The sequence below is a fragment of the Orcinus orca genome, chromosome 1 (genome assembly GCF_937001465.1).
Source record: "Orcinus orca chromosome 1, mOrcOrc1.1, whole genome shotgun sequence".
Taxonomy (NCBI): Eukaryota; Metazoa; Chordata; class Mammalia; order Artiodactyla; family Delphinidae; genus Orcinus; species Orcinus orca.
The window spans coordinates 185,585,213-186,738,645 of NC_064559.1; the positions used below are offsets into that span (position 1 = coordinate 185,585,213).

Sequence of the window (1,153,433 nt, forward strand, 5' to 3'; positions counted from 1 at the left end):
TCCAAATAATGTTATGAGTCTGGAATTATCATGAACCAAAGCTAGACAAAGATATTACAAGAAAAGCAAACTATAAGCTAATAACCTTTGTGAACATAGACACAAAATCCTTAACAAAACATTAGCAAATTTAATCCTGCAATATACAAAAAGAGAATACATCTTGACTAATTGGGGTTCATTCCAGGAAGGCAGTATTGGTTAACATTAAAAAAATCAATCAGTGTAATTCAGCATATTAACAGAATAAAAGAAAAACTGTACTGTCGCCTCAATAGATAGAAAAAAGCATTTGAAATCTTCAAGACCTACACATGATACAATCGCTCAGCAAACCAGGATAAAAAGGAATTTTCTCAACCTGAAAAAGGACATCTGCAAAAAATATCCTACAGAAAAAACAAAAACAAAACCAAAAATACCCTAAAGCAAACTTAGTAGTGAAAGACTAAATGCTTTACCTCCAAAATTGGGAAAAAGATGAAGAAGTCTATTATCACCATTTCTGTTCAACATTGTACCGGCAGTCCTAGGCAGTAGAAAATGACAAGAAGAGGATTTTAAGAGGCTCTAAGTAGAAAATTCTAAGCAACGTACCCAAAAATGTCACCAGTACTAATAAGCAAGTTTAGCAAGGTTAATATACAAAATATATTGTACTTATATATACTACCAGCTTTCAGCTGGAAATTGGAATGAGCAAACCATGGCATTTACAGTCATATCACAAAACATGAAATACTTAGGGATACATTTAATAAAATATATTCAGACCTATGCACTAAAAACTACAAAACAAAGACAGAAAGTGTAAAAGACTAAACAATGTAAAGATATATCATGTTCATGGATCAGGTCTTAATATTGTTATGATGTTTGTCAGTTTGCCCCAAACTGATCTATAGATTCAATGCAATCCTAATCAAAATGCTTGTAGGCTTTTATACAGAAATTGAAAAGGGGATTCTAAAATTTATATGAAAATGCAAAGGAAATGGAATAACAAAGACTATTTTAAAAAAGAAGAACAAATGGAGGACTTTTATACTGTCTGATTTCAAGATTTGATATAAAGCTGAATATAAAGGTACAGTAAGCAAGACAGGGAAATGTATTGATCAGTGGAATAGTATGGCAATAGATCCACATATATATGGTCAATTGATAGCACTGGATTAATTTTTCATTGCTGCTGTAACAAATTACCACCAACTTGGTGGCTTAAAACAATATGAATTTATTATTTTAGAATTCTGTAAATTAGCAATCCGGCACAGGTCCCACTGGGTAAAAGTCACCGTGTCAGCAAGGCTCTGTTCCTTCTAGAAGATCTAGAGGAGAATGTTTCCTTACCTTTTCCAGCTACTAGAGGCTGCCCTCAATCCTTGGGTTGTGGCCCCTTTCTCCATCTTCAAATTTAGCAGTGGTGGGTCAAGTACTTTTCACATTTCATGCTTCTAACTTCTATTCTGCTTCCTTCTTCCATTTTTAAGGACCCCTGTATTTACATTGAGTCAACCCAAGCAATCTGGGGTAATCTCCCTATTTTAAGGTCATCCTATTAGCAACATATTCACCTAACATATTCTTATGTTAGGTTAGGACATGAACTTCTTTTGGGGGGAGGGGCATTATTCTTTCATAGACGCCAAGGTAATTCTATGGTGAAAGGGTAGTTTTTTCAACATACGTTGCTGGTACAATTGGATAGACATACAGAAAAAAAATGAACCTAGACCATTACCTTACCCCACCCACAAATATTTTCTTGAAAAAGATCATATATCTAAACATAAAAACTAAAACTATAAAAATTTTAGAGGAAAATCTTTATGATCTAAAGGATGGCAAAGATTTTTTAGGACACAAAAGATTCAAACTATAAAAACAAAATTAGCAAGTGGGTCTGCATAAATATTAAAAATCTCTGATCTTCCAAAGATGTTATTAAAAAGTTAAAAGCAAGTATCAGACTAAAAGAAGATATTCACATGTATGTATCTGACAAAGGGTTTGTATACAGAGCATATAAAGAATTCTTACAACTCAATAATAGAAAGATAAACAATAAAAAATGGGCAAATGATTTGAACAGACACTTCTCCAAAGAAGATATATGAATAAAAAATAAGTACATAAAAAAATGCTGAATGTCATTAATCATCAGGAAAATAAAAATGAAAATCACAATGAGATACCTCTAGACATCCATTAGAATGGCTAAAACTAACAAGACTGATAATGCTAAGTGCTGACAAGGAAATGCAACAACAGAACTCTCATAGATTCCTGGTGGGACTGTAAAATGGTACAACCATTTTGGAAAACAGTTCGGAAGATTCTTATGATGTTAAACCTATATTTTCCATAAACGTAGCAATTCCAATTCTACATATTTATCTAAGAGACCTGAACACATTTGCCTGTACAAAGACTGATACTTAAATGTTCATAGTAGCTTTATTCATAATAGCTATTAATTAGGAACATCCCAAAGACCCAACTTCAGGAAAATTGTAGTATATTCATACATCAGTACGAATGAATAACTATTAAAAGCATCAATGTGAATGAATAACATTGATTGAAAAAAAAAGAACAGATTGGAGTCCATATTTAAAGTGCATAAACATATATATCATCTACCTGCTTATGTATGTGGGAGAACTATAAAGAAAAGCAAGATAATGACAAACATAAAATGCAATAAACTGGTTACCTCTGGGAGGGTTAGGAAGGAATATGGGTTTGCAGTGAGGCATGAAGAAAAAGCTAGAGGTGTTGGCAATATTCTACTTATGCTGAATGATGGTAACATAGATTTTTATTCTTTTTCTTTGGAAACATACATTATAATTATTCTTTTGTATGAGTATAATATTTGTGAATATAAAATTTTAAAAGCACGTAGCATTTCAATGGCAGAACTGGAACTTAAACCCAAACCTTTTGACCCTTGAGACCCCTGAATCTATGGACCCTGAGCAGAATAGATCTTACCATCCTGCTTCCAGGTTGGAGCTGAATTTTGGGGTGGCAGGCAGTGCTGTAGCTGGCTGGGGAGACAGCCTTCACCCTGCCATTTCCACCATCCATGGATATTGCTAATATCAGCTGCCTCTTCTCTCCATCAAATATCTCCTCTGAATGCAAGGATGTTAGACAATAGATTAGATCCTACACAGGTTAGATCCCTGTCACATGTGGACTTTTCTAGTGGAAGTAATGGACGGTGAAGGTGCTGGCTACCAGCACGTGTTCATTTTATCCTGAGGCAGCTGGGATCTCAGGGGCAAATTCTCCATAAGATGATGAGCAGTCCACTAGGTTCCCTTCTAAAGCCACAATCAGAAAATCACCTCTGATACAAAGGTGCCATGTGCCACCCAACCTCCTGGCTGGCATGACAGACCCAACATCTATTACTCCTCCAGGGCTCTATCAAAATGCACATCCTTTACCTTGGACAGCCTGTTGGCTCTCTCCCATTAGCACATCTGCACCAATGAGATAAAATCTCTTTAGAGACTGTTCCTTCCTCCACTCATTAGTCCAACATTTATCAAGCAACTACCAATTGTAGGAGCTGTGTCATTGGAGGAGGTGCAAAGATGATGAAGCAGGCAAGGTATCTTCCCATGAAAAGTTTATAAAGGGAGAAAAAGATATATCAACATATAATTCCAACACACTAAGCTTGGTGCTAATTGAGTTTTGTATAGAGGGAAAAGTAGCAAAATGTCAGAGGAGATGACATTTGAGATGGGGTTAAAAGGGGTAGGGATTTGCCAGAGAGAAGGTTGGAGGCAGAGACCCTCTGAGAAGGTGTGGAAGGTTCTGGGGTGTCCTGAAGAAACAAAGAGAGTCCCACAACTGGAGCTTGGCTGTACATGGGAAGACAGTGTGCCCAAAAGCCTTTTAGGAGAGCTAGAGGGAAAAAGAGCTTAGAGTTTAAGTTCTAGGCCAACTATTTTTATCCTTTGAGCCCCCAGAGAACTTTGGGGAGAATCATAAAGTTATGTGGAAGGAGTTCTCAAATTCTTATGTGCACCAAATATTGCCTGTTGAATGAATAAAGACTGTAAATACACATGCTACTATTTTTAGATGTCAATAAATATTGCCATGATTTTTATAATTCAGATGCACTTAATGGTCCTAGTATGTTTGGGCATTATGCATTTTCCCTTTTGACAGTGACGAAAAGTACGATCTCTGTCATGGGCTGAGGTGCAGGGAGGTGTTTAGAAACATTTTCGATGTGAAAGGTGGGGAGTGGTAATCCTCCTCATTGAAGTCTGGGCATCCTCTGAGGCAGTGAGGAGAAATGAGACAGTTTTAAGTAGGGGAAGGACAGAGTCAGGTTTCTGTTTTGGAAAGGTCACATTGGCCACCACAGAGGCAGGATGGATTACAGAAGGGAAGCCCCATTGGAGACAGAGCCATCAGTCTCTGGGGACTTTTGCAGTGATGGGATGAGAGATACAGGTGGTCTGAACTAGACAGATGGTGGTGAAGATGGCAGAGAGAGGCATATTCAGGAGGCGTTCAAAAGTCAGACTTGGGTTTGGGGGAGGGATGGATACGTGGAGCACCAAGGATTTTTAGGGCAGTAAAAATTCTCTGAATGATACCATAGTGATGGGTACATGTCGTTCTACATCTGTCCAAGTGCATAGAATGTACAACAGCAAGAGTGAACTTTAGGTGATTACAATGTGTCAATGTAGGTTCATCAATTGTAACAAATGTACCACTCTGATGGGAGACATTAATAATGAAGAGTGGGTAGAGGGGAAATGAGAACTCTTTGTACTTTCCTCGCAATTTTGCTGCTCTTAAAAATTTTCTTAAAAAATTATAAATGTTTAAAAGTCCAAATTGATGGAACTTAGTGACCAGCTGGATGTCGGAGGTGAAGGAAAGGAAGGAGTCCAGGATGGCTCCCTGTTTGCAGCTCTGATAGTTGCCGAGGCCATTCATCCAGGCTGCCTGCAATATCTCCCGTAATCCTATGATTAACCCCATTCTTGAGATGGCCTGGGTTTGCATTTGGAAATCACAAAACTCTGCATTCAAAAAAAAAACCAAAAAACAGGCATGAAATCTTGACCAAAAGTTTGAGACAGAAGGAGGCAAAAGGAATGAAGTATAAAAGTGTAGCTCCTGACAAATCCTTCAGGGAGAAAAGAGACTGAATGACACAAGTTACTAAATACAGGTGAGTAGTCATTATCTGGGTCATGGCCCAACCAATAGAAAACATTCTGAGCCTAGAGGACAAGGCTTGTCTGTTAACCACTCCTGTTTGCTCATGGGAATGAATGCGCGGCTGCAGGGGAACAAGGAAGTAAGTGTTGAAGCTGGAACTTAGACTAAATCACGTGCACGAGGTTTCACAGCTGGCACGTGGTAGGGAGGGGATTCAAATAATAGTATCTAACATACACGGAACACTTACTAGGTGTCCAAAACTGTTCTCAGTTCTTAACACGTATGAATTCATTTCATAAACCCCTCAGCTCCCAGAGGTAGGTAACATTTTTATCCCCATTTTACAGATGAGAAAACTGAGGCTCACAGATGTGAGATAACCTATCCAAGATAGCACACTGATTTTATTTTTATGGTGGTAAGTGGGGGAAGCTAGGAATTAGACCCCGGCAACCTGGCACCAAAGCTTGCTCTCTTGACCACTTCTCAAAACGCTAGGTCTGTCTGACCAATGCCAGATACTGGTTGAGACGCTATGCTTAACTACTGAGCCGCACTGCCCTGACACGGGAGAGAGTCCAGGTGTCAGAGGAGACGGTGATGCCAGTCCAGGTTCCAGGCAGTCAGAGGCCAGGAGGGGTGGGGTGGCACACGGGAGGTGCCTTTACTCAGTGAGGTGGGTCTGGTGGACCTCTGGACCCAGAGGGCCTAGGATGGGGAGGAGGCAGCAGCAGGACTGATGGCCCCAGGCCACCCTGGACAAAGGCAGATGAGGGATGGAGAGACTGCAAATTTCCACGGAGGCTGGAGCAAAGGCATGGTGGTGGGAGGGGTTAGGAGACTGGAGATGCCTAAGCCTGTTGAGATTCTGTGAGGGTACTTCACAAGAATCAGGTTTTCTGGGTCTTGTGAAATTGATTTTATTTTTGTGTCTTAAGTTTGTGCCAGGATGTTATTTCTCAGTTGAATTCCTTTGACTACTTCTATCTCCAAATTACACTCTCATCTTCCTCCTGTAGCTGTGCATTCATTTCCACGTGCAGACAGGGATGGCAAGCCGACAAGCCTTGCTTCCTGTGGGCGAAGCATGTTGTCTGCCTTTTGGCCATGACCCAGAAAAGGAGCGCTCCTGAGTCTAGTAACCTGTGTTAAGTCAGACTTCCTGCCTTAACCATCAGTCACCGGTTTTGCTTTTTCTTTCTTTCCTTTTTTTTTAAAAATTCTTATTTGCCTCATTAACTCTTCACTCCACGGTCCCTCTTTTTTTTAACTGTCAAAGTTCAGTGACTATGAAAGTTTCAAAGTACACAGAGCACTGGCCTTTGCTTCCTGCCTTTGGCCTCAGCTAACAGGCTCCATCTAAACTTCAGTGCCCTTGGGCAAGGCTACGTCCTACGTAAGACTCCACTTTCCCTGGAGGCTCCTTCTGATAGAAGCAGCCTCAGGAACAAGCAGAGGGCAAAGGGGGTGGAGATGCACATTTACTGAGCCCCAGTTTTGTACCTGCTGCTCATACTGGGCATTCTCCAATTTAATACTCACATTTATTAGGTGCTGGACTCCATGCTAAGTGCTATGCAAAAACCACAGTGGTCTTTAAAAACACAAACCTAGGCCTGCCACCCTCCTCCTTAAAATCAGTCAAGGATTTCCCTTTGCCCTTTGGATGGAGTTCAAAATGGGGTTCTTTTTTTTTTCTTTTTTTTTTTAAACATCTATTGGGGTATAATTGCTTTACAATGGTGTGTTAGTTTCAGCTTTATAACAAAGTGAATCAGTTATACATATACATATGTTCCCATATCTCTTCCCTCTTGCGTCTCCCTCCCTCCCATCCTCCCTATCCCACCCCTCTAGGTGGTCACAAAGCACCAAGCTGATCTCCCGTGCTATGCGGCTGCTTCCCACTAGCTATCTACCTTACGTTTGGTAGTGTGTATATGTCCATGCCTCTCTCTCGCTTTGTCACAGCTCACCCTTCCCCCTCCCCATATCCTCAAGTCCATTCTCTAGTAAGTCTGTGTCTTTATTCCTGTCTTACCCCTAGGTTCTTCATGACATTTTTTTTTTCTTAAATTCCATATATATGTGTTAGCATACGGTATTTGTCTTTCTCTTTCTGACTTACTTCACTCTGTATGACAGACTCTAGGTCTATCCACCTCATTACAAATAGCTCAATTTCGTTTCTTTTTATGGCTGAGTAATATTCCATTGTATATATGTGCCACATCTTCTTTATCCATTCATCCGATGATGGGCACTTAGGTTGTTTCTATCTCCAGGCTATTGTAAATAGAGCTGCAATGAACATTTTGGTACATGACTCTTTTTGAATTATGGTTTTCTCGGGGTATATGCCCAGTAGTGGGATTGCTGGGTCATATGATAGTTCTAGTTGTAGTTTTTTAAGGAACCTCCATACTGTTCTCCTTAGTGGCTGTACCAATTCACATTCCCACCAGCAGTGCAAGAGTGTTCCCTTTTCTCCACACCCTCTCCAGCATTTATTGCTTCTAGATTTTTTGACGATGGCCATTCTGACTGGTGTGAGATGATATCTCATTGTAGTTTTGATTTGCATTTCTCTAATGATTAGTGATGTTGAGCATTCTTTCATGCGTTTGTTGGCAGTCTGTATATCTTCTTTGGAGAAATGTCTATTTAGGTCTTCTGCCCAGTTTTGGATTGGGTTGTTTTTTTGTTATTGAGCTGAATGAGCTGCTTGTAAATTTTGGAAATTAATCCTTTGTCAGTTGCTTCATTTGCAAATATTTTCTCCCATTCTGTGGGTTGTCTTTTGGTCTTGTTTATGGTTTCCTTTGTTGTGCAAAAGCTTTGAAGTTTCATTAGGTCCCATTTGTTTATTTTTGTTTTTATTTGCATTTCTCTAGTAGGTGGGTCGAAAAGGATCTTGCTGTGATATATGTCATAGAGTGTTCTGCCTATGTTTTCCTCTAAGAGTTTGAAAGTTTCTGGCCTTAATTTAGGTCTTTAATCCATTTTGAGCTTACAAAATGGGGCTCTTACCAAAGTCTACAAGGCATCTGCAGTCTGGTCCCTGAGGACATCTGTAGCCTCATCACATTGTCCCCTCCTCCCTCATCTGCTATCTTTAACTCTGCTATTCATCGTTCAGCTCTCAGCTCAAAAGCCACAGTATATGGGAGAGAGGGGAGTACAGTGGTTTGGGGCATGACCTCTGCAGCCAAACTGCCTGGTTTCAAATCCCAGCCCTGGGCCTGATTGGCCTGGTTTGCGTCAGGTGTCCGTCTCTAAGCCAATCACTGGTCAAGGTGATGGAACACCCAGCCCTGTTCCCTGGGACCCAGGAATGAAATCAGTTTTACTGACAGCTTGGTGGTCTGAGAGTAGGGGCGAGATGATTCACCAAAGCAAATCAAGAACTGCTGCCCTAAGAAGGGAAAGCAGAGGCAGGAATAAAAATTGTCACTCCATTGTCATGCCATGTTTTCCAGAATTTGATCACCGTGCTCCTCCCTGATACCTGCCATATTCCTGTACCACTTGCGCTATTATTTAACTTGCATTATCACCACTCCCTTTTTGTACTCTCAGCCTTATTTTAAAGTAAATTTATTTATATCACTGCTGTAAATGAAAAACGAGTATTACTTACCATAAATAGGAGGTAATCTTAAACGTTTTATTACAGTGAAAATAAAACAATGTTATTAAATTCCAACGAGAGACTGTGGCCTGCTAAAATGCTTTGATATTGTGGCCTTGTTCTCTCTTTGTTAAAAAGAGAGATTATCAAGTCTTAGAGAGGTGTAAAGACATACTAACACCAAACTGAGCCTTTCTCCCTGATGTAATCAAAAAGCCTAAGAAAGCATTGAAAAGGAAATTACTTTCTCACTCTGTGATTCAATGTGATGTGATGCCATGTAGCATTGAAAAGTCATTTTCCGTGCTACCTGCAACCATCCGGTAAATGCCTAATGCTCCCTGCCTGACGCTTTAAGCAGCACTGTCTTGGAGTGTTTGAACTTGGTCAGAATTGTTGAATGAATGGCCAAAGAGAGTGAGATTGAGGACTAGTTGGCTAGTGGAGGGATTGAGAGGCAAAACAGCACATTTTATTACCAGAAAATTACCTCTTGGTCTGCTTGGTCCTTTCCAATGAGATATGAAAGGAATTAGTTCAAGTCATCTTGTTTCTCTCCTTGCTTCCTGCAGAGCTGCCTCTCCTCTGTGTCAGACACTGTCCTTCTCGGCTGGTGCCTACACTGTCTTTTCAATGAACAACCCCTCTTCCTGCCAGCCTCCATCCTGTACACCTCCTGTTCACTCATCCCCTCCCCCTGACAGCTTCCCCCACATATTCAGTCATTTCCACCTCCTAAATATATCCTCAAATCTGCCCATTTCCGTTCTTCCCCACTGCCATCACCACAGTTCACACCACCATTACCCCCATTCTGGATGAATACAGTCGCCTCCTAACTCTCATTCTGCTTCTCCTTTTGCCCTAATTCCCCAATCCACTTTTCTATCATCCTTTTTAGAAAGTGGATTGGAACGCTCACTCCCCTGCCTTAAGACTTCAACGGCTTATCGAGGTTCGAATAAAAGCTGCAGCAAGGCTTACCTGAGCCCACCTCACAGCTAACGTCATTCTCCTCACCTCCTCCATCCCTGCTTTGGAGAGTTCTCATTTTTCCTAAGGTCCTGAATAAGAGGTTCCCTCTCCCTGGAGGCCTCTTCCCCGCACTCTGCCCCTGCTTCTCTCGCTGTTTCCTTTTCATTCTTCGGGAATGCCTTCTCTAACCCCCAGTACAAACTATATCCCCTCATCACAGGGCTCCACTCTTTGCCCTTAAAGTACTATTCACCGTTTTAACTCTATATATTTGTGTGTGTGTTTGCTTAATGTCATTCTCCTCCATCAGACTAAAAGCTCCATAAGAGGAGGGAACAGGTCTGTATTTCTTATTCACTGATACATCCCCAAACATTAGCCCAGAGCCTGGCACTCACTCAAGTTTGTTAAAAAGCATAAATAAATACTTTCCATAAAGCAAATAATGTCCTTAATGTCTAAAATTGGCTAAGAGGGAAATGCATTGCATTAGAAGAAGAGAATTTGTAGGTTAAGCATTAAGCGTATTGAGTACATTTAGTAAGAGGTTTGGTAGTGGTTAAGGTATAATTATGTGACTAAATATGTTTAGGGATGATGTTTTGTGTTTAGCTGGTGGAAAATTTTAAAATCTGTTAAGACAGGGAATTCAAGAAAACATGAAGGGTTCACTAAGGCATTGGACAAAACAGGCAGGATAATTCAGAGGATGCTGTGTTTACCTCCTTGATACCAAAGGAGTGAAGTGAGCCACAGACATGGCTGGATTCCAAATAAGTAGAAAAGAGGACCTCAAAGCAAAGGCTCAACAATGTGGCCACCACTCCACTTGCTCTGCCCCTCCTGCTAACTACAACAGAAATGGAAAATCCTCCTTCAGATGGGACCGCTACCTCAAAAAGTCAAGCTAGCTCCACCCTGAAGAGGAATTGGGTGGAAATAGGAGGGGTTTAGGGAGAGGATGAAACATGACAGCATATGGGGATGACACTGAGGGGTGATCAATAAAAGAATATACTGAGCCTTGAAATTGTCTTGAGGAGGTAATTTCTTGCATGCTTCTCCTGCAAGAATGTGACAGCCAGTGTTAATATATTAAGGATTTGGGAAGCCACACTTCCTCCTCTGTCCTGCTCACCACTACTGCTGCCTGGAAGGGAACCCCACAGGAAGCCGGGCAAGGAAAAGCCAAGAGCCTCCACCAGTTTAAAACAAAAGTCAGATATCTTCTTCTTATGCTGATAAGGCCAACAGGACCGGCAGACATGACATGGTGACAGGACGGGCTCCTATGTGGTCACTACATTCACACTGTGTGTTTATAGTCAGTGTATGATCCCCAGAACTCAGACATAAGATAACTCTTCATGAGTGCATCTGTTTAAAGTGTCCATTAGAGAGGAAGCTTTACTATCAGCACAGGGCCCTAACTAGGTAAAGCAGAGATGTTGCTAGAACCAGCCCGTACCAGCTTCCAAAAGTCAACTGTTAAATTTTCTGGAATTTTGTGAACCGGTTGTTAAGCACAGACATTGTTAAAAATTCAATTCTCTAAACCTACAGTTAAATACATTTTATTAAAAGCAAAGATAACAAATACTCAGGACTCATATACTTCCCAATTATTTTGCATTTTACTACCATCTATTCTTTTAAAGTTACTTACTTCTATTATACATGTATGATGGAAATACCATATAAAGGTGTGTGATTACGATCTCCTCCCAATTCAGTGACATCACATCGATGGCCTGACATCGGCCAAGGTGGGAGTATTTATACCCATGTAAATCAGAAAATGCTACAAATCAGGACTTGATTTATTGTTCTGTTGATTGGACTTAAGAAAGTGATGAAGAAAATGTCAATAATGCAGATTAAACTTAAAAGCCTGTCATGTCTGTAAATGTTGCATTGTGAATGGCATAAAAATTGAGGACATATTCTTCCAGTATTTGAAAATGATTATCTGGTTCAGCAAAGCAGTCGCTCACATCGTTGATGAACGAATAGTGTTCCGGCATGCCTTTGTAGTTTCACTTTCATCTCACTCGTTACTGTAAAAGAAAATATCAGCCAGTATTCATGTCAGAACTACACCCATTCACCAAAGCTTCCTTAGGTTGGCTATAGACACAAGTGTTCAGCCAAAACAATGAAAGCATTCTATGAGAATCAACTGGCCCTATGGAATTTATGATAACTAGTGTTGTATATTATTTGCAAATTGTGTGAAACACATCCTTTATATCAGTAGAATTTTAATAAATGTATGTACATATGTACAGTATATGTGTATCTTTTTGAGAGCTGGTTGTCAAATATTGACCAGTATACCACTTGGTACCTCCCAAATCAAAGCTGGGGATTGAGCATAACAGCACAAGAGGTCCACTGGATCCTAATCAATGACATTGATAGTATTGCAAGAAACGCCAGTGGAAGAAAGCTGAACTTCAGAAGGGAGCTGAACTTCACAAAGCCCTGAGACGATCCAGCAAAGGGGAATTTCACTGTTGATCCTATCTTGTCCAAGCGAGAGGATACAGGCATTAGAATAACAAGCATTAGAGAATTGTTTTCTGCTGGGAAGAGCAAAGGTTTCATCAGCTCTCACCCTTGTTTAGATCATGGTTTCTCAGCCTTGGCACTGTTTTGGACCAGGTAATTCTTAGTTGGGGAGGGCTGTCCTGTGCATTGCAGGGTGTTTAGCGGCACCCCTGACCTCTTCCCACTAGGTGCCAGTAGCACCTCCCTAGTTGTGGCAACGAAAAATGTCTACAGACATTGGCCCCTGGTTGAAAACCACCTGCTGAGGTGAAATATCATTTTAATTCCATTCAACTCAACAAAGAGTTATTATCACCGGCTAAGCGCAAGGCACTGTTCTAGGCACTGAGTTACCTGAGTGAACAAAATCTCCGTAAGAGAGGCCAATCACCACACCTCTGATGACCCACTGGGTTGATTTCTCCACCAGACTGCGAGCTCCTTGAGAGCAACATTGGGTGTTATTTACCTCTGGGTCTCCAGTCTGTCTCGGCACAAGACCTGGCACCAAGGTCCTCAGTAAATGCGGAACCAGAGTGATATGAACACCTGGGCTGCTTGAACAGACTGCCTACCTCTACAGCCCCACTCCTTTTTCCAGCTCTGTGTTTTGGCTGAGCTGAGCTATTTTCTTTCCTCGGGGTTCTCATGCCCTCTTTCTCTTCAAGATCTTCCTTAACCTTGTTCCCTAGGTGTGTTGGTGTCCTATTGATGCATCACAAATTAATACACACGTAGCAACTTAAGATGGCGCCTATATCATCTCATGATTTCCGTAGGTCAGAAGTCCAGGCTCTCTGCTCAGGTCCTCGTGAGTCTGAAATCCAAGTGTCAGATGGCTGTATTCTCATCAGACCTCACGGGTCTTCTTCCAAACTCATTCAGGTGGTTATCGGAGCTCAGTTCCTTGTTGGCTATGCACTCAGAGTGTCACACTCAGCTCCAAGAGGCCACTCTCCTGTCCCTGTCACATGGGCAACTCTGTCTTCAAAGCCAGCCATGGAGAACTTCTCACACGTCAAACACCTCATGTGCTTCGAATCTCTCTGACTTTGATCTGTTTCTTCAAGAAGAGCATTGTCCCTTTGAAGGGCTCATGTGATGAGGTCAGGCTCACTGAAGATAAGCTTCCTTTCTCAGTCAACTGTGCCATGTAACATAACCTAATCATGGAAGCAATATCCCATCCTATAAACAGGCTCCTCCCACCTCGAGATAGAGGGGATTATACAAGGATGGGGTTCTTTGGGAATCATCTTAGAATTCTGCCCACTGCAGTTGGACTCCCCCAGCTCCCCTTCAACTTTACTACCCCAGCCCTCTTCCCTTTTGGATCTCTTAGCTTAGATGTCACTATTTGATAACAATAGTCATTTCTTTTTATGGAATTATTTCTAAAATCTGTACACCACCCTTTACATATGGTTTTGTATTGACTTTTCACAACAGCCACATGAAGTACATATTATTTTTATTCTCTGCATTTAGAGTTTCCTCTGCCTCACACTCTTCCAGATAATCTTCATGTTCATTCCTTTACTCCTTTCTGGTTTCCATTCAAATGTCACCTCCTCAGAGATGCCTTCCCTGATGGCTCTACCTAAAAATAGTTCATCGTAGAGTACCAACTAATAAATGCAGAACGAATGACGGAATGAGAACATCACCATTTGGCAACCATCGTGTTCGTTATTGATTCAGGCAAGAATCATCAGTGGAGCTAAAATTAGTGGATAAAATTTTGCTGAGGAACAGGATAGCTATATAGGCTCAAAGTATCTCCCCACAAAATACTTATTAATTATAAAGGAAAAATTAGAGCCATTATGATGGAGAAAGCTGGGAAACACCACCTTATCTAAATGATCAGAGTTAATATCACCAGCAGTGGAATAATGCTACCACATATGCCTCCTAACATGATGCACTGAGAAGGATATGTTACTTCCATGGTTTTCCTGTCTTACCAGATAGGCCCCAATGGAGGGATCACTAGCCTGGACTCTTCAAAAATGTCAAGACAAAGAAAAGCTGAGCAACTCTTCCCAATTAAAGGAGGTTAAAGAGACAAGACAACTAAACGGAACATGTGATCCTGGATTTGGATCCTGGACCAGAGAAAGCAGCTTTTTTTTTTTTTTTTTTTTTTAAGTATAAAGGACATGATTGCTACAACTGGTAAAAATGTAATAAGGTCTGCAAAAAAGATAATGTATTAATTTCCTGATTTCGATAATTGTCTTGTGTGGCTGTGTGAAGAAAATGTGCTTTTGCTCTTAGAATAGATACATTGAAGTACTTAGGGGTAAAAGGGACTCCATATCTGCAACTTCTTGTCAAATGGTTCTGAAAATAAATAATAAAATAAAATAAAACGGTAAAAGGTTAACAGTGAGGAGTCCTGAGGGAAAGGTGTACTGGAGCTTCTTGTCAATTATTCTTGCAACTTCTATATATTTGAAATAATTTTAAAATAAAGCTTACCAAAAGAAAAGAAAATAGGATAAGAATAACTCACTTCCCCACTCCTCAACGCTTACTCTGTTTTACTTTTCTGCATGGCCCTTATCACCCCTGGTTATAACATGTGTTTTATTTAATTTGACAACAACCATATGAAATATGTACTATTGCTGTTCCTTGCCTTTATAATTCCTTCTGCCTGGAAAGCTCTGTTCTCCAGGTCTCTGCATCTTACTCCCTTGCTGCCCTCCACTCAGATGCCTCTGATAAGAGTAGTAAGGTTCATTCCTTCCCTCACTATGCTGCAAACCCCAGCAGAGCAGGGACCTGGTTTTGTTCAATGCTGATCCTCATATCTCTCAACAGGTCTTGGCACATGGTAGGTATTCAATAAACGTATGTTGAATAAAACACGTCCGTTTTAGAGAAGAGACTTAGGAAGAGACTGTGAGTTTTGAATCCAGGCTTTGAATTCAACTCAGATGATTCTAGAACTGCTACTAATGACTCTGTTTTCTGGCTTCATTGTTCCAGGAAGCTCCCTAGCCTTCATGTACTCCCTTCCTCTTGAGTGTGGGCTGGACCTTGTAACTCACTTCTAATGAATAGAATATGGCAAAATTACAGGCTGCCACTTCCATGATTAGGTAAGTGGACACCTGCTGGCACTCTTTCTTGCCTTCTTGCTTGCTTTCTGTCTTTGTGGTATGCGCTATGGAAAGGTCCCTGTGGCAAGAAAGGAAGGAAACCTCTGCAAGGAATTGAATCTTGCCAACAAATTCATGAATGCTCACTTTGAGGGTGGATCCTCCCCAGCTGAGCCTTCTGGTGAGATTGCAGCCCCAGCAGACACTTGGATTTTAGCCTATAAGAGACGCTAAAGCAGAGGACTCAACTAAGCCATGCCCACGTTCCTGACCCACAGAAACTGAGATAATAAGTGTTTTTGTTTTAAGCCACTACATTTTGGAGTAATTTGTTGCATAGCAATAGGAAATGAATACTTTGATCCTCTGTATCTCCACAACTATGTTCTACTCTTATAAAAAACATTTTGTGTTATATTTATTTATATCTTCCACTCTCCCCGTCACCCACACCATAAGCTCTTTCTGCTTGGGCAGGGACTGTAATTAGTTTACCATTTTATCTAGGATTCATAGCATGGTTCCTGTCTCATATCTGGAGCTCAGTAAGTGATTGTCAAAAATTACTGAGGGGTGTCTCATTAGAAATAAATTTTAGTTGGGTTTATACATCAACCTAGGAATTTGGTCAGATATAAGGGCCCTGATAACGTTCTTGAATTTGCAAAGCTCAGAATCAGAGTCTGAACTGTGGGCTCTTCACCATAGCTGTGCCCCTCATGAGACCCCATCTGGGTGACCAGCTGGTCCCCTAGATGACAATTCCATCTCAGCTTCTTTAACATCATAATTCTTGAAACCAGTGTTTGTAACACTAAACCACACTAGAGGACAAAGTGAACTGCCCATCCACCTGTTCTAATGAATATACTTTTAAACCTCTCAAGGAAAACCATTTCTCCTCCTTCCTTTACACCAAACAAAGATTTAGCTATAAAATTTCGGCTAAGAGTAATCACATCCTGAATCAATGGCTTATTTTTTGAGTTAAGAAATAATCCCTCTAACATGCTCATTTTAATTTTAAAAATGCTCTTTTAAATGGTAGGGAGCCTTTTTATGCTCCACTCTGGCTTATAAAAAAATAATACATAGACAGAAATGTGTTATTAAAGCTATTTTTCTTGGCATTCTGGTAATTTAATAAACTGCTAAAGCTAAGCCTTGAGACTTTATGAAGCAGAAAGAAGACGACTTGACTGTTGATTAATAGTTCCTGATCAACCCCCAACAAACCCCCCTGCCTCCTGGGGTGATTCCTGAAGGACAACGGGTGATTTCTGAAGAATGAAGATTTGGAGAAACATTGTGCAAAAATGTCTTGTCCAAGGAAGCTTAATCTCTGGGATGACCTTCACATTCTTCTCTAAGACTTGGGGTGCTGGAGAACTGGTTGAGGTGAGTCTCAGAAGATAACTCTTGATGGGCTCACTTCCATATTTGACAACTTCAGAGCATTTCACCAACCTTGAAAAGTTTCCATGTCAAGGTCACTGCAGAATGTCTTAGTCTGCTGGGGCTGCCATAACAAATAATCATAAACTAGGTGGCTTGAACAACAGAAATTTATTTCTCATGGTTCTAGAGTCAGGGACCTCCAAGGTCAAGGTGCCAGCCAAGTAGGTTTCATTCTGAGGCCTCTTCTCCTGTCTTGTAGGGGGCCACCATCTGGCCATATGACCACGTGACCTCTTCTTTGTGTGCATGTGGAGAGGAAGAGCCAGCTCTCTGATTCTCTTCTTTTAAGGGCACTAATCCCATCATGAGAGCCCCACCCTCTTGATCGCATCTAACCCTAATTACCTCCCAAAGGCCTCATCTCCAAATACCTTCACATTGAAGACTAGGGATTCAACATATGGATTGGGTGGTTACACAAACATTCAGTCCATAACAGGAGGTGTGTACCAGTTATTAGGCCTTCATTACTTGGCTTCAAATCCACTCCTAATAATCCTTAAACTCTGCAAACCACATTTCTGCTTTGCCTGCTGGATCTCTGTTTGGCTCTGTCAAGAAGGGGCACTGGAGGGAGACCCAAGGCTGGAGGAGGAAGAAGGGACTTGTTCATGCCTGTTTGGCTCCTATTCTGATCAGCGTCTCTGTAGCAATGACAATTTTGTTCAATAGCAGTGATTGCAGTCAGTTTACTATTTTTCCAATACTTGCAGAACCAGTCTCACTGTGCCTTCTTAGAATATCAACACCAGTAGTCTGATGCTTCCTTCTTAAAGGTCTGGGCTCCTACCCCCATGGAGCACCTTTTCTGGGCCCAGAGACACCAACACCAATAAAACAGTTCCTGTTCCCCAGATCCTCATGTCTGAGCTTCAGCTCCTCGAGGCGCCTCCTCCAGGCCTCTACATTTTAATAATTCCACCCTCTTCTCTTTGGATGGTAGCTGCTTTTCGCAGTTGCTACTTCTGTGTTACCTTTGGAATTCTTTTTTTTTTTTCCCCTTTCAGTTTTTCAATATAGATTTAACAATGATTTATTTATATTAAATTATTTCTGTTAAAGTAAGTAATGTGGTTCTGTCTCCTCCTGACTGAGAATGGGAACTTGGCCCCTTTCATTTGACAGAAAGATGCAATCCCCCAAAAGTAGATAGGCCACTCTTGCATTCTCTGGGCCTATTTCTCTCCCTGTAAAGTGAAGCGAGTGGTAAATATGTTTCATGGGTGAGACTGACTCCACTAAGCCAATTTTTTCCTTTTCTTTCAGTAGCAGCTGGGCACTATAGTTATGGAAGGAAAACCTTCCTTGTTGAAAGCTTTTCTTTATAGGCAGCTCTGTGAGGGCAGAGAATAAGATTGTCCAACTATGTAACTCAGGACTTAATCCAATGCCTGGTGCAAGAGAGGCATTCAATAAGTGTCTACTAAGTGATGAATAAATGGAAAGATGGATGGGTGGATGGATGAGGAATGATGAATGGATGGATGGATAAATGGATTGGTAGATGGAAGGATGATGTTAGCGAATCTCAAGAACGTCTAGTAGTAGAAAGAAGAAGGTCTTCTTGAAGGAATGGTGTTATTTCATTTTTGAGCATGTCACATAGGATTAGGTTTGGTTATGTGTGAAAGAAACCCAAAATAACAGTAGCTTTTCAAAGGCGTTTACTTTCCTCTCATGTCAACAAAGTCCAGGGACAGGAACTCCAGGGCTGGCCTGGCACCACCATGGTCACCAGAGGCTCAGCTTTCTCTCTTGTTTGCTCCACCAACTTCATAATGTAGCTCCGATCTCCAGAAATCACACATAACACTTCTGCCTACATCCCATCTGGCCAGAACTAGGTAGCCTATTCTGGGTGGTCACGTGCCAATCTGAAAAGGGGAGTTCTATTACAAGGGGGGAAAGGGAGAAATGTATATTTGATGCCAACTGGAAATCCCTGTCATAGTGAGGAATGAACAACACAGAACTGAAGGAGGGAGCCTTGGAGGAGAGCTTGAAGTCCGGGAGGAGTTGCTCCAGATGACACCCCTTTTCTGTAGGGCTACTTCCCCTCCCACTTCTTCCACCGTGGCTTAATGCTGGAAAAATGACCTAGAGGTCTTAGTCGCCTGAAAACTTAATAGTCATTAACCATGTGACGTGTGTTTCAACAAAGTTCATTCACTCTGGGCCGTGTTACTAGAAACAGGGAAGTGGGAGGAAAAAGGGGTAAGAATATTGATTTTGAGTCACTTACCACCTGACCTTAAATAAGTTACTTAATCACTCTGAACCTTAGTTTCTGAATGTGTAATATATATATATATATATATATATATATATATCACAGGGTTATTATGAATGTTATTATTTTTTAACATCTTTATTGGAGTATAACTGCTTTACAATGGTGTGTTAGTTTCTGCTTTATAACAAAATGAATCAGCTATACATATACATATATCCCCACAACTCCTTCCTCTTGCGTCTCCCTATCCCACCTCTCTAGGTGGTCACAAAGCCCTGAGCTGATCTCCCTGTGCTATGCAGCTGCTTCCCACTAGCTATCTATTTTATATTTGGTAGTATATATATATATATATATATATATATATATATAAAGTCCATGCCACTCCCTCACTTCGTCCCAGCTTACCCTTCCCCCTCCCTGTGTCCTCAAATCCATGCTCTACCTTTGTATCTTTATTCCTGTCCTGCCCCTACATTAGATAATAAAGGTGATGTTTACAGCACGGTGCCTGTTCCAGCATAAGTGCTCGATGACTAATAGCTGCTTTTATTTTATTAAGTATTTCTGGGACCCAAAATTTTGCTACTCCTCAGTTTTGTCACTTAAACCACGCATAGACTATCAATAGTTTTAAGATTTGCAAATAAAGTATGTTCTGAGGAAAGAGACTGGGGGTGGGGGGTGGGACTTGATAACATATCAGATGAGAATTAGCTTCAGAGTCCAGGGAAGTTAAAAGAGCAGATGTCATTCATCTGACAGTCTGAACTGGGGTGGGTGTCCTGCTCTCACACATCCCCTTAATAAATTCACCCTTCATAGTAACTATGAGTTAACGTCTCAGCATAAAATGCAGGCACTATGTCTGTCTTGCTCATTACTGTATCTGTAAGAATGAGTTCCAATGCGAGTGTGCTGAATGGAGGGGAGAGCTGGTTGGAAGGAACACAGAGAAGAGATGGGGATTTTCAATCCCTTCCCAGGCTTCAAGATCCCAGTTCTGAGTCCCAGTGCCCACCACCCTCTATCTGTTTCTGGAATTCTCTGAGAGGTGAACAGAGTCAGGAAGTGCAACGTGTTGAAAAGATTTTGGGCTTTAGCTCCAGCCCTCCCTTAAGTTTCCTCCTAAGGAATTTCTTAGGGAAAAAAATCCATAGAGGCTTCTGAGAGTCTGATTCTTAGACATCCCGGGACAGGGGCTTGGGCAGTGAGCTCCAGCTGTGTCTGAATACAGCTCAGTACAGTTCAACAAACATTTTTGACACCCGCTATGTGCCAGGCACCATACTAGATGGTGTTCTGCATGCCCTTTCTCATTTTTAAAATGAATGTTTATTTTTATTAAAGTAATACACACACATTTTCAAAGCCAAATAGTGCTATTCACAATAGCCAAAACATGGAAACAACCTAAATGTCCATCCACAGGTGAATGGATAAAGAAGATGTGGTACATATATACAATGGAATACTACTCAGCCATGAAAAAGAATGAAATTAAGCCATTTGCAGCAAAATGGATGTAACTAGAGATTATCATACTAAGTGCAGTAAGTCAGAAAGAGAAAGACAAATACCGTATCACTTGTGTGGAATCTAAAGTATAGCACAAATGAACCTGTCTGCAAAACAGAAACAGACTCACAGACATAGAGATCAGGCTTGTGGTTGCCAAGGGGGAGGCAGGTAGGGGAGGGAAGGACTGGGAGTTTGGGATTAGCAGATGCAAACTTATATAGGATGGATAAATGACAAGGTCCTACTGTAGAGCACAGGGAACTATATTCAATATCCTGTGATAAACCATAATGAAAAAGAATGTTAAAAAAAAGAATGTCTATATGTGTATAACTGAGTCACTTTGCTGTACAGCAGAGATTGGCACAATATTGTAAATCAACTATACTTCAAAAAAAAAAAAGCCAAATAGTGCTAAAAGAGTCATAAACAAGGCAGCGAACCCCACACCTCCATCCCTCACAAACCAACCTTGCTTCTCATAGATAACTCTTTCAACTTTCTTGGCCCTTTTACTCTGGGATTAACCTCCAGAATTCCAGATAATTATGGGAATTCTGCTATGTCTCAAATCATCCATTTGGGGTTTCACCTACAGATTTTCTATTATGATAAAAGGAGTTTAGCTCTATTCATATCCCTTTCTTCACCTCCATCCTCCCACTATAGTTATCACACTAATTTTGGTTAAATCCATATCTCGGCTTTTTACTATTATGATCACATAAATATTGTTCACTGCCAAGTTAATAACAATTGTTTCATTTCTTATTTGAATTTATAGCTAAATCTTCCCTCCCCCACCAACCACTATAAAACACTTCTCAACACAGTTTTCCACACAGTCAACTCTGTCAGAATAATCTATCATTTTCTTTTTCTTTAGCCGCTCCCCACCCCCCGCCCCCAGACACCTCCTATCTGAGGTCTCCAACTTCCTGCTTTATTCTGGGCTGGTGGTGGTAGTGGCTTTTCAGGCTTTGCTTCATGGTTCTTGAGCTAAGATCTTTTTTCATCACCCCAAGAGTTTCCTCGGCCTCCCCCCAACTGATGATATCTATTTTCTATATTCCACGTCTTCTGTCTTGGTTTACCCTCTTGTCTTCGTGGGGCACAGAGCTTCCTGACAAAGGAGGCAAATTTTTTGAGACTCTGCACATCTGAAAACATCTTCATTCTACCTTCACAGATAAGAGTTTAGTTTTTGAATTTTCCATTAAAAGCCATTTCCACTCAAAGCTGTGACAGCTTTGTCCCAGGATCTTCTAGGTTTCAATGTTACTGTTGAGAAATCTAATGCCATTCTCATTCATGAACACTTGTATCTGAGTGGGATTTTCTGAAAACCTTAGAATCTTGCCTTTATCCCTGATGCGCTGTAATTTCATAATGATATGCCTTGATGGAGATCTTTTTCATTCATTTCTCTGAGCACTGGTCTGGACCACTCAATCTGGGGAATTTTCTTACGTTTTTCTATTGATACTTCCCTCCCCTCTCTTTTCACTTTCTGCATAGAACTCCTATTAGCCAGATATTTGGTCTCCTGGACTGAGCTTCTCATTTTCTTACCTTTTATCTCCTATAATCCATCCCTGTGTCTTTTTAAAATTCTCCTTTCTAGATCTCTTTGATGTTAGCTTCCAACCCTTTCCACTGAAAAAAACTAAATCAGCTATCACTGTTTAATTTCAAAAGCACTTTTCTGTTCTGATTTTTAAAAATAATCATAAGGCATATTGTCTTATTTTTAAAATAAAGTGGCTTCTCTTAGCTCCCTGAGAATGTTACGCTCTTTTTTAGTTCTTTTTAACGTTTGTTTTCTGTTTTTGTTTTTTGGCCACGCTGCGGGGCTTTGCAGGATCTCAGTTCCCTGGCCAGGGACTGAACCCAGGCCACAGCAGTGAAAGTCCAGAATCCTAACCGTTAGGCAACCAGCAAACTCCCTTACCTCTGTTTTGATCTGTGTCTTTCTTGTTGGAGATTGTCCATTTCCATTAAACATTAAGTCTTTAAAAGTTGATTGGAAGCTCTTTGTGAAAGGGCATAATCGTAGGGTAATTTTCATTGGTACCTCCAAGTGCCTTTGGGGCGATTCATTTTCTTCAGCGAACCCTCCAAATTCCTGCCTCTTGTGTAAAGTCTAGCTGCTGGCCTTGGGTGTGGATGTGTATTTCACTTAATGCCCATTTTCCATCAGTACCCTCATCTCCACAATCCTTATGCATGGTCTGTATGTTTCTCCAGAGAAAGTACCTCCTATCTCCTATAGAACTGTCTGTGGCCCCTGGCTTTGTGGGGCCAGGATAGGGGCTACTTCTCATAACAGCCCCTTGCTTTCATCTCTCTTCAGTCCCACCTTCCATCCTCAGCATCCAGCACCCCCTGAGAACTTCAGGCTCTGCAGGGGAAAATGGTTTGCTTCTTGTTGATTGGCAGACATTTCAACGTGATCTTCCCCTCCTCTGCTAAGGCATTACCATTCCTCCACCACACTTCTGCCCTTTTATGTAGCAGATGAAATTGCTGGCTTCTCCTAATTTCATTGAGAATGGAGTTCGTATAGTTTTTTTTTTTTTTTTTTTTTTTTGCTGTACGCGGGCCTCTCACTGTTGTGGCCTCTCCCATTGTGGAGCACAGCCTCCGGACGCGCAGGCTCAGCGGCCATGGCTCACGGGCCCAGCCGCTCCGCGGCATGTTGGATCTTCCCGGACCGGGACACGAACCCGTGTCCCCTGCATCGGCAGGCGGACTCTCAACCACTGTGCCACCAGGGAAGCCTCGTATAGATGTTTTTACTCTCCTTCTTACTTGGGGGTAAATTTCAAGAGAAAAGGGACAGAAACATCTTCACCATCTTGAAACCACAAGTATACATGAAGTACACATTAAGCCTCTATTAAGACTACATTATCCTTTAATCCTCAGAACTATTAACATTACCATTAGTAGAACTGAGGTTCAGAGAAGTTAAATTCTCTGCCCAACATCAGAGTTGGAAAGTGGCTAAGATCCCTTGTCTGGCCAAGGGCAACTCCCTTATTCTCTCCTGCCCCCAAGCACTCTGAGATCCAGAGAGGGTGGTTCACTATGGCCCAGCCTGGGTTAATACCTAGAGGTACAATGTGAGGAAACCCTTTGGGGAACAAAAGAGCTCCTGCATTGGTGAGAACTTCTAACCAGTGTCTCTCAGTCAGTGGAGAGTCTAGACCGTTAACCAAGGATATCAACAAGAAACACGATGTGCTATAAGTGGGGTGAGCCTTGGGGGAAGGGGCTGAAGAATGCAGGGGGAAATCTTAGACGATGGAGAAAGGAGAAGGCATAAGTCTTAAGAGAACTTGGGAGAGAAATTGGTTTCCAGGGACCCAGGAAGAAAGGCCAATTGTGTCACACTGTGAAGGCAAGAGAAATGCTCTTGTGAGCCCTGGACTTGAGCTCATCCCAAGACACTGGTGACGTACAGAACCCTAGCCTCTCACTGCAATCAGGACGGGGCTGCTAACGTTCCCCAGGCCTAGCCCTCACTGGCCTCAGCCAGGGTGGGCCCGAGCTTCCACGTGAGTAACAGGACTGGTAATACAGCAACTTAGAACTGACAATGTCGGTCCATCTGTATGTGCATGGCTCATTTTTTAGACCCAAGAGGAGGTCCTTACATTAAACCTCTGTTTAATTTCATCTTACGATTGTTTGCCAGGGGATTGCACGTGAGTTTCATTTCATAGACTGTCCCTGATCAGTGATGGCTGCCGGGACCACCATAGGGAGAACGATTCTGTGACTTTGTCCAGGCTCAGGGGATCGGCTGCTTAATGATGCCTGCCATGGGTGTAGGAGAATTACGGTATATGTGTGTCACTGACTCAGGCCATCTCCTCTTCCCAGATTTGTGTCCTCCATTAATGTGATCAAGATGCTCTCAATGTCCTCATTAAAGTCACTGATAAAAGCTGATTGAGAATGATCCAGGGACAGTGCCATTGGGGGCAGTTCTGAGACTGACCTCTAGCTTGGCATTGATCTACAATGACTGGCTATAGTCTATCACATTCAGGATTATTTTTAGAATTGATTTTCAGGCCACTTTTTCCCGTCTCATGTCCAAGAGAGACTGTTTCTGTAACCGCCACCTGGATAGGGTAGAGCAGGATGCACTTCCTTTACATCAATTCCAGAGATGCATAAACTGGGCTATTGAGAAGTGAGTGGATCACAGAGTAGAAGAGATCAGCCCTCAAGTGTATAACCCCTGGGATCCCTTATTTACAGAGCAGCACTTGGAGGACTGTAGCCCGTGGTGTCTCTTCATGTCCTCAGTAAACTTTGAGCCTCGTGGGGGAAAAAGGAGCAGTGAAGATCACGCAGAACGTTACAGAAAGTAACAGGCACACTTCATTTCAAGCAGCTCATACTTTTATCAGAAAATACAAACTTTCTAAATTAAGTGTCTTACGTCTATTTTACCAACAACAACAAAAACAAAAATCACTCATGTTAGCTGAATACATATGCATATGTGGATGAGCAAGTGAGTATGAATCCGAGGGGTGTGTGTGCAGTCTGTGCTGTGTGTGAAGGCTAGCTGTGTGTGTGTGTGTGTGTGTGTGTGTGTGTGTGTGAGTGTGTGTGTGTGTGTGTGTGAGTGTTGGTCCATGGATGCGCCTGGCCTTGCTGTTTTCTGTCTGTGACCTGGTCGGAACCTTGGCTTTCCAAACTTCATACCAAGCTGCTGCAGAATCCAGAATTCCAGAGCCCTTAGCCCTGCTCCAAGGGCTAAGGTAGGAGGAGGGAGATGAGAAGGAGATCTAAAAATGTATGCCATTCCCACTAGAGGGAAAATAGGGGCTGTTCATCAGGGGCCCACCGGATGTCGAGCCGAACCTGGAGGAGAAAGAAAATGACGTTGTGATAGAACTCCTGATGTCGGCAGAGATATTAGGGAAAGTAGTATATTAATTTTGGGGCTGTCAAAGACTGGGAAGATCATGACAGGCTTGGAAGCTGAAAGCTTTAGCAATAATGTAAAAAGTTTTGGCTCCGGGAAAATAAAATATTGAAATGATACAATTGGAGGACAATAAAGAGTTTCTTCTGCCACTTCCTTAGGTCAGGAAGGCCCTGGCAGCCTGTAGGGGCTATTTCCACCCAGCCTATGCTCTCTCCATATCCAAGACCAAAGACTAAGGAGCCTGTCTGGACCTAAGCACCTTACCTGTGGGCCTGTAGCCCCTCTACCTGCCTTAGAGGACCCTGTGTGTCCCTCAGGAAATTCCACAACATCAGAGAACTCACGGCCACGTCCTAGGGTGAGATCTCAGAGTCCGGACAATCCCAGGGCTCCTGATCCCCTTCTCAGCACCAAGCTAGATCAGTCCCTGCATTTCACACCAATCTGGCAAGTAAGCACTGAGGCATCCCTGACTGCCTGGAACTCTGCTAGACCCTCAGGGAAGGAAGTGCCGAGAAGACTTGGGCCTCAACCTCCGAGAGCAGGAAAACACACCCATCTGCTTTTCCTCCCTGGCACACTGCTAATTCATACTTCAAAAGAGAGTTCAAAAGCCATCTCCTCTGTGAAGCCTTCCCCAACCTCTCCAGATGGAATCATTTACTCACACTTGGGATCCTACTGCAATTTCTTTCCCCATCTGCTAGGATACTCTGAATGAATGGAACAGAGCTCAAGACAAATTGCGGCAGAGCAGATAGCTAGATACAGTCTAATCTAGGGATTCTCAGTCACTTTTCACCTGGGCGGAAGCATATTACAGAAGATGCTCACATTCGTGGCGCCCTCCCATGAATTGATGAAACAAAAAAGGGGGGGAGGGGAAGAAGCGATGGGAACAAACCAGTGCATTAATTTGTAATGCCTCAGCTGGTATGTGTATCTGTTGCTCGCTGTGAGCAGCCAGGGACAAGCGAGGCTTTGGGTTGTTTGAGTCCCTTCTCACAAAAATAAATTTCATGACAGCAGGGACACTGTCTGGACTGTTCACCATTTGACACTCAGCACTCAGGCCAGGACCTGGCACCAGGTAGGTGCCCGATAAGCAATTAATGTCTGTGGTAACCCCACCTCTTTTTCTCTTTTTCAAAAATCATATTGGAAAAGAAACGATTAAAAGTGATGTTATCATAAGGACACTCTGAATTCTACTCTAATTTATAAAATAAAGGCTGTAACCCATACTCGGGTATTTAATAATTACCGGTAACAAATTACTCATGACACACCTTGTATCTGATTGCCACACCCCACACATCTGAGCCCTTCATGAGGAGAAATTCTGATCAGATCAACTGCCAAGGGCATGGTCTAGACAGGATGTAAACTAGAGGGCCAGGAAGAGAGGTAATCCATGTGGACTATAGTTATCCAGGAAGGCTTCCTGGAGGAAGAAGAGGGGCTTAATCTGCCTCACGAGCATGGTGAACGGTCCTGGTTTGCCTGGGACAGTTACTACACTGTCCAGTAATAATTCCAGTGTAATTATCATTTGTGTTCTTTTTAACTCTCAGACTTATTGTTCTTTGGAAGGTACATGGTATTGTTATCCTGCCCTGATGGATGTATGCAAATGGACTTGGCAGAGGGCAGGAAGGGGCCCCCTCCTCCTTTCCTGAGAACACGGAGGCCACCAACTCCTTCCTCTCCCACCTCATACAGTTTAGTCTCTTGGTTCCTGACCCAGAGGAAGAACTGAGGCCCCTGGTCTCCCAGACTAAACTCTCCACCTACGCCCTTGTACCCCTCCCTGACCCAGGCAGCCTCTCCTGGACCTTGTTCCATCCAGCACAGCTGGTAAACCTCAACTCCACCCCTGTGCCCAGTGCTGCCTACCTTCCATCCTACAGTGCCCAGGTTTTCTTGCCATACTGTCATCCTCCCTCTCTTCTCCTGGCTCCCTGACTCCACACTCTCCTGCGTTTCCTCCCACCCTTTAGATCCTTTGCTGGTGCCTCCCCATCTCCCCAACCCCTCTACATGTTGGAGACCCATGTTGGAGATCTATGTACATGTGCTCCCGGGCGATCTCATCCCATCCCACGCCTTTAAATAGCATTTATATGCTAATGACTCCCAAATTTATATTATCAGCCACCACTTCTCCCCTGAGCCCAGACTCAGACATCCACCTGCCTATCAACTGCTCCACGCAAGTGTCTGATGGGCGTCTCAAATTTCACATATGCAAAACCAAACTCCTGATCAACAAAGCCTTGCTATCGTCATCTGGACCCTAGACTTTTGGCACTGCCAATCATCTGGACACTCAAGTCCAAAACCTAGGAATCACGCTTGACTCCCCTCTTTTCCTCATTCCACGTCCAGCCATCGTCAATTCCCATCAATTCTACCAAGCAAATAAATGCCCCACATCTTTTCTCTTACCTCCTTCCCATGGTCACTGCCCTAGTCTACGCCACCAGCACCTCTTGCTTGGCTGGCTAAAAAGGCTCCCAGCCTGGTCCCCTCCATCAGCTCTCACCAGCCAGCCCACTCTTCGTATGTCGATCAACACCATCTTCCTTACACAGAGAATTAGGACATTCATGGCCTCCCGCCGCTCTTCCTTCCCTCGCCTCCCAGGCCCTGCCACCTCTCCGATTTCAATCCTGCCCGCTCTCTCTCCTCCACTCATCGTGCCCCAGCTACATTTCCCACCTCGGGGCCACTGCACTTCCTATTCTTTCTGCCCAGAGTGCTCATCACCCATATATACACACGGCTCATCCTCTCGTTTTATTCAGATCTCGGCTGCAGAGAGGTCCCTTACTCCCTCCCCGCTTATCCCTTGCACCTGACACGTATGATGCTTCTTTACTTCCGTATTGTCTAGTTCCCCTCCTGGAATGACGGAAGTAAACACTTTGTCTTGTTCACTCCAGTAACCAGTGCCGAGAGCAGTGCCGGGCACACAGAAGATGCAACAAACGTTTTTTGAATGAACGAATCATCCCTTTGGGGGACACGGACCTGCACTCCTCGCCTCGTTTTTCCGACCTCACTTACCCGGTCTTTCCACCCTCTCAGGCCACCATTCCACTGCGCTGACTGCCGCTACTCCCCGTCACTCTCCTCCTTCGCCCACGGTGTCCCCAGCTGGCTGCAGGCTCTCTCCCACTTCTAAGGCTGCTCCTTCCTCAGTCTCCTGCTCACTCCTTTTCCTCTCCTGCCCCTCTGAAGACAGCCAGAGACCAGGTCCCAACCCTCGGCTCTCACTGTTCCCAATCAGTGCTTCCCTGACCGCTGAGTGGTGAGAACTTGGGACCACACTGCCTCCCAAGGACAGCAGGCTCTGGCTTCTGCAGTAACTCTCTCTTCCCTGGAGCCCAGAGTCACAGCGTGCAAGGGGCACGTCTGCTGGCCTGCAGGTAGGCTGTCTTCCCTCTGCAGTCTCATCTACTCTCACCTCCGGGGAGGTGAGAACCTCTCTTACAGACCCTGCAGTCACCTCCAGACTACGCCCTCTCTTCCCTCCTGTTTCTCTCCCCTCTGGCCCATCAATTCACTGCAACGTTCACAAATCCGCATTGAGTCCCCAGGCCTACCAATCAGAGCCTTTAATAATCCAAGTCCAGCCTCCCTTTTCCTATTTTCCACCTTGTTCAGGGATAAATCTAATACCTCAACCAGATGCCCTTATTCTGCAGGCCTCAAGCCCACCACGCACCTTCCCACCTGAGGGCCTAATTCCCCCAGTCGCTGCTCACTGGACCCTCCCCATCCTGCAGCTCTCATTGTGCACCCAGCAGGGATCCTCCCTCTGTCCTCGGGACACTTGGATGGCCTTCACTTTGTCACGGCATTAACATCATTGTGTCCCCTCTCATCCACTCTCATCTCCGAAGGGATGAACCATGTCCTATTCATGGACAGTGCCCCACAGGCTAAATTCACCGTAACTATGTGAACTGACGCAGCGCTTTCCAGGCTGCATTGGCGGAACACACCATGATATGCTCTACAAGAAAAGGGGAAAAAGGAGAGGAAGGAGGGAGGGAGGGAGGAAGGGAGGGAGGGAGGGAAGGAAGGAAGGAAAGAAGGGAGGGAGGGAGGGAGGAAGGGAAAGAAAAAGAGAAAAAAAGAAATAAGGGGTCATGGGTTTTATATTCAAATGACACTATCGACCAGCTTCTTGAATGTTCTCCATGAACCCTAGTAAATGAAATAATCTGCAAATTCCAACAGTTAAGAAATCTGTTTATCTTTGTTTCTACCTTTCTTTTCCCAAACAGATCTGACTATGGAAACCTCTTTCCAGCATTTATCCCTCTATCAGGACATTCATGGGAAACACTGATTGAAAGGGTCCGAGTCCAGGACACCCGGCTGACACTACAGTGAGGGGGCTGTGATGGGGAGGAAGGGAATCTATGTCAGGTTGGGGAGTTTGGTCCTAATCCTGTAAAGGGAGGTTCTCAAGCTGGAGCACACGTTCCCCGGGATGTGCCTGGGACACCTGGATTCTCAGGGCTGACCCGGCACCACCCGCCTTGCAGAGCATCAGCAGTGAAGGTTTGGTGGGTGGGAATGAGCAGCTGCGCGTTGTTACATTAAAACAACAAACACCAATTCCTTACTGACAGGCATGAAAAGTTTGTATGGAACTGTCAGCTAAAACGTTGAGTCTGTGTTGGCTGTTGGCTGCTAAGCTCCTCTCCTCTGCTGTTTGGGGTATTTTGGGGGAAAAGTGTAAGCAGCCTGATACGCAGTGAGAGGCCCTTCAGCAGGGCCGGTTGCGAACTCACTGGGCTGTTGGAGGGATTAGCCTGGCAAGGAGCTCAGGAGGCAGTAAGTGGGGGAAAGAGCTGTAAGATTACCTGGCCGTGGCCTGCTGGAAACCAGGCAGGTGGGGAAAGGCGTATGCGTCCTGCTCCACTACCTGTCACCTGCTATGGGTGGTGCGCTCATCCCCTACTGGCCATGCAGCTGTATTTCCACACCAAGCTGAGGACCCCAGCCCCGACTGGGCCTGCCAAAGGGCCCTCCCCCAGGCCCAGATCAGGCTCACCTCCACATCAGCTCCACCCAGGACCCGCAAGGCACAGGGTCTGCCCTCCCCACAGCCAAGGAATATATGTACCAAGAGAGCAGCAGTGAGGCCCAGCGCGCCCACCTCTCCTCTCCAGCAGCTTTCGGGATACGAGGTGAATTTCCAGTGTGGGCTGAGGACTCACCCATACGCGGGGAAGGGGTACTGCAGTCCATCTCCTGCCATGGGGGAAGGGTCTCGGGGATTTCTGGCCAGCTTCTGAGGTGTCCTCTGAGGGTACGGATAGCTGGACTGGACGAAGGGGATGTAGCTCAGCAGGGGGTTGTAGGAAGAGTGGAAACTCTGCTGTCCCGTCTGCTGTGGGTTGTTGTATGGCATCACCTGCATGGCAGAGAGGAGACAGGGGCTGGAGGAGAGGACAGAGGTCCAGCAGAGCCCGCTGCCACTAAACATCACAGTCCCCCAGCCCTGACCCTAACCCGAGGCCCCACCCCTCAGCCCCTGTGCCCCTCAGTCACTGTGGGGTGCATAGAAGGCAATGTGTTGGACGGGGAAGAAGCACAGGGCTCAGCTTCTATATGTGAGACTGGTAAGTTATTTAATTTATCTGTGTCTCAGTTTCCTTATCCATAAAATGGGCAAATGCTACCTCCATTGTATGGGGACTGAGTCAGCTGAAATAAGTAGAGAGACTGGCACATAATAAATAGCAAAGGAATATTATTTCCATTATTTCCATTCTATTCTCTGTCCCCTGCCTTACCCTCAGCCAATAACCATCTCAAAAGCCCCTGGTTCATTTTTAAGTCTTGTACCATCTCAGTAAAGGCTGTTGGGATGTATACATCCCTGGCTTCTAGCTCAGGACCTCAACAGACCCCAAGTCCAAGACAGCTCTGCCCAGTGGAAATTCCTGTGACGGGTGATGGAGATCTTCTGGGTCTGTACCACCCAATATGGTAGCCACCAGACACAGTGTGCTATTGAGCGCTTGAAACGCGGCTAGTGGGACTGAATTTCAAATTTTACTTCGTTTTGATTTCAATGTAAATAGCCAAACGTGGCTGGTGGTCATGGTACTGGGCGGTGTGAGTGAGGAGAAAGGCCAAATGGGGGCACTGCAATTGAGCTCAAACCCTAAGAAAAGTAGGAACTCGTTGGGTTTGAGACCACCTGGATCAGACCCCCACCAAGAAGCAGGGCTCATCCTATGTTGCCCCTGATGAGGCAGGAAGCCCACCTGTCTTATTTACTGATTTATCCTTGGCCCTGAGACGGTGCCTGTCACACAGTAGCTGCTCGATAAATATATGTTAAATGGATAAGTGCAAGAAAGAGGGAGAGAGAGGAGGAGGGAGGAAAGAAGAGACTCTTAAGTGTCAGCTTGAATATCTAAAATGACAGGGATCTCATTACATCACGAGCACTGTATTCCACTAGTGACAGCTCCAAATGTCTTGTGTGGAGCTGACATCCATCCTCCTGTGTGTTTTGGTCAAAACTCGGGAAATTTCTGGATTTCCACTTTAATAGCAAGTCTGTAGTCCAAGCTGCTCAGGGGTTGGGCATACTGACTGCCCTTTCTCACCCTGCACACCCTTATCTAATTTAAAAAGATGACAAAGGTTAGCGCTTATTAAGTGATAACAAGGGTATGCCAGGCCCTTCATGTGGATTCTCTCATTTAAAGTCCAAACAGCCCTGTGAGGTAGGGCCATTAGGATCCCCATTCTAGAGATGAGGAAACAGGTTCAGAGAAGTTAAGCAACTTGCTCAGTAAGTGTTCCAAGCGTCTGAGTTTTGTTGGAATCCCCAGTGTGGCAAGCCCAGAGCCCACGGCCCTGGACTGCACCGCTATGCCTGCTCCCTCTGGAAGCCTGAGCCCCTCCCTCCTGGCCCTCCCCATCTTTCCCCCAGTGGACAGGTAGGATCTGGTGACACTGGACATGGGCACCAAATCCCCAAGAGGGTGAGCTGAAGGTCAGAAAGTGCCAAGGGCTCACAGAGAGACCCCAGGAAGGCACCTCCCAAGACAGACACCAGAGGGTCAGCGTGGCAGGAAAAAAAAAAACCCCTGGTTTTCACAGTGAGGGGACAGTCCTGGACCTGGGAGGAAACTGACATGAAAGAGAAGATACGGGTCCTAGAGCTTATGCAAGCTTTATGCAAAACTGTATCCTAACTACATGTCACTGATAAAACACATAAAACAGAGCTGGGTATAGGGCTCTGGAACCATCTCCAAGAAATCCTCTTTGCTGACAAAAGCAATGATAGAGCAGTGTGCCCAGAATGCCACATCTGTATAAAAATGCTTGTATAAATGGATATCACTGGAAGGATACCTAAGAAACCGATCACAGTGATTGCCTCTAAGATTTTAAAAATTGTGTACCAGGTTTTTATATTACTGTTTCAAATATATGCATTTACATAACTTTGTCTAAAAGCATTCACTTTGGAGCTAGGTGGATGGAATCACTGCTCGTGGGGTGGAGGGGATGAGACTGAGATTCTGTGAGCCTGACTGCCTCATCTCAACTTCATCACAGGACGCAAAAACTCCTACTGCTGAAAGAGCAGTCCTGGCCCATGTAAGAAAGTAACCTACACTTATGGGCCCTTCTCTACCTTCTGGAACATTCTAACATCCTTCAGAGGTCAGAGATGCAGTTTGCAGAGAAAGGGTAGGGCTCCCCGGGGAGGGAGGAGAGGTGGAGGAGTCCGTGGGTTTGAGTGTGGGTTTGATCTGTCCACCTGATTGTGGGGTTGCAAGGCCAGCCTGAGAATGTAGCCGGTCCTCAGCTCCTTTCCTCACGCCCCCATCCCTGCCCCTAGATCCTCAAAGCCTCTGGAAGTGTTGTTTTGTGTTGTGGGGGGGGGGGGCCCACACGCATGCAGCTTGGCATGCATGTCTATAACTGCATCTTTATTTGTGTCTGTATTTTTGTCTCTGCTGCTTTATTTTGATACCATATTTTTGTGTGTCTGTATACAAGAGGCAGTAAGGCACAGTTATTGGGAACATGGACCCTGAAGCCAGGCGGCTCAAGGTCAACCCCCAATCTGCCATTGTGTTACTGTCAAGTAGATATTGACCCCCGACCTATCCATGGGAGTAGAGGGTGCAGATTCAGCTAACAAAAATATATAACACCCAGTTAAATTTGAATTTCAGAAAAACAGCAAGTTTTTCTTTTTTTTAGTATAAGTATGGTCCATGTAGTATTTGGGACATAGCTCTGCTAAAACATTATTCACCATTTATCTGAAATTTAAATTTAGCTAGGTGTCTGGTATTTTAACTGACAAACTGACATGGAAGGGATATGACTCCCAGCCCCACTGATGCTGGGCAGGCCATGTGATTTGCTTTGGCCCGTGGAAGGCAGGTGTACATTACCATGTCCCAGCTCTGAGCTGAGCCCCTCAGAGACATTGGGCATTTCTTCTCAGCCCTTCCGCCAACCAGCATGGCAGGAGCAAAAGTGACTGTATCTTCAGCACAGGCCCAAAAGGGGGACATGTGAAACAGGCCTGAACCCAATCCCAGTACTGCTCAGCCAGCCTGTGGACCCGTGGGTAAAAAAATAAATATTTTATTGCTGAAGCCTCTGAGACATTGAGGCCATTTGTTGCCACAGTAAAAGCTAACTTATGTGTTAACTTTATAACTTTGGACAAATTATTTAATCTCTCTCAGTTTCCTCATCTCTAATCTATAAAGTAGATTATAGGGTAGTTCTGAAGGTTAAATTAATGCGGGTAAGGCCCTTAGAGAAGGGCCTGGCACACAGTAAGGGCTCTGTAAGTGCCAGCTGGTATTATCACCTGGGGACACTGGTTTGTGTCCACATGCATGCTGGTGTTTCTGTCTGTACTCTGGGGTCAAGAATGGGCCGGAAAGTGTGGCTGGTGACCAGCTAGACAAAGACAAGGGAACAGACATCCTTCTGACCTGAAGGCCTTTGCGGAGCTGAGACAGAGGCGAGGAGGTCAGCTACTCACCTGTCGGGAGTAACACCCCAGCTGGGGTTGCAGGGTCTGCTGGTAGGGCATCCTGGCTGCCTGCTGTGGGTACAGGCCCTGGGGAGAGAAGAGGGAGGCTTAGTGCTGTGGGGCGGTGGGCTCCCAGCCAGAGAACAGCAGCCACTCAACTCAGCTTCCAGCCCCCTTGCCTGGACCTCCAGACACGTTCAAGTCCGTCCCACCACATTACTGGCCAGACCTACCAGCTGCCTAGTCCAGCTGGAGTCAGGTCGAGCCAGCAGCACGCCTCACAGCACACAGGAAGCCCCTGGTTAGCAGGATTCACAGCCTTTTTGGTGAATATTTAAGGCAAGAGCTTTAGGAACCCGCCTGCCTCTTGAATTCCAGATCTGCCCCTTAGTGTCTGTGTGACCTTGGGCAAGTCACTTCACCTCTCGGAGCCCCTTTTCCCTTGTCTCTAAAATTATGGGTGTTCAAGCCTGCAGAGCCTGTGAAGGTGGCCAGATTATCTTCGTTGCTGTCTATACCCCTTTCCTAAGTGCCTTTCCCCAAACCCCACTCCTGCCCCAAGACGTGAACTACCCGTGTACGTCTGTGTGCATGTGTGTGCCAGCTTGCCTCCATGCTTATTTAAGCACATCTGCATGTGTGCTTCCATTTGTGTCTGCAGCTGTGTGTTTCTGTGTACAAATGTGCAACTATGAACCTAGGTGTATTAGTTTTGGTCTGCTGCTGTGCCTCTATCTGCCCACACGTACACCTGTGTCTGTACCTGATGATGAAGACTGACGTGAAGATAAATGAGTTAATCCATCTAAAGGGCTTAGAACAGTGCAGCACGTGGTAAGGATCCTGTCACCATCTCTCACTGTCACCCGCTGCCCCTGCTACTCCCACCACTTGAAGAGGCTGCCTGGCAGCTCAGCCCGACGGGAAGTAGAAACTTTATTCACAACTCTGTCTGGGGTGGCCTTAAGTGCCATGTGTACACACACACACACACACACACACACACACACACACACACACACACACACACACACACACACAGCAGAACTGCCACTGTGGATGGGGTCAGCCCATGACCCCTCCAGTCCCAGGCTGCTTCTATCTGCCAATCCAGAGTTACCCCCTAAGAACCCCCTAAGATGCAGTTCAAAACCCCAACCCCCCCCTCAGACCACATGTCTTTCCAGAAGATTCCATGCCCCGAGATGCTGCCTCCATCCTGGGCTCGGCTTGTGCCAATCTGATGCTGCCCTTGACGACTTCCTCGGAGCCCATGGGCTCCTCCTAAAAGGCTCCGAATCCCTGATGTGGGGTCCTGGGGAAGCCCCCCAGCTCTCTCAGCGCCCATCCCCCACGTCCCCAAGAGAGCACATCCTTTCAGGGCCCTCCTTGCTCTCTCCTCCTGTGTACCTGCACTTGACCGTGGCCAGGCCTTTCCCACATCCACCAACCCCTTCACCTGAAACCAGTGCACCTGCTCGCCTTTTCTCCAAGCCCTGAGGCCAAGGCAGCCCCACTCACCACCACGACCAGCCTGTGACCCCAGGCGTGGCCTGAACTGGGACAGAGGTGTCAGCCGGATGGAGCCGCCCTGCCTGTTCCCAGACCCCAGTGGGCTCCAAGGCCGCGTTCTAAGTGTCCCTCCTCTGCTTCACTCCCTCCCCATCAGCGCTCAGCTCTGCTTTCCACAGCCGACTCCCCCAGGGCGCCGTCCTCCTCACGCCCGCCTAGGAGAGGCTACCCCTAGCATCCATGCCCCGCCTGTCCCTGCTCTGTCCTGGGGCGGATTTTCAGGAGATGATGCGATATTCGTCAGTATGAGGCACACTGTATGACCTGAAGGAGATTTCTAGTTGTTCAAATTGCAATTCTGTGAAATCACAAGCAAGGGTAAACACACATTCATTCCTCTTTGCTTGAGGCCATGGCCTCTTCCTACGTGCCCTCCCTCCCTAATTGGGAGCAGAGTTCCTTTGTGTCAAGCAGCCCAGGAGCCCCCGGAGCTCCCGTGTGCTGGGGACTGAGTCTTCCACGGCTCTGCGTCCGTCCACAGTGGAGCTCTGAGTAAATTGGATTTGGGACCTCATTTTTATTCTTCACACCGAGCAGGAAAAGAGGCTAGGATAGACTGTTCCCCGTTTCTCCTCTGTGCCTTCTCAAGGTCTGCTGAGCTCCCTGACACTGTTTCCTAGGAAGATCAGGGCTGAAAAGTGATCATAACCAATATCTATATCATACTTGAGATTTTACAAAGCCCTTTCCCATGCATGGACTGCATTAACCTGACAACTGACTCAAGCGTTTGCTGCTGCTGCTGTAATTATTACGAGGCCACTTCACAGGTGAGGAGACCAGGGCTCAGAGCATTTGACTAACTTGCCCAAGACCACACAGCTTGGAAGCAACGCAATTCCCTTAAACCCAAGTCTGACGATTCTAAAACCTGCTTTCTTTTTATCATATCAGGCCTCTTGATCAGCCGACTTGAAGCCTGATGGCATTATGAGACCATGAGGACCTGGGAGAAGGTAAATTACCCTGTCCCTTGTGACCACCTGGGAGTGTCCATGTGTACAGCCAACTCCACCTGGGCCTATTCAGTGTCTAAACTGCTGCATAGGACCCAGGGGCCCTACCAGCCAGGGCCCTTCTGCCCAGAGGCCCAGGAAGCTCAGAGTCAGCCCTGTGACGCACACATCAGCATCTCTAAAGACAAAGGACTTCATGCTGGAAAAATACGTCCAAATCTCACCCACTCCAAAAGTCAAGTCAGAAGAAGTTCACGTAGCAGAGAGAAACTAGCCCCTCTGTACAAAACAGACCATTGCAAATTAGCTTTGCATGGTGAGCCCTGTGGGTGCATTTGAGAGTGAATCGGTTTACACCAAATACAATTATGCAATTGTTTCTCTCTCAGGGGTGGGGGGCACACCATGCTGGCTTTGGATTTGTCCCTGACTTGTACTGGACGCCGAGCTTCCTAGCCATCTTGGAATCACCTCACCTGAGTCAAGGCCTATACTCAGTGTGAAGCAAGGTTTTTTGTTTTTAATTACTTAAATGAATGAGGAAATAAATAAATACAAATGAGTGCATCAGGGACTAGGTGATAAACGACTGCACAGTGAGTGAGCAAGGGTGGAGGAACATCAGTGAAAGAGTTGGTGAATCAATGAGGACGTGGACAGGGCATTTCTCTCGAGACCTCTGCCAGGACAACGTATCATAGACACGGGAGGGACGCACTTGGATTTTCCCATGGATCACGCTTCCTTATGACGTCTCACCTCAGTGGTGGGGTGTGAGGAGAGTGTGGCCACTTGCTCTGTTTAGCAAACAAGAAAAGGCTTGAAAACAAAACTTTGCAGAAGAAAAGAGAGACCACGCTAAACTCCTTTACTTTAGTTCCTGTTTAAGAATCAGGGGCTGAGCCTGGTGGGCCAGCTTAGAGGGGCTTTACGTGGGACAGAGAAGATCCACCTTCTGCGCAGGATGTCTAAGCTGTCAGGCTTGCCACTCTGTCGCAAAGGAGGAGGTGACACGTGGGACCGGAGGATCGGGGGAGGGGGAGGGGCACAGAGACAGGATGAGTCGATTTTCAGGTGGATTGCCTTCTCTCTGCCCTCTCCGGGCTTGGCCAGGCCAGGCTAGGGTAGCAGGTTCCCAGGAACCTGGCCCTTTCATACACCTGCCCACCATTCTGGAAAGGAGCCACGGAGGAGACAGAACACTGAGAAATCTTAGACGCTGAGCACCTTTCCTGGAGGAAACGAGCCAACCCGAAGGGACTATTTAAGCTCTTGGTTTAGACTATCGTTTAACCAGAGTGAACATTTATTTGATTTTTTCTTCTATCTACCCAGTGGGTGGCAGCTCTTGAGGGAGATTAAGTTAAACAGACAAACTAAAGAAACTACACTTGCCCTGAATAAATAAGTCTGTGAGTAAAATTTCCCACCCTGCAAGTGTTTCTCCATCCCATTGTGTCTGGCCCCTCTTAGCTATGAAACCAAGACCAAGAATGTGTGTCAAGCCATCTTAGCCGGTAGAAGCTAAGATTGCTGGGTTGTAGTTGAAATAAAACGGCCACATAATTTGTCATCTGCACCAGAACACTTGAGAGTGAAAGGGGGTGCAATTAATAATTATGCTGGGACAAAAGACCTAAACTGGGACTGTCCCAAGTAACCTAGGACACATGTCATCCAACTGTAAAGGAGGTGGTGGGAAACAAGGACTATGCTATCATCCTCTCCTGGGAGCCCAAGTACTTCACAGGCCCAAACTTAGCCAAGCTCTGGAAGACACGGCACAGAGTGAACTGAAATTCAGACAAAGGAAAATGAGAAATATACACGCACATGCACGTGCATGTGCGCACACGTGTACCGGGTGGTCGGTCTGATGTGGCCCCGATGAAAAAATTAACTAATGAGTCTATGGCTCTTTGTGAATTAGGCTTCCTGAACCAAGGCTCCTCCGTGGACGGCCACCAGAGAGCCAGGCCCAGGATCCGCTCACTCACCTGGTACTGGGGGAAGGCGGAGGGATTCGTGAACACGGGCAGAAGTGGATAGTTCAGGTTGAGCCAGAGCGGCTGGTTCAGGGTCGCTGAGGTCAAGGTGGTGGCAAAGCATGGGGTGAACACACTCCCTGTGTACTCGAGGTTGTTCTTGTCGGCCCCCGTCACAGGCGGGTTAACTGTAAGTCACAGGAGAGGCAGAGCGTTTCTGTGATTGAGGAAGGGAGAGGCCAGGACGCCCTCCGCCCCATGACTGCCTGAGGGGTTAATGTTCTCAGAGGTTAGGTCTTTTAAAAGCTCCCAGAGGGTTCTTCAACTTTTGGATGAATTTCCAACTCTAGGAAAACATCGTTAGTTCACACCTTGCCAATTCGGAAGGGGTGAAAATCTCCGTCATTCACTAGCAAGGAGGCAGTTTAGCAAGAGTACGCAACAAACCAGATTGCTGGGGCTGTATCTCACCGACTTACAAAACTACATTCTTTCAAATGCTTTAGAAAAATCCAGTTTGGTATAAACAATTGCTATGCCATTGGAAGTCTTTCTTATCAAATTATTAAAGCAACCCCTTGAGGACATGCACTTGGCAACAGTGAAGACCTGGTGCAGGTTGTTGTATGTATGTTGGAATCATTTTTTAAAAAATACTTTAAAATATTACATAATTCAGTATGATGGGACCCAAAATTAGTCTGAACGAATGAGATGTGATTGAGTTGTTTTAGGACATGGATCCTGGATTTTCTCCTTGTACAATATGCTCTGTGGGCTTATACAGTCTGAGCTGGGGTGTCAGTTTCCCCTTATTGGCACATTTTTGGGGGGAAAGGCAGTTACACTAAAACAGTTGTAGAAGCACAAGGGAGAGAAAGCCGGCACATGAATAATCTCAATGTAGAAATAATCTCAAAGAACGGATTGTTCTTTGGTTTGGGCCACTTGAGGGGATATAAGACAGGCTGAGTCAAGGCTATATTCAAACTGACCACCGATGATGCCCATGTGACCCCTGAAAGTCAACTGCATTTCTCTAGCAATAGTATTCCCTGTAGGGGACACAGGAAGTCATTTCCCCCATTTTATGGGACTAGGGAAAGACAGTAACTTGCCCACGGATGGGACAGCCCTTTGATGACAGAGCCACTCCAGGGACATCTGAGGGTTTCTGAAATCCCTTCCTCTACAGATTTCCTCTGGGCAGGGTCAGCTTACGTTTCAGCTCCAGCCCGTCCACCTCCACCTTGCTGCGAAGCTTCAGATGCCTGCTTGGGTTCTTGGTGGCCCCAAGGAACTCACAGAGCAGGTTCTTCTTGGCCGGCCAGGCAGGCTTCTTGGCTGGCAGGGCCATGGACGTAGAGCCCATGGGGTCACTGCCACCCTCCTTACCACAGGTGTCCTTCCGTCTCTGGGACCACTGACTGAGAAAGAGGCTCTCTTGACCCTTGGTCAGCTCCTTGGCGCCAGGGTTCCGTTCTACAGCAGAAGGGAAACTGAGTCAATGACTCTGGAAGGCCAAGTGCTGGATGCGGGGAGCACTGTCTTGTGGACTAAGTGATGGGTCCTCCAGAGCACATCTGAGGCTCCAACCACTCTGGGCTCTATCTCCCAGCCATTCAACCCAAGTTCAATCCCTGAAGGCTTCACTGACCAATGCCCATTATGGTCTCCCCATCCCATGCACACATGCACATGCATTCATCCATTCTTATCTTCTTGCCTTCCATCTACCCACTCATCCTCCCTTCCCTCTACCCACTCTTCCTTCCTTCCATAATTCCTTTCTTCCTTCCTTCCTTTCAAACCTCCTTCCTTCCAGTTACATCTCTTTTCTTATCTTTTCTTTCTTTCCTTCCTTCCTCCCTCCTTCCCTGACTCCCTCCCTTCTTCCTTCCTTTCCTTCATTTCTACTGTTTTTCTTTCCTTTCCCCCTCTTTTTTCCCTCCCTTCCTTCCAACCCTCCATAGGTTGGAATACAAAGGTCCCAGATACAAAGCTGACTTGGACACAGTTCCTGCCTTCAGGGAGCACCTGGCTTAGTGGGGGGACACATACTCCTACAGAACACACGTCTGGTCCCTCCTCACAGACTCTCCTCTTGCTAAATCGTCATGGCAATTTAGCACTCTCGTCAGCGCCAGCCTCTGACCTGAGTCCTGGGGACACTGCGGTGAGTCAGAGCCAGACTTGGCCCTGCAGGAGCTCAAAACAAGGATGAAGAGAAAGACAGACCCAGAAATAGCTCTGGGACAAGGCAGATGGGAACCATGAGGTGACAGAGGGACACCGTGGGAGAAGAAGGTGGCTAAGACAGCTTCTGTCTGAGAGGACCAGAGGGCTTCCAGAAGGAAGAGGGTCTTCAGCAAGGCCTTACACCAGGGGCTGTGGGTGACTGTGGGCAAAGGCACAGAAGCATCGGAGAGACACAGTGAGGCAATGGATGTGGTCAGTGCCAGGCTCAGATCTTTCTCCAAACAGACCGAGTGTCCCCCTAGTGCTAGGACACTGTCTGGACCATCATGGGATCCTCTACAGCAGTGGTTTTCACCCATATTTCCTTGTGAGCAATGGAACTCTTTCTTCCAACAAAATTAAGTATGATGGGGGGAAAATACATATATATATGTGTGTGTGTGTGTGTGTTTGTGTATATATATAACTGCACATATATAATCTATATACATATATAAATTTTTTAAGGCATTGCTTGGTTGAAGCAGGGAAGAGGGCCTTGTCCTCAACATCGTCACACCTTCCCCAGCCAGGAGGTCCTGGTCTCCGTGGAGCTTGGCTGGGAAATGGCGCTGGACACACAGCAGGCACCTCGGATCTTTCTGATAGCGGCAGGACCAGAGGACCTGTGCCCAGTACTACCTGTTGGGAGTGGATGTCATCCCACCCACTCTTGGCCCCATTAGCCCACTGGCCTTGGGGCTGAGTCTGGACAGGACAGGGCCTGACCTCCTAGTGCCATCCCAGCAAAGGAAAGAGCTGCTCTAGCCTGAGCCAATTTAGGAGAAAATGCCATTTTTATCAAAACATGTCCCTAGAGTCTCTTCCAAGAGTTTGTCTGGTTGTGAGTGTAGTCCCCAGTCCCCTCCCCAGAGGCCCCACACCCGCCATCACACACATACATACCCAGCTGCCTGAAACATGCTCCTCTCTCATCTCCAAAGCTCCCTCTTCCAATGTCTGTATACACAGACCCACACACATTCCTGTCTGTCGTTCCTTTGGCTCACTCACACGTGCACACAACTACACACAGAGAATGGACACACACAAACACATACACACGGTCACCATCAGATGCACCCACCCTGCATTTTCTCTAACAAATACGCTCACACCTGCAAAGCTCCCCTTGGCACACCTTTGCCCGCACACTTGTACACACATATACACACAAATGGTGGGAGGGTGGAGGGGACAGGATGGCCTCCAGCCCAGCAGCCTCGTCCGACAGAGAGACATCCACGCCTCTCTCCTGCAGAAGAAGGTGGAAGGAACGTCCCCTCCCCCAGGTAGGCCTCTATCCTCTCGCACGCACAGCCCATCGTCCCCAGAGTCCTCGGGCTTCTAGAGGCCTGCCCAAGACCCAGAGTCCAGCGTGCTGTCCACAGCTCAGAGTCCTTGGCCTTCCTCCAATGCTCCAGAGCACAGAATGTTCTTTAGGGTGACCGTGTTCCCGTTTTCTTAGGAAGATGGATCTGGGCCCTCCCAACACAGGCATCTCTCCATTACCCGTCCATGCTCACAGCTTGGGGGGAATTTTTCCTTTGGTTTTCTCCTAGTGACTGCTGACAGCAGGCAAATGCCCCTGCCATCAGTCTGCCTTCTTGGAATCATCCAGTCTGAGTGGCTGGATCGGAACAGGCACAAAAGGCAGAATCCTGGGAGTGGGGTGGGGGAAACTTGGGAGGCGGCTGGATTTCCTGCGGAGGCTGTGAACTCCTCAATTCAGGAGTGGGACTTTTCTAAAGCCCTGCAGTACCTGGGAACAAATCCCAGGGCCAGCAGTCTGCACTGCACCTGGAGAGTTTACACATTCACCCTCCTGCCCCACAGAGAGGGGACCAAGCCTCATGGTTGCAACAGGAGCCACGAGAAGCCAATCAAGTTTCCCTCCTATCCAGCTTAAAGTCCTCACACTGCACTTTCACCCTGGACCCAGCGAGGGTAAGTGTTTCCTTCAGTGTACTCTGGGTGCCTGTGGATTTAAAAACCCAGTCAGTTACCAGATGGGCTTCTCCCTCTTCCCAAGCCACATTGGATTCAGAGCCACTGTATCTGCTTACAAGAGTTGTGCCCTGTATACGGACATCCACAGAGGAGGCCTGTGGGGACTGAAAACAGCCTGTACCGGGGCACTGTGCTCGCCAGCGAGGCCACGTCATCCTACTTTGCGCAAAGACGTTGCATGTGCCTGACGCAGCCCGGTAAGTTGTTTCTTCCCCTGCGGGCCCATTCCCTAGCCCTGCCCCCAGCCCCACTCACCCATCAGTTTGTGCCCCTCCATGGCAGGGTCAGCCTCGGGCTTGGAGCAGATCTTGGCAAACACTGGCAGCTGCTTCCTCTGAGCAGGGAGTCTGGGGGGCTTATCGAGCTTGTCGGGAGGCGCTGGAGGAGGCGGGGGAGTTGGCAGCAGGAATGGGCCCAGCTCCGCGGGTTCCCCGGGTCCAGGGCCACTGAACATGCTGCTCTGCAGGAAGTCCTTGATGGCCGTGCTCTCCTCCAACACCGTCTTGTTGTCGGGGGCCTTGGACGTTTCCGCGGACTTCAGTGGGAACTGAGCCAGGAGCTTGCTGATCTCCGAGTTGGAGGCCCCCAGGCTGTTGCCCCTGTCCTCTGTCCCCTTGGCACTCTTGACCTTGGCAGTACGCAGGGTGCCTGTGACCATAGACATGGTAGAACTGCAGTCCTGCCGGCTGCCGATAACGGGCACTGCCACCTTTGGCTCCAGGAGCTTGTAACCGGCAGTGATGGAGGCTGCTGGGCGTTCACTGCTGCCCGCCACCAGCGAAGGCACAAGAAGGCAGGGAGCCGGCTGCCTGGGCCCCTCGAGGGAGCTGCCAGGTGCCTTCAGCTCCCCGGAGCTCTCTGTGACCGGCATGAGGTGCTCTTTGGTGAGGCTCAAGAACTCCTGTTCCACCAGCAAGGAGATCTCATCTCTGCCGCTGGTGAGTTCCGGAGGCCTGCAAACAGGTCAGAAAGACAGAGGGCTTTAGTGCCAGCTCCCTGAGGGTGGCTGTGCAGCAGGGCACAGGCCCCAAGGAAAGGGGATGGAGGAAACACGCCTCCAGGTGTGAGAAGCCTATTGCTTTTTTAAGAGAGAAAATGGACCATCAGTGGACTCCAAGGGGTTTCTATACCACACCCGTGGGCACAGTACCGAGAGCTTGGTTCTGGGAATCGGGATGCCTGGGTCCTCTCCCAATACTATATCTTGCTGAGTGAGCTGAGCCTTAATTCTGTCCATCTCTCCCTGTTCAGTCATGCTCAGGACCGGAAGCAATAAAAGACCAGCAGCAAAGGGGACAGGACGGAGCCGACAGCTCTGAGCGTGGCATCCAGAGTGCTGGGGCTGAGTCTTGGGAAGCCCCCAGATGCCCTGTAGGATGGTTGAGTGAGAGCAGGGGACCTCAGGGCTCACAGCCCGGCTCTGTCACTTCCCAGCTATGTGATCCTGGGCCCCTTGCTCAGCACCTTGGTCTCCTCTCTTGGTGAACAGGAATATCATAGAGACACTCAGACCATGTCTGGCACGGTAAGGGCAATACACGTGTCAGCTAGTATGTCCACACTTCCGTCAGCCTGGCTGGGCCCCTGGTCCTGAAATCTGCACAGTGGCTCCGGGGATGCCCATGTCCACCTTGGCTGGCATGGCCCTCTGACCAGACCACAGACTGGGGCCCACTTCCTGGGAGCACTGACAATTTCTTGATCCCTGAACAGGTTCACAAGCATCTCCCTGTATCTAAACACTGGCCTCTACCTGCACCTCAGACCCCGGGAGCTCCAGCCTGGACCCTTGGCGGCCAGCACCAGCCTGATGGGGCCTGATGGTCCCGTGGACGCTAGGCTCCTGGTTGCTGGCTCTCTCCAGGTGTGGGACAGGGTAGCAATCCTGCTGGCCTAGCCTGTGGCCCAGCCTGCCACGCCAGCCTCCTTGGCAAGGGGGAAACTTCCTCCCTGGCACTCCCAGGAGGACCATGGTCACCCAGCTTAGAACCATCTGCTATCCCTCCTGGATGGGTTCCCATGAAGGGTGGATGAGGTGGCCTACACAGAGCATTCTGGAAACTGCTCAATGCTCTACCGCTGGTAGAAGGTGGTGAAAATGGCAAAAAAGAGGCAGAGGGAAAAACTAAAGCTCCTTGTGAGAGGCGCTTTGGGGAGGCCCTGTGCACATTCCTGCGCTGACAACGCATTCTGTGGGTGGAGTCAGCCCCGAAAATAATGACTGGGGAATGCGCCCAGCAGGGACGGTCCTTCCTGGTAATGTTCTGTGTATGGGCACACGCACGTGGACACACACACACACACACACGCGCGCACACACACACGTGCAGTGCAGGCACAAAATGACTCAGTTATCACACATAGAACCGGGGACAGTCTCCACATCTGACGACCAGCCACTGCCTACTGTGCTGGGTATTAACCCCTTAGTTGCTGGGTCCTGATGAAGCCCAGAGGGTCCTGGAAAAGGTTTTGGGTAGCCAGGGCACTTGGAAAGCACAGGGAAGAGTTTAAAACTTGGGAGTTTGTCACTGTTCTAACAACCGAGGCAACCAATGCCTCCTGACCACCAGCCCCCCATGTGGTCTCCCCAGGCCTGGCAGCTGAGAGAGGTGCCAGGAAAAGCAGACTCCAGCCAAACAGACCGAGGTCAGAATCGGGCACCTCTGCGTATTTCACGTCAAATCCTGGAAACTCAGGGACTCCCCTGTGATGAGGGTATGACACCTGTGACATGGATATGACACTACAAGTGCCCAGACGCTGGGTGGGATGAGAGCTTGGTGCAGTAACCCCTGTGCAGGCTCAGCATGGACACGCACCAAGGAAGCCCTGGGTACACGGTGGCTGTGAGCGGCAGAGTGGGAGCAGGCTGGCCCTGGAAGATCCCGGAGGCCATCAAAGCCGTGTATGAGGCAAGGCGGTCCACTCTGTTCTCCCCTTCTTTCCCTGGCCTCTCTCCTATTCCCATCCTTTCCTCCTTCTCACTCTAGACTCGGTCTATAAATTGGCCCCCCTCTCCTGCCGTGTCCCTGGGAACACCTGGAATAAAGAGACTGTCAATCATCACCCTCAAAGGCAACAGGGGAGTCTCGAGTCACAGAAACCAGATACTTGAGGGACCAGTTTTTGTCTCTCCCGTGCCTGCCCCCAAACTTGCCAAGCAAGTTATGTACCAGCAGATCTTCTGGATTGGAAAGACTCACCACAATTATGTTATTTTTTTGTTTTTTGTTTTTGGCCATGCCACGCCAGGCTTGCGGGATCTTAGTTCCCTGACCAGGGATCGAACCCGGGTGCTCAGCAATGAAAGCGCACAGTCCTAACTGCTGGACCGCCAGGGAATTCCTCAACTATGTTAATTTTTAAAAATTGGGATAATGGTATTGTGGTTATATTTAAACAACAACAAAAAGGGTCTTTATCTCTTATAGATACATACTAAAGTATTTACAGGTAACATTATGTCTGGAATTGGCTTTAAACTTAACCTAGCAAGGGGAAGGAAAAGATGGGGGCGGGGGGAATAGATAAAATAAGATTGGCCCTATGTTGATCATGGCTAAGGCTGGGTGAGGGGTACATGGGTTCATCACATACTAGTTGTTCTATTTTTGTCTGTGTTTGGTTTCTCGTTGTTGTTTTTTTTTCTAAAATAAAAATGTTCTATAATAGACGTACACACAAAAGTCTCACCACTGAATCCTTTAAAGTATCAGCTCCCAGGAGAAGTCAAAGCAGCTTCTAAAAGACCCACAGGGCCCGAGGTCCCTGTACCAAAAGCCATCCCACAGGCAGTCCCTTCTCTGCACCTGAGAGAATACTCCTACCCCTCCCCCACCCGGGAGCCAGGCTGGCAGAGAGGACCCAGCAGGGGCTGAGTGTGAACCCCTGTTCATATTCCCCGGTCATTCTCCTCTGGACACATCATGGGGGTCAATGGGCCTCTTAGGAAGCTGGCATTCCCAGAAGGGGCAGGGCAGTGCTAAGAACAGAGGGGCCCACCCTGGCTGTGGGTCCCCCATGTGTCCCTGAAAGGCTGGCCCGGAGCACCTGGCCCTCCCCAAGACAGCCTCTACAAACTCCTATTTCCTTTGCATCTGCCATGAATCCACTACAGGCCAGACTGGAAGCTAGGCATCCACATATATGCTTGCGTTTAATCCTCTCCACGTCCCTGGGCAATAGACAATATCATTCTCCCTTTAGAGATGGGAAAAGTGAGCCTGAAAGGGGCGAAGGACCTTGTCGCTGAGAAAGTGAAGCGACTGGTGTGAGGATGCTGCCGGGTCCGGCTGATTTCCTGACCTCCTCCTACCCCAACCCGGCTTCTTTTCCAGGGATGGTTCTGCAGTGAGGTCCACCGGCCCCTGCTCTGTGGCTGGGCTTTGTTCCCCAATCTGAATGCAATCAGGGATATGGCTAGGATCATCCCCTCACTCCAGCTTGTGGAGGATCATCACGGCGAATCCTGAGCCTGTCATCCGTGGCATTAGCTGTCCCTGACAGCTCTGTGTCAGCTGCATGTCTCATGAGCACGCCTTCTGGGTCCCCCACCAATTTATGAATAGAAATGTTGAAGGAGAGGGAGGCCAGGGCTGAGCCTTAGGGACATTGCTGGAAACCCTCCCCCGCCCCCAGTCTGCCAGTAATCCTGGATCAACACTTTGGGGGAATAAATCAATCCAGTCACTAGCATCCCATCTCCACTTCTCCAAGACAGCCTTTATCAAATACCTTGCTGCAGTCAAGATTCAGCACACAATTACACTGTGTGTGTGTAATTGTGTGTAATGCACACAATTACAGGTCTCTGAGCAAGGGTCTCCCCTAACTGCCCTCTCCAGCCCCAAGAAAACAAGATTCGTTTGCTCTTTTCTGTTCTAGAAAACTGCATGCCTGCAGAGCTAAGACATTCTTAGAACTTAGATCAAACCATTCCCCCACTTAAACCCTTATGTGAATTCTCACTACACATAGACTAAAAATCCAAACTCCTTTCTGACCCCCCGGGGCACCCCACAAAGTGGCCCTGTTACCCCCTCCTGCTTTGACTCCTCTTCTTCTGGCCACTCTGGTCTTATAAATACGCCTTGGCATGTCAAGTTCTTTCCAACCCCAGGGCCTTTGCACCTCCTTTGGATGCTAGATCATCCCTTGACTGACTCTTACTAGGCACTCTATGCTCCATCAATCTGTTTATTTTCTTCCTAGTGTTTATCACCATCATATAGTACTTTTTTATGTCTTTACTCCCTACAACAACTCATCCTCCCTGAGGGCAGGGACTGTATCTTGTTCACCACGGAGGCCTCAGGACCTCGAGCAGTGTTGGGCACATACCTCCAGCTCAGTAAGGATTTGTTGAATAAATGAATAAACTGGCCCACGAACTTGTCTTTACCCTTGTCCATTTCTTGAAACTCCTGAAATCAAGAGTTGTGTGGCCAAAGACTGCCCAACTCCTTCAATGGTTGCAAGCTGCCTGGATTTGATTCTATTTCTGGCCTTCCATCTCATGTCCCACCTTGGGCCTGGCACCCCTGTGAGCTGACCGGATGACACTGACCAGCCTTCTTGGCAAGGTCCTAAGAACTCTCAACCCCTGTAAGTCAGTCCCACAGCAGAACCCACACAGACCCCGCCCAACTCTTAGCGACCACTCTGGGGCTCACGGATTTTTCCCTCTCCCAACAACTTTGCTGGGCTCCACGTCGAGCCTGCCCGCCCGCGTTTCCTGGTATCTATCTTCCTTCCTCTCTTCTTAAGAAGTTTTGCCGACGCTGGCACCTCTCCCGTGCTATTTGCTTTCTGCTTTGAGTTGGTAAAAAGCATAAAATCTGCCACAGACTCTATCACAGTGAATCATTCGGGGCCGTTAACCCAACTCCCGGGCGCTGACAAAGGAAGCTAGTCAGAATTGGTGCTGGGGCTCCAGCTGCTGCCACTACCTCTGCTTTGCCCACCTCCGGAGATGATAGGTGTCTGATGACGACTCTGTACACGGGCACCACGCATCATTTCTGCATTTGCAGTGTATAGAGTCGTATAAAAATAAAGGCTATTGACTAGCTGGCACCCCTTCCCAGAATAATGACTAAGCAAGCATGCTGTTAGCTCCCCGACAGCAGTTCTGTGTTCATGATAACACAGAGCAAAGATGAAAACTGCTATTCATCTGAGCCAAACAACAGAAAAATGCAAGCAGAAAATTGTTAGTGCTGGAAGAGGACACCAAAACAACTATTTTCTTCCCACTATGGCATTTCAGATTGATGACAAACACGGTACCCAGGCCCGGTGCCCAGGCAACATGGGTGGTTGAAGACCGAAGCAAGGGAAGGGCTCTGGCTCCATCGGGAGACTGACCTCCTGGCTGGGGGTGAGGCCGACTTCACGTGTCTGCGTGGGTGGGGCAGCAGAGCAGAGCGGCTAAAAAGCTCAGTGCCTGGGGCTTCCCTGGTGGTGCAGTGGTTGAGAGTCCGCCTGCCGATGCAGGGGACGCGGGTTCGTGCCCCGGTCTGGGAAGATCCCACATGCCGCGGAGCGGCTGGGCCCGTGAGCCATGGCCGCTGAGCCTGCGCGTCCGGAGCCTGTGCTCCGCAGCCGGAGAGGCCACAACAGTGAGAGGCCCGAGTACCGCAAAAAAAAAAAAAAAAAAAAAAAGCTCAGTGCCTGCAAGGAGGCAGAAACTGGATTCCCACTGCTTAATGGAGGCCAGCCCTCAAGCAAGCTGTCTAATATGTCTAAACCTCAGGTTCTAGTTCACAAAATCAGAAGGATGAGCATCTACGGAGAATGAACTAACCAGCTAGGCACTGTGCAAAACGCTCCCCATGCAAAACTCTCATTTTAGTTCCCACAGCAGCCCCAGTGGGGTGGTGTGAGGACCAATTACAGTTTTGACCCTATGGTAGTTCCCATGCACCTTGGTTCAGTAACAAAGCAGAGATTTGGAAAGTGCTTGGGCATTAGGGCTTAACCTCTTGTTTCTCCTGGGACTCAGCAACCTCCACATAGACGAACCCAGGAAAGTCTGCTGGAGGATAACACATCCCGTGGAGAAAAACCTCAAGGTCCTCAGCTGACTAGCCAGACCTGGGTGACGACAGACACTGCAGATGTGTGGGTGGGCACGAGGCACGTCCCGCCAAGCCCACCCAAGCCTCTCCCAGAAGAACCACCCAGTGGAACCCAGCCCAGACTGCTCAACTACGGAAATGGGAGCTAAGTAGGAAGCTGTGGTGCTGAGCTGCTAAACTTTGATGTGGTTTGTTACACAGTCGGCCTTTCGTATTCAAAGGTTCGACACTGGTGGCTTCAACCGACCGTGGATGGAAAATACTGGGAAAAAAATTCCAGAAAGTTCCAGAAAGCAAAACTTGAATTTGCTGCACACTGGCAACTACTTACATAGCATTTACATTGTACAGTACAACTCTTTACATAGCATTTACATTGTATGAGGTATTATAAGTAATCAGGAGATGGTTTAAAGTATACGGGAGAATGTGTGTAGGTTATATGCCAATACGACGCCATTTTATGTAAGGGACTTGAGCAGCCGCAGATTTTGATATCCATGGACATTCTGAAACCAATCCCCTGTAGATACCAAGGGACTATTGTTTATCAAAAGCTAACGGGCACAGAGACATACAGTTATCACAGTTTTTAAATGAAGAAGCTAAAGTCATCATCCCCCGATCGGCCCCCATCCTCACTTGACCAAGGCTGGTGGACATTTCTGGGTCTTCCTGTCTGCTTGGGGAACAGGGACCCATCTTCAATGCCCCTGGAGCTTATGTCACAGCACCCAGGATGGTCCCTGCCCAATGTGGAGGGAAGGGACACAGCCACCTCTGTCAAAGCTACCTGGTGTCTTCATCTTTCCTCTCCTCCAGAGCTAGGATTCACTGAACTGCCCTGGGTATACACACCATACCCTGCACACACGTACACACCAACATATGTGTGTACACACAGCAGTCACGTACGTGCACATGCACATATCCCAACCCATATGTGCACACACACACCCATACCACAGCTGTGCACACACACACACGCATATGCATACACACATAAAGCACTGCCATGTACACACACACACCAACGCACATACACACACCCAGGCACACAGCTGTGCTACGACCACACACACCTGTGTGCACACACACACACAACCACGCACACACCACAGCCATGCACACACACACATGCTACAACCATGCCCATACACATACCACAGACGTGCACACACCCACACACGCAAACACACCACAGCCATGCCCACACACCTCACCACACCACCCAGGCACACACCACCGCCATAGCTTTGTAGAAGCCCAGTGGGAAGAAAGAAAGGGGGAAGGAGGGCGGCTTCCCCTATCTCACAGCCTGAGGGGACTGGGCCAACTGTTTTCAGTCTGGGGGGGGGGAGGGGGGAGGGGCAGTTGAGAGAAACTGCAGATTCAGTTGCCATCCCAGGCGACTGTGCACCTGTGTCCCAAAGGTACCTGGAAAGCCACTGAGTTCCACCTGCTGGCCCTTCTCTGGTGGGGGTGTGGTGGGCAGCGGGCCTTCAGAAAACTCTGATTCCCACCCCCTCCCTCCTCCGCTTTCCAGGCTGCGTGAGGATTAAGTGAGATGATGAATGTGAAAGCGCTTGGTAAACTGTAACAGGCGCTATGCAAATGTTAGCGGCTCTGACGGAGAGATGTGCGGTGCCCAGAGGCCCGCTGACCCTTCGCAGCCCAGGGCCTGGCCGGCTGGGGGTGGGAAGCCGGGAAGTGGCTGAAACTGCAGTCACCTGCACCGTGGGGATGCTGACATCGCCCGGGGTTAAGGGAGAAGACACTGTGAAATCCCTCAGCTGCCCGAATGCCACGCCTGGGCTAGAAGTTCATCTCATTTCTTAGCAAAGGCCTTCACACAGAGTAGGGTCCATTTTTACAATGTCCCTGGCATCCTCTTAGAGCACAAAAACGGTCGATCTCCTTCCTTCATGCTTTTTTTGGAACACCTCTTTCTCAAAGCGGTGTACCTTTGAAGCCTAAGGTTCCATCATCTTTGACCCCCAAAGTATCAGAGAACTTCCTACAAATATGCACAGGAATCCCCTGTGGTGCTTGTTTCAAATGCGGATTCCCTGGGCACTCCTGGGGAAATGGCAGTTCAGTTGGTCAAAAATGGGGCCCAGGCATCTGCATTCTGAGCCAGGATCCCTCCTCCACCCTCTGCCCCAAGGCCTGCAGTTCTGGTACAAATGATGCACTTGAGGACACACATGCAGGTGTGAATTTCCCTTCAGACACTTCAGCTCCCCTCCCCACCCCCGCCTGTCCCTCAGGGCAGGTGGGACAGTCTTCTAAGACAGATTGGCAGGTGGAAGTGAGAGCTCCCACTCTGCCCCCTCCCTGACCCTCCATCTGTCTGGAGGGGAGAGAAAGGAGTACACAGAGGCAGGCAGGGGTTGAGACTCGGACTGGAAGGTCTGGGGGATGAAGGATTCAGTGAGCTGGGGAATGAGACAAGAAATACTGAGGAATAAATACAGCAATAAAGGAGCTTCGGTTAGGAGCTACAGAGTGATTTTTATTGTTCAAATTATCTTGAAAACTTTTCATTTGAATCTGTTTAATAAGAGAAGGCTTACCCTAAGGAAGAGGTATTTTTTAAATGTGACTTGGGAGCTGAATTGGAAAGAACGTTGCAACAAAGATATTAAAAAGGGGATTAAACCAAACCACCGGTGGCCCATCTCTGCAGGCTCCTACAACCAGTGACACGGCTCCCAAAACCATAAAATTAAATTAAAAAGGGGGACACGGGACGTGGGATGTTAATCATGATTCATCTTCCCTTCACTGCTCATGGTTCCCAGTATTAAGCAAAAGGAGGAAGGGCTATTCTGAATGGCTCCTGGGGTAGGGAAAGAGCTCTGGTCTTAAAGCTTCACCAGGACCCTATCCTTGTTCTGCCCCCTCCAAGCTGGATGACTCTGGGCAAGTTGCCTAACTTCTCTGAGCCCCAGCTTCCTCATCTGTAAAATGGGAATAATATTGACCATCAACTGGGAAGGGTTGCTAAGACAATGTGATAAACAGAAAATTGAAATACAGAGCCTGGCACGTATTAGGTGCTCAAGAAAATGTTAGTTGCCTTCTTAAGCTTAAGGCAGAAGGAGGAAAAGACCTTGCAATGTCTTGGCTTCCTGATATCCCGTCCCTACGTCACTCAATGCTTCCTCTGATGATTGTGACGTCTGGTTTGGATCCTGGCAACCTCTGGGCCTCACTCTCCTTGCAGTGGCATTTTTATGGTTCATCTATCATTCACTTACTCATTCATTCATACACACTGCATTGCCACTGAGTGCCAGGAACTCGGCTGGGCGCTGGGGAGACAATGATGAGTAAGACATAGCCCTTGCCCTTAAGAAGCCGTGGTCAGGTGGGGGAAGAAAGACTGTCGCCACCGGCAGCACACAATACACGCCAGATGACCACCTCATCAGAAACCCTATGCCAGAGTGGCGTTGACACATCCCACTGGGACTTCGTGTCCTCCCCTCTGGCCAACGGTCAACACAAGAGCTGGTTATAAACTGACTCTTCCCTTCTATTACCCACCTATAAAGACCCCTACCATTGGGTCCTCAGAGCTAAGGAAGGATTTATCTCTCCTGATGACCTCTTCTGCTTTCTCTTCTTAGATGATATGAGTTACAGAAACTAACTGGTATATTCCCATTTTTTGCCCCAGCTGCCTAGAGTCTCAAAGCAACACGCTGGCCTCCACTGAATACTTTTCCTTAGCTTAGCTTTTCTGGTACATAAGTCTCCTCTCCCCATACCATTCTTGATTACTGAACCCTTGCCATTTTGTCCTTGATAGTAATGATAATAGGGTGAGGACGAAGATGATGAACTTGAAGTCCTTATTTTCTGCCAGGTGCTGTATGAACTTTGCACACATTCTTTCATTAACCTCCACAGTAGTCCTTCAGGCTGGTCACTATGACTTTTTCCATCTTTCAGGTGAGAAGAATGGGGCACAGAAAGTTTGAGCAATTTGGTGACAGCTAGGAAGTATACTGGGATACTCCTTATTTTATTGTTATCTAAGCCACCTTTAAACTCTTAGGAAAGAGAGGGGATATAATTGTTTATTTAAATTTTAAAAAAGGAACGTGGAAGAGGGAGGAAGGAGAAATGTTAAATGGGGTGAGCAGTGAAAAATTGACAGAATGATACACTAATTCCAGGTCTTTAAGGATGGGGAAGGTTTCAGTAGACAGAGAGAGGTGGAAGAAAGGCATTCCTGGGAGTGAAATAACCTGAGCCAAGGTAAGGGAATGTGCACCTGCTTGTGGCGCATCTTGGTTTGCAGAGAGTCTGGAGAAAAGCAGCCAGGTGTGCACCGAGAGATGTAGGGAGGGCCAACTGCAGAGACTCTTTCAAGACCAGGTCAGGGGGTTCAGAAGACAATGAGGAAGCCGTGGAAGATGCCTGAGCAGTGCTGTTGATGTGTTTCAGGGAGATGAAGCTGGTAAAGGGCGAAGGACATCCAAGAGGGAAAGGAACCAGGCACAGTAAGAGGAGACGATCTGAAAATGGCAGAAGAGAGACCTGCAAGGGAGCAGGGAATCAAAAACCATCATGAAGGCAACTGACAGACGTGTAAGGAGACTGGAGGAGAGAAGGGTCAAGGGCCTTGAACCTCTATCTGCAGCACTATTTGTGCACTAATTCACTTGACAACCAGGATGGAGGATGCATTGATGTCAATGTGATTGGGGTCATAGTAGTTGCTGAGACCCAGCCCTGGGAAGCTTAAGGGAAGGGGACACCTAAGTGTCCATGAGAAAAGCATTCCAACCCGGGGCCTGGGGTTTTCTGACATTCTAAAATGTCAAGGGATGTGAGGATGTGTTTCAGGCAAAAGGGTGTACGGTAGCTTCCCTCAGATTCTCAAAGAGGGGTTTGACCCCTCCAAGGGGAGCAAATGCTAGCCTGGAGTGAGCATTAGACTCCAAGGGTCTCCAGAACTGGCTTCTGCTCTAGGGCCTCAGTCCGAGTTTCCACGTGTGAGTCTTGTCTTCATCACTCCCATCACTAGGTTTCAAGTTTTTTAAAAAATAAATTTTTTAATAAATAAAAGTGGGGATGTAGTCCAAGCAACTTTTCCAAAAAAGCAGGATTCGTCCCATTTTTCCTGAGCTGAGTCTTGAGAAGAAAGCCTCCAGAATGAGTCCTGTAAGCGCAGGGAAGGACGGGAAGCTCCCTGGGATGATAGGAAACCGCATGGGGGTGGATGAGAGCGGAAAGGTGGCTCTCTTACTGTTTTAATAACTGTAGCAACAAAGGACTGGTTTGTTGGGAGAACAGTTCAAACAAGGCAGCACGTTGGGTTCCAAGTCCCAGTGGCTCTCCTGCCTGGAGGGCTGGCCGATGGGTGCAAACAGTGAAAATTTACTGGAGCAAGTGCAAAACAGCCTTCTTCCTTCATGCGACCGATAATACCTCAGAAGGCTGCCAGTCAGGAAATCATTTCTGTTTTTTAAATGCTTAAATAGATTTCCTTTCTTTCTGTAGACTCATCCTCCTACTTGGGTCTGGCTCAGGATGACCTTCCAGCTCGCCTCCCCCAGCCTCCTCCAAAAAGCCTTCCCTGAGCTCCAAGCCCAGGTCACGCGTCCCCTCGTTGTGCTCCCACAGCACTAGCACTTCTTCCCGACTTTTAACCTAATATGCGTGATCTGCCCTCCTCAAGACACCGAAGGTCCAGGTAGGAGCTCAGAGATTGTCCCCATCTTTTTCACCACTGTATTGCTTTCACACTTTGTCAGGCATGCACAATAAATATTTGTTGAACATCATTGCTGTCACATGGACCTGTGTCTGTCCCACCCACTAGACTGGGAGCTCTCAGAGAGATGGGCTTCTGTCCTACTTATCTCTGCATCCCTGGGACCCAGCACAGGACCTGCCACCCAGAAGGCAACTGTGAATGCTTGTCGAATGAATCCATAAATGAGGGAATGAACAAATGCCATTTCACAGTCAGGGCAATGGAGTCAACGGCAAATCCAAAACCCCCATTCTAAGGCTGTGAAGTTTTAGCAACAGGGGGATTGAATGAATAGGTAATCCTAGAATGTGAGTCAGTAAGTGGCTTTCCACAATTCTCTCAGCCCAAATTTAAGACTAAGTAAAAGATAACTGAACAAGAGTCTGGAGTTTAATTGACACTAGACAGAACTACTGATTTCTCTCCCATAGCCCATTTCTCCCCATTTCTTCCCCACCTCGACAAATGCACCACTGTCCAACCAGTGCTCAAGCCAAAAACCTCAATTCAGCTGTGATGTCACTATCTGTGTGCCCAAAACCATCTGCAGGCTCTTTTGACTCCTCTCAAAATACACGCCAAGGAACTTCCCTGGTGGTCCAGTGGCAAAGAATCCGCCTTCCAATGCACGGGACGTGGGTTCGATCACTGGTGAGGGAACTAGGATTCCATATGCTGCAGGGCAACTAAGCCCATGCACCACAACTACTGAGCTTGCGTGCCTCAACTAGAGAGTCCGCGTGCTGCAGCTAAGACCTGACGCAACCAAAAATAAATTAAATAAATAATAATTTTTTTTAAAAAAAAGGAGACTTTAATGTGACATCTCCTGACTTAAAAAAAAAATACATGCTGAATCCCCCACTTTTTCCATTTTCACTGCAATCACTCTGGTCTAGCCATCATCACCATTGTGCTCATCTGGACTATTGTAGCATCTTCCCAGAGGTCTCCCAACTTGCTCTCTCACCTGTCTAACAAACCATCTCCACACAGCAGCTGGAGACATCTTTAAAACCTAGTGAATGTGATCGTGTTACACCCCCTTCCTAAAAACCTCCAAAGGTCTCCCATAGCATGGAGAATCAAATGTGAACTGCCTACTGTGGTCCTCCAGGCCTTCTGAGACCTTGCCTGACTGTCTCTGGTGTCACCCTGTGCCACGTTGCATCACTCACCACACCCCAGCCGCGTTGTCCCTCTCTGAGCCCACTCACATCTCAGAGTCTCTGTGGTTTCTCTCCTTTCCGCCTGGACATCCTTCCTTAGATCTTCACCTGACTGGCTCTTTCTTGGCGTCCAGGTCTCAGCTCAAATGACCGCCTCTACTCAGAGAGTCCTTCCCTGACCACCCCGTCTAAAGGAGGTCCCCCTAGTACTTTAGTCAGTTTTATTTCCATCAGAGCACTCTCTGCTAGGTGAAATTATTTGGTTTATTTTTATGTGTTTATTATTGGTTTCTTCCAACTAGAATACCAGTTCTTTTCCCATTCTACAGTGATCATACTCTTTTATTTACTTATTTTCTGTTTCTCTCCCCTACTTGAATGTAAGCTCTAGGAAGGCAGGATCTCATCTGGTTTACAGCTCTATCCCACTAGCTCTTAGCACAGAGCCAGGCACATAGTAGATGCTTAATAAATACTTGTTGAATGAATAAGTGAATGAATGAATGAATGAACTCAAAATGTGTCCATAGGCTGAAGTTGGCTTGTGGAGAAAAGTGAATGTGGTGTTAACTGCCATTAACAGGAATACAGAGTATAGATGGGGAGTATCCAACCTGCTTGGATTGGATCACACCTGGATTACTGTACTTGGTTCTAGTTGCTGCACTGCCCCAGGGACCAGCAGTGTGGGCAAGAAACTGACCAAGTTGGTACATGAAGGGAAACTTAGAAAAACAGAGATACTCAGCTTGTGAAAACAAGAAATCCTAGGAGGAGTGTTGTTGCCATCTTTTAATATCTAAAGGGTTATTGAGAGGAAGGCGGGGATAGATTTGGTTTGGAGCCCTAAGGGCAGACTCCAGATCACTGGGTCTTAGTTTGATAGAGACAGATTTCAGCACAGGAAGAAAATGGTTTTTTGACAGTCAGGGTTCATAGCCAAGGAAGGAGCTACCTTAGGAAGTGGTGAGCTCTGCATCTACGAAAGCGTACAAGTGGATAACCACTTGGCAAGGATGTCGAGGAAGGGATTCAAGCAGCAGAAGATAGCCTTCAAGATCCCTTTCAAACTTGAAATGTCTGGGTTTCTATGACATATGGGGACAAAGTAAAAAAAAAAAAAAAATCTGGCTAACAAGAGTTCTAGAGCTTACTTATCTACCTGCCCTGATAGCAGTTAGCATCTCCAAAACCCAAACTGGGTTTACAAAATTAAACAGTAGGCAGATTAGCTGAGAGGTTATCTTGTGGGCCTGAAGCCATCCACAAATATGCTGGACAGCTCCCCGGATTTGAAATCTGTTATCTACGTGTGATCACTCAGACCATGGGACTGCCGAATATTTTGAGTCTCCAAAAAGATGCCTTAATTTCTAGGAGAAGGCAGCTAACTCTATCACGTAGTGGCTAAGATGGTCCTGGGTTTGTTTCCTGAAACTCCACCACTTCCTAACTGTAGGACCTCAGACAGAGAAATGAACCCCACCAAACCTGTTACCTCACCTGTAAAAAGGATCTGATTGAAAAATAGGGGAGGGAGGAATTGAAACAAGAATGGCCCAAAGTCAATAATTAATGAAGCTGATTGACAGACATTCATTATACTATTTTATGTGTTTGAACATTTGCATAACAAACAGTAAAAAGAGGGGGAGTTTAAGATAGTACCCACTTCATGTAATAATTGTAGGGCTTAAGGAAATCATCATCATCATTATTACAAGGAATTTTTACAAATCCTAGTTATTACCAGGAATGTTTAAATATCCCATTTAATCGTCCCAACAACCCGATGAAATGCATAGTAATCATCTCCACTTGGCGGATGAGGAAACTGAAGCTCACATTAATTAAACAAGTCCCACAGCTGGCACAGGGCTGAAATGCGATCTGCAACCAGAGTTATCTGATTCCACCATTGCAGCTGCCTTTATTTCAAGAACAGCTCACTGTGCTCTACTTGGTTGATATCTGCACGATTATGATATCGTTTATTCATCTAAGGCAATGGTTTCCTAGCTCTTTTCTCATAGCAGAACCCTTTTTTCAAATGCAGCCTTTACTCAGAACTTCAGTAAGTAAAAACCCATAAAAGCCGAACAGCTCTGGCTGATGTGGGGATCGGGACCCAGCAACCAGGACACTTGACTCCAGGTTGTCCCTGAAGCACCCTAAGGTCTGTGAGCATCATGTGAAAACCCCAGATTGAAGGCAACAAAAACAGCAACCAAAACCCCTGAACCCTGAGAATTGCATTTAGGGACAGTCTCACTGGAATAACGTAGCTTTCAGTTTCCTGTCCCCATTGTATTCGATCCTCATTATCAACTCTGAGATGGACAAGGCAGGGCATATCATCCTCCATTTGCAGATGAGAAAATTAAGGCCAAATGGAGTTAAGCGACTGGCCAAAGGTGTGCCAGTTCAGTTTTCGGCCAAGTGCAGACTGGAAGTAGAGTCTGTTTCCATTAACTCCGTGTGACCTGGCAGAGAGGGTGCAATCTACTGGAAATTGCCACTGACCCTTGGTCCACAAAGTGGCCAATCAGCTCCTTGGCCATTGAGAGCTGAGCAGAGCCCCACAGGCCCCCTCCAAGGCCCTGTTCCAGAACAGATGGCAGTGGGCAGCGGAGAGGGTCTCAGTGCCAGCGGAGGGCAGGACAGCAGGATTTTGGCTGTAGACAGGCCATTCCCATCCCAGCCGTGCACTGCTGAGCAGGGGGCAGGGGAGGCAATAACAGCCAAAGTGCCTTTCGCCTTCATGTGTAGCAAGTAAATAAGCCCAAAAAGGGTCAGCATGGAGTGCAGAACTGGGGAGCAGTTACGCTTTGCCTTTCTTAGCTCTTGCATAGAAATCCCTGAAACCAGACTCAGCTCATAATTGCCTGCAGGGTTGCCCCACTCCAGAGCATCTCTGAGCTGAGCTGGAGCATGTGTTGGAAGAGGCAACACTTAATTATCACTTAGTCTTTAATTAGCACTTAATTATTAACACTTAATCCATCTGTAAAATGGGGACGCGAATACCTGCCTCATAGGGACTCTGGGAGGATTAATTAATGTTTGCAGCCCACTTTGAAGATGCAAAGCAGTAAGCAAGCGCTCAAGGGTGGCATTAGTAACTCGCTGGATTTACTCGCTTTTCCTAACGAGGTCCTTTCTTCTTCTCTGTTCCTCAGTCTCCTTTCTAATATCCGTCCCCAACAACATCTACCCAACTTTGCCCTGGGGGAGAAACTTTTAGCTCTGTGTTTCCCAGACACAGGATTTCCCATCCAGGAAATGGGCTATTTACAGCCATCTTCCTGCACTTTAATTTTCTGTTATGTCCTCTGAATATGTCAGTGCCTTCCCAGTAAATATTTTGATGTGCGCTCTCGCAGCGGCTTCTATGCAGGCTGAATGGGACAGCTGCTGCCTGTATTAGGGAATCCCAGATGTGGTTTAAAACCATCAGACTCATCTGTGCCAATGCCTAGCCTTTGAGGGCGGCGGGGGAGAAGGATCTTCTAGTTGCCTCTGGGGAAAGCCACGGACTTCTAGCCTTCAGCCCTGGCTAGGGCGGTTTTTCAAGGTCCTCAGATCTACCTTGGAGTTGCCAATGCCTTTAGACGAGAAATGTCCCGAGTGGGCTGGTACAGAGGCAGCAGAAATACAGCCCTGGTCTGGCCCTTCACTCAGGTAACTTCAGCATCCCAGTCAACGCTCTATTGGACAGAGGACCATGGTGGGTGGAGGAAAAGTACACAGCCTTTAGGGTTTAACCAGACTGAACAACAGGTCAAAACACTCCCCCAGAGGGTTAGACCTCATCTCCTCCCCCCTCCCTTGGGTCACGTAAGGGGACACTCACTCTTCTTGGAAGCTGAGGCCATTGTCTCTTGGGGTGCCAGCCATGGGGGCAGAGAGCTGCTCCTTGGAGGTCCTGGGCTGCAAGGCCTCGGGCAGGCCCTGAACTCTCTTCCAGATTTCATGGCAAGTCTTGTCTAAGCTGTCTTGGGGTGTGTCCTGGTGGATCCAGATGTACCTGGGGAACGGGCCCAGGGCGGAGGGGCGCTTGGCCACCAGGGCTGAGGACGAAGCCAGACCATTCCCGCTGGCCATCCTCTTCCTCTCTTTTCGGAAGCCCCTTTGTCCACCCAGGGCTCGAAGACGGGGGACTGTCTACCACCACCCCTCATTCACCAGAAAGGGAGATGAGGATGGGGCAGCAGGAGGTCAGTTCTGTGTAGCTGCTGGTCCAGCAAGGTGACTATGTTCAGAGGCCTTCGATTTGTGTGTAAGTGATGGATGGAGGACAGCTTTCTTTTGGGGAGGGGGTACTTATTTTGATTTGTTTTTATTTGCTCTTTCTTGACTTTTGCCCCCCATCCCCTTCTCCCTTAGAAGAAAAGATTTAAAAGTCAATAAAATACAGTAGCTTAGTAACCGTGGAATCCCCCTGAGCTCAGGAGCCAGGTCTCTGGGCAGGCAGAATGACATCTGGGAACAGCTGGAAGGGGAGGGCTGGCTCTCCCCACAGTCCCTGGCACTCTCCCGTTGCCACCGGCCCCTGACTCCTGGCAGCGCCCGGGGCTCAGCTCATCATCGCTGGCTAAGCGTGGGGGATGACCTGGTGAGGGCCTGGCACACTGCTAGGCACCGGGATCCGGGATCCCGCCATCGGTTTCTCACTGGGCCTTCCCAGGGACCCTGCGCCCACCGAGGGCCAACGGCCCCCGCCCGGCCGAGCCCCGCCTTGCTCGCCCCAACGCCCCCTCCAGTCCCCCTCTCCTGGCCGCTCCACTGCCCACAGGAACAGTCCCGAGTGCCCAGCGCCCGTCCCGGCGCCCCCAGCAGACACCTGCCACGGTCCCTTCCCTGGGCTGCGGGGTGGACCGGGGAAGGGTCCCAAAGCCTTAAAAGGGCGCTGTCTCCGCGGGGGGCTGGGGCCGATTTGCAGTGCCGGTGGCTCCCACCCCCTTCCCATCCAGCGCTGGAATTCCTCGCTGGGTTTGAAACTCAACGGCTCGGTGCGCGGGGCGCCCTGCGTTCGTTCTGTGCCCCAGGCCCTCCGGTGGGGTGGGGGCGGGGGCCAGAGGACCCCAGAGCGTTTTCCCCCATTAGAGGTCAAGGGCACCTTGCCCCGGCTCGCCCCGCCGCGGGCTCCTCAGTACCCACCTGGACGCCTGCCGGTCCCTGCCCGGGGATCACTGATTTCACCCCTAACTGCCCTTTGACCAGGCGCTTACCATGTGCCAAGCGCTCGGCCTTGAATTTAGTACCGTTATGTATTACTGTTCTACATTTGAGGAAACCGAGTCTCAAAGTCCTAGAGGGGTGTGTCCAAGGCCCACTAGGAAGCGGGGAGCTGGGGTTCAAACCCAGGCACCCCAGGCTACTGATACAGACTGGTTTCTCCAGCGCTGGGCTCAGCGGTCCCCAGGGTGGGCGGAGGTGCAGAGAGAAGGTCTAAGCTAACTGTTTGCTGCTCAGTGGGCTCCGCCCCACACTAGAGGGGCTTCCTTAAACTCGGAACCAACATGGGACCTCCGTCTGCCCGGGGCTCTCTAGCCCCAGGAGTCAATGGTTGTTCCTCCAATGTTTCCCCAGTAAAGGATGAGCAAGAGGACGGACAGGAAAGAAGAAAGAAGCCTGGACGCGAATAGACGAGATGGCAGCCTGTACATGTAGGGTTGAATCCTGACACTGCCCCTTACTAGCTGTGTGACCCTAACAACTGTCTTCGCTTCTCCCATCCTTCATTCATTCCCCAGATACTGATGAGTATCTGTGCTGGTGAGTTGCGGGACAGTGAGAAAGCATGAAGGTGAACGAAACTGGCATGGTTCCTGTTCTCATGGACCCTATATTCTCTCGTGGAGGGAGATAGATCGCCAACTAGCAGAGCAAGTAAGTAAGTAATAATTACAGATGAAATAAGGGCTCTGATGGAAACTAACCAACAAAGTGAGGCAATGGGGAGAGAAGAGGAGGCAGCATCAGATGACCATGCAGGCAGGCCACTTAGCGTAGGTAAGGTAACATTGGAGATGAAGCAGAAGGATGAGAGGGGTCCTTTTTAGTAAAATGGTGTTAAAAATTATTAGGAAGATCACATTTCTGGTACATAGTAGGCACTTCATAAATCTGTGCTGGATGAATTCATGGCATACTGTACGGAGTGCCTGGCATACCATAGGTGCCCCATACACAACCTTGCTCTTTACAGAGGGCCTGAGTTCCTGGAAATGTTGACTCTAAATTTTGAAATCCGAGCTTGATTCCCCTTTGATTTTCATTATAAAATTGAAGATGTGTTCCTTTGGGGAAAATTCTGAGGACCTAGACTGAATAAAATTATAGTTAAGAATGTAGAAAACCTTTTAAGACAGTGCATTTAAAGGCAAAGTGATCACTTCTGATGAAATATTAATAGTTCTGAAAATGTCACTCAGTGTTTGTGCTGCTTGGCATTTGGTTGGCTAACACCTATGCTTAGAGCAGAACACCAACGACCCTGTGCTGCCCAGGCCACAGGATTCTGGAAAGTTAGCCAGCTCACTCATTCCTTCTGTTCTTTCTCCCCTTCGGCAGGAGACTAGGCAACAGGGGCCAAGGATTGCAAAACAAAACAGAACAAAACACGCAATACACCAGGGATAGAGAACAAAGACAGGGGTGTGTTTCTTGGAACACAGAGCTGAGGTATCTAGAAGAGTCTGCAAAAAACTTAAGTGGCAAACAGTATAGAGGTGTTTCAGAAAACTAAAAGTAGAACTACCATATGACCCAGCAATTCCACTCCTGGATATATATCCAAAAACACAAAAACACTAATTCAAAAAGATACATGCACCCTAATGTTCATAGCAGTATTATTTACAATTGCCAAGATATGGAAGCATCCTAGGTGTCCATCAACAGATGAATGGATAAAGAAGATATATATATATATATATAAAAAAGATTATATAAGATATATATAAGATTATATATAAAATTATATATATATAAGATATATATATATATAAGATTATATATAATCTTATATATAAGATTATATATATAAAGAAGATATATATATATATAGTGGAATACTACTCAGCCATAAAAAAAGAATGAAATTTTGCCATTTGCAGTAACATGGATGGACTTGGAAGGCATTTTGCTCAGTGAAATAAGTCAGACAGAGAAAGACAACTGCTGTATGACGTCACTTACATGTGGAATCTAAAAAGCACAAATACAATGAACGAGTGAATATAACAAAAAAAGAAGCAAACTCAAAGATATAGAGAACAAACTAGTGGTTACCAGTGGGGAGATGGAAGGGGGGAGGGGCATTATAGAGGTAGAGGATTAAGAGATACCAACTATTAGGTATAAAATAAGCTATAATGGTCTATTATACAACACAGTGAATATAGCAAATACTTTATAATAACTATAAATGGAGTATAACTTTTAAAAATTGGGAATCACTATATTGTACACCTGTAACTTATATAATATTATACATCAACTATGCTTTAATGAAAAAATACTTAAGTGGAGTACTTAGAGCCAGTATAAGCAAACCACATCTAATCTGGTAGCCACTAGCCACATGTGGCTGTTTTAATTTTAATGTAAGTAATATTAAAATTTCAGTTCCTTAGTTACATTAGCCACATTTCAAGAACCACGCGTGGCTTGCGGCTACCATTATGGACAGCACAGAGAACACTTTCATTATTGAAAAACACATAGACTCTAGAACCAGACTACCTGGGTTCAAATTCTGAGTTCATGTTTCCTGGCAATGTATCCTTAGGCAAGTTACTCTATGCCTTGGTGTATTCACTTTCTAGAGCTGCTACAACCAAGTACCACAGACTGGGTGGCTTACTCAACAGAAATTTATTTCCTCACAGTTCTGGAGGCTACAAGTCCAAGATCAAGGTGTTGGCAGGGTTGGTTCCTCCTAAGGTTCTCTTGTCGTCTTGTGTACGGCTATCTTCACCCTGTGTCTTCATACGGTCTTTGCTCTGTGCATGTCTATGTCCTGATCTCCTCTTCTTTTTTTTTTTTTTTTTGGAGTATGCGGGCCTCTCACTGTTGTGGCCTTTCCCGTTGCGGAGCACAGGCTCCGGACGCGCAGGCTCAGCGGCCATGGCTCATGGGCCCAGCCGCTAGGCGGCATGTGGGATCCTCCCGGACCGGGGCACGAACCCGCATCCCCTGCATCGGCAGGCGGACTCTCAACCACTGCGCCACCAGGGAAGCCCTCTCCTCTTCTTATAAGAACACCAGTCATGTTGGGTTAGGACTCACCCTAAAGACCCGATTTTTACCTTAACCACTCTTTAAATGTCCTATCTCCAAATAGTACCTTACATTCTGAGGCACTAGGGGTTAAGACTTCAACATCTGAATTTGGAGGGACACCATGCAGCTCATAACACTTGGTCTCCTCATCTGTAAAATGGGATGACAATAAAGAATATCTATTTTGTAGAATTATTGTAAATGCCCTATTACTACTTAATTATTTAACAAACGGAAAACCCCTAAAACAACACCCGGCACACAAGAGACACCTAAAAGTGCTGTATATTAGTTTCCTTGTTGATTACATTGAAGTGCATGCCACTGGAGTTTCTCAATAACATCTTCTGTGCTATGCGTAGGGAGGGAGAACTTTAGCTGTACTGGGGAAATTTGCTTTGTGATGGAGGAATGGACTAAAATCATCAACTAAGCCTTTCTAGGCTTTGTCCGTTTTTTAGCACCAACCATGGCCAAAATTGTGCAAGGCACAGGGCTAGGAGATGAATAACACCTCTAGCCTACACATTGTCACAGGAAGGGAGCAAAGCATTCCAGAAGTGCCTGCTACACAGCAGGTGTGGGGAAAACTGATATACCCTGTGCCCAGCATGTGAAATGGTGTCCAGGACCATTGACTCCTTCGCTTCAAGCTCTAAACTAGACAGGCACCAGGTTTCACTATTCTACCTTCAGCACCTTGAACAGTGGGTTCAATTTGTGAACCCCTATTACCCTGAGCAGGTTGTTTCACCTCTTTATGCCTTAGTTTGCTCATCTGTGAAATAGGGATAATAAAACACTGACCTCATAGAGTTGTTTTGTGGCAACTGAGATAATACACGAGCTGTGCTTAGAATAGTGAGTCTGGCATATGCATCGTACCCAATGAATGTTAGCTCTCATTATTTACGATTCTGGGATTCTTGCTTTTCTATTTGAAACCAGGAAAGACTCAGGAGGAGACAGCTCTCCCTACCTATTCTCCAGCCGAAGCCTCTCCTCACGTGGCTTCCATCACAGACACAGACACAGCTAGGACAGAGAACTCAGAAAGGTGGGCACGGCCTACGTTCTTTGGTGATTCACAGCTTACTTGTGGAGGCCCTGTCCGTCCTCTAACATAGTTTCAACACCCAGCTCTCACCATAAATATCTCTTTTTAAATGTAAAGGAAAATTGAACGTTTTTTTTGCCATTTTGCTTTTGCAAATTTTTGGCCACGAATAATTTATTTAATTTATGGTCAGCTATGATTTCTCACCAATCTTGGTGCCTACCTGGGAGATCTTGTGCAGTAAGAAAACTCCAACCTACCAGTTGTTATCAGATGTAATGAAATTCTTATGACTACTAAATTCAACAGTTAATGAAGTTGACATAATGGTACATTTAACATTTAATTAAATATTTACTGATTTCAATGTTGCAGTTTTCTTCTTTGTATCGTGGAACTAATAATAATAACATTTTCAGGCCTCAGACTTTTTGTAGGACCCTGAAAAGGACAGTGACATGATGCCTAAAGCGACATGTTGCCTAGAGTGGATTGTGCCTACAGGGTCAAACCGCCCAGAGGGGGCCCCATGCATAGGGAGACTGCAGGCAGGCTTCTTAAAGGACAAACCCCAGAACAGGAGGAAGAGAGGAGGGTGCAGCCATCTGTCATGTGAATGGGCCTCCCCTGGACGTTGTCCCAGGAACTGAACCTGACTTCAGATCAGCCAGCCCTGGAAATTCCCTGGTGGTCCAGTGGTTAGGATTCTGGGCTTTCAGTGCCGGGGGCCTGGGTTCAATACCTGGTTGGGGAACTAAGATCCTGGAAGCCAAGCATCGAGGCCAAAAAAGAAAAAACAAAACAAAAACTAGAGTAGCCAGCCCTTTCCAGGACTTTGGAAAGGACACCAGAGGATTCTAGAAGCAAAGCTGTGGCTCTGGGATTCCTCTTTCCTGGCAGCACCATCGTCAATCCCTACCATTTCCACAGGGCATTTCATCCCTTATTATTGCCTCCAATCCTTGCCCATTTGTGAGGAGATTGTTAAGAGCTTGGGCGGTGGCAGCAGACACACTTGAATTTGAATTCCTGCTCTGCTACTTACTGAAGGGTGGCTTTGCACATGCTCAGCTCTGGCATTTCATCATCTGCAAAGGGATGGAAACACTAGACAGGTATGGAGGGGGACAGTTTCAAAGAGGGACATCTATGAACGTTCTCAGCACAGTACCTGGTGCCCTCCATAAAAGATACCGATTACTGTTGTTGCTATTAGCTATTAATGTAAAAATGGGGGCCGATGAGATCTCCATTTAAAGTTAGGGTAAAGGAAAGCCATAGTTGGTGGAGGAAAAGAATATGACTTGTCAGCGGTGGCCCAGTAAGGTGGCACCAGATTTGGAAAGCAGTTGGTCTTCTGCTTCTGCTTTGGCCTTCCTGCCAGACCCCTGTTGTGATAGGAGCCCCAGGAATCCCTGGAGAGGCTCTGTACGGGGTCCCTCTCAACTAGAAGCTTGGTGTTCTGCCCTTCCTTCCCTAACTTCCAGGCCTGGACGTTGGTCACCAGTATGCCTTTATTTAAGATTTATACTAGAGATGATGAGGCAGCTTTCAGATTAAAAAGTAAACATTACAGCATTGAAGGATAAAGCAAGAACTGACTCCTGGGGCTTCCCTGGCGGCGCAGTGGTTGAGAATCTGCCTGCTAATGCAGGGGACACGGGTTCGAGCCCTGGTCTGGGAGGATCCCACATGCTGCGGAGCAACTAGGCCCGTGAGCCACAACTACTGAGCCTGCGCGTCTGGAGCCTGTGCTCCGCAACAAGAGAGGCCGTGATAGTGAGAGGCCCACGCACCGCGATGAAGAGTGGCTCCCACTTGCCACAACTAGAGAAAGCCCTCGCACAGAAACGAAGACCCAACACAGCAAAAATAAATAAATTAATTAATAAACTCCTACCCCCAACATCTAAAAAAAAAGAACTGACTCCGTCTAAAGAAAGCAGAAAGAGTTGCTGCTTTCAGGTCCCTGAATTGGTCAGGATGCAATAAGGTAATAAGGTAACAAAACTGGGTATCCCTATTTGTCAGCTAAAGCAAAAACGGAAACACGTCGGAAGGCAGAGTTTTTATTTTCTGACAGCAGAAAATACACATCTTCATCTGCAGAAACAAAATGTTTCCTGGAAATAACCCCAAGTGTGAATTTATCATGAGTCCTTGTATAAAGGACACTGAGTGACATAGTGGGCAATATATTCAATTCTGTTTTCATAAAGACAGAAATGCCATTAAGTTGGTCAGTTTCTCACATCAGGGTTCTCTGAAGACAGAGAGCATAACATTAAATCATAACCCAGAGAAGGCATTTCTTTAAGGAATTCAGATAATGGAGTCTAGGAGAGACACCTTTGGGTCCATTCCACAAACATTACCGAGCACCTACTCAACCATCCATCCATCCATCCATCCAGCAAACATCTACTGAAGGCCCACCATGACCAGGCACTCTGAATGGCACTGGTGAAGATTGCTTGTAAGAGCTGATGGCTGGACTGAGTTTTGAAGGACAAATAGGAGAACGCCAGACACAGAAGGAGGGGAGAGCGTTCCAGGCTGAGGGAGCAGCGTGCACAAAGGCCCAGAGGGAAGGAAGAGAGAGAGCACGGCTCATTTCAGGAGCGCAGGGGCCTCAGAATGGCTGGAGCGAGCGTTGTGGGTGGACAGTAGGGAGACAGGAGGCACAGGAGAGAGGGGCAGCCAGGGGCAGGAAGGGAAGGTCTAGCAGAGAACTTGGATTTCACCCTGTAGGCCATGAAGAAACATCCGGGGAAGGCAGGGAAGCTGTGAAATCAGGTTAGTGTTTTAAAAGAAAAGCGGCACAAAGGAAGACATGTTGGATGGGACAAGAGCGGGGTTGGGGGACCCTGTTATGCGGCTGCTGTCAGAAACCCAGAAGAGAGATGTGGAGACCTGGCTAGGACCTGGGAGACGCTAAGGAGGCAGAATTTAGAGGACTTGGGAGCTGCCTGGACGTGGGGGCTGAGTGAGAGGGGAGGCCAGAATGATCCCCCAGGTTTCTGGCTCAGGAACTGGGTGGACGTGGAAGCTGGTTCCTGAGATGGGGGACCGAGCAGAGGGGCAGGTTGTGGTGCAAGATCAGAAGTAGGTGAGTTCAGTTGTGAGCAGGCTGGGGCAGAGCATCGTGCAGGACATCTAAGAGCAGAGGATGCCAGATACCACACAGGCACCAGGGGCTCAGGCGACCTCCAGAAGATTCTGCCGTAGGGAACTCCCAGTCCACTGCGGGGGCAGCAAAAGAGAAAGCTGTCAGTTACAGAGAGACTGGGGAGTCGCAGAGCAGAGGGACGGTGCCCCTCCTGCCTGCCCTCCAGCACCCTGGACCGCTGTGAGCACTGCAGGTTCTTCTTGCTGGGTCTACCTCCCTGCATTTGTCCACTCTGCTTTCTTCCTGGAAGGTACCACTTCTTACCTGCCCCTCTCCCCAGGCTGAGCTAGAAGCCCTTCTCATTTCCATAACATCCTGTAATTCTCCCAGGGTCATTATGCTTTGCTGTTTAACTCTTTTCCCAATAAACTATCCATAGCCTGAAGGCGAGGACCAATGGTCATGTCTTATTCTTCTTTATATCTGTTTCCTCAGCACCTAGCACAGAGCCTGGTGTGCAGATTAATGTTTGTGGCTGCACAAATAAAAGAATGAGTGAGGAGTAAGAAAATGATACTGAAGAAAAAACATGGAGGGGTGTACGAGGGTGTTGCTAGCTGCTGTAACACACCTCAATATATTGGTGTCTTTTTGCTGTTAAAGATCATTTCTCACCTAACAGTCCAGTTCAGGTGTCCCAAACGGGTGGGTGACTTTTCTCTACAGGGTGATTTGGGATCCAGGCTTCTTCCATCTCATGGCTCTGCCATCCCCTAGGGACCCCAAATGCTCTGTATCCAGCCAGCAAATGGAGGAATAAGGGTGGGAGGATTTTATGGGGTAAGCCTTGAAGTGACACACACACCGCTTCTGCTTACATTCCTTGGGCTAGAACCCTTGTCTTATGACTGCACCCAACTGCAAAGGGGGCTGGAAAGTGTAGTCCTGGCTAGGCAGCCACTTCTCAGTGATAAATCGGCACTATTGACATTTTTGGCTAAATAAACTGTTGGGGTGGAGGGGGGCTTCCCTGGGCATGTAAGGTGTTTAGCACCATCTCTACCCCCTAGATGCCAGTAGCACCCTCCAGTGGTGACAACCAAAAATGTCTGTGGACACTGCCCAATGGCCCCTGGGGGCCAAATCACGCCTGGTGGAGAACCATTGCTCGATACAATGGAAGGGGAGGCATACTGCTCTGATGTCCAGCTAGCTGGCCATGCTGCAAAGGGCATCTAACTAAGCAGAGGGTGTGTGTTGCGGGTGCTGGTTAGGAGAAGCTACCTGAAGGAGGTGACACTTGAGCTGAGTGATTAGGAATCATCTCCTCTGCACAGTGAGAGAAGGAATGGTATTGCACTCAGAGGAAGCAGCGAGAGTGAAGGCGTAGGGGCTACAATAGCATAGCTGATTGGAGGAACTTCAAGTAGAGATGAGAGCCTAGCATAGCCCCTCTCCTGTGGATTATGTCCTCTGACAAGCAGAGGAAACATTTGACCTCTTTTGCCACTGACTCGTGTTCTGTCCCTTTCTTTGTTTCACAAACGCAGGATTTTCTGCAGGAAATGCTAGAATTCGATGGTCACAGCATTTGGTAGCACTGGAGGAATGGTCCAGACTGTGGGCCCTTCTCACATCCCCCTCCTGGTTGTGGGGCTCCCACAGCCTCTCCCAAGTTTGTCCTGGGCTTTTTCTTCCTGAACCGTCTCTGTTACCTTTCCTTGAGAAGCAGATCACTGTCATCTATACGGTGACAGCCTTGCTCTTAGGAAATACTAGCTTCTGTCCCATCGCGTTCATCATTTTAAAATCTCCACCCTCCACTCAGACCCCAGGCTTTTCCTCTGAGCCCTCGCCTTTGCTCTGTAGCCCTTCGCTGCCGTCCTACTCAGCCCTCAGCCTCCGTTTCTGCCCTCGTTACTAGAGCATCCATTTGCTGGCTCATTTTCTCTCTCTCGGCTTCGGCAGGTTCTTTTATTTTCTTCTTAGGTCAGAATGAAACTTTCAGGGCATCAAGAGTGCAGCCCCTACTTGAATCAGGCCAAGTTCTCCAGAGCACCAGGCCCTGTTTTCCTTCTAAAACCAACTCTGATCTTATCTGGATAGTAGGCTTATCTCGGTGAGTCACCACACCACATTGGGCCTTTTTCAATGTGATATCGTGGAGAGACCTTGACCTATGGCTGCCTCTTGCTCCTGGGGAGACAGGAGTGGGTAGGCAGGGAGCCAGCCCTGGGGGCTGGGCTGAGTCACACTCTCCTAGGCTAGAGAGGGGAGGGCTATTATTATCTCTTGGACCCCTGCCTCTCTCTTGGCCTGCAAATGTTCAGGGGCCCCATATTTAGTCTTCAGAGCCGTGCACCTTTTCAGACTACTTTTTTTTTTTTTTTTGCGGTACGCAGGCCTCTCACTGTTGTGGCCTCTCCTGTTGCGGAGCACAGGCTCCGGACGCGCAGGCTCAGCAGCCATGGCTCACGGGCCCAGCCGCTCCGCAGCATGTGGGATCTTCCCGGACTGGGGCACGAACTCGTGTCCCCTGCATCAGCAGGCGGACTCTCAACCACTGCGCCACCAGGGAAGCCCTCAGACTACTTCTTGATAAAGCAGTCACACTCCACGCAGCCTGATGGGCATCTCTTTAAATCTATTTTCTGACTGTCACGCATTTCTTCTCTCTCTTCCCTCCATCTGGAAAGACCTCTCCTCCTGTTATGTGCTGAATTCTGTCCCTCCCTCTGTCGAAGTCCTAACCTCTAGGACCTCAGAATATGACTATCTTTGGAGACAGGGCTTTAAAGAGGTAATTAAGTTAAAACTAAATCTGTGAGGTGAGGCCTAACCCAGTATGACTGGTGTCCTTATAAGAAGAGGAAATTTGGGCACAGACACGTACAGGGGGAAGACAATGTAAAGATGTAGGGAAAAGACATGCCGTCTACAAGTCAAGGAGAGCAAACTCAGAAGGAGCCAACCTTGTAGACACCTTGATCTCGGACTTCTAGCTTCCAGAACCTTGAGACAATACATTTCTGTTGTTTCAGCCACACAGTATGTGGTACTTTGTTATTTGTTATGGCGGCAGCCCTAGCACATGAATACACCTTGTACTTCCCCCTTTTTAAGACTAAAATCCAATCTCCTCATCATTCCCTAAGAGACCCTGCATGATCTGGTTCTGGTCCCATCCCCTCCCTCATCTCTTAGGTGTCCCCTCTTATTCACCTTGACCCAGACCCAGCTGCCTTTGCCAGTCCCCCTCCCTTTTCAGGGCCTTGCCCTTCCCTTTTCCAACTTTTTGCATGGCTGTTTATCTTAATTTTCAATCCCACCTTCAAGGTCACCACCTCAGAGAGGCCTTCCCAGACCACCATTTAAGGTATGCCCCGTGTAGTCCTTCTCACAGCCACTATGAACTTTTTCTTTATAGCATCTTTAATTAGTAACTTTATATATAATTGTTTATTTATCACCTGCCTTCATCAAGCCAGGGACAGTTCAGTCAGGTGTATATATCTAGCGCCGTGTCTGGCATGTAATGATGCTCAATTACTATTTGTTGAGTGAATCAATCTTCACCTCGTCAACGTATCCAGGCTTCAGGGTCCAGCCCCAATTCTACTTCCCTCCTTAAATTGGCCTTATGATCCCCCAAGTCCAAGAAAAGCTTACGGTCTTGATATGCCTTTGTTACTGTCTGTAACATGCCTTTTTCTGTCCTGGCGATTAGCACTGCCTGGGTTGTGGGGGGGTTTCCATCTGTGCCCCGCATCCTCCCATGCAGGACCGCACACTGTGCATCTCTGCATTGCCCACAGCACAGCCTGGCACAGGGCCCAGAACTCAGGAGGCCTCAGTAAGTATATGTGGGCACAGATAGATCAGAGAGAGGGAGGAATGGTGGAGGAAGTGAGTAGCTGGGCCAGTGTCAGGAATTAAAAGGGTGTCCCTGCCCTCCACGGCCCCCAGGGAGGATGACAAATGTCCCATTGCCAGGGAGGGTTCTGGGGTAAACATCAGCTGTGGGTTGCGGCCACAGAGCAAAGTTCTGGGGCTGAGGAAGGAGTGGGGGAAGCCCACTGGCCTGGAGCCCCAGAATTATAGAGCAGCCCAGACTCTCTCCTGCCCAGCTGTGGGCTGCAAGGGAGGGTTCTGCCCGCTGGAGCTCGAGGACCCCTCTGGCAGGAGAGGGGAGAGGCCCAAGCTTAGGAGCCAGGGCTTTCCCCCCCAGGGAAGATCCCACCAAGAGCACCCCCAAGGCTGCCACCCACCTACGGCCCAGCCAGTTCCTCCCTTCTCTCCAGCGCTGGCGGGAAGGCCAAGGCTTGGCTGGCTGGGCCCTCTCTTTTGGGGGCTGGGCTTGGACAATGGGAAGCAACAAGCCCCCTCCTCGCTGCTCCAGGGACATAAAGCAGGCCTTTCACTGTGGAGTTCTGGCCGTTTCGGTCGGCTCTTGGCACCCAGCGAGGCGGCGTCGGGAGGGGCGAGAAAGCCAGCCTGTTGGCGGTGGGGAAGGGGCCCGGCGATTCTGAGGCCGCTCACCGGCCCGGGGCTACCGGGCTGGCTCCCCAGCTGCGGGATGAGCTCATACTGGGAAACCGGAACAACTTGAGGTGGAGGAGGGAGCCGGGCATCAAGGGAGCTGCGAGATCGGGAGATCGCGGCTCCGCACAGCAAGTTTTTCTTGGGGGGCAAGGACGAGCATCCACTCCTCCGGCCCTGTCCGCCGCCTTCCCCACTCCGGTCGTCAGCCCCATAGCCCCTTCCACTCTCTTTCCCGGAAACTCCCACCGACCGCGGGCCATTGCCCCCTGGGCTCGCAGATACTAGAGCTCCGGCTTGCCAACCCCCCAAAGCCCCTGGCGCAGCCTCTCCCGGGTACCTCGGGCAAAGGCGGAGGGTGTTCCCCCGCTGGTGCCTTTCCACCCCGCGCGCCGGGGGGACCTCCTCCCCAGGCCCTGCCCCTCCTGCTTCCCCCCGTAGCGTCTGTTCCCTCTCGCGGAGAGTTTGGCGTAGACAGCTAAGGAGCCATCGTGACTGACGGAGGAGCCTACGAGAGACGAGACAGAGACGGCGACCGAGTGGGGGTGGGGGATCGGGTGGGGACCGGCGCTGAGCCCTTGGGGCCTGGCGACAGCGGCGGCGGGAAAGAAGTGGGGAGGGGCTCACGCCATTGGGGGAAACTCGTCTGGTTTGGGGCCAGGGCTGGGAGGAGGAGGGTAAGGATGAGAAGAAGCCGGGTCCGGTTATTTAATTTTGAGGATAAATTGCACAAGTAACTCTTGCACCGTTCCTCTCCCAACCTCACTTCCCCTCCCCCACCGCAACGGACACAAGCACGCCTCCCTCCATCCCGAGATTTTGCCTTAGGGTAGGGAAGGACGGAACGGAGCCAAACCCGCGGGTTCCCCCACCCCCGCCCCTCCTTCCCTCCAGTTCTTAATCCTGGGTCTACGCACACACACCCTTCTCCTGGGATGGGGTAGGAGGCTGCTACCACTGGGGCTGGTAAGCATCGCCCCACGCCGCAGATTGCAAGTTCAAAGCCACCACCCAAGATCAGCTCGTAAGAGCCGTGACTTGGGGAACCGCGTCCTTCTTTGGTTACCTTTTCCCAGACAGTATTCTAATTTCCAAACGTGGAAGAGGCGTGTGTGTACGTGTGTGTGTGTGTGTGTGTGTGTGCGCGCACGCCTGTGTGTCAGTATCACTGTGTGTGTGCGCGTGTGTGTGTGTATGGGGGGGTGTATTATGGGTGATCTTATAAATGGAAACGAGAGAACTGAACTTAAAAGAAACTGGTCAATTGTAAAACAAACAGGAATAAACAACCCTTTAGATGTAATCTGTGGTTTCTCTGGAGGTGGAGGTGGCGCTGAAGAGGAACACCCGCCCCCTCCCAATATTTTCTCCTTTGCTGCGCCTCCACCCCCAGCATTTGGAGCGGCGGAGAAGCGGCTCCGGAGTGATTAATCCGGGGATAATTCACCCCCCCCCGCCCCCCGGCGCGAACCCCCCGAAGCGGGATTGGAGCGAGTCATTTCCGAGAGCGCAGCGCGCCTCTCCCCGGCCGGGCGGACACTTGGTTCATTCCAGCCGCAGAAGCTCAGAGCTCCCGCGTACCGGGATTTTTTCCGAGCAGAAAAAAGCTCCAGAGCTCTCCTGACCTCCTTTCTCCTCCACTGCGAGGGGAGCCTCTCCCTCGGCGCTGCCGGTCGCGCCATGCCGCGCTCGCGGGGACGGAAGCAGGGGCGCTGCGGCTGCCCCGCGGGGAGGGCTCGCACCGAAGCCGGGATTTCGGCGCTTGTGCCGGGCGCCGGGAGCCGCTGGGGCCGTCCGCCGACACCGCCGCCGTCGCCGCCGCCGCTGCTGCTGCTGCTGCTGCTGCTGGGCTGGGGGCTGCTCAGCGCCTCGGCCGCCGCGGGTAAGTCCGGCCGCGCCGGGGAGCCGGCGGCCGCCGCGCGCCCCACCCGAGCCCCGAGCCCACTCATCCACGACCCGGTCCCTGTCCCTTCCCCCCGCCCTCCGCCTTAACCTCCCGCCCTCTCAAACGCCGACCCTCCTGCTCAGCCTCGCCTCTGCCCCCCTCTTTTCCCCCACCCTCACCCGTCCTCCCCGCCACCCTCACCCTCACTGCTACCCACACCCCCAGCCGCAACTTGGCCGGATCCGGCCAGGGGGCCTGGGAGACAGACCATCCCCGCCCGGGGTTGCGGGGCTCCCGGACCGTGGCTTCAGTTTCTTCAGCCTCCCAGCCCCCAAGGTGCTAGGCTTTTCCCAGATAAACTTTCCTGGAGCCCTCCCCGCCTCCAGATCCTCGTTGGCACGCCCGTCCTGGGGGCTGGAGCGGAACGGCGCGCCCCCTCCCCATTTGCGCGTCTGCAGGGTCTGCCCTTCCCTGCCCCCGCCCATTTCTCTCGCAACTGAAGCCCGCGCCCCCGCCGGAGCCGCCCGGAGACTGCGGCCGCCACCCCCCTCCCCAAGTGTCCCCCTCCCTGGGCGCTCTGGGCTGGGAGGGGGGTCAGCTGGGCGGGGGTCCAGAGCACGCCGAGCTGGAGGACTCAGGTGGGGGCTGGAGGGTGCTGAGCGACGGGCAGGCGGGGGCGGGGGTTGCGCCCGGGGGCAGGGGAGGGAGTGTCGCCGCCAGGCTCCGCGTCGCCACATTGCCTTCGGTTTCCACTCCGCGCCAAAGTGCCCTTTCCCGCGCCCTGCTGCAGCCGAGCGCCGGGTCTGCGGCAGCGGCGGCGCGGGCGGCGGGACCTGCTCCCGGCGACCGAGTCGGGGAGGCGGACAGACCTGGCGGGTGTGGCGAGTCCCGGAACTTCGCCGATGTGTGGCCGCAGCTTGCGGACCGGGAAGGCACGCGGACCTTGGAGAGAACCCAGTCCCCACTGGGAACCACTGGCCTCGACTGCTGCCCTTCCGCTTTACCCCCTGCACCCCTCCGAGGCTCAGCTCTAGCCACAGCCTAGAAAGTTCTGTGTCCCCGGGTGGGGACGGGTCCGACGGGCGATGGCTGGGGCCGCATTTTTATTTAGCCTGGAAGCTGACACCCACGGGGGGAGAAAACCCGTAACACCTGCTGCCCAGGCTTTGACTGAGCACCTCCGGCCTGGAGCTGTGTTGGGTTTTTTATTTACTTATTTATTTTGTTTTTTTTAAACCACCGATTGAACCTTTGAAGCCTTGGCCTCAGCCATCCGAGCCTCTAGGTGGTCCCGTTTTGGAAACTGCGACACTTCCCTGGCGAGCTCTTCTGTCCACTCTGGGCTCCAGCATCTTGTGAGCCAGTGCCCGCAGACCGTGTCGCCAGCTCCTTAGCCGGGAATGTTAGGGCTGCTGGTCGGGAAGGGCGCCCCGAGCCAGCCCTAGCTCTCCCATCCCTACTTGACCGGACTTTCTCAGGTTCCCCTAAGAGTCATAGCGGCCGACACCCAGAGAGGGGCGCCCGCGGTGCGCGCGCCTAGGAGCTCAGGCCTCGCGCACACCCACACCCACTGGGTGGCTGCACAGTTCACAACGACGCCGCTGGTCACCAGACTTGCCACATGAGAGGTGGGGGTACCGCTGGTACCGGCTGTCAGGCCTCTCAGACATGTGTCCAGGAGCGGCCCCTGCTCTGGCTTAGCAGACCTGAGATTACCCCTAATATGATCCATCTGGGTTTCTGGCTCGATTTGTCCCTGCCCCTTGGGCATGTCATCCCCCCAGGGAAAGAAGGCCGACTACTGGAGCTTGCACACTGCTGGGCTGTGTTGGAATCCTGCCTTGGAGAGATCGGTTGGCTTGCAGCTCTTTGGTTGGCAGAGAAGTTGGGGGTGGGAGTGCTGAACGGCTTGGGGGAGGGGGTGCTTGCTCTCTGGTGGGCGCGCTCTGCCTTCCCATCCCGCATTTACATGTGGTGTTTGACCTTGCCAGCAGCAGAGATTTGGAAGTGGACTTGGTGACAGATGATGGCAGGATTTGGCACATTAGAGGGGGAAGCACATTTATTTTGTGTTCTCTTCATGCCGTTGACTTTAAAACATGCTCAGGACTGCGCCGTCTCCCTTCCTTGGCCCGGTGATGACTGGATAAAATGAATATAGGATTTGAGCCTGCCTTCAACTTGGACACTCACCCCTTCCATCTGTGCCCTCACACTTCCCCTACCCCCAGCCTCCCTAGAGACCTTCCAGCAGTTACCTCCTCCCCCTGGACGATAGATCAACCACTCTCCTGTCTTTTGTTTTCCCTAAACAACTTAATCTCTAACATAAAACAAGCCAACCAGACTTCTTGGCCCCATTGACCTTGTAGCTCCCATCCCATCTTTCCTTCTCGTTTACAAGTTAACTCTCTTCAGACGAGTCCTGAACTCACTTTCTCTGCAACCATTCACTCCCTGCTGACTGGCTTCTGTCCCCAGGACTGGAACTCTCTAGGAAAGATCACTGGGGACCCCCTTAATCGCCAAACCCATCTGCTTTCTCTTTCTTTACCTCTCTGAACTGTGAACACCTTGGATTACTTCTTTTAAAATTTCTCTTCCCTGGGCTTCCGGCACACTGTGCTTGGCTGATTTTTTCTCCTACCTCTTGGCCGTTCCTTCCCAGTTTCTAATAGTAGCACTTATTCCCCTCTTGAAAGTCTGGCTTCCTGCAGTGTTCCATTCCTTATGCTTTTCCTCATTTCCTTTCACTCCTCCCTGGGTGAGCTCATCCAGGCCCATTTCTTCCACTACCACACTCTGAAGCTTCCAGACAGATCTCTCCTGCCAAGATGCTTCTCCCGATATATGTCTATTGGCTTCCTAGCCCACGGAAGCTCTGGATCTAGACAGCCCGTAGAACCGGCTGACTGTTGGACATCTTCACATAGATGTTTCCCTTCCAAAGCAAACTCATTAGCTCTGCACCTAACCTCCAGTGTCCTCCATGCAGGCTGGTGGGACTGGCAGCTTCCCAGTTACCTAGCCGGGAACCTCAGGATCATCCTCAACTCCTTCCTTATCAGGTGGCCATCAAGTTCTGTCAGTTTCATGCTCTCAAATGTTCTCAAACCTGGCTACTTTTCTCCGAATTAAGCAGCTCTGAGCATTGAAAAGACTGTTATGCTTCCCATTTCCTTAATAAGTAATTTAAAATAAAGGCAATATTAAAGCGTAAGGGTTTTTATACTTACGGTTTAAAGTTCTGATTTTTCCCATGCTAACCACTTCATTGCTTTAAAAGAAATCAAATATCAAATTAGTTTTTAAAAAATTCTCCCTGCTTTGCTTGTTTTCAGAGGCCTCTTAAAAACTGGAGCACTGACCATACCCAGTGTTTGATGACACTACTAACTGAATTGTATTCAAAGTAGTTATTTATCTGCCTCACGTATTGAACTGTGAGCTTCCTGAGGGCAGGGACAGTGCTTTATTTCTCTTGGCCTCCCCAGCACCCAGCTCAGGACCTGGCATAGAATTGGTGGCTGATAGATGGTTGTTAAATCAGCAGATGATTTTTTTAAATATTTTTTTCTTGGACAGTTTACTAGGGGCTGGTAAGCCTAAAATAAGAGTTTTAGGGATCAAAGAAGCCAGTTGGTTTGCAGAGGTAATGCGACAACAAAGCCACCTGATCCCCAGTTGCTTTCCCTCCAGAACCAAATGTCACAGATTGGTAAGATAGCTCCTTAAGTTCTAGAACCAATGCAAGAACAAGCCCTAAGCATTACCCACCCCCCCACCCCCCCAGGAAAGGCATCAATGTATGGATTTGAACTTCCATTTGCAATTGAGCTGTGCGTTTATGGTTTTAAAAAAGAAACTGACCACAGCAGAGAGTGTTGACCATATCTTGGACTGGTGACAGTGTAGCTCTGTTGAAGGTGAGGCTAGAATGATGTGGAAAGGCACTGGAGAACCCGCTTGCCAGGGCTCGGACACTGCAAGGTTTGGGTGTGTCCAGAAGAGTCCAGCAGGTGGCTTCAGCGACACCAACTTGCCTCATGTGTAACATCTGCCTCTGTTTCATCATCATTGTCATGCCAGCAGGATTTAGGGACTCTGATGGCTCAGCAGAGCCAGATGTTCGTTGTTGGAGAACTAGCTGATCTTCAGACCTCCACAAGGCTCAGGCTGCCTGCCTGTAAAAGGGACAAGGCATCCCTGTGTTTTGGAAGGGATTAGAAATCAGAGATGCAACAGGCCCAGCACATACGTATTGATTGTGCCCATTGAATGCAAGATGGGGTTGGAACAGGAACACTGAGGACAGAGGACTCGGCCAGGAAGTCTGTGCACCCTCCCAATATCCTCCTCCACTGCTCAGAAAGCTGTACCCAGGGGAGTGACACTAACAGCTGTTGTCTGTTGAGTCCTCACCATGTGCTGATGCGTGTATTAATTCGACCCTCACAGCAACCCAGTGAGGCCAGTAATATTATTCTCCCCATTTTATCCACAAGGAAATAGGTTCAGAGAGGACACATAACTTAACCACACCACTAGTCAGCCAGAGATTGAACCCAGGCCTGCCTTACTCCAAATCCTTTACTGGTACCCAGTAAAGGATTGTTATCTGATTTCTAAGGAGACCCAGCTGGTGCTACCCCTGGACTCCTTCCACACAGGCTGCCTATCTCTGTCCTGCTTTTCCCACTGGGCTGTGCCCGTCAGTTATGCTGTGATGCTTTTAGCACTTGAGCCTGGATCTCAACCTTCCAACTCCTCAAGCAGCCATGGTCCATCCATCTCCACCACAGCTCCTGGAGGGTGACTACAAAGCCGTCCTTGATTTGCTTCTAGTCCCAGGCACCAGTCTCGACTGAACTCTGCTGTGAACTCTCACAACCCAGGTTGTAAAACTCCTCGTATTGTAAAACTCATCAGGACATATCGGGATTTCTTGTTTAATGAGACAATGTCTGCCTTTCCCTAAGGCTCTATGAACTCAGGCGAGCAGTGTAGCCCAGATCACAGCACATAGCAGACATTCAATAAACACCTGGTGAAAGGATCAGAGGCAGGTTCTCTGGAGCCCAGGGTTCCCTTTCTCTATGACTGTCCTTTTGGACATTCCCAAGGCAAGGGGCTTGGAGGAGTGGGATGTGATGAAGGGGCATCCCCAGGTGGGAGGCGGCCCTATGTCCTTCTACATATTACCAACAATAGCTCTCCTTTACTGAGTACTGGCTTAGTGCTTTATAGACATTCCTATTCAATTCTCACAACAATTCAGGTACTATAATATCACATTTGAAGAGACTGAGACTCAGAAATTAAACAATTTGGCCAAGATTATAGAGCAGATAGGAGAGGAGACAGGATTGAACCTCAGGGCTTCCTGACTCTAGGGCCCATCCTTTTAATTCATGGAAAGCATCTGTCACAGTGCCGGACCTGTTGTTAGCATTCAGTGTATGTTAAATGCTGCCACTACCTCTACTGCTACTACTATTGTCCACATGCTTTCTGCACCAGCCTCTTGGAATTGTAAAAGAAACAGTTCTCATCCTTTGCCACTCTAAGATGCCACCAGATGCATCAGCAAGAGTCTTTCCTCTGCTCCTCCCACTGAAAGCACACTCCTAGGAACCTGGCCGACTCACCCACCTATCAGGCCTTGTTAGTACACCTCTTCCTGGAGGGGTGAAGAGGGCGGACCCTTTAGCTCCCCCTAGAGGTTGGAGAATGTCACTGACACTGCCTTCCTTGGGTTTCACTCTGAGTGGGATATGGCCTCCCAATCCCTCCTCTCCGTCTGCTACAGAGATTTTCCACGACAACAGGGGAACATCTGGGTGAACCTGAAAATGGAGGGTTACCTCAGAGTTTTCCACCTCACAGAGACACTGTCTCAGGATTCAACGGCTTTGAATAGAATTCGGCTTCCCGTTGGGCCCACAGAAAGCAAAGGGTAGGCTGTGCAATGTGGATTTCTCAACTTGAAAATAGTGGTGTGGTTCTTAGAGCTCTTCCCTGGTTCTTGTAAGTTAAGAGAAACATGAAACTCATCTTTATTTTCATTCTGGATGGGGGAGCTCAACCCCCTGGGCTATCTTTTCATACCCCAGCTTTAAAGATGAGATTCTTTTTGGGGGGGCCTGTACCAATTCAAGACATAATAAGAATTACATACTCTTTAGAGCACGCTTTTGATTCCCTATCAGTAGATGAAGCATTTTGGAAGTTGTTTGAAAAAAAATAAAGATGAGATTCTGTATCTTTTTTTCCCTCCTCTTCCACCCAATACACACTTAACTCTTAGATCTCTGGGGTCCTTTGGCTTTCTCATGTAGTTTCGCATGACATGAAGAATGGTCATGCCCTGTATACATTAAAAAATGAGAACTTTGGCCAAGCAGGAGATGGGAGGGGAGCGGGCAGGAGATGGGATGGGAGTGGATGGAATGGAATATGATGAGGTGGGATTGGAGAGACAGGATAATTTGAGATGGATTGAGATGAAGTAGGAAGGAGTGAGTTGGGGGAGGATGAAGCATGGGTTGGGATGTATGTTGGGATGGAACAGATAGAATGAATTGGGATGGACTGAGATGGGTGGTGGAATGAAATGGAATAGGATTGAGTAAAATATGATGGTTTGAGGTGGAATTGGGAGATATAGAGTGTTCGGGGGATTGACTGGGATAGGACGGAGTGAAGTGGGATAGGATTGGGTCAGAATGGATTGGGATGGGATGGGATGGGGTGGGATAAGATGGGATGGGTGGAGTTGAGTTGGGGTAGAGTGGGACGATCGGGATATGGTAGAGTGGAGTGAATGAGTTGTGGTGGGATGGGGTGAGATGGGGGTGAGTTAGGATGTATTGGGGTGGCTTAGGTTGGGTGAATTGGGAGGGGATACGGGAGATGTAGCGGGATTATATGACCAATTGAGTGGGCACTGTGAGGAAATGGGAAATTAAGGAGGGTACCAGAAACAACCTAACCTGCTTCACCTTATTGTAGCATCTTCATCTTCCTCCCCAGAACTCCTCAGTTCCTCATTTGCCTGAACTGAAATTTCTAGCAGATAGAAAGTCCCCATCAGCCCTTGGTTCCACACTGGTGTCGATTCTAAAATGCTGATGGCTCCGCTCTCTGCTACTGGGGGTCATTCTTCAGGGAGAAATTGGAAGTCCTGTGTGGCCACCACCATGAACCCTAGCAGAGAAATATGCCAGGCACAAGGCAGGAGCCCCAGTGCAGCCCTTGTCAAGCCCAACATCAGAGAAGGGCACTGTGCCCACCCTGGAGCTAGTGGGGTGGCTGTACCCACAGAAAGCAGAGTTCTGGGTAGTGTAGGGGTTCACCTCTGTGGTCCCCTCTTTTGAGGAGTTTCCCCACTGGAAACTGCCTTTCACTTTCTACCTATTTGTTTCTTATTGTTGGAAAATTTTAAACTGAATTGAGCTCTAAGGAGATGTCAATTCTGCCCTTGAAAATCATCGTTATAAGGCACTCTTGTGGTGCTAAAAATAATGTCTGTGTAGTTAAATCACTGACAGCACCAAGATAACTCTTAGAAACTTATTTGAGAATCTCCCACGTGGTCTGGAGCAGAAAATAAGGGCTCATATTGCGGCGCAAATAGCCTTCCTCCCTGTCCATGTCTCATTTATACTCAAGTGCAATTATAATCCAGAAACCTCAAAAAATTATGTGTCCATCTTCTTGGTTTTCAAATAGGCAATAGAATAAGGTCCATTATTAAGTAGCTACATCTATTCATTGATTGAAAGTGAGCAGGTGTGACAGTTGCAACTTGAAAGGGAGAAAGCAGAAACTTTGAAATAGACCATTTGAGATACAAGCGAATTATCAGAGATTGCCTAGGCATTTTGTGCAGAGTGATTGATAACCCTTTCTGAGATGAGCAAGGGTGGTAGAGTCGACTCAGGCCCCGGGAGGTTTGTCTGCGGGTTGCTGCCTAACTCCCCACCCCAGCCTGAGTCTTACCACCTCCTGCCCTCATCACTCCTCCATCACCATGTCAGGGGTAGGAGTCAAAGGTGGAGAGAGGCTCAGAGACTGGTTGAGGCTTGGTGATGGTGCCTGGGATTTCTGGCACATTACTTGGCAACAGAAAGGAGGTGAAAGTTTAATGATTTATTTTCAATCCATGACCAACAAGGACCTACTGTATAGCACAAGGAACTGTGCTCAATATTCTATAATAACCTAAATGGGAAAAGAACTTGAAAAAGAATAGATACACATATGTGAATAACTGAATCACTTTGCTGTACACCTGAAACTAACACAACATTGTTAATCAACTATACTCCAATATAAAATAAAAATGAAAAAATAAAATAAAATGTTCCTAGCATGAAAACTGCCCCTTCAAGGATGACATCCCTCCCCCCCAGGGACCCGTGTTGCCCTGCTCTCCTGGCCTTTGTCTTTTGTGCAGTCCTAGAAGGGTTGAGCCATGGCAGATTCATAGCTGAAAGGAACACGTTCTGATATATTTGATATGTTTCTTGAACTTTGGCCTGAGCGTCAGGAAACTAGTCTTCCAGCCTTGGTCATGCCTCTACGTCTCATTCCCTCTTCCTGGGCCTGACTTCCCTGCCTGTAAAGTGGAGATAATAATACCCACCTTGTCTATGTAATGCTGATAATGGGCATTATTTAATCAACAAAACAAAAAGGACCCAGAGATTTTAGAGTAGGTCACCGGTGTAAGCCCCGTCCGATGGGAGATCTTGCCCCGTGTCCAGGCCGGCTTGGCATGCCAGGGATGGGAATCTCACTACCTTTGCAGGCTGTGCCTCAGGGCGCAGGGGCAGTGGATGGAGGAGGGTGAACTCACTCAGCTTCCTGGCCCTTATCCATTCTGACCCTCCAAGTGGCTGATCCTGGAAATTGAAAGGGAGAACACGAACAGTTCCCATCCACCGCCCATCAGGTATCTGCTGCAGCCTCCTCCCTTCCCACCCACCCACCTACCCCGGGGCAGCATCACTGAACTCAGGCCGGGAGAGGTGATTGCTAGGGCTTCATATTCACTAAGACATCCATCCAGGGGACAAGATTTGCCCCGAGGCCTTTTAACTCTAGCAAGATGGAAATTCCCTGTGTTTGAGGACCACTGGGACTCACATCTCCTGTGACATTTTGTTCCAAGAAACACGGAAAGAGGAAAATGTAACAAGGATAGTTTTCCTGGTCATGTGGAAGGCACTGCTGGGTGTTTTTTGGTTTCTGCTTTTTTCTTTGAGCGTGACATGGAATTAACCTACCCTCAGATCATGACACTTCATGATCATCTATCTATGAAAGGCTCCTTTCTTGTTTTATTTTAAAAAATTTCCTTCCTTTATCCCCAATCCCAAGGCAGTTGTTGCCTTCTCCCATCTGTACCCACTCTATTTGATATATGTCTTGAAATATGCATGGATCCTTATAAAATATGTAAGGTTGTTTTGTGTGCATATGTAAATTTACATAAATGATAGTGAACTGTAAATTTCATCAAGTGTCTTGCTTTATTGACTTAGCACTATATTGTATAGATCTAGCCCTGCTCCTTGTATGTGTCTAGTCCTTCACTGCATTTTGAGTTGTGCAGCCATCACATTGTATATATCCACTCCCCCTGGGAATAAACCCCTGGCTTGTCTGTAACTCCTCCTGACTACACATGAAGCTCTGGAGAACATCCTTGTACATTCTCTCTTGGGACCCCGTGTAAGAATAACTCTGGGCTATACAGAGTGGACGGTTGGGATTCCTGAGTTAACATGTTGATTTTCTCTGATATGCCATAATATTTTCCAGAGCAGCTGAGCTAGGGCTCATTTCCACCAAGAGTGCACTAGAGTTTCTGTCTCCCCATGTCGTTACCAATACTAATATTGTCCACCTTTCTAATTTTTTTCCATTCTGATAAGTTTAAAGCGCCATCTCGTTGTTTTGTTTTATTTTGCATTTCTCTGATGACTAGTAAGTTTGAATATCTCTTATATGCTTGTTAGCTATTTGAGCTTCTCTTTTTGTGAATTGCCTAGTCATATTCTTTTCCTTTTTTTTTTTTGTGGTACGTGGGCCTCTCACTGTTGTGGCCTCTCCCGCTGTGGAGCACAGGCTCCGGACGCGCAGGCCCAGCGGCCATGGCTCACGGGCCCAGACGCTCCGTGACATGTGGGATCCTCCCGGACCGGGGCACGAACCTGCGTCCCCTGCATCGGCAGGCGGACTCTGAACCACTGTGCCACCAGGGAAGCCCTCTTTTCCTATTTTTAAATTGGATTTCCTGTCTTAATTTAGAAAAACCTGGGTTTGATTTTCAGGAGTTCCTTTTATATTCCAGATATTGCCCTCTGTCAGTTTTAGAGATTACAGATAACGTCTCCCAATCTTTCATCTATTTTGTTTATGATGTCTTTCTTTGGACAGAGATGCTTCATTTTGAGGTAGTCAGATTCATCAATGTTTTGTGGAAGGCAGAAGTTGGGATACACAGCTGCACTGATGAGCTAAGGGGCAGGGTGGGCTCTCAGGCCCACCTGAGTCCATCCTTCTATAGGGATGGCTCTGTGTGGAGGGCTTTGAGCAGTCCCAGAGCCTTCCTGTCCATACTGGGGCCCCAGTTCCTATAGGAGGTCTTTCTTCTGGCTCAAGGCACTGTGTTTTAGAAGGTGCCAGTTAAACTACAAATAAATTACTGGATGGGTGCCACACTTAGAGAATGTGAGGGATTACTTAGCCCTTCAGCAGGCATTTATAGAGGGCCTGTGCTGGGCCTGAGCTCTCAGATGCATTGGGGACCATAGACAAGTTTCAAAGATAAGGGTACATAAGAGAGACAACTGCCCGCATATTCATAGCAGCATTAGTCATGATATCCAAAAGGTGGAAATAACCCAAGTGTCTATTGATGGATAAATGGATAAACAAAATGTGGCATCTACATACAGTGTAATATCATTCACCCTTAAAAAGGAAGGAGAGGGCTTCCCTGGTGGTGCAGTGGTTGAGAGTCCGCCTGCCAATGCAGGGGACACGGGTTCGTGCCCTGGTCTGGGAAGATCCCACATGCCATGGAGCGGCTGGGCCCGTGAGCCATGGCCGCTCAGCCTGCGCGTCCGGAGCCTGTGCTCCGCAACGGGAGAGGCCACAACAGTGAGAGGCCCGCATACCACAAAAAAAAAAAAAAAAAAAAAGGAAGGAGATTCTACATTCTACAACTTGGATAAGTCTTGAAGACATTATGTTAAGTGAACTAAGCCAGTCACAAAAGAACAAACACCGTATGGTTCCGGTTACATGAAGTACTCAGAGTAGTCAGGTCCACGGAGACAGAAAACAGAATGCTGGTCGCTGGGGCTGGGGGCTGGGGGCTTGAAGGGAATGGGGGGTTGTTTTCTTAATGAATAGAGTTTCAGTTTTGCAAGATGGAAAGAGTTCTGGAGATGCATGGTGCTGACGGTTGCACAACAGTGTGAAGCACCTCAACGCCACTGAACTGTACGCTTAAAAATGGTTAACGGGGTCACTTTTAGGTTATATATATTTTGCCACAGTTAGAAAAAAAGAGGGGTAACTCTCCAGACTCCAGGGGTCAGGAAGGTCTCCTAGAGCAGGTGATGTTTAGGCTGAGACTCGCAGGATAGATAGCAGAGAGCAGATGAAGAGAGGCTGCAGGGGGAAGGATTCCAACAATGGAAACATACCTGTACAGGCTCATGGTTGGGTGGAAGCGAGGCATGTTCAAGGTCTGGAAGTAGCTCAGTGTGACAAATAAGGGCCATGAAGAGTCTAGAGGGTTTGGAGCAGGGGTGTGGCCCCATCAGCTTGGTTTGCTGGTGCAGGTCTTGAAGGAATGCGGTGATGATGAGGGCAGGGTGCGGACCAGGGCACTGCTGGGGAAGGCAGGTCTTGGTGCCCCTTGGGGAGAGGTCAGCAAGGAGGATATGAGGGCATCCTCTTCCTTCCTCATTTTTTTTACCCTGTTCCCCACCTTCCCAGAGAGGGTAAAACAACTGTCAAAAGTCCATGAAACCCACGTAATAACTTGTGGATTGTAAATCACAGTTCTGTTAATCCTGCCTCAGTGAGAACATCCCACAACTTTCTGCAAGAAAGAAAGTTAAAACAGTTAATCTACCTGCTCGGGGATGACTCCACAGGCCGTTTCAACATCCCATCTCCTGCGGAGACCTGCTGTACTCTATCTTGTCCAGGTCGCGTGTGCCCCTCCACATTTTGGTCAGTCTGCGCCCCCTGGTCCACCTCCTCTCCTCTTCTGACCTCTCCAGTTATCTCCTGCCCCTCTCCTTTCCTGTTCCCTCCTTTTCCCAGTCCTGTTATTTTCCTGACACCAAAAGTCTTCATTCTCATTGTAGAGTCATCCTCCCACCCCCAGCCTCACCATCAATTTGAGCCTCCTCCTGACCTTTGACCTTGTTGCCTCCACCCCCTCCTCACCTAGGACCTGCCCTCTCCATGCCCTTTCCTTTAGCCAGGCTTCAGCCGACCAGCTCTGTCAGCAAGGAGGATTTTCAAGGCTCTTAGCTGCTCCCATCTGCTTAGGACCAGTGGGGCTGGGTCCTTTGGACATTCACTGAGCTCCCAGTGCAGTGGCCCTGGCCTGGGGGTCAGGGATACAAATACCATTTAAAACCAAGTGCCTTCCCCAAGGACAGTTACAGGCTCCTAAAGGCCCAGGGAACTGTGAGAATAGAGGAGGGGGAGGGGCAGCAGGGCAAGCTTCACCTAGGGGTGTAAGCAGGCTGTCCAAGAGTGAGCAGGCATCTGGAGGAGGATAATATGAGGGTAGGAGGTCCTAGGTAGAGGGAGTGGCCTGGACGAAGGCTTGAGGCAGGAAGCTGTGTTGGGAGATGTCAAGTTTGCATGCCCCTCCATCAGCATCATTATCATGGAAGCTGGCATCGGTCCTTTAGGGAACTCTCGGGAGATGCTGAGAGCTGTACTTTCCCCTCCCTAAACCTTGTGGCATTCCTAAGAAGGTGATGATTTTGCAGTTGAGGAAACTGTGATTAAGGAGATTAAGTTACTCGCCCAAGACTAGACAACAGGGAGGGAGAGAGCCTGGATTTAAACCTCGTCTGATTCTGGCACCCACAGGCTTAACAACCACTGTTGTACCCAGGTTTCTCAGTTACAAATGTAGATTCCCAGGCCCTCCCTGGATCTTGTGAATCGGAGTATCTCGGAGCAGGGTGTGGAAACTACATCCCTAATAAATTCCTGTTATTACTGTTATGCACATTAAGTCTGTCTAGGAACCTCTTAGGCAAACAGCTCCCGACGCCTGAAGGTGGAGCCCAGAGGAGATGGGCCTTCAGCCATCCACTCCTCTGCAATGACCGTGGCCTTGACCTCACCCAGGAGTCAACAGAGGAAGGGCTTCCTGCTTCCCCTCCCCACTCCTTTCCTCTCAGCTCTGCCCTGGTGGAGCTGGGACCCCGGAGGTGACCAGATTAGTGCTGCTGAGATTCGGTGGCCCCCAAGAAGAGGCTGGGGAAGCATACTGGCCCCACAGGCCTGCATCCCATACCTGAACTGCTTAGCACACCTAACAGAGGCCTGTTGGTCCGGGTGGGCCTGACAGCTCTGAGCTCCTGATTTACCACGTCCTTCCACCGGCCCCTGGTTTGTTAGGTGAGAAAGCAGGACACTCAGGGGAGTCTTATCCTCAACTTCCTTGTGTACTAACTCCTATTATTCCAGATTTAATACTTGAAGAGCGGACACAAAGCGCTGAAGGGCCGTTTTCCTGGGGCCTGTTGCTGGGAGCCAGCTGTATTTTCGGACAGAGGCGACACAGGCAGGCTGAGGCGGGGCGGCCAGTCGTGGTCAGGGCAGACGGGGAGGGCTCCCAAGGGTGAGGCCAAGGCGTCCAGGTTTGTTCCTGGCTGGAGCAGGACTCAGCTGCCAGGGGAGGGGCTCTAGCCCAGTGGATGGACATTTAGGGAGTCTGTTGTCCCTGTGAGGAGCCAGGGACTCTGCAGAGAAACCTAGGCAAAGGGCCAGTTATGCAAATAAGGATGCTAAGACAGGAAGTACAGAAGTACAGAGACTCTGGGAGGTTGGGGGGAAGCGGGTAGAGGGGGTCATTCATTCATTCATTCATTTGGCCAAGTGTTTCTTGGGTTTCAGGAAGTCGGGTAGGGACTATTAAATGAGTGCCCTGAGAGAGAAAGATTTCATGATCAGATGAATTTGGGAATCACTGGACCTCTGGTTTCCAATGTGTGGTCCAAGGCTTTGCCAGGAAGCTTCATAGAATTGCAGCTTCACTGTCCTGCCTGTAAAGGTGTATGTTTGCCTGGCTCTCAGCATGCAGCTTTCCTACCTCTTGTCCGTATAAATCTGTGCCCCACTGACAAGCGTTTGGGTTCTTTTATTCACCGCTGTGTCCCTAGCACCTAGGACTGTGCCTGGAGCAGGGGAGACGCTCAGTCAATGTTGATTGAGTGAATGAATGCTCACCAGGTGATTGTCAGGTCCAACTGAACACCCTGGAAGCTGCTTTCTGAGCAGCAGAGACACAGTGCAGATTTCCTTTCTGTTTTTTGTTGCTGTATCAGATACAGCTGATGTCCTAAGGTGAAGAATTGCTGAGACGCTTGGGCGAGGGGGTGGTGGAAACTTTTGATGCAGAGCAGTGGGATAGCTGCTTTGTGCCAGCCTGTGTTTCAGGACCATCCTGATGTGGCTGGAATCTTTTGAGTTGGAAGCCATTGTTAAAAGTCAATGTTTTGAGAAGTGTTAGCTATTAACACCTTAGTAAAAAAATGAACTGATCAGTCTGGAGCGATTAGGGTCAGATAAGGTGGTAAAGGGTAAATTTGTGTGTATCGGGACCCACCCAATGTCCCCAGGCCTCAGATTTTGAACCTAGGAGTCAATCTGACCCAACCTTGTTCCTCTCTTTTTTTTATTTTGCGGTACGTGGGCTTCTCACTGTTGTGGCCTCTCCCGCCGCGGAGCACAGGCTCCGGACGCGCAGGCTCAGCGGCCATGGCTCACGGGCCCAGCCACTCCACGGCATGTGGGATCCTCCCGGACCGGGGCACGAACCCGCGTCCCCTGCACCGGCAGGCGGACTCTCAACCACTGTGCCACCAGGGAAGCCCCCTCTCTTTTCTCTTGATCCGGCTGTTGTTGGCCTCTCCCACTCAGCTCAGTCCTGGTGTGTCCTTCCTCTGGCTCTGTGCCACCCTGAACCACAGGCTCCGTCTGGGACTGTTCTCATCTCTGGGGCAGCCTCACCCACTCATCCCCCCGAACAACCTTGTTTCCTACATCACAGAAAAATTGACACTAAAGGAAACAACTGCATGAACCTTGCTGCCGAACTTGGGTAGGAAAGCCCCCAGGATGCTGTGCCCTGCGCTACCCAGGAGCGTTGCTGCTGTAACTGGCTAATTGGCGTCCCTGCTTCCCATTTCTCGAACCCCTCCCTCCTCTGTTTCCTTTCCATTAGCCCAGAAACACACTTTGTTTTCATCTTAAAAACACACTAAACACCACCCCTTCCTTGACTCTGCACCTGCTTTTGCCTGTCACCCCGTCTCTCTCCTTCCTTTCCTGGTCTGGCTTCCTGAGAGAGTGTCTGCCAAGGTACTTCTCAACCCCTGTCATCTGGTTTCCACACGCCCCACTCCGGCGGAACTGCTCCAGTCCAGGGCACCACATGACTTCGTATTTTCCAAATCCAAGCCTCTCTCTCCACTTCTAGACCTTTCTCAGTCCTTCCACAGCCTGCCTCTTGCCCTTCCATCTGCCTTCTCCCCTCTTCAGCATCTGACACTGTTCCTCATTTCCTCCCATTTACAATTTGCTGTCGTATTATTGTTCCCAGGCCTTAGCTGACCTCTCTTTTTAGTCTACATTCATTCCTTCCTGTGGCTTTGTGCCACTGTCCAAATGCTGATAATCTCCACATCCCACATCTAGGTGCAGACCTTGCCTCTGAACTCCAGAGCCGCATACCATGCGGCCGATCCGTGGCCCCGCACTCAGCATGCCATCTACTGAATTCTTCCTTTCTCTTGTCACCTGCGTCACGCCCCTTACCCCCAGCAGTCTCACCATCCCATATTCTTTTGTGTCTCACCTCCCTGCATCTTCCTCAGCCAGAAGCCTGGGCATCGTCCTTGAATTCCACCCCTACCCATTCCCTTTCACTAATCCAGTCTTGTGGATTCTACCTCCCCAATAGCTCTCCAGCTTCCCCACAGTCTCACTAGTGCTGCTAAGGCCTCAATCTTGCTCCTGGACACTTGGGACCCGGCATTCTGGCCTTGACAGTGGCAACCCTTTGGTCTCCCACAGCCATTCTTGTCTTCCTCCGGTTGATGGTGCACGGTTTGGTAAGAGAGACACAGGAGAGTGGCTTTACTCTCTGGATGGAAGGGGAAGGACAAGACAAAGGTCAGTGAGAAGTTGGCGCCCCTTGAAGAAGTAGCAAAGACTCTGAAGCTCTTGGGATAAGAGTGGGTCTTGGGAAGAGTTTAAGCTGATGTACCATGGACAGCTGTTCCTATCACCCCCTCCCTTCCAGGGTTCTGACTGATGGGGTGTAAGGACGAAGAGTGTCAGTTGAGAGGAAGGGAAAGTACTGATTCATTTATTAATAGCTGGGCATGTGCCTGACACCCCTCGAGGCACTGGCTTTTGGTCCATCATGTTGGAGAGCATGGCTCAGGCCCGAGCCCCGTGGTGCTTTTTTTTTTTTTTTTTTTAAGATGTTGGGGGTAGGAGTTTATTAATTTTTATTTTATTTATTTTTGCTGTGTTGGGTCTTCGTTTCTGTGCGAGGGCTTTCCCTAGTTGTGGCAAGTGGGGGCCACTCTTCATCGCGGTGCGCGGGCCTCTCACTATTGCGGCCTCTCTTGTTGCAGAGCACAGGCTCCAGACGCGCAGGCTCAGTAGTTGTGGCTCACGGGCCTAGTTGCTCCACGGCATGTGGGATCCTCCCAGACCAGGGCTTGAACCCGTGTCCCCTGCATTAGCAGGCAGATTCTCAACCGCTGCGCCACCACAGAAGCCCCCCCGTGGTGCTTTTCACGTCCCACTGTGAGGGTAAATCTTGGGAACTGAGCACTCGGGATCCTTGACAGAATCAGGACTGGGAAAGGGTCTACAGCGTACACTCAGCGCCCCCTTTCCCAGCTGGCTCTCAGCACGAGAATGACGGGCTTGCTCTACGCAGGGGTTTTAGGTAGGACGGGGGCCAACTGGTGGACATGCTTTGCCTTATAGTCCAGTGCCCCTGCCCCCTGGGGGAAAGGGAGATCCCCCCTCCTCTGCGGGCTGAGGCTGCGTGCTGAGAGGCAGGGGACCAGGCTCCTAAACGCCTCCCTCTCCCAACACAGCCCAACTTTGTTATGACTGAGGACACAGTCCTGTTCTCCGAGTTCCTACCAAGAAACTTGTGTATCAAGGCACTGTTTCCAGCAGTTTGCATTTATCGAAAGGGGCATGGATTCGTTTCCCCATTTTTACTCCTAAAAGAAATATGTAACTGCCAGTTGTTTCGGGTCCGTTGGCCCTGATCGGCTTTCTCCCCACATCCCACCCACCCCGAAACAGTTACAGGGAAACTGTGCCACGGGGTCAGAACAAGTGCAGGAGGCCCAGGCTTCCTTTCCGTTCTGCCCTCACACGGAGGTGGGCAAAGCCACATCCAACCTGTGGAAAGCCCCTGCTTCCTACCATTCAGCTCTCTGTCCCAGAGCCCCAGGCTCCTTCCCACCTTCTCGTGGCCTCAGTCTTCCTTCATTTCTCACACTGTCTGAGTTGACGCCCTGATTTCTAACATGGGTGGTTCTGATCTTCCGCCCTGGGAAAAGGCATCTTCTTGGGAACTCACTCTTACTCCCTTTATCTGTGGTTGAGACACTCCCATTCATTCCCAAATGCACCTCATTGCATTTCTCCTTTCAAAGCAGCAGACAGTCCTGCCAAGGGGCTAAGGTTTCTCAGGAGGCCCTAGGCAGAGAGGCTGGGGAAAACAACATCCCTTAATTGTCAAGCCTGTGGGCTCCATCCCACCAATCAGAATGGACAAAGGGCAGCGTGACCTCACTCACTGGGACGAGTTCCAGCCCGAAGCAGACACTTGGCATTTATTTGCCTGTGCATTTTGATGGTGGATAAATGCAGTTTCTGTTAGTCTCTTTGAAGTATTGAAAGTAGCTCACACACTCTCATTACTGCCTTTGAAGACACGTAGGGGTCTGGGAACCCCAGGCAGGGCCGTGATCTTGTCCAGTACCTCCTCTGCACCCTCGCTGCCACGCCTTTCTTCCCCTCTCAAATTTGGAACCAGACAGAGTGAAAAACAACAAGAGGAGTCAGATGGAGAGATCAAAATGTCAGCTCATTACTGATGGAGCTGGTTGGAGAATGTGGCATTGGATATGCGGCCAAAGTGGCTTGTTAATACATCACTCTTGAATGGGAGAAACTTACCCACCCATTCAGGGGCAAAAGGGGACAACCTGGGGCCTCCCTCACAGGGGCCAAGCCTGCTGGACTAAGTTTAGGGTGGTGCGAGGTGGGTGGGGCTGAGCTGAGCTCGCCAAGCTCTCCCCCCCGAAACTCACTATTTAGACAAGTCACTCCCCTCCTGCAGGGGGCGAGAGTGAGGGGTCAGGGAGACCAGAGAAATATGCGTGTGCGGTACTTTGTCCTCTGGGGCATGGAGTGGGAACCTTCTCCCCTCAATGGAGTTGGGGCTTGGGTGAGCACGTACTCTCCTACCTGGCCGTGTTGGATCTGGGCCAGAGCAGGTCAGCATTGCCTGCAGCTTCGGGGAGCAAACATGCCTGTCCCTCCCACCCTGGAGGGATGGTTGGAGCCCCATCCACTTTGGGCGCAGCTACAGATGCCAGCCAGCCTTGGAGATTTCTCAGAGCCCTTACCCAGACCTAGAGGAGATGCTGACTAAGACATTGATCGTCTGGCCCGCTTATCTCTGTGACATATTTAAATAAGAAAATAAATTGTTCATTTTTCTTTTCCTTCCGTCGTCTCCTGGAAGAGTAGATGGAGAGTGTGCTTCATCCAGGTGAATTGTAGGAAATGGGACTGCTGTTTAAAAGGCCTCTGCTCTGCAGCCAGACCTGATTCTCCTTGGTTAACTTCTTGATAGAAACTGATGTCAGTTTAGGGCCAGGCACCATACATTTGCTTTGCAGATGAAGGACCAAAATTGAGTGGAATAATAGGTCCAAGGCAAGAGGAGCAGTTGGGGTATGACGGGGAAAGTTACTAGCCTAACAGTAGAAATACCAAGACTTTGTCCTTTTCTCATCCTCCCTTCCCCTCCCCTCTCCTTCCCTCCCCTCTCCTTCCCTTCCGTCTTTTTCCCTTCCTTCCATGCATCTGTGCCTCCATTCAGCCATGTTGTGTTGAGCTCCCACACTGTTCTGGACTCTGTGTGGGGTTCTGGTACCTAGAGGTGATGACATGTATAGTTTCTGTCCCCCCAGCCACCCCCCCAAGCTTTCATTCTTTCTAATGTGTCACCACTGGGGTGGACAGATAACTGAGCATAACTTAAATGCGATGTGATGAGTACCACAATAGAGTTCAGCATGGGACTGGGATGGGGGTAATGGGAGGACAGAGGAAGGGCAGGAACCCAACCAGGGACCACTAGGGATAACTTCCTGGATAGATGTTGAAGGTAGAGCCGACAGGGTCCAGTGGGAGTTGGTCTAGGGAAGACAGAGAAGAGTAACCTGTGGCTTCTTGACCTGGTAGCGATGGTGGTCATGGGCCGGAGGCCGCTTGTTGCGGGTGATAGTGTGTCGCCTGGGTGGGATGTCTGTGTGATTCTGATTCTGTGTTGGGCACATCGCTGTACACAGTCAGTGGGCAGCAAGACCCCACTGAGCTAGGTCGTATAGTTATTCCCATTTTATAGAAATAGAAACTGAGGTTTGGAGGAATGAAATTACTTGTCCAAAGATCATATAGCGGGTAGAGGATGGAGCTGCGACCATTGCTACCAGATAGCGCCACCCATGCAGAGTCTCTTGACAGTGGTTCTACAGCTGTTTTCACACAGCACACAACCCAGGATCCCTGGAGAGAGTCCTACACTGGCACGAATCACAAACTGTTTTTGTAATAATCGTGGTGATAACATTATCTTCATGTCTGCAGTTTCTCCTATGAGCCACTGTGCCAATCATTTTATTTACACCATCTAATATACATCTAACAACAGGCTTGTAAGAAATGACATTATTACCCCCATTTTGCAGATGGGCAAACTGAGGCTCGGTGACGTTACTAATGGCTCAAGGTGATACACGGTGTCGAGCAGCACATTATTCACTTCCCCCTCTGCAATTTCACACAAGAATGGAGGCAAGGGGCCGTTCTTGTCTTATTTTCACTCCCTGCACATGTTTCTCCCTCTTTGAAGCCTCAGTTTCCTCATCCGTATTAAGGGGACAGTCATTCCTGCCTGCCTTGAACAGAGACGGTGGCAGGCTCACCAGGGCCTTGTAAAGGCCTATTTCATTGGACCTGTAAGACGCTTGTAGCTGAAGTTCAGGACTCTCATCTCCCGAGGGCTGGGTGTCTGTCTGGGGAGAGACTGGGGGCGTCGAGAGGAGCCACTTGTGGGCCTCGGCCCCCGGGATGAGTTCTCTGATCTGATCTGACTGATCTGATTGTTCAGATCCATTGTTTCTTGGACATGGACACCAGATGTGGAAGGATAAGAACATCTTTGGAGGCAGATGGGGCAGGTGGGACAGAATGACCCCTGTCTCTTCCCCAAAGGCCACGGCAGCACAAGGAAGGTGCAGAGAAGCTGCTTGGGGACACTTCAGGGCTCACAGTAATGGGCCTGGCTCTGTGCAGCGTTACCAAGGTGGTCGGATGCCGTTCCAGCCTTGAGGAGCTCACATCGCTGTGGGGAGGCACGCGTGGAGCACACAGTGCAGCGTGATGCCCGGAAACCCGGCAGGCATCCTCCACGCCTCCCTTTCTTGTTTCCTTCACCCCACAGTCAAGCCATGAGCCAACCCTGCTGGCTGCACCTTCAAAATACATCCAGGATCCACCCCCTCCTACCATTTCCATCACAGCCCGGAGTCCGAGCTGGCCTCTCCTTTGCCTGAACTCCTGCAGGCGCCCCCTCTGCGGGTTCCCTCCTTCGACTCTTGCCAGCCCAACAGCTGGGACGCTTTGAACAGTGTCATCGGATCATTCATTCCTCTGTGCTGAACCCTCCAGTGGCTCCCATCAGGGTCAGAAATAAGTCAAAGTCCTTCCCACATTCTTGCCCCGGCTTCCTCCCTGACCTCATCTCCCCTGACACTTGCCCGGCTTACTCTGCTCTGGCCAGTGGCTCCCCTGCCGTTTGTTAGACAAACTGGCCGTGGTTCAGTGGTCTTGGGCTCAACATCTCCAGATAGCCACAGGGCTCAGCCCATCGCTTTCATCAACTCCTGCTCAGATGTCACCTCCTTGGAGAGCCTCCCTGATTCCCTTATCCTTTACTTACGCTGCCTTAGGATTCTTCATAGTCTTTTTTTTTTTTTTTGCGGTACGCGGGCCTCTCACTGTTGTGGCCTCTCCCGTTGCGGAGCACAGGCTCTGGACGCGCAGGCTCAGCGGCCATGGCTCACGGGCCCAGCCGCTCCGCGGCATGTGGGATCTTCCCAGACCGGGGCGTGAACCCGTGTCCCCTGCATCGGCAGGCGGACTCTCAACCACTGCGCCATCAGGGAAGCCCCATAGTCCTTTTAATTGCCTGACATATTGTACATGCATTTCCCCCCCATTTAGTGTCTGTCTCCACAAGTAAGTTCCATGAGATCAAGGAGCTTGTCGGCTTCGTCCAACTCTAGAATAGTGTCTTAAACGTAGTCAGGGCTCAGTGACTATTGGGCATTGAATGAATGAATATATATAGAGAGAATCAAGGCTGAAAGAAGCCCAGAAGATGGAACAAACAACTCCATGTGTGGGTGGGTTGGTAGGGGCATCAATGGGTGAGTGGATGGGGGTCATTGGGTGAGGTGACATGGGAGGTGGGACATATAGGAGGAGCAGCCAATCTTCAGGGGAAGAAAGAGGGGATGCGACCCCAGGAAAAGCCCCCGGACCTCAAGGGGCTGGCTGTTGACAGGAGCGGAGGAGAAGCTCCTGTGGAGGGAGGACGCTTTGTGCTGTGGCTGAGGCCACGCATCCAGCTGGGAGCCGGGAGCGGGGCAGGTGGCAGAGGAGGAGAGAGTGGGGCCGCTGCCTGTGAAGTGATTATGAGCCCGGACTCTGGAGCCAGTCTGGCTGGGTTCACATCCCAGCCCTGCAGGGAAATCTCTTAAATCACCATTTGAGGTGCTATTAAATCATCTCGCAGGATCTCAGAGCACAGTGCTGGGGTGTTCTCAGAAGCACAAGTTGGAGCTTCAGAGAGACCTAGGCTTCAATCCCGGCCCTGCCTGGTCCTAGCCTGCATAAGAGACTGAATAGTCTCTTTTGGCCTCAGTTCCCATCTCTGAAATGAGAATAATAGTCCCTAATTCACAAAACCTTTGTAACGATGCGGTGAGATGATGTATGTGAAGCACTTACCTAGGCCTGGCCTGGTACTTGGTCATGGTTGCCAAGGCAACGAGCCTGCTGAATCCAGTGGGATCAGGAGCGTTGGGAGAAAACTTGCTCTTTAAGCTCTTGGTGGGCCTCAGGTGTTCTCCAGATACTTGCTCACCTGTGAGGGCCCACGCCTTCGCTCAGAGACCCTGTCCTCCAGCCCGCTCCTCCCTTTAAGTCCTTAGAGGACCATGCCCCCTCCTGCCTTTGGGCCTTTGCACAGGGCCTTTGCACATACTGACTCCTCTGTCTGGACTCTTCCTGCCGCCTTTCACCTCATTAACCGAGGCTCATCTTTTTTTTTTAAAAGAAGATGTTGGGGGTAGGAGTTTATTAATTAATTAATTTATTTTTGCTGTGTTGGGTCTTCGTTTCTGTGCGAGGGCTTTCTCTAGTTGCGGGAAGCGGGGGCCACTCTTCATTGTGGTGGACGGGCCTCTCACTATCACGGCCTCTCTCGTCGTGGAGCACAGGCTCCAGACGCGCAGGCTCAGTAGTTGTGGCACATGGGCTTAGTTGCTCCGCGGCATGTGGGATCCTCCCAGACCGGGGCTCGAACCCGTGTCCCCTGCATTAGCAGGCAGATTCTCAACCACTGTGCCACCAGGGAAGCCCTAACCGAGGCTCATCTTGGCTCAAGGTTCACTTCCTCCTCCTGGACCCTCCATGTAGCTCATTTTCATAGAAGTGTGTTCCTTGCCCCTGGACAGCTTATCTTAGGTAATGATTATACATTGATCATAGTCATTAATTTACTATTATCGCTCTCCTCATAGACCGTAGGCTTCAGGAGGGCAGGGACTGTGTCTGGCTTATCTCTGGACTATAGACAGTCCCTAGCAAATAGTAGGTTCTCGGTTCAGATGAGGAATGACTCAGGGAAGGTGAAAGGGGCACGCACAACTGTAGCGACCTTGTCTTATTCTTATCCTGTTCTTCCCCAAACAAGACTGGGAAGACTGAGGGTGGCACCTTAGCTGTGAACCTCGCAGCATTAGGAGGGATCCCAGTTCTTTTAAAATTTACAACAACAACAATAATAAACAACACATACTCAGCGCTCTAGTCACTATGCTAAGTACTCTGTAGACATGACTTCATTTAATTGAAACGTCATTATTATTGAGTGAGAAAAGCAAGATGCCAAGAAGTGTGTATAATGTGATCCGATTTAAAAAAGATAAACAATGTCCATCCCCCACTCTATATGTAAATGTGTGTACAGGAGTATGTAATTTTATGTTTGCACATGGTTTTATGAACAAGGGTAAAAATATGGAGAGATGCGAACTGGATTGCTAATATGGGTTACCTAGGGGTGTGTTTTGGCTAGTGGGTAGTTTGAGTGGGTGAGGTGGGCGAGTGAGGGAGAAAAAGGCAAGTGAAAAAAGGGAAAGTAAAAAGTACAATTGCACTTAAAAACTCAGTATGCATAATAAGATCGTACTTGGGTATCCATGCAAGATTGTATATGAATGCATATGTAAAAAGAAATAGAAAAACTGTTCCAGAAAGAAAAAAGTACTAGATGTTGGCAAGGGTGCAGTATGGTGGGCACTTTCATAAACTGCTGGTGGGAGTGTAAATTGTTACAAACTGTCTGGAAAGCAACTGGGCAATATATTACCAACAGCCTTAAAAATATTTATATGTTTGGACTCAGTATTTGACTTCCAAGAATTTACCCTGAAGAAATAATCGGAGTTGCAGTCAACCATTTATGTGTAAAATGCATAGCATTCTTGGTAAGAGAGGGAAAAATGGGAATGAACTAAGTAGCCAACCATAAGAGAAAGGTGAAACAGAATGTTATGTCAAAAACTAAATTACAGTCTTATGACAGTCCTGTAGACAGGACGACTCTTAGCATCTCCATTTTACAGATGGAAGAAACAGAGGCTCAGGAAGGGGAAGCAAGTTGGCCTTAGTCACCGGCCAGTACGTGGTGCAGCAGGATTCGAACCCCTATGCATTTGCAAAAACGTGAGAATTCCTTCCTTATGAGTAGGCTTGCCAACAAGGTGCATATCTGCTGTTCAAGTCCTTCCCCTGGAGGAAATTGTACAGTTTATTGCTCCAAACGCTTGACATCTTGAGCTGGGACCTGTTCAACCATAACGTGTAGAGGGACCCCCAGAAGGATCATCAAAGTGACTTCACTTTCTTTTTTTAAATTTATTATTTATTTTTGGCCGCGTTGTGTCTTCGTTGCTATGAGCAGGTTTCTCTATTTGCGGTGAGCAGGGACTACTCTTCGATGTGGTGCGCGGGCTTCTCACTGTGGTGGCTTCTCTTTGAGGCAGAGCACGGGCTCTAGGCGCACAGGCTTTTTGGTAGTTGTGGCATGCGGGCTCAGTAGTTGTGGCGCACCGACTTAGTTGCTCCATGGTATGTGGGATCTTCCCAGACCAGGGCTCGAACCCGTGTCCCCTGTATTGGCAGGTGGATTCTTAACCACTGCACCACCAGGGAAGTCCTTCACTTTCTTTTTAATGAGATAATATACAGAAAGTCTTTAGTCAGCACCTGACGCAGAGTTAGCACTCATTATAAACTCTAACTTGTAATTCATGTCATCATTTTTCCTTGGTTAGAGAGGCAGTTGGGAAACTAGGTCTTCTTCTTCCTTGTCATTCTAATTTCTTCTCTCTGGGTTAGCTTGGAAATTGTCCTCTTAGTGGCAGCCCATGGGAGTGTAAATAGTCAAAGCTTTGGAGTCAGATCTGGGTCTGAATTCTGGTGTTGCCGCTCAGCAGCTATGTGATTCCAGACAAATTATTTAACCTCTCTGAGCCTCAGTTTCTCCTTTGATCCTCTTTGCCTGACTCAGAGAATTTCAGTGAAGATGAAATTAGATGTCAACTAGCAAGGGCCTAACACAGTTCCTGCCTTGTAGAGGATGTTTATTCAATGTTAGGATGCTTGCCTTTCCAGTTGGAAGGTATGTCCTTCAGCTGAAAGCTTGCTGAGCGGCACTGCTTTGTGAATGGTTTTAGGCCAGGTTGGACCAGGCCATAGCAAGATGTAAGCTGGGCCAGGGGTACAAACATTATGGCTGGAGATTTAGAATCCCAGGCTAGAGTTCAAAGTGATGTGCAGGGTAGCAGGGAAAGGAACATGTGTTTACCTGGGCACTAGAGGTTGCAGGCAGGTTTTGAGTCTGACATTTTTGCTTTTGTTGGTACCTAGAGGTCACAGCTGATAAAAGACCAGTGAGAGAGTCTGGCATGAAAGAAAGAGGAGGGATGTGACATTTGGATAAAGACTTGCTGTTGAGAGTGCTCGGATATGTCCTGGGTGAAAAGAACTTATCAGGCCTTGAGAAAAGTAGCATGGTTTCAATCACTTTTTTTTCTTGTAAAGTCATTTGACTTTGGTCGACCCATTCTCTACACCTCCAGAGGCATAACCGGGTCCAGGCTATGGAGTGGAATGAAGGGATGCAGTTGTTGAATGGATGAGTGGATGGATGAATGGATGGATGAACAGGATGGTAGGTGATGGTAGGTGGATGGATGGATGAGGTGGATAGCTAGATGGGATGGATGGGCATTTGGGATGGATGAATAGAGAGATGGGCTATTATATGGGGGTGGTGGATGAATGCATAGATGGCTAGGATGGAAAGATGAGGATTGACTGATAGGCTGGTAAAGTGGAAGGTGGAAGGATAGATGGGATAGATGGGCTGGGTGAACGGATTGGATGAATAAATGGAAAGATGAATGACTAAATGGAAGGACTGACTTGACAGATAATACAGATGAAATGTGATGGTTGAATGAAAAGACTGAGGGAATGGGTGATGAGTAGATTCATGGGATGGGAAGATTTATGAGTGTTTGGATAGATGAATGGATAAAAGAAAGGACCCCAGGATGTGTGGATGGAAGGATGATTGGATAATGGTTGGATCAGGGTTTTTGTAATTTATTGTTCAAGCAAACCTGTTCGGGGACTGTCTGGTTGAAGGTGGAGATAAAGGCTGACGGGAGAATAAAATATCTTGGCTTCTTAGAGGGACCGCCTGGGGATAGGAATCTGGACTCCTCTGCATCACTCTCTTATCAATTCCCGTGACGTCCTTAGTGAAAACTCTGTATCGGGCCTAGAACACCAACGCAGACTGTGTTCACATACCTCTGTGTCTCTTCTAATGCACACACACAGTTTTATTGACTCTGACATGCAAATACGAGGTATGTCCACACTGGCGTTTACTCTCATATGTAATTTGTAATGGAGATGGTCTGTTTGTTCTCTGCTGGAAACCAAATGAGATTCAATGGCGAACAGTCCACAGCACACCCAGTTGGGTGGGATGGGCCAAGAAGAAGGAAAATCAAGTGGCCCAGGGGCCCTTGCCTTGTTCAATGGATGTGGGGTTTTTATTCTTTGTTAAACAAGTAATTTATTTCGAAGGCCACCAGTTCAGCGCAACAGAGTTTTTAGTTGTTCTTTACCAAAGCAAGCTGGGTGGCTAAAGATAAAACACAGAAGAGATCTCCCAAGTTCTCAGTTGGGGGTCTGAATAGTCTCTAGGATACAGTTACCCAAATAATCTACTTTTCCTCTTCTCCCAGCCATGCTGCTTACTTGCTCTTTCTCTTTGTTGTAATTTAATTAGTTATAACTGCTTTTCAATCACTATAAAAGTAGTGTATCCTCAGGGCCAAAATTCAAACAGCATAGAAGGGCATTTGGTGAAAAAGGTCTTCTCCCCACCACAGGTCCCCTAGTCCCACTTATTCTAGAGATTTTCAAATTCATAAGTAGAAATATGACACAAACTCTTTTGTGAGAACCCGTTTATGACACAAACAAATGGGTTCATTCTAGGTATAGCAAATATACTATCCTGTAGCATGCTTTTTCTCTTGACAATATCTCTCATACATCTTTCTGGGTAGGCATATATTAATTCATCTCATTCTTATTAATGATTGCACAGTATTTCACAAATTACCATAAATGAGTAAATCAGTCCCTTATTATTTAGGCTTTTTCTAGTTTTTGGCTCCCCCAAATAACACCACAATAAAATAGTTGTGTGTGTGTGTGTGTGTGAGAGAGAGAGAGAGAGATTTCAACATGAATGAACTAGTCTGTAGAATGGATTTAGTGCCTCAATAGATATATGAATTTATGCTGATAAAACTGCTAAATGACATTAATTTAAATACTACAAATAGTATTGGAGAGTTCTTGGTTTCTCTACATCTTAGAGTGCATCAGAATCAGCTAGAGGGCTTGTAAAAGTACAGATTTCTGGGCCCAAGAGTTTTCTGATTCAGTAGATCTGAGATGGAGTATGTCTGGTACTGTACTGAGAATTTGCATTTCCAACAAGTTCCCAGGTGATGCTAATATGCTGGTCCAGGAACTACTGCTCTGTACCTTTCCAACAACTTTTAAAAACTTGCCAATCTGATATATATCCGGTATCTGATTATTATATTTCTTTAATTATAAATGAAATTGCTCATCTTTTCGTGTTTCTAAGTTACTTTATCTCTCTTTGTGCAAACTGTCTGTTCATGGACTTTGCTCATCTTGCTAGTTTTCTATGGCATTGTTCATATTTTTTCTTATTGATTTATAAGAACTTTTTGCATATGAAGGACATTGGCTCTTTATCTGTAATAGTGTGGCAAGTCTTTTCCCCAGTTTGGAGTTTGTTTTTAGGTTCTGTGATTCTTTCCTTCCTTCCTTCCCTCCCTCCTTCCTTTCTTCCTTCCTCTCTTTTCTTTCTTTCCTTGTACATATAGAGGTTCTACATTTTTATGCAATCAGATTGTCAATGTTCTGGCTTTCTACTTTTGTGTTATACTTAGAGAAAGGTCTTTCTCACTTAAAGATTATATAAAAGTTAACAATGAATACGTGTTAATGCTTGTTTTCTTCTAATCTAAAATAGGGCAGCAAGTGTTACTATGGCAGTGTAGTAATTACTTAATTAAAAATGAAAATGTGAAGTCTTCACATTTCTGAATTAACCTGAAGGGATCTTTTCAGCCTCTTCATTCCTTGGGTTTGTAAGAGAGAAAAGAAACTCCCATTTGATGATTTCCTCCTCTTTTGGCTATTGCTGTGATGAGATGAGATTAAAAAAAAAAGTTTGAAGTTTGAGGGCAAAGTGTGTAGGCTGTTTTCAGACAAACAAATGTTTCTAAAGTGATGGAGGCACAGAGAAAACCATGGAGGCCGCAAGCATGAGGTAGCAGAGCAAACAAAATCTCCCTCCCCTTCTGACAGTCTGGCTGCTTTCCTGTGAAACACTCCTGTCCCCGGGCATGCCTTCTTCCACTGAGCTGCAAGGCTTTCCATTGGAAAAGAGGAACGGGAATGAGGGATTGTGAAACAGCCTTTTATACAACCTGTAATAATGTATGCATCGATAATCATGGGCTGACTGAATTAAGGGAACCATCGTGATTTGGAAAGGATTGCCTTTTCTATTATTCACACAACTTCACATGCAGGGTTTTGGAACAAGGTCCTGGATGCTGAGACAACATCCTTAGCCAGCCACTGTACCAGCTTCAGAGGAACTGGCAGCCTAGTGGACAGCTAGACATGGTCACAAGTGATACTTGTAAAAAGGGAGAGAGGTGCTAATGGAAGGTGCTAGCTTGTACAAAGGCAGGAGCCACATCTTATCTATCATTCTGTCCCAGGACCTAGCACAGCACCTGACACGTAGGGGCTCAACCAGTGTTTGATGACTGAATGAATAAGTTTGGGGGCAGAGAGGAGTGAGCAAAGAACTGCCCGGGGAGGTAACAAAGGAGGAGATATTTGAGTCTTAACAGGAGGAAGTGTTACAGAAAGAAGTGGGTAAGAAGCAAGGTGGGTCTCTGTGGGTGCCACCCCCTGCTCAGCAGGGCTCAGGGTGAATTCTGTAATGTCACGTGGCAGGGGCGAAGGTATAGGCTTTTTTGGGGAAAGGGAATGATGACAGAGTGAGGGTCAGCAAGAGGGCCCACAGTGCTGTGCCTGACATCAGTGGGGGTCTGTGTTCCAGGGGAGGGGGCCACCCTTGTCTGTTGCTCTTCCTCCTTGCAGGTCAAGCACGTGAGCCACCTTATCGGTGAAGGGACAAGCTGCTTGGGAGTGGGCTGTTTATAAGATTTGTCTAGGAAGGCCGGCTGTCCTGCACCTGGGAAATGTGCAACCTGTGGGAAGTTGGAGTCCCCCTTGTCCCTTGGGAAGCTGAGCTTGGGTGCTCCTGGTCCCACCTAGCTCATGGTTCAGGGGACCCCAAGTGAGCACCCAGAGATGTTGTCAGAAAATCCTGATGCTTGTGTCACATCGGGGAAGGGCATTCTGGGCTGACAGAGAGCTTGTGCAAAGACTGAGAGGTGCGCCCTGGCCCATCTGAAAATCAGAAGGACAGTTTAGGCCTGAAAGGGAACGAGCAGCTTGGTGATGGTGGGCTTCCTGGACCCACTTTTCCCTGCGCTGTGCTCGCACACAGGGAGGCCTGGGCCGGGCAGCTAGGGGTGGGGGCCGAGTGAGTCTGTGATTTCACCTGCTCTTCACTCTCTGCCGTTCCTGGTGGTGGGCAGGCCCCTCCAAGCCGGGTGCTGGAGGTGGAGTGGAGGGAGAAGGTTCAGGATGCTGAGGCCGAGCCTAGTCTAGGCGCAGTCCTGGAGAGGGCAGGATGGAGACATCCCCAGGCCAGGCTGACCTGAGTAAATAACTCGCAAGATATAGTCACTCATTTGTTTACTTAAAAAAATTTAAGACATGACCTCCCCCATCCCCCATCCCCCTCCACTGCCCCAATGGAGCAGGCAGGACTTTGATTCTGGGTCAAGTACTGCCACTACCACACAGCTGGCTGTGTCACCCAGGGCAAGTTATTTACTCTTTCTGCACCTCAGTTTCCTCATCTGTAAAGTGGGTTATCATAGCCCCTGTCTCATAGGACGGTTGGGAAGGTGAAATGAGAACGTGAGCTTGGAAAGACTCAGCACATGCAAGTGCTTACAGAGTTTGTTAACAAAAGCGGAGCATCCACTGGTGAGGTCAGAGGTAGGGGGACACTGGGGGAGGGGTGCAAAACTCTGGGCAGAAAAGGACAGGCGCCATATTTCAGATATGCATCTATTGAGCACCTACTGTGTGCTGTATCTAGTGGGTGGGTACATAAAGGAGAATCAAACCATGCCTGTTCTTGAGTCTGAGGTAGGATGACATTTGTCTGTCTTTTACACCAGGAACCAAGCGCTGTGGATATGCAGAGGTGGGGCCCAGGGTGGGTCTCCTGCGGATGTGGCCTTTGCAAACATTGCTCACTAAGAGTTGGAATGTGGCCTGTGTAGTCTGGAATCATCAGAGAAGGCCTCTTGAGAGAGGATCCTGTGAATGGGTGGGAAGGTAGAAGATAGTCCAGAGGCAGGGAGGGCTTTGGGGGTAGAAGTGGGGCAGCGTGAGTCCTTAAAACCCTTTTTGTCTCTCCCCAGGGAAAAGAGCTCCCTGGCTGCTCTGCCTGCTTCCCCACTGTGCGCACCTGTGTTCATTCTTCACACAGCATCCGCAAACATGCAGATCAGACTAGGTCACCCCTCCCGCCACGTGCACACGGTTAAACCCATCCTGATTTGGTCTGGCCTTGATCTACCCCATCTCATCTCCCGCCACTCCTGCTGCCTTCTCTCCACCCAGGAGTGCTGTTACGTTGAAAACAACAAGCTTGTTCCTGTCTTCAGGCACTTCTGCCTGCTCTTCCCTCTGCCTGGAATGCTCTCACCCCAGATCTGCCATGGCTCACTCTTACTCCGCCTTCGGGTCTCTGCTCCCCGAGTGATGCCCTCAGAGGTGGACCACTGCAGATGAAGCTCCGCCCCACCACCTTCTTCATAGCTCTGATCACGCTCGCTCTGTCATTTGCTTACTGCTTACTTGCTTCCATGCTGTGTGAGGACGCGCATGGGGAATTTGCACCGCCAGTGCCTACAGCGGGCTTGACACACAGCGCTCAATAAATACTTATCAATTGCGTGAATGAAAGGCACAAGGGTGGGTGGAAGGGAAAAAGTGAGTGGTAATTAATGTTAATTGAGCTCCCTGTGCCTGGTGTTTCACATCCATAATCTCATTTAATCTTCCCAGCAGGCCCGTGAGGGAGCTATTATTATCCTTCCCTTACAGGTGAGGGAGCTGAGGCTCAGAGAGGTTGAGCAGGGTGCCCAGTGTCACACAGCCAGCAAGTGATAGAGTGGGGCTGTGAATTCAGGTCTGTCTGACCCCATAGGCTGAGCTCATCCTCACCGCTGTGCTGCGGGATGCTTGGTGTGTGCGTGCTGGGAGCAGGGAGTGGGCTCGACTGGCCTTGGAAAGCGTGTGTGTCTGTGATAGTGGGGGGGCAGTGCAGGTAAAATTGTAACTGTCATGGGCTCTTGTAAATTCCCCCATCCATGTACTCTCATCTTTGTGTGTAAACACAATTTCACCAGACACACACAGCCCTCTGCTACTCACAAACACGGCGCCAGGTGGAATAGACACACAGATTCTTCCAGAAGGCTGCGGGTGTTCTGGTGGAGGGAGGGGGCCCCCTGAGCCCTCCATCTGAGATGGTGGATAGACAGCCTGAGGGTGTGGGGTGTGCACGTGGTAGAAACATGTGAGCTCCGAGTCCAAAGACAGTGTGGGAGAAAGGATGTCCACACCCTGGCGTGGAGCAGAAGTGAAGCCAGGGAGCGGCTGAGGTCGGCTGCTGAGAAGGTGGTAAAAAACATGCCGCTTCCCCAGAGGGACGAACCAAGAACCGCAACCAAGGGCAAACTGAGGTAACGGCCGGCCATGCAGGGCTGGGCACAGGAGAGCCTGGTAACCAGAGGCACAGCGGGTGGGTGGAACGATGGCAACGCTCAGCCCTGCGAGGCCTCTTTAGAAGCTGGAGACCTCCCGCCCTGCAGCAGCCCCTTTCATTCCATGTCCAGCCCTTGAATGACGGTCCCCCGAGACCCTCAACCTTTAGTCCTCTGCTGCCCCTGCTGCACACACTCGGCCCGGGCTGAGTTGCACACTTCATTTCTCGGACTGTAAGTCCTGCTGCTACTGCGTCCAAGCCCTGAGCCCAGCCCGGCTTAGCCCTCCTTCTTCTGGCTGCCCTATGAGCTCCTGACTGAGTCCCGAGAGTGGAGGTTCCAAGACACAAATTCCCAGGCCCAACACAAGATGACCCGGCCAGTACCCTGCTAAGAACATACAGACCATCAAGGATGGGCTTCTCCCAAGTCCTGCCACCCTTCCTGCCTGTCCCCTGCACCTGCGGCCACTCCCCCACTCCCCCCACTCCCTGGGGAAGAGGGGCGTCGCTCCTGCCGTCTCCAGTTCCCAGACCTGTGATCCCACCCTTCTCTCTCTCTCACCGCTGGGAGTCGGCTCTTCTCTCCCCTTCACTGCTCCCATTTTATTTTTCTTCTCCGCTGACTTTACTCTTTAAAATATGTTCAAAATGAAAAGGGGGCTGTCTCTGGGCCCTGAATTCGTCTGGCTACTGCCCTCTCCTTCTCCCATGGAAGGCCAAGCTGCTCCCAGTGGCCACAGTCAGTCTCCAGCTCTTCCCAATTACCTCGCGCGGGGCCTGCGTGTTTGGTGACGCTGACAGCCTTTGTCACGAGGCTGGGGACCCGTGGGTCCTCTTGGTTCCCAGTCCACATCCCTCTCTTTTTTTTTTTTTTTTCCTGCGGTACGCGGGCCTCTCACTGTTGCGGCCTCTCCCGTTGCGGAGCACAGGCTCCGGACGCGCAGGCTCAGCGACCATGGCTCACGGGTCCAGCCCTTCCGCGGCATGTGGGATCTTCCCGGACCGGGGCACGAACCCGTGTCCCCTGCATCGGCGGACTCTCAACCACTGTACCACCAGGGAAGCCTGGTATGTTATTATTATTATTACTTTTGGCGGTACACGGGCCTCTCACTGTTGTGGCCTCTCCCGTTGCGGAGCGCAGGCTCAGCGGCCATGGCTCACGGGTCCAGCCCCTCCGCGGCATGTGGGATCTTCCCGGACCGGGGCACGAACCCGTGTCCCCTGCATCGGCAGGCGGACTCTCAACCACTGCGCCACCAGGGAAGCCCAACATCCCTCTCTTTATTGTTGCCTTTTCTGCCCCTGACTTGGTCTCCCTGTGCGTTGTCTGTCTCTGTCACTTCCATCCTTTCTTGTTTTTCTCTCTCCTCTTCTATCTCCCTCTTTCTCGCGCTCCCTCGCTGGGTCTGCCTTTGCGTCTTTTCTTCCATCTGCCCGTCTCTCTTCTGCCCGTTTTCCCTTTGAGTCTCTGGTTTTCTTTGTCATTGTCTTTCTGTCTTTCTACCTTTCACTAGGGTGTCGGGCCATAGATGAAGGGGATCCCAGTGGGTCCTGAGATGCCCCCTCAAGAGCCTCTCCTGGGGCCTGGAAGGAGCAACATAGGTCTGGCTGTTCTGGGGCCTGACACGGTGGCCCTCCTGGAGGCAGTGCCCTCCAGGCAGCAATGGGGCCAGGAGAGAGTCCATCTCTGTGTGGCTCTGTGGAGGTGTGCAAACGGCGGGGGCCTGGGGCACTTCCATTTAGCGTAATTACATTCTTCCTGCCGACAGTTCCCACCATGGTCTCAATTGGACGTGACATTCTTATTAAATAGCTTTACCAGTAACTAGTAATGATAGCACCGTCCTTACTTGCTGACCTAAATTGCTCGGTGCTGTTTTGGTAAGCAGCAATGGTGCCGCAGGGCTTCTTGCAGGATGGCCTGCCAGATCGCCGCCAGCACCTACACACACATGCACACACGTGTGTGCATGGCTGGGGCTGATGGGAAGTGTGCGTGCCCCGCCTGGGCACAGCCTACATGCATGTGCCCGGGGGTGCCTGGGAGGGCTGCACCCCCTCTCCAAACCAGGGAGTCCTGGATGCCTGATGGTCCAACAATCCCAGGCAAGGATGACTCTTCCTAGCCTGGTTGCCACAGAGTAGAGATTCAGCTTCCAAAGGATCTCCTGATTCTCTGTCCCTTTCCCTACCCTGCTCCAGCCTCTGTGCGCTCATATCTTCCTTCCCCTGCCTCTGGAGTCTTCTTCCCTCCCTTTTCCTCCAGGTGAAATTGTATTCATCCCTTAAGGCCCAGCTGATGTTACCTCCTCCAAGAAGCCGTCTCTGATTCCACCGTAGTGGCGTTAATCACCCCCTGGCCTCTCCTGCTTTACTGTGTCTGGTCTGGCACTATATTCAGGTTTGTTAGCTGAAGATAGAATTGCCCTTTGAGCAACAGACCATAATTTAGTTAAAGGCAGGGATTGGGTCATAACCATTTCTGATGATGTACCCACCCACTCCCGTAGCAAGGCTCCCTGAGTGTTCACTGAATGGAAGTGAATTCAGGTTTATGGGGAGAGGGGTACGGCTGGAAACTGAGAGGTAGTAGTGGTGGGTTTTTCCACAAAGATGAAACACTTGCAAGGCTCCTAGTCTTTGTTTTTATTTTCCATCCTGACAAAAAAATAAAAATGTGAGGTGTTCACTCTCGCAGAACAAATAGAACTGTGACTTCGGTTTCACAATTTACGGGGCTGATTTTGTCTGCTTTTGACAGTTCTGTCATGTTCCTGACAGTTACAATTTGGTTTCTCTCTGGGACCTTAGGATGATAAGTTGGGATGCCAAGCCTGCATTGATCCATTGAGGGAGCATATAGCCCCTTTGGGTTTCTCCTCATTCAGTGCTTATGAATTTGGAGTTCTGAGCAAGCCAGGGGAGGATGGATGGGGAGGATATAAGGCCATGTGAATGTGTGTGGGTGACTGTGTGCTGGGGGAGGGGTGTCACACAGAGCGTCTGACGCAGGTTGCATCGGAGGACATGAGCAGTGCCCACCTGGACTTCCCCAGACCTCCTCCCCACAGCTGCTTAGTCTCCCAGAGGACTCCCCTGCCCTCCTGTACCCGCTCCTTCCTCCCCAATCCACCCACGAGTCTGCAGTGTGTCTTCCAAACTTGACATGAGCTTTCAAACAGAGCGCTCATGGCTGATTTTTCTCCGGATCCTTGACATGCAACATGTGACCACAAAAAGCATCAGTACATGTGTACTGAGTGCATGATGAATGGATGGATGGGTGAATGGGTGAATGAATGAATGAGTGGTTCTGTCTTCTATAGCATGTTGTTTCCTTCCCTGACCTGAGCACGGAATGTTGAGTCTGTCTTAGATTTGAATCCTAGGTCCCCTGCACACTGGCTGAGTGATTTTGGAAGGTTCTTTTGCCTTTGAGAAGCTGGTTTCCATCGATAATATGAAGAACAGAATCCAAGCTTGCCTGGATTGTTGTTGAGGTGAAATGCACGAGGGGCCATATAGTGTGTAGTGGTTAAACTCATAGGCTCTGGACTCAAACTGCCTGCATTCACATCCTCACTCAGCTACTTCCTGGCTGTGTGACCTTGGGCAGCTTAGTTTGTGTGCCTCAGCCTGCTCGTCTGTGTACATGGGGTAACAGGGGTACCTACTTCTCAGGGGAAGATTATATGAGGCAAAGCATTTAAAGCAGGGCCCGGCATATAGCAAGTGCCCAGGACATGTGTGACAGAGCATCTCGGCTGAATCATAGCTGAGATTCAGATATAAAAGCATTTAGGAATCAGGCTATACCCTTCCTAGTGGGGCTCTCTGTCCCCTGCTCAGATGTCTCCTTACATCTCATGGAGCTTTTAGGGCGACTGGCCCCACTCTGGTTTGTGTGGGGTTTAGGAATTTCATGAGGAAGAACTTGAATCCTGAGCACAGATGGGGTTTAGAGATATGTAGACCCCAGTCCAGTGGGAAGTGGGGAGCTCCATGAATATTAAAGTGCTGGGTTAGATAAAGTGGTACCAGAGAGAAAGCTCACTGTGAATGAGTAAGGGACCAGACAGGGACCCATAGCTTGAGGGTCAAGAGAAAGCAGGGGTTCTGGATCAAGGACAATCAAATACGTCTCCAGACATTGCGAAATGTCCCCTGGGAGGCAAAATCACAAGCATCTGAGAACCACTGTTTTACTAGACCTTTAGAGGATGACAGCTCCCTCCCAGCTGGAAAGAGAAGTGAGAAGGGGAAGTCAGGAGGTGGGAAAAGTAGAAAGGTTCCTTCCAGCTGCCTACGAGTGTTCATATGCTCTTGCACATCCCGGAGCAGGGTGGGCCAGTGTCAACACATGGCTCTCAGCAGACCCTCAGCAGCAGTAGTGAAGTTTCAGTGGCCCCCAAGGCGGTCAAGGGAGGGCACAGCAGCTGGGTGAGGACTGCAGGGTCCAGGGCAGTGGCTCTGCTTCCATGTGACTTGGTGCCCTTGGAGGGTCCTTGAGCTCTGGTTCTCAGCCTTGGCCGCACATTGCTGGGGTCCCACTTGCAGATGTTCTAATTTACATGGTCTGGGTGTGGGGCCTGGGCATTCATTAGGAGTCTACAAAGCTTCTCAAGTGCCACAAGGTTGAGAACCAGCCACTGTAAGCTAGGCTTTGCATCAGAATCACCTGGAAGCTTGTTAGAAATGCAGATCCTCAGGCCCCACCCAGCCCTATTGATTGCCTGAGTGGTTCGTACACACATGAAAATTTGAGAAGCACCGACCTGGGGTATGAAAAGTGGGAAAACTGAAGACATTTCAGCCTGGCAGGTGGAGTCTATTGATGCAGCACCTTTAAGGAAAAACAGTTACATCAAACTGGCAAGAGCTAGTGGGCGTAGTCTTTTTTCTCTTGCTGAACCAGAAGGGACCAGGGGCAGCAGACCCTTTAGTGGATGGGTCTTCCCCATCTCTCATACACTGGAAGCTGGTCTGGCTGCCTCCACAAGCCCAAGCAAAAGAATTCTGCTCATCCCAGTCTGTTCTTGTCTTCCTTCTCCTTTTCTCTCTTTACCAAGAAGATGGATGGATGCAGAACAGATGCCTCAGGCTTCAGATGCCCCATCTCGCTGACCCCATCTCCACATTCTTTCATTCATTCATCCATCAAATAGCCATCGTGCATCTACCATAAGCCACATACTCTTCTAGACTCTGAGGATTCAGTGATAAACAAGAAAGAAAGAAAAAAAATTCCTGCCCACAGGGAGCTTGCCTGTCTGGTTATTTGCAGGCAATAAACAGATAAGAAGTAAATATATAACATTAGGTTGAGTGGGGATAAGCTCTCTGAAGAAAAATAAAGCAGGGGAAGGGAGGTTGGAAAGGCCTCTCTGAGCATATGGAAGGAGGAGGACATTGCCTTTTTTTCTCTAGTTGGAAGGGGTGAAATTAGTCACTGATTGATGGCTGTCCTGCCTTCCTCACTGTCCGTATAAATCTTACCCAAACTCCCAAGCCCCCCACCTTTTCTATATTATGGTAAAAAACATATAGCATAAAATTTACCATCGTAACCATTTGGAGAATGTTCAGTACAGTAGTGTTAACCACCTTGTTATGCAGCAGAGCTCTGAACTTGTTCATCTTCCAGAGCTGAAGCTCTGTACGCATTGAACAGCAATTCCCTTTTCCCCCCTTCCCCCAGCCCCCGGCAACCACCATTTTTAAGAGTTTGACTAATTTAGATACCTCACATGAGTGAAGTCTTGCAATATTTGTCTTTTTGCGACTGGCTTATTTCACTTAGTATAATTTTCTCAAGGTTCATTCATATTGTAGCATATTACAGGAATTCCTTTTTAAGGCTGCATAAGATTTCATTATATGTATATACCACATTTTATTTATCCATTCGTCTCTTGCTGGACATTTAGGTTGATTACATCTCTTGGCTATTGTGAATAATGCTCCAATGAACATAGGTGTGCAAATATCTCTTTGAGATTCTGATTTCAGTTCTTACCCAAAAGTAGGATTGCCGGATCATATGGTAATTCTATTTTTAATTTTTTGAGGAACCTCCGTACTGTTTTCCATAGCAGCTGCACCACTTTGTGTTCTCACCAACACTGCACAAGAGTTCCAATTTCTCCATACCATCACCAACACTTATTATCTTTTGTTTTCCTAGTGGCCATGCTGATGGTGTGAGGTGCTATCTTACTGTGGTTCTGATTTGTACTTCCCTGATGATAAGTGATGTTGAGCATCTTTTCATATGTTTATTGGTAATTTGTATATCTTTGGAGAAATGGCTATTCCAGTCTTTTGCTCATTTTTTTAATGAGATTATTTGGTTTTAGGTTGCTGAGTTGTAGGAGTTCTTTATATATTGTGGATATTCATCCCTTGTCAAATACGTGGTTTGCAGGTATTTTCTCCCATTCTGTAGGTTGCTATTTCACTCTGTTGATTGTTTTCCTTGGTGTTCAGAAGTTTTAACATTTGATGTTGTCCCATTTGTCTATTTTTGCTTTTGTTATGTCCAGTAAATCACAGCCAAATCCAGTGTCATAAAGCTTTTCCCCTGCATTTTCCTCTGGGAGTTTTATAGTTTCAGGCCTTACATTATATCTTTAATTCATATTGAGTTAATTTTTGTATATGGTGTAAGGTTAGGGTCCAAAATCATCTTTTACATGAGGATATCCAGTTTTCCCAGCACCCTTTTGTCGAAGAGACTATCCTTTCCCCATTGTGTATCCTTGGCACCCCTGTTGAAAATCATTTGACTGTATATGTGAGGGTTGATTTTTGGGCTCCCTATTCTATTGCATTGGTCTGTATGTCTGCCTTTATGCTAGTACCATACTGATTTGAGTACTGTAACTTTGAAATAGGTTTGAAATCAGGAGAAGTGAAACTTCCAGTTTTATTTTTACTTCTCACAATTTTGGGGGCGGGTATTTGGAGTCCTTTGAGATACTATATGTTTAAGGATTTTTTCTCCTATTTTTGGCAAAAAACAAAAACACTGGGATTTTGAATTGAATTGAATTGAATCTGTGGATTGCTTTGAGTAGTGTGGCCATTTTAACAATATTAAGTCTTCTAATTCATGAACATAGGATGTCTTTCTGTTTATTGTGTTTTCTTTAATTTCTTTCAGCAATGTTTTATAGTTTTCAATGTGTAAGTCTTTTGCCTCTTTGGTTAAGTGTATTCCTAAGTATTTTATTTTATGGAGTTATTGTAAATGAAATTATTTTCTTAATTTCCTTTTTGAATTGTTATTTTTAATGTATAGAAACACAATTAATTTTCGTATGTTGATTTTGTATCCTGCAACTTTGCTGAATTTGTTTATTAGTTCTAACTTGTGTGTGTGTGTGTGTGTTTGTGTGTGTGTGTGTTTGAAGGCTTTAGGCTTTAGGCTTTGGTACATATAAGATTATGTCATCTGTGAACAGAGATAATTTTACTTCTTCCTTTCCAATTTGGATGCCTTTTATTTCATTTTCTTGCCTAATTGTTCTGGCTAGGATTTCCAGTACTACGTTGAATGGAAATGGTAAGAGAGGGTACCTTGCCTTGTTCCTGATCTTGGAGGGAAAGCTTTCAGTTTTTCTCCATTGAGTACGATGTTAGCTGTGGGTTTTTCATATATGCCTTTTATTGTGTTGATGTAGTCCTAGTTATGTGTGTGTTTTTATTATGAAATATTGAATTTTGTCAGTGCTTTTTCTGCATTAATTGAGATGATCAGGTTTTTTTTTAACCTTTGTTCTCTTAATGTGGTGTATTACCTTGATCAATTTTTGCATGTTCAACCATCCTTGTTTTCCAGAAATAACTCCCACTTGGTCATAATATATAAACCTTTTAATGTGTTGTTGAATTCAGCTTGCTAGTATTTTGTTGAGCATTTTTGCATCAATATTTAGCAAGAATATAGGTCTATAGTTTTCCTGTAGTATATTTGTCTGATTTTTATATTGGATCAAAATCATAATAGGGCCTCATAAAATGAGTTTGGAAGTATTCCCTCTTCTTTTTGGAAGAATTTGAGGAGGACTGGTGTTAATTCTTATTTGATAGATAAGAGTGTTTGGTAGAATTCTCCAGTGAAGCCACTGGGTCTGGGCTTTTCTTTGTTGAGAGGTTTGTTGATTACTGATTCAACCTCCTTACTAGTTATGGTCTGTTTAGACTTTTTACTTCTTTATGATTCAGTCTTGGTAGCTTTATGTTTCTAGAAATTTATTCCTTTTTTTCCTAGGTTACCCAATTTGCTGACATATAATTGTTAATAGAAGTTTCTTATGATCCTTTTTATTTCTGTGGCATCAGTTGTAATGTCTACTCTTTCGTTTCTGATTTTTATTATTTGAGTCTTCTCCCTTTTTTCTTAGTCTAGCTAAAGGTTTGACAATTTTGCTGACCTTTTCAAAAAAAACCTCTTAGTTTTGTCAATTTTTTCTGTTGTTTTTCTATTCCCTATTTTGTTTAATTTTGTTTTAATCTTTATTATTTCCTCCTCCTGCTAACCTTGAGTTTAACTGTTATTCTTTTTCTATTGCCTTGGGATATAAGTTATTTTGTTGATTTGACATCTTCTTTTTTAACATAGTCATTTACTCCTAAAAACTTCCCTCTCGTCTTAATACTGCTTTTGCTGCATCCCATAGTTTTGGTGTGTTGTGTTTTCATTCTCATTTGTTTCAAGATGCTTTCTAACTTCCCTTGTGATTCTTCTTTGACCCATTGGTTGTTCAGTGGTGTGTTGTTTAATTTCCATACATTTGTGAATTTTCCAGTTTTCCTCTTGCTGTTGATTTCTAGTTTCATTTCACTGTGGCCAGAAAAGGTACTCAGTATGATTTCAGTTTTCTTAAATTTGTTAAGACTTGTTTTGTGCCTAACATGTTATCTATTCTGGAGAATGTTCTGTGTGTGCTTGCAAAGAATATTTATTCTGCTGTTGTTGGGTGTGGTGTTCAGTATATGTTTGTTAGGCTTAATTGGTCTATAGTGTTGTAATTGAACACTTTCCTTATTGAACTTCTTTCTGGTTAATCTATCCTTTATTGAAAGTGAGGTATTGAAATCTCCTACTATTATTGTATTATTGTCTATTTCTCCCTTCAGTTCTTTCAATGTTTGTTTCATGTATTTGGGTGCTCTGCTGATAGGTGCATATATATTCATAATTATTATATCTTCCTGGTGAATTGACCCTTTTATCATTATATAATATCCTTTTTTGTGTGTCTTGTGACAGTCTTTCACTTAAAGGTTATTTTGTCTGATATAAGTATGGTCACTTCTGCTCTTTTTGGTTACCATTTGCATAGAATATCTTTCTCCATAGTTTCACTTTCAGCATGTGTGTCTTTATATCTAAAGTGAGTCTCCTAGACAGCATATAGTTGGATCTTGTTTTCTTCTCAGCCACTCTGTATCTTTTGACTGGAGAGTCTAATCCATTTACATTTAAAGTAATTGCTGATAGAGAAGGACTTACTATTACCATTTTGTTAATTGTTTTCTGTATGTCCTGCAGTTATTTTGTCCCTCTTTTCCTCTCTCACTGCCTTCTTTGTGTTTCATTAATTCATTTGCAGTGATATGCTTTCATTCCTTTCTCATTTTCTTTTGTGAATCTTTTATAGGTAGTTACCATGGGGATAACATAAAATATCTTATAGTTAATACAATTTATTTTAAACTGATAACAACTTAACTTCAGTCACATACAAAAACTCTACTGCTTTACATCTCTCTCTTCAACTTTATGTTATCAATGTCACAAGTTATATTTATTTACATTTTGTATCCATTAAGTTAGTTTTTTTATGTTTATCTTTTAAATTCTATACCAGAATTTAAAGTGAATTTTTGTACCACCACTACAGTATTACAGGATTCTTTACTTTCTATATATTTACCTTTGTCTGGAGCTTTATAATTTTGCACTGCTGTGTAGTGTTGCTTTGTAGTGTTGCTTTGTATTGTCCTTTTTGTGTGTGTATTTACTGTGTAGTGTCCTTTCATTTCAACCTGAAGTACTCCCTTTAGCAATTTTTGTAAGGCAGTGGTGATGATCTCCTTCAGCTTTTTTTTTTTTTAATCTGGGAAGGTTCTTATTTCTTCTTCATTTTTGAAAGACAGTTCTGTCAGATATAGTATTCTTAGTTGGCAGGTTTTTTTTTTTTTTTTCTTTCAGCACTTCGATTATACCTTCCTACTCCTTTCTGGCCTGCAAAGTTTCTGCTGAGAAATCCACTGATAATCTTATGAGCTCCATTGTATGTGACAAGTTGATTTTTGTCTTGTTGCTTTCAAGATTTTCTCTTTCTTTGTCTTTGACTTTTGACAATTTGATTATAATCTATCTCAGTGTGGGCCTTTTTGGGTTCATTCTAGTTGGAGTCTTTTGAGCTTCTTGAATTTGGATGTCCATCTCCTTCCTCAGAGTTGGGAATTTGTAGCCATTATTTCTTCAAATAAGCTGCCTGCCCCCTTTCTCTCTTCTCCTTCTAGGACTTCTATAATGCATATATTGGTCCAGTTGATGATGTCCCCGAAGTCCCTTCAGCCTTCTTCACTTTATTTTTTTCTTTTTTGTTCCTCTGACTTGATAATTGCAAATGACCTGTCTTTGAGTTCACTGATTATTTCTTCTGCTTGACCAAGTCTGTTGTTGAAACCCTCTAGTATATTTTTCAATTCAGTTATTGTATTCTTTAGCTTCTTACTACAGAAATTTTGGTTCTTTTTTAAAAAAATACTTTCTGTGTCTTTGCTGATATTATTTTATTCATGCAACATTTTCCTGAGTTCATTTAGTTGCCTATCTGTGTTCTCTTGTAGTGCATTGGACTTCTTTAAGAAGATTATTTTGAATTCTTTGTCAGTAGTACATGGATCTCCATTTCTTCAAGTTCAGTTTCTGGAGATTTATTTTGTTCCTTTGACTGAGCCATGTTTCCCTGTTTCTCCATGTGCCTGTTTATTTTTTGCTGTGATTTGTGCATTTGATAAAATAGTCACCTATCCTCATCTTTATGGACTGGCTTCATGCAGGGGAAGACCTCCAACTAGCCTGGCTAGAGCCTCTGGAGGCAACTCAAACCTCCAGGGATGTGTCTTCTCTGGGCTTTTTCCTGTAGCTTCTCAGAGAGGCTTGCCATTTTCTTTTGCAAGAGCTTGTAATTTCTTGCTCCCTCTGGTATCTGTCTGTGTCTCTGCAGTTTCCCTGGTGCTGCAACAAGTACCAAGCTCTCTTGTTCCCTGTGGCTCCCAGGCACCTAAAGTATGCTGATTCCCTGTTTGCACTCCAGGTCAGACAAGACAGAAACCAGCTCCTCGGGCAGTTCTCTGAAAGTCTGGAGCATTGGACTTATGTTCGCTTCTTCTCTTTCCTCCCAAGGGAAAAGCTGCTGGTCGGGCTATTCATCTTAGTCTTGCTGAGCTATGCTGGCTTGGGGCTGTTGTGGTTGGTGTGAAATGGCTTTTCTCACCTGTTTCAATGTGACTGTTCTTGAATTTGAACTTGCCTGGGGTACTGTGACTTCTTAACAGGTTCCTGGAATTCTCATAAAGAGTTTTTGGGTCACATGCTGTTAAGTTGGCATCTCTGTGGGGAAGTGAAGTCCAGAGCTTCTTAGTTTGCCGTCTGGCTGATGTCATTCCTTAAGCCTCTTTTTAATGGAACCTCTTCCAGGCACCCTTCCCCGCTGCCCCCAGCAAAGGCCACTGGACTGTAAGGGGTGTGGGGGCACCAGGACCTTTCTCCTGTAAAGGCCACCCTGTGCCACAGTAAATGCTCTCCCACCCAGCAGTTGATCACGGGGCATATGATGGTTGAATACACGTGTGTCTCTGCTTTTCCTGACCAAGTGCAGTGTGCATGGTCTTCATACTGCAGGTGAACATGTGCTCTTAGCTTTTTCAGGGACAGATGTGTCTTGAGAGGATGTTGTATCGGTGGGATCTGTCAGGGGTCAGAGGTCCTGGGTCTCAGCTCCGCCACCCCCAATCGATGTGACACTTCTGGTTTCTTTCTAGTCACGCGTGATCAGAGTCACACGTTCCTCTTGGGAGGCACAAGGAGGTGGGTACCTCTAGATCCTAAGAATCCACAGGGAAAGTGTCTGTCACCAGGAGGGTACAGGAAACGGGGGCAGAACAGGTTCTCCAGCCTCTGCTGAGAGACTGGAGCTAAGGGGTGGGCCCGCCAGAGCAGAGCTTAGCTCACAGCAGTAAGGACAAAGCTGGCTTCCGCCTCCACCTCCAGGTCCCTCTCTTTCTCCTTTCTATAAATTCTCTGTCCTTCCCTGTTACACATCTGCTTGCCAGCTGCCACTCAACCGAGAGCATTGTCAGGGAAGGGTCAGGCTGTCTTGGATAAGGCGCTAGTAAATATCCATTGAATTGGCTTGACTCCTGTTCTTTGCATAGGCCCGTGTGTTTCCTGCCACAACTCCCCAGCACTGGGACCAAGTAGATTCTAGAGAATCTCCTAGGGGCCTTACAGATTCTATTAGAAGGCGATCCATTCATTCAACATACAATTTTGATCTTTATCAAGGCCACCCAGCTGATGGCCCTGGAAATTCCTGATACCATTTTAGTGTGTCCACAGGAGAAGGGATACAGCACTGGCAGGATTTCTGGAGGCCCTAAACTGTCTCCAGGACTCTCATCCACAGAACTCTGCAGAGCAGTCCTCCAGGACACTCTTTGAGTGACCTCAGGTGCTGAGTGTCTGTGGATGGGAATTTCACTGGAGCATGGATGCGACTGGGACAGCAGGCAGGTATATAGGCCGGGGCTGTGGCTGACCAGGTTGGAGGAGGCCCCGGGTGAATGAAGACCTCTAAGGCCAGCACTGGGCATCTGGGGAAACAGCCATAGCCATGTCTTCTAAGCAGAAGTCCGAGGTCACTGGGGTGGGTTCTGAATCAGATGCTTCCACGTGACCAGCCTCATCATAGTTTGCATGTGTATGGGTGAGGACCAACAGTGGAGCTGTGATTTCCTTTTATAGAGATTTTTTTTTTTTTTTTTTTTGCGGTACATGGGCCTCTCACTGTTGTGGCCTCTCCCGTTGCGGAGCACAGGCTCCAGACGCGCAGGCTTAGTGGCCATGGCTCACGGGCCTAGCTTCTCCACAGCATGTGGGATCTTCCCGGACCGGGGCACGAACCTGCGTCCCCTGCATCGGCAGGCGGACTCACACCCACTGCGTGACCAGGGAAGCCCCCTTTTATAGAGATTTTAAGAGGAAGTACATTTCTCTATTACTCCCTGACACAATTTTTACATTATCTGTCTCCCACTCAGATATATTTTTCCCTCAGTTTATTCAAGCTCAGAGAAACAGAGAGAAGATATAAAAGAATTAATTAAAATAAAGTCTCTTCTAGGACAAGGTGTGTCATCTCTGTACTTCCTCTGGGGTGGGGGCAGGGTACAGAGCTGTAATGGAGTCGTGTCCAGCCACTCCTTAGCTCTGGTCAGCGCTTTTAGACTTCCATGCTGCATATGGCATATGGCCTGCCCCACCATCTTTCCCTCTTCTTTCCTTCCTCCTTCCATCCCTCTCTCCCTTCCTCATTCTCTCTCTCTCTCCCTCTCTTTCATCCCAGTGCAGTGGTAGAGCATATACTTTCAGATCTCAGCCTCAGGAATCAGACAAACCTGTGTTTGAAAACCCACTTAATCATCTATTACTGTATATGTGAACTTGGGTGAGTTACTTAACTAAACCTCATTTGCTAAACAAGGTAAAAAATAATACCCACCTCTTTGGTATGTGGTGAGGTTTGAAAGAAATAATGTGAGTAAGGAGCTCAGCATTGTGTGGGGCACGTGGTCAGTGCTTGATAAACGATGGCTGAAATTTCTTCAACCTTGTGCTTACTGACATTTGCTTCCTTTGGCAGCCCTGGGCTGGGCCCTCAAGAATGTGTTGGTGAGAAAGGCAGACTATGCTCTCTGCCCTCAAGGAGCTCAGTCTGGTGGGGAGGTGACCATGGCAGCAGTGGGCAGTGGCCCCTGGGAGGCCAATGGCATCCCATCCCCAGCTCTGATTCCACTGTGGGCTGGATCTGTGGGCTCTTCCACCCCAAACTGCTTTCAGACAGAGCCACACCAGCTGGTTTGGCTTCCTGAGCCTTTAGGGAGTTGGGTTTATATGAGCTGTACATTTGTGAGTGCACGGATCGTAGTTCATTCATTCATTGAACATTCATTGCCTTACTCTGTGCCAGGCACTGTTCTAGGCACTTAGGATGCCTCAGTGAATAAAACAGGGACTTTGCTCTTGTGAAGTGTATGTTCTAGCAAGAGGAAATAGACAATAAGCAATAAACACAGCATGTAAGTAAGCTAGTAGGATGGTACAGAGTGATACATGCTATGGGAGAAAGATGATATGAACAGGTGAGGGAGCTTGGAGGTGCTAGGGATGGAGGTGGGGAAGTGGGATATGAATTTCTAAAGAGTAGTCAGGGTAGACTCATTGAGAAGAGAATGTTGAGCAAAGACTTAAAGGAAGAGAAGGGGTTTGCCCTATCTGGGGTAAAGAACTTTGCAAGAAGAAATAAAAGCAAATGCATGGCAGCTTGTGGGAGGAACAGGAAGGAAGCAAGCATGGTTGGGGAGGGGTGAGTAAGACAGGGAATCTCTATGAGAACAGAGATTGTGTCCACCCTGTGCCTGGCAGATGGTAGAAGCACAGTGAGTATTGGTTGAATGAATGAATTTTTACTGGCATCTAGGCTGGTCCAAGCTGCGCCAGGCCAGAACTAACCCATCGCTAATTTTCTTGAATAGAGAGGGCTGACTTAAGCTCTCGGATAGGAACAATTTTCAAATCACCAAACAGAGCTCATATAAAATTCAAATGTGCAGTTGGGGGCATCAAAACACAAAGGCCTTTCCTTAGCATGTACAAAGAACAGGACATCTGCTGAAGAGTGGGAAAAAACAAAATGAAATTACAGATGACCTTTGAAAGCCTAATTTAACGGAAAGTCTGCTGCGAAATTCTCCATGAGCGAGCCTTTTGGATCCCCAGCAGATGTCCATTCTGAAGCTGCCAGAGGAATGAGGGGGGTAGGCCATCTACAGAGGAAGAAGAGGCTGTACCCAACTGCTGGTGACCACATGTCACATCTTCCCCTACTCTGGCTTTTAGGATGTCTGATTTTGTTTCTTACTCTGTAGGTCAAGTCTCCCCACCCCTCATCTCCAGAGGGGTAGTCTCCCACCTGTCCTACTTATTGGTTGCTGAAGATTAAGTGTTAGGAACATCTCAGGAACACACTCCTAAGGGACCACCCCCCTTTCCCTCACCCGAGGCCTCCTGTGGCAGACCATCTCTAGTGTGCCCTCTGGCTCTGTCTGACCTAAGGCTGGAAGGACGTTGTGTCAGGCATTCAGGACCTGAGTGGAGCCCCACTGCTCTCTGCCCTCACCTCTGCCCCGTCAGCCCCTTACCCCAGCTGTCCCTCTCTCCCTCTGCTTCTTCATCTCACCAACCCCTTTCTTCCTTTCTCATCTTGGGCAGAAATCCTGGGAGAGGTTGGACAGGCATCTCAGTGGCCCAAGGTCAGGAGGAACAACAGTCCCTGAGGACATTAATGGTTCAGGACCATGGATAGGTCTCTCCTGCTCCAGGCAGCACCAACCTTTCACTTGGGTCACCTGACTCAGGGCATCTATGTGAAGGTGACCTTGAGACCCCCTTTATAAGATGGAGGGGTTGGAGCCTTAGTGACTAAGGGGCTTGAGCATATTCCTTGCTATGAAGTGGCAAAGCAGAATTAAGAACGCAGGTTTTCAGATTCTTCCCATTTCACCATGTTAGGTCCCCCCCCCATTTTTAAATTAATTTTCACATCTGGGTCACATGAGACCAAAGGGCTTGAAGTTACCTCTGTCCCTTAGAGATGAGGCCAGTTCCACCGTGGGTGTGTGTATTAGAAGAAATAGCAGCCATGAGCTTTTGATGGATAAAGAAACAAATGAAAAGCAAAACAAAACAAAAGAAGCTCAGATGACAACTGGACAAGCTAATCTGTTTACTCAACAAATATTAACTGAGTGTCTATGAAATGCAAAATTCTGTGCTGGAGATTTAATAGTGAATCAGATGTGGTCCTTGCCATCATGAGGTGCCCTGGTGGTAGAGACAGAGACATAAGCTTGGTTTCTCAATTTCACAGCGCAGGCTTGGTTTTGACAATTCACTCCCATTTCCTAAGTTATGTTTTTTTCCTTCTGGGAAGTCCAGTGTGTACAGAATTTCCCATGTGTCCTCTCTTCTGATGGCACAGTGAGCCTCACCATAGTGGGCTTAACCCCCAAAAGGCAGGCAATAGGGCAGAAGCCTGGGAGTTTGAGCTGAGATGCTTGATACTTAAGAAAAGGGCTCCCCAAGGCAACATTCTTTGTCTATCAGAGTGGTCTAGAAAGAGAAATGGCTTATCACATTGGCCAAGTTGGCATCTAGCCACTCCCCTCACCCCCTCAAATCAATCCACCCATCCATGGAGTAGTGGTTAAGAAGACAGGATATGACACAAGATTGCCTGGGGTTGAATCCTGTTTCCACCATTTAGCAGCTGTCTGACCTTGGGCAGGTTACTTAACCTTCCTGGGCCTCAGTTTTCTTGCCTGTGATATGGGAATCATAATAGTACCTGTCTAATACAGTTGTGGGGATGGAATGAATTATTAGATGTAAAGTACATAAGACAGCCCTTGGCAGAGGAAACAGTGTTTAATGATTATTATCATTAGACTAAGTCCATAAGGACAGGGATAGTGCCTGGGACATAGTGAGTGCTCAGTACTGGTTTTTAAATGAATAAATGAATGAATTTGCTAAGACCTGAACTTCTGTGTGTCATTCCCTGTACTCAGCCCCGTCCCTTGAACCAAAGCCGCAGCTCAAGTGTCTTCTCAGCTGAGGAGAACTCAGTGATATCTCCCTGTACTTGCTCTGAAAGACCCAGCCAGGAGCACGACCAGCCCGGCAGAGGCACCTGTTCCCAGACACACCTGGCCTCTTCTCTTGGTGCTGATCCAGGGATGTAGCACAACCCAAAGAGTGAGAAGCTCTGCCATCAGCAATGTGAAGATACCTCTGCTGGTCCAGGATTCCCTGTCAACATGATAAACAACCCCTGGCTGGTACTGGCTCAAAATGATGACAAAAGAGCTGCATCTGTATCGCCAGGCAGGGAAAATCATATTTGGTCCACTGTGGTGGCTTCTGTGTTCAGCATGTCCTGGAGAATCAGAGAGCCTGGAGTTAGAATTAGGAAGCTGAACAGCACGGGATTGTTCCCACAGAGCAATTGGACGTGGCACAGGGACAGGTTTGCTGCCTTACCCCGTCTGTTACGCATTGTCTTGTGCCTTTGCTGCATGCATCCCCAGCTTGAGAGGAAGAAGGAGACCCTGCTTTGTTTCCTTGTCCCTGCGGCACAGCAACCGTGCTAAGCTCTTTTCAATAAATCCCAGGCTTTGCCGCTAGAGCTGGGTGCAGAGTGGAAACAGCACCATAGCTTTGGAAGTGTGTCCCCAGGCGGTGTGTGAATCTTGTAGCCTGGCAGAGGGAGGAGCCTGAGCTTTGCTTTCACACAGATCTGTGTTTGAATCCCAGCTCTTCCGCTGCTACCTGTTTGACCTTGAGCACATTCTTAAGCCTTGAGGAGCTTTGCTGCTTCACCTATAAAGTGGTGGAGGTGGGGGCATGACAGCCATTTCAAAGGGTCATTGCTAAATTCAGGGGGATGATGTTAGGGAAGCACGTGGATACATGTTGGTCCCCTTCTTAGACCTGCCCAAAAGCACCCGTCTTTCTGGGTGTGTATGTACGTGCTCTGTGCTGTGCCCCTGGGATCCAACAGTGAGGTGTCCTCAAACCACTCAGCAAGTGGAGACACGGTTAGTAAGATGGGCCGTGTCTTTCTGTCTTCTATACTCCACTGTGAACTCCTTGAGGGCATGGACCGTATTATACACAATCCACCCCTCCCATTTCCCAACCCCCAATCCCGCCCCCTGAGACCCGCACACACCCACGCCCACATCCGTAGAGCCTGGAACTGAGCAGCCCTCCCCAGACTTGCTGAATGAAAGCTTGAACTTGGCTTGGACCTCTGAGGTTCTGGGTGGAATCCAGGGCATCTCTAACTTGGATGGAGAAAGTGGCATCTTTATTTTCACTAATCTTCTACTGAAACCTAGCATTTCTATTAATCATGAATATAAGCAACAAAGTACAGCAGTACTAGCAGTACCTGTGAATTTGTCGCTGATAAGATCACAGGTATTTTCATAGAACATTACAGTAGTTGCAGCTATCTAGAAAGAACATTTGTGCTTTGAACTACAGTATTTTTCAGGCCCACTGCTAGATCTTGTTCCTAATGCATTAATAAAGGAACATCTATAATACTGTATGACAAACTTTGGAAATATTCTGAAAACTATATTTCAGTATAATTGGCTTCCTTTGTAATTCTATGTATTTTGTTGTATGCATTTAAAAAGATCATTTGAGACGGCTTCACCGGGCTGCCAAAGGGGGCCGCGGCACAACAAAGGCGAAGAACCCCTGGTCCTGGAGGTCCATGGGTGGGCTTCTTTGGCCTGCAAGTCCCCTAAAATGAATGGAAAAAGGTGGGAGGCTAGGTTCTTATGTATATGTGACTTTCCTTCTTAGTGAACATTTGGCAATGTCTGAAGACATTTTTGGTTGTCACAACTGAGAGGTGCTACTCGGCGCCCAGGGGTAGAGGCCTGGGATGCTGCTAAACGTCCTAATGCACAGGACAGCCCTCCCAACAAAGAACTGTCCTGCCCCAAATGTCAATGGTGCCGAGCTGAGAAACCCTGGACACATTCATGGAAATTTCTCGGATTGTTAAGACTTCTAGGGGAAAAAAATCAATGCATGTCTTCATTAGAAATACCTGTGATAATTCTCTCATCCAACACTGTGTGCACATCTACAACGTATACCAGGCACTGGGCACTAAGGTTACAGGGAGGAGTACGACCCTGGAGGAGCTCTGGGTCTGCAGTTCAGTAGGATGTGTGACCCAGTAGAGTTGCGTGCAAGGTGCAGCCATTATGCAGATCTCTACGGGGCACCTGTTGTCCAAGCAACGTGCTGGGTGCCGCAGATCAGTGTGAATGTGACAGAATCCACGTCTCCCAGGGAACACAGACAATAAGTGATGCCATGATGTGTGCTGTGAGTGACGACAGAGGTGCAGGGCTCTGTGGGGACACACAGCGAGGTGTGTGCTTGGGTGTACGCTGGGGTGAGGGGAGTACACCTTAGTGCAGTGGTCAGTAAGGTCTCCTGGGGGTGCTGAAGTTTCAGTTGAGACCTAAGAGATGAATAGGAGTTGGCAAGATCAGAGGATGAAGAAAGGATGCTTCAGTCAGAGGGAACAGCAAGTTTGAAGACAGAGGGAGCAAAAGAGCACAGAGCATCAAAGGAACCAAACAGAGAGAGCCTGGCTTGGGCTGGAGTGTCACTTAAGGCAAAGAGTGGCAAGAAGCAAAGCCTGGGAGAGAAGCAGTGGGTGGCTCAAGGGAGTGTCTTGTGTGCCACGTTTAGGACTGTGCGCTTTTCCCAGAGAAGCCATTGAATGCTTTTTAAGCAAGAATGGCAGGCCAATTTTTGTTTGTATGTTTGTTTTTTTGAAAGGGATAGATTGGGAGGGAAGAGGCATGGAATTTGGTGGATGGCTGTTGCAGTGACAGAGAGAGAGAGGGAGAAAGAGAGAGAGAAAACTTAGTCACTGCCCAGGAAACGAGGGGCGGCTCCTTAGAGGAGGTGCTGTGTGAACTGAATCTGGAACAGTGAGTAAGGTTTCCTAGGTCGAGAAGGTAAGGGAAAGGCATTCCAGGCAATGGGCCAAGCATTGTACGGCCTGAAAGATCGTGGGGTGTTTGTAGATGATGAGCTATTTGGTGTGACCAGCATAATGTGCAGGGGAGAGGGGCTAAGATGAGGCCCAGTGCCAGCGTCTCTATGACCCTGGCTTCTGGTTCACAACTAAAGTGACTGCAGAGGCCAAAGATACTGTTTGGCCCCTGCTTCTCCCACCTGTCCAGACAAGGTGCCCCTGCAGAAGGCAGACACAGAGATAAGCCAGAGTCCCATTGTAGAAGTGAGATATACAGTGGGCTGCCTGTGTGCAGGTGAGATGTCTAGTGGGCATGGCTTACCTGGCATCTACCACACTCCTCTGTGTTTCCTCTTAGGGCAGTCTCATTAATTGCATGGTTTCCACAAATCCATCTCTCCAACCCAGATTGCACTCCCGCATTCCAGTCTACGGCCCTAATTGCTTTCTGGCCGTCTCTGTCTGGATGTCCCACAGGCTTCTCCAACAAAATTTGTCCAAAACTGACCATATCAGTCAATAGGTATTTGCAGAATTGGATTGAATTTTCCTGCCAAACTTCTCAAAAGAGTTATCTCCTCAAAATTACCATTATTTGTAGACATGATTGTGTACCTAAAACACCCAAGGGAATCAACTGAGAAATCTTTAGAATTAATAAGAGTTCAGAGACCCAGTTGGATGCCAGATGACTACATAAAAATCAATAGGTTTTCTGTATATCAGTAATAACCAGCTAGAAAAAAAATAACGGGAAAAAATGTCATTCACTAGAGCAAGAAAAAGGGCATAAAACGTCTAGGAATAACCTTAACAAGATGTGACCGAGACCTATATAAAGAAAAGTACAAACCTTTACTGAAAGATTAGCTGGTATTTATTGATTACTTATAGTGTGTCAGGTACTATACTGAGTATTTAGCAATTTAGAAGATATTATCACATTAATCTGTACAACCATCCTAGAAGTGGTTGTTAATTTTAAAGATGTTGAAATGAGAGTTTAAAGAGTTTACATAAATTGCCCACAAAGTATTAAGTGGCAAAACTGAAATTTGAACCGAAGGCTTTTTGTTTCCAAAACCCAAGCTTTTAACCTTATCACGAAGCCACCTTCAGAATACGCCATACATACACAAATGGTAGGTTGGTAGGTGTCTTCTGGGTATTATAAAAAGATTAATTCATTTCACTCATCCATTCATTCCAAAAATATCTATGGAGTGACTACTATGGGCAAGTATTGAGCTAGGTGCTAGAGATAAAACTATGAATGAAATCTCAATGAGTCTATGGCTAGAGAAGCCACATAAACATATCCATTATGTCACCATTGGTGAAAGCAGTGATATTCACTGGTTCACTAATTCATTCGCTAAGGGTGAGCAAACAAAGGAAGAATACTTGCCATTTATCTCGAGGGTTCCAAGAGGGCTCCCTGGAGGAGGTAACCAGTCTTAGTGTTCCTGGAGTTAGCTGGGTGAGGGAACTAGAGAGAGAGCATTCCAAGCACAGAGAGCTGGGTAGGCAGTGAATATGCATGAATCATTCATTCAACCAACAACTCTTGTGGGAGCGTCTGCTGTGTGCCAGGTACAGGTCTGGGAGCTGGAGAGAGAGTAGAAACAAAATAGCTCCCCTGCTTTTATGGAGATGGCATTCTATCGGGGTAGGGGGCCACTGAAAATAGACAAGAAAATAGATGTCAGAGGATGCTCAGTGTTGTGGAAAAAATAAAGCAGGAACCTGGAGGGCTGGCGTGAGAGGAGGGAGGCTTGGATTTCATGGGCTGTGAGGTGAGGTTACTTGACTCAGGCTGAAGGAAGTGAGGGATCGGGTCACACAGCTCTTGGGGAAGAGCTTTCTGGGCTGGAGGTCGAGCAAGTGCAGGGTCCCAAGGTGGGCATGGGATGGGCTTAGGTATCATGGCCCATCACAGGTATGAAGGGATGAATGACAGTAGAGAAGGTCAGGGGCAGCGAAGTGTCCGTTCAAGTAGGGCTTCTGAGATGTGGCAAGGACTTTGGCTGCTGTGTTGAGTAGGATGAGAAGCCAGAGAGAAATCTTTCTAAACGTCAGTAAAGGAAAAAAAAATATTACCAAGAAAGAGACAGGTAAAGATGGCTGCCTGTAAAAACCGACCATTTCATTCTACATGAAAAAACTAAATGGAACAAAAAGCACACAACAGGTGAAAAACCACCTTTTCAGCAAATATGACAAAAGAGTGAAATCCTGATTCTCTAAAGAGTTAGCACAAATTAATAAGAAAAACAGTAAGAACTCATGGAATATTGAAGAACATAAAATTTAGATACCTTTGTATGTCATCATAAAATTAAAAGGCCAAAACGACTACAAATGTATATGTAACACATGTGATGCATAGAAGATATAAATATGTAACTCAGTGAGAAAAAATAAACACCACAGTGGAAAATGAGCCCAGAATTTTATCAGAGAGTTCCTCAAGGGAGGAATTAAAATTATTGAGGGCATCTTCTTTATCCCTTCATCTGTCGATGGGCATTTAGGTTGCTTCCATGACCTGGCTATTGTCAATAGTGCTGCAGTGAACATTGGAATGCCTGTGTCTTTTTGAATTATGGTTTTCTCCGGGTATATGCCCAGTAGTGGGATTGCTGGGTCGTATGGTAGTTCTATTTGTAGTTTTTTAAGGAACCTCCATACTGGGTTATAACTTTCTCAACTCACTAACCAACGTTTGATTCCCGGGAGACTTCCAAATGAGTCGGGGTTCCAGCCCTGTCTAACCCTCTCCTACAGCGCCTGCCACAGAGATCAGCCAGCCTCCTATGGACAGCACACCCCCCCAGAAACCAAAGCTGGATGCAGTTACCACTTAAGTGAACACTCGGTCTGGGACTCCGGCCATGGAAAAGCATTTTCCACCGCACTGACCAGCATGCTGTCACCAGACTTTACTAAGAGGCCAGGTCTTACTTATAACAGAAAAAAATATCCAGAAACAATTTAAATGCTTGACAGAAGGAGAATGGTTGAGTCAATTCTAGTATAACCATATACTAGAACGTGGCACGTCCATTTAAAATGCTGTTTATGAGTTCAGTATCTTGGGGCGGGAGAGTTCATGTTGTCACATTTACTGAATCGTTGCAAAAGAAAACCGAGAAATGACTTGAACGGCCATCAGCAGGGGAGTGGTTGAATACATTGAGATACATCCAGGCTGTGGAATATTACACATTTATATAAAAAATCAGTTAGATATGGCTCTACTGACCTGGAAGGTGTCCCCAATGTAGTGTTAAATGAGAAAGCAGGTTGCAGAGAAGTGAGTGCAACTACGATTTCATTTAAAAAAAAAATAATAAAAATTCTCCCGGAATGTGTCTTTGTTTGCATGAGAGATGAGAAGGTTGGAGGGGAGAGAGTTACCTGCCGGTTAACTTTGGTAGCTTTGGAGTGGGTAGAAGGGAGAGAGATTGGCGACCCGTTTGTCCTTATACATCTTTGTGTTGCATGTATGCATAGCCATGTATATTACAAGTAACATGGCCTTTTACAACTTAAAACTGAAGAATAATTGACTGAAAAAAGAGCCCACAAAATTATATATATAATATTATCTCAACGATGTGAAATATGCATGGAAAAATCTAGAAAAAAAAGAAAATATTAACATCGGTTGCCTCTGAGAGGAAGGGGAGATTGTAGTGTTTCCTCTTTTGTTAATTCTTGCCTATATTTTCCAAATTTTCTGCAAGGAGGAAGATATATACATTATTGTTTAAAATATAATGGCCTCTCCCTTCTCACCAGCCAATCTTGCCTTTACTTATTTACAATCTGGCCTCTGTCCACCGTGTCACCTGCCACCTGTCTTTGCTGAAGTTCATGCATCCATTCTGCAAGTACTTATTGAATTCTCGGCACTGGGGATGCAACAGGAACCAGGACAGAGCTCCCACTCTCAGCATCCTTACCTCCAGAGGGACCATTTAGACATCAAACCGAGTGACCTCATCCCAGACCCTCACCTTAGCCTCCCTGTGGTGCTCAATGCCCTGAGTCACCTTCTTCTGTATGGAACTGCACTCTGGTTCTCCTCCCACCATTATGCCTGCCTTCCTGCCTCCTACTCTATCACCTTTCTTGTCTCTGTACACGGAAAGTGTTCCCAGGGTCTCTGTTTAGAGTCCCCCTGATTTCTTTCTCCGCAGCACAAGATGCTGTTCATACCCAGGTTCTGAATCAGAAACTGCAGACCCACACAACAGATGGGGTGCTGGGGATGGTGGTGAATGTTGGTATCAGTGGTTGACCAGGACACGAATGAGGGTGGTCCTCAAGTGTGACCCCTGTTGGGTGTATACTCCGGGATCATTCTGTGCAGCCCTGTAGCACAGTATGGCCATGTGGAAGTATTTGCTTATGTCTGGGTCTATGATCCAGGCCCCAAGGCCCATCACAGGGTCTAACCTAGAGGAATGAATGAATGAGTGAGTGAATGACATAGTGCAATGACATCACCAGACAGATTTCAGAGACATGAGCTGAGTAGATCTGGTGCCAGTGCCAGTGGGGTGAAGTTCAGGAACATGAACCAGGGGGCTCCTTTAAAAGTTGTGGAGATAGGAGCTTTATTTCATTATTACTGTAGTTGAATATTTTTTCTGGGTTCTGAGCCATTTATGTCTTCCTTTAGGAACTAACTTATTCAAGACCCTGTCCAGCTTTTTAATTATAGTGCTTGTTGTTTTCCTACTGGTTACTAATAGCTCTTTCTGTATTAACTGTTTTATTGATACTTTTCTACCTAACCTTTTTGTGTGCCTTTTGATTTTGTTTCTATTTTTGACCTACACATACTTTCTGTATAAACTATCAGTCTTGTAGTATCTTCCACAGCTTTTTTTTTTTTTTTTTGCGGTACGCGGGGCTCTCACTGTTGTGGCCTCTCCTGTTGCGGACCACAGGCTCCGGAAGCGCAGGCTCAGCGGCCATGGCTCACGGGCCCAGCCGCTCCGCGGCATGTGGGATCTTCCCGGACCAGGGCACGAACCCGTGTCCCCTGCATCGGCAGGCGGACTCTCAACCACTGCACCACCAGGGAAGCCCTTTTCCACAGCTTTTACATTCAGAAAATCACAGTCAGATAATTATTTGTGTATATGTTCTTCTATTTTTTGACTTTTTAAAAAACTTAGTTTAGTATATGGTGTGAATTGACAAGATAACTTAATTCTTTTCTCAAACAGTTAATTAGTTGACCTTGCAAAATGTTTTTCTTTTCTCACTGATTTTTAATGCTTATATATATATTTTAATTTTTACGTCTATTTAAAACTATTGCTGTGATACTGTGTCATGTTCTGCCTGTCCACCCTTGGGCCACCTCCACACTATTTTCAAAGCATCATTCGGTGATTCCGTTTAGTATCTTGTAGAATGAGAATACTACAGTTTCTACCTTTTCAAAAAATATCCATTGTCTGCGACTGTCTATTTCTTCCAGTTAAACTTAGGCACACTTTTACTAAATTTAAAACAGGTTATTGGGCTTTTGATCAGAATTGCACTAAGCTTATAAATTAACTTTTCAAAAGGTTAATATTCCAAATTAACCTTTCAGAAGTTAGTCTTCCACTCAAGATTACATATGTCTCTCCAATTATTCAAATTTTTTATCCTTCTCTAAATGTTATTTTTATACAGTGACTGCCTGTTTAAGTTTATTTCCATTTATTATATGCATTTTGTAGTTATCATAAATAAGACCTTTTTTCTTTATATTTTTATCTGTCACTTGCATATGGAAAATGTCATTGATTTTGTATACTTATTTTGTGTTTGGCTACTTTACTGAAATTTCTTATTTGTTCTAATAGCTTCCTAATTGATTCTCCTGGGTTTTCTGGGTATATTAATATATCATCTGCAAATCATAATTCTGCTTGCTCCTTTCTCCTTTCTTTTTCTTGCATCGCATGGATTAGCTCTTCCAATAAAGCATGAAACCTCAGAGGTGATAGTAGCATTTCTATCTCATTCCTGATCTTAATCAGGCATTTCACCGTAAGTAGGATGTAAGTTATTGTTTTAAAATGGTTGCTCTATCATGCTAAGGAAATATTCTTTCTCCTACTTCCAAATGCTTATTTCAATCAGGGTTACATGTCTAATTTTATTAAATGCCCATTTAGCATTTATTCATAAGACCTTAGCTTTTTTTTTCCTCTTTAAATGGGATACTTTGTGTTATCCCTCTTTTCTGTTAAAAGAGATTTTTCAATATTAAAGTCATTTTAGAGATTAACTGTCCTTGTCAGTTAATCCCTAAAGTGGGCTTTAAAAAAATTAGTGTTGAGTCCGTTTATCAGCATCATAGTTAAGGTGGATCTGAAGTGGACTGCTTACTTTTGAATCCCATCTCTGAGTAACGGGGTGGCTTGGACCCCTTCCTCAATTTCTCTTTGCCTTAGTTCTTCATCTGTAAAATGGAGGTGATATGAATAGTATCCACCTTCTAGGGCTGTTGTGAGGATTAAACAAATTAATATATGTGAAGTTCTCAGAGGAGTGTCTAGCCAAACACTCACTAAATACAAGCACTGTATTAAATGAATGAGAACTTACCATGCGTCTGGTACTGAGCTTGGGCTATGGATTCAAAGACGGGAAAACTCAAGTATGGTCTGTCTTCTCATGCAGCTTACAGCCTGGCAAGAAAACAGATACTTATGAATGAATCACATGGAAGCATGGACATTTGCTTCTGTGATAAGTGCTACCAAGGAGAGGTGATGGTATCATGAGAGCATATGATAGGGGGTTTGAACTAGTCAAGGAGAGACAGTTGACTAGACATCTGGAAGAGAGAACAGCATACCCAAAGGCCCTGTGGCTGTGCAGTGAGAGTGTGGCCAGTACAAAGGACTGAGAAGGGCGGGGTGTTTTTTTCTGACAGATATACATCTGTGACACATATCACCGTGTAAATTTAAGACATACAGCATGTTGGTTTGATTTTTGTATATTGTGAAATGATTACCACAATAGGCTCAGCTAACAACCATTATTTCACCATTATCTCATATAAAAACAATAAAAGGAAAAGAAGAAAGGAACAAATGTTCTCTTTGTGATGAGAACTCTTAGGATCTACTCTCCAAACAACTTACCTGGATATCACACAACAGTGTCCGCGATAGTCGTCATGTGCGTTACATCACTAGTACTTATTTATTTTACAAGTGGGATTTTGTACCTTTTGACCACCTTCCTCCAATTCCCCTCCCCCCCCGCCTCTGATAACTGCAAGTCTGATCTGTTCTTCTGTGAGTCTGGTTTTTGGGTTTGTTTGTTTGTTTGTTCAGGTTCCACATATAAGTGAGCTCATACAGTATTTATCTCTTCTTCTCTGACTTACTTCACTTAGCGTAATGCCTTCGAGGTCCATTCATGGTGTTGCAAATGGTAAGATTTCCTTTTTTTTTTATGGCTGAATAATATTTGTGTGTGTGTTTGTGTGTGTGTGTGTATCTCACAACTAATTTATCCATTCGTCTATCGATGGACACTTAGGTTGTTTCCATGTCTTGTTTATTGTAAGTAATGCTTCTATGAACGTGGAGGCGCAGATATCTTTTCAAGTTAGTGTTTTTGTTACATTTGAATATATTCCCAGAAGTGGAATTGCTGGATCATGTGATAGTTCTATTCTTAATTTTTTGAGGATCCTCCATACTGTTTTCAGCAGTGGCTGCCCCAATTTACAATCCCACCGACAGTGCACAAGAGTTCCATTTTCTCTACATCCCTGCCAGCACTTGTTATCTCTTGTCGTTTTGATGATGGCCATTCTAACAGGCATGAGGTTATATCTCATTGTGTTTTTAATTGGCATTTCCGTAATGACTAGTGATGTTGAGCATCTTTTCATGTACCTGTTGGCCTTTTATATATGTTCTTTGGAAAAATGTCTGTTCAAGTCCTTTAGAAGGGTGGGGTTTGGCTGGAAAGCTAGTGGACACAAGGGTAAGAGGTCACTAAGGGCCAAACCGTACAGAGACCCTCATAGGTCTACAAGTGATTTTGCCTTACTGAAGAGCAATGATGAGCTATGGGAGGTTTGATGTCGGTGGAGGAAAGGGGAGGTCACCTGATCAGATTTCTGTTTTGAAAAGACACCTCCAGCTGTAGTGTTGGCAAGGACCAGGGTAAACACAGTTGACCAGTTAGGAGGTAGTTTTTATGGCAGTCTGGGGGAGAGGTGCTGTGGGGTCGAGGGAAGTAGAGACAGAGACAGGGTGATCGGTTGTCCATGGGGTTGTGAAGGAGAGGAAAGTGTCAGGAAAGGGTAGGTGGAGGACATCACGAGCCTGAACATCCCAAAGGAGGTGTCAGGTCTGGAGCTCAGAGAGAGGTCTGGCCTGGACTGTGAAGTTGTGAGTCATCAGTGCACAAGTGGAGGTCCTCTAGACCAGACAGAGAGGAGGAGAGGCCCCAACACTGAGCCTGGAGAGGAGCCAGAGAAAGAGCCATGGGAGGAAGGATGGAGAGTGAGCGGTATGGGAGGAAGCCGGGGACCAGGCTGCTCAAAGCATCATTGCATCTGCAGGGCACCAGGTAAACAAGCAGGCTCTCTGGCCCCTCCCAGGTGCTGTACATCGGAATCTAAATGCCAGCCAGGTCCCCAGGTGCTGCTCATGTGCAGTGTATAGTCTGAGATGCTCTGGCCTGGGAGGCGTGATTCCAGAAAGGAGGCAACAGTGTTAGAGGCAGCTGAGAGGTCTGTTAAAATGAGGGCTGAACGAGATCCACTGGACCCATCGGTGACCTGTTTGGGTGGATTGACAGGACCAGAAGCCAGAACTGACGGGCTGGGAGTAAGGAAATAGAGACAGAAAGGACAGACAGGTTGTGTTTTCTAACACTTTGGCTGAGAAGGGGAAGAGAGAGACAAGGCTGGAGGGAGAAGAGAAGTGGAATGGGGAGTTGGGTTTTTAAGGAGAGTCTTGAACACATTTAAAATGGGAAAGTTCCAGTGGAGAGGAAATGATTGAACACTTGGAACGTACGTAAGAGAGAAACGTATATAAGGTTCTTGAAGATTAGGCAAGGATGGGATCCAAAGGGCACATAGAAGGGATATGTTTAGATTGCAGGAGGGCTAGTTGATCTGCAAGAGGAAGGAAGACCGTGTGGGGCGGGCTAGACGGATTTGGAATTGGGACGACAACGGAATCCCCACTGATGACTTTTATTCTCTGTGGAGATGGGAGGAGGGGGCTGGGGCTGAGAAGAGGAGGGTGGAGGGTCAGGAGGCCGTGGACAATGGAGAAAATTTGACATCATCAGTCTGGCATTTAACGTTGTAAAGAGGAAGTTCCACCTGGTCTGCTGGCCTTTTAGTTCAAACTCAGCATTGTTTCCTACCTCAAGGGTTGTTCTAAGGCTTGAGTACAACGATGCCCATTTTATCACCTGGACAGCTCACGGCACAAGCAAGCTGGCACTCAGTGTGTCAGTCACCCACCTTCCTTCCCTCTGCACTGAGCGTGGGCTGGTCCAGAGGAAACACTTGGAAGAGGGGGTTCATGCGCCTCTAACACACTGCTCCCATCTCTCTGGGAGATTCTCAGAGTTCTTCTGGCCGTACTGAACAGCCCCCTTTCTCTCTCCCAGGCCAGAACTGCACGTTCCAACTGCAGGGTCCCAATGGCACCGTTGAGAGCCCAGGGTTCCCGTATGGCTACCCCAATTACGCCAACTGCACGTGGACCATCACAGCGGAGGACCAGCATCGGATCCAGCTTGTGTTCCAGTCCTTCGCCCTGGAGGAGGACTTTGACGTCCTGTCGGTGTTTGATGGGCCACCCCAGCCAGAGAACCTGCGAATCAGGTATCACCCCCTCCTCCCCGTGGCCAACAGCTGGGCCTGAGCCAAGCTTGCTGAGAGGAAGAACTAGGCAGGGTGAATTGTCATCAAGAAAGACCTGTTTTTATGAGGCCTGCCCTGAACTCCTCTGCTTTCTTTACGTTTCCCAATTCCTTTCTCCTGCTTAGAAGTTCCCAGCAGGCAGGAGGTTTTGTAGGACCATTGGGAAGACTAGATAGAAAACACACAGAGCAATTCAAGTCTTTCTGTTACAGCTGATTTCGCATGCATATGTGTGTGTGTGTGTGCACACCTTTTGCACACACAGAAATATATCCCTTGGACCCAGCAGATATGAACTGAAGGCTAGTAGCAACTATGTCTTACATCCCCGACTTGAAAACCATCAATACTTTGTTGGATTTTGCCTTGCATTTGCATGGCTTTGGCTGTGGGTACAGAATGGAGAATTTAGGGAAGTTTCTACCTTTTAAACCGCAGCGCACTCGATAGAAGAGGGAACAATGGAGAGGACGAGACTGCTTTCCTGTGCTTCTGAGCTACCTCCCAAGGAGAGAGTTCACATCAAGGAGGGAGACAGGGAGGAAGGCTCCTCCCACCTCTGCAGGAAGAACAGACTTTGTGGGGGCAAAGATCAAGGCCCCAGGGTCATAGCTCTCCAGGTTTTGTTGACCTGGTGGCTTTCCGTGCCTCCATGGCAAGACTTGTCCTGGTCCTGCAAGATACACTTTGAGCTCCCAGGGAGACAAAGGGTTCATGGCTTACCAGCCAAGCCCTGGGGACCCCGGGGTCCTCAAGGCTTTGTTTAAGATGCTCTTGGATCAGAGTCACAGACAACATTCCCAGGACTGAGCCAGCCCTCTTCTTGCTTGCTCCCTGCCCTCTCAGGGCAGTGCAGAGGTGAGCTGCCATGTCTGCAGCTGGGATGGGCATCTGGGGCTCCCCTGACTAGTGGTTCCTCTTAGACAAGACCAGGCTTGTCCATCTGCCCTTGACATTGCACAGGGATTGGCACACAGTAGGTGTTCAGTGAAACTTGGGTGGAGGGACTGGAGTGCTCTTCACTTACTCATTCTGCAAATATTTCATGAGCACCTAGTATGTTCCAGACACTGGCCTGGGTGCTGGGGACGCAGCAGTGAGCAAAACAAAGCTACTGTCTTCAAGGACGTGACATGCTCATTGGGAAGGGGGCAGGCCTGGACTTCAATATGTGAGTTTAGAGTTCAAGGACATCGGGGCTAGAGATATAAAGCTGGGAGACTAGGACTGGTTAGTGCTTAAAACCAGGAGACTGGACAAGGTCACCATCAGATGTCGAGCTCCAGTGACCCCATCGGTGGGGCACCGGCGCAGACCCTTGAGGGATGTTGAAAGACAGAAAGTCAGATCAGGCCAGTGGGGCGGCTGGTTGGGGTGCAGATGACTGGAGGCCTATTCTGCGTCCTGAAGTTCTTCCAGCTCTTTTTTCTCTTTAGGCAGGGTCCACGCACGTGTGGTCAAAGCTCTATCTTCTGCCATTTGAGTTCTCTGGTTCTGAGAGTGAAGCGTGGAAGACCCCCAGAGGTGGGATGGCTCCGGCCGGGAAGGGTGCGGGTTCTGGGACCTAAGGAGGTGGTCCTGGCAGGGGGTCCCTGGATGTATTCCCAGCCAGGGCACAGCCCACTCTGGCCAACCAGCTGTGTTTGAGGAGAAGGCTCCTGGGTTTTGCACCTCCACAAGGTCATCCCTGCTCGGGCTCCTCATGCCTGTCATCTGCCTGATGTGCTCATTTTGGTTCATTTCAGAATTATATGGTTTTCCCATACAGCATTTCTACCTCCACACTATCTGGGATCACGTCCGCTTTCTTGTATCTGCTCCCGCGTATTTGCATTTTCTTTCTTTTTACTTACTTAGTCTTGCCAGAAGTTTGCCTCTTTTATTGGTCTTTTAAGAGTCCCAACTCTAGGGCTATCAGTTTTATCCCTTTCCTATTACCTGACTTGTTGACTTCTGCTTTTATCTTTATTCATTCTTCCCTCCCACTTACCTTGGGCTGGTGGTGTTCTTTTGCTGTTTTCATGAACTGAATTAGTTTCATTACCTCTTGTTGGATATTAAAATCATTGAGGCATTTTCCCCTAAGTGCAACCTTGACCATATTGCATACGTTTTGATGATAGTCGTTATTTTTAAAATAAATAATTCTAACTGCAGTTTCGTTCCTTCCTTGACTCTAGGGTTTTTTCCCTCAAAATTTCCAAGTAGTATTTTTTTATACTTAAGAAGTTATTATCTAGTTGTATTGCATTATGTTCAGATTATGATTTCTATTTTGGAGAAGTTGTTGCCTTTTTTTCTCAGTATGAGATCATTTTTGGTAAACGTTCTGAGTATTTGAAAAGAACACGTATTCTGTGGTGGAAGGGTGAACAAATTCATGTTATTAGTATTGTTTAATTTTTCTCATTTCTTATTTATTGTCTAAGTGATTTTTGTCAAGGATAAGCAACTTATTGTTTTCACATTTTCACTATTATTTTTATCATTTTCTCCCTTTATTTCTAAGTTTTTACTTTACATATGTTGATGTTATTTCTTCAGTATGTCAGTATTTGTAAACATCAGATCTTCAGAGTGAATTATAATTCTTCCAATGTAAAAGTTATATTTATCCCCCTTTTTTGCCTTAAATTCTACTTTGATACTAGTTTTATTATCTTTTGGGTTTGCATTTATCACCCATCTTTGCTAATTTCTCTATTTTTAATATTTCTATGTCATTGTTTTCTATGTATCTTTTAGAGTTTTGTTTTTAAATCTTTCATGAGAATTTTTACTCTTTAACAGAAAGGTTTAATTCACTCACAATTTTTGGTGATAACTGATGTATTTGTTCTTGTATAATATTTAATACTTTCTGTTTTTAAGCTTCCTTACTATGATTTCCGTTTCTCCATCTTTAAGCACAAGTGTTCTTTGCCTCGTCTCTGATTTTTATTCCGCTAGTGGTTAAAGTTACTTCTTGAGAACACATTTTAAGCTATATTTCTCTGTCAGCATCCTGTCTAGTGAACCTTTTTCTTAGTCAGGTCTCACCAGCACTGCATCTTTGTAGAAATTCCTTAGTGTTTGTAGCATGTAGGTGTCTGTCTCTTTTTCCTAGTTTCCCACATGGATATATATAGTCTCTCTTTTTATATACCTCAGACTATTTCCATGACAACTTGGGAGGTCAGGTTGAAGGAGAGTATAACATGTTGCCTTGGCTCTCCGTCTTGAACTGGAAATCTCTCTTAAGATTTTTGTTCTTTTTTGATTTGCTGTCATGAATAGAATTATTTTTCATTATATTTTACTTTTGGATGATTCACTGCTAATATGTAGAAATACAATTGATATTTGTATATTGATCTTGTATCCCTTACAAGAACTTCTTATTAATAGTTCTGATAGTTTTAAAAAAATATCTGGGAATAAAAACAGTTTTTGTTCTTTTTCAATCTTTTTTTTTTTTGCGGTACGCGGGCCTCTCACTGTTGTGGCCTCTCCCATCGCGGAGCACAGGCTCTGGACGCGCAGGCTCAGCGGCCATGGCTCACGGGCCCAGCCGCTCCGCGGCATGTGGGATCCTCCCGGACCGGGGCGCGAACCCACGTCCTCTGCATCGGCAGGCGGACTCTCAACCACTGCGCCACCAGGGAAGCCCCTTTTTCAATCTTGATGCCATTTATTTATTTATGCTTAATTGCAGCAGATAGAATATTGACTATACTCAATATTCAATATAATATTGAATAGAAGTGGTGAGGGTGGACATCCTTACCTTGTTCTTGATCTTAAAATACTCAGTCTTTCACCATTAAGTGTGATGTTGGCTGTAGGTGTTTGGTAGATGTCCTTCTAATGAAGGTGTTTAAGCAGAGAATTTTGGCGTGGTCTGGCTGCAGCGTGGAAAATGCGTTAGGGTAGGGGCCAGACTGGTGTCTGCCAGGCCAGGCTAGAGACGGAGGTAACCTGAGCTAGAATAATGAATAGAGAAGATGGTGTGGGTTTGTGTGATGTTACGGGACAGTGTGGTACTTGGAATTAAGGGTGGGTTTATAGGAATTGTAGAGTGCGAGTATGAAAAAAGGAAGGGGGTGGAGGATGACCCCACACTGTCTGGCTTGGAAGCAGAAAACAAGCTAGGTCAGCCTGACGTGAATTCCAGTCTCCAGGAAAATGCGTTCTCGAGGCATCCCAGGGTATTTTGTGCACTGATGTTTCTCGTCATTCGTCTAGCAGAACAGGTAGGTCACCTCGTCTCACAGTGTTTTCCCGTGAGACAGGAGGGTACGGTGGTGACAGGCCAAGATTTATACCCAGCTGGCTTCTACATTTATCTGCGCCGTGACCTCCGCAAAGTTGGGCTTCTCTGAGACTCATCTATTAAATGGCGGTGACACTGACCCACCTCACAGGGTTGTGTGTATGAGCCACCTCCTAGGATCCCCTGCTGCTCCATAAACATTATTTGCATCTTTCCTGGCCTTCTGCTCTTCTGCTCTGGAGCGCTTTTATGCCTGTCTTGTTGCTTCCTCTGTGGCCTGCCCATTAGACTTTTTAGATCTGGGAGATGCAGATGTGGAGGACGGACATCCGAGAAGAGACTGGGCTCAGGGGAAGTCATTCGTTGTGGGTGGCATTGCTCATCCCACGGTAGCCCAGCAGTGGGGCCGGACTGACAAGAAGCCTGCAGTGGGGTTCTCTCTGCATCACTTGGGGCTTTCGTCTCAGACTTGACAGGCGTAAGTTTTGTAATTCTGCTCTTTGAGCATTTTAATGCATTTCTCTTTTCTCCCTTTACCTTCAGTCCTTTTCAATTTATTTATGGATGCATTCCAGCAAAAGGCTGGAGTCACCTCCCCACTCCAGTGCTCAGCCGTCTTTCCACTCATCTTTCTCCAGCTGCTAGGTCATGGGTGGTGCTGTGAGCAACAGGCTTCCCTCCTAGTTACCTTCTAAGCTCCTTGAGGCTGGGAGTCAAGCCTCCTACCACGTTTGGCTGTGGCTGAGCCATGCAGTGAAATATACATCTTGCACCTGCAAGACATGAGTTCCAGCACCTCGCTAGCTGCTTGGCGTAGACAGGTCACTTTGACTCTCAGTATCTTCATCCATGAAGTGGATGTATCAGTATCTACCCCATAGGTTGGTTGGTAAGGATTAGATTAAATAGTGTGTGTAAACTGATTTGAACTGTAATGAGATATAAACAAAAGAAATACTTGTATGTTAGTAGAAAAAAAATTAGAAAACACAGTTAAGCAAAAAGACACACACACACCCAATACATTTATATGACATGAGGTAGAACAGTAGTTTTCAACTGAAGGTGATTTTGACCCCAAGGGGACGTTTGGCAATGTCTGGAGACATTTTTGGTTGTCACAACTGGAGAGGGGCCCTGGCATCTAGTGGATCAAGGCCGGGATGCTGCGAAGTGTCCTGCCATGCACAAGACAGCTGCAACAAATGCCAGTGGTGCTGAGGCTGAGAAATCCCGAGGCAGGTGATTAAGGAGGAGTGAAGGCCTTTAGCGTCAGACATACCTGTGTGCTAATCCTATTTCTGTCAGTGACCTTGGACAAGTGAGTCAACCCATCTGAGCTTCAGTTTCCTCCTCTGCAAAATGGGGAGCTCTCAGTGATGCTAGGTACTGACAGCTGCATCTGGCATCGTTAAAGAAGAGGTACCAGTAGGCACACTGCACACAGCTTGTTCTATATGCAGATGCCATTCATCTCCCAACAACTCCCTTTCTCCACCAGGAGTTCACAGCCACCTTCTCGAGAGCATCTCACATTTCATCTAGAGCTATTCGTAAGCAGCAACATCCCAGGGTGCCAGAAGGCAGTGTCTGGCTGCTTGAAATTAAATTTACAAATAGAAGCTGATCAGGTTCTTCCCATAGTGGATCCGGGTGGGAAATGGGAGTAGGAGCTGGTCCTGAAGGCTGGGGAGCCTGTAGGAGTTTGGAAATTAGCAAGAAAAGAACAAAGAGCCTCTCAGATAATGCAGTGTCAGCCCTGCCTGGATGAATTACTGAAACAATCCCCACATCTCTGCTTTTGCACAATTAGGTGGCCTTTCCGTGCTGGCAAACATCCTATTGCATTGCACTTTAAAGTGGGATGAAGTTTTCCAATGGAACACGAGCAAACATAAGCTATGGCGATGCTGCTAATAAACGACATCACTGTGTACTGGAGGGTTTATAGGGCACTGGTGATAACTGCACCAGTTAAGCACAGCTAAGCATCCCTTATTTGAGACATTTGGGCTCAAGTTATGGGAAACACTGCAAGTGGTTCCCTCCATTGCTGGCAACCACATTCTGTCATCAGTCTAAGGTGGAATGCAGTTTTAGTCATTTGGGGCTGGTTGCAGATTTCACTCAACTGGCATTAGACACCTGTTTGGAAGTTGTAAAAAATCTACAAATTTGTCAGATTTTCTGTCTTCTTTTTTTTTTTTTTACATCTTTATTGGAGTATAATTACTTTACAATGGTGTCTTAGTTTCTGCTTTATAACAAAGTGAATCAGTAATACATATACATATGTTCCCATATCTCTTCCCTCTTGCGTCTCCCTCCCTATAACCCTCCCTATCCCACCCCTCTAAGTGGTCACAAAGCACCGAGCTGATCTCCCTGTGCTATGCGGCTGCTTCCCACTAGCTATCTACCTTATGTTTGGTAGTGTATATATGTCCATGCCTCTCTCTCGCTTTGTCCCAGCTTACCCTTCCCCCTCCCCATATCCTCAAGTCCATTCTCTAGTAGGTCTGTGTCTTTATTCCTGTCTTACCCCTAGGTTCTTCATGACATTTTTTTCCTTAAATTCCATATATATGTGTTAGCATATGGTATTTGTCTTTCTCTTTCTGACTTACTTCCCTGTGTATGACAGACTCTAGGTCTATCCACCTCATTACAAATACCTCAATTTTGTTTCTTTTTATGGCTGAGTAATATTCCATTGTATATATGTGCCACATCTTCTTTATCCATTCATCCGATGATGGACACTTAGGTTGTTTCCATCTCCGGTCTATTGTAAATAGAGCTGCAATGAACATTTTGGTACATGACTCTTTTTGAACTATGATTTTCTCAGGGTATATGCCCAGTAGTGGGATTGCTGGGTCATATGGTAGTTCTATTTGTAGTGTTTGAAGGAACATCCATACTGTTCTCCACAGTGGCTGTATCAATTTACATTCCCACCAACAGTGCAAGAGGGTTCCCTTTTCTCCACACCCTCTCCAGCATTTATTGTTTCTAGATTTTTTTTTTTTTCTGTACACGGGCCTCTCACTGTTGTGGCCTCTCCCGTTGTGGAGCACAGGCTCCAGACGTGCAGGCTCAGCGACCATGGCTCACGGGCCCAGCCACTCTGCGGCATGTGGGATCCCCCCAGACTGGGGCACGAACCTGTGTCCCCTGCATCGGCAGGCAGACCCTCAACCACTGCACCACCAGGGAAGCCCTAGATTTCTTGATGATGGCCATTCTGACTGGTGTGAGATGATATTGTAGTTTTGATTTGCATTTCTCTAATGATTAATGAAGTTGAGCATTCTTTCATGTGTTTGTTGGCAGTCTGCATATCTTCTTTGGAGAAATGTCTATTTAGGTCTTCTGCCCAGTTTTGGATTGGGTTGTTTGTTCTTTTGTTATTGAGCTGCATGAGCTGCTTATAAATTCTGGAGATTAATCCTTTCTCAGTTCCTTCATTTGCAAATATTTTCTCCCATTCTGAGGGTTGTCTTTTGGTCTTCTTTATGGTTTCCTTTGCTGTGCAAAAGCTTTGAAGTTTCATTAGGTCCCATTTGTTTATTTTTGTTTTCATTTCTCTAGGAGGTGGGTCAAAAAGGATCTTGCTGTGATTTATGTCATAGAGTGTTCTGCCTATGTTTTCCTCTAAGAGTTTGATAGTTTCTGGCCTTACATTTAGGTCTTTAATCCATTTTGAGCTTATTTTTTTGTATGGTGTTAGGGAGTGATCTAATCTCATACTTTTACATGTACCTGTCCAGTTTTCCCAGCACCACTTATTGAAGAGGCTGTCCTTTCTCCACTGTACATTCCTGCCTCCTGTATCAAAGATAAGGTGACCATATGTGCATGGGTTTATCTCTGGGCTTTCTATCCTGTTCCATTGATCTATCTTTCTGTTTTTGTGCCAGTACCATACTGTGTTGATTACTGTAGATTTGTAGTATAGTCTGAAGTCTGAGAGCCTGATTCCTCCAGCTCCGTTTTTCGTTCTCAAGATTGCTTTGGCTATTCGGGGTCTTTTGTGTTTCCATACAAATTGTGAAATTCTTTGTTCTAGTTCTGTGAAAAATGCCAGTGGTAGTTTGATAGGGATTGCATTAAATCTGTAGATTGCTTTGGGTAGTAGAGTCATTTTCACAATGTTGATTCTTCCAATCCAAGAACACGGTATATCTCTCCATCTATTTGTATCACCTTTAATTTCTTTCATCAGTGTCTTATAATTTTCTGCATACAGGTCTTTTGTCTCCTTAGGTAGGTTTATTCCTAGATATTTTATTCTTTTGTTGCAATGGTAAATAGGAGTGTTTTCTTGATTTCTCTTTCAGATTTTTCATCATTAGTGTATAGGAATGCCAGAGATTTCTGTGCATTAATTTTGTATCCTGCTACTTTACCAAATTCATTGATTAGCTCTAGTAGTTTTCTGGTAGCATCTTTAGGATTCTCTATGTATAGTATCATGTCATCTGCAAACAGTGACGGCTTTACTTCTTTTCTGACTTGGATTCTTTTTATTTCCTTTTCTTCTCTGATTGCTGTGGCTAAAACTTCCAAAACTATGTTGAATAAGAGTGGTGAGAGTGGGCCACCTTGTCTTGTTCCTGATCTTAGTGGAAATGCTTTCAGTTTTTCACCATTGAGGACGATGTTGGCTGTGGGTTTGTCATATATGGCCTTTATTATGTTCAGGAAAGTTCCCTCTATGCCTACTTTCTGCAGGGTTTTTATCATAAACAGGTGTTGAATTTTGTCAAAAGCTTTCTCTACATCTATTGAGATGATCATATGGTTTTTCTCCTTCAATTTGTTAAGATGGTTTATCACATTAATTGATTTGTGTATATTGAAGAATCCTTGAATTCCTGGGATGAACCCCACTTGATCATGGTGTATGATCCTTTTAATGTGCTGTTGGATTCTGTTTGCTAGTATTTTGTTGAGGATTTTTGCATTTTTTTATCTTGCTCCTTCATCTGCTGTGTGTTTTTCTGTCTTCTCATTTTGCTTATCTTACTGTATTTGGGGTCTCCTTTTTGCAGGCTGCAGGTTCGTAGTTCCCGCTGTTTTTGATGTCTGTGTATATATGTCCATGTTCACTGATGTTCGTCAGTGATATTGGCCTGTAGTTTTCTTTCTTTGTGACATCCTTGTCTGGTTTTGGTATCAAGGTGATGGTGGCCTCGTAGAATGAGTTTGGAAGTGTTCCTCCCTCTGCTATATTTTGGAAGAGTTTGAGAAGGATAGGTGTTAGCTCTTCTCTAAATGTTTGATAGAATTCGCTGGTGAAGCCATCTGGTCCTGGGCTTTTGTTTGTTGGAAAATTTTTAATCACAGTTTCAATTTCAGTGCTTGTGATTGGTCTGTTCATATTTTCTATTTCTTCCTGATTCAGTCTTGGCAGGTTGTGCATTTCTAAGAATTTGTTCATTTCTTCCAGATTGTCCATTTTATTGGCATAGAGTTGCTTGTAGTAATCTGTCATGATCTTTTGTATTTCTGCAGTGTCAGTTGTTACTTCTCCTTTTTCATTTCTAATTCTATTGATTTGAGTCTTCTCCCTTTTTTTCTTGATGAGTCTGGCTAATGGTTATGTCCATTTTGTTTTTCTTCTCAAAGAACCAGCTTTTAGTTTTATTGATCTTTGGTATCGTTTCCTTCATTTCTTTTTCGTTTATTTCTGTTCTGATTTTTATGATTTCTTTCCTTCTGCCAGCTTTGGGGTTTTTTTGTTCTTCTTTCTCTAATTGCTTGAGGTGCAAGGTTAGGTTGTTTATTTGAGATGTTTCCTGTTTCTTAAGGTAGGATTGTATTGCTATAAACTTCCCTCTTAGAACTGCTTTTGCTGCATCCCATAGATTTTTGGTCATCGTGTCTCCATTGTCATTTGTTTCTAGGTATTTTTTGATTTCCTGTTTGATTTCTTCAGTGATCACTTCGTTATTAAGTACTGTATTGTTTAGTCTCCATGTGTTTGTATTTTTTACAGATCTTTTCCTGTAATTGATATCTAGTCTCATAGCATTGTGGTCGGAAAAGATACTTGAAACAATTTCAATTTTCTTAAATTTACCAAGGCTTGACTTGTGACCTACAATATATCTATCCTGGATAATGTTCCATGACCACTTGTGAAAAATGTGTATTCTGTTGTTTTTGGATGGAATGTCCTATAAATATCAATTAAGTCCATCTTGTTTAACGTATCATTTAAAGCTTGTGTTTCCTTATTTATTATCATTTTGGATGATCTGTCTATTGGTGAAAGTGGGGTGTTAAAGTCCCCTACTATGAATGTGTTACTGTCGATTTCCCCTTTTATGGCTGTTAGTATTTGCCTTATGTATTGAGGTGCTCCTATGTTGGGTGCATAAATATTTACCATTGTTATATCTTCTTCTTGGATCGATCCCTTGATCATTATGTAGTGTCCTTCTTTGTCTCTTCTAATAGTCTTTATTTTAAATTCTATTTTGTTTGATATGGGAATTGCTACTCCAGCTTTCTTTTGGTTTCCATTTGCATGAAATATCTTTTTCCATCCCCTTACTTTCAGTCTGTATGTGTCTCTAGGTCTGAAGTGGGTCTCTTGTAGACAGCAAATATATGGGTCTTGTTTTTGTATCCATTCAGCCAATCTGTGTCTTTTGGTGGGAGCATTTAGTCCATTTACATTTAAGGGAATTATCGATATGTATGTTTCTATTCCCATTTTCTTAATTGTTTTGGGTTCGTTATTGTAGGTCTTTTCCTTCTCTTGTGCTTTTTGCCTAGAGAAGTTCCTTTAGCAGTTGTTGTAAAGCTGGTTTGGTGGTGCTGAACTCTCTCAGCTTTTTCTTGTCTGTAAAGGTTTTAATTTCTCCATCAAATCTGAATGAGATCTTTGCTGGGTAGAGTAATCTTGGTTGCAGGTTTTTCTCCTTCATCACTTTAAATATGTCCTGCCAGTCCCTTCTGGCTTGCAGAGTTTCTGCTGAAAGATCAGCTGTTAACCTTATGGGGATTCCCTTGTGTGTTATTTGTTGTTTTTCCCTTGCTGCTTTTAATATGTTTTCTTTGTATTTAATTTTTGACAGTTTTATTAATATGTGTCTTGGTGTATTTCTCCTTGGATTTATCCTGTATGGGACTCTCTGTGCTTCCTGGACTTGATTAACTATTTCCTTTCCCATATTAGGGAAGTTTTCAACTATAATCTCTTCAAATATCTTTTCAGTCCCTTTCTTTTTCTCTTCTCTTTCTGGAACCCCTATAATTCGAATGTTGGTGCGTTTAATGTTGTCCCAGAGGTCTCTGAGACTGTCCTCAGTTCTTTTCATTCTTTTTTCTTTATTCTGCTCTGCAGTAGTTATTTCCACTATTTTATCTTCCAGGTCACTTATCCGTTCTTCTGCCTCAGTTATTCTGCTATTGATCCCATCTAGAGTATTTTTAATTTCATTTATTGTGTTGTTCATCATTGTTTGTTTCATCTTTAGTTCTTCTAGGTCCTTGTTAAATGTTTCTTGCATTTTGTCCATTCTATTTCCAAGATTTTGGATCATCGTTACTATCATTATTCTGAATTCTTTTTCAGGTAGACTGCCTATTTCCTCTTCATTTGTTAGGTCTGGTGGGTTTTTATCTTGCTCCTTCATCTGCTGTGTGTTTTTCTGTCTTCTCATTTTGCTTATCTTACTGTATTTGGGGTCTCCTTTTTGCAGGCTGCAGGTTCGTAGTTCCCGCTGTTTTTGATGTCTGTCTCCAGTGGCTAAGGTTGGTTCAGTGGGTTGTGTAGGCTTCCTGGTGGAGGGGACTAGTGCCTGTGTTGTGGTGGATGAGGCTGGATCTTGTCTTTCTGGTGGGCAGGTCCACGTCTGGTGGTGTTTTGGGGTGTTGTGGACTTATTATGATTTTAGGCAGCCTCTCTGCTAATGGGTGGGGTTGTGTTCCTGTCTTGCTAGCTGTTTGGCATAGGGTGTCCAGCACTGTAGCTTGCTGGTCGTTGAGTGAAGCTGGGTGCTGGTGTTGAGATGGAGATCTCTGGGAGATTTTCGCCATTTGATATTTTGTGGATTTGGGAGGTCTCTTGTTGACCAGTGTCCTGAAGTTGGCTCTCCCACCTCAGAGGCACAGCACTGACTCCTGGCTGCAGCACCAAGAGCCTTTCATCCACACGGCTGCTGGTCTCGGACGGTCTCCTGGGGAGGCAGCGGCTGCAGCTGTGCCTCACCTCAGGGTGGGGCGAGGGAGAACACAGATGCCGGCGGCGGCCATATTGGGGAATATTCAGCCGCGCCAACACTCCTGGTGACTGATATCTTGGCCCTTTAGCACCCAAACCTGACCCCACCCAACAGCCTCCAGGCGCAGGTGCTGGCCCTAGAGGCCTCAGGACGAACAACCACCTGGGTGGGGACACAGCATCGCCCATCAGCAGATAGGCTGCCTAAAGACTCTACTGTTTTCTTATGAGTGTGTATTGCAGCAGAGGCCCCTAAAGGACCTGCTTGTTGGATTCCTTAAAAAGTGTGCCTTACACATCAATAGGATTGTCCTTGGAGGATCCTCTCCCCAGAGCACCTTGAGAATGTGCTGTTGTGGTCAGGAGGTGGCTGGAGGGACCGATGGCGATGAGGGAGCATTCCTGTTTAGGATTGAAACAGAGGGAGGATAGTGGAAAGGAAAAAGAAGTGATGACACCAAGCACCTCTTGTGGGCCAGCCACTATACTAGACATATTCATTCATTCATTCATTCATTCATTCACTCATTGTCATGTATTCAACGTTTATTGAATGCCTAGTGTTGGGGATACAGCAGTTAACAAGACAGCCTCTGCTTTCAAGGAACTTACAATCTTTTTAGGGAAACATAAATAAGCAGGTGAAGGTAGTCCAGGAGGCATGACTGAGGAACCTGACCTATTCTTGGGGAGATATTTGTAGATGTGGATCTATGGGCCTGGGATGCTGTCCCTCCATCTGCCCCTTTGCTTAGTTACCGCTCCCTCATTTTTTATATGTCAACTCACTTGCACTTTCTCACCCGGGGAAACCTCTGAGACACCCCTACTTCTCAACCTGGTCACACCCTCCTGTGATGCCCGTGAGATTACTGTGCATCTGTCCTTCGTGGCTGTACGTGTGCGTGTGTGTGATTCTTGGATTTCTACCCATCTCCCTCACGAGACTGTAGGCTCCTTGACTGTTTTATTCTCCACTGCATCTCCAGGGCCTGGCCCATAGGAGGCGCTCAACAAAATATTTATGGAATGAATGAATGAATGCTCTCTGGAGGAAGGGATCCCTGATAGGGCGTGGAAGGAGGGGCTGGGAGAGCGTTTCAAGGCAGGAGAACAGTGTGTGCGCAGGTCAGGGCAAAAGAGAGAGAAAGGCGAGGTGCAGAGGGCTCACTGGGGGTGGAGTGCTGTGGGGAGGTGGGGCCGTCTGGGCCGGATCACCAGGGGCCCTGTATGCCATGCTGGGGAGCTCGCACATATCTTAAGGGAAGTGGGGACACACCAAAAGGTCCTAAACAGGCATTAACACGTGTTATGTAATAATTCAACAACAGCCCCATGAGATGGGTAGGATTAATTTTCTTTGCAGAGGTTGAGGAAGCGGCTGGGGTCTCTTAGATACTAAGTGACTCGTGGAGGAGAAGACCGTGGGTCTCCTAGAGCCAGAAACCAGGCTTCCTTCTCCACTCCAAAATGCCTTCGGAATGCTTGGGACTCATTTGCATCCACTCCATTTCCCTTTAAAAAAATTCATGCCATTTTCCTTTTCAAGCTGTTTCTTTAAAATGGTAAAAGTAATGGGAACTCTGCATTTTTTTAAGAAGTCAAGCAGTGCAGCAATGTATAGAGTGAAAAAACACAAGTGCCTCCTTCCCAGGCCCTTGTTCCAATCCCGCTCCCTGGAGGTAACCACTGTTAACAGTTTGGTGCGCGTCCAGTTTCTTCCTAAATAAAGATTCATTAAACTGCCCATGAGGCTTATTGGGACATCCATCAGCCCTTTAAAAATTGTTCTGATGAATTAAGTGTAAACTAATTAGAAACATGGATTCAATTACCCTCGAAACACACAAGGGTTTAATAATTAATAGGAAGAGGGCTTGAGGCCAAAGGCATTATGGATTTTATTAAACCCCTAACATCTGAAAAGTAAATACGTTTGATTCATCCTAAATGCAGGCACATTTGCCATCTGGAGGCAAACCTGTTGGTAGGAGCTTCATATGTAATCGGGAAATTTATCTCTGATTAATAAGGAGTCAGCTGAAGTGTGCAGAGGCCAAGGCCTGCGGATGTAGCTGGACGGGGCTGCAGGGACAGGGCAGCAGCCTGTCTTTCTGGGTTGCCGTAGTCGTCTTTGTTCATGACCTTTCCCCAGGCAAGCTTTGGGAGACCTGCATAGGTCCCCAGTGAGATCACTGACCCTTACTGTGGGCCCAGAGCATCTGGGGACAATACTGGGCCCAGAAACACTGTAGGACATTTGGGGGAACCATTCTGTTTATCCCCTGAACGATGAGTTCTGATGACTTATATGGACATAGAGGAGGGTCAGGGGGTTGGAATAAATATTTACCTGTTGTGTGCCAAGAGTTTGACGTCCCACATCTTGTTCAGTCTTCACAGTTTTCCCAGACATAAGAATTATCACCTCCATCTTTATCGTGAGAAAATACTGAGACTCCAGGAGGCTGCGCGCTTTGGGCGAGCTGTATTCAAACGCCCATTTTCACACAGGTCGGCCCAACCACACTAGGTCTGAAGGGGGCTGCAGAAGGGAGGGAGCAGGGTCTGCCCAGCTTGGGGCTCGGGAAGCCAACTGCGGTGACCCACGGGTGGCCGTGTGCCCCATCATCTAATGCCAAAGGGTGGTTTTGGGCAGACGTGGTGGGGCAGGGGTTGGCAGCCGGTGATGTACAAAGCCAGGTGGGCAGCAGTGTCGGGGTTCTGAGTAATCTCTCCCTTCACAGTAGGACCCTGTGGTTCAAGGTCAAAGTGAATTTTTGTGGCAAAGCCTCACATTGCTCGTTTGCCAAGTCTGCCATTTAATAGCGGCCAACGTAAGGCCCCACGGAGCCTGAGTCTTGCGCCAAAAGGCTGTGTTGCCTACATCCCTCCCCATGATCGGTCCTGCCCACCGTGTCACCCGGTGTTGTCAAAGATGCGACATTACCCCAGAATGGAGTTGGCTTCCCCTTGACTCTCATGTGCCCCTTTCTTGCAAGTGGTGGCCGACAGGTGTGTTGCTGAGATAGGAGTGTATCCCCTTCTTTCTCCTCAACTCATTCCCTGAACCTTTGGGGCAGCAGAAATCAAGGTTCAAGGGACCCTGGTAACCCAGGGATGTTTCCTCAGGGTAGAGGCATGTATGGAACCTGTAATTTTAGCATTTACTCCATTTGTCAGCAGAAATAGTACCCGAATAAACACCTCCCAAGTACTGAGCTCCTCGTTCCCTTAGAGTTGAAGTAAATATAAAAGAAAACCAATCCTCAGCTTTTAAGTGAACAGAGAGCCAAGTTACTGCTTCCTTGGGTGGGTCTGAGCTGCCACCAGATGTGGTGCCAGGAAACAGGGCTGGGGCGGGGAGACCTGGGTTCTGGCCCAGTGTGGCCACTGGTGTACTTGTGACTGTCACCAAGTCCCATCCCTTCTCAGGGCCAGCTGAATTTTCCTGATTTATAAATTGAGGACTTACATCTAGGAGAACTCCAAAGCTTCTTCCGGCTCTGAAATTGTGTGATTAAGTGTTGCTGGAGGTGTATGTAGAAGGGCTATCACATACTCCTCATCTTCTTGGACTATTTCTGCCATATTCAGGAACCGCTCTTGGCTTTTTCAGCAATTTCCCCATTTGTCTTCGGCGTAAGGGTTTATCTCCCAGTGGCCTGTCCAGCAGTGTGTCAGGGAAGGCTAACTGTCCACCATCATTCTTGCTTCTCTTCCGCAGGGCAGCGTCGTCTGTGGGAGGCAGCTGCCCAGCCTGGGTCAATATTTCTCAGCCTCCTTTGCATCGAGGTGGAGCTGTGTGACTTAGTGGTCAGTATAAAGTGAATGAAGTAATGTGCACCCCTCCCAGGCATGGCCCAGAAAAGCTCCCTTGCAACTGCTCCATCTCTTTCCCTGGAAACAGGAGATATAAGAAGCCTGGTTGGCCATATGAAGTAGAAGCCACCCCCTCCCCCAACTGCTGCAAATGGCCTGGATCTTACATAAGTGAGACCTGAACTTGTATACACACTTGGACCTCTGAGAGTCCAGGGTTTGTCTATCATTGTAGCCAGTGCTTCCTTGGTTATTGCAAACTCCGAGTCTTGGCATTTAGGACCTAGATGTAGGTGAGGATTCTAGATAGCAGAGTCCATTAGCTTTCCAGACTTGGCGCTTGTTTTTATTTGCTTTTGGGGAGGTGAAGCTCCTGGACAGTCTGGCCCTGGTGCCTAAAAATTAGGCGGTTGACCCATAAAGTACAATATTTTTTAAAGCAACGTTTTTTTTGTGTGTGTGCTCCTGACTTCTGGTGGATTCTCCTTGGCAACAAAATGTGGTTCTGGTTGTGATCCTTCTCTGTCTCACGTCTCCTGCTGCCCCGGCTGAGCACACGTGTGAGGTGGTGGTTAAGAGAGGGCCTTTGGAGCCAGCCTGCCTCTGCTTCCTACTTGCTGTGTGATGCTGAGGAAGTCACTTGTCTCTGAGTCTCAGTTTCTCTGTCAACAAACTTGGGATTAGAGTAGTACCTACCCTGTAGGGAAGTTGTGAAGATTCAACTACCCTACAAGGCATAAAGTGTGTAGAAGATGTTGGACACACAGTAAGCACCGGGTAAATGTTAGTCATCTTGTCATTGCTTCCTCTCCAAAGCTCATCCCTTCCAACTCCCTCCACTGCCACCACTGTGGTCCAGGCTACCATCATCTTTTGCCTTGATTATCACAGCAGCCTCCTTCTTGGCTTCCCTGCTCTTGCCTTTGTCACCTTCAGTCTGTCCTTCATAACAGAGCAAGAGGGATCTTCTCTTTTTTCACTTTTTTAAAGAATAATCTTTTAAAATAAATAGAACTAGAGGGCTTCCCTGGTGGCGCAGTGGTTGAGAGTCCACCTGCCGATGCAGGGGACGCGGGTTCGTGCCCCGGTCCGGGAAGATCCCACATGCCGCGGAGCGGCTGAGCCCGTGAGCCATGGCCGCTGAGCCTGTGCGTCCGGAGCCTGTGCTCCGCAACGGGAGAGGCCACAACAGTGAGAGGCCTGTGTACCAAAAATAAATAAATAAATAAATAAATAAATAAATAAATAGAACTAGTTTGATATTTATAGAAAAGTTATGAAGATGTGAGAGAATTCCTATATAATACCCCTCACCGAGATTCCCCTATTCTTAACATCTTACATTTGTATGGTACTTTTGTCACAATTAATGAACGAATATTGATTTATTATTACTAACTAAAGTCCATATTTTATCCAGATTTCCTCATTAGTTAGTTATTAGTTTTTACCTAACATTCTTGTTCTGTTCTAGCATCGCATCCAGGAAACCGCATAACGTTTAGTCCTTCTGCCTCCTTAGGCTCTTTTGGCTGTGACAGTTTTGCAGGCTTCCCTTGTTTTTGATGATTGACAGTTTTGAGGAGTACTGGTCAGGTGTTGTGTTGAATGTCCTTCAGTTGGGATTTGTCTGATGTTCTTCTCATGATTAGACTGGAGTCATGTTTTTGAAGGAAGGTCACATGTTCGTCACATCATCTCAAGGTTACATACCATCAACGTGACTTGTCTCTGCTGATGTTGGCTTTGAGCACCTGATTGAGTTCAGGTATGTCAGCCTTCTCCACTGTAAAGTTACTGCCCACTCCATACTGTCCTCTTTGGAAGGAAGTCCCTATGTGTAGCTCACACCTACAGAGTAGGGAGTCGTGCTTCATCTTGAGGGCAGAGTAGCTACGTAAATTATTTGGAATTCTTCTGTAGGAGAGATCTATTTTCCTCTGCTTATTAATTTATTTATATCAATGGATTCATGGATATTTATTTTATACTTTGGGTTAAAATTCAATACTAGTTTGTTTATTTTGTTGCTCAGTTGGCCACTGGGGACTCTTTTGGTTGGCTTCTCCTGTTTCCTTTGATAGTTCCCCGTCACTGTGAGCTTCTGTCATTGATGTTATTGTTGTGACTGTTATTGTTTCACCAGAGCTCTTTGGAGAAGTGAGCTTTGCATCCTTTAATTGGGAAATGGTGTTAGAAACCAAGATCTGGCCCTGGGTGTGCTCATTACTATTGAGGTATCATTGCTTCTAGGCCCTCTCAGCTGACAGAGCAAGGAAATATGTGTATGTATACTAACTCATGTGTATACACATATCTATAAATATTTGTATGTGTATCTGTGTTCAGCTAAACACGAGTTCATAGTGAAGTCTCCGGCTCTAATCCAGTACCACATGGATCATTCTAGCCTCCTCCCCGTACTTAGCTGGAAACGCCCACTCCAACAGTGAGACACCTGGCTCCCACCATCTGCCATCCATTGACTGAACTGTTCAATTCCAGGATGTAGAGTGGTATCAGAATTGTTAACCCGTACCCCTTGGAAAATAACTTTTCAACTAGGGTACAGTGATCATGTACAGTTGTTTTTGCCTTTAGCCTTACAGTTGCCACTCATCTGGAAAGTTACTTAGATAAGCACTATGAAGAAAATACACATCAGGGAAAGAATGAAGTGCAAGGGGTGAGATTTCAATAGGGTGGCCAAGGAAACTGTCACTAAGAAGGTGACTTTGGAGTAAAGAACCTGAAACAAGGTGAGTTTGGTGTCTCCACCTATCTTCAGCTGGCTTTATGACACCTGTTGTGTTGGGTTGTGTGCCTTACCTGTGTTTCCTTTCTCAGGGCCCAGCAGGCTTTATTATGGAGATTTAAGGGAGTGGAAACATAGATTCATTGGTAGCTTCAGATGACATGATAGACACCCAGGCACACATTATGGTATTTGTCTCCCAGAGCTGCACTGACTCAGGCTCCCAGGGTAATGTGATGAAGGCAGTGAAGACGGTGTAGACTGGTCTGGCTGGTGATGTCATAGCACCTCACATTGCCCTTGAGCATCATGGAGGCTGGCAGGGCAGTGTCTTCGATCGCACCCAAAGGTTTACATCAGCAGGCTCCAATGCGACTTGGAAGGTCTTCCCTGTCCCCTCCTGATTTGGTCTTCCCCATGACCGTGGCCACTCATCCCTTAAGCAGTGGTGGTCTTATCAAGCAGCCTTATCAAGGAAGGAAGTGTATACCTTTGGCTCCACCTTTCCAATTTGATTATTTCATCCCAAAGGGCTCTCAGTGAGTGATCTGGGGCTCTGTGATCCCCTGGCCAATCGGCAGAGGCACATTCAACTCCTCTCTTCTTCAAAGTCCTGCAGCCACACATCACAGACAAGGTGGATCTTAGGCTTATGTAACCCCTACACAGCAAAGGGGAAAGGTGACAGATTCTGGCTCCGAGAGTCCAACTGTATTTCAATCATAACAGGAATACATCCCTGTCCACAGATAAATGCAGAAAGCCGGAAGGCTGTCAAGGCCCTTAGTAGGTAGAGGAATGAAGACCAGAGGCGTTCTTGCAAACCAAGGCAGGTTTGGAATCATCCACCTTTGGGTGCCTAGTATTGCTTCTCCCAACACTGGTTGTTTAAGCTTCCCAGACACATTGTGTTATTTACTTCTCTCAACAATCACCAAAGTGTCTTTTTTGGCCCCATTTTGCGGAGGAGAAAGCTGAGGTTCCGAATGGCAAATAAGTGCCATGTTAACAAGAAGTGGCCGAGTTCTCAGCTTTTATCCCTGCTTTTTGTGGGTGTCCTCCAGCCATCTAGACCGCGACGCAATGGGGAATGGGAGAAAGGCAGCCTGAGCACAGAGCCATCCATCCTCAAGGGCCTCGATGGAAGAGAGGGAAACCACCAGAGATGTGATTCCTCTTCCACAGCTCCCTGCCCCGCACCGATATTAGAATTTACCTGCACTGGGGTAAAAAGGACAGAAGAATGGAATGACTGTCTTCTCTCTGCTGTGCTTCTCTCTCCAGCATAAGCTGGGTGAAGACCTCGACATGACGAATTATTTGTAGAACCCCAAAGGAGCGGGTTCCTTCTACTTTGGAGTATGTAGAAGTGTAAAGATTTTCTTTAATTAGATAGTGCCAGATAGATTTAATTAAAGCTTCAAACCTGCAATTTTCTTTGTTTGATTGATCAGTTGGTGCTGATTGCCTGGAGTAATTATGAAGGGGGAAGTAGAGTTTTCAGTCTGGTGGCAATAAGAAGCAGACTGAGTCGACCCCTGGATACTTGGTTGTCAGAGTGGATTCTGAAAAGGTTTAAATTGCACAAATGTTTGCTAGCCAGTTGGATAAAAAATAAGGTCTCTAAATTGCATTTTTGTCTAAATCGTGCTCCTGGCTGATGTGCTTCTGTAGAAAAGTTCCCTTTCCCCTCCTTTCTCCAAATGTAATCACGCCCCCGAGATCAGGCAATATTCTGTTATTTTTGTCTTTCTTTTGTGAAATAATTGAAGCACATATTTGGGAGTGGCTCATAATGGCCTTTTGAGATTGCGGGAGCCCATGGAGGGTCGGGAGAGAAAGACAGTCTCTCATCATCTCAGTGTGAATTTAGGGAACTCAGAAGGGGTTTTGAAGTCAGACGGTCCCTGGGTTTGAATCTAGCCTGTGACCTTGGGTAAGTACCTTTTCTTCTTCCTCATCTGCAAAACGGGAGAGTTGTTGACAAGAACAGATGAGCTGACGCATGCATATCTAGGCCCTGGCCTGTAATGGGCTGTCACTGAATGTCAGACCCTTCCCCTTCCTGTGCTCTGTTGCCTCTTTGAAGTACCACCACGGAAGCTCCGTGAGCTCAGGAGACCAGAGCCGTCTTGCTCACCATTGCAAAATAGACCCTGGTGCATTATTTGTGTATGGAGGGGCTCAACAGATATCTGTCCAGTGGACAAATGAATGAATGAATACGCTGTGTATTTAAGTCCCCCCCCCAAATAGGTGACACCAGTACAGGGTAGAAGAGGGGGCACCATTCATGAAACCCTGAGGAGACTTGGTCCCCATTGGACACAGTATGAAGAGTGAGGTGGGAGCTGCCTTTGGAGAGCATCAGTGAGAGAAACTGTTCTTTTCTTCTGAACTGGCCAGCCCAGGCTGGGAGACTGAGTTTACTTCTCCTTTACACACTGGGAGGGGACGCTAAGGATGGTGATCACGATTGTTGCAGCATAAAAAGAAGTTGGAGTTCAAAAAGCGAAGCCCGCTCTAGACTTGCTTGTGCATTATATATATATCACTGTGTGAGAACATATACACAGGTGAGAATGATTGGAGGGAAACACAACAGCATGCTAATAATATAGGTATTAGGATGCTTGATTATAGATTATTTTGTAATCTTTAATTTTTTTGGTAACATAGTGGTGTTATTTTTATAGTAAGAATGCATTTTCAATTAATACAAAGTTCAATGTAGAAGAAAAGGAAACGATTCTATTACTCTCCATGCATACCCACAGAGGGGTAGTGACAAACCAAAGTAGGTCCGAAGGAGAATGACCAAAGATGAAGAGGGATGTCGTTTATATTGCAAGATGGAAGCTGAAGGACTCCAAGGTGTTTACTTGGAGGAAGAAGCTCTTAGGGAAATGACGGCTCTTGTCAAAGGCCTGGGGAAAGGAATCAAAAGCTGACACCAGATGGTGGCACTCAGGCTGTGACATGCAAGGGACGGGGGGAGCAAACTTCAGGTCACTTGGAACCCCGGTATCTATCTAGAAGTGGGGTTCCCTGCCTCAAGGGGCACTGAACTTCCAGCTTCTGCAAGAATCAGTGCAGAAGCTGAGGCTGCTAGGGCTGCCTCTCTCTGGGCCACAGATGCCTCACCTGTACATTGGGGGCCATTGCTCTGTAGATCAGTGATGCCCCACCTGGGGACATGCCTCTCCCCAACCCAGGCCCTTAGAGTGGGGGCAATTGTGTTGCATCTGATATTCTAGAAAGGAGACGGAGGGGAGGTATACATGCAGTTTAAAAAGCATCTTCAATAACCATTCCTTTGATTTGCTTGTATTCACTTTATTTTGAAATTTTAAAGCCCATTAAAGAAGGAAGTGATCATTTTATGTGGCTCACAAGGGGCCCCAAGGTTTTCAAAGACTGACACGCAGTGGTTCAGATGGCTGCTTCACAAACCTTAATGTGTGTGAAGTCGCCTGGGGTTTGGGGGAAAGTGCCTGTTCAGTGTCTGCAGGTCTGGGGGGCGGAGAAGGGCAAGATTCTGCATCTCCCAGTGAGGATCCTGGTGATGCCAGTGCTCCTGGCTCCTGGCCTGTTCAAGAGGGTCTCTGAGCCCTTCCCAGCAGCCCCTGGGGCCCTGGCTCCCTGGAGTGGCAGAACATTGGTTGCTTACATACGAGTCTTTGGCCCATCCCTTACAGAGTCTGTTAAATGGAGAGGAACCGAATAAGAACGAAGACCCAGGCATGAATGAATCCAGGCAGGACGTAAGAACTGTGTTTCAGTAGCAGGAGAACGAGGCATTCATCGCTCAGATTTGCATCTTCGGCACATGTTTATGTCTGTGCCGATGGTTGCTGAGTGTTTGCAAATAATGCTCTGTTGTCTTAATCCTGCCTTTATGGCTAAGGATGTGTGTTTCACTCTGATCCAGTGTAGAATTTGAGTCAACATACATTTCTCAATATTTTCCCCTCTGATGGCAGGCTTGTTTCTGGAGCCCGTCCCCTCACGCCAGCCTTCCCTGGCTGCCCACCATGCGCCCAGTGGGGGTGAGCTTTGCTCATCCTCCAAAGTGCCTTCGTTGCTGGCAGACGGAGCCGGCATGACTTTCTCCGTGAATCTCCCTGTGCTTGATGCGCCTGCCAGTACCACTGATCACTGGTCCCTCAGAGCGGAGTCGTTTCACTCTGCTTCCAGGAATTTGTGATGTCTGTAACGTGATCATTCCGTATCATTATCCACGGCCCCATGCCTGCTCAGCTGCAGGTGGTGCTGTTCCCCACACCCCAACCCATCCTGCCCCAACTTGACTGTGGAGAGACCCCATCCTTACCAGGGGGTGACTCAGGGCTGGGCATCCTGGGCCCAGGATCTGGGGACCCAGACACGCCGGTACCTGCTCTGCTGCGGTGCACCAGGCCCCCTGGCTCGTCCATGCCTGCTGGGCCCCAGCCTGCCTGAGCCCTGGCTCCCTAGGCCGGGGCTGGACTCCACTTGACTCTCACTAGCCCACTTGTCCCAGTAGCTGGACTCTGCTCCGGACTCCTGACTCCACGTCAAGACAGGGTCCCCAGGGCCCTGCCAGCCACCAGGTCTCGAGCCTCCAGCCTCACTGCGCTTCCCCCTCTACCAGGCTGGTTGCTGAACCCCAAGCTTTGATTCTCCCCCGCCCCCTGCCATCCTCTGTCCCTACCCTCTACTGATTTAGGGCGTATTTTATGATGCCAACAAGAAGGGAATGCGGAGGGAGAGGCAATTCCAAGGCAGAGAGTGGGAAGCAGGAGGGAACAAGCAAGGAAGGGAGCAGGAAAATCAAAAGCAGCCTTTGGGACAGTGGTTCCTGATAGTAAAAAGAGCAGTAAAATTGTATCTGTATAATTCTGTAAAAAACACACACAGATCATGGACATATTGTGCCTGGCATTCTTCTAAGCCTGACAAGCAGCATGTCATTTCGTGCTCTCAGCAGCCCCGTGAGGGAGGTATTATTATTATCCCTGTATTATGGATGGAGATTGGAGTGAGGAGTACTGGAGTAGGTCAGTAAGCGACAGAGCTAGGATTTGGACCCAGGTGGTCAGACTTCAGAGCTCATAGCCTTAACCACTATGTAATATTGTCCCAAGTTCCTGCTTTGGCAGGGTGGGGGTCATGGACCCCTCTGAACTCCTGGTGATAGCAATGGATTCTTCTCCCCCGCCAGGTGCATACACACTCATTTAACAATGTGCATTTAATTTAATGGATGGACACATAAACTCCTTGGGGCCCACCTTTGAGCCCCAGGTTCAGAACTCCTGCTTTAGAGGCTGTGCACATGAATGTCAATAATAATAACAGAAATTGATACTTTGTGAGCAGTTACTATGTTTTGGGCACAGTGCTGAAGGCTTTCTGGGAATTATCTCCTTTACTCTCCATAATAATTCCAGGAAGAATCTTCACCCCTATTATGCAGTAAAGAAAACTGAGATAGAGGGGCTGAGTCACCATCCCAAGCTCCAGCAGCTGGTGAGCCCCAGAGATGGACTTAAACCCAAGTCTGCTGACTCCAAAGCCAGTGCCCTGTACGCCCTGCAGCCGCCCTGCAGAGGGCTGGGCAGTGCCCTTGTACCCAGGCTGACCTAGACCCGCAGGAGAGAAATGGAGATTTGGGGGGATGGTTTCTAACAGGTGCTTCTTGGAGATTTTGACCCCAGCACAGACCTGCTGGGTTCTGTGCACATCCCGCAGAGTACCCCCATCTTTGAGCACAGGAAGATGGTGGGAGAAAAAGAAGGAAAGAGTTGGGGGACCCCAAGGCAGAACTGGGCACGGGAGAGAGGAGGGAAGTTTGTTTCAGGAAATCGAGAAGACACTCTCAGAGGAAGGAAATCAGGAGGGAGGAGAGAGGGAGGTCATGGGAAAGGGGAGGGTTTCGGGGAACGTCGTCTTGCAGAGCAGGGCTGGGGAATTGGTTTCTACAGCCAATTTTTTTGCCTTGCTTTTCCACTGGCTGTCAGTTGTGGAGTCAGAGAAGGGTCTTAAAAACCAGCAGAAGCAAGGGTGGGACTGGGGGCCGTCAAGCAGGACAGGCCGCAGGTTCAAAAGCAGAGAGTTAGAGGTTGCCCTTAGCTGTCCTCCTGTGCCCACTGCCCCACCCTCTGGGATGGGTCCTGATTCTCTGTTCTCATGCTCATGGTCATGCCACCACCGTCCCTCCCTCTGTCCCCTCCTCCACCTTCCCTGTGCTCTGGGTCCCCTGTCTTCCGCATGGCTAGCTCAGGCCAGCTCAAACATATATCCTGAAACATGGCCCCAGCAGGACTTCCTGGCTTAGACATTTTAAAGCACCCACATTAAGGTGACGGTGTCAGATGTACAGGCCACTCTTGTCACCAGGCATGTGTGCACAGACACCCTTGGTAGATGCCAATGACACGTATTACTTGTTAATAAAAACAGCTGAAGGGTTTAGGGTGTATTTTTAGGCCGGGTCCAAATGTCGCTGGCCAAAAATGCCATTGCAGAACCTCGGAGGGCCTGATGGGTGCTTTCTGGGTCAAGTCCTGAGCTACGGCCAACTCCTGGGTCCCGGTGAGGTCAAAGGGCATGCTAGAAGGTGCTCTGGTTGATTTCAGATTCATCAAGGTCAGGAGTCGAGGGTCCTAAGAGGTACATCTGTCCTGCTTGAGTCCACACTGGAAGGGAGGCCAGCAAATTCTCCAGAAGGGGGTTTTGTGTGATCCTGGCCCCTGCTGTGGGGATCCCACACCCAGATATGGAGAGGCCTAGAGCAAGTCCCCTCACCCAGCTGAGCCAACAATCTCCTACTGGGAAAATGGGGGTAATACTTGGGCTGTGCATGTGCATGGCAATCATAGTAACAGGTTGTAAGGCCTCCAGGAGGTCTGTGGGAACCAGAGCCGGAGTGTGTGTTCCTGTGTGGGTGATGGGGACGCTCTGTGGCTACGGTGAGTTATGGTGCCCGGGGATCAGTTTCACTCACCTGAGTTACACCCCAGGCTGCCCTTCACTGAGCACCTGCTGGGTGCCAGGCGCCGCTGTAAGCTCTCTGCTTGTATTAACTCTACACCTTATAATAACCCTAGGAAGCAGGTGTCCCCATTTTATAGATGAGGAAGCTGGGGCACAGGGACATTAAGTGACTCATAAATGCTGGTGCCGGGAGTTGAACTCAGGCGGCCCCTGAGCGCCACTCTTAACAGTGAGATGGCACAGAGTCTGTGAGTGGTGGCCCTCAGTGCCCAGGAGAGCCCAGGGCCTTGTCTTCCTCTGTGAGAGCCTTGATGTGTGTCTGGATAACCCAAGGATGGGGCAGAGACGGAGGCCGCCTTGCTGCCACGGTGAGAAGGTGCACAAGAAAGGGCCTTCACGGAGCCTTTCTCCGCGGTGTCACCACTGATGTTCGGGGCTGGGTAGCTCTTCATTGCGGGGGGTTGTCCTCCACGTGTTAGGGTATTTAGCAGCACCCCGCTCCTGCTAGGAGCACCCCTCCCCCATTAGAGAAGCCAAACAATGTCTTCAGACATTGCCAGATGTCCCTGGAGGGGACAAAATTGCCCCTGGCTGAGGCCCACTGCTCTAGGGGTCAGAGAAAGTGAGCTCTCTCTCTGTCCCAAGGTCTCTTCCATACCTGTAGGTTATGGTCTCTCGTGCAATTAGCTGCCTGCCATCATGGCCAAAAGCCGCTTTTCGGGCCCCTGGGGATGCAGGTGGGTGGGGCCTCTGTGCATCTCAGCTTCCAGGCGGAAGCCGGGGACACGAAGGTGAGGCCTGGCTGAGATGCGGGCCGGACAGTGACTGCTTCCCAGGCCTCCCTGGCCTTCTTTTCCTGTCCCCTTAGCCAGATGCATGGTACTTCTGTTACTCCATTTCTGCAAAGAATCAATTGAAAAGATAAAAAATATGGCATCTGGAGAGTTTAAAATTAGCTTCTTACAAAATACAGAGTGGAAGAGGGAGGAACAAAATAGAAACAGGGAGCCTGTGACTTGCACAAGTCCTACATTCGTTGCCTGGGAGCTGAACAGCGTGTCTTCCCATGAGAAGGAATTCTGGGGCACCCAGGGGTGGGGTCCGTCCACCGGGGAGCAGGGGACAGGAGCCCCCCATCAGAGCTCGCTCCAGGCCTCCCCATTCTCCGCCTCCCAGCCTTTCTCCTTCCCTTCCTTTGATACATAGGCTTTCATTATATAAATAAATTCTAATTATAGAAAACTTGGAAAATGCAGACTATTATGAAGGAGAATTTTTAAAAGTCAGCTGTCACGTTGCCACCCCAAAAAGAACCACTGATAACACCCCCATACACTTAGACGTTGAGTTGACCAAAATTAGATCATACTGTATATCCTATTTTATAACTGCTTTCTTTTTTCCCCATTTAATTTGTCCTAGACCAATGGGAGGAATCCAGCCTCTCTGGGGTCCCCCTGCCCTCATCCTATCAGCGATGAACTCCATGGCGCTCAGTGCTGCAGGGACAGACAGGGATGAGAACGCCCCCAGATACCCCCGGCCTCACCCCAACTCCCCTGAGCCCTCCCAGGCTGGAAGGGGACACAGGACCACTGATGGCCTGAGCATTGTCAGAAGGCAGTGTCTTATCTTGAAGACTTCCTGGAGGGACCCAAGCTGGGCTTCGAAGAATCAATCCGATTTGGCTGGAAGGGCGGGACAAGGCAGGGCGTGCCAGGGAGAGGGTACAGTGTGAGCAGTGGCTGGGGGGAGGGACCAGCCAGTCAGGTTTGCACGGATCTTGAGAAGTGAGGTTCGGAACTTACATGAAATAAGCACTCTATCCTGCTGAGCGCGTTGAGGACAAACAGTTCCTGGATGACTCCCACCATCTGCCTCCGGGGTCCTTGGCACCTCAGTGTCTGGTCACCTCCATTTCAGTTTGCAGTGGCTACCTGGGTCCTCCCTATGGTCTAGACGGCCTCGGTTATCTCCATCCTGCATCCGGGATCACATGTCTTTGCTGGCCTCCCCACACCTCCTCTGGTCTCTTGACATCCTCCACCCTTCTCATCTTGGTGCACAGCCAGCGCCCACTTCATGGTATGTGACCTGGGCTTGGAAAGGGCCCACAATTGGTTTAACCTTCTGTTGTCACTGTTTTGAAGCTCCTGATCATTTTTGAACCAGGGCCTGCATTTTTATTTTGCTTGGGGCCCCACGTGTTACATGCCTGGTCCTGCACTCAGTAGAAGGCGTCACTTCTCATTTTACTGAGGTCCTCTTAGAGGTCCGTCTGTCTCAGAGACCTGCCGGGTTCCCATGGGTCCCTCTTCCTCTGAGGCCACCCTTCTCCCTGGCTCTCAGGACCAGTCCCACTTGGACCGTTCCCCACTGATTGTCTCTCTGCACTCTCATTCGCCCCTTTCCCGCTCCTTCACTTCAGCCTGCACAGAGGCTAGGTTATTACCATTCTTCAGAAGCAAATTAAAAAATCCATCTTTTGCACACCTACCTGCGCCTTCCTTCCCAAATGTCCTCATTCTCTGCTCCTTCCACTTCTAAGCAGCCCCCTAAGAAATCTCCGTTCTCTCTGTCCATGTCTGTGTCATCACCTGAAGCCTTGTTTCTGAGCCCTGCACCCCGTCACCTGCACAGCCTCTTTGCAGATATTCAAGCACCTGACCCAGGGGTCTTAGCTCACACTCCCTGCCCTCTGAGGTATCCCGTCTGTTGGGCCTGCCTGTCTGGCCCTCACCCTCAGCTCCTGGCACTCTGTGCTCTCCTGCCTTTCTTCTTTCCCTCTCTTCTCCATCTCACAGAGGTGGTGAAGCCCAAGGGGTCCATTCCAGCCATGCCTGTAGCTTCTAGCAGCCCGGAGGTGAAGATGTGAAGATGCCCAATGGTGCAGCACGGTGGAGGGATGGAAGGGTGGGCGTGTGAACTAACACAGTTGAGACACCCCCCAGACCTGGGTGTGCTGTGGTCACCATGGTAATGGCTTCCACTGCACCCACTGCCTGCCTTCACTCATTCATTCATTCATTCCCCAAATAGTCACTGAGCACCTACTGGGGCCAGGCACCGAGGGCGCCGAGTAATGTGTTAATTATAGTGGGCCATGAGGGCACCCTGCAGGGGTGAACAAGGCATTGGGAAAACAGTGGGGGAACAAAGCACACAGATTCCCATCTTGCTCAAATTTAGCCTGTAGGAGGAGAGATTATTAAGTAAACAAAGAAACAAACAAAGGGAGTACAGCTTTCAGTAAGCTTTCTGATAGAAATAAATAGGATGCTAGCAGAGAGAGAGTGTGCCTGGGCGGGGGAGGGGCGGCACTGGTGTGAGTTTTCACAGAAGGACCCCCAGGGATCCAAAGGGCAGGGTGGGCAGAGCAGAGGGGAGAGGGTGCGAGGCAGAGGCACACATGGCAAAAGGCCCTGAAAGGCCCACTTGCCCGTCCCAGCCACTGGGGCATAGCCGTCGCTGGTCGTTGGAAGCACCTTGACTCCTGGTGATACTGACAGCTTCGTCCTTTTTCACGAGTAGCAGCGACCTGATGGCCACAATGTCACCCAGTACTTGAGCCCTCGTGACTCACCCAGGGCCCAGTCAGGCACATTACTCTGGTTGTCGCTCATTTCTTTGTGTCGTGCCTGACCTTCATGCTTCTGTTCCGTGGGACGTAAGCCAGGAGCCCAGTCTCCAGCTTTGCAGGAACCTCAAATATGGGATGGGGTGGCAGTGGGGGTGGGGAGCTGGGTTTCCTTGCTTGGGATGTTCACTGACCAGTACCCAAGAGGCAGAAGGTTCTAAAGCTGGTCCAAGCTGGGGTTCCCCTCCCAAGGTTCAGAACAAGTCAAGCTCTAAGGATGTAGCGTCCAGTTTGTAACACGCTTCCCGTCTGGCAGGGGGTGAAGTAAGAATGCAATTCAGGGCTGGGGCGTGGGGAGCAGGGTCCTGTCTTGCGGGGGAGGGGGCCGACCAGAGCTTAGTACGGCAGGATGAGCAGGGCTGAAGGCCAGTTGTGTGCCTTGGGAACCAGGGCGGAGTGGCCCTGCGGGCATATGTGGCCCCTCGGGGCTGACACCCACCCCGATGCCTGCCGGCCTCCAGTTATAGCCCTGAGCCCAGCCTCTCCCTGCCCCCTCGGCGGCCTCGGTGGGTAGGGAGTCCCTCTGCTGCTGCGGGCCCTTTACATCTTTCCATCCTGATCCAGACTGTAGCCTGACAGCTAAATCCTTCTCTTTCCTGAGAGTCTATCTTGGCTTATTTTTCTTCATAAATTCTGTTTGATGGCTGTAGGAATGTAGAGGATTTGTTTTTATATCATTATCAGCATCATATCGACCCCTTCGTCTATGCCAGCATCCTGCTAAGCGCCTTCCCTATGTTAACTCACTGAGTCATCACAAAGATCTTCTGAGGGAGGTGCTATCATTCTCTCCATTTCGCAGGTGAGGAAATGAGGATTAGAGAAGGGATGTGACCTGCCTAGGGTCACACGGTGAGTAGATGACAGAGCCAGGGTCTGATTCAAGTGTGCAAGTGCTCTGCTCGGACCAGCTCCTACGTGATGGAGGACGCTGGGGAGGGGGCCTTTCTGCCCTCAGCACAAAGGCCATCCTTTGCCAAGGGGCACCTTGGAGTTCTCCCTTCCCACTACAGCTGTGCCCACGTCTGCCCCTGACCAGGTGGCTACGCCTGGCTTCCCCTTCTCCCCCCTCCTCCCACCTCTACACTGGGTCCCCCTCTGCTTTCAGGCCAGGAGAAGCCAAGCCTGCTGGACAGTCTGGGTTAAAGGAGGAAGCCAGAGGCCTCTCTGGCCAATGTCACTGCCAACCTAGAGCACGGCTCACCTCCTTGCCCAGCTCCCAGCTTGCCTGCCAGTGCTCAGATGTGTGGTGCTATAAAAAGCCAAGTAGTAATAGGCAAATTGCCCTGATTATTTATGGCAAAGTTAGTAAATAAGCCTGAGAGACAAGGTGGGTTGTTGTTTTTACGATCTCTGCAGTCCTAGCAGGAGAATCTACGGTAAACAGAGCTCGCGTGAGCAGAGCCAGAGCCCATGGTTTAATAAACACAGCCTAATTACCAGGCACCAGGGACAAACAAGCGAGGGGGTTATGGAAGGAAGTAATGAGAAGCTGGCAGCCAGGGAGGAGGAGGTGCCGGGGGTGGGGGGGGCGGAAGGCAGGAGGGGGCAGCTGGAGCCTCTCTCAGCCCACCTCTCTCAGGCCCAGCCTCTGAGCCACCTGCTGGGAGAGGGCGGGGACCTGGCCACAAATCACCATAATGGGCTGTACGTGGTGCTACGGGTCCTGCCCCAATGCCAGGAGCTGCTACTAAAGCTGCAGAAAAAATTGTCAGAATGGAACTGATGAGGGAAGCCCAGGGATGAGGGGTCCACGAGACGGAGAAGGGATGCTTTCTGCTAGTCATCAGCCTGGCGCTGAGGATGGCCTGGCTCGCTGGCCCATTACCCTGGTCAGTTTTCAGTGCTGTTGCCTCTCTGTGGTACCAGCCCTTGGGAAGCTGTGATCAGGGTGGAGTCAGGGGGAGAGACGGGGCAGGGGGCCAGCAGCACTCAACAGACCTGAGCAGGGCAGGAAGGCAGGCAGCCAGGGGCACAATCAGAAGTCCTTTTCGAGAATTTGCCCCCCACCCTCCCCACCGATCATGTGCTTAAGTATCCAATGGGAGTGGAGGGAGACGCAGCAGAGCCAGTAGAGACCCCGACCATAGCTCAGTGGTTGGAGCTAAAGTCTCCAGGAGCAACCAACAAAGTTGGTGGATCAATACCCCAGCTTCCTCTCCCTTCAGGTATGACTACTGAGTTGCCTGTTCTACACCTACTCCCAGCATCCCCCAGTGGGACTCACAATGACACCTTGTGTGACTAGCACCCCTTTATGGGATGCATTTCCTTTCCAACTCACTTCCCCTCTCCTTCACTGTGCTTCCTGGAATCAACTCACAAATAAACTCACTTGCACATGAATCCTTAAGCTAGGTCTTGCTTTTGTGGAAACCCGATCCAGGTGACTATAGGTACCAGGTGCTAAAAACTTTGATAGAAATAATTATAATAATAGCTATTGGGCACTTACAGTGTGCCAAGCACTATTCTAAACATTTTACCTATATTAACTCATTGAATCATCTCAACACTCTGTGTGAGACATACCATTTTTAATCCCCATTTGGCAAAGGGGAAAATGAGGCACAGAGATGTGAAGGCACCTGACCATGATCACACAGCTAGTTAGTAGCAGAGCCAGGATGCAAACCCAAGCACTGCTAGCTTTAGAGATTATTTCCTTAATTATCACACTAAACTGCAAGCCTCTCAAATATTCCCCAAGCACCTCTTTATTCCAGGCCTTAGGCTTGGATGGTGGGATCTAGAGACGAACCGGACACGGGTCCTGACCTTGGAGAGCTCAAAGCAGAAACATAAAGGAAATAGACAAGTCCGTGCAGTGTGGAGAGATGTGTCCAGAGCAAGGAGAGTTGAGATGCAGAGCACCTGGAAGGATCAGGAAGGCACGACTAAGGAGGTGCCGCGTGAGCCAAGTCTTAAAGAAGAACTTGGAATTGGGAAATGGCAGGGGATGAATGTGCAGGAAGGGTCCAGGCAGAGAGGATAGCGGGTACAAAGAGGCCAGCGTGTATACACCACGGCTGTATTTGGGGAATCGCTCGACCTTCTGTATGGCTGGAGTGCTGGGGGTGAGTTGGTACTTTGCATATTTGTTTATTGTTATTGTTCTTTGCGGTGGGGGCCGATGACTGATGGGAAAAGAGGCAGAAGCCAGATTATGGAGGGTCCTGTCGCCGTGCCAGGGGGAGGGCGAGCTCCCCAGGGCTACGACTGTGTTTACTGTGCTTCTTTTCCTTAGTGGGTGTTGAACACAAAGGTGCTTATTATATTCTTCTCTGGACTTTCTTGTGTTTCTGAAAGATTCTTACTTTTAAATACGATTTAGAAAAATAAAAGCAGTTAGGAGGTAAAGAAACCCACACGGATGGACCAGAATCGGCGCCCTCTCCCTTCCGACACTCTAGCCCTGGGAAGGTATCCCAAGGTCTCATAAGCTTCCTTAGGACCAGAGCGTGCAATCAGAGTCAGCTTCGAGCTCCAGGAATGTTTGGCAACTACTTTTACGTTTGGGTCTAGGGGTCAAGGACAAGAATTTACCCTTACTTGTCTTCAATGCAAGTCCTCTATATTAAGCCTCGGGGGACCTTTTGGATTTGGGTCTCCATCATACCAGTCATAAGTTGACTGTCAGCTGTGTTCCCGTACAAGACGTTAAAAATGATAGTGCTAAATGCAGTGTGGTACCCTGGATTGGATCTTGGAACAGAAGAAGTGGAAACGCTGGTGAAACCCAAATAAAGGCTGTAGTTTATTCCTAGTAAAATGCCATCGTTCATCTCTTCATTTTGGCCAATTCCATGGTTATGGAAGATGTTAACTTGAGGAGAAAGTGGAGAAAAGGTATACGGGAACTCTCTGTACTCTCTTTGCAACTTTTCTATAAACCTCAAATCACTCCAGTATAAGGACTTTATTTAAAAATTATGGTGGACGGGGCAGGACCAAGGGCTGGACTCTGTTACAAAGCCCTATTCCCAGCTGACGTCTGGGCATGGTGGTTGAGCAGGTAAAGAATCTGTATTACTGTGGTGATGTCTAGCCCACCTTTCCTCTTCTTGTGCGTTGATGCCTTATTGAAAGGCAGGTACTCCATACCTGTCACATTCTCCTGAGTGTCCCACCTGGTAATTCTTTTCCAAAAGGAATGAAAGTGATGAGTATGCACTTGGAGAGAGCATGCCACTTGACCAAAAGGTTTATCCAAGGCTGCCTTGAAATGGCATGCTTTCTTGCCACGCTTTGAGAAGTTCATCTACTAAAGCTGTATTTTCATTGGCCTTTTCAGAAATCTCTAGAGCAAGGCAGACCTTTCTTCCCCAAGGAAGAAAGATAGGAAGAGGGCTTCAAGGGTGGCAGAGCCCAGCAATGAAAATGGGCCCATTGTGACCCTACGTGTGCCACTACATTTTAACCTTCCTTGGAGATTTCTTGTCTCTGCTTTGCTCAAAGGGACCCAGGAAGGTGGACTAATGAGGAGTTAGTCACCCATGGAAGTGTCCCATTCTTACCTAGAGGTAGTGGGGACCTTTCCGTCTTTCCTAGACAGGCGACATGGCAAATCATCCTCCCCTTATGTCATTCTAATTGTCCCTGCTGATTAATGAGGTCACTTAAGGTATCAATTATTATCCTGCCAAGACAATGACTATTAGACTGAAACGAAGGCCCATGAACTTGCTTATTCTGTTAAAAAATAAAGTAATGAAAGATGATTAATGGTGTGTGCCCAGAGAGGAGCCACAGTAAGGGGCGGGCAGGAGAGGAAGGTGGAAATGAGCATTTTCTGATTAGGGGGCAAAAAAGGCTTTTGTTTAAAACTAGCTTCTGATTGACCCTCTTCCTTTCAACCCCACTGCTTGAGAGAGCCGTCTAGATTCAGTGTCCCCACTTCTTCCCTTCCTAGGGGCGGCTTCCCCACAGTAACCCAGTTGCAGTCTGACCGCTCCACCATACTGCTCTGGGAAAACTCACCACTGCCCTAATTGCCACATCCATCGGCCCTCTGATCCTCCCTCATCAGACCCCTCAAAAGTGTTCGCTGCCTGTTGACCTCGTTCTTCTTGGAACACTTTCTTTTTCTAGCTTCTCTGACGCCACCAACTCCTCACCCATTCATTCCATTTCACATGGATTTACTGAGCATCTACTCTGAGCCAGGCACTGTGCTGGGCCCTGAACACATAAAGTTAACCAAGACGGACAAAGTCCTTGCTCTAAATGAAACTTACATTCAAGCCGAAGAAGATAGGCAATTAACAAATAAATACATATCAAGAAGCCATTCAGGGTTATGAGGAAATAGATGGAGTGACTGATGGAGTTTGATGATCACATGGGAGGCGAGACCAGTGGGAACCTCTCTGTGGACGAGGTACCTCCATCACTTTCGCACATCACTCCCTTAAATCTTGCCGCTGTCTCCAGGCTCCCATGCCTTCTTTATTTTTATTTATTTTTTGAACATCTTTATTGGAGTATAATTGCTTTACAATGGTGTGTTGGTTTCTGCTTTATAACAAAGTGAATCAGTTATACATTTGCATATGTTCCCATATCTCTTCCCTCTTGCGTCTCCCTCCCTCCCACCCTCCCTATCCCACCCATGCCTTCTTGTGTATCATCTCACTCGCTGTAGACTTGGGCAGGATCTTGGGGATTAAGGGATTGCTCTGGGTCAGTCTCTGCTTTGCAAAGTGTGACACCAAAGATGACCAAAATGGCGGCATCCAGGGGGTAAAACCCATTTCCAAATTTAGGCTGCCAGTTGACTAAGTCTGAGCCTCCGGGCAAAGAGACAAAATTCAGGGATAAGGCAACAGTTCCGAATCCAGGGCCATAGACTGTGATATGAATGGTACCCCTTGGAGTTGTGCTCCATGGTGGCCCTGGAAGCCACGTGGAGTTAGAGAACCATACAGACACTGGCAGATAGAGCCTGAGAGATTCCCCGAACCCCCTGCAAAAAAATCCCAGGTAACCAAGCTGTCTCACTGCCCCTGTGGCTTCTTCCTCTCAGGTCTCCGGGTAAGGGCACAGGGAAGGGCTCTTTACTATCAACTACACACCTCTCTTGTTCGGATATGATAAGTCAGGTTGACCCCCCGCTGTTCACCACCGCCATCACCCATCACCTACGAGCTGGCCTTCGGTGCTATGCTTCATGCTGCACAGCTGTGGGTCCTGCTCGCCCTGTTTCCACATTCTAGCCTGGCCTAGGAACCCAGACTGAGCAGAGCCCCAGTCAGTTGTCTTGCTTGGAAGGGAATCTGCACAGTGCCTCCTGAAGGCCATTGTTCTGGAAGCTTCTGTGCATCCTGGTTCCCTGGAGCATGGGAAAACAGTGGGCATGGTACCCTGTGTGGCCTGGGCCTGGCCCTGGCCCTGCCCTCAACCATGTCCAAGGGGCATTACTGCCCAGGTCACAGGGATGGTGCCTGAGCTCTTGGCTTCCTATCCAGCAGCTGCTGGAGGAGGGTTTGCCGCAGCTGGTGACGATGATAGTTGTCATTCCTGGGTACGGATGCTGCACACTGGAAGTTCGGTCTCTAACGTGGAGACCCTGATGATTCATACCAGGTACCATGCTCAGAACAGGCTCTGATGGCCAAGAGGAAGGGCACGGTGGTGCAGGGGCAGGTCAGGTGGGCCACCCTGTTCTCTCAGTACAGCCTCCCTGCCCTCTTGCAGATATTTTCAGCATCTTGAGCCACCCAGAGCTCACAGAGACCCCACCTGCTGTCCTCCCAGAGTGGCCTCAGCAGCTGCTAGAGGCTAGGTGGGCACAAGTCTATAGGATGGAGAATCTCCAGGGAGAGACACTGCTGACCACTCACTTATATCTGGACCATTGTTTGTATCTCCCTGGTATGTGAGGAACAGGAAATGCAGAGCTCTTCTGGGTAATGCCCATCCTAGGATGGTACCGTCTAAGGGCCTAGGCAGGTCCCAGCTGTTCCAAGGAGCCCCTTTAAGGGCAGCCTGGACGGAGAGAGAACAGCCTCCCTTCCCAAATGGGGGATGTCACTGGCCCGATTTGGTGGGGGGGAGCTACAGAAGCAGCAGCCTTCTGGAACACGGTGGCCCCTCTTCCTCAAAGGCCCCCTTCCCCATCGCCATCCCACCACGCCCTCCTGACCCATGGCGCGGGGCGCTTCAGCCTCCGTCATGGGAGACCAAGCAGGGTTATGGTTTTCCAGGATCCTGTAGGAGCAAATAAAGTCTGCACCTGAGCAGCCTCCAGAAAAATCCCCTCTCCCAGGGAGACTGGTAATTAAGCAGTCATGGCAAACCTGTGAAGGAGGAACAGCTGGTGGTCTCCATTTGTTCTCCTGACACTGGTTGGAGAACAATTTCATAAATTACACGTAAAGTTGGGTGTTGTCTTTCCTCCGCTCATGCCATCCCGTTTGCTTCAAATGACCTCCCTGTCCTCCCACTACCCTCTGTGTCCTTTGCATGACTGACTAATAATTCATCTTTTCCATCAGCTCAGGCTGGTGGTGTTGAAATCGCCGGGCACATCTCTATCACTGCACTTACTGTGTTGCATTAGCATTGTGTCTTCAACGATAATAAAATGAGTTATTAACTCCTATTGTGTAGCTGGCTCTGTTCTCTAATGCTGAGCATAGTCCAGGGAATCAAATGAATGAAATTCTCCGCTGTCGTGGAATTCACATGCTGGTGTGGAAAGGTGGACTTAATAAATAAGGCCTCATTAAATATATAATACGTCAGATGGTGATTCGTGCTATGGAGAAAATGCTGGACGAAGATCAGAAGCCATGAAGTGGTGGTGGGGAGGGTTGCAATTTTAGATGGAGTGTTCAGGGAAAGCCTCAGTGTAAAAGTGCACGAAAACCTGAAGAAGATGAGGGAACCAGCCATGGACATGTCGGGGAAGAGATGGGGTAGTTGGGGAAAGCTGAGGGAACAGCACGCGCAAAGGCCCTGAGGCAGAAACTTGCCAGATGGGTTCAAGGAACAGCAAGAGGCCACGATGGCTGGAGCGAGTGAGCAGGGGGAGACAAGTTGGTAATACAGAAAGAGGGAGTGGGTAGTGGTGTCAGAGGATTGTCCAAGGCCTTTAACTTGTTGTGAAATCAACTAGGGCACTTTTAGAAGAGTTCTAAGCAGAGAAGTGACATGATGGGACTTAAAATAATCATGCCACTGCCTTGTTGAGAATGATCTGTAGGAGGACAAGGGGGAAATGGGGAGACCAGTTGGAAGGTTATTGCAATAACTGGGGCAAGAGATGGATGTGCCCTAAACAAGGATGGATGGCAGTAATGAAGGTGATGAGAAGTGGCTGAATTTTCAGATAAATTAACGTGAATGCCTCCTTTTGAGGGTGAACTCCTTGAAGGCCAGGTCCGTGTCTTATAAATTTTTATCCTTAGATCCAAGCATAGTACATGATGTATATAGGGCACACAATATTTCTTAAATGGATGATTGAGGAGAAATAATTTTTAAATGTTAATTGTGGGAATAAGTAAGACTCTGGTCTCTTTTTTGAACCTGTCAGATCATAGAGCAAATCCTGGGTAACATCCACCTAGATTTCCTGAGATGATGTTGTAAAGAAGGCTGTTCATGGGTGTGCTGAACTGAGAAGTGTAAGGCTCAAACTCTGTCTTTCTTGCTGAAGGACTTCGCAGAGCCTTTAATACAGTAATACTCAGGATCCCAACATTTCTTAGTTTGAGATAGCATTAAGAGCTTCAGTAATATTTCCACCATGCTCCATGGATAAAAGAAATACCTATCAGCTCCATTTATTAAGTAGTAAGGGCTGACTAGCTGAATAAGTACTTACATGATAACAACTTTGTAGCTCTTTGAAAAAATAATATAAATTGAAAGAAAATATCATATTTTTATTTCATCCTTAACTAATCACAAATACTTACTAATGGAATATGTGTACTTGTTGGGCTCTGCACAGCTTCTCAAACCTTGGAATCCGATTGGACACTACTACCCTCTCCTCCTGTTCTGTACCGATTGTCACACAGTACCTACTTTATTTCACACCAACCACCAAACACCCAGGTCTGAAAAGAAATGATGTCATTTAATGGAATGTAGCTTCAAGTTGAAACTGGAGCTACTTCTAGCTAATACTTTGCGTGTCCAGTAGATATTGAATATCACAGTTTCCCTTGAAAATTTAAAATATCCCTCAGTGCTCTTGTAAATTCCCTGCAGCACCCCAGGGTACCTCAGCACACAGTTTGGGAACTATGGTGCTTCTCTGAGTGTAGCATTTTCCAAAATTATTTCCGCATGTTCTTAGGCAAACCTATTAACATAACACTGGATGGTATTCCACGGATTGTGTTTTGGGAACTGTTGGCAGAGAGCAAAAAGAGGGAATACCCAGAACTCCCTGCTGCAGAACCAGAAGCTACAGTCCTATGGGAAATACTCCTGGGTGTGGACAGAGTGTGTTGAGAGGATTTGCATTTCAAACATACAGTGTTGTTCCCCTATTTTTAGACCTCAGCAGGTGGGCCTGCTATGACACCAGACCTTGCTTCTAAAGCCTGCATGCATTCTAGAAAGTATATATGATGATTTGGGGGCCTGCCATTGCTCCCATCCAACCAGATACTTAGGAAAGATATCCTGGCCTCCGAAAAATAAATGGACATGGGCAGCTGAAAGGAGAGGTTTGTACAGCCAGTGAATGTTCTCTGGATAGACTGGAACATTTGAGAGAAGATCCTTTGGACTTAAGCTGGAGTTTTTCAACAGATATCTGGCTAATGCCAGGTCGCTCTCAGAAATGAGGGCTTATTACAAAGATCCCCAGATCTTGGGGCAGCACAAGAACCATCTCTACAGATTTTTGGTTCCCGTGGGTTTCAAGGGCTTCTGAGACCAGGCGTGTCAGTGCTCTTATATCCACTGTAGCAGCAGCGTGATCTCCATGAGCTGCCTGCCATGGGCATTTCATTTCCCAGTGTTTCATGGAACCCCAGCCCACAGGATGCTCTGAGAAAAAAAGGGTTTATGATATATATATCATATATACTTAAAAGCAGAGAAGGCCTGATTTTTCCAAGTTTCCCAGTTTTAGAAGCTCTTGATTAAATGCAAATGGGAATTACCAAAGAGAACATGTGTCTGTAAGCGTGTCTCTGTGTGTCTGTGTATTGTGTGTGATTATGACTAATGTCCATCAATTACCTGAGAATTACTAGATGATGCCTGTAATGATAGTTCTGTTTTTAGCTTAGTGGTTTATGTAACTAACTAGTGGCTGCTGTCTGGAGTAGGGCTGCTGGCAAAGCAGAACACCATTTGCCAAGCCTCTCAGTGTGACAGATGTTGCTTACATAGACTCCTTTACTCCCAAGGTCAGCTGACATGTCTTTTTTAAATATCACTGTTTGAAGTGCTAAGAGCCTTAAATGAGAGCCACTCAATAAAGGCCCAATTTGCTATATTGCTGCTTATTCCTGGATAATTCTATATTTGTTGGGCTTTTTAAGAGCGTAAGCAAGAGACATGCATGCGTCACCCTCAGAAATGGGGATGTCTTAAAGGATCTCTAGATCTTGGGGCGCTCTTCAGCATTTTGGTGTCACTATGGGTCTCAGGGCTTCTGACACCCAGATCGTCAGCAGCCTTCTGGCCAACGTAGCAGTAGCCCAAGCTGCGACCTGCCTTCTCTGGGCGTATCATTTCCTAGAGAGGGTTCCACACAACACTGGCCCATATGCTGCTTTAAGAATAAAAGTGTTTATGATCAAATGTGTCGGGGAACTGTTATATAATCTACTCCTGCCTTGGAAGTTTGCTGTTAGCTTATTAAAAGCTCCCATAAGCACCTTGTTTTTTGTTTATTTTCGAAAAATCCTTGCTTCACTTTGTTTAACCCAGCATTTCCCATTTCTGTTTAACCACTGAACACCTAGAATATCCTTCACAGAATAATCTAGTATTTGTACTTTGCAGAAGAATCTGGGTTGTGTTTATTTGTCACCCTCTGTGTTGGATGTCCCCAAGATCACTCTTAGCTTAGGTTCAATGATTGACTGGAAGACTCACAGGATTCAGCATATAGTTGCACTCCTGGCTATGATTTATTAAAATGAAAGGATACAGAGCAAAACAACAAGGAAAATTGCGCATGGGATGACGTCCGGGGAGAGAAACCAGTCACAAGCTTCGAAGAGTCCTCTCCCAGTTGAGTCACACAGAATGCGCTTACTCCCCGCAGCAGTGAACTGTGACAAGTGAAATGTTACCACCCAAGGAAGCTCATTGGAGACTCAGTGCCCAGGGTTTTTCTTGGTGGCAGGTTGCGTGGGCACCCTCTGCCTGGCCTGTACTAAAGTTGCAGATTCAGAGGGAAAGCAGGTGTTCAGTATAAACCATAACGTTTATACAAATATTTTAGGACACTCTTATCAGTTCTGGGAATGGTGGGGACCCTCCTGAAATCCATGATCCCAGATTCCAGCCAAGGGCCAACCTGGTAAATTGGCCTTTCAAAGGACAACAGTCAAGGCTTTTTCTGTCTTTTGGAAGCTTGTGACTGCTTCCCCCCCCTGGACTTCATCCCATGCACAAGTTTTCTGTCAACTCTCTAATGGTTGAATATTCATTCATTCGTTCTCTACATATTTGTCTTAATCAGCTGGGGCTGCTATAACAAAAATTCCATGGACTGGGTGGCTTGTAAACCACAGAGATTTATGTCCCATGTTTGGGTGCTGAAAGTCTAAGATCAGGGTGCCAGCACGGTGAGGATCTGGTGAGAGCTATCTTCCGGGTCGCACACAGACTGCCACCTTCTCATCGTGTCCTCATCTGGTGGATGGAGAGCAGAGAGAGGAAGCAAGCTTTCTCATGACTCTCGTAAGGGCACTAATCCCATTCAACAGGGGTCCACCCTCCTGACCTCTTTGATTCCTAATTACCTCCCAAAGGCCCCACTTCCTAGTACCATTAACTCTGGGGAGAGTTTGGATTTCAACATATGAATTTTGGGGGGACATATGCAGTCCGTAACAATATTCCATTTTATATGTGCTAGTGATGCAGAGAAGAAGTTAAACGTCCTTACCTTTGAGGGACTTACCATCAAGAAGGAAAGACAGATACATCACAAGTAATTCGATAAGAAAATCAATTCATTATGATTGGAATGCATATTATAAAGGAGAAATACTCTGTTATTGGAGGAGGTTTATCAGGGATTTCCAAACTCTTTCCCAGAGGAAGTAACATTCAAACTGAGACCCCAGAAGCTAGTGGGAGATGGATAGGTGAGGTGGTGGCAGCCTGGGTGGCTAAGGGAGAGAGCAGTGCACACAGCCCTGGGGGCAGCGTATGAAAAGGCCCTGGGGTGGGAAGAAACACGACACATTCAAGGCAAGTGTAAAGGCCCATGTGGGTGCAGGGGAGAGAGCAAAGGGGAGAGAGATGTGAGCAGAGGCAGGCCAAGTACGGCAAAGGCAAAGCCTTGAGCCACATCACCCAAGGGGTGGTCTGTCTCTGTCATTCCCAGTCATCTTGCCCTTAGAGCTGACCAGATCTCTGGTTTCACTTGAGGTCTAGAGCACCGGCCACAGCAGTACTCACGCGGGGACGACTCACTGGTCTGTCCCTATCTCAGAAGGCCGCCATGTGCCTGGAAGATGCTCGAATAAAGCCTTACTCTTCCGTCTGTCCTATCCTCCTATGTCTCTAGACATCAGGAATCAGGATTTACACACACTCCAGTAACGAGTCACTTCACTGTACTAATGGACTCTAAGATCAGAGTTCGTGGAGATAAGAGTTTCATCCTGGTCTTTCCCATGGGTCCTCTGATTAGTGGAAACAAAGCCATGTCCCGGTGAGCTCAGCCCACGGCTCTGACCCGTCTCTGAGGTGCAGCAGCTGACACCCATTGGCACTCAATAAGTAAATGAGGAATTAAAACTGGATTGACCTTGAGAGGCAGCCTATTCCCGTCCCAAGCAGGTGTGACTGCCCATGTTCTTCTGTATGTTGATGGACCCAAGTAGCTTCCCCAGAACCTCCGTCCTTGCAGTCCTGGTTCTTGCTCATCATTTCATGAGGACGTTGGTGTGTCAGGCATGGACTTTCAGGAATTTGAAGACCGTTCTCTCCTTACCAATTCTCTTTTACTTTCCATGCCCACTTCCTTCAACTGTTCCTCACCTGACAGGGTTCCTTCAAGGTCTCACCCCCAACCCTTGTGCCTCAGAGCCCAGAGGCCCCAGCTTGGGAAGACGGTAGTCAGTCAACTGAGAGCCTTGGAATTCTCAGACATGGGTACTGTCTCCTGGAGTCAGAAGACTACCTTTTATTTTTACAGGTAGGAATATGCAAATGCTTCTCTTGGGTGGAAAAAGTGTCATATCATTGCATGTAAAAAAATTTTGACCTAGAGCCCCCACTCATGAAGGTGAGAAATCTCATTTCAGCCATTGTTGTGGTTCCCCCAAGCAAGTCTTTCACAGACTTCAGCATTTCAGGAGGGTCCCGCCGGTCTTCAGCCACACTAGCCACTGCTGACATGCTCAAGGCCTCAGTGCTGCTTGCAGGTGGGCAGCACCAACTCAGCTGCATCTGGGCCAAACTTGGGTGGGGACGTACCAGCCCTTTTGTGGACAGTCCAGCCTTGCCGGGTGCCCCATGGAGCAATTCCCCTCTAAGGGTCTCTCCCTTCCTCAGTCTCCACAAAGCAGGGAGGGTGCAGTTCTGAGCCTGGGGCAGTCTCACCTTCCCACCTGGGCTCACTGCTTCCTCTCCACCCTCCCTCCACTTCCCTCTGTCCCTTCTTCCTGATAGCCCCATTAAAAGCCCCTCTTCTTCCTGGAGATGTTCAGAACAGGCTGCTTTTTCCTTGTATCTCACCCTGTTTCGTGGGTGTAGGGAGATGGCCAGAGTCAGTAAGTGTTACTTATACCATGTCCAGCTGTCTCCCCCTCCTGTTGTCTATCCTGGCAGCATCACGATGAACTGTGACACTGTGTGGCTGCCCCTGGAAATGACAGATAATCCTCCATTCATTCATTCAAAAATAAATACAAGTCCCCTACATACGAACATTCAAGTTGTGAACTTCCAAAGACGCGAATGTGCATTCGCATGTCCAGTAACATAAGTTAGTTCACGTGTCTGGTGTACATTGTCACGTGCGTGCATCCTCTACAAGAGGCTGCGCTTTTGTGTCCTTTACCGTACAGTACTGTATAGAGTACAGAAGTAAAGTGTCTTTATTTCAAGCCCAGGATGTCCTGAAACAAGCGTAAAAGCAGCGGTGATGTAGCTGGTACTGCTAAGAAGCGCCAGGAATTGGAGGCCCAGAGAAAGGACGGAGACAGACAAGAGGAAGAAGTAACTGCAGAACCGAAGAGATTCACGACGCAGGAAATGGCAACGGGATTTTCTTTATTTGAGGAGGCACTGTTAGTTTTTGAGGCACAGCGCCTGAACGTTGAACGGTACATGAAGGTTGCAGCAGCCGTTCAGAATGCAATCCAGCGGTACTGTACCATCTATGACGAGAAAAAAAGAGGTACTACCCAGACATCACTGGATCGTTTTTTCAGGAGAGTAGATAGAATTGAATCCAGCAAGGAACCAGCACCTGTGCCATCAGCGTCAGGCGTGAGTGAAACTGCAGCTCGCCCTCCCTCTCCTATAGCTGACGATCCTTCAGCTCTACCATCTCCCACCTCCTCTCCCTCCTCCAGTCAGTAACTCTTCTTGCCTGTTCACCCTATGCCCCTGTATGCCAGCTTTTGTACTGTACCACTGTACTTTTCAAGGTACTGTACTGTAAGATTAAAAACGTTTGCTTTATTTTTTGTGTTTGTTTGTTTTTTATGTATTATTTGTGTGAAAAGTATTATAAACGTATTACAGTACAATACTATATAGCTGATTGTGTTAGTTGGGTACCTAGGCTAACCTTGTTGGACTTACGTACAAATTGGACTTACGAAAGCGCTCCCCGAACGGAACTTGTTCATATGTAGGGAACTTACTGTATGCAATGAACTGGACAAGGATGGGGAAAGCAAACATATCCACTGCTTTCATGGAGACCTGAACAAAATAATCACAAAAATAATAAAAATATTTACCCCAAAATACATCTTATTAGGAAATGTGATAAATGCTAGCAATGAAAAAAAGGGTAATTGTCAGGATGGGCCGTGTATGACTGTGTGTGTTAATCACACAAATAATACAAATATTTTCTGATGCTTTGACATCTTGGGACTTTGCTGACCCAGGAGAGGCAGCCCCTCTCAGGGTTAGCAATTCTAAGACACAGCAAACTGCTCTTCTGGGAGTGAGCCTTTTATATGCAAACCAACCAATTCAGAGCCCACCTACCTCCTTTACTGAGCTCTTAGCTGTTAAGCCACCATCCCCCTGCCCTAAGCACCCCAGGGTCAGATGTCAGACAACTAAGGGCAGTCGCCTGCTTACCCTGCCTCACCCATTCCTTCCCCTACTGCAGCCCCAGTTAGGGCTCTTGCTCACATTTTCCTCCCATCCCTTCTACGTCCTGACCAACCCTGGTGCTTCCCCGTGTGGCATGGCATGCTCCCTCCCCCGCCTTTGGCAAACTATCTTTTCTTTCTTTTTTTTTTCTCGGTACGCGGGCCTCTCACTGTTGTGGCCTCTCCCGTTGCGGAGCACAGGCTCCGGACACACAGGCTCAGCAGCCATGGCTCACGGGCTCAGCCGCTCCGCGGGATGTGGGATCTTCCCGGACCGGGGCACGAACCCGTGTCCCCTGCATCAGCAGGCGGACTCTCAACCACTGCGCCACCAGGGAAGCCCCAGTCTATCTTTTCAATGGCAATTCCTCCTCATCTGTTGCCCTCACCACACCTGAATAATAATAAAAATCTACACTTAGAAACATGGTAACAAACAACCCTCAAATCTCCAAGGGTTAACTCACTAGAAGTTTCTTTCTTGCCATACTACATGCTCAAAGGTGGTGTGCCGGGGTAGTCTGCTTAGTGAAATCACTCAGACACCCCCGCTGACAGAGACCCAGGGTCACCGTAGCAAGGAAAATGGAAGAGGGGAATTTCGTGAAAGGAACCCAGGGTCCTCGAGGCTCCCTCCTTGAAACAGCACACTTCGCTGCTACCCATTCATCCTTGGCAAAGCCAGTGCCATAGCCAGGCATGAGCTCAGCAAAGGTGGGGAGGAACCGTTGCACCAGTGTCTGGAAGGAAAGCTGGAGATACGTGAAGAGTAGCAGTGACCTCCACAGGGACCTTCAAGAATGCAAAATAGGGGCTTCCCTGGTGGCGCAGTGGTTGAGAGTCCGCCTGCCGATGCAGGGGACACGGGTTCGTGCCCCGGTCTGGGAAGATCCCACATGCCGGGGACCGGCTGGGCCCGTGAGCCATGGCCGCTGAGCCTGCGCGTCCGGAGCCTGTGCTCCACAACGGTAGACGCCACAGCAGTGAGAGGCCCGCGTACCGCAAAAAAAAAGAAAAAAAAAAAAAAAAAAGAATGCAAAATAGACTAGTCTGGGAGGTCAGGAGTGTACCTTTCTGAAAATAATGTTGACATTTGTGAGGAGACTTGAATGATGAGAAGGGGTTAATCAAAGAGGTGGAGGGGATGTGAGAAAATGTTCTGAAGAGGAAACAGCGTGTGCAAAGGCCCTGAGGATGGGGGCTTGGCCAGTTGAAGGAACTGCAACCAGCAGTGTATCAAGGAGGAGGGTGGGAGAGGCGGGGAAGAGGATTTTATCACTGACACTGTTCCGGGTGCAGACTCATGGTGATAATAAGTAGACTTGTCAAGTCTGCTTTACTATTGTTTTCAAGTTTTCCACAGGAAATACACCCCTCATTGCCTGCACTCCGGGCTGACTGCTGCCCCCACCCTTGACCAAAGAAGACTGGAGGGGCTGGAGCCAAGCAGGCTTTGCGGGCCTCCTTAGGGATTTTGGGTTTAATCGTAAGAACAGTTGGAAGCCATTGATGGATTCTGAACTGGGACAGTGAAAAATTTGGGGTCACGAGCATCACCCGTTTCCAAGACTCTGGGCTCCTCTGGGCAGGGAGACAAGCCAAAAAAAGGCTCCTGGGGAAGTGGAAAATCCAAGAAGCCTTGGTGAAGCGAAAGAAGAGTATTAGCTTACATCTGGGGCCACGCCATCTGTTTGCAAAAGCTGTTCTCCGCACATTTTAGAGTCAACAAGACAGACAACAGCGATAGGAGCCTGTTGCCTTTCCTGCTATCATTTTACCCCATTTCGCTAATGAGTCTGGATTGCACTATTGAACAATGCCTCACTCCTTTCAATATAGTATTTAGACTTGTCAGATAAAAGATGTGAAAATCTGAAAGTTTAATTTGCTTATTCCGACATGCAACGTGGTATCTCCTGGCTTGCGGGGTCATCAACTCGTCTGAAATCAATTCAGCAATAAGGAGTGGGTCAGGGAAGAGCAGGCCGCAGGGCAGAGGAGTGATTCAAGTATCCAGATGGGGAGACTCAAGCTTGCCCACCCCCTCCAGCTTTAGCACCTTTGAGGAACCCTCCATGTTAGAATTTATCTCCCAAGCCTGGGAAAGAGCAGAGCAGTGGTAAGTATCTGGTTAGAGAAAATGCCTAGTAAGATGCAATTCCGTGTATTGCAAGTGATAAAGCTGTCATTGTTTGTTGACAGTGTACATTAGCTCTTTGTAGCTTGTGTCAATATAGTACCAGGAAACTAGGGTCTAGGACGCTTTAATGGCAGCTCAAAAATATCGTGGAACTAGCTAGGGGGATAAAATCAACAAATTTTACTCATTGGGAAGAATGTCATTTCCAGAGATGACTTCAGGGGAGAAGCGGTCATGCCTTGGTGAGGTGTGAAACTTCTGCATGAAGCTGTATGTTGTTGGGTGTCTGGGAAGGGCACCAAGGCATAATGCTGGTGCACATGGGTGAGAGGCAAGTTGAAGCTGCTGTGAACTGGGCCCGCTTAGGGGTAGAGACAAAAAGGGGTTGGGGCCTGAAGTTCAGCTCCAGATAGAGGTCTGAGCCCTTTGGGGATAATTTGGTATTTTGATATCAGGGTCCACTGGGATCTGCAGTCTGGCATTATCATACATGACTGTCTGGGGGTGGAGAAGGATGTCTGGTGCACGAGCAAGTTGGTGGGAAACCAGTGAACAAGAGAGCGGTGGGCTGGGGGCCAGGGTTGTGGTTCTGGTGGTCAGCAATTTCCAGCAAGGACCCAGCCAAGGATGCAGGTGTGTGTGTTTGGTGGTGGGTGGGGACATTGTTGGGGTTGAAATGAACAGGAGGCAGCTGAACAGAGGGACCCACCAAGAACCAAGCAGCAGCTCAAGGCTCAATCTAGGTGGACTGAGTTTATGTCAGATTTCATGGAGGACCGAAGTACTGTCCAATAAAAATATAATGTGAGCCACATATACGATTTCTCAAAACTTTTAATTTTGAAATAATTATAGATCCACAGGAAGTTGTAAAGATCGTACAGAGACGTCCCATGTACCCTTCTCCCAGATTCCCCCAATGGGTACATCTAATGCAAGTACAGTACAACATCAAAACCAGGAAATAGACGTTGGTGCAATGTGTGTGTGTACGTCTATGTCATTTTATCACGTGTGGATTCATGTCACCACCAGTGCAATCACGATGCAGAATTGTTCCATCACCACAAAGTTCTCCCTCGTGCTACTCCTTTAGAATCACCCCACTCCCCTTCCTCTCATCAAACCTAACCCCTGGCAACCACTCATCAGTTTTCCATCTCTTTAATACTGTCATTTCCAGAATGTTGTATAAATGGAATCATCTGCTACGTTATCTCTTGAGATAAGCTTTTTTTTTCACTCAGCATAATAACCTAGAGATCCACCCCAGTTGTTATATGTGTCAATAGTCCATTCGTTTTTATTAGTGAGTAGTATTCCATGGCATGGATGTACTGCAGTTGGTTCAATTATTCACCTATTTTAGGACATTTTTGTTGTTTTCAATGTGGGGCTATTTCACAAACAAACAAACAAGAAAGCTGCTCTGAACAGTCATGTGCAGGTTTTTGTGTGGACGCCAGTTTTCATTTCTCTGGGACAGATGCCCAGGCGTGTGACTGCTCAGTTGTATGACTAGTGTGTGTGTAGTATTTTTTAAAAAGAAATTGTCCATTTTCCAGAATGTCTGTACCATTTTACATTCTACCAGCAACGTACGAAAGATCCAGTTGCTCTGTATGGTTGTCAGTCTTTGGTGTTGTCACTATTTTTATTTTTATCTGTTCTAATGGTGTGTAGTAATGTCTCATAATGGTCTTAATTTTCCTTTCCCTAATGGCTAATGATGTTGAACATTTTTCTTGTGCTTATGTGCTTGCCATCCACATATCCCTTAGTGAAATGTCTTTTCATGTCTTTTGCCTATTTTCGAATTGGATTGTTAGATCCTTGCCTCGTTCTCAGTCTTAGGAGAAAAGCATTCGGTCTTGCGCCGTTAAGTGTGAGGTTAGCTATAGGATTTTTGTAGATTCTCTTTATCAAGTCAGGAAGTTTCCTTCTATTCTTAGTTTTATGAAAGTTTTATTTTTTATTTTACATTGGAGTATGGTTGATTCACAATGTTGTGTTAGTTTCAGGTGCACAGAAAGGGAATTACTCATACATATTCATATATTTATTCTTTTTCGGATTCTTTTCCCATACAGGTTATTACAGAGTGTTGAGTACAGTTCCCTGTGCTATACAGTAGGTATTTGTTAATTACCTATTTTACATATAGTAGTGTGTATATGCCAATCCCAACCTCCCAATTCATCCCTCCCCCTCACCTTTCCCCCTTGGCAACCACAAGCCCACCCTCTAAGTCTGTGAGTCTGTGAAAATTTTTTGTTTAAATCAGGGATGAGTGTTGAATTTTGTCAAGTGCTTTTTCTGCATCAGTTGATATGGTCATGTGATTTTTCTACTTTTGGCCTGTCAATGTAGTGAATTACACTGATGGATTTTCAAATATTGAACCAGCCTTGCATCCTTTGAATTAGACCCCACTTGGTTATGGTGTATAATTATTTTTGTGGTGTATAATTATTCAGCAAAATTATTATTTTGCTGAATTCTCTGTGCTAATATTTTGTTAAGGCATTTTGTATTTATATTCTGTGGGATATTGGTCTTTAGTCTTCTTTATTTGTACTGCCTTTGGTTTTGGTATCAGGCTAATACCTCATAAAGTGAGTTTGGAAGTGCTCCTTCTTTCTCTGTTTTCTGGAGGAGATTGTAAAGAATTGGTGTAAATTCTTTATACATTTGGTAGAATTCTCTATTGAAACCTTCTGGGCCTGGGTATTTCTTTTGGGGGAGTTTTTAAATTATGAATTCAATTTCCTTAATAGCTATACGGCTCTTCAAATGATTTATTTCATATTGGGACATTATGGTAGTTTGTGTTTTTCAAGGAGCTGGTCCATTTCATCTGGTTTGTCAGATGTATGTGTGTCACTTGTGGCATTTCCTTAGTATCATTTTGATAACTCCAGGCTTCGTCTTCTCTAACCTTTGCCAGCTCTGGATATTTGCCAACCTGAAAGATGAAAAATGAGTCTCGTGGGTTGAGTTTTCATATTTTTGATATTCATTAGGTGGAACATCTTTCTGTTTCTGTTCGTATGTATCCTTTGCTCTTTTCCTCCTTCCCTGTTTACCTTTTTCATATTGGTTTGTAAGTGTTCTTTATAGATTATGAATACTAACCCTCTTCCTGTCATATATATTATACATAATCTTCCCAGTTTTCACTTTTCCCTTTATCTTTTTTACAGTTTTTTTTTTTAATTTAAAAATGGAGGTAAAGGTACACTTTGAATTCCTCCCTGAGCCCTGCCAGGGGTGGGGGACGGTAGATAAGCCTCAGATAGGGGACAAACGACAAAGGTGGACAGGAGCCTGGCCACCCCGCCACCACCTTTGTGCGCAATCACGTCACCTGTGGGGGCCACCATGTGTGGACACCCAGCAGAGGACAACTCCTTTCCTAAAATATGTTCCCAAGTGTTCAGTGAAAGCTTCATTATTTTATCCTTTTAAAATTAGAAGAATCTTTTAAAAATGACTCTCTTGTGCTAAAAACATATTATTTCAGGTTCAACAATTCCTTTTGTTTCACCCCTGTTTCTTTTTCTTTACTTAACTCGCAGGAAAAAAATGTAAGCATTTTAATTTTAAAAGCACGTACAATATGATCCCATTTGTGTGAAATTATTTCACTGAATATGATCTGAACTACTCATCCTTCCATCTCTTTGTATGTCAACTGTCAAGAACAATTATTTCTAGATTGTACTGGGTTTTTATTTTTTGGTTTCATCTTTTAAAAATAATAAGCACTTATCATTTCTATAAAAGCAGTAGACCTATTCCTTTTAAAGAAGAAAGTCCATGACAAGAAGCATCCGCGTTCTGCTACTTAGAGTTGGATATATTTTCCTCTGTGTGTGAATAAATATTGTCTGTTGGTGACTATTCGTTGTAAATTTGTGGCAGAGTCTACCCAGAGCCTCAAAGGACCTTAGCCAGAAGGGGAAGAGTCAGTGTTACTGAACGAAATGTGGGTCCGCTTGTCCACACGCAATAAAGGCAATCTGCTGACAGCAGGCTGTGGTTTATTGCAGGGTGCCAGGCAAGGAGTCCAGCTGGCTACTGCTTAGAATGCCAACCCCCCTGAAGGCTTTCAGGGAAAGGTTTGTAAAGACAGGGTGAGGCAGGGGGCTTGTGGGGCAAGTGATCAGCTTGTGGACATTCTTCTGATTGTTTGGTGGTGAGGTAATCGGGAGTCAACATCCTCAACCTTCTGGTTCCAACTGGTCTGGGGATCTACGTGCTGTGGGCAGCATCCAGTTAACTTCTTTCAGCTGATGGGATTTTCAGCATCTGCAAAACAGCTCGAAGGACATGGCTCAGAGTATCATCTGTAGCCCCTGAGTTGGAACTAAAGGTCCTTGACTTTGTATAATGGCTAAGCTATTATTATTTTGTCTATCTTGACTGTTTTCCTTTCTTTCTTCATTTTCTCACTTCTCTGATTGAATTTACTCTTTGGAACTCAGAGGAGGCCTAGGAGGCTACAGTTTTCTACGGACAAGAGGCAGGTGGAGGACATGGGGTGGGGTGAGTCTGTTTGGGGAAGGCCCCATAGGGTCCTGCTTGGATACATCAGGAGAAGAAACTGGAGGAGGAGAAAGAGAAGAGCCATAAATGAGCGAGCCTCCAGGTCGGGGGGAGCCCATGGCTTCGGGGGAGTAGCCCCCCATATTTCTGTGATTGGTCTCCATCACCTTTGCTGGAAATTACTTTAACTTTGAACACCGTGCATATGCCTGGCGTTCGACTTCTTTCGTATCCTTCCCTGTGCCTAGATCAGCACCGTGCATCCAGCAGGTGCTCAATAAATGCTTAAGGCATGTTTAGTTCCCAAGGGGGTCATCCTCCCTCCATCTCACCTCTTTGTCTTTCAGGCTCACAGGCTTTCAGCTGCCGGCCACCGTCGTCAGCGCGGCCACCACCCTCTCTCTACGCCTCATCAGTGACTACGCAGTCAGCGCACAGGGCTTCCATGCCAGCTATGAAGGTAGGTGCCTCGGCCTGGCCTCAGGAGCCGTATGTGTGAGGTTGTAATAGCTGCAGGCAGGGCTGCGCTGCTCTTAGCTGCCGGGAAGGGCTTCTTCAGATTCAGAGCTTGTGCCTGTCCTAACAAGGCTGGTTACTAACCAGTAACACAGTTACTTAAATTGCCCCTGCTGCGTTGTTTCCAGGAAACTGAGACTTGAAATCAGAGCTGAGCTGCCGTCGTTTATCTTGAGGGCCTGGTAACATCTTCTCTCCCCTTAACTGGGTTTTGTTGTGTTTTTATTTTTTAAATTCTGTTTTCTCTTGGGCTTCACTGTGTTATAAGGTACCTTGGCTTGGTTTTGGAAATGAGGCAGATATAAACCCTAAGTAAAAGACATAAAATAAGTAGCTGAAAAAATTTTTTGCTCACTGTAGTGACTGCAAAGAGTCAGCTTTATATCATTCAGAGAAGAACAATCAATTTTTCCTTGATAGCACAGATTAGGGTTTCTTGGTTTGAGTTATGCAAATAATTGCCGCTTCTCTCAGCCTGTTTAAATATGGTGTTAGCATTCAAATTAACACTAATATCTTCAGATTATACACTATTATTATTATTAACTTTATTATGTTAGTTCAGAAGGTGGTACGTCTAGATCACTGTCATTTTCCTGGGAAATTTACATCTCATTAATAGGTAATTATGCTGCTCTTGGCTAAGACCCACACTGCTATTTTGTGTTGAGATCGTTCATAGGCGTATTTTAAGACTGTTAATGATAATTAATAACAATAATGACATAACACCCTAGTAAAGCATGCCAGTTATTTGAAAGCTTTCTTCCTCTTGCCTCTAAGAACTTAAAGAATAAGTGATGCTTTCTTGAATGGAGCTATAGCAATATACAAATAGATATACCACCTTTGTCTTGGCTAGGAGGATACCACAGAAAGAGGGCAGATCCTAACTCCCTTGGCAAAATTCACGCCTGTTGGTAAGGGGTGTTCGGTGCTTTAACGTAAGCGATTGCGAGTTCCTGAGAAGGTCTAAAGGCACTAAGAAGGCTCCAGAGAAAGTTTCACATGCCTTTAACTGGGGGCTTCTGACATAACTCCAGATTGCTTTAACTGAGGGCTTCTGAAAAGACCTATTTGTCTTTCAAGTGAAGTCTCCTGGGATAACCCAATTTCTTTGGAAAAAACAATCAGTTCCTCCCAAAAGCAAGCCTGTGATCTTGGTCATCCTGGTTCTGTCCTCAGCCTTTGGCTCTGAACCCAAACTAAGTCTCTTTGAGTCTGAGCTACAACCTCTTGTTTAAGTAAGAGAGGCCTCTTCAGAAGCTTCTTCCACCATATGTGGGCCTTGGGGGGACTGGCTGTGTTTGGGGATGGTGGGGGGAATGAGTCGTTGACACTAGAGTTGGTGGCTGCAGAGATCCCAGGAGGGGCTGACACACAGCGGGACCCAGCTGGGCCCTCATGGTGTCCTCATTTAGCAGTCTTTGTGGATAGTTGTCTGAGGCCTGGACTCTTAGGAGGTTTTAGGAAAAAAGTGTCCTGTTGATCCCTGACCACGTTGCCTGCTCTGGGAAACAATGCCAAGTGCTTCTCCATCAGGCAGAGCAGAGCTGAAGGTACATTCATAGAGCCTTGTAAAATCAGAGGTTCTAGCCTGGAATCCATGGGGAGGTCTACAGTAGGGCATCAAAGGTCTGCAAACCCCTTGTAATTAGAAACCACATTCTGAACGTATAAGGGTATATGTATTTTTTTTCTTGAAAGGGTCTAGATCAGGGATCAATAAACTATGGCCCACCTGGCCAAATCCAGTTCCTGGCTTGTTTTTATAAATAAAGTTTTATTAGAACACAGCCAAGCCCATTTGCTGACATTGTCTATGACTCTTTACATGCACTACAAATTCAGAGTTGAGTTATTGCCACAGAGACCACATGGCCTGCAAAATCGAAAATACTTACTATCTGGCCTTTTACAGAAAAAGTTTGATGACCCCCGGTCTAGAGCTGTGCTATCCAATAACAGTAGCCTTTAACCACATGCCACTATTTATATTTATATGAATAAACACTCAGTCAAATTTAAAATTTCATTTCTCACTTGCACCAGCCTCTGTCAAGTGTTCAGTAGCCACCTGTGGCTTGTGGCTACCATACTGGGCAGCACAGACAGAGAACATTTCATCACTGCAGAAAATCCTTCTAGACAGGGCTGAGCTCGGGCTTCCATCAGATTCACGAAGGGGCTGCGATTCACATGAGGTCACGAATCATTAAGATAAAGTGGAGGCCAGTGGGTCCCTCCTCCCCGCTGCCTGGCCCGGGGGTGGCAGCCCCAACAGGAGAAGGACCAACGGGACAGAAGGCAGGGCCCGCCCTCCGTCAGCCACTTCATGGTGTCAGGTCTCTAAGTCATCGGCACTGAGAAGGGAAAGGCTCCAGGCAAGGCCCAGGCAGGCCCTGCATGGTGCAAACAGGTTGCTATAGCTGAGTGACTCTCTGTAGTCACCTGGGCAGGGTTTCCGCCAGCTCCGTGGTCTTCGTGGCTCTTCGTACTGCCTGGCAGAATGGCTCACAGGAGAGGCAGGTGCGGGGAAGCCAAGGCTGGGGCTATCACCAAACCCTGACGATCTGGCTCAGGACTGGACCACAGGGCAATTTGTGCATCTGGAAAAGTGTGAGTCGCACTGACTTTTGGGACACCCACGGCGGAGGGGCCAGGAGGGCAGGTGGGGGGAATCACAGATGCAGCCACTGCTGCGGATGAACCGTGTGATAGACGACATCCGCAGCGGTCCTGGGCCCTCTCTCTCATTGCACTTCTCAACAAGACACAGGATGAGCCCACATTTAGGGATTTACTGATAAATACTAGCCTCTTGGGCCTGTAACTGAGTAGCTGGGTGACCTTGGGCAGAGGTTTTCAAACTCTCTGGGCCCTCTGTTGGGGGGAAGGGGCGATCCAGTGGTCAAAAGGACCATAAAGATTTGGCTCTCAGCCCCTCCCTCCATTGCAGAACCCACCTTAGTCACTAGGGCTGGACAGCAAGCAGACAGACAGGCTCTAGAGAACTCCCCTGCCCCCAGCCCCGCATCAGCCCGGGCTGACCCTCGTCAGGACAGCCTCCGCGCGTCCAGCCTGGGTGTCACAGGACCTGTTTCTAAATGCCATCAGGGTCCCGCTCTTGGTAGCTCCCCTTGGCTGACGTCCCTGAAAGTCTGCTATCAAAGGGAGTCTCCTCCTCCTCCACCCTCCTTGGGAGAGTGAAAAGTGCAGATAAGGAACTGGACTGCTGCTAGGGATTGTGGAGAAAGGAAGTCAGATGAAGGGTGTCAGCTCAGAGCTGCTGCCGCGTCACGGAAAAGATCAAAAAGGCCAATCGTCAAAGCCCGAGATGACAGGAGATGCGTGATTTGTAATCCCCGGGGGCAAGAGTGTGGGCTGCGGCCGTGGACGGGAGAGAAGGGCATCCACTTGTATTAAGCACTGACTGTATGCCAGGCACTCTACATACATTATCTCATTTAATCCCCGAGACAGCCTGGTGGACAGACGTTGCTGTCTCCATCTGATAGATGCTGGAGCTGGAACCCAGGAGTTTTGTGTTCAGCTTTAAGGCTACTTGATGGCCAGGAGTCTTAACGTGACTTTTCTGGCTCTAAAGACTCTTCTCCTGCAATGCACACCCTGCAGAACTCCTGGAGGAAGGTAGAGACTGGTGACTCCCTCTCATGGGCAGGTAGATTGGAAATAAGTCAGAGGCAGGGTGGACACAGGAAGCCTGCCTTAGCTTCAGCGCCCCTCCCGGATGACTTGGGTCATCTCAGGGAATCAATAAGAGGTATGTCCACAGCCTCTCAGCTAGGGTTGCCAGATAAAGTCTAGGGTGCCCAGTTAATTTGATTTTTAAATTATTCCAATTCTTTAAAATTTGAAAAAAACTTTAGTGTAAGTATAGCCCAAATATTTCATGGGACATACTTTTACTAAAAAAAATTGCCTGTTGTTTGTCTGAAATTCAAATTTAATGGCGCGTCCTGTATTTTTATTGGCTACAGCTGGCATCCTCATTCCCAGCACTGAATCCCCAGGAGCTCTGACCCCACTCATTCTTCCTCCTCCTTTTCCTGATGGCCAGATCCGCCCCTGTCCTGCTCTGCCCAGCTCGGGCTGCCCACGCACTACAGAGGATCTAGGCTCACCTCTGCCCTTCCAGTGAGTGTCCATTTGACAGCTCTCTGAACGCCCACACACCTGCAGAGAGACGCAGATCCATGGGCACTTGGGGTTACACTGTGTGTGTAATTCTGTAGTCTGGTTGACGAGGCTGACGTTTTTCTGTGTTAATAAAAGCAGCCCGTCTTTGTTCTTCCTAAGGAATATCAGTGAGGGAGCCACTGTGGTTTGCCTATACCACAATTATTTAACCAGTCATGGGGACATTTAAGTGAAGGACATCCCTGTACGTACAACTTTAACCCTCATCTAATTATCTTAGAATTCTTGGAAGTGCAATTGCTGGGTCAAAGAGTGTGTCGATTTTTCATTTTATTACATAATTCCACGGCGTCTTTAGGAAGACTCTAGTGGGGCACACCTCTACCAGCAGGGTGTAAGAGGGCCTATTCCCCTCCTTTACCTACATTGCACGTTGGGGAGTCTTAAGTCAGTTTCATTGATTAAAATGGGTGAGATGAAATCTCATTTGTGGTTATAATTTGCATCTCTCTGATGATCAGGAAGGTTGAGGACCTGTCACCACTTTCTGGCCTTTAGTAGATCATTTTGTAAGTTGCCTGTCCCTGTCTCTGCCTACTTTTCTTTTGGGGTGTTAGTATTTTTTTCTTATCCCTTTTGTAAGTGATTTTGCATATTAACGCTATGAATATTACGAGTTTCCTTTTGATGTGCAGTAATTTTAATGTCACAAATTTTTTAATATTAATTTTTCTTTGATAATCTACCTTTGGTGTTATGCTTAGAAAGGCCTTTTCCATGCCAAGATCAGCTGGTCATTTAGATATTCCTCTCATTCTTTTAGCATTTTATTTTTCCATTTCACTTTTAAATCCCTCTGGAATTCAGCTATGTTTGTCTTGGTTTCAGTGGCCCTGTCTCTGATTCTCCAACATTCGCTGTGTCCTTCTGTCTGTCTTTCAATGTGTGGAAGCCTGTTACTTCCCCAGCCCCCGCACTGTGTCTCTCCCTGATGTTTCTAGTCTTGCTGTGTTTAGACGTTGTTTCTCCCACCCAAGCCCTTGGGCTTCACGCCTTCTCCACACATGACTCTCAGAGATTGTATGGGGTTGTTTCTGTCTCTGACAGGTTGATCAGCAGGTAAACAAGAGTTGTAAGCAGATCAGAAACATCAACTAGAGAAGAGTCTCTGCAGGTTTTAATGCCTAATCCTGGCTGCACCTTTTGCATTTTAGCCGCATCAATCCTGAGCAGTCACTCTGACACTTTCGTGCAAGAGAGCCCATCTCTGACTGCTGGGTCTCAGTCTATTAGATCTATTTAATCATCTACATCTAAAAACAGGTATTTCTGTTTAGTTAAATCTAACTATCACCTTGCGTTCTCACTCTCAAAAATATAAGAGGCTTCCTTAAAAATCAAAATCACTTATTATCCCCACGTGGAATTTAGAAGCATGAGGAATGCTTATTTTTGCAAACTCCCTCATCACCACAAGGGGAGAGGCTGCACAGTACAATGATTAAGACCTCAGGTTCTGGGTTCCAACGGATCTGGAATCAAATCCCATCTTTGCCACTCACTTGCTGTGTGACCTTGGGCAAGTTACTTCATTTCTCTGAGCTCTGGCCTTTGCATCTGTAAAATCAGGGTAAGAATAATACTTCATAGAGTTGTGAAGATTAAGGAGAGAACACACAAGTCACATGAGGGACTGACAGACTGTCAGTGCTTGATAAATGTCAGCTAATGAGTGAAGTCACCCTCCTCCTAACCTCACCAGACTGGGATTATTTCAGGAGATGGAAGAATAGATATGTCTACTCCATAGGTCACAATCCCATCCCTACCCCAGCCCACTGGCTCCTGAGTCTGCTTAAAATTCTCAACCCAGTTGTTCGTGGTATGTCTGGGCTTACAAACAGACCATAACATCTATGGGGAAGGAGCAGAGGTGTCTCCATATTTGTGAGCTCCAGCACTGCTGGAGAGACTGCCCACCACATGGGGATGAGGTCGTGGGCCCTGTCCCCTGGTGGGTTGGAGCTGACGAGGCCAATGCCGGGAATTTAGTCTTTTCATGTCCTCTTCTCTTTGTATCAGAGATGTTGGCTTTAGGGCTAATGGTGCTAGTGACACGTCCAGCAGACCTTAGACTTTGGGGGACTTGAAAGCTGTGACTATCTCCAGACATACACACACACACACACGCACACACACAAACACTTTTCCATGTTGTTTTTCATATAATTCAGATGCCCTGAAGCCCACCCATGAACCACTAGTCCACCTGAAAAGCTGAGCCCAGAGAGTCAGGGATCACACATTAAGTGGGTGGTAGAGATTCTTTCATTCATTGAGCTGATATAATTGAGAGCCTACTGGGTGCAGTGCCTGATGTTTCAACCAAGTCCCATCCTCACCATCATGATTTCCTCCTCTACCCCTACCCACCTGCCCTCCCAAAGGGAACAGAACGGGGGAGGAAGAGCTCAATTCAGTGCCACATCTTGGTGAGTTTTTGCTCCCAGTGCAAGGTCAGTAATGTCACCTCTGCCGCTGGACCAGAGCATGGTGGAACAGCGTCAGACAGACACATCTGCGAGGGACAGATGGACAGAGATGGAGCTCCCTGTTGTCATTCTATCAGGAGAGGCAGGCTTGGGACAGAGCTTTCCTGGCCTTTGGAGGGGGAAGTAGGGTAGAGGTGATCATGTCATGCAGGGAAATGGAGGTCCAGAAATGGACGCCTCCTGGTTTTATTCCCTCCTGTAATTAGACCTGCTGATTTCCCTCTCCCGGCCTCTCAGACAATTTCCTCAATTTGAAAGCGTTCCCCAATTCAGGGACATTCTGCAGACATCTCAAAATTGGACTAATGGAAGCTATTTGACCATATACATATATACACTGAATATGCAATTTGCACCATTCAGGCCACTCAGGCCAGAATGGCAGGCCTGGCGAGGCCCCCTTTGGGGGAGGGGGGAGGTGATGAATGTCCATTTCCTCTGCCTGGGGAGGGATGGTGTGTGCTTCCTGAATCAACCTGCTGCATTTCCGAGGGCTCTGACTTGGGAGTTGGAGAACATTCCTTTTAATCAGTACAGTGGAGTAGCAAATTAATACACAGAGATGTGACATCTGAGACAAACTGGGCAGCACTTCTCCATAAGTGGGGAATCAGGATGAACTTCGTATCACGTCCTCAATAATCCCACAAACAGTTCATCACGCATAGTGATATTTTCCCCCTTTGGGGAAGAATATTAACATAGCTTGAAAATGATATCATAGCAAATTCTAGTGCCCTGACCCTCCTCACCTCAGGGTGTCAGAAGACAGGGTGAAGGCAAAGGAGCATTTTCAGGTGGCTGGATGACCTGGGGGTAAGGGGTACATCTGCTTTACCTCTCTGGCCCTGTTCATTCATTCATTCACTCAACAAATATTTACTACACACCTGCTCTACTCCAGGTCCCTAGGTAGACTTTGAGGCATATGAATGAATTATAAGTGGCTTCCAGCTTCAAGGAGCTCTTAGACCTAAAATTGTTGGAGGGGAGTGCGTAGGAGCAGAGGAGTGGGGTCCAGGAAGAGGTAGGTTCAGCGCTGGCTAGCTATGACACCTTTCACATCTCCCGACCTCCTCGAGCTGATTTTGCGCAAAAGAGGAACTGCAGCACCCAGCTCAGTGGTTTGTAATGAGGGCTGAAGAGTTAATGGCTGGGAAGTGCCTGGTACAGAGTCTCTGGTCAAGAAGCACCCATTCCTCGACCACGTGGAGAAAATTACTCTCATGCCTGGTTGGGTGTCTGGAGATCAAGTTTGAGCCCTGCCATGTCCTCACTGTGTGACCGTGAACAAGGCACTGAGCCTCTCAGCTCCCTCCTCTGGGACATGGGATCATCATCTCTTCCTTTCAAGGGGGGAGTGAGCATTAGTGGTAAGGTACAGAAAGCACCTAGCATGACCTTTGACACATAGTAGGCACTCAGTCAAAGGAAGCTTTTATAATAGGTGTGTTTTGTAGGAATGAAAAAAAAAATTCTTTCCTATGACAAAATCTTTGGTCAAGGCTTGTGGGTCTCCAAGAGCAAGGAATGTCACCTATTTTTTGATTCTTCTGTCACTGAGGTACCTTAGTCCAGGGCTTGGTACACAGTAGGGACACTGCAATACTAGCCAGTGCTTGCCCCTCCTGACCTGGATCTTTGCTAGTCCATATAGGGCTTTTGTGCAAATTAGCGCAAGTGGCCACCCTGAGGGGACACAGCCCTGTGAGCCTTTGGCTTAGTGCATGGAGTAGAGGCTGGGTTTTAACCACAGTCACCCACTGTGAGTCATTAGAGGCAGGGTGCAAGGATCTTGGGGTGCTTTCACTTAAAACCCTCTAATTGGAGCTTCCCTGGTGGCGCAGTGGTTAAGAGTCGCCTGCCAATGCAGGGGACATGGGTTCAAGCCCTGGTCTGGGAAGATCCCCACATGCCTCTGAGCCTGTGGTCTAGAGCCTGCGAGCCACAGCTACTGAGCCCACACGCCTAGAGCCCGTGCTCTGCAACAAGAGAAGCCACCGCAATGAGAAGCCCACTTAACTGCAACGAAGGGCAGCCCCCGCTCGCTACAACTAGAGAAAGCCCGCGGGCAGCAACGAAGACCCAACGCAGCCAAAAATAAATACATAAATAAATTTATTAAAAAAACCAAACCCTCTAATTACTTCCCAGATGGAGTACAAACTCCTCACCTGGCCGTCAAAACTGGGCATCAGCCTCACCTCCACCCGCTTCCTCCTCCAGCCACACTGGCCTTTGTCTGGTCTTCAGATACGCCACACTCTGTCTCCCCACCCATCCTTCAGACACGCTGAGTCCCTTCTTCTGAACCTTCCTCCCCCACCTGGCCACTCTTCTCTGCCTCTTTGTTTCCTTCCAATCTCTGCTTAAACCAAATCCAGAGGCTGCCCCTGGTGCCCAATACTCCCTTTACTTTCCCTCTTAGTTCCCCAGGCATCTCCTCCAATTACATGCGTCCCTCGTGTATCTCCTGTTCCTTGTTCGCCTTCTCTCCTCCGGTATGTGCTCCCAGACAGTGGAGAGAACCAAGACGAAAGCTCAGGGTCTGGAGGAAAAATCGACTCTCAGCTCGGCTAGTTAGTAGCCAGTGTGGGACTTTGAGCAGGTCACTTAACCTCCTCTGACCTCAGCTGTCACAGGGACAATAATAATAATAATCCCTGTTCTGTGGGATTATCACCGGGAACAAATGAGGTAACACGTGTCAAGGGTTCCTAACGCTGCCTAGTGTGGAATAAACACTCAGAAAGCAGACTGTTCACAGCTGTGCCTAGCCCAGGATCTGACGCATGGTAGATGCTCAGTAAATAATGACTGAATAAGTGAGTGGATAAGCGATCATTTCACCCAGTGTAATGGAAAGACATTTGCTCAAGGTACCTGGGACCATATTCCATTGAATCCAAGATGTCCTCCGTTAAAAGATGCAGCTTTATTGGATGTACCACTAAGAAAAAAAAAAAAAATGCTGCCGATTAAACTATGACATGCCGTCGATTTTAAGATACATCCCAATTTCAGAGATATTAAAATATGGAAAAATGTGCTCCCTGGAACTGACGAAGTGTGGTAACTGCTTAATTGCTCGTGACCACCCCTCACCTTGTTTGGGGTGGGCTTATCGCTCTGACCTCTTCTCCAACCCAGGGCTCTCTGACCGTCAGGGCTCCTTTTCATCATTCAGGTGGTGGCTCTCGCCGGACGTGTGATCACCTCTTAATTCGTTCTCTCGGCTCCAAGTCTCATTACTTTTCTATTTTCTGCATTGAACTCTATTTAACACCTATTAGCACAGGTCTTCAACTGATAAATGACCTTGTCGGGGGAGGCAGCAAGACGCCCCAGTTTTGATTCTGTCTCTCGTATCTGTGCCCCAGGCAGGGGAGCCCATAGAACCCAAATAGGGGTCCCTCAGGACCCCTGCCAGCCCACTGCCAGCCCCTCCTATAATAGCTCCCAAGGCACCAGGAATACCACTGGGTGGGGACCTGAATGTGATTTCTCCCACTTGGATGGGAGATGGGAGAGTCAGCCTTCGGCCACTGCTCTGGTCATGACTGTAGCTGGACACACTCACCTGTCTCCTTCCTGTGCACCTGGGTCAGGTGACCCCGTTAGAGCTTCGTCCGCTGACCCGCACCCTGGAGGTTCAGGGGACACAAGTCCTTCTACCATCTCTTCCTTGGGGGAAGTTATCTCCCAACCCATGAGCCGAGCATCAGCGGGGAGAGAAAGCTTCTAAGTAGAAGTATCAGATTGGATATTCCCATCCCACCTCTTCCTATTAGTTGATAATTTGGGTGTGATTAGCCACTGTTTTGGATTATTCTTTCCAGCCCTTTCCTTCATTAGTGTGGATAATTGAGGGTTGAACCCATTGCCATTTCTTTGGAACAGCAGGAGAGAAAAGCATTTAGGACGTTGGTGGGCTCTGATTTGGAGACTTGGTGGTGGACAGATCACCTCTACCCTTCCCCTTTCCACTCTGTTGAATGATGGGCACTGTTTCCCAGTTCTGTATCCTCATACACACCCTGGATCCCTGAGCCCAGGGCGTCAGAGATGAAGGAAACAAAGGGACCAGCTCGCTGCATGACATGTCCAGCAATGCAGTGGGAGCTTTGCAGACACTGACATCCCGCCTGGTGAGCAAGGCCTCAAGAATCCCCGCTGTACAGAGAAGGAAGTGGAGGCCCAGAGAGGTTAGTTACCTTGCCTGAGGTTACGCAGCACCTAAGGGTCGTGCACAGTTTGAAAATCGGTTTGGTTCCAAAGCCCACCTCTTTCCACTAGGTGCTGCCTCCCCACATAAGTTACATATAGTTCTCCAAGCCCACAGAAAGGAGGGGCCGTGGAGAGGCGGGGGGCCAGCCCTTGACCCTGGAGCACCTCCCAGATCTGGCCATCCCCAGCCTGGCCTTGCTGAGGACCTTGTTGCTGCCCAAGACCCTGTCCTGTGGGTGATGGCTTGCCTTCCCTGCTTTTCAACCTTCCTTCCAGCTCTTCATGTCCTGCCCCTCCCTCAAGACCTTTATCCAGCCACAGTTTAGGAGTAATGCAGACTGGCCTTGGTAATGCATGAAATTACCAGGAGTTAGTCTTGTGAAGTGGAGGGGGGCAGAGGAATGGGCAAGCCAAGCACGTTCCAGCCTCAGGGCCTCCGTACATTCTGTTCCCTTTGCCTGTACTGCTCCGCCCTGGTGGCCGCATAGCTCTCCCTGTCATGTTGTTCAGTTCTCTGCTTAAACGTTCCGTATCAAAGAGACCTTTCCTGATGACACTGTATGACACAGCCGCCCCACCCATCACTCCCTGTCACCCCCACCCCGACATATAATACGATTATTTGTCTATTTGCTTATCGTCTGTCTCCGCTATCAGAATGTGAGTTTCCTGGGATCAGGGCCTTTGTCTCTTTTGCATTGTTACTGTTGTTCTCTGCTGAATCTTCAGTTCGTAGAACAGGTTCTGACCCATATTAGGTGCTTGATAAATAGCTGGTGAACGAATGAATGAATGAAATCAAAGGCCAGAAGAAAGAAAGAATGTATGTATTTGAGCACCTTCAAGAAATCCCAAGGGATGGAAATGTGAAGTCCGAGAAGTGGGGGCAGCTGGAACAGCTGGAGCTGAGCTGGATGTGGATCGGGGGTCAGCTCATGCAGGGCCTGGGAGACCCCAGAAGGCATCTGGGCTTTATTCACAGAGCCCACCCATCACCAAAGGGTCTTAGGCAGGGAGGTGATGCAGTGAGATTTCTGCTTTAGAGATGGTGAGGGGGGAAGGGGGGTAGACTGGAAGCAAGGGAGCCAGTCACAGGCGGGGACCGTTGTCCAGCACAGAACGTGCCTGGACCTTTGTCAGCATTGGGGAGGGTGCCAGGACAAGGGGAGAGCTAGCCCAGGCTCACACCACACTGCCCACATTCCCTGTGGATGGGTATCTAAGCTGCTGGAACAGAAGGAATGCCCCCACACGTGGAGCAGCTTGGCTTGCCCAGTGGCTTAAACAAAAATATTTATGATATTCTTTTCTGTTCTACGGACATTTGTGATGTGAGTGTAACCCACTGACAAGCTCACCTTAAGAGTCCCGATGAAGAGATGAATGTTCGAGTGCTGGGGTCTCTGGTGATAAGTGATGTGGATGAAGCCCTTGAGATCACACTTGGAAATTTTGCAGAGGATTTAGAGCAGGGAGGAAGGGCAAATGCATTGCACAATGGGGACTGCAAGGATGACAGTGAAAGCGAACATCACTTCAGCTCTTACCAGGTGCCACGTACTCTTATAAGTGCCTTGCATTTTTTAAAAAAAATTACTTATTTTACTTATTTATTTTTGGCTGCGTTGGATCTTCGTTGCTGCGCTCAGGCTTTCTCTAGTTGCGGCTAGCGGGGACTACTCTTTGTTGTGGTGCGCGGGCTTCTCATTGCGGTGGCTTCTCTTGTTACAGAGCACGGGCTCTAGGCACGCAGGCTTCAGTAGTTGTGGCACACGGGCTCAGTAGGTGTGGCTCGCGGGCTCTAGAGCGCAGGCTCAGTAGTGTGGCACACGGACTTAGTTGCTCCGTGGCATGTGGGATCTTCCCGGACCAGGGCTCGAACCCGTGTTCCCTGCATTGGCAGGCGGATTCTTTTTTTTTGCGGTACGCGGGCCTCTCACTGTTGTGGCCTCTCCCGTTGCGGAGCACAGGCTCCGGACGCGCAGGCTCAGCGGCCATGGCTCACAAGCCCAGCCGCTCCACGGCATGTGGGATCTTCCCGGACTGGGGCACGAACCCGTGTGCCCTGCATCGGCAGGCAGACTCTCAACCACTGCGCCACCAGGGAAGCCCGGCAGGCGGATTCTTAACCACTGTGCCACCAAGGAAGTCCCAAGTGCCTTGCATTTTTTTTTTCTGGATCTTTAATATTCCCTTTAATATTGGTGGTGATTAATACTTATGTAACAGACTTACTAGCCTGAAAAATAATTCATGTCAGTATTTATTAGATAAAATAACTGTACCAAAGGTTACTTCTAAGTAACTTCAAAGAAGTTATTACCTGAAAGTTTAAACAACAAAAGTTATCTTCCACATAAGTTCCACAATAAAATAATTTAAACACATTATTGACTCTGCAAGTTCTTTTTAAAAATTACTTTAGAAGTTAAAAGAGGAAATATTTTTCTTTGTCCTGTGCCACTTCTTTTTCCCTTCCTACTTCTGTCCCCCTCAATATATAATATTATGGATGCAAACTCAAGAATTCAAGGTGAAAGGGATAATTTTGCTTCACAGATCTCACGACCTACACTGTATAGCAAAAACAAGATAAAAATAGAACTGAACTTTAAAAAAAATACAAATTAGGTTATATAACAAGATTATCTTTGGAAAAATAGATATTTTCTCTCGACTAGAAATAGCAAAACATTCCACATTATTTTCTTTCCCAATTGCATGGTTAATTAGCATACATTCCAACAATGCACATGAAAACATTTCTAAGCCAGGGGTACTTGAATGATTTCTTCATCAATGTTTTGGCTAATTCAGTGGCCAAGAAAACATGTTTAGTCTCTAATTAGATGCAATCAAGAAACAAAACAGAATTTCTGAGGTTTAAGCTGATAAGACCCAGCAAAAATCTGTCATTATATCAGCTACAAGTCTCCCTTCTCCCAAAAAGGAGAAAATTAAGAACTGCTCAAAAGTGTACAAGCTTCCAGGAAACTTCTAACAGCTCAGCTTCAGGTGACCTAGTAATGGAGGGAGCCATCTGTAAAGCCTGGAGTGGTCCAAATAACACAGACAACTTCAGTAACGGCTGGAAACAGATGCTGGCCCCAAATCAGGTAGAATAACCGATCTTCAGTCAAGGAAGGAAACAAAGTCCAAGCTTCTAGAACACATAACGACAAGTCCAGGAACATGGCCGGATATAATCCAGAAATGTGGGATTTTTCAAGGGGCAGCGTTGAGGTGCATACCACTCTTGAGAATAAAAGCACAGGACTCCACTGCCTGCGAAAAGGGAAGTCCACATCAGAACATTCCAAATTGGCCTTTTCCGACTATCATTTGCCTTGCATTTTAACATTTAATCCTCAAAACAATCCTATGAGGTAGGCACTATTATTATCCCCATTTTGCTGATGAGGCACAGAGAGGTTAAGTAACTTGCTTGAGGTCACACAGCTAGTTAAGAGGCAGAATGTGGGTTTGAAGCCAGGCATTTCAAGTTCAGCCTGAAAAAAAGAATAAAATAGTTTCACACAGCTGGGACTACTGGATCAAAATAAAATACTCCACTACAGTAGAGAGCAATGCCAAGGTTTGTACTTTAAAGGCTCTAACAAAAGGAAACGATGCGTAAATCTGGCTATATTCAAATGTAAAAGTTCTGTACAATAAAAAACATCTAAAAATGGAAAGAAACACAATTGACTGTTGTATAATTTTATGCCAAATATGGCAGGAAGGGGTTAATCTCGATATTATGTAATCGGCCCATCTGAAGTGGTAAGAAAGCTATCTGGAGTTCACATCAGAGGAAATAGAGTCAGCAAGTAAATACACAGGAAAGCTATTTGGTCTTGCTAGTAATGAAAGTAATGTCAATTAAAACAATGAAACTACACTTTATCCCTAGTCAATTAGCTCTAAAAGCCTTGTGAGGACACAATACAGTGCTGGGGTATTTGCAGAGAAATGGGCATGCTCACACGTTGCTGGTGGCAATGGAAATTAGTCCTTTGGGAATCCAATTTGACAACACGTGTCAAGAGTCATAAAGTACTCATGTCGTTTGACCCAGTGATTCCCCTCCTGGGATTATATCCTATGGAAAGAATTCAACAGAAGAAGAAAGTTATATGCATGAAAGTGTTGACTTCAGAAATATTTATAATGATGAAAAACTGGAAACTGTAAAAATGTCCAACAATAGGGGAATGACTAGGAAAATTATGGTATATCTACCTAATGGATTTATGCAGCCATTTACAATTATAATAGCATTATTTATCAATATGGAAAGATGTTTATGATATTATTTTTCAGTGAAAAAAGCAGAATGCAAAATTGTTTCCCCATATTTATTACAACCATGGAAGCTAGGTCTTATGCGGACAGGGACTAGATGGAAATAAAAAAGGAAACAATTGATATGGGAGGGCAGTGAGATTGTGGGTGATTTTTTAAAAAAGTTCCTCCTTATGGCTGCTCTAGTGTTGATTGTGTGATAAAGAGAAAATAGGAGAAAATCCAAAATCAAAGAGTAAACCAAAATCAACAGCAGTGAAGTCCTGGCTTATGTGAAAACTACATAGAGGTTTCAGCTGGCTGTGAGTGAGGTGAGGCCAATACCACATGGCTGGAGGAAGAGAAGTAGGGATTCCCCGTTTAATAAGGCAATGATCAGAAGAAGGTGTTTTTGAGGAGCAGGGACTGTATCTCCCATAAGACCCAGCAGAGAGTAGGTGTTTGAGAGGAATGAATGAGAGAAGTAGTGATGATCCCACAAAGAAAACTTAAAGAGAAGACCTGGATGTGACTTGAGAATTGGCCACAGGCAAGACAAATAAATGTTTTTTTCTGGATTGCTCCGAAGAGCTGAGCAATGTCCAATGCATAGATCTTAGGGGTAGGTGAATTTCAGCCAATAATCAAGAAGAAATTTTATGTAGCCTTAATTATCATACGTTGGAGTAGGCTGCCTTGTGAGGGAATGAGTTCCCCACCTCTGGAGGTGATCAAGCAAGGGTCTGATTGATCAAGATCTGCCAGAGATGCTGTTAGCTTACTTCTCAAACTAGTGTATGTACTGGATTTCGTCAATTTAATGGTCCATCAATGGTGAGATGCACAGGAAACTTCAGAGACAGGTCCTGATGGTGGCCTGCACACTAGCTTGAGTCCCTAGTCCCCAGATGCATGCACCCATGTTCTTTTCCTGATGAGGCTTTTTTTGGTGTGAGCAGCCTGGCTGAATTGGATAGGTTGTTTTCCCAGATGCCTTCTAAAATTCTTGACAAATCGAAGAGTCGCTAATTCAATGGCTCCGCGATTCTGTAACCCGCTACTTGAAATCAACAACTCCCCATCCGTTAATTCGATTGACTTTGATTCCAAAGCATTTTCTAATCTCTAGTATTGTTCTTGGCCCTGCCAATCAAGTCTCATTGATGCTGAGACTGCAGTGACACAGGCGCTTGGCCAGCACCCCCATCCCACAACCCCCTCCTGACCCACATTCCAGCACCTGTGGAACTGCGGCAGCCCTGTTTGATCCCAGAGCTGTGGGGGGCTTGAGAAGGCATGAAACTTCCTGAGGCACGGGTAAGCCTAGACCCAGTGCCCATGGTGCCCGCTCATGCCTTTCACCTAGCTAGTCCACCTGCTTCTGGAGGCAGGGGGAAAGCAGGAAGCAGACAGAACGGTAGAATGAGCTTTCATCTTGGAACCAAACACTTCTTGGGTTAATCTGCCGTTCACTGTGTTACCTGGGGAATGCTTTCCAATATCTCAGAGCCTCAGTTTCCTCATCTGTGAAATGGAATGCATACGTGAGCGCAGTGAGATAACAGCCATGCTCGTCCATAGCCTGAAGGGGGTAGAGTCTGCTTCCTCCTCCAAGGCCCTTTCTTGTTCTGGGACCACATGTGACTCTTCTAAGCTTCCCTGTCCATCTCAGATGGAGGGTGAGATGTGGGGAGATTTCTTTCCTGTCTTGGGAAGTATGTCTGGGAGGCTGTGGGTTCAGTGACTCCACCCTTCATGAGCAGAGGAGAGTATTCTCTTTTCTGGGCTGCACACTCAGCTGTCTTGGACAACAGCACAGACTCTGCTGCGAGGCAGCACGTGGTCTGGTTGGCTTCTGCCTGAGGCTTCTTGGGACACAGTATATTTCTTGGTTTCTCACTGCGTAATCAAGCACAAACAGGAGAAAATGTACCAAACAGTGTAAAGGGAGAAAATGTCCCCAATAGTGTAAAGGTTATGGAAAACCTAGCTTTTTGGTTCATCTAGGTATCCATCCATCCATCTATCCGTAGAGGGATGGAGTAGCTATCCATGCCTTGAATACATACTCTGAATGGGGCTGGGGAAAACACAGATGGGCAAGACCCAGTCCTTGACCTTGGACAATCATGATCGAGGTGGGGGAGACAGATAAGAAATCAAACAGCTGTGATGCAGTGTGATCACTGCCTGAGATGAGGGCCCGGGGCACGGTGGTTGCTTGCCTAGGCGCAAGGTGGGTTGCATACCACCACCTGCTGGCAAATGTCCAGGCTGAGTCAGCAGCGCCCTCCCTCCCCGCACCCCAAGGTGAGAGTGTGCCTGGTGCCTCTGAAGAACAGAGATGAGGCCGTGTGGCCAGAGTAGAGCGAGTGGTGGGGAGAGGTAAGAGTTACTAGTCAGAGAGAAGAAGGGACCGGGTCAGGCACAGCTCCTACATGATGCGAAGGACTCAGCTTTCACCCTGAGCATGGTGGGGCTCACTGGCAGGCTCTGAGCAGAGGCTGGTCTGACCTGACATACAAAGGAGGGCGAGGCTGCGGGCAGGGAAACTGGCAGGAGTCGGCTGGGGCGACGCAGGTGACAAACGAGGGGCCCTAGACAAGCGCAGTAGCAGTGGAGGGCGTGAAAAGTGGGCCAGTGCCAGGTAGATTTTGCAGGTGGAGGCAACAGAGTCAGTTGACGGATTGGGTGTGGGGTGTCAGGGAGAAATCAGCATGGCTCTAGGGTTTGGGCCGGAGCCGCTGGCAGAGTGGAGCTGCCCTTAACCGAGACAGAGAAGCCCATGGGTGGACGGGCTTGGAGGGGCAGAGGTGGGGAGCTCTGCTGGGACTGTTGGGGGGGAGATGCCTTCCTGGCACCCGGAGGACCTGGTGGGTAGGCAGCTGGGTGGAGACAGCCTGTCTGCAGGTGTAACTTGGAGCCTCCCCAGCATGTAGACAGTATTTAAAGCCATGAGGTTAGAGGAGATGACTTCGAGAAGGAGTGGAGATAAAAACGGAAGCTTCTTTTTACTCCCCAGAACTGTATTTGCCTGTGATATTCAGAGAAGGCCCTTCTTCACCCCTTTTTCCCAGGTGTGCCTCTGAGAACCAGTTATGTCCGTTTCCCGGTTCTTGCAGCGGCTGTATCTTCAGTTCCTCCCAGAGGTCTAGGAGAGGGCAGGCCAGCTTGCAGAGCGCCGAGGACCGAGGACAGTATTGGCCTGGGCAAAGGACAGCTGGTCCCCGCCCTGAGGGATTTACTGGCACGCTCTGTATCTTCCAGAAGCAGGTGCCCAGCACCCAGCAGGAGCTCAGGAAATGTTGGCTGAGCAGAGAACGCAGGGTCTCAGGAGAGTGGGAGAGCTCGTGGGCTCTACCCTGAGGTCCAGGGACAAACAAGAGGAGATCTGTGGTGCGTCAAGGCAGGCTGCGTGCGCGCCTGGGTGCTGGGGGGCTGGGGACAAAACAGAGGATCTCCTGCAGCACGGGGAGCAGAGGCTCATCTCTGCCTGGCGGGCACCTGCTGCCTGGGGAACTTTGGATTGAAAACTCTATAACGGGCATGACAGTGAGTGATAACACTTGAAAGGAAGTCTGTGACGTCTGCTCTCGAAGCCACGTTCCCCGGAATGCCGATCTGAGCTAGGCTCCTGGAGCTGTGCCTTTGGAGATGTCCCTGAATGATCAGCCAACTTGCTGGCGTGAGCCCACTAAGAATAATTAGCGAGGCTGTGGCTTGGGCTTGGTGTTGGGCTTTTTTCTAAAGTCTAAATATTGGTTTACAGAAGTGAGGCACTGGGGACACATCATAGGTCGGGGCCCCAGGAAAGCAATGGCCAGTCCTGGCTACCATGAAATGCACACAAGCTCAAGAGAGGCAGCCGTGTCACCTTTATTCCCAAGCCCTGACGGCTATAATGAAAGAGCTGTTTAGGATTTGGCAATGGTTCACCGGCTTCGTTGATGGGGATTGTGCATTTTTGATGGAGAATCATGTATTCATTCAACAAACATGTATTGAGCACCGACTACGTGCTGGGCACAATTTGAAATTTTGGGCTTAGAGCAGTGAACAAAAGAAGTGCCCTTATGGAGCTTACACTCTAGAATATGGAGCAGATAATGAAGAAACTAGATGAGTAAACTATATAGTATATAGACATTAATGAGTGCGAAGCAAACTAAAAAGAGAAAGGAGATAGGACAGGTGCAGGGTAGGGAGGTTATAATTTTAGACTGGGTAACCCAGGAAGCCTCCTTGAGAAGGTGATAATTGTGTGAAAATCTGAAAGAGGGGAAGGAGTGAGCCAGGGGGATGTCTGGGGAGAGTTCCAGGCAGCAGGAAAAGCAAGTGCAAAGGCCCTGGTGCAGGCCTGACATGTTCAGGGAACAGCAAGGAGTCAAGGGTGGCTGGAGGGGATGAGTGGGCGTGAGATGAATAGGAGGCAGAATCAGAGAGGCCACAGATGCCATAGTCCCTGATAAACTGTTTTACAACTAGAAGAAAACTTTGAGCCTCGCCGCCTAAATTCCCAATTTCTCGGATGAGGAAACCGACCCCAGGCAGGCAACGTGGTTTGTCCATTGTCTTTTTGTCAGGAGCTGACCTGATTCTCACACTCAGGTCCCCTGACATCCAGATTATTCCTTTTCATTCAACTCATTTCGTCATTCAGAAAACGTTTATAGACATTTCATTCACAAGTAGAAATGAACAATACACAAAACTGGTGGCGTGGCCCAGAGAACTAGGATAGGGGAAGGATGGACTCTCATGAGAAGATGCTCATCAGCTCTGTTTATATCTCCCATCCTGATGAAAGCATTCAAAAACATCACCCCAGAGCAGACGCCCAGTTTCCCAGGCTAATTTCTGGACTTTTGGAGTTTTGACTTTAGTTCACCTCTACCCACCTTTACATCTCACGGTTATTAGATGGAGTTACTAGACTAGGGCTCAGCCTCCAGTGGGAAAAGAAGTGAAGCCTGTAGTCATTTGATCAGGAATCACTGGCATAGTGCAAGGCGGTGGGAATTCACTGGCAATCCAAAGCAGCCTTCACCTGAGCCTCATGGAGCTCCCAGCTCAGCCAGGGGACAGGCCAGTAGTCACGCACAGTGACCGGGGCTGTGATGGGGTTGGTAGGGATCTGTGGGGCTGTAGAGGATGGGTGTTGAGCTGGATTTAAGGTGGGTGGGTTAGAGAATGTCTCCTAGAGAAAGAAGAAACCCAAAGGACGAGGAGATGCTGGGCCTTCCCAGGGCGGAGGGAGACTTGTAGACAAATCAACGAGAGGCATGTGGCAGGCTCTGGTGGTTATCAGCCTGGATTCAGGTCCAGCTCCATTGCTCATGACCTTTGTGACCTTCGGGAAGTCATTGAACCTCTCTAAGCCTCACTTTCCTCATTTATAGGATGAGAATAACAATAGAACTTACCTTATGGACTTATTATGAGGCTATAATAGGAGAACGCAGGAAGATGCTTATGTTACGTTACAAATGCTCAGTAGATGGTATATATCATCATTGTAATCCAGTGTGGTAGGGTGGACCACAACTCCCGGCCCGGCCTCTGCTTCCTGGAGGTGGTGTCATCGTAGCTGAGTCTTAAGAGAGAGAGAGAGAGAGAGAGAGAGCGCGCGCGCGCGCCAGTGAGTGGGGGAGGGGTGAAGGCATGGAGAGGAAGGCATTCCAGGCAGAAGGGGCAGCCTGGGCCAAGACTTGGAGGCCAAGGCCAGCATGGTGAGTGTGAAAAAGTCCATGTGGTAAAATAATGAATTAATAATAATTAGAAGGGAAGGAAGGAGGTAAGATGATGCTGTTAAAAAGAGTCAGGGTGGGGAGCAGAGAGGCCTGTCTGAACGTTAAGGATCTGAATGTTGTCCCGTAGCAATGGCGAGCCATTGAAGAGCCCTTAGGAGGGAGGAAGAGGCATGATCAGATGTCTTGAAAGATCACACGGGGTGGGTTGCAAGGGTTCAAAACAGGAAGTGGGGGTCCATCTAGGAAAACAATGCATTGGTCCAGGTGTGAGATGATGTGACCTGAGCTGAGATAATGGCCGGGAGGATAGGGATGGAGAGGAGGGGTGGGAGTTGAGTCAGAGAGGAGTGAAATCAGCGGGACTTAATGTTTGTTAAGTTTGGTGGGGGGCGGGGCGCGGGGAGACAATGAAAGAAAAGGAAGATCCAGAATATTCCAGGAGGTCCAGCAGTTTTAGGAAAGACACTCCAGATGGATTTAGGAGTTAATGAGTTTATATGTGTGTATTAGTCCGGGTTTTCCAGAGATACCAAACCAATGCGAGATAGCTGTATATTTCTTACGAGAAACTGGCTCACGTGATTATGGAAGCTGAGAAGTCCCAGGATCTGCCGTCTGCAAGCTGGAGACCCAGGAAAGATGGTGTTGTGATTCAGTTTGAGTCTTGAGGCCTGAGAACCAGGGGAGCCGATGGTATAAATCCCAGTCTGAGATGTGATGTTCCAGCTCGAACAGGGAGGCAGGAAAAAAGCTCATTCCTCCTTCCTCCACCTTTTTGGTGTATTCAGGCCCTCAATGATTGCATGATGCCCACCCACAGTGGGAGGGCAATCTACCTTACTGAGTCCACTAATTCAAATGCTAATCTAGAAACACCCTCACAGACAGACCCAGAAATAATGTTTAAACTGGGCACCCCCATGACCAGTCAAGTTGACCTATAAAGTTAACCATCACAGTGTGGTAGTCAGCACCGTGAAAGAGCATGGGGGTCACCTGGGGGAGGCAGTCACAGTGGGGAGAGCAGGGGACAGAGCTGGGAGCCCTGGGAGATACCCAGGGTAGGCAGAGGAAGAGGCTTACATGGAGGCAACATCGCTGAGGCCCTGGGAGAGCTGGGAGTCAGGTGCATGGATCCCAAGGGGTCAGGGCATTCGGGAGAAGGGGAAGCAGTAGTGGTCAGTGCAGCTGAGTGTCCAGGAAGATCAGGGTTGCACAATGTCTGCTGGACCTGGCTCTCGGGACGTGGCTCCGGGGTGAGCCATGCAGGGCTCCCCCACCCCCAGTGCAGGGAGCTGAAGCGTGAAGGGGGAGGTGAGGAAGGAGAGACGAGAGTGTCCTGGCACCTCTTGAGAGACGTTTGAATGATCAGGGGAGATGTCAAGCCAAGCGAGGTTCTCAGTCTGTTTGTGTCTGTTTTTACTATAGGAGAGACAAGAGTGGGCTTGAAAACTGAGAAGGAACTTGCTGGAAGGGAGAGAAAGGGATGATGAATGAAATTCTCTGTGGTTAGTTGAGAAAGATTTTTTTGGGTACCTAAACCTGTTGTTCTGCTTAGTTCTCCTGTTGAACAGGCCAGGGCGTTGCTAGAGCCCTGTGGCAGACCACTAGAGACTGCCTTCAGATGGATAAAAGTCACCTGACTAAATCTAGGTCATTTTCCTAGTACTGGCATTTCTCCGTCTTGACTCACAGAAACTTCTGCCCATCCACCGTGCTCCAGGTGACAAAAGGCAGCACGAGTATAGGAGCTGGAGTCGTCAGGAAACCTGGATTAAAGCCCCAGCCTGGCTCCTCCCTAGAGCGACACGTTTGAATGAAACAGTTAACCTTTCAGGACCTGCATTCCCTCCTGTATGAACGTGGGGTTAGTACTAATACCTGCCATGCCTTTTTCACACGGTGCTTGGGAAGGTTAAACAGGGATCCTGTGGGCAGACGCCTGGTAAAACGTCAAGGGCTGAGCACAGCTGTGGTTTTTATTTCTCACCTGTGCCCATTTGGAGTCTGAGCCACTGACTGGTAAGTGCAGAGTAATGGCAGCACAATTCAGAACCCTGATTTGGTTCTGCACGCTTTATAAAGCGTAATCATTTGTTAGTTTAAGTGAGATCTCTAGGCTTTTTCAGAGTCAAACAATTTCTATTCAAACTGCAGCTTGACGGCCAGACTTGGAGATGCTAGTCTTTTTATCAAGAGCACGTGTCTTGCTTTTACAGATTATAAAAGTATCACATGTTCATGGGAGAAAATGGGGGAATGCACAAAAGCACGAAGAAAATTACAAGTAACTATGATCTGACCCTCCAGATAGGACCACAGTAAATACGCTGGTATTTATTCTTCCAGGCATTGTGTATATATGTGAGCATAAAATTAGAATTTTTGATATATATAATATAGCTGTATTGGTATAATTATTTAACCAGTCCCTTGTGTTTAAATTGTTTCCGCTTTTCCCCTCTGATAGATATTGCTGCAGTGAAAAATTTTTGTACATAAATCATTGGGTGAATCCGATTATCTCCTTAGAATAAATCCATAAGGGCATGGCCATTTCAGAGACTTTTGGTAGGCAGTTTCAGATTGCTTTCCAGAAAGATTTATGTTCTTGCCAGCAATGTATACCCAAGTCCTCACACCCTCCCCAACACTGAGTATTAGCATGTTTAAACAGTGGTTCACCAATTGGACATGTAAAAGATGGTTCACCAACAGGGGTTAGAGGAGGCCAGTCCTGAGGGGTCGCCTGTATCCCAACAGCTGGAGGAATCGCAGCAGAGCTCCTGTTTCTCAGGAGCTTGTTGTTTCATGGCCACTGCCTGGGCCTCTGGGCCTGCCGCCCATTCACTGAGGACCGAGCCAGTGCATCTGTGCATTTGCCCCAGAGTGGGGCACTCCCAGGAGGCTGAGGTCAGACCTGATGGGGTAATAATGCTCAGGGGCATCTGAGTCCTGGAGAGAGAGAGAAAGCATTTCAGGTGGGGGACGGCCAGTCCCCTGCATATCATCTTGGATGTACTTCTGCATGGGCTCAGATGGTAGGATGCTCTTTGGGACTCCACCCATACTCCAGAATGCTCTGTTGTTCACGGAGCCTGGCTTTTTCCGGACTAGAAGCAGACCTTCTGGAGGCAGTGGGCTTGCAGAGTGTTCAGAGTGCCCTTGCAGGAGGGAGACTGGCCGGCTGGTTCCCTGGAGGGTGCTCACCCTCCTCTTCCTCAGTGCTTTCTTGTTATTCCTTGGGGGCTTCCACTCTCCCACAGCTGGGGCAGTGCCCTGCTCCACCTATGAATGGTCATGTGTCCACCCTGGATGTGGCCGGAGGCCCAGGGGAGAAGAGGAGGCAAAGAGTAGCAACTTCCCGAGTTGGTACCCAAGAATGAACTGGGACGCATTCATCTATCCATCCCTCGAGCTGATAGTAGGAGAAAAATGAAAATGAACAGGCCCGGGTCCTTTGGTGCCTCTAGGAGCTCACAGCCAAGTAAGACAGACAAGCTCGTAACAAGCATTCACACACATGGGCATGAATGGTGAGCCCGGAGCAGCTGGTCCTGAGGCTCTGGGGGCTCAGGCTGCTCACCGATCTTCTTCATCCATTATTTGCAATTTAGAAAACAGTTCCTCTGGAAGCCAGTGTGGGATGGTGAACCAGAGTCAGGTAATGAGGACTGGGGTGGGATGGGTGGGATATGAGCAGCTGACCTATTGGCAGCCCTTGGCTGGAGCTCCTGGAATAATAAGAGCAGGTGTGAGTAGGGTCTGGCAGCCACAGAATTCCCCAGGTGCAGTGTAAAGGGTTTCCCTCCTAGGAGCAGGATATTAGGGAATCAGGTGCAGGTGGCCTGGAAGGACTGCCCCAAAGTTGTCTGCTTTGGCTGGGAATCAGGATGGGCTCAGTGATGGACCAAGATGGGTTGGAGCCTAAAAGACAAAGAGCCACATATGGGCTGACAGAAGGGTCTGGCAGAAAGGGCAGATGGGTCTGACCTTGAATGCCAGTATCAGTCAATTCATGGTAGCTGCCAAGGACCATGTATCGAGGCCACATCTGGATTCACTGAGAAAAGTGCAGAGATCAGCTAGTGATGTCTGCATGGGAGTGGATGGGAGGAATGGTGACGTGTATCCTATTTTCGTCATCCCTGATTTCAGGCATCACAGAAGATATTTCTGGATGCCAGAGAGGACAGTGTCATGATTTATGTTTGTCCCTGGGAAGGGGGCAGCATAGGCCCCACAGAAATACAAATTCCAGGTGGCAGAGGAGCGGGAGCCATCCATGGAAGAAAGATTGTCTGAGCTTAGCAGAGCATCAAGGTCCCAGCCTTGGTGACCAGATTCAAATAAGATTCCAGTCTTAGGGGAGCCGAAGCACCAGTCAGGGAAACTGAGGCAGGAGCCCAGTCATAACCAGGCCAGCCTGCTGAGGACAAGGAAAGCTCCAGCTCAGTGGGCTCCCCTCGACTTATGATACTGGGCCTATGACCATATATGTAATTTGGACTCTACCTTCTAATGACCTCCCTGCTCCATTCAGGACTAAATCAGGGCTTGGGCAAGACTGAGCCTGCCGGGCCTGCATGGGTTACATCTGATCACACACATGTCATGAATCAGCCGTATAGAGGGGAATTAGGAGGAGTCCTGGCAAGTGAGGTTTTAGGAACATCGAAAAGCCTCCTTTTCTTCCCCAGTGAAATCCTCTCCTGTGTCCTAAGCACTGTCTACATTTTCGCCATCAGAGGTGGTCCCATAATATGTCCACTCCGGAAATGAGCACGTGACCCGTCACTGTCCAGGAAGTGGATCCCTTACCCTCCCTCTGCCTCTTGGCCAAGGCAGAGAGGGCACCCCTAGCTGCAAGTGCTTCTGTCTGGACATGTTGTATTTTTCTGGGAAGATTTCTCCATCTCAGCTCTGATTAGTTTCTGTATCGTGAGATCGTTTTTCCCTAAAGGGGGACTCGGCTCATGTGTTGCCCATGTCAGTGGGAAAAGCCATTGATGGAAAGTGGTAGGAGATTGTGCTCCCTCGGCAGCCTCACCACGTGCCCTGTCTTCGGTGGTAATTGGCGAATGACCAATAGCAGCAGGACCTGGGCTGCCCAGCCCAGCCCAGAAAGGATGGAGGCAGAAGTGTTTGCTGTAGAAGAGGGAGGGGGAGGGAGGGAGAGTGAGGATTGGCGAGTCGAGTCCAGAGCCAGACAGGAAACCCCACCTCAGAACAACACCATGCTCCCAGGTGCAGGAGAGAGTTGGAAATAATAGAATCGAATGGAATTAAGATGGTATTTGCCTAGGCCACAGGACTACCTGGAACCTACCTTGGGCCATCCCTTCCTGAAAAATCCTCTAGGGAAGCTCTATCCTTGATTCTAAGATGTTGCCTTTCTACATTCCACCCAAAAGTTGAACCCTTCTGAAATCAAAACAAACCTTAAAACAATCAACACATGCAACTCATGCTGTATTTTTCTTTTTTCTTTTTCCAAAAAAAAGCTCTAATTAAATTGACAGCTCATGTCATTACGGATGGCATGCTTGAATCAGGGAATTATGGTATATATACAAAGAATGAAGCTGGCAGAGGAGCCTTGGTTACTAGATAGAGCTGTGGTTCCAAGTGCTCTTGTAAGCTGGCTGGATTCCAATGAGACTGTCTTGAACTAGCTTAACTGCATGGTTCTTTCAGTGGTCAAAGCCAAGTCAAAGAAACTTGAACACGAAAGGGAATCTATTGGCTTAGGTTCCAAGGAAGTCCAGAAGATGGATGGCTTCAGGAATAGCTGGATCCAGTGATACTGCGACCCTCTTCATCTTTCAGCTCTGCTTTATGTCTTTTATGTGGTGACAAAATGGCCCTGGGGGAGCTTTGGGCTTACACGATCCTGGAGAAAGAGAGAGATCCTATTTCTCCCAACATCCATATGGAATCTATATGGAAAAAGTGTTGTTGGCCATGCTTGGGTCATGTACCATCTCCGAGAGAAATCACAGTGGGCTGGGGATGAGATGCCATACTGGTGAGCCGTGTGTGGCTAGAAGACAGGCAGGGTGTTGTGATTTGACTGACAGTCTGCACAGAGCCACCTGGGATGGAAGAAGGGCAGTTGCTCCGTGGGAAGAGAGAAATGCTTGTCAGCTAAAAGCTGTAGCTGTCTACTCTTGGGTCAGCCAGAGGGCCTAGCACCAGAGCTCTTCCACCCGAGTTTCATCTAAGTCTTGACTCTTAACACCACTGTTTGAGAAAAGGCCAGTCTGGAATAGCCCATCAGAGTGACAGAGGACATGAAGAGGAAGAGGCAGAGGGTGGCATTGCTTCCGTGTCCTCCCAGGTCAGGGCTGCCACTGGGCACATCCCCACAGAGGGGACATGAGTGTGTATATAGAAACAAAATAGCTGAAGAGGGTTAGGGCAGCCTAAGCCGAGCCGACAGGAAGGAAGAGGTAGAGGGGAGATTGCGTCTTCTGTGAAGATAATGCATGAGAACGCTTAGCCGGGTGCCTGGTACCCAGCACTCAATCAATAAATGGTAGCTATTATTATTACCCATTAGAGATCATCCCTCAGCGCCTGCAGTCTGGGCGTGATGGATGCAGGCTGTGTTTGTGTAATGGGCATTATTTATTAGTCACCTTGTAAAAAGCAATGACAGAAAGGCACAAAACTATGTTACCACAGAGGGAATCTTACCTCATGGAAATCAAAAGCTTCTGTGTTTTCCACTAGGAAACAAGAGCACCTGTTCTCAGAGATTAAATCCAATTCTTCTGTTGAGATGTCCGGGAGGAGGGGATGTAATTCCCATAGATCTCAGCGTTGCGTGTAGGATAATTCTCCTCCAGCCCCGAAGCACCCAGGAGGCTGTGCGTGTGTGTCTGAGGGGTTGGGGGCTGTGGGTTGGAGGGAATGGGAGCTGGAGAAGGGCGGGGGCGTTGATGTGCAGAGGCAGCCGTATCCCTTGGAGACCACTTAGGCCTTGGCTCGTTTTTCTACCTTTACAGGCTCAGGGCAAAGACCAGAGATGATGTTTACGGGAATCCGTTTCCTTTGGTTGGGGAGGCTGTACCACCCTGTCCACTCCCCTTCCCTTTCACCCCCTCCCCAGCCACACCTGCCTTCAGCTGCCTCACTTTGCCCACTGCTAACCCTGGACCCATTTGACAAAACTGTGGCCCATTACCCATTGCCATCTAGTGACACAGACAGTTTCAGAACTACTTAAAACAATTTTTTAAATGGTTATATTTTCAGTTAACAGAGTTAGCAAGAACATATTTATGTGGCAATACCCATATAGCAATTCAGACTGGCTACGAAGTCCCCATGCGTGAGATTAGGTCCTTTGCTAATTATTTGTTTAATAACAGCTCTGCCTAACAACAGTTGAAGACCTAAAGACAGCCCCTGTTCCCCAAAGAACATGGGGACATTTTAAATTTGTGTGGAGGATAGAAGGAAGCATACAGATCACCTCTTATTAGCATGCAGGGAGACTCTGAGGCTGCTCTGAATAGAACATTTATTAAGCACTTACATTGCCTGGCACGTTATGATCTTTATCTTACTTCCCTCTCCAAACTGTCCTCTGTGGTATGTGCTAGAGACTATTGTTATCCCATTTTACTGATGAAGAATTTGAGGCACCAAGAGATTAATAGACTGGCAGAGTGTTGAAACCAGACAGTCTGACTTCAGAGTGGGTGCCCGCCGCTGCCCTAAGACAGGGCCAGGCATGGAGGCACGTTCATGGTTCATGTCTACGATCAACATCAAAGAGATACAGCAACACTATGAATACATATCAATTGTGCATTTTGTAATCGCACAAAGTTCCAACAATCTGAAACTAAAGCATTGTTAACATTTTGAGAGCATCATCATGGACATCCAGCTACCTGGGGAGAAAACCAGCTAATGAGATGGCTGGAAAGAAAGAATTTTAGAAAAAAAAAATGAAATTGCTGCAGTCTCTCCATTTTATTTTTTGAAAATTTTACTTGAATTCAACAGATGGGAAAAATTAAAGAAAAATGGAAGGAATTGTTAAATTTCAAATAAATAGACATTTGTTCCTAAAATATACCTCTAAAGTGAAGAACAGAGATTAAAGAACACGTTGAGATGTGGCAGTCATTTTTACTATTATTTTTATTATTATTCTTTTTGCAATATTTGTTAACCCCCTGCCTTGAAAAATGAGGAGGTTAGCACATTTATACTTGTTCTTGTTTCTTCAACCTCCTGGGTCAGTTTTCTTAAAAAATTATTTTACCTGACAAAGTCTATAACATTTATATTCTGTTCTGTACAGTCACTCTCACAAGTGTGTGATTTTGCACAAAACCTTTATAAACACTCCATATTTATAAAAGGGTTTAACACTCATCACCCATCTTCTGACCACCTGTTTTATATCCCAGAGTTCTGTATTCTGATTGGTCTCTTGGTTTGCTGAAGTTCACTGTCAAGTACCTTTTCCAAGAAGGGCTCATGGGTGGCTCTAGTCTCTGAGTTCCTACATGCTCAAGAATGTCTGCTTGTTGTCTAAATACTTAGGTGTTAAGTTCACTGGGTATACCATTCTTAAGCCATGAGTCTCCTCGGAGCTCAATTAGATTGCTCTAAGGTTAACCAGACTTACTTCTCTGTGGTTTGGCTTGGTTTTTCTGCCTGGATGCCTGTATGATTCATCATTTTTCCTTGAAATTGAGTAAGTTCACCAGGTGATTACTATATATAAAAGTTTTGGACACGTCATGTGCCCTTTTGATCTTCAAATTCAGCTCTTTCTATTTCAGGATGTTTTTACTGATTATATCTTTGGATATTTTCCTCTATGGATATGTTGGACCACTTTTGCCATTATTTCATATCTATGATATTCTCTATAATCATGTTAATATAGTTGATATTTTCCATTTATTTATTTATGTTTTTAATTGAAGTATAGTTGAATTACAATGTTGTGTTAATTTCTGCTGTACAACAAAATGATGCAGTTATACATATATACACCCATTCTTTTTTATATTCTTTCCCATTGCGGTTTATCTCAGGATATTGAATAGAGTTCCCTGTGCTATGCAGTAGGGCCTTGTTGTTTATCCACTCTATATGTAATAGTTTGAATCTGCTAACCCCAAACTCCCAGGCCACCCCTCCACCACTTCCCCCTTGGGAACCACAAGTCTGTTCTCTGTGTCTGTGAATCTGATGTTTCTGTTTCATAGATAGGTTCACTTGTGTCATATTTTAGATTTCATATATAAGTGATATCATATGGTATTTGTCTTTCTCTTTCTGGCTTACTTCACTTAGTATGATAATCTCTAGTTCCGTCCATGTTGCTGCAAATGGCATTATTTTGTTCTTTTTTATGGCTGAGTAGTATTGCATTGTATATATGTACCACATATTCTTTATCCATTTATCTGTTGATGGACATTTAGGTTGTTTCCGTGTATTGGCTATTGTGAATAGTGCTGCTATGAACACAGGGATGCATGTATCTTTTCAAATTAGAGTTTTCTCCAGATATATGCCCAGGAGTGGGATTGCAGGATCATATGGCAACTCTATTTTTAGTTTTTTGAGGAACCTCCATACTATTTTCCATAGTGGCTGCTCCCATGTACATTCCCACCGACAGTGTAGAAGGGTTCCCTTTTCTCCACACCCTCTCCAGCATTTGTTACTTGTAGACATTTTAATGACGACCATTCTGACTGGTGTAAGGTGGTATGTCATCGAAGCTTTTATTTGCATTTCTTTAATAATTAGTGATCTTGAGCAGCTTTTCATGTGCCCGTTGGCCCTCTGTATGTCTTCTTTGGAGAAATGTCTATTTAGGTCTTCTGCCCATTTTTAGATTGGGTTGTTTGTTTTTTTGTTGTTGAGTTGTATGAGCTGTTTGTATATTTTGGAAATTAATCCCTTATTGGTCACATCATTTGCAAATATTTTCTCCCATTCCGTAGCTTGTCTTTTTATTTTGTTTATGGTTTCCTGTGCTGCCATTTATTTATTTAATTTTGTCAAACTTGCCTGCCAAGTTCCTCATTTGGGTTTTCAAACATGCTTGATTGATTCTTCCCCCTCCCCTTCCCCCTTCTTCCTCCCCTCCTCCCCCTCCCCCTCTCCTTCCCCCTCCCACTCCTTCGTCTTCAATTGCTTTCATTGCAATCTTTCTTTTTCTTTACCCTGCTCTGCATGCTCACTTTCCATGCCTTTTGCTCATCTTACAATTTCTCTTTTAGATACTTGAAGCTCTTCATTGAATTCCTTTTTTTAAAAAAATCTATAATTATTTAAGACTAGAGAACCCTGCTTTTCTGAACTCATATTGTTTCTTTTGATAATTCCTTCTGAGGTATATGTTTTCCATAGCCTTTCACTTCATTAACTCCTTCCCTTCTTGTTTATTTGGGGATTTCTACCTGTACTTCTCTGGACGGTACCCTACTAATTATCTCTGTGTTTTGAATAGGACCAAATATTTGCTGAAGAATAGTGTGCAGAACTCTGGGGCCTGGGAAGTGAGGGATTATGAACTGATCAGTTCTGCACTGCACGTCAGGTTTTGTGGCTCAGATATCCTCTCAGTAAAGCCAGTATTTCTATTGACTCTGGGCCAAAAGTTCTCTGTGTGGTGGTCTGGTCTGGGGATAGATTCCTCGCTCATTCTCTGCCTCATTCTGCAGCCTCCCTAGGACAGGGGTGGGGCCATAGGTCATTAAGCAGAAAGGCAATAGTCTCTTCTTCAGCTCCCTCACCTCCTTTCCTGCCTCTAGTGCTGATGGGGTTCTCTGCAGGACACTCCCAGTTCTCTCCTGGCTGGTCCACATTCAGACATCTTGCCACTCTCATCAAAAGTTCATTGAAAAAGACTATTACAAGAGACAAAGAAGGACACTACATAATGATCAAGGGATTGATCCAAGATATAACAATTGTAAATATTTATGCACTCAACATAGGAGCACCTCAATACTTAAGGCAAATACTAACAGCCATAAAAGGGGAAATCGACAGTAACACATTCATAGTAGGGGACTTTAACACCCCACTATCACCAATGGACAGATCATCCAAAATGAAAATAAATAAGGAAACACAAGCTCTAAGTGATACATTAAACAAGATGGACTTAATTGATATTTATAGGACATTCCATCCAAAAACAACAGAATACACATTCTTCTCAAGTGCTCATGGAACATTCTACAGGATAGATCATATCTTGGGTCACAAATCAAGCCTTGGTAAATTTAAGAAAATTGAAATCACATCAAATATCTTTTCCGACCACAATGCTATGAAACTAGATATCAATTACAGGAAAAAAACTGTAAAAAATACAAACACATGGAGGCTAAACAATACACTACTTAATAACCAACAGATCACTGAAGAAATCAAAGAGGAAATCAAAAAATACCTAGAAACAAATGACAATGAAAACACTATGACCCAAAACGTATGGCACGCAGCAAAAGCAGTTCTAAGAGGGAAGTTTATAGCAATACAATCCTACCTTAAGAAACAAGAAACATCTCACATAAAAAACCTAACCTTACACCTGAAGCAATTAGAGAGAGAAGAACAAAAAAAAACCCCAAAGTTAGCAGAAGGAAAGAAATCATAAAGATCAGATCAGAAATAAATAAAAAAGAAATGAAGGAAACGATACCAAAGATCAATAAAACTAAAAGCTGGTCCTTTGAGAAGATAAACAAAATTGATGAACCACTAGCCAGACTCATCAAGAAAAAAAGGGAGAAGGCTCAAGTCAATAGAATTAGAAATGAAAATGGAGAAGTAACAACTGACACTGCAGAAACACAAAGGATCATGAGAGATTACTACAAGCAACTCTATGCCAATGAAATGGACAACCTAGAAGAAATGGACAAATTCATAGAAATGCACAACCTTCCGAGGCTGAACCAGGAAGAAACAGAAAATATAAACAGACCAATCGCAAGCACTGAAATTGAAACTGTGATTAAAAATCTTCCAACAAACAAAAGCCAAGGACCAGATGGCTTCACCGGCGAATTCTATCAAATATTTAGAGAAGAGCTAACAATTATCCTTCTCAAACTCTTCCAAAATATAGCAGAGGGAGGAACACTCCCAAACTCATTCTACGAGACCATCACCCTGATACCAAAACCAGACAAAGATGTCACAAAGAAAGAAAACTACAGGCCAATATCACTGATGAACATAGATGCAAAAATCCTCAACAAAATACTAGCAAACAAAATCCAACAGCACATTAGAAGGATCATACACCATGATCAAGTGATCCAGGAATGCAAGGATTCTTCAGTATACTCAAATCAATCAATGTGATACATCATATTAACAAATTGAAGGAGATATGATCTCAATAGATGCAGAGAAAGCTTTCGACAAAATTCAACACCCATTTATGATAAAAACCCTCCAGAAAGTAGGCATAGAGGGAATTTTCCTCAACATAATAAAGGCCATATATGACAAACCCGTAGCCAACATCGTCCTCAATGGTGAAAAACTGAAAACAGTTCCACTAAGATCAGGAACAAGACAATGTTGCCCACTCTCACCACTGTTATTCAACATAATTTTGGACGTTTTAGCCACAGCAATCAGAGAAGAAAAGGAAATAAAAGGAATCCAAATCGGAAAAGAAGAAGTAAAGCTGTCACTCTTTGCAGATGACATGATACTATACAGAGAGAATCCTAAAGATGCTACCAGAAAACTACTAGAGCTAATCAATGAACTTGGTAAAGTAGCAATATACAAAATTAAAGCATAGAAATCTCTAGCATTCCTATACATTAATGATGAAAAATCTGAAAGTGAAATTAAGAAAACACTCCTATTTACCATTGCAACAAAAAGAATAAAATATCTAGGAATAAACCTACCTAAGGAGACAAAAGACCTGTATGCAGAAAATTATAAGACACTGATGAAAGAAATTAAAGATGATACAAATAGATGGAGAGATATACCATATTCTTGGATTGGAAGAATCAACATTGTGAAAATGACTCTACTACCCAAAGCAATCTACAGATTCAATGCAATCCCTATCAAACTACCACTGGCATTTTCCACAGAACTAGAACAAAAAATGTCACAGTTTGGAAACACAAAAGACCCCGAATAGCCAAAGCAATCTTGAGAACGAAAAAAGGAGCTGGAGGAATCAGGCTCCCTGACTTCAGACTATACTACAAAGCTACAGTAATCAAGACAGTGTGGTACTGGCACAAAAACAGAAATATAGATCAATGAAACAGGATAGAAAGCCCAGAGATAAACCCATGTACATATGGTCACCTTATCTTTGAAAAAGTAGGCAAGAATATACACTGGAGAAAAGACAGCCTTTTCAATAAGTGGTGCTGGGAAAACTGGACAGCTACATGTAAAAGAAGGAAATTAGATCACTCCCTAACACCATACACAAAAATAAACTCAAAATGGATTAAAGACCTAAATATAAGGACAGACACTATCAAACTCTTAGAGGAAAACATAGGCAGAACACTCAATGACATAAATCAGAGCAAGATCCTTTTTGACCCACCTCCTAGAGAAATGGAAATAAAAACAAAAATAAACAAATGGGACCTAATGAAACTTCAAAGCTTTTGCACAGCAAAGGAAACCATAAACAAGGCCAAAAGACAACCCTCAGAATGGGAGAAAATATTTGCAAATGCAGCAACTGACAAAGGATTAATCTCCAAAATTTACAAGCAGCTCATGCAGCTCAATATCAAGAAAACAAACGATCCAGTCCAAAAGTGGGCAGACCTAAATAGACATTTCTCCAAAGAAGATATACAGATTGCCAACAAACACATGAAAGAATGCTCAACATCATTAATCGTTAGAGAAATGCAAATCAAAACTACAATGAGATATCATCTCACACCAGTCAGAATAGCCATCATCAAAAAATCTAGAATCAATAAATGCTGGAGAGGGTGTGGAGAAGAGGGAACCCTCTTGCACTGTTGGTGGGAATGTAAATTGATACAGCCACTGTGGAGAACAGTATGGAGGTTCCTTAAAAAACTACACATAGAACTACCATACGACCCAGCAATCCCACTACTGGGCCTATACCCTGAGAAGACCATAATTCAAAAAGAGTCATGTACCACAATGTTCATTGCAGCTCTATTTACAACAGCCAGGACATGGAAGCAACCTAAGTGCCCATCATCGGATGAATGGATAAAGAAGATGTGGCACATATATACAATGGAATATTACTCAGCCATAAAAAGAAAGGATATTGAACTATTTGTAGTGAGGTGGATGGACCTGGAGTTTGTCATACAGAGTGAAGTAAGTCAGAAAGAAAAAAACAAATACCGTGTGCTAACACATATATGTGGAATCTAAGAAAAAAAATGGTCATGAAGAACCTAGGGGCAAGACGGGAATAAAGACACAGACCTACTGGAGAATGGACTTGAGGATATGGGGTGGGGGAAGTGTAAGCTGTGACAAAGTGAGAGAGTGGCATGGACATATATACACTACCAACCGTAAAATAGACAGCCTGTGGGAAGCAGCCGCATAGCACAGGGAGATCAGCTCGGTGCTTTGTGACCACCTAGAGGGGTGGGATAGGGAGGGTGGGAGGGAAGGAGACGCAAGAGGGAAGATATATGAGAACATATGTATAGCATAGCTGATTCAGTTTTCTATAAAGCAGAAACTAAGACACCATTGTAAAGCAATTTTACTGCAATAAAGATGTTAAAAAAAGAAAAAAAGTTCATTGAAGCCTTTCGGGGGCTAAGGTACGTGATTTTAGGGAAATCTGCATTTGGCTGAATGTCTGAGGCTGCTGTCAACATTCCCCCTCATTCAGGTCAAAATTCTGCAGAATTTGCCCAATATGCTTAATGGCTAGCGCTGGGGACCATTTCATTGCCAAAGGTGCAGCTTTTAACTCCCCTATTATTTTCGTCCTTTATGTTGTCGTTGTCAGTGGATTTCAGGAGAAATAAATGGCTTTACTTGACATCTTTAAGAAGAAATCTTCTGTGGCATCATCGTTGAATGGTTGCACAGAATTCTACTCTGCCAATTAGCAACATTAAATTCACTACAGTTCTCTGTTGAAGGACATTTATGTTTCCTTTTCTTCTTTATTTTTTCTTTGAATATAAACAATGCCATGATGCATACCCTTGGATATCTGTCCGTTTGCCCTCATCCCACTGTAAAGAACTGGCAGAAAGCCTCGGAGAGGGCAAGGGGTTTGCCCAAGAGGAAAAATCTAGTTAGTAGTGGACCTGCGGATGTAAGCCTAGCTGGGCGGCCCCCGTTTGAAGCTGTCCACCTGCCGCAGTCCGTGTCTCCTTTCATCCAGGAAAGACCCTTCCCACCGCCTGCCCTCTCACATTTCACTGTCTCCTGCAGCTCCGCGTTCTTGTAGATTTAACCCCTGTTCTTAGAGGGATTAACTGTAAGAGGATTTCTGTGCCGTTTTTCTCCTGGATTCACACAAAAGGACTCAGATAAATCTTGTTTTATGGGGCCTTAATGGGCCATTAGGGGAGACTGGAGCGTCTGGGGCTGGCTCTAACCAGAGGAAGAATCAGGGAGGCTGGGGCAGGCCTGGGGAGGGCCTTCCAAAGCCTCTTCGTTAACAGCAGATTCTGGGAGTCTGGGCTGTTTATGTGATGCTGATATTTGAACTTTCTTAAATTGAGGATCGACTCTTTGGAGGCAATCACGTGCAAATGACAACTAGTTGAGCACCTAACAGGTACCCAGGGCCAGCTTCATAGGAATGCCACCTGTCCATTGCAGGGGGCACAGCCCTGAGAAGGGTCCGAGTCTGGTTGAATACTCTGCTGTTGCCCTCTTGAAATTCTTAATCATGTTTGAACAAGGGACCCTGCGTTTTCACTTTGCACTGGACACTGATTATGTAGCTGGTCCTTCATGTGCCAGATACAGTACCGAGCTCTTGCATCTGGGTGGGCTGTCCTAGGAAGCAGCAGAGACCTGGATCTGAGAGCTGTTGGGCTGAGAGTCTTCAAATCCTGCGACCTGGCTTTGAGAGCAGTAACGAGGCGAATGCAGCTGTGCAGATGGAGGAACACCTGGGCAAGGTGACAGTCCTCGAGCCCTGTAGCCGCAAGTGGTCATATCGCAAAGAGCACCACTGGGTGGGTCTCAGGGCTGCACCAGCAGGGCAGGTGAGATGCCTATTCTGCCTTCCCGGACCACAGCCTGCTGAAGGAGGCTGCTAGCACAGAAGTTGTTCGTTAGGTTTTCACTCCATTTTTCTCCCATCACCAGTAGCAGCACCAAAGTGAAGGAGCCAGTTTTAATAATCGGTGCAGACAAATCCCATTATTCCTACCTCACAGTGGCTGGAAGACAGCCTCCCTCTCGCTCCCCATCCAAGTGTCTCCCTTTCTCTCTTTTCTTTCTTCTGTTTTATTAGCTGCACAAACAAAAAAATATTACTCAAATGAGCTCTCAGCACGTCTGCTAATACACTCCTAATGGGTTTTAAGACTTAAAAGCAACAGCACGGATCACCATTTGCCTGCTCAGCAAGAGTTTGCCTGGTGGGAGGGCGGGATGAGGGAGGGGAGGAAAGCAGGGAACAGGAGATACCCCTGCTGGCCACACCCACCATGCAAATGAGCTGGGATGCGGTCCGGTCCCGACATATTAAATGGATCAGAGCAGTTTCTCGTTCACATGTGCAAATTAGATTAATCAGACTGGACTCCGAAAGAGGAGAATAATAATGCTGTTACTAAGGACACATGGGCACCCGCAGGGATGCATGGTAACTGGACTTGGACTGGAAGTCATCTTTGGGTGATGGGTCATGACCCAGCCATTCAGCTGGGTCCAAATCCATCAACTGATCCCTGCCTTGCCTTCCCATTGGGTCTGGTCTGCTCAGGCAGCTTCCAAGCCACCGATGAGCAGGAAACGCAACTCCAATTTCTTCACTGCCCTCTTGATGCCTGGGGCTGAGTGCTGCACACAGGCCGGGCTATAGAGATGCAGTGTGGTCTGAGGGTTCGGAGCGCCAGACCCAGAGTCTGATGAGCTGGCACTGTTACTGGCCCACTGCATGACCTTGGGAGAGTGACTTGATCGCTCTGACTTCCGTTTCTGCAGGTGTTAAAGATAACTTCTTCCAAAGGTTGTTCTGTGAATTAAATGAGATTATATATGCAAAGCACAGTGTCAGATGCAATAAATTTTAGCTATGCTTTCCTTCCTCCCTCCCTCCCTCTCTCGCTTCCTTTCTCTTTTCTGATTCATGGAATCGGTTCCAGTTTTCTAAGTTGATTCATAAAACCGACTCCACGATTTCTCTAATTCGATCGTCCAGGGGAGGTGCACAAACCCCCCCACTCAGAGAGGGCGCCTTTTGGAAACTGCCTGCCTGGAGCAGCCCCTAGAGCGGGTACCCCCTTTTCTAACAGTCTTTGCAAGCTTCTCTGTCCCCCTTCTCAGGGAGGGGAGGTGTGCTGGGCCCAGCGCTCTTGTCTGCCCAGCTCTCGGTTGCTACGGCACCATTAGGAGCCACTGCCAATACATTCTGTTTGCTCCCCACCTGTTGTGCGCCGACAGCTGATATGTACAGAATCCTCACATCTGTGCCAGGATCTGTGGACAAAGAGATTTTTGTGGAAAAGCCACCAGCTAGGGGAGAGGAACTCAAAGCTTGAGAGAATGTGGCTTCTTATCATCCGTCGACATTTTTTCATCCCTCTGTGCTGAATTTCATTTTGGTGGGCAGAGTGTGTCTGGATGGAGGCGGGAGGGAAGGGTGGCCACCTAGCCGGAGGGTGTGGTCCTTACACACTGCTCTGATGATCACTGGGCCTGAGCATCTGTCTGTGTTTATGGGCCGTTTGTAATACCTTTTCCTGTGAATTTTCTGTGTGTTTCCTTCGCCTGTTTTCTTGGGTCATTTGGATTTCTTTTCCTTTTTCAGTAATTTGCAGGAGCTCTTAATAATATTCAGGCATTCATTCTTTGTTTGTTATGTACATCGTGCATATTTTCTTCCAGTTGACTGCTCGTCCTAACTTGGTCAATTGCATTTTTCACCATGCACATCCCTCCAATGACCTCAGCGAGGCACGCGCCGGCCCCGGGGTGGGCACAGTTGCAGACAGTTGGGGTCACACATGGGAATAAGAACTGTCGGGTGTACATCAACAGAAGAATCTAGATGCAGCGCTGCTCCAGGTGACTGGATAGTAGCACACCTGGACTTTGGAATTTTTAGAGCACTGCTTTTCCTATTTGGAAAAAAGTCAGTTTCTTTCCCAGGTGACAAGGGAGCAGAGACAGAGTGAACTCTCACTGTCCTGCTGTACCTGGGAACCAAGTGAGAACAAAATGATTAGCGAATAATCCAGGAGTGGGCACTGGTGAGACAGCTGCCACACTTTCCTATTTCCTGAGAGCTAAGCTTCACCTTAAGCTAAGCTTCTGGGGGACACAAAAGTTCTACATGGGCCTGAGATCAGGAGGCCAATTACGGAAGCAAAATCCCACAACATGAGGTGGGCAGTGGCTCTTGGTCCTAGATTGCCGGGCTAGTAAGAAGTGACATGCAAAAGGACCAGGGCTCATGTCCTGGAGCCCAGTCGCTCTGCCTGAATCAGCCACTTGGCAGCTCTGATGGTGACCACCTAGCAGTCCTGCAGATGTGGGTTTAAAATGGACGATTCCAGCCTTGGTAACGCCAAAGCCACCCACCCACCACCCACCCCCAGCCATATGTGTACAGCTTGGGGTGCTTATTCTGTGAGAAGCCAGGACAGCACAGAGGAGTCCAAGTATGAATTTTGAAGAAGTCCACCTGGATCCACGACGAGAACTTGCCATATTAGAGAATTTTTTTTCTCGTTCTCTTCATCATTGGGAAACACATTTACCAGGCACCTATCGCGTTCAGGCCTGATGGGAGCTCTTGGAAGTATCTGTTAAGTGCGTAAACCAGCCAGTTGATGTATCCAGAGATTCCTGGGTGCATCAGGGTGTGAGAAGTGGAAGGGGCTTTGGGGAAGAGCTTCCAGGGTGAAGGGAGTTTGAATGAACAACAAACTAAATTCCTTTCTTCTGGTGACTATTTATGGAATACCTACCATGCGTTGGTTACTGGGTTGGGCTCTGGAGATATAATAAAAGAGAAAAACAGGTGCAGTTCTTCTCTGGGTTGATCTTAAAGCAGACATTAATCAAAGAACTCATAAATACATGTACACGACGACTGTGGGAAGGACCACCGAGGCACAGCCCCGGTGCTGCGAGCAGGGGGCCAGGAGAACTGGCCTGGCGGGAGGTGGAGAAGGATGAGCCCAGAGCTGGAGGGAGATGGGGTTCAGCCGGGGCAGGGCAGGCGTTCCCAGCTCCGTGATGACACCCTCCCATCACTCATTCTCCCCTTCTTCCTGCTCACCTGCCCGCTTCCTTAACCCAAAGCACGTCTCCTGTATCCAGTTGGTCACACATCCTGTTTATTCTGCCTCCCAACGGTCCCTCGAATCTAACCCCCTTTTCATCTGCTCCCGCACTTCATATTCAACTTCATATCTCTCCCCCGATTTCCTCTAAGGACCTGCTTCCTGATGTACTGTCCTCCAGCATCTCCCTTCAGTTATTCACACATCCTGGAGGCAGGGATTTGCCTCCATCCATTGGCAAAAGCCTTCTTCGCAGAACATGTTTGTTATTCTGTTAATCATTGAAAGTTGGTTGTGCGCTAGACACTGAGAAGGCCACGGGACTTACTAGGAAGAAGGGGGTGGGTTTCCTGATATAAGGGGCTGGTGGAGGAGGCCATTGCAAAGAGCGATGTTAAATGTTGCCGGAGGCGGGGGGGCAGGGCCATGAGGGTCGAGAGAAGGCAACTTAAGGGAACGTCCAGGGCAGTGTTGCCTTATTTGTCAGGAATAAGAGCTAGATAACATGGGATTGTGAGTCAAGGGGAGGGAGTCCTCTTTCAAGAGGTTTGCTCTGTAAGAGGGGCAAGTGAGATGGCAGCTGGAGGAAGCAGAAGTAGTGAAGGAAAGAAGTGGTGGTGGGGACGCTGAGGACGCAAGAGTGTCCGGCTGGCAGGGAAGGGCCCAGAAGAAGCAGGATGGACAGAGGTGGCCGAGATGGGGTGGATGGCCCAGGTCCAGTGGCTCAGCATGGACAGGGACAGGGAGGCTTTTTTCCGAGACAGGAGGCTAGCAGAAGTCAGCCATGTATGGGACACTGTGATGGACAGAAGCAGAGTGAGGGAGGGAGAATCCCCCCACCCAATTCTGCAAACCAAGTTCTTAAATGATAAAAGTAAATAGGTGGATATAATATTTTGCTGCAAATTTTTCAAACAGTGCAGAAGTCTCTGAGGGAGAAAGAGCCCTCTCCCCGATTTGCCTCTCAGCCGATTTTGCAGTTTGGTCTGTAATCTTCTAGATCTTTTCTCAGCGATTTTGCAGTTTGGTCTGTAATCTTCTAGATCTTTTCTAAACACTTATGCCGTTGTACATATATCTAGATAGCGATCTATACGTCTACATAGGCACAGATGTACAGACACAGATATAGTTGTACTTTTTTATATAAATGGGACAGTACAAAATGTACTATGCTGAAACTTTGCTCTTTTTTTCAGATGACATATGTCTTTAGAGCTCTTTCTACATTCATATTCATTCTTCTCGGCGGCTGTCAGGATTTCTGTGCCATGAGTTATCTATTTTATTGATGGACATTGAAGTTGCCGCAGTGACCTCTGTGAAAAGCAGTGTTGCAGGGAGGGCTATTGTCTACACGTGTTTTTGTGCATATGTCAGAATATCTGTCGGATACAAAGCTAGAAGTGGAATTGCCTGGTCAAAGAGTCAGCAGGCTATCATTTTTATATCTTTCATTGTCTTCCCCAAAGCCATTCTAATTTACATTCCCACCAGCGACCTAGGTTGATTTCCCTACCTTCTCCCCACACTAGATTTTATCAGTCTTTTTCATTCTGCCCATCTGATTGTCAAATAGTGCTGTCTCATTGTGGTTTTGATTTGCATTTTCCTGGTTATTAATCAGGTGCCTCTTTTCATATGCTTATCCTCCATTTGTATTTTTTTCCCTGGTGAATTACCTGCTTGTATCTCCTGCCCATTTTTTTTCACATTGGGACTTTTGCCTTTTTCTTATTTTGTGGAGATTTTAATATATTCTGGGCAAAACTCTTCTGTCCATTATACACGTTGTGACTTTTTTCTCCTATTTTTCTGTAACTTGTATTTTAACTTTTTTTGAGGCCCATTTTAGAGATGAAGAAACTGAATCAGAGAGAGAGATTTTTTTTTTTTTTTTTGCGGTATGCGGGCCTCTCACTGTTGTGGCCTCTCCTGTTGTGGAGCACAGGCTCTGGACGCGCAGGCTCAGTGGCCGTGGCATGTGGGATCCTCCCGGACCGGGGCACGAACCCGTGTCCCCTGCATCGGCAGGCGGACTCTCAACCACTGCGCCACCAGGGAAGCCCAGAGAGAGGGATTTTAAATGACTTGCCCAGAGCTGTTTTCTGATTCCCAGTGCTCCTTCCACCAGGTCCAGAATTCCTCTGCAGAACAGCAAGGCTGTGTCCTCCTGGCTCCCATTCAGGAGGATTTGTAAAGTTGAACACATAAAGTTTATCAAGCTGCAGAGCTGGATGAGCGGGGGACAGCCATGCTGGTGGTCCTTGCTCAGGTCCACTCCACCTCCTTCATCTCCCTTCTATATCCCAATGGGAGAATTAAAGAGATTTACCAGCCCACAGCTCATATTGGCTTAGGAGCTGTTGGAGCCCAACAGGTTCTAGGTTAGTGTATCAAGGCCACCTGGAATAGGGCTGCCAGATTTTACAAATAAAAATAACAGGACACCCAGTTAAGTTTGGATTTCAGATAAACCACATGCTTTATTAGTATGTGTCCCATGTGATATCCTGGTACATGTGTGCGCCGTACAATATTTACTTATACCCCCAATCCATTCACCTTTTATCTGAAGTCACACTTACCTGGACATGTGTTTTATGTGGCAACCTCACCTGGACGAGGTGGGAAAGGTCAGGGCACCTGACGATGCTCAGGCTCCCTTCCCTATCCGCTAGCCTCAACCAAAGGGTGACACTTTTTTTTCTTTTTCATATTTTTTCCGTTACGTTTTATTACAGGATATTGCATATAATTCCCTGTGCTATACAGTAGAACATGGTTGTTTATCCATTCGATATATAATAGTTTGCATTTGCTAGCTCCAAACTCCTACTCCTTCCCTCCCCCACCCCGCCCTTACCTTTGGCAACCACAGGTCTGTTCTCTATGTCTGTGAGTCTGTTTCTATTTTGTAGATAGGTTTATTTGTGCTCTGATATCGTATGGTATTTGTCTTTCTCTTTCTGACTTACTTCGCTTAGTATGATAACTTCTAGGTCCATCCATGTAGCTGCAAATGGCGTTATTTCATTCTTTTTATGGCTGAGTCATATTCTAATATACCACATCTTTATCCATTCATCTGTTGATGGACATATAGGTTGCTTCTATGTCTTGGCTATTGTAAATAGTGCTGCTGCTGTGAACGTGGGGCGCATGTATCTTTTCGAATTCTAGTTTTCTCCAGATATATGTCTACGAGTGGGATGGCTGGATCATATGGCAACTCTGTTTTTAGTTTTTTAAGGAAACTCCATACTATTCTCCATAGTGGCTGCACCAATTTACATTCCCACCAACAGTGTGGGAGGGCTCCCTTTTCTCCACACCCTCTCCAGCATTTGTTATTTCTAAACTTTTTAACGATGACCATTCTGACCAGTGTGAGGTGGTACCTCATTGTAGTTCTGATTTGCATTTCTCTAATAAGAAACGATGTGGAGCATATTTTCATGTGCCTGTTGGCCCTCTGTATGTCTTCTTTGGAGAAATGTCTATTTAGGCCTTCTGCCCATTTTTTTTTATTGCATTGTTTGTTTTTTGTTATTGAGTTGTATGAACTGTTTGTATATTTTGGAAATTAATCCCTTGTGGGTCACATCATTTGTAAATATTTTCTCCCATTCTGTACATCGTCTTTTCATTTTGTTTATGGTTTCCTTTGCTGTGCAAAAGCTTACAAGTTTGAATAGGTCCCACTTGTTTATTTTTGCTTTTATTTCTATTGCCTTCGGAGACTGACCTAAGAAAACATTGGTACAATTTATGTCAGAGAATGTTTTGCAAAAGGCAACACTTTCAATGTCTTTGACTTTTAGATTTAGAAATTTAAGGTACAAAGGGATCAAGTGACTTGGCAGAGCTGGGACTTGGATCAGACATTTCTGAGAGAAGAGCCCAGGACTTTTCCCACGTGCCCTGAATTTGGGGAGGCCAAGCCTCCTCTTTATGGCCTGTGACCATGAAGGGCAACAGAAGGTCCAGGAGCAGCAAAAGGTGTGAAGACACAGACCAATTACAATATGGAGGGAACTGATGGAGAGAGAGCAATGTGTGTTTCTGCAAGACTCTCATTACCTTAAATGGGGTGAATCACATTAATTCAAATTAAATAAGTATTTAATTGGCTCTGACTCCATTTCCAGAAGTGAGTTCACAGCCCATGTATGCATCTCTGGGCCTCTGATGTTTACATATTTTACACTTTTCTTCATATAGTTTTTCTAAATTTTTTTAAAAAATTACCTTTATTGAGATATAATTAACCTACAGTGAAATGCACTAATCTTAAGTGTACAATTGGATGAGTTTTGACAAGTTTGTGCATCGGCCTCACTAACCGCCACAGGCAGGACACAGATGTTTGCATCAGCAGGAAAAGTTCCTCTGTGTCTCTTCTTAGTCGTTCTCCTCCCTCCCCACCCCAGCTAACTGACCTGCTTTCTGCCGCTTCAGCTTAGATTTGTCTTTCCCGGAGTTTCACGTAAGAGAATGAGACAGTTGTAATCACACAACATACGTAGTCTTTTTGTCTGGCTCCTTTCAGTGTAATGATTTTGAGATTAATCTGTGTTGTTACCTGTATCGGTAGTTCATTCGTTTTTTCTGTTGAATGATAAACAGTTGTATTATTATACTGTAATTTCTTTACCCATTCACCTGTTGATTGCAATTTGGTTTGAGTTTTGAGCCATTATAAATAACTATGAATGAATATTTGTATAGAAATCTTTGCATGTTTTCTTTTCTCTTGGGTAAATACCTAGGAATGAAATCGCTAGGTCACTTGGAAGGAGTATGTTTAGCTTCGTAAACAATTGCTCAACGGTTTCCCAAAGTAGTTGTACTGTTTTACATTCCCATCAGCCACATGGGATGGACATGATCTTGCTAAAAGTTGTCATTCTCAGTCTTTGAATTTTAACCATTCTAATAAGTGTGTAGTAGTATCTCATTGAGGCTTTAATTTGCACTTCCCCAATGGCCAGTGATGATAAACATCCTCTCATGTGTTTATTGGCCATTTGGATATTGTCTGTTCAAGTCTTCTGCTCATGTTTTAATTGAGTTGCTGAGCTGTTCATCTTATGAGTGAGTCATAAGACTTTATGTATATATTCATAACACATATACATACATATAAAAATATACATATGTGTCTACGTATAAATATATAATAAATACACAGAATGCATAATAAATATATCTAGAGAGTTGTCCAGCACCATTGGTTGAAAAAACTATCAGATCATTTTTTAATTAAGATGCAACATGATTAATTCCATACCAGCCCTTTAATTTTTTCACCCTTTTTTTTTCAATCAACAAACATCTGTTGAGTTTCTTGCTTTTTTTTTTTTTTTTTTTTTTTGCGATACACGGGGCTCTCACTGTTGTGGCCTCTCCCGTTGCGGAGCACAGGCTCTGGACGCGCAGTCTCAGTGGCCGTGGCTCATGGGCCCAGCCGCTCCACGGCATGTGGGATCTTCCCAGACCGGGGCACGAACCCGTGTGTCCTGCATCTGCAGGCGGACTCTCAACCACTGCGCCACCAGGGAAGCCCTCTTGCATTGTTTTAAGTGCTGAGCATCAGCAGTGAACAAGGTGGAACAAGATCCTGCTCTCATGGGGGTCCTAGTCTAGCGGAAGGAGACAGTCAACAATTTAACCAAAAATAATAATAGCGAACCAGGTACTAGAAAGAAAAAGAAAATAGGGTTTGGAAACAGAGAGCAGCAGGACGTGCTGGAGTGAGACAGAGGCTCAAAGGATGGAGGGAGCAGGGACTGGGAACTCTGCAGATGGGCATTTAAGAGAAAAGCCTCCTTTCAAACGCCCCTCCCCTCCATTGCCCACTCAGCTTCTCAGAAGCCCCCTTAGGTCCCTCTGCAGAGTCCTGTGTCCCGTCAGAGGCTACATCAGGCCTCTTCCACGCCCCAGCTGCTCCAGCCACCGCTCACAAAGCTGCATCTTAAAGCAGTGACTCTGCTGCCCAGTCTGCCGGGATTGACCTTAGCAGATTTCACTCCTCCATCCATTTCTGTAACCGAAGGCCGTGTATGAAGTACACTAAGTGAGCTTGGCACTGTGCTTAACCCTGGGGAGACAGAGATGAACGAATAAAGAGGAGAAGGTTGGAGAGTGGGCCCAAGTCACGGCTTCAGCAGGAGCCAGTTGAAGAAGTCTTAAATGCGCGGAGAGCACTAGGTCTGTCCTCTGGAGCCAGGCGAGCCCCGTGAAACGGCTGAGCCAGTGACCGCTCTTGCTGCTGTGCAGGTACCAGATTTGGGGTTTTGGAGGTGGAGGGAAATGGAAGCCTAGTAGGCTTGAGCCTGGGAGGTGTTGCAATAGGTCAGGCAGGCCGTGCTGCGGGTACGAGTTAAAGCAGTGGAGCTGGGGGCGGGGAGAAAGACCCTAGGGAGACTCCGGGTCTCTGACTTGAACAAAGGGGGCTGGTGGTGCCATTGATTGTCTGAGGGGACCCAGGAGGAAGATGGGGTTTGGAATGGGTGGCTGGGGTGATGAGCTCATTCGGGGCCTGCTGGGAGCGAGGCACACCTGGTAGAAATGTCTAGAGCGTCATCGCACTTGAAGGTCTAAAACTCAAGAAGGAGGTCTAGGCTGGAGGTCAAGCCTCGGCGGTGAGATCGTGGTTGACGCCAGAGGTGGATGCGATATTCCCAGGAGGTATCGAAATAAGTACTTGCTCTGTGGCAGCCTTTGCACCCAGCACGTTGCTAAACGCATAGTACGGAGGTTAAAACATTGGGTTCTGACACTCAACTCCTTTCATCCAAACCTCATTCCCACTTACCACCAACTCACTTCCTGTCTCTATACCTCCACTTCCTTGTCTACAAAAGGGTGGTAATAATAAGTTCACCCTGTGGGGGTATTACATGGATGGAATTATTGAGAATGTGTATAGCACTTAGATTAGTGGTTTACTTTGTGATCGATAAATGTTAGTTAATTATAATGCCCTTTAATTCTCACAGGACACCTATAAAATAGGGATTATCATTCCCTATGTTACAGATAGGGGAATCCAGGGTCTGACAGGTTCATGCCCAAGGTCATGGAATCAGGAAGTGGAAGAACCGGGATTTGAACCCAGGTCTGCATGGTCCCGGAGTCTACCATGCAAGCCTGTCTCCCATGGCGGACAAAGACCTGGGGATTCTTTGGCTTCTTGACTAACTCAGCTCCTCTGGGCAGAGGAGTTCCGACACCTGGCTGAGTGCTCATCACTGCTGTGCCACCAGCCATTGCCAGCTTCTTCTCAACCCCAGCCTGGCCGACAGCCCAGCAGACCAGCCTGCAGGCCTCTTACCTCCTCCCGTGGCCCTTACTCTTTGGAATCCAGATCCCTCCCTCCTCTCCCAGGAAGCCTTCCCTGCCTACTCCAGGTCCCAGGAGCCCTCCTCCTCTGAGCACCCTTAGCTCTGACAGCCCTGCCCATTCACTCGGGACGTGCACACACATGGTGCTGGACAGCCTTTGGCATTTTGTGGCATGATGTTCCTCTTGTAGCTATGATGCTGTGTCTGAGTCAGATGCTGTGTGTCCCCTACCTCAGCCTCAGAACAGAGGGAGAGAGGCGCCTTTGAGTTCGTGCTGCTGGAAGTCTGTTCTCCATGCCTAGTGGCCTGCGTTATGCTCCAGGGGCCCATTTGGAGAAGAGAGCTCGTCAGGGGCCCTGGCTGAGAGAGCCTGGTGGCCTGGGGTTGCAGCCAAGAGAGCAGACTTGGAAGGACTTGAGGCTATTAGCAAATAAAGCACAGATAGAGGCCAGGAGTTCTGACAGGAGCCACAGGGTTAAAGAGCCGCCTGAGTCATGGTCCAGTGGGGAAGCAGGAAGGCAGCCAGCCCGGGGGAGGACGCTGAGAGCCAGCAGACCTGGGCTGGAAGCCTGGCTCTACTTACGTGCTCTATCACAAGATGCCCGACCTCTCTGAGCCTCAGTTTCCTCAACTGTAGAATGGGTATGACATTGATACAGCCCTTCCAGGGTTGCTGTGAGAACTCTGTGCAGTGCCATGGGGGTTGCTTGTAGGTTTCCCGTCCCTTGCCCTGCCTCCCCAGGGAGGGAAGACGTCCTACAGAAGACAAACCTTTAGCAGTATTTGGGAGACAAGGAAGGAGGTGGATTGGGAGAGCAGAGGGAGGAGGGTGTTGCTCAAGGGTATGAGCCTTGCAGCCCTGGAATTAGCTGTGTGGAGGGCGCTATGATTGGAGGGGTTAATAGGCATCTGTACATAAAGAGGGAAGGAACTGGCTACTGTCAGTCTATAAATCCTCCCTGGTGCCAGCTCTGGACTTGCCCTTGGGCTGGACTTGGGTGGTGCCAGGGTGAATGGGGTGCCACCTCTGTCCTCAAGGAGCTCCCTGGTGATGGGACAGTCAGGCTAAGTAATGGGGCATCTCCATTCAAGGTGTTAGGTGATGATCAAGAGGGCGGCCAAGACCACAGAGCTCAGGTGAAAGAGCGATTGCTTCTGCCTGCTTCTGTCAGCATTGATTGCTATGGCCTGGCGGCCTGTGGGTGGACTGAAACCCCAGTGTTCCCCTAAGGGTGCGGTGCGGTCAGAGAGACTGTATAAACTGGATGCTGAAAAGGCAGCATGGGTTTGTCCCAGCAGGACTGAGCTGGGCAGTGCCCTGAGAACCTTGACCTCCAGCTGGGGAAACACAAGAACACAAGATCTACGGGGAGCAGAGACTTTCACAAACTTTATCCCACTTTATCACCCCTTAATGCACAGAGGATCCCTAATGTATCCCTCTTTTATCTGACGCCCAAAGAGGTCAAACAACTTACCTAGAGCTACACAGGGAACAAGTGGCACCACCAAGGTTCCCACTGGGGTCCTTCCGGCTCCACCGGCCTGATCTTCCCCACATGCTCCCTCCTGCCAGCCTCGTGCCTTCCCAACAGATGAGCCACTCCCACGCTTCTGCGAAGTCCTGCCTTCTTCCAGAAGAGCCGGGGCAGCCGCAGGGCCTGGCCCATCCCAGCCCTTCCCCGTCCTCCCCAGCTGCCAAATTAGTGGGTCTGGCGTCGTGGACTCCAGTGCGCGCTAGCGATTGCTCTCCTCCAATCACACCTCCCCTAGAAAGCCTGGCCACCTCAGGCTATATTTAGCAGCAGCTGTTTGGCAGGGTGGGACGGGGTGGATAGAGAGGGGAAGGAAAGCGAAGGACGCAGCCTTGATCCCCACACTGAGAAGGGGGTGTCAGGCCAGCCTCTCCTCCATCACCTGCAGGTGCAGCCTCACGGCTGTAGCGCTGGGGCTGCTGCACATATTTGGCTCGAATATGATGGATGATGAGGTCCGTGTGAAATAGCAGTTGAAACCTTCAACAGTAGACTTCTGTCCTCATCCAAACTGCCTTGTTTCATTGGCAGGTTTTGTAATAAGTAAGCATCACACATTTGTATGTGTATAATAGTTTTATATTAATGTCATCTGTTTCATACACTGAGATACTGTGCGAGGTTTCTTTTGAGAGGGGTTTGTTCCGTGAAACAAAAGTTGGGAAATCAGAAGCTTCAGCCTTTAGTGCCTTGCTGCTCAGGGTGTGGTCCGTGGACCAGGAGCCTGGGCCTCACTTGGGAGCTTGTGAAAATGCAGAATCTCGGGCCCCATCCCAGACCAAGTGGATTAGAACCTGGGCTTTAGAGGATCCACAGGTAAGTCCTCTGCTGTTTGAGAAGCACTGCCTTAGCATAAATCAGACTCACTGGGGGAGTTTGTGAAATGCAGACTCCCTGGCCTGGCTTCATGAGATTCTGATTCAGAACCAGGGCAGGGCCCAAGCAGTCTACATGTTTCAGAGCATCCTGACCATGGTGCAAGCCCTCAGTCTGCCCCCAGAGATGCTAATGTTCGTGCTCTGCTAATAGCATCAGGAAGGCAGGCTGGCGAGCAAATACACAGAAACAAGCTTTCCTATGAAAACTCCTTTCTTTCCTCCCAGGGACACTCTCCCTTGAGGTCCCTGACCCCAGGGGCAGTGGGATGGGTGACAGCCTCTACAAGCTCAGCCTGGGGGAAGACACACCTGTGACCCACAACTTCACTCATTCTCACTTTCGCCTTGACCATGGAGACATTCTTCAGCTGCAGGGAGAGAAGGACTGAGACAGTGGACACTCTGGGGACCAGGCCTGTCCCCAAAAGGAGAGCCATGGTCTCAGACCAGATCTAATTATGACCCTTCCTAATTACGGTCTCCAGAACCACTCACCAAGGTGTTGATGCTGGTTCTTTCCTGCCCTGGCCCGACCTTCCTACAGGGAAGAGTGTTCCCTGGGAGAGAGAGAATGTCCCAAGGTGGGTGGAAGGGAGGGGAGAGACAGGTGATCAAACTGGATTAGCCATATCCTGGAGGATGAAGTCCTAACATGTTCTCGGTACCTGCTAAGTGCACAAAAACACTGAATTAAAAAATAAAAATAAAAATAAAAGACCATCCCTCACCTGGATTGCTGTAGAAGGCTTCTAATGAGCCCTCAGCCCCCAGTCTCCCCTGCTTTAATTCATCCTTCTTAGGGCTCCCAGGCCCTGCCATTTCTTGCTCTGAGTCCTCTGCGGCTCCCCTGGACTCTCAGGGTCTAGTCCAAATGCCTCTGCAGAACTTACAGGGCCTTGTGAGCTGGGCCCTGCCTGCTTCCCCAGCCTGAGCCTTTGCCTGACCCTCCACGTGTCCTCTGCTCCGCTTAGAATACTTTATGTCTGGTGTCTTCAGTGCACCACGCCCTTCCGCGTCTCTCTGCTTGTGCACCGGCTGTTCCCTCCGCCAGGGACACCCTTTCCCCACCCACTAGCAAGTCTCCTACAACTCACCCCAGGCCCCACCTCATTGGTCCATCATCGTTCAGTTATTCAACAACAATTCAGTGAGTTCCTACCACGTGCCATGCGCCAAGCTGCGGTCTGGGGTATAAACGACAACAACTCATTTAAAGTACTCACAGACCAATAGGCTTCGGGATAATCTCTCCCCGCCCCCTACATGTTACTGATGAGGAAGTCGAACCTGCTCAGGAGAAACAACTAGGAGGAAGCCTAGGGTTTGAACACAGAGTCCATCTCAGAGCCCGAGGCTTGGGCACCCGCCGCTGGGCAGCCCTGTTGCAAAGGCCTCTTCCCAGTGTCATCCAGCTCCTTATCCCTTGCCCTCGTGCTCCCCCTTCCCCTGCCCTGGTCCTCCTCCCTGCTCCCAGCTCAGAGGATGGGACCACTGGTCATCCAGTAGCCCAGATCAGAAACCTGGAAGCCATCTTGGCCTCTGCCCTCCCCATCACCCGGTCCTGTCTGTCTGCCTGCCTCCTAAAATCTCCCTCTAGTGCCTGCCACCCCCTAGTCCAAGGCTCCCTCGTCTCTCCCCTGGATGGTTGGTGCTTTCACTCTTGTACCCCTACAAGTCATTCTTTACATAGAGCAACAGTTTCACAGCCGATCTGACCAGGTCACTCAGTGTGGGTCCCCATCTGCCTGGAGGCTCTTCTCATCCCTCACCCCACCCCCGCCCCGGCCATGTCTAATCGTGCTCATTCTCCAGCTCCTGACTCAAGATTCATCGCCCCAGGGGGGCCTCTTCTGATCACCTGTTCATCTCAAGTACCTCTGCTTTCTGCGTGGAACCGCCTCGCTGTATGATCACACACTTACGGGTGTCATTGCTTTATGAACACCTGTCTCCTTCATGAGACCACAAGCTCCAGGAGGACAGTGACCTGTTCTGGTCTTCACTCTATACACAGCACCTGGCAGAGCCGATGTTTAGTAGACATGCCAGAGACAGTTCATGAACAGATGACGGGGTTGCTGTAAGATCAGACCAGAGCGTGCATATAAAAGCACGTGGTACAGCCCCTCGCATAAAACAGGCACCCAGTTATTAGCTAATACTAACTGCTGTTGTTGTTAGAACTAATCTTGAGCAAGCCTTACCTGATGCCCAGAGCAGGTGCAAATTGCAAATCACAGGGGCGGTGGCTGCAAACATGCGGAGAGGGATGGTTAAGAGCCGAGGGTGGTAGCTGCGAACAGCTGGGGCGGTGACTGCACACTCCTGAGGATGAGGCCTGCGAGTAAGCGGGGAGCGACTGCAGAGAGCTGGAGTGTTGAACTGCAAATGCCTGGGAGGAAGAGCTGCAAACAGCTGGAGGGGAGGCTGCAAATAACTGGGGAGCAGAGCAGCATGGGGACAGGCACGCATGCGTGTGGGTGCGGCCTGCTCTCCCACACCTGCCATCTGCCATCTGCCAATAGTACCCCGGTCCCCACACACACACATCCTCCTCTCTCCTGAGAGAGGGGGCCGAGCCTCCACGGGGGTCTCTTGTGAGCCTACAAACAACTCTGGTGCACTGTCTGTGTCTGATCACCTGGGTGAGTTATTTCTTTCCACTCCTGTGCCCCAGGCATGCCGCCATCTCAGATACTTTGCGGGTGCCAGTTCCTCCCCTGAGCGGCCCTCACCCTATCCTTCAGATCTGAGTTCCAACATCACTTTATCGGAAGGACTGGATTGGGCTCTCCTTCTGCACCTTCCTCATTTCTTCTTCCTCAGTGAGAACAGTGATTACTCTTCCTTCATTTGCATATACCTGTGGGGTGCTCTGATTAAAGCCCATCCCCCCTACTAGGCCATAAGCTTCTAGAGAGCAGACGCCATGACTGTACTCACCACCTAGTCCCAAGCCTGGCACACAGTAGGTGCTCTTAACTCTGAGATGGGTGCAAGGACGGGTAGAGGGACTGAAGTGGTGGCTGAGAGGCACCGGAGAGATCCTTGAAGGCAGGGCCAAAAAAAAAGCTATTTATTGAGTGCCTACGGTATACTTAGCCCTGGGATAAGTTGTCCCCTTCTCGTTGGGGCTGGGGATGCTTGTGTGTTTCTCCAGGGTGGCAGAAGCCCTCAGTTCCCACCTTGTCTTGGCCACTGCTTCACTGAGGACCTGGCCTGATAGGAAATCTGTTGGGAAAGAACAAAATAGGCCCAAGACTGTCTGCACTGACAGCCACCCTCCCTGCTTCAGACACAGCAAGGAAGGAACCAAGGACCCTAGGCCTCAGTTTCCCCATCTTTAAGAGAGGGATTTGGGCTCCTGGGTGATCCCTGAGGACTGTACCAGGTGTGATAGTGTGAGTCGGGGACTGATTTCTGTGGGAGCTCCCTATATGTTCATCCTACAACGAGCCAGGCCCTCCCAAGAGTCTCGGCCCCCAGACTCCAGACGTGAAAGAGTCTGGCTACCAATGTCCACGGCCTTGGCCAGGAAAGGATCCACAGTGAAAGCTCTCCTGGCTCCAGGCCACATTTTCTATCCACTGAGTTGCCTACAAGAATCCCACAGATCCATAAAGCAGGCACATAAACCCACTAAGAGACCCTAAGTAATAACAACACTGAACCATGAAAGCACTAGCTAGACGCGCTAAGCTGAAGCTCAGAGAGGCTAAGGAACTTGCCCAACGTCACACAGATAGTAAGTCACAGTGCTGGGCTTTGGAATGAGGCAGGTAAGCTCCAGAGCCCCTGCTCTTGACACCTGCGTCATAGTCTGAGACACCTAGACACCCCCACTGCCAGACACACCAGCTCACAAAAGTACACACACATGTGAAACACACACAGGCTTTTTCAGAGAAGCCAACAAAATGGCTCCCGCCTTCCTCCTCTTTCCTCTCCTGAAGCACACTGGGGCTCCGCTGGCTAGAAGCTCCGCACGAAGCCGGAAAGGGGCTCTCGTTACCGGCAGGTTCCTCTCTCAGATGGTTTGGCTTCCCCGGTCTCTCTGCCAGCCAGGCTGCAAATGCGGCTCGAGAAGCACTGAGCCTGCCGTTCCCTTGGATACGGGTACCCACGGTAGGGGGAAGGGGTAGGGCTATTTCTCAGCGGGTCCCTGGCCTGGCTTCACAGCCGCTTTGGAGAGTAGCCGAAATGCCTCCTTTATCTCTGCGCCATTAATTCAAAGATGCCTAGGAAACCTGTTAGGAAAAAACCAAAATCGGTCTGCTGACCCTCTGCACCGCCCTCCACCCTTTCCTCCGCCCTGCATCAGACACAGCAAGGGAGGGAACCCGGCGGCTGTGAGATGCCCGGGTCCTGCCGGGCACAGAATCTGACCTGCGGGGACCGGGGGGGACTGTTGGGCAGGGGAAACCTGACCAGGACTTAGAGGGGGCAGAGCAAACTAGTGGGAGGGGTGGGAGCGTGGCAGACAGGTGCACAGAACAATGGGAATGTGGGGACGAGGGCTGGGAGCTTCTAAAACAGGTACGTGCATGTCACGAGGGTACGTCCTAAGCACGCAATGGATGTTAGCGCTTATTATGGCAATAAGGAGGGTGATGAGGATGCAGCTGGGAAAAGAGCAATAGAAGGGACGGTGCCAGGGGCAAGGCTGGCTCTGAGCATCCTTGTATTACTCCAGCCACCCTGAGTTTCTTTAGTTCCTTAGATGACGTGCTGCCCTCTCTTGGCCTTTGCATATGCTGTTCCCTCCACCTGAGCGCTCTTTCCCGGTTCTTCTCTAGATTCGTTCCTACAGTGAGTGCTAAATAAGTATGTTGGAAATGAATGAAAGAACCACTCGTATCAGATCTTGTCCTATCAAACCTGAGTGACTCTTGAAGACCAACTTGGCATGTCTCTTAGCAGCTTGAAGACATACTGAGACGCTGAGTGTGATGTGGTCAAGAGCAGAGGCTGTGGACTCTGAATTCTCCTTCCTTAGTAGCTGCGTGACCTTGGGAAAGTCACTTAACCTTTCTCTTCCTGAAGTTCCTTATCCACAAACCGTTAATAGTAAGAGTCGTTGGGAAGATGAACAAGCTAATATACTAAAGTTGCTTGGAACAGGGCTGGCCTAGAATGAGCTCTGAGTAAGCCTTAGTCATCTTGGACCAGACGTTCCACCCAACACCCCCTGCCCACATGGGGAATTGTGTCTGCCCCTGCGGGTCCCTTTCCCTCTTCTGTTTACTGTTTTAGTAGGTTGTGGAAGCTGCTGTGATTTTCCAAATTTAATGTTGATATCCTTCTATGTCCAAACCAAAAGCAAACAAAAAATGTATAAGGTTCAAAAAAGAGAAATGAAAGCCATGTTGGTTAGGGCAGGGTGTCTAATTTAAGCCCTGGTCAGTGGGACAAGGCTTGCCGGGCCCCATCTGGGTGGCTGGGCTTCTTGCTTCTGATGTGGCCCAGTTCTCAGCCCCACCTCGGCCCAGGACAGCCCTGTTCGGGTATCTCAGGCTGGCTGAGAAGGCTGAAAGCCACCAGATCACGGACTGGCTGGGTTGTCCTCAGCTGGATGCCGTGTGAATAAATGCCGATGCGGGGGCGGTGATGGGGGCGAGCCATGCCACTCTCTCCTTGCTTCATGGCCCTCCGTCTGACCTCAGTCTTTGTCTCTGGACTTCCTGATTCATCCGGTTTCTGGCTGAGGCTAACTGTCTCCTTCAGCCTGCTTGTCTGGGTCCCAATGTCCTATAGCTCTCACCAGCCCCTTCCCCAGGGCTGGATTCGTCCTCTAGTCCTTCAGCAGCTAGCTCGGCCCTCCTTCACATCTGGCAACTTCTCCACCCCCAAATCACCCAAAAATCTGGCGTGAATGCCTCCCCAGGTCAGATCTGGAAGTAGCACCAGTTCCCATGAGGGCAGGTGTGCCTCAAAGCCACGCCTACAATAGTTAGGACTCAGAATCAAGACCAAACGCCAGGCATGGCCGACAAGGTCCGGCAGACAGGGTTGGTGCTCAGCTCTCAGCCCCCGCTCTCACCATGCTCCCTCTGCTTTCTGCATCCTGGCCACACTGGCCTTCCCTAAGTTTCTGGAATGCCCCCTGCCTCCTAGGGCCTTGGTAATGCTGCTTCCTCCACCTGGAGGCCTGTGCCTCTGCCACCCCTTCTGTAGTCTCCTCTCATCCTGCTGCGAGCTCAAAGGTCACACCTCAGAGACACCCTCAAGACCACCACGACTAGGTACAGTCCCCCTGCTGCCCATTCCCATGGTTCCCAGAATCTGTTCTCCATCAGCTTTATCATTACTTGTGATTATTAATGAATTAGCATTTTTATCTGATTAGTGTCTATCTTCCCACTAGACTTCGTGGGGAGCCCCCTGAGGGCAAGGCCTGATCTGCTCACTCACCCCAGAGCTCAGCCGGTCATCATCATCAACACACTTTCCTTGAGCCCCTGCTGTGCACCGCTAGGCGGTGAGCTAGTTGCAGCGGGTACCGTGGTGAGCGAGACATGGGATAAATGGCAGGTGATAGGGTGCTGGGAGAGCACAGCAGAGGAAACGCAGCAGAGAGGAAGGCCATGGGGAGGAAGGGATGTCTGCGCTGAGACTTCCAGTCCATAATCATAGGTTCTGTTTCTTGAGCTCTTCTTCCATAGGGTCAGCCATGTTGGAGGGTTGGGTTGAAGGGTGTTTCAGTCAGAAGAGCCAGCAGGAGCAAAGGCCTGGAGGCCGGGAAGCATGTAAATACGACCCACAGCTCAGTGGTCCTGTTGCTGCCAGGGGAGCAGGGGAAGGGGCTGAGAGGTGGGTGGGGACCTGACTGGGGGAATTATGGTGGGTCATGGCTGACCATGGGTCCCCTGATGGAGGGGAGCCATAGAGGAGAGTTTGCTGGGTGATGATGGGGGTGTCTTGAACAACCTGGTTGAGTCTCCTGCTTCCGCAGTCATCACTCACCACCCCATAATAAGTGGGCCTGTTTGCTACTCTGCCCCACTCCCTACCCAGCCCTACTACCTGACGGGTACTTCTAAGGGCAGGTCATTCCTGCCTCTTTACCCTCAGCACCCTGGACGGGGCCTGGCCTAGGGTAAGTAGCGGTGTTTTCTTTCTTCTTCCTTTCTTTCTTTCTTACTAACTTCCTAACTCCTTTCCTCCTAACTCACTTCCTTACCTTCCTCCCTCCCTCTTTACCTCTTTCCTTGAATAATGGCTTGGGCTGTGAACTGATTTCTCTCCTGTTTCCCCTCCCCACCCTCCCCTCATCCCATCATCTGCCACCTCTTTGTTAGAAAAGTTCTGAACTCAGACACGCTTGAAGAAGGTAACGGGAGGGGCTAAAAGAACCAGTGTCAACTGCACACCTTTTCTATGCCAAGAACCACACTAGGAACTTTACACGGATTACTTCATTTAATTGTTAAATCAACCCAAGGAGGTAGATACTAGTGTCTCCATCTTATAAATAAGAGTCAAAGCGGTTCAAAGCTGCCCAATGTCTCCTTATGGCAGAGCCAGAGGTTTCATCCAAAGAAAGGGTCTATAGTGATGGAACTTCAGGTGTTATGATGGGACAGTGGGAGAGAGCTTTTGGAGCAGGGAGACCTTCCCAGATCACTCCCATCACGTCCCCACTGTGATGCCTCTCCCTCTGCCTTGGGTCAGAGCAGGCCTGGTCTCAGCCTGGAGTAGACCATCAGCTCCCCTGGGTCAGAGGGTGCCCCAGACAGGATGAGCATCTAACTCAGGCAGAGCTGCAAAGGTGGTGTTGGAGCCAGCGTGGCAATGAGGCCAGAGGCCAGGACCCCAGAGATGCAGCACAGGGCTAAGGCTACACCTTACGCCAGGGATGCTCTGATGGGCTTGAGACCCCCTTTTAGCATCCCCTCCATTTGCATCCATGTCACCATGTCCTCAGGCATCTCTAGCCCCTGCCCCTATGCATGTCTCCATGCCCCAGTCACAGCCCTTGGCCAGGATAGATACGCTTTTGTTCTGGGCCTCACCACGGCTGGTGGAAACCCTGAGCCATCCACAGCCTGAGCTTCCTCTGAAAGTTAAATTAATACATTCTACTCAGGTGAGAAAGCGACCCTGGCCCCTTGGCTCGGCATCAAAGGGCCCGGAATTATCAGCAAGTTGCTTTTGAAAGAGTAGAGAAACGAAACATGGGAGGATATAACTTTTAATTGAAAATACTGTGCCCTCTGCATTTGGATGTCAGGAGAGATCTTGGGTGACATTTGCGGAGCTGCTGGGGTGAGCCTGTGAGGTCAAGCGTACTCATTAGCCATGCTTAGAGGCTGCGGCAGAGGGTGTAGAGAGTAAATCGGTTCCAACAGCCAGGTTTCTCCCTATTAGGAGGGAAACAAAGCTGAGACTCACTTCAGCATCCCCTGGGCAGCGCCATGGATAGGCCCAGAGAGAGCATCTCCGGGGGCCATGGTGGAGCATCGGAAGGAGATCCAAATGGCTTCACAATCTCCTTGTCCCACTGAGAGGGGAGACCCCCAGATTGCTCCCTTAAAGATGGCACCTGTGTGGCATTGTTTCTGCTTAGAGCAAATCAGATTTTGGCTGGCAGGAATTTTACCAGGGGAGGAACCTGGATGACCAGACATTGTGGGGAATTCCCTAACCCATGACCTTCAGATATTTATGTAGCAGTGTATATGTGTGTGTGTGTGTGTGTGTGTGTGTGTGTGTGTGTGTGTGTGTGTGTACATGTGTGTACTGTTGGGAGAGGCAGGATCCATAGATCTATTGAATTTCTTCAGATTCTCAAAGGGGTCCATTCTTTTCTTTTTTCCATAGCTATTCTTTCTCTTTTAATTGAAGTATAATTTTTTACAATAAAATGAACAAATCTTAAGTGTTCAATTCAATGAGTTTTTGACAATTCTATACACCCATTTAACTACCACCCCAAACAAGAAATGAACATTTTTATCACCCCCAAAATTACCCTCATGCCCCTTTCTAGTCAATTCTCTTATGGCAGAATTTTTTATTGTGAAAGCCCCCAAACGTTCTTAAGAATGTCTTCTATTTTCTTTAATTGAAGTATAGTTGATTACAATGTTGTGTTAGTTTCTGGTGCACAGCAAAGTAATTCAGTTGTATATACATACATATATATATATTTCATATTCTTTTCCTTTATGGTTTATTATAGGATATTGAATATAATTCCCTGTGCTATACAGTAGGACTTTATTATCTATTTTATATATAGTAGTTTGTATCTGCTAATCCCAAACTCCTAATTTATCCTCTCCCACCCCCTTTCCCCTCCGGTAACCATAAGTTTGTTTTCTATGTCTGTGAGTCTATTTCTGTTTTATAAATAAGTTCATTTATATCATTAAAAAATTTTTTTCAACTGATAATAGTTGAAATAATACTTTATTTTTTATTTTATATTGGAATATAGTTGATTAACAATGTTGTGTTAGTTTAAGTGTACAGCAAAATGATTCAGTTATACATACACATTTATCTATTTTTTTCAAATTCTTTTCCCATTTAGGTTATTACAGAATATTGAGCAGTGTTTCCTGTGCTATACAGTAGGTCTTTGTTGGTGATCTATTTTAAATATAGCAGTGTGTACATGTCAACCTCAAATTCCCAATTTATCCCTCTGCCCAACCTTACCCTCTGGTAACCATAAATTCGTTCTCTAAGTCTATGAGTCTGTTTCTGTTTTGTAAATACGTTCATTTGTATCATTTTTTTAGATTCCACATATAATCATGTGATATTTGTCTTTCTCTGTCTGACTTATTTCTTTTTAATGGCTGAGTAATAGTCCATTGTATACATGTACCGCATCTTCTTTATGCATTCATCTGTCAGTGGCCGTTTAGGTTGCTTCCATGTCTTGGCTATTGTAAACAACGCTGCAATGAACATTGTGGTGCATATTCTTTCAAACAATGTTTTTCTCCAGATATAGGCCCAGGAGTGGGATTGTCAGAATGGCCATCATCAAAAAATCTACAAACAACAAATGCTGGAGAGGGTGTGGAGGAAAGGGAACCCTCCCAAACTGTTGGTGGGAACGTAAATTGGCATAGTCACCGTGGAGAACAGTATGGCGGTTCCTTAAGAAACTAAAAATAGAGCTACTATACCATTTTTTTTAGATTCTACATATGTGATATCTTATGATATTTGTCTTACCTGAGTTACTTCATTTAGTATGATAATTTCTAGGTCCATCCATGTTGCTGCAAATGGCATTATTTTGTTCTTTTTTATGACTGAGTAGTATTCCATTGTATATATATACCACATCTTGTTTATCCGTTAATTTGTTGATGGACATTTAGGTTGCTTCCATGTCTTGGCTACTGTAAATAATGCTGCAATGAATGTTGAGGTGCGTGTATCTTTTCCAATCAGAGTTTTCTCTGGGTATATGCCCAGGAGTGGGATTGCTGGATCATATGGCAACCATATTTTTGTTTTTTTGGAAAACCTCCATACTGTTTTCCATAGTGGCTGCACAAATTTACATTCCCACCAACACTATAGGAGGGTTCTCTGTTCTCCACACCCTCTCCAGCATTTATTATTTGTAGACTTCTTAATGATGGCCATTCTGACTGGTGTGAGGTGATACCTCATTGTAGTTTTGATTTGCTTTTCCCTAATAATAAGCAGTGTTGAATATCTTTTCATGTGCCTCTTGGTGCTCTGTATGTCTTCTATGAAGAAATGTCTACTTAGATCTTCTGCCCATTTTTTGACTGGGTTTTTTTTTTGTTGTTGTTATTGAGTTGTATGAGCTATTTGTATATTTTGGAAATTAATTCCTTGTCAGTCACATTACTTACAAATATTTTCTCCCATTCCATAGGTTGTCTTTTCATTTTGTTTATGGTTTCCTTTGCTGTGCAAAAGCTTATAAGTTTGCTTAGGTCCCATTTGTTTATTTTATTTCATTTTTTTAAACATCTTTATTGGAGTATAATTGCTTTACAATGGTGTGTTAGTTTCTGCTTTATAACAAAGTGAATCAGTTATACATATAAATATGTCCCCATATCTCTTCCCTCTTGTGTATCCCTCCCTCCCAACCTCCCTATCCCACCCCTCTAGGTGGTCACAAAGCACCGAGCTGATCTCCCTGTGCTATGCAGCTGCTTCCCATTAGCTCTCTATCTTACGTTTGGTAGTGTATATATGTCCATGCCACTCTCTCACTTTGTCCCAGCTTACCCTTCCCCCTCCCCATATACTCAAGTCCATCCTCTAGTAGGTCTGCCTCTTATGTTCTTCATGACCTTTTATTTTATTTTTTTTAGATTCCATATATATGGGTTAGCATACGGTATTTGTTTTTCTCTTTCTGACTTACTTCACTCTGTATGACAGACTCCAGGTCCATCCACCTCACTACAAATAACTCAATTTCATTTCTTTTTATGGCTGAGTAATATTCCATTGTATATATGTGCCACATCTTCTTTATCCATTCATCTGTTGATGGACACTTAGGTTACTTCCATGTCCTGGCTATTGTAAATAGAGCTGCAATGAACATTGTGGTACATGACTCGTTTTCAATTATGGTTTTCTCAGGGTATATGCCCAGTAGTGGGATTGCTGGGTCATATGGTAGTTCTATTTTTAGTTTTTTTGAGGAACCTCCATACTGTTCTCCACAGTGGCTGTGTCAATTTACATTCCCACCCACAGTGCAAGAGGGTTCCCTTTTCTCCATACCCTCTCCAGCATTTATTGTTTCTAGATTTTTTGATGATGGCCATTCTGACCGGTGTGAGATGATATCTCATTGTAGTTTTGATTTGCATTTCTCTAATGATTAATGATGTTGAGCATTCTTTCATGTGTTTGTTGGCAATCTGTATATCTTCTTTGGAGAAATGTCTCTTTAGGTCTTCTGCCCACTTTTGGATTGGGTTGTTTGTTTTTTTGATATTGAGCTGTGTGAGCTGCTTGTAAATTTTGGAGATTAATCCTTTGTCAGTTGCTTCATTTGCAAATATTTTCTCCCATTCTGAGGGTTATCTTTTTGTCTTGTTTATGGTTTCCTTTGCTGTGCAAAAGCTTTTAGGTTTCATTAGGTCCCATTTGTTTATTTTTGTTTTTATTTCCATTTCTCTAGGAGGTGGATCAAAAAGGATCTTGCTGTGATTTATGTCATAGAGTGTTCTGCCTATGGTTTCCTCTAAGAGTTTGATGGTGTCTGGCCTTACATTTAGGTCTTTAATCCATTTTGAGTTTACTTTTGTGTATGGTGTTAGGGAGTGATCTAATTTCCTTCTTTTACATGTAGCTGTCCAGTTTTCCCAGCACCACTTATTGAAGAGGCTTTTTCTCCACTGTATATTCTTGCCTCCTTCATCAAAGATAAGGTGACCATATGTGCGTGGGTTTATCTCTGGGCTTTCTATCCCGTTCCATTGATCTATATTTCTGTTTTTGTGCCAGTACCATACTGTCTTGATTACTGTAGCTTTGTAGTTTTGTCTGAAGTCAGGAAGCCTGATTCCTCCAGCTCCGTTTTTCTTTCTCAAGATTGCTTTGGCTATTCGGAGTCTTTTGTGTTTCCATACAAATTGTGAAATTTTTTGTTCTAGTTCTGTGAAAAATGCCAGTGGTAGTTTGATAGGGATTGCATTGAATCTGTAGATTGCTTTGGGTAGTATAGTCATTTTCACAATGTTGATTCTTCCAATCCAAGAATGTGGTATATCTCTCCATTTATTTGTATTATCTTTATTTTCTTTCATCAGTTTCTTATAATTTTCTGCATACAGGTCTTTTGTCTCCTTAGGTAGGTTTATTCCTAGATATTTTTTTCTTTTTGTTGCAGTGGTTAATGGGAGTGTTTTCTTAATTTCACTTTCAGACTTTTCCTCATTAATGTATAGGAATGCAAGAGATTTCTGTGCATTAATTTTGTATCCTGCTACTTTACCAAATTCATTGATTAGTTCTAGTAGTTTTCTGGTAGCATCTTTAGGATTCTCTACGTATAGTATCATGTCATCTGCGAACAGTGACAGCTTTACTTCTTTTCTGACTTGGATTCTTTTTATTTCCTTTTCTTCTCTGATTGCTATGGCTAAAACTTCCAAAACTATGTTGAATAACAGTGGTGAGAGTGGGCAACCTTGCCTTGTTCCTGATCTTAGTGGAACTGTTTTCAGTTTTTCACCATTGAGGACGATGTTGGCTGTGGGTTTGTCATATATGGCCTTTACTATGTTGAGGAAAGTTCCCTCTATGCCTACTTTCTGGAGTGTTTTTATCATAAATGGGTGTTGAATTTTGTCGAAAGCTTTCTCTGCATTTTTTTTTTTTTGCTTTTATTTCTATTGCCTTCAGAGACTGACCTAAGAAAACATTACAGTGATTTATATCTGAGAATGTTTTGCCTGTGTTCTCTTCAAGTAGTTTTATGGTGTCAAGTCTTCTATTGAAGTCTTTAAGCCATTTTGAGTTTATTTTTGTGTATGATGTGAAGGCATGTTCTAACTTCACTGATTTACATGTGGTTGTCCAGTTTTCCCAACACCACTTACTGAAGAGACTGTGTTTTCCCCACTGTATATTCTTGCCTCCTTTGTCAAAGATTAATTGACCATAAATGTATGGGTTTATTTCTGGGCTCTCACTTCTGTTCCATTGATCCATATGTTTGATTTTGTGCCATTAGCATGCTGTTTTGATTACTGTAGCTTTGTAGTATTGTCTGAAGTATGGGAGGGTTATGCCTCCAGCTTTGTTCTTTTTCCTCAGTATTGCTTTGACAATTCTGGGTCTTTTATGGTTCCATATAAATTTTAGGATTATTTGTTCTAGTTCTGTGAATAGTGTCATAGGTAATTTGATAGGGATCACGTTAAATCTGTAGCTTTCTTTGGGTAGTATGGCCATTTTAACAATATTAATTCTTCCAATCCAAGAGCGTGAGATATCTTTCCATTCCTTGGAATCACCTTCAATTTGCTTTATCAATGTTTTATAGTTCTCAGCATATAAGTCTTTCACCTCCTTGGTTAGGTTTATTCCTAAGTATTTTATTTTTTTGATGCGATTTTAAAAGGGATTTTTTTTTTTTTTTTTTTACTTTCCCTTTCTGATATATCATTGTTAGTGTAAAGAAATGCAACAGATTTCTGTATGTTAATCTTGCATCATGGTACCTTGCTGAATTCATTTATCAGTTCTAGTAATTTTGGTGCAGTCTTTAGGGTTTTCTATATATAGTATTATGTCATCTGAATTTAATGACAATTTTACCTCTTCCCTTCCAACTTGGATATATTTTCCTTCTTTTTCTCATCTGATTGCTGTGGCTAGGACTTCCAATACTATGTTGAATGGAAGTGATAAGAGTGGGCATCCTTGTCTTGTTCCAGATTTTAGCGGGAAGGCTTTCAGCTTTTCACTGTTGAGTATTATGTTGACTGTGGGTTTGTCATAAATAGCTTTTATTTTGTCGAGATGTGTTCCCTCTATACCCACTTCGGTAAGATTTTTATCATGAATGGATGTTGAATTTTATCTAATGCTTTTTCTACATCTATTGAGATGATCATGTGAGTTTTTTTGTTTGTTTGTTTGTTTGTTCGTTTTTGCGGTATGCGGGCCTCTCACTGTTGTGGCCTCTCCCGTTGCGGAGCACAGGCTCCGGACGTGCAGGCCCAGCGGCCATGGCTCACGGGCCCAGCCTCTCCGCGGCATGTGAGATCTTCCTGGACTGGGGCACGAACCCGTGTCCCCCACATCAGCAGGCAGACTCTCAACCACTGCGCCACCAGGGAAGCCCGATCATGTGGTTTTTGTCTTTTGTTGATGTCTTGTGTTTTCTTTTGTTGTCATTTATTTATTTTTGAAAAGTTTTATTAAGCAATTAATATGTACCTGGCATTGTTCTAGGCACTTGGGGTATAGCAGTGAACAGTTTGTTGATGTTCTAATCCAGGAGTATAAAATATAAATTACTATAAACTATAAATAAATCCAATAGTATAGAACAAATACATGACAGTACTTTGTTTGATGGGTCTCTGTGTCATGAAGAATAGAGCTTGGTAAGGAAAATGGAGAGGGATAGACAATAGTCTGTAGACAAAAGCATGACCCTGAAACTATCAGGAGCCCTTGGTGGAGACAGTAGTAGATTCCAGTCCATGTGAACTGTGTCGCTGGATCCACTGCACCTTACAGAACAGGTCTGGGTGTGAGCTGGTTTCCTTTGCAAGCCAGGTCCTCTGGTCATGAGGGTGGACCCCAGAGAGACAGGGACCTCTCCTGAGCCTCCTTCCTGCACCTAGCCCTGTGCCAGGCCCCTGAAGGGAGGGGTAGAGCCTGCCCAGTAAGGGGCAGGCTGAGTGGAGCTCCATGCAGTGGAAATCACCCAACTTCAGAGTCCCCCAAGCCGGGTCGATCTGCCCTCCTCACTTGAGAGGTGAGCTGGGTGGACACATCAAGCACCTGATGTCGTGTCTGGCTCACGGTGGCTGCTTCATCCATAGAATGTCTTCCTCCCTTTGCTTATTAGAGATACTCCCAGATAAAAAGTGTGCAGACATCCAAGTGCACTGGTGTGGAAGGGGCCGGGAAACTCTGGTCCTAAGAAGGTCACTCCTTAGAGAAGCTCCCTCTGCTCTCTGGGGTTCGGTGGCTTCACGTGCAATGTAGGAGTTAGGTTCTAGACGGGCCTGTGCTCCCTTCTGGCTCTCATGTTCATGCTCATATATTTGCCAGCATTTTCCGGAGGACTCCTTTGTGCTCAGCCCGGTGCCAAGATGAACAACACTCAGCCCTGACCCTGGGATGTTCACAGTCCAGTACATGAAACATGCAAGCAAAGCAGCTCTGCCACTGACCAGCCCTGTAACCTTGGGCAAGTTACTTCAACTGCCCTGGGGCTCAGTTTCCCCATCTGTAAAATGGGGAGTGTCAGAGTACCTTCTGGGGCTTTTCCAAGGATTAAAGAAGTTACAACATACAAAGCACGTAGAACAGCATGCGGCAAAACCAGCTCCTCGGGGACAAGCAGACTGACGTGGTGATGTCTGTGTCCCTTGTGCCTGGCCCAGTGCCTGGCCTGGAGAAGCGTTTCCAGAAGAAAGGCGGAATGAACACACGTGGGAGGAATCTCTTTCTGCGGGCCAGTTGTCCGTTCCCGGAGCCACGTGAGATTTGTGTGAGCCCATGTGACGCTCACACAGCTCCTGCAGGCTGCTGTAAAGCTCTCACCAACACCTGTCCCTGCAAGCTTTCACACTGTGTATTTGAGCCTTTGATATACGGGGGATGCTTGCCAGGGGAGAGAAATGTTATTGGACATTTTTTGTGGTCGTAAAGATTACTTCTTGATGAAAACACACGCAGAGAAAGACTTACAGGCCTCCCTTAAGGTAGGCAAATGAATGACGTGTGCTTACAGCATCCCAGCCATTGTTCAGGGCTGTCAGCTCCGCAGGGGCGGGGGCAGAGGAAGGGGACCAGAGGCCACGTGCAGGCAGGGGCAGTTCCCGCTAAAACTGCAGCAGCACCTTTTTCTGAGCCATCCCTTGTCTCTCCTTGCTCCTCTCAGGTGGTCTAAGTTTTTCCTGTGGAAGACCCAGCCTTTTTCTTGAGGTCTGTCCGTGTCACTCCCCCTCCCTGAACTAGAGAGGACCTTGCACTGTGTGCCTCTGTCTGGAACATCCGCCCTGGGCTCTGGCATCCTGGGGGCTCAGACCCTCCCGCTGCGGGAGTCCTGTCTCTCGAGCCAGGTCCTAAGTCCGCGAGGGCAGTGTGCAGGGCCGTTCCTGTAAGGCTTCCTCCGACTCCATGGAGCACAGTTCACCACCTGCATCAGGCTGGCTGAGGGCAGAGGGGAATTGCCTTCGGGCAGCCAAGCCTTTCCTCACCTCACTGCACTTCTCCCAGCTGCCTTCTCTGTTGGCTGACCTGGGAGACGCTGTGGGCAGGAAGCTTGTCTCATTCGATCCCCGCTCAGGGCCTGGGGCAGTCGGTGGAGCGCAGGAATGCCTGAATTATGAGGCTCTTCTTCAGCCTCCTTGCTGACCCGCAAACCATTCCAGACCCCATCTCCCCCTCGGCCGGCCCCCCAGTGGGAAGGAACGTTCCCCCTCCTGGTTGGCCGCTCTGCTCCCTTCTCTGGGTCTGCTTCCTGTCTGGCTTGAGAGAACTTCGTGCAGCAGACACAGTGGTGCCCTTGCCTGTGAAGATTGGGGCCTTGCAAGGGAGTGTGGCAGTTGGCCCGGAGAATCTGGAGGCAGTCAGTGTGGCTAGAGAGGGGCCCGGTGGGGCTGGATTCTGGCTGGGCCTGGCCTGGAGTCTGGTTGAGGAGGGAGTTAGAGGCGGACAGGGCCTGGGTCAGGATGGGTGCCTGGGAGCTGAGACTGGAGATCAGACGCCAAGATTGACTTAGAGCTGTGTACCCTTGGGTGGATGGCTTACCCTCTCTGTGCTGTGAGACGTATAATGGGGGAACAGTGAGGGCTGGGCCACATTCCCCCACCTTTTCTCAAGGTGGGTCAGTTCTCACTGCACAGTTTAGCATGCAGAAGTCCCCAGGGAGCGCATTCCTGCAGCCACCCTCCGTCCATCCGCGTCCCCTCCACCTTCCCTCCCCACTCCCACCCCGTACCCCCATCCCTGTCCCTGGCTGGGGAAGCCATAAGTGTTGCCAAACCATAAACGTGGCCCTCAGAAACTTTAAAATGTTTTTACCTCCTAAGCGGCATGTTATTCTATACAGATCAGCTTCCCTAGGGAGTGTCAGTGATATAAAGATAAATAGTATAAATATTTGTCTCCCGGGCTGACGGCGGTATCAGGCTCTGATTTATTTTGTGAATTGTGCTGTCTCTCTCCAACCCACCTGAATCCTCTGAAAAAAGGTCCTTGGCATCTCTGAGAACAGTAGACTCTGCCTCTTTGGAAGTCCTCCAGGAGCCGGTCTTAGCACCGGCCCCTGAAGGCTCCCCGGGGCCCAGGAGGAGCCAGGCAGGAAGGTGAGGGGGGTCAGAGCTGGTCTCCTGGAGACACTCTCCCTCACTCGTCCCCCAGAGTAGAGCCCAGCCATCCCGCTGAAGGTACTTGCACATCCCACTTGGCCTTCCCAACGTTTCCGGAAACGGCAAAGGAGCAGTCAGCCTCCCTGCAACGGGGTTCCACTGGGAAACCTCAGCTCTGTTCACATTTCACACGGTGTGTCTCCCAGAGCTGCTGGTAGTTGGTGGCCCCGCTCTCACTCACGCACACGATAGAAAGGACATCGGAATATGTCTGGCGTCACCCAAAAGCTGAAGTGATGGGGTTCAAGCAAATGACCCAAGACAGGCACGCTGCTTCCGGGGGCTGCAGACCTTCCCGTCCGGGAGCTGCCCCAGCAGGGCTGGCTGGGCGGCTGCTGCCTCCACGGGGCTGAAGGAAGGTCTGTCGTGAGTGTCCATGAGGCTGCTGGCGCACCTGGGGCCTTGGGAACTCGGGAAGTCACCACGGATGTGGCCCAGGCAGGGCCTCCAGGGAGGACCAACACTGCTTATCCACTGCATGTTAATCTTGAGTCATGCTGTCCAGGAAGGCGTCCTTGGGCCACTCCAGAAGCCTTGAAGAGATGCTCTTAACTGCCAGCCACTTCCCCAAAGTCCCTGCAGACACCCCCGGGGCCCCCATAATGATAATGGCCATCCTGATGCTGATAACTGCACTCATTTCCAGAGTGTCTGTGCTGTGCCCAGCCCAGTGCTAAGCTCCGCACATGCCTTATCCCAGTGAACCCTCCCAGCAGCCCAATTACTACCATCCCAATTTTACTGATGAGGAAACTGAGGCTTAGCAGACCATGAACGATGCAGATGGAAAGTTCAGGAGGGAGGCAGCATGGGTTATGGAAAAAGGAACAAACCTTTTGGAGTTAAACACATATGGATTAGAATCCAGAGTTTGCCACTTACCAGTTAAGGGGCCTGGGAAGTCACTTCCCGGCTCTGGGTTTCAGGGAGGCAGGAGAAAGCGGGTGGGCACATACGGGTCCACCTCCCCGCGGTCTCAGCCCTGTACCCACACATGGGAGCTCCATCCCTACAGGCAGGGAAGAGCTTCATGGGAAGCCACCTCCCTCCTGGGAAGGTCCGGGCTGGCAGGAAGGGCTGCTCTGTCCAGTGGACACCTGCTCTTCCCTGCCAGCCACGACAGGAACTGGGATTGTGCCAAGGCGCTTCCATAGAACTGCCTACGCCCAAGTGCCAGGCCTGAGCTCAGTCTCGGATGCCATCAGATGTCGCCTTGCGATTCTGCAAAGCTGGGTTCGCTTGCTGAGAGCAGAGACCAGGGGGAGATCTGGAATGATGGTCAGACGAGTGATGGCAGATACAGGGATTCCCAAGGGAGGCTGTGTGGCAGCCTCACACAGGGGAGGTAGGAGGAAGGGAGTCCGGGGCACCATCTCTGCAACAAGGCTTGCCTTTGGCTAGAGAGCCTTGTGGCAAGAGCCAATCATTCCACCTTGCATCACCATCAGAAACATACACTCATTCATTCACTCCTTCGCTCATTCATTCATCTAAGGAGTCAGCAGAGCATAGTGGTTACCAGCAAAGAATTCTGAGTCGACGAGACCTGGCTTTGAATTTCTGCCCCTTGATGAATTCTTCATGCAATCTTGGGAAAGTCACTTAAGTTCTCAGAACCTCAACTTTCTCATTTGTAAAACAGAAATGATACAGTATTACATGAGGATCAGATGACATAGTGTCATAAATCATTAGCACAGTGCCTGGCACCAGAAAATAATCCCAGATAATTCCAAAACATCTATCAATCGATTGATCTAATAGAAATATAATGTAAACCTCAAATGTGAGCCATTTATGTAATTTTAAGTTCCTAGTAGCTGTCTTAAAACAATAAAAATAAACAGGTGGATTAAATCTAATAACATATTTTACTTAAGCTAACATATCCAAAATATTATTCTTTAAGCATGTAATCATTGTAAAACATACTAATGATATATTTTACATTTTCCCTTTCATACTAAGTCTCTGAGATTGGGCATGTATTTTATATTATAGCACATCTCGACTTGGACCAGCTGCCTCCAAATGTGCACATTCCCCAGGGTGTGGTCCTGTTCTGTTCTTTCCTCTCCATGTTCTTTCTCACATGACCTCACTGACTGCCACAGTTTCAGTTATCACCTCTAAGTGAATGATGATGGGAGAGTCTGACAGGGAACAGACAGGATGTGCACAGAACATGCCAAGAGGGGCATGCGACCAACAAGGGTGAGTGTTAGCAGAGGCCTAAGAAAGTAGCCTTAGCATGGTAAAGTCCTAACGGAAAACGGGTGAAATAGTTGTCATCACAAATATCAAAGATCACAAGTATAGATTATCCTAATCACAAAATTGTCATAAACTTAGCAGCCTAAAACAACACACCTCCATTAACTCACAATTAATAATACTGACACAGCTATCATATAGGTCAGGAGACTGGGCATGGGCTAACTGGATCCTCTTGCTCAGGGTCTTACAGGCTGCCCTCAAATATTAGCTGGGCTGCATTCTCATCTGGAGGCTCGACTGAGGAGGAATCCCCCTCCAAGCTCATTCAGGTTGCTGGAAGAGTTTGTTTCCTAGCAGCTCAATTACTGAGGACCCTCAGCTTTCTGCTGGATGCCACCCTCAGGTTCCGGAGGAAGCCCTGGGTCCTAGAGGCCACCTCCGTTCCTTGTCACATGGGCTTCTCCAGCGTGGCCTTTTATAGTTCATGAAACTTCAAGGGGAGTCTCTATCTCCAGTCTGCTAATATGGCATAGTCATGAGAGTGACATCCTGTCACCTTTTCCATGTTCTATTGTTAGAAGCAAGTCACAGGCTCTACCCACACTTAAGGCGATGGTATTACACAAAGATATGAACATCAGAAGGCAGGGAATTTGCGGGGATCACCTTGGGGTCCATCTGCCACATGGGATTTGTGAAAAACTGTAAAGAGTAACAAGAGTTCAAGGGGCTTAAGACACTCCTCTTTCCATTTAAATTTTAAGTCAAAGAAAGAAGAGATGCAAAGATAACTTGCCAGATAGGAGTCAAAGAACCAGCTTTATTAATTTCTGGACAAGCTCCCCAAAGTGGGGGACTTGAGAGGGCTAGACTGGAGAATAAGGTGGAGTTGCCCATCTTTCTCTCAAAGAAAAGATAGGCAGGCTCCAGGGGCAAGGCTGGCCAGATTTACCCTCCCAGACACACACAGGAAAGGTGGACCAGAAGGAGAGAATGGTGTGCTTTCCTATAGAAGGCGGATTAAATCAGAGCAAACACAAGAGTCAGCCCTTTTGCTCTTGAAAATATGGCCTGATAAATATTGGGCTCTCAATAATCAGTTGTGTTCCTCCTCTTTTCTTGAGGAGGAAGAAATAAGGGAGTAGGGAAAGAAGCCAGAAGTGACCTCTCCGGAGGTAAAGACGTGCCCTCAATAAACTGAAAAGGAATTTACAGTTATGTTGAAGCAGGAAGAAGAGCCAGGCCCACAGCTAGGTAATAACTCCTAACATGTGCAGTGGGATTTGTAGTCTCCTGAACACTTCCATGCTCACTGACCCACTGAATCTTGATAACAACTGTCAAGGCAGGGATTATCATGCCCATTTTAGAAATGAGGAAGCTGAAAGTCTGAGTGATCACATGATCACATGACCTCGCTGACCAGTTGCATGGCTGGTCCTTGAAGCCACATTTTCTGGTTCTCCATCTCGTCCCCCTTCCACTGTCTATCATGCTGGCCACAGGTTGAAGACAGTGCAGAGCAACTCAACCTCTCTCTCACTTACATCTGCTGTTATTCTTTATATCCACCTAAGAGAAAGTTTAGCAAAGACTTAATTTCATAGCTGGAGAACAGCTAGGTGCCGAACCAGCGTGGGTGCCCTCAGAATATGTCCCATCACATTTACCTTGCTTGTTACAGTTGGCCAGGGGTTGAGAAAATAACAGGTGTACACGGTTCCCGTGCTTTAGCATCTAAGAGTGCTCCAACGGGGTGGTCCTTCACCTGTGGTTTTCTGTCCTCCTTGCACAAAACCATCCAGGGAAGACTTGGTATCCTCCTGAGTTTCTGTTATCCTAGAGGATGGAGCCCTTCAAACCAGCCCTCCTTCCTCTATCTCGAGTGTTTGTCCTGCTGCAAGGCTCTTGTTCACAGACTGGAGGTCTGAAAGTACAACAGGAATGAAGCAGAGTGTGACCTGGGATCTTCTCAGAGACCCATTGCCCCAAATGAGGCATTTTTAGCAGGTTGCTCTAAGCCAGTTGGCCCCAATAACCCTGGGCAGGCCCTATGGGATGTTTTTTCCAACTTGGAAGCTCAGGTTAGTACCTGTGGTGGGGTGGCGGTTGGGGGTGATCACAAAGAGCTCATGTGTTTTCCTCGGGATACCTCTAGAACACCTGTTGAGTGACGTTTATGGACCTTTGGCTAGGATCTGACCTGAGGAGTAGAAAGAGGAGGAAGTGGCATCACATAGAAGGAGAAAGAAGTCTGTAGAGATATCTACATGATGTAGGGAAAGGGGGGTGCACACGCTTGAACTTGTGAGTGCAGGTGTGCTGCCTGATTAAGCAAGAGTATACCTGGGTATGTTCACACTAGGGTGAGTGAGCATCCTTTTGTGTGTAGATCCTTGAAATTCAAGCAGGGTATATTCTGAGAACTTGACATTCCCAAATCCTCAAGTATCTTTATAGGACATTTCCCTCCTTAAATTAGTAGAGTGTGTACTTGGAAAAAAAAAGTATTTTGATGACCTCTTCAGATCTTTAAGGATTCCATTACTAAAGACCAGAGCCATTTATAAAATATTAAAATTAATTCTCCACTAAAATAAACTCCCCTCTCCATTGCCTTCTATCATTACTCAACCAGCATTCATGCAGAGTTGAAGCAAAGCTTCTAAGCTGAAAGGAGGTCATGATGAATGATAATGCCACGCTTCTATTAACTTTTGTGGCAAAGGGAAGACACTTTGCAGAACGTTTAAACCTTTCCTGTGCTTAGAGTCAGCCCATAGCCACACGACTGCCTCTGCCACCCAGTGCTTTATGGAAATGTTAATGGGGCTCCCAGCTGTATTCCAAGAGCATTTCCATGGAGAATCCTGGGTTCCCTGGGCAAATTCTCACAATACTCCACCGCCTTTTGAGCAGTCACCAAAGTATTCATTCCCACTCAGTGAGCAATTTTTGCCCTGGCTGAAGCACTTGCTGAAATGATTTCATAAATCTTTTCCTTGTTTTCAAACACTCACGAGTCAGAGCCACCGTCAGATTCCACATCCGCTCCTTAATTCACCCATGGCTTCTAGTTTCTAGCTAAAACCCATCACTTCCTTAGACTCCTCACTTACTTTTCACTTCCATTGCCACCTTGGGCGGTTGGCTTTATTTTGGGAAATGATTTTTCACAATAAAATAAAGATTTTCATCACTTCACAGGAATCGCTGCATAAACCCAAGAAGAGAACCCCAGAGAACCGGAGATGTCCACTAGTCAGCCAGGTCTGCCCACTAGACAAATGTCTCCCTCCTATGTGATTCAAATCTAAGCCTCGGTATCATTAGGAATGGTGTCCTGGGTCAGAGTTCTCTTTATGGAGACTGAGCCTTCAAGGATTTGCAGCCCTAAGGGCAGAAAACTTCTATGGCTGTGGTTTAGATGTGCAGGTGGGACCAAGGTTGGGCTGGAGCTGAGGTCTTGAAGGTTTCATGGCTAGTGGGCTAGCTGGAGTCTGGGGTCAGGATGAGAGATCCAAGGTCCAATTCAACGGACCAGGGACTCCCTGGGAGTTCAGGGACCCTCGTAGGTTTCCTATCCTATAAAATCCAGATCTTGAATCATTTCTTCCTGGAAGCCATCCCTGACCTCCCCCTGGCCTCTGCACAGCCGGATGGCTGCTTTCCTGAAGTTCATGCCGCTACTGCCATGCCTCGGCCATTGGGCCTGGGGCTCTGTGCTGGGCTTACCTGCTGGCTTCTCTCTGCGTCCCCCATGAGACTGTGAACCCCTGAAGGCCAGAATTCTCTTCCATCCTCCTCAGCCCAACCTTCATTTTGCTGCTTCTCGGCCCGTGGAGAGGATGCGCCCTTTTCATAATTCCCTGCACTCAGGACCAGCTTCAGGGGTGTAAGGTCTGTGTGGTCGCACAGGGCACCAGGGCCCCTTTGCGTGGTTTCATGCTCCACTGCTGCTATCTTGCAATTCATTTTTCTTTCGAATTTTATTTTATTTATTTTTTATACAGCAGGTTCTATTAGTTATCTGTTTTATACATATTAGTGTATATATGTCAATCCCAATCTCCCAATTCATCCCCCCCCACCCACCTTCCCCCCTTGGTGTCCATACCTTTGTTCTCAACATCTGGGTCTCTATTTCTGCCTTGCAAACTGGTTCATCTGTACCATTTTTCTAGATTCCACATATATGCGTTAATACATGATATTTGTTTTTCTCTTTCTGACTTACTTCACTCTGTATGACAGTCTCTAGATCCATCCACGTCTCCATAAATGACCCAATTTCGTTCCTTTTTATACCTGAGTAATAGTCCATTGTATATATGTGCCACATCTTCTTTATCCATTTGTCTGTCGATGGGCATTTAGGTTGTTTCCATGAGCTAGCTATTGTAAATAGTGCTGCAATGAACATCGGGGTGCGTGTGTCTTTTTTTTTATTATTATTAAATACTTCTCTTTCCACTGTTTATTATTAATGTACAAAATATACAAAACCAAAAGAAAAAAGAAAATACTCATCGTCAAATCCACTGTGACTCTAACCCAAGACCATGCACAAAACCCAACCAATCCACTGTTTTCATAGAAAACAACTGTGCTGAGATAGGTGGAGAGGGCTGGGAGAGGGCAGGGCATCTTATCGAATCCACCCAGGAAGGCACCTGGTGGGGATTCAGAGGTGGCTGACAGGGCAAGGGAGCTGGAGGCCTCACACCCACAAGGTTCCGGGGGGGCGCCAGGAGCACGCTAACTCCCAGAGGCAGTGCGTGTAGTGTGACTGGCATGCCCAGCACGCCGGGCTTCAGTTGATGAAAAGCTGGTCTCACTGAAGTGTTTTAATTTCCAGAATGAGCTGCAGGCAAGGGTGGACCACCACCCATGGCCTCACCTATGCCAGCTAAAACTTTTCACCGGATGCCGACCTGAATTTCCCATCATTGAACCTAGCAGACCCATGATGCAAACTTGGGTGTTCACGGGAGATTGCAGCGTCTTACTTGAGAAAGGACTCAATGTAAAGCCTGTGTCGGGGAGGAGTGGGGATGATGTGTTCCAGAGCTCAGATCCAGCCTGACTGAGTCCTCTCAGGGCAGTGGGATCCACAATACCCCTTTCACCATCTCCCCACCCCACGAGGAAGCATGAACTTGGCTGGGATGATTTCATAAGTGCAGCTGATCCCGTGTCAGAGTTGTGTGTGCATGTGGAGGACCCACAAGAGGAGAGTAGAGGTGTTCTCCAGGATAACCAACTTTAGGTTCTCAGGCATAAAGGGTAATACCGGAGAGGCGCTTGGCATAAAGGGCAAATCTCCTCAAAAAGTGAAGCCAACTGGGTCTCCTCTTCAGCCGCCCAGGGTACGGAATGTGTCCAGTCTCTCTCCACCCCAGATTGGAGGAAAATATGTACATCAATGCACACCAGGTGTCAGAAAACCCCCAGGAGCCCAGGCAGGTGGGCACTGAGGGGGCCGGCGCCTCAGTAGCTGGGGAAAGGGGAAACTGGGCCTCACATAAGCCATAAAAGGGTGGAAGGAGCAAGGCTGCAGTCCACAGGGGTGTGGGCAGGGTGGGCAGGTGGTCCCTAGGGCAGGGGGTGCCCATTGACACCCGGGTGGTAGAAGGCACAGTTGTTCTCATAGCGGCAGTTACCCTTCATCATGAAATGTTGACAAACAGGGCGATTTGACATGTCTCCTCCATGGCTGTGGCCTCCATCATGCCGTCGAGGGCCCCCTCCGCCATGGCCAGGGCCATCATGGCCACGGTGCTCATGAGGGAGTGGCCCTTGATGGTTGTGGCCTCGGTGACCAGGGCCATCATGAGGCCGGTGGCCATGGGGCCCCCCATGTCCAGGGCCTTCATGCGGCCAATGTCCACCACCAGCACCCATTCCTCCACCAGGGCCTTCATGAGGACGATGGCCACTGCCACCACCCATGCCGCCGCCAGGGCCTTCATGGGGGCGATGTCCACTGCCACTGCTCATGCCCCCACCAGGGCCTTCATGGGGATGATGCCCACCACCTCCGACCATGCCCCCACCGGGGCCCCCTTGTCCATTTGGAGGTCCTCTTCCAGAGCGACCTCCTCTGGCCCCTCGGAATGGAGGAGGAGGAGAAGGTGGTTCACTCCCGCCTCGGCCACCACAGCCTCTATGGTATGGCCCCGGACCTGGTCCCCCACGCATCGGGCCACCCCGCAGGGGGTCACCTGGGCCATCCCAGAAGGGATCAACCCCCGGGGAGGGGGTGGGGGACCCAGGAGACGTGGACCCACTGGCACACCAGGGCCCCCAGGGCCTCCATGGGGACCTGGCATAGGTCCGCCAGGCCCAGGGGGGCAGTGCTGCATGCCCTTGGGACCCCCAGGGCCTCCCGGTGGGAAACCATTGGCTATGGGACCAGGGCCTAAGAGTCCATGAGGCACCAGCATCTGCTTGGTCTTGTCTGAATAGTCTGGTTGCTTCAGCAGTTCCTCTGAGGGATGGATGTTAGGGCTACCCAGGATGGAGGTGAGGATCTCCTGCACATCGATGTCTCCTCCTCCAGGACCCTGGGGGCTCTTCCCGGCACCCATGCTTCCCATAAGATTGGCCAGAACAGGAGGCAACTTGGAACTGCCTGACCCATCGGGTGAGCCACCGGTCCCCCCAGGCTCCAGGGTCTCAACATACGGGGTCTCATCCGTGGAACATTCCTCATCTAGGGGGATGAGTTTTGGGGGGATAGGCTCATAGGGCTCAGGGTCAGGCTCGTGAGGACTTTCCTGGTTCAGGAAGAGCTCCTGAAGGATCCCCTTCTCCCGCTCAGCCTGGATGTACCGCTCCTGGCTGTTGCTTCCAGGGGTGACAGGAGGCAAGGGCAGCACCAGGGGCCGGGGGCACACCCAGGGCACCTTCTCCTCCGTGTTGACGTGGCTCAAACGCCGGGCCGTCTCAAACGCGTGTCGGTCTGACGGTATCTCTCGCTTAGCTGCCTGGCCGAAGTCCTTGATCTTATTCACATTCACTTGTTCAGTTTCATCCAGTTCAAAATAGAAATACACTCTCAGTTTGCCCTCCTCAGGCCAGGTCACGGTTTTCCTCTTCCTGCCTTTCCGGGTCAGCTGGCTAGGATCTCCGGGACGCTCCACTGGCTTTGCATCCAGAGCTCCTGGCTCCAAAGGGGCAGTATCCATGAGCTCTGGGACCTCAACAGGGGGAACTGGGGTCCCTGGACGTTCTGTGTCCATAGCCTCAGAAGGAGGTGCTGGCTCTGGGGAAGGTGGTTTGGCTGTGCTCGGTTCTGTGCTCGTTTTCCCGTCAAATGGGCTTGGCATGGCAACTGTGGGTGATAGCACCTTCTTCTTCTTCTTAATTTTGATGCCTGGAACAGGGGCTGAATTGAGCGCATCCAGAAAGCCCAGGCCCTCCATAGGCTGTGGCGGGATCATCTTCACTTTGATCTCTTTGGTGGCATTGGGTGTCGTGTTGAGTGGCTTGTATTTCTTCTCTGCAGGGAGCGCAGCATATCCTGGGGCAGCTGTGGAACTCTGACGCTTGAGGGGGATGGGTTTAAGGTTGTACTTGTCAGAAACCACCACTGCACAGGCATTCTTCTTCACAGGCACCAAAGACGGGGTCTCCAGCTCTAGTCGGGTAGAGCGGAACTTGGCGTGACTGGGCGCCGTGGTTCGGAGGGACTTGGGCTTCTCCCTCTTCTTCTCCGGGGCCTCCTTAGCCCAAGTCTCAGTCTTCACCTCAGTCAACGGTCGCTCAGGAGGGGTGGTTCGACTCTTTCCCTCTTCTTTCCTTTCTTCTTATCTTTCTCAGCAGGCTGGGTACTGCTCTGGGAGCGGATCACAGCCATCCAGTCGCTGACAAGGACTGAGGCCAATTTCTGGAGCTCTGCTTGAGATGGTCAACAGTGAGTGGTAGGTGCTGCAGGGTCAGTAGAATTTGCTGCAAGAGGGAAATGTTGTTGATTGTCTTTGAATATGTCAGCCAATTGTTAATAAGCTTGTAACCACCAACATCAATAAACTTGACCAATATTTCTGGTGAACGGGTCTGCAGGAGAATGTTCAAGTAAGTGCATCGACTCACTCTCTTTCGTGCTTCCTTTATCAGACTGAAGATCTTCGAAATCCCATCCACACTCTTGACTTCCCCATCTCGGTTAAGGAAGCTATCCAGGCCCTTGAGAAGCTCTTTGGGGTCCATGGGACCCGAACCCATGATCCAGGTTTTTATCCAATTTTTTTGCGACGTCAGCACCTTGGGCTCAGCGGGGGAGGGGGTTAAAATTTTGGAGAAAAAAAATAAAACAACCAACCAGGACCCAAAACTCAATTATTTGGGGGGCCTCCTTGGATCAAAAAGTCTCCTTAAAAAAAGGAAAGGCCAATTCAGTATTCATTTCCCCCCCCTACCCAACTCCATGTAGGGAGGGGGGTCGTAGAAAAAAAGTTCTGAGTGGATTAAAAAAAGTAAACTCTGGATGAGTGAATTTGGGTGGGTTTGGGAAGGGAGGGTGGTTGATTATTTTTGATGTTATGTGGTGACGGTCCTTCGGCCACAGATTTCAAGTCCCAGGCAGCGTGGGCTGGTGGGGTGGGCAAGATAGGTGGGAAGGGGCAGAAGACACAAGTGGTGGGCTGGAGGCTGCTGTTTTCCCTTTCCCCCCTCTCTCAGGATCCTTTCAAGGGCTTAGATGTTGCTGTGGCTTGTTCCTTTTCTCCTCGTGGCCGGCCCGTCTTTCTCTGAGAAAATTCAAACCTCTAAACAAACCCCAGAATCTGCATGTGTCTTTTTAAATTATGGTTTTCTCTGGGTATATGCCCAGTAGTGGGATTGCTAGATCATATGGTAATTCTATTTTTAGTTTTTTTAAGGAACCTCCATACTGTTCTCCATAGTGGCTGTATCAATTTACATTCCCAGCAACAGTGCAAAAGTTCCCTTTTCTCCACACCCTCTCCAGCATTTGTTGTTTGTAGATTTTCTGATGATGCCCATTCTAACCGGTGTGAGGTGGTTAGATACTGGTTAGAAACGACGCCTCATTGTCGTTTTTTTTTAATTCATGCTCATGCCTAATTTGAAATTTTCTGCTATTTCTTTTTTCTCTTTTTCTTTTTTTGAAGATATTGGAGGTAGGAATTTATTAATTTATTTTATATCTTTTTGCTGTGTTGGGTCTTCGTTTCGTTTCTGTGCGAAGGCTTTCTCTAGTTGTGGCAAGCGGGGGCCACTCTTCATCGCGATGCGCGGGCCTCTCACTATCGCGGCCTCTCTTGTTGTGGAGCACAGGCTCCAGACACGCAGGCTCAGTAGCTGTGGCTTACGGGCCTAGTTGCTCCACGGCATGTTGGATCCTCCCAGACCAGGGCTCGAACCCGTGTCCCCTGCATTAGCAGGAAGATTCTCAACTACTCCACCACCAGGGAAGCCCTCATTGTGGTTTTGATTTGTATTTTTTTAATAATTAGTGATGTTGAGCATCTTTTCATGTGCCTCTTGACCATCTGTATGTCTTCTTTAGAGAGACGTCTATTTAGGTCTTCTGCCCATTTTTTGGTTGGATTGTTTGTGTTTTTAATATTGAGCTGCATGAGCTGTTTATATATTTTAGAGATTAATCCTTTGTCCGTTGATTCTTTTGCAAATATTTTCTCCCATTTGGAGGGTTGTCTTTTTGTCTTGTTTATGGTTTCCTTTGCTGTGCAGAAGCTTTTAAGTTTCATTAAGTCCCATTTGTTTATTTTCGTTTTTATTTCCATTACTCTAGGAGGTGGGCCAAAAAAGATTTTGCTGTGATTTATGTCATAGAGTGTTCTGCCTATGGTTTCCTCTAAGAGTTTTACAGTGTCTGGTCTTACATTTAGGTATTTAATCCACTTGGAGTTTATTTTTGTGTATGGTGTTAGAAAGTGTTCTAATTTCATTCTTTTATATGTAGCTGTCCAGTTTTCCCAGTACCACTTATTGAAGAGACTGTCTTTTCTCCATTGTATATCCTTGCCTCCTTTGTCACACATTGGTTTACCATAGGTGCATGGGTTTATCTCTGGGCTTTCTATCCTCTTCCATTGATCTATATTTCTGTTTTTGTGCCAATACCATATTGTGTTGATTACTGTAGATTTGTAGTATAGTCTGAAGTCAGGGAGTCTGATTCCTCCAGCTCCATTTTTTTCCCTCAAGATTGCTTTGGCTGTCTCAAAAATTTTTAAGATTTTTTGTTCTAGTTCTGTAAAAAATGCCATTGGTAATCTGATAGGGATTGCATTGAATCTGTAGGTTGCTTTGGGTAGTATAGTCATTTTCACAATATTGATTCTTCCAATCCAAGAACATGGTATATTTCTCCATCTGTTTGTGTCATCTTTGGTTTTTTTCATCAGTGTCTTATAGTTTTCTGAGTACAGGTCTTTTACCTCCTTAGGTAGGTTTATTCCTAGGTATTTTATTCTTTTTGTTGCAATGGTGAATGGGATTGTTACCTTAATTTCTCTTTCTGATCTTGCATTCTTAGTGGATAGGAATGCAAGAGAATTCCATGCATTACTTTTGTATTCTGCAACTTTAACAAATTCATTGATGAGCTCTAGTAGTTTTCTGGTGGCATTTTTAGGATTCTCTATGTATAGTTTCATGTCATCTGCAAACAGTGACAGTGTTACTTCTTCTTTTCTAATTTGTATTCCTTTCCTTTCTTTTTCTTCTCTGATTGCTGTGGCTAGGACTTGCAAAACTATGTTGAATAATAGTGGCAATAGTGGACATGCTTGTCTTGTTCCTATTCTTAGAGGAAATGCTTTCAGTTTTTCACGATTGACAATGATGTTGGCTGTGGGTTTGTCATATATGGCCTTTATTATGTTGAGGTAGGTTCCCTCTATGCCTACTTTCTGAAAAGTTTTTAATTTTATTTTTTATTTATTTATTTTTTTAACATCTTTATTGGAGTGTAATTGCTTTACGATGGTGTGCTAGTTTCTGCTTTATAACAAAGTGAATCAGTTATACGTATACGTATGTTCCCATATCTCTTCCCTCTTGCGTCTCCCTCCCTCCTACCCTCACTATCCCACCCCTCTAGGTGGTCACAAAGCACCGAGCTGATCTCCCTGTGCTATGCGGCTGCTTCCCACTAGCTATCTATTTTACATTTGGTAGTGTATATATGTCCATGCCTCTCTCTTACTTTGTCACAGCTTACCCTTCCCCCTCCCCATATCCTCAAGTCCATTCTCTAGTAGGTCTATGTCTTTATTCCCGTCTTGCCCCTAGGTACTTCATGACCTTTCTTTTTTTTTTTTTTTCTGGAGAGTTTTTATCATAAATGGGTGTTAAATTTTGTCAGAAGATTTTTCTGCATCTATTGAGATGATCATATGGTTTTTATTCTTCAATTTATTAATATGGTGTATCACATTGATTGATTTGTGTATATTGAAGAATCCTTGCATCCCTGGGATAAATCCCACTTGATCATAGTGTATGGTCCTTTTAATGTGTTGCTGTATTCCATTTGCTAGTATTTTGTTGAGGATTTTTGCATCTATTTTCATCAGTGCTATTGGTCTGTAATTTTCTTTTTTTGTAGTATCTCTGCCTGGTTTTGATATCAGGGTGATGGTGGCCTCATAGAATGAGTTTGGGAGTATTCCTTCCTCTGAAAGTTTTTGGAAGAGTTTGAGAAGGATGGGTGTTAGCTCTTCTCTAAATGTTTGATAGAATTCACCTGTGAAGCCATCTGGTCCTGGGCTTTTGTTTGTTGGAAGATTTTTAATCACAGTTTCAATTTCATTACTTGTGATTATTCTGTTCATATTTTCTACTTCTTCCTGGTTCAGTCTTGGCACGTTGTGCATTTCTAAGAATTTGTCCCTTTCTTCCAGGTTGTCCATTTTATTGGCATAGAGTTGCTTCTTGTAGTCTCTTATGATGCTTTGTATCTCTGCGGTGTCTGTTGTAACTTCTTTTTCCATTTCTTATTTTATTGATTTGAGTCCTCTCCCTCTTTTTCTTGATGAGTCTTGCTAAAGGTTTATCAATTTTGTTTATCTTCTCAAATAACCAGCTTTTAGTTTTATTGATCTTTGCTATTGTTTTCTTTGTTTCTATTTCATTTATTTCTGATCTGATCTTTATGATTTCTTTCCTTCCACTAACTTTGGGATTTGTTTGTTCTTCTATCTCTAGTTCCTTTAAGTGTAAGTTTAGAACATTTATTTGAGACTTTTCTTGTTTCTTGAGGTCGGATTACATTGCTATAAACTTCCCTCTCAGAACTGCTTTTGCTGCATCCCATAGGTTTTGAATCGTCTTTTTTTCATTGTCATTTGTCTCTAGGTATTTTTTTATTTCCCCTTTGATTTCTTCAGTGATCTCTTTGTTTTTTAGTGATGTATTTTTTAGTCTCCATGTGTTTGTGTTTTTTACATATTTTTCCCTGTAATTGATTTCCAATCTCATAACGTTGTGGTCAGAAAAGATACTTGATATGATTTCAGTTTTCTTAAATTTACCAAGGCTTCATTTGTGACCCAAGATGTGATTTATCCTGGAGAATTTTCCATGTGCACTTGAGAAGAAAGTGTAATCTGCTGTTTTTGGATGGAACGAAAATATAAATTTTAAATATCAATTAAATCTATCTGGTCTATTGTGTCATTTAAAGCTTGTGTTTCTTTATTTTCTGTCTGGATGATCTGTCCATTGGTGTAAGTGAGGTGTTAAAGTCCCCCACTATTACTGTGTTACAGTCGATTTCCTCTTTTAGAGCTGTTAGCATTTGCCTTATGTATTGAGGTGCTCCTATGTTGGGTGCATAAATATTTATAATTGCTATATCTTCTTCTTGAATTGATCCCTTGATCATTATGTAGTGTCCTTCCTTGTCTCTTGTAACATTCTTTATTTTAAAGTCTATCTTATCTGATATGAGTATTGCTACTCCAGCTTTCTTTTGATTTCCATTTGCATGGAATATCTTTTTCCATCCCCTCACTTTCAGTCTGTATGTGTCCCTAGGTCTGAAGTGGGTTTCTTGTAGACGGCATATATATGGGTCTTGTTTTTGTATCCATTCAGCAAGCCTGTGTCTTTTGGTTGGAGCATTTAATCCATTCACGTTTAAGGTAATTATCAATATGAATGTTCCTGTTAACATGTTCTTAATTGTCATGGGTTTGTTTTTTTTAGGTGCTTTTCTTCTCTTGTATTTCCCAGTTAGACAAGTTCCTTTAGCACTTGTTTTAGAGCTGGTTTGGTGGTTCTGAATTCTCTTAGCTTTTGCTTGTCTGTAAAGCTTTTGATTTCTCCATCGAATCTGAATGAGATCCTTGCCGGCTAGAGTAATCTTGGTTGTAGGTTCTTCCCTTTCATCACTTTAAGTATGTCATGCTACTCCCTTCTGGCTTGTAGAGTTTCTGCTGAGAAATCAGCTGTTAACCTTATGGGAGTTCCTCTGTGTGTTATTTGTCATTTTTCCCTTGCTGCTTTTAATAATTTTTCTTTGTCTTTAATTTTTGCCAGTTTGATTACTATGTATCTTGGCGTGTTTCTCCTTGGGTTTATCCTGCCTGGGACATTCTGTTTTTCCTGGACTTTGGTGGCTATTTCCTTTCCCATGTTAGGGAAGTTTTCAACTATAATCTCTTCAAATATTTTCTGGGGTCCTTTCTCTCTCTCTTCTTCTGGGACCCCTATAATGTGAATGTTTGTGTGTCTTATGTTGCCCCAGAGGTCTCTTAGGCTGTCTGCATTTCTTTTCATTCTTTTTTCTTTATTCTGTTCTGTGGCAGTGAATTGCACCATTCTGTCTTCCAGTTCACTTATCCGTTCTTCTGCCTCAGTTATTCTGCTATTGATTCCTTCTAGTGTATTCTTCATTTCAGTTATTGTATTGTTCATCTCTGTTTGTTCTTTAATTCTTCTAGGTCTTTGTTAAACGTTTCTTGCATCTTCTCGATCTTTGCCTCCATTCTTTTTCCGAGGTCCTGGATCATCTTCACTATCATTATTCTGAATTCTTTTTCTGGAAGGTTGCCTGTCTCCACTTCATTTAGTTGTTTCTCTGTGGTTTTATCTTGTTCCTTCATCTGGTACATAGTCCTCTGCCTTTTCATTTTGTCTGTCTTTTTATGAATGTGGTTTTTGTTCCACAAGCTGCAGAATTGTAGTTCTTCTTGCTTCTGCTGTCTGCCCTCTGGTGGATGAAGCTATCTAAGATGCTTTTGCAACCTTCCTGATGGGAGGGACTGGTGGTGGGTAGAGCTGGCTGTTGCTCTGGTGGGCAGAGCTCCGTAAAACTTTAATCTGTTTGCCTGCTGATGGGTGGGGCTGGGTTCCCTCCCTGTTGTTTGTTTGGCCTGGGCAACCCAACACTGGAGCCTACCCCACTCTTTGGTGGGGCTAATGGCAGACTCTGGGAGGGCTCACTCCAAGGAGTACTTCCCAGAACGTCTGCTGCCAGTGTCCTTGTCCCCATGGTGAGCCACAGCCACCCCCCACCTCCTGCAGGAGACTCTCCAACACTAGCAGGTAGGTCTGGTTCAGTCTCCTATGGGGTCACTGCTCTTTCCCCTGGATCCTGATGCGCACAGTACTCTGTGTGTGCCCTCCAGGAGTGGAATCCGTGTTTCCCCCAGTCCTGTCAAAGTCCTGCAATTAAATCCCACTAGGCTTCAAAGTCTGATTCTCTAGGAATTCCTCCTTCCATTGTCAGACGCCCAGGTTGGGAAGCCTGACATGGGGCTCAGAACCTTCAGTCCAGTGGGTGGACTTCTGTGGTATAAGTGTTCTCCAGTTTGTGAGTCACCCACCCAGTGGTTATGGGATTTGACTTTATTGTGATTGCATCCCTCCTACCTTCTCCTTGCAGCTTCTGCTTTGTCTTTGGATATGGGATATCTTTTTTGGTGAGTTCCAGTGTCTTCCTGTCGATGATTGTTCAGCAGTTAGTTGTGATTCTGGTGCTCTCGCAAGAGGGAGTGAGCACACGTCCTTCTACTCCGCCATCTTGAACCAGTCTTCTGTCTTGCAGTTCTTAACCATGCTTTGAACAAGGGGCTCTGTATTTTGCACTGGGCTTTGCACATTATGTAGCTGTTTGTGCATGCGTAATACACTGGTGACCAGGCAGTGGTTTTGGAGGGTTGGTATGCCTAGACATTAGATGAGAATCCCTAAGGGCAGGGACCACAGTTATCCAGCACTTTCTGACAGCACCGAGCATCGGCCTAGGCACAGGGGCATCCATCCAATGGCCTTTACCCACTGGCCTTGGCTGGGGCAATTTGAAAATAAGGAGAGGGTTCCCGGCACCCAAGGAGACTCTTTAATGAGAACCCTGGACCTACTCCTGAAGGTCATGTGTTTAGGGCACTAAGCATGGAAGGCATTTGTCCTCTGGCATTATTTCAAAGCCAAATGGCAGTAAAGCCAGGGATGCTGGGCTCTGATGAGGCCTCACAAATCAGGTAGGATGCAAAACCATAGGCCTTTTTATCAGGCCTCGTCCTGAGAGGACTTGTAGGGGAAGCAGGGAATATGGGGGCCTGAGCTTCATGGTCAAGGGGGAGAGGATGAGTGGGGAGAAGAATTCTAATTCCATCCTGGGTGACTTTGATTCAAGCCTATGAGATTTACCAAGCAGTTGCTTGCTAAATAGAGGTGACCAAGGGGGACAGAGGCAGCGCAGGTGGAAGTGTTAGGAGTGTCGCTGTTTTCTAAATGAGGAAACGGATCCCAGAGAGATCTGATAACCTGTTCGTGGTCATCCAACTTGTTAGGGGCAAAGCAAGGTTGTAACCCAGACCTATCTCGTGCCGCAACTCACTGCCCCTCCCCTGTTCTACATCAGTGGCCTCTGGGGTCCAGAGGAGGGGCTTTCATATGAGGGGAAAGGGTCGTACATCAGTCCCCCTGGGCAGGGCCAGAGGAGAGAGGAGGCTTGGGTCCCCATCCTCAGGAATAGAAACAGAAAAGCAGAAGTCTTGTTGGGAGTGGGAGGTGTGAGTCCCAGAATTATCTCAAAAAGCCTCAGCACCTTGAGGATTCTAGAACCTTTGTCATTGCGCCACTCCAGTTGCTTAATTTTCCATCCAGCAGACGTTTCCAGAGAGCCCGACATGTGCCAGGCAAGTTTTACTAGGCACCAGAAGTGTAGAAATTAAAAGATAAATTGCAAATATTGATGCGGTGCCGAGCTGCAGATGTGCCATGCAGTGGGAAAACACGCAGCAGTGGACGGTAGGTGTTCCGAGGAGGCGTGCTCGGAGCAGGGCTGCCAGACCCAGCCTGGGCGCAGTCAGGGGAAATGTCTCAGCCAGGTGACAGCTGATCACACACAAGGCAATGGCATTTACAAGGCTGAACAGGAGTTTTCCAGGGTAAGGAGGATGGAGGATGCCAGGGAAGGTGGTCCAGGCAAAATGGGCAGCTCCAAGGTCAAAGGCACAGAGGATGGAGAGACCAGCGTCTGAACGGGAACATCTTGGTGGTCCGTCGCCTACAGCTTGGGGTTGTAAAGCAAAGGACGTAGGAGAGGCCACAGAGGCAGGACACAGGCCCTGCGGAGGAGTTTGGCCTTTATCTTGAAGGTCTCCTTGAGGATAAGGGAAAAGTTCATCAAATGATGACACTACCCTTTCCCAAACGTGGCTCTCCCTCTCCCGGGAAGGCTTGGGTGCAGCACAGATAATTGGGCGAGGGACTCGATAAAGGGTGTTAAGGAAGAGAGTGATGTGGTCAGGGATGCATTTGAGAGATCACTCTGGGAGCCACAGCGAGGGCGGGATCTGGACTCTCACCCTGTGACAGCAGGATCTGGGCTCTCAGGTGGGTGGTGCCTGCCCTTTCTTCCTTCCTTCACTTATTCATTCATTCAGCGGATATTTACTGAGGGCCAGCTATGTGCCCGGCACTGCTCTAGTGCTCAGAATAGGAAGGAACGAATCAGAAACCTCTTCCCCAAGGAGCTTACATTCTAGAGAATATAAACAATCAAGTTAAATGACTACAGAATGTGTTAGATGAGGAGAGGTGGGGCGAGGTGTGGGGCTTGCGATTTTAAATAGGATGGTCAGGAAAGAGCTCACAGAAAAGCTGACATTTGAGGAAACAGCTGTTGGAGGTGAGAGAGTGAACCTTCTGATCTTTGGGAGGAAGATGGTTCCAGGCAGAGGGAACTGCAAGTGCAAAGGCCCTGAGGCAGGAGCGGGGGGTGGGAGTAGAGCAGTAGAGAGGAGGGCAGACGAGGAAGAGTTTGTGTGGGACCTTGCAGGCCTTCCCAAGGACTTCAGCATTTACTCTGAGAAGGGAAGCTGTTGGAGCATTCGAGCAGAGGAGCGGTAATAAATTTATTACTGCAGGGCTGCTTGTAGATCAGATGTTTGTCAAGTGAATGCAGCTTAAAACCCCCTACGAGAACCCAGGCCGCCCTAACGGTCCTTGCTTGGAGGTGGCTGGTTCCCACAGAGCAGGTGCATTTGCAGAGTCCTGCTTTTACCAAATTAAATCTTTATGTCCCCGCCCCGCCCCCAACCCTTCTGGGAGAGAGAACCAGACCCTCAAATAGCAATACTGCCCAGTTATAGCACTCGCTCTTCCGTGCCCCGGGGACTGCTTCTAGGCAGATCAGCTCACCCTCATTATAAGTGGATGAAGCTAGGGGTAAGACAGGAATAAAGACGCAGACCTACTAGAGAATGGACTTGAGGATATGGCGAGGGGGAAGGGTGAGCTGTGACAAAGCGAGAGAGTGGCATGGACATATATACACTGCCAAACCTAAAATAGATAGCTAGTGGGAAGCAGCCGTGTAGCACAGGGAGATCAGTTTGGTGCTTTGTGACCACCTAGAGGGGTGGGATAGGGAGGGTGGGAGGGAGCGAGATGCAAGAGGGAAGAGAGATGGGAACATATGTATACGTATAACTGATTCACTTTGTTATAAAGCAGAAACTAGCACACCATTGTAAAGCAATTACACTCCAATAAAGATGTTAAAAAAAAAAAAAAAAGTGGATGAAGCCTTCAAGGAGGGGAGGAAATATGCAAAGAAGATGGGATCATGAGAGTGAGGCTTGGGCCCTGCAGTCAGAGTTCCTGAACAAAAGAGCCTGAACATTCTCCCTCTAGCTGAGCCCGCATGCACTTGCTGAATGCTCTCCATCCCAGCCTAAACAGCTACGTACCATTTATTGGGCACTTACTATGTGCCAGGATCTGTGATAAGTACTTTACATGATCTATCTCATTTAATTCTTTCAACACCCCTGAGTCTTAATAACTCTCACATCACAGATGAGGCACCTGAGGATGAGAGAGGTGCAGTAGATTTCACAAAGTCACACAGCTCAGCTGGAGCCTGGGTCTGTCTGACTCCAGAAGCCTGCTTGGAGCCACTTGTCCCAACTGTCACTGAAACATTGGCGGCCACTGCTTTCCAAACAGGAGAGGGCACACCAGGCCAGGAGACCCGATTCCCAGTGAACACAGCCGTCCAGCCCTCCACAGCATAATGGGACATCGGTGGCAGGCTGTGGGGAAGGGGCGGGGTTGGGGGCCAGGCTGGGCTTGAACTGGGGGAAGGGGTCAAGCCGCTGATCGTAATGAGGGTGCGCAGCAACATAACTGCAGAGCCCCAAACATCCCCTGACCTATCTGCAGGGGTCTGATCCAGTGGGTGAGACCAGGCAGAGGGGCGCTGCAAGCCGGAGAGTTCTGGGTACTCTGTCTTTTGAAAGTAGGACTCCAGCTGGCCAGCAAGGGGTTGGCAGACCGTGATGCTCTCTGTCACATTGATGGGCTGGATTTAGTTCAAGGTCCAGTGCTAGCTGGGAATGGGAGAGAAGGACAGGAGATGGAGACAGAAACCCTGACCCAGGCTTGTCAGCCAACACAGAGATCAGAGAAAGGACGGACGACATTGCCCACTCCAGACCCTGTCCCCCCTGGGCATGCGCCCTGGAGCACTGCCTCCCAATATCTTACTAATTCCAGAGTCGCCTTCAAACCAGATTTGTCCCCAATCTGGGGGTGACTTCTAAACACCTATGCGTAGATTCTGCAAAACACCAAGAAAGAACTGGAAAACTCTCATTCTCCGGAAAGATTGTTAGCTGGGAGAGGAAGCGTCTGATTCTCAAGCTCAGAACGGTTGGCAGATAAGTTTCCATTTCTGTGCGAAGTGATTGTGGCCCCCGGGCTCCCCCAGCACCCGGTGCAGGCTTCTGCTCCAGCCCCCGCTCGTCTGCCTGTAATTATTTGCTTATACATCTGTCTCCCCGACAAGGCCACGAGCCCCTGGAAGGCGGGGTCTGAGTCTGATCCATCGCCCTGTCCCTGATGCCTGGAACAGGCTGCTCCATAGAGTTCTAAAATAAATTAGTGAATAATTAGGAAGAAGCGGCTGCCGGAGAGCTCCAAGGTTCCGAGCCAGTGGTCTGATAACGTCTGTGCGAGTGCAACGGGCTCCTGTGCGTTTTGTGTGCTGAATAATTGAGTGAGGGATGCCGGAGGCAGAGCAGGTGTGAGATTTCTCGGACCTGACAGATGAAAGACAGTTTCAGTACACAGGAGGCGGGGGTGAGGTCGAGACCCCTCCTGGGGCTTCATCAGGAGGAAAGGGTAGGGTGAGGGCACAGCTTCAGATGGAGGAAGTGGACAGGAGATGCTGGTGCTGGGAGCGTCAGGGACCACAGAAGGGGGCAGGGGCAAGGTAGGTGGACCCTGAGACCCAGAGGGCTGCCGTCTTATGGTGACCAGTATTTGGAGAGGGGCTGGAAGTCCAGGTAGAAGATAAGACTTCATTAATTCATTCAACTCGTGTCCTCGGCACTAGGACCCAGCAGTGAAAAGATGGTCGCTGCCCTTATGGAGGTTGACTTCTAGTCTGGATTCAGGTCAACAGGTAAATAATTGAATTTCAGAGTGGAATAAGCAGTGCACAGAAACAGGGCCAGGGAAAGAGAGCGGTGAGTTGAATTATTGTGGACGGACCAGTCCAAGAGGGCTTCTTCGAGGAGCTGACGCTTGAGCAGACACCTGAGTGATGCCAGTGCACCTGCTTGGGTGGCTCTGAGTTTGGCACGTTTGAGGAGCTGCCAGAAGGCCTCAGTGGCAGGAGACAGGGGCTCAGTGGGGAGGGAGGGGGCACGTGACCAACTGTGCTGCTGTGTCCTGACCCAGGCTTTCCCGGGACATGGGGCTTTCTGTACTAAACCTGGTCCCAGGCAAACTGGGACTGAGCTGGTCACCTAGAGGTGGGACAGGAAAACAGAGAGGAGGGCGGGGGCTGGAACATGCAAGGCTGCTGCCTCTGAGGCCACGCTGAGGGGTTTGGGTTTTATTCTGCGTTTGAGGGGAATGGAAGACAGCAACTCCTTTTTGATGTAACAAGTACCTCTGAGTGCGTCCTCTGCGCCCCGGGCTGCTCTGAACAGTGCGCGGGGGTGGGGTGCACGTAGTCCTGCCTTCACGGATTTGGGGCTTTTGTGGTCTCTCACACTGGCAGTGAAGTCACTGTCGCCACACGTTTTCTCTTTGGCATTTTCCAGCTAAGCTTGAGATAAACAAAGGAAAACGTCTGTAGCGATCAGAGTAGGTGCTTTCCTTTCCCATCCAGATCACCGGGACGCTATTTCCAGACATCATTTCATTGTTACAGAGAAGGAAGAGCATGTTATCTGATCTCACGCTGCAGCCCAGGTCACCTGAAAATCAAATCCAGGCTCACTTTGCACACCTGAGTTGGAAGGGCACAGGGCAGCTGGGAGGTGGAGATAAGGGGACAGTTTCAGCGCAGCCTGGTGAGGGCCGTGGTGGCTGTGTGAGTGGGGAGCTGTCACACCAGCAACAGCGAACGTCTACTAAACACCGACTGTGTCTGCTTCCCGTTGCCATGTCACAAATTGGCACAAACAGAGCCACTTAGAACACATTTGTCATCTCACAGTTTCCTGGGTCAGACGTTTGGGCATGGCTCCAGTGGCTTCTCTATTCAGGGTCTCACAAAGCTGGAAGCTAGGTGTCTGCTGAGGCCGGGGTCTTATCAGAGGCTTGGGGTCCTTGCTCCAGCTCACGTGACCGCGGAAAGATTCCATTCCCTGCAGCTGTAGAGCCGCGGCTGCTGGCTTCTTTAAGATCAGCAGAAGAATTGCTGCTGCTTCAAGTCTCTGACCACCAAAGCCTCAGACTCACCTGATTTGGTCAGACCCACCCAGAAGATTTGGGTTTTTTTAACTCAAAGTCAGCTGTTTTGGGTTTTCATTATATCTGCAAAAAAATCTTCCTTCACCTTTGCCAAATAACTCTGTCTAATCATGGGCATGACATCCCATCATATCCATGGGTCGTACCCACACCAAGGGGAGGGCGTTATGGAGGTGGGACTCAGAATTCTGCTCACCGTACTAGCCACGTAGGAAGTGCTTTACACACATCAGTTCGTTTAATTCTCAGAACGATCCTATGAGATGGATACTACTGTTGGCCCCATTTTACAAGTTAGCAAAATGTGAGGCAGAGAGAGGGTGAGTAAGAGGCCTGAGGCCCACAGCTAGGACCTCAGGAGGAGCTGGTGCTTTGGCAAAGCACAGTGTCCTGGAGCCAGGATCCCTTTGGCAGTCAGGGAAGGAGGAGGGGAAGGGAGCCCGCCAAAGTTCCCATTGCTGTTTCTAAAACGTTGCCATGGAAACCCTGCATGAACCATCCCTTAAAGAACTGTTCGATTATTTTTTCAGGGTGGCACCTGCAAGCACGTAGGAGCAGCACCAACACACACACACACACACACACACACACACACACACACACACACACAGACACACACCGTGGTTGAGTTCATGGGCCGAGTGGCAGGCGCATGTCAGGAGGTCCGGAAGGTCCATTGATAACGGAATATGCTCATTGGCGTGATCAGGGCCTGGTGAGCGTCCCTGTTGCGGGACCCAGGACTGGGGAACCATTCAGGTCCTCTTAGTTTTCACTGACTGTGCACCCAGAGGGAGCCGTCTCCCAGTTGCTCCCTTCTCTCCTCCCACCAGGCCTACATTCCTGGCCCCATCTTGGCCACGTCCTTCCTGGGCCTTCTCATAGCAGCAGTCGTTTTTTTTTTGTTTTTTTTTAATTTTTGTTTTTTAACATCTTTATTGGAGTATAATTGCTTTACAATGGTGTGTTAGTTTCTGCTTTATAACAAGGTGAATCCGTTATACATATACATATGTCCCCATATCTCTTCCCTCTTGCATCTCCCTCCCACCCTCTCTATCCCACCCCTCCAGGTGGCCACAAAGCACCGAGCTGATCTCCCTGTGCCATGCGGCTCATAGCAGCAGTCTTGGTGCCCTGGCCCAACCAGGGAGAGGGTGAGGCCACTGTAGAACTCATGGAAGTCGAGCCCAGACAAGGGACTCAGGAAGGCTCCAAAGCTGCTCACTAAACTCCTTTGAGGAGTTCAGCTCCCATCACGACACAGAAAGGCCTGGACACTAACTGATCTTGTCCCAAATCTTGAAGTGAGGGCTGGCCCAGCAGACCGAGGAGGCAGGAGGTCCAGGGTAATAATTATGTCTACGACTATGATCATAATGACTGCCAGCTAGTGTGACTTCTGCCAGGCCCCACACAAAGTTCTTTGTATCCATTGTGTCTCATTGCTCATTTGTCAGTTCATTCAACAAATATTTATCGCGCAATGGCCGTGCCAGGCTCTGGGTCTACACGTGTGAAACGGTGAGACTTGGAGCTTATGTTCTCGTTCGGGGAGACGACAATAAACAAAAGGGGAAAAATGACCCATTGCAGTAAGTGACGCAAAAAGGATTAAAATAGAACAGTGTTGGGGACTTCCCTGGCCGCCAAGTGGTTAGGACTCCGTGCTTCCACTGCAAGGGGCACAGGTTCGATCCCTGGTCAGGGAACTAAGATCCCGCAGGCCGTGCAGCACGGCCAAAATAATAATAATAATAAAATAAATAAAAGGTTAAAATAAATAAATAGAATAGTTGGAGGGAGGGCCCGGGGGCTTCTTTGATTTTGTGGTGAGAGGAGGCCTCTCTGAGGAGGTGAAAGTTAAGCAGACATCAGAATAAAAGGCTGTGCCAGGGAGAAGGGTACAGCTGATGCAAAGGCCCTGAGGCAGGAACTGGCTTGGTGAGCCTGAGGAACAGAAGGAAGGGCCAGTGTGTGTGGAACGCGGAGAGTAAGGAATAGAGGGCAGGAGCGGAGGTTGGCCAAGGAGACTTTGTAGGTTCAGGTGAGGCGTATGGCTTTTATGTGAAGGGAGATGAAGTGCCTTTGAGGTACGTTCAGCAAGGCAGATGCTCTAACTTGTGTTTTAAGAGATCACTCTGGCTGATCCTCGAAGAATGGCTGTGTGGGCACGAGAGAGCAGTCAGAGGTCCAGTTAGTAGATGTCTGTGGGGACCGGGGAAAGGATGCTGATGGCTTGGACCATGGAGGCCGCACTGCAGCGGGAGAGAAGGACATGCATTCCGGTTTGGTCAGCAGCGCTAGCTGATGATTTGGCTATGGGGGTGGAGAAAAGGTTTCTGGACTACTCCTAGGCTTTGGGGGTGAGCAGCAGTGTAGATTCCATCCTCGCGAGAACTCTAAGGTACACTGTTATCTGCATTTCATAAGTTAACAAAGCAGGCCCACAATCACCTGACATCTGCCATAACATGGATGACCCTTGAGGACATTACACTAAGTGACAAGAAGTAGTCAAATTGGGGCTTCCCTGGTGGCGCAGTGGTTAAGAATCCGCCTGCCAATGCAGGGGACACGGGTTCGAGCCCTGGTCCGGGAAGATCCCACATGCCGCGGAGCAACTAAGCCCGTGCGCCACAACTACTGAGCCCACGCGCCTACAGCCTGTGCTCCACAACGAGAGAAGCCACTGCAATGAGAAGCCCACACACCACAACCAACAGTAGCCCCCACTCACCGCAACTAGAGAAGGCCCGCACGCAGCAACAAAGCCCCAATGTAGTCAAAAATAAATAAATTTTAAAAAAAAAAGAAAAGAAGTAGTCAAATTCACAGAGGGAGAGAGTGGCAGTTGCCAGGGGCCAGGGGAAGACGGGGTAGGGTTAGTGTTTAATGGTTATGGAGTTTTCTTTTCACAAGATGAAGAGTGCTGTGGATGGGTGCTGGTGAGGGCAGCGCAACAAGGTGAATGCACTGAATACCGCTGACCTGTGCCTTAGAAAGGGTAAAGATGGTAAATTTTATATTATGCGTACTTTCCACAATTTCCAAAAAAAGGAAAACAGGCCCAGGATCACACTGTTAGTAGGAGGTCAAGCCAGGTTTTGAACTGGGCCCAGCAAACTCCACATCTGGTGTGTTGAACTGCCCCTAGGGAGCACAGGGCCCCAGCCTGTGTGTGAGCTCACCTACCTCCCCAGCGCCAAGGTGAGGGTCACCCCACCTTGTGTGGGCACCAGGCGAGGATGCCAGCCCTACTTGTGGCTGGTTGAGTGCCTACCTGTGGATGTTTGAATGGCGAGGGGAACAACAGAAAGCAGACCAAGTCTCAACACTTCATTTTGTCTAATAATCGTGTGCGTGTGTGTGTGTGTGTGTGTGTGTGTGTTTTCCAAAGCAGCTCTTTAGAAACGATGATGCTGATGCTGGTGGTGATGAAGGTGACGATGACAATAACAAAATGATGAAAATGTCAGCTCCCACACATGAACATATGTGTGCCATGCATTTTCCATATAACATTTTATCAATCCTCTCCGTGACCTATGTGCGCACTTTCATTATCCCATTCTACAGATGAGAAGACTGAGGCTAAACGAGATTAAGAGACTCACCCAAAGCTGCCTGCCAGTCAGTGGGAGTGAAAATTCAAAGCTTGGCCTGTCTGTCTCCAGATGCCTTTCGAGTAAGGGCCCAGGTTAAATGAGGAGGCTAATTAAGAAGGTATAACTGTGCTGCTTCTCAGAGTTCTATTTTTGGGGCCAACTTGAAGGGACACAGATAATTATTTCCTAGAATGAGCATCTTCTGCACAGGCCCCAGGATCCTCCATACTCAGCCTCCCGCGTGGAAGCTGACACCGCCTTTGCTTGGCGACAAGTCACAACAAGGCTGGGCCCACACCCGCCCCGCCCCACTCAGACAGCACCTCACGGGGAAATAAGATAAAACGAAATTAAGCTGAGCTCCTAATTCGCATTCCATCTCTGGCAGCTCCTTGATGATAAATAGTCTGGAATTGGAAACGAGGCAGGAGGGAGGCGGATGGCGATCTGGGCAGAGCGGCTCGGCAGACCATTTCCACTCGGGATCACCCTCTCTGCTTCCTGGGGCAGCGAGGGAGGCAGGGTCTACGGCGGGGGTGAGCAGCCACCTTCTCCTCTTCCTTTAAAAAAATTATTGTGTTTAATCACGATAAAATAGACATAACGAGGTCCATCATTTTCAAGTGTACATATCAGTGGCATCAAGTGTATTCACGTTGTTCTACAACCACCACCAGATTCCATCCCTAGAATATGCTCATTTCCCCAGCTGAAACTGTACCCATAAAATACTAATCCCCATTCCCCCCTCCCCCAGCCCCTGGCAGCCACCCTTCCACCTTCCTTCTCTGTGAATCTGGCCGCTCTAGGGGCCTCGTATCAGTAGAATGTGCACCGTTTGTCTTTTTCTGACCGGCTTGTTTCCTTAGCATGGTGTCCTCAAGGTTCATCCATGTTGTAGCATGCTACAGAATTTCCTTCCTTTTTAAGGCTGAGAAGTACTCCATTGTACGGATATACCACATTTGGTTTACCCATTCATCCATCGATGGACACTTGAGTTATTGCCACCTTTTGGCCAGTACGGATAATCCTGCTGTGAACATGCCTCCTCCTCTCCCACCCTAGGCTTGACCATAACTGGATAATCAGGGTATTGAGGTGGCCAGGTTAAGCCAGTGTCCCTCACAGGACTGCCACCCTGCACAGTGCCCCCCATGTACCCGTCACCTCGCCTCACCAGATCTCACCCCAGGTCTTGCAGGTTTCCATAGCAACCCTATGTCAACCAGCTGTGAAAGGCAGTCAGGTGTAGTGGTTTGAGTCCTGGCTGTGTTACTTACCAGGTTGGTGACGTCGGGCAAGTTGTTTTATTGTCTGTGGCCTCAGTTTCTTCACCTATAGAGCTGGAATCATAGTAGGACCTACTTCACAGCTAAGAGGAGGGGTTGCAGAAAATGGTACTAGCCCTTGTTCTGTGCCAGGCATTGTGCTGGTGCTCTGCACGGATTATCTGACCCCACAACTACCCTACGTGGCAGTTATCCCCTTAATTAAAGTCAGTGTAACTTTATCTATAAAGTTATCTGCTTTCTAGGTGAGGAAACTGAGTCTCGGGGAGGTGAAGCCCTTGCCAGTAAGTGGTGATGCTGGGATTCTGAGCTCTGGGCTTGCACTCTTGTCTAATGCCTTATCCTGCCTCCTGTGCCTGGAAGGCATCTAGCGCAGGGTCTAGTCCACAGGAAGTGGACTAGTGAGGACCAGTGCGATAAAGTTTGGACATGGCCGTAGCTGGCTCCTGGGTTGATGAAATCAACCTGTCTCCTCCAGGGAGCAGAGCTGGCTCTACCAGGCAAGGCCATTATTTGGCTTGGACATTTTGAACTTGGGGCTGGGCTGACAGGTCTGCTCTGCTGGGCAAAAGTACTAGAGATCTATACCTGACCTCAGGGACCTGTGAATCCTATGATCCTGGGAAGAGGAGGATCCGTGTGTTCCATCGTTTCTCGAAAGGTTCCTGACCCCAGAGTGGTAAAGACCCACTTGGGTTCTAAGCCCGTGGATCCCAGAAGGGGCCACAGGCTCTAAGGTTTATGAGCAGCAGAGATGATGCTATGCTGAAGGCTCAGAGGAGGCAACCTCCTGGGTCAGCCAGGCTGCAGTCATCATGGAAACCTGGCAAGGCAGCACAGGCCACGGCTACAGGACAGACAGAACCAGCCAGGACCCAGGTCGTGTGGGACAAGCTGGTCCTGACTTTAAGGGTGACCAGGTCAGAGCACTGAGAACGGTCAGCCAGGCCATGGTAACCGAGAGACACTCAGATTTCCATGGCCAGCGAACAGAAGCCCGTTTCCTACTCCTGTATCAGTCCTGGGCAGGTGTTCAGTTTGGTGGGGTGCCCTCCTCCACGTGGTAACTCAGGGATGAAGCCTTCGTCCATCTTGGAGCCTCCGCATGCCCTGTGGTCTGGATAACCGCATCCATCCACCGTGGAAGGGCCTGGAGGAGGCCGCGGAGGTTTTTGTGGGCCAAGCCTGGAAATGTCATATATCACCTTTGCCCACATTCTACTGGAGAGAACCCAACTGCAAGGAAGTCTGGAGAGTGTCATCTAGCTGTGCGACCAGAGAAGGGACAATGAATTTTGGTGGGCAGCTAGCTTTTTTTGGTCACATGCAGTCAGTCTGATACACATTTTCTGCTGCCTCTGCTGCCTCAGGAAGTCCTTAAGGAACAGAAGCCCACTGAAGCAAACTCAGTAAAGAGGGGTTCATGATAAGCATACAGCAGACAGTCTCACAGAAAACCAGGCACGTGGAGGTTGCCGTCCATCCACTCATTTATTCCTCCATTCATTCTTAGAGTTATTCATTCAATGCAGAGTTTCTGAGTGTCTGCTCTGTGCTGGTCACTGTGCTGTATGCTGGGATACAGATATGGAAAATGTCAGATAAGGTCCCTGTTCTCACGGAACTTCCGTAGGAAGTGGGGAGAAAAAACCAATTGAGAACACGTAGAAAGATTACACATTGCAGCCAGTGCTCTGAAGGTCACATAAAGGATGGTGAGACAGAAGATAATTGAGGCTGGGTTAGGGGTCAGGACCTCTCCAAGGAGGTGGCATCTGAGCTGAGTTCTGATGGATGAACATGAATGAGCCATGCAAAGGGCAGAGGTCAGAGCACCTCTGGGCCAGGGAAAGCTGTGCAAAGGCCCTGGGGCAGAAAAGACCTTGATCTGCTTGGGGATCAGCCACCGCCACCCCGATCACGCTTATTCAGACCTCTAGCTCTCTGTCCCACTGCTGTTCCTCTGTTTAATGCTCCTGTAACTGGACCGCCAAGTTCAATGACTCAGTCTGTTCTCCTTTTGCCTCGAGCTCTCAGGGGCACTTCATGCTTTACTGGCCATGTTGTCATCTCAAGATCCTCCTGGGCACCACGGCTCCCTTGGCCCACCCATTCCTGTTCATACAAGTTTCTTGTTCTCTCTGCCTTTGCTACCATGGCCTCCCCACCAGCTGCTTGCGCTGCGTGTCTTCACAGAGGCCAGTGCCAAGCATGCAGGACTGTTTGCCTCCATGGAGGAGAAAGGGACATTTGAGAAGAGGTGACATTTGAACTGAGTCTTAAGAAGTGGAGTAGGATGAGATAGGAAGGACAGAAGAACGCTTCAGAGGAGGGGACAGCAAATGCAAAGGCCCTGGAGCATGAAGGTCCCTAAGGGAGAGGTCAGGGAAGGAGAGGTGACAATTCCAAAGGGGTCGGGGTGTGCATGGCTGAGGGGGGTGAGGGATGGAAACTGTGGGAGCAAAGCCTGGACACATTGCTGGGTCCTGACTAGGAAGGGCCCTGAGTGCCTTGCTGAGAAGTTGCCAGTTTGCTCCTCCAGGAGGCACAGGAAGCTTAAGGACGGTGACTGGATGCGTCTTCTAGGCGGGTGACAGTGGAAGCAGGGTGGGGGACTGGAGAGGCAGTGGGGGTGGCAGGGGACCTTCAGGGAAGGCTGGGTGGGTCCACAGCAGAAGGCCTGGAACGAGATCCATTCTTCCTGGATGTCGGGCATGTAAAGTACAGCATAGCGCGCTGGCACAGAGCAGACCCTCAAATGCCGTTGCCTCACCTCCTGATAGGGGCTGTGGTCTGGGGTGGGCTCTGGTAGTTTCTTAAATTAAAGAGCACCATCTCCAGAGTGTCAGTATAATGAGGGCTGGGAAGGGGCTCCTTGTGGGACCGCCAGCACGCCACCTGTGTGTGGTGCTTGAATACATGAACGAATGAGCAGCTCTTACTGTAAGCCAGGGGGCCTTCTGGGCAGAGGACAGAGTGGAGTGACAGCGGCCCTAACGTTTAGAGATTCTTGTCACTTTGCTCGAGGCTGGGCCGAGAGGACGAGGCCTGCTTCCGGAGCCTCCTCCAGCCCTAACCAATTGGCCGAAGGAAAAGAGGGTGGGAAGGTCAGAGACAGGCTGGAGTAGCTGTGGGGTAAGTTCAGACAGAGGACAAAGGAGAAGGAGAGGTTGGAGTCCTCAGTGTCTAGAAAAACACTGGAGGCTCTGGGTAAAGCGGTGACTCCAGGCTCTAAGCAGTTGGAGGCAGAATTAAGAGCTTGTCTGTCTTTGGGGAGCAGTCCCAGCGACAGAGCCGTCGGGTCCACAGCAGCTCTTGGGAGACAGAGCGTGGTTCAGGCGCTCGGGGCCTCTTGCCTCCATCCTTCCCAGAGTGGTGCAGAGGGACCGGGGCATGGCTCTGTCTCCACGCACATGCCCTGCGCCCCAGGCCCGGTCTGGAGGGGGTGCGGCTCTCTTGATTCCACGTGGAGAGGGGTGGGGACCGGTAGCTCCTGACTCCCAGGCCCTGGTTCCCTGGGGCCATCAGCAGCCCTGGCTCTGCTGTAAATATCTAGTCTTGCCCAGCTGTGCCAACCATTGGGCCCCATCCCCAACAGGCTCTTCCACATAACTACACATGACATATAAATACACGTAGATGCATGTATATATACACACATGTACACACACACAGGTACACGGGCACGCACATGAAACAGCAACACAAAAGCTCGGCTATAGAAACCCGTGCCTTGGTGATACACACACACACACACACACACACACACACACACACACACAGAGCGTGCTGGAGGAATCAGTGTTGCAGGAACAGCGGGTGTGAGGGGAAATGATGGAGATAGAGGCAGGGGCCGGGCCAGCTTGTGGAGGACCTTGAGTGACATTCCAGGGATTTGAACTGACCTGGAAGAGATGGGAAGCCACCGCAGGGCTTCCAGTGGGAAGCGCTGTGGTCGCAGGGGCCGTTTAGAGGATGCGTTGGACTGGGGTGAGTCTAAAGTGGGAACAATGAGGAGGGGGGGGCTGTCTCCAAGTCCCCAAGAAGAAGGTGAGATGGGGGAGTGGCCCTGGGCATTAGCAGCGGGACTGGGGCAGGGGGGTCAGATAGGAGGGGCTAAAGGAAGCCAACTCGAGAGACTGAGTGTGCTGGGCGGACTCCGGGTCAGTGCCAGGCGCTGGGAGCCCAGGGGACAGGCGGCTGGCGGCGAGGCCGGGGGTTGCGGTGGGCCGTGTGCAGCTGCAGGCACGTGTCAGGCTTCCACGGGAGCCACCCAGAGGCGCTGGGCCTTGGGTCTGTGGTCAGGAGGAGGGTCCGGGCTGGGACTCTGGACCAGTCACACAAGGGACAAGAGCCTGAATCACACGGCGGCTGCGCGCTTCTGCGGGTGTGCCCGCCCCTCTCCCTTCTGTGCCAAGACCACCCCGAGTGCCTCTTCCAGGAAGTGGCTCTGAGTTAGTCATCCCTGAGGCTGGGTGCCGAGGGCAGGTAGGGCGGCACAGGGCGGTGAGGAGAGGGGCAGAGAAGGGGCAGGGTCTTGGGCTGGTATCTGTCACCTCCTGGGCCTCTGTGTCGCCTGCCTGTCTCATGTTGCTTTGGGGCTTAGTAGGACCATTTGCGAATTATTCTGATGAGGATCTAGGGGAGGCCTTTCAGGCAGGAAGCAGCAGGCCCCTGCCTGGCTCGGTAAAAGCCGTGTGGGTCCAAGCGATGCCCCCTGCCTGGGTGGCTTCCCGCGTTCCAGCTCCAGGGGCCCATCTGCTCTCTCCAGCTGCTACCCCGAGCTGCTTCTCTTTCTTAATGCTCTAGCGTCTTCTCCCAGGGAGCTCTAGGGACTCATATATAATCATATCCCAAATTTATCGAGCGCGTACTGTGTGCCAGACACTGAGATAAGCCCTTTGCCTTGTTTATCTTACTTCATCCTCTCAGCAGCTCTCTGAGCTGGGTGCAGTTGTGACCCCCATTTTACTGGTGAGGAAACTGAGGTTCAGGAGGTGAAGGTAACTTGCTCATGAGGTAACAGAGTTGGGATTTGAACCTGGGCCATCTGTCTCCAGAGCCCCCTTTGCCAACCAGTGCACTCTGCTGCCTCTTATGTCACAACTGCTAACCCCTGCCTAGGAGGGGCGCGGGCAAATTCACACCCACATCTGTGGGATGCCGGAGCCCTTCTCTGACCCGTGACGCTCTGTGCCTCCCGGACCCAGATACGCCTTTTGCCGCCCACCTCATAGACCACGGCTTGAGCCAACAGCTGCGTGGAGCCCCGCCAGGGTCACATCTGCATCCCCACCCCCGGCATTTCATACTGTGCCTGGAATGACAAGACCTTAAGTGCAGGTGCCAGGCAGGCCCCTGAGTGTAGGGGGGAGTGACACTGGCTTCCAAGAGGTGCTCTGGGTGTAGCCGTGGACTCCAGTCTACAGCCCAACAGAGGCTCTCCAGAAGGGGATCGTCATTTGGCTACATAACATGGGTTGCTTACTGGTACATGGGAGCGTAGGTGTCGTGTCTGTTGTCATATGTGTGAATGCGAGAGCTCACACAGATGCATTCTGGAGGTCTAGTTTTACACGTGCATGTTTGTGTATGAGGACGTAAGTGCATGTGTGCACATGCGGGCGTGTGTATGGGAAGGTGAGTATCAGAATGGATGGATTTGTGCATATTGGCTATGAAAGTATGTTGTTGTGTCTGCTTCCGTGTGAGAGAGTGTGAGGACCCCCAAGTAAGGAAACTCCCTGGGCAGACCCTGTCCTCCCTCCTGCCTCCTGACCCTGGAGGACCCGGGGCCTCCACGAAGCCTTTGGAGAGGTTGTTGGGCTCAGACAGGAGTAAAAATAAGCGGCCAAGCAAGAAGCCAGGCCATTCGTCTCCCCCCATTCCTGATTCTCAAGCTGCAAAGTGTACACCAGGCACCATCTTTGGCCCCATTGGGGGACCTGCAGGAAATGGAGCCTCGAAGCCAACTTCTCAGCCTCACCATCCCTTCCTTTCCCTCTTTGCTGGAATGCAGCAGCTAAGAAAGAAGGTGCAAGAGTCAGTCCCACTGGGCGTGCCTCCCAGCTCCCCCAGCTCTAGTCGTGTGAATGGAGAAGCTCACCGTCTCTGAGCCTCAGTTTCGTTATCTGTAAAATGGGGATAGTACCCACTTCACAGTGTTGTTATGGGCATTAAATGAGGTAGGGTTCAACGAGGAGTTAGTCCATACAAGTCAGTAAGTGATGGGGCTCATGCAGAGGAAGGAAATGAGGGCGAGGAGGATTTACAGAGATCCCACGGGGACTCAGATGCGCCTTTTACTTAGCGTCTTTTGTAGTCACAGAATCCCCCATCCTTTGCATAAGGTACAAGAAACAGGTGGATGATGGTGTCTGGAAGCCTCACTTCTCAGCTTCTCTGTAGGCCCCTCTGTCTAGTGTTTCTTAGCGGGAAGCCGAGGGGTCCGGAGCCTTTGGAATATTGTGCTTCTTCCCATGGGATGCGAGTTAAACTGTCTCTGGCCTTAAGAAGAGAGATGGGTGTGAGGTATGCTGGGGCTTCCTGGTCCTGGACGGGGGACCACATGGAGGAAACAGGGGCTCTGGGGCTCCATGTCCACAGGGCTGGAGTTGGCGGGTGGGGTATCGCCATGGGCATCGCAAATGGCGCACAGAGACAGCACTTGCCAGCTGGCCAGCGGAATATAAGGGGCTAACACCCAGCCTTGGGGGGGGGCTAACACCCCGCCTTGGGGAGGGGGCTGCAGAGTCTGAGGGAAGTTAAGGGGAAAGCAAGCCAGTTATGCAGCAGTGGGGTAGCCCTAGCAAGAGATAGGATGACCTTTCTTATGGGCAGCCTTACCAGGGTTAGGAGTCCCAGCCTCACGACAGGACCCCCAGCTGACCCAGGTCACTGCCTCCTCTTTGAGCCCCTTTGCTAGGATTGGTTCAGGATTCATGACTTCCTGTCTGCAGCTGGACAGGGCTGAGGACCAAAGCCAGCTGGCCCTGGCCACAAGCCTTTGGAAGTCCAGTTGCAGCAGGTCAGGGATCATTCTGCCCCAGCCAAGCAGAAACCGTGCCCTGCTATAGACGTTGTCAGATGAAAAGGAAGAACCTACGCCTTTGCCCTTCTGTAACATAGGCTGCTCTCAACTGGAAGTGATATTGGCTTCTTTGGTAAGAACTGATCACGATCCCCAAAGCTACTGACCATCCCAGCTGACAGAAAACCAGATGTGCCGAAAGGAGATCACGTTCGTAAAAACAATGCGTGTTAACCTGGAAAGGTCTGCATAAATGTCAACTATCGTTGCTGTTGTTGTTTTACGATAATAGTGATTAATAAGGAAAACAAAGCAACTCAGGTTTATCTTATCTAGAATCTAGCAATTCCCAAAGTGTGTTCCACGGAACAATTCAGAAGCTCATAGGTGTTTCTGAGGAAAAAAAATTAAAAAGTGTGAGGAGAGAGTCTATAGTCAATGTTGTGGAGATTCTGGTTGAAGCAAGGTTTAATAGGTTTCTCTCCTACAGAACCTCTGAGATAAATTTGTAAGCATTTGTTTCTTCCAGAGGAGAGAATTTCTGCAGCATTTTCCAAAGTTCCTTGACCCACTGAATGCTTTTCTCGTGGAACTTATTTCTCAGCCTGTGTCTTATGGAATGTACTTTGGGAAACATTTCTAGGTGTCATTCTGTAATTAATCAAATTTAGCCCCAAATTGCATGGTTAGCTCTTCTAAGCCTGACACTGACAGTATTTTTCTGTGTTGCCCCATAGGGTACCACGGATGCTCCACGCATTGGCCTGTCTCGACAAGGAAAATCCCAGTGCTAGTGTGTGATGGGGGCAGGGAGGGCTGAACAGGGAACAGCGGGGCTCAGGGCTGCAGAGGTCACCAGAGGGGACCTTGTGCCAGCCTAAAGCTGTTTTTCAGAGGGGCTAAGGCACACCACTGTCTCCTGAAACGGGAGAGGGACAAGTGGGTGCAACTAACACATGGAGCTTCCCCTAGAGACCTGACGGGGGAAGGAGGAGGCCGCCCAGCTCACTGCTCCCCTGTCATCCTGCTGGACCCTAAACTTCCGCAGGCCCCACCCTGGGGGCTCTGAGCTTTCCTCTCTGCAGCCTCTCTTCTGGTTCAATGTTGAGTTCCTTAAAGCTGGGCTATCTCTCTCCTTGTCCTCTTCCCCTTTTCCCCAGAGAAACCCCCAGTTCCTTAAGAAGCTGAAGTTATTGATGTAGAGAATACTCCCCTCTGGAGCAGAGTTGATAAAATTAGCAAATGAAGTTCCAGCATGCCCAGTTAAATGTGAATTTCAAATAACAAATAGTTTTTAGTATAGGTATCTCCCAAATGTTGCATGGGATATACTTATACTAAAAAAGAATGTGTGTTTCTCTGAAATTCAGATTTAACTGGGTGTCCTGGATTTTAACTGGCAGCTCTGTTCTGGGGCCGAGGATGTAACCTTTTCGGTTTTGCTTCTAAAGAATCTCAGGTGAGAGAGAGGAGGCCGTGGGGCCCTGTGGTTATGAAGCATCAGGGAGAACTCCCACCGGAAGCCCCCCTGTGGCCCCTGCTGGTGTGATGATGGATGTCTGTGCAGCCCCAGGTTGTCCAGGTGGGGGGATGGGGCCAACGAGGGGTCTGACTGGGTGTAGGTCAGGCGTGCTCTAGGCCTGGCAAGGAGAGGGACTGTGTGCAAGCCCGGAGCACTGCCTCCATGCTGGGAAACACAGGCCTTGAAGGTCAAGGTTACAGCCTGAGAAGGACACAGGCGCTGAAGTCAAACAGCTCAAGGTTCAACCCCGGCCCTGATCCCAGGCAGCCGTGTGACCCTGGGTGAGAGTAGCCTCACTGTTCCTCATTCCCCTGCCCCCAAAAGGGAACAGTTAGAGCACCTCTCGTGGCAGGGTACGATGAAATAGAAGAGTCCAGAGAAAGTACTGAGCAGAGTGCCAAGCTCACGTTAAACACCCGAAAGGTGACTGTTATTATTATTGCAATTTGCTGCGTGACCCTTCAGCTCTCTAAATTCAGCTCTTTGGGGTAAAATGGGGTTCATAAATACCAACCTAAAGAGTAGCTCTGAGCACTTGCATAAATTCTATTTTAATGGGAAAGATTGTGGACTGAACATACGCACACAAGCCCTTCCCTGCAGCCAGCCACCACAATGCCCCCTGTCTCCAGGGCCACACTGAAGGGGAAAGGAAATTTAAGTTTGGTCTCAGTCCTCAGGTGCCAGCGGCCTGTCTTCTTCCTGCCAGTCATCCGTCTAGGACTCTCACCTGTGCAGCCCACTCCCCTCACAGCCCCTTCCCTTCCTTGACTCCCAGCAAAACTGGTCTTTTCTTAGTTCTCTTTCTCTACTGTGGGAGATGGGGGCGGTTGCTGAGATTGTACACCTGGGATAAGTACGTAACTGAATAAACACGAATTCAGGAGTACCACACTGTGGCCCGTGGGCTGGGGACCTGTTTTATAAGTAAAGCTTGTTTGGAACATGTATTGTCTAAGGCTGCTTTTGTAGCACAACAGAAAAGCTGGATCATTGGGACAGAGACCATTAGGCAAGGCCAGAAGTATTTACTCTCGGGTTCTTTACAGAAAAAGTTTGCCAACCCTACTTTACTCTGTTGTTCCCTATATATAATGCATATTTTTATATGCACATAGTATAAACTATATGTGTGTGTGTGTGTGTATATAAAACACATTCCATCAGGGTACTCCCTCGCTGCCAGGCATTAAAGCAAACACTAGATAAAAAAAGAATATGTCATTTCTGCCCCTCAGGGAAGTCCTGAGAAGAAAATAGACACCTAAACAAACAATTACAGGCAGACTTAGCTCCCGTTTGGAAGCTGGGGTATTGTAAATTAATGAATGATTGAATTGTAATGTCGTATGACAAATGCAGGAATTGAAGTGCAAGTAAAACCCTGACTTAAATCTGCAAGTGGGGTCCAAAAAATCCTGTCATGTAAAATGTGGGCCTGTGAGATTGCAAAATTAACCCAATGACCAGAACAAGCCTGTGTAGTTAGTGGGCTGGGAGTGCCAGGATTCTGGGAGCTGGTTGCCAATGACATTATACCTGAATTTACATTCTATCAGGATGTCTTCTCCTGGGGTTTTCCAGTTTACACAAGACGCTAAGGGTATCAAGGAGGGCGTCACAGAGGAAGTGGTGCGGGGGAAAGATTGGGGGAGCAGGAGGTGAGGCAGAAAATGTCAGCAGGGGTCGGATCATAGAAAGATGGGGCTGCGTGAACCTAAGACTGGACTAATCCTGACAGCAACAGGAGGGTTCTCATGGTTTTCTTTTTCTTCCCTTTTATTTATTGTGGTTGATCTTTCAAATCATTATTTAGTCTTACATTCATCATGCAAAACCAGAGGTCTTTCCCATGCACCTTGGTGGCAGGGAACCTGCTTTGGCACGTGTGCTCCGGAGGGTGGAACAGGGCAGGACTGTGGTGGATTTGCCATTGTAGAAGGCTCAGTCCAGCGTCAGCACAGACAATGCACTGGAGGGCGCAGGGCCAGCGGCAGCGAGATCAGAGTTGGGTGCAGAGGTCCAGGAGAGAGATGATGAGGATCCTCAAATGAGAAGGAAGGAGAGGGAAAGAGTGACTTACGGAGGACAGCAGCATCCCAGGGAGAAGCCAGGCTTGCTGCTCCCAGAAGTCAAAGCCCAGTAACAAGAAAGGCACTGGAAATTGAACTGTTCACAGCTCAGAGAGAGAACCCAACCGGGCTAATGGAATAACCTACGTGAATAGGTTACCGTGAGTGGTTCTCAGTTTCACTTCTGCCTACAGTCACCCAGAGGAGCTTAGGCTCTCCCTCCGAAATTCTGATTCAATAGGTTTGGGGACAGGTCTAGGCATTGGTGTTTTTATAAAACTCCCCACGTGACCCTGATGCTGAAGGTTGCAAAATTGCAAACGTGAGCCAAGAAAACAGGCTCACAGTGGAGAGCTTACGCCAGACGCTGGGCAGGAGGAGGCGTGGCAGGACAGGGCCCTGTGGACTCGTGGACCCCTGCCTTTGTCTGACTGACAGGTAGCAGGAAATGTACAGGACCAGGCTAAGGGTTGACTTGTCTGGTTGTCACCCCAAGTCATCCCCACAAGGAGAATGAGTGTGAGTCCCCTGTGAGGGTGTTTCAAGGTACACTAGTGACCGTGGACTCTATGGGGAACGGTCAGTGCAAACATGGCCTAACGCAGGTGGAAAGTACATGGGCTCGGTAGCCAGGAAGTGCTGTGGACACCCAGCTCTACCCGCAGTGAGCTATGGGGCCTTGGGTAATGCTCCAACCCCTCCGGCAATCACGCTCATCTCAACGAGAGATAATAGCCCCTCTCTCAATGGGTTATTGGGAGGATTAAGTAAAATCATTAAGTCACACAATAAACTCTTATCAAGGTATTATTATACATCAGGCACTGTTCTAGAAACTGGGACACAGAAGGGAACAGAAGAGATTTAAAAAAAATGTCTGTCTTCATGGAGCTTATATTGTAGCAGAGTGGGACAAACAATAAACAAATGAATGCATCAGCTATATACTATGTCAGATGTAGATGTGAGAGGAAGTGGAGACAACAAGTATAGACAATTCTTTGGGGTGGAAATATATGCAAAGCACTTGACAATGGGGATGGCACATAGTAAGTGTGCAGTAAATTATGTTTACAAGGCCAAACAGCTAAAAGCAAGGGAGTTTTAAGGATTAACTAAGATCATGTGTGATGCAGAAGTGCCTAGCACAGCATAGCTACTCAAAAGATAATGGATCTTATTCTCCCCTCCCCTGTCCATGCCCACTACCCCTCAAGTCACACACACACACATACACACACACGCCATCTCCCCTTTCCATGTTGAGGGCTGTGGAAGAAGAAATCTTTCTTCCTGCATCCTTTCTCCCAGCCACCCTGCCACTTTGTATCAACCGTATGGCCATGGACATGAAACAAGTTACTTGATGGAAGATAAGAAATCAAAACATATGGAGGGTGCTTGTCCAGAGAGCCTAAGTGACTCTTCATTATAATATGGGAAATAAAGTCTCACATTAAAAATAAAAGAAGGTATTATGTAGCTTTTGCTGCACTCCAGCCACAAAGGAGATTCATTGTCATACAGTCACTGAGAATATCTTGTTGAGTGGCAAGAGCCGGGCTTTGTAGAAGGGACAAAATTCCCCACAGCTAATCTACAATGGAATTGTTCAATGTCAGGCACAGCTTCAATAATATTGTTCTGGGCTGCCTTGGATGTAAATATCCCACTCTTCATTTTGTAAGCCATCAAAGGGAAGTTTTCTAGACGGGAGAGCATGAACGGTTATAAGGTCTGTGCCAAAAAAACACATGGGCAGAATCCAGAAATCAAAGAACGCTGTGCCTTAGAAAGCCTGGCTTTTGTGGCTTGTCTCTGATCTCTGTCTGTCCAGAAAGTTGTGCATCAGACACAATACAAAAGACCAAACTTTAAATGTTGCCCTTGACACTCTTAAAAAGTACAAGATTGGCAAATCAGACTGGAGAAGAAAAGACAGACAATTACATCTGGACAATCAGGTAATCACCCTTCATTTTGTCTCAGTGTCTAGAATACTGAAGGGAGGAAGGGAACTCTTGGTCATTGAGCACCCACTATGTCCTGGGCACCGTCTCTGTCAGAAGCAGTATTGTATTCCAAAATTAATTGTGCCGAATGATGGAGCCAGAAAGACCTAGATTCAGAACCTAGCTCTGCCGTTTTCTAGCTCTGGGGTCTTAGGGAAGTTGCTTAAGCTCTCTGTGCCTCCGTTTTTTTCATCTGTAAAATGAGGATAATAGTTGTCGCACATGATTGCTTTGAGGATTAAGTAAAATAAATTTGTAGCCCAGGGCCTGAAACATACGAGGAACTCAATGGTGGGTATTATAAATCTAGCTTTATTTAATCTGTACAACAGTGCTGTTATGAGTTGAATTCTGTCCCAAAAAGATATGTTGAAGACCTAACCCCAGTACTTGCGGATATGACCTTATTTGGAGATAGGACCTTTGCAAATGATGAAGTTAAGATGAGGCCATTAGAGTGTGTCCTAATCCAATACAATTGGTGTCCTTATAAAAAGGTGAAATTTGGACATAGAGACACAGAGGGAGAATGCCAGGTGAAGGTGAAGGATTGGATGGATGCATAGACAAGCAAGGAACGTCAAAGACTGCTAAAAAAAAAAACTACCAGAGGCTAGGAAGGGACAAGGAAGGTTTCCCCTACAAGTTTCAGAGGGATCACGACCCTGTCGACACCTTGATTTTAGACTTCCAGCCTCCACAACTGTGAGACAATAAATATCTGTTGTTTTAAACCACCTGGGTTTTGGTGCTTTGTTACAGCAGCCCTAGGAAACTAATACAGTTCACCCTCTAACCCCATAGGAAGAAAAAGAAAGTATCCTCATTTTTAGATGAAGAACCGGAGTCCAGAGAGGTAAAGTTTATGGCTCAAGATCATTCAGCCAGAGGTGAACGAGCTGAGATTTGAATCCAGGCCTCTCTGAGCCCAGCGTCTGCCCTCTCTTCGTTCCCTGTGTGACCTTTCGGGAGCAAAGATAAAAAAGGAGGTGGGGTTGGAACTGAGACTCATCACACCCAAGTCCCAGTGGCGGTGCCAGGTCAGAGTGGTCTGATTATGAGCGCTCATTAAGTAAAAAGCAGGGAGCGTTAGAGTGACTTTTTAAAAAGAATCGGGTTTTATTTATAGTGACGTTCCAATCATTAATTTCAAAGGAAGAAAGTCCAAAGCAGAAACAGGTTCGTTAAAAATGTGACATTAGTTACACCATTGTAAAGCAATTATACCCCAATAAAGATGTTAAAAAAAAAAAAATGTGACATTAGTAATTTAATTAAATTGGGTCTTTGCGTCTCGTTGCGGAAAATGAACCGTTAGTTCTACACCAGTTCTCAGCCCATTTCCCAGGTTGGCTCCCTCCCCTCACCTTAGTTTGCTTTCTTCTCCAAATGTTTACCTGACCTGCCCCTCCCACCCCCAACACTCACAAACACATCGCAGTTCCTGCCTCCACTGTGGCCAGTAGTGCGGGATCGTGGGAAATGCCAAGGAAGACAGCACTGTGGGATCATGGGAAATGCCAAGGAAGCCAACAGCACGGGATCGTGGGGAATGCCAAGGAAGCCAGCACTGTGGGATCGTGGGGAATGCCAAGGAAGCCAACAGAGCGGGATCGTGGGAAATGCCAAGGAAGACAGCACTGTGGGATCATGGGAAATGCCAAGGAAGCCAGCACTGTGGGATCATGGGAAATGCCAAGGAAGCCAGCACTGTGGGATCGTAGGAAATACCAAGGAAGCCAACAGCGGGATCGTGGGGAATGCCAAGGAAGCCAGTAGCATGGGATCATGGGAAATGCCAAGGAAGACAGCACTGTGGGATCATGGGAAATGCCAAGGAAGCCAGCACTGTGGGATCATGGGAAATGCCAAGGAAGCCAGCACTGTGGGATCATGGGAAATGCCAAGGAAGCCAGCACTGTGGGATCATGGGAAATGCCAAGGTATCCAGCAGCCCAAGGACTATTCTAAGCTAGGCTAATAGACAGGGTGACGGAAGTCAATCCTTTCACCTGGGTTATGTCACTTGTCAGAGGTAGAGAACGGGCCTGGAGGAGCTCTTCATCCCTTAAGATAGTTCTTCCACAAAAACATAAGGGCAGGGGCCCTTTTGTCTAGTTCATTGCTGTACCACCAGCACAGAGTGCAGTAGGCCCACAATATATTTTCGTTGTATGAAGGAATTGATGCATCAATGGGTAACCCTTCCAAATGACTAATTGATGAACACTCAAATATGTCCCTACAAGTGTCACACACAGTGTCAGGCTCCCAGGATACACCCAAGGACTGCATGGCCCTACAGTACAGTGGAAGGATAACACCTGCCATTTTTGAGCACCTACTCTGTGCTGGGCACTGTGCCAGCCATGCATCAGTTATTATCAGTAACGTCATCAACCACTAGATATTACTGTCCTCCTTTCTCAGTTGAGGAAACTAAGGCTCAGAGAGCTCACATGACTCAAGGCCACAGAGTAAGACAGTGACAGCACCTGGCTTCAGACCAGATCAAGCTAGTACCAAAGTCCGCCCTTTCCCTCTACAACAAGCTATCTCCTCCTGGGAGGAGAGGAGAAGTGGGAGAGAAAGCCTTCTTTCTGAGGGCTCTGAGATCAGCAAGGCTGGCAAAGAGGGTCCTGGAAGACAGAAATATGGGCTGGAAGAGGGTACTGCAAGGGCCTGGGAAGCTCTCTAGAATCCAGGCTGGCTGTCTCCACTTCTTCATCTTTATTCCTAATCGCTGCCACCCTTACCCTCTTATTCCAGACTCTCTGATCTCTTAGGTTGTCTCTGGCCTCAGTGCCTTTGCACATGATATTTCCTCTGCCTGGAACACACTTTGACCTAGCTAATTCTTACTAATCTCTCAGGGTTCAGCATAGACACCACCTCTTCCAAGAAGCTGGCCCGGACTACCCCCTGACTGGGTTTGTTCCCCTGCCTGGTCCCTATCTCATCATAACACTTAACATACCTTTAATCGTATGCATCTCCCAATGGACTGGGAACTGAGATTCACTTGTGTGGTACTCACTGTATCCAGGCTTTACATACCTCCACTCACGTAATGCTCACAGTGACCCCAGAGGAAGGTACTATTGCGAACCGCCTCTTACAAAGGAGGAAACTGAGGCACAGAGAGGTTAAGAGACTAGCTCAAGGTCCCACAGGTAGTTATCCATCAGGCTGTGATGCAAACCCAAGCACTGAGGCTCTCGGGTCTGTTCTTTCCACCACCCTGCTCTGCGACCTCTCAGGGTTGGCCTCAATAAACCATCGCCAGATGAATTAATGGAGAGGTACTTGGATGGCAATCTGGACACGGCTGTGACCACTTGTCCTTGCCTTATGGGGAGGTGTGAAATGGTAGGAGGTGGGACCTTCTGAACACAGGCAGTTCCAACTCTAGGAAGAAAGGCAGAGGGTAGGGGGAGCTGAGTCAGGTTGAACAAGTGACTCGGGCACAGAGGAGCTGCGCCCTCCCTTTCTCCCTCCTGACTGGCGGGTCATGATCTCACGCACCCTCACCAAGACCATTTCCTCTGGATAATGAGTCCACACTGGCAGCTGGCGTTATTGCTCCGGCTCAGGTGGCACACTGTACATCTTATTCTCCGGCTCCCTATTTTCCCCTTGAAACGGGTCAGTCTGATCAGAACTCAGGTTCTTGTCTCCCTACCTCACTGCTTACTCCAGCACTAATGACCCCTTCAACTCCCCCAAACCTGCTGGGCCAAAGTACAACTCTGGCTGCTGGGGCAGATCGTTAAAGAAAGGACATCGGGTTTAATGAGCACCTACTCCGTGCCACTGTCTGTGTCCCATGGAAGGGACTGTGGAGTCTGAGATCAGAGCAACCAAACCCAAGAGATTAAAGTGATTTCCCTGGGGCATCTCGAGTGAGGGGATGGACGTGTTACTGAACCAGGTTCGTTTTAGCCAAAGCTCTGAGACGCCGGGGTTTGCAGCAAAGAGAGTGTTTATTCACAAAGCAGCCGAGCGAGGAGATGGGAGAACAAGTCTCACATCGGCCTTCCCAAAGGCAAGGGGCTTAGGGTATCTGTGGGATAGAGACTAAAGAAGCAGTGTGGTCTGAGGCTTGGGGAGCATGGGGAAAGGTGATTGGAAAAAGGTGCAGTAATCATCGGTCTGCTCAGGCGTAACTAAGCTACAGGCCTCCATTTTGGGCGTGCTTAGCACCATCTGAGGGTGGAGTTTTGGGCCCTCCGACATCAAAAGTCAACAAGCAGACACTTGCGCATGTCCAGTTAGAGCTAGTCTTAACTGGCTTAATTTGAACTAGACACAAGTTCCTGGAAAACAATTCAGGCAAACATCTTATTGTTCAGGCTCTTGGAGGACGTGCAAGTCTTTTGTAGCAACAGTTAAAATGACCTTGATTGGTGAAGGCAGGATACAGGTGAAATGGATTTAACTGATGCTTACCCACAGTTCAGACATACTTCACATCCAGGGCTGCACATGAGAAAAGGCAGGAAACCTGGATGTCCAGGTATAAGTTGCGTGTGAGGCTCCTCCTGAACGTGTGAGCCCTGCGAGTACTCAGGGACCAGGCAGCCTTCAGGGGCAGCCCTGTCCTACGGAGGAAAGGAGGTCCGGGGAGGAGGGTCACCCAGAGAGGTGCTGCTCAGAGGCCAGGTGTCAGGGCTGGAGACCTGCTCACGGGCTGCATGTCTCTCCTTTTGCTCACAGCTCTCCCCAGCCACACGTGTGGGAACCCCGGGCGGCTGCCCAACGGCGTCCAGCAGGGCTCAACCTTCAACCTCGGCGACAAGGTCCGCTACAGCTGCAACCCCGGCTTCTTCCTGGAGGGCCACGCCGTGCTTACTTGCCATGCTGGCTCTGAGAACAGTGCCACGTGGGACTTCCCGCTGCCCTCCTGCAGAGGTAGGTGGCCAGGGAGGGCCTGAGGGGTGGGCAGCACCTTGGAGGGATGCTGCAGCTTCCAGTGGGACCCAGTCTCCATCCACTCCAGCAGGAGGTGGGGTACCCATTATGGGGAGCCCATGTCTGGGGGCCACCAAGGGTCCTCCGGGTCCCCAGGTATTCTAGGGGCTTTTAGGCCTCCCTGGACCTCGTAGTCCTCAGGTGTGCACTCCCTCAACCTGCTTCCCCTGCATCAACAAATTTATTTTTAGTCTGTCTGCCCTTCCCTCCTGCCCTCCTATCTCGGAAGATACATCATTTCTCTTCCTGTTACCGATGTGTCTCCTGTGCACGGCTGTCTCCCGGCTGTTTTCCTATTGATCTCACGCCGGCAGTTCTTCTCTCTTTTCTGTAAATTCAACCTCTCTCCCTATATAATGGTGTCCTCCTCCCAGTCTTCAAATATGCTCAAAACCTCTTTACCCCAGCACTGCCCCCCAGAAAAACCCAACTTCCTTCAGTGCTGCATCGGTCTCAGCCTCCCAGCTAGGGTAACCAACTTATCCTGGTTTCCCTGGTACTTTCCCATTTCTTAGCTCCAAAAGTCCCGCATCCTGCAAACCCCCTCAGTCCCAGGCAAACCGAGACAGTTGGTCACCCCCTTCCCAGCCTATTTCTTATTGCCCCTGTATAGTAATCAAGCTTATTTCAAAAATAATTTCCCATGCCTCTTATCTGATGATAAAAAGAGCACATGATCATTTTAAGTGAGCTTAGAAAATACAGAAGAGAATAAAGAAGAAACAAAATTTACCTATTTTTAACCACGATTTTCATATATTCCCTTCCCATCTTCTTCCTCTTTTTTTTAAATTGAAGTATAATTGATTTACAATGCTGTGTTAGTTTCAGGTGTACAGCAATGTGATACAGATATACATATATATATATATATTCTTTTTCAGATTATTTTCCATTATAGGTTATTACAAGATATTGAATATAGTTCTCTGTGCTATACAGTAGGACCTTGTTATTTATCTATTTTATATACAATAGTATATAAAATATACTATTGTATATAAAATAGTATATTTTAAAATATACTATTTTATTTATAATAGTATATATATCTGTTAATCCCAAGCTCCTAATTTATCCTCCCCCTGCCCCTGGCTTCCCCTTTGGTAACCATAAATTTGTTTTCTTTGTCTGTGCATCTGTTTCTGTTTTGTAAATAAGTTCATTTACGTCATTTTTTTTAAGATTCTACATGTAAGTGATGTATGGTATTTGTCTTCTCTGACTTACTTCACTTAGTGTGATAATCTTCAGGTCCATTCATGTTGCTGCAGATGGCATTATTTCATTCTTTTTGATGGCTCAGTAATATTCCATCGTGTGTGTGTGTGTGTGTGAGTGTGTGTGTGTGTGTGTGTGTGTGTGTAATATCTTCTTTATCTGTTCATTTGTTGATGCACATTTAGGTTGCTTCCACGTCTTGCCTATGGTAAATACTGCTGTTATGAACACTAGGTGCATGTATCTTTTCGAGTGAGAGTTTTCCTCTTTTCTGGATATATGCCCAGGAGCGGGATTGCTGGATCATATGGCAACTCTATTTTTAGTTTTTTAAGGAACCTCCTTACTGTTCTCCATAGTGGCTGCACCAATGTACATTCCCACCAACAGTGCCGGAGGGTTCCCTTATCTCCACATTTCCCTCCTCTCCAGCATTTATTATTTGTAGACTTTTTGCTAATGGCCATTCTGATTGGTGTGAGGTGGTACCTCATTGTACTTTTGATTTGCAATTCTCTAATAATTAGTGATGTTGAGCATCTTTTCCTGTGCCTGTTGGCCATCTGTATGTCTTCTTTGGAAAATGCCTATTTAGGTCTTCTGCCCATTTTTTGATTGGGTTGTGTTTTTGATATTGAGCTGTTTGTATATTTTGGAATTTAAGCCCTTGTTGGTCGCATTGTTTGCAAATATTTTCTCCCATTCTGTAGGTTGTCTTTTCATTTTGTTGGTGGTTTCCTATAAGTTTGATTAGGTCCCATTTGTTTACTTTTGCTTTTATTTCTTTTGTCTTGGTAGACTGAGTGAAGAAAACATTGGTACAATTTATATCTGAGAATGTTTGCCTATGTTCTCTTCTAGGAGTTTTACAGTGTCATGTCTTTTATTTAAGTCTTTAAGCCATTTTGAGTTTACTTTTGTGTGTGGTGTGAAGGAGTGTTCTAACTTCATTGATTTACATGTGGCTGTTCAGCTTTCCCAGCACCATTTGCTGAAGAGACTGTTCTCCATTGTATGTTCCTGCCTCCTTTGTTGAAGATTAATTGACTGTAGGCATGTGGGTTTATTTCTGGGGTCTCTATTCTGTTCCATTGATCCATATGTCTGTTTTTGTGTGCAATACCATACTGTTTTGATTATTATAGCTTTATAGTATTGTCTGAAGTCTGGGAGGGTTATGCCTCCAGCTTTGTCTAATACATATTGCGTACATGCATATATTGTGAATATATATATGATTGAGATTATAATACATGTAGATATTTTTAACCACCTTATACAAACTGTGACATCGTGAGAAGGGTTTCCTCATGACACCAACAATGCCCAGCATCTTGAAAGCTCCACCCAGCCTTGTCTATCCTCATCTCCCACTTACTCTCCTGCAAACTGGCCTTTGCTGCAAATATTTTGCATCACATTGCCAAGTCAAATGGGAATTGTTTTGGCCCTTATATTCCTTGATGTCTCAACAGGCTTTTGCATTCTTGACCACTCTTTCCTTCTTGAAACCCTCATCTTGAAATCCCATGGATCTCTGAACACCCAGGTATAAGTCTAGGAGGATTGTTTCAAGGAGTTGAGAAGTGATTGGAACAAGTAGCTCTCCTTGGGTTCAAGTTTAGAGGAAGGTTTTATGTAATTACTATCAGAAGACTAGCTCGAGGAGAAGCAGCTCCCTCCTTCCACCATATGCTCACACCGATTTTCCTGTCTACACGAGCAATGGAAAATACTTGGCACATAGATCCCTTTCTCTTCTACCATTCCCATGGGAGGCATAATTAATGGATCATAGTACCCTTCCTGCTTGAGTCTGGAGGCAACTGTGAATTCCTTTCAAACAGGCAAGCCACAAGCAATCAATCTGAGTTGCTGCTTGACTCTGTGTTTGTTTAGCCCTCCTCAGCCAATAGAATTGGCCTCAGCCTTGGTTGGTCCTTTTTGATGGAGCCTGGGGAAACTAGTCTCGTTTGCCGCCTTCCTAAGTCCCCTCCTCTCAGGCCCCCTTTCTAACATGGGATAACTTGGGACACGTCTCTCTTCATGTGATTGATACCGGGAATGTCCAAACCAATCACATGAGACCTTGGCCCCTACACACAAGTGTGTGGCCCTGAGTGGCCTAACTGTGGTCTGAATCTGCTGTTTCCACTCTTCCTGATGGCACCTCTACCCACTCCCTACCCAGAGGATGTCACGGTTTAACACACTGATCTTCCAAGGAGAGACATCAGAGTTGTAACATGGTAACAGAATGTGAAACATGATAGTAAATGAAATTAAGTATGTAAGCTGTGAAACAGAAAACACAATTCTCGTTCTTTTTACAGAACTATAATTATCATACTTTTTTAATCAATATGGAAACTAAAGACAAATGTAGCCCATATATCAGAGGCAGAGGGACTGTCACCCTGTCCTCTGAAGTACAATTCACATCCCTATCCCATCTTAATGAGGTGGAAATCTACAATCCCTCCAAGTATTTTCAGGAATCTTTGTCAGCTCTGGCTTCCTTTGAACCTTGAACTCACTGCCATGCCTCACCCGTCTTGGTTCTGCTCTGCCAACGTAAGTTGAAAACTTGGCCCATTTTTCCTGACCCCCGCCCCAAACAAAAACAAAACCATTAACAAAGGTGTTTGCATGCAGCACAGCCTTTATTGGAGGTTTGTGGCAATGCAGGGACTTCACACCTCAACAATGCAAGTGGCTTGAAATGAAAATTGGAGCAGTCAGGAACCCCAGAGCCTTTCGCCCCCCCCCCCCCCCCCGGAAGCTTCTCCCTGGCTTCTGTCTTGGCAAGCCCCGGCTTCCCTGTGATGTGCGTTGCCCCCTCTCGTCTCACTCCAGCCTCCTCCACTTTGCTGCCTCTCGACCTCGGCCCCGTCTCAGGACTTCTGTCGACTTCTTAGGCACAAGAGCCCGGTTGCCCTTGGCTTTGCCATCTCCTTACAGGCTGATGTCTCCCTCCCCGACCCAAGCTCTTTAGGTATAGGGTGATATTGTCTCTAACATAGAGAGCTTTCACTTGGAAGAAACCCTGGGGCTGGCTGTTAAAATATCTTCTTTGTTAACCCACTAGTCAAAGATAAGATGAGGGCTGCCTCAAGGAGGGCTTCCTTTGCCAGGTCAGACCATGGCCCCGCAGTGCAGGGTCTGCACGTCCTGGCATGGGGGCAGTGAGGGCTGGCCTTTCAGTGGGCAGAGTGGGCTGGGGTGCTCCCCCAGTGTTCACATCACAGCAGTAATTCATGGGTGTGCAGAGCCTTTGGGGGCCACAGCTCTCTCCCAAGTCGCTTCTGATTTTCTCTCAACCTCTCAGATGACAATGATTCTTTCCCCACTTCTTCTCCACTGACTTTTCTCCTCCTCTTTCCCCTTGAAGCCAGAGGGCCCAGCATGGCCTCTTCTCTGGGAACTTCTTGCCTCTCTTGGAATTTCTCATCCACTCCGAGGCTTCTACTGTTGCTTGGGGACGACTCTTCAGTCTCTACCTCCAGCCCTCCCTCTGTCCTGAGCTTCAGGCCCACAGTGATATCGAACTCACCTGAAGCCCTCCCTGGAGGGTGCTTCCCATGCAGCACGCCCAGAGCCTAACTCTTCCTATTTTCCCAAACCTGCTTTTTTTGTTGCCTTCCCCAGCTCGGTGAAGAGTGTCACCATCCAAGGTGGCCAAGCCAGACACCACAGTGGCATCTTTACACTCCTCACCCTTCCCTGTACCCTTAGTCACTGCGACCTGGCAAATCCGTCTCTGCACTGACACTGGCCTCCACGCCCTTGCCGCTCTTCAGGGGTGGTGGTCCCAGGCCCTCTCAGCTCTCACCTGTCTCACTGCATAGCGTCTCCAGTCACCCCACCACACACATCCCAATTCATTCTCCACCGCAGGAGTGAACTTCCTAAGACCCAGATCTGACAGCATCACACGTTGCTCAGACTCCCGCCAGTGACTCTTTATCACTGACAGGGTCAAGTTCAGATTCCTTAGCATGGAGCACAAGGCCCTTCCGGAAGGAGGCCGAGGCTGACTTTTCTAAGTCCTCTCTAAGTAGCTTGCAATTAGCCACAGCAGAAATGCTCCCTTCCAGAATGCACACACCAAGGAAGCCAGCCGAGCATGTGAAATCCTGCTTTCAGAAGGGCTTCGAGCCCCGGAGACTCCCCGGGGCCTGAGGGGCCCGAGACAAAGCTCTGCTCAGAACTGGGAGGGCACAGAATGCTGTCCCACTCTCCGAGCCCCCAGGGCCCTCCACTGCCTGCGATTCGGGTCCATTTCTCTGTCTAATTCACCACATGCTGCAAGAATAGCGTGAGAAGCATCCTCAATAATGCCTGTGATTTTCTGGAAGTGATTTTCCAAACTGCCCTTCCTTAGTAGGCTGAGCTGAAAGGAACAGAGAAGGGTCCTCCTCGTGTGCCTCATGGTACCAGGAGCTGTGGTCATGCCGGGGTTAATGGGTTCAGACTCAGGGAGGATTAAAGCCTCTTGGCCTTTCTTTCTCTCGTGTAGAACTCTCAAGGGCTGGCATCTGTAAGGGGATGAACCTCATCCACTGGGCAGTGGTCCGTAAATACTGTCCGTAAATACTTGCTGAGTGAACCGATGGCTGGATGGGTCCAATTCACCACCAGGATTATGTAGGCATACGAGCCCGAAAGGGAAATTACTGGCCTGGGTTCGCCAACCTGCCCGGCCGCTCAGAGTGACACGAGCTCCTTGAGTCCCAGGCTTCACAGAGCAGCTTGGAGGTGGTGCCTCTGCCTCACACAGCAGACGCCACCCGCCTGGCTGAAAGGTGAGCTCGGTCTGGAGACACAGCCCAGACCAAGAGGGCGTGGGGGCCATCCAGGGTCCGGGGGCAGAGCAGGTGCAGGTCTCACCTCGAAGGAGGCCCAGCCCATCAAGGCTTGGCCCAGGTGGCAGAGGGAAGGAGGAAGGGTGGGGTGTTGTGAGGTGGGGTGACTGGAGACGCTTTGCAGTGAGACAGGTGACAGGTGGCAGAGACCACATGGTCTCCCTTCACTTTGTGTCACTTTCGGCACCTTTTCAAAGGCGGCAGTCCGTGGGAGCCCTGAACCTTGTGGAACCTCTTTGATCCGTAAGAAGGGAGAACATGTGGATTTCAGCAACAGGCCCCTGACTTGTGAGGGACATTGGCCCTGGATCAAAGAGGACCGCATGGGGAAGGACTCACGTTCAGATGCTCTGAGCGCTGAGAGGCAGGTGGTAGAGAGAAGCATCCTGAACAAGAAAGACTTGGCCCCTGAGGTCCAAGCCCAACACTGCAGGCTGCCCCCAAACCCAGGGAGACAGGGATTCGGTCTGCAGCAGCTTGGGCGGCCAGTGCCCAGATGCATTCCAAAGTTTTTGGCCCCAGGGAGAGGAACCTGTGAAATCTGAGACAGAAGCAGTGTCAGGCATGGAAAGAGCATGGATTCAAACAGGCCTACCTTCAACCCTAGCCATGCCAGCCCAGAGCTGTGGGTCACCGGCTAAACCCTTCTGAGTTTTAAAGCGGGGACATGAGTAGTGGCCTTAAAGGGTGATTGCTTACTTGTTCATTCACTCAGCATTTAACACCTTTTAGTTGAGTACCTACTATGTGCCCGCCAGTCACTGACTCAGTCCTTATTTATTAACTGCCTTATTAAGTGCCAGACATTGTTCTAGATGCAGAGAATCGCAGTGATGAATAAGTCAGACCAAGTTCCGTGATCTCAGGGCGTTTACGTTTTAGCATCCTCAGGCAGAATACAGGCAAGAAATCCAGTAAACAAATTTCAGATCGTAATAGGAGCTATGAGGGAAATCAAGTTACTAGTAATAAGGGAGGCTGCTTCAGAGGGAGCCGTCAGGAGGGGACTCTGAGGAGGCGGCATTTGAACTGAGTCCTGAATGACAAGAAGGAGCCTGTTATGTGATGACCTGGGCATTCCCAACAGAAGGAACAGCAGGCGTAAAGGCCCTGAGGTGGGAGAGAGCTTGTTAGAGGAACAGAAAGCAGACCCACAGCGGGCAACGTAGACTTGGGGGGGAGGCGAGGGGAGTGGGTGGGGCTGTGGTGGAGCAGGACCGGAAGTGTGGGTTTGGTTCTAAATTCAGGAGGGAGCCAGGAAAGGCTTTTCAGCATTGTGTAAAATGATCACCCCGGGTGCTAGAAGGGAGAGGGATTGTAGCTGGCAAGAGGCACAACTGGGAGGCCAGTCAGGAGGCAGCTATGGCAGGTGTGCAGGCTGGAGACGATGCATCTCGGTCAAGGGTGGCCGTGGTAGAGGTGGAGGGAAGGGGGTAAACCGGGGCCGTGGTTTAGGGGCAGAGCCAACAGCCTTGCTGATGGAAGGCATGTAGGTGCTGATGGAACAAAGGGTTGAGGTTGACCCCTAGGCTCTTTCTGGAGTGCTGGCAGGGTGAGGATGCCAGTGACCAAGATGGGGACAACTGCAACAGGGAGTGGGAAGTGTGTGCCCTAAATGCAGTCAAGAGAGCTCATTTTGTCCGGGTCAAGTTTGAGATGCCTGTGAGATCTCCAAGTAGGGGGTATCAGTTCTGTGGCTGGGGGCAGTTCCAAGCTAGAAAGAGATCAGGAGAGGGGTGAGAGACCCTACGTGGCAATGGAGATAGCCAGGAGGGTCTGGGGACTGCATGCTGGGACCCCTTGTGCTGTTCAAATTATACAACATACAGAAAGCACCACATACCCTGCCAGACAGTGTGGACATTGAGTGATTCCAAGCACAGGGACTTGGCATGGACCATGGCTCCCAGAGGGCATTCCTAACTACGGGGTCCCTCTACTACCGCTGGGCTCACTAGTCCTTCTCCTGTCGCCTTTGCCATCACTACTGTTACTATTACAGAACCACGCAGAACGTGGGGTCTGGAGTCCAATCACCTGGATTCAAATCCTGGCCTTGCCACTCACACCCGCTAGCTGAGTGACTGTGGGTGTGAGTGCCCTTCTCTGTGCCCTGGTTTTCTCACCTGTGAATTATAATAACAGTAGTACTTAACTCAGAAGGTGAAGTGAGGCCCAAGTTGATCAATGCTCCACTTGCAGCAGAGGGCCTTGTTCACAGTAATGACTCAATGACAGTTAGCTGTCGTGATTCTCAGAGCCACGGCCATCACTGGCCGGCGTTTATCTAGCACTAGCTATATGCCAGACCTCGTCTCATCTAATTTAATCCTTACAAAAACCCCAGGAGGTTAAGATCTTACAGTGAGACCTGGTGAGGTGAGGTACTTTGCCTGGGGTCACACAGCTAGAGGGTGATTCTGCCCAAGTCCATGTGCCTGCCAGCCACGATCTTGGCCACCCTTGTCTACTATAGACAAGGACGATGGCCTGTGACCCATGGCAGGAGACTCATGATGGCATCGTTACTTCCAGAGCTCCTGCAGTTTGGTCCGGGACCCAACAACTTGGTCCCCTCGTAGGTACATCCCCTGCACGGGTCCACCAGGCCAGGACTTCCCCGTCTGCTGTGGTTTCCCTTTGACCTTCCTCTTTAACTTGTACCAGGAGCTCTTTAGGAGAGAAGCCCCAGGGAAAGGGCCTGAGGCGGTTCTGCTGGGCAGATGCCACTTTGGGGTGGAGGCCAGGGTCTGGGGGACCAGGGTCTCTTATGAGGAAACCTGACCCAAGACTCCCCCACCTCTACCTGAGCGTGGGTGGCGGGGTCCTAGCTGTGGAGAATGCACAATGCCTCTGCCTCAGACCCCTCAGGCAGAGAAGAGGGGGAGTGGGAAGAGGCTTCTCCCACCTGGAAAAGCCCCCTCCAGGATCTGGGGCTTCTGGAAGCCCACGTCAAGACTGGCATTGCAGTGACCAAGGCCTGAGAGGCAGAGAAATAGGTGGATACTGGCGTGGGTCTGGAGTCAGAGAGTTATGGATTTGAATCCTGGCTCCAGCATTTAGTAGCCGGGTGACTGTGGGCAAGTTTTAAAAACTCTCTGAGCTTCAGTTTCCTCATCTGTAAACTGTGGGTGACATAACACCTGTCTCTTTGAGCAGTTTGAGGATTAAATGAGAAAATGCAGGTACAGCATTTAGCACGATGCCTGGCCTGTAATGAAAGTGCAGCAAAGAAGAGGTACATAGCCGAATACCGTGTCCTGTTTACATTCATCCTCTCAGAAGGTCACCTCGGGGGAAGTTTCTACGAAGAATTCTGGGGGTGGCGGAAGTAACAGTGCTCTCGGGCAGTTGGCATTTAAGAAGGGGTGTCCTTGATAAAGCCAAGGATAAAGGGGCAGAATCCTGAGAAGAGTGGACTGATGAGGTTGAGCAGGGACACTGAGCCGCACAGTACAAGGAAAGGGGGAGCACTGCTGGTGGGTTTGGGGCAACGATGCCCTGGCTCTCTCAGCCTTGCACTAGAGTTGTAAGATGGTAGCTTCTCCCCAGTAGGGGGCCTATTGGAATTTTCCTTTCCTCAGAGGCTGAGTAGCCCTGGGGAGGGAGGATACGGGTAGAACCCCAATGCCAAGGGCCCCAAAGCTTCTAGGCATCCAAGATTGTGCCCTGGAATTGGCCTGAAATGGTGGGGGGTGGGGTGGGGAGGAATACAATGTAGGTTCCTCCATTCCTACCTGAAATTTGTGAGTCACTGGAGAGTTAACAGACATCAAAGGGAGCTGAGGGATAGTTCTCTAAAATTATAGTTAATTGAGGAAATTTCAGTGGAACTTAAAGACAATCATAAATAAAGTCATAAACTTGGAAAGGCAGCTATCAGCATAACACACCTGCACCCTAGAATATACATGACTTAATAACAATGGAGAATGCCCATCGCCACAGAAGGAGAAAGTGTAAATTAATATTTTAGGAGTGTGGTGTCAGCTGAAGGTTATATTTTATGACTCTGAAGTTGTAACCATGAAATATGATACCTTGTTTAAAGTGTGAGAAAACCTCCAAACAACTTTTACAGCGTCTTCAATCAAAACAGAATGGTGCAGGAACAAGGGTGTCAAAGGAGCCTGAGAGGCAGGGAAGACTCCAACGGCAAAGGTGCCAGCTTCAGAGTAGACAGGCGCCTCTGGCTAGAGGGTCTTAAGCTCCGAGTGCTCAGTTCCAGCACAGTCTGGAAGTCGTTGACTAAAATTGGGAAGTTTGACTGTCTCAGGATGGCTTACCAAACTGCTATCAAGCAGGGAGTGTTACTGAGCCAAACCTGGGTCTGCTCACCTGATGCACAGCAGAGCCAAACTACTGACACAGGATTGTGGTGAAGGAAAGTACAGCATTTATTGCAAGGCCAAGCAAAGAGAATGGGCAGCTCATGTTTAAAAGACCCGAACTCCCTGATGGCATTCACGCAAGGGTTTTCAAAAGCAAGGTGAGGGAGAGGGTCACAGGGTGCCTGATCAGCTCGCGGACATTTCTTCTGATTGGTTGGTGGTGAGGTAATTGGGAGTCAACATCATCAACCTTCTGGTTCCAACAGATATGGGTTCTATATGCTGGTGGTCAGCATGCAGTTAAGTTCTTTCACCCGGTGAGGGTTTTAGTCTCTGCAAAACAACACAAGGATATGGCTCAGGATATTGTCTATAGCCCTTGAGGCGGAACTAAAGTCCCTTGACTTTGTTTTATGGCCAAACTATTGTTATTTTGTCTTGCTTGACTCTTTTCCTTTGTTTCTGCATTGTTTCACTTTTCTAATTAAATGTACTCTTTGGGATGCAGGGAAGGCCTACGACGCTAAACCTTTTTCTTTTTTTTAACACCTTTATTGGAGTATAATTGCTTTACCATGGTGTGTTAGTTTCTGCTTTATAACAAAGTGAACCAGCTATACATATACATATATCCCCATATCTCCTCCCTCTTGCATCTCCCTCCCACCCTCCCTATCCCACCCCTCTAGGTGGTCACAAAGCACCGAGCTGATCTCCCTGTGCTATGCGGCTGCTTCCCACCAACTATCTATTTTACATTTGGTAGTGTATATATGTCAGTGCCGCTCTCTCACTTCGTCCCAGCTTACCCTTCCCCCTCCTCGTGTCCTCAAGTCTATTCTCTACAGCTGCGTCTTTATTCTTCTCCTGCCCCTAGGTTCTTCAGAAACTTTTTTTTTTTTTTTTAGATTCCGTATATATGTGTTAGCATACGGTATTTGTTTTTCTCTTTCTGACTTAATTCACTCTGTATGACAGACTCTAGGTCCATCGACCTCACTACAAAAACTCAGTTTCATTTCTTTTTATGGCTGAGTAATATTCCATTGTACGTATGTGCCACATCTTTATCCATTCGTCTGTCAGTGGACACCTATGTTGCTTCCATATCCTGGCTATTGTAAATAGAGGTGCAATGAACATTGTGGTACATGACTCTTTTTTTTTTTTTTTAACTGAACCATTTTGAACCTTACTAGCTAAGTTAGCTCTCAGCTAGATATACTTTTTTTTTTAACATCTTTATTGGAGTATAATCACTTTACAGTGGTTTGTTAGTTTCTGCTGTATAACAAAGTGAATCAGCTCTGCATATACCTACATCCCCATGTCTCCTCCCTGTTGTAGCTCCCTCCCACCCTACCTATCCCACCCCTCTAGGTGGTCACAGAGCACCAAGGTGATCTCCCTGTGCTATGCGGCTGCTTCCCACCAACTATCTATTTTACATTTGGAAGTGTATATATGTACATGCTGCTCTCTCACTTCATCCCAGCTTACCCTTCCCCCTCCCTGTGTCCTCAAGTCCATCTTCTATGTCTGTGTCTTCATTCCTGTCCTGCCCCTAGGTTCTTCAAAACCATTTTTTTTGTTTTAGATTCCATATATATACGTGTTAGCATATGGTATTTGTTTTTCTCTCTCTGACTTACTTCACTCTGTATGACAGACTCTAGGTCCATCCACCTCATTACAAATAACTCAATTTCATTTCTTTTTATGGCTGAGTAATATTCCATTGTATATATGTGCCACATCTTCTTTATCCATTCATCTGTCGATGGACATTTAGGTTGCTTCCATGTCCTGGCTATTGTAAATAGAGGTGCAATGAACATTGTGGTACATGACTCTTTTTGAATTATGGTTTTCTCAGGGTATATGCCCAGTAGTGGGATTGCTGGGTCATATGGTAGTTCTATTTTTAGTTTTTTGAGGAACTTCCATACTGTTCTCCATAGTGGCTGTATCAATTTACATTCCCACCAACAGTGCAAGAGTGTTCCCTTTCCTCCACACCCTCTCCAGCATTTATTGTTTGTAGATTTTTTGATGATGGCCATTCTGACTGGTGTGAGATGATATCTCATTGTAGTTTTGATTTGCATTTCTCTAATGATTAGTGATGCTGAGCATCCTTTCACGTGTTTCTTGGCAATCCTGTATCTTCTTTGGAGAAATGTCTATTTAGGTCTTCTGCACATTTTTGGATTCAGTTGTTTGTTTTTTTGATATTGAGCTGCATGAGCTGCTTGTAAATTTTGGAGATTAATCCTTTGTCAGTTGCTTCGTTTGCAAATATTTTCTCCCATTCTGAGGGTTGTCTTTTTGTCTTGTTTTTGGTTTCCTTTGCTGTGCAGAAGCTTTTGTTTCATTAGGTCCCATTTTTTATTTTTGTTTTTATTTCCATTTCTCTAGGAGGTGGGTCAAAAAGGATCTTGCTGTGATTTATGTCATAGAGTGTTCTGCCTATGGTTTCCTCTAAGAGTTTTATAGTGTCTGGCATTGCATTTAGGTCTTTAATCCATTCTGAGTTTATTTTTGTGTATGGTGTTAGGGAGTGTACTAATTTCATTCTTTTACATGTAGCTGTCCAGTTTTCCCAGCACCACTTATTGAAGAGGCTGTCTTTTCTCCACTGTATATTCTTGCCTCCTTTATCAAAGATAAGGTGACCATATATGTGTGGATTTATCTCTGGGCTTTCTATCCTTTTCCATAGATCTAATTTCTGTTTTTGTGCCAGTACCATACTGTCTTGATTACTATAGCTTTGTGGTATAGTCTGAAGTCAGGGAGCCTGATTCCTCCAGCTCCATTTTTCGTTCTCAAGATTGCTTTGGCTATTCGGGGTCTTTTGTGTTTCCATACAAATTGTGAAAATTTTTGTTCTACTTCTGTGAAAAATGCCATTGGTAGTTTGATAGGGATTGCATTGAATCTGTAGATTGCTTTGGGTAGTAGAGTCCTTTTCACAATGTTGATTCTTCCAATCCAAGAACATGGTCTATGTCCCCATCTGTTTGTATCATCTTTAATTTCTTTCATCAGTGTCTTATAGTTTTCTTTTTGTTTTCTTTTTTTTTTTTTTTGCGGTACACAGGCCTCTCACTGTTGTGGCCTCTCCTGTTGTGGAGCACAGGCTCCAGACACACAGGCTCAGTGGCCATGGCTCATGGGCCCAGCCGCTCCGCGGCATGTAGGATCTTCCCGGACCGGGGCACGAACCCATGTCCCCTGCATCGGCAGGCGGACTCTCAACCACTGCGCCACCAGGGAAGCCCCTATAGTTTTCTTCATACAGGTCTTTTGTCTCCTTAGGTAGGTTTATTCCTAGGTATTTTATTCTTTTTGTTGCAGTGGCAAATGGGAGTGTTTCCTTAATTTCTCTTTCAGATTTTTCATCATTAATGTATTGGAATGCAAGAGGTTTCTATGCATTAATTTTGTATCCTGCTACTTTGCCAAATTCATTGATTAGCTCTAGTAATTTTCTGGTAGCCTCTTTAGGATTCTCTGTGTATACTATCATGTCATCTGCAAACAATAACAGTATTACTTCTTCTTTTCCAATTTGGATTCCTTTTATCTCTTTTTCTTCTCTGATTGCTGGGGCTAAGACTTCCAAAACTATGTTGAATAATAGTGGTGAGAGTGGACAACGTTGTCTTGTTCCTGATCTTAGAGGAAATGGTTTCAGTTTTTCAACATTGAGAATGATGTTGACTGTGGGTTTGTCATATATGGCCTTTTCTATGTTGAGGTAAGTTCCCTGTATGCCTACTTTCTAGAAGGTTTTTATCATAAATCGGTGTTGAATTTTGTCAAAAGCTTTTTCTGCATCTATTGAGATGATCATATGGTTTTTCTCCTTCAATTTGTTAGTATGGTTTATCACATTGATTGATTTGCATATATTGAAGAATCTTTGCATTCCTGTGCTAAACCCCACTTGATCATGGTGTATGATCCTTTTAATGTGCTGTTGGAATCTGTTTGCTAGTATTTCGTTGAGGATTTTTGCATCTACGTTCATCAGTGATATTGACTTGTAGTTTTCTTTCTTTGTGACATCTTTGTCTGGTTTTGGTATCATGGTGGAGGCTGATACCAAAGGAGGCTGATGGTGGAGGCTAAAGATATTTTAGAAACAAGAGGTGGGGGATACTAGGGGTGGGAAGGGAAGGGTCTGTCCCTAGGAATATCCAACAGGATCCTGCCTGGTTTCAAGAAGTGTGATGTAATGGAGGAGACCACAGTCCTGGTCCAGAGAGACTCAGCTGGAATCCTAAGTTGGCCACGTACTGCATCACCTTCTCAAAGTTACCTTCTGAACCTTTCTGAGCTTCAGTTTCCTGTATCATTTATTTGTTCAACAGATATTTATTGGGTGCCTGCTATACACTAGGAAATGTGGTAGCTGCTGGGGACAGAACAGACATGGCCCCTGCCCTCATGGACTTTACTGTCTAGACATTAAATAAATTACTAAGTTGATCAATTGCTTATGGGAAAGTATGTGGTGCTCTAAAAGCATATGATGGGGAGAAGGGGTATTCTGTTTCTGGAACGATCCTTGAGAAGCGACACTTAGACTGGGACCTAAAGGCTAAGCAGGGGCCAGCCAGGCCCAAGGAGGTAGGGAAGACGTTTTCAGAAAGAGAAAGTAGCACTTTCAAAGGTCCTTGGGCAGAGAGATGCTTGGTGCAACAGAAGAGCTGGGAGGAGGCCGGTGTGGTTACAGAAAGTGGGCAGGTAGAGGCTGGTATGAGGCGAGGCCCTGTGAGGTCCATGTCAGCCCCTGGATAGGATATTCTGAGTGACAGTGGAGTTGTCGAAGGTCCCTGCTGAAGGGCGTGGTGTCATCAGGTCTGTACTGTTTGGGATCACTCAGGCTTCTGTGTGAGGAATGGGTGTGCTGGGGCAGGAGGGATGCTTAGACACAGGAGGGAGACTTCATGGCTGGGCTTGGACCACGATGTGGCTTAGGGTAGAGCAGATGCAGTGAAGACAGGAGACCGAATCAAGAGCCGCTTAGAAGGACAGACAGGCTTTGGTCACTGTTGCGTGTGGGGGGCAGGAGGGGTTGAGGATGTCCCCCAGCTCTGCCATGAGGCATGGGGTGAATAGTGCTGACACCCCCCCTCCAAGACAGGAAACTGGAAGAAGGCTGAGTGTGGTGGGAGGAGAGGATGAGGACGGTCTTGGTCAGGGTGTGTTGGGAACGACATAAGATGGATACATAGAAGGGTTTCTAGGACCAGGAACCAGGCAGGAGGCTGAGGAGTTGTTCTCTCTCCCCCAAGACCTGCTTCCGCTGCAGCCTTTCTGCTGCTGCGTCATCATCTAGACGCGCAGACCGTGTGGACTGCAGGCCTGTGGGAGCTCCTTCTCAGCCTCCTTTCAGGAGCCTCTGCTTCTGCCTGCTGCCCGTTAAATGTCTTCTGCCCCTGGCCGTCTTCGCTCCTGTGGAGCCAGCTCCCTCTTCATCCCGCCCACTCCTGGCCTCTTGGTCTCTAGGCTCCAGGCCCACCTGCCTATCCCTCTTGTGCTCACATTCAGCGTGGGGGCGGGGAAGGGGTCATCACCATCCCGCATCCCTGTCATCCTCAGCACTGTTACCCTGTTAGAGACCTCAGCATGCTCTTCCCCTCCTCCCCTTCACAGCCCACTCCTGAGTGGTGGAAGCCACATCCTCTTGCTTCTCCCCTAGCCTCGTTCTTGTATCTCTTCTGTTCCTTCTCTTCCCTCCCATGGCCACGGGTTCAGGCTCTGACGTCGGGCACAGCCTCTTCACCGTTCTCCTCACTGCTCTCTCCCCACTGGGCACACTCGCCACCCCGAAACCACATCATCCATCCATCACGTGGGGACCAGGAGTCATCTTTCTAAAGCAGGCCTGGGCTTTCACTCCCTGCTGACAAACTGGCAAGTCTACCCGACACCTGCAGGGTAGAATCCATCCCTTTAGCAAGACCACCAGGGCCTGTCTGAGCTGACCGCTAACTTCCTCTCCACGTCCACCCCATCACACACCTCTGCATCCTGCACCTTCATCTGGAGGAAAGCCGACCGCTCCCCAAGCACACCACACCCATTCGGACCCCCTTACCTCCAGATGCCCTGTTTCCTCTGCCGGGAGCCCCTTATTTTTCTCTCCCTCCAGCACACTCCTACTCCTTTTTCAAGGTCCAGGTTAAGTGTGTCTTCTTTGACCATGATTTTCCTAACCTTCAGTGCAGCCAAGATGAAGCCACTGTGGCTCGGGGTGTAGACACTTCCACCTGCTGTACACAGGGCCAACGTGGGACTACTGGGGCCGGCAGGCCCAGTGCTTGCTGGGAGTGACATTGACAAATTCCCGCTTGCTGGCTGGCTCCTGTAGCTTATCTCCCTGGTAGTGGTCACGGTGAAGTGATTTACATCAGAAGGAGACAAACCCTGCCTTGAATGTCAAACTTCATAGGCTCCTGCCAGAGAGATACCCAGGGTGGAAATACCGTGTGATTTGATACAACAAACAAATAGCACCGGCAAACTAGATTTAAAGCTAGGCAAGGCAATCTGCCTACCTTCCCTCCCTCCCTCCTCCCTTCACGGGGCCTGGGCACCTGGATTGGAGGTAGTAAAAGAGAAAGGGAGGAGGGGGAGAATAGACCCGCAGCTCCTTTCCTTGGCATCCGAGGCCCTTCACAGCACAGCCCTTGCCTCCCTCCCAGCCCAGCTCCACCATTTCTTCTCTGCTCTGTGAGTTCACACAGTCCTGACCAAGTCCCTAAATGACGCTCTCACCCCTGCAGCCGCCTTGCTCTTGCCTTTCCGCTGCCCAGGACACCCTTTCGCCTGATCCTACCAGGCAGTCAGCCCTCAGGTGAAGTGGATCCTGCCAGCTCAGCATTCAAAATGCAGTCAGTCACTGACTCCCTCTCACTAGTACCACCTGGTCCAGGCCACCATCATCTCTCTCCTGAACCATCACCGTAGCCTCGACAAGCTCCTTGCTTCTGCCGTCTTCCTCTTTGGTCTGTTGTCTGCATAGCACCTCAAGGGATCCTGTTAATACACCAATCAGATCATGTCATCTGCTCAGAACCATCCGCTGGCTTCTCATCTCACTCAGGTTAAAGCCCAAGCCCTAACAGTGGCCTCAAAGGTCCTCCATGGGGCCTTGTCCCTGCCACTCTCCTCCTCACTCCAGTGCTCCGGGCCCTTCAACAGTGCCAGGCCTCTGCACACCATGGCCTTTGCACTTGCTGTTCCATCTGGAATGCTCTTTCCCCAGATAACTGTCTGGCTTTCCCTCTCCCTCCTTCAGGTCTTGGCTCAGATGTCAGCTCCTCAGCGAGGCCTTCCCTGACCACCTTTCTGTGATGTCCATACCCCCACTTCCAGTGCAGAATACTTCCCGTCTCCGTTCTGCATTTATCACCACCTCACTCACCATAGGGTTTACCTATTTATCTTGGGTATTGTCTGTTTCCCTCTGACTGGAACGTAAGCTCCATGAGGGTAGGGATTTTCTTTTGTTTTATTTGCTGACGAATCCCTAGCGCCTAGAAAAGTGCCTGACACATGATAGGCACTCAGTAAACATTTGTTGAATGAATCAATGTTTCAACACAAATGTCACCTCCTGTGTGAAGCCTTCCCTAAGTCCCATCTGCTATCACTGTGCCTCGACACCTCGGTTATAACAATTCTGGGGAGCCACTGTGTGTGAGAAACACTTGGGGCAGGGATGAAATCAAGCTTTTCATGATGTAGTGCTGGTCCTGGCCCAGTGTCTGGCACACAGTAGGTGCTCACTTAATGAGTGTGGGAGGGAAACATTCATGAGTACCTACTGAGTGAGGTGCCTTCACTTCTGTGCTCATACATACCAGGGAGCTGGCATGTAGAAATGGGCTCACTCTCTTGAAATAGACCGTGACCCTGTAGAACGACATTCGTAAGAATAGTTCAGGGCCACTGAATAAACTCACTTTTATCTCCATCCCACACTGCTTCTGTTTATCCAACTGTCGGCTCCATCTCTCCACTGGTTCATTCCCCCACACACACTCAGCCCTGGTGTCCAGAACTGAACCCTGGTTGCCTTCCGCACCACAAGATGCCCCCGTCCTGGGTTCCCTGCTGCAGGAAGCGGCACCTTTCATCCATCCAGATGCTCGTAGCTGAAGCCTGGAATTCATCCCTCCGGACCACTCGTCCTGTAGATTCTACTTCCTAACTATCTCTCAATCAGATCCTCCCCCCACCCCCCCAGGGCCTTAGCTCAGATCACATCTGGACTCACCTTGACTTTGGTGACTCTGCACTATCAAGGGCATCCTGCCCGCTCCCCCAGCTCAGACCTCGTCTATGCCACGGCCACAGCGGTCTTTCTATGATGCAAATTTAATCCTGTTTCCTCACTGCCCTTGATCTTCAAGATGAAGTGGAAAGAAAAAGAGAACTTGGCATCAGTTGGGCATCTAACACGTGCTAGTCTCTGGCTAATGCTCGGTACTGTCACATTAATTATGCCATTCAGTTGTCATAAGAAGCCATTCTACAGAGAAGCAGAGTGAAGCTTAGAGAAATAAATCAGCCAAGGTCCCATGGTTGGCAAACTGTGGAACCTGAATTCAAATCTTCACCTTCCTCATCCTAAAATCCATTTTCTTTCCAATATGGCCCGCTGCTTCCAATCTTTTTGGGCCCAGCACTCTCTGTCATGGGGCTCCTTCTACGTTTCCAGTACCATCGCCCATCATTCCTCTCTGTTCACTCTGTGTTAGGCCATCTAGAACTACTTATCTTAGATATGCCTTGTGCTTTGGGGCTTCCATGCTTATGACCTTTGGTTCTCTTTTCTCATAAATGCCTTTCCATTTCTTCTCTAATGATCTCCTAGTCATCCTTCAAAACCCAGCTCTAATGGCGCCTCCTGCATTAAGCTTTCCCAAACTGACTCACCCAAGCAAAGTAATGTACTGCTTTATCTGTCCTCAAAGTGTGAATGATACTCCTGGGAGACAAGAATGTGTTGGTTAAGAGCATAGGCCCTGTAATCAGACTGTTGGGCTTAAAAATCCCAGCTCCTTTAATCACTATACGCTGTGCCTTTGGCAAATAACGGAAACTCTTTGTGCCTTGGTTTCTTTACCTGTAAAATGGGAATAATACTTCGTAGGGTCATGAAATATGTAGAGTAGTTAGAATAGCGCCTGGCACAGTGGAAGTGCTTAATAAGCAGTAGCTTTGATTGTTGTTACTCTACTGCCTCTGATACACGTTTGAACCCTGATACTGCATTTTTCCTTTCTTTACAACTTAGTCCGTATCTGTAATACATGATATGCTAAGTGGATTACGGTCACTTACTTGCATACAAGCTCCAGGAGGGCAGGCTTAGGAAATTTGGATGACGTCCACTAAGTCACCCAGCTGTAAGCCCTAGAGGAGGGATTCACATTGAGTCTGCAATAATTGAAAAACCAGTGCTCTTAACTACTTTATGTCGGAGCATGTTCCTTGGATCATTGTTTCTGAATATCAAGTCTCAGCTGGGATTTAGACTGGAGCAGTGCCACTCCACCAGGATGTGCTGCAGGGATGAGTAAGACGTGGTCCCAGCCCTTGGGGATTCCCAGCAAGTTCAGAACCTAGAGTGGCAGACAGACATGTGACAGGTCACTCAAACAGTGCCAAGTACCGTGTCTGAAGTTGGACACTTTGCTCCAGGAGCACAGAGGAGAGAGCCATTACTAAAAGCTTGGGGAAACGAGGCTTTACCGAGACGTGGCTTTGAAGTTGGCTCTCAAAGCATCAGAAGACTTGCTGTGGACAAGGGGCATCCCAGGCAGAGGGAGCGATGTGAACAGAGCCCAGGAGGTCTGACCACACACAGCACTAGAACAGAGCTGGCCTGGGCCCAAGGGTCAGGAGGGAAGATTGCAGAGGTCCGGCCAATCTGTGACGGGCCTGGAATGCCCTTTGAGTTTTGCTCAAGGGAGCTGTGCTGAGTTTTTGTTTTGTTCCCTCACATCTGAGGTGTACCAAGATCTGGTGGGAAAAAACATCCTGGTCACCACAGTCGTGACCGTGGAAATAAACGTGACAACTGATTTCTCCTTCCTTCCTGGTCGTTGCAGAACAGTGTGGTATCGTAGTTAAAAACGTGCTCCAAAGGGCACAGTTCACCGAACTCGTTAGCCTAGCTTGTTGGCTGTGTGACCTCAGGCAGGTTACATCACCTCCCTGTGCCTTGGTTTCCTCATCTGTCCATTGAGAGCAGTGATAACTAAAATTCTCAGAACGGGGTCTGGCACGTGATAAGAGCTTTGGAAGTGCTTAGTATCATTGTTATGAGGCCAACTCAGACTAGGGTCTTGGGGCACCCTCTCTGCACGTCATGTCCCAGGACCCTCCCTGCCTCTCGTGGGTGAAGCGCAGGACGAGTACCAGGGCCTGGGAACCTGACCGACTCACGGTGAGCCTCCTGTCTCTGTCCACAGCGGACGACGCATGCGGCGGAACCCTGCGGGGCCAGAGCGGCATCATCTCCAGCCCGCACTTCCCCTCGGAGTACCACAACAATGCCGACTGCACCTGGACCATCCTGGCCGAGCTGGGGGACACCATCGCCCTGGTCTTTATTGACTTCCAGCTGGAGGACGGTTACGACTTTCTGGAAGTCACGGGGACTGAAGGCTCCTCCCTCTGGTAAGCGTGCCAGTCCGCCCCCTCCCCTGTTCCCTGCAGCTGTGGCTTACTGGGATGTGGTCCCCTCAGCGCCTGGACCTGCAGCTGAAGGCCCCTTTGCCACTTCCTCCACCCACTGCTGAAGAGCCTTCCTCTCATCATGATGAGAAGTCACTATGTATTTTTAGAGCTGGGGTAAATTTTTACAGTGATTTTGGTATCTGATTTGAAGCACGTCCTTGCTGAAGAATTACAGGATGGGCCTTGGTCGAGTGACTTGCAGTAAGACTAACAGTGCTCTGGTCTCAGGACATGGACAGGGTCTCAGTGAAGTGATTTGAAATACTGTTCCACTTCTAGAAGCATCCAACAAAGGGAATAGAGCCCTGAGTGGCGGTTGCTTTTCCCATCCCCAGGGCTCTGAGATGGGACAGGCATTGTGTCGCGATTTCTGCGGGAAGGACTAGCCTGCTCTCTATCATTCTGGCTTTACCACTCCGCTGCCATGGAGATCCGGTGTTGGCAGGTTTGGGAAGAGAGGGATGATGAAGGCTCACCAGCCTTAGTTGCTTGTGGTCTCCCAGAGACGTGCCCAAACTGAGGTCGACTTTGGGAGTGTTTAGCTTCCTGTTTGGGTGACAAGCTGTGAGAGTGGTGGTGTGGCGTTCAGAACATGTTCTCGTATTCTCCTGGTGGCTCTGTTATCAGCATAAGGGCACCACTGGGACCTGGGTCAGCACATCGGGAGCCAAGAGAAGGAGCACTTAGGTGTGCTTCTTTGTAGCCTTCGTTGCTGCGCGGCGCTGGGGAAAGCAGGGCTCGGTGCCTGGGACGGAGGCAGAGGAGGTGTCACCGAGGGCTCTGAGAGAAGCGGAAAGTGGGAGCTACAAAAGTCAGGGGCAGATAGCTCCTCGGAAAGACAGACACAGTGGTCAGTGGGCTGGGGACGCAGGCGGAGATGGGGAGGAGGGGTGGGAGAGGAAGAAAACAGGTGTCCGCGGATATCGAATACCTCTTTTGTACCAGTTTTCGTGCTATGTTGTAGAAACGCCAGTTGAGAAGGACATGGCCCTTTGAGGGTGAGACAATCAGACAAACCCACAACAGAAGCCCAGTATGACTCTTTGAGAAGGATAAAGTGGTAGCAGACTCCTCCCAAATATGGACTTAGAGCTTTGGGAACCGGGAAACTCAAATTTCCTGGTGTACTGGAAGGCACACTGACCTGGGAGTCAGGAGACCTTGGTGTCATCGGCTCGTCGCGTGAACTTGGCCACTTCAGGTCATTTGCTACCCTGGATGGGGTGTTGAGAGGGACATCAGTGAGCTGATGACTAATTGCTGTGTGGAGGCTGGTCCAGGGCCAGGGGCTAGATATTTGGTGCTCAGAGTTGGGGTGGAACTCTAGATGACTCTTCACTGAACTGCACTCCCAGGGACCTGCCCAGCCTGAAGACCTTCTGTCCCCCTGACTCTTTTTGTAAAATACCTATTTTTCTGGTCATAAATGTAATACATATGCTCCTTATAGAAAACACAGAAAATATTAAAAGGTATAAGGAAATGAATAACAAGTATTAACATTTTGATGTATTCCCCTTTGGCCTTTTTGCTTTGCCTAGATCGAGCTAGCTGGCCACTTATATATATTTTAATATTACAAAATTAGGAACTTAAAATAGATCAGTAGTTATGTACTTTTAACTTAACATTATATCATGAAAATTTTTTCCTTGTGTCATGACAGATGTCTCCAAAGTATAATAGGTGTGATAATAGTATTTATTTCATAAATAAACAGTATTTATTGAGCTTTTGTTATCAGTATTTGGCAGGCTAATTCTAAGCTCTTACAGCTATAATTTCATTTCGTCTTCTATGAAGTAGGTAGCATAATCTTCCTCCTTTTACAGATGAGGAAAACGAGGCCCAGAGAGGTTATGTCACTTGCTTGAAGTCACACAGGTAGTAAGGGGCAGAGCTGAGATTCAAGCCCAGGTTAGTTGGACTTGAAAGCCCGTCTTCTTAGCCAGCCAGCACAGGAATCATGCTATGTTTGTGAAGGATTGTCGGCTGTGTGGCATTCCCCCGTGACACTGACACAATTTACTCAATCAGATCTCTTGATAGATTGTTTCCAAGTTTTCACTTCTATAAACAGATAGGAAGATGAATATCCTTGCCGGTTCCCTCTCTTCCAGCCCCAAAACGTCTTCCACTCACTTGTTTGTCTGCGGGCCAAATGGTCTCCCACAGCTTCTGCCCCCCAGGTGTGGGTGTACACGGTTGTCCAAACTTCTGGAGTGAAGCAAATCTGAAAGATTATTCCTTTTCCTATTCAGTCACTCAGTGGGGAAGGAATTTAGCAGAGGAAATCGTTAAGGGAGTCATTCAGAACTCTTTGCTCTAAGATTAAATTATAATTATTTACAGGGTTGATGCATTGCCAGGCAGGACGCATTTGTTGTTCTAATTTATACCTGCATAGCAACTACGGATAAGCAAACTTGGAGGCTCAGGATGGAGGCTCAGGACGTATGTGCAAAGAACCTGCTCTTTCCCCAGCCCCTCTCCTTTATGTATTCCAGGATTCCTGTGAAAATGTGATGCTCCTGGTTTATAAGTATACTGCTTTTATCAGCATACGTTACGATTTTAGGCTGTTCTCTTGAGCTCTGCACCAAGCATAAAGAGACAGCAGATCTTCTTAGAAAAGATGAATTTGAACAACTGAGCATCCCTTTATCTATTGAGAAAAACAGAGATACCTTTGAGAGAAAAAAGTCCGCTATCTCCCTTATTGGGTAGCAGATTCATGCTGATTCAGAAGAGGGTGGTGGCATAGACTGTCCCTGACTCAGGTTCCACACTGTCCTCCTACCCCAAGGGGGAATATAAACAGGAGAGTTTAAATTAGGGGTTCCTCTGGTTTGGATTTCATGGACTAGTAAAATTTCCAAACAATTGGGGAAGTGTAGGGTTGATAATTTTTTATTTTGCCAAGTAAGGATATTAGAGAAAAAAAAAAACAAAACCTGCCAACTCCTCAGAACATTATTCCATAAAACAAAGGACAATTCAAAGCCAAAAATACAGCAGGATATAATCAATTGCACTGACATAATGAAAGACCGAGGTGGGAGGAGTGTACATAATAGCGTCGTTTGCCCGTAACTATAAAGTCCTGTGATGTATATGCATCAATCAGTGGATTGCTGATTCCTGTTGTGCTTGTCCATCACTGGCCTCTGGGAATCCAACCATACACGTTTTGAGCAGGAAAAGGTTGTTACTATGGTGAGCACTGAACCCTGCAACTCTGACATGCTGAGAGGGTCTCAAGCATCTTAGACTTACTCTCCCTAAAGTTAATTGCCTTCTTGTGTGTGCGACTGACCAGGAGCAAAAGCTGGGTTTGAATTGACTGAGAGTTACAGTCCACATAGTAGATTTGGTATTACTCCCCCACTACACACACACACACACACACACACACACACACACATACACACACACACAGCCAAAGGACACACGCCCCTCCACGTCATCACCATATATGCATCACCAGGTCAAACCCCCTGACACGTACATACTTCTAGTTCTAGTTCACCGAACTCAATTTAGGGGCCAGATTTTCTGTCACTCATCTTTCTCGGGGGTAGGTGGTGGTCTTTCTTCTGCTCTGACCCAGTCTTGGCAATGACCTTCGGGGAGCCCCATTCCTTCCCCTCCAATTCTAGGTAAATACTCTCACCACTGCTCCAGTTCCTCATGAGGTCCCTGGATTTTCAGAGGGCCGGGGCTGAGGGTTGCAGAAGACTCTTAAAACCCGGGGTTCTGGGTCCCTGGAGGGAATCAGGATCGTGTTATCGTAACGAGGAGAAATAATTGTCAGCCCATTACAGAGCCGGCCTCTCCGTCAAGGAGAAAATCAGTGAGTTAAAGTCCACCCAGAACCTGTCCCCTTCTCCCTCTGCCTCATGCTGGCCTCTCTCCATTGGGGTCTCACCAGACGCTTCCTCTGGGCTACAAGGAAGGAGAGGAAGCCAGACACTCCTCCAAGAACAGGGGTGAGGTCTGTACAGCGTCTCCAGGATTAGGTGTCAAGCCTGCACCTTGGCATCTAACTGGGGAGATAGCAAGCTCGGGAGTCAGATGGACTTGGGCTCAAAACCCAGATCCACTTCTTAACAGCTGTGTAATCTCAGGATATTTACTAACCTCTCTGAACCTCAGTTTCCACATCTGAAAAATGGGGCTCACTTTACCAACCTACAAAGCATATGGAAAGGGATAAACATGCAAACTGCTGCCTGGTTTATAGTAGGAATAATAGTCCTGGGATGGGGACAAGAGGCAGGGGCTCACTCTTTGAGGGGAAAAGGGTAAGAAGAGGCATCTCCAGCCACTCGGAGCCTCCCATGAGGCCATCTGCCAGCCTGCCACCAGTGGCATCTTACCAGGCAGAAAGGCACACACAGGCTGATCCAGCTGCCTGATCCAGCTCCCAGGGGAATTGCCTGGAAACCAGGTAAGGCAGGCTGGCAGAGAGCCCCTGGGTCAGACTAGAGGATGCCCTTGCAAAGGTCAGAAGGTGGAGGGTGAAACCGTCTTCCCAGAGCTGCACTCTGTGAGCACATTGCGGGCGGCGTCACCTCTTCTCTGCCTGGACCCAGCCCCAGGCTGGCCAATTAGCTGCTTTTTAGAAAAGCAGAGGAAGGTTCAACTCATTCAGCTACCAATGGCTATTCTGTGCCAGACTGGAAGCAGGGGCGCTCCCCCGGAGCCTGGCACAGCCCCTGCCCTCAGTGGCCTGCAGATTTGGAGAGCAGGGGCAGAGTGTATGGAAAGGATATCCAGGAGAGCACCGCAGAGAGAGGGGAGGAACATCTCTGCCTGGGACCCGCTCGCTGTCTCTGATTGATGAAGATGCAGTTTGTAGGGCCTTCCTCCCTCCTTCGCTCCTTCCCTTCCGCTGTCTGCCCCCACCCCCTTGGCAATTTCCTCCTATGGCAGGGAGGGCGGGCAGGGCATGACCTGCACTCGGAATTGAAGCCGCCCTTTTCTGGGGGCCTGCAGAAGTGTCAGCCACCGGCGTGTGTTTGTTGGGGGTGTGTATGGCTCCGTCCCACACCTGGGATGTCTGTGTAGACCCCAGGACCACTCTCCCGTCTTCTGTGCGTCAGTCTCTGCTGTGATTCCCAGCCTCTCTTCCTTGCTTCCTTCAATATACTTCAATTTTCATTCTTTGTTTCACTCCAGTCATTTGCGATCTGCTGCCCATTCTCTGTGTGCCCACACCCCCAAGCCAAGCCCCCCACAGACCTCTATGTGACAGACTTGCCTCCACCAAACATGTAAAGTAGGAAAAGGAAGGAGAACACACTGCAGGGCTTCAGAGGAGCACATTGTCCTGGGGCTCCAGGCGGGGCCTGCAGTTGAGTTGGGCCTTGAAGGGTGGGTACCATTTTGATATGGGAGATGGAGATGAGGGGGCAGGTGGGCATCATTCTAGGACTGCTGCCTGGGCCTCCTGGCCAATGTAAGAGCTCCCTTCCCTGATCTAGGAAGTGGTCCCAGGGATTCTCTAGTGAAGATTTTCTCCACCGTGCCCCCACCCTGGGGCTCTGACATCTACCTCTGAGCCTCGGTGGCCCCTTCCACCTGGAGAAGAATAGAAGAAAGTCAACTCCACTGTCTGGAGTTCCCAGGTCCTGCCCCCAGGGCCACCCAGTAGACTTCAGCTGTTTTTGAAAACAGAACTTCCCTGGAAAGCAGGTTCAACCTACTCTCTGAATTCAACTTTGAGGGGTTTTCTTGACCTTGTTTCCCTTCACTTGTTTGCTTTTGTTTTTATAGGTAGGGATACAAAAACTCCCATCTACTTTAGAGACGTTCAGTTTGAAAATTTTGCTAGTAACATTTTATCCTCTTGAAAGACTGAGTTTTAATTGTTAAGCATTTTACACATGGAATTTGAGCCAACTAGAACCATTTGATCTCAATGACTTTTAACTAGCTATTTCATTCAGGAGTCATTAGATTCAGATATAATTAGAATGAGAACAGCATGCCAATGGGGATTTGTTAATAATAACTACTCACTTATTTATTCATTCACATATACTTTGTCAAACCATTGGTTTAGATCATTTTGGTTCTTTGTTACTTTTCCCCTGTTTATTTTTGGTAATCATTTACTGCCAGCCTTCTATGAACTAGGCTCTGCTAGGTGCTAGGGAGACAAAGACACAGTCCCATCCCCAAGGAGTTATTTATTTACTCCACAAATGTTTAAGTAATAGCCGTGCACTGTACAGGACCCTGGAGCTCGCAGTCAGGGTGAAGAGGCAGCATATAATTAAGTGCTTTACAATCTCATGTGTTAGGTACTTTTCTAAGAAGTATACAGAAGTTCCCATAGGGGCTAAAAAAGAAATGTAATAGCTAGGATTCTTTTGGTTCAAGACACAGAAACCCACCTCCAGCTGACTCAAGCTAGAAAGGGAATATGTTGTCTTCTGTAACTGAAAAGTCCAGGGACTGGCTACAAGCTCTGCTGGATCAAGGCGTGCAGCTATCCACAACTGCAGATGTCCACAGTTGCTTCTCCCCCTCCCACAGCTTTGTTCTCCCATGGGTTGGCTTCAGTCTCAGTCAAGCTTTACCCATGAAGTAGCAGGGGTGACTGCCATCAGCTTCCTCCATCCTACTGATTTAGCAATCCTAGCAGAAAGGAAGTGTGTCTTTCCTAATGGTTCCACAAAAGCCCTCAGATGATTCTTGATTGGACCAGATTGGATCATGTGCTCCACCCTCAATATCAGTATAGCTAGAGAATGTCCTCATTGGCCACTCCCAGGTCACATGACTATCTGTCCTGCCCACACCTCTGACTGGGAGTGGAGAAGAGGTGGGTCACCAAAGGAATACAGGGTCACTGGGAAGATGGAAACAAAGGACGTCCTCTAAAAAAAGGTCTCAGTCTTCCGTCACGATGGAGGGGCTGCTGGGAGGACTCAGATAAATGAGTCCCAGAGGGGATGACTTTTGAGTTGAACCGAGGGGTGAGTAAAAGCTTGCCACCGGCTTGGAGCAGGAAGGCCTTGCTGTGTTTGGAGCTTTGCAAGTGGGGGGTACAGGGTGCAAGAAAGCAAGGACAGGATTTGAGGCCTGAGATGAGCACAGGAAGAGCATGGGTCATGAAGAACCTTGTCCCCATGTTCATAAGCTGGGAGAGGATTCCACAGACTGCAGAAAGCTATTGAAGTATTTTAAGCAGAGAAGTAACGTAATCACACTGACTCTTAATTGGGTTCAACTAGAAGCCTCAGAAACCAGCTATAAAACTCTGTGACCCGCCAGGCAAGAGATCATCCAGCCTTGAATCATGGCAGCTGTGAAGGGGTGGAGCAGAGGCGCTGGCATCAGAAAACACCTCAGATACAGAATCAGCTGCTTTGCGGGCTTCATTGGAAAGGAGGAGTGAAGGCAGGGGAGGAGTGTGGAGTGAATCCCAAGTTTCTGGCTAGATGACTGTGGTGGGATCATTTACCAGAGGAACACAGTGGAAGGAGCAGTACTGAGGGACGGTGATGCTCGCTGGCTTCCCCAGCATGAAATGGGCACAGAGAGAGAAGTTAAGGCCATAGCAAGGAAGGAGATACAGGGACACAGGTGCCCTTGGTTACTGATACACAGTCTTTGGGATAAGACTAGTGGAGATGGTCATGGGACGATCAATAGCTATGGCTGAAAAGTTCGGTACTTAAATAAATCCTCTGGCAGGGCCTTGAGAAGTCATCTTCAGGATCAGCACCAGATCATCTTCATCAAGGGTGTCTCCTTCAACACCTTGGTCAGCCTTACCATCTCCATCTTTACTGCCATCATTTTTCCATCATAATTCATTCACACAAACTACTTAAGCCCTTGTATTGTCTGACGTTGAGCTTGGCACTGGGAATACAATGGTGGAGGAGACAGATAAAGCCCCTGTCTTTGTGGGACTTCTGGTCTACTTGGGGGAAACTGACATTAATAAAAGAATCACAAAATAGATGTAAAATACACTTGTGATAATAAGCACCATGAAGGAAATGAACAGGATGGGGAATAATAGCGATGGAGACCTTATTAAGATAAAGGGGTCAGGGGAGGCCTCTCTGAGGGGGCAGGATCTAAGATTAAGACCTGACTACTGAGAAGGAGCTACCATGGGAGGAACTCAGGATCAGCATTTCAGGCAGAGGGAATTGCACATGTAAAGGCCCATCGTCACAATGCCCTATTTTCCTTTGAACTTCATACAGGGAAGTGGCGTAGGCCTATGCCTGTCCTCTGGGGTTTCAGACTGTTTGAATGCCAGGAGCAAGGCAGGGTCAAGGTGTCGGGCTGGCAGAGATGCTCGGAGATGCAGCTGAGCTGGCAAGGGGATGGGCCTATTCCAGCCAAGACTCAGAACCTGCCGCCTTCCTGTGGGTCTGTGACACCCTTGCTTCCCTCTCCTTTCCTGCCCCATCACAATGCTTTAAGCCAGCCCAAGAAGCTGTTCTCTTCTCATGGAGCCCATGAAATTGCATCTGTTGTCTCCATCAGGAGCCAGCCCGTAAATAACCAGCCCTTTAAAATCTCATCTCCCGTATCAGAGATGGAAGTAGCATTACTGGCTCTGCAGCCGAGCAGTGGGAAGGGATTAGTGCCCCAGCGTGCTGCTGGCAGAACAGGCCTGGAGAGCTGGGGAGTGCGGCTGGGGCTCCCGCACATGCCACAGGGTATCAATGTGACTTCCTTGTTTGCATCACTGAGAACTTGTTCTCAGGAAGAGAACACGAGCCGCAGCTGGAAGGGGCAGGAAGTGAGCCAGGGCTGTTCGCTGTCGGCACGTTGGCTCCTCTAGAGCTGGCGATTCAGCCAAGTTCTGTGTGTGGGAAGCCGAGGTCAGACAGCTGGCCTGTACCCCGTGGGTCTGACTGCATGCAACAGGTTGGTAATAAGTACGGCGTCTGCGTGGCGGCCCGTGCCAGGACTGTGAAGGGCACCAGAAGCAAGATGCGCTTGCCGCCCTCTCTTGAGGAGCTGCCAGATGCCTGATGGTGCCGCTAAGTCAGAAGGAAGGAGCTGTCCCCTTCCAGAGGCCCGTCATTCCGGTATGATCTGCCTTCCAGAATGATGTTAGTTCGTTCTCAACGTTCAAGGCCCCAGTCCTGGTCTTCTTCTTCGCACTTGGCCACAAATGTTTGTTGTACTCACTTTTGGCATCACCTAGCCCGTGTTTCACACTGGCTTTTGCCTGTCCCTTGCTCTTACAATCTCTTCTGGCTTCCTAAGACCGCCCTACCTCCCTGGTTTTAACCCTGAGCTTATATTTCTTTTAATCCCAGCTTCTCCTCCTCCAGTGGCTGGTGTGTGACACCCACAGCCTCACCAGGGAAGCAACATTCACAGAGAAAACTAGCATTTGACAGTCTGATAAAATGGCAGCTGGTCACTGTTGAGCTCAACAGATTCCGTCATTTGGGAAAGGAGAGGGCAGGCTTGGTTTGAAAAAAAGGTGAGGCGTTACGGAATAGTAGAACTCCAGTGTCCCTGAGAACTTCTCATGTACGTTCTTGGAAGAGTGATCTATCTTGGCTGCCTCTAATTCTTCTGTCGCCAATAATTCCCACCTACTTCACCATGCCTTCTACCCCCAGCCTTGCCCTGAAACCATTCCTATTAAGATCATCATGAGAGAACCAACCCCCACTCCAAACACTACCACTTCCGATGTCAACGCCTAAAGATCGTCTTTAGGTCTCATCTTACTGGATACTTCTACATTCCTTTACGGTGTTGGGTATTTCTCCCTTTGGAACTTTCCTGTCTCTTTTTTTTTCTCGAGTTACTGTCTGTGATTCTTCTTGACCCCTCTGACCATTCCTTCTCTGTCTTCTTTGGTGACTCCAAGATCCTGCTCTTGTCTTCCTGCTCTGTCCATTCCACACATTCTTCCTGGGTAAACTTATCTGTTCCTGTGGCTTCAGATAAACCACCTGTCTCTTTACAACTCTCAAATGTGGCTCCCTAGCCTGGCCTCCCCACTGAGCATCAGACTGTGGAGCCAACTCTTGTTGGACAGCTCCACCTTGATGTCCCCCCAGTGTCTCCAACTCGACAGGTCCCAACTTCACTCATAATCGACGACTAACATGGTCACAGGGTTTGTTTCCTTTCTTAGTTTATGGTACCACCCTCTACCAAGTCATCCCAAACTCTGGGCATCATCCCCGTCTAATCCCTCTCCCTCACCAGCCACATTCAATTAATTGCTAAATTCTCCCAATGTACCTCCTATAGCATATCTTGCCGTCTTTACTACCACTCCCCCAGCTCAGCCCATCATCTTTTCTTCTTTGTGGGTTGTAATAGCCTCCTTGCTGATTGCTCAGCTTCTTGTCGCTCTCCAATTCATCTTCCCCGCTGCTACCAGAATGGTTTAATTAAAATGCAGATCTGACATGCTAAGCCCCAGGCAAAAGCTTTCAATCATCTTCCATTGTCTACAGAATAAAATTCCAGCCCTTCATAGGCCCTTCTTGATCCAGCCCTTGCCTCCCACCCCAGTCTTGTCTCCTGCCACTTCCTTCTTTGAACTTCATTAACCCTAACACTCATTGGTATAACACCACAAAGTTTTATTTCTCGCTCATGCTACACATTTATCATGAGAGTGGCTCTAAACCACAGAGTCATGCGGGGGCGGGTGGTGCGGGGGGAGGCTGGTATCCAGGCTCTAGGATCTTATAGCTTCACCATCAAAGAGAGTAGAGAATCTAGCATGGGCTTTTCACTGCCCCAGCCCAGATATGATACGTATCACTCCCACTCATGTTTCATTGGCCAAAAGTAGTCACATGGTCCAGCCTAGCCATAAGGGGGCCTGGAAACATGATAGCAGATGAAATGGTGAGTGAGCCAGTATCTCTGCCACACCTCACATTTCAGTAGACAAATGCCCTCGCTCCTGCCCCTCCCTTTACGCTCCAGCTCTCATATTCTCCAAGGATTCCCTGCTAGAGACATCTTCTCTTTCTTGCACTCATCATTTTTCTCTTCCCTCTTAAACACTGCTTAATATTAAAGAACATAGAGACATGTTCTAATATCTACCATCTGAAGTCAAAACAAAAACAGCACGTACCAGACTCCTCCATCTCTCAGCCCCATTCAGCTACAGCCTTGGGAAGATTGCCAGTGACCAGTGTCACTCCTCCATCTTCATCTGACTTGCCTTCTTGGGAACATAACACTGGCCATCTGTCCTTAAACTAGTTCTTTCTCCTAGCTGACTTAAACCACGTAGCTAGCTGTCTATGGCCATTCCTTCTCTGTCTCGTTTGCTATCTCCTCCACTGTTCAACCCCTGTCCACCCTTTACATGTGGACTGCCCAGGGGGCCCTGGGACCCTCCTCTTCTCCATTTACCCTCCCTCCCAGGTAATCTCAATGAATCACAGGTTGGCTTTCAAAATCATCTATACGCCAGTGGCTCTCAATTTCAATGTCCAGCCCTAAGGGACCTTTTGGGCTCCATATATATGAACAGGAATCTCAAAATCTCAACAGGATCTCAAAATGAACACTTAGAAACAGACTTTTTTTTTAATTGTGATAAAATAAGCGTAATATAAAACTGACCATTTTAATCATGTTTAAGTGTACAATTCAGTGTCATTAAGTACATTCACATTGTTGTGCAACCAACACCACTGTCCATCTATAGAACTTTTTTTGCCTTCCCAAAGCGAAGCTCAGTACTCATTAAACAATAACTCCCTGTCCACTCCCATCCTCTGGTAACCACCATTCTACTTTCTATCTCTATGAATTTGACTACAAGTCATACAATACTTGTTCTTTTTGTGGTAGCATAATGTTTTCAAGGTTCATCCACACTATAGCATGTATCAGAATTTCATTCCCTTTTAAGGCTGAATAATATTCCACGGTCTGTATATACCACATTTTGTTTATTCATTCATCTGTCCATGGACATAGGACATGCCCTTCTCCCCCTACTCTCTCCTCTCCCAGCCTTCTCCACCTCTGTCTACTCCCCAGAAGAAGCTGCTCTGCCCATTCTATGCCACCGGCATCTGGCTGCTCAAGGGCCTTGTCTCCCAGCTTCTACCCCTGCTGTAGTCCATTCTCCATAAAGCAACTGGAGTGCCTGACATTTACACATCACATCATGTCTCCCCTGTTTAAGGCTTGCCAATGCCTTCCCATCATACTTAGAATAAAATCCTACAAGACTATGGGTTTACTGCCCACCTCTTTGACTTCCATGCTATCACCCACACCCACTCACTGCACCCCAGCTCCACTTGCCTCCCTCCTGCCCCTTGGATGGGCTAAGCAGATTCCCTCCTGGGGCCTGCACTAGCTGTTGCCAGGGTTTAAGATCCTCTTCCTTCATAGGTCAAAAACAAACAAACAACAACAACAAAAACCCACAAGAAAAAACACAGAAAAGACCTGGCTGTTTTGAAATGCAGAGTTCCATTTAAATTTCCCTTCCTCAAAAAGGCTTACCCTGTCCATGCAACCTAAAGGAATCCCTCACTAACACAACGTCTCATTTTATTTTAGGTATTTGTCAGTCCCTGATGTTTTGTGGCTTACTTATGGATTTGTCTTTTTTCTGTTCCCTCCCTTCCCCCGCCACTGCCTGCAGAACCCTGAAAAGCTGTAAAGGCGGGGCTTGGCACTTAGTAGGTGTCCCAGACCGGCTTGTTGGGAGGAGAAACTTGCTTCCGCCTCACCAGTAACAGTGTCCTGGGGCTAATTGCAAAGGTTAACATGGAGCCTCCCCACCAAGTATTTTAAGTAATAACCTTCCTGGGGGACATTTGCAAATTAGCCCTGACTCTTGCTGATTACTCATCCTAAACTCGGTCTGATTAATAATTAATCAGCAAACTGCTCGGCCAGGGCAGGTTGATCAGTGCTAGAAAGGATCTTAAATTATGCAAGTCACTTGGCCAGTCTTAAAAAAATAAAAAGCTCAGCAGTCGGCAGAACTGAAGAGGTTTGATTGCAACGTGAGTGAGGTTAAGTTTTCTCAGTTGTTGTTCTCCCTTTTTGTCTTTTTTTTTTTTCCTTTTGACTAAGAAATCAATTAGGCTCAAACTTGCCACCTCAGAGAGAGACTGTGGAGCACAGAAATAGAAATGTGTTAAATATCACTCTTTTTTGTTCCTTCCCTTCAAAAGAGTTTGGGTCTGGGAGACAGAGGTTAAAATTAGCCAGTTTGTTAAGCAGATGCCTGTCTGGCACCTGATGTCAATTTCTGAAGCCACGTCAGTTTCAGCTATCCCTTCACTTCCTCTGACCCGCAGCACACTGGGCCTGGCAGGAAGGAGGAGAGAGGTTTGATGAGCACTTGCTCTCTCAGCCTGCCTCGGTTGGGGCAGAATCAATTTGCCGGCAACCTGTCGCACCAGGAGTCCTTCTTGTGCTCTTTGCCTCCTGCCTACAAACCCCAGGGAGACAGGAAAAAAGGCAATCAGGGTGATGAACAGGCTCCCCACTGCAGGAGTGAACCCGGTGACCGCTGGGGACCCCTTTTATCCTCAGTCTGCAGCCTCCATCCTCCCAAGGCTGGTCCTGCATGTCTTGCGTGTGGCTCCATCTTTCTCCTCCAGATTCCTCTTCTGGTCACTGGTGCTGTGGCCAAGGGGGAGATTCAGAGAAAGCAGAGCGATCCGTTGACGTTGCTCTCTGGGCCAGAGGAAAGCCAGGGATATAGGATTTAGAGCAGTTAGTGCAATCCCGATGCCCGTTAGAACCAACACCCAGATTAACTAAGTCAGAATGCCCGGGGGGGGGGGGGGGGGGCTTCCCTGGTGGCGCAGTGGTTGAGAGTCCGCCTGCCGATGCAGGGGACACGGGTTCGTGCCCCGGTCCGGGAAGATCCCACATGCCGCGGAGCGACTGGGCCCGTGAGCCATGGCCGCTGAGCCTGCGCGTCCGGAGCCTGTGCTCCGCAATGGGAGAGGCCACAACAGTGAGAGGCCCGCGTACCGCAAAAAAAAAAAAAAAAGAATGCGCAGGGGTGGGAGCTGGGCATCAGTATTTGTACAGCTCCCATGGGATCCCCATGTGCACTAAAGTGGGGGACCACAAACGGGTGGAGGGTAGGAAGCTTTGGGGAAAGAGGTTACGAAGGACATCAAAGAATGAAGTAGGAAATGGGCTGATCCGGAGTTGACTGTCTTCCCCAGAAATAGAGGGACATCTGTCTGTCTTGTGATGGGCAGGGGAGAAGAGGTAGCAAGACACAGCAGCTTCCAGGAGCCCCAAAGCTCCTGATCTCTCTCAGTTCTACCCCCGATTAAAAAAAAAAATACCCTCTAGAACGCACCCCTTGTTTCCCAAATTGTGATGCACCAACCAACTCCCTGAATCAACAAACTTGCCTAGAAGGCATTTGGGAATGCAGATTCCTAAGTCCTACCCCAGACTACTAACTACAAAATGTCTGAGGATTGAGCCCAAATTCAGTATTTGTGACTATTTTCTCAGGTGTTTTGAAGTAGATGCAAGCTTGAGGGCCATGCTGGGCCTAAACAGAACTCTTGCCAGGGCAATAATGGGGTGTGGGTGGATTTTTGCCCATTAAGAAACGCTCCATCTTCTTATGAATGGCTCCGTTACCGAATTTCTCGGCATGGAAATTCCCAGATATATATATATATATATATATGTGTGTGTATGTATATATATATATAAATACACCCGGGAATTTCCATATATATATATTTTTAAAATAAATTTATTTATTTTATTTGTTTATTTTTGGCTGCGTTGGGTCTTCATTGCTGCACACGGGCTTTCTCTAGTTGCGGTGAGCGGGGGCTACTCTTCGTTGCAGTGTGAGGGCTTCTCATTGCGGTGGCTTCTCTTGTTGCAGAGCATAGAGCGCAGGCTCAGTATTTGTGGCGCATGGGCTTAGTTGCTCCACAGCATGTGGGATCTTCCCGGACCAGGGCTCGAGCCCATGTCCCCTGCATTGGCAGGCGGATTCTTAACCACCGCGCCACCAGGGAAGCCCCTCCTGGGTTATGTTTGACTTACATGTTTGGTTATGGTTTATGCACAAGGCCAGGCGGGCACATCTGTTACCTAAAACAAAGCACACTGACTCCTAACCGACTTTATGAATTTATTTAACAAATGTTTTTGCCCGCCTGCTCTGTGCTGGGTTCTGTGATAAGCCCTGTGGTTACAATGCTGAACTAGAACGTCTCAACTCTCTGGCTTTGAAGTCTAGCCTCACCTTCTTATCTGCCTGGTGGAGGCCCACACAAAAACTGTCTCCTTTGTGTGTGAAATCCTGAGACGTGATAGCATCTCTGCCTTCCCTCCCCACCCACCCGCCCTGGACTCCTGCTGTACTGGCACCAGCCACTTCTTCTCTAGCGTCCTTCTCCCAACATGAACTCTGGAAGAGCACGAACTTGCCCCAGCATCCCTGAATCCTCAGTGCTCAGCCGAAATCCTGGCAACAGGCAGGCATCAAGGTTTGCTGACAGTTTGTTGAATAAATAGAGCCTCTGACATCTTAGAATCTCAGCACCCTCCTCAAATCCCCGTCTCACCCCACCAGAAAGAAAGGCAGGTAGCACTTTGTCCCACCTACCTGGTCTCAGAATCTTTGGCAACGGGACAGATATCACCATAAGTCAGCAGGCAAATATCTCTTGTTCGCCTCAATGAGCCAGTAGGTTCCTGTGCTGAATGATGTCACATATGTTGTCTCCGTGAATCTTCGTCAGCATCTACAAGTTAGGTATCACACCTTGCAGAAGAAGACATTGAGCCTCGGAGGCTCCGCATCCTCTCCCCACACGCTCTCCTCTCCATCTGGGTTCTTCCCTTTCCATGCTCTGTGCACACCACTCTTGGGATAATTCCTTGCCCTTAGAGCAGGCTCTGGTGCTCTCTGGCCCTTTCGAGTCTCTGATTATCTGTTCCCTCCTGCCTTAATAGACCTTCAGGGGTGTAACGATCTTTAAGAGCTACAGGGTGTCAGGCCGTGTACCAAGGCTTTCCCATGCATTACCTCATTCTATCCCTATGAAACTCTTGTAAAGAATGGACCATCATCCCTATTTTTCAGGTGGTAAAACTAAGACTCCAAGAGGTTAAGACACCTGTCAACAGTCATACAGCTAGTGAGCACCTGGGACAGGAGTTGGACGCCGCCCATGCCACTCTAAATTCTGGTCTACTGCCCGTCTCTCCTGCTCCTTGAACTCTGATGCATTTTCTGCTCTGATCCCATCATTCAAGTGGCTTTTGGGGTCTCTCTTTTTGAGTCTTGGGTCCTCTCTTTCCTCCCTCTACAGGCCTGTAGAGTCAGTCCTGGGTCCCAGCCAGCAGAGGGAGGCCCCTATCCTCTGTGCACTGCTGATGCCTCCAGGATTGCATCTCCTGCTCAGTTCTCCTCACGTCCCAGGATAGTCCCAGTTGCAGCAAGTCCCTGGCTGTTGAGCTAAGCATTGAGTTTTCCCTAGAATTACACTGGAGTCTTGCTCTGTTCCTAAGACAGGCCATTGAGACTTACAGGCTGCTTCCCATGGAGAAGGTAAGGGTAACGCGACTTCTGCCCAATGCTTCTCCCCTCTCCCAGTTTTCCCTCCTGCATTCTATACTGCCAGCTCCATGAAGGAGATGTGAAACCTCGTTGGAGGATGTTTGTGGCAGGTCGCCTGGAGAATGCTTGGCCAAAAGGCGTGTGGGCTGCTAAGTCCCAAGCTGGGTGCTGAGTACCCCCGGCCCCATGCTGGGTCCCCAATTAGGCTTGATCCTCCTACTTGGATACCTGTTGCCCTTCCCCCATGATGCCACAGCTCCAGGTGTCCGTGGCCCAAGTCAGGAGGTAGCAAGGGCTCAGCCTGTTCTACCTCCAGTTCTGGTCCCCAAGCCCAGATCTGCAGACCTGGCTGAGAGAGGGACCATGTATCAGGGTCTCCCCTTCAGCAGGGGAGGACTCCAGGACTCCCTGCTCACCCCTGAACCTCAAGAAAGGCAGAGTTGAGCAAGAGAATGAGCAGGGATTTAGGAGTCAATGTTGGGTTCAAATACCAGCTCTGCTGCCAATAAACCACGTGACCTAAGTTAACTTACGCTCTGGGGGCCTTGCACAGAGTTACAAGAAACATTTGGCAAGAAAGACTGAACAGGCCCAGCTTCCCAGCCTTTAAATCCTGCTTGTGTCTTTCCTCTGACCTTGCATGGCTGAAGTACCTGGAAGGGCCTCCCTCCCTCTCCCCCACTCCTGGAGCCTCCCAGCAGGTGCTCCAAGCAGACAGCTGCACAGGCTCCCTTCAGAGATTCCAAGGTGTTGTGGGTCTCAGCCTCTGCAGCTGATTGGTCAGGGTGGCAGCTGCAGGCTGGCCCCCAGCGGGAGGCCACAGCAGGAGGTTTTCATGACCCTCTGGGCCAGGCAGCTGAGGTCCCAGGGCCATTTGGCAGGACCCTCAAGGGCACGCAGAGACACACAGGAATGAACAATATGGCTTTGGCTTCTCCCTCTGAGCTGGTGCTCAGCTTTCCGAACTTCAGCGGCCCCAGTTTTATAAGGCAGGTGGCGGGTCCCCCTCTCCCCCCAGCCACGCCCCCTTCTCCCCCGCAGCCCGCTGGGAACCTGCGGCTTGTGCACAGAGACTTTCTAACTTTTCACGTATAAACGCAGCACCACAGACTCCCCTCCAGCAGGAGCCGCCCCCTACAGTGATTTTTCTGGAACTGGGAGGGTTTGAAGAAAAGACAAGTGTTCTTGGTAGAGCGTCAACTACGTTCCAGGCATCTACACTCATTATTTCCTTCGCATGTTCAAGTAACTGTGAGAAACTGAGACTGAGCAAGGTCATGTGGCCAAGGTCACAGAGCTGGCAAGTCGCAGACTGAAACCAGGGCCCCTTGCCTTCCAGCCTCTTGGTCTTTGTGCCCCTCTGGATTGGGGTGGGAATTCCAACCGGGAAGAGACTTTGGGTGTCCTGGAAGGATGCCCCCAGGCCTACAGCCTCAGCTCGCTCTCCTTCCCCTGGTTTGGTCCTTGTCTTTTATTTTTTTCGGTACGCGGGCGGGCCTCTCACTGCTGTGGCCTTTCCCGTTGCGGAGCACAGGCTCCGGATGCGCAGGCTTAGTGGCCATGGCTCACGGGCCTAGCCGCTCCTCGGCATGTGGGATCTTCCCGGACCGGGGCACAAACCCGTGTCCCCTGCATCGGCAGGCGAACTCTCAACCACTGCGCCACCAGGGAAGCCCGGTCCTTGTCTTTTGAGCTGTACTTGGTAGGAGCTTTGGACAGGCTTCCCTGCTCACCGAGGCCTCAACTGCCGCGTGCTGCCAGCTCCCTAGCGGACGCCCCATGAGCACAGGACAGACTGCCGGCAGCCTTCCCCTGCAGAAGTGCCCTGTCACTGCAGACAAATGGCCCGTGTCATCCAGCCATGTCCTCCCCATTGCTGGTCTGTGGCCTGAGTTGTCCAGATAACTCTTTTCATTTGATGTTGTCTTTACGGATGCCACAAAGGTCCCTGGGCAATGACAGCCTAGCCATAGCCCCAACCAAGAGGAGACGCAGGCAGGCCTGCTTCCTGGCTTCTGTGTGCTGCCTGTTAGGCTCTCATAATTGTCTGAATCTGTCAAGCTCCATCAGGTGACATTTTTCACATAAAGGCAAATGTCCCCTAGGCCACGCTCTGAGCTGGGGATGGCATCCCGAATGCTGATGTGACCTCCATCCTTCCACCAGCGATTTCCTTCACAGTTGCCCATCTTCTCCCAACCCTTGCCCCACGATGCCGTTGTAAGCTCCCCTAAATCCCCCCAATCCCTCTTCTTGTAATTATCCTCCCCCAGCCCCTCCCCCGGCTCCCCTCTACCCCCCACCCCATGCCAGTGCCTTGGCAAGTAATTGCTTTCACAGGGAAGTTGACAAGTCTCTGGCGACTCCTAGCCCGGCTGGGAAAGATTCATTATTCTGTATCTGGAAATAACCAGGCCCATCAGCCCAGGGCTGAGATAACACCAGTGTAAAAATTCTCTGTTCAGGGGAATTAATTAGGATTCCTTATGAAAGATCCAATTAGGCAAAAGGGCATTTTTATCTGTGATAGTCAGCTGCTTCTATTTTGCTAAAGCCATAACTCCAAGTTTAAAAAAAGAAAAGGAGAAAACCAGGGGCTGTGTTTTCCTCTAAAACAATTCACTCTTTCAGTGTCAGTTATGTCTTCATCAGGATGTGAAAATAGATGTTCTCATTCAATTTGCAATGCTTTATCTCCTCAGAGTCTAGTAATGACCCCACTATATCCCTTTAGCAAGAACCACGGCCCCAGATGGGTATTTGGGCAGTGGGGACGTTTGGTAGGATGGCTGCAAGAGAAACAGCGTTTTTTTTAGCAACCCAATTCACGGGCTGGCAGGAAATGCCGGCTCTGCTGCATTCTGTCCCTGCGACCTTGGGCCAGGCATTTAACCTCTCTGAACTTCAGTCTCCTCTCTGAATCTATCTCCCAGGGCCACGGAGAGGGTTAGGAGTAAATTGGTGCAATATAATAAAGTGACTAAGAACCAGCTCTTGACTGGGATGACCTTTCATCACATGTACGAGCCAGGAGTCCTTGGACCAGTCTACCTCTCTGAGCCTTGGTTTCCTCATCTGCAAAATGGGAGAGAAATCCCTCCTCCAAGGCTCTGGGAGGATTAAATGAGAATGGGTGAAGGCACCCTGCCTATGGAGGGCGCTTAATACATGTTTCTCAAACCTGAATCAACCCATTTTGTATTTCCCTCAAAGAAGCCCAGTGGGTTTCCCTGGTGGCGCAGTGGTTGAGAGTCCGCCTGCCGATGCAGGGGACGTGGGTTCGTGCCCCGGTCCGGGAAGATCCCACATGCCGCGGAGCGGCTGGGCCCGTGAGCCATGACCGCTGAGCCTGCGCGTCCGGAGCCTGTGCTCCGCAATGGGAGAGGCCACAACAGTGAGAGGCCCGGGTACCGCAAAAAAAAAAAAGGCCCAGTGAGGATCCCTGGGAAGAGCTGTTCCTTCTCCCCACCGGGAAGAAATGGAGCTCTTTTTGTCCTGGGTGGGGCTTGGGTGTTAAGTTCCCCAGGTGGTTCTAAAGTACAGCGGGGCTGATACTTCGTGGCTCCCAAAGGAAGCAGCTCAGACAGGAGAGGGGTCCCCTCTTCACCTCAGTGGTCGCCCTGCTTTACTCCCAGCCTGGGACCCAATGCCCAAAGTCCACCTGACCACATGATGTGGACACGCTCCGTGTAACCCCCACAGATATTTTATTTGCATTGTTGAAGAGAGCAGCCACAGCCTGTTTTTCCAGGGAAGAGAAGACTAGGAGGAATAAGAGAATCTGAGGCTTCCAGAAAGTTCTGTAGAAAGCATGCTGTTGCCCTCCTGCTTCATTCCATGGATAAGGACACAGTCCCAGCATCGCTCAGCAAGCACATGCCAGAGCCAGCGTGGAATCCAGGCTCTCCAAGTCTGATCCAGCCCTGTTTCTACCACCTTTGCTATTTCCAGGCTCCCTACCACCGGACCAGCGTTTGCCAGACTTCCCACCATGTTCCTCTCCGTCTGCCTGTCCTGACTCATTGCTGTGCCCCACCCAGTGCCTCAGGTTACCCCATAGAGGAGCCACTTTATCTTCTGTGTCCTCTTCTCACCTTTCCTTAATATTCTCTTGATCTCAACGCCCCCTTTTAAAGTCCCTGCACCCTCTGACCCCACTCCTTCCACCATGACCCCTCTGCCCTTACCTCTTCCTACTCTCTCTCTTGTCCGCTCCGGTAGCCACACTGGCTTCCTTGCTGTTCCCTAGACACCAGACATGCTCTTCCTATCGCAGGGCCTTTGCACATACTGTCCTTTCCACCTGGAATGCTCTTCCTCCCAGACGTCACCTCACTTCCTCACCGCTTTCAGGTGTCACCTCTAAGGTCACATTCTCGGTGAGGACTTCCCGACCACCTATTTAAAAATTACAAGTGCCTTTTCTATTCTTCAGTGTCTGTTTTTTTCTCAGCTGGATCCCCACACCTTAAAGAGGGCTGGCATTTGGGGGTTCCAGCCCTTGGTTCCATCCCTGGAAGCTCTGATACTTAACAGGCATCATCCTCATTCTCCAGGTGAGGAAAGTGAGGCACAGAGAGGTGGCAGGTGGCTTTACTCCAGGTCACCGAGGGAGTTCGTGTCACAGGAGTGACTTGCTGGTTGATCTTAAAGCAACTGTAAAGGTAGTCGTGCTCTCAGGGTTATTTGTGTCTGTCTACGTGCTTTGCCCGGGTCCTCAGGGTCTGACTTCACTAAGTGATGCCCTTGAGCCGCACTGAGGCCTCCAAGAGGCAGCCCCGTTCAGGACACACATCCTGGAAACAAACCATCCTGCTGTAGAAATGCGTTGCTAGAAGAGAACACAGTCTGGGCTGAGAATCAAGAAATCCTCTCCCCCTTGGCACTCCCCTCCTCGTTCCCCTATCCCCCCCTGCCAATTCCCCCATCAGATAATTCCTGATAATGAAGTTAAGATGATTCATTGGTTTTCTGATGAGCGTGAATTCATCATCAAAATCTACATATTTCAGTCCCCTGATACGTGCTCTCAGATTCCTAACCTGATTAATATGTAAAGTGCTTTATCCTGTGACTTAACAAGAGAAAATCCAGCTTGGTTTTAGGAGCCCGCATGGCTCGCAGCCTGGGGGGTTCTGGGGAGTGCCGGAGATGCTGCCGACTCCACCCTGGGGACGGTGCAAGGAGCTTATCAGGGACTGGGTCAGGGTGCCAGCAGGCACCTCAGCTGAGAGGGTGCTGGTTGCCCAGGGTCAGGCCCTGGAATGCAGAGCACTGCAGCCCCAGGCCCAAGGTCTCATCACCCGGAGAGCCCTGGCTGCAAAGTTGTTCAACATTCACGGGCCCACAGATCTGTAGGGGCTGGGAATAGCCCACACCCCATGTCTGGGAACCTGGGGGAGATGCAGCAGCCCCCTCTGAGCCTTTCTGGAGGGACAGCCAGTGTGCCCAGCCAACTTTCATCCAAGGCCATCTAAGCCTGATCCCGGTACCACGTCCCCAAGCCTCTCCGGAGGGCAGGCTCAGGCTCAACCAGCAGCCTTGGCCTCCCTTCCACAGCCCCAGCCCCTGGAGCAGGCCCTGCTGCCCCTCAGTCTTGTCATATCTGAGACGCCTTCCGTTTAAGATCTCGATCCCAGCCTCTTTCGCCTTGCCCGCCATGCATCCCCGCCCCTCCCCTACCAGATTCTGCTGGGGGCCCAGACTGTACCAGTTTTGCTCCTGCTTCCTTGGACTCAGACTGTGCCTCATACCCCCAGGTAGGGCCAGCCTGCCTGTCTCCACCACCCTCATCCCTGACCCACAAACCCATAGGCCCACCCCGACCCCACAGTGTCTCCTGCCGGGTGCTGTGGCCACCCATTTCATGAGACGCTGTTTGCCTAGAGTCAGACATGGATTCACACCTCCGCTCCAGGATTTGGGAAAGGGAGTTCACCTCTCTGAGCCTCTATTTCTTTAATTTTAAAATAGGGCTGTCAGCAATAATAATTGATGCGCTTAGGGCCGTTGTGAATTTCATATTAGCACTAAGCAGCATGTCTGGCATGTAGATAGCACTCGACTGAGTAGTAGCTGTTATTATTATTCATTTTTATAGCTGCTGACTGAGGTGGACAGGTACTCCCACTTTTCTGATGTGGAAATGGAAGCTCAAAGGCGTTGAGGTCGGGATGTGGTTGAGGGGAGCAAGGCAGCACCTCTTCTCCACAGAAGTACCTGGAGCCTTTGGGAGAAAAGGATTTGGGACCCTGCAGAAGATGGGAGTTCCCAAGAGGAGACCTGCCCTGTAGGAGATGGGGACCCAGTCAATGACCTGGACACCCCAACAAGATGGCGGTCCCAGCAGTGGAAGGCCACTGCTTGGCACATCTGTGTCTGATGCTGGGATTCTTATGCCCCTGGAATCAGGGTATTGACCCAGTTTGGTTTTTCCCAAAAGCAGACCTGGGACAAAGGCTCAAGGGCAAGTAGTTTATTGAGAGGTGCAGATAACACCAGTTGAGGAGGTGGACATGATAGGGGAAGGGACAGTAGCCTATAAGGGGTATGTGATCACACCAGCTATCACAGTAGGGGCCTGGGGCATAATCCCACAAGGATACTCTGGGAAACCCAGATCTGCAGAACCCAGGTCTTAGAATTATCCCACCCAAGGAGCAAGGGAGCTGGGGTATTTATACACCAATTCCCCGAAGTCATTGAATGAGGGCTGCTCCTGGGGGTTTAGTGGTGCCTGGTCCTTCCAGCCTACTGTGCACATGGACAAAGTGGCCTTAGATGGGGAAAGATGCCCTTGGGCACAGGGGTACCTATGCTGGCAGTTGGCATTCAGCTGGCCCACTCTGAAAGACCCAGGATTATTGGCCAGACACTAACAGCACCTGCTATTATTGGTAGAGGTGAACTGAAAGAGCTGAAACACTTGGCGCTTAGGCAGTTTTGTGGTGGGACCCAGCTCACTGGGCATGACCTTGGGGAAGGAGCATCTTCCCTTAAGCCTTGAGAAACCACTGAGACTTGGGCAAATCCACAGAAATCTGCAGAGGAGACAGAGGCTCTGGTGAGCAGGTACAGGGGACAGCAGGACCCCATTATCCAAGTAGCCCCACTGCTGTGACACTAACCCCCCACCACTGTCAGACAACAGCGCTGGAGACCTCCCAGGACAGGAGGAGGGGGAGACCCCATATCAGGGTGTGTTTGGATCTCCTGCCCTTCCAGCAGGCTGCAGCCAGCAAGTAAGAGGACCCTTTCAGGGACCAGCGTCAACCACCCGAGGGTCCTGGGAAAGGCTAGGCTGCCTGCTGGCTTGGCACTTAGCCATCGACATTTGGAAAATCAGGCACATGAAACCTATTTCGGGGTCACAGAATTGTAAGTTCTGTGAATTTAGGTCACATACACATACACATTTATACAAACCAGTTATTCACTGGGATGCGAGAATCTGCTGTCAACATTCAAATATTTTTGGAAAGTTTTGCTTTTTCCTGGCTGCACTTTTTTTTTTTTTGAGTGAAGTCGTGCTTATTCCACAAGTTGGAGGCACCAGGGGTGAAGTCACAAAGAGCTCATGCATAGTTGAGCAGGGACGCCCACGTGGGGGCTTTATTTAGACACTCCCCCAGCATTCACTTCGTCATTTCTGGAAGTACCATGAGAAGTTTCAGAACTCAGCCTGGAGAGCAGGAAGAGGGCTCAGAGTTCAAACACATCCATGACCCATTTAGTCTTCTAAAGAATGTGGGAGAGATCTCCTTCGTGCTTTGCTTCCCCATCCTTCCTCCCCTCCCACCCTCTGGCTGGGAGGCTGCTGGACAGAGCCCAGGACTTAGAGTCAGATAAACGGGGTTCTACCGGGCAACCTTGGGCAGGGACTAATCTCTCAATGTTCCCTTCTGCCAAGTGGCTGTAATACGGTCAAAAATGGTGCTCAAGAGACAAGTGGAACATAGTAGATGCTCAGTAAGCGCTGCCTTCCACCCCACTTGCTTCCGTATAAGTAATTTTAGTTCTCTCTTTGCTTTGATTCCTGTTCTTCCTGGCTCAGTCACCCAGGCTGTGCCAAGCAGAGATGTGGCCCAGGTGTTTCTGCTGGTGTGGGTTAGTGTGATGACCCGCTCGAGTCATAACAGAGCGCCACCAACTTATTGCACGCCTGCTGCTATACTAGGAACATTCCATTAATCATTCTGAAGAGATCGACGTAAGCCTTCACCATCCCATCTTCTCTGATTCCTGTCTGCACTTGGTCATTCACCTCCTACAAATGCTCTGAAGTCTGTGCTTGCGGCCCAGAGATTCCAAATCCCCACTTTCTGCTTCAAAATCACCCAGCCACTCTCTGTGGAAAAGAGTAAAGGCGCAATTATTTTGCTGGTTTCCAGCAAAAGGAAAACAGCTTTAAAAGAATACAGACCATTCGTTTTTTTTGTTTCCGTTATAAACGTAAAACATGGTCATTAAAGAAAAGTTAGAAAATAGAGAAAATTTGATAAAGAAACTCATGCATGAACATTTTTTAAAATAAATTTATTTATTTACTTACTTATTTTTGGCTGCGTTGGGTCTTCGTTGCTGTGCGCAGGCTTTCTCTAGTTGTGGCAAGCGGGGGCTACTCTTCGTTGTGGTGTGCGGGCTTCTCATTGCGGTGGCTACTCTTGTTGCCAAGCATGGGCTCTAGGTGCACGGGCTCTAGGTGCATGGGCTTCAGTAGTTGTGGCTCGCAGGCTCTAGAGCACAGGCTCAGCAGTTGTGGCACATGGGCTCAGTTGCTCCGCAGCATGTGGGATCTTCCTGGACCAGGGCTTGAACCCATTTCCCCTGCATTGGCAGGCGGATTCTTAACCACTGTGCCACCAGGGAAGTCCCTGCATGAACATGTTGATGTATTTCCTTCTATTTTTTTTTTCTAGGCATGGCTTTGTTTTGTTTTGCATTTAAAGATCTGTGTTCTGGGAGTTTATGTATCTATGCTTTTTTGTTATTTACCAAAGCAATTCATGCTTACTGTGGAAAATGCAAAACATACCCAAGGGTACAGAATAAAATATTCGAGTCTTGTTTGTCAACCCCCTACCCGAAGTCTCCTCTCCTCCCCAGAGGCAAACGTTTTAACAAATTTGGTGTGTAGCTATGTAGACCTGTCTCTGTGCATTTACACACACACACGGGACAGGGAATTAAACATGTTATCCTACAACTTGTTTCTGTTCTCTTAAGTGCACATATTAGATATTTTTCCATGTCAGTACCTATATCTACCTCATTATTTTTTAAACAATTGGCTAATAATTAACCATTTTTCATCATTTCAAACAGTGCTACAGTTAACACCTTCATGCATATATCTCAGTGCACATCTTGGAGCATTTATAGGATAACTTCCTTAAAGTGGGATTTCTGAGTCAAAGTGTGTGTCTTTTTAATTTAGTTTCTGCCTAAGTATACCCCCCGCAAAGCTGTGCCAACTTAATATTTCCATCAACCATGTATGAGACTGGCTATTTCCCTACATCCTTCCCAAATTAAAATTTTGTTATTTTTATCCTTCTTGATGGGTGAAAAATAACACTTCATTCTTTTGATTTCCGTTCCTTTAATTATTAGTAATTGATCACCTTTTCAATTGTTTTTGGTCATTTCTATTTTATTTTCTGAACTGCCTATTTATATTCTTTATCCATTTTTCTATTGGATAGTATGTGTTTTTCCTATTGATTTTTAGGAGCTCTTTGTATATTTTGAATATTAAAACTGTGTCTATACCTTAGTCTGTTCAGGCTGCTATCACAAAAATGCCACAGACCGGTGGCGTATAAACAGAAATTTATTTCTTACAGTTCTGGAGGCTGAGAAGTCCAAGATCAAAGTGCCAGCAGACTTTGTCTGGTAAACGCTTGCTTCCTGATTCATAGTTGGCCATCTCCTTGCCGTGTCCTCACGTGGCGGAAGGGGCAAGGGAGCTCTCTGCGGCCTCTTTTATAAGACCACTGATCCCAGTTGTGAGGGCTCCACCCTCATGAACTTATGAACTATCAAGGACCCCACCTCCAAATAACATGACATTGGGGGTTAGGTTTCAACATATGAATTTGGGGGGGACACAGACATTCAGTCTACACCAGTTTTTCCTATATGTTGTAAAGTTTTCCTCAGTAAGTAACTTGTCTTTCAGCTTTATTTTATTCTTCCTCATAGCAGACATTTTCTCTATTTCTTCTAGAACTCTCAGACTTTTATATTTTGCAGTCAGCTCTTTAATCTGCCAGAATTATATTTTGTGCCAGGTGTGAGATATAGATCTAACTTTTAGTTCCAAATGAATAATGAATTGTTCCAAACCTGTCCTTTCTGAGTTGAAATGGCCCTTTTATCATAAGCTAAGTTCATGTCTATCCATGGTTCTATGTCTGGATTTTTTCTTCTATTTCATTTATCTGTTTTTCTACTTATGTGCCAGAATCACATAGTTTCAATTACCATAGTTATATAGTAATTTTTTTTTCTAGTAGGAAAAGTTCTCCCTCACTATTCGTTTTCAAACATTTTATTGGCAATTTTTGTGCATTTACTTTTCCAGGTAAATTTTAGAATAAGATTTTCAGATTTCTCGCAAGAAATTTCATTGTGATTTTGGTTAGAACTTCACTGAATTTGCAGGTTAATTTGGAAAGAACTGACATTTTTACAATAGTGAATATTCCTGTACAGCACCATGGTATGTCTCCCATTTTTCAGATCTTCGTTTACATTATTTAATAAAATTTTATAGTTTTCATCATTTAGGCCTAGGGACTTTCTTGTTAGGTTTATTCCTAGGTAGTTTTATAGCTTTTATTGTTATTGTGAAGAGTATCATTTTGCCATTGCATTTTCTAATTGTTTATTGCTTGTAAATAAGAGAACCATTGATTTTTGTACATTTCTTTTGTAATCAACCATCTTATTGAACTCTCGCATTAGCGCTAATAGTTTTCAAGTTGATTATTTCAGATTTTCTAGGTTAGAAAATCATATTAGCCGCAAGTAATGTGATTTTGCTTCTTCCTTTCCAATATGTATGCTTTTTGTTCCCCTGGCTTCTTACATGGCTAATCCCTCCAGAACTGTATTCAAGAAGAATGGTAGGTTTGGCAGCCCCAAACCTATTTCTGCATAGGAGACACTTAAAGGCACGCATAATTTTTTCTAAACTCTTTATTACAGATCAACAAAAACAGCAAAATTTCTAAAGATGATTATACTCCCACTTTGTATAAGGTTGATCAATCATGCATTATTCCATATTGAGTAATGTTATTAATTTTTAAAATCTAGAGTGATTTAGAGGGGGCTGATGGAGATGGGAGGGGGAAGTGCCAAAAGATGGAGCCCCGCCTGGCTCTCTGGCACCATCGCTAGATGATGCTGTGTGTAATTTTGCATCCTGATGACGTTCCACTTGTAATGTTGGTATTTTCCTTATTATTATAAACCCTCGACCCCCAAATATTCCATTAAATGGATCTTCACAACCATTCTTTCTGTGAACATTTAGATCGTCTCCAATTGTTCATGTTATAAATATTGCTGTGAAGAATGTTGTAGTGTGTAAAGCTTTTTTTTTCTTCTTCTGAATTTATGATGATTTCTTTAGGAGCAATTCCCAGAATGAATATTTTTTTAAGTCTCTTGATTCTCATTGCCAAATTGCTTTCTAAAAGCATTCGATCATTTTGCACTGCCAACAGCCTTATGTGAATGTCTGAAGAAATGGGACTTTTAAAATTAAAGTTTATGAAATATGTCGTAGAGGAAGGAGAATGTGCTGTGGAGTCAGAGAGCTGGGTTTGAATCCAGTTCCACCATTGACAAACTGGGTTAGATGTTTTTTATATTTGCTATCTTTTTTTGTTTTGTTTTGATTTGATTTATTTACATTTTTATTGAAGTATAGTTCATGTACAATATTATGTAAGTTACAAGTATACACTATAGGAAAAGCTCTGTGAGCCTCAGTTTCCCTATCTGTAAAATAGGCAGCTAATCCTTTCTGCAGCCGTGCTGAAGGTTGAATGAGAAGAAGTAGGTGGTGGTGCTTGGCTCAAAGTGGCTATAAACGTGAGAGTCCTTTTCCCTTTCTTTGGACTATTTTGAGAGGTTTTTCTTTTCTAACCAGCTTTGGAGGCTTCCCCTGCAAAACAGGCTGCAATTAGATGACTTCTGTCCCTTTCCATCTGCCAAGAGGGCAGTCCTTTCCTGCTGCAGGCCGCTGGCCCCCGCTGTAAGCCCCACCACCTCTTCTGTAAAAGAACTTCCTATGGGCTGCCCACTGTGCCCCACTCTGTGGATGGACCATTCACGAGCCTCATGAACCTGGGGATGAGGAGGAGCAGCAAGGCCAGCGTTCCCAACGGAAACAGTGGCCAGGGGCTTCTGGGGAGGGCATCGCTTCTCCCCTGAGTCCCTAACTGGATCCTCTCTTTCACGGGCGTTGAGTCTGCTCGGCAGCAGGGCAGCTGTCATCTGCTGACATCTCTTGGTTTCCAGGTCCTGCCAGTTCTACCTCCTAAATGTCTTTCCAGTTTGTCCCTTTTATAGCAACACCAAGATCCCAACCTCACTCAGGTGCTCTCGCACCTGGAACACTGAGGCAGCCTCCCACTGGTCTCCAGTATCTCCCCCTCCCATCTGTCCTCTCTTCTGGCCAGTGTGGTCCCATCTGGCCTTGCCATTTCCTTGCTGCAAACCTTCAGTGGTTGCTGTTACCCCGCAGAGTATAGTTCAAACTCTGAGCTCTTCATCCAGGGCCCTTCCAGCTGGCCAGCACTCCTGAGATGTGCATTCCACTCGTGCGTTTGTTTATTGAATGGGCTACCACTTTTCACACTCCTTACAGGCACCTGGTGCTGTGCTAATAAGCACTTTATATGCATAATCTCTTTTAACCCTTTCCGTAACCCTATGAGACAGGATTACTTTCATTCCCCTTTTACAGATGAGGAAACTGAGGCTCAGAAAGTTAACATGCCCAAGGTGCCTCCGCTAGTAAGTAGTAGAGCTAAGTTCTCTGTCACTGGAGCCCCCGCCCTCATATGAAAGAAAGAAAATCCCAGTTTCTTTCATATGTTTTATACCTGAGACTTCCTATTAGACTAAACTGGTGGTATCTTCTCTATACTCATATTTTATAAGAAATAATTAGCAAAATTACAAAACTTGCCACTGACCAGGGGCTAGCATAAGAAGCTGGCAAATTCTCGACCTCCTGAGCGCTGCAGGACTGACCACAAGATGCCTGCCTGGTTCCAACACCCCAATTCCTGCCTCCTCATGCGGTGCCCCATGCCCTGGCTAGTCATGACTTCCCAAGAGGGATCTCTGCCTTTCTCTCTGGACCTTCCGTAGCCAGCCCTTACAGGGTGAACGGTGGGCACTCGATAACCGCACTGAATTAAATTGGATTGAATTGCACCAAGCTGAATTCAGAAGCAGATATTCTCCAGCAGTGGCTGGGATTTAAGTTCTTTGCTGTCCTAATCATCCTGTGGTAGAGTAACACTGCCTTTTACATGAGCCACGCGAAGCACTTGGGTGTTTGAGGATAGTATATCTTAAGGGGTCTCTGTTTGGGCAGGGTAGACTTTTCTGCATAGACCATTGGAAATAGATCGGAGTTGTGTTCTTTGATGTCGTTTTCTGATACGTCTCAGAAGTCAGACAACCTGGGCTGAAGAATCATCTGCACCACTTGTACTGCTGCGTGACCTTGGGCAAGTTACTTAACCTCTCTGAGCCTCTGGTTCCTCATCTGTCTCTGTCCCGTGGGAATCTTGTGAGGTTAAAATGAGAAATTGAATGTAAAGCACTTACTACGCGCAGTGCTGCGTAACAAGGGCTCACAGGTTTTGAGAATAATTATAATAACTGTTCTTTTCTCCCCACTTCTCCTGTCTGTGCTGAGTTGGATAGTGACGTGGATTGGGGGCAGTGACAGTAGGGGAAAGGCAGAGGCAGGTAGTCAGAAGCCTGGTCTTCAGGGAGACTGGTCAGCCCAGGGGCCCTGGAAGGAGGAGGAGTTCCCAGGTTCCGTGCCTGGAAATGTAGCTGAAGGATGTGGGAAAACGGAGAGGGGATGAGCCTAACGAGGTAGAGGGAGGCCGGATTCTTTGCATTTTATTCTGGGGACAGTAGGGAGGCACTGAAAGGTTTATAGCAGGCGAATGACGTGATCAGCTTTGCCTTTTTGAAAGACCACTCTGGTGGCTGCTGGAGAACAGGATGGAGGGACGGATGCAGGGACAGATCCAGGCTCAGACACAAGCTGCCCATTGTTGCGGTAGCCCAGGTGAGAAATGATGAGGCCTGAATAAACACAGGTGGTAACAGTGGAGACTGTATGGAGGGGTGGATTTAAGAGACTGGAAGACCACACACACAGCATCATCACTTGGTTAGTGATCCAGTGAACCCAGGGGACTAATTAGGGGGAGGAATAGAGGTGGCTCCCACTCTTGGTTTGCGTGGCAGGTGGGTGGCAAGAGGTGGTGAAGGGAGTGCTGGCATGTTAAGCACTGGATGCCTACGGGCCGTCTAAGGTAGATGGATGTAAGGTTCTGAAGTTTGGGGGAGGGGCGGGGGTTGTAAATAGACTTGGGAGCCGTCAGCACAAAATTGCATACAAGGAGAGAACTCACACCTAGGAGAACTCACAGCAGGGAAAGAGAGTGGAGCCGAGATGACGAGGGGGCACGCGAGGGTAAGTACGTAAACTGTTCCAAGTGTGAGGACTCACTGGGGGCCCCACTCCACCAGAGGGCAGGTCTGGAGTTGGTTGCACAGATATGCAGCGTGTCCAGGAAAGGCCAGGGCGTTCTGTCATCCACTGCTCGACGGTGTTGGCCCTCCAGCTCCCGGCCTGGCCTGGAGTGTGCCCTCAATATCAATCTGCTTGGCTGACCCCTGGGCCCCTGCCCTGCTTCTCCCCCTCTGAAGGGCTGATCCTCTCCCTTGGGCAATATGAAGATTATCAAAATAGCGTAAGCCCTGATCTACACGGCAGCACCTTTCCCAATCCCCTCCCACTTCCACATTCCAGATCCCAGAATACAGAGGGAAGGCCACTGAGTGAGAAAAGAGCGAGACTCCCTGTAAACAAGGCCTTGCTTCCCAGTTCAGAGGCATGTGTCCTCTGTGGGGTCTCACTCAGGGATCAGACAGACCAGCACTTGAGTGTGGACCCCTGAGTAGCTTTGGAGACTTCCCAAAGGTCTTAAGGCCTTGCAACTTCTCGGCACATGGATACTGCCCGAACTAAACAGATAGAAGTTCCCAGATCCCACTCCCACTGAATGTGGCTCAGTGGATTAGGGCTATGACCCAGGCATCTACATTTTAAATACCCACCCTAGGCCATCTCGATGCAACAAGTCAGAGAGCACCTTTGAGAAATACTGACTTAGAAAGAGACAATTGTGAGGGGACCCAGCATCTATCAACCACCCACCACTTGCCGCACTATTGACATTTCACTCAGTCCTCACTACTCTCCAGTGAGGTAAGTGCATCATTATTTTTGGTCCAGGAAATAACTGGAGACTTGGAGATGTTTAGCAACTTGCCCTAAGAAGCACAGCTGTTTACTAGAGTCAGAAGCGGAACGCCAGGTCTGTACGACTCCAAAGCCTTAGACGTTTATGCTGCAGCACACTGAGAGGAAAATGGTACCTATTTTCAGGTAGTTAAGTGTCCATCATAGGGAAGAAAGTTTAGCTGATTGGCAGAAACTGAAACGATGGGTAGTTGCAAGAGTCAAACCTTGACTTGGTGCGAGATCTAGTAGTTAGAAGAGAACAGCTTTCTGCGGGAGGACTGTCGGAGTTAAGTATGTGCTGGACAAACACTAGTTGGAGGTGTCATGGGGGGATTTATGGACTCAGCTTCAGTGCAACTCTGAATCCCTTCCAAGCCTGTAGTGTCTAAGATACGGTACTTTGATGAGATGACTTCCCGAGTTTGGTCCTCGTGTTCTGCCTAGACTTATATTACTGCATTTATGGCTGTGCAGGGAAGGAGTGGGAGGGAGGGGAGAAAGAAGTCAGCTAGTAGATCAAGGTACGAGGACTGAAAGAGCTGGGATCCTGAATCTTTTATCCCTCATCAAGTCATTTCTTAGTTATGGGACAACTGAGAAAACATGCTGTATGCCCAGAGAGATGGGTGCCTGATTTCCTTATGGCTTAACGAAAGGTATGCCTAGTGTAGACTTGTTCAGGCCTGAAGGAGGAATCCTCCTGGAATCACACTTCAGAGGACCAGGCAAGTTTTCACACGTGCCATGTGCACTAATGCCAGTCCAAGGCCTGGGTCTCCAAAGGAGTAACGGTCAAGGGAAAGGGAGATGTGTTTTATTCCTCTTTGGTCTGAACATTCTCAAGTGGGAAGAGTCGTGACATAGGCAGCTTTACAGAGAGTATGAAATTGCAAGTGTTGTCCGTTGAACAGCCTGTCTTCTGAAGCTGTCTCATTAGACCATCCATCTTCACCCAAGTCAGTTTCAGTGCTACAGACTCAATTACCTCTGGCCACCCCATCCTCCGTCTCCCCACCAAAGCTCTGCCATAGCCCTGTGGATACCGGTGCCCACATTTGATTTCCAACCCTCCACTCCCCAGCTGTTTAATCTTAGGCAAGTCATTTAACCTCTTTGAGCCTCATGCCCAGTTGGTGGTATTATAAATTGGCAGAACGTGTTCTGAGAAGGTAGTTTGACAGTACATAATGATTAAAATGTAAAAAATGCATGCCACTTTTAGGACTTTATCTTGAGGAAATAGTGAGAGGTCTTTGTAAAATGGATACACAAGGATGTTCCTTGCAGTGATGTTTATTATAGTGGGGAAAAGGCAACAGTATATTTCCAGCATTAATGGTTCCGTAAACTGTGGTACATGTGGCTGATAAAACGTGTAGCAATTAATTTCAAAGAATGTTCAAAGAAATTGGAAAATGCTTAATATGGTATTATGTGAAAAAAATCAACATACGAAACAGTGTATATAGTATGAACTAACATTTTTACACACATCCATATATAATAGTCACTAAAGAAAGAAGACAAGAAAAGTAGTAACACCATGAGCTCAGAATGGGGTGCTAATGTATTTTTTATGTTCTTTTGTGTTCTCTTAAAGTTTTACAACAAGCATATGTTACTTTCTGGATGCAGAAAAATCAGTAAAAGTTAAAATACATTTTGACAGTTTCTACCATCTGCAGGATGAGGAACAAACTTCTTAGCAGAGGATTTTCATAATCTGACCCCATCCTAAAACAGCAGCTTCATCTTCTGCCACTTCTCCCCACTACCACCAGCTCCTCCCACCACTCCCCCGCCTTGCTTCAGCCACTGTAGCTACTTGCCGTTCTGTAAATACATCATGACCGTGCATCCTGTCATGCCTTTATCCTTCCTGCATTCTCCATCTGGAATGACCTTCTCCACATTTTTCCAGAATCAATTCAAGTATCTCTATCTCTTCCTTGATAGTTAATTATTTCCTGCTCTTTACCCCTGCAGAAATGTGTGTGTGTGTGTGTGTATAGATATAGATATAGACATAGATATTTTTAATAGTTACTTATTTAGTGTCTGTCACCCCCACTTTCTCTTTATTCAAGATTTTGTGGGAACCCCAAAGAGGGAAGGCCAATTCTGTCTTGGACAGTGAGGAAAGCATTCAGAGGAGAAGATGTTTGATTTGGGTTCTTGAAGAATGAATAGGAGTTTGTCAGCTAGACAAAGGATGATAGACATCTCACACAATTCTAGAACCAGCTCCCAGCTGACAAGTTCTTGTACCTATTTCTAGCATAACCCTTATCTCACTACAAAGTGTGCTGCATAAGGATATGTGTATCTCCCCAATCAGACAGTAGGTCCTTGAAGGTAGAAAATGTGCCTTGTTTTCCTTGCAGTGTTCAGCAGAGTGCCTGACATATACTGGGCATCGTAAAGACATTTTTTGTCCCAGAGTATGAAGGGCTGAAAGTACCAAACCCGTAATTACCTTTCTCCTTGTGTGAGTGCACATGGACAAAGATCGTATTCTTGTCTCTTATCACTGGTTTCAATGGGCCCAGAGATGCTGAAAATACATACTCTATAAATTGTCTGCTGATTTGAACCAAATTGAAGAAGTCGCTCACTTGGTAGACATTAAGAGGATCTTATGCAACATTTGGACTTCATTTGAGTATAAAAATTTCACCAATATGAGCTTTGATTCCCTTTTAGACAACACGCCATGGTTTCAGAATGATGCCTTCGAAATAAATCCTGTTTGAGTAATGTTTCTCTTGGACTCATAAAATCTTTATGGCAATCTTTTCTCATCTGATAGACTATGAAAAGGAAGAGAGAGCCAGAACCACTGAGTGGGGAATGCAATATTTTCTCATATGTGGGTCGCACACTTATTGGAAATAGTTTTTAAATGCAAATACAATACCAACAGCCATTAGCTAAAAAATCCCAGCTCTGTCCAAAGTGCTGAATCTGTGGGTACTCTCTGATTAAGAGTAAGTGGTATGGAAATTATGCATCCATTCAGATAGAAGGTTTGAATGTATTAAAAATCCAGTAATAGCCATACGGATAAGAACACAAATACTGGCAGAAATAAAACACAAATGAACAGCTTAGTGTCCCCAGTTGCAAAAAAAAAAAAAAAAAAAAAAGACAGAGACAGAGAGAAAAAATAAATTGATAAAGCTGAGCTCTCAACCCAATTATGCGAAGGAGCACTGCGTTGGGAGCCATGCATTAATTCAACACAGATTTTTCAAGTGCCTACTATATATTAGGCATTGTACTAAGACACTGAATGAGATAAATCATAATCTTTGGTCTCCACGAGGTCACAATTGGTGCTTGCTCAACCACTACCCAACTGTTGACCTTGGGCAATTTACTTAACCTTTCAAGGCACAAAGCTCTCATTTAAAAATTTGGGAAAATAGGATCTCACAAGATTACTGTGCAAATTAACTAACTTAACGTTTGCAAAGTGCTTTGCCCAGGGCTACAAAGCACAACAATACCTGCCCCCCCCCCCCCGCCCCCGCTCATGGGACAAAGCATATCAAAGCTCTCAGTGAATGTTACATGTTAGTATTTTGTGTTACATTATGCTATGTTCTTTCTATCCATTATTTCATGTATGCTCTCATTTACTCTGTACCGGTAATGTGGGATAGGGTTTAACAACCACTTTACACAGGTGAGGAAAATGAGGCTCAGAAGAATGGAGTTGGAAGAATTAGTCACCCAAGTTCATACCTTTGGTCGGTAGTGTGGACAGAATTCAGGGCCAACTCTTTTCACTCTAAAGCCAATGCTTATAACTATGATGATGCTGATTAGAGCAGGACTTAAAAACAGACCAACTGTCCACATTAACAACCGGGGAAAAAGGCAAATTCTGCCCTCATGTGGGCCTGCATATTTTTGAAAAGGAAAATCCTGAGAGAGTGGGTAGCCACATGGCCTAGGTGCTTGTGTGAATTTTAGGTCAGGGACACTTGTGGGCTGATGGAGAAGGGAAGGATAAATCCTAGCACTCAGGAGAATGGGGCCAAACCCCAGAAATGCCAGAAGGTTTCACCAGCCTCCTACCCCATGAGGAAGCAGGAGTGGGGACCAGAGACTACAGCAGGCCAGTTAGGCGGACAGGCCACAAGTCAGTGGTATGGTTAACTACAGAGTCTGCAGGGGCTCTGAGGGCTGAACCCCACAGAACCCATGGCATCTTGGATTGGGGTGGGGAGTATGCGGGAGGAGAACAGACTATTTCCAGAATCCACTTGACTCGAGGACAAGGGCCTCATGATGAATTTTCTGCTAGAGACTCACTGGCACTGGGACAGGGCAGGTTGAAACAGAATATTTGGCTAAGCAAAGGCGGGCATCACAGAAGCCACTGTCTCACATACTCTATTTGAACCTCCGGCTGAGATAAATCTGTGATTTGCTGCTCTGTGTCCCATGGAGCAGGGTGGCGGGGTGGGGGTGGGGGCCGGGGGACGGGGGAGAATGGGACTTCTGAATTAGTGACAACACATTGCTTACCTTGGTGGTAACGATGTGCTTTTTTTTCTTTTTTCTTTTTTTTTTTAGGCCAAGTATTTAAGATTCAGTCCTACAGACTCCACATAAATATATATTCTCTTTGCTTTTCTCCCTGTGGGAGGGCAGCATAGGGCTACAAAGCACAACAATACCCGCCCCCCTTTTCCCGCAAAACTGCCCAATAAACAGCGAATGCTATTTGAACTCTCTTGATTGAAATGGAAAGGTCACATCTCAGTAGTGTCTTTGGGGCTTGTTTTTCCCATTTGTGACAACGCTGGGCTGTCCTGGGGCCTCCCTAAGGTGCCCTTCCAGCCCTGACCTTCCGTGAGTGTCTTTTAAACACAGAGAGTCTGGCCAGTCCTCAGGCAGGTACACGGATCAATGAGGGCTCTGCATTGCATTGTGCTCCCAGGGCCTCCGTGCCTGCTGCGTTCCACCCCTGCTGCCGCTGTCAGATCAATGTGGGGACCAGATGGCTGTGCTGTGTCATAACAATGGCTTCTTTGCAGGGACTCTTCTCAGTCCTTTTCCTTCAAGCTGTGGAGTCCAAGGGCAGCCGTGCCTCACACCCCAGCACTCTGGGGAGGCCCATGTTGGCTTCTGATAAAGGTCAGCAGGGGTCTCTGGAATGGGCCATGGGCGGCTCCCACTCACCTGTGGTACCGGCTGCTCCCATCTCATGTACCAGCGGGACCTGGCCTCGTCTTCCACTGAAGCTGAAGGGAAGGCATGGAGCGTCAGAAAGCAATGCAGGAGCTTCAGGTTGTTTCCAATGCCTCACCTTCCTGCGGTAATGCCTCGTGGGGATGGCTCCTGGATGGAATCCAAAGGGTTTACTGACTAAATACATGGGACAGAGAGTGCTGGAGAGCAGCTCTCAGGTGTCATCGTCTACTCCCCTTGGCTCTGATTGTTAAGCAGCACACACGGTCCCCGACGGCCACTCCCATCCCTGAGTCTGCCTGACCTTCTGGCTTTAGGGACCGACTGACTGACTCCCAGCTTCCACATCTGTTGCCTTGAATTAGCAAGAGACAGGATCTGGTTGGCCCAGCTCATTAGCCGAGTGTCAACTTCTTATCCAATCAGCTGATACCAGGAAGGGGGGCGCTCTACGGGAACAGACATAGCTGCGGGAAGGAGCCCACCCCTTCCGCGGCGAGCTGAGGAGCGGGCAGCGCGGCAGTCCTGAGCGGAGGGCTCGGGCTGGGCACGCAATCCAAGGCATATCTTCTACGTGGGTTTCACCGTTCCAGCTTCTCTTCGGTCTCCCTCAGGAGGTAACGGAGAAAACTACTTTTCTCATCTACCTCCTTGAGCAAAACAAAATCAGACCGACTAAGGGCCTGGCACTCTGCGAAGAGAACTTGAGAGCAATGTCACGGGGCCCTCACCACTACAATGTTGTCTGTCTGGCTTTCACAGTCTACAAAGGGAAGCTCTGTAAATACCAGAGATTACTGTGATTACTGTGAATCCTCTAAGCAGCTAAATTCCCCCAATTCGCACAGTTGTAATGCCTCGGGATTTAGAGATATAATTAAGAACAGATGAGCCTCAAGAAGGTTGATGACAGTGATGTGGGATTGCATGAAACAGCAGGGGGAATGTTGATGGGAGTTCGAGGACTTCATCTCCCTCAAGTGGTGGTGGAACGCGGCCTGGAGGGGGTTGCAGGCAGGAAGGACCTTGATTACTGGCGTCCCTGGGCCCAGGAGTCCTTGCCTCCCAGTCTTCCAGAACTGGGGACACAAACTACAAACCTGCTCAACCGCTTAGGACTAACCAGAGCTGGTTCAGCCTTGGACTGTGGCGCTGAGGCCACTCTGAACAGCCGCCTGCTGCTGTGGGATGGGAGGGGCCCCACTGGCCACTTCTGACCCCTTTCCTCTCGGGCAGCCTTCTGCCCACACATCAGCCGTGGCACGGGAGGGCTTTGGCTGCAGCACTGAGTCTTTCCCCCCGACCCCGCCCTGGGCCCCTTTTAGTTTTTACTCATTTCTCAGTGTTTTTCTCTCTGGTTTTACTACTTACTGAAAGGTACAGGAATACCAATAAGGCAATACTATGTTTTATTTGATCTGTCCACTGCGGTGAGCTGAATCTATAGTATTTGTCATGCCGAGAGTGTTTTGACCTTCCAAAAGGAAACAAGTGCTCTCTGAACCAGAGCCAAGCGAGTAGCTTAGACCCTTCCATGAGCAAAAGTCTGGGACCAGGGGAGTTCCAGAGTACGCAGTCACCATCAAAATGGACTAGACTCGTTGAGGTTGAAGTCCTTGCAGCAAGGGAAGGGAAGGGGCTGTGATCCAACAGCTACCATGAGGGAGTAGAGTGAGGGTGCTGGAGCCAGCATGCCTGAGTTCTGCTCCTTGATAGCTGTGTGACCTCAGAGAAGTTGCTTAACCTCTCTGTACCTCCATCTTCTCTCCTGCAAACCAGGGACTCAAATAGAACCTGCCTCATGGGGCGGCTGTGTTAGATGAGTCTGTACATGTGAGATACTCAGAACAGTGGCTGGCACACAGGAAGTGCTTGGAGGGGACTCTTCTGTCCCCCATTGTTGCATAGGTGCCTTATACTGTGTCTCTTCCATTTTTTTTTCTCACAATAACTGTGGGAAACAGACTTTTATATTCCCATCATGCGTAAGAAGAAATTGGATCTAAGATGTTCAGAAAATGGCCCAGGGCCGGGTAGCTAGTAAGTGGCAGGGACAGATTTCGAAAGTGGAGATCTCCAGCTCTCTATTTCACCATCGTAGCCAGTCCCCTTCATGGTCAGCCTGGCTTCCCGTAGTCATACCCCTTCCCCTCCTGTCCCCTGAGTCCCTCCGCACCCACTACAGTTTCAGTGATGCTGGAATCACAGCACCACTTCTTAGCTTTGGCAACTCTCTGAGCCTCAACTTCTTTTTTCTGTAAACTGGCACAATAACAGGGCCTGTTGGGAAAGGGAACAGCAGCCCCTGAGGACCAGAGACTGGCCTGGTGCTGGGAGCTGGCCTGTACCCCACACCTAGACTTTGGCATGTGAGCGCTCCACGACCGTGATGGATTCAGACAAAAACAAGACTACTTCGTAACCACATCTGAACTCAGACACAAACAAGGACATTACGGAAAAACAAAAGTGACCGACCATCCCCCTCCCTCTTGGCTAACATGAGTGACAGCTGCTCCTTTACCAATTCCAACTTTAGTCTTGCTTCATTCCTCCCACCTTCTAGATAAAATTTATTAAGTACCCAATGGTAGAAGTATATTGACTTCCTGACAGCATCCAATCCAGAGCAAAGCTCCTCTTTTTTGAACCTCCCCCAAATCTCCTAACGCAAACCTAATTCCTACAGTAAGTTCTTTCCAACCTCCTGTTACTGAGATGCCCCACAGTTCCCAGGGCTGTGCATTCTCCCTCTCTCGGCAAAGAGCCAAAAATCCCCTTTGTTCAACTACAGGTGGATTCCCGGTGGTGTTTGGCTGTGGTCTGTGGTTGGAGGTGGCAGGGGCAGGGGGAATTGACACTGCCTTCTGCTGATGCCCGGCGAGCATTAAATCAGGTCCTGGAACACAGTAAGTGCCCAATACATGCTGGTCATTAGCATTATATGTATTACCAAAAATATCTTCCTCCTTCGGACGGAGCTGGTGTGCACAGGTACCTCTCACCAACCAGCACCTTCTTCTCTGAAATCCATGCAGACACCCCCTTACGTTTGCCCTGGGCACTGCAGCATGCCCCTTTGCATTTTCTCACAGACCTTTACTCCACACTGCAGACCCCAAGCCCGTAAAAAACCTTTATCACCCGTGACATGCGGGTGGAGGACATCCTCTCAGGGTGTTTAGACAGCATTGGGGGGGATGGCAGGAGGGCCAGGTCGGCAGTGGAGTGACCATCAGGTGTCGGCAGGCCCCCTTCTGCTTCCTGGCAGAGCAGACGCTGTGCAAATGGACGCTCCCTCACCCACTCGCCAGAGCCGCGTGGGCCAGAGGAGCCGGGCTGGATTCTTCAGCGCAAATGTACTCGCAGCTGCATCCACCAGGGGCAGCCCCAGGGACCGCAGAGCTCTTTCATGCCCACTGCTGCTAATTGCAGATAATGCATTAAAAATACAGAGCCGCATCTGTTCATTTCAACATGAGTATCGAGGAATTTACATGGTTTGTAATGACAGGGTGTGAGGGTGGGGAAACGCTTATCCTGCCTGCGGGCCAGAGGCACAGCTGTGAGCAGAGAGCTGGAGGTGTGATTTCTGGTGCCCAACAAATTCTCTGGGTGACAGCCAAGCCCTTCCTCAGAGGCGCCAAGGGAAAGATCCAGGTATTTCTCCGGAAATGCCAAACACAGAGTGTGTGTCTGGGCCTCCTGGCCCAACTCTGCCTGTGTAGAGTTCCCGAGAGAGAGGAGGGAACTGACACTGCCAAGCCCGGGACGGGAGGAGCCTCTCCAGGTTCCATTGCTCATTTTCCAGCACCAAGCGCCTTGCCTAGAGTCTCAGTTCCTCATCTGCAAAATGGGGGTGTTTAAAGTTTCTGCCTCATTCAGTTTATTAGTAAATAAGATCGGTACATGTAAATTGCCTCAAACACTACCAGGCATGGCATAGGTACGTAAATAACAGTTTTCTATTATTATTTTACTGCATGTCAAGCATTGTGTTAGATTTTAAGGGTACCAGGATGAATAAGGCAAGGCACCTGCCCTCCTTCACTAGTCAAGACAAACACTAGTTAAGATGTGATATGAATGAGATGGTGATGTGATATGGGAGCACAGAAGAGGGTGGGAGGGTCCAAGAGGGCTTCCTGGAGGAAGGGACACTTGACCTGAGTCTTGTCTGAAGGTGGAAGTTTACCAGACCTAAAAGGTAGGATGAGTTCACCCTGGAGTAGCATGTGCAAAGGCCCCGAGGAGAGTGTAGTGTTTCTGGGAGAAATACTGTAGGGCAGGACCTTAGGGTGGGTGTATTAAGTATCTGTTCCTGTTTAACAAATCATCCCAAAACTTATGGTTTGAAGCAACGTTTATCACCTTGTCTGCGTGTTAGGAATCTGGGTGTGGCTCAGCTGGGTTCTTCTCCAGGCTTAGTTTCTCACAGGGCCACCATCAAGGAGTATTCCAGGGCTGTGATCATCTCAAAGCTCAGCTGGGGAAAAGGATTTGCTCCAAGCTTATTCCCAGGGTGCTTTGAAGGATTTTGAGTTCCTCAGTGCTGTTGACCAGAGGCTACCTCGGTTCCTTTCCATAGGGTAGCTTTCAACATGGCTTCTGGCTTCGTCAGGGTGACTCCGAGAGAGAGGAAGACAGGAGCCACAGTCTTCTATAACCTAATCTCAGAAGCGGCAGCCCGTCACTTTTGCTGTATTCCCTGTGTTGGAAGTCACTAGGTCCAGCCCACACACCAGGGGAGGGGGCTGTACAAGGGTGTGAATGCCAGGAGACAAAGACCGTTTAGTCGCTTCTGAAGCTGCCTACCGCCAGCTGCCCTCCAGCCCCCAATGATTCATGTCCTTGCCACATGCGACACACAGTTACCCCTTCCCAAGGCCCCCAAAAGCCTCATCCCGTGAAAGCATCAGCTCGAAGTCCAGAATCTCACCATCTAAATCAAGTTCAAGTGTGGTTGAGGCTCTTGGGTGTAGTTCCTTGAGTACAGGTCCTAGAGTGCTGTAACTCTGGATCGGTAGCTCTGCAAAACTAGACGGACAAGTTCTCTGTCCCCACTCACCTGACATACAGTGGTGGGATAGGTACAGGGTAATGGCTCTAGACATTCTTACTCAAAATGGGGGACAGTGTGGGGCAGAAAAAAGTCCCTGGTCCATAACAATTCTGAAATCCATCCAGGAATATATTGGAAGTTTCTTGATTAGTTTTAAAATCTGGGAATCTTTAACTGCACCTTCTGAGTTTTTGGTTTCTCCCTCTGAGTCTTCCTTTTTTTTTTTTTTTTTTTCTTCATGAAAGGAAGTGCATGTTTGAAGCTGACTTTTCTTCAGCCTGCTTCCTGCTGAGAATTTTGGGAGGCCAGTGACCTTTTTTTGTTTTGTACTGTCTCTGTCCCTTTTAGTCCAAGCTGACAGTGTTTCTCCTGATAATAGTTTTCTCCAAAACTTTGTGGGTCTTCTGTAAATGTCATCGAGAGCCGCTCTCTTACACAAAAGCCACAACCACAGATTTCTTTGAACTAAACTTCTCTACCTTGGGCTTCCGCTAAGAAGGTCAAGGGACGATGCTCATATGCTTCCCAGAGGCCCTATTGTTTGATCTTGGGGATCTGTAAGGCCCACCCTAATCTCTCTAAAGGGCCTTTATGTGGCTGAATAATACTACAGTCCTTTGAGCTTTCCTAGGTCTTAGCCAAAGGCTGCACAGTCACACCCTCGGCTTTATCTCCAGACCACCTTTTCTCAACACTGCTCAAAGCCATCTCTTAATTTTAGCATCCTTTGCTGTCTTGGGAGGCTGAGAACTTTCCAAACTATGAAGTCTGGCTCCTTTTCAACCACCTTTCCCTCAATTTATCTCTCTTCTCACATAAGCAGCAAGAAGAAACCAGCCAGTACCTTCAACCCTTTGCTTGGACACCTCCTTAGCTAGATCACAAAGTTGATTTGGGGCATGTCCTGCCTTCCATATCCCTGCAGACGACATTGTCGCTAAACTTTCTTCCACTGCATAACAAGGACCCCTTTCTTCCAGTTTCCAGTAACATGTTCTCACTTCCTTTCGAACCTTCACCAGCAACATCCTCAAAGTCCAGGTTTCTCTAACAAGGTCTTCAGAATACTCCCAGCCTCTACCCACCGCCTGGTTCCAAAGACATCTCACTTTTTTAGATATTTTTCATGGCACTATCCCCCTCTTGATACCAAAATCTGTATCCATTATCTATTTCAGTTTGTAACAAATTATCCCAAACCTCAGTGCCATGAAACCACATCTATCACCTTAGTTGCTACGGGTCAGGAATCAGGTACGGCTTAGCCGGGCCTGTCATAAAGTTGCAATAAAAGTGTCTGCTTCCAAGCTTACTCACGGTTGCTGGCAGGATTCAGGTCCTTGCCAGCTGTTTGAGGGCCTCAGTTCCTTGCTGGGCATTGACCAGAAGCCACCCTCAATTCCTTGCCATGTGGGCCTCTCTACAGGGTGGCTTTCAACATGTCGGTTTGCTCTGAGCAAAAGCGAGAAAGAGAGAGAGCCAGAGAGAGTCTTTCGTAGCCTAGTCCCTTCCAAAGCAGAGATATCCTGTCACTTCGGCCCTATTCTGTACATTAGAAGGAAGTCATTAGGTCCAGCCCACACTCAAAGGGAGGAATCACACAAGGGTGTGAATCCCAGAAGGCCTGGTTCACTGGGAGCCATTTCAGAAGCTGAGTGTGGGCGACAGTGCAACTCGCGAGGCAGCAGTGGCCTGATTATCCTGTGTCAGACTCCCGTAGTGAGGGGCAACCACTGAAATGTTTCACTACTGACGGGGAGGAGTCTTCACATATGGCTCAGCCAGCTGGAGCAGAGAAAGGACTGGAAAGGGAGCAACAAGTAGGGGGAGCTGTTGCAAGGCAACTGTTACAAGGGGGTGGCCACAGGGGGACGCTCAGTGCCTCACTGCTGATCCACCCAGAGGTCAAGCCGGTCTGCAGGGTCACATGACCCCCTTTTGGCCTTTGGCCAGGCTCTTTCTCCTGCTTGAACTGCCTTTGTGTGTGTTGTTCTCTCCTCCTTTGAAGCATCCCTTAGAGACCAGGGCAGGCACCCCCATCTGCTGGGCACTTCTGACACATCAGACTTCATTTACAAGGATGTCCCAGACATTTCGTTTATCCTCCCGCACACCTGGAGGGCAGGTATTGTTTGTGGGCGTGTGATTAGAGGTGCATGACGAGACACAAAGGTGCCAGGGCTTTGTGACTTCACCCTGGTGACCTCACCCTGGCCAGGGGCCTGGTCCTCAGTCTTATAGGCCCAGAAACTGGACCTTTTTGTCCCCAAACATGCTTTAGTGGAGGCTGAAATCAACTCTAAGATCCCAGTGATGCTGTGTGGCCCAGATGCTAATCGATTGTTTGCAACTGGGATCGACTTCTCCGTTGGGATTTGAGGGAAGCCCCCCAAATCAATAAACAAACAGACAAATAAATACTCCTTTGTCAAGTTCAGGATCAGTTGGCAGATGAAAGAGAAAGACAGATGAGGATGAACCTTTCACCTTTATTGCTGATGAACTGGTTGGAGAGCAGACCTGGGCACACTTTGCAGCTGGGATTGGCTGGGGGAGGAGGGAGGAGCAGGCCAGCGCTTCCTCTCTCTCAACCTACTAGGCAGATCAGTGATGCCTCCTCTTCAGGGTAAATGCCAGGGCTGCGCGAGGAGAAAGAACTCCTCTGTGGTCCTGGGGCCAGCAGCATCAGTACCACCTGGGAACTTTTAGAAATGCAGATTCTTATCCTAATGCAAATTAGGCCCAACTCCCAGAAGAATTGAATCCAACTCCAGGGGTGGGGCCCAGCATTCTGTATCTTAATAAGGTCTGAGGTGATTCTAATGCAGCCTCAAAGTTGAGAACCACTGGTCTAGTGGGAGCTGCTCCACATGGAAATCTGAGGCCTGGGAAGCAGTGCGCTCCAGGAATATTTTGCCACCCGTGCCTGTCCTTCCCCCCATCTCTGGGAAAACAGATCACAGGGAGAGACGTTTCACAGCTTCCACATTTGATTTTTAGCTTACAGCTGCTCCCAGGAGGACCAAGTGGAGCTTCCTGATTATCTCCCCTCCAAAAGGGAAGAAGGTCATGGATTTGGTATTCGCTAGCCTTGCCTCTTTCTCTTGCAGACCCGGGAGGCGCTAGCATCCCCTTATTGGCCTTGGTAGTCTTTGAAGACGCTAGAATGACCATTAACCAGAAGTGGAAATGGAAGCACATGGATCCCCTGCAGAAAAGCCTCTTTGGCTCCCATAGCCCTTAGGTTTCAAAATAAACTCCTTGCCAAGGCCTGTCCTCTCCAACTGCATCTCAGCCACTCACTCACCCCTCCAGTCATTCTAGCCTCCCTCTGGCTAATATGCCAAGCTCACTCCTGCCTCAGGATCTTTGCACTTGCTGTCCTTCTACTTGAACAACTCTTCCCTAAGGCCTTGGCAGGCCTGGCTCCTTCTCATCCTTTAAATCAAAACCCAAATGTCATCTTCTCTGACCACCCATTTAAAGCGCCCTCAACCCCACTTGTCATTGTTTATCTCATTAGCCCGGTTTATTTTCTTCAGAGCACTTGACACTATCAAAAAATGACCTGGTGTGTTTATTTGTTGACTTGTTTATTTATAAGAGATCAGGGGCCTCGCTGCCTCCCTGGTAGTAGAACAGTTTCTGGTACGTTGCAGGCTTAAGATTGACATGAATATTTGCTGAATAAATGAACACAGGAAAAGGCTCTGGGAGAGAAGGGTCAGAGTGGAGTGATTCAGGCATTAAGACAGCCATGGGCCCAAAGACTCAGCCTCCTTCTTCCCCAGGGCAGGGGCCCCTGAGCCCAGCCGAGTGGGTCTGCGTGGAATGCTGGTACCGCACCAGGTTTTCTGCCTGCTTTTCCTCTCGCCCATTATCTTAGACCCAGGCTCCCCCTACTTCTCCTCCTCCCCTCCTTCCCCCTTCACTGTCATTACATTACAGTCATTAGAAGCCAGCAGATTCACAGCCTCCTGTCGGCTTTTTCATAAAGGACTGTTAATAGAGTTAGTTTTCAGCGGGGGCGCTGCAAACTGTTGTCAAAACTCTGACTTAGCCACCCACATCCACATAATTAATCACAGAGGAAACCAGAAAAGAGTGGCATGAGGGCTGGGGTCCAGCTGTGTGGGGGCCCTCTTCCCAGAGGGGACTGTCATGTAACACACAGCCGCTGCCCACCAAGAGCCAGGCTGGAAACAAGACAGCCTCCCCGGAACCACTGCAGAGTACAAGTCAGGATCCAATTAGCACTGGGGGGCGTCCGCCACCTTCCAGAGGTTGGTAGCAAAGGAAAAGAAATTAAACAGGTGGGGTAGAGGCTGGAGGGAGAAAGAAAGTTAAAGATGGTTTATTTTAAGATGACAAGGAAGCCGGCATTTATTGAGTACTGTATTAGTTATCTATTGCTGTATAGCCCATTACCACAAACTTGTTGGCTTAAAACAACACATGTTCATTATCTCCTCATTTCTCTGGGTCCGAATCCGGTAACAGCTTAGCTGGGTCCACCACTGGAGGTCTCACAAGGCTGCAGTCAAGGTGTCAACCAGGGCTGAGTTCTCACGTGGAGGCTCAGCTGGGGAAGGATACACTTCCCCGCTCACGTGGTTGCTGCAGCACTTAGTTTCTTGTGTCTGTAGGACTGAGAGCTTTGGTTTTTTCCTGGCTGTTGGTCCGAGGCACCTTCAACTCCTAGAGGTTCCCCACAGTTCCTTGCCACGTGGGCTTTCCCAGCTTGGCCACTTCATCAAGCCAGCAGGAAGAATCTCTATAGAGCAAATCCACCAGCAAGATAAGAGTTTTATATACCATGGTGTAATCACAGAGGAAATCACGTCCCATCTCCCCTGCCCTCTTCTGTTGGTTAAAGGCAAGTCACAGGGGAACTTCCCTGACGGTCCAGTGGTTAAGACTCCACGCTTCCACTACAGGGGGCGCAGGTTCGACCCCTGGTCGGGGAACTAAGATCCCGCATGCCGTGTGGCGCGGCCAAAAAAGGAAAAAAACAAGAGAAGTCGCAGATTCTGCCCACATTTAATGGGAGGGGGGTCGTACCAGGGTGTGAACACCAGGAGGGGGAAATCATAGGACAGCCGCCCTAGAGGGTCAACCACAGTACCTTTTATGTGCTAAGGACCGTGCCAAATGCTTTTGCGTGTGTTACATCATTTAATCACTAAAACAACCTGAGGGGCAGGCATCATCCCCTTTGCACAGATGAGAAACCTGAGACAGGAACGAGAACTTACTTGCCCAAGGTCCTGCCAGTGATCAGAACCACTTGTGTCAGGACAGCAAGCTTACAGGCTGGAGGGTCAGCATCTTTACAGGAGGAGCAAGGGCCCGAGGTTGGTGGGGAAGAGGATAGTGAGAGGGTTCTGGCTATGAGGCGTGAGACCAGGAGGGAAGATGGCTGTGGATGACACGTTGAGAAGGAAGAAAACCGACAGTGCTTCGTTTGATGATCTCTGTATTCTCAATGAAGCAGGAAATGAGGGTGTCTCCTGAGAGATTGGAGGTTGGGCTGGAGGGGAAGCAGAGACAAGTTGGAACAGCACCTGTGGGGAATGGGAGAGGGGGAACAGGAATCCGGCCAACATAAGTACAAGGTTGCCGAGGAGCGTAAAGCTGCTTCCTCCATGGAGACTTTAGCAGTTGCCTTGGTAGGTGGTACTCGCTCCCACCCCCAGCTCTTTGTGCAGTCTACACTCTCCTCGGGCCTTGTAGGGCTGTGGTTCATGCCCGTGTCCATCCCTCTCGTCAGGGCAGGAACCTAACAGTAGACCACATTGGGCCTCCTGGTACCCAGCACAGGGTCTGGCGCGTGGGAGCCCTTCGTAAATGGCCTTGGTTCCAGACCCTGAATTTCTAAATCACTCCACTCTATTACCTCTCACCCCCTAAAGGCTGACCCAGTTCTAAAAGGCTATTCAAAACTACATATTTTTATTTTTGTTCCAAAAGTAAAATTTGAAACCACAGCAGGCTACAGAGATGCAGGTCCCTCAGGGAATAGGGGTTTAGAGCTGGAATTGAGGAAGTCTTTTGCATGCAGAACGTGGTGACCAAAAATTTTGCATTTGGGCCCAGTCTCTTTGATATCAGAAGTCAAGGGCCATTTCAGAATATTCCATATCAATCTAGATTGGTGTGAAACGTTGCCCACAGTGTATTATTGCCTGAAAAATACAGTCATAGTAGATGGAACAATCCCATTTGTATCAAATGACAAGTTTTGACTCATTTTAAGTGACAGAAAACCGAACTCAAACTATCTTAGACAAAATCCAAAACGTGTGGGCTTATCTTCAATGAAAAGTCCAGGATGCCAAAGGGACTAACATTTTGGCCTGAGAATGAGGCAGATGGCTGCCAACAGCCCCCAGGGCCTCATCCTCCCCTAGGATTCCTCACACAAGTCCTGAGGTCTACTCTGATTGGACCAACTTGGGTCACATGACCGTCACTGAGCCAATCACTGTAGCCAGGGGGATTCCATCTGATCCAGCCTTGGTCAGGATGGAGTCAGTGTGTTGTGAGCAGGAGAAGAGGAATGGATGCCGCGGTGGTCATACAGGCAGCAAATATCCACTCTGTGTTGTGCTTACGTCCACAGAAAAATGACCGGGGAGATGCTCACCAAAATGTCAAGAAAAGGGTTCTCTCCAAGTTACAGTACTTGGGGCAGAGTCAGATGCCTCTTTTTGTAAAATCAGCCCCATGCTTCATCCTAGGGACTAGACTAGGGACCACCACTGGAGTCTCATCCTGACCCACTAATAGTATCTAAGCCTTGCTGGAGGACCAGTTCTGGAATCCCTGGAGACACTGAGTCCCCTAAGGCCCACCTCAACTCGTTTCCCAGCCTCTGCTGGGGCCTGAACTGGGAGCCTGACCTGGACTCCAGGCCTTTTGCCCTCCTGGCGAGGAGGGTGGCAGGGCTGGCGTTTGCTCACTTCACTCTGAGTAGGGTCCTCCACCCTGGAGAACCACTTGGGACCAGGATGCTCCCACCCCCAGGACTCCTAGCTTCTTTACACCTGGAGATCCCCACCCCACCCTGCCTGCCCAAGCCGAGCCCGGTAAGTACGGACCACACACTCTTCAGACTCTTGTCCCAAAGCCAGCCCCTCCTGGGATCAGTTTCCAAACCCTGATCTCAGCTCCACCATGCCAGTCACTTGTTGGCAAAGCGGCAGCAATGGCCCCCCTAACGCTACACAAGAGACCAGGGACAGGCAGTACCGGAGAATGGCATTTTATTTCTAATTGGATCCATCAGTTGCGTCTGACAGTTTCTTTGAACCGTCTGCGCCGGTTCTTAGCCGACCTTTGGAGGCTCTTCTTCCTGGCCTTACGGTAGATGCCCAGTTCCTCTTGGTACTTTGCTCTCAGGAAAGCTGCCCTTTGTTCATAGGGCTGCTTGTCGTAGGCTGTCATTGCTGACCACATCTTCCCCGAGGCCTTTGCCACCTGCACTACTGACCAGTTTGGATTCTCCCACTTGAGCTGGGCGTAGTGGTCTTGGCAGAAGAGTAGGAAGGACGATGGAGGTCGTCTGGGTGCGCCGGGGTCCCGCTTTCTCTTCTTCTTCCTGCCAGGGTAATTCATCATCTCCTCCTGGTATCGGGCTTTGTCGAGCTTAGCCAGGGCTTCATATTTGGCCTTTTCGTGCTTTGAGATAGACCTCCATTTCTCCGAACACTTTCTAGAGAACTCTTTAAAGCCAAGGTGGGTGTTTGGCTTCTGCTCCATGAACTTGTTTCTGTAATCCAGCAAAAAGTGGATGTAAGAAGAGACATTTGCCTTGGGCCTTAGCTGGACTTCTCTTCCCATGTTCGTAAGGTCATTTTATTTTCTGGATCTAGTAACTCAGACGGCAGAGACTTTTGTCTGCCACACTCCAGGAGCAATTAGAAGGTGCTCTGCTGGTGGTGAATGTTTCTCTCTGTAAGAGCTGCAGGGGTCCCCTTTTCAGTGGTGGTGGCATTGTTGGGTCAGAGGGGATTGTGACATCACTCACAAGCTGGCCACTCCAGGCCAGTGCTGGTGGCATTTGCATACAGGTGCTCTTACTGGTTGGCTACTTGGCGATCACATTTTGCTTCTCGTGAAAGATAATGGTTCATGCAGAGAAGGCTCTGGAGCGGTACCCGCCCCCCCGGAATGTTTCTCCTTGGTTTCCTGGAGGCAGTGGGCTTTGCTCAGTTGGGGAGCTTTCCATCCCTCGGTTGTAGTAACAAGCCACGGGGTCTGCCTTCCCCGCCGTACGATTGTCAAGATGCCGCCTCATCCCTTCCAAAGACAGGTTGGAAATAATGAACACGAGGAGGTGGATGGCTCCAGAGCTGTCATGATAAAATGTGAAGTCTTTCTGTTTGCCTTGAACAGTGGCAGCTCATCCTGTACAAAGAGTTTAGTAGTAACTCTAAAAATAATCAGGTGTGGCAGCTGTGACTCGGTTCCTGTCAGGACAGAGTCGTCTAATTTAAAACCCAAGCACTTGGCCTATACGTCTGAACTCTTCATTTCTCTGAGGAAATTGGGGGTGGGGCGGAGGTTAGGGAAGACAGGAGGAGAACCTTAAGATTTTACTAATTACGCCTGAGTCCATGAAAATGAGGCAGAATCCTTGGCCTGTCAGGAGGCCCCCCTGCCTTTATCCCGGGGGTCCCCGTTTCTTGGGGCTAGAGCACAGAGCCCTAGCAGCTACACTCAAACGAGTCGGCCTCTGGCTTTTTGAGAGAAAAGTTGCAAATATTCCGTCAGTCTTCCAGCTGGAGGGAAAAAAGAAAAGTGTCATTTATTGACCTTTGGACATTGCAAAGTCCTTGCTTACCTGGTCATGGAGTTGATACCACTCAGAGGTTGATGACAGAGCCAGGTTTACGGGACTGGAACACTGAGTCTCATTAACATAAAATTAACCTGTTTCAGGTAAAACAGCCACTAACAGGTTGGATCTGGATTTGAACCGATTTGCCGGACCAGAGCCTCTGCTTCATCCCACCTGCACAGAACAGCTGCCTGGGGGGCCTAGGGTCCGGGTGCGTGGCCTCAGCAGCTGAGCTGAGTCTGACACTGAAACTTGCCTGAGGCTAGACCACATGTTGAATTTTGGCCAAGGCCATTTCCAAGGCTCTACAACCGATTTCACCTTCCATCTTACATAAAAGAAAGATGGATATTGACTAGAGTCTCCGATCCTGAATTCTAGTCCCAGCTCGCCACGAGGCGGCTGGGCTACCCGAGCCAGTCCCTTCCTTCCTGTAAGCCTATGATGTTTCATCTATGAAATCAGTGATGTGGAATCAGTGTTCCATGGGCCAGGAAAGACCCTCGCGGTGACATGCTGTAGGTCTGTGGCCGGACTGGGGAGCCCGTGAGATACCAGATGCCAGCTCAGGGAGTCCGGGCCAGCGGTGGGGGCAGAGAGGTCTGGCCAGTGGGAACAGTTTAATCTGGGGACACTTCTCAGCCTAGGGAGCTTTTTGCCGCTAGGGTTCTTTGTCCCACGGTGGCCAGAGGTTGGCTCGTCTGTCTGTTGGACTTGAGCTGGGCTGCCAAGATGAATGAGACACAGCTCCTTCCTGGGCTAGAAGGCTGGGTTGTGAGGAAGAACTTGCGTAACATCCAGACATGATGATCAGCTTCAGCTCAGACTCACAAAACGCCCAGCAGCTTCTCTGCGCCTCTGTTCACAACCTTCTGCCCCCTCTCAGGACGATAAGGTCCAGGAACATTAACTCCATGAGAGCCACCCGGAGCCTAGCAGATCTAGGAAGAGAAGACAGTTAAGGTGAAACCTATGACAGCCCTTTGGTGTTGGGGCCACATTCCCGACTTGGCGGGGTGAAGCAGGGCACCCCTTTGTCTAGTGGAGCTGCGGGAGAAGTAAATACACCAGACTTTCTAAATCGATGCGGTGTGCGCTGGCATCTGAGGTTTGCTCCTGTCCATCCTTCCCCAGCATGCTCCCTGTCCTGGGGAGCTGACCCACATGGACCACATCAGTGGCTCCTATGCCCTCCGGCTTCCACTTCAGTTTGACCAATGGGGACCCCAACAGGACATCAGGGAGGGAGGGAGGGAGGTGAGGTCAAGGCAGTTACTCTCTGGCTCCCTCCCCGCGGGATTGCCTGGAACTGGCTCCCCAGCCCCAGACTGAAAGCCCCATCTCCTCTTAAGGCATCCTCTGGAAATGACTCTCCTTCTAGGTTCCCTCTCCTTGTCCCCCCTGCTGAGGGTGGTAAGAGCTCCACCTTTACTAGCCTCTGAGGATTCAGCTCTCCCTTGTGGCTTTCCAACACCTTGCCCATCCCTCTGTAAATAGCCTCTTTGTTAAACACTCCTCCAATTATTCTAATTTGAGTGGCCATCTGTTTCCTGCTGGGACCCCGACCAGTGTGCTGTGTTTCTAACCTTCCAGCGTGAACAGCGGAGGTTTCACAGCGGAGGTGGATAAATAAAGCAAGTGTGGGCATCCATCCAAAGCAGAAGGGTATCGAGCTTCTGGAGGCCTGAGCGCCGGGCAGTCACACGGCCCAGAGGGGCCTGCAGGGGCCGGTGTGCCTGCCGGGCAGTGGCAGGACAAGGCCACGTGGCTTAGGAAGAAGTGTCTAATGTCCTTTGTACCATGAGATGACCTGCAGGCAGGGGTGCTGCTCTGGAGGTCCAGGTAGTAAATAGTGCAGGCTTTGTGGGCCGTGCATTTTCTGTTGCAAGTTCTCGGCTCTGCCATCATAGCTCAAAAGACAACACGTAAACGAACGAGTGGCTGTGCACCAGTAAAACTTCACTAACACAGGCGTTGGGTTGGGGCTCGTAAGCCTGCCCACCCCGGTCTAGAGATGTGAGTTCAGTATTTGCAGACTTTTGGATTGCAGTCTACAGTAAGAAATGTATTTTACACCGTGACCCATTTATGCACATGCACACTTCATAATAATAATTTACACAATGCCTAACGTGTGCCTCTGTTCTAAGCACTTCACCCACATCAGCCCATCTAATCCTCGTGACAGCCCTGTGTGTGGGGTGCGAGTCAGGGCACGCTACTTTTATCCCCATTGTAAAGGTAAGGTCTCTGAGCACACAAAGTTTTCAGAAACAGAAGTTTTACGAAACTATACCTACTGTGTGTGTGACGTACTCTTTTCTTCTCCATTCTATGCTGTCATAGTCTCCTCTATTTTATTTTTTCTTTCAAATGCACCCCACGGTCTGAGCTTATGACCTGCAAATGGGTCACAATCCATGGGTGGATTTGGAAAACACTGTTTAAGTGGGTTGGGATGGACCCACACACACACACACCTCGGAGGTGGTGAGAGCCTCTTTCTCGGCAGCGGTAACACCAACTGGACAAGCGACATCCTTACAGTGGAGGAAGGGGGCAGATACCACTGTAACCAAGGGATCAAAGCAAAGACTCTCAGTAATAGGCCCCGCTGAGATCACACACCCCCTTCGATGATGCGATAATAAGAGCATCTCACCCCGTGGTATTCTTCCCCCAAATCCATAACCCTGGTCTGATCGTGAGAAAATATTAGACCAACCCGAATTAAAGGTCAGTCTACAAAATACTCGACCGGTACAAAAGTCTCAAGGTCTTGAGAAAACAAGGAAAGCCGGAGAAGCCGACAGACTGGAGGAGACTCTGTAGACGTGGTGCCCCCATGCAAGAGAAATGCTGGACTGGATCCTGGAGCAAACAGGGGCCCTAGTGGGAAACCTGGGGAGATGCGATAAAGTCTTCCATCGAGCCAATATTAATGTACCGGTGCGGTTTCTTAGTTTTGCTACATGGATCATGGTTATGTAAGATGCTAATATTAAGGGAAGCTAGGGGAGGGGTATACAGGAAATTTCTATACTGTCTTTGCAATTCCATGCTCATTTCAAAATAAGTTTTTTTTAATCTCCCCAGCTGATGGGAATGTGCGCCCAGGGTTGAGGCACCCCACTCTTAATCCTTCTCCAGGAATCCTAGGGCAAATTTTACCCTCAATTGTAGCAGCATATGCTCCTGGCATATCATCTGTCACAGTGTTTCTCAAGTTTGGGGGCAAGCATCAAATTTGGGGAAATTTTTTAAATCCCAGGCCATAACAGCAACAACATGAGGAGAAGAAGTGCGTGGCAGGGGTACGTGATACACGCCGTGATGCTCTCTCCATCCCCCTGCTGCCCTTTCTCCTTTAGGGTGGGAATCAGTGCTGCACTTGCCCTCGGAGCAAAGCATCTGTGGCACGTAGAAGAATGGCTCCACGAAGATGTCCACATCCTAGGCCCCAAAGCCCATGAATATGTTACCTTACGTGGCAAAAGGAACTTCGCAGATATGATTATGTTAAAGGTTTGGGGTTGGGAAGATTATCCTGGACTGTCCGAGTGGGGCTGATGTAATCACATGGGTCAATATCAGAGGAAGGCAGGAGTTTCAGAGTTAGAGATGGAGATATGAGGACAGATGCAGAGGGTCAGAGTCAGAGAGAGATTTGAAGATGCTACACGGTTGGCTTTGAAGATACAGAAAGAGACCACAGGCCAAGAAAGGAAGGTAACCACTAGAAGCCAGGAAAGGCAAGCCAACGGATTCACCCCTAGAGCCTCCGGAGAGAGTGCAGCCCCACAGACACCTTGACCTTGGCGCAGTGACACCCATTTGGGACTTCTGGCCTCCAGAACTGTCAGATAATTAATCTGTGTTGTTTTAAGCCACTACATTTGCAGTCATTTGTGAAAGCAGCAATAAGAAAGGAACACGGTATCCAACTGGTGGTCTGTAAGTATTCCTGTGCAGTTCTTAACCCCTGCTTGTGTTAACAGCGATGGGGAATGTATGCCGCCGCTTAATGGATTACTGGAGGGGGTCGGGAGCACGACCTAGTCAATTTTACACACTTCACTCTCTCGCTGACTCATTAAGTCACTGATTCACTCACTGGCTTACCAGTTAATTCACTCTTTTATACTTTCAGTTCATTCACTCGCTCACTCATCACTCATGTGCACACGTGTGCTCGCGCGCACACACACACACATTTCAACCAGTAGCTGAGTTGCTGGAGCATTGCGGCTGCTGCTTTAATGGCCATCGATAAGCAGTGTTGGAGGGATGGATACGTCTCAGGATTGGTGGTGGTAGGAGGCATCTGAAACTCCCTGGAAGCCAGACCGGTGGGGAAGACATGGTCATAAGTAGGGTTAGGCTCTTTGGCATGGACCTCATGCCAAGAAATGTTACTCAGTCAGATGTGACCATGGTAGTTTAATACAAATGATGTTAATGCTTTAGGTAGATCACCTCCAGAAGCCTAGAGAGAGAGAGATTAATTTGTCCGGGGCAGATGAGAAATGCTGGATTGGATCCTGGAACAAAAACTAGGGAACGTTAGCAGAAAAACTGGGGAAATGTGAATAAAGTCTTCCATTGAGCTAATGGTACAGTACCAATGTTGATTTCTTAGTTTTGATACATGGACCATGGTCATGTTAGATGCTAATATTAGGGGAAGCTGGGGGAGGGGTATACAGGAAATTTCTGTACTGTCTTTGCAACTCTGTTCTCATTTCACAGCAGTGAGTGGCAGAGCCAGGCCTCAAACTCAGGTTGGTTTGACTCCAAAGTCTATGTGTTTAACCTCTACTGAGCGTCTAGGAACTCCCTTGGGGCCAAGGAGAAGGGGAAGCTGGCAAGGAACAAGGCCAAATACTGCAGGAGGAGAGCAGGTGGAAAGAGAGAAGGTGTCTGAATCTCAGCACTTACCGGGTTCTGGGGAGACTTTCCCCATCTGGGTTGATCCTGATTCCAGATGCATCTGGGTGAAGTTATCCCCAGGTCACAAGATGCCCCGAGTTCAGCATGTAGACTGACCCGGATGGCCCACTGAACCCCTCGGCAGGTACACACGGAGCCTGGGTCCACTGTCATGGGCAGAGGCTAGCCAAAGCCAAGTACGGGGTCAGCACCTAGCCCAGTGGGCTAGCGAACAGGTGGAAAGGAAATGGGACAGATGATCAGGTGTAAGAATGGGGTCAGCATGCGGGGGACCAGGCATACGTGTTTACCTTTGGCAGGTTTACCTTTGGCAGAAGGGGGAGAGGATGAGAGCTAGAGCAAGACCACCTCTGAGGAGATAACCCCCACAGCCAGCTGTGGGTACCTCTCACGGGCCTTGACAAAGCCCCTCCCTGACACCACAGACTAGGAAGAGTGGCCCCTGATCTTTCTGTCCAAACCCCTGCCTCTTTCAACCACAGTGGACATCTTTTATCTGCCTGGCACCCCTCCCTTCTTTCGAGCCCATTCCTTCTTTGGGAGAACTGTCCCCAGAACCAGTCATGGAGCTCTAGTAGGGGCCCATGCTCTCGGCCCCAGGTGTGGACACAACCCCAGCTAGACTAATCAGAGGCTCCCAGCGAGCTTTTCCTAATTGAACCCAAGGGAAGAGATCTTCGTTTTCTCTCTGGGGGTGAAGCTGGGAGAGTGAATCAGGGAGCTGCTAAGTATGGCCACAGTCCCAGCCTCTAGCGGCACCATCTGCAGTAGCGAGGATGAAGCCAGAGACGGAGCACAGCACAGACGGACCCAGAGACGGGCCTGCGGCATCTGAGTCCCTGGGTCTAGTCATCCCCGGGCAGCTGCATCGTGACTGTGGCAGCAGGTAATTTCTTCTCTACTCCACGCCGATTTAATCAGGGTTTCCGCCACTTGAAACCATGAATATAAGACGTTAACTTAGATGTGCTGGGGGTGAGTGATATAAGACAGGAACTCTCCCCTCCCCCATTTCCAAGTCTTCCTTCCTGTCTCTCTCCTCTCCCCTCTGCTTGTGTGTTGGCTCCACCGTGCTAACGGCGGGGTCTCTGGTGTGTTGTTCAGGTAGCGTACAGACAGCACTGGCTCGTGGCGGGCCCTCCACAACAGCGAATGCTTCTTGAGCACTTGCTATGTGCCAAGCCCTGTGCTCAGAGCTTGTAAACCCACTATCTCGCGTAAGCCTCCTAGAGTTCTATGAGGCGCGTGCTATTGTTATCCATATTAAATACGTGGGGAGACCGAGGTGCAAAGCGGGCCAGTTACCTGCCCAGAGTTAGACAGCTGGGAAGTGTAGAGCCGAGACTCGAACCTAGGCAGGTGCCTTCCAGGGCCCATGGGCTTAATCTCTGCCCCAAACTGCTTTGGATTCAGTAAAGGTTAGATCCTTTGCCCACGAGTTTCCCTTGCTGCACGGAGCTCTGACATGACCAGGAATGATGCCTGCTGTGTCTTAAAGCCTCGGCAGGAGTTTATGAGCATCCCTGCAGCACCTTGAATCATCATAGTCACACTGTGAGATGCACACTGGGGCAAGAGAGGCTCAGAGAGGGAAAGCAGCCTCCCCAGGTCACAGAGCCCATGGGTGTGGAGGCAGGATGGGAATCCGGCTCCATCTGACTGTACGATAGCTTCCTCACTGACCTTAGCAACCCCGATCCCTGAGACGGTTTAACCCATCCATTCTCCAGCCGCCTGGGAGGTTCACTTCCTCAGCCAGGGCTTCAGAGCTGCTGAACCGTCAGGCGGGGCCGGCTAGCTGCCTCCTGGAGGGGGAGGGGGAACGTTGAGGATGGCAGAATGGCAGTGGAGTGGCAGGCAAAGGCTGGCGTGGGAGGCTCCTCGATAAGCCATCTGCAAACATTTCCTCTGGATAAGAAGTATTATCCAGATTTAATCCCCAGAGGCCTCTGCAAGGCGCACATTGCCACCCTCCCTGGAATGGGGGCAGGTCCCTTCTCCGATTCCTGTTACAGTGACAGGCGGAAACTGGGCAAGGCTGAGTAAGCATGAGCCAGTGGAGGCCAGGCTGGGGCTGCCTGAGGGCGGGAAGGAAGGTGGCTGCCCAGTGTACTGGCTGTGCTGGTGCCGCAGGGTGCCCTGCCTTTCACCCCTGCACTGTGCTCTCACCAGAGCGGATGCAGGCATCCTTATTTCCCCAGGCAAATGAGGCCACACTATTCTGGGGTCCCCTTAATCCCTGTGTTCTCTGGAGGCTAGGGTTCAAGGCACTGATAAGATCCCATCTCCTCTCTTCTCAGACCTAAGCAAGGGAGTAAAATAGTTCACATTTGTGAGATACCTAACGTGTCAGGCACAGGCCTGGATGCGTTATGTGCAAGAGCGCAGAATCCCATTGCACAGATGAAGAAACCGAGGCTCAGAGAATTCGTAGTACATGCCCGCATTTCACAACTAGATAACAGTCAAGCCCAGATTCAAGTACAGGCCTGTCTGATTTTAGAGACCTGGCCTTTAACCCTGACCTTCTTAAACCTATTGCCTCTGTAGGAGAACAAGACAGATGATGAACCAGGCAGGTGGTGTCTCCACCTAGACAGAGACCTGAGCCAGTAAGGGAAGAGGGTCCAGGTGGCGCGTGAGCACACCTTGGTCACGAGACTCCTGAGGCCAGCACCCTGTTCCCGGGTGAAGCCTGGTGGGGGTGGGCTTGGACATCTTCAGGCATGGGGACCATCAGGTCTGCAGGCTGGATCTCAGGTCTAATCTATGGCAACAGAGACTCGGGCTGGGGGCAGGGAACGGCCAGCTGAGGGCCCAGCAGCTGGTCAGGACCCAGACTGCTCTTAGATTCTGTCCCAGTCAGACTGGAGCGGGACCTGGGGGAGGACGGATCTTCTAAGAGTGATGGGGTGGGGGGCAGGAACAGAGGTGGGAGAGATGATGCTGGGACACCCTTTTCCCAAATCTCCTGTGGGAGAGCTAGGCCTGTGAGGCCTTCTGTCAGTCACTGTGCGTGCACGGTCCCGTTAGCTGATTGGCCCAGCTTGGGTCACATGGCCGCCCCACTCCATTCAGCTGTGGCCTAGTGTCACGAGGCTGCCCCTTCCCAGAGCTGTGTGTCGAGGGAGGGAGCCTGATCTTCAGAGGCTTCTAGCACTCAGAAAAGAGTAGAACTGCCTGATAGTTAGACCTGGAGACAGAAGAGGAGAGAGTTGGGCATCCCCTGAAAGGCTGTGGGGGAACCACCACAAGCCCCCTGCCCAGAGCTTGGCCCCCAGCGCCAGTGCCCATCTCCAGACCCAACCCCATTCCCTTTAGCATCATGGGCACGGTCTCTCCACAGAGGCAGGACACCCCTCACCCAGCAGCCCTGCCCGGTGAGAAGCTGAGCTGGGAGTGGAAGGAACCAACGCGCCCCAAGCCACTCCCCAGACCTTCCCACTGTGTTTCCCCCAACTCACAGCCCCAGGACATCGTGGTAACACTCTCATCCCGACAGCAAACACAGCCAGGAGCTCCGTCCCCCAGCCCTCCCGGGCTCAGACACACACCCTCCAGGGAGCAGTGCGTCTGGAGGACAAGCATGTACCTGATGTAGTTTGTGTGGGTTCCCTGGAGCTCTCAATTAGCCGAGCAGGGAAGAACGATGATAATTTGTCGAGTTTATTGAGTTGCTTCTGGGACAGAGGGAACATTTGCCCACGTTGATTATCAGACTCCACCGTTGCTGCCCTGAGGCCACGTCACCATGAGAAGAGTTTCCCCAGAAGGTGCCAGCAGCCGCCCAGAACATGGGGAACAGAGTGAGGGCTGAGGGCCCAAGGGGCTGGGGCCGCACGTCTTCACGGGAGGCCGGGATGGAGCCCCGTGTGGCCTCCGAGCCCCTCCCCGCTGTCCCCCAGGCTTCCCTGCTCACCTGCCTTTTCCTCTGCTCTCCCCACGTATGCCCTCTGCTTCCTCCCGCAGGACCTCATTCATCCGTTCATTTATGTCAGTGTTCCTTCTTCCCGTGAGCAGTATTTCTCGAGCCTTTCCCATGTGTCAGACACTCACAAGGTACTGAGGGAAGAACCAAACAAGAAAGGAACAGCTCCGGTCTTCAGGGAGCTCGCGGTTTGGTGGGGAAGCACATCCCTGCGCGATGCGTGATGAGACAAGCACTGGGATGGACCAAGTGTAAGGACTCTTTGCGAGAGAAAAGGAGGTACCAGGGAGAAGCCCACCTGGCTTCCGGGATCCAGTGGCTGTGAGACGACACAGGATGGATGAAAAGGAAGTCGCTAGAAGAAGGGTGGGGTGGGTCAAAGTGGACAGGGAGAGTTTGGCTGGGAGGTGAGTTCTTGATCTTCAGAAACATTCAGAACACACCTTGACTGACCATGTGTCCATAATGCTGGAGCTGGGATTCGTGCAGAGCCAGGCAGCAGACCTGGAAAGCCTCTGAAATTCTCAAGTATGATGTTAAGACTGGCTGTTTCCCACTCTTCCGATCTCAAAGGGGATAGCATTAGAAAAGATGCCCCACTGTTGAAAGCAAGACACTGTCATTTGCATGTTCGCTCATTCATTCATTCATTCATTCACAAAGCATGTGTCATAAAAGTGCTTTAACCGTCTCCCCCCACGCAGCTCCCTGGAGTAGCTGGCGCTCCCAGGCTTGATGTATCCTCCTGCCCGAGGCCCTGTGGCACTCAGCGCTGGCTGCCTGCGGGCTGTCTCCTTCCCCCACCCCCGATGCCTGTGCACTCCGTCCTCCCACCAGCTGAGCCTTGCACTTTCTGAGAATCAGACGGGTTCATTGCCAACTCTCTCCATACCAGTCATACTTGGTATTATAATTACATGACTTATTAAACATCACATAAACTGATGAAATATGAGTGTGAAAGGAAGTATAGTTGCATGTCTGGAAACTAAATTGAATGCTTTGACATGGTTCCGTGAAGGAGATGCTCTGAAAAGAATTGCTTCCTAAATATTAGGTGTGAGTGAGTGAGGGAATGGCATGCCACTGAGCTGTTTCCCTCTGGGCGGGGGCCAGGTCTGTCTTGCCCACTGCTGCATCCCCAGTGCCTAGCACAATGCTTGGCACATCGCAGGTGCTCCATAATCATCTGTTGACTGGAGGAGCTGTGGCAGAATTGGAAATGGTGAGCGACGCATTAACCGTGGAGTTTATGCAAGATAGACAATGCAGAGAAGAAACTCGCGGTCAAAGGAAAGACCTTGCTCCTGAGTTACGTGGACTGGCCAAAAACAAAACCATGTCCCTCCAAGTGTTTTTACATTATAATAAAGTGTTTAAGCTATGAGTGTATTCTTTTATCATTCCCCACTTAGAAATTATTTTTTACCAACCGACTGCATCATGGGAAAGGCTTCTACGTTTGGCGTCTGTAAAGGGGAAGGTAAAGATTTTCAGCTTTGCAGGTTATAGTTACTGTCACAACTACTCAGCTCCGCCTTTGTAACCTGAAAGCAGACAATATGTAAATGAACGAGCACGGTGGTGACCCAGTGAAACTTTACTGACAAAAGAGACAGCACACTATGGTTTGCCAAGCCTGGTTCTACGGAACTGATTGGTTCTGTGTGCCAGGCACTGTGCTGTGTTGCTGGACACACAGAGACAAAGAAAATTCTGTCCCCGCGTGTATGGAGCTCGCCTTCGAGTCAGGGAGGTGGTCGTCAGGCCAAAAGATGATTACAGTTTACTGTGCTTAGTACAGCAGTGGGGCATGTCCAAGGTGTAGAGTGGACACATGGAGGGCACTGCTCCTCCCACAGGGGCAGGGAGAGGGAGAGGTGGAGGAAAGGAGGCATTTTGTTAGGTTCGTGGAATCAGTGATATTTTCCCAGGTAGCCAGGTCGGGCGGCAGGAAAAGGCATTCCAGGCAGAGGGAATAGCATATGCAAAGGCGTGGAGCCGTGAAAGTGCCTGGAGCTCAAAGTGGGTGTCACTGGACAGGGAAGACATGAAAAAGCTTAGACTTTATCCTGGAGCCAGTGGTCCTTTGCTGCTGGGTTTCCAGCAAGGCAATGACTTGAGCAAATGCCCGCACAGAGTATGGAAGATGGATGGAGGCCGAGGGCAGATCAGAAGGCTGTCTCTGTGGCGCAGGTGAGGAACGATGCGGTCGTGTGGTAAAGACCATGTGGCCACAGTTGGCCACGGGAGCGAAGGAATGGAAGGAGTTAAGGATGATGCCTTGGTGTGGTGGCTGGGAGGAGGGCGCACATCATGGGGAGAGAGAACGCTGACGAGCAGGAATGACGGGGGAGGGGAAGCTTTTTTTTTTACATCTTTATTGGAGTATAATTGCTTTACAATGATGTGTTAGTTTCTGCTTTATAACAAAGTGAATCAGTTATACATATACATATGTTCCCATATCTCTTCCCTCTTGCGTCTCCCTCCCTCCCACCTTCTCTATCCCACCCCTCCAGGCGGTCACAAAACATCGAGCTGATATCCCTATGCTATGCGGCTGCTTCCCACTAGCTATCTACCTTACGTTTGGTAGTCTATATATGTCCATGCCTCTCTCTGGCTTTGTCACAGCTTACCCTTCCCCCTCCCCATATCCTCAAGTCCATTCTCTAGTAGGTCTGTGTCTTTATTCCTGTCTTACCCCTAGGTTCTTCATGACTTTTTTTTCTTAAATTCCATATATACGTGTTAGCATACGGTATTTGTCTTTCTCTTTCTGACTTACTTCACTCTGTATGACAGACTCTAGGACAATCCACCTCATTACAAATAGCTCAATTTCGTTTCTTTTTATGGCTGAGTAATATTCCATTGTATATATGTGCCATTTTACCTTACTTTATTTTATTTTCTTTTATCCTCTTCCTTTCTTCCTTCCTTCCTTCCTTCCTTCCGTCCTTCCTTCCTTCCTTCCTTCCTTCCTTTCTTTTCTTTTCTTTTCTTTTCTTTTCTTTTCTTTTCTTTTCTTTTCTTTTCTTTTCTTTCTTCTTTTTCTCCCTTTTATTCTGAGCCGTGTGGATGAAAGGCTCTTGGTGCTGCAACCAGGAGTCAGTGCTGTGCCTCTGAGGTGGGAGAGCCAACTTCAGGACACTGGTCCACAAGAGACCTCCCAGATCCACAAAATATCAAATGGCGAAAATCTCCCAGAGATCTCCATCTCAACACCAGCACCCAGCTTCACTCAACGACCAGCAAGCTACAGTGCTGGACACCCTATGCCAAACAACTAGCAAGACAGGAACACAACCCCACCCATTAGCAGAGAGGCTGCCTAAAATCATAGTAAGGCCACAGACACCCCAAAACACACCACCAGACGTGGACCTGCCCACCAGAAAGACAAGATCCAGCCTCATCCACCACAACACAGGCACTAGTCCCCTCCACCAGGAAGCCTACACAACCCACTGAACCAACCTTAGCCACTGGGGACAGACACCAAAAACAATGGGAGCTACGAACCTGCAGCCTGCAAAAAGGAGACCCCAAACACAGTAAGATAAGCAAAATGAGAAGACAGAAAAACACATAGCAGATGAAGGAGCAAGATAAAAACCCACCAGACCTAACAAATGAAGAGGAAATAGGCAGTCTACCTGAAAAAGAATTCAGAATAATGATAGTAAACATGATCCAAAATCTTGGAAATAGAATAGACAAAATGCAAGAAATATTTAACAAGGACCTAGAAGAACTAAAGATGAAACAAACAACGATGAACAACACAATAAATGAAATGAAAAATACTCTAGATGGGATCAATAGCAGAATAACTGAGGCAGAAGAACGGATAAGTGACCTGGAAGATAAAATAGTGGAAATAACTAATGCAGAGCAGAATAAAGAGAAAAGAATGAAAAGAACTGAGGACAGTCTCAGAGACCTCTGGCACAACATTAAACGCACCAACATTCGAATTATAGGGGTTCCAGAAGAAGAGGGGAAGCTTTGGTGTGTTCACAGCATAGAAAACAACCCCCAGAACATACAGTTAGGTAGCCATGAGTTGAATCTTTGTAGGGTAGCTCAGACCTCTCAGAACTGCCTCAGTACCTGGGGTGGGCAGGCACTGCTGGGAACCAGAACCTCGGGAAGCCAAAGGGCCTCTTTCCGAAGATAAGTCTAGAGGCTGGGGCGCTCCAGCAGCCCACAGCCAAAAGGGACTTGCACTCACCCCAGACATTCACCCAGTTCCTGGAAAATATGTAACATCACAGGTTTGTCTTGGGAAAAGGGTTTTCCTTAATAGAACAAGAGTCCTAGGCGTTTGGCTAAAGAAAAACTGATATGGAAATCATTTGTGATGAGACTGGGTGTCAGGGCTGAGTCAATAAAGGCTCACTTCAGGGGTGAGAGGAAGCTTGGGAGGGGGAACAGGAGTCAGCCTCCAACAAGGGCCTCGGTGTCCTTTGCTGCCACCACCAAGACATTTCCAGAAGGCTTCCCCTGGTTGCATCATGGTGTTCTCTCCATTCCAGCGAGGAGAGCAGACAGCAGGTGGGAAGGGCAGAGGGCTTGGGAGTGGGGTGGCCAGCACCTCCTGTATGTCACCTTCTCCCCGGCCGGGTGGGTCGGGGGTGGAGTGGTGGTTTATGCTTGGCCCTGGAAGATTCTTCAAGCCTGAATCAGATCCAGGCTGTGCACATAACTTGGTTAAGAGATAAAGCCCACAGAAGGTGTTCTGGGAGCACAGAAGCCAGAGGCTATCGACCAAGAAGCTGCACAGAGAAGGAGACCGTGAAGCCAAACCTTGTAGATGACAGGCTTTGCAGAAACTGTTGTATCTAGGGAACCACAGTGAGCGTGGTAGCCACAGGCAGGCAGAGTACCTTGTACAGAGTATGTGCTTGGTGAGCAAATGAATGGATGAAAGTTCCCCTGAGGATGTGCGTTTTCAGGGATGCTGAGATTTAAACCAAGATCTCCTCATATTACTTCCTCTCAGTTTAAGATTAGGAAGCAATTCCTTGCAGATCACTATTGTCGTCTTGTGGGGCGTGTCTCTCAGCACCCCAACATCCTGACTGTATGAGAAGCTTCTTAAGAAGAAATGCTATCCACACAGTCCGCTCTGAGCTCTCCTATTACTGAAAGCAGAGCTTAGAGCTTTCTGCAGAGGAACTCAAAGCCACTTTTTCCATAATCAACTACATGCATTAAAGAGAGTGATTTTTTTTTTTTAATTCTCCCCAAGCCAGATTCCATTAAGGAAGCCCCATTTAACGGAAGTCAATTTACCAAAAAGAAAAAAGAATAGAGCATAATTGCTTAAATACATTTTATGTTGTACTGCGGTAGCAATTTCCTGGGTGAACTTGGAATTCCCCAGACCCCCCATAGTGAAGTTAATATGGACAGAAATATTTGAAGGGGAGAATCTCTCTTTGTGTTTCTCTTCTTTAATTATGATTCTAACAGGGAGCAAAATTAAAGAGGATCCTGGGAGGAGGCGGAGGGAGGGAAAGTAAAGGAACAGGATGGAATTCAGCCGAAACTGTTCCACTGCCTTCCCTGAGTACAGAGGCTCTATCTAGCATGAGTGGAATGGTTTGGGTTTGAATCCCACTTCTGCCACTTAATAGCTGTGTGACCTTGTGCAAGTTTCTTAACCTCTCTGTGCAGCCAGGTGGTGCAAAGGGAAAAGGCATTATGAGCATGCAAAGGCAGAGAAGCACTAAAAAGCAGTGTGTGTTCCAGTTCACATAGGTCTTCTGTTTGACTAGAGAATGGGGTATGTGTGTGTCTGTCTGTCTGCAAGTCTGTGTGACGTGCTCAGAGAGGGAAAGCAGGCAAAAGTTAGACCAGGACCCATGTCCCCTGCATTGGCAGGCGGATTCTTAACCATTGCACCACCAGGGAAGCCCCTAAAATGACCCATTTTAAATGTACAGTTCTGGGGGCTTTGACAAATGTGTATAGGCCATATCACCACCATCTCATTTAAGATACAGAACATTTTCATCACCCCAGAAGGTTCCCCTGTACTCCTTCCCGGGCGATCCCACCTGTACCTCTCACCCCCCGCGTTGGCAGCCCCTGTGCTCTCTCTCACTGTAGATGGGTCTTTTCCAGAGTTTCATATAAAGGGATGCACACAGTATATACTCTTCTATCACTCAGCATAATGCTTCTGAGAATCATTCATGTCGTTGTATGCATCAGTCGTTGGTTCTTTTTACTGGAGAGTTTTGCGTGAGGCATGATACTATCGCAACGGCAGTGTTTAATGGGATGATTCCAACATTTAAGCCTCCCATTCTCTGACAGATGCCAAGAAAACTCTCCAATGTGCATTTATGTCCAAGGAGGCAGGAGTAGTGCAGAGTAAAGATGCACAGGGCCCTGAGTTTAAGCCTTGGGAATGAACAATCATCATCAGGATTCCTGGGAGCAGGTGAAGGTGTGGGAGAAATGGGAGGCAGGGGATGTCCCTTCGGGCTCCTCCAGCCTGTAGCATTGGGGGTTAATGCGGATCCCAGGGCTGGAGGATACCGACTTTCTGACTTGCGGTTACAGCCTTGATCATTACTCTCCTCCTGCTCTTGGGACGCCAGCATCCTCCCCTCATTCCATTTTGCAGTGAACAGCCTTTGGTTCTGAATTATTCAGGTAACTTCTCCCTAGTTCTACTTCCCTTATGTAAATAGCCTCCAGGCTTTGTCATGGAGATAGAGTTGAATTTGGCCTGGGGAAGGAAAAACCCACAATACTGTTTGTGGCTCCTTAGAAAACTTAAATGACTCTGCCTGTAATAAAGTATTTTAAATGGGGTCTGGTGAAATACAGTAATTGGTTTCTGTAATAGCTCTTACCATAGCAATATGGGTGATATTCCTGGAGGTTGGTGTATGTCAGCATTTGCATTATAGTAAAAACTCAGTTTTGCAGGGTGAGAAGCTCCTTGGTTAGTTCCTTTGTCTAGTACGCATTTATGGAGACCCACCATGCTGGATCTCTTCCTTTCACCCCTCCAGATCATCTCCCCTCCCTTGTCTACCCTGTTCCATGCTTAGGAAGACTTACTTGTGAGACTACATCCATATGCTCCCTTGCCCTCTGGCTTCCAATTGGGCTACATCAACAGAAGCATCAGCAGTAGATTGGAGGAGGGGAGGGGAGGGAGGAGAGTGTGTCTTTCTCCCTCCTTGTGGGATTTTCACAAACTGGCTGTCGTCTCCACTGACTGAAGATCTGGGTTCTGCAGGGTGGCCCTTTCTATGCTACCCTCTCCTTTGGGGATAACCATGTCCTCTCCAGGCCTGTGAGTGGAAACCAGACCCCTGTTAACAGCCTCAGGATACCGCCCCATCCCTGGTGGTGACGAGGCCATTCATTCAACTGGAATTATTCTCATATGACCGAGCCATCTGTTTTCTGCTGGAATCCTGACACACCTGCTTTGTATCGAGCATTGTGTTAGGTGCTTAGCACAGAGATGAAGAATAAAGATGATGGAGAATAACATAGCAGGTGCCAGTTACCAAGGGCTTCCTATTTTCCAGAGACCGCGCTAAAGTCTTTTCTGTGTATCATCTCATTCAATCCCGGCAGCCCTTTGAGAGAGGGATTATTATCTTCATTGTACAGATGAAGTTACAGAGAATTTAAGTAATTTTCTTAAGATAACACAGCCGATCCCTCTGGAGTCCCAGCTTCTCCCCTCCCCCCCCCGCCACCCACCAGTCTGCGCTGCCCTCTTTGCGGCATTATCCTAGATACACACACCTAGATAAATGAATTATAATTTTTTTTTATGAATTATAATTTTAATAACGTGCTGTGGCATCACAGAGGAGGGGAAGGAAAATTATGTTCACTGAGCTAATATGTGTCAGATTCTGGGCTAGGTTCTTTGCCCGTAAGGCCTCTCACATATTCCCACAGACTCTCCGGGCCAGTGTTTTTCCTCCATTTTCAGAAAGATCAACTAACTGGTCCCAGGTCACACTGGTAGGAAGGGGTGAAGCCTGGATCTGAACCCAAGTCCGTGTGGCCTCAGAGCCGAGGAGAATAGGAAAGGCCTTCCTGGGGACATGGTATCTGAGGGCATCCCGAAGTGTCTCGAGTGATACGGCTGGTGCAGGAGAGAGGGTTACGCGCGGGTACGTTCCAGGCAGAAAAGGCAAAGGCATAGAAAAGGAGAAAGCTTGGAATGCTTCGATGTAAGCAGGGTGTCCAGGCGGCGTGGGAGTGATGGTGCCAAAGGGGATACATCAGGAGGTTTGGTCCCTGATTCAGACGCAGGTAGGAGGAGCGGAGAGACACTGGGCATCGGCCCGCTGGAGGCTGTGGGGTTGAGGAGAGAAGGGCGAGGGGCTCCTGGGGCGCAGGACAGTGAGCAGAGCGACGAGGGGCATCCGGGGCTTCGCCTGGGTGTGGCGGAGGGGCCAGCACTGAGCGGAGGCCCGTTCAAGCAGGGGACAGTGCGGAAAGTTTGGAAAGCCAGTCTTGCGTGGGCACCGGGGAGCCATGGAAGGTTCTTGAGCTCTGAGCAACTCTAGGAGGAAAGATCTGATCGACCTGAAAGCTGGCTCAGGACACAGCTGGTCGAGAGGCTGGGGCAGTGCCTGGCAACGGTCGGGGATATCCGGGTTTCCCAGCCACTGAGCCGGACTGGCTGAAAGCAGACAAGGCTAATCTAAGGGCAGAGAGGTGGCCCAGCAGCGGGGGCTGGCCTCCTGTGGAGGAGCAGAGACAGGGGCAGGAGCCAGAGAAGACCCAGCGCCTAGTTAGTGACCCCAAAACAGGCTCTCACACCTGGGAAGGGCTGTGCTGCCTGTAGTGGCTGCCTGAGCCCTTTCTCCTGACTCCTTTGCGTCCCTGTGGGGCTGGCTCGGGGTAGCTGAACCTCTGCCTGGGAGTCGGGGGCTGAACCTCTGCCGGAGAGCTGGGCTGGTCCTCTGCTTGGGGCTGGATGTTTGCGGGGAATCTGGATCTCTGCTGGGGGTGGGTGTGTGGACATCTGCTGGGGTGACAGGCCTCTGCTGGGAGGGCTGGACCTCTCTCCTGGGCAGCTAGACCTCTGCTGAAGGTGGAGAAATAGGCCTCTGTTCCAGGCCTGAAGGATCGCCCCCTCCTCTCAGCAACTCAGCAGTGGGAAGAGCCCCTGGGGGAACCAGCTCCAGCAGCCCAGGCTGCAGGCTACTGGTGGGCGGCCGGGCCAGCACGACCTTCCCTTCTGCCAGGCCTGGGAGGAGGCCCCAGCACGCATGGGCAGTGGGGAGACTCCCGGGTACCCGGTCTCAGGCAGCTGTGGTCCCTGACCCCATCTTCCTGTCCGCACAGGTTCACCGGAGCCAGCCTCCCGGCCCCCGTCATCAGCAGCAAAAACTGGCTACGGCTGCACTTCACGTCGGACGGCAACCACCGGCAGCGCGGCTTCAGCGCCCAGTACCAAGGTAGGCGGGGCCGGGCTGCCCTGCTTCCTCGGGGGGCGGGGGGCGGCAGAGATGATGCCTGGGGCCGTCTTGTCCCCGGACTGGGTCCGGTGTGTCTTCAGGGTACGCTTGCCTCTGCTGTCCTGCTCTCATCTGCAAACTCAGAGGTCTGCATATCTGCGTGTCTACATCTGCCATTGCGGTCTGTTGTCCAAGGGAGGACACTTCTCAAATTGTGCAGAATGGTGTACCCTGAGCTGCCCGTCTTCAGGCCAGGCAAACCATACTAGTTTATGCCAAGGGCCTCCTGAGAGCCGGGCACTCTGCTAGGCACTTGGTCAGCGTCATCTCACTTAATCTTCATCATTACCCTGTGAAGTAAATACCATCACCATCCCCATTGGATGGACGAGAGAGCTGAGGCCCAGAGAAATGAAGGCAGTTTCCCAAGACCATCTGAACTCCTGCCTTTTGAATCCAGAGCCCACCCGCTTAACCGGCAGAGTTTAGCCTACCCTGGTATAAAGTGGGAGAGCTGCCCGCATTTCAGCTCTTGTTCATTTCACGTAGAACACAGACGTTTGACAAACGATAGGCAAAACAGCTCTAGGGAGCTCTCTAGCTTAGGTGCTCAGATCTGTGAAGAGCTGTCTGGTGGCAAGAGATCAGACCGAGAATGGCAGGTGGAAACTGCAGGTAAGCAGACTCCTGCTCCAATCGTGAAGAATTTCCTAACCCCGAGAGCCGCCCATAAAAATGAGTGGGTTGGGCTTCCCTGGTGGCGCAGTGGTTGAGAGTCCGCCTGCCGATGCAGGGGACACGGGTTCGTGCCCCGGTCCGGGAAGATCCCACATGCCGCGGAGCGGCTGGGCCCATGAGCCATGGCCGCTGAGCCTGTGCGTCCGGAGCCTGTGCTCCACAACGGGAGAGGCCACAACACTGAGAGGCCCGCGTACAGCAAAAAAAAAAAAAAAAGCAAAAATGAGTGGGTTGACCCCGAGGCAGGGAGCTCTCCACGCCTAGAGGAGATCCCCAAATCCAATGGATGGGTGGGAGTAGATGACAGCATTCCTTTTCAACCTTGAGTTTGTTCAAAGTACACAAAATTTATCCACAGAGATAAACACCAAGGGTTGGCTTCAGAGTTGCTCATTAAGCCATTACTATCACCAATTACAAACTGAGGTTGGTTCTAGTTGATTCAGTGTGAACTTGTACTGCACACCCATTAAGCAGAAGGCCCTATATAAGACCCTGGGGAATAGAGTGGGCTGTGTTGTGAGTGAGAGAGTGTGGTATATTGGTGTGCATAGGACAGAGGCCTGATGGAAGAGTGAGCTGTGATCACCACCTCACCGCCAAGGGTCAGGAGGGAGCAGTGACTCCAGTGGAGGAGATCCTGGCAGCTCGTCCCTCCAAGCCTCACCTCGGAGGCTCTGAGCACACTGCCCACCCGGGAGGTGGCACCGGCAGAGCGGGGCCCCCCAGGGCCAGGCTTTCAGGCTGGACACTGGGATAAAAGCAGCACTGAGAGTAGAAGCATTACCTGTAAAATCTGAATGTTTTATGAATAACCTCATTTCCTTAGCCTTGGGTAGCAGGAGTCCCTTGAAATATGTTTAAAAATAAACAGGAAACTAACCTGGCCTGACGAGCTTGGCTCCGAGAACTCTCCTGGATACATTGCTTCCGCCGCTGAGGTTGGGGCTTTGTGGGAGTGAAGCACCTCTCTGGATCTTTCTGTTGTGTTTTCCAAACTAGGAAAGAAGAGATGAATGTTATTGTTTCATCTGATTAAGTAGGTGCCAGGTGTTTCTAATATTTCACGTTTCTGAGGGCCCATTTGTCATGGTCATACATTAGGGTTTTCTGCCAATGAGGACCCAGGCCAGGCAGCCTCTAGGTCAGGAGCACACATCCATTGCACACCTACTGTGCACCAGGCCCTGTACTAGGCAGTGTATGCGTGTTGCCCCATTCCATCCTCCCCACAGTGCAGTGGCGAATATGTTTTTAATTTCCGTATTTCAGTGGAGGAAGCTGAGGTTCAGAGAGGTTGTGTAACTTGCCCAACACGCACAGATCACACAGCCTATACGTGGTGAAGCTCGAATTCATTTGCAGCCCTGTGTGAGTTTTCTGCAAAATCACAGGGCCTTCTCATGGTGCTTTGGGTGCCTCGCTTTTCCTATTTGACTGGTATCTTTAAAACTTTGTTTTGTTAATCTCACCCCACCATAAAAAAATACATTTTCCATCGCAACCCAGGACACACATATATATCTGCAGAACTAAAAGGAAAATGTCACCAAGTGGTATTTACCCTTAGTAAGGGTGAGGCACCCTGAAAATTTCTTTTCCAATTTTTAATGTTAGTTGCAACCTCGAAATCAATTTCAAAGTCTGTAGCAGGGAACAACCCACAATCTGAAAAGCGGTTTTAGTTATGAACTTCTCCAAAGCAGGCCCTTTCTTATTCTCTCTCTGACTCCGCCCAAGACAGCCCAGAACAGGATTTGCACACTGGTGTGTGCCAGCGTTTCTCTCTGGGTTTCAAGAACTTGGCATTTATTACTTCATTCAGACCTAACAGCAACTGTGTAAAGCAGGTACTACTACTAGCCCCATTTTGCAGATGAGGAGCGAGAGTTGCAGAGAGGGTAGGTATCTGGCGTGAGGTCTCCTCGATAGAATGTCGGAGTCTGAGTGTGAACCCCAGCCGTGTTCAGCTGGGTCTGGCATCCTAATATACTGCGCTGTAAACTGATTGTGTTCCTACATGATTCTCCCCTGTGAACTGACTCTCGTGTTTTCCAGACTGAGGGTATATAGTGCAAGGGTCTACAATAATCATTTGGAAACTCAATTGGTAGCTTTATAATGCAGGTTTCTCAGCTTCAGCACAATTGACATCGTGGCCTGGATGATCCTCTGTTGTGGGAACCTGCCCCACGCACTGCAGGATGTTTAGTGGCATCCCTGGCCTCTACCCACTAGATGCTAGATGCCAGCAACACACACACACACACACACACACACACACACACACGACAACCAAAAAGTCTCTAGACTTTGCCAAATGTCCCCTGAGTGCAAAATCACCCCCGAATGAGAACCATTGCTCTAAAGGAGGGAAAACTTTGGAACCACAAAAGACCATTCTAAGTTTTGCTACTTGCAAGTTCAGTCCCAAAGAGTAGCAGAGAGAGCTTTCAGTCAGGGGTCTAGTAGGAGACAGGAGCATACTTATTGCATGGCTTTAACTGAAGAAGGTTTAGTGAAGGGTCCAATTACAGAGGTAAAGGTGAGATTAAAGGAAACCCCAGAGGGTTTCTTTTTAATGAGATTACCCAGAGAATGAACGACAGAGAGACCGTTACCACAGTAGAGAAAGGGCCAGGGGACAGAGGAGCAAGAGCCGGAGCCGTTGAAGGGGGTCCGCCCGGCACAGCTGAGGAGCCTGACCACTGCCAACCTACAGTGCAGGAGGGGGCCCAGGAATCTGTCACCAGTGCAGGAAGAGGGACCTGGAAATATCACCAGTGCAGAAGGAGGGGGCCTGGGAGTCAGTAACCAGTGCAAGAGGAGGGGGCCTGGGAATCAGTAACCAGTACAGGAGAAGGGGGCCCGGGAATCTGTCACCAGTGCAAGAGGAGGGGGCCTGGGAATCAGTAACCAGTGCAGGAGTGGGGCCCAGGAGTCAGTAACCAGTTCAGGAGAAGGGGGCCCAGGAATCTGTCACCAGCGCAAGAGGAGGGGGCCTGGGAATCAGTAACCAGTGCAGAAGAAGGGGCCTGGGAATCAGTAACCAGTGCAAGAGGAGGGGGCCTGGGAGTCAGTAACCCGTGCAGGAGGAGGGGGCCCAGGAATCTGTCACCAGCGCAAGAGGAGGGGGCCTGGGAATCAGTAACCAGTGCAGGAGGAGGGGGCCCCAGGAAGCTGTAACCAGATCTTGCCCTTCTCCCTCCCTCACATCTGCTGTGCCTCCCATCTGCCAACCCATTAGGAAACCAGCAACAAGAGAACAGTCTGCTCTATGCCCTGGGAAACTGACCAGTTTGACCAGTGGGCCCCCTTGTTCCGTAGCTGTCCACAGGGGTCTGGCTCTGGGGGCACAGAGCAGGGGGGAGAAGTTTAAAGAATGGACGTGAGGAGTCATCAGCATGGGATCAGCTTCACCCGCACTCAGCTTTATGGCATTAGAGTCTCAAGGGACGCAGGGCACTTCAGAGCCAACAATTACCAACTCCTGATTATATCGATGGATGTTTTGTCCCGGAGAAACAAAAAATAAAAATAAAATAAATAAAATAAAATAAATCTAACTAACCTACAACACAACACATTCCATTCCTGTCTCAATCCAATCTGAATTTAGGGCTGTTCATAGCCAGACACAATTTTAACCAATACCACATGGTATCAGGGGATCTGAGTTCTAGGCTTGCTTTGCCTGGAGCTGGCTGTCGCAAGGTGGGCAATTGTATTTCATTTAACAAGCGTGTCCCATGTGACACTACCACGTGACAGCACAGAAAGATGAACACAACGAGGCCAGTCTCTGCTCTCAAGGAGAGCACGTTCAAGAGAGGAACAGACATGAATCTACAACTTCTCTGCCACGTGAGAAGAGCTACAGTTGAGGCCTGATGAAGGGTTCTAGGACTGGAGATAAAGAAGCACTTCGTTTTGCTGGACACACTTAAGGAGAGCCAGAAAAGGGCAGTGACTTCAGTGTGAGTCTCAGAAAGAGGCCAGACAGACAATGGAAAGAAGCATTCCAGGTAGAGCTGAAGCAAGGGAGCTTGAAAGTGCTAAGTCTAAGGAACCACAAATATGTGTGTGTGTCTGCAGCACAGGTCAGCAAACTATAGCCTGCAGGCCAGACTTAGCGCTCTGTCTGTTTTCATATGGTTCTTGAGCTAAAAATGGGTTTTACATGTTTAAATAGTTGGAGGAAAAAAATCAGAAGAAGAAGAATATTTCATAGCACATAAAAATTACATGAAATTCAAATTTCAGTGTCCGTAAGTAAAGATTTCTCGGAACTCAGTTACACTCATTCATAGACAGATTGTCTGCAACTGCTTCAGTGCTACCAGAGTTGGATAGTTTGCAACTGAGACGATGGGCCACAGCCTAGTATATTTACTCACAGACCTTTTACAGAAAACATTTGCCGACCTAGAGCGAAGTCTGCAGTCCAAAGCAGTGAGGGGGCTTCCCTGGTGGTGCAGTGGTTGAGAGTCCGCCTGCCGATGCAGGGGACACGGGTTCGTGCCCCGGTCTGGGAGGATCCCACATGCCGCGGAGCGGCTGGGCCCGTGAGCCATGGCCGCTGAGCCTGCGCGTCCGGAGCCTGTGCTCCGCAACGGAGAGGCCACAACAGTGAGAGGCCAGCGTACAGCAAAAACAAAAAACAAAAAACAACAAAAAACAAAGCAGTGAGGGGTAGCGGGTCATGAGGCCAGAAAGAGAGGTGGGGGTCTCGTCGTAAAAAGCTGCAGGAAAGCTGGGCTTGGTTCCGTGGTGATGAGAGGTGATCAGAAGTTTTAACAAGAGGGAAGGTGTGATCATGTTTTCATTCTAGAAAAATCTTTGCTGTAGAATGAAACTAGTGGGGGACAGTTAAGAGTTTTGGAGGATGATGAGATTCCAGAGTTTAGGCAGAGGCAGTGGAGAGGGAGAGGGGGAGACAGACCAGAAGCGACCTTTCCATGGCAAACCACCCCGGACTCAGGACTCGTCAGATTTGGGAGTGAGGGGGGATGGGGAAAGCAGATGAATGCGTCAGGGGTGAATCTTAGGTTTCTAGCTTGAGTAAGTGAGTAAAAAAAAAAAAAAAAAAGTACTATTCACCAAGGTAGCCTCTGGCACAGGGAGGTGGGGGATGGATTTGGCTTGAGACACATTGATTCTGGGATATCAGGGGTTGAGAGGCTATCGAATAAGTACTTGGCTATTCTGTCCATCTGTAGCTCAGAGAAGAAAGGTCTAGTCTAGAGATAAAGGCAAAGTAGAGGCTGAGGCCGCCAGTCCCCTCTTAGGGCACGAGTCCTCCCCATGTGTGTGATATGGGCCCAAGAGAGTGGGCTTTTAAAGTGGGTTCCTTGGAGACCAAGGGCTTCTCCCAGCAGCTGTTTCGCTAGGGGCTGAGCAGGTGGGATTTCCACCCCAGCTTCAACCAGAGAATTCTCTCTTTGACCTATTTGTAGCAGGCATTTACCTAAGCAGATTAAAAGAGCTTCCTGTACCTGGCAACCCCAGGACTTGAGGTTCTATAAGGTTCCTTCCAGTTTGGGAAGGCCACTGAGGTTATATAATCAATCCCTCTGTCTCCAGGCGAGGAATATTTCCAGTCCTTCTCAGAGTGTTAATTGCTTTCTTGGTTGTTCTGTTTTTATTTTTTTAAGCCTAAAGGGATGACAGTGAGAAGAGCCTTTTTTTAAACGCCCACAGTGGCCAATGATCACAAAGGGTGAGGGGCTTCCCCGGCAGGGAGGATAGCACCCCTCACTATTGCTTTCCTCGTCTGTAGAGGGAATAATATTAACCCCACGGGGCTACTGGAAATTAAAGGAGCTCCTGGTAAAATATTGGACACGTGGCAGTCACTCAAGAAATGGAAACTTGAAGCTTCCTACCCCATCAGTCACCTTGACCCTCTGTTTGTTATATGGGAAACCCTTGTGCAGTGAGAGAGAGCTGCCTGCTCTGGCTCCTTCTCACACGTGTTCCCTTTGCTGCCACTCTGACCTCATGATCATCCTCTAGTGTCCGTCCCTCCCTTCAGCCAGATCCCAGCCTGGCCCCGCTGTCCCTTCTCACTGCCTCTCTTGTCAAGTCAACCCTGGTGACCAGGAGACTGGAAGATATTCTGCTTTCTAGAAGTCCTGTGCTGAGTCTCAGTTGTCTGCCAAATAAACTTTTCCATTTGAGAACAATTTGCACTTACTGAGATGCTTGAGGCTTTTTACGGTAACAAGCTGATGCTTCTGTTTTTCACATGAACATGTTGCGTTCTTACTTGCGACTGATCCACAGTCCTGGGCCAGAACAGAAATGCCTCAGGCGTCCCATGGCTCAAGCTCTGACTCATCTGTCCTATTCTTGGCAGCCCTCTGAGCTGCCAGACCCTTACCAGCCTCATTTGGTCCTCTGGGGGCCTCAGCACGAGTCTCAGGAGCCCAGAGCCAGCTACCTACAGAGCCAAGCTCCTGAATTCAATCAAGAGGGAGCCTGGACTTCCCTGGCGGTCCAGTGGTTAAGACTTCGCCTTCCAATGCAGGGGGTGTGGGTTCGATCCCTGGTCGAGGAGCTAAGATCCCACATGCCTCACGGCCAGAAAACCAACACGTAAAACAGAAGCAATATTGTAACAAATTCAATAAAAACTTAAAAAAAAATGGTACACATCAAAAAAAAAAATCTTAAAAAAAAAAAAGAGTGGGCCTGAACTGCAAAGTGAGCGTGAACACATATGTGATGCCCCTCACCTCACCAGGCTTCCAGTGTAACCCCTTCCTTTTGCCAGAAATTAATTCAAAGCACATATTCTGTAACAGTGGGTCATTCATCCACTCAGTCATCAAACCCTTATTGGGAACCTTCTATGTGCCTGGCTCTGTGTCAGTCCCGGGATGCAGACATAGGAGCTCGTGAGGCAAATGGCTAGAAGCAGACCTGCTGTTCCTGTGTAATGAGGGCTTCAGCAGAGGTCTGGATGAAGCCTGGAGAGGGCACTGGCTACTCCCTGAGATGTAGACAGAGAGGCAGAGAAGAAGTAACCTCTGAGTGAGGCCTTCCAACAAGAGTAGCCGAGCAGAAAAGAGGAGAAAGGATGTTCCATGGAGAGAGGAAAGTGTTGCAAAGGCAACTGAAACCAATAACTGATGGCCATAGTGATTCCCTTAAACATCCTTCTTCCGGTCGTCTCCTCCAGCTGACCTCTGGGAAGTTGTTCGTGAAGACCGCTGCACAGCCCATTATTAATAGCAAAGCATGTCTCTATTCTTTCTCAAATTCTTTTCCCATTTAGGTTATTACAGAGTGTTGAGCAGAGTTCCCTGTGCTATACAGTAGGGTTAGGGTTAGGGTTATAACTGAATCAGTGTGCAGTATACCTGAAACTAACACAACATTGTTAATCAACTATATTCCAATATAAAATAATTTTTTTAAAAAATAGCTCCTAGGAATGAGAACATGGGCCACCCCCTACACTGCCCTCCATCTACCATGCCAGGGTCCTCCTCTCCTTTAGCAATTCCAGCGGCACAGCGAGTTTTGCTGTGGTTAACTGAAAAACTGCACCAGTATCTCCCAGCAGAGCACTACTTACCATCTGAGTTGGGTTGACGATTCCTTTTGCCACCATATTTTAAAAATTGCCCAACATGGTGCATAACCAGCTTCAGAGGAAGTTTGCAAAAATTTCTCAACTCTCCGTTATCCTTCAACACGTGCATTCTTAGCAACGGTCATTGCCAGAGTTTTGAGTGTTCTTTTAATGATTTCTGTACCAATTTTTTGCTCTTCATTTAGCTGGATCAGTGAATCCAAGCCTGGAACACACTGAAGCAAAGCATTGAGGTGACTCTTTTGTCAACAGCAGCTCTTGTGACATTCAGAGCATCTGGGACTATTTTTTTTTTCATCGTCTTCCACGTCACCTGTCCTAGCAATCTTCAGCAGAGTTACTCCATCTGAAGTTTTGCCAGATGTTCATTTAGTTTTTCTTTTTCATGGTCACTAACAGTAACATTCTAACTGCTCAGTGATTTCTTAACTATGTTTCTCAATTTCAATATTGTCACCTTTTCCTTGCAATAATGTGGCATCACCTTTGGTCACAATAACCTCTCGAGTTTTTCCTAGGTCATGAAGCAAAACCTCTTAAAGATTGAGGGTCCAACTCGCTTTTCCAAATACCAAACCATCAGTAGCATCAACCTTGTTGGGTTCATTCTGTGACACCAAAACCTGGAGCTTGGGCTCTTATAACCCAAAAGCCAATTTTCATCCTACTCCAATTGAGTGTACTGAGGGCATTTTCAACAATTATAACCAAAGACTTTCACTGGGCATTGGCAATTTCAAGAGTGGATACCAGAAACCATCAGTATCCTGGAATCCCCGTTTCTGCACTTTTGATGTATTATTCAAGCAGAGAGATATGTAATCTTAGTCACCTTTTGTGCCTTCAGTTCCTGATTCATCATACAGTGTTTTCCTGTCCTCTATTGTAAGCACACCATTTGCATCTTTGTGGTTACATCAGAAATGATGTCGCTGATTTCTGTCTCCATTTTTAGACATTGTGGCGAACTGAGCAGTCTCTTCGGGGTTTAGCACAGGTTTGGGCTGCTTCCTTAGTTCAGCAGTTATAGCGTCAACACGCAGCCTCGCACCATTCCTGGTTTCCGCCGGATTAGCACCTTTGCTAATCTTCTTGAAGCCTTCCATGGCAATCAAGAGTGCCAGTGCAGTAGCAGTGGTGGTGCCACTCCAGCCTCTTCATTTGTGTTGGCAGCATCCCGATCTAGTCTGGTGTGATAGTTTTATATTTATCCTTTAAGTCAGTTGACCTGGCAACAGATACCTCATCTTTTGTTACTCTGAGGCATCTTCAGCTCTGTTCTGTAATCACTGTTCTTCCCACTGTTCTTCTCCGTAGTAAGAGCTTCCCCATCTGCTAGAAGGTCTACAGCTTGAAGCATTGGGTCTTAGGCATCTGCACCGAATTTTATATCTTTGGCATGAATCTCAGTGAGATGAGGATCCAGTGCGCCAGAACCTGGCTTTGTCCAGCAAAAGGCAGTGAGTAATAAAAGCCTTTCTGCAGGGCTGGTGACCAAGGCAGCGAGGCAGGTCCTCAATGACAAGGGAAGGGCAGAGTGCAGGATGCAAACCCAAGTTTGCGAAGTGGCAGTCAGATTGCCATTTTTAGAAGATGACTGTCTGCAACATTTTTTAAGATGGGCCAGAGACAGTGTATCGGTGAACCAAAACCAAGCAAAAAACAGGATGAGTTTAGGGCAGGAACGGCTTAGAACACTGAAAGAAGGATACACACTGGAGAAATTTTCTGAGGCTGAATGAACTGGATTTGGTGTGGATGTGGATGTGGGAGGACATGAAGGGATGGTCCAGCCAGCAGGACAGCCAGGTGATGGGGAAAGGCGAGTGATCAGGCTGAGAGCAGGGGCTCACTGTTGTGGAGGGAAGTCTGAATCCACTGGGATGAGAAGAAGCCATAGGTTCCATGCACTTCTTGGTCCCCAGAGCCATGGAGGCAGGTTAGGCCTCCCTCTCCTGTCTCCTCCACTAACAGATCCTTGTCTCCCACTAGCTCGGCCCAATAACTGGTGCTGCAGACCAGAGAGGCATTTGTATCGCCAGATTCTTCCAGCTAAACGTGTACCGTGTGTTCCGCTAACCTTTACAACAGTGGGGAAATGTCTTGTAATTAACCAGAATATAAAGGATGAACGGAGCAGCCTGGCAGTCTCTGTTAGTCATCATCATTCAGAGGAGATGAGTGTACCTACTTAGATTTCCGTCAACCAGTTAAAGCCAGCACTTTTCTCTTGGGAGTCCTGACTTCGTTCACATACAGTACAAACACATGTATAAGTGTGAATTATATTTGTAGGTAAAGGTTTGTAGCCATACATACACAGGGACGTAAATGTGTTCTTGTGGGTGCACTGGTTGTAGACACGGATGTGCACGCGTGCATGGATGTGTGGCATGCATATGTGCACCGGGGGTGTGCATTCAAGTGTAGCCGGGACCGAGGAGCTAGCCCCAGGCTCCACTTTTTCTCCACGGCGCCAGTAGTTACAGAATCCTTTTTAGAGACCAGCGCTTCAGTGTAATACCATAGGTGCTACGCTAGTGGGCGCTCCGTGAATGAATGTTCAAACAAGAACAAATACACCTCAGAAATTCTCCAGGTCCTTGCTGTTTTGCCCTTGCTTTCTGCTTAGTTCTGTTAGCAGTGCGCTGTGGAGACCTAGAGAGAGAAGTGCCCTTGTCCTCTGACCCTTCACACCAGGTCTGCCCTGGTCTGTCCAGCTAGTTCTTCTACGAGCTTATTTCAAGGCTGATTTCCCATGGTGCTCCATCTTCCATGGTCACCCACCACACACTTGGTCAGACGAAGACAAATTAGCTGTGTGTAATTCAGTGTGCGAGCGCTTCCCTGGGATTGCCAAGCTACCGCGACGCCGGTATGTGGAGGTGGTTTCTGGACACTAAGATCCCTGGCGATGTGGGTATTGCCAGGTGGGTACCCCCCTAGCCAGGTCGCTTTCTGACCCATTCATCAGTTCTGGGGATGGCATAGGCCACCTGGGCCTGGACATACGTTTTTTGAGAGGTTGTGTTATTGGTGTGAGGAACCCCTGCCCACAGAGCTGTGGCCCCCGCGTTTCCCAAGCTAATGTGGGGACCCACCAACAGCGTGGGTGACACAGCCTCTCAGACCTGGCTCAGAGGGGTAAACGGTCCCAAAGTTTGCATCTAAGTTAAGGAGCGCCCTCTAGCTTTTCAGGTTCCTTCTTAACCAGTTCTTCTCATCACCTTAACAAACTCCATCCTGTGGTGAGTAGCAGGGTGCAAAAGAGGAAGAACGGAATTAGCTCCTGCTGGGAGGCAGCATGACGTCATCCAGTGACTATTAAGCACTGATGAGTCAGGTTAGACAGTCCTTCGTGGAGAGGACCGAATAGACAGGATTGGAAGGATTGCCTCTGGGGCCTGGAGATGGGGGAGGGGCAGGAGCCTCTTTCTCAACGCAAGCTTGAGAAGAGAGGAAGAGGGCTTCCTCTTAACCACCCCCTCATACCCACCTGCATCTCCCGGTCCCCCTTCAGCAGCTACAACGAAAACCCAAGCAGTGTTTGCCCCTGGGAATGGCATCCACGGGGCACTGACCCCCTTCCTCACCCCCTCCCCCAGTGGACACGAGAACCTGAACAAGGGGCTTGGGAAGACTCTGACTCACCTCCTTCTCCGGATGCCCTGAGCCATCTTCCCAGACCTGCCCTCAGATGGGCTGCACTGGGTCCTAGAGGCCCCTCTCCTGATCCCTGCCCATTGGTGGGGCACCCGGGAGAAGAGCTGGAATTGTTCTCACAGTGCTGGGACCATTCCTGTTCTCTTAGGGATGTTGAATCAGAGGCGCTTTTTCCCCCGCCTCACCGTTATTAGCTAGGCTTGAATAATGCATGTTTCCCTGTGAATACCCTCTGTTTGATAATGGGGCCACGTTAGTGTTCATTGGAAATTTTCCTGCTGGATACACATGGAGAGTAATGCACGTTTATAAAAGGGATTTGGATGCACGAGGGAAGTGGGGACTCCGTGGAAGTAACTGAATTTTGTCAGGCATTCAGCTTCGACAGCAGCTTGCTGGGGGACCAACCTTCGGGGAGCTTTTTTTTTTTTTTTTTTTTTTTTTTGCGGTACGTGGGCCTCTCACTGTTGTGGCCTCTCCCGTTGCGGAGCACAGGCTCCGGACGCGCACGCTCAGCGGCCATGGCTCACGGGCCCAGCCGCTCCGCGGCATGTGGGATCTTCCCGGACCGGGGCACGAACCCGCGTCCCCCGCATCGGCAGGCGGACTCTCAACCACTGTGCCACCAGGGAAGCCCTGGGGAGCTTTTTGATATAGGCAGAGCAGGGATGGACAGGGGGTGGGGGAATACTCGGACTTGGTTCCCTTTGCACATCTGATCTCTGTGGGCTTTAGTTCTGGGGTTGACATGTTATCTCAAGTGCAGAGTGAATATCTGAGTCTCCAGGGGCTGAGCTGGGGAGGGGACAGATGCTGAAGAAGGTTGACCCATGCCCTTGGGATAACTTTGGGGACAGGTCACAAGAGAAGATTCTGAGGTCCCACCAAGAGCACAGCTGCCTCCTGGCTGTGTGACCTACAATAAGTCACTTAAACCATCGTAAACCCCAATTTTCTTATCGATCAAGTAGGTATAATAACTACCGGTCAAGGTTGTTGAACATATATAAGGACCAAATGAAATGAGTATTGAGGACCCGCTATGAACCAGGCACTATTCTAGGCATTGAGGACAGAGCAATGAACAAAACAGACAAAAATTTCTGTCTTCGTGGAGCTTACGTTGCAACGTAGGATGACAAAAATCACTAAGAAAATTATATGCATACGAGAGAGTTAGGGATAAAGTGGGTAGGGGTTAGGGAGAGCTGGGGTTGGAGGTATAGTTTTAAGTGGAGTGGTCAGAGAAGGCCTGCCGTAGGAAGTGGTGTTCTCACAAAGGCTTCAAGGAGAAAAGGGAGCAAGTAATGAAGATATCTGGGAAAGAGCCTTCTAGGGAACTGGCAGGCTGAAGTGGGCATGCCTGGTGTATTGTTGGAATATGAGGGGGGCCCATGTGGCTGGAGAAGAGTGACTGAGTTGAAGATGGAGTCAGAGAGATCACAGAGAGGGCCAGTTGGTCCGGGCAGGCCCTTTTAAAGACTTTGGCTTTTACTATAGGAGAGTTGGGTTGCCCCTGAAGAGTTTTGAGGAGAGATGTAATTTGGTCTGACTTGTGTTTTAACAAGATCCTTCTGGATCTCGTGTTGAGAACAGATTAGATGGGGGCAAGTGTGGAAGATGGAAGGCCATGGCAACAAAGGGAGAAGTCTTGGAGATTTGGACCAGAGATACAGATGTAGAAACTGCATTGGGGATAAACTTGGGAGGGTTTACTGATAGATCATGTGTGGGTGTGAGAGAAAGGAAGGGGTCAGTGATGCTGATTTAAGTAAAGAACGTGTAAGGCCCTCAGCCCGGGGCTTGGCACGTAGGAAGTGCTGGTCACAGTTGTTACCGCTGCTGGTTCCAGTAAGAGTGGGGCTGAGCCACCCGGCAGGGGGTTCTGGGGTTGGACAGATAAACCAAGCCATATAACCAGGGACAGGATGAAGCCCTTGGCAACCAGCAGAATGCTTTGGAGCACAGGGGTACTCAGACCCAAAGGAGGTTGATGGATTCAGAGGAATAGCCTTTGGAATTGTGGAGTTCTGGCTCTGGGGCCCTTTGTATGGTATTTGGCCAAGTCCTGATGAGCTATGGACTGGACTTAGTGTTGGGATCAAAACCCAGTTCAATCCATCAGACCATCCCCCAGTGACCTCCCGGACTCGACTGCCCCTGCTCACAGGAGGTCAGCTGGTGTGGGCTGGGCTCGGCTAGGATGGTGGGCTCTGCTCCTCATGTTCTCATCCTCCCAGGACCAGCCATGTCTTCTCCCAAAGATGGCAGAGATTCAAGTGGGCAAGCCTAATCTGGCAGGCGCTTTTCAAGGCTTTGGACATGTCAAGGCCTCCATGGTGACCAAACCCAAAGTCAAGGGGTGAGGAAATATACTCCACCTCTTTAACCGGAAGGACTACAGTCACATTTCATTGCAACAGCTGTGGTTACAGCGAGGGTGACAACTTGGGGCCCTAATGCAATGCGACACACCTGGCCAGGGCTGGTCCAGAAATTGGCCAGAACTGGATCGGGAGGAGAGCAGAGCTGCAGAGGGTGGGCCGCGGGGCCTCGCATGTGGACACTCACTACCAGTTTGCAGGGAGATCACCCCAGAGAGCCAGCCTTGATAGCAGCTCTTTCTCCATGTTTGAGACCCTGTTGCACTTGAGCGCTACCCTTAGTATATCCCTGCCCAGAGGGGCTTCTGGCTTTGACTCACCACGGAATGTCCCAAGCTAAGAGAGGGATCATTCTAGAGGGACCCATCCCCAGTCCCATATGACAACTAAGCCTGATTTTCCTTTCACCTCTTCTCTAGTCAAGAAGCAAATTGAGTTGAAGTCTCGAGGCGTGAAGCTGATGCCCAGCAAAGATAACAGCCAGAAGACGTCTGTGTGTAAGTGTCCACCCCGCCAGGCCTCTCGCTCGAGGCCAGAACCGCTGGCGCTGTGACCGCGGGGAAGCCAGATGATGCTGTGCTGATGTCCCTTCAGCCCGGCTTCCCTCCGCCCGGGTCTGCGCACGCACACACTAACCTGGTGCCCAGTGAGCAGCCCCGGGGCCTGCCCTCTGTCTTCTCGTGTTCCTCCTCCCATTCCCCTCCTGCCTCTTCTTTCTCCCTCACTTCCCATTCTAACTGCAGTCCAGGGAGTCATTACTGCTACATTTCTTTCTTTATTTTTCCTTTTGAATCACTTCCACCTGCTAAGACAATCCTTTTTCTGGCTCGTCTAGGAGTCAGTAAACTCCAGCTGGGATTTTGGAGGCTTCAAGTCCCTGATTCCAACTCCCAAGGCAAGATTGGGGGAAGGGGAGAGAGGGGAATGCCTAGAACCTTCCACCAGGGTCCATGGAGCTGGCTGGGCAAAACGTGGACTAGAAGCGGGGGGTGGTCCTTCTTCTTGAGCTGATGGCGGAGTGCCGGGGGCTCCCTGCTTGGACATGGGGCAGATTCTGTCCATGGAAACGTGTTCCTGCCATTGATGTTTGAAAGATCAAAAGGAGAATGTCCAATGCTGGGCAGTTGTCTGGAATGTCACTCCAGAAGCACCTGATCAGAGCCTGTGCTAAGGGGCTTTTGAGCTAGAGCATAGGAAGGATTTCCCAAAGGTTCTGGGCCACTCCAGGAGGCTGGACTTGAAAGCAGAGCAGATTTTTCCAAGAAACACTCCGTTTTCATTCTGGAGGTGGCGGCAGGGAGCCTCCCTTGGTCCCCCAAACACCTGGCCTTCTGGTCTACCTTCTGCCTCCCTTTGCCCTCTGCTTCTCACGCCCTTCTCTGTCTCCTTCCACTCGTCCTCCCTCTTTCCACTTTCCTCTCCTTCCTCCTCCCTCACCCTATCTGCTTCCCCCTCTTTTTCTCTCTGTCTCTGCTCCCTGCTGACCCTCTCCTTTCCTCTTTCACCTCCATGTGCTCCCTTCTGCTGAGGTGCTGGAAGTAATTGCTGGAGAGAGGCCATGGGTGGGTCCACAGCTCCGTGCCTGGGTGGCAGGGAGCAGCGCGGGGAGAGGCAGTTTGGTCCCGAGGCCGTGACGAAACTGAGCCTGGCTGTGGGTTTTCTCTGGTCTTTCAAGTCCTCCAATTGGAGACAGGTACCACTCCTTGCCTCTGGGGACCATTGTCTGGTCACCCTGCCACAAGTGGCCTGGATGGCAGAGGGCAGCCAGAAGGCCCTGCTTCTGTGCTTGACTAGGGAGCCAAAGGAAGGAGCAGAGGGTTAGGTCAGGAGTCTGCAGGGAAGGCTCAAGACATGGCCCGGGCCCTCCCAGGCTCTTTCTTTCTGCAGCCGCAGGAAACCAGAGGCGCCGAGGCAGGCACGATTCAACTTCAGAGCTTGCCCTGGGGCCACAGGCAAACGTTAAGGAAACTGCTCTGACTTGGGAGAGCACGTTTCTTTCCCAGCTGTGTCCTTAGGTAACTGTGTTACCCCAGGCCCTAACACCTCGGTTTCCCCATCTGTAGAATGGGGATGCAAAACCTTATCCTCCCTTTCTCCTTTGGATCTGAGATGGGCCTTCTTGACCTAGGACTTCAGGAGGTCCTTGAACTCGCTAGAAAATCACATGTGATGTTGTGGGTGCATTTTGGGGTGGAAGGGAAGGGTCTATGGTTTTCATTAGTTCTCAGAGGTACCAAAAACTCCCTCAGAAAGATGAAGAAACCCTATTTTAATAAAAAAAATTCAAAACCTCTTTGAAAAAATATACATTTCTCTACAACAAGGTACTGGTCTCCTTTCTGAGATTCCTTCAGGGAGGAATGGGTGTGTGACTCAAGCTGCCTCGGGGGCAGGCCACCGAATGTCTGCAGGGGTCTGGCCCATTGTGTTCTGCCCAGATTCCCTGTGGCCAGATGTCCTGAACTTCAGGGGAGCAGTGGGCCACACTTACATCTCCTGGATCCTACTTGCTGCCTTTACCAGTCTGTGGGCACCATCGGCCCCCGGCCATTGGCTCTGACCACCCATGTGTCTGTGGCTCCCTTCGCTTTGGGTAGAAGGCATTGTCTTTCTGAGTGTGTGGCGGCTTCTTCCTCACCATGGGGACCGGGGCAAGGATCACCTTCCAGTCTCTTCCCTCTGCAGCCAAGAGCAAATTCATGCTACGAGCACAAGCGGCTGGTCTTGAACAGGCAGGGGAGGCTGGAACTCGGGAAAGAAAGGGGAAAAGCCTTTTGCCTCCGTAACTCCGACAGTAAACGGTTCACTGGGATTTGAGTTTGCTTGTTTCCGGGGAGCCTTGAAGGCTCATTCGGGGATGCCGTCACCTGTTCGGTCCTCCCGGGAAGAGAGGGCACTGGGGGGGTATGAGCTGCTCACCGCTGGGCTTGCAACTTCCTGGATGGCGCCTGGGCCTCATTTCGAGCTGGCTGATTAAAGGGGACGCAGCAAGGTTTGCCATACACGTCAGGGGCTGCGGTTCGGTGGGTGGGCTTCGCCACGGCCTCAGCCCTCCCGTCCAGCCACATCCTCATTGGTCAGCCTTCCTCTGTGCTACGCTGAGCAGTGTCAGCTCTGAACGAGAGGGCGAGAGAAGGAGGCAAGAATCCGCTGTGCATTCTTAACACGCTGCAAGGTGGTGTGTGGTTCCCATGTGGTGGTCAGCAGGGCCTTTGGATGGGGGTGGTCGGTGCACAGGGTTGAGTAGGCAGGGCCTAAAGAAGGTGGGCGCTTAGCTCAGAAACCCTCAGTAGGGATGGATCACGGTGAGGCTGGCTTGCCACCAGATGGACCCGCAGGTACAGCTCAGGGGTCCTCTCTCCCTCCTGCCCCTGGGGATCCTGGAAGCCCCAGTTTTCTCTTTCCTCCCCGCTGCTCGCAAAACACCGAGGCCCCAGGAGGCAGGGGCTTGCTCTGCTTTTGGAGATGGTGCTTCTGTCTTATTAGCCGAGCCTGAAGGGTCCTGGACTGGGGGAATGTTGACGTAGCTTAGTTGAGGATGTGAAAGTTTCAGAAATAGAGGTTTGGCAAGGAAGGGGATGGGAGTAGGGGACGAGCGTCCAGTGGGAGCGACTGGCTTGAGCCTGGCACTGTGGAATGTTGGAGAAAAGGAGGCTGCCCAAGAGGCCTTGTACTCGTCACCACACAACCAAGAGGGTAACCGGTCTCTGGCTTGAGTGCTCAGTCTGTCCAAATGCCCAGGTTCCCTTGGCCAGCCACACCCGGGGCTCCCTCGAGATTTGGACAGGTTTCTAACAGTAGGAATGAGCTTCAAACTCAGGTCTGAAATGAGACTAACTGAGTCAAAAATGGGATTCCCCACTGCTGCACTTCCATCAACTCACTGCATCCTCACGGGTCCCTGGGCCGGGAAGTCCCCTGCCCCCTCTTCCCATGCCCTGCTCTTCCACAAGCCCTGATGACTCTTTCTTTGCCACGTCCATTCCCGTCACTTCATGTCTGTCCCCACTACCAGGCTCTTGTTGTCCTCTTCCTGAATGAACACAAAACTTTCTAACTCATTTCACAGTAACTGGCCTCCCTCTGAGCAATCCAGATCTTACAGTGCCCTTCCCCACTCAGGACTCTTCCCATCATCTTTAGGATCAGACTTGAGACCCTTCAAAGTCTGACCTCTGACACTTCACCTTCACTCCTCCATGTCACTCATACCCTCCCTCCTGTTCTGGCACACCGAACAACTTACAGTTCGGTTTCCGTGTCTCCACCTTGCTCCCCGGGCCCTTCTGTCTGCCTGAAATGCCATTTCTCTGTTATCATGTATCTAAATCCCACTATCTCAGTAGATCCATGTCAAATGCTGCCTCCTCCAGGCAGCCTTCCACGCTTCTTTCAGCAATATGAGATGGGTCCTCTCTCTGAACCTCCCTGTAGCTGTATCTTTCATCACCTCCCCGTTGTGGTTCTGTAGTTTCTTTCCATAGTTCATGTAACTCCTTGAGGACAGTGGAGTGGTCATATCTTATACCTGACATTGGCATTTCCCACTGTATCCAAATAGGGTCTTGTATACAGTAGGTGTTCAATTAATGCCTGTTGTGTATCATGTGCAGGAATGAGTGGGTGAGTGATGGAGCACGTTGCTCATACTGTGGGACATTGACTGGGTGAGAGGGAAATGGGCCAACTCAGGGAACATTGCTCCAGACTCCCCGTCATCCCTCGTCTAGAGGTGGTTGTTGGGACTGTGGGGTTGGTGAGGGCTTGAGTGGAACTCTGGCTCCTGGTCGTTGCCAAGGCCAGGACTCCAGAGGTGCAAGGGAGTTCTAGCCTCACAGCATCTCAAGAACAATGAACTGCAGGGGCCGAAGGGTTTCCACCTTCTCCACTGGAGACGGGAGAAAACTGACTGTGTGTGTATCCGCCGCCCTTTGACCAAGCTTCTCCTTTAACCTAGAGGACTGTGCACGTGGCTTTTAAAAACAGGACTCTGGTGTTGGCGAACGTGAGGGCATCACAGCACCTGCCAGAACTACCGCAGGTGCTACCTCGGTGCCCTCGGCCAGCGGCATGGGCGGGGGATGCTCTGGTTACCGCTTACTCTGCGTTGAGAACTGTCCGGTGGGAAGAGGTTTCTCAGCAGAAATATCCGTGTTTGAGCTCAAGTCCCTGCTTTGAACTTCAGACTGCAGCTTTCTCTTACATTCTTTACCGTTTCTGACCACACATCCACCTTTTATTTAACTTTCTTTGAGTTATGTCTCCATTGGGGGCTGAGGTTGGGGGGCTCATCTCATCTAGAGCCGCCATCAGCAGATTGGAAGGGTGGGGAGGTCACCGGGGGCTGTGGACTGTCCACCTCTGGCCGCTGGTGCGGGATAAGGGAACGAACGGGATGGCTGTTGGTTTGGGGTGCCTCTGAGCCCACACGCTCTTGATGAATTTCACTTGGACTTTGCTCCCAAAGGAATTTGTCAAAAGCAGCTCCCCCTCTGCACACTCGGGAAACCCGAGCCCAGTAGACCCCAGCAACCCCACAGGCCCCAGCAGAGCAGGGCCTCTTTCTGTCTCTGCGTCCACCTCCCACCCTGCGACACTGCCCCGACTGGTTTCTTCCTGTGATTATCCATCTCTGTCTGTGCTGTTTTTTGCCTTGTAGTAACTCAGGTTGGTGTGTCCCAAGGGCATAATATGTGTCCCGACCCTGGCATACCTGAAAGGGGCAAGAGACTAGGCTCAGACTTCAGGTAAGACCTGTTCGGGAATGTTCTTATCACAAGAAGGGTGCGATGGCCTGGTTGGGGGGAAGACAGGGACTGGCCTTCCTGGAGGTAGAGTGGAGAGGACCGTGTGGGCACCGAATCGCTTCCTGGAGAAGAGCTTTGGCCTTTGACATTCTCTCTTGGTCCAGTCCTGGGACTAGTACCCACACCTTAAGGGGGAAGGGAGGGCTGTAGACTGCCAGTGTCACCCAGCAGACCTATACCCAGGGTACAAAGGGCTGCCATCATCAGGAATGACGTGCCAGCAGGCAGCTCACCCCTCCGATAGTCTAGGACACCCTAGGGCCCCGAGACAGTGCATTTTGTAAAGTTTCTCACTTTTCTAATCGAGGCATCTTCTCATATTCCTCCACGTTCATGCAAGTTTATGGGTATCATCCACCCACTCTTAGCTGTCCCAATTGTCCTAATACTTATCTCAGAGGATTGCTGTTTCGCACACAAAGTCACCTTTTAACTCAATCCTAAAACCATTAAACGGTCCAAAAAAGAAGATGAAGAGCAGGTGTTCCTTCCAATGGAGGTTTTAAGTGATAAACGGTGGAGCGGAGATTAAGGGCCAGAGGAGAAATAAAGTTCAGCATGGTGCTTCTTTGTGGACCTAGGAAGGACTCGGGGGGACCTGGCAGGCCCAGGGGTGGAGCTCACAGATACGCCTTGTCTCCCAGGTTAGGATCCAGCGTCCAGTTCACCTGCAATGAGGGCTATGACCTGCAAGGGTCCAAGCGGATCACCTGTATGAAAGTCAGCGACATGTTTGCAGCCTGGAGTGACCACAGGCCGGTCTGCCGAGGTGAGGGTGCCCCTGGAAAGGGAGGCTGGCCAGCAAGCTGGGCTGGGCATGGAGGACGGAGCCCAGCTTCTGATGCCTGAGTCCAGGCTCTCATCCAGACTGGCTCACCTCATTCTCGCTGCTCCCCACACCTCAGATTCTGCATCCATTTACTAATGAACCCAACACATTTATTTAGCACCTCCTCTGTATCCAGGCCTATAGAGGAGCAGGAGATAGCAGAGATAACAGGTAACAGAGATGGGGAAGAGAGGCACGGTCCCTGCCCTGCCTGCACCTGACAGTCTAGTCAGGGAGTCACACGTGAGCAGGTTTCTGGCCCACTGCACCAAGATATTACAGCTGCACCTAGATGGGAAGGGTGGGAAGGGAAGTCACTTTGTATCATGTCACCTTGAATCCTTCCATTATAGCACACAGACATCCCAAACCCTCCATCTCAATGCCCTTGTGTCTTTCCACATACTCAGCAATAAACAGACCTGTCACTTCTGAAAGAATGCTCTGAGCTATGCAGGAGTAACAGGGACCATGACCTCAAAAGGCCTCTCTGTGGGATTCCTCTAACCTTACACCTGGACGTCTTATTCTTGGGGGCCCTGCCATCCCAGGTTTCACAAGAACCAAGGCTGGGCTGGCCAAGTCCCCATCCCCCAAATAATCTTAAAATATGAGACCTGCGTGTATTTCTTCTTTGGGACAGGACAGCAGCTGCTTCTATGGTAGAGAAGCCCCTGTCCTCATCTCGCAGGGCACCACTAGACAGCTTTTCATGTCCTACACTGCATTCATCTCTCTTTTTCCATTGTTTGCACACATGACCGGGACTCAAGAGTTCTTGGTACAAAAGTAAGGAATCACTCTAGAGTTTGTAAACAAAGACAGCAGTTGCCCTTTTGAGTGACCCTTTGGAAGAGAAAGTGTGCCGCCCACTAAAGTTACGTTCCAGATCCTTCCAGTTTAAGAAGGAGATTCTTTGTCTCTCTCCAGGCACATGCATCAAGATGAAATTCATGCAGAGTAAGATGCGTCCAGGGTGAATAACTTAGATCACTGCTGCACTGAGGAAGGGGCAAGTGGGAGCTGAGACCCACTCCCTTTTTTTACTGTGTTGATAAGCGCTCTGGAAGAGGGTCATGAAAATCTCTCTGAAATAAGCCTTAGATTAATTCATCCTCACTCAACTTTGAGGTGGCCACGATCCACAATTAATAATGTGCTTTGCATCCCCACTGATTTTAGTTATATTATTTCAAAGATTCCACTTAACTAATATTTGTCTAAAAAACCAAACAAAAGGGCTTCCCTGGTGGTGCAGTGGTTGAGAGTCCGCCTGCCGATGCAGGGGGCGTGGGTTCGTGTCCCGGTCCGGGAAGATCCCACATGCCGTGGAGCGGCTGGGCCCGTGAGCCATGGCCGCTGAGCCTGCGCATCCGGAGCCTGTGCTCCGCAACGGGAGAGGCCACAACAGTGAGAGGCCTGCGTACCGCAAAAAAAAAAAAAAAAAAAATCAAATGAAAGAAGAATTCTTGGGTATTACTCTCAGCTTTGCCACCAGCTGGCCATGGGTAATTTGGCAAAGCCCCTATCTTCCCTGGGCTTATTTTCTTACTGGTAAATGTAGGTCATGGCTCCTACCCTGCCCATCTTGTGTTAATGTGAGGGTCAAATGGAGTTGTAGATATGGAAACACTTTATGAATTGGGACGTGCTGGACAAGAAAGCAAACATCCTTGTGCTAGAATATAAGCTCTACAGGGCAAGGACGTCTGTTTCGCTCACTGCCTTGAATAGGGCCAGACACATAGTAGGTGCTCAGTAGCATGTGTTGGATGAATGATTTAATAAGTGAATAATTGAATAATGCAACATTCCATTTCTGGGGAACCAAGGCACCAGCTGAGTAGACAGGCACAGAATTATCAAGTCTGAGGAGCAAGGCTCCCTTTGCCTGTCTGTCATTTCAAAATTCCTTTTGAGGAGCCAGAACAAGGATGCCTTCAGGAGGTGGTGGGATCTGATCTCTCCGCAAGACCTTTTCATTGGAGGCAGGTTGTTCTCTTAGTAATGGTGGTTGTTTACATGAATAAGCCCAGGGTGGGGAAGAGCTGGTGTTTCAGAAGAAAGTTCACAGTCAAGTGATGTGCTCGTCTTTTTCTCCAGACATGTTGTGTGCCCCAGCCATGTCCCTCCAATGACTTTGACCCACTGGACTCTGCATTCTCTGCCACACTATTGACTAAGCATCGGGCCGAGCTTTTTCACATCCATTTTCATCCCATCCTCTGCCCCTGGGAAGTGGAGGGGAAATCACGGAAAACATAGCCAGACAGAATTGAGTACAAATCCAACCATTACCACTTTTTAGCCGGGTGTCTTTTCACCTCTGTGAATCTCTTTTCCTTTGATAAAAGGCAGTGATTATAGAGCATTGCTTTATGACATTACTGCGAGAACTAGAGGAGACAGTGGATATGAAAGGCCTCACTTAGAAGTGACCCCAGTGTATCTGTGAGGCTCGTGTGCAGCGTGTTTAGGTTAAACTAAACAACTAAGGCCTATCAGGATATAGCTTCCCCGCGCCTCAGAGCGCACCCTCAGCCTCTAGTGGCCCCAGATCTTTTAGAAGCCCGTTTCCTCACTGTCCTGTCCAGTCCTGTTGCAATCACACACCTTGGGAGGCCCACAGACTTTGATCTAGAGACCAACTCTACCTCCTGCTGGCTTGCTGGCCCTGGGCGGCTTCCTTCCTCTTTTTCAGCCACAGGGCCCTCATTTGTGAACTGGGAAAACAAAACCTCCAGTGCCTAGTGATTGCCAAATTGAAACAAGCCATTTCATAGAAAGTGTGGTTGAGAGGGGGCTCTAGGGCAGGTTCACCTTCCTGCCACTCTCTCCCTCTTTTTCCGTCTCCCAAGGTCATTGTGAGGGAGGAAGAGAAAAGCAAAGGTTGCTGGGTTTGGACTTGGATGATATGTCCTGCACTTCCCTGAAGGCCAAGGGCTGAGTTAGATATTAAATTCAAGGGGGGGGGGGGTTCTTTAATTTTGGCAGTTTTGAAAGTTTTCCTTTTAAAATCTCTTATTTTTAATTAGTCAGAATTACTATTCTAATTGTGATTTTTTAACAGAGAGTTTAAATGAAACCCACTTTAAAAATAGAAAGGGACAAAACTCTTTGAATTCCACGATAGCTCCCCTAACAAGCAGGTTACCAAAAGATCACAGTCTGAGAAGGATTCACCGCCACACACAGTGGTATTATTTTTCCTCTAATGCAATTTAAAATATGATTTGATTTTAAACATTCATTTTCCACACAATTAATTCTACCAAAACATGGGACCCGGCAAATGATAGGTTTTCAACAAATGTTTGAGGACAACCTGAGTGAATCAGTGATTGAAGTGAATGAACAATTGGGGGACGTGCCCTCATTTTGGAATTTGAAATGAGATATTCACAGGCCTTTTCTTTCTTCCCTTCCCACCAGAAGAAACAAGCTTCTCATTTAACTACTAGAAAATTTTGATTTTGGAATTGAGGACAACATGAAACATTGTTATCCTGATAAACTAATTCTATTCAGGCCCAGATACAGGCAGTATAATATAGGGCTTGTCAAACTTAGTTCACATAGGGAGCCCAATATTTTTTAAAAAGCGTTTGCAGAGGCCCCATAAATAAAATAGATGCCGTGGAGCTTCTCTCAGTGAAGTAGGGGCGGGGGATTTGGAGTTACCCCCTTCTCACCACTTCCAGCAGCCGCGAAGCCACCTCCAGGGAAGCCCTGAGGTTCTGGGGAACACGGTTTGTAAACCACTGATGGAGTGAAGAGGACCAAATTGACAGCCAGGAGATCTGGTTTCCTGTGACCACAAATTGGTGTTGACAGAGGATAGGGATGGAGTACCAGCCCCAGATGAAGTACAGTTACTGAGTCACAGAGCAGATCATCAACAGAAAGTCGTACATTATTTTTCTTCCTAGAATAAGAGCTTTTGTGGTAAATAGAACACCAGACTCAGGACCCAGAGACCTAAGTTCCAGTTCCAACCTTACTAGTAACATACCATATGGCACAGGGCAAGTTACTGAAATGCTCTGAATCTTCTCGCTCATTCTCCTAAGGTGGGAGTGAAATGTGGGAAATATTGCACAAAAAATTTAATTTAATGCCGTGAAAATTACAGGTGGCTGTTTTCCGTCCTGGGTCAGCTCCCTGGGCCTCCCCCTTAAACACTAATGTTGTTCAGAGTTCTGTCTTCATCTCCCTCCCCTCCTCTTTTCTCCACCCCCTCACCCCTCCCCCCATCCCTCCCCCATGCTACCCCTGCCTTCCTCTCCTCTCCTCTGTAGTTATTCTCCCCTGGGTGATGTACTGACTTCACTAGAATACATGCCCCATTGCTCCCTGAGCCCCTTACCTACACGTATGTACTAATGATAAAACTCCCATTTATTAAGCTATTTATACTTGTATAAAGCAGTACAGTAACATTTTTTATAATTTCTTTACAAGGAAAGAGACAACATCCATGTTTTACGTTTAGCTAAAGCTTGGAGTGGTCCGCCAACTTGCCCAAAGGCCCAAAGCTAATCTTTTGAACTGGGATTCCACCGCAGTCCAAAGGCTCTGTCCTACTTCTACTTGAAAATTGCACCTGGACACCAATTTGGAGTAAATACACTAGATGGAACCTCATAGAACAGCCTCTCCTCCCCCTTGCCCCCACTTTTTGGTAACATTTATTTTGATCTAATTGTGAACTCACAGAAAATTGGCAGGAACTGTGCAATGTATTATATGTTCTTTGCCCAGATTTAAACAACTACTTTTAGGGAGTTAATGGATAAGCTGGATCAGTCGCAGAGGTAGGAGAAGAGCCAGAGGCATCATGGAAGCCAGTGAATGTGAGTTTCACAGAGAGAGACGGGTCAGCAGGGTCAGACACTTTAGAGAGGTCGAGTACAACAAAGAGTGGAGAGCAGCCCCTGGGGTTAAGTGGCTCAACTAAGGGGTGGATGTTTGAAATTGCCCCTGTAAGGAACTGTCAAGGAAATGGAGCAAAGACAAGAGAGAGGACTGACTTGGGCCAAAGCTTCCATTACAATGGCAAAGCACAAGTCTGTGGTGATGCCATGGTTCTCCTGGCAGCCCCCGGGCACCCAGGATTAGGAATAGAGATGGTTAATCAAAGGCAGATAGGAGAGTGTCACAGGAGCTGCTGGTGAGGGTCTTGAGGTCCAGACTAGGTAGTGAGAGAAGAAGGGTCAGGAGGGGATGGAGAGATGGCGAGAAATGAGGGAGCCAGGGGTCTGGAGAGACCTAGGGTTTAGGACAGCAGGTGGTGCATGGAGACCAAAGTCACTCTGCTGGATGCGTAGGCAGCGGGGAAAGGAGCGGGGTGATGGAGTTTAAGTCTCACAGATGGACTTTCCTGGGTCCCAGAACAACGGGCCCTGGGTGTGGCCACGGACATGGTTGACCTTGGGCAGGGGCACCCGATCTCAGGAGGAGGCGCTGACCTCTGAAAGGCGAAGGAGCCATCCCTCTGTTGGAAGCAAAAGGAAGAAGATGGGCACATAAGCAGACGGGATTGCAGACTTGGGGGGTGAGAGAGAGGGCACGCCTGCCAAATGTCCTCTGTTCCACCCACAAAGACTGAAGCAAGGTCATCACCTGAGAGTAAGGGGAGGCAAGGGGAAAGGTGAGAGGTCCGAGGGACGTGCAGGAGGCGTGAAAGGGTCTTTGAGCAGAGTGGGAGAGTGAGCTTAATAGGGCTAAATGGCAGAGTTGCTGGACAATATCCAGGACTTTCTGAGGTGGGTGATCATGAATTTATAATGACACCAATCTTCCTACTCATGTGATTTTTCTCCAGCAAAGCCTTACTGCATGGGGGCAGGGCTAGAGAATGTAGGTGGAGAAGTTCATCCACAATTGATGTCTTTCGGGCAATCATTTAAAGGAAAAAGGAGCGAGGGACTTAGGTGAATTTGCAAGAAAATGATCATAATGGTGGACCATGGGGTCTAAGTTGGGTAAGGATGGACGAGAAGACAGGGAGCTGATGGTGGAGAGAAAGTTGGTGTCAGTGGAGTGAGATACAGATGAAGGTCAGAGAAGACTTCCTCCGGGGGGTTAGCAATTGTTTGTGGAACAAAACACTGGCGGGGAGGAGAAAGCTCTCCACTGCAGAGTGCTGCGGACCCAGGAGGGGGAGATGGGCTTCACTCACGGCAGGAGTTGGAGGAGGCAGTTCTGAAAGACGATGCAGCTACAAGTCAGAGTTTGTTTGCCTTAGAATTGGTGGTCAGGAGATGGTTCTAGAGAGAGAACTGTGGAAAAGAAAGGATGAGGAGGGAGGTCAGTAGTAGGAGAAGTGAGGGAAGCCAGCATGGAGCAGGGTGGGAATAAGATGTGGGGAGAAGATAGAAGACCAGAGGCACTTCACCTGGAGGAGTTCCCTTTTTGGTACCAAGTTGTTTTGATGCCAGAACTGGCTGTGGGTCTAAATGATATCTCCCTAACGTCCCCTGGAATACTGCCCCTGTTATATGGTGTAGTGATGTTCAGAGGAAGAATGGGACTTTGCAGCAGAGCTTGGACATGGAAGGTCCTGGAAAAGTCTCCTGAAAGCTATCCAGCAGGGCATTTGATGGGAAAAGGCAGATAGAGAAACATAGATATGTGTTTATTCATTTATTCAGTCGCTGTCTGAGCATCAGCCATCTCGCCAGCCCTTGTGGGTCACAGCGACGAGCTATCCATCTGTTGGTGGGATCCCAGCTGCCGGCTGCTCAGGGAGAAGTCTGTCTGTCTGCAGACCCCCTGACCTTACCCAGATAGCAGAGGAAAAAAGGAGCTGATGCTCCATTCTGAACCTATTTTTAGGTGCTCCATGCTGACTAGCTGCAGATTGTAATATTTTAATTAAACCCCTCTAAGCCCTTAAAGTGGTAAATGCCTTTTTGACCTGTTCTCTCTAATTTATCTTCAGCACATTTCAACAAACTGCAAATACCATCTAATTTTTGGAAACAAGTGCAGGATAAATTAAGTTTGAAGCTGAGGGCTTTTGGCAGCAAAACCTGTCTCCCGAACAGGTGTAAAGGTCGTGCTGGTAGAGATTTCTCAGGGTCCCCTGCAGGCCTAGCAGGCGGAATCCACAGGTCCTCTTTGCAAAGGTGGGCTGGGGTCAGGGTTTCGGTTTTGACGACCTTATTCTAATTTGTTTAGTGATGTTGTCAGTCTCCAGTGTGGTCATGGGGAACAAAATCCTATAAAGAAACTTCAGGAAAGGTAGAATAAAGATCCCTGGCCTTGAGAAATCTTGGGGATAGTGAGATGGAATGAACATAACATCAGAGTCTGACAGTCCCAGCCCCCACTTTGTTAAATATTGACGATGTCCCGGATCCTTGGTGAGCTTTCATATCCAAAATCTCATAGAATTTCATCCTCACCGTGCCTCGGTGGGGCAATATCACTAGTCCCATTTTACAGATGAAGTAGAATCAGAGAGGTTTTCTAACTTACCAGACTTAAACACACAGCAAGTGGACTTCAAACCCAGAATGCCAAGCTGGTAAACCCCACAGCCTGCTCTCTCCTCCCCATGAGGTGCCGCCTTCAGGCCCAGTTGTATCAAGTGGAATCAGTGATTGTCAGTGTTTCTCAGCACAGAATTACAGGAGCAATCAGATGCACGGGAGGGGAGTGCGGGAGAGGGTTCCCCTAGGGCTTTGGTCAAACTTGATTCAACATTTGAGGTCAGGATGAGAAGATCCTTCAGGTGCAGGACTTGGGAGAGCCAGCAATTCTGACCCCGGGTCTCTTGCACGTAACCCCTGACAACACTCGCTCCACTCAGTTGTAACTGTTTTTCACATCTGTTCCCTCCACTTGCTGGTGGCCCTTCAGAGAAGAGGGATTGTGTCTTAGACACTTTTCTCTCCCCACACTCTGCCTGGCCTGTTAATAGGCTCTCAGTATATGTGGGAATGAATGAGCACAGGAATGAGTGTGTGAAATGAGAAGAGATTAATTATGTCCAGAGCTGGGGAGCCTGCTTCCCCAGGCCCTCCTAGGAAGGGTTTCCTGGGAAAGGTTTATCACAGACCTGTCCACACGCGGAGAGGAGTTCTAGGATATTTTGTCCCATCAGAGGAAACCAGGTTTGACACCACTTTCATTTTATATACTTAGGCTCACTATTTCTTTACCGTTAGGCACTTTGCCTACAATTAAGATAAATTGCCATGTGGGCAGCAACAGAACAGACTCGTAGAACCTTTATTAAAATAGCTGAGCGCTAACATTGAAGAATGAAGTGGTTGGAACTAAAGAACACGTTTTTAAAGAAGGCAAACACCTAGATACAATGTAGTACCTTAACTGGTATCAATCACTACTTAATCTAATTAGTTTAGAAGCTATTTTAAAGAGCTTAATTAGATTAAGTTGTGATTGATAACACTTTATATCTACTTGAGGAGAGCACTTCTAATTTACCTTGAATCTTTATGCTTCTAGTCAAAAGCCTATTTCAGGCACGTGCTAAGTGTGGGGAAGTACTTTATTGTCCCTGAAATCACTCTAGGTGCCTGGCACCGGGCTGAGCCAGAGGCCCCGGCAGAGTCCTTGGGCTCAGACATTCTGATACCTAGTGGGGTGGCCTTGACAAGGACACCCTGAGATTCTACTTCAGAAGGCCTGAGAGCAAATGGGGGAATGCAGAAAAGTCAGCAGAGCAGGAGGAGAGCAGTTTAGCAGGCCCATAGGGGCATGGGGTCCACCTAGCTTGAGGTCAAGGTGTGTAGTAGCCCACACCCTCTTGGTAGAGATGTGCTGCTCGGTAACAGTGGAGTCAGGGTAGGGGGCTTGCTTAGCCTGACGGTGGAAGTTCATCGTTGCCTAGAGAGCAACGGGTCAAGGCATGTGGGGCCTACTCCTCCCCCAGTGTTTGGGGAACTGTGACTTCCTTTGAGCCCGCTAAGAACCATGGGGGAAGGAAACAGGAAGTAGGAAGTTATATCTGGGGTGGGATGTACAAACTTCAGTCTCTTCTGGGCTGGGAGTGGGAGGTGGGGATGGGAACTCATCCTAACCTAAACTAAAATGCTTGTCTTGCATCTCCTCTCTGCAGCCCGTATGTGTGATGCCCACCTTCGAGGCCCCTCAGGCATCATCACCTCCCCTAATTTCCCCATTCAGTATGACAACAACGCACACTGTGTGTGGATCATCACAGCACTCAACCCCGCCAAGGTAAGGCTCTTGGGGAGGATGGGGAGTGTCCTATGGGCAGGACTGGATTGGGGACAGTTGTTCTACCAGGGATTTCAAACCCAGAACTTGGTTGTGGTAGATTCTCTGCAGACAATTATTAAAAATTGTTTTTACTAAATACCAAGTAGATAAAAAGCATACTTGTAAAATATAAGATATAAAGAACATCAATACAACAAACACCTGTGTAGCCATCTCCCCACTCAAGAAAAAAAAAAAACACACACACACAGATATCTTAGTGATGTGTGTCCCTCACTAACCTCATTCCGTTCCCTATCCCTCAGGTCACCATTACCTCGATTGTGTGCTTTATTTTTCCTCTGCTCTTCTTTACAGTTAGCACATAAGTATGTATCCATAAAAATATTTAGTTTGCCAGCATTTGAACTTCATATAAATATAATCATGTTGTATATAGTGTTAATCAAGTTCACTCAAAATTATGTCCTTAAGATTTATCTGTGTTGTCGTGTATCATTTTGCACTGCTATATACATCTTTTCACATCTTTATTTCCGAGTTAGTGCTTTTTTTCCTGTGAAGTGCCCTTTGTTCTCTAATAAATTTTATAAGTATCTTGCCAAGATCCACAAAATGACCTGTTGCAATCTTTATTTTAATTATACCAAAACGACAGGTAAATTGGAGAACTGATATCTTTATGAGACCAAGTCTTCCAGTCCATTAATATGCTATATCTATATTTACTTAGGGCTTCTTTAAGGGCTTTCAGTAAACTTGTGTCATTTTTCCATTGTAAATCTTGTACAATTCTTAATATATTTATTCCTAGATATATTTGATGTTGCTTTTATAAATCATATCTTTTAAGATTTTATTTTCTACCTTTTTCTTGCGTGGTGGTTAGAAATGCAATTAATTTTTATACTTTGATTTTTGTATATAGCAGCTATTCCATAATAATTTATCTGTGAATTCTTTGGAGTTTTATACATAAGACAGTTATCATCTGCAAGGAATGATGGTTTTGTTTCTTCCTTTTCAATCTTACACCTTTTCTTCAACCTTTTTCTTGCTCCAATGTTCTGCCTAGAATCTCCAGTGTAATACCAAACCATTGTGATGATGGTAGGCACTTTTGCCATGGTTCAGTGTTAAACACAATGTTTTACTTCCTCACCATTAAGTATGATGTTTGCTGAAGTCTTTTTCTTAAATTTATGGTTCCTTTCTAGTCCTAGTTTGCTAAGAGCTTTTATTGTGAATGAATGTTGACTTTTATTAAGCATCTTTCTATATCTATTGATATAATCATATGATTTTCTCCTTTATTATCCTGTGTGGTGAATTCCACTGGTTGATTTTTCTGATGTTAGACCAACCTTGTATTCCTGAGATAAACCCAACCTGGTCATTTAGTATTATCATTTTTAAACATGCCTATATTTGATTTACTAACATTTTGCATAGTGAATTTGCTTGTATTTTGTTATGTATTATATATATAATAAAATAGAATATATTATACATACACACACACACACACACATACATACATACATACATACACATGCATACACACGCACGCCTGCCAGATCTCTGTGTCAAAATATTTTTAACCTCATAAAATGATTTGGAGTTTTTCCTCTTTCTATCCTACCTTTGTTTTTGGTGTTCTACAATTTCACTGTCATATGTCTAGTTGTGGATATTTTCGTATTCATCCTATTTGATTTCATTAAGCTTCTTGAATCTATGGATTGCATCTTTCATCAGTTTGGGAAAATTTTTAGCCACTGTCATTTTGACTGTTGTCTCTCCTTTATTCTCTCTCTTTTCTGCTTCTGGAAGTCTGACAAGGCAGACTTCTATCGTTTTCTCTCATTCTGTTCAATAATTCTCTGTTCCGTTATGTCTAACTCTGTTGAAGTCATTCACTGGAGATTTATTTTAATTTCAAATATCATTATTTTTAGTTTATGAAGTCCTATTTAGTTTTTTTTTCAGGTGCTTTTTGAGCTAATTTTATAATCTCTTGCTCCTTACATATATTTAAGTTATTTAAATAAGTTAAACACATTTATTTTATATTCTGTGTCTATGAATCTCAGTATATGAAATCTTCACAAGTTTCGCTCTGTTGCCTGTTGTTTCTCACCTGTTGCCCCCAGAACCATGTTTCTTTCTTTGTTTTTTAATTTTTGACTGTGTGGTTAGAATCGTAAACTTTGTCTGTGGGAATTCCTTGAGACCTGGGTAGAAGCTGGTGTGTTTGCTTCTGCTCAGTGCCTGGGGGCATTACCAGCCAGAAACCACTTCAGACTAAATTCTCAGTATGAAGGTTTCAAACCACCCAAGTAATCTGAAGGCTGAAAACCCATGTGAAGACAGATTTAGCATGATGGAATCTCAGGGGAAGTTTTCTGTTTGCTGTTCACTCAGTGTCAAGGTCTGAGATAAACAATCAGCCTCGAGATCTACCCAGAGGGTAGCAGTGCTGTATGAGAAGGAAGGTAGGCTTATTTCTAGCTCATCCTCACACTAAAGGTGCAGTCTTAACTAGCTCAGCTTTGTTCAGGGGTGTCATCGAGAGTCCCTAACTTTGGTGGACCCTGACCTTTGTCTCCTTCTCCCTCTTCTCCACAAGGCCCTGAAAACCAAAGCTCTACTTCACCAGTTTTTAAAAATGCACCCAAGGCCAAAGCCAGCTTCATGCTCTGAATCACATTTTGTATCTCTACACTGACTGGGTTTTAGACTCTGAGAATTCTTACTATACTAGTCTTCTCAGGCTTCCATAACAAAATATAATAGACTGGGTGGCTTTAACAAGGGACAGTTATTTTCTCACAGTTATAGAGGCTAGAAGTCTGTGATCAAGATGCCAGCAGGTTTGGTTTCTGGTGTGGATTCTTCCCAGCTCATAGACAGCCTCCTTCTCACTGTGTCCTCACATGGCCTTTCCTCTGTGCACATTCAGAGAGTAACTTTTTGGTATCTCCTCCCTTCTTTTGAGGACACCAAACCCATTGGATTAAGGCCCCACCCTTATTACTTCATTTAACCCTAATCACCTTCCTAAAGGCCCCATCTCCAAATACCATCACATTGAGGGTTTGGATTTCAACATATGAATTTTAGGGGGATATAATTCAGTTGATAACACTTACTAACTTGTAAAAAGCTTTTTTTTTTCTTTTTAAATTTTACTCAACATTTTAAAATTGTTTGCTCAATAGTGCCTAGGACCATAATACTTGGAACACTGGAAACAGATTTCCTCTGCAAGGCATTTTACAAAGAAAGATTCATATTTTATCAAACCATTTGATGATGAACCTAGTCAATGGAGAAGGATGTTTCAGCGCCATGAGGGTGGAAATGGAGGCTAAACCAGAAGAAGGACCTACTACCATGAAGTTATTAAGTTGCTGACTAGAGGACTCTTTCTCGGGCATTGTTAAAAATGCTTATCTCTGTTTGCTTTTGAATCTGAAGGTGGGGTACAGGAGGAAGTGTAGGTAAGGCGTGAGAATTTTCTGAGAAACAGTTTGATTTGCCCTCAGAAGGCCTAGCCTTGGCTGGTGTGTGGAGGTCAATGGCCCCATATTGGTCACTACCCCACATGCCCTGCAGGAGGTCACTCCAACCTGGGTTCCTGAAGCCAGCCCCTCTGAAGGACACTCCCTCAGAGTCAAGTTGTTCAGAAGGGTGTTCTTAGCAGCTTCGTGGGTTCTTACCGGGCTTCAGGTAGTGCTAGGGGAGCCCAGAAAGGCTGAAGGGAGTTCCTCATTGACACCACCCAGGAAGACAGCCAGAGAGCATACAATGCCGAAAGGAGGGTGTAAGAGTAGAAACTCGAAGTCTTAGACTGAAGACTCGGAGCTGCCTTCCTGCCAATAGCAGGGAAAATGCATAGTGTTTTCCTACCCCTGTTCACTGGCCCACAGGAGAGATACAAGTGTGTCCAAGGACTGCTTGTCTGGTCACTTTGGGAACATCTCCTTCAGCAAAAATCACAGCCTCTCCAAGTTCACAATAATTGTGATCAAACCATGATCAAACCATGATATGATCTCTGTCCTGCACAGGAGCGTGCACATAGGAGAGAAGTCATGTAAGTAAATGTAAAGCTAGAGTTTGGATAAGTGCTAATGGAGATGAGTCTAGAGTGCGATGGGAAAATCTAGGAAGGAGCCACTACCTGGAAGGTCAGAGAACTTTTCTCAGAGGAGGTGACATTTGAACAGGGTCTTGAAGGATAAGTAGGCTTAGAAATCAGTATTTCAGAGTGGATACGTGTGCAGAGGCACCAAGGTTTGGAACAGTCTCTTAGAACTGAAAATAATTCAACATGCCTATATCAAGATGAGGCTGGAAAGGTCAGCAAGATTTAGATCATGGTGAACACACATGCTTGGTAGAAAGGCTTGAGTTTTATCCTGAAACGGATTTTTAAGGGTAGAAGTGTTAGACTGTTGGTAATAACAATAATACCTCTCTCTTATTGTATGCCTGTCATGTGCCAAGAACTGAGCTAGGCCTTCTGTGTAAATGAATTTCTTTCATTCTCTTCATAGCATAATTAAGTAGGTTTTAAAAAGACCCATTTGATGGATGAAAAAACTGAATCGTGGACAGGTTGAAGGTTAAGAAACTTACTCATAGCACATAACCGGGAAATAAGTGGCGGCACTGAGATTTAAGCCCAGTCTTCCTGGGTCTATTGCCCATGAACTTCAGCAGCTATGCTGTGCTACTGGATGGAACAAGGTCTCAGAATAGATGGGAGGGGTTGGGACTGGTAGCACTGGGATCAGCCTTGGGAAGGATGAGGGCCATTCTTTCTTCTGAACCAGAGCAATAGGAGGAAGGTCTGAATTTTTGAAAGATTACTCTGACATCAGTAGAGCTATTAGAGAGGGAAACTGGGGAGAGTGAGACCAGTTAGGAGGCTGAAGCAGTTACCCAAGTAAGAAATCTGGGGTCGTCAGCCAAGGCTTTGGAAACATGAAGAGGAGAGACAGATTTAAGAGGAGCTTAGGGAATGGGATGGGACTTGACGGCTGATTGGGCGTGAGATGGAGGGAGAAGGAGAGGTCTCATTCAACGTTGTGTCCCAAGCGACCACCATAGTGCCTGGTATATAGTAGGCACTCAGTAAACATTTATTCAATGAACAAATAGATGATGACTCAGTGTTTTCTGACGTGGACCAATCGGTGGCTTTAAAAGGAAATACAAGAAGAGGAACAAGCTTGGCAGCAGTCAAGAGGGAAGCATGTGCATTTGAAGTGTCTGCATTTCATCCAATGCCATTTGGATACACTGGTTGGAGACTGGATAAATCTGGGTTCAAGAGAGAGATTTGGGGGTCATTTCGTCAACACACAGTTGGGAACAGAAGCGTAAGGAATGGATAACCCTTCTTGGAGAGAGCAAAGAGAATGAAAAGACATAGAATGGATCTGGGAACACAGTCCTTACAGATGAAGGAGATCCAGTGAAAGAAACAGAGGAGGAGCAGTCAGCGTGGTAGGAGGGAAATCAAGGTTCAAAAGCAGGAAGAGTTTCCAACCAGGATGTGTCTAATAATGGCAACGCTGAGAAGCGTCTTGTTGGAAAAGGACTGGAAAGAGACTGTCGGCTTTGGTCTTGGAAGAAGACCTTGCCGTGGAGCTTTGGGGGGGCAGAAACAGCAGTGGGATGGGGAGTGAATGGATGGGGACGGGGGGATGCTCAAGAGGCCAGACATGTAGACAGCCTTTTTGACTTCATTGTGAAGTGAGGGAAGGAGAAAGGGCACATGAGGGAGGTCGGGTGGACAGAAAGCTTTGGGCTACTTAGGGTGTTTGTTTAGGATATTGGGATTTTGAGCCCGTTTGTAGGCTGTGGGCAAAACAAGCACAGAGAAAGAGAATGAAGATGTAGGAGAAAGAGGATGGTGAGTGAAGGATCTGGAGCGAGTGAGAGGCAAATTGGACTGAGACTGCAGCAGCTCCTTTCACAATGAGCAGGTGAAGAAAATTGCTGTCATGAGAAGGAGGTGAGAGTTTTGCCCACAGGAGTGCAGAGTAGGTCTCCTTATAATCATGGAATGATTACACATCCCTGGTACCTGTATGTGTGTGGGCATGAGGACCCTTCCTGCCATTTCATCCCCCTTGTAGGACCTCTCCTGGTTGAGCTTGAGAGGGAGATGGGAATGTTTCAGTGACTACGGCCACCTCCAAGGGCAATTGGAAGGTCCAAACAAGGCCCCAAAATGGTCTGACATGGGAATGGCCAAGAACCTATGTCAAGACGCCAGCCTTGACTGAGCACCATCGTCTGTGCTGCTCTGCACTGTGGGAACAAGAACTGATAGTCTCATAGCAGAGGCAGGTGAAGGGTATGTCTCTCCTCGATAAACGAAGAATAAGACAATTAAAACCACCTTGGTCCATCCTCCCGGAAGCATCCTCCCGGAAGCTGGGCAGATTCAGGGAAAAGAGAAAAGGCGGCTCAGAGCAAGTGCTGCTGGCCTACTAGGTACACAGCTCTGCATTCTCCCTTTGATTGGGATGGTCTGGAGAAATGCGAGCCCCGCCTTGGCCAGATGGGCTATCTTAGTTTTTGTAGTCATTCTGCCCACAATAACATTTCCCAGATTTGGTCAATCATCAGAAATAGCTAGAGAAAGTTTAAAGACACAAATTCCAAAGCTCTTTCCTCAAAGATCTGATTCTCTGGGTCTGAGATGGGAACCTGGAACCTACATTTTTAAAGAGCATCCTGGTGGTTCTGACCAACCTGGCGTATGTGATAAATAACAACCCCCTTCCCTCCCAGCAAAGCACACAAGGCCCTCCTGCCCACCTCCCCTCAGGCAGCCCTGGCTTCAGCCACACTGAACTCCTGGTTCAGACACAGCTGGCCCTTTAAGAACTCCATCCAGCACATCCTATCCCAGTGTGCCTTCCCTTCTCCTCCGGGCAAATCCCTACCCAACTTTGAGACACAGTTCAGATCCCTGCTCTTCAGAGAAGCCTTCCTAACGCCACCAGGTCTTAGTCCTGCCTCTGTTCCTCCAGCACTTCATCAGCCCCTTCCGTTTGCATGCATGTTGCATTGCACTGTGTTGGGAATCTCTTTCCTCCATAGCTCATGAGAGCCCCCAAAGCAGGAGTGGCATGTTGTTTATCTCTCCTGCAGTTAGCACAGTGCCCGGCACAGAGGAGGAGCTCAGCAGATGTTTGAATACGTTAACAACTGACGGAAGAGACCTATCTCTGGGTCAGGTAGCTCCTCAGGTATGGCCCCGCCCATGCTGGGCCCCAGAGCCTCCTCCTGTTAGGACCTTTCAGCTCAGCCTCAGGAAGGATGTGGCTGATGAAATTTCCATGGTCAGGACTGAAACCCAGACCTGAGTCGGTGCCCCCTACTGGCGCCCATCGGCCTTTCCTTCACAGCTTCTCAGTATGAACTCAAGACATAGGAGTCAATTTGCATATGATCCTCGCTGGATTTGATCAGGACAGTTAATCCACCTGTGCTAGAAAAGAAGTAAAAGGCAGGCAGGAGAGAAAGAGAGATACGGGAGGCAGAGGGATGAGGACGCAAAGGAGCAGGAGCGGGCCTGGAAGGGAGAGGGAGAGGAAAGCGCATTTTATGAACTTCAAAGCCAAAGATAACAGCGTTTTGATTATTCGCTCCTTGGGAATTATCAGTGTCACTCTTCCCTTTGTAGATCTGAAGAACAGAGAAATAACTGTCCAGCCAGCAATGACTCTCGTGCAAATGTCAGGAACCCATGTGTTGGCCCTTTTGTTCACTTACTTATTCACTGAGCAAACATTCACTCTTACACTCTCTGTGCTGCGCCCCACGCAGATGCTGGCTGGCGATGAGAGAGGTTTTCCCTAAATTCCCCCACAGCTCATTCCTCACGACTGGGCGGCTCTAGAGGGACCCTTCCATGGCCTCCTCCAGTCCTGACCCTGATCCCTTTCCTTTTTACAGTTGTTTTCAGTTCCCGGTGTATTTTGGCATTCCTCTTCCCCTAGAGCTGGCCGTGGCCTGTTCCCACACACTCTCCTCTATTCGTGAAGACAAAGCCTGCTCCCTCCTCCAGCCAGCATTTTGTGCCCCTCGCATTTGCCCCATCCCCGTGTTCCTCTGATTTCAGCACTCATCACACTGCGCTGTGTTTCACATATACTCGTGTGTCTCCCCTTCTAGACTGTGAGGTCTCAGGGCATTGGCCATGTTTGTCTTCCTCTATTGCCTCTCCAAAGCCCAGCACCTGGCAAGGACGTATTAACTGTTGAGTGAATAATTGAATGAATGAATCCATCAACCAATGAGTGAATGAATGGATGACGGGCTTACTACTCTCAGAGCCAGCAAAGTTAAACCTGAGGTAGTGACCAAGGTTCCAGAACCTCTGAAAGTTCTCAGTCTCTGCCCCTGGGCTTTCTTTCCCAACCTCCTCGAAAACCTTCCTTAAAGGGGCTGGGGCTTCCCTGGTGGCGCAGTGGTTGAGAGTCCGCCTGCCGATGCAGGGGACACGGGTTCGTGCCCCGGTCCGGGAAGATCCCACATGTCGCGGAGCGGCTGGGCCCGTGAGCCATGGCCGATGAGCCTGTGCGTCCGGAGCCTGTGCTCCGCAACGGGAGAGGCCACAACAATGAAAGGCCCGCGTAAAACAAAAAAAAAACAAAACAAACAAACAAACAGGTGCTGGAGGCCTCTCTGCTTGAACTCCGGAGGGTTCAGAGCAGCCCTTCCACCAGACTCCCTTCCACCCCACCCCAGGAGCCAGTTCTCCAGCCCTGCCCTGGGCCTTCAGCAAGACCCAGGCAGGAGTCACCATGCAGGCCGTGCCCAGGGAAAGGGAGTTCCCTTCCTTTCATGGAGCTAATAGGCTGTTCAAAGCATTAGTATCCTGAGGCGGGAGGGGTTGGGGGAAGCCAAGGTCAGCCCTCAGGAGCTCAGAGAAGCGCTCTGAGGAGGAATAGGGAAGCAGGCCTGGAGCGGAGGGTTGTGGAGAGAGCTCTGACTCACAGGGAAGGGGCAGGGGCAGGCCATGGAAAGCCTAGGGTTTCCATGCCAAGAAGTGGAACTTTCTCCTGAGGCTCAGGAGTTGATAAACTTTTCTGTGGTGATGAAAGCCTTTCTTCAGAACCCATAGTCATTAGGTTCTGGTTGGCTGTGAGTTGCAGAAAACTCCTCCACAGAAGCTTAAATGAAACACTGATTATTTTCTCCATAACCCAAAGGTCCAGAAGTGAAGACTCCAGGCTGGTTTAGTAGTTTTCTCAGTGTCTTGAGCACCTCTGCCATGCTTTGCTTGTGGCTCTTGTCCTCATGATCACAAGAAGGCTGCTTCACCTCTGTCCTCACATTTGTATTCCAGGAAAGCAAGGAGAAAGGTGGGAAAATGCCCTGAGGGCTCCTCAGCTCATGTCTCATTGCCCAGAATCCTGTCACTTCACTATCCTTAGCTCTGAGGTTAGCCACATATATTGCCACGCTCCAAACAAAGCCAGCGTTCTGTTAAGATGCGTAAATGGTGGGAGGAACATTGAGTGAACCACTATGTCTGTCACAGAGTCCCAATCATGAACTAGATCAAAAGGAACTGCTTTGGTTGGAGAAAGGCCCTGCCCACTCTGGCTCTTTTCCCACCTTTGTTTGTGCCCCCTTAGTGCCTTTGTAGAACCCCGGGGTGCCTGGGAACTCAATTTGAAAACCATTGCTCTAGGCCAGAGGTCAGCAAACTTTCTGTAAAGAGCCAGACCATAAATATTTTAAGCTTTGAGGACCATGTGAGGTTTTTGTTGCACATTCTTCTTTGTAGTGGTTTATGTATTTTTTAACCCTTTAAAAAAAGTAAGAACACTTCTTAACTCAAGGGGCCAAACAAAAAGAGGCCACGGGCCTGATTTGGCCCAAGGACCATAGTTATCCAACCCCAGCTCTAAGGGGTCGTGGGGCACAGGGTTTTTGGTCCAGAGTGAAGGATGGGCAGCAGAGGCCAGAGCCCAGCTAGGAGGCAGTTATAGAAATGCGGTCACTGGACAAAACAATCTCAGTCTAGATCTCTTGGGACTCCAGCTTCCCAAAATGTGCCTGAGAGCTGTCAGACCCTCTGGAGCCGCTGAGACCTTGGGCACAGGCTGGCAGGACTGGGATCCCTGTCCTCCGGCTGGTCCTGGACGGTGCTCAGGAAGCAAGGAACGTCCTCTGGGCCCAGGGTGGGCACCCTCCAGGGTCCCACTCCCATTGCCCACAATTCTCTGGAAAGGCGGCTGTGTGCTGAGGGGTACAGTCTCCAGGATTCCCTCCCCCACCCGCTCTCTGCAATGAACACAGACTCAGGCTCCCCTAAGCCCTCGTCCCACTGCTGGGCCCTGGACCAGCCTACTGGCAGGTCTCTCTGCCTCCAGTCCTCCCTCCATGCCGAGTTAGAGCTTCCCCCCATCTTCACCCTCAAATCCAGACGGCTTGCTCTGGCCTGCCAGACAAAATGCAGACTCAGCCATGCTGCTCTCCCCTCCCCGCTGACCCCTCGGCTGCCCTCCTGGCTCCTTGTTTCCCTGTTCACTGCTCAGAGCATCTCCGGGACGGAGCCCACACCCTCCTCCATCCTGCAGGTCCCTGCACACCCACCTCCTCCATGCGGCTGCCTTTCATCTCTCCCTCCTTTGCCATCCTCCAATACTCACCGTCTGCACCGTGCACTTGGCATTTAGGTTCTGCTGTAGATTGTAGGACAAGTGAGATAACTTATGGGAAGCAGCTAGCTCGGTGCTTGGCACAAGGCAGGCGCTCAGTAATGATGTCCTAGTGCAGGGTTTGTTTATTCAGTTACCTAATGGGTGCAAATTGGGCGTCTGAGCTGTATACACACGTGCCTCTTAATCATGCCTGTTTCATGTGCTGCCACTCTCCTGCCTTAGAAAGACACCTTGCCAGCTTGATTTATCTGCATGTTAGTTAATGAATCATTATAGGATCCTGTCTTTAAAGAAAGGCCAAAGAGAAGAGCGAAAAATAAATGAAAGCACCAGTACACTGGGCCCTGGGGGCCCATCCCAAAGCTTCAACGTTGTGTATGTTGTGCTGCCTGCCTGGTGTAATTAGCTCCCATGTTAGGGTCAGACCCTCTAAAATGCAGCTCACGTCAACGGTGCTCTACTCAGTGATGTGAATCACTTTATGGCTCTGGTTCTGGCCTTCAAAGCAATGTTTTCCCATCATAGACATAGTAATCACGTGCTCTGTCTTTTGGCGGTGGCTTCGTGAGTGGGGGCTGGCTGGAAGGGGTGACGGTGGTGAGAATGTACAGGCAGGACCCTGACTCCCTGCAGAGGCCAGGCCCCTCGGTCTGCAGAAGGCACAACTGGCCTTGGAGTATTTTATGAGCAAGTGTTAGCTGAGCTGCTGGGATACAGAAAAAGAGCTTAGGAAAGACTGAGAGCATAAGTCGTGGTCCCTACCTTGTGGACCGGAGACCTCCCTGGGATGCTGTGAGGCAGTCGAGCACAGTGGTAAGGGCCTGGCCTCTGGCTGCCTGATGAGTCCCAGTTCTACCACTTAGCTGTGTGATCTTAGGCGAGTCGCCTAATGTCTCTGTGCCTGGGCTTTCCCATTCGTAAAATGGAGGTATTCACAGTCACTGTTGTCTTACATGAGTTGAGATATGTAAAGCGTTCAGAACAGAGTCGAGTACATTATAGGTGTCAGCTCTTGTAGTGACAAAATCTCTCAAGAGAAGATCAAAAACTGGGATTAAGTGTCTCAAAGAATCTCCTAGACCAGAGGTCGGCAAACTCCCACCTTTGGGCCAAATCCAGTTCATTGTTTGTTTTTGTAAACTAAGTTTTATTGGAACACAGCCCTGCCCATTCGTATACATATCAATGTACATGGATCATGGCTACATGGATGTGTGGCTGCATTCATGCTGCAACAGCAAAGGCGGGTCGTTGCAACAGACATCATATGGGATGCACAGGGGCAAATATTTACCACCTGGCCCTTTACAGGAATAGTCTGCCGACCTTTGTTCTTGATGATAGCTCCTGTGAGGGGTCCAGGAGCCTGGCGATAAGTCCATGCTGGGGAGTCAGGAAACGTTTGGAAAGCGTTCTCGCATTCAGCATTGTCTGAGCCCGTGGCATGTGACTGGCACACCGACAGGTGCTGGGGGTTCAGAGGCCATGAGACCTGGCCCCTGCCCTCCAGGAAGTTCATGGTGTAGTGGAAGACCAGGTAAACAGATCAGTTGCAGTACAGCAGGTAAGTCCTGACACGGAGAGGAGAGGAAGGGCAATCAGGGAGCACTTGGACAAGAGCTCAAGGATGCAGAGTCGTTGCTAGGGAAACTGCGGGCGGGGGAGGGGACTGTGCAAACCAGGGTTGTGAATGGGCCGATGTGAGGGGAGACCACACAGGTCCTGTGGTGGGAGGGCAGAGGGGAGCAGGTGCCGAGGGCCCCTCCTTGCGTACTGGGCTGGGAAATGGCAACATCGTTCTGTAGGGCAGGACTGGGGAGGGTGAGAGATGGGAAGGCGATTCCAGCCTAAGCAGATGGTGATGATGGGTCATCAGGGAACATGGAGGCGAGCTTGCCTGCTCGGCGGGAAAACCAGAGGGGCTAAGGCTTCCCCACTCGCTGTAGGTTGCTCACTGTAATATGTGTCTATGTAGCCAACAAGGATTTTTATCAGTAGGGTCTACTATTTTTGTCGAAACTATCTGAGAGCCCCAAGCAGGAATGCTTTCCTCACTCTTCTTGCATACCACCGGTGATGGGCTGCTCACTACCTCTGAATGCACTCCTTTTCATTGTGGGACAGTTCTGACAGTCACAGAGTTGGGTCTCAGTGCCTTGCCATCTCCACGTTTGCCCTTGGAGACAGCCAGGGTTACCGCTGCTCCTGCCTCTGCCCCTGAGTCTCTCTTCTCCAAGGTCAGTACCCCCAGTTCCTCCATTCCCTGTTTTCTAATAGGCCCCAACTGCTGCCTGCTAAGGGCCCACAACCTCCCTCACCCACACTGTTGCACAGCCCAGACATCGGTCTGTTTTCCACCAGCCCTCAATGCTATTGCTCCTAAAACAAAAGTCTCATGCCGTACATTTACTTACAACTCTTCCATGATTCCCCCTTGTCTTTAGGACAAAGCCTAAATCCTTAGCATGACAGACAGCCCTTCCTAACCTGGCTCCTCCCACTTCTCTGGCATCACCACCCTCTGCTTCCCTCTCAGTCATACAACTCTAGATTGACTCACCCCACCGCTCTGCCCCAGCACCTGCTTCTCCCTCTGCCTGGATCACTTTCCTTTCCTTCTCCATTTATCGGACCCCAGTCCATCTCCCAAACTCAGCCTGGGCTTCATTTTCTCCAGGAAGCCTCTTCCAGCCTCCTTCCAGCCAACGGCACCCGTCATCCCTGTCCTCCCTTCTCGCCGTGAGTCCCGTGCCCAGGCACAGGGCACTGCACAGGCGGTACGGGGCTCAGCCACAAGTGCAGCAGCAGTTTCCTTCCGAGGCACCTGAAGGCACCCTGGGGTGAGGCTCTGCTGGGCTGCTTGGTTTGGACAGAGGAAGCCTGCACCACTAGGAAAAGCTATCCATGGGAATTCTCTACTCCTTGAGTGGCGGAATAGAAAACAAAGAAGCACTTGCAGCCTCCCTACTGGGAGACTGAAGATCTTTATCAGATTGAAACCAGCCTGAAACAGGCAAAAAGAGGCCCAGACGAGATGTTAGGGGAGGGGACTCTGTGTTCTGTCTTCACGAACGGCACTGTCACCCACCACCCAATTGCCCAAGCCGGGAAGCTGCAGGTCTTCCCAGACTCCCTCTCTCCCTCAGTCCCCACATCCATCCAGTCACAAAGCCCTAAAGACTGCAGGGCCGTCTCTCTCTTGCGTCTCCACTGTGTGGCCCTCCTGCATCGCTCACCTAACTGCCACTGAAGCCTCGAATCAGCCCCACGGGCTCTGGCCTCTCTCCTGCCATGTCAGTTTCCACACGAGCAGCCAGACCCATGTTCTTCTCCAACACCTAACTGTCCCCGTCACCCACTGTTTAAAACTCTCCTGCCGCTCCTCCCTCAGGATAAAGCCCAGCTCTTCGGGGCAGGGGAGGCTATGAGGCCCTTTGGACCTCGCTGCAAGTTCTGGACCTCCTGGAGCCACCACCTTGCACAGAAGGCCCAACCACATTGTCCCCCAGAATGAGGCAGCTGACGGCTATGCTCAGTTTGTGGACCTGCACTGATAGACACTGACCACTCCAGAATGTTCCATCTCTGCCACAGCTCGGGCCTTGTGCCCTAGACCCCTGCCTCTCCCGTCATCCCCTTCTGACCCCAACAGTCTTCCAGAGCCTTCAGAACTCTCAGACCACCCCCCACCCCACCCCCGCCAATCACAAGCCGCCTCCCCGCCTCCCCTCGCCAATCACAAGCAGCCTCCCCGCCTCCCCCCGCCAATCACAAGCAGCTTCCCCGCCTCCCCCCGCCAATCACAAGCAGCCTTCCCGCCTCCCCCCGCCAATCACAAGCAGCCTCCCCGCCTCCCCCCACCATAGGCTAGCGTCTGTCACCTGGGGTTCTGGTTATCAGTTTACTGTCCTGTCTCCCCGCTCACCCAGGGCAGGGACCCAGGGCAGGGACCGTGCCATGCTCACCATTGAAACCCTACCTCCTAGGCTGGCACGTGGTGTGAGTGCTTAGTGAGTGTTTGCAGCAGGCAGGGCGAAAACAAGATAAAAGAATCTTGTCGAAAGCCCTTTCCTGGAACGTTCATTTATTCGACAAATAAACAAAGTGGATGGAGAAAAGCAGGCAGAGGAGAGGCGGAGGGAAGTGTCTGCAGGTCCCTCAGGACCGCATAGCTCAGAGTCCACATGTGGCCTGAAAAATCTGCCTCCAGTTCCGCGAGGATTTCTGTGCATTAAAGCATGAAGGAAGAGTCTCATCCTCTCACGGCTGGCCAGATGTGCCTGGTGTTGCCATGACAGCCTCCAGAATTGGCCAGATGTACCATGATCGTCTGTGGAAAACGTCAGGGGACCCCAGAGACTGTATGGCCCCAGAGAGAAAAAGTTGACACTCAAAAAGTTGGCATGGAAACACTCAGTTTGGATTGAGGGCTGTGTGGGGTGGTGTCGCGGGCGCTCTGGGCATGGCGACGTGAAGATCCTTGCTGTCTTCAAGGCCGTGGGAGTCTCTCCCGGCAGCCCCTGCCCTCTCCCTAACCCCTGCTCCCTCCCTAGGTGATCAAGCTGGCCTTCGAGGAGTTTGACCTGGAGAGGGGTTACGACACCCTGACGGTCGGGGACGGCGGTCAGGACGGAGACCAGAAGACGGTTCTCTACATGTGAGTGAAGCGGAGCACGTGGTGGGCAGGGCAGGAGCTCGGGTACCTTGGCTGGGGACGGGGGATGGGCTTGTCGAGTCCTGCTTGGTCCCCCTGACCCTACCCCCCGCCACCATGCTGTGACAAGGAAAGGTGTCCTGCAGCACTGTCTCAGCCACAATCCTTCCGTCTCCCTCTGCTCCTACCAAGGAAAACAGAGCACTGGGCCGGAGTCTCGCTAGGAAGTCACAGGGAAATTATACAGAATGAACAGCCTCTCAGGGAGCAGGGGGAGTAGAGGTTTGCTGCGTGCGCCTGGAGCATTCCACTGGACTGCCTGCGTCTGTGCAGACCCTGCTTCTCCCCCAGGAGTTTTTCCTCAAGGCCACGTACACGTGTGGTGGTCTAACTTCAGACAGAGACAATGGAAATGTTTTGCTCATTTCCCTCCATGCTCATAACTGTCTGGGAAAAGGATAGTTTCAGGGAATTGGGACCACATTTTCTGAGGCCAGAAGGGCTGGTTTGACATGATCTAGTCACGGGAGAGGATGATGTCGGGCTGTCCTGGGTTCCATTACACTGGGTCTCAGCTCCTGGGGGCCATTTGGCTCCTCCTTCACCCATCATGATTAGCCTGACACGAAAGCAGAAGAATGCTCCCGTTCAGGGCGTGTGGCCCAGCGTTAGAGAGATAGACAGGCCTGACCTCAGCCACCTCCCCTGCGAAGAAGGAGGGGAGATTTCACATATGTTGGGCACCTGCTGTGTGCCCAGGCACTGTGATGGGAACTTTCACATCAGTTATCTCATTTAATTCCCACAGCAGCCCTGTGAGGAAGGTGCTATTATACCCATTTAACAGGTGGGAAAACTGAGGCCCAAGGGTACAAAGATGGTTGGTGGCAGAACCAGCACTTGAATTCATGTCTTTTGATTTCCATCAAGGACAGCATCCCATGCCACACCCCCTCCCAACCACACTAACACCCTCTGGTCTTAATGCTAAATAAAAAAAGGGCCATTCTGTAATAGCTGGCTCGTCCAGGAGCTGTTCTGTTCTGGGTGCTTCTCATACCTTCCTCACATCTACCTGGAATATCCTGTTAGGGCAGTTGAATAACATTCCCTACCATGTCAGGTGACATGGCTGGGACTTGGGATCTCAAGAGAAAGGAGTGGAATGTCAGCCTGAAGGGCATCCTCCCTGCTGCCTACTCTCCACTGTATTAATCAGGGTTCTCCAAAGAAACAACCAATAGGATGTGTATATAAAAAAAGGGATTTATGATAAGGAATCATTTTGTGTGGTAATGGGGACTGACAAGTCCCAAGATCTGCAGGCTGAGTCAGCGAGCTGGGGATGGACCCAGGAGAGCTGATGATATAGTTCTAGAGCAAAGGCCAGCAGGCTCAAGACCCAGAAAGAGCTGATGTTCAGTTCAAGTTCAGGGTGGGAAAAAAGCACTGCCCTAGCTGGAAGTCACGCAGGCAGGAAGAATTCTCTTTTACTTGGGAGAGAGTCAGCCTTTCTGTTCTATTCAGTTCTTCAACTGATTGGATGAGGTCCACCTTCATTGGGGAGGGCAATCTGTTTTACTCAGTCTTCCAATTTAAATGTTAATCTCATCCAGAAACACCCTCACAGAAACACCCAGAATTATGCTCGGTCAGATATCTGGGCACTTTGTGGCCCAATCAGGTTGACACATGAATCACCCATCATACTCAACCCCTCCCCTCCTCTCTGTGCATCCCCATCACTCACCTGCCCTGGCATGCTGACCTGTGTGGTACATCAGCTCGATGTGTCCAAGAGACCAGGATCCCACTCTGTCTCCCCCATGACCCCATTGTGCTCTGTCATAGAGAGAACCGCAGAACAGCAGAGCTGAAAAGACTCTGGGGGATCATACATTTCAACCCCTCATTTATATGGAGTGAAAAAGCTCAGAGAGGCTCGACCATTTGCTCAAGGTCTCACAGCAAATGAATGGCAGATCCAGGGCTTGTACCCAGGTCTCTGGACCAGTCTAGTTTGAGTGAGATCCCAACAAGTTCTGTAGCAGCCCAGGGGCTTTCCCGCCACCCTCAGATCTCTTTAGGCCAACATCAATTTCAAAACTTCAGGGAAACACATGCAGAATCCTTGGGTTCCTTAGTTGTCATAATTGGGTCCCACAGAGGAAGAGCAGAGGCCTTGGTCTTCACCCTTGCTCACCACCACCCTGGAGTCCATCCTTACTCATTACAGAATGTCAGAGCCCCCAGCCCAGGGATGTCACACGCACCAGGCTGCTGTATCCCAGGTGGTCTCTCCCCGCTCCGCCGGCACGGTGCTCACAGAGTACCGATCCCCTCTCTGCGGCCAACTCAACAGCCCTCCTCAAGCTTTGAGACCCCAGGGTAGAGCAGGGATTAGGGTCCGTTAATCCCACCACCCCCTCACAACCCCCCACACCCCATCTGTGCTGACAGTTTGTCTGGTCCCAGCAGAAAAAGGAAGCCAGGTTTCTTCTAGGAGCCCCAGGCTGTGCCGTGGACTCTGACTCTGCCACTCCAGCAGGCTGACCTTGGGAAAGCCACTGCCCATTTTGCACCTCTGTCTTCTCATCTGTACAGTGGGGATAACACAACCTCTACCTCACTGGGCTACTGGGGACATTAAATAAGATCATGAAAGGGACATGGTCTGACTTGGGTAGGTGCCTGGTAGATGTGAGTTGAATCAGAATCCTCTCCGTGCCTAAACTCTCTTCTTCAGAAAGAGCGTTGCCCAGGGTGGTGGCTGCGCTTTAAGCCTCACTTCTCATGCTGGAGTGGAAAGAGGTGCCTCATTAAAAGGACTGGCTGGGTTCCGACTGGGGAAATGGGTTTCTGTCTGTGTCTTTTCTGCAATACAGTTCACACGAAAGACAGGAGGTTGCAGGGGTGTAGACACCCCCTTGATTAGATCTGGCTCCAGCCATCCCTCCCCTGTGCAAGTGAGGACCCAGACCTCTCTTCCAAGCCCTGGAGTCTGGGCAGGGGAGTCGTGGCTGAGATGCAGGCTCTGCCTGTGGCCGGAGGGGAGTGGTCCTGAGTCTCCCAGCACGTGAGCACGTGCTGCCGGGCTCAGTGCCAGAAACACTGTGGGGCTCAGTACCTGCCCGAGTGGGCCTGGCACCTAGATATTCCTTTAGATGTCGTCAGTCACACCGTCATTCTTTTGGGGTGCCACAGTGGGGTGCACGCCTCTGAATCTCTCTCTCCTGACAGCCTGACAGGTACGTCGGTCCCAGACCTCATTGTCAGCACCAACCATCAAATGTGGCTCCTCTTCCAGACCGACAGCAGTGGCAGCTCCCTGGGCTTCAAGGCTTCTTACGAAGGTAACTGCTGTTGGGGAGCCAATGAGTCAGACGCTTGGGGTCTGGTTTGGAGTCAACAAGCCCTGGGTTCGAATCCCGGCTCCGCCCTGCACTAGCTTCCTCTCCTTAGGCATGTTATTCAACTTCTCTGAGTCCCAGCCTCCTTCTTTGTCCAGTGGGTCTCCTGGGCTGTTTTGAGGATTATCTGGGATCAGTCACACACATCAGTTCCATCCTGGGTTCATACCTGGCTTATGTAGACCTTTGAAAAGCCCCATAAACTTTCTGAGCCTTGCTTATTTTATAAAATCTTCAGACTGGAGACAGTAGCTTCCCAAGCTACCCTATTTGGGTGTCATAGTGATGAGTGACTACGTGCACAGGGCTAGGGACAGACACACACCGTTGGTGACCTGAGGAGGGTACAGACGCGGGTGACCTGCACCTCTTGGTGGGAACAGGCATTAAGGGAACAGCAAAGTCTGGGGTCCAAGAGATACCTTTCCCATCACCCCTCCATGCACTGCCAAGCCTCCTGATGACTGCTAGTGCAGATCCCCACAGAAGGTGGAGCAGAGACCATCCCCCGAGCATTTGTGAAGGCCCTGTTGGGTATCCGCCCCTAGACCAGCACTGCGGGAACAGATGCATCGGATCTAGGCCCTCGCTGCAAGGGGCCTGCGCTATCATGGTAAGACAGAAAACAAACGAGCTATTATTAAAGCAAGATAATTGCAGCAAACAGAACCAATGGGAGCACAGAGAAGGGGAAGCCGTCCTTTCTGAGCATAGGGAAAAGCTTTATCGAGAAAGGGAGCTTTAAGTCTTTTAAATGACTAGAGAGACAGGAGGCAGTGGAGGGGGAGAGAAAGCGTCCTTCTCCACCCCATTCGGAGACGTGATCATTCTACACGGGACTGTTTAGGGTCCAAAGGACTCTCACTCTGCTCAGTGTGACTCACACCCCCAGGGGACCAACGGCTCTTCCTGTACCAGGACCTGGATTCTGTCACCAAACTGGGTACACAGGACATGTATTAGTGTCCTAGGGCTGCCCTAGCAAAGCACCACAAACTGGATGGCTTTAACAACAGAAGTTTATTCTCTCCCAGTTCTGGAGGCTAGAAGTCTGAACTCAAGGTGTCAGGAGGGCCACGCTGCCTCTGACACTCTGGGTAGACTCCTTCCTTGCTTCTTTCTAGCTCCTGCTGGTGGCCAGCAATCCTTAGCTTATTAGCATCATTCTTATCTCTGCCTCTGTGGTCACACGTCCCCGTGTCTCTCTCCTCTTCTCATAGGACACCAGTCATGTTGGATTAAGGGCTCACCATCTTAACTTGATTTCGTCTGCAAGGACCCTATTTCCAAATAAGGTCACATGCACAGGGACCAGGGGTGAGGATTCAGCACATCTTCTTGGAGAATACGATTCAACTCATAACAGGAGGCTAGCCCTTATTTCCTGCAGGAACACTGTCAAACCATGATAGGCCCACTGGGGTAAGGATGATGGATGTACTGTTTGAAGAGTAGGAAACATGCATCTAAGTGAGACAGGACAGCAGACAGAGAACACCTATTGGGTGACAACGTGCTGAGTTCAAATCCTGGTTCTGTCACTTTCCAGCTCCATGGTGAGTCAGGGAACCTGTCTGGGGCTCTGTTTCTTCATCTGTGAAATGGACATAATAATACACCTTCGGGCACAGGGCTTCTGTGAAGATTAAGTTTAGATAAAGAATGTGAAAATTAAAATGTTGCAAATTACAAGGTGAGTAGTGAGTGAGTACATAGGTAGTTAAGTGAATGGGCTCTTCTGGCACATCGTTATATATACGCAGCTGTGAGGCAATGGAAAGAGCCCCAGACGAGAAATCAGGAGACCTTGATTCAGGCCCAAGCCCTGGCCCTCACTACTCTGGAAATGGGAATGGGTTTAGACTCAAAAGGTTTCTAAGGTTTCCCCATTTCAGAACTTCTACGGATGTTCAGCAGTGACTGTTTCCAGAAGTGGGGAGGAATGATTCTGTGCCATGCACATTCCCTAATCTTTCCATATCTTATTCATGGCTTGGATAAGACAAAAGTCACATGAGCTTGCGAGGGCTGATGGTACAGCAGTCAGCAAACAGCGTGCAGAAAGATCTGGATGGAGTGGAGTATTGGCTCAATTACCAGGATAAGATGAAGCGGGAATAAATATCAAGTCGTTTGAAGTTTCAAAAATATCAGCTACTAGAATTTATCCCAGGGAGTGAGTGTTGCTTTATTCTCTTCTGATCTGATCAGGCGTCAGAGAACTGGGCATAGACGTGGGGACCTCAGCTTGAGATGGATAAGGAGAGGACTTAAAGTCAAGCCCAGTGAGCAAGGTTAACAGCCCCCTGAATGTTTATTCGGGGGAAAGTGGACTCAGGGGAGACTTGAGAGCTGTGTCCAAATATTTGAAGGGCAGTTCTGTGGGGAAGAGGAGTTAGGCTTGTTTGGTGTGATTTCATTGGAAAAGAAAGGGACATATCGTTTGTTGAGAGCCTGTTATGTGCCAGAAGCTGCGTGTTCATTGTCTCAGGGTTTTCAAACTGTCACACAAAGACCTGGGCTACCCTCGGTGACCACCAAGGTGGTGGGATAGGGGATGCCCAGCAGGGAGGCCTCTGACCCTGCCTCCATCTCCTCCTGTAAACCTTCTAAGAGGGGATTTGTAGCTAAGCACGAGTTTGAATAGTACCGCTGCATCCCATGCAGTGCTCACAGCTATGTGACGATGGCTGCTCTTCTGTAGAAGAGGAATCAGAGCCTCAGAGGGTAAGTGACCTGCCCAGGGCCACACAGAAATGTGGGACCTGGCAGAGTCAAGATTCGACGCTGGGTCTCTGTAGCTTGAAGGCCCATGATTTTCTCTTATACTGGGAGCCTCCCAAAGTTACAGAATTTCAATTCCTTATCAAATCTTTATAGAAGCCAAAGCTTTGCCCCAGTCAAGTGGGCCATGAGCCCAGTCAAATTAGTCATGAGCCTGGGTTCCTTGTTACTAGAGATTGGGATTAGGTTGGCCATTTCACTCAGCCAGTATTGATTAAGCTCCTGTTATGTGACCAGAACGAGGCTAGGTACTGTGGCGACAATAGAAGACAACATAGACTTGGCCTAAAAACATACGCTGTGTGACCGCTGGTCACAGACTAGGTGTGGGCCGGACTTCTCCTCGGAACCATGACAAAATAGGAAGAGAGAAGAGAGTCTGGACGTTTAGACCCCTCACTAACCCACAGGGGCTACACGGGTTCTGTGCACAGAGGCAGCAGCTTCTGTGAAGATAGAACAGACTCTGGAATTGGACCAGAGCTGGTGAATCCCAGCTTGGCCCCAGCTGTGTGACCTTAGGCAAGTTATACGGTCTCTCTGAACCTCAGTTTCCCCACTCATAAAATGGAGGTAATAATGCTGACTATATGGCATCGCTGTGCAGTGTTATGAAATGAGATCACGAAGGCTCTTGGCACGGTGCCTGGCACAGAGGTGCTGTCCCCTGGGAGCTGAGAAAGTTCCGTGATGACCACTGCCCTCCACTCCGGGCTGTGCCCTCCTCTGCGGGCCACGTGGCTCCGTGCCTGTCCCCCAGGTGGCCCGTGGTTGCTCTGATAGCCCCGGTCCTAGGCCCCTGCCTCACCCTCACTCCCCAGACTGGCTGGGAAAGGAGATGTTTCATGGTGGCCACTGTGTAAAGTGTGAAGGCAGACGTGGCAGAAGACAGACCCTGGTCACCAAGGGCCTCAAGGCCTCGTAAGGAGTTAGCACTTTGTTCAGCGGGAAGAAGAGCCTGGGAAGGGTTGAATGTCAGGATGGGCCTGCCTTTCCCTTCTTGTCCTTCCACCTTTGACCTTTGTTTGAGGGTGACACCCATGGGTCTCACACCTTCATGGCGAGATGCCATCTTCTGTGGAAGAAGTGGGTGGTCGAGTTCCCTGAGGCCCCGATATGACTGTGCCCTTTCCCATCTGCTCTGGGCTTCTCTCCCTGCAGCCTTCTAGGTCCCCTCCACCCTCCTAGCTACTCCCCCTAAGCTCTTGCATGGCTCCCCACTGCCCCCTCAGCGCACGCACTTCTCAGGCTCTCAGCTTTCATCCTCTTTTTCTAGAACCTTCCACCGTTGATCACATCTACTCCTATGACTTCAACCTCAACCTGAACCCTGGTGACTTTCAGATCTACTCCCCACTTGCATGTCTAGCTGTGACACATCTTACATAGCTTCCGCCTCGGACATCTCAAGCCCACCCCGTCTGTCTTAGGCCTATTCTGGCTGCCATAACAAAATACCATAGACTGGGACGCCTGAATAACAGGAATTTATTTTCTCACGATTCTGAAGGTTAGAAGTTCAAGATCAGGGTTCTGGCTGATTTGGTTTCTGGTCCGGGCTGGCTTCAGATGGCTGCCAGATGTCTTTCTGGCTTGCAGATTGCTGTCCTCTCACTGTGTCCTCACGTGACCTTTTCTCGGTGTGTGCACGTGGAGGGAGAAGAAGAGTGCGAGTGCGTTGTCTGTTCTTATAAGGACACTAATCCTATCAGATCAGGGCCCCACCCTAGGACTTTGTTTAACCTTTATTACTTCCTTAGAGGCCCCATCTCCAAATACAGCCACACTGGGGGTTAGGACTTCAACATCTGAATCTGGGGGAGACACAAACGTTCAGTGCATTAACACCATCCCAAACCAAGCTCTCCATCTCCACCCCCACACCCCCTGCTCCCATGTCCCCATCCCAGTGAACAGCACCACCATCCACACCATCACTCAGCCTCATCTCCACCTCCTCCTCCCTCTCCCACCTCTGACTCAGTCCCCAGATTCTGCCAGTTCTCCCTCTGCGGCGCCCCAGCTCCTCTGTCATTGACGTGGCTAGGCCCTCGTCGCCTCTCACCTGATGACCACACAGTCCTCCTACCCAGCATCCCCAGCATCCCTGACTCCAGGCCCCTCCCCCAGCCCCACCCATCTGCCTCTTGCAGCTCAGTGATCTTCCTAGAATCCAAATCTGGCACAGTTCCCTGCTACTTAAAAAAAACAAAAAAACCACAAAACTTTAATGACAGCTTCTCACTGCTTTCAGGATAAAGCGTCGTCATTCGTGTGGCATCCAAGGCCCTCAATGATGGTAATTCCAAGCCAAATGCTGGCTCCTATGAACCCATTCCAGGCAGATTGCAGTTTATTGATCTATCTGGTCCTACAGGGCGTAGCCCAGTGCCTGGCACCATCGGGCATCCTTCCTCTACATCCTCTCAATCCCCTTTCGTCCCGCTTTACCACCTCCCGGCACTCAGGTGCCAGGAGCCCACATTCTTCGCTGTCCCCATAGACTCGGGTCAGACAAACCCACTTTGTAACCGAGTTCTGCCATTGGCTCTGTGTGTGATCTTCAGCCAATCCCTCCACATCCCTGAGCCTGAGTTTTCTCATCTGTGAAGAAGGGCTGATAAACATTCATCTCACAGGGGCCTTGCGAGGATTCCGTGCAGTGAAGCCTCCAGCGTGGGGCATGGCACACTCGGTTTAAAAGCCTGATCCCCTCCCCTGCTTCCCTAGTCCTGCAGCTCTTCTAACCTGCACTCATGGCCCAAAGCTTCAGAATTATCTCCACCCCCATCTTAGCCCTTCTTTTAGCCCAGCTCCTGGGGAATTCCATGCAGGACAGACATCTTGGCTCAGGGATGGGAGGGTGGCTGGGATGCATGTGTTCTACAGGTGGCATGAGGCATTTGAAGGCAGAAACCCCCAGGCATACCTGGCCCCATCAGCATCAATACCCCATCTGCCCCTGTTCAGGTAGAGAAAAACTTCCTTAGAGCAGGCAGGTGACACTGCAGTATCATCACCACCACCACCCACCACCCATTAAAAGTTTGAGGTCCTGGGTGGGAAAAGTTGAGGGATTTATTTCCCAGAAATACTTCTCATCATGCTTGTCACAATCCCAGGTCAGGGTGGGGGAGGGGCCTCCAGCTCTGTCAATATCTGAGTCTTTGGCACCTAGAAACTCAGGCCCCCTCCATGAGGGCAGCCAGCTGTAGGAAAGCATTCATATTTGCAATTGCTTTGCTTCCCAGCAGAATAAGAAATATTTAAGGAACAGGCAATTAGCACTTACCAGAAACATTATAAAATTACATACAACTTGCTAACAAGTTTTAGCATCAATCTCGGAGTCGCTTCACTTCCTGACTTGGAGCCTGGAATCTGGCAGCCTAATGCTAGGTCTCGGAGGCCGGCCTAAGGGAGGAAGGAGCTGGGACCCTCACCCTGGAGATATGGAGAAGCAGGGCCGTAGAGATCACGCAGAAAGGATGCCCAGTAGTCCAGGGGACTCGTGTTGGAAATAAGGTCCCCTGTGTATTCAACATCATCTAGGCTCTTGTTATGTGTTACAGACACTGTTCAGACCACAGGGGGATACAAGGATAACAAGACAATCTGTGCCTTCACCCAAGTCTTAGTCTGTCTTCATTAGAGTCCAGGAAGTATGAGAAAATGGGGAGATATCAAGGAGGGGCAGCTAACCTTACTTGAGGGCATCAGGGAAGGCTCCCTGGAGGAGCTGGTGTCTGAAGCTAAGACTCGTTTATAAGATGGAAAGGAGTTGGTCAACATCCCAGAGAGAACAGGTTGACTTAGAAAGCCTGATCCCCTAGGGTTGCCTAGGGTTGAAGCTAAAACTTCCACAGAATGAAGTTTGAGAGCAAGTAGGGGGAAGATGGCCAAGTCTAGCCTTCTGCTCGATGCCTGCCTCCCCTTCTCCAGAACTGAACTCTGGTGGCACCAGGAGGCCTCCTGAAACAGATGGTGTTAGAGCTGAGCTTGAAAGGAGACCAAGGGCAGCAGCCCAGCATCCTGACTCTGCTCCTTTTTGGACCCTGCCTTTCCTCCAATCAGAGCGTTAAGCACATGGCCATTTTCAGCCTCCAGTCTGCAATTTTCAGGACCTCTGTCTCTTCTTACTTTATCCCCATAAGCTCAGAGGCCCAAACTTTCCATCTTCAACCAGGAATGACATCAGGCATGTTTCTAAGATGTTCACTGAGTTTCCATGATACCCTTAAAGCTTCCTCAGGCACTGGGACCTAGAGGTTTGCTAGATACAGGCAGCAGCTGCCCCTCTCAGGAAGGCCCAATGAGACCCACGCTACACACGAGTCTTTCTTGGCCCTCGGGAGGCCAGGGGTGCTAAGCAGCGAAGGATGCTGCACCTTTAAAATTTGGCAGGAAGTCATCTGTCAATGAGATATACTCTTTAAATACATGGGCTTTTGCAAACGGCAAGCTCCAGTTTGGAGCTGATACAGACAGCCTGGGGGCAACCTGGATGTTCTGCATGTTTGTCTTCACCCCATATTCACCATATTCACCCCTGTTTCCCAACCTCCTTCAGTCTGTGACACACCCATGACAGTGTGGTGGAGGAAAGGGATGGGAGGGAGGAAAGAGATGGGAGGGACGAATGTCACCCACTTCCTCCACCCACATCTCCATCCCATTCATGAAAATTGTGTGCAGAGAGCGATGCACAGGTTCCCAGAGATACACGTACAGCTGCCCTCTGTCGCCTGCCTGCTTGTGCCCTTCCCATCATCAGTAGAAACGTACAGTGGGATGTGGTTCCCAGGAAATCCATGAGATCCAGGCATGCCCAGAGGTCGTCTTAATGCACCGAAGATGTCCTGGTCACTCATTAGGAGTCTGTGCTGGTTGAACAATTGGTCTTGAGGGCTCAGGATGCATAAGGCACTGCGCTTGGTTCTGGAGGTACAAAGAGCAGTAGGGGTGGGGCCCCCGTCTGTAAGGAGCTGATCCCGGCTCTTCACGGTCTCCCAGACCATCTCTCCAGCCTCATCTCCTTTCATCATCACATCCTGCCACACTGAACTTCTAACTATTCTCCAGAATTAAAATAAAGAAATAAATAATTGTCCAAGGGGGCTGGGAGTGAGAGAGAGAGAGAGAGAGAGCTCCTAAGGCTGCCTGGGTGACTCAAGGGTACAGCCCCAAGGAAGCACTTGAGCTGACACTGAGAGATGATTCTTTGTCTAGTTGACAAGTGGAGGGTGTTTATTAGGAAGAAAGGACAGCAGGTACCAAGTTAGAGCCACCTGAGAGCCGGCTGGGCTCTGCCAGCAATGGGCCAATAATGACCTTGAGGAAACACCTCCTGGTTCCTGGTTACGTGCCACGTGCTGGACATTTCGACAGTTGTCTTATATACATAAACTCATTTAATCCCGAAAACAACCCTGCAAGGTTGCTGTTCTTATTACCATTTCTGTATTACAAGTGACAAAACTAAGACTCAGAGAGGATATGAAAGGTACCCAAGATCTACTACTTAGTGTCAGAGCCAGGATACAGATCCGGGACTTGCTCAGAGTCCTCACCTTCGCGCTCTTTTGCCCCCTGCCCGTGGCTCCGTTTTGTGGTGAACCTCAAGGTCGGAGATGGACAAATAGGAGGCTGGGGCGGGAGGGGCAGGCAAAGGTCCTGCCACGCCAAGGAGTTGGGGTTTTCATCTGTGGATTTTGGGGAAGCCATGGAAGAATCAACGAGCAGGGCACACTAATGGTCAGATGTTTGTTCCTGAGCGATCTCGTGCTGCTTTGCAGAATACGACAGAGTAGAGGGAAGGGGCAGGGGAATGGCTCTTGCCTACCGCCATGCCCAGGTGAGGAATTGAGAGGGGTGGACTTGGGCGGTGAGGGGAAGAATGGAGAGCAGAGGGTGCAGGGATGGCCCGGAGGAGGAACCGCCAGGAGGTGGTTAGCGAGGGCTGTGACGGGGAGGGGAGGGCGGAACCCAGGCTGATTCCTGTGTCTGCCTGGACAACCTCCATGAAGCCTCTTGCCTCCCCCAGCCGCAGCCCGAGACCGGAGCTGCCTCCCCTTCGCCCCCAGAGGTTGTGTGGTCAGGTACACACCCTGTCCCGGCCCGCATCATTTACTCTGTAACTATCTCTAGAGCCACCTGACTGTGAGTTGTCCAAGGGCAGGGCCCTGTGTCAGGCAGCTCTGTACCATTAGCACTGAGCGTGGCATTGGACACACTCCCCGTGCAACACATATCAGCTGTGCTCACACGCTGAGCAGCATGGTCCCTGTGCTCCAGACGCTGTGCTAAGTGATCAACAACACATAACTGACGCCTGCCTCCATAGGCTTCCCTTCCAGTGGGTGGGGAGATGAGAAACGAGGAAGCCACCTGGCAGCCGGCAGGGCACCAGTGGGGGCTGAGATCGTGAACCAGGTTGTCCCTGATGCCCCAACAGACAGTAGGCTCCAGGAGAGTGGAGATTTTTGCCCTTTTTTCCACCGCTATACATGCAATGTCTAGAACAGGAGCTAATGAAATGAATAGAGGAATACTTACAATCGGTGCTACAAAGAAAAAGACCAGGGTGCCAAGAGAGCAAAGGAAAAGGGAAACATCTAAGAAGAGAGGTCAGGGAAAGCACCTTGAGGAGGTGACGTCTTAAGCTAAAGTCTGGGGCGTGAGCAGTCGGCCATGCGACATTGGGGAGGAGAGGAAGCTGCAGCCCGGGCTGAGGGAACGGTGAATCAGTGAAGGAACAAATGAAGTCCCACCCGGTTGGAAAGGCAGCAAATCGTAGCCCGTGGTCAGACCCTCCTCTCCCTCTACACGGCGCTGCTCTTCTTGGAGCACATCCAGTGGTGAATTTATACAGACACGAGAAGCAGTTCCTTCTCTACAGACATTGTCATAAAAGAGGATTCCAATTTGGTATCACAAATTGAAAAACCTGGGAAGAAGACAGTAAGGTTGATCACAGACAATAGGAATAAAACAGCGGAGAAAGGGGAAAGCGAGTATGCAGAGCCCAGTCGTGATGGAATTCTGAGGGTCTTTGAAGCACGCATCTTGTGTTCGCCTTGCTTCTGGTCAGCAGAAGGAGGGAGAGGGAAAGATGAACACTTATAGAGGGGAATTCTGTTAGGCCAGATAACAGGAAGCTGCACGCGTGATTTCCTCCAAGTCAGAATTTGGCTTATGGATTTGCAGTTCTGGGTGGCCAGGAGGGTCAAGGCCACATGCCTTTTCAGGCAGGGCTGTGGAGCCCAGGGAGTCCCCTTGCAGGAGGGCAAGGGGACTTGGTTCCCATGTGTCCCCAGCAGGGGTTGGCGCTGGGCTTGGAGGGAAGATCCAGACCAGGACAAGGGTGTCTGAGGGCCAGCCCCCAGCCCCACTGGCTTCCTGAAAGGAGCTCTCAAACTCTCAACCATCCTGCTCTGTTCTTTTTTTTGTGTGTGGTACACGGGCCTCTCACTGTTGTGACCTCTCCCGTTGCGGAGCACAGGCTCCGGATGCTCAGGCTCAGCGGCCATGGCTCACGGGCCCAGCCACTCGGCGGCATGTGGGATCTTCCCGGACCGGGGCACGAACCCGTGTCCCCTGCATCAGCAGGCGGACTCTCAACCACTGCGCCACCAGGGAAGCCCAATCCTGCTCTGTTCTTCCTCTCCCCCGACCTCGTCCTGATTCCATGGTCTGCACATGCCCCTCTCCAACGCCTTGGCCCTCTTTGCCAAGTGCACCCTTAAACCTGACTTCCCCGAGGTCACCCCTACCCAGGAGCCCTCTCCAGCACTAGCAGCTCCTGTCCACAGGCCCCGTGAGCTTCACATTTGAGCCGTGGGCTCATGCGCTCGCTCTCCATTGCTGTTCCACCTATGTGCAAACCCTTCCCTTTGACCTAGACTGTCTCCACCTCTGCCACTCGCTACCCTCCTCATGGATGTCACCAGCCTCTTCCTCTCCACTCTGGGTCTCGCCATCACCTTGCCTCTTGTTTCTCAGCCTTCTCCCATCCTGTCAGTGCGGACCTTGCTCTCTGGCACCTCTGAAGCCTTCACTCCACCCACCTGCTCTGGGGCCCCTTGTCCCTTCCGCTCCCCCACCAGTTCCTCCCTCTACTCCATTCACCATCCTTCTCTTGGCCTCTACATCCCCATGCCCTCCCCCGCTCCTCCTCTGTTCACTTCCTTCCTCCTTCAGCCTGAGACCCTTGCATCACACATCAGCCATTCCTTGAACAGTATCCTTGACTCCCTGCCCACCGCCCTGCCGTTTTTCCAGGTTCTGAGGGATCTGGGACAAGCCACACAGCCCTGCTCGGTGGCAGCACCCCTGTAAATGAGCTGTCTCCACCCTCCATGGAACCCAGGGTGCATGGCAGTCCTTCCAGCCATGATTCCTCTTCTCCAGGTGACTGTTGCAGACGTTCTTGTCAACGTCGCATCCTTTTCCCCACAACCCGTCCCTCACCTTCAGCAAACATCATGACACTTCGTCCTCCTCCACTAGGAAAGTAGAGCCTGTGTCATCACAAGATCTTCTTCAACCTCCCGCTCTCCTACCTGAAAGCTCGCTGTGATCACCTCTTCCCTCTGCCCCGCATCACGAGGGAAGGGGAGCTTCCTGGTCTCTAAGGTGAGCCCCCCAGCGTGCGCTGGGCCCCGGGCTCCTGCTTCTCCATAGCCTCGTGCTGTCACTGCCCATTTCAGCTAACCAGTGTCTCTCATTCAGTTATATCCATTCATATTCTCTCTCTCTCTCTCTCTCTGCCCTCCCCTAGCATTTAATTATGGTCAAGTTTCTTCGACCTTAAAAAGCCTTTTCAGCTGCCCCCTCAAGGCCATATTCCTCATAAGTTGCCACCTGAATTCTCCCTATTGCTTCACTTCCAAGAAATGCCTTCTTATGAGTCATCTACTCTTCCTGGATCGTCTTCCTCTTCTCCCGTCAGTGCCGGGCCGGCCCCATCATCACACTCAGTCTCCTGCCAGTATCCAGTGAGCGCCTTTCACTGACCTGCTTTCCAGTCCTTTCTACACTTCCCTGCCACGTTCGATGCTGTTGGTCTCCTTCCTGAAACTCATTCTCCTCTAGGCTTCCAGGGCTCCGCTCCCTGCAGGATCTCAGACTAGCCTTCTGCTGGTCCCTGCAGTGTCCCTAGCTGTTCTGTCCGGACTGATGTCTCCCCTTGGGTGGTCTCATTCTTCTCATGACCCTCTATGAGCTGAATCCAAATTCTGTATTTCTAGACCAGATTTTCCTCGTGGGCGTAAGACCCACGTAGCCCCTTTCTACTAGGTTTGTCCCCGTGGAGGTGCCAAGTGACCCTCCAGCCCTGCTCCCTCCACATGTGTTGAAGATGAAAGCAACCCAGTACCCAGCCAAGCCCTGCAGTCATCGTAGCCCCTGCCTCCCCGTTATCCCCTGTCTGCTCAATCTCAGTGTGGCTGTGGCTTCTTCCTGCTTTAGACCTCCCAAGTCTTTCTGCCTCTCCCCATCCCCTCTGCCTGTGCCCAGTCCAGGATGCTGTCAAAACAGCTCCCATGGGCTTCCCTGGTGGCGCAGTGGTTGAGAGTCCGCCTGCCGATGCAGGGGACACGGGTTCGTGCCCTGGTCCGGGAAGATCCCACATGCCGCGGAACGGCTGGGCTCGTGAGCCATGGCCGCTGAGCCTGCGCGTCCAGAGCCTGTGCTCCGCAACGGGAGAGGCCACAACAGTGAGAGGCCCGCGTACCGCAAAAAAAAAAAAAAAAAAAAAACAGCTCCCAGATCATTGGAAGCCTCCCTCTAGAACGGAACCTCCATGGCGGCAGGGCCTGTGTCTGCCTTGTTCTCTGTCTCACCCACAGTACCCAGCACAGTGGCTCATGCTAAGGAGACACTCAAATGTTTGTTGAATGAATGAACGATCTCCCTGCCTCCAGAATTGCTGCCCCCAGACCGTTCTCCAGGCAGCAGTCAGGGTGACCTTTTAAAATCCACACTATGAAATGCCAAGTGGAATGAAACCCTTTCCTGAGCCCGCATTGCCTACACTCTGAAGTCCAGTCTCGTTAGCAGGTCGAACAGGCCCTTTTGTGGGTTGGCCCTGCCTGCCTCTTCCAGCCTCATCTCTCATCACCTGGTGGAAAGTACTCATGCTTGTGGAAAGGCAATGTGGCATGGTGGTGAGGAGCCCTGGAACCATACAACCTGGGTTTGGACCTCAGATTCACCATTTCCTGGCTCTGTGACCTTGGATAATTACATCACCTCTCTGTGCCTCAGTCTCCTCACCTTTAAAATGGAGATAATAGTACCTAGGTCACAGTGTACTGTAAGGATGAAATGATTCACTATATGTAAAATTCTCAGAGTGGCTGCCAGCACATAGCGCTAGAGTGATTAGTTCTATAACTAAAAGTTCGTTATGATCGTAACGATTAGTTAGTTATCATCACTGCTATCATTGCAGTCCTGCAAACAGCCTCTGAGACTCTGGATGGGCTCCTCCCCCACCTGAAGGGTCCTTCCTCTCCTCTCCCTCACACTAATGCCTTTCTCTTCTTCCCAGCTTTACTGAGATGTAATTAACATATAACATTGTATAAATTTAAGGTGTACAACGTGTTGAGTTGATATATGTATATATTGTGAAATGATTACCACAGTAAGGTTAGTTAACACACCCATCACCTCACCTTACAGTTTGTGTGTGTGTATGTGTTGAGAACTTTTAAGACCTACCCTCTTAGCAACTTCCAAATATACAGTACACTGTCGTTAACCAGAGTCACCATGCTGTACATCATATCCCCCTGACTTATTCATCTTATAACTGGAACTTTGTATCCTTTTACCACCTGCATCTATTTCCCCCACCCCACTCTTGTCAACCACCATTCTACTCTCTGTTTCTATGAGTTCATTTTTTTTAGATTCCACATATAAGTGAGATCATACGGTATTTGTCTTTCTCTGTACAACTTATTTCACTTAGCATAATGCCCTCAAGTTTCACCCATGTCACAAATGGCAGGATTTCCTTCTTGTTTGTGGCTGAGAAATATTCCATTGTATGTGTGTGCCACGTTTTCTTTACCTGTCCATCCATTAGTGGACATGTAAGTTGTTTCCATGGCTTGGCTGTTAGTAAATAATGCTGCAATGAATCCCACATACTCCTTTCACCTGCTGGCTCCTACACAGACTTCAGGCCTCAGCTTAAACATCCTCCAAGAAGGCCTCCTCCAGGAAGCCTTCCCTGATGCCAGGGTTGGGATTGGGCTGAGATGAGAGAGACATTCACCTTGGGCATAATTTTAAGGGAGGCACCAAAGAACTCAGTAATTAAATAATATTTTAATGTAGTATTTTTTAAAAACCAAGATTAATGCAAAATATCCATGATAAAAAAATAGCATTTCAATAATGACAGACTCATGGCCAGGACTAGGGTGGGACAAGTGAGGTGAGCTGTGCAAGTGCTGGGTCGGATCTGGTCTTTTTATTAAGTTCTGGTGTTTTTCTTCATGTTGGATTTGATTTATAGGCATCAATTTTGATTTTCTAAAATCATAATATTGCACTAATATTGTATTTGTCTAGATGGCTGAGTTTCTGTGCTCCCTACAGTTTTGTGCGCAAGGTTAGTGCATCACTTCCCGCACCCTGTTTCCAGCCCCGCCCTCCAAGTTGGAGTTGTGTTGCTCCTCCTGGGCGCATCCATGGCACAAAGCACCCTGTGTCGTAAATACTCGCTTCCTTGTCAGGATTGTTCAGTCCTTGAGACCAGAGCCCACGTCCAGGTCTCAAGTGTCTGGCACAGGGCCTGGCACACAGTAGGTGCTCATTATATGCTTCTGATCGCACTGACGGCAGGAGAAACCGGATGGGTATGGAAACAGCCAGGCCTGCACCTGTGGAGAGGGCTGGGCAGCTTCTTCCTCCCGCTCAGGATGCTTGTGCTCTGGAGCTGATCACACCTTCAGGGTAGCTGCTGTGGTCTAAGATGCAGGCAGGTGGACCCCACATTTACATCTTCTACAGCATGTTGGGGCCTCACCAGGACACCTTAAACCTGGGTCCTGTCCCAGGCAGTGAGCCCCAGCTCTGTCTTCAGACACTGGGTACCTTCTTCCAGGTCTCAGGGTGCCCGCAGTGACAGTCCTCGCCAGGGCCTCACAGCCCAGAGAGAACGTGTTTGGGGACACCGGAAGAAAGAGGGCCTCGCTGCTCACTCCTGCAGGCTGCCTTGTCCCGGGGCCCGTCTTCCGTTCCTCCGATCCCCTGGGGCTCTGGGACCCGGAGCCAAGGGGCCACCTTCCTGGGAATGCCTCAGTGGCTGCCTTCCCCCAGCCCTGGCAGAAGAGCCAGCTTCAGAGGAGGGTTGAGGTGTGCTTTCAGGCTGTGTGTAGAGGGACAGGCCAGGGGCACGTGTGAGATGAGAGGTGGGTGAGCTGACCCGCCCTTGAGTTCTCAGGCCTGGTGTCTACTCACACAGACCCCTCTTCTCCCCGAACCCAAGGACTCTTGCTGTTTGACTTAGATCTCTCTCTCTTCACACACACACACACACACACACACACACACACACACACTCCCACAATCCCAGCCAAAGAATGCCTTGTTCTGCCAGTAGTAGGGAACCATGAATGTGACAGTCAACAGCCCATCCATGTAAGGCGGCAGTACTCGGGGCTCACCTGACCAGCCCACAGGGCCCAACAGCTGTGGTAAGAAAGCTTTTGCAGAATCACCCGTGTCAGGGCCACGCACAGCAACTTCGGGGACTATGGCTCCTGGCAGCCCATAATGGTGCCTACGGAAAGCGCAGGGTCCCTTTGGCCTGACAGTCCTGGGAAGGTGTCCAAACACTTCCCCTTACTCCAGCCGCCTCTCTCCCGAATCATAGGACTCCTGCCGTCCTCACCTCACCATCTGTCACATCAGCCATGCCCCGCGTCCTTCCTGCAGGGTGCCTTCCTCTCTGGGAGCAGAGCTCCTCCCCCGCCCTCTCTCCTGCTTCTTCCTCCCCGCCTCCCTGCCCTTCATCTCTCACAGCACCAAGCGCGGGGCTGGTGGAGGCGGGGCAGCTCCGGGGGAAACTCCAGGGACTTGGCCAGGACAGACTCCTTTCCTGGAACGTCGGGGTCCTGATTGACTCTGCCACGAGGCAGCCAGCCTATCATGTCCCCAGAGCCCAGACCCTCAGAGCTGTCTCAGGGAACGCACTCCCTGTCTGATTCACCACTGTTGAATCAAGTGAAAATTTAAAGGCATACGTAATGAGTCATGGGTTTCAATTTACCTGCTCCCGTCTTAAATCGAATTAAAAATGTATCTTCGTGAAAGTGCTTCCGTATCAGAAGCCAGTGAATATTGATTCTCACTTAGTCTCTGGTTGGGGGAAAGGCAAGCAGCAAACCGTCAGCCACCTTCTCATCTTGCGCTTGCCTGGACGGCTCAGGAAGGGACTGAGCTGAAAATCTATCAAGTGACGTGAGTAATCTGAATGCGAGTCAAGTCAGTAAAGATCGCTCCGAACCGTGAGCTTGTGAATTCCTAGGACAGGTGTCTCACAAAGCATGTAGCCCCACCTTCCCTGAATGAAAATATCCAAGCACCTGGAACACTCTGTGTGGACATAGAGTCCAGGCATTTGAGAGCAGGAGGGCCTCATCCTCCCGAGATGCTGTTTTAAACACGACCTTACAGGGTTTCTCATCAAAAGCCCACCTGGGTCCCTCCGAGCCCAGCCTCGTGGCGGAGGTGCAGCATGGCCTTCCAGCTCCGAGAGGCATGGAGTCACCATGTGTCTCTGTTTTCTCTTTTCCTGTCTTGCAGAGATCGAGCAGGGCAGTTGTGGAGATCCTGGCATACCTGCCTACGGCTGGAGGGAAGGCTCCTGGTTTCGCCACGGTGATACACTCCAGTTTGAGTGCCAGCCGGCCTTTGAGCTGGTGGGGCAGAAGGCAATCACGTGCCAAAAGAATAACCAGTGGTCGGCTAAGAAGCCAGGCTGCGTGTGTAAGTGAGCGGGGAAGGCGCCGCTGCGGGGTCTCCACCGAGAGGCCAGGGGCCCACTTCCTAGCTAATCCGGACCCCATCCTTGGGAACCTCGTAGGTCGTAACCGTAGCTTCACTCTGGTTGGTTTCTTCTCCTTCTCAAAATGTTGCCGGCTGAGTCCTCATTTCTGGCAGTGACGTGGATCATAGCACTGAGAATGATTGCTCCTGACGTTTGGGGGCCTTCTTCAACGCCGTCTTCCTCTCCCTGGTGACCCTTGAGAGCAACGTCAGACCCCGACATTTCCTCCTCACCCTTCTTGCTGTCATTGACGCCATATAGTCGAGCCAGGGCAGAAGGTGCTGGCGATGATTTCGTGAGACGGTAGACTCTGTGCCAGCCTTGGGGTACCACGAGACACCGTGGCCTTGTGGGGATATATACAAAGTTTCATCAGATTGCTACCCCTTGCATTGGATTTAGGGAGGGTTGGGGATCAAGCTGTCTTTGAATTGTTGATCTTTCAGAGAAAGGGTTGGAGTTGAGTGCTCTGTTCTCCGGAGATAACAAGGAATCCTTTCTTCCTTTCTCTGGGATGGTCTGACCTCACTTTCCGGCGCAAAGAATACTTTAAGTCCTGGCTCCCAGGGAAATTGGCAAGTGTAAGGGGACTGTGTATAGAGGAGCAGGCTTGGTCTTTGTTGAGAAATCATAGGTTCCACCTCTCGGGGCTGTCACCTCTTCTTCTCCCAGCCCTTGCCACTGCCCCTCTCCGTCTCTTACAATCTGCTTCCCTCGGGGAAGGGCAGACAGACTGACCCTCTCATCTTTCTTGCCATCTCAGTGGGCTTCTCAGGGCCTTGGAGGGCTGCCTCATAGAGAGTGGTTGCCCCTTGGGGCCGGGGAGAGGAATGACATGGGAGACTATAAGGGAGTATCTGTGATGACAGAGAGTTTGGCATGTGAGTTGGTGAGTTGGGTCATACCACGATGATTCTACTTTTCAAACAAAAAAATCACTTTGTGTAGTTGACAAAGCATTTTTGATGACTTGCGAGCTTATGTAAGAATTCTTGCCGAGGTTTAAAGATCAAATCGTTCTTAGATACACATTAAGCAAATCACCTTTATTGAAAAAAATAAAATTGCATGAAATTGGCTGCCCATCTCTGGCCCAGTGTGGTTAGATATGTGTACCCTGAAAGCCAAGGGGACCAGAGGGGCAGGGGAGGTTAGCAGGGGGCAGCTCCAGGCAGGCAGGAACAAAGGGCCTGACAGTCTAGAAACGAGCCCAGGGCAGAGTGGGTGGGTGGAATGGAGTTCCCCAGGGTGGGTCGGAGGCAGGACCTCAGAAGGCAAAGGTCCAGACTGTGGGAGTCCCAGCTAGTGTGGGTGTTCCATCTCTGAAATCCATCTAGGTGAGACAAGGCAGGGAGAACTGGAAAGGGTCAGGTCTCTGGGGCAGAGAGCTGGCAGGAGGGAAGTGTGTAGCAGAGCCAGCCAGCCACTTGGAACCAGGATACGGTTCCCTGCCTCACAAGCTGAGAGACGCGGGGAGCAGAACGCTACCTGGGGAGGGGGGGCGGGGGTCTATCACTCAAGCCCTCCAGGAATTTACTTGACCCTTTGGCTCTTAGAAGTAGTTTCAGGAAATGTTTCTAGAACCTTCTGTAAGTGCTGCTCAGCAGGCCCCTCGTTGCCAGGAGGAAAGCTGACAGGATGCTAGGTACTGCTTGCAATCACCTGAGAAGAGATGAGGGCAGAGCAGTCCTGGAAGATACGGGGCGGTGCTCTCTGTGGTTTAAAATAAGGAAGAGGGGCTTCCCTGGTGGCGCAGTGGTTGAGAGTCCGCCTGCCGATGCAGGGGACGCGGGTTCGTGCCCCGGTCCGGGAAGATCCCACATGCCGCGGAGCAGCTGGGCTCGTGAGCCGTGGCCGCTGAGCCTGCGCGTCCGGAGCCTGTGCTCCGCAACGGCAGAGGCCACAACAGTGAGAGGCCCGCGTACCGCAAAAAATAAAATAATAACAATAAAATAAGGAAGAGGAGCCCCAGGCTTACTGATGAGAACTGTGAAGCAGGCACTCTGGGGGGCTAGGATGGCATTTCTTCTTCTGAATGATTCTGGGAGGTGGGGGATGGTATCCCCAAGGTACTCCCATTACTAGGGCTTTTCTGGTCATTTGGGTGTAAGAGACACAGCTTGAGTCTCAGGGGTGCTGGCTTCAGTGGAGGAGGCCAGGGAGAGCCAGCTGGCCCCAGGCCTTTGCACCACAAGCAAGGTCACGAGTGAGTGCCATCTGTTCGCTCTCTACTGAGTATCCAGCCCCTAAGCTGATGCATCCCTAGGTCCTGGGCTTTGCCCTCAGGTGGTGAAAGATGGTACTAAGAAAATCCGGGTGGTCTGAGAGAACTTTGGATTCAAAGTCTGGAGACCTGTATCTTAGTCCCGGCTCAGTTTTGTGACTATGTCCAGGGCAACTTCTCTCTGAAGTTTGGTTTACTAATCTATCCGATGGGGTGGCACTCCCCAAATTCTTAGCCTCTATGATCGTATTTATAGAAAAAGACAACGTGTGACATGGACAGTCCTCACATTTTCCATCGTGAATACTTGGAAACCACTCTCTAAACTGGGTCATTTACAGAGCAGCTCATGCTTCAAGGGATAAAGTTAAACTTTGGCGTTCTGCCTGATCCCAGATCAAATATATCATAGTGTGTGATCTGCGGAAAAGGGACAACATCTGTAAGCATTTATAAAAATATAGAATAGTACAGTCAGCCTCTGTGTTTTATAATGTGGTCAGAAATTACATAGAAAAGCACCTCTAGCAAACGTTAGCTTAAGTGTCCTAAATCTTAGCACACATTAGTCACAATAAACATTAACACAATATTTAGCAAACAGTACTGCTCTTTCCTTCTGAGGGTTGAGAAGAGGATTGGGGGTATGTTTCGATGGCTCAAATTTCTTTGAACATTTGTCCAAAAAGTGCACAGCAGTGCATTGTTCTTCTCTTGAAACATTTTCTTCAAAAGAGTTCCTTACTCGGGAATTGCCTGCCGAGACTACACAAGTACACTGTTGCCTTCATGTTCCAAAACATTTTCTGTAGCAAGCAGAGACTTCAGAATCATTTCGTTGGCTTTCGATCTGTCCTCACAGCAGTAGATGCTCAATAGATGGTCTTTTTTTCACTCGGTTTTAAAGATGATGTTTCTCGCAGTGAAAAGCATTTTGAAAGAAAAGATGGAGCCAGCTCCTCTCCTCTTACCCTCTCTTCTTCCTTGGCTCATTCATATCTCCAGGGATCACTGCTCCAAATCAGGTGGCACCAGTGCCACTTTCCATCCATTCAACAGTATTTACTGTGTGTCTACCCCGTGCCAAGCGCCAGGCATTGGAGTCAGAGCTCTTTGGGCTCTGCCTGGGAAACATGCTCAACCTGGGGTCCTGGCGAGAAAGCTCCCCGCAGGTTACACATACTCCTCACCTCCCTCACAGGAACATCGAGAGCCTGTCCACTTATTCCTCCACGACAAGAGATACAAGGGAAGGAAGATACAAATAACTCTGATGGTGGTTTGCACAACACTTGATGCTTTGTTGACAGGCTAGCAGAATACTTCACACTTCATAAGGAAGTCAGGAAACCAATTATCGGTCCATTAACAGCCACTTGCAGAAGAAGTTTCAAAACAGCCTTCACCAGAGAAACGCCAAGGCTGCACAAATGCCAGCTTCCCTTCGCCATTTTGTAAACCACCACGAGAAGGTGTGAATCCTAATTGCTCAAGTGCCCAATGTATATAGCATAGGCGTGAAATGGGAATATACTGAGATGTATACAGTGCGAGTTACAAACCAGCAGCCGAACCTTGAGAGACCAAGGGAGGGAGAAGTGGGTCCTCTGGGGCTCAAAGAAAATGTCACAGATGATACAGGGCTGGAGCTGGGGCTTGAAGGGTTGGGAGGTAACGGAGGGCGCTCCACACAGGGATGCTACGGGGAATGGTCCTCTCCGAGTGCCCTCCTGTCCCTTGCTGGACAGAGAAATGGATTGAGTCCTAGGGCCATCAGGATCCTCAACCTCAGTGCTACTGACATTTGGGGCCAGATGATTCTTTTTTGTCGGGGGCAGTCTTGTGCATTGCAGGATGTTTTAGCAGCAGCCTCGTTCTCTACCTGCTAGAAGCCAGTAGCACACACACCCACCTCCCGCTGCCAGTCGTGACAGCCAAAACTGTCTCCAGACATTGCCATACGTCCTCTGGAGGAAAAAGCCACCCAGGATGGAGAACCACCAGTCTAGGATAACCTAGTCTTGTCAAATTCTAAATACAATGAAATCTGTATATTTGCATTTTGTGTTAGATCGTGATTAAAATCTGTAGAATAGTGACAGTGAGGAAGCAGAGGGTAAGGGAACGTGCCAGCATTTATTACATGTTTTGTGTCATTGGGAAGATAGGCGTCTTCCCTACAACGTTATGGAATATTTATTCTCTCATTTTTACAGATGAAAACAAAGCTCAAGGAGACAAGGTACATAGGCTCAGAGGTTATAGAACCATTAAATGATGGGCTGGAATTTAAACTATTGACTGACAGCACAGGCTTCTACTCCATATCCTGTACTCTGTCTATAGCACCAGACATCCAGAACCCAAGGGGTCATCTGCAGCAGGAGGAACAGGGAAGTCTTAGGACAACAAAATTCGTCCAGACTACAGAAACAAGCTGTTGTCTGTGTTACCCCCCATGAAGTAGCAGAGATTGACAAGAGTGAAACAGGTTCATGAAGGCTAGATCCATGTAGTCCCTTGTTGGGACTGCATCAGTATTTGCACACCAATATGCAGTATACTGGTGTCAAAGGCATTTCCTCATCTTTACTTTTTCTCGTTCCTTCTACCCATCCATTTATCCATCCATTTTGATTTATTGAGCACCTGCTGTGTACAGAGTCAGCTGCATAAGAGGGTATGGCTTTTCCTGATAAGATTCTAAACTGGAGGGCCTCTGGGGATGCTGCTGCTCCGCTTGAAGTGGTGATCGCGTAGTGCCGTGTCCTATATAATGTGCCGTTAACTCTTTCAATAAGTATCTGGGGCTTAAGGGCCACTACTCAACACAGGCTTTTGGTATATTCTAGTATTTTAAAAGTTTAAATGAATAAGATACTCTTCATTCATTTCCTTAATCATTTTCAAATTTGGCCATTCCTTTTTGATTCTTATGCATGTACACACATATTTCCTATGGTTTTAATCAGAGTGAACATAGCGTCTCGCAGACTGTCTCTTCAAGCTCACATTATATTGCATATCTTGCCATGCTACTACATGTCTTTTGTAGTTATCATTCTTCATACCTCTGGAATATTCTGTCTAGTGAGTGGACCGTAACTTAGGCTACCAATTATGTTCAGTTATTTTTATACACGGCTATAATGAACATCCTCAAGTGTATGGCCTTTTTTTTTTTCTTCTCTTGAATTATTTTCTTAAGATAAGTTTCCAGGAGTGATGTTGTTGGGCCAGAGTAGGAACATTTAAACATAGCTCTTGTTGTATACTCCTATGTTTCTCCCCCAAAATGTTGTGCCGGGTCATAATGTCAACAGCAAAAGCTTTAAGGTTAAAAATAAGATTCGTATAATACATGTCCTTCCCATCCAGAAATATGGCATAGATTTCTCTTGTGTTCATCTACTTCCCCTTTTCTAAATATAACAACTTTGTGGTTTCCTTCATATAGGTCACATATATCTCTTGTAACCTCTACCAGCATCGCCAAACCTCAAGTATTTGTGCGGCCTTTTAAAAATTGCTAATTTAATAGGTATAAGTTGAATACATCCCTCCAGCACACCCTTGTCAACTTCCGCCAAGTGCCAAATGTTATGATAAGTGCTGCGAATGTAGAGACGAACTGAGCACAGCCCTTGACTTCAAAGAGCTCGCTCTAACATGAAGATAGACATAATTATGTAAATTAAAGTGGACTCTTGTGGTTCAAAATTTAGCTTTTCAACTAGAAAGCATTGGTGAATCAGATGCATTTAGAACCTGCCCCATGAAGATTCATTCTTTTATTTAACACATATTCATTGGGGGCCAGCGATGGGACAGGCATCGTAGTGGGTGTGGAACAGGGAAGCAACAGCCCCTCTGCTCTTACAGCATAGACTTAGGTCATCACTATTAGAATAGTTGGGGCTCAAAGAGGGAAGGACAGATTTGAATCCCTGCTGGGAAGGGAGCTACCCTAGTGGCAGTACTGGGTTCTGAGAAAAGCCAGGGCGTCTGGACCTCTACAAAAGGAGGATGTTCATTGGATACATTGACACACATACACGCACACACACATGCGCGTGCACACACACATGCACAGTCTGCGTACTTGATTTGCAGTGGTTCCTAAAGGGTTCGGCTGCTGCCAACCGTGGGTGAGTTAAAGAAGAGAGGTGGGGTCCGTGGGAGTAGGGTCTGGAGAGACTGGTTGGTACCCATGGCTGGAAGCATGCCCCTGTTGGAACAAGAGGTATGAAAGTGGTGTCAGGATGTCCATTACAGGACCCTGGACAGAGACTCCAGTCCTGGCCTTTCTCCAGCTGGCCTGGGTCCAGTCCTGCCCAGCAAGGACATGGAGCATTTGCTATTTGTGACCCCCATGTAACAATTGTCTGTCCTGACGTGTGGCTACGAGAGTATCATGTTGGTATTTTCCTTTCCAATTTGAAGGATCTCTCTATTTGATACACATATCTTCCCAATCTCTAGCTTTCTTTTTTCTTTCTTTTTGTTTTGTTATTTTATATTGTACAGTTCTTTTACATTTTTATATAGACAAATCTCTTGATATTTGTGATTTCTTTTCAAAGCTGACAAAGTTATCATTCTGCCACAGATCTGAGAAACAGCTTGTTGTATTTTTAGTTATTTGTCAGTAATTTGATTTTTTTAAAAAAATATAATTTGTTATTCCATCTGGAGTTTATTTAGATGAATGCATGATATTGTCCAAACTATTACACAGTTTTCCAACACGATTTATTGAGTAATTCATTTCCCTTTTGATTTGAGAGAAATGAATTGTTCTATCACATTCTGAATCCTCAAATGTAGTTAAGTCTGTTTCTTGACTCACCACTTTGTTGTGCTGCTCATTTCTATCTTAGCACCGGTGTTGAATAATTTTAATTGTTGTTTTATAATATGTTCTAATATCTGGCAGAGCTGCAAACTACTCCTTCCTCCCTTAATTATTTTCTCTTTCAGAATATTCATTGTTATTCTCATCTGTTTGCTGTTCAAGATTAATTTTAGAATCATTTTGTCTTAGTAAAAAAAATCCAATTGGGATTTTGTATGTGTGCTCCTATTAAACTATAAATTAACTTGAGGGAAATAGGCGTTTTTGTACTACACAGCCTTCCCATCCAGAAACATGGTGTGTCACTCTCTTTGTTCATCTACTTTCATTTCTCTAAATATAACAGCTTTGTGATTTTCTTCACATAGGTCACGTACGTCTCTTGCTAGCTGTCTTTTTAAACAGGCAGGTGCTTTTTCACTCCCCTCCCACCTCGACCGCAATGCCCTGTGCACACATGAAGCATGTCCCGTTTTCCCTCCTCTCTGTGGCTGAATCCTGGCGTTCCCCCTAAATATATAATCCCAGATTTTCCAGGACAAGTGCAATTTCAAGCATCCTTTTCTTTGTCCCAGAAAATATGATCACAATGGCCAGAGTCCTTGGAAATTGCCTCTTTCAAATGTTCAGAGCTAGAACTGGGATCAGCGGAAGTCTGAAAACGTCAGCCTCGGTGTGAGCGATAATATTCCTGGGAACTGCTTGTGATTGGGGCAGGGGCTGCGATCAGAAGGGTGGTGTGAACTTCCTCCGCTGATGTAGTGTTCTCCTCATTTCTCTGGGCTGCCTTAAAGGTCCCGTGAACACACACGTGGCCCCGGGAGAGAAGCAGGGAACCTGGGGATTGCTTTGGTCCAAGTTTGTCAATTTCAGGTCCATTCCTGGAAATTGAAAACCAGCGTGTGTAGTTCTGGGCCCCCTTCCTCCATTACCCAGGCCCCCAGCACCTGGACACTGAAGACGTGTGGTCTCACTGTACTGGTGATGAGGAGAGCTGGGGGCGCCTGCTCTGTAGAAGGACCCCAGTATTCCAAAAGTGTCAGTTCCTTGAGCAGAAAGTCCTGATGATGGCAAGAGCTGGGAAGCATCTCTGTCTGCTCCTGCAGTGGGGAATGGACACTGCAGTCATGGCTGCAAAGCCTACCAGGACCACAGGGGCAGCCTGGGAAAGGTAATCCAGAGTCGAGGGAGGCCGAGGCTCGGAGAACTAACCCTGAATGAAGGGATAGCTCCCAAAGGGGCCTGCCAGCACTTCCAATCAGAATATCCAAGGAAGTAGAGTCAACACTTGTCCTACCAGGCCAGTGTGGCTCATACATCACTTGTTACCCTTATTCTTAAATAGGCAGATACTTGATGGGTGAAGGTGGCTTCTGGGTTGAATCAGGTCCTCACCCAGGGGAACAGGGTCTACCTGTGCAGGGTATCCCAGCCCCAGCAAGAGGCTGCAGTTTCATTAAGAGCTTTACTCACAGCAGGGACTGGATAGGAAACCAAGAACCAGAACAGAAGCCCAGTCCCTGAGCTGGGGCACACATGGTGGGGCAGGGGTGGCAGGTGGGGAGGGTCCCGAAACTCTGTGGGCCTGTGGGTGTGCTGGGTTCCTCGCAAGCCCACCAAATGCTGACTGTATGAAACCAGACTCACATCTCAGCCCACTGGTTTGAGGCGACAGGACTTCCCCATGACTGTCAGGCGTGGCCGGGCTGGGCTCAGGATCTGGCTGTAAGAAGTGAGTCTGTGGAATAAAAGTGTTCAGTGTACCTGGGTAGGGTCTCATCAGGCAAAGACTGGATGTGAAGGGATGGCTCACAAAGGAGGCTCCCAGCACATCCAAGGAAGCAGAGTCAACGCTTTTCCTACCACACCAGTGTGGGTCACAAACAGCACTTGTTACCTTTCTTTTTAAATGGATACATTATGGGGGAAGGAGGTATCTTTGATGGCCCTGCCCAATACAGAATAGACCCAACCCAGCTAATCGTGAGAATCACTCATAGGCTTTTTAAAATACAGAATCGTGGTCTCATCCCCAGAAATTCTGATTCAGCAGGTCTGGGATGGGGTCCAGGAATGATTGTTCTAAAGCCTTCCTAAGTGTTCTAGATCAGCTTAGTGAACCCCACTAATAGGCAATACCTACTGTGTGCCCGTTGCTTGCGGGGGTGTTTGGGATCATTCCTGAGGGGCTTGGTCCCCTGACAAGATGGCAGCCTCTTGAGGCATGGGGCTGGGATGTACGTGGTCATATGTTGTGATCATATGTTGTTGCTATGAGGCTGGCCAGGCTGAGGCTGCCATAACTCAGGTGGTTACGATGATGGTGGCCTTCTGGGGTCCAAGGAATGTTGACCTCAGTATTGATATCCTAGTGAGGCATGGGATGCAAAGTTCAGTACTGTGACGTTACAACTCGATGTTGCGACTGCCTGCTTTTCACTTCTCTGAATGCAGCAAAATGTGGAGGGGAGGGGCTGCTATACACCCGACAATCGGAAAAGGGAACTGGGGAAGGGATGGGCATAATTCTAACGTGGTTCTTGTCCGCCAAGAGCTCATGGTCCAGTGAGTGTGACAAGCACATACTTTTATTATAAAGCAATCTTTGAATTACTGCAATTTATAGATGTGGCCACAAAGTGCTACCAGTATGTAAGGAAGAAAAATTTATTCCAGTTGGAAGATTCTCAGATTTCTTGGAGGATCATGGGCAAAATTTCAGCCCAGTCCAACCCAGGGATATATCCAGAACCAAGCTGCAGAAACAGTCTAAAGGCCATATTCCTACAGCTAAGAGTCCTGGTCCAAGGTACCTGGGGACCACAGCCACCTGGGTGGACTGGGGGCTGGAAAAACTGACCAAGTTTTAGGGGTCTTATCCTGGACTGTGACCTCTGCTTGAGGGCCGGTGGGGAATGGGTATACCTACCATTCTCACTTCAGCTTTCAGCTTTGGAATCAGAGCAAACAGGTTCTTTTCCCTTTATGAAATTTTCAAAGTTATGTGTATGCCAAGTGCATTCCCCATGCAGCAGCACAGACCGTGCCTTCTCCATGGTGCTCTGCAGTGTCTGCTAAGAGAGCTATGGGGGAGACACAGCCTCTCTAGTCAGGGTCTGTTTTCACAGCTGCTGGCTCAGGGGCTGGGACTCAAAGCTCTCCCAGTACCCTCCCCCATCCTGTGAGCCTCTGGATGAACCTGTCATCTCACGTGGCCAGAAGTACATCCCCATCAGTGCTGGGTGTTGTGGGTGTCCTCAGGCTCTGTGGTTCCTGGGGAAGGCACTGCTCGCCTTTTCTAGGGGTTGGCTTTCAAGGAGAGCCTTGGGCTACCTCTCTTGGGGAAACAAAGACCTTTCCTCCAGTCCTATGTACAAAGGCAATCTGGGGGTCTCAGGAGATGGGCTGAGTACGGGACTGCTCCCCTTGGCTACCTGGTTAACTCCCATCTTACTCAGGGAGTCAGGTCAAGCTCCCGGTCTTGAAGGTAGCTCTCTCATGCTAACTGTGAACTCCCCTGGATCATCGTGGATTCCCCTGGAAGGAATCCAAACATACTCCCTTACAATCCAGGGGAACAGCCACTAAGTGTTCTTGTCCAGTCTGCAGTGGCTGGTGGTCTGTGGTTATGGCTGGGCTTAGGGTGGCCAGGACCATGGATAGCACTAGAATGCCTGAGTGAAGATGCTCTGCTGAGACAGCCTCAGAGGAGATGGTGGGGCTCTCCGAGGGGTCCCAGAAGCACTTCTGAGCTTTGGGGGATGTAGTCTACACCCTTTCTTGAATTCCCCTGGCTAATAGGAAAGCTTGGGTTCTTGGGCTACGTCGTGCCCGCATACTTTTCTCGCCAGCTAATACCTGTGTCTGGCTGATGAAGTTAATTGAGAACAGTTGAAGCTAACCCCAGCAGAGGGCACAGAGGTCCACTGAGGTCTGCCCTGTGGCAAGGAGAGTCCCCACGAGTATCACTCAGAGATCCTGGGGGCTGAGCCCAGGCAGCTGTAGGACCTCACAGCAGTGAGAAGCGCTTTTGAGAAGCCTTTGCTTGGCACGTGGAAAGACCGGGTCGTCAGGGCATCCATTCCTCACCCCGCAGGGCACAGCACCTTGGAATCCCAGACAGAACTCAAGTCTGACAGAATAGCCAACACTCAAGTGTCAAGCTGTTCAGCTCCAGGCACCTCCGTGCAGCTGACAGAATACATCTCCTTCCCTCAGTCGGTCTTCCCAGAGAAGGTGACGCACGGAGTCTTAGCAGCCAAGCATTCATTCCCACAAAGGAGGAGTTTTGTCAGAATCCTCTGGGTTTGGAGTTATCTGCTCATCCACTGAGAAGAGGGACTGAGGACCAGAGTGCAAACCTTTCGATCTGGAGTCTTGCTTGCTTGAGGAATGGGCTATGCTGGGGAGAGGTGAGGGGACCCCGCTCTGGCTGCCTCCTCAGGCTGGTTGAGACTTGGAGACATGCTGAGCAGAGGCCTGTGTGGAGACGTGGCCTCCGGCAGCAGCACTGACACATGCCTCTCATTGCAAATTCAACACAGATTGAACGTATAACGCCCGCGTGCCCAGGCATGGGGCTACACGTCATGCCTTCAGAAGCTTCAGCACAATGAATTGTCACAACAAACGTGTGATTTAGAAGTTGTCGATCTAATTTTTCTGCATGTGGAAGTAGAAAGCAAGGTACAGAAGGCTTCCCCCCACCTCCCCGCTCAAAACAACAGGCAAACCCAAATTTTCCAGGATTCCCATTTGCTCCAGCTCTGGGGTGGTGGCTTGGTTTGCCTACATATACTTTCCGAAGAATTCATAGCCTGTTTTCAAGGTAGAGGCTGAGCCCCAGGAGTGTAGACTCAGTTCCTTCCCAGGAGCGGAGAGCAGGGATTTTTCTTCATGCTTTGTTCCATAAGGGACCAAAACTGTCCTTCGAGCCGGTGGCAGGAGGTCCTCAGCCAGCAGCTACGGAGCACATAAGACCCCAGCCCAGAGCCTGGCCTGGGCCAGGACCTCTGAGCAGGTCTGAAGAGGGTCTAAAGCCTAGGGTAAGCGCCAGGAGTGGTTTGGGTGGGCATTATTCCAGAGGTGTGGCAAAAGTCAATCACGACCGCAGGGTAATTCCAGGCAGCGGGTAATTCCCCGACGTTGGCCTTCGCCGATAAGCAGTCAGTTTATGCCAAGAACCTAGCAAGCCTCTAAGGGAGTACAGGGATCAGGGTCCAATCGCAGGAGACAAGAATTTAGCAATTGTTAGGCCCCTCCCAGTGAGCTTTGATTGAAGATTCCATTCCGGAAGGGGATTGGATTGTGAATGAGGAACCTGAGGCAGAAGCTACCTTCTCAGGATAAAGGATACTTTTGTGGAAGGGAAATAAGAAGACCACGTGTGGAGTGACCATACATCCATACTTGCTTGGGACCCTCCCTGTTTACATCTTTTGTCCTAAGGTAATTATTAGTGGTACCATCTTTCATTCTCAAAAGTGTCCCAATTTGGGCATTATATTACGTGGCCTCCCCAACCATGACCCGTGATCACTGAGGGTGATCTCTGAGCCAAAGATCTAAGAGGTGCTGTAATGGACCCCTTCCTCCCTCTCCCGTCATCCTGTGCCCCTCTCCACTTGCTTACTTTTCCCAGACACACAGGCCCTCTTTCAGACCCTCAGATACACTAAACTCTCCTACCTCAATGCCTTTGACTTGAGGTTCACCATGTTGGAGTGTTCCTCAGGAGGCTGGATCCTTCTCATCACCCCTAAAGCTGTCACCTCCCCAGAGAGGCCTTCTCTAGCTACCCTATCCGAAAGAGCTATCCTTCACTTTCTGATTTCTCCATATCCCATTTCATAAACATGTTAGTCAACTTTTGCTGTAGCATCAACAGTGCAAAACTCTCAATGACTTGCAACAACAAATATTTATTTCTTACTCGCGTCGCATGAGGGCTGTAGGTCAGCTGCAGCTCTGCAGGGCTCAGGGTAGCTCTACATAGCCTCTTATTCTAGATGTGCCTGCTATGCACATGTCCTATGCCGTGTCCACTCACCTTCCATGGGGTAAAGCAAGTCACAAGGCCAAGCGCAAAGTCAGTGGGGTGGTCAGGAGGGCTCTGCCTGAAAGGAAGCAAGGCAAGGGCAGGGCGGGAAGGAATGGTTGTGAATGCATAATACATTCTAGCACAATAAGCTATGCTTATGTCATTTGTTGATTGTCTGGTGCCCTCCTAGACTGTAAATTTCCTGAGGGCAAAACAGTATATGTCTTGTTCACTATTGTATCCACGGTGCCAATCAGATAACAAATTTTTAGTAAGTACCGGTTTCCTAGTTTTGTTATAGTTATTACTAATCATATTAGTGTTGGAGTTATTAGGTAGACAAAGCCAGCATGGTAGGGATGGGAGAGCCTCTGGTTTGGAAGACACTTGGCAACCCAGAGCCTACTAATGCAGGATTTCATTCTTCCGCTCTCAGGCTGGTGGGGTTATAGCCAAGGGTGGCTTGGGTACTGCCTTAGTCCATTCGGGCTACTGTAGTAAAATGCCACAGACTGGGTAACTTACAAACCACAGAAATGTATTGCTCACAGTTCTGGAGGCTAGAAGTCTGAGTTCAGGGTGCCAGCCTTGTTGGTAAAGGTCCTCTTCCAGGTCGCAGTCCTTGTATCCTCACATGGCAGGAGGGGAGCAGATCTCTCTGGAGCCTCTCTTATAAAGCACTGATCCCACTCATGAGGGCTCCACCCTCATTATTTAAGGAGCCCCCAAAGGCCCCACCTACTAATACCATCACCTTTGGGCATTAGGATTTCAACATATGAATTTGGGGGAACACAAACATTCAGACCTCAGCAGGCACTGAGTGGGATGAGCCTGGTGTACAGACTCTATGGCTGCAGCTAGGAAGGATAAATGGGCGGGGGGGACACATCATTTCTACAGAAATGATGCATAACAGAGTTTTCCAGGTGGAAAGGAGAGAACATCCTAGAAAGAGAAAATAGAGCAAGACCTGGCGTTAGCCTTGCACATTTGTAGGGCTGCAGTAATCTAATGTAGCTGGAATGTCAGGGCGAGTTGGGGAGTGGAAAAATAAAGATAAAAGAGCTTGGCAAGGGCCTTCAGTCTTTGAGGGTCCTTTTGTGCTCTTTTGAGAAGTTTAGGCTTTATCTTCTGTGCAACAGGGGGTCTTTATTTAAAGAGTTCCAAGCAAAGATGAAATATCGTGAGAATTTGTGATTTACAAAATTCATTCTGGAGCCAGTAGGTAGGATGGATTCAAAAGGAATGAGATTTAAAGACAGAAAACCAGATAGGCTATTGCAGTAGGAAGAGGGCCTTCACTTAACAGGGTGTGGTGGGGCTGTGACAAGTATAAGAGACACTGAAGAGATAGAATCAGCAGAAGTTAGTTACAGACTGGATTCGGAAGCAAGGGAAAAGAAGGTGATATGTTTTGCTTAGGCAACTGGGTATTGTCATTCATGGAGATAAGGAATGAAGGAGGCTTAGGAAAATAGATAAAGAGATCAATTTTTGACACGCATTCAGGGTGCTGGTGGGATCTCCAGTAGAGATGTACATCAGACAGTTACATACCAAGTATGAATGTGTGGGAGGGTCCGGGCTACCAGTATCATTTAGGAGGCAAGGGCATAAGGAAGAGTGGTGGGAAGCGGGAAGGGGCCAAGGGAAAGCCCATAACTGGGTGACGGCAGAGCTGAATCATTCCCTGATGCCGGGGAATGTTCCAGATGCAAGAGTCTAGGAGAACCAGTTTGGGAAAAAAGACTAGGAGATCAGTTTTGGCCATTTTTCATTTAATTTGCTCTGATAAAATCCAGACTCCTTCTGAGTCTAAAAGATCTTTGCTGTCCTCTCCTACTCATGTCATGTTCCTAGCTCCATGGTTCACCTTGCTCCTGCTCTATTGGCTTCCCTTCTGTCCCTCACATACACCAAGCTTGCTCCCACCTCAGGGCCTTTGCACTTGCAGTTCTCTCCACCTGGAATGATCTTCCCTTAGGACAGCTGGCCACATCCCAGAAGATGCCTCCTCAGACGGGCCATCACTGACCACCTTATTGAAAGCAAGCACCCCCCCCCCATACACTCTTTTCCCTTCACTCTGTCTTATGTTCTTTGCCACCTATTAGAATGTAAACTTCATGCCAGCTGAGGACTTGCTGATCTGTCTGGTTGGTTGCCTCCCATATCTAGATTAGTGTTTGTCGCACAGCAGATGCTCCGTTAGTACTCCAGCTAGGTGGAGACATTCCAAGGCCATGCAAAGGGGCCTGCACAGGAGACAGAAAGGAAGCGTTTCAGGAATGGGGGAGGGCTCAGCTCTGTCGAATGCCCTGCTCACCTAACGCAGGGGGCCTGCACTTTCGCCTGCCTGTGAGGTGGGGATGGAACAAAACAAAGAAACACAAAAACTTGACACAATTCATGGCTTTTCAATCAAATTACATCAAATATGAATTGAAGAGGACATGTTCCTTGCTCAGGAAATATGTGGACAGCGTCATCTGTTTATGCCTGATGCTCCTTTTGGAATGGGTATGAGTTTCTGGAAGGCATCCTCAGTTCTCCTCAAAGAGAACCCAGCATTAACTTAATCTTGTTTATGATAAGGATGAGCCCGGCTGGATGACCAGTTTCAGCTTCATGCATGTGACTTTGAAAACCTCATCCAGCTTCCTCAGGCCCAAGGAAGTTAAATAATAACTCTCACCAGCTCCAGTGCCAGAGATGTTGAAAAACCTCAGATGAAAACTACTGTACTCTGAGCTTCTGAGCAGAAAGAGGTGAAAGGAATTCATTCGTGGCTTTGTAAAGCCTCTGGCTCCAACTCAGTTCTAGCATTCATCAGCAGAGCTACCTCAGTTTACTGGTTCAGAGATGCACAGTGAAGCAACAACAATGTGATCGGGCCTCTCCTGCTTGGGTGAGCACTGCTGGAGAAAATCGCCCAGCCAGGCAAATTGGTGCTGCTACAAGTTCAAGGTCACCAGTCTCAGTCAAGCCTGCCACAGTGCCCAGCCTCCATCTGTGTTTCTTAAGTCAGTCTGATCTCCTCTTCCCATGGAAGCTATGCCAAGCATTCTCCACTTCCCCCACCCCATCCTGGGAACAGCGCCCCTCCTCACCTTACCCTGGAGAATGACCTTGTCTCCCACCTGGCAGACGACGTCCTCAACTTCCAAATTCCAAAGACACCAAGCCTGCAGATCATCACCATCCCCATCCTTCCTCTCACCTTCCCACCTTTAATACCAGAGATGCTCACTCACTCCTCTCTCCCATCAAAAACCAATCCCCCTGTAGCTTCTGCATCCCATTTTGGCTTTAGATCAGGTACCTTCAAACACCTTTAAACTAACAGTAAGAAATGCAGTGCAGCACACACTCACACATGATTGAAACAGATTCACAAACAGTACTTACCTTTATCCCTATAGTGCACTCAGTTATTTCCCATTCTCTTCCTTTTGTTTTTGTTTTTTTTCTTTTATTTTAGCATCCAGCCCATGACCCACCACATTGCTTTCACAAAGAGTCACTGTTTCAAAAATTTTCCTATAGATTCCCCCTCGCCTCCCACCTTCTCAGGAATCTATGCCTCATGTAATTCATCCTCTTTCGTCTGTCTCAGCCTCCCCCTTCTGCTACGTCCTTCCCATCACCATTTAAATTTCCCCAGGTCCCTCTTCTCTTAAAAGTAAAACTCTTTCTTCACACCTCCCACATCCTGCCCGTTCTTGAATACTCTCCTTCGCGTCCAGACTCCTTTGACGGGATGTCTTTCCTTGCTGTGACCACTCCTTACTTCCCAGTCCCTTCTCACCCCATCCGTTCTGACCTCTGTGTCCACCACACCTGGAAACTGCTCTCACCGAGGTCACCAATGAGCCTCCTGTTGCTAAAACCCAAAGGGTTTTACCCAGATGCTCCACTCTATTTCCGGACAGGTAGCCCTTCCCTCCTTCTGGAAACCACTCTCTTGTTTTTCCTCCTACCTTCATCTGCTTTGTCTCCATCTACCCTGCCAGCTTCTCTCCATCCTCTTGCAAAGTTCCATGCTGTCTGTTTTTTCTTTGCCAACTTGACAGCCCTATTGTTTGAAGTTTTTGTTTTCTTATAATATTGTACATTTCCCCAATCTTTATTGACCAACTTTATTCACTTGTTAGTTGCCTCTTAATTACCTTGGCCCATACTTCTATTTTGAGTGTTTATCTTTTTGTGGAATTGTAGTTCTTCATATGTTAAACATAGTAAATATTTAATTGTAATATCTTGCAAATATTTCATTTGGTCCTCGCTATTTGCCTTTTATGGTGATATTTGAAATCCCAAAGTTTTTCATTTCTGTAACTTAAAATACTGTTTCCTTTATGATTCTAACCTTAGTATAATGCTGAGTCCTTCCCCACCTCTGAGATTATACAAATATTCCTTATATTTTCTTCTATGTACTTCCATGGTATACTGAGTGAAACGTGGATCTAATTTCTCCATTCCAGGTCCAAATGGTAGCCATTTGTCCAAGCATCCCTTATTGATCAATCAACTTTACCCTGCTAATTTAAAAAGCCCCCTTCATCATATACTACATTTTTGGATGTCTGTATCCTTTTCTGAACTTTCTTTTTTGGTTCCATTGATCTCTTCTTTGAAGTTGATACATTACAGATTTTATTATTGCAGCTTTATAATATGTTTTAATATCTGAGTTGGTAAGCCTCCCTGCCACTGGAGAAAATCAGTATTGTGGTTGAGAGCCTGGGCTGTGGAACCAGCTTGACTGCGTTCACATCCCAGCCCCATCACTTACATGCCTTGTGACTGTGGGCACGTTACTTGAACACCCAGACTCAGCATCTGCATCTGTAAAATGGGGATAATAATAGTATCCACCTCAGAGGGCTGCTGTGAGGGTTAATGGGTTAAGACATATGATGTCTTGCAATGCCAGCTAGCACCACCTCATATGCTGTTTTTCCTTGTCTCTCTCAACAGATCAATCTTATAGTTATTTTAAGCTCCAGAAAAAAAAAAACAAAAAAAACAGTGTGGGCCTTGTCTGGAATTACATTAAATTTTGCCTGGAATTACGTTAAATTTATACAATGATATGAAGATAATTGTTATCTTAAAAATATGAACTCATCATCTAGGAAAAAAGTTTGTCTCTCATTTTTCAATTTTCTGCCTATCAATAAAGTTTTGTTGATTTTATTATATAGGTCTTGTTTACTTATTGTTTTAGGGCTGAATTTGACTTGGTAGCGCTTTACAAATAAGATTTTTTTACACTGTGGGTGTATTGACGTGTGAGTAGATGAGTGTGAATATGTGTATCATGCATACTATCTTACGGGAATATTTGTATCAAGACTAATTAAATAGCATAGCTACTATAGCTTGCTTAAAATTTTAAAGCTCTGGCCCTAAAAATACCTATTCCCTAGATGTTTTCCTGTCTCCTCCGGTTTTTCTCTTCACACAATTTTTGTAATTTAAAATTTCCTGGGAAATTCTCCATTTTGTGAATATTTCAATTTTATTAGTATGTTATACATACTATTCTTTTATAATTGGCTTATCTCCTTAATTTTATTATCCTGTCTCTATGTATATATCTTTCCTCTTTACTTCTTGAGTAGACCAATGAGAAGTTTCTCTTCTGCTGGTCTCTTCAGTTAATTTTTTCTGCTTTTATCTTTATTAAGTTTATTCTCCCTTTTCTCCTTAATTTTCTTTAGTTATTCTCTTTGTCAGTTTCTTAGTATAAATGCTCATTTCACTTATTTCTTTTTTACTTAATAATGAATAAGGCTATTAATTTTCCCTCAAATACAGCTTTGGCCTAGTATCATCATCGTTATTATAAGTAGTCTGTACTGACAGCCTTTGTTTCGTCTTTAAACTCAAGAACTTATTTAGGAAAGGGTTGAATAACTTTTTGGGTGATTAGGGGTTTTCTTCATTCTTTTATTATTTTTGTAACATCTTTATTGGAGTAAAATTGCTTTACAATGTTGTGTTACTTTCTTCTGTATAACAAAGTGAATCAGCTGTATGTATACATATATCACCATATCCCCTCCCTCTTGCACCTCCCTCCCACCCTCCCTATCCCGCCCCTCTAGGTGGTCACAAAGCTCTAAGTTGATCTCCCTGTACTATGCAGCTGCTTCCCACTAGCTATCTATTTTACATTTGGTAGTGTATATATGTCAATGCTCCTCGCTCACTTCGTCCCAGCTTGCCCTTCCCTGTCCCCGTGTCCTCAGGTACAACTCTACATCTGCATCTTTATTCCTGTCCTGACCGTACGTTCATCAGAACCATTTTTTTTTAGATTCCACATATGTGTGTTAGCATACGGTATTTGTTTTCCTCTTTCTGACTTACGTAACTCTGTATGACAGAATCTAGGTCCATCCAGCTCACTACAAATAACTCAATTTCATTGCTTTCTATGGCTGAGTAATATTCCATTGTATATATGTGCCACGTCTTCTTTACCCATTCATCTGTTGATGGACACTTAGGTTGCTTCCATGTCCTGGCTATTGTAAATAGAGCTGCAATGAACATTGTGGTACATGTCTCTTTTTGAATTATGGTTTTCTCAGGGTATATGCCCAGTAGTCGGATTGCTGGGGCATATGGTAGTGCTATTTTTAGTTTTTTAAGGAACCTCCATACTGTTCTCCATAGTGATTGTATTAACTTACATTCCCACCAACAGTGCAAGAGGGTTCCCTTTCCTCCACACCCTCTCCAGCATTTATTGTTCGTAGATTTTTTGATGATGGCCATTCTGATTGGTATGAGGTGATACCTCATTGTAGTTCTGATTTGCATTTCTCTAATGATTAGTGATGTTGAGCATCCTTTCATGTGTTTGTTGGCAGTCTGTATATCTTCTTTGGAGAAAAGTCTATCTAGTCTTCTGCCATTTTTGGATTGGATTGTTTGTTATTTTGATACTGAGCTGCATGAACTGCTTGTATATTTTGGAGATTAATCCTTCGTCAGTTTTTTGCATATTTGCAAATATTTTCTCCCATTCTGAGGGTTGTCTTTTGGTCTTGTTTATGGTTTCCTTTGCTGTGCAAAAGCTTTGAAGTTTCATTAGGTCCCATTTGTTTATTTTTGATTTTATTTCCATTTCTCTAGGAGGTGAATCAAAAAGGATCTTGCTGTGATTTATGTCGTAGAGTGTTCTGCCTATGTTTTCCCCTAAGAGTTTTATAGTGTCTAACCTTACATTTAGGTCTTTAATCCATTTTGAGTTTATTTTTGTGTATGGTGTTAGGGAGTGTTCCTAATTTCATTCTTTTACATGTAGCTGTCCAATTTTCCAAGCACCACTTATTGGAGAGGCTGTCTTTTCTCCACTGTATGTTCTTGCCTCCTTTATCAAAAATAAGGTGACCATATGTGCGTGGGTTTACCTCTGGGCTTTCTATCCTGTTCCGTTGCTCTATGTTTCTCTTTTTGTGCCACTACCATACTGTCTTGATTACTGTAGTTTGTAGTATAGTCTGAAGTCAGGGAGGCTGATTCCTCCAGCTCCATTTTTCTTTCTCAAGATTGCTTTGGCTATTTGGGGTCTTTTCTGTTTCCATACAAATTGTGAAATTTTTTGTTCTAGTTCTGTGAAAAATGCCATTGGTAGTTTGATAGGAATTGCTTTGAATCTGTAGATTGCTTTGGGTAGTAGAGTCATTTTCACAATGTTGATTCTTCCAATCCAAGAACATAGTATATCTCTCCATCTGTTTGTATCATCTTTAATTTCTTTCATCAGTGTCTTATAGTTTTCTGCATACAGGTCTTTTGTCTCCTTTGGTAGGTTTATTCCTGGGTATTTTATTCTTTTTGTTGCAATGGTAAATGGGAGTGTTTCCTTAACTTCACTTTCAGATTTTTCATCATTAGTGTATAGGGATGCCAGAGAGTTCTGTGCATTAATTTTGTATCCTGCTACTTTGCCAAATTCATTGATTAACTCTAGTAGTTTTCTGGTAGCCTCTTTAGGATTCTCTATGTATAGTATCATGTCATCTGCAAACAGTGACAATTTTACTTCTTCTTTTCTGATTTGGATTCCTTTTATTTCTTTTTCTTCTCTGATTGCTGTGGCTAAAACTTCCAAAACTATGTTGAATAATAGTGGTAAGAGTGGGCAACCTTGTCTTGTTCCTGATCTTAGTGGACATGGTTTCAGTTTTTCACCATTGAGAATGATGTTGGCTGTGGGTTTGTCATATATGGCCTTCACTATGTTGAGGTAAGTTCCCTCTATGCCTACTTTCTTGGGAGTTTTTATCATAAATGGGTGTTGAATTTTGTTGAAAGCTTTTTCTTCATCTATTGAGATTATCATATGGTTTTTCCCCTTCAGTTTGTTAATATGGTGTATCACAATGATTGATTTGTGTGTATTGAAGAACCCTTGCATTCCGGTGATAAACCCCACTTGATCATGGTGTATGATCCTTCTAATGTGCTGTTGGATTTTGTTTGCTAGTATTTTGTTGAGGATTTTTGCATCTGTGTTCATCAGTGATATTGGCCTGTAGTTTTCTTTCTTTGTGACATCCTTGTCTGGTTTTGGTATCAGGGTGGTGGTGGCCTCGTAGAATTGTTTGGGAGTGTTCCTCCCTCTGCTGTATTTTGGAAGAGTTTGAGAAGGATAGGTGTTAGCTCTTCTCTAAATGTTTGATAGAGTTCATCTGTGAAGCCATCTGGTCCTGGGCGTCTGTTTGTTGGAAGATTTTTAATCACAGTTTCAATTTCAGTGCTTGTGATTTGTCTGTTTATATTTTCTATTTCTTCCTGGTTCAGTCTTGGAAGGTTGTGCTTTTCTAAGAATTTGTCCATTTCTTCCAGGTTGTCCATTTTATTGGCATATAGTTGCCTGTAGTAATCTCTAATGATCCTTTGTATTTCTGCAGTGTCAGTTGTTACCTCTCCATTTTCATTTCTAATTTTATGGATTTGAATCCTCTCTCTCTTTTTCTTGATGAGTCTGGCTAATGGTTTATCAATTTTGTTTATCTTCTCAAAGAACCAGCTTTTAGTTCTTGATCTTTGCTATTGTTTCCTTCATTTCTTTTTCATTTATTTCTGATCTGATCTCTATGATTTCTTTCCTTCCACTAACTTTGAGGTTTTTTTGTTCTTTCTCTAATTGCTTTAGGTGTAAGGTTAGGTTGTTTATTTGAGATGTTTCTTTTTTCTTGAGGTAGGATTGTATTGCTATAAACTTCCCTCTTGTAATTGCTTTTGCTACATCCCATAGGTTTTGGGTCGTCGTGTTTTCATTGTCATTTGTTTCTAAGTATTTTTTAATTTCCTCTTTGATTTCTTCAATGACCTCTTGGTTATTTAGTAGTGTATTCTTTAGCCTCCATGTGTTTGTATTTCTTAAATTTTTTTTCCTTTAATTGATATCTAGTCTCATAGCATGTGTTCAGAAAAGATACTTGCTACCATTTCAATTTTCTTAAATTTACCAAGGCTTGATTTGTGACCCAAGATATGATCTATCCTGGAGAATGTTCCATGAGCACTTGAGAATAATGTGTATTCTATTGTTTTTGGATGGAATGTCCTATAAATATCAATTAAGTCCATCTTGTTTAATGTGTCATTTAAAGCTTGTGTTTCCTTATTTCATTTTGGTTGATCTGTCCATTGGTGAAAGTGGGATGTTCAAGTCCCCTACTGTGATTGTGTTACTGTTGATTTCCCCTTTTATGGCTGTTAGCATTTGCCTTATGTATTGAGGTACTCCTATGTTGGGGGCATAAATATTTACAATTGCTATATCTTCTTCTTTTATTGATCCCTTGATCATTATGTAGTGTCCTTTGTCTCTTGTAATCGTCTTTATTTTAAAGTCTATTTTTTCTGATATGAGAATTGTTGCTCAAGCTTTCTTTTGATTTCCATTTGTATGGAATATCTTTTTCCATCCCCTCACTTTCAGTCTGTATGTATCCCTAGGTCTAAAGTGGGTCTCTTGTAGACAGCATCTATACGGGTCTTGTTTTTGTACCCATTCAGCCAGTCTATGTCTTTTGGTGGGAGCATTTAGTCCATTTACATTTAAGATAATTATCGATATGTATGTTCCTATTACCATTTTCTTAATTGTTTGGGTTTGTTATTGTAGCTCTTTTCCTTCTCTTGTGTTTCCTGCCTAGAGAAGTTCCTTTAGCATTTGTTGTAAAGCTGGTTTGGTGGTGCTGAATTCTCTTAGCTTTTTCTTGTCTCTAAAGGTTTTAATTTCTCTGTCAAATCTGAATGAGATCCTTGCTAGGTAGAGTAATCTTGGTTGTAGGTTTTTCCCTTTCATCACTTTAAATATGTTCTGCCACTCCCTTCTGGCTTGTAGAGTTTCTGCTGAAAGATCAGCTGTTAACCTTATGGGGATTCCCTTTTATGTTATGTGTTTCTTTTCCCTTACTGCTTTTAATATTTTTTCTTTGTATTTAATTTTTGATAGTTTGATTAATATGTGTCTTGGCATGTTTCTCCTTGGATTTATCCTGTGTGGCATTCTCTGCACTTCCTAGACTTGATTGTCTATTTCCTTTCCCATATTAGGGAAGTTTTCAACTATAATCTCTTCAAATGTTTTCTCAGTCCTTTTTTTTTTCTCTTCTCCTTCTGGGATCCCTATAATTAGAATGTTGGTGCATTTAATGTTGTTCCAGAGGTCTCTGAGACTGTCCTCAATTCTTTTCATTCTTTATTGTGCTCTGTGGTATTTATTTCCACTATTTTATCTTCCAGGTCACTTATCCGTTCTTCTGCCTCAGTTATTCTGCTATTGATTCCTTCTAGAGAATTTTTAATTTCATTTATTGTGTTGTTCATCATTGTTTGTTTGCTCTTTAGTTCTTCTAGGTCCTTGTTAAATGTTTCTTGTATTTTCTCGATTCTGTTTCCAAGATTTTGGATCATCTTTACTATCATTACTCTGAAATCTTTTTCAGGTAGACTGGCTATTTCCTCTTCATTTGTTAGGTCTGGTGGGTTTTTACCATGCTCCTTCATCTGTTGCATAGGTCTCTGTCTTCTCATTTTGTTTAACTTACTGTGTTTGGCATCTCCTTTTCGCAGGCTGCAGGTTCGTAGTCATTCTTTTATTATTGATTTGTATTTTATTTGCACTGTGAATAGAAAATGTGTCCCAACAGTTTTTTCTTTGTGGAGGAGTTTATGGAGAATTCATTGTAGCCCAATATAGGGTCCATTTCTGTAATATTCCAAGGGCACTTGTGAAGAAGGTGCTGTTCCTTGTTTGAAGGTTACAGAGTTTCATATAACATATACACACTCATAGTATTTTACAGATCCACTTTATTTACTTTTGACTTCAGATTATTATATTTTTCTCCAACTCTTATGTTTTTGGGGGTTTTTTAATTTTATTTATTTATTTTTGGCTGCATTGGGTCTTCGTTGTTGCATGTGGGCTTTCTCTAGTTGCGGCGAGCTGGGGCTACTCTTCGTTGCAGTGCATGGACTTCTCATTTTGGTGGCTTCTCTTGTTGCAGAGCATGGGCTCTAGGTGCACGGGCTTCAGTAGTAGTGGCTCACGGGCTCTAGAGCACAAGCTTAGTAGTTGTGGTGCACGGGCTTAGTTGCTCCACGGCATGTGGGATCTTCCTGGACCAGGGCTCAAACCCGTGTCCCCTGCATTGGCAGGTGAATTCTTAACCACTGTGCTAAAATTAGTTTATTTTGTCTGTTTCAGTGCTTTGGGGCCAAATGTATCATAACTGTCATATCTTCATTTTGGAATGTGCACATCATCCATTTTTTAAATGTCATCTTTGGATTTGAGATTTTGTTTTGTCTCATTGGGTCCCTAGTAACTGAATTATCATTTTGAAAGCACTAAAACTAGCAGTGACAACACCTGAGGAAAAGATAGTAAAAGAGGGTTTTTCAACAAAACTTTTATTTCTTACTCAAGGTCCTATTGAATAATAATCCAATGTTATACACAGTAATGATACATCCATTTGGTAATGAGGTTTCCACTTTTATTATTTTTCAAAAGTCTGAACCATTTAAAGGCTTATCCAAGGTCAAGATCCATGAGCACAGTGTGGTAAGAGCTTCCAAAGGGAGAGGGTACCTCATCTTTCTCTTTTACCTGGGTGATTGATAGTGAGGAGATCCAATCACAATACGTTTTGTTATCCTCATTTGGGACGCTGCGAAGCAAATTCTATTCTCCAACAGAAACATTCTACTGTAATATGTAAACCTAATTTTCCAGAGTGAGAGAGATTAGACCTTTGTTGGACAAGGCACACTCCCTTTTCCTGCCCTCATTGTAACAAGTCTGAATTATACCTTGGGATAGAAAACTGAGCTTTACAGGGCCACATTTCTGTTCTATTAGTGTCAGTTTATCAGCTCCATCTCTTTCCAGGTGCAAGAGGAAATGTCTCTTGGTAGCAGTCCAGAGGACTCTTGTACTGAAGAAAAAAGAATCATCAAGAGTCTGGTGTGATATTATAACATCCAAGGATCTGATATTAGTATTAAAACTCCTTTTTTTTGTGGTTTGCATTTGCCTTCACCAGTAGCTCTCAAACCCTGGCTGCACACTGGGATCACCCAGAAGCTTTTAGGACCTCTGATGCCCTGGGTGTACTCCACCAAATAAATAGGAATCTTTGGGGCCTGGGCATTGGTAAATTGTAACACTCTTCTAATCTGAAGTCTGAGCTATCTTGGCCCATTTCGTTATTCTTGACTATTCTGAGTCACTTTAAGTTGTGTGTCTTTTCCCAAAATGAGGGTTATATTTTTCTAAGACAGATAAACCTGTATACATTTGCTATCATAAATGATGTTTTGTCTTTTTCCCCCTTTTTTAGCATCTTACTTTACGTTTCCCCTCTTTTTGATTCCTTGTTGTTTCCTTTGAATTCCATTTTTTTTCTAAATTGACTACTTTTGCTTTTTCCCCTTTGGTAATTTTGAAGATAAGCTACTTTATAGTCTATTACTAATTATACTTAACATCTTTAAAGACACACTCTAACCTATATTTCTCTAATTGACCACAGAAACTATATAACAGAATTTCTTACAAAATGAGGAAATTAGCATATCTCCTTGCTTCAACTTTATACTTTACATCAGAATAATCTGCAATATTTTACCCTGGGATTTAGGCAGGAGTGATATCTTTTATCTTCTCTTCCAACAAATATTTGTTACACTTGCAGTCTGTTTTCTAACTATGTTTACAGCAATTATTTAGATTCTTTACTATATTGTTTATTTGCTTATCACCAATCTTTTTTCATTTTTTATTAAGCATAACTTTCTCATACTTGAGTTCTGCATTTTGATTCATCTCTTGGTTGGGTTGATAACATCTTGGAGTATTTCTTTAGTGCTGTATGGATAATATACTTTTTGAGATCTTTGATACTGGTAGAGGTTTCTGTTGTCTTTGTTCTTTGACAGTTTGGCTGGGTCATATGCTTTTCTACTCTAAATTATTTAGGGACAGATCTGTACTGTGTCTAAGAGACATACATTGAGGATCACAGCATAGTATTTTTTCCATGTTTCCAGAGCTAACACAGACTTTGGTCAGTTCTTTTGGTTGGGGCTTGGAATGGGATGGGGATGTGAGGCACGCGTATCCATGTCACCATCTCTTCAGATGGTATCAACCATTAAATGCTCATTGATTCATTCAGCAGATATTGATTGAGCACCAACAATGTGCCAGGCATTGTGGGAGCCATAGGGATTCAGAGAAATCAAACAGACAAGATTTCTGCCCTCGTGGATTACATGTGTGTGTGCTGGGGAGAGGGAGGGACAGACCATAAACAAGCCAGTGAACAAGGTAATTTTAGAGAGTGATAGGTAGATCTGCCATGTATAGCTACTCAAAATGTTGCCCCTGGAGCTTTACAACATGGCAACTCTGGATAAAGGGTATAAAGAAAAAAATGTGACAGAGTGATGGAGTCAGGGTGGGGACTCAGGTGTTGTTAATTAAATTCTCTGCAGTAAATCCATTTGTTCTCATGCTTTCAGTGCCTTTGAAATCATAGAGCTTTTCTTTGTCTTTGGTCCTCCTTGGTGTTGTTCTGCTGGTAGACAGGCCATGTGGTTTTTCCCCTTCTGTCTTCAAGGTAGTGGTCTTTGTTGGTTTCAGATTCCTCATTATTTGTATTATGCTCCCAGCTGGACTACCACAAAGCCATAGATGGGATAGCTGTGTGGGGGCATCTGTGTCCAGCCTAGAACCTCCAGTTCAGGGCTGTTACAATGCTTGGGGTTAACAGATGAATCTTTAACAGATTCTAAGAACACCCCCAAGGACTCCACTATTAGACCTTGTGAGCAATACTGTTCTCATACTGGGAGACGGTGTTGCTGGGTGGCTAAGGGCTTGGCCCGTGGAATCAGATGGATTTGAATTTGCATGGATTTGCGTGGATTTGAACTTGCTGCTAACATCTACTGGCCGCGCAGCCCTAGCAAACTGCTTAATCTCTGTGTGCCGCAGTGTCTTCATTTTTAAATGGGGTTAATAACGGTACCTACCTCATGCCGTTTTTGTGACAGTTAAATTGAGTAATTGATGAAAGTGCTTAGAACAGTGCCTGTACTTAGTAAACGCCCAATAATATACAATGGTAATTACTATTAACTATACCTTGTGTTGCCTAAAAGCTTTTTCATGTCCTTCTCTCCCCTTGACTCAAACTTTCAATACTTATAAAATACAGAGATTATAGGGATGAGACTGATTGTGTCCTCGGGACCGGGTTCACTTTGCTGAATTTGATGGGAGGGCTTTGAGTAGCAGATTGAAAAAGTAATACCTAATGCAGAAAAGGGGAAGGTGGGTGGAGTCAGGCAGAGGAAAGAGACACTCAACGAAGGAATCACCAATCCCTTTGTTTTGTGTTTTTATTTTTTTCTTTTGCAAACATGATTTTATTATTATTTTTCACCTTAGCTTCATTGTAATTAATAAGTCAAATATTATACTTTAATTTCAATATAATTAATACCAGACATCCCTATAAATGTTATAAAGGCACTTAAATGTTTGTCCATATTCGTTTCTACCTTCTTTACACTTTTATATATTAAAAAGTGTTTCAATGAGCCTATATCATTTTTGCAGTCAGAAAAATTAAATATTGCTTTCATTTTGAAAAACTATCACCCCCAAACCTTTTACTCTAATACAATTTTTATTGGGGGGGCTCCTGTCCAGTCTTTACCCGTATATAAGTAAATATTTAATAGCTCTAATCCAAAGCATGCATATAATTTTATGAGGTACAGTTTTACTTTAAAATGTTTAACATTCTTCTTTCTACAGGGTCATATTTATCACTTTAATGATTGTGTTCAAACCGCACCACATTAAAGGCTATAATTTACCTCGCATTATTGGGCTGGCATGTAGGTTGTTCACAGTTTTTCCTCTGTAATAAAATTATGTCCCTGTAAACATCTTTGTCCACGTGGCTCTTTTTCTTTTGAATTAATTCCTAGAGATTACTGAGTCAGAATATTTGTAGAGTGTTGTGGCTGCTGGTAAGAATGCATACACTCCCTTCCAAAAGGATTATATCAGCTTTACTGTGTAACTGGCCATAAATACATATGAGTTTTCATGAAGCCTCAACAGTATGGGTTGTTTATTTTTATTTTTTTTCTAGTGAAATGGACTGTGTTTTCATATTAATCTTATTTTCTCTCATATGAATCCCCTGAGCATACAGTTTGCTCATCTTGGTGACGTTCTTATACAATTATAAAAGCTCTAATTCAATATTGATAGCTGTCCTTTGGCATATTTGTTGCAATTTTTTTTATTCTGTTATTTTTCTTTTTAATTTTGGTTTAGTGTTTGTTTGTTTTTCCATTTATAGCGCTTTGCTATGCCTCAGCCTTGTTCCAGGGTCTGTTAGTTACTGGCATGGAAAGGGTTGAAAATAAAGATTTTCAGAAGATCCTTGGAATGCATGCAGGGCCTCAAGATAAGGCGCTGTCACCTCTCTCCCCCAGTTCCTTCCAAAGCTTTGGGCTCTGAAAGTTGGTGCCTACCTAGCGCCTCCTTAGCATAGTTTTGTAGCTTCGAGGCTGGCAGAATCCCCAGGGGCATGCCTATCATTTCCCCACTAAAAATGTTTAAAAGATAGAAATGGACTTGGAATATCTCCACCCTGGTTACCACCCAGGGGACCACCACCAGCTAAAAGGAGCCAGGCACTGGGACTACATTTAAGCTTGAATGGTGGTTTTTTTCCCCCAACGCAAGGGACCGAGAAGCATGCAGACCCTGCCTGGGGTGGGCTCACCGAAGCGGAGAGAGGGCCAGGAGAAGACCAGCTCCACCTTGTCTGTGATTTGCCAGCGGGGCCCTTCCCAACACCACGTGTGGCATGGAACCCAGCATGTCTCCCACCTAGAGCTCAGAGCCCAGCCAGTCTAGCCCAACCCTCGTGTCACCCTTTCTCTCTATTGCTCTTAGACTAAGAAATGCTCCCCCGCCAGCCCTCAGTGGCCCAGGCACAATACCAGGGATGCTCACTGACCTCCACGGCTCTTCTCTTGCAGTTTCCTGCTTCTTCAACTTCACCAGCCCCTCTGGGGTCGTCCTGTCACCTAACTACCCGGAAGACTACGGCAACCACCTCCACTGCGTCTGGCTTATCCTCGCGCGGCCCGAGAGCCGCATCCACCTGGCCTTCAATGACATTGATGTGGAGCCTCAGTTTGACTTCCTGGTCATCAAGGATGGGGCCACAGCTGAGGCCCCAGTCCTGGGCACCTTCTCGGGAAACCAACTCCCTTCCTCCATCACGAGCAGTGGCCACGTGGCCCGTCTTGAGTTCCAGACCGACCACTCCACGGGGAAGAGGGGCTTCAACATCACCTTTACTAGTGAGTCCACCCTGTGTCCTCAGCTGAGCGTCCCTCTGGGGATGTCCAGTGGAGGGAGCTCCAGCAGAGGAGTGTTGATGTGGGTGGACCAGTTCCAAAAGCCTTGCGAGGCTGCAGAGCCAGGCATGGGGCTCCAGCATGAAGGGAAAAGCGGAAAGAATTCTTTTCTGTGGCGTCACTCGCTTTTGAGCATTTATTTCCTATGGATGTGCCATGTAATGTGAAAGGAGCCCTGGGGCCTCACTTCTCCCTCCCATCCTCCCCCTCCTAGAAGGCCCAGCTAGAACCAGGAAGGGCCCAAGGGAGAACAAGCCTTCCCCATCCTCTTCTAGCTACCGACGCCTCTCTGATGTGCTCCCCCAAGTCCTTGGACGCCTACTCACTGCCAGCTTCATGTATTCCCCGTGGGGCTGCTCGCACTTTGCCAGTTCCCACTCCCATAGGCAAACCAGAAACAGAAATCTAGAGCAGTGTTTCTGTTTGGCTCTGAGACTCATTAGAGCCAACTCTTGGGGCATTTCCTCATGGCCCCTCTCAGGCCCACAGTCCCAAAGTCGTCACCTCCAGTTTTAGCCCTTGGCCCCTTCTCTAGAAGCAGACTGAAGCTCAGCAGTGATTACTGTCGTTTCTGTGTCTCGGCGGTTGGGCGGGGCAGAAGCTTGGAGAGTAGAAACTGCAAGCAGCAAAGGTAGCGAGAGGTGCTGTTCAGGGCGGAACCAGCTACAGACCTGGTGAACTTAGCCAATGGCAAATCTTCAGAGCCCGCCGAGGCTGGGCCCGTCTGAGCAGATTAACCAGATCCTTTCCCAGAGGCTGTTTGTGAAATGCAAGTCCCCAGTTCAAGCTCCGCGCCACAAACACAGTGCACACGCAGCGCTTGTCCCTCCCGCACTTTCTGATAGAACTGATCTCCGCCCAGCCCCCCTCCCACCCTTGGCAGAGACGTCTTGCTTCCTTGTCCCATCTGTCCCCAGGGTCTAGTCGAGCTGAAGACAATAAGTGCCAAACAGGGGTCATTGGGGACCCCAGATTCCAAGCTAAAGCCCTTAGAACACCAACACCTTCTTCGGGAGGCCGGACTTGATAGAAGCAATCCATCTTCCCAGGGATGCCTCCTCCCGGGCACCCCTCTTCCCATCATCTGTGGGCAGGAGGAAGCAGAGCCCAGTTCTGTCTTCCCTAATCTTCCCAGTCTAGCACTGCAGCACTGGCTTTTAGTTTATCTGTCCTCATCCCTACTTTCCCATGAGGTCATGAGCTCTGGAAGGATGGGGGTATGTCTTACTTATCTTTCTATGCCCTCTGCCCAGTTCAGGCTCTGGTACATGGTGAGGATCCGTAAATATTTATTGAACGGAAAGATCCGTGAATGGCTAAACGCTCTTTCTTCCTCCTGGTGGGAGTGGGAAAGAGAAGGGTGAGCGCTGCCCCAGGGAAGCCCACTTATCCAGGATGGGGGAGGGCCGAGGACTCCACGGGTTCAAAGCAGGTGTGGATACACCGATGGAGGACCTGGGTCAGAAACAAATAACTCATAGTCTCCGAGGAAAACCATAGCCTAGTAGGTCCCCACTTTCCAGGAGAGGAGCAAATGCCAAATCCTCAGGAGGAAGAGGCAGAAAGCGGCAAACCCGACCTGATGATCAAGGTCTTACCCAGCATCCCTCTCGAAGGTTCCTCCACCACTGTAAAAATGATACCCATCCAATACGCCAGTAATCAGAAACCAGGGGCAGGCCAAGGAAGAAATGCTGACTACCACCCTAGATCCCCCCACCCAGAGGTGATCCTTGCCAATATTTGGTGAACACTATTACAGACGTTACAGGTAATTTTCTGTGCATTAATACAGATAGAGTGGGATGGATAGGTAGCAATAACCTTTAAAAATCTGAGCCCCGTCCTAGACCTGATGAATCAAAATCTCTAAGGAGTGAGGCCCTAGAATCGACATTTTTTACAGGCTTCTGGGGTGATTCTGATGTAGCTAGTGAACCACAGTCCACGGGCAAGTGTTTGGGAACTAGTGTAGTCTCCCCCGCAGGACGTGCATCTCCTCAGTCACGTCCCAACTGACGATTGTCTGGGAAGAGCTGGAATTTGCCCAATGTCAGGGAGCTCGCATCCCCCCGCCCCCAAGACAGCTCTCTCCACAGTTAGAGAACACTCGGGGCTTCCCCTCACGATGACCTGAAATCTGTGTCCCTGTAACAAGGCTCAGGGATCCTGTTTCCACCTCCAGAGCTCCTTGGAGGAAACCTTCTTCCATGTGAGTATTTTGGACAAAGATGAGAGTAGCGGCTGTTTACTCAGCACCTACTGTGGGGGCATCCTGCGGGCATCACTGCCAACCCCGCAACAGAAACTTCCTAAGCTAAGGTCTGCCCCCTTTCACCTGCCAGGAAACAGATTGAAAAGGTACACAGGGAGAACTGGGCAGTGTTTAAATCCTTGACTTAGATCATTTGCTTCAAGGTATTGGAAATAGCTGCATATCCCTGCTCAGTGTGTACATGTGTGTGTGTGTCTGTGTGACTGACAGGGTTTTGAATAGACAAACGCCTGGACTTATGGACCCCAAGTGCCACTTTTCTTCCCACCCCATGTTTCTAAATGTGAGGGCAAGCTCATGGTCATAAGTTCCTAATGAGGAAAGGTTGGGAGACTGATGTCTGGGCTGACTTAAGATTGCCTTTCAGAGGGAAGGGGGTCAGGGCTCAGCTCTGTGTCAGATGCTCCCTCAGCCCAGCTTCAGTAGGAAGGATCACCAGGTTTGCTTCCAGCAAGATGACCTGACACCTCCAGGGCTGCTTCTGTTTCTGACTGTGCAAGTGTTTCGGTCACTAGGGAATCTCAGAGGCCTCTGAAGTGGCCCATGCCCTTGCAGCCGTGGAGCCTGGTCTCCACTGGGAAGCCACCGTCCTTAAAACAGCAGGGATGCAAATAGGGTGTGGCCTCAGACTCGAGTGTCAGAACTGGGCACCCCTGTTGGAGGAAGGTTGGGAACAGGAAGAAGGAAGGGAGCACAGACTTAAGGGGCACTGACCACCCGTCAGGTGCTTACCAAGCATTCACCACTTGCAAATTCAAATCACCTTTCATGTTATTCCTATCTCGGAACGGCCCATTTTATAGGTTAGGAAACAGAGGCTCAGCAAGAGTACATAAGTTGCCCAGAACCATGTAACTAATAAGAGGCAGAGCTTGATTAAACCCACAAGTGTTCTGACTCTTTCCTCCCGCCCCCCACCCCCCCCACCACCATGGTATTAGCAATTGTCTGGGCAGAGTGAGAGGCAGCCTGACAAGGGGCGAGGAAATGAAGGGAATGGCTTCAGACGGGGTTAATTCCAGGGCACCTACTTTATGGTGCTTGGTATCTATTAGTGTCACAGGATTTAGAGCCTGGTTTTCCTGCAACATAAATGATCCCATAGCTATCTGAAGGTGGGGACGCATGGAATGGCTTTGACATTAAGGACACAGATCTGCTCCTTAACCATGTTGAGCGTCAGTTTCCTCATTTGTAAACTGGGGTAATAATACCTACGTCACAGAATCATTATTTGGTGTAAATGAGCCAGCAGGAGAAACAGCCCGCTGCCTGATCTATAAATATGCTTTAGAATGAAGTTGGATTAGGTGCTCAGGAAGGCAGGAGATAAGTTTAACAAGTACCTGCTTTGTGCCCAGTGTGGTTCTAGGATATGTAGCTCTCCCCCCAGCATGCCAGGCTCTTGGGGAAGTGGGGGAGGTCTAGGAGAGACCATGATAGTGAAGCTTATTTTCTTTGGGGGTCCATCTGCATGCCAGCTCTGTCTAATCCCATCCTTGACCCGTATCCACACAGCTTTTCGACACAATGAGTGTCCAGATCCGGGCGTTCCAGTAAACGGCAAACGGTTTGGTGACAGCCTCCAGCTGGGAAGCTCCATCTCCTTCCTCTGCGATGAAGGCTTCCTCGGGACTCAGGGTTCAGAGACCATCACCTGCATCCTGAAGGAGGGCAGCGTGGTCTGGAACAGTGCCGTGCTGCGGTGTGAAGGTGCGTGCCTGCCGGGCCGGGGGCCGGGGCTGTCAGCCAGAGAGGCCGAGGAGGGGGACCGAGTGGCCCAAACCCCAGTCGTCCTCTTCTCTCAGGACATGGGACCACCCTCTCACCATCACGCCGGAATGGCCGGGGCTTTATAGAACCACAATGCACAGAAATTTGAATTATAACCAGAGATTAAACAGGAGAAACGCTGGTTCTAGACTGTCAGGCATCAAAACCACTCTTCTTTCAACTGGGAACGCTCTCAGTATCACAGCCATTAGGAGCCCCGCTCCCAGCTCCTGCACAGGGGAGCTCCATCAGCCTGAAGCAGTGTTGGCAGAGCTGTGAGTCTGTGTGTCTTTCAAGCTGCCTGCCACTCTTTCCTTCTCCACATGCTAATTTACCCCGATTCCCTGGGACATCTCCCAGGCTTGGCCTTGGTGTCCCTGTTAAATGCTGCCTTGATAATCCTTGCAGTGAATCTCCAGGAGACCAGGGGCAGACCAGCCAGAAAAAAGACACAGCTTGAAGCAAGCAAGCACACAGCTTGAAGCAAGCAAGGTTGTTGTGGTGTCTCCTCGGTCCTGCCTTGCCACGTAGACAGCTTTTGACTCAGTTTCAGAGGCTGGCCATCTGGTCCCCCCAACTGCAGGCATGGAAAACACAAATTAAGCTTCTTAAGGGCAGGAATTATGTAAAACTTGTGCACCAAGCACAGTGCCTGGCACAGAATAGGCCCTCGATAAATACTTGTGAATAATGGGTGGAAAGTGAGTCTCCCACAGACCCCTTGAAGGCAGTGACAGTGGAGGCAAGGGCTGCAGTTCCCTGCTTCTGGGACCCAGAAAGCGCCTTCCTCTTACCTCGCGTGATGGACAGAGGGTAGCGACCTAAGGGACCTCTCCATATGCAGTCCCCAGACCCAAATCCAAGCACCCCGGCCAGCAAGGGGGAAGGACAGGAGAGCAGAGCAGCGAGGGGGGCGTGCCTCGGGGCGACCGCTGCCCCAGAGCTGACAGGCAGGGGGAGCGGGGAGGAGAGACCACCAAGGGCACAGGGTCCAAGGCAGAGAGGGTGGCGTCAAGGTGGGCCGTCGAGTCAGAGGGACCTGGGCTGGAATCCTGGCGAGTCGCCTTTTTCCCTCTGAGCCTCTGGTTGGTTTGTTTTTCTTCAGCTAAAAAAACAAGTGGGGAGATGATAATAAGATGCACATGTAAAGGACACTTCCTGGCAGAGAGTGAGTTCCTAGCATAAGTGTTAGCCGTGCTCTTGCTGGTGTGTAAGCTCCGTGAGGTTAGGGAGTCTTCCTTGGGCTCATACCCCCACAGCTGGCATATTGCTTGATGCCTGCTAGATGCTCAGTCAGTACTGGTTGATCAATCACTGAATGAATGAATGAATGACTTTTTAACTAGGTTAGAGCCTCCCTCATGGCCTCCAGAGCCCTGACTCTCACCAGACTGCGTTTTGTCTCCTCCCTGAAACTTACCCGCTGAGTCGCCGGGGCCAAGTGACTTGACTTCTCTGTGCCTCAGCTGCCCCATCTGTAAAGTGCAGTTCATAATGGGAGCCCCCTCACAGGGGGGCTCCTGGAGCAGCGCCTGGCAGAGGGGCAGCGCTCACTCAGTGTTGGCTGTGAGCATGATATCCACCTGATTTTAACCATTCCTGACACCATCAGATGCATATTGGTCCACTTCGGGGGATCATGGGGTGGGTTCATCCTTCCAGGTGCCTGCTCCAGTCATGACACAAACAGGTGTCTTCCTGCCCTCCACGGTCACACAACCACGTCCACACAACCTCCCCTGCTGTTTTTACCCAGCAGAGCGAGCACTTTTGGAAACAGCATAAGCTTTGGTGTCGGGGAACCATGAAACTCCTGTCTCTGCCCCCTCCCGGTTGTGGACCCGACGGGTTGGGTAGCTCCCTTGTCGGCAGCAGGGGCATAACCACTCGTGTCTGATGGGGTTGTGTGGGGGTGAGGCAGAGCCCAGGGTCTGGGGGCTTGTCGGTCAGTGGTCTCACCTTTCCTACAAGCTGGGCCCCCCATTCTCCCTCATGCTCGTCAGCCTCCTCTGATTTCTTTGGTTTCCCTCGTGGTCCGTCTCGTCCGGGACATCTTCCCTGCCGTCTCCCACTCACCTGATCTCTCCTGCCTCCTGGATCCCTTGCTCTATGGGCCACCGCTGGGCCACCCTATCGGATATTTGGTCTCACCATGGCCACATTTTCCTTTACCAGGTCCACGATCCTTGGCCCTATCTCCCAACCAAGACTATAGGACTTCCGGGGGCAGAAGCCCAGACCACAGTGCCCCTGAGCCTGCGGGGGCTCAGTCCCAGTGCAGGTGACCCCCCTGAGAGGGATCACGACTTGGTAACTACAGAACCCTCCTCCACTTTTCTGAATCAGGTGCTCCTACACCATAGTTCTGCCGGTGCAGTGAACCACTCCAGACCATGAGTGAATGTGCCAGAGAACTCGACCTTCATTAAAGGACCTTAAAGCGGTTCACTGCTTCATAGGCTGAGTCTTAATTCTGAAATTAGAGCCGTCTCATTCGTTCTGTCCCTGGAGGGGAAAATGCTTAGGTTGGGGGACAGTGGACAACCAGAACTAAGGGGGCAGCCTGTTGGAGAGATGCTGACTTGGCACAAGGGGAGTCTGCTCAGTCTTCTTAGAATGATGGGCATTTGATACCAACCTGGTTTCCAGAGACCTGGGGAGCAGCAGGTTAGAGAGCCAAAGTGAGAGCCGAACGCCACCTAGGGTGGCCAATTCTGGACTTGAAACCGTAGAGCAGACAGGGTAAGAAGCTTCTGGCATCTGGCCCCTCCTTGGCCCCTTTCCCTCCTGGGTTGAGCCTTGGAAGAACCCTGCTTTGTAATCAGCATCTTTGTCTTTCCATTTTTTCTAGTTTTGTTTTTGATTAAGTATCCCCATCTTGTGGACAATTAAATGTGGAAGCTAATGGTCTTTTAAAAAATCTTTTAATATATGCTAAAAGCCTCTTAGCTTTTGAGAGGCTATAAGAGGACAAGGGAGAAAATGGCTTCTTCTCCTAAATTTAGAAAGAAGGATGATCATCTAGCTGATCTAAAGCAGAAGTCGGCAAACTTCTTCTTAAAGGGCTAGCTAGGAAGTGCTTTCAGCTTTGAGGGCCCTAAGATCTCCCCTCAACTCTGCCATCGTTATGCAAAAACAGCTTTGACCAAACAGAAATGAATGGGTCGGACTTGCCCCCCGGGCTGTAGTTTGCTGACCCCTGATCTACAGAACAGAGGACATAAGAGATCCATATGTTTAAAATCAGAAATTTCCTAAGAAAGACTTCCAAGTAGTGAAACAGCTACAAAGGAACGCATGGTTCTCACCCCCGCGTTCATCTCTTCCTTGTCTCTTTTAAGGAAGAACGAACTAATTATACATCACTATGGTAGGTGGTTTACAGGTGTCACCTCATTTCAGCCAGGTACCAGTCTAGGTAGCAGGTGTTGTTATTGTCCCATGAAAGCACAGAGAAGCTAAGTCACTTGCCCAGGGTCCTCCCAGCTTGTAAGTGACAGAACCAGAATCCAAACCCAGGCTCTTGGCTACCCCGTTACTGTATTTTTCTTGAATTATATCACTAGAGAGAATATAATTTCAAACATATTTGTAAAAGACTTAAAAGCATCCACAAATAGGATGACAAGCAGGTTTTCTACTTTCCATATCCCAGTAGAGAATTAAACCAAAAGGAAACATATTGCCTGTCACAAAAGACAAAGGAAACAGGACACCACCTGGAAGCATCAGAAATGGACAGCATAAAACAAAATGACAGCAGTAAGACAAACGTATCAGTTATGATAATAAAGGTAATTACATTCCCTATTAGAAGACAAAGACTCTCAAACTGGGTTTAAAAAAATATGCTGTTTAAAAGAAATACATGGGGAAAAAGGAGATAAATTATCTACAGTGAGTATGTATTTTCATTTTTAAAGTAATACTTGGTAGTTGTAAAAAATGTAAACAATACAAAAGTGCAATAAAGTTAAAGTGGAAATATTCATTTCCTAATCCCACTCCCCAGAGAAAAATGGCGTAACGCTTTGGTGTAGACACGTCCACATTTTTTTCTCTCTGTATGTAAAATAAATGTGTTATTTTTATAATTTTTTAAAAAGTCTTCCAGAAAAGAAAGGTCAGTTCTCCCCACTCCCACAAAGAGGAGTCTAAGTGATGGTGGTAGTTCATTTAGGCCTCTGAGGAAGAAGGGTAGTTACTGAGTTTCTAACATTATTTCATTTAATCTTCTTGTCACTCTTGTGAGAAAGATGATTATGCTCTATGCATGAGAAATCTGCAAACCAGCAAGGTGAATTGACTTGCCTGCGATTACCCAGCTAGTAATAATTGAGCACTTACTATGTGCTAAATACTAGGCCAACTGCTTTACATGCAGTGTCGTATTACATCTTCATGATGACCCTACAGGGAAGGTACTGTTATGATCCTCACTTCACAGATAAGGAAACTGAAGCACAGAGTGGTTAAGTAACTTGACCAAGATCACACAGCTAAGTGAACGGGAGAGTCCGGATTCAAATCCAGATATTTTGATACCAAACGATCACTTTGAACCACCAAATGCGGTCTGACTCCAAAGTTCATTCTCCTTTTGCTGTACCACAGAATGGTGGAGGATAGGTGGTGAGGGGTATGGGGGGGCGGGGGGCGGTAGTGGGGAGGCAGCGCTGGAGGGAGTCAAGGGAAAAGCTTCCACTGCTTCTAGATGTTCACACTGAGACCCCTTTGAGGGCAGTAGTCGGGGTGGGGGGGGGTGCATTCCCACGTCCACCCGTAGTGGTTAGAAATGGAGGCTCTGGAGCCAGACTGCCTGGGTTTAAATCCTGGCCCTGCTGCTTCCCTGCTGTGTGTTTCTGGACCAGTTACCTAAGCCCTCTGTACCCGTTTCCTCAACTAGGAAATGAGGCTAACGCCAGTACCCACCTTAAAGTTTGCTGTGAGGGTGAACATACAGGAAAAGCAGAAGCACACATGCGGCCTGTGAGGGCTCAGGGAGCAAGAGTTCCCGGCATCACTCTATCCCATCACCACCCCCAACTGCCCTTTGCCTCGTACAACTATAGCATCCAAGGTCAGGAGAGGTGGATCCTCCCTCACAGGGGACACCAGCCCCTCATCAGAAGCCCAGCGCATTAGCCATCTCGTGCTGCCATAACAGCATATCACAAACTGGGTGACATAAACAACAGAAATGTGTTTTCTCATGGTTCTGAATGCTGGAGGTCCAAGATCAAGGAGCCGGCAGGGTTGCTTTCTCCCGACACCTCTCTCCTTAGCTAGCAGATGGCCATCTTCTTGCTGTGTCCTCACATGGCCTTCTTCTCTGTGTATGTGCACTCCTGATGTTTCTTCTTCTTGTAAGGACACCGGTTCTTTTGGATTAGATCCCACCCTTATGCCCTCATTTCACCGTCGTTATGTCCTTAAAGGCCCATCTCCAAAGCCAGTCACATGGGAGTTAAGGTTTCAACCTATGAATTTGAGGGGGCACACAATGCAGTATTTCGTCCCTTCCACAAACTATTTATTGAGCACCTACTCTGTGCCAGGCACTGGGATAAGGCACTGGGTACCTCTTTTGTCTTATTGCTGAATTCTTCTCTCTGTTCAAGGCAGGACCCTCTCCTCTTTTTTTGTCTTTTCCGTGTGTGTGTGTGTGTGTGTGTGTGTGTGTGTGTGTGTGTGTGTGTGTATCTCTGTGTATATCCTTCTTTTCACCCTAACAATTTTAATGGAAAATTTCAGAGAGAATAGTATAGCGAACCCCATGTACCCATCACGTGGCTTCAACAATTATAAACTCATGGCCTATTTCATTTCATTCATACCCTCTGCATTACCAGTATCTCCCACCATTACCCTGCTCTGAGATTATTGTGAAGCAAATTTCAGGCATAATATTTCATGCACAACATTTTAGTGTATATTTCTAATGGATGAAAAGAAACTCCTTAAAACAGAACCACCATGCTATTATCTTAAAATTATGAAAATAATTACTTAATACAACCAAGTTTCCATGATTATCTATCTAACCCTTTCTTTCATAGTAGTTTTTAAGAAGTCAGAGCCCTAGTGAGGCTGTATGTCTCAAGTCCTTTTTAATCTGTAGGTGTCTTCCCACCCTCTTGCGATATTTTTGTTGAGGAAGCCAGGTTGTTTATCCTGAGGAGTCTCCTGCAGTCTGAATTTTGGCGATTACATCCCTAGGAGGTTGTTTAACATGATCCTCTCTCTCTTATATTTCCTTTAATTGGCAGTAAGGTCTAGAAGCCTAATCAGATTCAGGTTCTGGTGTTTGGCCAGAATATTTTATAGGCAGGGCTCTATGCCTCTGTCAGATGCATGTAATGTCTAGTTGTTTCTCTTTGGGTGATGTTAGGAGCCATCAGTGATCATAGCCTAGAGATTACAAAATGGTAACGTTCCATCTCTTCTTTTATAAGCTGGAATACTTACGGAAAACTTGCCCTGATCAACTATTTGGTTACCCTGTGGTATAGTTCATACAGGAAAGACAGGAGAAATACTTAATTATTTTCCTTTATTTACCAGTTTTCGTATGAATGGGTTGACTCTAACGTCTTCCAAAGCTGAACATTTTTTTAATATCATTACAATCCAAAGGACTGAAACATATTTTATGCATTTAAATCCATTGCAGTTATTACTGTAGTCAACGCTCAAATCGTCCCATTGGCCGGCGGGAGCCTTTTGAAATTGGCCCAACCTCATCTTGTACATTTTCTGTCCCTGACCTAAAATCAGCTGTTTCTCCAAGGAGTCCTGGTTCCTTTTAGTGAGAAATAATATTCGGAATCTGGGCACTGGCTCTGCTTATTACTATTGAGTAGGTCCTCATTTCTAAACCTTTACAATGAACGGAGCTAAGAAGTACTTTTTGAAAGATAAAATGCATCATGGGTTCATTTCATTTCCAACGTAGGAACATTTTTTCTTTTTCACTGAACTTCCTTGATGTCGTATCTGTATCTTCTTTCACTCTTGCTGGTAATCCAGGTTCTCAACGCCAACGTAATTTCCCATATTCCTTAATATACACCCAGGAGTCTCAAACTGTAATACCAATACTACCAACGGCAATACGATTACTGAAAATCGTTTGTGTGTTTTTCCTTTCAATTCTTCTTGTCTGTACATCCTACTAGGGATGGACTATCAAATTGCTGTGTTTTAAAATCTCTTTAGTTTCTTCATGTGTGTTTATGCTACCAGCTGATACAGTATTATATTCATTTATTTTACACTGCTTTTAAGATTTGAGAAATTGCTTATCAAATTTAAATCTTTTTTCATTATGTAAAATATTTACATAGTTCCAAAGCTAAACCTCTAAAAGAAGGTATATTCTGAGAAAGTCTAACTTGTATCTCTATCCTCTCTACCCTGGCCCCTCCCCCATCCATAGGTAATCTTTTGCATTTTGAGTTTGCCCTTTCATTGATGGTTGATATGAGAAAATATGTGTGTGTCTCCCACCCTTTTCTTAGATAAATGGAATCATTACCCTTGCTTTTGCTGCTGTATCTTGCTTTTATTCACTTAATAAAATATTCTGGGGACCACTCCATGACATTATATAGAACGTTCCTTATTCTTGTTTTATAGCTGCATAAATAGTCCCTGTTGTTGATTACCCCAATTCATTTAGTCAGCTCCCTATTGCTGAGCATTCTGGCTGTTTCCATTCTTTGGCTGTTATAAATAGTACTGCGTTATGTAGCCTGGTACATATATATGTCTTTGCATATTTTTGCCAGTGTATCTTTGGGATAGAGTTCTAGAAGTAGAGTTGCTGGGTGAGGGAATAAATGCCTATGAATTTTGCTGGATGTTACCAAATTTCCCTGCGTAGGGTTTGTGCTCTTCTGCATGTCCAGCAGGAAAGTACTAGAATTCCTGCTTTCCCTCGGCTTCACGAGTCATCAGACTTTTTGCATTTTTCCCTACCTGATGAATGAGAAATAATTTCTCAGTAGAGTTTTGATTTGTATTTATTTTCTCAGTAAGAGGGAGGTTGAGCATCGTCTCACATGTTAAAGAGACACTGCACTTAGGAATCCTCCCCTCCTTCTCCCTGCCTGGAAACCACCACCCTGGGATATGAAGATTAACTAGAGAGAGTGAAGGATTCAATGAATGGAGAGGTTGTTTGCCAATCACCTGAGCAGAGAAGAGAGGAACTAGCCATAGTGATAAAACGATACAGCAGAGAAAGATAACAAAATGGTGGCCACCAAAGGAAAGATTTGAGTTTCCTTCTCTGGAAAGTTTAGATAGGGCTTTGTTGATGTATATGACTGAATAGAGAGTAGCCTTGTCAGGCAACAGTGACTCTGTGATCTATGGCTTCCTGCAAAGTGAGTGACAACATCACAGTCCAGCAACCAAAGAGGCTGGGCCTGTGCTGAATGGGAGCCACGAGAGAGTCCCCACTCTCTTCTGAGGTTCTGCGCCTGCCTGGGGACCCAGGCACATGGCAGCAGGCATGCCCTCCCCACCTCCAAGGTCTCACAAGTCCATTGGAAGAGTAGAGCAAAGTATTAGTAGTTTCAGTGCCATGGATGGATGGGTTTTGAAAACAGGTTACTCAGGAGATAACAATACCTATAGGCAATTTATGCTTTCAGTGTTTGATAGAGGTGCTATGTAATTTCTCAGTTTCTCCAAGCCTCAACTTACTGAAAATGGGATAATAATCCCCGCCTATAAAATCAGGATAATAATGGTTATATACCTTTTAATGTTGCTGTTGTCACAAGGATAATCCACGTTAAGCCCAACACATAGTAAACTCACTAGCAGTGAGTTCACACCTATCAGCTGTGGTTGTCGTGCTATTATGTGCTGCAGGGGGATTTGGAGACAGAGGTCTTGAGGTTAAAGCTCTGCTCTAACTTTATTAGCTCTTGATCTAGTCTATCAGCCTACTTAGCCTCAGTTTTCTCCTCTGTAAAATGGGGATAACTTCATAAATGTGGTGCACATTTAAATGAGATAACACGTGGGATGGATTGGGTGGGATGGACTGGAAGACTGGGATTGACGTATGTACACTACGATGTATGAAGTAGATGGCTGGTGAGGGCCTACTGTATAGCACAGGGGGGAAAAAAAGAAGGTACAGTCTGTTTGCAGGACATATATTAAGTTAACCTTAAAAATGCATTCCACCATACATTAGGTGCAGACAAATACTGTTTGATTCCACTTATACGAAGTACCTAGAATAGTCAAAGTCATAGAGACAGAAAATACCTTGGTAGATGCCAGGGGCGGGAGGGTGGGGGGCGTGGGGAGGAGGAATGGGGGGTTAGTGTTTCATGGGGACAGAGTTTCAGTTTAGGAAGGTGAAAAATTCAGGAGATGGACGATGGTGAGAGTTGCACAACAGTGTGAATATACTTAGTGCCACTGAACTGAACAGTTAAATATGGTTAAAATAGTGTGGTTTATATTGTGTGACTTCTACCACAATAAAAATTTTTTTTTTAATGAGATAACACGTGTAAAGCAGGTAGCATCGTAAGCCATCGGTATGAGTTGTCTACTATTAACATCATTATTATTCTTTTGTCTTCTTTGTTAGTTAAACTTTCTAATAGAATTTACTATTAAGAATGCTTGACAATTATTTTAGATATTTTCAGGAAGGTTCCAGAATTGAGAGAGGAAAGGTGTGGTACATTTGGCTGTGTTTTATGAGACTGATTCCTTGGGGAAATTTGCCAAAATTTTGCAGAGATAGGAGTGTTGGGAGCTCCTCATTCCCTTGCCTTTCCAGTCTTGTTCAGCGCATTCTGGGTATCTGGTAGCACCGCAGTAAGGGGATCCCCAGGAAGCAGGGTTTCTTTTAAAACTGGGATGCTGCTTAGGGTACGATCTCTGGTTTGATGCTATCTTCCTAGGTCTGAATCCCAGTTCTACCACTTGCTAACCCTAGGTAGCAAGGGCTAGTTACTGATTCTCCATAAGGCTCCACTTTCTTAGCTGTAAAATGGAGTAAATAATAGCACCCTCCTCACAGGGTTTGTGTTTTGTGAAGATCAAACATGAGAGACACGTGAAGCTCGGTGTGTGACGGGAGCGGGCTCTCAGTCCACGGCCGTGGTGGTGACAGCGGCAGCGGCTTTGGTGCTCGTGGTGAGGGGAAGGAATGGGCGAGGTTAGACTAACAAACAACCCCAGAATCTCAGTGGCTTAAACACGGGAGTTTCGCTCTCACACAGACTACTCAGGCTACATGTGTAACCTGGGTCACGGGGCTCTTCTCCTCGGGGTCACTTAGAGGCCCAGGCTGATGGTACTTCCTTCTAGACTCTCACAGTCACAAGCTGCAGGTCCCACGCTGGCTCTTCGTGTTCCCATGTGGATGGGACACGCATCACTTCCCCCCTCGATGGCTTGGTCAAGGCAGTCACGTGGCCTTGCCTACATGGACACAAAAGGGGGGACGATGAGATCCAGCCACGTGGGCTGACGGCAGAGCACTGGAGCAGCTCTAATGACCACCACAGGGCCAAGGGACTGGCTGCAGGAAGGGGCAGGAGTGATGGGAAAGATGGGAGAGAATGGAATGGGAAACTGAGGGATGGAAACATGGGCAGAGACAGGCCAAAGGACTTAGCTAACAGGGTTTGCAAGCTCAGAGCCAGCGTGAGGGGTGCCTGAACGCTGAGGGTCTTGTGGCTTTACCTGCGTGACTACGCTCATCCTTCCATCCACTCATTTATTCATTCAAGCAGTGGTCACTGAGGGACACCCGTGTGCCAAGCACTAGGCTAAGGGCTGGGGGTTCCGAGTTGCGTAAGACAAATTATACGGCCCCTGCGCTCAGGGAGCTCGCAGTGGAGCGGGCTGTGGGCTCCTGGGCCAGAGCACTGGGTGCCAGCTGTGCCAGGGTGGGCCGGGCTTATGCCTCTGTCAGAGGCCTGATGATTGAGTCAGGAGCAAAGGGAGAACCAGTGTGACCCAAATATTAGTTGTGCTTCAACACCACTAGAATGGCAAAGGGCTTTGCTTAAAGGATTCTTTTCATTCCTCCCCTCTGGCCCTTCATAAAACTCCAAGTGATATAACTGGACATATCCGTAAAGGACCCAAAAGACAGAGCTCACCGTTTATACAGTTTATGTAATTCTCCATAAAAACAAAAACAGTACTTGCTGGCAGACACGTTTTATAGAGAGATTTTTTTGTTTGTTTATCTGTCCCCCCAAGAAGCCTGCTTCTCTCCCTTCTGTCCCCCCAGCTCCCTGCGGCGGTCATCTGACTTCGCCCAGCGGCACCATCCTGTCTCCGGGCTGGCCTGGCTTCTACAAGGATGCCCTGAGCTGTGCCTGGGTGATTGAAGCCCAGCCAGGCTACCCCATCAAAATCACCTTTGACAGGTGCTTGTAACCACAACCTGGGGGTGGGGGTGAGGAGTGATATCTCTGCGGTGGTGTGGGAGGGAAGCTGGGGTGGGTGATGGACCAGCACCGATGCTGGAATGTCAACAAGGTCAGAGAACACTCGAGTGGCTGGCCTGGGTGGGGTGGGGGCAGGCTGCACTGGCTTTGCCCTTGGCCTTGGTTCCATCTCAGTAGTGGGGACTGTTAGTATCTGAGGAGCATTTCCAGTGTGGGAAGGTGGTCTTCCTCACCTCTGACCCGAATCGTGCTCATATGCCCCACTTCTAACTCCCACCCTGGCTGTGCCCCTCGGGTGGGGGAAGTAGCCACCCAAGTATGAACACAAACTTCTTCTAGACGAAGCGTTCATGGCGTAGAATAGCTGTTGCAAACTTTTCTGTGAAGGGCCAGGTAGTAAATACTTCAGGTTTCATGGGACACTTGCTGATATCTGTTGCATAGTCTTTGCTTTAAAAAAAAAAAAAAAATACTGCTTTATAAACGTAAAAACCATTCTTAGCCCTTAGGCCATCCAAGAACAGACTCTAGACCAGAACTGGCCCTGGGGCTGTAGTTTACTGACCCCTGGCCTAGAACATTCTGACTCCCATGAGGCTAGTCACTGTGCCTCTAGGTCTGAAGATGGGTCACAGCCCAGGCCACAGAGAGGACTGGGAAAGCCGCATCCAACCACAGGAGGAGGAGGGTTCAACACAGAAGGGAAGGTCCTCCCACATCTCCAGTAAATGTGTGCAGATTATACTAAAATCTCCCAGCCTGCCAAAATCCACTTGTTCTGAAGCCCAGGTCAGGCAGGGCCTTTTGTCATTTGCAAATTAATGAAGTTTCTTAAGACGTCTTCACTTCCATCTTCGGCAGATTTAAAACTGAGGTCAACTATGACACTCTGGAAGTGCGAGATGGACGGACGTACTCGGCGCCCTTGATCGGAGTTTACCACGGGACCCAGGTCCCCCAGTTCCTCATCAGCACCAGCAACTACCTCTACCTCCTCTTCTCTACCGACAAGAGTCACTCGGACATCGGCTTCCAGCTCCGCTATGAGAGTGAGTGTCGGGGCGTCAGTGACAGGGTCGGCCGTGTGGGGAAAGGACCAAGGGCTGAGCTCCACCAGGAGGCCCTGCTCGGCCGCGTCGCCGTGGCGTTCTGTTAGGCTGTGCTCCTCGGGAGGTGCTGCCTGTTCTCAGCATCTCTCAGAGCTCAACTTTAGAAAGAATGGAAGGTCCCCCTCTGTGTGCAGATGACTGGGTGCCACCATGCTGGGCACTCTGGGGACAGATGGTGACATTGGAGTGAGATGCCATCTCCCGCTCCCTCACCCTCTCTCATCACCTGCATTCATCGCTGGTGCCTCGATTGAAAGAGCTTTTTGATTCAGTTCTTTGCAGACCACTCTAGTAACTTAGGGCCGAGAGCACCATGAGAAGAGGGTCGTTTTCCTACCCGTGTTCATATCCATAACCCTTAGCATGGCGTCTAAGCCATAGGGGACACCTCACTGATGGTTACTGAATGAATGATGAATGAACAAATGATGAAGACAGGTTGTTCTCCCTGACAGATGGGTCTTCAGATACCCTCAGCAGATACTGACAGCCACATTTGAGGAGGGGGCAGATGACAACTCCAGCCTTCTCTCTATCAGGGCTCTCTCCCCCCGCCCTTTGTGAGTCAGCTGGGGTCCCTCTATGCTCACAGTGAGCTGTTCAGCTGTGGGCTCTCTATTCCAGCTATAACACTGCAGTCAGACCACTGTCTGGATCCAGGGATCCCCGTCAATGGGCAGCGTCATGGGAATGACTTCTACGTGGGCGCCCTGGTGACCTTCAGCTGTGACTCGGGCTACACACTAAGCGACGGGGAGCCCCTGGAGTGTGAGCCCAACTTCCAGTGGAGCCGGGCCCTGCCCAGCTGTGAAGGTGAGACATACCAGCAGGGGGCGCTAAAGTAGAGGACTCCTTTCCTGCCCTGAAAATACAGGCACTGACCCCCTGACCCTGTCAGTGAGGGTTGGAGGTTTGGACGAGATGGGGGCTGGGATCCCAGGGGGACTGTGAGGGAAGCTCCCTGGGCCACTCCAGTCTTTCAGTGCCCGCTTCCCTCCTCTCCAGCTCTCTGTGGTGGCTTCATTCAAGGCTCCAGTGGGACCATCTTGTCGCCGGGGTTCCCTGATTTCTACCCCAACAACTTGAACTGCACCTGGATTATCGAAACATCACATGGCAAGGGTAAGTGTTTAGGCCCATGGCAGGTATGGGGATGCAACATGGTCAGGGCCCCAAGGTCCCCAGGTCAAGATGACCTCAGTGGGGATCTCCCTCTCTAGTGACCTCTGGGCTTAGTCTGAATTTTTCTCACCAACCAGAAAACTCCCAGAACATTCCTATCTCTTTGAATCACAGAACTCATTCAACAAATATTTTTCAAACCTAAAATCTCCATTCTGGAAGAGATCTTAGAGATTACCAGCTCTCAAACCTACTTAATTCGGTCGGGAATCTTCTCCAAATCACTCCGCACAAGACGGCAGCACACCTTCTGTCTAAACACCCCCCGTGGTGGAGAGGTGACCAACCCACTCAACAAAGGGGCACCTGTTCTCATTTTCCGCTAGGTCTGACCCCTCCTAATAACCTGAGACTGAGTTCCTTGTACTGAGTCCTGGAGGAACATAGGCTGCCTCTGCTCCCTGTTCCTCACATCCAGCCTTCAGATATTGTACGTGGCAATCCTCTTCTCACAGAACTCACACTGTTCCTCAGAGGAGTGTTTTCATATTCCTCACCAGGCTGGATTCTTGCCCTACCTTCCCTGGCATAAATGACCTTTGGGAGTCCCAAGTTCAAAGTAAGGGTGCTAACTACAAATAAACATTAACTAATATACTCTTTCACTCCACAAATATTGATTGAACTCCACCTGTGCGGCAGACCCTGAGGCTGGGAATACACAGTAACCAGGCGGAGATGGCTTCTACCCTCAGAAGCTTGCTCTGAAGTTCATCTAGAGTCAAGGTTCTTAAAGCAGTTTGGCAAATACTCTAATATTAGACCCCTACACTAGAGGCTTAGATTTTCTATGTTGGTGGTGGAAACCAGGCAACTATGTTTTTAGAACACTTCACTAGTAACTGTGATGCGTGCCTTTAAATAAGAACCTCTGATCTAGAAGAATGAACGTGTAGAAAAGCCAAGAAAAACTTTAAAGGGAAGAGTGACCCTTCCAGATATTAAAATGTTATTATGGGATAATATAATTTTAATGATGTGGTATGAGTATAGGAGTGGACACACAAATCAGTGGGGGAAAATAAAGATCCAGAAATAGGTTCCCCTGTGTGTGTGTGTGTGTGTGTGTGTGTGTGTGTGTGTGTGTGAGAGAGAGAGAGAGAGAGAGAGAAAGAGAGAGAGAGAGAGAAAGTGTGTGTGTATATGTGTGTGCGAGAGAGAGACAGTCTTTAGTATATGATTAAAGTGTCATTTCCAATCCATTAAAGAGAGGATGGATTATTTAATAAATGGTTTTAAAACAGTGGGCTTAACCATTTGGGAAAAAGAAAAAACCAAATCATACCTCACGCATTTATCCACAAATTCTAGTACTAGAAGGATATGAAAGTCTAACCTCAGGTGGGACTTACTTAAAGAGTAACACCAAAAGTAGAATCCATAAAGGCAAAGACTGTTAGATTTGATTAAATAATACTTTGAATGGATTTATGGGTTTTTAAAATAAATATATAAATATTCAAAATATTCATGTAAAATATTCAAATAGTTAATGGACAAAAATATTTGCAACCTATGTAATCATCTAAGGACCAAGAAACATGCATAAAAAGCTCTTAAAATTTTTTTAGAAAAATATGCCTGGCCTACAGGGCTATAAATTAAGCAAAACTATAAACACTTTGTAATAGAGGAAATACAAATGAAAAGACCTCGACCGCCCCTAATAATTTTTAAAATGCATATTCACCCAGTAAATGAAATGCCATTTCCCTTTTCAAGTCAGCAGAGAATATCGCAACAGTGTAACAGTGTGGGGGACAGTGTAGAGACACGAATACTATTCTTCCGTGCTGCCATTGTGCGAAACTGCTCAAACTTTCCAGAGGATGATTCGACAATGAATCAAAAGTCTTAAGAATATACGTGCCTCCGGTACTTCCCTGGTGGCACAGTGGTTAAGAATCCGCCTGCCAGTGCTTGATCCCTGGTCCAGGAATATCCCACATGCTGTGGGGCAACTAAGCCCATGCACCACAACTACTGAGCTTGTGTTCTAGAACCCGCGAGCCACAACTACTGAAGCCCGTGCTCCTAGAGCCCGTGCTCCACAACAAGAGAAGCCACCGCAGTGAGAAGTCCGCGCACCGCAACGAAGAGTAGCCCCCGCTCGCCGCAACTAGACAAAGCCCGCACACAGCAACGAAGACCCAACACAGCCAAAAATAAATTAATTAATTAATTAAAAAACAAAACAAAGAATATATGTGCCTCTGGACCCAGCAGTTCTACCTCTTGGAATTTATCTGAAGAAAATAAATAAACTGTGCATCAAGATTTAGCTACAAGGTTGTCCCCTAAACCACTTTATTAATTGAAAAACTAGTAACTATTCCCATGTCCATCGATCAGGAAATGTTAACTAAACGTATGGTGTAGCCAAATAACGAAATATTCAATATTACCATGCAGCTACTGAAAGGAGTAATGTGAAAGAATATTTAAAGCCCTACACAGATGGTTGCAATACACTGTTGACTAAAAAAGAAGTTTGCCAAAGTAATATATTCAGTTTATAAAAATTAAGCAAGGAGGCTTCCCTGGTGGCGCAGTGGTTAAGAATCCGCCTGCCAGTGCAGGGGACACAGGTTCAAGCCCTGGTCCAGGAAGATCCCACATGCCGCGGAGCAACTAAGCCCGTGCGCTACAACTACTGAGCCTGTGCTCTAGATCCCACAAGCCACAACTACTGAGCCCGTATGCCACAACTACTGAAGCCTACGTGCCTAGAGCCCATGCTCAGCAACAAGAGAAGCCACCGCAATGAGAAGCCCGCACACCGCAACAAAGAGTAGCACCCACTCGCCACAACTAGAGAAAGCCCGCATGCAGCAACAAAGACCCAACACAGCCAAAAATAAATAAATTAATTAATTAAATTTATTTATTAAAAAATTAAGCAAGGATATGTGCATAGAAAACAGTCTGAAGAGCTATGCCCCCAAAGGTTAATACTAGTTGTCTCTTATTTTCATCTTTTGACTTTTTCCTAGTTTTGAGCACTAAATATGTATTCCATGTAAAGTATACTATTTGTATAAAAAAAGAAAATTTGAAAGAAAAGTCACCTATAATCCTACCTCATGTATTTAAGCACTGTCACTGTTGCCTTTAATAGGCCTGGTAGTTAGCGGGGATTAGGACAGCCTTGGGCAAGACGGGACCCTCCGGCAGTCAGGGCAATGCGGGGCTGGCCCCTTTTTCCCACAGTATTGTTCCCGAGGAGAGGAGGGACGGAGGCAGCGTCCTTGTTCATCCTGCAGAGCTGTTTCCACCAAGCCTGGTCCAGAGTTGGCCATTGCCAGGGCCAGAAGCTACTCCGTGGCATCAGGAGGGAAAGAAAGGCAGCCCCCCGTGACCCCTAGAGTAACGACCCCCCATAGTCATGATTCTTGCTGCATCTGACGTCTGTAATTATAGGGGTGTATGTTCCTCTTTGCCTTTCTACCTGTGTCTTTCCTTAGAAGTCAGTGCAGTTCAACAAATTTGTAACAAATGCTTATCTGATATGGGCTTGCTGTAGGTGCTAGGCAAACACAGGGGAACAGACCCTCTGGCGCTGCCTGCCTTGTAGTCTAGTGGTAGAGATCCAGCCTAAAGAGACCTCGCAATGTACCATGGTCAATTCTGGGATAGAGCAGACACAGGTGGGGAGTTGAGACTTAGGCCAGTCTTCAAGGATGAACAGGAATTAGCCAAGATGAGAGGTGTTCCAGGCAGAGAATCAACAAGACGTCACTGATGTATAACCAGGTCACTTCTTCCTTAGAACCATTGAAAGGCTTCACCAGACCCTAAGCATTGAGCCCCAGATTGTAAACTAGCTAGCATGGCCTTACAGCCCTGGCTTATTACCTTTCTCAGCCTCCTTCTGAGCCCGCTAAGCACTAAGTTCTAGTCGCTCTGAACTTCTTTCAGTTCCTAGAACTTCTTAGGCTTTCGTTGTCCTCTGGAGCTTTGCACAATGGGACAATTTTCTTCTCCTGGAACACTTCCTGTCCCCACATCGCCTCCACCATTCCCCTTGCCTGGCCAGCTGCTCATCCTTCTGAATTCACTTCCTCTACCGAACCTTCCCATACCCCTGCCCCCAGCGCTGGGTCTGGGTGGGGCCCCCCTCCACAGGCTCCTGTGTGACCCTGTACCTTCCCAATCCCAGACTTCTCCCCACTGTATGGAACTTGGCATCCTCGTCATCTGTCCCCCGGACCAACTCCAAGCTCTTTCAGAGAAATGTCTGCCTTGCTTCCTGCAGTTTCCTCAGCTGCTGGCTTCATGCCTGGCACATAAGAAACTCCAGAAATATCTATATGAATTGAATTAAAGTGAACTCACACCCTTCTCCAGAGGGCACCCCTGAGGCTCTGCTTGTAACAGTATCTCGGGTTAACAGACCTATGGAGGCTGCTGACTCCGATTGCGCCCTACCAGGTAGAAGTCCAGCTGGGAAAACTGAAAACTCTGTGAAATTCAGAATTGTTCAACTTACCACATGCCCAGCCCAAGGGAGCAGCCATTTCAGGAGTCCAGATAACATGCCCTTGCTAAGACCCCAGGCCTGACATCTTTTAACCCGCAAGGCTGTCTGGGAGTTAGATGAACTGAGTACTAAGAACGCCTACTGTGTGCCAGGCACTGTGCGGTGGGCTTTGCATGTGCTGCCCCAGGTGTTCCTCTCCCCAAGGATTAAATGTCACCTAAAGGCGCAGAACAGCTTTGGCCCAGACACTTTCGCTGGTAGACGGGCTTTTGACCCAGGTCTACCTCCCTCCAAATCCCCTCCTTTCCCATGGCCCTGCTCTCTCCGCTCCAGTGTGGTGTTAATGTGCTTTGCACGACTCTGCATGGTTCACTCCAGCGGAGTCTTCGCTTGTGTGTGCATCTGTCACACCAAATCTGGATTCAAGCTCCAACACAGGGCCTCTCTATTTCTGTGACAATGTCTTCATTTTCACACAATGGCCAAAAGAGCCCCAAGCAATCAGCATAGCTGGGAAACCCAGGAGTTTCACCTCGGTTGTTTACTCATCCTTAGAAGCCAAATGTTTATTCCTTTGGAGGGGGTGTATTTGCATTCTGGAAAAACAGAGTAAAGGCACAGTGCTTAATTCACCTTCGTTTCCGCCTGTTACTGTGTCTGACTCATCCTCCACCCAACCCTGTGTTCCAGCGAGGAGGGAAAGACATCTATTCCACCAAGCCTCTTCCCAAGCTCTGCAGACTGAGAACAGTTTTCTCAGTTGCACACGTGTTTATGTGTCGGCAGTACAGGATATGTACGGGCATACATGCCCGTGGGGTTCCAAGCATGCTTACACCCCTCGTGTCACAGACTGTGACCCCTGTGAAGCCTTCCCAACCCCGGAGGCGTAGTTGGGCACTCTCCCTCTGTGTCCCCACTCTGTATTCTCACTGCTCATGTGCCTGTCTCCTCCTCTAGACTGGGAGATCTTTCTCGGTGCTTAGCACAGGCCTGGCACTTAGTAGGCGCTCAGGGTCTATGTCTTTGAGTAAATAGATAAATGGATGCATGTCAGCTGCCCGGGCACAGGGCATTCACAAGCTGCTTCCCTGGTCCCACCTCTACTGGGTTCTGTTACCCCGACCCCCACCTGTATAATCCCAAATACTCCAGATCACCAGTTTCTATCAACAGAGAGGCAAAAAACCCAAAAACATCTAAAATGCTTAAGCATTAAGACCTTGGATCTAACCATCGTTTATCAAAAACGTGTCAGTAATTAGAGAAGTATTCCTCACACTTGTATGTGCCTACAGATCTCTTGGGGGATCTTGTTAGCATGCAGATTCTGATTCAGGAGGTCTGTGGTGGAGGCCAAGATTCTGCATTTCCAACAAGCTTCCAGACAATGCCCCAGATGCTGAGGTCCGTGGACTTTGAACAGCACTTGGGTGCAGCATTCCTCGCCTACCCAAGTTCCTGCCCTTGTACATCCATGGCATGTATTCCCATGGGCACACTCACCCATGGGTGGACGTGCATTACACATCTGCCCACACAAGCACAACTGCCATCTGGACAAGTTCAAGAGTTGCCCTGGGTGTTAAGATCCTGCTGCTCCATAACTTACCCCTGAACCCTGCGGCCACCTGGCCCCTCCTACCACGGGCTCTCTTTCCATAGTGAGAGAAGATGCCTCATGGGGTGGTTTATTGCACAGCCTCCGCCACCAGATTGTCTCAGTTCAGATCTCAGCTCTCCCACCTACTAGCTGGAACTTGTAGAACTTGTAAATGTTTCCGTATCTTCCCTTCTGATTGATAGGGGCCAACTAAAGAGCAACTCAGGACAGTGACACCCATACTTAGTGCTGAATGTTATTGTCTTTATTGAGTGCTCTTAGCCCCTCCCCCTCAGTGGAGGTCCCCTCCCTTTTTCCCATCTCAGATGGGATGGCTGCCTGTCCCCTCCCCCACCAGTCCCCCTCCTCCCTGTCTTCTGTTTGACGCCCCTCCTACCCCAGGCTTCCAATCTGCCCCTCCTCTGATGGGCACCCTTCCCTGCTCTGGTCCTCTTCATGCTTGTGGATTCAGGTAACAGGTGTCCCAGATCTACTGCTGTAATCTGACCTTGGTCCTGAACTCTAAGTCTGTACTTCCAGTTCCCACTAGCTCATGCTGCTTGAATGTCAAACATGCAGGGTGTTCAAAGACAAGGCCATTACCCTTCTACCACCTACTCCTCTTCTTCCTATGTTTCCAACCCTGGGTCACAAAAGACATCACTGTCCTTCAGGTCAAGATCTTCCCCGTCATCTGGGGAGATCTTCAAGATGGCAGAGGAGTAAGACTTGGAGATCACCTTCTGCCCCACAAATACATCAGAAATACATCTACATATGGAACAACTCCTACAGAACACCTACTGAACACTGGCAGAAGACCTCAGGCTTCCCAAAAGGCAAGAAACTGCCCACGTACCTGGCTGTGTGGCTGACAGGGTCTTGGTGCTCCGGCCAGGTGTCAGACCTGTGCCTCTGAGATGGGAGAGCTGAGTTTAGGACATTGGTCCACCAGAGACCTCCTGGCTCCACGTAATATCAAACAGCAAAAGCTCTCCCAGAGATCTCCATTTCAACGCTAAGACCCAGCTCCATTCAAAAATCAGCAAGCTAGAGTGCTGGACACCCTATGCCAAACAACTAGCAAGACAGGAACACAACCCCACCCGTTAGCAGAGAGGCTACCTAAAATCATAATAAGGTCACAGACACCACAAAACACACCACCAGCTGCGGTCCTGCCCACCAGAAAGACAAGATCCAGCCTCATCCACCAGAACACAGGCACTAGCCCCCTCTAGAAGGAAACCTACACAACCCACTGAACCATCCTTAACCACTGGGGACAGACACCAAAAACAACAGGAACTACGAACCTGCAGCCTACAAAAAGGAGACCCCAAACACAATAAGATAAGCAAAATGAGAAGACAGAGAAACACACAGCAGATGAAGGAGCAAGGTAAAAACCCACCAGACCAAACAAATGAAGAGAAAATAGGCAGTCTACCTGAAAAAGACTTCAGAGTAATAATAGTACAGATGATCCATGTTCTTAGAAATAGAATGGAGAAAATACAGGAAACGTTTAACAAGGACCTAGAAGAATTAAAGAGAAAACAAACAATGATGAACAACACAATAAATGAACTTAAAAATGCTCTAAAATGAATCAATAGCAGAATAACTGAGGCAGAAGATCAGATAAGTAACCTGGAAGATAAAATAGTGGAAATAGCTACTGCAGAGCAGAATAAAGAGAAAACAATGAAAAAAATTGAGGACAGTCTTGGAGACCTCTGGAACAACATTAAATGCACCAACATTCTAATTATAGGGATCCCAGAAGAAGAGGAGAAAAAAGAAGGGACTGAGAAAATATTTGAAGAGATTATAGTTGAAAACTTCCCTAATATGGGAAAGGAAATAGACAATCAAGTCTAGGAAGTGCAGAGACTCCTATACAGGATAAATCCAAGGAGAAATGTGCCAAGACACATATTAATCAAACTATCAAAAATTAAGTACAAAGAAAAAATATTAAAAGCAGTAAGGGAAAAGAAACACATAACATAAAGGGGAATCCCCATAAGGTTAACAGCTGATCTTTCAGCAGAAACTCTGCAAGCCAGAAGGGAGTGGCAGGACATATTTAAAGTGATGAAAGGGAAAAACCTACAACCAAGATTACTCTACCCAACAAGGATCTCATTCAGATTTGACAGAGAAACTAAAACCTTTACAGACAAGCAAAAGCTAAGACAATTCAGCACCACAAACCCAGCTTTACAACAAATGCTAAAGGAACTTCTCTAGGCAGGACACACAAGAGAAGGGAAAGACCTACAATAACAAACTCAAAACAATTAAGAAAATGATAATAGGAACATACATATTGATAATTATCTTAAATGTAAATGGATTACATGCTCCCACCAAAAGACATAGACTGGCTGAATGGATACAAAAACAAGGTCTGTCTACAAGAGACCCACTTTAGACCTAGGGACACATACAGACTGAAAGTGAGGGGATGGAAAAAGATATTCCATGCAAAGGGAAATCAAAAGAAAATCTTGAGTAGCAATTCTCATATCAGAAAAAATTGACTTTAAAATAAAGACTCTTACAAGAGGCAAAGAAGGACACTACATAATGATCAAGGGATCAATCCAAGAAGAAGATATAACAATTGTAAATATTTATACACCCAACATAGGAGCACCTCAATACATAAGGCAAATGCTAACAGCCATAAAAGGGGAAACTGACAGTAACACAATCATAGTAGGGGACTTTAACACCCCACTTTCACCAATGAACAGATCATCCAAAATGAAAATAAATAAGGAAACACAAGGTTTAAATGATACATTAAACAAGGTGGACTTAATTGATATTTATATGACAATCCATCGAAAAACAACAGAATACACTTTCTTCTCAAGTGCTCATGGAACATTCTCCAGGATAGATCATACACAGAAATAAACTCAAAATGGATTAAAGACCTAAATGTAAGGCCAGACACTATCAAACTCTTGGAAGAAAACATAGGCAGAACACTCTATGACATAAATCACAGCAAGATCCTTTTTGACCCACCTCCCAGAGAAATGGAAATAAAAACAAAAATAAACAAATGGGACCTAATGAAACTTAAAAGCTTTTGCACAGCAAAGGAAACCATAAACAAGACCAAAAGACAACCCTCAGAATGGGAGAAAATATTTGCAAATGAAGCAACTGACAAAGGATTAATCTCCAAAATTTACAAGCAGGTCATGCAGCTCAATAACAAAACAACAAAGAACCCAATCCAAAAATGGGCAGAAGACCTAAATAGACATTTCTCCAAAGAAGATATACAGATTGCCAACAAACACATGAAAGAATGCTCAACATCATTAACCATTAGAGAAATGCAAATAAAATCTACAATGAGATATCATCTCACACCAGTCAGAATGGCAATCATCAAAACATCTAGAAACAATAAATGCTGGAGAGGGTGTGGAGAAAAGGGAACACTCTTGCACTGTTGGTGGGAATGTAAGTTGATACAGCCACTATGGAGAACAGTACGGAGGTTCCTCAAAAAACTAAAAATAGAACTACCATACGACCCAGCAATCCCACTACTGGGCATATACCCTGAGAAAACCATAATTCAAAAAGAGTCATGTACCAAAATATTCATTGAAGCTCTATTTACAATAGCCAGGACGTGGAAGCAACCTAAGTGTCCATCAACAGATGAATGGGTAAAGAAGATGTGGCACATATATACAATGGAATATTACTCAGCCATAAAAGGAAATGAAATTGAGATATTTGTAGTGAGGTGGATGGACCTAGAGTCTATCAAACAGAGTGAAGTAAGTCAGAAAGAGAAAAACAAATACTGTATGCTAACACATATATATGGAATGTAAGAAAAAAAAAAAAAAGGTCATGAAGTACCTAGGGGTAAGACGGGAATAAAGACACAGAACTACTAGAGCATGGACTTGAGGATATGGGGTGGGGTAAGGGTAAGCTGTGACAAAGTGAGAGAGTGGCATGGACATATATACACCACCAAACGTAAAATAGATAGCTAGTGGGAAGCAGCCACATAGCACAGGGAGATCAGCTACGTGGTTTGTGACCACCTAGAGGGGTGGGATAAGGTGGGTGGGAGGTAGGGAGATGCAAGAGGGAAGAGATATGGGAACATATGTATATGTACAACTGATTTACTTTGTTATAAAGCAGAAACTAACACACCATTGTAAAGCAATTATACTCCAATAAAGATGTTAAAAAAAGTTTCTCTTTACACATTTCTCTACTTCTAAAGCTTTTTTGCAATAAACACGTGTTACCTTTAAAAAAAAAAAGCAATGAAAAATAAATGAAGGAAACAATAGCCAAGATCAATAAAACTAAAGCTGGTTCTTTGAGAAGATAAACCATTAGCCAGACTCATCAAGAAAAAAAGGGAGAAGACTCAAATCAATAGAATTAGAAAAGAAAACAGAGAAGTAACAACTGACACTGCAGAAATACAAAGGATCATGAGAGATTACTACAAGCAACTATATGCCAATAAAATGAACAACCTGGAAGAAATGGAAAAATTCTTAGAAAAGCACAACCTTCTGAGACTGAACCAGGAAGAAATAGAAAATATGAACAGTTGAATCACAAGCACTGAAATTGAGACTGTGATTAAAAATCTTCAAGCAAACAAAAGCCCAGGACCAGTTGGCTTCCCAGGTGAATTCTATCAAACATTTAGAGAAGATCTAACACCTATCCTTCCCAAACTCTTCGAAAACATAGGAGAAGAAGGAACACTCCCAAATTCATTCTACAAGGCCTCCATCGCCCTGATACCAAAACCAGACAAAGATGTCACAAAGAAAGGAAACTACAGGCCAACATCACTGATGAACATAGATGCAAAAATCCTCAACAAAATACTAGCAAACAGAATCCAACACCACATTAAAAGGGTCTTACACCATGAACAAGTGGGGTTTATCCCAGGAATGCAAGGATTTTTCAATATACACAAAGCAATCAATGTGATAAACCATATTAGCACACTGAAGAAGAAAAACCGTATGATCATCTCAATAGATGCAGAAAAAGCTTTTGACAAAATTCAACACCCATTTATGATAAAAACCCTCCAGATAGTAGGCATAGAGGGAACTTACCTCAACATAATAAAGGCCATATATGACAAACCCACAGCCAACATCATTCTCAATGGTGAAAAACTGAAAGCATTTCCACTAAGATCAGGAACAAGACAAGGTTGCCCACTCTCACCACTATTATTCAGCATAGTTTTGGAAGCTCTAGCCACAGCAATCAGAGAGGAAAAAGAAATAAAAGGAATCCAAATCAGAAAAGAAGAAGTAAAGCTGTCACTGTTTGCAGATGACATGATAATATACATAGCGAATCCTAAAGATGCTACCAGAAAACTACTAGAGCTAATCAATGAATTTGGCAAAGTAGCAGGATACAAAATTAATGCACAGAAATCTCTTGCATTCCTATACACTAATGATGAAAAATCTGAAAGAGAAATTAAGGAAACACTGTCATTTACCACTGCAACAAAAAGAATAAAATACCTAGGAGTAAACCTACCTAAGGAGACAAAAGACCTGTATGCAGAAAACTATAAGACACTGATGAAAGAAATTAAAGATGATACAAACAGATGGAGAGATATACTATGTTCTTGGATTGGAAGAATCAACATTGTGAAAATGACTATGCTACCCCAAACAATCTACAGATTCAATGCAATCCCTATCAAACTACCACTGGCATTTTTCACAGAAGTAGAACAAAAATTTTCACAATTTGTATGGAAACACCAAAGACCCCAAATAGCCAAAGCAATCTTGAGAAAGAAAAACGGGGCTGGAGGAATCAGGCTCCCTGACTTCAGACTATTCTACAAAGCTACAGTAATCAAGACAGTATGGTACTGGCACAAAAACAGAAATATAGATCAATGGAAGAGGATAGAAAGCCCAGAGATAAACCCATACACATATGGTCACCTTATTTTTGATAAAGGAGGCAAGAATATACAATGGAGAAAAGACAGCCTCTTCGATAAGTGGTGCCAGAAAAACTGGACTACATGTAAAAGAATGAAATTAGAACACTCCCTAACACCATACACAGAAATAAACTCAAAATGGATTAAAGACCTAAATGTAAGGCCAGACACTATCAAACTCTTAGAGGAAAACATAGGCAGAACACTCTATGACATAAATCACAGCAAGATCCTTTTTGACCCACCTCCCAGAGAAATGGAAATAAAAACAAAAATAAACAAATGGGACCTAATGAAACTTCAAAGCTTTTGCACAGCAAAGGAAACCATAAACAAGACCAAAAGACAACCCTCAGAATGGGGGAAAATATTTGCAAATGAAGCAACTGACAAAGGATTAATCTCCAAAATTTACAAGCAACTCATGCAGCTCAATATCAAAAAAACAAACAACCCAATTTACAAATGGGCAGAAGACCTAAAGAGATATTTCTCCAAAGAAGATATACAGCTTGCCAACAAACACATGTAAGAATGCTCAACATCACTAATCATTAGAGAAATGCAAATCAAAACTACAATGAGGTATCACCTCACACCAGTCAGAATGGCCATCATCAAAAAATCTAGAAACAATAAATGCTGGAGAGGGTGTGGAGAAAGGGGAACCCTCTTGACTGTTGGTGGGAATGTAAGTTGATACACCCACTATGGAGAACAGTGTGGAGGTTCCTTAAAAAAACTAAAAATAGAGCTACCATATGACCCAGCAATCCCACTACTGGGCATATCTCCTTAGAAAACCATAATTCAAAAAGAGTCATGTACCACAATGTTCATTGCAGCTCCTTTTACAATAGCCAGGACATGGAAGCAACCTAAGTGTCCATCGACAGTTGAATGGATAAAGAAGACGTGGCACATGTATACAATGGAATATTACTCAGCCATAAAACGAAACGAATTCAGTTATTTGTAGTGAGGTGGATGGACCTAGAGTCTGTCATACAGAGTGAAGTAAGTCAGAAAGAGAAAAATAAATACCATATGCTAACACATATCTATGGAATCTAAAAAAAAGAAAAAAAGGTTCTGAAGAACCTAGGGAAAGGACAGGAATAAAGATGCAGACGTAGCGAATGGACTTGAGGACATGGGGAGGGGGAAGAGTAAGCTGGGATGACGTGAGAGAGTGGTTTGGACATATACACATTACCAAACGTAAAATAGATAGCTAGTGGGAAGCAGCCACATAGCACAGGGAGATCAGCTTGGTGCTTTGTGACCACGTAGAGGGGTGGGGTAGGGTGGGTGGGAGGGAGACGCAAGAGGGAGCGGGTATGGGGATATATGTATATGTATAGCTGTTTCACTTTGTTATAAAGCAGAAACTAACACACCATTGTAAAGCAATTATACTCCAATAAAGATGTTTTTAAAAAAATTGTTAAAATTAAAAAAATCTTCCGCGTCATCCCTTAACTCCTCCTTTGCATCTGTTGCCTCTGATCCCTGTCCATTTCACCTCCTGAGTCTCGTGTCCCTTTCCTGCTCTCACCCCCTCTGCCAGCCCCCATCCACTTTCCCGCAGTGCATGGCTGACATCCTTCTAACTGTTCTCTCTCCCTCCACTTCGTCCTCCTCACAGCCACCAACATGTTGCTAACCTGAAATCGGATACACTCTGGATAGGATGGCTTCTCAATGCCTCCAGAAAAATATCCAGTCCAGCCCCAGCCTACATTTCCAGCCCCTCTTCCAGATGTTTCCTGCTTAGTGTGTCCAGCCGCACCGTGCCGCTCTCAGAGCCCTGGAATACACAGCAGCTCTGTCTCCGGTGCCCTGCCTGGGGTGCCCTTTCCCCTCTTACCTGGTTAATTCCTAAGTCTCCTTTTAAGACCTCAATCAAATGCTCACTCTTTAGTGAGGGCATCCTGCCCTCCCCTCTTTCCCTTCTGCCCCCCAGCGCAGTCTGATCTACATTGGTTCCAGCATTTGTCACTCTGTGCTGTAGCTATATCCCCTTGCACCCACGCAGCCCTGGATCCTGGCCCATAGGAAGTACCCAATAAATGTACAAATACTTGTTGACTGAATGAATGACCTAGCCATAAATCTCCCTTTCAAATTGGGACAACCAGAAAGCAGCATCCTTCTCCCTGACTGGACCTCAGGGCAGGGGCGTGTGCGGTTCACCTGGCTTCCTTCATTCAGGTTGGCTGGTGTGTGTTGGTCATGCTCAAGCTTGAGGTTCTGCACACCGATAGACGCTTGCAAACGGGAAACGTTTGTGCAGACCCCATCGTGCAGCTGAGCCCCTTCAGGCCTCTCACTGTCATCACCCTGACCCTCTGGTCTCCTGGCAGGTGTGTTCTTCACTTTCCACACCTTCCACCTGGAGAGCAGCCACGACTACCTCCTCATCACGGAGAATGGCAGTTTCACTCAGCCCCTCAGGCAGCTGACCGGTTCCCGGTTGCCAGCGCCCATCAGCGCTGGACTCTACGGCAACTTCACTGCCCAGGTCCGCTTCATTTCCGATTTCTCCATGTCCTACGAAGGCTTCAACATCACCTTCTCAGGTAAAGCATGTGAGGGTCCCTCGGGGTAAGTGATGGCTGAGTACTCTGTCCCTCCCACCCCCCCACCCTGCTGCCGGCCTCTGGTCTTCCCAGTAGATGGCTATCGGTCCCCTCCCCAGCCTCTGGGAGAGGGATCTCACTGCTGCAGCAGAAGATAGTCGGGTTAGACACAAGGACGAACTTCCTTATAGTGGGCTTGGAAGGAGTTAGCAGGTCTGTTGGGGAATCTCCTTCTGTGAAGGTATTTAGGCTTCACTCTGAACATGACCAACCCAACTGATTGAACTAGAGGACCTCAGGAGTCGCATCCTGCCCTAGTAATTCCAGATTCTTCTTCTGATTCCACTTCCACTACTTCACAACCACAGCAATTTCTAAAAAAAAAAAAAAACGAAAAGGAAAAGAAGGGAGACTGAAACTCCCATTTTGGAGTGTTTTGGCCTCGTGTGGGGGCTGCTTCAGCAATGCGAATTGAGTAGCGATGGGCATTTATCTCTGTGTTTAGGAATCCTGAAAAGAAAGCTCTTTAATGTGCATTCGGGGAGAAAAGAGGACCCTTCACTCCTCTAGTACCAAGTCCTCCTGCTGCTCTCAGACTATTGCTCCCAGACCACCCCCCTCCCACCACCAGCCGGGAGCAGAGACAGCAGATGGATTTCCCCAGGATGGCTGAGAGATATCTGACCTCTAGGAAATGGGACATGGCCGAGCTTAGCCTCACAGTGTCCCTCCAGCAGATGCCACCTGCCATGTCCTGGCTGATGGGACATATCCAGCCAGTCTGCCTCATCCAGGCTCTTTCTCCCCACCACACAGAGCCCCGGGGTACTGTGTCCCAGACGGGAGATGCCCTTGGGGATGAGGGAAAAGGTACTTCTGTATCATCACTAGAGGTATAAAAGTCACTAGAGGCAGGTCCCTGGTGCATAAATGCCACTCCGTCACACATGCCATCTGCCTCAAGTGCCAGTGTTACCAAGACACAGCTTCAGCTGAAGCATTTGCATTCTTTTTCCCAATGTAAGTTGCCCTAGGCTGGGTCATGCATTCTGAACCTCTAGAACCAGGCTGATTGAACTGATCTGGCTTGGTGCCCGGGGAGAAAGAGGCAAGAGAGTCCACAAGCCTGAGGCTGGGGTTCATGTGGAGATGAAGGGACAGAGGAGGGAAGGGTCAGCCTCAGAAGTACTCCCGGGAACCATGTTTCCAGGAAGGCGGTGCTCTCTCCCACTGCTCGTGGTCTGGAGGCACTCAGACCGCCCGGAACACACCTGCCTGTTCTTGCCTGTCTCTGTCCCTCTCGGGCTCTCTCTCCTTCTCTCCTTACTTTTCGTGCATCGGTGTGTATCCTGTACCTCTGTCTTCCTCTCTCGTCCTCTTCTCCGTGTGTCTTTGTCTGTGTGTTCCCATCCTCCGTGTGTGACCCCAGCTCTCCTGCTGCCTTTCCTCTTCTCCGTGGTGTCTTTGTCTGTGTGTTCCCATCCTCCGTGTGTGACCCCAGCTCTCCTGCTGCCTTTCCAGAGTATGACTTGGAGCCCTGTGAGGAGCCCGAGGTCCCAGCCTACAGCATCCGGAAGGGCTTGCAGTTTGGTGTAGGCGACACCTTGACCTTCTCCTGCTTCCCCGGGTACCGTCTGGAGGGCACGGCCCGCATCACGTGCCTGGGGGGCAGACGGCGCCTGTGGAGCTCGCCTCTGCCAAGGTGTGTTGGTAGGTGGTCACGTGCTTTCATTTTGCTTCACTAATGGGGTTGGCCGGACTTTAGTCAATTGCTGGGAGGTGGTGGAACGCACCTGGGCCACGAGGCCGACAGGACTGGGTTTAAGGACTGTCTTAGCACACGGTTACCTTGGGTGGGTGGCCTACCCTCCTTCCACGCCAACCTCCTTATCGGTACAGGAGAGATGGCAATGCCTGCTTCATGAGCTGTTCTGTAGCCTCAACTGCCCTTTACAAAGCGGGTCCACAGTAGGCACTCGGATGAAATCAATTTCTCTGCTGTTACCTCCTTAACACAAATTCCCATGGCTAATTGATGCCTCTTGCGGAGAAATCTGGGTGGGGTGTGTGGGTGCGCCTATAGGAAGGAGGTATGACCTTTGCCCATGGAGAATCCCATCTGGTTGAGGAGAGGGCTGATTTTACTTGTCCAATGAGGGTCCGATAGCTTTTGAGAATCTCTAGAAAGACTTCCTCCATTCCGCTGGGGAAGAGAGAGAGAAGCAGGAGTTGGGTTCATTTATGGAGCACCCGTTGCAGGTCAGGCATGCTTCTGGACGCTGAGAATACAAAGGTGAACAATACAGAGAAGGTCTCTCCACTCCTGGTCTCACATTCTGGTGGGGGGAGATAGGCTGTAAACGCATGGATGTGTAGTGTGTCGGGCAGTGTTGAGGGTTACAGAGAAAGATGGTCAGCTTAGAAAGTGCTGGAGGTTTTTATAACAAGTAGTCAGGAAAGACTTCTCTGATGAGCTGACATTTTAGTAGAGATCTGAAGGGATTCAAGGAGCTAATTCATGGGAGAAGAGGGAGCAGAGTACCAAGGCCCCAAGCCACGAGGATGCTCGGTGTTTGAGGAATAGCTTGGAGGCCAGTCTGGAGCGAGCGAGGGGGAGAGCAGTGGGTGGTGAGGTTAAAGAGGCAGCTGATGGAGTTGGGACCAGGAGCCCTGTGACCCAGGGTCCTGCCGGCCTCCTTGCCAGCGTGCTGGAGCAGACTTTTCAGAGCTTCAGGCCCAGAGGGTGGAGAGAAGTGGGGCGATATCCCAAGGACTGGGGACAGGTGCTGGCTGTCCCTCATTTCTAAGGTTCACGGCTCTGCCTGCTCGATGCTCACACCATGGGGCTAGATGGAACACAGGCTGGATCAGTGGAGTACCTTCCGTGCTCACTGCTCTCCGCTAGTGCTAAATATTACAGAAAACCCCAATATACCAAACAGATCAAAGCAGCACTGCACTGACTGAAACAGGTGCCGGCGTCTTGAGAGCCCTTGAGGTCAGCCTTGCCCAAGACAGCCACACGGAGCCCCATGGCTCTGCAGAGGACAGTCGTAAATAGGATGGCAAGATGGGCTGGGCGTAGGCTGTGGGGTCACCTGGGCCCGAGGGTGAGTCTCTGCTCTGCCACTTACCAGCTGTTATATCTTGGGCGAGCCACCAGACGCCAGCAGCTCCAGCTTCCTCGCTTATAAAACAGAGATAACACTATCCAATTCACAGGCTTTATTCCAGATTAGATGACGTAATTTACATTCACCAGTGGGGTGCTATATTATTATCATTTTGCCAATAACCTTTTTATCATTATTTATCGATGACATGACCAACAACCAATAACCCTTTGCGATCTCAGAGGAGAAACGTTAAGACAAATAGATGCAGAATTCCATTTTTGATCAATTAACTAATCTCAAAGTTTATCCTTTTTCCTGCAACCATCCCCCAGAGCCTCCACCCGCCCTGACCTGGACACACATTCAGACACACATGTAACTCCCACTGCGTAGGTTCAGTTTCGATGTGGCTGCTGGCAGCTCCTTTCTGCTCCGGAGAAATGTCTTCGGCTAAGTGGCCCTGAGGGGAATTTTTCCTGAATGGGATTATCCAGGACCACAGATACGCACACGCCCTAAGCTCTGCCTCACTGATCTCATTACATAAACTCATTCTTTAACTTATTATTCCAATTACTGTTTGTTCATGGCGCCTCACAATATTTTCATTATTACATTTGTCTTCTGTTTTGTATGTATTCATAGCGCATAGCAATTATAATCACCTCTAATTACCACCAGCCCGCAACAGAACCTCAGGCTGGAGGTATCACGGGAATGCCCACCCGGGAGATGCTCCCAGTCGCCATACGCACTGGAGGTGTAAATTGAATAACTTACCAGGAACATTCCCTGCTGAGAAGGAGATGAACAGTCCTGGGCTCTAATTCATTGTGTGACAGGGCGACACAGCCCCTGACCTCAGGGTCCCCTGAGCTGGATGTGGAAGAGACAGCCCTGATCCCAGAGGACCCCATTCTGTGCCAAGAGTCATGACCCTGCCCTTGGGAGCCCCGCATGATGGAGCAGACCTACCTCTCTGCCTCGGGAGCCCCAGACTGATGGACAAGACACAGCCCCTGCCCTTAACGAGACCTCTTCTGATGGGGATGACAGAAGTCGTAGATGCCCGAATTAGCCGCAGCACTTTCCGGTGCAGATGACTGTTTGTTTTTCTGGAACATTTATTTTTCCATTTATGCTTGTGTTTGGCTTTTTCGTGCATCTGCTCACCTCCCCTGATACTTGGAAACTCTCCCAAAAGCAAGTACCAGGTCCCGCTACCTCCTGTGCACTCGCTGGTGCCCTGGAAAAAGGCCTCGGTAGGGGCCAAGGACTGGCGCCATCTGAAGCTGTCAGCCCCCGTCCCCTCCCCATAAAGGTGTCGGGCATGTGGGAAAGAGGAGAGGGTCATGCTGGGGCAGAGCTGGCAGGTAGCTATTGTGCAGCAAGCCAGGGTAGGAAGGAGGTGCAAAAATATGTCAAAGCCCACGTTTAAGGTAAACCAGCTTTTAGGAACTAGGCAGAGAGCAAGAGGTATCAGGAACAGTGAGGGCGCTGTGACTGTCAGGCAGCCAACACGTGCTTCCCGAGAAGCTTCTTGGGCCTTCGGCCATTCCCGGAGCCTGGGCAGTTAGGGCTCCAAATAGAAGCAGATAAGCTGCGCAGATTCATCAGGTTCGATGGGGAGAGAAAGGAATAACGCTTGTTGAGGGCCTACTAGGTGCTAGCCACTCCCTATATGTTCACCTCTTTCATCATAAAATTTCATATATGTATTCTCTCTAGTTTTATGTGGGTGCTGTTATTGTCCAGATGGAGGCAGATGAAGAGACCGAGGTTCAGAGAGTTGATATAACTGGTCTGTCTGAGTCTAAAATCCATGCTCATCCCACTGCACCACATGTCGTTCCCTAGACGGAAGACAATACTGTGTGATGCCCAGAGATGATGGAGAGCTGCCTCAGAGGGCTGCCCACGTGATGTGACTGAGTAATGAACGTCTAAATATGTACAGCCCTCAGCACCCCCTCCCCAAATGCCCACCTTCGTCAGAGGGCCCCCAGAATCCTTACACACTTTAGAAACATATCTACCTAAAGTATCAGCAGCCACCAGGGTGCCCGTCCACCACCCGCCCTTTAGTTTTATGCCCCAGCTCTGCACATTCATTACGCGCGTTCGGACACTCTGCAAACAGGCTGAGTTTAAAGTATTGAAAAGCGAGATTTCTCCTCCAAGACAAATGATGGCTGTCCTGTTCAGTTTGAGCTGCTATAAGAAAATACCATAAAGTGGGTGGCTTCAACAACAAGCATTTATTTCTCACAGTTCCGGAGGCTGGCAAGTCCAAGATCAAGGTGCCAGTGGATTCAGTGTCTGGTAAAGGCCCTCTCCCTGGTTTCCAGATGGCAGCCTACCATCACACAGCAGACAGATTGCAGGCTCTGGTCAATTCCTCTGCTAAGGGCACTAATCCCATCATGGGGACTCTCCCCTCATGACCTCATCTAGACCTAATTACCTCCCAAAGGCCCCACCTCCAAATAGCATGACACTGGGGAATCAGGGCTTCAGCATAAGAATTTGTCAGAGGGACACAGACATGCTGTCCATAGTAATGACTTATGTGACGTCTTAGGAACCTGAAGCTGGTCCTGAACTGGAAAGGGCCCAGGGAGGAGGGCTTGTCCCACCAATCAGAGGACTGATTGGTGGGACATGGTCACGATCTTCAAAGTTCTAAGGAGCAGCCTTGGGAACAAGAGAACACACAGAGGTACAACTAAGCCCACTAGAGACTCAACTCTGAATGTTCCTGTATCACATGCTCCCTCCACACTGCTGTGGCCTAGGACACTCCAGGCTCAGGGCAATTGAAGTTGAATATGTGGTGACCTCAGGGTCCTTCCAGCCAATGGCTGTGCCTAGAATAGGGACACTGAGGAATGGTACGGGGAAAGCAGATGTGCTACCACCAACCTCAGAGATTCTACGTATGCTCCGAACTCCCCATATGTCCAGACAAATAATGGGCCTGCCATCTGACTTGTATTTATATCCTTCCAGAACCTAATCATTTTAGAGCTGGCCATCCTCTGAGGTCAGCGTCCTCCATATTCATTCATTCATTTGGCAAATATTTATTTTACAGACAATCTGGGCTAAGCCTTGGAAATTCATGGATTCGTTAAGCATGACCCTTACCTTCAAGTAACGCACAGTTTGGGTCGGGGGCGCAGACAAGGAACAAGCCATCAGGGTGCGATCTGGTAGACGCTCTGCCACGGGGAAGCCCAGGAAGAGGCTTCACAGTTACCAAAGACCCTAGAGAGCCAACTGCAGGGTCCTTCAGCACATGCCCTGCACTGAGCTACCCCTTTCATCGCTGCTGCTGTCCTGCCCAGGCATGGAGCAGAGCCAGTGGGTGCTGGAGATACAGAAATATGACCAAGCCCTAAAGCACCCACAGGGCAGTGGAGGAGATAGAAATGTTAACAAATAAGTCAAGTAAAATGTGATGACCAGGCTTCCCTGGTGGCGCAGCGGTTGAGAGTCCGCCTGCCGATGCAGGGGACGCGGGTTCGTGCCCCAGTCCGGGAAGATCCCACATGCCGCAGAGCGGCTAGGCCTGTGAGCCATGGCCGCTGAGCCTGCGCGTCCGGAGCCTGTGCTCTGCAACGGGAGAGACCGCAACAGTGAGAGGCCCGCGTATCGCAAAAAAAAAAAAAAAAATGTGATGACCACTATAAATAGAGGTATAGGAACAATGGGGAAAGAATGACTAATTCTGGAGGAGCAGGAACAGATTTTGAGAGGAAGGTGTGAATTCATTAGCTGTTGAATTAAACAGGGTTTCCATGTGTCTGTGCCAAAACTTTCTTCAGAGCCTCAGAGGCCCTAAATTCCAGGACCAAGAGGGCTGAGTTGTCAGCCCCCCCACCTCCTTGAATTGAGAGACTTGATCTAAATTGCTAAGTACCAGGGTCTTTATCTTGAAAACAGGGATGCTCATTGTGCCTGCCTTGTGGGGATCGGTTGCTGTGGCTAATGGCTGAAATGATCCGTGTAAAGCTTGGGAGATGCTAGCAATTATTATTCAATCTTGTCCCCTCTTCGTTTGTATCCTCTGATACTGAAAGGCTTCATCCTTCCTCACTTGGCTGCCCCCATCGTCCCCTGACGCCCTCCTTGGTCATTTCTGTTGCTATGATACTATATGAACAGGTGGGAGGGAGAATGGCTGCTTCATAACACTGTAAAAGTAAAGGGTGCCTGGTGGGTTTATTTCTATTTCTGCGGAAGAAAAACAGACAAATCGAAGGAGAGAAATAAAGGAACGTAACAGAACTACAGGTGGGCAGGTGTTAAAAACAAACAAACATTGATAAGCATTCCTATAGACAGGCAGACAAATGGACAGATAAACAGGCACTCTGGCAGGTAGAGAGGCAAGCAACTTGTCATCTTTGTAAGGTCCTCCAGCGCTGTGAGTTGTTTGTTTTCCGGATGTAGCTGATGGGCGTTAATCTGTGATTATTGTGATTCTCTTTCCAGCTGAGTGTGGGAATTCAGTCACGGGCACTCAGGGCACTCTGCTGTCCCCCAACTTTCCTGTGAACTACAGTAACAACCACGAATGCATCTACTCCATCCAGACCCAGCCGGGGAAGGGGATTCAGCTCAAAGCCAGGGCATTTGAACTCTCTGAAGGAGATGTCCTCAAGGTAACACTGATAGATTTCATAGAGTATGTATGTTACGGGATGCAAGAGTATGGTCACCACACTCATTTATCTCTGTGTGAATGACCCAACCTTTCTTCTTCCCTCCTGAGTCCCAAGATGTCCTCACGCATCTGGGAGAAGTGAGGATCTAAGACAGAAGTGTAGGCGAGTGTATTCTAAAGATGTGGCTTTAGAGTTTGCTTAGGAGCTGACTGCTCTCAAGTATGTACGTGATTGAGTAGGGGTTGTCTGGATAGTAAATCACCACAATAAACTCAGTTGGAATGGCCAGTGGATCAGGTTTCCATTGTGAACTCTGACCATCAACCTAGATAAGGAAGAGTTCATAGAATATGTGCATTTGTGTAGATATGTGTGGCTACAGATATGTTTATATGTATGTTTCCACATGTGTGTGCATCTGTGTCTGTGTCTGTATTTGGTTTGGGTGATCTGTGTCTGTACATACTCGTGTTCTGTGTGTGTGCATTTGTGTATGTTTTGAGTTTATGTTTCAGTGACCGGTGGGCTGTTTCAGTAGCTTGGTTTCAGGCCATGGTGATGGCCTGCATGTAGCAGTGGGGTTGAAGAAAGTGGATTCAAGATCTACATAAGAGAAAGAAGTGAAAGGACTTGGACTAAAGAAAGGGTTATAGAGAGGGACTTGTTAAGACATTGAACACACTATGACTGTGTTTCTTTGTGTGTGTGATTTGTACCTCCAATAACACATCGTGAGTGTGTAATCAAAGAGTTGACTCTGGAGAACTTATCAAAGAGCTGCCTTATTTAAAAGGATTATAAGGAAAATCTCATACTGAGTAGGTCCATTTTCATCCTAGGCCAAGAAACTTTTTTATCTTATTCTAATATAGTTTTATTCCCTGTAGCCAGAGAAGTCTAGACATTAGAAACAACCAAAAGTCACCACTCTAGACAATCCAAAGAGAAACCATTAAATAATCCCCACCCATTAGGACTCTCTGTAGATATGATGAGTACACTGTGCTTTTTATGCAAAGATGATACTCTTGACCCACCCTCTGGGGCATGTGTGTGTGTGTGTGTGTGTGTGTGTGTGTGTGTGTTTGGAAGGCATTTCTCACTCTTACCCAATTACTCTTGAACCCAAGAGGAAGTACCATGGGATGACCAGTTGGGACCGGATATGCCTGAAACAGAACAGAATATGGCAAAGTGGCCCAGGAGGGAGTGGGTTCCTATCTGGCTCCTTAAACTCTACTTTTCAACCTCTAAGCTCCCCATACAGAGAAATGCAGTGTGCATCTCCCTATAAGTGAACAATAGACAGGACTTTATACTTTCCAAGGGCCATGTCTTCAGGCGTCTCCCTTGACCTCAGTTCTCTCCATCCATTTGTTCATCATCAACAACAGAGCCTCAGAGGACACACCCAGGGCCAACAAGGCCAGAGGGACTTCCGTGCTCTAGTGCTGCAGGTGGAATTGAGGAAAGCTGGACAATGCAGAGACATTCTTGGAGGAAGGATGCTGTTAACCCTGCAGAAAAAGGCATTTTGGAGACACAGTTTTCGGGTTTTGAGGGGAGTGTGTGCAGTTCTGTGCATGTGGCCTGATGGGACCAGCAGAAGGCCTCCTGCCTTGGTTGCTGGAGGCCACATGGAGCGTGGCTGGTGCCCAAGCCTCCTCTCTAGGGTGGTCTGGACTCAGAGTAGCACCTAAGACATAGTCAGCAGGTGTGCATACCCCACTGCACTATCAAGGTTCTGCCTCAGGGTTGAGACAGAAGAGAGACTTTTGGAGGCGCTCAGGGTAAGAAGGGAGGGACCTGGGGCACCATCCCCAGGTCAGAGGTCAGGGATCAGGACCTCAGGTGACCCTGCAGGGCTGTAGGGAGAGGGAGGTGATTTCCTGTGTTTCTTTGAGGGATCTTCCCAGACTTCAGACTTGGTCTCTGCAGCCGCTTGCCCGGCTGGCCCTGCTACCAGCCTTCTAACACTGGGCTCCACCTTCTTGCCGAAAAGCCTCTTCCTCCCTTTCTAGGCCTCTGTAGTGTCCTCCTCAGAAGGTTGGGCTGTGGTGCTGACCTGGCCGAAAGGCCATCCACACGATCCTGTAACCACCAGAGCTTCCATAGTCGGGGGTCTGGGGAAGGGAGGGCAAGGCATCCAGGGAGATCACGTAGTTTCTTGTTCTAACTCTTCCCCTCAGGACCCTTGCCCTCCCGAGGGAGAACCTGGGACACGAATTATTTTGGAGTGAAAAGAAATGCACGGTTATAGTTTCCACCCTGCAACCACTGTCAGCTGCAGTGGCAATGCTCTTTACACCTGTCACTCCGATCTACCTGGACACAAAGAAGGTGGCACCCAGAGTCACCTCCAGGAGCACCCTGCCCTTGCCCTGGTGTAACTGGCCCATCTGCCAGAACACTGATGTATTTCCAATCCTGAGGATATACCTGTCCCTCCCAAGAACCCCAGTGCGTACCTGGACTCCTTCCTGCCCAGCGAGACCCGCCACTTCCTCCACACTTGCGTCTGACCAACCCTCCAAACCTTCCATACACTCTTGGATTTCTGACCCATGAAATGACTGTTTTCTTGCATTTGTGACTCTCAATCTTTTCCTTACATTTAATAACTGAAAATTTCTTAGACCTCACCCCTACACATACTCCAGCTTGTCTCCTAGAACTACCTGATTTCTTCTGTTTTGGCCTCCACCAAAATTTCGACCTCTGTCATCTGCAAGACAGAAGGTCCTCTAAATGCAATAGTGTGGAAAGACAACAGCTCCCAGCTCAAGACGGCACACGAAGCCCATGTATATAACTACATCCTCTATGGTTCCCACGGAAATGACTAAAGGGACATGAAAACGGGAAGTTAGGCAAGGGTGCCTTTCACATACAACTTAAAGGAATATTTGCCAAATGGAATACCCCCCAAAAGGGGTCCATTTTGAGAAAGAGCCTAATCAAAGTGTAATTCACATAAGTGAATTGAAATCCTGCCAGTGGATTAAGTGCTAGAAACCTCAAGGAAAGAATGCATCTAAGACCACCTAACTCAGAGCAGCAGAGCCTGGAGCCAAGGACACACCATGGGGCTGTTGGCAGGGGCCGGATCTCAATCCAACTAGCTCTTCTGGAAGCGTACAGGTCTGAGAAACCACACAGTTCCCTGAGAGGAGCCACAGTTCCCTCTCAGCATGACTTTCTGGATTCTGTTTGGCTGTTGTTGGCAAGCTGGATAAAGCAGAGTAATGCCATGGCTGGCACCTAACAAGAGTGGGCAAGCTCATTTGAGAAGAGGCTGCCACAATCATACACACACACACATGCACACGTACATACACATATATGCAATCTCCCTCACACACACATGCTTTAGTACCAGGAGCAGGAGAAGCTCCTCCTATGGCCTCTTCTGGCTTAACTCTTCTGCTCCCCCTTAGGGGAGCTACTGGGTCTTTCCATTATCCATTTTTATTTTCCATCTGTCATGGTGTGCCAACCGGAAAATGAACTGGATATGTGTGAATATTCAGTAGATCAGAAGAAGGGGACCCGTCTGAGGAGTCAGAGTTAATTGCCCCTCTGCAAGCAACAAAGAAAAAAAAACACTTTAAAAACGTCTAATTTGTATTCTTAACAGGATTTGAGAGAATATTATATTTATGACACAAAAATAGGCAATAATGAAAACAGAGCAATCTGAGATGAGGGAAGACTGAAGAGATGAAAAACATAATCACCCAATTAAAAAATGGAATGGACGCAATGAACAGAAGATGGTAAACCACAGAAAAATGAAATCACTTTATTATAAGATAAATGTGAGAACTTCTCTCACATCTCATAATGAAATGAAAAAGAGAATTCTCTTATATTAATAAAATGCACAATCAATTCACAGTAAAACTTTATGTGCCAAATAACATAGCATGAATAAATTAAATAAAAATTGCTAGAAATGTAAAAAATTTTAATAAGGTCACAGTCATTGTGGAAGATTTAATATACCTCTGTTAGTCTCTGACGTATCACCTAGGTTAAAAATAAATAAGGATTTAGGTAGCTTGAATAATATAACAGAATAAATCCAAAGAGAGTGGAAGAAATACTTTTAAAGATAAAAGCAAAAGTGACTGAAAAAAGATAACTTTAAAAAATAGCAATTATCAACAAAACCAACTGGTTCTTTGAAAAATAGTAAAACAGACAAAATTTACGGGACTGATCAAGGAATAAAGAAGCCACAAATATGTAATTTTAAGAATGAAAAAGGAACATAGTCATAGATAAGGTAGAGATTATGAAAACAATAAGAAAATGTTTAGGAAAAAGCATAAGACAAAAAATCTGAAAGCTTAAATGAAATGGAAATTTTTATAGATAATAAGTACTAATATCAAGAAAAAATACAAATCTGAATAAACCAATAACCATTTAAAACATTGGAATTCTCCCGTATTCTCTCTCAAAGTCCCCAGACCTAGCCTATTTTACAGGTAAACTCACAAACTTCAAGAAACAATTAATCCCTGCAATAATCAAACTGTGTCAGAAAAGAGAAAAATTAGTATCCATCTCCCCACTCACTTTATTTAAATAGGACAAGTAGAAATATTGATATCAAACTGAATAAGGGCAGCATAAAGTATTAGGCCAGTTTCACTTATGACCATAGATCTAAAAATCCTAAATACAGGGCTTCCCTGGTGGTGCAGTGGTTGAGAGTCCGCCTGCCAATGCAGGGGACACGGGTTCGTGCCCCGGTCCGGGAAGATCCCACATGCTGCGGAGCGGCTGGGCCCATGAGCCATGGCCGCTGAGCCTGCGTGTCCGGAGCCTGTGCTCCACAATGGGAGAGGCCACAGCAGTGAGAGGCCCCCATACCGCAACAACAACAACAACAAAAAATCCTAAATACAGTATCATGTTGAATCTAGCTGTGCATTAAAACAAAAATGACCAATAGGATGGATTCCAGGAACGTAAGGATGTGTCAACATTACAAAAGCTCCTAATTGTCTTTATTGGGCAACCCATATGAAATTGTCATTTTTGTAGGTCAAGAGCAGTCCAATATCAGCAATTTCATCCTATAAACAGATTAGGAGAGAAAAATACATGATCCTGCCAAAGTGTCCCGAAACATCGTGTGATGAAATTCAGTACTGATTCATGATTTTTAAAAATATCTCATAAAGCTATGGACAGAACTTTCTTAATCTAATAAAAATTTTCTGCCAACACGTATAGCAAACATTATACTTAATGACAAAACTTCCTAAGGATTCCCAGTAAAGTCAGGAACAACACCAGTTCTGCTACCACCAATAGTATTCAGATCCAAGCCACTGCAATTATACAAAGAAAAGAACAAAGAAACTATAACAATTAGAAGAGAATATCCAAATTGTCTCTTATTTGGAAAATATAAAACAACCAGTTGATAACCTATCAGACCAATAAGACAATTTAGCAAAGCTGCTGGTGTTTCTACAACCAATTCAAACAGGTATTCAGAGGTGGGGAGAAGGTCTCATAATAGAAACAAAAACTATAAGACACCTAGGAATAAGCCTAATGAAAATGTGTATAATCTTTACTGAGGAAATTATAAAACTTTATACTGAAGGACATAAAACTAAAATAAATGCAGGGAGGTTTCATATTCAGGGCTGAGCAAAGGCTATGAATAGGCAATTCACAGAATAGGAAAGTAGAATTGATAAACATACAAAAAGATATTCCACTTTAGTGATAATCAGGGACATACAAATTCAAATGGGATACCATTTCACACCCATCATATTGGAACATTTTAGAGTGCCTGAAAATATCAAGTGTTGGTGAAGATACAAAGCAATGAAAGCTGTCATACGTTGCTAGTGAGAGATTAAATTGGTATTACTCTTTGGAGAGCAGTCTGACAACATCTAACAAAGTTGAAGATGTGCCTTCCATGTGCAACCTGCTTCTCTTCGCTGTTTTAGTTCTAGATATATGCCCTAGAGAAACGAGCACCTGTGTGTAAGCAGACATGCGTGTAGCATTGTTCATAGGAATGTTACATTGAAACTGTGTGTTAAAAGCTATCCATTTAGCATATTCATTTTGAAGGCAGCCATCTTGCTGAACTGTCTTATTAGATGTAGTGGTATGTGCATATCAAAAATCAAGTTGTATGGGACTTCCCTGGTGGCGCAGTGGTTAAGAATCCTCCTGCCAATGCAGGGGACACGGGTTCGATCCCTGGTCCGGAAGGATCCCACATGCTGCGGAGCAACTAAGCCTGTGCGCCTCAACTACTAAGCCTGCGCTCTAGAGCCCATGAGCCACAACTACTGAACCTGTGTGCCACAACTACTGAAGCCTGCATGCCTGGAGACTGTGCTCCGCAACAGGAGAGGCCACCGCAGTGAGAAGCCCGCACACCGCAACGAAGAGTAGGCCCTGCGTGCCACAACTACAGAAAGCCCGTGCGCAGCAATGAAGACCCAACTCAACCATAAATAAATAAATAAATTTGATTTGTACACCTTAAATATATGGAATTTTTATTCATCTGTTACACTTCAATAAAGCTGAAAAAAGTGGAAACCTATAATAGATAAAAAGAAAGAAAGAAGGTTAGATGTAATGGGTGTGTATAGATTCTCTTGGATTTGTCAGGGATAAATCCATCACCTGTATATAATGATGAACTGGACCATCAAAGCAATTTTCTTATGGACAAGCAATATTCTGTTAGGCAATAAATGTATACAAGGGCCCAATTCCCAGTATCAATAAAAAATATAAAAATGCCCAGGAATAAGTACAGAATTTTACTGAGAGATATAAAAGACAACTTGATTAAAATGGAGCCAGATGTCATGTATATGGATAGGAAGATTTACTATCATATAGATATGTTTTCTTTTTTATCAATCCAGGCATTTAATATTAATCAGTCAGAATTATACAAGTTGTTTTGGGTCTTTTGGAGGGATTGGGGGTAGTTGTTTCTCTTAATTTGAGAAAATTCTTCTTGAGTTTATCTAAGAGAATAAACATGGGAAGACAATTTTTTAAATTAAAAGAAGACAAATGTGAGGGGACTCATCCTACCAAATATTTAAATATATTACAAAGCTACAATAATTAAAACAGTTTAGATCATGCACAGGAATAGGCAAATAGATAACTGCAGTAGAATAGAAAGTTGAACAAAAAAATTTATATAACTATATATGTGATAAAGTTGGATTTAAAGTTGGTGATGGGTGGAATATTTACAAACAGGGTTTTGTTAAAAATGGCTAATCAACCAGGAAGAAAATATATCTTATACCATATGCCAAAATTCCAGGTGGATTTCCGAACAAAATTACTGAAAGAAAATATTGGTTTATTTATTTATTGTACATTTGTTGAGTGCGTCTTATGTGCCAGGGCACATATTCCCCATATTCTGGACAGTGATATGCGAATGATTATATTGTGGGTTCGGTTAATTTTATGATGGTAATTTCTACAGCTGTTTAAGTGCTGTTGTGGAAAAAATATTTAATGATTTGAAAAATATACACATTATATTAAGTGAAAGAGCAGGTTACCATATAGTATCTATAGTTTGATCTTGCTTTTATAAAAAAATAAATTTAAAAACTATATAAGGAAAGATATGCATAGAACGAAGCCTAGAAAGATAGTCACCAAAATGTTATGAGTGCTGAAAGTTGCCTTCAGTTTCTTCGTGCTTTTCTGTGTTATAAATTTCCTGCAATGAATATTTTATCATAATGACATATTAAGAACAAAAATAGTCTTAATGAATTAAGATGAATTATGCTTTGAAATTAAGGAAAAAATCCTATTTCCATTATACTTTTATTGATTAACAACAATTTCTTAATACCATAATATATCCAGTGAGTGTTCAAATTTCCAATTATCTCATAAATGTAATATTTTTTAAATTTACAGTTTATTTGAATCAGGATCCAAATAACTTGTACATATTGGATTAGTGGCCTCAAGTATTTTTTTAGTCTTTAGGTTTTACCTCCATCTCTTCTTTTTTACTCCCTTGTAATTTATTTGTAACTTGTTTATTTGTAATGTATTCATTTCATATGTTCCTCTGTCCTCCATATTTCCTATAAGTTGGAAATTGGATCCAGTGGCTTGATCTGATTCAGGTTTGATGTTTTTTTGGCAAAATGACGCCATAGGTATTGGTGTGTCTTCCATTAACAAGCACATGATGTCTGGTTGTCTCTCTTATTGTGATGTTAGCAAGTGTTGATGATTAATGCCTTGATCAGTTAATTAGAAAATATATGTGTTTTTTGTTTTTTGCGGTACGCGGGCCTCTCACTGTTGTGGCCTCTTCTGTTGCGGAGCACAGGCTCCAGACGTGCAGGCTCAGCGGCCATGGCTCATGAGCCCAGCCGCTCCGCGGCATGTGGGATCTTCCCAGACTGGGGCACGAACCCGCGTCCCCTGCATCGGCAGGCGGACTCCCAACCACTGCGCCACCAGGGAAGCCCCCCAAAATATATGTTTTAATGGATAAAACTCTTTTTATAACAATCTGGATGCAGCAGTGGGCTGAACTCTTTGAACTGGTGTCATGTCTATGTCTGCTGGCACTCTGGAATTCTCCCAGTCTATCAGCGATATAAAACAATTGCACATAGGATCTGGAAACAGATTTTTGAAGCTCCCAGGGGCCTAAACAAATCTCTGATATACAGCACTGTTAGCTTGAAGGGTGGCTTCTTTTAGAAAGCTTTGCTTCATGAATAGTAGAAAGAATGGAAATATTGTTCCAATTTGCTGGCAGCTGGTACCACATCCTGTGCCACGCACAAATATTCATCGCCCACCCATAGATCCCATCGTTGATGTTTACCAAAGCAACAGGGCGTCCTTCACTCAATCACAAATTCTGTTGTTATTTGCACAGTTATCTGGAAAGGAGCAGCAACCTCGGAACCTGGGGAGCCAGTTCATTATTCTGACGATTCTTGTCTTTGCTGGTGCTCAGCAGTTCAGGGGACAGATGGGAGTCAGGCAAGCCAGATGCCTGCACGATTCCACCCCTGGCTTGCTCCAGCCCTCGTTGGAGCCCTCATTTTAGGAGGGAAGGGGCAGAGACTGAGCTTGGGGAAGGGGAAGATACCATGACACCTGACACACTGGACATTTTAACTCCATCCTGCTGGATCCTAGGGGTCATGTCCAGCAGAGTGTGAGACTGAGGCCACTGCCACAGTGGGGTGGGATTAGGGAGGAGGACGATTGTCTCATCTCCTGGAAGGGCAGGATGGAGTGTTTAGCAATGCAGAAAAGTCAAATGCTTGCAGCCTGCCTGTCTGAAGAAACAGATGGTTTGGGCACTCAGGCAGCCCCAACCTGGTCTCCCCAAGCTGCTGAAGAGTAAGCTGGTACCATCTGGGGGTGGGGGAACTAAGACCAGATCTCCTCTGGAAAGGTTAGAACAGCAACCAGTTCCTAGGGGTATGATTCACACCGAGATGGGCTGGGCACAGAACTGGTACCAAGTAGGCTAGCGGGGCTGGTAACTCACCCGGTGGCAACTCCACTCTGCTGTCTTCCTTGCATCTGATGACTGACTGTCCCTCTAACAGTTGTTATCAGTGCTAAACTCTGGGAATGTGGGCTGTTGGGTGGGAAACCCTTGTTCAAGATAAGGCCATGCTGATGTGGGGTTGGGGTCTCTTCCGTGTCCAGGTCTACGATGGCAACAACAACTCCGCCCGTTTGCTGGGGGTGTTCAGCCGCTCTGAGATGCTGGGGGTGACATTGAACAGCACGTCCAGCAGTCTGTGGCTCGATTTCATTTCTGATGCTGAGAACACCAGCAAGGGCTTTGAGCTGCAGTTTTCCAGTAAGTCTTTTTCTCATCTGAGTGGACAGTGAAATCGGGCTTTCCCCGGTTCCACACACAGAGAGGCTGGGCTCTGGGACATCACGCCTCAGTTAGTGGGTTTGATTTTCTCTAACTGGTGTGTGCTTAGCCGACTGTTTCCCCTAAGGCCCGTGATTTGGATAAGCTGCCACTTGGCGTACAGCTCCACGGTTACACCTGTGAGTAACTTAGCTGAGAGTCACAGCACACCTTTGACTCACTAATCACCATTTACTCACTAAAAACAATAAGCGCTGAGCCTTTGAATTAAAGCAACCAAAGATAGCCTTTCCTCATGGTGACATTTATAAACTAATGTTAAGCTACAGTCAGACGTAAAAAATGCAAGCGCTAATGTATAATTATGCTCCTTTTTACTACTCCCTAAAGAGTCGAGGCTTGAGTCTTTCCTTTTTTTCCTGATTTTAACTTTCTCCTTGACTCCTGAGATTTCAAAAACAGAAAGCACCGAGGTGTGTACACAGCCGCAGAGTGCTTGGGATGACATCTCCATACTTCGGCTTCACAGCTATTTTATTCATCTATTTGAGCTTCTACTTGCCCAGTAGCTACAAAGAAATGTGCTTTTGTAGCCTATTTTAAAAGCCAGTGAATATCCATCAGCTGATAAATGGATAAGTAAAATGGGACGTGTCCCTCCATACAATGGGCTATTATTTGGCCGTAGAAAAGGATCCAGTTCTGATCCATGCTGCAATGTGGGTGACCCTTGGCCACATGATGAGAAGTGAAAGAAGCCTGTCACAGTACCTGTAGACACGTGTATTGCATGAACCGTTTATATGAACTGTCCAGAAGAGACAGTTCCATAGAGACAAGGAAATGTGTTAGTTGCCTGGGGATGAGGGAGTTGAGGGGAAATCACCTTCTCTTTGAGGTGATGAAAATGTCCTAAAGTCGATTGCAATGTTAGTTGCACAACTCTATGGATAAACTAAAAGACACTGAATGATATACTTTAGTTGGGGGAGCGTTTAGTATGTAAGTTATGTCTCAATAAAGCTGTTAAAATAAGAAAACCGATGAGTGCACTCAAGATTCCTCTTGCCTGGGTGTGTAGGGTCTGTGCTGTTACAGCAGGCCCATCAGTGGAGGAGGATTAAACAGAGTCACATTCAAATGCCGTTTCTGTCATCTGAGATTGTGTGACTTTGGAACAATTTGTGTGACCTTCCCGAGTCAATATTCTCAGCTGTGCAATGCACAGTTACCCCTCCCGGTAAGACCTGTGAATAACAAGTGAGAGCTAACACAGGTGGCCACCGTGCCCTAGGAGCTCTGTGTAAGCTCACAGAGGTCTCCTTCTCCAGGCTCGTTCAATAGAGTGTATTTAAGCAGGACAAAATTGAGCTTTGAAACATACATTTAGAGTGACTTTTCCATAGTACACTCTCCCATCAGACTGTCTCAGTTAACAAGATGGGAAGAGCAGCTCCCGCTACCAAAATGCTATGGGGTCAAACCAACAAAAAAAATAGGAAATCCGGACTCTATACCTGAAAACTATTAAAAGCTGTCCTGGGAGAAATAACTGAAGTCATTTACATATAGCAACAGGGAGAACGAACAGACCCTCACCATGTGGCACCCCGAGGGGCATCTCCATCAGGACCCAGGGGCCTGTGCCGGGGGGCTTCCTTAAGGATGCGTGCTCTTGGTGGGGGGGTGGGGAGGGCGGGGTGTGGTGTGTGCCATGACACGTCTTGATCACCCTTATCTCTTCTCTCACCCCCAGGTTTTGAACTCATCAAATGTGAAGACCCAGGAACCCCCCAGTTTGGCTACAAGGTTCGCGATGGAGGCCATTTCGCAGGGAGCTCTGTGTCCTTCGGCTGTGACCCTGGGTACAGCCTGCGGGGCAGTGAGGCGCTGCTGTGTCTGAGCGGGGAGCGCAGGACCTGGGACCGGCCGCTCCCCACTTGTGTCGGTAGGAGGCCTCTTGCTCTTCAGGTGACCCCCTCGGGTGTCCCCTAACCCCGAGTACCCAGCTCTGGTCTCATTAAGGGTCTCCCGTTGGCCCTCACACTCCAGGGCCTTGGGGCCGTCTGAACCGTCCCGTTCACCGGAGTCATGGCTGGCCCTGCCCACCCTTCCGCATGTCCTCACTCTCACACCTTATTACACCCGCACGACAGCAAGGCCAGGCGGTGGCTTGCCACTGTCATACATTTAGCAAGCAGGACCAGAGCCAGGTCATGCCCTCAGAATCGTAATCCTCTCCTGGCGGAGAGGTGGGAGGGTCAGTTTGAAGGAAGAGGTGGACTTTTTGCCTGGTTCCAGGGGTTCCTTCAACGCCAAGTCTCAGATGAGTCTCCAGCTCACTCTGGCCTCAGTTTCCCCATAGGCAAAATGGGGCTCATGCTTCCTTTTCCGGAATGTTGAAAGAGTCAGGTCATGAACTAACATCTGTCTTGTTCTTGAGAAAGAGTGAGATCATGAGCTAGCATCTATCTCACACTTAGGAAAGAATAAGATAATGAACTAGCACCTTCTTAAGCCTGTGGTGCTTCCAGCATGTCAGCACAGGCTCTCTGGAAGCTTCATCCCTGTGTCACAGGACAAGAGAAGCCTGGTTCAAGGCAGAGGTGGGAAATAGGCAACACCCGTCCGTCTGTCTGTGTGGCCTTTCCACCTCTCACCCCCCGCCTCACTGCGCGTGTGACCCTCCCTGCTGACCAGGATTCCACCACGCTGCTTTGTCCTGTATCCCCAGCCCCGAACACCAGACCTTTCCCTCTCTCCATCTCCTGCCCCATGGCTCCCAACCTCAGCATGGCTGTGCAGCTCTGGTTAATCTTATAAGGACAAACCATCCACCGGGAGAACGCTTAAGTGCCTACTAAGCGCCACCTGCCAGAATCCTCGCAGGTGCATGTTTGGGTTTGTACAGAGGCGGAGAAATAAAAAGGAAAGAATAAAGCATTCTTCCTGCCCTTGGGGAGTCCATACCCTGGCAAGGAGAAGAGACACATAAACAGGTCATTATATACAAGATAAGCATGGTAAAAAGAGTAAGTGCCAAAGCGTTGAGGGAATTCGAGAAAGTTGTGCCTATAGGAGGTGATATTTCAATTGAGACTTGAAAGGATGGGTAGACATCACCCACAGGCGGGGAGGTAAGAGCGATGTTCTTTTACCCCAGGCGACTGCATGTTAACAGGACCTTCGACATTGCTACCCAACAGAGGGTCTAATGGTGAGAATTTCAAACCTGACTGTGGATAGATCAGGATAGTGGCCTCTAGAATCTTCCTCCGTCTGCTCAAGTAGACCTCATCCACAGGCACGCCCCATCCCTTCCTCCCTGCTTCCCTGTTTTTGTCCCCTTGTTTCTTCATGTGCCAGGCCCTCTGCCAGGCACTGGGGATACAGGGAAAAGCAGCTCCCAGGCCAGTGAGGGAGACACAGGCATGAACAGACAACAGTATGATGCCATAGGAAAGCCAAAGCAAACGAAACGTGGAGGAGGTGATGGCTCCCACTGCAAGACACTTATCTACTTTGCAAAAAGCTCCACCGTAAGGTCCTTCTGAGTGTCTAACCTGCCAGTTGGACCAAACTTAGAGAATCCACTCAAGCAGTGCTAGTGAGGGTACTTACACTTTGAACCTCTGAGGGCTTCCCCACCGAGACTCCCTCAGGCCCCACGAAGGGAAGGGAGGCTGTGTGTTTGGGATTACGTGTGTATAGTTTTACACATGTCATGTTGTGATGGACTTGATCGTGGTCAACATCCAGCTGTTTTCTTTGTGGATGAGTGGATGCTACAGCCCAAACGAAGCAGCCAGGGCTGTAGGATGGGCATAAGGGAGAAGACCAGAAAGACGAGAGTCTTAGGGTCTTGTTGGTAAATCTGCTGCATGCCAGCCACCTGGCTCCCCCTGCCCCCCTGTCCGTCCCCAGATAAAGTGACCCCTGAGGAAGGAGCAGTCGTGTCCCCGAGGAAATGCTGCTGGTGCCCCTGCCTCCAAACTCTTGCCTCTGGGAAGCAGAAGGGGCTGTCGCATCGGGAATACGGAAGGAAGCTACAGCGCAGGGGCAGGGATAACGTCCTGGCCCGTTTCTAGCTGCCTCTGCTATTTGTGGAGCCAGAAAGCCTTCCTCCCCACAACTTACAGCTCATCCTCCTATCCACACCCTGCTCCCTGCTGCCGGCCTGTGCAGCCCGACATCTCTCATTCAGGTTGGCATCTCCCACCCCAACGTCAACACGGGCGTAGTTACGCAGGAAGAAAGGGCCCGGTCTCGTGGGCAGGCTCACTGCAGAGGGCCCCTCCCCCGCCCTGCCTTAGTGGGCCCGGGGCAAGCCATGGGGCCCAAGAGACACTTGATGGGTCCTTTGTAGCAGCAGATGAAGGTCAGTCTCCCATGTGTGACTTTGATCCCCTCATCTCCTACTTCTAAGATCTTGCTTAATCAGATCTTTCCTAAAAAGCTTTGCAACAAATCTCTTCATCTTCTCTCACGCTCCCTTGATTCAGACCCTTCATAGTAACTCGCCTGGGAAGCAGTAAGCTTCTCTCGTTCATTTGATCATCCACCCACCTGTTCATTCGATAAACCCTTGTTAAAGCATCTGTGACGTGCCAAACACCATGCTAGGCACTTGATGTACAAATATAAGTAAGACAAGGTTCCTGCTGCTGAGGAGTGAAGGAGGTAGATTTTGATAACCGGTTACACGTCTGTGATAAAAACCAGTTCATGTTATAATGGAGACACAAAAGAGGATAGTGTCAACTCGATGTGAGGAGGGGAGGGTGTCACAAAAGGTTTCATGGGGAAGATGTTGGCCGACTTGTCAGTCCAAGGAGAGGCCTGAAGAGGCCCAGTGTGCCTGGGCTTGTGGAGTTTATCACACTTGGCTGGACCAAGGGGTGCCAGGACGGGGCCAGAAAAGGCCAAAGGGAGCCTCTCCGGGGGGACTTGATGGGCTCTCCTAAGGAGCTTGGACTTCACTCTGGGAAGGAGGAAAGCAAGCAGTGATATGGCCAGTTTTGTATTTTAGAAAGGTCCTTCTGGTAGCACTGCTGCGGGGGACGCAACTCTGCCACCCTAGAGATGGTAAGGGCCTGAGCCACGACTCTAACATTGGGGGCGGGGGGGGGCAGGTGTGAAAAGCACCTGAGCCCTGGGGCTCAGAGGCAGATTAGACGTGGGGAGGAAGAAGGCCAGCCTGTGACCTGGAGGGCTGCTCTGACGGGGAGATGGACCTCTTCACTGGTGCCCTGCCTCTAGGTCCACCCCTCTGCGCCCCTTCACACTGCCACAGGAGCATTCTCTCTAATGTGTAAAGGGCACCAGTGTGTAAAGTGATCGATTTACTCTCGTGCATAAACACTGCAGTTCTGTGCAGTGCCCTCTGATGAATGATGCTCGCCCAGCTTTCCAGCCCTGCCTCCCTCCAGGCCCCATCTCATACCCCGTCCCCCAAGCTGCCATGCTCTTTCCCACCCCCAAGGAGGTTCGCAGTACTCTTCCCTGTCGGCCTCCCCAGCCTACGCCTCCCACCCACCCGCCCGCCTCTCCCTGCCCTGCGCTGGAGGAAACCGATCACCTCCTCCTCTGTGCTGCCACTTGCTGTGAATGTGCGTCTGTCAGGGCGCAGGGCACACACTGTGGCCGCCTCTTCCTCCAGGTCTCCGGGGGAAGGACGCCACGCCTTGTGCTCCGGCCACGTGACACAGGCCCAGTTCCTGTCAGTGACCAGGTTCACATGTCTGTGCCTTCTCAGGAGACCTCAAAGATCTGGTCACACAGTGGGCCATCAGCCCTACCCCCAGGGACCGTTTTTGTAATAGCTTTAATGAGATAGACCTCACATACCATACAGTTGGCCCCTTTAAAGTGTAGCACTCACTGCTTTCCAGTGTAGTCACAGGGTGGGACAACCATCACCACAATCTAATGTTTGAGTATCTTGTCTCCCCAGAAGGAACCCTATACCCATTAGCAATCCCTCCCACTGCCGCTCCTCGTCAGGCCTTGGCAACTACAAATGTACTTTCTGTCTCTGTAGATTTGTCTGTTCTAGATATTTTATATAAATAGAAACACACAATTTGTGGCTTTTTGCGCCTGGCTTCTCTAACACAGCATAACGTTTTCAACATTACGTTCATCCACGTTGTATCGTGTATCAGTACCTCATTCTTTTTTATGATCAGGTAATATTCCATGGTACGGGTATACCACATTTGTGAATCTGTTCAACAGCTGATGGACATTTGGGTCCTTTCCCTTTTTGGGATATTATGAATAATGCTGCAATGGTCATTCGTGTACAAGTTTTCATCTGAACATACGTGTTCGTTTCTCTTGAGTATGTATCCAAGAGCAAAATTGCTGGGGTCATAGGGCAACATTTTGAGGACCTGTATAGGAAACTGTCTTCCAGAGTAGCTGCACCATTTTGCACTCCCACCAGCGATGTCTGAGGGTTCCAGTTTCTCCACATCCCCACCTACACGTTAGTCTGTCTTTTTGATTATGACCATCCTAGAGGTTATGAAGTGGGATCTCACTGTGGTTTTGATTTACGTTTCCCTAATGACTAATGATGTTACACATCTTTTCTTGTGCTTCTTGGCCATTTGTATACTTTCTTTGCAGAAATGTCTGTTCAAAGGCTTTGCCAATTTTTTAACTGAACTCTGTCTTTTCATTGTTGAGCTGTAAGGGCTTTTGTAGATCCTGGATACAAGTCTCGTCCAAGGGCCTTTCTCTATGCTGCACTCAGCCACCTGGCATGAACGAGAGGGACCCTGGCACACAGGCCGGAGGAGCCAGTGGGTGGCCGCTGTGAGCACAGGTCACCCCCTGAAGCTCACTCTTCTGGGATTTCTTTCAGCCGAGTGTGGCGGGATGGTGAAAGGAGAGGAGTCGGGGCAGGTGCTGTCACCCGGGTATCCAGCTCCCTACGAGCACAACCTCAACTGCATCTGGACCATCGAGGCCAATGCCGGCTGCACCATCGGGTAAGTGCCAGGGCCAGCAGAGGAACCGTTGCCAGCTGTTCAGGGGAGTCATCACCAGTCCACCAGCCAGTGGCTGGCCCTGCCCACCTCACCTGGAGGCCCTGGTGAGCAACAGTGGTTGCTATGACCCCGGGCTCAGGCCGGGGCCCATGGAAAACCTGAAAAGGCCAGCCTCGGCATCACAGGGCTGCAATCCAAGTTCAGACAATTCACTGGCCTAGGCGGTACGGCGTCCGCACAGCAGCTGAGGGCATAGGCGTGAATCCCAGCCCAGCCATTTGCCATTTGTAGGACTTTGGGTAAGTTTCTTCTCCTCTCCTTCTGTGGCGTATGAGTTACAATATTGGCTTCTCGGGATAAAGCATCTATCCGAGACACTGCAGGTAATGTACTCAGCACAGTGCTTGAAACATAGGAAATATTTATTCATGGTTCGGTGGTTGTTTCTCTGATGGTAGGAAAGGTCAGTTTAGAACTGTATGACCCCAGATTGCTTCCCTTTCTCAGTCTGAGTTTCTACATCTGTAAAATGAGAACAAAAATGCTTGTGATTTAGAGTTGTGGAAGCAATAGTCAGAAAAGCCCAGCATACTGTCAGGTACTGTGTACATATTCCCTCAAAATGTAACTTCCTTTCCACGTACGTGCTTGACTAACAGGAAGTACTTTTTGGAGTTCCAGAGAGTCAGAGAAGAAAAGAGCTTTACCATTTATTGAGCACAGGGCCTGGCACACGTAATGTCTTATTAACTCTTCACAGTAGCCCTGGTAATACGAATAGTAAGCCCTAAAAATAAATAGACATTCTTATTACTCCCATTTTATAGATGAGAGAACTGAGATTCCAGGAGAATTCATAGTGTGTCTAAGCTCACACAGTGAAGCAGAAAGCCTGGGGCGTGGATCCAGGTCTTTCTGAATCTTCGCACCAGATGATGCTGCTGGCAAACTGGGTTCAGATGGGCTGTGAGGAAAAGAGGAGGTTGGCGTGGCAGGATGGATGAGGTATGGAAAGAGAATTGAACCAGGCAGTTGGAGCGGGAATGGTCTGGCTGGCGTGGGGAATGCATGTGGAAAGGAATGGGAGACAGACTGGGTTAGGAAGCAGCCTGCTTACGGAGGATGCTAAATGCCAGTAAGCAAGAGGGCGCCGTGGAAGGTTCCTAAGCAGGGTTATTGACAGTGGAGGGAGCTCATGGGAAGAAAACCAGTCAAAAGTCTGTCGCAATAATCCAGGGATGAACTGTTGAGACTTTGGAAGAGTGGGGAGTCAAGACAAGAGGCAGAAGTGTGGCTAGGAGAGGTTCCCTGCCCTGGCGAGGTCTCCGTGAAGGGGAACTGGCTGAACGGGTGTGTTGCTGCCAGAGGTACAGCTGTTTGCACATTCGCTGATGTACACATGGTCTTAGACCCAGTCCAGTTAAAGAAATGTATGAAGTGTTTGCCACGTGCAAGTTTTTGAGCTCGGCCCTGTGCAAAATGAGGTCAGCAGAGCTCTTGGGGGTTTTGTGTTAAATACAAAACTTCATCCCACGCTGCTTCTGGAATCACTTTCTGGAAGCGTGCCTGGTCAGCTCACACTCTAACTAGAACCCTTGCGTGGCACCCATGCTCACAGGAGCTGAACATCTTATCCTGGTTTTCAAGGCTGTCAGGACTTCAACCCACCTCCCAACCTTATTTCCCACCACTTCTCTTCAATGACAAAGCTGAATTGCTAGTGGCCCCTGTACATGTACTCACGGCCGTGCTCAGTGCCTTGGTTTCCACTCTGCCCTCCCCGGAATGCCCCCCTCCCTCCAAAGACTTAAGTCTACAACTCTTGCTCCCTCAAAGTCAAGTGCACATGTCAGCTCACCCAGGAAGTCTCCCCCAGTCCACTCGCAGGAGACTCCTAGGAGTCCTTTCTCCGCTTCTGCGTTCCCATTGCCCATGGCCTGTATTTCCCTTAAGACACTGACCACTCCTCTCCTCCATTTATGCTCCTGCTTTAGCTCCCCAGCCAGAGCCACGCTCTCTGGCCGATTCATCTTCACAAGTCTCCTGGCTCTCCGCACAGTGGCAGAGGCCTAACAAGTGTCAAGTGTTGAATGAATGAATGAATGAAGCAAGCAGGACCCAGGTATAAAGGTAGATTTATGACTAGAAGGTCCCTCAGTAAATAGTAAATGAACAATGAATTCATCACAGGTGTCTCCATATACAAATCAGGAGGTTTTCCCATGTTCCCACCTTGCACGTTACTCATTCATTCATTCGTTCCTCCATGTAATAGCTGTCTGCTGAATACATGGCAGTGCCTGTGGGAGACACTGGCGTTGCCCAGATGAATAAGACCACGGCCGCTGTTGGCAAAGAGGAGATGTGCGTGTACACAGAGCAAGGTGGTGGAAGGAGGGGGCAGGGGACTGAACAGTTGGACAGGAGACCAGAGAGGCTATCCTGGAAATGAAAACACTAGACTAAGTCATGTAGGATGGAGAGGAGTTGCCAGGTAGCCAAGGAAGAAGGTTGGCAGGACAGAAGGGCCTACTAGGCAGAAGAGGTGATGCAGGGTGTGCGGGCTCAAGGAGCTGGTCGCCGTGGCTGGAGCATCACCTGAGATCTGGTGGAGGGATGGGCCATGGTGAGGGATGAAACCAGTGGAGCGGGCTGCATGCAGCCAGAGCACAGAGGACCGTGGCGGCCGTGATGCTGAGTTTGGCCCTGTCGTGGCAGCCTTGTGGAGAAGGGGACAGATGGGGTCTGGGACCCCAGTGAGGAGGAGGCCGTCTCCAGAGTGTCGTCGGGATGAGGAGACCTGAACCCTGCCAGTGGCGATGGGATGGAGAAGAAGGATGGAGAAGAAGGATGGAGAAGAAGGGATGAGTTCAGGAGACATTTAAGGAGTCACACCAGCCGGTCTCACTCGCCTCAAGAAATGTGGAAACAGATTTCTTCTGTTTCCCTATTTTTTGTTGTGCAACATACAATATGTACAATAGAAAAGTCGAGCAGTATGCCGAGCACCTGCTTCCCTCCCACCTAGACTCAACTACTGTGAATATTTGCCCTCTTTCTCTTTTTTCTCTCTGTCCCTTTTTTTTTTTTTCTTTTTTGGCTGAATCCCACAAAGGTAACTGTAGACATCCTGATACTTCTTGCCTAAGTACTTGGGCGTGCATCTCCTCCATGACATAGTAACCTTAGCACACCCATGACATGCGCCATCAGTCCCCGGGAATTCAGGTTTAGGAGAAGGGTGGGAGGAGAGCCGAGAGATCTCAGCGCGGCTGACAGGGAGAGCACAAGAATTCAGTGATGGCATTTCTGGGCAGACGTGAGGACTGTTATCACTTACAGGAATGATGGGTGTGGGGTGGGCTGGAGGGGAGAGCAGAGCATCCCTTCCTAGCCCTCAGGAAGAGAGGATCGAGACAAATAGAGGAAATATTCTCTCCAGAGATAGAAAGAACTATAGAGGGGGCCTGCTGGCTGTGTGTGTGAGGACCCTGAGGTGGGGAATGGCGGGGAGAGGATGCAAGTGACCTCAGCCCTCCATTGGGAGGGCTTCTTGGAGCCACACAACCTCCAAGGAGCTGATGCACATGAGCAGAGGCTGCACGGAGAGTGGCCGAAAGATGGGGATGGAGTGATGGGACACTTTCGCCTTCCTCCTGCGATCCCTCCACCCCAGGCTGCCGTGCCAGCTAGCGTCTGCAGTGTCCTCATGCGCATCTGTACTCTAGCGTGTTCTCTCCCTCTCTCCTCTCTCTCCCTCACCGCCCCCCATATCCCGCCACCCCTCCCTGGAATCACCGGCCACAAAGTTAAGGGAATTTGTAATCAGATAGAATTCAGACAAACACAAAAAAGCCCCTTTTGTGTTTCTGCCCTTATTCAGAGTAAGACTTAGTTATTATTTTTTAAGTGAGAATTTCTTTACGGAATTTTTCTTTATAAAAAGGAGATACTCATTTTTAAAAATTCAGAGTACAAACCATAAAGAAGTTTATAAAGTAGAAATCAAAAGTCCCCATCGTCTTACTCTGTTCTCCTCTGCACACCCTACATAAGATAGCCACTGATATCCATTTGTTCAACTTCCTCTTTTAGGTATTTTGTATGCCAGCGTCTACAGAAAGCAAATGCAATAAGCATGCTTGCTAAAACGAGATCACCTCTTTGAGTGGCTCAGTAACTTGCTTTGTGTTTTACCCTTTACTCATATATCATCATCTTATCCTCTCAGTCTATATAGATCAGCCTCATCCTGGTTAATGGTTACAGGGAATTCTGTTGTCTGTACAACCATAATTTATTTAACTACTTCCCTATTGATAAAGTGAATATTTTCAGTTTTTCGCCCCAGTAGACATCCTTACACATGAATCTTTAAACAGTTGTCCAATGAGTTCCTTAGGATATGTTCTTAGAAGGCAAATTTTGATACATGACCTCAAATTTCCCTCTAGCTATTGCAGCAATTTACACATCTACCAAAAGCCTGCTTCCCTACCCAGCATCACTTTATGTTGTCAATCCTGGCAGTGTTAACCAGTTTGATGGGCAAGATGGTATTTAATTGCCTTTGCTGCTTCAAGCTCTTTGTATATTTTTCTATGGGGGAGTTTATTTTTTCTCATATAGACTGTTCAGCTGGGTTTATTTCTAGTCTATAATTTGAGGTTAAATTTCTTTTCAACCTGAGTATTTAAGAATGTCTTAAAAGTTACTAAGTTATATATTTTGTATGATTTTTAAATCAGTTCCACTTTTACTGCATTGTGCCCTTGTTACTTTTTGAATCTTTTCTTACTTATGTTCTATGTATATTTGAAGAAAGGGGAAAGAGTTCAGGGATTTCTTTTACATCCAATGTATTATGCTTTCTTTCAAACAAAATATATTATGCTTTTTATTGCTTTTTTTTATTTTTAACTCTTCCGATTTTTAGTTGATTTGATTTAATTTGCTCTGTTTCTCCTCTGGTGGTTTGAAAGATCCGTATCCCATTTGCATTCTGCCAATGGTCTTGTGTTTTCATTAATTCTGTTTTCAAAATATTTATTCTGTGATTCCTCCCTCTTTATTTTGGAAATCTTGTTTTGGTTTTCGTTTTTATTTCAAGAAAACTGCACTTTTTGTTTTCAGATTTCTCTTGACAGCTTACTTTTGTTTTTATCAATGCATTACCATCTTGCATCTCTCTGAGGACAGTATTTATGTTTTGTTTTACAACAACTCCTGTTCCCCACCCCACCCCACCCCCGCATCGACTGCGTCCTGCAGTTGGGCCATTTGGGCTGATCATTTGAAGAGCTGACTATCTTTGTGTCCCAGTTGTCCTCCCAGTTGTCATTCATTCAGTATCAAGTTGCAGCTGAGAGCCAGACTCGGCCACCACACTACCTACCACTCTTATTCTCTCTGTAGCTTGGGAAGCTCTTCAAGCAGGCACCCTGTGCCTCAGTTCTCTTCCCTGTAACACGGTGATTAAAATGGTACCTACCGCTTGAGGCTGCCGTGAGGATGAAGTGAGCTAACATATCCGAACACTTAGAACAGTGCCTGGGACGTAATTCCCAAATGTGGAGAACCCCCTCCACGAGCTGTAGGTGGTTGTTCATTTGACCCAGATGGGCATCCCGGAGCACAGCAGGTGATAGGTCACCCCTTAGATCACAGATGGTGGTGCCGTGCTGTTGGTGGGGGCAGGTGTCAAGCAGGTCTTTCCCTTGGGTGTGCCAGCCGGGAGGGGATGTGCGACAGCCCACAGGCCAGTCCATGAGACTGTCCCCGGGGGCGCAGACAGAAGGCTTGCAGATGCCTCCCAGCACCCTGCTCAGCCTCGACGAAGCATTGGAGGCAACGGGAGGGATCCGTGGTTGCCTCACCCCAGCAAGCTGGGCAAAGAGAGTCCCTTTCCAGGAGTGCCCGGGGGGACAGTGGGTGGCTGCAGGGATTCACGTTCAGGCTGACCCCTGGGTGGGGCCCATGTAGAAAAGCGGGCCCTTCCTGGGTGTGCACAACAAGGGTGGGCTGGCTGTGAGACCCTGCCCTTGAACATGGGGGCGGGGGCGGCCTACAGCATTTGGCAAGTGTTTCTCCCTGAGGGCCAAGAATGGGACAGGCTGACTGATGAACTCTGTCCAGGCCTGGCAGCTAACAGCAGGAGAACAGACCAGGGAACTGTGCCCTTCATGTCACCCCTAACTATGTTGTCAGTTCATAGAACATGCAAGTTTCAGCCCACATGGGTGGGACCTCTTCTCAGTTTCCAGTGTTGGGTCTGAGTTTTCCTTTTGATAATCAGTGGACCAGCTCAGATGACAACTGGGGAAGAGCGGGAGGCAAAGCCTTTTGCTCTTGGGCCTCCCCTCTACTTAGTGTTTATCCAGTCTCTACAGCATACCAGGTTCTAGATCAGTTATTATTGTCCCCATTTTATAGATGGGATCATTGAGGCCCAGAAAGGATGAATGTCTCACAATTACCCAGTGATACAGATTTCAGGCCCATTCTGTCTGGCCCCAGTCTGCTCTTCTGACCCTGGTTTAGTTCCATTTAGCAAACCAGGACATTGAACACCTTCTATGTGCCAGAGACTGTGTAATGCTCTGTGGTGGGAAACACAAAGGTCAGACCACAGCCAGTCCTTGTCTGCCAGGGGCTCATATTCTAGTGGGAAATAGGCAAATAATCAGGTACCCCCAAGACAGTAAGTGCAAGCCAAGTTCAGAAATGGGGAAGAGAAAGACAAGTTCTACCTGGAGGTGTAGAGGGGAAGCATGCCAATTGAGGGGAAGGAGAGTGAAGGCATGAACCTAGGGGAAAGTATAGGAACTGTCCACAAAGGAGGAACAAGCAGTCACTTGATGTGGCTGGATGTGGGGGGACAAGGTTGCATGGGTAGAGACGGGTCTCTGCGGGACCCTGAATGCCAAGATGAGAACTCTACATGGATTCCTCAGGATAACGAGCAGCCACTGGAATAATTTGAAGACAGTAATGACATTCAGTTCATTTAAAAACTTGGAGCACTTAGTGCCAGGCATTCTGCCAGTCACTGAGGGTATAAATATAAATAAGAAACAGTCTTTTCCCTTGAAGGTCTCAGTCTTACAGATAGAAATTTTATCCATTAGGAATGAAAATTTAAAAAAACTGACTAAAGCTGGCTTCAGCAGATGGGGGTTCACTTTTTCTCCTGGAAAAAGAATCTGAAGATCCCATCCAGACCTGCAGCTGCTCAGGATACCATTGCTTTTCTTCTTGTTCTGCCATCCTTAGGCTTTTGTCTTCATAGTTACCTAGTCAGCTGCTGCAGCTCCAGGCATTGTGTCCGTGTTCCAGTCTCAAATAAGAGGGAAGAGGAAAGGGAGCAGAGTTTTCTTCTAGGGAGGGTTTACATATTTATTGAGGAAGAACCCCCATCCTCACAGACATCTTCCTACATTCCATTAGTCTGAACTTGCCATGACTGGCTGAGGGAAAGTGAGAGATCAGTTTTGTTTTGCTTTTACAGTTTCAATAGTAGAGACAGATGAGAGGTTTGGAAATGGAGTACAGAGAAGCCTACCTATAGTGCCTACCTAGATTCTTATATAACAAAATAAATGCTATAGTAGAAGTATGTACAAAGCACAATAGAAAGCATTTGCAAGGCCAGTTCATAATTTTAGGTGGCAGCTGAGGGGCAGGGTGTTACAGACAGGAAGTGCTAGTCTAGCTACACTTTACCGAACAGTAGTAGTTCACCATGCAGAGTGGAGGTAAAGACCTTCCAGGCATGTAAAAGAGAGGAAGGGTGGGTAGCTGATGATATCTCCACTTCAGGAAGTTCAGTGGCAGCAATGCAGAGGATAAATTGACTGGGAAACCAAGGAGGAATTGAGTATAACTGTTTGAGGGGTCCTGGTTACACTCAGAAGAACTGAGTACAAATTAGATTGAGGTTGAGAGCTCTATGTGGCTGGCTATAAAGAAGGGAAGGGGGAAAGGGATAAGACACAGTGCTTTGCTGGTAGGCTTTCCATGAAGAGATCTGGGGCACTTGGAGAATGGAGAACTTATTGTTCCTGGAAGCTCTGATTTCTGCTCCTAATGCCCATTTAGTTATAAAGTTCATGTTTGGCTAATAGTCCTAGTTTGTTGATTTTTAACTGTGGAGATGCTTCTTAATGATTAACACGAGGGCAACCTGGGAACTCTGTTCTTGGCTGTTGGTTAAGATGCAGTAGGATTGCTGAGAGAGGGGGCCATGGTTTTGATTAACCAGAACCCCTGCCCAGTGGAACTTGTCTTCCTGGGAGGATGCCAGACTAGACAAAACATCTGGCTGTGCCTGAAGCCCAGATGGCCCCGCTGCAGTTTCATATCAATCAGAGGGCAGCAATTCCCCACTGAGGTCAGTGAGGCTTCCCTTTACCCAGCAAGCAGGCAGCTGGCCCAGAGGAGGCACCAGAAGTAAAGCTTCTGTTCATAGCTCTTGCCAGGAATTGTGGCTTCAGGCTTAGCAGCTTCCAGAAAGTTTATTTTCTTGCAGTAACAGCAAGTCAGACCTTAAACAGAGAAGGTCCATGTACTCATACCACAAGAACTGACCTCCTGAAGGAACTGAACAGATAAGCACAAACACAATGGCTATGGCTTTGTCAGATTTACAATTTCAACAAACCAACAAAAAGGAGCTCAAAAGTGTTTGAAGGAGAGGATGTAGGTAACCTGGTAGGTATAAATGTAGCTTTAAGAGTGGTGGTGCACTCTGGCACTTTAGCTTTTCATAGGTTAACTCTAGAAAAAGAAAAACTACTTCAAATTATCCAAGAATAATAATCCAGCCGAGCTACACTGGATAGTTGAATTGGCCAGCATACACCAATTTGACTGCCAGTTTACAATCCCAGAAATGAATTCCAACATCTCTTAGGAAGAAAATAAACAGTTCAACCAAAGAAATGCAAACCTTGTTGGTTGGCCACATTGGACCACTATAAATCTCTCCCTTTCAAAAAATAAGTAAACAAATAAGCAAAAATTAAACTAAATTAAATGAAAAACTTGTGATGCTACTTAAAACATACCATTCTTAAAAAAAAGAGAACCATTTTCCTAAAGAAATAGAAACAATTTCCTGAAAAGATTTTACCATAGTAGGCAGAGGAAATTTTAAATGGGTATATAGATAATATTCTCATTTAAATATAAGAAATAGGGATGAGAAATAGCAGAAAATGGATGGTGAAATGGAGGAAGAGAGCTCCTGAACTCAGAAACACAGTGACAGAGACAAGTGAAGAATGAAAAGAAACTAAATACAGAAGGAAAATTACAATCACAGTAGTTGTCTTGTAAGAAATAAAAACATTGAAATAGCAGGCAAGCTGGAGAATCTCTCTGAGACCGAAGAGAAAAGGTGTGAAGGTGGAGAAGTAATGAAAGAAAAGTTGCCAAATGTGGAAGGCAGAGCACCAATCCAGGCGGCATAAATGAAGAAGAACAATTAACAAATGGAACAATTAACAAAAGGTACAATAAAACACATGATGGCAAACTCTTCTTATCCCTGGTGAATTGAAAGGACTCACCGAGTTCCAGGCAAAAGGAATAAGATACAACTTGATGAAAAATGAAACAGTTCCATGGAGAACAAAAAAATCCCTATAAGCATTTGACAAAACACACACAGGTAAGCACACAATCAGCCCTCAGCAAATAAAACAGCCATTTCCGATAAACAATCACAACTAATCCAACCCTCCTGAAGTTTCTCCTCTAACATCAAAGACCAAAGACTTTGGAGAATCATTGATTCAGCCAGGATATAATATGCACAAGAGCCACAGAAAATTGCCCGCCCGGGCTTGCTGAAGAACTTGCAAAGAGAGGGCAGCAGGCCCCCAAAGTTATCAGGTCCTAAAGCCTGGAACCTGTAAACATTACCTCATTTGGTAAAAGGATCTTTGCAGATGTGGTCAAACCAAGGATTCTGAGATGAAGAGATTATTGTGGATTATCTGGATGGGCTCTAAATGCAATCATATATATCCTTATAAGAAGGAAGCAGAGGGAGATTTTATATACACAGAGGAAAAGGTGATGTGAAGACAGACACCGAGATTGGAATGATGAGGCCTCAAGCCAAGGAATGCCAACAGTCACCAGAAACTGGAAGAGGCAAAAAATAGATTCTCCCCTAGGGGCTCTGGAGGGAGTGCAGCCCTGCTGACACCTTGATTTCCACATAGCAATACTGATTTCAGACTTCCGGCCTCCAGAACTTCAAAAGAATAAAGTTCTGTTGTTTTAAGTCACCACATTTGTGGTACTTTGTCACAGCAGCCACAGGAAACTAAAATAGACATAATTTTCAGCCTACTGAGATGTTTAGGAAAAAACTATATAAAGAATTGATGACCATGAAAGACGATATTTAATTTGAGTCTGTAGTCCCTGCTTGTATTGTCAGTGTTTTGATAGTTGGCGGAAGGCAGAGGGGAAAGTAAAATCTTTCTAGCTTTTCTGTCTTACACAAAGGAGAGTGAAATGCTATATTCTTTTTCTTTTTTTTTTTTTTAACATCTTTATTGGAGTATAATTGCTTTACAATGGTGTGTTAGTTTCTGCTTTATAACAAAGTGAATCAGCTATACATATACATGTATCCCCATATCTCCTCCCTCTTGCATCTCCCTCCCACCCTCCCTATCCCACCCATCTAGGTCGTCACAAAACACTGAGCTGATCTCCCTGTGCTTATTATTTTTCTTAAAGTTGATAATTAGAGAAAATACCCATTTAGGAATATTTTTGAAAATGTTTAAAAATGCCTAAAGTAGAATGAAAAAACAAAAATGTATACTTTGCAAATCACTGAAGGAAATGTGAAAATTAAGACATGTTACAAAGAAAAAGGAAATAGCAAGAAAACATAATAAACAAAAAGCATAAAACAGGTTGATGGAGATAAGCTTCTACTAGTCTCCCTATATTAGGCTCCTTTCACGTGAGACCCTCACAGTCCTCCAGTGAGTCCTCAAATTTGGCCAGCTGAGAAGGGAAAGAGAAGGCATCAGAGAGTAGAACAAAACTTGTTTTAAGAGTCAGGTCTTCCTCCTCATCCCACTGACCAGAACACATTTCCCAGCTCACCTAATTATAAGGGAGGTTGTGCCTAGGTGGAAGAAGAAACAAGAGTTTGTGAACACATAACATCATCGCTGCTTCAAGAACAAACATATCAATTCTGAAATGAGTATAAATTCACTTTTGTCTGGCCGCTCCACAGTGCGAGGTAGAAGAAAATAAGAGGAGAAGAGGTGGTCCCTGGAGCAGGCCAGGGTTGCAGGAGCTCAGGATGGCTGGGGGAGGATTGAGGGATCAGCCAAGAACTAAGGTCAAGTGGGAGAGCAGAGTGCAAGACTGAAATGCTGAGCTAAGAGTCTGCAAAAGGAGTGGGCAGAATGATGTGTGAGCATCCCAGCGGGAGGCCCGGAGATGAGGGCACACAGGAAAAGGGAGCCTCTACTGTTACGTGTGGAGCTTTCACTGACCAACCTGTGGGTAGGGAGGGAGCTGTAAGGAGATTTGAGCTGGTGCACACAAGTTAAATTTCCATATTGCAAGCAAAAGAGTCTCAAGTACGGTAAAGAAAAAATAAATGCTGCTAAGAACAATAGAATATTAAAAAGTTGAGACAAAGGAATAGCATGAGAACATACATAAATAAAAACAGGGGTCACAATATTGCTTTTTTTTTGTTGTTTTACATCTTTATTGGAGTATAATTGCTTTACGATGGTGTGCTAGTTTCTGCTTTATAACAAAGTGAATCAGTTATACATATACATATGTTCCCATCTCTCTTCCCTCTTGCGTCTCGCTCCCTCCCACCCTCCCTATCCCTCCCTTCTAGGTGGTCACAAAGCATGGAGCTGATCTCCCATGCTATGCGGCTGCTTCCCACTAGCTATCTATTTTACGTTTGGTAGTGTATATATGTCCATGCCACTCTCTTGCTTTGTCACAGCTTACACTTCCCCCTCCCCATATCCTCAAGTCCATGCTCTAGTAGGTCTCTGTCTTTATTCCTATCTTACCCCTAGGTTCTTCATGACATTTATTTTCTTAAATTCCATATATATGTGTTAGCATATGGTATTTCTCTTTCTCTTTCTGACTTACTTCACTCTGTATGACAAACTCTAGGTCCATCCACCTCATTACAAATAGCTCAATTTCATTTCTTTTTATGGCTGAGTAATATTCCACTGTATATATATGCCACATCTTCTTTATCCATTCATCCGATGATGGACACTTAGGTTGTTTCCATCTCCTGGCTATTGTAAATAGAGCTGCAATGAACATTTTGGTACATGACTCTTTGAATTTTGGTTTTCTCAGGGTATATGCCCAGTAGTCAGATTGCTCGGTCATATGGTAGTTCTATGTGTAGTTTTTTCAGGAACCTCCATACTGTTCTCCATAGTGGCTGTACCAATTCACATTCCCACCAGCAGTGCAAGAGTGTTTCCTTTTCTCCACACCCTCTCCGGCATTTATTGTTTCTAGATTTTTTGATGATGGCCATTCTGACTGGTGTGAGATGATATCTCATTGTAGTTTTGATTTGCATTTCTCTAATGATTAATGATGTTGAGCATTCTTTCATGTGTTTGTTGTCAGTCTGTATATCTTCTTTGGAGAAATGTCTATTTAGATCTTCTGCCCATTTTTGGATTGGGTTATTTGTTTTTTTGTTATTGAGCTGCATGACCTGCTTGTAAATTTTGGAGATTAATCCTTTGTCAGTTGCTTCATTTGCAAATATTTTCTCCCATTCTGAGAGTTGTCTTTTGGTCTTGTTTATGGTTTCCTTTGCTGTGCAAAAGCTTTTAAGTTTCATTAGGTCCCATTTGTTTATTTTTGTTTTTATTTCCATTTCTCTGGGAGGTGGGTCAAAAAGGATCTTGCTGGGATTTATGTCATAGAGTGTTCTGCCTATGTTTTGCTCTAAGAGTTTGATAGTTTCTGGCCTTACATTTAGGTCTTTAATCCATTTTGAGCTTATTTTTGTGTACGGTGTTAGGGAGTGAACTAATCTCATACTTTAACATGTACCTGTCCAGTTATCCTAGCACCACTAATTGAAGAGGCTGTCCTTTCTCCACTGTATATTCCTACCTACTTTATCAAAGACAAGGTGATCATATGTGCGTGGGTTTATCTCTGGGCTTTCTATCCTGTTCCATTGATCTATATTTCTGTTTTTGTGCCAGTACCATACTGTCTTGATTACTGTAGCTTTGTAATATAGTCTGAAGTCTGAGAGCCTGATTCCTCCAGCTCCATCTTTCGTTCTCAAGATTGCTTTGGCTATTCAGGGTCTTTGTGTTTCCATACAAATTGTGAAATTTTTTGTTCTAGTTCTGTGAAAAATGCCAGTGGTAGTTTGATAGGGATTGCATTGAATCTATAGATTGCTTTGGGTAGTAGAGTCATTTTCACAATGTTGATTCTTCCAATCCAAGAACATGGTATATCTCTCCATCTATTTGTATCATCTTTAATTTCTTTCATCAGTGTCTTATAATTTTCTGTATACAGGTCTTTTGTCTCCTTCGGTAGGTTTATTCCTAGATATTTTATTCTTTTTGTTGCAATGGTAAATGACAGTGTTTTCTTGATTTCACTTTCAGGTTTTTCATCTTTAGTGTATAGGAATGCCAGACATTTCTGTGCATTAATTTTGTATCCTGCTACTTTACCAAATTCATTGATTAGCTCTAGTAGTTTTCTGGTAGCATCTTTAGGATTCTCTATGTATAGTATCATGTCATCTGCAAACAGTGACAGCTTTATTTCTTTTTCTCCAATTTGGATTCCTTTTATTTCCTTTTCTTCTCTGACTGCTGTGGCTAAAACTTCCAAAACTATGTTAAAAAAGAGTGGTGAGAGTGGGCAACCTTGTCTTGTTCCTGATCTTAGTGGAAATGGTTTCAGTTTTTCACCATTGAGGACAATGTTGGCTGTGGGTTTGTCATATATGGCCTTTATTATGTTGAGGAAAGTTCTCTGTATGCCTACTTTCTGCAGGGTTTTTATCATAAAAGGGTGTTGAATTTTGTCGAAAGCTTCCTCTACATTTATTGAGATGATCATATGGTTTTTCTCCTTCAATTTGTTAGTATGGTGTATCACATTGATTGATTTGCGTATATTGAAGAATCCTTGCATTTCTGGAATAAACCCAACTTGTTCAGGGTGTATGATCCTTTTAATGTGCTGTTGGATTCTGTTTGCTAGTATTTTGTTGAGGATTTTTGCATCAATGTTCATCAGTGATATTGGCCTATAGTTTTCTTTCTTTGTGACATCCTTGTCTGGTTTTGGTATCAGGGTGATGGTGGCCTTGTAGAATGAGTTTGGGTGTGTTCCTCCCTCTGCTATATTTTGCAAGAGTTTGAGAAGAATAGGTGTTAGCTCTTCTCTAAATGTTTGATAGAATTTGCCTGTGAAGCTATCTGGTCCTGGGCTTTTGTTTGTTGGAAGATTTTTAATCACAGTTTCAGTTTCAGTGCTTGTGATTGGTCTGTTCATATTTTCTATTTCTTCCTGATTCAGTCTTGGCAGGTTCTACTTTTCTAAGAATTTGTCCATTTCTTCCAAGTTGTCCATTTTATTGGCATAGAGTTGCTTGTAGTAATCTCTCATGATCTTTTGTATTTCTGCAGTGTCAGTTGTTACTTCTCCTTTTTTATTTCTAATTCTATTGATTTGAGTCTTCTCCCTTTTTTTTCTTGATGAGTCTGGCTAATGGTTTATCAATTTTGTTTATCATCTCAAAGAACCAGCTTTTAGTTTTATTGATCTTTGCCCTCGTTCCCTTCATTCCTTTTTCATTTATTTCTGATCTGATCTCTATGTTTTCTTTCCTTCTGCTAACTTTGGGGTTTTTTCTTCTTCTTTCTCTAATTGCTTTAGGTGCAAGTTTAAGTTGTTTATTCGAGATGTTTCCTGTTTCTTAAGGTAGGATTGTATTGCTATAAACTTCCCTCTTAGAACTGCTTTTGCTGCATCCCATAGGTTTTGGGTCGTCGTGTCTCCATTGTCATATGTTTCTAGGTTTTTTTTTATTTCTTCTTTGATTTCTTCAGTGATCACTTCATTATTAAATAGTGTATTGTTTAGCCTCCATGTGTTTGTATTTTTTACAGTTTTTTTCCTGTAATTGATATCTAGTCTCATAGCATTATGGTCAGAAAAGATACTTGATACAACTTCAATTTTCTTAAATTTACCAAGGCTTGATTTGTGATCCAAGATATGATCTATCCTGGAGAATGTTCCATGAGCACTTGAGAAAAATGTGTATTCTGTTGTTTTTGGATGGAATGTCCTATAAATATCAATTAAGTCCATCTTGCTTAATGTATCATTTAAAGCCTGTGTTTCCTTATTTATTTTCATTTTGGATGATCTGTCCATTGTTGAAAGTGGGGTGTTAAAGTCCCCTATTATGAATGTGTTACTGTCGATTTCCCCTTTTATGGCTGTTAGTATTTGCCTTATGTATTTTGGTGCTTCTATGTTGGGTGCATAAATATTTACAATGGTTATATCTTCTTCTTGGGTCAGTCCCTTGATCATTATGTAGTGTCCTTCTTTGTCTCTTGTAAGAGCCTTTATTTTAAAGCCTATTTTGTCTGATATGAGAATTGCTACTCCAGCTTTCTTTTGGTTTCCATTTGCATGGAATATCTTTTTCCGTCCCCTCACTTTCAGCCTGTATGTGTCTCTAGGTTGAAGTGGGTCTCTTGTAGACAGCATATATATGGGTCTTGTTTTTGTATCCATTCAGCCAGTCTGTGTCTTTTGGTGGGAGCATTTAATCCATTTACATTTAATGTAATTATCGATATGTATGTTCCTATTCCCACTTTCTTAATTGTTTTGGGTTTGTTATTGTAGGTCTTTTCCTTCTCTTTTGTTTCTTTCCTAGAGAAGGTCCTTTAGCATTTGTTGTAAAGCTGGTTTGGTGGTGCTGAACTCGCTCAGCTTTTGCTTGTCTGTAAAGGTTTTAATTTCTCCATCAAATCTGAATGAGATCCTTGCTGGGTGGAGTAATCTTGGTTGTAGGTTTTTCTCCTTCATCACTTTAAATATGTCCTGCCAGTGCCTTCTGGCTTGCAGAGTTTCTGCTGAAAGATCAGCTGTTAACTTTATGGGGATTCCCTTGTGTGTTATTTGTAGTTTTTCCCTTGCCACTTTTAATATGATTTCTTTGTATTTAATTTTTGACAGCTTGATTAATATGTGTCTTGGTGTGTTTCTCCTTGGATTTATCCTGTATGGGACTCTCTGTGCTTCCTGGACTTGATTAACTATTTCCTTTCCCATATTAGGGAAGTTTTCAACTATAATCTCTTCAGATATTTTCTCAGTTCCTTTCTTTTTCTCTTCTTCTTCTGGAACCCCTATAATTCGAATGTTGGTGCGTTTTATGTTGTCCCAGAGGTCTCTGAGGCTGTCCTCAGTTCTTTTCATTCTTTTTTCTTTATTCTGTTCTGCTGTAGTTATTGCCACTATTTTATCTTCCAGGTCACTTATCCATTCTTCTGCCTCAGTTATTCTGCTATTGATCCCATCTAGAGTATTTTTAATTTCATTTATTGTGTTGTTCATCATTGCTTGTTTCATCTTTAGTTCTTCTAGGTCCTTGTTAAATGTTTCTTGCATTTTCTCTATTCTATTTCCAAGATTTTGGATCATCTTTATTATCATTATTCTGAATTCTTTTTCAGGTAGACTGCCTATTTCCTCTTCATTTGTTAGGTCTGGTGGGTTTTTATCTTGCTCCTTCATCTGCTGTATATTTTTCTATCTTCTCATTTTGCTTATCTTACTGTGTTTGGGGTCTCCTTTTTGCAGGCTGCAGGTTCGTAGCTCCCATTGTTTTTGGTGTCTGTCCCCAGTGGCTAAAGTTGGTTCAGTGGGTTGTGTAGGCTTCCTGGTGGAGGGGACTAGTGCCTGTGTTCTGGTGGATGAGGCTGGATCTTGTCTTTCTGGTGGGCAGGTCCACGTCTGGTGGTGTGTTTTGGGGTGTCTGTGGACTTATTATGATTTTAGGCAGCCTCTCTGCTAATGGGTGGGGTTGTGTTCCTGTCTTGCTAGTTGTTTGGCATAGGATGTCCAGCACTGTAGCTTGCTGGTCGTTGAGTGAAGCTGGGTGCTGGTGTTGAGATGGAGATCTTTGGGAGATTTTCGCCATTTGATATTATGTGGATCTGGGAGGTCTCTTGTGGACCAGTGTCCTGAATTTGGCTCTCCCACCTCAGAGGCACAGCACTGATTCCTGGCTGCAGCACCAAGAGTCTTTCATCCACACAGCTCAGAATAAAAGGGAGAAGAAAGAAAGAAAGAAAGGGAGAGAGAGAGAGAGAGAGAGAGAAAGGGAGGGAGGGAGGGAGGGAGGAAGGAAGGAAGGAAGGAAGGGAAAGAAAGAAAGAAAGAAAGAAAGGAGGATAAAAGAAAATAAAGTAAGATACAATTAAATTAAATTATTAAAATAAAAAATAATTATTAAGAAAAAAATTTTTTAAAGAAAAAAAAATGACGGATAGAACCCTAGGATAAATGGTGAAAGCAAAGCTGTATAGACAAAATCTCACACAGAAGCATACACATACACACTCACAAAAAGAGGAAAAGGGGAAAAAAATAATCTTGCTCTCAAAGTCCACCTCGTCAATTTTGGGATGATTCGTTGTCTATTCACGTATTCCACAGATGCAGGGTACATCAAGTTGATTGTGGAGCTTTAATCCGCTGCTTCTGAGGCTGCTGGGAGAGATTTCCCTTTCTCTTCTTTGTTCGCACAGCTCACAGGGGCTCAGCTTTGGATTTGGCCCCACCTCTGCGTGTAGGTCGCCGGAGGGCGTCTGTTCTTCGCTCAGACAGGACGGGGTTAAAGGAGCAGCTGCTTCGGGGCCTCTGGCTCACTCAGGCCGGGGGGAGGTAGGGGTACGGATGCAGGGCGAGCCTGCGGCGGCAGAGGCCAGCGTGACGTTGCACCAGCCTGAGGCGCGCCGTGCGTTCTCCCGGGGAAGTTGTCCCTGGATCCCGGGACCCTGGCAGTGGTGGGCTGCACAGGCTCCCGGAAGGCGGGTGTGGATAGTGACCTGTGCTCGCACACAGACTTCTTGGTGGTGGCAGCAGCAGCCTTAGCATCTCATGCCCGTCTCTGGGGTCCGCGCTTTTAGCCACGGCCTCGCCCGTCTCTAGAGCTCCTTTAAGCAGCGCTCTTAATCCCCTCTCCTCGCGCACCAGGAAACAAAGAGAGAAGGAAAAGTCTCTTGCCTCTTCGGCAGGTCCAGACTTTTCCCCGGACTCCCTCCCGGCTTGCCGTGTTGCACTAACCCCGTGGAGGCTGTGTTCACGCCGCCAATCCCAGTCCTCTCCCCGCGCTCAGACGGAAGCCCGAGCCTCAGCTCCCACCTCGCCTGCCCCGGCGGGTGAGCAGACAAGCCTCTTGGGGCTGGTGAGTGCCAGTCGGCACAGATCCTCTGTGCGGGAATCTCTCTGCTTTGCCTTCCGCACCCCAGTGGCTGCGTTCTCCTCCGCGGCTCTGAAGCTCCCCACTCCGCCACCTGCAGTCTCCGCCCGCGAAGGGGCTTCCTAGTGTGTGGAAACCTTTCCTCCTTCACAGCTCCCTCCCACTGGTGCAGGTCCCGTCCCTATTCTTTTGTCTCTGTTTATTCTTTTTTCTTTTGCCCTACCCAGGTACGTGGGGAGTTTCTTGCCTTTTGGGAGGTCTGAGGTCTTCTGCCAGCGTTCAGTAGGTGTTCTGTAGGAGTTGTTCCACGTGTAGATGTATTTCTGGTGTATATGTGGGGAGGAAGGTGATCTCCGCGTCTTACTCTTCCACCATCTTCCCGATTCCCCACCCCCGCCATCTTCCCGATTCCCCCCTGCTTTTCTAAATAAAGGTAAAATTCAAGGTTAAAATATATATATACATATTAAAAGGGACAGAGGGAATTATTTCACATGATAAAATGCTTAGTCCACAAGTGTGTCAACAGTCATGAATCTTCATGCACCAAATAACCTAACAAGAAAACTTAAAGCAAAATCTGTCAGAAAAACAAGAAGAAATTGACAGCCATAGGAGACTTTAACGTATCTCTCTTAATGGAGTAAAACAAATACAGTTAAGTCTTCTACATATAAACAAGTTCCGTTCTCAGAGCGTATTCGTTAAGTTCCATTGTTCGTAAGTCCAGCAAAGTTAGCCTAGGTACCCAACTAACACAATCGGCTATAGAGTACTGTACTGTAGTAGGTTTATAATACTTTTCACACAAATAATACATAAAGAACAAACACAAAAAATAAAAAAAACATTTTTAATCTTACAGTACAGTGCCTTGAAAAGTACAGTAGTACAGTACAACAGCTGGCATACAGGGGCATCGGGTGAACAGGCAAGAGTTACTGACCGGAGGAGGGAGAGGAGGTGGGAGATGGTACTGTACTACTGTACTCTATACAGTGTTGTACAGTAAAGTACACAATAGCACAACCACTTGTAGAGGATGCACGCACGTGACAATGTACACCAGACACGTGAACTAACGTGATTGGACACGCAAATGCACATTCACATCTTTGAAAGTTCACAACTTGAAGGTGCATATGTAGGGGACTTACTGTAAAAAAATAGAACTAAACTATAATTTGTTTTAGGTGATTTGACCATCTTTTGATTTGATGTTATGTGTCAGGCTCAGTGCTAGGTACTTTATATGTGATTCCATTTACAGTAATCCTCTTGGCCACACTGCTGGATAGATGATGTTACTGCCATTCTACAGAGGCATAAACTGAGGCTCTTTCAGGCACTCAATTATCAAGAATGAGTACTTGAACCCAAGTCTTTGACCCCGTAGCCATTTTGTTAAATAGCCTCTTCGGGAGGCAGAGCTTCATTTCATGGAAAACATTTCTTCCAAAAAGGATAAAAACACCTCTGCCCCTCACAGAGTCCCTGACACCTGCAGGGCAGGTTCTGGTGAACAATAGGCAGTCACAGAGCCTTCATTTACAGGGCGATGGTAATGAGAAAACAAGTGGTGCAAGGTTACTCGGCAAGGAAGAGTGAAACACAGGGCAGTAGCTTCAGTGCTGCATCTGTACACTGCCCAGCCTCCCAGAACACCAGTCACTGCAGCTTCTTCAGTGACTGAAGCCCAGGTTTATTCTTTCACTTAGGAAAATAACACAAGAAGAATCTTTCTGTCTTCCCAATACCAGCTGGCACCAGGAAAGGACACCCTCTATTTTTGCTCTAGACACCAATACTTGCTTTGAGCTTTGGTCTGTCTTCTCAGTTTTTGCTCTTTGGATGACACAATGCTTTAATTATTGTCTGCTATTATAATCATGGTTTAATTGTTGGTTTGCTGCACCGTGGCTCAGAGGGGGGCATTTTGTGAAGCAAGTATTATTTTCTTATTGTCATTTCCAAAGTCACTGAGGATAATTTAAGCTGCGTTCTCACTTGGGGACAGGAGTGATTTCTGACCCCTCCCCCTGCTACAGCAGCTGTTCGTTCACATGCCATTTTCCCCTGATGTAAAGATCCGCTGTTAACACTCTTCCCGGTGCAATATCCATGTGTTCACGCAGTGGTGACAGTTGCTTCGAAGCACCCAAAGCCTTTTCATATTCTCGGGCCCAGTCAGAAGGCAAGTGAAATCAACATATAAAGATGCTGTGATTTTTTTCCTTTCTAGTTTTTGCATTTTTCTAATGTGTGACAGATACAGATGAACCACTTCTAAGTGTGGAAGTGGGCAGTACCCGAGAAATACCCGATGTGTTAAAGTTTCCTTCAGAGTGAGAGCTGAAAACCATAGTCCCAGACTCGAGTTTGTCTATGGACAGCACTTAAGGGGTGCAGCCCCCTACAATGACAATTTGATGCTCTCCTAGCTTTTTAGATGAACGTTCTGGCAGTAAATCTCTTCCTGTGGTTGAAGCTGAGTGTCATGAACCTTAACCGCAAAGCCTGGGGGGACTCTTAGTGGTGGGCTGGTGGGCAGAGGTAAGGGAGTGAGGGCCAGGTGAGGGCTCCCTCACCTGGGGAGCTGCTGTTGGGACATTGTGGTGGAAGGTGGGACTCTGTGGAAACACCATGATGAAAAGGTGTACAGAGATCCCGGAACAGGGATGGCCCCACGGTCGCGGTGCCCTGCAGTTAAAGGGAGTGGCAGCCAATCTGACATGAAGACCCAGCTCCAGAGAGAGCAAGCAGAGGTTCCGGGCAGCCCCCAGGGGAATGGGAAAGAGGACCAGAGACCAGCGGGGCTCATTAGCTGAGCTGGCATACTTGTCAGTAGTGAAAGCCCAGGCTGTACCCCAGGCAGATTTAGGACACTGAGACCAACTCAAGGCCCCTCCTTTTTGGAAACGGGGCTCCCCCATCTCTGCCCCCAGCCTGACCCAGCACCATGGAAAGGACCGAAGAGGCCATGCCTGCCTTGCCTTCTTCCACAGTTGGACATCATTGCCCTGCTGAGTCTCTCTTCTCTCTCTTTTTTATTTATTTATTTATTTTTGGCTGCGTTGAATCTTTGTTGCTTTCTCTCTAGTTGGGGCGAGCGGGGGGCTACTCTTCGTTGCAGTGCATGGGCTTCTCATTGCGGTGGCTTCTCGTTGTGGAGCATGGGCTTTAGGCGCGTGGGCTTCAGTAGTTGTGGCATGCGGGCTCAGTGGTTGTGGCGCATGGACTTAGCTGCTCCGCGGCACATGGGATCTTCCAGGACCAGGGCTCGAACCCGTCTCCCCTGCATTGGCAGGCAGACTCTTAACCACTGCGCCACCAGGGAAGCCCCTCTCCTCTCTTGACTCCTTGGGCTGCACCTTTTTCTGGTTTACCTTCTACCTCCTCCACTCCTCATTCTTAGTCTCCTTCCCCTGCTCATCCTTAATGCCATGGATCTCCAGGACACCCTTCTCTGTGTGCTGCCCACACTGATACTCGTTGGGTGGGCTTGTCCAAACACATGGCTTCAGGTCTCACCCACCTGCACCCATGCTCTCGTCCTCCTGAAGAACCTGTACTGTCCTGGGGGTGCCCATCTCTCCATCCCATCCGTGTCTTTGCACAACCTCTTTTCTCTGCCCGGCATTCCCCTTCCTTCTCACACTCCTCGCCATCCCCTTCATCTGGAAAATCCTGTTCACTTCTTAAGACTCAGCTTAGTAGTTCTCTCCTCCGGGGACCTTGCCTCACCCCTTGGCCTGAGGTGGGACCTTCTCTGTGCGTATCTGTACCATAGTACTTATCACACCACAGCTAGGGGCAGAAACAAGCCATGTTCTTGTCTGTATCACCAGTGACTGGTGTGATATCTGCACCCACTGCCTACTGTTCATTGATTGGATGTGTGAATATTGGTCAGAAGACTTGTAGAGCTGTATTTGGAGAGTGTGAGACCATGGCTGCAGCATCCCCCTGTCTTCTGGCTTTAAACTAGGCAGCCATCTCTGGCCCAGGGTCTGTGCAGCTAGGTCCTATCTCTATGGTGGCGATAGGATGCCAAAGACATAGATTCAAGGGGCGGGATGTGGGCAGTAAAAAGAGATGTCAGAACCTCCAGTGAAATAGGAAGTATCTTCCTTAGCACATAGGATTTAAGTTGCCCGTCACCAAGTGGCACACACGGCACGGACTGAACTATGGGCGTCCCCGAAAGCCGATGAGCCATTCACTTACTCATCAGCTCAACCAAACCGGGAGCTTAGTGTGGGTCAGGCCTGGCGCTGGGTACCAAAGATACAAACACGAAGGAGACACAAACACAACAGTTAAGGAACTCAGTGAGACAGGTTATTCAGTGGACGACTCTGATACACAGAGCACACAGAGGAGCATCTCACGAGATTGGGGCCATGGGGAGGGCATGGAAAAGCCCATGGAAAAGCTTACCAACTGGAGGTGGGGATCTACTGGGACATGGTATTCAGGTGGTGTATGAGTTTACTAGGGCTGTTGTAACAAACCGAATGACTTAACAAAAATTTATTTTCTCACACTTCTAGAGCCTAGAAGTCCAAAATCGGGGAGCGAGTAGGGTCACGCTCTCTCTGAAGGCTCTAGGGAAGAATCAGCTTCATTTCCCAGCTTCTGGGAGTTGCCAGCACTCCTTGGCCTTCCTTGGCTTGTGGGTGCATCACTCCAGTCTCTGCCTCCATCTTCACACGGTCCCCTTCCCTGCGTCTCCACGGTGCCTCTGCATCCAAATCTCCCTTTCCTTTCTCTTAGAAAGACATCAGTCATTGGACTCAGGACCCACCCTACTCCAGTACGTCCTTATCTTAACTTGATGACATCTACAAAGACCCTATTTCCAAGTAAGGTTACATTCACAGGGACCGAGTGTTAGGACTTGAACGTATCTCTTGGGGGAGACCATTGAAGCCACTACAGGTGGTGTGAGGGCACGTGTAGGGGTTGGAAACATCCAGGCAGAGGGAAGTCCCTGAAGCCAGAGAAAGAGAAGAAAATGGGTAAAGAGTGAGAGGAAGAGGAGGCAGTTGGGGCTATTCGTGGAGGGCTTGGAGCGTCCCCTAGGAAGCCTGACTTTATTCTGTAGGGAAAAGGGAATGACTGGTCAGATACATGGTTCAGAAAGGTCAGCTGGCCCTGGTGGGAAAGGTGGATTGAAAAGGTGAGGGGGAGTTTGGGTGCACACTCTGTGTGCCTCTGTAATGCTGTTCTCTCTCTCTCTTTTTTTTTTTTTTAAAGAAGTTGTTGGGGGTAGGAGTTTATTAATTAATTTATTTATTTTTGCTGTGTTGGGTCTTCGTTTCTGTGCGAGGGCTTTCTCTAGTTGTGGCGAGCGGGGGCCACTCTTCATCGCGGTGCGCGGGCCTCTCACTGTGGCGGCCTCTCTTGTTGCAGAGCACAGGCTCCAGACGCGCAGGCTCAGTAGTTGTGGCGCACGGGCTTAGTCACTCCGTGGCATGTGGGATCCTCCCAGACCAGGGCTCGAACCTGTGTCCCCTGCATTAGCAGGCAGATTCTCAACCACGGCACCACCAGGGAAGCCCCTGCTCTCTCTCTTGCAGTCACCTTCCTCTCTCACTTTCCTTGTGCTTCGCTTTTATTTCTCCAAACCTGCTTCAAAGACATCTCCTCCTTGAAGTTTTCCTTGCCTCTCTCAATTAGAAGAAGATGACTATGTAAAAGAAAGGCCTTTGGTCCCAGACAGACGTGGTTTGACTACACCCTCTGATCCTGACAAGCTGTTTGACGCCCCCCCCCTCACCCTCAGCAAGTCTCCCCAATTAACCCCCGGGACTTCAGTTTCCACATCAGCAAGATGGCAAAAATCGGCTCCAACTTACAGGCTTGTTATGAGGATATTAGACAATATACATGAAGCACTTGGCACGTAGATTTCCAACAAATGATTAGTTCTCTTCTTCGTCCAGTTATTTCGATAGCGCTTTATTTATCCCACGCGTTCAGCACCTCCTGCACGTATTACTGTGTTGTGTGTGTCTCTTTCAATAAGCAGTAGCAGCCCCCAGGGCAAAGACACAGCCTTCCACGTTCCGGCAGCTCTCAGCACAGAGCGCGATGCACATCAGGCCCCCTCCCTCTTCCGTGGCTATCGTTGTGTCTGTGGCCCAGAGAAACGAGCGCAAACGGGTGAGCCGTCAAGATGAAGGATCAGCTTCTCACAGCATGCTGGGCGCGGGATCCTCAAATGGTTTTCAGTATTTCAAAAGCCAGAAGGAGACCGGATGGTCACCTGCAGGGGAGCTGCTCAGGCAAACCCAATGTCTGCTTGGGCCCAGAATTACCCCTATCAATGCGAACCTCTAATTAGCATTTTATAGACTTTGATTTCTATGGGATGAAAAACGTCTTCAGTAAGACTCTTAATCCACGTGGTTGGATTGGCAAAGCTTCACTGGCTAGGATCAAGGATTTATCATGGAAGAGGTCACTAGCACCTGTAGTAGCCCCCTAGCTAATTTCCCTGCATCTGACGTTGCCCTTGCCAGGCTGTTCTTATCCAGGCAGCAGGGGTGATCTTCAAATGAAAACTGGATCTTGTAAGCCTCAGCTTAAAATCCTTCAGTGACGTCCCTTAGCCCATAGAATAAAATCCAAAATTTTCCCCGACCCACCAGGCCCCACGAGACCTGGCCTCTGCCTACCTCTCTTGGCCCAGGGACAGCCTCAGTGGCCTTTCTGTTGCTCTGATGCTCCGAGCTGCTTCCCTTTCGGGGCCTTTGCTCATGCTGCCCTTTATCCACAGAAAACGTCCTCCCACCTCTTGCCCTGCCCTGGTGACTGGCTCCCTCTTCCTCTATCACCTCCGTGGAGAGGCCTTCCTGGCCAGTCTGTCTAACCCAGTGGCTCCATCTCAGCGCTCTGCCGTTTCCTTCATCGCATTTTCCCACAGCTGGTAGTCTTCTGATGGGGTTGTGTGTGCAGGAGTATTGCCCGTCTCCAGAAACAGCTGGAAAATGACACCCTGTCTGTCATCTTCGCCATTATCTCCCAGCACCTAGCACACAGAAGGCATTTACATAAACGAAGGCAGTAAGAGGTCCGGAACTTCAGCTTCTCTCCTTTCCATTGCCAAGCTGCATGGTTTCTGCAGCACAGGACCTCCGGCTCCCTCCTCTGGCCTCGTCCTCCCACCTCTGTTGACCTCATCAATGCCAAGCCTTTGACTTTGTCTGACTAACAGATCAGTTAAGCTGAATGCAGTGAATTGGCACTTTTAATTAAGGGTCTTAAATCTCAGCCCTTTAACCTTGTGTATGATTGACATGTAAACTATTGATTACTGATGGGGCCTCTCTGGAGCAGGCCTGGCTCTCGGCCACAGCCTCTTCCTTCTGGAGGTGCAGGCAGCGTTGTCAGGGGAGAGAGAGGAAGCGCCAAAGTCTGACCTGGACTGGAATTATATAATGTAATTCTGTGTCACTCTCTGACCAGCCCTTGACCTTGAGCAAGTTACTTAACCTCTCTGAGCCTCAGTATTCTCATTTTTAAAGAGGGGAATGGTGCTACCTACAAAGTAAAGTTGCTTGTGAGGACTAAATGGGATAAGGTGAAATTGCCTTGTACACAGGGGTTGTATAAATATGTTTTCTTTCATTTCTACCTAGTGTACATATTCTCTTTTCACACTTCCCATCGGTCTGGTCCTTCTGGGATTTCATTTGTTCATTCTTCAATTCACTCACTCATCCATTCCATTATTCACCCTCAGGGACCTCAGTCGGTCTCTAACCAGAAGAGGATAAAACCCCAACTCTGCTAGCTAATACTGATGTCCCTCTCTCAATCCAGCTCTGTCCCCATGACATACTCATGCCACCCGAACTCCAGTGTGGGCGTCGCCTGTCTTCCCGGGTACCTTAACCTCTCCCCTACCTCTGGGTCTTGTCTTGTGTTAGTACATCCAAAGAAAGCACCCTCTGGGCTTCCCTGGTGGCACAGTGGTTGAGAGTCCGCCTGCTAATGCAGGGGACACGGGTTCGTGCCCCGGTCTGGGAGGATCCCGCATGCCGCGGAGCGGCTGGACCTGTGAGCCATGGCCGCTGAGCCTGTGCGTCCGGAGCCTGTGCTCCGCAACGGGAGAGGCCATAACAGTGAGAGGCCTGCATACCGCAAAAAAGAAAAAAAAAGAAAACACGCTCCCTTTCACGCCACCCAAACTTCTAGCCTCGTCTCCTCCTGCCTTCCCTGACAAGCCTGGCCCACGAGAACCTCTCTTCCCTGAGAGCACGTCTGGCAGCACCACACAGCTACCGCTTGGTCTGCGCCTGCAGGCGGCTGCCGATTTCCCAGTGCCTCACGGACCATGGAGGAAGCAGAGAAGCCAGGGGCAGCTTAGCACAGCAGGGAGGATGCTTGTTTGCTCCGCTTTTCCTGCGGAGCTCCTTCTCCCCTTCCAACCAAGTGTAGGGCCCCCGTCTGTTCCCTCCTAAACGCCTTGAAGAGAAGCCTGTTTTCACTCGTCAGAAGTCCCTGGAGGAGAGCCCTGCCAGGGGGATGAGAATACAACCATTGAGGAAACCCACACAGCTCTGGTACTGAGGAAGCTCCACCTGTATCTATAGAAGGGTCTACCTAGGAAATCCAAGAGCTTAACTTGAAGCCTGTTAGAACTTAACTAGTGACTGAAAATAAGAAATACATGCACACACACACATATACATATATATATCCAACAATAAATATGTAACTAATAATTAAATCCCACTCACAATGGAGCTGAAAGCCAAAAATTGAATTTAAGAGGAAAAATGCAAAGAGGACAACCATAAAACTTTACCAAAGTACCTAAACTAACCCCTAAATAAGTTACAACATCTACAGTGTTCCTGGCTGGGGAAAATAAGTAACGTAAAGATATCAATTTGCCCGAATCAATCAGTAAGTGTGTGCAGGGCTTCCCTGGTGGTGCAGTGGTTAAGAATCCGCCTGCCAATGTAGGGGACATGGGTTCGAGCCCTGGTCCGGGAAGATCCCACATGCCGCGGAGCAACTAAACCTATGCGCCACAACTACTGAGCCTGCGCTCTAGAGCCTGAAAACTACAACTACTGAAGCCCGCACGCTCTGCTGTAAAAGAAGCCACTGCAATGAGAAGCCCGCGCACCACAACAAAGAGTAACCCCGGCTCTCCGCAACTAGAGAAAGCCCGCACAAAGCAAGAAAGACCCAACGCAGCCATAAATAAATAAATAAATAAATAAATTTAAAATAAATAAATAAGTGTGCAATTTCAATCATAGTATCCATGGGATTTGGAGGAATTTGAAAGGATAAATTTGGGAAATTAGCTACGAAATTTTGGGGGAAAATACGAAGGGGAGCTTGCCCTGTAAGAATATCAAAATATGAGACTGAAAACTGAAATCAGCCGAGTAGCTGAGCTCCTGGTACCACGAGTATTTAGAATCCCGTCACGGCAAAGGAGGAAGCCCTGGAACAGAGGAGAATCTAGACTCAGACCCATGGCCGAGGTTTCAGACCCGTTGAGAGAGAGAGCCAGGATTATCCAGGCACAGACATCTTCATTCAGGTACTCATGAGCTCTATGAGAAGGGTCAGGCATGGCCCAGGCAGTGGGGCTACCAGAGTGAAGAGGACCTGCCCCCATGCTCCTGAAAGTCATGTTCTAGCTGGGGAGAGGAGTAGTAAACAAATAAATAAAGTATAGACTGTAATAAATGCTAAGGAGGAAAGAAGCAGAGCATTTTGATAGAACATGGAAGAGGCTACTTTAGGTAGGTGGCGGGATAATTGAGGGTCCATTTGGAAAAAATAATGAACCAATAAACCCAACAAATGAAACTGCACAACTGCTGAGAAAATATTAAAGTTTTGCTTTTTTTTTTTTTTTTTTTTTTTGCGGTACGCGGGCCTCTCACCGTTGGGGCCTCTCCCATAGCGGAGCACAGGCTCCAGACACGCAGGCTCAGTGGCCATGGCTCACGGGCCCAGCCACTCCGCAGCATGTGGGATCTTCCCAGACCGGGCCACGAACCCATGTCCCCTGCATCGGCAGGCGGACTCTCAACCACTGCGCCACCAGGGAAGCCCTAAAGCTTTGCTTTTTAATCATATAGGGAAGAAGAGGGTTTGCCCAAGCATACCATGACATCCAATATCCTTAAAGGAAAATATTAACATTTGATTACATAGAATGAGTAACTTCTATACCAAAAAAGACACCATAAACAAAATTTCAAGGAAAAAGAGATACCAGCTGCTGGGAGAAAATGTCAGCAACAAATATGTAAAAGAGAAATAAAAATATATAAAGATAATAAATAAAAATTATAATGTGTGAACAGAATTTAAAAAGACAAATAACTCAAGCTGGGTAAAGGATGTGAAGATATACAAATGACCAATAAATATATGCAGAGATACGCAACCTTACTGAATTATCTAAATTTAAAACACTAGTGAGATTCCATTTCGGTTTAGCAGACGGGCAAGTATTTTAATATAGAATATATTTACATTGTAATATCTGATGTTGGTAAGGTGAAGTTTAAAGAGAACAGTCATATGAATACTGTTCAGGGGGAATGTAAATTGACACAATCACTTAAGAGAATAACTGAGCAGGATTTATCAACAACTTTAAATATATTGTATACCCGTCCCCCCGACCAAAGTATTCCTACAAGCCAACTGAAATATTAACATAAATGTGAAACACTGCATAAAGATGGGAATGTTCCTTGCAGTCATATGTGAAATAGTGAAATATAGCAATGTACATTTCTACAGGAAAAAAATGAAGTAGATGTATATCTCCATTATATAGTATTAAGTGAAGAAAGTTACATAAAACTATGTAAAATATAGTCCCATGGCGGAGGCGGGGGGAAATGTATGTGTGCACATTGAAAAAAATCTGGAAGTATTTGCACCAAACCTAATATCAAGTGGAAAGTTCTAGAGAACAGATTGGTTTGTGTGAGAGAGACTTCTTAAAAATTCAGGACATCTGTATATTGTTAGCCTTTTTCTGCCTTGAGCATATCTTATTTTTATAATTTTAAAAGACATTTTTAAAAGGATATCGTGATAAATGGATTGGATCCTGGAACAGAAAAAGGGCATCAGTGGAAACACGGGTGAAATCCAAATCAACGGGAGTTGAGTTCATAGTAATGTACCATGTTGGTTTCTTAGTTGTGACAAATGTACCAGGGAAATGGAAGGCATTGACAATGGCAGAAGTGGTCAGGGGTCTATAAGAATTCTCTGTATTATCTTTGCAACGTTTCTGTAAGCCTAAAATTAATCTGAAATAAAAAATTGATTAGGAGAGAGAGAGACAGAGAGACAGGCTGGTATCCAAGTTCTGCTCTGGGAAGTGGAGGTGTAGGCTCACCCTTGCCCCCACTGCAGCTGGACCAGTTTCCCGAAGACCCTGCCATAACCCCTGACCTTTATTTCCCACACACACACCTTTTTTAAGACTTAAATTTTTAGAGCAGGCTTACGTTCACAGCAAAGCTGAAAGTACAGAGATTTCCCATTCACCCCCTTACCCCACACCTGCACAGCTTCCCCCATTATAAGCATCTCCCATCAGATTGGTACATTTGTTAGACCTGATGAATCTACGTTCATTGACACATCATTATCACCAAGAATCCATCGTTTATATTAGGGTTTGCTCTTCGTGCCCATATTCTATAGGTTTGAACAAATGTGGAATGACATTTATCCATTATTACAGTATCCTAAGAGTATTTCCACTCCCCTAAAAATCCTGTGTGCTCTACCAGTTTATCCCCTCTCCCTGATCTAGCCTCTGGCAATCACTGACCTTTTTACTATTTCCATAGTTTTGCCTTTTTCAGAATGTTACATACTTGGAATCATACAGTATGTAGCCTTTTCAGAATGGCTTCTATCACTTAGTAATATGGATTTAAGGTTCCTCTATGTCTTTTCAAGGCTTGATAGTTCATATCTTTTTAGCACTGAATAATATTCCATTGTTGGATGTACCACAGTTTATTTATCCATTCATCTACTGAAGGACATCCTGGTTGCTTCCAAGTTTTGGCAATTATGAGTAAAGCAGCTATAAACATCTGTGTGCAGGGTTTTGCGTGGAAATCAGTTTTCAACTCCTTTGGGTAAATACCGACAAGCACAGTTTCTGGATCGTATGGTAAGAGTGTGTTTAGTTTTGTGAGAAACTGCCTAACTGTGTTCGCAAGTGGCTGGACCATCTTGCGTTCGCACCAGCAGTGATGAGAGTCCCTGTTGCTCCACATCGTCATCCGCATTTGGTGCTGTTCTGAATTCTAGCCATTCTAATGAGTGTACACTGGTATCTTACTGCTTTTTTTCATTTGCATTTCCTCGATGATATACGATGTGGGACGTCTTTTCACATGCTTATGTGTCATTTGCATATCTTCTTTAGTGAGGTATCTGGTAAACATTAACCCATTTTTTAATCATGTTATTTGTTTTCTTACTGTTGAGTTTTGAGAATTCTTTGTGTAGAATTGGCTCTCCATATCTGCACGTTCAGGATCCACCGATTCAACCTACCTCAGATGGAAAATATTTGAAAACAATCCACAAAGTTCCAAAGAGCAAACTTGAATTGGTCATGCACAGGCAACTATCTACATAGCATTTACATTATATTTACAACTATTTACATAGCATTAACATTGTATTAAGTATTATAAGTAATCTAAAAATTATTTAAAGCATACAGGAGGGTGTTCTTTGCAGATACCAGGCCATTCTGTATGAGGAATTTGAGCACCCTCAGATTTTGGTATCTTGTTATCTTTTGCAGAGCAGCAATGTTTCATTTTAATGAAGTCCAGCTTATCACCTGTTTTCTTCATGGATTGTACCTTTGGTATTGTATCTAATAAGTTATCACTATACCCAAGGGCATCTGAGTTTTCCCTTATGTGATCTTCTAGGAGTTTTATAGTTTTACGTTTACATTTAGGTCTGTGATCTGTTTCGAGTTAATTTTTGTGAAGGGTATAAAGTCTGTGTCTAGATTCATTTCTGCATGTGGATGTCCAGTAGTTTCAGCACCATTTGTTGAAAAGACTATCTTTGCTCCTTTGTTAAAGATCAATTGACTATATTAATATGAGTCCATTTCTGGACTTTTGATTTATTTGTCTGCTATTTCACTGATATCACACTATCTTGATTACTGTAGCTTTATAGTGAGTCTTGACATTCGGTAGTGTCAGTTCTCCAAATGTGTTCTTCTTCAGTGTTGTGCTGGCTCTTCTAGATCTTTTGCCTCTCCATAGAAACTTTAGAGTCGGTCTGTCAATATCCATGAAATACCTTGCTGGGCTTCTGACTGAGTATTTGTTTTTTTACCTCTATCCTTTATCCCCAGATCCTGCCTTCTCAGCATCCCCTTCCAGCTAGAATGATAGGGATAGGGGCTCAGGAGTGAGGCCTGGGGACTGCCGTGTAGAGTTGAGGAGGTGGGTGGGGTTTTACAGTGGCAACAGGAAGCTCCACGATAATAAACAGGATGCCCAAAATCTACCCTCCCTCACCCTTGTTCCCATTTTCTAGTGACCTCCAATGGGTGGAGCAGGCTGGATGGAAATTGAGAGGATAATTCTCTCTAATCCTCTTCCTTCCTGCAAGTCTTTCTTAGGTGTAGGACTTTGCCTGACCGGAAGCCCCTGGAAAGAAGGGGCTGAGCCCCGAGTGACCACCTGCTTCTTCTCTCCGTTCAGACTCCACTTCCTGGTCTTTGACACGGAGGAGCTCCACGACGTGTTGCGCATCTGGGATGGGCCTGTGGAGAATGGGGTTCTGCTGAAGGAGCTCAGCGGCCCGGCCCTGCCCAAGGACCTGCACAGCACCTTCAGCTTGGTCGTTCTGCAGTTCAGCACCGACTTCTTCACCAGCAAGCAGGGTTTTGCCATTCAGTTCTCAGGTCTGTGCCCACCTTCCGCCAGCCTCCATCCATCGATCCTGCCGTAACCCCCCTTCCTCCTCCCGCAAGTCCCTTCTTTCCTCCATCTCTCCACTCGGGTAAAGATATTTATTGAGCATTTGCTCTGTGCCTGGTCCATGGGTAGTGCTTGTTCCGATATCTGCGCCGAGCTTACTCTGAGGGGAGGGGAGACAGGTAGGTGAATAAACACTGACATACAAATCAATGAGTATCTGGAGGGAGAAACGTGAGCTATCATGGTCACCTTGGAGCATCAGGGAAGATGTTCCAGGAAAGGTGATGCCCACGCTCCAACCGGAAGGGTGAGTAGAAGTTACAGAAGAAAAGACAGTATTTCAGGGAGGGCATAGTCAACTGTGACGTGGATTTAGAGTTGCCGTGGAGTTGGACTTGGAGGATTTGTGGGTCCTTATTAGATGAGAAAGAGAGAAAAGGGCATCCTGGGTGCAACGAGCGTGTGAATGTGTGAGAGGCAGGATAACGGGCTCTGGAAGTGGAGGGTTGTCCACTGTGGCTGAAACGTGGAGAGTGGGGAGGGAGGCAGGGGAGGGACAGCTGACACTGGCTTGGAGCACAGTCACAGAAGAGCTGAGCTGACATGTCACACACTCTTGTTCTTAGTCTGGTGCACGTCTCAGGAAGGACCGGAAGCCAAATACGAGTCATCTAAATTCAATTAATTATGTGCTGCGGTAGCCAGCTATGGAGGAGCGTGACAGCGGGCTACCAAAAATGGGCAATGCTCAAACATCCAAGTCCCAGTACTGGCTCGTTTCTATGATTGGTCCTGCCTCTCCCTGCGATGCATCATCTCATCTCCTCTGAAGTGCCTCTTCCATCACTCATCTCCCTGCACGAGTGACTCTGCCTCGGTCTATGCTTATGTTTATTATACAGCAGCTGTCTTCATTACCATCTCCTTACTCCACTGTGTGTATGTGAGAGGGGGGTTTCCATGGTGATGCCAGAGCGAGGCTGTGTGGCACCTGGGCCAAGGCTTTGCCTCCACACTCTCACCTGGTAGGTGTGTCAGCTAAGGGTGGTTGGGTATAGCTCTAGCACCAATAAGGCTGCAATGGCATTACAGAGCCTACTTCTAGCTCTTTCCTGCCTCTGTCTTCCCCATGGAGATGAGCATTTAGCAGCATGTGTGGCACATGAGGGTCTCCAGGATCATGTTCCTGTGTACTCATGAACTTGCCCACTTAACGCTCATGCAGGCTGCCGGCCTCTCGAGGAATAGCTCCTTGTGGAGTTCATTGGGAGTCTTCTGACTGGAAATCCCCGCACCCATTCACCCATGGAGAGGGTCCCCGGGAACCAGTGAGTAACATTGAACTCACCTAAGGTTAGGGTCCCACTGCGGGGCGACAAGAGAGTCATTTTAGATAAGCATTTCCCAACATCTGTTCCCAGGAGTTCCATGGACAATTAATCGGTATTTAAAGGAAAAGGAAGTCTGTGTGGTCACGTCATGTCAGGAAGGTGCTTAGGTTGAGGCAGACCTAAAGAGGTTATCTGTCATTCGGAGCCTCCGAGAACATTTGTTCTGCTAATGCAGACGCATTAGGAAGGGGTCTGGTAGGTCACAATTCTCAAACATATTTCATCATGGATGACTTTTTTCTAGGCCCTCTCAAGAGACTAGCATTTCATGGAACAAACTTTGGAGACTGCTGGGATAAGCAATAGAAGGCTCTCCCAGCAGTAAGGAGCGTAGAACGCTGAAGAGACAGCTCAGCCCACTCGCTGCGGGAGGAGAACTGGGAAAAATTAAGCCAGACACATATTTTCTCTGTGCTCAAGCTGATGGGTATGGCTTTAAAAAAAGGAAAAAAAAAAAAAAAAAAAAGAGCCCATCATCATACCGGCAAATTCCCCCGCGGATTTGCATTATCTGACCTCCAATGTGTCCTTGCAGTTGCCATGTGGGACAGAGTCCCTGGGCGCTGTGGTGAGCCGGGCCTTCGCCCAGCAGCTTCAGCTGCTTTCTCATGCATTGCCCAACTCGTGGAAGCCCTATCGTCCTTCAGGGTTCATCTCAGATGCCACTTCTTCCCAAGCTCCCCATTCAGAACAAACTGCTGTCGCCGATAGCACCCCCAGCACTCAACTTCTATTTCTTCAGCACGTTGCCAGTTCCAGGCACCTGGCCTTGCCTGGGAGCTGGCCACCTATTTGCCAGCTCACAAGAAGCTCTTAGAGGGTAGGGGCCACCTCATGCCCATCAGACTCCTGCACAGCGTGTGTATGCAGCAGGAGCTCACTCACCGCTTACTGGACCACTGGGCACAGGAAGGCTTGAACAAATGAAAGGGTGTTTTTCTCTAACACAAGAGTTGCTTTGGGCAAGCCACCCTGAACATCACTTAGGCCTACAGACAGGGGAGTGGGCCAAACTACCTGGCCTGGTGTGCTGGTGTACCCGAGGTTTGGAAAAGGTCACCTTCCCTGTTGCTGTCATCGCTTAGCAAATACCAGCACTACTCTAGGGAAGAGAGAATGGCTCACCCCATGTTAACATTATAGTGTGTGTTTGACGGGGGATTGTACAGAAATGCCAGGGACGGTTAGTGCAGGCTTGGCTTTATTGAGTAAACATGACTGTGTAACATCTAACATCCTGTGTGTACTACGCGGATCCAGCCTCTCCCTGGAGGCTTTGCCAAGCAGCTCACATTCAGTAGCATTAAAGGGAGAAAGTGAGAACGAAGAAAGGTGAGCGGGAGCAAAGAAGGAGAGGAAGGTGTAACCACTGCCATCTATGGAGCCGACACCACCCTAAACTCTCTACAACGTTATCTCTTATAATTTTCACAAAAACCATAAAGTACAGGCATCATCATTAATCCATGTTGCAGATGTGGGCTCTGAGGCCCAGAAAGGTTTCTCATTCAAGGTCATCTAGTTAGTAAGTAGCAGAGCCTGGGTCAAAACACCTGTGTCTGATTCCCAAACCTAGGCCCTTAATCATCGCACCCCACTGCCTCCCCTATAAATAATCTTTCTGAGTGTGGTCACAACAGTGAGCTATTTTTCTCCCAGGGAATCGTTTACATGTGTACGCTGTAAAGCTAGAGATGAAAGCTAAGTCTGTTTTTAATTGGGTAGTAAGAAGATTGGTTCTTGTTTGACTTTATAAATTCAGTAAGTATCGGATGGTGCTAGTTTGTTCATTTATTTATTCACCCAAGAAATATTTACCGAACACCACTGTGTGCCAGGTACCACTCTAGGCCCTGGAGATACAGTTGAGATCAAAACAGCCAAGGTCTCTATTCCTGTAGAGATGCACAAGTAAGAGGCAAACACATGAACTAGCAAGATGATTACAGATGGTGTTATGAAGAGAACAAAACAGGATAATGTGACAAATTTGATGGAAGGGGGTTAAGGGATGAGCCCAGAAGGTGACCAAAGAGGCCTGTATGAGAAGAGGATATTGGAGCTGAAAACTAAATGACAGGATGGAGCTGGCATGGGAAGATGCATGGCAAGAGCATTCCAGGCAGAAGGGCCAGCAGGTGCAAAGGCCCCTGGGCGCAGGGATGGGGGAAGATGGAAGGGGCTAAGCTGGCTGTATCGGAAGGAGATTTTACCAGTGTGCCTGGAGCATAGTGATAGCAGATCATGGAGGGTGTTAATGATTTAAAGCTGGATCAAAGCAAAGGGTAGGTTTAAAATGTGATCTCAAAAGAGGAGAGTGTGAGAGACCATAAACCAGGGGTGGGTAAGCTTTTTCCGTGAAAGTACAGGTGGTAAATCTTTTTCTGTGAAAGTCCAGGCTTTGTGGACCACATGATCTCTGTCATAACAGCTCCACTCTGCTGTCGGAGCATGAAAGCAGCTGTAGACAATATGTAAACAAGTGAGCATGCCTGTGTTCCAATAAAACTTTATTTGTAAGAACAGGCATAGAGCCAGATTTGGCTGTGGGCCTCGGTTTGTTGCATACTGTCTTAGCCGTTACTGGGTGTAAGGTATTAGATACTCCAACTCCCGACTCGTCCATGCAATCCTAGATGGTATAATTAGTGCTGTTAGTGTATACAGTTTGCCCTGGGCTTTTCCACCGAAGTCATCCTAAAAGCAGAGGAGAGTGAATGTATATCCCCAGGAGATCTGAGGGATGTAGGAAGCCTAAAATCTCTTTGAGGCTTCCTGGTTTGCTTAAGAACTAATGTGAATCTTACATTCTACTCCATAATAAATTCATTTGTCTTAGTGTAAAAGTTATTTTTCCCAGAATTTCTGAGAAAAACTGCCAGAATTTCTGAGAAAAACAAGCCAATGAACATTATGGGTCCTGTGTCCTCCAGAACCTCCTGTCCCTGGGGCCTGCCAACCACAGTCTGTGAATGATGACACAGGCGGGGGCCGCGGAGGCAGCTGCCTCAGAATCTTTTCTCTGGAGTTCCTGTTGTACCATTTCCTTTGGTGTATTTTCTCATGCTGCATTTTGTCCATTTGTTCCCTCAGTTGTGCTTTTATTATTTATTCCTCCCTTCCATCATTCATTTGATGTTTGCTCTTAAAACATCTTCTCTGTATTATGCTGTCTGGTATTAGACTACAAACATCTCCCAAATTCCTGAGTTTTTAGAATTTTTAATACACCCCAACTATTTATACTTATTTTGAACTCTACTTTGCCACTTGCTACAAACACCAGAATTCTCTCGGGTTTCAGTCTGATGAGTTGTTGGTGGTTTGCCATACAAGGGAGAACATGACCTTCACCCGACCTTAGTAACTCCAAGCATCTTCTCAACCACTGCTCAGCATTCAGGCAGGACAACTCCCAAACTCCTTTGCAGACCTTTCTGGTTGAATATTGGAGTTTATGCTTAATTACCTTGTCACTCCCTCATACGGATCATGTTAGCTACATTTTGCAAAATTGCAAAGCTAATCTTTGTAATAAGGCTTGTATCGTTATACCAAGTTGAACTCAGTCCTACAGTCATAGCGGTGCAGTCATGCTTAACTCATAGTGTAGTATCACAGGACAGGTGGATGATGGTAATGGTGAGGGTACCAGTAGAATAAGTGATGGTCACAAGTAGTGGTGGAGGTGGTGACAGTAATGGGTGTGAGAACGGAGATGGTGGCGCTGTTGCTCCCGCTGTTACACCGGCGGGAGGTAATGGAGATTCCAGCAGTGGCCCTGGTGATGGACGTGGTGATGTCAGTGAGGGTGGTGAGCCAGGAGCCTCACTGTCTGGCAGACACTTAGGCAACCCCACTTCCTCCTCTGTTTTCTTATCCCAGTGTCCACAGCAACATCCTGCAATGACCCTGGGGTCCCCCAGAATGGGAGCCGGAGTGGCGACAGCTGGGAAGCCGGTGACTCCACGGTGTTCCAGTGTGACCCCGGCTATGCGCTGCAGGGAAGTGCAGAGATCAGCTGTGTGAAGATCGAGAACAGATTCTTCTGGCAGCCCAGCCCACCAACGTGCATCGGTACAAAGCAGCTGCAGTGTGAACCCTCCCCTCTGGCCCCACCACTTGTGTGCTCCAGACCTCCTACCCCCTTAAGTGGCAGCTGCATCTTGAGCCGGGCCAGGAGAGTCAGAAGAGCTGAAAGTTGCAGAAAACTCAAAGTCTACTCTGCTTCGCGTGTCTATGTATACACACACTCACTCGCATTCACACACCCACACTCTACACACTATGAATCCTTCACTCTCCAAAATGGTCCCAAAGATTTTTAAGCCAGGTGTGCCTGTCCCTCTTCTCCTGACCCAGACCCTATAGATTGGAAGGAGGACTGTGGATCACCTCAGGTAGCAAGGGTCTTCAGGTTCTGAAATGACTCTTCTGTTACCTGGAGCGCTAGAAGGGCACCCACAGACCTGGAGGTAAAGGAAAGACCTTTGCTCTTCCTCTTGGCAAGGAAATTATTGGTTGTCTGGATTTTGGTTCTCCAGATCTGTCCTTAGTCCTTAAATCTCCCCATTTGCCAGATGAAGCAGTGGAGGCTCTGTGATGTGTCCAAGGTCGTGTAGCTCGTAAGGGTTGGTGCCTGAGGAATCGATCCTGCTCCCCAGTTCCTTAAGGCTGGGAGGAGGAAGGAACTTGAAGGGAGAGGAGGACAGGAAAGAAAGAGAAATTGATGGAAACAAACGTTCCAGGGGCTCACGTCCACATGGCTCTTTTCCTCAGGCAAAATACTGAGTGCAGTTCTCTGCTGTATCAGCGATGGCTCTTAGAAGAGACCAGTAGTCGTGGAGTCCTTACTGAGTGCAACTGGACATTTACTTACACACCCTCACTTAACTTTCCCTGCAGCTCTCTGTAATGAGTACCGTTCCCTCATTTCACAGTAGAGGAGACTGAAGCTTAGGCGACTTTGAGGATCTTGCCTCAAATCCCAGAGCCGGGATTTGGCAGAGTCAAGAGTCACACCCACATCAGTCTGAATGCAAAGCTTTTCATTTTCCTACCTCCCACACTGATTCCCACCCCGGAGATGGACTCAGGGGACTTCCTGAGATGCACCCCAGCATTGCCCACCCCGGCGACGCCCTGCACCTCTTTGCACACAGACTCAGGGGAGGCGCTGTCCAGGCATCTGAGGACTGGCCTCTGCTGGGCATGCTCTGAGGCCTGGTGTTGACACTAAGTCCTGTCCCTTGGTGGCCATGAGGAGTCACATGGGTATGTGTGGTTGGATCTCCGTGAATGTACTGCAGACAGGAAGGCGAGACCTGGGTTTCAGAGCAATCTCAGTTCTCAACTATGTGTTGTGATACGTTGAGAGAGTATAGGATATTGAAGAAGACAGATCCAGGTTCAGTTCCTGGCTCTGCCATTTACTAGTTCAGTAGCCTTGGGGAAATTGCTTCAACTCTCTGACCCAGTAAACGGGCAGCCAGCAGAGCGGAGAGGTTAATTCAGCTTTCGTTACCCACTCTTCTGCGCTCGGCGTGGGGAAATGTTCCTCACGACTAAGTGAACACCTGCCTGTCCTCTCAAACAGTCTGGAAATCCCAGTGACAAGCCCCTAATTTCCAGCTCCCTTGGCAGTCTGCCAGGATGGTCTGGCTGGTCTTCATCCCCCTTCATTATAGGGAGGAAGCAAAGGGCGATAACAAATGTTCATGGAGTATCATCCCCATGACAGGTGCTGGGATAGACGTTGTACCTACGTATTCACAAGTGAAATCACCGTGCATAAGTTTAGAGCTTGGGTTCTGGATTCCAACTGCCTGGGTTCGAGTCCCGCTTTACCATGACAAACTGTGTAGCCTTAGGCAAATCACTTCATCTCCCTGTGCCTCATTTTCCTGCCCTGTAAAACAGGGAAGATAATAGTACCTATCTCTTGGGGTGGTTTTTGTTTTTTTTGTTTGTTTTGTTTGTTTTTCTAAATTAAAACCTGTACACTTTTTAATTTTATTTTATTTATTTATGGCTGTGTTGGGTCTTCGTTTCTGTGCGAGGGCTTTCTCTAGTTGCGGCAAGTGGGGGGCCACTCTTCATCGTGGTGCGCGGGCCTCTCACTATCACGGCCTCTCCCGTTGCGGAGCACAGGATCCAGACGCGCAGGCCCAGTGGCCATGGCTCACGGGCCTAGTTGCTCCGCGGCATGTGGGATCTTCCCGGACCAGGGCTCGAGCCCGTGTCCCCTGCATTTAGCAGGCAGACTCTCAACCACTGCGCCACCAGGGAAGCCCACATGGGGTTGTTTTGAGAATTGAATAAGATAATGCCGTAAAGCACTTAGAACCATGCCTGGTTCATAGTAAACATTGTGTGTGTTAGAGGCCATTATCGTCATTATTCTTTCTCTTTTTTTTTTTTTATTTTATAGATTAGATAACAGAGGCTCAGAGAGGTGGGATGGTCTTGCGCAGACTCACAGTTAGGAGGTAGCCGGGTCAAAATTGGAACCCAGGACTGTGTAACGTCGAAATCGTTGGTCTTTTTCACAACTCTCACCTGTCGGCACAGCCTGCCCGCTTTTTAGCCGCCTGGAATGATCACCTGTTCCCATTCCAACCTGGGCAACGTGGTTTGTAAGGTCAAGCCTGGGCCTGAGGATGGAGCCTGCCTTCTCCTTCTAACTCAGTGGGGAGCAGACCGGGCCTGACGGTGGGGCGAGGGGGCGCCAGTGCCCAGGATTGGAAAAGAGGCCTGGCTTCTGGTCCAGCTTGGTTGAGTACCCGCTGAAAGGATGGGGTGCCACTGGGATGTCACCAAGGCCTCATTTAGTCTCCTACAGCTCAGTTGTCCTGCTGGCCAGTGCCTGGGCCTAGAAGGGGAAGGGGGACTTTGTGCCTCTCTGCCAGCCCCGCCCAAGCAGCGAGACCAGTCTGTCCTGTGGGTGAAGCAGCCCAGGAGTCCAGCCAGGGCCTTGAAGACAACTGGCAGAGGGCGGTGAGGCCCACGCCGGGGTCCTGAGTGGGAAGCGGACGCCTGACTGTCCGATACTGGGGAGCCATCTGGCAGGGAGCTGGGCCAGGGCGGGGGCCACAAACCCAAACACACTGAGGGCACTTTGGGGGTTGGCAGAAGAATAACGAGAGCAGTTTTGAAACACCCAGATTCACCCCACCTGTGGCAGCTTAAGGGAAAGAACCCCTGGGCTGTAAAGGTAGGTCGTGCCTAGCAGCCCTTGCCCGAATGGAGGCATCATTGGGAAGATGCCGCGGTAGCTGGAACCGCTGCCATGACTGGGCTTCCTACTCTCACTGGCTGCGTCACTGTGTTTCTAGCCCAGACTCAGTAGGGCCACTCTGTGGACTGCGCTGTGTGGTCTTACTTTGTTAAGTCCAATGTTTTATCCTTATCAGGCAGGCCTCTAGTCTGTCCCATCCATCCAAACCATCTTGTCTAGAGAGGGTTCAGTGGAGAAGAAGTGAGTGAGATACAAGGCAGACCAGACTCGAGGGACCATCCTCGCTCCTAGAATCTCTTCACCTGGGGCCCCGCCCCTGCCAGCTTGCAGGGAGGGACAGCCCTCTCCCCTCCCACTGCTGCCAACGATTCCGAGGCAGTGCAGAAGAATGGGGAAGTGACGGACTTTGGGACCAGGAAGATGTGGGTCTGAGTCTCAGAGTGCCTCTGGGCAAGTTCCTTAACCTCTCTGAGCCTCAGTTTCCTCCTTTCTGAGTCAGGAAGAATAATCCATAGCTCAGCAAGTTGTTATGAGACAGAAATGAGATAACGGATCTAAAATGCTGTACGTGTGTCTGACATTTAATAGGTGTCCACTTGAGTGTTTCTGGTACTCAAGTTGGTACTTGAGATATATTCTCCACAGAAAAAACCCCACACTACTCAGGACGCCTCGGGCTTTGTGTTCAGCCACGTCAGGGCTTTAATGGCCTGGTCTGAAGACCTACCATTTTGTAAAGAGACCCTGCTGGGGATTGATCCAGCCCTTTAACCTCACCCCGAGTAAAAGCTACACTGAGGCAATAAAGCTCAGCCCTGGGACGAGCAAATGGCCACTCTGAAGTTCAGTCCTGGATGTACCCTTGGCTCCCACCTCCATGTCCATTCCTGTGGGCTCACCATTTGCCTAAAGTACCGCCAACCTCCATTGCTGCCCTGAGGTTTTCAGACCAAGCCATGTTTAGAGTGTCAGCCATCTTTTCCTGTTAGCGGCCCCGTACACCCCCAGCCTCTACTTTATCAGACCCTCATGCTATGGAGCAATAACCCAGCCATTTGGAGGAGAACCTGATTCAGGATCTGGGAAGTACCCCCAGAGGGCTCCGGATGAATCGCTTGCTGTATCCCTGGCCACCTCCCCACTCCCTGCCCCTGGAAAGGCCCATCATCTCAGGGGAGGGGGACCACTGTGGACTAATTGGGGTTTTGTAATATCTCCGTACAACAGAGGAACACGTGATCTCTTGGACAAAGGCCTTTGAGAAAATTGGAAGGTATCTACAGCCCTAAGAGCACTGGCAGTGTAGGAGGCCAGGCACACTTGGCAGGTACACGATTGCTTTCCGCTCCTCCTGACATTAAGTGCGCTGGGACTCGTGGTAAATACCCACAAAGCTCGCCCAGAGACAGGATGTGAGGCCCTGGAAGGAGACCGTGTATTTCATATCTAAAAGCCTAGTGATGGCTCTATATATTGACTACGTACAGTATGCCAAGTGCTTTAACAGACATCTTTAAAATCTTTACAACTACCCCCATGAAAGAGGTATTATCTGTGCAATAGAGGAAGGACACTGAGGTCCAGAGAGGTTGGGTAAATTCCCTAAGGTCACACAGCCAGGAAGTGCCAGAGCCAGGTACTTTGGTTTTGCTTTCTAATAACAGCATGGTGCAATTCCCATATCATAAAATTAACCATTGAAAAATGAACAGTTCAGTGACATTTAGTACATTGACAATGTTGTACAAGCACCTCCTCTATCCTGTTCCAAACATCTCCATCACTTGAAGGTGAAACCTCATGCCCATTGCAATCCACCCTCCCCTGGGCCCCTGGAGCCAAGTTCTAATTTAGGTGTATCAGACTCAGTCCCTCCTCTACCAATACCCACTGAAAGGTGACCAGGTGAAGGGGACAGTCTCACCCTCATCTTCCTCTCTCTTCAGCTCCCTGCGGGGGAGACCTGACGGGACCATCGGGAGTCATCCTGTCACCAAATTACCCAGAACCCTACCCGCCAGGCAAGGAGTGCGACTGGAAGGTGACCGTCTCTCCAGACTACGTCATCGCCCTGGTATTTAACATGTATGTACCTTTCCCCCCGGTGGGAGATGGAGGGTTCAGAGCAGCGAGGGGTGCAAACCCGGGTCTCTGGGTGAGTATACATAGGTCTGCTGTGAGCGGGGTTTCATCCCAGGGGGTGAAGGGTCCAGAAAAGGAGAGAAACCAGCATTTATTGAACATCTCCTGTGTGCCCAGCACTGTGCTCCATGGCTTCACACATATTATTGTCTTATTTAATCCTTAGGATAATTTATGAAGTAGCTATTATTATTTCTTTCTTTCTTCCTTTCTTTTTTTTAATCTCTGATGATGCTAAGATGCTAAGATGCAGAAAGTAGGGCACTGCTGGGTCCTTTCTCCCCTGCCCTTCTGAATTCTCCTCCTCTGCTCTCACCGGCTCCTCCCATCTGCTTCCCCAGTGTAGGAACAGCCCAGGTGTCTCTCAGCTGCTCCCGCTTCAAGCTCCGCCACCATCTCCTTGGTTTCTTTTAAAAGCAAACTCTTCAAAAGAATTGTCTCTGCTTTTCTCTCCTTCCTCGCCTGTTGTTCACTTTCACATCACTGACATCTGGTTTCTTCCTCCACGGTTCCACTGGAAACTCCTCTGAAACTCCCACGCACTCCTGGCTGCCAAACCAAATAGCACTTCCCATGCTTTATCCTTTTCATCACTCCCTCCATCCTTCCCCTGCTTCTCCCCTTGGTTTTGTGGACTTACTCCCTGCTGGCCCTCCAGCTCCTTCTGGGACTTTGTGGCTTCTTTTTCATGCCATTTGCCAGGCTCTGTCACAGATTCCTTGTCTTCTCGCCACACCTCCTTCCTGGACAAGCTCATCCTCTCCGATGCTTCACTCTCCTCTTGTAAACTGGAGACTCCCCTCTACCACCCACCCAAACTCTCTTGTGGGCTGCAGCCTCCATAGCCAGCTGTTGGATGGTCTCTGTCTGATGCCTGCAGGCTCCTCAATTACAACACATACAAAACTAAGCCTCCTGCTTCTCCCCACAGATGAGCTCTATTCTGAAACTGGGGGAGCAGCCCCGTCATCCACCTTCACTGCTCCTTCTGTTAGAGGCCGAGGCATGAGCCTCTGCTGCCTTAACCTCAGATTTTCCCTTCTTCTGCATTCCCCCGGCTGCTGGCTTGGTTGAAGCCCTTATTGTTTTCTGTCTGAATTACTGCCATAGGCTCCTAACGGGTTCCTCCCCATCTTTGCCTCCCGTGCCAATCTCGTCTTTAGCTAGCTGTCAGTGTGATGTTGACCCTGGAAGACGCTGAAATATGCGCCTCATTTTCCATTTTAACATACGGTAATATACGACTCAGCAGTAAAAAGAAACGAACTACTGACACACGCAACAACGTGGATGAATCTCAAAATCTCCCGCTGACTGATAGAAGACACACCAGAGTACTTAATGTATGATTCCACTAATATGAAATTTTAGGATCAGCAAAACGAATCGAGGTGATAAAAATCAATTCAGTGGTGTCTTCTGGGGGCGGGGATGGGAAGGGGCACCTGGGAAATTTGGGGGATGGTGGAAACCTTCTGGATCTTGATATCCATGTATCAAAACTGAGAGTGATTTACTTTAGAGCTGATTATTTCATGGTGTATAAATTATACCTCCGTTCAAAAACAGAGAAACAAATGTATCCTTTACTTCTGAATCCTATAATGGCTCCTTCTTCTCTATAAATTAAGGTTCCAAACCTTTTGCTTGTTCTGTTTTGGGATTTTTTTTTGGTCCAGTATTTTGAGTTTCATTCCAAGCCATGTGGCCCCTGCCTACCTCTCCCCTCAGTTCCCCCACCCAGTCCTAACCCCACCCCGTCTAACCCCTGGGCTTCAGACCGAACTACTCACAGTCTCCAAAATTATTTCACGCCTCGTGACTTTGCTTCTGCTTCTCCCTTCATAGCGACTTCCTTTTCCCTCCTTGTCCAATCGCTGAGGGTCTTTTAATGCCCAAGACAAACTTCGTTCCCATCCTCCCCCACAAGCCTGGTGCTGTGTTCCCACATGCCTGTACAGACTTTAGACTTTGCTGTCCTCACGTCTGTCATTTCCTTCAGATCCGTCACCGTCTTGAAGAAAGGATGCATCCCTGTATCCTGGGGCACCTTGCACAGTGCCCAGCATACTGAGGGTGCTCGGATAAAACCTGATGATTGATGGAGGGCAGGGGCAGATGGAAGGCATTTTGGAAGTGATGGAGTCATAATTTGTGACCCAAATTGGCCCACTCCCAAACCCTTCCCTGGTGCCCTTTGAAAGAGTCAATGAAGCGGCTGAGCTATGGGAGCAAGAAGACCATAGACCCAGCAATGGTGGGGTGACCCTGCAGCTGACACCAGTGTGAGAGGGTGCTGTGTAGGAGCGAGGCCAGTGCGCACCTGGCTCCACCTCCAATCCTCCCAGATCCCCATCCTGTCTCTCTGCAGCCCTACCCCTTTTGTCCTCGATATTTCATGGCCTCATCTCTCTGCCATGTCTTAGCTAAAGGGTAGAACCACCATTTTGTTCTCAGTCCTGCCAAGTGGAGTGTCTGAGTATCCTAGCCCTTGGTTGGGCTATGAACCAGTTTGCATCAGAACTCTATTCTCTGCAAACTCATTTACTTCTGTCGTTTCCATCTTTACACCCTTGATTGGCACCAATTGCCTTTGTTGGATGTACACCCAAGAGTGGCACCGCTGCATCGTAGGGCACGCATATGTTCAGGTCTAGTAGATACTGCAAAACAGTTTTCCCAAGTGGTTGAACCAATTTACACTCCCACCAGTAGGATATGAGCGTTCCAGTGGCTCCACGTTCTTGCCAGTCCTTGGTGTTTTCCATCATTTTCATGCTAACCATTCCAATAGGGCAAATTACACTCAAAAACTCTAATATTCAGTTTGCTAAGCTAAGACAGTTTGTAAAATGAGTTTTTTCCTAGACTAAGGTCAGGATTGCTGAGAAAGAGGCACACCTGTGAGAGCCAGGAGTGGGATGGGAGCAGATCCTGAGGAGAGCTGAGAACCAGCCCCAGGGTAAAGGAGTAAAGTGAGGGTCCTTCATCAGAATAGGCCCCTTCCTGCCTGGGAATGGCTCGTGGCGTGGCTCTTTCCCCTCAGGAAAGGGGGTGCAACGTGGGCAGTATAAAGACATTAGAGGCAGGTAAGAGACCTGGGTTCTGACCACTCTGTGTGTAGAGCTGGTAACTGATTTTCCCTTCTGTGCACAGTGTAGTAAATATAGACAACAATATTGTGTTATCATCATCAAACTGGCTAATAGGCTAGATCTTAATCATTCCAACCACTAAAAAGAAACGATAATTATGTGATGTGTCAGAGGTGCTAATTATTGCTACAATGGCAATCATATAACAATGGACAAATGTATCCAATCAACATGTTGTATGCCTCAAATTTACATGCCATGTCAAATATATTTCGATTTTTTTAAATATTTTAGCTTCAGCTAAAATAGGTTTTCAACTCCAGCTTTCTGGACACCGATGCTAGAATCTGGTTCCTCCGCCCGAGGCTGCCTTATCCACCTTCTCTCCCTATTGGGAGGTCACAGGGGCTTCCTCCTACCCCTCCCCCCCAGTAGGTCTTGGGTTGGGCGCTGGGGGGATGGAGGCCCTGTCCTTCGGTCGAACCCGAGGCCAGTACCGTCTTTATTTGACCTTAGTGGGATGGGGGCGGGATGTTTTTGTTCCCCAGCTTTAACTTGGAGCCTGGCTATGACTTCCTCCATATCTACGACGGACGGGACTCTCTCAGCCCCCTCATAGGAAGCTTCTACGGCTCCCAGCTCCCAGGCCGCATCGAGAGCAGCAGCAACAGCCTCTTCCTCGCCTTCCGCAGCGATGCGTCGGTGAGCAACGCCGGCTTCGTCATCGACTACACAGGTGAGGGCCCTGGGAGCAGAGGTGACGAGGGCCCTGGGAGCAGAGGTGACGAGGGCCCTGGGAGCAGAGGTGACGAGGGCCCTGGGAGCAGAGGTGACGAGGGCCCTGGGAGCAGAGAGATGACTGAGAGCAGGGCTGGCCAAACCTGGCCAGGGATGAGGAAGGTGTAGTGTGGCGAGGAGAGCATTGGACGGGATCACGGGGAGCCCGCTGCCACCTGCAGAGCCCCCGCCTCTCTGCGGCCCTCTGGGTGGCTTAGTCCCTAACACCCAGGTGCCCCAGGCCTGGGAGAAAAGGGGCCTCACGTTCTCCTTGCACCTCATTTCTGCTTCCACGTCACTACTCCCCTTCACTCCTTGTTCTATGAGGATCATGCCTAGGTCTTCTTGAGTCTCAGAACCTCAGCTCATGCCATCAGCTGACATCTTCGTTGCCACGCCCCTGCATTTGCTGAGGGTTCTGATATGAGGCTCAGTCCTCCTCTCCACCCCAAAGCATCCCACCCTCCTGGATAACTTCAGCACCCATGTGGACAGCCCATCCAGCTCCTGGGGGCACAGTGCCTGGACCTTTGTCCCAAGGCCATGCCTCGGCTATCCTCTAGCTCCTTGTCGTAGACTGGACACTTTCTGATACTTACTGATCACATTTTCTCATCCCTCCAGCTATCCCATCCTTTTATTCTCATTCTGCTTTTAGATTAATGAAGGCAAGAGGAAGAGTGTGAGGGTCGGGAGCCGAGGGTGCCGAATTTTTTCTTAAAGGGCCAGGCAGTAAATAGTTCTGGCTTGCGAGCCGCGCGGTCTGTCTCGGTTCCTCAGCACTGCCCTTGTAGCAGGAAAGCACCCAAAGGCTGAACAGAAAGCAACGGGCGTGGCTGTGTTCTAATAACAATTTGCTTACAGAAACAGGTCTTGGTCCTGCCCAGTCAAGAGCATTGACACATCAACTGGGTGCACAGCTCGCGTTTGTTGTGTGGCCTGGAGCAAGTTATTTAACGGCTCCGAAACGCCATCTCTTCATCCGTAAGATAATGGTCGAATAATTCCTACAGCACAGAAACATAATCGATGAGTCCACGCATTAAAGCCCTTGGTCTGGGCTCCGGCACCTTCCAGACATTTTGTAATGTTCACATGGTAGCAGCAGCAGGAGTATTCCAGGCTCTCGAGCGCTCCGCTTTCTTCTACTCTGCCATTCTCTCTTAGACCTTTTCTTCTTCTCTAATGAGCCCAGGCCCCGTTATCCAAATCCCAGCTCCATTGTTGGCTTGATTGGTGATCTTGGCAAATTATCTCTTGGAACCCATTTCTCCGTCTATAAAATGGTGGTAATAATAGTTACATTGCAGAAGGTATGTTATACGTATAAATGAAATGTGTGAGGATAATGCCCGATATGGACTAAAACACTCTGTAGATCCTGTTGAGATGATCGATTTTATTATTGCTACTGTAACCCAGGTTCACCCAGGCCTCATCAGCCTGTGTGTACAAATGGGGTCACAGTACCAGTTAAAATTAAAAACCTCCTGGCTCATATCCCCCACTTGCATAATGTGGGACCTCAGCAACCTTTTAAAGTGTCCCTTAATTAAATATTTGTGGCAACTCCTGGGAACATCTCACACGAGCTCACAAACAATCCCAGTCATAATGGTAGTTAACTTAGTGCCTGCCAGCTGCCAGCACTGTCCTGAGCAGTTCACATCCATCAACTCACCGAAATCCTCGTCACTCTCCATCACTTGCTGTGTGTCAGATACAGTTCTAGAAGGTGCTTGGTGTGCAAGTTAGAGAATGTTTTGCCTGTGGTCATCTTTTCTCAGGCGCTGGCCTGGGAAGTGGCTACTTTGCCATCCTCTCTTCCTCCAGACACCTGCCATTCAATAAACCTCCTGTACTCAGTCTCCACACGCTGATGTCAGAACAAACACAGTCACGAGTTGTGGGATTCTATCCGAAGGCATGACTTAGACTCAGCCTGGGAACCCCATTGCTCCTCCCACCACCGTCCCTACTGCCGTATCATCATCATCATTTTATTATTATTCATCTCTTTAATCACGCTCTCATCAGTCCCCTCAATTTTCCTGCCCCCCGATCCTTCCAATGCCTAAACCTTGCACAACTGCGTCTTTTATTCAATGCACACTCGAGTGGCTGAGCACAGCCAGAAGTCGCACAAACGTGGCACTTGGAGCCACCACAAGTGATATCCTTTAACCCCAGCCAGGCTTAGCAATGACAAGAGCCACACCTGACTCGTCCCACCTGGGTCTTCTACATCACTTTTACCCCAGATGTCACCACTTCCAGCCTCTTACAAGATGACTGCATTCATCATCCCTGGTTACAGTGGCCACTGGGCAGAAACTCCCTCAGCTTCCTCCCTGGTCACCTTGTTCCTGGCAAACTGGCTGTGGCCACCTCTCCCCCAAGTCTTCTCCATGAATCCATGTGCTACAGCTACACTTCTAGGTCCTCTTTCCCAAAGAAGCCCCTTCCACGTTCAGCTGTTGGCCCAAGACCATCTCTAGAGGGGTCCTCAGATCCAACACACAGCTCCAGAGAATAAAGCCTTCCGGGCTGCCATCTGAACCAGGCAAGCAGCTGAAGGAGGCCAATTACTGGGGAGAGGGGAGGGGGAGGCACAACCCCCCCACGCACCCTCTACCACCTTATGAGGATCTGTGGTACAAGTGCCAAATAAATGTGTCTGCTTGGGGTGGGAGGTACCTGGTGAGAACTGGAGCTGCCCTCCTTCCTTCCTTCTCAGATTACACACCTCCTAACATGGGTGATCCCTCTACTATGTCCCTAGCCTCTGGTCAGGTAGCCCATTTGATGGAGCCCAGGGACACCCTGTCTTACCCCGTGGTCTCCTTCTCCGTATCGCAGGATCCCTGGATTCCTGGAATGGGTCTACTCTGCTACTGGATCCCAGGGACTAGACGATATTCACGTTCAATATCTGTATAGGGGAAACTGCCATCACTTATCACCTGTGCGGCCTTAAACAAGTTACCTAACTTCCCTGACATCCCTTCCTTGTCTGTCAAAGAGGGACAGTGACACCATAGGAAGGGGTTGTTGTGAGGGCTGGTCAATAGGCACAGCACCTAGCAGCGTGCCGCATACCAGTAGGTAGTTGTCACATACTTTGATCCAACTTCTTCCGTTCCATTGCCTTTTTTTCCTGGGTGATGGCTACTTCATTCGTTCTGCCCTTGTTTGGAAGGGAAAACCTCTCTTCATGGGGCTAGCCCAGTAGAATGAAGTAGATTTTCTTTTCTGTTTATTGAAGTTATAAAGTATGAATATGATGTTTTGTACACACACACATATGTATATATATGGGAGTGTGGGATTTATATATATATGTATATATATATATGAGTGTGGGAAATATATGAATATTTGTGATGTGTGTGTATGTGTGTCCTGTATACTTCTCCAATCCATGGCAAAGAATTTAGACACTGTACTCCCTGCGAGTCCATAGAACACCCTGGATTGAGATGGTAGCCCATGGAGGACTTACACACTGAGGCAGGTGTGGATTCTTAGGAAAAGAAGAATTGACCTCCTCTATCTAGAAGCCATCTTCTGTCCAAACGCAGAGAGATCCAGGGCTCCACTACCGCTGAGGATCTGGGTCTCCTAGGAGCTGTGGCTTCAAGGGTTCTGCTCTGGGAGGTGTTTGAGGACCGACTTGGAGAGGTGTTGCCGGACTCAGCTGGGCTTAGCCCAGTGAAAACCACTCTCTGACCCAGGTCAACTCCTCCTTTGACCCAAGGTGAACAGACCAGGAGCCTTTCCCCATTTCCCACCAGCTTCCCAAGGGGGAAGCAGAAAGAATTTCATCCCATCTTAGTGAGGGATCATTTAGTTCATATCAAGAAACTCACTCAGACCAACTTAAGCAGAAAAAGGAGCAATTTATTATAAAAAAAAAGTGAAAAACAGAAACACTTAAACCAAGTTGAGACAAAAAGAAGACTATTATAAGAAAACAACTAACAGCCAAACTGATTTAAGCTAAAGAGCATTCTGTATTTTAACAATACAGATGATAAACACTCACTCTCACTTAACACCGAAAGGGAATAGATTTTTAGAATACAAGAGCCCAAGGACAGGAAGCATGACCTCCCAAGGGGATTACAATCAGGATGGGAAAATCGGAGGTTGAAATCACCCTCCTCCATCTCCAGGGCCACTCCGTCTCCTCCCTGCTCCTTTCTGAGTACATGCTACATTCGCCTTTCTCTGCAGGTCAATTTTCATTGCTTCTCCATTCTCCTAGGACAGCAGGGCTGCCTCACTCTTGGCTTTGAATTACTTCCCAGTTTGTAGCGCAACTCCAAATCCCAAAGGACCATCAGATTGACAGGCTTAAGTCAGGTATCCACTGAGTGGTGTCATTAGGTGGATTAGGTGGTGGATTAGGCTTTTGCATAAGGGGCAAAGGCAGATCAGGCATTTTGATTCATTTGTTCACTCAATAATATTTATTGAGCACCTACTATGTGCCAGACACTGTTATAGGGGCTAAGAACAGAGCAGGGAACAAAACAAATTCCCAGCCTCCATGGAGTTCACATCCTAGATCGACAGGCATTTCTACTACAAATGGGATGTTGGAAGCCCACCTGATTACAAGGCAAAGATGGGTGGGTGGGGTGGATTTGTAGATGTCTCTGTTCCATTGCTCCTGGAAGGTGGCTGTGCTGTGTTAGTCATCTCTGGGCAGGCCTTCTAAGAGATGATTCTGAATGCAGTCATGTCAACTGTGGATTTCTATTACACCATGCTCTGGCACACTTCTCATCTGAATGCAGCCTCCTGGGTAGTTTTACCCTCTGCTAGAAGGATGCAGAGGAAAGGAGGAGGATCCTGTCTTTTGAACACAGTTATTAAAAATGAGTCCCAGGGAAGTTTAGTGTCTTTTTTCAGGCCAGAGAAACCAATAGGATGGGTGGGAGGGACCTTTATTCTTACCTTGCAGCAGGTGTGGTAGCCTCCTCTTGGGGAGGGAGGGGCAGGCTAGGACATCCATACACGTGTCTGGTAACCATTCATTCATTCAACAAATGCTTATTAAGCTCCTACTTCATGCCATGCCCTGTGCTGGATTCAGAGGACACAGAGGTGAACAAAAGTGTCAGGGTCCCCACCCGAGGGGAATGTAAAGGTGAGTGAGGGAAACAGTAAATAAGGAGACGAACAAGAAGCGAGAAGCATAAGTTAGGAAAGAGCAAACTATCCTAAGAAAGAGAAATGGGGAGCCCACTTCAGAATGGCGAAGGCCTCGCCAAGCAGGTAACACGTGAACAGAGACCTAAAGCTTGAGAAGAAGCCCCCTGTGTAAGGGCAAGAGTGGGGAGGGTTTCAGACAGAGGGATGAAGAGTTAAAGCAAGTGTCAGAGAATCTGAAATAACTCAGGAGAGCCAAGATGAGTCAATTTTTACTGAAAGGTACTAAAAGGTACCTATTTTCTCTTTCAAGCCCTTGGAAGTAACACTGTAGGCCGAGGAATTACCACCGGCTTTCCACATCTGCTCCTGCCATGACTACTCCCACCACCCAGCCCTCCCATGGTCTGTCTTTCTAAATTCAAGATCTCTTCATTTATGCTTATTTCAAAGCAACACATGTTTGTTGGAAAAATTCAAATAATACAGAAGCATATAAACTGTGCTCTAAAAACTTAACATCTCCCAATACTACCATCCCCTGAAGTACCAGTGTTAATGGTTTGTTACCTCATTCCAGATGTTTTATATACATATAAATAACGTACATTCTATACCAGAGGTTGGCAAACTTTTTCTGTGAAGGACCAGAGAGTAAATATTTTTAGCTTAGCAGACCAGATGGTCTGTGTTGCTATCAGTTCTGCTGTTGTAATGCTAAAGCAGACATAGACGATATGTTAAACAAACGGGTATGGTTGTGTTCCAGTAACACTTTATTTACAAAAACAGGCAGCGAGTCAGTGGACAGTAGTTTGCAGATCCCTGTTCTATATGAATGGGGATCATACCATATATACTAATCTGTAACATGGGTTGGCTTTTTTTTTTTTTTTTTTTTTTTTTGCTTTGTCTGGGTTTTGCCCAGCAATAGATCTTGGGCATCTTTCCATATTAGTAGTCAAAGACGTTTGCTATTCTTTTCAAAGGTTGCTTATATTTCAGTGGATGGCTCTAATCCAACCTTTGTAACAAGTTCCTTACTGTTTGGGTTGTTATTTTCAGTATTCTGCTGTTACGGTGTTTGGAAACGGGCCTTATCTATTAGGACAAAAAGAATCTAGTTCTTTTTATTTTCCCATTTTGGAGGGCTTGGGGCTTATTTATTATTATCATCATGCTGTTTTAGTCATTTAGTTTTATCATTCACAGCTGAGCCCCGGTTTGGCAGCCTGAAGACCTGATTTTGGTTTTAATTCTACCTCTTAATAGTTGAATGGCTTGGAAAACTCATTTAGCCTCTCTGATCACCACATTCCTCATCTATAACCGGAACAGAAGCATACCTGGCCCTGCCTGCTTCAAAGGCTATTGTGAGACACAAATAAGATAACAGATTGGAAAGTGCTTTGAAAATTACGAAGTGATATTCCTGTGTAAGGGGCTATCGTCATTATCATTAGCCTTGTCGTTATTATTAATGTGATGATGCTTGGAATGATGAGCTCTTCTTGCTCTGACATGTGAGCCATGGTAGAATAGAATCTGTAGTCGGATCATTGATGTGGTTGTTGATTTTCTAAGCCCGGAGTTGTTCAGCCAATCAACTCAGCATCCATTTATTAAGCCCCTATTATGTGCCAGATAGAGCCCTAGTGCCAAGTTCTGTGCTAGTTGCCAGGGTCATGAGAAGAATAGATGATTGATTTCTGTCCTCTAGGAGTTCAGGACCCACTAGAAAGAAATACCCTTAGACAACCTACCAAGATAATCAAAAACAGAGAAATGGAATTCTGCCAGAGAGAAGGCAACGTTCGGAACACTGGCTCAGGAGAGGATGGCGCTGACAAGTGTAGGAGTTTGCCACACAGAGAAGGGAGGAAAGGACTTTCTGACACAGTGTAAAGTTCGGGGCAGTCATACCCAGCTGGGTACGCTAGTGTGCCAGGTACCCAAAAGCACAGTTGTTTATATGAGGTAGAAGTCTATTCTTCCTGTAAAAGAAATCTGGGTAGTGTCATCCAGGGCTGTCGAAGTGGCCCCGCCTAGGCTCCCCTTGTCTTTCTGCTCTACCCTGCTGTGTGGTTCCCATCCCCAGGGTTATCTCAGCATCCAAGGTGGTGGCTGGAGGTCCAGCCATCATGTCTGAGTTCCAAACTGTGGGAAGGAGGAAGGGAGGAAAGAAGGAAGGGTCATTGAGCATTCTCTCACCTGAGTCACCTTCCCTTAAGCAGCCTTTCTAGAAGTCCCACATGTAACCATTTAAGAAATATTTATTGAGTGCCAATCATATGCCTGGCACTGGACCACAGCAATGAACAAGACTGGAAAACTGCCTTTGTGGAACCTACATTCTAGTGGAGGGAGATAGAGAAAATAAGGTAGCTATCTGGTGCACGAGATAATATTGACCTCAGTGCAGAGAAATAAAACAGAGAAGGGTGATGGGGAGTGTTGGGGAGAGGAACATCACAGTTGTGAAGAGCTGATCAGGAAGGGTCATTAAGCTGAGTCCTAAAAGAGGTAACACGGGAGCCGTGCGGATGGGGAAATGTTCTGTACGCAGAGGTCAATGTGATTGGAGCAAAGCTAGCAAAGGGACAGTAGGAATCAAGGTCATAGAGGGGAGGACTGGGGCAGAAGGTACAGGGCCTTGTAGACTTGTAAGGATTTGGGCTTTTACTCTAAGTGAGACGGAAGGCAATGACCTGACCTGAGTGTGTTTACTTCTCTTTGGCCAGATCTAGCTGCCTGGGAGGCTGGAAGGTATCTATCTTAGCTGGGGCTTTGATACTCTGGATAAAAACCTGGGTTCCATTATAAGGATGAAGTGGGGGGATGGATATTGAGGGCCACAGCTTGTTCTGCCTCTTATGAGCTATGTGAACTTGGTTCCAAGTTACTTAATTTTTCTGACCTTCAAATAAGATTTGACCCACTCTGAAGTTATAAAAAAGACAGATGAAATAGAAGACCTGGTGACACTTCCCTGTATCTCTGCAATTCACAAATGGGCCACCCAATGGTCAGTTGCATTCTGGCCAGAGCCACTACGCTTTGGGGCAGGACAGATTCGATGTGGGGGACAAGGTGATACATCACAGGGCACATGAGGAAACCACTGAGGGGTCCTCTGTTAGGTGAGGAGCCATTTTCTGGATCCCACTTGAGTTTAAATTTAGTAATGTATCCAGGACTGCTCCATCCTAAATAAGCTCTAGCAAAAGCAAAGAGCAGGGCCATCCCACCATCAGGGCGCAAATGCAGGTGTCTAGACTTGATGGAATCACAGACTCAGAGTCCCATCCCATCAGTCAACGGGCTGATCGGCAGCTGAGCAACACCCTCACGGCTATGACTGCCTCTTATACACGCAGCTTAAAGGTACCCAGGTGACAAGGACAGACCTCAGCAAAATTCCTCCTGACCTGTTCATCTCTGGACTCTGATCCCTTGTGTTCTGGGTCTTTCCTCCTTAAATCTGCTCTTTGAATTTCTGGTTCTTTCTGCAAGGGCTGTCGGCACCTCTTTGTGAATCCCCATCTCTAGACCCTTCCACAGCGTAGCCTCCAGGGTTTTGATGGTATCCTGATACTCTGTTGCATTCTCCTGACACTGCCCAGCCCTGACGACAGGCCTCTTGACCATCAGTGGTTCGGGAACAAGGAGGATGAGGAAAGGCAGCAGTGGATGGATGTGAACATTGGCTCCCAAGAGCTGTCCGGGATTTCCAGCTGCTGGGGAGGGAGGCTGTGCAGTGAGTGTCCTTCTCCAGAGACTTGGAGCCCCAGCTAATACTCTCAGTGGCTCAGGCAGCATCAAGTTCACTGTTGTCCAGTGCCCAGGGACAGAGTGGATGCAGCGTAAGTGCAGCCATGGTATGCCTGATTGGGAAGACATATAAGCATCAGTAGTCAAACGGAAAAATACTGCTGTTTTAATAATCTGGCAAACGCTCAGTACCCCAATGCAAAGCCCTGGAAAACTGCATTGGAGATCTGGACTCATCCCAGAGGCTAAAATGGGGTTTCCTACTTTCTTCCTAAATCTAAATATCAGTACCCGTACACTCAGAAGTGCATGCAAGGTACGGCTGTAACAGCCTGCGAAGCTGGTATCAGCTCCACCTACCTACCCAGCCAGCAACACCGCTCTCAGCAAAAGAAGGAGAAGAAACCATCTCCAAAAGCGTCCCTGCCTCCCACACAGACAGAAAACCAGGAGGCCGCCATGTTGAGGGTGTCCCACACAGACAGAAAACAAGGAGGCCGCCATGTTGAGGGTGTCCCACACAGACAGAAAACAAGGAGGCCGCCATGTTGAGGGTGTCCCACACAGACAGAAAACCAGGAGGCCGCCATGTTGAGGGTGTCCCACACAGACAGAAAACCAGGAGGCTGCCATGTTGAGGGTGTCCCACACAGACAGAAAACCAGGAGGCCGCCATGTTGAGGGTGTCCCACACAGACAGAAAACCAGGAGGCCGCCATGTTGAGGGTGTCCCACACAGACAGAAAACCAGGAGGCCGCCATGTTGAGGGTGTCCCACACAGACAGAAAACCAGGAGGCCGCCATGTTGAGGGTGCAGGATCAAAGCTGAGCAAAGGTGGACTGTGCCTACGCCCTGACCTTCACGACAGGGACCCGTCACTACTGAGACACGATCCTAGGACTGTCATCTCCCACTGGTCAGAGCAGCACGTGCCTCCCCGGTGGGAGGAGTGAATCAGGGGTGAGGGACAGCCTCAAAGGTGTAGCCGCAACTCCCTCCTTTGTGCGTCAGGGCAAGAATGTGGGGAGAAGAAGGGAGATTGCACTCTCCAAAATGACTTCCAGCCCTAGTTTCTTTCTTTTTTATAAATTTTTAATTTAATTTTTATTTTGTATTGGAGTAGAGTGGATCTACAATGTTGTGTTAGCTTCAGGTGTACAGCAAAGTGATTCAGTTACACATATACATATATCCATTCTTTTTCAGATTCTTTTCCCATATAGATTATTACAGAGTATTGAGTAGAGTTCCCTGTGCTATACAGCAGGTCCTTGTAGATGATCTATTTTACATGTGATAGTGTGTATCTGTTAATCCCAAACTCCTAATTTATCCCCCCACCCTGAACCTTTCCCATTTGGTAACCATAAGTTTGTTTTCAAAGTCTGTGAGTCTGTTTCTGTTTTGTAAATAGCTCATTTGTATAATTGTTAAGATCCCACATGTAAGTAATATCATACGATATTTGTCTTTCTTTGTCTGACTTACTTCACTTAGTATGAAAATCTCTAAGTCCACCCGTGGTGCTGCAAATGGCATTATTTCATTCTCCAGCTCTAGTCTGTAACCAAATTTAGAGACGTTTCCAGACCTGAAAAGAATACACCCATCGGCCCCAAATCCCCATGCACTCTGTGGCTAATCAGAGTCAGGGTCTCCCCATAGGTGCTGTGCCCTGGGATTCGGCCACTTATGAGCTCTCTGTGTATATGTGTCTGTGTGTGTATATACGTGTTTGTTTGTTTTTTCCAGAAAACCCACGGGAGTCATGTTTTGATCCTGGTCCCATCAAGAACGGCACGCGAGTGGGGTCCAACCTGAAGCTGGGCTCCTCCATCACCTACTACTGCCAGGGGGGCTATGAGGTGGAGGGCTTCTCCACCCTGAGCTGCATCCTGGGGCCTGATGGGAAGCCTGTGTGGAATCATCCCCAGCCACTGTGCACAGGTGGTGGAGCCCAGGGCTGTGGTGGAGGGAACTAGGGAATGCCAGAGGCAGAAGGGGCTGGAGGCTAGGGGAAGGGGCAGGCAGGACATGGGCCTCACAGGAGGGCTCCTTGGGTTCGCCATGAATGAGAACGGCTGGAAATTCCCCAGGTGTAACAGTCCCTATCAATGTGTCATGTCTCTCAGATCACATAGTGTCCTCACCCCCACTCCAATAGATGTCCTCAGCGGTGGCCCGAGACATGCCAGCAGCCCACACCACGGAGAGGGGAATCTAAAAGTGACCCTGAGATTGTTCCCGGTCCTAGGGGAAATCACTGAGGGTTCAGATGTGTAAAACTAAGACCAGCAGGGTGGGCTGACTCCAAGGGCAGCTGGGTTAGCCATGGGGTCTTGACAAAAGGGATGGGATGGAGTGCCGGAACTTCAGGAGCATGGCGGCCACCTAAGTTGAAAAGTAAAGAGGCCCCTTTGCCCAGGTGGGAGAGGCTGGCTCTGAGGTCCACCCCTCGTGGGACTGGGACCATGGCTGGGTCGCGTGAGCTGTCTGCTCCCAGCGGGCTATTCTGGGCAAACCTCTGCTCCTTAGTCGTGCAGACACTGAGTGTCCAGGTGCAGACATCAGCCGTGGGGTGGCAGACCATCTCCGGGTCCCACCTGTAGGCAGAAGAGGTTCCTAAAGTGCTCCCCAAGGCTGGGCCTCCAGGGACCAATGCCAGTGTCACTAGTTAGAAGACAAGGACTGGCCGGCACCCAGGAGGGCTCTTGATAGCATCGGGGGTGGTGGGGGGTTTCAGGCCACATGCCAGGCCAGGGATGGATGTCTTTGGGCAGGGATGGATGTCTTTGGGCAGGGCGGGGCCGGGCAGGGCATGTCCCCAGAATTCCCCTCCTCCGCATTAGTGGCTTCAGACCTCAGAGCAGCCCCACGAGGGCCAGAAGGTCAGGCTGAGAGTGAGCAGAGACGGAGGGTGGACAGCTGATGAGAGGCCCATGAGGTCACCTGGCCCTCTACCTGATTTCTTTTTCAGCCCCCTGTGGGGGACAGTATGTGGGTTCAGATGGAGTGGTCTTGTCCCCTAACTACCCCCAGAACTACACCAGTGGACAGATCTGCCTGTATTTTGTCACCGTGCCCAAGGACTACGGTATGGATTTTGTGTATATTTGTTTATGTTTTCCAGCGCCTTCCAATTCCACTCCAAATTGTTTCCACTCCTGTCGTGCCAATGGGCTGAGCAGTCTCCCTCAGAGGGCAGCTGCGTGCCGTTGCTCTGCCGTGGGCTGTAGAGTTCACTCCTGATACACACGGGAGGAAGGGACCAGTGAGACCTGCTGGAACCAAGGGTGGGGTGGTTAGGGAGGGACCAGCCGGGACAGAGGGAAGGCAGGGTGCACCGGGGGCTCCCTAGCCCAGCCTGGGTCTGCAGAGAGGTGCTGCAGACCCAGGCCGACTGGGAACCCAGGGGAGGGTGGCAGAGGGCCAGGAAGAAGGGAAGGAGTGGGACTGAGCTGGACTTGAACGTACAGGTGAGGGAGCTGGGCGCCCCATCATTCCACTGTTCCGTCTGTGAGCGGGAGCCTGGTCCAGCAGCAATTGGTAGGATGAGCAAGAAAAAAAGAGAGCAGCAGGTCAGGGCCCTGGAAAGGCAGAGAAACCTCCAGATTCCAAGAGGCCCCGGCAAAGAGAAGCCAGCCTTGTCACCTGGTTAGCAGTGGGACAGGTAAGAGCCCTGGCAGCTCTGGAGGATTCAGGAAGTTCCTGAGGGTCACAGGCTGGTTGTACCCGGGCAATCAGTGACTGGCCGGGCTGCTTTCTCCCTGGATCTCCTCTTTGTAGGAAGAGGAACAACTATTTCTAAACAGAGTTGGCGTTAGTGGGGTAAAGGTCATGTGTATATCCTGACCATCTGAGATGGGGCAGCCTGCAGAGAACCGGCTGCCTTTTCCCAAGAGATAGGATGGACCAAGCATGGGGCAAGGCCTGAACATTCACTAAACATTTATTAAGCACCTCCTAGGGACCTCGCACTCTGCTGGGAACCAGAGCTGCAGAGATGAGAGAGACGTGTTTTCTGCCCTCTGTAAATTCCCAGCCTCATCTTTACCCACAGCTCTTGCCGTCGGGCACCACTCCCACACCAGCACCTGCACACTCGTGTGCGTGGGCACACGCTCCCCGGCACATGCATGTGGCGGGAGCTTTGGACCTGTAGGATCACAGTTAGAAAAGTACTGAAAGGTTGTCCAGTCCCACCTGCCACCCAGAGCCAAGTCCTCGATAGCTGGGCTGCATATTGTGCTTAATTCCTCCAGTAATAAAGAGCTCGCGCCTTTGCAGGCCGCCAGCCCCGAGGCTGGGCAGTTTCACTGAGCTGGAACCTGTATGTGGAGAGCTGACTCTAGGAGGGGTCGTGATCTGTCCCAAGCATCTTCTCTTTCTTACCCATGCTAAGCCCAGGGATTTAGGTGCAGATTTTTGCCTCAGGTCGGAAATACTTGTCCCCAGCCTGTGTCTCAGCCTTAACACCCTCTCCTCATAGATCTTTCTTTGATCCCCTATCTGAAGTGGACTGCCTTGCCTTATCACTTTTCTCTCACTGCCTCTAAAATGTAACACTATCTGAAATTATTTTGTTTATCTATTTGCTTAAGTGTGTGTTTTTTTTTTCACTTTGGACTGTCTCTTCCCACTAGAATGCACACTGTGTGAAATCAGGAACCTTGCCCATCCTGTTCACCTCTGTCGGGGAGAGTGTGGAAATATCCCTGCCACCACCCCTCACGCAGTGCCCATTTTCAAGGCACCAAAACAGGCTCTCCCTCCTTCTCCTCTGCCCGTGAGTTGAGAGCTAAAAACCTCTCACTCCACTCACTACTATACTCATCGTTGCAAATGCTTTCTTTCCGCAGGCAGTCAACTCCATGGCCTAAGTCCCTCCCAGCCTCAACACACACACACACACACACACACACACACACACACATGCACACACATGCACATGCATGCACATCCGACTTCCTACATGCTCAAGGCTTAAGCCAAAATAGAGAAGGGCTTACCCTGGTACTTGCTTTCAGATGCACCCAGCCAAATGGGAGACCGGGGCAGGCAGAATGTATCAGGGTCTGAAATGGAGCTGTGCCCCCCATGGCCCCGCAGGGTCAGTAACCCCAGCCCCTCCAGCAGTGACTGGCAGAGATGGGACAGTTGAGGAAAGACCCTGTGATAGCCATCAAAGGGCAGGGCCCTTAGGTCTTGTCTGAAAGGGGACTCCTCGAGGTCATGGACAACCAGTTTTTCAACCCCCTCCCATGAGCTAGTTGAGTGGCCTTGGGGAACTCAACCTCTGAGCTTCAGTTTCTTTGTCTATAAAATCAGATATCTGGAAGAGTCAGGGTTGAAGAAGATGACGTGCATGGCAAGCATGGTACCCAGCACAGAGTAGGTGCTCAATACATGTCATTTTGCCTCTGTCCTTGGATTTGCCAGAGGGAAATGAGGTAGAGATGTTTGCCTCTTCCATGGACAGTCGCTCCTTCCTCAGGAAGGCTGCTACTCAGCACCCTATTGCCTCTTAAATGTGTGGGATCTTGTATCCAGGGGATGCCCTCATTGGCTGGATCTTTGAAGAAAAAGTGAAGGAAAATACAGGGAGATCAACATGGAACACGGGGGAAGTTACAGAAAGCTCTTCGTTTTCCTAGAGTAGCTGCTGCCACTGCAACTTGAGAAAGGACTAGGGTTAGCCTGGCTGCTCGTGCAGTCCGCAATGTCATCTTGACCTGTGTGGAGAATGCCAGCCCGACCCTTCCCAGGTCCCCGCATCCCTGTGCCCAGTGTCTAATCAGCCAGTGCAAAGGCTCAGCAAGCACTTAGCCCCATGAACCGACAACCTCCTCTGAGGTCGCCCTGCTCCTCCAGCTGTCCAGGGCTCCCCCCCAGCACGGCCGCCCAGCCTTGCCCCTGAGCTCTCTGCACCGTGTCTCCTCCGCAGTGGTGTTTGGACAGTTTGCCTTCTTCTACACGGCCCTCAACGACGTGGTGGAGGTGCATGACGGCCACAACCCGCACTCTCAGCTCCTCGGCTCCCTCTCGGGCTCCCACACAGGTACCCAGGGCTGGGCCAGCACGGTGAGGGTGGTGGGCGGGGCATCGAGGGGAAGGAGGAGGGAGGCCCTGTGAGCAGGGCGTGGCCACGGGTGGAGCCACACCTTTGTGTTTGTCGTACGCTGCTGTCAGCTCCTGATGACACCACATAGAAGGAAGCTTCAGAGGCTACCCTCACCCCAAGCTGTGTCTACACCCCCCCAAGTGGTATAGCATTCCCCTGTGGGTTGATATTGAGACCCAACCTGTTTTTCTAATGGTAAACATGTTGCACTTTCATTGTAGAAAACTTAGCGGCAAGACAAATTAATTGTGTAGAGAATTAAAATAAAAACCACCCCGAAAGAACCACTGAAAAGGTGGAATGTATTTCCTTCCAGTCTTTATATCTACTTGGACTTAATCTTTTACATTTTTTATTGAACACAACAATATACATATTTTATTAAAATGTTCATTGTGAGCATTTCTTTTTTTATTTTCCTCTGTAATAGGATTTTGAAATGCTGCATAAAAGTCTATCATATAGTTATTTAAAATTTATGTAATGAATTCTCTATTATTGAACATTTAGATTGTTTTCTTATTTTTCACTCTCATGAATAGTAATTCAATATAGTATACATATATCTTTGTATACATCTCTATTACCTTAGAATATCTAGAAGTAGAATTGCTAAGTTAAAGGAAATGTGTGATCTTTAAGGCTTTTTATAAAGATTGTCAAATATCGCTCCAGAAAGTTCTTACCATTTTGTTCACCAACAAATAAGAGGACATGTTTTTGCAGCTCAATAACAAAAGAACAAACAACCCAATCCAAAAATGGGCAGAAGACCTAAACAGACATTTCTCCAAAGTAGACATACAGATTGCCAGCAAACACATGAAAAGATGCTCAACATCACTAATCATTAGAGAAATGCAAATCAAAACCACAATGAGGTATCACCTCACACCAGTCAGAATGGCCATTATCAAAAAATCTAGAAACAATAAATGCTGGAGAGGGTGTGGAGAAAAGGGAACCCTCTTGCACTGTTGGTGGGAATGTAAATTGATACAGCCACTATGGAGAACAGTATGGAGGTTCCTTAAAAAACTAAAAATAAAACTACCATATGACCCAGCAATCCCACTACTGGGCATGTACCCTAAGAAAACCATAATTCAAAAAGATGCATGTACCGCAGTATTCATTGCAGCACTATTTACAATAGCTGGGACATGGAAGCAACCTAAATGTCCATCGACAGATGAATGGATAAAGAAGATGTGGCACATATATACAATGGAGTATTACTTGGCCATAAAAAGGAACAAAACTGAGTTACTTGTAATGAGGTGGATGGACCTAGAGTCTGTCATACAAGGTGAAGTAAGTCAGAAAGAGAAAAACAAGTACCTTATGCTAACGCACATATATGGAATCTAAAAAACCCATACTGATGAACCTAGTGGGAGGGCAGGAATAAAGATGCAGACACAGAGAACAGACTTGAGGACACAGTAGGGGAAAGGGAAGCTGGGACAAAGTGAGAGAGTGCCACTGACATATATACACTACCAAATGTAAAATGGATGTCTAGTGGGAAGCTGCTGTATAGCACAGGGAGATCAGCTCGGTGCTTTGTGACCACCTAGAGGGGTGGGATAGGGAGGGTGGGAGGGAGGCTCAAGAGGGAGGGGATATGGGGGTATATGTATACATATAGCTGATTCACTTTGTTGTACAGCAGAAACTAACACAATATTGTAAAGCAATTATACTCCAATAAAGGTATTTTTAAAAAAGAAAGAGGGCATGTTTTATTCTCACAAAAACTAGGTAATTAAGAAAACAGAAACATCATCAGTTTGAAAAGTGAAAACGGTATCTCATTTTTTAATTTGCCTTTTTTTATTACAACTTAGGTTAACCTTGTATAATGTAATTATTGGCCCATGAATTTTTTATTTGTGAATTTACTTGTAAATTATTTTTGTATGTATTTAGTAGAGCTCCATATTATTGGAAGCTATATATATTACATGCCATAAAAACCTCTTATCTATAGTATATGCTATGAAAAACCTTCCCCTATAGTTTGTCATTTGCCATTTAATTTTCTTCAGGTCATGTTTTAATGTCAGAAAATCTAAGTTTCCCATGATATTAAATCTATCAATGTTTTCTGCTATAGTTTTCTCCTCTACTTTTCTGCTGACTAAATAAATACTCCTCTGGGTTTTCCTTTACTTCTTTTTTAGTTTCATTTTTTCTTTTAATACCTTTGGAATTTATTTTGATTTATTATTTGAACTAGGGAACACCTAACCAACATCTTGCAAATTTAGTTAATCAGTTGTTCTAATGAAATTTTCAAATTGCCAGATTCACATATATTAAGTTTTTATAAAGTTAAAGGTATGTTTCTAGACTCCTCTGTTTATTCTTGTATCAGTATCAAAAAGCTTTAACTAGTGTAACATTATAATAATGTTTAACACTATAATAATTTTAAATATATGGTTCTGTAAGTCCCCATTGCCATTCTTTTTTTTTTTTTTTTTTTTTTTTTTTTTGCGGTACACGGGCCTCTCACTGTTGTGGGCTCTCCCGCCGCGGAGCACAGGCTCCGGACACACAGGCTCAGCGGCCATGGCTCACGGGCCCAGCCTCTCCGCGGCATGTGGGATCTTCCCGGACTGGGGCACGAACCCGTGTCCCCTGCATCAGCAGGCAGACTCTCAACCACTGTGCCACCAGGGAAGCCCCCCATTGTCATTCTTGATTTTGAATTTTTTATTGATTATTCTTGCTTAATTTTGCTTCCAAATAACTTTTAGAAATATTAAGTTAAAAAAAATTGCATTGGAATCTTCATTGGAATTCCATTAAACTTATAGATTAATTGGGGGAGAACTCACATGTTTATAATAGTAACTCTATTTCCCATTAGGAATATGGTATGTCTCTCTATTATCTTTTGAAAGAAGCAAACAAAATTTTCATTTAGGCAGTATCCATTTTCTGTTAACTTTATTTCTAGATATTTTGTGGAATTTTTGTTGCTGCTACTGTAAATGAGTCTGCCCCCGGCATCACCTGCCGGCCCCACCATTATATTTTCTAAGTGGTCTTTGCTAGTATATTAGAAGACTGATATTTGGGGTATATTCATCTTGTAAAGTCATTGAATCCTCCATAATAATGCTAACACTGCCAACTGATTCTCCTGGGTCCTCTAGGCAAGAAGCAATATCATCTGAAAATAAATTTGTCTCATTATTTTATCTCTTTTCAGTAGTTTTTCTTTTACTTTCTTCCATGGTTATTGGTCTAGTCAGGTATTATTACCTTAACATCAATGTTAATATTTTATGTCAGTAAAAAAATCTATTTTGTGATTCTTTTAAATGTAACACCATCGCTTACATAATATCCTATGATGATGTTTAATTTCTTTTGTATTAGTGGTTATACACATGAAGAACAAAATAATCTGAAGAAAAATAGGAGAGATGTCATGAAACAAAAGCAGAGGTTAATTAATTAGAAAATAATAACAAGCTCCACAGACTGAATGGTATATTCATAGTTGCCCTTCTCAGCTGGACCAGAGGTTTTATATTGTTTAGTTTGTTTCATTGTGTTGGCTTCATTCTGTTTTATATTCAACTTATCAATTCTTCTGTAGACTTTGTTATTGTTTTATAAGTAACTGAACGCCGCTTTTGTTTCATAACGTCTCCCCTTTTTTTCAGATTATTTTATTCTTCTTGTTGTAACTTTTTGAATTGAGAGTTTTGTTTATTATCTCTGTGTAATAAAGAAGCATGTTTACAGCATATATATATTCACCTCTAAGCATAGTTTTGGCTTCATGCCATAAATTTTGATATGTACTATTTTCATCATCATTACTTTCTAAATAATCCATGATCATGATTTACTCTTTCTGCCCAAGAGTTGTTTAAGGATGTCTCTTCTTTTTCCCCCAAGAACCTGGATTTTGTTCCCGTTACATTTAAACATTTGTGTTAATCTCTATTTTTATTGCCAGGTAGTTAGAGAATGCGGCCTGTACCATTTCTACTTTGGGGATTCAATGAGGTCCTCTCAGTAGCCAAGGACATTTTTTTAAATTCCTTAATTATCTGAGAAGAATGTGTGTTCTCTGTTGCGTAGAGAGTCCACGTAGAGAGAAGGGGTGAGCTCAGGCCCTGTGGTCACACTGCCTGGTCTCTAATCTCAACTCTCCAACTTGCATGCTAGGTGCTTGCCGTCACAATCCTTGGCCGCTCCGAGCTTCAGTTTCCTCATGTGCCAAGTGCAAAAAGTAAAACTTCTACCTCCTAGATTTACGGTTAGGATTCAGTAAGCTTTGTAATAGCCATTAGATAAGGCTCACTCTTTTTTTTTTTTTTTTTTTGCGGTACGCGGGCCTCTCACTGCTGTGGCCTCTCCCGTCGCGGAGCACAGGCTCCGGACGCGCAGGCTCAGCGGCCATGGCTCACGGGCCCAGCCGCTCCGCGGCACGTGGGATCTTCCCGGACCGGGGCACGAACCCGTGTCCCCTGCATCGGCAGGCGGACTCTCAACCACTGCGCCACCAGGGAAGTCCAAGGCTTACTCATTTTTATCATTCAAACCCATTATATCAGTGGGTCTCAATGAAATGGAACACCCCACAAATACACACTCATCCAAGAGTGTAAATCAGGATTTTGGAGGGTAAGGTGCTTTTTCAGAATCTCTTGATAGATAGATAGATATAAGTATATCCATAGATATAGAAGTATAAGCATAGGTACAGGTAGAGAGATAGGTATACACTTAGGACCTGTAGATATACATATGGATATAGGTATAGGGATAGATAGAAATGTAAATGACCAATAGAAATAGAAACAAATAGGGATAGAGATAGATGACTGATAGGTGGATGGATGGATGGATAGATAGATGGATAGATAGATAGATGGATAGAGAAATAGAAGTATAGGACCTATATACATTAATATCAATATCCTCAGATCATCTATTATTCCTCATATAGAGAAACACTGATGATGAGCCTTTGGTGCTGATGGGAGTGAACTGTGTCCCTGTCCCTGAGGCTGGGCTGGGGGAGAAAAAGAAAAGCTTGAAGACCACAACTCAACAGTCTTCATTTTGTTTTTCTATTTATGTATCAGTGAGAATGTTGTGTGAAAGTGTCTGCCAGCACAATTGTGATATTTTGTTGTCTCCCTGTGTTTCTAACAATTTTGTATCTGTGTTTGCCTGATTTATCTTTTCTCATTTTCTTTGAGAGTCTTTTTCTTTTAAGAGGAAGTTTACTTATAAGTGAAACATGTGGCCTGCTATCTGTCACCTTGTTTTGTTCGTTCTGGGGTTTTGTTTGTTTTGTTTTGCTTTTGCTTCTTCACGTTTCCATTCATACCTGACCCATCTCTAATTTCCAAGCTTTGCTGATACATTTGGACTTTATCAATGTTATTAGTAATTATTTTATAATTATGGACTTCTTCCCCAAGAACAAGTTTTTCCATTTGCATTTAGTTTTGTTCCCTCTTTAACAATAATTAATTGGGTTTAACTATATTTTCCTAGTTTTCTTTATCCCTGATGGTTTTTGATTTCCCTACTTTGGTTCGTTTTTTAAAAGTAGGGCTCCTCACTGCAGTACTTTCTGTCACCTTGCATGTATGAGAATGCCTTTCCTTTGATGTATCCTATAAATGACAACCTGATTATAAATCAGATTATGGGCCACAAACATTTCAAAGCTGCAGTGGTTACTTTATTCCAATAGTTAATATTATAGATGAGTTGAAATTCAACCTGAATCTTTGTGCTTGTAGGCAACCCACGCTTTTCTCTTTTAAAAACCGTTCACATTTTTGTCTTTATTTTTAAAATGGAAAAGCCCACGAGGATTGTTGTGGTGGAAATCTCTTTTCATTAATTAGATCCGGCACTTTGTGAACAATCTCATTCAAAAACCTCAAGCCTTTCTCAAGCTTCAAAAGTTGTCTTCCTTCTTAAATTATTTTTTCTCGTTCAATTTCTCTTGTCTTCTCTCTCTAGAATTCTTGATATATGCATATTGGATTTTTTTTCTGCCTGTCTTCCATGTCGCTTGTCGTTTCTCTCATTAGTTTAATCTCTTTATCCTTTTTCTGTGGATTCTGGAAGAATTTCCCAAATTTAATCTCCCCTTTGCTGTTCAATTTCTGCAGAATCCAGCTCCATGTGCTAGAGTTTCTCATCTCTTTGTAGCTTTTATTGATCTCAGATCTGTTCTTTGACACATCTTCCTCTAATTTCAGAGACGCAATGCTAAATTTAATCTTGTGACAACTGCTATTAAAAATCTTCTGAGATTTTTACCTGTTCTTTGTTGTAGTTCACATAAAGATACTTGCTTTGACTTCTGAGAGGTCTCCTACCTTAAAACTTTGGAATCTTTTCTTACGTCCAGTGATTTTACTGTGTGTTTATTCCTGGAGAGGGAGAGCTGCATACGTCCAGCACTGGAAGCTGAAATGGGTCCTGTGAGAGATTACGGGGGGTCCTACTCCACATGTATCCGGCCAGATGATGGAAAAATGGAAAAGTTGAGTTTGTTCTGCTCACATTTATTGAGAGGAGGAACTAGAGATGGTGGTGAAAATCAAGAAAAGCTTTTCTTCATGAGTTTCTTTTTGCTTTGGCAGCCAGAATTTAGCTGGGCAGTGACTCCTAGGCTCAGCCACCTGGGATCTATGTAAATCTAAGTGTGTTGTGAAAAAGGCTCTCTAATCCCCATGACCAGTAGCATCACATGGGCTTTTTGGAAGCACTGGTGGACCCCAGATGTGCCTCCCAATGGCTCCTTGGGTGGTTCCAACCCCAAGCCTCCCTGAAGTGATGTAGCCTGGCTTTCTGTAACACCTACTTTCCTTCTGACGGTGGGGTCAGCAGACATTCCCAGGGGTCCCTAAGGCTATGGAGGGGCAGCATGCAGAGTGGTCATGCCACTGCCCATCACCCCACATTCTCCCTCAGCTTCCACAGGAAGGCGATGGTGAGCAGGACTCCACCTCACGGCTGCAGGTCTGTCTGCACCACATCAAACAGAAGATATATCTTTATCTTCTGATATAGAAGCTATTGGGCTTCCTTAGCTTCCTGTGTCTGTGCGGACTTTCCCCACTTTATTGTGTATTGGTTGGGTGACAATACACCCTGCTTTGCCTGGGATAGTCCCAGCTTTCACTTGGTTGTCCCAGCATAATTATTAATAGCATGCCCTTTGACTCTCGGAAGTGTCCTAGTATGAGCAATAAATTCTATGATCACTCTGGTTGTCAATCATTTCACAGGGCATCTGGGAAAAGCCAGTTACTCTCCAGTGATTACATCACCCTCCTTTCCAGAGCTTGGTGCCTTTTTTGTTTGTTTGTTTTTATCAGATTGATATCAGTTTTCCAAGTAAACCACCAGTCAGTTTGGTAACGGCCATTCTCCCCCATCCATGTGGGTCAACGCATCTTCAGAAACTTTCTCCTTTCCAAGCAGGTCATTTGATCTGAACCTATCTTTCTTGATCTATAAACTGCAGGTACTGAATGCCAACCTCACACTGACATGGGTCAACATTAAGACCACGGATGTGAAAGCGTTCTGTAAACTTTAAACTGTAACTTGCAGTAAAAATGTGAGGTTTCATTTTAGGAAGACCTGGGAGGTGGAAGGGGCTGCTGTGTGGAGTGTGGGCAGCCCCTCCATCCTGGCCAGGATTTTACCCGCCAGGCCCGACTGCTGGACTCACAGTCTTCCTCTCCTCCTTGCCCCTTATCTCTGCAGGAGAATCTCTGCCCTTGGCCACCTCCAATCAAGTCCTCATTAAGTTCAGTGCCAAAGGCCAAGTTCCAGCCAGAGGCTTCCACTTTGTCTACCAAGGTATGCAGGACGTGGACGTGGGAGGTGTGAAGGCAGTCTCAGTTCTTCAGAGAAAACAGGGACCTTTGACCCCCTAGTCTGAGCCTCATTCTTAGGCTGTTTGGGGGCAGTTACGGGTTTGTGGGGCAGTTCCCTGAAATTCAGTTGAATTTTATACATTCATGTACCCAACAGACAATTCTTACCAAACTCCATGCTGGATAAGGGAAGAAATCATAGAAGGGAAGCTAATTTGCACACACACCCCCACTGCCCATTGTCCGGCACAGTCCTGATGGCATTGGGAAGACCAGCCCAGGCCTCTTACCTGGTTTTGTCTGCAAGACCCAGTAAAGGTGCGGGGAAAACACAGGCTTTGGAGTGAGTTGGACATGGATTTGGGTCCCAGCTCTGTCACTTTCTAACTGGGCACCAGCTCCTCCTCCTCTTGGAGCCGCGGTTTGTTCACCTGTAAAATGAGGGTGATCATATTACCTCACTGAAGGCATTAAAAGAGTTCACAGAGTAGCTGGCATGAAGCAGCTAATCAGTGTCCGTTCCCTTCCTTACAAGCCCGGAAAGGCCAAGTCTTGGAGCGCCCTGGCCTCCACCTGGAGGCCCCAGCCTCCCTCTGTCCAGCAGAACGTCCACTCTTCTAGGGCTCAGGCTCCAAAAATGGTCCTGTTCATTCCACCGCCCAGGATGAGCTGTATTGCCTTGTGCAGGGGTAATCCTGCCCCTGGGACACCCTCCCTGGGGCCTGGGTTCAAAGGTCCTATTAGCCCCTGTAGGTAGGAGGAAGGGAGATTCAGGTCATGAGAGCAGGGCCCTGGGCAGGGTCTTCACGCACATGGGGTGAAGAGGGCAAAGCAGGGTCAGGGGAGAAGGAAGGGCCATTCTCCCTGTTAGGGGACACGGGACCCTACTGGGCACGGGCCTTCATTGGGAAGGCGGAGAGCACAACTGGGCCTAAAGTCTGGGCCCAGGGGCCTCACAGTGCCTCCCATGGTTTCCAGAAGCTGTGCTACAACATTGTGTGTCTAGCTATGTTTCAGTGAGGTGGGCCTCATCCTAGAAAGCCTCCTACCCTTGCTCTGAGGGAAAGCGCCCAGAGCCTGTCAAGGTCCCCACCCAGTTCCAGCCCCCCGGTGTGCCCATCCCCGGACCAGTTTCTAGAGGGGTGCGGCCTGCCCCTCAGCGCCCTTGTCCCCTGCAGCGGTGCCCCGGACCAGCGCCACGCAGTGCAGCTCGGTGCCGGAACCCCGCTATGGCAGGAGGCTGGGCAGTGACTTCTCGGTGGGCGCCACCGTCCGCTTCGAATGCAACTCCGGCTACGCCCTGCAGGGCTCCCCAGAAATCGAGTGCCTCCCTGTTCCCGGGGCCTTGGCCCAGTGGAATGTCTCAGCCCCAACGTGTGTGGGTGAGTCCTAGACAACCAGGACTTGGGGGCGAGGGTGGCCAGCCAACACACAGCAAGACACACAGCAGCCCCGCCGGCCAGAGTGACTTCAGAGGGGGACCCCTTCCAGCCAAGCCCTCGTCCTGTGGGTCGGCGTGAAGACAGCGAGGAGGAGCAGTGGGGGCTGCTGGGGGAGGGACATGGGGGCGGGGGAGCGGGAACCAGGTCCCTCAGGAGGGTCGTATGGGGAGGAGCCACAGGAGGGGGCGGGGCTGGGGCCCAGCATGGAGAAGCCAGCCGGGGGTGGAGTCACAGCGAGGCCAGGGGCCCTGGGAGGGGTCTGCCGGGGAGGCTCCCCTGGGGACCCACAGAGACCAGAGCGGCCTCCTTCCCAGTGCCCTGTGGCGGCAACCTCACGGAGCGCAGGGGCACCATCCTGTCCCCCGGCTTCCCCGAGCCGTACCTCAACAGCCTCAACTGCGTGTGGAAGATCATGGTCCCCGAAGGTGCTGGCATCCAGGTGAGGGCCAAGAGGGTGCCGGGGGCAGACACAGCAGCCTGTCCCTGCCCCTCAGGCCAGGTGTGCGGGGGAGGCCCACAAACAGAAAAACACAACAGGTCCCGGCTCAGGAAGGACAAGGGGTGGGTGCTGGCTCGGCCATCAGGGAAGCCAGAAGAAGGAGGTGGGCCCGGAGCTGGAGTGTGAAGGCTGGGGAGGAATCGTAGATGTTTCTCAAACGGCTTGAAGGATTCTGTTCTTCAGAGTGTGGGGGGATGGAAGAGGAGGCATTGCAGGTGAGGGGAAGGGGGCAAGCCGGCAAGCACAGATGAAGCAGGGACAGCACCCGGCGCACACCTGGGGGGTCGCACCTGCAGCCTGAAGCTGCAGTGGAATCGGGACCATACTGGTGCCCGGGGGTGACAGCCAGTTGGAGGAGGCCCAGGACAGCTGCAGCGGCCGGGAGGAGGGCCCGGGGCGGGCAAGGCCAAAAGAGGGGAGCCGCAGGGACTCAAGGTGGACAGGTCCAGCCAGGCACGGGTTACTGGCTCACAGCAGACATCCTGTCTGGTGCAGTCGAGACAGGAAAGTGAGGAAACCCAAGGAGTGTTGGAGAAGTGAGGGGGAGGCCAGCTGGACCGAAGTAGCCTGGACTTTCCTTTCCCCGTTCTCTACCTGACAGAGTACCCCGCTGCCGTGCAAGCATCTCATACCTCTCTCCGCCACTGGACGATGAACTGCTGGGGGACAGGGGCTGCATCTTACTTTTATCAGAGTTCCTAGCACAGTGTCGGGTCCAGACTAGGTGCTCCTCCCTTCACGTAGATGGGAAGGGAGGAGAAGAGGGAGGGCTGCCTAACCCATGGTGCAATCCCCCTGCCTTTCCAGATTCAAGTCGTCAGTTTTGTCACAGAGCAGAACTGGGACTCCCTGGAAGTGTTTGATGGTGCAGACAACACTGTAACCATGCTGGGGAGTTTCTCAGGTGAGGCGGGGCTTCTAGGGACCTGGACTCTGAGGGCAGTAGTGGACTTTTATTATTATTATTGAAATGTAATTCACATGCCATAAAATTTGCCATTTTAAAGCGTACAATTTAGCAGGTTTTAGTATATTCACAAGCTTCTACAACCATCACCGCTGTCCAATCCCAGATCATTTTCATCACCCCAAAAAGAAACCAGGTACCCATCTGTACACACTCCCCATTGTCCCGCACCCCCGCACCCCCTGGCAATCACTAAGCTACTTTCCACCTCTATGGATTTGCTCATTCCAGACATTTCGTATAAATGGAGTCCTACAATATATGGCCTTCTGGGTCTGCCTTCTTTCACTCAGTGTAACGTTTTCAAGGGTCACGATGTACAGCACACATCAGCACTTCACCGTGTGGACAGACCACATTTCATTCATCCATTCATCAATGATGGACATTTGTTTGTTTCCAACTTGTTGGCTAATTTTGAATAATGTTGCTGTGGACATTCACGTACAAGTTTCCATGGGAACATGTTTTCAGGTCTCTTGGGTATACACCTAGGAGTGGAATTCCTGGGTCATATGTGATTCTATATGTAACTCTTTTGAGGGACTGTCAGCAGAGTGGCCACACCACTTCCCATTCCAGCAGTGGACTTCTAAGTGTGGTGTATGATTTTGCCCAAAGGTCAGGGCAATTATCTGGGTCTTATAGACCCCAGAACTTCATGCTGCCAAGACCTAAGAGGCGTCATGTGCCCCAGATAAACTGTCTACACTGCCTGAATGGCCTAGAGAATTATCCACGTCAGAGTCACTTTGAAGACGCCTGGAAGGGGACCAAACTCATAGGCCACCTGAGGGAAGTCGCCCTGCTGCTGGCACGTGGCTCTGCCACTGCTTTTTTGAAGGAAGTTGTTTGGAGTCTCTCCTCCCTCAGCCGTTGGAGACCCAGCACACTAAGGCGAGCTAATTTGTCATTCAGTGAGTTTGATAACTGGGGACATCTGGGGGCCTTGGGAGCAGAACGTCAGCAGGTAGCAACAGCCGGCGAAATGGGGGGGCTCGCAGGGGTGAGGAGAGGCTAAGTCTGATTGGTCCCCATTTCCTCGCCAGGTACGACCGTGCCTGCCCTGCTGAACAGCACCTCCAACCAGCTCTACCTGCATTTCTACTCCGACATCAGCGTGTCTGCAGCGGGCTTCCACTTGGAGTACAAAAGTGAGAATCCCTAGTGTCAGCTGCTTGCAGGGTTCAGGGTGGGAACTGACAGGGCCTAAGTTCCCACAAGGAGCGGGGGTTATCCTGGGGCTATATATTCTCCACCCCACTGAAGCCTTACGCCAAGCTAGGTGAGGATGCGTAAGCTCAGAGAAGGTCTGAAACCTCCTCAAGACACACAGCCAGGAAGTGGTGGAGCCAGGGTTCTCACCCAAGGGTCTGTTCCTCAAAAGCCTGTGTGCTTCCTCTGTGTCCACACAGGAGTGGGAGGGGGGCCAGGTCACCGGCTTGGGCCCAGTAAATTATTTGGGGTGTGAGACAATGGAGGTTCTCTCCTCCTCCAGTCCTAAAAACTGACTTCTCCAAACCCTGGTCAATGATGCAACTGTCCTTGAAGTTCTTCTTCTCATTGCAAACTTCACTCCTCTCCCACTCTCAAAACCTTACATCCTGGCTTCCAGCATCCCTAAGTGGTCACAACTAAAAACTCTTAAAGAAAAAGCGTTGCAGGGGGAGGGAGAGGTACAAACTCCTGGGCATAAGATAGGCTCAAGGATGTATTGTACAACACGGGGAATATAGCCAATATTTTATAAAAACTGTAAGTGGAAAGTAACCTTTAAAAATTGTATTAGGGCTTCCCTGGTGGCGCAGTGGTTGAGATTCCGCCTGCCGATGCAGGGGACGTGGGTTTGTGCCCCGGTCCAGGAAGATCCCACATGCTGCAGAGTGGCTGGGCCCGTGAGCCATGGCCACTGAGCCTGCGCATCCGGAGCCTGTGCTCTGCAACGGGAGAGGCCACAACAGTGAGAGGCCCGCGTACCACAAAAAAAAAAAAAAAAAAATTGTATTAATTTTAATTTTTAAAAAAAGGAAAAGGGCTGCAGATGTGCCTTGTGGGGCGACAAAGACAGAGGTTGCTGGGGTAGCTGCTCTCATCCTGAGACGGCCTGCCCATCCCCATCCCCACTGGGTACAGGAAAAAATATGTTGGCAGCAGTGTTTGCCACGCATTCATTCAGCAATTACTTATAGGGTATTTACAATGTGCCAGATGCCATGCTGGGGTTGGGTAAGATCAAGATGGGTGAGTCCCCTCTGAGTCCAGGGGAGAGAGGCAGACACGTGGACAGAACAGGACATGACAGCATTCCAGGTGCTCACAGGGGTGTCGCCAGGAGGTACAGCGGTGGTTCAAAGGATAGAACAGTCACTTCTCCCAGAGGCTGGTGGAGAAGTGAATGTCATGAAGAAACACTGGACACCTGCAATGTGGCACGCCCTGTGCTAAGTGCCCACGGAACAAAGATGAATAAGGCACAAAGCACAAAGTCTAGGGGGAGAGATGGACATGGAAACATGGAAGCAATGTGGCACGCCCTGTGCTAAGTGCCCACGGAACAAAGATGAATAAGGCACAAAGCACAAAGTCTAGGGGGAGAGATGGACATGGAAACAGTGATTGTAGTTCAACCTGATATGCTAAGGGTGTACAGAAGAGGGGAGCTAACCCTGGCCACGTGAGACTTTACAGTCTAACCTGAGTTAGATTTGGAATGAGAAGTAAGAAATGGAAGAAGGTGTGGTTGGCTGGACCATCTTGGACAGGATGGGCAGATGGAAGACCCACTTGCTGCTAGAGGCCTGATAGGGTCAGCATTACCCAGCTGGTCTCAAAATGAACGAGCTTTGTCCAGGTAGTTGGGAGAGGACTAGCTGGATCCCAGGATGTTCATCGCCTGGAAGAACTGAAATGGGCAGCTGGTCAGAAAGCCCTGGGGCAGCTGGAAGCCAAGACCCTGCAGGGTGGAGGATAGGACAGGGACCTCCAAGACCTTCCTCCCACAGACCTCTCAGGCCTCACTCACCCAGCAGGGTGAAGTATCCTGGCTCTTGAATAATTTGTACTTTTCCTTTCACCCTCTCGTCTCTGTTCTCTCCAGTTTTGTTTCCTTATCCAATATTTAAATTTGAGTTCTTAAATGTTCCCTAGAATCTTCTCTTTTCTTACATGTTCCAAAGATAGAACTTTCCTAAATCTTTTTGCCATTCTACTGCCTCATTCCCAGGAAAAATTCACCTTTCTGAATTTTTTTTTCTGTTGCTATTGTTCAAAGGAATGGGTAGTTTTCTCAGTAGCTGGTGTTTATCATGCACTGTCCTCTCACAGTGGAAAGAACTAGGGGAAAACAGAGGTCTCCATTAGTATTTGGAGACTGAAATTCCTAGGAGCCAGTACTCTGTAGTTGTGTTTGTTTTGTAGATAATCTACAAAGAGGGTACAGAAGGGGAGAATTAACTGCTATTGTAGAGGCAAATGGTTTTGAAGGGTACTGAAAAGTCTTGTCTACTGCTGTGTATTTAATATTTATTTAATTGAAATGGAAATGAAACAATGTGCTTTCAGAAGTAATAAATTGCATATGATTTTTTTAAGTCTTCCTTTGTTGTAAGCATGGCTTAAATAAATCAAGCTATGCAATGTAAAGAAATTAGAATGGACTTTTCTCTGTGTCCTTCTGTCTTCCTCTCTCTGTCCTCACCTCTCTCCCCATTGCATTCTTCTCCCACCACACTCTTTTGCTCTTGTTTTCTCTTTCTCTCTGCCCCTCCTCCTCCTTCTGTCTACCACTGCCATTCCAGTAAGCAGGTGTCAGGTTACTAAGTTCTGATCACCCCACTAAATACTGAGTTGCCTTCTACTTGGACTGCAGGGAAGAGTGGGGCAAAAAGAGACAAGATGACAGTTGAGATGAAGTACTTTCAGTTCAGTTTGATGATTGTTTTAATATTGTCCTTGGAGTCTTTTGGCCCAGATGCTGGGATTTGTGGATTTAGGCCCAAACATCTTCCATTTCCAAGCACGACATCCACTTCTTAAAAGCACATGTAGGACAAAAGTTGCTTGGGAAGAGCATGATGGAACTTCTTGGGGTGATAGCAATGTTGTATAGTTTTGAGCCCGAGGGCCTCTGGACAGCCAGAGTCCCCACATGATACCCGCCTGCCCCAGGAGGCTTTGGTCTGTTGAGCCTCTGTGCCGTGTGAACATTCTGATTTTCTCATGTGCTGGGAGGTGAAAGGCTTAGAGGTTGGGAGGAGAGAAAGCAGAGAAGACACAGCTTGGAGGCAGCTGCTCCTCCCTGCTGCCAGCCATGCCCTCGGCCTGCTCTTACATCCACCTGATGGGCTTGTCCATTCTCCTGTTGTCTGTCTCTGTCTGGTCTAGCGGTGGGCCTGAGCAGTTGTCCAGAACCTGCTGTGCCCAGTAACGGGGTGAAGACTGGCGAGCGCTACTTGGTGAACGATGTGGTCTCTTTCCAGTGTGAACCGGGATATGCCCTCCAGGTACCTCCCGTTGACCCCCAGGGCCGGAAAGGTGTCCCCTGAGCTGGGGTCAGCCGGCCTTCCCCCAGCAGAGCTGCAGTCACCAAAGAACAGAGAGAAGCCCCCCAGATCCCCCAGGCACTGTTATCCCCTCCTGGAGCTGTTCATGAAAAAGACAAAGTGCTGACTTTAGCCATTTGGCACAAGCCAGCCTTGAATGTGTTCCTGCAAAGTTTCGGTTTGATTAGACTTTAGGAAAATTGAATCTTCCTTTGAAGGCAGTGAGGGACTCTAGTAATTAAAGGAGTCTCGCAAGGAACCTTTAGAAATGAGAATTCTTTAGCAATAGCCGCTAGTAAGCATCCTTCCCCAGATCTCTCTCCCTCTGCCTCACTCCCCATTCCACAGTGGATCCATGTGTCTTGTTCCTTGACCCAAGGCCCCAGAACAAGCCCCCTGCTGCAGGTTGTACACGCAATTGTGCCCGTGGGGGCAGCTAGCCCACGCTGTTCTTGATTCCTCCAGGGCCACGCCCACATCTCCTGCATGCCCGGGACCGTGCGGCGCTGGAACTACCCTCCTCCACTCTGTATTGGTAAGAGAGTCCCCACTTTTCCAGGTCATTCAAATCCATTTCTACCAGGGCTTTGAGTTCAGTGACATATCGCTGGGATCAAGTTCGACTCCAAAGGAAGTTTGGTATTCCGGGGCTGCTCACAGACAGTATTTTAGACTGAGGTTTTTGTAAGCTTTAACTCTCAAGATTTTCCTGACTTCTGGATACCTTCACCCACCAAATGAAACATGACAGGAGGCTTGCCCATTCGAAAACCTGATGATGACCATTCTGATTCCAGATAATCGACCAAACCCCAAATGGAACCTCTGGGCACTTTGGGCTTTCCCCTGTGACTTCTCGTGGGACAGACAGATGGAAGCCACTGATAGAGGAAGGCTGAGGGTTCCCTGTGAAACGAGGACTTGGTTTGGTTTCTGTGCCGAGTAGTGATGAAGAGATCATTGGATACAAGAAAAGACAGGATCTCCACCCTCAGAAGCTTCTAGTCAGCTTGGGGCAGGGGGAACATCCCTTTATTGAAGGTCTGCCACATGCCGGGCACGGAGCTACATGTCTCCTCACCACAGCTCTTCAGGGCAGCTGTCATCACCCTCATTTTTGCCAATAGGAAAACTAAGGCTTTTAGGATTCAGAAGAAAGTGGCAAAGTTGGGAATGGAAACCTAGGTTTCCCCGCCAACTGTCAAGTGCAAATCTAGGCTAACCTTCGGGTAGGAAGCAAGGTGAGCGAAGGGCGTGGCACTGGAGCATATGAGATTTCCCTTCAGTGATCTCACCAGGATACAGACCTGGTCGTCTGCAGAGCAGTCAGAAATGGGACTGGTCAGCCCAGGGCCCTTTCCCCATCCTGTATCACAAAGGTCTTGCCCGGGGAACTGCTCATAGAACAGCAGCTGCTGTGGCTGAGGGTGTACTGTGTGTGCCAGCCGCTGTTCCAAGCCAGGCGAAGTCCTTTCTGTTGTAACCTCATCACCACCCTGTGACACAAGTGCTGGGTGGGGGAAACTGAGGTTTGGGGGTTTGGGGTGGAGGGAGTTAGAGCTGGCCCAAAGTCACTCAGGAAGTGGGAGCATTGGGATTGTGACCCCAGTGGTCAACGCCCAGGTCCCCGCTTTGCACCCGGGCACTGATCCCTTCGGGTCTGTGTGCTCGAGTAGTCCTCTCCCCAGAAGGCGTTTGCGTACACACGGCACATGGCCTCCCCTCCGCTCCTTTCTGTGGCCTCCCATGACAAGCTAACCCCTTTCTGCTCACACAGCCTTTTCCTAATAAGATGTAAAAGGAAAGAATCGACGTCAACTGACCAGGCTGCAGTCGTGCCCCAGCCCTGCATCTTCAGGTGACTGTGACTGAAGTCACCTCGATTGGAGATTCAGATGCCCCAACCCCTCCTGGGCTGAAATAATCACAGTCACTTTGGCTCAGGGCGTGTGTCAACGCTCTGAGGGTGGGCTCGTGGTGGGGCTCTTCTGTTGACCCCCCAGTCCCATGGAATATGTATTTGTAAAGAGCCTGGCCGCGTGCCAGCGCATCCCCGTCCCCTTCTTTCCTATTTTTCAGTCCTGGAAGAGTTGACTGGACAGTGAGGAGAGGGAGATTTGGGGGATAGTGTAGGAGATGGTCACACGTCTCCTGGGGCAGACCGCTTGTGCTGCATGACCTCGCTAAGGAAACTGACTTTGAAGGGCATGCGTAAGGTCAAGCATCCATAACTTGGGTTTGTGGACGGCTGGGCAGACCTAGGAGATGCTTCCCTTCCTGGATTTACATGCTCAGTTTGGCCCTTGTCTGCAGTTTTTTAGGGAGATGAATTATAGGTTCCTTTGGGTTCTCAAAGGGAAATTGACTTGGGAAAGTCCAAATGCTGCATGGCCCCGTACTGACCTCACTGCAGTCCTAACGCTCTGTCTGGTCTCACGGTCACAGCGCAGTGTGGAGGAGCAGTGAAAGATATGGACGGAGTGATCTTGAGCCCCGGCTTCCCGGGCAGCTACCCCAGCAACACGGACTGCTCCTGGCAAATAGCACTGCCCGTGGGCTTTGGTAAGTCTTCACGCCCAGGCCTCTGCCTTAAAGCGGCTGTCTGCGGCTGTCACTAACCTCAGCTGAGTCCATTTAGCTCTCGGCCTCTCTGCTTCCTCAACTGTCGACCTCTTGTGCAAGCGTGAGGATCAATTAGGAATGGTAGAGATGAACGGGCTTTGGGGACATAAAATAGGGAAAAAACTTCAGGGATTGCCATTATTATTTTTATCATTTGAGCAGTGGGCTAAAAGGCGGAATGAGAAATTACTCAGGGCTGGTTAAAAAAGAAAAAAACAATCTATTTTACTGAGACTGGACTTCAGCCTGTTCTTTTAATTCCAGTATCTAATTTCTCATCCTAATTAAACTGAGCCAAGGTCAACGTGAAATTGAGTTTGCGTTCTTTATACTCACCTTCTAGCTGGGCTTAGAGGTTGGGCGGTGTCTTTGTGTGTGTGTGTGTGTGTGTGTGTGTGTGTGTGTGTGTGTGTGTGTGTAGACACAGGGGTTGGCGTGGTGTAGAGGACACTAATCTGGGTACAAAATTAAATTAGTGGAGATTCATGTGTTGTGTACTGGGAATGTAATCTAACCCCCAGTATTTCTGTTGAAGAGATAAAGGATTTATGTTGAATGGAATTTATAGGCTGTACACATAGGTCATCTTGCCCAAGTCATTTCTCTGCTCCTACAAATGAAATGTCCCGAGGAGATCACTGCTGAGCAGGCCCGTGAACCCCCAGTCTGTGACCTCAGGAGTGAAGACCACCTCTTTTGTCCTTTATTTTTCATCCTAGAGTGGGTCTTCTGATGGAGAAGAGGCTTTTAAGAGAAAGTGATCTAACTAAAGATCTAAATCTTACCTGAGGGGAGGAGAGAGGTTGTGACCCCCAGAAAATGGAGTCATATTAAGTACCATCTCCTGAAGGAAACTGGGGATGGACGATCAGGGTACAAAATGATGATGACTTTGGCAGCCTTGGGAAACTCCAGATTTTGAGACTGAGGAAAGAGGAGCTGGGAGACCCTGTAGCTCTGCATCCAGGCACGAGTCAGAAGAAGCTCAGATGATGAAGGGCTGGAGGGAGGGCTACATCCAGAGGAAAACAGAAGTTTAAGTGGGAGGTGCGTCACTTTCTTTGTATGTCTTGATGTTCAGCCACCAGAGACCTCTATCTTTAAGTCCTCCAGGAAGTCATCCTCTTGCAGGGACCAGTCACAGAAGACCAGATCCCTTGCTTTCAAGTTAGTGTTGGACTCCAAACAGGCCCTAATGGCACCTGCTTTGTGTTTAAAAACCGCTGCATTTACAAACTTCTGCCACTAGGTGGCGGCAGTCAGGCAGATTAGTTCAGAAATTCTGCGATCCTTGAAGAGCCCCTTTCATGGATGTGCAGCCCCGGTGTTGGGATGACGCATGGGCGTTGGGCTGGAAAGCATAGGTTCCGCAGATAAGTACAAAGGTGCTCAATGTAAAATTATCTGTAATTTGGAGACAATATACATGTTAAATAATAGGAGAGTGAATAGTGTGGCTGGATAATTCATTAAATGGAATTAATTAATACGTAGTTAAAATCAATGAACTGTATCTTTACATATCAACAAGGACAGACCTTGAAAAACACATGCTAAATTTAAAAGTTTACAAAACTCTATATACAGTATAATAAGATTCATGCAAATGTTTAAAACAAACCAGATATGTATTTAAGAATCTAAAAACATGAACTGGAAGGCTATCTTCCAAATTCATGGAAGTGACTGCCTCTGTGGAGAGGACAGTGGGAGAGGGCAGGAGACATGAAGGGTCTTCAACAGTATACGCCAAGTCTTTATTTTATTTAAATAGTCAGATGCAAAAAATTCACGCCTGGGCTTCCCTGGTGGCGCAGTGGTTGGGAGTCTGCCTGCCGATGCAGGGGACGCGGGTTTGTGCCCCAGTCCGGGAATATCCCACATGCTGCGGAGCGGCTGGGGCCGTGAGCCATGGCCGCTGAGCCTGCGTGTCCGGAGCCTGTGCTCCGCAACGGGAGAGGCCACAACAGTGAGAGGCCCGCGTACCGCAAAAAAAAAAAAAAAAAAAATTCACGCCTATGTGCTCATTCTAAGCAAATTATAAAGTACAGACGAGCAAATTATAAAAATTCCAATTTATGTGTAATCCCACCATGCAGAAATAATCACTCACAGCTTAGTCCTCACCATCAAAATGTGACCTTCATGAAGACAAGGGCCTTGTAGATCTCGCTCCTCCCCATGCAGTGCCCACCTAGCACAGCCCTGATGCATGGCAAGAGCTCAATAAATGTTGTTAGTGAATCAATAAATAGTCCTCCAGTTTTTTAATACAAAAATTAGAACTGTATGCTACATACTGCTTTGCAGTCAGATTTTCATAATTAACACTGCAGACTTCTTTCTATGCTTAGAAATATATTTCTTCAATAATAGTAATCTAATTTTGAGAGATCTTATCAATAAATAAACATCAGTAGTCCTACCTTTATTCTTCAAAGAATATATTAATATGTAAGTTAAGATGTTAATGAGATCCATTTAACCTGTTGTGTTGCTAGGAGACCTTGATTAATCCAATAAGACCCCAAAGTATAAACTTCACTTGGCATCTTAATAGAACCAATAGGACGATGTATTCTTCTAATTTCTGAATCATCATAAGTGCTCTGGAAAATACCAGTATTGAAGTTCATGTCTTTTGATTGGGTGTAGTTATGTTTAAGTGGTGGTATTTTTAAGTAAAAAGTTTATTTTAACAAAGCTATCTTTATACTGATACTACACCTATGAATCCTAAATTTAATCAGGTGTTAACCCTGAACGTCGTTTTCCATAAAATAAAACAGACTGAAGACGGCACTCTGAAATGACTGATGCCTTTCATTTCGAATGAATAATAGAAATACTTTTAAGTTCAGTCCTGCCTGAAGACGAGAGACTGGGCTGGACTGGTGACTCCCCACATGTGGTCTGGGGACCCTAACTGGGTGGGCAGTCCGTAGAGGGGACCCGTGGGCTTTGGCAGGTGATGCTTTCATGAGGCGGCACATGGGGTGCGGGACTGTATTGCTTTGGGCACTGTCTGCCTGTCTTGTTCCCAGGAGCTCACATCCAGTTCCTGAACTTCTCCACCGAGCCCAACCATGACTTCATAGAAATCCGGAATGGCCCCTATGAGACCAGCCGCATGATGGGCAGATTCAGTGGAAGTGAGCTTCCCGGCGCCCTGCTCTCCACATCCCACGAGACCACCGTGTATTTCCACAGCGACCACTCACAGAACCGGCCGGGATTCAAGCTGGAGTATCAGGGTGAGGAGAGGGAAGGCCCGTCCATCCCCACCTCTTACAACCACCCGTCTTCCCAGCCTTCTGCGTAACGGAGGAGGGAACCCAGGAAGGGCGGGGAGGTGGGGGCAGGCCCGACCACCGTGACATGTCTCTCTGGCCCACAGAGGCTGTTGAACCCCTTCGACAAGCCCTTCCCAGGGCGGCAGCCCCAAAGCGCCTTCTCAGGCTCCATCCCCATCCCCACCCAACAGCCAGCAGCTTCCCCTGAGCAAGTGACCCATCAGTCCCTCTTAGGCATCCCCGAGTGTCCAACCAGCCACTGCCCCTTGGCCTTGAGAGGCTCGCTTCCTCCTCTGGGTCCTCCCCTGTGTGTCCGTTTTGCTCAGCAAAGCTCCTCCTCTGACATGATGGAGGATTCCAGTAACAATTCTTGTAACAAGCCCAGAAGGGCCCACTGAGCCTTAAGGATGAGACAGGTGCGTTTACTCCCGCTGAGGGCTTCCCTGTGTGAGGCCGGACCACGCTCACCGCAGCTCCCCCATCCTGAGCTGCAGTCCTGTGACTGGCCCTCTCCTCCTGGAAAAGCTCCATCCACTCCAGCTCAGGCTTCCCCTGTGGAGGAGCTGTTACCTGTGCCGTGCAGCTGTGCCCACCTGTGCAGCGGTACACAGGCCCTGATCGGACCCGACGTCTCCCTCGGGGACTTTCCTAGTGTGACTGACTGAACCATTTGTTCTAACCTCTTTGCCCAGATTCTTCCACTGAATTTTTTTTCATATGTTTAGACTTTTTTCCAAGGCTAGTACATGCTTGTCAAAAAATTAAAACATCACAGAAGTTTTTGTGAGCGCATCACAGAAAGTCAAAATTCTCCCATAACCCTGCCTTATGCAGAGATATCAACTTGTAACCGTTTGCTTTTCCCATTTTTTCTGTACATATACTGATGTAACTATATTTTTAACCAAAATTGGATCACTATAGATACTGTTTTGCAATCTGCTTTTTTTAAGTTAATTTTTAATTACACAGACAGTCTATAAACACACCTACCGTGTTAAAAAAGAAAGGGGGAGGGAGAAAGAGGAAAGGAAAGAAGGAGGGAGGGAAGGAGGGAAAGGAGGGGAGGGAGGGAGGAATTAAGAAATTAAAACATTACAGGTAAGGCCAAGCTTTCTTTGTCTACAGCCTCCAAACCCAGAATTATTCCCCAGAAATAATCACTATTGTTTTGACGTGATCTTTCCAGATCATTTCCCACACCTAGTTACATGTTTCTTGTGAAGAATATGTAATACGTCACGATTTTTTTTGGTTGTGTTTTCTATGGTAATATAGAATTTCTATATACAGACCATTCTGACATTTGGCTTTTTTATCCCTTGTCCGAGATGAATACTGACCAAGGATTTGGGCTTGTCACTGAGGGAAAGCCTTAAAGGGTACCCTACCGTTGGGCCAGTTATATGGGCGCTGCCCCCTCTGGGGACCATCCCTGAGTATGGTCAGGGTTGTTACCACCTGGGAAGCCTCAGGAGGAGGAGCTGGGACCCTCATACCAAGGCAGCAGCAGCGAGAAGCCGAGCCTCTTTCCCAGAAAGTGCCACTTCGTCGGTGGTAACGCAGCTGCCCACCCAGAGGGGCTGTATTGTGGGCGCATCGCAGAGGCCAACCCTAACTAAAGGAGCCTGTGCCTGTGAAGTGTACCCAGCCTCGGTGGGCCGTGAGCCCTGCCCAGTGGGTCATAATGCGTCCCGCGGCCACAGGCTGTCCCAGGAGAGACTCAGGCCCAAATACAAGGTCAGGGTGCCTCTCTGGGACAGACGCATGCCTCTCTCAGGCTTCCTAGTTATTAGTCTCCTAGGGCTGCTCTATCAAAGTACCGCAGACTGGGTGGCTTAAACAACAGAGTTAATCTCTCACAGTCTTGGAGCCTGGAAGTCCCAAGATCAAGGTGTGGACAGGGCTGGTTCCTTCTGGGAGCTGTGAGGAGGAATATACTCCATGCCTCTCTCCTGGCTTCTGTGGGTTGCTGGCCATCTGGCATTCCTTGGCTTGTGGGAGCATCACCCCCATCTCTGGCTTCATCTTCACATGTTGTTTTCCCTGTCTGTCTGCCTCCAAATTTCCCCTTTTTATAAGGACACCAGTCATATTGGAATAGAGCCCACCCTAACAGGCTCATTTTAATTTAGGTAAAGGCAGGCGAAGACGCTGTTTCCAAATAAGGTCACGTTCTGAGACACAGGGGTGGGTTAGGACTTCAACATGTGAATTTGCGGAGGACACAATTCAACTTGTAACATCCTCTTTCAGGCCCAAGGGCTCTCCCTGAGGCTCCTCCTCTTGGATAAATGCAAGGTCTGATGACGCCACCATTGTGACAGGGACAGCCGCTCTGGGGCCCACCCGTGCCCTGTGCCTTCACCCCTGTGACGGGCACAGCCCTGCCCGCCAAGCTTGCGTGGTGGGACTAGACACTCACGCTGCATTCCCCACGTGTTAAGTCCGCTTTGTCCTTGTCACAGCTGCCCTCTGAGTCCTGCAGACTCCCTCCCTGTAGAAGAGACCTAACTATCCCCACGGAGCCCTGGTCTCAGCCCCTCCCATGCTCACCAAGCCCTCACCTCTGAGGAGCTTCACCTGAGGCTCCTCTGCACACGGGCCCTGCACTAAGGCTTCCAGACACAGGCCGGCACTCTGGGTTAGCGCCACACACACCGAGGCTCCACAGGTTGAGAGGAAGCCGGTTTCTTGAGGATGCTCGCTGTGTGTGTGGCGGGGGGCAGGGGTGGAAGCAGGGAGGAGGGGTGGTAAGTTTGCCTTCAGAGGACCAGCGCCTTCACCTGAGTTGGCCCAACTGTGTGAGGGGCCCAGCGACGTCCACTGGGGTTTCCACTCTGTGGTAGCCCAGCTCCCCTCACTCACATTGTACCCCAGCACTTGCCTGGCTGTTCCCCTTGAGGCTTCCCTTGGGTCACAGGCCCAGCTCTTTCCTCAGCACCTGCCCACTGCCCCAGTCCTGACGGCCCCTGCGGAGCCACTCTTGGTGTCAGGGCAGCTGCCCCCCTCAGACCTGACCTCAGCTTCCGTTAAGCCTTCTCGTGTATGATGACCCCAACCTCCCGACTAGGTTGTCTCTAGTGCCGGAGGCCCAGGCGCTCCCACCAAGGCCTGCCAATGTGTCAGGCCCAAATAATCCTCCCTGCCCCATAGACCCACATTCTTTAGCCTGACCACTCACCCCAGGTTTTTCCTTTATGAAAAGACCTGCTTCATGAAAGAGCCACCTGTCACCACAGCCGCCATTTCTATAGAGCAGGCCTAGCTCTCTGTGGTTCCTTGACTTTCTTTGGAAGAAATCCAAATCCTTACTTTTCCTCAGAATCCCTCCTGTTAGACACTCTGAACATCCTCGGCTGGGGTTCTCCTTTCCCTTCTTCAGGTAAATATTCCCATAAAGTTTTCAGTAACAGCATAAGCTACGCCTACCCAGGTCTCCTAGTCTGACAGGCTTAACTTATTCCACTAAAATTTCTCAGGAGATTGTAAAAACACAAGAACTTAGCAAAATGATGACATTGTTCCAGAATGTTAGACATCATCATTATTAGTGTTTTTAATCTGGTGCTTTGTTTGAAATTGTATCTGTTCCCACTGGAGCATCTACTACTAGTCTCCCTAAGGAGCCCTTTCCTGGGAAAGTTAATGAGTCCACCTCTTAGGGGTCACGTCTGCCCTCTAGGCCCAACCTCTCCCTTTTTTTTTTTTTTTTTTTAATTAATTTTTATTGGAGTATAGTTGCTTTACAGTGTGTTGTGTTACTTTCTACTGTACAGCAAAGTGAATCAGCTATATATATATATATATATATATATATATATATATCCCCTCTTTTTTGGATTTCCTTCCCATTTAGGTCACCACAGAGCATTGAGTAGAGGTCCCTGTGCTATACAGTAGGTTCTCATTAGTTATCTATTTTATACATAGTGTGTCTATGTCAATACCAATCTCCCAATTCATCCCACTCCCCCTTTCCCCCCTTGGTATCAATACATTTGTTCTCTACATCTGTGTCTCTATTTCTGCTTTGCAAATAAGTTCATCTGTATCACTTTTCTAGATTTCATATATAAGCAGTATTATACGCTATTTGTTTTTCTCCTTGTGACTTACTTCACTCTGTATGACAGTCTCTAGTTCATCAACCTCTCCCTTTGAAGCTTCCTCTGGTGGAACGGGCTCTGAGACTTCTCTCCCTGTGAAAGCAGTCCTGGTACCCTCACTTCAGGGTCTCTCTTTGTGAAAAGCGCAGCTTCTTCCACTGGAGACAATTCCTGTTATAAAGACCCAGCTTCTCTCCTCCAGGCTGCTTCTGGTTTCTCATGAGGCCTCGGTCTTCAGGCTCCTCCCCATCTTTGGGTCCCCCTGTTCCCACCGAGGCTTCTCTTTAAAAGCCCAGCTCGGACTTCCCTGGTGGCGCAGTGGTTAAGAATCCGCCTGCCAATGCAGGGTACATGGGTTTGAGCCCTGGTCCAGGAAGATCCCACATGCCACGGAGCAACTAAGCTGGTGCATCACACCTACTGAGCCTGCGCTCTAGAGCCCGCGAGCCACAACTACTGAGCCCACGTGCCGCAACTACTGAAGCCCATGTGCCTAGAACCCCGTGCTCCGCAACAAGAGAAGCCACCGCAATGAGAAGCCTGCTCACTGCAACGAAGAGTAGCCCCCATTCGCCTCAGCTAGAGAAAGCCTGCACACAGCAATGAAGACCCAACGCAGCCATAAATAAATAAATGAAATATTTTACCAAAAAAAAAAAAAAGCCCAATTCATCCATTCAGTCACCTCCCTGAGCTACAGGCTCCCTACTTCTACTAAGACTTATTTGCCAGGTCGTCCAAACCCTGTGCTGCTAACAGAGCCACGTTCCTTTTGGCTGACCAGCCCACCCACTCTCTCTAGAACTGGTCGATTTTTCAACACAGCCAACTACTTGATGATGTCCAGTGAAACCTGCCCAGTTCTTCCCACAGAGACCTCCCTGCACGATCCTGAAAGGAAATACATAATAGCCACCCTCACAGAGGGAGAACTTCAGTAACGGCACTCTCATGAGGACTCTTATTCGTGTTGTTATTGCACGTGATGCGTGCACCGGCTTGCATGGAGCACTCACTGGGTCTCAGCTATTCCCCCTTAGAATTTCCACTATTGGAACGCTCCCTCTACTCCCATGGCTGACTTTCTGTCTGGTGGGCCCAGTTACTGTCCAATTAAGTGAAGGCTCTGCTCTGTGACACGCTCAGCAAATCCCTCAACGACTTCTCCTGGTGGGCCAGGACTCAGCCACTCCCATTAAGGAGTGTGAGGCAGGTATACTCATACTCAGGGAAGCAACTTCCTTGTACTTTAGAGGGACTTTTACCCCAGCTATTCTGTCCTTTGCCACAGGTTTGGCTTCCTCCCACCCCATTTCTTCCTTCCCAGTGGGCTCTCATTTCTCAGTTAGAAGGGCCCCACTCATGTCCTCACCTGACCACTTCCCGTGTTTGTGACCTTGGTGGTTGAATGAGATCAGCAACAGGAAAGAGCGGAGGTCAATGCTGAGCCCCAGTGAGGTGCTCAAAGAATAATGGTTCACAAATGTGAAATAGATAGCTAGTAGGAAGCAGCTGCATCGCACGGGGAGATCAACTCGGTGCTTTGTGACCACCTAGAGGGGTGGGATAGGGAGGGTGGGAGGGAGACACAAGAGGGAGGGGATATATGTATACGGATAGCTGATTCACTTTGTTATACTGCAGAAACTAACACAACATTGTAAAGCAATTATACTCCGGTAAAGATGTTAAAAAAAAAAAAAAGAAGAAGAATGGTTCAATCTAGCCTTGTCTTCCTTGGGTCCCCTATTCCCATGGGAACAATAATAACAGATAGCATTGATTACGTTCTCACCATGTGCCGGGACTGTGCAAAGAGCTGTGTATATTTGATCCTACTGGATTCTCACAATAACCATTTTCTAAATAAGAAAACAAAGGCATAGAGAACTTAAATCATTTGCCCAAAGCCAATAGCTAGAAAATGAGGAAGGCCCATCTGAGTCCATGTCTTGGTTCTCCACCACTATGCTAACTCCCTGGTACGCCTATATTCTGGTCAGGGAGAAAATGCCCAGAGAGGAGAAAGTAACCTTCTCTCGTGATCGTTTCCAGCCTATGAACTTCAAGAGTGCCCAGACCCCGAGCCCTTTGCGAATGGCATTGTGCGGGGAGCTGGCTACAATGTTGGGCAGTCGGTGACCTTCGAGTGCCTCCCAGGGTATCAACTGATGGGCCACCCTGTCCTCACATGTCAACACGGCACCAACCGGAACTGGGACCACCCGCTGCCCAGGTGTGAAGGTATGTCCCTCCCTCATCCCTGGTGATTCTTTTTAGGGACACTGATCCAGAGTAGTCCCTGCCTCCACGTGCCCGCCCCGTGGGATCACCCATGCTGGGAGGTCCTGGCAAACTTTGTCCATCCTGTTTCCATAGAGATGAGACCAAGCCTATCCAGGAAGAGGGTCCTGGGACAGAGTTCTGGGCCAGCCCTAGGGAGGACCTGGAAGAGATGTGGGTCGCAGCCAAAGGAATACATACTCAGCCCTTGGGAATAGCCAACCTCGTGGGTTAGATGTCCGCAGTCAGAAGGGAAGACACTGATATGCTGAGGGGTAGAGAGAGGTAATCATGACACTTTCCTAAGGGGAGGAGAGAATAAAGCATCTTTCTAGGAAGTTCTTGTTCCTCTCTTCACACCTCCCAGCTTATTCTCCCTCTCCTACACGAGCCTAGAGAGATCTGAGTTGATGATATCAGGGAGCTAGAGGTGGTACTTTCCTGGGTCTTCATTAACCAGAACCAGGATGGAGAAGGACCAGGAGGTCATGCTGTCCCTACCCCTGTTTGCACACCTCAGTTCCATTTTCCTTCCTTTTCCTGGAGGAGAAGCTGGGATTTGTCTTGAAAGGGGAAAATATGGCAGGAGGACAGTATAGTCCAGGGGAAAGCACCCCAGTTCCAGAATCAGACCGCCCTGGGCTTCATCTCTGAACCACTTCACCTCTCTGACCTCCAGTTTCTTCCTTAGTACAATGGAGCTTCTCACCTCTGCTTCGTAAGAGCTGTGAGGGTTGCAAGATGGCTCATGTAAAGCTCCCAGCGCAGTAACTGGCCCAGAAACGATGAGCTGGAAGTATTAACTCTCCATAGATAAAGAGACCTTGTCTGCACAACTGAGCTGTTCTGGTGTTGGAATATAAGATCATAATCTCTAAAACTATTCAACTTCCAGTTCGTTTTTCAGATTTTCAGAACCATCCTTGTGTATAACCAGTCCATCATTCTGGAATTGTTGGCTGGTCACCTGCTATATGACAAGCTTCATTGTGGACTTTTGTTCCCTTTTTACTCCTTTATATGGCATCACAGGAGAGAGGAATGAGCAGTGCTTCCTCCATCAGACATCTTGAGCCACAATCCCTTCTCCCTCCTAAGAAAGTTCTTCCCTTAGCTTTTTATTTATTTGTTTGTTTGTTTTTGGCTGCATTGGGTCTTCATTGCTGCGCACAGGCTTTCTCTAGTTGCGGTGAGTGGGGGCTACTCTTTGTTGCGGTGCATGGGCTTCTCATTAGGGTGGCTTCTCTTGTTGTGGAGCATGGGCTCTAGGTGCGTGGGCTTCAGTAGTTGTGGCATGCGGGCTCTAGAGCGCAGGCTCAGCAGTTGTAGTGCACGGACTTAGTTGCTCCGCGGCATGTGGGATCTTCCCGGACCAGGGCTCAAACCCGTGTCCCCTGCATTGGCAGGCGGATTCTTAATCACTGCACCACCAAGGAAGCCCTCTTCCCTTAGCTTCTTAGACGCCATCTTCTCTTGCTTTTCCAATTACCTTTCTGCCTGTGCCAACTTTTTTGCTCATCTATTTCTTTGTCCCTTAAGTGTTGCTGTCCTTTGAATTTTTTTCCCAGACTGTCTTCTTTCCCTCACATCTCCAAATGCCATCTGTATCTGCAACCTTTGTCTCTTTCCTGAGTTCTTCACCTGTACATCCAACTCCTTACTGAATATCTTCTCCTATCCAGAGGCATCTAAATCCCAGCGTGTTCAAAATGGAAGTCATCGTCTTTCTGCCTTTACATTGAGATCCTCACCTAGTGAAGGGTGCCTCTAGTCCCCTGGTTATTCAGCCTTCAATTTGGGCAGGCTCCCTCTCCCTTATCCGACCTAGTCACCAAGTCTTGCTAATTCTACATCCTAATTGCCCTTCAAATGCATCCACTTCTCGCTGTGTGCTGCCTCCACCTTAATCCAGGCCACTTAGATGAGGCTCGTCACTGGGCGCCCAGCCTTCAGTCTGTGTTCCTCAATCCACCTTTCACAGTGTAGTGAGGGTGAGCCTTTGAAACCATTCATGTACTCCAGACACTGCCCTGCTCAGAAGCTAGTAAGGCGTCCCCATCTCCCTTGGGGTAACGTCCAACCCCCTTGGGGTAGCACACGGTGTGCCTCAGGGCCTGGTCCCCACTTACCTCCCCCTGTTCTCCACTCTCTCAGACTTTACGCTCCAGCTCAGCTGAAATACTTTCCATTTCACCATGTGCCGTCCTCTCTGGCCCCTGGTTCTGAGCACATGCTGGTCCCTCCTTACAGAACATTGCTCTTCTCTCCTGCCTTACCTGTTTGGCCCTTGTCATCCCTCAGGTCTGAGTCTAAATGTGAATTCTGCCAGGACTCCCTCACCCCCTCACAGGACCAGATGAGGCCCCCCCCCCAAATGTTCTGTGGCATTCCATGTTGATGGCGTGCTCCACCCTGGGCTGGAGATGCCGGTACACTTAGCTGTGTCCCAGGGCACTCACAGTCCCCTGGGACACACTCACAGATCAGAATCACGTGCCGTGGTATCCTTGCTGTCCTTTGCCTCCCCTGGTCATGCCTGGCACCGGATGGAGGTTCAGTACACGGAGGAGGGATGGCATGCCCATGTGCACCAGCTTCAGGGTGCATTCACATTCGCAGGAACCCTGGCCGCCGCTTGGAGGCATTGGGACTCTTTCTTCTCAGCCTGGTCCGGCCCCATCCATATCTCTGTGTGATGACCCATGCCAACCAATACACTTATTATTCTGGACCGGGGTTTTTTTTGTTTTGGGGGGGTTTTTTTGCCCAGAACCTCTTTTTATTTTCCTCCATGGTGATTAAATCCAAATACCATGGAGACTTCCAGGACTCTTTATACCCCTGCCTAAAGCCTAGATCAGAGTGCGTCTAAGTGTAAGTTTGCTCTGGGGAGACAGAAGGATAGGGAGGGAGGATCATATCTATGTAGCAGATGCCCCCTCCGTGAGCTAGCGCTGGCTGAGCATTTTACACGGAGCAGCTCATCTGATTGCCACCACGATCCTATGAGGAGCGAAGTCTTAGTCCCATTTTCTAGGTGAAGAAAGAGAGGCTACCCTTATCTAGTCAATTAATGGTTTAGCCATAATTTGAACCCAACCATAGCCTCACCACAAGAATCCACCACTCTTAAGTCAAGACCAAAAGTCCGACTCCAAGAATCTCAGAATAAAAAGAGAAAGAAAGAGATACTATCATAATTTCTTACCTCTTCCCAGCAACAGTACTGAAGCCCTGACTCTAGTATTCCTAGCAAAGGAGAGGGGGTAGCTTTGGTGTGTCCTTCCTTCTGGACAGGTCTCTTCCACAAGAAAGAGAAAGAGGGGGGCCAGGGGCTGAGACAGGCCCACAGAGGACCTGCACTGAAGATGGAGGGCCACTAGAGCTGTGGTGTGTTGGGAACAGCAGGGAACGCCAGGCCTGGCCCTCCCTCAGCCCCATCTCCTCTCCCCATCCCGCCCAGCCTCATGGAGCAGGATGGTTCGTGCTGGGGGCTGGGACTGCATCAGGAAGTCATCTGAATTCTCAGGGGGGAGGTGATCTCCAGCACTCATCTGTGTTTGTATCCTCTCCCTGGCAGTGCCCTGTGGCGGGAACGTCACCTCTTTCAATGGCACTGTGTACTCCCCGGGCTTTCCCAGTCCCTACTCCAGCTCCCAGGACTGTGTCTGGCTGATCACCGTACCCATTGGTCACGGCATCCGCCTCAACATCAGCCTGCTACAGACGGAGCCCTCTGGAGACTTCATCACCGTCTGGTAGGACCAGCTGCCATGTCAGCAGCCGATGAGAAAAGGGCACTAACTGGGCTGTAAACTGGGTCACCCATCTATTTGTCCAGAATACCACGAGCAGAATGGTTTTAAATGGCTGTCAGCCTCTTGGGTCTCAAATAAACATAGTGGAATGAGGACTCAGCTTCAATTAGCCTTTTTGACTCCTTGGAGGGAAAGGAATGGCAAGACAGTGGTTCCCAACCTGGAGTCCTGCTGGGGGTCAAAGTACTAACGGGTGTGGGAATGGGAAAGGGCATAGATAGGCTGACTTTTCTCAGTATTTCCAGAGCCCAAACCAAAATTCTACATTTACCTAAGATAAGCTACCTGAACTAGTGAAAGAGCTTTGGAGTGGAATTTTGTGAAATCCCACTGGTCACGTCATGCTGAGCCAGTGCTGACCACAGAACTGTCCACAGTGAGAGAAATAGTCCATATCTGTGAGGTCCAATATGGCAGCCACTCTACATGTAGCCATTGAGCACTTGAATGTGACTAGAGTGACTGAGGAGCTGATTTTTAAACTTTATTAAAGTTTAAATAACTTAAAAGTAAATAGTCCCATGTAGGCTAGCGGTTACCAAACTGGACAGCTCAGCTCTGAGTTATGTAGTTAGTATATCTTGAGTAATTTTAAAATGGGAATGTGAATTATTAGTTGATAAGTGCAGTTTCCTAGACAGCTTTTTTTCCAAACCACTGAATCTTTGGACAAAGATATAATTTAAAAATTTCTTTGTTTGGAGGTTCTGGGAATCGGCAGAAGATAGTGGGATTTCTTCTCAAAATTTCCAGGGCTGGATAACTGTCACCTGACTGCCCTGGATTGATTTCTCATTTAGTTTCCAGACAATAGCTAAGAACAAATGGGAGGGACTGGATAAGGTTCCAGGGAAGGCAACACAGGGATGTCTCTTTGCTCACTGAAGGCCTCTGACACACCAGGTGGAACAGGTAGGCATGGTGACCCGTGACATGCAGGACCTTCTTTCCTGTTGCAGGGATGGGCCGCAGCAGACAGCCCCACAGCTCGGAACCTTCAGCCACAGCTTGGCCAAGAAGACAATGCACAGCTCATCCAACCAGGTCCTGCTCAAGTTCCACCGTGATGCAGCTGCGGGTGGGATCTTCGCCATAGCTTTCTCCGGTCAGTATGGAAGCCTGTGGGGGAAGGGGGAGAGGGGGTGCAGACTCTCAAGTGCTGGGCTTGACTCCTGGCTCCCGCATTTGCCAGCTGTGGGGCTTGGAAGAGTAACATAGCTTCTCTGCCTTGGTCTCCTCAGGGTTATGAGAATTCATTGTGTAGGGTATGTGAGAGCTCCCAGCACCGGAGCTCTCTTCCTTCCCCTCCACACTAGTAGGGAGGAGAGGCCCGTGACGCTGATCCTTGGCACCAAGTTCAAGTTCAGAGGCAGCAGAGTGAGGCTTCTTTCTTATCCGTCGTTCACACCAGCTCCCTGGCTGGGTTATCCCTTTACCTGTGCCCCACCCTGCCCCTCAGCACATTCTAGAGGGTTGTCCACTCCAAAGGAATCCAGGGCCTCTGTCGACTCCACAGGAACTACCGTGCCCAGACAAAATCAGGGAGAATTCAAATAGAGGAGCATGATCAATTCAGGGTGCATCTGTCCTTATCGACAGCCTACTTTCTTCTAAAAGTCCAGGGTTATGGACCCAGGTATTTCCTCATTTTTGTTCTAGTGGACACAGCATAGAAAAACTTATAAAAAGTTCTCTGTGGGCTTGTGCCCAGCCGTGAAATAACCTCCCTTGTTTACAGTTTGCAGAACATTGCATCTATTTGGACTGGAAATCAGGAAGGCTTGACTTTATTCCTGGCTCCACCTCAAGTCAATGTCTGACCTTGTGTAGGTCTCTCCCCAGCTTGAGAGCTCAGTTTCTTCACCTGCGGAATGAGGGGCTTGGAGTTTGTGACCTCTAAGAATTCTGTGAGGTAGTGAAGCAGCTATTATTACCCCCGATTTACAAATGAGGGCCAAGGAAGGCAGGAGAGCCTGCCCAAAATTGCATGGCTATAATTGGGAGGAGAACCCAGTCCTTGTAGCTCTGCACTGACTGCTCCAGTGGGACCGCAGGGTGTTTCTGCCTCACACGTGCATTTATAGAAACATGAACGCATTCAGCCTTAAGTCCTTGGGAGAGTTAGTGATATGGAGACAGAAAGCCAGAAACAACATTGTTGAGAGCATCGGCGGCTCCAGCCGCTGTCCCCAAGGAGCTTGGGCCCAGGTGAGCATGATATGGAGATGAGAAACCCACCATCTCAATCTGCCTTGGTACCCACACCCCTCTTGTCGGGCACACCCCATTAATGGGACCCAGGTCTTGAAGGCTATGTCATTCTGACTCCATGTGACTTGCCCATAGAGTGATAGAGTGTGGACTCCAGAGTCACACAGACTTGGGTTCAAATCTCTGCCACATATTAGCTGTGTGACTGTGGGTCTGTCGTTTACCTTTCTGAGCCTCGATTTCATTATCCACAAAATGGGAATCATATCAGTACCTAACCTCACAGAGTTAAATGAAATCATGCATGGGAATGCCTAGCTCTAGGCACAGAGTATAAAAGGTACTCAATAAATGGCAGTGTTAATAATCATCATGATCATGATCACCATTATTATTATATTTAGATATTAACAGGATCCATATGAAATCACCTCAGTCCTAGGCCAGATCTCTGGTCCCTGCTCTTCAGCATTCACCTGCGCCAGGACCAGGTGAAGGAGGCCCAGCCCTGCCCTGGGGCAGCCTTGTTCCCGAGTTCTCCTGAGTAAGTCTGCCCAGGAGAGCGCTTGCTTCTGTGTGTGGCCGCTGTGCCCCTGATGCCCTCAGATGAGACATGAGACCCTTAGGTGCTTGCTCAGACCATGGTCCAAGGCCTCATTGACCAGAGAGCAGACATGGGCCTGGGCGAGAGGATCTACTGCTAGGCCCAGGCCAACGGGCTCGGGTGGGACAGGCTCTTTGCAAGGGGCCGAGTGAGCATGAAGGCCCCTTCCACCAACTCATAGGGCTTTTGATAAATTGTGGAATATAGCAATGTGTAAAAATTGTGGATAACATACATGTGCCGTTTAAAGAAGAATAAGATGAACACCCATCGCTGAGCCTAAGAAAAGGAACACCAGTGCCTTTGAAGCCCCTGTGCACCGCCTCCAGCACGTTCCCCCTGCCCGACCCCCAGAGTTAACCACGGTCCTGAATTTTCTGTTGACCATTCATTGCTTTACATTATAATTTTACTCCATAGGTGTATGTCTCCAAAAATATATACTGTTTCATTTCACATGTTAGTTCTGTTATGTGGATAGAATTGTTCAATAAGTGTTCTTCTGTGACCTGCTTTTTCCACTCATAATTCAGCTTTTGAAATTCATGCAGATGCATGTGACTAGATTTAGTTCATTTTTCAATGCCGTCTAGTATTCCATTGCGTGAAAATAGTGATTTATCTAGTCTACTCTTAATAGGCATTCAAGTTATTTTATTTCAAACAATCTGAGCATTGTTGTACATTCCTTCTTGTGGACAAGAGTTTCTCTAGGGTACATGCCTGTGTGGAATTGTGAGGTTGTGAGTATTCACATATTCAGTTTTACTAGGTAATGCCAAACTGATCGCACGAAGTAGTTATAACAGTTTACACTCTTCCTAGCAACAGAGGTAGAGCTTCTGTCGCACTACATCCTTGCAAACGCTGGGCTTTATTGGATTTTTAAATTTTTGCCAACCTGGTGGATAGCATTTCACTTTTATGATGAAGATGAGGATTAGCATCCTTTCATATCTTCATTATCTATTCATTATCTATTCATTATCATTAAAGAATAAGTATGTTTTATTGCTTCCTGCTCTGTGAAATGCCTGCTCCCCATACAGCTTTCTTCCCCCAAGAAGAGATAACAAACAAGTAAGTAGACAAATAAAATCTTTGCAGCTTGTAATATGTGCTATGAAAGAAACAAGTAAGATAGCAAATGAAAAGGCAGAGGATCTACTTCATGTAGAATAATTGGGGAAAATGTGTCTTAAGAGTTGGTATTTGAGACTAAAACTGAAGAAAAAGAAGGAGGCCGACTTGCAAAGAGCAGGGATTGGGAATGGGATGGGGGAAAGAATGTCTGCCTTTTTAGAGCCAAACATTAGCCCTAGATAAATTTCCTTTCATATGAGAACCAAGAAGAAGAAAAATACCTTAAGGAGACTTACGGCAATATTCTACAGTATTTTTTTTTTAGTGATAAAATAGGATTAGAATTGCAGAGAAAAATGCCCTTGGAAACTTATAGTTTAGGAAATAGAAGGAAATTTTGGGAAGCATCTGCTTCCAGCATGAGAGTCTAGGTAACATGGACTCCAAATAAGAGCTATCTGGCTGAGAGATTAATAAAAGGGGAAATCATACCCCACCTGATAGGATGCAGTGAGAAGGACCCAGCATCACTTCTGTAATCGTCCCATCAAAGATGTACAACCTGAATCTAATCATGAGGAATCAGACAAACCTAAATTGAGGGTAATGTATGTAATACAGTGTTACATACTAGAAATTAACTGCATATAATTTTCAACAGTGTAAAAGTCAGGAAGGTCAAGGAAAGACTTTAGAACTGTTGCAGACTAAAGGAGACAGACTAAACATGACAATGAAATGCAACATATGGTTCTGAACTGCATGCGTTTGCTATTAAAGACTTTATTGAGACAAGTGGTAAAACTTGGATGACTTAAGCAAATGAGCCCTGCCCACTAGTTAGCATGTTAACACATAATGGAGTCAAAGCTGTATCAGTGCCTCACCCCCCAGGGGAACAAGGGAGATGGAGACAAAAGGAAACAGGAGTCCTGAATGGCCCCCTGCCCTAGAGTTCTGCAGCAATAACATGGTAGATGCAGTGTGTGTTTGGGGGTGGGGAGGGGAGGGGAGTTATCTGTAAAATATCAAAAGTCATACACCAAAATGCTAGCAATGGCTGTGCCCAGGTGGTGGGACTTGGGGAATTTTTGTTTTATTGCTTTTCATTACTCCACCAGCTTTCTGCATTGAGCAGAAATTTGTAATTTTTTAAAAGTTAATTTTAAAAATGTAATGGGAAATCACCCGATCACACTAATAACCACAAACTATAAAGTGTCCTCACGGTGTTTAGGTGGAGATTTCTTTTATTGAGTTTTTTTCTGGGAAAGTTAACTGTGTCCTAGAAGGTTCTAGAAGGTATGTTTTAAAGGTAAGCACGAGGCTGAGAATGCAAGGAATCAAATTTTTTTAAGCTCTATAAAGGAAAACATTGAGAATTGGCTAAATAAACATTTAAAGGAAAACATTATTTAAATATATACCCTATATTTATATACCTTATTTAAATATATACCCTAAGAATTTACATAAACATTTAATGCTTAAACATTTAATTGGCTAAAAAAACATTTAAAGGAAAACATTGAGAATTGGCTAAATAAACATTTAATGCTTGTACAAGTCAAAAGAGTGTCATAAATAGATGGGAGCAAATGATAAATTGGGAAATAATAGGCAAAGATCAATCTTAAATATATTGTACATAGAGTTTTTCAAATTTATAGGAAAAATAGAGGCAAAGGACATGAATAGAGTTAAAAAGAAAAATGTGGGAGGGAGGGAGACGCAAGAGGGAAGAGATATGGGAGCATATGTATATGTATAACTGATTCACTTTGTTATAAAGCAGAAACTAACACACCATCGTAAAGCAATTATACTCCAATAAAGATGTTAAAAAAAAAAAGAAAAGAAAAATGCAGAGTCTAGTAACATATGAAAAAAATATTTAGCCTAACTTGTTGTCAAATGCCAATAAATAAAAGAAGTGGTACTCTGCTTGCTGTCTATCAAGTTGACAAAGATTTAAATTGATGACTATTTCCCCCAATGGCTCTAAGTTCTGTGAGGCAAGGACTGTGTCTCTTTACTCTTGCATCATCCACACCTAACACAGTACCTGACCCAGGGCAAACCCCCAATAGATAATCATTAAAAGGATCAGATGAAAGAAGAATGAAAGCACCCAGGGTTGGAGAAACTGTCGTTCTGTGGGCAGTATCTGTTGGAGCAATTTTCCTGGAAAGAAAAATGGAAATATGTATCAAACACAGGCCTGGTCCTCCCTGATTTATGTTAAATCAAGATTAAACCTGTCTGGTTCCCCCAAGAGGGCTTCATAAAGCTCTCTGTCACTCAATATGACGTGTTTCAGTGGACACATCTGTAGAAAAAATTAAAGTTAAATCCTCAAAACATAATATGACATTTTAAATAAAACTACATGCAGGAGGAGTCTTAAGTTACATTCCAGATACGATTGGTAAAATGTCAGAATGCCACATGAACATTTGGAACAGGTGTTTCAGGTGCCACTGGCTCTGAGGTTATCCCAGAGTGGTGATGTTCACTGTGAAGCATCCACCACCCAGCGCTGTCCCAAACACGTTCTCGCCGTGCCTCTCGTATTTAGCCTTTGTTTCTGCCTAAGGTTTCTGTCTCAAGCTGAAAAGTCTGCAGTGTTCATGGTGCAATATGCAATGCACAGAACTGCTGTTTTGTTACAAATGTACTAATCATTGGGTGATCATGAAGTGATGCTCTAAGTATTTACCTTCTAGCATAGTGGTTTGTTGCATATGTATAGGTATTTTGTAGTTTTCAGTACTTTTTGGGTCTTGGGTTATGCATTATAATTTTTTCCCATTTAAAGTAATGGGAAGTAGGCTCCTAGTAGCATCTTGACACAGAATGTCTGATTTCCAGGAATGGATTATTGATGTTCAGTGAGAGATGCCTGTAGTTTAAAAAAGTCATACACTCGGGCTTCCGTGGTGGCGCAGTGGTTGAGAGTCCACCTGCCGATGCAGGGGACACGGGTTCATGCCCCGGTCCGGGAGGATCCCACGTACCGTGGAGCGGCTGGGCCCGTGAGCCATGGCCGCTGAGCCTGTGCGTCCGGAGCCTGTGCTCCGCAATGGGAGAGGCCACAACAGTGAGAGGCCCGCGTACCGCCAAAAAAAAAAAAAAAAAAAACTCATACGCTCTAATCATTCCTAGTTTTATAAAAAGAACTTCATAAAAGATGCATATATAGAAGGATGTTCATCACAGTTTCATTTTAAATTGCAAAACTTTGGAAATCTAAATGGTTAACAATAGAGTGTCTGTTAAATAAATTTTAGGGCTTCCCTGGTGGCGCAGTGGTTGAGAGTCCGCCTGCCGATGCGGGGGACGCAGGTTCGTGCCCCGGTCTGGGAAGATCCCACATGCTGCAGAGCGGCTGGGCCCGTGAGCCATGGCCGCTGAGCCTGCGCGTCCGGAGCCTGTGCTCCGCAACGGGAGAGGCCACAACAGTGAGAGGCCCGCGTACCGCAAAAAAAAAAAAAAAATTTTAGTAGATTATATGATTAAATCTATGAAGTCATTTCAATCATACTTTTGAAGGAATGTGATGACATGGGAAAATTCTTGCAATAGAATAGTAAGTGCACAAGGGCCAACACAAAGTATGTCACATGGTGCAAATTTTGTAAAAGAAATCTATGTGCAGAAAATATACACCCTAAGAATTTACAGTAAAGGGTTAACAGTGGTTATCTCTGAGAAGGCAATGGATGAGTTTAATCTTCCTCTTACTCTTCTCATAGAAAATCTCAGGTTTTCTTTAATGATAATGTGTTACATTTGTAAATTTAAAAAAAATGCTATTTCAAAAAACATAGCAAGGGTTGAAGTGACTTTGGAAATAATAACAGCAACAGCAGTGGCAACAGCAGCTAACACATCCAGCACTCAACCACCTACCAGATAATGAAAGAAAGCCAAGTTATGAGCCCACCCTGAACTTTGCCTCGGTAACACCCTCCCCACACAGGCCAGTCTCTGCCCAGAGGGATGGCTTCTGATTTAGAAAATCCACTGAAGCCAGAGTGTTTAACCAAAGGTCAGAAGAGAAACAAGCTGTCTTTGCTAGTCACCCACATAAGCCACACACAGCATTTAGATGCTGAGTAGTGGAAAGAATATGGGATTTGAGAGCAGCCAGACCTGGATTCAAATCCTGTCTGTGCCACTTACTTCCTGTGTGAACTTAGAGAGGTAACTGAAGCTTTCTGAATCTTAGCTTCCTCATAAGTAGAGTGGGAACATCTCTCAGGGGGATCAGCTATTGTGAGAATTCAAGGTGACAGCGTGTGAAAATGCTTGGCGTATAGTAGGTGTTCAGTAAATGCTTCTCTCCCCTCCCTTCAGCGCTAGGCACCATCACTGCCTTAGATCCTCTCCTTTATTGTTACTCTTGATATATGGTTCCTGGTTTTTGCATCAAAAGCAAATAAAAACAGATGGCAGCAGATAAGCAAAATAGTGCTTTGCTAATCTTGCCCTGTGTACAGATAAGTACTCATTAATATCTGCTGTGTGGATAGATGAGTGAGAACGTGAAGCACTGAACAAATGAATGACCACGTGCCCCAAGAATGATGCTCTTACACCAACTTGTCTGCTTTTGTCTTTTCAGCTTATCCGCTCACCAAATGCCCTCCTCCCACCATCCTCCCCAATGCTGAAGTCGTCACAGAGAATGAAGAATTCAACATAGGTTAGACCTCCCAAACCAGCAAGGATGGGGCTGGCAAGGAGGGGCCGGGGAGGGGTGGGGCCTGGCCCGTGGGGCTTATCTCTGCCTCCTGTCCTTGGAGAGAAACAATAGGCCCAGTGCAAGAGGGTTGATATTCTGTCAACTGAGTTTCGCCCAAAATACAATCACTTTTGTTTTTAGCCATACGTAGCCAGAGGAGCTAGGAAAGCAGTTTTCTTCCATGATTCAGGTCAGGATGTGTTGAGAAATAACTCCATGCAAGACACTATAAAAAGTTCCTAGAATGTGCAACACTGTTAGGCTCAGCAAGGCTGAGCTGTGAGAGGGGAGCCACAGTCATCTGGGTCACTTGACTGGAGTTGAGCTAGGAATTTAGTCTGAACAGAGCACAACCCGCCACTGATCGTCTTGCCTGGAAGTGGGTTCAAGCTACTAAGGGGCGCCAGTCAGCCCTGCCCAGACTTCTCCAGGGAATCCCCACACTGGTCTCTCCTTGACAGGTGACATCGTACGCTACAGGTGCCTCCCTGGCTTTACCTTAGTTGGGAATGAAATCCTGACCTGCAAACTTGGAACTTACCTGCAGTTTGAAGGGCCGCCCCCAATATGTGAAGGTAATCACACCGAGCCATGCCTTGGAGTTCCTCCAAAACATCTCCCCCATTTTCCTTCTCTCTATATATTCCCAGTCCCTGCCCATGAAGCAAGAAGTCACTTGGTAAATGTTTGAGTGAGTGAGTGAACAAGTGCTCTAGATGGGTTCTCTGCTCTGCTCCTAGGTCCGGGGCTGTGATTTGGCTGTAGTGGCCACATTTATTTCTGTCTCCCTTTTTTCTAACTGACTTTCCCTGGAAATGGCAGGAGGTTGTGGGACCTTGGTGGGAGTTGGGACTCACACACCAACCTTGCCTTACTGGCGTGCAGGTGCGTCCAAAACCCTATGTGCTGAACTAGGCAACCGAGAAACCACAGTTGTCTTCAATCCAGTGTGATGCCTTGATGAAAATGAATGTGCTTCACCAAGTTATCCCAACTAAGACCAAAACCAATTCTTTCCACTCACGAGGCATCTGACCTGGGGCAAGATACCTAACTGTGCTATGCCTCAGTTTTCTCATCTGTAAAATAAGGATAATGATATTACTTATGCCATGGGCTTGTTATGAGGAATTAAATGGGTCAGTAATGTAAAGCACTTTGGAAGACTATGCCTGGCACATAGTAACTGTTCAATGTGGGCTATTATTATTGTTATTAGTTTTACTACTGCTTCTAGTGCTGTTGCTACCAACAGATATTTAGTAGCCTATGGAGAAACAGGTCAGCTTCTCCTCCATCTCTAGGAAATCAAGAGTAGGGAGAATCTGCATTATGGATTATTGACGAGGAAGAGAGGGGCTACAAGCCCCAGAATTAGGCTGCTGATACACTGAGAAATACAGTATTTATTTCAGTTGAGCTGATCCACCCACATACCAAATGACCAGTCCCCAATAAAAGTGAACTTTCACCTTCCTCTGCTCCAGAATCTCCTTAATTTGCTCCAGCCCAAGTTTCTCATCATCTCTGGCTCCGTTTCTATGTCTACGTGGCTCCAGTCTTCCTGGCTTCACTCCCCATTCTCAGCCTTGTGCTTTCCTCTGGGACTTGGTGTCATACTTGGGCTTCCCAAGGTGTGACCCTTCATAGGCTTTTTTATAATAGCAGCTTGATCAGGATATAATTCATATACCATGCAACTCATCTGCTTGAAGTGTATACTTCAATGGTTTTTAGTATATTCAGAGTTTTGCAGCCATTATCACAATCAATTTTAAAACATTTTAATCACCCCCGAAAGAAATCCTGTAACCTTTAGCAGTCAGTTCCCATTTCTTTCCAGCCCGCTCAGTTCTAGGCAACCACCAAACGACCTTCTGTCGCTATGAATTTGCCTATCCTGGGTACTTCATATAAACAGAATCCTATGATGTGTGGTTTTTTGTGACTTCTTTCACATAGCACAATGTTTTATAGGTTCATTCATGTTGTAGCAGGTATCAGCACTTCATTCCTTTTTGTTGAAAATAATATTCCATTGTACCTATAGCACATTTTGTTTATCCACTTATCATTGATGGACACTTGAGTTGTTTCTACTTCTAGCTATTATGAATAATGCTGCTATGAGCATTCATGCACAAGTTATTGGATGAAACATATGTTTTCCTTTCTTTTAGGTATGTATCTAAGAGTGGAATTGCTGGGTCATATGGTAACTCTATATTTAAACTTTTGAGGAACTGCCAGAGTATTCTCCACAGCAGCTGAACCATTTTCTGTTCCCACCAGCAGTGTATAAGGGTTTCAATCTTTCCACATCCTCTCTGTTATTATTAACTGTCTTTTTAATTATAGCCATCCTAGTGTATATAATGGGTATCTCATTGTTGTTTTGATTTGTATCTTCCTGATGGCTAAGATGTTGAGCATTGTTTCATGTGCTTCTTGTTGATTTGCATGAAGAAATGTCTATTTGGATCCTTTGCCCATTTTTAAGTTATTTATCTGTTTAATTATTGAGTTGTAGGAGTTTTTTTATGTATATTCTAGATACAAGTCCTTTATCAGATGTGTGATTTTCAAAAATTTTTCGCATTTTATGGGTTGTCTTTTCACTTTCTTGATGGTGTTCTCAGAAGCACAAAAGTTTTTAATTTTGATGATGTCCAATTTATATATATATATTTTTGGTGCTTGTGCTTTTGGTGTCATAGCTGAGAAACTATTGCCTAATCCAAGGTCAAGAAGATTTACATCTATGTTTTCCTCTAAGAGTTTATAATTTTAGCTCTTACATTTAGGACTGTATCTATTTTGAGTTAATTTTTATATATAGTGTGAGGTAGGGGTCCAAATTCATTATTTTGAATATGGATATCCAGTGGTCCTGGCATCACTTACTGGAAAGACTATTCTTTCCCCATTGAATTGTTTTGGTACCCTGTTGAAATCTATTGACTATAAATTTGGGGTTTTATTTCTTGATTCTCAATTCTATTTTCTTGATCTATAAGTCTATCCTTAGCCAGTACCACACTATCTTGATTACTGTAGCTTGGTCATATGTTTTGAAATTGGGAAGTGTGAGTCCCCAGCTTTGTTCTTCTTTTTCAAGATTATTTTGGATATGCTGGATCTGCTGAATTTCCATATGAATTTTAGGATCAACTTATCAATATCTACAAAGAAACCAACTGGCATTTTTGTAGAGATTGAGTTGAATCCATAGACCAGTCTGGGTCTCACTGCCATCTTAACAATATTAGGTCTTCCAATCCATGAATATAGGATGTTTTTCCATTCATAACCTCTTCAGTGTACAACTTTCTTTTATGTTTTGGCTTTTTCTTCTCTTTTCTGCTTCAGCTAATGCCTTGTCCAATGATGTCCTAGTCTCCTATCACAAAGATCAGACATTTTTCTATCAGCTCAGAAGCTTGCTACAGCAACATAGAAAATTTGGTGAAATTCAAACCTAAAAACATCACAGTGCAATTATAGAACATCAAGGATAAAGATAAAATGTTAAAACCATCATGGAGAAAAGATAAATCAGACTCATAGCATTATTGCATCAACAATAATACCTATCAAAAGATAAAATGCAACAGGAAAAATAATTGTAAACTGAACTTCTAAACCCAGCCAAATTATCGATTAAGAGTGAGAATGAATTAATGAAATCTTCAGACACACGAGGACTAAGTTACTATCTTACTAAAAGCATAATTAAAGGATACACTTCAGTGCATTAGTCAGGATAGGATAGGCATATGCTGCAATAACAAGCAATCCCCACATCTCAGTGGCTTAACACAACAAAAGTTTATATCTTCTTCAGGCAAAACTTTCTGTAGTCCGGGTAACTCTATAGAGCTGATAACTCAGTGATCCAGGCTGCTTCAATCTTGTGCTGCCATCTGAAAACTAGGCCCCTGCCTCCATCCTCCATTGCAGCAGAGGAAGAAAGAGAATGGACATTCACATAAGGGCTTTTCACTTCCTCAGCCCCAAAGTGACACACATTATTCTACTCACATCTAACTGGCCAGAAATAGGCACATGGATGGAAAGTGAAGTTTTTTATATGCTCAGGAAATAAAAGAAAGTCTGATACTGGTAAACACCAGAAATATCTACCACATTCGGCAAGAAAAAGATGAATACAGGTAGAATGATTCAGATGCAAAAATTAACAATAAGCTAAGAAATCAGTAAAATATGGTAGTAAATCTAAAATATATTGACTAGAAAATAAAATATCTGAAGACAATTTGAGATATAAATGACATTGGAGAACCTATTTTAAAGAAAGAAAAAGAGCTGAGGACCCTTTCCTGCTGAGGAAAGCCATAGATATTGATTAACCATGTACATTATTAAAAATATATGCCTTTAAATACAATGTTTAAATTTCTGCATAGTTTTCTTAAATTATGTATGTCCATAGTATGTGTAAGTTCTAAATTCATAACCAAAAATAAAGAGAATAAAGTAAATTTGGTTAATCAAATGGGAAACATTGAAGGAGAAAAATATATTTTAAGTCATGGTAAACAGAAAATACAAAATGAGGTAGCAAAACTAAGTGCAAGGGCTTCCCTGGTGGCACAATGGTTAAGAATCTGCCCACCAATGACGAGGGCACGGGTTCGAGCCCTAGGTCCAGGAAGATCCCACATGCCGCAGAGCAACTAAACCCATGCACCACAACTACTGAGCCTGCGCTCTAGAGCCTACGAGCCACAACTACTAAAGCCGTATGCCACAACTACTGAAGCCCGTGTGCCTAAAGCCCGCGCACCACAACAAAGAGTAGCCCCTGCTCGCCACAACTAGAGAAAACCCACGCACAGCAACGATGACAATGTTTAATAAATTTATTTATTTAAAAAAAAAACCATGTGCAAATATATGTGCAACCGGGATAAATATAATTGAATCCAACTGCTAATTAAAGGTCAGAGATTTTCAGATTGGTTAAATTTTAAAAGTCTAATTATAAGCTTTCCATGAACTTAGAATTGAGTATATTCATTTGCCTCTCTAAGGTCATAGCTAGAAAGGTGTCACTCATCCCTGGTATGAAGCAAAATGTTAAAAAAAAATAGATAGCAAGTACTAACCTCTAAAATCTGGTGTAGCAGAGCTAATAACAGACTAAATAGAATTTAAGGCAGAAAGCATTAAAAGACATAAAGAGGGGTATTTCATGCCGGTAAACATAATCTACCAAGAATATATAATAGTCATAAACTTCTGTGCACCTAAGAATAGTATTGAAATGTATAAAGGGAAACTTCATAGAATTACAGGGAGACAGGGACAAATTCACAATTACAGTGGTAGACTTCAACACATCTCTTTCAATGACAGACCAAGAATAAGTAGTTAACATAAAATATTTGCAAAATATAGTTATATTACTGAACTTTTGTTGCAAAAACACCATGCCAAAATTTAGAGGCTTTAAACAGTAATTATTTATTTTCTACAAAAGTTGTACTTTAAATATAAGTACCAGATAGATTGCAAGGGAAAGAAGAGAAAAAGATATGCCATACAAATGGGAAACATAAGAAACATAAAGAAATTTCAAATAATACTGCAATCAAGGAGTATTACCAAAAATAGAGATATTTAGAAATGACAAATAAGCTAACTACATTAAAAAAGATATACAAGGGCTTCCCTGGTGGCGCAGTGGTTGAGAGTCCACCTGCCGATGCAGGGGACACGGGTTCGTGCCCCGGTCCGGGAAGATCCCACATGGCGCAGAGCGGCTGGGTCCGTGAGCCATGGCCGCTGAGCCTGCGCGTCCAGAGCCTGTGCTCCGCAGATGATAAAAGAGATTCAAAACACATGAAGGAAAAATCAACAGAACTGAATGTAAAAAGTAAAGACAAACTACAGAATAAGAGAAGATATTCAGAGTATGTATATTTTTTAAAAGGCCCTGTACCTAGACTATGTAAAGAACTTTTACAACTCAGTAATAAAATAATCCAATGAAAATATGTACAAGAGACTTGAACACTTTGTAAAATAAGGTATGAATGGCCAATAAGTATATGAAAACATGCGCAACATCATTAGTCATAAGGCAAATGCAAATTAAACCATAATGAAATATTACTATGCACCCCCTAGAATAGCTTAAATTTAAGACTCACGATACAAAGTGTTAAAAAGGATGTGGAACAAATAGAATTTTCATATATTGCTGGTTGGGATGTAAAATCATACAATCACTTTGGAAAACCCATTGGAAGTTTCTTTTAAAGATAAATTCCCCTACGCTATCACCTGGCAATTCTACTCCTAGTTATTTATCAAAGAGAAATGAAAACCCATATCCATAAAAAGACTGTTATATGAATTTTGTAATAATCCCAAACCGGAAACAACCCAAATGTTCATCACTAGGAGAATAAATAAGCAAATTGTCCTATGATTGCTACAGAATAATAAAAACAAAGGAAATAGTGATACATAAAACAGCATGAGTTGACTCTTACAAAAATTATGTTTAGCAAAAGAAACCAGACACAAAAATAATGCATATTGATTCCAACTACATGAAGCTCTGGTATGCAAAACTAATGCTTATAGAAATAGCATCATTGCTTTCCTGGAGCATTGGGGCAGGTCATACTGATTGCAAAGGGGCATAAGAGAATTTTCTGGGGCAACAGAAATAATCTATATCCTGACTGTGGTAGTGGTCACACAGATATATACATTAGCCAAAACTCATTAAATTGTGTACCTAAAATATGTGCATTTTATTGTACATAAATTATATCTCTAAGTTTTTGAATTTTAAAAAGAAATTCATGAGTTATAAGCAGAAAAACAGGCTTACTGGTAAAGTAAAAAGAAGTACCTGAAATAAAGAGTAGCAAAATAATCAAACCATTAGGTAAGTTAAACAAAGGGAAAAAGCAGGAGCTTACAAAAATAAAAAAGGAAGAGTGGAATATAATGGTTGAACCAAGGAAATTTTTAAATTATGAGACTATTTTGAACGTATCTATGCCAAAAAATTAATGATATGAATGAATTTCTAGGAAGCTATAATTTAATAAAATTGACCCCAGTAGAGAGAGAAAGTTTATACTTTCAATATTCTCTTTAAAAAGGTGGGGAGAATGGTTTCAGAGGAAGCCCCACCAAAAACATCAAGACTAGATGGTGTCACGGAAGAATACTACTAAATCTTCAAAGGCCAGATATCTCAAGCATAGGAAAAACAAAAAACAAAAAAACTTGTAAACACTAATGCCTAAATCTGATAACATTGCACACAAAAAGGCAAACCTATGGACCCATCTCATTTGAGAGAGCATGCCCTGTTTCCCCCTCATGGAGGCAGATTCAAGTAGAAGGTAAAAAGCTTGAAAGAGACCTGCTACTGGAAGGAGCAGACCATAAGGCCTGGGGAACTTAATTATCACCACACCTCAGTGACCTGTGCTGGCTGTCAGGTTAGTGAAATCTGGACCATTTCAAAAGCCAGGCTGGTTTCCTCCTTAGAAGCCATTCTTATATAATTCCAATGTTGCTTCTCCATTTCTTCTAAGTCCCACACTGACCATCTTCCTTAGGGTGATATGTTTATCTTTAGATATCTTTTCCTTTAATCAAATTATAATTGACTTACAATATTACATTAGTTTCAGGTACACAGCATAGTGGTTTGATCTTTTTATAGATTATGCACCATACAGTTATTATAATATTATTGACTATATTCCCCATGCTGTATATCACATCCCTGGGCCTTCTCTATTTCCTAACTGGCAGTCTGTACCTCTTAATCACCTTCAGCTGTTTTCCCAACTCCCCATCCCTCTTTTCTCTGGCAACCACCACTTTGTTCTCTGTATTTGTTGTCTGTTTCTGTTTTGTTATATTTGTTAGTTTGTTTTGCTTTTCAGATTTCATATGTAAGTGAAATCATACAGTATTTTTCTTTAACTGTCTGATTTATTTCACTTAGCATAATACCATCCAGGTCCATCCATGTTGCTGCAATTGGCAAGATTTCATTCTTTTTTATGGCTGAGTAATATTCCATTGTGTATATATACCACTTCTTCTTTATCCATTCACCTATCGATGGACACTAAGGTTGCTTCTATATCTTGGTTATTGTAAGTAATGCTGCAATGAACATTGGGATGCATATGTCTTTTCGAATTAGTGTTTTCATTTTCTTCAGCTAAATACCCAGAAGTGGAATTGCTGGATCATATGGTAGTTTTATTTTTAATTTTTTGAGGGAACTCCATGCTGTTTTCCATAGTGGCTGCACCAATTTACATTCTCACCAACAGTGCACAAGGGTTCCCTTTTCTTCACATCCTCACCAACACTTGTTGTTTCTTGTTTTTTTGATGATTGCCATCGTGACAAGTGTGAGGTGGTATCTCACTGTGGTTTTGGTTTGCATTTCTCTAATAATTAGTGATGTTGAGCATCTTTTCATGTGCCTATTGGCCATCTGTATGTCTTCTTTGGAAAAATGTCTGTTCAGGTCCTCTGCCCATTTTTAATCAGATTATTTGTTTTTTCTGATATTAAGTTGTATGAGTACTTTACATATTTTGGATATTAACCCCTTATCAGGTATATCACTTGTAAATATCTTCACCCATTCAGTACGTTGCCCTTTCATTTTTTTAAAATATCTTTATTGGATTATAATTGCTTTACAATGTTGTGTTAGTTTCTGGTGTACAACAAACTGAATCAGCTATATGTATACATGTATCCCCATATTCCATCCCTCTTGCATCTCCCTCCCACACTCCCTATCCCACCCCTCTAAGTGGTCACAAAGCCACAAGCTGATCTCCCTGTGCAATGCAGCTAATTCCCACTAGCTATCTATTTTAGATTTGGTAATGTACATATGTCAATGCTACTCTCTCAGTTCATCCCAGCTTACCATCCCCCTTCCACTTGTCCACAAGTCCATTCTCTATGTCTGCATCTTTATTCCTGTCCTACTGCTAGGTTTGTCAGAACCATTTTTTTTTTTTAGATTCCATATATATGTGTTAGCATACAGTATTTGTTTTCTCTTTCTGACTTACTTCACTCTGTATGACAGACTCTAGGTCCATCCACCTCACTACAAATAACTCAATTTCATTTCTTTTTATGGCTGAGTAATATTACATTGTATATATGTGCCACATCTTCTTTATCCATTCATCTGTCGATGGACACTTAGGTTGCTTCCATGTTCTGGCTATTTTAAAGAGTGCTGCAATGAACATTGGGGTACATGACTCTTTTTGAATTATGGTTTACTCAGGGTATATGCCCAATAGTGGGATTGCTGGGTCATATGGTACTTCTATTTTTAAGTTTCTTAAGGAACCTCCATACTCTTCTCCATAGTGGCTGTATCAATTTACATTCCCACGAACAGTGCAAGAGTGTTCCCTTTTCTCCACACCCTCTCCAGCATTTATTGTTTGTAGATTTTTTGATGATGGCCATTCTGACCAGTGTGAGGTGATACCTCACTGTAGTTTTGATTTGCATTTCTCTGATGATTAGTGATGTTGAACATCCTTTCACGTGTTTGTTTGCAATCTGTATATCATCTTTGGAGAAATGTCTGTTTAGGGCTTCTGCCCATTTTTGGACTGGGTTGTTTCTTTTTTTGATATTGAGCTACATGAGCTGCTTGTATATTTTGGAGATTAATCCTTTGTCATTGCTTCATTTGCAAATATTTTCTCCCATTCTGAGGGTTGTCTTTTCGTCTTCTTTATGGGTTCCTTTGCTGTGCAAAAGCTTTTAAGTTTCATTAGGTCCCATTTGTTTATTTTTGTTTTTATTTCCATTTCTCTAGGAGGTAGGTCAAAAAGGATCTTGCTGTGATTTATGTCATAGAGTGTTCTGCCTATGTTTTCCTCTTAAGAGTTTTATAGTGTCTGGACTTACATTTAGGTCTTTAATCCATTTGGAGTTTATTTTTGTGTATGGTGTTAGGGAGTGTTCTAATTTCATTCTTTTACAAGTAGCTGTCCAGTTTTCCCAGTACCACTTATTGAAGAGGCTGTCTTTTCTCCATTGTATATTCTTGCCTCCTTTATCAAACATAAGGTGACCATATGTGCGTGGGTTTATCTCTGGGCTCTCTATCCTTTTCCATTGATCTATATTTCTGTTTTTGTGCCAGTACCGTACTGTCTTGATTACTGTAGCTTTGTAGTATAGTCTGAAGTCAGGGAGCCTGATTCCTCCAGCTCTGTTTTTCTTTCTCAAGATTGCTTTGGCTATTTGGGGTCTTTTGTGTTTCCATACAAATTGTGAAATTTTTTGTTCTAGTTCTGTGAAAATTGCCAGTGGTAGTTTGACAGGGATTGCATTGAATCTGTAGATTGCTTTGGGTAGTATAGTCATTTTCACAATGTTGATTTTTCCAATCCAAGAACATGGTATATCTCTCCATCTGTTTGTATCATCTTTAATTTCTTTCATCAGTGTCTTATCGTTTTCTGCCTACAGGTCTTTTGTCTCCTTAGGTAGGTTTATTCCTAGGTATCTTATTCTTTTTGTTGCAGTGGCAAATGGGAGTTTTTCTTTAATTTCTCTTTCAGATTTTTCATCGTTAGTGTTTAGGAATGCAAAAGATTTCTGTGCATTAATTTTGTATCCTGCTACTTTACCAAATTCATTGATTAGCTCCTGTAGTTTTCTGGTAGCATCTTTAGGATTCTCTATGTATAGTATCATGTCATCTGCAAAATCTGACAGTTTTATGTCTTCTTTTCCGATTTGGATTCCTTTTATTTCTTTTTCCTTGCTGACTGTTGTGGCTAAAAAACTTCCAAAACTATATTGAATAATAGCTGTGACAGTGGGCAACATTGTCTTTTTCCTGAGCTTAGAAAAAATGGTTTCAGTTTTTCACCATTGAGAACAATGTTGGCTGTGGGTTTGTCATATATGGCCTTTATTATGTTGAGGTAGGTTCTCTCTATGCCCACTTTCTGGAGAGTTTTTATCATAAATGCGTGTTGAATTTTGTCAAAAGCTTTTTCTGCATCTATTGAGATGATCATATGGTTGTTAACCTTCAATTTGTTAATATGGTATATCACATTGATTGATTTGCGTATATTGAAGAATGCTTGCGTTCCTGGGGTAAACCCCACTTGATCATGGTGTATGAACCTTTTAATGTGCTGTTGGATTCTGTTTGCTAGTATTTTGTTGAGGATTTTTACATCTATGTTCATCAGTGATATTGGCCTGTAGTTTTCTTTTTTTGTGACATCTTTGGTCTTGGAATTAGGGTGATGGTGGCCTTGTAGAATGAGTTTGGGAGTGTTCCTCCCTCTGCTATATTTTGGAAGACTTTGAGAAGATAGGTGTTAGCTCTTCTCTAAATGTTTGATAGGATTCGCCTGTGAACCCATCTGGTTCTGGGCTTTTTTTCATTGGAAGATTTTTAATCACAGTCTCAATTTCAGTGCTTGTGACTGGTCTGTTCATATTTTCTATTTCTTCCTGGTTCAGTCTTGGCAGGTTGTGCATTTCTAAGAATTTGTCCATTTCTTCCAGGTTGTCCATTTTATTGGCATATAGTTGCTGGTAGTAATCTCTCATGATCCTTTGTATTTCTGCAGTGTCAGTTGTTACTTCTCCTTTTGCATTTCTAGTTCTGTTGATTTGAGTCTTCTCCCTGTTTTTCTTGATGAGTCTGGCTAATGGTCTATCAATTTTGTTTATCTTCTCAAAGAACCAGCTTTTAGTTTTATTGATCTTTGCTATCATTTCCTTCATTTCTTTTTCATTTATTTCTGTTCTGATGTTTATGATTTCTTTCCTTCTGCCAACTTTGGGGGATTTTTGTTCTTCTTTCTCTAATTGCTTTAGGTGTAAGGTTAGGTTGTTTATTTGAGATGTTTCTTGTTTCTTGTGGTAGGATTCTATTGCTGAAAACTTCCCTCTTAGAACTGCTTTTGCTGCATCCCATAGGTTTTGGATCGTCATGTTTTCATTGTCATTTGTTTCTAGGTATTTTTTGATTTCCTCTTTGATTTCTTCAGTGATCTCTTGGTTGTTTAGTAGCATATTGTTTAGTCTCCATGTGTTTGTACTTTTTACAATTTTTTCCTATAATTGATATCTAATCTCATAGATTTGTGGTTGGAAAAGATACTCGATACAATTTCAATTTTCTTAAATTTGCCAAGCCTTGATTTGTGACTCAAGATATGATCTATCCTGGAGAATATTCCATAAGCACTTGAGAAGAAAGTGTATTCTGTTACTTTTGGATGGAATGTCTTATAAATATCAATTAAGTCCCTCTTGTTTAATGGGTCATGTAAAGATGGTGTTTCCTTATTTATTTTCAATTTGGATGATCTGTCCATTTGTGAAAGTGGGGTGTTAAAGTCCCCTACTATTATTGTGTTACTGTCGATTTCCCCTTTTATGGCTGTTAATATTTAAATGCTTTATGTATTGAGGTGCCCCTACATTGGGTGCATAAATATTTACAATCATTTTATCTTCTTCTTGGATTGATCCCTTGATCATTATGTTGTGTCCTTCTTTGTCTCTTGTAATAGTCTTTATTTTAAAGTCTATTTTGTCTGATATGAGAATTGCTACTCCAACTTTCTTTTGATTTCCATATGTGGAATATCTTTTTCCATCCCCTCACTTTCAGTCTGTGTGTGTCCCTAGGTCTGAAGTGGGTTTCTTGTAGACAACATATATATGGGTCTTGTTTTTGTATCCATTCAGCCAGTCTGTGTCTTTTGGTTGGATCACTTAATACATTTACATTTAAGGTAATTATCGATATATATGTTCCTATTACCATTTTCATAATTGTTTTGGGTTTGTTTTTGTAGGTCTTTTTCTTCTCTTGTGTTTCCTGCCTAGAGAAGTTCCTTTAGCATTTGTTGTAAAGCTGGTTTGGTGGTGCTGAATTCTCTTAACTGTTGCTTGTCTGTAAGGGTTTTAATTTCTCCATCAAATCTGAATGATATCCTTGCTGGGTGGAGTAATCTTGGTTGTAGGTTTTTCCGTTTCATCACTTTAAATATGTCCTGCCATTCCCTTCTGACTTGCAGAGTTTCTGCTGAAAGATTAGCTGTTAACCTTATGGGGATTCCCTTGTGTGTTATTTGTTGCTTTTCCCTTGCTGCTTTTAATATTTTTTTCCTTGTATTTAATTTTTGATAGTTTGATTAATATGTGTCTTGGCGTGTTTCTCCTTGGATTTATCCTGTATGGGACTCTCTGTGCTTCCTGGACTTGATTGACTATTTCCTTTCCCATATTAGGGAAGTTTTCAACTATAATCTCTTCAGATATTTTCTCAGTCCCTTTCTTTTTCTCTTCTTCTTCTGGAACCCCTATAATTCAAATGTTGGTGCATTTAATGTTGTCCCAGAGGTCTCTGAGACTGTCCTCAATTCTTTTCATTCTTTTTTCTTTATTCTGCTCTGCAGCAGTTATTTCCACTATTTTATCTTCCAGGTCACTAATCCATTCTTCTGCCTCAGTTATTCTGCTATTGATCCCTTCTAGAGAAATTTTAAGTTCATTTATTGTGTTGTTCATCATTGTTTGTTTGCTCTTTAGTTCTTCTAGGTCCTTGTTAAACATTTCTTGTATTTTCTCCATTCTATTTCCAAGATTTTGGATATCTTTACTATCATTATTCTGAATTCTTTCTCAGGCAGAATGCCCATTTCCTCTTCATTTGTTTGGTCTGGTGGGTTTTTACCTTGCTCCTTCATCTGCTGCATATTTCTCTGTCTTCTCATTTCGTTTAACTTACTGTGTTTGGGGTCTCCTCTTCACAGGCTGCAGGTTCGTAGTTCCCGTTGTTTTTGGTGTCTGCCCCCAGTGGGTGAGTTTGGTTCAGTGGCTTGTGTAGGCTTCCTGGTGGAGGGGACTGCTGCCTGTCTTCTGGTGGGTGGGGTTGGATCTTTTCTTTCTCATGGGCAGGGCCGCGTCTGGTGGTGTGTTTTGGCATGTCTGTGAACTTAGTATGACTTTAGGCAGCCTGTGTGCTAACGGGTGGGTTTGTGTTCCTGTCTTGTTAGTTGCTTGGCATGGGGCATCCAACCCTGGAGCTTGCTGGCTGTTGGGGGGATCTGGGTCTTAGCATTGAGATGGAGATCTCTGGGAGAGCTCCCACTGATTGATATTACATGGGGCCACAAGGTCTCTGGTGGTCCAATGTCCTGAACTCGGCTCTGCCACCTCAGAGAATCAGGCCTGACACTGGGCCAGAGCACCAAGACCCTGTCAGCCACACAGCTCTGGGAGCTCAGGCAAAGTCACCATGAATCATCTCCAAATGTTAAAGACTTTCAGCTTACTAACCAAGAGGAAATGCCTGCCCTTTCATTTTTGTTGATGGTTTCCTTTGCTCTGCCAAAACTTTTTAGTTTGATATGGTCCCATTTGCTTATTTTTGCTTTTGTTGCCCTTGCCTGATGAGACAAATCCAAAAACATATTGCTAAGACTGATTTCAAAATGTATACTACCTATGTTTTCTTCTAGGAGTTTTATGGTTTCAGGTCTTAGATTTAAGTCTTTAATCCAGTTTGAGTTTATTTTTGTATATGATGTGAGAAAATGGTCTAGTTTTATTCTTTTACATGTAGCTGTCCAGTTTTCCCAATACCACTCCTTGAAGAGACTGTCTTTTCCCCATTGTGTATTCTTGCCTCTTTTAGGATAGATTAATTGCCCATGTATGTGTGGACTTATTTTTCTCTATTCTGTTCCATTGATCTATGTGTCACTTTTTGTGCCAGTACTATACTGTTTTGATTACTGTAGCTTTGTAGTATAGTTTGAAGTCAGGAAGCATGATAACTCCAGCTTTGTTGTTCTTTCTCAAGATTGCTTTGGCTATTCAGGGTCTTTTGTGCTTCCATACAAATTTTGAAGTTATTTGTTCTAGTTCTGTGAAAAATCCATGGGTATTTTGATAAGGATTGCATTGAATCTGTAGATTGCTTTAGGTAGTATGGACATTTTAATAATAGTAATTCTTCCAGCCCATGAACACAGAATATCTTTCCATTTATTTGTTTCATCTTCAATTTCTTTCTAGATATCTTAGTACTACTAATCAGGTCACAGCCACGCTCTGCTGTTTCCTTCTGTTCCTGGTGTAATTGTCATCATCATCTCTATAATTTATGGAGGCATGCCATACATATATTATTTAGTATAATATGGTAATATATTATATTATAATATATAATCTTAATCTTATTAAGATTATATATTATAATAATAAAATAATCTTTATTAAGATTAAAATAATCTTTAAAGATTAAAGAATAATCTTTAATCTTTTAATCTTTAAAGATTAAAGAATAATCTTTAATCTTTTAATCTTTAAAATATTAAAGATTAAAATAATCTTTCCTTAAAAGATTATTTTAAGGAAAAAGAGACCTTAAAATAATATATAATTATATAACATTTTGTGTAATACAACAGCCCTGTAAGGTAGGTGTTATCTTTTTGGGTTGGAGATGGTGAAGCTATTGCACAGAAAGGAAATAATTTGTTCAAGACCACACAGGTAGTAAGTGACAGAGGTGGACTATAAATCCAGGTGTGTTTGACTCAAAATCCCATGGGCTTACCTCTGCCCTATACTCTCCTTGTACAAATCACTCATTTAGCTCTTGGATTTGAGGATGCCTTACAGTTATCTGTATGTACGTATCATCCCCACCTGCTCCAAAGCCCATATCTGAGCTAACAAGCGATTCCAACCAACTGACCAAGCCTGAGTCTCAGCAATATAGTAACGTTGACACAGAATCTGAGACCAACTCATGCCATGGAGCAGTAAAATGATGGGTATTGGAGTCTTGCTTGAATATGCTCAGATGCCATCTGGTTTTCCAATGGTTGTCTTCTTCACCAGGGAAAAGCCAATGTGTTGGCACTCGTTCCATCTCCATCCCATGTACCTGGTATTTCTCTTTCTTTCTCCAAGTGCACTGCCCAACGAATGAGCTTCTGACAGACTCCACAGGTGTGATCCTGAGTCAGAGCTACCCGGGAAGCTATCCCCAGTTTCAGACCTGCTCTTGGCTGGTGAGAGTGGAGCCCGAATATAACATCACTCTCACAGTGGAGTACTTTCTCAGTGAGAAGCAGTATGATGAGTTTGAGATCTTTGATGGTAAGTAAATCAAATTGTGCCCTGCTAAAGAGAGCACAGACTGGCTTCAAAACCCCAGGAGTCTATGATGCAACCTCCCAATTAGGACTTTCCAGATGCTCCACACAAGGTCTTTCCCTACCACAGAAACTCCAGTACCATGGAAGCTGATGAGTTGTATGAGCAGGCCTGCTCATGTTACAGCCTAGACCTGCTACAGCACCCTTTCTTTAATCTAGCCACCACTCAAAGCTAGCCCCTTGAATGTCAACCAATAAACGGGTCATAACAGTATTTCCAAGTGAAGAGTATGCTGCTTCCAAAACCCAAAGAGGTCTACCAAACACTATGCTTTTCTCTTTGGTAGGAGGGGGAAGGTGCAATAACCTGCCCTTTAATTTGGAGGATATGTCTCAGCATGCCCCAGACCACAGGACCCTAAAAAATTCACCTGACTCTTTGTAGGCTTCCTCTTACCCTTTGGAGCATGTGTCTTGCAAAGGCATCTACACTAATTGTCCCTTCTGGCACATCAGATCCAGTTAATACAATGTCATCAATATAGTAAATCAATAAGCTGTATTCTGCAGGATGTCCAGATGGTCCACATCTCTTCATACTACATTATGACAGAGCAGGAGAATTAACATAGCTCTGGAGCAAGACCGTGGATGTATACTGTTGTCTCTCTCATGTAAATGCAAATTGCTTACAATCCTCCTTTCTGGTGGGTATAGAAAAGAATGCATTGCTAGATCAATAACTGCATTTCATATAACCAAAGCTATGATAATCTACTCTAATGAATATACTACATCTGGCATAGCTACTGCAGTTGAGGCTACTACTGGGTTAAGCTTTGGGGACAAGACTCCATTTCTTACCAATCCCATCCCTCATATAACCCTGTTGTAACAAAGGAGCCATAATAGTGCTTTGGGTCCCAGGTATCAGCATCAATTCACACACTCTGTATACAAAAGTCTTCCAAATATCCAGGCATTCCCTTTTCCCCAATGTTCAGTTACCTGAATTAATAGTGGTGGGTCTTTTGGGATAAGGACTCGGGAATTACTACTGTATCCAACTGTTGTTATTTTGCAGGGTCCTTTTTCGTAAGGACCCAGCCCCTCCTTCAGCCAAAGTATTCTGGAGTAAGAAACGAAACCTGGCTCAAGTCTCCAAATTACTCCAGGGATTGGAACTTTCTACACCCTTTTGGTTATATATTCATGATCTGTTTTCTTCATATGTTCATTTTTTTTGGCCGCCCATCTATCTTGCCCTTAGGAATATCATGTTGTGTCAGCCATCTCCATAGATCCTGCAGGTCAGGCCCTCCTGGCTGCCATCCCAACCTTGCTGCCCATTTTAGTAATTATGCCAACCAGTGCTTCTGCCTGGCCTCTGTGTTTAGGCTCCTTTCCTCCCCATCAATACTAGGAAGCCCAGCTTGGTGACAGCCTCTCCTCCCATCAGTTTCCGCCTACAGAGGACAGCCAATTCTCAGGTTGTTGATGTTCGTCCTCACCCCCTCAGCAGTGCATTCCTTATTGCTTTAGGAACTGGTGTGTCCCCCAGATCCTCCCGAAGGTCACGGTCAGCTGGTGGGTGTTCTGGTCTAATACAGCAGACCTATCCCAGCATGCCATTCCTCTGAGCCATTTGACCCCTTCCTTCATAGTTTGTCACAGCAGTTCTGATGGCTCTCCTTTGTTTAATGTGGTCTATTACTTCTGCCAAGCTCCCAAGAGCTGTCTCGGCAGCATATGAGAACCATCACTTAGGGCTCTTTCCAGGATAATAAATCCTGTGTTTTGGATTATCTAGCTTTGTACTCTGCCTCCCTTGAATCAGCACCCTTGGGATGCACTTCCAGGCATCTAAGGAGGAGAGAAAGAACAGGGAGGCCTTTCTGGAAGAGCCTTGGAAGGGACCATTGGGGAGCTATGTTATTTATGACATTGAGACATGATCGTGTTTTCCTCTAGCTTTATTGCTATCTATTCATTCATAAATATTTTTTCTATGTGGCAGGGACTGAACTGTTTTTAGTATGCACAAGTAGGATGGTGAGATAGAAAATGTTCCCAGGTTGAAAACCAGCTCTTTTAACCCGCTGCTTGACTGTGGGCAAGTCCCAGGATGGCAAATAGATGTCATCTCACCTGCCAACAGCTATGTGTTGTCAGGGACTTCTTGGATCCCTGCTTTAGGGCTCAGGAGGGGAGAGCACCTAGAGCAAAGCCTGTGGATACCGAGAGAGGAGCAGATGGACCAGTGATGGTGCTGAGTTACCATCCCAAATCTTCACGTCTTCACTTGAGGAGGGGAAAATCGGAGGTGGTTACATTAAAGGTATCCCATCTAGTATCTCTGATAGCTGTGATAGTCTGTAATCCTGTGTCCACACTCTCCTCCCAGGTCCCTCAGGACAAAGTCCTCTGCTGAAAGCCCTCAGTGGGAACTACTCAGCTCCCCTGATTGTCACCAGCTCAAGCAACTCTGTGTACCTGCGCTGGTCGTCTGACCATGCCTACAATCGGAAGGGCTTTAAGATTCGGTATGCAGGTGAGTAAAACATAAAGACTCATGAGAAGGGCCACAACCTCTGAGCCCCTTACATTTCTCACCCAGAAGAATAAGCCATGGGCCATGTCCTCATGCCTGGCCGAGCTCCTCCACACGCCTGGGGACTGGCAGCCTTTCTCCTCCTTGTAGGCACTCTCACATCTAGCTGCACAGTGTCCTTGACATTTTCCCACCTCCCCTTTTTCTATACCTCTCCCCACTTTTAAGCTCTTCCCTCTTTCTGCTCATACTGCCAGCCTGTGTCTTTTGGATAAGTTTATTGTATATGACCTGATAAGGCCTATAGGTGGTCCCGTCCCTAACACTGTTGAAATGTTAATAGAAGGTCCTTTAAACCAAAAAACCCTAAGATGTGGGTCCCCAACTGGCAAATATTAGACAAGCAGCAAACGATGGGTTATATTCCAAGTCCAGGAGCCTCTCTTCTGCTCTGCAAGCCATATCTCATAGGCAGTGTCAGATCGAGGGCCAATCCAACTGGATAGCTGAACAGCCAGCCATCTACAAGGAACACAAAAATATCCTTGAAAATAAAATGAGATGGAGAAAATCAACGTTATCTGAACTCCCATCACGGGGATTACTCTCTGTCGCTGGAAAGAAAATTTGAAAAGCTGTTTGCTGCCCATTTTGCAGGGCAGTGGGTCCGTTGAACTGCTGGCTGGCTCTGTGAGCTTGGGAGCAGAAATGAATTACTTAAGACCATGGCGAGTTCCACCAGGCACCAGTCCCCCTGCAGCACTCTTTCCCCCTGGTTGCATTTAGCCTGAGTTCCAAACAAACGTTGGACAAATTTTCAAAGAATATTGGTTAGAAGGGATGTCAGATATACATATTATAGCCTGAGTTGCCCCTTGTCTCAATCCATCTCTTCTCATGGGCTGCCGACTTGGAAGGCCAACCCAAACTTAGCGGGCTATCGAAGTCTTAAGAAACTCTTAGGTATGGCTTTGGGGGTGGGGGGGACCAGCCAGATGAAGCTGAGGGGAGCCTGGGAGGAGAAGGAGCTTTACTATCTCAGCGTCCATTTCCTCTGCAAAGTGGACCCCAAATTCCTTTCCCCCACGCACACAAGAAGGAGGGTACCTTCACGCCCCCCGGGGTCGGCAGTCGGCTCTGTCACTCAACCTCTTCAGGCCTCGGTTTCCTCATGATGGAAAAGAGACCTTAAGCCATCTGTCAGGGAGGTTCAGGCTGAGTTCCTAGAAGCTACTAACACAAAAGAGAAATAAAGCAATTTAGGAGCATTTCACTATGCTAGTTGCTAAACTCTGAACTAAAAGCCATTAAGGAGTTGTGCTTCCCTTGATGTTTTTAAAGATTAATCACCTATTTGTGGGTAATGAGTCAGTTATAATTACAATACATACGCCACATAGGAAGTGAATTAATTACATGGTGAAACAATGAGTCCTTAATGGAAATACAGTAGAGCCATGTACTTTGCACATGCCTCTATCACTGTGACTAAGTATATTTTATAACTGAGATTCTTGTTCTTGACTGAGGTAGACTTGTAGATACCATATAAACAGGACACAGGTGGCAAAGCAGAAGTAAGGAAGCGTTTCTGGCTTGGAAAGGAGGTGTTTAACACATCCATTTCACCAGCAGAGGGATGTGATCACGTAAGAGGCCAGAGGACCATACTGTGGGGAGGATGCAGGAAGGGTCCTGTCATCTTCATCCTACCTTGATCCCATGCCAGGGACTCTTAGAGCAGATGAACAGGCTTGCTCTCTGTGCCCCTTTGGTCATCCCTCTTTCCCGGCCTCACAGAACTTCCCCCGAGCATCCCTGGCAGAGGTTTTTATTGCCAAGTTCTCTAAGGCTGGGGTTTTTGTCTGTTCTCTTCACTGTTGTATCCCCAGCACTTAGAACAGCACCTGGCATATAATAGACACTCGCTATCTGTCTGTTGAATAAATGAATGAAATAAGTTGAAGCCAGATGTCGAGGGGGAATTAGGACTGTGGGTTTGATGCCCTGGGTTGCCACAGCTCTCTCTCCCCCCATCCTCCACACACAGCAGAAAGCAGGACAGGGACCATTTACTGAGCACTGAGTGCCCTGCACTGGGCTGGGGGTTTTACAGACACGATCCCATTTAAATTGTCCCCAAACCTATGAGGGAGGCATTGCCAATCGCAATACACAGGTGAGGAAAATGGACCTGAAAGCGCCTCAGTGATTTGTCCCAAGTCACAGAACTGTGGAAAGGTGGGAAATGGGACTTGAGCACAGCCCTGACTCCAGAGGCCTCGCCCCTGCGGTCACACCCTTCTGGAACCAACCCCATTGGGTTCTATTTTCTGTGTCCCTTTGGGATATGGTGGGATTTGAGAGCCTGAACTCAGCTGCACAACTAGTGCTGCCTCCAGGTGCAAAGGGGACCCAGTGCTTCATGGAGCTGTTTTTTTCTTGTTTTCTTCTCTTTCCTTTCCTGTTTTTCCTTTCTTATCCTTCCCTTCTCTCCTTTCCTTTCCTTTCTTTTCCTTTCTTTCCTTTTCTTTTCTTCGGCTTTCCTAAACTGGCTGCTTTTCAGTATCAACCTCCTCACTAGCAGTGGACCTGGCAGTGCTGAAGATAGGGACAGAGAGGGAGAAGCAAGGGGGCGGGGCCTGCATGAAGGACCACCTCTGTCTTCCCGCTGTGTGTGGTCCCCTGACCCTCATCTCGTTATCCAGCTCCCTACTGCAGCCTGCCCAGGGCTCCGCTCCATGGCTTCCTTCTGGGCCAGACCACCACCCAGCCTGGAGGCTCCATCCACTTTGGCTGCAACGCTGGCTACCGGTTGGTGGGACACAGCATGGCCATTTGCACCCGGCACCCCCAGGGCTACCACCTGTGGAGCGAGGCCATTCCTCTCTGTCAAGGTGAGAAGCAGGTGGGAAAGAGGTGACAGGTGGCTTGGGTCCTACCCGCAACTTGGGCTTGTCCCAGGACCAATCACTTCCAAATGTGGGCTTCCTCCTAGATAATTAATTCATTCTTTCAGCAGACATATACTGAGGATCCGTAATATCTGAAGCCCTGGGGATACACAGGTGTGTAAAACACAGCGTCAGTGTTTTCAGGGAAGGGAGGGAGACGGCTATGTAGCCACAAAAATGCCAAATGACAGAGGAAGGAAGTGCTATATCAGGAGTGCAAACAGTACTGTGGGAGCCCAAGGTTAAGAGGGGACCTACCTGCTCCTGTACAGCTAGGGGGCTTCCAGAAGAGGGGTTGCTTGGGCTCATAGAACAAGGAAAGTTGGGGGCCAGGCATTGGCAAGGAAAACATTCTAGGCAACAGCAAAAGCGTTTGCAAAACCACAGACTCTGAGAGAGATCACAAAATATGCAAAGCAATTGGGGCTCACAGAAGTACCAGGTCCGGTGGGAGGAGACGAGGGGCAGAGGGAAGCAGGGTGAACAGTGACCATCACCTACGCAGTCATCAGCGATCAAGCACGTGATATATACCAGGAGGTTTGCATGCGTTGCTTTTGATCATTTATGGGATTTTATTTTCCTTAAAGTAATATACATTCAGACTAGAAATCTGAAGAAGAAAAAAGAAACTATAGATAATAGAAAGAAAAAGTGAAAATGACCTATAACCCCAACAACTGAAATCACTGCTGTTAACATTTCCTTTGGTCGTTCATATATTGTTTATAAAAATGGCATTATTGGTGTACAAATCTCCTCATATTTTGTTAGCATCTATCACATGATTAAATACACTTAGTCATCAATATTTGCAATGGTTATGTAGCATTATAGAAAAACTCATTTATTCAAGTATCATCCTATTGTTGGTCATTTGACTTTCTGTATTTTTTGCTACTATAAACAATGCTGCTGTTAAAATCCTTATAATTCCGTCTTTGGGATCATCCATATTTATTTCCTTAAAATAAATTCCCAGAAATGAGATTATTGAATCATACGTATACAGAGTCTACAGCTTTTGATACTCGTTGCCATCCAAAAAGTTTGTCTTCACTTATACCTCCACCAGCAGCTTGTTGTCTTTCCTCCCAGATTCTCAACATATACTGCATTTTAAAAAAGAAAGAAAAAATTTACCAATTATATAGACAAAAATAAGAAATCAATTAAGGTTGAGGTTCTTGTGTTTTGGTTCCCAGCATGGTGACGTACTTTTTTAATGACGTCTGTCATCTCTGACCCTCACAACCTTCTCGGGCCTGTGCCTGAGCTTTCTCAAAGAACAGAAACAGTGCATCATTGATATTCTCTTTAATGCTTTAAGCAAAGTTCACAGAGAACTGATTGTCCACAAGTGGCAAACGTCTTGGCTTCAGTTTCCATTTTTCTAACTGTATCCACACAGACAAGTCTTTTTCCCAAAGTTCTAGTTGGAAGCAACCAGGCCTGTCACCTCTATCTTTTGTCACTTCCCAAAACCAAGCTCTGTCCACTCATCCCCACACTGCTCTGTGCTGCTTCTCTCCATCCCCAGCCCCAGCCCCCGTTCCTCTCCGATGCCCTTCCTCTCTGCCATTCCCTCCGTGCTCTCTGGAATCCTGGTTCCATGGCCAACAAGTATACACCCTCAGTCACCGCCCAGAAGGCTCTCTTCACTTCCTTCCTCCACGGAGACTGTGGCTCTCATCTGAGAACACAGATGCTGTGGCCCTTTCAGGGGAGGGGGCTCATCCCCTATTTCCCACAGAACCCAGGGCGAAAGGCCTGGCATGCTTCCCTTTCCCTGCTGCTGCTTTCCAAACCATACTTCTCCACTGACAAACACAGCACATTGGAGAGTCTATGCATCCTAATGCTTTCTCTCTCCTTCACCTGCCCGTTCTCTCACTACGCATTCTCTCCCTCAGAGGCCTCATTCCACCACAAGCTTTCAGGTACTTTGTGATTCTCCCCCCTCCTCTCCTATCCACAGGAGGTGTCCCTCTGGGTTTGGGGGACTGTGGTGTGTGATGGAGATCACTAGACAGCCTGGTAGTCTCTTAGGCTAAGAGGTTACCTTCTGTCCTCTCAGTTATCCAAGAGAGAAGGGTCAGGGAGGGGCAGTGAGATGAGCTGCCTTTGGCACCTTTCAATCTGAACACTGTCTCTCTCCAGCTCCATCTATGATCATTCCATCCCCTCCACTTTCTCTGTTCTCTTTTCCTGCAGCCCAGACCTGCTGGACCTCCTGGGCTGATTCCCTGTGTTTCCAGTCCTTTTCTCTCTCATTTTCAGTCTCTGTCTTTTTGGTCTATATTCTGGGAAATTTCATTTACTTTTCATTTTGTCGACTGAAAAAAAATGCACAGCCTAAAAGTTGAGAATTATGTTTTATTTGGCAGAATTAAGCACAGAAGATAGCCTCTCAGTTATTCTAATGTTTTTATTAGCATCTGTTAGACCCATTGAGGGGAATCAGAGACCAGAAATAAGGCTTCCCAGACCAATTTTTGTTTGTCTGTTTTAAATTAAAGGAGTTCTTAGGTTAACCATTATATATTTTTCCACCTTCTAATTTGTTTCCCCCACCCCCAAAGGTACCAATAAAACAACGCTTCATAATGGAAGTTCTCTAAACATTGATCAGCTTAGAAGTTCCTCCAATTTAAAGGATCCATAATCTGGCCATTAATGAGATATATGTAAATAGTGGACTCAAATCAATAAGACGCAAGAGCCATCCCCATAAGAAAGTGTGAAGGATGCAGCCTTCACAAGATCTAGAAAGTTTACTCCCCAAAACAGTCTAAGAAAGTAAAGGTCTTCACTGTACAGGCTGATGCAACAAAGGTGAAGACGGCAAAAGCCGCTGAGAGTCGGCACAGTCAGACAGAAGACGGCTCAGAATCCCAGCCTACTTGATTGCCAGATGTGTATCATATGTGCACCTCTCAGATGGCAGAGACCAATTTTTGAAAACACACACACACACACACACAAAACACCTAAGAAGATCAGGTAGAAGATTTACACCTCAAAGACACAGGAAGAGAAATGCAAGTTCCCCCTAGAAGAGCTTTTGGGGGGTTTTTTGTTTTTGTTTTTTTCGGTACACGGGCCTCTCACTGTTGTGGCCTCTTCTGTCGCGGAGCACAGGCTCCGGACGCGCAGGCTCAGCGGCCATGGCCCAGCCGCTCCGCAGAATGTGGGATCTTCCCGGACCGGGGCACGAACCCGTGTCCCCTGCATCGGCAGGCGGACTCTCAACCACTGCGCCACCAGGGAAGCCCCGAGCTTTTGTTTTTTTAAGGTCAGAATTCTGAAAAGATATTTTATCAAGCCGGCTTTTTTTTAACTTAACGGCATACGCAATAAAAGAGCCCTATATTGGCCATTTTAGGTTGAGACCTCCTTTGATATAATTTTCCCAATTAATTAGGTACTTGCAAGTATAAGACATGAATCTGGCTGGGGTGTTAGCTGGAGTTTGGCTTTCTGATGCCCCTCGTTTTTTCTGTTTGAGAGACTCTACTTCCCACTTTAAAGTTGAATTTGTTGAGGATAAAAGTTCCTAGTGGAATTGTGTGGTGGGCCAATGTGCTGCTTACGATCTTAATGCCTCTAGGTTTCTACCCTAGAGTTGTTTCAGCTCCTCTTCATGTCTCGGATTCTCCCTCCCGAGCACGGTGGGTGCTCAGATCAGGGAACGGCCGGTTCTTATTCGTGCAGAGAAAGTTGTTTAATTAAAATGAGTTGGTTTCCCTGTTAGCAAGTCCAAGCTCACTCTGCTTGCCGCACGACAGGCCAGTAAATCAGGAGACGAGGTGCTGAGGCAACAATGCGACTTTATTCGGAAGTTTGGCAGCCTGAGAAGATGTTGGACCAGGGTCTCCAAAAAACCATCTTATGGGGTCTGGATGCCAGTTCCTTTTATAGAATCAGAGAGGGAAGTAAAGTAAAAAGGGCCATCAGTCTTGCAAAACATCTCCTGGAATGGCCAGCCTCGGGGAGGGGAAGTGTTAATTTCTTCTTTCTTGCAGCCATTCACAGGTGGGCAGGGTTCCCTGAGGCAGGCCATGATGTACGATTATAAAGGCTGAAGTCCAAGAAACAGATCCAACATGGAGTCAAAATTGGCTCTTCCCTGTTACAGTTCCCCACTGTGAATGTGCATTCCACAATCTTGTGGGACAAGGGGTGACCACCATTCTAACTGCTCAGTCAGATGGATCTTTCTGGGAGTGTCCGCCATTGGTGCCAGTGATCCAAATGATGAGATTTGTCTTCTTTTGTTCCTCTTTGGAAGTGTCTGCTTTACACCTGTAGACTTAAAAAATATTCACAACCTAGCAAGTTGAGAGTTATCGGGAATTTTGAGGTCTTCAAGCCTGGGAGGCCACATCTCAAGTTTAAAAACTTAGCGTTTTTCTATGTATGAGAAGATGCAAGTGTCTGGGCTCACTGAAATCTTTCCTTTGATATGTACCACAGCCATCTGGGGTCTGTATCCTGTGTTTTCACATTCTGAGTTTCTTCACGGCTCACCGTAGGAAATGGCTGCAGTCTGATGCCTGCTAGATGGCAGGTATTCTTCTCCTTCCTGAGTTTCCTCAGGGTTCACCGGCTGACGTTGGAGGGGAATTTGACCAATATTTGGGAGACATGTCTTGATCAAATTTTGTCCCACAGTGCTGGGAGGCTCATCCCAGGTCAGGCGAAAATTGTTGATATGCCACTCCAGGTGCTAATTTTTGGATTAGGCCCTATTGATAATTAAAGATTCTCTGGATCCTCTGTCTAATTATGATCAGGAGACATCTTCCCTTGTTGCTTCTTCCCATACGTAGAATCACACTATTACAACTATTTTATGTTATAAATGTGAGAAGTTTTGCTGGGGGCCTGGTTACACACTAGGCACTGTAAGAGACAACAGTCTTATGAAATAGACAGGATATAAGTAATACAGCTAGTAACACTGACAAAGACATAGTGCAGCAGGGACACACAAAGCACAAACAATTTGAAACAAAGAACAAATTAAAACGATTAGTATAATCGTATAAGTATATACGATATACGTATAAGTATATACGATATATATAAGTATATATATATTACTAGTTGTAATTCCAGTTCCAATAACGAGTGACCAAAGGAACCATAACTGATTTAATGAGCCATCCACAGTTTCACTGTACTGGCCATGCATACTTAGACATGCATGGCTTAATCTCTGAGATAAGCATATGCTACTGGCAGGATCAACCCGGTAGAGAGAAAAAGCTAAATGTTTCATCTTTGTTTACAAAGGCATACTTTATCAACTTGTTGTAGGTCATAGCATAAAAGGTTTTTTTCTGAAAAACAAAGATTAAAGCCAGTATATTTCCCAAAGTCATAAAGTTATAAATCATATTTACCAGTTCATTCACTCCCATATTTACTAGTTCATTGATTAATTCCTGTTGATCCAGTTGAAGTTATCAGGTTTTCCATTAGTTTTGTCATTTGTCACCCAATCCAGTGATATTATCTGAAGGCTATCAGAAACTTATATTTGTCAAAAAGTTCCTTTTTATGAGTCTTCTTGAAAATCTTCATTTTGTTAAAGCATCAGGACAAAACTTAGAATAGCATGGTTAAAGATTTGAGTACAATGCAAATAGCAGGAAACTGATATTTCTGTGACATATAACATTTTAGAATAACTAGAATTATAATTGATAACATATCAGGACATCATATTAGCTGTTAAGGATTCTGTATAAATTTTGGAATATCTATATTAAATATTCTATAACCTAAGGTTCATCTCCAATCACTTGACAATGTTTTTGAAGTAATTTAACATACCAAATAAACTTAGTTTGACATTCCTCTCTGAGATGTCTCAGAGATGCTGTTTCAAAGTATCCCAGAGTCAGCTGGAGGCTAAAAGGCTTTAGTCAGATTTTGATATTTGGGAAGTTTGCTAAAAATATCAAAAATGTTTTAAAACACAACAGGGGGGCTTCCCTGGTGGTGCAGTGGTTGAGAGTCCGCCTGCCGATGCAGGGGACACGGGTTCATGCCCCGGTCCGGGAAGATCCTACATGCCGCGGACCGGCTGGACCCGTAAGCCATGGCCGCTGAGCCTGCGCATCCGGAGCCTGTGCTCTACAACTGGAGAGGCCACAACAGTGAGAGGCCCGCACCGCAAAAACAAAAACAAACAAACAAACAAAAAAACACAACAGGATCATAGGTCACTGTGAAACAATACTTATTCATTTAACCAAAGTCACAAAATGATTAAAAGAAAACAAATACGGATCACCTAAGGGCACAGAGACTCACACAATCTGTTATCAAAAAGGATCACTTCTAACAGAGAGAGAGAGATCAAATTCGTCTTGTATTAGCTTACTTAACAGAATCCATTTACTTAGTTAACTTCAATCTAAATTTAGTTAATCCTGACCTTGTATAAAACTTTCTCAGTAAAATGTAATTCCATTCCTCATACCTTCTTAACTGAAAGCACACATTCTACCATACTGAAATGTTTTATTATTTTCAATAGCTTTAATTATATATTTAAATTAGAATCCCCAACTCTTAAAAACCTTAATTTCTAGTGAAAACCAAGAGATAAGTAATAGTTACCAAAATCTGGAGAGAGTATTTTAGATGATTTTTAGAACATAATTATTCTTATAGAGTTTACCTAAAAGCTCTTATCTCGTTTCCATTTACTTTAAAGTTTCATCATATCAAGTTATTTCTCTTGCTGACAAATTTGCAACAGGTATAACAAGACTTTATTAAACTTCTATTAAACCTAGGTGCAGTGAAAGTATTATACTTAATGTTGATGGCTCTAAAGACATGCCTATATTAATTAGATCAACAAACAGACATTAATACCAGGTATTAATTTAATATTAAATATTTCCCAGTTCACGTGAACCTGAAAACTCATTTATCTTAATTTCTCTTGTATTTAGAATTGTTTGGTTTGTAAGCACTTACTTTTCTTTAAGCCAATTAAATAGAGATCATTTACAGATTAACCGCAGCAACGTTATCCAAAGACAAAGACACATACAGACACACAAACAGAGAGATATCATAGCTTTCATTTCAAAATTTCAGCCCTGAGTCGGGTACAGCAAGGTAAAACCCATCAATTTACAAAAGAGGTTGGATTAAAATTGGGTTTCTGGCAGATGGAACCAATCAACCTCACTTGTCTAGATGGCTAAACCCTTTTTACTAATATTTATGGAAAACAGGTTCTAAATTACTTTACCCTCTTTTTCAAAATTTGCATTTTAAAACGATGGCAGAGTTAAGGGTTCCTGAGAAGACCAGATAGGACATTTGCATCTCAAAGATACAGGCAAGTTTCTCCTAGGATGACTTTGTTTCCCCTTTGTTGGTCTCTGAGCAGACAAAGCCATTACAATCTTTCGGGCCTTTTTCATATTTCTCTGGGTACTTACGTTCAGCCTTTTCGGCCGTATCCCTATTATTGAAAACCAAATAAGCCCATTGGAACAAATCGTTCATTGGAGTCTGAGAACCAGCAGTTGCTTTCTGAATTTTGCTCCTGATGTCTGGGGCAGACTGGGCCATGAAATGCATAGCCAAAAGGTCCGGTACCTTGGGGTAGGAGGGATCCACATATGTTCGGGACCCATGGCCCTGTAGCGTGAGGTCCCCTAGTTGGCATTCTGAGGTTGTAAGAATGAACGGTTTTGTACTTCTCCAGAAACTCCCTTGACCGGGATAGGCTGAGAAGTTTTCTGTGCCACCTTGGTGTTTACCACAGAATATGTGGCACCCATATCTATTAGAAAGTCAGTCAACTTGTTCCCCACTGTCAAAGTTACCCGGGGCTCCTGAGGGGAAATTAGAATTGGATGCCTCAAGTCTAAGGGAGTCCCCTGGCCTCTTACAGGATATCAGCGCAAGGGAAATTGCCCTGCTGCAGAAGTGGCTCCCGGTCCAAATTGGTTGCTCTATTGGGTCTTAGATGGTGATACTAAACCAGGTTCCTGTGCTCCAGGGGTTACTATAGAAACTGCTATTTGATCCCCATGGGTAGGGGAACCAGGAGGTGGTGAATATGTTGGCAGCAGGGGGGGTGCAGGTGGAACACCTGCTGGTGAAGCCTGCTCAGCCACTGGGGGAGCTGGATAGGCTGGAGGGGGGGTTACGTTTTGAAATAACATGTCCCCACTCTAATTTTCTCCCTCTTCCCCCTGTAGAATACGTTCCTTCTTAGGTTTTCTTTCAGATCGCTGCACCATAAAGTGGCAGCCCTCTGACTCCTTTTCCTCCTGATCCAATAACATAAATGATTCTACATACGGAATCTCATCTCTTTTCCCTGCTCTTTTGCAAAACACTTCTAGCTGCGAGATCGTATAACTGAGTGAGCCATATAGGGGCCATCGTTCTTCTGATCCTAACATATTTTGGGTCCACACCCTATTACAAGAGTATATCATGTCTTTCTTAGTCATAGGCTCACGGCTATGTTTTGCCCATTTATCTAATATACTCCTCAAAGGGCTCTCTCTCGGGATAGATGGAGTATTTCCCATTTTTATAAGTTTGATAACACCAAAACACAAAAGACGCAAATTCCAACACAAAAGGCACAAACAAATTCTAGCATCGATGCACACAAAACCAAAACAAAACCAAGATCAAAACCAACGAACTAGTTCCCAACGGACCCGTTCCCAAAATCAGGTAGAGTCCAACAACGATTCCCCTCTCCGCCAGGGTACCCCAACCAAATTGGCTTGTCCCATAAAGGAAAAGCCCAAACAGAGGGGGGAATGTGTTCCCTGTGTGCACGCCAGAGCGACTTAACCTCCAAAATCGAGTCCGTCGACTCGTAGAAGTTTGTCGGTTCCTTGCTTCAACTGCCCAGTGCTGGGGTAGCCGGTGCTGCTTCAGGGAACTTTGAAGGGAAGAGCCTCAGGACAAATGATCCTGGCAGCTGCTAGGGCCTCGCCCCGATATTCCCCAACGGGGACCTGCTAGCCACGAGCAGCAAGGTTCCCAGCTGGCTCAGCCAGATTTGTTACCGAGTCCAAGCTCACTCTGCTCACCGCACAACTGGCCGATAAATCGGGAGACGAGGGGCTGAGGCAAGGAATACGACTTTATTCGGAAAGGCGGCAGACCGAGAAGATGGAGGACTAGGGCCCCCAAAAAGCCATCTTATCAGAGTCTGGATGTCAATTTCTTTTATAGAATGAGAGAGGGAAGTAAAGTAAAAAGGCAGACTAGAGAGGGAGAGGCGGGGAGGAAGTAAAGTAAGAAGGGCCATCAGTCTTGCAAAACATCTCCTGGAATGGCCAGCCTCGGGGAGGGGAAGTGTTAATTTCTTCTTTCTTGCAGCCATTCACAGGTGGGCAGGGTTCCCTGAGAGAGGCCATGATGTATGATTATAAGAACGAAAGCAGGGCTTCCCTGGTGGCGCAGTGACTGAGAGCCCGCCTGCTGATGCAGGGGACACGGGTTTGTGCCCCAGTCCGGGAAGATCCCACATGCCGCGGAGCGGCTGGGCCCGTGAGCCATGGCCGCTGAGCCTGCGCGTCCAGAGCCTGTGCACCGCAACGGGAGAGGCCACAGCAGCGAGAGGCCCGCGTACCGCCAAAAAAAAAAAAAAAAAAAAAAGAAAGTAACGAAAAGCAGAGGCTAAAGTCAAAGAAACAGATCCAACATGCAGTCAAAATTGGCTCTTCCCTGTTGCATCCACGTGGGACCACTGCACAGTGTGAGGACTTGCCTCCACCACTCCCGCAAGTTTCTCAGTTGCCTGAGAATGCCCTTCTCGGCCAGGAGGAGATGTCCCTTCTTTGGAGCTAAAAACTCTCATGTAATATTTGCACTTTTATCCCAACACGTTCTCGCATAGGCAGCTGATTTGAGGGAAAACGTCAGGTCAGCCTCCTCCCTGACCACTCAGCCCAGACCCCTCAGCATCTTTCGACTGAGCAAATCCCAGTGTCTTTCAACTGGGCTCTCCTAGTATCTTTCAAATGCGGAGGCAGGTACCTGTTAGACACCACCAAATAAAACTCAGGATCTTCAACCAATAATCAGGAGCTCCAAGAACCAGGAGAGATTCACCCGAATTTGTCTGGATTCTCCGAGGAGGCGGATGGGCGCCAGAGGCCTCTGCTGGTGCAGATTCCAGACCCTCGTAGAGTTCAGGTGAAGGAGAGAAGTCTGCTCTAGGTCTCTTCGTCAGTCATTAAAACTGTCGACTGAAAAAAAATGCACAACCTTGTCGACAAAAATTAATCGATAGTCAATCAATGAAAGAAGTGGAAAATTTTATTCGAGCCAGATGTGAGGATTATAACCCAGAAACAGCATCTCAGAAAGCTCTGAGAACTGTTCCACCCGTTAGATGTCAGTTATATAAGTTTTTTGGAGCAGAGGGCTCTACGTTAAATGACGTATTATTGACAGTTTACACAAACCAGACCTAAATGTCATCGTGGCCCCTCACAAGATCAAGAGGAATGTTATCTTTTAAGGGGTTGCCTTGTTGATGGTAGGAGAATGTAGCTCTTTATGGTTGAGCAGGTATGTCTGACAATGGGGGAGGTTTTGTCGAGACATAAGGCAGATATACCATGCACACTAGGCAGAAAATTTTTTGTTTAAGTTTTTCTTGTCTTGCATAAAATATGAATTTTATTTCACAGCCTAAAAGTTGAAAATTATGTTTTTATTCAACAGACTTAAGCCCAGAAGACAGCCTCTCAGATAGCTCTGAGGGACTGCTCCGAGGTGGCAAGGGAAGAGCCAGGATGTATAGGAGTTTTTGCAACAAAAACCAGGTGGTCAGGACAGCAAAAGATTACTGTTAATTAAAGAAAACCAGACCTCTCAGGTTAATGAGTTTAGCGCTTTTCTCTGTACAAGATGCCAGAGTCGGGGCTCATTGAAATCATTCCTTTGAAATGCACCTTAACTATCTAGGGCCAGCATCCTGTTCTTTCCATTCCTGAATCCCCTCAGGGTGCACTGTCAAGGGCCGCTGCTGTGGCTGAGGGGGCAGCCTATTGTCTCCATCCTGAGCTCCCTTAGCGCTCACCGTTGGGGGTGGCTGTAGGGCTGAGATGGCTGCAATATCCTTTGTTTGCTGAAATGGCAGGCAGCCATATCTTTGTCTACAATTTCCACCCCTTCTTTTTAATGCTTATTTTGGTGATCCTATTTTTAACTTAACAGAGCCCTTCCTTGTTCACTTTTTGTTGTTCTCTTTTCAAAGCCCTCTCTTCTCATTTTATTATACGTCACCTTGACTTTCTCAAGATGAGAAGTTTAAAGTTATATGTTTTCTTTTACCTGAGTTAGTTCTGTTTCCTAAAGGAGACTTTTCTTTCTATTTTTAATCTTATCTTTGTTTATCACTTTCATGCTGCTGGTGTTTTTCATTTGTATAGTGATCTTTAATTGTTCATATTTCAAAGTAAAGGCTAGGTTGATTTTTCCAGGTAACAGATGTGCATTACCTCTGCTGTTATTATATGCAGCTGTCATTGCCCACTAGGTCTCTCCCATGAATAAGAAGTTGAGTTGAGTATGTGGCAGAGATAAGCAGACAGAGGGGCAGGCTTTAGGCTGAGAGCCTTTATATTTAAGGATTAAAAGAGCTTTATTCCAGGATGCCTACTTCTACCATAGCATCCCTAATTCTCTCAAGGGAGTTCTTTCCTTTTTTTTTTTTTTTTCTTTTTTTTCCTTCAGTGGGTAAGAAAACCCTCTCTGTTTAGTTTGGAGAATGGCCGCCTGAATGTCTCTACACTGTGTTTGTGGGAAGGGATGGAGAACTGGTCTCACTCCATAGCTCCCTCCTGTATATTTTGTGCTGCAGCTTCTCAACTCCATTTAATCCATCAACACACTTCTATGTGCAGTTCATCTTCCAAAGCTTTTTTTTTCATCTCCTCTACTGATCTTCCCATTTTCTTTTTTGTTATGAGGCTTTTCCCTCTTATTAGTCTTTACTATCATTTTATTAGGGCCTCAAGGGAGAGGAAAGATAAAAATATGTTCTCAGAACACCATCCTTGAAGCAGACATGCTCATGACATTTTTTTCCTCCACTAGCTCTTTCCTGTGGGCTTCCTGAGGCCCCCAAGAACGGAATGGTGTTTGGCAAAGAGTACACGGTGGGGACCAAGGCTGTGTACAGCTGCAGCGAAGGCTACCACCTCCAGGCAGGTGCCGAGGCCACAGCAGAATGTCTGGAGACAGGCCTATGGAGCAACCACAATGTCCCCGCACAGTGTGTCCGTGAGTCCTTGGGTAGAGGAGGGGGGTGTGTCAAAGGGCTGGATAAGCAGCTGAAAAGACTCCTGCAAGGAGTGAGCTAAAAATCCAGCAATGGGAAAAGACGTGGCCATGGAAGCTGGGGACTCAGAGAGCTGAGACAAGTGGGTACTGCCATCTACCAACCTGGGTTCCCATTTGAAACTGCTTCAAAGCACTGATAGACCATTGCTCCCTGAGATGTTTCCATAAACCATCACAGAATGTAGGAATGACTGGTCCACTTCCTTTTAGGTGGAAAAACTGTCAGAAAGTTGGCATGAATGTCCTTTGATCACGGAACTCCAAAATAACAGAGATATACTTCGGTTTTAAGGCCAAAGTCACACACTGGCAGCCTAATGGGCTATATCTAGTCTGAAGATACAAGGTTTTGTGTTTTTGTTTTTGTTTTGCTTTGGTTCTTTGGCCTATGCAGTGCTTTATTAAAAATTTTTGAATTTCTTCCCAACGTTTTAAAATCAGAAAATTTTACATAAAAATTCATATTTCTAGCTTCTCTTGAAAAAGGCAGATCTGACCAATTGGAATTTGCAGTCTCACATCCACAGTCAACACTGACTGAGTGCCACCTCCCTTTCTTTTTTTTTTTTTTTTTTGGCGGTACGCGGGCCTACTCACTGTTGTGGCCTCTCCCGTTGCGGAGCACAGGCTCCGGACACGCAGGCTCAGCGGCTATGGCTCACGGGCTCAGCCGCTCCGCGGCATGTGGGATCTTTGCGGACTGGGGCACGAACCCATGTCCCCTGCATTGGCAGGCGGACTCTCAACCACTGTGCCACCAGGGAAGCCCTCCCTTTCTTTTTTAATTTGGCAGATCTGCCCACCCCAGCTTGCTGATTCCCCACCCGGCTCACTTCACTCATTGACCACACCTGCCTGGGGACGAACGGCTCTTGGATTCATCATTACTGCGTTACGGTCTCCCAGTCCCCAGCTCTGGGTTGTCAGCGTCTTCCATAATTAATTTATTAATCCTCTCTGCTTTTTACCTCCCCAGCTGTGACCTGTCCCGACATCAGCAGCATCAGTGTGGAACACGGCCGATGGAGGCTCATCTTTGAGACGCAGTACCAGTTCCAGGCCCAGCTGATGCTTATCTGTGACCCTGGCTATTACTACACTGGCCAGAGGGTCATCCGCTGTCAGGCCAATGGCAAGTGGAGCCTCGGCAACTCTATGCCCACCTGCCAAAGTAAGCCCAGGAGGGCAGGGTGGGCCAGTTTGGCACAGTGCCTACACCCTGAGCCGTCTCATACCTGGGCTGAATTGGGGGTGGGGGGGAGAAGAGGAGTATAGCCAGGGACTGCAGTGAACCCCCTTCTGATCACTCGCCTAGAACCAGGAGCTGGGGGGAGGCCTATTCCTTTAAGGAAGCACTTCTCAGCATCTTGTCATCTTATTAAAAAGCTGCCTCTGTCCAGGTGAGCATCCACTAATTCATTTACTCCACATTCATACCAGGTATTGTAGAGGTATGAGGAGAAAAGGTTGTGGTTCCTGCCTACAAGGAGCTGAGAGTCTACTGGAGAGGCAGACAAATAAAGAAGCAAGGATAACAAAGTGTGATAAGACCTATAATGGGAGTGTGTAGAGGGGGAATGAATATAGCGCAAGGGACCAGGCCACCTATGTGTGCCTGCCTCTTCTCCACTGTAAGTTGTTTTTCTTTGGTTCTTTAAGATAGTTTCAAAGGTCAGGGTCCCTGGGAAGCACCTCTGAGATGGAGGTTTGTTCGGGAATGCCCTTGGGATCACCACCTGGGGAAGGGAAGGGGAGGGGAGAGTGAGGGGAGGCAAGAGGAGGAGAAGAGGTGGGGCTGGGAAGATGGAGAAGGTGATCTCTGATGCAGTATCAGAGAAGGCCTCAGCTGACCCTGCAAAGAGCTCTGAATCTTGGTGGCCCTTCAGAATTGTCACAAGTTAGGGCAGGAGGCCTTTATACTTCCACACTGACCAAACACTGGGTGCAGGCTGCCCCGGGAAGAGAGCATGACCTTAGGTGGGAGGACTCTTTAACCAAGGTGGTCTGAAGAGGGCTCGCAGCAAGGGGTGTTTGCCAGCAGCTGGGGGAAGAAGTCCTTCAGTCCTAAAAGGGGGTCTGAGTGGGTCAGCACAGCATCCACCAGTAGGGATATTCTGATGCTATTTACTGAATCAGTAAAGATGTGATAGAGGAAGTAAGTGTTTGTGAAGGGACAGAAGGAGATCACTTATCAGGGCACAGGGGGACATTTGAGACTGGGTAGGAGGAGTGGTATCTTCCCAACACCTATGACCCAAGACACTGTTACCTTTGTTCATCCAAGTCCAGACTCCGAAGTGGAACCATGTATGTGACAGAGTAGGAGTCACGAGCGTGGCATAGCTTCCTTACAATGAAGGCGCTCACGTCTCAGTGCAGCCAGGGGCCGTCCGCAGTGCTGTGTGGAGAACGAGTGTAGGGCTGCTGCTGGGCTCGGCAGAGAGCACAAGGGCAGTGCCTGGCAGTGTCTGCCCTGGACGCCGAGGGGCACACCACAGAGTCGCCATCTCTCTGGCGCCGTGGTTCCTAACAAGGGTGCACATCCAAAACCCCTGAGGAGTTTTGGTTTTCTTTAATACACACGCTTGGGCCATATCTCCAGAGATTGTGAATCGTGGGTCCAGAGTGCAGCCTGGACATTTTTAAAGCTCCTCGGGTGCTTCTGGCGACACCTCCAGTTAAGGATCACGGGCCCAGCGTAACAGCACAGCAGTCAAGGTGGCGACCCGTATTCTGGTCAAGAGTCCCATTAGAGTAGGTTAAACGGATCTTATTTTTGTCATTATTCTTGCTAATCAGAAGCAGCAGGGCTTCTGTGGCCGTCTCTCAGGGCTGGCTTCCTGAGCATTTTGTGGTCTTTATAGTCATCTCCTGTGGAGAGCTCCCCATCCCGCCCAATGGGCACCGCATCGGAACCCTGTCCGTGTACGGAGCGACGGCCATCTTCTCCTGCAACTCCGGGTACACGCTGGTGGGCTCCAGGGTGCGAGAGTGCATGGCCAACGGGCTCTGGAGTGGCTCCGAAGTCCGCTGCCTCGGTAAGTGACCTCCCTGGACCTCTCCTGTCCCTTTTCCCCTCCTCAGGACAGGTTAGATCTTTCCAAAGCTGCATTCCAATCTTTGAACTGAACTGTTTTACCTACTGTCATAAAATGCTTAATCCAAACAGCTATTGGCATCTACCATAAGCAAAACCCTGAACAAGCTTCCCTTGGAGCGCCCAAACGAATGAGAAGAACTTCAAGTCTGAGGAGACAAACCTTTGAGGGGCTCTCATTCTGATCAAAAAGACACCCCCTTCTTATTGGCCCTTGTATGATGGGTGAAGCCCCAGTCTCCGCCTCCAGGGACACTTTACAGAGACACATTCCTGCAGCACACCTAAAATACCATTTATATTATTGGTTTTTCCATAAGATCTTAGGGGAAAACCCAGAGGAACTTTTTGACAAACCCAATATATATCAGCAAATTTTACATACATATGTATACAAAAATACAATATTATATGTACTATATTATATAATAAATAAATATTTTTGTCATTAGCTTGTTTTATGACAAAAATATGTCAGTGTATGACAAAAGCATAAAAAGCAACCTGGCTTACAGAAGACAGAGTTATCATTTCCCCCATGGTTAATCCAGTCCCTGCCTAAACATTAGATACTAAAGTTCTCTCTTCTCTCACACCTTTCTTGGACCCCTCAACTCCAAAGGAGGGTCCCAGCTACACAGACCCAACAGCATAGACTGGACGGTCTGTTCCAGAGTGTACAGTACTGCCCTCCCCCTGTCTCAGGCCTCTGTTAGAGACACAGTCATGAGTTATTTCCAAACAGAGCCAAAAAATGCTAGTGGAAACACGAGAAATTCACTCTACCTAAACCCCATTTAAAAAAAATAACTCACCTAGGTTTATATTATCTGTGTTCCTTGCCACTCAAGAAAGAAGGATGAATTTAGCTGAGCCACCTGGTCTTACATGGTTATTTTCAACACGACCAGATTTTTTTTATTCCTTTTCAAATTCTTTTCCCATTTAGGTTGTTACGTAATATTGAGCAGAGTTCCCTGTGCTATACAGTAGGTCCTTGTTGGTTATCCATTTAAAATATAGCAGTGTGTACACATCAATCCCAAACTCCCTAACTATCCCCCCACCCCCACCCCATTCCCGGGTCCCCGCTGGTAGCCATAAGTCCGTTCTGTCAGTCTGTAAGTCTGTTTCTGTTTTGTAAATAAGCTCATTCACAGCTAGGCTTTGACTGCCTTAATGAGACCACGGTGCCCCCCATGCAGTCGATGCTCTGGAAATGCTGGCTGATGAGAAAAAGAGGGGGACGTTCCCAGAGGCAGGGCAGTAACAGTGATCGTTTCTTACCCATGTACAGACACAGAAACTAAAGCTCAGAGATGGGTAGCCATTTGGAATGCAACCTTGGGATTTGGGGTTGCCAAGTCTTCAACACCACTTCTATCACATCTAGGATTCCTGAAGTCAGTCCTGGATGCTGCAGTCAGGGGGAGGTGGGAAAAACGATGGGTGGTCCTTTTCCCCACCGTCCATGTCTCCCCCTCCCCTCATTTGACCAAGTCCCACCTTATTTTCTATAAGCTCCTCTTCAATTTACTCTCTTTTCCCACATCCCACCAAAGCTGGACACTGCGGGACCCCTGAGCCCATCGTCAACGGGCAAATCAATGGGGAGAACTACAACTACCGGGGCAGCGTGGTGTACCAGTGCAACGCCGGCTTCCGCCTGATCGGCATGTCTGTGCGCATCTGCCAGCAGGATCATCACTGGTCAGGCAAGACCCCTTTCTGTGTGCGTAAGTATGGTACCCACTCTCCCTAGTCACGGGCTCAGGTGCAACGTGGACTTTCTCTTGTGTTGTCTTGATTAGGTTAGCTAGAGGTTTTTGTATGTTTTGTTAATGTTTTTCAAAGACAATAATTACATCTGTTGTTTTCAGTTTTCTGCATCATTAACTATTGCTTTCACCTTTATTTTTTTCTTCCTTGTGATTAACTTCTTTGTTTATTTTCTTGCTTTTGAATTAGGAATTTAGTTCATTTATTTTCAGTCTTTCGTTTTTATTGATTATTATGGATGTAAGTGTTTAAAGCTATAAAATTTCTTCTGATCACTGCTCTAATCATACCCCACAGATTATAAAAATTAGGGTTTTATTATTTCTCAGAAATTCTGTAATTTTGATATTAATTCTCCCTTTTGCCTAGAAGTTTTTTTTAATAAGAGAGTGTGTGGTTTTTATTTCCAGATGGAAGGACCTTTTGGATTTTTACATTGATATTCATTTCTAATTGATTGCACTGTATATAATATTTCTACTTCATGGAATTTACTGAGGCTTCCTTTGTGGCCTAATATTTGATCAGTTGTTATGAATGTTCCATGTGCATTTGAGAAGAAAGTGTATTAGTGTGTTAAGTTCTATGTATAATCGTAAGACGTGCCTTATTGATTTTGTTGTTTATGTCTTCTGTATGCTCACTTCTAGTTTTGTCCACCTGACCTGTTTTGTTCTGAAATTTGTGTTTCAAAGTTTTCTTTCATCAGTGTTCTTCTATTTTTTCTTACATTTCCCGTAGTTTCTGTTATGTAACAGTAATTGCTTTATTTGGTACATAGATATTCATAACTATTATATCTACATTGCAAATGGTGATTTTAGCCTTTAAAAAAATCTTCATTATCACTTTTAGTATTTTCTAGTTTGAATTGTACTGTGTCTAATACTATTAGGCTTATGCCCGCTGCTCTCATCCTTTGCCCATTTGCCTGGTATACCTTTAACCACCCTTTATTTTAGACTTTCTGAATCACTTAAATTAGATGTGTCTGTTATATACATCATAGAGTTGGGCCTTGCCTTCTGAGCCAGTTTGAAGATCTTTTTCTTTTAATAGGTTAGTCAAATTCATTCACATATATTGTTATAACTTATATGTTTGGTTTTAATTCTGTCATGTTTAATTATTATGTGTAAAATATAATACACATATTTCTTTCTTTCTTTCTCTGTATGATGTGTTCTCTTTGCTTTTTTTGCTTTGCTTTTTTTCTTTTTTCATTTGATATTTAGGAAAGGTTGTTAACTTGTATGTCCCTTTCCTGTAATCAGTGCATTGACATACCAGGATCCTTTTTCAATATGTTCACATTTAAGATAGACTTTCTCTTTCTAGCAGTGACTTTAGATCAATATTCCCCTGCTCCCCTCTTCTCCTCTCCTCTCCATACAGCCTTGCTCTCTACAAAGGCTTGCGACAGAAGCATGAGAAATAGTTCTCCCTGGGTTTAGTGTTTATTTTTCTACTTACACGTAACTTAAAAGTTTACAGCATTGTCTGTCTTCTAGTTATGCTGCAGGCCTGGACTTTCTACAGTTTTATTTCTTCTTCTTGTTAGTCTGCATTTTGGGAATTTAGATGGCCACTGTTTATTCTCAGTTGCTTGGAAGTAATTTGGAAAAATTTTCACTTTCTAAAGTTCCATACAGTGAGCCTTTATATAGAGTGCAGGTTTTGTGCTTAATTTTTGTAAGGCAGGTTTTTGTTTTTAATTCTTTTTCATTTGGTTTTTCATATATGAGATGGAACAATGAAATAATGAGCCTTAACAAGCAATGCATGAAAACTAGTCTTAATAGTTTCTTAAGTATTAAGAAATGCTTTACAGAAAGGAAGGTTTACAGAAAGGAAGACCTATCTATATTCAGTCAGCCTTCTAGATGTGTCTAAACAAAACATGTTTGGTTTAATCCAGGAAATGCAAATTCAAATGCCTTTAAGAAATTGACACAGAATATGTGTGAAAAGATTTGGGTTACCAATAATAGGGAATGTTGGAGTCTGAAAAAATGGAGGATGTCTGCCGAACCTAAGATACTTAATTTTGCACCTGGTCCTTACTGAAAGGCAGTATAGTAAAGCATTTGGACACTTGGACCCTGGACCTAGATTGCCTGGGTTCAAGTTCCAGATCTACCACTACGTAGCATGTGGCTTTAGGCAAGTTAGCTTATCTCACTAGGTCTCTCTCCTCATCTATGAAAAGCAGGTACCCCAGAGACTATTGCGAGGATTAATCAATAACGTGAAACGGTCAGAAGCTGCTGTTGCTGTTGTGATGATAGTGTGGTGGTGGCGGTGATGCCACCGCCCTGTCACATCACAGAATCCAGGATCTCTTGTACCAAGCTCCATTCTCTCCTGGAGCACAGAGTTTTAGGAAGTATCTGGAGTAGGACGGCAAGAGGAATAGAACAAGTGATTGCTCTGTGGCAGGTACTGTGTTAGCTGCCATCACCTATGGACTCAAGGTTTACGATATCAACCAGACTCAGAACATTCCAGCCGCCCATCTACATTTCCTCAGTCAGCTCCCTTGTCCATTCTGCACAATTTCACAGCTGATTCACAATTTCACCTCCTTTCTGAACACCCGTGTTCTGTTTGTCAGCAAATAGCAAATAGTGAAGATGTCCTGAAAGCAGAGAAGCTAGGTTTAGAACTCAGACAAGCCACTTAGAAACTGTGCCTCTTGAACAAGTCCCCAGACTCCTCTGAAACTCTCTTTTCCTATGAGGATAACGATGGTGCCTACCTCAGGGGGTTGTCAGGATTAAATGAAATAATGCATTTAGACCCCAATAATTATTAGCTAATCATATAATCTCACTTTCTACCGTGCAGAGAAAATAGAAGCCATCAGGTAATATCCACTTCCTGCTTCCCTGGCTCGCACGTCTGTCCTTGTCACTTCCCTCCCATCTAGAAGGAGGCCCAAGGCTAATCCCTCCATGGGTCTCTGGACCTCCTTCCCTTCTGCCTTCCTAGTAAGCTTAGTCTGTTTTTACTTCTCTCCTCTGAACTGTGGACCTTCCATTTCTATTAATTTCCCTCAGCCTGTAAGACCGAATTCAAGAAACCTTTCCTTAGTACCTACTTTGTGCCAGGTGCTGTGTTAGGTGTTGTGGGTAAAGATGAATTGAATGTGCTGTAGTCTCGGCCCTCAGGAAATCTGGGTCCAGTGGTGCATGTGGTCGACGTCCAGTTAAGCCCCAGTCCGGCAGAACTCGTCTTTTCCTTCCCAGTGGTGTGTCCTCCTTCTCCCTTTGCGCCTGTATTCGTCAGGGCTCTCCAGAGAAACAGAGCGCTCTGGGCCATCTGACGAGTCTTGAACTCTCCCCGTGGGCCTGTGACACTCCCACCTCCTGTGAGCTTGACTTACTGCTTTGCTGACCACCTCCGTGTCCTTTGCGGGCATTTCGGTCAATCTGCAGCTCAGACGCTGGTACTCCTCCCAAAGGTTTTGCTCCTCAGCCCTCTTCTCTCACTCTATACAAGTGGTTATTTTAGCCTTTGGGGTCATGACCCTTTGTGAGTCTGGTGAGAAAATGGATCCTCTCCCAAGCTGATCGCAAACACCCAATATTTTGCATATAATTTCGGGGGATTCACAGACCCTACGAAGCTTACCTCCATTCCCCCACCACTTCACTAACCTGGCAAAGTCCTGCTCAGCCTTGAGACCCAGCTCATAGGGTACGCCATGCCCTCTGTGGACCCTCCTTAACCACTCCCTCCCTAGCAGAGGATAGGTGCCCCTCCTGGGCACCGGCCTGTCTCGGCACCAGCCGTGGTGTTGTGACGGCCTGCATCCCTGCCTGCTCTCCTACTAGGCTGAGAAGTGAGCCCCCTGAGCTCCTTGTATATCATCAGTATGTAGCAGAGTGTCTCGCACTTAGTGCGCGGTAAACATTTAATGAAGAGCAAATGTATGCATCTGTTTTTAAAGCAACCCTGTTAATGCATATTGAAATCCTTACTTTACAGATATAGGAGCTGAGGTGTAGAGTGAGTTGTCCAAAGGAAGGAAAAGACAGAGCTGAACTATAAACCCTGGGCTGCTGGCCTCCTAGTGCATTCTCGTCCCGCCACACCGGGCAGTCTTGAACACCTGTAGTCCGTTATAACAGCATGCCTCTGCCCAGCTCTCTCTGCTAGAGTCAGGGATGCTACTGTTGGGATTTCCATAAGAGAACGGGCCCAGAAAGACAGCAGACGTGGCCACAGCCAAAAGCGGGTCCTACTTGGCCTTGTTCCCCGACCTCCGTCCATACCATTTGGGTCTGGGGTGGGGTCCTCATAAATCCAAGTGTTGGGATAAGAAAGCATTCCTCATGGCTCCTCAACCGCTCACAGCTAAAAATCCAGAACCAAGGGAGAGGCCTCAAAGCCATCAAGTGGGAGTTCAACCCAAAGAGACTAGGTACCAGGCAGGCACTCAACAGAACTAGGGATGAGGGAGCAGAGCAGAAGTCAGACATCCATCCATTCATGGCTCACTCATTTGTTCATTCACTCAGCAAATATTTATCAAGCTCTTCCTGTGTGTCAGGCACTGATACATACCCGAAAGATACAGCAGGGAGCGAAACAGAGTCCCTGTCCCAAGGAGCTTCCATTCAGGTAGCGGGAGACAGGCAATGAACACATGAAGAAGTACATGCAGAGTGTGCCAACCGCTATGGAGAAAAGCAGGGCTGGGCTAGGGGGCTGGGCAGTACCGGGGAGGTTGTTTATCTGGTCGTAAGGGAAGGCCTCTCTGCTAGTGACACCTGAGGGGGCACCGGAGGATGTGAGTGCAGAAACCAAGGGATGTTCCAGCCAAGAGGGAAGCAAGTACACAGGCTCTGGGGCGGGAACTTGCTGGTTCAAGAAAACTCGAAGAGACCAGCGCCGCTGGGTGGAGTGAACTCCACTGCTGGGAGGAAGCGGGGAAAGCCTGAACCCTACAAGCACCAGAACACTCTTCCTTCCCTGCCCAGGGTTGAACAAATTACAGAAGGAAACAGAGTCATAGGTGGAAGACAAAATATCACTTTTATTCCTGATAAAGACTAAGTTGGAACCCATAGCTTAATGTGAGAGCCAAGTGGAATCTGCTAGATAAACCCCAGAACGGGGTGGATTCACACACAGTCAGAGGCAGCACTGCACTGGGGCGGGCATCGCTCCATTGCTGGGGAGAGCCTGTCTCTGGAGGAGTGGGGCAGAGCAGCGCTGCCCACGGGCCGCCGGGTCCCAAGAGGAGGAAGGCAGGGCTGAGCCTTTATTCTTCCCAAATTGCACGATGGACCGCTCCACGTTACCCGGGGCAGAGTAAGGAAGAGAGCAGAAAGAAAGGCCAGGAATTACATGAATTGAACTCCCTTCACGTGGAAGGAGTGGGGGAAGGGTTGTGCCCCCACTAAGAGCTCTGGCTCCCACTGGTCTGTCAGAGTGACCAGTCCCTCCACGCAGGCATGGTTAGTATTGACTCTGGCTCCATCCAGATTGGCCCAGGAACTAGGCTGGGTCTGCATGACATGAGGGGTAGTCACCAGTGTATCTGGCGAAGAAGAGTGGAGTTGGGGAGCCAGGGGATAAGGGAGAGGAAACGAGGCGGGAGGGACAGAGAACGACGCTGTGAACCTAACACCCTGTGGAAGTCCAAGAATGACTTCTCTCGTGTTGTCCAAGCGGTGGACATGCCTTCAAAGAAAAGGGAATGTCCACATGCTGATTTCAGGGAAGCAGAATTTTGCAGCAAAAGAGACTAAAGTTAGACCTAAGGCTGAACTTCACTGATGGGTATGAGAAACGCCAGGTGAGGAGAGGATGGACTTTGGGGGATATGGAATAACAGGAGGGCTTACCTCTCTTCTGTTCTGATTACAGCGATTACCTGTGGACACCCAGGCAACCCAATGAACGGCCTCACCCAGGGCAACCAGTTCAACCTCAACGATGTGGTCAAGTTTGTTTGCAACCCTGGGTATGTGGCTGAGGGGGCTGCTCGGTCCCAGTGCCTGGCCAGCGGGCAGTGGAGCGACGTGCTGCCCACCTGCCGAAGTGAGTCACCCTTCTTCTCCCCTCCCCCACCCCCAGTACCTCTGCCATCTCTGGTCTGTGACCCACAAGCGGAATCCAGTGGATTCCATTGTGGTGCTACTTTGACCAAATGGGGAAGACTTGGGACAGAAAAGAACCATAAATGGGGGCTTTCTCAACCCCTAGATACAGCCACGTCAAATTTCTTCACTGGTTATGTAAAGAAAGCAAAGGACGTTCATCTTTCAAACTAGAAATGGAAAACCATCTTCTGTTTACATTTCGTAGACCCAATAGTTCACCATTATCATATAGAGCCCCATTCTTGATGAAAGAAAAACAACCACAAGGGTTCAAATGAAAACTAAAAAGCCAACAGTCTAGGGGTTGGGATGAAGGGGGAGGGAAGAAATGAAACCACGGACTCAAGAGGCAGACTCTGCGTAGAGGATATTCCAGCCCCATTCAGTCTATTTAGGAGATAGCTTCTAAAACTTTTAAAGGCTGCTCACAGCAATGAAGGGCAGTGGAGCTGTCTGCCTCCACCCAACAGTGGCCTGGCGGGCTAGCCGAGGGTTGAATGGAGAGTCAGACAGAGTGAACAGTGAGCGAGGCCAGCCCTGGTCTGGAGGTTGATCAAGTCTTCACAGCTGTAAGGTGTGAGGACTGAGACTCCCTCAGATGACAGCTCCTCCTCGCGGTGTTTGGGGGTGCACGGCGATTGGCTGTACAGTGTCACAAGTCATTTGTAACTGATATTAAAGAACCAAATTTTTCAAATGATGTTTTAAAATCATTAAAGATATATTCACAGCTAACCTTAAAGTAACATTCCTCTCAACATTTCAAGGTGCCATTTTGAGTGAGACAAGGTTCTAGGGAACACAGGGGAAATTGTCATGACCTTGAGTTGACCTTCCTTCCATCACCTATCCAGGCAGGAAGGAGCTGAGAACTGATGCTTTGGGGTGTTGTTATGCCATGTCCCTTTCTCCTCAAGAACTGTGCTCTGTCTCCCCAACACAAGGTCCTGTCCTGTAACTTCAGCTCCCCTCCCCCGCCCCCCGTCCCAGCCCCTTCCCGGGGTGCTGTACTCAAGGGCCGATCTTGGAAACAGACGGCTGGGGTAACATCCTTAGAAATGATGGCCTCTGCTCCTTCTCCCCACCAGCCTGTTCTCTACTCTGACAGAGTGACCTGCCTAAAATGCAAATCTGATCAAGTCACTCCATGTTTAAAACACCTTCAGAGACTTCCCACTGCCCTTAAGATAATAAAAGTCTCCTCTGCTGGTTTAACGGGGCCCACAGACCTGGCCCAGCCTCCTGTCCAGCCCACTCTTCTCCACTTCATCCACCCCCAGCCTCAGCTCTGCATCGGGTCCCAGCCACACTGAACCTCTTCCGGAGTCCTCACACAGTGCCCTGTGCCCATAAACCCCCCAGGGCACCAGACACAGTTTCCTCCACTGCATTCTTCTCTGTCCCCTCCCACCCTCTCTTTGTCTGGGTGATTTCTACCCAGTCATCAAGAGCCTCCTTCTGGGAAGCCTTTCCTGCTCCACCCCCTGCACGGGGCTAGATGCTCTGCTTTGTGCTTGCGGAACATTCTCTGCTGTCCCTATCAGAGCACTTATCAAACAGGATGATTGTTCATTTGTCCCTTTCTCTCTAGACCAGTAGTTCTCAATTGGGGATGATTTTATCTGCTCCCCTGTCCCAACAGGGGACAGATGTCGGGAGACATTTTTGGTTGTCACAACTGGAGGGTTTCTATTGGCATCTAGTGGACAGAGGCCAGGGATGCTGTTAAACATCCTACAATGCACAGGACTGCCCCCTCAATAAATAATTATCAACCCAAGATATCCTTCGTACCAAGGTAGAGAAACCCTACTCCAGACTGTAAGTTCTGTCATATCCTCACTGCCCAGCACAATGCTTGGCACTCAGTATATCACGATAAACAACATGAATGAATAAAGGCTACTTACCTGTTTTGTGACTCCAACCGCTCTGAGCCTCAGAGAGGTTCATCAGAAGTTAAAACAGCTCACACCTGAAAAGCTTATCAAAGATTTTAAGTACTGGCCCTGCTCCCCTTATGATGCATATGAGATTCAGGTAAAATGATGGATGTGAAAGTGTTTTGAAAGCAAAAGTATAGATCATCGGGCTTCCCTGGTGGCACAGCGGTTAGGAGTCTGCCTGCCAATGCAGGAGATGCGGGTTTGAGCCCTGATCTGGGAGGATCCCACATGCCGCAGAGCAGCAGGACCCGTGAGCCACCACTACTGAGCCTGCACTCTAGAGCCCGTGAGCCACAACTACTGAAGCCCACGCGCCTGGAGCCTGTGCTCCGCAGCAAGAGAAGCCCCCGCTCACCGCAACTAGAGAAAGCCCGCGCGCAGCAACGAAGACCCAATGCAGCCAAAAATAAATAAATTATTTACTTTTTTTTTAAAGTACACATCATGGGTTATGAATAATATGGTCATTATTCTCAAATCTCACTCGATTTTGAGTTAAGCTGCTTTGGAAACACTTCAGGATTTAAAAGTCAAATTTATCCCCCAGGATTAATCTCCCCCTGAAATACTCATAAACGTGGTTAAAACAGTTTCCAGAAGAGCCCACCCACCTTCCACAGCTTTGCTGAGGGAGACATTGTATCAGGGATCTGCTCACAGAGAGGAGGCATCCCTGCCCTCAAGGGATTCTTGTATTCAAACAAATCACAATGGAGCGATCCAGGTTTGTACCGGGAGCACTGAGGAGGGAGAGGTTAACCAGTCTGGGAGGAGGTGGGAGGGCTTCTGCAGGGAGGTGATGTCTAGCTGGACATGGAAGAATGAATCCCTTAACCAGGTGATCAAGGTGAGGGGAGAAGTACAGCAGCCTCAGGACAAGCTCACCTTCCCAGGCAGGATCTCCTTTGTGTAGCCTGTCTTGGTCTGGAAATTTTGCTGTACTGGAAATACGTGCCTGTTTGGACTTCGGAATTCTCATTTAAAAGCGTAGGAAAATCCTCACGTCCAGGTCTCTACATCTAATCATCCCGTTCCATTGCAGTCATCAACTGTACAGATCCTGGGCACCAAGAAAACAGCGTTCGTCAAATCCACGCCAGCGTCCCACACACGTTCAGCTACGGCACCGCCGTGTCTTACCAGTGCAACCACGGCTTCTACCTCCTGGGCACCCCGGTGCTCAGCTGCCAGGGAGATGGCACATGGGACCGTCCCCGCCCCCAGTGTCTCTGTAAGTTGATGTTATCTACTCACAATGATCACCCGTGCCTTCTGACAGGATGGTCCATATCAAAGAACAGCCCTCCTCTGTGTGTGTGTGTGTGTGTGTGTGTGTGTGTGTGTGTGTGTGTGTTCACGATGACAGTCACTGTGTCTGCTCTACGGATGTCACAGAGCATCTTGGGCCCTGTTGGGTTAGTTGCCACACCAATTCTCACGCTTTCTCTGTTCCTGGCTACAGGCTTATTCTCTTTCCTTTCTAGTGCTGCCACCAACCTCTTCAGCCTCCAGGGTTCCCTTCCTTCAGGGGTCCCGGCTGCATAGTGGGACACTGTCTCCCATGTTACACCCTCCTTGCTTTTCCAGAAAGACAACACATGAACCCCTTTCTCTTGAAAGACTGAAGCAGAAATGCCACGGACCCTGGAGGCAGACCGACCTGGATTTGAATTCTGGCTCTGCCACTAAACATGCTGCGTGGTTTGAAAGAAGTCCATTAACCTCTCAGATCCTCCATTTCTTCATCTGTAACAATGATGCTAATGCCTCTTCCATAGGGTTATTAGAGGATTAAGTGAGAACATCCATTAAAAGTGCCTAGTACAATATGTCTGGTATATAGTAGCTACTCAATAAACAATAACTGCTTTAACTGTAATTAGGAAAAAATATGGGGACACCATGTGGGGAAAAACAGGGTGGGGGAGGCACTCAGAATCCTGACATCTGGTTGCTAGCCTCACACATCCTGAAGAGAAAATCCGTTCCCTGGGCTCCTGATCTCTTCTCTTGTTGCTAATGATGAACCCTGTGGGTTACTCTCTCCCCTCTCTTCCCAGTAGTAGAGGTGAAGATGCAGTCCCGAGGGACTGATGGACATTGAGCTGGTACCATTCAGTAGTCCTCTTATCTGTGGTGGGTCATACATATTTTGTAGGCCCCCCAGTCTGGATGACTCCATCTCGTTATGCCCTTGTGCCTCTAGGTATGATAGGAGTCTGGTACAGCTACGCACCTGCCCGTATTTCGCTTGCTTGAGGACCCCAACCTGGCCATCCAGCCCCATTTATGACTGACAAGTCATCTGGGGTTGGAAATGGACAGCCACCTGAGTACAGTGGTGATAGCTGAGATTCAGAGTGCATGGTGGTTTCAAATTGCTGTATCTTCTGGTAAAATGAGGCTTTTATCATAATCAAGTGACCCTATCTATGTTAATTTTTTGCCCCAAAGCTTATTTTATCTGATGTTAATATTGATATAATTAATATACCATTACATCAATATTATCTATAATCATTTCCTTAGGAGGATTTAATCCACTTCCATTTTTCTTCCTTTTTTTTGTAGAGAAATATAATTCACATACCAGAAAATTCACTTTTAGAGTATATAATTCGGTGATTTTAATCTATTCACAAAATTATACAACCATCACCACTATCTAATTCCAGAGCGTTTTCATCACCCCAGGAGGACACCCTTTAGCAGTCACTTCCCATTGCCCACCACCACTCTATCCCCCAGTAACCATACTTTCCATCTGTGACTTTGCCTATTCTGGACATTTCATATAAGTGAAATTATGTGTGTGGCCTTTTGTGTCTGACTTCTTCCACTTAGCATAAGATTTTTCAAAGTTCATCCATGTTGTAGCATGTATCGTTTACTTCATTCCTTTTTATGGCCAAATATTATTCCATTGTTTGGATACACCGCATTTTGTTCATCCATTCATCAGTTGATGGACATCTGGGTTGTTTCCACTCTTTGGATATTATGAGCAATGCTGCTGTGAACACTTATGTACAAGTTTTTGTGTGACCATGTGTTGTCAGTTCTCTTGAATATATACCTAGGATGAAATTGCTGGGTCATATGGTAACTCTGTGTTTAATTTTTTAAGGTTCACTGTTTTCTAAAGTGGCTGCACCATTTTACATTCCCATGGGCACTGTATGAAGGTTCCAGTTTCTCCACAGCCTCATGTACACTTGTTATTGTCCATCTTTCTTATTACAGCCATTCTAGCAGGTGTGAAGTGGTATCTCATTGTGGTTTTGATTTGCATGTCCCTAACGACTAATGATGTTGAACATCTTTTTATGTGCTTATTGGCCATTTGCATCTCTTCTTTAGAGAAATGTCTATTCAAGTTCTTTGCGCATTTTTTAATTGGGTTGTTTGTCTTAATATCCTTTGATTTAACTGTTCTTTATATATTCTGAATACTACACCTCTATCAGGCATATAATTTGCAAACTTTTCTCCCAAAGATAATTCTGGATGATGTCCTTTGATGCATGAAAGTATTGAATTTTAATGAAGTCTGAGTTATGTTTTCTCTTCTGTTGCTTGTGCTTTTGAAGGAATATTTAAGAAACCACTGCCTAATCCAATGTCATATCATAATCCAATATCATGTCATCTGTGAAAAAACATAATTTTACTTCTTTCTTTCCAACCTGATGCCTTTTATTTCTTTTTCTTACATAATTGCCCAGCTAGAACCTTCAGTACAATGTTGAATAGAAGTGGCAAAACAGACATTCTTGTCCTGTTTCTAGTCTTTGGAGTAAAGTCTTCAGTCTTTCACCATTAAGTATGATGTTAGCTGTGGGATTTCTGCAAATTCCCTTTATCAGATTGAGGAAGTTCTCTTCTACTCCTAGTTTGTTGAACATTTTTACCACGAAAGGGTATTGGATTTTTTCAAATGATTTTTCTGCGTCTATTGAGATGATCATGTGGGGCTTTTTTTTCCTCATTCTATTAATATGGTGTATTACATTGATTGATTTTCATATGTTGAACAACTCTTGTGTTCTTGGAACAAATCACTCTTGGTCACGGTAAAATTCATTTTAATATGCTACTGGATTTGGTTTGCTAGTATTTTGTTGAGGATTTTTGCAACTGCATTCATAAGGAATATTGGTCTATAGTTTTCTTTCCTTATGATATCTTTTGCTTTGGTATCAGGACAATGCTGGCCTCATAGAATGAGTTGGCAATTGTCCCTCTTCTTCTATTTTTAGGAATAGTTTGAGAAAGACTGGTATTATTTCTTCTTTAAAATTTTGGTAGAATTCATCTGGTCCTGGGCTTTTCTTTGTTAAAATTTTTTGATTATTGATTGTTTCTACTTATTTGTTATAATTCTCTTCAGATATTTCATTTCTTCTTGAGTCACTTTTGGTAGTTTGTGTGTTTCTAGTAATTTTTCCATTTCATCTAGGTTATCTAATTTATTGGTATACAACTGTTCATGTTCATGTTCTGTAAGTAAAAACTTACAGAAGTTTTTACTTCTGTAAACTCAGTTGGTAGTAATGTCTCCACTTTCATTCCTGATTTTAGAATTTGAATCCTCTCTCTCCCCACCGTATCTCTCTCTCTCTGGCTCTCTCTCTCTCTGGCTCTCTCTCTCTCTCATCAGACTAGAACATTTGTCAGTTTTCTGACCTTTTCAAAGGACCAACTTTTGATTTTGTTTATTTTCTCTATTGTTTTTCTATTTCATTTATCTCTGCTCTAACCTTTTTTATTTCTTTTCTTCCATTTGCTTTGCTCTTCTTTTTCCTAGTTTATTAGAGGGGAAGGTTAGGTTGTTGGTTTGAGACCTTTCCTCTTTTTAATGTAGGCAATTACAGTTATAAATTTCCCTCTGAGCACTGCTTTCACTGTATCTCATAAGTTTTGGTATGCTATGTTTTCGTTTTTGTTCACCTCAAGTATTTTCTAATCACTCCCCTGATTTCTTCTTTGACCTACTGATTATTTAGGAGAGTGTTGTTTAATTTCCATATATTTGTGGATTTTCCAAATTTCCTTCTGTTATTGGTTTCTAGTTTCATTGCATTTTGGTTGGAGAACATACTTTGTATGATTTCAGTCTTTTAAAATTTATGGAGATTTATTTTTCTTAGCTAGATAATTATTGAATGTTTTACCATTCAATAATTATCTTTTTAGTTAAGCTGAGGTTTAACTGTTCATTGAGTTCCTATTTCCAATTATTTATTTTGCATTTGAGAAATCAAGGCAATATTTGTTTTTCAAATTTGCTTAATTATTTCCATAGTGTATTGTTCCTATGTAAACATGTTCTTTTTTTATATTTAACATATTAAATATACTTACTATGTATTCTATATCTGACACTTCCAATATCAGCGTCTTTTCAAGTCTAGTTCTGCTACTGTCATTTCTGCTGCTTCTCACTCTTGGTGACTTGTTTCTCATTGTTTTATTATGTTTACATTATGATCTTCTGTTTGACTGATCTTAATCTGTGGGAATCAGGAACCAAGCTCTCAGTCTGGTAGAAGCCAATGCCTAAAAACAGGCTAGGCATTCTCTCTCTCTCTCAAAAAAAAAAAAAAAAGTGGCTAATGCTCAACAATTGCTGGTATTTTTTACTACAGAAAGCCAGCAGTCACTTCTTTTTCTCTTTGGGTTTTACATGGTGCCAAACTCTGCTTATAGTAATCACTGACACCACCACATTATGTTTTTATTAGAGACACAGAAACCAAAGGACCGACCAGTTCTTTTTGGAGTAGATTTTCCCAAAGCAGACCCCATTCAAAGACAGCAATGTTTATTACTTCCTCTAAATATGAACTTCAGCAAGATTCCCATAAAAGGGATATACTAGCATCAGAATCCAATTAGCCTATTCACTTGTTGAAGGGGGAATACATAGTAGTTTTCCCTGAGATTTGGTGAGACTATTTCAAAAACACCAGCCCTGAGGAACTTCCACTGGCTGTAAGTCTCTGGTCCCGGGTGACTCCCAGTAAAATAATTTTCACTGATGTTTCATGGTTATCATGACATTATTTTAGTGGACTAATTGCATTTCTACTCCTAGAAGATCCAATTACCTGTGAATAGGATTGTGACAAATTGAAGATGACTATACATATCCCCTAGTCAACCATGTCAATCCGCTGTTCCTTCCAGGTGAAGGCAAACTGCTTTAATTAGTGTGGACATGCAGGGACCAAGGAAAATGCGTGATCAGTATCTATGTTATATGCCGCTTCCCTGCTAAAGTGCTTTAAGAAACAGTGGAAGCTCTGGAGGTGGCTGGCCATTAGTCCAACTCTCATACTTATGGTTTAGGAACCAGGGTGCGGGGCTTTTTCATTTTGCCATCGGACTCAGCATAGTCCGCACCCAATCATGAATTGCTGATTTATATTATTGTTCTTTTTTTTTTTTTTTTTATGTTACGCGGGCCTCTCACTGCTGTGGCCTCGGAGCGCAGGCTCAGTGGCCATGGCTCACGGGCCCAGCCGCTCTGCAGCATGTGGGATCTTCCCAGACCGGGGCACGAACCCATGTCCCCTGCATCGGCAGGTGGACTCTCAACCACTGTGCCACCAGGGAAGCCCTATATTATTGCTTTTTGCTTAATTACAATTTTATACTTTCTCAATCCCCTGTTATATGTGTATCCTGTGTAATGCAAGAAAATCTGCTACTATTAGGAGTGCTAAATACCTATCTTGCTGATTTTTAGGTACACATTTAAGCTTAATACATAGTTAGCAGCTAGAGAGCCACTGCAGAAACTGGAATGATCCAAAGAGATCCCATTTGGACATGGGCATGAACATTAAAAACATTAATCTTTTATATCGACAAATTGAGAAATGCAGCAACAGCTATTCACCTTGTCTTTGTTCTTCGCCTTCTAGATTTTTATGCAAACATGCAATGAATGCAAGTTGTTTCTCTTTACTGTTATCATATGTCCTTTTCTTGTTTCTCCTTATCCATAGCAGGCAAATTGTATTGTCATTAATTTTTCTTTTGTCACAAGCATCATTATTGTTGACTTTTTCCTCCTTTAAAAGAACAAACCACAGGAAGGGAATAAAACAATAGAGTATACTGTAGTTGTTAATTTTACAGACCCCCAAGTAGCTAGATCAAGCCAGTAATGAAAAAATAATTTCTGGCATTGCATATACATTTTTAGAGATTATTAGATATTACCATAATTGAACACTACCCTCACATTCCCCAAAGAAACATTTTAAAGCCAAATAAGAACATCAGAAAAAACAACCAGCTGCTGTCACAGAAATCATTACGGGTAACCAACATAAATGTGTACATATGTACACTAATAGACATGAACAGAAATGTTCTTATCAGCATTATTCATGAGTCCAAAACCAGAAACAACCCCAACATCCATCAATAGGAAATGGATGATAAAGGTGGTATATTCCCACAGTGGTGTGACAGTCAACCTATTCATACCTTTATGTAGCATATGCCTACATTGTACCAGGGTTGGTCTGTGTAAAGTGATGTGCCTTGCAAAGCTAGGTTATAAGAGCTATCCCACCCCCACCTGGCTTTCTTGGATCAGTCACTCTGGGGGAAGCCAGTCAAGCCTTCAGATGAATGCAGCCACAGTCAACATCCTGGCTGCAACTTATGAGGGAGTCTGAGTCAGAGCCACCTGCCCAGCCACTCCCAAATTCCTGACCCACAGAAACCATGATCAGTAATGCATTTATTGTTGTCTAAGCTTTGGGGCAATTTGTTACACAGGAAGAGATAACTAACACAAATGGTAAACTATATAGCAGAAGTCAGCAGACTTTGGCTCCTGGGCTAAATCTAGCCTATGGCCTATTTCTGTATGGCCCTTGAGCTTAGAAGAGTTTTTATTTTTAATACTTTTAAAATATTGTACAAAAAAAAAAAGAAACAGAAGAATATGCAACACAGACTGTATGTAGCCTCAAAACCTAAAATAATTACTGTCTGGACAGTAATTAAAGAAAATGTTTGCTGACCCTGGTATACAGCAATGATAATGACCTACTGTTATATACAGCGTAGACGAATGTCACAGACATAAAGTTGAGTGAAAGAAGCCAACACAAAAGAATATATACTATATGGTTCCATTTAAATCAAATTCAAGAACAGGCAAACTAATTAATGGTGTATGAAGTCAAGATAGTAGTTTAATTTGAGGAGGGAAGAAGAGAGATAGTGATAGAGAGGGCATGAAGGGGCTTCTGAGGCACTGGTGATATGCTTTTCTTGATCTGGGTAGTGTATTCACTTTGTGACAATTCATTAAGCTCTGTTTTTATGGTTATTGTGTTTTTCTATATGTATGTTGCATTTCCATTAAAAAAGAATTTTTTTGAAAAATCATTTCAGAGTTAAAATTGGACAATTTCTGGAAGTCCAGAAATTTCTAGTAAACACTCATAGAATCATTTAAATTATAATTGGGGACTCCATTCCTTCCAGAATGAGAGAATTCATCAGCAGTATTAAAGCAGTACTGCAGAAGGGAGTCAGTTACAGTGCTTGAGAGTGTGCCCTCTGGAGTCAATCTGCCAGGTTTCAAGAACTAATTCTACTGCTGAACAGGCCTGTGACCTTGCGGAAGTTACTCTGCCTCGCCATGCCTCATTTTCTTCATCAGGAAGGTGGAGATTAAAACAGTGCCAACCTCAAAGGGTTGTCTTGAGGAATAGATAGTGTAATCCTTGGAACTCACTGTATTAGTTACCTATTGCTGTGTAGTAAGCCATCTCAAAACTTAAAATAGCATCTATTTTTGTTTTCTCACAATTCTAAAGGTCAGGAATTTAGGTGAAGCTTAGCAGATATATTAATCTGGGTTCTCCAGAGAAACAGAATCAAAAACCAATAGGATATATATATATATATTTTACATATATTTTATAGATAGAATATATAGTATATATAGATATGTAATAAGATCTATATCTATATAGATTTAGAGATGATTTTACCTATATATCTGTACCTATAGAAACCATAAGCCATCTATATATCTGCTTCTAAATATAATATATAATATATATTAAAATTATATGAGCCAATTCCTTATAGACATAGATAGAGATACAAATATAGATAGATAGATAGATAATAAGGAATTGGCTCATACAGTTTTGGAGGCCGAAAAGGCCCCAGATCTGTAGTGCACAGCTGGAGACACAGGAGAGCAGATGGCAGAGTTCCAGTCTGGGTCTGAAGGCCTGAGAACTAGGTAGAGCCAACGGTATAAATTCCAGTCCAAGTCTGAGTCCAAAGGCAGGAGAATATTGATGTCCCAGCTCAAAGACAGGCAGAGAGAATTCTCTCTTACCCCACCTTTTTGTTCTATTCAGGCCTTCATGTGATTGGATGAGGCCCACCCACACTGGGGAGGGCAATCTGCTTTATTCAGTCTAGTCTACCAATTCGAATGTTAATCTCATTCAGAAACCCTCACAGATACACACAGAATAATGTTGGACCAAATATCTGGGCATCCTGTGGCCTAGTCAAGTTGATACATTAAATGAACCGTCCCAGCAGGGCTGGCTCATCTGCACCCAACGTGGTTCAGTTAGGACTGGAGGATCCAAAATGACCCCACCTACATGTTTGAGGACTCGTGGCTGGCTGTTCTCCACGTGGCCACTCTCTCCAGCAGGATGACACGTGGTCTTCTTTACTTGGAGGCTGGGTTCCTAGAGAAAAAGAGGAAGTTAAAGGATCTCTTAAGCCAGAGCTCAGAATTCCTAAAACGACATTCTGTTGATCAAAGCAAGTCCCAGGCCAACCCAGGTTCAAGGAGGGAGGAAATAAGAGACTCTACATCTGGGAGTGGGAAGAGTGGTAGGCCTGTGCCAGGATGAGTTGTGGTGGCCGTCTTCGCAGACAGACAGCCCTTTGGCCACCAGAGTACATATCCTTCCCAGTTGCATGCCAGACCCCAAGGTTTAGTCTGTCCAAATCACCATCATCTCTTCTTGAACTACTGCATCAGCCCCCTCTTTTCTTGCCCCGCCCTAGAATGTTCTCCACACAGTAGCCAGAATGATCTTGTTAAAATGTAAATCAGATCACATCACTCCAGTGGGGTCCTATCATGCTGGTAATAAAGTCCAAATTCTATGCCATAATCTGGCTCCCAGTAACCTCTCCACCCATGTCTCCTTCAGTTCTTTCCTTGTTCGTTCTATTCCAGCAACCCTGGCTTTCTTAATGTTTTGCGAACACCCCAGGCTCATTCCGGCCTCTGGGCTTTTCCACTAGATGTCCCTTCCCTCAGAATGCTCTTCCCCCAGATCTCACATGGCTGGCCTTTTCACATCACTCAGATCACTGCTCAAATGTTGCCTCAGAGAGATCTTCCCTGACCATCACCATCCTACTCAAAATCAGCTGCTCACCCACCCTGAGCACCCTTTTCCTGATGCAACTTTATTTTCCTTCATAGCAGCCCCTAGAATTACCTGTTTTCTTATTCATGGTCTCTCATCCTCACTAGAACATAACCTCCATGAGAGCATGGACTTTGTTCTCCCAAATACATATAACAGTGCCTCGCACTCAATACACATGTGTTGAGCAAATGAAAGAGCCTGGGATCAACCGTGGCAAGAACAACGGCAAGGCAGACCCAGCGACGTCGACAGCACTGTCCTGCCGTGGCCCGTACATCTCAACTCTGCACTCTAACCCCATCACTGGTTTCCACAGTTACACTTTGGTGTCTCAGGAAAGGGAACTTGCAACAGAAGAGGACAAGTTGGAGACAACTGATGTGGGCAGCTGTGCGCTGCCTTTGGAGAGGACTCTAACTGGCCCTCATTCTGGATCCTGTGCCCAATGCCAACAGTCTCAGGGTGACAGATCACCCCTTTGTCCTTTTTTTAATTAATTTTTTATTATAGTTGATTTATGATGTTGTGTTAGTTTCAGGTGTACAGCAAAGTGAATCAGTTATATATATACATATATCCACTGTTTTCTAGACTCCACCCCACGTAGGTCATTACAGAGCACCGAATAGAGTTCCCTGTGCTATACAGTAGGTTCTTATTAGTCATCGATTTTGTATAGAGTAGTGTGTATATATCAGTCCCAGTCTCCCTGTTTATCCCCTCCTTTCCCCCTTGGTAACCGTAAGTTTGTTTTCTACATCTGTGACTCAATTTCTGTTTTGTAAATAGGTTCATTTGTACCATTTTTTAAGATTCCACATATAAGCGGTATCATATGACATTTTTCTTTCTCTGTCTGACTTATATGTAGTTATAGGTATACTATATGTACCACCTTTCTGCCAGAGACCTCTTGGTATGTCCTATGGCAGTGAGGAAATAGGGAGAGGTGAGCACAAGAGGCAAGAAAGAGAAGAAACGGATATTACTATGTCCCTACTGTGTGCTGAGCAGTTTCACATGTATTATCTCATTCAGCTCTTAAAACAACAGATATCGCTCTGCAGTTCACAGATACGGAAACTGGACAGCGAGGTGGGTAGGCATTGTCTGCTGATGCTGAGTGGGTGTGCCAGCAGGAAGTTTGCTTCAGTAGATACCCCAGCTTCTCTTCTTCTCCGCCTGTCGCCATGAAAAGCCTAGCACGTATCCTGTGATGATGATGCATCCTGGTGCAGAGTTGCTGAGATGTTTGCCCTTCCCCACAGTGGTGTCCTGTGGCCATCCGGGCTCCCCGCCCCATTCCCAGATGTCCGGGGACAACTATACCGCAGGGGCGGTCGTGCGTTACAGCTGCACCAGCAAGCGGACTCTAGTGGGAAATGCCACCCGAATGTGTGGGCTGGACGGACACTGGACTGGCTCCCTCCCCCACTGCTCAGGTATGGGCTCTGGTGTGGGAGAAGGGGGTCCAAAGGAACACCTGGCTGGGAGGCGAGCGAGCTCCCGAGGGTGTGAGTGTGACAGATGGACGGGAGGGAAGCAGCCCTTTGGAGCCCTCATCGCATCCCTCCCAGGCAGAGAGCACGGCTATCAGAGATCCCAACTGGACTTCAGCCCTTGGTGGTCTGAGCCCAGCTTCATGCCCTTAGTCAGCGCTGGCCAAGCCCATACAGCCAAGAGATTGCAAAACTAGTGAAGACGCAGTTTGTGAGGTCACCCTATGGCCAGAGTTCTGTCCAGACCTTATTACCATGAGGTCCCAGGAATAGCCCAAGCCTTCCTGTTGTTCGGCCCAGGTCCAAACCCCATCCTGTGTTCTCTTCTTCCCTGTTATGGACTGCTGGGCCCCAGCCTGCTTCCCTTTCTGTATCGCCACCTCTCCCGTTTGTCCTGTGTCCTGACTGCCCAGTGAATACAGTTCTTCCCTTTAGCACTAACACACCAGCCCCTAGACGTTTCCTATGAATGAGTTTGTTTTCCTGTTAATCTCTATGGGGACACGGAGAGATGTTATCAACACAGCACATGTAGGGAACTGCCAAAGCTCCCGTGTCCATATTTCCAGATATTCATCTGTAATGTCATAAAAGAACAAAATATTTGAAATTGAATTGTCCCACCAATGAAGAAACCACTAAGCAAAGAAGTTAGCACCCCACAGCTTTCTTTTCTTTGGGGTGAGCCTGCCTGGCCCCAAGAAGGGAGGCCACATGGGATGTTGCCCGCAAGAGGGCAGCTGTTCATGTAGCTTGCCGTTCCTCAGGGGACCTACCATGGCACTGAAATTAACCCCTATGCCTTCCCATGCCAGATGCCCTCTAGAGGTAAGGATCCTGACCTCCTCCTAATATAGAAAGAAGCCTTCTCCTCAAAGTGGGACTTCACCCACAAGATGTGCAGCTGCTCTTGCAGTTTGAAGTTCCCAGATGAGCCTGTCTTCCAAAATGTAGGGCATGGCCAGGATACCCACCAGATATTAGTTAGGGCTCCTAAGAAGGAAATTCCCGAAGCACTGGCCACTGTTTCAAAGGGTTGTGGGCTGCCCAGGACAATCCCAGACACATCACTCTGTTAACACCCCAGACTTTGGCCTCTCACCCTCATTAATCTCATTAATCACCCAGTTCATGAACTGGCAGGACTATGTATGAGCCACTAGGACTCCTTTAGCCTATTAGCTGGGCCCCAGACTCCTGTCTGTTTGGACTTGTATTGGAAGTGTCTTGGGGAGGCTGGCATGGGGACGACAAGGATCATGTATATCGAGGCCTCCAGAGTTGTCCACAGAGCAAGTTCCAGGAGGAAGAAGTATTCCACAGAAGAAAGGCATGCGTTTCGCATCCAGATGCCCATCCAAGCATGCATTTGCCCCTGTCTGTTTGGTGACCAGTCCCTTTTGCATAAAGTTCTCCCTCTAGACGTTTCTCTAGGACGTGGGACTAATGGTGTTCTTAAGGTCTGTTTTATGTATTGAGGGATCTTTGTTCTCCATGGGAAAAGGAAGTGCAAGGTAGGGGAGGAAGAAATCAGAAAGAAAGGCTTCGGCGTCTCCTACCCATTAGCATATGTAACCCAACCACACAGTGTGTCTCCTGGCCCAGAAGCACAGAATCCAAAGTCTTTTCTCCCAAACTGTGATTTTCCTTCTCTGAAGTTGTTTTTGTGAAGGCTGTGAAATGACATACCGGAAATATTCCAGAAACAATTCTTATAGGTAACGAAGCTAGAAAACCTCTAAAACCTTTTCAACCCTGAGATTTCATAATTTTGTGACTACCTAAGTCTTGGTTCTGCATGTGGAAGCAAGGACCCTTCCTTGGCCACATCAAAGGTCAAGGGGAGACTAGAAACACGCTGACACCTTGGGAACATGAAAAAGTAAGAAGCAGAAAAGAACCTTCAGAAGACATGGACCTCACTCATTAGGGGATATGTTGCGTTAAGCTGTTTGATCCCCAATCCTGAATATTCTGAAGAATAGTTTGCAATCTTACTTCTCCCGTGTCTTCTTCAAGGACGACAGACACTTAGGAGAACAGTATCATGGGCAGAGCTTTCTGGAGACCTCTGAGGACAGGAGTAGAAGGGATTCCATAAATACTAAGGCTGAGGAATGAATGAATCTTAAATACCTTAGATAAGGAAGTGAAGGTGGAAAAAAATAGGTGATTAGGAAGTAACGCTAGATCTGTACTAGTGAGTGGGATATAATTCCACCAGTGATACAGATATCATCTTTTGCAACGTCATCTCCCGTCAGCCTTAAAAGATACACATTCAGGAGTTCCAGGGTCAGATGTTCAAACCTCATTCTGTACAGTCAGTGCACCCAGATGGTGCATAACAGGAGTCGTAAGTCCCTGGGCCATAAAGGACATTGCAGAGATTTCTGGCATTTGAGACACGCTTCAGGAAGTTCATTGCCTACCTCTGCAGTGTCATCATCTTGCTGATGTACCGCTTCAGTAAAGAGTCAACAGTATGCCCCCATGGTACAGTGTTCTGTCCCAGACTTCCTTATATCGTTGAAACAGAGGCCAAACACAGCAGTGGGGACTGTTCTGTCCGATAATGCCCAGGACCCGGGAGTCCACCCTCAGGCCTGTTGTGTAATAGTGCTGAGGCCAGCTAGCCAGTGAGGGAGAGCGAGCGACTCACCATCTGGGCTGCCTTCAAGGGGACCCTGTCCTGCCTGTTGCATGAGCTACAACCTGGAAAACGTCAAAAGATAAGAAAACCTGGCCAAACGTTATAGGCTTTGTTTTTTCAAGTGTTGGAGTTGAAGGCTGAATGAATCCCCCTCCCATGGTAAGGAGCAGAATGGGGAACATGGGGTTGTATAGTGTTCTCATATTCTGAGACTAGACTGGAAAAGGAAATAATCCCGAAACTGAGAGGAAGATACATCAGCAGTGGATGGTGGGGTACACATGGCTTAAGCCACCTGTGGTCAAGATGGTACTATCGATGCCTATACACGTGGATCCACGAGGAGGTGCATTCCACATCAATGGGAAACTTTATTTTCTCATGGAGTTGCCATTCCTTCATTTTCTTCCTCCTTCCTCAAGCTTACCATGGCCTAGGCTGATCCAGTGGTGTCTCCCGTGCATCTCCGTATTCTGAGATGCGCTGGTTCGCACAGGCACTAGGTCTTGTAGCTTTATCTCCTGTTCTCCACTTTCCCCCACCTCTTGGGTCCTTAAAACTCTCCTGGGTTGGGTTTGCACAATAAGCCAGATAAATGCAGAAATATGGCAGGAGGCATGGGGCAAAGAAAGGATGAAATGAGGGATCTAAGATATGTAATCTAGAGCTCACCTGTATTGCGCAATTTGTGAATAGAAAATCCTCAATTAAAGGCCCAGGATCAAGGTTCAAGCTGGGCTGTTGAGCAGAAACTCTGCTAAAAAGTTGGAACTTTTTTCTCTCAGCAGTGGGAAGCCAGTGGAGCTAATTCAGCAGGAAAGAACCAAAATCAGATTGTGGTTGTGGTTGTTCATTGCTAAGATTTAAGGATAAAGTGAAGATAGACTAGAGGGAGAGTTTGAGAGGAAGGGACATTAGTTAGGAGGCTCCGGCAATGTAGTTCAGGAGAGAGACGTTGCACATCTGAGCTAAGACAGTGGAACTGGTAATGGAGAGGGTACCAGGTCAACAGATGGTGGAGAAGAGGTGAAAGGGAGAAGGCCAGCTTGGACTACGGGCATCCCACGCTGGCACAAGCCAAAGAACAAAAAGGCATGACTTCCTCCACAAAGCTTTCCCTCTGCCTTCTTTCTTCCCTTGCCTCATGGTCCCCAGGGACCCACACATGACCTCAGCCCTCTGTGTCCTTTGATCACTGAGCGCTAAGGCAGGAGCCTGTCCTGGTGACTCAGGCTAGGCACACGGTCAGTTTCACTGCCCTCGTTCTTAGGGCCCACTGCCCTTCCTTAGCATCAGCCCAGCATCTTTCTCTCTCCAAGTCCTCCACTGCCTTTCCTGCCATGCTAAAAACAATGGGTTTTTTGGTTCTGGTCCATAGGAACCAGCATGGGAATCTGTGGTGACCCTGGCATCCCAGCCCATGGCATCCGTTTGGGAGATAGCTTTGCCCCGGGCAGCCTGATGCGCTTCAGCTGTGAAGCTGGCCACATGCTCCGGGGATCGTCGGAGCGAACTTGTCAAGCCAACGGCTCGTGGAGCGGCACGCAGCCTGAGTGTGGAGGTAATGTATGTGACCATTCTGCTTCTCCCCTCTGCTGGCCCCAGGATCTTCCCCCGTTTTCCTACGCCCTAGCACCTGCCCTCACATACACAGATAAAATGCAGGGCCCCATTTGAACCCTTGGCCTGGTGAATAGTGGGCATCAACAGAGAGTTCATGTTCATCTCATTAGTAATCCAAAGGCAAACATATTCCCCACTTACCTAAGAAGGGAAGACACCAGGATAAACTAAGTTAAGCACATTTGTGTATTTATTTCCATACAGTTTCATTCAACAGCTGTGTGCCAAATACTGTAGTATAGGCTAGAGACACAATGGTGATGGAGACAGACCCACCTTGCCCTCTTGGAGCTTACAGTTTAAGGGAAAACACTGTGTTTAAATAGCATCCAAAGTGCCAAAAGAAATACAGATCCAGCTTTTAAAAATCCTTTAAAAGTAATATAAGCTCTTAATGATGGTTCCTGAGGTAGGCCCAGTAGGGAAAATATATTTCTCCACGCACTCCTAAATTTCTGGAAAAAAAAACAAAACTCTTTTTTAAAACCTCTCTCCCTAAAGTCCAATGTTTTGTACCTGCTCCCCAAATTTCTCCCTCCCTCTCTCCCTCTCTCTCTCTCTCTCTCTGTCTCTCCCTCTCTCTCACCCCCTCTCTAAAATACAACTTGCATAGCACTCTCCTAGTTAGGAAGCAGTTTAACAGTAAGAGTAAGATTGACTGAGGTGTTGGAAGAGGAAGGACGCAATATGAAATCATCATCTAGCAAGGGAGGAGTGGGAATGGAATAGGGAAATGTATACTTGCCAGGCAGCACCGAGGGCTCATTAAGGTAAGAGCCATTAACATAAAGTGACAGTAGTCAGCATTGGTCTGGGTTTTTGTTCAAACACATTTAGCTACATAGTTTCAGGCACAGGGTAGGTGAAGCATTAGGTGTAGGGTTGGGGTTTTATTAGGCAACTAAGACATTGAAAGAAAGTGGCAAGGAAGATGAGGGTATACACAAAGCAGTGATTATGATAAATCTTAGCATCTAAGCTGGGTAAGGAGGAGATGGGTTTATGAGTGGAGTAAGAGGCTGTGAAAAGGTGGTAGGATCAGTGGATTATATGTCCCAATCACCAGAGAACAAATTCCAGAGGGAACGAGCTAAAGAAATATGAGGCATGGGCTTCCCTTGTGGTGCAGTGATTGAGAGTCCGCCTGCCAATGCAGGGGACACAGGTTCGTGCCCCGGTCTGGGAAGATCCCACATGCCACGGAGCGGCTGGGCCTGTGAGCCATGTCCGCTGAACCTGCGCGTCCGGAGCCTGTGCTCCGCAACGGGAGAGGCCACAACAGTGAGAGGCCCGCATACCACAAATAATAATAATAAAATAAAATAAAAACGGCAGTGGTTAGAGAATGGGCTGCATGAAATTGAGATTGTGGCATAGTCCTGAAGAGCAAGGGGAGATGCTCTGTCCCGTGATCAGGGGACACCAATGATAGAAATGGAGTCAGTGCCTTCGCCCACTTGTCTGTCCAAAGTCCTGCCTTTGTGGGGGTGCAAAGTTAGTTTTTATAGGATTTCCTAGGCATAGTAAGAGAGGTTTTGTGGTACTGAGAGAGCGTTTTGGCAGGGGGAGAATTTAGTATATTCTCAAATATCCACTGTGACCCAGGTTCCCTTTCTTGCCACTCAGGTCCCAGGATGGAGTCAGCCATCAATGTCAGGAGTGTTCAGGGAACAGAAAGTGGGCAGCTGAGAGTTTGGACCTGGAAGCAAATATTTGTTGAGTGAGTGTATGTGTAACATGTACACAGCTCTTTGTGACTTCCCTTGGCAAGCTCCCACTTATCTTTTAAGGCTCTACTCAGATTCTTATCTCCAGCCCCAATAAACTGTTCTCTTTTTAGTGCTTTTTTTCCTTCAAGTGTAGCACTTATTACATCATATTTTAACTCATCTGTTTATAGGTAGGTTCTTAAGATAGACTGGGCTCCTCAAGGGCCGGGGACATGGCTTGGTCACCACTGCACATCCAGCACCTAGGCAGCACAAATACTTGTTGAGTGGATGGATAGGGTCTATCTGTTGTGCTAATTACATAGGAATCATTTTGTAGATCTGACTCTGGGACTATGTAAATGTTGTACACACTTACAAAATAAAATTAAATGAAAGATTAGAAACAAGTACTCTCCGAATATCAAATCAAAATGGAAACAAATGAACTTAACTATGTATCAAGTTGGTGATTTAATAACCCAGAGAATTATTTCAACTGACTTGAAAAAATGAAATCTGACTATGGTACATATATCCTGAGGACAAAGAACTACAATGAAATCTTAAACTGTTTTTTGCAATCATATTGCTAGTAATAAAACTGGTATTACTATTCTGAAACTATTTTGTATATAATACCATAATATATATGGATAAAACAAGTTAAAAATATTTATTGTCATTAAGAACCAAGATGTTCGGGCTTCCCTGGTGGTGCAGTGGTTGAGAGTCCTCCTGCCGATGCAGGGGACACGGGTTCGTGCCCCGGTCTGGGAGGATCCCACATGCCGCGGAGCGGCTGGGCCCATGAGCCATGGCCGCTGAGTCTGCGCGTCCGGAGACTGTGCTCCGCAACGGGAGAGGCCACAGCAGTGAGAGGCCCGCATACCGCAAAAAATAAAAAACATTTCAAAAAAAAAAAAAGAACCAAGATTTTCAACATAAAAGGGATATCATAGAAAAATCAAAATTTTAAGGAAAAACTCAATTCTAAACTTGGCTTGGTAATATCAGCATAAAGTCATAATGTATTTTCAATTTGAAAAGTTATTTTCCCAACCTAAAAGTCTAGAATCAATGACCAGCTCAGTAGCGATGAGTACCCTTAATGCCCAGATTGTAGTTTTTAAATCCATTGCCCATTCAAAGGAACCAGAGCTCTTTAGAGAAATGGCTGATTCCAGGACTGGGGCAGGATATATGCAAGGTGAACATAGAAAATCTTGTCATTACAACAAGGAATGTACCAAACACAAGTGGGTCATGTCAAAGGAACTCAGGAGCCAACTTTAAGGGGTTCCCACTAGTCAAAGATGGGATAATTTGAGCGTCAATAAGAATAAAAGAGGCAACAGATGGAAACATAGCAAATAAATTCGAATCCGTGAATTCAAATATTGTCCTTTGGAGCTTGCTAGGGAACCAACTCATTGTTCTCACTTAAAAAAAAAGAAATCAAGCATTAATCCAGCCGTCCTACATGAACTCTATTTCTGGGTAAGCAAATATTTGATGATGGACAAGTTCTTAAACACTAGCTAAAGCAGAAAGAATTATAGAATTAGAATGTCACCATTTCTATCTCCTAATGAAATAACCAATCTGGTCAACAATATTTAATTTCTGGTAAAACCATTAAGTGACAACTAACAGGAATTTTATAACGCCAGATGAGGCAGGCAGAGCCGACCCACTGGTCAGCCTCAACATCACTAACAAGGAAACAACCAGACATTCTGTGCCTCCCGATGCGATGTGATAAGAAAAACACAAAACCTTTGAAAAGTACCTTTGCCAAAGAGTAGAACTTGACTACAGTAAGTACAGGGGACAGAGGAATATGCTGAACAATGCCTCATTGGTGCAGTTAGTAAAATCCAGAAAGTGGGAGATTCTACCGGATAAAGGCCCTGATTTGTGTAACAGATAAGTTGTAGGAGAGGGTAATCCAGTAATCTCTGGATTCAGAGTCTTAGAGACGTGCCATCCAAATGTCACGTGTGGACTGTACTTGGATCGTGATTCAAACAAATCAACTGTGAAAAAGAGACAGAAACGCTAAGCACTGATTGGACATTTGGTGATATTAAGGAATTGTTTAAAATTTCAGGTGTGATAATAAAACAGATATAGTCTTTAATTTTTAGAAATCATAAAAAAATCCCTACAGGTCTCTCTTCCCCTTCTAAGGGAGAGATGATCCGACATGAAAGCATCCCAAGAGGCATTTCAATCCACAGCGTCCTTACATAGCACGAGGTCTCCACTCTGGGCAGGGCCCAGCCCCCCAGAGGATGCCTGCTCTTGTTCTGATGAATAATGTGTCCTTTCGGCTTCCTAGTGATCTCTTGTGGGAACCCCGGGACTCCAAGCAATGCCCGAGTCATGTTCAGCGATGGCCTGGTTTTCTCCAGCTCCATCGTCTATGAGTGTCGGGAAGGCTACTATGCCACAGGCCTGCTCAGCCGGCACTGCTCGGTCAATGGCACCTGGACAGGCAGCGACCCAGAATGCATAGGTGAGAACCTCTGGGCTCCATGGCAAATGGTGGCCAAGGCAATCGGGCTTCTCCGTGCCAAAGAAGAAGGCTGTCTGGAAGAGACTGGGAAGGCTGGCTGACATGGTGGGACTTGACCCTGAATGAGAATCATACAAATAGCCTCCACTTACTGGGCACATGGTATGCGACAGCCACTGAGCTAAGTGCTTTGTTTCACATGCATCACATCTTCTGATTCTCACCACAACCCCATGAAGTAGGTACTGTTAGCTCTACTTTATGTATGAGACAACTGAAGCTCAGAGAGGTTGAGAATATATAATTATTTGCTATCTCTCAGACTCTAGCCAGTTCCTTGGGCTTTCTTTTTCTCTTTTAGGGCAAACCCCCAGTGTTCAGCCTGATTCTCTTTCCACCTTAAAGCTGCTGCCATCTACCATCTTTGTTAGTTCCTTCTCTCCCTTGGACCCATCCCCACCCCAGCCTGGCTCCCCTTTCTTGCTTCTCTTAAGGGCAGCTCCAGACCCTTTTCCTTGAAAAGCAAATCACTGTGGGGCCCAGATGGAAGGAAGTGATAAGATAAGGGAATCTGACAACATTCTCCCTTTCAAAATCCTAGCTGTGATTTCAGGCTCCATTTGAAATCCCCTGTCAAGTTCACTTTTGTTCTGAGGCCAGAGCTCACCAAACCCCACCCTCACTTGATACCATAACATTGGTATGACCACTGCATCGGTCACAAGACCCTGCTCCTAGGCCACTGGACCCACAGAGGTCTCCTGGGCAGAAGAGCAGGCAGTAAGATGCCCCTTCCGGCGACAAATTGTCTTATGTGGTCCGTCCGCACATCTTAAGCTCTTCAGCCTGGAAACGTCCCTCTCCTCGGACCCCAGCCTCATTTATGAAGCGAGCCGTCTGGATACTTCCTCTTAGAGGTGTGGGCTTTAAATGAAAAAGATGGGTTTCCCAGCCCAGGTTGCTGGGGTGCGTAAGGATGGTGCGGGCAAGGATGGGGGGTGTAGGACAGCCTTTGCAAGCAGACTTGGCTGCGGGGACTTAGAATGGATGGTGCCCGACTAGGAACCAGGGAGGGGACAGGACACCCCTACCCTGACAGCTTTCCTTCCCAGACACGTGCAGGGAGTGATAGGGATGGCGTTGGGGTGCTGGGGAGGGGGGGCCTGTGCTCAGAGTGAACAATGCTCTATCTCCTCATCCTAGTCATAAACTGTGGCGACCCTGGGATTCCAGCCAATGGCCTCCGGCTGGGCAGTGACTTCAGGTACAACAAAACTGTGACCTACCAGTGCATCCCTGGCTACATGATGGAGTCACATAGGGTGTCCGTGCTGAGCTGCACCAAGGACCGGACGTGGAACGGCACCAAGCCGGTCTGCAAAGGTGTGTCTGGGGGCTTCGGATGCGGACACAGGGGCAGAGAAGGTACAAAAGTCTTGAACATCTAGAAGGGAGGGTGTGATGAGGCAGAGCCCTAACATCTTATCGGGGGGTGTGCACGGTGAGGAGTGGTCCCTGAACATCTGCAGGGAGGGAGCGGGAAGGTCCTGGGCCTTGAACATTGAGGGCAGGGCCGTGCAGAGAGGAGTGGGTTGTCCTAAGGTGCAAAAAGAACAAGCTCCCAAAGGAAGAGGGGGCGTTCCTGCTTCCTGCCGCTTAGCCCAGACTCCCGGCAGGCACAGGGAGCCAGTGATGTCAGTGCCGGCGGCCATCAGGGCCTCGTTTCCCCCGGGGCAGCCCCAGCACTCAGCCTGCTTTGGTCTCCCCCAGCTATCATGTGCAAACCGCCTCAGCTCATCCCCAACGGGAAAGTGGTGGGGTCCGACTTCATGTGGGGCTCAAGCGTGACGTATGCCTGCCTGGAGGGGTACCAGCTCTCTCTGCCTGCGGTGCTCACCTGTGAGGGAAACGGGTCCTGGACTGGAGAGCTGCCTCAGTGTTTCCGTAAGTCGCTCACGGGGGCCTCCGAGGCATCCCATCTGCTGGCTCCATCCTCTTCCCTCCTCTGCTGCTCTGCTTCCAGAGCTCTGCTGCTAGGAGGCCTAGAATGGAGGTTCCCGGCCCCAAATCAGGGAGGAGCTTTGTCAAAAACACTATTAAAGAAGGAAGGGATTTTAAAGGAAGAATATGAGACTATCTTAATTGAGCCCTGGCTCCTCTCACCGTGTGGAGTCACAGTGGAAGGAAATTAAGCCAGAGATAAGGGAGGTGTTTCTTAACCTGAAAGGTTGTTAACTGGATGAGCTAGAACCCAAAGCTGGGGTGATAGACAGGAAAGCAGGGCAGTGCTAGAAACATGCCTGTCTTCAAGGAAAATACCCTGCACAGAAGAGATGCTGGGGCCCTTGTGATTTTCTGGTGAGAGAGTTATTTCTGACCTACCTGGCCCGATTGTGTCTCAAAGAGCCTCAAGTCCACGCCAGGGCTCATTTCTTACCGAGTCCCCCAGAGAAGCAGGTTCCAGGTCACTTTTTCTTGCCTTACCCCATAATCTGGCTCTGGAACTTGGACAAACAGTAGGACCTATTTTTTCTTTCTACTTGGCATTTATCTAATGCTGCAGAAAACTATCAACTACACATGACACTGTTTGGGGACCTCTGAAAATTTACTTCAGTTTGGGAAATTTCAGCAGAGACAAGGGCCAGTAAAAGCGGACACAGGAAAGGCAGCATGTGGTGTGTGGTTAACCCCTTAGACCTTCGTATTCCTCCAGGGAAATATTAGGAAGAGAGCAAGGCTCCAGGTTGGGTCTGGACTCAGAAACCTTGCTTTTTGTCTTGAGAAATAGCTGGATTGCTTTCTAACAATGAATTATGGTTATTGTTAAAAAAAACCCCAAAACTGTACTATGTCCAAAAATACAAAGAAGAATGAACCCTCATTGAACCCTCACTTCCCAAAGATAGCCATAGTTAGGCTTGTCATACTTCCACACAATCACTATGCATTTTTGCATGTATAGCAGTATGTATGCAATTTTCTATAAATGGTATTGAATCGTGCTCTTCACAACTTGTATTCATTCACAGGCCATCAGCCCCTTGCTCTATCAATACATACTAATCTATACATCATCATTTTTAATGGCTTTAAAGAATTCCGTTGTTATATATGCCATAACTGGTTTAATCTTCTCCTACTGGTGATGAAGTTGGGTTTCTCCAACTTAATCATGTTAGAAGCAGTTCTGCAATATATAGCCTCGATAGTAGCATTTCTTTATGCCTGTGTTGAAGTCCTAGGAGTGATGATTCTGGGCCAACTGGTGTGCACGCTATACATTTTGACGCATGTTGCCAAACTGTCTTCTAGAAACGGTGTCCCAGTTTACGTTCCCACCAGCAGTTGATGAGAAAATTTCTTGACTCACACCCTCACTACCAGTTGATTTTGCCAATATTCTTAATATTTACCAGCCTGAGGAGTTTTAAAAGATAATCTCATTGTTTCAATTGGCATCACATTGCTTCTTAGCCAAACTGAGCTGCTCTGTGTCATCTACCCGTATTTCTTATTCTTTGAGTTGCCTCTTCCTGGGTGTGGTGACTTCCAATTGGCTCAGCCTTTAACTGACTTCTGATTGCTCCATCCAGACTCCGCAGCTTCCAGGGCCAGGCTTCCATCTGATTTCGCATCTGACTGTGAACCTCATGACTCTATGTAAAGACATACACACACACCATAGCATAAGGAAGGTTCCTCACGCTTGAAGTGATGTCTTGGGGAACTTGGCCTTCCACAGTCAGTTTTTAAAGATACTCTCTGCTGATCCGAATGAAATGGGCACACTCAGGTACTGCTCACTGCAGGGTAAATACACAGTCCACGGAAAGACATTTGGCAATACGCATCAAGAGCTGCGAACACACTCAAACCCTTAAGGATGGGAAGTTCACTCCCAGAGAATTCCCCTAAGAAAATAATACAAGTTAAAGAAAAGCCATAAGTAACTTTATAATCATAGAAAATGCCTAATGTGAGGGTTAGGATAATCATGTTACACCATCTCATTGCAAATTTACATAGCCAATAAGTGATATTGACATAAACACGGGACATGTGTACAGAACGTCAAGTGAACAAAGCAAAGGTGACAGCACCTGGACATCAGGTTTGCAGCCTTGCACAAGTTTCCATACAACTGAACAAACGCTAGAAGAGAATGAGCACAAAAATGAACAAAATATTTGGGGTAGTACAATGATAGTTTATTTTTTCTCCATGTTCTAGGCTTCCTGTAATGTTACTCTATTACATGGATATGGTTATTAATAAGCATTTGAATGTGGAAAGGAGAGGAAACACACAGCAGCGCTGAGGCAGGTGTAATCATTGACCCAGGGCTGCCCCACAGCCAGAGTTCAAGTGGAACCAAGAGGAAAGCAGTACAAGGACCAAAGGCTGGGTGGGGGTTAAGGGGGGCGAGCAGACTGAGTTATAGAAAGCCACTTGGACCTGCCCTTCTCCCTCGTCTTCCCAGCTGTGTTCTGCGGAGATCCTGGCGTCCCGGCCCGTGGCAGGAGAGAGGACCGAGGCTTCTCCTACAGGTCTTCTGTCTTCTTCTCCTGCCAGCCCCCTCTGGTGCTGGTGGGCTCTCCACGGAGGTTCTGCCAGTCAGATGGGACATGGAGTGGCACCCAGCCCAGCTGCATAGGTGAGAGGTGACCGGGAGCAGAGTGTCCCAGCTGGTGGGCATCCTTCTTTGGGGCCTGAGATGATGAATTTTCTTCCCTGTCTTCATCGGTCTCATCTGCGAAAAGGGGCGAGCGCTCCCCTAAGCTACTTAGAACAGGAGGTGAAATGGCCACAGCTCATGTGCTGCCAGAAATCATTGTCAGCCGGGGCATGACTCGGCGGGAGATTCCCAAGGGCAGGGAAGTCAGGGCGTGACTCCATCCTCGATCCCGCATCTGTTTCTCAGAGTGAGCAGGGGCGATGAAGGCTTCCCTGACCATGGTCTGTTTCTTTGTTTTGCCATCCAGACCCCACGCTGACCACGTGTGCGGACCCTGGCGTGCCACAGTTTGGGATACAGAACAATTCCCAGGGCTACCAGGTAACGAGGTCAACCGAGATCAGGCCTTTCTGCCTTCTGTCCTTGTCACTGTCATCAGTCTCAGAGGACTCAGGACAGCACTAGGGGGCATGAGACCTTGGAAGCTGGAGAGAGAAAGCAGCCTGCTTCTTCAAGCCAGGCTGCACAGGATGCCCCCTCAGAAACAGGCAGGCGTTTACACCAACCCGAGAAGCTGATGTGGAAGAACAGACTCGCGTGTAGCTCCACAGGCCCTTCCCGGCAGCCCCTTGCGACTGGGGCAGGGACAGAAATGAGAGAGACAGATGGACCTTCTGTCCCCAGGGCACCCATACCCTACGGGGCTCAGACAGGGTGGCGGGAGCCAGCGAGTGCCACATGGGAGACAGTCTCCTGCCCAGTAGGCCCGTCCCAGCAGGATACAGGCTCCAGGGACACATCTCAGAATGCGCTTCAAAAGGAAAGGATATGGACAGCCTGGATGGGACCCTCTGAGCAGAAGGAAGCGGGAGAGTATGGGTGTGTTCAAGGCAGGACAATGAACTGAAGCCGCCAGTGTGCTCGGGGGATATCAGGGACTAAGCCGGAAATGGCGGGTTGGGATCTTACCTAGCAATGGGATTTATCAAATATTTACTGCCGTGAACTATTCTAGGCGCTAGGAATACAGTGGGAACAAGACAGGCCGAGTGCCTGCTCTATGGGAGTTCCCTGGCTGGTGACAATAAATAAACAAGATCACTTCTGGGAGCGATAGGCACTACACACGGCATAATATAAAAGGGTGTGACGGGTGGGGGGGTTGCTGTTTAGCGGAGTGAGGGAAGAGGCCTCCTAAACTTGGACTGTGGCGCCCATGGTGGGAAGGGCCAGCCCTGTGCAGAGCTGGGTGGGCGTTCCCAGCAGAGGCAACGGCCAGGGCAGAGGAGCGCTCAGGCAGGGAACTTGGCAGGTTGCAGGACTGGAAAGCTGGCCAGCCAGCGGGTCGGGAACATAAAGAGAGAGGAGAAGGACGTGAAGCCAAAGAGCTAGGCTGCCACTGCCTTGTGAAGTTAAATATCCACACATCCTATGACCCAGAGTAAGCAACCCCAGAGACGCTCTCGTCCGTGTTACCAAGAAAGGAGAAAAATCCTGGTGTAGTCTCAGGATGGTTCATCACACAGCAGTGACAATTAAGGAACTATAGCTCCGGATGACTGTTAGAAACATAGTGTTGAACATCAAAAGTGGTAGGATACTATTTCTAGAAAGATTAAAACCAAGAAAAATTTATATTGTTTAGAGATATATGTAGGCATATGTGATAGAATTATTTTTTAGCCAAGCAAGGAAATGAAAAACACAAAATTTGGGCTTCCCTGGTGGCGCAGTGGTTGAGAGTCTGCCTGCCGATGCGGGGGACACGGGTTCGTGCCCCAGTCTGGGAAGATCCCACGTGCCTCGGAGCGGCTGGGCCCCTGAGCCATGGCCGCTGAGCCTGCGCGTCCGGAGCCTGTTGCTCCGCAACGGGAGAGGCCACAACAGTGAGAGGCCCGCGTACCGGGGGGGGAAAAAAAACCCCACAAAATTCAAGAGACTGGTTTTCACCGAGGGGAGCTGAGGAACAGGGCAGGGAAGGAGCACGCAGATGACAAACATGTCAATGATGTTCTAACCCTTAGGTTGAGTGGTGGGCTCCACTGAAGGTGTCCAGTTTATTATGATGATTCACGTCTGTATATGTGCCATATATTCTTTTCTATGCACCTAATATCACATAATAAATTTTGAAAAGAGAAGGGCATGGACCGGGTCATATAGGGCCTTGAGACCATGATAAGCATTTTGGATTGTATTCTAAATGCCATAGGAAACCATTTGAAGGTGACTTAATCTGATCCATCATTTGAACTATCACTCAGGACCCTGAGGAGAGGATGAACAATAGGGGTTAAGAATGGAAGCACTTAGACAAATAGGATATTATTGCAGCATCTTGAGAGAAAGATGAGGGTGGGACTGAGCCAGGGTAGCGACAGTGGACATAGAGAGACGTGAAGGGGTCGGGAGGTATTTTGTTGGTAGAACCAAGAAGACTTCTTGAAGGATTGAATGGAGGGGTTGAAGGAAAGGGAGGAATCGAGGACGACTTGAAGTTTTTGACTTGCACAACTGGGTGGATAGGGATACCATTTGCTGAACGAGGTGATGGGCGTGGAGGAAGGGAGTGGAAATTAGGTTTCACCTTGCGTTTCAGTTTGCTCCCAGAGGTAGTAGAGACACGTGAGTGTTTTGAGCTGGGAAATAGTGTGATCCGAGTTGCAGTTTCGGAAGCTCATCTGGCAGCATGGTGCCGCACGGATTAGAGATGGAGAGATGGAGCTGGTGGCTGCAGGGAATGTCAGGTCAGACGGTGAGGGGCCAGTGGAGCAGAGGGAGGGATGCAGGGAGGGTAGCAATTCTGCTCAAGAGATTTTTTACAAAGCATAGCTCCAGATTTTATAGGGGACATGTCCTAAAAGAATTTATAGATTCATGGAGGGAAGAGACACACACAGTAATATTCTACTTTGCACAGTTCTTCACATTTCATAAAATGCTTTCAAATCTACCCTCACATTTCAGTGTCGCGACAGTCCAGTGTAGTGTGGCAGGGCTGCTCATCCCAGCTCTACACAGGAAGGCTAAGGTGTAGAGAGTTTCGTGCAGCCTGGCATCCAGTGAGTAAGTGTAGATACCAGAACTCACACCCAGGGTCTTCTGATTCTGGGTCAGACACTCAGCCCCCCGCAGCAGAATATGATATATCCCATGAGAGTGTTGATCTGGCCCAGGGAATTGGGTGAGGCCTTGTGGAAGAGGCATAACGTAAGCTGCCTCAAGGGATAAATAAGATTTAATCAGGCAGAGAAACAGAAGGGTGGGTAGGAGTAATGTCGTGGGAAAGTAAGCAGTCAGATGACAAGTGTGAAGCGTCGCTGGATGGAAGGTGATTGTGGGAACTTCGTCCTGGCCGCAGGTTGGAAGCACCGTGCTCTTCCGTTGTCAGAAAGGTTACCTGCTCCAGGGCTCCACCACCAGGACCTGTCTTCCCAACCTGACCTGGAGCGGAACCCCGCCCGACTGTGTCTGTGAGTGGAAATTTCGCCTACAGCCCAGACAACTCCTCCTGGCAACTCATAATCTCCCCCAGCTGGGCATCTAGGAGATGCTTGAGTGCTCTGAATGACAGAGAGCTCACAACTCCTCATTGGGACCAGTATTGGTCTCTTTGTACTCCTTACCCCTTGGAGCCCCACAGAAGATATTTACACACAGAAGCCTTTCTGATATTAGAAGGCAATTCCTATACCTTCTCAAAGAAAAAGAAAGAAGTTTCCCATGGCAGCAAATACTAACAACTACAAGGCCTGCCCTCAGGATGGAAGGTTTCAGGCTTTTGACCATAATTACTCCTTTTCCCTCAGGAAAATTACTGCAGGTTTAGGTTCCCCCAGGGTTGACTGAGCCAATATCCCCACGATCTCCATCTTGGCCTCTCGTATAGACATCAAGGCTGGGGTGGGGCTGGGGCTGGGAAGGGGATGCTGGACCTGAAAGGGGCCCATAAGGGAAAGGAAGCGGGTGGCCCATCAAGGAGCAGGGGAGTGGTGGAGAGGCCTCCTGGAGACCCTCATCTCCCAGCAGCGTCTTCCCTGTCATCCAGCCCACCACTGCAAGCAGCCAGAGATGCCGACCCATGCCAACGTTGGGGCCCTGGACTTGCCCTCCATGGGCTACACGCTCATCTATTCCTGCCAGGAGGGCTTCTCCCTCAGGGGCGGCTCCGAGCACCGCACATGCAAAGCAGATGGCAGCTGGACAGGCAAACCACCCGTCTGCCTGGGTGAGTGTGCCCCCTCGGTGAGCTTCTCCAGGGTGGGGGGCCAAAGGGGACAGCTGAGCTTGAGTGAAAGAGGGCCAAAGAGAAGAAAGAAATGTAATTTCCGGAAGCTGGAGGCTGCTTCTGGTCTTCTGAGGTGTTGAGTCTAGGAGATAAAACCAGAGTAGTCTAAGGAGCACAGAGTGACGCCATCCCAAGTTTCACCTTGCTACCTTCTGCATGAGCTTAAACACTCTGCCCAGCGCTAAGGATACGGTAGTCTAAGGATTACACTTAATCGTCAAACGGAGAAAAGCTCTGTGTCCCACTAAACGGGAATAACACGTTATGCATATATGCCTATCATAACCCTGATAAAACAGTACCCACTCACAGATCCCTCCGGGTTACCGCAACGTCTTACACCTCCCTCCCCCTCTTCTTCATTCATTCCTTCTCTATTTATTGAGCATTATCACTGTGCGTGGCTGTGCTGGGCATGGGGGATGGGGAGGTGAAAGACACAAACCCTGCCCTAAAGGAGCTCACATTCAGCTGTGGAAGACACACACATTATCAGATATAACAGTACCTTCAGGAACACAGAGATGCACTGAATGCTGTGGGGATGCTGGAAAAGGCACTAATTCAGCCTAAGGGGGAGGGGAGGATCAGAGAAGGCTTCCTGGAGAAGGTAATCTGAGTCCAGTCTTAAGTAAAGAATCCAGCAAGGATAAAGGATGGGTTTGGTGCTAGGATGGCATTCAGTAAGATGTCTCTTACGGGTGCTGACCTCACCTCACCACATTCCGGGTATTGTTCTAAGTACTTCGTGTACTAACTCAATCCTTGCAGTCATCCTATGAGGCAGGTGTTACTCGTATCCTCATTTAATATATGAGGAAACTGACACACAGAGAGGTTAAGTAACTGCCCCAAGGTCACCAGCTGGTAAAGGGAGAGAGCTGAGATTCAAACCCTGCAGGTCTAACTTCAGAATCCATGCTCTTAAGTACTCTGCTGTCCTGCCCCTCAGAGAGAGAAGGCTTCAGGTTCAGAGCCTTTATCAGAGCTAGAATTTAATGCTGTATTTTCATTGTATGAATTGTTGTAAATTTCTTTTACTTAGGGAAAGTAATATTCGTGTTCCACAAATGGTAGTGGTATCATTTTTCTTTTTTAGAGTACATTTAACTTTTAATTGTGGTAAGATATACAAAACATAATAGTTACCATTTTAACCATTTTAAAGTGTACAATTCAATGGCATTAAGTACATTCACAATATTGTGCGACCATCACCACTATCCATTTTCAGAATCTTCTCATCGTCCCAAACAAGAACTTTGTACCCATTAAACAATAACTTTCCATTCCCCTTACTCTCCAGCCCCTAACAACCTCTATTGTATTTCCTATATCTATGAATTTGCTGATTCTAGGTACCATGTTAGTGGAATCACATGATATCGGTCCTTTTGTGTCCGGATTATTTCACTTGGCGTAATTTTTTCGAGGTTCATCTATGTTGTAACGTGTTATTACTTCATTCTTTTTTATGCCTGAATAATATTCTATTGATGGATATTCCACCTTTTGTTTATCCATTTGTTCATTGATGAACATTTCAGTTGTTTCCACTTTGGGGCCATTATGAATAATGCTACTTTGAACATAAATGTGCATGTTCTGTTTGGATATCTGTTTTCAGTTCTCTTAGGTATATATCCAGGAATAGAATAACTCAGTGTTTAACAGTGTAAGGAAGCATTTTGCAAAGTGCCTTTACATTTACTTTACATTCCCACCAGCAATGCACCAGGGGTCTAATTTCTCTACATCATCCTTGCCAGCACTTGTTATTGTCCAGCTTATTTTTTTTTTTTTTTTTTGCGGTACGCGGGCCTCTCACTGCTGTGGCCTCTCCCGCTGCAGAGCACAGGCTCCGGAAGCGCAGGCTCAGCAGCCATGGCTCACGGGCCCAGCCTCTCCGCGGCATGTGGGATCTTCCCGGACCGGGGCACGAACCCGTGTCCCCTGCATCGGCAGGCAGACTCTCAACCACTGTGCCACCAGGGAAGCCCTTGTCCAGCTTTTTGAGTATAGCCATCCTAAGTGGGTATAAAGTAGTATTACATTGTGGTTTTCGTTTACATTTCCCTAATGACTAGTAATGTGGAGCATCTTTTCATTTGTTTATTGGCCATTTGTGTATCTTCCTTGGAGAAAAGTCTATTCAGATCCTTTGCCCATTTTTTAATTGGGCTATTTGTCTTTTTATTGTTGAGTTGTAAGAACTCCTTTATGTCCTGTTGATTTCTTTTTTCCAGCTTTATTGAGGTATAATTGACAAACAAATTGAAATATATTTAAAGTATACAACATGATAATTTGATATACATTGTGAAAGGATTCCCACTATCAAGTTAACACATCCATCACCTCACGTATTTATCTTTTTTTTTTTTTGATGAGAGCACACGAGTTCTACTCTCTCAGCAAATTTCAATTGTACAATGCAGTATTATCTACTATAGTTACCACGTTATACACATACATCTTATAACTGAAAGCTTGTATCCTTTTACCAGCCTCTCCCTATCTCCCCCTCCCCCCAGCCCCTGACAACCACTATTCTACTCTCTTTTTATAAATTTGACTTTTCGATTCCACATGCAAGCAGTAGCATGCAATATTTGTCTTTCTCTGTCTGGCTTATTTCACTTGGCGTAATGTCCTCCAAATTCATCCATGTTATCACAGGTGGCAGGATTTCCTTCTTTCTAAGGCTGAGTAATATTCCATTGTATGTATACGCCACATTTTCTTTATCCACTCATCCATCAATGGACACTTCGTTTGTTTCCATAGTTTGGCTATTGTGAATAATGCTGCAGTGAACATCTCTTCAGGACAGAGATTTCATTTCCTTTGGATATATAGAAATGGAATTGCTGGATCATATGGTATTTCTATTTTTAATTCTTTTTTTTATAGAATAAAAATATCCTTGTACTGGTTTACATTATAATTTTCTTCATTACAGAGAATATCTACTATTCATGTCTGCTCCTCTAACAGCAGTCCAGCTTTTAAAAATTTCGTATTATTCCTTTACATAATTATACATTAGATTTGACTATTGATCCTTTACATTTATGATTACACATTATCTATTTTTAATTCTTGAAGGAACCTCCACACTGTTACATTCCTACGAACAGTGCGCAAGTATCACATTTATCGGTTTGTGTATATTGAACCATCCTTTCATCCCAGGAATAAATCCCACTTGATCATGGTGTATGATCCTCTTAATGTACAGTTCATTTGGTTTGCTAATATTTTCTTGAGGATGTTTGCGTGTATGTTCATCAGGGATACAGGCTTGGAATTGCCTTTTCTTGAAGTGTCCTTGTCTGACTTTGGTACAAGGGCAATGTTTTGATTCCTCACACTTTATATTTTGTATATCTACTGTAGGTTATGCTTTGTGTTTTTCACGAAGCTTACATAACACATATTTACAACAGTCTTTTTTTAAGCTGATAGCAACCTAACTTGGAATGCATACAAAAGCTCCGTGTTTTTACAGTCCCCCACATTTTATGTGTTTCATGTCACAATTTACATCTTTTACATTGTATATCCATTAAAAATTATTGTAGTTATAGTTATTGTTACCATTTTTGTCTCTTAACCTTTATACTAGAGTTACAAGTGATTTACCCACTAACATTACAATATTAGAGTATTCTGAATTTAATCATATGTGAGTTTTATACTTTCATGTGTTTTTATGTTAGATTTTCACTTCCACTTAAACCCCTGCTGTTTAACCCCTCTATTGAATTTTCCAGGTCAATTATTACATTTTCAGCTCTATGGTTTCCATCTGGTACTTTAAAAATATTTTCTCTTTGTTGAAATTCTTGCTTTGTGCATTGCTTTCCTGACCTCAGTGAGCATCTTTATGACCATTATTTTGAACTCTCTATTGGGTCAATCACTTACCACTGTTTCATTAGGATCCGTTTCTGGAGATTTATCTTATTATTTGGTTTGGAACATTTTCCCTTGTTGATTCACTTTCCCTGATTCTCTGTGTTGGTTTCTACTCATTAGATAAAACAGGCAGCTCTCCCACCCAGTCTTCACAGACCGACCGGCCTCGTTTAGGCAATGAACCTCACCAGTCAGTGCAGCCCAATCTCCTGGTGCCTCCCAAACCTTTGTGATTGTCCAAGCTGTCGTCTTTATTCCTAGTGGCTCCCAGTAGTTGAGGGTGTACCAAGACCCATCAGTGTCCCACAGAGGTCAGCACCTAGATGCAGGCTGATTAGAAGCAGGCAACAGTTGGAAAAGTATGCAGTCAGACCCCTTGCAGGGAGAAACTGGGAGATGTGCATTTTTACCTGCTCCCTCAGTGTGAGACCAGGTATATATATAGCCACAGGGGTTTCTACTGTGTCCATTTAAAAACTGCTTCCTTGTTTGCTGTAGTCCTGTGGAACTCATGAACACAAGCCCCAAGCCCCATTGGCCTTCAGAGCTAGGTGATTTGGGCACCCATCCCGCAGATGGCATCCTTAAAAGTCAGGGTGCTAGATGTGTGGTACAAACTCAGCACTCTCAGGGAAAAGCTGGGAGTTAGGAGTCCCTTCTGATTGTATGGTGCCGTGCCAGGTGTGGGGTTTATTTCAAGAATGTGTCTCAGCCTTTCCTACCTGTTTTGATGTGGGTATTTTCTCAGTCACCCAATGTGTAGGTGTCACTCAGCTAGTTTCTGGATTTCTCTCGGAGAGAGTTGATCTGTTTTCTTCTGCACATTCAGTGTATCCGTGGGAGGAGGGGAATTCAGGAGCCTCCTATGTTGCCATCTTGGTCCAGAGTCTCTTCAACTGTTCTTTATATATCTAGAATATAAGACCCTTATCAGGGCTTCCCTGGTGGTGCAGTGGTTGACAGTCCGCCTGCCGATGCAGGGGACGCGGGTTCGTGCCCCGGTCTGGGAAGATCCCACATGCCGCGGAGCGGCTGGGCCCGTGAGCCATGGCCGCTGAGCCTGCGCATCCGAGCCTGTGCTCCTCAACGGGAGAGGCCGCAGCGGTGAGAGGCCCGCGTACCACAAAAAAAAAAAAAAAAAGACCCTTATCAGAGGCATGATTTTCAAATATTTCCCCCATTTTGTGGGTTGTCTTTTCACTGCCTTTTTTTTTTTTTAATTTACAGTACTTTCTTTTTTATTTCATTCATCACCTAAAATTTAAGCTCCATTTTATCCTGTGTTAATTTTTTTCTTTTTTTTTTTTCAGGTGTGGATTTTTTTACAGCCCTATTGAGATATAATTGATATACAAAAACTGCACATATTTAATGTATGCGATCTGATGAGTTTGGATCTTTACACTTTCCTGTTGGTGTCCTTTTAAACACAGAAGCTTTTAATTTTGATGAACTCCAATTTATCTATATTTTATAGGTTTACTTGTGCTTTTACTATCATATTTAAGAAACCATTGCCTGGGGCTTCCCTGGTGGCGCAGTGGTTGAGAGTCCGCCTGTCGATGCAGGGGACACGGGTTCGTGCCCCGGTCTGGGAAGATCCCACATGCCGCGGAGCGGCTGGGCCCGTGAGCCATGGCCGCTGAGCCTGCGCGTCCGGAGCCTGTGCTCCGCAACGGGAGAGGCCACAACAGTGAGAGGCCCGCGTACCGCAAAAAAAAAAAAAAAGAAAAAAGAAACCATTGCCTAATCCAAGGTCATAAAGATTTGTACCTGTGTTTTCTTCTAAGAGTTTTGGGGTCCAAATTCATGCTATTGCATGCGGATATCCAATTGTCCCAGCACCATTTGTTGAAAAGACTATTCTCCCCTCATTGGATTGTCTTGGCACCCTTTTCAAAGACCATTTGACCACAAATGTGTGAGCTTACATTAGGATCCTCAGTTTTATTCCACTGATCCGTATGACTGTCCTTATACCATTACCACCCAGTCCTGATTACTGTAGCTTTGCAGCAAGTTTTGAAGTTGGGAAGTCTAAGTCCTCCTTTTTGCTCTTCTTTTGCAAGATTTTTTGGCTATTCTGGGCCTCTTTTATTTCTATATGAATTTTAGGAATGGGTTGTCAGTTTCTTCAGACAGCTGGGATTTTGATAAGGGTGGTGTTGAATCTGTAGATCGATCTGGGGAGTATTGCCATTTGAACAATATTGTCTTCCAAGCCATGAGCATGGGATATCTTTCCATTTATTTAGATCTTTAATTTCTTTCAGTGATGGTTTGTAATTTTCAATGTACAGTCTTGCACTTTCTTGTTTACATTTATTCTTAAGTATTTTTTAAGCTATAATAGGTACTTGCATTTAAAAATACAAAATGCTTTAGATGCAGTTGAATCTCAACTCAACCCCTTACTATAAGACCCTGGGTAAGTCCCTTCACCTCTCTGCCTCTAACAAGTTTCTCTTCTATTAAATGAAGACACTAATGTCTACCTCACAGTTCTGAGAGAAGGAGTAAATGAAATGACATGAATAAAGTGCCTAGCACAGTGTCTGGCACATGAAATGCTTTCTCCCTCTTTGCTCCCTTCATCTTATAAAACCTAAGACAATACAGGCCTTTTGTTCAGAGGTGTGCCTTCATGGAGTCACTTGGAAAATATGTCCACAGCCTTCTGTACACCCGAACATAAGCTGACCTCAGAGTTGGAGACAGTAGGGGGAGTCCCCCCCTTTACTTAGCAACAAGACAGATATTTCTGTTGTTTCTCTGCAAAAGAAGAAAAGACATTAATATTTATTGACTGTGACTTTCACGTTCATAACCACATTTATTCAGCATAAACCTGTGAGATATGTTTCAGTATTTTCCCATGTTTCAGATGAGGAGACAAGACTCTGAGTGGTGACGTGACTAGTTGAGGTCACACAATCACTAAGTAGCACTGCTGGGACCGGAACCTAGGCTGTCGGGCTCAGGCCCAAAGCCTTCTCCTTTGCCTTTGCCTGTGAGGGCTTCCCTGTCTTCATATCGTGACTCCAGGGGAGGGAAGCACTCCACTGAGACCCTTACTAGAACTTAGGCACTTCACTCTTGACTGGCGGAAGGCCGTCCTTTGTGCCAGACCTCTGGGAGGAGAGCAGAGGCCCTTCAACCAAGGGTCCTCAGTAGTGGCATTCAGCAGATCTGTGTGCTAGGATGGGAAATAGACATCTTTGTTTTCCTTTACCTCTTACTGAAATTTAGCATTTCTTTAATTTAGGATATAGACAAAAACTTGTAGTAGTGTTAGCAATACCTATAAATTTGTCACCAGTAGAAACTGCAGAGATTTCCACATTACACTACAATAGTTATGGATGTCACGAAATGTTGTTGGGAATTCCCTGGCGGTACAGTAGGTAGGACTCTGCGCTTCCACTGCAGGGGACACAGGTTCAATCCCTGATCAGGGAACTAAGATCCTGCATGCCGTGTGGCATGGACAAAAAAAAGAAAGAAATGTTGTTTATGTTCCTGACTACTTCAAGATTAGAATAGTTACTGGACCTACTACTAGGTCCTGTTATTTAATGCAGTAATAAAAAATCACATATATAGCTATATTCTAACTTTTTGCTTAATATTTCAATGACTATAATTGGTAAATGGATTTCCTTTAAACTCTTTACATCTCACCAGACAAAGTAGCCCACCTCCGGGTCTAAGAGGATAAGTCCAAAGCAAGATCTCAAAGAACCCACTGACCTAATGTCAGAGAGCTGACCGTTATTTTTCCAATAGAACATAGACCAGAGGGTGAACCTGTTTTCTTCCATCCTCTTTCCCCAGCAGAGGTCCGGCCCAGTGGGAGACCCATCAACACTGCCCGGGAGCCTCCGCTCACTCAAGCTTCAGGTAGGTATGCTCTAGATCTTTGGCTCAAGAAACTGGTATAGCTTCCTTCACCTACTTACCCAGAAACATGCACATGAGTTTCTGTGTACCCAATAGGGGGGTGTGAAAACAGTCTATAGAGCCGAACAGATTTCCCCACCCACCTCCCAACCCCAGGCAGACCTCAGGAGGAAGTGAGCTTGAAGGAAGCAGGAACTGCATCCGGAATTGAGAGCCAAAGCCTTCTAGAAACATGTCCAGAGCTTGAAGCTCTGGAGCCAACCTCTTCTGGCACAGGGTTGGCCAGTGTGTGGTCAGACACATACACCCAGGTCCTGCCTAGGGAGCTTGCTGGAAATGGTTACATTTTTAAGACAGGTATTGTGTCTTTCAAAGTGTGATGTCCAGAACTGGGTACAGAACTGAGGTATGGCCTGACCAATGCAAAATTATTCTAGACTATCATATCCTTTTTTGAACCTTATACTTTTATTTACCATATTAGCATGTGTGTTATACAAGAAAGAAAACTAGATTTGACATCAAACTCAATTAAAGTTCCATTTTGGTCACTGACCAGCTGTGTCCTTGGACAAAGAAACTTCACCTCTGGAGCTTCAGTTTACCTTTTGTTAAAATAAGGCTCATAATACTCTCCTTAGAAAATTATTATAAGGATAAATAACAATTTGGGTTGCTATCGTTCATTATGTGCCCAACATCATGTGACATACAATCATTTAGCCCCTGACGAGATAAGCAGGACAGCCCCATTTACAGAAGTACAGATGTGGCCTACACAGGTGAGAAAGTGGAGACTCTTGTATGTAATCAAACAACTGATCATTGATAGCCAAAATGAGACTCCAGATCTGCCTGACCCCATTAGTCCATGTTCCTATTTTATGACATTGTTTTTCTCTCCTCTCTTTTTCTCTTTCTCCATCTTTTCAACCCCTTCCCTCCTTTTATTTTCCTCTTTCTTCTAGTTCATTCCCCCATCCCCTCATGTTCTCTTTTTTCTTTATCCACTTTCTCTCTCTCTCTCTTTCCCTCCACCCATCCACCCTGAGACACAGAGCATCACAAGGAGGCCAGAACACTCCACCACCTCCTGCGTGTTTGATGTTGGGGAAAACAATCTCAGGGAGTGAACTGGGGTCAGTCATCAGGTGGGCTCAATTCCACCAGCACACGTGAAAGCCCCTCTCACATCTGTTTCTCAATTCCTCTAGTTCCTGGGGATGTTTTTGCAAAGAATTCCCTATGGAAAGGGACCTATGAGTACCAGGGGAAGAAGCAGCCAGCCATGCTCAGAGTGACCGGTTTCCAGGTCATCAACAGCAAGGTCAACGCCACCATGATTGACCACAGCGGCGTGGAGCTGCACTTGGCTGGTAAGGGGCAGGCCAGCTCTGGGGAAGCCTGTGGGTGGTGTGGGTGATGGGCACACGCTCTTCCCAAGAACGAGTCTACTGTCACTTCCTTGTACTATCTTGCAGGGCTAGTCTGGTAGGCAGGGGAAGAGGAAGTGTCTATTCATCTTTGTTTACATGATAAAAGCACCACAGACTAAAGGGAAATGGTTAGATGACAAACATTAATAAATTGAACATACAAAGAATTCTTACAAATAAAGAAAAAGGAGATGTATATCCCTAAAAACTGAACCAAAAATAGGGGCAGAGAACTCCCAGAAGCCAAAGTACAGACAGTTAATAAACAAATGGAAAAAACATTTTTCGCAATAATCAAAAAACAGTAAACATAAAATGTCACTTTCCACTTATCCCACTAAGATTTTATTAAGCAATAAACTCTGGTGCCAGCCCAGTGAAGGTACTAAGGCAGTGCTGGTCAAAGTATAAAATAGTATAGTTCTAGAAAATAATTTGGCAACTTGTATCAAGAGCCGTGAAAATGACTGACCCCATTAATTACACTTCTACGAATTTTATCATAAGAAATAGTTATAGAGGGAATCAAACATTTACCAATAAAGAATGTTCACATTACAGGGCTATTTCCATAACATAAAACCTGGGAATAGAAAATTGTCTCAAAAGAAATGGATATATTAATTATAGTATGTCTGCCGGATAAAATATTATGCCAGTCTGGGAGAAAATACACCTACTACAATGCATTTAAAATGGGACTCCAGTTTTTGAAGGAAAAAATTATATTCATAAGAAAGGAAATTGGAAGTAATTACACCAAAATATTAACAATGGTTATTTCTCAGAAGTGAGATCAGGAGTGAATTTTCTTTCTTCATGCATCTCTGCATTTTCCAAAATTTCCCCAATTTTCAAATTTTCTATAATCAGAAAAACTGAATATCTTAGAAAGCAAGTGTTTATTCGAATAGATGGGTAGAACGATGGATGCATGAGTGAATGACTGTACACATGAATACACAACCCCACGTGTAGTCACAGCCACTCATTCATGCACACACACACAGACACAACTAATGTTCATATTCACTCAGTGGCTCTAAGCCATAGTCCTAAACACATTCACACACTCCCATATACATGCCCTCATGTATTCCTGTACCCACTGAGTTGTCAACACACCCACGCATTAACTGACCCCGTAACATATACAAAATCCAATTCCCTTTATTCTCACACATGCATGTATAAACAGGAGCACAACCACAGGTCATAATCCAGTTTATTATTAACACACATATGTACATTCTCGTGTATCCTCACACTCAGCCTGCACAAACTCACAGGACACACTACACTCACCTAACGCCAGTTATACATGGGATGTAGACACCAACATCTACACATGGAATCCCACTCAGACACTCACACCCACATACCCACAGACTTGGGTTTTGAAATCTTCCTGGATCTTTCAAGTGTACCCTCTGAACTTTCTTTTCCCAGGAATTTACAAGAAAGAAGATTCCCATCTCCTCCTCCAAGTTTACCAGGTTACAGGGCCTGTGGAGGTCTTTGTGAATAAGTTCAAAGGTGATCACTGGGCCTTAGATGGGCATGTAAGTTCAGCAAAACCTCACTCAGTCCTTGACCTCCCTGTGCCCTTGCCCCATCCCTGATTCCCAGATCACTGGTAGGGAGGACGAGGGGAGAAGTTGGTGGAAACTCTTTGGATCAACATGGAAACTTGGGAGGAGGGTTTCTTTGGGGCCAGGACTGGGAGCAAGGGAGTCCTCATCTGCTAGTGAAGTGGGCACAGGAAAACATAGCAAGGGCCAGGAGGCTGAGAGTCTAAAGGTCAGTGCATCTGAGCGAGATGAAGTAGGTTCTGATGTGTAAGCAGGAAGCAAGAGATTGGAGGCTGGCAGTACATGAGTAAATTCAAGCAAGTTGAAGGTCACGACGTGGTGGTGGGAGCTGGGAGAAGGTGGTGAGTCCCAGATGCACCCTGAGCATCTTCTCACCTTTGAGGATGCCTGTGGTGGGTGACTTAGCACAGCTTGAGACGCCAGGAGCTGGGGGAAAGGAGACAACTCTCTTGCATTCTCTTGTGGGAAAGACTTGTTCCATGCAAGGGCGTTCTTCAGGTGGAAGTTCTGCAGTGATTCTCCTCTGCCCATACCTTCCAATCTCACAGGCAGGGTAGTGGAGCAGTCATCTGTCACATCCTCAGCTTCCCTGTCTTGGATTATTGAAGCTAGAAGCGGAGGGGTGGGAAGGAGGAAGAGGTCATGGGGCCAGAGGAGCAGAGAGCTGAGGGGTCAAGGTGGATCCTCACGGACAAAACTGGCTGGTAGAGGGCTGTGGGTTGAGTGACTTTGCTGATAATCACATGAGAAGCAAGTGGCTTCTCCAGGGGCTGGTACATGGGATTAGTTCCTCGGGATTCTTGAGAGTATTCTACGGATCCCCTTGTGTATCCTGGTCCTGGCTGGCGTCAATAGTAGTAGTCCAAAAGCTGTGCCAGGACAACAGACTCCATTGTCCTGGGAGGATGGCCAGAGGGGAGAGAACAAGGGTAAAGTTGGGAGCTTGGAATGTGGGCCAAGGGTTACTTGTAAATGGCGCTCTGGAGGGCCAGGAACAGCCGGAAGGGCTGCCTGGGACTACAGCCAGCAATCGGGCCCACTTCTCTGTCACCCAGGGTGTGTTTGGGGGGACAGCAGGGGGTGGTCAGCCTAGAGCACAACAGACAGAGAGCTGCACCTGGGGATGGAGCATGAGTCAGAAGGAACCCCAGTAGCAGAAGCATCCTCAAAGCAAGCACGCCCTCGGCCGAGCAGTCCCCAGCCCACAAGTTTACGTGTCTGTGTCTGGTACACGAGCATCACAGAGGCAAGTACAGAGACAGCCAGGAGGAGTTATGTCCCCAACTACCCGCCCCCAAATTAATAGCTATTGGAACTGGGACGAACTTTCCAAAGTACGTTCAATCTGCTAGATGCATTTTAATCATGGTTTGGTTTGCTCCGCGGTGCTCTAAAACTCAGGTTTTCATCACAATAATAATAGCTAACATTTACTCAGGGCCTATTAAGTGTTCTAAGTGTTCTATATTCGCTCATATAAAGCTTCAGAGCAACCCTATGACATAAGTACTGTTTTTGTTCCCATTTTAAAATGAGGAACTGAGGCACCGACAGATTAAGTGATTCGACCAGTAGAAACAAAAATGTCTCCCTCCCTCCTACCAGCAGTTGGAGCCCCTGCCCCATCCCCAGCACCCTCCATTGCCTGGGGGTGGGCAGAGAGCCGATGTCAGTGGAGATGACAGGCAGGCAGGTGAGCCCAGCTGTGGGCACCGTGTGCCTGTGGGCACCGTGTGCCTGTGGGCGTGTCTCCGGCCTGGCTGGCCGGACCTCTAGCTCCCTCCGGCGTGCCTCCCATCTCACTCTGTCTGCTCCCTCCCTCACAGGTCTCCCCAGAGTTCTCCGGAGGCACCTTCATTTACCAAGGCGCTGTCAAGGGCCAAGGCTTTGGGCAGTTCGGCTTTCAAAGACTTGGTAACTAGCATTTGTCCCTGGAGTGTATGCTTGTGCGGGTGGCAGAGAAACTTGTATGTTGGCATGGAGGGCAGGGGGTTGGTGAAGGTCAACAGTCCAAGAGGGGCTCTTAGCCTCTTTTGGATCAGGGACTTTGAGATTTTGATAAAAGCTGTGTAATATCTCCCCAGAAGGAAGCGCAATACATAATACCCTCAACTTTTGCCAAACAGTTTCATGCTCAGCCCTGGAGTTGAAAGCCCCCAGCTTAAGGGGCATTGGGTCTCAGATGCGTCCCACAATAGTATCTGGCCAGCCCTCGGGCATCCCCGGGACCCCCTGAGCATTACGACGTGGGGCTCTCAGGGCAGTCTCAGTCCCGGAACGGTGGTATTGCTGTCCTCATTTTACAGATGGGAAAACCAAGCATCAAGGAGGCTTCCTTCCCTAGTTCCTCCCTGGCATCTTTACCCTGGACCAAGCATCCTCAGTGTCAGGCATCCTCACTCCAGAGACTGGCCTTGACTCAGAGCCTCTAATGTGGGGAGGGGTCCTGGCTTCTGGGAAGCAGTTCAGGGGGAGACAGGAGGCAGGCCCGGGTGCCTGATGGGCAGCTCGATACACCCCAGGTGCTGACTGCCCTGTCCCCCGGGACCCCCTGTCTACCAAGGCAGTGCACTGCGTTTTCTCCCAGCTCTGACCTTCAGAAAGCTCCTCCTTGGCGTAAGCGGAAACCCGCTTCCCTGTGCTTCCCACTCCGCCCTGCTCCTGCCCTGGAGTTATTCCTAGCTCTATCCTCTTAGCTGCCTGGACTAAAAGCACTCCCTCTTCCACACAGCGGCCCTTCAAAGACTTGAAGGCAGTTCCCTGGCCCCTTACACACCAGAGAGACCTCAGGAAACCGAGTTCTTCTTCTGGCTTCACGGCTGACTGCCGGTGTGCCCGGCGGAGCCTCACCCCCTCGGTTCGCTGACAGGGGCAGAGGCTCTCACCGTGGTCTTCTGAGCGCTCCCAGTCTGGGGCGAGGGGGGAGGGGGGAGGAGGGGAGACCCTCGGAGGCCGGAGCTTCAGCACCGCTACCACGCCCTCCAGAGCAGGTCCACCTGCACGTGCTTTATATTTCGGCTGCCTTGTAAGGTTTCATGGGATAAACTTTCTATGGCCGAAAGAAGTTTGGAAGCTTCTAAAGGGCTGCTCTCTTTTAAGGTTTTATTCTGGGACACGGTTTCAGGTTCTCCCGCAGACTGGCTTCCCCAGGCCTGACCAGCTCGTGTGGACTGACCACCCTTCTCCAGGGAGGATGGCCCAGTGCATGGGGGAGGCAGCTGGGGGGCCCCGACCAGCACCCCAAGCCCCACCACGGTGGCCGCTGTGTCTGTGATCTGAGGTTTCTGCTCTGGGATTTTGCAGACCTCAGGCTGCTGGAATCAGACCCCGAGTCCATCGGCCGCCACCTTGCTTCCAACAGCAGCTCGGTGGCGGCCGCGATCCTGGTGCCGTTCATCGCGCTCATCATCGCGGGCTTTGTGCTCTATCTCTACAAGCACAGGTACGGGGAAGGGACAGGAGGGTCGCACGACGGGTGCCAGGCCCTCTCCCTTTCCCTGACCCACCCAGAACCCTCCTGGCTCAGGCGAGCTGTGACCTTCTGAAGGGAACACAGAGCCTCCCTCTCCTCTTAGGGCCCCGAGTCTCCTCTCTTGACGTCTTGGTCACGCTCTCTCATTCCCAGGAGAAGACCCAAAGTTCCGTTCAACGGCTACGCTGGCCACGAGAACACCAATGTGCGGGCCACGTTTGAGAACCCGATGTACGACCGCAACATCCAGCCCACAGACATCATGGCCACCGAGGCGGAGCTCACAGTCAGCACGGTGTGTACAGCGGTATAGCCTCCAGGCCAGGCTGCCTTCGTCACCGCCACTGAGAGCCCCACCTCCGGCAGCTGGTGAGACACACACCCCTACAGACACGTCCAGTGTGAGAGGGACTGAGTGCCCAGTGCTGCCTTGTGCTGGCCACTGAGGCAGACACCTCCGTACACCTGGGTCGGAGACTGTTGTCACCCTTTTTACAGATGGGAAAACTGAGGCACAGAGAAAGGAATTAACTTGGCCAAGATCACACAGCTAATAAGAAGCAGGATCAGAATCCAATCCCAGGCAGGCAGCTCCAGAGGCTGTGCTCTTAGCCACTAGGCTCAGCAAAATACCCAAGTAGGTGTATTAGTCAGAACTCTCCAGAGAGAGAGAGATACATATATATACACAATATATGCATACGTATATATATGTACATATATATATAAACTCTCTGGAGAGATATATGTACATATTGTGTGTATGTTTGTATTGTATATATAGATATAGAGGAAGAGAGATTTATTTTAAGGAATTAGCTCACAGGATTGTGAGGCTGGCAAGTCTGGAGTCCACAGGGCAGGCCTGCAGGCTGGAAATTCCATCAGGAGCTGAGGTTGTAATCTGGAACCCGAAGGCTGTCTGGAGGTGAATTCCTTCCTCTCAAGGGGGACCTCAGTCCTTTCTCTTCAGGCCTTCCACTGATTGGTGAGGCCCACCTACATTATGGAGAGTAATCCGCTTTATTCAGAGTCTAAGGATTTAAATGTTAATCACATCTAAAAAATTCCTTCACTGCAACATCTAGACTGGTGTTTGACCAAACAACTAGGCACCAGAGCCTAGGCAGTTGACATATAAAACTACCCATCACCTAGAGCGTAATAGATGGGCAGTTGCAATCCCTGGCATTGGGCAAGACAGGAGGGCCCCCCGTCACACAGACAGAGGGCCAGATGCACACGGAGGCTCCCATGGGTCCACTGGACACCCTCTCTCACACACACACACAGGCCTGCCAGGAGCAGCTGACAAGTCTAGAAGGCACGGCCACTCCCCACTGTGTCCTTCCTCACTGATAGCCCTCCTTCTGAGGCCTGGGAACCTGCAGGAGCTGTCCCCACAAGGTGTGCAAGCCACACCCTTCTGAGAACCGTATCGTCTCCCGCACACCCCACTTTCTGGGGAATGCAGGTGCCCTCTCTCAGGTGTCTCCCAGACCTTAGTGAGCCTGGCTCTGGGGAGAAGCATCCCAGTGCCCAGAGAGGTGGGGTTCCAACAGGGCAAGGGAGTCATCAGCCAGACCCTAAGCAGGGACAGCACTCCTTCCATGCTCCTGTCTGTGGCAGCGCACGCGATGGGCAGTCCCGGCCCGATACGCATGCAGCTCCTGGAGGGAGCAGGCTGTGTGAGGGGTGGGCTGGCGGGAAATGCGGAACCGGTAAATGCCAGGAGAGAGAAAGGGATTGTAAAACCACTAACCAGCACTGACTGCCCGGTCCCTGGCATGCGTTGCTTCCTTTCATCCTCACAACAACTCCAGGGGGATTTTCACCACTTCAGCCTGAGTCTCAGACCATACGCCCAGCCCTCAAACATCCCAGCTTTAAGCACTCTGCCAGGCTGCCCCCCATCTTCCCCTCCCATCCCGTCTTTGGGTCCACTTTTTTTCTCTAGATCATCTCTCTTGCATAACTCTAAGCTTAAAATGGTAGGTACTAAGATAATTTATACATAAAGAAATAAAAATTATCTTCAGAATATATAAAGGCAACTATTGAATACAAATAAGTAATTGATTGAGTTTTTCTGCACCAAAACAAATACTTAAAGAAGGAGGAGAAATTCTTCCAGTGGGGTCATTTTAACATGTCCAAATTAGTTCTGAGGTTTCACCTTTCTGCTCCATCTTTACTTTTTCCTACTCATACAAATAGAAAGCAAAAACGAAAAAAGAAGAATCCCCTCTGATGACATAAATCAGGCCTTACAGGTGATCTGTAGTGACTCCAAACTTTGAGTTGCAGAATTATTGAACAGTAGAGGAAAGAAACAAGAATGTCCCAAGACCTGCACACACACCCTCACTGCCACTTCACGTCTGGGGCTCCGCTGGGTCCCAGGTGCCTGTGTGCACGAGGTTTCACCTCTGGGTCACCTGGGGTTGGTTGCTTCAGGTCTAGGCAGCCCTCGCACTGCCCCTCGCCAGCATCCAAGGCCTCGGAGCATCCCGCCCAGCACACGGCTCTCCGCGAAGGCCCTGCTCTCTTCCGGCCCTCCCGGAGCTGGAGCAGGGAAGGTGTTGCTTGACTTAGGAAGGCGATGCATGAAAAACCACCCTGAATAGACGCACATACATTTAAAATGAGTGACAAGGTGATAAATTCAAATGATGCCTCACAGGAATGGCTGAAGTTAAAATAAACCCCACACGGGGAAGTCATCGAGGCCTGTGGGGTCAGCAAGTAGAGAGCAAGGGGCAGGGCTGTGTTACGACTTTCATGGACCCTTTCCTCTGTTTAAAATTAAAAATGGTACTTTACAACTATGTTGTTATAAAGATGAATATAATCCAGGCTGGATTCATTATTACATGGCCATTATTATTATATTCACTTTTTTCCTTCTGATTTTGAAAGAAACTAAAAACACTTTCCTGGGCCCTAAAAGTGTAGCCGCCCCTAGGCGCTGGGGCTCCTGTGGCTGACAGGTAAGTTGGCCTTCCCCGGGGGAAGAAAAGGACACGAGGAAAATATATATTCTGCTGTGTATATTTCCTACCTACACCTCCACCCTTAGTTCGGGAGGATTAAAACGCAAAGGGAAAGATCACGGCAACTGCTTTTCGTTCATTCTTTCCCCTTATGCCTTCCTCGCTTTGCCTCTTTCCTCTTGCCTTCTTTTGCTCCCACCCCTCACCCACTGCCCCTATTGTTTTACAAACTCTGGTGTGATCCGTTTGTTCCCAGTTCTCCAGGGGACAGGAAGTAAGCTCCCCTGGCACAGTGCCCAGTGCCCATCTTCGTCTGTCTCTCCGCCCGTGTCTGCTACTACTGGGACTTGGGCCCTTGCCCTGCCACCATCCACCCCCATCACCCTGGAGAGGACACCCACCCCACCCCGACTCGGGGCCCTAAAGGAAGAGGGGCTGGCTGCCGTCAGAGGAAGGACATTATGGATTGAAGACAGCAAAGGATTTTGTGGGTGTGCACGTGTGTGTGTGGGCCTGAACACACACAAACACACACCTCTCCTTCAGTTGAGTCCTACAGAAGAGACCACAGAAGCTTAAAAAAGCGAAATGTGTGTGAAAGATGCCCCGTGCCCTGCTCCCCACAAACACAGAGAAGAGGTAAAGAAGACGCAGTGGATGTGTTAGCAGATACATCCCATGGCGGTCGGTACGCAGAGACCAGCCATCTGCAAGTGGACGGTCCCAGCCGCAGAACGACAGCAAGGATAACCCCAAGGGCTGAAAACAATCTTAAGAAATCGTTTGGAAATCAGTTTCTATTTTTTCTAACATAATTTTACTGAGCTCTAAACCCAGTGAATTTAAAAAGTCCTCCTAGGGCCTCCCTGGTGGCGCAGTGGTTGAAAGTCTGCCTGCCGACGCAGGGGACACGGGTTTGTGCCCCGGTCCGGGAATATCCCACATGCTGCGGAGTGGCTGGGCCCGTGAGCCATGGCCGCTGAGCCTGCGCGTCTGGAGCCTGTGCTCCGCAACAGGAGAGGCCACAACAGTGAGAGGCCCGCGCACTGCAAAAAATTAAAAAATAAAATAAAAAATAAAAAGTCCTCCTAGGTTGAAAGCAACACTGAAGAAGTAGGGCACGTCAGGGGAGGTAAGGGCAGGAAGCTGGCCATGAGCCCAAGGTCAAGTCTTGCTGTTAACTGACAAAGAGAAGAGAAACAGGTATGTGGCCCAGACAGGGACACCAAGTCTGCAGGCATCAGAGAGGTGCTGGAAGGGACAGGACAGCAAGACAACCCCAGGGTCCAAAAATAATGGCTACCGTGGACTGAGTTTCTCCTCTGTGCCTGACACTTTAGGTGGTTCATTTCTAGACCTTACAGCAACCCCAGAACATAGGAAATAGTATTCCAGATGGATGAGAAGGCAGAAAGGTGAAGAGATGGAAGCCACCCAGTTAGTAAGTGTGGGTCTGACTCCAAAGTCCACTACACCAGCTGCAATCTGGGTATAGAAGGGGGAGGAGTAGGTGAATCTCTAAGTAGGACTGTGGCCAAGGCTGGTGGGCCAGGCAGGGGACCCACGTATCCTATCTGGGTCCTGTTCTCTCCACCCTGGCAGCATCAGGGAAAGGACCCGTTACCCCAGGCTTCCTGGAGCTGGTGCTGGTCCCTCGGCTCCCAGCAGCCCCTCGCCATAGCAGACAGAGGCCCTAGGAACTTCTGAATCAAAAGAATGGAGTGAATAAGGCACATTCTCTCCAGCTCCTTGCAACTAGGTTTGATTAATTTAGAGTTTCATCATGTTTGGGTCATTGATGAATTCCATTTAAGTATTGCTGAGAAGCTAATGAGTTTGGGAATCAAACTGTGGCATTTAGAGCCCCTTTCTCTGTCCTCAGGAAGGTCCCTGTGGGCTTAAGCCCCTGTGCATGTGTGACATGCTGGCCTCAGATGTTCAGATCACGTACTGGAATGACAGATAGAAACGTACAGGAGTGGAGTGGCAGGGACACTCGTTTGTAAGCAGATTCTGAGTTGAAACCATGAGATCTGACTCATATGAAGATGGACTGAAGTGAGAGTGTCAATTTCCAGCAGATGCAACTGGCAATGGCAGGAGCCCAGCTGCCCACACCTGCTCTGGGTCACAGCATCCCTGGGCTTGGCAGGAGAGGACCAGTCCAGACAAACGCACTCACATGCTCATCTGTCTCTTTCTCTGGAAGCAAATGCGGGAAGCTCATTGGCTGCTCCCTTCCCCACTTCTTACACTCCTCTGAGACCAACCAGTGGACTCCTCCTCCAGCCCTGCCTCCACCCCTCCCCTTGTGAAGTCCCAGGAGATGCCCAAGGAGCACATGCTGGTGCGGCGCCCAGCACTCTGCTGTGCATTACCCTTTCCCACCTCTGGCATTTTCTCTCCACCTCCAGAGGCTTGGAAGCGACCAGGGCAAACTAGGCCCTTCACCCACCATTCACACCATATACCCGCCGCCATCCCATGAGGCAAAAACAAAAAAAACAAAAAAAACAAAAAACAGTAAAACAAAAACAACAAAAAAATCTTTTGTACAGAGATATATTTTTATTATACAAAGTTTGTACAGTACCAAAAAAGAAAGAAAAACAAGGTGTAAATTTTTTTTCATTATTGTAGGTAAATGGTAGTGGAAGCCTTTTTGTAAATGTAATAAAATGTATAAATATGGTTTTCAGAAAACATCAAGTGCTGTAAATATGTAATCTACACACCTCCTTGGCTTGTCTGCAGTATCTACATTTAATTTATCTGTCTCTGTATATGAGGCTTCCCCCTGGGGTCCTGCATTATGGTACTTTCCTGAATTTGAAAGCAATTTTAAAATTTTTGAATTCAAATAAAATATAAATTTTGCATTGGTTTTCTTACCTTTTTTATGGCCTTTTTCATGGCTAGGGGCAAGTGTTTGTTGGGGAAGGGGAGGAAAGATATTTGGGACTAAAAGTCAAGTGGAAATGTGGAAATCCCTTTCTTAAATGGCTTTGTGTTGCCTCCAGTACATGTTGGGAACTCCCAACAAAAGTGATAGTGGAGGCACCATATGCAAAAATTAACTCAAAATGGATCAAATTCCTAAACAAAAGACCTAAAACTATAAAATGTTTGCAAGAAAACATGGGAAAGCTTTGTAACTTTAGACTTGGCAATGATTTCGTAAAATAGATGAATTGGGCTTCATAAAAATTTAAAACTTCTGTACATTAAAGGACACAACAGAGTGAAAAGGCAACCTATGGAGCAGGAGAAAATATTTGCAAATCATATATCTGATAAGGGATTAATATCCAGAATATATAAAGAGTTCCTACTATTCAACAGGGAAAACAAACAAACAAACAAATAACCTGATTTAAAAATGGGCAAGTGACTTGAACAGACATTTCTCCAAAGAAGATATAAAATGGCCAACAAGCACCTGAGAAGATGCTCAACATCACTAATCATTAGGGAAATGCAAATCAAAACCTCAGTGAGAGCCACCTAACATCCATTAGGATAACTACTATAAAAAACATGAAAAAAACAAAACAAAAAACAGAAAATAACAGGTGTTGGTAAGGATGTAGGGAAATTGGAATCCTTGTGCACTGTTGCTGGGAATGTAAAATGATGCAGCCACTATGGAAAACAGTGTGGAGGTTCCTCAAAAAATTGAAAATAGAACCACCATATGATCCAGCAATTCCACTTCTGTATATCCAAAGAAAATGAAATCACTATCTCGAAGAGATATCTGTTCTCCCATGTTCATTGCAGCATTATTCACAATAACCAAGGTATGGAAATAACTTGTGTCCATCAATGGATGAACGGATAAAGAAAATGTGTATGTGTATATATACATGTATATATAATGTATGTGTGTGTATATATACACACAATGGCATAAATAATAATAAATAATTTTTTAATTATAGTGATGCTCAGGTCGGCTCAGGACAGAATCCTGGGGACAAAGAAGGTGCTCCCCTTCAGGATGGGGTCTGGCCTGAACTGAGGAGGTCAGGGTCTAAGGACTGCAGTCTAAAGGGCAGGTGGCTTAAGCAGAAGGAATCTATAGCAGAAAAAGGCCAAATCAGGAGGGTCATCCAGGAGCAAAGGCTGCTAAAGGAGAGGTGAGGAAGGGAAGGAAAGACTGGCAGGAGCTAGGAGTCTCCTTCTCTAAATGCATATATATATTAGAAGTCATCATTTTCATGGAAATTTCATCCAGACTACCTTCGGGTTCCCAACTCCCACTGTCCTTCACTTTTGCACTGCATCCTGGATCCCATTGTCCCCCAGTCATCTCAGTAACCTGATTTATATGAACGTTCCCAGTTTTAAAAATCGCATTTCATCTGGGACATAATGTCTTGTATTTACCTCCTGGCCACAGAGAACCATCTGTGTAGACCCAGCCCTCCCATCAGGGATATCAGTACCTTGGCTGGGATTCAAGGTCAGGAACTGGACTGTTGTAAAACACAGGCTACTGGTGGATTAGGAGCTGGGAGGGCAAAGTAGCAAGTATTAAATCTAAGTTCCAAATATAAATTCACCCAGAATAGAAACACTTTATAATAAATTGCATACAATTTCTAGACACCCCTTAGAGTGAGGAACACTCCCAAACATTATGCTAGGACAGGCTTTCATAAGCCTAAGGACACAGAGGGACAGTGCCTGTGAGACAGTGCCTGTAAGATCACCCAACACCAAAAGAAGAGCATGCCTTTGAACTAAGAAATCAAATAAGAACCCAAATTACTCCATCCCTCACTCCAATAGGATCACCTGTTATTCCTGGTCTAGGAAAATCCTCTACATTTATTTTATCATGGACAGAAAAGGGGCACTCAACATACCTACAATGTTTCTATAAGAACAAAACAGAAAATAAGTAGTAAAACGTTTTAGCTAATGAAAATACTCCCTTAAGAAATAAAGGACAAGAATCATTTTTAAAAGCATTCCAACATTAATTAACCATAATTAAACAGGCAATTGCAAATATTACAGTGCAACACAAATAAGTTAAAAAACTCAAACTACAAATGGACATATAACAGGAAGAAGTAAAATGAGAGCTTACCAAAAAAAGCAATAGTTTAGAAATTAAGACCAACCTGCAAAGTGTCCTAGAGATAATAGACACAGAAAGAAAGTATAATAAAGACATACAGAAAGAAAATTAAAGCACTTAAGAAAAAAATCAAATAAAGAAGTAAAGAGGATGAGGGATAAATTAGGAGTTTGGGATTAACATATACACACCACTATATATAAAATAGATAATCAACAAGGACCTACTGTATAGCATAGGGAACTCTATTCAATATTCTGTAATAACTTATATGGGAAAAGAATCTGAAAAGGAATGGATATATATATGGATATGGATAACTGAATCACTTTGCTGTACACTTGAAACTAACACAATGTTGGAAATCAACTATACTCCAATATAAAATAAAAATTAGATTTAAAAAAATAAAATAAAAGGATAAGCATGGAAGACAAACAAAGATAATTTATGTGCAATAGGAGTCCCTGAAGAAGGAAATATAAATAAATGGAACAGAATTGACATTTATAGCACTCTAAGAAAAACTTCTAGAACTAAAAATCTTTAACTTATATATTGAAAGTCCTACCATGTTCCAGGGGAAATTATCCTGGAATAGCCAACTCTGAGACATATCCCAGTAAAACTCTATTTTAAAGAAAAAGAAAACTTTCTCTGGGCCTCCAGGTTAAAAATTAAGTCAGTTGCAAGGAAAGAAAATCAAGTTGTCATCAGATTTCTTAATAGCAACACACAAAGTGAAACGAGTAAAGCAACATTTTCAACAAACTGAAGGAAAGAAAGTATAAGCCAAGGGTTGTATATACAGCGATTATTAAGCATCAAGACTATGAAAACACAGTATTAAAAATTCAAGAACTAAGAAATATTTTACTCAAGAGCCCTTCTCAAAAATCTAATGGGAGGGGCTTCCCTGGTGGCGCAGTGGTTGAGAGTCCACCTGCCGATGCAGGGGACGCGGGTTCGTGCCCCGGTCTGGGAAGATCCCACATGCCACGGAGTGGCTGGGCCCGTGAGCCATGGCCGCTGAGCCTGCGCGTCCGGAGCCTATGCTCCGTAACGGGAGAGGCCACCGCAGTGAGAGGCCCGCGTACCGCAAAAAAAAAAAAAAATCTAATGGGAGGACGAGTTGCATCCAACCAAGTGATGATTGGGAAACTTCAGCAAAAGGACTGGTATGACTGGGACTGAGAATTGTTTATATCAAAATCTAAAATGAAGATGGAGATAAAGAATAGTATGTAAATGCCATATTTCTGACAAAGTGGAAATAACATACTTTGTTAACAGGAAGAGAAGGGAGAGAAAGGGGGAAAGTAAAATGACTCATTGATTGTGACATAAGTAATAGGTGGGCGTTAAATGACGGTATAAAGAGGGATCTCTCAAACTTGGAAATATTGAAATTTTGGGCCGAATGCTTTTTTGTTGCTGGTCTTGGCTGTCCTCTGCATTATAGGACATGTAGTAGCATCCCTGGTCTCTACCCACTAGATGCTTGTACCTCTCTTCCCTGAGCTGTGAAACAACCTAAAATGTTTCCAGACATTGCCAGATACCTTCTGGGGAGCAAAACTGACACTCACACAGACACACACACACATGCCTACACACTCTCCCTCCATTAAGAACCACTGATACAAAGCTAATAAAATAGCAAGGACCTAAGTAGAGAAAAAGAGGACTAAGGGCACTACATAAGTATATTAATATAAATGACATTGCTAAAATAAAAATATTTATATTGTTAACTATTAATACATGCATTTTTAATGTACCCAAAATATCACATTGTGAAAGAACTAGTAAATATGACAAATACACAAAGTAAATATAACATAAAATAATATGACAGATCTGAAAACAAACACAGTCCTTATATCATGAAATGTAATTAGGTTTAATTCACCTAATAAAATAAACAGATTTTCAGATTAGCTCACAAAGTAAAGCTCAACTCTATGCTGTCACAAGAGGCAGACCTAAAATAAAGTGACTCAAAATAGCTAAAAACAAATGAAGAGGCACACCTTCTGCGTGGTCCAAGACATTTACACATTCTGGAAACCTAAACTTTTAGTGGGGGAGGGGTGAGGAGGGAGGGGCTCTCACATCCACACTCTGGGGCCAGATATGGGCACCCTGAGAACTAGAGCCAAGTGGACACTTCCTTACCTGAGGCATGGCTTGGTGCTAACGTAAGGAAACTTAGCTGCTACAGTTATTACTGTTAGTCTTTCAAAGGGGAGAATCAACAGCAACAAAGCAATGGGCAAAGGGACAGCAAGCATGTGCAAACAAGAAACCAGGGATCACCATCGTGGTATCAGAAAAGTGAATTCAGGCCCAAAGGCATTAAACACGACAAAGAATGACACTAGAGGACACAATTCACAATGAAGACATAACTACTCACCAAATAAGAAGCAGCCACTGTGTTTTTTTCCCACAAAGCAGAATCTAGGAAATGCAAAGAGAAATAGAGACACACCAATAAAAGGAGCTTTAACTCATCACTCTGAACACAATAGATCAAGTTAACAACAAAAAAGAGTAATGTTGTTGAAGACTGAAACAAAATAATCATAAGGAAGTTTTTGTGAATATGAAATAGGCTGGGACCAGGGACCCTTTACTGGAGGGCTTGCCCCTAGACAAAGTCCCCTTGAGCAACAGAATACAAAGAAACTACAAGAGACTAAAAATAACTACACGCATGCTCAGTTGGGGCAATTATGAACAATAAGATAGAAAAAGGCCACAAACCAACTGCCACTACTGAGTGCTGGGAGCAAAAGCAGAGTACTGTGCATGATCCCTCCACACAGCACCACCAAGGGGATGGGAAGACCACCTAAGCCCCACGCTGGTCTGACCCACTGATCTGCCCCTACCCTCACCCCATTTAAGGAACCAGCTGGCCCTCCTCAGAGAGCAAACAAGGGAACCTATTACTTGTTTTCATTCCCTCCTGCTGCATCATGAGTCCCAGTAAAGCCTTGCCTGAATTCCTAGTCTCGCCTCTTATCAAGTTCTATGGATTAAAGTGTCCAAGGGCTCGAGTTTGTAACAGAGTTGTGTGTCCAACTCTGCAACCCAATATTAGAGAATATATTTCTTTTTAAAGTAGGTTTGACACATTCATGCAAATAGCCCTCATAATTGAGAAAAAAAGACTAAGGTACTACCATGGGCAAATAGTCAAAAACATTGAAAAGAAAGATAAGCAAAGACCCTTAAATATATGAAAAGATGCTCAGTTTCACTTCTCAGACATACCGTTTCTCACCTATTAGATGAGCAAAGATCCAAAAGCTGGACAACAGGCTCTGCTGACAGAGATGTGGGGGAAAACACACTCTCAGGCTCTGCTGGTCCAACTCTCATGAAGGAGAATTTGACAATGTATATCAAAATTCACAATTATTTACCCTTTGACCCAGCAATCCCACTTGTAGGAATTTTTCTGAAGATATACCTCCTCAAATATGAAATAACATATATACAAGGTTACTCACAGCAGCATTATTTATAAAAGCAAAAGACTAGAAACAACCTCAATGTATATTAGTACGAGATCTGTGCATAAACCAGGGTACATCCATGTAATGAAGTATTACACAACTGTCAAAAATAATGAGGAAGCTGGTCAAGAACTAATATGGAATGATTCTCAAGATATAATATTACATTAAAAAGACTAAGGGCAGGGCTTCCCTGGTGGCGCAGTGGTTGAGAGTCCGCCTGCCGATGCAGGGGACATGGGTTCGTGCCCCGGTCTGGGAAGATCCCACATGCCGCGGAGCGGCTGGGCCCGTGAGCCATGGCCGCTGAGCCTGCGCGTCCGGAGCCTGTGCTCCGCAGCGGGAGAGGCCACAACAGTGAGAGGCCCGCGTATTGCAAAAAAAAAAAAAAAAAAAAGACTAAGGGCAGAAGAGTATATTTTGGTACTCTTGTATGATAAAGAAGGGGACTAAATTTACTAATTGAAAGCAAAATGAAATAAATACACATTCTTATGGAGTTGGAATGATCACAAGAAAGGCACTATTTCAAATGATTTTATAAATACAGTAAATTAACTGTACATCCTTAGCAGGATAGAACTAAAGACAAAATGAACTGCAAAAAATTAACTGTTTTCACCATTTCATCTAAAATCAGGAACAAGACAAGGATACCCACTCTTACTACTATTATTCAACATAGTTTTGGAAGTTTTAGCCACAGCAATCAGAGAAGAAACAGAAACAAAAGGAATCCAAATTGGAAAATAAGAAGTAAAGCTGTCACTGTTTGCAGATGACATGATACTATACATATAGAATCCAAAAGATGCTACCAGAAAACTACTAGAGCTAATCAATGAATTTGGTAAACAGCAGGATACAAAATTAATGCACAGAAATCTCTTGTATTCCTATATACTAATGATGAAATATCTGAAAGAGTAATTAAGGAAACACTCCCATTTACCATTGCAACAAAAGGAATAAAATACCCAAGAATAAACCTACCTAAGGAGACAAAAGATCTGTATGCAGAAAACTATAAGACACTGATGAAAGAAATTAAAGATGATACAAACAGATGGAGACATATACCATGTTCTTGGATTGGAAGAATCAACATTGTGAAAATGACTATACTACCCAAAGCAATCTACAGATTCAATGCAGTCCCTATCAAACTACCGATGGCATTTTTCACAGAACTAGAACAAAAAAATTCACAATTTGTATGGAAACACAAAAAAACCCAAATAGCCAAAGCAATGTTGAGAGAGAAAAATGGAGCTAGAGGAATCAGGCTCCCTGACTTCAAACTATACCACAAAGCTACAGTAATCAAGACAGTATGATACTGGCACAAAAACAAAAAGATAGATCAATGGAACAGGATAGAAAGCCCAGAGATAAACCCACACACATATGGTCATCTTATCTTTGATAAAGGAGGCAAGAATATACAATGGAGAAAAGACAGCCTCTTCGATAAGTGGTGCTGGGAAAACTTGACAGCTACATGTAAAAGAATGAAATTAGAACACTTCTTAACACCATACACAAAAATAAACTCAAACTGGATTAAAGACCTAAATGTAAGTCCAGAAACTATCAAACTCTTAGAGGAAAACATAGGAAGAACACTCTTTGACATAAATCACAGCAAGATCCTTTTTGACCCACCTCCTAGAGAAATGGAAATAAAAACAAAAATAAACAAATGGGACCTAATGAAACTTAAAAGCTTTTGCACAGCAAAGGAAACCATAAACAAGACCAAAAGACAACCCTCAGAATGGGAGAAAATATTTGCAAATGAAGCAACTGACAAAGGATTAATCTCCAAAATATACAAGCAGCTCATGCAGCTCAATATCAGAAAAACAAACAACCCAATCCAAAAATGGGCAGAAACCCTAAACAAACATTTCTCCAAAGAAGATATACAGATTGCAAACAAACACATGAAAGGATGCTCAACATCACTAATCATCAGAGAAATGCAAATCAAAACTACAGTGAGGTTATCACCTCACACCGGTCAGAACGGCCATCATCAAAAAATCTACAAACAATAAATGCTGGAGAGGGTGTGGAGAAAAGGGAACCCTCTTGCACTGTTGGTGGGAATGTAAATTGATACAGCCACTATGGAGAACAGTATGGAGGTTCCTTAAAAAACTAAAAATAGAAGTACCATATGACCCAGTAATCCCACTACTGGGCATATACCCTGAGAACAACATAATTCAAAAAGAGTCATGCACCAAAATGTTCATTGAAGCGCTATTTACAATAGCCAGGACATGGATGCAACCTAAGTGTCCATTGACCGATGAATGGATAAAGAAGATGTGGCACATATATACAATGGAATATTAGTCAGCCTTAAAAAGAAACGAAATTGAGTTATTTGTAGTGAGGTGGATGGACCTAGAGTCTGGCATACAGAGTGAAGTAAGTCAGAAAGAGAAAAACAAATACCTATAGTAACACATATATGTGGAATTTGAAAAAAAAAAAAAAGGTTCTGATGAACCTAGGGGCCGGACAGGAATAAAGATGCAGACCTACTAGAGAATGGACTTGAGGATATGGGGAGGGGGAAGTGTAAGGTGTGACAAAGTGAGAGAGTGGCATGGACATATATACACTACCAAACGTAAAATAGATAGCTAGTGGGAAGCAGCTGCATAGCACAGGGAGGTCAGCTCGGTGGTTTGTGACCACCTAGAGGGGTGGAATAGGGAGGGTGGGAGGGAGGGAGATGCAAGAGAGAAGAGATATGGGAACACATGTATATGTATAACTGATTGACTTTGTTATAAAGCAGAAACTAACACACCATTGTAAAGCAATTATACTCCAATAAAGATGTTAAAAAAAAAGAGCAGAAGTAGGAGTGCAGGTTAGAAGACAGCAGGTTAGCAGTCAACCAGGCGGGGGTGATGGTAGCCAGGACGAAGGCAGTAGCAATGGGAGTGGAGAGAAATGGGTGAATTCAAGATATCTTTTGGAGAGTTATTCCCATGACTCAATGATTGGTTATAGAGGCAAAGGAGAGAGAAGATTCAAGGGTGACTCTCAGATGTCTGGCCTGAGCAGCTGGATGGATCATGATACTCTTTCCTGGGATGAAAAAGAAAGGGGTGGAGGCTGGAGGAGCAAGGTTGGGGGAATCGGCCCAGAGCAGAGGCCAAGCAATGAGGTATGCACACCTGGAGCTCAGGAGACAGCTTAGTGTCCCGATAAGTCAGATTGATGACATCAGACGTGGTGGGTTCAAGGACAAACGTGGCTGAGCTGGCGTGGCAGAGGCCGCCGTGAAGTCAAAGACTGCGTGGCCCTCCTGGGGATGTGTGAGTCACCCAGGGCGATGGCAAGAGCTGGGGTGCAGAGGAAGACGCCAGGCAGAGGAGGGAGTCTTCAGTGAGTGCGGGAGCATGTCCAGGGGCTGGGGCTGGCACAGGCAGGGAGGGGCTACGAGGTGATCCAGGCGAATGGGATTCACATCAAAGAAGCAAGCTTCAAAGGACCCCAAGGTTAAGAGTGCAGGCCTGGGAGCCAAACTACTGGATTTGGACTCTGGACTTTCCCACTTAACTAGTTGTGTGTGTGACCCAAGGCAAGTTGTGAATTTGCCTCTGGCCCCCAAACAGGCATGACAACATGATCTCCTGGAGTTGTGATGAAGCTGAAATGACATCACCCACGGTCCTTAGCCGAGTGCCTAGCTCTTGGGTACTGGACAAATGTGAGCCTTTAGAGCTATTAGTTCTCAGTGATTGGTCACATGCATAAGGGAGAAACAGAAGTGATGATCTGGAGGCAGAAGGAAGGAATGAGGAGGACAGCAGCCCTACCTCCCGAGCAAGAGGAACTCTGTGAGCAGGCGAGCAGCTTGCCTGAGAGGATGAGGGGGCAGGGTCCCCTGAGAACGGCGGGCTTGCACAAGGTGGGCGGTGCAGCAAGGGCTAGGTGAAGAGGGGGTGGAGGCTCTAGGGGTTGGTCAGTGCAGACCAGGATTTCTAAAGGGCTGGATGGACAGGTTGGGGGAGAGCAAATGTCTGAAGAGGTTGGCTCAAGGAGGCAGCAGCCGCCCAGGGCGTAGAGAGGTTGATCAGTAAAGTCAGCGATGTGAGAAGGGGCCTGGCAGAGGTGGCCCTGGCCCTGGGCACTTTAGCCTCAGAGAATTCTGCTACGGTTATTTCTATTCTACGGGCAGTGAGAGGAGGTCCAGGAGAGGCTGTGGAGCAGTAGCCGCCTGAGAAGCGCACACAGCAGAGGGCGAGGAACAAGAGAGCTGAGTCGGGTCAGGCGGCACCCTGGGATGGGCAGCGCTGTGTGGACTTTGGCCCTGTGCATGTGGAGCAGCCAGTGAAATCCTCCTCCCACATCCCAGAATCCCACAGACACCAAGAGTAAATCAGCATTGGAAAGTGTCTGCTGGAAATGCCCAAGAGTCTTTATCTTCACTGGGGCCAAGGGAGTGGGAAAGGCGCTCACCAGCGGCCAGTGGCCTTCCTTTTCATGCCCTGTGTCCTAGCCACCTGCCTTTTGGCTATTAAGTAGAGCGAGCACTGAAGCAACACGAGGAAGCCTGCTTGAAAGGCATCTGCTATTCTACCTTGTTGTTCATTGGATCGGAGACTTCTGGACAAGTGTCTGTTCTGAGCCTTAGGTTCCTTACCTGGAAAATGAGCATAACATCTTCTCTTGAAATCTTCACATGAGTAGATTTCAATGGGATAAACTCCAAGAAGATTTTGAAACCTGAGTTGTGACATATAGGCTGAAACTGTGACTTCGACTTCTCTCCTTCAACCTATTCCAGCTTCAGAAGCTTCTTCCCGGTTACCAGCACCCAGACTCAGCTTTGCTCAGTTGCAGCCCACTGAGAAGGTCAGGTGTGCTACTGTTTTCATCTGGGGCACACGGCCCATCATTCAGCGGCCTTCCTGACAAGAGCAATAATGGGGCCATTTAAGGCCCTGGGCTTGCAAAAGAGGTAGATAGAGGGGCAACAGGTATGCCTTTCATGCTTCTCACGCGATACCTGGGGGGTGACCTCATGCCTGTGCACAAGCCTGGCTGTGCCTAACCAGCTTGACCTTATGGAGAAGACCCCACACTGACGGGGATCAACAAATCTGGATCCTAGTCCAAGTGCTGCTACATTTGCCTGGTGACCATGTACAAGCCTCTGGGATCTGATTTCCTTACCTATATAATGAGGCTTTCAGGGGTCTTTTCTAGTTCAAATGCCCTAGAACCATGCTGTGTAATAGAAATATAGCGCAAGCCATAAATGCAAGCTGCATGAGCACTTTAAATTTTTCTAGTAGCCATATATAAAAGCAAAAAGAAACAGGTGAAATTAATATTAATAATATATTTTATTTAACCCAATATATCCTAAATATCATTTCAAGATATAACCAAAATTAAAAATTTTGAGAGAGTCTGCATTTTTTCACATAAGTACTCAAAATCTGGTGTATATATTACACATCTCAACACATCTCAGTTCAGACTAGCCACATGTGGAGGGCTCAACAGCACGTGTAGCTGGTGGCTACCATACAGGGCAGCGCAGCCGAGAACGCTCGATCTCGGTGACTATGGAGTCTGGATCACAGGAGGAAGGAACAGGGGAAGGATAGAGCTTATGGACCCAAGCAGCCCAGCCCTCCATTTCTAACTTGGGAACCATGAAGAAGCTGCCTCCCGTTTCCCTGCTTCCCTGCCCCTCACCTGCTGCAACTCCGGCTCCTCCCTGTTCAGTTCTGCCTGCCCATCCCCCACCTCACTCACTGGACACCCAGGATAGCCCACTCCCGCTTCTACCTCTTACCCTTCCTCTCTCCCAGTCTTGGTTGCCTCCTCCCCCGCCTGCCCCTTTGCCCCTCTTCCCCTTCTGTTTCTCCGCCCTCCCCATACACCCACCATCCTTTCCAACTTGCTCCCTCCACCCTCAGTCCTTCCTTTGACCTTGACCTGGCTCCTTCCTCAAGCTGCTTGAGCCTTGTAACCATCGGATCCCACACGCCTCCTCTTCAGACCTCAACTGCAAGGATGCCCGGACCTCACCTGGTGATTCCCACTGCTTAGCTGGGGACCAGGTGCCCTGCCAGTCCGATTCCTGGTTCAGCCTAGAACTTCTGGCAACAGGAGCACCCAGCAGCCTGTGGACGTGAGGCCAACAGAGAGCCGGTCCAGCCCACAGGCATCCCCTCAGGCAGGGTTTCTTTCCTAGTAGTACATTCTCAGTCATGCCGGCCCTGGCCAGCACTCTGTCAAGATCAATAAAAGAGTTCCTGTCCCCGCCCCAGTGGGCTGGTCAGCCTTAGTGGACCCCAACGTTTATAACTGATCTCTGGGCCCTGCTAACGGCAAGAGAATGACAATGAGTTATCTATGGCCTCTGTCCTGTCTCCAGGAAGGCGAGCCCTGTGGCTCTGGTCACTGTTGGAGCAACTGCTGAAAAGAAGTTCCATGAAAACCTGTAAACAAGAGCTAGAACTTCTCCTCCAGGGAGACCATGACTCATTTTCTCCCAGGTCTCATCTTTGTCCCAAGATGTGCACGATATCAGTGCATTCCAACCACTACTAAACCTACACTTGACATTCTGACTCCTACAGGAAGAAACAGTTTCCTGTGGATTCTGATCAAAGTCACGTCAAACTCTGAAATATCACTCTCTTTCTCTAATTCACGATCAGAATTCAAGGATAACAGAGTCTAAAAGGCAAAGGGTTGCCTATACCCCGTTCAGGATGAAAGAGTAAAAGTTTACAAAGGAAACCTCAACCTTAAACTACAATGTCTTCTGGACGTTACCAGAAGTGGAATGGGTGGAGGAAGGAGGGGAAAGAACCCCCCTAAAGACCCTCCAGCTCTTCCCTCTTTCTCAAGCATGAAGTGTGTCAGCTCTGGTCCTGAACAAGGAAGCAAACTGGGAATCAGATAAGATTCAGTCCTCTGGGAACGCCTTCCTTTCTTTTCATCCATCATCACCCTTATGTTATTTAGGTCCCAGACACCTCAGATTCCCCAGCACAGAGACCCTGGGGCACACAGCAAAGTAGATGTGTGAAGAAGGCCAGCAGACCAGGAAGCAATCTGTTATGGACAAAAAGCAGACTCCTGCGTTGCATACATCCACGCATGGCTGAAGAGCCACGGAAAACAGTGAAAGATGGCAGTCCACCACGAGGGGCGTGAGATCTTGGGCCCCAATCCTCCCTGACGGTCTCATTGTGTCCCCCTGATATCCCACCTCCTCCTTTGCTCCATGCTTTTAGTGTAACCAGCAAGATGCCAGAAGAACCCAAGACAAGTTCTTTTTTGTGGTTTGCAGTTCAATTAATATAATTTATTAATTTATCAGGTCATTTCATCCCAAAATAGGATTTGACTCATTTTAAGAGATGTACATAATATCACAGGAAGAAGAAAATAATAAAGGATCGGGAAGTGAAAACAAAGCCAAATAAAATGAAGGCAGGGGGCTTCCCTGGTGGCGCAGTGGTTGAGAGTCCGCCTGCCGATGCAGGGGACACGGGTTCGTGCCCCGGTTCGGGAAGTTCCCACATGCAGCGGAGCGGCTGGGCCCGTGAGCCATGGCCGCTGAGCCTGCGCGTCTGGAGCCTGTGCTCCGCAACGGGAGAGGCCACAACAGTGAGAGGCCCGCGTACACCAAAAAAAAAAAAAAAAAAAAAAAAAAAAAAAAATGAAGGCAGGGGTCGATGCACAAATGGAAAATCAAAAGAGCCTGTTCTGTTTTTAGGCTTGGACCTTAAATCTCTGCGCCTCCTAGTGGCCAAAATTTAATCCATTTTAATGCCATAGTCACTAACAGGGAATGAAAATCAATCACAAATGTCTAAGAAGTTAGTTGCTCAAGAAAGGTCCCTGAGATAACACCGGTGTTTTCTCTTCCCCCCACCAAGACACGCCAGATGGGTTTAGCGTGACCTTCAGCCAAGGTAGCCTCACCTCCTCCGACTATTTCTGGGCAACTTCAAGGAGTGGGGTTGGGTTAGGGACTTCGTAGGTGATCCTGAACAAGCCCTTACCGGGTGCTGTCCATAGAGGGTGCTCCTGGCCTGGCACCCTGGGTGCAGTCTGCATGCAGAGCTCCTCACCACCGCCTCCAGAGCAGCCCCTTGACCCACCTCCTGCTGGTCTCTACCACCTCTAACTACACAGAAGCGACTCTGTGGTCTATGAATTCCCCAAAGCACTAAAGCCAAGCTGTGTTCTGTGCAGAAGGAGGGAGAAGACCCCTTTCCCCTCTGTGTCACACTGGTCATCTGGCACCAAAGTAGGGCTCCCTGACCCCCAGTGACTCTCAAGAGATTCCAGTGACCACAGCTCCGTCACCTGCCCGCGGCTCCTCTCCTGCTTGAGCTCAGATGGACCCATAAGGCTGATCCAGAAGCAGCCTTAGCAGTAGGACCTGTTTTCTTCATCTTCCCTCCCATGGCCCTCACCCTCTGGATGGCAAGATTATGGGATATTTTCCTACAATGAAAATGTGAAAAATAAACGTGACTGTAGAAAGCAGCACAGTGTAACGGCAGACCAGATCAGAATCATCTTCACATGCAAAGAGAATCACTAGCCATGCCCGGACTAGGAAATCGATCCCTAGTGAGTTTCGGCAAAATGGTCTCATTGGATCCTGGCCTTGACTTAACCTAGTGGTTCCCAGGACAAAGCAGCTCTCTGCCTTGAGAAGTGGGAGAACTGACCGCTCGCTGAGAAGAAGAGGGGCTCTTGAGCTCTCTGCCTTTCCTCCCAGCAGCATAGGCTGGGGTCGCTGGGGTTCATGACAAGGACGAGGGAAGCGAGGCCCCAGAGGGAGATGAGGTTAGCTTTCTGCCACAGGGTTAGCTGGGGGAAGTCACAGTGAGGTGAGAAACTCGACACCCAAAAAAACTGCATTTGGAAGTAATTCCAGATTTGCCTAAAACCAGAGTGAGGCGGGAAGTGGTGCTAAAGATAAGGTGGTGGTAATAGTGATGTTGGGAGTGTGCAGAGAGAACCAGCCACGGGCAGGGGAGAAGACAAACGTCTGTCATCCTCGACCCCAAAGCCCAGCCTGAACCCCACCTCACTGGCAAAGCCTTCCTGACCTCCCACTACAGGCAGAATTAACCTCTTGTAGGCGGTGACAGGGGCTTAAGATGGGCATTTGCTGCTAAGAGGCGGAGGCTAAGGGACATCCAAAGGAAGCGTGGGCTCAAAATTGAGGTCAGGTGATGTTTCACTTGATTAATTCTGAGTCTGTTCAGAAAAAGACTTCCTCAGCCGCTGGGCAACCACAGCCCAACTGGAAAATGCCCTTAGAAGGGACAGCGTGTGTCTAGGGGGCCACGTCTGGATGTGCACGTCTTGCTGGGCGAAGGCGGCTTTCTGTGAGCCCAAGTGTGCACGTGAACGCCAGTGCCGAGCGGTGGACCAAGAGGCCGGAGGCAGCAGCCGGTGGACACGGGGCTGGAGGGCCCAGGAGGGGCCTGAACAGGGCTGGCCACCAGGCCACCCGGAAGTTATCAGCATCCACACAGCAGTAAACATGCAAATGGAACGGAGTGAACGGAGCGAATGGAGAAGAAGGCCTGGGCCCCAAGGCTGGGCTACAGAGACCCAGGGCAGCCTGGGGGACGAGACCTCCCGCCACCCACACGCACCCCGGACATCACTGCATTCATACTTCAAAGCCTCCGCACCCCCGGCCCCAAAGGGTATCACTCTTCTCCACAGACTGACTAAAGGGAGTCTTTTCTGCAGCCCGAAGGTGGAAAGCCATCCCCACTGCGGGCCCCAGACAGGATGAGGCAGGGAGAACCCAGGGTACCTGGCTGCTACATTTTCCAGCACAGGAGGACCGAGCTGCCTGACACTCCTTCAGGCTGGGGGCTGGGGGACACGTTAAAGCTGAGGCAGCCAGGACCGTGCCTTCAGCTGCTGGGGCCAAGGCGCAAGAACAGAAACAGGCATCTAAAGCAGCCTGGTCCCGCCTTTCCCTGCCGCTACCTTAGGGTCTGCTGCCTGCTGAGTCTGTGGAATGAGAGTCTTGGTGGTACCCTTTAGTCACCTCCAAGGAGCCAATGCCCTTCCTGGGGTGGAGGGTACAGAAATCAAGGAAGGAGATGCAGCTCACACAAAACACCTTCCCAGGGAGGCAGGTGCCGCTTCTGTCTCCCATGACCAGGGTCTCACCTGTGGCCACGCAGGCTGAGAAACCACCCATTCTGCAGAGTGAATTTACTTCCCAAGAGCAGACTGACAGTAACAAGGCTCGGGGTGTGTCAAACCAGATGTCGGTTTATTTGAGCAGCAAAGACCTGTTGGAGGATGTCTGGGTGCCCTGGCAGAGTGATGGGTCGGGCCCCAAACATGGAAGCCACCTGAAAGGGAACTTCTTCCAAAGGAAGAGTCAGGTACACAAGGAGAGAAGGTCCTCCTGGGCCACTTTCTCTCCTGGCCCACAATGCCCTCGATTTCATGGCTGAACCTGAGTTACGAGAAAGGACCAATAGGTAATAAACATCAAAACTGTTCACTTGAGAACATGAGACACCAGCACACTTCCAAGAGCAGGGGAACGGGTGATGCTTGGGAGGGGAGAGGGCCATTATCTCACTTCTACACAGAGCTCAGCTTGGCTTCTACAGGGAAGGTTCCAGGAAATTCAGAACTACATTGACAATTCCGGTGTCAGCAGCAATTGAGGCAGTGCCCGAAAGTTGGCTGGAGTGCGCAGGAGGTGGTGGGACTGGGGGGTAGTCTAGATCTCCTCTGAGGGGCATCTTCCTCTACACGTGGTGCTTCTCCAGTTCTGTCCCGGGCCCAGCCTTTCTGTGACTTGAACATGAAGGTAACTCCCAAGCATACAGATAACTGTCTAGTCCTAACCTCCCCCCAGCTTCAGGCCCAGATATCCAAATGCCTCCTTCGTAGTGTATCGCCTCTTGGATGTCCCTAACCAAAATGGCCCAAATTAAACTTCTGATCTTCTGCCCTCCTGCCCTAACTCCACCTCCTCCTGTGATCCCAGTTCTGAATGACAGCAGGCTCCACCAGCCACCCAGGCATCCTGGCTCTCCTCTGCTGTCCTCAATTCTACCTGAGCGACCTCTCGAATCATCCCCTCCTCTTCAACGTTACCCCTGCTCTAGCTTGGACCCTCACGTTTACCTGGAATATTGCAACAGTGTCCCAACAGGCTGTCCTAACTGCAGCATAGCCAGGTTCTGTTCAGCTATTAGGTTTCAACACCGCGCATCTGACCATGTCCCCCTCAGCAGCCACGGGTCCTCCATGACCCACCCCCGCACCCTTCTAATCTGAGCTAACACTCCTCATCTCCCATTTACACCCGAATAGAGCTAAGAAGTTATGGTCCCAGCCCCACCCTGAAGCCATGCTATTTCATACCACTTGGTCTTTCCCTGGACCTCCCTTCCCTTCCTCCAGGATCCTTCCTCTTGGCTCAGGTGGTTCCCTACCCACCATCCTACTGTTGCAGTTACTGACACCTGCTGGTTCAAAGCCAGGGCTCACTCACGGGCCCTGGTCCTCAGAGGTAAGGTGAGCCAGAAGAGGTAAACCGGGAAGGGGGTGATAGGCAGTGATCCGAGGTAAGCAGGTTCTTGGGAAGCCAAGGAAGGGACTAAGGTGTGATAAGCGTCGGTGGGAGCGCCAATCTCCCCACTGACTGCTTCACATGCAGAGTTCCACTCTTCAAGGTTCCCTCACATCTACTATCTAATAGTACTTCCCAAGTTGATGAACGAGCCAGGGTATGAACGGCATTCCCAGTATCATAGGCGGATGTCAGGAGAGGGATGCTCCTTTAAAGTCCTTTGGAAACCATAGTCCTTGGCCAACACTGTTTAACCCTCCTGAGGAGAAATCCTGGAGGCCAAAGCGCTGCGAACTAGGAAACCATCCTGTGTGAACCTTTCTGATTGAGCCTGTTGGAGCTGGAGGCAGGTCTTTACGGCCAACATTTAGACAGCGCTGGGTAGGTCTGGGCCAAGATGGCTCAGAGTAAGAGTGCACCATGAACCTGGATTAAGCAATAGCCTTCAAAGCCCGCTCCGCGGCACTCCACACACACCACTCCTTCCACCCCACTTCTGCCTCAGCCTTGGCGCAAAGCTTCTGCTGTGCCTGGAGTGAAAGGGCCAGGGGGCCAACACACCAGGGTGAGTGAGCACTGGCCAGCAAGCCCAGGTTTCTTAAGGTTCAACCTACGATCCAGCCAAGGCTAACAGGAAGCAGGGCTGACCCCCTGAGAATAAGGGAAATTCTTAAAAACCCCATTTCCTTAGCCAAAACTGTATCTCATTGGAAGAAACATCACTTTGGCTACATTATTATTCCCAATCTCAACTCACCTCTGTCTCTCACCCATATTATTGTGAAGATGGAAATTCACATCAAGTGCTTTGATGAGTTCAGCCTTGCTCAAAGCACATTGCCAACTGTGAACATCCCTAGTCCTTCAATCTTCTGGGATTCTCAATGTCCATATATGTTAAAAACAGAACTCATAGGGAATTTTAACAGAAAATGTAGTCTACAAAGTGCTTTGGCACCTGAGTTACCTGCCGCAATGTGAAAGGGGATTCAGTGAAGCAGTGAAAGCACCTCAGGCCCTCGAGACAGAGCTGGTTGAATCCTGCCTCTGCCATCTTCAGATGTGTGACCCAAGCAAGTCACTTCTCTCTTCTGGGAAATGGGGAAAATATTAGTACCTCCTGGGGCTGCCGTGAGGAGTAAATGAGATGATGTATACAAAGTGCTTAGCACAGAGCCTGCCGAAGAGCTCGATAGATGCTGGCTACTTTTGCTATTATTAATAATGATCCAATAATGATGTCACTGTTGTTTCTACCCTTTGATAAGCTCATGGTGGCTGCTCTAGGCCACTGATTCTCAATTATGCCCCCATCACTGGAGAGTCTCAAAGTTCTCCCAGGAGGTTACGCCCCAACGGAAAATGGCCACGTATGAGAATTTGCCAACGTACACTGATGGGGCGTGTGTACATGTGGACGGTGTGAAGGCACAGCAAGGTCTAGAATCACTGCTCAGGATCACTGATTTACCTCTAATCCCCTCAGTTACCAGTCTGGCTCAAACACTGATAAAGCTCTTACACGACAGCAGATATAAGGGCAGCCTGAGGATTGTGTGGGTTTTTTTGCAGGAGAAAAAACACATGACACTTAAGAAAAGTGCCTTCAAATCTGGATCATTAGCATTTGTAATTCACTTCCGAATTACCTGGACTGTACCAAGGTAAGTTCCCCAGGTACATGCTAATCTTAAAAATTGGGACAGTTTCTTTCTAGCATACGTCTTAGGATCTTGGGAGATTTAAATATACGTTTTTCTCTTTTGTCTCCTATGACACCTTCCCTCCTGCATGGGTTCTCCTGTGGGCACTGAAGTGGGAGCTGTTGTTGAAATCTTTGCCACACTCCATACACTTGTAGGGTTTCTCCCCAGTGTGGATTCTCTGGTGAATAATAAGACTGGAGCTCTGGTTAAAGCATTTCCCACACTCTCTGCACTTATAAGGTTTCTCTCCTGTGTGGATTCTCTGGTGGGTAATGAGGTTGGAACGGTCACGGAAGAACTTCCCACACTCGAGGCATCTGTAGGGCTTCTCTCCTGTGTGCACCCTCTGGTGTGTGATGAGCTTGGAACGCTCCCCGAAGCATTTCCCACAGTCCGCACACTCATACGGCTTCTCCCCAGTGTGGGTTCGCTGGTGGTTGGCCAGAGTGGAGCTCTTACTGAAGCTTTTCCCACATTCGGTACATCCATATGGTTTCTCTCCCGTGTGGATTCTTTGGTGACTGATGAGGGCAGAACTCTTGGAGAAGCTTCTTCCACATTCGGAACACTGATAAAGTTTATCCCCTGAGTTGGTGCTTTGCAGTCCAGGAGAATTCAAGTTCTTACTGGCACTCTGAGTTTGTTCCAGAGATGTCTCCTCTGCTGAGTTCCTCCAGTGAGCACTAAAGGATGGGCTCTGGCCAGAGTTTTTCCCAGGCTCACCACAGTGATCAGCATTTCCTCCCAAGTGGATTCTCTGATGTTTCAGAAGGTTTGAGCTCTGGGTGAAGCCTTCCCAACATTCCCCACATTTATAGGGTTTCACCCTCGTGTGCGTTCTCTGGTGGGTGATGAGATTGGAGTGGTCACTAAAGCTTTTCCCACATTCAAGGCATTTGTAGGGCTTCTCTCCAGTGTGGATTCTCTGATGGGTATTGAAGTTGGAGCGGTCACTAAAGCTTTTCCCACATTCAAGGCATTTGTAGGGCCTCTCACCTGTGTGTATCCGCTGGTGGGCGATTAACTGCGAATTCCGGCTGAACCTTTTCACGCACGTGTCACACTTGAAGGGTTTCTCTGCAAGGTACAGGCCTTGATGATCGATGAGTTTTTCTAAGTCCTCTTCAGAAGAACATTCTTCCCACTGATCCTGGGATGGATTTCCCCACTGCCCTTTACCTTCATTTTCATTTTCACTGTCTTCCCCCCAATCATGAGGGTAGCAATCATCCTCTGCAGTACACTTTGATAAGGCTCCAGGCAAATCTTCAAAAATGTCTTGCTCTGAAATCTGGTCTTCATCCTCATGCCTCATCTCAAAACCTGAAAGAATGGACAGAAATGCATTCATTAGTTAGTGTCTATTTATACATATGGATCTTGTGTCTTCTGAATTTGGCTAACATGAATTTGTACTTATATTTTATATCTCACAGCTTATATATGTGACTAACATGAAATTGATCAAGTTTCAGCGCACACATGCATTTCTGACCTGTAAAGCTTAGGAACAGAGTTTGGGACATGCTAACTCCACCAAGGGAGCCGTAAGCCCCAGCCCAAGCAGCCAGCTGTCAGTCTCCCTGGCCAGCTACCCTATCCCACTACTGAACAATGAACACTTTCTTCTGGTACATTCAGTACGGCCTATGTCATATGAGATTGAATAAACTCTATAACTTCCCAGATGAATCCAAGTAAAATCTAGACTGACTACTTTTCTTATTTAGGGGATTACACTAAGCTAGAGACTGGATAATCTCAGCGAAGTACAAATCCTTAACTTATTCAATTTCATTCTTTTAGTTCAGAGAAATGTGCCTGGCTTCCACACTCTCTCTGCATGCTTGCAGATTTTGTGGACATCTAATTACTCCAAGCTTACCAGTGTCTGGGGTTTTAGGACCTGGGGTTGGAGATCTGATGGCATCTTCACCTGCCATTTCATCCCAGGCCTCCTGGTTGACAACCTGGGTACCACTCTCCCCAGAAGTAGGAAGACCCACTGCCTCCTTGCTGGTCCCCATGTCTCTAACCGCAGTCCGAGCCCTCATCAGCGAGTCCAGCTCCTCATAGAAGGGGCAGGTCCCAGGTGGGTGGCTGCTCTTGGCTTTTCGGTAGCTTCGAAGGAGGTTTTTGAATCTGTAGCGACACTGCTCCAGGGTCCGCAGGAAGCCCTGTGCACACAGCCGCTCTGCAATGGCCCGGTACACCTGGCTGTTCTGGTGACAAGTGCGAAGCTTCTCAGAGAATGGGGACTCACTGAGAATGGTCAGGAAGGCCTTGGTCTCCTCGTAGCCCCAGTGCACACCTGCTGTCAGGAGTGAAGAGTTCAGAATTGAGAGACTTGATGAGATTTGCCTAGGTCATCAGGGATTGGGGTCACCTGCCCTACTAAACACCTAGGCACTTTGGAAATCGTCCAGGTGCCTGGCACACCAGCAAAGAATATACCCTTGTTTCTCAAGGCTGTGCCAGGGCTTCCCATCCCCACCCCCTTCTAAGAGACTCTATTAACATTTAAGAGTCTTGGCTAAAGGGGAGGATTTAAGTGGCCATATTATACCAGTTGACCCACGTTCCTGGCTTCAGCTGATTGGTTCAGGGAAAGGCCTGTAACTGAGATACAAGACACTGTCTCTGTACCCATTCAATACATGTGCTCTACTTTATTTATTTATTTATTTATTGGGGGTTTTTTTTGGTTTTTAAAAATTTTATTTATTTTTTTATACACCAGATTCTTATTAGTTATCCATTTTATACATATTAGTGTATACATGTCAATCCCAATCTCCCAATACATCCCACCACCACCCCCCAACACCACCACTTTCCCCTCTTGGTGTCCATATGTTTGTTCTCTGCATCTGCGTCTCAATTTCTGCCCTGCAAACCAGTTCATCTGTACCATTTTTCTAGGTTCCACATATATGCATTAATATACCATATTTGTTTTTCTCTTTCTGACTTACTTCACTCTGTATGACAGTCTCTAGATCCATCCATATCTCTAAAAATGATCCAATTTCATTCCTTTTTATGGTTGAGTAATATTCCATTGTATATATGTACCACATCTTCTTTACTCCTTCATCTGTAGATGGGCATTTAGGTTGCTTCCATGTCCTGGCTATTGTAAACAGTGTTGCAATGAACATTGGGGTGCATGTGTCTTTTTGAATTATGGTTTTCTCTGGGTATATGCCCAGTAGTGGGATTGCTGGGTCATATGGTAATTCCATTTTTAGTTTTTTAAGGAACCTCCATACTGTTCTCCATAGTGGCTGTATCAATTTATATTCCCACCAACAGGGCAAGAGGGTTCCCTTTTCTCCACACCCTCTCCAGCATTTGTTGTTTGTAGATTTTCTGATGATGCCCATTCTAACTGGTGTGAGGTGATACCTCATTGTAGTTTTGATTTGCATTTCCCTAATAATCAGTGATGTTGAGCAGCTTTTCCTGTGCTTCTTGGCCAACTGTATGTCTTCTTTGGAGAAATGTCTATTTAGATCTTCTGCCCATTTTTGGATTGGGTTGTTTGTTTTTTTAGTATTGAGCTGAATGAGCTGTTTATATATTTTGGAGATTAATCCTTTGTCCATTGATTCATTTGCAAATATTTTCTCCCATTCTGAGGGCTGTCTTTTCATCTTGTTTGTAGTATCCTTTGCTTTGCAAAAACTTTTAACTTTCATTAGGTCCCATTTGTTTATTTTTGGGTTTATTTCCATTATTCTAGGAGGTGGATGAAAAAAGATCTTGCTGTGATTTATGTCAAAGAGTGTTCTTCCTATGCTTTCCTCTAAGAGTTTTATAGTGTCCGGTCTTACATTTAGGTCTCTAATCCATATTGAGTTTATTTTTGTGTATGCTGTTAGGGAGTGTTCTAATTTCATTCTTTTACATGTAGCTGTACAGTTTTCCCAGCACCACTTATTGAAGAGACTGTCTTTTTGCCATTGTATATCCTTGGCTCCTTTGTCATATTTTAGTTGACCACAGGTGCGTGGTTTTATCCCTGGGCTTTCTATCCTATTCTATTGATCTATATTTCTGTTTTTGTGCCAGTACCATATTGTCTTGATTACTGTAGCTTTGTTGTATAGTCTGAAGTCCAAGAGCCTGATTCCTCCAGCTCCGTTTTTTTCCTTCAAGACCGCTTTGGCTATTCAGGGTCTTTTGTGTCTCCATACAAATTTTAAGAGTTTTTGTTCTAGTTCTGTAAAAAATGCCCTTGGTAATTTGATAGGGATTGCATTGAATCTGTAGATTGATTTGAGTAGTATAGTCATTTTCACAATACTGATTCTTCCAATCCAAGAACATGGCATATCTCTCCATCTGTTTGTATCATCTTTAATTTCTTTCAACAGTGTCTTATAGTTTTCTGCATACAAGTCTTTTGTCTCCCTAGGTAGGTTTATTCCTAGGTATTTTCTTCTTTTTGTTACAGTTGTAAATGGGAGTGCTTCCTTAATTTCTCTTTCACATTTTTCGTCATTAGTGTACAGGAATGCAAGAGATTTTTCTGCATTAATTTTGTATCCTGCTACTTTACCAAATTCATTGATTAGCTCTAGTAGTTTTCTGGTGGCATCTTTAGGATTCTTTATGTATAGTATCATGTCATCTGCAAACAGTGACAGTTTTACTTCTTCTTTTCCAATTTGTATTCCTTTTATTTCTTTTTCTTATCTGATTGCCATGGCTAGGACTTCCAAAACTATGTTGAATAATAGTGGTGAGAGTGGGTATCCTTGTCTTGTTCCTGATCTTAGAGGAAATGTTTTCAGTTTTTCACCATTGAGAATGAAGTTTGCTGTGGGTTTGTCGTATATGGCCTTTATTATGTTGAGGTAGGTTCCCTCTATGCCCACTTTCTGGAGAATTTTTATTATAAATCGGTGTTGAATTTTGTCAAAAGCTTTTTCTGCATCTATTAAGATGATCATACGGTTTTTCTTTTTCAATTTGTTAATGTGGTGTATCACATTGATTGATTTGCATATATTGAAGAAGCCATGCATCCCTGGGATAAATCCCACTTGATCATGGTGTATGATCCTTTTAACATGTTGTTGGATTCTGTTTGCTAGTTGAGGATTTTTGCATCTATATTCATCAGTGATTTTGGTCTGTAATTTTCTTTATTTGTGATATCTTTCTCTGGTTTTGGTATCAGGGTGATGGTGGCCTCATAGAATGAGTTTGGGAGTGTTCCTTCCTCTGCAATTTTTTGGAAGAGTTTGAGAAGGATGCGTGTTAGCTCTTCTCTAAATGTTTGACAGAATTCACCTGTGAAGCCATCTAGTCCTGGACTTTTGTTTGTTGTAAGGTTTTTAATAACAGGTTTAATTTCATTACTTGTGATTGGTCTGTTCATATTTTCTATTTCTTCCTGGTTCAGTCTTGGAAGGTTAAACCCTTCTAAGAATTTTGTCCATTTCTTCCAGGTTGTCCATTTTATTGGCATAGAGTTGCTTGTAGTAATCTCTTAGGATGCTTTGCATTTCTGCGGTGTCTGTTGTAACTCCTCTTTTTTCATTTCTAATTTTAATGATTTGAGTCCTCTCGCTCTTTTTCTTGATGAGTCTGACTAATGATTTATCAATTTTGTTTTTCTTCTCAAAGAATCAGCTTTTAGTTTTATTGAAATTTGCTATTGTTTTCTTGGTTTCTATTTCATTTATTTCTGTTGTGATCTTTATGATTTCTTTCCTTCTGCTAACTTTGGGTTTTGTTTGTTCTTCTTTCTCTAGTTCTTTAGGTGGAAGGTTAGATTGTTTATTTGAGATGTTTGCTGACTCTTGAGGTAGGATTGCATTGCTATAAACTTCCCTCTTAGAACTGCTTTTGCTGCATCACATAGGTTTTGGATTGTCGTATTTTCATTGTCATTTGTTTCTAGGTATTTTTTGATTTCCTCTTTGATTTCTTCAGTGATCTCTTGGTTATTTAGTAATGTATTGTTTAGCCTCCATGTGTTTGTGTTTTTTACATTTTTGTCCCTGTAATTCATTTCTAATGTCATAGCATTGTGGTCAGAAAAGATGCTTGATATGATTTCAATTTTCTTACATTTACTGAGGCTTGATTTGTGACCCAAGATGTGATCAATCCTGGAGAATGTTCCATGTGCACTTGAGAAGAAAGTGTAATCTGCTGTTTTTGGATGCAATGTCCTATTAATATCAATTAAATCTATCTGGTCTGTTGTGTCATTTAAAGCTCTTGTTTCCTTATTAATTTTTTGTTTGGATGATCTGTCCATTGGTGTAAGTGAGGTGTTAAATTCCCCCACTATTATTCTGTTATTTTCAATTTCCTCTTTTATAGCTGTTAGCAGTTGCCTTATATATTGAGGTGCTCCATTGTTGGGTGCATTTATATTTATAATTTTTATATCTTCTTCTTGGATTTATCCCTTGATCATTATGTAGTGTCCTTCTTTGTCTCTTGTAACATTCTTTACTTTAAAGTCTATTTTGTCTGATACGAGTACTGCCACTCCAGCTTTCTTTTGATTTCCATTTGCATGGAATATCTTTTTTCCATCCCCTCACTTTCAGTCTGTATGTGTCCCTAGGTCTGAAATGGGTCATTGGTAGACAGCATGTATATGGGTCTTGTTTTTGTATCCATTCAGCAAGCCTGTGTCTTTTGGTGGGAGCATTTAATCCATTCACGCTTAAGGTAATTATCGATATGTATGTTCCTATTACCATTTTCATAATTGTTTGGGGTTTGTTTTTATAGGCCCTTTTCTTCTCTTGTGTTTCCCACTTAGAGAAGTTCATTTAGCATTTGTTGTAGAGCTGGTTTGGTGGTGCTGAATTCTCTTAGCTTTCACTTGTCTGTAAAGCTTTTGATTCTTAGCTTTTGCTTGTCTGTAAAGCTTTTGATTTCTCCATCGAATCTGAATGAGGTCCTTGCCAGGTAGAGTAATCTTGGTTCTAAGTTCTTCCCTTTCATCACTTTAAGAATGTCATGCCACTCCCTTCTGGCTTGTACAGTTTCTGCTGAGAAATCAGCTGTTAACTTTATGGGAGTTCCCTTGTATGTTATTTGTCCTTTTTCCCTTGCTGCTTTCAATAATTTTTCTTTGTCTTTAATTTTTGCCAATTTGATTACTATGTGTCTCGGCGTGTTTCTCCTTGGGTTTATCCTGTATGGGACTCTCTGCGCTTCCTAGACTTGGGGGGCTATTTCCCTTCCCATGTTAGGGAAGTTTTTGAGTATAATCTCTTCAAATATTTTCTCGGGTCCTTTCTCTCTCACTTCTCCTTCTGGGACCCCTATAATGTGAATGTTGTTGTGTTTAATGTCCCAGAGGTCTCTTAGGCTGTCTTCATTTCTTTTCATTCTTTTTTCTTTATTCTGTTCCACAGCAGTGAATTCCACCACTCTGTCTTCCAAGTCACTTATCCGTTCTTCTGCCTCAGTTATTCTGCTACTGGTTCCTCCTAGTGTATTTTTCATTTCAGTTTTTGTATTGTTCATCTCTGTTTGTTTGTTCTTTAATTCTTCTAAGTCTTTGTTAAACATTTCTTGCATCTTCTCGATCTTTGCCTCCATTCTTTTTCTGAGGTCCTGGATCATCTTCACTATCATTAGTATGAATTCTTTTTCTGGAAGGTTGCCTATCTCCACTTCATTTAGTTGTTTTTCTGGGGTTTTATCTCGTTCCTTCATCTGGTACATAACCCGTCTTTTCATCTTGTCTATCTTTCTGTGAATGTGGTCTTTGTTCCACAGGCTGAATGACTGTAGTTCTTCTTGCTTCTGTTTTCTGCCTGCTGGTGGATTAGGCTATCTAAGAGGCTTGTATAAGTTTACTCTCTACTTACTTTATGAATTGCCTTTTTAACAAACATGGGAACTGAGAATCCCTAAAGACATAAGTGGACTCCAGATAATCTTACAATAGAGTCCAACTGAGATCCCTTTCCTCTTCTGTGGAAGAAGGAAAAGGAGGTGGTCTATTTTCATTTCCTCTGCATCTAAATGATGCAACCAGGGAGGCAGCATGGTGGAGGGAAAACCAAATAAAATTGGAGGTGGGATCCCTGGGCTCTGGTCTCGACACTTCACAGCTTGGGCTTCTGTATTTCCAGTTTTACAGGGACTGGGTGTTTCCCTAGCATCAGTTGTTCAAGTATATACTGTCATGATTTCTGCTCTATCTATTAAATATTTCACTCAACATCTTTCTTTGCCTAAATTTACTATTTGTGAAATCACCTGTTGATGTGCTCATACACATTAAAATTAAAAGTTCACTCAGGTAACACTTATGATCATCCCCATACTACCAGTGACACACTCTGGGAAATACTGAATTAGCTCTTTAAGGTCGCTTAAGGTTTTAAAAGTGTTTGCTTCTTTTTGCACAGCAAAGTAAACCACCAACAAAAGGAAAAGACAAACTACTGAATGCAAGAAAATATTTGCAAATGATATGACCAATAAGGGATTAATATCCAACATATATAAAAAAGCATAGGTCAAAATAGCAAACAATTTAAAAAATGTGCAGAAGAACTGAATAGACATTTTTCTAAAGAAGAAATGCAGGTGGCCAACATGCACATGAAAAGATGCTCAATATCGTTAATCATCAGGGAAATGCAAATCAAAGCTATAATGAGATATCACCTCACACCTGTCAGAATGGCTGGTATCAAATAGTCTACAAATAACAAATATTGGCGAGGATGTGGAAATAAGGGAACCCTAGTGTACACTGTTTGTGGGAATGTAGATTGGTGCAGTCACTGTATGGAGGTGTCTCAAAAAACTAAAACTAGAACTACCATGTGACCCAGCAATTCCACTCCTGGGTATATATCCAAAAAAACAAAGAAACTAATTTGAAAAGATACATACACCCCAATACTCATAGCAGAGCTATTTATAATTGCAAAGACATGGAAACGACCTAAATGTCTGTCAACAGATGAATGGGTAAAGAAGATGTGGAATATATATATACAATTCAGCCATACTGAATTTTATGGCTGAATACTATTCAGCCATAAAAATGAACAAAATTTTGCCATTTGCAGCAATGTGAATGGACTTGGAGAGCATTATGCTAAGTGAAATAAGTTCAGACAGAGAAAGATAAATACTGTATGTTATCACTTATATGTGGAATCTAAAAAATAGAACAAACTGGTGAATATAACAAAAAAGAAGCAGACTCACAGATATAAGAGAGCCAACTAGTAGTTACCAGTGGGGAGGGGCAAATATAGGGGTGGAGAATGGGAGGTACGAACTATTAGGCGTAAGATAAGCTCAAGGATATATTGCACAACATGGGGAATATAGCCAATAATTTTGTAATAACTGTAAATGGAAAGTAACCTTTAAAAATTGTAAAAAAATTTTTTTAAAAAATTTAAGTGTTTGCTTCTATAACTAAGAAAACTCAAACAAGCAGAACTGATCATAGGAGAGAGAACAGGAGCTTGAGGATGACCTACTCTAGCAGCATCACTCCAGACTGTGCCCTGAACTACAGAGCAGAGGTTTGGTTGGTGAGAGGGTTGGAATCTGGATCCGATTAAGCCCCAGTGTTCTTACCAATACGACTCTGGAGCAGAGCTGGGCCCCCTGGAATCCTGGGTCTGTGGACGAACTCTTCAGTGGCCAGGTGACTGTCATCACCATTACAGTCGTCCGTTGTTTCCTCAGGCTCCCAGCCCCCTTCCTCCTGCTCATCCACCTCCATGTCACTGTCCCCCATCCTGGGGAGAGCCACAGCCTCTCCTGGGCCATCTGAGGCTCTGATGGCCGTCCGAGCCCTCACCAGGGCCTCCAGCTCCTCATAGAAGGGGCAGGTCCCCGGCGGGTGGCTGCTCTTGGCTTTCCGGTAATTCCGCAGGAGATTTTTGACTCTGTAGCGACACTGCTCCAGGGTCCGCAGGAAGCCCTGTGCCCTCAGCCGCTCTGCAATGGCCCGGTACACCTGGCGGTTCTGGTGACAAGTCCGGAGTTTTTCAGAAAAAGGAGACTCACTCAAAATTGCCAGGAAAGTCTTAGTCTCCTCATAGCTCCAGTGCACACCTGATACTTTCACATCCTCCACGTCCCACTGATATCGTTCTTCCCAGGCCTTGGAATCCCTCCAGGCCAATGCCTGAGCTGGTTTTGTCTGCTCAGTATCCCAGCTGTAATCTTCAGGGTTCTTTTGTCCAGAATTTACAAATCTTGGACCCCAAAATTCTGGTCCTTGCTCTTGCTGGGAGATGATGGTTGGTTTTGAAACTGGAACTCCTATACAAAAGGAAGAAGAGACATGGTTAAGTAGAAATGATCTGTTGAGCAAGGCGTTTGTCTAAGAAGTCCTTGAAACATTTGCCTGCAAGAAACTAAAGAGAAATTCCCAAGCTAATCCCTTAAGAAGTCTGGAAAGAAAGGGAGAGGTAACTAGAGGTATTCTCATCAGAAATATATTGACCTGTATGCTTTGTTCATTTGCTTTTTGGTTGGTGTTATGAAATACATCATGCAAAAGAGTGACTATTACTGGTTCACAGATGGGCACATGCCCTAAATTAGTCAAATCAGAATAAATTTAACAGTTGGAGGAAAGGTTATGTGTGGTGTGAGTCTCTCTTGCTAGGAACTTGAGGTCTCAAATGCCATTGGCATCTACCTTTTGCCTATGACAAAAAATACCTTTAATATGAAGCTGACACAAAGAATGGCAGAGCAGACAGAAAGAAAGAACCCAGGTCCGCTGTGAAGTTGCTGAGCCAATTTGTACTGTGGTTGGAGCATACCCTCCTCTGGACTTCCAATACTGTGAGAAAATAAATTTCCATATTTCTCAAAACACTTAGCTGTGTTTAAAGGACAAATGTCCCAATAGCTCCCAACCACAGCAAATAGGAAGGCTTTAATTAAAATAGATATTTGAAGAAAACTAGATGAAAGAGTTTAGAGCTAAAAGAAGCTTAAGGATTCTGTAGTTCAGCATTTCCCAAAGGTTGTTCCTTTGAACACTATTCTCCCCAGATATCATGTGTAAAAAGGGCACACTTTTCATCATGTGTAAAAAGGATACACTGCCCAGCAAGTAGCCAACAGCTCCTAGTGTCTTACTTTACTGCCGTGAGTCAGACCTGCCACTGTCTCTCCACCTTATCCCACTCTCACGTCTAACTCTCCTCTTACTGATCCCAGGCTCCATGGGGAAATGTTCATTATTGTTTGACTTCCTGTGAAAATGTGCCTAAAGAGAAAGGGGTCTGTGCTGGTCATAAGGGCTTCAAGTATTTTGAGCCCTGGGATATTTATTTCTCATTGTGGTTTAAACACATCAGTCTCCTGGGCTTAGTTCACTTGACTCTGCCCCGAGAGATGGACCTTGTTTGATGCTGAAAAGACTGGGTTTCTGGGCCAGCAGGCTGGGCGCAGCCCTGGGACGGTGGTGAATGTACTGAGGAAATAAAAGATAATGAGCGCTGAGAGGGCAGGCTCTTGGCAGCCAGCCTGCCGGCCCAGAAAACCACGCCCCACACCCCGTCCCTGCTGCCACAGTGCTGGCCACAAAGAGCACGTCTTCCCCCTAGGTCTGAAATTCCAGAGACTTCACAGAGCCATGAGTCTTAGGGAGTGAGGAAACACTCCTTGGCAACTGAGTGTACTGGAAACCCGAGCGTATCTTATCCAGAGGGCACTGTTTCCTTACCCAGGGGCAGGCCGTTCCCACAGCTGTCTCCTGGGGGGTCCTTGCAGAACTCCTTCTCAGCGTGTCTGACGGGACCCAGGGCTTCCTGCGGGATGTACAACAGAAGGACGTCAAATGTCACTGACCCTTCAAAACAGCCTGGGAGTCCCACCAGGCCCCAGGAAATATAATGGACACAGCGACACCATGTGTGAGGCTAGCATCCTAAGGAGCAGCTTGACCCAGGAGAGGCCCAGTGGACGGGGGATGAGGGGCAGAGGCTCGCACCCTGCACCCGACAGCAGGGCAGAGAGAGAAGAGAGGAGCAGGGCAAGGGCACAGGAGAAGTAATGACAGGAAAGGAGGAACAAACAGCAGCTTACCTGAGACTCCACTGTCACCTCCCAATCTCCAACGCTTCCCATCTTTGGTAGAGTAGGGACTCGGGGAGTGAGGACAGCTGAGGAGGAGAAAATATCTCTGAAACCCAAGCTCTGGTTCTCAAAAAACCACCTCCCTCTCAGGTCCAGCTTTCCTAAACCCTTGCTTGGATCAAACTGAGACTATTCCTGCAGCCAGCGCAGACTTCCACTTTCTTTCCTTCTAGAGTATCTAGCTCCTAAGCTGCCATGTGTGAGATGTCAGCCCTGAACTCCTACGATCACCAGCCTGCCCCAGGCCCAGCCTGAACCTGCTACATGATTCAGCTACAGTGGGGTATGCTAACACCATTGGGAGCTTCATCTTCTTACTTCTCAGGGTGTCCATCAGACACTACTGTCCCTGACTCTTGGTACTCACCACTCTCTTTCAAGGGCTGTAGTGCCATCTTGGTGTCTAGACGCTTGGGAAGGTCAGGACATGGATTCTTCACCCACTGCTTCTGGGACTGTCCCTCGGGCCAGTGATCTGCTGTCCACAGCTGGAAGCTCTGAGATTTCTTCACTGTCTTTAAGGACCTGGTCTCTTCTGCACACAGTTCCAGTTCCTACACACAGACAGCCAAAATTCCCAACCGTAAGTTCAATAACTGGTAGGGCAGGGCATGTTCTTTTGAGTACAGCTGTGGTTCAGAGGTTAACAGGCTCTTTTTAAAAACCAAAGATGGCTTAACGTTTGACGACAAAGCCATCAGACTAATTTCAGTAAACATACCAGCATTTATACCACCAAATGAGTACCTTCTATTCAACACAGAAAGGCTATGCAAGTGTCTAAATGAGGCCACTATTACTCAAAACATTTTTGAATCATAACAAGATAAATTATGTAAAATTTTTGTGACATTAAAATAAAGATAAAAGTTAACCAGGTATATGTTAAAAGGCAAAAGGAAGCATAAAAGCAGATACAACTATAACTCTAAATGTAATTGCTCTAAATATTCCTGCTGAAAGGCAAAGAAAATTCAAAGAATTGTTGATGGAATCTTAAAATGAAATGAAAGAATGTGCTGTTTCAGAAAGGCACATCTGATCTCAAAACAGAAAGATACGCAGGGATAAGGCACTGTAACTCAAAAAGAAAACAGAAGTGGCAATTTTAATTTCAATGTAGAAGTTTAGGCAAAAAAGTACTCAGAGATATGGAGAATATACATATAATAAAAGGAAATACTCAATTAAGAGATAACATTACCCAATTCAGCTCTATCAATCATAAAGCTAATTTCTTATCTCTCTCTCAATTGGTTCCAAATTCAGAGGTAGTGGTTGAGATGTTATTTCCTGGCCCTAAAACCCCAACAATAGAACAATCTCATTGTGTCACAGAAACACCTAACTTTAAAAAAAGTATTACAATTTTTTCAATAGGCATTTTCAATACTCACATCGTTCAAAAATAGAAAATATACACAAGGATATAATCAGTGAAAATACCCCATCCCCACCTGTCTCCATTCCACCTGCCCAGTATCTTCCTGGACTCCTCACCACAGGTAAACACGGTTCTTCTGCATCCTTTCAAGTTTCTTTATATACATGCAACTGTAAATATATTTTCTTATTTTCCCCATTTTTACACAAAAGATAGCAACTATATATATATACATTGCCCTGAACCTTATTATTTTTACCCAAAATAATATCCGTCTTCATCAAACTTTCTTATTGAGTTTGCCAAACTTCACTCCAAAAATCTTTTGGCCAATCTGAAAACTCAAATCCGCTCTCACAGAGAGGAACTTTGTCTTTGAGAAGATATATAAGAATGGGCCATGATCATCAAAAGCCATTCCCAGTGAGGGGACCCAACAATGTCCTGTGTGGTTCACAGACAGAAAACACCTGTTTATCAACATTTTAAGAAAATAATAACTTTGTGTTCAAGATACAAATAACTTTGTTATAGTTACAATCTTATAACCCACAGAAGTACTGTGGACTAGACTCAACAATAATCCTCATTCCCAGCCCTAGCTCCTCCAACTGTTGCTACACCTAAGCAAAGATTCTCATTCTATGGATGGTCATTGTAGACACAGAAAGAAGTAGATTCAAGTGACAATCAGGAGGCAAAAATTCAGTAGGATATTGGTTGGGGTAAGGTGAATTAAGAATCCATCAAACGTGGTACATATATGCAATGGAATACTATTCAGCCATAAAAAAGAATGAAATAATGCCATCTGCAGCAACATGGATGCAACTAGAGATTATCATACTAAGTGAAGTAAGTCAGAAAGAGAAAGACAAATACCATACAATATTACTTATATATGGAATCTAAAATATGACATAAATGAACCTATCTACAAAGCAGAAACAGACTCACAGACATAAAGAACAGACTTGTGGTTGCCAAAGGGAGGGAGGTCAGGGGAGAGATGGATTGGGAGTTTGGGGTCAGCAGATGCAGACTATTATATATAGAATGGAAAAACAACAAGGTCCTACGGTATAGCACAGGGAACTATATTCAGTATCCTGTGATAAACCATAATGGAAAATAATATAAAAAAGAATGTATATATATGTATAACTGAGTCACTTTGCTGTAGAGCAGAAATTAACACAACATTGTAAATCAACTGTACTTCAATAAAAAAAAAAATCCATCAAAAATGCCTGTGCACCACACTAAAACCTGCACATGGATGTGTATAGCCACTTTATTCACAACTGCCAAAACTTGGAAGCAACCAAGAGGTCCTTGAGTAGGTGAATAGACAAATAAACCACGGTACATCCAGACAATGGAATATTATTCAGCACTGAGAAGAAATGAGCTATCAAGCCATGAAAAGGCATGGAGGAACCTTAACGCACATTACAAATTGAAAAAAGCCAATCTGAAAAGGCTATACACTGTATGAGTCCAACTATATGACATTCTGGAAAAGGCAAAACTATGAAGATAGTAAAAAGATCTGTGGCTTTGTGGTTGCCAGAAATTAGGGGGAAAGGAGGGATGAAGAGGTGGAGCACAGACGATTTTTAGGGCAGTGAAACTATTCTGTACAATACTATAATGGTGGACACAGGCCGTTACACATTTGTCCACATCCATAGAAGGCACAGCACCCAGAGTGAAGCCTAACATAAACATGGTCTGTATTTCTGTCTACCTACATTACTGCTGTAGGCATCCAAAGCGATCACATATGTAAAAAGATTCTGTTAAGTATAAAACACAATACAAATTAAATGTACTGTGAATATGGTACTGAGAGGCGGCTTAGAGCAGTGGTTACAAATCCTGGCTTCAGAATCAGACTGCCTGAATTCAAATCCTGCCTCTACCATCTAGTAGCCAGTGACCTTGAGCCAACTACCTTTCTCTCTCCCTTGCTTCAGTCTCCTCATGGGTAAAATTAGGCTAACGGTATCTATCTCATTTAACTGGTGACAGGATTAAATGAGTTAATACATGGAAAGCACTTAGTACAGTGCCTGGTACATGGTACTGTTCAATAAATGTCAGATGCTTGATAATATTATTATTGTGGTTTTGGCAATTATCAACCTAGCTGCAGCCCCACTACCTTGCCCGACCTGTTCCTTTGAGAACAGACTATTTGCCTCACCCGCTGTCCCGCGGCCCGCGCCTCTCGGTGCCAATCCTCCACCAGGGCCACTGCCTCCTCGCCACTCTCAGGGTGGCGCGCCTGTACCCAGGCCTGGACCTCCCTGGGTAAGATAGTCAGGAACTGCTCCAGCACCAGCAACTCCAGTATCTGCTCTTTGAGGCGGATCTCTGGCCTCAGCCAGTGACAGCAGAGTGCCCAGAGCTGGCTGAAGGCCTCGTGGGGTCCCGCCGCATCCCTGTACCGGAACTGCCTGAAGCGCTGGCGGGAGGCCTCGGGGCCAGGGACAGGGTCATGGTCCTTCTCCCGGGGTTGGGAGTCTGGTCTCCACGAGTCCTCCTCCAACTTGACAATCAAGAGTTCTTCAGGCTCTGGTAGCGGGGAGGCCTGGGCCCGGGCTTCCAGGGCTACAGCCATGGTCTCTCCTGGATGCCTCCTTTCAGCTGGCCGTCCTTGTCCAGCGTCTTCCTGCATCTATAGTGTGTCCTCAAGGGGCTCCTGGGAGAGGAAATGCTCCCCCAGCCCCTGAAGGCAGAAAGACAAGGGACAGTGTGAGCAAGAGGACCAGCAGCCTCACCTTCCCCACTCCCCACACACCTTCCACTGCTCTGTGTGGGGTGGGACTGCTAAGAAACGCCCTTTCCCGTAAGCAGGAAGTTAGTCCACAATCTACCACCAAACCAGCCGCCGGCACACCTTGGAGGAAGACAGCACAGTATTAAATCCTCCGGGACACCCTAAACGCCTGAGCTGGGCATCAAGGCTGCCATGATTGGTCCCAGCCCAGCCCTCCTCCCTCTACATGTGTCCCAAGTCTGACCTTCCCTCAAGTTGCTTTCCAAATGTCGCCCCCTCCATAAGGTCTTTCTTCCTGGGCCTTAAGCTTTCCTCTAAGAGTGCTCTCCCTGCAAAATCCCTCACTCTACACTCTCCCTTGGTCATCCCACCCATTTGCCATTTTTCACCATCTCTAAACTGATGACTCCCAAAACTCCAGCCGAGACCTGTCTCCAGACTCCAAAGTCCCACCACCTACAAGGCATTTCCACCTGACTCTTTCTTAGGCACCTCCAACTCAATGGGTCAAAAACTGAATTCATCATTTTCTCTTGAAAACCTTTCCCTCTTCTGGAGCTCTCCATCCAGTGAAGGCACCACCTTCCATCAAGGTACCCATGCCAGAAACATGGTCATCATATTTTTCCAAATTTCCCACATCCATTCATCACCAAGCTGGGTCTTCTTGGCCTTCTCAGCATCTCCATCCCCAGCCAGTGTCACCTCCTTGTCCAAAAAAACATGCTTTCACTTGATCAGCCCCCTAACTCATGTCCCTGCCTTCACTCCCCTCACCCCAACCCCTGATTCATTCTTCACACAACCAGATGAGATCAAAATCTGACCATGTCACTTCCCTGCTAAACACCCTCCACTGGCCTCCCATTGCCCTCAGGATAAAGGGCAAGCCTTGCCCAAGTCTCCACCTCATCTCTTGACCACGCTCCCACTTGGCAGGGTGTTTCAGGCACGGCTCGTGGCTCCTGCAACAGGCTGCCCGCTGAACCCTCCCACACGCCACCGTCTCCTTTGGGAACAGTCTCGTCCCTTCCTTCATGCAGCTGTTAGCTGAAATTGTACTTTTTCCAAGCAGCCCTCCCTGTGCCCTGAAACAAGATTCAATCCTCAGCCACATGCTCCCATGCCACCTCAGGTGTTCTCTACCATTACCCTCATCATACTTTATTGTAATTATCTTACCCACTAGATCGTACGCTTCCTACGGGACCTAGCACAGCACTCAGCACACAGAGGAAGCAATAACAGTGAAATAATGGCCAACTGATAACAGCGATGGGTCATGAAGCAAGGCTTATAATTAATCACTTTCTAGATTAAAAAACAGAGAATGACCTTCTTGCTGATGTCAAAAGGAATTCTTTTCTCCTCTTTATTTCCATCTCTGTGACACTTCCCATGTTCTACATTGTACTAGAGGGCTGTGTGTACACATGTGTGTCCCCAGAAAGATTACAGCCTCACTGAGGGCAAGGAATATAGCTCACTCTTTTTTTTCACACCCCTCCCCTCCGCCACCCCGCAATAAGCAAGGTGCAGTAAACACAGGAGGCTCTCAGTAAACGCTTGTTGAGTGAACGCCTGGGGGTTGCTTCTTTTACACAATGAAGACTCTGAGGACACTCATGCTGGGTTATCTGGAAAAATGAGCTCTCTGCGTCACTCCCAACAGATATAGATAACATTAAAAACACCCACTCACAGGAGGCTGCTAGCTGCTTCCAAGTGGGAATGACACAGCTGAATTGAGAATGGAGGGAGGGTGATATTTCGATTTTAGGCCATCTGACTGGACTGTCTGCAATCAGGCAAGGGTGATGAAAAATAAAGGCTTGTCCTAAGGACCTCCACACACATAGGGAGAGGCTAGGAACACAACTCATGACCACCTGGCAACTTCCTGCTCGTCCTTCAGCTACCAGCTCAACGTCACCTCACCTGTTAAGAGTTTCTTGACGTGCCCTTGTCATGCCCAGCTCCCATCCCCACTCTCCAAAAATCACCTCCCCTCATCCTGTGTGCCCAAAGCACTTGGCACGTACCTCTAACATAGGTGTTACCTGACACTATTGTAGTTACCTGTTCTTACATCTGACAGTCCCATTAGATTGTATTGCTAGAGCCACTACTGTATCTTACCCATTTCTGCATCCACAGTGCCCAACCCAGTGTCTGATAAATAGCAAGGCCATCGGAAATTTTGGCTTTTATTAAAATGGTAAATCGGATACATCAAAAGCCTAATGGGCTATGGAAGGTCCATAACTTACACTGAGCTAAAGAATTAACCTTTCATGAAATTTCTTTTTTAACCACACCTTAATCATGCACCAGTCCAAACACATTTGCATCACTGTCTCACACGAAGACTAATTCGCCAGTCATCTGCAGAGTCCCACTATGGACCCTGTACTGGGAGCTAAAGCGCCAACAGTGAGTAAGACAAACAGTCTCCACCTTCATCAAAGTTACAGTCTAATGAGAGAGACAGTCAAGAAAGCAAGCAAAGAGGTGTATGCTCCGGCACAGAGTGGACACTAACAAAAACAGGCAATTAGTAGCCCCACCAAGCCCAAAGAGTCTCAGATAATAGGCATTTTCTTCTGGGAATACTTGAAAGTTGCAAAGGTTAGTTTCAAATACAATCTGAAAGATTTTTCTGCTACTCTCTTAGACAAATATGAATAGCAGTCTAGCCACAGAGGGAGGTCAACACAGTCAGCAAAGCAGACTTCACACAGAGCTGACAGAGGAAAAATGGACAACGGCATTCCTCAGTCCTGAGACTACCAGAAATATGGGGGCGCACTAGGATCAGCAACCTCAAAGAGTAGCCATTTATTGAGTGCCCACGGGGTGCCAGGCTTGGCGCTAAGTGTTCTACATTCATGATCTCACTGAATCCTCCAGGCAAGCGGCTGAGGAGTCATTAGTGTTGAGCTGACTTACACTGATCTGTAACTTACACATACTAAATTACGTACAAACACCAGAAAGAGAAGGAAAGGACATAATTTAAATAGTGCAGCCAGTTCCATTCACTATGTGTCTATTCCAGAGCACGTGGTGATGATACCCATGACTCTGCTGGTCCCCAGACTGATTCAGCTCCCCCCAGCCTCTTTCCACTGAGAGTGAGCAGAGTGTCTTTCATACATTGTGGTCACTAAACACAAGCCAGCTCTTTCATCTAACGTTCAACCAATAAACCCCAGCTGTGCTATTAGCTTATTAAAAGACGGCACGTTGGTTTCTAAATGGCTCCTAGCCAAAGGATTTTCAAGCTGACTGTGATTTTTGGCTAAATGTGATTTTCACCTTCTGTGCTGACGTTAGAATATGATTAGCCCGTAAGGTATGACTTCACTACGTCCCCATCACATATAGGGAACTGAGCTTCTATGAAGAAGATTTATGTGAGGTTCCACAACCAGCGCGTGGTAGAGTTGGGATCTAAGCCCAGTTTTCTCCAGTCATTTTTCTTAACCATCACACAGAGCCTCCTCTAGGTTGGCCAGTATTCCAAACCCCTGAGAAGATGGTATGGTGAGTGCAAAGAACATGAAGGCAAGAGGGAGCAGATCAGGGTTCCAGTTCCACTCCTGCCTTTTACCAGCTGTGTGACTTTGCACAGGTCATGTAGCCTCGTCAGCTGCCTATCTAGACTGCAGCTAACAGCCAGACTCTACTCAGCAGCTGCCCCAGGCTCCCCAATTAGTGAGATGGGAACACAGCAAAGAAACAGGGAGACTAGAATCAACGGTTACAAATTTAAATGGCTATGGGTCAGGCAATGTAAGTGAGTACACAAGTGGAGTGGGGACTGCAGCCAACTACAGAGCACCAGGACGCACATTGACTCAGTGTTCCCAGGCCTTCCAACTTTTCCCAGAGAAGCTAGAACTCTGCAATTCTAAATGTTGGCAACCAACTCAAAATTGTTTCAAACACCATAAGGATTAAATAGAGGATGATGGTAGGCTTCACTCAGCATGGGCTGTCACTTTGCCACCTTTCAGCTAAATGATCTCAAAGGTCTCTTCCAATAGCCAGGAAGACCTAGAAAGGGTACAGATTCCTCTCAGCAATGAGGGATCTGCCAGTAAAGCCAGGATCCCTTCATAAACCCAGGGAAGCTGAGGGGCATCCTGGCTCCTGTGGATGTGGACATGGTTAGTGGGGCGCCAGCGAACAGTGGGCTGGAATAGAAGCTCTGCCCCAGTCCCATGGGAAAGGTCAAGACTAGTCTGTGACCTGCAAAAAGAAAGAAACTGGGAGTTCCCGAAGGCTATCAAGCTCACTTGGCTGACAGTCCAGGCTACTGCTTAAAGCAGCCAGACCTTACACTTAAGGGCTTAAACCAGGGAGAGCAAATAGGTTTCATTCAAGGCACCAACTTCAGTCAACTGTGCTAAGGATTCTGAATCCCATGTGAGTACGTGTTGTGATCAATGAGTTGTGACTTCCAGACACAGGAGGGGGAGTAGCAGCACACACTCCGTGTATTTGCCACCCCTGGTTTAAACTCCCATAGGCACTGAATCAGCTTCCAGCAAAGACGGCCCTGATAGGCAGGAGAAGACTAAAGCTCACACCCATGGAAATCCACTGGATGAAGCAGTTTTCAAGCCTGGTATAGCAAAGCTCACCCTGGATGGTCTTTATTGACATATTCATCAAGCATTTACTGACTTATTTGATTTACATCAAGTACTTACTACTCTGGGCTGGGCAGTGGGGAAATGGAGGTGATGCAGAAACTGTTCCTGTCCTGGAGATGCACACAGTACAGTGGAAGAGACAAAAAAGAAAAAAAAAAACCCACAGATAATTATGATCAAATGTGGTAAATGCAATAAAAGAGGTCTGTGGGAGCTGGGGTGGGGGGTGACTTGAACAAAGTAACCTTTGAGTTGGTTCTAGAACAAAGAATGGTTCTCTTAGCAGAGAATGGGGGGGATGGGGGAGTGTATTCTCAGCAGACAGACCAGCATGTATAATGGTGGAAAACCAAACAGCCTCCCCGAGATATGGGGATAACCTTGACAAGACGAAGATCAGGCTGGAAAGGGAGTTCATTAAGGGTCTTGAATGTCAGGTTAAGGTGTTCAGACTTAATTCCATAGGTGATGGGAGTTAATGAAGCTTTTTAAGTAGAAGGCCAAATCTGATTTGGGTTCAATAGATCACGGTAGTTACAATGTGTTTGTCCAAACTGGGGAGGTGAAAAGGTGTAGGCTTCAGCAAAAACCCTGACAAAGAAATGTCTCAAGATACATTAAGGAAACTGAAAGATTTGAATATTCCTGGATGTGGAAGAATGCAAGAGGAATCAGAGGGCGCCTGGTAAAGTGGATGTTGGTACCATTCACTTCCATCAGGCAGAAGGAAAGAGGTGCAGGTTTGGGGAGGAACACAACAGCCAGTCCCACCCACTGAGTTCCAGAGGTCAAGACCATTAAAGAAAGTGTACGGGGGTATCAACTCTGATGTTTGTTTTAGATGAGCAGGTAGGGGCTGGAACACTATTTTTAAGGTCCGGCTTCATGCTCAGGCCCACTCACCTTCACTTCTTGTAGGGCCCCAGAATCCTCTATCCTTCCCTATAAGGTATCCAGACCCTTCCACCTTCAGAAGCTCCCCCGGTCCCCTCACCTACACACCCTTCTAAGAACCTCCACTCCCAGGGCCTTCTATCTCCCTCCGCATCCCCGACCCCTCTATGACCCTTTCCATCTCCGGACGCTTCATCCTCTGACCGCCCCTCACCCCCACCCCACATAAAAGCTTCCTTCTCCCCTCTCACCTTCCCCGGCCCCCCCGTGACACCACCAACTCCTAAGTCTCCAGCCTAGAGCCTTGAGTCTCAGCTGCCCCCGCCCCACCACCCGGACTCACCCACCGAGACACCCACTTCACAACAGGGCGGAAGTGTTCCAGGACTCGCGCAGGGAATGCTGGGACGCGGAGTCCGAGCGGCGCCACCCCGGGAATGGAGCATCTGGGACTACAACTCCCAGAAGGAACAGCGGGAGCACCGGCGGGCGGCACCCACCGCTTGCCGCCTTTCAGATGCCGTCAGCCAATAGATGCGTCACTCCTCCGGGTCCCCGGCACCGGAACAAATCGGAACAGAGTCTAAGCGTGAGGGTGGGGCCTGTTGTGATCCCGGTCCTTTCCACAAGCTCCGGGGTAACATCACCGCCCAGTGGGAGGGCATTCAAGGAGAAGGGGCGGGGTGTATTGAAGGGGCGAAGCGAGAGCCCGAGGCCCTGGAGAGATCAAAGCAGAAACAGTAAGAAATAAGGGAGAGAGGGTGTCTAGAGGTGATCAGACTGGTGGGCGGGAGAGAGTTGAACAATTGTAGGTTCAATTTCCAGCTCACAGTTAAGCTGCGTAACTTTGGATCAATTGAGAACCTCGCTTTCTTCACCTGTGAAGTGAGGATAATAATAGCATCCATGTCGCTGGGTTTTTGTGAAGCTTACTGGGATAATACACCAAAAACATTAGCTCAGAACTTGGGTCCTAATAGCGAATATTAGCTATTATTATGTAAATCAGTTAGTATGGAACTTGGCACTTCCTGGGTGTTGGAAGAATGTTAATCGTTATTAGAATAATAATCACAACATTTTTAATATAAATGCAGTTGCTTTGTTCCGTTGTGAATACTTTGGAGTATGAGCAATCTAATAATGGGTTTGAGAATGTGGGTTTTGTAGTCAGAAACGGATTCAAATCCCAGCCCAACGACTTAATAGCTGTGTGTCCTTGAACGAATTATTGCGTCTCTTTTGTCTTCAGTTTTTTTCCTCGATAAAATGCAGATGATATAACAGAACCTACATTGCAGGGTATTGTGAAGATTAGGTGAGTTAATGCAGGTAAAGCATGGTCTCTGAAGTCAAGGTGCTTGTGTTTGAAACGTCTTACTTTCAAATTCAGGATGTAGGCCTTTCCACTCACGAGTTGTGAAACCTTGGGCAAATTACTTAACCTCTTTATGCCTCAGTATTCTTATCTATAAAATGGGAATTATAATAATGGCATCTACCTGCTAGGGTTTGTGAGAGGAATAAATGGGGAAAAATAGGTAAAGACCTTGGTACGTGTCTGGCAGAAAGAGTTTAACAATCATTAGCTATTATTATTTTTACTAATAGTTAGGAGATTTGGGGGAAATTGACAGCACCTAGCATATGGCAAGTGCTCAACACATGTTAGCTATTGTTAAAATTAAGGGAATTCTATATGTTAATTTTAAAGACCCAATTCAAAGCGCTTGTCCCCTGTGAAATATGTTCCAACTCATTGGTAGTAATAATTCATGTGATTTTACTCAGTGAATGTAACAGCAACCTACAAGCACTCATTGTTGTTGAAACCTCACAACAACCCTATGAGGTGGGTATTATTATCCCCAATTTAGAAGGGGGAAATGAGGGCTTAGACAGGTGAAGTGACCTGCTTGAGATCAAATAGCTAATATGAGCCAGGGCTGGGATTTGAACTTCGGGGCATATAACTCCAAAGGTTTCTTCTCGGCCCCATACCTGCATAAGGAAAAGATCACGGGTGGAGCGGGGTGCTGAGTGGGGAGCGAGATGGTGCAGCGGTGTGAGGTGCTAGGAGAACTGGAGACATTTAAGACTCAGAGCGTCAGACTCTGAAGCTGGAAAGGCAGCTTTGCAGGGTCAGGTAAGAACGTCCTCTTCAGGTTCACCTGCCCTGAAGGGGAGGAATGGAGGTGAGGATGCACAGGGAGAGGACACCATTAGGACACAAGAGGGCGCCCCTCACCCTAAATCCAGCCTGGAATTTTTCCATGCTTTCCCTCAGCCTCTAATTAATGCCTGGAATTTTACAGGAGAGGAAAACTAAGGCCCCAGGAGGCCAAGCACCCTGCCCAGTGTCATATAGAAATAAACAACAGAGCCTGAACTAGATCCCAGTTCTCTGCTCCAGCATCCACCAACATTTTTTTCTGTCCACAGTTGTCTATCAAGACCCTCTCTGCACTGGGCTAGCATTAGGCTCTAAGGATGCAGAGATGAATCAAACCTGGTCCCTATCCTCAGAGCCTGATCTCTAAACTTGCCCAATCGAGTTTCCTGTTAGTAAATTAGCAACGTTCCCTATTAGCAAAAACATTTTTAAGCCCACACGCCCAATATATGTGTATTTATCTACTTATAAACGATATACATGTACGTATATAATTACATGAAAAGCTAACTTTTATTGAACATTTACAATGCAGTATTAGGTCCTGCTCTCAGTACTTTATATGTATTAAGTCATTTAGCCTCTCAAAGTCCTTTGATAGAGTGTCTAATACTATTCCATATTACTCAAGCCATATGGCTAAAAAGCAGGCAGTCTAGCTTCAGAATAAAGTGAGATTAGAAACAAAATAGAAATAGAAGTTTTAACACTTTCTTCCTAAACTCCAGTGGCTCATGTTGTGCACCCCCCTTTGAAAACCACTGCTCAGGAGTCTTCCAGGGGCTTTCCTGATAGCACAGTGGTTTAAAATCCGCCTGCCAGTGCAGGGGACACAGGTTCATGCCCTGGTCTGGGAAGATCCCACATGCTGCAGAGCAACTGAGCCCATGCACCACAACTACTGAGCCTGCACTCTAGAGCCTGCAAGCCACAACTACTGAGCCCACGTGCCACAACTACCAAAGCCCATGTGCCTAGAGCCCGTGCTCCACAACAAGAGAAGCCACCACAATGAGAAGCCTGCACACCGCAACGAAGAGTAGCCCCTGCTCGCCACAACTAGACAAAGCCCGTGCACAGCAACAAAGACCCAACACAGCCAAAACTAAATAAATTTATTAAAAAAAAAAAAAAGTCTCCCAGACCTGTGAAGGCCAGTACAGTGTGATCAGTACTTTGAGAAAGGGAAGTGCAGGAGATTGTGGGAACCCAGAGGCAGCAGCTTACCCAGGTTGGGAGATCAGGATGCCTTCCGGTCATGGCTGAGCTGAATCTTAAAGGATACTTAAAGGATACTTTTCTCCCCAGAAGAAAGAATTGGGGGAAAGGGTGTTCTTGGGTGAAGGAGCAGCATGTGCAAAGGCCCAGAGGCAAGAGTGCATGGTGTTCGGGGAGTACAAGTAGTTTAGCACGGCTAGAGCACAGAGTGTCAAGGGGGCGGGTTCCCCTCCCAGTGCTGCTATGAGGCTCAAACAAGATGATAGAAATGACCGTGCCTTTGTGTTCTTATTGAGGGAACAGGCAATCAATATGCTGCCTCCTGGACAGTATCCCAGCTTTTTGGTCCTCAGCTGCCAATTCCTCTATAAGCCAAGGGGCCCCTTTGCCCCTTGAAGATCTAGTTGAACTTGGCCTGGACCCCATTCCACAGCTTAAGAGTGCTCAGAGCCCTCCTTCCGTCCCCATACTCTCCATCAATTCCCAACTTTATTTCCTCTGGGCTACAGTTTCCATGACCCCAACCCCTTTGCCCTCTGCCTCATGTGGGTTTCCATCAAAAACAAAAAGTCCAATTAAGCCGAGAACTTCATGGATTTAGTAGGTTTACTGAGGACTTGGAGATGTTGACATCACATCACATACTGCACTGCCACTTGCCATCTCCCAAATTTTCTCATTCATTTGGAAAGCCTCCGGAGCCTTTCCAAAGCCTGTGTCCCCAAAGCCACCAGTTGATCCTCCCTACACACACAGCACCCTGACCTCCTGCCAGAAGCCGAGGCAGGCTCACACACCCACACGTACCCACTCTCTCCCTGCTAGGCTGGCTTGCTTTTCCTCTCCCCCGACATCCAACACACATGCACTCACTCTAGCCCAACCCAGGCTGCCCCAACCTGCTCCCCAACCAAGCCCAGAACTCGTCCTTTCTTTCATCTTCCTTGGGCCACAGGCAGTAGTCTCCTCTGCAGAGCAGCCAGGACAGCCTAGAGCAACAAGGGAGCTGGTGGCGGGAGACCAGCTCCAGGAAGACCAGCAGCAGCCCTGGGGGGTGGGGGGCAGCCAGCAGGAGGAAGGCAGCCAGGCAGAGGTCCAGGCAGCAGCGTGGGGTGTGCAGGGCCTGGCGACTCAGCACACAGAGCGTGACCCAGCTCCCTGCCATGCCATCTGCCACCTTGTCATCCACGTCCTTGCCTGGCTCAAAATCCCACTCAAGGAGACAGAAGCACAGCCCCCGGCCCATCGGAGGGTGGCCCTCCAGAGTAGGCAGCAGCTCCCCAGTCACCCAGCTCCGGTCTTGCCTTCAGTGGGACACAAACACATCATAAAGGAACCTCCTACCCTCACCCCTCTGACTCCTCGGACCCTGAAGCCAAGCCCTGAACAAGATGGAGGATCCACGAGTTCCTGGCTTCCTGTAAGAAGGGCAAGGAGATCAGCAGAAGCAGCTGTGCAACACGAGGAGCTTACTAATGCAGACGTGATGGAATTGGAGGCCCAGAGAAAGGACGAAGAGACACAAGAGGAAGAAGAAGTGACTGAAGAACCGAAGAGATTCACGACGCAGGAAATGGCAAGGGGATTTTCTTTATTTCAGGAGGCACTGTTAGTTTTTGAGGCACAGCTCCTGAACGTAGGACGGTACACGAAGGTTGCAGCAGCCATTCAGAATGCAATCCAGTGTTACCGTGTCATCTATGATGAGAAAAAAAAAGCTACTACCCAGACATCACTGGATCATTTTTTCAAGAGGGTAGATAGAATTGAATCCAGCAAGGAACCAGAACCTGTGCCGTCAGCGTCAGGCGTGAGTGAAACTGCAGCTCGCCCTCCGTCTCCTATAGCTGACGATCCTTCAGCTCTACCATCTCCCACCTCCTCTCCCTCCTCCAGTCAGTAACTCTTCTTGCCTGTTCACCCGATGCCCCTGTACACCAGCTGTTGTACTGTACCACTGTACTCTTCAAGGTACTGTACTGGAAGATTAAAAATGTTTTCTTTATTTTTTGTGTTTGTTTTTTATGTATTACTTGTGTGAAAAGCATTATAAACCTATTACAGTACAGTGCTATGTAGCCAGTTGTGTTAGTTGGGTATCTAGGCTAACTTTGTTGGACTTAGGAACAAATTGGACTTACAAACATGCTCTCGGGACAGAACTTGTTTGTATGTAGGGGACTTACTGTATTGGGGTATCTGGGGACTTTGCTCCTGGAGGCTGCCATCTAGCGTGAGGCCTGCCTCCCAGTCTAGCACTAGGACCTGGAAAGCAGCAGCAGACAGTGTCTCTAATCCCATTTTGACCAGATGCAACACCTGCCCTGGGCAGCTCACCCAGCAGCTCCTCAAGCAGCACTGAGCAGGGCCGGACATGGGACTGAAGTGCCTGCGGCTTCCGCTCCCATAGGCTGGACAGCCCCGTGATGCAGCAGGGCTTGGGGCTGTGCCCGTCCCCCCTTACCTTCTGATACCAGAGCCTGGAGAGCTGCCAGAGGAAAAGGTTGGAGGTGTCCTGGGAGCAGAGGGCCTGCAAGCAAGCTATCACTAAGCAGGGAGAGTTGGCAAAGGGCAGGGAAGATCTCGGTGACATTCCAGGTCCCCAGCTGCAATCCCCAGCCTTTTAGAGTCAAGGTCTGCAAGACTGGAAAGACATTAGAAGCCAGCATCCCAGGCTTCCTGCCTGAGACCGCATGAAACTCCAAGCTGGTCAAGCTCATGGGCAGGGATAATACTACCTCAGAAGGGCCAGAGGGGAACTGCAGGTTCAAGGTATGCAGACGCCCTGGAAGCCCAAAGCTGAGCTCAGCACCATGCGGGTATCCAGCAGGCTTAGGGCGGTTACTGCAGGCAGCCCTTGCCCAGGTCTCCCAGTGGATTCTTGGCCAAGTCCAACTTACCCAGCCTCCTTAAGCCCTGGAATGCCTGGCCCTGCAGACAAATCAGCTGGTTTCCCTGAAGTAGCAGCTCCCACAGCTGGGTCAGCATGAGAAGGCGACTGGGGGCAGGGTGTGCAGTCCATTGTTGGACAGATCCAGGGCCCGCAGTCTTGACAGCCCCTGTCTCGTTCGTGCCCAGCATGGTACTTGCAGTTGGTTCCTACTCAAGTTCAGTTTCTGAAGGCTGGGCATGGCCTCCAGGAAACCTGGTGGCAGGTTAGTCATCAGGCCACTGCTCTTAAGACCCAAGCTCTTCAGGCTGTGGCAGGAAGCCAGGGCCTCCGGAGCTATGTGCCCTACAAGAGTGGATGCCAAATTCAGCTCCTGCAGCTCGAAGTGTGCAACTGCCCCAGCAGGCAGCTGGGCCGTGTCGGCATTGATCACAGACAGGGTGTCCAGGCTCTGCAGCCCCAGTCCCACCACTGCAGCTGCCTTCATCTTTGTGTGGTCCCCAGCTTGAGCCCCTGGAGGGCCCCAGGACTGGCCATCTTCAGCTGACTGTTGAATGACAGGTCCAGATCTCCAGAAGCCAGGCATCGCCAAAGGAGGGGCCATGCACTGGGTCTGGGAAGATGTCCGCCAGCTCCCCCACATTCTGAAGGCAACTATACTTGACACTCAGCTGCCGTAGACGGGGAGAAAACTGGACACCCGTGTTCCCATCCAGGCAGGGGCCCAAAAAAGCGAGGCCTGGAGGGAGCTTAGGTTGCCATCAGGGGTAGGAAGAGGTAAACTGTATAGGGGCCTGTGAAGAAGAGCTGCTGCAGCTGTCCCAAGCTGCCAAGAGCTCCTGGCAGGAGCTGGGTGAGATGCAGACTCAGCCCCAGGACCTTGAGCCCAGGGAAGTGGGAGAAGTCATCCAGGCACAGAACAGAAGTGGAACCAGAGAGACAGAGCCCCTCCTCACTCTGGGGCACAGCCTCCAGGGTCTGTGTCAGGTTGGTCACTGAGGAGCATGCCACAAGGAGGGGCAGGCTGGAGTCCAAAGGGCAGATCAGGAAGAAGAGGGAGACCAGAAGCAGCCAGGAGTCTTCAGTCACCAGGCAGTTGGAAGCTGTCCAGCCTGCGGTCACAGAAGGGATAGGAGCAGACCAGGCAACAGCAAGTGCCCGTCCCATCTCAGCACCAAGCCTGGTCCACAGAGAAAACAGAATCAGAATCCCCCCTCTCTGCTCCCATCCCTTTTCCAGAGAGGAACCCAGACCCTATCCCCTACCTGCACACATACATACACAACACTCATAACACTGACAGGATACACAGAACCCCAAGAGGGTCTGGAAGCAGGGTCGGAGGGCCACAATGCTTCCAAACTGAAGAACTGCTGGGAGGGTGGGGCTAGACTCAGAGATGCTTAGAGCTGAGGATCCAAGGGTCAGGGAAAGACAGAAGCACACTTGTGGGAGGTGAGACCTACGTCTCACTTCCCTGTTGTGAGGAAGCAAGCAGTGTTTGTGAGCACAAGGTATGGCATCAGAGGTCCAGGATCTCTGCCATTGTCCTGAGCAGTGCATGTCCCCTCTCTGGGCTTCAGTTTCCTCACCTGTAAGCCAAGCATACAGATAACCTACTTCATAAGATTGCTGCAATATACATACGGGTTTCTCTCCTCAACACTCTCTTTACTAATTCCTCTCCTAACTCCAACAGAAAGGAGGTCTTGAATAAATCAGGATTTTTTTTAAGCAGTTGTTTTGTCAGCAAAATAATACATCAAAATGATGCCTTCATGGGCATCTTGTAATGCTCCACACGGAAGATTCCAAGAAGCCCAAAATTTACCCAAGAGGACCCATAGGGCTCCATTCCTGCCCTTCCAGGCTGGAGCTAAGAAGAACAGTCTCTGAGTCCTTGACCTTGATTTGCCACTACCAGAATGGAGGCAAGACCCCAAGGGAGAGCAGAACAAGGAAAAGAAAGGAGCTTTACGATTATTTCAAACAATGCCGTAAACCATTCAATACAATTCAATACCTGATCATGACTTTTTAAAATAATAAATTCAAAGAGAAGAAAAATTCCTTGACTTATAAAAGGGTATCTACCCCAGATCTATAATAAGTATAATTATTAATGGTGAACCATCACCTGCATCACATTACAGGAATGAGACAACTATAGTTACTTCTGTTTAACATGATAATGGAGGTTTTAGCTAGAAAAATAAGAAAGAAAAAGAACAGTAAATAAAATTATAAAATCATAAGTATTTTAAAAAAACAAAAGGGCCACCATTTATAAGATGCTATGATTGTCTACATAGGAAATTCAAGAATTTCTAGAAATAAACTATTAAAACTAAAGTATGTTTAGCAAAGATACTGGAAACTAGATACTTTAAAAACTTTCTAACACACCAGTGCATTAGTCAGGGTCTCAACAGGAAACAGCACCTTAAATGAGGATTCTTCTAAGAGGTTTGTATGCAAAGAGCCTAATCACGAGGTGTTAGCAGTGCTTAGGAATACTACAAGGGGTAGTGTAGGAACCCGGGGCTAGCAATCATAGAAGCTATCAACACTGCTAGAACTGAAGGGATAAGGACTGGGAGAAGTTACCAGAACCTGGAAGGGGAGAGAGTCTTATAGGGTCAGCTGCCTTGAGAGAAACAATGACATTCAATCGAGTCACAAATCCAACATGAGAGGACCTCACAGGAAGGAAGGAAGTTCTGGAACTGAAAAATTCAAAATCTGTAATGAAAAGTCCATGAGATAGGATTGATAGCATATTCCACACCAAGAAGAAAATAGTGAACTTGAAGACCTAGAAATAGAAACTATCCTAAGTGAAATACAGAAAGATAAAGTCAGGAGAAAAGGAACAAAACCTCAATGACCTGTAGGAAAACACCAAACAGTCTAACATATGTGTAATTGGAGTCCCAAGAGGAAAAAGGGGAGGGGGAGTGTGAAGAAATAACCAAAATTTTTCCAAATTTAATGAAAACTATAAACCCATTATGCCATGAATTTCAAGAAAACCTAAAGATAATGAACACAAAGAAAACCACAATAAGAGTGTCAAAATGTTGAAAATAATTGATAAAGAGAAAATCTTATGGGTAGCTAAAGGAAAATTACATAAAGTGACCCATTACAAAAGCAGGAAAAAAGACAAGAATTGCCATTACAGTAACCCTATGTTGGTATAGCCACCAATGATTCAAAATCCTCAAGAATGAAGATTTTGGTTACCCTACTGGATAAAACAAACAAGCAGACAAACAAACAACAGCAGTTGAGGTGCTGGATTAAGCTAAATAGAACATGAAAGGGTTAATGGAGAACAGAAGTAAAATACACCACCAGAAAAGAAAGAACTATAACTACAGATCTGTATTTTCTTCCTTGTAGTGTCCTGTGTGTTTTACATTAACTACTGTGTTTCATTCTAAGATGCTCATTTTTTTCACTTTTCAACACCTTTGAAATAAGGCTGCATCCTAAAATTGATTATCTCGCTGGTAACCAGTCAACATTCATGGTGTAGTTACTATATGCACATATGCTTACTTGGTCATAGCAGTTCACATTATTATAACTGCATTTGAGTTATGGATATTGTTGATAATACTCATTTTAGTTTAATTGTCCTTTAAAATGCCTTCTAAAATATTGCAGTACAATTCCACATTGAAATGAAGTTATTCTATGTTCAGAAAAAAAAGCATGGAAAGAAAGCAGTAGGGCAAATAATCTTTGTTGGAGAAATAATGTGGGAGGAATTCAGGGTAGGACTATAAATATGAAGAAGTCTGAGGAATACCATAATCAATATATTCTTCTTATATTTTAATTTTTTGTATGCATAAAGTTATATAAGATAAAAATCTATATCTACATTAAATAATTATAAAATAGCTCTAAATTATAAGTGATGAGAAAGTATTGTGTCATCATTTAATGGATCATTTTCCTTAATGGTACATAAAATAAGAGTTTATTTTACAACTGATTCTTAGATTCAATAAAATGCAGCAATTTATCTATTTTAAAATAATTTTTCTCTTCTTTCCTTCATTATTGATAGTGTGGTGGTGGTGGTTAATTTTACAATTTATTGCTCAGATTATAGAATTTTTAGACAAAATAGCAGTTATCAGAGGGGTGACCATCACCCACAGACTGTAGACATGCAGTTACTGGTGAGATTTAGATTGAATCTTTTGAAGATAATTGGAATACATTACCGGGTTTGGTTTTGTTTTTTAATGGTTGGTTGTGTTATAGTTGGTGGAAGCTTTATTTTGAAGTGTAAGTATTAGGAAAAGGAGTTATGTCAATGGACAGGCAAAGAAGTAGATAGTAGTGAGCATTTATTATTCATCTAGCATCTGAATTACTTTCTTGTGCCTATTTGGTAACCATGTCCACCTTGCCTTTAGTGTTACTGCTTGGAGTCTGCCACCCTAGGATCCTGGTAGCCCTATTGAAATCAGGGAGCCCATTTCAACTGCAGCATCCTATGACAATCCTCGGCCTAAACAGAGAATAGCCATGATAGTATTTTTCAAAGATGACAGTGTTTCCCTCACTAATGTATTTCTCAACACTTTCAATAAAGGATTGTCTTCTGGAACCATTCTAGAAATTCAGTTAGTGGGTGGAGAAAACATTGAACATGGAAGTGTCCTCAGTATTCCAATCTCCCCTCTCTATCCCTTCTCCAAACTCTATTTTATACCAAGGAATTTATGACCTTTAACTTTGTTTAGTAGACCACTGTTTAGTCCGAGATTCAGCCAACCAAACAAACAAATAATTGGAACTCTTCTGGCTACTCAAGCTAGCCTATTGAAGGACCTCTGGTAAGGATCCATACAAATAAATTCAGTATAATCTAAAATTATTTTGCTCCCTCCTTGGTCTAGCAAGCACTCTCAGGGTCTATTTCAACATGTACGCTTTAGATTTTGCCAATAGAAATCAAAAAAAATTTACCCTTATTTGCCTCTCCTATTGGGTTTGACTTTGTAATTGCCTTCTAGGTACACTGGAATCTGACAGTAGTTATATATCTCTAGACTGTGGAAAAGATGACCTTCCATTCGTATCATGTCTGAATCTGTTTCTCATGTCCATTCTTCTCCTTCCTCTCCTCTGTTCCATATCACAGGTAAACTGATATAAGTAAGTCATGTTTTCTGATTTCTGTGTGAGTTAAGAGGTTGGAGGGCAAGAGAAAGGGAGAAGCTGAGATATTTTTCCCCCTCCTTCTCTGCTTTGGTAGAACCACCACCACCAGCTACAACACTTCCATGATTCCAGCTCCAGTAGAGCAGACCTGCTATAGTTCTGGCTTCCCACTGATTGACTTGGTTGGCCCAAGTTATACACCTCTTCCCCTGTTCCTGCCTCTGCAAGAAAGGTGAGATTCTTCCATCACAGTCATAAAAAGTCCTTAGTTTTTAGGTGGACACTTGAGCTGAGTAATTAGTATAGGAGCTTGAAGTCTATATGCCCCTCATTGTTCTATAGAATAGCCACTCAGCCTCTTAGAGCCTTGCTTTCAATGGGCACTTCATTTTATGTGACTGGAAGTTTTCATTTAACTGGCTCTTTCACCATTGTATGTCTGATCTGTCAGAGTCCCATTGTTTAAAGCTGGATTTTCACTGCCCTTGATCCCAACAGGCCCACTAACCAATCTTCAGATTCTTCTTCTTTTCCTGAGGGTCTGTTGTTTACACCCACTCCCTGTACACACCTCTGCATCAGTCAGGGTTTAATTATATGCAACAGAAACTGACTTTAGTTGATCAAAGCAGAAAAGAAGCTTATGGAAAGGATTTGGGGTAGCTCATGGATTCTTTAGGGGGTGGGGGATTGAGAACCAGACTTATGGCCACCCCTTTACCAAAAAGGGATTCTGTTCGGTCCCTACATTTTTTTTGAATTTTATTTTATTTATTTTTTTATAGAACAGGTTCTTATTTGTCATCCATTTTGTACACATCAGTGTATACATGTCAATCCCAATCTCCAAATTCATCACACCACCACTCCCACCTGCCACTGCTTTCCCCCCTTGGTGTCCATACATTTGTTCTCTACAACTGCGTCTCAATTTCTCCCCTGCAAACCGGTTCATCTGTACCATTTTTCTAAGTTCCACATATATGCATTAATATGCGATATTTGTTTTTCTCTTTCTGACTTACTTCACTCTGTATGACATTCTCTACATTCATCCACGTCTCTACAAATGACCCAATTTCGTTCCATTTTATGGTTGAGTAATATTCCATTGTATATAGGTACCATATCTTCTTTATCCATTCATCTGTTGATGGGCATTAAGGTTGCTTCCATGACCTGGCTATTGTAAATAGTGTTGCAATGAACATTGGGGTGCATGTGTCTTTTTGAATTACAGTTTTCTCTGGGTATATGCCAGGAGTGGGATTGCTGGGTCATATGGTAATTCCATTTTTAGTTTTTTAAGGAACCTCCATACTGTTCTCCTTAGTAGCTGTATCAATTTACATTCCCACCAGCAGTGCAAGAGGGTTCCCTTTTCTCCACACCCTCTCCAGCATTTGTTGTTTGTAGATTTTCTGATGATGCCCATTCTAACTGGTGTGAGGTGATACCTCATTGTAGTTTTGATTTGCATTTCCCTAATAATTAGTGATGTTGAGCAGCTTTTCATGTGCTTCTTGGCCAACTGTATTTCTTCTTTGGAGAAATGTCTACTTAGGTCTTCTGCCCATTTTTAGATTGGGTTGTTTGTTTTTTTAATATTGAGCTGCATGAGCTGTTTATATATTTTGGAGATTAATCTGTTGTCCGTTGATTCATTTGCAAATATTTTCTCCCATTCTGAGGGTTGTCATTTTGTCTTGTTTGTAGTTTCCTTTGCTTTGCAAACACTTTTAACTTTCATTAGGTCCCATTTGTTTATTTTTGTTTTTATTTCCATTACTCTAGGAGGTGGATGAAAAAAGATCTTGCTGTGATTTATGTCAAAGAGTGTTCTTCCTATGTTTTCCTCTAAGAGTTTTATAGTGTCCGGTCTCACATTTAGGTCTCTAATCCATTTTGAGTTTATTTTTGTGTATAGTGTTAGGGAGTGTTCTAATTTCATTCTTTTACATGTAGCTGTACAGTTTTCCCAGCACCACTTATTGAAGAGACTGTCTTTTTGCCATTGTATATCCTTGCCTCCTTTGTCATAGATTAGTTGACCATAAGTACGTGGTTTTATCTCTGGGCTTTCTATCCTGTTCTATTGATCTATATTTCTGTTTTTGTGCCAGTACCGTATTGTCTTGGTTACTGTAGCTTTGTAGTATAATCTGAAGTCCAAGAGCCTGATTCCTCCAGCTCCGTTTTTTTCCTTCAAGACCGCTTTGGCTATTCGGGGTCTTTTGTGTCTCCATACAAATTTTAAGACTTTTTGTTCCAGTTCTGTAAAAAATGCCTTTGCTTATTTGATAGGGATTGCATTGAATCTGTAGATTGCTTTGGATAGTATAGTCATTTTCACAATATTGATTCTTCAAATCCAAGAACATGGCATATCTCTCCATCTGTTGGAATCATCTTTAATTTTTTTCAAGAGTGTCTTATAGTTTTCTGCACACAGGTCTTTTGTCTCCCTAGGAAGGTTTATTCCTAGGTATTGTCTTCTTTTTGTTGCAATGGTAAATGGGAGTATTTCCTTAATTTCTCTTTCAGATTTTTCATCATTAGTGTATAGGAATGCAAGAGATTTCTGTGCATTAATTTTGTATCCTGCAACTTTACCAGGTTCATTGATTAGCTCTAGTAGTTTTCTGGTGGCATCTTTAGGATTCTCTAGGTATAGTATCATCTCATCTGCAAACAGTGACAGTTTTACTTCTTCCTTTCCAATTTGTATTCCTTTTATTTCTTTTTCTTCTCTGATTGCCATGGCTAAGACTTCCAAAACTATGTTGAATAATAGTGGCAAGAGTGGACATCCTTGTCTTGTTCCTGATCTTAGCGGAAATGCTTTCAGTTTTTCACCATTGAGAATGATGTTTGCTGTGGGTTTGTCGTATATGGCCTTTATTATGTTGAGGTAGGTTCCCTCTATGCCCACTTTCTGGAGAGTTTTTATCATAAATCAGTGTTGAATTTTGTCAAAAGCTTTTTCTGCATCTATTAAATGATCATATGGTTTTTATTCTTCAATTTGTTACTATGGTGTATCACATTGATTGATTTGCATATACGGAAGAATCCTTGCATCCCTGGGATAAATCCCACTTGATCATAGTGTATGATCCTTTTAATGTGTTGTTGGATTCTGTTTGCTAGTATTTTGTTGAGGATTTTTGCATCTATATTCATCAGTGATATTGGTCTGTAATTTTCTTTATTTGTGATATCTTTTTCTGGTTTCGGTATCAGGGTGATGGTGGCCCCATAGAGTGAGTTTGGGAGTGTTCCTTCCTCTGCAATATTTTGGAAGAGTTTGAGAAGGATGGGTGTTAGCTCTTCTCTAAATATTTGATAGAATTCACCTGTGAAGCCATCTGGTCCTGGACTTTTGTTTGTTGGAATATTTTAAATCACAGGTTCAATTTCATTACTTGTGACCGGTCTGTTCATATTTTCTATTTCTTCCTGGTTCAGTCTTGGAAGGTTATACCTTTCTAAGAATTTGTCCATTTCTTCTAGGTTGTCCATTTTATTGGCATAGAGCTTCTTGTAGTAGTGTCTTAGGATGCTTTGTATTTCTGCTGTGTCTGTTGTAACTTCTCCTTTATCATTCTAATTTTATTGATTTGAGTCCTTTCCCTCTTTTTCTTTTTCTTTTTCTTTTTTTTTGTGCGGTACATTGGCCTCTCACTGCTGTGGCCTCTCCCGTTGCGGAGCACAGGCTCTGGATGCGCAGGCTCAGTGGCCATGGCTCACGGGCCCAACCACTCTGCGGCATGTGGCATCTTCCCGGACCCGGGCACGAACCCACGTCCCCTGCATCGGCAGGCGGACTCTCAACCACTGCGCCACCAGGGAAGCCCTCCCTCTTTTTCTTGATGAGTCTGGCTAATGGTTTATCAATTTTGTTTATCTTCTCAAAGAACCAGCTTTTAGTTTTATTGATCTTTGCTATTGTTTTCTTTGCTTCTATTTCATTTATTTCTGCTCTGATCTTTATGATTTCTTTCTTTCTGCTAACTTTGGGTTTTGTTTGTTCTTCTTTCTGTAGTTCCTTTAGATGTAAGGTTAGATTATTTGAGATTTTTCTTGTTTCTTCAGGTAGGCTTGTATAGCTATAAACTTCCCTCTTAGAACTGCTTTTGCTGCATCCCATAGGTTTTCGATAGTCATGTTTTCATTGTCATTTGTCTCTAGGTATTTTTTGATTTATTCTTTGATTTCTTCAACGATCTCTTGGTTATTTAGTAATGTATTGTTTAGCCTCCATGTGTTTGTGTTTTTTACATTTTTGTCCCTGTAATTCATTTCTAATGTCATAGCATTGTGGTCAGAAAAGATGCTTGATATGATTTCAATTTTCTTACATTTACTGAGGCTTGATTTGTGACCCAAGATGTGATCAATCCTGGAGAACGTTCCATATGCACTTGAGAAGAAAGTGTAATCTGCTGTTTTTGGATGCAATGTCCTATAAATATCAATTAAATCTATCTGGTCTATTGTGTCATTTAAAGCTCTTCTTTCCTTATTAATTTTCTGTTTGGATGATCTGTCCATTGGTGTAAGTGAGGTGTTAAATTCCCCCACTATTATTGTGTTATTGTCGATTTCCTCTTTTATAGGTGTTAGCAGTTGCCTTATGTATTGAGGTGCTCCTATGTTGGGTGCATATATATTTATAATTGTTATATCTTCTTCTTGGATTGATCCCTTGATCATTATGTAGTGTCCTTCTTTGTCTCTTGTAATGTTCTTTATTTTACAGTCTATTCTATCTGATATGAGTATTGCTACTCCAGCTTTCTTTGGATTTCCATTTGCATGGAATATCTTTTTCCATCCCCTCACTTTCAGTCTGAATGTGTCCCTAGGTCTGAAGTGGGTCTCTTGTAGACAGCATGTATATGGGTCTTGTTTTTGTATCTATTCAGGGAGCATGTGTCTTTTGGTTGGAGCATTTGATCCATTCACGTTTAAGACAATTATCAATATGTATGTTCCTATTACCATTTTCTTAAATGCTTTGGGTTTGTTTTTGTAGGTCCTTTTCTTCTCTTGTGTTACCCACTTAGAGAAGTTCCTTTAGCCTTTGTTGCAGAGCTGGTTTGGTGGTGTTGAATTCTCTTAGCTTTTGCTTGTCTGTAAAGCTTTTAATTTCTCCATCGAATCTGAGCGAGATCCTTGCCAGGTAGAGTAATCTTGGTTCTAGGTTCTTCCCTTTCATCACTTTAAGTATGTCATGCCACTCCCTTCTGTCTTGTAGAGTTTCTGCTGAGAAATCAGCTGTTAACTTTATGGGAGTTCCCTTGTATGTTATTTGTTGTTTTTCCCTTGCTGCTTTCAATAATTTTTCTGTCTTTAATTTTTGCCAATTTGATTACTATGTGTCTCGGTGTGTTTCTCCTTGGGTTTATCCTACCTGGGACTCTCTGCACTTCCTGGACTTGGGTGGCTATTTCCTTTCCCATGTTAGGGAAGTTTTCGACTATAATCTATTCAAATATTTTTTCAGGTCCTTTCTCTCTCTCTTCTCCTTCTGGGACCCCTATAATGCAAATGTTGTTGTGTTTAATGTTATCCCAGAGGTCTCTTAGGCTGTCTTCATTTCTTTTCATTCTTTTTTCTTTATTCTGTTCCACAGCAGTGAATTCCAACATTCTGTCTTCCAGGTCACTTATCTGTTCTTCTGCCTCAGTCATTCTGCTATGGATGCCTTCTAGTGTATTTTTCATTTCAGTTATTGTATTGTTCATCTCTGTTTGTTCTTTAATTCTTCTAGGTCTTTGTTAAACATTTCTTGCATCTTCTTGATCTTTGCCTCCATTCTTTTTCCGGGGTGCTGGATCATCTTCACTATCATTATTCTGAATTCTTTTTCTGGAAGGTTGCCTATCTCCACTTCACTTAGCTGTTTTTCTGTGGTTTTATCTTGTTCCTTCATCTGGTACATAGCCTCTGCCTTTTCATCTCGTCTATCTTTCTGTGAATGTGGTTTTTGTTCCACAGGCTGCAGGTTTGTTGTTCTTCTTGCTTCTGCTGTCTGCCCTCTGGTGGATGAGGCTATCTAAGAGGCTTGTGCAAGTTTCCTGATGGGAGAGACTGGTGGTGGGTGAGCTGGCTGTTGCTTTGGTGGGCAGAGCTCAGTAAAAATTTAATCCACTTGTCTGCTGATGGGTGGGGCTGGGTTCCCTCTCTGTTGGTTGTTTGGCCTGATGCGACCCAACACTGGAGCCTACCTGGTCTCTTTGGTGGGGCTAATGGCAGACTCTGGGAGGGCTCAAGCCAAGGAGTACTTCCCAGAACTTCTGCTGCCAGTGTCCTTGTCCTCATGGTAAGACACAGCCAGCCCCCGCCTCTGCAGGAGACCCTCCAACGCTAGCAGGTAGGTCTGGTTCAGTCTCCTATGGGGTCACTGCTCCTTCCCCTGGGTCCCGATGTGCACACTACTTTGTGTGTGCCCTCCAAGAGTGCAGTCTCTGTTTCCCCCAGTCTTGTCAAAGTCCTGCAATCAAATCCCACTGTCCTTCAAAGTCTGATTTTCTAGGAATTCCTCCTCCCGTTGCCAGACCCCCAGGGTCAGAATCCTGACGTGGGGCTCAGAACCTTCACTCCAGTGGGTGGGGTTCTGTGGTATAAGTGTTCTCCAGTTTGTGAGTCACCCACCCAGCAGTTATGGGATTTAATTTTGTGATTGCCGCCCCTCCTACCATCTCATTGAGGCTTCTCCTTTGTCTTTGGATGTGGGGTATCTTTTTTGGTGAGTTCCAGTGTCTTCCTGTCGATGATTGTTCAGCAGTTAATTGTGATTTTGGTTTCCTTGCAAGAGGGAGTGAGAGCACGTCCTTCTACTCTGCCATCTTGAACCAATCTCTTGGTCCCTACTTTTTAATGTCACTTATCTTATGATTTAAAATCAGTTTTATCAGATTGGTAAATAATAGTCCATGAGGCTACACTACAGTTCAAGGGAGGTTGAGATGCAAACTCTGGTATTTTTTATCTTCTATAGTGAGAAGCAGGCTCTACCTCTCTGTAGTTGGATGAACTTTCTCCCCTAAAAAGAAACATAGAAAGAGGCTTGGATACTGGACAGCCAAAAAGATGATAAACATCCACTGCCCTATGTGAACATACTGAGTTCATAATACATGCCTAGAACGGAGTGCTTAGGGGAGAATGCTTCTTACCCACTCCTTCTTCCTTGTAGAGAAACCCATTAGTATAACCCTCCTGGGTCTCCCCCACTTCACACCTCCTGGAGGAAGAAATACAACTTACATTATTCATGAGTTTGGGAGAGAACATGAGTGTGTGGAGCTCTGTGCCTTCCTCTTTCCTTTCCCTTTGGGAGTACACATTCACATCTGCTTTGTGCACCAAGTTTTATAAGAACAGACCTCACATGGGGAGATGTGCATATTCCTTGCAATGTCTATAAATGGATGAATAAAACTAGTGTTCGCTATTATGTCTGCAGCTCTAAGACATAGTCTCCAATAACAGCTCTACAGTAGGAAAGATGAAAGTTTATTCTTTGGCATACTTCTCAACTGGTTCATGAGTCAGGGATGAAACGGAGGCCCCTCAACCCACTAATATTTTTTACTGTTTTGCAGCTAAATGTGACCTAACCTCTACCCCTGGAGAGCTCTCACTCTAGTGGGAGAGGGATACATAGCAGATCATTATAATACACCATGACCCCTGGGTCAACGTTTGACTGTGTCACTCCTTAGGACAGTCATACTCCAGAGCCTTTAGAATGCAATACTATAGACTGTACCCTTTAGGTGATTGTCCACCTGGCTTTTCCTATTTAAAAGTGAGAAGAGTAAAATTTGCAGTCAGGTAAAAAGGAACTATTAGAATGGGACTGCTTCAGTTTCCCTTTGTTACAGTAACCAGATTAACTTGCTTTACCCTAATTCCCCAAGTGGGGGGTGGAGGGCCAGCATCTGATCAGAAGCTCTGGGATTCCTGCCCCTGTCTCTTTCCTTTCCCTAGTCATTCGAGCACCTCAGAGATTTACAGACTGAGCTGGAGAGGCCCTCTGAGTTCATTCAGTCCAACACCTCCCCTTTCAGATGGGGAAACTGAGACCCAGAAAGAAGAAGGGGATTTTCCAGGGCCAAACAGAGGGCAGATGGCAGAGCTGGGATCAGCACCCAGGGTCATGGTCGAGCCAGGTGAGGATGGAGTGTTAGTGACAACAAGCAGCCTTCACTCCCAACCAAGGGAAGTGAAGTGAAGCTCTTGGAGCCTAGAAGACCCCTCCTGCCATCCTCCTGGCCCACTGTACCACACACACATTTAGGACAGGGATCTCAGCTTCCCTTCCCTGGGCTGGGATGTGCGGAGTTTATGGAAGGAGCCTGAAGTCAGACCTCAGTTCTCATGCTGTGGTCTGGCTAGTACTTGCCCAGAGAAGTGCTCTGGAAATAAAGAGAGCTGAGAAACCAGCTTTGCAAATAAATAAATGAAATTAAATAATGTGACATGGCATAAAATAAAATAGATGCCTTTGCCTTCAACAGGGGGCCACTTTCTGGAGGGACTTTCTCCTTTCTCTCTCCATTCACCCATCTCTCCTGCCTCCAAGCTCAGCAGACCCTTACTCCCCATACTTTCCCTCGATCACATCTCCATCACCTCCTTTTCCTCCCCACCCCTGCCTAGGCACTCCTGTCCTCCTGCAGGATGGACTTCTGACAAACCCAGGTGATTGCCTTCTCTATGGGTTGTTAACTGGTCAGCAAATATAATGTTTAATCAAACAAATTTTCAGCGATTTTATCGCATAACCACATTCAGGTAACATCACTAGAATTCTAAACAGAAAGAAGAAAGAGTTGACCCCCAGCTCCACCACCACCAAATCATATGGCTTTGGCTCGCCTGAATTTGCTTCGGTTCTTGTCCTGACATTAAACAGATAGCTACCATTTTTTATACCTTCCTATATGCCAGGCATACTGAGAAGCACTTCAAGCAATATAAACCTGGAAGTATTTTATTTCCCAGAATCCCCTTTTTTTGCCTATCCAGAATCTCTTTTAATAAGAAGAAGAATTAACATTTATTGAGAACATACTATGTGCCAGACACTACGTTCTCTTTTCATCCTCATGACCTAGTTTGTGTGTGCTTTCCCAACCCCACCAACATTCTCCAGATGGAGAACTGTGGGCCAAGGAAGTTCAGTGGCCCGTCCAAGGTCCCTAGGGTAGTTAGTTTCTTCCTCTGTCAAAGGTGAGACTGTCCTAGTTATTACTTCCCCATTTGGGTTTCCAGGGGACAGTTGGGGTTTGGCTCTGTGTTCCTTTGTTGTAATTGCCTTTGTGGCTTTGGTGTTTTCAGGTGTAATTCCCAGACAGCCTTGAGTGAAGGATGCCCTTGTTTCCTGTTATTCCAAACATCACAAGGACAGACAGTGGAGTCTAAACAAGGGTTACAGGATGAGGAGATATTTTCACTGATACACAGAACAAATGGGAATCCAGCCAGGGGCAGCTGGACAGAACTTTTGGAGAAGAGCTCCCTGTAGTACTGCCGTAGCACCAGCCCTTCTGGGAAAGTGAAAGAGGACAGGCCAAGAGTGTCCTGGGCTACTCTGTTGTCATGGTGGAGGTTCTATTTGCGTTCAGGAACAAAAATCATCTCAGACTACCCCAGGCACAATTTGTTGGGAGGATGTAGGTGTATCTCATTGAACCCTAAATCAGCTGGGCCTGGGGAAAGCCTGAAGTCAGGAAGTGAAGCCATCAGAGAACTCCCAGAAGTTTCTCTCTCATCTCTACTTCAACTTTCCTCTTCCTCCTAAACAGATATCTCTGCTTCTATGCTCTCATGGCTGACGAGGCCACCCCATCCCAAGGGAACTCCCGGCTGAACTAAACCAAAGGTCAGCTTTGGAGGGGGCAGAAGCTCCACCCTCCCTGCTCTAGTTTACCCCATCCCACCACTCCCACCACCAACCACGTCTGCTCAAGGTCCCTTCCCAGTACTGTTTTTTTTTTGTTTTTTTTAATATGAGAAGACATTTTATTATTTTACTATATAACATATTAGTGAATATACCCAATTGTATTTTCTCAAATGGCAAATGAGACGCAGGATAACATTTCTCTTTGATTCCTGAAAACCTCAATATCATCTGTCTTTTGGAGGATTCAGTTTCCTACGACGTCTATGATACTGTCCACGAGGATACCAACGGTGCTTAGTAGTAAAGAACATTTTGCTAAGTTGTTCTATCATGGGTCCTTGCTCTAAGTGTTCACCTTTTTCTTCTAATCTGGTTTTCAGCACTAGATCATGTGTTTCTTCATTATTCTGCACAGGATCTGGCCGAGGGATAGGTTTTGTGTGCTCATACGGAATGTCCACAGAAGGGTGATAGCATACTATTGTCCTGCCATCAGATGTCAAAGCAAGCTCTACTTTGCAATTATAGTCATCTGGAAGAGAAGGATACATAGTTTTATGACAAGCACGATATAAGGCTCCATTTTGAATTGGAAATAAATATTTCAAGATAGTTCTGCTTGATATAGCCCATTTTACTGCTGCCAATGCCATGGTGAATCAAGATGCTTATCAGGTGGTATGAAAGATGATTTGAAGAGAAACTGCTTTTAAAATCTGCTTCTCAGCCCAGGTCCCCCCACTACTGGTTTTGATGCTCCCCCTGCCCATCCACCAGGATCCGGGAGGGAGGAGAAACCACCATCTTCCTTCCTTGGGGACTTCTGAGAAATCCTGCTCCATATGTTTCCTGTCTGTGTTGTGAGCCTGCAGGGTGCTCTGCTTGGGGATGGATGGGTTTCTCCACCGTTCTGGAGAGGGAAGCAAGTATTCTCTTGCTCAGGAGGAGCAGCAAAGAGCGCCACTGTTCCATGGCTGAAGAGGGCTTGCAGGCTGGGCTGTAAGGAGCCATTGGTCCTGGTTTCTCAGCGTCCCCTCTCCTGTTGGCTTGCAGATCTCATTATTTAGACAGTCTCCTTTTTAGACAATTTGTACAAGGCCTGTTAGACGTTCATTCTATTCCCTCATTCAAGCAGCAGCTATTCTGAGCAGGGCACAGGGTACAGAGGCAAAGGAGTCAGGGCACCTGCCCTTGGGAGGCTTATGGTAGGTGGGAGTGACAAGCCCATGAAAAGAGGAGTGATCCAGACGTCCTCTTGTTTCTCCTGCTAGCAGGTCACACTTCCTTTTAATGCATAAGCAGCAATAAACTGAACCCTCAGTCTGCAAGACTTCAGGAAATCCGGTCTCTTACAGAGTTCCCTTTCCCAAGGATCTCTGAGAATTCTTACATATTCCACCAATTCATATGGTTGTCACTTATCACCTTTGTCTGCTCCACTGGACCCCCAATCTGGAGCCGCAGCCCTGGGAGACCTGCTCTCCCCAGGCTCCTGTTTGTCTAACGAGGGCTTGTTCCCAGGGACTCCCAAGCTCCCTTCTCTCCTCTGTACTCTCTCCCTACATGATTTCATCCAGTCTTACGGTTTTTAAATATCATCTATTTGCCGATGAGTTTACAAATCTCTATCACCACCGCTGACGTCTCTCCCCAGCTCCAGACTCTTGTATCCAATTGCCTATTTGTCATCTTCACTTGGAGGTCAAACAGGCAATTGAAACAACTTAGCCAAAACAAACTCTTAATTTCCTGCCCTGCTCTGCCGGCCCCCAAACCAGCTCCCCTCCAAGTATCTCCATTTCAGGCGATGTTTCAGTACATAGCAGGACACCATCCACTTAGTTGTTCAATCTACAAACCTGAAAATCATTCCTGATTCTTCTCTTTGCTCCCCCACCGCCCCCCACAGCTAGCCCTGTGGAAGCCACATCAGAACCCATCTTGAATCTGCCCGCTTCTCTCCATCTCCATCGCTAGGCTCCTAGAACACGTGGCCATTGTCTCTCGCCTAGATGATGGCAATGACATCCTGACTTGCCTCTCTGCTTTCACTCCTGCCCCCTGCAATCTAGTTTCCATACAGAATCCAGAGTGAGCTTTTAAAAATACAAACCCGTCACATCACTCTCCTGCTTAAGCCCTTCCATGGCTTCCCATCACATATAGAATAAAAATTTAATGTCTTACTCTGACCTACAATGTCCTCCCTGAGCTGGCCCTGCCTGCCTCACCGCCATCCTCAGGTATCGCACACACAACTGTCTTTCTTCCTCTTTCTCTCTCTCTTTCAGCCACACTTGGCCTTCTCTCTGTTCATCAGAAGGGCCAGGCCCACCTCTACCCAAGGGCTTTTGCAATAACTGTTCCCTTTGCCTAGTATGCTCTACCCCACCTCGGAAGGGGTGTGTGTGTGTGTGTGTGTGTGTGTGTGTGTGTGTGTATGTGTGTGTGTGTATTTTTACTAATCATAAGTTAATGCTACAATACTAATCCAATACTAATCACTTTACATATGAGTCACCACCATAGGAATTTTTGCCTGAGACAAAACAATTTTCCTAGGCCACCTAGAAGCTCTGTTCTCCCATCTTATTTTCTTAGCAGATAATATGACTTGGAACCTAAAACAAAAAGAAACACTTTGAAGTCTTTCCAACAATGGGGGGGAGAAAAGACCATAACTTGGTAAGAAGAAGAACAAAAAGGAGGTAGAAGAGGAGGAGAAAAAAAAATAGCATTTGAGACCAAATTATTAAGTGAGATTAAACAAGATTATGTTGAAACAATAAAAGCTATATTACTAGAGCAACAAAACACACCAAACATAGCTTTTACAAAGATAAAGAGAAGTTGGCAGAAGCACAATGGTAGTTTTCATTTATTCATCCAACAAGTGATAGCCTACTATGTGCTAAACTGTTAGGGAAAAAGTGTTAGGGAATAAGAATAATCATTCTAAGTGTTAGGGAATAAGCAGTGAACAAAACATAAAACCCCTGAGCTGTGGAGAGAAAAGATACTTTTTAAAGTAAATATATAGTATGTATTATAATAATGAGTTCTAGGGAGAAAAATAAAGCAATAAAGGGGATTAGAGAGAAGCAGTGGTGGGGAGGGAGCTGCAATTTTAAATAGGGTGGACCAGGAAGACCTCTCCAAGGAGGTGATATTTGAGCACATTTGCATATGCAGCTCCCTGGAGAAGGGCACTGTAGGCAGAAGGAAGAGCAAGTGCAAAGGCCCTGGAGTGGGAGCTTGCCTGGCCTGTTAGAAGAAAAGCAGGAAGCCAAGGAGACTGAGGTGGGGAAAGCCAGGAGAGTTTGTAGAAGATGAGGTCAGAGAGGTCGTTGTAAGGACTTTGGCTACTCTGAGTGAGATGCAGGGTCATTACACGGTTTTCATAAGAAAAGTGACATAATCTGACTTATACTATTAAAGAATCATTGAGGCTGCTATGTTGAGACCAGAATGGCTAGGACTCTCAGCGGGTGAGACCAGAGCATAAAAACAAGCAAGGAGATATTGTAGTAACTCAGGTGAGTGGTCATGTTGGCTTGGACCACCATGGGGAAAAACATGGGTAGATTCTGGATGTATTTTTAAGACAGAACTTAAAACATTAACTTATGAGTTTCATGTGGGATGTGGGAGAAAGAGAAATCAAGGATGATGCCAAGACTGTGGGAGAATGGATTTAGGAAAATTAGGAATTTGACTTTGGAAATGTTAAGTTTAAAATGACTATTATAGGGGCAGAGCCAAGATGGTGGTGTGGGAAGACGCGAAGTTCACGTCTCCCCACAACTAGGGCACCCATGGGACGCTGGTGGGGGACTTCAATGCCCAAGGTGATGGGAGGAACTCCCAAGTGAACTGGTAGGACGTGGGGGGACTGAGGGGAAGGAGAAGTAGAGGCCGGACAGTACTGGCGCCCCTGAGGGGCAGCTGAGAGGTGGGAGGTGTTCCCACACCTGCATGGACCCTTGGGGGCTCAGATCAGGGAGAAGCATGCCCAGCGTATCCCCTACCCAATCAGCAGAAAAGTCTGCCCAGCTCTTGGGCCAGGTCCTATGCCTTCAGAGGCCCTCTCTGGGCCGCGTGGGTCCTGGGGCCATAGGAGGGAGGCGGGGTGGGGGAGAATAGGAGGGGCCCTCCAGGAACAGAGGAGCAGGCAGGAAAGAAGCAGAGGGCATTGGCCCTGCCTACTCGAGCCCAGGAAACCTACTGAGCTCCCAGTTGGGGTCCCCTGCCCTCTGAGACCAGAGGTGGGAGGCAGGCCTGGGCCCCGTCTGTTCCATTGAGCCTAAGCCCCACCCACCACACCCCCCAGAGCCTTTTCCAGCCCTGTGGGTCCTAAACATAGACCCCGCCCACCACCCAACCCCTACTCCTGCTTAGGCCTTGCCCTCCATAACCAAGGCCTTTTCCACCATTTTTTTTTTCTCCTCCTCTTTTTTACTATTGTGGTTCTGTTTCACCTTCTGGTTGTTGTTTCGTCTATATTTTTATTTTTATATTCTTTCTAACATATCTGTTAGTTTCCTAGTCTAATTTTATTTTTTACTTTGTTATTGTTCTCCCCTTTTTTCTTTCTGCTGCTCCACGCAGCTTGCAGGATCTTGGTTCATGAGCTGGGGGTCGGGCCGAAGGTCCTGCAGTGGGAGCTCCGAGTACGAACCACAGGACTAACAGAGAACCTCAGACCCCAGGGAATATTCATCGGAATGAGGTCTCCCGGAGGTCCTCATCCCGGCACCAAGACCCAGCTCTACCCAATAGCCTACAAACTCCAGTGTTGGAAGCCTCAGGCCAAACAATCAGTAAGACAGGAACACAATCCCACTTATAAAAAAAAAAAAAAAAAAAAGAGACAGCAAAAGAATATGTCACAGATGAAGGAGCAAGGTAAAAACCTACAAGACCAAATAAATGAGGAGGAAATAAGCAATCTACCTGAAAAAGAATTCATAATAATGATACTAAAGATGATCCAGAATCTCAGAAATAGAATGTGGGCACAGGTTGAGAAAATACAAGAAATGTTTAGCAAAGATCTAGAAGAACTAAAGAACAAACAGAAATGAACAACACAGTAACTGAAATGAAATATACACTAGAAGGAATCAAAAACAGAATAACTGAGGCAGAAGAATGAATAAGTGAGCTGGAAGACAGAATGGTGGAAATAACTGCTGAGGAGCAGAATAAAGAAAAAAGAATGAAAAGAATTGAAGATGATCTCAGAGACCTCTGGGATGACATTAAACACACCAACATTCAAATTATAGCGGTCCCAGAAGAAGAAGAGAAAAAGAAAGGGTCTGAGAAAATACTTGAAGAGATTATAGTGGAAAACTTCCCTAACATGGGAAAGAAAATAGTACCCAAGGGGCTTCCCTGGGGGCGCAGTGGTTGAGAGTCTGCCTGCCGATGCAGGGGACATGGGTTTGTGCCCCAGTCTGGGAAGATCCCACATGCCACGGAGCGGCTGGGCCCGTGGGCCATGGCCGCTGAGCCTGCGCATCCGGAGACTGTGCACCGCAACGGAAGAGGCCACAACAGTGAGAGGCCCACATACTGCAAAAAAAAAAAAAGAAATAGTACCCAAGTCCAGGAAGCACAGAGAGTCCAATCCAGGATAAACACCAGGAGAAACACACCAAGACACATAATAATCAAACTAACCAAAATTAAATTCAAAGAAAAAACATTAAAAGCAAGGGAAAAACAAAAAATAACATACAAAGGAAATCCCATAAGGTTATCAGCTGACTTTTCAGCAGAAACTCTGCAGGCCATAAGGGAGTGGCAGGTTATACTTAAAGTGATGAAAGAGAAAAACCTACAACCAAGATTACTCTACCCAGCAAGGATCTCATTCAGATTTGATGGAGAAATCAAAAGCTTTTCAGACGAGCAAAAGCTAAGAGAATTCAGCACCACCAAACCAGCTTTACAACAAATGCTAAAGAAACTTCTTTAGGTGGAAAACACAAGAGAAGAAAAAGATCCACAAAAACAAACCCCAAACAATTAAGAAAATAGTAATAGGAACATACACATCTATAATAACCTTGAACATAAATGGATTAAATGCCCCAGCCAAAGGACACAGACTGGCTAAATGGATACAAAAACAACACCCATATATATGCTGTCTACAAGAGACCCACTTCAGATCTAGGGCACATACAGGCTGAAAGTGAAGGAATGGAAAAAGATATTCTGTGCAAATGGAAATCAAAAGAAAGCTGGAGTAGCAATACTCGTATCAGATAAAATAGACTTTTAAATAAAGACTGTTACAAGAGATAAGGAAGGACACTACATAATGATCAAGGGATCAATCCAAGAAGAAGATATAACAGTTATAAATGTTTATGCACCCAACATAGGAGCACCTCAATACATAAGGCAAATGCTAACAACCATGAAAGGGGAAATCGACAGTAACACAATAATAGTATGGGACTTTAACACCGCACTTACACCAATGGACAGATCATCTAAACAGAAAATAAATAAGGAAACACAAGCTTTAAATGACACATTACACCAGATAGATTTAATTGATATTTATAGAGCATTCCACCCAGAAATGGCAGAATACACTTTCTTCTCAAGGGCACACGGAACATTCTCCAGGATAGATCACATCTTGGATCACAAATCAAGCCTCAGAAAATTTAAGAAAATTGAAATCGTATCAAGCATCTTTTCTGACCACAACACTATGAGACTGGAAATCAATTACAGGAAAAAAAAGCTGTAAAAAAACATTAATACATGGAGGCTAAACAGTGCACTACTAAATAACCAAGAGATCACTGAAGAAATCAAAGAAGAAATTTAAAAACTACGTAGAAACAAATGACAATGAAAACACGACAACCCAAAACCTATGGGATGCAGCAAAAGCAGTTCTGAGAGGGAAGTTTATAGCAATTCAATCTCACCTCAAGAAACAAGAAAAACTCAAATAAACAATCTAACCCTCCATCTAAAGCAACTAGAGAAAGAACAAAGAAAACCCAAAGTCAGTAGAAGGAAAGAAATCATAAAGATCAGAGCAGAAATAAATGAAATAGAAATGAAATAAACAGTAGCAAAGATCAACAAAACTAAAAGCTCTTCTTTAAGAAGATAAACAAAATTGATAAACCCTTAGCCAGACTCATCAAGAACAAAAGGGAGAGGACTCAAATCAATAAAATTAGAAATGAAAAAGGATAAATCACAACTGACATCACAGAAATATAAAGGATTATAAGAGACTACTACAAACAACTATATACCAAGAAAATGGACAACCACAAAGAAATGGACAAATTCTTGGAAATGTACAGTTTTCCAAGACTGAACCAGGAAGAATTAGAAAATATAAACAGACCTATTACAGTAATGAAATTGAAACTGTAATTAAAAATCTTCCAACAAACAAAAGTCCAGGACCGGATGCCTTCACACACGAATTCTATCAAATATTTAGAGAAGAGGTAACACCCATCCTTCTCAAACTCTTCCAAAAAATTGCAGAGGGAGGAACACTTCCAAACTCATTCTTCAAAGCCACCATCACCCTGATACCAAAACCAGAAAAAGATATCACAAAAAAGAAAATTATAGACCAATATCACTGATGAACATATGCAAAAATCCTGAACAAAATCCTAGCAAACAGAATCCAACAATATATTAAAAGGATCATACACCATGATCAAGTGGGATTTATCCCAGGGATGGAAGAATTCTTCAACATATGTAAATCAATCAATGTGATACACCATATTAACAAATTAAGGGGAAAAAAAACCATATGATCATCTCAATAGATGCAGGAAAAGCTTTTGACAAAATTCAACACCCATTTATGGTAAAAACTCTCCAGAAAATGGGCATAGAGGGAACCTACCTCAACATAATAAAAGCCACATATGACAAACCCACAGCAAACATCATTCTCAATGGTGAAAAACTGAAAACATTTCCACTAAGATCAGGAACAAGACAAGGATGTCCACTCTTGCCATTCTTATTCAGCATAGTTTTGGAAATCCTAGGCACAGCAATCAGAGAAGAAAAAGAAATAAAAGGAATACAAATTGGAAAAGAAGAAGTAAAACTGTCATTGTTTGCAGATGACATGACACTATACGTAGAGAATCCTAAAGATGCCACCAGAAAACTACTAGAACTAATCAATGAATTTGGTAAGGTTGCAGGACACAAAATTAATGCACAGGAATCTCTGGCATTCCTATACAGTAACAATGAAAAATCAGAAAGAGAAATTAAGGAAACAATCCCATTTACCATCACAACAAAAAGAATAAAATACCTAGGAATAAACCTACCTAAGGAGGCAAAAGAATTGTGCTCAGAAAACTATAAAACACTGATGAAAGAAATCAAAGATGACATAAACAGAAGCAGAAATATACCATGTTCTTGGATTGGAAGAGTGAATATTGTGAAAATGACTATACCACCCAAAGCAATCTACAGATTCAGTGAAATCCCTATCAAATTACCAATGGCATTCTTCACAGAATTAGAACAAAAAAATTTTACAATTCATGTGGAAACACAAAAGACCCAGTATAGCCAAAGCAATCTTGAGAAAGAAAAACAGAGCTGGAGGAATCAGGCTCCCAATCTTCAAACTATACTATCAAGCTACAGTAATCAAGACAGTATGGTACTGGCACAAGAACAGAAATATAGATCAATGGAACAGGATAGAAAGCCCAGAGATAAACCCACACACATATGGGCACCTAATTTATGACAAAGGAGGCAAGAACATACAATGGAGAAAAGACAGCCTCTTCAATAAGTGGTGCTAGGAAAACTGGACAGCTACATGTAAGAGAATGAAATTAGAACACTCCCTAACACTATACACAAAAATAAGCTCAAAATGGATTAAAGACCTAAATGTAAGACCAGACAGTATAAAACTCTCAGAGGAAAACATAGGAAAAACACTCTTTGACATAAACCACAACAAGATCTTTTTTGACCCACCTCCTAGAGTAATGAAAATAAAAACAAAAATAAACAAATGGAACCTAATGAAACTTAAAAGCTTTTGCACAGCAAAGGAAACCATAAACAAGACAAAAATACAACCCTCAGAATGGGAGAAAATATTTGGAAATGAAACAATGGACAAAGGATTAATCTCCAAAATATACAAACAGCTCGTGGAGCTCAATATGAAAAAAATGAACAATCCAATTAAAAAGGGGTCAGAAGACCTAAATAGACATTTCACCAAAGAAGACATACAGATGGCCATGAGGCACATGAAAAGATGCTCAATATCACTAATTATTAGAGAAATGCAAATCAAAACTGCAATGAGGTATCACCTCACACCAGTCAGAATGGCCATCTAGAAAAAATCTAGAAACAATAAATGCTGGAAACGGTGTGGTGAAAAGGGAACCCTCCTACACTGTTGGTGGGAATGTAAATTGATACAGCCACTATGGAAAACAGTATGGAGGTTCCTTAAAAAACTAAAAGACTAAAAAATGACCCAGCAATCCCACTACTGGGCATATACCCTGAAAAATCCATAATTCAAAAAGAGACATGTACCACAATGTTCACTGCAGCACTATTTACAATAGCCAGGACGTGGAAGCAACCTAAGTGTCCATCGACAGATGAATGGATAAAGAAGACGTGGCACATATATACAATGGAATATTACTCAGCCATAAAAAGAAATGAAATTGAGTTATTTGCACTGAGGTGGATGGACCTAGAGTCTGTCACACAGAGTGAAGTAAGTCAGAAAGAGAAAAATACCATATGCATGTATATGGAATCTAAAAAAAAAAAAAATGGTACTGATGAACCTGGTGGCAGGGCAGGAATAAAGATGTAGACATAGAGAATGGACTTGAGGACACGTGGGTGGGGGGAAGGGGAAGCTGGGGCAAAGTAAGAGTAGCAGCGACATATATATACTACCAAATGTAAAATAGATAGCTAGTGGGAAGCAGCAGCTTAGCACAGGGAGATCAGGTCGGTGCTTTGTGACGACCTAGAGGGGTAGGATAGGGAGGGTGGGAGGGAGGCTCAAGAGGGAGGGGACATGGGGATGTATGTATGCATATGGCTGATTCATTTTGTTGTGCGACAGAGGCTAGTGCAGTATTGTGAAGCAGTTATACTCCAATAAAGATCTATTTTTAAAAATGACTATTATATATCCTGGTGACGATGTCAAATGATGTAAAGTGCTAGGTGTAGAAGGCACTCGATTTATGTGTGCAAGTATGACACGGTTAAACCTGGTTCTGTCTCTTGGTGGCTGTGTGGTCTTGGCGAGTCACCCAGAGTTTCTGGAATGTAGACCTAATCAGACCTACTTCCAGGGTGTGGTATTGGGTTGGCCAAAATGTTCGTCTGAGTTTTTCTGTAAGAGATCATGGGGAAACCTGAACGAACTTTTTGGCCAAACCAATATTTTTAAAACATGTCCACAATTTTTTGACACTCCTCCTAACCAAAGGTGGAGTCTCATTCCTCTCCCTTTGCACTTGGGCAGACCTTAGTACCCAGTTGCTAACAAGTAGAGTGCAGAAGAAGTACTGGAATCTGACTCCCAAGGTGAAGTTAGCAAAGTTTCTGCTTGACTCTGAGGACGCTCACCCTTGGAACCCAGACACGATGTTGTGAAAACTCCCAGGCCACAAGGCGAGGTCACAGAGAGGTTCCAACTCACAGTCTCCACTGAGGTCCCAGCATCCACTGCCAGAGCCGTGAGTGACAGAGCCTTCAGAAGATCCCAGGTGACCCAGCTGATGCAAAGTGGAGCAGAGAGAGCTGGTCCTGCCGAGCCCTGCCCAAACTGCACGTCTGTGAACAAAACCAATGTTGCTATTTGGGGTTGGTATGTTTTGCAGCAGTAGATAGTTACAACACTAGGAAATCGTGCAAGCATTGTGTATGCTGGAAAGCCATCTACAGAAGTGGATCATTAGTCAGCAGACATCCCAAGCTACAACGCGTCTCATGACTCCAGTGACAAGTCCTTCTGAGGTGGGTGTCATCTCGGGCCAGGCTCTGACTCCTTCCAGCAGCATCTTGCAGCGTAATCTGGTCCCTGGCCTCCTCTCCAGCCCCATCCTCCACCAGGTGCCTCTTCCGCTACCACACCATGGAACTCCTTCAACGTGCTATCTCCAACCACGCCTCTGTGCACTTTCTCATACTGTTCCTCTGTCTGAACTACCTTCTTCTCTCTGGATCCCAGGAACCTTGTCTCCCAGATGCCTCCTTCCCTCTTTAAGGGGCTTACTTCACCCGATCTTATCCAAGGCAGGATCCAAAACCTTCCTGTGGGGAAGAGCTTCTTCCCACTTCCCTGTTGAGATGTGGAGGTCACTTCCTAGAAATACGTAGGACCCACTCCCTTGGGCAATGAAGTCCCAGAAGATGGAAGAGTGAGGTGGAAGGATGCCTCTACCGGCTGCTGGAACCCAGCTGCCGACGGAGGGGAAGAGAGGCGAGGGTCCGTGTGCATTTGTGCAAGCGGTTTTGAGTGATCAGAATACCTCCAGATCCCTGCAAAGCATCCCTGCCAAGTTCTACTGGTTCCCAGGACACACCTCACTTACGTTCAAGAATGAGTATTCCCACGGCAGCCCTGCAATCTTGCTGACTTCGGCCCTTGCCACACTCCTCTGCCGAGCTGACCTATCCTTCCGATCCAGATTTACCAGCTGTTGTCTATGATGCCTGCAGCCATGCTGCCCGGAGCCTGAGGAATGCCACTGCCCTCTGCTTGACTGCTGGCTGTCATTCGCTGGGTGAATAAATGAAAGCAGTTGGGCTTTTGTCTACTTCTTATGTTTTGATCTGGTGCCTGGACCTTCCTGTGACCTCTCAAACCCAGCAGTTCCCTGAGCTCCCTAGATAATATGTAGTGGTGGGAAGAAGAACAGGGGAGAATGATCTCTTCCCTTTGTGTTATAAGCATAACCTGGACACCCAAGGGCCTCACCAGCTTGCAAGGACGAAGGAGGACACAATGTCATTTGGACACAAGTTTTGCTAGCTCAGTACTGTGCCGTCCCTATCCCGGATGACTGCCAGGCTCAGAATTATCACAAGATTACTTTGTCCTTGGCATCACTGAGAGTCCCAGCATTGTCTCAGGCATGCTTCTGCACCGGTCAAGGCTGCCACTCAGGCTGCCTCCTCTGCTCTGCCCTGGACATCACTTGGGCAGATGCTCGCATTGCAGGGCCTGCCTCTGACCACCCTTTAATGATCTGCTGGACTGCTGGTCAATGCCTGGGCCTCTCACACTGAGCCTTGCCTTTTCACTCTTGAAAGGAGAGAGACACTGATCCCCCTCCATGGTGCTCTGCTCCCTTAGAGGGGAAATCACAGCAGGACTTCTGGAGTCCTGAGATGGCCCATTAGAGAGACTGTTGTTTTGTTTCCAACACCTCCTCTGCCCCAGGAATACCTTCCCCTTGGTTTACTGAGGAAATGGAGCCAGAGGGGCAGGAGCTGTGGACTCGACCCGCACCCCATATCCCCCAGTATAACCACTTCACCGTTCATCCTCACCGCCTTCTGCTCATCTCAGAAGAAATGTTTTTCTTTCTGCTCAAGGCTCATCTCAGCATCTTTGCTCTCGGTCCCAGCCCCTCCTGTCTGCTCTGAGAGCTGCCTCTTACCTAATACAGGGTGCTAACTCTCTTTCCCACATCTTCAAACTCTCCTCTACTATTTAAAATATTTTCTGCTTGTAAATATTATCAAAGTTCTCCCAACTTAAAAACAAACAACAAACAGTTCTTTGTTTTAGATTTGGCTACAGTCATCCCTTGATATCCAGAGGGGATTGGTTTCAGGACCCTCCCCCAACCAGCAGATACCAAACTGTGGGAATGCTCAAGTTCTTAACGTAAAATGGTGTGATTCAGTTGTTCCTCTGTATCTGCGGACGCAGAACTAGGGGATACGGCCGGCCGGATGTGTTTCTGCCTCTCTTTTCTTTCCTTCTCCTCCAAGTTATTCAAAAGGGTGTCTTATACTTTTAACTCCATAACCTCACTTCTCATCCTCAACCCTGCCCTTCTGGGACCATACAAAGTTCTCAAATGCCAAATCCAGTGTGTATCTTCTGTCCTCATCTTACTGGCCTTCCCTACTGCATTTAACTATTTAGTACCATTTGAGGCCTCCATTTCCTCCCTCAAGCACAGGGTACCTGAAGCAGAGACTCTGAGTTGCCCCAGTGAGCTCCTTTCCTTCTTTCTTTTTTTTTTAACATCCCCCAGAGTTGTAACAGAGAGCAAGCCTGCCCCGCTGGACTCTCCACTCCCCAGCAGCCCCCTCACCCCACGGCTAGGGGTCGCATTATGAGTTCTTGTCACCAGGATGTGAGCAGAAGTGATGCAACAACTTCTTGGTCTTACCCTTGGCACTGTGGACCCAGAAATGGGAGCCTCATTTTAAAGATAGTAGCATCCACCCATCAACCTCGGTCCCAGATGACTCCTTGGGACAGATCTGGTCCTACCAGCCATGGACTACTCAGATCTGGGCTTTTCATGTAAGTAAAAGTAAATTTACATCTCATTTAAGCTGTTGTATTTTGGAAGTTTTTGTTATAGCAGCTTAGCCTGTACTCGAAGTAATATAGCATCGACTCAAGAGCAGGCAATCCACGGACCTCCTAAAACCTACCTCACCCCCAATCTAATTTAAGTCTCTCTTATAGCACCCTGTCCTTCTCCTTCAAAGCACTTATCACGACTTGTGGTTAAATCATTGTTTGTGTAATGTGGGGGTCATTACTGACTGCCTTTCCAGCAACTATCTCCCTTCCCTTCTTTTTATCTCACAGGATCCTAATTTTATTCAGGTATTCACACTTCCCTCATTCAGACTCATGCTGCATGAAAAGATGAGCTTAGACCAATCAGATTCTCCCTCTTAGCTTTTGAACTAAGAAACAAATCATGAGCCACTTACTAAAAGGATGTAAGATGGAAAGTTCACAGTGTAGAGGGAGCCAGTGAGGCTACAATGGACCATGTGCCAAAACTCAGAATGAGAGACGCCGGCAGGTAGGAGAGAAGCAGGTATGTGAGGTGCAGGCAGAGTGCACCGGTGAGGACCTCTTCTTCCTGTCTGCTGACGACACACAGCCACTTGGATCCAGGATTATCTTCCCATTCCAGTCTCTGCTCTTGGCTTTCCGTAGACAGCAACTACAATTATCACTAAAATACATCGTCTTTCCCAGGGCTAGCAAGAGTGTACACCTCTTTCTCGTATTCAGGCAGGCCTGGATAAAATAGTAACTCTGAGTAAATTTATTCAACAAATTTTTAAAATTTATTTCATTGAAGTATAGTTGATTTACAACCTTGTGTTAGTTTCTGGTATACAGCAAAGTGATTCACTTATACATATATATAATAGTTTGCACCTGCTAATCCCAAACTCCCAATCCATCCCTCCTCGACCCCACTTTCCCCTTGGCAACCACAAGTCTGCTCTCTATTCAACAAATATTTTTGAATACCTACTCTGTCCTAGGCACTGTTGTAGGCACTGGGGTACTAGGGAGAATAAAGTATCTCCCTAAAGACAGCCTAAAGCATCTCTCTGAGAAACAAAATCAGCTACATCACCTCTCTACCTGCATATAATTCTTCAGTGGTTCCTAACTGACCTCAGAATAAAGCCCTAAGTTCTTACTATGGTTTCAAAGGCAACCTTGCATGATCCAGCCTCTAGCTACTTTTTGAACCTCAATTATCAGTTCCTTCACTCCTCCCTTCACTTTCAGCCATGTCAGATCACTTTCAGGTCTCTAAGGGTGCTGCTTGTCTCACGCCTCCAGGCCTCTGTGCACACTCTTCCATCTACCTGAATGTGGTGAGCAAAGGTAAAAGGCAAGGATGAGGAAGATGATGATGATGAGACCAACACTACCGCTTATAAAACTTTTTTTTTTTTTTTTTTTTGCGGTACGCGGGCCTTTCATTGTTGTGACCTCTCCCGTTGCGGAGCAACAGGCTCCGGACGCGCAGGCTCAGCAGCCATGGCTCACGGGCCCAGCCGCTCCGCGGCATGTGGGATCCTCCCAGACCGGGGCACGAACCCGCGTCCCCTGCATCGGCAGGCGGACTCTCAACCACTGCGCCACCAGGCAAGCCCCCTGAAACTTTTGTATATACTTTACATATGTAATTCTCAATCTCTATAACAATGTCACAAGGTAGGTTCTATTTCCTTATTTTACAGATGAGGAAACCCAGGCTACAGAAGTTTAGTAACTTGCTTCATATCACACAGTTAAGACACGGCAGAGCCAAACTTTGAATCCAACCCTATTTGACTTCAAAGGACAGGCTGCCTAGGCCTGCTGTCTCTGCCATTCTTTAGAACACATATTCTGGAGGCAGACAGACTTGGGTTTAAAGTTGGGGCTCCACCACCTCCTAAGTGCAAGCCAAGCCTTCAATCTTACTGATCAAGTCATTCAATCACTGAGCCTCAGTTTCCTCATCTGTAAAATAAGGTCAGCAACAGAACCTACCTCAGAAGGTTGTTGTGAGGTGAAAATGACAGAATGCATATAAAATGCTTGGCATAGTGCATGGCGTTCACTGAAGCTGGAGATCGTTGTTCTGTTCTCATCACTGTTACCTTCTTCACTTAGGCAAATAGCTCTCCATCCTGTGCCCTGTCCAGGTCAGAGCTCTGTGTCTTATCACGGACACAACCTAAGAGCTGTGTCCCGCCAAGGCCTCCTTGGTCAGGCCTGCACGGGTCTGTGGACGTGAGCTCGGGCAGGCAGAGGAATGGCCTGTAATTGATCCCAGCTAGAGATCGGCAGGCCCCGTCTTCAGGCTGGGGCCTCAGGAAGCAGGGTGCTGCCTGATTTATGTCCCTGCTGCACCGAGGATGACCTGGTGCCCCCTCTACGTGTTCCGGCATCAGACAAGGCCATAAAAAGGAATCGGCGCTGCACGTTTGTTGCTATCAGGGCCGACTTGTACAGTTGCACCCAGCTTAGGTCAACCCCCTGCAGGACCCTCCCCAGGAAATGTTGGTGTGTGCGGCCACCCTGTGAGGTCAGGCCACCGGGAGTTCAGGGACTGTGTACAAAAGGAAAATCACGATCTCATATGGCTTCAGTGACCAGCTACTTGTGAATGCCCCCCCACCATCCTCATCCTGACCCTACAGCTCCTCCAGCCTCAGACTCAGCTATCCGATGGCCTGCTGGACGCCCCTTCCCACGTGTCCCACAGGCCCCCATCTGAACGCATCACGTTCACCTCTCTGCTGCTCTTCTCCGCCCATGTGGGCACCACTCCTAGGCTGAGGAAGCCCCTTCCTCCCTGGCCTTGTGCAGCGGCTTTGTACACCTCTGACCACCCTGTTTTGTAATAAGGACCACTTGCTGCAGGTTTTACCCTTATGTGTATCTCCATCTGTCTCCTCTAATAGACTGTGAACTCCCAGAGACAAAAGACTAGATCTGATTCGTCTTTGCACCTCCACAGCATAGAGCAGAGCCTGGCACAGAGGATATACCCTAAACCTTTGATGAATGAATGAGTGAATGAATGGATGGATGGATGAATAAATGAATGAACATAGATGAGAATCTTCCAAGGTAGTTTCTAAATAAAGATCAGGGCTTCTTAAGAGGGACCACTGAAGTTCTACTGGGAATAGTGGAATTAGATATTAGCATCTGAGAGTTCGATTAACCTTATTAATTGCACACTCTGAGCTCTTCCGTGTACAGGTGACTGAGACCCAGAGAGGTTAAATAACTTTCTGGAGTTGAACAGTGATTTAGTAGCAGAGCCCTGGACTAGCCCCCAAATCTCTTAACTTTATAATCCGCAGCCTTTTCTTCTCTTTCTACATGCTGAGCTAGAGAGAGCTCTTCACAGACTCCTAAGCTTGGCTTCCCAAAATAGACTATAGCAGGCAGAGGATATGCTAGACTAACTACCAGGTTTTATTAACAACAATGTGACCCATAGAAGAAAAACTGAGATAAGCTTCTCAAAAATTTCTAGTTCTAAGAGCAAGTATAAGACTATATGATTGTGGGGCCCCTATCCTCTCTAAGCCTCGGTTTTCTCATCTGCAAAATGGGAGCAATGACAGCACCTGCCCTGACATAAATGCATGTTTTTCACTTTAGGCTCTTGTGATAAGTTGTATTACTATTCCCAGTTATTTGCTGGACTCTCAGTAAGAGGATTATCCGTGTCTGCCCATTGCAATGAGACTTGCAATGCCTTTCTGGGAGGGGAGTGGGGGGAGGATACCTCACTGTCCCCTTGGTGTCAGCCTGGGCCATTGGCTTCCTTTGGCCAATGGAACATGAGTAGAAGTGATGTATGCCACATCCCAGCAGAAGCTTTAAGAGCCATTGCAAGGTTCAATTGCAGCATTTTTTCCTTCTGTCTCTAGACTACTATAGGACCTGCTCCTTCAGTCTGAGACACAGAATGTGAAGACACATAGAACAGAACCTAACTGCCCTGCAGCTGTCATGTAACATGAGAAATCAACCTTTGCTCTTGTCAGACATTGAGATTATGGGGTGGTTTCTGCTGCATAGCCCAGCCAATGCCAACTAATAATCTTTTGCTTAAAATATAGACAGACTCATTGGGACATTTTTTTAAATTAACTAATTTATTTTTTATTGAAGTATAACCGATTTACAATGTTGTGTTAGTTTCAGATACACAGCACAGAGATTCAGATATAGATATATGTGTGTGTGTGTGTATATATATATTCTTTTTCAGATTCTTTTCCATATAGATTACTACAAAATGTTGAGTATAGTTCCTTGTGCTATGCAGTAGGTCCTTGTTGTTTATCTATTTTATATATAGTAATGTGTCTATGTTACTCCCAAATTCCTAATTTATCCCTCCTTTCCCCTTTGGTAACCATAAGTTTGTTTTCTGTGTCTGTGAGTCTGTTTCTGTTTTGTAAATAAGTTCATTTGTATCACTTTTTTTTAGATTCCACATATTAGCGATATCATATGATATTTATCTTTCTCTGTCTGACTTACTGCATTTAGTATGATAATCTCTAGGTCCATCCATGTTGCTGCAAATGGCATTATTTTATTCTTTTTATGGCTGAGTAGTATTCCATTATATTCCATTATATATATATACATATATCTCATATCTTCTTTATCCATCCATCTGTTGATGGACATTTAGGTTGTCCCCACGTCTTGGCTATTGTAAATAGTGTCACTGGGGACATCTTAAAAGGGAGGCTGTGGTAGAGATAACTGTAAAATGAATCAAACCCCAGGTAGTCCTAGGGTTAAGTATTAATTAGTGATCAGGGTAAGCTGCCATAATAAAGAGACTCCAAAATACAAGTCTTGAATCAGATACACGTTGACACTGACCTCTCTCATAAAACAGTGCAGAGGTAAGTGGCTGACCCAGGGTTGTTAGGCAGTTCTGCTCCATGAACTTGCCCAGAGGTCCAGGTTCCTTCCAACTCACTGCTCCTGCTGTGTGTATTGTGTTATCCTCATCTGCCCCATGACCACCTTCCAGCCTGCAGGAAGGAGGAAAGAGAGAGCAAGGATGATCTGTATTCATTCATAGGATGTACTGCTCTCCGTCTGTTGATCAGATCTTACTTACCTGGCCATAGCCAGTATAAGGAGGCTGCGAAAGTAGTTTCTAACCACGTGGCCTTATGCTCTGATGAAATGTAAGTGGGGCTTCCTATTAGGAAAGGGAAGAAGGGGATAGTTCGGTGGTATTCTGGAGCTGGCTCACAGAGGCTCACGAGAGCCAGTTGCATGTAATTTTCCCCCAATTCCATGTTCATTGACATGATTTGAAACAAGCCTTAGTGGGAGTACTGACACCACAGAAACTGGCAAACACTACAAATCTGTATACCCCCCACCCTGCCATCCCAATCTTCCAGAAGAGCCCATTATTAAACATTTGCCAACACTGGGAGTAATGGATACTGGGAGGCAATCAGCAGACTCTGCCACAGTTGGGTCATGGTTTCTTGGTGTCTCTGCTGCCTTTTCCTCTCACTCCTCAGCATTTTCCTCATCTTCAGCTCTGTAAGAAGTCCTCCTTGGTTCTAATTCATGAGGGCAGCTCACGTATTCTTGCCCCTTCCTTACTCGAGGTTGCCTGCCCTGGGGCCAGGTGCCCACACTTGGGTTACTCAGCTCTGCCCAGGGGTAGAGGGGCTGGATGGGGATCCGGCACAGAGCTGCCTTCAGAGGTACCAGAGGCAGACACCACGGGCAGCTGAGTGAAAGCCTTTCCCCACCCCTACCACTGAGTTTAGCCTGTAGGAGGCTCCCCTTACGCCGTTTTTCTAACATTCCTTTTTTTAAAAAATATTCTTATTGTGGTAAAATACACATAACATAAGATGTATCATCTTAACCATTTTTAAGTGTACCGTGCAATGGCACTAAGTACATTCCTAATGCTGTGTCACCACCACCACCATCCATGTCTACGTCTCTGATGCTCCTGTACCTCTTGCAATGAGATGACCCAGTTTGGTGAAAGATACACTTACTGGGGAACAAGAGGTCCCTGGCTGAGGCTGTGCCCTGTATGACAAGGGCATCATTTTGTGCGATAGACATCAGTGGTTTACGGGAGACCCAAGGTTCACACCTAAGGACCTAGGAAATGTGGCTGGAGGAAAAAGGGCAAGACAATCCAGGAGAAAAGAAAGAACATAGGGCTTCCCTGGTGGCACAGTGGTTGAGAGTCCCCCTGCCGATGCAGGGGACACGGGTTCGTGCCCCGGTCCGGGAAGATCCCACGTGCCGCGGAGCGGCTGGGCCCGTGAGCCATGGCCACTGAGCCTGCGCGTCCGGAGCCTGTGCTCCGCAACGGGAGAGGCCACGACAGTGAGAGGCCCGCGTACCGCAAAAAAAAAAAAAAGGGGAAAGAACATAGGCTTCAGAGTCTGAAGAACCCAGAACCCAGCCCTGTCCCTTCTCAGCTGAGTGACCTTGACCTGACGCCAAGTTCATCTAATGCCACATTCTTCACTCACACTGTGCCTTCTGTGCCCGAACAGTTCCCTCTTTTGTTTAATGCCTGAAATCTTTCAGAGGCCTCCCAGAAAAAAGTGGGTCTCTGCGTGATTCTCTCCCACAGCACCCTAATCTTTCTTTTTACAGCACGAGTCAGGCTTTTATTATATGTTTATCCACTTCCCTCCTAATTTTTCATCTGTCTCTGCACTAACCTGGACACCCCATGTTAGTTTTGTTCAGTGCTGAGCCCAGGCCTGGTAGAAAGCTACCATTCAATAAACATGTGTTCAGTGAATGGATAAATGAGTAAAAGAATGAGTTACATTAGTTAACGTCTCTAAACTTCACTATGAACAAGGAGGGTATTTAGAATATCTAATGAGTAAGGTGGGGGACAGGAACATATAAGAAAGCATGCCAAACAACAAAGTCCTGCTGTACAGCACAGGGAACTATATTCAGTATCCTGTGATAAACCATAATGGAAAAGAATATGAGAAAGAATATATATATATATATATATATATATATATATATATATATAACTGAATCACTTTGCTGTAGGGAAGAAATTAACGCAACATTGTAAATCAACTATACTTCAATAAAATAAAATTTTAAAAAATAAAATAAAAATACAGATATATTTTGAAACAGAAAAAAAAAAAAGAAAGCATGCCAAGTGTTTAAGCCAAAGTTCTAGAGCAGTGAGTATGTCAGAGGTCCCTGCTGTGTCAGGTATTAACCTTTCAGTTGCTGGATGGTACAGATGTCTGGGGGATCCCAGGGGAGAAAGTGAGGTGATGGGAAGCTGGAGGGGCACTTAGAGGACTTGGAGCAGCAATCGATAAAAACATTTCACTAAATTAGCAAGCATTTGAGCTGCACTGGTACAAACCAGCTAGATGTTACCCCTGTCTGTGAAATGGAAGAACTGATACCCAGCTGATCAAAGGGGTGCCGGGAGAGGTAACAGCCATCAGCTCTGTGACGTGCTAGGAGAGGCAGGCCTGAGGCAAAGAACACCAGAAGCTTAGGAAACACTAGGACAGAAACGGCTGCCTTCACCTTCCTGCTCCCCACCCCAACCTCCAGCCCCAAGAAACAGACAAATCCTAATAACCAATGCCAAGTGTTGGGGGGAATCCAGCTCCATCTGCCAATGGTGCCAGTGTCTGAGGAATAGCAAATATGAAAGAACAGAACAGGACTAGGTGGCAGGAGAGACTGTGGCTCTCCAGGAGTTTCCTCCTTAACTAAGGAAAGATAGAAATCAGGGTCCCTCCATGAAAGACCTGGCCAGGCCCCCACTAGTGTTCTGGACGCAAGGCCCTTTCCTCCTCTCTGTGCTTCTAAAGTTCTCTGACCCAAAATCTCATTCAAAGTAGAGGCAGGGGCTCCAGAGCTGAGCTAGGAGGTCTTTGGTCTCATCCAGGCCAGGACCCTTGAACTTGCTTCTCTCTTTTGAGCAGCCCTTGGGAAACGGACTTCTTGAGCATGGGAGACCAGCTGCTGGGGATAGAGCCTGCCTTCCAGGTGAAAACAAGAGATGCCCTACATCTGACCTCAACATAAAGAGGAATTTTCAGGATAGAGGTTGTGTTGCAGAATCCAAAGCTGAGGACTGCGGTAGGGATGCAATCAGGAACTTCAGCGCCCTGAGAAATCCAAGCATTGGCTTTGCTTTTCTTTCCAACGGCAGACTGACTGCCCCTTTTTCCTGGTATGCATGGTGAAAAATGCCCACCGCCAACAGCTCCTTCGTTTACAGCACCTTCATTCATGAGAGCAGCCAGCTTCAGGCAGGGCAGCGCGGCTTCGGTGCTATTCCAGGGTTCTGGAGATGGGATGTGATTGGCTCAGTTTGGGTCAGGTGCCTGCCCTGACCAATCATTGGTGGCTTGGGTGAGGGGCGGAATCACAGGTATGTTTGGCTGTTCCCCCCCCCCCCCCCCCCCCCGCCCTGTGGCACAGAAGGGGCGGGGCCATTGCTAGAACCGGAATACTGGGCAGAGAGTAGACAGAAGGTACCCTCTACATATGATTTAGCCAATGTCACTTAGCTAGAAAACGGCACACTGGGTTCAAAGACTCCTGTGTTCCTTCCATTCTGCTCCATTTTAGGGTTATGAAATGAAGGTCCTTGTGCCCCAGGGTGGGGGAACACCAGAGGTGAAGCTCAGAGCCTCAGACTCCAATAAGGGTTCAGAGAGCTGAAGTCAGTGAGTAGAACAGTGCTTCCCAATCCTGGATTCCCTTCTAGACTATAAACTGGGGAGGACTGTGTGTGTCTGGCATGGGTCCTGGCATGTAGGAGTCCTTGGTAATTATTTACGGAAAGAAGGAAGGAAGGAAGGGAGGAAGGGAGGGAGGAAGGGAGGGAGGGAGGAAGGGAGGGAGGGAGGAAGGGAGGGAGGGAGGAAGGGAGGGAGGAAGGGAAGGAGGGAGGAAGGGAGGGACTGTGCTTCTAAACCACTTCTAGAGCTTGGTGCAAAGAAAGATCACAACCATAAGTAATATGTATTGAGCACTTAGTATTCTAAGACTTTGCTTGTATTAAATCATTAATCTTCATAGCCAATCAAGTAGCTGAATATTATTATTCTCTTTTATTCTACTCCCTTTTATAGGTAAGATACTGAAGCTCAGAAAGGTGAAGACGTTCACCCATGTTCACTGGGTTAGTGGCAGAACCATTGCAGATCCGAGCAGGCAGGCTCCAGAGCCTCCGCGCTCAACCACAGCGCCACACAGCCCCTCAAGGTGTCAGCAGCCCACCCAGACTTAGAGAATCAGAATCTCTGGGGGCGGGACCTGGGGATCTGTATTTGAACAGCTTTTACAGCTGATTCTGATGCACAGCCAGAATTAGACCTTAAACTGTAAATCTGAAAATTAGCAGTAAGCCTGGGGCCATGTGATTGAAACAAATAAGGCTGCCACCAGGCTTTTAAAGTTTATCTGATCATATGGACATGAGGCTTGCCAAATAATGTTGACTGATAGTATCCCCTTTGTGAGGAGGGAACCCAAACCCAGATCAATTACAAAGAACCCTCCAAGGACCTGAGAGCAGAAGGCCAGCTCAGGGGACCTGCCTATGAAACATTTTCCAAAGGGGGTCCAGCCACAGGCCACCATCCTCGGGAGAGCTGGGATCGCCTGTGTACCTGCCTAGTTCCTGCACTTTGATCTCCCATCTGACCTCCTTCTCACCCCTGCTCTGATCTGACAACTCCTGCTGGGTTGACCCCATCTCTGACCCTAGCCTGCCCCAGTTTTCAGCCTCTGCTCCAGGCTGCGAGCTCACATGACAACAGCTCGAGGCAGGACAATATTCATATCAGCCATCAGTAATGGGAGCAAGCTACCATCTCTTCTAATAATGTAGTGACAAATGGAATATTCATGTCAAAAGAACTGTGACTTTCAGAGTGGAATTCAGGTATCTCAAACCAACTCTGCAACTGTCAGTGAGCATGAGATGTAGAAAAAATAAGAAATAAGCAGCCCTTGGTACTAACTGGCACAAGGTTTTTTCATTCATTAAACAAATGGTTACTGAAAGCCAATTCCATGATGGTTTCTGTGTTAACACTGGGGGCAAAAAGGATGAGCAAGACATTGTGTCTGCCCACAGGGAGTTCCCTTATGCTCAGTTCTGCTGTGGGATTCAGAGAAGATGATGCTTCCAAGATTAGCCAGTGAACTGGGCTGAAGAAAGGCTGCAGGATGGCAGTTCAGAGAGGGGATGGTTCTAGATTTTGTCTAAGGTTCCAAAATACCTCAAATACTGGACCAGCCTATGGAAGCTTGGAGGAGCTGGTAATGAGCCTCGGAACACAGACACCTTTTTAAAACCTAGGGTCTTTGTAGATATAATCAAGTTAAGATGAGGTCATACTGGATTAGAGTGGCCCCTACTCGGAAAGGATTGGTGTCCTTATAAGAAGAGGGAAATTTGGACACAGGCACACAGGGAGAATGCCATCTGATGACGGGGGCAGAGACGGGAGTGATGCACTCCCAAGCCAAGGATTGCTGGCAACCGCCAGAAGCTAGGAGAGAGGCACTGAGTAGATTTTCCCTCTGAGCCCACAGGAAGGAACACATCCTGCTGACACCTCGGTTTTAGACTCCTGGCTTCCCGAATTGTGAGAGTAAACTTGTGTTGTTTTAAGCCATCTGGTTTGTGATGTTTTGTTACAGCAGCCCTTGGAAACTAAGATGGCCATTATTTGGAAATCATCCCACAGATGGATGTTAACAGAGCCCTAAAAGGCACCAGTGGCCCTGACATCTCTCCAAATGTTCACTAAAGATGAGTCATCATTGTGTCTCTTGTGGATCTCTGAAGAAAAAAAAAAAAAAACAGCATCAGCCTGACTCCCCCATGGGGGAAGGAAGAAGTCCTTCCACATGATTATTCAGCAGGAAGAGGATGCTAGAGTGTGGGGAGGAGGGTTGACAGCTGCTTTTCTTCCCCACTGGGGACAGCCCAAGAAAAAAGGGGGCTTTCATCACTATAAGAGGATGTCAAGTCATTTACTTTCACTCATTCAGTAAACACATGTGGAGCACTTACTGTGCTGGGCACTGCTGGGTACCAGTGGAGAGTATGTGTGTATGGATGGGGGAGGAATGCTAAAGAAATAGAACACTCATTCCCTGAGCTCTCTGAGCCAAGCTGGAGCGGGAGGCCTGGGGCATAGTGGGTAATTAGCATGGACTTGGGAATCAGACGGTCCAGGCTTGAATCCTGGTTCCACCACTGACTTCCATTGTGATCTTGGACAAGCTACTTAATCCCTGTGGGTCTTCATTTTACTGTATTAAGTTAGATGATGTATATATAGCACAGGGCCAGAGTAAGTGCTCAATACATATCAGTTGTTTTCATTGTTGGAAAGTAAAGATGTTCACCAGAAATAGCTCAGTAAAAGGTAAAGCGCTTATGATCAAGCAGGACCTCTGTCCAGTTCAGGCCCTCATCACCTCTTACCAGATACTATCTGATTGAATGCTCAGAACAACTCCAGGAGGAAGTTAGTCTCATTTTACAAATAATGTAACTCTGGTTTGGGAATGTAAAATAACTTGGCAAAGTTCACAGAACAGGGAACGTGGCAGAGTCCACATTCAAACTAGAGCTCCCAAGCACTTATTCTTCCTATTGCAAGTCAGAGTGGGTAAGGGGCAGCATATAGCTGGGAGAGGGCCCAAAGCACTTCACTTAAGGCTATGGTTGCCTCTATAGAAAGTATGTTGTTTGTATTGGGCTTATATGTTTATTTTGTTTAATTAGCAAATATATCTCTAGGGCTTCCTATTGGGTGTTCTAAGCACCCTATGTTAGTAACTCATTTATCCTCACAAGAGCCTATAAGGTGGGCACTGTATTATTCCCATTTTACAGATGTGGAAATTGAGACACAGAGAGGTTAAGCAAATTTCCCAAGGTCACACAGCTAGAGAATAGTGGAAGCAGGGTTCACACTTGCTTCTTCGGCTCCAGAGACAATGCTTTTAACCACTGTCTACACTGCCCTTTCAGGGTGGTGGTAGAATGGCTGTTGAAGTGTGTGGATGGGAGAAAGGGGAGAGGATTAACACCCGCCCTCACATGCCACCCTTTGGTGCTATTGCTGCAATAAGCCCTGAGTAATTTGACAATATAAGGTGAATGGCAGGATGGTGCTGTTTAGCCCTGGGATTCTCTCAGTCAACAGCTTCTCATCTCTGGCCCACTTCCTGAAAACTCTTTGCGTCTCAGCTTTGGAAACCCTTTGAGCACAAAGAGCTCATTTCCTGTGGCCAGGAAGGACGGGACGAGTTCCTGATGACACTCATCTCCCTCATTAAGGCGCTCATAAAAGTGTTTCAAGAAGCCTGACTTATGGCTCCGCTGTTTGTCAAGATCCCTTCTGCAAGGAGCCACTCCGGTAATTTGGTGCTAGGAGATATGCAGGAGAAACCAGCTCCTTTGAGTCAAGGAATTATTTATGATCCTAAGAAGAGAGGATGTCATTTGGAGAGATAACAAGCCTTCACAGCACAACAGGCTGTTTAATATGCCACAAGGGATGAGAGACAGCTCCTGAATTCCAAAGCCAGCTAGGAAACCTTGAGAAATTCTGTGCATGGGTTGTCTGTTCCTATGTGTCAACAACAGCTAACAATTATGGAGGTTTTACCTCTGAGCCAGGGCTTGTGCTAAGTAATTTTTACATACTAATCCATTTAATTCTCACACCATTCCTATCCTATTTTACAAATGAGGACATTGAGGCACAGAGATGTAACCTGCCCAAGTTCACACAGTTAGCCAAGTCAGGTTTTTAGCCTATTTAGGTCTGCCTCCAAGTTTGGGCTCTTGAACATCCAACAACACAACGTAGGAGGAAATTGGGTTTTAAGTCAGCCCAGTAAGGTGAAATGTACATATATGCAAAAATTACATTTGTTAATCCCTTAAAATGCCTATAAAGTTTAGTATATTTGGTTTGAGGCATTATTATTTTGTCCAATAATTAGAGAACCACTGAGCTAAACTAAAGGAAGGAGCAGAAGGAAAGTCTAAATGCAGATGCCTATGCTTTTAAACAATTCAGTCTTAGGCGAACGATCAAATCCCTAGGGGTAAAATGAAGAGCTGAGAATTATAGTGTCCTTAACCCACTTGCGGGGGTGACTCTATTTTCTTTTAATATTTAGCCTCTGTGACCTTAACACGTATCACCTGTCATGTGATATTTTACAGGATTAAGAGAGAACATGGACACATCTTAAGAGGAGAGGAGAGAAAGTTCTGTTAGAGAAGGGGTTCTATAGTCCAAGTCTAAATTAAATGAACCTGGTACAATGAGACTCGACGAGACTAGCTTTGGAGCCAGATAAACCTGGATTTGAACCCTCATCTTCTACTTCCTAGCTGTGTAACCTTGGGCAATTTGCTTAACTTCCCAAAGCCTCAGTTTCTCAAAGTGTAAAATGGTCATAGCAATACCATCATGTTGAGAAGACTGAATTTAAAAGTTTATAAAGTAGCAAGCTTGAGTGTAAATCATAGTAATTACGCAGTAGTTCTTAATAGCTGTTTGACCAAAGACAGGTCACCATCACCTCTCTGGGCCTCATTTCTCCTCATCTGCTATTTAGCCGTAATTGTTCTGCCTACTAACCTCAAAGGTCATTGTAAGGAAACACTAAAACACTGTACAAAGTTTCTATAAGGATTTTCTCAGCTACTTGGTACACCTGGAATTGTGAGGAGGTGCTGGGAGACCCCTGCTGGAGAAAATAACTGAGGAGAGTCTGGGGGCCTGAAGTCAGAAATGGGCTCAGATCTCCAGTTCTGTCATTCAGTGTGGCTGTGTGACTTTGGGTGAGTGACCTACCGTCCCTGAGCCTCCTCTTTCCCTTCTATCAAGTGAGGTTAATAGTCCCGACATCACAGGGTTATCCCGAGAATCACATTCTGCAGAAAAGTGTTAGGCACGTGGTAAATGCACGATAAATGTCTGCTGAATCTGAATCCTTCTGAGAGGAGCCAAATTCAGCCCCTCTCCTTCCGCGGGGTGGGAAACGTGCGGATGCCTCCACAAGGAGCTCAGGTAGGGGAGATGCTCTGTGCCTCCCCACTCCCCCGCCCTCCCAGCCGTTGCCGTGGCCACCGGTTCAGGCCCGGAGCAGCACCTGGGCGTGTTCAGCCCAATCCCCGCCTTTCCAGAATGACCATTGGCTGGAGACGCCACGTGATGCACGCTGGTATGCTAATATATGGTAATCGCCCCCACGCCCCTCCTCCCCGGGCCTTGGCCGAGTAGCCAGCAGGGTGCGCGGCGCCGAGCCGAGGGGGCGGGCTGAGGGGCGGCCCCCGGGAGAGAGCGGCCAGGTGGAGGAGGAGCGCGAACGCGACCGCAGGTAACGGGCGGGCGCGTGCGCGCTGGGGCCGGCTCGCGGCGGACTTGCAGCGCGCGGGGCACTTGGGCCGCAGCTCTGCCGGCTTAACCCTTTGGGCACCCAGCTGTCACGGCCGGGCCGGGCCGCGCGGGGCGGGGCATTGCCGTGGGCACCGGCCGGCAGGCGGCGGCGGCCCGACCCGGGATCCGCGGTGGAGGCCGAGCAGCCCAGACCGGCGGATCGACCGGCCGCACCGCGCCCGGGGGCCGAGACGCAGCCGAGGCTAGGGCTGCGGGGCAGCTCCGAGGCCAGGGCTTGCGGGAGGCTGCGGGGTAGCTGCTGAAGTACCGGCACTCGCGCTGTTTCTCGGGTCGTTGAGCCCCTCCCGCGCAGAGGCCCGAGCCTCAGCAGCCCGTGGCCTTGCGCGGCCTGCGTCTCCTCCGCGCATCCCGCAGAGTGCGAGGAGACCCAGGGGTGGGGCCTGACCTCGGCGCCCCCTCCCCAGCCGCGACCTGACAGTCCAGCCGCCGGCACTTTTGACCCGGAGTCAAGCTGGGGCCCCGGTGGGACGAAGGCAAGAGAGGTGCTTGGGGGCCACCATCCAAGGGACCTGGGGATTGTCGGTGCAGGGAGGAGCGGACAATCCCCTAAAGGAAAGGCAGGCCCCACGATTTGCCAGGTTTCAGAAGGAGGGATGCCCAAGAAAGGCACTGGCCCCTTGTTTTCTGTGCTGGGTGATGACCTGACACTCATGGGAAAAGGTCACTGCTGGACACCTGGATCGGGTCTGTCATGTCCAGAGGAAGCGGCTGTTTTGCGTGAGTTTCTAACAAATTTTTTATAAGGCCAGGATTAAATTCGTCTTTCTCCCTCATCCTCCTCCGAGGTCTGCTACAGAAGTGTGTTCTTTTAATTACCCACCCCCCTCACCACCAATTCACTAAGATTGGTGGCAGCATTAGGCTTATAGTGTAATTTAGCTTTCACTACAATAGAAATGGTAGGATGGGCCATGTGCCACTAATATTAAGCTTGCCCTGGGAGCTTCTCGGAAGTGTGTGTGTGGGGGAGGGGGGATGTTTCTATCACCAGTGCAGAGGAAAAACTGGCTAATGTGCCAGTGATATCAGTAGAATTTCCTTTATGAGGCTAAAGTCCTTTCTTCTAAATCAAGGAAGAATGTGGTTACACATGCAAAGTACCAGGAACCAATTTGATTTTTGCAAGTGAAGTGCAAATTGCACTTTCATGTTGCTCTTGATGTCTTTTATCACACAACAACAAACTCTTGCTGTTTGCCAGGCACTCTGCTATGTCTTGGGGATGCAAAGATAAATAAGATAATTAGTCCTTGTCCTCAAAGAAACAGTGGGAGAAACAGAAATAAAATTGCCAGTAAAAGTGATAACAGCATAATAGATGTGTACATGAAGAAGCACAGAGGAGGGAACAATTAACTGTCTGAGAGGATCCAGGAAGGCTTTCCAGAGAAAAACATGTTTAAGGTCTTGAAGGATGAATAGGAGTTTGCCTTGCAGAGAATATTGGGAAGAACAGGAAGGGCAGCCAAAGCAGAGGAAACTGTGAATACAGACACTTAAGGAGCATGGTATCTCTAGGCAATGGCTTTATAGTGCAGCCATGGCCTTTTTCCTTCCTCGATAAAGTAACCTAGAATTTCTAATTCCCACCACATTTTCCAGTGAAAATGCGGCTGTAGCTCCAAGGTAGAGGGGTGGAAAACTGGGCATAGGTATGGCGCTAGAGGCATCATCCCAGGAGGGCAAATCTAAACCATACAATAAGGGAGTAACATGGGTCATACCCAGGGAAGCCATGCTGAATGTCAAATCTGTGAGGTCAGATTTGTGAGACCTTGGGAAATGAGTAAGCAGATCAGAAGCTGGAAGGATCTGGACTGTGATATGGGTCAGGACAAGCAGTTTGGGACTGAGACCATGAATCATGCAGAGGTGATAGAACTTGCTGTTAGTGGTGCCAGCCCTGGAGAGCGGGGGCTGGATCTGACAGCTTAAAGCAACTGCAGAAAAGGACAGCACCATCTCTTCAATAGACTATTTCCAGTACTTCCTTCTTTCTGTTCTCTTTCCCTCCTTACTATTATCGTCTTTTGATCCAGTTTCCACTCGTGATTCACTTTTATTAGGCTTCTTTTACTAAGGTCTTAGCTACCAGAGCAAAGAAAATCCTGTTCTGCTGCCTTAGCCTCCACTTCTAGAACTATAGATAGTCCATTTTACCTCATAAGCCATCAATTTAGCCAGCCTATTTTTACTTCCTGACCATTTGGAAACAGAGCAAGGATGGGCCCAGACGTGGTAAAGTAGACCTCATCCCCAAAACTCACCTAATGTTTGATTCAGATAACAGCCTTTTAGCTTTGCTTGAACCAAAATTTATTTTTAGAATGGATCATGGTGAATTTTTGGCAAATACCCCATCTTGAACTCAATTACAGATCAAGCCTCATAAAGAACGTGACACTGGGGGGATATGCCTAATGTGGTCTGCTGAGATTGACAATTCCTAAGTGCTGGAGAATCACGGGTGCTATTTAAGCAGTCTTCTCAATCAGCATGTTTACTGAGCACCTGCTTGTGTGTAAATACTGTGCTGTATTTGTGCTTTGGAAGAGATAGGAAAATGAGAGGGATAGTGTAGTCCGGGGATTATTCTCAGCTAAACAAGGATTCAGATCCCAGTTCTATCAGTTACTTGCTGTGTGACTTGGACATGTTATTTGACTTTGTTTCTTTATCTGTAATAATGCCACCTACTTCGTATACTTGTGAGGATTCAGCGTAAAGCAATTCTTCTGTAAATTTTCAAAGTGCTAAAGGTATGATATTATAGGAGTTGAAAAAAGAGAAAGATCATTGTGGACTATGATTATCCAGGAAGGCTTTTTTCAGAGACATGGTGGATTTTGTTATATAGAGAAGGAAAGTGGGAGGGATTTCTAGATGGGGAAAAAAATGTTCATAAAACACAGGACCGGAATATGGAAGAAAGTTTTCAGGGGTCAGTTGATAAAACTGACCAATGTGGCAAGATCAGAAGGTTTAACTAAAGAAGTTGTAAGATTGGAAGGGTTGCTTGAAGCCAGATTTTAACAGGCATTAATGCTGAACTAAGGAGTTAGAACTTTATCCCATATGATGGAAAGTCTGAAGATGTTTGGTTAGGAAGTGTGTGCTTATAAAAGTAGTATTTTATGAAGATTCTCAACAACAATGTGGAGAATAAACTTTAGTAGGGATAGAAAGAACTGTACAACCAATTAGCAGGTTATTTGAATAGTTTAGATATGAGGGGGATAAGGGGTTGAATTCGGGTGACGGCAGTGAAAATAGAAAGAGATAGGTTCAATGAGTATTATAAAGGAAACATGAAGGGACTCTGACTGATAGATATGGAGGACAAGAAATTAGGAAGAATCAAATGTAGCCTTGAACATAGGCGACAAGATCAACAGAAATAGGACAGACGGAAAGAAAAGGCAGTTCGGGACAGGAGAGGAAAAGCCAAGTGCTAGGTCTCTTGAGGTGATACTGGAATTTATAAGTGGATGGATCCCCAGAATATTTGGAACTGGTGGGGGGGCCTAGTGTTCAAAAGAGAGAAGTCAGGGAGTCTTATAACGTAGGTGATAATTGAAGCCATGAGATTAGCTTAGTTCCCACTTAGTTGTTAGCGGTATAACAGCATAGAAATGGAGGTGTAGAGGACCAAGGCTGGAAAGTGGAGGTTGCCCACATGCAGGGAGGTAGGAAGAAGAAATGGGGTCAGTATGGTGAAAAATAAGGAATATCAGAGAAGCAGAAGAACCATCTCATTTCTTCACCCAACGAATGCATTCTCTTCACGATCATTTATTTATGTACCTGATGGATGCAAGGCCTGTTAGACATGCTCTTAGCCATGAGGGTATAGTATCGCAGAAGTGAAGCAAAGAGAGGGTTTCGAGCTGGAGGGATTGGTCAGCAGTATGAAATGTTACAGAAAAAGTTGGGAAATGTCCATTATATCCCAACAGGGATCATTGGTGACTTTTTGAAAATAATAGCTTCAATTCCATGGGGGATGGCCATAGGGATATTAAATGCCAGATTAAAGAGGATGGGGTCATGAGATGTGGGCAAGAAATGGAGACAGCATGTAGATCACCCTTTGTATGTTTCGCAGTAAAAGGAAAAGAGAGAAATAAGAAGGAAGTTAGAGAAGGCGGAACAGTCAAGCAAAAGATTTGCTGTTCCCTACCTGCTTCATTAATTTAGTTGCCCTAATATAGCCTTCTCATTCTTTCATATCCTTGATAGCAGTTCAGCAATTCATTTCTTAAACTTACTGCTTTGAGATTTACCCGCACGTTTCATTTAACAATAATAAGATAGCTACCATTTATGGAGTGCTTACTGTGTGTTAAGCACTTTGTATACATTCTATTCATTATCCCATTTAATCCTCACAGTACAGGATTACAGCCATACAACCTCTTGGAAGCATGGAGCGGCTAAATAAACTGCCTATGATTGCATAATTTTTTTAATAAATTTATTTTATTTATTTATTTTTGGCTGCATTGGGTCTTCGTTGCTGCACACGGGCTTTCTCTAGTTGCAGCGAGCGGGGACTACTCTTCATTGTGGTGCGGGGGTTCCCATTGCGGTGGCTTCTCTTGTTGCGGAGCTTGGGCTCTAGGCGCGCGGGCTTCAGTAGTTGTGGCGCACAGGCTTCAGTAGTTGTGGCTTGTGGGCTCTAGGGCACAGGCTCAGTAGTTGTGGCACATGGGCTTAGTTGCTCCGCGTCATGTGGGATCTTCCCAGACTAGGGATCAAACCTGTGTCCCCTGCATTGATAGGCAGATTCTTAACCACTGCACCACCAGGGAAGTCCCTGCTCACATAAGTAATGAGGGGCAAAGATGGAATTTGGACCCAGCTCTGACTCTCAAGCTCAACGAAAGGACCATACTATGCTGTCCCTGAAGGCAGGGCCAACTTCATGGGTATGTGACCTGTGTCGCCTCCCAGGGCCCTGCATTTATAAGGGCTCCACACTCAGTTTAATGCTCTGTTGTTGCTGTCTTGAAATTCTTAATAATTTTTTAACAAGGGGACCTGCTGTTTCGTTTTGCACTGGGCCCCACAAATTATGGAACCAGTTCTACCCGAAGGTATCAATATTCCCTCCTAAAGCTGGGAAAACATTTTGTGCTGTGTAATTCCTTTTGTTTGCATAGCCTAAGGTCCTTGCTGCGTCATAGTACATGATCACATTTTCCTGTCTTCTCATTTTGGACTCCTGGTATAAAGGGCAAAAGGGGGATATTTGGAATTTCAAGTATAGAGCCAGTATGAAAAGAGTAGAGGATAAAGAGGCAAGGAATTATTTACCCAGAATGGCTTCTGGAAACTCACCCATCATATCATGAGAGAATTCTTGGATAGAGTTACTGTCCTGATTGTGTTGTTACTCCCAATTTAAATAAGAAATGGTTAATTTCTATTTCTTGGGTAGTCAGATGTTCCCAATTGGTAGGAAGCTAGGAAGACCATTTCTCAACCTACTGAAACAGAAATTGGGGTTGAACAGGTATAATACAAATTGCCCTGATCTGATGCCTTTTTAGCCAGACTCGTGCCCATACCAGGGACTGTCCAGCAGGTTTGAACCATGTGGCTCTGTTCACCACATTTGCCTTGAATGTTCATGTCCCACTCTTCCCTTTTTGGCCCATTCTATTCCTTCATCTACCTGTATGGATCATGAAAACGAGAAGCGCTTAATTCTCCATATTGTCTCTCACTTTTGCTTTATAATCACTACTTGGAACTGACAACAAACTAAGTTTTTCTGGTTTTCATGGTTACTGCTCTCTCAAAAACAGCATTTACTCATCCCCAGGCTCCTCCCACTCCGGGTCTCTCTGAGTAATCATTTGACCAGGTGCTGACCAAGTCCTGACACCACTTGATACTAGCTGACCACATGACCAAGTCCTAACACCAGCCAACCTAGATTCCTTTGCATAGGTTATCAGGCAAGATGGAGTTTGTGTTGTCATCACCAGCGTCATTCACATCCCAGAATAAGAGTGCTTACTCTCACTTTCTGTCCCCATCATGGATCAGGTGAGCCTAAGAATATGTGAGATTAAAAATATGAAGAGAGGGGCTTCCCTGGTGGCGCAGTGGTTGAGAGTCCGCCTGCCGATGCAGGGGAGACTGGTTCGTGCCCCGGTCCTGGAAGATCCCACATGCCGTGGAGCGGCTGGGCCCGTGAGCCATGGCCGCTGGGCCTGCGTGTCCGGAGCCTGTGCTCCACGGCGGGAGAGGCCACAACAGTGAGAGGCCCGCGTACCGCAAAAAAAAAAAAAAAAAAAAAAAAAAAAAAAAAAATATGAAGAGGGCTTCCCTGGTGGCACAGTGGTTGAGCGTCCGCCTGCTGATGCAGGGGACACGGATTCGTGCCCCGGTCCGGGAAGATCCCACATGCCGCGGAGCGGCTAGGCCCGTGAGCCATGGCCACTGAGCCTGCGCGTCCGGAGCCTGTGCTCCGCAGCGGGAGAGGCCACAACAGTGAGAGGCCCGTGTACCACAAAAATAAATAAATAAATAAAATAAAAATATGAAGAGATTTAGAGTATGCCCTATGGTGTACATCATGAAAGCGTCTAAACAGCCAGGTGTTCTCTGTGGTCTCCTATTTGTGCTGCTGGCAGAGCCTCCATAAGGCTCTGTAGTAGTTATTGCTATGGAAAAATTATCAAATTTATCAGCTTAAAACAACAAACTTCTGTGTCTTTTAAGATTCAAGTATTGTGGGGCTTCCCTGGTGGCCTGGTGGTTGAGAGTCCACCTGTCAATGCAGGGGACTCGGGTTCGAGCTCTGGTCCAGGAAGATCCCACATGCCGCGGAGCAACTAAGCCCGTGCGCCACAACTACTGAGCCTGCGCTCTAGAGCCTGTGAGCCACAACTACTGAGCCCAAGTGCCACAACTACTGAAGCCCACGTGCCTAGAGCCCCTGCCCTGCAACAAGAGAAGCCACCGCGATGAGAAGCCCGCGCACCGCAACGAAGACGCAATGCAGCCAAAAATAAAATAAAAAGATAAATAAATTAAAAAAGAAAAGGTTCAAGTGTTACATCTCAGAAGCATTTCCCAACTCACTTTTAATGAATTAGTATCCTTCCTCTCTGATCTTCTGCTACGCTTTAACATCTCATTATAGCACTTACCACATTGTTGTAATTGCTAAGGACTCTGTCTTTTCCTATCCATAGCTTCAATTCCTAAAACTGTTCTTTGAACATAGCAGATACTCAATAAATGGTTGTTGAATATACTTAAGAATGGCTTGTACCTTTATATACTTTTTACTCTATTCTTTAGAAAATATATGTATACTGTGAAGTAACTGGCTTTATGCCCTACGATAAATACAGCCTTCATCTCCCTATCTAGAAGCTCATGTATCATGGTTGTTGAAGGTGTAAAGAAAACATCGTAGAAGTCAAAGCCTTCTTGACTTGCCAGCTTACCTTCTCCAAGGAGGACTTCTTGAGCTTGTTTCTGTCTGTAAGTCCCTGCTCCATCCATACTCTGAAACCAATTCTGGCCCTTGTAGGAAATTATATAATGAGCCCCTAGCCCAAAGATACTTGATTCAATAACGAAGCCAACATTGGTTCGCTAGCTAAATATCTTTATGTAAGCAGGATCTGGGTCTGACTTATCCACTGCTATATTCCCAGCACCAAGCACTGTTAGATGCTCAATAAATACTTGGCGAATGAATTAATGATGCTCCATTCTCAATATTCATATCCCATTCCTTCACCCAGGTCCTGAGCTCTGATCACCCAGAATCTTAGGCCCGAGTTCATCATTTCACAGGGCTCAGACTTTCTGTGTTGGTCCTTGACTTATCTCTTCCTGCACCTTATCACAGCTGATCTTGCTTAACTCAGAACTAAGTAAGGTACCTCTTCCTCTCTTGATCTTCCTATCTAATAATATTGGCCAGATGCCCTTTAGGAGAATCTTCTTTTCCTTTACCTATAGCCAGAAATATCCAGCATGCATATTTGATGTGTTTTAAAATTTTTGAACTGAAGAGAATTACATTCAGTTTTGGCCAAAAGCCGAGTTCCAAGATTTTGTAAGTCTGTTCAACTGATTAACTTGTAAGCTTCAGCAGTTCAATGCAAATTAGTTTTTATACCAACCGGCAAATCAAGGGAGGGGAGGGAATTAAGTGAGTGTGTAAATATGGTTACCAGGGAAACTTTTCCTGACAGAAGAGGGAAGCTCACAGGAATTTGTGCAGGCCCAAGAAACCAATGTAACCTGACCTTTCTGTGTTCTCTTTCTGATGGGGGAAGAGAAGGACATAGAAACCATGGGTACAGATAAAGGTGGCTTTAGGCTTTTCTAGAGACTTGAGGAGTTAAGTTCTCCCTCTTGAAGCGGGACTGAATATTTTCTCTAGGGGAAAGGTGACTATTATAAGGCACCCGTTCCTTCTGAGGAAACATCTGGAAATGCGGAGCTTCTCTGAAGCTGTCTGTGAAATAGTTTTCATTCATTCAACAAATATTTATCCAGCAGGGAATATGCCTATAAGAGTTGGAGAACAATATGAGGTTATTGTACTGCACCTAGTGGATGTTCCTTAAATTTTGTCTAAATTAATTTTTTGAGTGGAGGGTGATATGGACTTAAATATTTAATGCTTTTTTAAAGCATAGATTTCTGTAGAAAAAGCATAAACACAATTGTATCTTCTGCCGCATCTCTATTCCCGGATGATCACTCCTGAGAAGAACCTAACTCGTTGATCCATAAAGCCACACCCCAAGGTGGATGTCATCTAGTGACAGTGTCCTCTAAATTGTAGGTGTCGTACAGTGAAGGACAGATCCATCTCCACAAATCCATCTCCTTGATGGCCCAGATCACAAGAGAACCTTCTGATTTTAGCTAAAAACGGTGGGTGGTTTAAGGTCTATTCTTGGCTGTAAAATGCATTTGGATTGAAATGTGCAACACTGCCCCATACCCGAGGCCTACTGTTCAGTGTCTCTTTTTATACTTGAATATACTGGAGTTTTGTACTGTACACGGTGCCTTTCACTGGGCTGCAGAGAAGCAGTAGAGGGTCATGGTTAACAGCACAGACAGGAGAGCCCGCCCTGCCTCTACCCTTCATTAGCTGTGATCTTCACAGCCCTTCAAATCTTCACCCTCTTTGTGTTCCATCTTCTTGTGTATATGGAGATAATAATAGTACCTGCCTGGAAGGATTGTAGAATTAAACAAGTTAATACGTGTGAGGTGCATAGTAAGTACCTTTTACTATTTCCTGTGACCTCCTGGATATAGGGTCGATTGCATTTCAAGGAGGAGACTGTTGAGATACAGAAAGGTATGATAACTTCCCCAAAGTTGTACACTAAATTTGGGCTCAGATGATTTTCATCCTTAATTTAGCACTGAAAATTCCCATTCTACGTAGTAAGAGACAGAGAAAATGAGAATTAGAGTATGAAAGAGGAACTTGGCTTTTGGAGCATTTTGAAATAGGGGTTACTTCACAGAAGATGGGGACACTAAAGTGTATGAAGATGAAATTGCTTTCTCAAAGGCACAATGAGTGTGAGAAATGGTTGGGAATAATATAAGATAGGGACTATCATACTGGGTCAGGCCTGTAGTATATCCAGCCTCAAAATCTGTCTCTGATCATGGTAACAAGGGACAATTAGAGGGGAGTATTGTAGCTGCCATCAAGATAAAACCTTCTAATTATAGGGATGGACCTACCCATCCCTAAGTGTCTTTTAGTATCCTGCCATGTCTTGTTCACCCAAGTATTTAAGCTTTATTTCTACTTTTGGTCTTTAAAATCTGTTCGTTTTTTCCACGCACACTTTTAAAGCTTCTGTACCCACATACTAATAGCTAGGGATATGAAGAAGACTCGAACCCAGTCCTGGCAGCCCAGAAGTTTATGAGGGAAGACAGACATGGAAATATCGATTATGGTATCATACTTAGTGCCATAATAGAAGTATAGACAAGGTGTTTTGAAAGCTTAGAGGGGGGATCACCTAGCTCTGCTTAGAAGTGTCACCTTCTGGAGAAAGATACATTTGAGATGAGGAGTCCCTCAGGCAGACAGAGCACCTCAGAGAGGAGGGGCGGCATGTGCAAAGGTGGGGCGTGTGTGTGAGAGCATAGTACACATGGGGGGTTCCAGTAACCCCACATGACGGGAGCATGACGTATGACTCGGGCAGGGGCAGAAACAGGCTGAAAAGTAGGTCGGCGTCAAACACAGAAGGCTGGTTTCCAGGCTAAGGAATTGGGACTTCGTGTCAGAGGCCATGGGGAGCTGTTGAAGCGTTTCAGGAGAAACGTGATCAGATTCTTTTCAGAGCCTCACATCCCCAGTGTGGAGGCTGGTTTGGACAGGAGTGAGACAGGAGACAGAACCCTGGGATGAGAAGGGAACCTCTAGCTCAGCTTCTCCTCTACTGCCAGTATTTTTACTATTGCATATGTACATTTACATTTGTTCCTTCAACCCAGATTTATTGATGACATGCAGGGTACTGGGCTAACTGCTAGGGATGTAAGATCAACAACCATCCGTATCTTGGAATGGCCTGCAGTGTTTTCTTTGTCCTGAACCAAAGCTTGCTTGAGTTTTGAGCTTTCCTGGTCTATCTTCTACTTCATCTCAGTCCCAGTGCTGGTGTCTGGGGTGTAAAAAGGAGTTGGTATGTGTTTATCTTGTCTGTACTCTTCATCATTTACTGTCCCCATCACACCTCCTTCCTCTCAATCCTCTCATCTCTCCAGAGCGCAAAGTTCCAATCATTTAATGAATTCCTGTAGAAAATGAATCTATTACATCCCTTTTTTAGACTTCGCTATTTAAATTCTTAACTTTCTCTTGTTTCCCCCAAACCTCAAGTGCTGTATGTTAGCACCCTTGGTCACACATTAAACTCTTTGGACCCTACTTCCTGTCCTTTACTGGCTTATAAAATCCTTACTTTCTTCATTCTTCTTTTCTTGTTTCCTCAAAGATGTACATACCAGAATTGCAGATTGCATTATTGACTGTGCTTTTTCTTTGTGGTATTAGGGCCTTTCACCCATGAGATCACAGTCCCTAAAGGGAAAACTCCTCTACCCCTGAAAATTAATAAATTGAAGATGAGACGATATTTCTATTTGTAATAGAATAGAAGATAGAGTTTTATGAGAAAGAGTAGTATTTATTACATAATAATAAATTATGATTATAATTTACCGAGTACTTATTACATATGCTAATTTCCATGCTAGGACATTATGTGAGTTCTTATTTAATCCTCACAGCAACTGTAGGAGGCAGGTACTCTTATTACTCCCATTTTACAGGTGAAGAAACTGGCTCCAAGGGGTGACATGATTCGTCCACCGTCATATCACTAATACAGGCAGGTCTCGAACTCAGGCCTGTCTGATTCCAGAAGCGAAGTTCTTCACTACTGTGTAGTGCAGGGTAAACGTGCAGGGTCTGAGAGGGGGTACCCACGGTCATTAAGAGTGAGCCAATTATTTTCAACCTTCCTTTAGTTATAACTATCATCATCAAATGTAGTTTCTCCCAATTTTCTTGATTTTAACAGTCATTTTAATAAGCTATTTTATTTGGATCACAAAACGGCACAATAAGTTTCTAGTAACATTCGCCCCTCCGCAAAAAGTCTGTAGTGTTTATCATAATTTTAAAGGTTTGAGTTTGCATGTTATGTTATAGAGGTGTTATAGTTCACTGTGGATGCTATGCTGACAGTTTTGGGACCTACCTCCAGGTGGATAGATTGTGCCTTGGAATATATTTGCATATCCTAACAGGTTTGTTGTAGAGAGAACTAAATGTCCTTTCTAAAAAATTTTTTTTAATTTTTATTGTAGTATAGTTGATTAACAATGTTGTTTATGGGCTTCCCTGGTGACGCAGTGGTTGAGAGTCCGCCTGCCGATGCAGGGGACACGGGTTCGTGCCCCGGTCTGGGAAGATCCCACATGCCGCGGAGCGGCTGGGCCCGTGAGCCATGGCTGCTGAGCCTGTGCGTCTGGAGCCTGTGCTCCGCAACGGGAGAGGCCACAGCAGTGAGAGGCCCACGTACTGCAAAAAAAAAAAAAAAAAAAAAAATGTTGTTTATGTTGTATTTCCACACAAGATCAATCTACCCCTGGTGATGAGTGTAGCAGGCTGAATGATGGCTACCCAAAGATAATTAGGTCCTAATCCCTGGAACCTATAAACAATACTTGTAAGGAAAAAGGGTCTTTGCAAGTGTGATTAAGTTAATGATCTTGACATGGACGGATTATTCTGGATATCTGAATGGTCCCTAAGTGCAATCACACATGTCCTTATAAGAGAGAAGCAGAGGGAGAGTTGACACACACAGGAGATAACATAACCACAAAAGCAGAGATTAGAGTGATGCGACCACAAGCAAAGGAAAGCTGGCAGCCACTAGAAAGTGGAAGCGTCCAGGAATGGATTCTCCCTGAGAATTTCCAGTGGTGTGGCCTTGCCAACCCCTTGATTTTATCCCAGTAAAACTGCTAGTGAACTTATGGCTTCCAGGACTATGAGACAATGAATTTCTGTTGTTTTAAGCCACGGAGTGGTAATTTGTTATGCCAGCCACAGGGAATTAATATAAGGGGAATAGTTACCTCTTGTACTACTTAGTTCATTTTGAGGGCAAATATCATGACTTAATAAAGGTGACAACCAACTAATATAATGTGTATGATAATAATTATTTCAGCAAAAACTTGTGTAGTGCTTACTATATGCGAGGCACTATTATAAGCATTTAAATGTATTTACTCATTCAGTCTTCATAACAACCACATGAGGGGGTTTCTATCATTATCTCCATTTATAAATGGGAGCTTTGAAGCACAGAAAAGTTAGGTAACTTGACCAAAGTTATATAACTAGTAAGCAGTGGGTCTAGGACCTGAACTCAGGCACTCTAGCTCCAAAAGTCCACTTTGCACTTGGGAGGCATTCAACAAAGGACACTGGGACAATGTCTAAAGCCTTTTCAAGCCTCTGGCCGCTTCCTCTCCATGTTTTCTGCTGTGTTCACTGCATTTGTCTTCCTCCATGTGTTGTGTTGTTTGTCTTCCTCCATGTCCTTTATCTTTAATATCTTTTCTTTTTTAAAAAATATCCCTGTGTGGTTTTGGTATTAGAGTACTTCAGGTCTCCTAAAAGAGTAGGTAAGAGTTTCCTTTTTCTATTTTCTGGAAGAGTTAATATAGAATTGGTATTATTTCTTTCTTGAATCTTTAGTATAATTCACCAATAAAACCATCTGGTCCTGGAGTTTGCTTTGTGGAAAGGTTTTAACCAAGGATTCAGGCTCTTTGCTAAATAAAGGGCTCTTCAGGTTATCTGTTTTTTCTTGAGTGAGCTCTAATAGCTTGTGTCTTTCAAGTTATTTGTCCATTTCCCCTAAGTTGTTTACTTTACTGTCACAAAGTTCATGATATTACCTTATTATCCTTCTAATGTCTGCAGAATCTCTTTCATTCCTATTATTGATAATGTGCCTTCTCTCTTTTATTTTTCTCATCAGTCTGACTAGAGGTTTATCCATCTTATTGATCTTTTCAAAGAACAAGCTTTTCATTTTGTTGATTTTTTTCTCTGTAGTTTTTCTGCTTTCTATTTCATTGATTTCTACTCTAGTTAATGTAGAAGCTGAAATTAATAATTTGAGATCTTTTCTAATATAGATGTTTAATGCTCTAAAATTTCTTCCAAGTAATGCTTTAGCTATATCCTATAAATTTTGATATGAAATGTTTTTCATTTCATTTGGTTCAAAATATTTTCTAATTTCCCTTGTGATTTCTCCTTTGACCCATGGATTACTTTGAAATGTGTTGTTTTGTTTCCAAATAATAAGATTTTCTTAATAGCTTTCTATTATTGATTTCAAATATAACTCTTGTTCAAGTCTTGAACAAGAATTCTTGTTCAAGACTTCTATATCTTTATTAATTTTTCTGACTACTTGTTTTAACAAGTACTAGGACAGGAGAATTGAAATTTCTAAAACTGTAAATTTTTCTTTTCCTCTTTTTAGTTCTATCAGTTTTAGCATTATGTGTTTTGAAATTCTGACGCTGAGTGTATACACATTTAGGATCGTAGGTCCTCTTGATGAAATCACTTTAAAATAATCTTCTTTTTCCCTGGTAATATTCTTTGTTCTGAAGTCTACATTGCCCAATATTGATTTGGTCACTGCAGCTTTCCTATGGTTTTTGTTTACATGATATATCTTTCCCACCCTTTTACTTTGTGTGTGTGTGTGTGTGTGTGTGTGTGTGTGTGTGTAAATATATATATAAGTATATATATGTCTTTTTTTTTAATTGGGGTATAGTTGTTTTACAATGTTGTGTTAGTTTCTACTGTACAGTGGAGTTCCCTGTGCTATACAGCAGATTCTCATTAGTTATCTATTTCATACATATTAGTTAGTATATGTTTGTCAATCCTAATGTCCCAACTCATCCAACCCCCTCCTTTCCCCACTTGGTGTCCATACGTTTGTTCTCTACGTCTGTGTCTCTATTTCTGCCTTGCAAACGGGTTCATCTGTACCATTTTTCTAGATTCCACATTTATGCATTAATATACGATATTTGTTTTTCTGACGTACTTCACTCTGTGTGACAGTCTCTAGGTCCATCCACGTCTCTACAAATGACCCAATTTCGTTCCTTTTATGGCTGAGTAATATTCCATTGTATATATGTACCACAGCTTCTTTATCCATTCGTCTGTCGAATGGCCATCATCAAAAAATCTACAAACAATAAATGCTGGAGAGGGTGTGGAGAAAAGAGGACCCTCTTGCACTGTTGGTGGGAATGTGAATTGATACAGCCACTATGGAGAACAGTATGGAGGTTCCTTAAAAAACTAAAAATAGAATTACCATATGACCCAGCAATCCTTAAAAAGCTAAAAATAGAATTACCATATGACCCAGCAATCCCACTACTGGGCATATACCCAGAGAAAACCATAACTCAAAAAGACACATGCGCCCCAGTGTTCATTGCAGCACTATTTACAATAGCCAGGTCATGGAAGCAACCTATATCTCTTTATTTTTAAAGTGGGTTTCCTTTAGAAAGCATTTAGTTGGGTCTTCCTTTCTAATCCAGTATGAAAATTTCTGCCTTTTAATTGGGATGTTTAAACAATTTACATTTATTATAATTATTGATATGTTTGGGTTTAAATTGACCATCTTGCTGTTTGTTTTCTATTTATCCCATCTGTTCTTTGTTCCTTTTTTCTCTTTTTTGCCCAAGTTTGGATTATTCACATTTCTTATTTATGACTTCATTGTATCTTTATGATCGGTTTATTGCCTATGTCTTTGTTTTATCTTTTTTAGTAGTTGCTTTCATGTTTATGATACACATCTTTAACTGATCCTTGTTTATCCTCAAATAATATTATATCACTTTATGTATAGGGTAGAACTTTAAAACTATATACTTCCATTTATCCCCTCCTGTCCTTCGCACTATTATTATATATTTTATTTAATATGTTATTTTTGTGTTAAATAATCAGTTAACTTTTCAAAATAAGAAAACATGACTTTTTTATTTATCCACTTATTTATTGTTTGGACACCCTTTTTTTTTCCTTTGTGTTTCCGTCTTTTATCAATCTCCTTTAGCCTAAAGAACTTCTTTTAATATATTTGGTAGTTCAGGTATGCCAGAATTAATTCTTTCAGTGTTTTTCTGTTTTAAAAGTTCTATTTTACCTTCATTTTGAGAGAGATTTTTGCTGAGTAAAGAATTCTCAGTTGACGGGTTTTTTTCCTCTAGGGCTTTAAAGATGTCTATTCATTGCCCACTGGCTTGAATACTTTATGATAAGAAATATGCTTTAATTCTTATCTTTGGTCCCCTGTAATGTGTCTTTTTTCTCTGGCTGCTTTTAAGATTTTCTTTTTATCATTTTGGCAATTTGATTATGATGTTCCTTGGAATTGTTTTCTTCATATTTATTCTGCTTGGATTTGAGCTCCTTGGATCTATGGGTTTATAATTTTCATCAAATTTGGAAAAATTGTAGCCATTATTTCTTCAAATTTTTTTTCTGTCCCCTTCCTCTCCAGATCTCTTTTCTTTCAAAAACTCCAAATTCATGAATGTTATATTGCTTGATATTGTCCCACAGACCACTGATGCTTTGTTCATTTTTATTCTGCCTAATGTCTATCTGTGCTTCATTTTGGATACTTTCTAATATGGTGTCTTTAAGTTTACTGATCTTTTCTTCTGAAGTTCCTATTCTATTGTTAATCTAATTCAGTGTATTTGTAATTTCAGATGTTATAGTTTAGTCTCCAGATGTTTAAGTTTTTTTACATTTCCTTTCTCTTGTCCTCATGTTTGTTTTCTACTTTGTGTGGAACATATTTATTAAAGGTGTTTTAATATCTCTGTCTGCTAGTTCTTCCATCCTTGTCATTTCTGGGTATGTTTTTATTTATATTGTTTTCTCCTGGTTAATGAGTTTCTTTTCCTGCCTGGTAATTTTTTATTGGATACTGGACATGGTTAATTTTATATTCTTGGTTGCTATATTTTGCTTTGGAACGTAGTTAAGTTACCTGGAATCAGCTGGATCCTTTCAGGGATTGCTTTTAAGCTTCGTTATGGTAGGTCCAAAGCAGTCTTTATTCTAGGACTAATATAGCTCCCACTGCTATGACAATACCCTTCTGAAGATTCTATCTAATTCCTTAAATGTTACAAGGTCTTTCTACTCTGACTGATGTGAACACAAACTATTCCCAGCCCTGTGTGAACTCTGGGAATTGTTCTCCTAACTCCTTTATAGTAGTGTTGAGTAGTTTCCTCTCATGAGTGTGAAAATCTGTACTCGACCAAAGATTCCAAGGAGGCCTGTCTATAAATATAACTGTGGAGTGTGTGCCTCTCTGTCTCTTTCTCCTTCTCTCTGTGGTTCTCTGCTTCACAAATTCTAGCCATTTTGACCTCCTGGATCTCTCATCTCAGCCTCTTCAGCCCAGTGAGACCACTGAGCTCTGTTTGGGTTCCCTGTCCCTGCGATGCATCCTGGAAACTCCTCCAGGCAATAAGCTGACACAATCTCAGGGCTCACTTTGTTTCTTTTTTCTTAGATCACAGGCCTGTATTGTCTGTCAACCAGTGTCCGAAAGACATTGCTTTATGTATTTTGTCCAGTTTTTTAGTTTTTTGAGGCAGGAGGGTCCCTGTTTCTCCAGTTTTTAAGTGAAAGTCTCTAACATCTTTTCTAGGGACTTTACATATTGATTGTAGGTTCCTTTCTTTAAAGAAACTCTGTCACTTCAGACACGGTTTTTGGATAGTTAAAAAGCAGATCTGTATTTAAAGTAACAAAGTCATACATCTAGATAAATCAAAGTAGTGTTTAGGGGATTTAGAGACTAATTCATTGTTATTAGAATGGCAGGGAGTCAAAAAGGAATTTCCAAATAGGGCTGAGGCTGCCCAGATGGTGATTTACTGAGGTTCCATGGTTGTACAGAGCTGTAACCAGCTCAGTCTTGGCTTTAATAAGCCCTTTAACTGCCCTACTATCTGTTTAAATTCCTTCTTTATCGATGGTCTTCAGTGTTTAAATGTTCAGTTTCATGCCTCATCCCAATGTTCAAACAAGGAGTAAAACAGTCGGAACCATTGAGGTAAAGATCAAAACTACGGTGAGAAGGTCAGACAAAGAAAACGCTAATAGTGTTTAAACTGTGGAACCCTCCACCAACTACTGACCCAGAATTAATATTTTTCTCGAAGTCCTTGCTGCCCACACTGAAAATAAGTGAAACCAATTACAACAGTCTAGCCTTGGGCCAGGTTATGGGCAATAAATCAAGCTCAACTATTAACCTTTCGTGTGTGTGTGTGTGTGTGTGTGTGTGTGTGTGTGTGTGTTTGTGTGTGTGTGTGTGTGTGAGAGAGAGAGAGAGAGAGAGAGAGACCACGCTAGCGAACATGGTGGCAGGGGTGGGGGTAATACATGTGCAAATATACATGCTCACATATTTATTTAGCATCTTACATGTGCCAGGCATCTCATTTAATCTTCACAATAACCTTATAAATTTGGGTTTTAGGTATTACATATTAGGTATTCAGTGAAAAAGCTGAGCTCCAGAGATACCAAATGACTTGTTCAAGTTTTTCCACCACACCACGCTACTTCTCGCAATGCCATACTGTATTCCCCTCAGTAGCACCATAATTCTGTTGTCAGTAGGCCATAAACACAGCCTTGGGCCATTCATGTTGCAGTCATGTACTCTGGGCCACAAGAGGCATTGTAAGACAGAGTTGGATGGATAATCGGTATCTTTCATTAGAAAAAGAATTTAAAGTTCATAATTTACGTAGAGTAGAACAAAACAACAGTAAGGCGATAAGGACAGTATATTATTTTCCATATAGGCCAATTTAACCGAAAAAGCGTGATACATTCGTAATACCATACCACCTGTCACTCAAAGACAGACCTTTTAGTTTGAGGTTGTAGTCACTTTTGGCAAAGCCTGGCAGTGTTTGCAACTCTGTCTTTTAAACTTATGATCTTCATAAAGAGCCTTCATATTTGAGATTGCTGTCATGGAGTGGTTTTTCTGTGGTTGTTTTCCAGCTACACCAAGTTCATATAATTTTATCTGCTTTGCTGGCAGCTTCCTTGATTTAGCTCATGACGAAGCTACCTCAGTCTCCTGCTGTAGTTTTCTCTGCCTATGCCCTCTCCAGTGTTGGTAGACTGGCTGTATTTCAAGACTTCAGTATTTGATAGTAGGTTCAATAAATACTTGTAATTTAGCAATGCTAGTTATCCTATTATTCTTGCTATTTCTGGTACAGCTTTGATTATAACTACTTAAAACTCCATATATAAAGTCCCTGATGATAACCCAAGCTTCTTCTTTAAAGACATAAATGCTACCAGTCTTTACTTTGTCTTATGGATATCGGTGCCTTACTTTTGAAGTCTACACCAGTTTTTAAAATTCTGTTTTTGAATTTGTCAGTGAACATGCTGTCCTTCACATACAAGAATGATGGTCCTGATGCATCATAGTACTCTTTCAAGTTTCGTTTTCTACTACTAGAGATAAGCTGCACTGAACTTGAGCATGTGCAACTTATCTGGGTCGGGGCTGGGTAGGGTACATATATCTGAGCTGTATTAGCGAGGTTCTTTCCAGTGTGAAATGCACTAGCCTGTATAAGGATTAGATCTACAGCTTTGATTTTATTAGACAATCAGCATTCATGCTATTTATATATCTTATTTTTTTCTACCCCTTCACGAAAATTTAGGGTGAAGCTACTGGTAATCGAATAGAAGAAGAGAAATGACGTTAGTGTTTGGGTATCTGTGTATAGTAACACCTTGATTATTAAGTGACCATATAAGTAATAGTTTAGAGGAACGCTCCAGGGCCAGACTACCTGGGTTTGAATTCTGGCTCCTCTGTTACTATTTGAGTCACTTTGGTCAAGTTACTTTACCTCTTCTGTCGTTGTATCCTGTGACTTTGATAAATTCACTTTAGTGCTAATAGGGTTTTTTGGTAGACTCCTTAGGACTCTCTACAAATACAATCATGTTGTCTTCAAATAAATACAATATTACTTCTTCCTTTCCAATCTCTATGCCTTTTTTCCTGATTTATCTAGAACCTCCAGTATAATATTAAATAGACAATTGAATTGTCATTACCGGTCTTAGGGAGAACACATTTGGTCTTTCACTAAATAAATATGATGTTAGCTGTAGGTTTTTGTTACGTGTCCTTTATCAAATTGGGGGAGTTTTCTTCTATTCCTAGTTTGCTTAGAGTTGTCGCGATTGGGTATTGAATTTTGTCAAATGCTTTATCTTCATCTATAGTGATCATCATATGATCATCTTTATTGTATTGATCTGATTTCCACTGATTGATTTTTGAATGTTAAATTTTTTCTTAATGTAAAAACAAGGAAATAGAGATATTCCATACATATTTCTGTGCATTTTTGGGGGAAACTGGCAATATCTTAAGGTAATTTAAAATCTCTAGGCTTATTCCCTAGTTGTCTCTCAATTATAGCTATATGTTAAAGACATAATAATCAACAGTAATACACCTTTTGAGGGGTAAACAGACGATTATATTGAGTCTTCCTGATTGATGATTTAAATATATTTTAGTGAAATCTAAATCAGTGTAAGGGTAATATAGTATTTATGCTGACTTCCTGATCATTAACTTCTCCCATAATCCACAGAAAAATAATCTTAACTCTTTTGAGATCTTATTTTTTAAAGAAATGAATATACTAGATAATGAAGCTAGCTGGGTAATACATAATTGTTGAGAAGTAGTTCACTGCATATTTAGAAATTATTTTGGAGTAGTAATCATAATAAACAGAAGTTTCCAAGCAAAGAAAGTCTTGGTTCTCCATGAGGTGATGAAGGAAAAGAGGGCCCCATAGTTGGGGCCTTGATTTATCATGCTTGCTTTTTAACCATGACCATAATATCATGTTCATTCTCTTTATAGGAGGGTATTTTCATTGTTTGTTACTAGGTATTTCTGGGGCTGCTTTATTATAGTGCCTGCTATTTTTGTAAAGAAGCCATTCAAATATAATAAGAGTGATTCATCCCCTCCTACTGCCAGTTCCAGTCCCACAAATGGAAAAGCACTGAGGGGGACCTTGGCTGATTTAATCTTCCATTAAGGTTCTATTTGCATAGCCCATGGTCTCTAAAGGCTTAGTCTGCCGTTGCCTCAACCGACCTTTTGTACAAATAAAATTGAATGAAACAGATGAGTGAATAAGTGTGTCTGGAGAGCAGCCCCGGAGTCTCACTGCCCCCGCTCACGTGCAGAGCAGTGTTTCCCAGCCCTCTCTGCACACACAGGGCCCGTGGGGTGAAACCCGATGAGGTGCTCTCATCGACTCCTTTACAGGATTGGCCTTTTCAGCCTCAAGAAGCAGCATGACCCGTTCCATTCAGCTGCTGCTCTCAGCCCGTTCTTCAGCTTCTCCTCTCACGTTCCCATGGAGGGAGGCTCTGGGCTCGTCCTGCACATGCTCCCTGAGCGAGTCATTCACAAAGACAGTCTGCTCTCCAAGGCAAAGCTGCAGTCAGTGAGGCAGCAGACAAGGAGCCATGCCAGCCAGAGGGGGAAAGGAAGACACATGGAAGATGGCATCAGTGCAGTCATCCCACAGGGGCTTGAACTGAGCTTGGATGTTTTTCCTGGAAATTCCAGCTTGTTCCAGGCATTTGTTTTCTCTGTAAAGGAGCGAGGGCAGGTATGATTCCCTCCAGGCAGGAGAGGCAAATAAGCCTTATTGAGCAGCACTGCACAGAAGTACTAAGTATAGAACAGACCAGCCTTCTACAATACATGAAGTCATCATAACAGTAACTTTCCCCTTGGGTATTCTCACAAAATATTTTTATTTAGTTTGGGTATAAGAGATAATATAATGCCATAAGGATAGTTTAAAATGCAGATTATTTGGAGGTTTCCCTGGTGGCACAGTGGTTAAGAGTCTGCCTGCTGATGCAGGGGACACGGGTTCGCTCCCCGGTCCAGGAAGCTCCCACATGCTGCAGAGCGGCTGGGCCCGTGGGCCATGGCCGCTGAGCCTGCACGTCCGGAGCCTGTGCTCCGCAACTGGAGAGGCCACAGCAGTGAGAGGCCCACATACCGCAAAAAAAAAAAAAAAGATTATTTGGTAGAAAATAATCCCATTTGAAATATGTGATATTTTGTTACTGTTATGTGGGTAAATTTCTGGATTTTAGCAATCTGTTTTCAGTTCAACAAATATGTGTATTATGAGCCACCTACCCACTGCTGATGGCTAAATGTTACTCTTTATGCTGGGTGGCGAGAAAAGCTGTGTATGAACTGAGCATGACAAAAAGATGGAATTAGGAGACTGTAGACTTCTCTGCTAATTAGATGGACTGGACCTAGAAACGGCTGGTGTGAGGTGGTGGATTAGACGTATCCATAAGGGAAAGGAACTCTATTTTATATCAATCAATTTTTTCTTATTATAAAAAGAATATATTTTCATTCTAGAAGATTGGTGCTGGGGTAGGGGGTGGTGTGGATAAGCGAAGCCAAGGGAAAAACCCCTGCTATCCCACCACCCCAAAGTGATGCCGTTAACGTTTTATTTTAGATCCTTCAGCGAGTATATGAGGGAGGTCTGACTTGTAAGCTGGACATCACTGAACAGTATCAAACTCCGTATTTGTATTTACCTACTCATGCATCCTTGCACTCTGATTAAATCCTCAAACTTGATGTAAAGTCGTTTTCATTACACACATCCCTGTAAAGCAGATGTGCAAATACCAAATTCACACAATTCAGACTGTTATTTTCTTTTTCGGTTAATGTTTTAAATATGTTATCCCTTCAGCTTATAAACAGAGTCTGACAGAATGTGACCAAAATAAACTAGTTGATTACCTTGCTCCTCTGTTTAAAAGTACTCTAGTGGCTTCTCATCCCTCTTAATCTAGGAATTTTCATTTCTGGTAGTGGTGGGCTAGAGAGTTAGAACCACTGAGGACAGCTCTAAAGGTTGAGAGAAATATTCTTTTTAATTTTCTTAAATGTATTGAAGAGCTAACAAAATAGCAAGATTTGTAGACCTGAGTCAAAATCTAGGGTAAAGCAAGGACGCAGAGATGTAAGCTGAGCACTCAAAGCCTCCTTTTCTCTAAAGACATTTGCTAATCTGGAAGAAATATCTGTGAAATCAAACTGGGTTGTTGGTAGCCTTACAGGGCAAGAATCAAAACCTAGGTAAGAAATCTAATAAGCCCTCCCCTTTGTCAGCTGGGACCATGAAGAGCTATACCTTCAGAGTAAGAGTAAAGTGGAAGTAAACCAGCCCTGGAGCAGTTCAGACTTGTTGACACAGGTGGTCCAGAGAACCTCAAACTTTTCTTAACTTAGACCAGAATGAATACTAGTCATGTCCCCTGGTGCCTGGCAGAAGCAAAGGAAAATCCTTTCTGGAGGATTGTGCCATTATCCTAAGGACTCAATCTCAAAAATGATTTTTTTCCAAGTACAATGACCAGTAGTCGAAGATAATTAGTTCCAAAAAATAACAGGCTACCCTGAGTAATAACCAATAGAGAGAGCAGACAACACAAAGTCCCACAAAAACTTCAGGTAGGGGTTCCCTGGTGGCGCAGTGGTTGAGAGTCCGCCTGCCGATGCAGGGGACACGGGTTCGTGCCCCGGTCCGGGAAGATCCCACATGCCGCGGAGCGGCCGGGCCCGTGAGCCATGGCCGCTGAGCCTGCGCATCCGGAGCCTGTGCTCCGCAACGGGAGAGGCCACAACAGTGAGAGGCCCGCGTACCGCAGGGAAAAAAAAAAAAAAAAAACTTCAGATATTGCAGTTATTAGGCAGACTCTAAAACAACTGTGTTGACTACATTTAAAGGGTTTTGTTAATGAGCTTGAAAATATCTGCAGGAACAGGAATCTATAAAACATGTTGTAAAAGATTGGAAAAAGAACTAAATAGAACTTCCCAAACTGAAAAATACAATAACCGAAATTAAGAACTCAGTGAACATATTAATCAACAGATTATACACAGCTGAGGAGAGAACTGAACAGTGGATCTAAAGGACGTAACCAGAATGCGAGAGGAGATAAAATGATAGAACATATACAAGATAGGATAAGAGACATAAAGGATAGAATAGCCCTAACATGCTTTTAATGAGAGTCCCAGATGGTGAGGAGAAGCAGTTTGGGACAGAGGCATATTTGAAGAGATGATGGCTGCGAATTTTCTCAAACTGACATAAAACACCAATCCATAGATTCAAGAAGCCTAATGAGTCTCAAGCTAGCAAATGAAAAGAAATACACACTTAAAATACATCATTGTAAACCTGCAGATAACCAGAGACAAATCTGTGATAAATAAATAGATTATCATCAGAGAAGTAGCAGTTAGGCTGATGGCTAATTTCTCAGCATCAACAATGGAAGCCAGAAGACCAAGGCTTCCGTAATTCTTTCTGCAGATTGTTTGCTTTACAAGGACCTCCTGCCAACAAGTTAGTGGAGGCAAAATTCTAGTCCTCATTCCAGTCACCAGAACCTGTGCCTCGCTCTGAGCTGCTTCTGCCCAGAGAAAGGGGTGCATTTTTCTAATTCTCACAAAGATATCTTCCACTTGCCAAGCCATGTGCCAGTGGGGCAGCATCTACCCACAGGAGGTACCCTGTTTTAACTTGTGTAAATCACCAGATGAGCTAGCAGGGGTTCGGCAGAAGAAAGTAAAATAACTTCATGTGCCTCTTCTAGTTTTGAAGCTACACATTCTTCCTTTCAGTGGACCCAGGCAGAGGAAGACAGCTCTGGAAAATTAGAGGTATTTTGAGGCAAACAAAAACTGAGAGTTTACTACTATTACATTAAATGTGAATAGACTAAATGTTCCCATTAAAAGACAAAGATTGTCACACTGGATTATAAATCAGTTGTCTACTATTTACAGAAGACTACCTAAAATATCAGACAGTATTTCTCAACTGAGGGTGATTTTTGTCCCCAAAGGGACATTTGACAATGTCTGGAGATTTTTTTTGTTGTCATAACTGGCAGGAGGGCGTGTACTATTGACAAGCAGTGGCCTGGGATGCTGCTAAACTACAGTGCACAGGACTGCCCCCTTACAACAAAGAATTATCTGGCCCAGAGGGTCAGCAGTGCCAAGGTTGAGAAACTCTGATATAAATAAACAGAAAATTTGAAGAATTAAAAAAATGGAAAAATGATACACCATGAAAATATACAACAAAAGGAAGCCAATAACAGCTATATTAATGATAGGCAAAACTATCTTAAGTCAGAAAACATTTCTAGAGATAAAAGGTATTACTTCAAAAGAATAAAATTTCCATTTATCAGAAAGATATAAGAATTTTAAATTTATAATTACCCAATAAAATGGCCTCAAAATGCATAAAGCAAGAATTTGCAAGACAAAAACAAATTCACAATTGAGGTGTTTTATGTTTACATTTCTCTCATGGTATTTGATATAACAAGCAGTCAAAAAAAACAGGATATATAAGATTTGAATAACAGCTAATTTCACTGATGGGCATTTATAGAATCCCGTACTTAACTATGGAATACATATTCTCTTCAAGAGCACACATGGATCATTTATCCAAGTTGACCATATATATACTAGACATACAGCTAGTTCAACACATTCCAAAAGATTAAAATTGCACATAACTATGCTCTCTGACATTGGTATCATTAAGAACAATAAGAATAAGGTGACTGGAGACACACACTGTGCCCCAAATATTTCAAACTAAGCAGTACACTTCTATGTAACCCATGGGTCAAAGAACAAATCACAGTAGAAGTTAGAACTGAATGATAATGAAAAACACCATATATAACGAAACTCCTGGGGTGTAAATAAAGCTGAGTTAAAGGGTTTTTTATAGCTTTAAACTCACCCATCTCAAGAAGTTAGGGGAAAAAAACAGCAAATTAAACCCAAAAAAAGTAGAAGGAAGGAAATAAGACAAGAACAGAAATTAGTGAAAGAGAAAACATTCATAGACAGGATCAGCAAAACCAAAAATTGGTTCTTTGTAAAGACTAATAAGATTCAAAATCCTTATAAAGACTGGTGAAGAAAAAAAATACAAAGATTACCAATTTCAAGAATGAGGGACTTCCCTGGTGGTCCAGTGGTTAAGACTCTCTGCTTCTACTTCAGGGGGCACGGGTTTGATCCCTGGTCAGGGAACTAAGATCCCGCCTACCACGTGGCACGGCCAAAAAAAAAAAAAAAAAGAATGAAAATGAGAACATCCCTATAGAACCTACAGGCATAAAAAAAGTGTATTTCTAAAAGAATGAACTCCAGCTTCTTATCCTGGGTGTACACAGCCCTGTGTGATCTGATCATTTAGATTAGATCCTCTCATTTTATATCACTGGCTCTTAAGTCTACTGTGCAGCCATCAATCATGCTAAGTCTGTTTCTATCTTAGGGACTTTGCTCTAACTCGTCACTTTTTCTGGGACACAATGGCTGTCTCCTTGTAGTTTGATCTCAATTTTAACCGTAACCTCCTCAGCAAGGCCTTTCCTGACCACCAGCCTAATGTAGCCACTAGTCATTCCCCATTACATGACCCAATTTTAATTCCCTAATTAGCACATGTTATTATCTGATGTCTTAATTATTTCCTCCCTGCCCCAGATATAAAACCCATGAGAGTAGGAATCTTACCTTGCTCACCAGAGTGCACACAGTAGGTGCTCAATAGATGTATGTTGATTGAAATACCATCTCATTCAGTCAGGGAGAGGTAGGCTAGGGGAAATAGGAAAAAAGTAGAAACAGAAAATGAAGAAAAAAATCAAACTATTTAAGAACCTATTGTGTTCAAAACTATAGTGTTTTTTAAAAAGGGAAAGAAGGGACAAGAAAATGTGCACAATGGGTTGAAAGGAGGAGGGGGGGAAACACTTTAATCATATAGTAGTACTGTTGTGTTTCAGAAAAGCTCTTTTAATTAGAGGGAAAGAAACTAACTTTGTTGAGCTCCCTCTGTGGAGGAAGCCTAAATTGCCAGATGATGTTTTTTGAAAGATTTCATTTCTACTTAGAGCTGTAACCAAAATAATTTTCTTTGTTTTCAACTCTTTCCTAGGAAGAAAAGAGCAAGTTCTTTCATCTTATAGGAGGAAAAACAAAAGGCTCTTCGCCTTCATGGTGTAATATTTGTCCAGGATTACTGGTAGTGCCATTCACTGAGAGAGAATACAAGAAAACTCATTTTGGAGGGAAATCATAAGTTTCATTTTGAACAGGTTAAGATTTAGAGGCTTTTGAAACATCCAAGTAGAGAGAGATGTTGACTAGATAATGGGATACATCAGCCTGGGTCTCAGGGGAGAGGGCTGAGCTGGAGCTCTAACTCTTTGATGTACACAAGGTAATTGAAGCCATGGGGGTGGATGTGAATGTCTAGAGAGAGAGAGAATAAAGTACGAAAAAAACGAGGTTCCAGGGCTGAACCTTGAGCAACTCCAGCATGTAATGGTTAGGTGGTGGGAAACCAGCCTCTGCAGGAGATTGAGAGGAATGGCTAGGAGAATGTGGTTTCATGAAAGCCAAAGTTAGACACCTTTCCAAGGAGAGAGGAGGGTCAGCAGTGTTGAATGCTGCTGAGACATCAAGGAGAACAAGGAACGAAAATGATTATTAGATTTAGTGACATTGAAGCCCGTGACCTCAGTGAAAGTCGTTTTAGCAGAGCAGTGTAGAATCTGAGTCAGTCTTAGCTTTGCATCCCCGGTGCCTTTGCATAGGGTAGACACTGGATATATTTGTTCATTTTACTGTGAAATGTTTAGTAATGCAGGAATATGTATAATATGTATATGCAGAATTTAAAGAATAATTATAAAGTGAACAACATTTACTGATCACCCAAGTTGAGAGAATCTTAGAAGACACCTGTCTGCCCCTCCCTGCTAGCATCTTCTTCTCCGTCCAGAGATACCACTCTGCCAGTACTTAAGGGATAAGTATCCCCTTGCTTTTCTTTATAGTTTTACCACGTATGAATGGTTCCCTAAACAATACGCTGGTTTTTTTTTTTACAATATACTTTTTAGTTTTGACTGTTTTGAATTCTGTGTAAATGGAATCATACTGTATCCACTCTTTTGGGTCTTGTTTCTGTTGCCCAACATTATGTTTTTCTGATCTGTCTGGGGTGATGATGAGACTGTATGTCGTTTGTTTTCACTGTTATATATAGTATTCTGTTGAATAAATATACCACCATTTACTTTGACATTCTGCTTTTGATGGACATTTGGGTCACTTCCCATTTTTGCTGTAACCAGCAACACCATCATGAATATCACCATATGTGCTGCCTTATGAACTTGTGTAAGAGTGTTTCTAGGATGGATGTATACATAGGAATGGAATTGCTGGGTCTTATGGATATGTTCAGCTGTTCCCTAAAGTGGTGTGTCAATTTACATTCCTACTCTTTCTGTGTGAGAGTAACCACTGCCCTAGATCCTCCCCAGTGTTTGACATTGTCAAACTCTAAAATTGCTGCCTGCCTGATGGCTATGAAATTTTATCTCATTGTGGTTTTAATTTGCATTTTTCTCATTATTCATAAGGCAAACTTTTTTTAATTGAAGTATAGTTGATTTACAATATTGTGTTAATTACTGCTGTATAGCACAGTGACTCAGTTATACACATATATGTTCTTTTTCATATTCTTTTCCATTATGGTTTATCCAGGATAGTGAATATAGCTCCTTGTGCTATATAGCAGGACCTTGTTGTTTATCCATTCTATACATACCAGTTTCCATCTGCTAATCCCAAACTCCCAGTCCATCCCTCTCCCACCCCCCTCCCCCTTGGCAACCATCAGTCTATTCTCTATGTCCCTGATTCTGTTTCTGTTTCATAGATAGGTTCATTTGTGTCATATGTTAGATTTCACATATAAGTGATATCATATGGGATTTTTCTTTCTCTTTCTGACTTACTTCACTTAGTATGATAATCTCTAGTTGCATCCATGTTGCTGCAAATGACATTATTTCATTCTTTTTTATGGCTGAGTAGTATTCCATTGTATATATGTACCACATCTTATTTATCCATTCATCTGTCAATGGACATTTGGGTTGTTTCCATGTCTTAGCTATTGTGAATAGTACTGCTATGAGCATTGGGGTGCATGTATCTTTTTGAGTTATAGTTTTATCTGGATATATGCCCAGGAGTGGGATTGCTGGATCATATGGTAAGTCTATTTTTAGTTTTCTGAGGAACCACCATACTGTGTTCCACAGTGGCTGCACCAACTTACATTCCCACCAACAGTGTAGGAGGGTTCCCTTTTCTCTACACCCTCTCCAGCATTTGTTATTTGTAAACTTTTTAATTATGGCCATTCTGACCGGTGAATGTTTTTTGTATGCTTATTGGCCATGTAGTATTTCACAAAAGAGAAAATCCAATCAAGTCTATTGTCCATTTTTCTGTTGTACCTTTTTTCTCATTGGTTCATAGGTATTCTTTAATATTTTGGATGCAAATTCTTTTTTGATGATGTGTGTCGAAAATATTTTTATCAGTGTAAGGTTTGAATTTCACTTTCTTTATGATGCCTTTTAATAAATAGAAGATTTTAATTTTAATATAGTCAAATTTTTCAATCTTTTCTTGTTTAAAAAACCCTTTCCTACACTGAAGTCATTATGATTTTCTTCTAAAAGTCTTATATGTCTGTATTTTCCACTTAAATATTTAATATTTCCACTTAAAAATTAATTTGGTGTGGAATGGGATATCAGTTTCATTTTTTTCCATGTAGATACCTGATTTTCCCAGCACTGTTTAAAGAAATATCCATCCCTTCTCTATTGATCTGACATACCCATCTGTCAGATAACAAGTGTTCATAAATGTGTGGATTTGTTCTGGGAATCCCTCTTTGGTTTCATTCAGTGATGTGCTGATAAATGTTTAGCAACCAGCTCCTCTCTCTCCTCTCCCATACACTCAAAAAAGCCCTGATTTGTAGCATTTGCTGATTTCTGGTGGGGTTTAAATACTCCTACCATGACCAGTTTCAAGCTACCAACATGATGTCATAGAATGCAGAGTTCAGAAGAGATGCCAACAGTGGGCTCTCAAGAGCAGGGTTTATTCCAATGCTACATCAAAAAAGTATCTGGGGGCTTCCCTGGTGGCGCAGTGGTTGAGAGTCCGCCTGCCGATGCAGGGGACACGGGTTCGTGCCCCGGTCCGGGAAGATCCCACATGCCGCGGAGCGGCTAGGCCCATGAGCCGTGCATGGCCGCTGAGCCTGTGCGTCCGGAGCCTGTGCTCCGCAGCGGGAGAGGCCACAACAGTGAGAGGCCCGCGTACCGCAAAAAAAAAAAAAGTATGTGGCCCAATCCTCTTACTGATTTCTATGGGCCCCCAGGGCCTTGTAAATACAAATATTAACACATCAATTTTCAGAAACATAGTTACTGGGAAAATTAGGCATAATTATGAATTAGTTCCATCCACTTAGTATTATCTTATAAATATTTTAAAGCTACCCTCTTCCCCACCTCCCCTCCCCCACACCTATCCTGATCATTCCCACCTAAAAGTTCTTGGGGTCAGGGTTGTGACTTCTATTCCTTTATTCTCTCCTGTCCCCATTCCCCAGTAGCACCAGCTTCTTTGCCAAATTCAATGACTGGGAGAGGAGGCTTGCTACAGAAATTTCAAAAACGTGGACCAAGTCACAACTCTAGGCTGTAAACCACTCACTGGGTCAGGTACGGCCTGGGAAGCAGGAGGTTGTCCAGAGGCGAAGCAGACTCCTTACATATCTCCAAGTCTATTACAGCAAATAAAAAGACTGGCCTGTTTGTGTGGCATCAGCCAGGAAACCTTGGCACCAGTGACTGAGCTTTTTGGTATCCGTTCACCTATAATTGTATAACTCCATAGACCTTTTTCTACATGGGGACCGTGGTGATCATAACGTTCTGTAATGTGGCCCTCGTGGCCCTGGCCAGCTTATCGTCCAAAGTAATAACAACTGCAGTAGCTTCTGTGAGCGCCTACTGTGTGTGAGTGCTGTTCTAGAAGTTGTACAGGGATCCTGTCTGCCCCTCACAGTGTCCCTTCAAGGGTGGTTATTCCATTTTACAGATGAGGAAATAATGACTCAGTGAGGTACGGCACCTTGTCCTCAGTCACACTGGTAGTAGGTGACAGGTGTATCCCATCCCAGGCCTGGGTAACCCCAAAGCCACTACCCCACACTGCTTTGTTCCACTCTTCACTTTGTATGTCCATGGTAGGATTCTCCACTTTGTGCCTTGTGTTGTAGTTCCCTGTATATATTTCTATTTTCCTTCCAATATTGTCAAAGTCCTTACAGGCAGGAACTGTGTCTTTTCCACCTACCATCCAAGCAGCACTAAGTTAGGCTGACGAGGTGAACTGGATTGAGTGACCTGCCCAGGAACACTTCAGGGTCAGTGTCTGGGTCAGGAGTTGCACTTTCTGCTGGGAGACGATCCCAGGAGGCTACTACCTCCCATCTTCCTGTGCTTCCTAGCTCTGACACCCACCCAACAGTCCCTGGGTCCACTGGAATGTGTACTTAGGAAGCGAGGACTACCCCCAGCCCTGGTCAGCAGGTGTCTGCACCTACTGCACCCCCAGCTTCTGAATGGCCAGGACTTGTTCAGATGGAGAACGAACATTCTTTCCCTGACATTTTCATTTTTCAGTATGTTTTGTGCTAAGAATATTGTGGTGTTTAAGCCCAGTTACTTTTAGAAATATAGGCAATTTGGAAAATAAATAAAGGCACAAATAAGAAGATGAGAATCAGCAGTAACCATACCACCCCAAGCAACTACTATTAACATTTTGGTACATGTCCTCCCAGCTAGCTGTACATTCAGTAACGTGGAATTCACAAAAATGAATTATATTATGCATGTTATGTTTATAACCTGCTTCATCCCCTTCCATTTTTACTGCTTATTCCAAATCTAGAGGAAGCCCTGTTAGAGAAAAGTCCTCTCCTCCCTCTCGCTGTGATTTAGTGGGTGAGATGGGGTTAGATCATAATTATACTTATTTAATGCCATTTAAAAGTTAGTAAAGCATTTCACATCCTAATGAGGAAAAAACTTAGTCTGACTCATAGGGCAGAGGCAAGATCAGTGTTTATATCTTTATGCCAGCCTGAGAATCGTTCCACCACTATTTATTCCATCTTTCCACAAATGCTTTAAAGTTTCAGGTTTCAGGAGGAGAGAGAGAAAAAGTACAATTGTAAGTAGGGCTAGATGATCAAATGTCGGGGCCAGATGGGATATTGTTTTTAACTGCATATCTGTCTGAGGCGTTCTTTTTGAAATTATTATTGACTAACTTCTGAATATGTTTTACATGCATAGGGAAAAAAATTTAAAAGCTATAAAGGGTATACAGTGAAAACAGCCCCCCACCCTATCTCTCATCCCTCACGTTCCTCTGCCACTCGGTCACCTTCTCCGGAGCATCCCTGTTAGCAGTTCTCGTGTGTCCTCACCTGAAGCATTCTGAGTTCAAAGGGCAGGGGCGTGCAGAGGTGATCAAGGGTGAGAAGAATGCGCTTCTGTATTTTCCTTTATCACATCTGTATCCTCTGCTGAGGTCATCCGAGTAACTGGGATGCAAAGCCCTCGACAATATTCCAAACGAAACAGAATCTCCCTCTTCCAAAGTCCCCTGTGGCTGTATCTCGAGGCAGGGTCAAAACTGCCACCTTCTGTGCCACTGGAGGCACTGCTGACCCCGGACCAGTCTCAGCGTCAGAAGACTGAAAGCCTCATCTGGGCTCTGCCCTGGACTGGCTCTAGGCAAGTTACCTCATCTTTCTGAGATGCCCGTTTTAACTAGGTGATCTCCAAGTCCCTTTCTTCTCTAACCATGGAAGATTAATTAAGAGAATGTCTTAGCTTGGGCTGCTATAACAAAATACCATAAACTGGTGACTTATAAACAGCAGACATGTATTTCTCACAGCATTGGAGGCTGGAAGTCCAAAATCAGGGTGCCAGCATCATAGGCTTCTGATGAGAGCCCTCTTCTGGGTTGCAGATGGCTGACTTCTTATATCCTCACATGGCAGAGAGCAGAGCAGAGGAAGCAAGCTCTCTGGTAGCTCTTATAAGGGCACTAATCCCATTCATGAAGGCTCCACCCTCATGACCTCATCTAATCCTAATTACCTCCCAAAGGCCTCACCTCCTAATGCCATCACACTGAGGGAGTAGGGATTCAACATATGTATTTTGGGGGGACACAAACATTCAATCCATAACAGGGGATAACTTAAAACAGTACTTCTCAAGTTTTAATATGCATGTGAATCACCCAGAAAGCTTGTTACAATGCAGATTCTGATTCAGCTGATCTAGGATGGGGCCTAAGAGTCTTTGTTTTAAGCCTGCTCCCAGGTGATGTCATCTACTGGTCTGAGGCTCAGGTCTTGAGTAGCAGGAACCAAGCTGGCCTGACTAATGGCCCATGACCTGTTCTAGGGATTAAGCACCTGGGAGTTCAGAGTAACATTTCCTTTGAAGCTGAGAGCTCCCTCTGGAGAACCCTGGCACCTGGTTTCCTAAGATTCTTCTCTGCTGAAGAACGCTGACGTTCTGTGAGCTCTGCTGGGTGCCGGGCTCTGTGCCGAGTGCTCCAAATACATTCTCTCTCTTCATCCTCACAGCTACCCAATGAAGGCAGTGCTGTGATTGTCCCCATTGTACAGATGAGGACAGTGCAAGCCTTCGAGAGGATAAAGTGCTCAAGATTACACAGCTGGTAAGGGGCAGAGCAGGCATTCCAACCCAGATTTTCTGATTCCAGAGCCTTGATCTTACTGCTGAACCGAAGAGCAGAATGGCGTTCTCGGTTCCAGCCTTGGAAGTAAACACCACTGCATCATGTGTATGTGGAAGCAGACACTGTTGTCCATCGGCGCAGAATGTCTCCTCCAAGGGAACATGTCTCTGCTTGCAGATCTACCCTCTGCCTCAAATTTTCTTGATACCTCTGAAGGGGTTCTGACGGCAGCAGTATCATCCAAGGGGTGGGGTAGGAAGGCTGCACCCATGAACCTTCTCTCGCCCCAAGGAAAGGGTTCCTTGGCTGTGAACAGCACTCAGATCTGTCATGGGAAGGCCACGGGCCTTAACAGGCCACATCCATTTTCATTTACCTTCTGAAAGAAGATTAAGGAGAAAATTCAATTTTGCCTAATGCCTCCCCCGAATGGCTAATTTATATGCTAATTAGCAAGATAAGAATCGATGAAACTGGTAATCAATATGATATCCAAGGCACCAGTAATGAAATTCATTTTGAGATGCACCGCCGGTGGAAATGAAGCAATTACACAGAATAAATGGGGCAGCTCAGGGAATAGGGGCTCCATATTGCACTTGACTGCATTATTTCCCCCATTACTCCTCCCTTCACCCTTTCCCCACCCCGTTGAAATCAACTGTCCATGCCGATCCTTTGGAGCACCCCACACCAGCTTCTCCCTCTCTAATGCCCAACCCTGCATGATCCCTATGGATTTGTGGTCCAACCGGGAGAAAATGGAGGAGGGAAAATTACACTCTGAGAAGCCTCGGCGTACAAACCGTGGAGGAGAATCAGGGGCTGAATAGGAGCTTTTAAGCCAAATGCTGAGTAGTGGATAGCACTTCACTCTCATACTTGCTGAGCATGGTTTAAGGGTTTCCAGTTCTAGAGCTTAAGTATAGCCACTGTATTGCCTAGATTTTCCAGAGCTGTCCTCATTTCAAACATTTTGTCTCATCAGACCATATGTCAAATGATGTGTCCTATTTAAGTCCAGTGTGAAGTAGGCCATAGTGTCCTCATAAGATCTAGCCTGACTCTAGGAAGTCTTATTTCAACTTGACCGTTTATTCATTTATTCCAGGGTTTCAGATTTTTTTTTCTTTTCTGTGTGTGTGTGTGTTGAGGGGGTGATTGCAGTCATCTCTGGAGATTAGGGACACAGCATTATTCATTTCGTACTTTTCAACTAAGATAATTAAAATGTGTCTTTTATCCCAATGTTTGCTCACTGGTATCACCTGGGGAGCTTTTTCCCCCAAAATTTATTTATTTATGAAAATTCTTAGCATATGAAAATGTTGAAAGAATTATACAGGGAATATTATATACGTATATTTTTCTAGATTCTACAGTTAGCATTTTACCATACTTGCCCTATCACATATCTATCCAACTATCCATCCCTCTATCCATTCATGAGTCTAGCTTCTTTTTTATGCAGTTTCAAAGTAAGTTGCAGGCATCAGAATGCTTCACCCCTAAACACTTCAGCATGCATATCATTAACTGGAGTTCAATATTTGTTTCTTTTTTCTTTTGAGGTAAAATTTGTGTACAATGAAATGTACAGACCTGAAGAACAGATACATATACTATGTATATGTATACATATAATATACATTAATGTAAACCACCCCCTATCACCATATAGAACATTGCCATCACCCCGGAAGTCCCCTCATGCCCGCTTCCAGTTATCCCCCATCCCCCCACTTCCAGAGGTAATCACCACTCTGATATTTCCCACCCTAGATTAACTTTTCCTATTCCTACAACTTCATGTAAGTGGAACCATACAGTTTGCACTCTTGTGTAAGGTTTCCTTCATCCAGCATAGCATTTCTGAGATACATCCATGGTGTTGCCTGTATGGATGGATAGTTTGTTCCTTTCTATTGCTGACTAGTATTCCACCATATGGATGTACCACAGTTTTTTAGCTAATATGAATAAGGCTGCCAGGAACATGTTTGTATTAGACTTTTTATGGACAGATGTTTTCATTTTCCTTGAATAAATTCCTAAGAATGGAATTTCTGAGTAATAGGGTAGGTGTATGTTTATTTTTATACGAAACTGCCAGACCATTTTCCAAAGCAGCTTGAGGAGCTTTTAAAATACACTGCCTCCCCCTTATCCCCAGAAATTCTTAAATAATTAATTAATTAGTTTGGATTGTGGCCCAGGTGTAATTGTTTCTGACATAATCATCTGGTGGTTCTAATGTGCAACCAGAGGTAAGAATCACTGAAGATATATTTCACTATATTAAATGCAAAACGTTTAGTGTTTTTTTGTTTCTTTACTTTGAAAAGTGGCTTTCTGTTGCTGTTCCCTTTTTTCCTTTATTTTTACTGCTGTAAAGACTTGGGTATGGTCTAGGATGACCTGGATGTCACAATGCAGACTTCAGAGTAAAAAGACCAGCTTTCTGATTGCAGTTTTCCACCTTGTATCACTTGGCCAAGTTACTCGTCAGTTTCCTCTTCTATAAAATGGGGCTTATTGTAAGATTTCCAAGGTTATGAGGATAAATGTGCCTGACTCAAAGACTTTTCTGAAATTCACCATAGGATTGGGGTGGGAAGAGAGTTTCCAACCCCCCCGGGTGAGTGGGATTCCTTAACTCTGCCTTTCTGAACAAGGGCAGATTGACAGTTCTTTTCTTTGGTTCCTTAATGGATGGCAAGGCTGTGAATGTCAGAGGTTGAAGAGCTGTCACCACCTCCCTATAATGATTGAAGTGTAATTATCTCTTGTCTTACAAATACGTAAAAGGCACAAGTGAGTAGGATAAGGATTTTGAGTCGGTTTTCCATCCCAGTGGTAACTTGGGCTGCTCTAGCTATTCACCATGTAACCAACAACACACCTTTGCAAGACTGCTGGCTGGAGGCGGTGTTAAGACAACAGGGAGGAGCTATCCAGCAGCTGATTACTGAGCATTGAGTCAACAACTACAACAAAACAAACCACTGAAATCTGATCCCTACCATCTGAAGCCTGGCCCACTTCCCCAGGGGAGACAGACCTGGACACTGTCTTCTGAGTTCACCTTTTATGACACCAGTTCAGATCTGAGTGAACTGGCCCCTAAGCCTTACAGAAAGCTGGTTTGTGTGACTCCTGACAACGTTTCATATCAAATGCTCAATCCTTGTTGGGAAAACAGCAACAACAAAAACCTCTTTAAGGGGTCTTCTGAGTGATGTGGCTTCTCTCATTGTTCAACCATTTGAGTAAGGATTTGCCAGTGGGCACCAGGAAGAATGCAATTGTGAATAATAGGTTTTCCCATGTGAGACAGGCCAGAGTGGGCATAGATGAGGATCTTAAATCAGGCTAGAAGTGCCACGTTTTAGCTCCTTTCTGAATAGGAGGGCTGTGGAGCCTCCTACTTCATGTCCTCCACAGACAACTACTGAGAATGCAGTGTTCTGGCCTTCCTGGGGAAGTAGGGTTTCCAGAGTATCAGAGGTTGCTCTGGGCTCCATTTATCAGCACAGAGATCCAGGGTAAAGGATGGCTGCTAATGAGCCCCTCTTTTCAACTTTTTGGCCTCCCTGAGTGTCTGTCTGTGGGACCCGCGTTCTTTTGTCAGGGGGTGCAGGGCAGAGGGGGTGAGGAAAAGAGATCAGATGGCCTGCTATCTGAAGCATGTGCCTGGCTTCAGTAGTCCCCTTTTGGGTTGGTTTTATTTTGTAATACGTCCCCTGAGAAGACAGACTAAGCAGCCTGGATTACCCTGCAATTTCTCCAAACTATTTGCATGAAATACTGCAGGCAAAAAGCCCAGCCCCCCATTGGCTGTTGCTAGGTAACAACATAATCATCAGGAAATTAGGCTGTCTTTTTTTTTTTTCCCAACCCGGAGTGTGTGGTTGCAGCATTGTGCAGGAAGAGAGAGGGAGTGGAACAAAGAGAGATGAATGGGATGGTCTTGAAGGCGGGGACACCACAGCCACAAACCTGCATCCCACGGTAGGACAATCTGCTTTGGGTTGGGCTCTTTACTCAGTCAAGCCAATATTGGTACATTTTCCTTTCTTATAAGTATGACAAAGCTAGCAGTTCCCACAGACAGCAGGAACAGGAGCTATGGAAGCAACTCTGACATTTGAAGTGATTTTTAGAAGCAGGAGATAGTGCTTAATATATGAGAGTGACTCCAAGGGACGATGAATAAATGAATGTGTCTGGAGAGTGTGTGTAGGAAGATAAGACCCCATTCGCGTGGCTGGAGAATGCCTGCAAAGAACAGACCTGAGAATGTACATGTGAATGAGGCGTGTGACAGAGGAAATCCAAGCATGCTTTCAAATGTGGAAGGAAGCCCCATAAACTGAAGTTTGGGATTGTGTCTGTTGTGACTCCACCAGCGTTGAGGCATGTGGTCCTACTGTTTTTCAGCCAGGCAGTCCTCAGCCTACCCTTCTGCCTGGTTGGACTCGGCAGGTGAATGAAGAGTAACATGAAGAGAGCATTTGTGTGTGTGTGCGAGTGAGTGTGTGTGTGTACACATGCACAAGTGGACACACGTGCACACGCATGCACTTTGGAGCATTTAGATCATTTTCAAGACTGTATACTCGAATAGCAGCATGGCAAGCCCTGACAAGTGTACAGTTACACCTGGACACTTCCACGGGGTAATGAATATCCATAGAGACCATGAGTACTTTCCTTTCCCTTCCCGCTAGTCCCAGATGGCTTTCCCACCTCTAACCTCCCTTATCTTGTCCTTCTTTTGAGTTCCCTAGCAATGACCCTGCCCTTACACTAGACCCTCCATTGCCGTGCTGCATACTTCATTGGCTGGCTACGACCCCAGGCAAGCTAATTGCCTTGTACCATTCAATGCCTGCCAGATTAATGACTCCTCCTGTGTCTGGTTGCCCACAGCCTCCTCTGAGATTCCTCTGGGTCCTCTCTCTGGCTTGTCTTTCCCTTCTACCCGCCTCCTCAGCTCAGTCTCTCTGAGCTTGACATCTGAGTTTTTAGAAGTCATTTAATTTAAATGCAAAAATAGAAGCACTGTCTTTTTTTTTTTTTTTTTTTTTTTTTGGCCTGATCAGTGGAGGTGGTCCCCTGCCCAGTGGGAGGGGACCATTTTGTAACAGCAGTACAAATATACAAATGTAACAGGAGCAAGACAGAATGTGTGCCAATAAGCAAGTGCAGAAGGGAACACAGGCTCCCAAGCAGACAGCCCTCCACAGTGACTAACTACCTCCAGTGGGTGAACCTAACAAGATTCCAAGCCCCTGCCCCAGAGGGAAAAGTCATCCTGAACTTACAGCGGCTCAAAGCCCCTTTCTGAGTACGTGCACTAGATGGCACGAACCTGGTGCAGGGCAACGTCAACACCCTATGTACAGATGTGACAGATGCTCTCCAAGACAGTGGTCCCTGGACCGGCAGTATCACAGATCTGCAGGTGGGGCCTGTAGTCTGTTTTGACAAACTCTCCAGGTGGATTCTCAGGTATGCTAAAGTTTGGGAACCACTGTGGGCCTGAAATTTTGCATTTTTAATAAGTTCCCAGATGATACTGACCACTCTTTGAAAACCTCTGCTGTAAGAATAGAAAATGGAGGACAGGGTGTAATGGGAAGGATCTCCTTCCAACTTGAATGCCCCCTCCCTACTTCCAAAGTCCCAATCAAACCCATCTTTGCAGGCCCACCCCAAATGAAACTCCTAGCTAATTCAAAATGTAATAAGGTTATCACTTTACATCTTATTACATTTCAGGGATCAGCAAAGTAGGAATGGTTGGGGGACGGGGATCAAAGAAGAGTGTGCAACAGAGACCGTGTGCAGTCCTCAAAGCCTGAGCTATTTACTAACTGGCCCATTACAGAAAAAGTTTGCCAATTCCTGTTATATTTATTTATGTACTTTTCTTATTCCTCCTCATAAACTTTAACTCCAGAGTCAATATCTGAATCATTTTTGTATTTCATTCCGTACCAAGCACATCATAATTGTTCAACAAACATGGGAAGGATGGATGTTGGTTGGGTGAGCTAGTTTTGTGTTTCACCAGTGTCCTGAAAGTCCAACAAAAGAAATGATCAGCTTCTGTACTTAGCCACTTTGTGGCTGCCCCATCCATGAAATAAGAACAATAGTTTCTCATTTGAGTAGATGATGAGAATCAGGAAGTTCACACTAATGGAGTTTATTCTTTTTGTTGGTAACTAGAATGATGAAAACCAGTGAGGAGCTGACCTGCCTCTTGAAAAACAAGACTAGCATTTAGAACATTCATAAATGGAAGTAATATAAAAATAAGCAACAACTTACATTTTCCCTTGGATTTCTGGTGTCCAGTAAAATATTTTCATGGTTATACACTACCAGAGTTAAAAGACGTCCTAGAGGCAAACGCTGCATGGATCACAGCTGCCATGACTCAGCCTCTGCTTGACTGCCTCTGCCGACTGAAACTCACTTCTTCACAAACCAGCCCACTCCACTTTTAGCAACTCCAGCCGTTAGTAAGCACTCTTTTCTGTTGAGTTGAAATCTATCTCCTTACAGTTTCCACTCTGCAGTCCTATTCTAGCTCTCAAAATTAGCTACCTAAGTTTTATAAATATGAGGAATAAAGTAGGGTAAACGTATAGTTGACTGGAAAGAGTAGAAGATTGAGGGGGATCTACCCCATTTAGATAGTTTTCTTCTACAAACAGTAGTGAGATGGTTTAGAAATACAAGAAGTTAAAAGGCAGCAGGTATGCCAAGGGAAGAAAAGCAAACGCATGGGTGTAAAATGGGATAGAACGTAACATTCCAAGTACAATAGGAAACAAAAGACTGGTGGTGACAGTAGATCACAGGCTGACCACAGACATGCCTTATGTATGTGCTAGAGAGGAATGTTAATAGCAATTAGAGGCTATTATTTGGGACAAAGGAGGGAAAGGAGGCCCCGAGCTGGGCCGGGGCAGGGGGGTGGGCGGTGTCTAGTGTGGGGGTTACTCTGCAATTGCCTTGTGATCCCAAAGCTATGAAACAGCTGCCAGGACAAGTTGCTGGGGCAGAAGCACAGCAAGAGAAAGCCTCTTAGGAATGGCCAAGTCCTTTAACTGGTGGGCTGGGCTGAAGCAGTGAGGGCCTAAGGAGGGGACTGTCCCAAAGAAGATGGGAAGAGAGGGGTGGAGGAAGGAGGCTAAAATCTCAAGTTGTACACCTGTTTACAATGTAATGTAGGCTTAGTACTAGTCCAGACTCCTTGCAAACTGACAAACCAATCACTGCATGAAGAGTAGCTCCAAGAACAGTGTTTATTGATCACTTACTCTCTGGATTTCTGAAGCACTCTTACCGCACAGAGCTTGGAGCTGTGTGAGGCACTTAATCTAGAAATAGCAGACGCTAATAAGCTTCTAGTCTCTCGCTTTCCCCCTTCCTTCCCAGCACACATGTGCATGAGTGCACATGCGTGAACACGCCCCTCTCATACACACACCATGGTTAAGTCTACCTGGTTACTACTTCTTCCAGTTTCACCTGTAGGTGGGGTGGGGTTTTTTTTTCCTTCCCCCCCCCCCTTTTCTTAGAAAGGAAATTCCTAAAGTTAGAATGGGGCTTTTTGGACTCTGGGGAAGAACGTATAATCAAGCCTGGAATAAGAGTATGTCCAATAATTGTAAAGAATTAAAAGCCCAGATTTTCGAGCGTTTTCCCTTCTCCACGTTCAAGTCGCCTCCCATATTTACAGTTCAGACTTGAGTTCTATTCTCAGACTGTTCTGGTTTATGCCACTTAATAGCTTTGTGATCTTGGACGAGTCACTTGACCACTCAGCGCCTGCTTCCTCAGCAGTAATAACTCTCCAAAACGATGCCAGAAAGAGCAAGCAGGCAGAGGGAGGCTAATAATTATTAAATGCCTCTTCTGTGCCACTCACTGGACTAGGTGTCTTGCTTGCATTTTATTATTCACTTCTCCCAATAACTCTTGAAACTCTGTATCATTAGCACTGTTTACAGATGAGGAAACTGAGGCTTGTGGATGCTAAGTAACCTGTCTAAGGTTTCCTAGCTAGAGCAGCGGCAGAAATCAAGGCAGCTTTCTCTGAATGTGGAGCTCCTCCTTTTTTCTTCTAAATCGAGCTGCCTCCCTGAGCCTGTGCCTGGCACATAGTGGGCTTTCGGGAAAGGTAGGTTTCCTTCATCCCTACTCCCCAAAGGACTGTGGGGCAGATGTTTTTGTTTCGTATTACTTTTCAATTAGATTGTGCAAATGATTTTGTAAACACCGCCAACAGGGCCAGGCTTATATCTAAGTAAGATAATATATCTGAAAATAGGAACAGGAAAGACCTACAAAGGTTAAACACGCCCCAGTTATCACTCTAGGTGTGATTTCTGGAGTACGAGGCAAGCCCTGGAAGAGTTACAGTTGACAGGCCTGCCGTGGACTGACCCGCTGCTTGAGATATCGCCTGTGAGACAGTCTAGCAGGAAGGCAATAGGAGCCAAGTTAAATTGGTGAGAACTCACTGGCCCAGAGAGGCCTAGACTGGAGGGAGCACAAGTCATTCTGCCTCTTGTGTGTGGACTTGCAACCCTGGTTTCAGATCCTGCGCCCGCCATTTGCAAGCTCCATGGCCTCACATAAGTTATTGGACCGCTCTGAACCACAGTTTTCTTGTGGGAAAAATGAAGACATAATCCCTGTGTCATAGGTTTGTTGTGAGGAATAAATGAAACCATGAATATCAAGCTGCTGTCCCTGAGCAAGTACCCCCAAAATGGCAAGAATTATCGGTTACCAGCACCAGGCCTAAAGCCACTGGCCTCCTAGTGGATAAAGGATCATTCACATACAGACCAAGAGTCTTCGTGACAGGAGGTACCACTTCCATCCCAGGGAACCTGTCTCTCTATAATCTATCAAAGCCCCATTTCCTAATCTCCTCATAGGGGATGTAAAAGGAAACTCTAAAGGAGGAAGGCTACACTCTTGGAATAAGCTCTGGGGGGAGCATGCTCAGATGGCAGCACCCCAGTATAGCCCCCGCTTCTCCAAGGTACTCTTAACCCTGGTGTTCACAGAGTGAGCTAACTTCTTAACCTCAACTGCTACAAAGAGTCAAGAGATACCTGTAGAACCACTGGGTAGGTCTGAGGTATATCCAGCTTGGAGGGTAGGACAAGAAGAAGAGAAAAAAAAAGGCTGGTGAAGACTTTATAGATAAATTTCCATGCCCTTGAACAATTACTTTGAAAGCCTGGCTGTTTCCCATGATCCGTGTCCTGGCTTAGTTGTGCTTGTCAAGAAGTAGCAGTGGCAGAAAGACTAGCCTACCATGGTTTAACCCAGCATCGGGCCAGTTCAAGGCTGAGATGGAGGAGCAGAAAATGGCATGCTCTTGAAATGGGGGAGGGAGGTGTGCATGTGTGCTCTGTGGAGAAACTTAGTAAGGAGAGGCTTTTTATAGAGGTCTTTTTATAGCCTTGACTCCTGAGATTTCTCTCTATAAATCCCAGGAATGCAGAGCTCTACTAAATCTAAACAAGGAAGAATTGACTAAAACCATAGCATGAAGAAGTTACTTTGTCACCAGACACACAAAAGAAGATTTTTCTAAGTTTGAGGTTATTGATGGAAATTAAAGTATCTTTCTCTCAAGAAATAGTCTTCTTTTACCCTACCCCAACCTACTCTCTTTCTGTGCCATAATCTAGGTGGCTTCAAACAACAGAAAGGCACCGTCCCATAGTTCTGGAGATTAGAAGTCTAACATCAAGGTCTTAATCCAGGTCAGTAGGGCCACGCTCCCTCTGACATACTTCCTTGTCTCTTCCCAGCTTCTGGTGGCCCTGGGTATCCCTTGGCTTATGAAAACATAACTCCAATCTCTGCCTCCATCTTCACGTGGCTGTTTTCTCCTTGTGTATGTCTGCCTCTTCACATTGCATTCTTTTATAAGGACACCAGTCAGATTGGATTAGGGGCCTACCCTGGGCCAGTATGACCTCATCTTAACTAATTACATCTACAATGACCCTGTTTCCAAATGAGGCCACATTCTGACACATTGGGGGTTAGGAACTGAACATCTTTTTGAGGGCACACAGTTGAACCCATAACAGGCAATATTTGAAGTGAGAGAAAAAAAGGACATGGATACAGTATACGATGGCTAGCTGGGAAGTTAAAGAGATGGATGTCCTAACGTTAGGCACCAACTTAACATAATGATTGGATCCAAGTTTGTCTTCTGGGAAACCACTAGAATAACATCCCTCTTTAAACCCTGGAGTTAAGACTGAAGAACCTTTAATAATGTCAATAATAATAATAATTCATCATATCATGACAACAGCAGCTAACATTTTTTAAGTGTTCACTAAGTACCAGTTACAGTTCTAACTGCTGTCTATGTGTTAACCCATCGAATACTCCAGATAACCCTACCAGGTGGCATTGTTGTCCCAATTTTACAGGTAAGGAGACTGAAGCCTAGAGCGGCTTTCTAATTTGCTCGGAGTCAAACTGGGAAGCTGAAGGTTGAGCCCAGGCAGGCCGGCTCTAGAGCACGCATCCTTGCTCAATATAGAGATGGGCTGCCTTTAAATCTTATGTTCCTAGAGAGCCTTCTGGAAAAGTGCCCTTTACAAAAGAGACAAACACTTAAACAGGTAAAACAGACCATGGTTTTTTATAAAGAGACTTGAGCATGACTGTGGCCGATGATAAAAATAACTTATGGGATCCTCACTATGTAACATGCTTAAAGGGATCATTTTCCAAATCCCAAATCAGGCTCACAGCCTTGCCATTCATCACATGCTTACTCTTTGCTAAGTATGGTCCTCAGTGCTTTACAGACATCGCATTTAACCAGCCCGTGAGGGAAATGGGGTCTCATTTCACTGCTGAAGAAATTGAGGCCCCAAAGGTGACTTAACTTGCTCAAGGACACACGGCTAATGTGTGGCCTGATTAGAATTTGAACCCAGGTCTTTCTAACACCAAAGCCCATGCTGTTAGCCAACCTGCTGCAGGTACACGGTCAGCCATGTGGGTGGGCACAGATCAGGGGCCCTGGAAACTACAGCCCGCAGGCCGAACCCGGCCCACCTCCCGTTTTGTAACTACTATTGTATTGGAACACAGCCCCACTCCACTTAGGACTTGTCTGTGGCTGCTTTCGCCCAGCAGAGTTGCGTGGTCACAGCAGAGCCTAAACTATTTGCTCTCAGGCTGTTACAGAAGTGCCAGGCCCTGCCGTAGGCGAGGCAGGCTGCACGGCTGCCCCGTCTCAGAGCAGGGAGACTGAAGTGTCTCCACTGCAAACACTCAGTGTTTCCATAACCTGGCGTTAACTGTATGTTCCGTCCACAAGAGACCAAATCCTTCTTGTTCCTCTTCACATTCTTCAGCCAACCAGCACCAGCTTGTTATGGAAACACTTGCTAAATTATAAAGAAAACAATGAGCTTTCGGAAAAAGTTTGTTCATTTAAATGTATGAGGTTCTGACCTTAACCAGGTAACTGTGGTTAACATCACCAATGATAGACCTATCGATAACATGTATCCCTTGAGATGAGGCGCTGGGAAGGACACGACATCACTTCTGTGGTATTTTTCCCCAAAAAAGGCTAACCTCGTTCTAATCATGAGAAAAAAAAAAAAATACACCAAACAAACTCAAATTGAGGGGCAGTCTAGAGAATAATTGACCAGTACTCGTCAAAAATGTCAATGGCATGAAAGACAGGACAAGACTAAACTGTCACAGATTGGAGGAGACTAAGGAGGCATGACAACCAAATGCTATGTGATATCCTGGACCAGAAGAAAGACCAAATAAGGTCTGTAATTTGTTTAATAATAGTGTATCTATGTGACATTCCTGGTTTTAATCATTATACTGTGGTTCATAAGAGTATATAGGAACTCTTGGCTATTTTCCCAACTTTTCTGTAAGTCTAAAATTATTTCAGAGTACAAAGTAAAATAAATAAACGCATCCCAGGGCTTTCTTAAAATTTTTTAAAATTTATGTGTTGGGTTCTGTTTCACAATGAAATTGTTCGACTTTGATGGCTGGGACTGTGTGGTCAGTTTTAACGTCTCATCCTTCATTTCTGCTTTGTGAGCCCTCATTTATTTGCTTGGGTTTCTAGAGACTCTAAAGGAGACAACATGCAGAGGACTGGGGAGAGAGAGGGAACTTTCTGCGGTGGTTTGAGCTGAATCCATTTGGACTGCTTCCAGCGTATCAGTAACCTCAGACAGCTGCCAGAGACATAATCAGATCAGTGCAAATCAGGACACTTAGGTTGATGCGGTAACTTAGGGAGGCATAAGGAGACCTCCCCTCGGGCCCCTGAGTCTAGAGAGCCTGAACGCTTTGCCAATACTGACTTATTCCTGGACAGAGAGGCAGCCAGAGGAGAGGCAGAGCCATAGCAAAGAACAGCGTCGCCTGCCTCTTCAAACTCTCTGTCCCCCGAGCCACTACGGGGGTGATAACAGCAGCAGCCTCTGTGGGGGAGACTAGACCTCTCATCGCCCGTCAGTCTCCGCTTCCATAGGAGAAGCCCACCCCACTCTGCCCCAGGGCTTTAAGCTCCATTTGGAGGGCTTCGTTTTCAGTTTCTTTCCCCTCTACTTCCCTGGAACCTCGGTCACAGCTGTAATCCGCAGCAAATGGATTTCCCTGACCCTCGGGACAAAGGCCTAGTGTTCTCCAGACTCGGTGGCTCCTGGGAGGGCAGAAGCATCAGCGATTCTCCAGCTGCCGGTCTCAGGCCCTCTGGGCAGCAGAGACCTGTAATCAGATCGCTGTCTGGAGTTGGTTACAGTCAGCACATCACTCAAAGTGGTCCCTCGCGGTTGGGAGGGGAAAACTGACTAAAGTACGTATGAATCACAGCCTTACGAGCTCCGGCTCACACAAAACCACACAGTGAGTTGGAACCCAGAGAAAAAGAGACTCTCAGTTCTAGACATTATAGCCATTAATCAGATTTGGCCTGGGTTCATAGTAGGAGTCCACAGGGATGGGTGGCCTTGCGGGGAGAAGTAAGGAACTAGTTAGAAGGAGGAATAAGGGTAGGAATTAAAAGGAAATTGAATAGGGGTGTGTAAAATGCTTAATGCCGAGCGAGTTTAAGTGTTCAGATTTTCTAACGTGGGGCCCCAGTTCGGAGTGTTAGGAGACTCCACATGTGCCTCAGTGGCCCTCACTGAGCCTTCAGAGCTTTGAGCCCATAGAGCAGAGCTTTGAGGCAGAAGGCCTTAAAAACTTGGGTTCAAAGAGGGGAACTATAGTAGAAAAAGTTTGAAAGCTGCTGTATTGTTCCACGCTTCCTAATTAATTCTGTTTCTTTCCAACAGAAGTTCCCTTCCACCAGGAGACCAGTGAGAAAGTGACATATGGCAGGACCCTAGCTTCAAATTTCCCCTTAGGGCAAACTCCAGCCCTCTGGTTGAGCAAATCTCCACCATGAGTCCAGCCGGTTTTCTGGGGGTGCCTCCGTGTTCATGCTGCTGCAGGACAGTCAGCGGAGCCCTATCTCCTTGAGTGACTCACTTCCCCAAAAACTAGGGTTCAGTTTTTGCATAGGAAAAACAAGGGAGATTGTGGTAATGTTCGGTTTCTTAGATTGTGGTAATGTTCGGTTTCTTAAATTGACTGGTGGGTACACTTGTGTATTATCCTTTGTATATTATATAGAGAGAGGGGTTATTTTGTAATATACAACATTTAATAGACATTAATTAATAATTAGGGATTAAATTCAGCAATCGCAATTCCTTAACACCTCTGAAAATCTAGTATGCTCCAATATAGACTTTGGCCAATGTCATTGAAATAATTGCTCAAGGTGAGATCATGGGTGAGGTCTCAGAGAGTGTAGTGTGGGAAGAGCTCTGGCTTTGGCGTCAGACTTGGTTTTGCATCCTAGTTTTGTGATGACCTTAGATAAGTTACTTTGGTAAGTTCTTCATTGACAAAATTGGCATAATACCTACCCCATGAGGGAGGTCACGTGTATATATAAAGCACTCACTATAGTGCTTGACATAACAGGTGCTTAATAAGTAATCAATATTATTAGTGTAGATACTGTTGATGGAAGGTACTGAAATTAAATCACCAGCACTATATGTTTTAAAGTAGTTGGCAAGAATTCTGAAGATGAGGTGGAAAGGAAGCAGAGCTTTCCAGTGAGAAGTAGGATGGAGTACGGCGTGTTTCAAGCAATTTTGTTCAATAAACATTTATGGAATGAAACGCTAGGTATATACGGGAAAACAGGATATGATCCCTACTCTCCAGGAGTTCAGAGTCTAGTGGGGAAGACAGACACATAAGTAAATCACTTTCTTGTGATGACAAGTGCTAGGAGAGAGGTAAGCACAAAGTGTCTTGGGGTAAGTCAACCAACTGGATGGCTTTAAGAAAGAAATTAGGACCCAGTGTGAAGCAAGAGAAGTGTTAGAGGACACTGCATTCAGTGAAGGTTTCACAGAAGAGACACAAGTTGTTCTGATGATCTAGGGAGCTGGTTAAGTGAAAAATGGAAGGCAGGCATTTCAGGGGAAGGGAACAACATGAGTAAAACCACAGAGGTAGGAAATAGCCAGTTTGGTGGTTCCTCAAAAAGCTAAACATTGAACTCCCATATGGTCCAGCACTTCCACTCTTAAGTATATACCCAAAAGAACTGAAAGCAAGGTCTCAAACAGATACTTGTATACCAATGCTCAAGGTAGTGTTATTCACAATGGTCAGAATATGGAAACAACCCAAGTGTGCATCAGCGGATGAATGGATAAACAAAGTGTGATGTATACATACAATGGAACATTATTCAGCCATAAAGAGGAATGAAATTTTGATACATGGTACAACATGGATGAACCTTGAAAACATTATGCTAAATGAAATAAGCCAGACACAAAAGGACAAATATTACATGATTTCACTTATATGAGATTTCTAGAGTAGACATTCATGGAGACAGAAAGTAGATGAGAATTTACCAGGGGCTGGGCTGGGTGGGAGAGAGGAATGGGGATTTATTGCTGAATGATGACAGAGTTTCTCTTTGGGGTGGTGAAAATTCTGGAAATAGATAGTGGTAATGGTTTCACAACATTATGAATGGGCAAGTTTTATGTTATATATATTTTACCAGGATAAAAAAGTTAAGAAATAATGAAGGTGTACCTCTACCTCACACCATATACAATAATTAATTCAAAATGGATCAAAGACTTACATGTAAAAATTAAAACTATAAAACTCTTTGAGAAGAACCTAGGTGTAAACCTTCAAAACATTGGATTAGGCAATGGCCTCTTAGATATGACAGCAACCATAAAGAAAAAGTTAAATTGGACTTCATCAAAATGGAAGAGCGGAGGAGGTAATCACGAGCACATGGGTACGTGGTCTTTGGGAGAAAAAAAGCAGATCTACCAAACCAGAGCAGTGGACTCACATTGTAGAATATAAGGTTAGAAAAGTGGGATGAAGCTAAGAGATTAATCCTAACCCACATATACCAGCCCCCAAATAGGTATTCTTATTACCCAGTTTTGCAGATTAGGAAACTAAAACTAAGAGAGGTAAACTGCATTGCCCAAGGCCATACAACTAGTCGCAGCAGAGCTAGCATTCCCAGAGCTAGGATTGCCTGACTCCATGCTCTGTCTTGTTCAGCACTTTGCCTCTCTTGGGAAGATTGAGAGACCAGAGAATGGGCAGAGGGAAGGGCTGGCCATCTGTTCCCCTACAGCAGTGGCTAGCCAGCAGAAGTGTCAATCTCGGCACTCACAAAGCCTACAGTAACCTCCTCCACTTTCCCTCTGTCACACCACACATGCTCCTCAACACCCCACTCTTCTGAACGCCAGCAGGTGTGGTCTCATCGCTCATTTGGCAGCGGGTCAGCACTATTATTTGTATCTTTAACTTTGTACTTCGTGCCCAGTCCCTACCAACTAAGAAACAGAGTCCAGAGGTAAGGAACAGGCTTCAAAGGATTCAGGAACCTCTACAATTGTAAGTACATTTTCTTATACATCTGTGCATTTTTTCCTGGGCCAGAGGCCTTAGGTTTTATTGTTTCTAATATGCCTTCAAAAGTTATGAACCCGAGGGCTTCCCTGGTGGCGCAGTGGTTGAGAGTCCACCCGCCGATGCAGGGGACACGGGTTCGTGCCCCGGTCCGGGAAGATCCCACATGCCGTGGAGCGGCTGGGCCCGTGAGCCATGGCCGCTGAGCCTGCGCGTCCAGAGCCTGTGCTCCACAACAGGAGAGGCCACAACAGTGAGAGGCCCGCGTACCGCAAAAAAAAAAAAAAAAAAAAAGTTATGCACCCGAAAAGGAGGATCCATGTCATCTACCTCTTTTCAATTTCCAGTACTTAGCAAACATACCCCACATGCGGTAGATGTTCAGGTTGCGAAAAACTAGGAGCGTGTTTATTCGGGAAAGTTCTAGAGGTGGTTGACAAGGAGTGGAAGGTGGGACAGGGCAGCTTTATGCTGTGAAAGCAGAGAAAGCGTGGGTTCAGGTAGCTCAAATGTTACTTCTCCTTTGAAGCAGTCCCTAGTTTCTTAGGCAGAGTCTGTCCTTCCCTCCTGTGTGCTTTGCAGGAGAGACTGAGAGGGAGCCAGAGAGAGAGAGTGTGTGTGCACTGGAGAGACAGCTGTAGCCATCAAAAGTGGGAGCTGGAACCCAGAGAACCGGCCAGCCAGCGAGAAGGGGAGGGAGAGGGAGCATGCGCTGTCCGGAGAGTAAGGGCATGTGCATGGGAATGAAAGAGAGGACGTGCCTCATCAGGCCTGGGGGAGTGAGATGGCCAGGCAGGGGGACCACGAGAGAGAATGGGGAGGGAGCTGGAGCCAGGGAATGGGGCCCAGAGTGAGCCGGCTGCAACTGGGAGAGGGTCTGAGAGAGAGAAAAGAGGGCAGGAGTGGGGAGAGAGCTCATCTGAGTAACCAGAGCAGCCCGCCAGCGTCAATGGAATGAGGGCTAGAGGGCGGGGGTATATGCACGTGTCCAAGAGAATCAGACAGCGAGGTGAGTGTGAGCACACAGGAGGGTGGGGAAAGGGAGGGCAGGCGTGAGCACAGGAGTGAGAGAGGATAGGGCTGAGGAGGCAGCAGCAAGAATGGGAAAACCAGGGGCTGGGGGCAGAAATTAACAAGACAGAAGAGGGGGAAAGCGGAAGAGGGTATGCAGAAGCCAAGAAGAGGTGATGAAGACAGGAGGGAAAGGCATGCTTGTTAGCAGAAGGAAGGGGGCAGGCGGGCAAGAGACCTCAGGAAACATATGGTCCCCACGTTACTAAGGTCAGTCTGTCTGTCTGTCTGTCTGTCTGTCTCTCTCTCTCTCTCTCTCTCTCTCTCTCGGAGCAGTTGCTGTCTTGGCTGTGCAGTTTTTCCATAAACAAATGCCACACTTTCTTTAGAACGTTGTCTTGTTTTATTTCTCATCAAGGATTGAGTATACACTGTGCCCAAGATCTGCCCTAGCTGCTGCAAAAGAAAAAAAAAAAAAATAGAGCTGAGGCTTGATCATCCAGGATGTAGACTGCCCTCTCCTTAACTTGCTGTGGCTGCTGCCTTGTTTTATTTTATTTGTTTATGGTTATAAGGACTAATACTTCCGTTGAGATTTCCCAGGGTGGGATGAAAAGCAAGAACTGAAACCCAACTCTGATCCACAGTTTGGGAAAGGGAGGTGGGCCACTGAACTAAGAAGAGACTTTGGGATTCTGTGGATATTCCAAGCTTGACTCTAACTCCCATTTACTGATCTGTTGCTTGGTGAGCCTCAGAATCCCAGCGGAGCCTCATCTCGACAACTAGGTTGTCAGTTTCTGCAAGATCGGAATTATGCCTTCTACTGCTTTCTATCCAGCCAATGCTTGCTTCCATGGAGCATAAGATGAGGTAGATTCCAACTGAGCAGGGCACAGGAAATACTTGTAGACTTCGCTGTTTCATCAACCTGCACCACCATCATCATCATAAGCATCCTTAACAAGTGCGTAGCCAAAATGAGGCCCAGGGCTGAGTGCAGTTCAGGACAAAGGGAATTCATGGAGGATGGCCTTGCCCTGTGGCAGTCAAAGCAGACATAAAAATTAGGGGAAATCACTGCTTAAGGATCCAGGTCATGAGTGCTGTTTGCTTTGCCTTGGAAGCCATAGGCCTCTGAACTTCAACTTGCTGCCTGCCCACTGGGAGTAACCTGGACTTCCTCACCCCCAACATTCCTGTCTTTGAACCTTCATCTACACTTTTTGCAGCCCATGGTAAAAACCCACCCAGGCTGAGGCAGGCATCCTGAGGAATGCTGACAACCTCCAGAGGGAGCACATTGGGAGGAAGATGGCGGGACGTTAATGACTATTTTAGTTCTTTGCACTAATGTTCTCAATACTGTGAAAAAGTCGTATTATTTTCTTCATTTATTAAGTTGGCATAATCTTCTGCAAGAAGAGAACTGAATGTCTATGATGGGATGACAAGTGTTGTTTTTAGGTGTAAGAAGGAATGGGTAGAAGGAAAAGCATGTGTGTGTGTGTGTGTGTGTATATATATATATATATATATATTAGGATTTTAGGAATAGCATGAAAGAAGAAAAAGAGAGGAACTTGACCTAGGACACGGGCATGACCTTCCCACCACTCCTTCCTTCTCTCCCAGCCCTTCTCCACTCCTTGCCTCAAGGGGATGCACAGCTTCCAGTTCTGAATCCCAATCATCGGCTGGTCCCTCAAGGAATTTCTAGCACTTCTACCCTTAGTGGCTGGGATAGAAGTTCCAGGAGGCTCTGCCAGTTCCACCTTGGAAGAGGATTGATCTACTGGAACCGGACAGTGGGAAACAGGCTGGGGACAGTTTTAATAACCACAACAACAGCCAATGCCTAAGGAACACTCAATATATGCTCGACACCCCACTAAGCGCTTTGTATTGTTAATTTCCTTTATCCTCCCATCAATCCATACGCTCTTGTGTCTGCCAGATTAAGACAGGAGGTTAGAGAAGTGTGACTTGCCAAGGTTTCCCAGCTGGTAAGTGGCGGAGCCAGGACTCAAACCTAAGTCTTTCTGACTCCAAAACCTGTGATTTTCACCAAATTGCTCAATGTGGTGCCCTGCTCAGCATTGGATCAGAGAGCACTCAGTGAGTACTTCAGGAAGGAAACAGACTCCAAACACACTCAGAGCTCTTCTGGTTGGAAAACAAAACAAAATAATCACTGCAGTTTATTTTATTGCCTCTTTCTCTCATTCTGTTCTCTCTAGATTTTGGATCCCATTTCTTTCAAGAACTGCCTATATAAATATGGACAAATAATAATTTCTCTGATGTCCAGTTTCTCTACTCCAGTGATGAAAAGTTTGATGGTGTGAGGAATAGTCCCTAAGATCACTGCTAGGAAGCCCATCGTAGGGGATCCTCCTAGGCTGTTTTTCATCTCCTCTAGCAGAATAAGTCGTAAAATTTAGATTCAGGCTGACCTGATGTCACACCTCGCCTAGTGAGCCAAGCCTAGCCCTGTCCTGATGGCAGGGGTGGCTGCAGACCTCAGTTCAGAAGTCCCACACAGGCTGGTAGAGAGCGGATGCCTACGTGTGTATCCTCTAGAATGCATTTGTTAAGCATTTCCCTCCTGCTTCTTCCCTCCCAGCACCTGCCTGCTCATCCGCCACCTGAGTGCCCTGACTGTGCCATCCTGTAGGCCATGGAGAACGAGCTGCCCGTCCCCCATACGTCTAGCAGCGCGAGTGTCGCCAGCAGTACCAGCGGTGTCAGTAGCAGCAGTGGCGGCAACAATAGCAGCAGCGGTGGCAGTGGCCGCCCCACGGGGCCCCAGATTTCTGTGTACGGTGGCATTCCTGACCGGCAGACTGTGCAGGTAAGACGCCACCTGATTAATCATCTCAGGGCCAGCCAGGAGGACGTGTTGGCATGGTCTGGTAGGACAACCGGGGTGCTGAATCTAGAATGGGCATAAGGGCGTATGTCAGTGGGTAACTATTTGTGCAGCATTAGAGGAGTAGTGATACTAGATGGATTCAGTCAGGGAAGGTTGGGGAGAGTGGGAATACTTAGCAGATCCGAAAATTCCTTTCTTATCTGGTGACTCAGATCCCACAGTGCCGTTTGGGGAGGATAAATGTGTGAAATCATAAAGGACACACAAGTGAAAAGAGCAAAGAGAAAAAATGACTAGAATCTGCTCAGCCACAACCTAGATCCCCTACCTAAGTGACCACTTCCTTGTACCAAATCTAAGTTTCTTACATACGGAGGACCAAAATAGAACCCCAAACAATCCTTTGTCTTTACAGCTTTTTGCCTTCTTCCCCAAAGCAGCGGTTTGCAAAGTGTCATCTATGAGGCCTTCCGGGTGACTACACACTCTTCCAAAATGCAGTCATGACCATGTTTTGCCGTCTGCCATGTGCCCCGCACTGTCCGAAGCATTTTGCTTATTTATCTTCTTCTCCAGCTGTGAGGGTGGTTATTATTAGGCACAATTCTGTAATTGAGAAAACTGAGGCTCAGAGAAGGTAGTGACTTATCCAGGGTCACCAGGTAAAGACAAAAAAGCTGAACCTGATTCCCCCCAAACCTGTGTTCTTATTCACTACGATGTCTGATTGAGGCTCCTGGATAAACTAGGGAGAAAAGAGAGACCACAGCCGAGAAGCGTTTATTCTAATAGCTTTGCTATTGCAGTTTGGATGTACTAGACGAGTGAGCTCATCCTTCTCTGGCCCTAGGCCCGGATTAGGGCATGGAGGAGAAGCCACAGCAGATGGTGAGAGAGCCTGAAAAGTCTAGTTAAAGGAGACCCCGTCAGTTACTCTGGAGTCTTCCCTCGCCCAGTGCTCTCTGCCTCACACTTAATAAAACCATGCTTCCATCCTTGCCGCCTCCCCCAGCCTCCTCCTCTGGCCCCTCTGCACATGAGTATTTTAGCACCAATTTCTAGCAGCTGACGTTAGGATGTGCCCTCCTGCCCTGCACCACAGTTCTAGGCAAAAGGTATTTGAGGTTTCTGCTCTGGCAAACGGAGTGACCCAAAGCTGTGTCCGCACCCAAGCAGAACCATTGGGGTGCCTCCTATTTCTGTTCCTTGACATCCTCCAGTGAGAAAAAGTCCATCTCTACTACTGCTGTCTGGATGCTTGGGGGTGCTTTTAGGGGTCTAAGGAAAATAAAGAGGCCTAGATAAAGGGAATAAGAAGAAAAAATTCCGGGGAGAACAAGGAATAAAAAGAACTGAGCTCATGTAAACCAGGACCCTCAGAGGGGAAAGTACACTGAAGGAAGTGGGTGGAGGAGTTGGGATGGGGTGGGGGTATCTGGGGAGACTCCAGAGCCCATGGAGAATCTGTGATATCAGGCTGTTTTTACAGAACCCCAAATCTGAGCCCAGACGTTGTTTTGTCCGAGAGCCGCCAGCCCCTAGAAGTCATGTTAAGCTGGAGAGAGCTAGACTAGAGGCTCACTTGCCTGGGGCAGAACAGCCCTGGAGCCAGAGCAGCAGAGCGAAGGGTGGGAAGTGGGCCAGAGCCTAGCGAGGGCCCATGTAGGGCACCGCATGGGAAGACAGCAGGAAGGTGACCAGGTGAGAAGGGAGGAGAAATGTACAGGGCTAAGGAGAAGAAGGTAGAGGGTCTCAGGGCTGGAGGAAAGGCATTTGCTTTTCCTTGTTCCTGGGGGTGGAGAAGAGGTTTTGAGGGATGGGAGGGTGGGAAGGGATCAAAGAGCAGCCTTTTGTCATCTCCCAGAGACTGTGGCTCAGCCAGTCCCATCAGGAAAGAGGGAATAGCAGTAAGGCCAGGGAATGGGAGATGGTGGCTCAAAAGAGAGTGATAGAGAGAAGGAGGGAAAGAGTAAAAGAGGAAGGCAGCATCCCTGTAGCTGCAGCATCCCTGCTGTGCAAGGCCAGGGGGACCATCTTCTGAGGGACCGATAGGATGTCCCAAGCAGCCGGGGGCAGCCCCTGCCGGAAGGGTGTTGACCTTGAGCAGGTTTGAGTTTGGCTGGCTGTGTGTTCAAAGCTCGAATAGGCTGCGCTTCGGACTTGTCTCTTTCTTCCCACCCCTTTCCTCCTCTCAGCCTTGTTGAACTTCGGTTCCCTCTGTCATCATCATCCCCGCAGTCCAGTTAGACTCATCTGAGGCTGCAGAATGGCGGGGAAGGGGGTACCTAACAAGCCTGGAGTGGGACCCAGTGTCACCGGAGGCTTAAAGGACTCCTGTCTCCTGAGCTCCCACTGCCCCGAGAGTTGGTGGTAGTGGCGTGTGTAGCCCATATCGGGGAGGAGCAGGGAGCGTGTGTGCTGAGGAAAGCTGCTAGATGGGCAAGGCAGGAACGGGTGGAGCTTTGCACACAGTCGTCTCCCCGGCTCCCTGGCGAGTGGGGTTCGCAGGCCTGGTCCTTATCTGAGCAGCTAGGGAGAGAGGGTGTTGAGCAGGCTTGGCCGCAGCGCGGGCTCTTCCCCCCCCTCCGCCCCCCGCCCTCTGCAGGTGATCCAGCAAGCCCTGCACCGGCAGCCCAGCACGGCGGCCCAGTACCTGCAGCAGATGTACGCGGCCCAGCAGCAGCACCTCATGCTGCAGACGGCGGCCCTGCAGCAGCAGCACCTCAGCAGCGCCCAGCTCCAGAGCCTCGCGGCTGTGCAGCAGGTAAGATGACGTCACAGGAGCACCGCAGATGCCCCCGAAGGAAGGGGCAGGAAAAGCAAGCACTGCACGCGTGTGCCCATGCGTTCTCTTACCGCGTCCTCACAGAACCACTGCGAAGTGGGTGTGATCGTCATCCCGAGTCCTCTCGACAGATGAGGAAAGAGGTTTTGAGAGGCTAAGCGCCTCGCCCGAGGCCACACAGCTCTCAAACAGGGCGGCTGGACCTCTCCTCCTGCCTCGCCCAAGGAGGGACTGGCAGGGGCCTGCCTCTCCGCCTCACCACACTGCAGGGAGGGGGCCGAGGGTGCGAGGAGGTGTCCACAGGAGAAGGCCATTGCCCATTCAGCTTGCCTGTCTGCCCTCAGTGGCTGAGAAGAGCCCAGACATGCATTCGACAGAATCTTTATGCACCTGCTGCCAGAGTTCATGTCGGGCACCGAGCACGCCGTGGACCCTGTCCTCTTGCAGCTGTGGTGGGGAGACAGACGGCAAGTAGTCAGAAACACAGATAGACGAGGAGACGAAGTAGCAAACTACCAGAGCGCTGATAAGCTCTGCAGAAGAGCAGAGCAGCCTGCTGTGGCTGAGTAACAAGGAGGCCCACCTTACAGTGGGTGCAGCTGGTGGGGAGGGGGGAGCCTCTCTGCTGGAGGAACAGTGAAGCCGACACTGCAGGATGAGAAGAAGCTGGCCACGGGGAGGACGCAGGCTGGATGTTCCAGACAGTACGTGCCCAGCGCTCCACGTGGGGGCCAGTGAGCCGGGTATGATAGAGTGGGTGCAGTGGGGTGGGAGCTGAAGAGAGCTGGAAACATTGGTAACAGTCACAGCTGACGGTTCGAGCGCTTATATGTAAATGCTCCGCCTCGTGTAATCCTTTCAGCAATCCTACAAGGTAGACACTGTGGTTACGCCACCTTATACAAGAGGAAACTGAGGCACTTGCTTGAGGTCATGTGGATGAGCCAGAATAAGGGTTTGACTCCTTACCGCTGCCCTATAGTGCACCCTGCGGCAGGTGAGAGCCGGGGGGGATGACTGGAGGAGGTCTGGGCCTCTAGTGATGAGAATTCTCCTTTCCTAGGCAAGCCTGGTGGCCAGCAGACAGGGGAGCACTTCAGGCAGCAGTGTGTCTGCACAGACCCCCGCCCAGTCATCCTCGGTGAGTAGGATGGAGAACAGCAGGCAGAGCCCACAGCTCCAGGACCGGCTCCTTCCTCTTTGCCCAAAATTCTCTTGGGCTTCCAGACCCAATTGTGGTGAATCCTTAGCCGTGTAGAACCACGGCTGGAACCTGTTACTCTTACCAGAAAGAAAAAGTGCATGCCGCTTTCTAACTTCTTTTAATAACTCCCCGTCATCTTTCCAATGTCAAGGCTCTCTGTTCATAGCTCAGTCCTCTCCCCATCGGATCCTCCCTGCAGCTCTGCACGTAAGCCAGAGATGCAGCAGTGCTGGGGGAAGATCCAGGGCCCACAGATCAGAGCTGGTCCTCAAGAAGGCTGAATCCACCAAGGGACAGAAGAGGCAGAGAGAAAGAAATGGATGAAGCGGGGCAGAGTTAACCACAGAACCTCCTGTTTCCTACTTGGCGTGTCTCCCTCCTCAGATCAATCTGGCAGCCTCCCCGGCAGCAGCCCAGCTCATCAACCGGGCTCAGAGTGTCAACTCAGCAGCAGCCTCAGGCATCGCCCAGCAGGCTGTCCTCTTGGGCAACACGTCTTCTCCAGCCCTGACTGCAAGCCAAGCACAGATGTATCTGCGGGCACAGATGGTGAGTCCCCAGCCTGGGCCACGGCTCAGGTGGGCCGGGAGGACGGAGGCAGAGAAGTTGGGAGCTGGGCAGTTAGAGAAGCATGGGGATTAGAGAAGGGTGGGGAAGAAGCACTAGGGGGACAGTTGGCAGGAAAGAAGGGGTGGTGTAAAGAAGGCGGCCTGGAAGGCTGAGCAGGAGCTTGGTACAAGCTCCATGACTCAAGGGAAGGTTGGGTTCCAGGCTGAAATAAAGTTACCCATGATGGCTTCTTTCCCTCCCCTCCTAGAGTGAAACAGAACTATCCTCTTCTTAGCAGAAACCACTCCCCAAAATTAATTAGCGTAGAGAATGCAGGGATCTGTGCCCAGGCGGTCTGTACACTCAGACACGTAAGATAAACAAGCGCGCAAACATCCAAGTACCCTACAGAAGTGGGGTCTTACCCCCCTGGGACAGTCCTTGCAGGGACTGGCCACCGGTAGTTCAGGGTCAAAAGTGTGTTCCAGCCCAGGTGGTGAAGGTGGCAGCCAGCTCCGGGACATGCGGCTGCTCCCCTGCCTTCCCAGCTGGGCCCCCATTCCCATCAGGGTCACCCTGTCAGCCGTTCATCAGGCGGGCTCGCTTGGGCCGAATGGACTCAGGACGGCATCAGCCCTGCACACGCATGCTAGAGTCCCCCCTTTACACCTGTCCCTGAGGTGCAAAGGCCCATAGGAAGCTCAGAGGTTCCTAAGATTTAGCAGAATTTCCCGTGAAAGCAGCAGCATTCGCCCTAGGAGGCAGGAACATCTAGCTCTACGCGGGACTCAGATCACCGTGAGTCCAGCCTCCCCGCCCCCATTCTGAAGAGTTCTCCCTCCAGCTCCTCGACACACTATCCTAAAGACTGTACAGTCCCATCCCTCCCTCGGCTCCTACAGTCAGAACTTGACACTGGGAGCTTTTCTGGGTCCTGCTCCAGCACTTCCGTCCTTGACTCTGAGCTCATTGAGGTGCAGCTCTACTCCCAGGGAACAGCCCATTAGACACACGTGTGGACTAGACTTCCACTTCTCCAGGGGGCTGGGCAGCCCATGTGACACCGCCCAAACCTGCTCTGTCTTCAGTTTACCCTGACCCTTGTCCTACTTAACTGCCCCCACTGGAGCCCTGCAGCCTGGCCAGGTCCCTGCCCAAAGTGGGGTACTCGTGCTCAGAGGAGCAGACACGCTGTCAGACACCGCATGTCCCCTCGGACACTGAGCTAGTCTCGCAGGGGTGGGGGTGTCATGCAGAGACCCTCAGTCCCTGCACTCCACGGAAGGAGATGCAGACACGAGTACGGCTCTGGGGGCTCTGGTTCCTCTACCGCTGTTGTCTCTGGGCACGCACGTACACACACACACATACACACAAACACATAAATACACACACACAAGCACATAAATACACACACACACATAAATACACAAACACATAAATACACATACACACAAACACATAAATACACACACACATAAATACACAAACACATAAATACACACAAAAACATAAATACACACAAACACATAAACACACACACAAACACATACACACACACATACACACAAGCACGTAAATACACACACACACACACAGCCTAATCTGAATTTGACTAAAAAAATGGCCAAAAGAATGCATCTAATTTGATCTCTTCTGGTGGAGAGTCCTGTTCTGACCCAGACCTGGAGTCCAGAGCAGGTTAGATTCAGAACATGGTCCCAGGGCATCTGTCGCAGCACAGGGGCCCTGCTCCCCGGGACGCTGCAGAGAGGGACTTGAGGGTGTCCTGCGATTGTTGGTCCCTCTGGGGTGAGCTCTTCGCAGATCCTTCTGAAGTAAACTTGACTTGGGTGCAGCCCCAGAATGGCCCCCCACCCGTGGCCCTTCACTGCCCGGCCTGGGTCAGACCACGCCGAGCCTCTTGAGAGTTTCGGGAGATCCCCCTGGACTCTTTCCCTTTCGAGCCTCCCCGCTTCCCCAGTCCACTCCCTGGCTAAACTGTGTGTCCTGTGGCTGAGCCCACATTGGGCAGGTAAAAGGCGGCTCGTTTCCTGTGATTCCAGGCCCAGCCAGGTAACCTGGTGCAGGTAGCTAGGAGCCTAGGCGGCACTGTTCCTTTGTCCCCTCAGCTCATCTTCACGCCCACGGCCACCGTCGCTACCGTGCAGCCTGAGCTCGGCACTGGCTCCCCCGCCCGGCCCCCCACCCCCGCCCAGGTGAGGATTCCATGCTTGTGGGAGGGCAGGGGGGTGGGCACCCCCGCAGAGGGGCACTGATAATGGGTATGGGCCCAAGCCCTGGAGGAGCTCTGAATGTCTGGAAAGTTTGGGATGTTCTGGGAAAACAGGTGGGAGACAGGGCGTGCCAACGCTCCTAGACTTGCTCCTTAATTCACCGCTGAGAAGGCTTCGGCCACTCTTGACTCTGTTTCGAGCCCCGAACACAGAGCAGGAGTCAGCAGCATGCCGTGATTGCCAACAATGGTGGTCATCTCTACCTTTTTACCTTACACCCTCCCCAGGATAATCTCTGTTGTTGTTGCCTTTTAAGAGGAAAATTCCACTCTGGTTACACATGCTAGCACCTCTAGGAATCAGCAAAAATTGCATGGAAGAGGGAGCAAAGATGAGTCCTGGGTCCCTTCCTTCTGCTGGGAGTACCCAGACACTGCGGTGGCTGTAAAGATTCTGTGGGCTGCAGGGGAGAGGAACCATCCCCAGCTACAGAACGGGAGGGCCCACCTGGTAGCAAGATTATCAGATTTGTCAGATGTGAGTCTGGTTCAGCCTCCGTGTGTCCAGCAGAGGGCACCAGGGACCAGGTTGAGTAAGCATGCTCATCCCGGCGTAAACCTGATTCTGAGGACAGGATAATCCTTGGCCTGGGGGACCTTGCTGGTCGATTAACTTTCACTTTTGCCCTGGCCTTTTCCAGTGTGGGAAGCCCCGTGCCCACCCTGTATCTGGGAATTCTTTCTAAGTGGTGTGCAGCCCATCCTGATAGTTTGGGGGAGGAGGGGAGGTAACAGAAGGGAGAGACAGCCCGGCCTCCCTGCCTGGGCCTGCCCCAGGAGGGGCAGACATCCCTGCTCAGAATTTAGCTTCTACTGCTGATGAATCCAATCGCTAGCACTCTTTCTGTCTCCTTTAGAAACTCTGCTCCGGGTTCCTCTTTCAGCCCCTGTCTCATTCTCTCTCTCTCTCTCTCTTTCTTTCTGATTTTAACAACCCACTTTCCTGTTCAGCCATTCGTGGATCCATCCCTAACTCCTTCCCTGTATGAATTGTGTGTCGGCATTGCTCCTACCCACATTCTCTGGACTCCTACAGACCCCTCTTTTCCAGGTACAGAACTTGACCCTCCGAACACAGCAGACACCAACTGCAGCAGCCTCGGGCCCTACCCCCACTCAGCCTGTCCTGCCCAGCTTGGCCCTGAAGCCCACGCCGGGTGGTAGCCAGCCTCTGCCTACCCCATCACAAGGCAGAAACACTGCTCAGGGTTCCCCTGCAGGTGCCAAGCCTGCCATAACTGACAGTGTGACGGAGCCACTCAAGAAAGGAGATGGCAACAGCAGTGTGCCAGGGAGCTTGGAGGGTCGGGCTGGGCTCAGCCGAATGGTACCTGCTGTGGCAACCCACCCCCTCATTGCACCAGGTAAGGGCTCCAGGAAGAAGGATCCTATCCCAGAAAACTCAGAAGGACTATGGGTCAGGGGGAAACTTTCAAACTTTCCTTTTTCCCATGGACGTGCTAAGATGTCAGCCATGTGTCTCTCTTTCCCCTCCTACAGCTCCAGATTCTGTTTTAGGCTTCTAGCCTAGCTTTAAAGAAGGAAGCCACATCAGTGGGAATAAATGAGACCTTCTTCACAATGGGTATCATGGTGATTCTCAGGGTACACAGTCATAGCTCTTCACTTTGAGAGTGGAGGTTTGGCAGTTAGACTATTTCGAAATTCTCTAAGGGTCAGCAAAAAGGACAGGGGCTAGCCAGAGGCATGTAAGAATCCCACAGGGAGATGAAGAAGTGGGAATCTTATTTTCTCACCATTCAACAAACATTCGTTGACTAATATTCGCCAGTTATGTTGCCAGTTCTGGGTGTGCAGAGATAAATAAGACGTGGGCCCTGCCCTCCCAGGAGGACACAGTCTGGAGAGACAGACAAGTACAATGCAATATAGGGTGATAAGTACTATAATAGATGTGAGCACAGAGGCACTATATAGCCTGGCGGACAGGAGCTGAGAAAGGCTTGCTGGTGACGGTGACACTTGAGAATAAATCTTGCAGATTAAAAAAGTAATAATCCAGCAGATTACTTGTGAGGCAGATTCTGTGAAGGGGATGAATCAGTATTCCCTGGGGCTAAACTCCCTGCCTGCTAACGTTCTCCCAGTGCTGCCTATTGTAGGCAATCTTTAATGAGAAAATCTGCCAGGAGCCCCAGAAGCCAGACTTATCAGTCTCAGGAATAAGACCAAGCTGTCACAGCACAGAAATGGAGTGGTGGACCACGTGGCTTTGCATTAAAGAGACACTCACCCTGGTCACATCCCTGAAATAACCACTAACCCTCTGTCCTCATCCAGACTATTTTACCATCCAATCTAACCTGCATTTTTTTTTTCTTGAGAGCCTACTTTATGCTTGTTACTAGACTAACCAAGATGGTCAAAATGTGATTTCTTACCTAAAGGAGTGTGCAGTCAAAAGGAGGGAGCCAGATATATAAGCAAATCCATTCGATTTCATAAATACCATTGTAGGAGTAAGTATGAGGTAAGTGTGGGCCCAGGTGGGCACCTCAGTGCCAGACAGGAGGGGTCAGAGATGCTGTCCCTCCAAGGAAATGGCACTGAGTATTGAAGCAGGAGTCATTTCCCCAACAGACAGAGGAGGGGAAGGTATTCTAGACAGACAGTGGGAAGCAAGCTGGGGAGAATCTGAATTCAAGTCCTTTATTCACCCTTTTGAGGCTTCAAGGACAGATGTGGTCTTAGCCTCCAGTGGTCACTCTGAGCTGAAGCAGGTACCTCCCTGCAGAGGCCTGACTGCCCTGTGGCTCCAGGCGTTTCTCCCTGTCCGGCATTGCTTTCTCCAGAGACTAGTCTAGCTGCTTCCTTTTATGAAGAAAGAAACTGAGGCTCAGAGGGTAAAGCCTGGAGGGTCTTACCCTGAGCTGATAGCAGCTGAGACTAGAGCAAGGAGCCCAACTTAACATTTCTTCTACCTTCTCATGCAACCTACAAACCCTTGAGCAACATCCGGGCTTCAGGACTTCCTGAGAACCCCATTTCTGCCCAGGCCAAAATGTAACCTCTCCTTAGATCTAAGCCAGCCCCCCAGATTCTAAGGACCCTTCAAAGGAAAAACCAGTCCTTAGGGTTCTTCCTAAGGCTCCTAGGCAACCCTGGGGCCTCAAGAAAACTGGACAGAAAGGGGACAAGCCCGGATAAAAACCTCTGATGTAGACTAGATAATATGCTGGGCTTTTTTATGTACCTCACCTCTTTTGACCTTCAAAAGAACCCTATAAGGTAGATGCTTTTATCCATTTAACAGATGAGAAAACTGAAGCTCAAAGCGCTTGCCCAAGAACTTACTATAAGTGTCACTCAAAGTCACATCAGTATTACATGGCAGAACTGGAAACCAATTCCTCATCTGGAGGATGAGTCAGATCCTATGTTCTTAATCATCAAGCCATATTTGCCTCTCTCAGTTCTTACAGTGGGGCTTCCTAGGCCTTTCTTATTCCTGACCCAAAGCTCGAAGAGCCTGACAGTTCTAAGACTGTTCTGGGTTTTACAGAGTCTAGTGGAGGGCTCTCTTCTCTTGAGCCTGGTAAAGGGGAAGGCCCGTGAGTTACAGACTGAGGTCCAGGGCCCCAGGTGTGGCCTGAGACTTAACAGCATGTGGCTATAGGCAGTACAGAGACCAGTGGTTCCCCAGAACTTTCTATGGAGCAGCTGTGAGCTGCAGACCACAAAGACCGTCTCCCCAGTGAGACGAATCAGTAGGCTTTGCATTGTTCCTGTCTCCCACCGTCCCCTCCTATTCTTCCCTTCCTCCCCCACCCCTTCCTCTCCATGAGCCCACTCCTCACGCCCAAACGGAAGGCAGCAGGGACGTTTAAGATGCTGCAGACCCTCTCAGGGCCTCTAGAACAAAAAAAGACTGAAATGATCCTCCTGACCTGATGGGGGGTGGCCTGGAGCAGCACCTGCCTTGGGTGCTACAGTTCCCCAGCGAGGAGGTAACTTCTGGCCTCCTGCCCAGGAGGAGCCTGGGCCTGCGAATGAACGGAGGGATCAGAGTGCGTGCGCATGCGTGTGTGTGTGGGTGGGTGGGTGTGCGTGCGTGTGTGTGTGTGTGTGTGTGTGTGTGTGTGTGTGTGTGTGTGTGATAGAGGGAGAGAGAGAGAGAGAGATGGGGAGCAGAGTGGCAGATTTTTGCTATTGGAGCATTTTTGTAGCCGGCTGGCTGGTTGCCCCCAGGGAAAGTAACCAGTGGAGACTTGTGGCGGAGGCAGTGCGGGGAGGAGAGCAGAGAGGAATGCGTTCTCCTGGGGGCTGTTTCCTCCCGGAGCAGGCAAACGCTCTAGTCCCAGCTGGGACTGCTCCCACTGACAGCTGTTTGGGGGCAAAGCCCCTCCCCCATGGCAAGCTCCCTGCTGTTCCTGCTCCTGTCACCTTGGCAACGGGCTTCTTTAGGCTCCGCAAATAGAAAAGGTCCCTTATGCCCTGAAAAGGCGTGGGTTGGTGGGTGGGGGAGGGGAATAAGAGGCGGAGAGCAGAGCAGAGAGGTTGGGCTTCTCGGTGATCTGAGGACCCAACCAGGAGGGCAGAAGAGGCGCAGGCTGCAAGGTCCCATGGGCCTGGCTTGCAGAGGCGCTAAGACCTGGGGGAGCTGGGCCACAGCTCCTGATAGGAGGCTTGGTCCTTGGAGTCCTCGTTCTAGTGTCTAAACTCAAGGCCCTGGATGCACATGCAGGCTCAAAGGTGAGGGGAAAGTGGCTGCCAGGAGGGAGATGCTGCGATAAAAGAGAACTGTCCTGTCATTGAAAAGCCTGGGCCCTTTTCACACAATTGTGCTCCAGATGCCAGGTCTTTGTTGTGTCTCTTCATCCCTCCTCAGGTCTCTGGAAGGAGAGAGAATTCATTGTTGGGAAGGCCTGCCACACAGCAGCTTTGTTTTATCACAGAGAGGGTTTTGTGTCAGGGAGTGGTGATCCTGTCTGTGATAGGTGGGACAATGTGATGTGTGCTGATTCCAGGACTCCTGGGTACCATATCTCCCTCCCAAAGCAGGTGCCCAACTGTAGGGTAGATGCACTTTTACTTAGAGAATCCCGCAGAAACCAAAACACGCATGTGGGCCTGTTATCTAGGAATCAGATCCCCTACAATTTTGATGTTCAAATCATGCAACCAGCCATGAAAGTCATTTCATTTATCCACTGTAGGATCAGATTTAGATTACTAACCATCTCCTCCTTATACTAGGGCGGAAAAGCCAGCAGATATCAGAGGAGGATTTTTATATTTTGCTGAACATTTCTCACCATGGGTGTGTGGGGGGGGGTGAGAGAGAGAGAGAGAGAGAGAGAGAGGAGGGGGAAGAGAGAGAGAGAGAAGGAGGAGGGGGAAGAGAGAGAGAGAGGGAGGAGGGGGAAGAGAGAGAGAGAGAAGCAGCAGACTGTGTTCCTTGGAACTGTTGAGCATCCCTTCTTTCCTGAAATCCTTCACGCTAAGCTCCTATTATGTTACTTCCATGGTTGCTGCCAGTAATAATAATTATTACCAGTTAATGAACAACCATGTTCCAGGCACTGTACTAAATGCCTAACCTACATACCTCATTTAATCCTAGCAGTAATTATTCATCTCACAAATGAAGAAGATATGGCTCAGAAAAAAATAATTAACTACCATTTCCATATAGCTTTTCTCTCTTTAATTGTTCAATTCAGCTCAACAAATATTCATTTAGCACCTATTAGGTGCCAAACGTGATGCCAACCATATGGGCATTAGAGTTGAACAAGTGTATAGTCTAAAGAGGGGTTATGGAAATTTGAGTCGTGCCTTGAAAAATGAGTACATTTCCAGAACAGAACTGAAGGGGGATTATCTCAGCTGGCACTGGGAGGCACTATGCCCAGGGCGGCCACGTGTGCCTGTGACCATCTGTGTGTGTAGGTGGCCCTGCTGCCCCTTGCTTTTCCCTGGCCCCACTGCCATTAGCTGTGGGACTCCTAAAACATTCTGTCCATCCCCCTTGTGTTTGACTTCAACACCTACGTTTTCAGACACCTGCCACCTGTCCACAGATGACTTCTCAATGCGTGTCCGTCCCTGTCCTCCCCTCTCCCCAGAGATTTCCAACTGTCTATAGGATACGCCCACGTGGATATCACCCCACCAGCATACACATTTTTAAAATTTGGAGATTCATAAATAAAACAAAAACCAAAACCTGGAAGTCTTCCTCTTCAGAAAGGGCCCCCTTTCCCAGTTCCTGGCTGCTGTCCACAATCATCAGGTATTCCTAGACTCAGACTTACAATCTCAGGGTTGTTTTGACTTCATTTTCCTCCATCGGAGAGGCAGGGTGTTATAGTGGGAAAAGCATAGACTTTGGAGTTAGATGTGGTTTCAGACCCCAGCTTCATCACTTAACTAATTTTATGACTGTCATCAAGTTACTTAATCTCTGTAAATCTCGATTTCTTCATCTGTAAAACAAAGATGGTTATATTTACAACAGACTGTAAAAATGGATGAGATGGCCTGCAGAAGTGATCAGATATCTACCGAGTAGGCTCACAGTAGATATCCGTTCTTCCCTCCTTATTCCCACCCTCCATCACCGCCCAGTTTATCACCAGGTTCTGACCATATTTCCTATGTGTCGGGTCCCGGCTTTGCGTAAGGCCTGCTGACCATACGAGGCTTAACTGACCACGAGAACATCCTGCTCATAGCTGCCAGCATCACCTTCCTCAGAGACTCCTTTCTTGTTTAGAAACCTTCGCTGGGTATTTATTTCCTACTCTGTCAGTCACAGGAGGGATTCAATCATCAGCACATTAATGACTTCTGACCGACTGACTCTGACTCTGGGGTGGGAGCCTTCAAGACCCCCCAGTTGCCCCTTGAACCACTCTCATCGCTCCCAGCTCCCTCACATAGACCCTCTGCCTCGCCTTCCCCACTACCCCCCGCCCACCTTTGTAACTGACTTGACCCGCACAGACCTTCTACGTCCCCACCTTCTGGCATAACACTCCCCCTTCGTTGTCCACTCCTCCAAGATTACCTCCAAAGTTCTCAACAGCCCCCAGCTAACACTTGAAGGCTTGCCGTTTCAACTTGAGCTCGCTGACTGCTCCATTCACTCACCCATCAGCATTTTTTGAGCATTTGTGAGATACAATGCACCATGCCTCATCTGTCATTTGAAGCCAACTTCCCCGGAACTTGCTGCACTGTGGAAGTCTCTCAGAAACAACTCTCTCCTTGCTTGTAAAGTGGGAATACCGCCCATTTGCCTCAGAGGCTTATTGTAAGGAATAAATGAGACTCAAATTTTGAGAATGCTTTGAGAAGTTCAAAACAATATACAAATAGCAGGTAGTATTTTAAGAATAGCTACCATTTATTGTGCATCTTCTCAGTATGAACAAAGGCAGGCAACCTCTCCTCTTTGTGGTTGAAGCATAATATGCCATTTGATACTAACGACTACTCTATGAAGTATATATCACCATTTGCAGAACAGGAAGTCAAGATTCAGAGAGGTTAAACAATTTGTCTTAAGTTGCACAGCCTACAGGTGGCAGAACCAAGATTCAAACCAGATCTGTCTGACTCTAAAACCAACACCTTTAGCCACTTATGCTGTATTCTCATCCCTCTACCAAGGATGGGTAGTTTCTTTTCTTTTCTTTTCTTTTCTTTCTGTTTTTGTTATTTTGCGGTACGCGGGCCTCTCACTGTTGTGGCCTCTCCCGTTGCGGAGCACAGGCTCCGGACGCACAGGCTCAGCAGCCATGGCTCACAGGCCCAGCCGCTCCGGCATGTGGGATCTTCCCGGACCGGGGCACGAACCTGCGTCCCCTGCATCGGCAGGCGGACTGTCAACCACTGCGCCACCAGGGAAGCCCGGGTAGTTTCTTTTCTAATGCTGCAAGCTGCCTTATAAGGAATCCTGCTCACAGAGGATATTTGGTGGTTTTGCCAGGTAGTTGCAGAGCAGGTCTGAAGACATTAAGCCATAGACAGCCCACCATAGAGTGCCCCTGAGGTCAGCAACCCTGTTTTTGTAAACTTGTTTCCTCTTATGGGGAAATTCCCTTAGCTCTATATCCCCTCTCCTATTCCTCCTACCCCTCAGCCTGGAAGGACTGCATCCAGGAAAATTCACGTGGCTATTGCTTTCCGTTTTCCTAAAAGGAGCTTTCTTGTCTACTTATGTGTATGTGGGACTCTGACCTCTAGAGTCAACCTCAATCTCAGTCCCCCCCCGAGGCCTGATCACATGAGACATCTTTGGAGATGAGCAGCCTCTGGAGAGCGCTGGCATCATTTAGACCCACCCATCATTTTGCCTCTTCTCTGGCTGCTCCTGCATAGTCGTCCCGGGTTCAGCTGTACAGGATGCCCTGTGGGTCCTTGAAAGCACCGGGGTATACAATGCCTCCAAGTCTTCCCACATGCTCTTCCTTTCAGCATCTCCTGAACTCTGAGTCATGCTAAACACTTACTTCCTCTGGGAAGCCTTCTCTGCTTTCCTTCCCAAGCTGAATCCCCTTTTCTGTGTTCTCAGTAGTCTGTGCTTATCTCCTGTCATAACATTTACCACGTTATACCGAGAGTGTCTGTTTTCCAGCTATCTCTTTGACCAAACTGTAACCTATTCTAGGGACCATGTTTTAGCCAGCACCAAACATGGTATTTGGTCTATAGTAGGTACTTAGTAATGTTTGTTGAGTGAATGAATGGTTGAAAGTATCTCTTCACTTAACTCTCTAAACCTTGAAGAGTAGTGGGTTGTAAGAAGTTATGCCATTCCTCTCTCACAGGCACCCTCCTCTCACCCATGGTCCAGGTAACTCCAAACTCTAGTCAAGTATTGCAGATCAGAGAAAAATAAGTGTTTGAGCAAACTTCCAGACTACAACTGGGATGCTTGCAGCTCCCATGTACTTTGAGACAAGAGTCCCAGCATTTCTGGACAGTGAGCTGCTTTCTGCATCTGTGAGGACTTGGGATCAACCGAGATCCATTACTGATCACAAGTTCTGGCAGCGGATGCAGCGAAGGGGGCGTGCCAGTAAGCCGTCACAGCCAGCCCTCCTGCATGGGGGCCTTAATCCTCTTGTTGCTAACAACCAACTGTTTGGGGAACAGTGAATTGGTCTCTTCAGATTCTAAGGAGGCCGTCAAGGTTAGAGCACCAGATGGGAAGATGAGCATTGCCTGGAGTCTCTCCTTTTAACTGGGCCCTAATTTGTTGAGGCCCTAGGCCTGCCCCTCCTCTGCTCCCTGACAGAAAGGGCTGATGAGGCCTCCAAAGCCGTGGCTGAGGTCCCATGGAACCAACCCTTTGTTCCTTAGAAGGAGTGAGCTTTCCAGCTGCAGGGGATGGGGAGCCAAAATAGATACAAGCGAGAAATGAAGCTACTGGACTGTAGGAAAAAATAAAGGTCCAGAGTGATTTCTGTGCATTCATATTTCATAAACCGATATGCCCCATCCTAGCTGTAGTGAAGAGGGATGTGGCCTCCTCTGGTATTGTGGCTTCAGTAGGAAGTGCCCACCTTCACCACCCCACGCTGAGCCGGGAGGGCGTGGGAGAGGGAGGAGAATCCATCGATCTCACCAGGATCAGCAGCAGACAGTTGCTATGCATCCGCAGACGTAGATGATTATGTTGGACAATGTGGAAGGGAAAAGAAACATTAAAAACCTAGTTCAATTAAAGCACATCTTTTAAGTTTAAAAAAAAACGTAAAACAAGTCTTTAACTCAAAAAGCATCTAGTCTGGTCGGATAGATAGGAAATAAACTCATAAGAGCATAAAAGTGTTCCAGTTTAAGACACCACTGATTGTAAGACACACCATTTAAGAAAGAAAAGCACTACCAATTAAACCAACATCATCAACTGTAATATGCATCGCAACTCAAAAGATGTTAAAGTGGAGGTGGGGGGCTAAGAATCGATTTTTAAGAATCAATGAAAAAAAAAAAAGAATCAATGAAATACATATACAAGATAGTACATGTTAAATCACAAATGAATCAAAGAAACAAAGTGTTCAGGACTTCTGAGGGAAAACCCATAATGGAGGGTTAAGGCAAAGAGAGAAAACACGGGCTGAGCCTGGCCCAAAGAAGCTTATGCTTTACTGAGATCACTGAAGTGGAAGGAGGGCATTCCAGAAAACGGAAGCACTGAAATCAAAGCCAAAAAGGCACGGGGGGAGTGATGTTGTACAGACGATGAGCAGAGAAGTTAGGGTGGGTGAAGGTGAGGGCAGGAAGGTGGTGAGCAGAGGTTGGACAGGAGGAGAGCCTTCAATAAACCAGAATGCTGATAAACCCAAAATGGCCGGGCTTCCCTGGTGGCGCAGTGGTTGGGGGTCCGCCTGCCGGTGCAGGGGACGCGGGTTCGTGCCCCGGTCCGGGAGGATCCCACATGCCGCGGAGCGGTAGGCCCGTGAGCCATGGCCACTGAGCCTGCGCGTTCGGAGCCTGTGCTCGGGAGAGACCGCAACAGTGAGAGGCCCGCGTACCACAACAAAAACAAAATGGCCTGTGGGGTTACCCACATTTCATCCATATTCTGACTCTGAAGAGGAAAAGTTCTGCGGGACAAGCAAGCTGGAGTCCCACCGTGTTGTCATTCATTCATTCAGCAACACTGATTGAGCATCTACTAAATTCCAGGCACTTTGGAGGAAACAAATCCTAAATTCTGCCTATCAAGGGGAGATAAGTCATCTACTGAGATAACTATGAGGTATAGGCATCATCGTTACTCCCACTTTAAAGCTGATGGCACAGAGGTTCAGGGAGGTCCAGTGACCTGCCCAGCCTCCCACAGGAGGACAGGGACGATGAGAATTTGATTTATGGCCCTCTAGACAGTATGAGACAAGGCGCAAACTTCCGTACAGGGGACAGTGGACAGAAAAGATCGCTTGGATCAAAGAAATAATAAAAATTGAAAGGTTAGTTTATGTTGTAAGAAGATCTTGAATGTCAGGATCTTTAGGTAACCTCAGATAAAGGAGAGTCCCTGATGGCTTTTAATCAGGGATCAGATCTGTGCACTAGGAAGATTCATTTGTGATCTATCTACAAGGTGGATTATAGAGAGAAGAAACAGGAATCAGACCAATTAGAAAGCTATTACAACACTTTAAATGAAAGGAATTTGACCCAGGATAATGTCTGAGTTAAATCATGGTCTTGGCTTTTTATTAACCTTGAAAAGTTAAGGATGTACACTCCCCTCAAAATACCCTGGGGTCTTTGATCTGTGAACTTATCGAAGCCGTCATGAACTTTGTTTCCAGCCTTGGCATATACTAGCATCATTTGTTCTAAAACAATGGACTTAGGGTTTCCACATGCAGCACGGGGTCGGGGAGAGAGTGGGACAGAGAGGAGGCCCCAGGATCGAGGGCCGCGAAGCCAACAGTTGCCTCTCCCAATCTTGGTAAACAAAGGTGTACTGCGCTTAACTACACTCTTTATGGTCTATAGATCTAGACCCTTCTTCTCTAACCTTCCCTTTTCCACCTTATAAATCCTGAATTTTAAACTCTTTTCCTATGGTAGCCACCCCCATCAGATTGTATAATCGCTAGTCCAAACCTCTTGTCTCACAGTTAAAACCCCGAAGCCCTGGGAAGGAAAAGGACCCGTCTCAGGCCACACAGCCAGTGGATAGCGGGACAAGCCTCTGACTCTCCTAGCCTCTCTGAGCTGCACCATCTCCAGCTCTCAGCTCAGACCGGCATCCCCTAGAGGGACTCTGTTCCCCCGGCAGGAATGAGTGGTTTTGTAATAAGGGAGAACAAGTTTTACTTGTGTCTTCAGTGACGCTGCCCATCATTCTGCAGAACTTTTTAGCCTCTAGAGACTAGCCAGGCACTTCGTGGCATCTGCGGTATCTCTCCAGTGTCCTAACAACGGTCATCTTAAAAATCCCTGATTATTAAGTTTGCCTGACTAACAATCTTGGCCTGATTGTTAAGTTTGAGCTATTCAAGGTGAAATTAGGGGACAAGGCTCAGGGTGAGGTCAGGGGCGATTCGTAATCACCAAATGCCTGCTGGCAATTCCCATTTGGGCATTCTACCGTCACCTCAAGCCCCACACATTTCTCTCAAAACGTCATGGCCGTCCGTGTTTCCCCCTCCCATCTTTCCCTGTCATCCAGGTTACAGCCCGTGGGCCAACCATACTCCCTCCTCTGCCTACAGCAGTCAGTCACCAAGGACCATTTTGTTTCTCCTTACCACCTCATTTCTGTCCTCTCCTTTCCATTCTTATTGGCATTCTGCTTGGAACTCTGTGTTGGGTTGTGATGAGATAGTTGGAAACTTGCTTGTAAATGGACAGAATTCAAGAAAAAAGGTACCTCCCCTAACTCTGTTTGAAATCTGCTTACTTTGCACCTGTGTCACAGGATCCTTTTTAAGTGTTAGCTCAGGACCCAGAATTTGCATTCCCCTCATTGGCTGGGAGCCTTTGGTTGTAAAAATCCATTTGTGAGCTTCCAGCTGTGGCCCTCTGTGCTTTTGCACGGCACAACATCTCTCTGCCGGCTCTCCAGCTGTGGGAGTCCCTGCAGAGGACAGCTTTTAGGCAGGACAGATTCAGCTGAGCAATCCTCATGCTAAGCGGGCCTGGATGCCACTAGGCAGAGAGTGAGCGGCTTGAGGACAGTCAGTCTCTGAGCTGAATTTCCTGAGCCCCTTCTGTCTATGAGGCATGACACACATGAAGTCCAGTTCAGGACAATATGTTTATTTATTTATTTATTATAATTTTTTTTTTTTTTTTTTTTTTTTGCGGTACGCGGGCCTCTCACTGCTGTGGCCTCTCCCGTGGCGGAGCACAGGCTCCGGATGCACAGGCTCAGCGGCCATGGCTCACAGGCCCAGACGCTCTGTGTAGCATGTGGGATCTTCCCGGACCGGGGCACGAACCCGTGTCCCCTGCATCGGCAGGCGGACTGTCAACCACTGCGCCACCAGGAAAGCCCTGTTTGTTTATTTATTTAGCCCCCATCTAATATTAGGCATCATGCAAGGTTCTGGATAAAGAGATATGTGATCATTTCTGATCATGAGGGGTTCACGATCTGGAAGGGAAGACAGCCAAGAAACAATTATAATCCATTGCGAGACACGTCATTATGGTAGAGGTGAGCCCAGGATACTCAGAACCTAAGCCAAGGCTGAAATAATCATTTTACTTATGTGATTGAATATATGAATTAAATGACTGACGATGACCGTGGGCCAGGCACTGTGCTGTGCACATTATGTCATTTTTTTCTCGTTTTAGTCGCACAGCATTTTTCTTCTTTCATCCTTACAACTTTCTGGGCAAGAACTATTTTTGTTTCTGGTTCTCAGACGAGGCAGCTGAGGCCTAGAGAGGTTAAGCAGCTAGCCCAAGGTCCCCCACTGGGTAACAGAAGGAACCAGTGGTCCATCCCAGGCTGCCTCCCCACAGAGCCTGAGGACCGTGTGTGCAACTGGCACTCCCTGGAAGGGGCCCAGACTGAGCAGCAGTAGGGTGAATAAGATCCAGCCTTACAGAGCTGGGCTGGGCGATGGGAGCCTGCACCTGTCGCAGGCCCAGAGAAAAGTGAGTGAAGGGCGTGGAGGAGAGAGAACATAGCACACTGCAGAGTCCAGTGTTTCTCTCAGCCGCTGGAATGATCAAAGAAGGCTTCACAGAGGAGGTGAGCTTTGCATTGGCCTTTGAGGGACAGCCAAGGGCCCAATGTTTCGGCATAGGAAGAAAGCAAGAAAACAGAGAGAGAAGGCCAGGCCATGGCAATGGTCCAGCCAGGCTCTAGGTGAAAGAGGAAAGAGATGAAAGCAAGAACACCGAGTTTGGAAAGCCTTCTTTATGTGGATGTGGGAGGGGGCACAGCAGAAGGTGAGACCGAGCCATGCCACCTAACCTGGCCTCCCCCTCTTCAGCCTATGCTCAGCTGCAGCCACACCAGCTCCTCTCCCAGCCATCCTCAAAGCACCTGCAGCCCCAGTTTGGGATCCAGCAGCAGCAACAGCAAGCATCACAACAGCCGCCGCCGCCCCAGGCATCACGGCCAGCACTCCAAGCCCCGTCCCACCCCCAGCTGGCCTCGGTCCCTCCAAGCCTGGCCCTGCAGCCCGGCCCCGAAGCCCATGCCATGCCGCTAGGCCCAGTCCCATCCACCCTGCCTCTCCAGTGTCCCGCTGCCAACCTGCACAAGCCTGGCAGCACTCAGCAGTGCCACCCTCCCATGCCAGATGTCGAGCCTCACAATGGATACCCTGAGGGCCTGTCTCACACCCCTCAACACAGGTTCCAGCATGCCTCGGCTGTCATCTTACAACTGCAACCTGCTTCGCCAGTGGTGAGTAAGCCGAGCCCGAGGTCCAGGGAACAAAGCGGGAGGACACGGCTCAGGCAATCCCGCGGCCCCCATTTGGATGTGTGTCTGGGTGGGCTGAGTGTCGAAGTCCTCTCTGAGTAGTCCAAGAAAGAAAAGGGGCCTCTCCCTAATTTGGGGCTAGCTGAATCTTAATGTCCTTGCCTTCTACCCAAGCTCCATGGAAACAGGGGACGTGTCCAGGAATGTAGAGGCAATTCACGAGAAGATCATCTCTGTCCTGTCCTTTAACAGCCCCAGCAGTGCACCCCCGATGACTGGAAGGAAGTGGTACCTAGAGAGAAGAGTGGGCCTGAGACTCGGTCTGGCCCACCACCGCATCAGCAAGCCATCGTCACTGCCATGCCCGGTGGCCTGCCTGTACCCAAGAGCCCGAACATCCAGCAGTCCCCAGCTCATGGTATGAAGTGTAGCGGGGCCCTCGGGGGAGGGGAGAGCATTGTCTTCCTTGCCACCCCCTGGCACATCTCACTTGGGCATCTAGAATGGGAGGGAAACTACTCCAAGCCCCAAGAAGCAAGAAAGAAGCTGGGTAGGTGGAAACAGAGAGAGGATTGAGAAGATGACGCAAGGACAAAGAAAGGGGACCCAGAAGGCATAAAGGAGAAAGAAAAGGAGAATTGAAAGTTCTAGATGAGGCTTGCCTGTCATTGCTGTCAGATGTACCTGCATATCCGTATGCCGGGTTGAGAGTTCCCCCAGGGATCCAGTTGTCTCAATCCTCTGCTCTGCTTGGTATGAGAGTGCGTTCTTGAATTTGGCAATATGACAAGGTGGCTGCGTAGTGCAGAGATGAGGGAAATGCTTAGGGGGAACTAGGAGGGGATTCAGCTCACGGAAAGCACCTTTGAAGGAACGGTGCTCAGCTCTGGGATCCCCACCTTCTGTCTGTGAGTGCTCAGGGACAGGCGGGCTTCTCCTAGACCTGGGTTTTAGGAGACTCTGCTGACCCCTCTACCCTGACGAGAGAATCACAGCAGTACCTCTGCCTCCACAGTGATCCCTTCGCTTTCCCTTCCTTCTCTGCCAGTGTGCACAGCAATCGGCCCAGATCTCAGAGACATTCTGGGCCATGGGCTGCCTACAACTCAGGGAGGCAGTTCCATCATTGGACTAAATGTGTGCTGGGAGTGGGGTGGGGAGAGCCAAGAGAAAAGGGGTGTGGAAAACAGAAGAAGGAGGAATGAGAAGAAAAGTACTTTGGGACAAAGTAGTTATAAATGTCCTATAAGGAATGGAGGGTGGACTCAAGGAAAAGGAAAGCAAAGGAATATGAAGAAAAAAACATTAGAAAAATTAAAAGACAGCAAGGAGGTCAGCATTCTCTTGGCAAACTTGCAATGATAAGGAGCTCACCATTTTGAAAAGCAGCCCATTCCATTGTAGGATTGCTCTAATTATCAGAAAGTTGCTCTTCAAATTAAGCCAAAATCTGCTCTCGTGGCACTCCCACCACTGGCTGTGATTCTGTCCTGTGGATTGTCCATCTCCTACAGTGTGTATAGACAGTTATCATGTCTCTTTCCTCTCCCCCATTAAAAAAAGAGAAAATCTCCAGGCTAAATATCTGAGATTTATTTCATTTTCTACCTATCACACATCCAGACCTCCCATTCCCACCATGCTGATCATTCTTGTCTAGCTACATTCTACCTCTCCACTAATTCCCTTAAAATGTGATCCCCAAAATGAAGCACATTAATTCCAAATACAAAAAGGCGCTAGTCACCCTAGGTTGGCACCTAGACTTAGCTTTATAAGCCCTTCAAGGGACAGATCTGCATGGTATAGTAGAGAGGAGCTAAAATTCGTTGAACTCCTATGTGCCAAGTTCTGCTCTAAGTTTTCCTTTACTCATTCATGATAACCCTGAGAGATAAATATTATTGGCCCCATTATTTAGAGGAGGAAACAAAAGCTTGAAGAGGCTCCAGTTCACACAGCTATGAAAGGGCAGCACCATGATTCTGGCTCCAGGGGTAATTCCCTTACCTGCCTTCAGCAGGACATTGCACCTATGGCCCCACGTTAACTCCCCTGACCCAGGGGAATGATACCCTTAGTTCACCGAGCACTGTGTCACCTGAATTCCAGAGGGGTTGGGTTTGGTTTTTGTTTCTGTCTTTGTTTTTGTGGTTTCTTTTTACATGGATTGCTATCACTTCAGGTCTCTTCCATCTCAAACCTGTACAATTTATATTGTGAGCCAAAACATGATTAATTATATCTGTTAAACGTTATCTTGTGAATTTAGCCCACAGTTCCAGGCTAGCCAGAAAATGGTAATGCTTAACAGCTAACATTTAATGAGTCCTCTCTACCAGCTTTACATGCATTTCCTCATTTAATCCTGACTGTAACCCTCTGAAGCAGGAACTTTTATCATGCCCATTTTAAAGATAAGAAAACTGAGGCACAGCAAGAATAAGTGGTGGGGCAGGAATGTTTTATATCTGAATTTTGTCACTCATTATACTAACTCCTCTGCTTAACTTTGCCATCCGTAAATTATATAGCGTGTTTTCTTTGTCTTTAACCAATTTGCTGATAGAAATATTGAATAGGACCTGACTGAAGACACATCCCCTGTCTGCAGGTTGGTGATAATCAACAGCCTTTGTTCAAGTATTTGTTATCCAACAACCTCTGAATGAACTGACATTTGCCTCCCTTTCTTCATCTTGTCTAGAAAGCTCTCAAAAATCTCTTTCTGAAATCTAATCTAGATGATACACATATAACAAAGCATCTTGCTCCTGAGGTTCTATCTCATGAGAAAAGTAAGTTTTGCACAGTGGAAACAATTGTCAACCACCCAAGATTTAAATATTCATTCTGTATATGTTTGAATGCCTGCTCTGTGCAAAGTACTGTGGGGTGGGAAGTAATAAATGCATAGAGAAATAAGGTCTGTACCCTACCTTCAAGGAGCTTAAAGTCCTCTGGGAAAGATGAGAAGTGCACAGGAAAAAAATACAGTAAAAACTAAGATATGATAAATGGCATAGAACGATTATGGGTAAATGCTTTAAAAGGTAAGAGAGAAAAGTTACTGCCAAGTAGAGATTATCAGGATAGATTGCACGGAGGAAGTGGCATTGTTCTAGAGCGAGGGTTGGCAAACTACATCCCGAGGGCCAAATTCATCACATCACCAGTTTCTGTACAGCCCACAAGCTAATAATGGTTTTTACATTAAAAAAAATTTTTAAGACTCAAAAAAAGAAGAATATTTTGTGATACAAGAAAATTATACGAAATCCGAATTTCTGTGTCCATAAATAAAGTTTTATTGGCACACAGCCACATTCATTCAGGTAGTGTCGTCTGTGGCTGCTTTCCTGCTGCAACAGCAGAGTTGAGTAGTTGCAACAGAGACCACATGGCCTGCCAAGTCTAAAATATTTACTATCTGGTCTTTTATAGAAAAAGTTTGCCAGCCACTGTTCTTGGGTCTAGACCATGAAGGATAGGTAGGACCTGGACATGTGGCATTGGGGAGAAGGGACTAGTGAAGTAAAGGAAGGGAGGCAGGAGTGTAGGCATGTTTGGGGGACAGAGAGGCCGAGCATTCATAGAACAAAATGTAAGTGTAAGAAATGCAAAGGCAGAAAGGGGGAGGAAATGTGCATATTAATGAAAGAAGGCTTTGAAAATTTGAAAAATGGGGTGGGGGGAACGAGGGAAAGAGAAAGGGAGCAAACTAAACGATCGGGGAATATAAAATAAATGTAAAATGTGGAAACAAAGGTAAAGGAATGAGGCCTGAGGGGAAAGGGTTGGGGATATGAATGCTAAGAAAGGTAAGAATATGAGAAAATGTTGGAAATAGAAGTCAAGCATGGAGAGAGAAATTCGGGGCAAGTATTCAGCATAAAGCCTGGGGGATGGGGGTGCAGTGAGACTTGTGAGTCTCACAAGCTCTAGTATATCTACTGAATGAAGGTGCTTTCCCGACAATTCAGTTTAATCCAGCGTGGTTTAGGAAGAGAAGTAACATTTATTGGGCTCCAACTGTGTGCCGGGCACTGCAGGCAATTTGTATAAATGCCCTCAGTTAGCCTGCACAGTAAACCTAAAGAGGAGGCATTAGCCCCGTTTATGGAGGTGTAACTGGGTCACTTTGGTCATTACTTAACTTCTCTGATCCTCAGTTCCCAGTGGGGAAGATAACGACTACTTGTGGGGTTATTGTGAACACTGAGAGGAAGTGCGTGCATGTACGGCTTGACACATATTCAACACTCAATTACTGCTAGTCGTTATTCTTCCTGCCTCCGACTTGGGCAGGCGGGAGTCCACCACCGCACGGGGGACTTTTGACGGGGCGAGAGCGGACATTGGCGTGGCGCGGCGCCCGCCTCCTTAAACAGAACCCTTACGTACCTAACCGGCCGCCAGCCCCCCTGCGCCTTCCGGAGGGCGCGGGGCGGGGCCGGCGCGGCCGCACAAAGGAAGCGCGCGGCCCGGCTTCCGCGCCGGCGCCCCGCCTCCCTGAGGCCCCGCCCCGCGCGCCCATGCCCCGCCCCCGCCTCGCCCCGCCCCCGGCGGAGGCGGCCGCGGGAGCCCTGCCGGGACGCGCCGCATTGTCTCCGCGGCGGCTGCAGCCCTCGAGCGCCCGCCGCGCGCGCGCAATCCGCCGCCGCCCGCACCCCCGCCCCGGCCTCGCGCCCCCGCCGCCCTTTGTGGACGCCGGCCCGGCCGGTACGGTCGGATGCGCCGCGGCAGCCCCGGGCCCCGGCTCGGAGGCTCGCGGCGGAGAGGAGGCTGCCAGCCCGGGCCCGGGACCCCGCGCGAGGCGGCGCCCGGCCGAGGGGTTGCGTAGGCCCCGCCCGGCCAGGCCCAGCCGGGCCCTGGACAGGTCAGTGCCCGTGGCGGGGGAGGGGTTCTCGCCAGGAGGGGTACCGCGGCCCGCTCTCGTCGCACTGGACACCGGGCACCGCCCTCCGGTGCCACTCCCGGCCCGGGCCTACTCGGCTGCCAGGCCGTGCCAGCCCGCGATTCTCGCCCTCCCGACGCCGGGGAGGTGTCCTGCGCCTCCCCCCTCGTCGGGGACCCTGCCTGCCCCGCACTTCCCCGGCAGCCGCTGTGTCACCTTCGGCGTGCCAGACGCTTCCGTGTGTCCCCGCACACCCCCACCCCGGCCTCGGGCCTCCGGGGCGGCGCTTTACCGGGGATGGACGGTCCGCTTAGGGACAGGGCTGCTGGCATCCGCTGTACCCTCTGGGTAGGGGACTGCCTATCTTGGAGGCCTGCGGCTTAGCTGGAGAGTTTTGTTTTTAATCTAGTTCAGTCTCACGAAGCTTTTAATTGGATGGAAAGGGACAAGCTGTTCTGTGTCTATCCTCTCTTCCATTTTTAGAAGAGCGTTTTCTCTCCTTCCCGTGCCAAATGAAGGCATATTGTATTGTTGATTCTTTACATTAAAATCGGGACTTGTGAGATTCTTTATTTAAATTGAAGTCCAGAGAGAGGGAAATAATTTGCCCAAGATCAAGTTGCAAACCAATGGTGAACCTACAGTGTGAACTCGTAGTCCCCAGCTCCTGTATTGTTGGATACCAGTTTGTGCCAGTGATACCCCGGCCGTCCCAGTCCTCCCCATCCCTCCCGCAAGGCTGCCTTTTCGACCTGAACACATTTCACTGACATACTTTCAGTTCTGATCAACTTTCCTTTCCTTCCTGCTCCATACCTAGAATGTTGACTTTCTTCCCATGCTGCCTACAGAGACACGTTCTTTTATTCTTTTTCCTGCTAAACAACTTAGTGACAGCTCTCCCCTTAGATATCTCCCATTCTAGATCTTTAATCCCCTTCCATTAGCATATGGGACCCAGAGGATCCCTCGTTGTGAAATAAGCTACCGACCTAAATCCACCATGTGTCCCCAATTTTTCTAGGACAACCCCAATTTAAAATATTCTATCACGTTGTCTGTCAACCAAGTGTCTCGATTTTTGGTTTAGAAAATAATGTCATTTTAACCATATCAGGCCCTGCTGTCCTGGCCTTTTCCAGCCATTTGGCTCTGGGGCATAACTGGGTAATCCAATTATCATTCACCTGGGATTTTTCATCCCCCCCCCCAACCCCCGAGTCAACCCAAATGTTGGAACTGCTAGGATTTCTAGATGAGTCTGAAAATTGCAGGCTGATGAGGCAAGGAAATTCCTTCTTGCTCCTATATGTCTGCCCCCGCTGCCCTCCCCATTTTTTATTCCGGTAGAGGGCCTCAGACCTGTGGCAGCGTCTGTTGATTAGGGCTTAAGTTGAGGTCACATGGGATGCAGGGCTTCATACCATGTTGACTCCAGAATAGAAAGAAAGAAACTTACTGTGTTGGTTACAGGGCAGGAGATTCTGTCTTGGATCTTAAGATACCTGCACAGCTAAGTAGTTTTGGTTCCGCTCAGATTTCACACACCTTCATTAGGCTCCTGCCTCGTGTAAAGCATGATCCTAGGCACTGTGGAGAATATAAAAATGATTTTCTCACTTAGTCCCCAACATCTGGATCTATTATCTGGAAATAGCCACATTTTTGAATCAGCTGATGCAGTGTGTCCCACTGTTTCTTTACCTAAGTTCCAGCCCCGGCAAAGCGGGAACCAGAGCCTCTGGCTTGGCTCCTTCACAAGGGCTGGCTTCTTCAGAGGGCCCAGCAGATGGGTAGTGGTGCTCGTGTGGCACCTGCCCTTTCCAGGCACTCTTATCACGTGAGCTCTGCCTCTCAGCCCACCCAAGATCTGTTACCAGGCTTGTCCGTACACATCGGGAAGAATAGATGCCTTTTTTCTCCAGCGTTAATCTTGCCACTTTTCTGTTGTTCTTGAGTTGGCTTTCTCAGTTGTCCAACTGCATTTTTGTGAGAGGTAGCTCCTGTTTTCATCGCCTTCTCCTCCCCCCCCACCCCTTTTAAGCTGTTTTTTTATTAATAGGTGGCACATAGGTACGTAATGAATGTTGGTATTTTATCATGCACTCACCTCCCAGCCCTGTCCACTTCTCTTCCAGGTCCTGGCTTAATTTCGAATTTACCTTTGTCAGATGCACTCAACATATATTATTTCCACTTCCTCAAAGTAAGGAGGAAACTCCAGCTCTTCTTCCTTCTGTCCCAGTAATGATTCTCCTGGCTGTAGGTCTCTTCAGCCATTGTTCCTCTGCATTTCAATGGAGGATAACCTTTTAGGAAGGTGTTGTTATGCTTGCCTCTCCAGACATACCTCCTCTGTCACTGACCTTATAGTCTAAGCTGATTGACCCTGAGACTTCTCTTCCTGCTACCAAGGCCCCTTCCCCCCATCTGTGACCCTGTGCCTGTGACTTGCTCTGGCTCAGCCCCAGGATCCACTCTTTTTCAGACCACATCCTTTTTCCTGCCTTACTCATTTCCTGTCTCAGATACTTTGGATCCCTTGGATCTTTCAGTGGGAAAGAGAAAAAGAGGAATAGATAGACGATTTTATAAAATTGACCTGTTCTTGCCTCTGGCCTTGCATGCTCTAACTTAGGCCATCCCCTCCCTAGGTTTTCTTGTTTTAGGGGGGAAAAAATGACTGCTATCTCAGAATTAAGAACCTTTACCTGAGGTTTTGAGTGTCTTTTTATCTCTTTGTGAATGTGTGAAGAGGATGACTCAACTGCCTTAGACGCTTCCTCTAAGTCTCTGCCCTCCTTTGGGCTTTAGGCCTCACACTAGGCATTCGGTAACTATTTGCTGAATTAAGTTCACCCCCTTCCTATCAAAGTCCTTCACTTTGAGCTAGCATGGATCAGTAAACCAACATATAATTTAAGTTGAAAAAACTAGGGAGTAGGATGGTGGCTCCCTTTCTGGTAACGCTGCTCGGTGTTAGTGTGACACTCACCGAGGGTTTTTTTCTTCCTCTCGGTCAGTCCAAGTTTATATTAAAGTTCTCCCAGCTGTGCAGTGCCGTTTACTCTCCAGACAGATTTGGTCCCATCCTGAAAAAGATTCTCTCCTGAAAAGATACATCTACTAGAGTTGAGAGTAGGGAAATGAGACACCTTCATAGAAGCATAGTTTCTCTTTTATTCCCTTTCTTTTGTGCCATTTTGCAACTGGAAGATGAAGATGATGATTTTCTGTGGTCCGGAGGAATCTCACAAAAGTGGTTGTAGAGATTCTTTTGTGTTTTCCACCCCCGTGGAAAAGCAGGGTGAGGACTGGCTGCCTTATGCAATCTACTCTCATGAGGCCTTTGTACCAGTAACAGAAATGACTGTCTGCAGTGACTTAGCACCTTGTCTGGTGGAAATCAAAGCTGGGACTACCCCTCAAGGTAGAGGTATGAACATATACTGATTTATGTTTTCAGTGTTTTTATGGCATGCTTTAAACTACAGTGTGAGTCACCAGTTAAAAAGACTCTGAGTATGTGTTCTGTTAAAATGTTTAAAGTAGGCCTGTTCAAGATAACTTGAATTACTTATTCACAATTCAAATAGATGCAGGTTTCATTTTAAGCATTGACTTATTTAAAAATTTCAATTTGAGTTTAGCTACATCAGAACACTGATTTGATGCTTGCAAAGAAACTCTGAAACAAACCATCTTTAATTCAACTTTATGACATTTTGGAATTGTTAGGAAAATAATCAACCATTTATTTATCCAAGACAACAGTCTTAGAGATTCAGGGCTTTTTTCCCCCATCAATAACAAAAGTAGAATATAATTGCCATGGTCAAGAAATGGTTGTGGTTTTTTTCGGCCCCGCCCCAAGACATGCGGGATCTTAGTTCCCCAGCCAGGAATTGAACATGCGCCCCTGCATTGGAAGCTCCGCGTCTCAACCACTGGGCCGCCAGGGAAGTCCCGAGATGGGCTCTTTTATAGTTAATCGAGTTATACAGTTAAGAGTGATTAGTTTTTGAAGGTATAAAATATAGTAAGAAACATAGCATATAATTTAAATAATAAATTGTTGCTATGTGATTCATTGTAAGACCATCTAGGCCAGCATAATAAACTTAATGGTTTGTTGTTCTTTTTCCTTCCCCTTCCAAATTTATTTATAGTTAGTGAAAAGGGATGTGCTTTCCTGTACTTGAAATTTCCAAATGATTTTTTTAGTTTAATCCAAAAGAGAACATTCTTTCTACATCTGCCAAAGAAATGATTGCTATTAAATAGGGATTTCCAGTGTTCTAAGATGAATCCAGATGTTGAAGAGAGTCCCCGTTTGCTGTTAGACTCTCTTGAAAGCAAAAACTGTTTCTTGGATGATTTTCTTCTTAGCAGTGAAATTGGTCATAGCTTCTCTTAAGAAAAGATGACTGTTAGCTGCCGTGTCATAACCAACTCTTCTCCAGTAGATTAGGAGAAGCAGGCCTGATGCTGAATATTGAGACCGTTGGCAAGAAAATGAGAGTTCATGACTGCTGGGAGTTATTTTTAAAGCTCTTGTTGCATGGCTATTATGTCTCAAATACTGTATAATTATCCCTAGTTACTGATATCTTTAGCCTATTTGAAACCATCCATATGTGGCCTAAATCCACACAGCTATATTAAGACATTTTTAAACAATCAAAGCAACTGACACTGTAAATTAAAACAAAATTAATGTGAATCAACTACCGTTTTTTTAAAAATTGGTTAAGTCCACATTTCCAGGCCTCCAGTAATCAGTATTAATCTCTTCTGTCAGCTGATTGGTAGCAAAGTAGCGTGATTGAAAACTTAGACAATGGTTATTAAAGGAAGGGGGCAGTGTTTTCTAAGAGCAGAAATGATCAAGAAGTTTGATTTGCAAGGTAAGTATTATCTATCCCATTATATAGACAAGGACAACTGAGGTTTGGCTTTCTCTAGCACGTGCGTGTGCGCTCACGCTCGCGCGTGCTCTCTCTCTCTCTCTCTCTCCCTCCCCCTCTCCCCCTCCCTCCCTCCCTCCCTCCCTCTCCCATTTCTCTAAGAATATTAGTGCTTCTGCAGTTGGTAAATAAGAGAATTTTCTAAACATTTCTAGTTGGTTTTTTAACTGTTATAAATCCATCTTCCATGATTTTCTCTTCAGCCTTTTAAAGTAATTTCTTTTCACAGGCTAAACTGCCTCCTGGCATTATAAGAACCACTAGGAAAAGTGGTTCTTTATTTGTTCCTGAGTTCTTTCTTTTCTGGTTCCTGGGGTTCTTTTGTGTAATACCCTGGGACTCTTTATGAAAGAAATGCATAGGAAGGGAGGGAATCTGGCGGTTGTCATGTCCTTTGGGTTAACGACTGTTGAAGGTGAATTGGGACGTGTGGTCTGCCCCAAAGGGCAGGTGCATTTCCCTTGTGTTGCAGTCATTGTCAAAGTGGAAGTAAGATTTCTTCCCGAAGCCTTACTTCAGGAGTGCAAGGACAGCACACTGAGTAGACCAGAGCACCTGAGGAACATGAATGATGCCTGAGTTTGGACCAGTGAAAGAACAGCTCTGCTCTGGGGCTGCCAGAGGCCAGGCTCAGTGTGCGTGAGACTGGGGCAGTTTCCTAATCTCTCGAGTCTCAGTGATGGGAGCCCTCCAATAGCCATGTCAGGCCTCTTCCACTGTGTCGTAACTGCAGTGTCTTTTTTAATCCTTACCACAGCCATGTGGGACAGAGATGAGTACCCCATTTTACAGATGAGGAAACTGAGGCCTAGAGTAACTTGCCTGGGATTACAGACTAGGATTTAAGCATAGGGTCTTTCTGATCCCAGTCTTAACTGCTGGGTAGCACAGCTTCTAAATGTAATCAGTGCCAGGCGTTTTACATATATAAACTCTAACATTCCCTGTAACCCTGCAAGGTAAGCAGCATGATTGTCATTTTTATAGACGGAGAAACTAAGGTGCAGAGCAGGTACCAAGTGCTTGAAGCTAGCTACACAGGTAATCAAAGATGGAACCAGAGTATGAACCCAGGTCTGCCCCAGTGCTGGTGGCCTTTCCACTCTGCCATTTTTCCTCTTGTCTCCTGTGATCCTGATGTCTCTAGCGGAGAGCCTCTCCTGTTGGTTCCAGACCTTTTGCCTTGTGAAATCACAGCGTCTGCTAGAGAACTGTGATGTTAGGATATCTGGGAGCCCTCGACCGCAGCCCTGGAGACCGTAGGGCTGCAGAGCTTTTTTTGAACTCTGTCCCTGGCTCCCTGCGGCTAGTGAGCCATCGCACGTTGACCAGCGCAGGTGCTGCTGCTGAGTGGGACCTGGTCTTCAGTCTGGGCCAGGCAGCAGTGCTGCAGCTGTTTGGAAATCCCCCCTGGCTCCCATCCGAGCCACGCGGGGGCGGCTGGCTGTCGCTCCATTGATTTTTTTCCTCCAGAGCTGGGGGTGGCAGCTTGGAAAACGTTCAGCTGTTTACAATTCAGCTTATGTACACTTTAGCTGGGGAGTGTGGGTGAGTCAGAAGGCCCGCTCTCTCTGCCGGTGTCCTAAGAGACAGCCTGAGAGTCAGCTGTATGGTAATGGCCGCCAGGGAGGAGGAGGAGCCCCCCCTGCCAGACCCAGATGCTTAGGATCCAGGAAGCCTGTCTGCTCTCCAGTCCTCTTAACCCAGACTCAACAAGGTCGCTCCGCAGTGACACCGAGGCGCATCTGAGGCAACCTGGCCCAGCTTCCCTTTCATTGGGCCGCCACCTCCCTGGTAGGCACCAGGTATGGAGCCAGGGCCTTGCCCTCCTGTGACTCGGCAAAGCGCCCCAAAGGGATCCTCCTGTCACAGCCCTTTCTTCCCTCTCGGGAGAGGCCCCGAAGAGCAGAAGTGCTCCGAGGGGCAGGGTGATGAGGGCACCTGTGTGAGACAGCCGCGGCCTGCTGTGCGTCTGGGAGCCAGGGGCTTTTCGTGGGTCTGACAGTAATTCGGTCCTTGGCAGGATTGCAAACGCTCCAAGCATCTGGCATTGGTACCTCCAGCCTTCTGGTTCTCAGGAGGGACCCTGGGTGGGAAGGGGCCTACAATTTTCCCAGCTCTCTAAGGGCTTCTTTTGTGCTTGTTTTAGAAGGTACTCTCTTCCAAATTAGGTGGTACCCACTCTTGCCTTGATTCTAAAATGCACACTTTTAACTATGCACCCTTTTCCTCCTCTGGGAAATTAAGATGTTAGACCCAAGGCCCTTCTAACTCCAGTCCTCTGTGATCTAGTGCCCCTGATCCAAAACGTCCACTCTTCATGCCCCAGTCTGCCCAGCAAACCTCATCCCTAAATTGGGAGGAAAGCTATCTGCTTCTCTAAGTGATTCACAGCCAGGTGTGAATGGCCACAGGTGTATATTTGCATTTTAAAGCAGGTTGTTAACCAAATGAATCTCTTTAATGGAATACTCTGTCAGGGTCCCAGGACAGAGCCGCCATTCCTCCTTGCCTCTCTCTTCCCTCTCTCCCCCCTCCCCTCCCCTCTCTCTCTCTCCCCCTCTGTCTCTCTTTCTTTCAACAAATTGGTGCTTAATGAGATATCTTACCTCCCTCACTTTCAGAGCAGCACTGATTTCTTTAGGGGCCCAAATATAACTAATGAGATTGTAAAGGGAGGCCACAGCCTTTCCAGAGGGCTCAGCCCTCAGCTTGCCGTGCTCTGTTAGCACCAGGTGCATCTGGTCTGTGTCAGCTGCTCCCTGTCTGGGATGTGGCTTCCCTGGGCGTCACTTTGCAGGTGCTCCCCTCAGGGTCTCTCTAGAGCAGGCAGTTGTTTAGGAATCCTGCTGTCACCCCTCCTGGCCACGTGACTGGCCTGCTAAGCTCAGGCACAGTGAGCCGGACTTCAGAGCCAGGGGCCTGGAGAGAACGCTCTGTGTTGTATAAGTGACCTTGTTTTGCCATTTGTCGAGCAGAATTTGTTGCAGGCAAATGATCCATGTTATCACCTATTCTGCTTCCTTGAATCCTGTATTAACTTCATTAGCTTTGTCTTTCTCCTGCTGCTGCCAAGCAAGGGTAGTTAGAAGTCTTGTAAATTAAAATACCCCTTTCTCCTCAGGTCTGGAGAAAGTGGAAATAGCTACTGGCCACGCTGAAGGGTAGAGGGAGAGGCTCTGCTTGCCCTTCATTTCCTCTGAAGTCAGGTCTTCAAGGCGACTTATTTTAGGGGCAAATAGAATGAGTGGCCAGGTCATCTGAAATACCCACAATAAATGTTAGTACTGAACGATATTTCAGCATAACTGACGATTTTTGCCTTACCTGTGCTTATAAAGAGCACCATAACTGGTTCCGAAGTGGCCCAGATGGTGCGTGGCTGGAGCCAGCCTGACCTCTGTCCTCAGTGGGCAGGAAAGCTCGGCCTCTCTGGGCACCTACCTCCTGGCCCCGGGGGTGGGGCCGTTTTTATAGGCGTCTCGGGCCTCTGCCTCTAGAGGTCATCATGCCTTTCCAAATGCCTGGAGCCAGCATCAGTGTTTCAAAGGGACCAGAGAACCCAGAACTGCAGCCTTTGGGGCCAATTTAATGCTGTATCTCCCTTTTGCTGAGGAAATCCTCACTCAAACAGGAAGAACTGGGCTAAGGAATAGCTCTCATTCTTCTTTATAGCCAGGTACCCAGAAGTGCCACCCCCCGTAGGCAGGCACCAGCCCGGCTGCTCCCTCTCGTCATTATCACCTCAGAAAGTGATGTGCCAGTCTCAGCTGGTGACCGGTTGCTGTCGGAAGAGTAAGGAGATCTGTACGCTGGTCAAGAGTGAAGACGGAGCCCACGGGTTCCCCGTGCTCCAGCTCAGCAGCCGTTAAATGGCTATTATATATTGGACGCTGGGTTAGCCCTGAAGATACAGATGAGACCGAGACAGCCCCCACCTAACGGCACCTGCTTTGCCTAGCAGAGGAGACCGGCCCTGTAGCAGATAATTTCACAAACTGGGCCACTGGGGGGGTCCTTCCTATTTTAATCCAGTCCCTATAAGGGCTGTTTCTGCCAGCGCCTGTGAGACCAGATTGAGAAGCGACCTACAAGGTTGAGGCCTATGTTATGTAACAACTCCCCCAGAACACATTGTTTTGTTCATTCTGATCCAAATACTTAGCCCTTTGTGGTCAGCTTCAATTGAAGGCTAGATTCTACTTCCCCCTTCCACCACCGCCACTGAAGCTTGGCTTTATTTCCTTCCTGCAGCCTCTCCTACTCAGGGTGTCCTGGCCTCCACCTTTTAGATCCAGGTAGCTAACTCTGTATGAAGGCATTTGAGACCTGTGGGAAACCCGGCAGCACTTACAGCCTCGGGACTGGTCAAGGGAATTGAGTAAGGAAGAATTCCAAAGATAGAGAATTTCTTTGTCTCTGTCTTCCATCTGGCCTCAGGGCCAACAGGGCAGGTTTCTGCAAGTTTAAGCGGCTTTCCCTTAAGCAGGCTGCAAAGCAGTCTGGGAGAACGGGAAGCAGATTAAATTAATCTCAGTGTGCTGAGCTTGGCAGGGGGTGAGATTGTATATGGTCATTCCAGAAATAGCCCAGACTCCTCTGTGACTAAAGCACATGATAAGGTATTGCCTACAAGATGACTGCAAGGCGAAATAGCTGCAAACCTTTGTACAGTCGTAAAACGCTCTCCCTTCCGTCCCTTGGATTCTGTGTCTCCTGTAACCTGGCCCAGAGGTATAGTGGAGAGTGATAGCTTATAATGTTGTGGTGAAGGGGTTTATTAGTTTGTTCTCTTGCTTAATAAGATCCTTTTTTAAAAACTTAGATTCCCAAAAAGTCTTTTTCCTCCCAGAGTTAAGTATTGGCTCTGTAGCCTCTGAGCTCGTGAATGTCTCTGTTGGCTCCTGTATTTGGCACGAGGAAGGACTCTGACCTCAGGAGCCCCCGCCTCGTCTTGCAGTGTACGTTAGTAGGCACAGATCTGAGAGACAGGAGGGAAGGGGGTAGAGGGGGTAAGGAGAAGAGTCGAACAAGGTTGGAGAGATCCCATAAAAGGAGACAGGGTATCAGCAGCTGTTTGGTGATAAATATCAGTGAAAAGAGGGAGGTGGGCAGGATCCCAGAATTCAGAGGAGAATGGATTAATTCCATAGAAGTATGATAAACTAAAACAAGGGAGTCACTCATTGCCCTCCATCTGTGCTCTCAGCGAGTAACGAGATTGTGTTTGAAAGAAACAAAACAAAACTCTTACCAACAGGATCTCTTGGATCAATACACTTGATATATTATGTTACTATTGACGGAGTACCTGACTTTAAAAGATGCTGGCAAAGAAGACCTAGGGTGATGATGAATTTGCAACCTTTTATATAAGAAGTCGTCAAAGGAGCAGAGGGAGTGTGGCCTGGAGGAGAGAACGTAAACTGGGCTCATAAGTGACATCCTTCATGACACCAAGAGCATTTCTTGAGTGTTTCCCAGTGTGCTAGCACTTCACTGCTATTCATTTTCTCACTTAGTCCTTGTAGCAACACTAAAGGGTAGGTCTTATTATTGTCTGTATTTTATAGCTGGAGAAACCAAGGGTCAGAGACAGAAGAGGACTTGTCCCTAATCCACTTGAGTGATAGAGACCAGTCTCTAAGCCAGGTCTAAGCCTGTGTTTTTGCCCATTATACAAATAAGATTAGCCTTGTTCTGTGTGGTCTAAGAAATAGAACCAGGGTAAGTGGACAGAAATTAACAGAAGATAGATTTTTGGCTCATTATAAGGAAGAACTTATTAATTGAACTGCCCAAGTTGGGAACAGACTACTTCAGAGGTAGTGAGTTCCTTTGTCATTAGAGGTATTCAAACAAATGCCAGAAAATCACTGGGTGGGGCTATTATAGGGAAGGGTCAAGCATTGGTAAGGGGTTGAACCAGACTTTCTAATCTTGTGACTCTATAATCTGTACAGTAGCTCATTAGCAAAGCCAGGGAATATTTTACTAGGCTCTAATCAGAGGGGAATAGCCATCATCTAAAAATAGGATTTTAACTTACATAGTAAGCTTTCTATTTTAACATTTATTCATTATTTTAAATAAAATAGATTGTTTCTTTGCATATTTAAAATACTTTAAAATATACAAGCAAAAATGTAATTATGTAAATATAGAATGAAATATTTAAAATTTAAAAGCAAAGAAACTTAATTTGATTGATTGTATAATTAACTCAGTCCTCCTAGTTATTCATGGATTGTTAAGGAAAGATTTTTTTTTTTTCTAGTTCCCAAACACCTTTACAATTTTAGAAAGACTGATTCTAACGGAGAAATTTTCCATCCCTATAGAAAGGTCAAAAATGTCAAACAATTTTTTTCAAAGGACTATAAACACGTAAACGAATTTTTCTAACTTGCTGGTATGACTGTGTCTCCAAAAAAATTAATTTTTAAAAAATCTCATTAATCACATCTCTTAGGTAACTCCTGCTCAGCTCTGAAATTTATTATAGTTGAATTACAGAGGTCTGAGTACTGAAGACATGTGTCATGGCCAACTGTTTTTTTTAACAAAAAAGATTTATCCCCGTTTACTGCACATTAGGACTACTAGTAAGAAAATGAGCCGGTTATAAACCTTTTCTAAAATGAGTTTATTTTGATTTCTCCATGCCACATAATTAGGCATCGTGAATTCCTGTTCTGTGGTGGGATTTTTAGATCTTTAACATGAAATAAGAGCATCTTCATATAAATTTTGTGTAAAAATTACTTAGCTAATAAATATACTGAAATTCTTTTTAAAGTGTGTAATACGTACATTCACACTGGGTTATGCTTACTGTCAGTAGGCTTGTTGCAATAAAGAAATGGCTTTTTCTTTCTTTTCTTCTTTCTTTGTTTTCTTTTTTAGGAAGTTCCAGGTTAAAGGCAACCTCAGCTTCACACAGTTGGCGGTGGTAGAGAATGGCCCTGGGAAGGGGGGGTGGGGAAAGAGTTAAAAAAGTGAAGAGAGGAAAGTTGCTTCTAAAACAGTGAAGCAACTCAGGAGAGGTACTGTTTGGAGTGGAGGAAAGGGGGTCCCTTGTGGTGTGGTTCTGTAAAGGCACCTCATCATACTTATTGGAGCTCTGTCAGGCTCTTCAGAGAAAGGCTGGCAGCCCCGTGGAGAGGAAATCTTAAGCAAGGCTCTCCTTGGAGGGAAGGAGTCTGTGGTTGGCCGAGAATCAGATTGGATGTGGAGCTGAGAACTGGACAGGAGGCTTGATTGGGGCAGGAGACCTGCAGGAACAGCATAGAAAACCTCAGCTCTGCTTAGGGGCTTCCTCGGTGGAGAAACACAATACACGCATGTCTTAATGCAGTGATCCCAAATAACCAGTCTCCGATGAGGCGAATCTGTGTTAAAATGTTTATGTGGGGTTCAGTACTTTGACATTTCACAGCATGCTTAAAATCTAACCCTTTCCTGAGGAACCTCATAGAAGGTTCATGTATCCTCTCTGCCCCAAACCCCGTCATGCCCCAAGCCCTATACCTAGTTCAGCTTTTCATCTTGATTTTAGATGTCACCTTGAATACATTTTCTCCCTTGAGCAGAATGTTAACTTGTTTGTCCAGATCAATATTGACCAAGGTCTTAACTCCTCAGAGGCAGAATTCTTGCCTGTGTAACCTGGTTGGACTAAGCACAGTTGGGAAATTAAGAAAACACTGCTGGCGGATGAGCTGCATTGTTGCAGAACAGACTGTAGTCTCACTTGGTGGTGGGTCCACTGAGACTGTACCACTTTTGAATGGGTCACTGGGGGAGGGGACTGCTTGGTTTGCATCGTCGGGCAGTGTTGAGTCCCTGCTCTGCTACTGGCCTAGACCTGGTTCTGACCCCCGCCCCCCGCTTGTGTTTTCCTGCTTTCCCTTGTACAGAGACAGGGCAGGGCATTGTTCATGCACTGACCGACCTCAGCAGCCCCGGCATGACCTCAGGGAACGGAAACTCTGCCTCCAGCATCACCGGCACTGCCCCCCAGAATGGTGAGAATAAACCACCACAGGCCATTGTGAAACCCCAAATCCTGACGCATGTTATCGAAGGGTTTGTGATCCAGGAGGGGGCGGAGCCTTTCCCGGTACGGACTACTTCTTTTCCCCTCTTTTTTTTTTTTTTTTTTAATAAGTATACTTTGGATGTGTATTAGAATAGCTTTACATTTCCATGTAAAATTTCTGAAAATGTGAAAAATTTGCTCTTTCCTTGCTAATTTTCCCCCAAAGGAATATCAGAGCCATTTGCTTTCTAGGATTGAGTGTCTTCCTAAGGTCCAGAAGGGGTCAGTGATTAAGAATAATTGGCAAGACCCCTTAGTTGGAAGTTTCCACACAGACTCAGCCGTGTCCCTGCCTGGTGAAGTGCGAACCCCTTGGTTAGAAGGGGTTCACATTGGGGTATTTGGTGCTGCAGGGTGATGGACTTTGGCATTCGGGTTTGAATGGCACAACCCCCAAATGGCAACACGTTGGCTGGTTAGAGAGCAAAAGGAAGCTGTGTAGAAGAGAATTCTCAAGATCTATCTGAATGGAAGACAAGCGAACAGAGTTACAGCCTGAAGCTTCTTTTCTGGGGACAGAGCCTTGAAAGGGGAGTGAATGAGGGGCACTCCAGAAAGGGGCACTTCATCAAGTGTCTCCAATTAAAGCATAAGACCAGGGGGACACAGAAGAATCAAGACCATGGCTCATTAGAACAGCACCCAGAGCCCGTAGTGCACAGTGTGAATTGGTGAGACAGGTGGCCTGCTCTCTAGGTGGGAGGAGCCCAGCGCCAGGTGCACTCCAGCCTCTCTCGTGATAAACTTAACTGGCTGTTAGAGACACAACATCTTCATGGGAGGCCATCTATCTTTTGCACATTCTTTGGATCCACGAGTGGTGTGAATAGTCAGCCGGTGGACCGCCCTTCTAAAATGCCAAAAGACAAAAATGCCAAGACAGGTTCTTGTCCTCTCTCCCTCTGGAGGTCGGTCAAGGCCTGGGGCACCTTAGCTATAAGTAGCTCTAGCCCTGTCACACACCTTCCCTCATTAGACTAGGTCCTCCCTTTGGCCCCCTAGAGAAGCTCCAGAACCCAGCTGATCTCACAGGGTCGATGCTGACGGGACAGCAGCCCCAGCATCGCCCAAGAGATCTGGCAACCAGGCTGCCTGCACACAAGGCAACAAAGGGAGTGCACCAAAGAGTGAATCAGCCAGTCTGGGATCCTGGCACCACCGAGGGCCTTCGCTTTCCGGTGTGGCCCAGCGTCCGCGTTTTCCTCTTCTCCTCCGTGGCTGCCTGTCCCTCTGGCTCGGGTAGGGCAGTGGTAAGGGAGAGAACAGTAAGGCATCCAGGAATGGCGGCTGGGTCCGTGTGTCACACATACAGTCACACACAGCCTCAGCTGTGTTCCTGCCCTGTGACGCGTGAGTGCTGGGGCCTGGCCCTTGTCCTGGTGCTGCGGGAAACCTGATCACTGCCTCCATCTCTGTCCCCTAGACGCTTGGAAAAGTAGATATTCTCCTGACCTCCTAAGCCATCCATTGGTCCTGGGTTGAAGCCATTTCCATCCCTGTGCTTTGGTGGTCATCGGCATCTTGCCTCTTGAGCTAAACAGCAAAACAGGCCTTGAGCAGGGTGTACCTGGATGGTGATACAGGGGCGGGCATCTGTGCCTGGGTGCTTTATACTTGTAATTTTGATGAGGCTGGATGGCAAGGAAGCATGCCCACCTGACCCTCATGGCCTCCCTGTTGCCTTGTCCCCTAGGTGGGACGCTCATCCCTGCTGGTGGGGAATCTCAAGAAGAAGTATGCACAGGGGTTCTTGCCTGAGAAACTTCCGCAGCAGGACCATACCACCACCACTGACTCAGAGATGGAGGAGCCCTATCTGCAAGGTAGCGTCTCAGACCCTGGATGCTGGGGCTTCTGGCGGGGCTGGACAGGACTCAGCAAGGCTGGAAGGTCCTTTCCTAGTATCCACGGAGGGGCTCTGAGCCGGGGAGCGTGTGAACATGTCAGCTGACCAGACTGCCCTGTCCTGTGCCCGCTCAGCCCTGTCCCTAGAAAACGGACGGCAGTTCCTGCCCCTGGGGAACTGAGTGTGCCCTGCCTGTCTCCAGCCCCACTCCTGCCAGCCCCAGGATTCCAAGAGCGGCTTTGCCTGCATGAGTCACTCGCCAGTTGTAGGCCTGCAGGAGCAGCCCCAGGTGGCTCGTGCCCTTCCTCTACCGCCTCGGGAGCCTGCACTCGGGACGGGGGCCAGCGAGGGCTGCACTTGCCACACGAGCCACCGACTAAGTGGAGGCGGGACGGGACGCCCACGTAGGCTGCAGAACTCCTGGGCTCTGTTACCCAGGCCGGCAGCCAACTGGACACCTCAAGGGAAGGGCGGGGTAGTTCCAGATCAGTGGTGACAGCATTGAAGCTTTCCCTGTGAGCCGCCTGCTCTCTTCCAGGGTCCTAAAGAGGGGCGCTGGTTCTTCCCCACCCGTGCTTTGTCTCATAGTCCTTAGAAGCAGAAACTGCCGGGTGTCCAGGGGCCATCTTTGGACACCTTCGGATACTTTCCAGGGGTGAAACCACAGCCCTTCCAAAAATAGCGACAAAGCAGTTTGGCACTCTCCAAGCCGCTGCTGCAGGCAGGACAGAGCAGAGTGGCCCGGGATGGGGCTGTGGGCAGTCCTGTGGGGACGACTACTTGTCCGCGCTTACCGATTTTCATGCTTTTCAGAATCCAAAGAGGAGGGTACTCCCCTTAAACTCAAGTGTGAGCTCTGTGGCCGGGTGGACTTTGCCTACAAGTTCAAGCGTTCCAAGCGCTTCTGCTCCATGGCTTGTGCAAAAAGGTGAGAGCCTCAGCCCCTTCCCTTTTCTTGGGATTGCGCCTTGGTACCCAGCTCCTTATTTCCGTGACCTGCCTGGAAGCAGCATCCCGTCACTCGTTCACCAAAGAACTCCCATGAGCAGAGCAGGGCAGGCGGCAAGGGTCCAAGGGAAGGAAGCAGCATGTAGCTTGTCGGGCCCTCCTGGGTCCCACTGGCACCCGCCCTTGGCAGCTCCCATCTCCTTAGGGTTTACCGAAGCCTCCACCGGAAGCTTTGCCCAGAGCCACTGCGCTGGCTACAGACGTTTCCTTTGTGAGCGTTTGCGCAGCTTAGAAGACAGATGATCACAGTAAACACCGACGTTGTTTACTGTGGACCGGCTGTGTGTGAGTCTCTGTGCTGGGTGTTAATATGCATCATGTCATCTGATCTTCAAAGTAATACTGTGGGGCAGGTATTGCTATCGTGCCCTTTATACATGTTAGGAAACTGAGGCACAAGGAGAAGTAATTGCGCCTAAAGCCTTCGAGCTGGGGATCTAGACTTGCTGACTCTAAGCCCGGAGTGATCCTTGTGCCGAGAGGGAAGAGGCCTGAGCCCCCAGAAGAGAGGAGCTCTCTAGGCCCCAGGCAGAGACGCCCTGCACACCAGCTGGAGTAGGGCTGTCTGCAGCCCTCCCTCCCCACAGGCTGCGCTGGAGGGCCTCCCGCACCTCTGCCAAGCTGTCCTCCGTCAGGACGGAGGACACTAGTTTCCCGGCCCCGGTGATACGTGGAGTGGAATGTGGCAGCCCTGAGTTCTTACCGTGATCCGAGTTGTGCCAGGCACTTTGCACACGTTAGCTTATGTTATTGCCAGACCGGTTACAGAAAGTGAGTGGTCTCCTCCCCAGCGCTAGATAAGGAAACTGAGGGGCTAAGTGACTTGCCCAGATCCACACAGCTAGTACTGAGTGATGGACTTAGGACTGGGACGAGGAGGCAGACGCAGATTTTGCCAAGTATCTTGGCTGCTCTTCCTCCTCCTGGGCCATTCGCCCTGCGACTGCCCTGACCGCCCTTGTTCCCCGGCTCTGGCAGGTACAATGTGGGATGCACCAAACGAGTGGGCCTCTTCCACTCGGACCGGAGCAAGCTGCAGAAGGCGGGAGCCACAACCCACAACCGCCGTCGGGCCAGCAAAGCCAGTCTGCCAACACTTAGCAAGGATACCAAGAAGCAGGTGAGAGGCTGGCGGAGCCTGCAGCTCGTGCTCTCGGGTCCCCACCAACTCCCTTCCTAACACGACCCGGGACGCCCGCCGTCCTTTTCCGCTGCTGGCATCAGTGCTGCGTCACGTTCTCATCTCTCATGATCTGTCAGGTCAAGCCGTCTCCCCGTGTCCCTTCATAGGTCCCTTCATTTAGACCCATGGGTGCTTCAACTTTCCCTCCTCCGTGACCTTGCCCCGACTTCGCCCCTTTCTTCCAGTTTGCCTCCATCCTTGACTTCCGGGGCTCCCCTGCCTGAAGAGACAGGCTGTCCCAGGTAGCACCTGCCTTCCGAGGAGGGCTAGGTGAGAGGCAGCCGACACCCTTTACTTCCCCTCCTTGTTGCCTCTCTGAACATCAGAGCACTGAGTCCTTGAAGGTCTCTACCAGGAACGTGGGTATTTGTTCATTAAGTATGTTTTAGCACTGGCTGTACGTCAGGACCTGTTAGGCACTAAATCTCTTAAGTTGTGCTCCAGGAACTCAGAGCCTAGTATGATGCTTCAGACCTTATGTGTATTTTGCTGTTTATTGTTATTGTTTTGGTCATAAACCTCTTTAAGAATCTGATGAAAGCTACAGCCCAACATAGACACACACAAGAAAATTTACATGCTATTTCAGGTGGTTTACAGACCATCCCCCTAAACCCACAGAGCCCTGGTTAAAAACCCCACATCTAGAAGAAAGGATAGACGTAGAATCAGATCATTGCAGCATAGTGTGGTACATGCTCCAGTACTGGCACTGACTCTGCTTAGGATCAGAGAGGGGACGTGGCAAAAGATGCTTTTTGATCTCGAATTCAGATACATAGTAGCAGACCACGTAGAAAAGGGAGAATATACCTGCCTTTGCCCAGCGCTCTGTTAGAGGTGCTTTATGCCCCCATCCTGAAGAAAACCGTTTCTCTGTGCTCCCAGCCAGCAGGCACTGTACCCCTCTCAGTTGCTGCCGCACTGCAGCTAACACACAGCCAGGAAGACTCCAGCCGTTGCTCCGACAACTCAAGCTACGAGGAGCCCCTGTCACCCATCTCAGCCAGCTCATCCACCTCCCGCCGGCGACAAGGCCAGCGGGACCTGGAGCTCCCTGACGTGCACATGCGGGACCTGGTGGGCATGGGGCACCACTTCCTGCCAAGCGAGCCCACCAAATGGAATGTGGAAGATGTCTACGAATTCATCCGCTCTCTGCCAGGTAAGGTCCTTGGAAGTTCCACGCCTGCCTGGAGTAGCAAGGAAAGCAAGGGTGTGAGAGACCTCACCTGCCGCCACCAGGAGAGACCGGGCAGTTCAAGGAGAGGCTTGGGTTCAGGAACGGGGTGCGGGGTGGGGGGCAGAGATGAGTAGGAGGAGGTGCCTGCCGGTAAGAGCTCACATTCTAGCATGGAGCGCCGACTGTAATGTTCCGTGGCTGTAATCTGCCGTATCTGTGGGCTCGGTGAGGGGCCTGTGTGAAGGTGATGACGTGACCAACCCTGTGTGTCTCCGGGATGAGTTGGGAGGCGCGTCAAGTGGGAGTGGAGGAAATTGGTCAAGGAGAACGTTAGAACGAAGAACGTTTACACTGAGTGACAGTGGACAAGCAGGCCTGTGCCTGTGCCGGATGGAGAGACGGCATCAGGGAGCAGCCTAAGCAGAGACACGCAAGCATGTAAAGGAGCCGGTAGCTGCACGTGACCCTGGGTGCGCAGTGCCGGTGGTCTCGAAGGTAGGATCTAGAAATGAACCTTGAAGGACCTCCCATCTGCACGGCTGCACTCGTCGGGACCAGAGCTTCTCCACTGTTTCTTCTGCCAGTCTCACCCAGCCACTGACCAGGTCGGCAGTGGTGACCATAAGCCCGTTCACTCAGAGACCAAAGTGGGATATAGTGGTTAAGAGCAGGCTTCGAAGTTAAACAGAACTGGGCTCAAATCCTGGCTCTGCCGCTTAACCCAGCGTATTATCTATTGCTGCATCCCCAGATTTGTTATGGCACAGGTCATGTGGATAAGGAATTCAGGAGTGGTTTAGGTGGGCAGTTCTGCCACAGGGATTCTTAGGAGGTTGCGATGAGGATGTCGGCCAAGGCCAGCCAAGGCCATGTGAAGGGTCACCTGGGGCTGTCAGATCTGCCAGGGTGCCTCACTCACACGCTTCCCAGGGAGCGTGTGGCTGCTGGCAGGAGGCCTCGGTCACTCTCCCACGGGTCTCTTCAGAACGCTCACGCTTGAGTGTTCTCGTGACGTGGCAGCCAGTTGTCCCCCCAGGGGGTGATCCAAGAGAGCAAGGTGGAAGCCACCCACCATGCCCTTTACGATCTAGCCTCAGAAATCACATTCTGTCACTTCAACAATATCTTGCTGACCACACAGGTCACCCCATTCATTGTGAGGGACTCATGAAAGCATGAAAGGGAAGCAAGGATTATTGGGAGCTACTTGGAGGCCGGCTACTCCCATAGTTCACCCCAGTGATTCATGTTCCTCCCTCATGCAAAATACCCTCACCCCTACCCGAGGCCCCACAAGTCTCATCCCATTACAGCGGAGGTTTGAGGTCCAGGATCTCAGCATCTAACACAGGTCCAGGCACGGATGAGGCTCACTGGGTCCAGCTCCTCAGGGATGATTCCTCTCAATCTGCAGACCTGGGAACGAGGAACGGGTTATCCACTTCCCTCCACAAACCTAGGATATGGTGGGATGGGCATCGGGTAACCACGGTAGACATGCCCATTCAGGATGCCCCGTTCAAGAAGGGAGAACACAGGAGGCTACAGGAGTCACCAGTCCATACCAGGGCATGTGTTGGCATTTCCTTGGTTAGGACTCAAAGCCCGGGGTGATTCTCTTTCGCTCTTGGTTCCACCCTGAGTCATCCTTCCTTTCCCATGAAAGGCAGCCTGTGGAGTTGTTTTCTCAGCCTACTTCCTGCTGCTTTTATTTCACATTACCTCTGATCCTTTCCGTCCATGTGAGCAGTGTTTCTGCCAGACGATTCTCTCTTACTCTTTGTGGGCTTTTTATGAATGTTATCCAACAATGTCTTCAAGACAAGCCTTTACTCCACATTAGGTTTCTTCTGAAGCTGAGGGACAGTGCCCTTAACAGTCTGAGGAGCTGGGCCGTTGAATGGAGAGGCTCTGTGAGGCACGCCCATAAAATCCTGAGAGAGCGTTTGATCCAACAGTTCTCTGAGGCGGCACCTTAGAGCTTTCTGCGGTCTTAACAAAAGATTTAAGTCACCCCCGCAGTTTCGTCTTTAGACTGTGTCTTTTTGACTGTGTCCTGGATTTGGTCTTTGCCTAGAAACCATTTCTTAATTTTAGCATCATTTGCCATCTGGAGAGGCTTAGGAGTTTCAAAATCAGCAAATCCAGGCTCCTTCCTGTTCTCGTTTTCCTCGACCTCGTCCCTCCTCGCATTTCCCACGGCCATGGTGGGAGGCCAGGTGGCACCTGCAGCGGTCTGCCTGAGGTCTCCTGAGCCCAAGCAACTTTCAGTAGGCGTCTCATGCTCACGGGGTTACCACCAGCAACAGTGTTGCTAAATTTTCTACTATTTCATAACAAGGATCCCTTTTCTTCCAATTTCCAGCAAGTTTCCTCACGTTCCTTTAAGCCTCTCCAGCAGTTTCCTCCAAGACCATCAGCTTCTCACTCCCGTCTCTCAGGGAACCTTAGACCTTCACTGCCGCTCTCCTCAAAGTCCCTCCAGCTCCGGCCCGCTGCCAAGTCCAAGGCCACGCCCACGTGGTGAAGGTGTGGTGATGGCAGCACCCATTCTCCAAGTACCCAGATCTGCACTGGTTACCTACTGCTGTGAAACAGATTACTCCAAGACTAGTGGCTTCAAACAGTAATCCCTTCTTACCTCGAGAGTTCTGTGGAGTGGCTTAGCTGGGCGCTTCTGGCGCGGAGTATCTTTCAAGGGCTCAGTCACGACAGCAGCCAGAGCTGCAGTTTCTGAGGGCTTGGAGCTGGAGGACCCCCTTCCAAGGTGCTGCGCTCACATGGCAAGGGGGAGCTGGCTCTGGGCAAGAGGCCTCAGTTCCTCTCCAAGTGGGCTTCTCCAGAGGGCTGCTTGAGTGTCCTCACGACACGGTGGTTGGCATGTTCCAAAATAAACTATCCAGAAGACCAAGGTGAGGCTGCCACGCCCTTTGTGATCCAGCCTGGGAAATCCCATGCTGTCACTTCCACAACCCTGTACTGATCTCCGGGGTCAGCCCAGTTCACTGGCGGGGGGTGGGGGGGGTTGAACAAGGAGGTGTCGGGTCACAGGACCACCTTAGAGTCTGGCTACCTTGGGTAAGTCACTCAGCCTCTCTCAAGCTGTAGAATAAGAACAGCAACACCTTCCTCGAGGTGTGGTCACGAGGATCAAGTGAGATGATGCATCTGAAGGCAGTGACTGCCAAGCGTGACCGCTGGTAGCTCTCATTGATACTGTCTTTGGTCATGTCCCCTCAGGCTGCCAGGAGATAGCAGAGGAATTCCGTGCCCAGGAAATCGACGGGCAAGCTCTGCTGCTGCTCAAGGAGGACCACCTGATGAGCGCCATGAACATCAAGCTGGGGCCCGCCCTCAAGATCTACGCGCGCATCAGCATGCTCAAGGACTCCTAGGGCTGGCCGGGCCCCGGGCTCCTCCTCCCGACTGAGCAGAGCCAGCGGACACTCCTGGGGGCCCTCCTCTGGCTCTCAGGGGCCTTTCTGTGGGAGGGGCGGAGAGGCGGGCGGCGTGGAAGATGGGGCTTTATGCTTGTACATATTGATAGCACTGCTTCCTCCGAAGTCCCACTACGCTAGCCCCGCTCTCTTCCCCTCCCTGTGTCCCCCATTTTCCAGGGGGTATATGGTCAGGGCTCCCAACCTGAGTTGGGTCACTTCCAAGGGCAGCCGTCAGGCCTGCCTAGAGGCCTCGGAAGCCCTTGCCTGCCTTCCTCCACTTCTTTCTTCGGGCCCAGCTAACTCTTCCCGCTGCCAGCTTCTCCCACTGCAGCCTGTTTCTGAAGCAGCCAGAAGGGTTCTCCCCCCTCACCCTCTACAGGTGGAGGGAGAGAAGCTGGGCCCAGTTTGGCCACGCCTGCTGGCACAGACGCCTTAACGCTGTGTGTGTGACTGTGTGACCGTGTGGGAGCCTGGACTGACAGGCCGAGAGCCACCCTCTGGTATCTCCAGGTGTTTTGTAGCAAACAGCCACTTAGTGCTTTGTCCTGGACTCCACTCAGCCTCAGGATGGGGAATAGGAAAGAAGGGCCGCCTCAGTGCAGAGAGGCACGATCAGAAAGCGATGAAGAGTAGTGGGAGATTTTCCTTTCCAGATGGCCGAGGTGTCTCCGCAGCCCCTTCCCGCACTGTGACGTCCCCCTGACTGCCCTGCTGTGTCACAGGCGGCACTGAGGAAGCTGCTTGTGGGCTGGGCCGGGCCGCGACTCCACGTCTGCCCGCCCGCCCGCCCTGGGAGCCCAGCGGTGGGGCCCTGGGAACATCCAAGGGCAGAAGAGCTGGAGTGACCACCGCTGAGGTGAAGAAGGCAGCCTTCGGCCTCGGGTCCCACGCTTCTCTGCCTCTGGAACTTGCTGGCAGTGGTCTGAGCTGCCCGTGGAGGAGGCGGGGCAGGAAGGGCGAGGGCCTGCCTCTGACTTGCCCGGGCCTCTGCAGACTCCTGGGGGGAGTGGGACTCTCCCTGGGGGAAGGGTGGGTGCCCTTCTGAGCTTGTTCTATTCCCCACTCACACCCCCAGGCAGGGTTGGAAATGAAGGACTTTTTTAACCTTTTTGTTTTTTAAAAATAAATCCATAAAATCTGTTCCTTCTGTGCCTTTCTCCCCTGGGGATGCCTTTCTGTGGTCCTGAATAGCTACTTTTCATCTGTCAGGAGAGGGGTGGGTCCCTGGGTTGGGGGAGGGACGACCACCTTAACTGGATAGCACATCCTCCACGCTTCGCTGGGGCTGGGTCCTTTGAGGGTGCCCTTGGTCCCAGTCCACATGAGAAAAGCAGATCCCACCTCTGTTCTTCACATGGGTGTCCCCTGGAGTGCGAGGTCCAGGGCCCCTTCAACTCTGAGCCCCCCTACCCAGCACTGCCACCAGGGAGACACAATGCTGTTGGGCCAGGGATATCTGGCACACCTGAGGCAGAGCCCAGACCCTTCCCTCCGCCGCAGACACCTGTGGTAGCTGGCTGCAGCGCCGCGTCCAGAACTGCCCTTGGGGTGGCTTTGGCTCACTCGACCCCTCAGCGCTTTCTGGATGCTGCAATAGCAAACTATTAGGAGAGTCTCTGCCTCAAGGAGGTGACGCCTAAGCCTCGAATAAAGGAGAAGGGCCTTCCAGGCGCAGACCGCTCACCGTTCATTCAGTCTGTGACATGCTGTAATGGCAGGGCCCGGGGAGATTGGCAGGGCCCGGGGAGATAAGCAGGGACCTTTTAAGAGCCAGTACCCATATCTGGATGAGAACTCTCTGGAAGGCCTTTTAAAATGTAGCCACTACCCGGAGGAAGAGGAGAAACAAAACTGGTTAGTGGCCGACCCAGAGGGTGGAGCCAGGACTGGAAAGTCTGGTGGTCCCGGAGGTCGGGAATGGCGACAGGACAGAGGCCAGTGCAGGACCCTGGGCCGAGGGGGAGTGGCAGGGGGCAAGGACCTCAGAACCTCGGGGAAGTCGGGGAAGGTGCCTGGTGGAGAGGGCGCCTCGGGAGCCCCCTGCGCTGCCCTCCCCTCTCCAGGCCAGGCGGGCCGGCCCACCGTGGCCTGTGCAGCTCAGCGAGTCCACGCTGGACCTCCACTTTCCCTTACTGGAGGACAACGTCGGGCCCAAACTGAGTTTGTCCTTATGTGTGTGGTGGAGAAGGGAACTAAAAGCCCTGAAAGAGGATACGGTGGATTTGCAGGGCTGACTGACACAGGTGAGTATCAGTGCCGTTTCTTCACTTGGGGTGAAAGGCCCCAGTTTGAAGGCTGCCTCCTTCAACACGCGTTTGCTCCTGAGATTTACACCTTACACAGAATTTTGCAAAACTTTCTTGATCATGACCGACAGTTTAAAAAAGTTTTCCCACCCTCATGTATGTACTTGAATATATATAACTGAAACAAAACAATCACAAAACAATACCTACCCTGATGTACAATACATTCTGATATTTTCAATTCCCTTCCTGTTCATATTTTTAAAATCTCAGTCATGATCCATAAGATTGATTTCATGGCCCACTAATAGATCATAACCTGCACTTTAAAAAAACCCTGCCTAGTGCAAGCTTTCCAGAACTTTTCCATGTAACTGCCTTGGGTGGCTCTTACCCTGTCCTGGGTGACTGGTGTACGTACCTGTTTTACTGAAGAGATCAAGGGCTCCTCAAGGTGAACTGTCCAAGGTCACACTCAGGTGACCGGCGCCCTTGAGATCTGGCTGAAGGTCCGCGCAGAACAAGGTTCTCCCTGGGTGGCAAACACCACAGTCTGGCGCGAGGACCACGACACTGAAGAGGGGCACGAGGAGCCCTGGGGAGGAAGAGTCAGTACAGAATGTCTCAGCACCTCTGGCCAACCAGAGCTGGCCTTCCATCCACCCTCTTCCAGGTGATTGACCCCAGGGGGCTCCTCTCCGGGTAGTTCATCCCTGCTTGCTCCTGTGGCTGTGGTTTCTGGCAGATGGCCTGGAACTGCTTGGCCCCAGTCACCAAGAATGGGTCATTTCTTCCCCGGCTCTGAGCTGAGAAGGTTCTTGGCAGGCTGTCCCACCAGCTTCCTGTCATGGCAAGGACTCAGGTGAGGGGGGGACGCTGCCAGTATCAGGGGGAAGATGAGGCGGGACAGCTGTCCCGAAAGGAGTCCAGCCTGGTGGCCAGAACAGTCAAGGAGGAGGCACCAAGGCTGGCCTGCTGAGAACCAGCTGAGCCATATAGGTCCTGGGAGAAGGTGACTGGAGGACAGCGCCCAAGGGGTAGAGACGGTCCAAGGAATGGGTGGTGGGGTGGGGGGAGGCTGCATCCTGGGAGATCTCGTGCCCGTGAAGAGCTCGGCGACTCCTCCTGCTGCCCTAAACTCTGAGCCCCCTCGGTGAGCAGAGAACAGACTTTGGGGCGCACCTTCCGCTGCAACTGTGAGCCCTCTATTCCAACTGGGAGTGACTGTCCAGGATTGCAAACTTGTTCCCACTTAGGAACTAATGACTGATCTTCAACCTCTTCCTGAAAGCAAGGAGAGTACAGGAGCAGGGCATGAGGCCACCTTGTGGGACCACCTTCTGCAGGTGGAAGCGGGGTGGAGGGGAGGGGACCCTTTTGAAAATATCAGAGCAAGGACCTGGAAGGAATGGGTCAGGCAGGTGCCTCTGTGGACTAGGGGCTCCCTGGCTGGGCCATGGGAGGGGGCGGCAGGAGCCTGTTGCAGGCCTGGGTGTCAGCACCCTCCCAGGACTGACAGCTGGAGCCCACCTGGACCACTTGGGGACAACTCTGCATGGCTGCCCTAGTTGTGAGGGGCCGGCTAAGAGGGTCAGATGGCAGGGAGGGCAGAGAGAGCTCCGCTGCAGCCTTCTCCTGCCCCTGGCACCTCCCATGCCATCCCTCCGGGGGGGCAGTCTCGCTTCCAGGAGCGACTGTAAAATATCTCAATAATATTTATATCGATTACATATTGAAATGATATTTGGGGTTACATATTGAAATGATCTATTAGGTTAAAATAAAATACTAAAAATTTCGGTTGTTTCTTTTCACTTTCTTAACATGGCTACTACTAGAAAATTTTAATTTACGTTCCTGGCTCACATTATATTTCTATTGCGCAATGCTGTTCCAGATTCTTTCCTACGTTTTTATAAAACGACATAGAAACACGTCTGTAAATGCACAGGTACACAGCTATAGGGGCTTCCCCCCTCACAGGAGCGCAGCCAGCCTCTATGTACAGTTGTTACTTCCTCTTCCACTTGATTCTTTAGGCCCTCTTTTCCCGAGAGCACATATAAATCTACCTCATCCTTTTCAGTGGCCACGTTGCTTTCCATTGTATAGAAATGCATAATTCATTCATCCAACTCCCTAAGGACGAACAGGGGGGTTGTTTATCTCCATTTGCTTTTTCCAGCAATGCTAGGAGAGCATCCTTGACCTGCCCACTGTGAAGTCTCCGTTTCTAGAGGTGGGAAAGTTGGGTCTGGTGTGAGTGCTTGAAATGATTTTGCAGGCTCCTCAGGCAGGGCTAAGAGAGGTGGACTTCACCTTGCAGTCACTAGAAAGGCTTAGAAACACTTGTTTTTCCTAAATGGCTAACTCTGTATTTTTCCTTCATTAAAAAAGCAATAAAAGCACATTACGGACAACTGGGGGCACAAATAAAGGGAAAAAACCCTCCCGTAACTTATTACAGTCACTTAAGTTTTTCCTTCCAGTCTTATTTGCTCGGGCATGTTTTCCTTGCTAGATTGTAACCACAGTGCCCATCAATTTTAGATCCTGCTTTCTTCATTCACGGTTCTTGTGCAAGTTTTTTCCATGTGACTGCAGACTCTTCATAAAAAGTTTATTTAGCCAGTCCCTTCGGCTGGACGCTGGGGCCTTTTTCAGTTGTATCTGAGAAGGCAGCACAATGCCTTCTCCACTGGTGCCCTCCAGCCCACGTTCAACCAAACTCAAGTCTCCCTGTGTGAAAGAAACACACGCACCTCCATCAATCCCAAGCCCTCAGCTCCTCCAGTTACCATCCTCTCCCTTTCCTTTTACAGCCAAACTTCCGGAAAGAGCCGCTTCCACCACCACCACCCCAGCCTCCACTGCCTCCTCTGCTCACTCAGTCCCCTGCCCGTCCCCAACCGTGTCCTCGGTGGGTGCCTGGGCCCTGGCTCTCCTTCCTCTGCTCTCTCCCTCTTCCACAGCGTCCCTGCCCTCCTGGTGAATCCCAGAACTCTCTCCCAAGCCTGCCTGCCTGCCTGCCTTCTGAGGTCCAGCTTCTTACCCCCAACCGGACTATCAGCCACCATCTCCTTTCCTGGTCCCCCAGCCCTGTCCCTCTCATCAGTGACCAAGTCCTGCCCATCAACCTCCTTGACAGCCAGTCATCACCTACTCCTCCCCAACCCACTGCCAACACTCACCTGTCTTCCTGCCTCCACCTGGTCCCTGCCCCACGTCCAGGCTCAACAGTTCAGCTGGAGTATCTTCCAAGTAAAAATGTGACAGCATCACTCCCTGAAGGAAAGAGCTTTCAGGGCTCCCCACGGCCTTCAAGATGAAGTCCAAACCCCTTATCCTGGAATGTGGGCCCTGGGTTACCTGGCTCAGGCTTATCTCCAGCCTCAACTCTTATCACTTCCTATCCACACCCTATACCCCGCCCCTGCGGCAGGCCTGCAGTTCCCCGTATTTTCCAAGCACTCTCACCTCGTCACTTTTACACACTGCTGTTTCTTTTTCATGGACCTCCCTTTCCCCTCCACTGCTTTCTTTTTTTGCGTCGGCAGGCGGATTCTCAACCACTGTGCCACCAGGGAAGCCCCACTGCCTTCTTTGTGTGGATAACTTTTAGTTCTTCAGGTCCTAGCTTAAGGGTCACCTCCTCCAGGAAGCCTCCCTGACTTCTCCCCAATGGTATCTTGCCATTTGCAAGATAATGGTATCTTGTGTTTACACTAATCACAGCCTTGCTGTGCTGTGTTCCATTCATCTGTTTGCAGTCTGTCATGTGACCCCATTCCCCTCCCTTCCTGGCCACCCATATCTTCCTGACCCGGCTCCCTTAAAGACAAGGTCCGTGTCTCGCTCACCTCTGAATCCTTGACCTAGCACAGTGCTTGATTCTGAGCTTGTGACCAATAAGTACAGGCTGAACGCATGAATGAGCAGAAGCTAGTGAACATCTCGATGCATAAACTTTTCCCATGCTGAAGATGATCTCCTTTGAACAGATTCCCAGAAGTTGCAGTGATTGGATTAAAGGGGATGACTATTGAAAGCTTCAATGCCCACAACTAAGTAGTTTTCCAAAAAAGCTGCAGCAATTTACATCCCACCAGCAGGTGTAAGAGTGCCTGTCTCGCTGTATTCTCCCAGTGTGGCTATTTTCATTTCTTTCTTTTTAAAAAGTGCTCATTTTATAGGCAAAACATCCCACCTAGTTCTAATCTATAAGTCTTTGATTACTAGTGAGGGTGAACAGTTTTCCACATGTTTGCCTACTAAATGCATTTCCCCTTCGAGGATTTCCCTGTTCATGTGACATGGACAGTTAAGGCAGGTGGTATTTTATGAGCTGACTCTGGGGGCTGTGTCAGGAGTGACTGGGAGCAGGGAGGTCGCTGCTGCAATGGTCCTGGTGGGGGATGAGCAGGGAGGATCACTGTGGGGGCCGGAGAAATAGGAGGGGCAGAGGGGGGCGGAGATCAAGGAGGGCAAGCCAACCACCCACCCCTGGGGACTGACAGTGGGCGAGGCAGAGGGAGGGGTCAGTGCACCCAGGTTTCACCAGCTGAACAGAAGGGGTGTCTACCCTGAGATGCACAGGCAGATACGTACACACACAACCGCAAGGTGCCCCTCTGAGCTATTTACTGGATACGCCTGCTGAGAAACGGTGAGGTGGGGTAGCAGAAAAGGCAGGGGCGGGAGGGTCTCATCAGGCAGGCTTCTTGAAAGAGACCAGAGGAGGCAGATTTTGGAAGGACTCATAGGGCAGGGAGCGGAGCTGGGAGGCTGTGCAGAGAATCCTGAGGGCTTGTTTAGGAATAATACTACTAATGATAATCAACAATAGCTAAAGCTTACTGACCTTTTACTGTGTGCAAGGCCTTGTTCTAATCACTTAGTAGGTATTAATTCAATATCCATCGCAGCCCTCTAAGGTATGTATTCTTATTATCTGCATTTCTAGACAAGGAGACTAAAATGCAGAGGCCCAGAACCTTGCCCAAGGTCAGACAGCTAAGAAGTGGTGGCCTGGGATTCGAACCTGGGGGTCTGGCCCCAGCGGCCAGGCTTTCACCATATGGGTCCTGTCTGTCTAGAGACACCAGCACCCAGAAGGGCTGAGGAGAGTTGGAGGAGACCCCCCCAGAGGAGCTTATTAAAATTCTCAACTTGTAGAGCCCTTCTGGAAAACAAGCAACCATGCACAAATCCCAAAGTCCACCTCCTCTGAGCCAGCAGTGGGGTCGCTGAGCTCTGCTGGAGGGACCAGGCCCTGTGACTGGAGCCGCCATAGACACGTGGTCCCTGACCGCAGCCGGCCCTCCGGGCAGCCCAGCAACTCATCCCTAAGCCCCAGACGCTCTCAAATCCCAGCCACCAAGCCACAAACCTCCCTGCATCCCCTCCCAGACTCTCCCCTGTCCGAGGTCAATCCTACCCAGGCTAAGTGCCCCAACCCCTAACTTACTGTCCCCCAAGTTTGCTGCCAGGAAAAGCAAAATGTTATACACCTAAATGCTCATCACAAGGGACCTGGTCAAGTAAATGATGCCACCTCCAGTCAATGGCATATCAGGCAGCTGGAAAAAAGGGTGAGGAAGCGCGTCACGTACTGAGGTGGAACAACCTCAAGGACATAATGGTCAGCGGAAAATGCAAGGTGGAGAACAGCGTATCACTGTGCTACCATTTGTGGGAGAAAATCAGAGGAAGGGACAGAGGGAAGGGAGGGAGAATTTGCTACCATATTTATATTTGCCTGTATGTGCATAAACGATCCCCTTGCAGGGGAACTGGGTGGCCGTGGCTGGGAACAGGAAGGACTGCACTGTCTATACTCTTTTGTACCTCTGAATGTCTGTGCCAAGTGAACAGAATAATACATTCATATTAAAGTGAACAAATAAATGAAACACTGAATTACCTCATTTTTCATATATATATGTGTGCGTGTATAAAAATATATGCAGAAATGAGTTGCCGACCCCCCTGCCCCACCCCCCAGGGCCTGGAAGAGAATCTTCTGATCCATTTTCACTTGGCCTCTTAGGGCTGCTCCTGCACGGGCTCCCTGTAGTCAGGTACAACCCCCTTCCCTCAGCACTTGCGATGGGACCAGCAGGGCAGGGTTGAAGTGGTTCTTTCCAAGTGCCTCCTTGAGGGATGGAGAGTGGCACCTGTCATGGCCCGCACAAGCGTCCTTGCGGGCTCTCCTTCCTTGTAAGGAGCAAAGCGACAGGGCTCCTGGGCAGGCCAGCATGCCCCTCACTGATGCTCCCACCCCACAGGCACCTGGGAGTCCTCACCCCCATGGGGATCTGCCCTTTCGCCAGAATGCCCCTGCTGACAGACAACTTCACAGGTCCCCTGCATCCTTGGTAAGGAGCTGCCATCTCTCCCATTCCGAGGACACCCACACACCCTACAGAGCTCTGCCCCAGTGTTCCTGCCCTCCTCACATCCCCCACCCTGGCAGGGCTAGGCACTCTACCCAGGGGCCCCATCAGGTAACACATCTCCCCCTACTCTGCTGGATCTGGGAAGAGATTTCTAGGGGTAGGGCCTGGGTGTGACCCAACTGTGGGTCCCTAGGGCCCAGGACTGCGGAGGTGGCGGTGACCATACATCAAGCAGGAAGATAAATGGACCTCTCTCTCCATCCCTGCCCTGGCCAGGGCCTGGCCTGAAGTCCTGGCCTGTACCTGCTGGGGGGCCCCCATTATTTGGGATGGCACCTTTGACCCAGATGTGGCCCAGCAAGAGGCTGTACAGAACCTCACCACTGGTCTGACTGTCTTTGCTGTAGGCAGGTAAGGCCCGGGGAGGGGAGCAGTGCTATCCAAGCAGGGAGTGGGAGGGGGTGTGCACGTGATGTAGGGGTGGAGCACCCCATTCTCCTGGGCTGTAGGATCCCAGGATAAAGCGAGAAGCAAAGACAGCATCCCTTGTCCCAGACTCCCAGCATGAGGGCAGGACCATCCTTTCCCTTCCCCTCCTCCCCGGAGTCCACCCAGCCCAGGCAGCCAAGGGCTCAGCATCACAACCTAGAAGGAACCTGCCCAGGGCCTGGGGCTGATCATCTGGAGGGCTTGGGTTTGCGGTGAGAAAATGATGGCGTCTTTCAGGTGAGAGGAGGTGAGACCTGGGTGAACAGAGGGGACGGCCCAGCTGCAGGAGCGTCTGTGGAGGTCAGCGGCTCAGGTGCAGGCACACAGAAAGGGCCGGGCGGGGGGAGGTTCGCCAAGAAAGTCTGAAGGCGGAAGAGGGGCTGGGGAGCTGAGGGCTTTTGCGAGGGAGCGAATCTGGGCTGGATAAAGAGGGATGTGAAGAAAGGAGGATGCGGAGAGTGGTAGGGTCAGCAGACCAGAGGAGTCAGTGAGGAAGTACTGTTGGGGGTGATATCACAGGAAGTGGGCTGGAAGGACGGGGGCTCAGACAGTGGGACGGGTGAAGCCGCAACTTGGGGTGGGGGGCAGACTGATGATGACCAAGTCGAGGGAGAGGCCATGGGGGCAAGTGACTGAGGAGCGGGGAAGACAGAATCACGACAGGAGAGGAGGCCAATCGAGGAACTAAGGGGCCCCCAGGTATGGACAAGGAACCCAGAGTGGGAGGTGGAGAAGAAACCTCAGGGGGCTGACCTGCCCATCTCCCCATTATGGATGTCAGGGTGTCCAAACTGGTATTCACTTTCCAGTAGTGATGCAAATGGGACTCCTGGCTTAGAGTGGCAATCAGATCCTACAATCCTAAGGTACAGAGAGGTAGAGTTCAAGGCAACTTAAGGAAGAGTTTCTAATAATGGAACAGGCTGCTTTGGGAAGGCACTGAGAGCTCTGCATCCAGGAAAAGATATCCAAAAGCCTGGGGAAGGAATTCTGTCTTCAGAGACCCCAGACCAGCGGTCACCAACCTTTTTGGCACCAGGGACCAGCTTCATGGAAGACGATTTTTCCACGGACCAGGGGTTGGGGGAGGGGGGAGGGGATGGTTCAGGTGGTAATGCAAGAGATGGAGGCAGATGAAGCTTTGCTCACTCACCTGACGCTCACCTCCTGCTGTGAGGCCTGGTCCGCGGCCCGGGGGGTTGGGGACCTGTGCCCCAGGCAACTGCTCAGGGCTCCTCCAACTCCGTCCCTTACACTCTAGAAGGGAGAGAAAGCCAGGAGGGCCCCTGAGAGGCTGGGGTCAAACAGGACTGCTGGCCTCTCCAGGGCCTTGGTGCTCCCACTCCTGCTCTGAATGCTGAGTAGGGTGTTCCTGCACCAGCCCTAGGGGTCAGAGTCTCTTGAGTCCAGAAATTTCAGGGTCCTGAGGTCCTGAGTTCCAAGGATCTATGAGTCCAACACCCTGGAATGCTGAGGCTTCCAAGGTCTCTGGTTCCAGTTTCTCACAGTTCCACCCGGAATAGAGCAAGTGCAGGTAAAAGTACAGGCTCCAGTGCCAAGCTGGGTTCAAATCCTGGCTTTCACTTACCAGCTATGCGCATGCTTGCTTGCACAAGTTACTGAAGCTCTTTGAGATTCAGTTTCCTCACCTGAGAGATGGAGCTAATAATGGTGAGGATTAAATGAGATAATGCACGTTACTTTGAACACTATCTGCCACATGACAAATGTTCCAAAATATCAGGCATTAGTTCGATTATTTTAGAAGCCTGGGATCCCAAAGCCTGTTCGTACACAGTTTCCAGTATTCTGAACGTCCCGGTTACCTATGTAAGGAATCACCACAAACTCAGTGACTGAAAACAGTCCATTATTACCACAGCTCGTGATTTTGTGGCTCAGGAATTCTGACAGGGCTCAGCAGCAGGGGGCCCCTCCCTGCTCCCAAAAGTCCTGTGGATGACTGGCGGGCACCTCTCTCCGTGGCTAGGCTGGTCTCCCTCAGCTCGTGGCAGCATCTGAGTTCTGACACTTTTTTTTTTAATTTACTTATTTTTATTTATTTTTGGCTGCGCTGGGTGTTCGTTGCTGCCCACAGGCTTTCTCTAGTTGCCGCGATTCGTTGCAGTGCGCAGGCTTCTCATTGCAGTGGCTTCTCTTGTTGCAGAGCACGAGCTCTAGGCGCATGGGGTTTAGTTGCGGCTCTCGGGCTCAGTAGTTGCGGCTCACGGGCTCTAGAGCGCAGGCTCAGTAGTCGTGGCGCACGGCCTTAGTTGCTCCAGGGCATGTGGCATCATCCCAGACCAAGGCTCGAACCTGTGTGCCCTGCATTGGCAGGCGGACTCCTAACCACTGTGCCACCAGGGAAGCCCTGAGCTCTGGGACTTCTTAAGCGAAGGGTCAGAGCTCTAAAGAGACAAAGGCTAACGAGCCGGTCCTCCCAAGGGCCAGCACAGCATCCCTTCCTCGGGACTCTTGATCGAAGCGGTCAGGGAGAGAGCCGCGTTCAAGCGGGTAACAAAGGGCCTCTCTGGGCAGAGGTGGCAAACAATGGGTAATTATTTTTAATCCACCTCGGACGATTCCGGGGCTGGACAGTTTTGGAGTTCCAGGGACTGGGGTTGCAGGGGCACAAGTACGGACGAGGTGAGGCCTCAGAAGCCCGACGTCTCCGCGGATGGCGGAGTGCGCTGAAGCCCGGCTTACTCAAGACGGCCCCGCCCCGCCCGACAGATACCTGGAGAAGTACCTGGCGCACTTCCTGGAGACGGCTGAGCAGCACTTCATGGTGGGCCAGCGCGTGGTGTACTACGTGTTCACCGAGGGCCTGGCCGCCGTGCCCCGCGTACGGCTGGGCCCGGGCCGCCGGCTGCGCGAGGAGCGCGTGGCGCGCTGGCGCCGCTGGCAGAACGTGTCCATGGTGCGCATGCGCGCGCTGCACGCGGCGCTGGGCGGGCGGCTGGGCCGCGAGGCGCGTTTCTTTCGCTGCGTGGACGTGGACCAGCACTTCAGCGGGACTTTCGGGTCCGAGGCACTGGCCGAGTCGGTGGCGCAGTGCTCGTCTGACACTACCGTTGGCGGAGGCGGCTGCTGCCCTTCGAGCGGGACGTGCGCTCGGCCGCCGCGCTGGGCCCGAGCGAGGGCGACTTCTGCTACCACGCGGCCGTGTTCGGGGGCAGCGTGGCGGCTCTGCGGCAGCTGACGGCCTACTGCGTGCGGGGCCTGGACGGGACCGCGCGCGCGGCCTGGAGGCGCGCTGGCACGACGAGAGCCACCTCAACAAGTCCTTCTGGCTGCACAAGCCCGCCAAGCTGCTGTCGCCCGAGTTCTGCTGGAGCTCCGACGTCGGCCGCCGGGCCGAGATTCGCCGCCCCCAACTGCTCTGGGCGCCCAAGGAGTACGACCTGCTGCGCGGCTAGAGACGCCCTCGGCCTGGAGGCCCGAACGCCGGCGGGGGCCCTTCTGGAAGCAGCGTGGCACGGCGGGGGTGGGGGGGTGGCGGGAAGACTGCGTGAATACTACCCCCCACCGCCCGGGGTGGCAGGAGGAGGCCCAGCCTTTGGGGAGCGCCTCCCCGAGGTGGGCCTTCCTGACTTTCCACAGCGACCCAGGTACTGCCAGCTGCCTGGAAACCTGTCACCTCTGACCTTACTGAGTTCAGTGGAGGCCCCCGAAGAGACGTTTTAGCCCCTTCCCCCTATCCCCCCACTTTTTTTAATGGGACTGAGGCACACAAAGGGAACATAACTACGTAAGGACCCAGAGAATCTGTGAGTCAGTCTGTGAGGTCAGCAGCTGGAAAGCAAGGACTGGCCCTCAGGTCCAATAGAGCTGCCACTGGGCAGGAGCCCCAGATAGAGAAACACAGTGGCATCCGGTTCACCTCCGCCGCCCTCAGCAAAGTTTGTACATATTTAAGTAATATGATAATAAAATACATTATTCCCAAGTGTCCTATGGCCTTTTCTCCTAGAGAATCCAAGTCCATAAAAATGACATTTCCTCGCCATGGGACCCATATGGCTGTTTGGCCACAGTGTCTGGGAAATAAATTTCCTCATCCGTGGCTGCTGTCCAGACTCTTCATCCTCAATAGGGAAAGACACAACGTTCCGAACAGAAGCCTGAAGTCATCAGGCTCTCCAGGAAAGGTGGTTCCCTCCGGGAAATAGCTGCGGGGACGGGGAAGTTATCTGCTGGAAGTCCCTGAGATATTGTCTGACAGTTGAAAAACGGAGGCCCGGAGAGGGTGGGACTTACCTCCAGGTCTTCTGACCCGTTTGTGTAGTGTTCTCATAGACCTTGCATTTTTAACAGGCTCCACTATTTTCAGGTAGGACAGCAATTCTGGCTATAAGCCAACTGTGATGGTTTTCACATAGTAACAGTTTTTACAAACACTTCCAGTTGTTGCTAATGTAAGAGATATCTCCCCTCTCCCAAGCAGTTCCAAGGTCCCAGTGTCTCCTGCCTAACTAAACTAGATTAGCAGAACCCAGAAGACCCTTTGGACTCTGGGTTAGAGCTAAGAACAGGCTAGGTGTGCCTAAGAACAGGTTATTGCTTGATGGCTATAGGCTGACATCCCTTCCTCTGGTGGGAGACTGTCCTCCACCTTACACTGCCTGCATCATTCACCAAGAGCCACACACTGAGCCCTGGGCCAGCAGAGACCTGAGCTCAGGCCAGTAAGATCTGGATGGAAATCTGCTCCTCTTCTGACTCTGTGTGTGGCTGTGGACTAGTTCCTTACCCTTGCTGAGTCTCAGTTTTCTCATATGTAAAGTGGGGATGCCAATCACCCTCCTTGCAGGGGTTGTGATGCTGCAGAAAAAGTTCGTGGAGAGCAAAGGAGTCGCCAAAGGACAGCCATTTCCTGTTTTAAAGAGGAAGTGATGGCTCGGGTCAGGGGTTTCCAGGTGCTGGGCTAGGGGAGCCTCATGCTGTGGGTGGAGACCTTCCTGAGGAGGGGGAGGGGTAAACAGCAGAATGGAGTGGAGGACCTCCTTTGTCTTGCCCAGAGGCCCAGGGTGGGGGTGGGGCAGGCTCAGGTGTAGAGAGGCTCAGGGCAGCAGCAGGAAAAACAGGGGATAAGCTCCTTCTGCCGCTGCTTCCATCAGTGTCCCTGTTAATCAACAGTATCCTCAGCACCCACGCTGGGACCCTCAGGGACCGGGTAAGCTCCCGAGGGCTTCCAGGTGAGCCGGTGAAAATTAGACTCCCAGTCCCCCGAGTGTCACTGCTACACGCAAAATCTTCACCTGTCCAGCCATCCCACCTACCATGCCAGCTCGGATGTCACCCCCCAAAATTCCCAAACATCACCAGCTGTCTAGTCAGGGTTCCTTGATCATAAAGGACATAGATCCATCAGGGCTACATCAAATAATAACAATTACATTTATTGAGTACTTACTATGTACCAGGCACAGTTCTAAGCCTTAGATATCTATTGGTTCATTTAATCCTCATATGCACCCTATCAATTGGTTACTATTATTTTCCTCATTTTACCTATGAGAAAATCGGGCACAGAGAGGTTAATTAACTTACCCGATGTCACACGGTAACTTATAAATAAATTCACTGATGTGAGAACAAGCAGGAAATTAGAGTGGGCCAGAAGATGGAGACAAAGTCAGGAGCTAAGGTTGCCACTGGCTGGCCCTCAGTCTCCTCTGTCCGTCTCCGCTTCTGCCTCCTTTGTCCTTCTGCTTGTGTCTGGCCCAACACAGCACCCCGTGCACCCCCCCCACACACATACAGGATTTTCCCGTTCAGGTGCCCACCATCGCCTAACTTGTTCCTAACTCACTGAATGAGGAATCTGATTGGAGAGTCAGCCAGTGGTGTTGTGGTAAACGTTTAGCAACTGACTCTGAGGAAAACGAAAGATCAACCCTAACACGTAACAGGACGGTGCTGGGGTCCAGACAGCTTCAGGGCTCAATGATGTGTCTCCGGCTCTCCACCTGGCTTCGTTCAGACTCAGCTTCATCCTCGGGCTCCTGCAGCAGCAGCAGCTCCAGCCTCACAGCCTCCAGCTAGTCCAGTGATCGAGGAGACCAAGAAGTCCCCTGCACACACATCTTCCCCAAGGGGGTCACTGTTTTGATTGCCTAGGACGGAGATGCAGGAACTCCCCCAGAGTTTATCAAGGCTGGCCCTGTGCTAGCCGCCTCGTGGGAGAGAAAGTGACTCAGCCATGAGCCACCACTGGGAACTCACTCCTCTGAGCCCTCATGGTCCTTGGCTGCCAGTGATGGACGCAGGAAGGGGCATTTCCCTTCTTCCCCGAGTCTTGGGGGAGGGCGGGGGAGGGGAGAGGAGCAGTGGAAAGGTGCCCCCCAGCCCCACCCTCGCACAGAGCACGCCACACACCGCCACCACCCGGCTGCAGGTACAGTTTATTCTTCACAACAGAGAAATACAAAGAGCAGAGGGTTTGGAATTCCTTTGTTTCTTGCCCCCTTTAGTGTCTTCCCCCACGTTTGACTTTTTTTTGCTCCCCACCCCTTTCCTTCAATAAAACGCACACTTCGTTCCTGAAGCCTTGAGGGGCACCTGCCCTCACCTCCCTGCCACCACGATGCAGACTGAGAAGCCAACAGACTGTTTTCTCTTTTTTAATAAGGTAACTAGTTCTAAATATGGTGGCCTGGAGGTCCCATAGAAAAAAGCAAAGGGGTGTTAACAGTATGTATAACAGCGTATTTACAGGGTAGTAACATGCGGACAAAAAGCTACAATACTGAGTATCAGACGACGCCAGTCAAACAAAGGGGTGGGGGCGGGGCAGAGAACCCCGTGGGAAAAGAAACCCCAGGAGACGTTAAACTGGTAAATCAATGGCGAGTTAAGGCTTAAAAAGTGTATAAAAATAACACAGTTAATATTCAAAACGGAACTCCAGATACAGAATATATAGATGAGTTTCTGTCTAGTTTTCTTCTTTTTTTTTCCCCAGGGGATGTAGGGGGGCTTCTCCGGGCTCTGTACATAGTTCCTATATACACGGACACGCATGGCTTTCAGATTGGGGTGTGTCTGTGGGAGCTGAGGGCAGGGTCTGTTCCCGGGACCCTCCTCCCCGAGGATCCCTTCCCTGCCCAGGGGCTTAGGACCTGGGCTGGGGATTCCCCTCCATGGCAGGGAAGACAAGTAACCCCTCCTTGGGCACTGCCCCATCTGGAGGAAATTCTGGAGAGGGGGGTCCTTGCCCCAGGCCCACTCCCTCCCCCTGCCCACAGTCTGGGATGGTGGGAGAGGTAGCCAATAGGTTTCTTGGCCAGCATCGAGGTAGACTGGGGTGGTCTTCAGGGCAGCAGGGGTGCCAGGTCTTACCCAGCCCACCCCACCCCGTTTCCCTGGGCCTGCACCCAGCCCAGCCAACACTGCACCCTTTGGTCCTGTGGACCTCCCGGCCCCTCTCATTTCGTCTCCTGAAGACTGGGTAGCCCTGGTAGCTGCCACATCCCTCTGCTCAGTGATGCCCAGGGCGCAGCTCTGGAGGCTCGAGCTGGCACCCAGGGGCAAGCGGCTCACTCCAGCTGCCTCCTGCCCCTCCCACCTGGGGGCCCCCTTTGCAGTCCAGAAACCCAGGCTTGAGCCTTCCCCTCAAGACCTGAGGCCGTGGCAAGATAAGGTCCCACGCTGCCCTCTGGTTCTCTGTGTCCATCTGTCCGGTTCTTTTAATTTCTCGGTCTTAGCAGCACCAACTTCTTGGCCAATAAATATCTTTTTTGTTATTTCCAAAACAAACTTAAAAAAAAAAAAAAAAAGAACAGTGAAGCAAGTGAAGGGTGGGGAACAAAAGGAAAACCCAGCAGAGAGGTTCAAAGTGCTCTGAGATCGTCTTTGGATGCCACCAGAACAGTCCAGAATCTTGCAGTTGGCCTGGCCGCCCCCGGAGCTGGACCGGGCAGGGCTTCTGCGGCCCAGGCTTTCTGGAAGGTCAGGAAGGTCGTGAGAGAGCTCGGCTGTTCCTGGAGGGCCCCTGGAGGGAGTCGGGGCCTGGTGCTGCCTGGGTCTGTGTCTGCCAGTGGGCAGGGCGGGGCGGCGCCTTGCGTCGGCTCAGATGAGGGAAATTCGCACCGGGATGCCGGGGGACTCCGTCCTCTGGGGCGAGTGATGGCTCACCAGGTGCTCCACCACCGTGTGTTTGGACATGTGCTTCATCAGGTAGGTCTCCTGTGGGCGGGGTGAGATTCAGAACTTACAACCAACTGCTGGCAAGGGGTGCAGGGGGAGCTGCAGTTCCCACAAGCGGCCACTGGAGGGCTCCTTGGTAGGTGGGCCGGCTAGTGATGGACAGCCACAGCTTTGGGGGGTCAGACGGGCATCAGCATTGGTTCTAGGGATGCCGCATCTCTGCCAGCAGTGGGGGCTGGCTTATTTATCAAAGTCCGAGCCCACAGTGTGCTGACTAGAGAGCTGGCAGGCACCAGGCTCACCCCGCAGCAGTGCCCACCTAAAACTCCCTAGGGCCAGGCCAGCTGCTGTCTACCAACTGGCTGCAGTGGAGTCCTGTCCGATTGAGCATAGCTGCCCCCATATGGCTGGTTCTCCCAGTGGGGGCGAAGCGGTAGGCCTCGGTTGACCCTGGCTCTGCCATTTCTCAGCAGTGGAATGTTGGACAAGTCATCTTATCCCTCCATGCCTCAGTTTCCTCCTCTGCAGGCAGGGATGGGGAAGGAACAACCTCAAAGGGTTGCTGTGGTGATGTGGGTAAAGCTCTTAGCATGCAGTAGGGTTGAGGGGACCACTGCTTCCCTAGTCTCTACATTTCGTTCTAGGTGGTGATGGGAGCCCCGGCCTCTGCACCCCCATGCTCCATCCTCCTTTGGGAAGAAGTGGGGCCTGATCTGATTGGTGACTTTGGGAAGCTTAAACTGGGCATGCTCACCTCATCCCGTGAACACTGCCACAGACTCTGCTAAGTCTGACCTGAGGCACCCAAGACTGGGTAGGCGAGGTGACCCAAGGCTCACCTGCAGGCCCACAGGCTTTCACACTAAGGTGGTGCTCTGGTTCCCACCTGCCACTCCTTGGCCTCATACCTCAGCTTGCTCAGAATCCGGCAGAGGAAGCCCTCAAATGTGGTGGCAAAGCGCTATCAAACAACAGCGAAGGGCAGCAATCAGCAAAATCCAAACTAGGAAACTATTCTTCAATGAGTAAATTGCAAAGAAAAAAAAAGGCAGTGGTGTTGAGGTGGGGTGGAGGACCAATAGTTTAAAGATATATTGACCCAGTGCAATGTAAGAATTTTATTTGGATCTTGATTAAAAAATAAAATTTATAAGTAAATAAAATTATACATTATGGCATCCATGAGACAAATGAAAATGTGAATGCCACCTGGGTATTTGACGATATTAAGGACTACGGTGAATCATTTTAAGGTATTATAAAGGTACTGTGGCTAAGTTCAAAAAAGCAGTCTTTATGTTTAAAGACACAAAGTGAAAAATTTTCAGATGGAACAATGTGATGTCAGTTTTACTTCAAAACACAGGGATATGGATGAGGCAGGATAGACTGATGCCAGGCTCTGGGGGCTGATGGGAACACGCTGATGGGAACATGTTTCTTTTATGTATTAAAGTAGTTTAAAAGTCAATCCATTAATATGTTTTTTTTTAAAAAAGGTAATTATTCTTGTTCTGTGGGGCCTCAAGCCAGGTGAGATGTGACAGCCCCTTCCCCCCAGAGTTCAGATCCCCTCTAAGAACCATGGCTGTGACCGCTGGCGGCCCCTCCTCTAAGACGGGACGCATATAGGAAGGTGCAATGCATGTGCCCCTCTCTAGCCAAAGTGAACTTTCAGAACTACCTTCCTGGACAGTCCCCTCCCCATGGGTCCCCACTCCACCAGGAAAAACATCCAGGCTCCCTAACAGGGACCGACAGCCTCGTGTGACCTAATTTTCCTTCAGTTCCTGGAACACACCGCGACTGTTCCACGTCGGGGGTGTTTGCATTCCCTGTTCCCCTGCACGGGAAGTCCTTCCCGCTCCACTCATCCTCACCTGGCCAATTACCTTCAAGGCTTCCTCTAAATGTTACTTCCTCCTACACCTATCCCAACCCATCTCCCTTCCCCAACTCCATTTTGTCCTCCCTGCAGCTGCCTTTCAAAACATACGTTTCCCTTTTTTCCTTTACAGCAGTGGTTCTCAATCAGAGGCAATTCCCCCCCCCTCCCCAGCCCAGGGACATTTGGCAAAGTCTGGAGGCATTTTCAGGGAGGGGTTGCTAGTGGGTAGAGGCCAAGGATGTTGCTAAACATCCTATAACGCACAGGACAGCACCTCCTCGGCAAAGATGTCAACACGGGCTGAGGTTGAGAAAGGCTGCTTAGAGCAGTTACCACGATTTGTCATTACATATCCACTTGTGTGGTTACTTGTTTAATGTCTGTCTCCAGCAGTGGACTCTAACCTGCCTGGGGGCAAAGAATATGTCTGTTTGATTCATCCTGATTCCCAAGTGCCTGGCACAAGGGTTCAGCAAACACTGGGTGAATAAATCATTGTGTTAGCTAAGGTCTGTCAGGCGCTGACTCTGCCAGCCAACAGCCCTAGAAGTTAAGAACTATTACCTCTTCCATTTTACAGATGAGGAAACTGAGGCTTGGTGATCAGTCTGGGTACACGCGGGGGTCTGTTAACCGGAATATTTGGACACACATAGCCAGAAGGACACACAAAAGTGACTCACTTGGACTCCCTCTCTTGGGTGTGAAAGGCCCTTGTTTAGGAAAATTCCCATCCAGGGATGGAGGACTGGCACCTTTCTGGCCCTGTGTGGGCCTCCTGGGAGATGACGGTGGCTCTGGGCCAGGTCACTGTGCCCCTTGTGGGCATGACGGGCGTTGCAGCTTCCCCAGTGGGGAAAGGTCCTTCTCCCTCCCTGGCTCTGGGGAGCAGGTTGCCAGCGCCTCCCCGCCCACCACCCCACACTGCCTGGAAGAAACCACGTCTCCAGAAGCCAGGCGAAACACTACCTGGGGAGAGCTCGGCCTGAGGCAGCCGAGAACAGAAGTGGAAAGCAGAAGCCCTGGCTCTGCCACTCACTGTGATCTTGGGAAGTCACTGCCCTTCTCTCGGCCTTAGTTTCCTCGTCTGGAAAATGGGAGTGTCAGTACAGGTCTGAGGAGGCCGGGGAGAGGGAGAGGCTCCCGGGGGCCCCGCACTCACCGAGGTGTAGGCCCGCCCGCACATGCTGCAGCAGTAGGCCTTGGCATGCTTGATGGCATGGGCCGAGAGGTGGATCTGCAGGGAGGCGGAGTCCGAGTAGGCCCGGTAGCAGTTGGGACACTTGTAGGGCTTGTCCTTGTTGTGCTGGCGCTGGTGAGACTGCGGGGAGCACAGCAGGGGTCGGGAGCTGGCTGGACTCCCCCAGCCCCACCCCCTCCTTAGGCTCCCCTGGGGAGGAGGGGCTGTGCACCTGGCGGAGGCAGGCCGGCACTCACCTGGAGGTTGGAGAGCTGAGTGAAAGCCTTTTCGCAGCCAGGATGTGGGCACTTGTAGGGTCTGTCGCCTGTGTGGATTCTGCAACAGGCAGCCCAGTGAGGTGGCATCCCTGACAGGTCCCCCAGGCCAGCTCCAGCCCCCAAGCCCTCAGCTAGCCTGCACACCCCTCTGGCCCCCAAGCCTCCCAGGCTCCCCGCTCCACACACTCTCCCCAGAGTGAGCCCCAGGCAAGAGCTGGGTCTTCAAAGGCTACCCGCGTCCTTTCTTCTCTGGCCTCCCACAGCCATTCTGTGACCAGAGCCTCCACGCTCCCCACAGGGCCCCACTGAACCCGGCCCTCCACCAGCACCCACTCAGACAGCCCGCCCAGGCCCCCGGCTAATCACGGCAGTCTTGCTTTGATGGCATTCTGCCCCTCTTCTAAAAAAGCCACCTGCAGACCACCCACTGAAAAGGGCAGATTCACAGCTTTGCCAGGACCTTCGCTGCCCACCCTGCCTCTTTCTCTCAGGAGACATCACCCTCTAATTGGCCCCCCATTTCTATTTCCTGCCTCTTCCCCACATGGCTACCTGGTCACCCCAGCTACTGAGAGAATGCAGGACAGGGTGGCCCTGAAAGTCAGCCTCTGTGTCCTTCCTGTGAGCCCCTTTTTGTCCTCACACTGGCTCTACCATTTACTAGCTGGGTGGCCTTGGTCAAATCACTGAGCCTCGGTTTCCTCATCTGCAAAATGGGTATAAAAATACAGTCCCTACTTCACTGGGCTTTGTGAAGATTCCATTGTATAATATGTGGAAGGGGCTTAGCCAAGTACTGGCACAGAGTCAGGGCTCCATCACCACTTGCCAGTATTACTATTATTCATTCATTTAACAATTGTTATTTCAGGCACCCGTGTGCCAGGCACCACCCTGGGTGCTTGGAACATATCTGTGAACAAAACAGAAAAAACCCACTGCCTTGTGGAAACAATGAGCATGAAATAAGTAAGTAAAGTGCGTGTAGAAGGTAATAAGTGCTGTGAGAAGAAGCAGAGCAGGTGAGGGGGGTCGTGAGAGCATGGGGAGGGTACAATGTTAAATAGGGTGGTCGGGGTCCTCACTGAGGAGACTTGGGAGCAGTGACTCGCAGGCTGATGGCCGGGCTTTCTGCTGGCTGTTGCGGCTTGTGCTGGTCCAGCAGCCAGGTGAGGATGGAGGAGGACCGGGATGGGGTGTGGAAACGGGGCTGGGGAGCGAGGCGCACATACCGGGACGGGAGGCCCTCCCTGCTCTCCTAGGCTTGTCTTCAGTCACCTGCTCTGGCAAACCCTGTGCCAAGCAGGTAGGTAATGAAATGCAGACTGGACCTGAACCTCTTTTGCCTAAGCTGCCGATCAGCATTAGGTGGAGGGAGAATCCAGCTCTGACCACCCGGTCTGGCTCCTTCCCTAAAGCCACAGCCCGCCCTGAGTTTGCTCCGCCCATCAACAGACTCGTCAGACAAACTAAGGTCCCCCAGGGCAGGCCCCGTGCTGGCCAGGCTGGAATAAAGAACACTCCCTGCCGTCAGTAAGCCCACGACCTTGACTGCCCACTATGAACAGTGACAGTCTGAATTCCCTAGTGTGCCATCGAAGCCCTTCACGTGTGGTTCGGCCTCACCTCCCTGCTCCTGCACCCTGCGTCCTGGTCAGAGGACCATTTCTCATCTGGCAGCCACGGCTGATTGATGCTTCTGCCCGCCACCCCTGTGCCCTGGCTGCATCCTCAGCAGCGAGGCCGCCCCTCCTCTGTCTCCTCTACTAGACGGTGAACCCCAAAGGCAGAGACGGCTCATCTCAGGCTGCACGGAGACAGGCCAGGTGGAAATGGGCTGGCCCAGTTCTGAGGACCCCTATTCTACCTGCACATTTGGGGGTGTCACGTGTTTGGGGACATCATCCCAGGCTACTGCACCCCATCTCTACAACAGAAGGACCTGAAGGGTCATCTGGACCGGCTCCGCCTGCCGCCAGAATCCCTCCATTTCATCCCATCCTCATTCCCCTCCAGGGCTGTGGAACTCGGTGGCAGAGGGGACCGAGGGACCCCAGGACATGTGCTGATTTTGTTTTAAATTCCACAACACCCACCCCAGAACCCTCGCCTCCCACTGCTGCCCAAGTCATGCCTCTTCCCTGCCCCAAGGCTCCAGGCCCACCACCTCCCATCACGCCCCCCGCCCCAGCATTCCAAGTCCCTTCCTACCTTCCGTCTGGTATCCAGGCTGATCCTCTCCCAGGCACACTCTTCCCCCAGCTAATGCCTAGCTAAAACCCAGACTCCTGTTCTCAGTATAAAAGCCCCTTGATCGTGGCAGCCTTTCCTGACCCTCCAGACTAGACCTGGACCCTGCAGCCCACCCCTGAGCAGAAGTCTATGTGTAGGCACGTATTTTGTCAATGTCTAGTCACTGTTTTCTAAGCTGCCTCCCTCCTTGAGAGCAAGATGCCCTTGGTCTCGTTCACCACCATCATCCCAGGGCCTGGCACAGGCTCAGTAGAGAGGACTTGGTACATAGGAAGGTGAGTTCTTTCCTCCTGAAGTCAGTTACTGACAATAGTAATATGTTCCACATAATCAACAACGCCCATTCCTCAAGGGTATTTCACAAGTGTTTGTTGACTGACCGATGGATGGTTCTACAGGGACATCAGGCCCTACCTCAGGACCTTGCTCCTCTGGCCTCCTCCCCAAGTGCCACAGCTGTCCAGCCTCCTTCTTGGACTCCCGGCCTCAGCCTCTCCCCTCCACCACAGCAGCAGCGCAGGGACCTGACCTTGTCATGGTCTCCCCTACTGTCTCCCCCTTCTCCAGGACAGAATCCAAATCCACACCCCCCAGCAAGTCTCTGAGCCTTTGCTCGTGCCGTTCCTCCTGCTGGGAACACCATTCCCGTCTCTCATGAGAGAGGACGATGGACCCTTCAATCCTTGACTCCGATTATCCTCCCCAACCTCCATTACATACCTCCCCCTTTCACGGAAGTTTTCACATCCACCAGCCTCCCCGGTGCATGGTGGGAGTTCCTTTGGCCCAGAGCCAGCCTCTGACCACTGATCTGTCATGCATGGCAGCCAGCACTGGGCCTCAGAAGGGCTTCAGGGAGCAAAGTTTCCCCCTGATAACTGGCCCCTGAGCTCTTCACCCCTGAATTTCAAGTCAAGGCCAAGCCCTTAATCCCATCAGAGTCCTCTCTTTGCAGGGCATCTCCCCACTAGGCGGGCACCCAGGCCTGACTCCCACATCTGTAGTGATGGGGAGCTCCCCACCAATTCCAGGCGCAGGGAAGCTGAGCTGAAATCGGGGCTCCTGGGCTGCTCCTTCACCCCCACTGTCCCAGCCCCACCCCGGGGCCCCGGAGACTAGCCCTGCTCTCCTGCCTGGACCTCGCTCCCACCTGAGTTTCTTCTGCAGCCAACATCCCCAGCCCCCTCCCTCCTCCAAGGCGGGGCTGCTCCTCGGTGCTCTGGCTCACATCTCGCTTCTGCCTCCTCTTAGTGGTGTGGCCTTGGCCAAGCAACTGTGCCTCCCGAGCCCCGGTTTCCTCACCTCTAAAACGGGGATAATAATAAGGACTGTAAGGACTGTAACTTACTGAAAGGGCGTTCCTAAGACAGTTTCACAGTGTTAGTTTTGTTTTGGTTTGGTTTTTTTTGGCCGCAACGCACGGCTCGCGGGATCTTAATTTCCCGACCAGAGATCGAACCCGCACCCTCAGTAGTGAAAGCGCGGAGTCCTAACCACTGGACCGCCAGAGAAGTCCCCCCAGTGTTAGTTTTTAATACACTCATGTCTCTTTAAGACAAACAATTTATGAAAAACACAAAGGGGGAATTTATTCAATGTTTAAATAAAATTATCGAGGATTCATTAGTTATCATTTATCCTTTATTTTCCAGGTAATAAGCGGCACGTTATATTGAATGGCTTCAGTCCCGCTGTGCTTTGTAACTAAAACGATACAGTGACAGTGGACCTTCCTCAAGGTGGCTGTCTCTCCGTGGCACTTTTCAGATTTGTTATTTCAGATTTGTAAGGACTTTATGGACACCTCACATGTAAATATCTTATGCAGGGCTGGGCACTTAGGAGCTCTCTGACAAGGAACAGTTGTTGCTAGGATGTTATCACCATCCCTATCATCACACTTGAGAAAACCTACCCCTGTCACAATTATCACCAAACATGTACACAACATCGCACAGCCAGGAGAAGGAAAACACAGGCAAAAACCACTGAATAAGCAAACAAATCCAGGGTCACTTTGTCTAACATACGTTCCCCAAACAGGTAAAACGTTGAGCCCTTTCTTATACCTTACTAACTCCTTCATAAAACAGGGTTATCCCCTGACTTCGGCCTCGTGATATCTACAGATGTGTGATCTTATCCAGATGCTAACTGCACGAGACTACTGCTGTATCTCTACCGTGAACAGACTCACTACAAATTCCTGTTACTTTTCCCCTTAAATACATGTATTTATAATTTACAGGGCCGATCCTTCTGAAGTCTGGATTTCTGCAAGCACTTTGCAAGTCACCTGCTTTTCTTGTCTTGTTGCCTTCCGTTCACAGACAGAGGTCCCACCAAGATGCTCCAGAACTGCCAGCGCCGTTCAACTACATGAACCGTCACGTGCTCCCAGGCACATCTGTCTCAACTCCCAGGCGGGATCCTGCTCAACCTGCTTCTAGCTCTATTTTTATTACTTGACCGGGGCTGGTTCTGTTTTGACATGACCTTCTTTTACCCCCTTTATTATTGGCAGAACGTTGAGAAGATGGATTTGATTATATGCCCTGTCTGGTTCTCTATCAAGGGGCAAAGAACGGGAGTCTCTGTGGAATGGGAGAAAAGCAACCTGGAATCTGGTTGCTTCTTTATGTTTGGCTTCTTTTGGTTTGTTTGTCTTAAGGATTCTGGGACTTGCGGGCACTAGGGACACCAGCTTCTTTGTCACTGGGTTAGGACACGCTGGTTTAATTATATACGCCACTGCAAAATGACTAATAATTTGTCTCTAAATGTTGAGAGGACCCTCTTATGTTGCTTGTTTGGTTTCCAACCGCTATGAACTCAAATCACTCAAAAGAAAAAAATAGAGGGAGAAAAAAATGGTGCCCTCAGGAACAGAGAGCAATCCCTGAACAAGGAACATTCTGACAAAACACTCTCCCCTTGGGCTTCCCTGGTGGCGCAGTGGTTAGGAATCCGCCTGCCAATGCAGGGGACACGGGTTCACGCCCTAGCCCGGAAAGATCCCACGTGCCTTGCAGCAACTAAGCCTGTGCGCCACAACTACTGAGCACGCGTACCACAACTACTGAAGCCTGCATGCCTAGACCCCGTGCTCCACAACAAGAGAAGCCCCACTTGCTGCAACTAGAGAAAGCCCACGCACAGCAACGAAGATCCAACACAGCCAAAAATAATACATAAATTAAATAAATAAATTTAAAAACACTCTCCCCTCAAGGGCCTGTTAATTTTTTCTTGATTCTTTGGTCATGGTCTTAAATAATATTTTCAAACAAATGTCTACTTCTGAAAACGCTGGGATTCTTACTTATTATTACTTGCTACTGTGTTTATTTCCTACCAGACTGACGCTCCTGTTCTGCCTACTCTACCAACTTTGTGCTATAGCCTTTCTCAAACCCAGGCCCCACCTTCAGAATAATAAAATAGCAAGGTAACTTTTACACCGAGATGTGCTTGGAGCTTCCAGCTGGCCACTGGGCAACACCAAAGATTTGCTCCCCCACTTTATAAAAGCTCCCAGTGAGGGCATGTTTTGTATTCTCCACATCTGAATTAGCCAAACACTAGAATGAGAGCCGGCCTATGAAGCGTGTAGCAGAAGAAAGCTGGCGGATCAAAAGAAAAGAAGCTCAATCTCCCTGAGTTAATTTTATGTGTGTGTATATATGTAATTACATATAATTCACATAAATATAATATAGAGTAATATCATATATAATATATAATTGCATATAATATATATATGTGTACTTTTTAAGATGGATGGAAAAAACCTAACTTGTTTTCATGTACAGAGACTAGTACCATTAATATCCACAGAGAAATGTCTTTAAAAAGATTTTTTTTCTAGATTTAACTATGCTTTTTAGTGCCAATCATAACACATGCTTTATGAGATCAATTAAAAGACCGTCACAATGTGTCAACACCCCTGCTGCCTATAATATGCTCTGAATCTGAACAACTGATCATACATTCTACCTTAATAGAGGCCTCTAGTCTCCATTCTGATACTGTTGGTTATATAATAAATGGCCCAGAGTCATTTAGTCTTCTCAACAGGTCTGGTTCCCTCCCTCACACTTGCCTCAAGGCCTGTGCTTCAGGTCAGAGATTGAGTCTTCTGAAAGAAACATCAAGAGCTGACGGCCTCAGTAGAGGACTGTACCAGTGCACCTGGCTCTTTACACTTTGGGAAGAGACATGGGGCACAAGCTTCCAAGATGACCCATCACCATGACCAGACACTGCGCAAGGCCAAAGCAGGAACCAAGTCTTTAGTCCAGAAGCAGACAACTTTGCAGAGCGGACTAACTTCCCCAAGACTGGGGAACAGGAATTATGACGTAGGACTGCATGAAAGTGATTTAATTGTGGTTAATGTTCTATTTTCTAACGGGCATGTGAGAAAACCTCCTTTTTTTTTTTTCTTTGATCTATCCCTAATCTTCAATTTAGGAGGCTATATTTGAACAAACTGGAATAGGATATTCCTTAAATGGTGTCTTGCTCCAGCTAACCCTTTAGAATTTGGGGGGGGCGGGCACGGCAGGAGGACTATACAGATTTAACATAGATATAAACTAATGAATTATCAAGGAAATTTTAAAATAATGGTCCTATTGAAAAAACACTATTGGTCTTGTCTACAAAACTACTCAGAACAATTGCTAAAAAATATTCAAAGTGCCTTTACTGAGACCTTTTCCTTTTTATGACCATTAGTTTCTGTAAATAGGTTCACTAAGAATCTGTCCTCCTTCCTAACAGGATATAATTGGGTAAATCAAATTTGTAACCATGACCATGCCAGAAATGTCACATTTAATGACAAATTTGATTTAATTAGGCATGACAAGCCTGATAGTAAGAAACAAGGCCTGTACTTTGTAAGTGGGAATGTAGCCTTCCCCAGGCTTCCAGGAAACTGAACTGAATCTACTCCATGGCTTGTGGAATCCTTACCTTTAAGGTTATGGGAAAAGTCATTCCCGCTAGCCCAGAAACACTGACAAACTTGGGATTCTCCAAAAAGACGGTACCCTTCCCGTTACAGGTTGTACAGGCACAACCTGACAAGAGGTGAATTGGATGGATCTTAGATAGTAACTTAGATAGATCTTAGATTAGATAATATGATAAGAAAATTTTTTTTCACACATACACAGATTAAAATTATGACCTGGGGGCTTTACAAAATCTCCTGACAGGAGTTAACTCTCAAACCCTGGGGTCGCATGCTCTAATTTTAGTAACCATACAACCAGGAGGACACTGTTTATTGAGCAACACCTCATTACACACACCTATGTCCATAAAACTAGCCAAACGTCAAAAAATACATTCATGACAAGATCAGAAAATTTCTGAAACAAATCTACGTGGTCAAATCCACGCCTCAGGAGGCATGGGGACGAGAAAAGCAGACTGATGCCACCCTGCCCGCTATCCTGTCATTTGTTCCTTACTATCAAACCTACTGATCATGCCCCAGAGTCAGAGAAACAGACAAAACATCTTGCCCCCTGGGATAAAGCAAACAAAGACAATGGAGAGAAATGAATAAATAACAACACCACAAAACAAAACCTAAGGTCCCTGTGTCTAGCCTTAGTGCCCAATATAAAGAAAACCTTGAGCGCTTTCTGTGAGTTACAGACTCCACAGCAAAAACAATTTTATCCCTGCCAGTGCTGATACTGGCAGACACACAGCTGTGCTTATAGATATGAGAACCATCATGTGAGAAAACTGCTGTGTTTCTTCCCCTCTGAAGAGATGAACTGTAATTTGATAACCTTTACTTTATTTAAATACCTATGGTATTTTTATTTGGCGAGCCAGTCTTTCCGATGTCTGTACTACTGTGCAAAAACCTCTTTCCTTAAAGCATGTCTATCTCTGAATCCCCCGTTCATGCTTTCGACTAGACTGTACACCCTAAGAGGGCAGGAATCTGTGTCTGTTTTGTTCAGTGCTGTATCCCCGGCACCTACGGGCGCGTCTGGCATACATATTTACAATTCACCTCTTGTACATACTTGTTAAATGGATGAATCATATGCCCTGTAAAAGCCAGTTCTATTTATTCCACAAATATTAAACATATGCCTCAATGTTTATTATGTGCCACCCACTGGGGATGTGGACACGGAGGAGACCAAGCCCTCGCCTTCAAGAACCCTCAATATATTGGGGGTGGTGGGCAAATAACCAGGCAAGTAGAAGACAGTCTACCCCTGCTGGGATGGGGAAGCCCAGGGCCTGTGGAACCAGCTCAGGGGGGCCAGGGAGGACTTCCTGGAGGAAGCTTTACTGAGAGATAGATAGGAGAGGGCCAGAAAAACAGGATAAAGGAGGGGGAGGGTGTTTCAGGTAAAGGACACAGCACGTGCAAAGACCTTACAGGTGAGCAACAGTGGGAAGTGATGTCCACAAAGGCCATATCATAAAAGGCCTCGAATGACAAGCAAAACAGTTTGGTCTTGACCCTGAGGGCAACGGACACCTAGAGAAGGTCCTTGTCCCTCCTTGCACCAGGTCCATGCACCAGGTGCAGGTGCTGAGCTAAAACTGGCTGCATCGGGGCAGCACGAGGCTGGCCACTCACCTGGTATGCTGTTGGAGGTGGGAGAGCTGTCGGAAGGACTTATCACAGTAGGAGCAGTGGTAGGGCTTGACGCCCAGGTGGATGCGCAGGTGCTGGGCCAGGTAGGAGGCGTTGGCAAAGGATTTGGAGCAGTGCGGGCACTTGTGGGGCTTGGCCTCTGTGTGCGACTTGGAGTGGATCTGCATCTCAGACTTGGTGAAAAAGGTCAGCGGGCATACCTTACACCTGTGGGCAAGAGGCAGGTTCATACCGGGAAGATTCCCGCCCCCACCCCCAGCCCCGTGCCTGGACATCTCAAGGGAGACCTTCTACGTCAGAGAGACCTTGCACCAGGGACAGAGCTCTCCTGGGAGGGTCCAGGGGGCACAGGCAGGCCCCCAGCCTGGGCACCCTCCAATCTGGAGGCCAAAGGTCCTCCCCCTGGAGACAGATTTACAGCAGGCTGGGGAGCAGGCTTACACCTCACAAGGAAGAGAGGCTAGTGACTTATGGTTCTGGGGGAGGGGCTCCAGCACTCCTGGTGAGAGGTTCTCCACCCTGGCTGTACTTTAGAATCTTCTGGGGAGCTTTCAAGAAAGCCTGACCTGGGGGCCTCCGCATGTCTCCCCCCAGCAAGTTAAATCGGAACTTCTGGGGGTGCGCCCCAGCACTGGCATTTTTGGAAAGCTCTCCAGATGATTCTAAACGTTGAGCGTTCAGAACACTGCTTGAAGAGTGTAGGAAACAGACGCTCTCGACATCCCAGGCTGTGGTGAGGGCGGCCCCAGACAGAGACCACCTCTGAAGGGTTGTGGGCGGGGTGAGCCAGGAGACCCCGCCCCTCTGGACCGTAGCCCTCACCCTCCGCCTCTGGGGCCCCTCTTTGCAGTGCCCCACTGATGGGCCCCTGCTGCGGCCTGAGGCACTGGCCTCTAACCCAAGCGAACCTGGATGCCCTCCCACCGAGACCCCCACCTGTACGTCTTGCCCTCCTTGGCAGTCTCGCCCGAGGCCAGGATGGGGTAGGGGACTACGAGGACAGGCGGCCCCCCTGGATTCTCCGCTTTGATCTTTTTTCGGCCGCGCTCGGACTTGGGGGGGCCAAGCAGGCCGTGGCCCTGGATTGTCTTGATGGAGTCCAGGAGGGGGGGGCTGGTGATCCCTGAGATGAGGGTGGGGGACGAGGCGATGAGGCGGCTCTGGCTGGTGGTGGTGGGTGTGGATGGGGTGCTGGTACCCGTGCCCGCACTCGACTCAGATGTGCTCACAGCCGGGGTCCGGGAGGAGAGCCCCAGACCTGCGAAGACACGGGGGTGGGGGCAGCTGCAGAGGCCGGCTCAGTCCCCACCACCCAGCTGTGTGACTCTGGCAGGTCACCAGCCTTTCTGAGCCTCCCTTTCCCTTTGTAAATTATTACTCAGGGGTACAAATGAGAACTGTGTATGTGTAAGATTCCTTAGATACCTAAGGACTAAACTGAGTCCTATTATCTGTAACGGGGGCACTTTGGAAATCATCCCCCCCAAAAAAAACAAAAACAAAACTGAGGCGCAAAGATGTCCACTACTGTGTTATTTATAATAGCGAAAATTAGAGACAACTGAAGTATGCAATATTAGGGAAGGGCTTAATAAATTGTGATCAATCTCCTCTACTGAACATTAACTGCCCATTAAAAAGGAGATTATGTTTGTAAAAAAAGGAAAATCTTAAGCCACAGAAAAAGTTAAGTAGGAGATGGAGATGCACCAACATGTGATATGGATGGTAGAATTAGGAGTAATTTTAAAACAATTTTTTTGGCTTAACTGTACTTTCTAATTCTTTGACAACGAACTTTTTCCTTTTTTTTAAATTTCTGTAATAAAAGTTATTCTTTTAAAAACGAGGGGACTAGAAACATTCACAGCATCAGGTAAAGTACACAAAAAGATGAAAATGATATCTATCACATGATTAAGACTATGCTTTTTAAAAAAAAGAAACCCAAAATTTGTGCATTGAAAAAGATAATATCCAGAGTTGGCAACAGTGTGTGTGTCATACATGCTGGGAGTGTACGTTTATCCACCTTAATGGAGGGTGGTTTGGCAAGAGTTTATTAAAATTTCAAAGGTACAAAACTTTTGACGAAGCAATTCTAATTCTAGAAATCACCCATAGATATTTATTTGCACATGAGCACACAGATCTGCGTACTTGGACCTTCCATACAAAACTGTGATCAGACAAAACTGGACACAACCTGCTATTCTCAGCAGGGGCTATGTAAAGAGATGTGGTCCATCCTCAATACGGAGAACAGGGAAGCCATGAAAACAAGATAGATGTGCAGTGACGTAGAGAGAATGCCAAAACATGCTGCCAGGTGAAAAAGTAATCAACCACACACACAGTATGAACCCACCTATTTAAAAAAGCACGCATCCAAACTACACATGTATATACAGGTAATGTAGCTGTGTGTGAAAGCACAGGAATAGATCAGAGAAGAGACACACCAAAGTAAACTGTGTATAAATTGTGGTTCCCTGTGGGGAGGGAGAAGAATTTGTTGGTAAAAGGAGATATTCATACTTTATCTGCTTCCATATTATTTGAATTTTTTATCTGGTGAATTCATCCATTTTTTACATCTGTGATTAAAGGATAAAATAAAATAAATTATAGAGAAAACATATGAAAATGCTAACAACAGTAGGACGAGGGTTAATTTTTTTTTCTCCTTTTAGCTTGTCTGCAATTTCTAAATTTTCTATGATGACTACGAGTTACCTTTATAATAAAAAATGCACTAAATATGTTTACGATAGAATGGTGAGTAGGAAAAGAGAGTTCAAGTCATGGGTACAGCCCTACCACAAGCTCATCAGAACACGCCCAAATATTAAAAAACAAAACAAAAAAGATGGAAAAGGAAGGAAATGGACTAAAAGGCTCTCTAAGCTGCTGGGTTATGAGCTGGGGATTATGAGTGATTTTCTTTTTTCTTAGTTTCTCTTTTTTCCAAATTTCCCTTAATATGCTTATATTACTTTTTTAATATTACTTTTATAATGAAAAAATAAATTTAATAACGTCATAATAAGGAGGGAATGTGCAGAGGGTGGCTGCGGCCTGGGGGAAGGCTCACGGGGCCCCATGGCTCTTGGGCATCTCCGAGAGGCAGGAGGGAGAGGGGGAGAGAGGCACAGGCATCTGGCTGGCGGTGGGGCCAGCCAGAGGAGGAATAACAGCCCAGATACAGTTGCCACTGGAGAAAGCCTGTCCACCAGGCTCTGAGGTGGGCACCAGGCAGCCCAGCCTCGTGACACATGTCCCCCCAGCCCCCAGCCTCAATCTATCCAAGACTGGGCTCACATCTTTCCCCCACCCCGCTCCCCCTCCTATGACTCCATCTCACTGGCAGTGACTGGGAGTCTCCCTTGCCCCCTCCCACTCTTCACCCCTACACCCAGCCCAGCACCAAGCCCTGTCCACTCTCCCTCCTCAACATACCTCACATCTGTCCCCTTCTCTCCATCCCTCTGCGGCTGCCTTGTCCAGGCCACCACCCTCTCCTGCAGCTCTCCCTGCCACCGAGCCAGTCTCCACCTTATAGCCAGCCCCAGCTTTCTCACCCAAATCTGAGCATTTCCCTTGCCTACTTAAAAACCTTCCACGCTCCCACTGCCCGAGGGTGAAATCCAAGCTGCACAAGTGGCCCCCAGGGCCCTTCCCAGTCTGGTGCCTGCTTCTTTTCCAGCCTCAGCAGAACCAGTAGAGCAAAAGGGTTCACACATGGGCTCTGGAACCACACTGCCTGCCTCTGCCTCTTACTGGCTGTGAAACTGGGCCTCAGTTTGCTCATCTGTTCAATGGAAACGTTAGGGTGAACCACATGCAACTGTTTCTTTAAGTCAACCTAACAGTAGCCACCTCACAGAACGGCTGGGAGTAATAACATGAATACTGGTGAACATATACAGGTGCTCACCTGGAGTTAACTGCCGTATTATGACTGCTATCATCATCTTTTGATCTTCCCTACCCGGACTGTCCTACTCTTGCTTTCTACTCGCTCTGCACATGTTATTTCCTCCTCCTGCTCCATGTCCCTAGTCAACCACCAACCCTTCCTTGCATAGGGACTCCTCCAACGAAGTCTTCCCTCACCCCTCACCCCCCAAGTCTGGTTAGGGCTCTCCTGGATTCCTGAAATAGCTACGTGGATTTGGCTTCCTTGGTGATCCCCCGACGGGCAGTGACCCAACCTCGTCCCATCCAGGTGGCTTAGCTGGGCGCTACGTCAGGGTACAGGACGGAAGGAAGTCTGGAAGCTCCACCCCCGCCCCAGGCCCTGCCGGCCCGCCCCGCCCCGCCCAGCCGCAGGGTATCCTGGCCACGCCCCTCCCAGGTAGTCTCCGCCCAGCCCTCACCAGTACCCCGGCCCCGGCCCCGCGGTACCTGTGACCGTGCTGGTGGCCGGCCGCGCGTGCAGCGCCACGTCAGGCTGCGGCACGGCCTGCGGGTGCAGCCCCGGCACCTGCTGCAGCTTGGGCAGCGACATGACGGCCTGGCTGCTGTCGGCCGGCGCCGGCGGCACGAGGAGCGGCTGCTGCGACGAGGCCGACGTGGGCGGCAGGTGAGGCGGCCGGATCTTCTCCGCCATCAGCTGCTCCTTGATCTTGTTAATCAGGACCAGGTTGTCCAGCTGCGGGCGGGAGAGGAGAGGTACTGAAGGGGCTTGGGCCGCCGGGCCACCCGCGAACCCCTCACCCCGCAGCCAAAGCCCGGGGCAAATCAAAGCAGCTCCGAGACGGGGAGGGTGGCGGGAGGGGCGACGCTCCGTCTTACCTGGCTGGGCATGGTTGGAGGAGGGGGCCAGAAGTAGGGGTTGTTAAATCGAGGCTCGGCCATCCTGCGGGGAGAGAGCGACTGTCACAGGGAAGAGGGCCCTCCCCACCGGCCAGGGGCGAGCCCCCATCAGCTACACCCACTCAATCTGGGCCAGTGTCTGGGATCCCTGCCCCCGTGGGACCCTCACCTCGCAGCGGAGCAGGCCTCCTACCAGGCCCAGAGAACCACATCTCCAGGCTGAAAAGTCTGGAATTCAGGTGTCCCACGGTGGGCCCCAGAGAGCAAAGGTCATATCCAAAACAGAGTACTCCCAGCTCCTCCCCCCCGCCCCCCCCATCCCACCCAGCTCCCATCACCGTGATGCCCGCAAACCAATCCCTATTCCCCCGCCCAAGGGCCCTGGGCTGCAGAGCCAACCCTATGGATTCCACACAGAAACCTGCTGTCCAGAGACAAACTGAGAGGTCCTAGGGCAACTTTGTAAATCGCCACAGAGCAGAGGCAACTGCCCCTCCCTGATCCCTGCCCTCTGACCCCTGGCCCCATTAAAACACAGGGGGCAACTTGGGTCATCAGATACAGCCTTTCTGAAGGGCAATTTGGCAGGATGATTTACGGGAACCCAGATGATTACAGTATTGCCTTTTGACCAAAGAAACCGTACCTCTGGAAAGTTATCCTCAAGAAACAAGCATGGCCAGAAACAAACATTTTCCCTACAAGGATGTGTCGGAACACTGTGCTTAAGGAGGGCGTTGAGGAGGCCTGAGGCTAGGGCAGTTTGGGGCTCTTCAGTAGAAGTATGTGAAAATCCATCTGGTGGCCCTCACCTCTGGCAAGTTCCTGTGCAGTTAAAAGGGCTTTTCAACCAGGGCAGTATGAAGGGTGGGCCTTCAAAGCTATCTTTGTCTTCCATAGGGTTCAAGTCTTCCTGTGACCCTAGAGTAAGTCAAGAAGTGACTTATAGGGACCATGCTGGACAGAGGCATTCCATTAAGTCTTGCTCCCTATCAGATTTCTCTTATTTATCTCTCTCTTACAGAAATTACTATAACTAAATACCTACTGGTATTGGTTGCTTAAATGCAACTGTTTCTTATGATAGGCAAGGCTGAAATGAAGTGCCTTTAACCTTTTTTCCTGGCCCTACAAGTGGGAGAAGCCCCTACTGGAATCGCAGGCAGAGGGTTTCAGGAAAAAGCCCTCAATAAGGATACAACCTAATCAGAACACTCAAGAGTATCCTCCTCTGGGTGGCTGGGGCAGCTCTAAAAGCCCTCCTTCTCCCGCCACCCACAGAGACCAAGCTGCCCTTCTCTCCACCCGTCCAACCCTGCCCATCCTTCACAACCCAATACCAGAAGCACTTCCTGCCTGGAGTTCTCCCTGACTGCTCCAGATCCCTGGAACTTCTCCTTTCAAAGAAGGACCTCAACACAATAAAAATAGTGAGAAGGCTGCCATTTACTAAGTACCCACCTTGTGCCAGGCATACTGACACCAAGAGGCAGGTACTCTTATCATCCCCTTTTTACTACTAAGGAAACTGCAGTTCAGAGAGGTGGAGTGACTTGGTCAAGGTCACACAGCAAGTAAGCAGAGAGCTGAGATTCCCATTCTCATCTGCCTGACTCCAAAGTCCAGCTCACCAGTCCCTTAGCTGTTCAGGGGGAACGACAAAGCATGCTGACTGTAGGATTGTGAATACGTCCTGTCTTAGGATGGCACAGCACCCACTGCCCATCCACCCAGCAGCCTCAGACCTGTCCCTCCCTTGCTGTTGTCCACTGGGGAAAACGTGAAGGGGTCTGAGCTCTAATGCCAGGGTGAGGAGGCTCCAGGGCTGAGGGGAAGACGAGCTGGGGAGCTGCCTCAGAGAGGCCTGGGAATTGGATACATCTGTCTCGTCCAGCTTGGCATCCCCGGCACCCAGGCCCAGAAGGTGATCAACAACATGAGTTGTGTGACAGAATGAATAAATGAAGAAATAAATAATCAGAATTATTTTAAAGACAGTCCCACACAGTTATCTAGCACTGCTGACAGTGTACAAAGCCCTCAGTATCCAGCAGCATTCTCACCAGGGCCCCAGGAAGCAGGGAAAATCTTCACCCCCATTTCACAGAGAAAGAAGGTAGGGCACCAGGAGGGAAGCACTTGCTCCTGGCCACATGGATGGGGAAACAGGAGGGAGCGCTGTGCTGCAGTGTTGGGCATCGGCTCTCTGAGCCTCCGTTTTCCTCATCTGTAAAATGGGATTGAAACAGGCCACTCTGCTTCATTCCTGCCCTGGCCCAGGATTCTGCCCACTGTACCCGACTGTTCCTCAGACAGTTCTGGGGGAGCTGTCCTCTCCTCCCCTTCAGTTCAATGCCAAGTCAAGGCTTCCCCAAACTCCACCCTGGTCAGGGAGGTATGGGGTCCCATAGCCGGGATAGAGCATCCTCTCTGCCACTTATCAGGCCCCTGGTCAGCCAGGGACCACCCCTAACCCTGGTTGGGGAAGCAGGCACACAGAGGGGAAGGGTCTGCCCTGGGTCACGTAATCTAATCCACACAGCCTCTGCTTCATCTCTCTGTGTCCTTCTCTGGCTGGGCTTAAGTTACTTAATGATTTGCTCAGTGACCCAGGTACTGGTGTACATCTACCCTGTGTCAGCGCAGGGAAGGCGGGGGGGGCAGGGGGGAGCGTCTGCTGAGCCCTTACTGAGTGTCAGGCACATTGCCAGGTGTGCATCAAGAGCATCTCACGTGAGCCCCCCAACAAGCCTTCTAGGTAGGTGTGCACCTGTGCAGCCCTGGGACTCGCGTGACAGGGTGGCCGGGGCCGGGCTAAGCCACGCAGACCTTGTGTTGAGGGAGAGATTTTAAGCAGGAGAGAGACTGGTCAGTGTCTGTTTAGGACAGATGGACAAGGCAGAAGGGCATCCAGGCAGAGGCAACAGTTTGAGCAGACATGGAGGTATGAAAGTACAAGGCAGGTTTGGGACAGTGGGCAGCCACCCACTGACACCAAAGAGAGCTGGAGAGTGGTGAGGGACAGGCCAGCCAGCAGGGCCTTGAATGCTGCTGGTGAGGAGGCCTCAGGCAGTGTGCAAGCCAGGGGGCCTGAAGCTTGGAGGACCGCGGTTGGAGGGAGGAGCCTGAGGACAGCGCCTGGGGCAGAGGAGCCAGGCTGGCTGGGCTGAGTGTCCCACCTACCCCATCCCCTGGAGGCTGGGGAGGCCATGCAGACTGGGCTTCATGCCCCAGACAGAAGCCAAGACTGTGCTTTGAGCCTCGAGACTCACAGCCCTGATCCTTGCAGTAGGGCGAGCAAGGTGTCATTTTGTTTTTCTTGCTCTAAAAGGTGAAAAAGGTTGGATGGGTCAATGAATGAAACACCTCCTAGAGCCGCCCACCCACCCATCTGCCCATCCATTCGTTCTGGATACATCCTCTGGGCCAAACGGGGGACCAGTGCTGGGGAACCGAAGGCAAAGAGAAGAGCCCTGCCCTCTGGGAGCCCTGAGCTAAGGAAGGAAGCAGACACGTGACCCGCAAGCTTCTGCAAAAAAAAGAACTTTTGCCTGTGAGGCCTGCCACATGCCACCAGGGACCTCCATGCAGTCAAAGCCGAAGGGCTACCTTCCAGTCCCGTCCTTCAGGGCCTCCCGGCCACCTGGGCCCTTTGAGAAGACCTGGGTGCCGTGAGCCCTGGGTTCCTCATCTTCTCAGTCTCTTTCCCAGCTCCCACCCCACACAGCCTGGGCTCCTCAGGGTGGGCGGGAGCTCCTCTCTTCCACTAGCCTCAGTCCTTGGGTGGCCCATCCACTCTAGGACTTTAAATACCAGCCAACCCCCCGGTCTCCACCCCCAGACCAGGCTGCCCCCTGGAGCTCCAGGCCCACCTTCCAGTTACCTCCCTGACCACTCACGGGCTGCTCAGACTCAGCAGGTCTGAGCTGGACTTGGTCTTCCCCTAGGATATGTACTTCTCTAGCGATCCCCTCTGAGCGGGGCATCGCCATCTGCCCAGACGCTCCTGCCACGGACACTCATCCACAGCACGTCCCCTCCCTCCCCTCCCAGCTCAGATACACCAGCAGCCACGTCTTCGGGATTCCATTTCCAAACTCTCTCTCTAATCCACTCCATCATCTTCACAAGTCCTAGCTACTATCCGCTCACCTGGACCACGGAACAACCTGCTTTATTTGGAGCCCAGTGCACCCAGGTTCAAATCTTGGCTCCAAAACACCAGCTGTGTGATCTTGGGCAAGTCACTTGCTCTTGCCCCCCAAGTCAGGGATGAGCAGCCCAGAGCACAGGATGGAAAGAAAGGATCAGGGAGGACTTCCCAGCGGAGGTGATACGTGCTTTAGGTCTTAAAGGATGAGTGGGAGTTAGCCGGGCAAAGAAGGAGTGGGGAGCATTCCTGGCAAAAGCAGCAGCCTGCGTAAAGGCCCAGAGGTGAGAAGCAACACAGTGCGTGAGGCGAGCTAAAGCGATCAGTGTAGACCGGGAGACAGGACATGAGGCTCGAGCCAACGGCCAGGGTCAGACCTAGAAAGGCGGTTCCAGAATCTGAGGCCTGGAGTCTGGACTTGAAGCAGTAGGTGACGGGACAGAATCTGTGGTTTAGAAAGGCCCCTCTGACTGCTGAGTGTAGGCGGGCCTGGAGAAGCCAGGAGAGGAGGCAGTGAGAGGGAACTGGTCGAAGGTCCCCAGGGAATGGAACGGAGATGAGAGGCGGGGGCTACCCTGGGCCAGGGAAAAGGGTGACCAAGGAGGCCTGGCTATTTGGTTAGAGCTGGAGGCCAAGGAAGCATGCAGGTTGCCCTCCAAGGTGTGGCCCAGGAGGTCCTCTGGACACCGACGCAGACAGACAGAGTCACAGGAACATGCAGACAGACAGCACCAAACTCCGACATGCCAGATCTGTGGTCCCAAACATGGACAGATGGGGACATGGCAACTCCCATGGGCAGGACCCCACAGCCACCAGGACAGAGTCACAGGTGGATGCTATTACAGGAGGGTGAGCGCATACAGCCCCCAGGCAGACCCGGAAGGAGGCAGTGAGGGGCACTCGGGGAAGTTGGGATGAACACAATTGCCTTATTCCCCCAAAGAACAAACCCCTCATTGACAGATTTCAACCTGGAATCACAGGCTCCTTACCTAGAGTGTCCTTTCCCACTTGGTGAACTTCTACTCATCCTTCAAGACCCAGCTCAAGTGTTCCCTCTTCTACGGAGCTTTCCCTGAACCCCCAGTCAGTCACTTCCTCTGTGTTCCCAACAGCACCTTGTATATGGGAATAACAATAACAATAACAATAATAAATGGCAGCTACCACTGGTTTCAGCACCTACTACTTGCCAGGCGCTATGCTGAGTATGTTACACGCATCATGTCACTGAATTTTCCCAATGGCCCTGTGAGACGTACATTTAACAGAAGAGGAAACTGCAGCTCAGAGAGGCTGACCAACTTGCCCAAAGTCACACAGCTAGCAAGTGATGGAGTTAGGATGCCACCCAGATCTGGTGAAGCACTACAGGGCTGATCACACCCTGGTGCGGTCATGTTTCCCTGGGTGACTTGCCCACCAGACTGTGAGGTCTTCACAGGTAGAAGTGGTGCTCATTCACCTCTGCCATTCCAGCATCTAGTCCGAGGGGGTTTCAGAAACTCTTTGTAGAATGAAAAAGCACAATAATACCGACTACCTTTTCCCGAACACCTAAAATAGGCCAGGAATGGTGGTAGCAGGGCATTTTACAGCCATTATTTTATTGTTGCAATAGACCCATTATACATATGAGGAAACTGAGGTCCAGAGAGGTTAAGTAACTTGCCTGAGGTCACAGAACTGAGTCTGGATTGGAAACCAGGTCTATCCATCACCCTTTCCCAGGACGGTGGCCTCTGAGGCCAAGCTAGCAAGCTCCACCAAGGGGCAGAAGGGGCAGGGGCACTGAGGAAGGGGCACACCAGGTGCCAGGCCCTGCCACCTGGGGAGGTTCAGGCCTAGAAAAACAGACACAAAAGAAAATGGACAGCCCAAGGGGGAATGTGATTAACCTTGCCCGCTGCAGGACAGCAACTTTTGTCCCACCTACCCCATCCCCAGGCCAGCCCAGAGACATTAAAAAATGAGATATGCCCAGACCCCATGGCCACAGGGGAACTAGCTCCCAACAAAGCAAATGGGAGAGAGCAGGACCCAAAACTGTCCGGATACTATGATTACAAGGAGGCAAAAATAAAAACCTGCGTCAGAAAAAGCTGCAGGGAACCACGCCCAGAGGGAGGCTGGGAGCGCTAGGGGAGGCAGCGGGGGCTGATCTGGTTTTTTGTCTTCGTTTCTCTAATTTCCAGCTACTCTGCAATGTTGTTGTTGCTTTTATAATGAAAACAATAAATTTATTCTTAAAAAAAGAGAAAGTCGTTGGTAGCCAGGGGGGCGGGGGTAACAGATGGAGGGTCTGGAGGCAGGGAGGAGCAGGGGGGATCAGGGTCAGGGATGGTGGGCACTCAACTGACCGTCGCATGCCACCCATCCTCCAGGCACACATGACCTGGTGGGTCATGGCAGATGTCCGCAAGGGCTGTCTGGCTGAGGTGAAATTCCATTGGCACTTTGAAGCCGGTCAGGGTTCCACAGGGATTATCTCCACACCTTCCCTGCCCTGGTCCGGGCCCCTTTCTGCTCTGGCCTCAGCTATTCCAAGAGCCTCCTCCCAGGGTCCCTCACCTCTACCCACACGACCCTCCTACTGCAGTCACTGTGATATTTCTAAAATACAAATCAGATCACAACATTCCCCTACTGAAAACCTTTGATGGCTCCCTCCCTCCCTCCAGACAAGGTCTGGATTCCTTAGGCCTTCCATGCCTGGCCCTTGCCGACCTCTTTGTCCTCAGTGTTTATTTCTGCCTTCCACTCTGCCCAGCCAGACCGAGCGCTCCCCCACTGCTCCACTTCCCTTCTCACTTCCTCACCTCTCCCTGGAACCCTCTGCCCTCCCCATTTCACTGGTTAACTACAACTTATTCCTCAGGCCCCAGTTTACAGGCCACTTCCTCCTGGAAGCCTTCCAGGACTGCTATGCTATGTTGGGTACCTCTCCTCTCTGCTCCCTTTGTGCCCTGCATGTTCATCATCAGACCCTTGGCAGTCCATTTTCTGCCTGTTTTCTCGTCCATGCTGTCTGTCAGGGCACAATCAAGGCTGAGTCATTTACCTTTAAGCCAAAAAGTACCTGATAAATGTTTGAATAAATGAATAGTCTAGGTAGAAGGAACTGAAAGTGTCATGGCCTAGATAGAGGAAAGTCCCCTCCCCCTCCTCTGAGTCCCTTCCCGCCACTCTGGCACTATGTTGTCCCCTGTGTTATATTCTTCCCTATTTTCTGGATCTAAGCCCTATCTTCTTAATTGATCTGAGAAGAGGCTGTGTGCTGTAGAGACTAGCAGACCAAAAAAGTTGTTAACAGCTAATAAACACAGAAAATGGTTCTGCTTCCCATTTTCTTCCCAATAAGAAAATGATAATACTCAATGCTGGTGAGGGTATGGTGAAATGGCACTCCCATGCATTATTTCTGGGAGTGTAAACTGGAACAAACATTTCCGAAAACAATCTGGCAATAACGTTGCATGAGCTCTGTAAAAATTTTCAGACTTCCTGGCCTAGCGATCCTATTCTTGGTCATCTGTCCCTAGGAAATACCCCAAATATAGACAAAGTTTTATGCACAAAGCTGTTTGCTTCAGTGGTTTTTTTACAGTAGCAAAAACCTGGAACAGCCAAAATTTTAAACAACAGGGGGATGGCTCTGTAAATCATGTTACACAGTGATAGTCTACAGTCGTTGATAATAGCCAATGTTTACTGGCATTGCAATGACTCATTTAACATTCATATCAACCTTACACGGAACTGAGGCACAGAGAAATTAGGTAACTTGCCCAAAGTCAAGCAGTGTGTATATGATTTGAACTCAGAAAGTCGGGCTCCGGAGCCCATGTTTTCCACCCTGACACCACATCCATTAAAAAGAGGGATTAAAACCACCCTGCAGTCATTTAGGAAACACTCATGATACAACATTAGTTGGGGGGGAAGGGAAGAGTTTAAAATTATTTGTATAGATAGAGCAATGACATCTATCTAAAAACCGGGTGCTGAGGGAAAAGACAGGAAGGAAACACCAAAATGCTAGCAGTGGTGTGTTTCGGGCTCGGGGTGGGGACAGAAATGGGGGTGGGTTTTGGTTTATTTCATTTCCCTATTCTCCGACTTTTCTGAAGCGTGGCTACATGACTTTTTAAGGAATATTTTTAATAAAACTAAAGGTTCGGCCAGCTTTGGCCAAGAAAGACACCCCAGCCTCTGCCTACGGCCCCACTAGGATCCTGGCCTCAGGCCCTGCAGGTTTACCCAGGAGGAGACAGGGGCTCAGAGAGAGTCAGGGGCTTGCTCAAAGTCCCACAGTGAGCCTCGAGCCCTACCCCAGACCCCAGCCAGGAGTGCAGTCAGAGGGGGACTCCCCTGCCTATCTGGGGACTTGGGGAGCCAAAGCCAAACAAAGGAAAGCCTGCCCACTCACTCACTCTCCTGCTTAAAATCCCTATTGGGTTGCCATAACTTTTGGGGTGTAGTTCAAACTCCCCAGGGTGGCCCAGGGCCTTTGCTAAGGAGGCCTTGCTGGCCACAAGCATCTCTCCCTCCAGCCTCACTAAACGACCTGCAGGTTCCCAAAACAAGTTGCTCTCATGCCACCTTGCCTTTCTTTGCACAGGCTATGCCCTTCCACGTGGGGGACCATCATCCAGTTGGAACCTTGTCAGATGCCCAACGGCCATCAGAAGTCAGCTGAGCTGTCACTGCCTAGAGGAAACCTTCCTGATCGCCAGCCCCATCCTTGGCTACGTTTGCAGCCTCTCCCCTGAGCTCCCACAGCCTCCTGGGCTCCCCTTAACCTAAGCACGCATCCCCCCTACCCTAGAATAGCCTGATAACTTATCTGTCCAATCCCCCAGGTGTCAGTGAGGTCAGGGCTTGGTTACAACCCTATATCCAGACTCAGTGGCACAGCTCACCCAGCTCTTCCTTCAGGTCTCAGCTCTGACCCTGTGGCCCCCTGCATTCCCCCTACCCCACCTCTGTATCATGCCTCTAAACACTGCCTCCAGCCATGACCCTCAAGGACAGGGCCACTGCTGCAGCCCCAGAGCCTAGCACCCTAGCTGCTTGATAAAGTTCACTGAGGGAACCCATGGGAGGAGGGGGTCTGTCCATGCGGGTCTTGAAGATGGGGAAGTCTGCCAGGAGAGCAAGAGGGTAGAGAGAGAGCAGAGGGGCATGTGTGCAAAGACATGGAAAGCTGCTAGCTTCCTAGGACAGAAAAGCTTTCTCAAAAATGGCCCCTGCCCCAGGGAGGGGCAACAAGGTACTGCTGGGGTGTGGCTGAGCTAGAGGCGGGGGCGCTCCTGGGAAGACGAGCTCATCCCATTGAGGGATGAACACAGACTGCATGAAGGTGGGACTTACTGATGGCAGGAAGGGGAGATGTCAAGAGAGAGATGCCAGGGAAGGGCAGGCCGGGTGGGAAAAAATGCACGTGCAAAGGCCCCGAGGCAGGAAAGCATGTGGACTCGTGTTTGGTCTGGTGTGGGCCCAGTGCAGGAATTCACAGGGGAAGGAGGGAAAAGTTGCCGGGGCAGTTCATAAGGGGCCAGCGTTCCAGAAGGCACTTGATGAAAGGCCACGCGGGGCCACGTTCAGGGGTCCCTGAGCCAGGAAAGGCCATGGTCAAGGTTTTCAACAGACAGGTCATCAGGGGCCCAGAAGGATGGCCTGGAAGGGACAAGCAGGAGATGGTCTAGGAGAGGGAAGCTGAGGTTTCCCACCTTCCCAGCGCTTTGAGACCCCATGTGCTCAGTTTTCCTCCCATGACCCCTCTGCCCTCCATGTGGCCCCAACTCCACACAGCCAGAGCCCTGAGTCCCAGCTGCTGCCCCCCACCCCACCCCACCCCCAGGACCCAGGCCAGCCTTGGAAACTTGTTCCTGGGAACTTCCTGTGAGGAACTAGGCTCCTGAGGGTCCTGGATCCAATTAGGCTGGCTTGCCACAGCCCTGCAGGGCTGCGAAGGGCCATTTTCATCGTGATGACGGGGCTGATCAGAGCGGGAGGGGGCGGCTGTGTGCACCGTGGTCAGTGGGAGCTGGGATGCTGTCCCTTCCCCTCCTTGTCCCTCCCCTCTCCTACCACCAGCCACTCAGAGACACCCAGGGAGGTGACCCTCTCTGGGAGCCCCAGTGCCCTCACCAGGGAACAGGCCATGACCACCTTCTCAGGGCTGAGAGGACATTCTGCAGGCTTTGAACACATGCCTTTCTCTGCTTCCATCTCCCCTTGGGTCCCCCAGCTCCCATCCCCACAGGGAACTCCTGCCAGGGTGAAATGACAATGATAATAGATCACTGAGCACTTCTTCCACATCAGGCACTATTAGGGGCCTTACAAGTACTTCTCACTCAGGCTCCTAACGACGACCCTGTGAGGTGGATGCTGTGAACAGTTCGAAATACAACACACATTCAGAAAGATGCCTGGAACAAAAATGAGCGGCTCAATGACTTATTACCAAGCACACATCCAGGGGGCCCAAAAGCCCCCACCCGTGTCCCTTCTCGACTGCGGTCCTCGCATCCCCCAAAGGTCCCACCCTGCTGGCTTCCAGGGCAATCTCTCCCTTGCTTGGGGTCAGGAATGAGGCTCAGAGAAGATGTAACCTGCCCAAGGTCGTGCGGCTGGTGAGGGCAGAAGGAGTTGGACGCCTCTGCCATCTGCTCGCTGTGTGACCTTTCACAAGTCCATTTCCTCTCTGGGCCTTTGTTCCTTCCTCTATAAAACAAAGAGATTCAACTAAATCACAGCCTGGATTCTTGGACCCTCTGAGGGGCGATGTGGCCACCGACGGGTTAAAAGTAAAGATTCTGGAACAAGACAACCTGGGTCAAAGCCCCAGAGACTATTACCAAACTGGGATGATAAAGGTATGGCCTCAGGGTCTTTGTAAGGATTTGATAAGTGAATACATAACAAGTCTTTAGAACAGTGCCTGGTACACAGTAAGGATTCAGTGTTGGTCGTTGCTGTTTTGTCATTAGGTTCTCCGAGGCACTCGGGAGACTTTCCCAACATTTCAAAGACCCACGTGGAAATGTGACCAACCAGAGACATCACCTGGGCTGGGGGGCAGTGGATGCAGCAGCTCGGGGAGGCCTTCAGACCCCACAGGGGCTGCTTGGCAGACCCCTGGAGAGCCAAGTCTGGGATTACGCAAAGCAAGGGAGCCAGCTGCTGAACCCCAGCTGTGGCCTGGCTCCCAGGAGCTTTCTAGACAGGTCCTAGGGGTCCCAGGCCGGGAACCCCCAGCAGGTGGTCAGAGCCTGTCCTCATGCTGTATCTCAGGACCCCTGGGGTGGGCAGCCTGTGGGGCAGGGCAGACAGGGCTCAGGCCCGGGGTGGAGGCCAGCAGGTAGAGTGGGCCCTGAGCAGGACAAGGCAGCAAAGGGAAGGTTGGGCTGGTCAGAGAGAGGGATGGAGAGGGCCTGAGGTGGACATGTGGGTCAGGGTCGAGGCCAGGGAAGACCTACTACAGGCTCTGGCAGGCCAGGCCCACCTCCCCCAGGTCGCAGGCCTACCACCTTCTCCATGTTCCTTGGTTTCCCACCTCGGGGCCTTTGCTCCAGCTGTTCCCTCTGCCTGGAATGCCCTCACCTGGGAAACTTCAAGCCAGTTCAGCTATCACTTCCTCCCAGAAGCCCCTCTCCCCCCCACACACGATTATCGTCACTGGTTACAGTAAATCTAAAAGTACCACTTTCCTCATCATAGGAAAGTGGTTCCTTTCCAGCAGTTACCAGAGTCTGTAATCATATCATCATTTGTGTTTGTCTAATGTCTCCCCGACCAGGGCAGGAACGGTATGAGTTTTCCCCACCTCTGTCCCCAGCATGGAGCATGGGCCCTGGTATATGGTAAATACTCAAGAAGTCCTGCCGGGTGAAGGTGGGAGGTCCAGGCAGGCTGCAAACAGATCCGGGCAGGGTGTGGGCACACACAGCTGCACGGGTGTGCAGGAGACACTGTGTGCAAGGCCAGAACGTGAGGCTGGTGTAAGAGGCACCTCCGTGTAAAACACACACGTGCATGAGCACGCCTGTGTGCAGGTGATACATATGGCATGTACAAGAGTGTGGAAGTACACGAGAGGCAGGCAGGCAGCTGTGTGTTGCTTCCTGGCAGGTGCACACGGGTATATGAACATGTGTGTAAGCTGTGGGTGGCAGGAGTGCATAAACGTGCTTCTGTGTGATGTGTGTGTATATCACGTGTGTGGACTTGTCTCCTGAACTCCTGGCTCCTATAGGCCCACTTTGGGGCACCTCTGGTGGTGTTTCTGAAATAGCAGGGGAGCACCTCGAATTGGCAAAAGTGGGGCGGGGGAGCAGGGTCAAAGGTGGAAGCGGAATGGCTGATAGTATGAATATGTGCAAGTGTGTGTATTTGAGTGTGTCTGGGGGGTGTGTGCCCGTCTCAGCCAGGTGTCCTCCCATTGAACCCCAGAACCTGAAATCGCTAAACTGTCCCCTCAAGGAACATGAAGCCTTTGCCCAAAGCTCAGAGAAGGACCCCAATGGTAGGGACCGCCCCCCAAGGATATCCTGCCACACGGATGATGCAGGGACAAGGGAGGACGCTTTGGGCCCCAGAGCCAAATCCCTTGGCCTTCCCCACACACCTTATCCATTCAACACACCACTCCGCCCCGTCCCCGAATCCTACCAGCCTCCAAAGCCCGGCGCCAGCCCTGGTTCCACGAAGCCAAACCCACCTCTCAATCCCACCCAAGTCCAGGTGGGGCGCTGGGCCCTCTGCAGCCCTGCACCTCGAGGAGTGTTACCCCCATTGTGAAGACGAGGAGGCCGATGCAACAGAGGGAGCAGCTCCCCAACCAGGGCTGTCGTTGCCTTTGAACCCCAAGGCACATATTGCGGCAGCCTGTTGGCACCTGAGGAGAGGAAAGCCCACCAGGCAAAGCGTCGGGATGTGTGGACAAGGCCTACTCCTCTCCTTTCCCGCTGTAGTTTCCCCAATGGACGGAATGAGGTTTGGCTGGATAATCTGTGAGGTCCACCTCTCCTCAATTAGTGTGTGACTTTAGATCTCAAATGGTTCCCCACGAACTGGGTATACATGCGGCTACATGGAAAGATAACTGTCCTCTTTCCCCCAGTACACCAAGCCTTTCCAATACCCTGGACCAGGGCCTAGCACGGTGCTACAGAGACAGGAGGAGCTCGGGATGCATGTACGCTCAGTGCCCGGTCACACATTCAACACCGAGCACCGAGGAGGCCTGCCCTCAGGGAGCTCACAACCCAGTGGGGAAAGAGAAGCTACTGAAGTCATCAAACTATAAGGTCCAAAGCACTGGGAAACCGTAACACTAACATCACTTCCCAAGTGTTATTCACAGGGGGAGGTGCAGCACTTCACACTGTGTAAAGACCTTTCCAGCAATGACAACTGTCTGACAAAGGGAGGCTAGGGGGCCTGGTGAGGAGGGAACTCCCTGCCACTCTAGCGGAGATCAGAGGCCCTCTTGTCAAGGATGTGGGAAGGGAGTTCCCGCTCTGTGCAGGGATCAGGTGAGGCTGGGCTTCCCCTCACCAGCTGTGGGATTCTAAGGCAGAGTCCCAGGGTGCTGGGTTCAAATCGCACGATGTGCCTGTTGAGCTCTGTGAACTTGGGCAAGTTCCCTAATCTGTGCCTCCATTTCCTTGGCTGTAAAATGGGGGTAATAACAATGAGGATTAAACATGTCAGCATTTATAAAGCCTTTTGGAACACGGCCTGGCGCAGCGTAAGCACTCTGGGCCACTAAATAAGTAAGGCAGTGAGAGCTCTTTGTAAAGGGTCTAAGTCCCAGATTGGATCAAGCACGGACTCCAGTGTCAAAGGTTCTGAGGCAGAAATCTTCTTAGATGCTAAGGTTCTGAGATTGAAAGAGACTAGGATTCTTAGATCCCATGATTTAATCATCTCATTATCTCCTGACAACAGCCCGGAGCCTCCCAGGGGAGGAGAGGGCAGAGCCTGGTGTCACTTCATCTCCCAGGGGCTGCCCCGCAGCCAGGGCGGCATCTCCTCACATCCACCAAAGCCACAGCCACCCCGTCCTGGACCCACCTGCCCACTCGCCTGCGTGGGGTTTAAGCATGTGACAGCTGTGCGGACAGGCAAGGCTTAGTGCAAATAAACAAATACACGAAGTTTCGGATACTGATGAGAGCTGCAAGGGCTGATGTGACCGAGAGTGACAGTGGGAAGCTATCACAGAGCAGGTGGCCAGGGAAGCCCCAGCTGAGCCGAAACCTGTAAAACAAAAAGGCGCCAGCCGTGCAAGCATTCCAGGTCGGGGGTGGATGTGCAAAGGCCCTGCCAACAGGCTTTGTAAATTCGAGGTGCAGAAAGAAGCTGGTGTGGCTGGAAGTGGTGAGACTGGGGGGTAGAGGGGAAGCTGAGGTGGAGGGGTGGGCAGGCCCAGACCATAAAGGGCCTTGTAGGCCCCTAAAGGACTTTGGATTCTAGTTCTTCAAAATGCCTAGGAAATATTAAAAGAGTTTCAGCAGGGGAATGACAAGGCTAAACAAGGCTTTCAGGGTCCCCAGATCATGATCATTGGGCTCATTCTGAAACCAGCACGATGGTTTTCAAAATCAAGGCAGGGCCTGAGGTGGTAATCAACAATCCTTCTAATTCAGTTGGTGTACACTGAGCTCCTACTACATGCCTGGCCACGGCGGGGAGACATCACAGACACTCTTGTGTTCGTTCCCAACAAGCCATGAGAGAGTCACAGAGATTACCGCATTTTAAAGATCAAGAAATCGAGGCTCAGAGAGGGGAAGAATGTGCCCAAAGTCACACGAGCCATACACCACACTGTACAAACTGTAAAGACAAATGGATCTTGGTCCCAGGACCCAGATTCACCATCATGGTAGTGGTATTTTCAAGTCCCTGCTTCTCCAAGAGACCTTCCCTGAGGACTCATGTAGGCACCCATGGATACTGCCCTAGCTAGTGCTTTCTGCACCCTGTTAGCTTTGGAGCCCTGAAGGACTGTCCTTGTATTTCACATGGCTGTCCAACCTGGGCAGGTAAGCTAGGGACTGGCTGGCTGGACAGATGAACGTATGTATGGATGGATGGATGGGAGGGCAGATGGATGACTACTGAAATGACTAACCAATAAACTAATGAATGTACAATGAAAGAATAAAAGAATAATCTAGCAAACTAATGAATGAACTAATGGATGAAGGAAGGAAGGAAGGAAGGAAGGAAGGAAGGAAGGACTCTCACTTTACAGAGGCAGGGAAGTGTCTGCCCAGGGAGGAGCTGGGGCCAGGCTAGCTTCAGACCCAGTCCACACCTCACCCACACACCAACGGCCATCTTGCCCCCATCCCCCAGACCACAAACAGCCTATTCCTTAGCCCCCGGGACAAAGCCATGCCTCTGCCAGGTGCTGGCCATTATAGTGCCCGTGGCCCCATCACCATAACCACCAGCAAGCAGTGGAATCTGGTGGGAGGTAGAGTGCTTCACTCCCCCTCTGAGTGTCTCACAGACAAAAGGAGACAGGAGACAGGCTCCGCTCCTAGCTGGGACCCAAACTGCTGGGTGACTTCAAGCACGTGGCTGCCCCTCTCTGAGCCGAGATGACCTCTCAGGGCCTTTTCAGCTCTGACATTCTTTAAGGGGTGGGCTTCTAGATTTTTTACACAGTCACTGGGGTAAGCAGAAGAATTTGAAAGATCAAAAACTAGCAGTTGGGAAAGACACCTGTCCACAAGTACCAAAGTCCACCCAGGAAAAGGCTCCCTGGACAAGGAGTCCGGAAGCTTGAGTTTAAGCCCTCCTCTATCACTGCTTAACCTCTCCAAGCCTCAGTTTCCTAAATTTTAAAATGGGGTTAAGTATCCCCCACCTTGACAATTTCACCTGAGTTTCTGGGAGAAACCTGACGTGATAACAATCACGCACTACACTGTGCAAACTGTAAAGTTCCCTTCACTCAGGCAGGATTATGATGGCGGTGGGCAGGGGTAGGAGTGAAGGTGGACATGCTGTCCCATTCCAGTCCAGTTCTGTCCAAAATGACTCTTCCAGGGGTCAGACCCCCAACAGAGAACGGTGGAGAGAGCCCAGATGTAAAAACCTGAAATCTGAGTCCCTGTCTCAGCTCTCCATCTAACTGGCAATGTGACTTTGGGACAATCACTTCCCCTCTCTAGACTTCAGTTTCTCCATCAGAAAAATGCCTGGCTTAGTACCCTCTGGCTCAGACATGCCAAGTTCTGCAGCCCTGAATCCCTAAGCCCCAGGCTTCAACCCCTGGCTCTGCCCGAAGTGAGCTCACCCTGCCCTGTGGAGTCACAGACCAGGAGTGACTGGAGGGGTCTCCCCTCCAGGAGACCTTGGGGAAGGGGTTAGACAGGCTTAGGGTCCTCCCAGGACAGACAAACTCTCCCAAAAGGGAAAGACCACACCCAACCAAGGCTGCCCAGGTGACTTGGACAGCGCCAGCCACCCCAGACCTCGTGGGCCTGGCCTTCAGAACACTTCTGTAGCCTCAAAGCCAGCAAGCCCTGACCTGTCCAGAGAAATACTTCAGGAACTTCACCCAAGTCCAAACTGCCTCCAACAGGGAGCCTCCAGGGCAGGGCAGGGGCGGCAGAGTGGGTAAGAGCACACCGCAGGGAAGAGGCTCAGACGACCACCACCGGACAACCTCTCCTGGCCCCTCCCCTCAGACAGGTCCCCCTGGGGCTGCCGGCCTGCACCCAGCCAAGAGCCAACCACCTGGGGGCATTTAGCACCAGAAGCCACCTACCACGGCCAGGAGGCCCACCAGGTCGGGGAAGGGGCTCTCCAACTGCCGAGCACACTTGCCCAAGGGCTCAGGGAGCTACCGCAGCACCCAGGGCAGGATTTCCGCCTACAATGGGGCCCCGGCCACCCATGAAGGAGACAGGCCCACCCCACCCCCAGCTCAGAGCTCTGAGGGTTCCACACTGCTCCAGGGCTGGGTGGGGGAGAGCAGGATTACTTCCTCATGCTGAGGGTCTTAGTTGGAAACCCAGGGCCCACTCAGAGCCCCTATTGCCAACCCTCTCCTCCAAATCTGAGAATATAGTTCCTTACAATGCCGTTTTACGCGGCCTCTTCCAAAAGACATTTCCTAGTCCCCCGAAACCCCCGTCCCCAATCCTCCACATCCCCCCCGCAGCTCTGGGGAAATCGGCAGTTAACTTTTTCCCAAAAATCCCGCAGAGGCAGCTGGCTGGGGGGAGAAATGAGCCCCGAGATCCTTTCGCGGCATTTCACCGCCTTCCAAAAGAAAAAAAAAAAAAAAAAACTAAAAAAAAAGAGAAAACTTTCGGAGTTAACTTTAAATTCCCAACCCTCCCCCCAAAATCGCCCAGCGGCTTCCTTTTTTTTTTTTTCTCTTTAAAGTGCAATTGCATTGTGTCTCACCTCCCCGAAAGGCTCGCGGCTCTCGCCAAAGAAAAGGAAAAAAGCCAACCCTTCGGGTGCCCCCTCTGCTTCCAGCCGCCTCTCCCACATTCTCAGACAGTTTTATTAAAATTTTCAGACAAAAGAAAAACAAAAATGGCAGCCTGGCTTATTTTTAAAACAGGACAGGGACGCCATATTCTGCAGATCTGCAAAAAAAGGGAGAAATCCGGCACTGGCCGCTCCACCCGGCCGGCTGCAAAGTGCGCGAACCGCGTCGTTTGCAATCCGTTTATTTGCATTAAGCCCCATGAATCATTGTTTACCGGAGAATTGCAGCAGGTTTGAATAGCCCGGCTTAAGAAAACACACACACGCGCGCGCACACACACACACACACACACACACACGCACACGCACACTCGGAGAGCAGACCAGACACACCGCCGGAGACACTTCCTACCCCGCGCGCCGCTACCGCCGCCGCTCCGGGCCGGGCCCGAGGTGCAGGCGGCCCCGGGCCCTCTGAGCGCCCCGGCCCGCGCGGCCGGCCCCCCGCCCGCAACTCGGCGCAACTTTCCCGCGGGCGGGCGCCCGCCGCCGCCGGGCCCGCTCCCCGCGCTCCGGGCCCGCACGGACCTGGCTGTGCTGGCGGCGGCTCCGGGACGCGGCCGCAGCCCCGCGCCCGGCGGCCCGAGTAGGGCCGGGCTGGGGCTCCGGCTCCGGGCTCCGGCTCCGGCTCGGTGCGGAGCCGCGCGCAAACCTTCCGGGTCGCCTGCTGTTCACTTCTGGGTTCTGCAAGCGCCGAGGCGGCGGCGGCGGCGGCGGCGGCGGCGGGAGGCTGGGTCTGCAGCGCCGCGCGGCCCCCCGTGCGCTCGGCGAGCCCCCGCGCCAGGCGCCCGGCTCCGGGGGGGGCCGCGTCGGGCCCCCGCCTCTCCGGCTGCGCAGCCCGTCCGGCCCCGGGGGCTCCCGCGAGTGGGCAGCGCCGGGCGCGGGCGACGGCGCGGGAGAGGAGGGGGCCGGGCGGGGGGCGGGGGCGGGCCGCGCGCTGGGGGCCCCGCTTGGGCCCCGGGGCCTCGTCTCGCGCTCGCCGCCGCCGCCGCCGCTGCCGCCTCTCAAAGTTGCGCGGCGCCCCCCGCCCGCGCCGCGCCGGAGGCAGAGCCACAAAGGAACTCCTCGCCCCCCTCCGCCCGCCCGAGCCGCGCGGGGAGGGCACCGGCGCCCGGCCCTAGGCCAGCCCCTTCCCCAGCACGGGGGCTCCCGGGGCCCCGGCTGCCGCGGCCATTGTCCCGCCCAGGCCCCCTCCCCGGCGACGGCGGACGGGGTCCTGGGCCTGGCGGGCCGCGGCCCCGACCAGGCCGAGCCCGCGCAGGGCCAGGCCGTGCCTGGGGGTCTCCCTCGCAGACGGCAGGCAGGAGGGGACCCCCAGGATGGGCTCCCACACCTGATAACCAACGATCGTGCTCAAAATCCAGGCTGAGATTTTTGTTTTTAAGTCGAGGACACGGGGATGGGGGGAGGGGGAGAAGTTTGTACAGGCCCGGCCACCCCCTCCCTCAGTAAGCTCCGGCGCTCCCTGGCCCTAGGCCCGAGCCCCCAAAGGGTGGGGCCGCCGGAGGTTGTCAGTGGCTGTCCTCGCCGAGTCTCTCAGAGGTGGCACCGGCTGTCCCCCAGCTCCAGACCTCAGAGCCATCTGTGTGTGACTCCTCCTCCCGCTTCACCCTCCCCAGCCAATCAGTCACCAAGTCCTCCGGATTCGGCCTCCCGGGCTGTGTCAGCTTCCAAACTTCACTTCTACCTGAGGAGGCGGCCAGTCCCTGGGTCTTTTCACCGGGCTCAGACCTCCTGTAACACTCACTCACTGCCAGCTGGCCTCTAGGCCACGATGAATCAAGGCTGACCCTGCCCTCAGGAAGCACCCAGTCCCCCGGGGAAGGACACACACATAAGCAATCACCTGCCAGTGTTTGCCTTCCTCTGGGAAGCATTTCCCAATTCGTTAAATAGTGATTTAAGGACCTCCTATCAGACGCTGTGCTGGTTGGCTGGAAACACAGCCATGAGCAAGTTGGACAAAATCCCTGCCCTCCTGGAGATTCCAGTCTAGCGCAGGATGTCAAGGCTGAGCAACTGGAGGACAGCGCCCACGTGTACCATTTGTGTTCGAGCCCTAAGCACAGTGCCTGGCACCGAGCAGAGCACAATACATATGTGTAGTGGGAATTAGGTGGAATTATAAAGGGGAAGAGGATGTAGATGACACAGAGGAGGCCATTTTTTTTTTCCCTCAGGGAGGTGGAGAAGCTCTTCAGAAATTAGTTCTGGGGTGAGCCGGGTTGGGAAGAAGGGAGGGGTTTCCAGTTTCCAGGAAAATGGGGGTAGTAAATAGCAACCCATTGTTGAGAAGTTCAGTGAAATGATAAATTAATAAATGGGAGAGGAGACAAATGTCTCATGCAGAAGAATTTGAAATAATTTCTGCAGATAGCCAAGGAGGTGGAGCATAACTCTCCGCTCTTTGGGGGTGGGCTGCATAGAGTGACTTCCTTCCAAAGTGTGCAGTATGAAAAAGGAGGGAAAGAGGAGTAACTTCACAGCAGAGAAACCTGACACCAGCTACCTCAGCCAGGTGACCAACGCCAACATCAACAGTCACAAGTCACATTGACAGTATGTACATTTGACAGTATGTGATGAAAATGACACTTTACCTCTCTGATCTTCCTCCCAATAACCTATAATTTCAGTCTTGACATGAGAAAAACATCAGGCCAAATAGAACAGTAGGGCGTCCGAAAAAAATACCTAACTAGTACTCCTCAAAACTGTCATGGTCATCAAAAACTAGGAAAGTCTGAGAAACTGTCCCAGCCCAGAGAAGCCTAAAGAGACATAACAACTAAATGTAATGTGGTATCCCAGACAGGATCCCAGAACAGAAAAAAGATGTTAGGCTAAAAACTAAGGAAATCTTAATAAACAATGGACTTTAGTTAACAGTAATAAATCAATAAAAGTTTTCATCAATAATTGCAACAAATTAAAAAAATATAACATACTAACATGTTACTAATAGGGAAAACTGAATGGGAGGGTGGGGGAACATATGGGAACTCTGTAATATCTTCTCAATTTTTTTATAAACCTAAAACTGTTCTAAAAAATAAAGTCTAGGGACTTCCCTAGTGGTCCAGTGGTTAAGAATCCATCCTGCAATGTAGGGGACGCCAGTTCGATCCCTGGTTGGGGAAATAAGATCCCACAGGCCACGAGGCAACTAAGCCCGCACCACAACTAGAGAGAAGCCTGCGCTGCAACGAAAGATCCCTCGTGCTGCAACTAAGACCTGATGCAGCCAATAAATAAATACTTTTAAAAAGATAAATATTAAAAAAAATAAAATAAATAAAAAATAAAGTCTAGGGGCTTCCCTGGTGGCGCAGTGGTTGAGAGTCTGCCTGCCGATGCAGCGGACACGGGTTAGTGCCCCGGTCTGGGAAGATCCCACATGCCGCAGAGTGGCTAGGCCCGTGAGCCATGGCCGCTGAGCCTGCGCATCCGGAGCCTGTGCTCCACAACGGGAGAGGCCACAACGGTGAGAGGCCCGCGTACAGCAAAAATAATAATAATAAAGTCTAATAGGAAAAAAATACTTAAAAAATTCACCAACCCATGTGATTGTTGATATCATTGTTGTTCAATGAAATAGAGCTTGACATAGCACCTAACACATTTTAATGGCCCGACGAGTGTTATTATGTTATTATTATCATCATCATTGCAATTCTAAGTACTTAGAATAGCACATGCAAAGGCACTGGAGTTTAGGGTGGAGAGGGAGATGGGAGACAGAATCCTGAAGGCTTTGACTGCTGCTGAGCTGGAATCTTTATAAGGGATTTATGGGGAAGGGTAACATGATCTGTCCCTGCCTCACCAGCCACCTGTCTAAGCACCTGGAAAGCTATGCTTCTGTCAGACTAAGTGAGCTGCTGTCTCAGGCCTGGCTCTTTACCTTCCAAGGCACGTGCTGTTCCCTCTGCCTGGAATACCCTTCCTTGTCCTTTCATCCCACCTTTCCTGGTCACTTTTAACTCATCCTTCAGGTCTTAACTGTTCTCTAAAAAGTCTTTTGGGAGCATCTAAGAGGCTTTTAATATGGTCTGAATGGAATTGGTGTGGGCTGAGATGCAAGAAGCCAGAGGTGAAGAAATTGAACTCATCTCTTTGCCACTGCCATCCAGACCCTTCTACCCCAAATCCAAGCACGCTGGACATTGCCCCTTCCCTGAACACGCTGTGCACCTTCGTGCCTCCAGGCCTCTGCTCATGCTGTTCCCTCTGCCTGGGATCCTCAGTTCTTTTTCACCCGTCTTTTATCTCTCTAGTGAACACCCACTTATCAAAGTTCAGCTCAAACATCACCTCCTCTGTGAGGCTATTCAAGGTCCTCTGTGTGGGGAGAGGCACTTTCCTCTGGTTTCCAAGAGCACCATAGTCCTCTGGCCACACTGCTGGCAAAGTACTTATCATGTTGCATTAGAATAAATGTTTGCTGAATGGATGGACAAATGATCGGGTGAACAGCAACCCACTCTTACCCTCTCCAGTTCTTCAAATCCTCCTTATTCTCCTCCAGGAAGCCCTCCATGACCACTCCAACCCATTAACTGCTGTTAATGCAGTTAACTGCCCTCCTTCTTCTTTAATTTTTACAATTTAGCCCCGGATTATATTCTAACTGTTGTGTATATGAGTATCTGTCTCTTGGGTTAGAGTAAATGCTTTGAGGAAGAAACCATGTCTTACATGTTCTACATTTTCACTCATTCAACAAGTATTTACAAAGCACCTACTTCTATGTTGCCACTAGGGTCCAGACTCTGGAGAGGCAGTGAACAAGACCCAGGCCCTGCTCTGTTAGAGCATTAGTTAGGATAAACCAGACTATGCTGCAGTAACAAAGAACTCCAGTGACATATCACAAAACCTCAGTGACATAACACGAGTTGTTTATTTCTCCTGTGTGCCACATGCTTATCCTGGGTCCTCTGCTCTAGTCACTTGGAGACCTAGGCTGAGGAGTCCCTACCATCTTGAAGCTGCACCCACTGGAACATGTGGCTTTCTCAGTTGCCGTGGCAGGAGAAGAGAGGCTAGAGGCTCTCCATCCATTGGCCAACACTAGTCACATGGTCCTGCCCAACTGCAAGGGAGGCTGGGAAGCAGTGTTCCTCTGGAAGGCAAAGAGAAGTGGACCTTAGTGAGCTCTCCCACCGTCTGTTCCAGGAGACAGAATTTAACATATAACCAAGTGAATAAGTAATTCATCTCATAAGAGCTTCAAAGGGGAGGTTGGAGGTGTCTGGGGAGGGGGTAAGAGATAATCAAGGAGAACTTCCCAGAGGAAGGGCCACGTAAGCCAAGACCAGAGAAGAGATAAGAGAAGAGCATTTCTGGCAGAGAGAACAGTACGTGAGGTTCTGAGGCAAAGAGGAGCTTGCTGTATTGCAAGGCCAAAACGACAGTGGAGCTCAAATGGAATGAGGGGGGTTGCAAAGTGACGCTGAGGGCCAGAAGTCCCAGGCAGGCTCTGGCAGGGATTTAGGATTTTAGCTTAAGAGCAAGAGGGAATCATGCAGAGGCAGGCATTAAGCAGAGAAGTGGTCAGATTCCTTTTCAAAAGGTCCCTGTGACTTCTGGGGAGAGAATGGACTGGAATGGGGCAAAGTAGGAAAGCAGGGAGGACAGGAGGAAGATTTTCAAAGTCTGCGAAGTGAACAATGGTGATGGATTGGACCAGGGTGGCACTAGCAGAAGTGGAAAGAACTGGACAAATGTGTGACATATTAAGGACTCCGTGTGACCAGAACGTGGGAGTGAAGAAACAAGAGGTGTCCAGGCAATTCCCAGGTGCCGCCGCCCCATCATGGCAAGCACAAGGCTGGCTTCATAGCCTTGCATCCCCAGCCTGTTCACAGTGGGATCTTGATGCCAAGAGATTTCCATCTTCTCTCCTTGCCCTCAGCTGAAGCTAGCTGCCTCTTCATCCCACAGACTGGGGTGTACCTCCTATCAGAAGTAAAAACAACCTCGAGCATCAACACATGTACTGTCTAATTGCACCCCGACAGGATTCCTGGGAGGACGGATGGCAGGGATGTTATACCCCACTTCACAGGTGGGAAAACTGAAGCCCAAAGAAGGAAAATGGTTGGCTAAGTTTGGAGCCAGGTTTTCAGCTGAGGTCCTCCAACTCCTGGTCCAGAGCTCTGTTTGCTGCAGGGCCTGGTGGGTGCTATGTGGTGTTAGCTGAGTGAATGAATGAATGAGCATGTGAGTTCTCTGCCCATTCACTCTGTTTACCTTTGCCTATTTTATTTCTCTCAAGATGGCTGTAGAGTTTAGAGTTAACAGATTAGGTTTAAGAGTTCAACAGAGCTAGGTTTGAACCTCAACTTTGTATCTGATAGGCTGGTGGTTTTAGGCAAGTTTTTTTGTTTGTTTTTTATTTAATTTATTTATTTTTGGCCGCACGTTGGGTCTTTGTTGCTGCACACGGGCTTTCTTGTAAAAGCAGTGATAGCTATTGTTCAACTTTCTGCTCTTTGCATCTCTATGATACAACCCCCATTCTGTTTCTTTAAGCCTTTAGTAAGATGAGATGCATACTGAATGGTAGGTTGGCTCTGGGTTACCTGGACTGGCACAGAGCAGAGAGGAAAGGCAGGCAGAGGAGAGAGCTTGAAGGTACACTGGGAGGAGAAAGTCGGAGCTGGAAATGACCAGGACTCTGTAAGTCACTGGAATGCAAAGAAACCTTGGGGACATCATTGGATTTCCACCAAATGTGAGGTAGGAAATTCCAGTCGATTTTTATTTAAATCTCAAAGGATCAGGAATCTGGCCCCTAAACAGGAAGAATGTTGTGACTCATTAGTAACGACTGTCATAGGCAGGGCCAGCCTTATTCAGGAGTTTCCAGGTCCGCAATTGAGTTTAGTGCTTGCTTAGCCAGGGGTCAAGACTGTGACTTAGTCGTCTATGTGTCTCTACCATCAGTAGTGAGCTGGGGGTTGTGGGATAGAGGGAAGTGGCAGAAGGAAAAGTAGGGGTGGTGGGGGTGGGGAGAGCAGAGCCAGAAGCAAGTCAGAGCCCCAACCAGGCAGGGCAGGACATGTGGATCCTCGTCCTGACTCTGTTACTAACCTCAGTGAGCTTGGGTAAGCCACATGGCAGCTCTGGGCCTCAATTTCTTCAACTGTGAAATGGGTCAACAGTGCCTCGGGCAAGTTGTAAGTGAAAAGCATGAGTGCTTTGAGATCAGACACACAAGGTTCAAATACTGGCTCCCAGGAGCTTTAGGACCTGAGGGCATCTCAGCCTGCTCCTTTATCAAAGGAGGATACTAATCCTTATTTCACAGGGCTGTGTGTCAGGATTGGAAATTGTATACACCACCATTTACCGAGCATTACTATAAGTGAGGCATCTTGCTGGGTTTTTTTATAGGCATGATCTCACATGGAGAAGGTAGGGCATGCAGCACAGTGTCCAGGACCTGGCAGGGGCTCAGGGAGTGTTAATGCCCCCATCCCTGCAGGATCTAAGGAGTTCATGGATATGGAAGGGCCTTATCATTCACAGATCACCTTCAGAAAGTGACGGCAGCTACTACTTTCAGCCCTTCCTCCTAGCTGGTCTCCACAAACCTCCAGAGGTGGGCTGTCACAGCAGATCTGGACACAGCTCTTTTTTATGACTGACCCAGGGGCTGCCAGGGGGAAAGGGCAGAAGTGTCATAATGAAAGGGCAGACAATTACCTTCCCTTATAATTAGCATTTGTAGTAAATTAAATAATAATAGTCTTTTGCAGGCCCTGAGAACACAAAGCAGCCCACATGGATAACATCTGATTCCCTTCTCTTCTGCCAGGAATTGTGTGCCCACAGGGATGGGATGGGGAAATTGAGGCAAAGAAAGGAATAAGGCCAGCCACTCTAAGCCACACACAAATCAGGGTGCCAGAGTCATGGAAAAATCCTTAAAGAAGAGACTCAGAGTGGCAGACAACTGGGGGCTTGTATTTGAGATCCTGGCTCCACTGCTCACATGCTTTGTTGCTGTGGGTAGCTAACTTCCCTCTCTGGGCTTCAGTTGTTCCATAGGTAAAATGAGACAGAGTCAACACGTGACCTGATGTGAGTCTATTGTTCTAGGCTTTATTCTGTTCATATATAATATTGAGCACTTATTTTTGTACACTTCGGCTGGCAAGAAAGAGAACTCCACCTCAGGCTAGCAAATAAGCAGGAAAAGGGGGTTACTGGCTCACAGAATCCAAGGCAAGTTTGAACAGCCAAGCTGTACAAGAAGCAGAGGCCCCAGGAACAATCAAACCAGGGGCTAGAATACCTCAGGCCTCCCTCCTTTCTGCTTCCCTCAAATAAGCGTTAATCTTTCTCCAGAGTGCAAGGGCACCAGCAGCTACCCCAACCTGCAGATCAGAGCTTCATCCTCCTAAGGGAGTCTGCTGTCATTGGCCCTGCTTGAGTCAGGTGGCCACCTTTGGACCAATCAACTGCAGCCAGTAAGGCGGCATCTATAGCATCCCAGGGGAGCGTTAGAGAGCCAGTAAGAGAAGGGGCAAGTTGCCCTGGGGAGAAGTAGGGGGCACTAGGCAGGCAAAATCATGGTCATTCAATAAAAACAAAAATCCCTGCACATGGCCTGTAGAAGACTGAAAGGGGAGGAATGTCATTAAACCAAAGCAGTGGTATAAATCCCCAGGAATGCAGAAATACTAGAGGCGGGGCGGGGTGGGGAGACCTTACAGGCTTGATTTCAGACCCCAGCCCGCTGAGCTGGGTACCCAGTCCTATCTGGACACTTGACCCACCAGGGGAGAAGCAGCTTCCAGGCTTCTCAATGGCCTGGATGAAATACCTGTGCGCGGACATCAGTTCATGCTTCCTGCTAGGCCTTTACCTTCTACAGGCGACAACAGCTTCCTTCATTGGGGGAATTGCTGTGCCTCTTATTCCAACCAGGTGGTTCCAGTGGGGACGGGAGGGTCACACAACCCGAACCAGACCAATCAGAAGCCTTCTCCCGGGCTATCCTTGGGCACCTAAAGCCGTGGCCCCAGAAGAAGCCATCTGAGAGAATAGAAATCCCATGCTGAGAGGGGCAGAGTGCAGAGAAGAAGGTGCTGGCAGCGCCCTCATGCCTCCACCAAGCCATCCCAAAGCTTGGCCTAACTGCAAGCCCCTCCCTTGGTTTGGCTACAATGAGCCAAATTCCCCTTGGGCAGGTGTATTCGTTTTGCAGAGCTGTTGTAAAAAATGATCACCAACTTGGTGGCTTAAACAGGAATTTATCCTCTCACTGTTCTGGAGGTCAGAAGTCTCAAATCAAGATGTGGGCGGGGCCACACCCCCTCCTCAGGTTCTAGGGAAGAACTCTTCCAGGCCTCTTCCACCTTCCGATGGCTCCAGGCATCCCTTGGCTTGTGGCTACAGGTGTCCAGTCTTTGTCTTTGTCTTCACATGACCTTCTTTCCCTTTTGTCTCTCATAGGGACACTTGTCATTGGATTTAGGGCCCTTCCAGGTACTCCAGAATGATCTTATCTCAAATTCTTAAATTTATTACATCTGCAATGACCCTTTTTCCAAATGATGGCATTCACAGGTTCCGGGGATTCAGACAGGGACCTATCTTTTGGGCATGCTACCATTTCACCCATTACAGCAGGCCTATGTCCTTGTAACCAAAAGAACCCTCACTCATACGTGCCTCAGGTGAGCCGTGGATCAGTCCTCCTCCCTTTGCTCTGGTCCTGGACTCTGAACAACACTTTAAAAACTGATTCCAAGGCCTTTGAGGAGTGTGATCCCTCTCAGAGCCTCAGTGTTTGTTTTCTGCTTGTAAACCTGGGGCCATCTGTCTGTCCACAGGGAGGCTGAGCAGATTGAAGTGACACAGGCAAGACCCGGCCCCACAGTTAACACTCCACATGAGCTTGTCTCCTCAGGCCTGTTGGTGGACAGGGTATGCAGGTCACCACAAAGGAGGAGGCACTTGACACCTGGTTATTTTATTTATTTATATATTTATTTGGGGCTGTGTTGGGTCTTCGTTGCTGTGTGCGGGCTTTCTCTAGTTGCTGTGAGCAGGGGCTACTCTTCGTTGCAGTGCACGGGCTTCTCATTGCAGTGGCTTCTCTTGTTGCAGAGCACGGGCTCTAGGTGTGCGGGCTCAGTAGTTGTGGCACGTGGGCTCAGTAGTTGTGGCGCAGGGGTTTAGCTGCTCTGCGGCATGTGGGATCTTCCCGGACGAGGGCTCAAACCTGTATGCCCTGCACTGGCAGGCGGATTCTTAACCGCTGCGCCACCAGGGAAGCCCAACACCTGGTTTATCCATCGGGGTCCCAAGAGTATGACCCCCAGGACCTGACAAAATCCAATCTCTGCTCCTGCAGAGCTGAGGGCGAGAGCCTCTTGCCAAGCCCGTCAGCCTTGTAGAAGGACAGGAATCCGAAGGCCGATTAAATGAGGTTTGCAGCCACAGGGGGAAATCCCAGAGATAAGGAAAACACAACATTGGTAGCTGTTCCCTACTGAGTGCCTCCTCCGAGCCAGGCTCCACACTCAGGCCATTGACCCACCCCCCACCCCTTTTAATCCTCACCATAATCCCACGAGGCAGCTTTGGTGATCCCCATTTTACGAACAAAGCTGCTGAGGCTCAGAGAGATGAAGTCAGTGGCCAAGGCCATACAGCAAGTGAATGGTGGGGCCTGGTCTGACTCCATTAGCTCTGCCTATCTCTTCCCACCACACACAGTGGCATGGGGTGCTTAGAAGCAGGGTGGGATAGCATTCTTTTTTTTTTTTTTTAAATTTATTTATTTTTATTTTTGGCTGCCTTAGGTCTTTGTTGCTGCACGCGGGCTTTCTCTAGTTGTGGCGAGCGGGGGCTACTCTTCGTTGCAGTTCGCAGGCTTCTCATTGGGTGGCTTCTCTTGTTGCAGAGCATGGGCTTTAGGCACGTGGGCTTCAGTAGTTGTGGCACGCGGGCTCAGTAGTTGTGGCTCGCAGGCTCTAGAGCTCAGGCTCCGTAGCAGTGGCGCACGGGCTTAGTTGCTCCGCGGCGTGTGGGATCTTCCCGGACCAGGGCTCGAACCCGTGTCCCCTGCACTGGCAGGCAGATTCTTAACCACTGCACCACCACGGAGGTCCTGGGATAGCATTATGAAGCATTAACTGAAGGTTTTTCCCCCACCAAAATGCCCTTGTGCCCTCTGTCCTTCCTCCATCAGATTTTGATCCACAGTTGTATGCCTGGTGCCTAAAACAGTGCCTGACACATAGCTGGCACTAGATAAATATTTGTCGCGCTTAATAATTCAGTTAGCTAGGGCACTCCTGTGGTTAGTGCCTCCGGGAGGGGATGACATGATAACAGGGATAACAAGGACTTAAGTTCTGGACTTTTGTGTCAAAACCCTAGGTCCAGACCTAAGACCAAAGAATTAAGAGAACGTGTGATAATCCCTGCTGCACCCACCACCCCGGGAAGGAGGGGAGGGAGAGGAGACAGAGAAGGGCAGCAAAAACAAAGCTTAGAAAGCGAAGGGCCCCCGAGAAGGGAACCCCAGAGAGCTCTTGGGATCTGAGAACTGAGGCACGTGTGCAACCCCAGTGTTCCTGGTGCCCTGCGTGGTGCAGGTGGGGACGAAATAGAGCCTCAGGGCTACCACTGCACAACCCGGGAATAGAGCAGGGCTGGGAGGGTCTGGGAGGATGGGGAGGTTGGGAAGGTGCTGGGATGCAGGCCTTACTGAGGCTTAGAGCATCCACGGAGTGCAGAGGAGCTATGGAGCCACACTCTCTGAGCCCAAATCCTTGTTCTGTGTGACATTGGGCGAGTTCCCTAACCTCTCTGTGCCACGCTTTCCTCATCCATAATGTGAAGATGACTTAATAATATGTCCCACTTCATAGGACTTGTGTGAGGATGAGCTGAGTACCAGGCACTTCTGCCACTTTAGTGGTTATCGTTATCAATACGTGAGCTGGTCCAGACCCACTGCAGCACCCACTGCAGACCCCAAGGGAGGTCTCCCATGTGCGGCAGTGATGGAGTTGACCCGGGGCGCAGCCAGCCAGCACAGTCTACAAAATGAGATAATGTTTGTAAAAACACTTTGCAAAACAGAAAGTGCTCTAGAAATGTCAGCGATTATTCATAGGAACTACACTTCTGCTTCCCCCATCCTATCCCTTGACTAACAATTCTTTCACCAATCTCCAAATTCATAGACACTTTTAAACTTCCTTCTCCTTTTAAAAATTTATGCTTATTTCATTCCATTATAAAAGCAATGCATGCTTATGATAGAAACATTTGAATCTACATAAAAGTCGAAGGAAGAGGGGAAAAATCTCCTTTGATAACTAATATTTTGATGTATGTTCCTCCAATCTTTTTTTGCCCAGGCATTTTCACAAAGGCGTTTTACCAAACTTACGTATAATTATTTTTAATATCTCTCTTTTCTTATTATAATACATGACTAAAATTAGCATATAAAGAAAAAGAGAAAGAAAAAAAGTATTAACCAGAATCCCCCAATTCAAGATACAATGCACTCCCAGGTCCCTCCCTCCACTTCCTACTTGGTCATTTTCTAGGACTTGCAGTTTTTGTATGGATTTGTTTTAAAGGACTGATTTGGAGGAGGGGAGAAGCACTCCGGCTCCCCCAAAAGCAGCATTCATGCCTTAGAAACACAGCTGCCCCTTTTTTCTTGTTGCGACATACCTTAAGTGTCTGACCCAGGGACAGAGAGGGAAGGATTTTTTTTTTTTTTTTTTTGCAGTACGCGGGCCTCTCACTGTGTGGTCTCTCCCGTTGCGGAGCACAGGCTCTGGACGCTCAGGCTCAGCGGCCATGGCTCACTGGCCCAGCCGCTCCGGGGCATGTGGGATCTTCCCGGACCGGGGCACGAACCCGTGTCCCCTGCATCGGCATGACGGACTCTCAACCACTGCGCCACCAGGGAAGCCCGAGGGAAGGATATTTACAGTTTACCTTTTCCTATCAAATATCACGTGTGGCTTGCGAATCCCACTTCTTAATCCATCTCCGTCACTTTCTTTTTTTTTTAATTTATTTTTATTTATTTATTTTTTGAACTTATTTATTTTATGTATGTATTTTTTTGGCTGCACTGGGTCTTCATTGCTGTGCACGGGCTTTCTCTAGTTGCAGCTAGCGGGGGCCACTCTTGGTTGCAGTGCGCGGGCCTCTCACTGCGGCGGCCCCTCCTGCTGCGGAGCATGGGCTGTAGGCACGTGGGCTTCAGTAGTTGTGGCTCGCAGGCTCCATAGTTGTGGCACACGGGCTCAGTTGCTCCACGGCATGTGGGATCCTCCCAGACCAGGGCTCGAACCCGCATCCCCTGCATCGGCAGGCGGACTCCCAACCACTGCGCCACCAGGGAAGCCCACTTTCTTTTTTTTTAAATAAATTTATTTATTTTATTTACTTATTGTTGGCTGCATTGGGTCTTTGTTGCTGCGTGTGGGCTTTCTCTAGTTGCAGCAAGCCGTGGCTACTCTTCGTTGCAGTGTGCGGGCTTCTCATTGCGGTGGCTTTTCTTATTGCGGAGCATGGGCTCTAGGCGTGCAGGCTTCAGTAGTTGTGGCTCGCGGGCTCTAGAGCACAGACTCAGTAGTTGTGGCCCACAGGCTTAGTTGCTCCGCAGCACGTGGGATCTTCCCAGACCAGGGATCGAAACCCTGTCCGCTGCATTGGCAGGCAGATTCTTAACCACTGCTCCACCAGGGAAGTCCACCTCCGTCACTTTCTAATAAGTAGGAAGTCTTGATTCCAATCATGGCTTGATTTCCAATCCTGGTTTTTGATGTCTTAATGAATTTTTGTCCTTTCCTGAGTTTTCATATGTATGCTGGTGAGTGTATCGGTAACTGCTTGTTGGAATCCGCCGTAAAAGTCTGTCCTTATCCTGTTTGACTTTTCATGACATTTGTCCCCAGTGACCACTTTCTCCTGCTTGACCTTCTCACCTCCCTTGACTTCTGTGACACCTCTGCCATTTAACTCTCCCTTTACCTCTCTGATCACTCCTTTCCTATTTATTTTGCTGACCTCTCTTCCTCTGCCAGCTCTTAAATCTTGGTCTCCTTAGGGTTCGTCCCCAGTTCTCTCTTCTCCGTGTAATTTTTTCCATCTTCCCAGGACTTGCACAAGGTTACTTCTTCCACCCTGATAGGTCCCTCCAGCACCAGGACCACATATCCAGCAGCTTGCTCTATCCTTCCCTGATTATCCTTCAGGAGTCTGAGCTTCCACCGGTCCACAGCCTCCTTATCACCTTCCCCCAATTCTTCTTGCTGAATTGATATATTCCGCCCCCTGTCTTTCTCTCTCTCTCTCTTTTTCTATTCCCCCATAATAGGTGGCTCAGTGTCATTGGCTTTTCTTTATGCCACGTACCACTGAGTCCAGCTCAACCTGTTTAGGTTTTATTGGTTTGGTGTGGGGGGTAAATTTTAATTTTGAAATAATTTCAAATTTATAAAAAAGTTACAACAATAGTACAAGAAACTCCCAAATATCCTTTAGCCAGTTTCGCCAGTTGTTTACACTTCGCCTCATTCACTCTGTTTTTCTATCTCTTTCTATATCGATCTCTTTGTACATATATCTACATACGCACACACACACACACATCACTCATATAGTGACATACTGCCCCCTTTCCACTAAATATTTCAGAGTATATTTCCGAAGAACAAAAACAGTCTCTTAAAGAACAATAATACAATCATCAAAACCAGGAAATTGAGTATTGATACAACGCTGTTGTCTAGTCCACGGTCCAGGAAATTGAGTACTGATACAACGCTGTTGTCTAGTCCACGGTCCAGGAAATTGAGTACTGATACAACGCTCTTGTCTAGCCCACGGTCCAGGAAATTGAGTACTGATACAACGCTGTTGTCTAGTCCACGGTCCAGGAAATTGAGTATTGATACAATGCTGTTGTCTAGTCCACGGTCCAGGAAATTGAGTACTGATACAATGCTGTTGTCTAGTCCACGGTCCAGGAAATTGAGTACTGATACAATGCTGTTGTCTACCCCACGGTCCAGGAAATTGAGTACTGATACAACGCTGTAGTCTAGTCCACGGTCCAGGAAATTGAGTACTGATACAATGCTGTTGTCTAGTCCACGGTCCAGGAAATTGAGTACTGATACAATGCTGTTGTCTACCCCACGGTCCAGGAAATTGAGTACTGATACAATGCTGTTGTCTCTTCCACGGTCCAGGAAATTGAGTACTGATACAACGCTGTTGTCTAGTCCACGGTCCAGGAAATTGAGTACTGATACAACGCTGTTGTCTAGCCCATGGTCCAGGAAATTGAGTACTGACACAACGCTGTTTTCTAGTCCACGGTCCAGGAAATTGAGTACTGATACAATGCTGTTGTCTAGCCCACGGTCCAGGAAATTGAGTACTGGTACAACGCTGTAGTCTAGTCCACGGTCCAGGAAATTGAGTACTGATACAACGCTGTTGTCTAGTCCACGGTCCAGGAAATTGAGTACTGATACAACGCTGTTGTCTAGTCCACGGTCCAGGAAATTGAGTACTGATACAACGCTCTTGTCTAGCCCACGGTCCAGGAAATTGAGTACTGACACAACGCTGTTGTCTAGTCCACGGTCCAGGAAATTGAGTACTGATACAATGCTGTTGTCTACCCCACGGTCCAGGAAATTGAGTACTGACACAACGCTGTTGTCTCTTCCACGGTCCAGGAAATTGAGTACTGATACAACGCTGTTGTCTAGTCCACGGTCCAGGAAATTGAGTACTGATACAACGCTGTTGTCTAGCCCATGGTCCAGGAAATTGAGTACTGACACAACGCTGTTTTCTAGTCCACGGTCCAGGAAATTGAGTACTGATACAATGCTGTTGTCTAGCCCACGGTCCAGGAAATTGAGTACTGGTACAACGCTGTAGTCTAGTCCACGGTCCAGGAAATTGAGTACTGATACAACGCTGTTGTCTAGTCCACGGTCCAGGAAATTGAGTACTGATACAACGCTGTTGTCTAGTCCACGGTCCAGGAAATTGAGTACTGATACAACGCTCTTGTCTAGCCCACGGTCCAGGAAATTGAGTACTGACACAACGCTGTTGTCTAGTCCACGGTCCAGGAAATTGAGTACTGATACAATGCTGTTGTCTACCCCACGGTCCAGGAAATTGAGTACTGACACAACGCTGTTTTCTAGTCCACGGTCCAGGAAATTGAGTACTGATACAATGCTGTTGTCTAGCCCACGGTCCTGGAAATTGAGTACTGATACAATGCTGTTGTCTAGTCCACGGTCCAGGAAATTGAGTACTGATACAACGCTGTTGTCTAGTCCACGGTCCAGGAAATTGAGTACTGATACAACGCTGTTGTCTAGCCCATGGTCCAGGAAATTGAGTACTGATACAATGCTGTTGTCTAGTCCACGGTCCATGTTCAAATTTTGTCAACTATTCCATTAATGTCCTTTATAACTATTCTTTCCTAGTCCAAGATCCAGTCCACAGTGGCACATTGCATTTAACTGTCATATCTCTTAAGTCTCTTTCACTCTGAAATAATTCCTGAGCCTTTCTTTGTTTTTCGTGAGCCTGACATTTTTATAGATTCCATGGACCAGTTATTTTGTAAAATGGCTTCAATTTCTGTTTGTCTGATGTTTCCTCATGATCAGAATCAGATTATACATTTTGGGCAGGAATACTACTGAAGGTTGTATCCTTCTCAGTGTCCTACTTAGGGCATCCAAGACCCAGAACAGACTCTCCTCCTGTATATGATACCATTCTTTTCAGAAATACTCATGAAATGGTATGAATGATAATAATGGCCCAGAAAAGAAACATAGAAATGCCAGTGAAAATATGAGGAAATAAAAATATTCTAGGACAAAAGAAAAAATTAATGGATTAATGATTTTTAATTACACTGGTATAGTTTTTAGAAGAAAGGAGTAAAACATATACCTACATATTGGTCTGTCACTGAAATGCATAATAACTTTATGTTTTTGTGTCTCAACTGCTGTAAATTTCTCATGTCTTCATCAGAATTGATCTTATTCATATTTTCATGCTTAATGGAAAGCATAACTAGATTTATAAATCTGTCCTTATAGTTGATCCAAGAATCGTTTTTATTAACTTTAATTTAGAAAAGTTTCTTTCATACGAATCAACAAATAAACAGAAAAACGGGGGTGCGAGGCGGGGGGTGGGGGTGGGACTTCCCTGGCTGTCCAGTGGTAGAGGATCCGCCTTCCAGTGCAAGGGACTCAGGCTTGATCCCTGGTGGGGGAACTAAGATCCCACATGCCGCGGGGCAACTAAGCCTGCACACCACAACTATTGAGCTCGCGTGCCTCAACAAGAGAGCCCGCGTGCCGCAAACTACAGAGCCCAGCACCCAGGAGCCCGCGCGCCACAACTAGATAGAAGCCGGAGCGCTACAACAAAGAGACCGTACGTCTCAAGGAAGATCCTATGTGATGCAACTAAGACCCGACGCAGCCAAAAAATAAGGTAAATAAACAAACAAATAAATAAATAGAAAAACGGCGAAGTTTTGAAGACACTCGTAAAAATCCCCTTTCACAATAAATCCAAGAAATGTCACTGCTGCTCGTGGCTTTGTTTCTTTCAGATTGATACTGATTCTAAAAGTTCCACAGTCAAAAAAATTTCCACTAAAATACATTCACCAGAAATTTCATCAAATATTTCTATTATACTTGATTAAAAAAAAAAAAACTTCCAAAGTTTTTCTTCTTTCGCAAAAACAAAGCGGCTGAAAATTGACATTATATGATCCATTGTTTTTCAAAACTATGCAATTCTTGGTGAAAACAATTGCGGCATTCAAACATTTCCCTTTTATAACTTCTGGTAGGGTAAGAAGATCTTCTGTTGTTTCTCCCGCTCTCTTTTTAGAAATCTGATGATAATTTCTATGTAAATGTTCACTTCCTTACATTTGTTGTTACATAGTTAATGAGTTTCTCCACAATTTCTGTCCACCAACCTTCAAGACGCAATTTTAAAGCTTGATGTTTTACTATACAGGGATGAAAGTTGATTCCAGCTGATTAAAGTATTTTTGTGTCTGATGGACCTCATCGAAAACTTCACATTGATCAAAGATAACTCAGGGGGAAATTGTCACACGTAGCAGAGAGCAAAATCCGAACTGGTTCTCCTTTGGATCGCGCAGTTCTTCAAAGGTTGAGGTTAACTTTTCCATCGTTGTTTCTGCTGCATGCACAGCTTCATGTGGAGCAATCGTTTTTGTTTGGGAAAACCTTTCCACTGTTCCTCATTCTGCAGCGTCTTCCATCAGTGAAGTGAGCTTGAAAAGGATGACTACATTTTTTTCTAAAGTTCAAAGAAAATGTCACACATTTTTCTTTGCCATCACTCTGTTATTGCTTATTCTGAGTCTACTATTTAAAAACAGGGAAATATAGAGGTTGGAGGCACAAACTGCTCCAAAGTTAGCTTGAATGGTTAAGAACTGATATTGACTTACGCTAAAAAAAGAAAAGTGGAAAAAACCCCACATTTTTCAGAGGCCACATATGCCAGGGTCAACTGTATAACCGGAAATTCTCCAAATACGCTTCTGCTTTGAACCCAACATTTATTAAAAGATTAGTAATTAAAATATGCTCACATGAAACCCGTGTGTGTGTGTGTGTGTGTGTGTGTTTGTGTGTGTGTGTGTGCTAAATATATAATTAAAACTCAAAAGTAATGGCAGCAATAGCTTAGGTATTTTCAGGTGTTTCATCACCAAATTGCTGGCACGTGGTCATCACAAAGAGCGAATCAATTTTAATCAGTTTTCCTATTTTAAAATTCTTTAGAAATACAGTTCATTCCTTTATTGCCTGCACCCAGGGCAGTTGACTCTCCACCACACAGCCCCACCCTTGGTACACCACTGATCCAGGGCATCATATCAGAAAACATACTATGTCATCTTATCCCAATATTGGTGAAGTTTACCTCAATCACTAGGTGAAGACAGAGGCCACTGTAAAGTTACCATGTTTCCTTTTGTAACTAATAAATAACATGGAGGAAATACTCCGAGACCCCATTAGTTTAGTTTCCTGTTCCTCATCAGGCTTTCACCTGCTAGTTCTACCATCCCTTGATGATTTTCTAACTCTCATTCTTTCTATATTTAGTAGTTGACATTCTGGACAAGAAAAAATTTTTCCTTCCCATTCATTCATTCATCCATTCATTCATTTATATCAATAGAGACTCATAGATTGCTATTTTATTCAATGATGTATAATCCATTACTATCATTTATTATTTTGATTTTCAGATTGTCCCTGATTTGGCCAGTGGGAACCTCTTCAAGTTAGCTCCTGTGTCCTTTTTGATATGTCTCCTCATTCTTTGTAGCACTTCCTTACTTTCTGTGTAACAATATGTATAATGCATGTCAATATGTGTATGTATACCATTAGGTGTCTATGTACCAATATGTGTATGAGTGTTAGGAAAATGACCTAAGGGGCTCCGGAGAGAATGTTGGGGACCCCCACTTGGGTCCTGCCAAGGATATTGGAGCAGGAGAGAGCAAATCTGAGATCTCCTTTCGATTTTTTTCTGCAAGTCCCCACCAGAGTGAGTTTGCTGCCATTGTTCTGTCCAGTGGTATAATTATCCACCATTTATAATACTCTATTGTTAACAGTATTTGATAATAATGCAACAGATACAGACTGGGGGATGGCGTGGGTGTTACTTGGCTCACAATGGTTCTCCCAGTGCTAATTCACCATGTTTGTGTTCCCAAGCCCCCAACCAACACACACCATTTGGAAAACCACTCCTTCTGTATTTGTCTACTCAGACTACCACAGCAAAACAACAAAAAAGACTGGGTGGCTTACACAGCAGAAATTTATTTTCTCCTGCTTCAGGAGGCTAGATGGAAGTCCAAGATCAAGGTGCCAGAAGGGTTGCCTTCTGGTGAGACCTCTCTCCTCAGTTTGCAGACAGCACCTTCTCACTGTGACTTCATATGGAAAGAGAGTGAGTTGTATTATCTCTTCCTCTTGTAAGGATCAGTTCTATGGAATTAGGGCCCCACCCATATGTCCTTACTTAACCTTAATTACCTCTTTAAAGGCCCTATCTCCAAAAGCAGTGACACAGGGGGTTAGAATTTCAACATGTGAATTTTAGGGGGACACATTTCAGTCCATAACACCTCCTTGTGCTCTGGCTATATAACTTTTTATACAACCCTGCCTTCCTGGCTGCATCAATTGGCTGAGGGGCAAGCACCTGATCCAAGCTCGGCCAATCACAGTGCCTTGTTCTCCTCAGCTATGATGATTGGTCCATCCATAGGCACATGACTCAAACTGGCTCTCCAAGGGAATTTATTTTACAATTTGGATCTGGGATCCCGATTTTTAAATAAAAGACTAGATAGTAAATATTTTCAGCTTTGGGGGAAAGGGAGATATGGTCGCTTTCAAAACTATTAAATCTGTGCTAAACCCTGTCCTTGCAGCTGAAAGCAGCCAAAGAGAATATGTAGAGGAACAGTCCTGGCTGGATTTGGCCCATGGTCGGCTGGAGTTTGCTGACTTCTGACCTACGGCATAGAATGATGGATAAAATGTGGGCTCGTGATGTGGCTTCTCCGTTCAAATCCTGACTTCATCATCTGCTATCTTTGCAAAAATATGTATATTATTTATCATCTTGGTGTATCAGTTTCCTCATCTGTAAAATATGGAACAAAAAAACACAATTTTGTATTAATCAGACTGGGCAATGCCAGCTGCTGTAATAAACAACCCCAGTATCTCAGTGGTTTAGCACAACAAAGGAGTTATTTCTTAAGCTGTTCATAGTCCACTGCTGATGGTCAGAGACGGGTGGCACAGTGAGTATCAGCTCTGCTCTGTGAAGTCATTCGGAGACCCACACTCATTCTACCATGTGGTCCCACCATCTTTAACGTGGCATCAACGCTGCCCTGTCTTCAGTCAGCTGGCCGATTAAAGGAAGAGAGAGCACAGAAGAGTGTTCACTCTTAACTGCCTTGGACCACAGGTCACTTCTACTAATATTCCATTGGCAAGAACTAGTCATGTGGCCCCACCTAGATGCAGGGGTTCTGGGAAATGTAGTTCACTTGTGGGTCAAGGAAGAGAAACTGGATCTGATGAGCATCCAGCCAATCTCTGCTCTGGACTCCAGGTTATGATAAGGATTGAGTTAGAGAAAACCTTAAAGACTTAGAACAGTGTCTGACTCTCAAAAGCACTCAATAAATGTCAGCTATGATTACTTGTAGTAAAGCCACACTGATGGCATCTTAGAGCAGCTGCAGCCACGGCTCCTACCGAATGGGAAAGCCAGAGGGAGGAAGAGATGCCGACACACAGGAAGAGGAGCCAGGGTGAGAGACAGAGGCCAGAGAGAGAACCCTGATTGTACTAACGTGCGGCTGCAGTCAAACCTGTCCTTCTCCAGTCTTGCTCGTCTGCAATGAATAGCAACAATAATAGGAAGCTAACATTTATTGAGGCCTTATTATGTGCCAGATGTTTTGCTAAGTTCTTAATAGATGTTAATAATTTTCAAACTCAAACCCCAACCCATGGCAAGGGGAGGAGTCATGAAATCATTTTAAGGAGTTGGTACCAATATTTTTTCAATAAACAAAATAGACTAGACTAAACTAGAGCTGGAACTAGACTAAACTACAACAGAAAGTATTGTTTTACAGACTTGTTTCATAGTATGTGTGTACTGGGTCATGATATAAAATATCTTTCTTACTGTGGGTTGCAGTCGAACTACTCCTCTAATTCATTGACCCTTCACAACAACCCATTGAAGGAGGTATTATTATAAGCTCCATCCTACAGATGGGGAAACTGGAGCGCCAAGAAGTGACCTCACTTGCTGTAGGCTGCATTGTTAGGAAGTGGCAGAGTCAATATTTGTACCCACTTAGTTTGGCTCCTGGTCTCACTCTAAAATGTACCTTAATATCCTTCTTTCTTTTTAAATTTTTATTTTATTATTTGGCCGCACCACACGGCATGCGGGATCCTAGTTCCCCAACCAGGGATCGAGCCCATGCCCCCTGCAGTAGAAGCGTGGGTCCCTAACTACTGGACGGCCAGGGAATTCCCCTAATATCCTTCTGATAAGCTGATGACTTCCCTTTTGGGGGAAAGCTTCTTCAAGTTGGATTTCGGTGCTATGCAAAGCCAAGAGCCCTGACCAATGGAAGCAGATAGGAGAAAGCATGGACACAGCACTGGAGGTGGAGAAAGGAGGTGGGGTCCTAGACTGGGCTCAGCCTGGAGCTGCCCAGAGACCTTCAGCAGGGCATTTCACCTTCCTGAGTCTCTGTTGCGTCCTACTGGAAAACAAAGATGGCAATAATGTCTCCCTCAGAGGCTTTTGCCGGGAAGAAATGAGGTGACCTAGGAAAGCACCAATCCTGTGTTTAGCTGTGAGTACCTGGGGAGGGAGGTATGGGGTGGTGCAGGACAGGGACAGCATCTGTAAAGGTACAGAGGTGACACTGAGCAGAGTAAGGTGAAATCAACCAGCTGGAACCAGAGGACGGGAGGCCAGGCACAGCAGGTGTCACGGGCCTCAAAGGCCAGATGAGGGGTGTGGATGGGATCCATTACCCATGCAGAGTCTTGGGAGGTTCTGAAAGGGTGAAGTGGGAAGTTGTCCTAAGGAACAGACAGACGTTTCCTGTGAATTATACTTGAAGAGTACACAGCATGATGCCTCCATCACAGGCGGCTAACAGAGGAAAATGGAGTCAAGCATCTCAAACCCGTGACTCAAGACTGGAGGGGGGAGGGCGGGAGGAAGCCCAATGTTCGGGCAGAGGCCTCCGCAGTTCCCAGGGCTGCACTGCAGGCTCCGTGCAGAGCAGGAAGCCAGGAGCTGCTCCAGAGGGCAGGCAGCTGGGAGACCTCCTCTGGAGAGCCACCCTTTGATCTCCCTGGCAGCCGAGGGGTCCCACTTCCTGCGTCCCAGAATGCCTGATCTGGAAGGGACCTCAGAGGTCACGGAGCCCAACCCCATTGGACAGATGGGTCCTGTGGAGCCCTGAGAGGTGCAGGCCCTGGTCAAGGTCACACAGTGCTCACCCAGGGCGGCCTCAGCCCGTCAAAGCTCCTCCTGCTTCCTCTAGCTCAGCGGGAAGCAGGCAGGGAGGGCCTGCTCTTTCCAGTCTCTTTGCTGTGGGCGTCCATTTCCCGTCAAAGCTGAGTAAGTTCAAAGGCTCCTGGAGTGGTGCTGGGGGGGCCTGGACAGCACAGGGTGGGGAGTGGGTCTTTAAGTCACAAAGACTACTGTATCCTCTGAGATTTTGAGTGGCCCGGAGCCAACTTCCTAACATCCTTTCTTCTGATGTGGCCCTTGGCAAAAGTTATGACATGGGGTGGAGGCAAGGAAACTTCAGGTATTTGAGCCACCACTATATTCTGGGCTCTGTGCCAGGCAAATCTTTCATAGACATAACAGCCTTTCAAGGTAAGGATTGGTTTCCTCATTTTACAGATGAGGACATGGAGCCCAGAGAGGTGAAGTAACTTGCTTGAGGTCACACAGCTAGGATTGGAGCCCAAGTGCATCTGATGTAAGAGCCTTAGCAGTGTTTAATTTCAGGCCACATCAGTGCCCAAAGGGTTGTGTTCTGGGTATCCTGAGTTTCACCTCTGTATTAGGGTTCTCTAGAGGAACAGAACTGGTAGATAGATAGATAGATAGTAGACAGACGATATTTATTATAAGGAGTTGGCTCATTATGGGATTATGGAGGCTGAGAAGTTCTGCAGTAGGCTGAAGACCCAGGAAAGCTGATAGTGCATTTCCAGTCCAAGCCCAAAGGCCCAAGATCCAGGAGGGCCAATCACATCAGTCCTAGCCTGAGTGCAGGAGAAGACCGCAGCTCCAGCTCAAGCATTCAGGCTGAGAGCAAATTTGCTTCTTCCTCTGCCTTTTTTGTTTTTTTTTTTTCAGGTCCTCCTCAGGTTGGGTGATGCCCACCAACACGGGGGAGGGTAATCTGCTTTACTCAGTCTACTGATTCAAATGCTAATCTCTTCTGGAAACACCCTCACAGGCACACTCAGAAATATTGTCTAAATATATACCTGGGCATCCCTAGTCAAGCTGACACAAAACACCATCACAACTGCTCCATTCGTTCATCTAACAAATACTTGCTGAATGTCTGATAGGTGCCAAGTGCTTTGAGTACAGAGGTAATGAAAACAGACAAGATTTATTGGGAACTTGCTATGTGTCAGGCACTGTTCTAAGTATTTTACGTGAATGAACTCATTTAATCCTCACAATTGTGCAAGGTAGAATCTATTAAATATCCCCATCTTATGGGGAATGAAATTAAAGCACAGAGAGATGAAGGGATGTACCGGAGTCCCATAACTAGGAAGTGATGGAGCTGGCAGTCAAACTCGGGTGCCAAAGTAAGTGCTCATGACAATTGCACAGCACTGCCCTGTTAATCCTCTAGAAGCTCACAGTCTTATGGGAAGACAAACATGACTCCAGGCAATTCTATAAGGTGTGAAGAGGGGGCAGGGAAAGGGCAGGCCAAAGCCAGTTCAGGTGGTCAAGAGGGGCTTCTGACAGCAAAACTAATGCCCAGAGAGTAAAGAATCATGCAGAAAGGATATAGATTATCCTGGGCAGATGGAGCAAAATGGGCAAAGGGCACAGCAGGGAAACTAAAGGATGTCCGGCTTGCTAGAGTTTGGAGGGAGGTGGGGAGTGCGGAATAGTGAGACTTGAAGCTGAAGAGGGTGGAGGGACCAAGGATCCTGACGGGCACTGAATGCCAGGGTAAGAAGTTTGTGTTTTATCCCATGGGCAGTAGGGAGCCTGGCTGTGTGGTCCTGGTCAAGTCATTTTACCAGACAGCAGTTCAGTTTCCTTATCAGTAAGTTAGAAGTAAAAGAATCTACTTTGCAATGGAATAAATGAGACAATGCATTTGTCGTAGGAACCTCACAAATGTTAGTTTCCACCCCCTAAATGAGGACTCAATGTGCAGACATGCAGCTGAACATCTAGGCAAATGCCACAGGATCCAGAGGCTCCCTGAGTGCCAATCAGGAGGCTTTGAACAGCAAGGAACAGAATCTCCAACTAAATATGATTTAAGCCATAGGAGTTCATTTTCTTACATAACAAGGGAGAGACATTCTAGAGTTTGGAAATTCAGTGGCTCAGTGATGCCTTCAAAGGTGCATCAGCCTCCTTCCCCTGTTGGCAATGGCTTGCCTCATGGTTGCAAAATGGATGCAGCAGTGCCTGTCATCATCTGCAGACATGACAGTGTTAGATGAACAAGATGTTTCCTCCTATGCATTTTTAAAAGAAGAAAACCTTTATTTGAAGCCCCCCATTAGACTTCCCCTCAGTTCCTATTGGCCAGGGTTAGATCACATAATTTTCATTAAGCCAATACTGGCAAAGGGAATATAATCACCATGACTGGCTTAGGCCAATCATGATTCATGTCCCAGGGCTGAGGAGGGGCCTGTCTCCTGAGTGCTTGGCCTCAAGAGAGTGGCACCCAAACAAAACAGGCCTTTGCAGCAAGAAAGAAGTAGGGATGGTTTTGGCTAGGCCATGAGCGTTAACATGACTCCAAGGACCTGGGTCCAAGCTCTGGGCCAAAAAGTAATTCCAGGCCACACTTGCTGGTGGGCTCAGATGCCGAGACCATTTTATGACTCCTGAAGTCAGGACACGCTGAGCCCAATGCCCTGAGTCTTAGAAACAGCCTCAGTGGGTCTGTGCCTCCTGCATCCAGCTCAGTGCCTCTTCCAGAATCCATCACTCATTCATTCAATACACCAATATTAATTGGGCACCTGCTTTGTGGTGGGACAAATAATGAACAAAACTCAATACAGACCCTGCCCTTGCAGAGGGTCTAGATGGGGATACAATCAAATAACCGCACAGGTGTGTGTAAAATGACAACCATGATCCAGTTGTGAGCTGTTTCAGGCACATGATGCTAGAGAGGAAAGAGCAGGAGGACCTGACCCAGGCAGGGAGGTCAAGGGCTTTGGATTCAGCTGGTGTCATTTTGAGCCCAGGCTCAGCCACTTACTGGCAGTGTGACTTTCAAAGGCAATTTGCTTAACATCCCTAGGCCTTGGTCCTCATTGGGAAACAGCAGAAATAATGGTAACCATCCCCTGGGATGGGTAGGAAAACTAAATGGGATGCTGTGGGCTTTTTCGACCATCAAGCAATAATGCAGAAACCTCATGCTCTCAACTAGCCGGCAGTACAGCAGTGCTTGAGTCTTCCAGCTCAGTTCAGACCGCACGTGTTTGAACACGGCTCTGCCTCCTTCTTCTAGTCGTGTGACATTGAGCAACTGCCACATCTCTCTGTGCCTCAGTTTCCCCATCTGGAAAATAGCAATAACAAATAGAGTTGTTGTAAAGATTAAATAGATCATGTATAGAAAGCTCTTAGCACAGGGCCTGGCACATAGTAAGCTCAAGAAATATTGATGAAGGTTATTATTATCATTATTATTATTGTGCTGTTGTTTTGAAATTACTCATAAAAACGAATGTGAAAGCATGGACAGATTAGAGATTTTCAGTCTAGCAATGCAAAGTCATTTTTCTTACTGATATTTTAATGATAAAGGTGTTTGTCCTAGCAGTATGTGTATGGCTGTGAATGTTAAACATCCCTGAGCATCTGTGGGTTTGATTACATCTCGATATTCCTCCTGAGTACTGGCCTTCCTATTTCTATCACCTCCAGCACCATCAGTAACACACCTTGAGAAGCAACCATTGTTAGGATAAACAAAGCAAGACCCAGCCGGCAGCCAGATGCAGCTGCAGCTTCCGGGCTGCTTCCAGCTTGCAGTGGTGTGTAACCAATCGCAAGCCGCGGGATGCAAATTGTGTTCCCTAATTGATCCACCAAGCTACGCGCAGCTCAGGTTATGAAAACCAGCGCTGTGGAGGAATGCTTGCTCGTGCAAACACTTAGCACTGGGCCCAATGGACGTTAACTGTTCAGGGAACGCCAGCTATTGTTTTTGATATTACATACCCTCCAGATGGTGGGAGCATCAGACTTTCCTGTAAGCTGGAGAGAGCCCTCACCATCTTTGTTTTCCCTTCCCTTTGTGAAGCCACTGAAGCCTCTTTAGTTAATTGTGTTATGTTATAACCACACCTACTTCATAGGGTGAGAGTAAGGATTATATGAGTTTGTGCCTGCAGCATGTTTGGAAAGGTGCCTAGTCCAGCATAAGCACTCAGAAACAACAACAATAATAAGAGCTAATGCTTACTGAGCACTTACCAGTTTCACTTTCCAGCTTTAATCCTCACAACCCACCGAGAAGGTAGGTATTTATATCATTCCCATTTTACAGGTGAGGAAACTGAGGCATAGAAAGGTGAAATAACATGCTTAAAGTTACACAATAAATTTAAATTAGCTGCCATGATGATAGGTTTTTTCAAAGTAGAGCATTAATCTGAAGAATCAGCAGAAGCACAGCTATTATGTCCAAAATGTAATCGCTTGTGCCCACCAAAAAAGACTGGCAGGAAAACACTTCAAAATGTAAATAGTGCTTATCTCTAAATGGTAGGGATATGGGTGGGGTTTTTCCCCTCTTTTTTCGTTGATCTGTGTCTTCTAAGTTTTCCATTGGCAACATGTATTATTTTTATACTGGGGGGAAATAATCAAAATTAATGTTTTAAGCGGCTACGGCAAGAGCCTAAATGGATGGGGAGCAGAGGGAAGGACACTGGTTAGTAGACAGTTACAATAGTTGATGGGGGAGAACCAGGGCATTGACTCAGGGGTGTGAAGGAAACGGTGGGTCCAGGGGGATAGAAACGACTTTGTGGCTGACTGGACATGGGTGAGGGAGCTGGTGGGATCATTCCTTCATCCCACAGACGACTATTAAGGCGCCTACTAGTGATCTACGTGCTGTTCTAGGAACCAGCTTGCACAGGACAGATAAAACCCTAAGCTCACGGAGCTTCCGTTCAAATGTGAGAAGGAAGGTAACAAACAAGCAGGGCCTGAGAAGTCAGGTGTTAAGTGTTACCAAGAAAAGCAAAGCCAGGCGAGGGGGACAGAGAGTGCCAAGGTGGGGTGTGGGGCAGCTAGGGAAGGATTCTCTTTTAGAAACAGTTGAGCAGAAATGAAAGAAAAATGAGAGAAGAAGCCTTACATGTATCTTGAGGAAACCCATTCTTGCACAGGGAGCAGCAGTCACAAAGACTTGGTGACAAGAGCGTCTTGGGTGTCATGGAAAAGCAAGGAGGCCAGGGTGGCTGGAAAGAGGGAGGAAAACAGTAGTAGGCGATGGGAGGGAGAGCTAAGGGACCCAAATGATGTCAGCGACCCTCAGGACTTGGACTCTTATTCTGAGTGAGACGGGAAGCCTGTGGAGGTTTCCAGGAGAGGAGTGACAGACTTGGCCTTCATCAGGAGGATCAGGAGGCGGCTATGTGGGAAATGGATGTCGGCAAAGTTGGAAGCAGGGGACCTGGTTAGGACGCCTTTGCAATAATCCAGAGGAGAGATGACACTGGCTTCTAGGGTGGTAGAGCCACACTGAGCAGCGTTGGATTCCGAATATGCTTTGATTAGAGCCAACAGCATTTCCTGACTTACTGGATGTGCGGTGCAGAAGAGGAGTCAAGGTTAAGCCCAAATTTGTGGCCCATGCAATTGAGAGAATAGAGTTGACATTGCCAGAGAACCCGATTTGTGGAAGGCAAACCAGGAGCAGCTGTTGGACACATTAAGTTTGTGATACCTTTCAGACATCCATGTGGAGATGTCAAGGAGACAGGTGAACATGCTGGAAAGAAGTTCAGAGGAGAGGTCAGGGCTGGAGGCAGAAATTTAGGAGTTGTCAATGTGCAGGTGACGTTTAAAGCCCAAGTACTGGATGAGAAGGTCCAAGAGTGAGTATAGAGAAGATGATTACTGGGTTTCAGGCTTGGGTTGCTGGATGGATGGTTTTCCTTTTTCAGAGATGGAGAACACGGGAGGAGGAACAGATTTTGAAGGGAAGACGATGTGTTCTCTATGGACACAGAGTCTGAGTGGCTCTAGGACATCATGAGGAGCAGGGAGTGGCCTGGCAGCTAGTCGGGTCTTGAGGTCATGAGCTCAGGAGAGAGTCTGGGCCAGAGACAGAGCGGAACTGAAGCCCAGCAAATTTACATTAAAATAATGCAAATCTATACAAACCTGAGCCCTTTCCCCAATTCCCAGAGCCAGGGCAAACAGGTGTCAATGCAGGTGTTCCGGGGATCAAAACAGGAATTTGAACCCACAGGTGAAGCCGTCAACCATACATAATGTGAGGGAAACGCTCTCAGGAAAGAACGGGGTGCGGGGAAGAGAAGGACCCTTGCCCTCCCCAGTTCTGAGCACCATCTGCTTCTCCAGGACACCTGAATGAGGGACTCTTGAGGGACCTAGAAGGAATCAGATGGGACAGAGATGGGGCTTGTAGAGTTGGGAGGAGGAAGGTGTCTCTCTGGTTTTCTATTGCTGCATAATAAACCACCCCAACTCTGTAGGATAAAACCACATGTTTATTACGCTAATGGATTCTGGGGGCAGGAATTTGGACAGAGCAAGTGGGAAGGGTTTGTCCCTGCTCCAGGATGTCTGAGGCCTCAACTGGGGAGACTCAGTGGCTGGGGACTGGAATCATTTGGAGGCTCCTCCACTCACATGTCTGGCTCCTGGCCTTGGATGGCTGAAGGCTGGGCTTAACTGGGAATGCCACCTGGAGGGCTTATATGTGACTTGGGCTTCTCACAGCATGACAGGTGGGTTCTGAGAGGGAACATCTCAAGAACCAGTGTCTCGAGAGAGCCAGGTGGAAACTGCTACAAGGTGGAGCCTCAGAAGTCACGTGTTGTCATTTCCCTCGTGCTCTATCGGTCAAAGCAGTCACAAGGGTAGGTGACATAGACCCCACCTTTCCATAGGAAGATTTTTCAAACAATCTGCAGCCAATTTCTTCAGTAATAGTTTGAGATAAAATTCACGTCATACAATTCACTCATTTAAAGTATAAAATTCATTGGCTTTGAGTATATGTTCAACCCATCACCACAACCAATTTTAGAACATTTTCATCACTGCAAAAATAAACCCTATATCCTTCAGTTTTCACTTTACCCAATATTCCCACCCCTCTACCCAGCCCCTGGCAACCACTAATCTACTTCCTGTCTCAGTGGATTTGCTTTTTCTGGACATTTCACATAAGTGGAATCACATATGTTCTGTTTTGTGGCTTACATCTTTTACTTAGCATAATGTTTTCAAGGTTCATCTGTGTTGCAGTATGTATCAGAACTTCATTTCTTTTTATGACCAAATGATATTTCATTATATGTATATACCATATTTTGTTTATCCTTTTATCAGCTGATGGACATTTAGTTCGTTTCTACCTTTGACTCTTATGCATAATACTGCCATGAACATTCACTTATGAGTTTTGTGGCCAATTTTTTAAACCATCACAGACCCACAGACAGGACATCCACGGGTGGACCCCAAACAGGATCTTGACATGTCTTAGCTTTATGACCTTCAGCAAGTCACCCAACATCTGTGACCTTCACCTGAAAAATACAACGATAAAATACCCCTGGACCGGTGAGGATGAGTGAGCACAAGGATGTAAAGTGACTATTAAAATGACAATCTGAGGGATGCTATGTAAGGAATCCTATGGGTTGCCCATCCAACTGCACTCCCTTCCTTGGTGACAGAACCTTGATTTTCATCAGGTATCAAAGCAGCTATCTGCCTCATGAGTCTGGACCCCTCCTACCATAGCAGACAAATCATGATCAGTCTAAGCCAATCACGATAATTCATTGTCCTTCCCTGTAAATGGTTTTGGAATGGCCTCGTGATGCAGTCCTGGTCAATGAAACAGGAAAGAGGCCTGCTGGGAGTCCTGCAGAAGATGAGTTTCTTAGCCCCTAAAAAGAGATGGAGAAGAAGAAACTATCCCTCTTTAGCAAGATATTTTCATGTCTTCTTGTGAAACTGTAGCAACCAGCCTGTTGAGTGTGATCAAATGTGAAAATGGAAAGCAAATTGATGTCAGCCTTGAACTGACACAGGAGAAGGCTGGCCTCTGGATGACTTCTTGTATAAGATAATAAATATCCTTTTTCTTTAAGGTCACTTTAGCTAGGTTTCCTGTAACATGCAACTGAAAAAATCCATACTTAAACACCTATCAGTTTCAATCCTTCTGTCTATCTATCTCTCCCATCTACTTCCAGAGAGGATTAGTCTTATCTTATAATAAAAGACACATGGAAAAATCAGAACAAGGGTAAACAAGCAATGAAGGGAGACTTCTGTTTCTGACATCATGGCATACTAAATATCCTTAATGACCCTCCTGATTTTAAAAAAACTGGAGCTATTTTAAATATATTTTTAAACCAATCAGTTACATTTGTCAGCTTATATTTAAGTCAAGGGAGACAAAAAATCATAAATAAAGTATATAATCTATCAGAAGGTAATAATATATAGAGAAAATAGTTCAGGGAAGAAAGATCAGGAATAAGTGGATTACAGTTTTAAATAGGGTGTTCAAGGTAGGCCTCATTGAAATGGTGATATTTGAGAAAAGACTTGAAAGTGATAAGGGCAATAGCCATATGAATATCTAATGGAAGAATGACTCAAGTAGAGGAAACAGCCAATGCAAAGAACCTGTGGTGTGAACATGTCTGGAATATACAAGGAATAACAAAGAAGCCAGTATGACTGGAACTAAATAAGTACAGGGGAGAGTAGAAGATGAGGTCATAGTAGTAATGGATATAGAATTCTAGATTGGCAGTTTTTTCCTTCAGCAATTTGAGATTCTCATTCAAATTCTCATTTCTCAAATTCTCATTCAGCTTCCATAGTTTCTGTGTAGAAGTCTGCTATAAGTCTTATTGCATATTCTTTGAAGATAAAATATTTTTTTCCTCTGGCTGTTTTTAACATTCTCTCTTTGTCTTTAGTTTTCAGAAGTTTTGCTATTATGTGTCTGAATTCAGTTTTCTTTGTATTAATTCTGTCTAGAGTTCATAGTGCTTCATGCATCCTATGACTTGATGTCTTTCTTTGGTTTTGGGAATTCTCAACCATCATTTCTTTGAATATTGCATCTGACCTATTTTCTCTTTCCTTTCATGAGATTTTAATTACACATAACTTAGACATTTTCACTGTGTTTCATATGTCTCTTACATTCTTTTCTGTATTTTTTCATCCTTTAGCCTCTCCTTACTTTAGTCTGGATGTTTTCTTTTTGCCTATTTCTAGCCCACTAATTCTCACTTCAGTTGCATCTAATCTGCTGTCAAACCCATCTGTTGAGTTCTCAATTTCAATTTTTATATTTTTAAGTTATAGAATTTATTTTTAATAATTTTCCATTTCTCTGCTGAATATATCTTTTCATTTAATTTGTTGATCATATTAATCACTGTTATTGAAAAGTCTGATAATGCTAATAACTGGGTCTCCTGTGGGTCTCTTTCTAATATACATTTTTTTCTCTTGATTTTGTTGGTCAATTCATATCTCTTTGTATGTTTGGAAACTTTTTATTAAAATTGGCATCATGTATAAAAAATGTAGAGACAATTTGAAGCTCTGGCTCATGTTGTCTTTCTCAAGAAAGAATATACTTTCATTTTGACAAGTAGTAGAGGCAGATCACCTTAATGCAATCAGAGATTGAGCTTACCCAAAGCTGGTCTACAGTGCTTATGATGGCTAGTCTATTTCTGATTCACTCAAAATTACATGAAAAATGCCATGAAGGAGGTAAACTGAATGATAGAGAGCAATTTGGGATTGGAGTGAGAGGTAGATGTTTCCTTAGCTAGGGTGCTCAAGGAAGGCCTCTGTGAGAGGTGATACTGAGGCCCAACCTGAATGATGAGAAGGAAACAGCCACGTGAAGATGTAGGTCCTTCCAGACGGAGTGAGAAGCAAATGCAAGTTCCCTGAGCTAGAAATGAATTTGGCAGCTTTGTGAAGTAGAAAGAAGACAGGATGACATTACAAGGTAGATAAGTGTCAGATATTAGCAGCCCTGGCAAAGAGCGTGGATTTCATTCCAAGTGCAATGGGAAATTATTGAAGAGTTTTACACAAGGGAGTGACATGATCATTCATGTTTTTGAAAGGTTACCCTGGCTGCTGTTTATGAGGGAACAAGAACTGAAGCAGAGAGACCATTGTTAAGACTATTTGCAGTGACCCAAGTGACAGATGATGGTGGCCTGGACTAGGGTGGCAGTGCAAATAAAGAGAAATAGATGGACTTGAGATATATGTTGGAGGTAGGATTGACAGGGCTTGTTGCTGGGTTAGGTATGGGGTGGGAGGACAAGGGCTAGGGTGGATGGTGGTACCATATACAAAGATGGGGAAGTACAGGAAAGGCATAGGTTTGGGGGATAAAAGTCAAGAGTTCCATTTTGAAGCCATTTACATGCTATACAAGTGGCATTGAGTTGATGTCTTTTGGTTGCAAGTATCAAACTGGCTTAAGCAAAAATAGGAAATCGTTGGCTGACCCTCTTGGGAAATATACCCTCATGAACAGCTGGATCCAGACACTCTGTCATCCCCACACACACACACTTTCTATCTTTCTATTCCTTCCTCCTCCTCCTTCTCTTCCTTTTCCTCCCCCTCCTTTTGAGGGATGATTTAAGCTTTGAGTGACTGCAGCCATGCCCCTCTCACTGAGGAAACTGTCTACAGCAGGAGAAAATGCAGCCATCACACCGCCTGTGCTCCTACCGCTGTATTCTACTGCCTGGTCACTCACACTGTGTGAGATTACTTACCTATCTGTTCATCCCTCTAGGAACAAACTAGACACCTCTCAAGGGTAAGGACCGCCTTTTATTCCCTCTGAACCCCTAGGTTAGTAAAATGAAAAGTGAATCGGCTTTGGAGTCAGACACCTGGACGCCACAAGACTCTGACATTTAGTAGCTGTATGGCCTTGGACAAGTCAGTTAACCTCTCTGAGGCTTATTTTTCCTCATCTAATGATTAAAAACGTATAATTGGATAGGTTATGAGGATTAAATAAGATCTTGAAGAGAAATGCCTGGTCCAGTTCAGGTACTCTGTGGTTTGATAAATGAGGACATAACAAAGGCTGTAGCACCCACCCTGGGTTTGATTTTAGAGAAATGGGTGGAGAGATGTGAAGCTGGAGTGGAGCCTGGCAGCAGGGGAGGGAAGCCAGCTAGGGGCAGAGGGCAGGGATGCCTGATGCTCACTGCACAGCTTGCTTGGTCAGCCCCACCCCAAACCTGGCCTCAGGCTAAGCCTGCCTGGTGGGGACATTCTCCAGGGTCCCCACACTAAGCCAGGACAAGCCCTGGCTTGTACCCCACTCCTCTGCCTGCGGCTGGGGTTTGCTAAAGCCACATGCATTCCTGAGGCATTGATAGGATTCTGGAAGCCACGCCCACCACCCACTGCCTACCTCAGGCTGGAGAGGAGAGGAGCACAGGCCTTCCCCCTCCGCATAGCAGAGGCTGCCGGCCAGGACCCCCCTGCACATGCACACGCCCCTGCCCCTTCCTCCCAGAACCACAGACAGTGCAGCTTTAAGGAGCCCCAAAGAGCCCCCAGCACCCTTCTTCAGATGACCCTGGCCCTGCCAATCTTGTGGGGGGCCTCACCACATTCCCCAGGTAGCACCAACCAGCTTCATCCTTTCCTCCGTGCCAAGTCCACATATTTTAAAAACATGCTCAAAATCCTTTGGCTTTAGGGAAACCGTGCCTAGTGTGACCTAATGGTGGACAAACGTACCCATCACCCTCTGGGCATCTTCACCTTGATGATAGCTCCGAGGACTCTGCGTGCCTGGGACCCAGGTGGGAACCCACTGATCTTGATGGGTGCAGAACACAGTCCAGCCGTCACTGTGGAGGGTGGTGGGGAAAGAGGAGAGGAGTTCTTTGCCTCTGGGGTCAAACAGAGGGCTGTGCCCTAACTCCCTGACTCTGCACTTGTGACCTGGGGCAAATGGTTTAACCTCTCTGAGCTCCGGTGACCTCATCTGTAAAGTGGAGATTGACAATAAGGTAAGCAAGGATTAAATAAAATAACGTCTGTAAAGAGTTTAAGGAGGCTGGGCACATAGTAAGCAATCTATAAATGATGCTATTGCCATCATCATTAATAGAAACAAAGGAATAAGAGTCTGTAATTCCTGTCTCAGCCATGGGACCAGGCTGGAGATTGAAGAGACCCCCTCTAACCCTGCCGCCCTTGTAGAGTCCCAGGACCTCATTGCCTCTTACCTGCCCACCTCTCCTCCCCCAGAAGCCTGCTGCTTAGGGGCCTGGGTCCAGCCCTCTCCAGCTCACTGCCTTCTCTGCCTAATGACTCTGATGATTCATCCCAGCTCCAGGCCACAGTTGTTCCCATCAGAAACCTATTTTTCTGGTTTCCCCTCCTGAGTCGGGGGCCCCTTGGGCCCTGCCTTGTTCCTAGCATAAGGGAGTGGTACGGGACCCTGGGTCAAATAAAGTTCTCCCTCTTGTCCCTCTCCCCACACCTGGGACCTAGAGGGAGCTGGGAGAGCAAGGGGAGGGGAGAGACAGGAAAGGAAGCAAGGAAGGAGATGATTCCCTCCCTTGGCCTGAATTAGATCTAGAACAGGGATGAACCCAGATTTTGCAGGCCTGAGGGGTCGGGAGGTAAGGCAGGGAGGAGGGGAGAGGCTAGAGCCATGATTTCCCACTGCTTGAGGGGGTGGTCCTGGAAGTCTCTCTAGCACCTCAAACTCAGCACAATGCAAGCCGAACTCTCCTCCTCTATGACCAAACCGCACCTCCCCCAGCCGTCGCTGCAGTCCCTCAGGTAGAACACCTGGGAGCCACCACCCCACCCCTCCTCTGGCCAGCGCATCTCACGGGTTGCCAGGCGCTGACCTTTTCTGCCTCTCTCTCACTGGTCCCTCCCGCCCACAAGTCTTTCCCCACTGCCCTGGGGTGGGTCCTCATTAGCTCTCCCCCTCCTCACTGGTCTCTTCTCCTGCAGTCTGTCTCCACACAGCCAGCCCACGAGGCATCTTCCTTAGACACAGAACTGATCAAACATGGGGCAGGCTTGGGAAGAAGCAGGAGGCAGTGATTCCCTTTGTTCAGCCAGAGAGTGAATGGGCCCGGCGTGGGGGTGGGGGGAGTGGGGGGAGTGGGCTGGGCTGTAATCTCCCAGCACCTATGCGTGCCAGACTACAACATTCCTCTGTTCACTGTTCCTTCACCACACCCTGGGAAGGTGGATATCACTGGACCCATTTTACAGATGAGGAAACCGAGGTAGGGAGGTCGCAAAGTCTGCACCCAACCTACAGCTGGGAGGTGACAGAGATGGATTTGGAACTCCAGTCTTTACAGCCTGATTCTCTTCAGTGTTCACAGCTGTCTCCAGAGACTGAGGGGAAATAATGTGTGTTGGGGGGCCCTTAAGAGTCAGTGGACCAAGAAGCTCTCTGGAAGGGTCTTCGTGGTGTGTGAGAGTGTGTGTGTGTGTGTGTGTGTGTGTGTGTGTGTGTGTGTGTGTCCAGACTGGAAGTGAATCTTGCCCACTGCTGCCCTCCGCTGACCAGAGGCAGAATTGCTCCAGTCTCTTGGGAATCTGACTGCAGGGGACCATGTTGCCCAACTCTAGGGACCCTGAAAAACCAGGTGGTCTGAGGTTAAATCCCTAATATATAAAGAGCTCTTAAAAAACAATAAGAGACAAACCCAACAGAAAAATGGATAAAGGACATAAACAGGCCATTTCACAAAAGAAACCATCCAACTAGTTAATAAGCAGATGATCAACTTCACTAATAATCCAAGGCATGAAAATAAAAACAACGAAGTGACATGTTCACCTATTAGATTAGAAATGGATAATGCCTTCTGTTAAAAAAGGTTTTTGACCAAGGCAAGCCTCGTATGTAAGTTCCATTGCTTACGAAAACTGCCACCTACCAAAAAAAGATGGGTGTTGAGAAATGGGCACTCATATTGTTGGGAGAAGAGAGAACTGGTACTAATTTTTGGAGGATAGATGAGCAATATACGTAAAAAACTTTAACGTTCACATTTTGGACCCAACAATTCCACATCTGAATATTTCTCCTAAAAATGCAAAAGGGCATATGTTTAAAGATGTTCATTGTAGTAGCGTTCATGGTCCATTCGTTGACAGAGAAAAATAGGGAGCCACAAAAACTAAAGAGGTGACTAGGGTTTGCCCACGTTCCAGCTGATCACATTTATGCATTTGCATAAATATAATGGTATATTTGTATGTGAGTATGTAATCAACATTTTTAAAAACTTTAATAACAATATTTTTTACATAGATTCCAAGACATATTATTAAATGAAAAAAATTAGATTTTTTAGATTAGATTGCAGCATAGTTAAAATATCAATACTATGAGCTCATTTACACATAGTTATGTGTGTGGGTATTTAAAGTGTGTGTGTGTGTGTGTGTGTGAACAGAGGGAATTGTCTGGAAGATTGCTGTCAAAATCTTAGTGGTGACTACCTTTGTGTAATAGAATTGCACTTGAATTTTACTTTCTCCTTTATACTTCTCTTATGGCTTAAATTTTAAACAATGAACCCATGTCATTGTTATAATGAAAAGAGTAATGCTATTTTCATTTTAGGAAAGGAAGAAATCAGAGGGTCTTCCTTCTCCAAGAGGTAGAGCCCAGTGGTGGGATTGGGTATGACCCTACTAGGAGCACATGCTACTGGGTTGGGACATTAAGGAGAGACAGAACCGTGGCCAGATCTGCTGCCCCATTGTGAAGGTCAAAGGAGGGCCTGCTGGTCTAACACCCTCACTTTGAGGCAGGAGTTGATTGATTAGGTGGTGTTCAGAGAGGGCAAGGGACTTGGCCGAGGTTAGACAGTGAGCCAGTGCTGACTCAGACACCAGAATGCAGGCCTTCAGACTCAAGGCCAGGACTCTTTGCTGGCTGTGCTCACTTCATAAGGCAGATCTGGAGGTCAGAAGTTAGGTCACTTTTTTTCTGGCCACACCACATGGCTTGTGAGATCTTAGTTCCCTGACAAGGGATTGAACCCAGGACACAGCAGTGAAAGCGCTGAGTCCTAACCACTGGACCGCCAGGGAATTCCCAGAAGTTAGGTCACTTTTAAACAGCATGTTTCCACAGATATGGTGCTGCCACTGATTTGCTGGGAGAACAATCCTCTTCAACGTAGTCTCATCTGTGAGCCTGGAAGTCACAGCTCCCTGGAGACATCTTTGTACCGAAAGGCCTGTCACTGATGGTGACCAGGAAGCTGAGTTGTAGGGGAATGAGAAATGACCTCTTCCCTCTGTCCCCATGGTCTCCCCTCAACCGTCCTCACCACCCTCCCTGCCTCCAGTACTGCCGCGATAGTTCATTTTCTATACCGCCCTCAACGGATGCATCAAAAACACCCCTCCAACCAGAGTCACCTCCGATTGGAAAATCTTTCTGTGGTCCCTCACTGCTCTCATTCAAGGCCCTCAGTGAGTGGCCCCAAACCATGTTTGCAGCCTCCTGCCCATCCCCTCCAGCCCTCCCCCGGGGTCACAGCCTATGTGCTGACTCTAGAATTTTTTTTTTTTTTTTAAGTCCCTCTAGCATGTCTTTTTACCTCCCTGTGCATTTGCTATGCAACCCCCTCTATGTATTATAATATTTCTGCTCATTCTTTAAAACACCATCTTAAATAAATGTCCCCTTTTCCAGGAAGCCTTCCTGGACTCCCACAAGAATTTTTAAGGAAGTGCATTAAACTATTCCTACCTCCTTTCCTGTGACTTCAGTCACGTCCTGCTTTTTCTTTACTTCATTTTTCTTACTTCACATCTTCTTTTGAATTGATTTTTCAAAAATCCCCTTTCTTTGTTCTCTCTGCTAGCATGGAAGTGAAGTACACATAATGCACACTTAAAATTGAGAGTTGAGTAAAAATCCCTTGCCTTACTTCTACCAACCAATACAAAATCAGATGTTTTCAATCCATTTTATAATTATTATCATTATTGCTCATTTAGATTCACTAACACGTTTGCCAATTTCTTTGTTCATCATCACCTCTTGCTTCCCACACTTTTCTTCTGGGATTCTTTTTAACAGCTTTATCGAAGTATAAGTGGCATGTAATAAACCGCTCATGTTTAAAGTGAGCAATTGGGGCTTCCTTGGTGATGCAGTGGTTAAGAATCCGCCTGCCAATGCAGGGGACATGGGTTCGAGCCCTGGTCCCGAAGATCCTACGTGCTGCGGAGCAACTAAGCCCATGCGCCACAACTACTGAGCCTGTGCTCTAGATCCCACGTGCCACAGCTACTGAAGTCCGCGCGTCTAGAGCCTGAGCTCCGCAACAAGAGAAGCCACCACAATGAGAAGCCCACGCACCACAACGAAGAGTAGCTCCCACTAGTCGCAACTAGAGAAAGCCCACGCGCAATATTTGGCCCAATACAGCCAAAAATAAATAAATTTATATAAAAAAAATTAAAGTGAGCAACTTTGATAAGTTTTGACATATATACACCTGTGAAATCATCACCACTGTACAGATAATGAACATCACCCCAAAAGTTTCCCTGTGCCTCTTTGTAATTTCTCCCTCCTTCCCTCCACTCCCTGCCCCACCCCATCCTCAGGAAAGCACTGACCTGCTTTCTGTCACTATAGATTAGTTTCATTTTCTAGAATTTTATTTGAGTGGAATCATAACAGTAAGTACTCTTTGTCTATCTTCCTTCACTCAGCATAGTTATTCTGAGATTCAGCTGTGTTGCTGCATATATAAATAGCTTCTTCTTTTTATTGCTGAGTAGTATTCCATTGTAGAGATATACTACATTTTGTTTATCCATTTACCTGTTGATTTGGGACTTTTGAGTTATTTCCAATTTGGGATATTATAAATAAAGCAGCAATGAACATGTGTGTACAAATCCTTATGCAACGATGGTTTTATTTCTCTTAAGTACCTTGGAGTGGAATGGCTGAGTTACGTCGTAGGTGTATGTTTAACTTTTTAAGAAACTGCTAAACTGTTTTCCAAAATAGTTGTACATTTGGCAATTTCCCCAGCAGCATAAGAAAGGTTTACTTGCTCCACATCCTCACCAGCACTCTGAATGGCCTTAGATGTTACAATAGGTGCGCTATAGTATCTTACTGTGGTTTTAATTTGCATTTTAATGACGACTAACGATGTCGAACATCTTTTTACATGCTTGCTGGCCAACCACATGTATTCTTTGGTGAAGTGTCTGTGCAAATCTTTTACCCATTTGGTGGGGAGCTATGGTTTTTTTTTTATTATTATTGAGTTTTCAGAGTTCTTTATATTCTGGATAAAAGTCCTTTATTAGGGGCTTCCCTGGTGGCGCAGTGGTCGAGAGTCCGCCTGCCGATGCAGGGGACACAGGTTCGAGCCCCGGTCTGGGAAAATCCCACATGCCGCAGAGTGGCTGGGCCCATGAGCCATGGCCGCTGAGCCTGCGCGTCCGGAGCCTGTGCTCCGCAATGGGAGAGGCCACAAAGGTGAGAGGCCCGTGTACCGCAAAAAAAAAAAAAGTCCTTTATTAGATATGTGATTTGCAGATACTTTCTCCCAGTCTGTGGCTTGTCTTTTCATTATTGTAACAGTGTATTTCAAAGAACAGATTTTTCTTAATGTTGATGAAATCCAATTTATCAATTTTTTCTTGTGTGTTATATCCAATCTTTAAAAATTTCAGTATTGTATACAGGAAATCATTGCCTAATTCAAGACACACAGAATATTTCTTCTATGTTTTCTTCTAGAAGTTTTATAGTTTTATGTCTTACATGTAAGTCTGTGATTCATTTTGAGCCTTATTTTTGTTCTTGTTTTTTGCCTATAGACATCCAGTTGTTCTAGTATTATTTCTTGAAAAGACAATCCTTTCTCAACTGAATTGCCTTCATATCTTTTCAAAACCCAATTGTCTAAGTGTGGCTCTATTTCTGGAATCTCTATTCTGTCCCACTGATCTATTTGTCTCTCTTGAAACCAATACCACACTGTCTAGTTTACTGTAGCTTTATAGTAAATCCTCCAACATTCCTCTTCTTTTTCAAAGTTGTTTTTGCTAGTTTATGTCCTCTGTATTTTTATATAAACTTCAGAATTAGCTTGTCAATTTCTACACACACACACACACACACACAACCTGCTAGGGTTTTCATTAGGATTGTGTTGAGTCTATAGATGAATTTTGGGTGAATTGACATTTAACAATATTGAGTCCTGTAATCTAAGACCATGACATAACTTCCCATTTATTTAGGTCTTCTTTAATTCCTCTTAGCAATGCATTGCAGCATTCAGTGTATAGGTCTTACGCATCTTTTGTCAGATTCATCTCCAAGTATTTCATATATTTTATTATATTGTAAATAATGTTTTAAGTTTTAATTTCTGATTATTTGTTGCTAATAAACAGAAATAAAATGGATTCTTTCATATTAACCTTGTGTCAAACCTTACTAAACTCAGTTGTTTTTTCCAGTAGCACTGGCAAGAATCTCTAGTATAATGTTCAATAAAAGTGATGCGTGCAAACATCTCTACTTTGATTGTGATCTTAAGGGAAAGCATTCAATCTTTTACCATGAAGTGTGATAGAAATTGTAGGTTTTTCATAAATGCCCTTTATCAAGTTGAGGAACTACTATTTCTAGAGCATTGAGAGTTTTAATCAAGAATGGATGTTGGGGGAAGAGGCGGCGAGGGGGCGGGCTCATGCCCGGGAGTCCATGTGGGCGCCAGCGCGGCACGGAGCAGCGCCGTGTCACCAAGGCGGAGCTGCAGCAGCTCCGGGTGCGGGAGGCGGTGGACTCTATGGTGAAGAGTCTGGAGAGAGAGAATATCCGGAAGATGCAGGGTCTCATGTTCCGGTGCAGCGCCGGCTGTTGTGAGGACAGCCAGGCGTCCATGCAGCAAGTGCACCAGTGCATTGAGCGCTGCCATGCCCCTCTGGCTCAAGCCCAGGCCCTGGTGACCAGCGAGTTGGAGAAGTTCCAGGACCGCCTGGCCCGGTGCACTATGCATTGCAACGACAAAGCCAAAGATTCAATTGATGCGGGGAGTAAAGAGCTTCAGGTGAAGCGGCAGCTGGAGAGTTGCGTGACCACGTGTGTAGATGACCACATGAACCTCATCCCAACCATGACCAAGAAGATGAAGGAGTCTCTTTCATCCATTGGGAAATAGATGTCTGCTATTGGCCATCGGGGCTGAAGGCAGGAGTCTATTTAAAAAGAGAAATGGGGATTTGGGTTTTCTAAGGAAAGTTTATGAATGAGGAAATTAAGGATGGCAGCAAGTTTAAGCCCTATATCACTTGCCTCTGGACACTGGTTCCTTTGTGTTTGAATCCTAGAAAGTGAAAAAAACTGGTGCTAAACTTTGGGTCAGAGATAGCACAGGAGAGTTTTTATGAGCCTGAATTTCACGTGGCAAGAGCTTCTCCTGGCAACAGGGAGCCTCCCTTGTACCAAACCAGAGCCCTCCAAGGTACCAGATTCTCTTAGTACACAGATACCAACAGGCTGGCAGGTTCATCTGACCTGCTTATGAGCTGGTGGAGTGTGAGGAGAGGTGTTTCTGTTTGTTGCCAACCTCCTGTTTACCAGAGGGATCACTACCATGTTTCCCACAAACTGGAAATAAAACAAAATCCATGAGGTCACTAATTTAGAAGGGGAAAGGGGGCCTCTGGGGATTTGTTTTGCGTGGTTCTGTTTTACATACAAGGACATGAAGTTACTTTTAAGATGTAGAGTTGGGAGAGGTAGTTTGGATAAAAACTTTGAAAGGGTCCTTGCAGATATTCATTTCTGGCCGTCAGGATGTGGAGGTGCATTTCTTAAAATTCTCACACATGACACCTTTCAGCCTGGAGACCCTGCAAAAATATAAGAAGCGCTATCACACTGGCAGGGGAAGCAAACCTTCCCTCTGACTGGCAGCCATGATGAGCCCTGAGGCTGTCGGCAGCACAGTCAGCGAGTGACAAGACAATCTTGCAGTGACACTCACCCTTGAAGGGAAAGGGCATTTTGATTGTGCTATATGCCAGTATTCAAGAATGAACAGTGAAAGAGGAATTGTTAGCTGCTTAATTAAGAGACTTATGAAGTACTGGCTTTGGAAAAATCTGGTTTTCATAAAACAAAATAGAATGAAAGCCTAAACCCAGTATTGCTTACTTTGCCCCCTGTGATAACAGAGCTCTGTTGAAACAATCCCTTGGCAACACGAAGGTCAAAGGAGAAAAAGTAAGCAACTCAGGGGCAAGCTGTGACTCCTTTAGAGCAAAAAACAGGACAGCCCTCCGTTACCAAATACTACTTTTGCGACATGCATTGTTCTGCCCCAGTTCTGGCACCTTATCATTTTATTAAAAACCTTGTGTTTTTACCAACTTATTACTTGAAATGATAATATAGCCTGTCTGTTTGCTGTTTCAAGACTGTGATATATTTTCCTAGTGGTTTGGTTTTAAAAATACATAAGACTTAATTTTTCTTCAAAAAAAAAAAGAATGGATGTTGGCTTTTGTAAAATGTTTTTTTTTCTGCATATTAAGATGATCACACGGCTTTTCTTTCTCAGTCTGTTAATATGATGAATTATGTTGATTACACTGCTGGGATGTATTATTCTTTTGACCATCATGTAGTATCCTGTTTATATATTGTTGAATTCAATTTGCTGGCCTCATAAAATGAATCGGGAAGTAGTCCCTCCTCTTCAGTATTATGGAAGATTTTGTGTAGAATCTGTATTATTTCTTCTTTATATGTTTGGAAGAATCCCTCAATGAAGCCATTTGGATCTGGAGTTTTCTTTGTGGAAAGGTTTTTAACTACAAATTCCATTTATTTAAAACTTGTAGAGTTGTTCAGATTATCTATTACTTCTTGAATGGACTTTGGTAGTTTATATCTTTCAAAGAATTTGTCCATTTTATCTAAGATATCAAACTTAGATTGGCAGAGTTTTCTTTCAGTACCTTACATGTCTTTGAAGATCCGTTGCCTTTTAGCTTGCATTGTTTCCAAATACAAAACTGGCTGTCATTATTCTTCTTCCTCTGCATGCAGTGTGTCTTCTTACTCTGGCGGCTATTAAGATTTTCTCTTTATCGCTTGTCTTAAGCAGTTTGATATGATGTGTCTTGGTGTATTTTTCTTTACGGTTCTTATGTTTGTGTTTTATTGAGTTTCTTGGATCTGTGAGTTTATAGTTTTCATCAGATTTGGAAACTTTTCAGACATTTCTTCAAATTGTTTTCTGTCCCTCCTCCTCTCTTTTCCCTCCTAATGTACATATCTTAGGCTGCTTTAAAGTTATCCCACAGCTTATTTACGCTCATTTCATTTGTTACAGTCCTTTTTTTTTCTTTCTATGTTTTATTTTGGTTAGTTTCTATAGCTATGTCTTTAAGTTCACAAATCTTTCCTTCTGCAACATCAAAACTGTCATTAATCCCATTCAGTGTATTTTTCAACCCAAACTTCGTAATTTTCATCTCTAGAAACGTTTTTTTCTTCCAGTTTTATCGAGATATAATTGACATATAGTACTCACTCTTGAAATTCGATTTGGGTCTTTTTTATAACTTCCATGACTCTACTTAACATGCTTAATCTTTCTCCTAGCTTCTTGAACATAGGGGATTCAGTTATAGTAGGTGTTTTAATGTCTTTGTCTCTTATTTCTTTCATGTGTCGTTTCTGGGTGGTTTTGTTTTTGTTTTTTTTGGCCTCACCGCATGGCTTGTGGGATCTTAGCTCCCCAACCAGAGATCAAACCTGCAACCCCTGCACTGAAAGTGTGGAGTCGTAACCACTGGGCCACCAGGGAAGTCCTTCTGGGTGGTTTTGGTTGATTTTTCTCTTCCTTATAAGTAGTATTTCCCTGTTTATTTACACGCCTGGTACTTTATTATTGGATGTCAGACACTGTGAATTTTACCTTGTTGGATGCTGAATAATTTTTGTATTCCTATAAATATTCTTTAGCTTTGCTCTGGATAAGTTACTTGGGACTAATTTGACTCTTTCAAAAGTCTTGCTTTTAAACTTGTTTGACAGGACGAGAGTAGCATTTAGTCTAGAGATAATTTTCCCCACTACTGAGGCAAAACCCTTTTGACTACTCTACTCAGTGATATTTTCCACTCTAGCTGGTGGGAATGGCACAATTCCTGGCTATATGTGAACTCTGAGAATTTTTTCCTCTAATCCTTCTGGGAGGTTCTTTCCCCAGCCTTGGGTCATTTCCTCATATGCAGTACTGTGCATCTCTTCCCCACCTGGTAATTTGTCCTGCGAACTCTAACTTCTTTGGCCTCCTTGGACTCCCAGCTCTGTCTCCTTATCTCAGGAAGACCTCCAGGGTCTGTCTGAGTTCCCTCTCCCTGCACTGTGACCTGGAAACTTTCTCTAGGCAGTAAGCTAGAGCAATTGTAGGGCTCACTTTGTTTGTTTCCCATCTCTCAGAGATCACTGCCCTTTGTTGTCTGATGTCCAATGCCTTGAGGACCACTGTTTCGTATATTTTGTCCTTTTTCTTTTCTTTTCTTTTCAAGTTGTTCCAGGTAGGAACGTAAGTCTGGTTCTTGTTATTCCACCTTAACTGGTAGAGGAGTCTTTTCCTCTGAGTTTAATTTTCTTCTTGCTGAAGTTCATCCTTCATACATTTTTGGAGCAAAAGTCTGAGATAAGATATCCCTTATCTCTCAGTCTGTGTGTATCTGAATATTTCTTTATTTTACACCCATGCCTACATGCTGGTTAGCTGGATGTAGGATTGTTTTTCTGATCACTCTGAGGCTATTATTCCATTGGCATCTATTGTTGCTGATGAGAAATTGGCTTCAGGCAAATGTCATTCATTTGTGGATAATCTGTCTCCCCTAGAGCAGCTTTTCAGATTTATTTCTTTATCTTTATGATTTTTTAATTTCCCTACAACATCTCTAGGGATGACATTTTAAAAACCTGCTCAGAACTTAGTGTTTTTCATTTTAGGGGCTCATTTTTCTTCATATATAGAAAATTCTCCACCATCATTTGTTCAAATGCTGCTTCTTCCTTACTGTCTCCTTCTGGGACTGATTAGATAAGTGTTGGAACTTCTCGTTTTCTCCACCATGACTTTTAATTTATCTTTCATATTTTCCATTCCTCTATAATATTTGATAATGTTTACTGAGTACTTACTATGTGCTATAAGAACTATAACTTGTCGATAGGAACTATAAACTCATTTAATCCTAATGGCAATACCATGAGGTAGGTACTAGTATATCTTCATTTTACCTTTGGAAAAACTGAGACCCAAAGAGGTTTAAAAACACACCTAACGGGCTTCCCTGGTGGTGCAGAGGTTGAGAGTCCGCCTGCTGATGCAGGGGACACGGGTTCGTGCCCCGGTCCGGGAAGATCCCACATGCCGCGGAGCGGCTGGGCCCGTGAGCCATGGCCGCTGAGCCTGCGCGTCCGGAGCCTGTGCTCCGCAATGGGAGAGGCCACAACAGCGAGAGGCCCGTGTACCGCAAAAAAAAAACCCACAAAAAACAAAAAACAACACACACACACCTAAGGCCTTATAACTAGTAAGTAATAGAGTTGAAATTTAATCCTGGGTGTGGCTTCAGAGCCCATGCACTCCGCTAATATTCTATACTAGCTGTCATAATTTCATCTTTTTGTGTTGCTCTATGTGCTGCAATCTGGGTGATGTCTTCAGACCAATTTGAGTTTATTAATTCTCACTCCAGCCTATGTCTAGTCTACTTTTCAAAACATCAAATGAGATTTTGATAGTTTATTTCTACTATCTAGTCTACTTCTCAAAACATCAAATGAGTTTCTGATAGTTTATTTCTACTATGTCTATTTGGTTCTTTTTTTCATAAGCCATATGCCTTCTATTCCTAATTCTATCTCTTTAAACATACTTCTATTAAAGTCTTTAAGATTATTCTGTTACCCTAATTTTTGGCTTGTGCACCATTCAGATCTCCCTTCATTAAAAAACTTGCCATCCAGCCACGAGGGGTGCAGTTAGCTGACAACCTAGGGATGTTAGTACCTTCAGGATCTGCCTTGGCTTTTGAGTTGAGGCCATGCTCTTCCTTGACAGTCTGCAAGCAATGACTGGTTACGAACGGGGTACTAGAGTCTCGCCATTTTTGCCCAACATGGGACTTCTCTAATGGGCAGTATTTGCTCTGTAATTCCCCTTCGGGTTAGCTAAGACTTGGTCAGATCTGCATCACGTCCAAGGCTCTCACTGCCCAATCTTGCTTCCTCCTGTCTTATCCTTCACAAGCATTACCCCTCAATAAACCCCTTGCACTCCTAACTCCATCCCTGCATTTATTTTCTGGAGGACCCAGCTAACACAACATGTGAATTATCCAAGTTGTTTCATCTTCTGACTTTATCTCCTAGAAGTCTTTCTCTTCTCATTCTTTGTACTATTTTACTAGTGAGAGTTGATTCTAGAGAAGCCCCGTGGGCCCTGAATTGCAGAGGAGTGCCATGGGTAGTTTCACAAGAAGCTCCATTCGCTTAACCTGTTCCATGACAAATTTTCTTTCAATTTCTTGGCTAAGGTTTCCCCCAAACACCACCACCACCACCACTGCATTTTTATTACAAACTTAACCCTCATACCCACATTATTACAAACTGTGATTACAATTATGCTCAGGTGACTCTTTTCTACCTATAGCTTTTGATCTCAGCTATATATTTAAAAAGACATTTGTTATATTTTATCCACCATATCTATTTATTTACAGTGGGATACGAAAGGGGCTTCTTCTTCACCATAGTATCCCATACTTACCGAAAGGAAACCCCAAAACACACATTAAGTATATGATGTAGTCTGTTAATTGAATATAACTGGTTTTCCATATAACTGGTTTCTCTGGTCATCCTATCTATCTTTTTAACTTTTAATTTTGAAATAATTATAGATTCTCAGGAAGTTGCAGAGAAGTCACATATGCTCTTCATAGTTTCCCCCAATCAGGAATCTGCATTTTAAACAAGTAATCAGATGGCTCAGATGTAGATGCTGTCAGTTCCACACCTAACCAATGATGCTCAGAGTTGGTATATAAACACCCCAGCTCCCTCACCTCTCACATGGGTTATTTCTGAAGCATGTGTTTGGTACCATTTCCTAGAGATTCCCTGATGGATGAAGCTTTGATAACCAACTGTGGTAGCTGGGGTTTTTTTGTTTTCTGTTTTTGTTTTTGTTTGTTTTTTGGCTGCATTGGGTCTTTGTTGCTGCGCGTGGACTTTCTCTAGTTGCGGCTAGCAGGGGCTACTCTTCGTTGCAGCGGGCGGGCTTCTCATTGCAGTCGCTTCTCTTCTTGCGGAACACAGGCTCTAGGTGTGTGAGCTTCAGTAGTTGCAGCGCGTGGGCTCAGTAGTTGTGGCGCACGGGCTTAGTTGCTCTGTGGCATGTGGATCTTCCCGGACCAGGGCTCGAACACATGTCCCCTGCATTGGCAGGCTGATTCTTAACCACTGCGCCACCAGGGAAGTCCTGGTAGCTGGCTTAATATTACACGCTCCCTGGTTGTCTTCCTTTCCTTCATCACCTCCCACTTCTCTCCCAAAGTAACTGACACTTCTCAAATAAACGAAGTGAATTCAAATCCTTGTCAAATCTGGACAGGTTGTACCAGAAGTGGTGTTAGGAAGCAGGTCCTTACGATGGAATTCTAGAGTGGGGTCACTTGCCAGTCAATGACAGAAAGACCCCATTGTTGACAGTCCTTGACGTGTCGTAGAAGCTCTGTTATAAGGACACTTGTGGTGAATGGGGGTTAGGATACAAGTGTAAGGGGATGTGATGGTTTATATAGCCTCTCTAACATCTGAGAGATACGGAGGCAATGGTACTTAAAAGACCTTGTGGTGTTTATTTGTTGTTGTTAAGTACCATTAATGTGGTGAATGAAGAAAATGATACACTGTAACTAACTAGCCAACTACCAATCTAGGTCATGGCATGAAAAGCAAACTTCTATGACAGCATTTAAAAATCTCCTAATCTTCTGCAGCTGGAGGGAAGAAAGGGCTGACAACCAGGTCCAGGACCCAACGATTAGAGTGGCAGAAGTGTCCCACTCACCTTTGTTGGAGGGTAAGAGACTCCCCCTCCTTGCCTGGAGAACAGGCAGAGGCCTCACCTAAGGCAGATACCTTGTGAGAGGACACTTGCTCTCTTCAAGGCCTGCTACTACGTTCTCTTGTGACTTCTAGACTAATCCCTAAGGTCAAGTCCCAGCATGGCACCCCTGAGGAGGTACTATCTCTGCTTAGAGAAATTGGATTTTTACAAAAGGAACCGCAGGATCTGACTAATAAGTAGCAAGAGAAATCTAGAGAACATACCTGGGAATGGATATTGAGGGTGTTGAGTGAGGAGAGGAATGGAACATGGGGCTGGATTAGAGAAGTTTGTTGAGATGGAGGTACTTTCCTGGGTCTCTCGATTTATCATCCCGGCAAGGGCACCTGGAGCTGGGATGACTCCTTGAAACTTGGAGGAAAAAAAGCAAGATCAGGGTTCAGTCAGGAGACAGAATCCACAATGCTAATTTAAATAGAATCTAATGTAAAGTATTAAGTAGGTATCAACGATATTAACTAGGTAACTGAAAAGGTAAAAAGAGTGATCGCTAAGTTATCACAAAGGCAGCAATTACAGGAGCAGATGCCATACCCAGGGCTGGTGAAATAAGGTAAGAGGGTGGAATTACCAAAATTGAAAAGCTTAGAGGAGGGATTCCAAGAAACTAAAACTCCGATCTCTGAGGAGGGGCACCAAAGTGTTGGAAACTGGTGCTGCAGAGTACTGGGAGAACTGCAAAACGGATTCAGCTGCCATGAAGGGAAGTCACTGCTGTGCCAGGGTGGAGAAGCTTCACCAGGGTGATGCTCGTGGGAACAGGAAGCCGACAGGAAGCCAATAGGAAGAAGCAAGTCCCTCCTTCATGCTTTAGCCTTATCAACTCCCTTCTGCACTCCTTATTGGCAGGACATAATGGGGAGCAACTGGAGATGCTGAAATATGATTTTCTGAGTCCTGGCTCCAGCACTAAACAACAGGGTAGAGCGCTTAGGCAATAGCTTAACAACTGACAGAAAGAATAGCTACAAACAATGATGTAGCAACACATGAACTGCCAGGACTGGAGGAAGCACTCAAAAGGTTCAGAGAAGTCGACTCTCTAGAAGAAAAGTATTACCTAAAACCAGAGGACCCCCCAGCTGAGATGTTCTCAGCAAGCTCCTTTCACTGGAGCAATAAGAAATGAGTGTGTGAAGGCATCATGGACCAGCCCAGTGGTGGCTGTCCTTTCTAAGCTAAGAGGATAGTAGGGGAGGCTGCTACGCGCATGGACCCCCTCGTGTCTGTTAATGGTGTGACAGTGGGATTCCAGAACTGCAGAGGCCAGGTGGCAGCACTTAACCATCAGAGGCAAGGTGGATGGAAAGTCTACCAAAGGACCTTTACCCACGGATCTGAAGCTTCGCTAATAAACCTTGGAGTTCTGATCTTTGTTCAAAATGAGAAGTGGCCCGAGTAAAGGACACTTCTGGGCAGTGGTGGTGGTTTGGTTGATTAATAAGGAACCTGCAAAGGGCAAGACTGAGAACTTGGAGTTAAGGAAATCTGGAGAAGAAGCTTGTGGATTGACCTCTGAGGGTAGGTACAAAGTGTGTGGATCTCGGTCTCATTTCAATGTCTACCAGACAGTACTCACTGCAGAGGAGGCACTGAACAGCCAGTTAGATAGCATGATTCATCCCGTGGAAATGAGCCATCCTCTCATCTCAGAGCATGCGCAATGGGCCAGTGGACCAAGCAGCCATGGCGGCAAGGATGGAAGCCATGCATGGCCCAACCGCATAGGCTTCCCTCACTAAAGGTGATCTAGGTATTACTACTACTCAGAGTCCAGTCTGTAAGAGCGAAGACTGATGCCAAGCTCTTGATACGGTACCACCCCTGAAGGAGAGCACCGAACCACAGGGTGACAGGTGGATTACAAAGAACCCAACCATTCCAGAGGGGCCATGATTCTTCTATGACTTCATGGGATTGATACAGGTTTGTCTTCTCAATTCATAATGTCTTGGCTAGCACTACTATCTGAAGGCTTTCAGAGTGTCTAATTTCTCATCATGGGATTCTCCCAATAATACAACCATGGAGGAAGTGGGCATGACCATATTATCCACCGGTCCTCCTATATGACATATCAACCAGAAGCTGCCATCCTGAGAAAATCTTGGAATAATCACTTGAAGGTATAACTAAGGCATCAGCTAGAAGGTAAGGTCGAGGTGCTGTCCTTAAGATATACTTATATACCTTCAGCCAATAGCCATTATATATATATACAAGCTGTATTCCTGATCAGTAGACTATACAGCTCTGGGAACCATGGAAGTGGCCCTTCTCGCCATTAATCCCAGTGTCCCACTTTTTGCTTCCTCTCCCCAAATCCTTAGGCTCTGTTAGACTAGAGATCCTAGTTCCCAGAGGGTAAGGGGAGAACATTGCTACCAGAGGACACAGTAATGGTTTTACTAAATCTGAAATTATATGTGCCTCCTGGCAACTTTGAGCTTCTCGTGCCAGGAGACCAGCAGGCATAGAAAGGGGTTACAGAACTGGCAAGGGTAAGTGATCCCGGCTGGCCCAGGTGAGGGGCATCTAGAGTGGGTGGTAGAGAATGAAGATGGTGCACATCACTTAGTCTCAGGACCAACTACAGCAGTGACATTTTGGCTTGTTCCACTAACCCTACTATTGTCTTCCTTTTTAAAATATAGTGACAGGCCACCACCTTGAAGAAGCAGTGGAAGGACATGAAACTCAATGTGGGGTGCAAGTTGATCAGAGCAGGTACAAGGGAGGACTGAAACAGATACTGTCATTGCCCTGCCCTTATCCTTCAAACCCATCAGTGTGCCCCCAAGACTTCCAGCTGCCAGCATCTGCATCATGGCTGAGGGATCTTTTCCCCAGCTTCCTGCAGGAAGCTGACAGCATACATCACAGGTCACAAGTGCCGGGGAGCAGCTTCAACACTCAGAGGTGATGTATAAATGCCCAGTTCCCTTGTTCTTTGGCTGGGATCCTTCTGAGGCATGTGTTTTATTCCACTTCCTAGGGCTTCCCTATGGGAGAAATCTTCACTTGCCCTCTGTGCTAGCTGGCTTAATAGTGCAGCCTTAGGGGGCTGCCTCCCCCTTCCCTGTAACACTTTCCCACTTCTCTGCAGTGTTGCTTATACCTCCCAAATACGCTATTTTCTCCAGGTCATCTTCTGGAAGGACCTATGCTAAAGACACATGTGGTTCAAAAGGAGCAATGATTTAGAGAGTGAACTCATTTCTTTTTTTTTTTTTTTTTTTTTTTTGCGGTACGTGGGCCTCTCACTGTTGTGGCCTCTCCCGTTGCGGAGCACAGGCTCCGGACGCGCAGGTTCAGCGGCCATGGCTCACGGGCCCAGCTGCTCCGTGGCATGTGTGATCCTCCCGGACCGGGGCACGAACCCGCATCCCCTGCATCGGCAGGCGGACTCTCAACCACTGCGCCACCAGGGAAGCCCTCATTTCTATTTTTAAAAAATCTCTCTCCCTCTCCCTCTGCGTGTTCCTCTCCTTCTCCCCCTCCTCCCCCTCCCTCCTCCCCCTCCTTCCTCCCCCTCCCTTCTCCCCCCCTCCCCTTCCCTCCTCCCCCTCCCTTCTCCCCTCCTCCCCTGTGTGTGTGACACGCGCGCACAAGCATGGATAATACGTGAAAAGGGCCTATAAGGATATAAACCAAGTATTAACACCAGTTCTTTCTGGGTGGTGCAATCATGAATATTTCAAAGTTCCTTTTAATTTGTCTCTGTGTTTCGTTTTTCTGCAGCGACCACTATGTATTAGCTGCTATATTTAATTGGCAATTAGGAGATTACTAATGAGTTCAGCGGAGTGGTGGGGAGCAGGGCCAGGCTGCTGTGGTTGATGAATGGCAGGGGAGGGTGTGTAGACGATTCTTTCAAGAGGCTGGGCTAGAGAAAGGCAATGAGGTGGTCGCTGAAGTGGGGGGAAGTGGAGGGAGGGCTGTTTTAGGAGAAACTCGAGGCTGTTTATAGGCTGAGGGCAAGTAGCCAATGCCAAGAAAGGAAACAAAAATACAGAGTGGAGAGGGGGAGAGCTCGAGAAGTCAGGTCCCAGAGGAGGCCTGAGAGGATTAGACCCAGACCCAGGTGGAGGAATTCGTTTTGAACAGAAGTCAAACCAGAGGAAGGGAGGTGAGGAGGGATAAAGTCATAAATGCACTGACTTCATCCATTTGTTTATTTTACACTCAGCGTCATTTCACAAAGGATTGACAGGTTGAAGGGGAGTGGCCATTGAGAAGTCCCCTTGGAGGGACTTTCTTCCTGGTGTGGGACACAAGGTCCCCCACTGAGAAAGAAGCAGTGGTGTGTCTGTAGGGCTTGAGGAGACAGGCAAAGGTTTGGCATGATGGGGAAGGGACAGAGGAAGGGGGGTTATGGATGGTTTATAAAGACCATTGGATGGAGCCAAGGGCCCAGATTTGGCCCAGCTCCAAGGTCCACAACTGTGGAATCTTCTCCAGCAGCTGGGAGTGGAGAAGCCCGGGCCTCTTACTTGCTGTGGCTTGAGGCAAGTCACGTCACTCCTCTGAGCTGCGGTTTCCTCATCTGCAAAGGGGGAGAAAAATGACAAGTCTGGAGGGCTGCTGTGAGGGTTAAATAAAGCCACGGACACCAAGCACCTAGTGCAGTATCTGGTGCACAGGAGTGGCTCAATCCATGTTCATTCTCTTGCCCCTCCCCCTTGGACGGGACTGAATCAATGTTACCTGGACAAAAGGAGGCATGGGGGTTGGTACCTCACATTGATGGCTGCTGTTAGACACAACTTTAAATACAGGTGACTCTCGACATTCATGTAGTTATGTTCTACTAAGTTGCTGCAGAGACTGAAATAGGGAATATTGAATCATTGCCCCTTGAGGAAATACAGCGTTAGGTTCCTGCGAGCCTCTGGCCACATTTTCATCAACCGATCAATACATAACCTTGTTTTATGTGTGTTTCTGTTTAAAGACGCCTTATTTAATATATGTTGTTGTTTCATTAACGTCGAACTCATGGCCAACAGCACTATAACTCACGCCTGAATGAAGCTTATCAAACACACGTATTTTCTCCCCAATGCCCATCACAGCCTTCGTGCACTTGGGAACACTAGACAGCCCTTCAGTGCCGCGCTTGGGACTTTTTTTTTTTTTTTTGCGGTACACGGGCCTCTCACTGTTGTGGCCTCTCCCGTTGCGGAGCACAGGCTCCGGACGCGCAGGCTCAGCGGCCATGGCCCACGGGCCCAGCCGCTCCATGGCATGTGGGATCCTCCCGGACCGGGGCACGAACCCGTGTCCCCTGCATCGGCAGGCGGACTCTCAACCACTGCGCCACCAGGGAAGCCCTTGGGACTTATTTTAAGACAGAAAAATCAACAAAAAGCCCCAAAGTGAGAAAAACGTGGCATGGAATAGACCACAAAAAGTTGACAATGAGAGCTGAAAGAAGAAGGCAGAATGTCCCCTGGTTCCACCTCTCCTGGGAACATGTGTGTTGGGCAATCTAAATTTTTGCCACCCTGGGCCTGTGTATGTCCACAGGTGACAGTGAAAACACCTCAAGTATTGATTGGGGGTTCCAAGTAAATTTGAGGGGTGGGCAAACATGCAAATACAGAGTCCATGAATAATGAGAATCAAATGTGTCTTTCTTTTTTCTTTTTTTTAAATTGAAGTATAGTTGATTTACAATGTTATGCCAGTCTCTGCTGTACAGCAAATATTTTTTCTGATTATAAAATTAAATAATAAACAGAACTATACAGTGTCATAATTAAAGTCCTCCCCCTACCCTAGCCCACAGATAAACACGGTTAGGATTGCTGTAGTGTTCTACAGGTTTTTGCTATGCACAATAATGCCTGTGAGCATGGGTAGGACTGCGTGTGTCCATGTCTGTGTATCTGTGTGTATTTGGGTCTCCCTTTTTCTTTTCACTCAACAACATCTCTTGGATAGCTGTGAAAAAAACTTTTTTTAAACTCCTGAGGTTTTTTTTAGAGATGAATAGAAGTGGGTGGCATACACTGCAGTCAGGATCAGGAAGTCTTGGTTCAGACCCCTCAACCACATCAGGTTGGGGAAACAGATCCAGAAAGGTCAATGACTTGCCAAACTTAAGTATAACCAGTAGTCTGCGGGAGTGTAGTGTTCAGCATCTTAATGGAGATGGGGTAAGTTTAGAAGAACAACAGCTAGAAGGGTGAAAAGACTAAACGCTGGAAAGTATTGTGAAGGGCCCAAGAAACTGTGACTTTCAGCCAGAGAAAACCGTGCTGTTGGGCTTCCCTGGTGGCGCAGTGGTTGAGAGTCCGCCTGCCGATGCAGGGGACACGGGTTCGTGCCCCGGTCCGGGAAGATCCCACATGCCACGGAGCGGCTGGGCCCGTGAGCCATGGCCACTGAGCCTGCGCGTCCGGAGCCTGTGCTCCGCAACGGGAGAGGCCACAGCAGTGAGAGGCCCGCGTACTGCAAAAACAAAAAAACCCAGAAAAAACAAAAAAAAACAAACAAAAAAAAACCATGCTCTTTACACTTCAGAAGATATTGGTGCTGGATATTAAGAGGAACTTAGCTACTGAAAGGATTTAGACAATAGCATAAAATAGTACCAAAGCCTCTTCTAAAAACAGCTGTAGAGTAGCATGGGGTAGACTAAGCTGCTGCAACAGAGCCCGAAAATACAATGGCTTCTAGAAAATGGAAGTTTATTTCTCATTCTCTAGTCCACGTTGGTGGGTGGCTCCACTCCATGCAGTCATTCAGGAACCCAGGTTCCTTCCTTATCTTTGCTCTGTCAGCCTCTTTGAAGCATTACTGAAGCTGGGTTCCTTACACATCTGTGTTTCAACTCGAGGCAAGAGGAAATGGAGCACGGAAGAGCAAAAGCCTTAGGACTATTTCTATTTACTTTTTATTGGAAAGGATTTAGTCACAAAGCCACACTGAACTGCAAGAGCAGCTGGAAAATGCAGTGTCTGGTGGACTAGCCAGTTCTCCAGGTATTATATTGCTATAGAAGAGGAGGGTGGATTACATGTTGAATTAAGTGAAACCCACTGTTTCATCCATCATCAAGCCTTTTTTCATTTCATTTCAAAGGCTTCAATAATTTAGACCCTGCCTTCTTTACAAAAAAAAAATTGGACGTGCATATCAGTGCATCATTTGGGATTCTTATGTTTGCCAAGAGACAGCACACTGCTATTAAACCTGCTTAAGCAATAAGATGGACCATCTCATATATCCAAAAGTCTAGGCTCTGCATCAGTGCACTAGCTCCTCTTTCCCAGGATTCTCCCCACCTCTGTCACATGTTGGCTGCATCCTCAGACTGGGAGCAATTCCAAGTATCACCACCAAACACATCCACATCCAGCCAAGGGGGCAGACTGTTTTTGAAAGGGAAGAGACCCTTTGCAAAAGCCACCTCCCTGCCACAGGCTTCCCCTCTGGTTTTTCAGGCCAGACTTGCATCACAGGTCTAAACGCAAATCATCACTGGTTCTATTTGTAGTTTTTTAAGGAAACTCCATACTGTTCTCCATAGTGGCTGAACCAATTCACATTCCCACCAGCAGTGCAGGAGTGTTCCCTTTTCTCCACACCCTCTCCAGCATTTATTGTTTCTAGATTTTTTGATGATGGCCATTCTGACTGGTGTGAGATGATAACTCACTGTAGTTTTGATTTGCATTTCTCTAATGATTGATGATGTTGAGCATTCTTTCATGTGTTTGTTGGCCGTCTGTATATCTTCTTTGGAGAAATGTCTATTTAGGTCTTCTGCCCATTTTTGGATTGGGTTGTTTGTTTTCTTGTTATTGAGCTGCATGAGCTGCTTGTAAATTTACTACCATATGACCCAGCAATCCCACTACTGGGCATATACCCTGAGAAAACCGTAATTCAAAAAGAGTCATGTACCAAAATGTTCATTGCAGCTCTATTTACAATAGCCCGGAGATGGAAACAACCTAAGTGCCCACCATCGGACGAATGGATAAAGAAGATGTGGCACATATATACAATGGAATATTACTCAGCCATAAAAAGAAACGAAATTGAGCTATTTGTAATGAGGTGGATAGACCTAGAGTCTGTCATACAGAGTGAAGTAAGTCAGAAAGAGAAAGACAAATACCGTATGCTAACACATATATATGGAATTTAAGAAAAAAAAATGTCATGAAGAACCTAGGGGTAAGACAGGAATAAAGACACAGACCTACTGGAGAACGGACTTGAGGATATGGGGAGGGGGAAGGGTGAGCTGTGACAAAGCGAGAGAGAGGCATGGACATATATACACTACCAAACGCAAGGTAGATAGCTAGTGGGAAGCAGCCGCATAGCACACGGAGATCAGCTAGGTGCTTTGTGACCGCCTGGAGGGGTAGGATAGGGAGGGTGGGAGGGAGGGAGACGCAAGAGGGAAGAGATATGGGAACATATGTATATGTATAACTGATTCACTTTGTTATAAAGCAGAAACTAACACACCATTGTAAAGCAATTATACCCCAATAAAGATGTTAAAAAAAAAAGATTTAAAGAAAAATGATTAACTCATGCTAATTAATGGTCTCTTAGGATACAAATCTATTACAATTTACCCAATTTCAAAAAAAAAAAAAAAATCATCACTGGTAAGAGGAATGCAACCACCATGACAGACTTGGACCAAACGGGATTTACCGCTAGAGCTGGGCTGAGGTCAGCCATTCCTTCGTCACATGGGGAAGGGGGCCACCTGAACAAAATCAAGGCTCTGACTGCAAGGAAAAGTCAATGAATGGTTGCTGCGTGAGCTACCAACTTGTTTCTGGCAATGATGGAGACATGGAACCAGACAATGATGTGATGGAGGACACATAAACAGCAGAGGCATAAACCTCAAGCTTTTTCTTAAATTGTGCCTTAATATAGTTTAGCTCCAGTGAAGATATTGCTGGAGGAGCCAGAAACCTGGGGGAACCACCCTCATGCCTCCTTCCTTCTCACCCCGTATTCAATCCATTACAAAATTTCGTAGTGTCTATATTTTCAGTGCCCTGGTTTTCTCTCCTTATGAACTCTCATGGCCCCAGTTCAGGTCTCATCTCCCGCCCGCACTATGACAATGGTAATCTACTGGTGCCCAGTCTCTCTTCCTGAAATCCACATCTTTGCTACTGTTATTCGGTGACATACCTTCACTGTTCAAAGAGCGCTGCACATATGCAGGCACATCAGAAAGCGTCCCCGCCTTCATCTTGCTGGTGGGATAATGAGCATCTCCTTGCTTCCTGAAACCCACATCAGACCAGTTCATTCCCCTGCTTGAAAGCCCAATGCTTTCAGGAAATCCATCACCATGACCCTCAATGTCCTCCACCTCACCCTAGCCCCTTTCCCACCCCACCCCCAACAGTAGAGAACCACTTGCACTTCCCCAAATGTGCCTTCCCCTTTCACGCCTCCATGCTCTTGCACATGCTGCCCCCTCTGCCTAGAAATCCCTTATCCCCTCTCCATCTGGCATACAAGTCAAGGTCTCCTATTACTCTTCCTCCCTCTCTCCTTCTCCCTCCTCCCCCTTCCACCTCCACCCCCACGCACACAATATAGCACTCCAGAAATGTCTGCTGAGTGGAGACAACTCCTTGGGTCAGACATTAGTCAGGGCCAGGGCTCTCCAACTTCTCCAGCTAGCACTCCTTGAGAAAGTGAAGAGGAAATGGGACCCCAGGGCTTCGGAGTGTGAGGGACTTGAAATTGCTCTAAGCAAGCAGGGTATTTCTCGAGTTTTATCTTTATATCTTATGCAAAAGTTGTATTCTATGCAGATTAAACAACATATCCGTGTTTGTTTTAATACAAAATATTTTTCCCAAATCTTCACATTGATGATCCAACAAGATATGCCTCCTTTATTCGTTATCCTCTCAAATTAGCTGTTCCCCAGCCCCCATCCGCCGCAGGGACCCCAAGCGAGACATGGATGTTGTTCCAAGTGCACACCCTGAAGGAACAGCTGGGTTTCGCACCCCCAGGAGCTGGAGAATGGTGGGGGCGGGGAGGGGGTCAGCTGGCTGCAGGCCGGGCCACGCCCCTCCTCTCCCCCGCCCGCTGCGGGGGTGGAGTCGCTGAGGCCCCGCCCTCGGGGGCGGGGAGGGAGCCGCCTCCGCCGGCTACTCAGGCTTGGCTGGTTCCGGGTTGAGAGGCTGCGCTCGGACAGGAGCAGTGGCCGCTGAGCCGGCGGGGGTAAGGGGCCGCGCGGGGCCGGGTCTTGGGGCCGGGATCGGGCAGCTGAGCGTGCTCACAGCCCTCCTCTCCTCTGCCAGGCACAGCCGAGGTGAGGCTCTGCCGGGCTTCCCCTCCCCCTGAATTCCCCATCCCCAGCTTCTCCCCCTCCCCCCACCGCACCCATACCGGTATTACAACCCCCCAAGGCCTCCGCCCCCCTCCTAGAGCCCCTTCTCCCAGCACACATCCCTTCTGACTGCCCCTTTCCCTAGAAGCTTCTTGCTAGGTGCACCTTACCTCAGACACCTACGGCTCCCTCCCTCCAGCACCCATCGCTCCGGGTCACCCTCTGCCTCGAGACCACCTTCCTGGGCTCGCTTCCCGGGTAGTCTCTACCCCACACCTCTTACTCGCGCTACCCCACTCCCAGACAGCACCCATTCCTTCTCCTGTAGCTTCTGCTTCTCCGGGCCTGCTCCCCGCACCCATCCCTAGGTGCTGTCCTCGACAGCGTCGCGCTCTCCAGCCGGCCCCCTGCATCTCGGGGGACCCTCTCCGCCGTCCCCGGCGCCATGGCGTGCAGCCTCAAGGACGAGCTGCTCTGCTCTATCTGTCTGAGCATCTACCAGGACCCGGTGAGCCTGGGCTGCGAGCACTACTTCTGCCGCCGCTGCATCACCGAGCACTGGGTGAGGCAGGAGGCTCAGGGCGCCCGCGACTGCCCCGAGTGCCGGCGCACGTTTGCCGAGCCCGCGCTCGCGCCCAGCCTCAAGCTGGCCAACATCGTGGAGCGCTACAGCGCCTTCCCGCTGGACGCCATCCTCAGTGCACGCCGTGCCGCGCGACCCTGCCAGGCACACGACAAGGTCAAGCTCTTCTGCCTCACGGACCGCGCGCTGCTTTGCTTTTTCTGCGATGAACCCGCGCTACATGAGCAGCACCAGGTCACGGGCATCGATGACGCCTTCGAGGAGTTGCAGGTGAGCCGCTTGGCGGGCCTGGGGCGGGGGCGGGGCCGGCCCGGGGGCGGGGTCAGGGTTGGACCGCAGGCAGGGCCCAGTCAGAATTGCCATGGGGCGGGGCCGCCGGCAGGGCCAGGGCCCTATCAGAATTAGGACGGGGCGGGGCCGCGGCGAGGAGGCGGTGTTGAGGGTGGGGCCTTGGGCAGTGCTCACCAGGCGGGGTCTCAGAGAGACCTGAAGTGGGGGGTGGGTGGGTCCATAGTTGGGGAGAGATCACCAATGGAGTAGAACGGCAGGGACAGATGAAATCAGAGCTGAACCAGGTACCACCTGGACAAGGTTAGGGACGGAGCCGAATCAGAGCTGGGCAAGGGCAGGGCCACTGTAAGGGGTCATGGGGCTGGACCTGGAGACAGGACCCACGTAAGAAGGGTTCAGGACTGAGTTGGAGACAAAGACACAGATGGGGAATGGGACAAAGTCGGGGCTAGACAGGAGGTGGGGCCGCCATCCGAGGATGAGTCTGGACTATACGGAGTAGCTGAGCTGCAGGCTTTGGGGCATGATGACCCGGGGTTCAATCAGGTATGCATCAGGGCCTGGGGAGCAGTACGTGGGCTAGATCGCTCTGGGCAGGTCAGGGTTAAATCTAAGAGAGGGTCTAAATGAGTGTCAGCAAACTGCTGAGAGAGCAGGTTTTGGTGCCAGGGGCTAGGCCAAGGTGTATGAGGGGCTAAGGCTGGGATCAAGTTCAGATACTGTAAAGACCATTCTGGGTTTAAATCACAGTAGAGGTCAAGTTGAGAGTGAGGACAGGACTTAAAGACTCAAGATTTGGAGAATAAGGCCCCGAGGTGAGGTAATTCAAGAAAAGCGAGGGAGGTGGACCTCTAGAAGTCTCCAGGGACTTTTGGTGACCTCCTTAGCTCTGTCACCAGCATCAGGACCTTGAGGACTAAATGAAACAGTACATGCAGGGTAACCTGAACATAGTCAGCCTAGGACTGTAATTGGTCTCCCTTAAGCCTTCCTGTCCTCACGGACTAACTCCTACTCAACTCTCAAAGCCCTGCTCAAATGCCCTCTCTGTGTAAGCTTCTCTAAGCTCCACTGGCCAAAACAATAGCATTAGAGCTGCATCTTCCCAATCTTTGTTAATAAGTATAATGTTTTTTTAAAAAAACAGTGTTCCAAGATTAGCTACATTTGGGATATATAGTATATTCTCTATACCCTCCTTGGAGGATTCTCGATGTACATTTGCATATTAAAGGCTTGGAGAAATCTTGTAGCAAAGAAACCCATTTTGCTGTGTTTAATAAAATGATTCCCAAGGTTATTTGAGCCTGGAATCTTTTTCTCAAGCTAAACCATTTAAATCTAGTAGCCCCGTGTGTTTGGCCTTGGGATACCAGGCTAGCACACAGTCCCCAAGAGAAGTCTCTTAGTCATCATATCTATGGCCCCAAAGCCTGCCACAAGGCCTGGCCCACAATGAACATCAGTAAAGGCTGAATGAATGACTAGTCCTGACCTGAGCTGGCCCAGGCTGTGAAGCCTTCAGAAGAAGAAGGTTTTTGACTCCTTAAGCAGGAGCGAAATAACTATTTTCCCTGTTGTAGGGGGTCACCCCCCCCCCAACTTATACATGAGTCTCTGTGAGCCAGCCTGCACCAGCAGATGCCCTGGCCCTATTAGGAGAAATGACTCCATGTTCACCTTACCCGCTCCTTGTCCCTTTAATCCCCAACCACCACTGACTCCCTTCCAGTTTGGCTGTTTGAGGATGGAGAGCAAGAGTTGGTGGCTCTGGGAGCTTGCACAAGATTGGCATTGACCGTCCACCCCCAGAGCCCCTTGTAAACCGGGGTCAGGCACTGGTATCCCCATCTCCCCGTCTATGAAATCACATAAACAGGGAAGAGGAGAGAAGCTTGGACAGGACTAGGTGCAGGTCATGAGTTTGAAGGGACTCTGTCTGAAACCATCTGTCCAACCTCTTCATTATGTAGATGTGCAGACTGAGGTCCAGAGAGGTGATGTGACTTACCCAAAGCCACACTGCCAGACAGTGAGAGCACCGGCCGGGAAAGCTCAGCCTGACCCCGGCTGGATCCCACCCCTCCTGCTCACCCCCTCCTCTCCCTGTCTGACTTGCTAGCTGGAGAGAACTCTGTGTTCCAAGGCTTGGTTCCCCTGTCCGCAAACCAGGAAATCCAAATTATTGTGTTGTGGTTTTTTTCAGTCCATTCCATGACCTGGGGCAGGCAGGAGAAAATGAACATATCTTTTCCCCAAACGTTACTGAAACACTGTCATTCTTGTGTGAAAAGAAAAAAAGGACTGCCACTCACTTACCCTCTAGTGTACTGTCCTGGGGTCAGTCACACCTGGGTTCCAAACCTTCCTTTAGCACCGTCTGTGTAATCAGCACATGGAAGCCTTGATTCTCTCGCCTGTAAACCGGGGTCAGGGTGATTCTTTCCTACCAGGATTTTCATGAGGCTGACCTGAGATGAACCTGTGTTGAGATGCCTGGCACTTGGCAGGGGCTGGATCGGCAAGTGCTCCCATTCTTTCTCCTTCTACCTCTGAGAACTCATGTGCCCCGCTGGGCCAATGCCCAGAGCTGCCTCTCACTTGAGCAGGAGGCCTTGCTTTGGTGCCTCCTTTGGGCTTGGCAAGAAAGTAGCAGAGAAACATGCCTCCCCCTGGAGAAGTAAGCTCCTGGGTGAGGTTCAAGCCACTCCCCACCCTCCCCACCCCACCCCCTCTCTTCATGGGGAAGTGGGGCTTGTTAGCTAGTTATGCGCTGGAAATGAGGCTGAGCCTGCCCATCACACCCCTTCCTCTCCCAGCAGCAGGTGGTTTGTCCCCAGGGCTCCTGGAGCCTGGACCCCTCTCCTGGAGAATAACAGACTCAGAGCCGGCAGGGCCTTGGAGATCGCCTGATGCAAACTTCATTTGACAGATGGGGAAATGCCCCGGGGCAGGGGGGACCTTTCCCAAGGCCTTGAGGCCAGAGGAGGCCACTCCTCCTCACACCCGGCTGCTTAGCAGTTGGCCTGGAGCTTTTTTCATTTATTATAAATCCTGGAGGCAGCAGAGCAGAAAGGTGAAAGGCTCTGGCTTTGTATTCAGGGAATCTTGCACTCCTATTTTCTGGCTGTGTGACCTTTGGGAAGTTCCTTATCGTCTCTGAGCCGCAGGTCCCTCCTTCACAGCATGGGAATAATGGGGTTGAATTAAGTAAGACGACATTTGCAAGAACTTGGTACAGAACTTGACACATAGTAAGCACTCGATAAATGACAGCTCTAGTATGTTACGTCATATTTGGCACTATTGACACTTGGGGCCAGATAAGTCTTTGTGATGCAAGGCAATCCTATGCCCCATAGGATGTTTCGCAGCATCCCTGGCCTCCACCCACTGGATGCCAGTAGCACCACCCACCCCAAGCTCTGACAACCGAGAATGTCTCCAGGCTTCATCAAATGTCCTCCAGCGTCAACATCACCCCTGGCTGAGAACGCAGGCCTACAGAAATCCTACTCAGCTTTCCAGGCTCAGCGCAGATATCACCTCCTTCATGAAGCTTCCCCTGACCTGCCAGGCAGAATCGCTTTGTACCCCAGATTCCAATACTGGGGTCAGATCCTGGCATCGTCGCTGGTAATCTGTGTGTCCTTGGTCAGATCACTTCACTTCTCTAAGCCTCCACCGGCTCATCTAGAACGTGGGGATAACATGACCTTCCTGGGAAGGATGCTGTAGGGGTGAGGGAGGCTGTATCAAAACTGCCTCATGCTGTGCCTGGCACACAGCACACGACAATTTTTAAATATCTTTATTTTTCTGATTATAAAATTAACATAATAAACAGAGCTATATAATGTAAAAGTTAAAATCCCCCATAATTCTACCCCTTGGAAAAACATGGTCTTTTTCTTAAAGATTTGCTTTATAGTTCTACAGAATTTTTGTTGTGTAAATGGCATGTGAGCATGTTTTGAGTGTGTGAGTGTGTGTGTGTGTGTGCATGTGTGCATGTACCTTCCCTTTTTTTTTCACTGCTGAGCACTGGACCATAGAGCAAAGAGGATGGAAGGAGCCCCATCTCAGAAGGGTTTGGGGGCTTCTCGGCCAATACTTACTGAGCCCTAGCCCACTGCCTGGGACTATACTAAGCGCTTTTGTGATATTGCCTCATTTAATCTTCATAACACCCTGTCGAGTGGGTACTGTAATTTATTCTTTTTACAGATAAGAAAACAGAGGCTCAGAGGAATTCAGTGACTTGTTTGGTCACCCAGATGGTAAATGGCAGGGACAGGATCTGAAGCTTAGCTAACTGGCCACACATGGCCTCGGAGCTGCCTCTGAGGGCTGGGTAGTTGTCTCCCCCGCACCCTGTCTGTCTTTGTATTTCAAGTGTACTCAGCACAGGGTCAGGCTAAGGACACAGTCTGCCCGTGCCAGCTGATGCACCGAGGGCAGGTGCTGGCTGTCATCTTGCTCAGGCATGGCATCCGGCTCTCTGGCCTTCTCAGCTTCCTAACCTCCAGAGGAGGGATTGGATGCAGTCCCAGCCACCCTCTCCAGGTCTCATGTGACCACTGGAGCCCTTCCCAAGGCCTCCTTCGTGCCAAGGGAGACAGCAGTGGATCAGCCTGGGATGGGAGCCCTGAGGAGTTGGGCATAGGGATTCAGAGACGCTGAGGCAGCCACACGGGGAAAGAACAGAGCTGGGGGACTGGATTCAAATCCTGGTGCTGGCTTCTTCCAGCTGAGTGGAAGATGCTGCCTTCTCTGCACCCTTTCCCAACTTGGGAAGTGGAAATAAGAACAAAACTGTCCACTTAATGTATAAAGAGGGAGAGGGAGTTGCTGCCTATCCAGAGACAACTGATGTGAAGGTGCTTTATTTTGTACTGTGGACAGGGAGGCAGCCAGGTTGTCTGTGTCCTGGGGAAGTGGCCTCTGATGTTACTTTTCCCAAGAGAGGGCAGGATTTGTGTGCAAAGAGCAGCCTCCATGGGGGCGAGGCTGGCAATGAGTCAGACCCTGGGCTGCTGTTAGCATCTCTACTTCCCTCTTCACAGGTGTCTGTCAGTCAGCAGCCAGGAAAGCCTGTTCATCCAGGACACCTTGGCTAAGCACAGGCCACGGTGTCAAAACTCAGAATTGAAGTTGGGGCCCCAGGATGTTTATTTTCTAGAGAGAAAAGGATCTGGTAGGAAGTGACAACAGAAACAGTAACAACCCTAAAAAAAACTCTAGTCAGAGGGTATTGGACCCTTGTTATGTGCCAGGTGCTGTTACGGGCATTGAATCCTCACAGCAGCCGTTTTCCCTTTCCCTACTCCCCCAGTGGGGCTAGGATCAGCCCCATTTCACAGAAGAAAACGTTGAGGCTCAGAGGCTCAGTAACTTGCCGAAGGCCACACTGCGAGCAGGAGGCAGAGCTGGGATTCAGACTCAGGTCTGTCTGGCTCAGAACTCAACCTCCTCACCAAAACCCTAACTGCCTCAGGGAGCATCCAAATGGGGAGGTACCTCAGAAACCATCCACTTCCATCCTCTCCCCACTTTACAGATGGGGAAACTGACTTGCCCGAGGTTGGTCCAGAGCCCAGCTCCCTGGAATCTCAGTCCAGTGCTATTTTCACAGCATCATTTACCTTGCGGACCTTGAATTCTGCTTGAACACTGGGGCAGGTGTGGAGGATTTGGAGATGGTTCTATCTTGGATTCAGGGATTCATTCAATAATTTCTTCAGTCAACACTTCTGCTGTAGCTAACTGAGGGCCAGGTCCTGGGCCCAGAAGAGAGCAGGACAAGCTTGACCCTGCAGTGGTTCTTGGGGGATAGGCCCAGAAGCCGCAAGGTCATGTCCTAGGCTCCTCTGGCCATACGTCAGGGTTGCCCAGGTCCCCCTGGAGCTGACAACTGAGCTGAATCCTGAGAGCAGAGAAAGGAGACGTTACAGACAGAGGGAGTAACAACATCCACAGCCCCACTGCCTGGGTGCAGAGAGTGCCGGGGGCAGGCACCCTTTCTCGTTTAATCCTCACAGCAGCCCTAGGAGGTGGGTCTCATTGCCCCCTTTTTTTTTTTTTTACGGTACGCGGGCCTCTCACTGTTGTGGCCTCTCCCGTTGCGGAGCACAGGCTCCGGACGCGCAGGCTCAGCGGCCATGGCTCACGGGCCCAGCCGCTCCGCGGCGTGTGGGATCTTCCCAGACCGGGGCACGAACCCGCGTCCCCTGCATCGGCAGGCGGACTCTCAACCACTGCGCCACCAGGGAAGCCCCTCTTTGCCCCTTTTTATACATAAGGAAACTGAGGCTCAGAAACTGTGCCTAAGACCACGTACCCAATAAGTGTCGCTGAAGCTAGAACTCAGACTCAGATGATCTGAGTCAGCCAGGGGCAGGCATGGAGGGGAGCCCGTGATTCGTTGTAGCTGCAGGGGAAGGGGTGGGAAAGTGAGGCTTGACCAGCTCATGAAGGGCCTCGAAGGTGCCACCCCTACCCAAGGAGCTTGGACTGGATCCTGGAGATTCGGGGGAGCCAGGAACATGTTGGAGCAGGTGAGGCTGGCCTGGTCGGTGTGCACTGAGGGGCAGTGTGCAGGTGGGAGAGGTGAGGGGCAGCCTGGAGGAAGGGGAGCAGCCATGAGGTGCTGCCTGCCAGAGACCGCGAGGCTCAGAGTGGACAGGGTTGGGGCTCAGAGGCAGAGAAGATGTATGAGAGTTCAGGTGTGTCGAGAGGACCAGGACATCAGAGGGCTGCGAGTAGAAGAGAGATTGGGGGAAAGGAGAAAAGGGGCAAGTTCAGTTTGCCATGTGAAGATTTGGCGTCCCCTTGGGGCAGAGAGGGGAAGAGAAGGCAGTAACTGGGCACGGAGAAGGGGAGGGGGCCTTGAGCACCTACTGTGCGCCACGTCATGCTGGGCCTTCAAGGGTGTCATCTCATTTAATCCTCATCGCACCCCCGCGAGTGACTCCGGTCCTCATTTTATAGATAAGGCTCTGAGAGGTGGACACTGAGAGAGGAGGAAATGATCTACCCAAGGGCACACAGGCAGGATTCAAACCCAGGTTTTTCTGACACCCAAGTTTATGCTATTTCCACTGGGCAGCACTGCTTAGTGACCGGGGGTCGGGGGGAGAGGGTGTCGGTCCCTGAAGCCAGGGGAGATGGCTTCCGGCAACAGCTTTTTCCTCTGGGCTGGGAGAGGGATGGCCTTGTAGGAGGGGAGGTCTGGCCTTTGGGGCATGTGAGCCCTGGCTCTCTGTTCTCCCCCTCAGTGCCTGCCCGAGCCCCAGAGCCTCTCAGCTGACATATTTGCATAATTGTGTGCTTAGGTCTGCACCAGCCCTGACTCTGCCCTCTCTCCAGAGGGAGGGGTACAGAGCTATGGTTCTGCCCTCAGAAGGGCCCTCCTCCCATCCCTGATACCTGCCCTGCCCCAGAGTTGATGGGGCCTGCTGTGTCCAGCTTCCCCAGGCTGACCTCCAAGGCATCCTCCACCCCACCCACACTGCCCTCACCCCTGCTAGCCCCATTGGCCTTTCCAGCTTGTAACTCCACCCACACACCTGGCTCCCACCATCCCCAACTGCGCCCCCCTCTCCCCCCCACCCCCCCACCCCCCCGCTTCCTGTTCTCTCCACCTGGAATGCTCTGGCCCTGCCCTGGAGACTTGAAGTGACCCTGCCCATCCATCCATCCATCCATCCATCCATCCATCCATCTTCCCTGATCCTCCCATCAGAAATAAACTCTCACCAAGAAACTCCCACAGTTCTGAGTCCCTATTGCACATACAATTTTTTTTTAAATTTTTTGTTTTTGTCTGCGTTGTGTCTTCGTTGCTGCCCGCGAGGTTTCTGTAGTTGTGGCGAGCAGGGGCTACTCTTCGTTGAGGTGCAGGGGCTTCTCACTGCGGTGCCTTCCCTTGTTGCGGAGCTTGTTGCGCGCCTAAGGCTCTAGGTGTGCGGGCTTCGGTAGTTGTGGCACGTGGGCCTCAGTAGTTGTGGCTCGCAGGCTGTAGAGCTCAGGCTCAGCAGTTGTGGCACACGGGCTTAGTGGCTCTGCGGCATGTGGGATCTTCCCGGACCAGGGCTCGAACCCGCGTCCCCTCCATTGGCAGGCGGATCCTTAACCACTGCGCCACCAGGGAAGCCCTCACATACAATTATAATTATCGTGATGATAATGACAATAACTACGAGTGACTGAGCATTTCCTGTGCCTCACTTCAGGTCAGGTATTAAGTCACCTAATCCTCACAGCAACCACAGAGCTGGCACTGTCATTAGCTGCACTTCACAGGTTTGGAAGCTGAGGTGGGAGGGAGGGTGTCACACACACAGCCGGCTTCCTGGTGTTCCCTCTGCGTTGTCCTGCTCTCCCTTACAGTCTACCTATCCGCATTTCTGCCTCCCCTAGAACCTGCAGACTCGGAGCGGCTGGCACTCCGCCTGACCGTGGGTGCCCGGACGTGATGGCTGTATTGAACTGAGCGGGAGGCAGAGAGGCCGAGCGGTTTCCAGCATGGATTTTGGAGTCACTCAAATTCCCACTTCTGACTCTTATGGGCTGTGTGACCTTAGGCAACCTGCCTGACCTCTCTGAGCCTCCATTTCCCTCTCTGTGAGACTGAGGTGATAAAGGCACTAACCTCATGAGGCTGTTGTGAGAATTAAGTGACATGATGCCTGTGAAGTTCAAACCCAAACCATACCACCTCCAGACATGGTTCTGAGCCTCCGGCATGGCCAGTGTCCTTCCTCACAGTTAGCTCTATTGCTTAGGAGTTTATCAACAGCTTCCTGTTTCCTGTCTGATCTTTGCTGGGAGGAAATTTTCCAGTTGGTTCTCTGTAAAGCTGTGTGGCCATGGGCCACTCAGTCACTTTTCTTGGACCTCAGTTTCTTGTTCTAGAAATCCAGATTTTTGGACCAGATGGTCCCTGGGGCTCCTTCCTGCTCTGGCCATCTGAGGAGGAAAGAAGGGGCCAGGACATAGTGAAGGGTGGGGACGTGGAGAAGTGACCCAGGAGCCTCATGTGGGACATGGTGACCTCTCTGTCTCCCGAGCAGCCAGTGTGGCCAGGCTCTCCACTGTGGTTAAACACTTCTTACTGTTATCTCATTTCACCCTCCCAACCCTGGGAGGTATTATTATCCCCATTTCACAGACGAGGGACTGGGGCACAGAGAGGTTAGGGTACCTGCCCAACGTCACACAGCTAGTGGGTGGCAAAGCCAGTCTCCTAACCCAGGGAATCGGGTCTGGTCCCAGGCCTGGAAGGAGGGAAGGCAGAGGGGGTGACAAAGTGCAGGCTGCCTCCTAGTCTTGCTCTGTGGGTTCTAGGTTTTGTTTTTCCTAAGTTAGCTGTTCCCTCAGGCTCAGTAGTCCACCTGAGGAGAGCTGTCTCCCTGGGATCTCCTCCTACCCTTTTGGAGGTGAGCTCTGACCCAGCCCAGACTCTTCTGTGGGCAGATTCATTCCGTAAACTCTGTGCCTGGCCCTGTCCTAGGTACTGATAGTGTGAAAATCTATCTGACACAGTCCCTGGCCTAAGAGCCCATATCTCATGGAGAAAACTGACAGGTCACCTTGCTGTTAAAATACTGTGTGTGCCAGATAGTATGAGGGAAGGCTCTGTACACAGAGGATTGTCTGGGGACAGAATGGAGTTTGGGGTATGGCTTCTCAGTGGAGGTGATGTCTGATCTAGATCTTACGAGATGAGCGTGAGCCTGACAAGTGGAGAAAACCATGTGGGTGAGCATTCCAGACAGAGGGAACAGCATGAGCAAAGACCTGGCGGAGAGCACTGCAAGTTGTTTAGTGCGTCTAGAGCTGCGCTGTCCAGTAGAACTTTCTGGGATAATGGAAGTGTTCTGCATCTGTGCTGATACCGTAGCCACTGGTCACCTGGAGCTATTGAGCACTTGAAATGTGCAACCTGGTGCAACTGGTATAACCGAGGAACTGAATTTCAATTGTATTTCATTTAAATTCATTTGAATTTCAATAGCCGCATGTGGCTAGTGGCTACTGTATTGAACAGTACAGGTCTGGATGAAAAGAAAAGGCTGGAGAAGAAATTTGGGGCCAGTAGTGAAGGGCCTTGAATGCCACACTCAGGCTTCGTGCCCTTCTTCCCAGACAATGTAGAAATCCTGCAGTGGCCCGGGGAGGAGAGGCAGGGACACATCTGTCCTGTCAAACGATTACCCCAGCTGCTCTGTGGGGCAGGGAGGAGCCTGGGGCCACAGTCCAGAAAAGAAGTGATGAAAACTGAACCAGGGTGGTGGGTATAGAGAGGAGAGAACAAATTCCAGGGCAAGCTTGATGACTGATTGGATTGGGGGCGTGGGCCATGTCAAGGGTGACCCCCAGATTTCTGGCTTGGATGGCAGCGGGGGTGGGGGCGTGCCCTTCACTGTGATGGGGAACGTGGAGGAGGGGCAGTTTTGGGGTCCTGTACCACTGTTCCAGCATCCACTGTGATTGAGTGTCTATGTCCCTGTCTCCCCCCAGCCCATCTGCACACTTCCTGAGGCATCATGGGTTGAGACTCATACCCCATCCCTCTCCCTGTCGCTGACACAGCAGCATGTGGGGCCCAAGGAGGCCTCATTCAGCACATGTTTGCGGAATGGACGAATGAATGTTCCATTACTCCCGGGATCCCGTTGTTCCCTGGCCTTGAAAGCAGGGAGGAATTTGACCGTGTCCCTGGGGTGCCCTGAGTGATATGAGGAACGTGGCCTCCAGGGCAGTTTTCTCAGAGATTCTGAAGAGCTGCCTGGGTGGCTGGGTCTATGAGGACCACCAAGGGGTGGTCATCTCAAAATCTGTGTCTCTAGCAGACTATGTCCCAAGCTGGACAGACCCCAGGCAGTCAGAGAGGAGTAGTCTTAGGTGAAAACGATCCATCTGTTCCAGTGGCTCTGATGCACATGAATCTATTAGGAATGACTTCCAGCTGTTAGTAATAGAGAGCTGCTCAGAGTAGCTGAAATTAGATAGGGGTGTATTTCTCTCCCACGTAAAACAGGTCTATAGGACAGGACCCCAGGCAGTGGTGTGCCAGAGCCAGCTTGTCCCAGTTCCTGAGAACTAGTTGTGCAAATCTCTTCCCAGCTCTGCATCCGGTGACCTCACATGGAGAGCTTCAAATTGGCTTTGTGGGGGAGCCTTTACACCAAGGAAATTGGCCAACAATATAAATTGGGGCTGTTTTTCTTTTTTCCAGAGGGCAAGCTTCCTAGCATATCACTGAGTGCTGTGATGGTGTGGCTACCCCATCAGACACCCAGGCTGCATCTTCCTTCTATTTCTCTGGTTTCAGCCTGTCACATCCATCTTTCTGGCTGCCTTACAGCCTGAGATGGCTACCAGAGTTCCAGTCATTATGTCTGTGTAAGCTCTCTACTCCCGCAAAACCAGCTATTCCAATTTTTCTATCTAACTCGTATTTTCAAGGCTGCCTCCTCTTCATCCTTCAGCTGTCATCTCAGGTGTGACCTCCACAGAGAAGCCTTCCCCGACACGCTACCTAAATTCACCACCCATCCCGTTCGGCTTTATTTTCTCTAGAGCCTAGACCATAATGGGTAGCTCTCTGATTCTTTTATTATTTTCCTTGTTATTATCTGTCTTCCCCACTAGACTGGAAGATCCCTATTAGTAGGGACTGCATCTGTCTGGTTCTCTGCTGTGTCCCAAGTGCCTCAACAGTGCCTGGTACATCATAATTGCTCAGTAAATACTTGTTGAGTGAATAAGGGATAGTAAGCACAGATCATTTTGTTTTCTACATGCTTCCCTTAGTGTGTCATCATGACCATTTTCTCATGTTGCTATTTAGTCTGTAGAATTAGTTGGACTAGATGTTTTCTGAGGGCCCTCCCTGCTCTGACGGGATGAGTGTGAACAGGAGGTTCAGGAGGTGAGTGTGAACAGGGAAGTCAACTCCCTGGCATCACTCACAGCCCAGGCTGACTAGGGAGCCCGGGCCCTGCTCAGAGGCTCTTTCCTTGGAAATTCACTCCCAAAGCAAACTTCCTTGAGCCCCATCTCAGTGCCAGGCCATTGATGGGTACGGGGGATATAGAGAGAAAACGGTAGGGAGGACCTGCCCTGCATGGGGATGGATAATGGACAGCCAGAAGAACAACGAGCTGTGATACAATGGGCTAAAAGTCCAGAAGTACTGGGGGCCACTAGCCTCCATACCCCATTCATTCATTTGGCAAATACTTATTGAGACCCTACTGTGTGCTGGACACTATTCTAAGCATTGGGGATGGAACAGTGGACAAGCCAGACAAGATTCTTGCCCTCATAAAACTCACATGCCAATGGAGGAGATGAACAGTAAACACAATGTCAAATAAATATGCAAGATCATGGACAGCAGGAGGTGCTATGGAGACCACTAAACAGGAGGGTGGAAGGGATGCTGCTGTGCATGGGCTGGTCAGGCAAGACCTCTCCGAGGAGGCAGCATCTGAGTTGATACGTTAATGATACAAAGGAATCACAGGGAGAAAATCTGAGAGTGAAGTGCACCAGGCAGAGGAAGCAGCAAGTGCAAAGTCATAAGGCTGAAACAAGCCCAGCGGGAGGCACAGGAAGAAGACGGCTTTGGCTGGTTGGGAGTGATGGCGGAAGGATGGTGAAGACAGAGGTGGGACTAGGGACAGGGGACTGAGGCACTTGCTTCAGGTGCAAAATTGAAGCAGGCGCCCCAAAACTCAGTAATCAAGATAATATCTAATGCAATTTTTAAAAATCAAAATTAATGCCAAAACCCCCATGATGAACAAAATATCATATTTTTAAATAAAGACAAGATGACTAGCAGTGTCATGCTGAGCCGTATAGGAACCAGATGCAAAGGAAAAATGAGTAATACCGATCCTGTCCTTATTTAAAAATTTGACCTGTTGTCTATCATGGATTTTTGTTGTTGTTCATCATGGGTGTCATCACTATAGAAAACATGTCACCTGGTGTCACGATCATGGTTTCCAGAACCAGACTTCCTGAGTTCCATTTCTGGCACTACCCCTGCATGCTTAGCTGTATGCCTCGGGGCCAGTTTCTCGACCTCACTGTACCAGTGTCTCCATCGGAAAAGGGGGCTGATAATAGTGCCTACCTCAGGGTTATTGAGAGGATTAAATGACAAGCCAAGGTCTAAGAACAGTGCCTAGCCCACCGGAAGCGCTCAGGGGATGTTGGCAGTCAGTCATAGCCCTGGACAGCAGTACAGGCTTGGCTCCTGCCAGAGGATTCCAAGCAAGGAGTCTTGGCCAGCAAATCAGAGTGGGTCAGAAAGTATGTGGAGGTAGATTGGAAACAGGGAGACCAGAGCCCCTAGGATGGCCAGAGAGGAGGCTGTTGCAAAACTCCAGATGGAAGATGGGAACAGACTCTGGAGATAGTTAGGAGACAGACTCTGCGGAACGTGGTGGTTGTTAAACTGTGAAGGGAGGCGGGTGCTGGGGCAGGAGACAGACGGGGCCAGGATAGCTTCCAGTGCCCGCAGTGGACAGGCCTGGGCTCTGCATCACCACGGAATACCCGGGCCGGATCTGACCCGCGCCCCCATCCCGATCTTGTCTGTGTTCCAGAGGGAGCTGAAGGAGCAGCTTCAGGCCCTTCAGGACAGTGAGCGGGAGCACACGGAGGCGCTGCAGCTGCTCAAGAGACAGCTGGCGGAGACCAAGGTGAGCCAGGCCTGGACGTGGGGGCGGGGCTTAGTGGGGGCAGGGCCAGTTGGGAAGTTGAGGGGCGTGGCTTTGGGCCTGCTGTGGGGGCGGGGCTTCGAGGGTCCAAACTCCAGGTGTTAGGCCGGGGCATGGGGGTGGGGCGGAGGCTGGGGCTTCCCTGAAGGTAAATGGGGCAGGGACCCACTCCAAGATGACTGAGGGCAAGTGGGATCCTTTCTCCCTTCCTGCTTTGGGTGAAAGTTGAGGTGGGACCAGGGACTCTGGAAAACCCTGGCGTCCTGCGGGGCTGGAAGAATGTTCCTAGTCTCTTTTTTTTTTCCTCCCGTTGCTAAACACACCCATTGCCCAAGGAACCAATCCTGAGAATGTTCCTTCGAAGCCCTCCTGATGATTTGTGGCTCAGCCCTGGTATCAGCTCCCCTCTTCAAATCTGACTGGAGATATAGACTCTGAAAAGTAGCGTCAAACCCTGCAGGCTCTGGCCACAGTGGTTTGAAAAGAAAAGCCTTTTTTCTTGACCTGAGAGGAAGGCCCTGGGTTCTGATCCAGCCACTACCGTGCTGTGTGACTTTGGGTAAACTGCATACTTATCTGGGCCCCTAGTCTTCCCATCCGTGCTGTAGGGACTCTGCCAGGCTCCTTGCAGCTGTGATCTTCTGGATCCTAGCACACTTCCAAGGGGCTCCCTCCAAGTCCCCCACAGATACCCCTAACTGGGCAAGGCTTGCTCTGATTTCTGCTGTCCTTCTGGAACCAAGCACTGGGGACCCAGGCCTGACTGCTAAGCTCTTGGGTGATTTCAGTGTGGCTCCACTCCATTTGCAGGGGTGCCACTGCCAGGAGCAGCTGAAGCAGAACCTTTGGAATGCTCTGGGCCTCCAGAGGTCCCCCTGAGGCCTGGAGAGGCCATTGGAGATCCAGACCTGTGCCCCACCTTGGCCACCAACCCACTGTGGGGTCTTAGGGAGGTCATGATGAACATCTCTTCAGAGAACACTCTGGAGTGCCTCCAGGCAGGACCCTCAGTGGGCATCAGATGGGAAGCAGTCACAGGACTCTGGCCTCTTTGCTTCTCACAGCCTCATTTTCCCCACCTGCCTGGTGATCCCACACCTCTCAGGTGAAGAGAAGCAAATGGAAGCCTCTGTCTGGATGAGAGGGGAATATTATGGTCTGTTTCTTCTCCCCAGCATTCTGTTCTTCTCTCCACTCCCCACCCGCATTGTTTTTCTCCGCTGACCTTTTCCTCCCCTGCCTTCCTGTCCATCTGTCTACCTCTGGGGTGTCCTCTGGGGCCACCTTCCCCTCCAGTTACCCCAGCCCTGCTTCCTGTCTGGACAGGGATGTTTATACAAGAAATGCCTATGGATGCTTTGGGGGTCATATTTCACCTGGTGCCTGACTCGGCTTTCCTGTGGCGCCTGCCCCTCCAGTGGCCCGGCCTGAGGGCCTGTCTGAGCTCCCTCCCCCAGCCCAGTGTTTTCCTTGGTCGGCCCTGACCGAGTGACGCATTCTTGGCAGTGTGTCGTTCTGAAATGGCCCCAGCTCTTCCAGGCCCCAGTGTGTTCCCAGGGATGTGGTGGGTCAGGGTGGGAGCTGCTCTCCCAGTTGTGACTGAAGGGATTGGGAGTGGGGCGGGGCTGGCTCTGCCCTAGAAAAAACTAGAGTAAATGGGACACACCGGTTTAGCTGAACCTTTCTCTGTGCTGGGAACTGTGTTCCCCATTCATTGTCTCGCCGAACCGCACAGAATGTCCCCTCCATGACTGCAGGATTCCCCAGAACCTACACGGTGTCTAGCACACAGTAAATAGTTGTGGAACAAATGAGTGGGGGAAAAAGATACACCTTTTGAGGTAGGAATAGTTGTTGTCTCCATTTTATTGCCAAGGAAACTGAGGCCGAGAGAGGTTGAGGGACAGGCCTAAGGCCCCACAGCTAATAAGTAGCTAATTGAGACCTTACTGTCCAGTTCTGTCTGAGCCTAGTGCATATTCCAGCCTCATGCTGGAATGTCCTCAGCGAGATCTCTGGCTTTGTGGGCTGCAAGCCGGGTAGGCCTGGAGAACCCATCAGGGACATATGTCGGGCTCCTGGGGTGGCTGATGTTCCACTTCTGAGCTGCCCTCTCCCAGCCTCTTTCTCTCCTCTTGTCCTGGGGACACTGGACCCCTACCTGAGAGAGAAGATGGAGTCTGCACCCACCTCTACAGAGCAATCTCGGGCAAGACCCCTCCCTCCTTTACCTCTCAAGCAGGTCCTGACCATCAGCCTTGTGCCAGGCTCTGGGATGCAGGGCTAAGGAAGATGTCATTCCTACCGGGAGGGGTTCATCCACTAACTGGGAAGCCGCATAAAATGTGGGGCAGTATATTCAGAATATTTACAAAATGCTCTGGGAACATTTAGCTATTTAACTGCCTGGAAAAGTTAAGGAAGGTATCCCAGAGAAGGTGGCTTTTGATCTGAGTCTTGCAGGATGAGTAGGAGTTTGTCAGTTGAATAAAGCATTTGCTGGGGGAGGGGTCCACTCTAGGCAGGTGGAATTATGATGCAGCAGCACTAGAGAGGTAAGCAGGGATCAGATTAAGGACTTTGAATTCCAGGCTAAGAAATTTAGCACTGTACTAGTCATCAAGGAGCCAAGAAGGTTTCCCTAAAGACGAGGTCGGCTGTGACCCAGTTTGCACGTTAGAAGGATCACTCTGGCAGCAAGTTTGTTGACAAAGATGTGGAGTTGACACGTGGAACCAGTGAGTTGGTGGGACCCAGGGGCATGCGTGGAGGAGGCAGGTGGAGAGATGAATGTAGCGCTCAAGAGACATGTAAGACCTTCGAAATGGACTTGGAAGCCATCCTCGAAGCAGTGGGAGTTGTGGGGTGTGAACAAAGGAGCCAGCCTGGACGAGTCCTCAGGAACAGGGGTGGCAGGGAGGGAGCAGCCACAGAGGTGGGAGGCAAACCAGAAGTTTCTATTAGTAGAGGGTGGCCCTCGGGCCAAACGCTGCTGCAGATTGGCCGAAGAGCAGCCGGAAGGGGAGGCCATGAGATCTGGGGCTCTTTGGAGGGCAGTGGCGGACGGTGCAGGGAGGGCAGGCCCCAGCTTCCCCACTGTGACCTGCCGCTGCCGGAGCCTTGGCCCTCCCTGGGTGAGGGGGCTCCCGGAGGCCACAGGCAGCCTGGCCCTTTATCCCCAGCCTCTCGGCCACCCCCTTTGTCTGCCCTGCATACTGGGTGGGCATGCGCAGGGAGGCTGGCCCACTGCCAGCAGCTCTTCCTGCCGCAGGCAGCCCGCAGCCAGCCGCGACGACTGGGAGAGAACAGGCCCTAATTGAGCCTTTGTGGAGCCTCCCACAGAGCCCTGGGCACTGAACACAGCAGGGTCTCTGACTCTGTGAACTCCCAGCCAGGATCCCACAAAGTCAAATTGCAGAGGCAGGCCCCACACGCTGCTGCTGCAGCCGAGCTGCACTTGTGTACCCAGTGTCATCCTGCCTCGTGCTGTCCCCTCGGCCCGCTGCCCGCACCACCCAACTGACATCCTGCCCGTCGTTCAGGCCCCAGCTCAGAAGTCATCTCTCCACGAAGACTTCTAGGATGTGCCTGTTCCAGTGTTTTAATAACCAGGCTCTGGGTCTGCACCTCAAACAATACCATGCACTTTGTGAATGTTCCCTCACTTACCATAGATAGCCCTGCAATGTCGTTGTATACCCTTTTCCCAGATAAGAAAACTAAGGTTCAGAGATATCAGGCAACTAAGGTTGCCACAGCTGGAGACCCAGAGCCATTGGGCACCAAAGCTGTGCCCTTTACCACTCAACCCTTCCTGGGCCTGGCAGTGCCCTTGGGGGCAGAGAGAAACACGAAAGTCCATGCTTGTCTCCTGTGACGATGGCTTTAACCCCCCAGCTCTTGTTCCCAGAGGGTCTCGGGGTGGCGGGACAGGGCGAGTGACCACCAAGCTTTGCCCAGCACATTGCCATTTATAAAGCTCTTTAACATCTGTGATCTTGTCATCTTTGCTTGGGCCCCATGAGTGATTTTTTTAAAAATAAAAATTTAAGAGAATTGCCTGGCAGTCCGGTGGTTAGGACTCTGTGCTTTCACTGCCGTGGGCCCAAGTTCGATCCCTGGTTGGGGAACTAAGATCCCACAAGCCATGTGGTGCAGCCACATAAATAAATAAATAAAATTTTCACCGTCTTCCAGACTGAACTCAGCATCCTCTCCCTGCCCCCCACGTCTCCTGCCAGCTTCCCCATCCCTCCCACGCCAAGCCAGAAATCTGGACATCATCCTTACACCTGTCTCTCCTGTACCCCTACAGCCAGCCAGTTGGTCACCAGGGTCAAAGAGGCTCTCCTACAAATGTCTTTCAAGCCGTGTCCATCTGCTGCTCCCCTAGTTCAAGCCTCATTGTCTCACCTGGACCATTTCATTAGTTTCCTAACGGAGAACAATTATCTGCTGTCCCTGCTATGCCAGTTCTCTCCTGCCACCATGCTTTTGCATGTGCCATCCCCTCACCGACATGCCTTTCCTGCCCTTTCCTCTGTGCGTGCCAAGACGCTCGGTTTCCTCCTCTCACCCAGGGATCACCCCATCCACTCTCCCTGACTGACCCCTGATGACTGTCTCCACAGTCTTCCACCAAAAGCCTGCGGACCACCATTGGGGAGGTCTTTGAGCGGCTGCACCGGCTGCTGCGGGAACGGCAGAAGGCCATGCTGGAGGAGCTAGAGGCAGACACGGCCCGCACACTGACTGACATTGAGCAGAAAGTCCAGCGCTACAGCCAGCAGCTGCGCAAGGTGCAGGAGGGGGCCCAGATCCTGCAGGAGCGGCTGGCTGAAACTGACCGGCACACCTTCCTGGCCGGGGTGGCCTCGCTGTCTGAGCGGTAAGTACCCGCCTGCTGTGGGTCTTCTCCAGGGGGTATCCCCTCCCTGGCCCTTGTGGGATGCTGGGATTGGAGGCAGATGGGGTGGTTAGCAGAGAATTCATTCATTCAAATCTCCATCAAATACACAGGACATCTGCTATGTGCCAGAGCCTAGGGTAAAAGCTTTATGTATTCATATTATTTTATATATAATACTTATAATCATATAGGATATTACTTGTTTTTTGTGCTTTATATTATATTACAAATATGTGTTTTACATTATATATTATTTATAATAACATTGATACTATATATAATAAATAATAATATGTAAATTGTCATAATCCTAATAGCCCCTTGGAGGTAGTTACCACTGCCATCCCCATTTCACACGTGTAGAAACTGAGACACAGAGAAGCTACAGCAATTGGCCAAGACCCTTCGTCTAGTATGTGGGGGAGCCAGGATTCAAGCTCAGGTCTCTCTAGTTCCATAGCTGCCTTTAATAATAATAACACTTAATTATTGGTTCATTAATGACCAATACTGATAGCTAACATCATGTATTCATGAGCCAAGTACCGTGCTAAGCATTTTACGTACATTACGCCATGTAATCCTCACAAGCCTAGGAAGCAGGTGTTATCATAGTACCCATTTTAAAGATGAGGAAACTGAGGGCAATAGCTAGAGAATTAGGAAGTGGCACAAGCAGGCACTTGAGTCAGCGCTTGGGTCCAGCAGACTTCCCACACATGACCTCGCCCTATGCCAGCTTCCCTGAGGTGCTGGGACAGGAATCCAGCCCCCAATGTGGCCTGCTCTCTTGCTCTCCTTCCAGGCTCAAAGGGAAAATCCATGAGACCAATCTGACCTACGAAGACTTCCCAACCTCCAAGTACACAGGCCCCCTGCAGTACACCATCTGGAAGTCCCTGTTCCAGGACATCCACCCAGGTAAGGCCCTTCCTGCCACTCTCCAGTAGGGCTCAGGAAGAGGCAAGGATTATCATGGGTTGGAGCTAGATGGGGCCCGGCCCAGCCCATCCCTTGCTCTACACATGACATGGGGGCAGGGCAGAGGGATGAGAAGAGTGCCTTGCTGAGCACCTACTGTGTTCCAGGGCCTGTGCTGGGCACCAGCACAAGAGGAGGTAGGTTCTACTAGTGTACCCATTCTCTAGATGAAGAGACTGAGGCCCTGGGTGGTTCACTCATTCACTCTATGGGTACAGGATATATCAAGCACCTACCTCACACCAGGCAGTATTCTAGGTGCTGGAGATATAGCAGTGAGCAAAACAGGCAAAAATCCCTACCCTCGTGCATCTTACTTACATCCTAGGGTGTGAGAGAGAAAGAAAACAAAATTACATAAGTAAAATACATAGTTTTTTAGATAATGATAAAAGATAAGGAAAGGGGCTAAGGGATGTTGAGGTAGGATTGAACGTTTAGTAGGGGATCCAGTTAGAAGACCTCCCTGAGAAGGAAGCAGTAGAGTAAAGACCTGAGGGAGGAAAGAGAAGAATGAGCCGTGTAGGTATCTGAGGAAAGAGTGTTCCTGGCAGTGGGAATAGGAAGTGCAAAGGCCCTGAGGCAGGAGCAAGCCTGGCATGTTCAAGGGACGGTAAGGAGACTCGCGTGGCTGGAGTGGAATGAGTGAGAGGGAGGGTGGAGGTGAGGAGGTCAGGTCAGTAGCAGTAGCCAGACCATGAGAGCCTGGAGGCCCATATGAAAACTTTAAATTTTATGCTGAGTGAGATGGGAACCATTGGAAGGTTTGGGGCAGTGAAGTGACATAAGCCGGCTTAAGTTTTTAAAGTATCCCTCTGGGTGCTGGCTTGAGAATAGACTGCAGGGGGTAAAGGGTAGAGGTTAGGAGACCACTGCAACAATGCAAGTGAGAGATGATGGTGGCCTGGAGCAGGGTGGTGGCAGTGGAGGTGGTGAGAAGTGATCGGATTTAGGATCTATTTTGAACAGAGAGCCAACAGGATTTGCTAACGGATTGGATCTCGGGTGTGAGAAAAAAAATGACAAGGAAGACTACAACGATTTTGGCTGAGGTGACTGGGAAGATGAAGTTGTAATCATGTGAGGTTCGCGATGCCAGTTAGAAGTCTCAGTGCAGACATGGAGAAGGTAGTGGGAATGACACGTCTGCAGTACGGGAGGAGGGTCAGGGCTGGCGTTGTCTACCTGTGGACGGTATTGAATGAGCTGGGATGAGGTCACCTGGGAAGTGGGGGTAGAGAGAAAAGAGAGAGGGCCACTCTAACACATGGAGCCCTGGGCCGCTCCTAGAAGTCAAGGACAGAAGGGGGACCCAGCCAAGGAGACCGAGAAGGAACAGCCAGAGAATAGGAGGAAGACCTGCGTCTGTCCTGGAAGCCAAGTGGAGAAAGTGTTTCGAGGAGGAGAGAGTGGATAGTGGTGGCAAAGCTGCGACCCCAAGTGTGGGAGGATCAGAACTGACTGTTCTCCGGGTCTTGGTGACCTTGACAAGAGCTGCTTTGGTGGAGCAATAGAGGCAAAAGCCTGACTGGAGACCGTCCAAGAGAAAATGAGAGAGGAAGTGGAGACAGTGCTTTCAATGAGTTTTATTTAAGGGAAGGAGAGAGAATGTGACCGTGGCTATTTGTTTAAGGTAGAAGAAATGGCAGCATATATGGGAGGGGTGGGGGGCATGGAAAAGATCCAGTAGCAGAAGGCAGAATTGAGGGTGAAGGAGGGAGAGGTGCCGGGGTGACCGCCACGAGTGGGACCTGCCTCTGCCTTTGCTGGGAGCCAGGAGAAGGTAGAATGAATGGGCCCCGAAGCAGAGCGGGCAGTGGTGGGGGCTCCCGGGAATTCTCTTCACCTCTCCCAGTAAGGCAGGAAGCAAGGTCATCCGCTGAGATGAGGATGGGCTAGAAGAGGTCATGGGAAATCTGCCGAGAGAGGAGAAAGTCTGAAATGGGTTTCTAGTAGAGTTAGTAGACCCTGGGACTGGGAGGTCAACACCTTCCCGAAATCACACAACCCACAAGGGCATCAGAGTGGAACCTGTTGGCAGCAGGGAAACTTCTGTGTTCCTGAGTCAGGCGCAATGTCCTTTAGAGGTGAGACAAGGATATAGAGGAGACTTCTCCCTAAGAGGTAGACACTGTTATTATCATTTTCTCGATGAGGAAACTGAGGCACAGAGCTGTTAGGAACTTGTCGTGGTCACAACCTGTAAATGGTATAGCCAGGATTTAAACCCAGACACGTCAGATGCCAGAGTCTGTGCCCTTACCTACTAAACTAACCAGGCATTCTCTGGCCTCATACTACCAACCCAGGAAGACTGCTGGGGAGACTGAGGCTCAGAGAGGCTCACTGATTTCCCAAGGTCACACAGCAATCAGTGCTCTTTCCACCTATCTGGATTCATTCTTTTGATCTACAAACACTGAAAGTCCTTCGAGGCACTTTCAGAATCAGGGGAGACAGATGGGACAACAGACCCTGATAGTCCGGTGGGACCAGGACCGTGATGAGGGACTTACATGGGGTCATGGGAGCCCAGAGGGACAACAGGAGGCTCTGGATGGGGCGAGGGAGGAGCCAGGGGAACACTGAGTAGATGATGTTTGAACTGAGCGCTGAAAACTGAGGGCTTTCCCACTCAGGAAAGGATGGGGCCTGGAGGTGCCTCGGACAATCCCCGGCATTGGGAACTGTGTAGGCAAAGGCGGTGGGGAGGGCAGGGGCATGAATGATCCCAGGATGTTCACGATTGGCCTTCAGGTACAGATGGAGAAGGACTGAGGACAATCACTGAGGGTGTGAATGCTGAACAGGGATGGGGCTCCCCTCCCGGTGACTGAAGACCTCATTGGATGGATGCATCGTGACCAATTGCACAAAAGTGAAGGGACATCTCCTAGAGCCCTTAAATCTGGATCTGTGCCCTCATTGACAAAGGGGGCAGTAGTTGGGCGAAGGGCCCACTTTCCAGCCGACTGGGTGGGGCTCTTGGCTCTCCTCCTGGGGTTGTGGGTCTCTGTGTGCTCCCAGCCTTGGAGAGACCTGCACACTGGGACCCAGCAGGGTGAGGGCCACACATGGGTGAAGCAGCATAACTGAAGGAGGCAAGAAGCCCCTCCAAGGGTCCTGTCCCCTCCCCTGACCCAGGGAGGCCCCTCAGGCAGATGGTCTCAGGAGCTCTATTTATCTCAGCTGCCACAGCTCAGAGGCAACCCAGGCACCTCAGCCTGACAGTCAAGGCCCTATGAGATCTGGGCCCAGCCATTCTCTCATTCTCCCCTCTGTATCACAGTCAGCCACACTGAACCATCTTCAGGTTTTACATGAGCCATATTCCCTCTCCTCCACACTTTTGCACATGCTCTTCCCTTTGCCAAGAACACTCGACACAAACCTTAATCTTTGATAACTAACTGCTACTCTCCTTCACATCTTAGTTTATAAACACCTCCTCTGGGAAGCCTTCCTGGATTTCTCCAGGTAGCCCTGGGCTTTCCTGGTCTCACTGTTTTGTTAATGTCTGCATGGCTGTCTCTCTTACTAGACCGTGAGCTCTGAGGGGTCAGGGGCTGAGTCTGATTCATCACTATGCATCCCCAGCAGCCAGCACAGTAAATGTTTGTGGATGAATGAATAAAGAAATGAATGAGTCCTGCTCTCAGTTCTGTTACTATTGGGTTGGCCAAAAAGTTCGTTCAGGTTTGTCCTTTACATATGGAAAAATCTGAATGAACTTTTTGGCCAACTCAGTAGAATAGGGCCTGGCATTAAGTATGTGCTCAATAATTATTTGTTGAATGAAGGAACTTGCTGCACATCCTTGGACAAGTCACTTCTCCCTCTGAACCTCAGTTTCCTCCTCTGTATTATAAGGGTGCTAGTGTTCCCTCCTTGACTCCCTCACAAGTGGACAAATGGATGTGGGAATTTGCTGATTGCCCCAGGGCAGGGTTTCTCAGCCTCAGCACTATTGACATTTGGGGCTGGATAATTCCTTGTCTTGGGGTCTGTCCCGTGCATGGTAGGACGTTTAACAGCATCGCTGGTCTCTACCCAACTAGATGCCGCACACACCCCGTCCAGCTGTGACAACCAAATTCGTCTCCAGACATTGCCCAATGTCCCCTATGGGGCAAATCAGCCCCAGTTAAGAACCGCTGCCCCAGGGAAAGCTGCCTGTAGGAGGGGGGCTGAGGGAGCAGTAGGGTGTGCCCTGAACATCCTGCCAAGGACAGCGGCCCCTGGGGGTTCAGAGAACAGTGACCTGGTTAGCTGGGCCCCTTCCTTTGTCTGTAGGACCTGTGAAGTCACTCTGGTTCCTCTACCAAAACCAAGGTTCTTTTTGTCCAGTTGGGAGGGGCAGGTGCCCCCAGGGACCTAGCCCTGGATTCTAGCAGCTTCCTGCCTGCCCCTCTTCCAGTTCAGCCTTCCTATTGGGTCACCTGAGAACTCCATAGAGCACCTGTCACTCCCGTGATCTGGAACCTCCACTCTCCACCACTACCCACACCCCTGCCCCACCTCTCAGCTGACATTGGAAACTCTCCTCCAACTGCCTGGCCTGATTGCCCCAGCTCCCAGGCACAAACTTCCTCCCCACCCAGGCCAGGTGGCCATTGTCCAGAGGACACCAGACACTACTTCCTTTGCTCCGGCCACCTCCCTCTCCTGGGCTGCTCTCTCCTCCTCCTGCTTATCTGAATCCAATCATTTTGGGTTCCAGCATGTTCACTGCCTAGCTGTGTGACGCAGGGCAGACATCTGCCTTCTCTGAGCCTGTTTCCTCATCTGTAAAACAGGGATGCGGAAGGTGTGATTTGTCTCCCAGGGTAGGTAGGAGAATTAAATAAGATTATTTATTTGTGATAATAATCCTGGAACTTAGTAAATGCTTGATACCTGTTTCTTATGATTATCATGAATCATCAGATGGTTCCTCAGTCTTGCTGAACAGGCTTTCTAGGGCCACATAAAGGAAAGGACATGGTGTGAAAGATATTAGCTCAAGTTCCAGCTCTGCTTCCACCCAAAGTGGCAACTTGAGCAAGCCACTTAACTCAGAGAAATCTCCCTGGAGCCTCAGTTTCCTCTTCTGAAAAATGGGGATAGTAATTTGTGCTCCTGGAGCTGCTGTACTGGTCCCATGAGCTAGAAGGTGTGAAAATGTTTTTCGAATGCCCGTACTGTGCGGCTGAGGGCCTGAGAAGGCAGGAGGACTGAGGGGCCAGACTTCTTAAAGCCCTGGCCAGAGGAAAGAGCTGATTGTCCTCGAGAACAAAGAGGCACAAGCCACTCGCTGCCAAGTGATGGTGCTGGACTTTGGGGTTCCTCTGCCGCTTGGGCCACTGCGGTATGTGGCTGATGGTGGCCAGGAGACAGTTCCTGGGCCCCCCGCAGTCCACGCTCCTTGCCTTTTGACCTGGAGGTCTCGGAGAGGCTTAAATGGATGGAGAACACACCTGGAGACCAGATGGACTGCCTCAGTGCCTGCTTTCTGTTTTTATAAAAGTGTCCCAGGACCTAGAAAAGAGCTCTGACCTGTAAAATTGTGAACCCCAGGGGACGGGATTTGTTTTGCGTCTGTCTGACGAGTCTGTCACCTCTCCTGAGAATAAAGGATGGGTGGAGGGATTGCCAGTCCCCGCACAGGGACTGACTTCTCAGAGGCGGAAAAGGTATTGCCATGTCCCCAGCTGGGTACCTCTCTGGCCTAAAGGCTATTAACTCCTGTCAGCCCTAGCCCCTGGGAGGACTTGAGAGAGGCCCGAAGACAGGAACTCTGTTTATGAGGAGACGGACCTCAGCCCACCCTTTGGGGTGTAAAAGCCTCCTAAGCATCAAGCCACACCCTTTGCCTCAGAAGAATGCCCCGCCCTGCCCCTAGCCTCACCCTATGGGCTGTTGGGCCCTGCCCGCTGTGGATCGGGTCCCGCCCCCCCAGCCCTGCCTCTATTGCCAGAACTGACCAATGAACGGCAGGCCCCGCCCCTAAGCACACCCAATGAGTGGCAGGTCCTATCTCCGGTAAGTCCCTTGGGCTTCAAGCCTGTGGGTCCACACCAAGGAGTTAGCTCTCAGTGCAGCGAGGATTTCCTCCGTCCTACAGGCCCAATCTCAGAACCACTGAAAGCCCACTTGCCTGCCTCCTAGGGTGTCCTCCCCACTCATCAGTGGCACTGGAAGGGCCCACGTTGCCCTAGTTAGGCTTAAGAGTATGGGGCTGAGCCCTCCCGCCTGCATGCTAGTCTCCCCACTGGTCCTTCTAACCTCGGTTTCTGCCTGTCACTGGTCTCCTCAAATCATCCTGGGCACCTGAGACATAAGGCCCAGTTTCCCGTGAGGCACTCAACCACAGCTGCCCACACCTTGGCAATGTGCCCGCTCTGTCCCTCTTGCCCCTCTGCCATAGACACCTGAGTATGACCCACATTCCACAGCCAGTAGGAGTGACCCCATGTGTGTCTGATTAGATGATTCTTCTCTCCCGAGCTCCCCCTCACACATACTTCCTACATCCCTTCCACCTCCTACCTCTGGATCCCACTGTGGGAACACCCACATTCCACATGGCAGGAGCCGTCTGGTCCGACAGGCTGCGCTGTGACCAGATGACAGGGCGAAACGTTCATACGCTTACTCAGTGTATGAACTCCTTCTCATGGCTCCCCTCTTCTACGTCCCTGGATAGAAAATTGTGTTTGCATTGACCCCTCTAGTCACAGGGCTAATTGTTTCCATACAGCCCTCTGACTTCTAAGAACAGGAAAGAAGAGTGTAAAACTCAAGACTAAATGTATTCCTGACAGAGCTCATGGAATGAGCTTGCTGCAAGTCAATGGCCAGTTTTGTCAGTGGACTGTGAACAGGAGCACAGTTCAGGGACGGGCTGTCACCCCCTGTTAGAGATGATTGCCGTCATGGAGGCATTTTACTTCTCTGTGTATATGCAGCCAGCAGAGGTGGCTCCAGTAGGAGGTGGTGATGCTCCTGCCACGTATAGTCATGCCTCCGCTCCGCCAGATAAGGAAAGCACCAGAGAGCCAGCTGGAGGAGTCCTTTCTTTGCTCCAAGGAACTAGTGACAGGATTCCTTCTCCTTTTCTCCCCTCTGCCTTACTCTGCCCTGGAAATGCTCATCCAGGCTAATGAGAGCCAATTCTAGGTTCCTCCTTCCGGCTGAGCATCAGCTCCCTCAGGGAGGCAAGAGTAAACAGAGTCCTTGACAAGAGTTCGTGAGACTTTGAGAGCCAGACCTGCTAAGCCAGTGTGGCTGGCCCAGAACCGGGTGCCCCAGCCTGTGCTGCCTGCCCAAAGACCAACACAAGCGGAGTCAGTTTAATTTGGTGAGCCTTTCTGGAAACATTCCGCATGCCAGGCCGTGTGCTGGGCACTGGACCCACCAGGGAGGGCCTGGTAGGAGAGTACACAGTCCTTGCCCTCCTGGTGTACATGGGGGTAAGAAATGGGCACAGAAGACTACCCCACGTATCAGGAGAGGGGCACAAACAAAGTTAAGGAATTTCAGAGTAAGGAGTGAACATACCTGCTGGGCAACCAGGAAGGCTTCCCTGAGGATGGGCCCTGGAACTGAGCCTCATGGGGTGTGATTACAACAAGCAGAGATGAGGCGGTGGAGGGAACAGTCTGGGCGAAGGCTTTGGGCCTGAGTGGGGTGGCGGGTGTTGAGTGAGAGGTAGGCAGGAAGAGAGGGCTGGGGCTGGATTGCCCATGGTCTTGATTAGACCTGGCTCTGCCAGTATTTGCCTGGTGACCTGAGACTAGTCACATCTCCTCTCTGGGTCTCAGTTTCCCCATCTGTCAAATGGGAGAGTTGGCCTAGAATCAGTTGTTTTCAACTTTTTCAGACCCATGATCTACTTTTCATAACAAATAATTTGTAATGTCTCAAAGATAGTATGACCTTTTCACAATTTCAAGTATATATACACATATACATATATATGTATATGTGTGTATATACTCTATGATGTAAAGGAAAAATAGAAGGAAATTATGTATAATAAAACATTGTATATGTCAACATGTAGATGCTCACTCACAACCACCCTAGAAAACATAGTGAACGAGTCAGGTGCTCACGCCATAGCTAAAATATCATTCTGCCTCAAATGCAGGCTTAACTAGGTAGGTTTTATTGGTCAACAGTGTTCTTCTTAGAGATGTATTTTCCAAAAAAGTGAACAATTCTCAGTGACGTTCCAGACAAAACAAATTCAGTCTTCCCCCAGTTTATATGGTAATTGCATTTCAAAACATTCAGTGTATATTAAAACTGTACAAAAATTATTTCATGTTTATATGTAAAATGGAGTTAAGCTGTAGCTTCAGGTCATTGTGAAGATTTTTCATCCACACGAATATCTGGTGGAGCATCTGAAACTCATCGGTGGGGGCATGGGACCGCCCTGTGCATTTCATACAGGGCATTTAGCATCCCTGGATCCTACCTACTGAGACAACCCAAACACCCCAACAAATTTCCAAAGCGCCCCATAGGGTGATTATCCAACCCCCGAATAATCTTTAAGCTCCCTCCCAGCTCTGAAATTACCCAATTCTGGACCGCATTCAGATTTATTCAACAGATTTTGTGGAGTGCCCCCTGTGTGCCTTGCCCCAGGACCCCATCAGTGAGCAAGCAGCCATAGCTCCTGTCCCCTGCAGCCAGGTTAAAATCTGAAAGGACCTTAGCTGTCACCCTTCCATGTTACAGAGGAGGAAGCTGAGGCCCGGGGAGGGCAGGCTTGTATTCAGATTCAGCATCACACAGCCTCCTGGGGGCCAACCAGAACCTGTCCTCAGGGAGGAACCATAGAGTGGGTCCACCGCCTTCTCTCCACTCATCTTCTCTTCCTCCTCCATCCCTGGCAGTGCCAGCCGCCCTGACCCTGGACCCGGGCACCGCCCACCAGCGCCTCATCCTGTCCGACGACTGCACCATCGTGGCCTATGGCAACCTGCACCCACAGCCGCTGCAGGACTCACCGAAGCGCTTCGACGTGGAGGTGTCGGTGCTGGGCTCTGAGGCCTTCAGTGGCGGCGTCCACTACTGGGAGGTGGTGGTGGCGGAGAAGACCCAGTGGGTGATCGGGCTGGCGCACGAAGCCGCGAGCCGTAAGGGTAGCATCCAGATCCAGCCTAGCCGCGGCTTCTACTGCATCGTCATGCACGACGGCAACCAGTACAGCGCCTGCACCGAGCCCTGGACGCGGCTCAATGTCCGCGACAAGCTCGACAAGGTGGGCGTCTTCCTGGACTACGACCAAGGCCTGCTCATCTTCTATAACGCCGATGACATGTCCTGGCTGTACACCTTCCGCGAGAAGTTCCCCGGCAAGCTCTGCTCCTACTTCAGCCCCGGGCAGAGCCACGCCAATGGCAAGAACGTGCAGCCGCTGCGGATCAACACAGTCCGCATCTAGTGCTGTGGAGGGAGACCGCAGGCCTGAGCATGGCCACCAGCGAGAGCCCTGCCCCGGAGAGCGGAGGCCGGGACTCCAGCCCAGCCGGGCCAACCTGATATCTCAGGCCTGTTGTTTACCCTCATTTCCCTGTAAAATGGAGGTTGTGCTCCGCGATTCCGAAGCTCTTCCAGCATTGATGTTCTGTAGCTCTGACCTTACTGGGGATGCAGCTTTGGTCCAAGGGTGTGACGTGGCTTCTCCTCAGGGCAGCCCCTGCCCAACCCTCATGCCCCTCCTCTCAGGGGCAGGGGACTGCGTCCCTATGTCTCCCTCCTGCCCACATGCCCTAAGCTCAGGATGTGTCAGTGGTTGCCAGCAGTTGTCTGCCTGAAAGAGACACAGAATCCTCTTATGCTTCCGGGCCTAAGACTTGCCCCTGATCAAGCTAGTGATGGGCCGTTTTAACCTCAGTCCCAGCCCACAGTGGACACAGGCGGTAGCTAGTCCCAGGGTTGCCTGAGAACCACCTTCTCCTTCCATCCCTGTACCAAGAGCTTCATGATTTTCCCACTTATCTGCGGGTAGAAATGATGTTGTGGCCTGTGGAAGCCACAGGCACAGGCCGTGTGAGCCCAAGGCACTCACGTCAGAACTTACCAGCCAGGGAAGACTGTCAGTAGTTAAGCCCACGTGTTACGGTCACTGTGCCACCACCTTCCTGCCCACAGGTCTTAAGGCCAGATGATGGCACACCCGGACGTAGGACAAGCATCACTGGATGGTGGAGGTCCCCAGCAGCTCCAAACAAGGGTCCAGCCAGGCCTCTGTGACCAGGCTAGGGTGTAGCGAGGCTGTGGGGAGCAGTATTTTAGTCAGGCCCTGAGCACTGGGGTGGGTGTCAGCTGGGCCCCCCTCATCAATCTTGGCGTCTGTCTCAGTTGGGATCCTGTTGCAGAAAACAAGAGCTGCTTTAGCTTTAGACAAGGATTTATTACCAGGTCCCTAGTGGCTTTGTAAAATCATCGGAAGGGCTGGAGGAGCAGACTCTGCTGAATTTCCAGGAACAGCTCCCAGCCGCCAAATTCATCACGTCTGTTGAGACCAGGAACACTGCTCCCATCTGCAAGAAGCCCCTGCATCAAGAAGCCGCTGGCTGCAGAACTGCGCTGACCCTGCTACTGTCCGCGCCAGTCAGTGGATGTCCTGAGGGCTGCCTCCCCCCATTCAATTCAATTTCCAGATCCAAATGTCTACGAGGGGGGGCTTCCCTGGTGGCACAGTGGTTGGGAGTCCGCCTGCCGATGCAGGGGATGTGGGTTCGTGCCCCGGTCCGGGAAGATCCCACATGCCGCGGAGCGGCTGGGCCTGTGAGCCATGGCCGCTGAGCCTGCGCGTCCGGAGCGTGTGCTCCGCAATGGGAGAGGCCACAACAGTGAGAGGCCTGCGCACTGCAAAAAAACAAAAAACAAAAAACAAATGTCTACGAGGGATTCTGTGTAGGGAAACTTAAGTCAGATCCAGAACCTGGGCTGCAAGGGAGTCTGGGAAATGTACTTTTCTTCTTTCCAGCCTCATCCGTATGAAAAGGCACAATAGAAGAAAGTTAGAATGGTTGTTGAACAAGCCCACCTTCAGTTTTTGCCATCGGAATCCACCTCTAGGCCTTGGCTTTGAAGCAGCAGAGCCTCTAGTTGTCCTGCTCCGTGGCTTTGTCCTTGTCCAGGACAGGAGCCCCAGGAGCGGGCCTGCAGGACCAAGCTGAAATGTCTCCCAGGCCATAGCTTTTCTTTCTAGTCCTGGGGCCTAGATTCTGAACTTGGCGTCTCTGACCACCCCCATCTCAAAGGAGCCAGACTAGCTGAACTTGGGGGTGCTCCCACCTCACAACTGCTGCCCACTGGGGCCTCCCTTGGGTGGGAGGAATCCTCAGTCTCACCCCAACCATTCAGCTACCAGAATCTGGGCCACCCCCAGCAGTATTTTTATTTTAAATGTTGCCCATTTTGTGAGTTATGATGAATTTATATTAAATTAAAGTTACAGGCTGTGAGCGGTCAGTTCCATTCATTTTGACACACACAGAGGCCCATCTATCCTGGCGCAGGCAGCATACATACATCAGCATGGCTAAACCACAAAGCAACGCTACCAGGTAGATAGTATTATGCCCATTTTACAGAGGGGGAAAAATGAGGTTCATAGAGAGGACATGACTTGCCTACAGTCCCATGTCCCACACCTGGTAAGTGAGTTTAGAACTGAGTGAGCCCAAGGCACTCACGTCAGAAATTACCAGCCTGGGAAGACTGTCAGTCTTTGCCTGGAGGAGGGCGTGGTGGTAGCCTTGGGAGCAGACAGAGGGGAGATTATGAGACAGTGGCAAGAGCCTAGTCACTGGAACCCCACAGACCTAGGCTTAAATCCAGGCTCCGTCACTGGATGCCTTTAGAGAAATGACTTAACCTCTCTGGACCTCAGTTTTCTCACATGGAAAATGGGGATAATCACACCAATCTCACATAATTTTTGCTCAGTGGCTCTGTCCTCTGGAGGAGAAGCTGCAAAGCGCAGTGCATTTAGGGAGGACCTGCCTCTCACACCAGCTGCCACCCAGAATCAGTGCCTGGAACTGTGTGGGTTTTCTGAACCTCTGGGCTGGCTCTGCCCCTAAGCAGTCTATCTTCTTCCTTGTGCCTTGTGAGGGGTGTGGGACCACCTAGGCCAGGAAGGTCCCCAGGTCTGCTGTGTTGAAGGAGGTCCATCCCACCTCTGACTCATGGGGAAGCAGCCTGGCCAGGAAATAGGACCCTGCATGTGGACACAAAGGCTGTTCACACTGTAAGTAGAAAGGCCACTGGGACCCCCTGCAGTTGTGCACTGCAGCAGCCTTGGAAACAGGACTCCTGGGCCTAGTCTTTGTTCTGTGCTGATTCATTTTGTACCGTGAGGGTCCTTTCCACAGTCTCCTCACCTGCAGAATGAGGGAGGTTATACTGGATGCTCTCTGAGGTGGACCTTCACCTGTACAAGGAGGCGGGGAAGGGAAGAGAGGGAACAACCCCAGTCATGATTTGTTTGCAGTTCTAAGAAGAGGGACATGAACAAGGAGGAGGAGGGGCCCTTGGCAAGGGCAGAGGGAGAGGTCTCTGATTGGCTGATGGAGAACACCCCAGTTTACAGAGAAGTTGTAGGAGTTGATACTGGAACTAGAGTATCTCCACCCCCCAGCTCCATGCTCTCAGATCCCTGTGACTCCCCCAAAGCCACACCCCTCTATTTTTGCTCAGTGGATCTGTCCTCTGGAGGAGAAGCACCCCATCCATGCTCCTTCCTTCGCCTTCCCCCACTCAGTCTCAGCACCAGGTCCAAGAAAGGCTGGTCGCTGCCCAGTCTTCACTCCCAGTTTCCAAGTGTCTGGGAGTAACTGTAGGGACCTAATCTGAACACACAACTGGGAACTCTGGGAAATCAGGGTACCTCTAAGAGGTATGAAGTGTCCAGAGAAATCCTGAATGAAAGAATCTGGGATTATCAGGCTAATACCAGGAACCCCACATGGAACAGGTAAGCAAAGAGGGGAGGTAAAGGCAGCACAGCATTGGAGAGGAAGGAGGGATCAGGAAAGATCTTCCCCAGGGCAGGAAAGAATTGATAGAATGACAGAAACCCCCATTTGCATCCCTGTTTGTGGTCAGCAAGCAAAGCGCTGGTACTATTTGCACCTTCTCTAACATCAAGACAAGCCCATGAGGTTGGTATCGTTATCTCAGTGTTTGAGCTGGGAAACACTACTTGCCGGGGAACCCTCAGCCAGTACTCAGCAGAGCTGGAAATCAGACCCAGGCCTGTCCAAAGCTGAAGCCCAGTTCTTCACTTACCTCCCTGGAAATGCCTTTCAACTTCGAGGACCGCTTCAGTGACAGGCAGCAGCCACCAGAACTGTGATCCCCGTGGGATTCAAGATGGGAGCTTAACCCAGGCTGCACACCATTGAATTGTGCAATTGTACCAGGCTCTGCTACCTTAACAAGCCCATATGGGAGCAGAGCTAGTGTTTATTATTTCGATTAAGATTACTTCATCTATTTAATGTAAAGAACTTTTGAAAGATTGGCCTTACTTCCGTTGTCCTTTTTTCATAATAGAAGCCTGTCAAGAATGGTATGCCTGTTGGTGCTAGACTTCCAATATTCAGCAAAGATTTAGTAAAAGGCAGAGCTTTAAATGGGCCTCCTATTTTTTGAAGATCTTGCTCATCATTTTAATTATGAATAATGGAGGCAGAGCCTAAGACTAATATAGCTTTAAAGATTGCTCATGGGGGCTTCCCTGGTGGCACAGTGGTTGAGAGTCCGCCTACCGATGCAGGGGACGTGGGTTCGTGCCCCGGTCCGGGAAGATCCCACATGCCGCGGAGCGGCTGGGCCCGTGAGCCATGGCCGCTGAGCCTGCACATCCGGAGCCTGGGCTCCACAACGGGATAAGCCACAACAGTGAGAGGCCCACGTACCACAAAAAAAAAAAAAAAAAAAAAGAATTACACAATTGTGAGTCAAGTCTCATCTGCAGGCTCCGCCTCATGTACTTCCCAGGTCAGAGGTGGACTCATGAAGGCACTGTGTGACCCTGAGCGGGTCCCTCTCCCTTCCTCGACCTCTGTTTCTCCATCTCTATTAGAGAGGGGCTAGGGATCTAGTTAACTGATTGCCAAGGTACTAGCTCTAATGATCCAGGATTCTCTAAGTCTAATGTTGGCCCCAGGGCTTGGCCTGCTCAGCACCTAACAGGGCCATTAGCTCTGGGTCTTTCTCTCTGGGGTGGCAGCAGGCAGCAGGAACAAAAAACAGAGATAAGGTCTCTTTTTTGTGTGTTTTTTTCTTTTTTTTTAAAGTGCAAAGAAAGGATGAATAGTTGGACCTCGAGTCTCTCCTTTGTTCATCTCAGCTACTGGTGTGCAGGAGTTAAACTACAACAGGCTCCTGTAGAAACAGTGAAGTTAAACAGTCTCCTGTTAGCTCAGCTTTGAAAGGGAGAGGGGGAGAGGGCCCAACGTGGGGTGGGGGAAAAGAGAGAGAGAGAGAAGGAGAAGAAGATGGAGAGAGGAAATAAGGTCTCTTGACAGCACAGTCTCAGCTCAGGGGCTCTAGGGATGGGCCTTCCCTCCTGCCAGAGAGGACATCCTGGGAAGCTGACTGCTCACACCTGGGCAGAATTCCTGGCTTCTTCCCCTCCTGCCTGAGTCTTGCCCTGTTCACTATCCTCAAATGCGCCACCAGAATGTCCATCACAAAGGACCATGTCACAGGCTTAAATGCAGGTGGCCAGGAGTGGTGAGGTCGGGGGAGGGGTGGTGTGCTGGCCAAAGTGCTGAATTGTCATTGGCCACCAGGGCATGATGATTTCTCCTTACTCTGGGACACCTACAATTCTAGCCAGTGTCTCGGGGGAACAAGGGGTGATGGGAAGCAGAGCAGAAATCAGAAGTAGAGGGAGTGAGGGGGGAGGGGGAGGGAAGGAGAGAGAAGTAGAGATGCATTCAGGAAGAACAGCCTCCAAAAAATAGCGGGGGGGGGGGGATACTTTTATTCTGAAATATGCTAATTTTCCTTTGTTTTTCTTTTCTATCTGGATTAAATTATGTGGATTTTTGTTTACCCTAGATAGAGAAAAGAACAGTCTTCCATCTTCTTCCAAAATTTTGACAGTTCTATCATATTTCTATTACAAAATACCCCCCATTCACTCTAGGAATTCAGTGAACTAGGGGAAGAGTGGACACTTTGGACCAGAGGACCAGGGGCTTCCTACTCTGATGTCATGACAAGGGAGGGCCTTTCAAGAGGCTGGGGCCAGGGGCACAAAGCCCAGGCCCTGGTGAGCTCCCCAAAACTGTGGGCCATGATGTGATCGAGTCTGAATGCTGGAGGATTTGGGGCTCCTCCAGCCCAATCCGGAGGCCCAGAGAGAGCTGGTTTCTAGTTCAAGGTCATAGAGCACATGGTTGAGCCAAGGCCAGAACCCAGGTGTCCTGGCTCCCAGTCCCTGAGGAGGGAGAATGGCCAGCTGAGAGGGCCTCCCACCCAGGAAAGAGAAAGGAGCACAGACGGCCAGCTGGGAGGGGGCAGGGGCAGGGCTGAGGTGGGTGGTGCTCGGAGGAGAAGGGTCCCCATAACTAAAAGGTCAGCGGGGGGTACGGGTGCCCTCAGAGTGGTGGCTCTAGCTCCTCGGCGAGGAAGAGGAGCAAAGCAGAGTCAGGAAGTCCTCTCTGGGGTGGAGTTAGCCCAGCTGAGCGTGCTAGCCAGCATCACAGATTCCACGATGGCCGTCATTTCACAGGTAAGAAAACCGAGGCCCAAAAGGAAAGTCACCAGCCCGTGAGGAAGAGCCAGGCCCAGACCCAGGTCTGCAGACTCACAGCCATCGGCTCTTTCCACACAACCTTTAATCTCCCCGCTGTGGATGCTGATGCCTCCTCCCACCCTCTGGGAACCTGGCATCAGAGCAGAAGGAGAAGGGGAGTGGCTTGTGTCCCTGCAGCTCCAGGCACCAACAGTGGGTACCTTGCTCCATCTTCCTCCCCGAAGAGAATGGAGAATTGGCCTGGGCCTCCATAGCCCCTCCTCCAGGGCAGAGTCAGTCGGTGCCTACCCACACCTGGTACCTCCCTTTCTGGCAGCAGAGCCAGAGCCAGAACCAGCCACAGCAGGGACAAAGCCACCTGGGCAGCTACTGGAGCCACGGGGAGTCACAGGTAAGTGAGGACACTGACCCGAGGGCATCCCCTGATTCCATGGCACTAGTGTCAGCCCCGCTACCCCAGGTGGTTGGGGATTTGGAAATTTTTTTCCCCGGAGAAGGGGCTTTCCCTCACTCCCTGTAGGCTGAGCCCCTGGGCCTGCTTCCTCTGCCCACTGCACACCCCAGGCAAAGCCCCTCCATAACTAAGCTACCAGATCTACAAGCCAGGAATGGGGCCCTGGGGCCCAGCAGCTCTCCTCTGCCACTGGGAGAAGGGAAAAGCAGATAAGGGCCCCAGGAGGTCCCAGAAAAAGCAGAGACCAGCTGGAGGTGTGTGTGTCCCACAGATGCAGACTGAGGGTGGAGATCTGGGCAAACCTGCTAAATTGGGAGGGGGCCCTGACTTGGTGCCTGACTCACCAGTGACCCTGGACAGCTCCTGGCACCGCCACCTTATGGGTGCCCACTCCTTGTTGGTTCAACAAGAGAGATGGGTGGCCCTGGGCTATGGGGCAGCCCCCGGTTCTAAGGTTCTAACTTGAGGCAGCCTCATGGAGTTTGTCCAGCAGTGCCCACCCCCTTCACCACCACCCCTTCTTCTTTAAGGGCCTCCCTCTGTCACACTTCCGGAATGCATTCCTCCATCCCTTTCGTTCCTCCAACAAAACTTACCCTCCTGTGTTCCTCGGGGTAACTGACTTATGGTTTGCAATGCCTCCCTCCCTGACCCATGCACATTTATAAGAGAAACCTCTTTTTTAAATATAAATAAATAAATTTATTTATTTATTTATTTATGGCTGCATTGGGTCTGTTGCTGTGTGCGGGCTTTCTCTAGTTGCAGTGAACGGGGGTTGCTCTTCATTGCAGCACGCGGGCTTCTCATTGTGGTATCTTCTCTTGTTGTGGAGCATGGGCTCTAGGCGCGGGCTTCAGTAGTTGTGGCACACAGGCTCAGTAGTTGTGGCTCGCGGGCTCTAGAGCGCAGGCTCAGTAGTTGTGGCTCACGGGCTTAGTTGCTCTGCGGCATGTGGGATCTTCCTGGACCAGGGCTCCAACCCGTGTCCCCTGCATTGGCAGGTGGATTCTTAACCACTGCGCCTCCAGGGAAGTCCCAGAAACCTCTCTTAAAGAGTAGCTAGTGGTGAGATTTCAGGCACCACACCAAGCAGGTGGGAGAAAGATAATAGTAGGGATAGGAAGGCAGAGGAGAACTCTTACGACTCCACATGGGCAGCACCACAGCAGCTGTTACTGTGTGGACAGAGACCCAGCCAGAAATGACCGTGGCTCCCATGCACCGAACCAATCCAAGTCCTACTCTTGGCCAAGCTTTCAGCCCTCATTCCCCCTCACCAATACCCAGCAGGCTAATGGTGACACAACAACTGCCTTTCTGTTTTGGGGGTCTCACGGTGGAGGAGAAAAAAATGGTGCATATAATGTTAGAATCAGAGCACTCAGAATGTTAGGATCCCAAATGGAAAGTGTTAAGCAGATTCTGGTCCTTAACACCTCCACTTTTGTAATACCCATCCGCCTCCTAGAATGCCCTTGCCCTCCTTTCCCTTCCTGTTGAAATCTTACTCATCCTTCACGTCCCATTCAAGGTGAAGCTGCCCTGGTCGTTCAGATCCGGCAGAACTCAATGCTCTGGACCCTTGTAGCACTTTGGGTCTTCCACTACCACTAGACCATGAGCATTCCGAAGCAGGGATCATGTTCCCCGGGGACATGGGTGCAGAGAGTGTCTCAGAAAATATTTGCTGGCTGGAACTTGTTAGTGCCCAAGCTGGAATCACGAAAAGCACTCCATCTCCAAGTTGGGAGAGAGCTTAGAGACCAGGGATGGCTCCTCCCTAAAGACGCCCAGGGTGAGCACACTGACCACCCCCAGCCAGATTGTGCACAGAAAGAACCAGGAAGAGCCGGCAATGACTAGGGACATTGTTTGATTGTTTGTCTTTTTTTTTTCAATTATAAAATAACTTCTGCTTATTGCAAAAAATTCAAATAGACGTAAGACCATAAAACAGAAAGTCCCCTCATCCCACTCCCAGGAGTCAACAGCTGTTTACAGTTTGGTGCAGGTCCTTCCAGGCATTCTTCCTTATGCATAAACAAAAATAGAATTTTCTTTTACAAAAATATGTTCACTCTTTATTTCCTATGAGTTCTGTAAATTCCTACAAATAGAATTTGTTGGTCAAAAGACTTGCTCATTTGAAACGTGTTGCTTTCCTAAGTAAATTTTTTTCTTATAACATGTTCATTGTAGAAAATTTGGAAAATACAGTCAAGACACACAGAGTAAATATTACCCATCAACCACTGTTCAGAGATAACCACTCTGAACAGCTAGCGTTTGGGTGATAAGGTCTGCAGTTTTTATTTTCCATGTGAGTATTATTTACCAAAATCGAACACACTCTCCTATTGTTCCATAGCCTATTTTTTTCTCCACTTATTTTTTTCCATGCTGTTAAATAGTCTTCTACAGCATCAGTTTAATACAGTCAGGTTGTTTGACCTTGAGGGCCCACCTAGAAGCCTGCTCTTTCTAAGCCCTATTCTGAGTAGGGAGCCTGCTACAACAGTGGGCCAGAACCTGTTGCTCCAGGGTGTAACCTTGGCCTGCCCCTACTTTCAGGAAGGGAAGGCCCAGGAAGGCCTTGAGCACCTGCTGCCTCCACCCCTCCTGAGCGAAGGCCCCAACACCTCACTGATGGGCTCAGAGCCCCCCTGTAACTTCTCCACTGCTGCCCACCGGTGCAGTAAGTAGATACCTGCCTTGCCCTTTCCTCGGCTGCTTTCCTGGACCCTTGGATCCTCCAATCCTGGGGCGTAGGGGACTTGGGTGATCCTGACCTTGAGGTGGAGAAGGGCCTCTGGAATCAAGTGGGGGGTGAGGGGAGGAGTGCCACTTGCCATTGCACTTCAGCCAGCTCTTCAGCCAGCTTTCTTGCATACTGACCAGATTGGGGGAGGAACAGGGGCAGATCGAGGTGGGGGGAGGATGGGGGAAGGAGCTGAGCCACTTGAAAGTTTTCCAAAGCAAATACCCAATTTCCCAACCCAAGCCCATGCTCTGCCCCAGGAATTTACCAGCCAAATAGTGTAGAATTAAGTGTGATCTTGGACAAGACTCCTCCACTCTGGGGGAAGTTTAGGGGTGGGTCTCAGTCTCCTCACTGACATACCACAAGGTTCCTAAGGCACATTCCCAGCTCTGAAATTCTGTAACCCAGTTCGAACCCATGTTTCCAAATGCTCTCTTTTCTCTCCAAGCCCCTGAACAGCCCCTGAAGCCTCCAACACCCTTATGATTTGTTAAATCTAATTGTACGCCAGACCTTGAGGACTCATTAACAGAATGCATATTATTAGCTGTCATCTCGTGTAATCCTTACAACAAGCCTGAGAGGAGGTACCATTTTATTCCCATTTTACAGATGAGAACACTAAGTCCAGAGAGTTAAGATGATTTTCCAATTAAGTGGTAAAGCTCAGATTTGAACCCAGGGCTGTGTGACTCCCAAACCCATACTTGTTATTATCCTCCCATACCCATACCACTGTGATGTGTGCAGGGATCATTCTTCCCTAGCTACAGTTGAGGAAACTGAGGCCAGAGAGGGGAGGTGAATTCCTCAAGGTCACACAGCATGTTCATGGCAGAGCTAGGTGAATCCAGGCTTTGTGCCTCCCAGCCCACCCTCACCTCCTACATAGCACTGACCAGTTTTCACAGAGGGAAGCTAGTGAACGAGAAACAGCCCTTGGACTGGAGTCAAATGCCCAGAACTGATTGGGGGTGGGGCAGTCAGGTGGGGAAGGCCATGTTTGTTCAGCCCAGCCTGGGTCCACCCTCCCCCAGCTCCATCCAGGAAGTGTTGACTTTGGGCAGGTCCCCAAGGAGAAAAGGTAGCATTACCTGTGGGTGGGGGAGGGCTGGGCCAGAGGAGCCCCATCCCCGCTCTCCTCCTAGAGAGTCCCACTGTCCTCTCCACTCCCTCACTCTCCCATTCAATCACTTACCTAACAAATCCCTACTTAGTGCCTACGATGTGCTAGCACTGAGATGAGCAAGGACAGGTGCATCTCAGGTCTCCAGCAAAGAGCCATCAGTGACCAGGCAGTCACAGCACACGTGCGGAGGGCTGGGCTGGAACAATAGGGGAGGTGCAGGAACTCAGAGAAGAGGGGCCTGCTGCAGGAGGTACCACAGAAGCTGAAACCTGCAGCATGAGTAACAGCTGGGGAAAGTGTTCCAGGAAGAGGGAACAGCATGTGCTAGGGATAGGAGTCCGGAAATGAGGTCATGTGGTTAAGGGTTGAATATGAGGCAAAGGGGCAGCCCCTGCATCTCACCTTCTCCATCTGGTAAATGGCAATAGCATCTTGCCGACCTGTATAAGTCAAGGTACATGAAGCACCTGGTGTTATTAGCATCCCTTCTCTCCCTTTTAGTCCACAAACACGTACCAAGCAACAAGTGCCAAACACTGGGAAAAGTACTTTTGGCTACTTGTCTCAGGTCACTCAATCTTTGCCTCCAAGCCTGTTCTTGCTCTGTACCATGCCTCCTCCAGACCTGGGAGCCCAGTATTGTGTGGGTCACAGCTACTGAGGGCAGGGGCACAGCCTGCCCCTGGGGAGCAGTCTACTACCACTGCCCTGACGCCTCCATCCCTTCGGCCAGACGTGGGTGGCTTGCAGGCTGCAGTGATCATCATCCCAACCCTGGTCTCCTCGTCCACTCTGCTGGTCATAAGCTGCATCTTATGGAAGACCTGCCGTCGGTGGTCTCGGGTCACCCACCCCAGCTTGCCATCCACATGAGGGTCCCAGGTAAGTCACTCAAGGACCATAAGGACAGAGAGGTTCTATTTCAGCTTTATTCTTTGTCTTCCTTAAGAGGAGAAACTCTCCTTACTCTTTTGAGGCAACAAGGGATGATGTGCTGAGCTGGAAGAAGCCTCACAGAGGCCACAACCACGTGTGGGGCCTCATAGTCTCCTGTACCCTTGTCCAGGTTCTGCTGGAAATTACTCATCAAACTCTCAGGTCAAGGAACTGTGGCCTTTGCTAACTATGAGACCAAGGCTACCCTTGGCCACACGCTGCCCCCCTAGTTCCCTGTGATGCCCGCTGCCTCATGGGGCCTCCACAGGGAACCTGACCAAGGAGCAGGAAGTCCTCCTCCAGGGACTGGATGAGAGCACTCCCGGTTTCACCCAGTTGGGGTGTGGCTTATCATATTATCCGAGGCTTGCAGTCCTTAGAACTTTCCACTTCTCATATTTTTAAACACTCCCATCACCAGTGCTTTCCTGAGGTCATGGTGTTTCAGCTTATTACATGGTTCTTAGGGGGAACACAGCCCTAAGGCCCCTGACAGGCAAGGCTTGGATGGCATGGAAATTGCCTGATCCCTGGACCCCTGCCCGGCCTGGAGCCTCCTCTCTCCCTGTCTACCGCCTGAGCCCTGGGATTCAGAGGAGCAACAAAGTGAGGAAATGGGTTTCATGCAGCTAACACAAAAGCCCAGAATTCTCACCACTGCCCTAAGATCTCAGGATATCTGCTCTGTCTGCCAGCCACAGGTTCACGGCTTCTTCCATTCATCCAGTGACACTCAGGTGTGTACCATGTGCCGGGCATGCCAGGTGCTGGGTTTATAACAACAAATGAGACCCAGACTAATAATCTAGTGGCCGTAACAGAACAATGACAACAGAGTATGAGAAGCGCTTGGATGGGGTACAGGAGTCTGGGGGAGCATAAAGAAGAGACCACTAGCCAGGGGAGGAGGGTTAAGGAAAGTTTCCAAGAAGTGGCATCTAAACTGACAACTGAAGGATGACTAGGTGCTTGCTGGAAGGAAGGGGGGAAAGGACAGTACCGGCAGAGGGAACAGAAAGTACAAGGTAAGGTGCTGGCAAACTATGGACCACTGTCTAGCTTTATAAATAAAGTTATATTGAGATATAGTCATGTCTATTCACTTACATATTGTCTCTGACTGCTTTCGCTCTACACAGCAGAGTGGAATAGTTGTCAAAGAGACGCTATGGCTCACAAAGCATAAAGCATTTACTATCTGGCCCTTGACAGAAAAAGCTTGCTGACTCCTAGAGGTTAGAGTGCTTATACTGCCTTTTAGGAACATAGTAGCTGGAGGGTTGAGGGTGGGAACTGTGCAGTAGTCAGCTCACAATGAGTCCTTCTCTCCTCAGCCACAGTGGATTGATCCAGGAGTAGACACACCTGATTTAAACTGATCTAATCAGATTCTCTCTTCCTAGGAATTTGAAATGTGGATTGTGAGACCCGGAAAAGGAGCTGAGTTACATCAAGGTCTGTGAACCTCTGCTGCTGAGGCCCTTAGAGCTGCCCTGCTCCTTTCCAGACCCATTCATCAATAATCCCTTTGATTCTGAAGCCCCTTGCAATCAATTCCCCAAACTTTTAATTTTCATTTCTTTCAGTTTCTGTTCATTTTAATGAAAAAACTTTAACTAAAATTAACATAGTGCAGAGAGATGAAACCGGTGGGGTATACAGTCAGCATGGTCCACTACATGTATAACATGAGCCACACATGTACTTTTACATTTTCTAGTAGCTACATTTTAAAAAGTAAAAAAGAAATTGGTGAAATTAATTTTAATAATATTTTATTTCACCCAATATAGGCAAATATTATCATTTCAGTATATAGTCAATATTTTAAAATTGCTAATGAGATGTTTACATTCTTCTCTTTGAACTATGTCTTTGAAATCTGGGGTGTATTTTACATTTATGGCATATCTCAAATCAGACTAGCCACATTCTGAGTACTCCATAGCCACATGAGGCTGGTGGCTAACATAATGGACAGCACAGATTAGAACCTTCAAGGCAGCAAAGGACCTGCTAAGAAGTCCTGGCTTCATTCTGAAAGCAGTGGGCATCCCCTGAAGAGATTCAAGCCAGGAAGTAACATGATAAGATATAGATAGATAGATAGATAGATAGATATAGATAGATAGATATAGATAGATAGATGGATAGATAATTTTAGGAAGATCACTCTAACTTCCACTTAAAGATGGACTGGACAGGAATTGAGGCTAGAGTTAGGGAGATCGGCTAGGAGAAGTTGAAGAGAGTGGAGAGGTAAAGATTATGATGATAGACTGGCAGCAGCAGCAGGAATATTAAGATACAGTTGAACTCAAGAGAGGCTTAGGAGGCAGGAGCAACATGTCTCATCATCATTGCTGCCCCTACACACTAAATCTACTTCCCACCTGCACATCTTTGTGTATCTCCTCCCCATCACTCCATCCCACATATCTTCCTCATTTCCTCTCTGGCGACCAAAGACGCAAATCCTCCCCAATCTTTAAGGCATAGTCCAGGGTAGTTATGCACACACAGTGGTCCACAGTAGGAGATCAATTCACAAATGTTTCTTTCCTCCCTCAATGAAGTCTTCTCTGAATGCTCCTGCCCACACCTCACCTCCAATCCTGAAGTATGAAAGACAGGAATATTGGCCCAATCTAGGGTAAGCTGGAGGTCCTGTCCTGAGAAGTTTCTGGCAACTCTAAGAGGAGCTTTCAGCTTCATGGGTGAAGGTGGAAAGTTATATTTAACCAGAGTTGTGGTTTTGCTAAGAGAGTACACATACAACAAATGAAAAAGAGGCAAGGAAGTAGAGGGTGAATGCAAGGGAGTGATGATAAAGATTAACCATGGAATTTCAGCTGGCATGGGAAACTCTAACTGCTATTCACAAATATTCAAGTTCTCCAACCCCACCGCTTGCTTCTGGACTTTGGGTAGAAATGCACTTTCCGGTCCACTTGAGGCTAGGTATGGCCATGTGACTGGTTCTGGCCAATCAGATTACAGATTCTAGATGGAGCAGTTAATTGCCAACATGACCCTCCAGAGTTCTCTTTTCCTTCTCCCATAGTGACCAACATTATTAGAGATGGTGGCTTTTCCATCACCCTGGGTTTCTGACTATGAAAAGCAGAGCCTTCTGTTGACCCACGATGTTCAAGTTGTGCAAGAAAGAAATAAATCTTTCTTCGTTGTATTAAAGCTTAAAATGTAAGCCTTAAATATAAGCCTGAAATATTGGGAGTATTTGTTACTGCAGCAGTACCTAGCCTATCCTGACTGATATAACTGGAGGAGAGGACATTAACAGGGAGAGAAAGAATGCAAAATGTAGGATTAATAGATTTCACTTCCTGCCATGGAAGGATTGATGGGGTCAGAACAGGAGGGAGAATAGTTGGAAAGACATGGAGTATTGTTTAGAACATTAGATTCATGATAAGGTCTAGGGTATGACCATGAAGTGAGTGCCTGAGGTACAGAGAGGACAAGATCTCTGAAGCAAGGAACTGAGAGAACAATGTTGGATCATCTCTGTGTATACTGAAATCGTCAAAGATTAAGACAGAAGCAATGTTGGAGAGAGCAAGAACCAGAAGCCAAAAATCTTGTTTCTCTTTCTGCAATGAAGATAGGAATGCCATGAAGGCAGAGACTTTCGTGCTCACTTTTACATCCCCAGTGCCTGGGATAGTGCCTGGTACAGAGAAGGCACTTAATACATATTTGCTGAATGAATGACCGGATGAAGGGGAGAGTAGTATACCATACACTTTGACAAGAAAACCTAATTCAGGGAAGAGAGTTCCTTCCAGTTCTTACTCCCTTGATTCTATTTTTCTGCAGTACTTTTTCCCCAGACCAGAGTGACTCTTCTCTTTGTCCAACCTAGAGTCTGCTTGTTGATCTATCTTGTTGTTGCCAGAAATCTCAAGGAGCTACTTTTTAAACTCATCCCCAGTGGTCTGCATGATGGCAACTCTAGCTAACACCACCCCCCGTGTTAGCAAACACTGGTGTTGCTCTCTCCTCTGCCTCCTCCATCATTCCCACATCGAGTTCCATTGCCAAATGTCTTTCCTTTGTTTCCAGACCTATCTCAAATCCGTTCCCTGCTCTTTACCCCCACAGCTGCTGCCCCAATCCAGATTCTCATCATCTCTTCCCTGACCTAGAACAAGTGTTCCTTCCTAATCCCCCCTGATTTCTCTTTGCTTCTAAGCCCTCTCTATTAGCTAGTTAACTATTGCTGCATTAAAATTACCTTAAATTTTTGTTAAAAATTAAAACCACAAATATTTATTACCTCAAAGTTTCTGTGGGTCAGGAATCTGGGCATGGCTTAGGGGTGCCTCTGGCTCAGGGTCTCTCACATGGCTGCCACCAAGTGTTGGCCAGGGCTACAGTCATGCCAACGCTCACCTGGAGGAGGATCTACCTCCAAGCTCACTTAGGTGGCTATTAGAAGTCCTCAAGTCCTTGCTAGCGGACAGAAACATCAGTTCCTGGACACCTAAACCTCTCCATAGGGAAGCTTGCAACATGGCAGATGTCTTCCCTAAGAGCACGTGAGCAAGAAAGAGAAGGTGCCAAAGACAGAAGTTACGGTCTTTCTGTAATCTAATCTCAGAAATGGTAACCCATCACTTCTAACATATTCTATTCATTAGAATGGAATCAATAAGCCCAGTCCATACTCAAGGAGAGAGAGTCATATCAGTATGTGAACACTATGGTTTGGGATCACTGGGGACATCTTAGAGCCTGCCTACCACAACCTCATCACTGCCTCCTAGTGAACCACCTAAAGTGCAAAGCTGATCTCTTCTCTCCCTTTCTCAGAAACTTCTGTTAACTTGCTCATACTAGGACATAACCCTTTCATAATATTCCTCAATCACTATTTCATTCTCATCTTCCATCCTGTACTCCAGTTCCTAAGAAATAGCTCTGAATTATCGCACTTCTATCCCTTTACACACCACTTCCCTGGTGTGGAATGCTTCCCTCCACCTCCCCAGACTTTTCTACCTGGCCAACTCCTACTCACCCATCAAGGTTTCTGCTTCCATCCATTGCTTCTGCCAAGTCCATCCTAACTTCTAGCAGGCAGTTACGTCTATCCCTAATCAGACTTCCCTTGGCACCCTGTGCTTTCCACTAACACACCACTTAGCACACCAAATTATAATGATCTCCACTTGGATCTCAAAGTCAACATGTTCAGAAGTTCGTTTCTGCTGATTTTTATATCAATGAAATTTAGCAGGAGATGGATCTTGCAGCCTCACCATCTTCAATGGAGATGTATAGAACTAGTTATAGAATCTCACCATCTTAACTGGCATTATTAAATGCCCAGAGAGCAGTCATTTGGTAATAGTGTCCTACTAAATAAATACATGTGCTGCTCTAAAGGCAATTCTGGTCCCCACAGGCTTCCATAGGAAGAGGGCTGGGTGAGTATGACTGAGAGATTCTTCCGAGTAGGCAGAGATGCTTCCCAACCTGCCTCCACTAGTTACTATCTATTCTAGACAAGTTACATCATATCTAAGCCTCAGTTTCCTAATTTATAAATGGAAATAACCTAAGTGGTTCCTATGGTGACCACAGATCAGCTGCTATTCTGAGCACTTTAAATATGTTAATTTATTTAATCCTTAGAATTAGGATATGCGGTAGGTGTATTACTCCATTTTACAGATGCAGAAACTGTGGCACAGAAAACACAGGTAATAACTGGCAGAGCCAGGATTCCAACACAGGCACTGAGGAGTCGGAGTCTGTGTCATAATATCCACTTCACAGGTTAGTGCGGATTAAACGAAAAAGTGCGAATCAAGGTCAAGGGCAGGGCATGGCACACAGTGAGTACTCTTTATTATTTTAAAACGTGAAACACCTTGGCCTGCAAGAATTCTTTCAAAGCCCATGATTTTCTGCGTGAATTCATCGGGTGTCTCCTGTAGGGAATGAAATGGATGAGTGAGGAGGACACCGGGTACGAGCCTCCCAATACCGATACACCTCTCTGTCTCCGTTACTCAGGGATGCTCCTACTTTGTAAGGGGAAGCGGAAGTAGCTGGTGGGCAAAAGCCCAGTTCCGGTGTTACTGCGGGCCTTTCTAGCCGGGCAGGGGCCCGGTAGCCCCCTTGCCTGCCTCCTGCGTGCCAACAGGACCCCTTGCTCGTGGGGGCCCGCCCTCGGCGAAGGTTTGATTTTCCACTGGTGGAGGCTGCGGGCGGCGTCTGTCCGTCCTTCAGCCAACGGACTCGGCTGTCTCTTCTCGCTGTTTGGTAAAGTCCTCCTCCGCTCAAGCAGAGGGCGCCAGAAGACGGGCCTCGAAGCCTGGGAGGCTCTCTGACACGGAAGTGACGTCACGCCGCCGGAAATCCGCGTCCGCCGGGACTCCAGGGTGTGACGCGTAGTTGAAGCGGCTGAAAGCCGAGCGTGTAAGGTTACGTTAGGAGGTGTTTAAGGGCATCGTTTCCACGCCGGTTAGGCTCGGAGGCTCAGATGAGAAAAGTGAGCTCCTGGAGACAGGGGCTTGTTCATATTCACCCAGCGAGAACCTCTCCCGAGACCAGCGCGCTTCGCACACGACTCCTTTTAGCAGAGGAACGGCCTTGGGGTGGTTTGCTCCGCCTGAGGAGTCCCTGAGGCAAGTGTCACAGGAATACCCGCATTGCGCAGATGGGGTAAACGAACCCAGAGAGAGACAGGGACTTGCAGGGTAGGGTTGCCGGATTTAGCAGCTAAAATGCAGGACGCCCAGTTAAAGTTGAAGTTCAGGGGAACAACAGTGTTTTAGTATAAGGATACCCCTAATAGTCGTGGGTCATACGTTTACTGAAAAAGTAGCCGTCGCTTTCTGAATTCAGATTTAACTGGGCGTCCCATATTTTGTATGGCAGTCCTACCTCACGGTCACCTAGCTGAGTGGAAGAGCAGAAAGAGCTTTTGAGACATCCTGTATGCCTCCCCACCTAAGGCTCACTAGTGTGTGGACCCATGCCCCTTCTGGACCCGCACCCCTCCTGGGTGTAACCCTGGAAGCTTTTAGCGACCCCAACTCGTTCCAGTTAGTGGCCTGCCCTTCGCAGGATCTAGGCTGCTGTTCAGGAGCTGAGGAGAAGGGGCCAGATACCCCTGCCTCGAGGTTCAGGGGTAAACCCCCCCCACCACCACCATCCTCCAAGACTAGTTTATTCGAAGACACTAAGCACTTACTCTGTGCTAAGCACAAACCCAGGCTCCAGATGACATTGGCAAGTAGGAGAAATATTCCCTCTCTTTGTGGACTTAGATTTGAGGGGAGACGAGTAGACATTACATTGCGATCAACAGTTCTTTAATACGGGTAAATGCAGCAAGCTGTGAAAGCACAGAGGTGCAATATCCAGGCAGAGAGTAAGAGAAAAGGGAGATGCGCAAGCTGAGGCTTGAAAGGTTCATTCAGCTTATTTGTTGAATATTTGTTTGTGGGCAGTGCTTTAGGCACTAGGAACACGGCAGTAAACAAACATCTGTCTGCCCTGAAGAGCCTAAGTCTAAGTAAAATGCACGTCAGATGATGAGCTGTGGGGTGCAGAAGTAAAAGGTGAGGCTACGGAGGGGATCATGGGATACTGGGGTGCGAGTATCACAGTTTTAAAGAGCGTGGTGAGGAGGGCCTCACTGAGAAGGTAACGTGAGCAAAGATCTGAAGGTGTGAGGGGGAAAGATCATGGAGCTATTTGGGGTTATAAGGAAATGTGCCTGGTGTGTTAGAGGAACACAAAGAGAGGAATGATGTACTGCCTCCAGTATGATAGCTTTCTCAGGGATTTTCAGTGACAACTTTGACAGTGTGTTTCTTGCCTTCAATACTGCCTTTAGAATCTAATTTCTGTAAAATGTGACTCCACATAATTAGCTGGGGGGGGCCACTTTAAATAGGGTGTACAGAAAAGGCCTTTCTGAGAACGTGACACTTAACGTGAGCCCTTTAAGATAAGGATGAGTCAGCCCTGGAGAAGCTGGAAGAAGAGCTATTTAGGCAGAGGGAACAGCAAGGGCAAAGGTCTGGAAGCAGGAAAGAACTCAGTAGACGTGAGGAACTGAAAAGAGGCCAGTAGGCCGGTGCATGGTGAGAAGAGTGGCAGGCGATGAGGTTGGAAAGTGGACGGAGATCTCAAGCAATTTAACTTTCATTGGCATCACAGTAGGAATCCACCGGAGGATTTTCAGCAGAGGATTGACAAGATCGGATTCGTGTTTCAAAAAGATCCCTCTGACTGTTAGGAGCCTATATCAGATAATTTTGTAGGTTAAGTTTACACGGGCTTAGCTACTCATCCCCTAGGTGCCAGGAAGAGGGTTTAAAATGGAGCAAAGGGTTGACTGGGAACTCACATCCTGTTGCCTTCCGTATGGTCCCTTTACAGCTGGAATGAGTGGCCGGGGGTGGGGGCGGGGGACACCCGGGGACACCCAGAGAGCCACCATCCCCCTCCTGAGCAGGGGTGGACAGAGATGACAACTTGGACCCCCATCAGGCTCCCTGGCTGGACCTGCCTTAAACAGGCTGGGGGGTGAAGGAGGGTGAAGTGCATGCTACCACCAGCCCACTAGGTCTTCCTCGGCCCCTTTTGAATACACTTTCAATTATCCTCTCAAAGGCCCTGTCATGCTTCTGTTCCAGAAGCATTTAGGGCTGCCTGCTGCCTGCAGAATTAAGTTCAGACTCCTTGCTCTGTTGTTCGATTTGTAGGACTGAGCCCTTAACCTGTGGGAGCTGATTCTATCTCTTAGGTAGGTAGTGTCAGAATTGAGTGGAGTTGTAGGACGCCCGGCTGGTGTCTGAGAATTGCTTGGTGGTGTGGGAAAAAAAAAACACACATTGTACTAGGCTTACCCAGTGAGAAGCTCAAGTGAAGATATAAAAACAATCGCAATGAAATGTCTAGACCAGGCAAGTCCACAGAGATGGAAAATAGATTCGTGGGTGCCAGGGCTGGGGGAGGGGAGAATGGGGAGTGACTGCTAGTGGATATGGGGTTTCTTACTGAGGTAATTAACATGTTCTAGAATTAGGTAGTGGTGATGGTTGCAGAAACTCTGTGAATATACTAAAAACCACCAAATTCTACACTTTGAAAGGGTGAATTTTAAGGCATGTGAATTATATCTCAATTTTTTTTTAATTGCAGAAGAAAAATCTTTAGGGTCACCAGTAGCAGCTGGGGGAACTCTAAAATCTGAACTCCTTTGCTAAGCGGCTCACACACCCCAGTTGCATAGCTTGAGACCCTAGCAATGTGAAGTCCTGAAGAGAACTGCCAGTGTCTGAGGAGACGTGAGCATCAGAGCCGTTGGCACTGGATGTGGCAGTAGTCTGTGGCCAACCATGTTCTAACAATTACTGCCTGAATAAGCAAAACCAACCAGCACGTATTTGCATTACTCTGATTGCCTTGCTGACCTGCAAGGAGAGGAAGGGTACAGGGTCTCCTCAGAACCTCCCAGGGACCCACCTCTTTGCTCTTTATCTTTGGTATGAATTTCCAAAAGCGGTGTCAAATATTCAGTTTTCCCCACTTTGGGCCGGGACTTAAGCTGGCTGTTGGGTTCACACAGAAGCCCCTCACCAGCCATGAGCTGCAGCCCCGGTGCCGCACAGAGACAACCGTGACCCCGACCCCAGACCCTGACAGCTCCCCCTTCCTCACAAAGCCAGGCATGGAAGCTTGTGAAGACGAGAGAGATGAGTTAGAGAAGCTGGGTGCCAGTGGGAGGTGCCCACACTGCAGCGGGTCAGGACCGAAGCAGAGGGCATGGGGTTATCATAGTAGGGTGGGGAAGTCTCGGCCCTGGCCTCACCCAGGCTGCTTCGTTGACTGAACTGCCGGGTTCCACTGGCGTATTAAACAACCTAAATATTTATTCGCTTCATATTTACAAAGGTAGGAAGCAGACCAAGGGAGACCCCAAGAACACCCCCATACCTGGCTGACCAGGCCCCTGGCGCTGCAGAGGAGGCAGACACAACTGGGAGGCACAGGATTTATGTTGCGTACTTGAACTACAGGGAGCGCAAGACTGGTCCTATTTACAGGGCAGAAACACTGCAGGGGGAGCGTGGGGCCGGCAGAGTGAGCGCCGGAGTCCTGGCCAGAGGGTGCTCCTAATCGCCACCTTCCCCTCCGCTCCCAGAGGCGTCTCTGCGGCCCCGCTGGGGTTCTCCGGGGGCGGGGGGACAGGTCCCGCTCACATGATGCTCGCCGGGGTGAAGACAGGGCCCATGCACAAGGTGTCTGTGATCTCCCAGCCACAGGACAGAGGCCTGCACGTGCCCTCGGCGTCCTCATCCTGTTCTGCAGGCAGCAGCTGCCCTCGCAGGGCGTCCCTGCAAGTGAGAGGGGGTCCCTGGAGGCAGCCAGCACGGGGCCCGCAGGCCAGGCACTGCTGGCCGATGCACTGGAAGACCTGGCGCCACTGGGGCCGCAGAACCCAGGGGCAGGGGCAGGGGAAGGCCTGCTGCCCCTTCTTCCTCTGCTGCTCCCTTCTCCCCCATAGTCTACCCCCACAAGGGAGAGGAGCCCACGTTCATTGATGTGCCCACTATTGGGCCAGGCACTTTGCTTACAGTATCTAGTATCCTCCCAAAACCCTGTAAGGGTGACGTTATCGACCCCATTTTACTCTGAGGAAATTGAGACTCAGAAGTTACCTGCCCAAGGTCACATCTTCTACCCTAGAAGGTGGTAGAACTAGGACTCAACCCAATGCTCACTTCAGTGCCCACGTTCTTCATATCCCAAGCTTAGTACTTTAAAAGAATCATCTGCCTCCCCTCAAAAACTCTACAAGCTGTTTCTCCTACATCCCCACGTTAATAAACGGCTCGTGCTCTTGCCACACGTTGTCTTCTTCCCACACCCAGTAGATCCCTGCTGAGCCTAGTTCCTGAGCATCCTCAAAGGTACCTGCTTCTCTCCATTCCCGCTGAGACCACCATCTCTAGCCGGGAAAGTGCAGTCTCCCTGATCTGCTCTTGCCCCCTCTGGACAATTCTGACCCAGGTTCATCTTCCCAAAACGCAAACCCCTGCTCTTGAGTCGCCAGCAGTTTGCTTCCACTCTCAGGCCCCACAAGATCTGGGCCCTGCCAGCCTCTCCCATCACACACAACAGTGCTGCCTGGTTGCCAGCCACAGCAGCCATCTTTTGGGCTCACGTCTCATCCTAGGCCTGTGCACATCCGGCCTCTGCCTGCATCATCAACCGTTCGCTGAGTCCCACAGCCCAGTGTACTCCTTCATAGCAACAAGGGTTCAATGCCTGCTTCCCTGACATTCCTCCAACTATAGCAGGGCAGGGGATATGTCTGAGTTACTCACTGCCTAGTGGCCCCAACAGCAGGCTGGTACATGGTAAACACTTGGTGAGGAGGGGTGGACGCTGGGTAGGAGGACAGGGAAAGAGTACTGGGTTCAGTGTCAAGAGGCCTGGGGGTAGGGGCAGCAGGACAGCCTGTCCTTTACTTCTGCCAAGTTCTGCTTCCCCACAAAACCCTCCCTCTTCCACCTACATCTTCCCTTCCCTCCCTTCATACTTCCAGGTTATTCTAGTCCCCCACCTGCAGGAAGGCCTCCCTCTTTGCCGATATGTGCAATTCAGCAGCAAATCAGTAGTCAGTATCTTTGCGGAGTCCAGTCAGGCCGTTCCCTTCCAGGTGGGAGGTCCTCTGGGCCAAGCACCCTCTGTCTGAGACTCTGTCGCCTTATCTTTCAAAATGGGTTTTGAAAGATAAGTTTCTTAGAACCCCTCACTGGCTCCCTACTGCCTTCAAGATCAAGTCCAACCTGGGCCTCCAAGCTTCTTCTTGATCTATTCTTCCCCACAGTCCACTCCAGCCAGCCAGAGCTACTAAAAACTCCTTGGATGGACTAGACTCTGAAGCCCCTACCCCTCCTGGCCCAGACGACCCTCCTGTCAGCTTGCCTGGCCCTCCTTACCCATCAGGCCTCCTGAGAAGCAGCCCTGACCACCTCCCCAGCCTGCTGGCCCTCCCTCCCTAGTGACCTTGGCACTCTCTATGCCAGGGTCTGTGTATGCAGGTCTGCGCCTTGGCTCGCCACGTTCTCAGATGCTCTTTTACCCGCCAGGACCCAGCACAGAGCCAGACTCTAAAGTAGGACATTTTGATGAGGCCCCTTTAATATGGGGAATTTTTTGACATGGCCATTTCAATACATCAGAATTTTGTGTCCCTAAGTAATGAGCGCATCTGACTCCCTGCAGCCTCATCCAACTGTGCTTGCTGGTGACGGTGCCAGGATGGGATAAGGAAGTCTGTGTGATTATTGTTTTTTTACTTTTGTTTTTTAGGCCTTGTCAAAACAGACCCCTGATGTCAAAACGGTGGCATCAGCCTATCCTGTGCCCCTGCAGGGAGTAGAAACAACAGGTTTGTTGACTGGATAAATGACATGCAACTTTGATACTGAGCCCCGTCAGGCCTGGCATTTGGTAGCACTGTTCCGGTGGGGGTGGGCGGGGGTGGGGGGTGCAGGGAAGAGGCTCAGGAACCCAGCATGTCCCTGGGGACACAGGCTGCACTCATTCCTGAGGGCCTATTATAAAAGCCCCTCCCAACTACCCCAGCCCCCAAAGAGGGGGCCTCTTCATCACTGACCAGCTGTGTGACCTCAAGCAAGTGACCTCTGTTTGTGTGGGTAAAAGGAAATCGTCAAAAGGTGCCTAATGTAGGGCCTGACAGAAAGTTTCAACGGTTCAGGGTTAGGGTTAGGGTTAGGGTTAGGGTTAGAGTTAGTTTTCTTTCCATCTGGCCTCACTGGATCCCACTGCTGGCCTGCCGTGGGCGAGCTCAGTGAGCAGGCGAGTCTTTGTCTTTCCCGGGTCACAAAGCAGCCACCCAAGTGATCAGCCCTATCTACATCTGCCCTCGTCTTCTCTTAATCCACCCAGTAGTCAGAGCGGTCTTTCAGGCTTCAAACCAGCTCTCAACTTCCTTCAAGTTCCTTCCCAGATCCAACCCTGCTCCTTCTCCAGCCCCGACCAACCTCGTGTAGTTTCCTGAAGTTATGCTCGCTCCCTGTTCCTTCTGCCTGGAACCTGCTCCCCACCCCTCCTGCCACCTAACTCCCACTCGTCCACCAGGCTTTGGCTTCATCCTTCCTTCCTCAGGGAGGGAGATCTGGGCCTTGGGTTGGGAGCTGGGCTCTAAGCCTCCAGAGCCTGCCCCCCTCCCTCCAGCACTGCATTATCAGGAGTGTCTGTCTGCTTCTGTGTCTCTCACGGGACTCTGAGCTCCTCAAGGGAAGCTCAGTCTCATTCATGGCCACAGCCAAGCACAGGCCTCACTTGGAATCAGCAGCCAACAGCTACTTGTCACATTGGGTTACACAGGAGCAGGGACCCAGACCTGGGGTTCCCCTTATTGCTTCTGCCCAGGCTGCTCCCTTCTCCCCCCACTCCATTTCCCAGCAGGGCCCCCTTACCAGGCCACCCGGGACATGGCATAGGTGATACGGCAGGTCTGGGCGCCCCCGAGGAGGGAACCCATGCCCACGGTGTAGGCGCCCATGTTCTCAAAGACCAGCCAGTCCCCTACATGTAGTTGCGGCAGCCACAGGCCCTCAGCTATGCAGTCACAGCCGTCGATCACTGGGCCCCATAGGCTGCTGCTGTACAGGGGCTGCTCCGTGGATGGTTTCTGCAGGAGAGAAGGATGACAACGGTCAGCTTTCCTGGGCATACGTGCACAGCCTGAGCACCCCCTCCCTCCGAAGCCTGCATGGCTCCCAGAGCCAATAGAATAAAGACTTGATGGGCCTCTAAGCCTGCAGTTAAGGCCCTCCCACTTCTCTGCATTCATTGCTTCCTACACTCTGAAGCCATAGTGCCTGGTCTTACATCCAGACTCCAATACTTGCTAGTTGTGTGACCTTGGGCAAGATACTTTATCCCTCTGTGCCTCAGTTTGCTCATTTGTAAAATGGGAATAATAACAGTACCTACCTCACAGGGCTACCGAAAGGATAAATGACTACAGGTAGAGCATGTAGAACAGTGTCTGGCACATGGCAAGGGCCCAGTAAGTTAGCACTATCTTTATTATTGTTGGTGTTGCTGTCAGCTCCCGGCTTGGGCCTTCACTGGTGTGTCTGCCCCTTTCCAGACCCTGGGTGAGTCCCCCCCTCTGCAGCCCTACCCCCTCCCTCAAATCAGAGATTGTCCTCTGGACCCAGCCCTGGGGCTCCTTCTTCTATGCAGGCCTCCACGATCCCCTCCTTCCATGCTAGGCCTGGTAACAGGAGCTAGAAGCACACCAGTGAGTTAGACCGACCCTCCCTCCCTCCCTCGGGCTCTCAGTCTGGTGAGGAAGACGGGCCTCCCACAGACAGTCACAGGGTGACCTGCCAGAGGTCACAGAGGACCTCACAGGGTAGATAGAATTACTCCCATTTCAGGGAAACTAAGGTTCTGAGAGGTTAAGTGACTTACCCAAAGACACAACTAACAATGACATAAAATTTTTATTTTTTTTTAAGTGACTTCCAAATCCAAGAAAGAAATCTGTAACATAGGCCATTTGCGGACAACCAAGATATCACTGCAGTTTGTCACAGTGTAGGGATCCTGCCAGGCAGGTCCTAGAGGAGGAGTCATGACTGAAAGAGGGACAGAAGCGAATCCTGGCTGAATCATGCCCTTGAAAGCCCCTCGTTCCAGTTAGTCCAGCTGCTCTAGGCTCCCCAGGTAAACCCTGCTTCCCTTCCCCCAGCCCCAGCCATCCCCATGCTACTCCCTGAGGCTCCAAACCTACCAATTCCTAATTTTCCTTTAGATCTCAGCTTCCTCATGGAAGCTTTCCTAAGGCTCCCCAAGCTTTGTCATCATAGCACGTACTATGATTTATGATTAGATATTTATGAAATGTATCACCCAGGCCTGTCTTCCCTGTCAGACTATAAATTCCATGAGTCCAGAGATCACGACAGTCTTGTTTACCCCCATCTCCTCCAAGCCTAGCAGTCTGGCATACAGTAGGTGCTTTTGTCAATAATATTTCTTAAGTGAATGAATGAATAAATGAATAGAGAATACATGAGTGATGAGAAAGAGGAAGAGCCAAAAAGAAAGAAAAAGAAGGTACGAATGGAAGCCATCAAAGAGCCTAGAAGGAGGCAGTGGAGGAAACCAATGCAGGATGAAGGAAAGGTGTTTCAGTACCTCAGCCAGGAGCAGGAATGAGTCAGACTGAGAAGAGTCATGGGTGCCATAAGCAGAAATAATACTCATAGTTGACAAAAGGGTAATGCATAAGCCACTGTCTCATTAATAAAGAAAAACATGCACGTTATTAAAATCAAACATGAGAACTATCCTATACTCATTAATTCATTCAATAGATACTTATTAAGCACCTACTATATGCCAGGCTCTGATCTAGGAGCTGCAGACGCATCAGTGAACACACACACAAAAAAACAAAGTTCCTGTGCTCATGAAGCTCACATTCTAGGAAAGCGAGATAAACCAATACATCCTTGTTCATATAACTTAACGAGCTTGTTCACAAGCTTCTTGTTAATGAGTAAAATTCATCTTAGTTGCTCTGAATTATTTCCCTTAGCTCCAGTTCTTAAAAAACAATAAGCTAGGGACTTCCCTGGTGGTGCAGTGGTTAAGAATCCACCTGCCAATGCAGGGGACACGGGTTCGAGCCCTGGTCCGGGAAGATCCCACATGCCGCAGAGCAACTAAGCCCGCGAGCCACAACTACTGAGCCCGCATGCCACAACTACTGAAGCCCGCGCGCCTAGAGCCTGTGCTCCGCAACAAGAGAAGCCACCGCAATGAGAAGCCCACGCACCACAACAAAGAGTAGCCCCTGCTCGCCCACGCGCAGCAACGAAGACCAAACGCAGCCAAATAAATAATTTAAAAAAAACTTAAAACAAAAAAACAAAAAAAAACAATAAGCTAACCTTTAAAGAATTGTGAGAGGAAATGCTATATAATTGTATCCATGAGGATCCTTAAGAAAATAGGTTCCAAAGATTCTTCCACAATAAGATAAAAAGGAACCCTTGAGTTATAATCAGAGTTCTCTCATTTCTTAGTAGTGGTATAAATTAAAAATGGGTGGAAAAGAAAGATTTTAAAACTTCACAGGAAATAATGCAATTATCATTTAAAACCTTTAAAAAAAAAAGGAAACAAAAAAGGAATATGCAAAATAAATGTTCCAAAAGCATGTGGGGACAGGCTTGTAAGTCTCAGCTCTGTTTATGAGTCGGAAAACTGAATGGAAATGGACAGGCACCTGTAAAAATATAAGATGCCCAGTCTGCTACTAGGGCCCCCTCTGAGAGAGAGGTCAGAGGGTTCCTACTTTACAAAGCATGCCCACCACTACTTCACACCTCATCTGGGAGGCAGTTGCAATTCCCATGTTACAGATGAGAAAACTTAGAAGAAATGACCTGCTTCAGTAGAGGGGGTTAGCAGCAGAACTCCAGGTGGTCCCAGACAAGGTGCCTCCTAGCTGCACCTGAATGGCTGCTTTCCTCAAAGAGACCCAATAGGTGAGCAGATCCACAGATGAAACAAGGTGAAACATTTAGAATGGCACATGGCTTTGATGGAATCCCTAAATAGTTCCCCAACTTTTAAACAATAAATCAATTAACTCCTATACTGCATAAAGTATACAGAAATATTTTCAAAGGGAAAAAAATGGCATGAGCAAGGGCTGCACACAAAAAAGGAAAAAGAGGAAACAGAATAAAAGCCTATGATCAAAATCTCACTCGTGAACATATAGGCAAAAATCCAAAATGAATCCCTAGCTAATCAAATCCACACTCATATTCAAAGAATCACTTTCAATGATCAGATAATTTGTCTCTAAATGGAAGGCAGGGATGATATGAGCAAGGCAATCACTGGCTTCATCATAATATGGAAAATATAGATCTACAATTCAAATTAAATTTTCCCAATACGTGTCAACATGGCATTCAATAGCCTATAGCATCTCTTCTTGATTAAAACTACAGACAAAACTAAACCCCACAACGAAGAGAAACTATTTAAAATAAGGAGCCAACTCTTAACTTAATGGAGATACACTAGAATGGCTTCATTTCAGAACTAGAAGCAACCTTAGTAATTAAAGTTAAGCCCCCTCATTTTCCAGATGAAGAAACGAGAGAAACAGGGCCCAGAGAGGTTAAGTAATTTGCCTAATGTTACTCAGCTACTATATGGCAGAGCCAGGACTAAGACCCACATCTTCTGGCTCCAAGTCTGAAGCTTTCTGTCATGAGAAATGCTGGCAATAGCTAGCAGGGAAAAAATAAACAATACAGAGAAAGTGAAGAAATAAAATATCACATTGCAGATAACACTTGCCCACCTGGCAAACAAAGGAGAGAGAGGTAGTTACTAGAAGAGCTCAGTGAGTTTCAGCATGCAAGCCAGCGTCTCGGCTCAAACACACAGGGGACCGTCTTCACTCACGACAGTAATGAAAGCATTACTAAACTCAGGGATGTACTTGGGCCACAATAATACTTATTCAAAGAAAATAATAAAACCTTAAAAGGAGAGATAAAATACAAGAGCTCTACCCTCTCCTAGCTAGAAAAGCTGAGTAAAGCAAAAAAGAATTCTCTCCAGTTTAATAGATTAAATATGCTACGACTAATTAAAACTCCCAGGATAGCTTTCTAAACATTAGAAACAATATGACAAAAAATAAACATGAACCTATCACAGAATATTAATAAGTAGCAGTGACAGACTCAATTTTTTGTTAAATGTTTAATTCATACAAAAGGACATTTGTATCATGTGTAAAATAAAAAGAATAATGATAAAATGAGTATCTGTGTACCCACTGCCCAGCTAAAGAAATAGAACATTTCCTCTATCTTTGAAATCCCCATCCCAATGACATGTCCCTTCCCAAACTCCTCCAGAGGTAACCATTATCCAGAATTTTGTTTTCATTTATTCTTTTGCTTTACTTTTTTCCATGAGTATACCTAACCCTAAACAATTTAGAATTTGATTTTGCACTTTTTTAAATGTATATGATTGGAAATATAGGGTATGTAATCTCTGCAACTTGCTTTTTTGTTTATTTGAAACTTACATTCCCAAGATTCATCCAACTGATGCATGTAGATATAATTCACAATAAGCTGCATAGAATTCATTGTATGGAATACACTGTAATTTATTTGATTACTACCCAGCATCAAGACAACATTAAGGTTGTTTCCAACGTTTTGTATTATAGAAATTGCTCCTGTGAACATTCTGACATCTCTTCAAATACACATGCCCAGAGTTTCTATGCAATATACACCTAGGAACTTGCTGGGAGAGTGTACACGTGTCTAACTTTACCTAAATAATGCCAACTTGTTTCCCAAAGTAGAAATACCAACTCCACCTAGCAGTATCTAAGAGATCCAACTCTCTATATGCCACCAACACTTGATACTGTCATGCTTTACACTTTTTTCTAATCTAGTTGGTAGAAGATGTATCTTGTTTTCCTTTTACTTTGCATTTTCTTGATTACCAATGAGGTTGAGCACCTTTGCATTTTCTATTTGGCTTTCCTCTTCTGTGAACTGCCTGTTAAAGTCTTTTGCCCCTATTTCTATTGCTTTCTGCTTCACTTTTTTCCCCTTATTTTCATAAGATTCTTATTTGTCTCTGTTTCCTTTTTAAGAATCCTTCATATATTCTCTCTACTAATCCCTTATCAATTATATGTGTTTCAGTATTTTTCTCCCACTTTATGATTGCCTCCTTCCTTTTACTAACAGATGAGCAGAAGCTCTTCATTTTAATGTAGACAAACATCAGTCTTCCTTTTTGGTTTTAAAGATATTCTTCACTGTTTTTTCCTATTTCAAGGCCAAACAGATACTCTCCTATATTGGTCTCTGGAATTTATATATATGTATGGTGTAAGATAGGGATCCAGTTTCATTTTTTGCATATGGACAAATCAGGTGGTCTAGCATCATATATTAAACAATTCCTAACGATATGCTTTGCAAGTGCTGTCAAATCAAGTTTCCAGATATATGTGGATCTTTTTTGTGCTCTCAACTATGTTTTGCTGGTCTATGTTTTTATGCCACTCTCCAAACCAAACTATTTTAATAAACTTCTATTATTTTAGTGGTTACTCTAGACATTTACATTTTAACATGCATACCTAACATAAAGTCTAAAATTAATCGATATCTTTACCTTCTGCTCAAACAATTCAAAATCTTAGAAGACCAGCTTGGTCACTCTACCTCCCAACTTACATTCTATTGCTATCCAGTGTTTTAGTCTATCTTGTTTGTGACAGAGACTGCTAGTTGCCTACCCCCAGCAATTCCAATCTTCAATGTTTGCTGGGCACATGTCCACCCAGAATAAAGACTATATTTCTCAACTTCCCTTGCAGGTAGTTATGGCCATAAGATAAAAGCATAAGTACTTTCAGGAAATTTCCTTGAAAGACAACTGGCAGAGGGACTTCTCTTATTTCCTATAATGGCTGGAGCTTCAAAATGCACCTACCAAGATGGGGGCAACACCTAGAAACAGGTACAGCTGAAAGCCATATGGTTCCATGTGAATATGAAACCACTATACCAGCTCTGAATTGCCTGCATCCAGACAGTTGCATAAGAGTAAAATAAACTTCAGGGTCTTGTTCTAGTCACATAATTGTTGTTGGTGGTGATGCTGGTGCCAGTCAGTGATCCTTTAAATATACCCGCATATTTACCTACCTTTGCTCATCATTCCTTCCTGCAACTCAGACCATCCATCTGGATAATTTTCCTTATGTCTGAAATATATCCTTTAGAATTTCCTTTAGTGAAGATCTATCTCTCAGTATTTGCTTGTCGGAAAATGCCTTTGTTTCATACTCATTCTTGAAAAACAATTTTGCTGGATATAAAATTCTAGGTTGATAGATTGAAGCTGCTATTCCACTATCTTCTGTCTTCCATTGTTACAGGAGAAAAATAAGCTGTAAGTCTAATTAACATTCTTCTACAGGTATTCTTCTATCTGTCTCATTTCTCTCACTAGTTTTATGATCTTCTCCTTGTCTTTGGTATTGTTTCACTAATATGTTGTCTAGGTATGGATTTATTTTTAGGTAACATACTTGGAATTTGTTGGATTTCCCAAATCTAAGAATAAGTGTTCCTCTCTTACATTTTATTAACTCTCTGCCAGCTATTAATTTTTTAAATTTTAATTTATTTATTTTGCCTCTCAGCTCCAAATCCACCCTTCTTTGCCCTGGTTTGTGATGCTGGAGTAAGACATTTCTTCTTTACTATCCATCTCTATGTTAGGCTTTGTCAATAGAAGTTGCTGGAAAGACACTGCAAGAACAGATCAGGAAGAAAGGACTTTCCTCCTTTTAGCCTGATGTTTTCTGTGTGGCCACCTCTGGTTCAGGGTATGAGGGTCTGGTTGCATTCACTTCAGTGGCCCCCACAGTTCAACTTTGGCCTGCACAGTCCAACAAGCTTCCCTCCACTCTGCAGCAGGCTGCTTCTGTGATGCAGTTGTGTTGGGAACCCTCTGAAAGTTTCTTTGCCACTGGTAGGCTGCACATCCTTGTAACAGCCACAGTCTCTCTTTAAAGGTTTCAATCTCAGCCTTGGAGGGAGAAGCCCTCCTCTAAGTTTCTTCCTTTTTCACTCTCCCTTACCAGGGGTAGTAACTGCTTTTATCCTTTTTAGTAATTAACCATCTTTAAAGTTAGCAATTCTTTATATTAAAATTCCCCTGTTCAAATTACTTGTCTCATTTCTGTATCCTGATACAACCTCTTCCTGAAACTATGATTAGACATTATGCCTTCTCATTCTATCTACCACTTCCTTTGCCTTTCTTATTTTCTTTCCTATCTCTGTCTCTTTGTGCTACATTTGCATAGTTTCTTCAGCTCTATCTTCCCATTCCCTAATTCTCTCTTCAACTGTCTCTAATATCTTTCTTACCCTGTGCATAAGTTCAATTTTCATATATTTCATTTCTAGAAGTTCTATTTAGTTCTTTTAAAAATCTGCTAGTTCATGTTTTTATATTTGCTTACTTTTGGGTCATATTTTCAATTTTTATTTCTTTAAATATTGTAAATATTTTTATTTTTAGCATCAGATAATTCCAGTACATGTAGTAATTGCAGGTTTGAATCTGCTGTCTATTGCTTCTGCTGGTTCCCCCTCATGGTGACTTGTTTCTTTGTGTTTTGTGATTTTTTATTGTGATCTCATGTACCTTGGAAATTTATCTGTGAGAATTTTTAAAAGCCTAGGTTGAGAACTCCTCCTCCAGAGAGTTTGTGTTTGCTTCTGCAAGATAAAATGAATTCTAGGCTTGATGTTTTTCAGACCACACAGGTAATATGAATTTGGGCAACAAACCCAAGAAAAGGCCGGCTTGTGGTTTCAAATTCTCATTTTTTTGCTCTCTTCCAACTACTAATAAGATCAAAACAGACAAGTTTTCTTGCTGTCCTCCTCTGTGGGAGTTTTTCCTAATATTCTCTTACACTAATGATTATGTACTTTTTCAGGGTTCCCAGCTTTATGTGAGGGATCCTATCATATTCTCTATCTTGACTAGTCCCTAGGAACACACACAACTATGAAAACTGAAGATCAGTGCTAAAAGGATTCAGTATACACCTCCCAGAGAGAAAGCCAGTTTCAGAGTTAGGTTTTCTCTCTGGATTAATTAATTCACTTAACGCATATTTGAACAGTCACTGTTGTATGTGCTTGGGACACACTAGTGAACAAAATAGACAAAGATCCTTGTCCTCATGGAGTTTATAGTCTAGCAGGAGGGAGGAAAACAAAATAAAGAAGTTATATACTGTGTTACAAAGTAATTAAAAAACAAAAGACCAGGTGGGGGGTACAGGTGTAATATTAAATAAGGTGTAAGGTGTCAGGGTAGGCCTCCTTTAGGGCAAGGACCTAAAGGAGGTGAGGAGTGAACCAGTGTGGTACCTAGAAAAGTGATCCAGGCAGAGGGGAAAGCTGGTGCAAAGATGCTGAGGCAGGAACATGCTGGGTGAGTTCAAGGAACTGCAAGGAGGCTGATATGATTAGAGTGGGGTGAGCAAGGCGAAGAGGGTGGGGGAGGTGGTCAGAGAGGAAACAGGGTCAGATCACAAAGGGCTGCGGGAGCTACTGTAAGGGCTCTGGCTTTAATATGGAGTGAGACAGGAGCCAAAGAAGGGTTTTAGGTAGAAAAGAGACATGATTTGACTTACATTTAAAAAGGATCCCTCAGGCTGGTGAGTTGACTGGCATTTACTCTAAGTGAAATGGAGATTCCTACTTTCACTTATTTTTTGACCTCTGAAGATTCCCTGCTATCTCTTAAGTCAGGACACAGTTTTCTTTGTTGTCAGTGGGGAGGCTGTTTGGGGTATCTAGTCTACCACATTGCTGGAGATAGAAGGCACCCTACCAGTTTTCTAAACATAGCACAAAGCTGTTGTCAAAAGAATGGGATAAAAACTAGAGATCATTGAAAAAAAATGAAATTAATGTACAGTATGGCAAAGCAGAAATAAAAAAGGGTTAGAAATCATTACTTAAGAATTGTTAAGGCAAGAACTAACCAGATTCAGACCTGACAAATACTACTGCAATATATTCCATACGGATTCACACTTTTTAAACCATAAATAATTAGAATAAAGTACAATGACAAGTAAGAAAGCCCAATCTTTTCAAGGGAGGGGGTGTCTCTGTACAGAGTGGGGCAACTAGAGCTTGTACCCTGAATTTTGCTTCCCAAGATTCTCGTAAAACTCCCATGGTACTTGCCCCCTCTGGGTACCTCCCCACACCTAACTATACCTTGCATTTATGAAGTGCTAATACCCATTTATTGAATTGCATCTTTATACCCTAAATATATGTCGTTTTAGACCACTCAGTGAACATTTAAAATGTTTATAAATAAAGAGTCCATCTAACATATCAGTAAAGAAAACCATATCTCATAGTATATAATTTTTTTTAAGTTAAAAACAATGTGCACTATGACACTTAAAAAAACAGGAATGAAAGTAAATTTTAACAATAGTTGTCTCTGAATGGTGGGATTAGTGGGTTATTTTATTTTACTGTTTGTGCTAAATTTTTCTCCAATAAATGTTCTATTTGTTATATATATACACCATATATATGGTAATCTATAAACCGCAGAGCAGTTAGAGACAAATTTCCTTACTATTAATTGCAGCACACTTAGTTAAGATATATGATAGTGTGTTGAAACTTCTATGAAAGAATAACAAAGAATCACAAAACTAAAATAATAAACCATCAGATTAAGAAAAAATATATGTATCAAATATTATATTAAATACATACACACATGCATATGCAGGCTCATCTTCATTTGCAAGAAAAAAAAAATTTAAGACCTCCCAAATTAGGCGAACAGAGAATATAAAAATATATTGATGGGACTTCCCTGGTGGTGCAGTGGTTAAGAATCCGCCTGCCAATGCAGGGGACATGGGTTCAATCCCTGGTCTGGGAAGCTCCCACATGCCGCAGAGCAACTAAGTCCGTGTGCCACAACTACTGAGCCTGCGCTCTAGAGCCTGCAAGCCACAACTACTGAGCCCGTGTGCCACAACTACTGAAGCCTGCGTGCCTAGAGCCCACGCTCTGCAACAAAAGAAGCCACCACAATGAGAAGCTCACACGCCGCAACCAAGAGTACTCCCCGCTCGCCGCAACTAGAGAAAGCCCACGCAGCAAGGAAGACCCAACACAGCCAAAAGTAAATAGATAAACTTATTTATTTTTTAAAAAAAGGATCACTTAAAAAAAAAAAGACATTGACATCAAAGGAAATAAAATAAACCAAAAAAAAAAGTTTTATCCTTGTCAAAGAAACAAGAATGAAAGAAATATTGAGGTATACCATTTCAGATAAATTAGCCAACAAGAAAAAGGTCATGGACTTCCCTGGTGGCGCAGTGCTTAAGAATCCGCCTGCCAATGCAGGGGACTCGGGTTCGATCCCTGGTCCGGGAAGATCTCACATGCCATGAAGCAACCAAGTCCGTGCACAACAACTACTGAGCCTGCGCTCTAGAGCCCACGCGCCACAGCTACCGAGCCCACGCGCCACAACGACTGAAGCCCGCGTGCCCTAGAGCCCACGCGCTGCAACTACTGAGCCCAAGTGCTGCAACTACTGAAGCCTGCGCGCCTAGAGCCCGTGCTCCACAACAAGAGAAGCCACTGCAATGAGAAGCCCGGGCACCGCAACGAAGAGCAGCCCCCGCTCGCTGCAACTAGAGAAAGCCCGCACGGCAACAAAGACCCAACACAGCCAAAAACTTTTTTAATTTTTTAAATAAAAAGAAAATGGTCACAGCACATAATGCTGGTGAGCTTATTGTGAAATGGTACAAATGGTAACAATAAATATTGGTCCAAGCTTTGAGGAAAACAATCTGACAATATGTATCAAGAGGCATAAAAATGCTCAAATCATTTTACCCGGTAGTCCTATTCCAGAGACGGGGGTGGGGGAGGGGGAAGCTGGGGCAAAGTGAGAGAAGCATAGACATATATACACTACCAAGTGTTAAATGGATGGCTAGTGGGAAGCAGCCGCATAGCACAGGAAGATCAGCTCAGTGCTTTGCAACGACCTAGAGGGGTGGGATAGGGAGAGTGGGAGGGAAGCTCAAGGGGGAGGGGATATGGGGATATATGTATGCATATGGCTGATTCACTTTATTGTACAACAGAAACTAACACAGCATTGTGAAGCAATTATACTCCAATAAAGATGTATAAAAAAAGAAAAGAAAATAGTTTTTAAAAGGGAATATACTTTAAGCATGTGCATTAAGCCAGCATACAAAGAGACTAACAAAGAGCATTCTAGGCAGAGGGAGTACTCATAGAAACATGAATAAGAATAAACAAAAATTAGCAATGCCCAAATGCCCAACAGTGGCGAGATTTTACAAGGAGGCGGTGATTTTATAGAGAGGCCATCATTTTATAGGAAAGTATCAATAGTCAAGAGCTTGTTCTTTGGCAGCAGACAGGTAATCAAAGATGAATAAGACAGGAACTCTGCCCCCAACGGTCTACAGTTTATTCCTTTATCAACTGTGTGAGTTTTGAGTCAGTTGCTTCACCACCCTATGCCTCAGTTTTCTCACCTGTAAAATCAACTATATAAACCATTTATGAGGGGAGATCTGAACACTAACTAGACGACAGGGGATACTATGGAACTGCTCATTTGTTAGTTTGGTGATGTTACTGTGTTCTTTTTTTAAGTCCTTATCTTTTAGTGACAACTACTAAAATATTTTTGAAAAAAGTTCAATAACATTTGTTCTGTAGTTTTTGTACTTTTCTCATGACACTGTTGTAGTTTGTGTACTACTCTCTCTCTCCCTCTCTCTCTCTCCCTCTCTCTCTCTCTCTCTCTCTCTCTCTCTCTCACACACACACACACACACACACACACACACACGTGTTTCTGCCCAGCAGGATTGTATTTCAAAGACACAGGCAATTATTCCTCACCTGCTGTCTTCTGCAGACCTCGGCACAATGCCTTGCATGTGGAGGGTACTCAAATATTTGTTGAATTTTTAAAAAAGAAAAGAAAAGAAACAAAAAGGAGCCATGCATATTCCAATGATGAGAAGAAAACCCTGAACCAAGGATTATGTTTAATATGAGTTTTTCTCCCTGAGGTCCAAAAACAAAGTGCCTGGGCATGAAGAGCAGGGTACAAAGCTGCCATCCTGGCTAGTGAGGGGCACCGTCCTTGGGGAAGAAAGTGCAGATACCCCTGGCCAGGCTGGGTCCCTCTGACACACTCCCAGCACAACTGTAGCTAACTGACTATGTGTGCTGTCACCTACACGGTGTCTGTCTCCACGGCCACACCGTGGGCAACACCGCGGGCCCCACCCTGGGTATGGTCACGTGGCAGGACTCCTAAGCGGTTGACAGCCTGAAGAAGAAACCTCAGCACCCACCAGAGGAGGAGCAGCACAGACCACCGAGAGGGTCAGTACCATCCTGGTGCCCAAGTCAGGAACACCAACTAGAGACTGGTCAGCCAGAGCTCCTGGAGCAGGTATGGGGCTGGGCTGGGACTACAGCCCTGCCTGCTTGTCTGAGGAGCTGATGAAGGGAATGGGGAGTGGGCCAGGGACCGCCTGCAACAGAAAGAAGGGAGCGGAACCGGGACTGGGAGGGCGACTGGAAGGGAGAGTAACTGGGAAGCAGCTGCTGCCTGCTGTGTAGCCTGGGGCTTGGCTGGCCTAGGCCTGGTGCTTCCTCTGTGTGGTAGGATGTGGGAGACCACAGGAATGCAGGGAATGCTAGTGCATCACCGTAGAAAACTGAATTCCTGAGCACTGTCGTCGTCGGGAAGGCTTACTCAGACAAGGCAGCTATGGAATGAATATCCATCAAGTCGTGGGTGGGGTAGGGGCGCCTGGAGGAGAGAGGGGCTCCCTCTGCCAGCCGTAGAGGAGGGGCAGGAAGAGCTACAAAGAGGAGCTAACATCTGATTGCCTCTGGAAAAACTAGTCAGCATGGAAACGAAAAGAAAAACAAAAACACATTGAAAGCTCACGATGGTCTAGGTACTAGTTAGGCACTTAAGTTTCCTTCCCAAAGCAAGACCACACAAAGGCCTGGAGATGCGAAAATCTTACAAGTGCATCTGATTTCCTTTCCCCTCTTAACAAGGCCCGCTAAAGCTGCCAGAGGCCCTGGGCTGGATTCTGCAGAGGCTAGAAGGAATGTTCTGTCTATTCCTATTCCCTCGTTAACATGGAAAACTCATTAAAGATGAATTTTTACTTCTAGGAATTTATCCCAGAGCAGTGATCAGAGATGGATGTCAAGATAGACCCACAAAGCTCAAAATCAGGAAACCAAATGGACAATCACTAGAGTTAGATTGGCTAAAATATTATGTAGTCATCAAGAGGCGTGTTGTCAAAGATTGGTTAATGGCATGCAAAGAGCTACACCCCATATTAAGTGGGAAAAAAATCAGGTTACAAATTGATATGATCCCAACTTTATGGGAAAAAAGTATAATACATTTTTTAAAAGATTGAAAAGAAATCTAATGTTCAAAGAGTCTCTGTGGTGGAATTATGGGTGATAACGTTCTTTATTCCTATTGTCTGTTTTCCACAATGAATGTTTTAGTTTTTTTAAATTAGATAACAATACACACACACAAATGTTATTTAAATGCACCCACCCAATTGAAAACAGGCCCAGTGGGGTAGGCTCACCTTCTGCAGGATGGGGGTAGGGCAGATGTTGTCAAACAGGACTGAGTTGAAGATTCCATACTCGCCCTCACTGAGTTGGTACAGGATGGTCTTGGGGGCGGAACCGTTTTCCTCTGCAGGGAGGGGAGGGGGCGGGGCAGCACAAGCAGCACATGAGGGGTTGGAACTGTGGCAGGCTCAGCAAGGGGACAAGCTACTGAAGCAAGAGGGCTGCCCCTTCCTCAGCTATGAGGTGGCCAGCCTCCTCCTGTGAGAGGAGGTTCACTACTGTGTTGGAAACACCTTGCAGCTGAGCAACCCTGCCCAGGACACACTCCCCGACTGCATCTGAGCCCCTCAATGCCCCAGCAAAGGCAGAAGAGCAGCCCACCCAAACTCAAGACCCCAAGAGGTTAAGCCACCTGCTCAGAGGCACACGATGGGGCAGCGCATGAGCTGGACTGAGAAGCCAGGTCTCCCGGCTGGACTAGAAAGTATAATCCCCCAGATGTGTAAAGGAGGCCAGAATTCCATCCCTACACACACACACACAGAAGACCTTCCACCTGGAGCCCACCACCCCTCTCCGAGGAAGAGCACACTGACCTCAGGCTCTCGTGCCTGGGGGTCCCAGAGCAGAGAAAAAAGCCCCAAGATCAGAGTCAGACCTCTCACTCAAGAGGCTGCTGGGACGACTGATCTATCTGGAAGGTCAGGGAAGAGCGCTGATGTTGGCAGTGTGGACAGAGGAGCCTTGAGTCAGCCCAGCCTGGACTTGAATCCTGGCACTGCCCCTTATCAGCTGTGTGACCTTGGGCTAGTGACTCAACCTCTCCATGCCTACATTCTGTTGTCTACAAAGTGGGCTTAGACAAATATAAGTTGTCATTAATTACTTTCAATATGTTGTGAGAAGCAGTAGGGTGAGTAAGAGCCTGTACTTTGGAGAGAAGACAAACAAGGGGTGAAATGCAGGCTTTACCACTTACTAGCAATTAAGCAATTCACTTGTATTCTCTCTGGTTCTCAATTTCTTCATTTGTACAATAGGGTTAATAAAGCATCTATTCTCCCTAAGGTTGCTTTGATCTCAATCTTCATAAAATATAAACATGCATAGGAAAAAAAAGATGCTAAAGAGTGTCTTGGGGTGAGAATACTTGATTGTAAACTTCCCTAAAGCAAGGACCCATTTTCCAGCTTCCCCCACCCCTTAAAAACAGACCCGGCTCAGCCAGCCACTGTCCCTGGCTTTAGGGAAGAATGGGGCTCCGCTGCCCACCTGGCACCTACCCTCCCTGCCAGGCTGTTCCAGAAGAACCTCCTTCTTGGCGATGATGCTGACTGCCAAGGTGAAGGCCGAGGTCACATAGTAGCGCCCCAGCTTGGCAAGGATGTCCACACCACAGCCCTCCGGGAAGTACAGGTCCAAGGCTGAGTTGACCACAGAAGAAATCTGAGAGGATGGGGGACAATTACATGTTTGAAATGTGGGGTTTATGCTGAAGACTTGCTGCAGCTCCAAGTCTATTTCTTGAAAGCTTCTTTGATTTCAGGTTACCCCAGCTGGTAACCACGGACAGCTGGACAAGAAGGTAGGCAGAGACAGAGTTGGGTCAAGACCCTCACACTTGTGTAAATCACCCTTCAATGACCCTACAATGGGAAAAGACACTCTTAATCTAAGACTTGGTACTCAGATTCCAGAAGCCCTGACGTGGATTTTTCTTTCCTAAATAACCAATATGCTAAATAACACATTTTTTAAATAGAAACTACAGAGAAGGAAAAAGAAGGTCAAAGTCACCCCTAATTCTATTACCCAGATTAACCTAATCAGTGTTAACTTTTTGGAGTAGCTCCTTTAATTCCTTTTTATACAAACCTAAAAACCTGATTTTTTTATTATAAACACAATAGGGCTATAAGTATGTATGTTTTTATAAACTGTTTCACTCAATAAGCTGAATGACCTCCCCACGTGTGTAAATGTTTTCACCATAAGAATATACCATAATTTAACCAATCCATGAGTGCTATAGGGACCAAGGAAGTCCACTGGACTTCTGTTATGAAGAATGCTGCAATGCTCATCTTTGAAGCTAATTCTTAGTGTCCATCACGTATTATTTTCTTAAATTCAGTTCCAAGATGTGAATATTCCAGGACCAGGCACTTACTAAGAAAAAGCGACCCCTAGTGGTCGCTTGTTGGGATTGCAATGACACGTTTTTCCTGATTTCACCTTCCAGATGGGAAGGAGACAGACGGACTAGGAGTGGACAGAAGGTTGGCTTTTCCTTCCCCTGCCCACTTGACTTCTCATCAGTCCGCCGGAGGGTGAACAGGGCACACCCAGACCCTCAGAAAGCCTTATGACTTATGCAAATATGGCCTGGTTAAGCCTCAAATAGGTGCATGGACGGAGTCAGGCAGAGCTGGGTGCGCAGCCAGCTCTTCCATGGACTCAGGAAGTGAAGTTAACGTCTGCGAGCCTCAGTTTGCTCAGCTGTAACACAGGGTTAATAATAAAATAATCCAGGTAAAGCACTAAGCACAGCACGTAGCACATGGGACCCACTCACAGTGAGCTTCCTGGGATCATTATAACCCTCCCTGCCCCCATCCCCACCCCCACCCCCACCAAGCCCAGTGTGACACTTGCGATCCCAGGGTTACCTCTTCGAATCTCACTTTGGCCCCCTCCACTCCAGGGAAGCCGCCGCCAAGGTCCAGGATGTGCATCCTGTGGCCCAGCTCAGCACCCATTTCAAACACCAGCCGGGCGTCTGCGATGGACCGAGCGTAGGCCTGAGGGTCAGGACAGCCACTGCCAATGTGAAAACTGGGAAGGGAGGAAGAGCCTCGGCTTACACACAGGCGCCCAAGTACCACCACCTCAGTCCCAGCCAGGAGCAACCTTGGCCGAGCACACTGGATGCTGTGCCCATTTTCCAGATGTAGTGACTGTGGGCATAACAGGTTAAATGGGCTGCCAAGGGCCATGTGGCAAGTGAGGAGTGGACAGGAGACTGGATCCAAGGTCCCTTGGCACTTGGCGCCCCCCCCATCCCTCCATGCTACCCCTGGGGCTGAGCCTTCTGGGGTGAGGGCTAGGGCCCCAGATTCAGCCAGATCTGATGTACATCTCACTCAGCAGTCTGACAAGCTGTGCTTCAGTTTCCCCATCTATAAAGTGGGGATAAGATCCCACAGTTATGAGATAGTGTCCATGAAGCATTTAGCAGAGTGCCTGGCCATCCTAAGTCCAAAACAAAGGAAAGCTGTATTGTTAGGTCATAGTTCTTACTTCTTCCATATCCCCTACCAGAAAAGAGGCACAGCCAAGGTGTGCCAGGATGACCTCTGGCCTCAGGCTGGGAAAACTCCTGCAAAGCCAGGTCCCTCCTGGGACAGGACCTTCTGCAGACTGTGGGGTTGGGGCAGTGGGACACTCCAAAACTTCTTTCCAAAGGGAGGAAGCTCTCAAATGGCAGAATTCTAGGCCCAGGGACAGGCCCTCCTTGGAGACCCTGAGGGAGGTCTCACACAGAGTTGATTAAGTCCTGGGAAAACAGGCAGTGGGCAGTGGGTGTGGGTGGTGATGGCGGGGCTTCTGGGCACTCACCTCACACCCACCACCTCTACGTGGTTCCTCTTGGCATCTTCAAGCAGTTGTCTGCAGGATTTCAGCGACACTCCGAACTTGAGGCTCAGGCGGCTCCGGGAGTGGGAGTCATCGGTGGCAATGCACAGAACCATCCTGAGGAGACACGCAGCACCTCTGCAGGGGGCGCCATGCCTCACCCCCCCCACCCCGCCCCCGACCAAGCCTTCTCTAAGTCAAGAGGCGTGAACCCTCATGGCTCAGAGCTACCCAACCCCACAAGCCCCTGGACCCCCTCCTCTCCCTGCACAGCCAGTCAGCCTCTGAGTCCTGTCCAATCCATTCCCTCAATGTCCCTGGGCCCTTCCCTGGGGCCCCTGCCCTGGTCCCAACCTCACCAGTTCTCCTCTGGGCAGCCCCACTTCTCCGAATCAGCCTTAACACCAGCCAGGCTTTTCCAACTTCTCTTGTATCGGGGGGACCATTTTTTAAACACAGTCTTATTGAGAACCCCGATATCCCCAATATGTAAAACAGACAAAATGGAAGCTGCTTTGGGTGAACTAGAGTGGCCCGCCACCTGGCTCCCCAGGGTGTCCAGTGACCAGGTGAGAGGCACAGCCTGAGCAAGATGTCCAGCCCTGACCCCTCCCAAAGCCCACGTGCATTGGGGTCCCTGCCCTGTGACAAGCATCATTCACTTCTCCTTCCCCCCTTGCACATGGTATGTTCCAGCCACATCAAATTTCTGCTTATCCCTCAAATGCCCCATGCTGCTTCTGGCCTCCATGCGTTTGCTCACGCAGTTCACTCTGACACCCTGTTTATGCCCTCCCCAGATGCTGGTCACCCCTCAAGGCCCTCCTTAAATGCCACCTCCTCTGTGAAACCACCACCCCCTCTTGCTTCCTCTGCCGTGACCTTGACCTCCGTAGTACCGTGGGCTTTGCTCTGCCTGGCGTCTAATCCATCATTTCTACCTCTGTCCTACTCAGGCTCTGCATCCTGGGTCCAGTCCAGGAGTGCCTGCCCCAACCTCCTGTGACTCTGGCCGGGTCCAAGGCAGGGTCCTCAGCCCCGGCCCCATTCCTCCCACTCCCTCTGCCCTCACACGCAGCCCAGCCTCCCCCATGAGTGCTTCTCAGCTTACTTGGCACTGGGGTGCCTTTTTGCCACCTTTGCCAGCTCCATCTCGTTGTCAAAGCTCAGCAGTCGGACGCCATGCTTGGCAGCATACTTGATGTGTGCGATTTGCTTACAGGGGTTGGCGTAGATGATCTTACTGGCGGGGACACCAATATGCTGGACCAACTCCATCTCTGCCTGTGGGATCCCAAAGGTGGTGGTGAGGAAGCACCAGAGCCTGCTGGGCCCACGGAGGCCAAGGAAGCATAGATGAGGGGCAAAGTCATAGCTGTGCCTGGGGAGGTCCATAAAAAGTGGGCCTCACTTTTAGACAACAGGTATACAAAAATCAGTACGCACGCTGGTTCACCACTGACAGGCAGGGCTGCCATGTACAGCTGTGTGGGTGGTTTACTGCACAATCCTAGGGAGGGAGGGGTCCCGTTCAGAGAATACATGGTAGATTTGTATGTTTATTATGACTTCCTAACAGTAAAGCATCTTGCCCTAACAAAATCAGTATATTTATTTACAACAATTAAGTGTCTTAAGGAAGGGATACATTTTCTAATTCACACAAAGGCACTCTACAGATTCATGGTAGCCCTGAAAACAGGTTTCTGACACATTTTCCTGGCAGATTTAAATGTTTAGAAACTATCACTTGATGTATTAGAAAGTTCACCAGACCAATAGTGTTTTTGACACAGGACATCCAACATCCAGACACCTGCTCTGTGCATGGCATGGTGCTGGGTGGCTCCAGCAAGGCCCTCTGCCCACAGGGCCTCCTCTTCCTCACCTTTCCAGAACGGTGCTCCACCTGACTGCTGCATTAATGATCCAGACGATGATGATGATGATGGCGAAAGCAACCGTGCTCACAGAGCGCCTACCACAAGCAGGCACTGAATGAGAGGCTTTACATCAGGTGTTGGCAAACTTTTTCCATGAAGGGCCAGAGAGTAAATATTTTAGGCTTTGTGGGCCGTATAGTTTCTGTACAACTACTCAAATGTCTTTGTAGCACCAAAGCAGCCACAGGTAATGCATAAGTGAATGAGCATGGCTGTGGTCCAATAAAACTCTACAAGTCCCACCATCCATTGTTTGCCAACCCTTGCTTTACTTATTTATGTGTGTATGTACGTATTTTTATTTATTTGGCCTCGCCGCGCACCTTGCGGGATCTTAGCTCCCCGACCAGGGATCAAACCTGTGCCCCCTGCAGTGGAAGCACAGGGTCCTAGCCACTGGACCGCCAGGGAAGCCTCCAACCTTTGCTTTAGGCTCACTCTTTTATTTACTCCTTACAATACGCCACCAGATGGTATTAGCTCCATTCTATAGAGAAGGAAACATGCTCAGAGAGGCTATGGAGCAAGTAGGAGGCAGAACCAACTTTCAAATTCAAGCCTGACCCTCCATGATTAAGAAGGTGGCAGTTTGGAAGCACGGTAGGAGACACAGGGCCATCTTCAGCCATCCCAAGTTTGTAACAAGACTGTAATTTTAATGTAGCAACTTTTCAGCACGAGGTATTTATGTGCATTATCGCATGCAATGCCTATAACTATCCTATGAAATATTTATCGGCCACATTTTACAGAGGACAAATTGAGTTCAAAGAAACCCACTTGCCTTGGTGATACAGCCAGTGAGTAGCAGAGGGAGACACAAAGGCCCACCTCCAGAGCTGGAACTGCTGTCATCACAGCTTGCTTCCAAAGACCCCACGTCTGAGCAGTTATGAAAATGTGGTTTCGCTCCCTGCTTCACCCAAGAGGTGAGAGGAAGCAGCAATGGTAACACTTTGGGGACCTGTGGTTTAGCTTTGATTAAAATTATTTAAATAATAACCATTGTCATTCATTAAAGGATTACTGTATGCCAGCCATTGCATTAAATATTTTATAGACATTCTCATTTCATCGCCATATTAATCTTATGAGGCAGGAAACAGAGGCTCAGAGAGGCCTTAAGTGACTTGTCCAAAGTCACACGGCTTACAAGTGGCACTGCTATAATTCTAACCCAGGACCGTCCGACTTTAGCACACCAGCTCTTAACCACAGCACTTCAGTGGAGAAGACACCTTGATGTTGAATTGGCAAGTGTATCTCGAGCATCTACTGAGTTGCCAGGCTTTGAGACAGGTGCTAATGAAAACAAGTGGTGAGTAAAGCAGACAGGGTCTCTGACCCTGTGGAGGTTTCAGGCAGATGGGAAAGAAGGGGAGGAATGAATGAACACTGAATAATAATAGGATTACAAATGGATAAGAGCCATGGAGAAAAAGTACGGGATACTAGAGAATGTGGGATGGGGAAACCTGGATGCGAGGGGGTGACGGACAGTTTTCTGAAGGCCAGAAATTTAAGCTGAGGAGGAGGTGTGGAGAAAATGGAACCCTCCTACACTGTTGGTGGGAATGTAAATTGGTGCAGCCACTACGGAAAACAGTATGGAGGTTCCTTAACAAACTGGAAATAGAGTCACCATATGATCTAGCAATCTCACTCCTGGGCATATATCTGGAAAGGACAAAAGCTCTAATTTGAAAAGATACATGTACCCCAATGTTCATAGCAGCACCATTACAATAGCCAAGACGTGGAAGCAACCTAAGTGCCTATCAACAGATGAATGGGTAAAGAAGATGTGGTGTATATATATATACACAAACACACACACACAATGGAGTATTACTCAGCCATAAAAAGTGAAATTCTTTCATTTGCAGCAACGTGGATGGACCTAGAGATTATCATACTAAGTGAAATAAGTCAAGAGAAAGACAAACACCATATGATCTCACTTATATGTGGAATCTAAAATCTGACACAAATGAGTTTATTTACAAAACAGAAACAGACTCACAGAAATAGAAAACAAACTCATGGCTTCCAAAGGGGAAGGAAGGGAGGGAGGAATAAACTGGGAGGATGGGATTGACAGATGCATACTTCTGCATATAAAACAGGTAAACAACAAGGATTTACTGTATAGCACAGGGAACTATATTCAGTATCTTATAATAAACTATAATAGAAAAGAATTGAAAAAAGAATATAATATATACATATATAACTGAACCACTTTGCTGTACACCTGAAGCTAACACAGTACTGTAAATCAACTATACTTCAATTTTAAAAAAAAAAAAGAAATTTAAGCTGAGCCCCATAGGAGGCCTGGGCCAGGCTGAAAGGGAAGGAAAGAATGTTTCTGGTAGGAGAAGTGGCCTGTGCAGAGGTTCTGAGGCAAGAATGTACTCAGCCTGAGGGAGGAACAGAGAACGCTGGGGTGGCCTGGGCAGGGTGACCATGGTGGGGGACGATGAGCTTGGAGGGATGCAGGCAGAGCCAACAGGGAGACCAAGAAGGCTGATGTGATTTATATCTGACCCTGCCAGTGGTGGGAAACAGTTTGAGGGGTCTCAAGAGGGAAAAGGACATGATCAGATGGGCATTTTGAATGCAAGGTCTAAATGCATGTCACTCTGGCTACCGTGTGAAAATGGACCAAGGAAGGGCCTAGGAGAATTCTGGGAGACAGTCACAACCTCCCTGGGAAACAGGACAGGCTGCAGAGAAAGGGGGGTGGTGACATCTGTAGGCATGGCTGGCAAGCTTGGTGAGGGACTGCACGTGGGGATGTGGGGTTAGATGTCTGGGGGGGACTCCTCGCCCAGCAGACCCAGGGGCCCCTCTCGCGGGGAAGATCATGAGTACATTTGAGCACACTGGGTTCCAGGCATTGTGCGGCAACAAGTCAGCACCTGGATACACAGGGTCTGGGCTGGAGATCAAAACAGGGGAGGTGGTGGCATATTAGGGGTATTTGAAGCCATGGGAGGAGATGAAATCCCCTACGAAGACAGAGAGTTTATAAGAGAAGAGAGCCTGAGCCAGAATCCAGAGGAAGTCTCCCAGCTAGAGAGCAGGAAGAGCCGGTACAGGACCGAGGGGAGGAGAGAGCGTCCCCAGAAGAGGCAGAACAACGCAGAGGTTCTTATGCCATTCCTGTCAAAGCAAACCCTGTCTTGCAATTCACATCTGTGCAGAAGGAGACCTCTCCACTGTCAGAGGCGCCCCAGGAGGGTGGAGCAGGCTCCCAGCAGCGTCCACTTTCACTGGATATGTTTCTAAAGTCTTTAAAACCAAGAGCACGTGTTGTTGAGTACAAGCATACCTCATTTTATTTCGCCTCACTCTCTTGTGCTTTGCAGATATTGCGATGTTTACAAATTGAAGGTTTGTGGCAACCCTGCATCAAGCAAGTCTATTGGCACCATTTTTCCAGCAGTGTTTGCTCACTTCATGTCTCTGTGTCACATTTTGGTAATTCTTGTGATATTTCAGATGTTTTCAGTGTTACTGTATTTGTTTTGGTGATCTGTGATCAGTGATCTTTGATGTTACTATTGTCGTTGTTTTGGGGTGCCACGAACCACGCCCATATGCCCATACCGTGAACTTAATGGATAAATGTCTGTTCTGACTGCTCCACCCCTCAGCCATTCCCCGTCTCCCTCCCGCTCTTTGGGCCTCCCTATTCCCTGACATACAACAACCCAACCATATCGAAATTAGGCCAGTTAATAACCCTACAATGACCTCTAGGTATTCAAGTGAAAGGAAGAGTCTTCTCTTAAGAAACTGCCACCCCACACTTCAGCAACCACCGCCCTGAGCAGTTGGCAGCCATCAACATGGAGGCAAGACCCTCCACCAGCAAAATGATTACGACTCGCTGATGGGTCAGATGATGGTCAGCAGTTTTTAGCAAGAAAATATTTTTTACTTAAGGTATGTACATTTTACTTCAAGTATTTTTTTAGACATAATGCTATTGCACACTCAATAGACTACAGTATAGTGTAAGCATAACTTTTATATGGGCCGGGAAACCAAAAAGATTGTGTGACTCACTTTATTGTGATCTTCACTTTACTGTAGTGGTCTGGAACCCAACCCACAATGTCCTAGGCTAGGCCTGTGTTTTTAAAAAGAATGTGTTTCAGGGCTTCCCTGGTGGTGCAGTGGTTGAGAGTCCGCCTGCCAATGCACGGGAAATGGGTTCGTGCCCCGGTCCGGGAAGATCCCACATGCCACGGAGCAGCTGGGCCCGTGAGACACGGCCACTGAGCCTGCACGTCCAGAGCCTGTGCTCCACCACGGGAGAGGCCACAACAGTGAGAGGCCCGCGTACCGAAAAAAAAAAAAAAAAAAAGAATGTGTTTCAATGGATGCAACTAGAGATTATCATACCAAGTGAAGTAAGTCAGAAAGAGAAAGACAAATGCCATATGATAATCACTTACATGTGGAATCTAAAATATGACACAAATGAACCTATCTATGAAACAGAAATAGAATCAGGGACATAGAGAATAGACTGGTGGTTGCCAAGGGGGAGGGGGGTGGGAGAGGGATGGATTGGGAGTTTGGGATTAGCAGATGGAAACTGGTATATATAGAATGGATAAACAAGGTTCTGCTGTATAGCACAGGAACTCTATTCAGTATCCTGTGATAAACCATAATGGAAAAGAATATGAAAAAGAATATATATATGTATAACTGAGTCACTTTGCTGTTCAACAGTAATTAACACAAAATTGTAATTCAACTATACTTCAATAAAAAATAAATTTAGGGCTTCCCTGGTGGCGCAGTGGTTAAGAATCCGCCTGCCAATGCGGGGGACACGGGTTCAAGCCCTGGTCTGGGAAGATCCCACATGCTGCAGAGCAACTAAGCCCGTGCGCCACAACTACTGAAGCCTGCGCGCCTAGAGCCCGTGCTCCACAACAAGAGAAGCCACCACAATGAGAAGCCCGCACACCGCAACGAAGAGTAGCCCCCGCTCTCTGCAACTGGAGAAAGCCCGTACACAGCAACAAAGATCCAACACAGCCAAAAATAAAATAAATAAAAATTTTTAAAAAAATTAAAAAAATACTAAAAAACAAAAAGAATGTTTCAAATGGGGAGTCACTACTCAATGGGTATAAAGTGTCAGTTCTGCAAGAGTAATCAGTTCTAGACATCTGCTGTACAACATGTTGCCTATACTTAAAAATTCCTTATTAAACACTTAAAAATTTGTGAGGGTAGATCTCACTTTAAGTGTTCCCACCACACACACACACACACACACACACACACACACACACACACACACACACACTTTTTCATGGTGAGATCAAAAGCTAGGAGGACCAAGGAGTGTCCCCTACAAGGTCTAAAAGCATCAACATGGACACATCTCCAAAACCTGCTGAGCTTAAAGCTACTGTAAGGGACTTCCCTGGTGGCGCAGTGGTTAAGAATCCACCTGCCAATACAAGGGACACGGGTTCGAGCCCTGGTCTGGGAAGATCCCACATGCCGTGGAGCAACTAAGTCCATGCAGTGCATCGCAACTACTGAGCGTGCGCTCTACAGCCCACGCGCCACAACTACTGAAGCCTGTGCTCCTAGAGCTCGTGCTCCGCAACAAGAGAAGCCACCCCAAGGAGAAGCCCGCGCACCGCAACAAAGAGTAGCCCCACTCGCCACAACTAGAGAAAGCCCACGCGCAGCAATGAATACCAAACGCAGCCAATAAATAAATAAATAAATAAATAAATTTATTTTAAAAAATAAAAATAAAGCTATGTGGCACAATACCTACCACATGAACATCTTATATTTTGTTACAAAATCACAAGATATTTTGTACGTTTCCTATGGATCATATTTGTAAGTATTTTTCAAATACCATGTGGCCACCGAACTCAGAATGTTGATTATCTCTGGAGACATAAAGCTGACGTTCTACTTTTTGTTTGCAGATGAATCAACGTATTATTTGAATAATTCAAAATGAATGTCTAGAATAAAGTGCTCACTGGATCCTGGAGATTGCTGGGGACGTTGGCAAGAGGAGATTCCTTGGAATGATGAGTGGAGGTCGGGAAGCAGTGGCTTAAGGACTGGGTGCTAAGGGAAAGAGACAAGTGACTGCAGACAGGCAAGTGTAGACAACTCAGTTTGGCCACGAAGAGGGAGCGAGGGATTGGGCTGGGGGACGATGTGGTGTCCAGAGAAGGCATTTTAAGATGGGAGGATGCTGAGGGAGACAGCCAGAGAGGGCAAGGGATGGGGTAGGAGAGATGACATAAGGTCGTTGGGAAGGTGGGTGGGTGGACCAGAGCCCCGTGTAAGGCGTGGCTGGTGCTCTTGACCCTGGAGCCTGTCTGATGCATATCTGTACACCGAGCCCCAGCGCATGCCTGACCCTAGGTCAGTGGCCGCCAAAGCATGGTGCGTACAGCGTGGCCACCAGCTCCAGCCAACCAGAAGAGGGCAGCCTTGGCCTTCCAAGAAAAGCTGTGCCACCTCTCAGGAAATGCACCCAAGGGCCACATGATCCCACCTACCGGGTGGGGTCTCAGCTCTGCCATCCCCTCCCCAGGGATCTTGGCAAAGACAGCAGTGATAAAGTCAGAAACCCCTTGCCATACTCAAGCGGCCCCTTCCCAGGGCATCCCTCAAACCTCTGTGCCTCTTTGCCTTATACACTAACTGCTTATACACTAACTGCTTCCTCATGTTGTCAAAATCACGGTGATAATAATTACCTCACAGGGTTGTTTCAAGAGTCAAATGAGATCATGTACAGAAAACGCTTGGCGAAGCACATGACACAACAGGAGCCCTCAGCAAACGTCCACCCCCCCCCCCCGACTTCAAGCCCTACACCCCACAACTCTGCCCTTTGGAGGCCAGTCCTGAGGCTTGAGGGCCAGCACAGGGCTCCACCTCTGGGTTTCCGGAAGCAGAGGACTCTAGTCAGTGAGGTTGGGTCCTGTTCTTCACCCCTAGACCAAGGGTTATGGAAAAGGGTCCCCTTCCTCCTCGGTCAGAGCAGAGACCCGGCATGCTGCAGGGGGCAATCTTGGCTCTGCTACCAGCAAGCTGTGTGAAGCTGACCCCCAGTTCCTCAACTGCAAAATGGCAATCTCTTCTCCTAGGCACTCCATGGGGCTTTATGTGGGGCATGCATGAAACCAGCTGTGCAGAACAAGAGCTGATGCAAAGGGGCTTCACGGGTGACATGAGGGAGACTCACCTACCAATAAGGACACTAACATGCGTCTCTGATAAAGGTGAACCTGCTCGTTCCAACCGTCCACCATGGTGTGCACCTCTCTCCCACCTGGAATCCCTCCAGCCTCCTACCCAGATGAGCTCTCCTCCTGTCTCCTCCAGATCCCTTTCTAGAATCCTCCGCACAACACCCAGCTATATTGCTGACCAGGGTTTAAAAGGGATTCCCCCTCAAAACAATCATTACTAAACGTTTTTAAATAACTGTAATAACAATATCACAAACCAATGCCCACAGGCTTACTCCCACCTCAGGACCTTTGCACTTGCTGGTCCCTCTTCCTGGAATGCTCTTCCCCTGGTTATCCACCTGGCTTGGATCTTTTGCTTCCTTCAGATCTGTGTTCAAATTTCAGTGACGCTTTCCCTGGCCAAACCATCTAAAAGTACAATCCTCTTTCTCGACATCCATGTCTCTTCCCTACTTCCCTTTCCCTCTTTAATTTTCTCCACAGCATTTACCATCTAAAATACCATAGACTTTCATTGTTTCACTTGTTTGTTCTTTAGAAAGCAAGCTCCACGAAGGGACTTCTTTTGTTTTGTTCACTTGCTAAATCCCCACCTAGAAAAGTACTTGACCCCCCAGTAGGTGCTCAATAAATGTTGCTGAATGAATAACTATGTCCAAAGCTGTACTCTGAGGAACCTTTATAGCTAAAAGACTTATCAAGTAAGAACAGAATGGAAATAGATGAGCCGTGCATTCAACTCAAGGACAACAGAGTCTGTTTTACTCAACACTGTATTGCCAGCCCTACCTAGAACAGTGTCTAGCACACTGTCTAGTGTCTGCAAGAGTTCAATGAATAGAGAATGACAGTAATAAACAAATCTAAAGAGAGCAGGAGGGAATTAAGACAACAGCATTAATCAAATCAGAAAGGCAGCAGAACTGGCAACAACAAAATTCTATAAGGATTAGTTAAGAAAATGTACAGTCACACGTTATTAATGTTATAAAAGAAAAAAATAAAACCAATGATAAAATGGTGTTTTTGTTTTGTTTTAATTAGAAGAATATCACATATAGCTCTATGCCAAGAAGTTTGAAAATCTCCATTAAAAAGGTGACCCACCTACCCAGGGTCACACATGGTTCCAATGTGGAACTTCAAGGCTGGCAAATTCCACCCTCATCCCTTACACCCCTTGCATGTGGTGGCCCTTCCCAGAGGGCAGGGGCCAATTACAGGTCACTCCTGCTTCCCCAGGTCCACCCACAGCAGCTGCAGCCGGGCCATGTGGGTGTTCAGTAGGCAGTGAGGGTCAGTGTGCAGGTGGGGGGCAGGGGCTCACCTTGTTGGCACAGCTGAAGCCCAGTCCTAGCTCGGCCAGGACCTTCAGCACACCCGGGCTGTTGTTGCACTTGACAGCGTAAAAGGGTCGGACTCGCGGCAGGCACTTCAGAAAGCAGAAGTGCTTTCGCACTACAGCTCCCAGGTCGGCCACAAAGAAGGCAGCGACCTCTTCCTGCACAACAAGAAGGGTGAATATGAGACCCCACCCAGCTTCCTCCTAGTGCGTGCCATTCACGGTCCTCCCAAGTACCCTGCTCTAATATTCTCTGGGGATCCCCAAGCCTACAGGACATTCGAGGCTCTGTGATCCAGCTCCAGTCCCTTCCCTCACTTCAGCTCAAACTCCAGCTCTATCCTAGATCATTTTCCACCTCCCAGCCTTTATTCCCACCATGTCCTCCATACAGAATATCCTTCCCCCACATGTATCTGGCAAGTTCCTAATCCACCTTCAAGTTCCAGCTGAAATGCCACCTTCCCCCAAACCAATAAGGCAACTCCACCTTTAATGCTCCCACTGCGTTTTGCATGCTTCCAAAGTATCAGAACTCTGTGTATATAGACAACTGTTTTCTCCAGAAAAAAAGATAAATTCCTTGAAGACCCACAGCCTACAGCCACTGCCTTTCGCATTTAGGTGTTCAAAGAAGACTTGAAGTAGTCCCACTGCTACTGCAACCCATGCCTGAGGACAGCTGTTTACTGAGGGTTGAACACATATGAGGCCATTGGTGAGACCACATTAATTAAACCTTTTCTGGGACTCAGTTTCCCTTTTATGCAACACTTTTTTACTGATGCCCCCCTGGTGTCTGACCAAGCATACCTATGCAAGTATGCTAAGTATGCTTGGGCCTGCAAAAGAACCCCTTAAGCAATTACAAGCCCATTCAATCAATGCTAAGCAGGAGTTTCTACAAAATGCAGAGGGGGCCATGGAGAAGGAAAGTACAAAATCTGCCTGGGGCAGTCAGGAAAAGGTGACACGGATGAGTAATAAGTAATGAGCAGAAATAGGTAAGAGGCAAGAGAGGCTGGGAGAAGGGAAGCGGGAACAGCCTGGGCAAAGGAGTGATAATGGAGCCCATGGAATCCTCGGGAAATACGAGCAGAGTAGTTCAGCTCTGATGGGGCATAATACACACCGTGGGAAAAGCCAGGAAGGGGGCTGTGAAGGCAGAGGGGCCTGGACCCTGTAGGGAGGGGGAAACTGCCGAAGAGTTCTGATTTTGAGCAGGGCTGTGATAGAGTTGGAAGGGGTGGGATGAGGCAGGGAAAAGGTTAGGGGAGTTTTAGAGGGATGAGGCCTAAACTACACGGTGAGGTCCCAGAAGAACGTACTGAAGGGTAATTCAAGGAGGCTGCATTCACAGAGTTTGGGGGTGCCCAGGTGTGGGAGGGGCAGTGAGGACTCCCAGGTTTCTGACCTAGAGGCCTGTGTAGATGATGGTAGTGTTGTTCATGAAGGCAGGGAACACAGGAGGGGCAGGTATGGGGGCAAGGACCAGGAATTTGGAGAAAAAATGAGGCGTCTCTCACAAACAGAAAGGAATGAATACCAAATAAGTGAAAGAATCAGATGTGGGCCCTAGGAGGCAGCTGAGCCTGCTGGGAGAACAGAAGACCCATCCCCACTCCCAGGCCCTCACCGTGGTGGCCTGTGAGGCCCCCAGAGTGAGCTGCTCCAGCAGGTCTCGGGTGCTGAAGCCCTCCTCCACCATCACGAAGTCCGCTTCACTCAGGCAGCCAGCCATGCCGAGGAGGAGCCGATGGGCTGGATGGAGCTGCCGCTGCCTCCGGCGCCTTAGAAAGTATGCAACACACTGCTGGAGGAGAGTGAGGGGGCCGCTGGGGGGCTGGCGTCAGCTGCACCCCTCACCTCCCCAGGCCAGGGCGCCCACTCCTGTCACACCCTGCCCCCAGCACAAGCCTGGGGAGCTTAGGTTCACTGGGAGGAGTGAAGGAGAAGGACGATCAGGAATCCTGGACTGGGACAAGGCATTATCTGCCTAGATGTCACTGCCTCTCCGAGCCTCAGTTTCCCCATCTGTAAAATGGATGCATTGTTTTGGAGATCCTTTCCAGTTCTGAAATTAGGGTTTGGGTTTAAAGGGAAAGAATGAGAGAGAAAGAGCAGGAAAGCCGAGTGGGGAAGTTTCCAGGTGACCCCCCCCATCCTGACCACGCCCACCTGAAGTGGCTGCAGGTGGTCCCACCAAGGAGTCTCAGCCTGAGAGCTGAGGTTCGAGTCCGCTCTCTACTGCGTGACCCTGGGTACGCCCCGTCCCCTCTCGGAGCCTCAGTTTAACCGTTTGTAAAGAGGGGCCGGGCTGGTCCTGACGTGCTAGGACGGTAAGCGTGCGTGGGGGCTCCACGTGGTGGGTGATGGCCGAGGGCTCCCGGGCAAGAACTGAAGGCTGAGGTTCTGTCCGGGTGAGCCCTCCTGAGTGCAGGGCCGAGGTCCCGCCCCCCCCAAACCCCCTTACCAAGCCCCGTGCTCCTTCGCGGGGCCAGAGTCAGGCACGCTGCTAGGGGGGGTCGCCGGTGACCTCGAAACTTGTGCAGCACCCCGAGGAGGAGTGGCAGCTGCGGAGCCGAGGCCCCTGCTGAGAGGAGACAAGAGGGGCCAGGGAGCAGGTCAGCACTGGAGCCCAGAACTACCGCTCCCGAGGCTCCCCAAGCCTCTCCCCCGCACTCGCCTTAAAACGCATTTACACGGCTTCGACCCATAGGTCCCCCCAGCGAGTGAAACGGCACCTCCGCGCCTCCGCTCGCTAGCTTCCTCCGGCTTGGGCCCCACGGCCTGCCGCCCTCCCGCCCGGCAGCCACCGACGCCACGCCCCGCCTTTCGCCCGGCGCTCACTTATATAAGCCCCCCAGACCCCGCCCCTGGCGCTCAGGCCCCTCCTCCGCTCGGCCCCCCCTCCGTAGCCCTGGCAACTGGGTGCCACTATCCCATTGGTCGATTCCGACATAAAGCATTCAACCCTGCTAGCCGGCTCCGCAAACGTGATCCTCAGTCCTACAGAGACCCCTCTGCCGCTACCCTACGCTGGGAAATCTCAACTGCAGGCCTGCTAGCTCAGAACCCCGAGCGTCTACGCGGTGGGACGCTTAGCTCCTGGATATTAGATCTTGGAGAATGGGCAGGAAGCCAGGAGGTTTTTTATTTGCTCTGGGAAGCCTTTTCTGTGACTACCTCAGCTCGACGGTGCCTCTCCTCTCTGATCTGGTGAATTGCCCACTCATCCCAGGAAGCCCAGGTCAAATGTCATCTCCTTGTTTTACTTTTCTAATAAAATCATTTTTATTTAATTGCCTCTTCCAGCATCCTCCAACTCAAAACCCAGATGAATTGTCTTCAAAGATCCTTCTTGTGACTTTCCCAGCTCAGGGCAATCCCTCCCTTCATCCCATCTTCTGGATCTGGCAAACTCTTACCTCTCAAATAAAATGTCTCCCTCTCCAAGAAGCGTTCTCTGACTTCCTCAACTCAAAGCGTTTCTTCTCTTTTATACCTATTGAACTCCTGCTCCTGCACATTCATCAAAGTCCAGTATGTCATCTCCCCTGTTGAGCTTCCCATGACTTCCCTAGCCAGAGGAACAATGGAACTCACAGCACTTACATCTGTGTGGACTCCTCACTCTTTTGGCTTTTGTTACCCGTAGCTTGAGATTCCTGTTGTTGCTTTACACTTCTTGTTTGGTTACACTTCCCAGCTAGTCTGAGCTCCCAAGGGCAGCAACTGAGTGCCTGGCTCCTCAGAACACCCAGGGCCTGGCATAAACAAGAGTACTGGGACTTCTCTGGTGGCGCAGTGGTTAAGAATCCGCCTGCCAATGCAGGGGACATGGGTTCGAGCCCTGGTCCCGGAAGATCCCATACCGCTGAGCAAGTAAGCCCGCATGCCACAACTACTCAGTCCGCATGCCACAACTACTGAAGGCCACGTGCCTAGAGCCCATGCTCTGCAACAAGAGAAGCCACCCAGTGATAAGCCTGTGCACCACAACGAAGAGTAGCCCCTGCTCGCCGCAACTAGAGAAAGACCTCACGCAGCAACGAAGACCCAACGCAGCCAAAAATAAATAAATAAATAAATTTATTTTTTTTTTAAAAAAGAGTGCTGAGGAAGATTCAATATCTATGCTACTCAAAAGCTAATACAAAAGTTCATCTGAAACAGTAATTGTACAAGAACAGCCAGGACATTCTTGAAAAAGAAGAGGACGTCTTCTACAATACATCAAGATATTTTATAAAGCTATGGTCTTTAAAACATCATGGTGCTGGTGCAGGAAAAGACAGTGCTAGAACAGAACAGAGTTTAGAACAGTCTTGTGCATATTGGAGAATTTGGTCACAATGAAGGCAGCATTTCAAATCAGTGGGACCAAAGAGCTTTTGGCCTTACATATGTGCTCATGTCCCCTGTCAGGCTGTAGGCTTCTTGAAAGCCAGAGGCACTTCTTGTTCTGCATCAGTATCTCCCTAGGGCACCCTGCACAACCTAATCAAAGCATCTTCAGCACACAGATGGTATAGAGCAGTGACCATGGAGTCTGCAAGAGCCATTTTCTGCTCCCCACCCAGCCTGGCCACATAACTGCTGGAAGTCCTTTGTTGGATCATCCTGCTGAGACCAGGGTCACATCTGCCTGGCCTGATTTCCACCTGTGAACTGAGAGGGCTCAGACTGAATGATTTCTCTGGGCTCTTCTGCCTTGAACACTCTTGCTTTCTATGCTAGGAACAGACTTTCAGTAGGCAGTCACCTTCACAGGAGGCGTCATTTGAGATCCATTCTTTGAGAGATCTGTAGTCATTTGCACCATAGTGTGAATTAATGACTGAAGTCCTCCTAAGAATAAGCATCTACTGAATGGGAAGGGGTAGATAAGGATGGCCATGGCAGAAACCTCAAAGGGAGCCCTCAAGAAAAGATGATAGTAAGAGGATGGGAGAGGCACCCAAACAAACTGGCTATACTTTTCTTTAAGTCATTCTTTGAGCTGCCTTTATTTGGATGCCATGGTCTAAGTCTGCCTCACTAGCTCTTTTCATTACCTGGTACATAGTAGGCACATAATAGGCACATTCAGTATGCTAACTGAATGAATCGATAAAGGTAAAAAGAAACAAACCATCATCCAATCTGTCCATTTGTAATTTGTCAAGGGTTGGTAGTCAGAGCAGAAAAATCTGTCTCCTGGACTGGATACAAATAAGCTGTGGATTTATCTTTTTCCCTACTGGGTATGTGATGTCACTGAAACTCCATGACAACCCTATGTCATAGGGCTATAATTATCCCCATTTTACAGATAAGGAATCTGAGATTCAGAGAAGTTCAGTACCTTACCCAGGGTCACACAGCAAGTAAGGGTGGAGCTCAGATTTAAACCCATCTGTCCTGACCCTTAACCTTCATGCTTAACTGCCAACCAGTAGCTGAGCATTCAGGCTCCAGCTCAAAAAAAGTCATCCTGTTGGCATCCAGCCCAAAGTCTGGTGGCCCCTCTCCTGCTGGTCTCTCATGCCACTGTTATCGATGGATGCCATGCAGAGCCCTCAAAAACATGTTGCTGAAGCAGAACAAAGAGCCTTTGATCTTTGACCAGGATCATATCTGTCAATTTCAACCTATTTTTTTTTTTTTTTTTTTTGCGTTACGCGGGCCTCTCACTGTTGTGGCCTCTCCCGTTGCGGAGCACAGGCTCTGGACGCACAGACTCAGTGGCCATGGCTCACGGGCCCAGCCGCTCCGCGGCATGTGGGATCTTCCCGGACCGGGGCATGAACCGTGTCCCCTGCATAGGCAGGCAGACTCTCAACCACTGTGCCACCAGGGAAGCCCCAACCTATTCTTAAATTAATCATAAGTGTAGTCACAAACACTGCAATAACAAAAATGCCTTACGTGTGCATAGAACTGGAGAGTTTGTAAAATACTTTCCTGTTCATCATTTATTTGGGCTTCACAGTACTTTGCAAGATTGGATATCTGTTAAATTTAGGTTTGGCTGAGGAAAACAGAAAAGTCAAAAGTAATAGAGCCATAAACAAACAGGTTTACTCTGCTATGTATGTAGTATAACACTGGAGGGAGGCTGTCCAAATCTGGTATGGCAGCTCCACAAGGTCATCAGGAACCAAGGTGCCTCCTCTCTTTCAACTCTGCCATCCTCACTGACTGGCTTCTAGCCTCCTAGTCCAAAATGGCTGCAAGAGCTCCAGCCACATTCTTAGGGCTAATATTTAACCAGTACACACAAGTGTGACCAGAAAAATTGTTCACGGCCAGTGTCCTTTCTGATTGATCAGTGCCCATCTTCATACTGATTGCTAAATATTTTAAACACCAACCCTGCACGTTCCAGGGAGGAGAAAGCAGCCACCACCAGATTCCACACGTGTTAATTTCCCAGGGTTGCCATAACAAAGTACCAAACACTGGGTGGCTTAAGATAATATATTGTCTCACAGTGCTGGAGGCTAGAATTCCAAAATCAAGGTGTTGGCAGTGCCATGCTCTCTCTGATAATTCTAGGGGAGAATCCTTCCTTGCCCCTTCTAGCTTCTGGGGTCCACTGGCAATCCTTGACATTCCTTAGCTTGTATCATTCCGGTCACATGGCCATCTTCTTCTCCCTGTGTCTTCACATCATCTTCTATGTATACATGTCAGTCTCTGTGACCAAATTACCCCTTTTAATAAGGACTTCAGTCGTATTGGATTAGGGCCCACCCGAATGACCTCATTTTAACTAGATTACTTGCATAAAGACCTTATTTCCAAATAGAGTCATAGTCTGTGATACTGGGGGTTAGAACTTCAACTCATCTTTTGGGGGGACACAATTCACACCATACCAGCACCCAATACTTCCTTTCATATCATTGGCCAAAACATAGATACATGGCGCCACCTAGCTGCAAAGGAGACAGGAAGATGTCTTTAGTCTGGTACATTGTTGCTTCCTCCCACCCCCAATAAAGTCAAAATAGTAAAGAAGAAAGTAAAGAAACCAGTTCAGAAGGATTATGGGATTTACTCCATAGGGAGAGGTGACAGAGAAGTAAACAAACATTTTTTGACCACCCACTGTATGACAGGCATCATGCTGAATGCATGATTGCAATTAATCTTTAGACAACCCTGCAAGATAGGCATCATTAGTCCCATTTTACAGTTGAGAAAATTGTGATTAAATCCTTTGTCTGGTGAGTAACAGAACTGGGACTTAACTTAACTAACGTCTGACTGACATTATGCTTGTGAGATGGGTCCCAGGAAGAGGGCATGAATCCAGAACAAAGAATGCTGAGATTGCTCTCAGAGAGGCAGCAGTGAGTGGTGGCATGAAGCAAGATCTTAATTCCCTGCCCAGGAATTGAACCTGGGTAGCCTGGATGGAAACCAGGAATCCTAGCCACCACACCTCATGGCTCTTGCACCCAGTGAAAAATGCATTTCTCACGGAGGCAAAAACTGTAAAAACAGGTACAAAGTTTATCATTAGACACATAGCGCAACAACAAGTGGGAGAGCACAGTTTGTTTAGTTACGACAGAAGCAAGGCAGAGATGCACACCCGGAGAGCAAGGGTGTGGGCGTCCTCCCTGATGAGGAGGAGTGCAGTAAGGAGGCGGTGAAGTCTTTTATATAGGGCAGATCTTCCGGGTCTTTGTTTATCTTTGGCCAATTACCTGGTTTCGTTTTCCACACCTGACCTGCCTTAGGACCCTCTCCAACATGTGTGCGCAGCTTTTTTCCAAGATGGATTACAGCCCAGAGGCCTATGGGATGGCCTTAGCATCACATGTTATGGGGTGGTGCCCCCTCCTTTTTGACCCCCAAGGAGCCTTTCTGTGCATGTGCAATGTTTCCCTTGGCCCAAGGGTGGGAAATGTATGACCTATTGATCTTTTAACAGGGTTTAGTCCCACTCTGTCCCTGCCATAAAAATGTCCAACGTCTGGTTATTTACCCTATTTCTGTGGCTGGTTTTTATATCGAGGTGCAGATCTTGAAATATGGACACGAGTCTGGTCATAAATACGTAGTCCTGGAGCCCGTTTGTCTCTTGCTTCAGGAAATGTAAACAGGGGGCTGGTAATGAATGTCTAGCCTGGAGCCCATCTTCTTCTCATCCCAGGTAGTGTGAACAGGAGGCCAGTTGGAAATTGTCTAGCCTGGAGCCCATCTACCTCCTACCTCAAGATCAAGCCAAGTGCAAACAGCAGGAAGACCTGAGAGAGGCTGGAATTCAGAGTCAGACACAAGATGGATTGGCAGAAAAGGCACCAACCCCAAGTCAGCACTGCAAACTCCCTGAAGGCATCAGTGAGATGGAGACCCTGAAGTAACCAGAAACCAGAAGCTGAAAGCAGCATTAGGCACTGTTAGGTCAGACCTGTCTTCACATTAAGATAGAAACTAAGCACTAACAGCAGCCACCATTTACTGAGCATCTACTGTGCTCCAGGCACTGTATTGTGTGCTTAATAATAACAATAGCAGCTAACATTGCCAGAGTATTTACTATTCTGCAGCCTTGATTTATATAACCTTTCACCTCACAACAACCCTATGAGGTTCGTGCTATTGGTATTACAGAGCAGGAAGCAAGGTAGAGAGACTAACACACCTGCTCAAGGTTACACAGCTAGTGAGGGGCACCATTACGCTACATACATTTCCTCCATCCTCACAGCAAGCCTGCAAGGTGGGAATTATTACTCTCGTCTCACAGTGGAAGAACCTGAGGCCCAGGGAGGCTGAGTGATTTGCCCAAGGTCACACAGCTGGTAGGTGGTAGAGCCTAGACCCAAACTCAGGGCTGTGCGCTGGTGAGGAACTTGAAATGCTGCAGTCCAGAGTCGTGTTGGAGCAGACCCTGAACCACAGCCCTTGGAACCCCCCAATTCTAGTTATTAGTGAGGTGTCTGTGTCCCCTGACACAAAAGCAGGCAGGACAGAGGCCCAGCCTGTGCCTCAGAGCCCAGCCCGGGACCGGGCACCAAGGAGGCAGAGCTTGAGTGTGTCGACTGAGTGTGGAATTATGGTTGCAACCCTTCCCTAGACAGACAGGATGCTAAGATACTGAATTGGGTACTTTGGATTTCTTTATGTTTATTTTCACTCTCTTTTAGGCTGAACACATATGTGAAAAAATAATAATAAGGTGTGACAATTAAGGAATTCACACACTATCTCTCGCCAACCTGAGTCATCTCTGACAAATGTGTTGAGAAAACAACAACAACAACAACCGAATAAAAAAATAAAAAATACTCGAATGAAAATTCTCACTTCGGCCAGCTGCTGTCGCCAGAGCCACCTGGGCGTAGAATGGAAAAGCGTGTTGATCTTCTGCATTCTCCAATGATTCTCAAATGAGTGTGCATCAGAAGCACCTGGAAGGCTTGCTAAATGACAGATTTCTAGACCCCACCCTAGAGTTTCTGATTCAGTAAGTCTGGGTGGGCCTGAGAATATGCATTCTGACAAGTTCCCAGGTGATGCTGATGCTCTGGCCCAGGAACCCCACTTTGAGAACCCTTGCCCTAAATGAACTTGAAGCACAGCAGGTAAAGAGGTCAAAGCTGTGTACCCTTGAAAAAGGGCATCAGGCTCTTACCCCCATCCCCTCTCTGGCAGGGAAGTAGGGCAGGGCAAAAACCAACCTGGGCTAGCCGAATGGCTGTACAGTTTCTAGATAACAAGAGAACAAATTTCATGTGTATATAAGCTTTACTCCATCTTCTGGGGCCACACTCACCGGCTGTGTGACCTTGGCAAAGTTACTTATCTTGTGTGAGCCTCACTTTATTCATCTGTAGAATGGACATAATGAGAGTACCTACTTCCTAGAATTGGTGTAAGGAATTCATGGGCATGTAGAAGCTCTTGCCTAGTGCCTGGCACATCACATTAGTAAGTGCATTCTAAGTAGTAGCTGCTAGTATTATGACCCTGAGCTGGGGGTGCAGGAGCCCAGAGGAGAAAATTCAGAAATGTGTCAGAGTGATACTGCTGGGACAGGATGGGAGAAGCAGCCCCACAGGGAGGTTTTGGGACCTGAGCTGAGGAACACCCAGCAGGAGGCAGAGGCTCAGGACGAGAGTCCATGCAGTGTGAGGGGATGGGTGGTGGAATTCCATTCCAACCCCATGGGATTTCACGGGGGCAGAGCCAGTGTGCTGAGCACTGAGTCATGGAAGCCTGCCCCAAGCTGGGCCTCTTTCTAAACTGCTGTAGTGTCATGTTCTCCCTTTGAAAACTGCTCACTGACCCCAGGGTGGAGTAGAGACAGGCAGCCATGTCTGTACCTCAGGGATCCTGCTCCCCTGCCCCACTGCCAATAGAACCACACAGCGTCCATATGCCTCCAGTTAACTGACCAGTCAGAGACACAGAGACTGTGGTCAGGTGACAGGTCAGAGCCAGGGTCAGCGGAATCTTCTCCAGAGGGAGGCAGAGAGTGTTTGCCTCTGTCTCTGAGAGTTCCTGCCCTGCCTGGTGTCCGTGAGAGGCCCTGTGTCCTTTGGCTAAACCCCTTCACAGAGACCACATAGCAGAGTCCTCTATAGTATGGACACCAGACCTCCTGCCTTTGAAAGGCACAGTGTCACTTCCTCTGCATTCTACTGGTCAAAGTGGGTCACAGAGCTGTCCCAGATTCAGTGTGGGATGAGACTACACAAGGCATGACTATTGGGAGGCACGGTTCATTGGGGGCATCTTTGGGGCCCAGCACCACAAAATCCAACCAATCTCTGTATAGCCATAGCCCCACTCTAAACTGTCATCATCTCTAGCCTGGAGGTCTGCAATAATTTTCTAAGGGATCCCCCTTCATTACTTTTACCTCCTGCCAATCTAGTCCCACACCGCTACCAGCGTTCTTATTAAAATACAAACAATGTCAAATGCAAGCTAAGTCAATCCCCATTTTAAACTCTGCAACGGCTTCCCATGGCTCTTGGAAGAACGTCCCAGATCCTTAACAAAACCTGTGAGACCCTCCGTCAGGGACCAAGTTCCAGGTTCCTCACTCTACCTGCCACCACCATCTGGACCTTTCTGCAGCTCCTCAAACCTTCACTGCCCTTTCCTTTCCTGGGGCCTTTGCATTTGCCGGTCCCTCTTCCTGGAATGCTTTCCCTGCCTCTTCATCCGACCGACTGCTGCTCATCCTTCAGGTCTCTGCCTAAAGGTCCATTCCTCAGAGAGGCTGACCCTAACACTTGGGATCAGTCAACACATTTTTTGTTGCGAGTAAGAGAAAATCCAACTCAAACTGGCTCAAGCAAAAAGGGAATTTGTTGCCTCATGTAACTAAGCCACCAAGGGATAAAAGTTCAGACTCTGACTTTGCTTCAAGTCTCAGCTGGGCCTTCCATGGAGTTGGCTTCCTCCTCAGGCCGGCTCTCACCACATCCGCCAGCCCTGGACCCCGGGACTCTGTCTCCTTGGCCCTGTTGCTTGATGTGCACTTCTCTGATCGGCCGGACCTGCATCTCCAGCCAAGCTGGGAGATGGGATGAGTACGGAAGGAGAGTGGGGAAGGGGAAGTTCCTCAAAGGAAAAGTGGGTGTTGTTACCTGAAGAATGAGGATGCATTCTAGGCAAGTAATAAACACCGATGCATTCCCTTTACAGCTCTTCCTCAACTTAGGATGGGTTACATTCCAATAAACCCATCATAAGTTGAAAATATCATAAGCTGAAAATGCATTTAATACACCCAACCCACCAAACATCATAGTTTAGCCCAGCCTACTTTAACATGCTCAGAACACTGACATTAGCCTACAGTTGGGCAAAACCATCTAACACAAGTGTTGAATACCTCATGCAATTTATTGAACACTGTACTGACAGTGAAAAACAGAATGATTCTGTGGGTACAGAATGGCTGTAAGTGTATGTATGGTTTACCCTGGGGACCACGTGGCTGACCTGGAGCTGCAGCTGCCACTGCCCAGCATCACAAGAGAGTATTGTACCGCACATTGATAGCCTGGGAAAAGATCAAAATTCAAAGTACCGTTGCTACTGAATGCGTATCGCTTTCACACCACCATAAAGTTGAAAAATTGTAAGTCGAACCATCATAAGTTGGGTTCCATCTGTATTTCCTTTGCCAGTGCCCTGAGTGTCTCCTTCACAAACCAGGCACCCTCTCATCTAAGGGTCTTTTTTGTTTGTTTGTTTGTTTGTTTTTGCGGTACACGGGCCTCTCACTGTTGTGGCCTTTCCCGTTGCGGAGCACAGGCTCCAGACGCGCAGGCTCAGCAGCCATGGCTCACGGGCCCAGCCGCTCCGCGGCATGTGGGATCTTCCTGAACCGGGGCACGAACCCACGTCTCCTGCATCGGCAGGCGGACTCTCAACCACTGTGCCACCAGGGAAGCCCTCATCTAAGGATCTTTGCACAAGCTGCTCCCTCTGCCTGGAATGCTTTTTTTTTCCTCTTTAAATAATATAAATCTTTTTAAAAATATATTTTATTTTGGAATTTCATACAGAAAATTTCTAAAAATTGTATATCCTCTTCACCCAGATTCCCCAAATGTTAACATTTTAACACTGCTTTATCATTCTTTTTCTCTAAATACAACTATATTTACATATGTAATTACACACATACATATTATATATCTATTTCTATCTATCCATATAATTTATTTTCTTGGAACTGTCTTAAGTTGCAGACATGATTCCCCTTCACCCCAAATACATCAGTGTGTATTTCGCCTGGAACGCGTTTCCTCCCGATATCCAGATGGTCCACTCTGGGTGTGGCACACCCTCACCCCCTTCACGTTTTTGAAAGTTCAGATGAAGCCTTCTCAAGGAGGCCTCCCTGATCACCCTTTTAAAGATTTCACCCCACCCCCTCCACACACACTCTTGTCACTCTTGGTCCTCTTACCCCTCCTTACTTTTTCTTCTTTTACACACCTTTCACTTTCTAGAATATACTTCAGAATTTATATATTAAATCTGTGTACTTTAAGCTTCATAAGGGCAAGGATCTCGTGTTCACTGAAATATCCCAAGCTCCTAAAACAGAACTTAGCCCAAAGCAGATAGTCGATAAATATTTATTGAATGAGTGAATGAGGCGACTCGGGGTCACAGCAAATGATGGCGCAGTGCTTTTCATCAGGTGCTGCCACGGTCCAGGCCCTGTTCTTGGAGCTTTTCTGTGATGTCTTCAGGGGCTGCCTAGGCTTTCAATGAGTCCATCTGTGATGCTGGTTAATGTAGACCCTAGCCACGGTGGGGATGACCCAAGACAAAATTATGACATCTCCATTTTGTTGTTGTTACCTTGGCTTCTCTTTTTCTCTCCTTCCCCCACCCCAAAGCTACCCTTTACCCCAATGTGCTTCCCCCGTGTGGCAACCATTCCCCTCCTGTGTGGCAGGGACAGGGCAGTTTGGTGCAAAGAGCACTGGGCAGCAGGTTTCCCTGGTGGTGCAGTGCTTAAGAATCTGCCTGCCAATGCAGGGGACACGGGTTCAAGCCCTGGTCCGGGAAGATCCCACATGCCACAGAGCGACTAAGCCTGTGCACCACAACTACTGAGCCTGTGCTCTAGGGCCTGTGTGCCACAACTACTGAGCCCACGTGCTACAACTACTGAAGCCCACGTGCCTAGAGCCCGTGCTCCACAACAAGAGAAGCCACCTCAGTGAGAAGCCCGGGCACCGCAACGAAGACTAGCTCCCGCTCGCCACAACTAGAGAAAGCCTGAGGGCAGCAACAAAGACCCATTGCAGCCAAAATAAATAAATAAGATAAATTTATTTTTTTTAAAAAAAGAGCACTGGGCAGGAGCCCTTGGAAAAGTCACTTTCCTCTCTGGGTCTCCATTCCCTCCTCTGTGACTCCCATGACCTCTGAGACTCTTGGTGACTCAGATATCCTCCGCAGTCTCTTGACATCATTGCCCTGGGGAATCTGGGTTGAGATTGTGCCCTTTTGTCTGATGGAAGAATGTGTGGCTTGTTCTTACAGGCAATAGATGAGAAAAGTATTTTCAGGTCGGGGGCTGCTGCTTTCCCGCCTCCCAGTTTGGGAACTAGACAAATCTGGAGTTAAATCTAAAGCTGCCACACCCTAGTAGCTCTATGACCCTGACAATTTGCTTGAGTGTTCTGAACCTCCGTTTTCTCCACTGTAAAATAGGTTTAGTAATATCTTCTTCAGATGGTTGTTGGGAAGAGTAAGTTAAAAGATGCACACAAAATGCTTTGCACATCACCTGACACATAGGAAGTGTTCTAAAAATTGTAGCTGTTATTAGCTTCTGAGCCCCGAGTGGATTCCTGCAGGTAGGTGCACATCGGCGGGGTGGGGGGAGCATTTCTGGAGTCCTCTCTGCTCTGCATGTGCGGGCCTGGGCTCTGTGTGCAGCTGGCTCCTGCTGTGGGCATGGGTGGAGGCTGTGGCTATTTCGGAGACGCCAGTTCCTGACGTCTAGACAGAGCTCAGCCCTCTCATTTCCCCATCGTGGAGATGGAGCCCAGAAGTCTGAGTCACAGAAAGCACTTGAAGGTCTCTGGGAAAGCCATCTGGGTCAGGCACCCTTAGAAGATGTTTTCCCCACGCTTAGTTTATCAAAATATCGTATTTGTCATTTACAGCTGCAAAACAAAAAACTCCCAAAACATAATGGTTTCAAACAACAAGCATTTATTATTTCACACAGTTTCTGAGGGTCAGGAATCAGGAGGCAGCCTAGCTAGGTGGCCTGGCTCAGGGTCTTTCATGAGTTTGTGGTCAGCCAAGGCTGCGGATATCTGAAGGCTTTAACCAAGGCTGAAAGATCCACTCACAGAGCCAGGAAGCTTTGGTTCCTTGCCTTGTGCATTTCTCCACAGGGATGCTCAACACTTGGCAGATGAAGTGATTATAGGGACAGAGCCCCAAACAGAATCTTAGCATACTTTGTAATCTAATCTCAAAAGTGGCACGTCATCACTTCTGCCATATTCTATTCGCCACACAGACCAACCTGCTACAATGTGGCAGGTTGTGTGCATACCCAAGGTGGGGGTCACTGGGAGCTATTTTGAAGGCTGCTCCTCACAGGTATAATTTCCATATAATGAAACTCACAGGTCTTAGGTTTGATCAGTTTTAACAATCGAATATTCTCATGAAACTCACACTCCTATCAAGGTGTAAAACATTTCCATCACCGCACATTGCCCCTCACCCTCATTCCTCGTCCTCAGAACATTCCTCAGAACAGCCATTGCCCCATGCCTCTTCCCAGTCGATCCCCCCTCCTCGCAAGCAACTGCTGATCTTATTTCTATCAACACATAATCCACAGTTGTGTCTGGTCTAGAACTTCATGACATGGAATCGGGCAGTCTGTACTCTGTGTCTGGCTTCTTGTGTTCCACATGATTGTGCGACGCATCCCTGTTGTGTGTATCAATATTTCGTTCCTTTTTATTGCTGAGTGAAGCACTCTCACCTCGGTATGAGTCTTACCCTTTTTCAGTGTGCCCTGCAAACTGTGTGGACAAAGAATGTCACCTGCCATTCCAATAAACAAAGGATGTTGTGGCCATCAAGCCATCGGCCACTACAACTGCCCCAACCACGTACCCTGAGGGGATTCAGGATGGAGAAAAACAGGATCCTGGCCCTAGATAGCTAAGAGGCATATCACGAGGATGATGCCAATAAGCCCAGACTCTTGCCTCTTCCCATGCAGAGAAAAGTGTTAAATTCATTAACTTGAGATGTCTGGTTTTTCTTTAATTAACAGTAATCTTGGGACTTCCCTGGTGGTCCAGGGGCTAAGACTCCATGCTCCCAATGCAGCGTGCCGGGGTTTGATCCCCGGTCAGGTAACTAGATCCCACATGCTGCAACTAAGACCCGGCACAGCCAAATAAATAAATAGATATTAAAAAAAAAAAAATAGTAATCTTTTGACATTCTGACTACCTGGGTTTTTTTTTTTCCAAAACTCCTATATATCTTGTCTCCTCCCTTACCTCTTCAAAACAGTCCCTCAGGGCTGTCTGAGAGGCTGTCTCCTGGGCTTTAGTCCTCAGTATGTCCACTGAATAAAACATAATTCTCAATTTTTAGGGTGTGCTTTGTTTTTCAGTTGACACCTGACATCTGCCAGTTAACTCTGCATGTTTCTCCTTCTACTGGACTCTGACCTGCCCAAGGACAGAAGCTGTATCTCATTTATCTTTGGGTCCCCAACATGAGCTCAGTGCCTGGCAGGCAGTAAGTGCGGGGAACTGTCACATCCGGGGACTTGGAATAATGGGAAGTAGGGGTCGGCAGGGAGCAAAGTGGCGGGGTAGGGCAGGCTGGACACTGGCGGGAGACCTGTTCACCGAGGCCAGAAATCACTCCAAGACCCAGAATCCACAGGCCCCATGAGCTCAGAAGGATCTCCACCCAGAGGTTCCAGGACAGAGAGGGGCTTCTTGTCCAACAAACACAGAGGGGTCTTAGGCCAGGGCTGTCACCTCTGGCCACTAAAAAGCTCACTGGCTGAGGACAGGCCCAAGAAGAAAGTAAAAGCCGATTCTCCTTCTCTCTTTTCCTCCCTTTTCATCCAAACAGTGCACCTGACAACTAGCCCCCACCCTCAGGCAGGGGTTTGAAGCCAAGTCTCTCTGAACACCTCCCGGCAACCCTTCCGTCTCACACTGCGCACACCTGCCTCATCCTTGGCAGGGCCCTGAGGAGACCAGGGCTAAGGCTCCAACACCCAGTAAGCTTTTTGGAATCCCAGGGTCCCTAGAGCAGGGACTTAGGGGTCAGGGTACTGAGTCCCTGCTCTACCACCCTCCAGCTACATGACCTTGGCCAGATGAATCCCTCCTCTGTAAAATGCGGTCATAGCTAGTAGGATGAGTGTGGGGTAGACTGAGGCAAAATGCTAAGTGCAGGGACTTCCCTGGTGGTCCAGGGGCTAAGACTCCATGCTCCCAATGCAGCGGGCCGGGGTTCGATCCCTGGTCAAGGAACTAGATCCCACATGACTCAAGTAAAAAAAAAAAAAAAAAGATCCTGCATGCCGCAACTAAGACCCTGTGCAGCCAAATAAATAAATGAATATTTTTTAAAAAAATGCTAATTGCAGTGGCTGGCAAAGAAAGGGTAGTGCAACTTGGTGGGACAAGGTGCCAGGTGGGACCTTCTCTGTTTATCCAGAAAGATAGAATTAACACCAGAATCCAGAGATGAGAACAAAAGGCTGGAAGTACTCCACCTTCCAAGCTCAGAGGATTGCTGGCTCCCCTCAGGGCTCGGTAGGAAGCGCCTTTTAAGCAGAGCCAGCACTATTCACAGGACACAGGCTGTGTCTCTCTCTCCCTGAGGGGCAGAGCAGGGATCGATGGATTGTTTCCTCTCGGGCTGCTATGTCCAACTATGGCCACCATAGTATCCGTTGTCCCACTTGGTCTTCTGCAGTGTAATCTGATCACTCCTCCATCAGGAGGACCAGCCACATCCCCTCCCCTTGAATGTGGGCTGGTCTTGGTGACTCACTTGTAACAACAGAATGCAGCAGAAGGTGACCCATGTGACTTCTGAGACGAGGCCAAAAAGAACCTTGCAACTTCTTCCATAGTCTCTTGGAAAGCTCACTCTGTAGACTCTCCCTCTTGAGACATTCCCTCTCGGAGCCCAGCTACTTTGTTGTGAGAAGCCAAGCCATTTGGACAGACCACAGGTCGGCCCTCCAGGTGACAATGCCAGCTGAGCCTTCAAGTCATCCCAGCTCAGGCACCAGCCCGTGAATGAAGCAGCCTTCACGTGATTCCAGCCCACAGCTATTTGAGTCTTCCCAGCTAAGGGCCCAGACATCATGGAGCAATGTATTAGTTATCTATCACTGTATAACAAATTACCCCCAAAGTGTAACAGCTTAAAACAACAAACATTTATCATCTCACACAGTTTCTGACAGTTAGGAATCCGAGAGCAGCCCCTCTGGGCGGCTCTGACTCAGGGTCTCTCATGAAGTTGCAGTCAAGCGGTCTGCCTAGGACTGCAGTCATCTAAGTCTTCCTCTGGGGCTAGCCGGAGGCCTCAGTTCCTCTCCAGATGGGCCTCTCCATATATGAGTGTCGTCATAACGTGGCAGCTGGCTTCCCCCAGAGTGAGTGATCCAAAAGAGAGGCCGAGCCTCAGAGTGTTTTCAACACTATTACCAGGTTTCCCCAGGGAGAAAAGTGTGCCAAGTTCAAAGTAATTTCTGTTGGCCTTATTGGGATGTGCTGGGAAATGCTCTGTATTATAATTCATTGGGGGAAATAGTATGATTTTTACTTGAGATTTTTAAATCTGGGAAAAGGTCAATCAAAATTTTTTAAAAAGAGAGAGAAAGGGAGGGAGGGAGGGGAGGAGGGAGGGAGAGAGGGAGAGAGGGAGAGAGGGAGAGAGGGAGAGAGGGAGAGAGGGAGAGAGGGAGAGAGGGA

The 1,153,433-nt window shown here is 47.3% G+C and overlaps 12 protein-coding genes, 1 long non-coding RNA gene and 2 pseudogenes across 39 annotated transcripts; 6 read left to right on the plus strand and 9 right to left on the minus strand.

The window, feature by feature from the left end:
* Nucleotides 1-25,149: 25,149 nt before the first annotated feature.
* C1H1orf94 (chromosome 1 C1orf94 homolog) lies at nt 25,150-62,248 on the minus strand. Its single transcript, XM_049695502.1, has 7 exons — nt 61,334-62,248; nt 43,712-44,409; nt 40,430-40,690; nt 39,221-39,396; nt 34,705-34,782; nt 30,881-31,077; nt 25,150-25,576 (listed from the first exon to the last, which is right to left on the minus strand). Exons 1-7 carry the CDS (start codon nt 61,582-61,584, stop codon nt 25,501-25,503), a joined length of 1,737 nt encoding a protein of 578 aa, XP_049551459.1. The 5' UTR covers nt 61,585-62,248; the 3' UTR covers nt 25,150-25,500.
* Nucleotides 62,249-76,032: 13,784 nt separating this feature from the next.
* Nucleotides 76,033-748,170, plus strand: CSMD2 (CUB and Sushi multiple domains 2). Of its 3 annotated transcripts, none has more exons than XM_049694749.1 (71): nt 76,033-76,356; nt 138,433-138,649; nt 190,901-191,013; nt 305,067-305,261; nt 326,238-326,445; nt 395,979-396,091; nt 410,896-410,973; nt 416,136-416,223; nt 416,928-417,052; nt 426,204-426,325; nt 441,585-441,688; nt 444,926-445,038; nt 461,704-461,886; nt 491,687-492,013; nt 495,864-496,058; nt 507,400-507,538; nt 508,421-508,608; nt 509,293-509,481; nt 509,674-509,790; nt 524,313-524,528; nt 526,050-526,238; nt 532,142-532,311; nt 542,047-542,203; nt 543,981-544,172; nt 549,096-549,222; nt 581,524-581,726; nt 587,019-587,210; nt 592,317-592,455; nt 596,156-596,343; nt 607,067-607,261; nt 608,292-608,408; nt 611,259-611,372; nt 619,209-619,304; nt 620,500-620,703; nt 621,078-621,202; nt 622,070-622,166; nt 623,279-623,383; nt 626,613-626,731; nt 627,236-627,305; nt 629,216-629,332; nt 632,437-632,646; nt 638,850-639,038; nt 642,658-642,835; nt 643,855-644,000; nt 651,421-651,501; nt 652,002-652,115; nt 667,567-667,755; nt 670,159-670,305; nt 673,014-673,202; nt 685,377-685,562; nt 686,599-686,793; nt 688,487-688,660; nt 690,282-690,455; nt 696,376-696,549; nt 699,600-699,788; nt 710,277-710,450; nt 714,539-714,721; nt 718,837-719,013; nt 720,217-720,396; nt 720,784-720,957; nt 723,497-723,670; nt 723,999-724,072; nt 727,053-727,164; nt 727,740-727,919; nt 735,735-735,800; nt 737,015-737,176; nt 738,686-738,798; nt 740,655-740,742; nt 742,132-742,270; nt 742,454-742,669; nt 745,550-748,170. In XM_049694749.1, exons 1-70 carry the CDS (start codon nt 76,155-76,157, stop codon nt 742,611-742,613), a joined length of 10,839 nt encoding a protein of 3,612 aa, XP_049550706.1. In that variant the 5' UTR covers nt 76,033-76,154; the 3' UTR covers nt 742,614-742,669; nt 745,550-748,170. The 3 variants fall into 3 exon arrangements, with proteins under 3 accessions (XP_049550706.1, XP_049550728.1, XP_049550759.1); XM_049694771.1 differs by having other exon boundaries at nt 735,738-735,800; XM_049694802.1 differs by lacking the exons at nt 416,136-416,223; nt 416,928-417,052; nt 426,204-426,325; ... (1 more) ...; nt 444,926-445,038; nt 461,704-461,886.
* Nucleotides 267,019-270,525, minus strand: LOC101285154 (serine/threonine-protein phosphatase 1 regulatory subunit 10-like). The gene is given in 4 exon segments (XM_033422218.2): nt 267,019-267,843; nt 267,846-269,402; nt 269,405-269,497; nt 269,500-270,525. Coding segments are annotated over 4 exon segments (2,628 nt in total). The 5' UTR covers nt 269,825-270,525; the 3' UTR covers nt 267,019-267,190.
* On the minus strand, nt 376,138-376,874 carry HMGB4 (high mobility group box 4). Its single transcript, XM_004286828.3, has one exon. It carries the CDS (start codon nt 376,747-376,749, stop codon nt 376,192-376,194), a length of 558 nt encoding a protein of 185 aa, XP_004286876.2. The 5' UTR covers nt 376,750-376,874; the 3' UTR covers nt 376,138-376,191.
* Nucleotides 748,171-767,148: 18,978 nt separating the features above from the next.
* On the minus strand, nt 767,149-789,502 carry ZSCAN20 (zinc finger and SCAN domain containing 20). Of its 3 annotated transcripts, none has more exons than XM_049706029.1 (8): nt 789,445-789,502; nt 782,967-783,491; nt 779,741-779,927; nt 779,323-779,399; nt 778,961-779,045; nt 776,848-777,540; nt 769,139-769,567; nt 767,149-768,576 (listed from the first exon to the last, which is right to left on the minus strand). In XM_049706029.1, exons 2-8 carry the CDS (start codon nt 783,438-783,440, stop codon nt 767,318-767,320), a joined length of 3,204 nt encoding a protein of 1,067 aa, XP_049561986.1. In that variant the 5' UTR covers nt 783,441-783,491; nt 789,445-789,502; the 3' UTR covers nt 767,149-767,317. The 3 variants fall into 3 exon arrangements, with proteins under 3 accessions (XP_049561986.1, XP_033278112.1, XP_012387302.1); XM_033422221.2 differs by having other exon boundaries at nt 789,441-789,501; XM_012531848.3 differs by having other exon boundaries at nt 769,139-769,564; nt 789,441-789,480.
* Nucleotides 789,503-793,362: 3,860 nt separating this feature from the next.
* LOC101279453 (toll-like receptor 12) lies at nt 793,363-796,653 on the minus strand (annotated as a pseudogene).
* Nucleotides 796,654-810,588: 13,935 nt separating this feature from the next.
* LOC117200096 (39S ribosomal protein L42, mitochondrial-like) lies at nt 810,589-811,217 on the minus strand. Its single transcript, XM_033421738.2, has one exon. The coding sequence runs from the start codon at nt 811,138-811,140 to the stop codon at nt 810,712-810,714; it is 429 nt and encodes a 142-aa protein (XP_033277629.1). The 5' UTR covers nt 811,141-811,217; the 3' UTR covers nt 810,589-810,711.
* Nucleotides 811,218-838,575: 27,358 nt separating this feature from the next.
* PHC2 (polyhomeotic homolog 2) lies at nt 838,576-941,099 on the plus strand. 4 transcript variants are annotated; one of them, XM_049706031.1, is made up of 15 exons: nt 838,576-839,296; nt 891,866-892,093; nt 894,720-894,878; nt 895,963-896,040; nt 896,488-896,652; nt 898,719-898,871; nt 900,000-900,312; nt 912,898-913,316; nt 913,587-913,752; nt 931,118-931,320; nt 932,993-933,122; nt 933,959-934,073; nt 935,132-935,273; nt 936,225-936,501; nt 939,760-941,099. In XM_049706031.1, exons 2-15 carry the CDS (start codon nt 891,920-891,922, stop codon nt 939,912-939,914), a joined length of 2,649 nt encoding a protein of 882 aa, XP_049561988.1. In that variant the 5' UTR covers nt 838,576-839,296; nt 891,866-891,919; the 3' UTR covers nt 939,915-941,099. The 4 variants fall into 4 exon arrangements, with proteins under 4 accessions (XP_049561988.1, XP_004266540.1, XP_049561989.1 ...); XM_004266492.4 differs by having other exon boundaries at nt 838,578-839,296; nt 898,785-898,871; XM_049706032.1 differs by lacking the exon at nt 898,719-898,871 and having other exon boundaries at nt 838,581-839,296.
* Nucleotides 941,100-941,670: 571 nt separating this feature from the next.
* On the plus strand, nt 941,671-952,537 carry A3GALT2 (alpha 1,3-galactosyltransferase 2). Its single transcript, XM_004266730.2, is given in 7 exon segments — nt 941,671-942,202; nt 948,210-948,285; nt 948,493-948,582; nt 948,880-949,014; nt 951,826-952,154; nt 952,157-952,318; nt 952,321-952,537. Coding segments are annotated over 7 exon segments (1,515 nt in total). The 3' UTR covers nt 952,512-952,537.
* A 2,944-nt stretch (nt 952,538-955,481) lies between these two features.
* Nucleotides 955,482-956,770, minus strand: LOC117200114 (uncharacterized; annotated as a pseudogene).
* ZNF362 (zinc finger protein 362) lies at nt 955,482-992,882 on the minus strand. 10 transcript variants are annotated; one of them, XM_033422224.2, is made up of 10 exons: nt 992,521-992,882; nt 979,452-985,191; nt 977,490-977,630; nt 974,286-974,349; nt 973,896-974,142; nt 970,425-970,746; nt 969,471-969,695; nt 960,569-960,647; nt 960,294-960,452; nt 955,482-957,282 (listed from the first exon to the last, which is right to left on the minus strand). In XM_033422224.2, the coding sequence occupies exons 3-10, from the start codon at nt 977,531-977,533 to the stop codon at nt 957,166-957,168; spliced, it is 1,257 nt and encodes a 418-aa protein (XP_033278115.1). In that variant the 5' UTR covers nt 977,534-977,630; nt 979,452-985,191; nt 992,521-992,882; the 3' UTR covers nt 955,482-957,165. The 10 variants fall into 10 exon arrangements, with proteins under 10 accessions (XP_033278115.1, XP_033278122.1, XP_033278116.1 ...); XM_033422231.2 differs by lacking the exon at nt 992,521-992,882 and adding an exon at nt 960,171-960,218 and having other exon boundaries at nt 979,452-987,181; XM_033422225.2 differs by lacking the exon at nt 992,521-992,882 and having other exon boundaries at nt 979,452-979,941; nt 980,820-987,178.
* A 41,094-nt stretch (nt 992,883-1,033,976) lies between these two features.
* LOC101279960 (protein FAM136A-like) lies at nt 1,033,977-1,034,995 on the plus strand. Its single transcript, XM_033421757.2, has one exon. The coding sequence runs from the start codon at nt 1,033,977-1,033,979 to the stop codon at nt 1,034,445-1,034,447; it is 471 nt and encodes a 156-aa protein (XP_033277648.1). The 3' UTR covers nt 1,034,448-1,034,995.
* A 16,639-nt stretch (nt 1,034,996-1,051,634) lies between these two features.
* On the plus strand, nt 1,051,635-1,083,781 carry TRIM62 (tripartite motif containing 62). Of its 2 annotated transcripts, none has more exons than XM_033422232.2 (6): nt 1,051,635-1,051,700; nt 1,052,138-1,052,662; nt 1,066,312-1,066,407; nt 1,071,057-1,071,313; nt 1,072,140-1,072,255; nt 1,081,204-1,083,781. In XM_033422232.2, exons 2-6 carry the CDS (start codon nt 1,052,255-1,052,257, stop codon nt 1,081,752-1,081,754), a joined length of 1,428 nt encoding a protein of 475 aa, XP_033278123.1. In that variant the 5' UTR covers nt 1,051,635-1,051,700; nt 1,052,138-1,052,254; the 3' UTR covers nt 1,081,755-1,083,781. The 2 variants fall into 2 exon arrangements, with proteins under 2 accessions (XP_033278123.1, XP_004266544.1); XM_004266496.4 differs by having other exon boundaries at nt 1,051,662-1,051,791.
* Nucleotides 1,083,782-1,103,276: 19,495 nt separating this feature from the next.
* AZIN2 (antizyme inhibitor 2) lies at nt 1,103,277-1,137,786 on the minus strand. Of its 10 annotated transcripts, none has more exons than XM_049707300.1 (11): nt 1,137,641-1,137,786; nt 1,137,428-1,137,544; nt 1,136,591-1,136,744; nt 1,134,940-1,135,113; nt 1,125,507-1,125,679; nt 1,124,378-1,124,533; nt 1,123,429-1,123,594; nt 1,122,043-1,122,205; nt 1,120,771-1,120,883; nt 1,106,882-1,107,096; nt 1,103,277-1,103,764 (listed from the first exon to the last, which is right to left on the minus strand). In XM_049707300.1, the coding sequence occupies exons 3-11, from the start codon at nt 1,136,693-1,136,695 to the stop codon at nt 1,103,626-1,103,628; spliced, it is 1,404 nt and encodes a 467-aa protein (XP_049563257.1). In that variant the 5' UTR covers nt 1,136,696-1,136,744; nt 1,137,428-1,137,544; nt 1,137,641-1,137,786; the 3' UTR covers nt 1,103,277-1,103,625.
* On the plus strand, nt 1,105,747-1,117,350 carry LOC125964284 (uncharacterized). The gene is made up of 2 exons (XR_007477164.1): nt 1,105,747-1,105,827; nt 1,107,935-1,117,350. It is a non-coding gene; the product is annotated as an uncharacterized LOC125964284 (long non-coding RNA).
* Nucleotides 1,137,787-1,153,433: the final 15,647 nt, after the last annotated feature.

Bases quoted from the DNA above. Each gene is read 5' to 3' on its own strand.
- PHC2 (XM_049706031.1), top strand. From the start codon at position 891,920: ATGGAGAACGAGCTGCCCGTCCCCCATACGTCTAGCAGCGCGAGTGTC. The intron at 933,123-933,958 runs GTAGCGTCTCAG...CATGCTTTTCAG, and splicing joins GGAGGAGCCCTATCTGCAAG to AATCCAAAGAGGAGGGTACT. The intron at 936,502-939,759 runs GTAAGGTCCTTG...ATGTCCCCTCAG, and splicing joins ATTCATCCGCTCTCTGCCAG to GCTGCCAGGAGATAGCAGAG.
- LOC117200096 (XM_033421738.2), bottom strand. From the start codon at position 811,140: ATGGCATTGGCAGCAGTAAAATGGGCTATATCAAGCAGAACTATCTTG.
- LOC101279960 (XM_033421757.2), top strand. From the start codon at position 1,033,977: ATGCCCGGGAGTCCATGTGGGCGCCAGCGCGGCACGGAGCAGCGCCGT.
- AZIN2 (XM_049707300.1), bottom strand. From the start codon at position 1,136,695: ATGGCTGGCTGCCTGAGTGAAGCGGACTTCGTGATGGTGGAGGAGGGC. The intron at 1,135,114-1,136,590 runs GTGAGGGCCTGG...CTTGTTGTGCAG, and splicing joins GGGCCTCACAGGCCACCACG to GAAGAGGTCGCTGCCTTCTT. The intron at 1,125,680-1,134,939 runs GTGAGCCCCTGC...GGGATCCCACAG, and splicing joins GCTTCAGCTGTGCCAACAAG to GCAGAGATGGAGTTGGTCCA.
- TRIM62 (XM_033422232.2), top strand. From the start codon at position 1,052,255: ATGGCGTGCAGCCTCAAGGACGAGCTGCTCTGCTCTATCTGTCTGAGC. The intron at 1,066,408-1,071,056 runs GTGAGCCAGGCC...CTGTCTCCACAG, and splicing joins GACAGCTGGCGGAGACCAAG to TCTTCCACCAAAAGCCTGCG. The intron at 1,072,256-1,081,203 runs GTAAGGCCCTTC...CATCCCTGGCAG, and splicing joins GTTCCAGGACATCCACCCAG to TGCCAGCCGCCCTGACCCTG.
- ZNF362 (XM_033422224.2), bottom strand. From the start codon at position 977,533: ATGAAGCCCAGTCTGCATGGCCTCCCCAGCCTCCAGGGGATGGG. The intron at 970,747-973,895 runs GTACCGCGGGGC...GTGTCTTCGCAG, and splicing joins GGCCACCAGCACGGTCACAG to GTCTGGGGCTCTCCTCCCGG. The intron at 957,283-960,293 runs GTGAGTGCGGGG...CCCCGCCCACAG, and splicing joins GCGGGCGGGCCTACACCTCG to GAGACCTACCTGATGAAGCA.
- CSMD2 (XM_049694749.1), top strand. From the start codon at position 76,155: ATGCCGCGCTCGCGGGGACGGAAGCAGGGGCGCTGCGGCTGCCCCGCG. The intron at 507,539-508,420 runs GTGCTTGTAACC...CATCTTCGGCAG, and splicing joins ATCAAAATCACCTTTGACAG to ATTTAAAACTGAGGTCAACT. The intron at 719,014-720,216 runs GTGAGAACCTCT...TCCTCATCCTAG, and splicing joins CAGCGACCCAGAATGCATAG to TCATAAACTGTGGCGACCCT.
- ZSCAN20 (XM_049706029.1), bottom strand. From the start codon at position 783,440: ATGCAGGAAGACGCTGGACAAGGACGGCCAGCTGAAAGGAGGCATCCA. The intron at 779,400-779,740 runs GTGAGTACCAAG...TCTCCTCCTCAG, and splicing joins ACAGCCCTTGAAAGAGAGTG to CTGTCCTCACTCCCCGAGTC. The intron at 779,046-779,322 runs GTAAGCTGCTGT...TACATCCCGCAG, and splicing joins AGGTGACAGTGGAGTCTCAG to GAAGCCCTGGGTCCCGTCAG.
- HMGB4 (XM_004286828.3), bottom strand. From the start codon at position 376,749: ATGGGAAGAGAAGTCCAGCTAAGGCCCAAGGCAAATGTCTCTTCTTAC.
- C1H1orf94 (XM_049695502.1), bottom strand. From the start codon at position 61,584: ATGGCCAGCGGGAATGGTCTGGCTTCGTCCTCAGCCCTGGTGGCCAAG. The intron at 39,397-40,429 runs GTAAGCTGACCC...TGTGACTTACAG, and splicing joins GGACGGGCTGGAGCTGAAAC to TTAACCCGCCTGTGACGGGG. The intron at 31,078-34,704 runs GTGAGTAGCTGA...TCTGCCATGCAG, and splicing joins TGGGGTGTTACTCCCGACAG to GTGATGCCATACAACAACCC.